Below are 1153433 nucleotides of genomic sequence, written 5' to 3'. Positions count from 1 at the left end.
GACACTACCTGAACATATTTTGGCATGAGGCAAGCCTCTCCCATTCTAGCGATCAAACAATTAACAATACAATGTTAGTTGTTCACCAGGATGGGAAAGGGCTCTCCTCATGCCTTAAATATGTACAGATAGTCCTCAACTGACAGCGGTAGTTGGGACCAGAATTTATGTCACAGTGATATAAAGTGTGACCACATTGCTTAACAATAGGAATTCTTGTAGTCCCAGCTGCCATCATTAACTGATTTGTAAAGTCAACCTACTTCTTGCCAGCTTCCCATGACCAAACTCAGTGGGGAATCCAGCTAGAAGTTACAAGTCCCGGTCTGGCAGAAAGGTAATTAATGGGGTGTTGCAGTATAGGTTTGATGTTACACACATGCATGAGAGAAATGTTCACAAACATATACAGAATGAGGGGATCCAAACATGAACGTTAGGATTTCACGAAATTCCAGTGGTGGGTTGCAGGCAGTACGCCCCGGTACAGGCGTATCGGATCCTGTCCGGAGCACCGGGTACCGTTCCAGTACAATGCTCTGGAGGGCCCGCCTGCCCGTGCTCCTTACCTGTGCTTTAAGCTTTTGGTGCTTCCGAGCAAGCGCATAGCACATACGCTGCCTGCACAACGCTCCGCCGAGTAGCTGGAGTGTTGCAGAGGCTTGCGGAAGCGTTGCAGGCAAGTACGACACACGCATGTGGTGCACGCATCTGTGCACGTGGCGCACGCATCCACATGGGTGATGCCGGTACAGTTGGAACGGAATCCGGAACCCACCACTGCGACATTCCTATGTAGTATAGCAAAGAAAAGAATCTAGACATTCAATCAAAATTTATTAGGCTAGTGGCCTTCCATAAGATAACGGTGGATAACATCCCAAATTGAAGAAGCTAAATTCTCATGCAAGAGACAGCTGAGTATCCTCCATCCTCAAACAAGGCTTTTCATTTCAAATACCTTTAATTCACAAAGAAGGGATCCCTCCCTCCATTTATTTGTATTTTTGAATTACGTATGCAGTTGTTTGGATAGCCACTATTTAGTCCTCTTTTTTCAGGAACAGAATTCAGGAGGATATTCACATACTAATAAGTTCATTCAGCAGTCAGAGTTGAACAATTCAGAATATACTGATATTTCATCTACTGAGGTCTAATTTTCATGTCCGCATATTTGTAAGAATAATGATGCCCCTTCCCAGCATACCAGTTGATGCCATCAGCATAAGAGCTATGTTCCCCTTTGTGATACAGGCCATTCAGGTTGGAAGAGTGGCAGGCACCATACCACCAACCTCCCTTGTGATTCACAGCACAACTTCCAGGTTCATAGTTATCATTGTCTTTGTCTTTTGTAGAGAATGCACGGCCATTATGTCCTGAGAAAGAATTCCCTGAGTGAAGATAATCAGAGGAGAAAGTCAATGATTTACTGTGTCGTTGCTTTCATTCAGAGTGCTACAACAGTGAAAATGCATATTCTCTGCTAGGAAGAATTCAGGAAATCAAACATAATAGAATGCATAACTTATATGCAGAAATTCCCATCTCAGTCTATCACATTACCAAGTAGGAATTTCTTATACCATTGTTTGCTAAATCCTAATTGTTGAATCATGCCACATGCCAAGCTATAAACCATGGTTTACAAACACAGCTAGACTTCATAATATCCTAACTAAAAACCAACCAACACAGAACAATATAATAAGATCACCACTCACTATTATATGAGAGATATGTAAATTGTTATATATACAAATTAGATATGTTTAAAACTCTAGATGCAGTTCTGGAGCTTACTTATTCATACATGATTAAAGATAGAAAAAATGAGAAAGAACCAAATAGCAGAGTCATTAAAAAAATACAGTATGAAGTAAAATAACACAAAATAATAGAAAAGCAACCCTAAGGCCTAATTCACACCTTTTTCTTCCTGGTGGCAAAGTGCAACAAAACAAATTTGGCTCCTTTCATAGATATACATGTATGAATGGATCGATCTTTTAACAGAGAACAAACTATTTCTGCTTCAGACCAGATAGCCAGTTCTGTATGGAGCTTAAGGCACTGGGCTGGAAACCAAGAAACTGAGTCCTAGTCATACCTTAGGCATAAAACCAGCTGGGTGACCTTGGGCCAGTCTCTCCCTCTCCCTCCCCCCTCCACCTATCACTTTCCCTCCCTCCCTCCCACCTCCTCACCCCCGAAAGCAGCCACAGGCAAACCACTTGTGAAATCTTTCCAAGAAAATTTCAGGGACTTGTCTATGTGGTTGCAAGGAGTCAAAATGGGGTCAATAATAATACAATAATAACAATAGTAGAGTTGGAAGGGACCTTGGAGGTCTTCTAGTCCAACCCCCTGCCTAGGCAGGAAACCCTATACCATTTCAGACAAATGGCTATCCAACATCTTCTTAAAGACTTCCAGTGTTGGGGCATTCACAACTTCTGGAGGCAAGCTGTTCCACTGATTAATTGTTCTAACTGTTATGAAATTTCTCCTCAGTTCTAAGTTGCTTCTCTCCTTGATTAGTTTCTACCCATTGCTTCTTGTTCTACCCTCAGGTGCCTTGGAAAATAGTTTGACTCCCTCTTCTTTGTGGCAACCCCTGAGATATTGGAACACTGCTATCATGTCTCCCCTAGTCCTTCTTTCTCTTAAGCTAAACATACCCAGTTCCTGCAACCGTTCTTCATATGTTTTAGTCTCCAGTCCCCTAATCATCTTTGTTGCTCTTCTCTGCACTCTTTCTAGAGTATCCACATCTTTTTTACATTGTGGCGACCAGAACTGAATGCGGTATTCCAAGTGTGGCCTCACCAAGGCATTATAAAGCGGCATCAACACTTCACATGATCTTGATTCTATCCCTCTGTTGATGCAGCCTAGGACTGTGTTGGCTTTTTTGGCAGCTGCTGCACACTGCTGGCTCATATTTAAATGGTTGTCCACTAGGACTCCAAGATCCCTTTCACAGTTACTACTACTGAGCAAGGTACCACCTATACTGTACCTGTGCATTCCATTTTTGTTGCCTAAGTGTAGAACCTTACTCTTTTCACCATTGAATTTCATTTTATTAGATAGTCCCCAATGTTCAAGTTTGTCAAGATCCTTCTGTATCTTAAGCCTATCTTCTGGAGTGTTGGCTATTCCTGCCAGCTTGGTGTCATCTGCAAATTTGATGAGTTCCCCATTTATTCCCTCATCCAAATCATTGATGAAGATGTTGAAGAGTACTGGGCCTAAAACAGAGCTTTGGGGTACTCCACTGCATACTTCCCTCCATGTAGATGCAGTTCCATTGAGAACTACACGTTGAGTGCGGTTGGTCAGCCAGTTAGGAATCCATCTGGTGGGGATGCTGTCTAACCCACATTCTTCTACTTTATCTAGTAGTAGGTTATGGTCTACCTTATCAAAAGCCTTACTGAAGTCCAAGTAAACTATATCGACGGCATTCCTCTGGTCCACTAATTTTGTCACATTATCAAAGAATGCAATAAGATTAGTCTGGCATGATCTGTTTTTGACAAATCCATGTGGGCTTTTGGCTATTACTTTGTTTGCTTCTAGATGTTCGCAAATTCGTTGCTTGATTATTTTTTCCAGAATCTTTCCTGGTATTGAGGTCAGGCTGATAGGTCTGTAGTTTCCTGGATCTAATTTTTTCCCTTTTTTGAAGATGGGAACCACATCAGCTCTTTTCCAGACCTCTGGTAGTTCCCCGGTGCTCCAGGATCTCTGAAAGATATAGTTCAGTGGTTCTGAGATCTCGTCTGCTAGTTCCTTCAGAACCCTGGGGTGTAATCCATCCGGTCCTAGTGATTTGAACTCGTCTAGGGTAGACAGGTGCTCACTTACCATTTTCTTCCCTATTTCAATTTGTGTTCCTAATCTGATTTTTGTGGTGCTGCTTTTGATAGGTTGGACTGTTTTACCCCTTTGTGTAAAGACAGATGCAAAACATGAGTTAAATAGTTCTGCTTTCTCCCTGTTGCTTGTCACCTTCTTGCCACTTTCTCCTAGCAATGGACCAATTGTTTCCTTAACCCTTTTCTTGTTTTTAACATGTTGGAAGAAGCTTTTTTTGTTAATTTTTACTTTTGTGGCAAGCCTTTCTTCATTGTGAGCCTTAGCTTTCCTCACTTTATCTTTACAGGCTCGGGCTATTCCGAGCCTGTAAAGATGAAGTGAGGAAAGCTAAGGCTCACAATGAAGAAAGGCTTGCCACAAAAGTAAAAATTAACAAAAAAAGCTTCTTCCAACATGTTAAAAACAAGAAAATAACAATAGCATAAAGTTGGTTAGTTCTTTAGGCTAACCTAAACAGCAAGGGAGGAATTGTTCGTTAGCAAGGGTATAAAACTGGTGGGATGGATGCGTCACATTCAGGCCACGCTCACCACAACTCTGCGAAGGGCAAACATGTTGTGAAACTTCATGTGATGCAACCTGATGCCGCAGGTTTAGCAATTTAGCAAAATTTAGCAATTGTTTCAGACAGCGACTATTCACAGTTACAATAGAGAAGAAAAAGTAACTTTGTGACCAATGCCCACATTTATGATTTTGCAGGTCTTCTAAAACAAAGGAAAGATCACAAGCACAGTTATAGTTTCACTTAGCGACTGCTTTGCTGAACAACAGAATTGCTGGTCCCAATTATGATTGCTAAATGAGGACTATGTGTACATATTCTGATAGCTTCATGGGAACACGGACATAATTGTTTCAAGAGAAGGACACTTTATTTGTTTAAAGGATGACAGAAATGCATCAAATGTAATATTACTTGCAATGGTACCGAAATAATGCATTTTTTCGCCATTAGCCATACTAGTAATTCTAAAATTCACTATCAAAAATAATACATTTCTTTTATTATTATTATTATTATTATTTTATTTGACATTTTCCAAACATTAAAATCACAATTACACTTTTACAGCTTTCTGTTATCGGTATTTCTTTTTTCTGATTTCTGATTTTCCATTTTCCATTCTATTATTTTATACATATACTTCTTTGTTTCATACTTTCTCATTTTTACAATATATTCATCTATACACAATATTTCCATCTCTATTGCTTTCTAAATATATGCCATCTCTTTTCATTGTGTTTGCTATGTGTTCCTTATGCATTGATTTTACATCTCTTTTCAAGCGAGTTATACCACCTGTTCCATAACTTGTAGTACTCTGTTTCCTCTCTATCTCTTAGTTCCATCATTAGTTTGTTCATTTCTGAGCATTCTAATATCTTTTTTATGGTTTCTTCATTTGATGGAATAGTTTGTAGTTTCCAAGTTTAGGCATATTAAATTATGGCAGCAGTATATGAAGATTAAATATTGGATATCCTTACTATTTTTTTTTATTATTCCTAGAAGAAACAGCTCAGGATTCATGTCAATTTTTTGTTCTATTATTTCTTCTAATCATTTTTTAATTTTGGTCCAGAATTCTTTGGCTTTTGGACACATCCACCACATATGATAGAATGTCCTCTGTTGATGGTTACATTTCCAACAGTTTGGAGATCTATCTGGGAACATTTTGGCCAATCTCGCCGGGGGTAAATGCCACCTATAAAACATTTTGTAAATGTTTTCCTTTATAGGATGCTGACATTGTCAATTTATAATTTTCCCCCCATATTTTTTCCCAGTGCTCCAATTCAATATTATACCTGAAGTTTTTAGTCCAAATTATCATTGTTTCCTTCACAGTTTCCTCCTCCATTTTGAATTTTAAGAGACAATTGTATGTTTTTGTAATCATTTTTTCTTCTGTTCCTGTTACTATTTTGTCCAATTCTTGTTGTTTGTTTTGAAATCGATACTGTTCTAAGTCCTTTTTGTATCTTGTTTGAATTTGTAGGTACGGCCACCAGCCTAATTCAATTACTTTTAACTCCTGATTTGTTTTAAGTTTTCCTTGCCCATCCAATAACTCCTTATATGTCAATATCCTATTAAAATCTATTACATTGGGGAAGATAATTGCTTCCATGGTTGACATCCATCTGGGAATTTTTGTATAGAAGTTTCTTTTGATTTTCATCCATATTTCTAGTAATGGTACCGAAATAATGCATTTTTTTCACAATTAGCCATACTAATAATTTAAAATTCACTATCTAAAATAATACATTTCTTATAAATAGAAGTGGAAGGCAAAATCATAATAAATGATTTTTATATTCATATAGTGCCTTCTGGCTTGTAGGACTTGGCGAAAAACCTCCAGAAAATCAACTGTGGTATGACAGATTTTTAACTCTCTTAAGTTAACTGCGTTTTATGATCTGTACCAAGGTACTCAAATGAAGAAGATGTCTCTGTATTACTCACCCATGTTGCCATCCAAATAGGAGCCCAAACTTAGCTTATATTTTTCACTTTCATTTGCGATTCTGAAACTGGAATATGTTGCAAAGGTTGTGGAACCGTTGAAATCTTCCACATCAATTCGCAATTGCTGTGTTCCTAAACACCAAAGGGTAGATATTATTAGAGAATGCATACTAGAGATGCAGAAATGCTTGAAGGGAAGCATATTGATCATTGTAGTAGACTTTAATTCCACAAGGACATAACCTCAGTGCCACCACGATTAATAAATGGTTAGTTATCATTGCTTTTAAGTGGACATGACTCACAGTGGAAAAGCAATGATAACTAACAACATGGAAGAACACAATTACAGGAGCACCAGAGGTGGCCCAGGAAAATTAAACCACTGTCAGAAAGTCACAAACTTTGTCTGATCATTTTGCACAATTAGCCAGAAAGTCATCCATATGTTATCACTTTTTGCTTTGTTTTCACAAAGTCAATATTTTAAATAACTGTCTACCTATATATGGTGAGTAAGGCATTTAGTTATCAATTATCTTGGGGAATCATGCTACATAAAGCTCTCAAAACTTTGCAAATTACAGAAAAATGTTTCTTTCCCTCAGATTTCATTTGTGACTTTGGAATGTACCATTTTTTTAAATTAAACATTTTAATCTTTAGAAACAGGAAGAAAAACACAATAAGAAAAAAACAAAAAACAAAACATACATAACAATATAAAGTAATTGTACAGCCTTCTGTATTGGCTTTCATGTTTAGCCTTTATAGTTCTCCATTCTGCATTGCTTTCCTATTGCTTTTACCTTTTCCTATAATGTAACAACAATAGTACTAACACTTATAATAATATTAATTATTTATATCACCATATTTTACATTCTCTATTTTCTGTTTTGGCTGCTGTTTTCTAGCCACTTATAAATTCTATACCATATTTTATAGAAATTCACTTCTTCTCTTTCTTTTAGTTCTATGGTCATTTTGTCCATCTCTGTACATTCAAGTAATTTTCTAATTATTGTTTCATCTACGGGTATATTGATTTTTTTCCAGGTTTGTGCGAAAGCAATCCTAGCTGCAGTGAGTATGTGTAGTATTATGTATTGAAATTGTTTATCCATTTGTTTGTCTAATAGTCCAGAATCCTTCTGTTTTCAGTTCTATTTTTTGCTCCATAATTTCTTCCAACCATTTCCGAATTTTGCACCAGTATTTCCTTGTGATGGGGCACGTCCACCACATTTGGTAGAATGTTCCAGACTTGTGGCTACATCTCCGACATTTGGGGGATAAATTTGGGTACATTTTGGCCAATCTCACTGGGGGCAAATGCCTTCTATAAAACATTTTATAGAGGTTTTCTTTGTAAGCTACTGCCGTCATAAATTTACAACTTCTTTCCCATAATTTATCCCATTTTTCTAACTATATTATGGCCAAAATGTCTTCCCCAGCTAATCATTGTCTTCTTTACCATCTCTTCCTCCATTTTATATCTTAAAAGAAAATTATATAATTTATAATTATATAATAATTTTTCCTCTAATTCTTCCTCTATTTTATCTCATTCCATTTGTTTCTCGTGTATTCCGTATTGTTCCCGATCTTCTTTAAATCTTGTTTTAATTTGGAAATAGGGCCACCATTCCATATTTATTCCTTGTGTTTTCAGATCTTGTACTGATTTTAGTTCTCCCTTTTCATCTAAGAGTTCTGCATAGCTTACCATTTTGTTGAGATCTATAGTACTTGGATATGTCATTGCCTCTATTGTTGATAATTAGATTGGGATTTTCATGTAAAGTTTTTTTTTCCACAGACTTTAAACAGGGCATTCCTTACTATGTGTGTCTGGAAGTATGAATGAGATTTATTCTTTCCCTCCCAAAGAGAATCTATGCCAGCCTAGTTGGAGATCATAGCCTTCTAGCATAAGAATCCTTTTATTTTTTAGTTGAATCCAGTCCTTGAGCCATTTCAGGGCTGCTGCCTGGTAGTAAAGTTCCCAGTCTGGGAGGCCAAAGCAACCTTTGTTTCTACTATCTTGTAGAAGTTTGTATTTAATATGCAGTTTTTTCCCCTGACCAGATAAATTTGAATACCATTTTATTTAGTTGTTCAAATTTTTCTCTCTCTAATTTAATTGGTATTGTTTGAAAAAGATAAAGTAGTTTGGGTAGTACATTCATTTTAATTGTTGAAATTTTGCCAATTAGTGATATCTGTAGTTTAGTCCAATTATCCAAATCTTTTTGTATTTGTTATTTTTTTGTTTTTGGATTGCCCTTTTTAATTCTAGCCTCATTATTCTCTCATTTAGTGTTTCCTTTGTTGTTTCCGGTAAGGTTGGAAGATTCCTATCCTCTTCTATTTTCTCTGGGCTATACAGGGTTTGAAAGTATCTTACTGCTATGCTTTTTTCTCCTTCCTTTTGGTGGTGTATCACCTCTTCTTCATCCTCTAATTGCTGCATTAATTTGTTTTATTTTTATTTTTCTAGTTTATAGGCCAGCCATCCCCCTGGTTTGTTGGCATTTTCAAAATAATTTTGTCTATTTGATCTAATGTTTATTATTTGTTTTATAGTCTTTCTTTGGGTCTACCATCACATGTCTTCCGCTATCAACCAGCAGAACATTATTTTATATTTTATGAGTTGTGTGGAGAGAAATTTGAATGTACCATTAATCTTTACGGAAGGAAGAGGAGAAGAGGAGATTTTGGACTTACCAGAACTGGTGAGAAGATGGATCTTATCATTGCCCAACCAGAATTCTGATCCTTGCCTCCCAAATCCTTTCTTGTATGATTCCCAGTTACGGTAGAAATTGACAGAGCCATCCTGGCGCCTCTGGAAGACCTGGTTGAGAGAGAGAATCTGCTTTCTTAATGTTATACCATTTCCACTGGAGTCTCTCATACTGGCTTAGTAAGTTCTTATTAGGCTACTGCTTTAAAAGTAAAGCATTGTGAGAGAGTGACTGCATACTTAAAAAGTTGTTTGGAAGTACTACTACCCATGTTGTATATACCTAAAATGCAGTATGATAGGGCCACCTTTGCCTTTTCTCGCACCTGCACCAAAAGAAAGGAATCAAGAACATCTGAGGCGGCATAGGACTGCCTATTTTTCGCAAGAATAAGGATTGCCTTTTCTTCTTTGCAGAACTTGAGAGGATAGATGTTGAGGAAGGGCAACACAAGGTCTCCTGAATTCTGCTTCAGGCAGGTAGAAGGGAGATTTCTATATTTCCTCAAAAACCCCTGAGAGTAAGACAAGAAGTAACAGATGGAAACTTTTCAAAGGCAGAACTAAGGAGAAATCAGTGAGAACAATTAATCAGTGGAACAGCTTGCTTCCAGAGGTTGTGGGTGCTCCATCACTGGAGAATTCTAAGAAGAGACTGGAGGACATTTTGTCTGGAATGGCCTAGGGCCTCCTGCTTGAGCGGTTGGATTAGAAGCCCTCCAAGGTCCCTTCCAAATCTGTGATTCTGTATTCTGTGTTGTGTACATAGGTTCTCTAACCTGGCCCCCAGGTATGCTGGAAGGCAACTCTTGAAATTCTCAGCCAGCAGGACAAATAGCTGGGAATCCTATATACTGTCACCCCAACAGATCTGGAGGGAGCCAGGTTGGAAAAAGCTGAGTTAGCCTTTGAATGTTATTAATGAATTAAAAGAAGTTTTCCTGCTTTCATCATGTTGGAAGAAAACATCTCTAAGACCTCTTACTTACCAACCAGCCCCCTCCATCTACTTCCATGTCACAGAAAACCACCATCACTTTCCCTGTGATTGGATAGATGGTGTACCAGCCAGTGAGGGTCTCTCCTTGTTCATGGAGCTCCTTGCAGTTTCTGGCTCTTCCCTCTGAGTGAATAATGGGGTGGGGGGAGGGAGAGAATGTGTGGATCAGTTCAGATTCTTTCCATTCTGAAAATACTGTATTTTGGGGGCTATAAGATGCTTTAGACTATAAGACACACATTAGCTTTAGATGAGGAAAACAAAAAAAGAAATCGGCCAGTTTGCCACCGAAACTGCCACCTGTTCGCTGCCGTTCCTTTGCCACCACCATGACCTGTTTGCTGCCACAGTCTGTTCACTGGGGGTCATTAATCACCACCGCTGCCTGTTCACCGTAACTCGTTCACCACCATTCACCGCCCCCACCTGTTCGATCGACGATTGGTAGTGACAGCGGAGATAGGCAGTGATTGGCGATTGTGGCAATCCCCACTGCTTAGAACAGCTGATCAGCACCTCACCAGCCCCCCTTGCCCCACAACAAAGGTCGAACAAAGGGAGATCAAAATGAAGTTAAAGTCAAGCTGATGGCATTTGTGCCAATTATCTGGGGAAGTTTGAAGGGACTGAATAAGCAAGGGGAGAATGCTTAGACATACCTTCCTGCTGACAGCTTTCTGAGCGGCAGGGTTCCCCTGTGGAAAGAGAGGGAAAAAACACTGTTTTTGGGCTGAAAGTAAAAGGAAATATGAAGATTTCATAGTTTCTTCTCTACTTACAATCATTCATTTAATGACCATTCAGAGTTACAAGGGCATTGAAAAAAAGTGATTCATGACTTATGATGACTGTTGCAGCATCTCTGTATTCACATGATCAACATCCGGAAGCTTGGCAACTGGGTCATACTTATAATGGCTGCAGTGTCCCAGAGTCTTGTCATCACCTTGGCAACTTTATTTATTTTATTTATTTATTAGAATTTGTCAAACAAAAACGAGAAAGATTGACAGAGTAAACTTTCTGACAATCAAAGCCACTGGGGAAGGCAGATTTACTTAAGAATCATGTTACTAATCTATAACAACATCAGCAATTCACTTAACAAGTATGACAGGAAAGGTCGTAAAATGGGGGCAACACTCACTTAAGGAAGAGGCAGGCAGAGAATACACCTGCCAAGAACTTGTCCTGCAGAGTGATCACCAAAGTAGAAGCTTGAGTAAGAATATTTGGAGGTCAAGAGCTTGGGATTTCCATATATCTCCCTCATTAAAAAACGGATCTCTGGAGATACATTACCATTGTCTCCTTTGTCTCCTTTGTCTCCCTTTGGTCCAGCTTTTCCAGGTATCCCAGCAGAGCCCTTTTCACCTAAGGAGAACAGAACAATGCTCCTTAAAAGAACACCTGGAATATACCAAGAGCTTTCCAAATCTCGTCTTGGCAACAAGCAAGATCATCCCAGAGGCTTTTATTTCTCGGTTTCCAAAAGGGGGCAGCAACCCTTTGATAAACAAGAGCGCTACCTATATACTTTCCACATAATGGAAGAATGTATAACTATTCTGAATGTGCGTTGTTTTTCAGGTTTCCCTCATCTTTCTCAAGCACTGTGAAGACCATAACACCTTGCTAGGAAAGAACTGAATGATATTTGGAAAGGAAGAAAGCTGGTGGGCAGAAGAATAGTTCTTTTAACAAAATGATACATTCCATCCTCTCTGAAAAAGAACTAGAAGTTCCAACTACAGAGGCATTCCCAACTGCTACTACTGTACAATCATCAGCATTTTTAAAATCCTCTTCCTGACCTGAAGTGCAACCTTGCTGGTACAGCACCCTCCCTTCCTAGATGGAATTTGAGGGGCAGGGTATTTGTCAGGCCAAAGTCTGCCAAGTAACCTTGGTGATGCTTTCCCCAACATCCTTTCTTCTAGACAGTCCAAGCTATGAGATTCCTAGTAACAGAGCAAATAAGCTGCTAGATCTCCTTGATACCAATCATCAACAGAAGTAGGGATCAACTTACCTGGAGGGCCCTGAAGTCCTGGCTCACCCTTGGCTCCAGGAAGTCCATTTGTTCCTGGCACACCTGGAATTCCAGGTATCCCTGCCTGGCCCTGGAGAATAATCTTGTCACCCCCACATTGTGCTAAGCTCTTCAGCTCTGGAATAGTAGAAAGAGCATAAACAGAGTGAGAAACTGGACAGAAGCAGGACAAGTCACACTAAATCAAGGTGTTTCTAGTTTGGATGCTAGCAAATCAGGATGATGCAGCAGATATTATTGAATTTCGACATGGGGAATTCTGGACAAGTTCACTTTTATTTTTTATTGAGCCTTCACAAGCTTTTAAAACTTGTATTTTTCAAACTGCAAGAGGAAGGGTGAGAAGGGCAGAAGAACAATGACATGTACAGGATACTCTTAGGAAACAATCCCTGATATTAACATGTATATATTTTCTTTTCAAATATTCTAGTTGACTACCGTACACACTTAATATAGTGGGAAATCAAGTGTTTCCACAAAAGAATACTTCAGTGGGAGGCCAGAAAATATTTGTCCTCTAATGAATCCATCTGTCCATATAAGAATCAGATTTCAAACAAGCTCAATTGCTTTCTGAGCCAACCGCACTCCTTCCTACCACTCATTGGCAGAATGCTAAAAAAAACAAGGTGGGACTCTATTCTCTTCCATTCTAGTATTTGCTTCTTGTAAAAAGCAGACAGAAAGTGCCCTGTCTTAGTGCTGTGGGGGAGTAGAGGCTATGTACCAGCGTAACTTTGGTGAGGGGAACCCTGAGGAACTGGGTGATCTTTTTTTGCCAATGGAGAACTCCAGTAACTCTGGAAAATCTTCAAAACTGTCTTTACTGTGATTATTCTACAGTCGAATATGAACTACTCCCAAAGCTGATTGATTCAGCACATGAAGCCCATCTAGAGCCTCTCATGACTAAAAGATTAGCTCAGCCTTGATGCGTGAAAGATGATTTTGCCACAAAGCTCCCTGTCATCAGATTTGGAGTGTCTTTCAAGCTGGGGAAACAGCACATGCTACAGAATAGAGCAGGCATCTTTTTATAAGGCATGCCTTTTTGGCTAAAGACAAACTCCACTGGTCTATTTCTTTCCCCAACTTTCCTAGAACAGCTGTAATTTCACTAAAGCTCCTTCCATGGGTCTGTCAACTTTGCTCCTTGAACATCCATTCCTCCCTCTGGCCAATAACCAAGCAGGAAATGGCTACTAGACAATGCCTTCCCCACATTGTTGTATTTGGGTTTCCCAGTGAGGAAAAAATAAAAAAGCAAAACTAAACATTGCCTGGAGCTAAACAGCACCTTCCCTAAAGGGAGGGGAAGTCCCAGGGGCTGGAAGGTGAAATGAGAGGGGAGATGGATTTCCCACCGATGATGAAATGCCCTGCAGTTGTGGGGGAAGCTCTCTAGAGCAATCTATCTTAATTAACTGGCTCACCCCAGAAAGAACCAATTGAGACTCACGTGTACAACAGCTGGTTTCTGTCTCCTCCTGTGTGGACAATCCCCTCTCTGCAGACAGAGCAATCAGGAATAGGAAGCAAAAACCAATCCAAATTGTCATCTTGCCTCAGGGAACATGTCTCCTATCCTTTAAATATGTCGTTGAGCTGGGCCGGGGTTTTAGGTGTTCTTGTATTTATAGCAATGACTATTAGTTCTGTAAACAGACAAATGAGGCAATAATAGAATTTCCTTGCAAAGGTACAGGAGGTTGAAAGTCTTTTCTTGCAACACCTGCTTTCACAAACCTTGGCACCATTGCCGATATTTGTAGATGAGGGACGGAGCTCTAGAAATAACAGAAATCCCTGCATCACATTACTTTCCCCATCCCCTTGTCCTTCCTTGAGTATTTTCTGTGGAACAATGTGGATCATTTAACCTTGGTTATTGGCGGGGGAGAAGAAACACGAGTGAGCTGGCCTTCAGGTAAACAAATACATCAGCTTTTACATTTGTCCTTCTTGGATAAATATTCCCTGACAAAGACTGACAATACCTCAATTAGCCTGGCCAAGTTTATTGTATCTAATGCGTGACAAAAAATTAATAGCTGTTCATTAATCCCTTCTGCAATTTTCATACGTTCTTATGGATTATAAATGTATTTTTCATCCAGATGAGTTTAGTATAGACTAAATTATTTTCTAAAATATACAGAATGAAAGAAAGGTTAGAAAGTAGATATAATATCTAGAAAGTAGATTAATAGGCTTTTCTCAAAAAGCAATGTGTGCTAGCCTAGCCAGTCTTGCCATATGAACAGGTTAAGTTAAACCTGTGCGTGAGAAAGATCTTGGGACAGTAGGTGAAGAGAGGTTACCAAGGGACAGCATAGCCCGCAGCTAGATAGCGAGATGAGCAGTAGGCTCAGAAGAGACGCTCCCTAGTTTTTCAGGTGTAAAGGAGAAGGGCGGGAGAGAAAATTGTTGGTTTTTTTTGTAACATATGATATTATGATTTACAACCACATTCACATTAGCAATGAAAATTCTGAGGACTACCCTTCCATGCTATTATTGTGGCAAGGTGAAGCTTGCATTTTCTCAGTCAATTCAGGCCCCAGCCTTCTTTTAATTTTTTTCATTCCAGTTAATGGCTAGTTTTCTTCTCACTTCAATTGCCATCTCTGTGTAATGGTACTTGAGGATAAGGGGTTTTTTGGGGGTGGTGAATGTGGGGAGAGAAACATGCAATTGAAACCCACACCTTTTTAATTTTAAAACAGTCAGTCAGAGTTGGACAACTATATCATCATGAATGTATAAATTTGCCGTGAGCATCAACTGAATACTTTAAATCATCTTGTTAAGTGGGCCGCTTATCTGTAACCTAAGTGGGCCTAGATGCTTTGGTGTTTTATTCTTCCAGGGAATTTCTTGAAATCAATTACTCAAAATGAAAGTTCTGGTTTTCTCTAGAATGCACTTTCATTCCTCCATTACATGAGAATTCAATTTAAAAACCAAATGAATCAAGTTAAGGACTTGGTTACCTTCACTCATTGGAACAACCAAGTGAGTGAGCTTTCTATTAGAGCTCAAAAAGTTGCTAATACAATCTTAAAGTATTCCTGGCAGTAATAACATCCCTGTAGCAATAAAATTGTATAAAGCAAAGATTCCAAGTCTGTTGTTATATGGTGCACAACTTTGTGTTTCTAAGAATGTCTCTACTCTAGAAGCTGCTCAGTCTAAGTTCCTTATAATTGTTTGGCTAGAGCTTGGCTGAATTTCACTTTGCCTTCTCAGGTTTTGGCTGAAACAAACATCCTAGAATTTTGCATCCAGAAATAATTTTGTGGAAGTTCACATATGGGTTATGGAAAGAGCACTCTGGAGCTGTGTGATCTCAGTATCAATTATGGAGAGAGTGATCTTCATTGTCTATGATAGGGGTCCCCAGCCTATGGGCCACGACTCACTACCGGGCTGTGAGTTAAATCGCCACCAGGCCATGTGAGTGTGCATTTGCTCATGCACACAGCCCCACTCAAGCGAGTGTCATTGCAGGCATTCGCAGCCCCACTCACACTGGCCACATTGTGGGCCCTCATGGCCCCACTCGCACCAGCTTTGTATGAAAGGTGTGGTCACTCGTGCATGTACTTGTTTCTCCCACAAAGTCATCCCCTCTTTCCCCCTCCCCCATGCCAACCTGGAAAGATTGGGGAACTCTGCTCTAGGATGAACCATCATTTCTGAATAACCTTCAAGATCTTATAATCATACTTTGGAGATTAAAATACTTTGTTGCCAGCCAGATTAGGGATGAGAGATAAGATTGTTTCCCTTCTGGAGGCATTTCCTCTCCTCACTAAACTGCATTGTATATGTTGAAAACACTTTCCCAAAGGCTGCGACTTTTGTAAAACACCAGGTCCTTCAGAAAAACATGTAATTATCATACAGGTACAGTAAAATGCCACAGAAACAAGTCAGACCAATTTATTTAGTGAGTTAGACTTCCTATTAAGTGTGAATGATGTTGTTCAATCAGCAGCTGGAAGGAAGCAAAGATAATTTTTCTCCTTACAAGTTAATCCAGAGGTTTCATCTGAGTTACATTCTTTGTCAGATTTCCTTGACCATGAAATACACTGACACAATTATCTCTGATATTGCTTCTGCCAACTTAGTCATGTAAGGCAATCAGTTTATGAAAAACATCCAAGGATGCTTTACCCAAGGCAGAGGTCCAAGTGAATCCTGTTACTGAAGTTGATCCACAAATGAGTAGAAACTATTGTGTTACTTTACCTACTTATGGATTATAGATCAATAAACATCACCTTATAGCACATTGAGGAACACCTCTCTCCTCAGAAAAAAAGGAAAATGAAGAAGGAAAAAGGTTTGAATCTAATCCGCATGTACATAAAAAAGGGGTCACTACAAGAGAGAACATTGACACAAAGGAGCAGTTTTAAAGAGTTGCTGAATTTAATTTTTCCCCCCAGAAAAGAATAGAGAAGAATGATAATTTTGGGTCATATTGAACAATCTGTCAAACTATATTCATTTATTGTGGTCTAATTTTCATATCTGCATACTTGTAAGAATAATGGTGCCCCTTCCCAGCATACCTGTTGATGCCATCAGCATAAGAGCTATGTTCCCCTTTGTGATACAGGCCATTCAGGTTGGAAGAGTGGCAGTTAGTGTACCACCAGGCTCCTTTGTAGCTTACGGCACAATTTCCAGCAGAGATATCATTGTCTCTGTCTTTGGTAGAGAATGCATAGTTATTATGTCCTGAGAGAGAATCACCTAAAAGGAGGAAATCACAGGAAAGCACTAAGTTCATGTCTTCCAGGAATGCAAACCCTATTTCACCAATAAAAAAATGTTCCTACACCACTAAGAATTAGAAATATAAATGACAGAGGATCTGGTTTATTTGCAAAATTTCCTAGATTTGAACGTTGGCAGCACTAGCCAGCCCAATCAAGAAGATATAATCTGTTTTTCAATGGCTTTACTTGTTTCTTGAAGCCCTGGCTTGCTTAACTAGACTTGTTCAATGCATCACCATGAGGTCCATCTAATAGGCCATGCTGTAAATCTTTTTGATAAACCAGAATGTCTGATCCCCATTGACATATTAAGCCAGCTAGTGGATAAGTTCCCTGAGTCTGGGATTGCATTTTGCTCCCTGGACCAGTTGAAGGGCTGCCTCTTCATATTCACACCCCCATATTGTCCCTCAGATAAGCTAAAAAGGAATTAGGCAGCACCCTGGCTTAAACTGTTTCTGCATTCTGCATCAAGTCATGTGATATTATGCAGTCAGATATTTAGATTGGATTTGGCATTTTTATCCACCTGTTGAGTCCTTCCCAAGGACCTATTATAGGCAGAGATTGATGTTTGATTGTGTTACAATATTGTTGCAACATGTAAATTGTTTCAAGTAAATGTGCCTTTACAATTGTCTAGTGGTGATTTTGTCAATGCCAATGGTGTTCAAGTGGTGGTACATGAATAGGTACCAAAGCACTTATTACTATTGGCACTACCTTTGTTTTCTTTTGCCACAGATGTTGTATTGCTGCTTGCGGGTCTTTGTATTTTGTTATCTTCTCCAGTTTTTCCATGATTAAATTTATTTTATGCCCATCTCACTATTCGAAGTAATTATTTATGTTTGTTCTATTCACTGTAAGAAGGTACTTGAATGCAGAGGCATTTTCTGTATTACTCACCCACGTTGCCATCGAAGTAGGAACCCAACATTAATTTGTAATTTTCACTTTCATTTGCAATTCTGAAACTGGAATATGTTGCAAAGGTTCTGGAACCATTGAAATCTTCCAGATCAATCCTCAACTGCTGTATTCCTGCACACCAAAAGATAGATACTATTAGAGGACTACTTGAAAGGAAGCCTGCTAATCATTGTATAGACTTTCATTCCACATGGACCTGATCATGGTGGTATTCTGATCTGTGTCCATCTAAAAGCAACAATGAGTAGCCACCATAGAGGAACAGAATCAGAGGAGCACAAATGGTGTCCAGGGTAAATTAAACTCCTGTTTCACTTCCGGTCTTTTCACTTCCAGTTCAAAGTGATAATCTGAACTGCCATTTGTTTCCTTTCCCCTTACAAAGTCAATCTTTTAATAATTTTCTATGTACATACAATTGGTTAAGGCAATGAGGAGGGGTACAGATTAGTGCTTGATGTCCTGGTTCCACATATTTTTTAAACGAGGAGAATTTATGGATCCCAGAGAAAGAAGACAACTTTCTCCCCTTTCTCTTATTCTAACATTTTATTCTTCTGTGAGTCATCAACTCTCTTGCGTAATCCGGCTGTATAAAACTCCAAACAATTTCCAAATTACAGGAAAGAACATCTATTTTTCTCAGATGTGATTTATGAATTTGGAATATACCTTTAATTTCTATAGAAGGAAATAAAAGTTAAGTCTTACGGACTGATACAAACAGATCAGAGTGTTTTCTTTACGCATACTGTTTTTTGTTTGTTTGTTTGTTTTATTGGATTTATATGCTGCCCTTCTCCCAAATGACTCAGGACGGCGTACAACATTAAACAACACACATCACAAAAGTTAAAAGGAAATTAGATAAATATCCAAAAAAAACAAAAACAAAAAAACACCCCAATCCCAATTAGTATAACAATAACATTTAAAAAAAATAGATAAAATTAATAGGCCAGGCCAGCTTGCTGGAAAAGCCAACTTTTTAGGACACGTCGGATGGACCGGAGATCAGGGATTATGCGAAGCTCTGGGGGCAGCTCATTCCAGAGGGAAGGCGCTCCCACAGAGAAGGCTCTCCCCCTGTGGGTCACCAGCTGACACTGTCTGGCCGACGGCACCCTAAGGAGGCCAACTCTGTGGGATCGTACTGGACGGTGGGAGACTACTGGTGGCAGTAGGTGGTCTCGCAGGTACCCTGGGCCTAAGCCATGGAGCGCTTTAAAGGTCATAATTAATACCATGAATCACACCCAAAAAACAACCGGCAACCAGTGCAGGCCGCCTAAAAGGGGTGTAACATGGGAGTACCTAGGTACCCCCATGATAACCCGCGCGGCCGCATTCTGGACCAGCTGAAGCCTCCGGGTGCTCTTCAAGGGCATCTCCATGTAGAGAGCGTTGCAGTAGTCCAGGCGAGAAAGGACGAGGGCATGAGTGACTGTGCACAGAGCATCCAGATTCAGGAAGGGGCACAACTGAAGTACCAGGCGAACCTGGTAAAAGCCCCCCCTGGCCACTGCCGTCAGGTGTTCTTCTAAACTAAGGCCCATATCCAGGAGGACTCCCAGATTGCGGACCCTCTCTGAGAGGGCTAAAATTTCTCCCCTCATCATCAAAGATGGGACAAGATGCACAAATCGGGATGACGGAAACCACAGCCACTCAGTCTTGGAGGGATTGAGCTTGAGCCTGTTCCTCCCCATCCAGATCTGCACAGCCTCCAGGCATCGGGACATCACGTCGAGGGCTTTGTTTGGGTGTTTTGGGGTAGAGATGAAAAGTTGGGTATCATCAGCATATTGATGATACCATACCCCAAAACCACGGATGATCTCGCCCAGAAGTTTCATATATATGTTGAACAGGAGGGGTGAGAGAACCGACCCCTGGGGCACCCCACAAGTGATGCACCTGGGGGTCGATCCCTGCCCTCCAGTCAACACAAACTGCGACCGATCCAACAAGTAGGAGGAGAACCACCGTAAAACGGTGCCCCTCACTCCCAACCCCCCAAGTCGTTGCAGTAGGATACCATGGTCGATGGTATCAAAAGCCGCCAAAAGGTCTAGTAGGACCAGGACAGAGGAGCAGCCCCTGTCCCGCCAGAGATCATCGACCATCATGACCAATGCCATCTCTGTGCTGTACCCGGGTCTGAAACCCGACTGAAACGGATCCAGGTAGACAGCTTCATTAAGGTACTCGGGAAGCTGACGTGCTACCACACTCTTGACCACTTTTGCTACAAAGCGAAGGTTGGAGACCGGACGATAGTTGGCTAAAGAAGCTGGATCCAGGGAAGGCTTCTTAAGGAGGGGCCTCACCACCGCCTCCTTCAAGGCGGTGGGAAAGAACCCCTCTCTCAATGAAGCATCAGTAATCGCCTGGAGCCAGCCTCGTGTCACCTCCCGGGAAGCCGAAACTAACCAAGAGGGACACGGGTCCAGCACACAAGTGGCAGCACTGAGTCTCCCCATAATCCTGTCCATGCCCTCAGGGGTCACAGGGTCAAAATAATCCCAGATTGTCTCCACAATATTCATCCCCGTCGACTCGCCTGAATCTACCTAGTCAGAGTCCAAGCCTGTCCGGATCTGAGCGATTTTATCCTGCAGTTACTGAACAAATTCTTCAGCCCTACTCTGCAGGGGGTCTTCCCCAGTTCCTTGATTAAGTAAGGAGCGGGTCACCCTAAACAGTTATCTGCAGACGCGATAAGAGCGGAAAAATGTTGCCGTTTTGCCGCTTTTATCGCTACTAAGTAGGATTTAATATGAATTCTTACTAGTGTTCGATCAGATTCAGACCTGCTGGCCCTCCAACCATTCTCTAGGCATCTTTTCTGGCGTTTCATCTCCCGGAGCTCCTCGATAAACCAGGGAGCCATCCGGGATCGACACAGGGTCAGAGGCAGTAAAGGCACAACACGATCCAAGGCCCCAGCGGCAGCCCTATCCCAGGCTTCCACTAGGGCTTCAGTCGAGTTGTGAGGAAGGGATTCAGGAAAAGTCCCAAGCTCCATCAGGAACCTTTCGGGGTCCATCAGGTGCCTGGGGCGGAACCATCTAGTCGGTTCCGCCTCCCTTCGGCGAGGGGTAGTGGTATGGAAGTCAAGACTGATGAGGAAATGATCAGACCATGACAAGGGTTGAATAGAAATATTCCCTAAATCTAGATCATTCATCCACTGCCCAGAGACAAAAATCAGGTCGAGAGTGTGTCCCCCATTATGGGTGGGGTCTTGAATTAACTGAGTTAGGTCCATAGCTGTCATGGAAGCCATGAACTCCCGAGCTGACTCGGATGTCTCGCCAATGGAAGGCAGATTGAAATCCCCCAGGACCATGAGCCTGGGGAAATCAACTGCCAATCCAGCTAACATATTCAGCAGCTCCGGCAGGGCCGATGAAACGTAGCAGGGAGACAGATACGTAACAAAATGGCCCACCTGAGCTCCAAGTCCCCACTTCACAAAGAGAGACTCACACCTGCCTATCTGAGGCACAGTGACCTCCTGAGGTCTGAGACTTTCCCTAATAACTACCGCCACCCCCCCGCCACTGCCCTGGGCTCTTGGCTGGTGAAACGCCGTGAAGCCTGGTGGGCATAGTTCGCTAAGGGGAACACCCCCCTCATGGCCCAACCAGGTCTCCGTAATGCACGCCAGGTCCACTCTACCCTCTTGTATGAGGTCGTTCATGAGGGGAGCCTTATGTACCACAGACCTGGCATTAAGCAGGTCTGCCGGAGACCAGGGTCCTGTAATCCCAAGCACCTGGGGATGTGAGAAGGGCGATGAGGGTCAGAATGTGCGATCGCTCTTAAACGGCAAACCCGCGTCCCCCGAACATAATTTGGCCCTCGGCCTCCACCAAATCTGCCTCTCCCACAAACAGTAGAGATGGTGAACCCCCCAATAGAATGGCTTAATGTCTCCCCCAGAATCCAAACCCTTCCCAGCACTCCCAACCCGCGCCCATTAGTTAACTCTGGCCTGTGCCCTGGCAGACTCCCCCCCAAGCCTGTCTGAGCCATCCGAATCAACCCCCCTCCCCCCCTCAAAATTTGGTTTAAAAACCCCTGTAAAAAAAACCCTAGAAATCTCTTCTTCGCATGCCACCTCTCGGGATCCCAAGATCCATCATTAAGGAAGCATACTGTGTTCCTGTGATGCAAAGAGAATCTCTCTTAGTATTAGAAGGCTGAATCTGGAAATATTGATACTCATCTTTTCTTACACAATTAATTCTGATAAAGATAAGTATTATCTATAGAAAAGGACTTAATGTCTATCAAATTGAGTACCAAGTAGAAGAGGAGATTTTGGGCTTACCAGAAGTGGTGAGAAGATGGATCTTATCATTGCCCAGCCAGAATTCTGATCCTTGATTTCCAAATCCTTTCTTGTATGATTCCCAGTCACGGTAGAAATCCACAGACCCATCCTGCCGCCTCTGGAATTGCTGTGGAGAGAAAGCAAGCGATACCTCAGCATCTGCTTGATGGAGAAGCTGCTTTCCCTAATCTTAGGCCATTTCTGAAGTGGGGAGGGGGGGCTGCCTTTCAGTCTTGTTTTGCAAAAGACCTTGAATAGAACTACGACTCCTCTTGTAAGTCATAACGAGGGAGCAACTCCTTGAGACCATCTTTTGCCTTCAATTCTCTACTGTCCTGGCTCAAATCCCAAGAAAGGACTTGAGAGTCTCATTCAGCTCTGGGGCTGTAACTTGTCCACCACTCATCTCTTCAGATGAGAAAAGACTGATGGGCCCCTGAATAGCCGCTATTATATTATAACAAAGTGGATAGCATGGAGCCTACTTTTTAAAAAGATTAATTATAGTAATGTGGTTTTTTTTTGCTCTTCTGATGCATTCAGGTATCTCTTCCTCCTCCTCCTTGGGCTGCCACTTACCAACCAGCCTCCTCCATCAGTCTCCATGTCACAGAAAACCAGCATGGGGTTTCCCTTGGTTGGGTAGATTGTATACCAGCCAGTCAGGGTCTCCCCATGTTCCAGGAGGTCTTTGCAATTTCTGGCTTCTGTCTGTAGGGGAAGAATAGGGAGAAGAATAGGGAATGTTGATACATGCAAATGACAAGTATCATAATGATCCTCAGCCTGTGGTTAATGAATTTGTACTATCCAAAACCCATTCTTATTTTGGCTACTACAAAGTCCGTCCTTCCTCTTTCTCTTCATCCAGTAAGCATATGTATCTGAGTAAGATTTAAAACTTGAGGACATATATTTTCTTGAAAGAGATTCTTTGTATCTTTCAGGACTGCTACTCTTTAAAAATATTATTTTCACTTCAAAATGTTTACCGAGTTCTTAACTGGTGTTTCATCACTTTGTAAGCAATTTTATCGAAGTGTTATTGTTATAAATTGTTGCCTAGCCAGCCAGATTTTGTTCAGTGAAGGTCATGGTCACAGAGAATTCATACTTCCTAGATCCTGGATGAGCACAATATGTAATAGGAGGGATCCATTCTGCCAATAACTAGGAGGTGAGCTGACCCAATGGGAAAAAAGCTGCCCCTCAATTAACCAGGTTCTATGCCATACAAGGTTTTAAAGCATTTTGAAGCCGCTAGCAGCCAATGCCACTCTCATAGCTGTGATCACATAGGCACAATGAGATGGGCCCATCACTGCTTGTACCATTCTATTTTGAAAGAACTGTAGTTTCAAGGTAGTCTTCAAGGGTAGGTCTATGTAGAGTGGTTTAGAGTACTTTAATCATAAAGTGATCAGGGCATAAGCGATCACCTGCAGGGACTCCTGCTCAAGGAAAGGACACATACCTGTGCAAAGATGCTCGCAGCCACAGCTGCCATCTAATAAAATCTTTGAAGTACTATAGTGTCCTTTTAGTAGAACGTTTAAAAACATTCTTCTGATATTTCCACCTTCCTATTGTTACGTATATTATCTCATGTTGCCATATGCATTCTGAATTGTGTCAATTCAATTGCCGTTTCTCTTTATATATATGGATGCAATCTCTTCTGAAGGATTTTCAACAGTATCTTTTGAATTTCTTCTTATATCTTACTATCTTTTATATGGTGTGTACTCAATAATATGTTTTTATTTTTTCCCAGACCATGAGAATCCTCTCATTCCAAGATTAAGAAATGACATATTTCCACATTGAATGGAAAGTATTGCACTGTCTCAGGATTCAACAGCTTTTAATATTTACTGACATTCTGTAAAGATGCATAATATATATAATATATTATATATAATATAGCTTAACAGGTGGCTTAGTAAGTTCTTCTAATTTTAATTGCAAGTATTTTGCAAGTATTGTAAGGAAATAATCAAATAGGAAGAGTCATCAGCTTTTATCATCTGCTTATACTAATTCCACGTGCTTACGTTAATAACTTGTACTGCTTTTATACCTGAATGACTTCTAACACTTTCTGTAACAACGTTCTGGAAATAACAACTTGGTGAGTGTATTGACAATATGAACCCCGTTTAGGAGGGTGGAGCCAAAAGAAATATGCTTTTCCAACTTGAATTATTCACTCCATTAAATGACTGACAATACTGTACATTGTATCTGTGGGGTTAATTGGTTAATCAGTAGTTGGCAAACCACCTTGATTAAATAAGTCAAAGTCCACATTCCTTCCTCTTAATCCTTTTGCTTACAAGAAGGTACAATGGAATTTACACGTAGACATCACATTCCATGCAGCAAAATATTAACTAAGTAGAGAGTCATGTATCTATGTCATGAAGTGACCATGAAGTGTCCATGAGGTGTCCATGAGGAAAAGCATGCATCTGTAAACCAATCAATAGTTGCCAAGTGTATTTTCTGTCCAATGAGCTTTTACTATTCTGAGAAGTTTGACAATAAAAGGGAGCCCCGAACAATGCTCTGTGTGGGCGCCCTTCCCATCAATACAATACAATACAACAGTAGAGTTGGAAGGGACCTTGGAGGTCTTCTAGTCCAACCCCCTGCCTAGGCAGGAAACCCTATACCGTTTCAGACAAATAGCTATCCAACATCTTCTTAAAGACTTCCAGTGTTGGGGCATTCACAACTTCTGGAGGCAAGCTGTTCCACTGATTAATTGTTCTAACTGTCAGGAAATTTCTCCTCAGTTCTAAGTTGCTTCTCTCCTTGATAAGTTTCTACCCATTGCTTCTTGTTCTATCCTCAGGTGCCTTGGAGAATAGTTTGACTCCCTCTTCTTTGTGGCAACCCCTGAGATATTGGAACAATGCTATCATGTCTCCCCTAGTCCTTCTTTCTCTTAAGCTAAACATACCCAGTTCCTGCAACTGTTCTTCATATGTTTTAGTCTCCAGTCCCCTAATCATCTTTGTTGACCAGTCCCCTAATCTTTGACCAGTCCCCTAATCATCTTTGTTGCTCTTCTCTGCACTCTTTCTAGAGTCTCCACATCTTTTTTACATCGTGGCGACCAGAACTGAATGCAGTATTCCAAGTGTGGCCTTACCAAGGCATTATAAAGTGGTATTAACACTTCACGTGATCTTGATTCTATCCCTCTGTTGATGCAGCCTAGAACTGTGTTGGCTTTTTTGGCAGCTGCTGCACACTGCTGGCTCATATTTAAATGGTTGTCCACTAGGACTCCAAGATCCCTTTCACAGTTACTACTACTGAGCAAGGTATCACCTATACTGTACCTGTGCATTCCATCAGGATGCCTTCCATCGGGTGGCCTTCCCAGCACAACCTTACTCCTGTCTGCGTCTTCTTTTCCTGTGTCACCAACAGTATCCATTAAGATATATAGGCTGCTGTGGATGATGGAGATTGTAGTTGGCACAGATAGAAATGTTCTAGGTCAGAGGAAGTTGATGTGCAAATTTATGGGCATCTTAGTTATGAAAGCGTGGGAAGGCTCAGACTAACAAAGCAAGCTTTATGCATTTGATGATTCCAGGTTTCTTGGCCTTCAGCTCCCAGAATCATCCAGCTACCATCTAAGTGAAAGACTGAAGCAACCCAATTAGGAAGCTATTAAGAAAGTGGAAGAAGAAACACACCTTTCGGTGGACAATTGTCTAATCTGCAGGCATCTCCTATAAGAAAAGAAAAATAATTTCTTGTGCAGTGGGTAAACAGAAAGGTTCATAAGGCCCATAGATAAGAATAACCTCTTGTATGCCAGTGTATTGTCCATTCTTCATAGTGATGGATAGATATCATCATTTGGTTTTATGTTACAAACAGTTCAACCAAAGAGACCATGAAATAAAATGTGATCGGTCACAAACAGGTGGGCCGGTGCTTCCCCTTTGATCCAACTCTTGCACAACCTTTGATTTCAATCAGTAGACGTATTACCTTTGTCTCCTTTGTCTCCTTTCGGTCCAGCTTTTCCAGTTATCCCAGCAGATCCTCTTTCACCTGAAGAAGAGAAAGAAGAAGAGGAGGAGAAAGACCAGCTTAGGAGCATCAAAATCCATCTTCAACAGACTTTTGAAGCCTGACATTGCACGGATGAGAATATTACAGCTTCCAGAGAGCAAACAATCAAAGAGGAAAGAACCCTCTAAGCGATTTACAGAATCAGCATATTGTCTCCAACAATCTGGGTTCTCATGCTCTCAGTAGTTGTGGACAGTCGAAAGAACAGGAGGTATTCCTTTTTTTTTAACAAATTGGCTTTATTGGGAAACTAAGTACCAACGTTCTGCTCCTGCATGTAGGGACCCCACAGAGGCTAAGATCAAGCTGAAAGATCAGACAGCTGGAAATCACGTGCACAGCAAATGGCTTCAGTGTCCTGGGATCCTGCAGTGCCACGATTTGAGACGTCACTTTCCACTGAACTAGCAACCAGGAAAATCAGGTGGAAACCAGCCCAAGGCTTCATTTTGCCTTGCCAGCTTTCTCTCTGAGCGAGAGGTGTGTGGTATCTTGCCTCATATATATCAGGGGTGGGTTCCTGCCAGTTCTAACCTCTTCTATAGAAGAGGTTCCACAAATCTACAGTGGCAATTAGAACCGGTTCCAGCTCCCTCCCCCCTCCCGTCCGCACATCATCAAGATGAAGAGTGAGAGGAGGAATTCTTGGAGTTGAAGTCCACAAGTCTTAAAGCTGTCAAGTTTGAACACCCCTGGGTTTTTTTCCTAAAGGATTAGGGGTGCAAGGGTCTTGTAACTTGACAGCTTTAAATCTTGCGTGCTTCAAAAGGCTGAGTTTCTAAGCCAACATTTTGGTTGCTAAACAAGAGCGTTGTTAAGTGAGTTTCACCACATTTTACAAGTTGGCCATGCCCACCCAGTCACATGACTGCCAAGCCACTCCCATCCGGTCACATGGCGGGCAAGCCACTCCCACAAAGCAGACCACACTTACAGAAGAGGTTCTAAAATGCCTTTTAATGACTGCATTAACAGAGAAATCAGGAAGTATTTACATTTTCTGAGTAAGGATAAATATACTCATATCTGTTTTGCAATGACTGCTTGAGCAACCTCAGCAGAGTTAATTATTGAAAGAGTAGTCTTGAATTATGCAATGTTCATCATATTACCCAACCTTTCCTTATATTGTTCATTGTTCATGTGTGCATTGTAGCAATATTGTATCACTCTAGTAGGAACATCGGAGGAGCGCTGGAGGCTGGCAGCTTTGGCTGGCAGCTCTTGGCGGAAGAGCACTGCAGCGCTGGAGGTCTGGCAAGAGGCCTGGCAAGAGACAGGAGGTAGGAGGCTCCTTGGCGCAGGACTAACCATCACCTGCTGACTATTGGATTTGATCACCTCACCGCCCTACCCAAGACTTGGGCCGTTATCCCTCACTGGAACTAATTAATTTTTACCATCTGTAAACATCCCCAACCAAACTGTAGCCCTGTCGGAAATGCAATCTTACCATGTACTCGAGGGCAGTCCTCATCTTACTGCGGGAGTCCCCCCTCTTGCAAGTTTGGCCTCCCGCCCTCTCGAGGGCCCACCTTGATGAGGGATTTATCAATCCAGAGAGGTGGACGAAGCGCAACCTTAGGGGATTTTTAATTAGATCTTTTATTCGTCTCTTAAGGGGTTCCAGGGCGGGGGGTGGGTTCAGTCAGGCTGAGGGAGGGACTAGTGCCAGGCAGACAGGTGGGTTTAACAAGGGAGTGAGCGGAGCGATTAAGAGAAGGGGGAGTGGTGGTGTTCCAGAAGAAGGTCTTTCCATTCTAACGGTCGTGGGGAGGGGTAGGTGCAAGGGTAGGCCAAGATCTTTTAACCGGTTGGGAGACCGTGGCCGTTGGATACGGCTGGTCATTTGTCCCAACCCCCGCAATCTAGGTGGTCAGGACCTACAGAGCTGGGGCCTGAGACTGATGCTATGCAACGCCAGGTCCGTTGCCAACAAAGCCCCCCTCATTAACGACTTGATCGCAGAGGGGGAGCCGGACCTGGCAGGGATAACGGAGACCTGGCTGGGCCATGAGGGAGGTCTCCCCCTCGTGGAAATGTGTGTGCCAGGCTACCGTGCATTTCATCAGCCGCGAGCACAGGGTAGGGGTGGCGGGGTAGCGGTTATCGTAAGGGAAGGTCTTGAGCCAAGACAGTCCACTGTGCCACAGATAACCGGTTGTGAGTCCCTATGTGTGAAATGGGGCCCAGGGAGACAGTTGGGCTTGCTGATTGTATACCTGGCTCCTCGCTATGCATCAGCGGCCCTGCCCGAGCTCCTCGAGGTGATCGCCGAGATGGCGGTTGAGACCCCCAGGCTTCTAGTCATGGGGGACTTTAACCTGCCATCGGTAGGGGAAACATCCGAGGCGGCTCGGGAGTTCATGGCTTCCATGACAGCCATGGACCTGACCCAGGTAATTCAGGGCCCCACACACGAGGGAGGTCACACACTGGACCTTATTTTTGTCTCTGGCCAGTGGAGGAGTGATCTGGGAGTAGGGGATTTAGCTATCATGCCCCTGTCATGGTCAGATCATTCACTTCTCCGGCTCGACTTTCCAACCACTACTCCCCATCGTGGGGAGGCGGGACCGGAATGTCCTAGATGGTTCCGCCCCAGGCGTTTGATGGAACCTGATAGGTTCCAGACAGAGCTTGGGCCATTCCCTGTAGTCCTGACCTGCACCCGGATGGAGGACCTAGTGGCCGCATGGAATAGTGCAGCCGCCGGGGCCTTGGACCGGGTTGCGCCTTTGCGGCCTCTCTTGCGGCATCGAACCACCCAGGCCCCTTGGTTCACCGAGGAGCTGGGGGTGATGAAGCGCCGCAAGAGACGCCTAGAGAGCAGATGGAGATCGTCACGCTCCGAGTCTGACCGAGCACAGGTGAGAGCCTATTTACGGACGTGGATCGGGCACGCAATTTGGGCGTCCTCCTGGATGCCCGGTTGTCAATGGATGACCATGTGACGGCCGTGGCAAGGGGGGCGTTCCACCAGGTTCGCCTGGTGCGCCAATTGCATCCCCTATTGGACTGGAATGCCCTCTGCACAGTCACCCATGCGCTTGTGACGTCCCGACTGGACTCCTGTAATGCTCTCTACATGGGGCTCCCCTTGAGATGCACCCGAAGGCTGCAGCTGGTTCAGAATGCGGCCGCGCGGACAATTGTGGGAGTCACTTGATACTCCCACGTAACACCTCTGCTGCGCGAGCTGCACTGGCTACCTGTGGCTTTCCGGGTGCGTTTCAAGGTGTTGGTTATCATCTTTAAAGTGCTCCATGGCACAGGACCTAGCTATTTGCGGGATCGTATCCTGCCCCATACATCCCTTCGGCCGATTCGCTCTCACAGAGAGGGACTCTTCTGGGTGCCGTCCACTAGGCAATGCCAGCGGGCAATGCCCAGGAATAGGGCCTTCTCTGTGATGGGCCCGACCCTCTGGAATGACCTCCCACCGGATATCAGAACTACCACCGACCTCCGCTCCTTCCGTAAGAAGCTTAAAACCCACCTGTTCAATTTAGCCGGCCTGGCCTAATACCAATTTTAGCCCTCCAAGTCTGCATTTTTAAATTTTTAGGGGTATGCTTTTAGTTGATTTTAACTTTTATTATGCTGTACAGTTGAAATTTAGGTTTAATTCGCTTTTAAGGGACTATATTTAAGGGTATTTATCTTTTATATCTGTTTTATGAGATGCCTGTACACCGCCCAGAGTCCCTTCGGGGAGAGGGGGCGGTCTATAAATTTTGATAAATAAATAAAATAAAATAAAGTATCAGAAAAAACCAAACCAAAACAAACACATATTGGTTTAATCAATAATCCAATAATCCTATAAAAGTATTTGAAATAATAGTAATTGGTGATATTCTAGAAAGTGACAAAGGAAAATGAATGAACACATGGTTGACAATGTAGAATAAGACCTTGTTTTCTGCTTATCTTTTATCTTTTGTTTTTTAAGATTGTAAAAATTGTGAGTTTTTGGATGGATTTATATCACTAGTGTGGGAGCTGCCAAAGTTTTTTGAATATCCCCTTACCTTTCCCCATATATGTATAAAAACCAATAAATTTTTTGGAAAAAAAATAATCCTATAAATCTTTGCACTTTTCCTAGTTGGACAAGTTCCCACATTCACTAAGCAACTGGTACAGTTGTTTTAAGGGTACAATATTTGCTCTTGACTGGTTCTGAAGCATACTTCAGCAACAGAGTGGTCAATGCCTGGAATTCAGTGCCCGACTCTGTTGTTACATCCTCAAACCCCCATAACTTTAACCTTAAACTGTCTAGTGTGGATCTTGCCCCTTAGCTAAGGGGTCTGTAAGGGGACATGCATAAGCGCACCAGCGTGCCTACTGTCCCTGCCCTATTGTCCCCATTTATCCGTACCCTTTTCCTGTGTTCATGTCCATTTTTATACAGTTTATACCTAACAGAAGGTAAGGTGGCTATGTCTCAGGGCAAAAGCACGTGATTATAAGAAGCTATTTCTAATAATCAAGAGAATCCTGCCAAAACGATATCCCTCAGGTAAAGGTGAGCTGGAAGTGCCTGAACAAGTAGCCTTTTGTCATCACATGGTATTATTTAAGTTCTGTCATTTGCCTGGTAAAAACTTGTTTTGAAAAGCAGCAGAGATATTTTAAAGTAAATAAATACATTTAAAACTGCTAACCAAAGGTAATTTACTTCTGTTTCTGTTGAACATTTCCTGGCTATTTCAGGACATTATTTTGTGTCTCTTAGGCCAACATCAACAATAATCAGGGTTGGTTGGTGGTTAGTGAATGAAAGGATCCCCCTAAACAGCAACTCTTAGACCACAAGATTGAAAGGAAAAAAAAAAAACAATGACAAAAATTATTTTAATTTCAACTTTCTTTCTGAGAAACTCTCACTTGTGAATACGAGACTCAAAATGGGAAACTTTCAAGGAATGTTTTGCTCCAAGAGCTTTAAATCAAGCATCCCTAGAAGCTGCTTCATGAAGCAATGTGGTCCCCTTGATTCCTGTGATTTGAGTTGTTATTGGCATCTTTTATTTACCTTTTTCTGTCTTTGTAGTGTTGCTGTGTTTTTATTTAGTTAATTCTTTTCATGCCTCCAGTCTTGTATTCCAGATAGAGACTAGAGGTAGTCCTAGACTTACAATAGTTTGTTTAGTGATTGTTTAAAGTTACAACAGCACTGAAAAAAAGTAACTTATGACCATTTTTCACACTTATGACGGTTACAGCATTCCCCACAGTCATGGGATCAAAATTCAGACGCTTGGCAGCTGACTCACAATTATGATGTTTGCAGTGTCCTGGAGTCATGTGATCACCTCTGGCGACTTTCTGGCAAGCAAAGTCAATGGGGAAGCCAGATTCAGTTTCCAAGCTAATTTAACAACTGCAGGGATTCACTTAGCAACTGTAGCAAGAAAGGCAAAACTCATTTAACAAATGTCTCATTTAGCAACAGAAATTTTAAGTTGAGAACTACCTTTATTTTCCTTCTCACTTTAATAACAACCTACATGCAAATTGGTACTTGGGACAAGGGACATATGGGGGTCTGCATGGGAAAACACTAGGAATGAAACCCTGCTCCTTTTTAACTTTTAAAGGGTCAGTCAGAGTTGGGTAGATAAAACAAATTTGAATGACTGACTGAATGAATAAATTGTCAGGGGAAAAAACACCCTGTTGGAGATCGATGGACCGTGGCTGATTCCCTTCCGCATATCTTTTGAGATATTTAGAAAAGAAATAGTCTTTAAGAAAATATTCTAATTAATAAACAAACTTTAATAATAAAATAATAAAAGTAAATGAAAACAGAAGTAACTAATTGGTTACATTTTGATAATGAAAGCTACGTTAGCCAAAGTTGGCTGCCGAACAAAGAAGAGAGGAATTTTGGAATGTGTAACGCGTGCGCAATAAATCACTTTCAGATAAGAACCCTTTTTTGTTTTATGACCTGCGCAATAAAGCTTTCTTAGTTTAACTCTTGAGTGTCAATTCAGGCAGTTCAGGCCTAGCAAACTTTTTAACATCGTGATATAAATTTGCCTTGCAAACATCATTGCATGCTTTAAAAAGGGTGGAGCTTTCATTGTGCTATCATGGTTGCCAAGTTGACATTTTGATCTGCCATTGGGACAGACTGAAATGTGCTGAAAGTTTTATTAACAATGGTTTGTTATTCACACCCCCATATTGTCCCCTCTGATAAGCTAGAAAGGAATTAGGCAGCCTCCTGGCTTAACCTGTTTCTGCATTCTGCATCAGGTCATGTGATATTATTATGCAGTCAGATATTTCGATTGGATTTGGCATTTTTATCTGCCTGTTGAGTCCTTCCCAAGGACCTATCATAGGCAGAGATTGATGTTTGATTATGTTACAATATTGTTGCAACATGTAAGCTGTTCCTTTACAATTGGATGGTGGTGATTTTGTCAATGCCAATCAGTGGTGGGTTGCAGGCAGTACGCCCCAGTACGGGTGTACTGGATCCCGCCCGGAGCACCGGATACCATTCTGGTACGGTGCTCCAGAGGGCCCACCCACCTGCCCATGCTCCTTACCGGGGCTTTATGCTTTTGGCGTTTACGCACATGCACATGGCGCGTAGGGTGCCTGCGTGGTGCTCCACGGAGAAGCTGGAGTGTCACGGAGGCTTGCGGAAGCGTCATTTGATGCTAGAATGCATGCATGTGCCATGCGTGTGTGCGCAAGCACCGCACGCATGCATGTGGGTATCTCTGGGGCTGTTTCAACCGTACCAGTTGGAACGGAATCCAGAACCTACCACTGATGCCAATGGTACTCAAGTGGTGGTACATCAATAGGTACCAAACAGGGGAGGGTTCCTGTACCGGTTGGTACCGCTTTGCTTCGTGCGGGCTTCACTCGCTCGCGCACCCGCTGTGCATTGCTCACACATACACAGTTGACTGTAATCTAATCTGCGCATGTGCAGAAACATGCCGGCAACAGCAGAAGAGACTGGGGAATCGGTTTGGAGATGTGGCCAGTCTGGGTCACTGCTGATTCTACGACTCAGGCCGAATCACCACTACTGAACCAGGGAAAACTGGGAGCAACCCACCTCTGGTACCAAATCACTAATTCCTATTGGTACTACCTTTGTTTTCTTTTGCCACAGATGTTCAATTTCTGCTTCCAAAAAATTGGAAAATGAAGAAGGAAAATAATTTTTTATTTTTTTTAAACAAGTTTTATTGATTTTTTTAAAATTTACAAGGGAAAAGGTAGTGGAAAAGGTATACATCTAAGTAAAAATCATTAATACATAGTGGTATATAGTCAGCATATTAATTCCATTGGTATTTTCGATCAGTTTATGTCAAAAAGATTTTCTTATTCATTTTTGTGATCTGAGCTTTCTTGGTATTGCCCCATCTCCCCTCGCCGACAGAGCTCCGGCCCCTCCCGTGTCCTGTATGTCTGTTATAGGATCTTCTGTTTTTTCTAGGTGTATTTTGTTTTTTTCCATAAAGGCCTGCGCCTCTATGGGTGTATTGATTCTAATTCTTGTCTCCTCCCAGAATATTAACATATCTTCAGGCATCAGCCATCTGAACCACACCCCCTTCTGGTATAATTTATTCACTAGATGCGAATAATTTTTTCTTTTTCCCCTCACTTTCTTGGGGATCTGCTTCAGAATGGCTATTTCCCTATTTTGGTATGTCAAGGCTTGCCCACTTTGTGCACTCAGAATTTCATCTCTTGTGCTTTTTCTAAGAAATTTAATGTGTACCTCCCTGGGTACGTTGGGTGTTCTAGCGTAGGCTGAGTTCACTCTATAAACCAGGTCTATCTCCCAACCCATCTGTTGTTTTTCTTTATGAATGTATTCAGCCAAAATACTTGTCATGATGTCCCTTATGTTTTCATCATCTGCTTCCATCACATTTTGGAATCTAAGGTAAAAGGACATTCTCTCAAACTCTATTTTCATCTGTTGGGTATCAAGTTCTTTGTTTCCCTTCTGCACCCCCTCCACCCCCTCCCTCATCTCAGCCACCTCACCCTCCAAAAGGTCCAGTCTCTGTGAGTTCGTATTAATTTGGGCCTGATTCTCTTTAATTTCTTCTTTCATTTCCTTTAGTTGTTTCTTGATTTCCTCTTGTCCCTGTAAAATTTGCTGAAACATTTGTTGAAAGTCCAATTCTGTACTTTTAGGTTGCATCAGGGCTGTTATTGTTGATTGTGTAGCAGGGCTGGAAGTTGCTGATGTCGGGGCAGAGGTAGCAAAGCCAGGCTTTCCAGGAGGTGGTCTTTTAGGAGGCATTGTTTATAGAATAAAGAGTTCAATCAGTGTAGAGAATGGACAGTCAGAGCGGCAGAGCAGCCAGAAGAGTCCAGGAGACAGAAGGTCCAGGCAGAAGAGAGTTTCTCTGATCACCCTGGCAGTAGAGCAAAGTTTTTCACTCCAGGGAGTTCAAAGAGTAACAATCCACAAGAGATTTATCTGAGTAGCACGGAGACAAAGACCGGAAGCCTGAATTTTTAAAGGTGGAGTCAGGTTTCACAGTTCATGAAGACAACGGAAGTGTGCCATCTTGCCCTGTCAGCTTCGGGTTTAGAGGCATAACAAAGTTTTCAAAGTTCAAAGTTCCCAAAGTTCTCAGATCATCAATATGTTATGGGGTTAAGTTCAAAGAAAATCACTTTAAGAAAGGGTGTGGCATCATTGGTTGGCTCTCCCCCCACTCCTTCCCCTGGGGCTGAGAGCAGAATTGTTCCAAGCCGCCTGTCCGAGGGGGGGGAAATCCCCCTCCCTCCAGCCGCGCCTCTCAAATCAGCTGAGAGAAAAAGTTTTAAACTGCTGGCAAATTCTTCAAGTCAGTAAAGGGGATGAAGGGAGTTCTGCGCCTCACTGCACCGCCGCTGCGTCCTTGTGCTTGCTCATTCTCCGCACAGCCTCTCAGCGAAGACGCCCACGCGTCCTCCGATCTGCTCCCCGGTGCCTTGGGCGAGGCGGGGGACCTCCCGCCGGCCGCCGCCGATCCAGGGATCCCCCGCGGTGCCGCCCCTCTGGCAGGACACCTCTGCGGGGCGTCCTGTGCCCCCCAAGGAGTGGGGAAGCCCACCGGGGAGCCGGAGCGAGCAACAAGTTGCCCGGCGCCGTCAGCCGCCGGAACCGGAAGTAAGAAGGAAAATAATTTGAATCCAAACCCCATGGGCATAAAAAAAGGGATCACTACAAGAGATAACAGTGACACAAAGGAGCAGTTTTAAAGAATTGCTGCATTTAATTTTTTTTCCAGAAGAGAATACAGAAGAATAATAATTTTGGGTCATATTGAAAAAATCTATCAAACTGTGGTTTCATTTATTGTGGTCTAATTTTCATATCTGCATACTTGTAAGAATAATGGTACCCCTTCCCAGCATGCCAGTTGATGCCATCAGCAAAAGAGGTATGTTCCCCTTTATGATAAAGGCCATTCAGGTTGGAAGTGTGGCACTTATGGTACCACCAGGCTCCTTTGAAACTTACGGCACAATTTGCATCATAGATATCATTGTCTCTGTCTTTGGTAGAGAACGGAGAGTTATTTTGTCCTGAGAGAGAATCACCTAAAAGGAGGAAATCACAGGCAAGCACTAAGTTCATGTCTTCCAGGATTGCAAACCTGCAGGGTATTTCACCAATGAAAAATGTTCCTACACCACTAAGAATTAGAAAGGGATCAAATATAAATGATAGAGGATCTGGTTTATTTGCATAATTTCCTAGATTCCCTGAGTCTGAGATTGCATTTTGCTCCCTGGACCAGTTGAAGGCCTGCCTCTTCATATTCACACCCCCATATTGTCCCTCTGATAAGCTAGAAAGGAATTAGGCAGCACCCTGGCTTAAACTGTTTCTGCATTCTGCATCGGGTGATGTGATATTATTATGCAGTCAGATATTTAGTTTGGATTTGGCATTTTTATCCACCTGTTGAGTCCTTATTATTTATTTATTTATTTATTTATTAGATTTATAGACCACCCCCTCTCCCCGAAGGGACTCCCAAGGACCTATTATAGGCAAAGATTGATGTTTGTTTGTGTTACAATATTGTTGCAACATGAAAATTGTTTCAAGTAAATGTGCTTTTACAATTGTCTAGTGGTGATTTTGTCAATGCCAATGGTGTTCAAGTGGTGGTACATGAAGAAGTATCAAAGCACTTATTACTATTGGTACTACCTTTGCTTTCTTTTACCACAGATATTGTATTTCTGCTTGTATGTCTTTGTATTTTGTTATCTTCTCCAGTTTTTCTATGAATAAATTTATTTTCTGTCCATCTCACTATTTGAAGTAACTATTTATGTTTGTTCTATTCACCGTAAAAAGGTATTCAAATGTAGAGACATTTTCTGTATTACTCACCCATATTGCCATCCAAATAAGAACCCAAAATTAATTTGTAATTTTCATTTTCATTTGCAATTCTGAAACTGGAATATGTTGCAAAGGTTCTGGTACCATTGAAATCTTCCAGGTCAATCCTCAACTGATGTGTTCCTGCACACCAAAAGAAAGATACTATTAGAGAGCTACTTGAGGTGCAGAAGTCCTTGAAAGGAAGCCTGCTGAGAGGAGGATCCAACGTCACGACGATATGGACGTGCGGTCTCGATGCTCCGAGACCGTAGCTGATACTTTTGCCGCTGGGTGGTCCAATTGGGCCTAAACCGTCCCGCAGAGACATTGAACAGGAAGAATACCGCTTGCTGATCTCAGGGACATCGCAAAGTCCCTGATCGATCCAAGAGAAGTTCTTCAAGCCGGCGACAAAAAGTCCAGCCACCAGGCTTATGAAGTCGGGGCGGCTCCAAAACAGAAGGATATGGAAAGAGAAAGTGTTTCCAGCTGGTGAGGATTTTTTACTGTTTTAAAAGAGACTGCATATAAAAAACTTAAAGTTAATTTAAATTTTAGAACAGAAGAAATAAGCGGCGGAATTAAGCTTTGAATGGTTTTGGACAGTGGGTTATCTTACTTTTTAAATGTTATTTTCATGGATGGAATTTATGCAAGCCTTTAAAATCAAATGGATTAAGTTTTCTTCTTTTTTAAAATTATTTTTTGCAACCTATGGACTAAATTTCTCCTTCATTACTGCGTGTGTTTTCCCTTTTTCTTCTCTATTTCATTTAAGAATTTGACTTTTTTAAAAACTTGGAATAAAAAAGATACAAAAAGCAACAAAGAACATTGTAACAACAGAGCGGAAGATGGCACTGCTACTCGGAGGCTGGAGGTTTGTGTATTGGAAACAAAACACTTTTACTTTCCTCACTGATTATTCTGGCTTGGCACTTTAAGGTCTCACTGTTTTGTCTATAGAGAGTGATAAGAAGAAAAGCATACAGATGTTCCTTTGAAGTATATCTTTAACCAGAGAAAAGTGAAAATAAGACTTTATTGTGAATTTATGCTTAATCTTGTAAAAACCTTCCAAGCCAGAGCAGCAGTGTTTGTCAGCTGGAGATAATGGCACAATATCAATAGTAGAAAGAAACTTTAAGTTTGCAAAAAAATATTGTTAGAAATTCAGAAATTATCAAACACATTTAAGAGGACGGAGAAGAAGTTGGAAAACCTAGAGTATCTAACAGTAAAATATGATGAAGAAGTTGGAGATGTTTATCAAGTGGAAATAGTGGAGGTTAGAGTCCTAAAAACCGAAGAGAAAAATGACTACAGAGAAATTAAATCCGCTGATATCTTTGGCGATTGGTATGTGTCTGGAAAAGGAAAGAGTGGAATACAGAAAGAGGAATTAAATGAAGGGGAACTCTACCCCAGATGGCAAGATACAGAAGAAGGAAAAATAAAAGAATTTATGGATTTAAAGAGATAAATTTTGTTAGCAACATCATTGAAAACACCACTGACAATTAAAGATACACTGATTAAGAAAACAGAAGAAGGGCATAGAAATTACACGAGAGACTTAATAAGCAATGAGTTGCAAAGAGGAGTCCATACAAATTTGATTAAAGAGATGATTAGAGGACTGATACCACAAATGGCAGAAGACATGAGATTATTTTGCTACTGGAAAGATATAGGTTGATAGATGAAAGGGTATAATCTAAAACTAGTTAAACTTAGAGAAATTTAGTGACAATAGATATAGTTAAATAAATAATTGATAATGATAATAATGTATACATATGTATTGCTATGATAAGTAATAATTGGAAAGAATATTGAATGGTACCTATGAAAGGAAGATTAGAATTTTTTGGGGTTATATATAAAAGTTAATAAAAAAGAACTAAGTTAAATTTAGTTAAGTTTTGTTTATTAGGGGGAAAATGTTATGATAAAGGACACAGTTAAATAAAGGAGGGATAATGATAACAGTGTGTGCATATATAACACAAATACATACCTATTTCCCTGGCTCAACTGATAAGGAGGCGAGCCTGTGGCTTAGTGGCTAAGACTCCTGCCTAAGATATAATACAGCCCAGGTTCAAATCCCAGTAAGGGTATGGCTAGCTGATGAGAGCTAATTAGCTCGAAATAGATCTATACTAGTCTCCCTTTATTTATTTATCAGTACAAATACAACACAAATATAAAAAGGCAACATTAAAAATAAAAATATGGTTTTCTGCCTGCATGGTCTTCTGTGATGAGCCGAAGGACAGAAAGAGGGAGTAGTGACCTTCCTCCCATATTTGGGCATACCAGGGGTTGTAACACAAATACATACCTATTTCCCTGGCTCAACTGATAAGGAGGAGAGCCTGTGGCTTAGTGGCTAAGACTCCTGCCTAAGATATAATACAGCCCAGGTTCAAATCCCAGTAAGGGTATGGCTAGCTGATGAGAGCTAATTAGCTCGAAATAGATCTATACTAGTCTTCCTTTATTTATTTATCAGTACAAATACAACACACACACACACACACACACACACACACACATATATATATATATGTGTGTGTGTGTGTGTGTGTGCATGGGTACAACATAAGGAAAGTGGATGTAAATTGTAAACAGTGATTTGGAAAGGAGGATTAGAAATTTCTGTTACTAAATATTATGGATGTTTAGCTAGAATAGGCCATAAGGATTCAGTGTTATTGGAGGTTATTAGAAATAGCAACTGAAATGCCAGTATGTGGTTATGTTTTAAATCTTGATATATTTTATGACGAAGGATGTTTAAACAATTATAGTCAAATGAAAATAGAGGTATGATGATGGTAATATGTATAAATATATCTGAGTTTAAAAACTTGAGTTAATATGAATTATGGTTGATGACTGTGGAAGAGATGCATGAAAGTCTTTTGTAACCAACTGATACACTCTCTACAGTATGTAAAGAAGGAGGATTCTTTGCGTTGTGTCTGTTTTGAAAATTAAAAATACTTTTTTTAAAAAAAGAAAGGAAGCCTGCTAATCATTGTGTAGACTTTCATTCCCCATGGACTTGATCATGGTGGGATTATGATCCATGTGTCAATCCAAAACCTCTGGTGATCCTCTGAAGTTTCCTTTATCTTTACAAAGTCAATCTTTTAAAAATTTCTGTGTACATAAAATTGGTTATGGCAGTGAGAGGGGTACCGATCTGCTAATATTAAAGGGCTGAAACTGGAAAGATTGATACTCATCTTTTCTTAAAAATTAATTCTGATAAAGATAAGAATTATCTGTAGAAAAGGACTTAATGTCTATCAAATTGAGTACCAAGTAGAAGAGGAGATTTTGGGCTTACCAGAACTGGTGAGAAGATGGATCTTATCATTGCCCAGCCAGAATTCTGATCCTTGATTTCCAAATCCTTTCTTGTATGATCCCCAGTCACGGTAGAAATCCACAGACCCATCTTGCCGCCTCTGGAATTGCTGTGGAGAGATAGCAAGCAATACCTCAGCATCTGCTTGATGAAGAAGCTGCCTTCCTTAATCTTAGGCCATTTCTAAAGTGTGTGTGTGTGGGGGCTGCCTTTCAGTCTTGCTTTGCAAAAGACCTTGAAAAGAACTATGACTCCTCTTGTAAGTCATAATGAGGGAGCAACTCCTTGAGACCATCTTTTGCCTTCAATTCTCTACTGTCCTGGCTCAAAACCCAAGAAAGGACTTGAGAGTCTCATTCAGCTCTGGGGCTGTAACTTGTCCACCACTCATCTCTTTAGATGAGAGAAGACTGATGGGCCCCTGAATAGCCGCCATTATATTATAACAAAGTGGATAGCATGGAGCCTACTTGTTTAAGGGAGTAATTATAGTAACATGGAGTTTTTTGCTCTTCTGATGCATTCAGGTATCTCTTCCTCCTCCTCCTTGGGCTGCCACTTACCAACCAGCCTCCACCATCAGTCCCCATGTCACAGAAAACCAGCATCGGGTTTCCCTTGGTTGGGTAGATTGTATACCAGCCATTCAGGGTCTCCCCACGTTCCAGGAGGTCTTTGCAATTTCTGGCTTCTGTCTCTAGGGGAAGAATAGGGAGAAGAATTGAGTGGGTTAGTTCAGGCAAAATACATGTCTGGGACTGACGTTGACTTTTGTGGAGAACTCTCAAGTGTGAAATCATTGAAGTCTCAATTGTAGGAAAAATGCCATAAATTCATGGAGAGCCCTTATAAAAAGCGATTATATAAAGATAACATAATAATTCCAAGGAGGAAGGAGAATCATAGTAGACATCTTTGGAACTGTTGGGCTTGCTGACTGACGATGATGGGAGTTGGAGTCTCACTTGCAAATGTGGATAGATGCAAACAACAAGTATCATAATGATACTCAGCCTGTGGTTAATGAGTTTGTACTAGTCCAAAACCCATTTTTAATTTGGCTACTACAAAGTCCGTCCTTTCTCTTTCTCTTCTTCCAGTAAGCATATGCATCTGAGTAAGATTTAAAACTTGAGGACATATATTTTTTAGAAAGAGATTCTTCGTATCTTTCAGGACTGCTACTCTTTAAAAATATTATTTTCACTTCAAAATGTTTACCAAGTTCTTAACTGGTCTTTCATCACTTTGTAAGCAATTTTATCGAAGTGTTATTGTTATAATTTGTTGCCTAGCCAGCCAGATTTTGTCCACTGAAGGTCATGGTCACAGAGAATTCATACTTCCTAGATCCTGGATGAGCACAATATGTAATAGGAGGGATCCATTCTGCCAGAAACTAGGAGGTGAGCCCACACAATGAGAAAAAAGCTGCCCCTCAATTAACCAGGTTCTATGCCATGCAAGGTTTTAAAGCATTTTGAAGCCACTTAGCAGCCAATGCTACTAAGTGGCTTCAAAATGTATTGACAATATGAACCCTGTTTAGGAGGGTGGAGCCAAAAGAAATATACTTTTCCAACTTGAATTATTCAGTCCCTTAAATGACTGACAATACTGTACAAACAATCCATTAAGATTGGGTTAGGGTTAGGGTTAGTTCTGGAAGTAACACCTTGGTGAGAGTATTGAGACTATCAACCCTGCTTAGAAGTGTAATAGGATGGAGCTAAAAGAAATATCCTATCCAACTTGAATTATTCAGTCAGTTAAGTGACTGATAATACTGTACATTATATCCATTAAGACAGATAGGCTGCTGCAAATGATGGAAATTGTAGTTGGCACAGATAGGAATGTGCTAAGTCAAAGGAAGTTGATTGGCAGGTATATAGGCATCTTAGCTTAGTTATAAAAGCCTGGCAGGGCTCAGACTAGCAAAGCAAGCTTTCTGCATTTGATGATTCCAGGTTTCTTGGCCTTCAGCTCCCAAAATAATCCAGCTACCATGTAAGTGAAAGACTGAAGCAACCCAATTAGGAAGCTATTGAAAAAGAGGAAGAAGAGGCATACCTTTCAGTGGACAATTGTCTAATCTGCAGGCATCTCCTATAAGAAAAGAAAAACAATTTCTTGTGCAGTGGGTAAACAGAAAGGTTCATAAGGCCCATAGATAAGAATAACCTCTTGTATGCCAGTGTATTGCCCATTCTTCATAGTGATGGATAGATATCATCATTTGGTTTTATGTTACAAACAGTTCAACCAAGAAGACCATGAAATGAAATGTGATCGGTCACAAACAGGTGGGCCGGTGCTTCCCCTTTGATCCAACTCTTGCACAACCTTTGATTTCAATCAGTAGACGTATTACCTTTGTCTCCTTTGTCTCCTTTCGGTCCAGCTTTTCCAGTTATCCCAGCAGATCCTCTTTCACCTGAAGAAGAGAAAGAAGAAGAGGAGGAGGAGAAAGACCAGCTTAGGAGAATCAAAATACATCTTCAACAGAGTTTTGAAGCCAGACATTGCACTGATGAGAATATTACAACTTCCAGAGAGCAAACAATCAAAGAGGAAAGATGTTTGGATTTGAGATGATGATTTCAAATTTTAGCTCAGGGCTGTTGGGAGTCTTGATTTGCACGAAATTATGTTGGATTTGTAGGTTAGTGCTATCAACAAATCCTTGATAGCATTGCTGATACTTCAAAAAGGAAGAAGGTTCATGGGCATAAGAACAACTCATACGACAAAACAATCTAATCCACCTGTCTTTAAAAAGTTCCCACAATAACAGAGAACCAAAGAAGCATCTCCTGACTACTTTGCTAAGACATTGATCTTAAGAATCCTTTTACTGAATGAAAGAACATGCAACTTCCATTTCCTATCTAGCATTTGGGAGAGAGAGAATTGCTTCTGTCACTCTGCTAATTACTTCTCCTTTTCTAGGCAAGTTTTATTAATACAAAGTTTGCTTCCCACTGTTGCAAGGAAAGACAGCAAATGAGCTGCTGTGAATCACCTGGAATGACGTCTTTAATGGGCATTCACTCACCTGGGGGCCCCTGAGGACCTGAGTCACCTTTTAGTCCTGGTGACCCATTTGTTCCTGGCACACCTGGAATCCCAGGTATCCCAGCCTGTCCTTGGAGAATAATCTTCTCCCTTCCGCATTGTGTTAAGCCCTCCAGCTCTGGCATAGGAGAATAAAAAGGACACAACATGAAAAATAGAAAAGAAGCAATATGTTCTCCTTATGGATCAATAGGTTCACATTAAACCAAAATAGCATGAGTGAGGTGCTAGAAAATCAGGGTGGAACAGAAGGCAAGGTGATTAGGGTATAAAAGTGACGCAAAATTTCTTCCACTCAGGTTTTCCACACATAAATATTATTTCTGTTCCTGGTCTACTGGAGAATGCGAGAATAAAATTGGGGGCTTTTCCCCAAGGATTTTTCTCTAAGATAACAGTGCATACTTCTTTTTTTAAAAAGGCCTTGATTTGTTTTGAATTTGACTCTACATTTTATATATCTCTCTCTCTCTCCCTCCTTTTAAATGAGACTGGACTCCTGGCAGCTTTCTTGGCAATCTTTCTCAGAAGTGACTTGACCTTACCTTCTTCTTAGAGCTGAGAGAGAGGACTGGTCCAAGATCAGATGACTTTGTGTCTAAAGTGGAACTAGAGCTCATGTTCTCCCAAATTCTACCTTGATTATTTAACTGCTACACCAAACCAGCTCTCATCTTCACCCTTTATACCATGTGAAACCAGGGGCTTCCACATAAAGCACAGTTTCTTAAGGAGGCCCTGTCTATATCTAGAAGATGAACTTTATTGTTCTAATTTTTACCTATACAAATACATACATAAAACTGTTTAGGTAAATACTTAGGCAACGATCTTACTCATGTTTTACAGATATCAAAACCCCAGCTAATATATGTTCCACATATACAAAACATCAACTGAAATTTACCCAGCAGCTCAAGATCAATAGTCTGTTTTTATTTATGAAAAAGTAACTTATTGATCTTTAAAAACTATTCTGAAGATGCTGCTGCTTTGAAAGGATTCTTTCCCTTCAAGAGCATCACAACTCATCAACTTTCTCCAACCTTTAAATGCCACCAGTACCCTCAGGAAATGCTCACTCTTAATACAGAACTGTTATCTTGTACATGTTTGACCAAACAAACAAACAAACTTACTTCCCTGCAGCCAGAATTCATCCCTCATCTATTTCCCGAGCCATCTCTTTAACTGCAAAACTGCTAGTCTGCAGTGCCTAGGTAGAGTAGCACTTAAACTTCTATGCCACTTTGTAGTGCTTTACAGAACCCTCTAAGCGATTTCCAGAGTCAGCATATTGTCTCCAACAATCTGGGTCCTCATGCTCTCAGTAGTTGTGGACAGTCGAAAGAACAGAAGGCAAGTATTCCTTTTTTTTAACCAATTGGCTTTATTGGGAAACTAAGTACCAACATTCTGCTCCTGCATGTAGGGACCCCACAGAGGCTAAGACCACGCTGAAAGATCAGACAGCTGGAACTCACGTGCACAGCAAGTGGCTTCAGTGTCCTGGGATCCTCCAGTGCCACGATTTGAGACGTCACCCACCACCGAACTAGCAACCAGGAAAATCAGGTGGAAACCAGCCCAAGGCTTCATCTTGCCTTGCCAGCTTTCTCTCTGAGCGAGAGGTGTGCGGTATCTTGCCTCATATATATATGGTGGTCTTTTGATGATTAACAGAGAAATCAGGAAGTATTTACATTTTCTGAGTAAGGATAAATAGGACGATATCTGTTTTGCAATGTCTGCTTGTGCAACCGCAGCAGTGTACATTAAGGAACATAATTCAAGAGTATTATGTTTCTTGCATTGTGCAATGTTCACCATATTACCCAAGGTTTCCTTATATTGAATAATATGTGCATTGCAGCCACATTGTATCAGAAAAAAGCAAACCAAAACAAACACATATTGGTTTAATCAATAATCCTATAAGTCTTTGCACTTTTCCTAGTTGGACAAGTGCCCACTTTTAACTTTAACTTTTATTTGATTTCTAGACCGCCCCTCTCCCAGAAGGGACTCGGGGCGGTGTACAGTCATATTAAAAACAATAAATATACATAATATAAATATAAAATAAATATAGATGTGGCTGGAGGAGGTAGCAATGGTTTACTGTACAATAGTTAAAGTTAGATTTAAAATTTTAAAAATTTGAAAATACATTAACAAACACCCCTAAAAACTAGCCCAGGATAAAATATTTGCTAGGAGGTATAAATGGGACTATAAATGGGCCAGGCCAGCTAATTGGAACAGGTGAGTCTTAAGTTTTTGTTGGAAGGAGCGGAGGTCGGTAGTAGTTCTGATATCGGGTGGGGGTGGGGAGGTCATTCCAGAGGGTTGGGCCCATCACAGAGAAGGCTCTACTCCACATTCACTAAGTACCTGATACTGTTGTTTTAAGGGTAAGATATTTGCTCTTGGACTGGTTCTGAAGCATACTTCCAGTCAATGCCTGGAATTCAGTACCCAACTCTGCTGTTACATCCTCAAACCCCCATAACTTTCACCTTAAACTGTCTAGTGTGGATTTTGCCCCTTTCCTAAGAGGTCTGGAAGGGGGTGTGCATAAGCGCACCAGCGTGCCTACTGTCCCTGTCCTATTGTCCCCATTTATCCGTACCCTTTTCCTGTGTTCATGTCCATTTTTATACAGTTTGTACCTGTTATTCGTACATGTTTGACAAAATAAATAAATAAATACTACAGCACATTCATATCTTTCTGAAAAGGAATCCCTCAGACAACCTTATCCTGCAAGAGATCCCTCATTAATGATACGTTGACCATATCCGCAGTTCACCAATAGTAAATAACTGATTTTATACAATTATTTTTTTCCTTAAATAAAAAAGGCATTTTTTGTGTGTGCCACACTTGCAGTAATTATAATTACAGAATTAAAAGTTTGCTAGGTTCCTGGGTTAGTAATAATAGCCCTAAAACAATGCCTTTAACCTCTGGAGATTGGAGTAAATGTTTGATAGCGTCTTGAATTGCAAGAGCAATCAATCATCCAATGACAGATAAAGTAAACTCAGATTACTCACTGAAACTATGAAGCTTATGAAACTATGAAACTATGAAGCTATGAACAGTGAAGCTTATTTTTTTACACATAATGTGCAGGCCAAGGTCACTAGATAAGACTTTGCAGGGCAAAGCATGTGAATATAAGAAGCTATTTCTAATTGTCAGAGAATCCTGCCAAAATGATAACCCTCAGGTAAAGATAAACTGGAAATGCCTGAATAAGAAGCCTTTTGTCACCATATGGTATTATTTAACTTCTGTCATCTGCCCTGTAAAAACTTATACAATAATACAATACAATAGCAGAGTTGGAAGGGACCTTGGAGGTCTTCTAGTCCAACCCCCTGCCTAGGCAGGAAACCCTATACTGTTTCAGACAAATGGCTATCCAATATCTTCTTAAAGACTTCCAGTTTTGGGGCATTTACAATTTCTGGAGGCAAGCTGTTTCACTGATTAATTGTTCTAACTGTCAGGAAATTTATCCTCAGTTCTAAGTTGCTTCTCTCCTTGATTAGTTTCCACCCATTGCTTCTTGTTCTACCCTGAGGTGCCTTGGAAAATAGTTTGTCTCCCTCTTCTTTGTGGCAAACCCTGAGGTATTGGAACACTGCTATCATGTCTCCCCTAGTCCTTCTTTCTATTAAACTAGACATACCCAGTTCCTACAACTGTTATTCATATCTTTTAGTCTCCAGTCTCCTAATCATCTTTGTTGCTCTTCTCTGCACTCTTTCTAGAGTCTCCACATCTTTTCTACATCGTGGTGACCAAAACTGAAAGCAGTATTCCAAGTGTGGCCTTACCAAGGAATTATAAAGTGGTATTAACACTTCACGTGATCTTGATTCTATCCCTCTGTTGATGCAGCCTAGAACTGTGTTGGCTTTTTTGGCAGCTGCTGCACACTGCTGGCTCATATTTAAATGGTTGTCCACTAGGACTCCAAGATCCCTTTCACAGTTACTACTGTTGAGCAAGGTACCACCTATACTGTACCTGTGCATTTCGTTTTTGTTGCCTAAATGTAGAACCTTTGTCTTTTCACCATTGAATTTCATTTTATTAGATAGTGCCCAATGTTCAATTTTGTCAAGATCCTTCTGTATCTTTAGCCTATCTTCTGGAGTGTTGGCTATTCCAGCCAGCTTGGTGTCATCTGCAAATTTGATGAATTTCCCATTTATTCCCTCATCCAAATCATTGATTAAGATGTTGAAGGGTACTGGGCCCAAAACAGAGCCTTGGGGTACTTCACTGCATACTTCCCTCTATGAAGATGCAGTTCCATTGAGGACTACACGTTGAGTGTGGTTGGTCAGTCAGTTACGAATCCATCTGGTGGTGATGCTGTCTAACCCACATTCTTCTACTTTATCTAGTAGTAGTAGGTTATGGTCTACCTTATCAAATGCCTTACTGAAGTTCAAATAAACTATATCAACAGCATTCCTCTGGTCCATTAATTTTGTCACATTATCAAAGAATGCAATAAGATTAGTTTGGCATGATCTGTTTTTGACAAACCCATGTTGGCTTTTGGCTATTACTTTGTTTGCTTCTAGGTGTTCACTAATTCGTTTCTTGATTATCTTTTCCAGAATCTTTCCTGGTATTGAGGTCAGGCTGATAGGTCTGTAGTTTCCTGGATCTGTTTATTCCCTGGATCTGTTTCCCCCCCACCCCTTTTTGAAGATGGGAACCACCTCAGCTCTTTTCCAGTCCTCTGGTAGTTCCCCGGTGCTCCAGGATCTCTGAAAGATCTAGTTCAGTGGTTCTGAGTGGTCCCTTCAGGGAGAGGGGGCGGTCTATAAATCAAATCAAATCAAATAAATAAATAAATAAATAAATAAATAAATAAATCATCTGCCAGTTCCTTCAGAACCCTGGGGTGTAATCCATCCGGTCCTGGTGATATGAACTCGTCTAGGGTAGACAGGTGCTCACTTACCATTTTCTTCCCTATTTCAACTTGTGTTCCTAATCTGATTTTTGTGGTGCTATTTTTGATAGGTTGGACTGTTTTATCCCTTTGTGTAAAGACAGATGAAAAACATGAGTTAAATAGTTCTGCTTTCTCCCTGTTGCTTGTCACCTTCTTGCCACTTTCTCCTAGCAATGGACCAATTGTTTCCTTAACCCTTTTCTTGTTTTTAACATGTTGGAAGAAGCTTTTTTTGTTAATTTTTACTTTTGTGGCAAGCCTTTCTTCATTGTGAGCCTTAGCTTTCCTCACTTTATCTTTACAGGCTCGGGCTATTTGCTGATATTTTCCCCTTGAGGATTCTCATCCATGGAATTTTTTCCAAGCTCTCTCTAAGTTTATTGAAATTAGCTCTCTTAAAGTCCAAGACTCTAGTTTCACTTTGTTCTACTACTTGTGTTTGCATAATGTTGAATTACAATATTGCATGGTCACTTGCCCCCAGGGTTCCTGTGGCTTCAACACCTTCTATCATTTCTTCTGTTAGTGAGAATTAAGTCCAATATGGCTGATCCCCTTGTTCCCTTCTCTACTTTTTGAGAAACAAAGTTGTCTGTTAGGTTTGTTAGGAACCTGTTGGATCTTCTGCTGGTGCAGAGTTTGTTTCCAGTTGGTGTTAGGGTAGTTAAAATCCCCCACTACTATTGTGGTGTGCTTCCTACATACATTAGTTATCTGACTAGCAAAAAGTTCATCTACTTTCTCTGCTTGGTTGGGTGGCCTGTAGTATAGACCTATGGCAATGTCATTCCCCCCCCCCCCCAACCTTTAATATCGACCCAAATGCATTCAAGATAGTTCTCATCATTGTTGTGCTCTATTTCTGTAGAGAGGGAATTATTTCTTATATATAGTGCAACTCCACCTCCTCTTTTATTTGGTCTATTTCTTTTAAATAATTTAAATCCTTCTAGCTGTATGTTCCACTTGTCGGTTTCATCTCACCAAGTTTCTGTAATGGCAACAATATCGTATCTGCCCTCTTTTACTTGAATTTCTAATTCGCCCTGTTTATTCCTCATACTCTGTGCATTGGTGTTTAGACATTTGAGTCCATTTTGATTGAGCCTGTGTTTACTGTCTACATAACCTGTGTTATGCCTGACTGCCCCTATTTTCTTGCCACTTGTATGATTCATGCACATGGTATGGCAATCACTATTAAATGCTTGGTTTTGCTTGACAGCGGGAGTGATAATAATCTTACCCACAAAACATCTGTGTTACATGCACTGATAACCCTATGAATTTTAGATTGCTGGGGACAGAAATGTTCTGTACCAATACATTCTCTGTCCCCGCTGTTCAGTTTAAATGTTTATCCAGAAAATCTGTGAATTTAATGCCAAGTAATTCAGTCCCTTTCTTGGATGGGTGCAAACGATTTCTTTTGTACAATTTTTCATTGGACCAGCTACAGGCATCATGACTAATAAAACCAAAGCCTTCCCTTTTACACCACTCCTTTAGCCACACACTAAACTCTGCTACACACTGGCCCTTCCCTTTTTGTTCCTTATATACTGGTAAAACCTCTGAAAAGATAAGCCTACAACCTATACTACTAAGTTCATACCCCAAGCTCTGGAAACCATTCTTCACAGAAAGTACATCTTTTTGGGACAGATCATTTGTGCCAAGATGTATAATAGCATCAACATCAACATCACTTGTTTTGAAAAGCCGCAGAGGTATTTTAAAGTAAATAAATACGGTACATTTAAAACTACTAACCAAAGGTAATTTACTTCTGTTTCTGTTGAACATTTCCTGGCTATTTCAGGATACTATTTTATGTCTCTTCAGCCAACATCAACAATAATCAGGGTTGGTTGGTGGTTAGTGAATGAAAGGATCTCCCTAAACAGCAACTCTTAGAACACAAGTTTTAAAAAAAAACAATGACAAAAATTATTTTAATTTCAACTTTCTTGCTGAGAAATTCTCAATTGTGAATCCGAGACTCAAAATGGAAAACTTTCAAGGAATATTTTGCTCCAAGAGCTTTAAATCAAGCATCCCTAGAAGCGGCTTCATGAAGCAATGTGGTCTCCTTGATTCCTGTGATTTGAGTTGTTATTGGCATCTTTTATTTACTTTTTTCTGCCTTTGCAGTGTTGCTGTGTTTTTATTTAGCTAGGACAAATTCTTTTTGTACCTCCAGTCTTGCATTCCAGATAGAGACTAGAGGTAGTCCTTGACTTACAAGTTTGTTTAGTGATTGTTTGAAGTTACAACAGCACTGAAAAAGGTGACTTATGACCATTTTTCACACTTATGACAGTTACAGCATTCCCCACAGTCATGGGATCAAAATTCAGACGCTTGAACCCTCTGGAACGGCAGCAGCCATGGGGGGGGGGTCTCCAGCTTTGCCCCAGGACCTGGGGAGCATAGGGAGCGCGTGGAATGCCACCGTGTGCTTCGCCGAACACAGCCTGGAAGGAAACAATTAATTGGAACGAAACAGCTGAAGAGCGGTGAGGCGAGGGGTCTCCCCAGGTCTTTTACTATCCTTACTCTTTTGACTGTTCTGCAGTTTTCTTTTTGGGACTTTTTTTCAACTTCTGGAGGAGTTTAGATTGGAGGGGGGAAAAATTCTTTCCCCCCTTGGAAAAGCGGCACTTGAAAAATCTCTCCCTTTTATGGGGGAGAGAGAAAGTTTGAAATCTACTTTCACTTCCCTTAAATAATGGGGGAATTTTTTTTTCTTGACTACAATTGCGAGAAAAAGGATGGCTGAACTGATTCTTCTCTAAACTATCTATGGGAACTTTGTTGTTTCCTGACCACCTGTACTGGCTGAGCCAATATGGCCAACTTCCTCCTTTTTCTTTGTCTTCATGAATGAGACTCCTCCCTTGGAAAACTTTATGGCTTTCAACTAATTTCCACCCCAGAGATCCCCAGGAGCCTCTTCAAGTACGTTATTCCCCTGGATTTGGAATATTCTGACCCACCTATTTGCTCTAGTTCTGTACTAGAAGACTTATTCTCCTTTGGACTTGTTTGTTTGGTGATCCTACCGGCTGTGCTCTCCCACAGACACCATCTCTTTGTATAGAACAATAACTATCTCTGAGCCTCATGATGGGTCCAAAGAAATTACCGCCTGGTAAGGCCTCATCGCCCCCAACATCTTCTACGTCCAGCCCCGCTCACCAGTCACAACTGGTATCTTTTTTACAACCTAAAGCCTCTGAAGAGAGTGCAAAGGACTTGTCTACTCATCAGATGCTTCAAATCATCTGAAAGGGACAGGACGAAATTAAAAAACAACTGCAGGACTTAAATGAACAGCTCAGAGAGACGAACCAGCAAACCACACGGAATGAACAGAGGATAGGTGTGCTGGAGGAGGGGGCGGTTGGGATGAGAGACGAGATGAACACAATCCAAAGGGGGAATGTAGAATTTGGAAATCAGATGTTAAAAATGGAATTTGAAAGGATGTCTTTTTTTCTTAGGTTCCAAAGCTTGCCAGAAGTTGAGAACGAAGATCTCAAGGAGATTATGACCACAATACTAGCAGAATATATTAATAGAGATAAACAACAGCTTTGGTGGGACATTGATCTGATCTATAGGGTTAATTCAAGAACACACAATGTGGGGTTGCGTGGGGAAACACTAGAAATAAACCCCTCCCTTTTTTTTAACTTTTAAAGTCTCAGTCAGAGTTGGGTAGATAAAACAAATTTGAATGACTGACTGAATGAATAAATTTGCTTTGCAAACATCATTGCATGCTTTAAAAAGGGTGAAGCTTTCATTGTGCTATCATGGTTGCCAAGTTGACATTTTGATTCGCCATTGGGACAGACTGAAATGTGCTGAATGTTTTATTAACAACGGTTTGTTATTCACACCCCCATATTTTCCCTGTGATAAGCTATACCTTATCCTTATCGGATACCGTTCCGGTACGGTGCTCCGGAGGGCCCACCTGCCCACCCGTGCTCCTTGCTTTATGCTTTTGTCGCTTCTGCACATGTGCATGATGCCTGCGTGACGCTCCACGTAGATGCTGGACCATTGCAGAGGCTTGTGGAAGCGTCATTTGATGCTAGAATGCATGTGCGCGCGTGCATGTGGGTAACTCTGGGGCCGTTTCAACCGTACTGCTTGGAATGGAATCCGAAACCCACCACTGATGCCAATAGTGCTCAAGTGGTGGTACATCAATAGGTACCAAACAGGGGAGGGTTCCTGTATCGGTTGGTACCACTTTGTTTTGTGCGGGCTTCACTCGCTCGCACACCCGCTGTGCATTGCTCACACATGCACAGTTGACTGTAATCTAATCTGCGCATGTGCAGAAACATGCCGGCAACAACAGAAGAGACTGGGGAATCGGTTTGGAGATGTGGCCAGTCTGGGTCACTGCTGATTCTACGACTCAGGCCGAATCACCACTTCCGAACCAGGGAAAACTGGGAGCAACCCACCTCTGGTACCAAATCACTAATTCCTATTGGTACTACCTTTGTTTTCTTTTGCCACAGATGTTCAATTTCTGCTTCCAAAAAATTGGAAAATGAAGAAGGAAAATAATTTTTTATTTTTTTTAAACAAGTTTTATTGGTTTTTTAAAAATTTACAAGGGAAAAGGTAGTGGAAAAGGTATACAAATTTTGGCAGTTGCAAAGTGTGGTAGGCGCCCCCTCCATACTCATAGTATACATCTAAGTAAAAATCATTAATACATAGTGGTATATAGTCAGCATATTAATTCCATTGGTATTTTCGATCAGTTTATGTCAAAAAGATTTTCTTATTCATTTTTGTGATCTGAGCTTTCTTGGTATTGCCCCATCTCTCCCCGCCGACAGAGCTCCGGCCCCTCCCGTGTCCTGTATGTCTGTTATAGGATCTTCTGTTTTTTCTAGGTGTATTTTGTTTTTTCCATAAAGGCCTGCGCCTCTATGGGTGTATTGATTCTAATTCTTGTCTCCTCCCAGAATATTAACATACCTTCAGGCATCAGCCATCTGAACCACACACCCTTCTGGTATAAATTATTCACTAGATGCGAATAATTTTTTCTTTTTTCCCTCACTTTCTTGGGGATCTGCTTCAGAATGGCTATTTCCCTATTTTGGTATGTCAAGGCTTGCCCACTTTGTGCACTCAGAATTTCATCTCTTGTCCTTTTTCTAAGAAATTTAATGTGTACCTCCCTGGGTACGTTGTGTGTTCTAGCGTAGGCTGAGTTCACTCTATAAACCAGGTCTATCTCCCAAACCATCTGTTGTTTTTCTTTATGAATGTATTCAGCCAAAATACTTGTTATGATGTCCCTTATGTTTTCATCATCTGCTTCCATCACATTTTGGAATCTAAGGTAAAAGGACATTCTCTCAAACTCTATTTTCATCTGTTGGGTATCAAGTTCTTTGTTTCCCTTCTGCACCCCCTCCACCCCCTCCCTCATCTCAGCCACCTCACCCTCCAAAAGGTCCAGTCTCTGTGAGTTCGTATTAATTTGGGCCTGATTCTCTTTAATTTCTTCTTTCATCTCCTTTAGTTGTTTCTTGATTTCCTCTTGTCCCTGTAAAATTTGCTGAAACATTTGTTGAAAGTCCAACTCTGTACTTTTAGGTTGCATCAGGGCTGTTATCGTTGATTGTGTAGCAGGGCTGGAAGTTGCTGATGTCGGGGCAGAGGTAGCAAAGCCAGGCTTTCCAGGAGGTGGTCTTTTAGGAGGCATTGTTTATAGAATAAAGAGTTCAGTCAGTGTAGAGAATGGACAGTCAGAGCGGCAGAGCAGCCAGAAGAGTCCAGGAGACAGAAGGTCCAGGCAGAAGAGAGTTTCTCTGATCACCCTGGCAGTAGAGCAAAGTTTTTCACTCCAGGGAGTTCAAAGAGTAACAATCCACAAGAGATTTATCTGAGTAGCATGGAGACAAAGACCGGAAGCCTGAATTTTTAAAGGTGGAGTCAGGTTTCACAGTTCATGAAGACAACGGAAGTGTGCCATCTTGCCCTGTCAGCTTCGGGTTTAGAGGCATAACAAAGTTTTCAAAGTTCAAAGTTCCCAAAGTTCTCAGATCATCAATATGCTATGGGGTTAAGTTCAAAGAAAATCACTTTAAGAAAGGGTGTGGCATCATTGGTTGGCTCTCCCCCCACTCCTTCCTCTGGGGCTGAGAGCAGAATTGTTCCAAGCCGCCTGTCCGAGGGGGGGGGAAATCCCCCTCCCTCCAGCCGTGCCTCTCAAATCAGCCAAGAGAAAAAGTTTTAAACTGCTGGCAAATTCTTCAAGTCATTAAAGGGGATGGAGGGGGTTCTGCGCCTCACCGCACCGCCACTGCGTCCTTCTGCTTGCTCATTCTCCGCACAGCCTCTCAGCGAAGACGCCCACGCGTCCTCCGATCTGCTCCCTGGTGCCTTGGGCGAGGCGGGGGACGTCCTGCCGGCCGCCGCCGATCCAGGGATCCCCCGCGGTGCCGCCCCTCCGGCAGGACACCTCTGCGGGGCGTCCTGTGCCCCCCAAGGAGTGGGGAAGCCCACCGGGGAGCCGGAGCGAACAACAAGTCAGCCGCCGGAACCGGAAGTGAGAAGGAATATAATTTGAACCCAAACCCCATGGGCATAAAAAAAGGGATCACTACAAGAGATAACAATGACACAAAGGAGCAGTTTTAAAGAATTGCTGCATTTAATTTTTTTTCCAGAAGAGAATACAGAAGAATAATCATTTTGGGTCATATTGAAAAAATCTATCAAACTGTGGTTTCATTTATTGTGGTCTAATTTTCATATCTGCATATTTGTAAGAATAATGGTACCCCTTCCCAGCATGCCAGTTGATGCCATCAGCAAAAGAGGTATGTTCCCCTTTGTGATAAAGGCCATTCAGGTTGGAAGTGTGGCAGTTAGTGTACCACCAGGCTCCTTTGAAATTTATGGCACAATTTGCATCATAGATATCATTGTCTCTGTCTTTGGTAGAGAACGGATAGTTATTTTGTCCTGAGAGAGAATCACCTAAAAGGAGGAAATCACAGGGAAAGCACTAAGTTCATGTCTTCCAGGAATGCAAACCTGCAGGGTATTTCACCAATGAAAAATGTTCCTACACCACTAAGAATTAGAAAGGGATCAAATATAAATGATAGAGGATCTGGTTTATTTGCATAATTTCCTAGATTCCCTGAGTCTGAGATTGCATTTTGCTCCCTGGACCAGTTGAAGGGCTGCCTCTTCATATTCACACCCCCATATTGTCCCTCTGATAAGCTAGAAAGGAATGAGGCAGCCCCCTGGCTTAAACTGTTTCTGCATTCTGCATCGGGTGATATGATATTATTATGCAGTCAGATATTTAGATTGGATTTGGCATTTTTATCCACCTGTTGAGTCCTTCCCAACGACCTATTATAGGCAAAGATTGATGTTTGTTTGTGTTACAATATTGTTGCAACATGAAAATTGTTTCTAATAAATGTGCTTTTACAATTGTCTAGTGGTGATTTTGTCAATGCCAATGGTGTTCAAGTGGTGGTACATGAAGAAGTACCAAAGCACTTATCATACCTTTGCTTTCTTTTACCACAGATATTGTATTTCTGCTTGCAGGTCTTTGTATTTTGTTATCTTCTCCAGTTTTTCTATGAATAAATTTATTTTCTGTCCATCTCACTATTTGAAGTAACTATTTATGTTTGTTCTATTCACCGTAAAAAGGTATTCGAATGCAGAGATATTTTCTGTATTACTCACCCATATTGCCATCCAAATAAGAACCCAAAATTAATTTGTAATTTTCATTTTCATTTGCAATTCTGAAACTGGAATATGTTGCAAAGGTTCTGGTACCATTGAAATCTTCCAGGTCAATCCTCAACTGATGTGTTCCTGCACACCAAAAGAAAGATACTATTAGAGAGCTACTTGAGGTGCAGAAGTCCTTGAAAGGAAGCCTGCTGAGAGGAGGATCCAACGTCACGACGATATGGACGTGCGGTCTCGATGCTCCGAGACCGTAGCTGATACTTTTGCCGCTGGGTGGTCCAATTGGGCCTAAACCGTCCCGCAGAGACATTGAACAGGAAGAATACCGCTTGCTGATCTCATGGACATCGCAAAGTCCCTGATCGATCCAAGAGAAGTTCTTCAAGCCGGCAACAAATAGTCCATCCACCAGGCTTATGAAGTTGGGGCAGCTCCAAAACAGAAGGATATGGAAAGAGAAAGTGTTTCCAGCTGGTGAGGATTTTTTACTGTTTTAAAAGAGACTGCCTATAAAAAACTTAAAGTTAATTTAAATTTTAGAACAGAAGAAATAAGCGGTGGAATTAAGCTTTGAATGGTTTTGGACAGTAGGTTATCTTACTTTTTAAATGTTATTTTCATGGATGGAATTTATGCAAGCCTTTAAAATCAAATGGATTAAGTTTTCTTCTTTTTTAAAATTATTTTTTGCAACCTATGGACTAAATTTCTCCTTCATTACTGCGTGTGTTTTCCCTTTTTCTTCTCTATTTCATTTAAGAATTTGACTTTTTTAAAAACTTGGAATAAAAAAGATACAAAAAGCAACAAAGAACATTGTAACAACAAAGGGGAAGATGGCACTGCTACTCGGAGGCTGGAGGTTTGTGTATTGGAAACAAAACACTTTTACTTTCCTCACTGATTATTCTGGCTTGGCACTTTAAGGTCTCACTGTTTTGTCAGTAGAGAGTGATAAGGAGAAAAGCATACAGATGTTCCTTTGAAGTATATCTTTAACCAGAGAAAAGTGAAAATAAGACTTTATTATGAATTTATGCCGAAGAGAAAAATGACTACAAAGAAATTAAATCCGCTGATATCTATGGCGATTGGTTTGTGTCTGGAAATGGAAAGAGGGGAATACAGAAAGAGGAATTAAATGAAGGGGAACTCTACCCCAGATGGCAAGATACAGAAGAAGGAAAAATAAAAGTATTTATGGATTTAAAGAGAGAAATTTTGTTAGCAACATAATTGAAAACACCACTGACAATTAAAGATACACTGATTAAGGAAACAGAAGAAGGGCATAGAAATTACATGAGAGACTTAATAAGCAATCAGTAGCAAAGAGGAGTCCATACAAATTTGATTAAAGAGATGATTAGAGGACTGATACCACAAATGGCAGAAGACATGAGATTATTTTGCTACTGGAAAGATATAGGTTGATAGATGAAAGGATATAATCTAAAACTAGTTAAACTTAGTGAAATTTAGTGACAATAGATATAGTTAAATAAATAATTGATAATGATAATAATGTATACATATGTATTGCTATGATAAGTAATAATCGGATATGAATATTGAATGGTACCTATGAAAGGAAGATTAGAATTTTTGGGGGTTATATATAAAAGTTAATAAAAAAGAACTAAGTTAAATTTAGTTAAGTTTTGTTTATTAGGGGGAAAATGTTATGATAAAGGACACAGTTAAATAAAGGAGGGATAATGATAACAGCGTGTGCATATATAACACAAATACATACCTATTTCCCTGGCTCAACTGATAAGGAGGCGAGCCTGTGGCTTAGTGGCTAAGACTCCTGCCTAAGATATAATACAGCCCAGGTTCAAATCCCAGTAAGGGTATGGCTAGCTGATGAGAGGTAATTAGCTCGAAATAGATCTATACTAGTCTCCCTTTATTTATTTATCAGTACAAATACAACACACACACACACACACACACACACACACACACACACACACACACACACACACACACATATATATATATATATATATATATATATATATATATATATATATATATATATATATATATATATATATATATATGCATGGGTACAACATAAGGAAAGTGGATGTAAATTGTAAACAGTGATTTGGAAAGGAGGATTAGAAATTTCTGTTACTAAATATTATGGATGTTTAGCTAGAATAGGCCATAAGGATTCAGTGTTATTGGAGGTTATTAGAAATAGCAAGTGAAATGCCAGTATGTGGTTATGTTTTAAATCTTGATATATTTTATGACGAAGGATGTTTAAACAATTATAGTCAAATGAAAATAGAGGTATGATGATGGTAATATGTATAAATATATCTGAGTTTAAAAACTTGAGTTAATATGAATTATGGTTGATGACTGTGGAAGAGATGCACGAAAGTCTTTTGTAACCAACTGATACTCTCTCTACAGTATGTAAAGAAGGAGGATTCTTTGCGTTGTGTCTGTTTTGAAAATTAAAAATACTTTTTTTAAAAAAAGAAAGGAAGCCTGCTAATCATTGTTTAGACTTTCAATCCCCATGGACTTGATCATGGTGGGATTATGATCCATGTGTCAATCCAAAACCTCTGGTGATACTCTGAAGTTTCCTTTATCTTTACAAAGTCAATCTTTTAAAAATTTCTGTGTACATACAATTGGTTATGGCAGTGAGAGGGGTACCGATCTGCTAATATTAAAGGGCTGAATCTGGAAAGATTGATACTCATCTTTTCTTAAAAATTAATTCTGATAAAGATAAGCATTATCTGTAGAAAAGGACTTAATGTCTATCAAATTGAGTACCAAGTAGAAGAGGAGATTTTGGGCTTACCAGAACTGGTGAGAAGATGGATCTTATCATTGCCCAGCCAGAATTCTGATCCTTGATTTCCAAATCCTTTCTTGTATGATTCCCAATCACGGTAGAAATCCACAGACCCATCTTGCCGCCTCTGGAATTGCTGTGGAGAGAAAGCAAGCAATACCTCAGCGTCTGCTTGATGAAGAAGCTGCTTTCCTTAATCTTAGGCCATTTCTGAAGTGTGTGTGTGTGGGGGCTGCCTTTCAGTCTTGTTTTTCAAAAGACCTTGAATAGAACTACGACTCCTCTTGTAAGTCATAATGAGGGAGCAACTCCTTGAGACCATCTTTTGCCTTCAATTCTCTACTGTCCTGGCTCAAATCCCAAGAAGGGACTTGAGAGTCTCATTCAGCTCTGGGGCTGTAACTTGTCCACCACTCATCTCTTTAGATGAGAGAAGACTGATGGCCCCCTGAATAGCCGCTATTATATTATAACAAAGTGGATAGCATGGAGCCTACTTGTTTAAGAGAGTAATTATAGTAACATTGGGTTTTTTGCTCTTCTGATGCATTCAGATATCTCTTCCTCCTCCTCCTTGGGCTGCCACTTACCAACCAGCCTCCACCATCAGTCCCCATGTCACAGAAAACCAGCATCGGGTTTCCCTTGGTTGGGTAGATCGTATACCAGCCATTCAGAGTCTCCCCACGTTCCAGGAGGTTTTTGCAATTTCTGGCTTCTGTCTCTAGGGGAAGAATAGGGAGAAGAATTGAGTGGGTCAGTTCAGGCAAAATACATGTCTGGGACTGACGTTGACTTTTGTGGAGAACTCTCAAGTGTGAAATCATTGAAGTCTCAATTGTAGGAAAAATGCCATAAACTCATGGAGATCCCTTATAAAAAGCGATTATATAAAGATAAGATAATAATTCCAAGGAGGAAGGAGAATCATAGTAGACATCTTTGGAACTGTTGGGCTTGCTGACTGACGATGATGGGAGTTGGAGTCTCACTTGCAAATGTGGATAGATGCAAACAACAAGTATCATAATGATACTCAGCCTGTGGTTAATGAGTTTGTACTAGTCCAAAACCCATTTTTAATTTGGCTACTACAAAGTCCGTCCTTTCTCTTTCTCTTCATCCAGTAAGCATATGCATCTGAGTAAGATTTAAAACTTGAGGACATATATTTTTTAGAAAGAGATTCTTCGTATCTTTCAGGACTGCTACTCTTTAAAAATATTATTTTCACTTCAAAATGTTTACCAAGTTCTTAACTGGTCTTTCATCACTTTGTAAGCAATTTTATCGAAGTGTTATTGTTATAATTTGTTGCCTAGCCAGCCAGATTTTGTCCACTGAAGGTCATGGTCACAGAGAATTCATACTTCCTAGATCCTGGATGAGCACAATATGTAATAGGAGGGATCCATTCTGCCAGAAACTAGGAGGTGAGCCCACACAATGAGAAAAAAGCTGCCCCTCAATTAACCAGGTTCTATGCCATGCAAGGTTTTAAAGCATTTTGAAGCCACTTAGCAGCCAATGCTACTAAGTGGCTTCAAAATGTATTGACAATATGAACCCTGTTTAGGAGGGTGGAGCCAAAAGAAATATACCGTATTTTTCGCCCTATAAGATGCACTTTTTTACTCCAAAAAAGAGGGTGAAAATCTGGTTGCGTCTTATAGACCGAATGTAGCCACCTGGGCAGTGGTGGGTTTCTGCTGGTTGGTCAATGAACCTGGAACTCACTCGCAAGTCCATGGCATTTTGGGCTCGTCCTTCTTTTTAAGCAGGCAGCTATCAGAGAGAAGAAGGCAGCGGTTGTGCAGCCGAAGATCGCCTGCTTAAAGATCGCCTGCTTAAAAAGAAGCCTCGTCCTTCTTTTTAAGCAGGCAGCTATCAGAGAGAAAAAGGCAGCGAGGCTTCTTTTTAAGCAGGATCTTTAAGCAGGCGATCTTTAAGGGAGAGATTCTCTCTCTTCCTCCCCCCCCCCGTTTCTCTCCCCCCTTTCCTTCCTCCTCCTTTTCCTCTTTCCCAGTTTTTCAAGGCTGAGCCATTGGGGGACGTCAGAGGGAGAGAGAGACGGATTGAAGGGTGCAAAGAGATGGGGGCCTCCCATTTTGAGAAGCCTCCCTTAGCAAAAGATCGCTGAGAGGAGAAACTGGAGGATTCCCCACCCCACTCAGTGCTGTTTTCAATGGGAGGATTCCCCACCTCACTTTTTCCTTCCCAAAAGATCCCTGAGAGGAGGAAAGCAAGGATTCCCCACCCCACTCAGCGCTGTTTTCAATGTGAGGATTCCCCACCTCACTTTTTCCTTCCCAAAAGATCCCTGAGAGGAGGAAAGCAAGGATTCCCCACCCCACTCAGCGCTGTTTTCAATGGGAGGATTCCCCACCTCACTTTTTCCTTCCCAAAAGATCCCTGAGAGGAGGAAAGCAAGGATTCCCCACCCCACTCAGCGCTGTTTTCAATGGGAGGATTCCCCACCTCACTTTTTCCTTCCCAAAAGATCCCTGAGAGGAGGAAAGCAAGGATTCCCCACCCCTCTCAGCGCTGTTTTCAATGGGAGGCTTTCCCCTCTCTCAGCTCTTTCACTTCCCAAAAGATCTCTGAGAGGGGGAAAGGGAGGATTCCCCACCCCACTCTGGCTAGGAGCCCATCCTCGGGGGGGGGAGGGATTCCCCTCGCGTTCCTCATCTTCCCGGATGGGCTGGTAAGGGGACAGAAAAGGTTGTTCTCCAGTTGGGACGGAGAGAGGGACAGACAGACAGACAGACACACACACACACACACACACACACACACAGAGTGAGTGATTGAGTGAGTGACAGACAGACAGACACACACACACACACACGTACACACAGAGTGACAGACAGAGAGGAAGGGAGGAGAGAGAAACACAGAGAGAGAGAGAGAGAGGGAGGGAGGGAGAGTGAGAGACAGACAGACACACACATACAGAGTGACAGATGGAGGAGGGAGGAGAGAGAGAGACAGAGATACAGAGACAGACAGACAGACACACAGAAAGAATGACAGAGAGAGACAGAGAGGGGGGAGGGAGAGAGAGACAAAGAGCTACACACACAGAGAGAGACAGACAGACAGACACACAGAGAAACAGAAAGAGAGAGAAAGAGAAAGAAAGGTAGAAAGAATGAAAAAAGAAAAGAAAAAAGAAAGAAAGTGGGAGAGAGAGATGAAAGAAACAAACAAAGAAAGAAAACTTATGACCACAATTGAGCCCAAAATTGAGTGGCAATTGAGCCCAAAAATCTTTTTTTCCTAGATTTTCCTCCTTTAAAATTGGGTGCGTCTTATATTCCGGAGCGTCTTATAGGGCGAAAAATACGGTACTTTTCCAACTTGAATTATTCAGTCCCTTAAATGACTGACAATACTGTACAAACAATCCATTAAGATTGGGTTAGGGTTAGGGTTAGTTCTGGAAGTAACACCTTGGTGAGAGTATTGAGACTATCAACCCTGCTTAGAAGTGTAATAGGACGGAGCTAAAAGAAATATCCTATCCAACTTGAATTATTCAGTCAGTTAAGTGACTGATAATACTGTATATTGTATCCATTAAGACAGATAGGCTGCTGCAAATGATGGAAATTGTAGTTGGCACAGATAGGAATGTGCTAGGTCAAAGGAAGTTGATTGGCAGGTATATAGGCAACTTAGCTTAGTTATAAAAGCCCGGCAGGGCTCAGACTAGCAAAGCAAGCTTTCTGCATTTGATGTTTCCAGGTTTCTTGGTCTTCAGCTCCCAAAATAATCCAGTTACCATCTAAGTGAAAGACTGAAGCAACCCAATTAGGAAGCTATTGAGTAAGAGGAAGAAGAGGCATACCTTTTGGTGGACAATTGTCTAATCTGCAGGCATCTCCTGTAAGAAAAGAAAAACAATTTCTTGTGCAATGGGTAAACAGAAAGGTTCATAAGGCCCATAGATAAGAATAACCTCTTGTATGCCAGTGTATTGTCCATTCTTCATAGTGATGGATAGATATCATCATTTGGTTTTATGTTACAAACAGTTCAACCAAGAAGACCATGAAATGAAATTTGATTGGTCACAAACAGGTGGGCCGGTGCTTCCCCTTTGATCCAACTCTTGCGCAACCTTTTGATTTCAATCAGTAGACGTATTACCTTTGTCTCCTTTGTCTCCTTTCGGTCCAGCTTTTCCAGTTATCCCAGCAGATCCTCTTTCACCTGAAGAAGAGAAAGAAGAAGAGGAGGAGGACAAAGACCAGCTTAGGAGAATCAAAATACATCTTCAACAGACTTTCGAAGCTAGACATTGCACTGATGAGAATATTACAGCTTTCAGAGAGCAAACAATCAAAGAGGAAAGATGTTTGGATTTGAAATGATGGTTTCAAATTTTAGCTCAGGGCTGTTGGGAGTCTTGATTTGTATGAAATTATGTTGGACTTGTAGGTTAGTGACGAACAAATCCCTGATAGCATTGCTGATACTTCAGAATGGAAGAAGGCTCATGGGCATAAGAACAACTCATAGGACAATACAATCTATCAATACAATCTGTCTTTAAAAAGTTCCCACAATACCAGATAACCAAAGAAGCATCTCCTGACTACTTTGCTAAGACATTGATCTGAAGAATCCTTTTACTGACTGAAAGAACATACAACTTTCATTTCTTATCTAGCATTTGGGAGAAAGAGTATTGCTTCTGTCTCTCTGCTAGTAACTTCTCCTTTTCTAGGCAAGTTTTATTAATACAAAGTTTGCTTCCCACTGTTACAAGGAAAGACAGCAAATAAGCTGCTGTGAATCACCTGGAATGACGTCTTTAATGGGCTTTTACTCACCTGGGGGCCCCTGAGGACCTGGGTCACCCTTTAGCCCTGGTGATCCGTTTGTTCCTGGCACACCTGGAATCCCAGGTATCCCAGCCTGACCTTGGAGAATAATCTTCTCCCTTCCGCATTGTGTTAAGCTCTCCAGCTCTGGCATAGGAGAATAAAAAGGAGGCAACATGAAAAATAGAAAAGAAGCAGTATGTTCTCCTTATGGAGCAATAGGTTCACATTAAACTAAAATAGCATGAGAGAGGTGCTAGAAAATCAGGGTGGAACAGAAGGCAAGGTGATTAAGGTATAAAAGTGACGCAAAATTTCTTCCACTCAGGTTTTCCACACATAAATATTATTTCTGTTCCTAGGCTACTGGAGAATGCGAGAATAAAATTGGGGGCTTTTCCCCAAGGATTTTTCTCTAAGATAACAGTGCATACTTCTTTTTTTAAAAAGCCCTTGATTTGTTTTGAATTTGACTCTACATTTTATCTCTCTCTCTCTCTCTCCCTCCTTTTAAATGAGACTGGACTCCTGGCAACTGCAGCTTTCTTGGCAATCTTTCTCAGAAGTGACTTGACCTTACCTTCTTCTTAGAGCTGAGAGAGAGGACTGGTCCAAGATCAGATGACTTTGTGTCTAAAGTGGAACTAGAACTCATGTTCTCTCAATTTCTACCTTGATTATTTAACTGCTACACCAAACCAGCTCTCATCTTCACCCTTTATACCATGTGAAACCAGGGGCTTCCACATAAAGCACAGTTTCTTAAGGAGGCCCTGTCTATATCTAGAAGATGAACTTTATTGTTCTAATTTTTACCTATACAAATACATACATAAAACTGTTTAGGTAAATACTTAGGCAAAGATCTTACTCATGTTTTACAGATATCAAAACCCCAGCTAATATATGTTCCACATATACAAAACATCAACTGAAATTTACCCAGCAGCTCAAGATCAATAGTCTGTTTTTATTTATTAAAAAGTAACTTATTGATCTTTAAAAACTATTCTGAAGATGCTGCTGCTTTGAAAGGATTCTTTCCCTTCAAGAGCATCACAACTCATCAACTTTCTCCAACCTTTAACTGCCACCAGTACCCTCAGGAAATGCTCACTCTTAATACAGAACTGTTATCTTGTACGTTTGACCAAACACACAAACAAATTACTTCCCTGCAGCCAGAATTCATCCCTCATCTATTTCTCAAGCCATCTCTTTACCTGCAAAACTGCTAGTCTGCAGTGCCTAGGTAGAGTAGCACTTAAACTTATATGCCACTTTGTAGTGCTTTACAGAACTCTCTAAGCGATTTCCAGAGTCAGCATATTGTCTCCAACAATCTGGGTCCTCATGGTCTCAGTAGTTGTGGACAGTCAAAAGAACAGAAGGCAAGTATTCCTTTTTTTTAACCAATTGGCTTTATTGGGAAACTAAGTACCAACGTTCTGCTCCTGCATGTAGGTGACCCCACAGAGGCTAAGACCACGCTGAAAGATCAGACAGCTGGAACTCACGTGCACAGCAAGTGGCTTCAGTGTCCTGGGATCCTGCAGTGCCACGATTTGAGACGTCACCCACCACCGAACTAGCAACCAGGAAAATCAGGTGGAAACCAGCCCAAGGCTTCATCTTGCCTTGCCAGCTTTCTCTCTGAGCGAGAGGTGTGCGGTATCTTGCCTCATATATATATGGTGGTCTTTTGATGATTAACAGAGAAATCAGGAAGTATTTACATTTTCTGTGTAAGGATAAATAGGACAATATCTGTTTTGCAATGTCTGCTTGTGCAACCGCAGCAGTGTACATTAAGGAACATAATTCAAGAGTATTATGTTTCTTGAATTGTGCAATGTTCACCATATTACCCAAGCTTTCCTTATATTGAATAATATGTGCATTGCAGCCACATTGTATCAGAAAAAAGCAAACCAAAACAAACACATATTGGTTTAATCAATAATCCTATAAGTCTTTGCACTTTTCCTAGTTGGACAAGTGTCCACTTTTAACTTTAACTTTTATTTGATTTCTAGACCACCCCTCTCCCAGAAGGGACTCGGGGCGGTGTACAGTCATATTAAAAACAATAAATATACATAATATAAATATAAAATAAATATAGATGTGGCTGGAGGAGGTAGCAATGGTTTACTGTACAATAGTTAAAGTTAGATTTAAAAATTTAAAAATTTAAAAATACATTAACAAACACCCCTAAAAACTATCCCAGGATAAAATATTTGCCAGGAGGTATAAATGGGACTATAAATGGGCCAGGCCAGCTAATTGGAACAGGCGAGTCTTAAGTTTTTGTCGGAAGGAGCGGAGGTCGGTAGTAGTTCTGATATCGGGGGGGGGGGGGGAGGTCATTCCAGAGGGTTGGGCCCATCACAGAGAAGGCTCTACTCCACATTCATTAAGTACCTGATATTGTTGTTTTAAGGGTAAGATATTTGCTCTTGGACTGGTTCTGAAGCATACTTCCAGTCAATGCCTGGAATTCAGTACCCAACTCTGTTGTTAAATCCTCAAACCCCCATAACTTTCACCTTAAACTGTCTAGTGTGGATTTTGCCCCTTTCCTAAGAGGTCTGGAAGGGGGTGTGCATGAGCGCACCAGCGTGCCTACTGTCCCTGTCCTATTGTCCCCATTTATCCGTACCCTTTTCCTGTGTTCATGTCCATTTTTATACAGTTTGTACCTGTTATTCGTACATGTTTGACAAAATAAATAAATAAATACTACAGCACATTCATATCTTTCTGAAAAGGAATCCCTCAGACAACCTTATCCTGCAAGAGATCCCTCATTAATGATACGTTGACCATATCCGCAGTTCACCAATAGTAAATAACTGATTTTATACAATTATTTTTTTCCTTAAATAAAAAAGGCATTTTTTGTGTGTGCCACACTTGCAGTAATTATAATTACAGAATTAAAAGTTTGCTAGGTTCCTGGGTTAGTAATAATAGCCCTAAAACAATGTCTTTAACCTCTGGAGATTGGAGTAAATGTTTGACAGCGTCTTGAATTGCAAGAGCAATCAATCATCCAATGACAGATAAAGTAAACTCAGATTACTCACTGAAACTATGAAGCTTATGAAACTATGAAACTATGAAGCTATGAACAGTGAAGCTTATTTTTTTACACATAATGTGCAGGCCAAAGTCACTAGATTAGGTTTTGCAGGGCAAAGCATGTGATTATAAGAAGCTATTTCTAATTGTCAGAGAATCCTGCCAAAATGATAACCCTCAGGTAAAGATAAACTGGAAATGCCTGAATAAGAAGCCTTTTGTCACCATATGGTATTATTTAACTTCTGTCATCTGCCCTGTAAAAACTTATACAATAATACAATACAATAGCAGAGCTGGAAGGGACCTTGGAGGTCTTCTAGTCCAACCCCCTGCCTAGGCAGGAAACCCTATACTGTTTCAGACAAATGGCTATCCAACATCTTCTTAAAGACTTCCAGTTTTGGGGCATTTACAAATTCTGGAGGCAAGCTGTTTCACTGATTAATTGTTCTAACTGTCAGGAAATTTATCCTCAGTTCTAAGTTGCTTCTCTCCTTGATTAGTTTCCACCCATTGCTTCTTGTTCTACCCTGAGGTGCCTTGGAAAATAGTTTGTCTCCCTCTTCTTTGTGGCAAACCCTGAGGTATTGGAACACTGCTATCATGTCTCCCCTAGTCCTTCTTTCTATTAAACTAGACATACCCAGTTCCTGCAACTGTTATTCATATGTTTTAGTCTCCAGTCTCCTAATCATCTTTGTTGCTCTTCTCTGCACTCTTTCTAGAGTCTCCACATCTTTTCTACATCGTGGTGACCAAAACTGAAAGCAGTATTCCAAGTGTGGTCTTACCAAGGAATTATAAAGTGGTATTAACACTTCACGTGATCTTGATTCTATCCCTCTGTTGATGCAGCCTAGAACTGTGTTGGCTTTTTTGGCAGCTGCTGCACACTGCTGGCTCATATTTAAATGGTTGTCCACTAGGACTCCAAGATCCCTTTCACAGTTACTACTGTTGAGCAAGGTACCACCTATACTGTACCTGTGCATTTCGTTTTTGTTGCCTAAATGTAGAACCTTTGTCTTTTCACCATTGAATTTCATTTTATTAGATAGTGCCCAATGTTCAATTTTGTCAAGATCCTTCTGTATCTTTAGCCTATCTTCTGGAGTGTTGGCTATTCCAGCCAGCTTGGTGTCATCTGCAAATTTGATGAATTTCCCATTTATTCCCTCATCCAAATCATTGATTAAGATGTTGAAGGGTACTGGGCCCAAAACAGAGCCTTGGGATACTTCACTGCATACTTCCCTCCATGAAGATGCAGTTCCATTGAGGACTACACGTTGAGTGTGGTTGGTCAGTCAGTTACGAATTCATCTGGTGGTGATGCTGTCTAACCCACATTCTTCTACTTTATCTAGTAGTAGGTTATGGTCTACCTTATCAAATGCCTTACTGAAGTTCAAATAAACTATATCAACAGCATTCCTCTGGTCCATTAATTTTGTCACATTATCAAAGAATACAATAAGATTAGTTTGGCATGATCTGTTTTTGACAAACCCATGTTGGCTTTTGGCTATTACTTTGTTTGCTTCTAGGTGTTCACTAATTCATTGCTTGATTATCTTTTCCAGAATCTTTCCTGGTATTGAGGTCAGGCTGATAGGTCTGTAGTTTCCTGGATCTGTTTATTCCCTGGATCTGTTTTCCCCCCACCCCTTTTTGAAGATGGGAACCACCTCAGCTCTTTTCCAGTCCTCTGGTAGTTCCCCGGTGCTCCAGGATCTCTGAAAGATCTAGTTCAGTGGTTCTGAGTGGTCCCTTCAGGGAGAGGGGGCGGTCTATAAATCAAATCAAATCAAATAAATAAATAATAAATAAATAAATAAATAAACAAACAAACAAACAAACAAACAAACAAACAAATAAATAAATAAATAAATAAATAAATAAATAAATAAATAAATAAATAAATAAATCATCTCCCAGTTCCTTCAGAACCCTGGGGTGTAATCCATCCGGTCCTGGTGATTTGAACTCGTCTAGGGTAGACAGGTGCTCACTTACCATTTTCTTCCCTATTTCAACTTGTGTTCCTAATCTGATTTTTGTGGTGCTATTTTTGATAGGTTGGACTGTTTTATTCCTTTGTGTAAAGACAGATGAAAAACATGAGTTAAATAGTTCTGCTTTCTCCCTGTTGCTTGTCATCTTCTTGCCACTTTCTCCCAGCAATGGACCAATTGTTTCCTTAACTTTTTTCTTGTTTTTAACATGTTGGAAGAAGCTTTTTTTTGTTATTTTTTACTTTTGTGGCAAGCCTTTCTTCATTGTGAGCCTTAGCTTTCCTCACTTCATCTTTACATGCTCGAGCTATTTGCTGATATTCTGCCTTAGTTATCTCCTCCTCTTTCCACTTTTTTTACTTATCTTTTTTGTCTTTCAATTTGTCAGAGAGTTCTTTATGCAGCCATGCTGGTTTCTTTTGGGAGCTGTTATTTTTCTTCTTCATTGGTATTGTGCTAGACTGGGCTTTTGTAATCTCATTTTTCAAAATTTCCCCAGCTTCTTGAGTTGTTTTCCCCTTGAGGATTCTCATCCATGGAATTTTTTCCAAGCTCTCTCTAAGTTTATTGAAATTAGCTCTCTTAAAGTCCAAGACTCTAGTTTCACTTTGTTCTACTACTTGTGTTTGCATAATGTTGAATTACAATATTGCATGGTCACTTGCCCCCAGGGTTCCTGTGGCTTCAACACCTTCTATCATTTCCTCTGTTAGTGAGAATTAAGTCCAATATGGCTGATCCCCTTGTTCCCTTCTCTACTTTTTGAGAAACAAAGTTGTCTGTTAGGTTTGTTAGGAACCTGTTGGATCTTCTGCTGGTGCAGAGTTTGTTTCCAGTTGGTGTTAGGGTAGTTAAAATCCCCCACTACCATTGTGGTGTGCTTCCTACATACATTAGTTATCTGACTAGCAAAAAGTTCATCTACTTTCTCTGCTTGGTTGGGTGGCCTGTAGTATAGACCTATGGCAATGTCATTCCCCCCCCAACCTTTAATATTGACCCAAATGCATTCAAGATAGTTCTCATCATTGTTGTGCTCTATTTCTGTAGAGAGGGAATTATTTCTTATATATAGTGCAACTCCACCTCCTCTTTTATTTGGTCTATTTCTTTTAAATAATTTAAATCCTTCTAGCTGTATGTTCCACTTGTCGGTTTCATCTCACCAAGTTTCTGTAATGGCAACAATATCGTATCTGCCCTCTTTTACTTGAATTTCTAATTCGCCCTGTTTATTCCTCATACTCTGTGCATTGGTGTTTAGACATTTGAGTCCATTTTGATTGAGCCTGTGTTTACTGTCTACATAACCTGTGTTATGCCTGACTGCCCCTATTTTCTTGCCACTTGTATGATTCATGCACATGGTATGGCAATCTCTATTAAATGCTTGGTTTTGCTTGACAGCGGGAGTGATAATAATCTTACCCACAAAACATCTGTGTTACATGCACTGATAACCCTATGAATTTTAGATTGCTGGGGACAGAAATGTTCTGTACCAATACATTCTCTGTCCCTGCTGTTCAGTTTAAATGTTTATCCAGAAAATCTGTGAATTTAATGCCAAGTAATTCAGTCCCTTTCTTGGATGGGTGCAAACGATTTCTTTTGTACAATTTTTCATTGGACCAGCTACAGGCATCATGACAAATAAAACCAAAGCCTTCCCTTTTACACCACTCCTTTAGCCACACACTAAACTCTGCTACACACTGGCCCTTCCCTTTTTGTTCCTTATATACTGGTAAAACCTCTGAAAAGATAAGCCTACAACCTATACTACTAAGTTCATACCCCAAGCTCTGGAAATCATTCTTCACAGAAAGTACATCTTTTTGGGACAGATCATTTGTGCCAAGATGTATAATAGCATCAACATCAACATCACTTGTTTTGAAAAGCCGCAGAGGTATTTTAAAGTAAATAAATACGGTACATTTAAAACTACTAACCAAAGGTAATTTACTTCTGTTTCTGTTGAACATTTCCTGGCTATTTCAGGATACTATTTTATGTCTCTTCAGCCAACATCAACAATAATCAGGGTTGGTTGGTGGTTAGTGAATGAAAGGATCTCCCTAAACAGCAACTCTTAGAACACAAGTTTAAAAAAAAAAACAATGACAAAAATTATTTTAATTTCAACTTTCTTGCTGAGAAATTCTCAATTGTGAATCCGAGACTCAAAATGGAAAACTTTCAAGGAATATTTTGCTCCAAGAGTTTTAAATCAAGCATCCCTACAAGCGGCTTCATGAAGCAATGTGGTCTCCTTGATTCCTGTGATTTGAGTTGTTATTGGCATCTTTTATTTACTTTTTTCTGCCTTTGCAGTGTTGCTGTGTTTTTATTTAGCTAGGACAAATTCTTTTTGTGCCTCCAGTCTTGCATTCTAGAGGTAGTCCTTGACTTACAAGTTTGTTTAGTGATTGTTTGAAGTTACAACAGCACTGAAAAAGGTGACTTATGACCATTTTTCACACTTATGACAGTTACAGCATTCCCCACAGTCATGGGATCAAAATTCAGATGCTTGAACCCTCTGGAACGGCAGCAGCCGTGGGGGGGTCTCCAGCTTTGCCCCAGGACCTGGGGAGCATAGGGAGCGCGAGGAATGCCACCGCGTGCTTCGCCGAACACAGCCTGGAAGGAAACAATTAATTGGAATGAAACAGCTGAAGAGCGGTGAGGCGAGGGGTCTCCCCAGGTCTTTTACTATCCTTACTCTTTTGACTGTTCTGCAGTTTTCTTTTTGGGACTTTTTTTCAACTTCTGGAGGAGTTTAGATTGGAGGGGGGAAAAAATTCTTTCCCCCCTCGGAAAAGCGGCATTTGAAAAATCTCTCCCTTTTATGGGGGAGAGAGAAAGTTTGAAATCTACTTTCACTTCCCTTAAATAATGGGGGAATTTTTTTTCTTGACTACAATTGCGAGAAAAAGGATGGCTGAACTGATTCTTCTCTAAACTATCTATGGGAACTTTGTTGTTTCCTGACCACCTGTACTGGCTGAGCCAATATGGCCAACTTCCTCCTTTTTCTTTGTCTTCATGAATGAGACTCCTCCCTTGGAAAACTTTATGGCTTTCAACTAATTTCCACCCCAGAGATCCCCAGGAGCCTCTTCAAGTACGTTATTCCCCTGGATTTGGAATATTCTGACCCACCTATTTGCTCTAGTTCTGTACTAGAAGACTTATTCTCCTTTGGACTTGTTTGTTTGGTGATCCCTACCGGCTGTGCTCTCCCACAGACACCATCTCTTTGTATAGAACAATAACTATCTCTGAGCCTCATGATGGGTCCAAAGAAATTACCGCCTGGTAAGGCCTCATCGGCCCCAACATCTTCTACGTCCAACCCCGCTCACCAGTCACAACTGGTATCTTTTTTACAACCTAAAGCCTCTAAAGAGAGTGCAAAGGACTTGTCTACTCATCAGATGCTTCAAATCATCTGAAAGGGACAGGACGAAATTAAAAAACAACTGCAGGACTTAAATGAACAGCTCAGAGAGACGAACCAGCAAACCACACGGAATGAACAGAGGATAGGTGTGCTGGAGGAGGGGGCGGTTGGGATGAGAGACGAGATGAACACAATCCAAAGGGGGAATGTAGAATTTGGAAATCAGATGTTAAAAATGGAATTTGAAAGGATGTCTTTTTTTCTTAGGTTCCAAAACTTGCCAGAAGTTGAGAATGAAGATCTCAAGGAGATTATGACCACAATACTAGCAGAATATATAAATAGAGATAAACAACAGCTTTGGTGGGACATTGATCTGATCTATAGGGTTAATTCAGCCTATGCAAGAACACACAATGTGGGGTTGCGTGGGGAAACACTAGAAATAAACCCCTCCCTTTTTTTTAACTTTTAAAGTCTCAGTCAGAGTTGGGTAGATAAAACAAATTTGAATGACTGACTGAATGAATAAATTTGCTTTGCAAACATCATTGCATGCTTTAAAAAGGGTGAAGCTTTCATTGTGCTATCATGGTTGCCAAGTTGACATTTTGATCCGCCATTGGGACAGACTGAAATGTGCTGAATGTTTTATTAACAACGGTTTGTTATTCACACCCCCATATTTTCCCTGTGATAAGCTATACCTCATCCTTATCGGATACCGTTCCGGTACGGTGCTCCGGAGGGCCCACCTGCCCACCCGTGCTCCTTGCCGGTGCTTTATGCTTTTGTCGCTTCTGCACATGTGCATGATGCCTGCGTGATGCTCCACGTAGAAGCTGGACCGTTGCGGAGGCTTGTGGAAGCGTCATTTGATGCTAGAATGCATGTGCGCGCGTGCATGTGGGTAACTCTGGGGCCGTTTCAACCGTACTGGTTGGAATGGAATCTGAAACCCACCACTGATGCCAATAGTGCTCAAGTGGTGGTACATCAATAGGTACCAAACAGGGGAGGGTTCCTGTATCGGTTGGTACCACTTTGTTTTGTGCGGGCTTCACTCGCTCGCGCACCCGCTGTGCATTGCTCACACATGTACAGTTTACTGTAATCAAATCTGCGCATGTGCAGAAACATGCCGGCAACAGCAGAAGAGACTGGGGAATCGGTTCGGAGATGTGGCCAGTCTGGGTCACTGCTGATTCTACGACTCAGGCCGAATCACCACTACCGAACCAGGGAAAACTGGGAGCAACCCACCTCTGGTACCAAATCACTAAATCCTATTGGTACTACCTTTGTTTTCTTTTGCCACAGATGTTCTATTTCTGCTTCCAAAAAATTGGAAAATGAAGAAGGAAAATGGTTTGAACCCAAACCCCATGGGCATAAAAAAGGGATCACTACAAGAGAGAACAGTGACACAAAGGAGCAGTTTTAAAGAATTGCTGCATTTAATTTTTTTTCCAGAAGATAATACAGAAGAATAATAATTTTGGGTCATATTGAAAAAATCTATCAAATTATGGTTTCATTTATTGTGGTCTAATTTTCATGTCTGCATACTTGTAAGAATAATGGAGCCCCTTCCCAGTATACCAGTTGATGCCATCAGCATAAGACGTATGTTCTCCTTTGTGATAAAGGCCATTCAGGTTGGAAGTGTGGCACTTATGGTACCACCAGGCTCCTTTGAAACTTACGGCACAATTTCCATCATAGATATCATTGTCTCTGTCTTTGGTAGAGAACGGAGAGTTATTTTGTCCTGAGAGAGAATCACCTAAAAGGAGGAAATCACAGGCAAGCACTAAGTTCATGTCTTCCAGGATTGCAAACCTGCAGTGTATTTCACCAATGAAAAATGTTCCTACACCACTAAGAATTAGAAAGGGATCAAATATAAATGATAGAGGATCTGGTTTATTTGCATAATTTCCTAGATTCCCTGAGTCTGAGATTGCATTTTGCTCCCTGGACCAGTTGAAGGCCTGCCTCTTCATATTCACACCCCCATATTGTCCCTCTGATAAGCTAGAAAGGAATTAGGCAGCACCCTGGCTTAAACTGTTTCTGCATTCTGCATCGGGTGATGTGATATTATTATGCAGTCAGATATTTAGATTGGATTTGGCATTTTTATCCACCTGTTGAGTCCTTCCCAAGGACCTATTATAGGCAAAGATTGATGTTTGTTTGTGTTACAATATTGTTGCAACATGAAAATTGTTTCTAATAAATGAGCCTTTACAGTTGTCTAGTGGTGATTTTGTCAATGCCAATGGTGTTCAAGTGGTGGTACATGAAGAAGTACCAAAGCACTTATTACTATTGGTACTACCTTTGCTTTCTTTTGCCACAGATATTGCATTTCTGCTTCTATGTCTTTGTATTTTGTTATCTTCTCCAGTTTTTCTATGAATAAATTTATTTTCTGTCCATCTCACTATTTGAAGTAACTATTTATGTTTGTTCTATTCACTGTAAAAAGGTATTCGAATGTGTTACTCACCCATGTTGCCATCCAAATAAGAACCCAAAATTAATTTGTAATTTTCACTTTCATTTGCAATTCTGAAACTGGAATATGTTGCAAAGGTTCTGGTACCATTGAAATCTTCCAGGTCAATCCTCAACTGATGTGTTCCTGCACACCAAAAGAAAGATACTATTAGAGAGCTACTTGAGGTGCAGAAGTCCTTGAAAGGAAGCCTGCTGAGAGGAGGATCCAACGTCTCGACGATATGGACGTGTGGTCTCGATGCTCCGAGACCGTAGCTGATACTTTTGCCGCTGGGTGGTCCAATTGGGCCTAAACCGTTCCGCAGAGACATTGAACAGGAAGAATACCGCTTGCTGATCTCAGGGACATCGCAAAGTCCCTGATCGATCCAAGAGAAGTTCTTCAAGCCGGCGACAAAAACTCCAGCCACCAGGCTCATGAAGGGGCGGCTCCAAAACAGAAGGATATGGAAAGAGAAAGTGTTTCCAGCTGGTGAGGATTTTTTACTGTTTTAAAAGAGACTGCCTATAAAAAACTTAAAGTTAATTTATATTTGAGAACAGAAGAAATAAGCGGCGGAATTAAACTTTGAATGGTTTTGGACAATGGGTTATCTTACTTTTTAAATGTTATTTTCATGGATGGAATTTATGCAAGCCTTTAAAATCAAATGGATTAAGTTTTCTTCTTCTTTTAATTATTTTTTGCAACCTATGGACTAAATTTCTCCTTCATTACTGCGTGTGTTTTCCCTTTTTCTTCTCTATTTCATTTAAAAATTTGACTTTTTTAAAAAACTTGGAATAAAAAAGATACAAAAAGCAACAAAGAACATTGTAACAACAGAGGGGAAGATGGCACTGCTACTCGAAGGCTGGAGGTTTGTGTATTGGAAACAAAACACTTTTACTTTCCTCACTGATTATTCTGGCTTGGCACTTTAAGGTCTCACTGTTTTGTCAGTAGAGAGTGATAAGGAGAAAAGCATACAGATGTTCCTTTGAAGTATATCTTTAACAAGAGAAAAGTGAAAATAAGACTTTATTGTTAATTTATGCTTAATCTTGTAAAAACCTTCCAAGCCAGAGCAGTAGTGTTTGTCAGCTGGAGATAATGGCACAATATCAATAGCAGAAAGAAACTTTAAGTTTGCAAAAAATATTGTTAGAAATCCGGAAATTATCAAACACATTTAAGAGGACGGAGAAGAAGTTGGAAAACCTAGAGCATCTAACAGTAAAATATGATGAAGAAGTTGGAGATGCTTATCAAGTGGAAAAAGTGGAGGTTAGAGTCCTAAAAACCGAAGAGAAAAATGACTACAAAGAAATTAAATCCGCTGATATCTATGGTGATTGGTTTGTGTCTGGAAATGGCAAGAGTGGAATATGGAAAGAGGAAATAAATGAAGGGGAACTCTACCCCAGATGGCAAGATACAGAAGAAGGAAAAATAAAAGAATTTATGGATTTAAAGAGAGAAATTTTGTTAGCAACATCATTGAAAACACCACTGACAATTAAAGATACGCTAATTAAGGAAACAGAAGAAGGGCATAGAAATTACATGAGAGACTTAATAAGCAATGAGTTGCAAAGAGGAGTCCATACAAATTTGATTAAAGAGATGATTAGAGGACTGATACCACAAATGGCAGAAGACATGAGATTATTTTGCTACTGGAAAGATATAGGTTGATAGATGAAAGGATATAATCTAAAACTAGTTAAACTTAGTGAAATTTAGTGACAATAGATATAGTTAAATAAATAATTGATAATGATAATAATGTATATATATGTATTGCTATGATAAGTAATAATTGGATATGAATATTGAATGGTACCTATGAAAGGAAGATTAGAATTTTTTTTGGTTATATATAAAGGTTAATAAAAAAGAACTAAGTTAAATTTAGTTAAGTTTTGTTTATTAGGGGGAAAATGTTATGATAAAGGACACAGTCAAATAAAGGAGGGATAATGATAACAGTGTGTGTATGTATGTATAAATACATATGTATGTATACACATATGTATGTATGTGTGTGTGTGTGTGTGTATATATATATATATATATATATATATATATATATATATTCTTTGTGTTCTGTCTGTTTTAAAAATTAAAAATAATATTTATTTTTTTAAAAGAAAGGAAGCCTGCTAATCATTGCGTAGACTCTCATTCCCCATGGACTTGAACATGGTGGGATTATGATCCATGTGTCAATCCAAAACCTCTGGTGATCCTCTGAAGTTTCCTTTACCTTTACAAAGTCAATCTTTTAATAATTTTCTATGTACATAGAATTGGTTATGGCACCGAGGAGGGGTACCGATCTGGGAATATTAATTCTGATAAAGATAAGTATTATCTGTAGAAAAGGATTTAATGTCTATCAAATTGAGTACCAAGTAGAAGAGGAGATTTTGGGCTTACCAGAATTGGTGAGAAGATGGATCTTATCATTGCCCAGCCAGAATTCTGATCCTTGATTTCCAAATCCTTTCTTGTATGATTCCCAGTCACGGTAGAAATCTACAGACCCATCTTGCCGCCTCTGGAATTGCTGTGGAGAGAAAGCAAGCAATACCTCAGCATCTGCTTGATGGAGAAGCTGCTTTCCTTAATCTTAGGCCATTTCTGAAGTGTGTGGGGGGGGGACTGCCTTTCAGTCTGTTTTGCAAAAGACCTTGAATAGAACTACATCTCCTCTTGTAAGTCATAACGAGGGAGCAACTCCTTGAGACCATCTTTGGTCTCTACTGTCTTGGCTGAAATCCCAAGAGAGGACTTGGGAGTCTCATTCAGCTTTGGGGCTGTTCAGATGAGAGAAGACTGATGGGCTGAATAGCCATTATTAGCTATTATTTTATAACAAAGTGGATAGCTTGGTGCCTACTTGTTTAAAAGAGTAATTATAGTAATGCGGGTTTTTTTGCTCTTCTGATGCATTCAGGTATCTCTTCCTCCTCCTCCTTGGGCTTCCACTTACCAACCAGCCTCCTCCATCAGTCCCCATGTCACAGAAAACCAGCATCGGGTTTCCCTTGGTTGGGTAGATTGTATACCAGCCAGTCAGAGTCTCCCCACGTTCCAGGAGGTCCTTGCAGTTTCTGGCTTCTATCTCTAGGGGAAGAATAGGGAGGAGAATTGAGTGGGTCAGTTCAGACAAAATACATGTCTGGGACTGATGTTGACTTTTGTGGAGAACTCTCAAGTGTGAAATCACTGTAGTCTCAGTTGTAGGAATATGAATTCTTGTTGTAATGCAATGAACTCATGGAGATTCCTTATAAAAAGCGATTATATAAAGATAACATGATAATTCCAGGGGGGAAGGAGAATCTAGTAGAAATCTTTGGAACTGTTGGGCTTGCTGACTGAGGATGATGGGAGTTGGAGTCTCACTTGCAAATGTTGATACAACAAGTATCACAATGATCCTCAGCCTGTGGTTAATGAGTTTGTACTAGTCTAATACCCATTCTTAATTTGGCTACTTCAAAGTCTGCCCTTTCTCTTTCTCTTCAATCCAGTAAGCATATGCATCTGAGTAAAATTTTAAACTTGAGGACATATATTTTCTAGAAAGAGATTCTTTGTATCTTTCAGGACTGCTACTCTTTAAAAATATTATTTTCACTTCAAAATGTTTACCAAGTTCTTAACTGGTCTTTCATCACTTTGTAAGTAATTTTATATAAGTGTTATTATTATGTCTTGTTGCCCAGCCAGCCAGATTTTGTCCACTGAGGGTCATGGTCACAGATAATTCATACTTCCTAGATCCTGTGTGAGGACAATACAATATGTAATAGGAGGGATCCATTCTGCCAGAAACTAGGAGGTGAGCCGACCCAATGGGAGAACAGCTGCCCCTCAATTAACCAGGTTCTATGCCATACAAGGTTTTAAAGCATTTTGAAGCCACTTAGCAGCCAATGCCACTCTCATAGCTGTGATCACACAGGCACAATGAGATGGGCCCATCACTGCTTGTACCATTCTATTTTGAAACAATTGTAGTTTCGAGGTAGTCTTCAAGGGTAGGTCTATGTAGAGTGATTTAACTACTTGAACAGTAGTTCAAACTACTATTGAACTACTGTTCAATCATAAAGTGATCAGGGCATAAGTGATCACCTGCAGGGACTCCTGGTGAAGGAAAGGACACATACCTGTGTAAAGATGCTCATGGCCACAGCTGCCCTCTAACAAAAGCTTTTAAGTACTGTAGTGTCCTTTTAGTAGAACTTTTAGAAACATTCTTCTGATGTTTCCACCTTCCTATTGTTACGTATATTATCTCATGTTGTCCTAGGCATTTTTTTAAAATAAAAGTTTTATTGGTTTTTATACATATATGGGGAAAAGGTAAGGGGATATATAAAACATTTTGATAGCTCCCAAAATATACGTATATTATCTCATGTTGCCCTATGCATTTTGAATTGTGTCAGTTCAATTGCTGTTTCTCTATATATACGGATGTAATCTCTTCTGAAGGATTTTCAACAGTATCTTTTGAATATCTTCTTATGTCTTACTATCTTTTATATGGTGTATATTAAATAACATGTTTTTATTTTTTCCCAGACAATGAGAATCCTCTCATTCCAAGATTAAGAAATGACATATTTCCACATTGAATGGAAAGTATCTCAGGACTCAACAGCTTGAAATATTTACCGACATTCTGTAAAGATACATAATAAATATAATATATTATATATAATATAGCTTACCAAGTGGCTTAGTAAGTTCTTCTAATTTTAATTGCAGGTATTTTGGTAGGAAATAATCAAACACGAAGAAAGAGTCATCAGCTCTTATCACCTGCTTATACTAATTCCACCTGCTTACATTAATAACTTGTACTGCTTTTATGATTGACTGACTGCCAACACTTTCTGTAATTAAGTTCTGGAAATAACTTGGTGAGTGTATTGACAATATGAACCCTGTTTAGAAGGGTGCAGCTAAAAGAAATATGCTTTTCCAACTTGAATAATTCAGTCCCTTAAATGACTGACAATACTGTCCAAACTATGCATTAAGATTGGGTTAGGGTTAGGGTTAGTTCTGGAAGTAACACCTTGGTGAGAGTATTGAGACTATCAACCCTGCTTAGAAGTGTAATAGGACGGAGCTAAAAGAAATATCCTATCCAACTTGAATTATTCAGTCAGTTAAGTGACTGATAATACTGTACATTGTATCCATTAAGACAGATAGGCTGCTGCAAATGATGGAAATTGTAGTTGGCACAGATAGGAATGTGCTAGGTCAAAGGAAGTTGATTGGCAGAGGTATATAGGCATCTTAGCTTAGTTATAAAAGCCCGGCAGGGCTCAGATTAGCAAAGCAAGCTTTTTGCATTTGATGATTTCAGGTTTCTTGGCCTTCAGCTCCCAAAATCATCCAGCTACCATCTAAGTGAAAGACTGAAGCAACCCAATTAGGAAGCTATTGAGTAAGAGGAAGAAGAGGCATACCTTTTGGTGGACAATTGTCTAATCTGCAGGCATCTCCTGTAAGAAAAGAAAAACAATTTCTTGTGCAGTGGGTAAACAGAAAGGTTCATAAGGCCCATAGATAAGAATAACCTCTTGTATGCCAGTGTATTGTCCATTCTTCATAGTGATGGATAGATGTCATCATTTGGTTTTATGTTACAAACAGTTCAACCAAGAAGACCATGAAATGAAATGTGATTGGTCACAAACAGGTGGGCTGGTGCTTCCCCTTTGATCCAACTCTTGCACAACCTTTGATTTCAATCAGTAGACGTATTACCTTTGTCTCCTTTGTCTCCTTTCGGTCCAGCTTTTCCAGTTATCCCAGCAGATCCTCTTTCACCTGAAGAAGAGAAAGAAGAAGAGGAGGAGGACAAAGACCAGCTTAGGAGCATCAAAATACATCTTGAACAGAGTTTTGAAATCAGACATTACACTGATGAGAATATTACAGCTTCCAGAGAGCAAACAATCAAAGAGGAAAGATGTTTGGATTTGAAATGATGGCTTTAAATTTTAGCTCAGGGCTGTTGGGAGTCTTGATTTGTACGAAATTATGTTGGATTTGTAGGTTAGTGCTATCAACAAATCCTTGATAGCATTGCTGATACTTCAAAAAGGAAGAAGGTTCATGGGCATAAGAAGAACTCATACAGCAAAACAAACTAATCCACCTGTCTTTAAAAAGTTCCCACAATAACAGAGAACCAAAGAAGCATCTCCTGACTACTTTGCTAAGACATTGATCTTAAGAATCCTTTTACTGAATGAAAGAACATGCAACTTCCATTTCCTATCTAGCATTTGGGAGAGAGAGAATTGCTTCTGTCACTCTGCTAATTACTTCTCCTTTTCTAGGCAAGTTTTATTAATACAAAGTTTGCTTCCCACTGTTGCAAGGAAAGACAGCAAATGAGATGCTGTGAATCACCTGGAATGACGTCTTTAATGGGCATTCACTCACCTGGGGGCCCCTGAGGACCTGAGTCACCTTTTAGTCCTGGTGACCCATTTGTTCCTGGCACACCTGGAATCCCAGGTATCCCAGCCTGACCTTGGAGAATAATCTTCTCCCTTCCGCATTGTGTTAAGCTCTCCAGCTCTGGCATAGGAGAATAAAAAGGAGACAACATGAAAAATAGAAAAGAAGCAGTATGTTCTCCTTATGGAGCAATAGGTTCACATTAAACTAAAATAGCACGAGTGAGGTGCTAGAAAATCAGGGTGGAGCAGAAGGCAAGGTGATTAGGGTATAAAAGTGATACAAAATTTCTTCCACTCAGGTTTTCCACACATAAACATTATTTCTGTTCCTGGGCTACTGGAGAATCCGAGAATGAAATTAGGGGGCTGGTCCCCAAGGACTTTTCTCTAAGATAACAGTGCATACTTCTTTTTTTAAAAAGCCCTTGATTTGTTTTGACTCTCCCTTTTTCCTCCTTTTTTTCCCGCTCCCCCCTCCCTCTTCCTTTTAAATGACACTGAACTCCTGGCATCTGCAGCTTTCTTGGCAATCTTTCTCAGAAGTGACTTGACCTTACCTTCTTCTTAGAGCTGAGAGAGAGGACTGGTCCAAGATCAGATGACTTTGTGTCTAAAGTGGAACTAGAGCTCATGTTCTCTCAATTTCTACCTTGATTATTTAACTGCTACACCAAACTAGCTCTCATCTTCACCCTTTATACCATGTGAAACCAGGGGCTTCCACATAAAGCACAGTTTCTTAAGGAGGCCCTGTCTATATCTAGAAGATGAACTTTATTGTTCTAATTTTTACCTATACAAATACATACATAAAACTGTTTAGGTAAATACTTAGGCAACGATCTTACTCATGTTTTACAGATATCAAAACCCCAGCTAATATATGTTCCACATATACAAAACATCAACTGAAATTTACCCAGCAGCTCAAGATCAATAGTCTGTTTTTATTTATTAAAAAGTAACTTATTGATCTTTAAAAACTATTCTGAAGATGCTGCTGCTTTGAAAGGATTCTTTCCCTTCAAGAGCATCACAACTCATCAACTTTCTCCAACCTTTAAATGCCACCAGTACCCTCAGGAAATGCTCACTCTTAATACAGAACTGTTATCTTGTACATGTTTGACCAAACAAACAAACAAACTTACTTCCCTGCAGCCAGAATTCATCCCTCATCTATTTCCCGAGCCATCTCTTTAACTGCAAAACTGCTAGTCTGCAGTGCCTAGGTAGAGTAGCACTTAAACTTATATGCCACTTTGTAGTGCTTTACAGAACCCTCTAAGCGATTTCCAGAGTCAGCATATTGTCTCCAACAATCTGGGTCCTCATGCTCTCAGTAGTTGTGGACAGTCGAAAGAACAGAAGGCAAGCATTCCTTTTTTTTACGAATTGGCTTTATTGGGAAACTAAGTGCCAACGTTCTGCTCCTGCACGTAGGGACCCCACAGAGGCTAAGACCAAGCTGAAAGATCAGACAGCTGGAACTCACGTGCACAGCAAGTGGCTTCAGTGTCCTGGGATCCTGCAGTGCCACGATTTGAGACGTCACCCACCACCGAACTAGCAACCAGGAAAATCAGGTGGAAACCAGCCCAAGGCTTCATCTTGCCTTGCCAGCTTTCTCTCTGAGCGAGAGGTGTGCGGTATCTTGCCTCTTATATATATGGTGGTCTTTTGATGATTGCATTGACAGAGAAATCAGGAAGTATTTACATTTTCTGAGTAAGGATAAATAGGACCATATCTGTTTTGCAATGTCTGCTTGCGCAACCTCAGCAGTGTTCATTAAGGAAAAAGGGTACTCTTGAATTGTGCAATGTTTACCATATTACCCAAGCTTTCCTTATATTGAATAATATGTGCATTGTAACCACATTGTATCAGAAAAAAGCAAACCAAAACAAACACATATTGGTTTAATCAATAATCCTACAAGTCTTTGCACTTTTCCTAGTTGGACAAGTTCCCACAATCACTAACCAACTGATACTGTTGTTTTAAGGGTAAGATATTTGCTCTTGGACTGGTTCTGAAGCATACTTCCAGTCAGTGCCTGGAATTCAGTACTCAACTCTGTTGTTACATCCTCAAACCCCCATAACTTTAACCTTAAATTGTGTAGTGTGGATCTTGCCCCTTAGCTAAGGGATCTGTTAGGGGACATGCATAAGTGCACCAGCTTGCCTACTGTCCCTGTCCTATTGTCCTCATTTATCCGTACCCTTTTCCTGTGTTCATGTCCATTTTTATACAGTTTATACCTGTTAGCTCGTACATGTTTGACAAAATAAATAAATAAATAAATAAATAAATAAATAAATAAATAAATAAATAAATAAATAAATAAATACTATAGCACATTCATATCTTTCTGAAAAGGAATCCCGCAGACAACCTTATCCTGCAAGAGATGAGATCCCTCATTAATGATACGTTGACCATATCCGTAGTTCACCAATAGTAAATTATTGATTTTATACAATTATTTTTTTCTAAAATAAAAAAGCCATTTTTTGTGTGTGCCACACTTGCAGTAATTATAATTACAGAATTAAAAGTTTGCTCGGTTCCTGGGTTAGCAATAACAGTCCTAAAACAATGCCTTTATCCTCTGGAGATTGGAGTAAATGTTTGACAGCATCTTGAATTGCAAGAGAAATCAATCATCCAATGACAGATAAAGTAAACTCAGATTACTCACTGAAACTATTAACAGTGAAGCTTATTTTTTTTTACACATAATGCGCAGGCCAAAGTCACTAGATAAGACTTTGCCGTTTGAAAAAAAAAGGAGGCCAAAGAAGAGGCTAATAGAAGGTAAGGTGGCTATGTCTGAGGGCAAAAGCACATGATTATAAGAAGCTATTTCTAATAATCAAGAGAATCCTGCCAAAACGATATCCCTCAGGTAAAGGTGAGCTGGAAGTGCCTGAACAAGTAGCCTTTTGTCATCACGTGGTATTATTTAAGTTCTGTCATTTGCCCTGTAAAAACTTGTTTTGAAAAGGAGCAGACATACTTTAAAGAAAATAAATACATTTAAAACTGCTAACCAAAGGTAATTTACTTCTGTTTCTGTTGAACATTTCCTGGCTATTTCAGGATATTATTTTATGTCTCTTCAGGCATCATCAACAATAATCAGGGCAGGTTGGTGGTCAGTGAATGAAAGGATCCCCCTAAACAGCAACTCTTAGACCACAAGATTAAAAAAAAACAATGACAAAAATTATTTTAATTTCAACTTTCTTTCTGAGAAACTCTCACTTGTGAATACGAGACTCAAAATGGAAAACTTTCAAGGAATATTTTGCTCCAAGAGCTTTAAATCAAGCATCCCTAGAAGCTGCTTCATGAAGCAATGTGGTCTCCTTGATTCCTGTGATTTGAGTTGTTATTGGCATCTTTTATTTACTTTTTTCTGCCTTTGCAGTGTTGCTGTGCTTTTATTTAGCTAGGACAAATTCTTTTCATGCCTCCAGTCTTGCATTCCAGATAGAGACTAGAGGTAGTCCTTGACTTACAAGTTTGTTTAGTGATTGTTTGAAGTTACAACAGCACTGAAAAAGGTGACTTATGACCATTTTTCACACTTATGACAGTTACAGCATTCCCCACAGTCATGGGATCAAAATTCAGACGCTTGGCAGCTGACTCACAATTATGATGTTTGTAGTGTCCTGGAGTCATGTGATCACCTCTGGCGACTTTCTGGCAAGCAAAGTCAATGGGGAAGCCAGATTCAGTTTCCAAGCTAATTTAACAACTGCAGGGATTCACTTAGCAACTGTAGCAAGAAAGGCAAAACTCACTTAACAAATGTCTCACTTAGCAACAGAAATTTTGGGCTCAATTGTGATTGTCAGTTGAGGACTACCTGTATTTTCCTTCTCACTTTAATAGCAACCTACGTGAAAATCATACTTGGGACCCGAGGACATATGGGGGTGTGCGTGGGGAAACACTAGAAATGAACCCCCCCTTTTAATTTTTAAAGGGTCAGTCAGAGTTGGGTAGATAAAACAAATTTGAATGACTGACTGAATGAATAAATTTGCCCTGCAAACATCATTGCATGCTTTAAAAAGGGTGGAGCTTTCATTGTGCTATTATGGTTGCCAAGTTAACATGTTGATCCGCCATTGGGACAGACTGAAATGTGCTGAATGTTTTATTAACAATGGTTTGTTCCGTTTTCTCTGGGTTAGGGATTGGGAGAAATAAAAGTATTTTTGCACAGCCTGACTTTGAAGCCAAAATGAGCTACACCCAACTCAAAGCAGAAGAACAGCCAAACCGATACAGAGCCCAAAGGAAGACAGTGACTAGGATCCAGTGTGTGAAAACTTGCTGTACCAGGAACTCTGTCAAGGGAAGGTTCAAGGAACCAGGACAGCCATCCGGAAGAAATTGAGGTTCTTTGTAGCTTTGGAGTTTGTTTCTCTGCTTTAACTCACCAGTGTTAGTCAAGTCTGACCAGCTGCCAAGTCCACACAAATCTATTCAGCTTGCTCAAAGAAAGCCCCATTCATGCCATCTTGGGCCTGGACCATTTAATCTCCAATTTACTTTTGTTTCACTCTGCCCCCTCCCCGCCTCACCCCATTTATCCAACAAACTATCTTCCTAGTCAGTCTTTAGGAAGAACAGACAATATATTAGGTTAACAGCCCAAACATAATTAGACATATTGAGAGTAAGTGGCATTTTTTAATCCTAAGAGCCTTATTTTACAGCTGAGTACGGAATCTCATTCTATTTTTTTTATAAAAGTTTTTATTTTATTTTTAATTTTCAAAACAAACAGAACACATCCTTCTTTACATACTGTAAAAAGTGTATCAGTTGGTTACAAAAAAGTTGTACGTGCATCTCTTCCACAGTCAACAAACATTATCCATATTAACTCAAGTATTTTAACTCAGATATTTATACATGTTACCATAGTCATACCTCCATTTTCTTTTTCTTTTTCTTTTTTTAAATTGTTTTAATTAGACAGAGAACACACACACAAAACACTCTTCAATACATCTTCCAGCAAGCATGTCGATTGGTTACAATTAAATTCTGTGCATTACTACAATCATTCTTTATATTTCATTCAAATTGAATTGTACATTTTAAATCAAAAATCTTTATACCGTCAATACACCAACATTCTCCTTTAACTGCATTTGTTTGAAAGTACTTTTATCCAGAATCATTCATATTTATATTATCCAACGAATAAACATTTTAAAACCGGCAACAATCTGTAAGAGCTACCACATTCTGCTTATTTATCGCCTAGGATTCTTATTTCTTTCCTCCATCCACCTGTACCATTTATCCCATATCTGATAGAATTCTGATTCTTCTTTTCCCTGGATTTCTTTAGTTAGTTTGTCCATTTCAGCACAGTCCATCACCTTTCTTATTATTTCATCTTCACTTGGAGTTAGCTTGTTTTTCCATTTCTGGGCATAGGCAATCCTTGCCGCCGTTATTATATGCAGTATTAAATACTGGGTTTCTTTTTTGTATTTTGCAGGCAATAATCCTAATAAGAAGATTTCCGATTTCCATTCTATTTTAACTCCCGTTATTGCCTCCAGCCAGTTTTTGATCTTTTTCCAAAACTTTTTAGCCTCCTCACAGGTCCACCATAAGTGGTAATATGTTCCGTGTATCGATTCGCATTTCCAACATTTTGGGGATGTATTTGATGATATTTTAGCTAACCTTGTTGGTGCCAGTTGCCATCTATAAAACATTTTATACTGGTTTTCCTTATATGCGACGGAGAGTGTCATTTTTAAGTTTGTTCCCCAAAATTTTTCCCATTTGTCTAATTCAATATTGTGTCCAAAGTTCTGTGCCCATTTTATCATTTGTTCTTTCACAATTTCCTCTTCCATTTTATATTTCAGGAGAAATTTATATATTCTCCCTATCATTTTTCTATCTGGGCTTTGAATGATTTTATCCAATTCGTGTGATTCTGTTTCAATGTCATATAATTTGGTATCATTATTGTATTTAGTTTTGATTTGCAGGTAGGTTAACCAATCCACTTTCATGTTCTGTTCTGCCAATTCTTCAATTGTTTTTAAGTTTCCCTGTCTGTCAATTAAGTCTCTATATCTTAGTATTTTGTTCCAATCTATAAAATTTGGGTGAGTCGTCCTTTCTGTCAGTGATAGCCAATTCGGGATTTTCACGTAATGGTTTTTTTAAAATTTTGAGCCATTTTTGCAATAACGCTCTTCTAATTAAATGTTTTTGAAAGTATTTGTGCGTTTTATTTTTATCATCCCATAGGAAAGTGTGCCAGCCTGCTTGCAAATCATGGCCTTCCAGGGTCAAAATTCTTTTATTCTTTAGCTCTATCCAATCCTTCACCCATGTTATTGATACTGCCAATGCGTATAAGTCCCAATTTGGTAATGCTAAACCTCCCCTCTCTTTGCTGTCTTGCAATGACTTTAGTTTGATCCTCGCTTTTCGTCCCTGCCAAATAAACCTAGTGGTTATGTTATTTAATTCTTTAAAGAATTTTTTACCTGGGTTAATAGGTGCGGCTTGCAACAGGAATAAGATTCTTGGTAAAATATTCATTTTGACTGTCGCTATGCGTCCCATGAGTGATAGTTGAATATTTTTCCAATTTTCTAAGTCTTTCTTTATTTGTATCACTAATTTGTTATAGTTATCATCTTTAATTGTGGAACATTTTGCTGACACCCAGATCCCCAGGTATTTCACTTTCTTAACTATTTGCATATTGGTTATTATTTCCAGTTCTTCTTTTTGTTCTTTTGTCATGTTTTTGGTTATCATTTTTGTTTTGTTTTTATTGATCTTTAATCCTGCCACTTCGCCATATTCTTCTAATTTTTGAATTAATTTCCGACTGGAATCTAATGGGTCCTCTAGTACAAATACTAAGTCATCGGCATAGGCTTGGGCCTTATATTCTTCATTTTTGAGTCTTAAACCTTTTATTCCCTGGTCTTTCCGAATTTCATTTAATAAAATTTCCAAAGTCAATATGAACAGCAAAGGAGAGAGGGGGCATCCCTGTCTGACTCCCTTTTTTATTTCAATCTTCTCTGTTAATTCTCCATTCATCAGAACTTTGGCTGTCTGGTTATTATAAAATCCTTCTATCATTTTTATAAATTTTTCACCGAATTTCATCTCATCCAATACTGTTATTATAAATTTCCAAACTACATTGTCAAATGCTTTTTGTGCATCAAGGAAAACCAGTACCATTTGTTTTCTGGGTGCGCCTCATAGTACTCTATTATGTCTAGGATGATTCTCGTATTATTTCTAATGTGTCTGTGGGGTAGAAATCCATTTTGGTCTGGGTGTATTCGTTCATTTAAAACCTGTTTGATTCTTCCTGCCATAATTGCTGCAAATATTTTATAGTCAGAATTTAATAATGAAATTGGCCTATAGTTTTGAATTTCTTGTTGGCTGGTTTTTACTGTAGAATACTGTAGAAAGTGTATCAGTTGGTTACAAAAGGTTTTTGTGCATCTCTTCTACCATCATCAAGTATAATTCATATTAATTCTAGTATCTTAACTCAAATGTTTATACATATTACCATCATCATACCTCCATTTTCATTTGACTATAATTGTTTAAACGTCCTTCATCATAAAATATACCAAGATTTAATATATAACCACATACTGTCATTTCATTTACTATTTCTAAAATCCTCCAATAACACTGGATTCTTATGTCCTATTCTAGCTAAACATCTACAATATTTAATAACAAAGTTTTCTAATCCTCCTTTCCAAATCACTGTTTACAATTTACATCCCATTTCCTTATGTTGTACCCATACATATATATATATATATATATATATATATATATATATATATATATATATATATATATATATATATATATATATATATATATATTGTTAGCATTATCATTCCTTTATTTGACTATATCCTGTATCATATCATTTTCCCCCTAATAATCAAGACTTAACTGAATCTAACTTAATTCTTTTTTATTAACCTTTGTATATAATCCAAAAGGATTTCTAATCTTCCTTTCAATATTCATATCCAATTATTACTTATCATAACACTACACATTGTATACATTATTATCATTATCAATTATTTATTTAACTATATCTATTGTCACTAAATTTCACTAAGTTTAACTAGTTTTAAATTATACTCTTCCATCTATCAACCTGTATCTTTCCAGTAGCAAAACAGTCTCATATCTTCTGCCATTTGTGGTATCAGTCCTCTAATCATCTCCTTAATCAACTTTGTATGGACTCCTCTTAGCAACTCTTTGCTTATAAAATCTCTCATGTGATTTCAATGCCCTTCTACTATTTCCTTAATCAGCTTATCTTTGATTGTTAGTAGCGTTATCAATGATATTGCTAATAAAATTTCTCTCTTTAAATCCATAAATTCTTTTGTTTTCTCTTCTTCTGTATCTTGCCATCTGGGGTAGATTTCCCCTCCATTTAATTCCTCTTTCAGTATTCCACTCTTTCCATTTTAAGAGACAAACCAATCACCATAAATATCAGCAATTTTAATTTCTTTATATTCATTTTCCTCCTCGATTTTTAGGATTTTAACCGCCACTTTTTCCATTTGGTAAGCATCTTCAACTTCTTCATCATATTTTGCTGTTAGATGCACTAAGTCTTCTAACTTCTTCTCTATCCTCCCACGTGTATCTGATAATTTCTGTATTTCTGAGAATATCTTTTGCAGACTTAAAACTTCTTTCTGCTGTTGAAATTGTGCCATTATCTCCAGCTAACAAACACTGCTGCTCTAGCTTAGAAGGTTTTAACAGGATTAAGCATAAATTCACAATAACATTTCATTTTTACCTTTCTCTGATTAGAAATATACTTCAAAGGAACATCTGTGTGTTTTTCTTCTTATCACTCTCTATAAACAAGCAGTGAGACCTTGTAGTGCCAAACCGGGATAATCAGTGGGAAAAAAAGTGTTTCATTTCCAATACACAAACCTCTAGCCTCCGAGTAGCAGCGTTATTGTTGCAATGTTGCAATTTTCATTATTTCTTTTTGTATATTTTTTGTATTTCAAGTTGAAAAAAAGCCCGATTCTTAAATGAGTTAGAAAAAACACCCACAGTAGTGAAAGAGGAGAATTTTAATCCATAGGAAAAAAAGAATAGTAAAAGAAAAAATAGAAGAAGAAAACCTAATCCATTCGTTTTAAAAGGCTTGCATAAATTCCATCCGTGAAGATAGCATTTAAAAAGTAAGATAACACACTGTCCAAATCCATTCCAAATTTAATTTCGCCGCTTATTTCTTCTATTCTCCAATTTAAATTAATTTTAAGTTTTTTATAGGCAGTCACTTTTAAAACAGTAAAAATTCCTCACCAGCTGGAAACACTTTCTCTTTCCATATCCCTCCGTTTTGGAGCCGCCCTGACTTCATCAGCTAAATGGCTGGATTTTTTATCACCGGCTTGAAGAACTTCTCTTGGATCAATCAGGGACTTTGCGATGTCCCTGAGATCAGCAAGACATATTCTTCCTGTTCATCATCTCTGCGGGATGGTTTAGGTCCGTTTGGACCACCCAGTGGCAAAAGTATCGACTGAGATCTCAGAGCATCGAGATCGCACGGCGTCTCGTTGCGACTTCGGCTCCTCCCTAAGAATCTCATTCTTAAGCGCCAACAAATATTTAAGCTTGCTATGTACTGTTAGTACTCTGTCTGATTTGTTGTTATAATTCAGAGACCAAGTTATGAGATTATAATAAAAGATCAGAAATATTTTTTAAACTTGCAATAATGCTTATGGGATTAAAATGTTTTCTGACAGATGATTTTTGTATTCTATATTCTATAAAATAAAGAAAAATATAACAATGTGTTGATGCAGACTCGCCCCACTGTGCCAGTGTTGGCCACAATATATCAATTCTACATATGAATTGCACTCATAAAAGAGTTCTGTACTCAACTTACGGCTACAATTGGGACCAGAATTTCCATTACTAAGCAAGGCAGTTGTTAAGTGAGTCTTCCCTGCTTTTATGATCTTATTGCCATGGTTGTTAAATGAATCATTGCAATGATAAGTGAATCATATGATCAGTTAGCAAATCCTGCTTCTTCCAGTGACTTTGCTTATTGGAAGCTAGTTGACATGGAAATCACATGACCATAGGACATTGTAATACATGTTAATTGCCAAAGGCCTGAATTTTGATAAGGTGACTGTAGGAATGCTGCAACAATTGTAAGTGTTAGGACCAAGTTTATTTTTTTTAGAAGAGAATAGAGAAGAATAATCATTTTGTGTAATATTGAACAATCTGTCAAACTGTGGTTTCATTTATTGTGGTCTAATTTTCATATCTGCATACTTGTAAGAATAATGGTGCCCCTTCCCAGCATACCAGTTGACGCCATCAGCAAATGAGGTATGTTCCCCTTTATGATATAGGCCATTCAGGTTGGAAGAGTGGCAGTTAGTGTACCACCAGGCTCCTTTGAAATTTATGGCACAATTTCCATCATAGATATCATTGTCTCTGTCTTTGGTAGAAAACGGATGGTCATTGTGTCCTGAGAGAGAATCACCTAAAAGAAGGAAATCACAGGAAAGAATTAAGTTCATGTCTTCCAGAAATGCAAACCTGCAGGGCATTTCACCAATGAAAAATGTTCCTACACCACTAAGAATTAGAAAGGGATCAAATATAAATGATAGAGGATCTGGTTTATTTGCATCATTTCCTAGATTTGAACTTTGGCAGCACTAGCTAGCCCAATCAAGAAGATATAATCTGTTTTTCAATGGCTTTACTTGTTTCTTGAAGCCCTGGCTTGCTTAACTAGACTTGTTCAATGCATCACCATGAGGTCCATCTCACAAGCCACATTGTAAATCTTTTTGATAAACCAGAATGTCTGGACCCCATTAACACATTAAGCCAAAGAGTGGATAAGTTCCCTGAGTCTGAGATTGCATTTTGCTCCCTGGACCAGTTGAAGGGCTGCCTCTTCATATCCACACCCCCATATTGTCCCTCTGATAAACTAGAAAGGAATTAGGCAGCCCCCTGGCTTAAACTGTTTCTGCATTCTGCATTAGGTCATGTGACATTATTATGCAGTCAGATATTTAGATTGGATTTGGCATTTTTATCTACCTGTTTAGTCCTTCCCAAGAACCTATTATAGGCAGAGATTTATGTTTGATTGTGTTACAATATTGTTACAAGATGTAAATTGTTTCAAGTAAATGTGCCTTTACAATTGGCTGGTGGTAATTTTGTCAATGCCAATGGTGTTCAAGTGGTGGTACATGAATAGGTACCAAAACACTTATTACTATTGGTACTACCTTTGTTTTTTGTTTTTTTGCCACAGATGTTCTATTGCTGCTTGAGGGTCTTTGTATTTTTTTAAAAAAAAGTTTTTCTTTTTAAACAAACATAGACAAACAAGACATACAACATAAAAACATCTTCCATTACATACAGTGTGTCGATTGATTACAAGATTTTTGTGCATCCTTTCCATAATCATCACTTAAACTTTATATAAAGTCACATATTATCAATCCGATATATTTATATGCATTATTATTATAGTGCTTCATTTATTTGACTCTCACTATAATTTCTTCATTTTAAACGAGGTATTCTAAATATGGGTTCATTTATATTATCATAAATTCATTACATCATCTTCAATATATCCAATAATAAAGTATTTTTGTATCCTATTCTAAATCATTCTATTATTTTGGTATTGGTAACATTCTCTAACAATTTTCAATTCCATGTTTTTTTTGTTTTTTTAAAAAACTCTAACCACTGATAAAATAAATCCCATATCCTATAAAATTGTTTATCTTCTTGTTCTCTAATTTCATATGTCAACTTACTCATTTCAGCATATTCCATTATTCATATCATCAATCTAATATATATGTATACAATTATTATAATTATTAACCATTCGTTGAGTATAACTATTATTATATCCTTTTTATGTGAAGCATGCTAAATTTAGAATAAATTTGTATTATGGCATTTCATTACATCATCCTGAAATCATCCAATGGTATTACAACTTAATATTCTCACTTACAGTTTATATAAAATTTCATATTATCAATCTAGTGTATATGTGCATTATTATCATTGTTGATCATTTATTGGACTATAACTATTATTACTTTGTCTTATACATAATACTCAAAATTTAACTAAGTTTGACTTAATTTTTATTGTAACATTTCATTTCATCATCCTGTTGTGAAGTTTCCAAGAGTTGCCCTAATTAATTTATGAGCCCCAAGACAAGGTTCAAAAAACCCCCATTCATTTATTAGGACTAACATCTTGGCACGGACTTCTGTGTAGCCGAAACTAAATTCCACTTAATGGCATCTGAACTTTACCCCTGTCTCCCCTCCCCTCTGGTTGAGGTCATCAATCACATTCTCCAACAAAATGTTATGGCAGGGTTCTGGACATGCGCATTCACATCCCAGTACAGAAATATCAGACTTTTACTCTGGCCAAACGTATGCATGGCATTCCCCCCCCCACTTCTCAAGTTGATAGTAGTCATGGAAACGCTTTAGGCGTTGACACCTATATCCTTCCAGTAATAGTGCCGTCCAATATCTCTTGCCATTTGTAAAATCTGTATTCTATTTATTTTCTTGATAAATCTCTTGGCAACTTGTTGTTCATTGCATATCCTTTAAGGACTCAAAACCCTCCATCTGTTCCTTCCATCATGGCCCGAGTCCTTTGGGAGAAGGGCGGCATATAAATCCAATAAAAAAAACCAAAAAAACCCATCAGCTTGCCTTTGGTTATCACTGGTGCTTCTGCCAAAATTACTCTCATTGTTTCTGCCAGATTTTCTCCCTTTTCTTCTTCCATGTTTTGAGGTCTGAGATAGAGATCCAGTTCATCAACCTCTCTGTTCAATATTCCACACGTATCATCTCCCTCCACTCTTGGTTTTCTGTCAATGTCAACAATTTTCTTATCACTTTGTTCATATTTTTATGGAATTTTTTGAACTCTATCCTCAATTTTCATCATCGTTTTGTAAATATTCTTAGCTCTTCCCTCCATTCTTTCTGTTCTTTGTTCTATAATCTCAAGACTCTTTTCAATGTTCTCTGTACTTAGTACTTTTTGAATTTCTAGCATAATATTTTGCAATGTTAATTCCTTTTCTTCTTCATGTTGCACCATTTTTCCAGGTTGTAAGCATTGCCACTGAAGCATCCAAGGCTTATTGCTAGGTTTCAAACAAATTCACTATAATTTTTCAAGTCCAGGCTTTCTCTTTACTCCAATCCAGCTACTGATAATACTCCAAAAGAGCACCTGTATAAACAAATCGTGCTCTTCCCACTGTTTTTTTTCAATAAACAAATCACAATCACTTTGAGATACAAAATATAAGTCAAATGTTCATAGGAATTAGCGATTCCAAGCCTCCAGCCTCTAGGTGGCAGTGTTACTTCTTTCTCTTCTGCTTTTACCCTTCTCTTTGTTCCGGACTTGAGAGAAAAAAATGTTTAAAAGGTAAAATCCACCCGAAAGTTGCAAAAAGAAAGAGATTCTTGCTCCACAGATACCAAAAGTGAGGAAAAATAGAAGAAGAAGGAAAAAAGAGACCAGTCCAATTTAAAAAGTAAGAGGCATTTGTAAGAATTCCATCCAAAAAAAGAAAAGGAAGTTAAGAAAAAAAAGATAACACTCTAGTTTTAATACAGGCTTAATCCGCTGCTAGCTCTCTTCTGTCTTCAATTTTAATTTTGCTCTAAGTCTTTTTGGGTATTTTCTTTTCCAATAGTAAAATTTTTCTCACCATTTCAACACTCTCTCCTGCTCTGCTTCCATTGCAGCGGGCTGTCCCAATGTTGTGCAGCTTCAATGGCTGCTTCTCTTGTAGCCAGAAAAAAGAGCTTCTCCTGGATCAATCAGGGGCTTTGCGATGCCCCTGAGATCAGCAGGTCGTGCCCTTCTGTATCACCGTCTCTACGGGATGGTTTAGGTCCAAAAAGAACCATCCAGCAGCAAAGACATCGACAGCAATCCTGGAGCACCAAGATTGTATGTTGTGTTGTAGCGACGTCAGCCCTGCCTCACGGGTTTTTGTATTTTGTTATCTTCTCCAGTTTTTCTATGATTAAATATATTTTATGCCCATCTCACTATTTGAAGTAACTATTTATGTTTTTTCTATTCACCGTAAGAAGGTACTCGAATGCAGAGGCATTTTCTGTTTTACTCACCCATGTTGCCATCCAAATAAGAACCCAACATTAATTTGTAATTTTCACTCTCATTTGCGATTTTGAAACTGGAATATGTTGCAAAGGTTCTGGAACCACTGAAATCTTCCAGATCAATCCTCAACTGCTGTGTTCCTGCACACCAAAAGATAGATACTATTAGAGGACTACTTGAGGTGCAGAAGTCCTTGAAAGGAAGCCTGCTAATCATTATGTAGACTTTCATTCCTCATGGACATGATTATGGTGGGATTCTGTTCCCTTTGTCCATCCAAAAGCAACAATGAGTAGCCAACATAGAGGAACAGAATCACAGGAGCACAAATGGTGTCCAGGGTAAATTAAACTCCTGTTTCACTTCTGATCTTTTCACTTCCAGTTCAAAGTGATCCTCTGAACTGCCATTTGTTTCCTTTCCCCTTACAAAGTCAATCTTTTAATAATTTTCTATGTACATACAATTGGTTAAGGCAGTGAGGAGGGGTACAGATTGGTGCTCGATGTCCTAGTTCCAAATACTTTTTTAAACGAGGAGAATTTATGGATCCCCAGAGAAAGAAGACAACTTTCTTCTTTTTCCCTTATTCTAACATTTTATTCTTCAGTTAGTGATCAACTCTCTTGGGTAATCTGGCTGTACAAAACTCCAAACGATTTCCAAATTACAGGAAAGGACATCTATTTTTCCCAGATGTGATTTATGAATTTATACCATTCATCTCTATTGAAGGAAATGGAAGTTAAGTCTTACGGACTGACACAAACAGATCAGAGTGTTTTCTTTATGCATACTGTGTTCCTGTGATGCAAAGAGAGTCTCTGTTAGTGTTAAAAGGCTGAATCTGGAAAGATTGATACTCATTTTTTCTTACACAATGATAAAGATAAGCATTATCTGTAAAAAAGGACTTAATGTCTATCAAACTGAGTATCAGGTAGAAGAGGAGATTTTGGGCTTACCAGAACTGGTGAGAAGATGGATCTTATCATTGCCCAGCCAGAATTCTGATCCTTGGTTTCCAAATCCTTTCTTATATGATTCCCAGTCACGGTAGAAATCCACGGACCCATCCTGCCGCCTCTGGAATTGCTGTGGAGAGAAAGGGAGCGATACCTCAGCATCTGCCCTGCTTTTCTTAATCTTAGGCCATTTCTGTAGTGGTGGGGGGGCTGCCTTTCAGTCTTGTTTTGCAAAAGAATTTGAATAGAACTAGGACTCCTCTTCTAAGTCAAAGCGAGAGAGCAACTCCTTGAGGCCATCTTTGTGCCTTCAATTCTCTACTGTCCTGGCTCAAATCCCAAGAAAAGACTTGAGAGTCTCATTCAGCTCTGGGGCTGTAACTTGTCCGCCATTCATATCTTCAGATGAGAGAAGACTGATGGGCCCCTGAATAGCCGCTATTATTTTATAACAAAATGGTAGCATGGAGCCTACTTTTTAAAAAGAGTAATTATAGTAATGTGGTTTCTTTTGCTCTTCTGACGCATTCAGGTATCTCTTCCTCCTCCTCCTTGGGCTTCCACTTACCAACCAGCCTCCTCCATCTGTCTCCATGTCACAGAAAACCAGCATCGGGTTTCCCTTGGTTGGGTAGATTGTATACCAGCCAGTCAGAGTCTCCCCACGTTCCAGGAGGTCCTTGCAGTTTCTGGCTTCTGTCTCTAGGGGAAGAATGGGGAGAAGAATTGAGTGGGTCAGTCAGGCAAAACACATGTCTGGGACTGATGTTGACTTTTGTGGAGAACTCCCAAGTGTGAAATCACTGTAGTCTCAGTTGTAGGAATATGAATGCTTCAATGAACTCATGGAGATCTTTTATAAAAAACAATTATATAAGGATAACATGATTATTCCAGGGGGGAAGGAGAACCATAGTAGACATCTTTGGAACTGTTGGGCTTGCTGACTGACGATGATGGGAGTTTGAATCTCACTGGAGATGCAAATGACAAGTATCATAATGATCCTCAGCCTATGGTTAATGAGTTTGTACTAGTCCAAAACCCATTACTACAAAGTCCTTTCTTTCTCTTCATCCAGTAAGCATATGCATCTGAGTAAAATTTAAAACTTGAGGACATATATTTCCTAGAAAGACATTATTTCCATCTTTCAGGGCTGCTACATTTTAAAAATATTATTTTCATTTCAAAATGTTTACCTAGTTCTTATCTGGTCTTTCATCACTTTGTAAGTAATTTTATATAAGTGTTATTATCATGATTTGTTGCCCAGCCAGCCAGATTTTGTCCATGGGTCATGGCCACAGAGAAGCCATGCTTCCTAGATCAGCGATGGCGAACCTTTTTTGGCTCATGTGCCATAAGTGGGGGGAGCGCAGGGATGTCGTGTGCGGGCGTGCCGCACCCATAATGCAATGCGCGATGCCCAATGCGCATGCGCTCACTACAGGCGTGACCCCCCCATTTTTGCACACTTTTTTTGCCCTCCCCAGGCTCCAGAGGCTTTATAGGAGACTGGGGAGGGCAAAAACAGCCTCCCCCCGCCCCTCTGGACGCCCTCCGGAGTCATCAGGGAAGCCTCCGGACAGTCCCTGGAGCCTTCGGAGCGCTCAAGACGATCCTCCGAGCAAACCGGAAGTGACTTTTGGCTCCCCAGGCACCTCTGGAGCCTGGGGAGGGTGAAAAATGGCTTTAAAAAAGGGTGAACTCAGCTGGCCAGCACGCGCATGCATGCTGGCCAGCTGACAGGGCAGCGCCTTGCGTGCCCTGACAAATGGCTCCGCATTCCACCTTTGGCACGCGTGCCATAGGTTCGCCATCACTGTCCTAGATCCTGGATGAGGACAATATATAATCGGAGGGATCCATTCTGCCAGAAACTAGGAAGTAAGCCAACACAATGGGAGAAAAGCTTTCCCATTAAGTAAACAGGTCCTATGCCATACAAGGCTTTAAAGGGAATAACCAGCATTTTGAAGCCAGCTAGTAGCCAATGCCACTCTCATAGCTGTGATCACATAGGCACAATGAGACAGGCCCATCACTGCTTGTACCATTCTATTTTGAAACAATTGTAGTTTCGAGGTAGTCTTCAAGGATAGGTCTATGTAGAGTGATTTAACTACTTGAACAGTAGTTCAAACTACTATTGAACTACTGTTCAATCATAAAGTGATCAGGGCATAAGTGATCACCAGCAGGGACTCCTGGTGAAGGAAAGGACACATACTTGTGTAAAGGTGCTCATGGCCACAGCTGTCACCTAACAAAATCTTTGAAGTACTATAGTGTCCTTTTAGTAGAACTTCTTAAAATATTGTTCTGATGGTTCCACCTTCCTATTGTTACGTATATTATCTCCTGTTGCCCTATATGCATTCTGAATGGTGTCAGTTCAATTGCCGTTTCTCTTTATATATGATGATGTAATCTCTTCTGATGGATTTTCAACAGTATCTTTTGAATTTCTTCTTATATCTTACTATCTTTTATATGGTGTATATTCAATAACATGCTTTACATATTTACTGACTGTCTGTAAATATACATAAAAATATAGCTTATCAGGTGGCTTAGTAAGTTGTTGTAATTTTAATTTCAGGTATTTTGGTAGGAAATATCAGAAAGGAAGAAAGAGTCATCAGCTCTTATCACCTGCTGTTGCAGTAGTATCTGATCCACCATTAAGGGCTAAACAAAAAACATGTGCTCAGAAGAACTATCTCTGGTCATTTTCCACTACGTGTAGGCCTCTGGAAGGAGGCTGAACCACGTTAGGAGGAAAAACAAAGGAGACAAAAGGATCTCATCACCACAATGCCAGGATGAGCAGCCAATGTAAACATGACACCAGGAACCAATAGAATGTTTGTACAGGAAGTATGACCAAATATGGTAGTGTTAAACCTATGTGTAATTGTAGTATGTACCCTTTACTCCGCCCTTCCTTGTTTACCAATAAAAGAGATCCCCAGAGGCAACTCTGGGCGCGGTCTCATCCCGAGGAATCCTGTGTGGTGTCTTCACTCTCCATCTCATGAAATCGGCCCCCGGAGAAGGCCTCTGGCCAAACCAGGGAGATTGAGCCCTCGTTTTCCACAACCTGCTTAGATTAATTCCACCTGATTACATTAAGAACTTGTACTGCCTTTATACTGGATTGACTGCTAACGCTTTCTGTAAAAATTTCTGGAAATAACAGATTGGTGAGAGTATTGAGTATTCAATATTGGGATAGGAATGTGCTAGGTCAGAGGAAGTTGATTGGCAAGTTTATAGGCATTTAGCTTAGTTTGTTTGCCCTCCCCAGGCTCCAGAGGCTTTCTAGGAGCCTGGGGAGGGTGAAAACAGTCTCCCCTACCCTCCCAGAGGCCCTCCGGAGGCTTCCCTGAAGCCCCTGGGGGGAGAAAAACAGCCCTATGGGCAACCATGAAGTTTGACAATGGTGACTTCCAGTTTGCTCGTAGTGCCGTTTTTTGCCCTCTGGAGCCTTCAGGAGGCTTCCCTGAAGTCTCAGGAGCACGAAAAATGACCCAATGCTCAAACTGGAAGTCGGTTTATGAGCTTTCACCTCCGGAGGGTGAAAAACTGCCGAAAAAGAAGGCCAAAGTCAGCTGGCCAGCATGCGCATGTGCACTGGAGCTGACAGGGCAATGCCATAGGTTCACCATCATGGATCTAGGTGAAAGACTGAAGCCACTCAACTAGGAAGCTATTGAGAAAGAGGAAAAAGAGGCATACCTTTTGGTGGACAATTGTCTAAGCTGCAGGCATCTCCTGTAAGAAAAAAAAAAGCAATTTCTTTTTTTTAATATTTTCTTTTATTTTCAAACAAACATAAACACACAAAACATATAACATAAAAACTTCTTCAACTGCATACAGTGGGTCGATTGGTTACAAGATCTTTCTGCGTCCTTTCCATAGTCATCACTTGAGCTTTATCAAAAATCACATATTGTCAATCAAATATATCCAATAATAAATATTTTTTTTGTATCCTATTCTAAATCATTCTATTATTTTAGCATTAATAACATTCTCTAATAATTTTCAATTCCATGTTTTTTTCCGTTATTAGTATCATCAATCTAAGATACATTTATGCAAATTATTATAATTATTAAACATCCATTAAGCATAGCTATTATTATATCCTTTTTATACGAAGCATATTCAATTTGAAGTCAATTTATATTATGGCATTTCATTTCATCATCCTGAAATCATCCAATGATATTACATCTTTATATTCTATGTTATATAGAATTATTTATCTTTTATAAAAAGGCTTTTCAACATAATCTCCATCATCCTCACTTACAGTTTATATAAAATTTCATATTATCAGCCTAGTATATATAAATGCTTTATTATCATTATTAATCCTTTAGTTGACTATAGCTATTATTACTTTATCTTATACATAGTACTCAAAGTTTAACTACATTTAACTAAATTTTATTGTAACATTTCATTTCGTCATCCTATATCCTTCCAGAAATAGTGCAGTCCAATATCTCTTGCCATTTGTACAATCTGTATTCTAAGTGTTTTCTTGATAGGTCTTATGTGGACTTCTCTTGACAACTTGTTCATTGGATATGTTATAAGAATTCGAAACCCTCCGTCTGATCCTTTCATCTGCTTGACTTTTGTTATCACTGCCAAATTTTCTCCCCTGACTTCATCTATGTTTTGACATCTGAGATAGAGTTCCAGTTCATCGATCTCTCCTTTCCGTATTTCACACTTAGCATTTCCCTCCGCACTCAATTTGCTGTCGATGTCAACAATTTTCTAATCACTTTCATATGTCTCTGTAATTTTTTGAACTCTGTCCTCAAATTTCATCGTTGTTTTATAAGTATTCTCAACTCTTCCCTCCGTAATTTCTGTATTTGATATTTTGTGTTTTGATCTATAAATTCAAGTCTCTTTTCAATTCTCTCTGCAGTTATTAAGAGTTTTTGAATTTCTAACATAATTTTTTGCAATGTTAGTTCCTTTTCTTCTTTATATTGTGCCATTTTTCCAAGTTATAAACACTACCACTAAAAACATCCAAGGCTTTTGCTAGGTTTCAAACAAATTCAGTGAAGTTTTTTCCACTGACCCTTTCAGTAGACAAAGCTGATAGCTTTGTAATATCAGATGTCGCCAAGCCTTTAGCCACTAGATGGCAGTGTTACATACAGGTGGGCCTGTGCTTTCCCTTTGATCCAGCTCTTGCATAACCTTTGATCTCAATCAGTAGTATTACCTTTCTCTCCTTGGTCTCCTTTTGGTCCAGCTTTTCCATTTATCCCAGCAGATCCTCTTTCACCTGAAGAAGAAAAAGAGGAAGAGGAGGAGGAGGAAGACCAGCTTAGGAGCATCAAAATACATCTTCAACAGACTTTTGAAGCCAGACGTTATACTGATGAGAATATTACAGTTTCTAGAGAGCAAACAATCAAAGAGGAAAAATGTTTGGATTTGAGATGATGGTGTCAAATTTTATCTCAGGGCTCATGGGAGTCTTGATTTGTATGAAATTTTGTTGGATTTGTAGGTTAGTGACCAACAAAACCTTGATAGCATTGATGATTCTTTTGAAAGGAAGAAGGCTCATGTGCAAAAGAACAATTTATAGGACAAAACGATCTAATCCACCTGTCTTTAAAAAGTTTCCACAATACCAGAGAACAAAAGAAGCATCTCCTGACTATTTTGCTAAGACATTGATCTGAAGAATCCTTTTACTGAATGAAAGAACATGCAACTTTCATTTCCTATCTAGCATTTGAGAGAAAGAGAATTGCTTCTGTCTCTCTGCCAGCAACTTCTCCTTTTCTAGGCAAGCTTTATTAATACAAAGTTTGCTTCCCACTGTTGCAAGGAAAGACAGCAAATAAGCTGTTGTGAATCACCTGGAATGACGTCTTTAATGGGCTTTTACTCACCTGGGGGCCCCTGAGGACCTTGGTCACCCTTTAGCCCTGGTGATCCGTTTGTTCCTGGCACACCTGGAATTCCAGGTATCCCAGCCTGACCTTGGAGAATAATCTTCTCCCTTCCGCATTGTGTTAAGCCCTCCAGCTCTGGCATAGGAGAATAAAAAGGACACAACATGAAAAATAGAAAAGAAGCAGTATGTTCTCCTTATGGAGCAATAAGTTCACATTAAACCAATATAGCACGAGTGAGGTGCTAGAAAATCAGGGTGGAGCAGAAAGCAAGGTTATTAGGGTGTAAGAGAGAGACAAAATTTCATCCACTCATATTTTCCACACATAAACATTATTTCTGCTCCTTTTGAAGAATGCGAGAATGAAATTAGGGGGCTGTTCCCAAAGGACTTTTCTCTAACGCAGGGGTGTCAAACTCGATTTCATTGAGGGCTGCATCAAGGTTGTGTTTGACCTCGGGAGCTGGGGTGGGCATGACCATGGTGGGTGTGGCCAGCTTGACATCACTCGTGTTGGGGACGGCAGTGGCCCGAGCACTCTGCCAGAGAAAATGGGCTCTCGAGCTCCATTTTTGACTGGGATCGCCTCCTGCCAGCCAAAAATGGAGTCTGCCAGCAAAAACAGATCTCAGGAGGGCTGTGTTTTTGCTGGCAGAGGCACTGCGGGCTGGTTGTTTGCTATTTCCAGGGTGGCCCCATGAGACAGATCTAAACACCCTGTGGGCCTGATCTGGCTCCTGGGCCTTGAGTTTGACATCCCTACTCAATTGCAAGAGTGCATACTTCTTAAAAAGAATGCCTCAATTTGTTTTGACTCCTCTTTTTTCCTCCTTCCTTCCTTCCTTCCTCCCCCCCCTTTCTTTTCCTTTTAAATGAGTCTGGACCCCTGGCAACTGCTGGTAAATTTCTGAAGCTTTCTTTGCAATCTTTCCCAGAAGTTGTCCTTACATTCTTCTTAGAGGTGAGAGAGAGAGTGACTGTTCCAAGGACAGGTGACTTTGTTCCTGAAGCGGAACTAGAGCTCATGGTTTGACCTCCCCCCCCAATTTCTAGTCTAAATGCCACCAGTACCTTCAGAAAATGCTCACTCTTAATACAGAACTGTTATCTTGTACATGTTTGACCAAACACACAAACAAATTACTTCCCTGTAGCCAGAATTCATCCCTCATCTATTTCCTGAGCCATCTCTCTACCTGCAAAACTGCTGGTCTGCAGTGCCTAGGTAGAGTAGCACTTAAACTTATATGCCACTTTGTAGTGCTTTACAGAACCCTCTAAGCGATTTCCAGAGTCAGCATATTGTCTCCAACAATCTGGGTCCTCATGCTCTCAGTAGTTGTGGACAGTCGAAAGAACAGGAGGCAAGTATTCCTTTTTTTAACCAATTGGCTTTATTGGGAAACTAAGTACCAACGTTCTGCTCCTGCACGTAGGGACCCCACAGAGGCTAAGACCAAGCTGAAAGATCAGACAGCTGGAACTCACGTGCACAGCAAGTGGCTTCAGTGTCCTGGGATCCTGCAGTGCCACGATTTGAGACGTCACCCACCACCAAACTAGCAACCAGGAAAATCAGGTGGAAACCAGCCCAAGGCTTCATCTTGCCTTGCCAGATTTCTCTCTGAGCGAGAGGTGTGCAGTATCTTGCCTCATATATATATATATATATATATATGGAGGCCTTTTAATGACTGAATTAATAGAGAAATCAGGAAGTGCTCACATTTGCTGAGTAAGGATAGAGGCCCATATCTGTTTTGCAATGTCTGTTTGTGCAACCTCAGCAGAGTTATTTAAAGAAAAATGCACTCTTGAACTATGCAATGTTCATCATATTACCCAACCTTTCCTTATATTGAACAATGTGCGCATTGTAGCCACATTGTATCCAACAGCTTTAAATCAAGCATCCCTAGAATCTGCTTCATGAAGCAATGTGGCCCCCTTCATTCCTGTGATTTGAGTTGTTATTGCCATCTTTTATTTACCTTTTTCTGTCTTTGCAGTGTTGCTGTTTTTATTTAGCTAGGACAAACTGAACAGTTTGTCTTTGTTTAGTTGAGACAAATTCTTTTTGTGCCTCCAGTCTTGCATCCAGATAGGGACTGCAGGTAGTCCTTGACTTATAACAATTCATTTAGTGACTGTTTGAAGTTACAACAGCACTGAAAAAAGTGGCTGATGACCATTTTTCACACTTATGACGGTTACATCATTCCCCACAGTCATGGGATCAAAATTCAGACGCTTGGCAGCTGACTCACAATTATGATGTTTGCAGTGTCCTGGAGTCATGTGATCACCTCTGGCGACTTTCTGACAAGCAAAGTCAATGAGGAAGCCAGATTCACTAAACAACGGTGTAACTAACTTAACAACTGCAGGGATTCACTTAGCAATTTTGGCAAGAAAGGCAAAACTCACTTAACAAATGTCCTACCTAGCAGCAGAAATTTTGGGCTTGATTGTGATTGTAAGTTGAGGACTACCTGTATTTTCTTTCTCACTTTAATAACAACCTACGTGCAAATTTGTACCTGGGACCAGGGACATATGGGGTGTGGAAACACTAGAAATGAACCCTCCCTTTTTTTAACTTTTAAAGGGTCAGTCAGAGTTGGGTAGATAAAACAAATTTGAATGACTGACTGAATGAATAAATTTGCCTTGCAAACATCATTGCATGCTTTAAAAAGGGTGGAGCTTTCATTGTGCTATCATGTTTGCCAAGTTGACATTTTGATCCACCATTGGGGACATGGGACAGACTGAAATGTGCTAATGTTTTATTAAGAATGTTTTGTTCTGTTTTGTCTGGGTTGGGGATCGGGAGAAATAAAAGTATTGTTGGACATCCAGACTTTGAAGCCAAAATGAGCTACACCCAACTCAAAAGAAAAACCAATTCCGCACCCAAAGGAAGACAGCAACCAGAATCCAGTCTGCGAAAGCTTGCCCTACCAGGCACTCTGTCAAGGGAAGGTTCAAGCAACCAGGACAGTCAGTCACAAGAAATCCATGTTCCTTGTAGCTTTGGAGCTTTTTCCCCCCCTCTGCTTTAACTCAGCAGTGTTGAGCTGCCAAGTCCACACAAATCTATTCAGCTTGCTCTAGGAAAAATTCATGCTATCTTGGAACATGGAGCTTCAGCATCTCTGCATCTATGGATTGTTAAGTGAATGATGTGATCAGTAAGCAAATCTTTGTTTATTGGAAGCCAGTTGACATGGCAATCAAATGACCATGGGACATTGCAGACATTGTAATACATGGTAGTTGCCAAAGACCTGAATTTTGATAAGGTGACTGTAGGAATGATGCAACAATTGTAAGTGTGAGGACCAAGTCCCAACACTGGAAGTCTTTAAGAAGATGTTGGATAGCTATTTGTCTGAAACGGTACAGGGTTTCCTGCCTAGGCAGGGGGTTGGACTAGAAGACCTCCAAGGTTCCTTCCAACTCTACTATTGTATTACATGGTAGTTGCCAAAGACCTGCATTTTGATTAGGTGACTGTAGGAATGCTGCAACAATTGTAAGTGTGAGGACCAAGTCGTAAGTCACTTTTATCAGTGCTGTTGTAACTTGTATATTGCAATCCTTTAAAAAGCAATGGTACATTTTTATCGCAATTGATCAAGAACCATATTATCTATATAAAACAATATAAGCATATTAAGAGGAGTTAACTTCCAAATAAGGGGAAATCTAGGCGCTTATTTCATCCCAACTGTATGGCAAAGACAGGGGGAAGCCAAAAGCTGCAATTCTATGCACAATGATTGATGAATAGGCCAAATTTATATCAGCTGACTTTTAAATGAGAAATATGGCTAGGATTACATTCCATAATGATTACCGTATGAGATGTGATCTGGCAAAACCTCAACCATCTTTTCATCCACTCACTCCATTTTGTAGCTGCAATTCCATTCTAACCTCTTTGCCAAATTTATCTCCATGCACAATTCCTAGCTAACCCTGCACTTTCTACATATTTCACATTCATCTTCAGTTTGAATAGGTGCACTACTTATAATGGAGCACAAAGCACATTTGATATGGATAAATGTACTAATCTCCCTTTTAGCAATCATCTGTATTTAGCTCAGAAATATTCACAAAGTCAGTAATCTATGTGTTGCTATATTGTCAATTGTACTCTTAGTATCTGGCACTTACAAACACAATTATCGGAAGTTTTACTCATCTTTCTAATCAAGAACTTACAATCTTCCTTCTACAAGATCTAACTTGAAGGTTAGACCATTATGAAGGTTGCCAAATGTCTAGCAATAGCTATGGTTTGCAGAAGTCAAGTAGTACCCCTCCTCTCATTCATCATTTCATGTTTGCTTCTTTTCTTCAATGTATCTTAAATTTTGTATTTGTGGCTTCTCAGGGGCTATAGCTTCTGGCTGGATCCATTGTGCAACACATACCTTTATCTTCATTCCTGTACATTCTTATCTAATTGCATACTAAATCAGTTGTACACTGAATTTCTATGCCAAAATATAACAATGCAGATTATTTAATTATTTCAGAAACTGTTAATATCTATATTCATGCCATCACCATTAAACACAGAAGCAAACATAGCTATGGTATTTTAGCAAAATAACAAGTTAGCATAAAATCATTGGCTATAAAATTCCATTCTAGCATTTTGCATCCAGAAAGGATTCTGTAGAAGTTCACACAGGGGATACCGAAAGAGTACTCTGGAGTTGTGTAATCTCAGGATCCATTATGGAGAAAGGGGTCTTCATTGTGTAGCTTAAAACATCACATCTGACTAACCTTCAAGGGGTTATAGTCATACTTCCGAGATTCAAAGACTCTGTTGCCAGACAGATTAGGGATGAGAGACAGATTTGTTTCCCTTTTGGAGGCATTTCCTCTCAGTAGTAAGTTGCATTGTACGTGTGTTGAAAACACTTTCCCAAATGTTGCAACTTTTTGTAAAGCACCAGTTCCTTCAGAAAAAACATGATCATACAGAACATAGTGTCCCAAAAAAGTAATTAGACCAATTTATTTTGTGAGTTAGACTTCCTACTCAGCGTGAATTATGTGGCTGAATCAGTAACTGAAAGGAAGCTAATTTTTCCCCTTACAAGTTGATTCTAAAGATTTATCTGAGTTGCATTCTTCAGATTTCTTTGATTATGAAAAACACTGACATGGCATTCTCAGGTATTGCTTCTACCAACTTAGTCATTTAAGGCGAATGGAGGTGGGGTGGGGTGGGTCCGTTTTTGCTCCCAGCAGGCTTCCTGCTAGGCCAAAACCGGGGGGTGGGGTGCTGAGAAAGAAAGAAGGAGAGAGAGAGAGAGAGAGAGAGAGAGAGAGAGAGAGAGAGAGAGAGAGAGAGAGAGAGAGAGAGAGAAGGGGGAAAGAAAGAGAAAGAAAGAGAAAGAAAGGGAGGGAGGGAAAAAGGAGAGGATTGAAGGACTACAAACCTGGCACTAGACACAGCTTCAGAGGATAATCCAGGGCTGAAATGTACCTGGAGGTCATCTAGTCCAACCCTGCTCCAGCAGGACATTGTTAAAGTGAGTTTCTGTCTTTTGATCCCCCAGTTACATGACTACATAGTCACATGACCCACTCCAAGCCACGCCCAGAGAACCAGTAGTAAAAAAATTTAGATTTCACCACTGCTTCCAAGGGTGCTTTGCTAAAAGATCAAAGTGAATCCTGTTGTTGAAGTTGATTCATAAAGCACAGACAGACAAATGAATAGGAACTGTTGTATTACTTTACCTACTTATAGATTATAGATCAATATAGGTAAATGTCAGCTTTGTACAATTTTCAGGAGCACCTTTCTCTTCCAAAAAAAATTGCAAAATGGAGAAGCATTTGAACCCCTTCCCGATGAGCCGTGGTGGCGCAGTGGTTAGAATACAGTAATGCAGGTTACTTCTACTGACTGCTGGCTGGCTGCAATTTGGCAGATCAAATCTCACCAGGTGCAAGGTTGACTTAGCCTTCCATCCTTCCGAGGTAGGTAAAATTGAGAACACAAATTGTTGGGGGCAATATGCTGAACCTGTAAATTGCTTAGAGAGGGATGTAAAAGCACTGGGAAGTGGTATATAAGTCTAAGTGCTTATTGCTATTGTTATCCCCAAGTAATTAAAAAGGGAAGTACTATAAGAGAGTACAGTCCAGTGAACACGCAAAGGAACAGTTTTTAAATTAATTATATTTTAACTTGCTTTTTCAGGTAGACAATAGAGAAGGATATTAATCTGCTGATACTTTTAAGGTGATGCCTGTTGAAGAATCTGTCACACTGTGGTTTCATTTATGGTGGTCTAACTTTCATATCTGCATACTTGTAAGAATAATAGTACCCTTTTCCGGCAGCCCAGTTGATGCCATCAGCATAAGAGGTATGTTCCCCTTTGTGATACAGGCCATTCAGGTTGGAAGAGTGGCAGTTATGGTACCACCAGCCTCCTTTGAAATTTACGGCACAATTTCCACCATCAATATCGCTGTCTCTGTCTTTGGTAGAGAATGCAGAGTGATTATGCGCCGAGAAAGAATCACCTAAAAGGAGGAAATCACAGAGGAAGCACTAAGTTCATATATTCCAGGAATGCAAACCTGCAGGAGGTTTTACCAATGAAAAATGCACCTTTACCACTAAGAATTAGAAAGAGATTGAATATTAATGTGGTTTATTTGCAGAATCTCCTAGATTTGAACTTTGGCATCACTAGCCAGCCCAATAAAGTTTATTCAATGTGGGTTATAGTGATTTATGTTTCTTGAAGTCTTGGTCAGCTTAACCTGAGTGACTGAATATACCACTGTGAGGTCTACCTAACAGGCCATGTCATAGATCCATGATGGCGAACCTATGGCACTCGTGCCAGAAGTGGCGCACAGAGCCTTCTCTGTGGGCATGCGCACCATTGCTGGCTGCTCTTCTGGTTTCCAGCACACACATGTGTGCTGGCCAGCTGGTCTTTGTGGGCACCAGAGCACTGTAAATCCAAACAGCAGCTGGCCGCACATGCGTGCATTGGAAACCAGAAGGCCAGCTAGCCAGCACGCGCATGCACACCGACCAGCTGGTCTTCTACTTTCCAGGCTCAGGGGCACATGTGTTCCAGTTTCAACACTCAGTGCCAAAAAGGTTCATCACTGTTATAGATAATGATTGATAAACCAGAATGTTTAAAACGTGTTAATATATTAAGTCAAAGTATGGACAATTTGGCTGAGTCCAGGACCACATTTTGCTTCCTGGATCAGTTGAAGGGGGATAAGCATTCCCTTGACATGCTATTAGAACTAGAAGGAGCAGAATGGAAGTTTTGTTCACTTTGCTTTTTGGGGAAGTTTAAGAAACAATGTCACTGGGGGGGGGGGGAAGGCATTTAGTGCTTAGTCTCAGTCATGCACTAGCCACTGATTGCCCACTCCTACACTAATCCAAGGAAGTAAAAATATTTTTCTTACCATATAGATCAAAAATATGCATTAATAAATCAATTTCTATTCCACATTTTAAACCAAGTATCCTCCAAATTATTCTGACTTCATCAAAGTAAAGGTGAAATCATAAACTGATATGTCAATTGCCATCTCTTAGAAAGAGAACTTTCTAACGGGTTTCCCTAATGAAATTAGCTTTGGGTTTGTTCCAGAAGAAGCAGAAGAAATGTTCCTTTACCAAAATCACAATGTACTCAGCAGTGACGTGCAGTCAGGGGAGGCACAGCCTCACCACTGTCATCATGAAAAGAAAAAAAAATGTAAAAGGAAAAAGGCGAGAGCTGAGGTCAGGCAGAGCTAGTTGCTGCCTCACCATGGATGACTCTGCTTAACTGTTTAAAAAAACCTCTAAAAAGCGCCCTCTACTATGAGGCAGGAGAACTGCATGCCTCATCTAGTCTGACTTTAGGCGTTTTATGATCACTCGAGCAGAGTTAAGCAAGGGTTAAAAGCCTAAAAATTCCTTGACGTAGGTGAGGCACGCAGTTCTCCTGCCTCATAGTAGAGGGTGCTCGTTTGGGCGGGGCTTCTTCAGAGGACCCGAGGCAAGAGCAGAGTTGAAATCCTCTCTGAAACAGTTGGAAAAGGTATGTGTGGGTCGGAGGGAGGGGGAGGAATTCAAACTTCAAAGTGTAGTTTGATTGCAGGCAGAGCCACGTTGCCTTTTCAAACCTGTAATCAGTGAAGCTGAGCTGGATCCTTCCGGGGGGGAAAGTGTGTGTAGTCCAATCCAACGTGTGTGTGTGTGTTTGAGAGAAGGGGGCGGGAGGGAGAGAGGGAGGAAGGAGAGGAAGGGAGAAGAAAAAAAAAGAAAGAAAGAATCTTCTTTCGCAAATGGGAAAAACAAATGCTGTTGCTTTGAATCAGAACTGAGCATGCCTGGCTGTGGAATTCTGGGAGTTGAAGTCCACAAGTCTAAAAATTTTTGAAACCCACCACTGGGTCAGTGCCTCACCAGCCATAAACCTCACTGCACATCACTGGTACTCAGCATTCATTATACAATGTGGGAAGGAGAATGGCCACAACCTCTTAAATATTTCTGTCCAAACCAATCTATAGAAAATAATATTTTCACTGGCAATTGTGAAATGCAGCCATATTAAATTTATGAGTTTTTCCAAACAACATCAGCAATGACGGCTACAGTAAAACCCTTATTCAAACCCAATGATGCTCAGGTGTTGGCGCAAACCACCAAAAATGGTTCATACCTTCATATCAGTGGTGAAATATACTTTTTTTTTTTGCCACTGGTTCTCTGGGTGTGGCTTGGTGGGTGGGTGAGGTCATGTGACTGGGTGGGCATGGCCAACTTTTTTTCACTTTTTAAAGCATTTTTTTCCTGCCGGTTTGGGCAAATAGGCAGGGAAAAATGCTTTAAAAAGTGTGTGTGTGTGTGGGAAAAGCTTCTGAAGATCACATGGCTCAGCTGTGAGCCACGCGATCCTTGGAAGCTTCCCCCCCCCCCAGCAGGAAAAAATGCTTTAAAAAGGGGGGGGAAGCTTCTGATGATCGCACAGCTCATAGCTCAGCCATGTGATCATCAGAAGCTTTTTTTTACTACCATATCGTAGAACCAACGACAATCGTCCCTACTGGTTCAGACGAACCAGGCCGAACCGGAAGGATTTCATCCCTGCTTCATATGCTGCCTGACAGCTTCTGAAGGCTTCTGCCTTAGCTAGATATCCAATGAAAATTGGATCATATATTTTGAACTTTTTAAAGTAAAAATGGGGCAGGCAACCTGTGGCCTCATCCCTCCTCAACATTCCATTCAGGGAATGAGTTGGAATGATGTTCTTGGTTCGTATTTGCAGTTTGCGGAGGATATCTGGCCAAATTGTCCCTATGATAGGCCACAAAGGAATTAAGCAGACTCTGGCTTAAAATATTTCTGCATTCTGCATCAGGTCATGTGACATTTATATTTGTTGCATTCATTGTTGGAACGTCATCAAATGAACAGGCATTCTCTGTTTTACTCACCCATGTTGCCAGCTAAATAGGAACCTACAGTTAGCTTGTAATTTTCATATTCATTTTCAATTCTAAAACTGGAATATGTTGCAAAGGTTCTGGAACCATTGAAGTCTTCCAGATCAATCCGCAACTGCTGTGTTCCTGAATCCCAAAGGGTAGATGTTATTAGAGAATGAATACTAGAGATGCAGAAGTCCATAAGGGAAGTATATTGATCATTGCAGTAGTCTTCCATTCCATAAAGACATGATCTCAGTGAGATTATGAGCCATATCTATTCAAAAGCAGTGCTAATTGACCAATATGGAAGGACAGAATGACAAGCATTGGACATTTCTAGACTTTGTGCACAATTAATCTAAAAGTGATCTTTTATCTTTTAATAACTTTCCCCCTACATGTGATTGGTAAGGCAGTGAGGAGGGGTACAGATTGGAGCTCGATGTTCTGATTCCAAATACTTTTTCGATAACAGGATTTATGGTCCTCGAGAAAAAGAAGGCAACTTTCTCCTTTTTCCCTGATTCTAACATTTTATTCTTCAGTTAATGATTAACCCTCTTGGGGAATCAAGTTGCATAAAGCTGCAAGACAATGTCCAAATTACAGGAAAGAACATCTATTTTTCCCAGATTTGATTTATGAATTTGGAATATACCATTCATCTCTATGGAAGGAAATGGAAGTTAACACTTGTGGACTGACAGAAACAGATCAGTGTGTTTCCTTTATGCATATTGTGTTGCTTTGATGCAAAGAGAGTCTCTAGTAATATTTATAGGTTGAATCTGGAAGGATATTCATCTTTTCATACACAATTAATTCTGATAAAGATGAGAATTATCTGTAGAAAAGGACTTAATGTCTATCAAATTGAGTACCAAGTAGAAGAGGAGATTTTGGGCTTACCAGAGCTGGTGAGAAGATGGATCTTATCATTTCCCAGCCAGAATTCTGATCCTTGATTTCCAAATCCTTTCTTGTATGATTCCCAGTCACGGTAGAAATCCACAGACCCACCCTGCTGCCTCTGGAATTGCTGTGGAGAGAAAGGAAGCGATACCTCAGCACCTGCTTGCTGGAGAAGCTGCTTTCCTTAATCTTAGGCCATTTCTGAAGTGGAGCACTATCTTTCAATCTCGTTTTGCAAAAGGAATAGGACTGAGTCTGTCACAGTTACAATAGGGAGAGACTGCTACTGGATGTCACTGTATTTTGCTGCTCAAAAAGCTATTTTATCGTCTCAAGTTTTGGAATAGGTATATTTTATATCATTTCATAGCCAAATGGCAAAAAAACCCATAGAAAATGATCCTATTGCCCATTGTGTTAAAAAAGTGTTCTCAATTAAATGTTTTAAATCAACAAATCACTAAATAAATCCAAAGTTTGTCCCCCATGCCAGAATTATCCATGAAGAACATGCCTAGTTTGGTGTGGCGATTAGAGCATATTTGGACGATGAACAAAGAATCCTGCATAGATCCATGAAACTCAGCATATAGGTTTAGAGAGATGACTCAATCAGCCTAATTTATTTATAATAAAGATGCTGTGTTAAATTTATTGCTAGAGATGAGAATCCTGGCAGACCTCCGGAGGAGTACGGGAGATGCAAATATATATATTTCCAAGCGAGGTGAAAAAATCAGAGTCAGAGATGTCTTCAGGGGAAGTTAAAAATAGTTAACATTAACTTTTTGTCCTTTCTTCCCCACCCCTGCCCCAAGATCCCCTACTCCAGGGGTGTCCAAACTTGGGAACTTTAAGACTTGTGGACATGGCTGGCTGGGGAATTCTGGGAGTTGAAGTCCACAAGTCTTAAAGTTCCCAAGTTTGGACACCCCTGCCCTACTCAGATTGGAATAATAGATGAAGAGGAACGTCCCTACAAGGAATGGAGATGGTGGTTGGAATCTGGATGGCTGTGTAATTACCAATGATGGCCTCTTCTCTGAGTTCTCTTGTTATCAAGAGAAGGGAAAGTGCAAACAAAAATTCATATGTATCAGGACCCCACGCATGTAAGCTTTACTTGCATCCCAAACTGTTTCAATGGGAGTACCCTTATTCATATTAAAACTGAAAAATTCCTTCATGTGTTTTTTAAGTTCATCAACATTTTTTTCATATCTGAATAAATTTTCATTTACTCTCCAAGACCTTCTTTGCCTCTTCCCTAGCTGAATTTGTAACCACACCGGGCTATGGTCAGTAAGTGTCCTGGAGAATATCTTGGTTTTCTTAGCTTTAGGAAGTAGATCCGGTGTTAACAAAAAGAAATCAATCCTTGAAAAGGATTTATGTCTATCTGAGTAAAAAGAAAAGTCCATCTCGTTTAGATGCTGTATCCTCCAAACATCTTTTAATTTCAAGTCATCTTGTAGGTCAAAAAAAGCCTTTGGCAGTTTAGTAATGAATTTGGTCGTTGTTCTCTTATCTATCCTTGGCGAAATGACTCCATTCCAATCTCCCATAATTAAAATACTCTTAAAATTCCAATCTAAGATTTTTAAATGAAGCATCTTGTAAAAGCTTTCTTGTTGTTGATTAGGTGCATAAATTCCTATAACCAAAATAGCACCAAAGTCTGTATCAAGTTCAATTGCTATATATCTACCACTGTCGTCTGCCTCTATAACCTTGGTTGGGAATCTTTTGTTTATATATATCACCACTCCATTTTTCTTTACCAAATTAGAGGCAGCGTACAGTGTTCCCAATTTTGAATTCACTAAGTACTTCTGGTCTTGCAACCTAATATGAGTCTCTCTCTTTTTTTTTTCCAAAAAGTTTTATTGGTTTTTTTAACATTTATAGGGAAAAAGGTAAATGGAAGGGTATACAAATTTTGGCAGTTGCAAAGTGTGGCAGGCTCCCCCTCCCTCCAAACTCATAGAATACATCTGAGTATAAAACATTAATACATAATCATATAAAATCAGCATATTAGTTCTAAAAATATTTTCAATCAGTTTATATATTGTAATAAATGATCTACATATAATTTCATTACTACTTTCGGTCTGTTTATAACAATGTGGTTTTCTTATTCATTTTTGTGATCTGAGCTTTCTTGGTACTGCCCCTTCTCCCCCCGCTGGCAGAGCTTCGGCCCCTCCCGTGTCCTGCATAACCGTTGTAGAGTCTTCTGTTTTTTCTAGGTTTGCTTTGTTTTTTTCCATAAAGGCCTGTGCCTCTATGGGTGTATTGATTCTAATTCTTGTCTCCTCCCAGAATATCAGCATGCCTTCAGGCACCAACCATCTAAACCACACCCCCTTCTGGTATAATTTATTCGCCAGTTGCGAATAATTTTTCCTTTTTTCCCTAATTTTCTTGGGGATCTGCTTCAAGATGGTTATTTCCCTGTCATGGTATGTCAATGCTTGCCCCCTTTGTAAACCCAGAATTTCGTCTCTTGTGCTTTTTCTAAGGAATTTGATATGGACTTCCCTGGGTACATTGTGTGTTCTGGCATAAGCTGAATTCACTCTGTAAACCAGATCTATCTCCCATTCCATCTGTTGTTTTTCTTTATGTATGTATTCAGCTAGAATGTTAGTCATAATGTCCCTTATATTTTCCCCATCTGCTTCTATAACATTTTGAAATCTAAGATAAAAGGACATTCTCTCAAATTCTGTTTTCATTTGCTGGATATCAAGTTCTTTGTTTCCCTTCTGCACTGCTTCTACCCCCCCCTCACCTCCGCCACCCCACCCTCCACAAGGTCCAGTCTCTGTGAGTTCTTATAGATTTGGACTTGATTCTCTTTAATTTCTTCCTTCATTTCCTTTAATTGTTTCTTGATTTCTTCCTGGCCCTGTATAAGTTGCTGAAGCATTTGTTGCAAATCCATCTCTGTACTCTTAGGTTGCATCAGTTCTGTGATCTTTGATTGTCCAGCAGGACTGGATGTTGCAGATGTCGGGGCAGATGTAGCAAAGCCAGGTTTTCCAGGGGGTGGTCTTTTTGGAGACATAGTTTATAACATAGAGAGATCAGTCAGTATGGAGAATGGACAACTGGAGAAGTAGAGCAGACAGGCGAGTCCAGGAGGCAGAAGATCCAAGCAGAGGAGAATTTCTTTAGTCAGTCTAGCAATAGAGAGGAATTTTTCCCCCAGAGAGTTCAGGAAAACAGCAATCCACAAGAGATTCTTCTGGGTGACACGGAGACAAAGACCGGAAGCCTGAATTTTAAAGGTGGAGTCAGGTTTCACAGTTCATGAAGACAACGGAAGTGTGCCATCTTGCCCTGCCAGCTTTGGGCTCAGAGGCATAGTAAAGTTTTAAAAGTTCAAAAAGTTCTCAGGTCATCAATAAGTTATGTAGCTAAATCCAAGGAAAGTCACTTTTACAGGGGTGAGGCATCATTGGTTGGCTCTCCCCCCTCCTCCTTCCCCTGGGGGCGAAAGCAGAATTTTTCCAAGCCGCTTGTCCAAGGGGGGGGAATCCCCCTCCCTCCAGCCGCACCTCCAAAGAAATCCGAAAGTTTAACGTTTTAAATTGCTGAAAGGTCCATCAAATCAAGAAAAAGGAAATGAAGAGGGGAAGCGCCTCACCACACCGCCGCTGCTTCCTTCTATTTTTACATCGTCCGATCAGCCTGAAGCGAGACGCACGCGCGCCCTCCGAAACTGCTCCTCGATGCCTGGAGCGAAGCGGAGAAGCCCCCACCAGCCGCCGCCGATGCTAGGGTCCTCCGCCAAGCCGCTCCTTCGGCAGGACGCCTCTCCGGGGCGTCCTGTGCCCCCCAGAAACGGGGAAGCCCTCTTGTTATCAAGAGAAGGGAAAGTGCAGACAAGGCTAGGCCTGGCTGCTCTTCTCCTTTGTTGGCTTCCTGAGGGAGGGCTCCCAATGATAAGGGATGAGGGCCGAAAGTGGGATACCCATCCCATATATCCATGACGGTGAACCTATGGCACAGAGCCCTCTCTGTGGGCACAGGCGCCGTTGCCAGCTGCTCATCCAGGTTCCATCACATGCATTCACACTGGCCAGCTGCTCTCTTCCGAGTTCTGGCATGTGCATGTGCACTGGCCAGCTGCTTTCTTCTGGACATCTTGTCTTCAGAAATAGTGAGTGGTCCATCACTAAAGATTTTAAAGAAGAAACTGGACAGCCATTTGTCTGAAATGGTATAGGAAAAAAATGTGGAAACTGGAGCGCACAGCGGAATGCTGCAACCTGGAAGAGAGCAACTGCACACGGCGGAAACCAGAAGAGCTGCTCTCTTTCAGATTCCGGCACTCTGGCATGCATGCCCTCCAGTTTTGGCACTTGGTTAACCATCACTGCCATATATGGACAGAATTTGGAGCTGTGATAGCTCTATTTTAGGGCTTCCAGTTTCTTCAATCTCACAATAACTGGAAAGTTTTCCTCTGCCTTGGGCTTATATCCCAAAAGGTTATTATTAAGCCCTGGGGCTGCAAACTGTCCACCATCAGTTTCTTGACAGGCGAGAAGGCTGATGGGCCCTTCAACAATTGCTATTATTTTGTAACAAAAATGGCACCATGGAAACCACTTGTTCAAAAATGTTATTGTCATAATATCGCGTTTCTTGCTCTTCTGTTACGTTCAAGTAGATAATTATCTCTTCCACCACCACCTCCTCCTCCTCCTCCTCCTCCAGCTTACCAACCAGCCTCCTCCATCTGTCTCCATGTCACAGAAAACCAGCATTGGGTTTCCCTTGGTTGGGTAGATTGTATACCAGCCAGTCAGGGTCTCCCCACGTTCCAGGAGTTCCTTGCAGTTTCTGGCTTCTGTCTCTACAGGAAGAATAGGGATGGTTGAATGAGTCAGTTCAGGCAAGCTCTGCTCTCAAAATATATGCCTGGACAAATGTTGACCTTGGTGGAGACCCCCCTGGTGTGAAATCACCATAATCTCAGTTGTAGGAATATGAATACTTGTTGTAACACAATGAACTCACAGGGATCCTTTGTAAAAAGTGATTACATAAGAAATCATGATAAATTCCAGGGGGAAAGGACAGATGTCACAACAGATATCGTTGGAACCGTTGGCCTTGCTGGATGATGATGATGGGAGTTTGAGTGTCACAGGGGAATGTTGATACATACAAACAGCATGTATGATAGTGCTCTTCAGTCTGTGGTTAATGAGTTTGTACTAGTCCAAAACCCATTCTTAATTTGGCTACTACAAAGTCTTTTCTTTCTCTTCATTAGGTAAATATATGAATCTTGATTTGTATGAATTTTTGTTGGATTTGTAGGTTAGTGACCAACAAAACCTTGATAGCATTGATGATTCTTTTGAAAGGAAGAAGGCTCATGTGCAAAAGAACAATTTATAGGACAAAACGATCTAATCCGCCTGTCTTTAAAAAGTTCCCACAATACCAGAGAAAAAAAGAAGCATCTCCTGACTACTTTGCTAAGATATTGATCTGAAGAATCCTTTTACTGAATGACACTTTTCCACACATAAACATTATTTCTGCTCCTTTTGAAGAATGCGGGAATGAAATTAGGGGTCCCCAAGGACTTTTCTCTAACGCAGGGGTGTCAAACTTGATTTCATTGAGGGCTGCATCAAGGTTGTGTTTGACCTCGGGAGCTGGGGTGGGAGTGGCCATGGTGGGTGTGGCCAGCTTGACAGCATTTGTGTTGCGGGGCGGCAGTGGCCCGAGCACTCTGCCAGAGAAAATGGGCTCTCGAGCTCCATTTTTGGCTGGGATCGCCTCCCGCCAGCCAAAAATGGAGTCTGCCAGCAAAAACAGATCTCAGGAGGGCTGAGTTTTTGCTGGCAGAGGCGCTGCGGGCTGGTTGTTCGCTATTTCCAGGGTGGCCCCATGAGACAGATCTAAACACCCTGTGGGCCTGATCTAGCTCCCGGGCCTTGAGTTTGACACCCCTACTCTATTTCAACAGTGCATACTTCTTAAAAAGAATGCCTCAATTTGTTTTGACTCCTCTTTTTTCCTCCTTCCTTCCTTCCTTCCTTCCTTCCTTCCTTCCTTCCTTCCTTTCTTTCTTTCTTTCTTTCTTCCTCCCCCCACCTTCTTTTCCTTTTAAATGAGTCTGGACTCCTGGCAACTGCTGGGTAAATTTCTGAAGCTTTCTTGGCAATCTTTCTCAGAAGTTGTCCTTACCTTCTTCTTAGAGGTGAGAGAGAGAGAGAGTGACTGTTCCAAGGACAGGTGGCTTTGTTCCTGAAGTGGAACTAGAGCTCATGGTTCGACCTCCCCCCCCCCAATTTCTAGTCTAACTATTTAACTGCTACATCAAACCAGCTCTCATCTTCACACTATATACAGTGTGAAACCAGAGGCTTCCACCAAAAACAAAAAACAAAAAACCAACCACGGTTTTTAGGAGGTATCTAGAAGATATAGGATTAAATTTTCTTGTTCTCATGTTTACCTATACAAGTACATATATAAAAGTGGTTAAGCAAATACTTAAGCAAAGATCTTAACCATGTGGCATAGATATGAAAACCGCAGCTAATACATGTTCCACATATACAAAACGTCATCTGAAAATGACCCAGTAGCTCAAGATCAATACTCTGTTTTTATTTATTGAAAAGTAACTTATCAATCATTAAAAACTATTCTGAAGATGCTGCTGCTTTGAAAGGAGCTCAGTTCCCTTTAAGAGCATCACAACTCATCAACTTTCTCCAATCTTTAAATGCCACCAGTACCCTCAGAAAATGCTCGATTTTAAGGCAGAACTTCACTGCAGCCAGAATTCATTCCTCACCTGTCCCTAAGCCATCTCTTTACCTGCAAAACTACTACTCAGCAGTGCCTAGGTAGCCGTAGCACTTAAGCTTATATACCACTTTGTAGTGCTTTACAGAACTCTCTAAGCGATTTACAGAGTCAGCATATTGTCTCCAACAATCTGGGTCCTCATGCTCTCAGTAGTTGTGGACAGTCGAAAGAACAGGAGGCAAGTATTCCTTTTTTTTTAACCAATTGGCTTTATTGGGAAACTAAGTGCCAACGTTCTGCTCCTGCATGTAGGGACCCCACAGAGGCTAAGACCAAGCTGAAAGATCAGACAGCTGGAACTCACGTGCACAGCAAGTGGCTTCAGTGTCCTGGGATCCTCCAGTGCCACGATTTGAGACGTCACCCACCACCGAACTAGCAACCAGAAAAATCAGGTGGAAACCAGCCCAAGGCTTCATCTTGCCTTGCCAGCTTTCTCTCTGAGCGAGAGGTGTGCGGTATCTTGCCTCATATATATATATATATGGAGGCCTTTTAATGACTGAATTAATAGAGAAATCAGGAAGTGCTCACATTTGCTGAGTAAGGATAAAGAGGCCCATATCTGTTTTGCAATGTCTGTTTGTGCAACCTCAGCAGAGTTATTTAAAGAAAAATGCACTCTTGAACTATGCAATGTTCATCATATTACCCCACCTTTCCTTATATTGAACAATATGTGCATTGTAGCCACACTGTTTCCAAGAGCTTTAAATCAAGCATCCCTAGAAGCTGCTTCATGAAGCAATGTGGTCCCCTTAATTCCTGTGATTTGAGTTGTTATTGCCATCTTTTATTTACCCTTTTCTGCCTTTGCAGTGTTGCTGTGTTTTTATTTAGCTAGGACAAACTGAACAGTTTGTCTTTGTTTAGTTGAGACAAATTCTTTTTGTGCCTCCAGTCTTGCATCCAGATAGGGACTGCAGGTAGTCCTCGACTTACAACAATTCATTCAGTGACTGTTTGAAGTTACAACAGCACTGTAAAAGGTGGCTTATGACCATTTGCCAAATGGTCATAAGCCAAGGTTGCCAAATGTCTAGCAATAGCTATGGTTTGCCGAAGCCAAGTAGTACCCCTCCTCTCATTCATCATTTCATGTTTGCTTCTTTTCTTCAATGTATCTTAAATTTTGTATATGTGGCTTCTCAGGGTTCCGTGTAATTACCAGTGATGGCCTGCTCTCTGAGTTCTCTTGTTATCAAGAGAAGGGAGAGTGCAAACAAGGCTAGTCCTGGCTGCTCTTCTCCTTTGTTGGCTTCCTGAGGGAGGGCTCCCAATGATAAGGGATGAGGGCCGAAAGTGGGATACCCATCCCATATATCCATGACGGAGAACCTATGGCACAGAGCCCTCTCTGTGGGCACATGCGCCGTTGCCAGCTGCTCATCCAGGGTCCGTCACATGAATGCGCACTGGCCAGCTGCTCTTCCAGGTTCCGTCACATGCATGCGCACTGGCCAGCTGCTCTTCCGTCACATGTATGCACACTGGCCAGCTGCTTTCTTCTGGACATGATCATCAGTTGAGACTAAATGCATCACTTCTATTTCACTCTGTAACTTGTGATCTCAAATTGCAGTTTTTAGCCATAATAACAATCCACTATTTTATCCTCTATATACTTGTCAAATTCCTTTCATAGCTGTTGGGTTGCCAGCCATTTCCACATCGAAGGGAAGCAAACTCTGAAGCATAATCCCATCCTATGCAAAGGAAGTCTCCTCTTTCAGATGCATTGGATAATTTTAAGCCTAAAACTAACAAAACATAAACAATGGGGTAAAGGAAGGGAAGAGAAAAATGAATTCAGGCAACATTTTTTTAGTTACAATACAAGAAAATGAAAGAAGGTTAAAGTGCAATGGAAATAGTTCTACTAAGGAGATTTTCTGAGGAAAGCAAAGTGCTTATTTCATACTGGAGGCTTCATTCTGTTATTCCTTTTATTTTTGTATTACTCTAGGAAGCTGAAGGATGTCGACCATTTTAAATAACCTCCCCCCCCCCATTTAAAATTGTAGTTGCTTTTGCAGAGTTATGCAAACTGGTAAAAAAAATGCAGAACAATATTGAATAATTGTGTGTAAAATTGTAGATTTCATAATGATTAAAACACAGGGTTCTTAACACCATTTGTATTTATAGGCTTCAGTAACTTCACTTTGTGGCTTTTTTAAGGACCCCTTCAGAAACCAGATATGGTCCTCGGGCATATGGAGCGTTAAGATTTGCCTCTACAAATCCCAACAACAAGGCAAGTAATTGTGGATAAAACTCAGTTGAGCAAGGCAAGTTTCTAAGTCCAGCAGTCCAAAGACAAGTGAAAGTTTTACAATACCACATCAAGGAAGAGGCAAGTTTATGATTATTCAACAAGCCAGGATAATAAATAATTAGATTCCAAGTGTCAAAATAGACAAGCCAGATGTTGTAGTTGCTTTTAGCAACTGTTCCTATGGGAACATAAATACTTTCTGAGTGTGCACACTATGGTCAAACCTTGCTGTTCAGTTTGGCCTCTTGTTGCTTACTCATGAGCCACACACGTCAACGAGCTGCAGAGTTCCCAGGAGAAATTGCTGGATGGACCAAGTGAGCGTCTGGAACAGTTTGCATTGCAGCTGGGTCAGACCCTGAGCTCATGACAAGAAAGTCCTAGCAAGTGCTGGAGTCCTCCTCTCTTATAACCCAAATAAAACTTCCATGTTTAATTCCTTTTTTAAAAAAAATTGAAGAGGAATTGATACACTATCTTCCCTTATTCAGATTTTAAAGTCACTGTGTATATTTCGCTGTGTAGAAAATTTCTGTGATTTATTTTACACCCTTTCATGAAGTTGATCAGGGGTTATATTTCATTCTTGGAGCTTGGCAGTTTTCAGATAAATTGAGAGAAAATCCCAATATAAAGTCTATTGTTGGAAGAAATGCCCTTCTGGGTTCGGCTCCAAGTGGGGGAAAAGACGCTGGAGACATGGAGGCTGCTTGGAAAGATGGTTTAATGGTGGACAGGACCACATGGCTTGAGTCCTGAACAGAAAAGGTGATCACATGCTTCAATGTTGGGTGAAGAAGAGAAGAGACAGAAGGGCTGGAAGTTCCTGGCTTTATACTCTCTGTTCCCTTCCAGTGTTAGTAGCCTCCTATTCTTTAAGCTTATCCACTCTCTCACCCATGTGAGTACAGCACCTTGATAATATCTTTCCCAATCAGGCAGGCCGAACCCTCCTCTTTCTTTGGATTCTTGTAGCAATTTTAATTTAATTCTAGGTCTCTTCTCTTGCTAAATACATTTGGATAGTGTTCTGTTCAAATTCTCAAAAAAGTCTTTCTCTAATTTTATGGGTGTGTTTTGAAATTGGAAGAGTATTTTTGGTAAGATATTCATTTTTATTGCTGCAACTCTCCCCATGAGAGAAAGTTGCAGATTTTTCTATCTTCAGATCTGTCTTAATTTGGTCAATTAATTTATTGTAGTGTTGTAAGTAACCATTAAGCTGGATGAGGGGCCATCCCAGCCACTGCACTCCAATGCTAAATGAAGAGCAGGAGTTTACCAGATGGAAGAAACTGAGCTCTGCTATAACTGGTACAAGCCAGAAAGGATTCCTTTAATCTTGGAGCAGGCAGACAGCAACGGAGATGGCATTGGCAGTGGATGAGGGTAGCACATCAGATCCTCCCCTTTGGGAAAATGGTTGGGGTCCTGTACACCTGGCTGTCTACCTGGCCATACAAGTGCTGAAAACCAGACAGCTTTAGTCTGAGTAGTCATTAGGGGGCAAGGTGGACTTGATGGCCCCTAATCAAACAGTCAATCAGCCAAGGTCCCTTCTCCTATACAGATTTCAAAGAACAATAATAATGTCACAATGTAAAAGGAGTATTACAATTTATTTTCCATATTTTCATGAACAAGTTTGTGGGCTAATTTTTATCTTTCTAGCGTGCATTTTTTTTAGCTGCAAAGAGAGGAAAGTCCTTAGTTCAGATTATAGTTGTTGAAAGAAAGTTCTTCTGATCTTCACTTGAAATACTGCATACTAAATTCCAAATCTTCCTAACCATATTCTTAACGGAAATAAAAATAGATCAAACAAGCAAGCATGAAAAAACAGAAGACATTCACAAGGAAGATTCTAGCTGTATGGTTTGCATCCATCCATTTTCCATTCTGTAGAATACATTTTCCATTCAACCTATAATGAAAAACAAAATTTTACTTTAATCTCCCACCAAAAGATAAGTGCCGAGTAATGTCTCTATCAGACTGTGCAGGGACCCCCTTGCCATCTCTGACCTGACTTCTAATCTGATCCACCCCATAGAATTCCAGAATTTATTTGATTTCATTATTTCTAGATAAGTTCTGTATAATTAAAAAAAAATCTTTTGTCTTTGGGAGCCCTATAAAACTTATCCATTTTAGTAGAGGATCATTAATGGCTTGTTGTACAGTCAGCTAGATGTTCAGAGTAGATTTGGTATTTGTTTCTACCTATTGAGACCTTCTTCAGGTCTTGGAATACGCAGATGGGGCTATTTGATGGCGTTATAGATATTGTCGCAGGATGTAAGCTGTTCTGAGTATAAGCAGCCTTTTTCAATTGACTGATGGTGAATGCCAATGTCAAGTGATGCTCCTGTTGTTTTGGAATTGGGTGCCTATTACTATTGGTGCTGCCTTTGCTTGCTTTTACCACAGTTGTTCTATTTCTATTTACAGAGGTGTTTTGCTATATCCCCCCATTATATTATTATTGGTTTCTCCAAATTTATCTACAACATTTCCCCCCACAGAATCAGTAAAAGTCATAGGTTTCTCATATTTTTATTTCCTCTCTCAACCTGAGTGGAGCCCCTCCCCTCCCTTGTTTATCCAGCCCAGTTCTCAATAGTGCCTCCCAATCATTAGCCAAGAAACTGTCTTCTATCATTTCATCCTCTGCCCAAGATGTCACTGGGGGCTAATAATGGATCAATAGAAAGGGGCCTACTGAGTGAAGCAGCCATTGAGGGATTGATCAAAAGGCTCACTTTGATTCAAGACAAAAAGTTTACTTCTAGGAGTACTTTGATTTAAGGCTCTATAAATTCCCTTAAGACAAACCGGGAAGGTGAAAAATTATGAAAGAAAAGAACGGATAAATCATCATTCACAAGAAAACCATAGTTCAAAAAATCAGGGGTGAAATATAAAGCTTAATTGATTTAAATTAAATGGCTTCTATGGAAAAAATAAACTAGGACATGCGGCACCCTTCCCTGGAACATTATCCTCCCATGATCAATTGCCCCATGTCCTTCTGACCTTTCAGAAGGCATTAAAAACCTGGTTTTGTCATGATTTCTGGGGCCCTGAAAGCATGGGTGATCCTTTCTTATGATTATATAGACTCCGGTAGGCTGGGAGACAGCTGTGTTTTATGTTATTTATGTTTATAATTTTAGTTCTCTTTGGACTTTGTTTTTATCTTATTTTGTCAGCTGCCCAGTTATGTAAATGAGATGGCTGACTGTATAACTATATTAAATATTAAAGCTGTAATTCTTTGATCCAATTATTTTAATGCCATGTTAAGCTGCTATGTTCATGATTTTGCCCAAAGTGGTACTCCCAGATGAACTTTTTGATAATCATGACAATAGTATTCAAGAAAAGGCCAAAAGTAACACTAATAATAATAATAATAATAATAATAATAATAATAATAATAATAATAATAATAATAATAATATATTTATTTATTTCTTAGCCGCACCCTCTCCCGAAGGACTCGGGGCGGCGTACAACAAAACATACGAAATAAATATGTAAACAAAACAAACATATAGTAAAGACATACACTGTAACATACACAAGGAGGAGGACGATGATAAAAACAATTAAAATACAGTATATAAAACCCCTAGAATTAAATATAATTAAAATACCCAGTTAAAAACCCGTCAGGAGCGATATGGTTAGATCAAAGTTGAGCCAGGCCAGCTGCTTGAAATAGGTGGGTCTTAAGCTTAATACGGAAGGAGCGGAGGTCAGAGGTATTCCTAATATCCGGAGGGAGGTCATTCCACAGGGCTGGGCCCGCCACAGAGAAGGCTCTACTCCTAGGCGCCGCCCCACGACATTGTCTAGCGGACGGCACCTGGAGGAGCCCTCTCTGTGCGAGCGAATTGGTCGCAGGGATGTATGGGGCAGAATATGATCCCGCAAGTAACTAGGTCCTAAGCCATGGAGCGCTTTAAAGATAGTTATCAAGACCTTGAAACGCACCCGATAGGCCACAGGAAGCCAGTGCAGCTCGCGCAGGAGCGGTGTCACATGGGAGTACCTAGTACTCCCCATAATTACCCGCGCGGCTGCGTTCTGGACCAACTGCAGCCTCCGGGTGCATTTCAAGGGAAGCCCCATGTAGAGAGCGTTACAGTAGTCCAAGCGAGACGTCACCAGCGCATGAGTGACTGTGCGCAAGGCATCCCGGTCCAGTAGGGGGCGCAATTGGCGCACCAGGCGAACCTGGTGGAACGCCCCCCTTGCCACGGCTGTCACATGGTCATCCATGGACAGCCGGGCATCCAGGAGGACGCCCAAATTGCGCGCCCGCTCCACGGGGGCAAGATGAATGCCCCCAATGGCCAATGATGGAATTAATTGGCTGAACCGGGGGGCTGGTACCCACAGCCACTCCGTCTTGGAAGGGTTGAGCTTGAGTCGGTTGTCATCCATCCAGATCCGTACGGCTTCCACACACCGGGACATCACTTCGATGGCCTCGTTGGGGTGGTTCGGGGTGGAAAAGTACAGCTGAGTATCATCAGCATACAGATGGTATCCCACCCCGAAACCATGGATGATCTCACCCAGCGACTTCATATATGTGTTGAACAGGAGTGGCGAGAGGACCGACCCCTGTGGCACCCCACAAGTAAGGGGGCGTAGGGTCGACCTCTCTTCTCCTGTCAACACGCGCTGCATCCGGTCAGAAAGGAAGGAGCCGAACCACCGCAAAACGGTGCCCCGGACCCCCAACCCCTCCAGCCGGCGCAGCAGGATACCATGGTCGATGGTATCAAAAGCCGCCGAGAGGTCTAATAGGACCAGGATAGAGGAACAACCTCTATCTCTGGCCCTCCAGAGATCATCCACCAACGCGACCAAGGCCGTCTCCGTGCTGTGACCGGGGCGGAAGCCGGACTGGCGCGGGTCTAGATAATCATTTTCCTCCAGATGTCGTGGGAACTGGTAGGCCACCACACTCTCTACAACCTTCGCCAAAAAGGGAAGGTTGGAGACAGGACGATAATTGGCTAGCTCCAAAGGGTCCAGGGAAGGCTTCTTGAGCAAGGGTCTCACCACCGCCTCTTTCAAGGCGGCCGGGAGAGACCCCTCGCCCAACGAAGCATTCACTAGGCCCAGGAGCCAGTCTCGTGTAACCTCCCAGGATGCCAGTACAAGCCAGGAGGGACACGGGTCCAATAAACATGTGGTGGGTCGCAGTCGTCCACGCAATCTGTCCAAATCCTCGATGGCAACCAAGTCAAACTCCTCCCAGATCGAAACCTCAAGACTCGCCATGGGCGTCTCCACTGGACCACTGACTGGAACCCAGTCTCTCCGGATTTGAGCGATTTTATCCTGCAGATATTTACCAAATTCCTCTGCCCTGCCCTGTAAAGGGGCCTCCCGCGGCCTCTGAAACAAGAGGGAGCGGGACACCCGAAACAGGGCGGCAGGGCGGTTCTCCGCGGACGCAATGAGAGTGGCACAATATTGACGTTTGGCCGCTCTCAATGCCACAAGGTACGTCCTTAAATGGGCTCGTACCTGTGTTCGATCAAATTCGGAGCGAGAGGATCTCCAACGACTCTCTAGACGTCTCTTGCGGCATTTCATCACCCTCAGCTCCTCGGTGAACCAAGGGGCTAGGGTGGATCGTTGCCGCCAGAGAGGCCGCAAAGGCGCCATCCGGTTCAAGGCCCCGGTAGTTGCATTATTCCACGCAACCACCAGGTCCCCTACCCGGGGGCGGGTCAAGGTTACAGGAGGTGGCCCAAGCTCCGTCTGGAACCTATCAGGTTCCATCAGGCGCCTGGGGCGGAACCATCTGGAACTTTCCGGTTCCGCCTCCCCGCGGCGGGAGGTAGCACCAGGGAAGTCAAGACGAAGGAGTGAGTGATCTGACCATGACAGGGGAGTGATGGTTAAGTCCCCTCCTCCCAGATCACTCAGCCACTGGCCAGAGACAAAAACAAGGTCCAGAGTGTGGACCTATTGTTCTGGTATTCCTGATTTTTAAATGTAATCTCTGAAATTTGTAGATACGTAGCTGGTTTGGGTCTTTTAGTCACACTATTATTTATCTCCTTAAGTTTACTTATCTTTGTTACGTTCAGATGTTATGCAGTTGAATTCTATTGTAAAACCTTGGAAAATCCAAGTTCCTCACTGAAATGACTTTAATTTGAAAACCATCTCCTCAATCTTTCAATATATTCTAAAATGCTGGTTCAGTTTCAGTGTTGTTTGGTATAATGATGGTGACTTCTTTGGTAATTGGGCATTAAATCTTCTCTGATGTTCAAATGGTAATCTCCAGTCAGGATCAATTACAATGGAAGCATCTCAAAATTGTTCTTTTGCAAGTCAAAGGGACAGTATGTAGCCACAAGGCAAATGGCATAGACCCGTGATGGCGAACCTATGGCACACGTGCCACAAGTGGCACGCGGAGCCATTTGTCAGGGCACGCGAGGCGCTGCCCTGTCAGCTGGCCAGCTGAGTTCACCTTTTTAAAAGCTATTTTTCGCCTTCCCCAGGCTCGAGGCTTTATAGGAGCCTGGGGAGGGCAAAAAGAGCCCCCCGCCCCCCCAGAGGCTTCAGGGACCGTCCCTGAAGCCTTCGGAGCGCTTAAAACCACCCTCCGAGCAAACCGGAAGTGACTTCCGGTTTGCTCGGAGGGTCGTTTTAAGCGTTCCGAAGGCTTCAGGGACCGTCCGAGGCTTCCCTGATGACTTCGGAGCGCTTAAAGCGACCCTCCGAGCAACCCGGAAGTCACTTCCGGTTTGCTCGGAGGGTGGTTTTAAGCGCTCCGAAGGCTTCAAGGAAGCCTCCGTACAGTCCCTGAAGCCTCCGGAGGGCCTCCGGGGGGTCGGGGGAGGCTCTTTTCGCCCTCTCCAGGCTCCTATAAAGCCGCTGGAGCCTGGGGAGGGCAAAAAAAATGTAAAAATGGGGGGGGTGTCACGCGTTGTGCGCGCATGCATTATGGGTGTGGCACGCCCGCAATCGACCCCCCTGCGCTCCCCCCACTTGTGGCACGCGAGCCAAAAAAGGTTCGCCATCACTGACACAGACAAATTACATTACATGAAAAAACGTGCACAAATGATGAGGGACCAAATTTTCACCTCAAAATGCATTGAGATCCAATATTGTTGAGTACTAACTTACCCCTGTATAAGAATTTTAAAGGGAATGTAATTATATATGGCAACTGAACAGCCTCTCCATGGATGTATAGGAATATTATTTCAGGAATATAAAAATATGGTTGCACACCTCAATCTTTTTAACATATTTGTTTTCTTTTATCAATGATAAAATAGAAAACAGAAAAATGAACATTCAATACAAGCGGCAAAAAGATAAAAAATGTGCCGTGAAGTTGGTTCAGTTTCAGTGTTGTTTGTTATAATGATGATGATTTTGTTGGCAATTGGTGCTTTAAATCTTTTCTCATGTTCAAATGCTAATCTCCAGTCAGGACCAGTGACCATGGAAGTATCTGGTATGTCTCAAAGTTGTTCTTTTGCAAGTCGAACAAGATACAATGCATGGGCTCATTGTCGTAGGAGTTTCTTTAATACTTCAACAACTTCATATTAAATTCCAACATTGTGGAGAATATCAATTCTCAATTCTATAGTCTTGAGGATCCACGAAATAAACTTGAATCAATGGCTTGCTGGTTTGGATCTGCCATTAAATGTCCAGTGTGATAATCACAGAATTCAGGACTGGGGATCAAAGATTGCTAGCCTGATGGAGCAGCCTCAGATGGGTCAACCGGATGAGTGTGAGGCTGAGGGAAGCTAGCCATAACTGCAGCAGGTTGGCCAGGAGACTCTAGGTGAGGACTGGGAGTGTCTGCTGCCTGTTAGCAATGAGAAGGAGATGGAATCCACACCTTATCCTGATCCAAGGACACATAGAGCAGAGGCAACAAACACAACACTTGTCAGTTAGAGTACTTATGAGGAAGCGAACTCGTCTCTCATGAAGGGCTGTACCAGCATTGCTTACTTAACCCAGCTCTAAGGACTTGAATGTTGCTGGAGCAATGTGCCCAGTTCTGTGCCTTATGTAGTTGTGCCTTTTATCCTGGCTGTTGGACTCCTGGACTGCTTTCCTGGATTTCATGTGAGCACATTAGACTGTTACCCAGGGTCTCTTGCTGTACTGAACTTGGAATCTGGGCCTGTGCAACAGGGGTGCTTTCCAAGGATCAGTTTGGGGGTTTGGATAAACATCTGTAGAACTCGTACCATACATGCATGCATTTGTATGTGGGTAGCAGTGCAGCACAATTCCTTGTTGGAAGTATATCTTTTGTGCCAAAGGATTTCATTGGGAGCAGGCAGTTATATTGTCTAATGTTCTTCCTGAACTTCTTTCCAACAGGTTTACCAATGCTATATAAATTGAGGTGCTCAATAGGTAGAAGTTGCAAATGGCCTATCCTGACTTTTCTCTAAACACAGCAAAATTGGTAGTTTTTCCAGGGAATAGGAATGCATGATGTCAAGGAAAGACTTTGACTATGGCACCAACTTCAGCAGAAATTCTGCACTGTGCAAGTCCTGCATTTTTATTTCCTCTTTCTCAGTTGGTGAAGGCGGGAATCATTGGATTGAGGATCTGTATTATTATTATTTAAGTATTTGTCAAATATTCTGGATTTGAGCTTCCTTTTTCTTGCCTCTTCATTCTGTACCTTGTGATTCTGGAGAAACGCGGAATCTTCATCCTCAGTTTCTTCCTCTCCTCGTTTCCATACTTCATTTTTTGCTGTCATGTCTTGATTATGATGGCTTCCTCATTTCCATCTGGCATCATTATGCTGATATCTTAATTTCATTTCATTTTACCACAATACTTTATATTGCTGTTCTCAGCTCATAAAAAATTAGAATCCCTGCTTCTGGCTTTTTTTTTAATTGAGGCCCAAGAGATAGTTTAATCCACAAAAAACATGGGATATAGTTACATGTGTGTGTTTGCGTGCATATACGTAAAATAATAAAAATATCCAGTCCTTCCTTCATGCATATTAAGCTTATTGCTTTTTCAAGAGCCTCGTGATGAGATAATTCCTTGCTGTTTGGGGGCAGGAGGGAGGGAGGGGTTATTAGATTAGGATAGCTGAAAAGTGTCATAGAATATTCAACATGGAGATCATGGAATTGGAGCACTAGCATAGCAGCAGACAATAACAGTGAAGCAAGCACAATGGCAAAACATTTATTCCCTCAGGAGATGGGGACCCAGATTTTGGAAAATTACATAATAAGTTGCCCATTTGAGTTAGTTTGGTTCAAAGACTATTGCCCTATGTTCAACTGCTTCACCCACTTAAAGGTCAGCATGCGAGTTTTAGTGATGTATAGATCTTGGAACAGAAACATGAATTCATGAAGGCATAGAAAACTATTGCAATTGGAATTACATCTCCCTGCATATATTTCCAGAAGATAAACAGTCCAACAGATGGTTGGAACATCAAACTGAAAAAAAAAAAGGTCACTTACTGTAGGGTCTCCAATTTACACTGTGTATCTTTGAACCCTTCACACAACAGTTTCATTATTTTGTCATCTGGATTCTTGATGGAGAGTTCTAACTTTCTCAATCTTTGGTTTTTCCTGAGTACTTCTGCAAGATACCTGCTGCAGGATTCAGTCAAGAACTCTCCATCAAGCCTGCAAAGAAGGATAAAAAAATGATTTATTGAAAAACAAGCCTGGGCTGTATTTATACAGTTGGTAATTTATACATCTTGGAAATCATCATTAATTGGTTGCAGGAAGCATGATGAGTACCAAAAATGATGTGCACCAAACAAATTTTCCCCATCAGGAATAATGTACTGAGTCAAAAGCTAACAGACACTGACAAGTTCTAGCTTCTGTGTTGAGTACCAAACAAATGATGAATGACCAGGACAAAATTTTCTTGTCAAAATGCATTGAGTACCAAATTCAATGAGTTTCAAAGCAATTGAATACTACGATACCTAAGATGTACAGGAATTGAAGGGAACGTGATTATGTATGGCAACTGAACAGCCTCTCCCTGGATATATTTCAGGAATATTAATGGCCAAAAATATGGTTGCATATATCAATTTTTCATTTGTACATATTTATTTTCTTTTATCAAATAAGATAAAATTAAAAACAGAAAAAGGAAAATTAAACACAAGCAGTGTAAAGAGAACAAAAAAACCTTGTGTATAAAAAAAGGAAAAAGAAAACCCAAATATCAAGTAAATTTAACATTAAATATAAAGAATCTACCTCGGCTGGATGCTGAAAAATAAATAAATAAACTAATAGATTTTCCTCCCCCTAATTGTAAGCTTTCTGTTATCTATCTATCTATCTATCTATCTATCTATCTATCTATCTATCTATCTATCTATCTATCTATCTATCTATCTATCATCTATCTATCTATCATGTATCTATCTATCGTAATCAAATATTGTAGTTGTGGAAATCTGCCTAATAAGCAAATTGACCCAATATCTAATCATATGTATATGTTAAAAAAGTGGTCAATGGAATAACACAAACTTTGTACAGATCAATCTGGGGGGAAAAATCACTTACTCTAGTCTCTTTATTGCACATCCTGGATGCTTGATCCCATCACATAACAATTCCATTGTTCTGTCATCTGGGGTTTGAAGGGACAAGTATAACCTTTTTAATCTCTGGTTTGTTCTGAGTACTTCTGCAAGATGCCAGCTGCAGGATTCAGTCAGGATCTCTCCAGTAAACCTGCAGAAAAGAGTGAGAAAAAAATACAATAATCTATTGAAAAATAAGCATCGCAAATGTTCTTATAGAAACTGAAGGGAAGGTGATTGTGTATGGCAGCTGAACTACTTCTTGACTCTAATTCCAGAAGGTAAAAATTCAAGAGTTAGTTGACTGAAGAGAAACCAATGGTCACTTACAGTAGTGTCTCTATGTTACATTCTGGGTATTTGAGCCCTTCACACAGCAGTTCCATTGTTTTCTCATCTGGATTCTTGAGGGACAGCTTTAACTCTCTCAATCTCACATTTTTCTTGAATACTTGTGCCAGATTCCTGCTGCAGGAGTCAGTCAGGATCTCTCCAACAAGCCTACGGAGAGCAATCCGAAGAGTTACAATAGATTTCTCAAACAAAAAAAGCTTGTATTGCATTTTTATTTGAATGAAAGGGAATGTGATTATGTATGACAACTGAACGGCCTCTCCCAGGATACATTTCAAAAATATTCACCATCAACAGTCAATTGTGCCGATCAAACCGAATGAAAAACACGGTTACTTACTGTAGCCTCTCTATTGTACATTCTGAATGTTTGAGGCCTTCACAGAGCACTTCTACTGTTTCGTCATCTGCGTTCTCAAGGTACAAGTGTAACACATTCAATTTGTGGTTTTTCCTGAGGACTTCCTCAAGGTGCTTCCTGCAGGATTCTGTCAGGATCACTCCAGCAAGCCTGCAGAGAAGAGTAAAAAATAATAATCATCAAATTATTTCTTGAGAAACAAGCGAAGACACTATTTTTATAGGAACTGAAGGGACAGTGGTGGGTTCCTACCAGTTTGGACCGGTCCAACTGATCCAGTAGTAGTTTGGCAGCCTGTGTCGTTGGAACCGGCAGTGACCCAGGCCTGCCATGCCCCTGAACCGGTTCTTCAGGTGGCACCATGGGTGCTGCCATCTTGTTTTTTGCTTCTGTGTATGTCCATAACAATTTTTAAGGCACTGCGGATGCGCGCATGACACACCGCACCTACAAATGGCAGTAGTGACTGCCGGAACCCACCGCTGTGAAGGGAGTGTTGTTATGTATAGCAATTGAACTGGTTCTCCTGGATGTCTAGAATATTGTCTATCAAGAGACAGTTTTGCAGGTGAACCTGAGAGGAAAAAGATAGTTACTTACTGTAGAATCTCTATTGTACATTTGGGATGTTTGAGTCCCTCACATAGTGCTTCCATTGCTTTGTCATCTGGGTTTTTTAGGGACAAGTATAACACACTCAACCTGTGGTTTTCTTTGAGTACTTCGGCAAGATGCCTGCTGCAGGATTCGGTCAGGATCCCACAATCTAGCCTGTAGACAACAGTCCAAATAATTACAATCATTTCTTGAAAAACAGGCATGGTATGTATTTTATGGAAACTGAAGGGAAGGTGATTATGTATGGCAACTGAACTTCTCTCCCTGGATATATATCCAAAACATTAACCATCAAAAGATGATTTTGCAGATCAAACTGAAAAGGGAAAAAAAATAACAACTCACTGTAGCATCTCTATTGTACATTCTGGATGTTTGAGTCCCTCACACAGCACTTCCATTGCTTTGTCATCTTGGTTCTTGAGAGACCAGTATAATACCCTCAATCTCTGGTTTTTCCTGAATACTTCTGCAAGATGACTGCTGCAGGATTCTGCCAGGACCTCTCCAAAAACCCTACAAATAAGAGTCCAAAATAATCACAATTATTTCTTGAAAAAAAAAGTACAGACACTATTTCTACTGAAGGTACGTGATTATAGCAACTTAACTGCCTCTCCCTGAATTTATTTCTAGGATATTAACTGTCAAAATACAGTGGTGGGAATGTAATTTTAAAATAAAATTTTTTAAAAAAACATACAAAAAACCAGTCACTTACTGTAGCATCTCTATTGTACATTCTGAATGTTTGAGCGCATCACACAGCATTTCCATCGTTTTGTCATCTGGGTCTTTGAGTGACAAAAATAAGACACCCAAGCTCTGTTTTTTCCAAAGTATTTTTGCAAGATGTCTGCTGCAGGAGTCAGTCAGTATATCTCCAGCAAGCCTGCAGAGAAGTGTCCGAAAAAAATATCACAATCTATTCTTCAAAAACAAGCACAGACACTATTTTTATAACCAAAGGCAATGTGATTATGTAGAGCAACTGAACCGGCTCTCCTGCATATATTTCCAGTATATTAACCATCAAAAGATGGTTGTGCAAATGAAACTGAAAGGAAAAAACAGTCACTTACTGTAGCGTCTCTATTGTACATTCTGAGTGTTTGAGTCCCTCACACAGCACTTCCATTGTTTTGTCATCTGGATTCTTGAGGGACAAGCACCACACACTCTTTCCTTGTTTTTTCCTGACTACTACAGCAAGTTGCCTACTGTTGGATTCACTCAGAATTTCTCCATCAAGCCTGTAAAGCAGAGTCCAAAAAAAGAATAATCATAATTATTTCTTGAAAAACAAGCATGGACTGTATTTTTTGGAGGGGAACTGAAGGGAATGCAATCATGTATGGCAACTCAACTACCTCCTTGTGGATATATTTCCAAAATATCAGCCTTCAAAAGACAGTTATGCAGATCGAAATAAAAGCAAAAACATTACTTACTCTAATGTCTCTATTTTACATTCTGGATATTTGAGCTCATCACACAGCACCTCCATTGTTTTTTCATCTGGGTTCTTGAGGGACAGTTTTAGCTCTCTCAATCTCTGGTTTTTCCTGTATACTTCTGCAAAATGCCTACTACAGGATTCAGTTAGGATCTCTCCAACCACCCTGTAATGAGGAATCTGAAAATTACAACTATTGCCTGAAAAACTAGCATGTATTGTATTTTTATCAGAACTGAAGAGAATGTGATTATGTATGGTCCTTCATGGATCACTACCTTGTTGTGGTGAAGGGACCTGTGTAGCTCAATGAAGCTATGAGCCATGCTGTCCAGGGCCAGCTGAGAGTTCTGACAAAACATGGTCCACTGGAGAAGGCATGGACAACCCACTCCAGTATCCTTGTCATGAAAACTGGGGACAGTGTCAAAAGGCTAAAAGATAAGCCAGGAGTTTGGAATATGTGGAATAGGTGCCCAATATGCTACTGGATAAGAGTGGAAGGCAATTGCAGGTAGCTCCAGAAAGAGGGAAGTGGCTGGGCCAAAGCCAAAAGGATGGTCAGCTGTGGATGTGTCTGGTGGTGAAGGGAAAGTCTGATAGTATAAAGAACTGCATTGCATAGGGACTTGGAAGGTAAGATCTATGAATCAAGGAAAGATTGATGTGGTCAAATATGAGATGGCAAGTTTGAAGATTGATATCTTCTAGTCAGTGAACTAAAATGGACTTCCCAAATTTTATTCAGATAACTATTATATCCACTATTAGTTATACTGGCATAGTGATTAGAATGCAGTACTGGAGGCTACTTCTGCTAACTGCCGGCTACCTGCAATTTGGCAGTTCGAATCTCACCAGGCTCTAGGTTGACTCATCCTTCCATCCTTCCAAGATTGGTAAAATGAGGACCCAAATTGTTGGGGGCAATATGCTGACTCTGTAAACTACTTAGAGAGGGATGTAAAGCACTGTAAAGCGGTATACAAGCCGAAGTGCTATTGTGGGCAAGAATCCCTTAGAAGAGAGCTGTCAAACTCCTGGCCCGTGGGACGGATACATCTTGCGCTGGCCAAGGGAAAAAAAGCCCCAATACATCATGTGAAACCGCCGTGATGATGTGAGTATGACACCCTTGCCATAGAAGAAATTGAGTAGAACTCATAGCCAACAAAAGACAGGAAAAAGCTGTACTAGAGAGAATGATCTCGGTTCAAAACCAAGGCCAATTATTTAACATCACAGTAACCCAAGTCTATGTCCCAACCACTGATGCCAAGGAAGTTGACCGGTTCTATGAAGATCTACAATATCTTCTAGAACTAACACCAAAAAAGAAGTCCTTTCTACACATAATTGCATCTATGAATTACACATCTTTTTTGCAATTATTTGAGCCGTTTGTTCCTTTTTGCTCTTCCCTCATAACATCTTTAGAACATAATTCATTTATAACGTAAACCATTTTGTTTAAACATTCCTCAAACACCTAAAAAAAAATCACTTACTCAAGGGTCTCTATTGCACATTCGGAATGTTTGAGCCCCTCACACAGCACCTCCATTGTTTTGTCATCTGGATTTTTGAGGGACAAGTGTAACACTCTCAGTCTCTGATTTGTCCTGAGTACTTCTGCAAGATGCTTGCTGCAGGATTCTGTTAGGATCTCTCCATCAAGCCTGCCGAAAAGATGAGGAGAATTACAATGTAGATAGTCCTCAACTTACAACAATAATGGAGCCTACTCATTCGGCAGTCAAGGAGTGCATTAAAAGGAGTGCGTAATTAATGATCTTCCCAACCCTGCTTTCCCCAATGTATTTGTTAACAAATGAACAGGTTGAATGAATGGGTTGTTAGGTAGAGCATGGGGTGACTCAGGGGAGGAGGAAACTCTGGGAGGCCTAGTGCAGTAGTCGCAATTGGGAAGTCTCCCCTACTGTCTGAGATATCCCATGCTCTGCCTTCTCCCCTTGGGTTCCCCCAAAAACCTATTGGCTTGTCCAGGGATGTGCCGTCAGGGGAGGCAGAGCCTCACCTCTCATCATGAAATTATATATAATAATAATATATATTTCCTCCCATCCCTTTTACACGGCTCCCGCTAAACTCCAGTAAGGAGAAGAGCCTTTGGGGAGTGAAGAGGAGGAGGGAGGAGGAGGAGATGCGCACGCAGGGAGGTGCCAGCTGGGCAACCGGCGGAGGCAGGAGGGTTCTCGGAAGTGCCAATAACCTTCCTGCCTCCGCTGTACTTTGTGCGCTCCTCGCGACTGCAATAGATGTCCAGATGTGGCAGGGGCTGTTGGGCTGGAAGCCCAAACCCCATTAGCCACAAAAGCCGCTTCTGGACGTTTATTGCAGTCGCGAGGAGTGCACGAAGTCCAGCAGAGGCAGGAAGGTTCTCGTCATTCCCCAGTCGCTTTCGTGGCTTAGTCATCAAGACGAAGTCCGGGAGCGCCGACAACATTCCTGCCTCCGCTGGACTTCGTCTTGATGATGTTGCCGCAGCTGCCGGGCATGGACAGAGGGAGGTAGCCAGAGTGGCGCCGAGGCAGTCCGGCGGAGGAGCGACCGAAGATCAGGCTGCCTGATCCTCCATCGCTTGCTCACTTGCTCGCTCTTTCATCCACCCGGACTGCCTCTGCACTGCTCTGGCTACCTCCGGCCGGCCGCGCCCAGCAGCTGTGACGACCTCATCAAGACGAAGTGGCTTGGAGGCGAAGTGCTTTTCAGTGCTCTTCTGTGTGTCTGGCATTTAGGTAGATAGCCGGATGTCCTAAACGCCAGACGCACAGAAAAGCACTGAAAAGCAGTTGCTGTTGGGGACCGCCGAGCGTGAGTCGGCAGAGCGCACTCAGGAAGGCGGGGAATGGGATCACGTGTGCTGGAGGCTGAGGCAGCCTCAGACTCCAGCACACGTGGTCCCATTCCCTGCCTTCCTGATGATGTCACCAGCCTCACCAGCCATAAGCCTCACCGCATGTCACTGGGTTTGTCACAATCGCATAATTTCCATTTGAAGATATCCATTGCTCAGGAAAAAGTTGAACTAGAGAAGTCTGCTCCCTTGCTGGGATTCTGCAGGCCCACATGGCACAATTGAGAAGAAATCCTGCTGCTTTTGCTTCTCTTGTAATCCTTTCCTTCCCAGCCATTGCAAATTGGCACATTTTTTTCTTAGGTCCCCGAATGCCAGCAAAACGTACGGAGACTTTTCGCCCGTTGCAGTCCTTAGCTCAATTGTGATATGCTGCTACTCAGGGATCTAAGGATTCCTTAACTCCCCAAAGGCCAGCAAAATGCAATGGCAATTTTTGTCTGTTGCAATATTCAGCTCCTAGAATGCCAGTGTAAAGCTACAACCCTTTGAAAGAAAGAAGCTGCTTTGCTGAGCTACTCCACAAGGCACCAATGTTTCAGAAAAGTCTGCATTTTGTAAGCCGACCTGGCTGGCACCAAGAACAATGAAGCTACTTTGCCCAGTAAAGCAGCTCAGGTTTCACAACAGGCTGAAAAGGAGGCTGCTGAAATCCTCCCAGCGTCCTCTTTCCAGCCTCCTGAGTTTTGCGGATCTTCAGAAGCTAAGCATGGAATTGTGACAGTGGTGGGTTTCCATTATTTTTACTACCAGTTCACTTGTCGACCCACGCACACGATGCTTCTGCGCATGCACAGAAGCATCCGGCCGGAGCCTTCCGCAGCTGTTCGCCCAATCAGGGCCGAACCAGCGGCAACCCACCTCTGGATTGTGAGGGGTGGAAGAGGCCCATTTGGAAGCCTGGAAGAGGGGCAGGCAAAGCAGGCCCAAAGCAGGGAATAGGTATCTGGTGTGATGCAGCATCTCTGCAAAGGGCGAACGGCCAGGTGGCTTCTGTAGAATTCTTAACTTAGAAATAGGGTCATATATAGTTTTTTTTTTGGGGGGGGGGAGGAGGCTTTTGTAACTTTGAACAGTCATTAAATGGCCTGCTGTACCTCAGCAAAGCAGATTCTTTCTTTCAAACGGTTGTAGCATTTTTTAACCTGACTTGGCCGTGCTGGCACCGAGAACTTTGCCCAGTAAAGCAGCTCAGGTTTCACAACAGGCTGAAAAGGAGGCTGCTGAAACCCTCCCAGCATCCTCTTTCCCAGCCTCCTGAGTTTTGCAGATATTCAGAAGTTAAGCATGGGATTGTGAGGGGTGGAAGAGGCCCATTTGGAATCTGGTGAGGGAGAAATCGGGCCCCATGCCTTTGAGGACTTGGCAGGGCAGGAGGGGAGGAATAGATATGTGGGCGTAAAGTAGCATCTCTGGGTGGCTTCTGTAGAATTCTTAACTTTGAAACAGTCTTATATAATTTTTGAAGAATCTGTTGTAACATTGAACAGTCATTAAATGGTCTGTCGTACCTCAAGAATTACCTGTAAACTGCTGAATAATAAGCATGGAATTTATTCTTATAGTAACTAAAGGGAATGTAATTAGGTTAGGGCAACTGAACTGCCTCAACCTGGGTATATTTCCAGAAGATAAACACTCAGTAGAGAGTTGCACATCAAACTGAAAAAACAAACAACCAATGGTGACTTGCAGTAGTGTCTCTATTCTACATTCTGGATGTTTGAGGCTGTCACACAGCAGTTCCAATATTTTGTCATCTGGATTCTGGAGGGACAGCTTTAACTCTCTCAATCTCTGGTTTTTCCAGAATACTTCTGCAAGATGCCTGGTGCAGGATTCGGTCAGGATCTCTCCAGCAAGCCTGTAGAGAAGGGTCCAAAATTACAAGTAAACCTTGAAAAAAGCATGGAATATCTTGGTATAGAAACTGAAGGGAATATGATTAAGCATGGCAACTAAACGGCCTCTCTCTGGATACATGTACAGAACATTAACCATCAAAAGACAATTGTGCAATTCAACCTGAAAAGGAAAAAGAAATCACTTACTGAAGTGACTTTATTGTACATTCTGAATGTTTGAGAGCATCACACAGCACCTCCATTGTTTTGTTATCTGGGTTCTTGAAGGACAAGCACAGCACATTCATTCTCTGGTTTTTCCTGGCTACTACTACAAGTTGCCTGCTGCAAGATTCACTCAGGATCTCTCCATTAAGTCTGTAGAGAAGAGTCCGAAAAATCACCATTATGACTTGAAAAACAAGCATGGACTATACTTTTTCAGGAATTAAAGGAATTATGTAATTATGTATGGCAAGTGAACCACCATTCCATGGATATATTGCCAAAACATTAGTCTTCAACAGGCAGTTGTGCAGATTGAAAGAAAAAAATCACTTACTGTAGCATCTCTATTGTACTTTCTGGATCTTTGAGCCCATCACACAGTACCACCATTGTTTTTTCATCTGGATTCTTGAGGGACAGCTTTAACTCTTTGCATCTTGGGTTTTTCCTGAATACTTCTGCAAGATGCCTCCTGCAGGAATCAGTTAGGATCCCTCCAAAAAGCCTGCAGAGAGGAGTTTGAAAATTACAATCCTCTCCTGAAAAGCTGGCATGTATCATATATTTATTGGAACTAAAGGTATGCATGGCACACTCATGGATCACTATGTTGTTGTGGCAAAGAAGCCTGCATAGGTGAATGAAGCTATGAGCTATGCCATGCTGGACTACCCAAAATGGATAGGTTATAGTGGGGAGGTTTGACAAAACATGGTCCACTGGAGAATGAAATGGCAATCCATGTATTTTCTCTTTGCCAAGAAAACCCCATGAAGAGTATCAAAAGATGAAAAGATATGATACCTGAAGATGAGCCATTCGGGTTGGAAGATATCTAATATGCTACCGGGTAAGAGTGGAGGGAAATTATAGGTAGCTCCAGAAAGAGTGAAGCGCCTGTGCCAAAGCCAAAAGAATGCTCAACTAATGAGAAGAAAGAAGACTTACTGAACAATATCCTATGTTGGGAAAGACTCAAGACAAAAGGAGAAGGGAATGGCAGATGGGGAGATGGTTAGACAGTGTCTGTCAGTGGCACAATGGACATAAATTTGGGCAAACACCAGGAGGAAAGGGGAGCCTAGCCTGCTATCATCTATGGGGTTACGAAGAGTTGGACAGGACTTAGTGATTAAACAACAATTAGGTATGGCAACTGAACCGACTCTCTGGATATATTTTCAGAATATTAATCATCAAAAAAAGGTTGTGTAGATCGAACTGAAAGGGAAAAGAGTGATTTACTCTAGCATCTCTCGACACAGGAAGAGTATGACTTGCGTACAACCTGAAGTTGAGCAAAAGCCCTCCCAGCCATGACTGCCACGTGTTCCTTGAGCAAGACTTGGGAATGCAAGAAGACCCCCATATTACACATCGGATCCATCTGGGGCAGTGCTACCCACTCCAAGACAAAGATGGCAAAGGCCCAAATACAGAGGAGCCACCTACCCAGAGCCACTCCATCTTACCAGAATTCAGTTGAAACCTCTTGTCCCCCATCCACACCCCACAGTCTCCAAGCACCATGAAAGGACATCCACAGTAGCGCTTATTTTTTCTGGGGCAGAAATGTATATCTGGGTTTCATCTGAATATAAAAGATTTCACCTAGGACGGGGATGTCAAATCGGGCTTTATCATGATGTGTTGCACCTTTGCAGAGCCGAGGTGGCCATGGCCCATGGGCCACCGGTTTACAGGTCTGACCTAGGAGCTTCATGTTAAAAAGAATTGGAGAAAGTACTGAGCCCTATGACATCCTACAATGCAGTAGTCATGGGCTGAACCTCTCATTCCCTATCAACATTAATTGGGGCTAGTCTCAGGGAAGAAGGTGAAACAGAACAAAACTGAGCCACCCCCTCCCCCCTCCGAGTTGACTGAAAAAGATATTATGGTCAATGGTATCAGAGGCTGCTGGGAGATCAAGAAGAGCCGGGATGCATACACTACCCCATCCCATTCTTGCCAGAGGTCATTCACAAGTGCAACCAATGTTGTTTCTGTCCCATATCTAGTGTAACCTTGGAAGCCATCTTTTCTTTGGAGCTTCAGAGCTGCCACAATTAGTGCCTGGGAAAATGGGAGGGGGGATTACAAGGGGTCAGATAACAACATTCCTATCCCTGGGAGTCAAGGACAATCGGCCTGCACCTGGATGGGAGTGACTGGAGATTGTCTCCAGTTGGGATGGTGAAATGATTGGGCCATGTGATGGACTTGTGAGTGCAGGGGATGGATCTTTGACTTTCGTTTGGGTAGGGAAAACCCTGAAACTTTCAGCTTGGTGCTTTTTCCCCCAGATGTTCCAATTTGACATTGCTAATAAAATGGATGTGGTGGCTCAGTGACTAAGACCCTGAGCTTGTCAATTAGAAAAGTCGGCAGTTTGGTGGTTCAAATCCCTAGCGCCGCGTAACGGAGTGAGCTCCCGTTACTTGTCCCAGCTTCTGCCAACCTAGCAGTTCGACAGCATGTAAAAATGCAAGTAGAAAAAATAGGGACCTTTGGTGGGAAGGTGTTCCATGCGCCTTCGGTGTTTAGTCATGCCGGCCACATGACCAGAGAGACGTCTTCGGACAGTGCTGGCTCTTCTGCTTTGAAATGGAGATGACCATCGCTCCCTAGAGTCGGGAATGACTAGCACATATGTGCGAGGGGAACCTTTACCTTTAATAAAATGGAACTTTGAGGAATTGCTAGCCTCAGAGTTTTCTTTCGTTGGGGGTGTTACTTGGAACTTTGACATCTAGGCCGGAAGCCTAACTGGAAGGGAATCCATCTTATCTGCCTCAAAGATATGTAGCAAACTAAACATAGATGCTTTTCATTTAACAAAGCACAAATTTGATGATAACATTTCTGGTTGATTTGCCATTTTTTAAGGATACTCTTACTTTTTCACTTCTTTTTCCTCTTCTTAAAGTGATATATAGTTGATCACGTTGAAATATTGGTTTCTCCAGGTAAACCAGCACATGCTCTATGATTTGTCCTTCATCTTTACATACAGTGAAAACAAAGCATGACTGTATTAGGAACTGTGTCCACTGAAGAGGGACATGTTAATCTTCAGATAAATTGAGTGTAAGTCTTGGAATCATAATATCATTTTTAAATATATCAATATTTAGTTTTGTTACAGTGACATCTTGTGGAGTTCTTTCACAATCACCTGCATTCCACTGTAAAACCTTGGAAGATTCAAGTTCTTCATTAAAATAACTTTAATTTGGAAACCATCTTCTCATTCAACATAATGTGCCATGATGTTGGTTCAGTTTCAGTGTTGATTGGTATAATGTTGGTGTCTTCATTGGCAATTGATGCATTAAATCTTTTCTCATGTTCAAATGCTAATCTCCAGTCAGGATCAATTACAATGGAAGCATCTCAAAATTATTCTTTTGTAAGTCAAAGGGACACAATGGGTTTCATTGTCGTAGTAGTTTCTCCGATAATTCAACAATCTCATTTTAAATTCCAACATTGTAGAATATACCCATTCTCAATTCTACAGTCTTGAGGATCCATGAAGTAGATTTGAATAAATTGAACTAGCTGATTGGTGTCTGGTATGTCCAATGTAGTAATTAGAGATGGATTCCATCCATTTCTCATTGGAAGGACTTTTTTTTCATTGGGAAGAGGCAATTGTGTCATCTTGATGTTCTTCCTGAACTTGTTCCCAATAGGTTCACTAACTCTATATAAATTGAGGAGTTCATTAGGTAGAGATTGCAAAAGGCTTATCCTGACCTCTCCCTTCAAATAGTAGAAATTGGTGCCTTTTCCAAAGAATAGGAATGCATGACAGTGTGGGAAGATTTTGACCATGGCACCAGTATCAGCAGAAATTCTACACTGCAAAAATCTTGCATTTTGCTTTGCTCTTACTTTGTTGGAGTCTTCTTGTTGTAGGTGGGTATTGTTACATTGAGGAACTCTCTCAGTACTTAGTGTTTGTCACTTATACCTTAGTTGATCTTCCCTTTGCTCCTCCATCTTTTCTTGTACTCTTATTTGATACTTTTCCTTATGATTGTGGAGCTCTTTGGGTCATTCATATCCTCAGTTTCTTCCTCTCTTCTTCTCCTTGCCACACCCCAATATTTGATGTCATGTTTTGACTGTGATGTTTGACCCCGTCTTTTCCCATATAGCATAATTATGCTGATGATATTTTAATTTAATTTTACCACAGTGTTGTATACTGCTGTTTTCATCACAGGAAAATTTAGAATCCCCACTGCCTTTGTTATTGAGATGTAGGAAGCTGCAAGAGAGAGTTTTAAAATTGGATCTTATATGACATATGTCTAATTGTTGGTGGCTGCACGAGGCACCAATCTGTAAGCTTCAGAATAGGACGCAGTTCATAAATGAAACAGGATGGACAAGGACTAAGGGGTTTACTGTAGCGTCTCTATTTTATTTTCTGGATGTGTGAGCTCCTCAAAAAGGATTTGCAGTATTCTGTCATCTGCATTCTAACACTCTTCCAATCTCTGAGTTTTCTTGAGTACTTCTGCAAGTTGCCTGCTACAGGATTTAGTCAGGATCTTTCTGGCTACCCTGCAGTGATTTGTCCAGAAATTTACAATTATTTTGTTGAAAAACAAACATGGACTATATTCTTATATAGGAACCATAGGGAATATGATTATGTATGGCAATTGAACTGCCTCTCCCTGGATATGCTTTCCAGAACATTAACCATCAAAAGACAGTTGCATAGATCAAAGTGAAAGGAAAAACATCACTCACTGTAGTGACTCTATTGTACATTCTGAATGTTTGAGTCCATCATACAGCAGTTCCATTGCTGTGTCGTCTGAATTCTTGAGGGACAACATTAACACTCTCAATCTCTGGTTTTTCTCCAGTACCTCTGCAAAAAGCCTGCTGCAATATTCACTTGGGATTTTTCCAAGAAGTCTGCAGAGAAGAGTTTGAAATATTACAATTATCTCTTGAAAACAAGCATGGACTGTCTTCTTGCAGAAATTGAAGAGAATATGAATATGTATGGCATTGAAACTGCCTCGCCCTGAATATACATCCAGCATTATTAACAGTCAAAGGACAGTTTTGCAGATGAAACAGAAGGAAAAAAAAAACCACAGTCATTTACCGTAGGGTCTCTATTTTACATTCTGGATCTTTGAGCCCCTCACACAGTAATTCCATTGCTTGGTCATTTATGCTGTTCAGAAATAACTCCATTTCATTCAGTTCCTGATGTTTGCTGAATCCCATAAGTAAAACACCGCAGAATTCATTCAGGAATTGTCCAACATGCCTGCAGGGAAGAGTCAGAAAAATTACAATTAACTCTTGAAAAACAAGCATGTGTTATTGTAGAAACTGAAGAGAATATGATTATGTATGACAATTAAACTGCCACTCCCTGGATATATTTCCAAAATATTCATCATTAAGAAAAGTTTGTGTATCTTGAACTGAAAGGGGAAAATAACTTACTGTACTCTTTCTTTTGTACATTCTGGATCTTTGAACCCCTCAAGCAGCAGTTCTATGGTTTTGGGAATTACATTCTTCAGTAACTTTTCTACTTCTCTAAATCCGTGATTTTCCCTAAGTACTGCAAGCAAATTGCTGCAGCATTCATTCGGGAAGTATCCAACATCCCTGCAGGCATGAATCAGAAAAATTACAATTAACTCTTGAAAAACAAGCATGGACTGTATTGTAGGAATTGAAAAGAATAAGTATGACAACTAAACTGCCCCTCTCTGGATATATTTCCAGAATATTAACTGTTAAGAGAATGCTATATACCTTCATCTGAAAGGAAAAATAAAAAGTTACCATGATGCCTCTTTTGTATATTCTGGGTCGTTGAATTCGTCAAGGAGCAGTTCGAATACTTTGGCAACTGTGTTGTTCAGTAACGAATCTAAGTCTCTAAATCTCTGTTTTTTCTTGAGAAGTTCTGCAAGATGCTTAATACAAGATGCAGTCAGAAACTGTACAGTAAACCTGCAGATAAGAGTCCAAAAATTATAATTATTTCTTGGAAAAACAAGAATGGATTATATTCTTATGGGAACTGAAGAGAATATGATTTATATAGAGCAGTGATGGCGAACCTTTTTTGGCTCGCGTGCCACAAGTGGGGGGAGCGCAGGGGGGTCGAGTGCGGGCGTGCCACACCCATAATGCAACGCGCGACCCCCCAGTGCGCATGCGCACAAAACACGCGACCCCCCATTTTTTCATGTTTTTTTTGCCCTCCCCAGGCTCCAGGGGCTTTATAGGAAAGAAAAGAGCCTCCCCCGACCCCCCGGAGGCCCTCCGGAGGCTTCAGGGACTGTCCAGAGGCTTTCCTGAAGCCTTCGGAGCGCTTAAAACCACCCTCCGAGCAAACCGGAAGTGACTTCCAGGTTGCTCGGAGGGTCGTTTTAAGTGCTCCGAAGGCATCAGGGAAGCCTCGGATGGTCCCTGAAGCCTTCGGAACGCTTAAAACCACCCTCCGAGCAAACCGGAAGTGACTTCCGGGTTGCTCGGAGGGTCGTTTTAAGCGCTCCGAAGGCATCAGGGAAGCCTCGGACGGTCCCTGAAGCCTTCGGAGCGCTTAAAACCACCCTCCGAGCAAACCGGAAGTGACTTCCGGTTTGCTCGGAGGGTGGTTTTAAGTGTTCCGAAGGCTTCAGGGACGGACCCTGAAGCCTCCGGGCGGGGGGGGGAGGCTGTTTTCGCCCTCCCCAGGCTCCGATAAAACCTCTGGAGCCTGGGGAAGGCGAAAAATAACTTTTAAAAAGGTGAACTCAGCTGGCCAGCGCGCGCACTGGCAAATGCGCTCCGCGTGCCACTTGTGGCACGCGTGCCATAGGTTCGCCATCACGGATATAGAGTAACTGAACTGCCTCTTCCTGAATATATTTCCAGAATATTAATCATTTAGAGACAAATGTACACATTAAACTGAAATTAAGAAACCGATTACTTACCCTACCAACTCTATTTTACATTCGAGATCTTTGAACCCCCCAAGAAACAATTCCACTGCTTTGTCATCTGGGTTTTTGGAAAATAACTCTAACTCTCCCAACGTCTGGTTCTTTCTGAGTAATTCTGGCAGCTGAGTGTCGAAGAAATTTAACAGGAAATGTACCAAATACCTGCAGAGAATATACTGAAAAATTACATTTCTTGAAAAACAAGAATGAATTTTACAATAGAACTGAAGAAAAATATGATTATGTTTGACAACTGATTTGCCTTTCTTTCGATATGTAACTGTTAAAAGAGAGTTGTGCATATCAAACTGAAAGTGAAAAAAAATCAATTACCATAGTGACTCTAGTGTTAAATCTGGATATCTGAATATTTCAAGTATCAGTTCTATTATTCTGTCAAGTGCATCCTTCACGGGCAACGCTAACTCTCTCAATATCTCGCTTTTCCACAGTACCTCCGCAGGATCCCTGTTGTCGGATTCTATCAGGACCTGTCCAATAAGCCTGCAGAGAAAAGTCCGAAAAATTACAGTAATCTCTTGATAAACACATATGGATTGTATTCTTTTTAAAGCAGTATTTTATTAGTTAATTGAAATATAACATACAGAAATATAAAGAAAAATGAAAATAATGGGAAAACAGGGCAGGAAAGAAAAAAAAAAATAAAACAAACAGGAAAACTAAAAGAAAAGCATTGATTTCTTTTTCTTTTTGGTGCAGTAGAATAAGGTAATAACACACATCCTTGACTTTTTAGTTTTATTTAATATATGCTAGCCATTTCTATAATAACAGCAAATCAAAGTTTCATTTTTCCACCCTTAAGCACAAAGTTCAAAAGTGGTTTTGAAGTAGAATCAAACTGAATTGTATTCTTTTCTTAAACCAAAACAGTCAATTTAGTTATTTCTGCTAACTCCGTCAACTTTTGCAGCTATTCGTTCATTGTGAGAATCAAAGTATCCTTCCATTTTTTTTACATAAGAGTATTCTTGCTGCTGTCAGAATATATAGCATCAGAGTTCCAAATTTTCCCCAAAATTCTTTATCCATTAAGCCTAAAAGAAAACTCTCTGGATTTATCTTTATATTCATTTAAGTTTTCTGTATTAAAATGTGAATCCTACTCCAACATTTCTTTATATGTCCACCGTAAAAGGTAAAAGTTCCTTCTTTACATTTACTTTTCCAACATTCATTTGAAGTACCTTTATACATTTTTCACAATTTGTCCAGTGTTAGACACCAAAACCACCATCATCTTATAAACATTTTAAAAATTATAATTTAATGTAAATTTTAAACCTTTTGTCCACATATTTTCCCATTGTTCAAGCCTTTTATCAGTATATTATATACTGAGTCATACAGTGCTTTACATACTCATTCTGCATGTTCAATTTCACTAGCAATTGATAAACCTTAGCAATAAAATATTGATCACTAACACACAATAAAATTTTTAGTTCATATTTTACAAAATCCATAGGTTTTCTTACATCTAGTTTAAATCTTTCTTTCAATTTTATATATGTAAACCGATGGCAAATAAGTCCTTCTAATTCCAACTCCTCTTCAGATTTGAGGACAAGGTCACCGTAATTGAAAAATATTATTTGACCATAAGTCCACCAGTTTCGCCTAGCCACCATTTCTTTTATATAAAAATAATATTTGCAGAGAACTTTATATTTATTCTGAACTTTTAGGACGGAGCGTTGAACCAAGTGATTGTTGAAATCAACATTTATTTTAACCTTAACATAATATAAATAAGTATGCCATCCAAATCTTAATTCATGGCTCCAGCTCAAGTAACCTCTTATTTTGGAGAGTCACCCAAACAATAGACATCAAAATACAGTTTCAAATCTGGTAAACCCAAACCTTCTCTTTCCTTAAAAGTAAAGGTTCCCCTCGCACATATGTGCTAGCCGCTCCTGACTCTAGGGGGTGATGCTCATCTCAGTTTCAAAGCTGAAGAGCCAGCGCTGTCTGAAGACGCCTCTGTGGTCATGTGGCCGGCATGACTAAATGCCGAAGGCGCACGGAATGCTGTTACCTTCCCACCAAAAGTGGTTCCTATTTTTCTACTTGCATTTTTACATGCTAGGTTGGCAGAAGCTGGGACAAGTAATGGGAGCTCACTCTTTTACATGGCACTAGGGATTCAAACCATCTTAACCAGTGAGCCACCCTTTTCCTCTTTCCTTAGCATCTTGCAATAATCAATATCTAATTCTTGGTTTTTTTCTCCTTGCCATATAATTTAGAGTATCAATTTGCCATTGTTTAAATTGAATAACAGTTATAAATATTGATAGAATCTGAAACAAAAAGGCATCTTTCATTCTGTAATTCATTCAGAATTACAGAATGAAAGATTCTGTAACATTCATCCTAATTAGAGATTCTACCCAATAAGGATAGTTCCATCTTAATAAGTCTTTTTTAACATCATCCCAAACAAGCACAAGGATATTTTGAAGCAATTTAGAATTGATATTTGTGAGTATAAATATCAGATATTTCACCCTTCTCCAACTTATATTCACATATTGTCAATTTAGATTTGAAATGGCAATTCAAAAAGTAGTTTCTTATTCTTACAAAGTAGACTAAGATATCTCTTGGTGGTTTTCTTATGGTGGCAATTCTAGAGTTTACTCTATATATTTCATCCACTTCAAGTATCATTTTTTAAATTCCCAATTAATTAATTGAGCCAAAGATTTAATTATTCTCGATCCAATATCCTCTCTAGATAATTCATGAACTGCTCAAAATTAGTACTGGCATTGCTTAAGATGTACCATATTTTTCGGAGTATAAGGCACATCTTTTTTTCCTTAAAAAAGAGACTGAAAATTTGGGTGTGTCTTATACATTGAATACAGCATTTTTTTGCCCCCCAAAGCCCCACCCCCGTCACTAAAATGGCCGTACATAGCCTTATGGAGGCTTTCAGAGAGCTCCTGGGGGCTGGGGAGGGCAGAAATGAGCAAAAAATGGGCCGTTTTTTTGCCCCCTCAGCACTCTATAAGCCTCCATAAGGCTATGCATGTGATTTTTTTGAGAAAAAACGGGCCGTTTTTGGGAGGTTTGCAGAGTGCAAAAACTTTTTTTTTCCTTTCGGAAAGCTCTTTAGTTAGAGTGATTGATGAGAATTACATTGATCAAGTGCTCTGCCAGCAGAAACAAGTCTTAGGTGCTGCAGGTTGTCAGATTTCGTTCCCCAGCACATGGATAAATACACTTGGAAACATCTACCTACCTACCGTATTTCTCTCTCTCTCTCTCTATCCCTCTACCTACCTACCTACCTACTTTCTCTCTCCCTCCCTACCTACTGTATTTCTCTCTCTCTAGCCCTCTCCCTATCTACCTACTCTCTTTCCCTACCTACCTACTGCATTTTTCTCTCTATATATATATCCCTCTCCCTACCTACCTGCCTCACTCTTTCTCTCCGCCTACCTACTGTATTTCTCTTTCTCCCTCTATCTACCTACCTTCCTACCTACACTCTCTCCCTACCTACCTGCTGTATTTCTCTCTCTTTATCCCTTTACCTACCTACCTACCTACCTACCTACCTACCTACCTACCTACCGTCCCTCTCTCTCTCTCCCTCCCTCCCTACTGTATTTCTTTCTATCTCCCTCTATCTATCTACCTACTTTTTTTTAAAAAAAAAAGCCTCTTCAAAACCTTGGTGCATCTTAATACTCCGGTGCGTCTTATACTCCAAAAAATAAGGTAGTTCCAGAACAGCTCTTTCATCTGTTGGAAGAAATGTTGTTCTATGTTCAGTTCCAAGTGGGGAAAAAGACACTGGAAACATGGAGGCTGCTTAGAAAAATGGTTTAATGGTGGACAGGATCACATGGCTTGAGCTCCTGAACAGAAAAGGGGGATCACATGCTTCCAGATGTTGGGTGAAGAAGAAAAAAAGGCAGAGATACTGAAAGTCCCTGGTTTTATGCCCTCTCTGAGCTTTGATCTTCATCTTGTATTCTGATTGGTTGTCAGACTCCCATGGGGACATGCAGGGGCAACTCTGTAGGCTGTACTTTGAGTCCAGGTTTCGTTGAGCATTGCTTCTTCCCAGGTGCTCTGTGGTAAGATGGGTAAAGGGGTACTACTAACATGCCTTAATGTGGTCCTGTGGTCAAACAGCACCACTACAACAAAACAATATAAAGTATTTTTCAGAGTATAAGACACACTTTTTTTCCTCCCAGAAAGAGGATGAAAATTGGGGTGCGTCTTATACACCAAATGTAGCCCTGCTCATCCTCACCCTTCAGCCTCCATATATCCTCTCAAAGGGAGCTTTTGGAGACTGCAAAGGCAGTCTCTCAAACGGAGAGCCTCTCAAACAGCCTCCAAAAGCTCCGTTTGCAAAGGAGTTTCTCTGCAAAGGCAGCCTCTCAAATTGAGAGGCATCCCTTCAAATAAAGCTTTTGGAGGCTGCAAACTCAGCCTCTCAAATGGAGCTTTTGGAGGCTGTTTGTGAGGTTCTCCGTTTGAGAGGACATGCGGAGGCCGAAGGGTGGGATGGGTGAGCACTCTCAAAGAGAGAGCCCCCCAAATAGCCTCCAAAAGCTCCGTTTGCAAAGGAGCTTCTCTTTGCAAAGGCAGCCTCTCAAACTGCTTGTGCTGAATCAGGCTAATGTGCTGAAGCTGACCAGGCTGTTTGCTAAGGAGGCTAGCCAGATGAATACCGATGGATGCTGGTAGGCAGAGGCAGATTTTTTTTTCTTATTTTCCTCCCCCCAAATTAAGGTGGGTCTTATACTCTGGGGCATCTTATACTCTGAAAAATACAGTAATTTGCAGGTTTATTCGCTTTCTGTGGTCAAATCTCTCATTATAGACAGCTTTAAACTAGTGACTTCTCCAATCATAAGCAAGTAAAACTGGAACTTTTCCTCCTCCTTACAACAGACTCAAAGCACCATTTAACAGTCTTTATTCTAAAAAGGAAGTAGTTCAGTTTAAAAGAAGTAATATCTTTTAGGAGATTTATGCCCTGAAATTTCAGAAATAGTTTCTAAAGTAGAGTCTGGTTTCTTTACTCTGGTTTTACAACAATTCCTCCCTTCCTCACCATATTAAAGTCATGGAATTTCAGAAGTGATGTTTCAACAAAAAGGGGCAAGGAAGCTGTAGCCAAGAGCCTCTTTTTAAGACAGAAGGTAAATCAACAGAAACTGACAGGATTAGGGCAGGCAGACACATCAATCACCCATCTAGGGATGGGATTAACCTCTTCCCTTCAGGAAGAAAGACAAAATTACAAACGTTTTCATTATTAAGAGTATTAAGTAACATGGCTGTGATCAGCTGATACTCCCTGAAGTTTCCCAAGGCCGTTTATAGCTGCTGCAGTGTTGGCTATTTCTTGTTTGTTCCTGGGGGAAAAGATACAGGAGGGGACAATGATGCAGCTGGATCATTCAGGCTGTGAATTTAGTGCATGTGTGATCCTGCCAGCTGTATTGCTTCTGCTGTGAAGCACCCAATTTAGAACATAGAATAATAGAGTTGGAAGGGTTAATGGCTTTTGGCAGCACGCCCAGGCTTTCAATTAGTCTGAGTAGCTGCTCTTAGTTTCCTCTCAGATGCTGTGTTTGCTTTAGGGTTGACTATTTTTAAAAAAGGGAAATGGCTGTTTTAAGTTTTCTGCATTGTTTTAGTAGTTCCAGGCACTGTCCTTTTGGGGTGTACTTCCCTCACTCTTTTTGAAAGCATCTAGCGAGGGAGCACCCTCAACTCCTGAAGGCAAGCTATGCCGTTGGTTGATTGGTCTCACCCTTAGGAAAGTTCTCCTTAGTCCTAGGTTGCTTCTCTCTTTGGTTAGTTTCCATCCGTTGTTTCTTGTTGTGCCTTTTGGTGCTTTGGAAAATAGATTGACTCCCTCATTTTTGTAGGAGCCCCTCAAATTTCCCGACAGAACAATTAATCAGTGGAACACTTGCCTCCGGAAGTTGTAAATGCTCCAACACTGGAGGTTTTCAAGAAGAGATTTGTTAGGGATGTAACCCTAGTCTTGGCTTGGCAATGTATTTGTATAAGCATAAGCCATGATTGTAACAAATATATCTGTTACTTTAAATGCTAGAGAGATGTAATTGGATGCTGTTGCTTTAAGCAGCTATGAAAGGGGAAGGAACTATTACGTTTTCTCCTGTTTTCTCCTGATTGTTCCTGATTGTTACTGGCTGTTACTGTATGTTCTTCTGAGCTTAGTATTGGGAGAGAAGACTGTGTATTGGATGGTGGCTACTCTGTATATTAGTTACCTGTCTACATGGTGAATCGTGAGTTGAGCAACTGTAAATGGACTGTGTAAATAATTCATGACTACTTATAGTCTGCTTTGGAGACTATTTATCCTATATTTCTGTTACGCAAGTAAAGCTATTCTTTGTTTTACCTTCGGTGGCTGTGAGTGACTATTCAGCGGCACATTTGTTACTACCTTCTGCTACTCAACTCTAGTCTCCGAAAGGAGATAGATTTAACAAGATTGGATAATCATTTGTCTGAAGTGGTGTAGGGTTTCCTGCCTAAGCAGGGATGGACTAGAAGACCTCCAAGGTTCTTTCCAACTCTTGCTATTCTATTTTATTCTACATATTGGAACAGTGCTATTTTATTGTGTTATTTTATTGTGAGTTGGATTAAGGAGAAATGTAAGGGTGAGACCAATCAAGTTGGCCATGCCCACCCAGTCACATGACCCATTTCCCACAAAAAACACCGGGAGCCACAAAATCTGGGTCGGTGTGGCTGGTGGGGTAATATGACTGGGTGGGAGTGACATTGAGTTGGCCATGAGCCATGACCAAGCCACGCCCACAGAACCAGTAAAAAAACTAGTAAAAAATTGAATCCCACCACTGGGCTTCGCTAGCAGTGCGGCTCTTCCTTTCCAAGGATCAACCCATGAATTTCCACTGCTGTTGCCTCTGTCTCTCTCTCTGCCAGCTCCATTCCCTCTTCCCCCTCTGAGCTCTCAGGTTGCCTTGATGCTGACCCTGACTTCCATGCCTCCTCCTCATCTGAATCAGCTGCTGGAGAGGCAGGCAGCCTACAGCCCACAACATTCCCCTTCTATGTTTAATCAAACTTAGAAACACCAGTATAAAACCCCGTAGAATCATGTCAGTCCAAAAACAGAGATATCGTCAAGTGGCTATCTTCCCCTAGAAGCCATATGCACTGTATTCCTGTAGGAACTGAAGAGGGTATGATTAAACCGTTCCCTGGATAAATTTCCACAATATTAACCCTTAAGAGAAGATTGTGCACATTAAACTGAGAGGAAAAAGCAATTACTTACTGTAGCATCTCAATTAAACATTCTGCATCTTTGAGAGCCTTATTCAACACTTCTGCTATTTTGCCATCTATTTTTTTGAGGGAAAACTCTATCTCTCTCAATCTCTGATTTTTCCTTATTACTTCTGCAAGATGCCTGCTGCAGGCTTTGGTCAGAAACTCTGTAGCAAGCCTGTAAATAAATAAATAAATAAAATAAAATAAATAAATATAAAATAATAAAATAAAATAATAATAATAATAATAATAATAATAATAATAATAATAATAATAATAATAATAATAATAATGCCTTCAAAAACAAGCAATGAGAATACTATTGCAGGAATTGTAGCAAATGTGTTTATATATGTCATGGTCTCGTCATTTCCTCATCAGGCTTGACTTCCATACTGCTACCCCTTGCCACAGGGAGGCGGAACCGACTTAGTGGCGATAAAAGTGGCAAAACGGCAACATTTTCCCTCTCTTATCGCGTCCGCAGATAACTGCCCAGCCGTCCTGTTTAGGGTGACCCTTACTTAACCAAGGAACTGGGAAAGACCCCTTGTAGGGTAGGGCTGAAGAATTTGATCTGAGGATAAAATCGCTCAGATCCGGACAGGCTTGGACTCTGACTGGGTAGATTCGGGCGAGTTGACGGGGATGAATCTTGTGGAGACTATCTGGGATGAGTTTGACCCTGTGACCCCCGAGGGCATGGACAGGATTATGGGGAGACTCAGTGCTGCTACTTGTGTGCTGGACCCGTGTCCCTTTTGGTTAGTTTCGGCTTCCCAGGAGGTGACATGAGGCTGGCTCCAGGCGATTCCCAACGCTTCATTGAGAGAAGGGTTCTTTCCCACCGCCTTGTAGGAGGCGGTGGTGAGGCCCCTCCTTAAGAAGCTTTCCCTGGACCCAGCTTCTTTAGCCAACTATCGTCTGGTCTCCAACCTTTGCTTATTAGCGAAGGTTGTCGAGAGTGTGGTAGCACATCAGCTTCCCCAGTACCTGCCCTTGACGTGATGTCCCGATGCCTGGAGGCTGTGCGGATCTGCATGGGGAGGAACAGGCTCAAGCTCAATCCCTCCAAGACTGAGTGGCTGTGGTTTCCGTCATCCTGATTTGTGCATCTTGTTCCATCTTTGATGATAGGGGGAGAAATTTTAGTCCCCTCAGAGAGGGCCCGCAATCTGGGAATCCTCCTGGATAAGCGGCTTAGTTTAGAAGAACACCTGACGGCTGTGACCAGGGGGGCCTTTTACCAGGTTCGTCTGGTACGTCAGTTGCGCCCCTTCCTGGATCGGGATGCTCTGTGCAGAGTCACTCATGCCCTCGTCCTTTCTCGCCTGAACCACTGGAACACTCTCTACATGGGGCTGCCTTTGAAGAGCACCTGGAGGCTTCAGCTGGTCCAGAATGAGGCCACGTGGGTTATCATGGGGGTACCTAGGTGCTCCCATGTTACACCCCTTTTAGGCAGCCTGCACTGGTTGCCAGTTGTTTTCTGGGTGCGATTCAAGGTATTAATTATGACCTTTAAAGCACTCCATGGCTTAGGGCCAGGGTACCTGCGAGACCATCTACTGCCACTGGTAGCCTCCCACCGTCCAGTGCGATCCCACAGAGTTGGCCTCCTCAGGGTGCCGTCGGCCAGACAGTGTCGGCTAGCAACCCCCAGGCCTTCTCTGTGGGAGTGCTTTCCCTCTGGAATGAGCTGCCCGTGGAGCTTCGCATAATCCCCAACCTCCGGTCCTTCCAATGCGCCCTAAAAAGTTGGCTTTTCCAACAAGCCGGCCTGGCCTGAACAAAATAAAATAAATGATTGATTTAATTGTTAATTTTAGTCTAATTTTTAAAATGTTATTGTTAATATTAATTGTGTTTGTTTTTGGATACTCTTATCTAATTTCTTTTAACTTTTGTAATATGTGTTTTTTTAATGTTGTACGCTGCCCTGAATCCTTTGGGAGAAGGGCAGCATATAAATCCAACAAACAAACAATATATGGCAGATGAACTGCTCTTCCTGGATGTATTTTCAGAAGACAAGCAGTCAAGAGAAAGTAACACATATCACATTGAAAAACAAAACAAAATACTGAACACTCACCCTAGTTTTTCTATTCTACAGTCTTGATTTTGGAGCCCCACACATAGCATTTTCGCTACTCCGTCATCTGGATTGTGTAGCCACAATTTTAACTCTCTCAAACTCTGATTTTTACAGAGTACCTCTGCAACATGCCTGCTACAGAATTCAGTCATGGATTCTCCTGTAAACCTGCAGGTATGAGGGCAAAACATTACAATTATTTTGGGAACACAAGCATACACTATAGCAGTGATGGCGAATATTTTTCTGCTTGGGTGGCAAAAGGATGCCCGTGCGGGCGTGCCCACACCCATAATGCAATGCCCACCCACCCCCAGCGCATGCGTGCACACACATCGAGCTCTCCCCACGCATGCACGCAGACCTCACTGAAGCCTCTGGACTTCCAGTAGGTCCGTTGTGCGATATTTCACCATCCACAGGCTCCGGAGGCAATCCTGAAGCCTGAAGAGGGCGAAAACACCCTCCCCCGCCCTCCGGAAGGCTGAAAATCAGCTGGCCAGCGCTGATTTATAGTTTAAGTTTATAAATGTTAATTAAGCAATTTTCAGATATGATAGTAATTATACTGATTAAAATATCCACAGCTGTACTTTACAAATTTGTAGATCTATGTCTGTGATGGCGAACCTATGGCACGGATGCCCGAAGTGGCCCACAGAGCCATGTTGCCTGTACGCGTGGCATCGCCCATTCCTCTTCCGGGTTTCTGGCACACATGTGCGTGCAATGATCAAGTGGCCTTTGTGGATGCGGCAGTGTTGGAAACTGGAAGAGCTGGTCTTCTGTTTTCCGGCGGGAGCATGCTCACTGGCCAGCTGATCGTCGCATGTGCATGCGTTCTATAACCGGAAGACTTGCTGACCAGTATGGTGAAAGTTCATTTTCTGGCAAGCGCATGTCCCCTGGGCAGCTCCTCTTCCAGGTCGCAGCCCCGATGAATGCACACATGTGCGGTCCCTTTTCGGCACTTGGTACCGAAAATGTTCGCCATCAATGACATAGTACTCTGGTAGAAACTAAAGATAACATGGTTAATCATAACTGTATCTATTTTTCCCTGGATATTTTTCCAGAACTCATGAGAAAGCATCACACATCAAACTGAGAAAAAAATACTGAACACTCACACTAGTGTTTCTACTTTACAGTCTGCATGTTGGAGACCCCCACACAGCAATTCCGCTGCTCTGTCATCTGTATCTTCGAGGGACAACTGTAACACTTTCAATCTCTGGTTGTTTTTAAAGACTTCAGCAAGATGCCTGCTGTAAGACTCTGTGAAGGACCACCCTACCAAACTGAAAGAACAGCAACCACTCAGAAAAAATAGAATGATACCGTCTGGTTAGTAGTATCAGTATAATGAAATTCAAATTATATCTTCTAGTAGTAGCATCACATATAAAAATAGATGATACAGGAGTCGACAGGAAGTTCTCCAGCTGGACAGACGTGGGGAATGTGAACTCTGAAGAGCCTCACATGAACCCCGTCTGACAAACTTACTCAGGTGATCCTTTTTTGGGATCAGAACCCTCCTGGAGGGGGGGGGCAAAGAAGGGCAGCGTCTCACCAGACCTAGAGGGAGGAAACAGGTCCCTCACAGGTTGGAGATTTGTCTTATGAATCGGAGTGGGGGCAGGAGCCTGCAATATGGCTGACAAGATGCTGACTTCTCATCTAAGCAAATGAATAGGCGGGTGAGGAAGAGATGAAAGACCGGTAAGAAAATGTATCTAACCCACAGTCATAAATCAAACCTAGTAAAGGCAAAGAAATCTTGAGAGCATAAATAATATTGATGGTCAGACTGGGGTTTTCTCCAAATAAGAAAGAAAGAAAAGGAAAATGGTTGAAACACCAGCCCCCCCAAAAGCTATTTAGCTTGAAACAAATTTGGACAGAAAAGGAGAAAGCAGAGAAGTGACAAATCCCTTCAAATATGAACTCTAAATTTGGTTTCGGATATGAAATAGAAATCAAACATTCCGAAGGATTACTTTGCTTTGAAGCAACCCCAAAAAATTAAGGGGAAAAAACACTTCTTCTCACTGATAACCTAGTTCTGAGCAGCTGTGGCTGACTGGAGGCGGAAGGTGACAGGGGAAAGAATGATTACAGAGTCAAGAACTGGTAAATGCGAAGGTTCCCCCCCCCCCTTTTCCCTATGTTTTTTTTTAAAAAGGAGAATACATGTTAAAATTAAATATGTATATTGAAAAGGAATTATAAATACCATCAACATAAAATGGAGCTTGCTCAGAGGCTGAAATATACCAAGTAAATGAGATGAAGAGTGGGAAATAGAGGAGAGAGAGGGAAGAAGAGAGGATAGGAAAGAGGGCAAGGGGGGAAGAGAGAAATGAGGAGTGGAAAGGGGAGAGAGGAGAAGGAGAGAGGAAGGGGAAGTAGAGAAGGATGACAGAGGGAACAAAGGAGGTAGGGAGGGGAGAAGAAAGAGAGAAGAAAGTGATAGATAAGATACAAATATGGTGTATGGAGAACAGAAGAGCTAATAATTGTTTTTGGGAGTTGATGGTAAGATGAATCGATGTAAACATTTAATAATACAATATGATGTTGGCTATGTAATAGTATACATGTGTTATGAAAATGAAAAAAATAAAAAACTTTATTAAAAAGTAGGTGGTGCAGATGATAATTAGAAACAATTAAAAGCAATAGTTATGGGCAGTTAAAGTATCATTGTCAGGTTAGATATAAACAATAAATTTAAATTATCCTATAAATAATATATAGATTATATGTCAAAGGAAGAAATAAGCTCTGAAACACATATGTTGGATTTGGCATCATTTCATGTGTGCAGTTGTAAAATAAAATGTATTACACATTGAATGGAATTCTAAATATAATTTCCTTTTAAAATATGAAGTTAATCTAGACATATTATATATTCCCACAATTTTGTTAGCCTTTCTTCACACAGTGGATCAAATATCTTTTTCCAATAAAGAATATATCAAATCCTTGTAGCTCTTAACATATTCAATGCTGGTATTCAGTATTTTCAGTATATTAAAGAAATGCATGGTTTAATATTTGATAAAAATCTCAGACTATAATGGAATTAAGATTTTCAAAATTAATTCCAACAGAGGATTTATTAGCTTTGAAACACTGCTACCACATATGGAAAAGGAATTGAATTTTTTCATTACATTTTCAGCATTTCACAGAAAAACCTATTTTCAAAATCATGACTATGGTAAAACATCTTAAACCAAATTGCTTTAAGTATACTGTGAATTTAAGTTCTAGTTCCACTGAAATTCCCACTGTTTTTATCTCTATACTATTCCTTCATTTAATAATAAAATTTTTGATATATTTTGATTATGAATTGGATGTCAATAATAAATTATAAAGTGACCGTTAAAAGCAGCCACCCCACCCATACAACAAAAGGGTGGATAATGATTCCCCAACAGAATAAAGGAGGTTGAACATGAAGGTTTCTTACCTCAACTCTCTTAAGTTTCTCAGTTCTGTCAGTGCTTTAAAGAGGTCTTCCACATATCTTTCATCCAAACTCCCTTCCCTAAAGGAGAAAAGACGTTTTTACTCTCAGACTTCCACTTCAGTGTTTCCAGTTCCTCTACATTGCAAATATAACTGGCTTCCAGTTTATTTGAAAAGTAACCACAATTAAATGAAACTCCCACATATGCTGTCCCCAATGTGGCCATTAAATAAAGCAAAGGGTACACCAGGGGCTTGGTGGGAGGCCCTGGGAGGTCTGGTGCAGGCTCTGCCATGGGCCTCCTAAGGCCTCCCCTCCCCTGAGGCATGGCATGCTCACATGGGAGAAACAGAAGCTGCACTGTACTTAAGCTGTCTAGTCCGGTTCCAGAAGCAAGTGCCAATTTTCAGACCAGCTACAATGAATTGTGGCTGCTGCAAAATGGCGTTCATTTCTGAGTTCTTAGGCCATGCATCCTCACGTTCTTCTCCAATGCGAGATGTATTTGGAGTGCTGCAAAGAGCTGCAGAGCTCTCTGGGGATTGCATTAGAGAAGAGCAAACTGCTCAGTTGCTAAGCTGCATGGCCCACTTTCAGAAGTGAGCACCATTTTGGATTTGACAGAATTTAGTTGGCTGTCCTGAAAATGACAACTGCATCTGAGATCCTGCCACAAGTCCCAGAACAAGGCAAGGTTCCCTCCTTCTCTAACCCAATCTGTGAAACTCCAGAGCTCTTTGAAAGGCAAGTGTGCAATGGATGACATAGAGTGACGAGTAGGTTGTGGGACCCAGTGGATGGAAATATATTCTATATGACTTTGTTTTAAGAGAGGAGTTTAAGAAGTTTCCAATTATTACAGAAGCACCTACTTATAGTATCTGCCATTTAGGCTGGAAAGTTTCATATGCAATGAAATTTTCAAATGCAGCACCATGGAACATTTGAGGGTATTAAATGTAGCTCTTTTTTGTTTAAAGAGAGAAACACTCTGAGCTTTGCTATGGCCAAGTGAGCTTCCCGTCAGCCTTTAAAGACTGCCAATGTTGGGCTATGTATTAAAAAAAAAATCAAGATTTTAAAAAACTATTTATTTAAAATGGTTACAGCTTCTAGATCTCAAAAGCTATTGGCTCTCTGATCTTGAGCTGAGCTGAGTACTTCCTGATGGTATAATTATCAGGCTCTTTAAGTGCAAGGTGAATTGATTGGTGTTGGCCTCAATAATAGACAACTGCTCATTTTTAGTTAAACATCCTCCCAATCCACCCAGCCCAATCCATTTCTTGTCTTTACTGCAAAGGATTGAGAGGCTTCTTTAATTTAGCTGCCCAAAGACACTTATGCATACTTCTAGATGGCATTTTTCTGCTCTATTATTATATGTGTGACAATAGGTTAGAGCAGTGATGCTAACCTTTTTCTCATCGCGTGACAAAAGCGGAGGGAGTGCAGGGGGTCGTACGCGGGGTGTCCGCACCCATAATTCTATGCACGTGCACATGCACCCACGACTCCCAATGCGCATGCGTTCACAACCCCTGCACACATGCATGTCCCCCACCCTCCCCATCGCTTTTGGCCTCCAGAGGCTTTCTAGGAGTCTAGGGAGAACAAAAACTGCCGCCCTGCCACCACCACCACCTCCCGAGGCCCTCTTGAGATTTCAGGGGGCTTTCCTGAAGACTCCGAAGGGTGAAAAACAGCCCAAAGCGCAAACCAGAACTCCGTTCCTGAACTTCCAGTTTTCCTGTAGGGCCAGTTTTCACCCTCCAGAGAATTCAGGGAAGCCTCTGGAAGGCGCAAAATGGCCGAAAATGAAAGCCGAAGGCAGCTGGCCACTGTGTGCATGCACACTGGAGCTGATAGGGCAATGCCTCGTGTGCCCTAACAAATGGCTCTGCATGTCACCGGTGGCATGCGTGCCATAAGTTTGCCATCATGGGGTTAGAGAATAGTGTTGGTATGAGAATAAACTGGATGAAATCTTCAACAGATTTTCTAAAATACTTACTCATTTTCTGGAAGAAAATATTTGGTCTCTGTAGGATACAGAAATTCAAGGACTTTAACATGGAGATGCTCCAAATTCTGGCAGTGTTGTATACAATAGCCCAGGATCATCACGTCCATATCTGAGTTGCACTGATAAATTATTTCAGTGATATCATGTACTGCATATTTTACAAAATGTTCATCTTGTGTCTCATATAAATAGCCAAACATTTCTTTTTGCAATTGGAAATTATGCCTATTTTTTTTTAAATTATTTTTCACACAGTCTAACAAGAATTCTTTATTCTTAGGAGAAATTTGCCATCCAAATTTTTGTTTTAATCTTGTCATTCTTTTATCTTCATTTAAAAACCCGAAGATGAAGTGCAATCCGACTGCAAAATTAGGCTTAAAAGATTTATGTCTTTCTAACAGTGTCTGCAAATTTTTATTCCAATTTTGAGAATGCTGCTCATCTCCTTCTTCTAGGACATAAAACAAAGCAGCAAAAAACTCCTGGAAGCTTAAGTGAATGAAGCTGTAGGTTTGAATACAATCAATGTCCTCTTTGAAGATGCTCTGATTCAGAAAAAGGGGGAGGGAGTTTCCCTGATTTAAAATGTGCTTCTTGACTTCTTCCTCCATAAACAATGTTTTCTGTTCCCAGACACCTTCTGCAGCCAAAGAGCATAAGCCTTTCACAACCGATTTGACATCCTGTTTGGATTCTTTATGGTGAAACTTTAACAAACTGGAGAGATACAGCATATAGATTGCAGTGAGGGTGTATGGTGTCTTCTGAAGATCTTTGCCTCTCTCCATCTCCTGCTTCATCACTGTGCAGATGATCCAGCTCACAAGGGGAATGACACACATGGTGAAAAGCGTATCATTTTGTTCCACAAATCTGAAAGCTTGTATCGCTTGGTCTTTATTTTCAAAAAAATTGTAGAAATATTCTTCTCTCTCTTTTGTGGAAAACCCCAATATCTCACAATGCCGTGGATATTCTAAATATCGATGGAGTTTCTCCAAAGCAGTTGGTCTTGTTGTGATTATAAGAAAGGATTCAGGAAGAAGCTTTTTTTGAAATAAACTGCTCAAAAGAATTCTCACCGGCTCCTTCTTCCAGGCTTTAGTACAAAAGTAGCTTTCAGGCTCATCAAAGGAATACTTTAATTCATCAAACCCATCAATTATGAATAGAATCTTCTTTTCATTCTTGAGTATGTTTTGAATGAAATTTTTTACTGCATAACACTTTGGCCATTGTTTTGAAATTATCTCTCCAATGCTACTTTTCTCTGTCTCTGCATGGAGATTCATCTCTCTACAGCTAATATAGAAAACATAATTAAATTTGTCCTGGTAAAGTTGTTGAGAAGCCCAATCAAACATGATTTTTTTAGCCATCATAGTTTTTCCAATTCCTGCGGCTCCTTGCAACACAACAACTTGTGGAATTAATCCATGTTTATCAGGGTTAAATAATGTTTCAATGCTGGTTGAAGATTTAGCTCTTTTGCTGATGATTTCAAGATGTTTCCTTCCCATCGCCAGAATTTCATCTTCTTTCTCATCTTCAGACCGATGATAATCTAGGATGATTAGCTTTGAGTATCTCTGATTTAGGAGCACATATTCGCCAAGGACAGCATTAGGATCTTTCATTTTTTCAATTCTTTTTTTAATGTCGTTTCTGTAATCTAAAGGAAAAATGTATCAAATTAGAAGTGTGAAAAACAAGGCCTGGACAAGACATTCAATTAAGTGTTTTGTCTCTGTATCTTCTCTTCAAAGCCACCCCCATTCACCCTCTGGATTTAGGGTGTTGAGGGAAGTCATAGGTATTTTGCAATTGGTATGTCAGTATTGATGTCAATGTCAATAGAGGAACTTCTCCAGAAAATGGCATTCTGAATGGCAGAGTCCTTTGTTTTCTCTGTCAGTAGACAGCTGATTTTTGCTGCAAAGCTGGTGTTTTGGCAGTGAAAACATTTGGTTTGGAAGACAGCAGGTTGGAATTACCTCATAAAAGTTTCTGATGGCTTCCTGACTCATTCGGATGAGAGATCCATGTGTTTTTCAGTCTAGGGTGAGCATAAGAGGGAAAGCAGGGATAGAAGATCTTGTCGGACTACATACTTATTTTTTCACTTTTATAATGTGCTTTCTTTTTCTTTTTTATTATTTTTCATAAGTGAGAAAGTTAATTGCCTGGTTGAGCATTGCCAAACTTGATACCTCTAGATAGATCGCAATTAATCATGTTTATTGTTTATTCAAAGACATGAGGAGACTTTTAATTTATTGCAAGGAAAATAGGTGGCAATGTTGGTCCTTTCTTTTACAAGTGACTTTACTTGCTTTGACTATTTACAAAAAGGCTTCTATATAATATACCAACTTTAAAGATTCTCAATTGTATTCATGATGTTTCTGCCTTTGTTCTCTAAATCAAGAAGAAGAAAATCCTCCACTTTTTTTCTGTGGGAACTGTTATCTCAACTTGCTCTGTGTTGTAAATATAACAAGAACCCCCACTGCTTCTAACCTTCAATTTGCTGAAGAGATCAAGTAATCTATGTATTTAATTGGCCACTAATAATGCTTTTAAAGAAAAAAAACAACTTAGAGGAGTTTAAGATTGAATCTGTTGTAGACAATTCTGAGCAAAAATTCTGAATTTTAAAAATAAAAAAGAGCTTTGATGAAGTTGAAGTAGTAGTGGCAAAAAACTTAAATGGAAAAATAGACCATGCAATTGGTTAAATCAACTAAAAGCAGATGTCATGAATATTCATATGAGAGAAGAAATTTAGATATGCAGATGGAACTAATAAACAATTTATTATTAATGGATCTGATAGAGATCTTACTTAAGAATTAGAGGCCTACCAGAAAACTGGACCTGATTGGCAGAACTACTGAAATTAACTGTATGGTTTAGAGACAAAGTTTTGGACCTGTTTATAAGAATATGGGAATTGTCTATGGAGTTTCTTGGCATTTAATATAATAACAGACAATTAACAGAGAACTTAAGAATAGTTTATTTATTTGGACCTCTAGTTAACAGATTTTTCTTTTATAATTAAGAGTCAATCTGATATATATTAGATTTCTATATTTGAGTTATTTTTTTCAGAACTGTGATATTAAATAGCAATACGGTAAATATTGCAAATATAAACAAGAAATTTTATAATTATTGTACATTAAATGTGCAAGGGGGATTACATTAGATTTCTTTGAGATCTATTTATCAACAATCAACCAAGGGGATGATGCATGCTTAATGTTGGCACACTATTATTTTTGTTGTTATGTTTGTAAGTTTTGTCTTATTTGGTTCAGTATTCTTGTAGTTTTTTAATATTCTATCTTTGAAATAAATAAATTTTTAAAAAGAATGACAGTAGGTATACTTGTTAATCAATACAAATAACTGCATTATTCCACATATTTCTCAAATAATTGCATTAAATACTAACAAATTACATATCGTATTTTTCGGAGTATAAGACACACCTTTTTCCCTCAAAAAAGAGGGTGAAAATCTGGGTGTGTCTTATGCAATTAATACAGCATTTTTGGCCTACCAAAACCCCTTTGCAAAAATGGACATCCAGCCCTGCCGCCAGCCCCGCGGGGCTCATCCAAGGCTGATCGGGGCTTTGGATTTGGGCATCCCCTGGGCTTACGGAGGGAGAGAGTGGGAAGGGACGGAGGAAGAGAGTGGGAAGGGACCTTGCAGGCTATCTAGTCCAACCCCCTGCCCAAGCAGGAGGCCCTACATCTGCCTCTGTCTTCTCGGCCTGGGCCACGTGGGGCTACACCCTAAAAGGGCTTTTTCCCAAAAGGCAACTGGACTCCACCCCTTCCTTAGCAAACACTTCCTTTCTTCCCCGCTTCCCCAGTGGAAGAAGCTCCTTGGATGAGAAGGGAAACGTTCTCAAAGGAAGGAAGAGAAAAAAGTATATATATATATATATGGATGCATGTATACACACACACATGCATACATACAAATAATATTGTATATAAATTTTATAGTAAGATGATGTGTGTGTGTGTGCGCGCGCACGCTGCCCACTCAAGTTTGTGTGTAGATTTATGTGTGTGTATGTGTGCAGACACACATGCACACATACAAACAAACTTACGTACAAACACATTGGCAGCACATAGGGAGGCTTGCAAAGTGTTCCTGAGGGCTAGGGAGGGCCATTTTTGCCCCCCCCAACTCGCAGGAGCACTCTACAAGCCTCCCAAAGCTCTGCATGCCCCCCCTCTTTTTTTCTTTTTTTTGCAAAAAATGAGGCGTGCAGAGGGTTTGTGGGGGCTTGTAGAGTGCTCCTGGAGCAACTTCATTTGGTATGAACTTTCCTTCCTATGGTATTTTGGAATATTCATAAGTGGCATTCTTGGTAGCACTGTTTTCAAAACATATTAGCAATAACTCCTGTTACTACTATATCAAGCTGAATATCGTGGTATATTATTTCAGAAAAAAATGCATTTTGATCCCTTTTCTTATCTAAATTGATGCAATGAAATAATCCAGATTTTAAAATTATTTTTTTTAAAACTGTGTTATCAGGAAGAGTTTTTACTTTAAACAAGTTAAGGAACGATAAAGATGGAATTTTACTAACCCTTTCTTCAAGAATATATTCAGCATCTCACAGACAATAATTATAGCTACAGGTAGTCCTCATTTATCAATTGTGGTTGGGACCAGCAACTTGGCTGTTAAGTGTTGTAGTCCTAAAGGGAATCCATTATTTAAACTATTACTAAACTATTGTATAAGATGCTCAGGTTTTTTTAAACTTTAAACAAGTTGATGAATGATAAAGATGGAATTTTACTATTCCTTTCTTCAAAGATAAATAACGTTTTGCTTCAGCATCCCACAGGCAATAATTATAGCTATAGTTAGTCCTCATTTATCAACTGCCATTGGGACCAATAACTCGGTTGCTGTTGTAGTCCTAAAGGGAAAAATCATGTGACTACTCCTGACTTACTACTGCAGTTTTCACTGTGGTCATTAGTAAATCCTCACAGGTGTTGAAGCAAAATGTCATATGGCCATGATTTGCACTTTTCTCCCAGCTTTCTCCTTGTCTTTGTTTGTTGGTAGCCAGCTATGAAGGTCACAAATGGCGAGCATGAAATCATGGAATGCTGTGACTGTCAGAAATGCACATCAACCGCCACATAAATTTGGATAATTAACTTGGATGAAACAGCATTTCAGTTTGAGGGACAAATTAGAAGTGATAATTAGAAGTGATAATCAAATGTTACATACCTTAAAATACATTACTCATTATTAGTAATGGTTTTCGATAAATATCTTTGATATGCACATTTAAAAAGTGAATGGAAAAATACATCAGTAGACAACTAACCTAATCTGACAACAGAAGATTGTCTTAACATCTAATTTATATTAAAATGTCCAATATAGATTATAATTTCTTCAACAAAATAATGCTTTGGATTTGTAGAGCCATGTTATGTTGTTATGTTATCGTATCCCAGTGATGGCGAACCTATGGCACACGTGCCACAGGTGGCATGCAAAGCCATTTGTCAGGGCACGTGAGGCGCTGCCCTGTCAGCTGGCCAGCGCGCATTGCATTATGGGTGCGGCACGCCCGCACACGACCCCCCTGCGCTCCCCCCACTTGTGGCACGCGAGCCAAAAAAGGTTCGCCATTGCTGTCCTATCCTATCTATATACAGAAAAAGAATCAATAACCATTGCCGTTTTGGGAATGGAATGAGAATACATTAGTTGTATTTGGTTTTTAACTTTTTGTGATGGCTACATTCTTTTGAACTATTTATTACATGGAAAATGATGGCTGGGCAACAGAAATGGATTCTCAATGCCATTCTTGGCATTAGATTTTTTTGCTTAAGATTTCAAAGAAACATTTATGGCTTCAATTAACCAATGGACAGAATATTTTTTTTGTTACTTATATGTTCTGAACATGTTGTGTATGACGAGAGATTATAATGGATAATTATAAAATAATACTAGAAAATCCATGCTTTGCTGAGTCATTTTTTAGAACTATTTCCTTATCTAAAGAAATAGAATGACATAGGAGGGCAAAATAGCAGTGAGAGTTTGAACTTCCTGCTGGCTTCCCCATTGAGTTTCCCTGCAGGAGATTGGCAGGGAACACTGGAAATATTTCCTTTCGTCTTTCCTTCCTTCCTTCCTCCCTCCCTTCCTTATGGTCAGCACTGCAAAATCACCCTGCAGCTTTCCCCATGGGATTTTTGGGGTGATTATTATTCACAGTAGCTTTTGCATAGATGGGGAGGCAAAGAAGAGGACCTGATAATGCTGAATTAGGTTTCAACATAATTCAATGACCCTTTGAATGTTTTCTGCCTTACCTGATATAAGTTGGTGAGCATCAACATCAACATCTGCAACTAAAAATGGACTTGAATTAGTAAAATACACATTATAATAATGGCTAACTCATAAAGCATTTTAAAAATAGTTAAATACATGATTGTATGACTTCTATGAATGTGCACATTTAATGTATGTATGTATGTATGTATATGTATGTGTGTATGTATATGTATATGTGTGTGTATGTATATGTATATGTATATGTATGTATGTATGTATGTATGTATGTATGTATGTATGTATATATATATATATATATATATATATATATATATATATATATATATATATATATATATATATATATATATATATATATAATTTTTTAATCTAATAATTCCTATGCATTTCTACATATTTTCTTATTTCCCGTTTTTCTTTTATAGGCATGATAAAAATGACCAAATATAGCTGACTGTCCCCTTGCCCTCTCTCCCAACTCTGGCTCAGGGCTCAGACAAATATACTACTCATGTCCTGAAACCATCCATAAATAATTATTTCCTCCAGTGCTCTTCAAATGATCTTTCACTTCATTTGATCAAGAATCACTTTCCATTTGTTGGATTCTGCTACACGTCTTTTCCTGGGAGGCCTTTACTAACCAAGGACGTGGTTGTAAAAGAGGATAGAATTGAATCCTCCCAAGGAGCCCATGAAATGGGGCAGGGGTGCTAAGAATCTCCCAGTGTGCTAGAAGCATGATTCAAAATCTAAGGGACTGGTTTGGACAAAACTCAGCAGCACTTTTTCATATGGTTGTTGATAAAAATAGGATCACCAACATGATTGCCAATGTTCGATGATGGATATGGCAGAAGAAGGAGGAGGAGGAGATGAGGAGATGAGTCCTCAAGTCTGACTGGATGAAAGGACTAGTTGGCTTCTGCAATGCACAGTGGGTAACTGACAGCATGGGAGAATTTGGTGAGGGATCCGCACGCACCAGAGCTGAAGACTGAGTGAAGCAGAGAAACAGCCTATTGCAGAGTTTGAAATGAGGTTACCAATAAGGAAACATCAGGAACTTTGTTCTTTTTATATAGCAAAGCTTGCTTTGTCAGGAAGGACAAAAATTATTTTGCCTCAACTGCTACCTGTTAAGAGTTGAGACAGTTCTTCACCTTTGACCTCCCCTTCTTCTGGAAAGCACTGAGTGCTCACTAGCTCTGTCATCAGGTTCCCTAATTCCTTTCGCAACAGCAACTATCCCAGTGAGGCCTTTGAGGTGTTGGGTGGGTGTTTCCCAATTTTATACCCCTCCACAATTTATTTTTAAAGTACCATAAGACACACCTAGGTTTAGAGGAGGAAAAGAAGAAGAAAAACTATTCTGCTCCTTTGTGCCCACCACCGGACAGCTGAGCGACGGCTGGATCACGGCCTCCCGTAGCCCTGCCAATCAGTGGGCTGGCCGACCGGAAACGCCACCATTGCTGCCTCCTTGGGTCTGCTGCCTCCACCAGGAAACGCAGGAGCCTTCGCTGCTGACCGACAGTTGGATCGGCCTCCCGGAATACTGCTGATCAGCAGTTCCAGGCGGTGCTAACAAAATATTCGCACCATAAGATACACAGACTTTTTTGGGGAGGAGGGGGAGTGCATCTTATGGAGGAAAAAATACGGTGTCTTTACCAAAGCCCACATTTTGGATGACATTTCCAATCAACTTTTCATTATTTTATTTTCTAGCCTTAAGTAGTTTAATGAAATTGCAGCCTCCTAGATCTTCAAGGGATGAGTGGCAGTGGTGGGATTCAAAATGTTTTACTACCAGTTCTGTGGGCATGGCTTGGTGGGCATGGCTTGGTGGACGTGGCAAGGGAAGGATACTATAAAATCTCCATTCCCTCCCCACTCCAGGGGAAGGTTACTGCAAAATCTCCATTCCCTCCCGATCAGCTGGGACTCGGGAGCAGAGACTAGATGGGGGCGGAGCCAGTCAGAGGTTGCATTTATCGGTTCTCCGAACTACTCAAAATTTCCACTAGCGATTCTCCAGAACTGGTCAGAACCTGCCTCTGATGAGTGGGTTATACCCTCCTTCAAGTAGGCTGCTGTTGTTACAGAGACCAGTCTGATGCCATCTAACAGGACATCAGGCAAACAAAGCAGTCCTATAGATTGCAAAAAGACACAAATGGGATTTCTTCTTTGGATTAGGACTGGTTCTGGGACACTTCTTGGCTCCCTAATTTGACAACCCCCCTGCAGAAATGTGCTCAGGGTGTTTTAGGTATTTGGGGACTGTCCTAAATATCTCAGTTCCTTTCCACTTGGGCCACCTGCAAAAGAATGTTACTTTCTTTGTTCTCTGGCTCCACTCAACATTTCATGCCCTGCTCTCTTCCCTAATAGCAACAACAGCATCACCTGGGAGATATCATAATACTGTATCATGTCAGGAAGCACATTAGAAAAAGCATGGACTAAAACTCAGCTTTTAAGGATCTCCTGAAATTTAGATCAATGGACTAATTTGTTTCTTTTCAACTTGGCATCTCATTTATTTGACAGTGATAGGAAAATGCCAAGTTGAGTGTCAGAGCAGATGCTATACTTAATTTTGATTACAGGTTCAATACATGGGATCCCAGGCTAGAAAGAAAGCCCCACTCTGAAATCTCAGAGAGTCATTGCCAATCCTAGTCAACAACAAATCTGAACAACATTCAGTGGAAAACAAACCACAATCATCATTTATTTCCAGTTGACCTTACATGAAGAGAACTTTTAATCCATGTAAATACATTGGATTTACTTACCTTTCTGTTGAATTTCTTCAAGATTTTTAGCAATATCATTTATATTGCTTTTTTGAAGGACATTGATGCACACATCTACAGCATCTTCTTCATAATATTGAATCAGAAAATCTACAACTTCTAATCGCTTAGCTTTCTCCAATAGAGCTATAGGAATGTTTTCCTTTCCATTGTAGTCAATAGATTTTAGCCTCCATTTAAATTCTTCAAACTGATCCTCAAGAAGATTATTCAATGCTATGTAAAGATGATCCCTCTCAGTGTTGTTCATTTCAATTATTATGGATTATATCTAAAATTAGAATTAAAGAATTAAATTAACATTTTTGGAAATGAAATTTGATGGGAACATTATGTAAAGATGATCCCTCTCAGTGTTGTTCATTTCAATTATTATGGATTATATCTAAAATTAGAATTAAAGAATTAAATTAACATTTTTGGAAATGAAATTTGATGGGAACATTATTTTCTATTTTCAAATTAAACTAGATAGCTAATTCACAAAGGCATACACAGCCCTTTTTAATCAATAATCATGTTCATTTTTATCAATTTTCAGCAAAAAGTCTGTAAGTGATTGTTTTCCCCTCCCTAATCGAACAATCAATTTAGCCATTTTTGTAAATTCTAACATCTTCACAATCGATTCCTCTTTTGTGGATATTTCTATATTTTTCCATATTTTCTTTGAATATAATAGTCTCCCTCAATGACCATATATAAAATCAATCATCCATGAGTATATTTAATTGTCTATCCATAAGTTCTAATAAGAAAAAATCTGGTTTCATCTAAATAGTTTTTAATTCTCTGCATAACCATACATATTGGCATCCAATTTTTTTTTTTTTTTTTTTTGTTATTTCACTAGTCTGCCATGCATGGTAAAATGTTCCTTTCTGGTTTACACATTCCCAAAAGCACTCAGAAGCAGGGATGAAATTCAGCAGGTCCTGGAAAACCACTAGCGGAAATTTTGAGTAGTTTGGAGAAATGACAAATACCACCTCTGGCTGGCCCCAGAGTAGGGTGGGAATGGAGATTTTGCAATATCCTTCCCCCAGGAGTGGGGAGGGAATGGGGACTTTGCAGTATCCCTCCCCTGCCATGCCCACCAAGCCACATCTACAGAACCAATAGTAGAAAAACAACAAGAATTTCACCACTGCTTAGAAGTACTTTTATACATTTTAGGTAATGTGTCAGATGCCATATACTAAAGGTATATCATTTATAAACATTCTTTAAGTTCTAAGATGTGCATTTCAGAGCTTTTGACCACATCTCCAATTTGTATGTTATAACCATCATTCTTAGTCCATTTTATCATGTGTTTTCATCTGTTTCCAACATTCAAATCTCAACAGAAGTGTGTACATTTTTGCAGTTGTGTGTTCCCCATATGTACATAATTCCATTTCAAGCTCAATATTGTTCTATACGGATAGCCTTTGATCTAGAATGAGCCCCAGCTTCATGAAACTTTGGAGATCCTGGAGACTCCTTTGTCACCCTCTCCAGTTTTTCAACTGCAAGCGTTGAGATTTCTCTTGCTGTCTGAAGACTTCTGCTGAGGTGTTGCTTTGGGGTTGGAGTCTTCTCTTTCCCGAGTCTCTTCCTGGCATAGTTCCTTTCCCGACACCCCAGGCCAGACTCCCATTCAGTTCCCTTTTCAGAAAACAAACTCCCTAATTAAAGAGAGCTGGAGCTGCTTTATTCTTCCTTCCCAGGCAGCACCAAAGTCCTTGATCCCAAGAGGGGGGAGAAATGCCTGCTCCCTCCAGGTGGTGAATTCACTCTTCCACTGGGTCTGTACCAGGATGTTTACAATTCTCTTTTCTCTTTTGTGATTGTGATTCAGTCCAACCAAAAACTGTACATAAACCATATTTACCTTTCATATTTTACACATGAAAACAAGAAGAGAAAAGCTATTATTATTTACGACTAAGCAAACTGCATTATTAGTGCTTTAAACCCTTTTTTTCTTTAACCACCCTCAGCCAGCTATTGGGGCTTAGCTTCTGGTTGATGTTTGCCCTATTAAGTAACAGCTTTACTACAGTAAAGTTACAGCTGACAGTGTGTGATGAGAAATCTCTGCTTGCTAACCCTTCATTGCTTAAATAAAATACAAGGAAATACTTTCCTTTAGGCTGGCTTTTGCTGCAGGAACAGTCTGGAGATCTCTGATCACTAGAAGTTTCTGCATGTGCCCATTCATAAGTGCCTCCTATAAACATCTATCCCGAAAAGCTAGTGGCCCATGTTAAACGATGTACTGTTTAGACTTACCACTCTGCAGTGACTAGTCCTATGCTGAATTGCATAGCAGATGAAAAGGACTTTCTATTTCACTTCCAAAAGTACAGTTACTCCAACCCACTTCCTGCTTGTATCTCAAGTCCACTTTAGTGCTGATGGTCGATCCTAAAGGACAGAAGAAAGCCACCACTTCAATCCTTGACATAAGACTGTAATAGACCCCATTCATTAAGTCGCAACTCAAGACGGTCATAAAGTGGGTTACCATGTGACCAGACTCAATTTTACAAATGTTTTTGCAGCAGCTGTTAAGCAAACATTGTGCTCATTATCCCTTGGGGCATTTTTGCTGAAAAGCAGAAGAAAATGCCAGTTTTCAGCAAAAGTATCAGAAATCACAGTCATGCAATTATGTGATACCGCAAATGGCATAAACGGGGACCAGATGGCAAGTATCCAAAATGCAGTCATGTGATTGGTGGGGCATCTGTCAGAACTTTGGAACTGGGTGATAAGTACAGTTTGGCGGGAGAGGGGTCCGTTGGAAGTTGTAACAGTCATTAAGCAAATTGTCATAATTTGAGGACTACTTGTATCTTCATTGTCAATTCTGCAGTCATTTGCTTCACCTGTTGCTATTAGTTTGGTTTCCTATATATTTAATCTTAGTCCCATTTTGGGGGGTTGGGCTCCTTAACATTCATTACTTGAGTTTGCAGATACGTTGCATTTTCAGCAATCAGAGGAATGTCCAATATGGATTCTTGCAAACAGTCCTTGGTTCAGACAATAGTTCCTAAAAGAACTAGACTTTCCTCTAGAACAGAGGTCTTCAAACCTGGCAATTTTAAGACTTCTGGACTTTACTTCCCAGCATAGCTGGCTGGAGAATTCTGGGAGTTGAAGTCCACAAGTCTTAAAGTTTGCCAAGTTTGAACACCCCTGCTCTAGAATATATTAAATTCCATCTTTACATATATTCCCACTATATACAATCATGATAAAGCCAGCAAGCAGAGCTCTAGAGTTACAATAGTTGTTTCCATTGTATAATAAATTCTCCATTCAACTTGTAACAAAGAAAATAATAAAAATTATTGAAATTAAGCTCTCCACAATTAATGTTTCTATTAAGACTATAGCCACCAGCTGATCATATTTAGGCAAGATCCAGAACTAGACAGATCTATTGCTTTCCATCAGAAATAGACTGAGCCACATATTTCCCATTTGTTTAGTCTGATTTCAAAAATCTGATTTCTCTTCTTTTTTAGATGATTACCTTCTGTACCACTACAAAATCTATTCCTTTAGAAGATTCCCCTCTCCCATCCCAATATATTTCAAATTGGTCTGCAAGCCTTTTTTTCCTGAGTAAACTAATCTGCAAAGCTTTCTCATGTTATAAATTTTTCCATGTCTGAATATTAGGAATGCCCCAACATTCCACCTTTTCTTTCTTTATCTGGCTAGCCTCTCAGAACCCACCACTATTATTTTACAGCATTTCTATTTTTACTTATTGTTAAATATGTCAGACTCTGTTGCAAGAATCAAATCCAGAAAGCACACACAGATAACTGATTCAGCAGGATTCATTAACTTTATATACGTACGATTTTGTATAATAACACATGAATAAATGTACAATACCAACAGCAGATTCTTCCAAGGTGGTAGAGAAGAGAGATTTGTTTCAGTTTAGGGTTCAGAGCAGACAAGTCCAGGCTAGTTTGTTCTCTTGCACAGACTCAGAAGTTGCAGGACTAAACCACGCCCTGGCTCCAGTCTGTCTCCAGCAAAAACTGTTTCAGTTTCTAAACAGCCTTCATTGGCTAACTTAGTTGCTATGCCTATTCACTGGCTGACCTTGTTACCATGTCTCTGCCAGTCATGAATTCTCTGACAAAATAAAATGATTTCTACTGAGAACATTTTACTATTGAGATTTTAATCCACGAGAGTCTCTTGATTTTGCTGGGTGACAGATGAAATACTCAGATATATTGCCTTAGCAGCTCAGTAAAATTGTTGAATTCCTAATTTTCCTATAGATGCAGTATGGAGTTGACATTCTGTTATTTGATTATCCTTCAAAAATGATGATTTGATGGGATATTAAAAATTACTAATATCTCTGAACATAGGTGCCCAGGTGCTGGCAATGCCTGGAAGCTCTAAAGCAGTGATAGTGAACCTTTTTGTTATGGCGTGCCAAAATTGTGTGCACCTGTGCTATCGCACTTGCACGCCTGCCCACACCAATTCAATCCTCCCCGTCTACCTGCACATGTGCGCGTGATCTCCCAGGCTCCAGAGGCTTTCCTGAAGACTGGGGAGGGCAAAAACGCCCCCTCCGGAGGGCCCCCGGAAGCTGGAAACGAATTGTTTCTGAACTTCCAGTTGGCTTGTTAGGGCCGTTTTTCACCTTCCCTAGGCTTCAGGAAAGCCTCTGGAGGCCGGGGAGGGCAAAAAATGGTCCCCCATGGGCCGGCTGTAAGTTCATTCTCTCCCCAGCTTCTGGAGGCCTTCCTGAAGCCTGGGGAGGGCGAAAACGGCCTACCCAAGCCCTCTGGAAGGCCAAAAATGAGCTGGCTGGCGCACACATGCGCATTGGAGGTGACGACTGGCATGCCAGCAAATATGGCTCCATGTGCCACCTGTGGCATGTGTGCCACCTAGGTTCGCCATCACAGTTCTAAGGGCCATGATGGAGAATAAACAGCTGCAATGTAACTTTGGCAATTTAACCATGGTAACATTCACCAGAGCAGATATGGTACTTCTGACTGCTGCTGGAAGAGTAGGTAGTAGCCTTGGCCGAAGGGGCTTTGCATCCATTCCTGAACTGGAAGGCCTTTCTTACAGTCACTCATGCCTCCCATTTGAATTACTGGAATGCGCTCTACATGGGGCTTCCCTTGAGGACAATCCGGAGGCTGTAACTGCTTCAGAATGCAGCACCACCTGCGTTCATCTCAGTGCTGGGTGCCCTGCTCTTCATCTCAGTAACTTGAGGTGAGATGAGCAGCAAACAAATTTCATAAATAAAAATAAATAAAACACCACTGCCATATGATCTGCACTGGCTTCTAGTTGCTTTCCAGGTGCAATTCAAGGTGCTGGTTATGGACCAAAAATGAACCCTGTAGGGCAGAGGCCCAGGAGATTTGCATGAGCACCTCTCTTAGTGGGTAGCTGCTCATCCTACTAGGATAGATAGGGTAGGTGTACTCCATATCCTCTCCCTTAAATGTTGCTACTTGATGGTACTTCAGAGGTGTGTCTTCTCAATGGCTCCCCAACCTCTTTAAAATAGCCTTCAAACAGAAAAATAAGAAAGACAGACAAAAACCCTCTGCAGAGCTCCTGCTCCCTCCTTCCCTGGAGACAGATGAATTGATCTCCACCAATAAATACTGTTAGCCCTCTCTTTAACTAAAATGCAATAGCCATATTCTCCTCCCTCTTTCAAGCAAATACAGCTGAAAAGAAAGAGAGTAAAAAAGAGACAGGATGGAGAGGGGGAAAGAGAAAGGATTATTGGACTTGTGAGGGAGAGGAATGGAAAAGACAAACTACATGAAGGTGAAGCATGGAGGGGAGAAAGAGAGAGAGAGGGAGGGAGGGAGGGAGAGAGAGAGAGAGAGAGAGAGAAGAAAGAAGTGTGAGAAGCAATAGTTATACATTGAGAAACAAACAAACAAATCTTAAACAGTGTCTCCCCAACTATAGCTTATCTTCAGATCAATCTTCTAAGACATCCATGGCTTATAACAGCAGCCTCTGAGGCTCTGGGAACCTCCAGCCCAGTCCCCCCTTTTCCACATCTTCTGCTCCTCTCAGAAAAGGTAGTGCAGTGTAGCATCTCCTACACAGGCATATATCAGGAGAGGGGGAGCCTTATCTTCCTGTATATACAGCTAGTGATGGCCAAGAGCCAGTCTGTGGTTTGTTGACCAAATCCAATCAATTACACAGAGTCCAGGAAAATTGAAATTTGTCACTTTATTTCAGATCAGCAGCCAAGAGGCTCCCTGTTGGCAAAGAAAACAGCTGAGAGGAACTATGAGCAATAATGGCATTGTATGTTTATACCTCAAGATGCAGGAAGTTAAAAACAACAATACAATGATCGGTTACAAACATCTTATAATCATTAAAATAGCATATGTATAAGTACAGGTAATGCTCAGCTTATGATTGCTACCAACTTGCCTTCCATCGAAGACCTGTATACTGCATGACTCAAAAAGACGGTTGTGAAAATAACTACAGACCTCTCACATCCTGGATGTAAATTGTTTCAACTTCTACCCTCAAACAATGCTATAGGGCACTGCACACAAGAACAACTAAGACACAAGGACATTTGCCCCCTTCCCCTCTCCAATACTATCACTCTGCTAAACAACTACCATATTTTTCAGAGTATAAGACGCACCTTTTTCCCCCATAAAAGAAGGTAAAAATTTGGGCGTGTCTTATACACTGAATGTAGCCCCACCCACCCTTTGGCCTCTGCCTCCCAGCAATTTACCTCTTTGCAGCAAATGGGAGGGGGGTTTGCGAGGCTTCAATAGGTTAGAGCAATCCCTGCAGCCTGAAACAGCTGATGATCAGCAGAAATTGAAAGTGAAACTTGCTGTTTTCTCCATGAGGCAAATTGCTGAGAGGCAGAATTTTTTTCTTGTGCTAATCAGGCTGTTTGCTGCAAAGAAGGTAAGTCAACAAAAATAAATGCCTATAGAATGTTCAAATTATTAGACTTATTTTTAAATACTGCTTTATTATTATTCTAGACAATTTAACAAAATGAAGAAGCTTTTTAAAATAAATGCTTGATCTGAAGAGGCCCCGTGCTATTGTTTTAAAAAGTGCTATAATAGAGAATAACTATACTTCCAGAAAGCACATCAATTTTAACAGCATGTGTGCAAGTATAGTATGAAATATAACACTACAAACAGTGTATATTGTCTGTACTCTTTGCTGTTTGTTGCAAGGAGACAAATTGCTGGCAGGCAGAGGCAGATATTTTTCCCTTGTTTTGCTCCCCAAAATCTAGGTGCGTCTTATACTTCAAAGCATCTTATACTCTGAAAAATATGTTAATTCCCACAACATGGTCATATTATCTGCTAAGACTGTATCACTATTCTTCTTCTCTTCCTTCATAGTACCTATCTCTTCCCAGTTATGACTATAACCACATTGCTTGTATTTTTAAAATTGATATAGTTGTTTCCTAGTATAATTTGATTGCCTATTAGTAACCTATGACTATCACTAAGTGTTGTATCTTATGATTCTTGAGGAATGTATTCTATTTTATTTTTCTTTATGTACACTGAGAGCATATGCACCAAAGACAAATTCCTTGTGTGTCCAATCACACTTGGCCAATAAAGAATTCTATTCTATTCTAATTGAGCCCAAAAGTTATGTTGCTAAGCGGGACACTTGTTAAGAGAGTCGTGCCCCATTTTACATCCTTTCTTGTAGATTACTGCAGATGTTAAGTTAGTAATACAGCTGTAAAGTGAATCTGGCCTCCTCATTGATTTTGCATGTCAGACGTTCGCAAAAGGTGGTCTCAGAACATCGGGACATTACAACTATCAAAAATATGAGCATCTGAATTTTGATTACATGACCTCAGGGATGCAGCAATAGTCATAAATGTGAAAAGAAGTAAAGTCACTTTTTTCAGTGCTGTTGTGATTTCAAATGGTCACTAAACGAACTGTTGTAAGTCAAGGACCATCTAGAGGGCTGTTCATCTTGGAATACCACTTGTACAACTAGTGCTGTTCAGCTGTTCTTACCACCTAGGCCCCTGCTTGCCCCTCAACCCAGGCTGAAACAAGCTTCATGGTACTCATCTAATCGCATCCTGCAGAACTAAATATAATTTCCTGCTTTGGTTTAGATAAGCAATTGGCGCTTTCCTGTTTATGCTTCTGCGCAAACAGGGTCAAGCCAAGGGAGAGCAACATGGAAAGAAAGAAAAAGAGGCTTCTGTAAAATGAATGCTTTTAAGGATGAAGTTTGGAAAGGTGAGGTTTTGGGTCCCAGGCCTTCAATTTATTTATTTATTTATTTATTATTCGTATTTATAGACCGCCCCTTCTCCCGAAAGGGACTCGGGGCGGTGTACAGTCACTAAAATGCGTTATAAAATACATACATAAAACAGTTAAATAATTAAATACGTAGGTGGAGGAGGTTGCAAGACTGTATATAGAATAATAAATATAGTACATTAAAAGCTTATTAAAACCCCAAACCCAATTAAAATGAATAAATCCCCGGGAGGTAAAACTAAGAAAGTGCCAGGCCAGCTGATTGAAATAGGTGAGTCTTTAACTTTTGCCGGAAGGAAAAAAAATGCAGAAATCTCTTCTGGTGAAGCATAAACATTAAATGTTATGAGAGACTGAGCTCCATATGGCATTTCAGAACACAGGAGATTTTGACAACATAAAATCACAGGAATTAGCTTAACTAAAATCCTTCCCAACAATGCTTTGGAAGTTCTCAAACAGGACAGAGAACGGGCCTCATTCCGGTATCAAATAAACCCCCTGTATGAGGAATCAGGGATCGCCAAGATAAATTTCCGAAAAACCTTCACATGCTTATAGGCTTATCAGAAACCCTCCATTGCCAGATCCATTTCAAGCTCAGCTGAAGGGCCTCTTTCCTTCGCGGAGGCGTTTCCTCTCCGCAGAAGTCGCGCTGCAAAGTCTTTCCCAAAGGCTGCACGCTTTCGCTCCTCCAGAGAGGAGTTTATGACACAAACACCTATCACAAAATCCAATCTTCTCATATTTAAGCACTTGGGGTGTCAGGCTTACCTTTCCATGGTGAAAAACAGGAGTCTCAAAGCTAAATTGGTCCAGAAATTGTAAACAGACCGATAAGAAGGCTCTCTTTCGTGGACGTCCTGTTAAAAGCACTTTCGTTTTCAAAAGTGCCCCTCCTTTCCTCCTTGTAGTGTTTAGTGTGTGTCACGTTTTCTCTGCCGTGTCTGAGGCAAATGTTTCAAGAGAGGAAACGTTTCACAGCAGTTGTACTTAATTGGCCATAACAGGGCTGTGCAAGCCTTGCATATGCCTTTCCTCCACAAAGGTTTAAGTGAAGATACACACCCGCTGCTTCGCTTAATGTTCTTTCCTGTTTGTTTGTTTGTTTGTTTGTTTGTTTGATAACCTCCTGCAGAATTGTAGTGCCAGTTAAGGGTTTTTGAGCATGTGCAGATTCTTTTTCTTCCCTTTGCAAGAGCTGAAGGAGGCCAAAGACATGGAGCAGGGTGCAGGGAAGACAAAACTCTTCTGAGAGGAATTTAAGCCTAGAAAATGGTCCCTCCCTTCTCCCTCTGTGCTGGAGAAGTATTTGTCTAACGTCGTTTCATGTTCCTGTCAATTCCCTTCTGAAGCACTTTCTGTTTTTGAGTGTGTGACACCATTGCTATCAATCTTGCTATTTGAACTTTGGAAAGTAGCACTGGCATTGCTTGTAATTAGACTTTTTTTTAATTAGTTTTAATAAATTTTACAAATATATCCCCTTCCCCTTCCCTCCCTCCACCCCAACCCCTCCCCCAACCTCCCAGAGCAAAATACAGGGTATAAACATTTAACAATCATAGGCTAACATAAGCTAACTAACTTTAACATCTTCCTCCTCTTGTACTTTAACTCTTCTTTTGTTAAGCTAACTTTAGATAAATTATAACAATCCTTGTTCTTTCACTCATAAGCTAATTGAAATTTCTTAGTCCGATATTTATTTTGAATATATTCAATCCATCTTCTCCATTCCAACTTGTATTTCTCATCTGAATGGTCCTTGAGATATGCTGAGATTTTGGCCATCTCTGCTAAGTTTACTACTTTTAACATCCATTCTTGAATAGTAGGTAACTCTTCCTTCTCCAGTACTGCGCCACCAACAATCTTGCTGCCATTGTTAAATTCAGAATCAAATTAGTCTCTATAACTGTACAGTCTGTAATTATCCCTAACAAGAACAGCTGGGGAATGAACTTTATCCTCTTTTTAAGAATATTTTGAATAATCCACCATATTTTTATCCAAAATGCTTTTAACATTTTTGCAAGTCCACCATATATGATAATACGTAGCGTCACCACAGTCACATCTCCAACATTTAGGTTGTAAATTCGGATACATGCAAGCTAACTTTTTAGGATCTAAGTGCCATCTATAAAACATTTTACAGAAATTCTCTCTCAAGTTTTGAGCTTGCGTAAATTTTACATTTCTTACCCAAATCTTTTCCCATGTTTCCATCATTATTGGTTCTTTAAAGTTTTGGGCCCATTTTATCGTACAATCTTTAACTCTGTTTCAGAATCCATTTCTATCAGTATATTATACAACCTTTTTATATGCATTTGACCCTAGTCCCTAATTTGTTTTACCAAATTATCCTCATTTTGCATGATACCAATTTTCTGATCTTTTTTCCATCTAGCCTGTAAACTGTCCATACTGAAACCAGGTTTGAATTACCCTTTCCTCTCTTAGTACATTCAAAGGCTTTAGATGTAGTACACCTCTTTCTGTGTTAAGAAGCTCTCTATATGTAATTATATCCTGTTTTTGTTCTATACTTATATTCTGTATTGCGTGTCTGGGCATTACCCACATAGGTATCTTATCATTTAACTTATATTGATATTTTTTCCAGACACGCAGTAGAGCATTCCTTAAAATATGGCTTTTAAAAATTTTGTCCATCTTATTGTATATGAAGTAAGCATGCCAACCATATACCAAATCATATCCCTCAATATTCAGTATTCTATCCTCTGTTAAATTAATCCCATTGCTAATTGTTGATAAAACTACTGCTTCATAGTATAATTTTAAGTTGGGCATTTTCAAACCTCCCCTTTCACGTATATCTTGCATTATTTTAATTTTTATTCTCGGTTTCTTCCCTGCCCAAACAAAGTTATTAATACCTTTCTGCCATTCTTCCAAATTTGCATCTTTTTTGAGTATTGGTATCATTTGAAAAAGAAATAGAAACTTGGGCAAAACGTTCATTTTTACTGCTGCTATCCTTCCCAACAAAGACAATTGTAGTTTTTTCTATTTAGTCATCTCTGTCTGTATTTTATGCCATAATGGTTCATAATTATACTTATATAATTTCCCATTTGAGGTTGTAATATGAACTCCTAAATATTTAACCTTTTTTACTATCTCACATCCTGTTACTCTTTCTAATTCTTCTTTTTGATTTATGGTCATATTTTTAACTATCATCCTTGTTTTCCCTAAATTTATTTTAAACCCAGATACTTGACCATATTGATTAATTATATTCATTAAGCCTATAGCTGATTTCCCCGGTTGGGTTAAAGTTACAACCAAGTCGTCTGCAAATGCTCGTACTCTATATTCATAATGCCTAATCTTAATTCCTTGTAGATCATGTGACCCAAGTATTCTGTTCAACAATAACTCCAAGGTTAAGTTAAACAATAATGGAGACAGGGGACACCCCTGTCTTGTTCCTTTTTCAATTTTAAAGGATTCTGTTAAGCTACCATTAACTATAATTTGTGCTGTCTGTTTCTGGTATATTGCCTTGATAGATTGTGTGAAATACTCTCCAAGCTTGTAATTAGACTCTTGATGGACATTAACTTGTGAAGTTGGTGAGATCTCCTTCAGTAGGTTTGAGTTGGTCCTTTTGCCAGCTTTCTGCTAATGGGCATCAATTATCCCATTGCAGTCTTGATATAAGCAGCGGTTGATTTTCTGACCATAATTCTTTTTACAGGTCTTACTCTGGAGGTGGCATTTTTCAACTTCTGGGCTTTCTGTTTACTTCATATACTGATTGCTGACAGCACTTAGCAATTTCTTCCTCCCACTGCATCCTGGGAGGAGCAGCCAGGATGAAACAGTAGGAAGCTCTCAGGATGCCCCCAGAGTCAAGTCCTGCAAGCTGGTCGTTGGCAATGAGTGCACTGCCATTCAGTGAGAAGAGATTTTGTATGGCTGTTATGTTTTGCTGTGGATTTAATATATCAATAGAAGCCAGATCACCATAGTGTTGGAATAGAGATTGCTTAGTACAAGTGCATGCAAAATATATTAACTCTTAAATCTTATGTATAGCCTCCAGTCTCGTAATCCTCTTGGCTGTTCTTCTCTGCACTCTTTCTAGAGTCTCAACATATTTTTTATAGTGGTGACCAAAACTGGATGCAGTATTCTAGGTGTGGTCTTACTAAGGCTTTATAGAGTGGAGTTAGTACCTCTCTTGATCTTGATTGAATCCCTCTGTTAATGCAATTTAGGATTGCATTGGCTTTTTTGGCTGCTGCCACAAACTGTTTTCTCATATTTAATTGGTTGTCTACTGAGACTCCAAGATCCCTCTTACAGTTACCTCCATTAAGCGTGGTTACACCCAGTCTATAGGTGTACTTTTGGTTTTTCTTGCCTAAGTGTAAGACTTTATTTTTCTCTACATTGAATTTATTTTGTTAGATAGGCCCCAGTGTTTATTCTCACTCTTTTTATTCTTACTCTGTATAAGCTTTCTGTGCTTTCCAATATGATCTCTAGAGTGCCCTTGTAACTGTAATCATATTCAGGGCTAGTTCAGTATGTAGGAATAGAAGTTTTAATATATGTAAGTTTTTAAACAGTAGTTGACAGAAAAGGCTGCTTTATTTGTAGCATTTGTTTTATATTTTAACAAATAATTCTGCAAAATTCCTGGCTTTATAGTATTACCATCATATATGACACAGTGATCAAATATGATCATTACATTTCCAACAAGTTTTGGAAAATGACCTGTCAGTTTTAATAATTGGGAACTAGAATGATATGTGCTTTGCTGAAACATGCCAGTTTTCTTCAAGTATAACCTTCTGTGCAAATTTTATATTTGTCTTCCATTGAAATTCCTATTGTTGCATATCAATATAGAGCAGTGAGAGCGAACCCATGGCACGTGTGTCACGGATGGCACGCGGAGCCCTCTCTGTGTGCACCCGAGCCATCGCCCCAACTCAGCTCCATTGTGCATGTGTGTGCGCCTCCCACCAGCCAGCTGATTTTCGGGTCTCTGCTGCGGATGCGTGGTGGGCAGGGCGCATATGGGAGACGCTCATGCATGCCGGGGGGGCAGGTTTATACCTGCATGCATGTGCAGGGGAGAGCACAGGGTCATGCGGGGCACCCTCCTGCGTCTTGTTTCTGGTCCCGGGAGGCTGCAGGGAGGCCTGCTAGGCCCAAAACAGGGTGTGCAGGGGAGTGGGGGTGGGGTTGCGCCACAGTCTTCCCGCAGCTCGTTTTTGGTCCCAGGAGGCTGCAGGGAGCCCTACTGGGCTCAAAATGGGGAGCGCGGGATTCACATGTGCAGGGGCACATGTGCATGCACGGAGTTGCACATGCATGCACAGGGGGCAGGGGGATTACGGGCCATGCACATATGCATGGGGCGGGCGCATGGGGTTACACATGCATTGCATTATGGGTATGGGCACATGTGTGTGTGCTGTTATGCGCACATGGGTGCTTTCGGCACATGAAAACAAAAGATTAGCCATTACTGATGTAGAGTATTTGACTTGTTCAAATTCTGCATTGGTTTTTTATGGCAATCTATAAAGGAGTCCCAGCAAATGCTCTAAATTTTGTGTTATATAGTTTCCAAATTCAGTCAAGTCTCTTAAGATTTTGCCTTGGTTTGGAATCAGTTTAGAACTATGCAGCTTATTTGAAGATATTCAAATTGGCTCAGTGGTTCTGGCTATTTTAAAGAAAGAATCTAAAAGCATTTTAATTTTGTTTGAAAAACCAAAATGCCCACTTGGTGACCCTTTTTATTTTATGAAGCACCTTCAAGTAGAAAGACAAATCATACTGAAACAAAAAACAAATTCAAAATTTATTGAGGTAACAGGCAAACCAGAAACAATTTAGAGAAAAAATTGTGAGAAATTGATGTAAAATTTTATGTTCAACTCTGAGCTAAATATGTTCTGCTTTGATGATGTATAGGTTTCATAAGGCTAGAAGCTTCTCTTCCCTGAATAAATGCGCAGCCTGGCCTAAGGAAGAGTAACTAAAGACCCACAGTTTTCAAAAGACTTATAATCAAATTTTCTTTTAGCACCTAAAAAGAAGGCCTTCGCAGATATCCACAAAATCAAAACCATTTTCTAGTCTATGTCCAAAAATAATACATTATTAAAACCTCATCAAACAAGCATGAGAAATGGTAAACATAATGAATGTTTCTGTGAGAGGACAGGCTGCTTACAAAACCTGTTACTATTGCCTAATAAAGCAAACAATAGACTAAATGGTAGGGTCCCTACATATTAAAAGCAGAACTGGGCCAGAGAAATTGAATTGGGAGACAAGAAAAAGAAAATATACTACGTCATCCTCCTGAGGAATGGCACAATAGAACGGAACCTGAGATGGCTTTGCTGGTACTGAAAGAAAGGCATTCGGAATTGTTGGTTGAAGGTTGAGATACAATACTACAACCATCCCAGGGAAAAATACATATCAATTCTGACCTAGTGGATGATCAAAAGGAGGAGATAGAAAAAATATTAGAGCACTAGACATGCACTTACCATACAACTAGGGACAACTGTCTTTGTTGAACACAAAATAGATATGGGTGAAATCCAACCAATAAACAGTGGCCTTTATGGGGGGTGGTCCCCAACCCTTGGTCCATGGCCCAGTGCTGGGCAACATTTGGAACCGGGCGGCGGAAGTGGTGAGCGAGCATGCATGTGTGAAGCTGCACTTGTAAAAACAGAAGTGAAAAAGTGGTTCCAGATGGACATAATAGAAACATCAGTAAGCAACTAGTGCTCTACAATTGTGTTGTAGAACAAAGCCAAAGGGAGATATATGGTTTTGTGTAAACTTCAAGCAAATAAACAGTGGCAAAGTTTGATAGCTACATGATGCCCAGAGTGGATGAGCTCTTGGGTGGCCTAAGTGGAGCCAAAAATGTATCCTCTTTAGATTTAACCAAAGGATATAAGCAAAACCTACCTATTCTAAAGAGAAGACAGCATTTACTATTCCACAATGCCCATAATCCATCATGACTTCCACATGGGGGAAACAAAGCAAGGGAAAGGACTGCAGTACTTTTACTACTCCATCAATGAATTAGTGGAGGGAATTGGGAGGCTAAAGGAGTGAAAAAGAGTAAGTTGGAGGTTAAATGGTCCAGGCCCAAAATGGGCATGCAGGGCAGTAACCGTTAACTTGGATGAGGGGCACATCCCAGCCACTGCACCTCAATGCTAAATGAAGGTCAGGAGTTTCCCAGATGGAAGAAAAGCAGAACAAGCAAACTAAGCCCTACTGTAATTTGTACAAGCCAACAAAGATTCTTTCATCTTGGAGCAGGAAGACAGGAATGGAGATGGCTTTGGCAGTGGCCTGGGGATGAGGGCAGCACATCAGATCCTCCTTTCTGAAAATGGTTGGGGTCCTGTACACCTGGCTGGCTACCTGGCCATAAAAATACTGAGAAGCAGACAGCTTTAGTCTGTCTAGTCACTAAGGGTCAATGAGGACTTGAAGGCACTTACTCAAACAGTGAATCATCCAATGTTTCCTTCTCAATCTGACTTCAAAGGACAATAATCATCTCATAATGTAAAATAATTGTTATACTTTATAATTTTGTGGGCTAACTTTTATCTCCCTAGCTTGGCATTTTTCATTTTCAGAACTCCTCAGTTCAAATTATGGTTGCTGAAAGCTCTTTAGATTTTCACTTGAAAATATATTAAATTCCAAATCTCTCTAATCATATTCTGAATGGAAATAAAAATAGATCAACTAAGCAAGCATGAAGAAACAGCATTTGCACAGGGGACTCTAGCTGTGTCCATCCATTCTCCATACTGTGTAATATATTTTTCATTCCACCTATAATGAAAAACAAAAACTTATTTTAATCTATCAAAAGATAAGTGCTTAGTAATGTCTTTTTGTTCAATTAAAATAAAAAAACTAATGTCTCTTATCAGAGCTGCGCAGGGACCCACCTGATTATCTCTGAGGGTAGACCCAGACCTCCAGTTATCTGATCCACCTCACAGAATTCCAAGGTTTATTTGATTTCACTATTTCCAGATACATCTTTTCTGGTTCAAAAAACTTTATTTTCATTGTCTTTGGGAGGATTTGCTATCCCTATAAAATTCATCTATTTTAGGAGGGAATTATTATGGTTTGTCACACAGTCACCCAGATGTTCAGATTGGATTTGGCATTTTTTGTTTACCTACCATGTTTTTTAAAAAAAACAGGATCTATCCCCAAAATTAGCCCTAGTCTGATTTTTAAGCATGCACCTAATATAAACCATACCCTAACAATAAGCCCTAGTGAAGGGGTGTGTGGTCGGCACATGAGGCGGTGAGCATGCATGAGCTGACGGTGTCTGGCAGCAGCCACAGCTCATGCAACACAGGTGAGTTGATTACCTGTCCAAGCAGCAGGCGGAGGAAGCAGCAGGCGGAGGAAGAAGTGGGGGGAGACATACGATGCGCCATGTGGGCTTGTGGGAAAGGCAAGCGGGTGGGCTGGAGTGACAGTCAGCCACGGGAGACTCATTTTCTCACGGCGGCACCAGCAGCATACAGAGGCAGAGGTGTGTGTTTGTGTGTCAGGCCTGCAGTCATATTCCTTTTAGGATCTTCAGCCTGCCACACACTCACTCTTTCTTTACTATGCTGTTTCATTAGTGGGGAATTGGGACGAGGAATAGTAAGGAGTAGAATGTGTTTGTTTTCAAAATAAAAAATTCCTTTGTAGAAATCAATGTCACTCTTTGTCTCTGCACCTCTCCACTTGACTGGAAGTGGATGGGTGGAAATGCCAGCGTGGCAGTGGAAGATTGGACCTTGTGGGTGTGGAGGCAAGGTCATGAACTTTCAACTTGGTGGGAAACCCCGGAAGCTTTCAGATTTGGGTTTCCACAGATTGTACCAACATGTCTCTCTTATTAAATTGGAACTTTGATGAAAGCCATGCTTTGAACTCTGCTTTAATTCTGGATGATATTTGGAATGCTGACAGTGTGTGTGTGTGTGTGTGCGGGGGGGTAAGGCAGGTGATTCAGATGTGCTGTGTCAGCCACAGAAAAGCTGAAAGCCAGTGGGCTGGAGCAGGTGGGTGTCTATGGGAGCCTTGCCTGTGGCCTTTGCAGCGCATCATGATCACATGCCTTAAGTTGTTTATTAAGGTTCTATCTTAGGCCCAGTACTCTTCAATATATTCATAAACAGCTTAGATGAGTGAATTGAAGAGGAATCTACCATATTTGTGGTGTCAAACTGGTGGCCCGTGGGCTGGATGTGACATGTGTAGTCCCCGCCCACTCCAGCTCGTAAAGGGGAAAACATGAAACTTCATGTGACAGCAACATGACGCCGCGAGTTTGACACCTGTGCACTAGATGATAGGCTCAAGATCCAGATGAATCTTGACAGACTTGAACATTGGGCCCTATCTAATAAAATGTAATTCAATGTAGATAAAAGTAAAATCTTATACTTAGGCAAGAAAAACCAAAAGTACACATATAGACTTAGTGAAACCAGGCTTAATAGAGGTAACTGTGAAAGGGATCTTGGAGTCTCAGTAGACAACTAATTAAATATGAGAAAACAGTTTGTGGTGGCAGCCAAAAAAGCCAATGCAATCCTACATTGCATTAACAGAGGGATTCAATCAAGTTCACATGAAGTACTAATACCACTCTATAAAGCTTTAGTAAGACCACACCTAGAATACTGCATCCAGATTTGATCACCACTCTATAAAAAAGAAGCTGAGACTCTAGAAAGAGTGCAGAGAAAGGCAACCGAGATGAAAAGTGGACTGGAGGCTAAAACATATGAAGGTTACAGGAACATCATGGCTAGTCTAGTGAATAGAAGGACCAGATGAGATGTGATAGCAGTGTTCCAATATTTGAGGGGCTGTCACAGAGAGGAGGGGGTCAAGCTATTTTCCAAAGCATCTGAAGGCCAGACAAGGAATAAGGGATGAAAACTGATCAAATAGAGATTCAATCTAGAAATGAGAATTTTTTTGACAAAACAATAAATCAATAGTACAGCTTGACTTCAGAAGTTGTGGGAGCTTTCTCACTGGAAACTTTCAAGAAGAGACTGGATTTATATCTATCAGAAATGGTTTAGGATCTCCTGCTTGGACAGAGGTTGGACTCTGCCCTACGTTCTTGGATCAGGAACAGAAGGCAATTCCTCTTCCTCAACGCTGACTGGCTTCAGTGGCAGGCTTTCCCCACCTGAAGCCATACGCCCAGATGTGGTATTCAGCTGGTTCGCACTGGTTCACCTGAACCGGTAGGGGGAATTTGGGCTGGGTCGTCGAACCAGTAGAGACCTCTGGCTGGCCACGCCCCTGAACCAGTTATTGCTCGCTCAACCTACCTGCCTGATGCTTGCTCGCACCTCTCGCTTAGCCCGTCCCATCCAGTCACCTCTCACTTCTACTGTGTGGGTCCTCACATACAGTCTCTGCTCTACAGCTTGCCTACCTGAAGCACTGTGCCCCAACTGAGCGGCTCTGATCTGTCTACCAGGTAAGCTTGTGAGTCGCGGCCTAGCTAGCTCTCCCCCCTTACCATCCTAGCCTGCCTCCCCTACTTCCTTCCCCATGGCCTGCAGCCTTGCCATGCTTCCCTGCCTTCCACTTGGCCTTCTGGGCAGCCCCTATGGCCAAACCCGCTTACAAAGACCCCCTTTACTCCCTTCCCCATGGCCCATGGCCAGGTGGCCCTGACATGCTTGCCTGCCTTCCATGTGGGCTTTCCAGCATCCCCGTGGTCAGATTGCAAAGGCAGACAAGTGGGCCTGGCCATGGGGACTGCATGGAAGGCTGCGTGAAAGGCAGGGAAGCATGTCGGGGCCGCCCGGCTGCAGGGAAGGGACCTAGTAGCCTACTCCCTTCCCCATGGCCCTGCCATGCTTTCCTGGATGATGTGGAGGACCCTGGGCAGGGTTCAGACTGACAGCAAGGACCAGAGATGCTGGTTGGCCACCAGGAGGCACCTGAGGCATGGAGTAGTGGGGAGGATCAAATACAGTTTGTCCCTGATGCTAGATTGAGAAGGGCTGAGAAACGGAAGCAGCAACTCTGTAAGCAGACTCACAGAAGATGATTAAGCACAGGTGGTTGTTGATTGGCCCCTCCCAAGAGAGATTATAGGTGAGGTATTGGGAGGGGACATTTGCAGGAAACAACCATTCGAATTAGTAGTTAAGAAAATGTATCTGTGTATTCTTGCCATGTCTGTTCGTTTGGACTATCTGCGTTGCTTCATTTGAACTATCTGGATTGCTGCAGAGCTACTCTATTGAACGTGAGTTGCCTGGGCCCTCAGCCAAAGGATTCATTATCTCAGTAATTGAACAGTGGCAAATAGCAAAGCCTGTGCTCTGGTTTATTCACAGACCGGTGGGTCAAAACACTAATGTACCAGCTCTTGTAGGACATGCTTGCGCATATCCCAAGGTGAACCACAGGAGGGAGACCTGGCTTCTCACCAGAGAAAAAGTCAAGTGGCTCTTCCTCCAGGGTTGTTTAAGGCCCCCTCCCTTCCCAGAGGTGCCTCACAAATGGGTCTTGCAATTTGGAAGTTTCAGAGCTGTCAGGAATCTCTGTATTTTATTGTGTGCACAAAGCACCAACTCGTCTCTCCACTGAAGTGGTACCTATCTATCTACTTGCAGAGAGCATGCTTTGGAACTGCTAGGTGGACAGAATATGAGAAGAGTGACAAGTAGTTATACAGTGCTGGGACTCCGCTGGAGCAGAGACCATTGCCAGTGTCATTAAGCCACTGTGTCTCTTTCTCTGGATATATTTCCAGAAGAGAAACACTCAAGAGATGGTTGCACATCAAACTGAAAAGAAAACAATGGTCACTTACTGTAGTGTCTCAATATTACATTGAGGATGTTTGAGCCCTTCACACAGCAGTTTCATTTTTTTGTTATCTATATTCTTGTGCAACAATTGTAACCTTCTCAATCTCTGATTTTTCTTGAATACTTCTGCAAGATACCTGCTACAGGATTCGGTCAAGAACTCTCCATCAAGCCTGCAGAAAGAATCCAAATAATAATAATAAATAATTGAAAAAAAAAAAGAATGGACTGTATTTATATATGAATTGAAGGGGATGTGATTATGTATTGCAACTGAACAGCCTCTGCCTGGATATATTTCAGGAATATTAACTGCCAAAAATATAGTTGTACCATCTGAAAGGATAAAATTAACTTACTTTAGCAACTTTATTGTACATTCTGAATGTTTGAGACCATCACACAGAAGTTCCATTGTTCTGTCATTTGTACCCTCAAGGGACAAGTACAACACTCTCAAGTTGTGGTTTTTGCTGAGTACTCCTGCAAGATGCCAGCTGCAGGATTCTGTCAGGCTCTGAATAGCAACTCTGCAGAGAGAAGTTGAGAAAAATTACAATTACCTGTTGAAAAACAAGCATGGACTGTATATTTATAGAAAATGAAGGGAATGTGATCATATATACCAATCAAACTGCCTCTCCCTGAATATATTTCTAGAATATTAACAGTCTGTAAACAGTTGTACAAATGAAACTAAAAGGAAAAACAACAACAATCACCTACTTTAGTGTCTGTATTGTACATTCTGGATGTTTGAGCCCCTCGCATAGCAATTCCATTGTTTTGTCATCAGGGTTCTTTAGGGACAAGTGTAACTGACTCAATTTTTGGTTTTTCTTGAGTACTTCTGCAAGATGTCTGCTGCAAGATTCAGTCAGGGTCTTTTCATCTACCCTGCAGATAAATAAACTGAATAATTAAAGTTATTTGTTGAAAAACAAGTATAGAATGTATTTTGTAGGAACGGAAGGAAATGGGATTATGTACAGCAACTGAACATCCTCCCCCTGGATATATTTCCAAAATATTAACCATCAAAAGACGGTTGCCGAGATCAAATTGAAAGGGAAAAAATTACTTACTGTATTGTTTCTATTTTACATTCTGGATGACTGAGCCCATCACATAGTAGTTGCATTATTTTGTCATCTGTGTTATCAAGGAACAAATGTAACTTTCTCAATCTCTGGTTTTTTCTGAGTACTTCTGCAAGATGCCTGCTGCAGGACTCTGTCACGATCTCTCCAGCAAGCCTATGAAAAAGAATGAAAAAATTATCTTTATCTTCTGACAAACAAGCCTGGAATATATTCGTAGATGGAATGAAGGGAATATTCATCCGAATGGCAACTGAACTTCCCAGAATATTAATGGTCAAAAACAGTTATGCAAATCAAACTGAAAGGGGGAAAAAACTACTTACTGTAGCGTCTTTATAGTACATTCTGGATGTTTGAGGTCCTCACACAGCACTTCCATTGCTTTGTCATCTTCATTGTTGAGGTACAAGAATAACACAATCAATCTCTGGTTTTTCCTGAATACCTCTGCAAGATGCCTGCTGCTAGGTATGGTGATGATCCCTCCAGTAAGCCTGGGCAAAAAGGGAGAGAAAATAACAATTATCTGTTGAAAAATAAGCATGCAGTTTATTCTTATAGGAATTAAAGGGAATGTATGGCAAATGAATTGCCTCTCCATTTTTGCTCCTTGGATGGGAAGCGAAATGTACTCAAGGGAAAAAACGAAATCCAAATGCCTTTTTTTTTGGGGGGGGGGAAGCACTTTTGGGACAACCATAACCTGGATGACTGAAAATATCCATTGACAAAACCATGGAATGTGTTTTAAAGGAAATGTGATTATATGCGGCAAATTAATTTCCCCTCCCTGAATACATTTCTAGAATATTAATTGGCAAAGGATGGTTCCGCAGACCAAACTGAAAGGAAAAATAACTCTCACTTACTTTAGGGTCTCTATTGTACATTCTGGTTGTTTGAGCCCATCGCATAGTACTTCCATTATTTTGTCATCTGGGTTCCTGAGGGAGAGGTCTAACACTCTCAATCTCTGATTTTTCCTGAGTACTTCAGCAAGATGTCTGCTGCTGGATTCAGTCAAGACCTCTCCAGCAAGCCTGCAGAGAGGAGTCTGAAAAATTACAATTAAGTCCTGAAAAACAAGCATGTAGTGTTAGATTGGGTAATGAAAGGCACAAAAGGCTACGCTCTTTATTTGGTCAAGTACAGGCATCCATTGAGTGAGAGGTCTGGCAGCTCCCTTTTTAAAGGGGAGCTGGCCAGCGCTTCAGCCAATCAGGTCTCTCTCTGTTCCCGCCTGAAAAGAGAGGACGTGACTGGAAACTACTATTGTCCTTGCAACAACTAGAGGGGGGAGTATCTAGCACCCCTCCCCTCTAGGATGGAACATCCTAACAAGTGACATAGTCACGCAGGTAGGCGGGCCTCTGGATCGACCTGCTGGACCTGCGCAGTTCAGACGGTGGGGTTTCTCCGCGCTGGGTGGTCGGACCTGTTGCTTCTCCGGACTCGTCGGGTGGAAACTCCTGGAAGCTTTCGGAGGCCTCGGCTGGCACCGTCGGCGGAGGACTCGCCTGTGCCCCATCAGAGTCAGATAAGTCCCTGGGTTCCTCTGTAGTGGTCTGTGGGTGGTGCGGCTTGGCCTGTGATGGTGTTGGTGGCGTTTGCCAGAGTGAGGAGTTCTCCACTCGTCCCTGGAGTTCGTCGATGTGCCTCCTCCAATGTCGTCTGTCCTCAAGCCTGACGGAGTAGGATCACGGGCCCGAAACTCAGATGATGGTTGCGGGTAACCACAGGGTCCCCCCTGTGTAATTGTGGGCATAGACCGGGTCGCCTATGGTAAATGTCGGGATCTTTCCCGTGGAGTCGGGAGGCGTGTCAGAAGAGTAGTTGGGGTGCAGCCAGTCTAAGTGGGACCTGAGTCGGCATCCCATGAGTAGCTTCGCTAGGCTCCTGCCGGTGATGGCGCTCGGTGTGATGTGTTGGACCAGGAGGTAGTGGTCTATTTGCGTTTTCAGTCGCCCGGGCCCATTCTGCTTAAGGCCTCCTTGGTAGACCTTACCATCCATTCCGCCTGGCCATTGTACGCCGGGTGGAATGGGGCGACAAGGGCATGCCGGATTCCCTGTGCTGCTAGGAACTCTTCGAATGATTTGGCCGTGAACTGTGGGCCATTGTCAGACATGAGCACATCGGGGAACTCGTGGGTTGTGAACAGCTTCCATAGTGCCCTGATGACAGTGTCTGTGGTGGTGGATGTCATCAGGACTACCTCCAACCACTTCGAGAACGCTTCCACAACTCTGAAGAAGGTTTGCCCATGCACTGGCCCTGCGAAGTCTATGTGGACTCTGGACCACGGTGCTTGGGGTCGCTCCCATTCTTTTGCAGGTTCCTCTGGGGGAGCTGGCCTGGACACTTGGCATGGTGTGCATGTGGCCACCTACTCCTGAATGTTTCTGTCCATATTGGGCCACCACACATAGCTCCGTGCCAACGCCTTCATTCTTACTATCCCAGGGTGACCCTTGTGGAGAGCCTCCAGCACAGCTACTTGCAGCTGTTTCGGGATGACCACCCGGTCCCCCCACAATAGACAATCCCGGATGGCAGACAATTGGTCGAGTTTCGTGACGAAAGGGTTGAGTTCTGTTTCCACCGGTCCCTTGGGCCACTCCCTCCACACCCAGTTCAAAATCTGCTTGATGATGGGGTCTTTTTTGGAATGGTGTGCAACGTCTCTGGAGGAGATGGGTCCCGAGTCTAGGCAGTCGATCAGGAGTACCACGGCCTCGGGTGTTGGGTCAGCAAGCAGCTCCGGTAGGGGACATCAACTCAATGCGCATGCTCCAACATGGTGCCCGGACGGTGGATGAGCTGGTATGAGTATGCTACCAGGAAGATCGTCCAATGGGTCATGCGGGGGGAGTGACACTGGGGTCGGGTGGTCTCCAGCCAGTAGTCCCAGTAGCGGCTTGTGGTCCGTCACCAGGTCGAAGTCCCTGCCGTACAGGTATTCATGGAACCGCTTGACCCCTGCCACTGCGGCCAGCGCTTCCTGGTCCAGCTGGCTGTAGTTCCGTTCGGTGGCGGACAGCGTCCTTGAATAGAACGCGATGGGGGCTTCCATGCTGTTCAGCATCCGGTGGCTTAGGACAGCACCAACTCCGAAAGGGGATGCATCGCAGGTCAGCACCAGTGGCAGGGTTTGACTGTATTGGACTAGGAAGGAGTCTGCTGATAAAAGTCCCTTCACCGCGGCGAAAGCCTTGGCTTTGGCTTTCCCCCACATTCACTCCGTGTTCTTCACTAGCAGGCAGTGTAGTGGCTCAGCAACCGTCGCTTTCTGCTTGAGGAATACGCTATAAAAGTTAAGGAGTCCGAGGAACGCATGGAGCTTGGTCTGATTTTTTGGAGTGGGGGCTTCCCTAATGGCCCTGATTTTCTGGTTGGTCAGGTGAATCCTGGAGCCATCGATCATGTAGCCTAAGAACTCCACCCTGGGTATGTTTATTTTGCACTTTTCCTTTTTTAAACGGAGGCCCTTCGATCGGATTCTGTCCAATACAGCGCGAACTCTTTTTAAAAGTTGCGCTTTGTTTGCGCCGGATACCAATATGTCGTCAAAATAGGGGATGACTCCTGGTATCCCCTGCAACAATAGTTCCATGATACTTTGGAACAGCCCCAGGGCGATACTAACTCTGAATTGTAGGTGGTTGCACTTGAACGCCCCCCTGTGCGTTATAATGGTCTGGGCCTCTGCGGTAGTGCCATCTACTGGCAGCTGCTGGTACACCTGTGCCAAGTCCGGTTTTGCAAATATTTTCCCCGGACTGAGGGAATGCAACAGATGTTGGACTATGGGTACAGGGTACGCACTTTGCTGCAACCCCTTGTTGATTGTGTATTTGTAATCGGCACACAATCTGATAGACCCATCAGGCTTGACCGGAGTCACTATTGGCGTTTCCCAGCGGGCGTGATCAACTGGTTCGAGGATCCCCTGGCTCACCAGTTTGTCTATTTCTTTGTCAATTTTCGGTCGGAGGGCGAAAGGCACTCTCCTGGGTTTGAGTCGAATTGGGACCACGTTGGGGTCTAGGCTAAATGATATGGGGTCCCCCTTGTACTCACCCAGACCGGAGGCAAAAACGTCCTCACCCTAAAAATGGTTTCTGCGGCGTTCCCGGGGGCGGCAGCGGTTGGTGCTTGGCCTGCTTCGTCTAGGGCATTGACTTCGGCCACGACCATGCCTAGAGCCTGAAACCAGTCTAGTCTGAAAAGGCTCTGGAGGTTGTCCCGCACCCCGATCGCCTGCAGCTTCTTGGTGATCCACTTGTAGCGGACGGTGAACATGCCTTGCCCCACGAGGGGAACCAGGTTTCCCTGATAGTCGCGGAGGCGGACATCAGGGCTCTTGAGGTCCTCCTTCCGCATTGTGGGGATCGTCCGTTTCAGCACTGCCCATGAGATGATCATGAGAGATGACCCGGTGTCTATCTCCATCTCGCAGGGGGCACCCTCGAGGAAGACTGTGACTTTCAGCTTCCTGGGGCGGCTGATTCGGATGTGCCTTACTGGGACCGTGATGTTCGGTTTCGGGTGGCAGCTCTGGTGTTCCTGGGCAGATGCGGTAAGTTTGGCCACTTGGTCGTCGGCCTCTGACCGTCGGGGGTGTTTCTGGCTGGGACGTTGTCTTTGGTTTGCCCCCTTCTCCGCTCTCTCGGGGCGACCGATTGTTGCCGGGAACTTGCTGCAGCACACTCTGGCGATGTGTCCCCTCTGCTCGCATCACTGGCACGTCGCGTCCCGGAACCGATAGGTTGCTCTTGCATGGTTACCTTCGCAGCTGGCACAGGGCAGGCTGGGTGACTTGAAGTTTTGCGCCGGCACTGCGTGGATACTGCACATGTGGTGGCTGCTCTCTTTCAGAGCACTTTCAGAGCTCTCCTGCTCGACGGTCTCACGGTGGACGTGGGCGCTCTTGGTTACCTCAGCGTGTGCGTGGAGGTGCTGGAAGGTCTCGACGGACTTCTGCGCTGACTCGGCTGCTCTTGCCTCATCAAGAGCGACCTGGAGAGAGAGGTTGCTTCTTGCCAGCAGTCTTGACTGTAGGCTCCGGTCTCGGACCCCCATGATGATCCGGTCCAAGATGACGTTGTCCAGCTCACGGAATTCGCAATGAGCTGCGGCTTTCTGGAGCGCAGCGATATATTCGTTTATTGTCTCGCCATCCATCTGGTTCCTCATGTTGAAGTGATAGCGCTGAACGTACTTGGACAGCTACGGAGCGTAGTGCGTCTTCAACATTTGCTGGAGGGTGGTCCAGGAGACGGCGTGTAGTGGCATCGGCGCAGAGAGGTTCTTGGTGGTCTCTAGAACTTCGGGGCCGCAGTAGCCCAGGAACAGGTTCTTTTTCCTGGGTTCCAGAATGCCACTAAGATCGTTCGCCTCCAAGAAAATCTCGAACTGCAGCAGATAAGCATCCCAGTCGTCCGATGCTGGGTTGAATGGAGGTGGTTGGGCATAGGTGGCCATCGTGACTCTCTCTGGGTTCGTAATGGCCAGTTGATGCCTTCCTGCACTCCGGGTAGAATCACTGCCTTGTGACCGAGCTCTTTGTTAGTGAGTTTTGCTCTTTTGTCTGCCTAATTGCCTTCCAATCCCACCTTCGTCGCCAGTGTTAGATTGGGTAATGAATGGCACAAAAGGCTAAGATAACAACAGCTCTTTATTTGGTCAAGTACAGGCATCCACTGAGTGAGATGTCTGGCAGCTCCCTTTTTAAAGGGGAGCTGGCCAGCGCTTCAGCCAGTTCAGGTCTCTCTCTGTTCCCGCCTGAAAAGAGAGGACCTGACTGGAAACTACTATTGTCTTTGCAACAACTAGAGGAGGGACTATCTAACATGTAGCTTGTTTTTATAGGAACTGAAGGGGATGTAATTATGCTTCAGCTGTCTTTTCCTGGATATATTTCCTCAATGTTAACCATCAAAAATGGTTGGGCAGCTCAAACTGAAAGGGAAAATAACTGTCACTTACTTTAGCCTCTGTATTGTACATTCTGGTTGTTTGAGTGCGTCACATAGCACTTCCATTGCTTTGTTATCTGAGTCTTTGAGGGTCAAGTACAACTCACTCAATCTCTGGTTTTTTCTGAGTACTTTTGCAAGATGTCTGCTGTAGGGTACAATCAGCATATCTCTATTAAGACTATAGGGAAGAGTAAAACAAAATCACAATTATTTCTTGAAAAGCAAACATGAACAACCTTAAGCAATGTAATTATGTATGGAAATAGATCTGCCTTTTCCTGGATGTATTTTCAGAATATTAAGCAAAAGAAGGCAGTTACACATTACAAACCGAAAGGGGGGAAAATAACTTACTCTAGCATCTCTATTGTACATTTTGGATGTTTGAGTCCTCTACACAGCACCTCCATTGGCTTGTCATCGATGTTCTTGAGGGACAAGCCTAATGTTCTCAATCTCTGGTTTTTACTGAGCATTTTTGCAAGATGCCTGCTGCAAGATACAGTCAGGATATCTCCATCAAGTCTGCAGGGAAGAATCCCAGGAAAAAATACACCCCACAATTATTTCTTGAAAAACAAACATGGACAACTGAAGGGAATATAATTATGTATGGAAACTAAACTGCTTCTCTCTGGATGTATTTCCAGAATATTAAGTATAAGAAGCCGGTTGCACATTACAAACAAAAGGGGAAAAAATCACTTACTCTAGCATCTCTATTGTACAGTCTGGATGTTTGAGTCCTTTACACAGCAGCTCCATTAGTTTGTAATCTGGGTTCTTCAGGGACAAGCCCAATGCTCTCAAACTCTGTTTTTTACTGAGTACTCCTGCAAGATGCCTGCTACTGGATTCATTGATGGTCTTTCCTGCAAGCCTGCAGAACAGAATATAGAAAATTACAGTTATCTTTTAAAAAAAGAAGCCTTGAATGTATTTTTATGATTATTGAATGAAATGTGATTATCTGTGGTATCTGAACTGGCTCTCTACAATTATCTTCTCAATTGTCTAAATTAAGTATCTTCCAAACTGCCCAAGATTGGAAGCTTTGTCTGCATTCTGGGCTTGAAAATCCTTCTTGAATTTCAGCAGGGAGCATTTTTAGCCTCCTCAGAACTGAGTGGCTTCCATGTTGTCTTAATCTCTGTAAATTAGCCTTCCTTTCCCCATTTGCTAGCCAGCCAATGATGCTCTCTCTTTGCCAGCCTTCCCCTCCTAATTTCCCAAGCAGCTAAGGCTGCATTCTCTTCACAAACTTTTCTGAATATGGTGCAGCTTTAGCCATATGTTTACTAAGAAGCTGTGTCTGAAAAAGAAAGAGGAAATCTTTAGCGAAGGTTGTTGAGAATGTGGTGGCGCAGCAATTTCCACGACACCTTGACGAATCCGAATATCTAGACCCACGCCAGTCCGGCTTCCGACCCGGACACAGCACAGAGACAGCCTTGGTCGCGCTGGTTGATGATCTCTGGAGGGCCAGAGATAGAGGTTGCTCCTCTATCCTGGTCCTATTAGATCTCTCAGCGGCTTTTGATACCATCGACCATGGTATCCTATTGCGCCGGCTGGAGGGGATGGGAGTCGGAGGCACCGTTTTACGGTGGTTCGGCTCCTACCTCTCCGACCGGTCGCAATGTGTGTTGACGGGGGGGCAGAGGTCGACCCTGAGGTCACTCACTTGTGGGGTGCCACAGGGATCGGTCCTTTCGCCCCTCCTGTTCAACGCATATGTGAAGCCGCTGGGGGAGATCATCCGTGGTTTTGGGGTTGAATACCATCTGTACGCTGACGATACTCAGCTGTACGTTTCAACCCCAAACCACCCCAGTGAGGCTGTTGAAGTGATGTCCCGGTGTTTGGAAGCCGTCGGTGTCTGGATGGGGGACAACAGACTCAAACTCAACCCCTCCAAGACTGAGTGGCTGTGGCTACCGGCACCTCGGTTCAGTCAGCTAATCCCAACGCTGGCCATAGGGGGCGAGCAGCTGCCCCCTGTGGAATGGGCGCGCAATTTGGGCGTCCTCCTAGATGCCCGGCTGTCAATGGATGACCATGTGGCAGCCGTGGCAAGGGGGGCGTTCCACCAGGTTCGCCTGGTGCGCCAATTGCGCCCCCTCCTGGACCGAGATGCCCTACGCACGGTCACTCATGCACTGGTGACGTCTCGCCTGGACTACTGTAATGCTCTCTACATGGGGCTTCCCTTGGGACGCGCCCGAAGACTGCAGCTAGTCCAGAACGCAGCCGCGCGGGCAGTCATGGGGAGTACCAGGTACTCCCATGTTACACCACTCCTGCGCGAGCTGCACTGGCTGCCTGTGGTCTTTCGGGTGCGTTTCAAGGTTTTGACCACCATCTTTAAAGCGCTCCATGGCATAGGGCCCAGTTATCTGTGGGATCGCGTCCTCCCACATACATCCCAGCGGCCAATTCGCTCTTACAGGGAGGGGCTTCTCCTGGTGCCGTCTGCTAGGCAATGCCAGCGGGCGACGCCAAGGAGTAGGGCCTTCTCTGTGATGGGCCCAACCCTCTGGAATGACCTCCCCCCCGACATTAGAACCACCACCGACTTCCGCTCCTTCCGGCAGAAACTAAAGACTCACCTGTTCCGACTGGCTGGCCTGGCATAATTTCAACGCCTATCTCCTGGCATTTATATTTTTACTGGTTTTTAAGGGGATTATTTTGTAGACTTAATTTTATTGGGTATTGGGATTTTAATGACTGTTTATTTTAAATATTTATTAGCAATACAGTCCTGCACATCTTTTATCCTCCTCTTATCCATCTATTTTATATTTGTATATGTATACTGTCCATTTAGTAATTTTAATTGTTTTAATTTTGTTCTTTGACATGGACTGTACACCGCCCTGAGTCTCTTTCGGGAGAGGGGGCGGTCTATAAGCGCTAATAAATTAAATTAATTAAATTAAGTGCAGGGAGGTCCTGGGTACAAAAAGTGAAAAGTTGGTGCTGGGAACTGAGAATGTACCATAAGTAGCCCAGGGAATAAATGCTTACTGGCACATTCTGGGTCTTTCTGGGTATGCTTGCCACCTTGCCAGCATAATCCACCCAAATAACAAAAAGATTGCTGTAAATTTCAAATAAAAACTTGCCATAGAGTTTTAAAAAATTAAAGTATCTTTAGAATTTACAAAGAATGACCAAATATAGAATATGTAAAGTCTATCTCTAAACTTTTATCACTTTCATTGATATTTGATAATTGATAATTTGATAATTGCTTAATGATCATTTATAGACTTCTGAGCTCCGCTACTAGGAACACCCCACTCCATCTCATATCGCCCAGCAAACTATTTTCATGGTCTTTCGATTATGATGATAGACGGAATTGTATTTTGGAAAACAGTACCTTGGAAGGAACTGAAGAGAATATGGTTAAATTTCACAACTGTAACTGTCTTTTCATGGATACCTTCCAGAACTCAAGAGAAAGCATCACACATCAAACTAAAAAAAGAAATACTGAACACTCACACTAGTGCTTCTAGTTTACAGTCTGCATGTTGGAGCCCCTCACACAGCAATTCTGCTGCTCTGTCATCTATGTCTTCAAGGGACAACTGCAATACTTTCAATCTCTGGTTGTTCTTAAAGACTTCAGCAAGATGCCCGCTGCAAGACTCTGTGAAGGACCACCCTATCAAACTGAAAGAACAGCAATCACTCAGAAGAATTAGAATGATACCTTCTGGTTAGTAGCATCACATATAAAAATAGATGGTAAAGACAATAATTAAAATAATTAAAAACAATTAAAAGCAATAGTTATGGGCAGTTAATCAACAAATTTGCAGGGTTTACATTCTCTTACATTCCATTTATTTTATTTTTGAGGCTCAGAATAATCTCTTTTGTGCCAGCACTAATGGCTGTCAAGCGGCAAGGTAGTAAGGTGGATGCCTTCCCATTCCAGTGACATGCAAGCTCAGGCAGAACTTTGACAAGTTTTTGGATCAATATTGTTCAATGGCAATGTAAATCTAGCCACAAGCTTGACATAGGTTGAGACTGGGAATTTCAGTCACAAGTGAGAAATGCAAAGAAAAAAAAACCCTAAGAAACCCAGTGATGGGAAGCCTGACAGATCTGAGGCTTACAAAGTTGTTCTCAGCATTTGCTGTCAAGGAGTCAGGTCAATCAATCAACCACACTGAGCTCCCACCCAATACGCAGCTGTTGCAGTTTTCTTCTCAGCTTTGGCTATTCTGCAGGTTCCTTTCCTACCAAATCTCTCAGATCTTCTAAATTCTTCTATACTAGGAGTTGTCATGGGGTGAAAGCAAGGCATCCTGGGGGCTTACTGGAACTGAACTTTGGCTCCGCTCCCACTGGAAACATCCAAGCCAAGACCATTATTCTGGCCAAGAAATTTCACTTTCTCTCCAACCTCCTTATCAGAGGACATGACCAGCACATTTATAACGACTTTGAAGTCAAGCATGCCATTTTAAAGAATGAGATTTTATAAATAAGTAAATGAAATGCCAGTATGTGGTTATGTACTAAATTTTGCTATATTTTATGATGAAGGATGTTTAAACAATTATAGTCAAATAAAAGTGGAGGTATGATGATGGTAATATGTATAAACATTTGAGTTAAGATACTAGAGTTAATATGAATTATACTTGATGACGGTAGAAGAGATGCACAAAAACCTTTTGTAACCAACTGATACAAATTCTACAGTATGTAAAGAAGGAGGATTTTTATGTTTGTTTTGAAAATTAAAAATAAGTAAAAAAGTTTTTCAAAAAAAAAGAAAAAAAGAATGAGATAACCATGGCCAAAGCCAATTTAGATCATTTAGTCCAGGGATATCAAACTCCCAGCCCATGGGCTGGATGCATCATGCACTGGCTATGCACACCCCCATTTTAGCAAAGGGGGAAAATATGCAATACATCATGTGATGACAAAGTGATGCCGCAAGTTTGACACCCCCATCTAGTCCATTATTTACACACAGAATCATTATGCATAGGTTTCTGTATCAATAACATCCAGGAAAAAATTCATGCAGTTTCTTACCGCAGGTGTGTTAAGTTTCTCAGCTTTGTCAGTGCTTTAAAGAAATCTTCCCTATATCTTTCATCCAAACTCCATTCCCTAGAAGGAAAACACATTTTTGCTGTCAGACTTTTCCTTCAGTATTTCTAGTTCCTGTAGTTAGCAAATACAATTGGCATTCCAGTCTATTTGTAAAGTAACCACAAATAGATGTATTCCTGTTCCAGTATGGGAAGTGCCCATGAGATTGGCTTATGACTACACCATTCATTCTCCCCTGTTTTAGTCATTAAATGAAGCACAGGATACACCAGAGTTTCAGGGGGAAATTCCAGGACCAAATGGGACAACTTGCTGCGGCCAACTCGCCATAGTAAACTCACCATGGGACAACTCACCGTGAGACAATTTAACAATTCTATTTAATTATTTAAAATAAATTTAAAAATATTTTAATTCTTCCCATTTACATTTCATTCTGTCCCTCCTTTTGTATCCTTTCTTTAATGATTCTATCCCATCATTTCTTTGATATTAGTGTTATTCTTGTCTCACAGTGAGCTTTCCCATGGCACATTAGCCATGATGAGCCATGATTAGTTGTCCCACAGCAAGTTGGCTGTGGTGAGTCAGCCATGGAAAGTTGGCTGTGGCAAGTTGGCTGTTGTGAATTGTCATAGACCCATTGCTGGAGATCTAGTGCAGGCTCTGCCATGGGTCTTCCCTACCACTGAGGCAACCCCATGCTCTGCTTCCTTCCATTCAAGCTCCCTGCAGGCCTTTCGCCTGTTTCCCAACCCTCCAGATCCCATATGCTCCTCTCTCCCGGTGATCACCAATTGTTCAATTGTCTTTATAGATCTCCTTCTGAAAGCTGTAGAGATCACATTGGAGAAGAAGAAGCCACTGTGCCCCAAGGCTGTGCGGCCCATTTCTGGAAACAAGTACCATTTTAAAACCATCTGCAATGAATTTCGGGAGTGGGCCATGTAGCCTAGGGATGGACTAGCTTGCTCTTTTTCTTCAAAGGAGCTATGGAGTGCTTTGAAAAACGGTGGAAACAGAGATGGCACTGGTCCATGGCTAATCTGCATGGCCCATTTTCAGAAGTGAACCCCATTTGGATTGGCCACAACTCAGTTGACCACTCTGCAAATGGTGGCCACAGTTGCATTTTATCTTATGCGAATGTGTCTGCACTAATAGGCTATTCAGTTCTCTGGCAGTAATGCCTACTTCCCTCTAATCTCCTATGGTCATTTTTTAATTTACAAAAGCACTAAAAAGTTTGCACAGTTATAAAAACAAACAAGTTGACTCACTAGACCCTTTTTTTGTAGCAATGCGAAGTTCATAAGAGTGCTATCAATTTCGTCTACTGGAGGTAACAGGAAAAATGGAACATTGGTGTTTTATTTTTCCTTTTATTAGTCCATCAGTGTCAATTATGGAAGGTAATAGATGTATAAGGGCTAGTACCAAAAGTCTAACTAGGTATTATTCAAGGCCAGGGGTGAAATTTAGCAGGTTCTCACAGGTTCTGGAGAACTAATAGTGGAAAATTTGAGTAGTTCAGAGAAACAGCAAATACCACCTCTGGCTGGCCCCAAAATGGGGTGGGAATGGAGATTTTGCAATATCCTTCCCCTGCAATGCCCACCAACCTATGCCCACAGAACCAGTAGTAAAATGTTTTGATTTTACTCCAAGGCTTGACAGTCAGACTGGCTCATGGATTCTCTGATGCTTGGATGCTGGACTTTGATAATTCAACCTCCAATTCAAGTTATGGGTTCTTTGATGTAAGAATTGGGATGAGATCTGAATTATTTGTGTAAAAATAATCAATCTGACAGATTCCATTTTGAATAAGATTTTGCAATCCGTTGGAAAAAATACTGAAAAAAAAGATGGAACAGCATTTTATATTTTGCTGACAACTTGGGTCACTCTGACCTAGTCAGGAACAGCCCAGATGGGAACTTGGAAGTCCCCTCGCTATGGATATGTTTTCAGAAAATTCAGTAATTATCTCGCTAGTGTTAAAATCATGACAACTCAGGAAATGAAGGAGATTTGATAGAGTTTAAAAATATCATGCATTCTTAACACGCATGTGAATGGGATATTCACGCATGTGAATGGGAAATTTTACACTGAAGATCTGTTTTTAGGCTGTAGCTTAATTATTGCCAACTATTGTCAATATTGCCAACTATTGTTATTGATTACGCCAAATACATTTATGTAATTGTATTATGACACACTTTGATGATACCCATGAGACTTCAACTTATGTATTTAAGTCTCACCTGTTGTACTGTTCAGGATTCTCAGCTTTCCGAGAATCCACTTGCGCAAGTGTAAATAAATACTGTATTTTTCGGAGTATAAGATGCACTTCCCCCCCCCCTAAAAGAGAATGAAAATGTGGGTGCATCTTATACACTGAATGTAGCCCCACCCACCCTTTGGCCTCTAACCCTTTATTATTATTCTAGACAATTTAACAAAATGAAGAAGCTTTTTAAAATAAATGCTTGATCTGAAGAGGCCATGTGCTATTGTTTTAAAAAGTGCTATTCTTTTAAATAGCAGAGAATAACTATACTTCCAGAAAGCACATCAATTTTAACAGCATCTGTACAAGTATAGTCTGAAACATAACACTACAAACAGTGTATATTGTCTGTTCTGTTTGTTGCAAGGAGGGAAATTGCTGGGAGGCAGATATTTTTCCCTTGTTTTACTCCCCAAAAGCTAGGTGCATCTTATACTTCGGAGCATCTTATACTCCCAAAAATATGGTAGATGCTTTTTGTTGATCATAGTCTCCTTGACCATTTTTTAATATATAGAAAATATATCAAATATATTTTTCTCACATATGAACATTTTAAAGATTAACTTTCTTCATCATTTGATTCCTGGGTGTTAGCCCAAAATTTGCAACCTGGAAATAGTTCTTCAAATCTGTAATTGCTTGACTTTCTGTTTTGCATCATTGCTCAGGACAGTCACAGATGGGAGAAATAAATAAGGAGGAAATGGTCTCACTGGGACCTGTATCGAGCACAGTCTGAGCAGAACATGAGCTCACACCTATGGCTACAGCAGAAGACACTGAAATCTGGAAAAAGCTCTTCAGCCACTTCAGCCAGCCTCATTTCCAACAGATAAAAAGCAGCTAAAAACTACAATGAGGAAATTAACTTTCAAATGCAGCACCATGGAACATTTGAGGGGGTTGAATGTGGCTCTTTTTAGTCAAAGGGAGAAAGATAGTGGTCTTTGCTATGGCCCAGAGGGCTTCCAATCAGTCTTTAAAGACATCAGTGTCAGGCTATGTATAAAACAATCATCTTTTAAAAAGTGATCTGTTTATTTAAAATGGTCACAGCTTTCAGATCTCAACAGCAATTGTCTCTCTGATCTTGAACTGAGCGCTTCCTAGTGATATAATGATCAGGTTTTTAAGTGCAAGAGAGATTGATTGGTATTGGCCTGACCAATAGACAACTGCTTGTTTTTAGTTAGTAATCATCCTCTCAGCCTTCCTAGCCCAAGCCATCTCTTGTCTTTCACTGCCAAGGATTGAGAGCTCTCTTCAGCTGCTAAAAGATGTTTATGCATATTTCTAAGTGACATTTTTCTGATCTATTGTTATATTTAAGAGTGTAGGTTAGAGACTAGTGGTAGTAGGATTGTAAATTGAATTAAATGCCCACTGGGTTATAAACTTTAAAAAAAATACTTACTTAGTTTTTGAAAGAAATAATTCTTCCTCTTCCTGATATGGAAATGTAGGGCTTTCAATGCAGAGTTTCTTCAAATTTTGGCAGTGCTGTATACAATAGACCAGGATCATCAATTCCATATCAGAATTGCATTGATAAATTATTTCAGTGACACCACATAGTGCATCATTTACAAAATTGTCATCTTGTGTCTCATATAAATAAGCTAAGATTTCTTTTTGCCAATGAAAATCAATTATTTTGTCAATGTTATATTTCACCCAGTCTAATAAGAACTCTTTATTATTAGGAGAAATTTCCCATCCAAATTCTTTTTTCAGTTTTCTCATTCTTTTTTCTTCATTTAAAAAACCAAAAAGAAAGCGAAACCCTACTGCAAAATCACGCCTAAAAGACTTATGACCTTCTAACAGTAACTGCAAACATTTATTCGAGTTTTCAGAATGTTGCTCCTCTCTTTCTTCTAGGACATAAAATAGAGCAGCAAAAAACTCTTGGAAGCTTAAGTGAATGAAGTTATACGTTTGAATACGATCAATGTCCCTTTTGAAGACACTTTGATTCAGAAAGAGAGAAAGGTAGTCTCTCTGATCTAAATTGTGGTTCTTGACTTCTTCTTCCATAAAAAGTATTTGCTGTTTCAAGACTCCTTTTGCAGCTAAAGAGCACAAACCTTTTATATTTCCTTGGACATCCTGTTTGGATTCTTTATGGTGAAACTTTAACAAACTGGAGAAATACAAAATATAGATTGCAGTGAGAGTGTATGGTGTCTTCTGAAGATCCTTGCCTCTCTCCATCTCTTGTTTCATCACTGTGCAGATGATCCAGCTCACAAGGGGAATGACACACATGGTGAAAAGGGTATCATTTTGTTTAACATATCTGAAAGCTTGCATTGCTTGGTCTTTGTTTTCAAAAAAATTGTAGAAATATTCTTCTCTTTCTTTTGTGGAAAACCCCAATATCTCAAAACAGTGTGGGTATCCTAAACATTGATGGAGTTTCTCCAAAGCCATTGATCTTGTTGTGATTATAAGAGAGGATTTAGGAAGAATCTTTTTTTGAAATAAACTTCTCAGCAGAATTCTCACTGGTTCCTTCTTCCAGGGATCAATGCAAAAGTAGTCTTCGGGCTGATCAAAGGAATACCTTAATTCATCAAACCCATCAATTATGAACAGAAGCTTCTCTTCATTCTTCAGTATGTTTTGAACAACATTTTTCACTTCGTGACACTTGAGCCATTCATTTGAAATTATTTCTGCAATACTAATCTTCTGGAAGTCTGCATGGAAATTCATCTCACTGCAGCTAATATAGAAAACATAATTAAATTTGTTTTGGTAAAGTTGTTGAGAAGCCCAATCAAACATGATTTTTTTGACCATCATTGTTTTTCCAATTCCTGCAGCTCCCTGCAACACAACAACTTGTGGAATTAATCCACATTTATTAGGGTTAAATAATTTTTCAATGTTGGTTGAAGATTTAGCTCTTTTGCTGATGATTTCATGATGTTTCCTTCCCATCGCCAGAATTTCATCTTCTTTCTCCCCTTTTGACCGGTGATAATCTAGGATGATTAGCTTTGAGTATCTCTGGTTTAGGGGCACGTATTCACCAGGAATAGCATTAGGATCTTTGATTGTTGCAAAATTTTGTTTAATGTAGTTTCTATAATCTAAAGGAAGAATGAATAAAATTAGAAGCATTAAAAATAAGCCTTAACAAGACACCCAATTAAGTGTTTTGCTTCGTTACCTTTTTCTTGAGGCTACCTCATCTGCTCTCTGGATTAATGTGTTGAGGTAAGTTGTAGGGTACTTTTTAATTGGTTTGTCAGAATTGATTTGAAGAGGCAAATTCTTGTTAATCAATACGTTAAATATTTATCATTTGAAGCTCTTTTATTCCACATAATGTTTCTCAAATGATTGCATTGAATACTAGCAGGTCATACAAAGATATTTTGGGGACTTCAATAAATAGGGCCTTCTCTGTGATGGGCCCAACCCTCTGGAATGACCTCCCCCCCGACATTAGAACCACCACTGACTTCCGCTCCTTCCGACAAAAATTGAAGACTCACCTGTTCCGATTAGCAGGCCTGGCATAATTATAACTGTTACCTCCTGGTAGACATATTATTAACTGGTTATTTTAGGGGAATTATTTTTAATTTAATTTGTGTGATATTTTTAGGGGTTTTAAAATTATATTTATATATACTGTTTAGCTGTACAGTTCTTTTAACTCTCTTTTTAACCTCCTCCATATTTAACTTTACCTATTTATTATATTGTGATGTATTTTTTGTATGGACTGTACACCGCCCCGAGTCCCTTTTGGGAGAGGGGGCGGTATAGAAGCGCAGTAAATAAATAAAATAAATAAATAAATGAAAATCTTTAAACATAACCCCCTTGGGATATGGCAAATACTTCCATAATGAGTATAATCCCCAGCATATTTCATATATGTATATGTGTATATGTATGTGTGTGTGTATATGTATGTATATTATATATACATACATACACACATAACAGTGTTGGGTTGCAGGCGATATGCCCCGGTACGGGCGTACCGGAGCCTGCCCGGAGCACTGGGTACCGTTCCGGTAGTGTGTTCCAGAGGGCCCACCCGAGCTCCTTGCCTGTCCTTTAAAGCCTTCGGCACTTCTGTGCACACGCATGGTGCATACACTGCATGCGCGACACTCCGCCGAGCAGCTGGAGCGTCGCAGAGGCTTGCGGAGGTGTCACCGGAAGGTATGATGCATGTGCACGCTGCGCACATTCATGTGGAGAACCCACCACGGACACACGCACGCACACACACACTCATATATATTCATATATTCATACCCTCAAAACAACACTATAGGGCATTGCACACTAGAACTACTAGACACAAGGACAGTTTTTTTCCAGATTGTCCATAAGTTAAAAATGTTCTTTTGCAAACTTTTATGGGGTTCTTCAATTCAAACCGGAAGCCATCCTAATTTGGACCAGCAGTATTTTAGCTTGAGAGACACACAAATCACTAGATGTGATCATCAAATCTTATTACACTCAAAATCCCACAACTACTTTTTATTAATAATGGTATTCAATAAATCACTTTGATTTGCCCATTTTAAAAAGTGAATGGAATAAATCAGTAGAGTCTGGATCTAATTTAACATCAAAAGATTAATCATCTTTACATCAAATTTACATTAAAATGTTTAATAATATGGATTATTAAAAATATTTTTTTCAAAATAGAATAATACTTTTTTCAGTGTTATTGAAGGATTTTAGAAATAGTAAATGAAATGTCAGTATGTGGTTATGTATTAAATCTTGGTATATTGTATGATGAAGGACGTTTAAAAAATTATAGTCAAATGAAAATGGAGGTATGATGATGTAACATGTATAAATATCTGAGTTAAAATACTTGAGTTAATATGAAGTATGTTTGTTGACTGTGGACGAGATGCACGTAAGACTTTTTGTAACCAACTGATACCCTTTCTACAATATGTAAAGAAGGATGTGTTGTGTTTGTTTTGAAAATTAAAAATATTTTTAAATAAAAAAATAGAATAATACTTTTTATTTGTAGATCCCTATTACATTTGTATAGAAAAAGTATCAATAAGCATTGCTTATTTTGGATATGTACCATCCCATTTAAAACACATTTTTGCAGTGTCTTAATATTATGTTTGGAAGAGAGGTTGTTATATACATCAGTCAAATTTGGATTTTAACTTTTTGTAATGGTACCTTCTTTTGAACTATTTCATGGAAATGATGGCTGGACAACAGAAATGGGTTAGGAGCACTAGGATATGTATTTATTTGTTTGTTACATTTATTTGTTTAAGATTTCAAAAAAAATGATGGCTTAATTAACCAATAGATAGAAAACTTTATGTTACTTATACATTTTAAATAAGTTGTGCATAAACAGAAACTATGAATGGGCAAATATAACGTTTTTAACAGATTGCAGAGTTGGAAGGTACCTTGCAGTTCATCTAGTCCAATGCTGGGTTTGTACCAGTTTTACTACCGGTTCACTCTCGCATGCTCTCGCACATGTGTGATGTTTCTGCGTATGTGCAGAAGCATCCAGGTGGGTGGGCGAAGCCTCCTGCCACTGCCACTATCAGTTTGGCCGAACCGGGAGCAACCCGCCTCTAATCTAGTCCAACCCCCTGCCAAAGCAGGAGACCCGACATCTGCCTCTACCTAGGATCGAACTCAAATGTAATACTAGATAACCTCTCCCCTATTGGAACATTATTTTAGATAACCTTCCTTACAGAAAAAATGAGGGCAAAAGACAGTGAGAGGGGGAATAATTTCCTGCTGGCTTCCCCACTGAGTTTCCTTTTGGGAAGATGGCAGGGAACATTTGAATCCTTCCCTTTCCCTTCTTTTTCTCCTAGTCAGAATTGCAAAGCCATCCCGGAGTTTCCTCCATTAAAGTTTTTGCGGTAATTAATATTTGCAGTAGTTTGCATAGAAGGGGAAGGAGAGGGGAGAAATTGCTCATGCAAAATTAGTTCTACACATAATTCAATAATCCTTTGAATGATTCCTGCCTTACCTGATAAAACTGGAAGTTGGCAAGCATCAGCATCTGCAACTAAAGATAAACTAGAATTAGCGAAATACTTATAAAAATTGGTAAATCGTTGAGGTTTTTTTAAAAAAAATGCATGGGTGTATATTTTCTATCAATGTCTACATATATAATGTATATTAGATTTCTTATAATTCCTATGCCTTTCTATATATTTATTTTCCTCTTTCCCCTTTTTCTTTCATAGGCAGCCTTGAAGGGACCAGGAGATCACATGTATTGGTAAAAATTACATTAGGTAATTGTGCCCTTGCCCTCTCTCCCAGCTCTGGGTTGCTTGGAAGAAGGAGAACTACCATTAAACCATTATCCCTGTTCCTAAAACTCTAAGCCAAAAGAATATTTTGATCAATAGTATCAAAGTCATTCAGAGATCAATTAGGACTAGGACAAATATGCTACCTATGTCCTGGGACCATTCATTAATGTTATCAATACCAGGGCGATAACCCAACCTGAAACACAAATGGAAAGGATCTATATACTTGTTTCCTCCAGTGTGCCTCAGTTGCCAGTCTATCATCTTCTCAAGAACCTTTCCTAAAAAGGGAAATTTGCAGACCAGACTAAAATTATTCAGTGACAATGGATCCAGTGATAGCTCTTAAGGAAAGGGTGGACTGTCACTCCCTTTAAAGTAGATTGACCTGTCTCCTTGCCCTTGAGTTCCCCCTCAACCCCTTCTAGGAAACCAATATGTGGGCCTGAGTACTCACTGGCTCAGTCAGCAGGATCCCCTGTTTCCTTGTGCAGTTTCCTACCCTTCATCTCTTTATTTCTATCCTAGTTTCTTTTTCTTAAGGGGACGGTGGGGGTAGAAATCATTGCCCTCTTGATGGTGAGGTCTTTGCTGTGTTTGGTGAATGTTTCCCACATTACAATCCTCTACAATTTATTCTGCAAGTATGTCTTACATTTGGGAAATTTTGCATACCATCTTCATCACGTCATCAAACTCCCAACTTGGATAAGAGTTCCTTTGGTTTTTCCAATTGTGTATATGTCTCTTTCAGGCGTTATAGTTTCAAACTGTGTGAGCTTTTCACCATATTTCAGACAAATGTAAATTGGATTGTGCCCTCCTTCAAGAATGTTGCTGCTTCACATAGACCAGTCTGATACCATCCAATCAGAGGTTGGTTCCTATCGGTTTGGTCTGGCCGAATAGGTAGTGGAAATTAACTGTACCTTTCCGAACAAGTAGCGTTGGCAGCCTGGCAATGCCCCCGTACCAATTCCCTGATCTCCGCTGGTTCACCCTACCCCAACCAGTCTCTGCTCTGCAGCTTGCCTGCCCACAAGTGCTGTGCCCCTGATCTGGCTGCCAGGTAAGCGTGCAAGTCGCAGCTTAGCTAGCTACCCCTGCCCCCTTCCCTGCAGCACTGCCATGTTTCCCTGCTTTCTATGCAGCCTTCCTGGCATCCCCATGGCCGGCTTGCAAAGGCAGGCAAGTGGAAGGCCATGTGGAAGGCAGGGAAGCCTGGCAGGGCCACGAGGAAGTAAGCAAGGAGCCTACTCCCTTCCCCGCAGCCTTGCCATGCTTCCCTGCCTTCCATGTGTCCTTACCAGCAGTCCCCAATGCCCACTTGCCTTCTGAGGTCAGCGTCCAGCCTCTAATCTAGTCCAACCCCCTGCCAAAGCAGGAGACCCAACATCTGCCTCTACCTATGATTGAACTCAAATGTAATATTAGATAACCTCTCCCCTATTGGAACATTATTTTAGATAACCTTCCTTACAGAAAAAATGAAACGGAGGGCAAAAAACAGTGAGAGTGGGAATAATTTCCTGCTGGCTTCCCCACTGAGTTTCCTTTTGGGAAGATGGCAGGGAACATTTGAATCCTTCCCTTTCCCTTCTTTTTCTCCTAGTCAGCATTGCAAAACTATCCCGGAGTTTCCCTCATCAAAGTTTTTGAGGTAATTAATATTTACAGTAGTTTGCATAGAAGGGGAAGGAGAGGGGAGAAACTGCTCATGCAAAATTAGTTCTACACATAATTCAATAATCCTTTGAATTTCTGCCTTACCGGATGAAACTGGAAGTTGGCAAGCATCAGCATCTGCAACTAAGGATGAACTAGAATTAGCGAAATACATGGAAAAATTGGTAAATCATAGAGAGTTCTTTAAAATAAATAAATAAATAAATAAATGCATTGCTGTATATTTTCTATCAATGTCTACATTTATAATGTATATTAGATTTCTTATAATTCCTATGCCTTTTTATATATTTATTTTCCACTTTCCCCTTTTTCTTTCATAGGCAGGCTTGAAGGGACCAGGAGACCACATATAGGTAGGTATTATGGTAGATAATTGTGTCCTTGCCTTCTCTTCCAGCCCTTGGTTGCTTGGAAGAAGAACTACCGTCAAACAATTCTCCCTGTTCCTAAAACTCTAAGCCCAAAGAATATCATGATCAATAGTATCAAAGTCATTCAGAGATCAATCAATATACTAGCTATGTCCTGGGACCATTCATTTATGCTATCAATACCATCTCAGGGCGATAACTCAACCTGAAACACAAGTGGAAAGGATCTATATACTTGTTTCCTCCAGTGCGCCTCAGTTGCCAGTCTATCATCTCCTCAAGAACCTTTCCTAAAAAGGGAAATTTGCAGACCAGACTAAAATTATTCAGTGACAATGGATCCAGTGATAGCTCTTAAGGAAAGGGTGGACTGTCACTTCCTTTTAAGTAGGTGGAATCATCCCCTCCCATCAAAAAACATTTTCTATCACTTGGATTCAGCTGCATGTGACCTCCTGGGAGGCCTTCATCAACCAGCAGGGACATCAATCTAAAAGAGGGCCCCTCCCCTAAGGACCCCAGGCATTTTCTCAAGACTGACTGTCTGAAAACCAGCTCAATGTTCTGAGTTCTGAGTTCTGAATTTGCTGAGGAATCCACATGCACCAGCAGCTGATGGTGGGGGTAAAAATTACTGCCCTCTTGATGGTGATGGCTTTGTGGTGTTTGGTGAATATTTCCCACATTACAATCCTCTACCATTTATTCTGTAAATATGCTAAATTTGAGAAATTTTGCATACCATCTTCATCACATCATCAAACTCCCAACTTGGACAAGAGTTCCTTTGTTTTTTCCAATTGTGTATATGTCTCTTTCAGGCACTATAGTTTCAAAGTGAGTGAGCTTTTCACCATATTTCAGAAAAATGTAAATTGGGCTGTGCCCTCCTTCAAGAATGCTTCTTCTTCTTCATAGACCAGCCTGATGCCATCCAATAGAATGTCAGACCAAGTGAAGCAGCCATAAAGATGGCAACAAGGCACAAATGAGATTTCTTCATGGGATTTAGACTGTTTCTGGGCCACTTTTTGGCTCTCCAATTTAGGATTCCTGGTACAGATATGTACTCAGAAGATTTTCAGATATTTGGAAGCTGTAATTCCCTAAAGTCAGCTCTCAGTTTCTTTGCACTTGGGGCTCCTGCAAGAGAATGCTGCCCTTCTTTGTTCTCTGTATCCACCCACCATCACATGCCTTGATCTGTTCCCTAATAGCAACAATAGCATCACCAGCTGTAAGATGCCTTAATTCTATATCATGTCAGGAAGCATGCTGGAAAAATGGATGGGTTTAATTTAACTTTCAAGGATCGCCCTTAACTTTAGATCAATGGACTAATTTCTTTGGCTTGAACTTGGCTTAACATTTTTCTTTGACAGTGATAGGAGTGCCAAATTGAGTGACAATGTTGATGCTTAACTTAGGTTTGATTCTAGGCTCAAGACAAGGAGTCTCAGACTAGAAGGAAAGCCCCACTCTGAAATGCTAGGGTGTCATTGCTAATCATAATCAACAACAGCAAGTTGGTTGAGCAAGATTCAGCTAGAAACAAGTAACAGTGGGTCTTTATATATTGTCATTTAATCTTAACTGGAGAGAACATTTCTGTAATATGTTGGGTTTTCTTACCTTTCTTTTCTTCCAGGTTTTTTGCAAGATCATTTCTATTGCATTTTTGAAGGACATCAATGCACACCTTTAGAGCATCATCTCCATAACGTTGAATTAGGAGATTTACAACTCCTTGTTGATCAGCTTTCTCCAGTGAACTGTTAGGAATGTTTGGCCTTTCACCATAATTAATAGAATTGAGCCTCCATTTAAATTCTTTAAATTCCATCTCAAGGAGTTCATTCAATGCATTGTAAATATCTTCTTTCACAGTGTTATTCATGTCAACTGTGGGTTACATCCAATCTAAAATTAAAATGAGAGAAACTAATATGGAAAATGAGATCTGAAGGGATCACATACTTAAGACTGTCTTCAAACAATGCAGATGATGCCTCTGTACATAGACATCACTATATTATTGCTAAAAGGAGGTGGAGGACCTCAATTATAGCATCAAAGGCATGGCCAGTGCTTACTGTAGAACAGATCAAGAACTGATAATATGCAAGATACAACTTAAGCTGAAGAAGAAGAGATAAGGTATGATCAGGGGTGAAATGCTATCGGTTCATAATAAAAAATTCCACAGTTCGCCCAAACCGGTAGTAAAAAAATGCTAAAAAAAGTAAAAAAAAAATGCTGACAATCAGCTGTGCAAGAATCAGCTGGGCCTGATTGTCTTTGAGGTCCGTCGTTAATAAGGCCCCCCTCATTCACGATCTAATTTTGGAGGGGGAGCCGGACCTCGCGGGAATAACGGAGACCTGGCTGGGCCACGAGGGAGGTTTACCCCTCGTGGAAATGTGCCCGCCCGGTTATCGAGCATTTCACCAGCCTCGGGCCCAGGGAAGGGGCGGTGGGGTAGCAGTGATTATTCGGGAGGACTTAGAGCCGAGGGAGTCCACTGTGCCACAGACGTCCGGATGTGAATCCCTTGTGGTGAAATGGGGCCCTGGGAGACAGTTGGGCCTGCTGATAGTATACCTGGCTCCTCGCTATACATCAGCGGCCCTGCCCGAACTCCTCGAGCTGGTCGCATCGGTGGCGGTTGAGACCCCCAAACTTTTAGTGATGGGGGACTTTAACCTGCCATCGGTGGGAGGAGCATCCGAGGGGGTTCGGGAGTTCATGACCTCCATGACAGCCATGGACCTGACTCAATTGATTCAGGACCTGACACACGAGGGAGGTCACACCTTGGACCTTGTTTTTGTCTCTGGCCAGTGGCTGAGTGATCTGGGAGGAGGAGACTTAACCATCACTCCGCTGTCATGGTCAGACCACTCACTCCTCCGACTTGACTTCCCTGGAGCTACCCCCCGCTGCGGGGAGGCGGAACCGGAAAATACTAGATGGTTCCGCCCCAGGCGCCTGATGGAACCAGACAGGTTCCAGATGGAGCTTGGGCCACCTCCTGTAGCCCTGACCCGCCCTTGGGTAGAGGACCTGGTGGTCGCGTGGAACAATGCGACTACCGGGGCCTTGAACCGGGTGGCGCCTTTGCGGCCTCTCCGGCAGCACCGATCCACCCTGGCCCCTTGGTTCACCAAGGAGCTAAGGGTGATGAAGCGCCGCAAGAGATGCCTAGAGAGTCGTTGGAGATCCTCCCGTTCCGAATTTGACCGAACACAGGTACGAGCCCATTTAAGGACGTACCTTGTGGCATTGAGAGCGGCCAAACGTCAATATTGTGCCGCTCTCATTGCATCCGCGGAGAACCGCCCTGCCGCCCTGTTTCGGGTGTCCCGCTCCCTTCTGTTTCAGAGGCCGCGGGAGGCCCCTTTACAGGGTCGGGCAGAGGAATTTGGGAAATACCTGCAGGATAAAATCGCTCAAATCCGGAAGGATTGGGTCCCTTTCAGTGGCCCAGTGGAGACGTCCGTGGCAAGTCTTGAGAAACCAACCTGGGAGGAGTTTGACTTGGTTGCCATCGAGGATTTGGACAGAGTGCGTGAACGACTGCGACCTACCACATGTTTGCTGGACCCGTGTCCCTCCTGGCTTGTACTGGCATCCTGGGAGGTTACACGCGACTGGCTCCAGGGCCTAGTGAATGCTTCGCTGGGTGAGGGGTCTCTTCCAGCCGCCTTGAAAGAGGTGGTGGTGAGACCCTTGCTCAAGAAGCCTTCCCTGGACCCTACGGAGCTGGCCAATTATCGTCCTGTCTCCAACCTTCCCTTTTTGGCGAAGGTTGTAGAGAGTGTGGTGGCTTATCAGTTTCCACGACATCTGGAGGAAAATGATTATCTAGACCCGCGCCAGTCCGGCTTTCACCCCGGGCACAGCACGGAGACGGCTTTGGTCTCGTTGGTGGATGATCTCTGGAGGGCCAGAGATAGGGGCTGTTCCTCTATCCTGGTCCTATTAGATCTCTCGGCGGCTTTTGATACCATCGACCATGGTATCCTGTTGCACCGACTGGAGGGGTTGGGGGTCGGGGGCACCGTTATACGGTGGTTCGGCTCCTACCTTTCCGGCCGGACGCAACGTGTGTTGACAGGGGAGCAGAGGTCGACTCTAAGCCCCCTTATTTGTGGGGTGCCGCAGGGGTCGGTCCTCTCGCCGCTCCTGTTCAACACATATATGAAGCCGCTTGGTGAGATCATCCGTGGTTTTGGGGTGGGATACCATCTGTACGCTGATGATACTCAGCTGTACATTTCCACCCCGAACCACCCCAACGAGGCCGTCGAAGTGATGTCCCGGTGTGTGGAAGCCGTACGGATCTGGATGTATGACAACCGACTCAAGCTCAACCTCTCCAAGACGGAGTGGCTGTGGCTTCCGGCCCCCCGGTTCAACCAGGTAATTCCATCTCTGGCCATCGGGGGCGTACAACTTGCCCCGGTGGAGCGGGCGCGCAATTTGGGCATCCTCCTGGATGCCTGGCTGTCCATGGATGACCATGTGACAGCCGTGGCAAGGGGGGCGTTCCACCAGGTTCGCCTGGTGCGCCAATTGCGCCCCCTATTGGACCGGGATGCCTTGCGCAGTCACTCATGCGCTGGTGACGTCTCGCCTGGACTACTGCAACGCTCTCTACATGGGGCTTCCCTTGAAATGCACTCGGAGACTACAGTTGGTCCAGAACGCGGCCGCGCGGGTAATTATGGGGAGTACAAGGTACTCCCATGTGACACCTTTCCTGTGCGAGCTGCACTGGCTCCCTGTGGTCTACCGGGTGCGTTTCAAGGTCCTGATAACGATCTTTAAAGCGCTCCATGGCTCAGGACCTAGATACCTGCGGGATCGTATCCTGCCCCATACATCCCTGCGACCAATCCGCTCGCACAGAGAGGGACTCCTCCAGGTGCCGTCCACCAGACAATGTCGGGGGGCGGTGTCTAGGAGCAGAGCCTTCTCTGTAGCGGGCCCAGCCCTGTGGAATGACCTTCCCCCAGATATTAGGACTACCTCTGACCTCCGCGCCTTTCGGATAAAGCTCAACACCCATCTATTCCAAATAGCTGGCCTGGCTCAACTATAGTTCGTTCACTCTGCTCCTGACGGGTTTTTTAATTTTAATTCTGGGGTTTTTAGATTTTACTGTGTTTTTAATTGTCTTTATTCATCTACCTCCCTCCTCCATGTACATGTACATGTATTTGTTTATTGTGTGTGTATTGTCTATTTTATATTTTTATGTGTTTTCTTGTACGCCGCCCCGAGTCCTTCGGGAGAGGGTGCGGCTAAGAAATAAATTTTATTATTATTATTATTATTATTCTTGCTTGTTGCAGGGTCCATTTTGTATGAAGTCCAGCTACTTTTACATTATATGTGAGTCAGTTGTGCAGCTTTTGTGTTATTTTTGTGTAAAGTGTGATAGTTGGTTTTTGAGCTCTCTGACTCTGTATGGGTTCTGCTTGTTGCATGAGCCATTTTGTGTGAAATCCAGCTGCTTTTACATTTGTGTGGGTCAGTCATGCAGCCATGCCCACCCAGTTACATGGCCACCAAGCCACGCCCACCCAGTCACATGACAACTAAGCCGCACTCACCCAGTCACATGACAACTAAGCCACACCCACCAAGCCATGGCCACCAAACCACACCCACAGAACTGGTAGGCAAAATTTTTGAATTTCACCACTTGGTAAATGTTGAATATATTCCCAATAGTTTCAAGGGGTACATCAGGAATTACTTTGAAATCCATAACATCATTGATAAAAATACCCCAGAGGAATTATGGAATGAATTTCAAGAAGTCATTAAGGATAAGTGTGAAAAGAGACTGCTAGAGTGAAGAAACAGGAGAAAGCAATCTGGATATCAAAACAAATGGTGGAAATTGCAAAGAAGAAAAGAGTGACCAAAGCTGGGAAGGACAATACATTTCAGGAAACAATTTAGATAGTTGTTAGAAGAGACAAGAAGCAGTATTAAAACATCTGTAAAGAATTTGAAGAAACAATGTTTACAGAGAAGCCATTTTCTGAGAAGCCACCACAATGTAAGTTCAAACCTGAGCTTAGACCTGTATCTGTTCTGTCCACTTCTTTTTTTACAAGCACCATTTCCAGAGGTGGGTTGCTGTCAGTTCAGCCCAGATTGGGCGAACCAGTAGTAGTGGCAGCTGGAGACCCCGCCCACCCACCTGGACACTTCTGCTCATGCCCAGAAGTGTCACACGTGCTTAGGAGTGTGCGCAGGAGCACATCCAAATTGGTAATAAAAAAAAATGAGCAACCCACTTCTGACTATTTCAAGGGTCACTTCTGATGCTTCCTCTGCCAGAGCAATTCAGTGTGCAAGGAGTAGCCTAGGATTGTTGATCAGGAAAAAGCAACTCTTAGAGGAAGCATATCAGGGTTGGGTTTCAAATTTTTTTACTATTGGTTCTGTGGACGTGGCTAGGTGGGCGCATATGACAGAGTGGGTGTGGTCTACTTGACGTCACTCATGCATATGCAGTCAAATGCCCCCCCTACCTAGCCACACCCACAGATCCGTGAAAATTTGTTTTGCCAACTGGGAGGCTGGCAAAGGAGCCTCGGTTTCCCCTGCTGCTGTGGCTCTCGAACAAAGAAGGCAGGGATGCTGACCGGCGCTCGCTTCCCCTATCACTTACCGCCACTTGTCCCCTTGCCGTTTTACTGGCCAGACTCCCAGCTAAGCAGGGCAGGTGGGGCACAGGCTGCAGCTGGCGGGGTGGAGGTGGGCAATGCTCCATTCCGGAGGTGTGGCGGTGGCGAGCGGTGCAGTGGTGAGCAGTAAGGGAAGTGAGCTCTGGCCAGCATCCCTGCCTCCTTCCTCTGCGAGTGCAGAGAATAGAGAGGAGTAGAGAGGGAGGAGAAGGCTGTCCCTAACAGAAGCTCAGCTTTCTCCTCCCTCTTTCCCCCTGATTTCTCCCCACAGCAAGCAAGGTGGCTCTCAAAGAGAATGAAGCATGGGCGATTCTTCCAACACCCAAGGCCTCCGCTCCTCTTCCTTCCTCGACTGTTTCTTTCTTTCACTGGTCAGGGGGCATGGTCAGGTCACTACCAGTCCGATTCGGTATGCCATATTTTCACTACCTCTTCTGAAGTACCGTACCATACTGGGAGGAACCCACCTCTGAAGCATTTTTTTATTCTAGGCTTCAACAAGGCACCAACAGGAAACTTGCCAATCATCCATCAGATGCCAATCAGATTTATAAAATCTCTAGGGTGGACTATTTAATGAGATTATTCCGCTACAGAATTTGATAGCAGAACTGAGCTGATCCTGCCAAATAATTCAAAGAAACCTAGTGTATCATCAAAAATATCAATTTAGAGTTATCACTCGAAGTACAAGTGGCCGGACTCAATTTATCCTATTTCAGAGATATGGAGAGATTGAGCTTGTAAGACCATGACTGGAGGAACAGCTGACCCAAGATGGCTTGTAAACCACGAGTACCGATATAAAACTTTTGTGGCTGAAGCATGGCAATCATCATTAAGATGGCCTCCAACTAAATGCATTTAGTTTGTCCTGAAAATGACAATCTAAAGTAGCTGCTTTAGAAAAGGCTTCAGCACTGCAGAAGAAGTGGGAGTGTTAGTTTAATTCTACTTATCAAACGAATCCATGAACCATTATGAACCAAAGTTCATGTTCTTCATATGGTAAATAATTTATTTTATATAGATGATTGATTAAATATAAAGAAGAACTGGTGGGATAGATCCCACAACTGGGAATGTCACAATTGAAGGATACAATTTGCTCAAAAATAGAATGGAGAGAAGGGCTTCCCTGTATTTAAAAGTATTTACTAATATTCCAAAATCCAAATGAAGGAATTCTAATATTGTAAAGGACCCTGGATTAAGACACAAAAACAGTAATATTGTTGGTGCCTAGATTTCCCCCCCCCCAAAAGAAGCCAATGAGAAAATGTAAAGGATGATTCCCTAAAACAAAATGCAGAACTTTCAAAGATGCATAGAGCATTAGCAATAGGAGTCAAATAATGCATTAAAACCCCGGATCCCAAAAGGGGAAAAGTGTCTGCTCCCTCCAGGTGCTGAGTTCACGCTTTCACTGGGTCTGAATGTTTACAATCTCTTTTTCTCTTTTGTGAGTGTGATTCAATCTCTCCAAGATATGTACATAAATTATCTTTATCTACTATTTTACACAAAATCTGTTATTTCCTCATGAATAAACAATCTTCACAGTATTTTAAACCTGTTATTTTTTCGTTATTTGGAAGTCCTTCATTCCCAGGAAAACCCCACTGCTCATTGGCACCCAAACCCCAAATCTGAAAAGGTCTGACATTTCATATGATTCCCTGCATGGTACAGAGCAGCTGTGCTGAATTACAGGCTGATGACACGAAGGACCCTGGATCATCTTTTATAAAGATGCTCAGTGTTTGCAAGGCCTAGAGGTTGGCATGCCGTGGGTGGGCAAGAACCTGATGGCAAGGATGCAGCTCAGATAACAAAGCAGGAAATAAACGAAGTCCAGTCTATTGAATCCAGACTATCGATTGAAAGGTCGGCAGTTTGGTGGTTCGAATCCCTAGTGCTGCGTAATAGGGTGAGCTCCCCTTACTTGTCCTAGCTTCTGCCAACCTAGCAGTTTGAAAGCACGTAAGATGCAAGTAGAAAAATAGGAACCACCTTTGGTGGGAAGGTAATAGCATTCCATGTGCCTTCGGCATTTAGTCATGCCTGCCACATGACCACGGAGACATCTTCGGACAGTGCTGGCTCTTCGGCTTTGAAACGGAGATGAGCACCACCCCCTAGAGACAGGAACGACTAGCACATATGTGCCAGGGGAACCTTTTCCTTTACCTAGTTTGGAATGCAAAAGTGGCTCCAACTTTTTTTGTCTATTTGTGTGTTTTTAAGGGAGAATGTGCAAGTCCACGTAGACTGAGGGTTGGAGGGTATCCTAGAATCCCAGGAAAGAACTCCTATCTATTAACTGTTCAGTCCCAAGGCAAACCAAGTTGTGTTTTTTAAATTCCTGGACTGAAATTCTTAAAGATCAGCTCAACCCAGCTGCGTAGTTTCCATGGACTATGACCTGGCTATGGACAAATAGGCCAATTGCAAACTCTGCTTATGAAAAAGGCCAGAGCAAACTCTTCAGCAGACAGATAAAGTTCTCCCTGCTGCTTCCACACCCCCACCCCACCATCAAGGAAATGCAAAGCAGCAAGAAAGTCTCCACGTTGTAGGAAGTGGTTTCTGACTCTGAAGCAGAGGGGGATGAATAGTTCTCCCCATATCAGGGGAAGGGGAGATGATAAATCATTGACCTGAGTCAATCCCAAGACAGAATCAAATTCATATTTAATCAATCCCCACCCCAGCTATCAAAACATAACAACCAAAGTGATCTGCAAATTGTCTGCGCAGTAATATCTGAAACATTCCTGCTGCCCACACCTTAGCCAGCTATTGGGGTTTAACTTCTGGTTGATGCTTGCCGTACGAGGTAACAGCTTTTCTCAAATCAAGTTACTCTCCAAAATTGTTGCTTCCTAACCCTTAAATAAAGTACAAGGAAATACCACCATTTTCTACATGAACTATCTGGATGTATTTAATAGTTGGTGCTCATTCACCAAAATATCACACAAGCAGAAGTTGATCCATGTTAAATAATACGGTTTTAGACTTACCACTCTGCGGTGAAAAGTTACAGGCACAATCCGATCCTGAATTGCTAAGCAGACTTTGCCCACTCACTTTTATACCTGTTGTAAAAACCAGTTTCACTTTTAAAAGCATACCTATTGTTCCAACCCTCTTCCTACTTGTATTTCCTGGCTGCTTATTTCTCTACTATGGATGGTTGATCCTCAATGGCAAAAGATATCCACCTCTTCAATCCTTGGTTTACAGTCATAATCGACCCTGCCCATTACGGTTGTAAGTTGTGATGGTTGTAAAACAGGTCATCATGTGACTGGATCCAATTTTTACGACTGTTTTGTTGGCAGCCATTAAGCAGGGTCAATGCCAATGCCAGGGTCATTATCTCCATGGAGCGCTTTTTGCTTAAAAACAGAAGTTGAACGGTTTTCAGCAAAAACGTAAATTGCATGTCATGCGATTTATATGTGTCATTGAAAATGGCTATAAATGTAGGCCAGTTCCTGAGTGCCAAAATACAGTCATGTGACTGCAGTGGGGCCTCTGCTGGAATTTCAGGATTGGATTATAAGTACCTTTTGGGAGGGGTCTCTCATAACTTCTAAATGCTGCTAAGCAACCAATCCTAAATTGAGGACCATATATATTAAGATCACAATAATTAATGTATGTATTAGGGCTGCAGAGTGACCCAGCTGATCATCTTTGAGGTTAGACCCAGAACTTTAGAAATAGATTGATCCACTCGTTTCCATTTTGTTTAGTCTAACTTCAAAAAAAAAATTTTTAAATCTCTTTTGGAGTATTCCTTCCTGTATTGTTACAAAATCTATTCCTTTAGAAGGGTATTTCTGGCCACCGTTATGGTCTGGGGATGGGAGAGGGCCATGCTATGTAGAAGTGTTATTAAGGAAGAGTTGGAAGCCACCTTCTGGCAGAACATAGGGGTGGTGGTGTCACATGGCTGTTTCCTCTGTCACTGTAACTTGGCAGGCTAATCCAGAGGCACAGGAGCCCCTAGCAGAGAAGTGTAAATGTGGATGAGGAAAGCATGTAGATAGGACTGATTCAGACATGGGTGGCTGCCGTTTCGGCCTGGATCAGCCAAACCAGTAGTAGTAGCGGCAGGAGGCTCTGCCCACCTGCCCAGAAGCTTCTATGCATGCATAGAAGTGTCACACATTCACGTGGGAGCATGCTCGAAGCGGTGGTAAAAAAATTTGCAACCCACATCTGGATTGATTGGTAATCCTGTATTTCACTTTAATAACTGTGTGGAGACCTCTATAGCCTACAACAATATTAGGTCAGTGACTTCAGATGTTAGATTACACAGAGCCCCATAAACAGTCAGTCACTAAACTAAACACTAGGCAAAAGAACTGTTCATTGAATACGGATAATATTGCCCCAGATCAGAATAAATAAGTCATTCTAGCCTCCTCCCTTGCAAAAAAAGAGGTCAGGATGCCAAAAGTTCTTCCTCTCAGAAGTGGCAACTATAAATATAGATGGTACTACCCCAGGGAGCTCTTAGTGGAAAGGAACTTTACAAAGTGGGATCTCCCACTCTTTGTCTCCTGTTATCTGAGGTGATCCTTGTTACTTATCTCCAGATCTTCCTTTTCCTATTTATTATATGCAGTGATCTCTGCTAAGCCAAGAGAACCAGAAAACAGGTCAGGACTTCAGGAATAAACTGAGCATTATTGCAGAGCAAATCTCCTATATTTTATCCTACTCCGGACTATAGGTTGCCATCTGGTTGCCATCACCATAGAACAGGCAGTCTATTCGAAAGACAAATAAGCAGATGTTGAAAGGAGTTATAAAGAAGGAGCTACACTGTAGAATGTAAGTAATATATAGAGATTTAGCAATATTTTTGAAAAGAGTAACTCTGGTTGCCACCTGCCTTTCTAATTGGAATGCAGCATTACTGAAGTTAAGGCTCTTCATGTTACAGCAGCACTGACGGCAATGTGCATGGCTCACTGTGTCCATTGGGGGAGCAAAACAATAACCCACTTCTCTTACATGATTCAATGCAGGTTTTATAAAATGCTCCTTCTGAGTCTCATTCAGATGTTCAAAGTGTATTGTTTTGGATAATTCTGTATTCTGCCTTCTTTAATGGTGTCTTATACCCATGTCTACTATTATATCTTTTATTCATTAAACATGAAACTCAGCCAACTGAGCATTTAAAAATGTATCACAAATATCATTGACTGGCGCTGATGGTTGATACGGGTTGCTGCCTATGTATCGACCAAGTAGCTTCTTGAAATATATGATGTTCCGAGTAGAATAATTTTTTGTAGTTCCGCTGGTGTTATTGCAGGGAGCTGTAATTTCTTGATGTATTTTGTAAAATTCTTGGACATGGTGCCAAGTGCCCCAATGACAATGGGTATCACTGTCACATGTTTCATCCATAATTTCTGTCTGTTATCATCCAGTTCCTTCCCAGGTTGCAGGAACCCTCAGCAAAGCCTCCTCTATTGTGACCCTGTGAAACTGATGAGAGTCTTGCAGAAATATTACAGTAATATATAAACATCAAATACCACGTATTGTTTTTATATCAATGACATCTGTGATTAGATGCAAGGAGTTTCTTAACACAGCATTTTTAAGCATCTCAAATCAAGTTACTGCCCAGGGTGAGTGATATGAAATTGCTGCTTCCTAAACCTTCACTGAATAAATCATTAAATAAAGTACAAGGAAGTACTGCCATTTCCTACTTGAACTATCTGGATGTACCTGATAGTTTGTGCTCATTCACTAAAATATCATACAAGCATCAGTTGATCCATGTTAAATAATATGGTGTTTAGACTTACCACTCTGCGGTGAAAAGTTACAGGCACAATCCAATCCTGAATCACTCAATGGCAAAAGGTATCCACCCCTGCAGTCCTTGGTTTTCAGCCATAATTGACCCTGCCCATTATGGTTGTAAGTTGTGATGGTTGTAAAACAGGTCACCATGTGCCTGGACCCACTTTAAAGCACTGCGTCAGAGCTTTAAAGAAGTCCTCCACATATTGTTCATCCAAACTCCATTTCCTAAAGGGGAAAGACAGTTTTGCTCTCAGACTTCAGTGTTTCCAGTCCCTGCAAATATAATTGTAAAATTTATAAAGTAACTAAAGTAGAATAAAATATGGATTAAAATATAAGAATAAAGACGTGGCATAAAAGGGACAGTTAGAAGCTTGCTTAAAGGGACAGGGAAATGTCATCAGCCTTCAACCACAACATGTTCCAGCAAATGTCCCTATGTCAAAAGTCCAAAACCACAAGGTTCAAATAAAGTTCGTTAATGGCATGTAGTCCATACCTGTAACAAAAGAAGAAGTAAGACCCCCATCTCCTTATAAGGCTTTTACCTCAAGGTAACCAATAAGAAATGAGTTAAGTGTTTCCGTGTTATGCTGTCTTTGAGAATGTATAAGAATGTGTGCTTCGATAATGAAGGTCGTTCAGAAATTCACAGCGTTAGTCATGGGCTAACTTTTCTGAACCTGGCTGCCAAATAAACTTTTCCTGTATCCTAAGAAGTCTAAAGCCTGTCAATTTCTGCAACATAACCACAAATGAATGTACTCATATTTTAATATGGGAAAGCAACAGTAAAAAAAGATCATTTTGTAAATGAATGGTTGTAACTACGTTAAAAAGTTTGCTAGACATGAACTGACTGAACTGACACTAAAGAGTTAAACTGAGAAAGAGTTATTGCGCAGGTCATAAAAGTTCTTATCTGACAATGATTTATTGCGCATGTCTTCACACATTCCAGAAGGAGAGAGAAAGAGAAAGCTACTGCTGAACTTTTGTCCGGCTGCCAGGAAAACTGGCAGACGGAACATTTTTTATCAAAATGTAACAATTAGTTAGTTTTGTTTTATTTATTTTTATTATTTTTGTATTAAAGTTTGTTTATTAATTAGAATATGCGTCCCAAGAAAAAAAATTTCCTAAGAAATTTCCCAAGGAAATTAAGATTTACCATGGAATTCTAGCTACAAAAAGGAAGCACAGAAAATATTTCAGGAAATAATTGTCTATAATTGCTAGAATAGAATAGAGTTGGAAGGGACCTTGGATTTCTTGTAGTCCAGCCCCCTGCTCAGGCAGCAAACCCTATACCAGTGATGGCTAATCTTTTTGGTGCGGAGTGCTCAAAGCGTGCATGAATGTGCATGAATGCACATGAATGCGCACATGTGTTTGCATTCCTAAAATGTAATGTGAGCGCCCCATACATGTGTCCCGCCCCCTGCACATTTGCACACATCCCCTGCAAATGCACCCCATTCTTCCTTTGCCCATTTTTGGCATCCAGGCTGGTGCAGGAGGCTTTCCAGGCCCAAAATGGGGCATGAGGGGCCTCTCATGTGGGACCCCCATGTCCCATTTTGACTTCCAGGTTGGTGCAGAAGGCTTTCCAAGTCCAAAAAGGGGTGCAGGGGGTTTGCGGGGGGGGGCCCATGCCCCCTGTTCTGACTTCCAGGTTGGTGCAGGAGGGCACCCCAGCCCAATTCAACTGCACATGCGAGTGCGCCTCCCGCCGACCAGCTGGTCTTTGGGTCTCTGCCATGCCGGTGCAGGGGGCAGGGCACATGCAGGGGATGCACACATGCATGGGGGCAGAGCAAATGCATGGGGCTGCATGCATGGGGGCTGCTCATATTGTATTTTGGGAGTGTACGTGTGCATTTGGGCCTACAAGGTCTCCTGCACCAACCTAGAAACTAAAACAGGGCACAGGGCATGGGCTGCTGTGCGAGCCTCCCCCCATGCCCCATTTTGGCTTCCAGGTTGTTGCAGAAGGCCTTCCAGGCCCAAAATGGGGCGTGTCTCACAATCCCCTCCAAATACAATGCCAGCGGCCCACATGTATGCACCTCCCGTTCACGTGCCCTTCCTCCCACACATGCACACATGCTTTCTCTGCTTGCGCCCCACTCCCCTGCATCTACGGCAGGACCCAAGACCATCTGGCTGGTGGGAGGTGCATGGGTGCACAGTGGAGCTGGGCTGGAGCGATGGCTGGCTTGCCATAGGTTCGCCATCACGGGACTAGAATTAGTGAAATACACATTATAATAATGTAATGTGCATTTTTAAAATAGGAAAATACATGGTTGTATGACTTTGAAGAATGTGTAGATTTATAATGTTTTTTTGATTTCTTATTTAATAATTCCTATGCATGTCTACTTGTTTGTATTGACTAGGCATATCATTTATGCTTAGTGATAGGAAAATGCCAAGTTGAGTGACAGAGCAGATGCTTCCCTTAAAGTTTCAAATCCCTAGAAGTCATTGCCAGTTCTAGTTAACAATAAAACTGAACATGATTCAATGGAAAACAAACCACAATCATTATTTATTTCCAGTTGATCTTGCATGGAGAGAACTTGTAATCCATATAAATACATTGGATTTTTTTTCCTTTTCTGCAGAATATCTTTAAGATTTTTAGCAACATGATTTATATTGCTTTTTTAAAGGACATCTGTGCACACTTATGGAGCATCTTCTTCGTAATGCTGGTTCAGGAAATCTACAACTTCCAATTGCTTAGCTTTCTCCAATGAAGCTATAAGGAATGTTTTCCATTCTGTTGTAGTTAATAAATTTTAACCTCTATTTAAATTCTTCAAATTGATCTTCAAGAAGATTATTAAACATGATCTCTCTCAGTGTTGTCCATTTCAATTTTGATGGATTTATATTTGCTTCATCTGTTATTAGTTTGATTTTCTACACATTTAATCTTAATCCCATTGGGAGGGGGGGCTCTTTAACATTTATTACTGGAGTTTGCAGATATTTTGCATTTTCAGCAATCAGAGGAAAAGTCCAATATGGATTCTTCCAAATAGTCCTGGGTCCAGACAATAGTTCCTAAAAGAATGACCTGTAAACTTTCCTCTTGAATCTATTAAATCCCATCTTTTCACATATGCCCACTATATACAATCATGATAAAACCAGCAAAACAGGTATCTACAGCAGGGGTGTCAAACTCAAGGCCCACGGGCCAAATCCAGCCTGCGATGTGGTCCTATCTGGCCTGGCAGCCCCCTGGAAACGGTAAGAAATGGCCTATGTTGCTTCAGCCCATGTTACTTCAGCCCAGCAAATCCCATCCTGGCAAGTGTGCTTGTGCACAGGAGATGGCGGGTACACATGCGCACAGACCCGCCCATGGCATCCTGGCAGGCGCGTGTGCGCACAGGAGGAGACAGGAGACAAAAGAAGGCAGGTGGAACCAGCAGCACCAGCAGCAGCCAGAGTCAAGTGGGAGGTATGTGATGCAGACACACTGGATGTACATGCTCCATCCCATGTGTCTGGGACAGGGCAGGTGACTGTTTGGTGCATCCAGCAGGCTGGAATGCATGTCTCTCCTCTGTGCCTGTGCCTCTGGCTACTGGTGCGGCCATGGGCCAAGAAAAGGTGAAGAGGATATGGCGTGGCTGCCGCCAGACACCATTCGCCTGCCTACTCTATCCTGTCTATTTAGGCTTGCGGTTGGAGAGCTGGTCACCACTGGTCATCTCATTGGCTCCCTGATGGGTCTTGCTGTTGTTCCACACATGGAGCGCATCCCCCTCGCATACTTGATGCACCTTGGCACTGTCATGGGCCTCTGCTACCAATGAGGTCACCAGCAGCTCACACAGGTCCATTAGGCTGCTGCCTTCGCTGCCTGGAGCACCAGGCCCATCCAGCATGAAGGAGCTTTTCTTCAGAACAATCTTCTAAGACAGGAGACCTCAAACCTTTTAAACAGGTGGCATATTCATGGTCCCTCAGATTGTTGGGGGAGCTGGACCAGCTGGGTGGACATGGTGAGGTGATCATGTGACTGGGTGGGCATAGCCAATTTAGCAGTCCACTAAACAATATAAGCACATTTAGCTGTAATTTGTTTTGCTTTTGTGGGTGTTTTATTTGCTTTTGTTTGCATGTTGCTCTTTTGGTTGACTTTTCTTTTTACTAGGTCATTTTTTAAAGTTGTTTAGGAGTCTAGTGGCCCATTTCAGGAAACTCACTTTTGCAGCAATTCTTCTCAGCTCTAAGGAGCTTACAATCAACAGGCCTCTCTCTCTTTCTCTCTCCTCACACACTCTCTCTTTCCCTCCCTCCCTCTCTCTTTATCTCTCTGTCTGTCTCACTCTCTTTGTACCCTGGGGCGGGAGAGGAACCCCTGAACTGGTGCTGGGTGGTGGGAATCTGACGTCTGGAGGCCGATGAGCAGTGTGCCAGACCAGCTGGCTGGTGGGACAATCCTGTTGTCTCCCCAAAAGTAACACATCTCTTTCACTTGAAACTTTGAAGACTAGTTGGGCTGGCGAGTGGGCAAGCAGGCGGCCCTCCTCCTCCAATCCAGTTCTCCTGTAACACTCTGCCGGCTTCAGGAGGCCTCCATGCACCCCATTTTTGCCACCCCTACTCCAGTAGCACTCTGCTGGCCCAAAAGGGGGCACTCAGAGGCCTCTCGGGGCCTCTGCACACCCTGCTTTTGGCATCCCCCACCCCAGTAGCATTCTGCCAGCCAAAAATGTTGGCCTTACCTTCCAGTTCCAGCCAGTGGGGCTCACAAAGGTAAGTCTTGTGTTCGGCCGAAGAGTGGGGGCCAGCGGGTGGGTGGGATGATGTGGACGGGGTAGCCTCATGTTCCTGCATGGGCTGAATTAATGGCTTCGGCAGGCTGTATTCAGGCCACAGGCCATAGTTTGAGGACCCCTGTTCTGAGACAGCCATATAACAGCAGCCTCTGAGACTTTGGGAACCTCCAGCCCAGTCCCTCCTTTTCCACATCTTCTGATCCTCTCAGAAAAGGTAGTGCAGTGCAGGATCTCCTTCACATGCATTTATTGGGGGAGGGGGAGCCTTATCTTCCTGTATATAAGCTAGTGATGGCCAAGAGCCAGTCTGTGGTTTGTTGATCAAGGCCAATCAATTACACAGAGACCAGGAAATTTGTCACTTTAGTTCTGATCTGTTAGCAAAGAAAGCAGCTGAGAGAAACCCTGAGCATGAACGGCATTGTGTTTTTATACCTCAGGATACAGGAAGTTAAAAACAACAATACAATGATAGGTTACAAACTTCTTATAATCATTAAAATAGCATGTGTATAAGTACAGGTAATGCTCAGCTTATGACTATAATTGAGCCCAAAATTTATGTTGCTAAGCGAGACACTTGTTAAATGAGTTGTGCCCCATTTTACAACTTTTCTTGTGGCCTTTCACTGCATGTTCTTTTTTAAAATTATTATTATTTTAAAAAATATTTTTTGAATAGACACAAACAAGACACAACAAACACCATAAAAACATATTCCATTACAAATCATAAAAAGTGTGTCAATTGGTTACAAAGAACTTTTGTGCTTCCCTTCCACAGCCATCAGCTATAATCCATATCAAATTATATATTTTACATCAAATATATTTATATATATTACTATCATCATACCTCATCCCTCATATTATAGTTGTTTTAACATCCCTTTATAACAAATATTCCAAAATTCAAAGCAAAACCACATAATGGCATTCCATTGTCTATTTTCAATATCATCCAACAGCATTCTATCTTTGTGAAATGTTCTAAATAAAAATTAATTATGTTTGATAACAAAGTTTCTAAACCTCCTTTCTTAATCACTGTTTACAATTTATATCCAATTTCAATATTATAGGCTTTCATACATAACTAAGTTTCAAAATTTCCTTTCATGGTCACCATTTAAAATTTATACCAAATTTCCTCTTGTCGAACCAATATATATGTATACATTATATTAATATTGATTATTTATGTAACTATATCCATGATCAATCCAATTTCAATATTATAAGCTTTCATACATAACAAAAATTCTAAACTTCCTTTCATGGTCACCATTTAAAAAATGATACCAAATTTTCTCTTGTCAAACCAATACATATGTATACATTATATCATTATCAATTATCTATCTAGCTATATCCATTATTACTTCATTTTTAACATAATGCTCTAATTTTAACTATTTAGCTAGTGTTTTGTTAATAGTTTCATGTCTCAACCTGTGTCTTTCCAGTAGTAGTACAGTCTTATTTCTTTTGCTTTATGTGGGATTAATCTTCTGGTTATTTCCTTAATCAACTTTGTGTGGACTTCTCTTCGTACCTTGTTGCTTGTTGCATGTCTTATAAATTCTCGAAACCCTCCATCAGCTTCTTTAATCAGCTTATCTTTGGTTATCAGTAGTGCTTTTGTCAAGGTTCCCCTCCTTAAATCCATCAATTCTTCTCTTTTTTCTCCTTCTATACCTTGAAATCTGGGGTAGAGTTTCTTTCCATCTCTCTTCCCCTTCCCTTTCCATTCTTTCCATTTCCAACCACGCACAGATCACTGTCAATATCCACAGTTATCTTGCCTCTTTGTTCATTTTTCCCTTGGGTTTTTGAGACTCTAACCTCCACTTTTTCCATTAGCTGGCTATCTTCAATTTCATCAAATTTTGCTATATTACCATCTATATTTTCCAATTTCTTATCAATTCTCTCTGATGTTTCTAATAATTTTTGAATTTCAAACATAATCTGTTGTAATGTTATGGTTTCTTCTTGGTATTGTGTCATTGTCCAATTTATAAACACTGCCACTCTAGTTGGAAAACAAAGCTTTGTTTTTCATTTCTCTCTCGCTGCCAAAGAGACATCCAAAGGGCACCTGCATAAGCAACCCATCTTATCTCTTTGGAAGCTAAAACGTTTGAAGTGCAAGGTCAAAATGATCAAAGAAAAGAGAGAGAAAAATATTTCCAGAACTCAGCTCCAACCTCCAAGTGGCAGTGTAACTTCTTTTCCTTCTGATGTTACTGCTCTCTTTATATTCCTTTTATATCCTCTTTATATTCCAAGCTTAAAAGAAACAAGGCTCTTAAATAGAACAAAATAAAAAGAAAAAAAACCCATCCAAGCCAGTATTGTGAAAATAAAATAAAAAATTTAATCCATAGGTAAAAAAAAAAGTAGTAGAAGAAAAGCCAATACTTTCACTTTAAAAAATAGGAAGTGTTTGCAAAACTTCCATCCATAGAAGACAATTTTAAAAAAGGATGACACACTGTCCAAAATTGCTTAAATTCACTGCTTATTTTCTTTTCTTTACAAGTTTGATTTGGTTTTAATCTTTTTTGGGCAGTCTCTTTTGTAAAAAATAAAATTTCCTCACCAGATGGACATACTTTCTCTTTCCGCTTTCCTCCATTTGCAGAGCTGTCCCAACTTCAGCAGCTTGGGGCTGTGCTTCTATCGCCGGCTAGAAGAGATTCTCTTGGATCAATCAGGGACTTTGCGATGTCCCTGAGATCAGCAAGACGTACTCTTCCCTGTCACCGTCTCTTCGGGATGGACCATCCAGCGGTAAAAGTATTGGCTGCGATCTCGGACATTGCGACATCAGCTCCTTTCCCTGAGTGAGTGAGTTGTGCCCCATTTTACAACGTTTCTTGTGAATTTCTGCAGATATTAAGTTAGTAACACAGCTGTAAAGTGAATCTGGCTTCCACATTGATTTTGCTTGTCAGACAACTCAGTGTACAACTCAGTGCCTTGTGTGGGGTATGATACGGCCTGGCAGGGTGCAGACTTTGGGCAAATATCTGTGTTGTTTAAGCAAACAGCCCCTCTATTGCTAGCCAACCCTCCACCCCAATCCCTGTTCCTTGCTGCACTGCCAAAGGAGAGCATGGACACACAGGGCTACAAAGATGGGGCAGAACTGGGTACCAAGCTGATGTCTCTGAAAGTGTAAAAGAATGCCATACTTTCCCCAAGGTGTGGCCTTTCACTGCATGTTCTTCCCCTGTCATGCCTACCAAGCCACACCCACCAAGTCACGTCCACAGAACCTGTAGTAAAATGTTTTGCATCCCACCACTGGAAAGGATTGCAGTAGCTTTACTACTCAATGAACTAGTGAGAGAATTGGGAGGATAAAGGAGTGACAAAAAGTAAGTTGGAGGTTAAATGGTCCAGGCCCAAAATGGCCATGCAGGGCAATAATTGTTAACCTGGATGAAGGGCCCCTGGTTGACTAGCTGGCCATAAAATACTGAAAAGCAGACAACAAGTCTGCCTAGTCACTAAGGGTCAAAGGCGACTTGATGGTACTTAATCAAACAGTTAAGCAGCCAATGTTTCCTTCTCTTATTCAGACATCAAAGGACAATAATAATCTCATAATGTAAAAGAATTGTTATAATTTACAATTTTGGGGGGCTAACTTTTATTCTCCTAGCTTGGTATTTTTCAATTTCCGAAGTCCTCAGTTCAAATTATAGTTGTTGAAAGAAAGTTCTTTAGACGTTCTTGATATTAAATTCCAAGTCTTCCTAACCATATTCTGAATGGAAATAAAAATAGATCAAACAAGCAAGCCTGAAGAAAGAACATTTACATGGAGGTTCTAGCAATGTGGCTCATGTCCATCCATTCTCCATACTGTATGATATATTTTCCATTCAACCTATAATGAAAAACAAAAACTTATTTTAATCTATTAAGAGATAAGTGCTCAGTAATGTCTCTTATCAGAGCTGCGCAGGGACCCACCTGAGTATCTCTGAGGGTAGACCCAGACCTCCAGTTATCTGATGCACCCCACAGAATTCAAAGGTCGATTTGATTTCACTATTTCCAGGTACATCTTGTCTGATTCAAAAAACTTTATTTTCATTGTCTTTGGGAGGATTTGCTATCCTTATAAAATTCACCCATTTTAGGAGGGAATTATTATAGTTTGTCACACAGTCACCCAGATGTTCAGACTGGATTTGGCATTTTTTGTCTACCTACCATATTTCCTCGAAAATAGGACAGACCCCGTACCGAGTTCACAAGGCACAATCCAAAGTCAAGGCAGGAATCACAGCAACCAGGAAACATGAAGCTAGGAAATGAACAGATTCCCAGCATCGCCTCCATCTGTCTGTTATGCTAAATAGCCAGCTTCTGGTGCAGCCCATCAAGAGGGACAAGACTACCGCCTCATGAGTAGTCAGGCTAAGTTTCGCTGCTCCTGCCTTTTCTCTGCCCTACATTCTTGGATCAGGTACAGAAGGCAATTCTTCTTCCTCAATGCTGACTGGCTTCAGTGGCGGATTTCCCCACTTGAAGCCTCAGGGTTATCCTGCTACAGCTGTACCTCAGCCACATCACTCTTAGCTGGCTGCTCATTCAGTTTCTCTCCCTCAACCACTCCCCCTCACATGGACTTGCAACCCCTGCATCTGAGCCATTGACCAACTTCCCTCCTGTTGTGCCTGAGACTGATTCATCCAGAACAGGGGCAGGAAGGAGCAAGAGATTACTGGAGTGGCTTGAAAAGTGTCACAGAATATTCAAAATGTAGATAATGTGATTGAAGCACTAGCACAACAGCAGCCATTAACACTGAAGCAAGCACAATAGCCACAGATTTTATTCCATCAAGAAACAAGGGTTCCAGAGTGAGCTGTTTCACCCAATTAAAGATAACCATTAGAGTTTTAGTAATATATAGGTCTTTGAAAAAAAGGAACTTTATATTCTTGAAGGAACAGAAAGTTATATATTGTTATATATTGCAATTGGAACTGTTTCTCCCTGGGTATTATTAGCATATGGCATTGTTGCAGTAGCCAGGAGACTACAGTGCTGTTGCAGAGTAATAGTTTGCCTTGCTAATGTGTTGTGGCCCAGCAGGATCCGGTTGAGCTGCTGATGGACTCGGATAGCAAGGAACCATATGAGTCTGCCCTGGATGATGTGACGGACCCTGGGCAGGGTTCAGATTCAGAGCAGGGACCAGAGGGGCTGGTTGGCCACCAGGAGGCACCTGAGGCATCTAGCAGTGGGGAGGATCAAAGGCAGTTTGTCCCTGATGCTAGATTGAGAAGAGCTGAGAAACGGAAGCAGCAACTCCGTAGGCAGACTCACAGAAGATGATTAAGCACAGGAGGTTGTTGATTGGCCCCTCCCAAGAGAGATTATAGGTGAGGTATTGGGAGGGGACATTTGCAGGAAACAACCGTTCGAATTAGTAGTTAAGAAAATGTATCTGTGTATTCTAGCCATGTCTGTTCATTTGGACTATCTGCGTTGCTTCGTTTGAACTATCTGGGTTGCTGCAGAGCTACTCTATTGAACGTGAGTTGCCTGGGCCCTCAGCCAAAGGATTCATTATCTCAGTAATTGAACAGTGGCAAACAGCAAAGCCTGTGTTCTGGTTTATTCACAGACCGGGTGTCAGAACACTAATGTACCAGCTCTTGTAGGACATGCTTGCGCATTTCCCAAGGTGAACCACAGGAGGGAGACCTGGCTTTTCACCAGAGAAAAAGTCAAGTGGCTCTTCCTCCAGGGTTGTTCAAGGCTCCCACACTTCCCAGAGCTGCCTCACAAATGGGTCTTGCAATTTGGAAGGTTCAGAGCTGTCAGGAATCTTTGTATTTTATTGTGTGCACAAAGCACCAACTCATCTCTCCACTGAAGTGGTATCTATCTATCTACTTGCAGAGAGCATGCTTTGGAACTGCTAGGTGGACAGAATATGAGAAGAGTGACAAAGAGTTATACAGTGCTGGGACTCCGCTAGAGCAGAGACCATTGCCAGTGTCATTAAGCCACTGTGTCTCTTTCTCTGGATATATTTCCAGAAGAGAAACACTCAAGAGATGGTTGGCACATCAAACTGAAAAGAAAACAATGGTCACTTACAGTAGTGTCTCAATATTACATTGAGGATGTTTGAGCCCTTCACACAGTAGTTTCATTTTTTTGTTATCTATATTCTTGTGCAACAATTGTAACCTTCTCAATCTCGGATTTTTCTTGAATACTTCTGCAAGATACCTGCTACAGGATTCGGTCAAGAACTCTCCATCAAGCCTGCAGAAAGAATCCAAATAATAATAACAAATAATTGAAAAATAAGAATGGACTGTATTTATATATGAATTGAAGGGGATGTGATTATGTATTGCAACTGTACAGCCTCTCCCTGGATAAATTTTAGGAATATTAAATGCCAAAAATATAGTTGTACCAGCTGAAAGGATAAAATTAGCTTACTTTAGCAACTTTATTGTACATTCTGGATGTTTGAGACCATCACACAGAAGTTCCATTGTTCTGTCATTTGCACCCTCAAGGGACAAGTACAACACTCTCAAGTTGTGGTTTTTGCTGAGTACTCCTGCAAGATGCCAGCTGCAGGATTCTGTCAGGCTCTGAATAGCAACTCTGCAGAGAGAAGTTGAGAAAAATTACAATTACCTGTTGAAAAACAAGTATTTTTATAGAAACTGAAGGGAATAGGATCATATATGTCAACCAAACTGTTTCTCCCTAGATATATTTCCAGAATATTAGCAGTCCATAAACAGTTGTACAAATAAAATTGAAAGGAAAAACAAGAATCACTTACTGTAGTGTCTGTATTGTACATTCTGGATGTTTGAGCCCCTTGCACAGCAATTCTATTGTTTTGTCATCTGGGTTATTTAGGGACAAGTATAACACAGTCAATTTTTGGTTTTTCTTGAGTACTTCTGCAAGATGTCTGCTGCAGGATTCAGTCAGGGTCTTTCCATCTACCCTGCAGATAAATAGACTGAATAATTAAAGTTATTTGTTGAAAAGCAAGTATAGAATGTGCTTTGTAGGAACAGAAGAAAATATGATTTTTAATATTCAGTTCCAGAATATTAATTGCCAAAAGATGGTTCCACAGACCAAAGTGAAAGGAAAAATAACTCTCACTTACTTTAGGGTCTCTATTGTACATTCTGGTTGATTGAGCCCATCGCATAGTACTTCCATTATTTTCTCATCTGGGTTGTCGAGGTACAGCTTTAGTGTTCTCAATCTCTGATTTTTCCTGAATACTTCAGCAAGATGTCTGCTGCAAGTTTCAGTCAGGGTCTTTCCACGTACCCTGCAGATAAATAGGTTGAATAATTAAAGTTATTTGTTGAAAAGCAAGCATAGAATGTGCTTTGTAGGAACAGAAGAAAATATGATTTTTATGCACAGCAACTGAACAGCCCCTCCCTGGATATATTTCCAAAATATTAACCATCAAAAGATGGTTCGGGAGATCAAACTGAAAGGGGGAAAAACCACTTACTCTACTGTGTGTATTTTACATTCTGGATGTTTGAGACCATCACACAGTAGTTGCATTATACTGTCATCTGCATCCTTGAGGGACAAGTACAACACACTCAGTCTCTGGTTCTTCCTGAGTACTTCTGCAAGATGCCTGCTGATAGATGTGGTGAGGATCTCTCCAATAAGTCTGGACAAAAAAGTGAGGAAAAATAACAATTATCTGTTGAAAAACAATCATGCAATTTATTCTGATAGGAATTAAAGGGAATGTATGGCAAATGAATTGCCTCTCCATTTTTGCTTCTTGGATGAGAAGCAAAATATATTCAAAAGAAAAAAACAAAATCCAGTTTTCGCGCAAAAGTGCAGGGAAAAAACTTGCGCTCTTGGGACAACGATAACCTGGATGATTGAGAATATCCATGGACAAAACCATGGAATCTGTTTTAGAGGAACTAAAGGAAATGTGATTATGTGGGGCATATCCTCTCCCTAAATACAGTTCCAGAGTATTAATTCCCAAAAGATGGTTCCACAGACCAAACTGAAAGGAAAAATAACTGTCACTTACTTTAGGGTCTCTATTGTACATTCTGGTTGTTTGAGCCCATCGCATAGTACCTCCATTATTTTGTCATCTGGATTGTCGAGGTACAGCTTTAGTGTTCTCAATCTCTGATTTTTCCTGAGTACTTCAGAAAGCTGTCTGCTGCAAGATTCAGTCAGGGTCTCTCCATCTACCCTGCAGATAAATCGGGTGAATAATTAAAGTTATTTGTTGAAAAGCAAGCATAGAATGTGCTTTGTAGGAACAGAAGAAAATAAGATTATTATGCACAGCAACTGAACACCCCCTCCCTGGATATATTTCCAAAATATTAACCATCAAAAGATGGTTCGGGAGATCAAACTGAAGGGGGGAAAACCACTTACTGTATTGTGTCTATTTTACATTCTGGATGACTGAGCCCATCACACAGTAGTTGCATTATTTTGTCATCTGCATCCTTGAGGGAGAAGCACAACACACTCAGTCTCTGGTTCTTCCTGAGTACTTCTGCAAGATGCCTGCTGCAGGATTCTGTCAGGGTATCTATAAGAAGTCTGCAGGGAAGGATCCACCCCACAAAACAACAACAACAACAACCAATTACTTCTTGAAAAACAAGCATGGACAACTGAAGGGAATGCAATAATGTATGGAAACTGATCTGCCTCTCCCTGGATGTAATTCTAGAATATTAAGCATAAGAAGCCGGTTGCACATTACAAAGGGGGAAAAATCACCTACTCTAGAGTGTCTATTGTACAGTCTGGATGTTTGAGCCCTCTACACAGCATCTCCATTGGTTTGTCATCTGGGTTCTTCAGGGACAAGGCCAATGCTCTCAATCTCTGTTTTTTACTGAATACTTCTGCAAGACGCCTGCTACTGGATTCATTGATGGTCTTTCCTGCAAGCCTGCAGAACAGAATATAGAAAATTACAGTTAACTTTTTAAAAAAGAAGCCTTGAATGTATTTTTATGATTATTGAATGAAATGTGATTATCTGTGGTATCTGAACTGGCTCTCTACAATTATCTTCTCAATTGTCTAAATTAAGTATCTTCCGAACTGCCCAGGATTGGAAGCTTTGTCTGCATTCTGGGCTTGAAAATCCTTCTTGAATTTCAGCAGGGAGCATTTTTAGCCTCCTCAGAATTGAGTGGCTTCCATGTTGTTTTAATCCCTGTCAGTTAGCCATTCTTTTCCCATTTGCTAAGCAACTAATGGTGCTCTGTCTTTGCCAGCCTTCCCCTCCTAATTTTCCAAGCAGCTAAGACTGTATTCTCTTCACAAACCATTCTGAAGATGGTGCAACTTTAGCCATATGCTTACTAAGAAGCTGTGTCTGGAAAAGAAAGAGGAAATGCAGGGAGGTCCTGGGTACAAAAAGTGAAAAGTTGGTGCTGGGAAGTGAGAATGTACCATAAGTAGCCCAGGGAATAAATGCTTACTGGCACATGCTGGGTCTTTCTGGGTATGCTTGCCACCTTGCCAGCATAATCCACCCAAATAACAAAAAGATTGCTGTAAATTTCAAATAAAAACTTGCCATAGAGTTTTAAAAAATTAAAGTATCTTGAGAATTTACAAAGAATGACCAAATATAGAATATGTAAAGTCTATCTCTAAACTTTTATCACTTAATTGATATTTGATAATTGCTTAATGATCATTTATAGACTTCTGAGCTCCGCTATTAGGAACACCCCACTCCATCTCATATCCCCCAACAAACTATTTTCATGGTCTTTCGATTATGATGATAGAATGAATTGTATCTTGGAAAACAGTACCTTGGAAGGAACTGGAGAGAATATGGTTAAATTTAACAACTGTAACTGTCTCTTCATGGATACTTTCCAGAACTCAAGACAAAGCATCACACATCAAACTGAGAAAGAAATATGGAACATTCACCCTAGTGTGTCTATTTTACAGTCTGCATGTTGGAGTCCCTCACACAGCAATTCTGCTGCTCTGTCATCTGTGTCTTCAAGGGACAACTGCAATACTTTCAATCTCTGGCTGTTCTTAAAGACTTCAGCAAGATGCCCGCTGCAAGACTCTGTGAAGGACCACCCTATCAAACTGAAAGAACAGCAATCACTCAGAAGAATTATAATGATACCTTCTGGTTAGTAGTATCACATATAAAAATAGATGGTAAAGACAATAATAATTAAAAACAGTTAAAAGCAATAGTTATGGGCAGTTAATCAACAAATTTGCAGGGTTTACATTCTCTTACATTCCATTTATTTTATTTTTGAGGCTCAGAATAATCTCTTTTGTGCCAGCACTAATGGCTGTCAAGCAGCAAGGTAGTAAGGTAGATGCCTTCCCATTCCAGTGACATGTAAGCTCAGGCAGAACTTTGACAAGTTTTTGGATCAATATTGTTCAATGGCAATGTAAATCTAGCCACAAGCTTGACATAGGTTGAGACTGGGAATCCAGTCACAAGTGAGAAATGCAAAGAAAAAACCCCAAGAAACCCAGTGATGGGAAGCCTGACAGATCGTAGGGTTACAAAATTGTTCTCAGCATTTGCTGTCAAGGAGTCAGGACAATCAAGCAACCCCACTGAGCTCCCACCCAATACGCAGCTGTGGCAGTTTCCTTCTCAGCTTTGGCTATTCTGCAGGTTCCTTTCCTACCAAATCTCTCAGATCTTCTAAATTCTTCTATACTAGGAGTTGTCGTGGGGTGAAAGCAAGGCATCCTGGGGGCTTACTGGAACTGAACTTTGGCTCCGCTCCTACTGGAATCATCCAAGCCAAGACCATTATTCTGGCCAAGAAATTTCACTTTCTCTCCAACCTCCTTATATGAGGACATGACCAGCACATTTATAATAACTTTGAAGTCAAGCATGCTATTTTAAAGAATGAGATAGCCATGGCCAAAGCCAGTTTAGATCATTTAGTCCAGGGATATCAAATTCCCGGCCCATGGGCTGGATGCATCATGCACTGGCTATGCATACACCCATTTTAGCAAAGGGGGAAAATATGCAATACATCATGTGATGACAAAGTGATGCCGCAAGTTTGACACCCCCATCTAGTCCATTATTTACACACAGAATCATTTTGCATAGGTTTCTGTATCAATAACATCCAGGATAAAATTCATGCAGTTTCTTACCTCAGGTATGTTAAGTTTCTCAGCTTTGTCAGTGCTTTAAAGAAATCTTCCCTATATCTTTCATCCAAACTCCATTCTCTAGAAGAAAAACACATTTTTACTGTCAGACTTTTCCTTTAGTATTTCTAGTTCCTGTAGTTAGCAAATACAATTAGCATTCCAGTCTATTTGTAAAGTAACCACAAATAGATGTATTCCTGTTCCAGTATGTGAAGTGCCCATGAGATTGGCTTATGACTGCCCCATTCATTCTCCCCTGTTTTAGTCATTAAATGAAGCACAGGATACACCAGAGTTTCAGGGGGAAATTCCAGGACCAAATGGGACAACTTGCTGTGGCCAACTCGCCATAGTAAACTCACCATGGGACAACTCACTGTGGGCCAATTTAACAATTCTATTTAATTATTTAAAATAAATTTAAAAATATTTTAATTCTTGCCATTTACATTTCATTCTGTCCCTCCTTTTGTATCCTTTCTTTAATGATTCTATCCCATCATTTCTTTGATTTTAGTGTAATTCTTGCCCCAAAGTGAGTTTTCCCATGGCAAGTTAGCCATGATGAGCCATGATGAGTTGTCCCACAGCAGCTTGGCTGTGGCAAGTTGGCTGTTGTGAATTGCCATAGACCCGTTGCTGGAGATCTAGTGCAGGCTCTGCCGTGGGCTTCCCCACCACTGAGGCAACCCCATTCAAGCTCCCTGCAGGCTTTTAGCCTGTTTCCCAACCTTCCAGATCCCATATGCTCCTCTCTCCCTGTCATCACCAATTGTTCAATCGTCTTTCTGGAAGCAAGTGCCATTTTTAAATCATCTGCAATGAATTCCGGGAGTGGCCCATGTAGCCTAGGGATGGACTAGCTTGCTCTTCTTCTTCAATATGCTCTATGGAGTGCTGTGAAAAACTGTGGAACCAGAGATGGCACTGCTAACCTGCATGGCCCATTTTCAGAAGTGAACACCATTTGGATTGACCACAACTCAGTTGACCACTCTGCAAACAGCTGGGATCATCCCACATGGCCCATGAGGAGAGTGATCTTCCCTCCTTCCCTAACCAAAACTCTGGTGCTCCCGAGCTCTTTTTTGCAATGGGTGATTCAAAGTGAGGAGAAGAACATGGGACCCAATGGGGTGGGAAGCAGAATGAAGGCCTGTGGGGAATGGACAGGTAGATGGGAGCACATTGCAGCATTCATGCTGTTGATTGGTTGCAGCAGCCATAGGTTCAGACTTGAATTGTAAGTAGCATTTGCTGGTTCATTGTAAGTTCAAACTGTCACTAAGCAACCCATTGCAAGCCAAGACTTCCTGTATAGGGCATCGCTTGAAAGAATTAAGATTTGGCAGGGCATCCTAGATACAAAGAAAATAAATAAAAACAGAGAATATTGCAGATATCTCTAAGTGCAACAATACGGAAGTGAGGAGCAGTTTTCAAATGTTATGAACCCAAGCATGCATATATACTACACTAATACTGTCAAGTTCAAAATGTGATTTTGCTGTCACAGCCACTGCTACTTTTTCACTTGTCCCAAACTCGGGGGGGGGGGGACCTATTCTGGAATGCCAGTTCCAGGTGGCAAAAAGAAAATGGAAGGACAACAGGTAAAAGAGACAATGATAGTTTGGGCAAAAAAAATATGGATATCACATAGAATTACATAATTGGCAAAAACTTGGGAAAGAAATTATGAACTGATGATGACAACTATGTGTAAAGAAAATCTGTATAAAATGTTTTATAGGTGGCACTTACCACTGGCAAGATTAGCAAAAATGTTTCAAAACATGTCAACCAAACATTGGAAATGTAATCAAATACCGGGCACATATTATCACATGTGGAGGTGCCAAGAGCAAAAAAAGTTTGGATGAAAGTACATACATCGTTAGACAAAACATTAAGGCAGCATATAAATTACAAGCCAAAACTATTTTTGTTAGGCAAAATACCTGAAAAATATGATAAAGGAAATGTATATTTGATATTACATGTTTTGACAGTAGCAAGAATTGTATTTGCACAATACTGGGAAAATGAGGAAACACCTACAGAAGAAGATATAATTAAAAACATATTAGATTGTGCAGAAATGGACAGATTAACATTGAAGATAAAAGAACAAGAAGACACAGAGTATTTTCGAACTTGGGACTTGTTTTATCAATGGTTGGATAACGGAGGTAGAAACTAGGATCCTAAAAAGTATTACTGTGTAAGCAAATTGACACAGACAATACGCTGTTCACCAAGCACTCATTGTATGTAAAGAGAAAATATATAAATAAATTGGGGGGGGGGGGAACCATCCCATGGGAACCAAGGTCATCTAGCCAGATGCTCAACAAAGACCTGGATAGTTTCCACAACAATATAGAGGCACCTGATTGGACAATGTGACCTGCACTAATTGGGTAGAGGGAGATTTAATTCTTTAACTATACAAAAACTGTGAGAATCAAGCAGAGTTGGTTTTGCTTTCAGTCTGTACTAATATGATATAAATAAAAATTAGTATAAAGAGATTGAATCATCTCACCCAGGCTTCCTTGGTTGGGTTTGTCAGTCAGAACGTTGACAAATACACTATCATATTCATTCATATTCAAAGAATAATAATTACCTATACTTACAAACAAGTAGGACTGTTTAGCTCACTGCTTGAGCTGCATGTTATCTTATCTGAATGTCTCTGCACTAATTGGCTATTCAGTGCTCTGGCAGTAATGCCCACTTCTCTCTAGTCACTGGTTCTAAGCCCCTATGGTCATTTTTTAATTTACAAAATCACTAAAAAGTTTTCACATTTATAGAAACAGACAAGTTGACTCACTAGATCTTTTTTTTTTTTCGCAATGTGAAGTTTATAAGAGTGCTATCAATTTCTTTTACCGGAGGTAACTGGAAAAATGGAACACTGGTGTTTTATTTTTCCTTTTATTAGTCCATCAGTGTCAATTATGGAGGGTGTGGATGTATAAGGGCTAGTACCAAAGGTCTAACTAGGTATTGTCCAAGGCCAGGGGTGAAATTTAGCAGGTTCTGACAGGTTTTGGAGAACCGATAGCGGAAATTTTGAGTAGTTAAGAGAAACAGCAAATACCACCTTTGGCTGGCCCCAGAATGGGGTGGGAATGGAGATTTTGCAATATCCATCCCCTGGAGTGGGGTGGGAATGGGGATTTTGCAGTATCCTTCCCCTGCCATGCCCACCAAGCCATGCCCACAGAACCGGTAGTAAAAAATTTTGACTTTCACCACAGTCCAAGACCCACCAACAGGCAATAGATTTGTGTTTGCTTCCTTAGTGCTGTTATGATTGCATCACTCTTCTGAGTCTGGGGTTGAAGGGGGAACAGATTATTCATCTGAAAAGTTAGCAGGAAATCAGGCAGCTTCAAGGCCAATGAGTCAGCGCAATTGAGGTCCTATTCAGATAATGGGAGAACACATTATGATAAGGAATAGAATATTTAGAATATTTATTTCTAAGCCGCGCCCTCTCCCGAAGGACTCGGGGCGGCGTACAATAAAACAAATAAAATACAAAGTACAATACAATACAATACAAATCTGGACAGGACATACATATAACAAGGACGTATATAAAACGTATACAAAACGTATACAAAGAGGAGGTAGGCTAATAGCTAAAAAACAATTAAACAATTAACAATTAAAACAATTAAAAAGTCACAATATTTAAAAACCCCGATAAATAAATTCTATTGAATTACATTAATAAAAAACCGGTCAGGAGCGATATAGTTGGATCATGGAACCTAATCTAGAACTCACAAGGAGCCATGGAGGGCTGAACAAAGACCATCAGTGCCTCTACATGAAAGGAAAATGCAGCATTGCACCTAATCAAGTCATGTCAGCATATAGTATTATATGACAGCAGTGACCAGACCCTCCAGCAGAACCGAGGTGTCAAATTCAAGCCCTGCGGGCCAGATTCAGCCCATGGGGTGCTTAGATCTGGCCTGTGGGGCTGCCCTGGAAACAGTGAAGGACTGACCCACAGTGCCTCTGCCAGCAAAGACTGAGCTCGTGAGGGTTGTGTGTGGTCCTCCCATGCTCCATTTTTGGCTGCGACGACCTCTTGCATCCCTCTGCCGGTGAAAATTGAGCTTGGGAGGGTCCTCTTGGGCTCTGTTTTCGCTGGCAGAGGGCTGCAGGATGTTGAGCTGGCCATTCCAACCCTGGCCATGCCTCCCAGCCTCGAGAAGAAACATAACTCTGATGTGGCCCTCAATGAAATCAAGTTTGACACCCCTGCTCTAGAACCAAGGCTTGACATTCAGACTGGCTCATGGATTATCTGATGCTCGGATGCTGGACTTCGATGATTCAACCTCCAATTCAAGTTTTGGGTTCTTTGAACATTCTAAAGATTAACTTTCTTAGTCACTTGATGGGTGTTAGCCCAAAATTTACAACCTGGAAATATTTCTTCAAACCTGTAATTTCCTGGCTTTCTGTTTTGCAATATTTGCTCAGGACACTCACAGATGGGAGGAATAAATAAGGAAGAAATGGTCTCACTGGGAGCTGTAGTGAGAACAGTCTGAGCAGAACATGAGCTCACACCTATGACTACAGCAGAAGAAGACACTGCAATCTGGAAAAAGCTCTTCAGACAGCTTCATTTCCAACAAATAACAAGCAGCTAAAAACTACATCGAGGAAATTATCCATTTTTCCTTCTACCGGAGAAAAAAAATCTACATTGAAGTCAAAGTTCACAAGTATTAAACAAAAGTATTGCGAAACTTTAGGAGACAGGAGCTGACATTGCAACGGTACGACATGTGATTTCGGAGTTCCGAGATCTCAGTCAATACTTTTGCCACTGGATGGTCCTTTTGGACCTAAACTGTCCCGAAGAGATGGTGACAAGGAAGAGTACGGCTTGCTGATCTCAGGGACATCGCAAAGTCCCTGATTGATCCAAAAGAATCTCTTCTTGCTGGCGACAGAAGCGCAGACAAAAGCTACTGAAGTTGGGACAGCTCCGCAATGGGAGGAAAACGGAAAGAGAAAGTGTGTCCATCTGGTGCGGAAATTTTATTGTTATAAAAGAGACTGCCCGAAAAAAATCAGAGTTAAATTAAATTTGCAAAGAAAAGAAAAATAAGCGGCGAAATTAAGCTATATTGGACAGTGAGTTATCCTTCCCCCCCCCTTTTTATGGACGGAAGTTTTGCAAGTATTCCCTACTTTTTAATATTAAAGTATTGTTTTTTCTTCTATTTCTTTTTTCACCTATGGATTAAATCTTTTTCTTTATTTTTATAATATTGGTTTGGAGGATTTTTTTCTTTTTTCTTTTTGCTCCATTTAAGAATTTTGTTTCTTTTAAGCCTGGAATATAAAGAAGATATAAAGGGAATATAAAGAGAGTAGTAACATCAGAGGGAAAAGAAGTTACACTGCCATTTGGAGGTTGGAGGTTGAGTCCTGGGAATATTGCTTTCTCTTTTTTCTCTTTGATCATTTTGACTTTGCACTTCAAAGGCTTCAGCTTGTTTACAGAAGAGATAAGGAGAAGAGCGCGGGTTGTTTACGCAGGTGCACTTTGAATGTTTCTTTGGCAGCTGGAGTGAAGTGAAAACAAAATCTTATTTTGAAACTAGAGTGGCAGTGTTTACTAGTTGGAAGTATGGCACAATAAAAAGAAACCATACCATTACAACAGATTATGTTTGAAATTAAAAAATTATTAGAAACAACAGGGAGAATTGAGAAGAGATTGGAAAATATAGATTGTAATGCAGTAAAATTTGATGGAAAAATTGAAGATATCCAGCAAATGGAAAAAGTGGAGGTTAGAGTCCTAAAAGCCCAGGGGGAAAATGAACAAAGAGGCAAGATAATTGTGGATATTAGCAGTGAACTGAGTGTGGTTGGAGATGGAAAGAGTGGAACATGGAAAGGGAAGATAGATAGAAAGGAGTTCTACCCCAGATTTCAAGGTTTAGAAGAAGAAAAAAAGAGAAGAATTGATGGATCCAAGGAGAGAAACTTTGACAAAAGCACTACTGATAACCAAAGATAAGCTGATTAAAGAAGCAGACGGAGGGTCTCGAGATTTTACAAGATATGCAAAAAGCAACAAGTTGCGAAGTCCACACAAATTTGATTTAGGAAATAACCAGAAGACTAATTCCACAAATGGCAAAAGAAATAAGACTGCACTATTACTGGAAAGACACAGGTTGAGATATGAAAATTAATAACAAAATATTAGTCAAATTTAGTTAGAGCATTATGTTAAAACTGAAGTGATAATGGATATAATTAGATAAATAATTGATAATGATAACAATGTACACATATGTATTGGTTTGATAAGAGGAAATTTGGTATAAATTCAAAATGGTGATCATGAAAGGAAGTTTAGAAATTCTGTTGTGCATAAAAGCTTATAATATTAAAAAAAGAATAAGTCAAATAAAAAATAAAAATGGAATGATGATGGATGTTGTTAAATAAATGATTGATAATGATAATAATGTAATATTTGTATTGACATGATAAAAGGGAAATTGGATATAAATTGTAAACAGTGATTAAGAAAGGAGGTCTAGAAACTTTGTTATTAAACATAATTATTTTTTAATTTAGAAGTGTCATAATGATGTAATGTTGCTGGATGATATTGAGAATAGATAACGGAATGCCATCATGTGGTTTTGCTTTAAATTTTGGAATATTTTATATAAAGGGACATAAAAATAATCATAGTCATATGAAGATTAAGGTATGATGATAGTAATATATATAAATATATTTGATTTAAAACATATAACTTGATATGAATTGTAGGTGATGACCGTGGAAGGGATGCACGAAAGCTCTTTGTAACCAATTGACACACTCTTTATAATTTGTAATGGAATAGATTTTTGTGGTGTTTGTTGTATTTTGTCTGTTTGTGTTTATTCAAAAACATTTTTTTTAAAAAAAGTATTGCAAGACTATAAAGTTTTATAGGAGAACCCTTAAATGTTAATCCTACAGTTTATTCAGTATAGCAATTTTCTCAACAACACTAGAAAATGAGCCCCAATTCAGTGCTGAAGCAGAGAAAATATTCTCCTAAAAAGTCACACCACAGGGAAGAATTCCTTTAATTTCTCAATTCACTCCTCTTATTGAAGATTAAAAATAAGGTAACATTTGAATTAAAATTCTTAGATAAAACCATATAGTCTATTTTTTAAAATGACTAATTTCAAAATGATCGTGTTTTAAAGGGGGATGCTTAAGAAGTTTCCAATTATTACAGATGCACCTTCTTATGTTATCTGCCACATTTGAGGGGGTTGAATGTAGCTCTTTTTAGTCAAAGGGAGAAAGACAGTGGTCTTTGCTATGGCCCAGAGGGCTTCCAATCAGTCTTTAAAGACATCAGTGTCAGGTTATGTAGAAAACAATCACTTTAAAAAAAAAGTGATTGTTTATTTAAAATGGCTACAACCTCCAGATCTCAACAGCAATTGTCTCTTTGATCTTGAACTGAGCGCTTCCTAGGTTCTTTAAGTGCAAGAGAGATTGATTGGTATTGGCCTGACCAATAGACAACTGCTTGTTTTTAGTTAATCATCCTCCCAACCTACCTAGCCCAAGCCATCTCTTATTTTCCATTGCCAAGGATTGAGAGCTCTCTTTAACTACTCAACGACTTTTATGCATAATTCTAAGTGGCATTTTTCTGGTCTATTGTTATATTTAAGGTTAGGGAGTAGTGGTGGTAGGGTTATAAACAGAATTAAATGCCCAATGGGTTATAAACTTTCAAAAAATACTTACTCAGTTTTTGAAAAAAATAATTTTTCCTCCTCCCGATATGGAAACGTAGGGCTTTTAATAAGGAGTTCCTTCAAATTTTGGCAGTGCTGTATACAATAGACCAGGATCATAAGTTCCATATCAGAATTGCATCGATAAATTATTTTAGTGACACCACATAGTGCATCATTTACAAAATTGTCATCTTGTGTCTCATATAAATAAGCTAAGATTTCTTTTTGCCTACGGAAATTAATTCTTTTGTCAATTTTATTTTTCACCCAGTCTAATAAGAACTCTTTATTCTTAGGAGAAATTTCCCATCCAAATTCTTTTTTCAGCTGCCTCATTCTTTTTTCTTCATTTAAAAAACCAAAAAGAAAGCGAAATCCTACTGCAAAGTCACGCCTAAAAGATTTATGACCTTCTAACAGTGTCTGCAAATTTTTATTCCAGTTTTCAGAATGCTGCTCCTCTCCTTCTTCTAGGACATAAAACAAAGCAGCAAAAAACTCTTGGAAGCTTAAGTGAATGAAGTTATAAGTTTGAATACGATCAATGTCCCTTTTGAAGACACTTTGATTCAGAAAGAGGGGGAGATAATCTCTCTGATCTAAACTGTGCTTCTTGACTTCTTCCTCCATAAAAAGTATTTGCTTTGTCCAGATTCCTTCTGCAGCCAAAGAGCATAAGCTTTTTACATTTCCTTTGACATCCTGTTTGGATTCTTTATGGTGAAACTTTAATAAACTGGAGAAATACAACATGTATATTGCAGTGAGGGTGTATGGTGTCCTCTGAAGATCCTTGCCTCTCTCCATCTCCTGTTTCATCACTGTGCAGATGATCCAGCTCACAAGGGGAATGACACACATGGTGAAAAGTGTATCATTTTGTTTAACATATCTGAAAGCTTGCATTGCTTGGTCTTCATTTTCAAAAAAATTGTAGAAATATTCTTCTCTTTCTTTTGTGGAAAACCCCAATATCTGAAAATACCGTGGGTATTGTAAACATTGATGGAGTTTCTCCAAAGCCATTGGTCTTGTTGTGATTATAAGAGAGGATTTAGGAAGAATCTTTTTTTGAAATAAACTGCTCAAAAGAATTCTCACCGGCTCCTTCTTCCAGGGATCAATGCAAAAGGAATCTTCTGGCTGATCAAAGGAATACCTTAATTCATCAAACCCATCAATTATGAACAGAAGCTTCTCTTCATTCTTCAGTATGTTTTGAACGGCATTTTTCACTTCGTGACACTTGAGCCATTCATTTGAAATTATTTCTGCAATACTAATCTTCTGGGATTCTGCATGGAAATTCATCTCACTGCAGCTGATATAGAAAACATAATTAAATTTGTCTTGATAAATTTTTTGAGAAGCCCAATCAAACATGATTTTTTTGGCCATCATTGTTTTTCCAATTCCTGCAGCTCCTTGCAACACAACAAGTTGTGGAATTAATCCATATTTATCAGGGTTAAATAACATTTCAATGCTGGCTGAAATTTTAGCTCTTTTGCTGATTATTTCAAGATGTTTCCTTCCCATCGCCAGAATTTCATCTTCTTTCTCCTCTTCTGATGGATGATAATCTAGGATGATTAGCTTTGAGTATCTTTTGTTTAGGGGCACATATTCACCAAGATTAGCATTAGGATCTTTGATTGTTGCAAATTTTTGTTTAATGTAGTTTCTGTAATCTAAAGGAAGAATAAATAAAATTAGAAGCATTAAAAATAAGGCTGCCCAAGACACCCAATTAAGTGTTGTGCCTCTGTATCTGACTCTTCCTCTGACCAGGAGATGCTGTGACCACCATAAAGACACACCAGTTATCCTAATTTGGACCAGCAGTATTTTAATTTGAGAGAGACACATAAATCATTAGAAGTGATGATCAAATCTTATGACACTCCATATTCCACTACTCTTTATTAATAATGGTGTTCAATAAATCACTTTGATTTGCCCATTTTAAAATGTGAATGGAATAAATCTGCAGAGATTGGATCTAATTTAACAACATAAGATTAATAATCTTGACATCAAAGCTACATTAAAATGTTTAATAATATAGATTATTAAAAATATTTTTCAACAAAATAATACTTTTTATTTGTAGATCTCTGGAATATTTGTATAGAAAAAAGAATCAATAAACATTGCTATTTTGGAGATGTACCAAGAATAACATCCCATTTAAAATACATTTTTGCAATGTCTCAATATTATGTTTGGAAGAGAGGTTGTTATGTACATCAGTCAAATTTGGATTTTAACTTTTTGTAATTGTACCTTCTTTTGAACTATTTCATGGAAATGATGGCTGGACAACAGAAATGGATTCTCAGTGTTATTCTTAGCACTAGGAGACTGGTATCAATTTATTTATTTCTTTGCTCCATTTCTTTGTTTAAGATTGCAAAAAAAGTGATGGCCTTAATTAGTCAAACTTTGTGTTACTTATAAATTTTAAATAAGTTGTGCAAAAACAGAAACTATGAATGGGCAAATATAATGTAATACTAAATAACCTCTGCCCTGTTGGGACTTTATTTTAGATAACCTTCCTTACAGAGAAAATGAAACGGAGGGCAAAAACCAGTGAGAGTGGGAATAATTTCCTGCTGGCTTCCCCACTGAGTTTCCTTTTGGGAAGATGGCAGGGAACATTTGAATCCTTCCCTTTCCCCTTCCCTTTCCCTTCTTTTTCTCCCAGTCAGCATTGCAAAACCATCCCGGAGTTTCCCCCATCAAAGTTTTTGCGGTAATTAATATTTACAGTAGTTTGCATCGAAGGGGAAGGAGAGGGGAGAAACTGCTCATGCAAAATTAGTTCTACACATAATTCAATAATCCTTTGAATGATTCCTGCCTTACCTGATAAAACTGGAAGTTGGCAAGCATCAGCATCTGCAACTAAAGATAAACTAGAATTAGCGGAATACATATAAAAATTGGTAAATCATTGAGTTTTTTTAAAAAATGCATGGGTGTATATTTTCTATCAATGTCTACATATATAATGAATATTAGATTTCTTATAATTCCTATGCCTTTCTATATATATATTTTCCTCTTTCCCCTCTTTCTTTCATAGGCAGCCTTGAAGGGACCAGGAGATCACATGTATTGGTAAAAATTACAGTAGGTAATTGTGCCCTTGTCCTCTCTCCCAGCTCTGGGTTGCTTGGAAGAAGAAGAACTTACATTAAACCATTATCCCTGTTCCTAAAACTCTAAGCCAAAAGAATATTATGATCAATAGTATCAAAGTCATTCAGAGATCAATTAGGACTAGGACAAATATGCTACCTATGTCGGGACCATTCATTAATGTTATCAATACCATCTCAGGGCGATAACCCAACCTGAAACACAAGTGGAAAGGATCTATATACTTGTTTCCTCCAGTGCGCCTCAGTTGCCAGTCTATCATCTTCTCAAGAACCTTTCCTAAAAAGGGAAATTTGCAGACCAGACTAAAACTATTTAGTGACAATGGATCCAGTGATAGCTCTTAAGGAAAGGTGGACTGTCACTTCCTTTAAAGTAGATTGACCTGTCTCCTTGCCCTTGAGTTCCCCCTCAACCCCTTCTAGGAAACCAATATGTGGGCCTGAGTGCTCATTGGCTCAGGCAGCAGGACTCCCTGTTTCCTTGTGCAGTTTCCTACCCTTCATCTCTTTATTTCTATCCTAGTTTCTTTTTGTTAAGGGGACGCTGGGGGTAGAAATCATTGCCCTCTTGATGATGAGGTCTTTGCTGTGTTTGGTGAATGTTTCCCACATTACAATCCTCTACAATTTATTCTGCAAGTATGTCTTACATTTGGGAACTTTTGCATACCATCTTCATCATGTCATCAAACTCCCAACTTGGATAAGAGTTCCTTTGGTTTTTCCAATTGTGTATATGTCTCTTTCAGGCGTTATAGTTTCAAACTGTGTGAGCTTTTCACCATATTTCAGACAAATGTAAATTGGATTGACTCCTTCAAGAATGTTGCTGCTTCACATAGACCAGTCTGATACCATCCGATCAGAGGTTGGTTCCTATCGGTTTGGTCTGGCCGAATGGGTAGTGGAAATTAACCGTACCTTTCCGAACAAGTAGCGATGGCAGCCTGGCAATGCCCCTGTACCAATTCCCTAATCCCCGCTGGTTCACCCTACCCCAACCAGTCTCTGCTCTGCAGCTTGCCTGCCTGAAGTGCTGCGCCCCTGATCTGGCTGCCAGGTAAGCGTGCAAGTCGCAGCTTAGCTAGCTACCCCTGCCCCCTTCCCTGCAGCACTGCCATGTTTCCCTGCCTTCCGTGCAGCCTTCCTGGCATCCCCGTGGCCAGCTTGCAAAGGCAGGCAAGTGGAAGACCATGTGGAAGGCCGGGAAGCATGGCAGGGCCACGAGGAAGTAAGCAAGCAGCCTACTCCCTTCCCCGCAGCCTTGCCATGCTTCCCTGCCTTCCACGTGTCCTTACCAGCAGTCCCACATGCCCACTTGCCTTCTGAGGTCGTCGTCCAGCCTGGCCTGGCCAGTTGGTGGGTAGGTGGCCCTTGGTGGAAACGCAGATGCGGTGCTGGGGCTGAGGGGGGGGGGGGGGGAAGCAATGCTGCTGGAGGGCAAGTGGACATCCTGGGGCTGCTGCACATGCATCTGCTCTGTTTCTGCAAAGGCAGACATCCCCCCCCCACTGTTGGAAGAAGCGCCCACAGCTGCTTCATTCTCTTTGAGAACCGCCTGGCTTGCCATGGGGAGAAATCAGGGGGAGGGGGAGGAAAAAGCCAAGCTTCTGCTAGGGATGGCCTTCTCCTCCCTCTCCTCCTGATTTCTCCCCAGCCATGCTCGCCTCGTGCAAGTGGTGTGTGTGTGTGTGTGTGTGTGTGTGTGTGTAAGGGAGGCTGGATGGAACAGATCAGCTGGGAGGCTGCAAAGGAGCCTTGGTTTCCCCTGCTGTCATGGCTCTTGGTCAAAGGAGGCAGGGATGATGGATTGTGCTCGCTTCCCTTACCACTCACCACTGCTGCCCCTGTGGGATGGAGCATTACTGCCCCCTCCCCACCTGCTGCAGCCCCACCTGCACTGCTTATCTGGGCAGCTAAGGAAAAGCAGCGTAGGGGCGAGCGTCTGCCCCATCCAGCCCCCCTTACACACACACACACACACACTGCACCTGCTTGTAAGGGGGGGGGGGCTGGATGGCAAAGAAACCTCTGTTTCCTTTCTGCTGCAGCTCTCGGAGAAAGGAGGCAGGAATGATGGCCAGTGCTTGATTCCCTTACCGCTTGCCACTGCTGCCCCTGTGGGACAGAGCATCACCCGCCCCCTCCTTGCTGGCTGCAGCCTTGGCCCTGCCTGCCATGCTTAGCTGGGCAGCTGGCCAGGAAAGTGAGAAGGGGGCAAGCGGCGGTGAGCGGTAGGGGAAGTGAGCATTGGCCAGGATCCCTGCCTCTTTCCTCTGAGAGCCATAGCAGCAGGGGAAACCCAGGCTCCTTTGCCAGCTTTCCAGCTTGCAAAACAAATGTTCACGTTTCTGTGGGCATGGTTAGGTGGGGGGCATATGACTGCGTGTGTGTGTGTGAGTGACATCAAGTAAGCCATGCCCACTCAGTCACATGCCACCCACCTAGCCATGCCGACAGAACCAGTACTAAAAAAAATTGAAACCCAACCCTGCATCCAATAGAATGTCAGACCAAGTGAAGCCGGCATATAGGTTGCAACAAGGCACAAAAGGGATTTCTTCATTGGATTTAGACTGTTTTTGGGCCACTTGTTGGCTCTCCATTTTAGGATTCCTGGTATAGATATGTACACAGAGGATTTTCAGATATTTGGAAGTTGTAATCCCCCAAAGTCAGCTGTAAGTTTCTTTCTACTTGGGGCTCCTGCAAGAGAATGCTGCCCTTCTTTGTTCTCTGTATCCACCCAGCATTATATGCCTTGATCTCTTCCCTAATAGCAACAATAGCATCACCAGCTGTAAGATGCCTTAATTCTATATCATGTCAGGAAGCATGCTGGAAAAAAGGATGGGTTTAATTCAACTTTCAAGGATCGCCCTTAAATTTAGATCAATGGACCAATTTCTTGAACTTGGCTTAAGATTTTCTTTGACAGTGATAGGAAAGAGCCAAATTGAGTGACAATGTTGATGCTTAACTTAGGTTTGATTCTAGGCTCAAGACAAGGAATCTCAGACTAGAAGGAAAGCCCCACTCTGAAATGCCAGGGTGCCGTTGCTAATCATAATCAACAACAGCAAGTTGGTTGAACAAGATTCAGCTGGAAACAAGTAACAGTGGTTCTTTATATATTGCCATTTAATCTTAAGTGGAGGGAACATTTCTGTAATATGTTGGGTTTTCTTACCTTTCTTTTCTTCCAGGTTTTTTGCAAGATCATTTCTATTGCATTTTTGAAGGACATCAATGCACACCTTCAGAGCATCATCTCCATAATGTTGAATTAGGAGATTTACAACTCCTTGTTGATCAGCTTTCTCCAGTGAACTGTTAGGAATGTTTGGCCTTTCACCATAATTAATAGAATTGAGCCTCCATTTAAATTCTTTAAATTCCATCTCAAGGAGTTCATTCAATGCATTGTAAATATCTTCTTTCACAGTGTTATTCATGTCAACTGTGGGTTACATCCAATCTGAAATTAAAATGAGAGAAACTAATATGGAAAATGAGGTCTGAAGGGATCACATACTTAAGACTGTCTTCAAACAATGTAGATGATGCCTCTACACATAGACATCACTATATTATTGCTAAAAGGAGGTGGAGGACCTCAATTATAGCATCAAAGGCATGGCCAATGCTTACTGTAGAACAGATCAAGAACTGATAATATGCAAGATACAACTTAAGCTGAAGAAGAAGAGATAAGGTATGATCAGGGGTGAAATGCTACCGGTTCGGGCCGGTTCACCCAAACCAGTAGTAAAAAATATGCTTACTTTTTTTTAAAGTTACAATGATCAGCTGTGCTGTGCAATCATTGGAACCTTTTTTTTTACTTTTTAAAAGCATTTTTTAATTACCTATTCGGTCAAACCTGCAGTAAAAAATGTTAGAAAAAGTTTTTAAAAGTTCCGGTAATCAGCTGTGTGACAATCAGCTCTGCCTGATTGTCTGTGAGGTTCTTGCTTGTTGCAGAAGCCATTTTGTGTGAAGTCTAGCTGCTTTTACATTGTGTGTGAATCAGTTGTTCAGCCACGTGTGCCCAGTCACATGACCAGCCACATCCACCAAGCCACGGCCACAGAACTGGTAGGCAAAATTTTTGAATTTCACCATTAGGTATGATGTTGAATATATTCCCAATATTTTCAAGGGGTACATCAGGAATTGCTTTGAAATCCTTAACATCATTGATTAAAAAACCCCCCAGAGGAATTATGGAATGAATTTCAAGAAGTCATTAAGAATGAGTGTGGAAAGAGACTGTCAGAGTGAAGAAACAGGAGAAAGTAATCAGAACAAATGGTGGAAATTGTGGAGAAGAAAAGAGTGGCCAAAGCTAAGAAAGACAATACATTTCAGGAAAGAACTTAGAAGGGACAAGAAGCAGCATTAAAACACCTATAAAGAATTGGAAGAAACAAAGTCTGCAGAGAAGCCATTTTATCATCACAGTGTAAGTTCAAACCTGAGCTTAGACCAATATCTGTTATGTCCACTTCTTATTTTTTTTACAAGCACCACTTCAAGTATCACTTCTGATGCTTCCTCTGCCAGAGCAATTCAGTTTGCAAGGAGCAGCCTAGGATTGGTGATCAGGAAAAAGCCACTCTTAGAGGAAGCATATGTAATGCCTTTGGCACTTTTTTTATTCCAGGCTTCAACAAGGCACCAACAGGAAACTTGCCAATCACCCACCGGGAATCAGTCAGATCTATAAAATCTCTTGGATGGGCTATTTAATGAGATTATTCTGCTACAGAATTTGATAGCAGAACTGAGCTGATCCTGCCAAATACTTCAAAGAAACCTAATGGATCATCAAAACTATCAATTTAGAGTTATCACTCGAAGTACAAGTTATTGTACTTCAATTTATCCTATTTCAGAGAGATGGAGAGATTGAGCTGTTTGGACCATGACTGGAGGAACAACTGACCCAATATGGCTTGTATCCCATAAGTATTCATATAAAACCTTTGTGACTGAAGCATGGCAAGCATCATTAAGATGGCCTCCATGAAAATCTAAAGTAGCTGCTTTAGAAAAGACCTCAGCACTGCAGAAGGAAGTGGGAGTGTTAGTCTAATTCTGCTTATCAAACTAATCTGTGAACCATTGTCAACTAAAGTTCATGTTCTTCATTATTGTCATAAGAAAATTCCAATAGGAAACAAAGGCAACAACACAAGCAATAATTCTTACTTTAAAATCAGAGGTTTATTGTTTCTAATAATTTGGAACATTAGAAATGAGTAGATATAAAAAAATATAATAGCAGTAATACACTGCATTGACATATTAATGCAGAGGGCCAATGAGAAAATAGCAAGTCCTACAAGGACTCAAAGAGCCCCGAGCCGATCTTGAACCCTATCCTTTATACTGTTCTTCTAACCACATACATGATTCACAACTTCACTACTGTCGCTTTCCGTGAACACCTTTACCTTTACCTTTATTTCGATTTTTATACCGCCCCCTCTCCCCAAAGGGACTCGGGGCGGTGTACAGTCAAATGGAATAGATAAAATGGACTACAAACATGCAAACATAAAAACATAGAAGAGGAGGCAATACAACACTGTACAGGTAAAGCAGATAAAAACAGTATATCAACAATCCTAAAAAATACCCAATTAAAATTACCCAGTTAAAATATTTCTGCCAAGAGGTATAATAAGGTTATGAATGGTCCAGGCTGGCTAAACGGAACAGGTGTGTCTTCAGTTTTCGTCGAAAGGAGAGAAAGTCGGTGGTGGTTCTGATATCGGGGGGGGAGGTCATTCCAGAGGGTTGGGCCCATCACAGAGAAGGCTCTACTCCTAGGTGCCGCCCATTGGCACTGCCTAGTGGACGGCACCCGGAGGAGCCCCTCCCTGTGAGAGCGAATCGGTCGCAGGGAAGTGTGTGGTAGGATGTGATCCCGCAAGTACCTAGGTCCTGAGCCATGGAGCGCTTTAAAGATGGTGATTAATACCTTGAAACGCACCCGAAAGACCACAGGCAGACAGTGCAGCTCGCGCAGGAGCGGTGTTACGTGGCAGTACTTAGTACTCCCCAAAATAGCCCGCGCGGCTGCGTTCTGGACTAGCTGCAGTCTTCGAGCGCGTCCCAAGGGAAACCCCATGTAGAGGGCATTGCAGTAGTCCAGCACAGTCACCAGTGCATGAGTGACCGTGCGTAGGGCATCCCGGTCCAGTAGGGGGCGCAATTGGCGCACCAGGCGAACCTGGTGGAACGCCCCCCCTTGCCACGGCTGCCACATGGTCATCCATTGACAGCCGGGCATCTAGGAGGACGCCCAAATTCCGCGCCCGTTCCACACGGGGCAATTGCTCGCCCCCTATGGTCAGCGATGGAATCAACTGACTGAACCGGGGTGCCGGTAGCCACAGCCACTCAGTCTTGGAGGGGTTGAGCTTGAGTCTGTTGTCCCCCATCCAGACCCCGACGGCTTCCAAACACTGGGTCATCACCTCGACAGCCTCGTTGGGGTGGTGGAAATGTACAGCTGCGTATCGTCAGCGTACAGATGATACTCCACCCCAAAACCACGGATGATCTCCCCCAGCGGCTTCACATATGCGTTGAACAGAAGGGGCGAGAGGACCGACCCCTGAGGCACCCCACAAGTGAGTGGCCTCAGAGTCGACCTCTGCCCCCCTGCCAACACACATTGCGTCCAGTCGGAGAGGTAGGAGCCGAACCACCGCAAAACGGTGCCTCCAACTCCCATCCCCCCCAGCCGGCGCAATAGGATACCATGGTCGATGGTATCGAAAGCCGCCGAGAGATCTAATAGGACCAGGATAGAGGAACAACCCCTATCTCTGGCCCTCCAGAGATCATCGACCAACGCGACCAAGGCCGTCTCTGCGTACATTACTTTCAATTCCTCATTTTCAACAGCTTCACTCTTCCTGTTTTAAACAAATCCATACAAGTGCATATTTTGCAAAAAAACATATTTCATATTTAGCAACAGTTCAGCAGCATTACAAATATTTCTGGTAAATTTTGAAATCATCCTAGCTGAAAACTTTCTTTCTTCTGGGGCCTTCTATTACCCATAGGACCTATTGAATCTAATAGATCAATAGGCTACATTTTTTGATTCTCACAATATATATACACTAATATTTGAAATATGGTAAACAATATATTTTATGTATACAATTGATTAAATATAAAGAAGAACTCTCTTTTGTGAGTGTGATTCAATCTCTCCAAGATATATACATAAATCATCTTCATCTACTATTTTACATATAAATGAAGAAAGAAATTCTGTTATTTCCTCATGAATAAACAATATTTTAAACCTGTTATTTTTTTTAGCTATTTGGAAGTTCTTCATCCCCAAGAAAATTTCACTGTTCATTGCCACCCAAGCCCCAAGTCTGAAAAGGTCTGGCATTTCATATGATTCCCTGCATGGTACAGAATAGCTATGCTGAATTACAGGCTGATGACGTCAAGGAACCCTGGATCATCTTCTGTAAAGAGGCTCAGTGTTGCAAGGCCTAGAGGTTGGCATGCAGGGGGTGGGCAAGAATCTGATGGCAAGGATGCAGCTCAGATAACAAAGCAGGGAATAAACGAAGTCTTGGCTATTGAATCCAGTCTATCGATTGAAAGGTCAGCAGTTCAGCGGTTCGAATCCCCGTGCCACGTAATGGGGTGAGCTCCCATTACTTGTCCCAGCTTTTGCCAACCTAGCAGTTCGAAAGCATGTAAAAAATGCAAGTAGAAAAATAGAAACCACTTTGGTAGAAAGCTAACAGTGTTCTATGCTCCTTCGGCATTTAGTCATGCCTGCCATATGACCACGGAGACATCTTCAGACAGCGCTGGCTCTTTGGCTTTGAAACGAAGATGAGCACTGCCCCCTAGAATTGGGAATGATTAGCACATATGCGAGGGGAACCTTTATCTTTACCTAGTTTGGAATGCAAAAGTGAGTCCAGCTTTTTCTCTCTCTATGTGTGTTTTAGGGGAGAGTGTCTGTGTATGTCCATGTAGACTGAGGGTTGGAGGGTATCCTAGTATCCCAGGAAAAAACTCCTATCTATTAACTGTTCAGTCCCAGAGGAAACCAAATTCTGCTTTTTTAAATTCCTGGACTGAAATTCTTAAAGATCAGCCCAACCCAGCTTCCTAGTTTCCATGGACCACATGACCTGGCTATGGACAAATAGGCCAATTGCAAACTCTGCTTATGAAAAAGGCCAGAGCAAACTCTTCAGCAGACAGGACAAAGTTCTCCCTGCTGCTTCCACACCCCCACCCCACCATCAAGGAAATGCAATGCAGCAAGAGAGTCTCCACGTTGTAGGAAGTGGTTTCTGACTCTGAAGCAGAGGGCGATGAATAGTTCTCCTCATATTAGGGGAGGGAGAGAAGGTAGATCATTGACCTGAGTCAATCCCAAGGACAGAATTAAATTCATATTTAATCAATCCCCACCCCAGCTATCAAAACACAACAACCAAAGTGATCTGCAAATTGTCTGCGCAGTAATATCTAAAACATTCCAGCTGCCTACACCTTAGCCAGCTATTGGGGTTTAACTTCTGGTTGATGCTTGCTGTACGAGGTAACAGCTTTTCTCAAATCAGTTACTGCGCAGGGTGAGTGATATGAAATTGCTGCTTGCTAACCCTTCATTGCTTAAATAAAGTGCAAGGAAATACTGCCATTTCCTACTTGAACTATCTGGATGTTATCTAATAGTTTGTGCTCATTCACCAAAATACCATACTAGGATCAGTTGATCCATGTTAAATAATATGGTTTTTAGACTTACCACTTTGAGGTGAAAAGTTACAGGCATGATCCGATCGTGAATTGCTAAGCAGACTGTGTCCACTCACTTTTATGTTTTCTGTAAAGAGCAGTTTCACTTTTAAAAGTGTACGTGTTATTCCAGCCCTCTTCCTGCTTGTATTTCCTGCATGCTTATTTCTCTGCTATTGATAGTTGATCCTCAAGGGCAAAAGAGATCTACTCCTTCAGTCTTAGTTTATAGCCATAATCGACCCTGCCCATTATGGTTGTAAGTGGTGATGGTTATAAAACAGATCATCATGTGACTGGACCCAATTTTTACGACTGTTTTGGTGGCAGCCTTTAAACAAATACCAGGGTCATTATCTCCATGGAGCACTTTTTGCTGAAAAACAGAAGTTCCCCATTTTTCAGCAAAAACGTAAATTGCATGTCATGTGATTTCTATGTGACATTGAAAATGGCTATAAATGTAGGCGAGTTCCTGAGTGCCAAAATACAGTCATGTGACTGCAGTGGGGCCTCTGTTGGAATTTCATGATTGGATTAAAAATACATTTAGGGGGAGATTTGTCATAACTTCTAACTGCTGCTAAGTGACCAATCCTAAATTGGTGACCATATATATCTTTATTGTTAGTCCTAAGGCTGTTCATTGTACCTATTGTCATTTGTTTCATTTTCTTTATATTTAACCTGTTCCATTATTTTTCACTGTGCTCTTTAACTTTATTTTTATATATATAATTTTATTTATAGTTTTTTCTTTAACATCCAAAAATGCTTGGTCAACAGTGTATTGTCTGTATGAATTTTACAATCATCATCGTCATCATCATCATCATCATCATCATCATCATCATCATCATTATGTTAATCTTCGGTGAGATTCACAGCCTTTGGGGTTGGTTGGTAGCTCAACAGCTCGAGTCCTAACCAAGGGCTGAGGAACTGTTAAGGTAACGTCGGAGGATATAAGTTGTTCCAAGTAGGGTGGTTTTTTGTAGAGTCAAAAGTTAGTTTTTGGTCAGCATTGCCTTCAATACTTTTCAAGTATTGGCCATGCATAGCTTTGCTTTCCCAATTTTCAGCTCACTTCTCAATTTCGCCCCCTCCTCCTCCTCCTCCTCCTTCTTATTTGCTTAATCTTTGGTGAGATTCACAGTCTTGGGGGCTGATTGGTAGCTCAACGGCTCAAGTCCTAACCAAGGACCTAGGAACTGTTAAGATAACGTCGGAGGGCATTATTATTATTATTATTATACAATTGTATCACAGCAGCCAGTTGTTTTGCTGGATTTGGCATTGATTACTAGTCGGGCCCCACCCAGGGGCCTAGGACGTCGTAACATATTTTTATAATATACGTGCAGATCCAAGTAGTGCAGCTTTTTGCATTTGATTGATAGTGATTTTGTCAAGTTTTAACTGTTTTAAATGTAATTCCAGTGCTTTTGGAATAGCTCCCAGTGCGCCGATTACCACTGGAATTACCACTGCTGGTTTGTGCCATAATCGTTGAATTTCAATTTTTAGTGGTATTTCGCATTTTTTCATGTTCCTTCTCGTCGACCCTGCTATCACCTGGTATTGCGATGTCTATGATTGTAACCTTATTTTTCTCAACCAGTGTGATGTCTGGTGTGTTATGCGCCAGTATTTTGTCCGTTTGTATACGAAAATCCCATAGGATCTTGACCATCTGATTTTCGGTGACTTTTTCAGGCTTATGTTCCCACCAGTTTGTTGTTGTTTTAATATTATAATTTTGGCACAAATTCCAGTGGATCATTTGTGCTACTGAATTGTGCCGCAATTTATAATCAGTCTGCGTGATTTTTTTACAGCAGCTGAGTATGTGGTCAACAGTTTCATCCACTTCTTTGCAGAGTCTGCATTTGGCATCATCAGAGGATTTTTCGATTTTGGCCTTAATGGCATTTGTTCGGATAGCTTGTTCTTGTGCAGCCAGGATTAGTGACTCTGTTTCTTTCTTTAATGTACCTGTTGTTAACCATAACCAAGTTTTTTCACTGTCCACTTTATATTTTAAAAAAACTTGGTTGTTGTTGTTGTTGTTGTTGTTATTGTTGTTGTTGTTGTTATTATTATTATTATTATTATTATTATTATTATTATTATTATTATTATTATTATTATTATTATTATTATTATTATTTACTTTATTCATTAAACATGAAACTCAGCCAACTGAACATTCAAAAATGAATTACAAATACCAGTGACTGGTGCTAATGGTTGATACGGTTTGCTGCCAGCATCCTAGGTATCAACCAAGTACCTTCTTAAAATATAAGATGTTCCGAGTAGCGCAGTTTTTTGCCGTTCCTGGTGTTATTGCAGGAAGCTGCAATTTGTTGATGCATCTTGTCAAATTCTTGGACATGGTGCCAAGTGCCCCGATGACAATGGGTATCACTGTTACATGCTTCATCCATAGCCGTATTTCATTATTTTTTCATTATTTTTTCTAGTTCTTTTTCTTCGACTCTGGCATCTCCAGGAACAGCGATGTCAATAAACTGTACACTTCGGCCCTCTACAACTGTGATATCTGGCGTGTTGTGCTCCAAATGACGATCCGTTTGTATTCAAAAGTTCCACAAGATCTTCACCTTCTCATTTTCAATAACTTTTTCCACTTTATGGTCCCATGACTTTCTGAATACAGGAAAATCATATTTTTTACATAATGACCAGTGGATTAATTTAGTAACTTGGTCATGTCTAGCTTTGTAATAGTTTGTGCAATTTTGCTGCATTCACATATTAAATGTGAAAGTTTTGACTTTGTTATTGCAAAGTCGGCAGTTTGGGTTGTCAGTGGATTTGGTACAACCTGTCGATGTCACTTTGTGGATGTAAAGCGTGGTACATATTCAAAAGTATTATTATTGTTGTTGTTGTTATTATTACTATTATTGTTTATATTATTATTTACTTTATTCATTAAACATGAAACTCAGTCAACTGAACATTAAAAATGTATCATACATACTATTGACTGGTGCTAATGTTTGATACTGGTTGCTGCCAGCGTCCTAGGTATCAACCAAGTATCTTCTTAAAATATTCGATGTTCCGATTAGTGCATTTTTTTTGCAATTCCACTGGTGTTATTGCAGGAAGCTGCAATTTGTTGATGTATCTCATAAAATTCTTGGACATGGTACCAAGTGCCCTGATGACAATGGGTATCACTGTTACATGTTTCATCCATAAACTCTGGCATCTCCTGGTACAGCAATGTCAATAAATTATATGTTTTGTCCCTCTACAACCATGATATCTGGCTTGATTGTCATCTGTGTTCCAAATGACAATCTGTCTGTATTCAAAAGTCCCACCAGTACTTCACCTTCTCATTTTCAATACTTTTTCCACTTTGTTCTCCCATGACTTTTTGGATACAGGTAAGTCGTATTTTTTACATAATAACCAGTAAATTAATTTAGCAACTCGGTCATGTCTAGCTTTGTAAACAGTTTGTGCAATTTTGCTGCATTCACATACTATATTAAAAGTGAAACAGTTTCGACTTTGTTGTTGCAAAGTCAACAGTTTGGATTGTTGGTGGATTTTTGTATCTTTGCTTTCATTGCATTAGTTTGTAGTGCTTGTTCTTGAGCAGCAAGTATTAAACCTTCCATTTCTTTGTTGATAGTTCCCATCTTAAGCCATGCCCATGTACAGTTGCCATCACATTTTCTGTCAATGTTTTTCAAGTGTTGCAAAGCTTTGGTTTTCCACCCATTTAACATGTCATTCAGCTTTTTCCTTATATTCTGCCTTTGTTTCTGTTGTTTTTATAATGTTCACCATTTTCACAGCCTGCAGCAATTTTTCTGTACTTGATTCACATAGTCATTCAAACTTCATTTTTCTTCTTTTACAATTATTATTATTATTAATCATTATTATTGTTGTTTTAATCATTAAACATGAAACTCAGTCAACTGAATATTTAAAAATGTTATCACAAATATTACTGACTTATTTTTCTAGCTGTTTCTCTTCAATTCATGCATCAGCTGGTATTCCAATATCAATGAACCAGACTTTTTTTCTTTTCCACAATAGTAATGTCAGGTGTGCTGTGGGCCAGATGCCTTTCTGTTTGGATCTGAATGTCCCACTGGATCTGGATTTGCTCATTTTCAAGAACTTTGTCAATTTGGTATTCCCAGTAATTTTTGTTGCATTCGAATCCAAATAAGTTTCCATTGTATGATTTTGGCAACTCAATCATGACGTTGTAATCAGTCTGTGAGATTTTTGCTGCAGCCGTTGATAAGGTGATCCACTGTTTTGTCTTTTTCATTGTATAAGCAGCATTTGCTGTTGTTGCTGACATGTTGAATTTTTGCTTTCATGAAATTGGTCTGTTTCTTGGGCAGACAAAATAAAGTCTTCAGTTTGTTTCTTCAGTACTGATCTCAGCCATGTTAGCTTTGCATCTACCTTTCCTTCAATGTTCTTCAGGTATTGACTTCAGGTATCCTGTTGGTTCTTCTTCTTCTTTTGTTAGAAATCCAATGCTCAATTGTTTCCTTTCAATATTCTGCTTTCAATTTTGTTGTTCCCTTGGTCACCTCCTTCAGCAGAAGCTCTTTTGCTTTTTTAAAAAATGTAGTCATTTAAGCTGTGTTTTTCTTCTTCCATGCTTTGTTTCAGCTTTAACCTCTGCCACTCTGAGATCTTGGCAAGTACAATAAATCAACATCACTTTTTGGGTGCAGAGCATGGTGCATTGTCATTAGTTTTCTTATCTTTTGACCCAAGTTATCAAGTTCTAGCTGAGTCCAATCAATTATTCCAGCTGAGTATCATATTACAGGTATTGCCCAGGTATTAATTGCCTTTATGATATTTCCTCCACTAAGCTTTGATCATAAGCTTCCTTGACTTGGAACAGGTGAGAAGTTTCCAAAACTCCTAAGTACTTGTACATCTGTTCTGGTATTATTGCTTCTATCAACTCTTCATTATCAAGTTCAAATCCATCATCTTCAACCATTTTTCCTGCCTTAACAGCAATTGTTGCACATTTGTCAATGCCAAACTACATTTCAATGTCTTTACTAAACTCCTCAGTGCTTTTCAGCAGTAAGTTCAATTTAGCTTGTTTTTCCAAAAATTTTAAATCATCCATGTAGAGTAAATGAGAATTTTTCAACCCTTTTAAAGCCAATTCATAGCCATAGCTTGTCTTCTTCAAAATGCTTGTTAATGGCCATAGCTAATGGCCATAGCCATAGCTTGTCTTCCTCAAAATGCTTGCATTTAAAGTACAAATAGCAGAGGTAATGATGAGTCGCCTTGGAATATTCCTTGTTAAATTTCAACTTCACCAAGTTCTTCTCCATAGGCCATCAACTTAGTTTGCCATAGCTTCATGGAAGTCTTCAGGAATTTCTGGATGTTGCTGCTAATTCCAAAAAATGCCTAACCATTTCTCAAGCTAGCTGTGTGGAACAGAATCAAATGCTTTCTTATAATCAATCCAGGTCATGAACAAATTTGTTTGTTTTTTCTTTGAATTTTTCAAAACTCTTCAAAACCATTGGCTGCCAGCCCCTCTGGCAGCTGAATCAGATGAGGTATCAGGGCCAGTATCAAGGCAATCTGAGAGTTCTGAGGGGAAAAAGGGAATGGAACTATCAGAGATAGAAGGCAGAGCCTGGGCTGTCCATCAGCCCCCAGATGAAGAGTCAACAGTCCCTTGGAGGTGGCTGATGAGGAAGAGGAGGAACAGCAGTTCCTGATGCATGGATATGCAGAAGGCAGAGCAGAGCAGAATGAAGCTATGGGCTGGTCCTCGGGACAGAAGAGCCACTGCTGCTAGCTAAGCCACACCCTATCTCTAGGGATAAAAGGCAGGGGGCAGAGACAAATAGGTGTAGCAGACAACTATTTGTCTTCCTGTCAGTCAGCCACTGAAAGTTCAAACTTCTGAATCCTGTCAGGAACTGTATCGAAATCCTTTCTTGGAATCTGCAGTTCTGAGAGTCGGGCGCACCTTCAGAGCATGTGTGTGTGTGTCTCCACTGCTGGAAAAAGGAATGTGTGTATGTGTGTGTGTCTGTCTCTATGGCTGAGAAAAAAGTGAGTGCACTTTCCAGGACCTGTTAAAAAGCCATTGTAGGGGGCCATTGTAGGGGGAAAGAGAGTGAGCTTTGCTTTCCACAGGTACTTGAGATTTTGTTAGCCAGCTGTGAGAGCAAGAGACTCTTTACCAGGGTTCCTGGCATTTCCAATAAAGGGAACATTTAGTTAAAAACAGCGTGCTAGTCATGTTTGGGAGCTGGGTCAGAGCACCTTGTTTTCCAGATATCCATAAATTTGCTTTGCAATAATGACTGTAATTCGTATGTTGTCAGCAGGCAAGTGATTGGCCTGTAATTTTCAGGTTTGTTCCCCTTTTTGGCATCCTTCTGAATCAAAAAAGTTCTTCCAGTCGTTAGCCATTTTTCAGTTTCTGATGTTTCCAGAACCTGATTCATTCATTATATAAACCGCTGCATACATTAGCTGATTTGTTTGAGCTAATGTGTCTGTTGGAATAGTCTGGACATCTTCATTCACATTCTTTAACAGTTTAGTCAAATTTGTCTTATTAACTTGATTCAGTTTTGCCAATCAAATTCTTTCCATGTTTTCCATCTGAGTCTTAATCCTCTCAGCTAATTTGGTTCAAGCTATTGGTTCTTCAAGATCTAATCCAGCTCTTGCTTCTTGTTCCTCATCCACTTCTTTGATTTCCTTCCTTTTCTTCACTTGTTGATCCAATTCTCAATTATCTCTATTATTAGTTACACTTGAGTCTTGATCCTGTGCTGCTCTGCTTGCAATCTCTTGTAATTCTGCATTAGTAAAGAGTTTGTGCTTTAAAATAACATACCTCTGGTCCATAAGTCTTTGTTCATTGATTCTCCTTCCAAATCTTGAACATGCATTTTTGAAATCCACATTTTGTTTGCTCATATTGATAATAAGCTTCCATAATTGTGTAATTTTCTTCCAGATTTTTTGCTATTTTGTTCATTTCCCAGGCACCTGTCAACTCCATGGCCTGGTTGCCTGGCAGAAAGAGCTGGGCCTTGCAGCATATAGGGATTTGTGTTTGTGTGAGAAAGAAATGAAAAAGTGAAACAGAAATAAATTGGATGTTAAATGGTCCAGGTCCAAAATGGCCATGCAGGGCAGCAACCATTAACCTGAAAGAGGGGGCATCCTTGTCATTGCACTCAGTGGGCATCTGAAGGGCGGGAGTTGCCCAGAATGAAGAAAAGCAGAACGGGCAAACTGGGAAACATAGGTGGGGCTGGAAGAACCCAAACTTTTCTCTCATCTTGGAACTGGAAGACAGGAGTGGAAATGGCATTGGCAGTAGAAGGGATGAGTGCAGGATAATGTCATGTCATCCTTCCATGAAAATCAACCCTTTGTGAGATAAGCATGATGTCTCATGTTGATTCTCTCCCCCGTCCCCCATCACAATTTGCATATTCACTGACTGTTGGCTCCCCACCAATATTGAATTCTTAATCCTAAATTTCACTCATTTCTTCCTCATTTGATCTTGGCTTTTGGCTTTTTTGGAATCTCTTATTGGCAACCAAAAGTATTATCAAACAGTTGCATAGAGTTATATGTATTAAGAATATAGTTTCTTGTTTTGCAGATTCCAATAAATTCTGGTAAGGATTAAATGCCTCCATGTCCATATGGTATATTAAAGAAAAAAAAGAATAGTTTTAATCCATGTGGTTGCTAAGAATCAGTATGGATTTGAGGGCACCTAATCAATCAATCACTCACCCATTCAATCAATATTTCCTTTCCTTATGTTATCCCCCTTTGAAGTCTGTATGTAAATTTTTAAAAATAATTTATTGTACACAATTCCATGAATAGATCTGTGTGCTAACTTTCATTCTTTTTTTTCCTGGCGGCTCACCCGTTCTTTTGACCAGGTCAGAGAACGTGCTTCAAAATACAACTTCATGTGTGGTAGGCCCAAACCTCCTCTTTCCTTAGCATCGTGCAGTAGCTTATATCTAATTCTTGATTTTTCCCTTTGCCATATGAACTTAGAAATATCCTTCTGCCATTGTTTAAATGAATTGGCATTGTAAATATTGGTATTGTCTGAAATAAAAAAAAGCATTTTTGGTAAAATGTTCATCTTGATTACAGAGATTCTACCCAATAATAATAAGTGCAGTTTATCCCAACTTTGTAAGTCCTAATTAATATCCCTCTAAAGAGGGAATTGGTTGTTTTGAAACAGTTTTATATTTGTATTTGTCAGCATAACCCCTAAGGTTTTCACCTTTTTCTCAACTCTAAAACCAAACTTTTTGTTCAATATATCACTGTCTTTAGAAGACATATCCTTGATCAGCATTGCTTTCTGTTTATTTATTCTGAAAATGCCAAGGTCCCAAATTCATTCTCTTAACTTTCATTCTTGTAGCTTTGCGCTTTTCATCTGAAAAGAGAGAAAAGTCCTCAGTTCACATTAAACTTGCTGAAAGAAAATTCTTCAGACTTTCACTTGAAAGATGTGAAATTCCAACTCTTTCTTTTTATATTCTGAATGCAAACCAAAACAAAAATCAAGCGAGCAAACATGAAGAGACATCTACAATGGAAGCTCAAAACATGTGGTCCATCCATTTTCCATTCCACAGAACACATTTTCCATTCAACCTATAATGAAAAAAAAAAAACTGTTAACAAAAGATTATTCTCCAGTGATGTCCCAAATAGAGCTTTACAGAGATCCATCTAATTATCCCTGGGGACAGACCACACCTTCAAATATAATTGCAGGGTTTATTTGATGTCATTCTTTCCAGGTATGTTTTGTCTATTCACAAAAGTTAATTTCCATTCCCTTTGGAGGATTTGCTATCCCTATAAAATCTAGGAAGAGAATTCATTTCCTTCTAAAAAAAAAATCTTGGCATACTAGTATTTCTCACATTGGTCAGCAGCATTTCCCCCAGAATTAGGTAAAGATCATAGATCTCTTAAATTTTTAATTCATTTCTGAACTTGAGCATTACCTCTCTCCCTCTCTAATTTTTCTGGCCTGGTTCTCAGTATATCCTTGCCAAGAATTTCTCTTCCATTGTTTCACCTTCTGTTCAAGATGTACAATAACTGGAGGAGAATCCTGGACACATTTGAAAGGACCATACTGAGTGGGGCAGCCATGACAAGGCTCAAGAGAAACTTTAGGACAAAATCAAGGAATACAGGTGGTCCTTGACTTATAACCACAACAGAGCCCAAAATTGATGTTGTTAAGTTGGACATTTGTCAAGTGAATTTTGCCCTAATTTATGACCTTTCTTGCTGCAAATGAATGACTGCAGTTGGTAAATTAGTAACAAGGTAGTTAAGTAAATCTGGCTTTGAATTTGCTTGTCAGAAGGTTTCAAAAGGTGATCACATGATCCTGGGACACCGGAACCATCAAAAATATTTGGTTGCCAAGCATCCAAATTTTGATCAGATGACCATGTGGATCCTGCAACGGTCATAAATGTGAAGGTCATAAGTCACTTTTTTCAGTGCTTTGGACAGTTACTAAATCAACAGTTTTAAGTCAAGGACTATCTGTAGTGCAGGTTAAGGTTCTGTAATAAACTTTTAGGACAAATCAGTGGAAACCTGGTCATTTGAAAGAGCTAGTAGGTGTTATACTGATCATATTAACACAGAATACATTGGAGGGGGAGGGGGGTTGTGGTGAAAGAAGCAAATGACAAAATGTGAATTATAATATCACCCATAAGTACGTAAGAGGCATGAAACACATTTCAACCTTTTGATAAAGTCTCAGCTTGCTATGGATTCTCCTGAAAGTCAACCATGTTTGACATATTGGACTCATCTTCACATGGCCCCCAAATGTTTCTCTAACCATTTCTAAAGGCTGTATTTTCATGGCATATTTCATCCCCAGCCCATGGCACAGTTAAGTCTACATTCATCTTTTGGTGTTGCAGCTTCATAGTAATATTTTTCTTCTGTTCCTGAAACAAGCCTTGTCATAGGGATGATCTGCCAGATCTCCCAAATGAACTTGATGCTGCTGCTGCCCAGGTCTTAACTGGCCTCTTGAAATTACCTGGGTACCATCCTCCCTCTAGAGGCTTACGTTACTGCAAAGGCCTTTCCCTGGGCATTGCCTGACTGGTGCTCTGCAAAGAATTGGTTAGGCAATGTGAGCTTCTGAGGTACAGAGTTGGGCTGCCCTTCTGCACTTAGACTAGTTTTAAAACATTTGCTGAGTTATCCTTTGAATGTTGGATGGTCAGAGCATTGGCTTTAGAATAACCAGGTTCTGTCAAATGAGTGCATTTTTTACTTTCACCCTAACCCCATCCCTGTTTTTCCTCTCACCAGGGAGAGATGCTAGGAAGCATCTCTCACCAGGAAGGGAGCAGAGATGAAGTCATGGCAATCCACCAGTAACTGCTCTTAAAGTCTCCCATAATAATGTTTTATGAAGAACAACACTGGCAGGCTCATTATTCAGTGTATGATTATTTATAAGACTTATATGTAGTACAACGGTGGGATAGTTCACAACAATAGTAAAAACCAAAACTAAGTAAAATCAAAATATGGCAATCAGGTGATTATAGATCAGCTCATTTTCAGTGACTCAAGGAGAGAAAAGATACAGTTAATGTGACAATTTTGCCTGTGGATCTGAAGTTTCAATAATTATCACAGCAGTAGAATTATTGTGTTTTCTATTTCTACTTCTAAAAATGGTTTAAGATCTCAATGCCTATTTCTCAATAAGAACAAGAACAAGCTTCTGTTAAAGAAGCAGATTAAAAAACTACACGAAAAAGTGAATAAATTCTCATTAAGATGGAAATATAAGTTCAAAATATCACAAGTGAAATATTTCACTTCATTTGATTTAAATTAAAATCTTTCTGTAATAGGAAATTAGTTGAATAATATACAACCAAACAGAAAAGAATTAACTGAAGTTTTACCATAGTATCTTTAACTTATATCCTGAGCGTTTTAGTTCTCCACACAGCAGATTCTCCTCATTGTCACTAATGCAGTCACCATGCAAATATAATTCACGCAGGGTCTGGTTTATCCTGAGAACTCCTGCAATGTGTCTCCTACAGGATTCTCTCAAGAACTCTTCACTAAGTCTATGGAAAAATTACAAATACATCTTAAAAAATCAACTATGAACCTGGAGTCTTGAAGTACTTGGAGTCAATATCATTATTTGTAGATAATTATATAGCCTCTCCATGGATATGTTTTTAAAAGATAATTATATACATGAAACTGAAACCACTCTCACCTACATTAATCTCTCTACATGTAGTCTAAATGTTTGAGCCCTTCGTACAGTGCTTCTATTTCTCACCCCTAACATGGAAAAAAAACCTAAATCTCTTGCTGAGTTTTTTTTTCTGAGAATTTCAGCAAGATCTCCGCAGAGGTTCTTTTACAGACTTTCCACAAAACGGGGGAGGGCTTATTATGGCACATGCTCTGAACTAGAATAACACCTTCAAAAAGAAACATGGATTCTGTACTCTTGAAGGACCCATACTATCAGAGTTCCAAGTAACGAGCCCAAAGTAGAGATCACATCAGTCTTGGATCCTTTAATAATCTCTTTTATTGGACAAGTCATATTGGCACCTCTGGGGAAAACATGACACTGAAGACTCCTGATGCCATTGATCCACGCCTCTCCAGCACCTGGTGAGAACGCCCTTGCTTCCCAGTGGAAAGAATTTTGTTTGGGCTACAGGTGGCCAACTATCTCTACTCCCCCCCTCCCGTTCCCACAGCTTCAGACAGCCTCGCTGTGGCAGCTCTTAAGACATCTCCAAAAATGGCTTCAGGGTTGACAGACAGTATATGATTACATCCTGTATTGGAACTGAAACTTCCTCTCTGTGGATATAGTTCCAGAACAGAATCTGTTAAGAGAAATGATACAAATCAAACTGAAAAACAAACATTGGTCACTCACCGTATTACTTCTATTTTACAGTCTGGATGTTTGAGCCCCTCACATAACATTTCCATTGCTCTCTCATCTGTGTTGTTGGGAAACAGCTCAAACTCTCTCAATGTCTGATTTTTCCTGAGTACTTCTGCAAGAGGCCTGCTGAAGGATTCCGTCAGAGATTCTATATGAAGGCTGTAGAGAGGAGTACAAAAAATTTCATTTCATTTGGTTTCTTGGGGGATAGCTTGCACTCTATCAATCTCTGATTTTTCATTCATTTTCCCCTGCATGGTACACAACCATTTCAGGGACTTCCAGATGACAGAATGGAGAGCTAGATTGTTAAGGAATATAATTTAAACCTTTGTAATTAATAATGATGGATTGTGGCTTTTCCTGGCAGTATACTTCTGAATAAGCAAAACTAAACTCGAAGCAAGATCTAATAAAAACATTTTTAATATAAAAGAAAGTAAAAATACAAACTTGCTAACTGAATTAATTACATCTTGGCAAGAGCTATGGGCCTGCCTCTCTTGGCAGGCGAACAGAAGGTCAGAAGAGAAACTTGAGGAGGAATGTGAAAGTGCATGCGCAATAAATCATTGTCAGATAAGAACTGTGACCTGTGCAGTAAATCTTCAGCACAGCTAGCAAACCAAAATAAACGCAGTGACATAGATGACTCTTTAATTTTATCTTCTGTTACAGGTTGATAAAAAACTTATTTTCATCATCTGTAAATTTTTACAAGCAATATTCCATTTAATGATTTAATTTTTGATTATCATTTCTTTCACTGCAGAAACATATTTGGTTCCATCCCAAATCAAAGTAATTACTATTATACAAGTAATAATAATTTCAGCCATATCACAGCAGTTTGATTTTTATCTCTTTAAGATGCCTCTATAATAAACAAACAAAAGCTAAGGATTCAGTTGAATCATATACACATCAAACAACAATCAAGAACAGGAGCTCCAGAATGTCTAGAAGGAAATATGTGGTAAAAGGTGAGTGTTCGGGATGTGGGGCAGGAGGAGCATATGGGAAGTTTTCAATAAGAGATTGGATAACCATTTGTCTGAAGTGGTGTAGGGCTTCCTGCCTAAGCAGGGGTTTGGACTAGAAGACCTCTAAAGTCCCTTACAACTCTGTTATTCTGTATTCTGTTCCTAGTGGAAACAGGTACAAGGATTCAGGGACTTCGAGGGGCAGGAAGTGTTTCCCACAAGATTCTTTCAAGAACTCTTCATTAATACAGGGAGAAGTCAGAAAAATGACAAATTGATTTAAAAATCTATGAACTGTAGTCTGAAATGAATATCATTATTTGTGGATAATAGTACAGCCTCTCCTTTAATATACTTACAAAAGAGAAACTGACAAGAGATAATTACACAAAACATACTGAAAACTCTGCTCAGTTACATTAATCTCTTTACTTATCCTCTGAATGTTTGAACCCCTTGCACAGTGCTTTCATTTCTTTGTCATCTTTAACATGGACAAGAAACTCCTAACTTTCTCATTGACTTGGTTTTTCCCCCTTGACAACTTCAGCAAGATCGCAGTAGTGGTTCTTTGAAAGACTCTCAGCCAAGCCTCCATCAAGGGAATACTCAGAAGAATCAGAATAACATATTTGAAAACTGCATTAATATCTGCTAAAGAATTCTGACTGGGAGAGTTTTGGAGGAGAACCTTCTCTGCCATTGCTCCTACCCTATGGAACTTCTTACCTCACAAATGAAGTTGACCCTACTCTATTGGCCTTCTTGAAGAGCATGAAGATCTGGCTCTGTCAACTAGCAAGGGGATCCTAGAATGACATGCAGCCCAGAGGGTGACTGGTGCCTTGAACATGCTCTCTTTTACTTTTTTACTTTGTATAGTTTTGTAGTATGGTTTTTATAGTACCCTTTTTTATAAACCACCCAGAATCACATATATATTGAGATGGACAGGATATAAATTTGATTGATAAGTAAGTAAATAAGGCAACAATTATTGAACCAAGGAAGCTCAAATCGGGTTATTTATAGAATGCCAGGATCCATGACTCCCATGGAAATGAAATTTGGCAAAGTTGTGACTGCTTCAGCATCACCATGCTTTTTAATTACATTTTCTAGAAAGGACTTAGATTGTGTGGTGCAACAAAAGATGGAAGAAAAAACTGCACCTCCAACCAGTATTGCAGTGTGGGCCCGGCTTCTTTTCCACTTCCTTTTGGCACCTGTGCCCAGTTGGCTGATGGCAAAACCTGAGAGGTGATGGTCATCAGTTGCTTTGGAAGTAGCAAAAGTTTGAATTTTCTTAGCCACTGTTGCCAGCAAGGTAAGGATAAGACAGTGACTGAGATGTCTTCTGGTGAATTAGGCCTGGCTGGTGGGCACCATCAATCAATGAGTGGACACTCTTCTCCCCTGGAGGGAGGTGGACCTTGGGGACACACTGCAATGCTGGTTGGAGGTGCAGTTTTTTCACAGCCCTCACGTCCCTTTGTTTCCCATCACCTCAATAAAAGTGGTACGCAGATCAGCAAGGGAGGAAGAGAAAGAGGTTTCACGAAGACTCTTCTGAGGGTCTTGAGGGGAGGGGAAATGGCTCCAGACTATATTATAGGTGGAAACAAGAAAGACTCAGCAAGTCATGGGTTGTCTAGTTACATATTGAAATGGAAACTGCCTCCCTGTGGATATCTTTGCAGAAAAAAAATTCAAGACAATAGGCATTAAAGAAAAACAAACACAGATCACTCACCATAGTTCTTCTATTTTACATTCTGGACATTGGAGTCCCTCACATAGCATTTCTGCTGCTCTGCCATCTGTATTCTTGACGAACAACTTTAACACTCTCAATCCTTGGTTTTTCTGGAGTACTTCTGCAAGATGCCTGCTAAAGGATTCAGCCAGTGATTCTTCAGAAAGTCTGTACAAAAGAGTGTGAAAATTACAATTATTTTTCAAAAATAAGCAGGGAATATATTCTTTTTTAAAAAATATACTTTATTAAATTTCTACAAAAGATAAAATATAAAAAACAAACAGACAAAATTTGTTAAAAAGGAAAAAAGGGAAGGGAAAGTGCAAAGGAATAAAGAAAAATGAAAAGTGATAACCAAGTTTTTCTATAGAGCTGCAAATACAAAAATACATTAACATTTTGCTCTAAAATTCAAGAATACCAAGCATTTCTATAGCCATAAACATCTCTAATTGTCAAATCCCAAAATTAATGTACCCGTTCTTTTGGTTTCTAGCAAAATGTCCAAAAGTGGTTTCCATAGAGAAGCAAAGTTAGACAAACTCTTTCCTTTAATCAAGGTAGTTAATTGCATCATCTCAAAACCATGGACATGCTGCGTATGGTGCTTAAGCATCCAGAATGTGACAGAGAGACACATGAACTTCAAGGCATGGATTATATTCTTGAATGAAGTGATGAAAATGTGGTTATATATTGCAACTGTACTGTATCTCCCTGGATATATTTCCAGATGATTAACAGTGAAAAGATAATGGGCCGCAATCCAAAAAGAACAAACTTACTGTAATGTTCCATTCTGAATGCTTACTGTAGCAGTTCCATAGTTTTGTCAACTGGTTTCTTGAGGAACAAAACACTCTCACATTTTTTGATTTGCCCCTGAATCGTGCATAATTATTTTCATTGATCAGCAAAATTTAAGTAAGTTTCCATTTAAATATTCTTCAAATTTTGCTGGAGCAAATATCTTTTTATTATACAATTTTGAAAAGTAATTAATGGATTTTACTGATATTCCCTCAAGTTGGCATCTTGATTCAGCAGGAAATTTCCCCTATGCTGACAGATAGCTGATTCTGTTGCCAAAGCTGGTTCTTTGGTAGTGTACTCCCTCAGTTGGTCTTGGTCAGACTTTTGATCAGCAATTCTCTTCTTCATGCCATCCAGGAATTTTCTATATAACTTATTTGAATTGCCAGAAATTCTTCCATACTCAGATCAAACTAGTTTAAGTTAATTTTCCATATTCCTTTCTGAGGCTACTTTACCTAAATCTTCTGCTATACCTCTAAATTTGTTTTACACAAACCAATTTCCTCTAATTCCACTTTGTTTAGTCCTACCTCTTTACATTTTTGAACTAGAGAATTCTGATTATCAACTTCCAATACACACAACTTTGCTGTAAAGGATTCTTGGGATTATGGAGAAGAAGCTGAGGTATTGATGGCCAAGAGCCAATCTCTGGTTTGTTTACCTGGCATGAAGACCAATAAACATGCAGAGTAGAGGAAAGTGGTTTTTTTTAAAAAAATGTACTTTATTTCTGATCAAAAACTAAGGGGCTCCCTCTGCTGAGTCAGCGGAAACAATTCAATGAAGTTAGAGGAACATTGGTGGCACATTTTACATTGGAATGATTTTTTGTAGTTCAAACTAGTCTTTATGTGAGTGGGAATGGAAGAAGAAAATAAGCCAAATAAACTAACACAATGCAAATGCAATTAGAAACAGTGAAATAAATATATATTAGGCATATCCACACCACAATTCATAGAATCATGGTTAACCAAGAAAAATAAATCCAAATTATTCAATGCTAATAATAATCAAAGTAATATTTATAGCAAGCCAAAGTTCTCTTGAAAGAAAGTGGAAATTACAATTTTAATGTCCATTATCAAATAACTTCAAGCCACTGTTTATATTAAAATAAATTCCCAAAATGATAAGGAGAAAAAAGTTTCAAGCATCTTTAGTGTATTAAAGGAAGTTAGTAGACAATTGAAGAGAGTGTACAGGTGTACAGACTAATCCATCTGAATTATTATAATCCACAAGATTGCTGTAAATCCAAATTTAAAAGTAGAGGTTAAAAGAATCAGAATAAAATATCTGCAATGAAAAGGCAAAAGTTATAAACATTGAAATTATCAAATTTAGATCCAGACATTATCAGTGTAAATGCTGCCATAACTGCAAATTTCTTAATAACAATTTCTAATCTTTATGGTTCATCCTAGGAACAGATCCCAGAGGAAAAAAAAATAGCCCTGCCAGGTTCTCAACAATTAGCAGGTAGGAAAGTAAGGAGGGGCCCAGATTTCATACCATTTAGCAAAAATTCTTTATGGCTTTTTGATTATGATCGGGTATAGAATAAAAAATGTATTATTCTCGAAGGTACTGAAGAGAATATAGTCATATATCAAAACTGGAAGTGTCTTTTTATGAATATACCATGTTTCCCCGAAAATAAGACATGCCCTGCTAATAAGCCCAATCGGGCTTTTCAGAGCATGCGCCATAAAAAGCCCTCCCCTGAAAATAAGCCCACCCCCAACTATTTCAGCGCATGCACAACCGGTCCCCGCCATTACCACTGTACCACTTACCGGTACAGCTTGCGGGGCAAAAAGAGGGCTCGCAGCAAAAATAGCGGCAGGCAAAGCAAAATGCTTCCACCTCCGCCCTTCCCTCCTGTGCAAAAGAGCCCACTGCAAAAACAGTGGCAGGCCAGCAATGCAATCACCCCCTCCTGCCTGTTTCTTCTCATGCAAAAAAACACCGCCCACCCCAATGGTAAAGGCAGCCTGCCTGGTTCCCTTCCCCGCCATCCCTTTAACGAGGGGTGGCAGGTGGGGGGGGGGAGAAGCGAGACGCGTGTCCTAGCGCTACCAGAGACTGACAGCTCCGCTGCATTCCTCACCCTTTGGCCCATTGAATCCCCTTGTAAAAAAACCTCGTGAGTTGAACTCATGAGGTTTTTTTTATAAGGGGATTCAATGGGTTAAAGGGCGAGGAACGCAACGGACCTGGAAAGGTAAGAGGCACACCTCGCTTCTCCCCCCCACCTGCCACCACTCGCAAAAGGGACGGCGGGGAAGGGAACCAGGCAGGCTGCCTTTACCATTGGGGTGAGGTGGGCAGTGTTGGGCCGCGAGGCGCACCTCTTACCTTTCCAGCTCCGTTGCGTTCCTTGCCCTTTCGCCCATTGAATCCCCTTGTAAAAAAAACCTCGCAAGTTGAACTCATGAGGTTTTTTTTACAAGGGGATTCAATGGGCGAAAGGGCGAGGAACACAACGGAGCTGGAAAGCTAAAAGGTGCGCTTCGCTTCTCCCCCCCCCACCTGCCACCCCTTGCTACAGGGACGGCTGGGAAGGGAATCAGGCAGGCTGCCTTTATCATTGGGGTGAGGTGGGGGATGTTGGGCCGCGAGGCGCACCTCTTACCTTTCCAGCTCCATCGTGTTCCTCACCATTGTGTTCAGGGAAGCCCCTGGTTAAAAAAAAACCCTTCTTGCGATTTCAAGAAGTTTGCTTGAACTCGCGAGAATGTTTTTTTTACCAGACGCTTCCCTGAGCACAATGGCGAGGAACGCAACAGAGCTGGAAAGGTAAAAGGCGCGCCTTGCTTACCTGCCCCAGAAAATAATAAGTCCTCCCCTATAATAAGCCCAAGGCCATATTTTGTGGGGCAAAAGAAAATAAGACCCTGTCTTATTTTCGGGGAAACACTGTATTTCCAGAACTCAGAGAGTAAAAGGCATAAAAATGAAAAGGAAATAGTGATCACTCACTGCAGTTCTTTTACTTTACAATCTGGATGTCGCAGCCCTGCACATAGCAATTCCACTGCAGTGCCATCTGCATTCACGAGGGACAACTCTAACTTCTCCAACCTCTGATTTCTCCTGAATACTTCTTCAAGATGCCTGCTGCAGGATTTGGTCAGGAACCCTCCAGGAAGCCTGTAGAGAAGAATCTGAGAAATTATATTTTTTTTCCTTGACAAACAAGCATGAACTGTATTTTTGTAGGAACTGATTATATAATTATATGCTATAATTATTACAACTGACGTGCCTCTGCCTGGATATATTTTCAGAAGATTAACAATCAAAATACACATCTGTGTTCTTTATAAAGCACTACGGAGCAGTATATAAGTTTAAGTGCTATTGCTAAGTGTTACCTTTGGACTGCTGGAACTGGAGTAAGAAACTTAAACTAAACTGTAAAGAATGTCAATTTCATAAAATTCCCTGGCCGGTTTCCTCATGGCTTCTTAGTAAAACCTCCCAAACTTCTAAAGAAAACAAGAGTGGCTTTTCCAGCTTCAACTCTTTCAGTTGAGCTGTCACTTTGGATAGTATGGACTTGTTTTCTCCTGGATTCTGGATTCCCCTATTCTGGCTCCTCTAGATTTGTCATCAAAAAGCTTTTTTGCCATTCAGTGGTGGGATTCAAATTTTTTTTTACTAACAGTTCTGTGGGCGTGGCTTGGTGAGCGTAGAGTGGCTTGGTGGGCATGGCTTGGTGGTCATGGCAGGGGAAGGATACTATAAAATTTCCATTCCCTCCCCACTCCAAGGGAAGGTTACTGCAAAATCCCCATTCCCCCTCGATCAGCTGGGACTCAGGAGGCAGAGAATAGATGGGGGCGGAGCTAGTCAGAGGTGGTATTTACTGGTTCTCTGAACTATTCAAAATTTCCACTACCGGTTCTCCAGAACTGGTCAGAACCTGCTGAATACCACCTCTGGTGCCATTTGCAGATACTCCAAGCAGTGAGGGTTTTTTAAAAAAATACTGCCAAGGTACCTTAAGATTTGTGCCTGACTGGGTGGGTACCTCTCAGTTGTCATTAGACCAGGGAGGGAAAGGTACCTTTCTTTTGTCAGGGGTCCTCCTGGAATTTAAGGAAAAGAGCCATAATCTACCATTAAAGTCAACTACCATCATCACAACTGCTGCTGGGAAGTTTCCTCTTAGAATTACTTTATTCTTTATGATTGCAAACATGTATCTTAAAAAAATACATAAGAAGCAAGAATATAATCCATTTTCATGCAAAAGACAGCAGAATCTAAATTTCATAACTTGTGTTGCATACTGTTTGTATGGAGCCAGTTTAACATAGTATACTTAGGCTTTCTTAAAAGAAGGATAATTAATCCTTCTCAGAGGTGGGTTTCAACCAGTACGCACTGGTACGCATGTACCGGGCCGTAAAATTTAGCGTGCCTTTGGGTACCGGGGTTGCCCCGCCCACCCATTTCCTTTGCCAGAGTGGAGGATTTGGCAGTTGGGAGAAGCCAGTGGTGGGTTTCAAAAATTTTTATAACCTCTTCTGTAGGTGTGGCTTGCCAGCCATGTGACCGGGTGGGAATGGCTTGCTGGCCATGTGACCGGGTAGGAGTGGCTTGCTGGTCATGTGACTGGGTGGGCGTGGCCGACTTGTAAAATGTGGTGAAACTCACTTAACAACGCTCTTCCTTAAGAACCAAAATGTTGGCTCAGAAATTCTGGCATTTGAAGCATGCAAAGCTGTCAAGTTACAAGACCCTTGTGCCCCTAACCCTTTATATAAAAAACCCCCAGGGGTGTTCAAACTTAACAGCTTTAAGACTTGTGGACTTCAACTCCCAGAATTCCTCCTCTCGCTCTTCATCTTGATGATGTGCAGATGGGTGGGAGGGAGGGAGCTGGAACCGGTTCTAAACGGCACTGTAGATTTGTGGAACCTCTTCTATAGAAGAGGTTAGAACTGGCAGAAACGCACCCCTGGGAGAAGTCCATGTGCCGTGCGCTGCTCCCTTCTCTTTGACAGCTGCCTGGTTTCCAATGGGGGGGGGGGAGAGAAATCCATGCATTAGAGAGGGAGGGAAAATGCATGGATTTCTTCCCCCCCTCCATTGAAAACCAGGTGGCTGTTAAAGAGAAGGGAACAGCGTGCGCCGTGTGGGCTTCTTCCAACAGCCGAATCCTCCCCTCCTGTTCCTTCTTCCGCTGTTGGGAGAAGCTCAGATGGTGCGAGTTCCCTTCTTTTTGACAGCCACCTGGTTTCCAATGGGGGATGGGGAGAAATCCATTTGTTTTTCCTCCCTCTCTAACGCAGGAATCCTCAGCAAAGCCTCCTCTATTGTGACCATGAGAAACTGATGAGAGTCTGATAGAGAAATATTATAGTAATATATAAACATCAAATACCATGTATTGTTTTTATATCAATGACATCTGTGTTAAATGCAAGCCGTTTCTTACCTCAGGATTTTTAAATGTCTCAGCTCTGTCAATGCTTTAAAGAAGTCCTCCACATATTTTTCATCCAAACTCCATTTCCTAAAGGGGAAAGACATTTTTGCTCTCAGACTTCAGTGTTTCCAGTCCCTGTACTTTGCAAACATTGTAAAATCCATTTGCAAAGTAACCACAAATGAATTTACTCATATTTTAATATGGGAAAGTAATAGGAAAAAAATGGTTACAGAGCATTGCTTGAAGGAATTAAAATTTAGCATAGCATCCTAGATACAAAAAAAAAAGGAAGCAGAGAATATTTCAGGAAACTCAAAAGTTCCAAAATCATGAGAAGCAATTTTCAAATGTTATTATTCTTCAAAGAATAATAATTGCCTATAATTGCTAGAATAGTATAGAGTTGGAAGGGACCTTGGAGATCTTCTAGTCAACCCCCCCCCCACTCAGGCAGGAAACCCTATACCATTTTAGAGAAATTGTTGCTTAATCTCTTCTTTAAAACTTCCAGTGTTGGAGAATTCACAACTTCTGAAGGAAAGTTGTTCCACTGATCAATTATTCTAACTGTCAGGAAATTTCTTAGTTCTAGGTTGCTTCTCTCCTTGATTAGTTTCCACCCATTGCTTCTTGTCCTACCCTCAGGTGCTTTGGGGAATTGTTTGACACCTTCTTCTTTGTGGCAGTCCTTGAGATATTGGAACACTGCTATCATGTCAGTCCTAGTCCTTCTTTTCATTAAACTAGACATACCCAATTCCAGCAACTGTCCTCTGTTTGGCTGGGGGGCCTATTATATACACCTATGGCCATGTCATTCCCCCCTTTTTATATTAATCCAAATGCATTCAAGACTGTTTTTATAATTGTTGTGCTCTGTTTTTGTAGAGATATAGTTATTTCTTATATATAGTGCAACTCCACCTCTTTTTTATTTGGTCTGCTTTTTAAAAATAATTTAAATTCCTCTAGCTATATATTCCATTTGTTGGTTTCATCCCACCAAATTTCTGTAATGGCAACAATATCATATCCGCCTTCATTTACTTGAATTTCTAATTCACCCTGTTTATTTGTCATACTCTGTGCATTGGTGTATAGACATTTAAGTCCTTTTTGACTGATCCTGTGTTTACTTTCTACATAACCTGTTTTGTGCTTGCATTCTCCTACTTCCTTACTACCTGTTTGATTCGTGCACATAGTATGGCACACTATCAAAATCTTGATTTTCCTTGACAGCAAGGTTGATATTCTTATCCACACAAACATCTATGTTACAAGCACTAATAACCCTATTAATTTTAAACTGCAGGGGACAGAAATGTTCTAAATCAATTAAGTCTCTGTGCCCATTGTTTACTTTAAATGTTTCTTCGGAGAATCTGTGAATTTAATGCCAAGTAACTCAGTCCCTTTCTTTAATGGATGCAAACCATCTCTTCTGTAATATTTCATTGGACCTGCTGCAGACATTGTGATTAATATAACCAAAGACTTCTGCTTTATAACATTCCTTTAGCCACACATTGAACTCCGCTTTACACTGGCCTTTTTCCTTCTTTTTTCTTATCTACAGGTAAAACCTCTGAAAAAATAAGTCTACAGACTGTATTACTACGTTCCTGCCCCAAGCACCGGAAATCATTTTGCACAGAGAGTACATCTTTTTGGGACAGCTCATTTGTGCCAAGATGTACAACAGCATCAACATCACAGTCCTTATGGCATTCTTCACTACCTTGTCTCTGATGGCAGTAGCACCTGGCAGACACCTGACCTCTTTCAAAACTTCTGCAGCCTTTCTTAAGTTGATATTACAAACAAGCAAGACTGTCAAGATTGCTGGCTGAGTTTCAATTTATTTTAGGCAAACATCTCTGCTCCAATTGGCTATTGGGAATTGTAGCAGGAATGCCTTCTTCCCTCTAGTCACTGATTACTGTCTCCTAGGCCTTTTATTAGGGGGATTATAAAATCACTGAAAATGCTGGGCATTTAGTTAAAAACAGGTCACTGGAGGTACAGGTAAAAGGGGACCTATCTTTCTTTTTAACAAAGTGAATTTGCAAGAGTGCTATCATACCGATTCCTTCTATTGGCAGTGACAGGAAAAAAAGGGGGAAATGTATTTTCTTTTTACTTTTATTTGTCCATCAGTGTCAATTATGAAAGGTAATGAATGGACGAGAGCCAATACAAAAGGTCCAAGACCAAACCACAAGTAATGGCTGCTTCCCTAGTACTGTTAAAATGTCATCAGTCTCCTGAAGTCAGGCTGAAAGGGGTATCAGACAGATTGTTGGTATGAGAAGCAAGCAAAGAATTAGGAACCTCTGAGAGCTTCAGAACCAAAGAGTCAGAGCAGATGAGGCCCAATTCAGATAATGTGGGAACACATTTTGGCAGGCAATCTAGTCCAAAACACACTTGGAGCTAGAAAAGGCTGAGCAATGGTAACCAGTGTCTTTCCCTGAAAGGAGAGAGCAGCAATGCACCTATAAGAGGAACTTCAGAAGTTTCCAATTATTGCAGAAGAACTTTCTTATGTTATCTACCGTTTAAGCTGGAAAGTTTTATCCACAATGAGACTTTCAAATGCAGTGCTGTTCTGCCTCGGGTGTTGTAGGCTTGCTCAGGGCATGCAGTTAACTCTACGTTGAGGAATCTCATTCAGATCAAGTTTATTATCAGGCATTCTTAATAACAAAACTTACAGTTCAGTGTTAAGATACTTCTGACTTTCCATAATCTGTCCCATCACGTGGTGTAAAAAGATGATGATTTCACTCCCATGCTGAGCGGAGATACAAACACTACTATTCCGGTTCACGAAGGCATTTAAACTGACCGGCTATAAACTTTGTATGTAGGCAGAATGCCCCAGTGGCCAATCAGAATCACAGACGTGATCACATGTCATAGAACTACATTTCCCATAAGGCAGTCTCTGCCTACATTTCCCATGAGGTAGTTTCTTAAAGGAGACAGTTCTTAATTCCTACACTAGCTATATACTGTTGGGGCAGCACAAGCGCCATGGAACATTTCAGGCTGCTGATTGTAGCTCTTCTTAGTTAACAAGGAGAAAGATCCTGATCCGACTTCCGGTTTCTGAGGACGATGGACATATCGTTCACCGTCTTGGTGGGCTCCCCTTGATTTAGAGGGGAGCACAGGGTGCCTTGTAGGGGTGTCCTGCCGAAGGGGCTGCTTGCTAGATCTCCCTGGTGCGGCGGCAGCATCAGGGGGGCTGCCAGCATTGCCCTAGGTGCTGGGAGGCATAGGGGGTGTGCAATGTCCGCACGCGCCTTCGTCCTGAGAAGATCGGAAGAAACGTTACATGTGAAGGCTACAGCTGAAGTGCGGTGAGAGGGGAGTTCCCCCAGGGTCTCCTTTTCTTCTGAACAAATAAGTAAATAAGGATTAGCAGCTTTTTAAAGACTCTTCGATCTTGGAAAAGTGTTATGATTGGAGAGGGGGGTTTCTTCCCCCCCCCCCTTGGAAAAGCGGCTTTACACAATCTCACTCTCGGAGGAGAGAGAGAGAATTGGAAAAAAAACTCTTTTGATATTCACTTCTTTCAAGCAATGGGACAATGACTTTCTAGAACAATTGCGAAAGAAAGAATGTGAGCTGACTTTATAAACTATGCATGGAAACTTTTTGAACTGTTGTTCTCTTTTCCTCCGGGAGGGCTGAGCCAAAATGGCTTTTCTTCCCCCTTCTCTACTGCCTTTACAAATGAACTGTCTCTTTTGAAAATTTTTCTGGGTTGGAATTATTATACCCCAGTGAATCCTAGAGGCATCTCTTAGTATACTTTTCCTTGGACTGGAAAAAATTGATTTCAACTGGCGTGGAGCTGTATTGAAAGATTAATATCCCACATTGGATTTTGCCTGCCTGTGGATCTCGCCTGACGGTGCATTTCTACAGACACCATTTCTTTGTCTAGACTTATAACTCCCTCTGAGTTTCGTGATGCCTGCTAAGAAGCACCCCCCCCCAAACCGGCTTCAGCCCTAAAACATCTTCTGTCTCAAGCCCTGTTCCCCAACAAACACAACTATCTTCTTTTTTACAACCTAAAGCTTCTGAAGGGGAACAGCTGTCTCAAGAAATGTTTCAACAAATGTTCCAGACGATCATAAAGAGACAGGATGAAATTAAAAAGCAGTTGGCGGACTTAAATGAACAACTCAGAGAAAACCAACAACAAACTTCACAAAATAGACAGAAGATAGATGTCCTGGAGGAGAGTGCTGTGGGGATGAGAGAGGAGGTGAAGGCATTACAAAAAGAAAATGTTGGAATTGAAAACTATATGGAAAAAATGGAATTTGAAAGGATGTCTTTCTTTCTTAGATTTCAAAATATACCTGAAATGGATGCTGAAGACTTGAGGGAGACTATGATAACAATGTTAGCAGACTATATTAAAAGAGATAAACAACAGCTAGGGTGGGATATTGACCTGATATATAGAATTAATTCAGCATATGCTAGAACACACAATGTTCCAAGGGAAGTTCATGTTAAATTTTTTAGAAAGACTACAAGAGATGAAATTCTGAGGGTTCAAAGGGGGGAATCTTTAAGATATAAGGATAAAGAAATAACCATCTTAAAACAGATACCAAAGAAAGTAAGAGATAAGAGGAAATTTTTTTCCTCTTTAGCTAAAATATTGTATGGAAAGAATATCTGGTTTAGATGGCTAATACCAGAAGGGTTGTTGATTTTCTGGGAGGGTGGTAGAGTGAGAATCAATACAGTGATGGAGGCAGAAGCCTTCATGGAAAAGCACAAGACTCTCCTAGATGGAACAAGAGACAGTACGTAAGATATGAAAGGGGGAGGGGCCATGGCTCTGCCAGCAGATAGGGGAGAGGAGGCAGCAATGAGGCTCAGGTCACAGAAGTGAATTGAAATTACATTGCAATTGTTGATACAATGAAATGGTTAGAAGTGATACAAAGTAAATGATTGAAGATGTTAAAGAATTTGAGGTAAACTTTAACTGCTAATATGTATGTAATAATGATATTTTGATATATACAAAAGTAAGAGAGAGATATGAGATCCCGGGGGAGCACCACCTTCCGTATGATGTAGCTGTCAAATTTTTTCTCCATACTTACCGTATTTTTCGCCTTATAAGATGCACTTTTTTACTCCAAAAAAGAGGGTAAAAATCTGAGTGCGTCTTGTAAGCCGAATGTAGCCACTGGGTCATCTGAAAATGGGGCAGGCAAAGAGGGGGCTGCAGAGATCGTGATGGCTGGAAAGGAGAGAGGTTTCGCTTTCAGAGCTCCTGCTCGGCTGGGCTCCCGAGAGGGCTTAGGCGGTGGTGGCGGTGGCAGCGGCTCCTCACATTGCTGGGGCGCTGCTTTAAGCTGCCCTCCTCCTGCAAATGAAAGGTGCCTCAAGGCTTTGGCTCCTGAGACCGGTGCGCTGCCATCCAAAATGCTGGTACCACGATCGCTGCAGCGCCCGCTTTACCTGCCGCTTCTCGGGCGGTTCCAGGCGGCAGAGATCGTAGTAATAGCATTTTGGATGTCAGCGCACCATCTCAGGAGCCAAAGCCTTTGAATCAAGTTTGATTGTGTCCCATCTAGCGTTCTCCACCCCCACCCCCAAATCTCTCCGGATCCGGAGAGATTTGGGGGTGGGGGTGGAGAACGCTAGATGGGACACAATCAAACTTGATTCAAAGGATTTCGCTCCTGAGATCGAAGCCTTTGAATCAAGTTTGATTGTGTCCCATCTAGCGTTCTCCACCCCACCCCCAAATCTCTCCGGATCCGGAGAGATTTGGGGGTGGGGGTGGAGAACGCTAGATGGGACACAATCAAATCGAAGCCTTTGAATCAAGTTTGATTGTGTCCCATCTAGCGTTCTCCACCTCCACCCTCAAATCTCTCCGGATCCGGAGAGATTTGGGGGTGGGGGTGGAGAACGCTAGATGGGACACAATCAAATTGAAGCCTTTGAATCAAGTTTGATTGTGTCCCATGTAGCGTTCTCCATCCCACCCCCAAATCTCTCCGGATCCGGAGAGATTTGGGGGTGGGGGTGGAGAACGCTAGATGGGACACAATCAAATCGAAGCCTTTGAATCAAGTTTGATTGTGTCCCATCTAGCGTTCTCCACCCCCACCCCCAAATCTCTCCGGATCCGGAGAGATTTGGGGGTGGGGGTGGAGAACGCTAGATGGGACACAATCAAACTTCATTCAAAGGCTTTCACTCCTGAGATTGAAGGAGGGAGGGAGAAAGGAAGGATAAGAGGATAGGGAAAGAGGAAAGAAGGCAGGCAGGCAGAAGGGAGGGAGGTGTAAGGAAGGAAGGAAGCATAGATAAGCAGGAGGGAAAGAAGGCAGGCAGGCAGGAGGAAAGAGGAAGGAGGGAACTGGAAGGGAGGCAGGAAGGAAGGGAAGGAGGAAGGGAGGGTGGAAGGAAGGATAGACAAGTAAGAGGGAAAGAGGAAAGAAAGCATCTGAATGTACTAAAGACGAGTCTTCAGGGAAAAGATGGATACATTGTGAAAACTCAGCTGTCAGTTGATCTTAATGTTATGAAATGAAAAGTATGCCATTTGCAATTAACTTGGCATAAAATAATTCATTTGCATTTAATTGTTATTGTTCAAAGAATGTTCGGAAAAATGTTCGGCCCTCCAGCATGTTCACTTCATCCAATCTGGCCCTCTTTGAAAAAAGTTTGGACACCCCTGTGTTACATGGTTGACATAAAATTGTTCTTAAACTGCTGTTAACTTTATACAGTTGATATAAAATATTTTACTATAGTATTTGGTTCAGAATCTTTTTTTTCTAGATTTTCCTCCTTTAAAATTGGGTGCGTCTTATATTCCGGAGTGTCTTATAGGGCGAAAAATATGGTATGTACCCTTTTCCCCAAAATATTTGTAAAAATCAATAAAAAAAAATTTCAAAAAAAAAAAAAAAAACCAAGGAGAAACATCCTGAGCTTTCTTATGGCCAAAAGAGCTTCCAATCACTCTTTACAGACTGTCAGTGTTGAGCAATGTATAAAAATAATCAAGTTTCTAAAATATAATTTAAAAGAATATATGAGGATTGAGACCCCTCTCTAATTTAGCAGTTTAAAGACATTTATGCATAACCCTAAGTGTCATTTTTGAGACCTATTATTATATTTGAGATAATAGGTTAGAGAACAGCAGTGGCAGGATCATAAACCAAATTAAATACCCAATGGATAATAAATTTCCAAAAATGCTTACTCATTTTCTGGAAGTAATAATTCTTTCTCTGTCTGATATAGAAATGCATGGTTTTCAATATTGAGATTCTTCAAATTCTGGCAGTGTTGTATACAATAGGCCAGGATCATCAATTCCATATCTAAATTGCACTGAAAATCTATTTCAGTGATACCATCTAGTGCATTTTTTACAAAATTGTCATCCTGGGTCTCATATAAATAACTAAAAATTTCTTTTTGTAAATTGAAATGCATTCTTGTTTCAATGTTATTTTTCACCCAGTCTAATAGGAACACTTTATTACTAGGAAAAAATTCCCATCCAAATTCTTCTTTCAATTCTCTCATTCTTTTCTCTTCATTTAAAAATCCAAAGAGGAAGCGAAATCCTACTGCAAAATCAGTCCCAATATATATATGTCTTTCTAACAGTGTCTGCAAATGTTTATTTCGATTTTCAAAATGTTGCTCCTCTCTTTCTTCTAGAACATAAAACAAAGCAGCAAAAAACTCCTGGAAGCTTAAGTGAATGAAGCTGTAGGTTTGAATACAATCAATGTCTCTTTTGAAGAGGTTCTCGTTCAGAAAGAGGGAAAGGGATTGTTCCTGATCCAAACTGTGCTTCTTGACTTCTTCCTCCATAAATAGTATTTGCTGTTTCCAGATTCCTTCTGCAGCTAAAGAGCACAAACCTTTCACATTGGTTTGGACATCCTGTTTGGATTTTTTATGGTGAAACTTTAACAAGCTGCAAAGATACAGCATATAAATTGCAGTGAGAGTGCATGGTGTCTTCTGCAGATCCTTGCCTCTCTCCATCTCCTGTTTCATTACTGTACAGATGATCCAGCTCACAAGGGGAATGACACACATGGTGAAAAGCATATCATTTTGTTTCACAAATCTGAGAGCTTCAGTTGCTTGGTCTTTATTTCCAAAAAAATTGTAGAAATATTCTTCCCTCTCCTTTGTAGAAAACCCCAATATCTGAAAATACCGTGGGTGCTCTAAACATCGATGGAGTTTCTCCAAAGCAATAGGTCTTGTTGTGATTATAAGATAAGATTCAGGTAGAAGCTTTTTTTGAAATAAATTGCTCAAAAGAATCCTCACTGGCTCCTCCTTCCAGGGATCAGTGCAAAAGTTGATTTCACACTGATCATCAAAGGAATATCGTAATTCATCAAAACCATCAATTATGAACATAAGCTTGTTTTCATTCTTCAGTATGCTTCGAATGACATTTTTCATTGCATTATATTTGGGCCACTGTTTTGAAATTATCTCTGCAATGCTACTCTTTTCTGGTTCTGCATGGAGATTCATCTCTCTACAATAAATATAGAAAACATAATTAAATTTGTCCTGGTAAAGTTGCTGAGAAGCCCAGTCAAACATGATTTTTTTGGCCATCATAGTTTTTCCAACTCCTGCAGCTCCTTGCAACACAACAACTTGTGAAATTAATCCATGTTTATCAGGGTTAAATAATTTTTCAATGCTGGTTGAAGACGTGGCTCTCTTGCTGATGATTTCAACATGTTTCCTTCCTGTTGCCATAATTTCATCTTCTCTCTCCTCTTCAGACTGGTGATAATCTAGGATGATTAATTTTGAGTATCTCTGATTCAGGAGTACATATTCACCAGGAACAGCATTAGGGTCCTTCATTTTATCAAATGTTTTTTTAATGTAGTTTTTGTAATCTAAAAGAAGAATGAATGAGATTAGAAGTGTGAAAAATAAAGACTGCTCAATGTACTCAGTTAAGTGTTTTGTCTCTGCATCTTTCCCTTGAAGCCACCCACATTCACCCTTTGGATTAATGTGTGGAGGGAAGTTGTAGAATACTTGGTTAATTGGTGTGTCAGTATTGATGTCAATAGGGGGAGTTCTCCAGAAAATGGCATTCTGAATGGCAGAGTCCATTTTTTCCCCTCTGCCAGTGGACAGCTAGTTTTTACTACCAAACTAATTGTTTGGCAGCCAAATCTCTTGGTTTGGAAGAGAGCAGCTTGGAATAATCCCATACAACTTCCAGATGGATTTCTAACTCATTTGGGTGAGAGAGCCAGCGGTATTCTAAGGCGAGTGTAAGAGGGAAAGCAGGGATGGGAGATCTTGTCTGACCACTGTCCACATACTAAAGACAATGCGCTTTTATTTTTTCATTTTTATAATGTTTTCCCTTTTTGTTTTTTATTATTTTTGATATGTGTTTTGACCATTTACAGAAAGGTGTCTATATAATATACCAACTTTAAACGTTCTCAATTTTTTAATGCTGTTTCTGCCTCTTGTTCTTTAAATCAAGAAGCAGGAAATCCTCAACTTTTTTCCCCTTCCTGCTATTGGGAATTATTAGCTCAGTGTTTTGCTCCGTGTTTTGAACATCACAAAAAGAGGCCCCACTGCTTCTAACCTCCAGCTTGCTGAAGAGATCAGGTAATCTGTGTATTTAATTGGCTGCTGCTGCTACTACTACTAACACTTTTAAAGGAAGAAGGCAAATTAGAGGAGTTTAAGACTCTAGAAAGAGTGTGGAGAAGAGCAACAAATATGATTAGGAGACTGGAGGCTAAAACATATGAAGAACGGTTGCAGGAACTGGGTATGTCTAGTATAATGAAAAGACTAGGGGAAACATGATAGCATTGTTCCAATATCTCAAGGGCTGCCACAAAGAAGAGAGAGTCAAACTATTCTCCAAAGCACCTGAGGGTAGGACAAGAAGCAATGGGTGGAAACTGATCAAAGAGAGAAGCAACTTAGAACTGAGGAGGAATTTCCTGACAGTTAGAACAATTAATCAATGGAACAACTTGCCTCCAGAAGTTGTGAATGCTGCAACATTGGAAGTTTTTAAGATTTTTGTCTGAAATTTCCTGCCTAAGCAGGGGATTGGACTAGAAGACCTTCAAAGTTCTTTCTAACTCTGTTATTCTAAATTCTAAGGTTCAATCATTTATGGAGGATTTTGAGAAAAACTTCTCTGAATTTTTTTTTAATGATTTGTTAAAGGTGAAGTAGTGGCAAAAATCTTAAATGGAAAAATAAGCTCGAAGAATGTGCAACTGGCTAAATCAGGTGAAAGAAGATATTATGAATATACATATACAGAGAAGAGAAGAAAAGTTAGATATGCATATGGAATTAATAACCAATCTATTATTAATGGAACTGATGGAGAAAAAGACTTACTTAAGATTTAGAGGCTTACGAGAAAATGTGGAAAAAGGTATTAAGGACGAAGATTTAGTAATAACAGAAATTACAAAATGGATGAAAGAGAATCAACTGGAACCGATCAGGTCAGCAGAGATGGTGAAATTAACTGCATAGCTTAGAGCAGGGCTCCCAACCACCAGTCCGTGAACTGGCACCAGTCCAAAGCATGCCAGAAACCGGGCTGCGCAAACAAGCAAAGCTCCATCTGCGGGATGAAGGCAGCACATGAAACCACACCCCCTCTGGTCCATGGAAAATCTTCTCTCCATGGAACCCTGGTACCCACAAAAGTGGAGTTTCTGAGAGTTTAATATAATAATAGACAGTTAACTAAGACTTTAGGAATAGCTTATTTCTCTGGACCTCTAGTTAACAGGTTTTTGTTTTGCAGTTAACATGGGATCAATCTGATTGATAGATATTAGATTTCTATATTTATTTTGAGTTATAATTATATAAATATACTTAGTTATTTTTGAAGTATTATGATGTAAAACAGTAATATAGTAAATATTGCCAAGGATAAATGAGAAACTTTATAATTATTTGTACACCCAATGTGCAAGTGGGAGAATTTATTAGATTTATTTGAGACATATTTTCAACAGTCAACCAGGGGGAATGATGTATGTTTAATGTTGGCATACTTTATTATTATAATTGTTTTTGTTGTGTTTGTAATTTTTGTCTTTTTATTGTAGTTTTTTAAATATTCTATCTTTGAAATAAATACATATTTTAAAAAAAGAATGTTAATAAGCAAATATTTGTTAATAAATACATTAAATAATTACTTTACATTATTTCACATAATATTTCTCAAATAATTGCATTAATAAATTGCATAATGATGTTTCTTTGGACATTAAGAGATGGAAATTTATAAATCCTACCCTTTTGGGATATGGTAAATCTCCCCAGAATATAGTAATTCCTAGCATCCTTGATATTTAGTATGGATTGGTTTTTTTATTCAGAGAGAAAACACACACAAACACACCAAAGATGGATTTTCCGCAATTTAAATATGTTCTTCAGTAAATTTCTGTGGGGTTCTTCAATTCAAACTATTTCAAAGTATCCTTTTTAAAGTACCTTTGAAAAAGGTGCACTTGCTATTAAAAAAATGGGGTTTGGGTTTCCCAAATTCTGAATTATACCATTATGCATATATTTTGATGATACCAAATTTGTAGCAACCTCATATGATATAAATTTTCCTTCCTATGGTGTTTTGGAATATTCACATATGGCATTCTTGGTAGAACTGTTTTCAAAACATAATAATTAGACATAACCTTTGTCACTATTACATTGCTGAATTCTGTGGTATATTATTTATGGAAATTTGCATTTTGATCCCTTTTCTTATGCTAAATTGATACAATGTAATAATTGTATTTTAAAATTAATTTTTAAAAACTCTGTTATAAGGAAGATTTAGATGCTCAGGTACTTTTTTTGTTCAGATAAGTTAAGGGATGATAAAAGATGGAATTGTATTTTTCCTTTCTTCAAGGATAAATAATTTTTTGCTTTAGCATCCCACAGGCAATAATTATAGCTACAGGTAGTCCTCATTTATCAACTGCTGTTGTAGTCCTAAAGGGAAAAATCATGTGACTACTCCTGACTTATTACTGTAGTTCTCACTGTGGTCATTAGCGTATCACCACAGGGGTTTAAGCAAAATATCATATGACCATGATTTGCACTTTTCTCTCCTCTTTCCCCTTGGCTTTGCTTGTTGGTAGCCAGCTACGAAGGCCAAACATGGTGAGCACATAATCATGGGATGTTGTGGCTGTCAGAAATCCACATCAATTGCCACATAAATTAACTTGGATGAAGCAGCATTTCAGCTTGAGGAACACATAAACCATTAGTAGTGATTATCAAATGTTATGTAACTTAAAATACCACCATTATTCTTCATTAGTAATGATTTTCAATAAATCACTTTGATATTCCCGTTTAAAAAGTGAATGGAATAAATCAGTGGAGCTCTAATCTAATCTGACAATAGAAGATCGTCTTAACATCAAATTTATATTAAAATGTTTAATATAAGTTCTTTTTACGGTTCCTAGAAAAAACAGCTCAGGGTTCATGACAATTTTTTTGTTCTATTATTTCTTCTAACCATTTTTTGAATTTTTGTCCAGAATTCTTTGGCTTTCGGACATATCCATCACATATGATAGAAGGTCCCCTGTTGGTGGTTATGTTACGGTGAAAGACCGAAATCTGGTGAATGTCGACATTCAACGGTGAAAGACCGAATATTTCATTACATTGTTTTACATTCGGACCTTCACCGGTGAATGTCGACATTCACATAGTCGCTTGGTGTATGTCCGAAAATACCCTTATCCTCTCGACACCCTTACCCTAAATTCCCTTACCCTAATACCTCGGCTCCTCGCTTCCTTTTAAGCGTCTTCTTAAGGATCGCAGGTTTTAAAAAAAAAACCTCCGCGAATAGAAGACGCTTAAAAGGAAGCGAGGAGCCGAGGTATTAGGGTAAGGGGATTAGGGTAAGGGTGTCGAGAGGATAAGGGTAATCCTCTCGACACCCTTACCCTAATCCCCTTACCCTAATACCTCGGCTCCTCGCTTCCTTTTAAGCGTCTTCTTAAGGATCGCAGGTTTTTTTAAAAAAAAACTCCGTGAATAGAAGACGCTTAAAAGGAAGCGAGGAGCCGAGGTATTAGGGTAAGGGGATTTAGGGTAAGGGTGTCGAGAGGATAAGGGTATTTTCGGACATACACCAAGCGACTATGTGAATGTCGACATTCACCGGTGAAGGTCCGAATGTAAAACAATGTAATGAAATATTCAGTCTTTCACCGGTGAATGTCAACATTCACCAGATTTCGGTCTTTCACCGTAACAGTTACATTTCCAACAGTTTGGAGATCTATTTGGGAACATTTTGGCTAATCTCGCCAGACGTAAATGCCACCTATAAAACATTTTGTAGATGTTTTCCTTATAGGATGCTGACATTGTCAATTTATAATTTTTCCCAGTGCTCCAATTTAACATTGTACCCCATGTTTTTAGCCCAAATTATCATTGTTTCCTTCACGGTTTCCTCCTCCATTTTGAATTTTAAGAGACAAATGTAAGTTTTTGTAATCATTTTTTCCTCTGTTCCTGTTACTATTTTGTCCAATTCTTGTTGTTCGTTTTGAAATCCATACTGTTCTAAATCCTTTTTGTATCTTGTTTGAATTTGTAGATATGGCCACCAGCCTAATTCAATTCCTGTAATTTTAACTCCTGATTTGTTTTAAGTTTTCCTTGCCCATCCAATAACTCCTCATATGTCAATATCCTATTCAAATCTATTACATTGGGGTAGATAATTGCTTCCATGGTTGATATTCATCTAGGAATTTTTGTGTAAAAGTTTCTTTTAATTTTCATCCATATTTCTAGTAAAGCCCCTCTTACCTGATGCCTCTGGAAATATTTATGGGCTTTACTCTTTCCCTCCCAAATAAAAGCACGCCAGCCCAGCTGTAACTCATGGCTCTCTATCGTCAATATTCTTTTATTTTGGAGCCATATTGCTGCTGCTGCCTGGTAGTAAAGCTCCTAATCTGGGAGGCCAAATCCTCCTCTGATTCTAGAGTCCTGTAGTAATTTTAATTTTATCCTAGCTTTTTCCCCCAGCCTAATAAAATTTAAAATTATTTTATTTAGTTCCACGAAATCCCCCCCCCCACAATTTTACTGGTACAGTTTGGAATAGAAATAAAAAATTTGGTAGGATATTCATTTTTATGGTCGCAATTCTTCCAATCAGCGATAATTGTAAGTTAGCCCAATTTTCCAAGTCCTTTCGTATTTGATGTAATAATTTTGAATAATTGTCTTCTTTTATGGTAGAACATTTAGCCATTAGCCAGATTCCAAGATATTTTATCTTTTTAACTATTTGCATTTCTAATACTCTCTCTAATTCCTCATTTTGCCTTTGTGTAAGTTTTAGTAATTATCTTTGTTTTATTTTTATTTATTTTTAAGCTTGCAACTTTACCAAATTCCTCTACTTCTTGAATTAATATTTTCCCTGTTTCAAGGAAGCCTTCTATTATAAAAACCATATCATCCACGAATGCCTGAGTTTTGTATTCTTCTTTTTACATTTTTAACCCTTTTATTTCCTCTTTTTCCCTAATCCGTGTTAGTAAAACTTCCAATGAGAGGATAAATAGAAGAGGAGATAGTGGGCATCCTTGTCTGATCCTTTTATTTATAGTGACTTCGTCTGTTAGATCTCCATTCACCTTTATTTTAGCTCTCTGGTTTGAATATATTACCTTAATCATTCTAATAATTTTTTCTCCAAATTTCATAACAGCTAATTGTGTAATAAGTAACTCCAATTTAAATTATCAAAAGCTTTTTGCGTGTCTACCAATACTAATGCTAACTGTTTCTCTGGATGTGCTTCATAGTATTCTAATACATTCATTATAATTCTTGTATTATTTCTGAATTGTCTCTTGGGTAGGAATCCTAATCTGAATGAATAGTTTTATTTAATATTTTTTAAGTCTTTCTGCAATGATTGTCATAAATATTTTATAGTCAACATTTAGCAGTGAGATTGGCCATTGCAAGCCTCCTGGCATGGAAAATTGGGCAGAAAGAAAGAGCCCTGTACTTATGCTCTGCACTGGTATGATTCCACCTCAGAAATCCCCTTAAGTTTTAATTTTTTGTGATGGCTATATTCTTTTGAACTATTACATGGGAAATGGTGGGTGGGCAACACAAATGGATTCTCTATGCTATCTAAGATTTTCTTTTTGCTTAAGGCTGCAAAGAAACATTTATGGCCTCAGTTAGCCAATGTACAAGAAGAGTTTTTATTACTTACAAGTTCTCAACATGTTGTGTGTGAACAGAAACTATAATGAACAATTATAAAATAATACTAGACAACCCATGCCTTGTTGTGTCATGTTTTGGAAATATTTTCTTCTCTAAGGAGAGAAATAGAATGACACAGGAGGGCAAAATAGCAGTGAGAGTGGGAGTAAATTCGAACTTCCTTCTGGCTTCCCCATAAAAACTGGCAGGAAACATTGGAAATCCTCCCTCCCTCCCTCCCTCCCTTTCTTCATGGTCAGTACTGCTAAAACCACTCTGCAGTTTTCTACTGTGATTAATATACACAGTAGTTTGAATAGATGGGGAGGCAAAGGGAAGGACCAGATCATGCTGAATTAGGTTTCATTTCGATGTTTTCTGCCTTACCTGATATAAGTTGGTGGGCATCAACATCAACATCTGCAACTAAAGATGGACTAGAATTAGTGAACTAGACTTATAATAATGGGTAAATTATAAAGCATTTTTAAAATAGGAAAAACATGGTTGTATGGCTTCTATGAATGTGTAGATTTATAACCTTCATTAGATTTCTTACCTAATAATTCCTATTCATTTCTATATATTTTTTTCTTTCCCCCTTTTCTTTTATGGGCAGGCTTGAGTGGCCCACAATGATAAACATAACCAGACATATCTAACTGTGCTCTTGCCCTGTCTTGCAGTTTGGGTTGCAAAACTGGTCTAAGAAGAAGAACTGCCATTAAACCATTCTTCCCACTCCTAAAACACTAAGCCATTCCAAAAGCATATTATAATCAACAATATCAAAGCTATAACAGAGCTCAAGTAGAGCTTGGACAAATATCTCCTGGGGCCATCCACAAATTCAATCAATACTATCTCAGTGCTATATGTCAACCTGAAACACAAGTGAAAAGAATCAAGATAATTATTTCCTCCAGTGCTCTTCAAATGATCTCTCACTTCATTTGATCAAGTATCACTTTCTGTTTGTTGGATTCAGCTATACGTGGTCTCCTGGGAGGCCTTTACTAACCAGGAAGGACATGGTTGTAAAAGAGGACACAACTGAATCTTCCCAAGGAGCCCAGCTACTTCCGCAAGTCTAACTGGATAAAAGGACCAGTTGGCTTCTGCAATACGCTGTGGGTGACTGAGTGGGGAGAATTTGGTGAGGGATCCACATGCACCTGAGCTGAAGACTGAGTGAGGCAGAGAAACAGCATATTGTAGAGTTTGAAATGAGGTTACCAATAAGGAAACATCAGGAATTTTGTTCTTCTTATATAGCAAAGCTTCCCCTATCAGGAAGGAGAAAAATTATTTTGCCTAAACTGCCTGCTGTTAAATTAAAGTTGAGCCATCTCTTCATCTTTGATTTCCTTCTTCTGGAAATCAAGATGCCAGTTTGAGTGTTCAGTGGCCCCTAATTCCTTTTGCACTCTTCACCTCTATATTTCTATTCCAGTGAGGCCTTTGAGCTGTTGGGTGGGAGTTTCCCTATGTTATAACCCTTCACAGTTTATTTTCCAATTATGGTATGTCTTTGCCAAAGCCGACATTTTGGATAACATTTAAAATTAACTTTTTATTTTCTTATTTTCTGGCCTAAGTAGTTTGATGAAATTGCAAGCCCCCTAGATCTTTGGACAGCTCTTCAGGGGTTGGGTGGATTGTGCCCTCCTTCAAGAAGGCTGCTATTACTAAAGAGACCAGTCTAGTGCCATCCAACAGGACACCAGGCAAACTAAAGCAGCCCCATGGGTTGCAGAAAGATGCAAATAGGATTTCTTCTTGGGATTACGATTGGTTCTGGGACACTTCTTCACTCCCTAATTTGGCATACCAATTATAGAAATGTACTCAGGGCATTTTAGATATTTGGGGATCTAAATATCTCAATTCCTTTTCATTTGGGGCTACTGCAAGAGAATGTTGCTTTCTTTGTTCTCTGGATTCACCCAACATTACATGCCCTGCTTGCTTCCCTAATAGCAACAATAGCATCATCACCCGTGAAATATCATAATATTGTATAATGTCAGGAAGCACATTAGAAAAAGCATGGATTAAAACTCAGCCTTTAAGGATCTCCTGAAATTTAAACCAATGGACTAACTTGTTTCTCTTTAACTTGGTGTCTCATTTATTTGACAGTGATAGATAAATGCCAAATTGAGTGTCAGAGCAGATGCTTCCAAATTTAGCCCCGCTCTGAAATCTCAGGGAGTCACTGCCAATCCTAACAAATCTCACTGCAAAACAAATCTGAACAACATTCAGTGGAAAACAAACTACAATCATCATTTATTTCCAGTTGATCTTACATGAAGAGAACTTTTAATCCATGTAAATGTATTGGATTTACTTACCTTTCTCTCGAATTTCTTTAAGATTTTCAGCAATATCATTTATATTGCTTTTTTGAAGGACATTGATGCACACATCTACAGCATCTTCTTCATAATATTGAATCAGAAAATCTACAACTTCCAATCGCTTAGCTTTCTCCAATAGAGCTATAGGAATGTTTTCCTTTCCATTGTAGTCAATAGATTTTAGCCTCCATTTAAATTCTTCAAACTGATCCTCAAGAAGGTTATTCAATGCTATGTAAAGATGATCCCTCTCAGTGTTGCTCATTTCAATTATGATGGATTATATCTAAAATTAAAATTTAAGTAACATTTTATGGAAATGAAGTTTGATGTGAACAATATTTTCTATTTTCAAATTAAACTAGATAGGTCATTCACAAAAGCATTATATTACACATTTCATAACAAGATATTTATTTGTTTTAAACTAGTTTAATACACTTTCCTCCATGTACAGCCCTTTCTAATCAATAATCATAAGTTCATTTTTATCCTTTTTCAGCAAAAAGTCTGTAAGGGAATTTCCATTTTTTATACAGTGATTGTTGTTCTCTCCCTAATCGAACAAGTCAATTTAGCCATTTCTGTAAATTCTACCATCTTCACAATCAACTCCTCTTTTGTGGGTATTTCTATATTTTTCCATATATATATATATATATATATATATATATAGATAGATAGATAGATAGATAGATAGATAGATAGATAGATAGATAGATAGATAGAGATAGAGATAGAGATAGATAGATAGATAGATAGATAGATAGATAGATAGATAGATAGATAGATAGATAGATGATAGATAGATAGATAGATAGATATAGATAGATAGATAGATTGCATATAATAGCATTGAATCTGAGGAGCCTCGTGTGCACTTGCCAACATCTGGAGATTGTTGTGCTCTGTCTTGTGGGACTTGCACGGTTTGCTTACTTTGCTGAACTTGCTCTGGTTATTGCTTTGCAAACCTTGCTTACTGGACTACTTGCAGCCAGAGGCTGTTGAAGGTGCATGTGAGAGCTTTACTCCAGGACTTGTAATAAATGTGGGGATTTTGGGGGGCAACATTGGAACAATAAAAGAGTTAGACCTGTTCTCTAGCTGTGTTGCTTTCGTGCCATGTCCCAGGTCATTACACAAGGTTTCTGAGGAACAAGGAGGGGGGGGGGGCTACCATAGAAACAAGGAGTTGATGCTCCCAAGAGCTTGCATGCAAAGGTGAATAATTGGGGGGAAGTAGGGGGATTCTCCCCTCCCTGTGGAGCTGTGTGAATGAGGTGTTGATCGGTCTGTGGGCAAAAGTGAGAGGGGCGACAAATTAAGTTGGCAATAGGATCAAAGCTGGGCCGAATGTAAGGGAGACTGCAGGGTTAGTTTGGCCAGGCAAATTATTACACACACACACACACACACACACACACACACCTATCAAAGTGGATCCTGGGCACTGCGCTTTGTGTGTAATTTAACAACTGGTTCACTTGAACCGGTGAGAACCAGCTGAATCCCATCACTGGTAACAGCTTTACTACAGTCAAGTTACAGCCGATAGTACAGCTTCCAGTACAGGTAGTCCTCGACTCACAACAGTTCTCTTAGTGACTGTTCAAAGTTACAACGGCAATGAAAAAAGTGACTTTTTAAGAACAGCAATGCACAATTTTGGAGCAACGTCTTCTCCATAATTCTAATCATGTGATCTAATATTTCTCATCTATTGATATTCTCCAACTGATATCCATAAATGTTTGGTTTTTCATCATAGTTTTTTTCTAGATACCATTTAAGCTCTCCAAATTTCTCGTCACCTACTTTCCTCCATATGTATATGTTGTGAAGAAACAAGGTTGATCATGTCAACTATGGTTTATATCTGATCTGAAATTAGAATAAACATTACAAGTATTAATGGAAAATGCATGTGGTTTGTTCTGCACCTGAAACTAGAGAGCATATTCAAAGCATAACTTATGCCATCTAACACATAGAAGTCTGACAATGGGACAGTTTTACAGAGATACATTTTTCTCCATAAGGCAATCAACTGAAGTTGCCACGGCCTTTGTAATTCAGTGAAATATGGAGGACAATGCTGTCAAAATAAGAAACATCAGCAAATGTATACATCTGGAAGGAAATGATTTTCCTGAGCCAAAAGGTATGATAGAACAATACAAAAGACAGACACAAATCCTCTGCAAAGCCTGGGGACAGATGAATTGATCTGCATCTGTAAATACGATTTGCCCTCTTTCTAATAAAAAGTTTTTTTATTTTAAACACATAAACACATCAACAAAAACAAACACATGACTTAAAACAACACAGGAACTAAAAGTTCCATCATACATCATGCAGCAGTTCTTTATCGGTGTATCTTTACAGTTAGTGTTTTCCCTCCTATATATTTATGTTCTACATTCATGGTCCCCTTGTTCATTATCCGTTTTTATGTACTATTCCATATTTATACTTAGCTGCTTATATCAAAATATCATTTTACCTATATTATACTTTATGTTCTTACTATCATTTAATTACTCTATTTTAACTGTTGTGACCCAGCAGGATCCTTTGCAGCTGCTGAGCAACTCAGATAGCGACGAACCCTACGAGTTGGCTATGGAGGAGGTGGAGGACCCTGGGCAGGGTTCAGATGCAGAGGAGGGACCAGAGAGGCTGGTTGGCCGCCAGGAGGCGCCTGAGGCATGGAGCAGTGGGGAAGATCGGAGGGAGTTTGTCTCTGACGCAAGATTGAGGAGGGCGGAGAAACGAAGGCAACAGCTGCTCCGGAGACAAGCTCCTAAAAGATAATGAAGCTCAGGTGATTGGGGCGAGGCCCCTCCCAAGAGCTTATATAAACAGAGATTTTGGGAGGAGACATCTTGCAGGACACAACCGTTTAAAGTAATCTGCAGTACGTCTGGTCTGAACTGTTTTGGGCTTCCGTTTGTAACACTCTGGAGAAGCTGTTATTTGTATCTGTCAGAGTCTGGGTTGCTGCCAAGGTTCTTATCTGTGAGTTCGTGTTTGGGCTTTCAGCCACCAAGATTGTAGTCCTGTTATTAAAGTGTGGCATCCAGCTAATCCTGTGTCGGCATTCATTACTGGACAGAGGGGGGTCAGAACACTTAACTATCTTTCTTCTATCTTATCATTATGTCCTATCTTTCTACTACATCATATATTTTACATTTCCCTATTTCTTATTTCTATCATCCAACCATTTATACCATTTCCCCCAAATTAAACAGCATTCTGATTCTTCTTTTCCTTGTATTTCCTTCATCAATTTATCCATCTCGGCGCATTCTTTCTTATCACCTCATCTTCCTTTGGTACTGCATTGTTCTTCCAATTTTGGACATATGTTATTCTGGCCACAGTTATGATATGTAGGATTAGATACAGTATTTCTCTGCTATATTTTTTGTGGTTATACCTAATAAAAATACTTCTGGCCTCCAGTCTATATGATACCCTGTTATTTCTTTGAGCCATTTTTTAATTTTGGTCCAGAATTTATTCACCCTCTCGCATGTCCACCATGTATGGCAATAAATCCCATATGATTTTATGCACTTCCAACACGTCAGTGATATATTTGGGAACATCTTTGCAAGCCTCGCAGGAGGGAGGCGCCATCTATAAAACATCTCATACTGGTTTTCCTTGTATGCCGCAGACATGGTTCAGTTTCAAATTTATTTCCCAAAGTTTTTTTCAATTTTTCTAGCTCTATATTATACCCAAAGTTTTTTGCCCACCTTATCATTGTTTCTTTGACGACTTCATCTTCCATTTTATACCTCAGCAAAAATTTATATATTTTTCAAAACAAGCCCTCTCTTTTACTAAAATGCAAAAGCAATATTCTCATCTCTCCTTCTAACAGATACAGCTAAAAGAAAGAGCGTAACAAAGCCAGGATGGAGATGGGGATTACTGCACTCCTAAGGGAGAGGAACCGAAAAGCCAAAACAGAGACAAACTACATGAAGATAAAGCATGGAGGTAGGTAAAAAGAGAGAGGCCTTGTGATCTCCAAGCAAAATTTCTGAAAAATCTTCAGGCTTATGGTGGAGATCAGAAACCCTCCACTGCCAGACCCATTTCAAGCTCAGCTGAAGGGCCTCTTTCCTTTGCAGTGACGTTTCCTCCCCACAGAAATTACTGTGCAAAGTCTTTCTGAAAGGCTGCATGTTTTTTTTGCAAAGCATTGGCTTCTCCAGAAAAGAGTCTTATCACACAAATACATATCACAAAATCCAATCTTCCCATATTTAAGCACTTAGGTTATCAGACTTACTTTTCCAAAGTGAAAAACAGGAGTCTCAAAGCTAAATTGGCCCTGAAATTGTAAACAAACGGATATGGTCGTTATCTTTCGCAGGCCTCATTTTCAAATGTGCCCCTTCCTTCCTCCTTGTAGCATTTTATATGAGTCGTGTTTTTTTTCTGTAGGGTCCTGAGACAGCTGCTTCAAAATAGGGAAGCAGCAGGTCTATTTCATCGGCCATATCAAATAACAGCCTTGAAAATGCAAGCCTTGAAAATGCAAGCCTTGAAAATGCCTTTGCTCCACAAAGGTTTAAGTGAAGATACACACCTGCTGCTTCACTTAATGTTCTTTCCTGTTTATTTGTTTGATAACCTCCTGCAGAATTGTAGTGCAAGGAAAGGGTTTCTGGCCATGGGAAAGGTAGAAGGGACAGAGCCTCCCTCTATAGAAACTGTACTCCTACGTGAAAGAGAGAATCCTATACAGATATGATGTTACTCTCTACACTTTACTGACCAGTTCAAGATTGACTCAGCCTTCCATACTTCCTGGTTCAGTAAAACGAAGAGCCAGATTGTTGGGAGCAATATGCTGATTCTGTAAACCATTTAGAAAGGGCTGTAAACACTATGGAGCTGAATATACGTCTAGGTTCTGTTACTACTGTAGGAAATGATTGAAGCCAGATGAAAGGAGGAAAGAAAAAGTGGCAGAGGAAGTAATTTTAGAGCAGTTTCTATATATATTCCTTACTATATTGAGGTTTTGGCCACAACCCAGAATCAGGTCAAAAGGCAGTTGGATTGTCAGAGGACTACATGGGAATAAAAAATCAGAGGGATATTAGAAGGGAAGATGCAGAAGGGGAAAGAAGAATAAGGAAGTCTGCCCAGAAAATAAGAACCTTAAGGAGCCAGAAGAGAGAAACGTGAAAGGCTTCCTAGATCCTGCCCAAAAGGAAGGCATTGGGACGTCAGAGAAACTTGTAGTTGTTACAACTGTAGGAACTATAAGAATACTGGATATTGTCCAAAAGACTGTAAAAACTGGAGGAAAAAAAGGATGCCAGGAATGCAAGTGTCTCTGGGATGAAAAATTATGACCCCAGCAAAAGACAATAGGGTCACCATTAGAGGCTTAGGAGATACTGGAAGTAGACAAACATGGAAATGTACTCATTCAGTAAAGAAGACAGCATCTGTGGGGAAAGAGCCTGTTACAAGTGTGTGGGCAGATTAAGATGGTCCCATTGGTTAGAGCCAGAGCAAAGCCGCAGGAAAAGACACAAGTAATTGTGGTAGGAGTTATTCTAAAATTGTCATGCAACCTAAAAACTCCATTTCCAGTTACTGTGATGACTATCTTGGACCCTTCTCCAGATGCTAGTTAGGAGGAGAATGAGCTGGAAGCCAAGGGCTATGAGCCACAGGTGGAGGGGCCGAGCACAGGGGAGCAACCAGGATTCAAGGACACTAACTATGAGGGTCCAATCAAGGAAAAGACATCAAGTCTGCAGGGAAGAGGGAAAAAAAATCACAATTATTTCTTGAAAAGCAAGCATGGACAACCAAAAGGAGCGTAATTATGTATGGAAACGGAACTGCCTCTCCTTGAATGTATTTCCAGAATATTAAGCATAAGAAGGCAGTTGCACATTACAAACAGAAAGGGGAAAAATCACTTACTGAAGCATCTCTATTGTACAGTCTGGATGTTTGAGTCCACTACACAGCACCTACATTGGTTTGTCATTTGGGTTCTTGAGGGACAAGCCCAATGCTCTCAAACTCTGGTTTTTCCTGAGTATTTCTGCAAGATGCCTGCTGCAGGATTCATTGGTATCTCTTGCAAGCCCACAGAGCAGAATATGAAAAGTTACAGTTATCTTTTGAAAAAAGAAGTCTTGAATGTATTTTTATAGTTATTGAATGAAAGGTGATTATGTGTGGTATCTGAACTGCCTCTCTACAGTTATTTTCTAAATTGTCTAAATCAAGTATCTTCCAAACTGCCCCAGATTGGAAGCTTTTCCTGCATTCTGGAGCTGAAAATCCTCTGTAGTTGAAAATCCTTCTTGAATTTCAGCAGGGAGCCTTTTTAGCCTCCCCAGAACTGAGTGGCTTCCCTGTTGTCTTAATCCCTGTCAGTTGGTCTTCCTTTCCACATTTGCTAAGCAGTTAATGGTGGTCTCTCTTTGCCAGCCTTCCCTTCCTAATTCCCCAAGCAGCTAAGACTGCATTCTTTTCACAATCCTTTCTGAAGATGGTGCAACTTTAGCCATATGTTTACTAAGAAGTTGTGTCTGAAAAGGAAAGAGGAAATGCAGGGAGGTTCTGGGTGCAAAAGGTGAAAAGTGGGTGCTGGGAACTGAGTGTGTAAGTAGCCCAGAGAATAAATGCTTACTGACACTTGCTGAGTTGTTCTGGGCATGCTGTGCAGTTCTGGGCATGATTGCCATCTTGCAAGGTAGGATGCAGGGCAGCCAAAAGTATAGAGATGGAGGAAAGATATACTGATAGAGAGAATTGGTGGCAGTCTCTTATTTTGGCAAGGATGGCTTGGAAGCTACTCAATGACCCCCAATTTGGGGTTTTAATTAACAAATGCAGTAGGAAAAGTGTGGTAGATGGCTGAAAGAAAGAAGGCCTGGAAAGTGGGAGTTTAATGATATGCTAGCTTGGATTCTATTGGGTAGGGAGGAAACATATGAGATATTTTTAGGGCTATATCAGGTATTCCCAAGAAAAGCCTGGCATTTATTAAGATTTTTGTGAACAGTTAACAAAAAAAACCACCCTCTTTATCTAATTCTAGCGACTGTGTTCTAGTTGTTTGCACCTGACATTAATCTTGCCAGACTCACTGCTCCTGGAAAGGAGGCAGGGGTGGGCTGCTGGGGGTTCACAGGGATTTGGGAAAACCTCTAGCTAAGATTTTGTACAGTTTGGAGAACCCCCAAATCCCACTCCTGGCTGGCCCCGCCCACTCCTCCCCTCCCAGGAGTCCCCATCTGGCCTGTTTTGGATGCAGGTAAGTGCAGTGTTAGATCTGGGCAACGAGAGACAGACTGCGGACACGAAGTGACTTAACAGCTCATTTATTAATAGTAGTAGTGATCCAGCTTGCTCTGTGGTCGGAGGGTTCCCCTTTTATAGGGATCGGGTACGCCCCTCGACCAATCAGAACGATACCTGTTTCCCACTGTAGCAGCGGACCAGAGGGGAGACTTATTACGATATATGCTAATATCTAACACCCCTCCCCTCCTAGATGGAACGTTGCGGTAGGTAACATAGTCTTTTAGGTATGTGGGTGTTTGTCTTGCTCGGGAGGAGCGTCGTAGTTCGGGTTGGTTAGAAGTGGTTGCAGGATCGGGTGCTTTCCCTGTTTCACGCTCGGGAGGTTGTGTGCCTTCGTTGCTAGGGCGTTCTGGAGTCTGCTCGGCTGCGTTGTTCGGGGTTTGCTCTGCTTCGTGCGTGTTTTCTTGTTCCAAGCTTGGTTCGCAGGTGTTGTAGTTTTCTATGATGGGGCTCTCGCGTGGCTGACTTTCTGTAGGCAGGAAACTCTCGTCTTCGTTTCGAAGGTCTGAGTGTGCTAGGCGACCCCGCAGTTGGTCGATGTGCCTTTTCCAGTTCCGCCCATCTTCCAGTTCCAACAGATACGATCGTGGACCCGTGATGCCAATGACCGTTGCCGGCATCCACAATGTTCCCCCTGCATAGTTGTGGGCGTATACCGAATCCCCTATGCTAAAAGACCGAATTTTGCTTGTGGAGTCTGGGGGCGCTGTGGCAGAGTAATTTGGGTGAAGACGGTCCAGGTGAGACCGTAGGCGGCGGCCCATGAGTAGTTCAGCGGGGCTCTTACCCGTCGTTGCGCTTGGGGTAATATGCTGAATTAGGAGGTAATGGTCAATGCGTGTTTGCCAATCACCTGGACCCATCCTAGCGAGGGCCTCTTTTGCGAATCGCACCATTCTCTCCGCCTGTCCATTTGATGCCGGATGGAATGGTGCGACGAGGGCATGCCGAATTCCCTGACCTGCTAAAAACGTTTCGAATTGCATGGCCGTGAATTGGGGCCCGTTATCGGAGACTAGGAGGTCGGGCAGGCCATGAGTGGCGAAAAGTCGCCGTAGAACCTTAATGACTGCCTCTGCCGTGGTTGAAGTCATTAGGACTACTTCTAGCCATTTGGAGTATGCATCCACAACTATAAGGAAAGTCTGACCTTGGAATGGCCCTGCGAAATCGATGTGTATTCGCGACCAGGGTGCTTTAGGTTTCTCCCATTCTGTGGCGGGCGCTTCCGGGGGTGCTGGTCTAGATTCCTGGCAGGGGTCGCAAGTGGCCACCCACTCCTCTATTTCTTTGTCCATGTTTGGCCACCACACGTAGCTTCTTGCTAACGCCTTCATTCTAACAATCCCCGGATGACCCACATGTAAAGCATCTAATACATTCCTACGTAAAACATACGGAATAACAACTCGATCCCCCCACAACAAACAACCTTGTAACACTGAGAGTTCATCCCGTTTTGACCAAAACATTTTGAATTCCGGGCCCACATTTCCCTTCGGCCACCCCCTCCAAACCCAAGTTTGAACTTGTTTTATTAAATTGTCTTTAGAGGAGAACCTTGCAACATCGTAGGAAGAAACCGGTCCCGAATCCAAACAGTCAATGAGCAATACCGGTACTTCTGGAGTGGGGTCTGGCAGAATGTCAGGTAATGGGCAACGGCTGAGTGCGTCTGCGTGTCCAAGAGTGGAGCCCGGTCGATGAATCAATTTGTATGAATACGCAGCCAGGAAAACAGTCCACCTGGTCATGCGTGGAGAAAGGGAAACCGGGGTGGGGCGGTTTCCCGCCAAAAGTCCCAACAACGGTTTGTGATCTGTAATTAGTTCAAAGTCGCGGCCGTAGAGGTATTCGTGGAAACGCTTTACTCCAGCTACAGCAGCCAGCGCTTCCCTGTCCATTTGGCTGTAATTCCTTTCGGCCGATGAAAGAGTTCTGGAGTAGAAGGCGATGGGTGCTTCTTTTCCGTCGGGCATCCTGTGGCTGAGGACTGCTCCAACTCCGAAGGGTGATGCGTCGCAGGTCAATACCAGCGGTAGGGTCTGGCTGTATTGGACAAGCAGTGAGTCAGTGGTGAGCAGGCGCTTTACCCCGGCGAAAGCTGCAGCTTCGGATTGTCCCCATTTCCATGGTGCGTTCCTCTGGAGTAGACGGTGTAGTGGCTCAGCAACGGTCGCCTTCTGCCTCAGAAAAACGCTGTAGAAGTTAAGTAATCCGAGGAAAGCCTGCAACTCGGTCTGGTTCCGTGGTGTGGGGGCGTCCTGGATCGCCTTGATTTTCTTTGAAGTGGGGTGTATTCCCTGACCATCGATTCTATAACCCAGGAATTCTACGCTAGGCACGTTAATTTGGCATTTTTCCTTTTTAAGGCGGAGACCCTTTTCTCTGATTCTGGCCAAAACAGATCTGGCTCTTTTATTTAATTGCTCCTCGTTTGCAGCGGACACCAAGATGTCGTCAAAATAGGGGACGACTCCCGGTATCCCTTGCAAAAGTCGTTCCATGACGCTCTGGAACAATCCTGGGGCAATGCTCACGCCGAATTGTAGCCGGTTGCATTTGAATGCTCCTCTATGCGTCACTATAGTTTGGGCCTCCGCTGTGGTGCTATCAACTGGCAGTTGCTGGTAAGCTTGTGCCATGTCTAATTTAGCAAATACCTTTCCTGGCCCCAACGAGTGCAATAAGTGCTGTACTACAGGCACAGGATATGCGCTCTGTTGTAGCGCGACATTAATTGTGCATTTATAGTCCGCGCAGATGCGGACTGATCCGTCTGGTTTGACTGGGGTCACGATGGGTGTTTCCCAGCACGCGTGATCTACCGGCTCAAGGATTCCTTGCTCCACTAACTTATCTATTTCCTTATCTATTTTTGGGCGGAGTGCAAAAGGCACTCGTCTCGGTTTAAGTCGGATTGGCGCCACTTTGGGGTCTAAATTGAATGATATTGGTTTACCCACATACTTACCAAGACCGGGGCTGAACACATCCTCGAATTCCTTAAAAATCTGTTCAGCGCTGCTGTTTCTCACGGCGTTGATTCCGGTGACTTCTAACCCCAGGGCTTCAAACCAATCAAGCCCCAGAAGGTTCTGTAATGGTGCGCTGGCGATGGTCACGGGCAGCTGGGCTTCGATGTCCTTGAAACGGATGTGGAATGTGCCTTGGCCCACGATGGGGACTTGGTTCCCCTGGTAGTCTCGTAGCAGGACGTCTGGAGCGCGTAGTTGGCTCTTTCTGAGGCTAGGGATAGCCTGTTTCATGGATGCCCATGAAATGATCGTCAGGGTCGATCCTGTGTCAACTTCTAGCTCGCAGGGTGAGCCCTCCAAGAGGACTGTGACTTTCAGCCTTTTTGGCCGCTTAGGGCGGACCTGATGTATTGTGGTGAGATACGTTCGCAACTCCTCTCTCTGGGTCAACTCTATCTCATCGTCAACATCCTGAAAATACTCTCGTTGAGCGTCTTGATAGAACGCTCTTTCAGCTCCTTGTGAGTAATCTCTCTGGGGATACGCTCGTTCAGCTCTTTGGAAATTTTCTCTCTGGGTAAACACTTGTGGATTTCTCTCTGGGCGCCCTTTTTGATTTCGCCAAGCCCCTGGGTTGGGCTTCTGTTGGCGGTACATGGGTGGCTGCCGTGAGGCAGGGACTCCGCTCTGGCACACTCGTGCGATGTGCCCAAGTTTGTTGCAGTGCGAACAAACAACGTTCCTGAACCTACAAGTAGACCTGGGGTGATTCCCTCCGCAGCTTGCGCAGGGCGGCAAACGGAATCCGGGTCTCCCCCCAGGCCTCAAGTGACTGCTCTGCATCAGGTGACTGTCCTCGAACTCGGGATTCTCGTAGTCGGGGCTTGTGTCCTCGTAGTGTACTCTGGTTTGTCTTGATGCTGGCTGGTTTACGTTGGCCCCTCGTTGTATGGTCACCGATGATTTCTCCGCTGACTCTGACGCTCTTGCTTCGTTTAGCGCTGTCTGTAGGGTTAAATTCGGGTTTGCCAACAGCTTCTTTTGTAAAGAAATGTCTCTTAACCCACAGATGAGCTGCTCTAAGATGTGCTCGTCCAGATCCCTGTACTCGCAGTGAGTTGCTGCTTTTCGTAGGGCTGCAACATATTGATTGATGGATTCTCCCGCCTTCTGGTTCCTCATGTTGAATTCCTTGCGGCAGACATGGCGGGAAGGTTTTGGCGCGTAATGAGTTTGCAGGGTCTGTTGCAACGTCGTCCACGATACTGCCTGTATTGGAGTAGGCGCGGTGAGGTCTCTGGCCGTATTGAAGACTTCCTTTCCGCAGTAGCCGAGGAAGATGTTTTTCTTCCTCGCATCGGTGATCCCCGTGTATTCGTTCGCTTCGAGGAAACACTCGAAACGAATCATGAAAGCTTCCCATTCGTCGTTTGCTGGGTCGAAAGGAGCGGGGGGAGCATGCATCGCCATCTTCTCAGTTTGAATTTGCCGCGCTGCGGTGATCTGAGATGGCTGCCGGAATTTCTGCCGAATTCCTGGGCTGGATCAAATCTGGAGATTCTGGAGGTAGCGTTCTTCGTCCTATCTGTCTCTCAATCCCACCTTCGTCGCCAATGTTAGATCTGGGCAACGAGAGACAGACTGCGGACACGAAGTGACTTAACAGCTCATTTATTAATAGTAGTAGTGATCCAGCTTGCTCTGTGGTCGGAGGGTTCCCCTTTTATAGGGATCGGGTACGCCCCTCGACCAATCAGAACGATACCTGTTTCCCGCTGTAGCAGCGGACCAGAGGGGAGACTTATTACGATATATGCTAATATCTAACATGCAGGGTACACACAGAGGCTTGGGGAGAGCAAAAAACAGGCCTACCAGGAGTTCCAGAGGGTTTCCGGAGCCTGGAGAGGCCATTTTCACTCTCCTGGAGGCTCAAGGAAAGGCTCCGGAGGCCAGGGAGGGCATAAATGTCTCCCTGCCATGGTTCAGGAGGCCGACACCATGGCCACACTCACCCAGCAACCAGGCAGAGAACCCCTTGCTAAAAATTTTGAAGTCCATCCCTGGAAGGAGGCATGTTTGAACATGGCTATGGGCATATTGTAGGCAGCTGCTATGTCTCTTCAAGAGATAGTGGAAACCTTATTCCAACACAGCTGGGGATGGAAGCAGAGCTTATAAATAACAGTGCTCTACTTAGTCCAACAATAAGCTTAAATTCCCAGCTGCTGCTGGCTCCACTGCCTCCAATAGTACAATTAGTCTTGTTTTGTTTTCATGGGGATTGCCAGACAAGGTTGGAGGAGAAGCGGAAGAGATGAGAACATTTGTTGCTCAATGTGAGTTTTTTTATGGGAATCCGAACCACAGAATTTCCTTCAGTAATTTATTTGGTGACATCTTGATTTACTCTGATGAAGCAGGGGCTCATGGGCAGCATGTCAAAGAGGTGTTGCAAAGGCTTTGGGAGAATACATTTTTCCCAGGCTTGAACAGTGCATCCTTGACCTCCAGCAAGCAGAGTACTTGGACTACAGGGCTTCAATCAATGGTCTTCAGATGGATCTAGTAAGGTGAAGGCTCGTTCTATCCTGGAACACTCCCCCATAGAACACCCTATGAAAGATGTTCAACGCTTCTTGGACTTTGCATAATTTTACAGGAAGTTCATTCCTAATTTCACGCATAGAGTTAAACAGCTGCTGAAAAAGAAAGCTAAGTTTACATGGACAGAAAGGGAACAATCAGCATTTGAAGAGTTAAAACTTCCCAACCCCTTCTTGACCATCCTAACCTTTCAAAGCAATTGATCATTCAAACAGATGCATCAGGTGTGGCTTTGGGAGCTATTATATTGCAAACAGATGGGTGGGCAACTAATAGAGTGTGCCTTTTACTCCAGAGCATTAATACCCCCAGAAAGAAATTATGACATCTTTAACAAGGAGTTGCTACCAGTAAAGATAGTTTTGGGCAATGGTGTCATCATTTGGTGACAGCTGTGTTTACAAGGAGTATAAAGCCTTCCATTCCCCACTATCCAGTCAGAGTTAAAGAAGCTTCTTGGATGAGAAGTTAAATGTCTTCAAAGAAAAACAAGAAAGTCCAGTTGCCTCTTCAAAAAAGCACTTTTGGGACAACCATGAGTTGGATGACTGAGAATCTCCATAGACAAGTCGGCAATGGTTTCTCTTAATGACTGCCAGGTTCATTTAATTGCTGCCCCATAAAAGAGAGTAAAAATGGGTCCACTACATCAGGGGTCTCCAACCTTGGCAACTTGAAGCCTGGCAGACTTCAAATCCCAGAATTCCCACCAGCGAAAGCTGGCTGAGGAATTCTGGGAGTTGAAGTCCGCCAGGCTTCAAGTTGCCAAGGTTGGAGACCCCTGCACTACATGACTGGACCCATTTCTATTACCTTTTATTGTGGCAGTGGTTAAGTGAATGTGGCAATCATTCAGCAAATCCATTCTTTGCTATGGCGTGTTTTCTAAAATCCAGATATAAATGCTTGCTTTTGGCAAAAAAGCAGATAGAGACAAAGACAAAGTGTCTTTATCCTTTCAGAGGGATTCAGAGAGAGAGAGAGAGAGAGAGAGAGAGAGAGAGAGAGAGAGAGAGAGAGAGAGAGAGAGAGTGAGACAGAGACAGAGACAGAGACAGAGAGACAGACAGAGACAGAGACAGAGAGACAGAGACATACATACATACATACATACATACATACATACATACATACATGCTGGCAAGATTCAGCCTTCATGTTCTGGGTTTCATTTCCCAAGGGAAAGAGGGGAGAAGATTTCTAATGGTCTAGATATTTTGTGGTAAGAACCATTTCAATGGGAGGATTCCTTGGACTTAGAGAAGGATGACTCTTCTGATATGGCATAACTGCCTCCTTTTCCCAGTTCCCATAAGGACTCCAATGCTCCTTTCATTTTGATCGAGTTGTCAGGAAAGTCTTTTTGCTGAAACCTTAGAAATAAAGTGCATTGAATCAGGGAAACAGGAGGTCTACCCCATCAATCTTCTCTGAAATAATTTACTAGGCACTTGCATCTAGGAGGACTACCAGCAATAATCCTCATTTCAGTCATTGGGTTTGTAGACTTTACATCCTCTTACATTCCTTTTATTTTATTTTTGAGGCTGAGAACAATCTTTTTTGTGCCAGCACTGATGACTGTCAGCCAGCAAGGTACTAAGATGCATGCAAGTGTGAAATTCAGCAGGTTCTGACAGGTTCTGGAGAACCAGTAGTGGAAATTTTGAGTAGTTCGAAGAACCGGCAAATACCATCTCTAGCTGGCCCCAGAGTGGGATGGGAATGGAGATTTTGCAATATCCTTCCCCCAGGAGTGGGAGGGAATGGGGATTTTACAGTATCCTTCCCCTGCCACATCCACCAAGCCATGCCTACAGAACCGGTAGAAAATTTTTTGAATTTCACCACTGCATTGCATGCCTTCCCATTCTGGTGACATGCAATCTCAGGCAGAACTTTGACAAGTTTTTGACTAATATTTTTCAATGGCAATGTAAATCTAGCCACAAGCTTAACATAGGTTGAGACTGGGAATCCAGTCACAAGTGACAAATGCAAAGAAAAAAAAACCCCTAAGAAACCCAGTGCTGGGAAGCCTGACAGATCTGAGGCTTACAAAGTTGTTCTCAGCATTTGCTCTCAAGGAGTGAGGTCAATAAATCAACCACACTGAGCTCTCACCCAACATGCAGCTGTGGCAGTTTCCTTCTCAGCTTTGGTTCTTCTGCAGGTTTCTTTCTTACCAAATCTCTCAGATCTTCCAAATACTTCTATACTAGAAATTGTTGTGGGGTGCAAGTAAGGCATGCTGGGGGCTTACTGGAACTGAACTCTTTGGCTCCACTACTACTGGAATCATCCAAGCCAAGATTATTGTCCTGGCCAAGAAACTCCACTTTCTCCCCATCCTCCTTATCAGAGGACAAGACTTCACCTCTGCGTGGTTGTTTTTCACCTTTCATATTCATGGCAGGAAAATTATTTTCCCCTGCACATCCTCAAGGGGAGGATAACTACAAATAAACTCACATTATTATTTTTTAATGTTCCTGTAAATCTGTATGTGCACACAGAGGAACAGGTATGTAGGTATTCTTATAGGCATGTATATGATTATGAGGTCTGGGGAAAAGAGAACCAGAAATCTTATGATGAAACCCCCACAGTTTCAACCTTAAACTGTCTATTGTAGACCTCACTCTATTCCTAAGAGGTCCGTAAAGGGGGCGTGCATAAGCACACCAGCGTGCCTACTGTCCCTGTCCTATTGTCCCCATTTACTTGTATTTATTTTCTTTGTTCATGTCCATGTTCATACTTATACCTGCTATCCTGTACGTGTTTCACAAACAAATAAACAAACAAATACAGGCAGAGCCACTACATTTGAAGAGCAATATTTTACATAGGGAGAAATTGTTTGGGTACCCAGAAAACACAAAAACTTCTTTGGTTTGTAGATCAACAGGATAAGGAGTAAGGTAAGTCTCATTGCTCTTCCTGTTTTTGTATCCCTGCATTGGTTTGTACATAAATAGGAAATCTCATACAGGGGACCATCACTCTGGTCTTGATTTTAAATGTTCTGTTAGAATCAAGTTAGCTTCAGATGCCTTTCCATTTTTAGCCAGAAGTTAAACTTGAGATTATCAGAATGGTGATAGGCAGGGGAGGCATTGAGGCAGAGGCTCCTTCAGCAAATAGGTGGGTCACTGATGATAAAGTATTGTATGCAAATAATTTATTCAGATTCAGAAGTAATTGATTGTTTACAAAGCATCAGAAAATGAAAGTGTTGTTCTCTTGGACTGGTCATTTCAATCCTCTTCAAACTAATCCTTCCTACAGCAGTTTTGTATTCCTCAAGATACTTTGTATTCTCTTTTCAATATCTGAAATTTCTTATATGAACATGGTTTTTGTAAATGGCGATTTTCAATGCATCCTTTCATATAATTTAATGTAACTAGTTCTCTGCCTGGTCTATGGTCATCCGCTAGAGTTATACCAATTTTTTAAAAGGGTGACCCTAGTTCAGGTGAAAATTATAGACCATCTCTTTGTGTTGTGCTACATGCAAAGTTATGGAATCAATTATAAACCAATCCATCATTCACCACTTTGGACAAACAACTTACTATCCAACAAACAGTTTGGCTTTAGGAAAAAGATCATCCTGTAATCTACAACTTTTGCACTGTAAAATCATCTGGACTACATGTCAAGGCAAAGCTGTAGATGCAATTTACATAGATTTTTGTATGGCTTTTGATACAGGAGTCATGATAAACTGCTATTGAAATTAAACTCTTACAACATTTCTGGTCCTTTGCACAAGTGGATTGCTGATTTCCTGTTTAATAGATTGCAGAAAGTCAAAATAGGGAACTCGCTGAATAATCCTGCCTCAGTTAACAGTGGTGTTCCACAAGAAAGTGTCTTAGTTCATGACTAAGTTCTGGAGGGAGTTCTTGCAGTCCATTGGGTCATCTCAAGCACCAATGGGGCAGCAGAGAGACTGAACGCCATGGAAGAGCAGTACCTGAGGTGCTACATGAACTATCAGCAGTCCAATTGGGCAGATCTTTTATCTTTTGCTGAGGTCGCGTAAAATAATGCTGTTCACGGTAGCACAGGACTCACACCGTTCAAAATAGTGAGTGGTATGGACTTTGTCCCAATGCCTGAGTATCTAAGGGATCCCCCCTCCTCAGTCAGCTTGAAAGCTCGATGCTGAAAGCAACCTGGGAGAATGTCAAAAAAGCACTGGCTAAAGCAGCACAAACCTATAAGAAACAGGCAGATAAACACCGGGCTCCAGAACGGCCATTCCGGGTGGGAGAGAAGGTTTACCTCTCCACAAAATACTTGAGATTAAAACTGCCTAGCAAGACACTGGGGCCAAAGTTTATGGGACCATTCCCCATAGTAAAGATCATCAACCCAGTCACAGTGGAATTGAAATTGCCTCGATTGCTGGGGAAGATATATCCGGCGTTTCATAGTAGCCTCCTAAAACCCATGATCGGATCCACTCTGAGACCACTACCCCGGGAGCCCCCGTGCCCTGTGGTCATAGGGGGCCAAACTCATTATGAAGTTCAACAAGTCCTTGATTTGAGGTGGCACAGGAGACAACTCCAATACTTAATTAAGTTAAAGGGCTAGCCCTTATCAGAGGCATCTTGGGTAAAAAGTAAGAAAATCCAAGCTGATCGCCTTATAGAAAATTCCATGCAGAAAATCCAGGCAAGCCTGGAGGAGGAACACATCCCTAAATTATATACCTGTACTCAAATTGTTTCTGTGTCACACAGGTCGCTTTCGGAAAGTGAGGGGAGCCAGATGTCAAATTGTAAAGCGTTGCCATGACTATCATCAGGTTGGCATTGGAGGGAGGATTCCATGCATACCTTCAGCCAGTGACGTGCGGTGAGGTTTATGGCTGGTGAGGCTGGTGACGTCATCAGGAAGGCGGGCAATGGGACCACGTGTGCTGGAGGATGAGGCTGCCTCAGCCTCCAGCACACGTGATCCAATTCCCCGCCTTCCTGAGCATGCTCCGTCGGCTCGCGCTCCGCAGTCCTCAAAAGCGACTGGGGAACAATGAGAACCTTCCTGCCTCTGCTGGACTTAGTTCCCCAGTCGCTTTCGTGGCTTCATCATCTGGGAGCACCGACAACATTTCTGCCTCCGCAGCTCCCAGGCGCGGCCGGGCAGATGTATATAATATTATAATATAGCTGGTTTTGTTGTATTCGGGTCTTTTCCCGTGTAAGATTGAGATTGTCTTTGCAACGTTTCGGCAAGATCTCACCTGCCATCTTCGGGCTTGGACTTAAAATGGGAACGGAGCTGCCATCTTTCTGTAAATCTTGGTGGGAGGGGATGGGGTGCTGGCTTTGTTTCAGTAAGTGGAATGATTGGTTGTGTGGTTGTATGTCCTATATATATTGCCGGGTAGGTTTTGCATGGTATTTTGGCTATTTTTTGGTCAGTGGTGAAGGCTGTCCTGATACTGTGCTTGTGGAGAATTTTGCTGATTTTATCTGTGGTGCCTTTGATGTAAGGGAAGAGGGCGATGCCATTGTCCTGTTCTGTGTCTTGGTTTTTTGGGGGAGTCTCCTTTTGGATTAGGCCGGTGATTGTTTTTCTTTGGAATCCATTGGAGATTAATATATTTGTGAGTTTGTGTAATTCAGTTTTCAGGTGGTCTTTGTCGGCTAGGCGTTTGGTTCTGGAGATGAGGGTCTTGGCTACAGAGTTGATCTGTGCAGGATGGTGATGGGATTGTGCATTTAAGTAGCGGTTGGTGTGTGTTTTTTTCTTTCCCATGTGGCCAAAAACTGGACAACTTCCTCACACATCTCAACAGCCTACACCCCAAAATACAATTCACCATGGAAATAGAAGCAAACAACCAACTTCCCTTTCTGGATGTCCTAATCCACAAAAAACCCAATGGCTCCCTAGGACACACCATCTACCAGAAAAAAAAACACACCAACCACTACTTAAATGCACAATCCCATCACTACCTGCACAGCCTTCACCAATGACCAAAAAATAGCCAACATCTTAAGAAACCCCAAAGACTAAATCCAGCTAGAAAACCAAGGAGTCTACGAAATACCATGCAAAACCTGCCCGGCAATATATATAGGACAAACAAACAGGAGGATAAATGCACACATCACAGAACACAAGAATGCAGTAAAAAAAAAAAAAACTTCCTCCCTTTTCCAGCACCTTAAGGCTACAGGACATGAAATCAACTTTGAAGGAGCCAGGTTAATCTCCAAAACAGAACACCTCAACAAGAGAATAATTATGGAAGCCATCGAAATAGAGAAACACCCCCACAACATGAATAAACGTGATGATACCTCCGGCCTACCAAACATCTGGAAACCATCCCTAGCCAATAAACGAACACCACCCACCACCCAAGCCGTTACAATACAAAACAACAATGCACACACAGCCAGCACCAATCAGCAACAATCTACCAATCATGATACAGCCACACAACCAATCATTCCACTTACTGAAACAAAGCCAGCACCCCATCCCCTCCCACCAAGATTTACAGAAAGACGGCAGCTCCGTTCCCATTTTAAGCCCAAGCCCGAAGATGGCAGGTGAGATCTTGCCGAAACGTTGCAAAGACAATCTCAATCTTACACAGGAAAAGACCCGAATACAACAAAACCAGCATACCTACACCCGTGAAAATCTACAAAAACAAATATTATAATATTATATATATATAGTATATAATATTATATACTATTATTTCATGAAGAGAGGTGAGGCTCTGCCTCCCTTGCCTCCCCTGACCGCACGTCCCTGCCTTCGGCCAGAGTCAGATCTTATATTTCTACAACCTTGTTGGTGAATGTGACTTATGACCTAGACAGAGGGGAGAGGACACTGAGGTAAAGTTCAAATGCAATTAAGCGGATGTCAGTTTTGGCTCCGCAGGAGTAAACGCCAGAATGTTGATCCTAATAAATGAATGGATTTCTTTTGAACTTTGTCTTGAGGCTCATAAATTAATTAGGTCATCTTCTGGCAACTTCACAGCGGCAGCGCCGCACCCTCCTCAGCCCTGCCTGCCACCCAGCAATGCGCCACCATCTCCTCCTCAGTGGGTGGGCCAGGTAGGGGCGAGGGCATGGCCCAGGAGAGGGTGGCCAATAGGAGGGTGATGCCCAGCCCACCCTCCCTCAGCAGTAGCAGCAAGTTCCACAATGTTGCCTTCAAGGTGAGTGGCGGGCGCCACTTGGCTGGGGCAGCAGGGTTTGCCTGGCGCCCACCCAGCTACTGCTTAGTGGGTGGGCAGGCAGGTGGAGGGTTGCCCTGGCCCAACCGGCAGCTGGTGCAACCATGGTGGCACTTCTTGGGGAGGCTTGGCAGGTGCTAAGGGTGCCTGTCTTCCCTGGCCGGGCTGGAGCCCGGCCTCACAACATGCATGTCTGCCACTTGCGGAGCCAAGATGTGGCACTCGGAAGAGGTGGCGGGCTTGTTTTCCAGCTGGTTCCCGGCCCTGCGAAGGTTCCAAAAGTGCTTGGGCTCTGGGGCATCCTGCACTGTGCCCGCTGCCGCCTCTGCTCCCAAACAGAACCATCAGCCGCGAGCAGGTGCCTGAAGCTGCTGCTTGCAGGCATTCATGACTGCAGGTAAACTGCACCTGTAGTGAGAAGCTCTTCGCCCCATGACAGCTCCTCTCCAGCACTCCCTTTCCCAGCCATCTCCACCTCTGGTGCTGCCGGTTTTCCCCCTTGAACATCCTTACATTGGGTGCCCAGCCCAGGACACTTTGAGGAGAAAAAAATGAGTTGAGAATGACTAGCACATGCGTGCGAGAGGCACCTTTATGTCTCAAAGGTGCTTTTTCCCAAAGGCAACTGGATTGTTTTTTCCTTGAGGAAGAACAAAATGTTTCACTTCTCATCCAAGAAGCTTCATCAGTTGTGATGGTGGTGTATGTATGTGTGTGAGGTTGAGGCTGGATGGTAGAGGAAAGATAGGTTCTGACCAGATTTTGGGGTGGATGGGGGGGATGCAAGGATTGTATTTTTTTTGTAGTTATCTGGTTTTTCAGTATCTCTCTCTGAGAGCTTTTGAAGCCACTTGGGGGTTGATCTGTGCCCTCAGGATCTCCTGAATCAAATTGTGGAATCTTCTTGGAACTGCTACAAGGGGTGCATTGTAGATTAGACATAGGTGGTGTCTTATTCCTCCCCCTCTGTTGAGAGACGGCTGGAGAGACCTGGTCTGTCCTGAACTTTTGAAGCTGGTGGGGTGGGCTCTGGATAAAAGTCAAAACCTGAGTTTGATGCTGACCTAGAGGCTTTTGTTGGAATCCTGATTTAAGTTTTGGAGAAAGACTTAATTCACCCTAAACTTGTGACTGCTTTCATCAAAACTTAGAGTGGGAAGGAAAGAAAGAAAGAAAGAAAGAAAGAAAGAAAGAAAGAAAGAAAGAAAGAAAGAAAGAAAGAAAGAAAGAAAGAAAGAGAAAGAGACAGAAAGAGAGAAAGAAAGAGAAAGAGAGAGGGAGAAAGAAGGAGGGAGGGAGGGAAGGGAGAAAGAAAGAAACTGGGAGAGATGCACACAAGAAAGAAAGGAAGGAAGGAATGGAGTGGGAGGGAGAGAAAAACAGAGAGAGAGAGACAAAGAGTGAGAAAGAAAGAGAAAGAGAAAGAAGGAAAGAGAAATAAAGGAAAGAAGGAAGGAAGGAAGGAAGGAAGGAAGGAAGGAAGAAAGAAAGAAAGAAAGAAAGAAAGAAAGAAAGAAAGAAAGAAAGAAAGAAAGAGAACTTATGACCACAATTGAGCCCCAAATTTTGGTTACTAAGCAAGAGCGTCATTAAGTGAGTTTCACCACATTTTCCAAGTTGGCCACTCCCACCCAGTCTCATGACCACTAAGCCACTCCCGTCTGGTCACATGACCACCAAGTCACTCCCACAAAACAGGCCACATCTACAGAATTGGTTCTAAAATTTTTTGAAACCCACCACTGGTTTGGATCATCCAAGGCCAATTCTTTGTATCTGATTGTTCCAATCTTGGTTTCTTGCTGAAGAAAGTGGTCAAATTCTGTTGCCTTTTCATCCTGTTAAAGGTTACTGCTGCAAAAGAAATAAACACAGTCTTTTCAGAAAGTGATTGGGGTCCAACAAACAAGAAAGATATAAATTTTCATCTAAGATCAAGAAGAATGAATTTCATGGGTACATTCATAGAGCAATATTGAATTCTATTTCTGAAATTTATTCCTCACTTCAAAAAACAGGAATATATGAATTAGGTTCAGTATTTAGGTCATCTCATACTCAAGTCAAGTAGCTATTAAAAAGTTAGTGGTATCATGGTTAGAAACAATGCTAAAGCAACATATGGATTTAAAACCAGAAATACTGTATATTGTTGGGTATTTTAAAGGAAATACACATTTAATTTTGCATATGTTAACAACTGCTGGAATTGTGTTTGTGCAACAATGAAAAAATAAAGATATGAAAATGAATAAAAAAAATAGAAAGTGCAGAAATGAATAAATTAACAATTAAAATCAAGGAGAAGGCTTCGAACACTTTTTAACGTGGGATTTGTTTTATCAATGGCTAACTAACAGAAACAGAAGTTAGAAATCTAAAAGTATGAAAGAAAACACCAATTATATAAGGAAAGTTCACTAAAATGGATAAGCAAATATTATTAGTATTGATCATTATTAATGTGTAGATAACTTCGGAAGCAAACATTTCTCCCCAAAACTAGGACAGTGCCAGGAAAGCACCAAAAGAATAACAACCGTTTCCCCTCCCCAAAGACTGCAGATAAAAGACAGCAGATTTACTACCGGCTCAGACAAATAGGTAGTAAAAACATACTTTTAAAGTTTTTTAAAGGTTCTGATGATCAGCTGTGATAATGAGCAGTGCCGCGCGATTGTTGGAATCTTTTTTTAAAACATTTTAAAAGCATTTTTACTATCTATTTGCCCAAAGAGGTAGTTAATAATGCTTTTAAAAAGTTTTTTAAAAGGTTCCCACGATTGCGTGGCACAATTGATTGTCACAGCTGATTGTGTGTGAGTCAGTTGCGTAACTTTTGTATTATTTTTGTGCAAAGTGTAATAGTTTGTTTTTGAGCTCTCTGTGACTCTTTGAGGTTCCCTGCTTGTTGCAGGGGCCATTTTGTGTGAAGTCCAGGTGCTTTTGCATTGTGTGTGAGTCAGTTGTGTAACCTTTGTGTTATTTTTGTATGAAGTGTGATCATTTGTTTTTGAGCTCTCTGTGACTCTATGAGGTTCCTGCTTGTTGCACCAAGCCACACCCGCCCGGCCACATAACCAAGCCATGCCCACCCGGTCACATGATCACCAAGCCATGGCCACCCAGTCACATGACCACCAAGCCACATCCACAAAACTGGTAGGGAAACATTTTGAATTTCACCACTGTGATAGATGCGCTACTCATGTCCTGCTCCCATCAGTGGTCATTCATAAATGCAATCAACATCATCCCAGTGCTAGTTCTTAACCTGAACCATGACTAGAAAGGATTTAGGTAATTGTTTCCTTCAGGTTTCTTCAAAGCTGCAATATCTGCTTGGCAGCATTTTTCATCCTGCTGGCCTCTGCTTAAAGTCCCCACCTTTCATCATCTTTATCTCTACTTTTCAATCTTGGTTTGTTTTTTATATGTTGACGGAAGGGGTAGAAATCACTGCCTGCCCAAGATGAGGCCTTTGTGAAATTGATGGGGTGTATCATATTACAATCCCCCACAATTTGCTTTCCAAGTATATCTTAAACTTGAATAATTTTGCAAGCTATCTTCAGTCCAGCAAAGCTCCCATTTTGGATAATGGTTCTTTTGGTTTTCCCAATTATGAATATGTCTCTTTCAGACATTGGATTTTTAGAAGCCGAGTGAACTCTTCACCATATTTTAGTTAAATGTGAACCGGGTTTCAATGATACCATGTCAGCCATTCAATCTTTTTAGCCTTTTCTTTTCTAGTCTAAGTAGTTTGATAAAATTGCAGCTCCCTAGATCTTTGGATTGTGCCTTCCTTCAAGAATGTGGATGTTTTTACAGAGACCAGTCTGATGAGATATCCAACAGAATATCAAGCAAACTAAAGCAGCCCTACAGATTGCGACTGGTTCTGGGATGCTCTTTGGCTCCCTAATTTGGCATCCCTACTGTAAAAATGTACTCAGGGGTTTTTAGATATTTGGGACTGTCCTTCCCCAAGATCAGTTCTCAATTTCTTTCCATTTGGGGCTGCTGTAAGATAGAAGTTGCCCTTTTTTGTTCTCTGGTTCCATCCAGCACTACAAGCCCTGCTCTCTTACCCAGTAGCAGCAATAGCATCACCACCTGTAAGATATTGTAATGCTGTATCATGTCAGGAAGCATGCTAGATAAAAATATGAACAAAATCATGGTGATATCACACCTTGGTGATTTTGTGGTTCTCTTTCTTTACCCTCCCCGCTTTGCAGAAAGGTTGTACCCATTTGACTAGTCTACCCCCCCAGTGACTAATGGAGCCAATTGGTCTTCAAAGGGAGCTGGGGAAAATAACTGTTTATCTTTACGTGCTCTTCCAGATGTTCTGGTTGCTGCCTGGAATAGGGAGAGGGCCAGGGCCTCAGACAGGATTGCATCTTGGCCGATTGCTCCTGTTCTCCCTGTAATTCACTGAGGAGTTGAGGGAGCTGAAAAGGATCAAGAGGCTCCCTAAAGCACTACTGGAGGAAAATGAAGAATGAATTCAAATGAACCCAAGCTAGTGCTGCTGTTAAGACCTACCTCATGGCAGTAAGTGTGTCAAAGTGCCAGTACTTCTCCTCTCTTACTGCATTCGCAGAATGCTGCCCAAGGGCTCTGTTTAGGCTTCCCAGGACTCTCCTCTGGAAGCCTATTTGCAGGACTGTACAAAGGAATGTTCCTTGTAACTGGAGGATAAAATCTCTCAGATTTGATCCCAGTTGGATACTAAGCAGGATACAAATCCTGTGGAGATGCCCAGGCTGCTTCTGAATCCAGTTCAAGGTTATAACTTTTAAAACTGTACATGGAATGGGGCCAGATTACTACAGAGCTGTCTTGATCCCATTAATTCAGCATGTCCCACCCAGTCAGGCAGGGAAGGTACGTTGTGGACACTATCAACTAAAAATTCTAACTGGCAGAATCCAAAAACAGAGCCTTCTCTGTCTCTACCCTCATTCTTTGAAACATTCTACTCCAGAGGTGAGGCAGGCACTCACTTTCCTATCCTTTCACGTTATAATAACATGGCTCTGTAGCCTTGCTTGGAGTGCAGAGAGCATGCAACCATCTGATTGGTTACCACCCAGAAAGCCCTCTTCCCCCATCTTTTAATTAATTTTTTAATATTAATTTTTAATCCACTTTTGCCTTCTTAGATTGTAAATTTCATACACTGTTTAATGGATTTTTTTTTACTTCTACACCACCCAGAATTCCAGTGGGAGGGAGAAGGGTGGTTTTAATTATTTGATCAATAACAAAATATTTTTTAAGGATCTCCTTTAAATTTAGATCAATGAACTAAGCTGTTTCCTTTAAGTTGGCTCAATATTTTTCTTTGACAGTGATGGGAATGTGCCAAATTGAGTGATAAAGCAGATGCTTCCCTTAGGTTTGATTCTAATCTAGACTGAAGACTGGGAATTTCAGACTAGCAGGAAAGCCCCACTCTGAAAACATGGAGAGCTACTATCAATCTTAGTCAACAACAACAAATCAGTTGAAAAGTATTTCAGTGGGAAGTAGTTTCCAATTTTCATTTCCAGTTGATCTCACATGGAGATAACTCTTCTATAATATGTTGAATTACCTATCTGTAGCGTTTCCTCAAGGTTTTTTTTTTTAGCAATTTCATATATATTGCTCTTTTGAAGGACATAAATGTGCACCTCTACAGCATCTTCTCCATAACATTGAATCAGGAGATCTACAATTTCTTTTTATTAGCTTTCTCCAATGAAGCTGTAGGAATGTTTGGCTTTCCATTATAGTTAATACATATTAGCCACCATTTAAAACTGTTATATTGCTTCTCAAGGAGGTCATTCAATGCTTTGTAAAGATCTTCCTTCATGGTGTTGTTCATGTCAGTTATGATGGATTATATTTGATATAAAATTAAAATTAGAGAATTAAACTAATATTTTATAGAAAGTGAAAATTTAAGGAAACAGTTTCCCTATTTTCAAATTAAAACATGTTGCTTATTCATAAAGGTATTATGTTACTCATAGCATAGCATGTTGTTTATCATTTGTTTTATACAACTTTGTGTATGTCACCTACTCCATACATTCCAGGCAAGTAATAGTTCTAAAATAGATGGCACTCGTCATGATCTGGAATGACAAGCTGTAACCAAAAACTCTTCCCTTCAGGGTTCTCCTGTTCTATCCAATGATGTGAACACTTAGCTTTCTTCTTAGCATGCATATAATGAGCAGGCAGATTCCACCTTGAATAACATATCCCAATTTGGAGCTGCACTATTTGGAAGGTACAAAAACTCTGAAAACTGCCCCTTTTAGATTGTCAAAAAGGAAGTCATAGAAATATAAGAGTGTATTCTCTCATAAGATAAGATAAGATCATTTTATTGTCACTTTTTTTTTTACTGTGAGCACACCGGCCCACATTAAAAATGAAATTATGTTGCCTGCTCTCAAGAGAGTATATATCTACCCAAACACATACATAATACACATATACTGTACACATGCTATATACCCGAGATGGCGAACCTATGGTACACATGCCACAGGTGGCATACGGAGCCATTTGTCATGGCATGCGAGGCGTTGCCTTGTCAGCTGGCCAGCGTGCATGTGTGTGCTGGCCAGCTGAGTTCAGCATTTTAAAAGCCATTTTTCGCCCTCCCCAGGCTCCAGAGGCTTTATAGGAGCCTAGGGAGGGCGAAAACAGCCCCCCCCCGCCCTCCCAAAGGCCCTCCGGAGGCTTCAGGAGCTTCCCTGAAGCCTCCGGAGTACAAAAAACAGGCCCTATGGGCAAACAGAAAGTTTGGGAATGGACTTCTGGTTTGCTCATAGAGCCGGTTTAAGCCTCCAGAGACATTCAGGAGGCTTTCCTGAAGGCTCCGGAGGACAAAAAATGACCCAATGGACAAACTGGAAGTGACCTCCGGTTTACTCATAGGGCTGTTTTTAGTCCTCCGGAGCCTTCAGGGAAGCCTCCTGAAGGTCCCTGAAGGCTACGGAGGACTAAAAATGGCCCTACAAGCAAGCCTCCGGAGGGGCGGGAGAGGCTTTTTTCACCCTCCCCAGGCTCCTATAAAGCCTCTGGAGCCTGGGGAGGGCAAAAAAATAATGCACAAAATGGGGGCAAGTGCATGTCATGCATGCATGTGCGCTGGGGGGTGTTGTGCATTGCATTATGAGTGCGGCACGCCCACGCACAACCCCCTGCACTCGCCCCCTTATGGCACGTGAAACAAAAAAGGTTCACCATCGCTGCTATATACATACTTTTTGCCTGCACTATACGTTTATATACATTAATTACTGTCCATTTTGAATACGTTTCGGAAAGTGGTAATCCAATCCCATTTAGGTCTTCCATAAGAGCAACAACTGAAATTTCCATCCCTGAACACTGATCAGGAGTGCAGATCTATATCTATATCTATATCTATATCTATATCTATATCTATATCTATATCTATATCTATATCTGTCTGTCTGTCTGTCTGTCTGTCTGTCTGTCTGTCTGTCTGTCTGTCTGTCTATCTATCTATCTATCTATCTATCTATCTATCTATCGCTGTAGCTATAGCTATAGATAGCTATAGATTATATAGATATAGAGATAGAGATAGAGATAGAGATATATAGATATATGTATTGTGTCACAACCCTTGGTATGCCCAAATATGGGTTCAAATCCCAGTAAGGGTATGGCTAGCTGATGAGAGCTAAATAGCTTGAAATAGATCTATACTATTCTCCCTTTATTTATTTATCAGCACAAATACAACACAAATGTAACAAAGGCAACATTAAAAATATGGTTTTCTGCCTGGATGGTCTCCTGGAGTGAGCCGAAAGACAGAAAAGGGAAGCAGTGTGTTCCCTCCCATATTTGGGCATACCAGGGGTTGTGATACAATACATACCTATTTCCCTGGCTTAGCTGATAAAGGAGGAGAGCCTGTGGCTTAGTGGCTAATACATCTGCCTAATATGTAATACAGCCCAGATTCAAATCCCAGTAAGGGTATGGCTAGCTGATGAGAGCTAAATAGCTTGAAATAGATCTATACTAGTCTCCCTTTATTTATTTATCAGCACAAATGCAACACACACACACACACACACACGTGTGTGTGTGTGTGTTTGTAGATTTTCATGGGTGTAGGTATGCTGGTCTTGTTGTATTCAGGTCTTTTCCCATGTAAGATTAAGATTGTCTTGGCAACGTTGCCAATACAATCTCAATCTTACATGGGAAAAGACCTGAATACAACAAGACCAGCATATATATATATATACGCCCCTCAAGTCTCACCCTAGAATCAACACATGCATACTTCTACACCCAGGACAAGTTCCTCTATAAAACAATGTCTCTGTATCCAATATCTCTGCAGCTGTCCCCAAAGCAAAACTCTTTGCTTTTGGGAATAAATATTTCTCCTTTCCTCACAGCTGTCTGGATTTCATTTTTATTTAATGTTGTGTAACGCTGGTTTGAAATGGAATCCCAAATTATTCTTCTGACAGAAGCAACATCCAATCTTCTTTACAATAGTGATAAGAATACTTAATACTGTTTCCCTCCTCAAAATTGCATGGCATAATTCCACTGTATTTATATACAGTCTTTTTAAAAAATCAGTAAATCCAGAAATCATCAGTTTATTTTTATCCATTTTCAGCAAAAGGTTCATAACGGCTTTTCAATCAAAAGTAATTGCTGTTCAGCTTCTAGCTGAACTTCCTGTGGTGTCGGAGGTAAGGAAAGCAATCGCCACAATCCCCCTCTGAGCTCTTCCTATTGGATGGCTCAAATCCGAGCCATAGCCCCCTGAAGGGGGGGTGAAGTAAAGGGGGACCACCTTGCAAGTCGAGGAGAACCCCATCTCTCCTCCCTGACTTGGAAAGCCCCCTCATCTGAAGATGAGGAGCAGTAGCAGTCAAAATGGCTGCCATGATGCAGAAACCAGACAGAATACCCAAGACAGTGCAGGAGCGTAGAGAGCTGTGAACAGAGATTGTGTTGCTGGGTGAGATTATTCTTTTTGCTTTAAAGTTACGTCAAGGATAAGAAAAAAACCCTAAAGAAGAGACTCTAAATGGATTTTGCTAGCAGTGGAAAATACAATTTTTATAGAGATTTATGTTGAAAAGTAAGTTGAGAGTGCCATCAACTTGGCAACTGATGGAAGGAACAATGACTCCTAGACTCCTGGAAACATACAGAGATCCGGGCAAGCTGGAATAAAAGACTAAAAAATCAGAGTAGACTCAAAGAACTTGAAAAATATTTTGGATTAACAGAGTACTGAGCAATTGCTGGGATTGATCCCTCTGGAAAATTGATTTTGCTCTGAAAATATGGAGATTGAGTGAAATAAATATCTACTGGAAAAAAGGCAGTGTAGGAATTGGAGAGGAGAATCTTATTTATCAAAGCATACTCTCAGGATCTTGGACTCCCGGGATGTTAGATTTGATTGAGGTGTAATTGTTTACCCTACATTTATTGTCATTATGGCTGGAATTGAAGGAACAGCACTGGGAATGAGAGAACTTTTTAATCAGCTGGTCTTGATGTTTCAAAATATTTTGAATGTAATTGATGGTATGGGTCAGAAAGTGGACCATATTTAGCAAAGAATGAGAAATGAAGACCAAAATGTACATGGTCTGGTGGAAACAACAGAAAGATTGGAAGAAAGCGACTACTTAAGTCAGCAAATAGAATACAAACAGGGGAAAAATATGGATCAGAAAAATCAGCAAATAAAACAACAGCTTGATGAAGAGGAAAACCAGATAAAGGACAAGCAAAATGAGTGGAAAGAACAGAAGGATTGGCTATATCAACAAATAAACCAAGGACTGGAGCAAAAAGGGGGACTGACAAATCAACTGACAAATCAGCTATATTTGTTCATATATAATAGAGAAATGTTTAGATAGAACAAAAAAGATAGAGATGAAGATAGGGATAAAGATGAGGAGTTAGGCATTTTTGAATATATGTTTGAACAACATAATAAGGATTACTTAAATTTGAGAAATGTGATAGAGATTACTAATATTGTTATTGTGAATTGGATTAATATGAATGATACCCAGAACCAACTCTGTTCATGCGCAATATAAATATACAACTTAAAAAATAATAAAAAATATATTAAATAAAAAAAGTAATTGCTGTTCCTTCCCTAATCAAACAACACAATGTAGCCATTTGTGCAAATTTTGCCATCTTCACAATCCACCCCTCCACTGTGAACATTTTTGCATTTTTCTATCTTTGTGCATATAATAGTCTCACTGTAGTCACCATATATAAAATCAATTATCCACGAATCATTTCTAATTGGCTATCCATTAAGTCTTAGAAAGAAAAATGTTGATATCATCTCAATATTATTTTTTTAATTCTGAACATCATCATATATACACAACACACACACACACCCACACACACACACACACACACACACACACACACACACACAATACAGACAAATAAAACTTTAGGCTGCATCCAGAAAGTATAATTCTAACAGTGGCAATCAGAGACCCTTCATTGCCAGTCCCACTTCAAGCTTAGCTCAAAGGCCTCTTTCCTTCCTGTAGATGTTTCCTCCTTACAAAAATTACATTGGAAAGTCTTTCCTAAAGACTGCATGTTTTTGCAAAGCATTGGCTCCTCCCCAGAAGAGTCTACGACACAAAACCATACCATAAAATTGACCCCTCCCATATTTAAGCATTTAGGATGCTAGGCTTACCATTCTATAGTGATCCTAAATTTTTAAACAGATATGGTAGATAAAATGTCCTTCACATGTCTTCTATTTAAAGCAGCTTTGTTTTCAAAAGTGCTCCTCCCTTCCTCCTGGTACTTATTGTGTCAATTACGGTTTCCTTTGCCATGTTTTGAGGAAGCTGCTTCAAGAGAATAAATGTTTCACTTCAGTTTTACTAAATTGGCAATATCATATAAATGGGTTGAAGATGCCTTTCTTCCACAAAAGTTTAAATGAAGATACATACCTGTTGCTTTGCTTTCCTGGTTCTTCATCAGCCTCATGGAGTTGCAATATTGGACAAGAATTTCTTGGCATATGCAGATTGATTTTGTCCTCTTTGCAAGAGATGGAGAAGGCCAACTAGTTAGAAGAGGCTGCAGGGAAGACAAAACTGTTCTCCTGAGATGAAGCTCAGTTGGTCACACAAACCTACAAAATGCTTTCCTTGTGTTTCATCTTCAGTTCCGTGGGAGAAATATTGTGTTTACTAGATCAGACTTTGCCCAACTTATATGTTCTGCATCAATCCCCTCATGAAACATTTGTGAAAGCTGTAATGGCAGCAATTGCATCAATTTTTATTTTTGACATACATAGTTATATTTACATTAGATAAGTACATATGGAATTGTAACTGTCTGCTGCTATAATGATATATTATACTTTTGTCATGTAGGAAGTTAAAACCCATCCCACTCCCAGAAAAATGAAATATCCTAGGAAATATTGAAAAGACAGAATATTTCCCTGGATGTGAAAAGGAAGAAACATGTTTTAAAAAGACAGAGCTTCCTGCCCCCACCTCCTTTGTCAATGAACCATTAAAGCCTGGGCTAGTCCACTTTACACAATAAAGGTAGTATCAGCTTTTCATAGAAACTCACCACATGGCATCTGATAATTCAACCAAACTTGGGATTCAAAATACAGCCTAGAGAGTTGCCCCTGCATGGCCCCATGGGAGTTTGACAACCAATCAGAATACAAGCTCAAGATCAAAGGCCAGAGAGGGCATAAAACCAGGGACTCAACATCTCAGCCTCCCTTCTCTTTTTCTCCACCAACATCGAAGCATGTGATCACCTGTTCTGTTCAGGACTCAAACCATGTGGTCCAGTCTACCATTAAAACCATCTTTCCAAGCAGCCTCTATGTCTCCAGTGTCTTTTTCCCCACCTGGAGCCAAACCCAGAAGGACATTTCTTTCATGAATTGGTACCCCACAAATGGGACTCCAAGCTAGCCTAACCAATGGATATGGCCCAGGTAAGCCTCCCATGCCGGCACAGACCCCATTGAGTCTGTGGGTGGACTTTATCTTGGCCTTAGCCATTTGGACCTAGGTTTTAAAGGGGTTTTGAGTTTCAGCTCAAAGACTGCCTGGAAAGAAGGTGAGTACCTCTAAATTTTAATTCTCTAAAATTTAATTTTAAAGCATGGCAAAGCGTGGAAATGTGTGCATGCCTGCATGTGTGTGAGTGATGAAATCTTTCTTCCAATCACAGCTGGATCTTGGTTCCTCTATGCAGAAGGGCAGAGGTCCTCCCTGGATCACCTTTTTGGATCCGGAAAACCTTAGCAGAATTCCCTACGAGGAAAGGGACCGAATACTTCGTTGAGGGAATCGAAGCCCTTCCTGGAATTTTTTTTTCTTCCGAAAACTTACGGCAGGTCACCCGGCTAGGCCCATGTGAGCCCTACATGTAAAGGGTCATGGGAAGCGTTAGCTCATGGGTGACAGGAAGTTCCCTTGGAGATTTCCTTGAAGCCTGGAATGCCAGGCACATACCTATCTTGGTTGGCATGGAGAGCAAAGAAACTGTGTGGCAAATGGGCTTTGCTGAAAGATGATACAGGAAAACTAATTTGGCTACATAAAGGTACTTAAAAGGGAAAATGTTGGGGTTTCTTTTTTTTCTCTTCTCTCTTTGTCTCTTTTTCTGTCTTCTATGCAACCACATGAGTTTGTTTGTTTAAGATTTGTGCCTCCCCTAATTTAACAAATTTGTGCTGGGAATGACTAGGGTGTGTAAACCCGAGAGTTCTCTCCCCACATCTTGTTTTCTCCTTGTCCTTGTATATATGGGTGTCTAAGTCTTTGTGTGCCCTCAAGGTAATTGTAACTATAAAATGTCTCCAATCCAAAAGACAAGAATGTTAAATTATTCAAAGAAAGAAAAGAGTAAACTGGCATAAATTGTCTTCACTCAGTTTGTCGGGCCGAGAAAATTGTGTGAAGGTGGGGGGAGTCTTTACTTTGTGTTTATTTGGCCAACAAAAACAGAGTAAAGAGAAGTATTTTTTCTTCCTTCCTTCCCTTAAAGTAACAACCCAGAGAATGTTTTAAGTTCATTTACAAGAGAAGTCTCATCCTTGCATGTATTGTGTGTTTAAATGATTTTACCTGTTCACCTCTTTCCTGAAGCATGTGAATCCAGACCCCATTTCTCATCTATGATATCCCAATAATGTTACCAGCAATACTGGTGGGTTTTTTTTCCCAAACTCTGCCTGCAAGCTATCTACCCCCCTTACCTCTAATCCTCCAACAATGCCTTTTCTGTGGGGGAGGGGACCTTGTTCTAATGTCTTTCAGCCCTGGAAGTTTGTACTCTTCGGGGTAGGTATAGATTTTTCTTTTCCCTTTTGGGGGAGGAGGAGAGTGTTGCCTTGTGTGTGCATGTATGAGACAAAGGAAATTCTTATTAGAGGTTTGCCTTCGACCTGAGTAAAAACACTCTGCACATCTATCTGGCCAACCTACTCTATTGGTCCTAAAGGAGAAACCTGGCTTCCAGAAGGCAGTTTTAATTTAGATTTTGTCAACAAATTTGCTGATTTTATGGCCACCATCAGATGAACTGAAGAGGAGCTCTACCTGAGTTTCTTCCCCAAGGTGACTGAGGAGTTTATAGGAATACGTTAAAAAGCTGTTGTAGCAGTAATAGTTGTCTTTAAACAGAAAAGTAGAGCTTAAGAGCCCCACCCAGATGCAAACGACGTGTTAATGAAAGTCTCCATACATCTTGGCCTTTAAAACTATGCCAGCAATTGCTGGGAGATCTAAGAGTTTGGATCTTTAAAAATTCAGTCAGCGCCTGCTGGGAGATCCAACCTAGAACCCTGGCTGAATGCAAACTATGTGTGAACAAACATCTCTATACATTGTCCCTATACATCTTGATCTTTAAAAATATGCCAGCACTTGCTGGGAGATCAAGATAGAGGAGTTTGGATCTTTAAAAATTTGCCAGCATCTGCTGGCAGTTCCAAATTAGAAAGAGGACACGGAACACCCCAGGGCAGAGACAGGTATTAACAATCTAGTGCTTAAGGAGATAGAACAATGGGCGTAACTTCGAGCAAAAGTAAGAAATTTAGCAGGTAATAAAAAGGTAAAGCCTGTCTGAATGGGAAGACCTAGGTAATTGGACTTGATTAATTTGATGTAATGTTAAAATTCTTAGGTGTGCATCTATACTAATAATATGTAGAATTGAATAACATTGAATTGATTATGATATGTTTGACCAGCTGGCAAAATAAGTAAACTTCTCAGCTTGGGCTTGAAGCTGTGGGGAACGGAAGAGTAGTTAGGATTTAAACTGCTCTCTGAGTTTTCTCACTGCTTGGAGAATGGGCCACATGTTCCCCAAGGAAAGAAAATTGAAGATTTAAAGGGACAGGACCTCCCCCAGCCCTGAAAGTGTTGTTCCATGGTATTTGTGCATGTATGTGTGTGTGTGCATAATCATTTCCAGACCCGGAGGGAAGTTGAGATCCTTTAATAATAGAAAATGGAGCTCATTGGCGTATGTACAGGTCCCTGAAATAATTGTAATAATTGCTTTGCATGAAGAAAGAATAAAATGGAATTTGGATGTAAAATTAATTTACACAAGCAGTCTGATTGCAGTGCAAATGTGAGTATGTTGATGGTAAAAGTTGGTGTGAATATACTTTGATTCCCATTCATATAAAGAAACAGTAAGTTGCAAGGTTGTTTAATGGTATGTGTGTGTATGCATGTGTGCTAACATTTCCAAATCTGAAGTGAGGGTGAGATCCTCTAATAAAATAAAATGAAGCTTGGTGGCTTGTGAAAAAAGCTCCCTGAAATACTTATAATGATTGGTTGGCATGAGCAAGCCAAGATCTGATTGCAATATGAATGTGAGTATGTGTTCCCAATGCCCCAGGGTGTTATAAATGAAGGGATCCAGAGACCTGTGATTGTCTGCATGAATCCCCCCCCCCACTTCCTTCTGGGTCATTCTTTGGAGGGAAGCAGGAAAAGCGGGGAGAGTGAGTGTCTCATTTTTACCATGAGTGTGTGTATGAAATGCCCCCAGTGATACCTGTGAATGCCTCTGTGTATCCCCCCTTCTTTCTCTCCTTCCTTCTGGATCATTAAAGTCGGCTGCGGGTTTTTCTGCTCAGTTTAATCACATTTTCTCTCTCTCTCTTCTGAGAAATTTGGAGTAAATGGGTGACCTGCTCCTGTACCTTTACCTTTCACTGTTGTGATCTTTTCATCTGCATATAAAAGTTATGCAGTTACAGTTCCTTGTCTGCTCTGAATACAATTTTGATTTTTTTTCTTCTGGAAATTTTTGAGGTTTAAAATGCTTAATTAAACCTATAAAAAGAAATGATTTTGAGATATTTTGCTTACATTTGTAAATGTTTTAACATACTTAATGAGAATTTGCTTCCATCTGAATGGAATCTGATATTTTGGAGTGTTGACTCAAAGTACCTCTTTTTTTAATTGCATTTTTTTGAAGCTGTTGTTCTTCCCTCCCTCTTTTATGCCTGAGTGCATTTTTAAATGCTTATGAGTCAAGGTGCTCTACCCCATGATACTTTGTTTGTTTGAAACACAAGTCGTTGTCCCTCTTGGAAATTTACTCATCATTGCAAAAGTGTTTCAATCATTTCTGTCGCTGGAAGCTGGCCACTGAAGGTTTTGAATTGCACCCGGAAGGTGTCCTTGCCCACGATGGGGACTCGGTTCCCCTGGTAATCATGAAGGCGGATGTCAGGGGCATGTAGATGCTGCTTCTTCAGGCTAGGGATAACCTGCTTGAGTGTAGACCACAGCATGATGGTCAGTGATGACCCAGTGTTGATCTCCATCTCGCATGGAGAGCCCTTGATGAGGACTATGACCTTCAGCTTTTTTGGCCACCTTGTGCGAACTTGGCCGATTGAGGTGTGGTAGGTGACTCTGGTGTCGCCATCTGAGCACCATGGAGGCAGCTACCATGCCCTTTGGTTGGGCCTCTGCTGGCGGTTAGGTTGGCTTCTGGGCTTCCAGGTCGTCGTGGGCTGTTCGCTTCTACAAACCTTGGCGATGTGCCCTTTTTGCTCACAACGCTGGCAGGTGGTGTCGTGGAAACGGCAAGACAATCTGGCATAGTCTCCTCTGCAGCTTGCGCAAGGTGGGAAACACGGTTCGAATTTGTGCACTGGCTTGGTGCAGCTACTGCACATGTGGCAGTTGTCATCTTCACTTTCTGAGCCCCCAGTCTCTATAGCCTCGCGATGTACACGTGTGCTCTTTCGCACATCTTGTGGAGAGCTTTAGCGCTGCTGGTTTCTGTAGATTTAATGGCAGATTCGGATGCCCTGGCTTCTTCCAAGGCAATTTGCAGAGTGAGATTAGATTTGGCAAGTAATCTCCTCTGTAAGTTAATGTCCTGCACACCGCATATGATGCGGTCAAGTATGAGTTCATCTAGGTCTCTCAACTCGCAGTACGCTGCAGCCTTTCTTAGTGCCGCAAAGTACTCATTGATCGATTCACCTTCCTTCTGATTGCAAATATTAAATTCGTGCCGGCGGATGTGCTTAGATGGCTTGGGAGCATAGTGTATCCTCAGCATCTATTGGAGCACTGACCAAGCGACTGATTGGAGTGGCGTTGGCTCAGATAGATCTTTGGCTGTTTTGAACACTTCCCGTCCACAGTAACCCAGGCACATGTTCTTCTTTCGGCCTTCAGAAAGGCCCATGAGGTCGTTGGCTTTGAGGAATCAGTTCGAACCTCAGCATATACGATTCCCAGTGCTCAGTGACTGGGTCGTACATAGTCGGTGGGGCGTGCATGGTCATTTTGTGTTCTGAGGGCATTTTGAGTTTGCCGCTCAAAAATGACTGCTCAAAGCCGTGCTGAGCTACGGGCTGGATTTACTTGCTGGATTGCTACGTTCTTTTTGGTTTGTCTAGTTGCCTTCAAATCCCACCTTCGTCGCCAGTGTTAGATTGGGTAAAGGAAAGGCACACTCAGGCTAAAGGCAACAACAGCTCTTTATTGTAACAGAACAAGTATGTACAATCCAGCGAAGGTTCAGTCTGACAGCAGCCCTTTTATAGGGAGCTGTCAGACCCTTCGACCAATGAGATTGAACCCATGTTCCCGCCGGAACAGAGGACCTTGGTGGAAACCATTATGACAGTTGCTAGTATCTAACATTCCTTGTATTGTGTGAATAGTGTTTCCTCTGCTGTATCCTGAGACACCTGTTTCAAGAGAGGAAAACTTTCACAGCAGTTCTGCTTAATTGGTTATATCAAATAACCAGACTGTAACAGACTTGAAAAGATGCCTTAAAACAAAGATTTAAATGAAGACACACAGCTGCTGCTTCACTTAATGTCTTCCACATCTTTCTTGATTCTTTCTCAACCTCCTACAGAGTTGTAATATCAGGAAAATGTTTCTGAGCATGTGCAGTTTCTTTTTCTCCTCTTTGCAAGAGATCAAGGAGGCCGAGGACATGGAGGAGGGTAAAAGGCAGATAAAGCTCTTCTCCTGAGGGCATCCTTGCTCCTCTAAAAAAGATTTCCCTAATTTTTGCCCTTCAGCTCTGTGGGAGAAATATTTGTCTGACTTCCGTGAACCTGTCAATTTCTTTCCGCAGCTCTTCCTGTTTGTATGTGGTACCACTGCTATCAATCTTGCTATTGAACTTTGGAAACTAACTTCACCATAGATTGCATTAGAATCTTGGTGAACATTGATTTGGGAACTTGGTGAGATTTCCTTCAGCGCGTTTGGTTTGGTTCTTTGGCCAGTTACTGGGCATCAATTAAGCCATTGGAGTATGTTTGATGTAAGCAACTATTTGCTTTCCAACAAGCAAGTTTTCTGGCCAAAAGTTTTTTACAGCTGTTATTTTGGGGGTAGCATTTTTCAACTACTGGCCCATTTGCCGACTCCTGGATGTTATTTTCTATAGCTCCTTGCTGCCAGAACTTAAAATTTGTCCTTCCATTTGATCCCGGAAAAAGCAACAGAGACGAAGCAGGAGGAAACTCTCTGGATGCCCATGGCTCTAGTCCTGCCAGGTATTGTGTTAGAAATGAGTGTATTGAACATTCAGTGACAAGAGATTTGGTGTAGCTGTATATTTTGCTGTGTTAACAAAGCAACCCCAATGCTTTACAGCCCTTTCTAAGCAATTTACAGAGTCAGCATATTGCCCCAACAATCTAGGTCCTCATTTTACCGACCTCCGAAGGATGGAAGGCTGAGTCAACCTTGAGCCTGGTGAGATTTGATCTGCCAAACTGCTGGCAGCCGGTGATCAGCAGAAGTAGTCTGCACCGCCGCAGCTCATGGAATTCAGATCACCTCTATACAGTAGCAATTCCTTAATACAAATATATGCCAAATAAATACATATAAACACTAAAATACTGAAGCTGTTGCATTGTACTGATCTTATTCTTTTCTGCATTGTAATTACCCCACATTCAGAGCTGATGTAACATTGACCAATCGCTGTACTTTAAGCAAGGACTACCTACAAGAACTGCATGTGCTTTCCAATATGATATCTAGAGCGTCCTTGCAACTACAGTATAACCATATGCAGAGCCAGTTCAGTATGTAGGAATAGAAGGTTTAATAATACTTAATTTTTTAAAAAGAATGTCTGGCTGAAGAGGAAGTTCCAGCTGTAGAACTTGTTTCAATCTATTAGAAAGCATTCCGCAAAATTCCTAGCTTCATAATATAGCCACCATATATGAAAAAAAAAATCAAATCTAAACATGACATTTCCTACAATTTTAATAATTGAGAACCAAAGTAATAAGTGCTCAATGAAATGTCTTAGACTGGTTTTCATCAAATATATTGTAAATTTTAAATATTTTTTCCAATTTTCCGGTCGTTGCACACCGAATATTCTGTTCAAATTCTGCATCAGTTTAATCATAGAATATTTAATTTGTAAGTTTCTAAATTGTGTTTTACCACCCAGCAACGTATAGATGAGTTTGCAGCAAATACTCCATTTTGTGTTACAAGGTTTCCAAATTCAGCCAAGTCTCTAATAGTTGCCTTGGTTTTGCAATTATTTTAGAACTATGCAATTAATTTGAAAATACTAAAACTGGTTTGGTGCTTCTGGCCATTTTAAAGATAGAATCTCAGAGGATTTCTATCTTGTTTGAAGAATCAGAATGCCCACTTCTCCTTGGACGTTCAGTTTGTTTTTGCTTCTAATTTTCTAAACCTCCATCAAGTAGAAAGAGGATGGCCCCTGAGATAAATTACAGTGGAAAAAAATCAGTTCAAAATTTATTGAGGTAACAGGCAAACTAGCAACAATTTACAGAAAAAATGTGAGAACTTCATGTAAAATCAGACTTACATGTTGGGTTCATTCCTGAGCTAAATATGTTCTGCTCTGGTGGTATATGGATTTTATGATTATTGAAGCAGAGTAATCAATTACAGTAAAATGAAGCAATTGCAGAACAGTCAAAATCAATGACATGTCAAAAACTAATCAATGCAAAATCTGTGGCCAAAGGTGTCCCTTTAAATAAAAATATTACAATCCAATCTTTCCTAGCCCTGTTCCTTATGCAAGCATGTTTAAGCATTGGAAGTTATTAAGCATACTGGGCAACATAATCTCTATATATCTAGTGAACGCTCATAATTCTTAGATAGTTTTCAAGTTCAGTTAAAAGTAACATGAAGTACCAAGAATGCAGGTGAATGTAAGGTAAGGGGACAGGGGTAGGTTCCTGTACCAGCTGGTACCAGTTTGTTTCATGTGCGCATTGCGCGTTGCTCGTGCAGTTGACTGTAAATTGTTCTGCGCATGTGCAGAAACATGCCGGCAATGGCAGAAGAGACCAGGGAACAGGTTCGGGGGCATGGCCAGCCTGGGTCACTGCCTGTTTTGGGACCCAGGCCAAATCACCACTACCAGTTCGGCCAAACCGGGCCGAACTGGAAGCAACCCACCTCTGTAAGGGAAGCATTTCAAAACAGCAAAAAAAACCAAAAAACTTTCCTCTGAAGAAACACAGAGAGTAGACTGGCCAGTGTCTGCCCCTAAGACGAGACACTATACACTATAGTCTACAGAAGAATTACAATCTCATTTTCCTTTAGCACCCAGATTTCTCAGATGTCTATGAAATCCAAACTCTTTTCCAGTTTCTGCTGAAAAATAATACAATATTAAAACCCAATCGAATAATTATCAGAAATAATAGTGGCAGTGAATATGTACATTTTAATTTTTCACATGGTATTAATCAATGTAGGCCATACAAACAAAAGTAGGAATAAGTGGGGCGAGGGGATGCAAAAGTGAAACAAAGTCAAATGGAAAGTTAAATGGTCCAGGTCCAAAATGGCCATGCAGGGCAGCAGTTGCACAGATGGATGAAAAGCAGTAGTAGTAAATTGGGAGGTACCTCTGGAGCTGGAAGAAACCAGAATGGACTCCCCTCCCCCATTTTGAAGCAGGAAGATAAGAATGTAGGATAATACATATTATACTAGGAGCCATGATGGCGCAGTGGTTAGAATGCAGTATTGTAGGCTAACTTTGTTCATAGCTAGGAGTTGGATCCTGACTGGCTCCAGGTTTACTCAGCCTTCCAAGGTTGGTAAAATAAAGACCCAGATTGTCCTTAGTTTTGTCCCAAATATGCTGATGTTTGTAAACCATTCAGAGATTGTTGTAAAGCACTTTGGAGTGGTATATAAGACTAAGCACTATTGCTATCACTACCTCATCCTCCCCTCTGGAAATGGTTGGGGTTCTAGCACCTGACTAGGCTATCTGACCATGCAGATCAGCCCTTTTTGCCATAAATATACTGTCTCATTATCTGATTGGTTGCTTAGCTATGGATGTTTCCTCCCAAATTTCACTGGTTCTCCCTTTGGATTTTGAATCTCTCTTGCTTTTGAAGATTCAAAAGATCAGTAAGTTATGTTTTATTGTCCACATTTTCATTAAAAGGTTTGTGTGCTGTCATTCTTTTAGCATTTTTCAGCTGAAAAGAGAGAAAAGGCTTCATTTCAGATTATACTGCTGAAGGAATGTTCTTCAGACTTTCATTTGAAATATATTAAATTCCAATTCTGCCTAACCATATTCTAAATGGAAATAAATGTAGATCAAACAAGCAAGCATGAAAAAAATAGCATTTATACTGGAGGTTCTAGGCGTATAATCCATGTCCATCCATTCAGCCTTCTGTATAATATATTTTCCATTCAACCTATAATGAAAAAGAAAATCTTATTTTAATATGCTAATGAAAGATAAGGATCTATCATACTATGAAGGGACCCACGTGACCATCTTTGAGGCCAGACCCAGGTGTCCAAATATAATCTGATATAATGTAGTGTGATCAAATAAATAATTCCATTTACTGATCACACTCTTTCCGGGTACATTTTATCTTATTCAAAAAAAAACCTTTATTTTAATTGTCTTTAGAAGGATTTGGCATCCCTATAAAATCTATTTTAGGAAAAGAATTCTTTCTTCTTGGCTTTGGTACCCCCATATTACTCACATTGCTCTGCATTATCCCCCCCACCCTCCCTGAATCAGGTAAAAGTCATCGTTTTTTCATATTTTTATTTCATCTCCCAACCTGAGTAGGGCCCCTCCCCTTCCCTAATTTATTCATCCTGGCCCTCAGTCAATCCTCCCAATCAGTAGCCAAGAAGCTCTCTTCCATGATTTCACCCCTTTCCAAGATGTCACTGAGGGCCAATAAGGACCCATTGAAAGGGCCGTATGAGTGGGGCAACCATCAGTTGATTGAGCTAAGGGCTCGCTTTGATTCAATGGAAAAGTTTGATATAGTTCCCAAGAACATTTGAAGTCTGGTGGGAAGAAATGCTATTTCTTCTGTGGGGTGTGATAATTGCTTAGGTGTTGACTGAAGGGTTTGATGTAAAGGAAGGAATCTGTTTGCTGTGTCTAAGGGATTTTAATGTCTGGAGTGGACAACTCTTCTTATGATTAAGAAATTTGCAAATACTTTCAGCTTAGGCCAAAAGGCTTAAGTGTTGTGCCAGCCACATGATCATGGAGACGTCTTCAGACAGTGCTGGCTCTTCAGCTTTGAAACGGAGATGAGCACCACCCCCTAGAGTCGGGAACGCCTAGCACATATGTGCGAGGGGAACCTTTACCTTTATCTTATTAAAGTAAAGCTGACCTGTCTTCTCATCCTTGAGCTCCCCCTCATCCTTTTCTTCTAGGAAGATGAGGGCCCAAGTACTCACTGACTATGTTAGCAGGATCCCCTAATTTCTTCTGCAGTATCCCATCCTTCATCTGTATACTTCTTTCCCAGTTTCTTTTCTATATGTGGATGGTGGTGGTAGAAATCTTTGTTCTCCCAACTGTGAAGGTTTGTGTTGTTTGGTGTGTATATCCCATATTGCAGTCCTCCACTATTAATTCTCCAAGTATGTCTTAAATTTTGGAAATTTTGCATACCATTTTCATCACATTATCAGACTCCCAGCCTGGATAAAGTTCCTTTGGTTTTTCCAATTGTATATATGTCTCTTTTAGGCATTAGAATTTTAAAGCTGAGTGAGCTCTTCACCATATTTCAGATACATGTAAACTAGGTGTCAATGATGCCATGACATCTTTTCAATCTTTTCAGTCTTCTCTAGCCTGTAATCTGATGAAATTACAGCCCCCTAAAATCTTTGAGCAAGGGGTGAGTGGGTTGTATTGCTGTTTCTAAATAGACCAGTCTGATGCCACAGAGAGTGTCAAGCAAACTAAAGCAGCCATATAGGTTGCAATAAGACACAAATGGGATTTATTCTTGGGATTAAGACTGGTTCTGGGGCATTTTTTCACTCTTCAATTTAGGATTCCTGGAATAGAAATGCGCACAGGGATTTTAGATATTTGGAGGCTGTCTTACAAAGTCAGCTCTCAATTTCGTTCTCCTTGGAGCTCCTATGAGAGAACGCTGCTCTTCTTTGTTCTCTGGCTCCACCCAGCATTACATGCTATGTTCACTTCCCTAGTAGCAACAATAGCATTACTACCTGTAAGACACCTTAATATCTTTTCATATCAGTAAGGATGCTGGAAAAAAGGATGGACTAAATTCAACTTTTTTATTGCCATTTGATTTTAAGTGGAGAGAACATTTCTGTAATATGTTGAATTTTTTTTACCATTTTATCGAGCTTCAAGGTTTATGGCAAGATCATTTCTATTGCATCTTCGAAGGACATCAATGCACACATTTAGAGCATCTTCTCCATAATGTTGAATCAGAAGATCTACAATTTCTGGTTGACCAGCTTTCTCCAGTGCAGCTCTACGAATGTTTGGCCTTCCATCATAATTAACAAAATTGAGCCTCCATTTAAATTCGTTAAATTCCTTTTCAATGAGTTCATTCAATGCATTGTAAATATCTTCTTTCACAGTGTTATTCATGTCAACTATGATGGATTATATCCAATCTAAAATTAAAATTAGAGAATTAAACTAATATAGAAAATGAAGCCGGAAGGGAATACTATTAAACTTAAGCTAGTTAGCACATTCACAAATGTATAGTGGTTTATTTATGATTTGATGTGTACAGATTTGTGTATAAAGAACTTTACAATTGTAGCTATCATCCCACTGCCTTTGATACAACCTTCTTTAAAATGGTGAAGTTGGAGATGGAGTAATAATAATAATAATAATAATAATAATAATAATAATAATAATAATAATAATAATAATAATAATAATAATAATAATAATAATTTTATTTGATTAGCCGCAACCCTCTCCCGAAGGACTCGGGGCGGCGTACAATCAAACAGATAAAAAATACACATAAGACAAACATATATACAAGAGAACAGAGACATATACATATGTGCATGGAGGAGTGATAATTATCCAAAGTGACTGGCTCAAAGATGGCTTTATATATACACAAAATATTAAAAAGAAATAGTTAAGAAAGAAGTCATAGGAAAAAAGTGTGGAAAACAATAGAAAACAAAGAAGAAGAAGAAGAAAATCTAAAAGAAACTATTTCCAATCTGTTTTACAATAACTACTGTTCTGACCTAGGCTTCCACAAACCCTGAAACAGACTCCTTGTCCTGACAAAAACCCATTTTTATTAAGTTACTATGAATTCCTCTCATTCACATCCAGCAAAGTCTTTCAAGGATGAATTTACAGTCACAGACCTTATCTGGCATGGAGAGCTGTCAGGCCGATATCTTCAAAACATGGCAAGGAGTCTCGGAGAGTCAGAACCAATTAAGCAAACTAATTGTCTCCTGCAAATTCCACTCCCCTTTCGCTCCTCTTTTATTCCCTATGGGAGGGGCCATTCACTGTCCACCTGTGGCCTTACTCCCAAGCCAACCCTTCTTCCTTAGCTGTTTCCTTCATCAGGCAACTCTGCGCATGTGCACACTGGGAAGAGGCTCCAGCTTTTCATCTGCCTCACTGATGTCTGACTCCAAAGGCAGCCGATAACTATCAAATGGCCCTGGCCCCATCTCTGCCTCCAACGCAGAGTCCTCAACAGAGCCTTCCCCAGACTCCAGGACTGGCCCATGTTCCTCCCCATCCTCCTCACTGGTCTAATCTGCTGTCAGCTCTGCTGGCGGACCACAACAGTTACTTGACACCCTTTCCTTCCACAGAATTATGTAATATAATTCCATAATTCCATTTTTCCAATATTCAGCCTTTTTTAATCCGTATCTCCAGAAATCACAAGTTGACTGTAATAATGCATGAAAACCCTGGATCCCGGGAGGGAGAAAAGTGTCTGCTCCCTCCAGGTGGTGAGCATTTAAGCATTTACCATTCTCTTTTTGTCTTTTATGAATGTGGGTCAATCTCTCCAAGAAATGCACATAAACCATCTTTACCTTTCTACTATTTCTACAACAGTTCATTTCGTGACTATTCAAAATTACAACAGCACTGAAAAAAGTGATTTATGACCAGTTTTCACACTTCTGACCGTTGTAGCATCCCCATGGTCATTCAGATGCTTGACAACTGGTTCATATTTATGACAGTTGCAGTGTCCCGATATCATGCGACCATCTTTTGTGAGCTTCTGGCAAGCTGAATTAATGGGGAAGCCAGATTCACTTAACAACTGTGTTACTAACTTAACAACTGCAGTGATTCATTTAACAAATGTGGCAAGAAAAATCATAAAATGGGGCAAAACTTAAGTAACTTCTCAAGCAGAGTTGAAGAGCTTTTTTTTCTGAAGACGTTTCCTCCCTGCACAAATTATGCCACAGGTCTTTCTCAAATGCCTTATATTTTTGCAAAGCATTGGTGCCAGAACAGTCTATCCCACACAGACGTGTGTAACACAAAATCCAACCCTCCTATATTTCAGCAATAAAGTTGGCAAACTTACCTTTTTAGGGGGAAAAAAGGAGTCTGAAATCTAAATTGGTCCTGAATTTGTAAAGAGGTGGCTAAAGCTTTGCCCTTCGCAGGCCCCTGATAAAAGCACTTTCGTTTTCAAAAGTGCTCCACCCTTCCTCACTGTACTTTATTCTGTGAGTCATGTTTCGTCTGCTGCGTCCTGAACTTCAAAGGAGGAAAAGTTTCACAGCAATTCTGCTTAATCGGTTGTATGACTCATATCAAATAACAGGGCTGTGCAGGCCTTGAAAATATTGCCTTTAATCAAAGGTTTAAATGAAGATACATACCTGCTGCTTTAGTTACTGTATTCCATATTTCTGTCAGTTCCTTTCTGAAGCTCTTCCTGTTTGTGTTGTCAGAAGGAAAATCAATCTGGCTCAGCTCCAAGCTGGGAGAAAGACACTGGAAACAATATGGAGACTGATTGGAAAGAAAGTTTAGTGATGATTAGAAACACACACAAAGACAGTGTGCAGTTCTGAGTCAGCTGAAGAATTAGCTAGAGTAGTGCTAGGATTTTTATACAGGTCCTGAAATTTGTGTGTGCATGCACGCACGCGTGCGCGCACACACATGCCCACGCACAAGAAAGGAGCTTATGTTTTGATTCCTACTGTGGCTTATGGCTTCTATCCTGTGCTGGATCTTGGGTGAGGGGCTGCTGTACTAACTCTACCATTCTGCTTTGGCTAGCTGTCAAACTTGCTGCAAGGAGTTTCAAAATATCCTGTCTTGAATGGATTTCTGCCTGTAGCATTTGCTTTACTTATGAATGGATCCATCTAGATAGTTGGCTTCCTCTTTCAATAAGCTCTTTATCTCAGGTGCTGGCATCTGCTGTGAGCTATTAAGAAAGACATGGGCTGCTTTCTGCCTCTAAAAACATGTTTCTCCATTTCTCCTTTAGGGAAATCTAATAGTCTGTCTTTTTAAATAGTTCATTCTTCTGGGAGGGGGCGCTTCCCACTGTGTATGTGGTACTATTTGGAAACTTGATTTGCCATGCTTGTATTACAATCTTGGAGAACATGAATTTGGGAACTTGGTGAGATTTCCTTCAATAGGTTGGTTTGGTCCTTTTGACATTTTTCTGCTAATAGGCATCAGTTATCCCATTGGAATCTGTTTGATGTAAGGAGTTATTGGTTTTTCAAGAAGCAGATTTTCTGACCAAAAGTTTTTACAGTTCTTATTTTGGGAGTGGCATTTTTCAACTACTGCCCTGTTTGTCTACTCCTTGGTATTGTTGTCCACAGCTCTTTGTTGTCAGCACTTAAAATTTGTCCTTCCATTTCATCCTGGAACAAGCAGGTTGAGGCAGGGGGAAGCTCCCTGGATACCTGGGACTCTAGTCCTGCCAGATATTATCTCAACAATGAGTGCATTGAACATTGAACATTCACTGCAAGAAGTTTTGTGTAGCTGAATATTTTGCTGTGTTATCAGTGGAATTCAGACCAGCACTATGCATTAGCATTGCAATAGTACATGCCAAATAAAAATATTAACATTAAAACAATGAAGATGTTGCATTGTTTTATTCCTATTCCGCATCATAATTATCCTCATTCAGAGCTAATGTAATACTGACCAATAGCTGAATGATTGTACGTTACGCGAGAACTATCTGAAAGAGCTGCCTGTGCTTTCCAATATAATCTTGAGTGTCCTTGCAGCTATAACACATGCAGGGGAAGTTAGGTATGTAGGAATAGAAGATTTACTAATACAATCTTCAAAAGAATTACAATCTCATTTTCGTTTAGCACCCAGGTAGAAGACCTTCTTAGGTGTCTGTGAAATCAAACCTCTTTGCCAGTTTCAGTTGAAAAATAACATAATATTAAAACCCAATCAAACAATTAGGAGAAATGATAGTGGCAATGAATATGCCAATTTTAATTTTTCACATGGTATTAATATAAGCCATACAAACAAAATATATAGGGAGGATCTTTTGGGATCCTCCCTGATGTTTAAAAGTAGATAGGGGTCCCAAGAGAAAAAATGTTGAATTAACAGACTAATTCAACATTGCATTAAGCTCTCGTCTCACATTGATGCAAACTAGACTCTATGCCAGCTTAAGAAGGTTCTGCTTAGACTGTGATGTTCCAGCAGTGACTAGCCAGGTGGTCCCTCTGGTCTGTGAGATTGCTGCGTCCTTAGTGGCCAATTCTTCTTCTGCTGTGTCCTCCCATTTCTGGGGCTCCTCTTCTTGCTCTTGCTGTGGGTGGGCAGATGAGGACTGCTCTTCCTGTGTCTTCTCTTTGCCGGTCTAACAGACCCATTTTCTCCCCCTTTATTTATTTTCTTCTATAGGGAAAACTGATTGACCCAACCACTGAAAGAAGAGAGAACGGAAAAGAAGAGTCTAGGTATCAAATGCCAGAATCATACCTTCCATGTGAGGGGAAAAAAACCCAACAAACCTCAAGTGTTCAGAGAAAGTACTGCAGCAGTTCCACTACTTCATCAGGGGATTTGTGGGGGGGGGGGGAATAAGGTGGGGAGGAATGAAAAAGTGAAAGTAAAGTTTTGATGGTTAAATGGTCCAGGCCCAAAATGGCCATGCAGCAACCATTAACCTGGAAGAGGGACCATCCCTGCCACTACACTCAGTGGGTTCCTAAAGGGCAAGAGTTGTCCAGATGGAAGAAAAACAGAACAACTTATGCCCACCCCCCAGGTCCTGTGGCTTGGCACATTCAAGATAGCCGGACAGTCTTCCAGCAGCCAGCCCACCATAGAGAGCACTCCTAGAGCGGCTGATGCTGGATGACTCAGCAGCCGAGTTTTGGAGTTTGGAAGTTATGCTCGGAGCGTGGGGGCGGCGAGCAGCGGCGGTGCCCTGGGAGAGCTGCGCAAGAGCTTGGTGAGGCTGGGGGCGGAACAGGCGCTCGCGCAACCCCCCTCCCCAGCTGGGCAGAGCTCCATGCACTGACCTAGGGGGTATCCCGAATGTGCCAAGCTGTGGGAGCTGGGGGGGGGGGGTGGGCAGAGCGCCACATGGCTTGACGCCTTAGTGATACCCCCTAGGTCAGTGAATGGCGCTCTGCCCTGCTGGACAGGGGATTTGCAGGGTGGCTGCTTGTGAGCGTGATTACCTCATGGCTGCTTCGCCCCTGAGGCTGTGTCCGGCTCTTCGGGAGCCCACTTGCAAGGGAACAGCCGCCCGGCAACTCCCCCCTCTGGCCAGGCAGAACGCCACTCCCCAACCTATCGGTATCCTGAAGACGCCAAGCAACATGAGCGCCTCCCCCCCGGCTCCCGTGGCTTGGCACCATCATGATACCGCTAGGTCTGTGAGCAGTGCTTTGCCTGGTCAGAGAGGGGGTTGTCCAGGGGGTTTATTTTGGGGGGATGGGCTTATATTTTTGCCCACGCCAAATATGTGGAAGGGCGTTAGTTTCGGGACAGGTCGTATTTTCGGGGAAACATGGTACTAGGAGCACTGGTGGCACAGTAGTTAGAACTTGTAATACAGGCTATTTCGGCCCACAGACAGGAGTTCGATCCTGACTGGCTCAAGGTTGACTCAGCCATCCATCTTCTATGGTTGGTAAAATAAGGACCCAGAATGTTAGGAGGAATATGCTGTCATTTGTAAACTGCTCAGAGTACTATAAAACACTATGGAACATTACATAAATCTAAATGCTATTGATGTAACTATCTCTTCTCTGGTTGGGGTCCTAACACCTGACTAGGATATCTGGCCATTCAGCTCAGCCCTTTCTGACATAAGTATACTGCTATATTATCTGAATGGCTGCTTAGCTATTGATGTTTCCTCCCAAATTTCATGGGTTCTCCCTTTGGATTTCCACTGACAGCAGACTGCTTGCAACATTGAATACTTACTCCTAAACTTCATTCCATTATTTGACCCTTTGCTCATTTGGCTTTCTCTATTTTGAAATCTTGTATCAATATCCATGGCACAAATGTCTTTCTAAATGCTTTATTCATGTCAGACTTGTGTTGACACCAGCTTTTTAATTGGAAATAAAAGGAAATAATGTTGCAGTACCCCACAAAAGCAAGAAATAAAACTGCTACGAATCCTGATGGCTGGGTGAATTTGTAGAGAGTAAAAACAAGAGAGAATGAGATTGAAAGAGATTATTACATATGCACAGCAATAACAACACTAACTTTCAAAGCTGGATCATACTTCTCTTTCTATATTCTCTTAAAATAAAACTTGTTACTCTATTGATCCATTACAACACAGATATGAAAGTAATAATGCTACAGTAATTTGATAGTAATAATGTGAAAAAAGTTACAAAGAATTATAATGCACATAAGAATATATAAGATTATTTATAGCTCATTTTACAAATTAGAATAAATTCTTGGGAGCATTAAATGTCTCCATGGCTATATGGTAAATCATATAAAACAGAAAAGTGGAGTCCTTAAAGCTCCTTGAACTTGTTTTTTTTGGGGGAGCAGACATTGCATTACCTAACTAGGTAACATCTTCAGTGCTAGAAGCCGAAACATCTGCAAGTAAATAACCAACCACAGAGATCACAAGGACTCCACAGTTCAACTCAGCTATAAATAGTCTCTTTGGTTGAAAACAAAAGTTTCAATCTATGTGGTCACTGGGAGTTATTAATGGCATCTAATCAATCAATCAATCTTTTCTTCCCTTATTCAGATTTCAAAGGAGGATATCTCACAATGTAAAAAAAAATGATGTATTGTTGACATTTCCCTGAAAAAGTTTGTGTGCTTACATTCTTGCAGCATTTTTCAGCTGCAAAGAGAGAAAAGTCCTCAGTTCAGATTATAGTTGCTGAAAGAAAGCTCTTCAGAATTTCACTTGAAATATACTATATTGCCAAAAGTATTCGCTCACAACTGAGTCTGATTAGGTGGATGGGTGAGAGAATATTTTTGGTAATATAGTGTATATTAAATTCCAACTCTTCCTGACCATATTCTTAATAGAAATAAAAATAGATCAAAAAGGCAACCATGAAGAAAAAACATTTGCACGGGAGGCTCAAGTCGTATGCTCCATGTCCATCCATTCTCCATTCTGTATAATACATTTTTCATTCAACCTATAATGAAAAAGAAAATCTTATTTTAATCCCCCAATAAAAGATAAATCCCCAGTAATCTCTCTATCAGACTGAGCAGGAACCCATCTGACCCAGGGCAGACCCAGACCTCCAAATATAATCTGATGTAGCCAAGATAGTTCCAAGTTTTATTTTGTCATTCTCATTCTAGGTACATTTTATCAATGGGTCAAAAAAACCCTTGCATTTTAATTGTCAATAGAAGAATTTGCTATTCCTATAAAATACATTTTAGGAAAAGAATTATTTCATCTTTCTTCTTTGGTGTCCCTATATTACTCAAGTGCTCTGCATGATTTCCCTCCCAAATCAGGTGAAAGTCATAGTTTTCTTGTGTTTTTATTTCATCTCTCAATGTAAATATTGTCCCTGCCCCCCTAATTTATCCAACCCGGTTCTCAGTTGATCCTTCCAAGCAATAGCCAAGAAAATATTTTCCATGATTTCATCCTCTGTCCAAGATGGCGCTGGGCCCAACAATGGATAAGCTGAAAGGGCCGTCCCGAGTGGAGCAGCCCGTGATGGATTGATCCAAAGGCTCACTTTGATTCAAGAGAAAAAGTTTACTACTAGAAGACTTCAAGGAATACATTTGTTTAAGGCTCTGTAATAAACTTTTAGGACAAATCCAGAAGGTAAAAAGGTATGAAAGAAAATAGGAGTTTAACAATAATGTCATCAAATTTAAAAAGAAAAATGGAATAGTGATCCAATAAATGTGTTACTGTTTTGATATAGGCATTTTATATACAGGACTTTATGGGGTGCTGGAAGGTTCTTTAAAAAATCTGCAATGTTATCTGTTTACCTGAATTGAATTTTATATTTCAGACTTACAATTATTTGTTACTCTCCAATTCAAAAAATTGAGATTGACTTGTCCTGGATCAGGCTGAGCTACATTAAACATGTTTTGCTTTCAAAGAGAATTAATGAGAGATCCTTACTTTGTCTCGGTTTAATTAAAATGGCTTCCAGGCTTCTCCAATCTGCTCAATATTTGGGGTTTGTAAGAGTCTGAAACAAAGTCCAAGTGTGGCTTATTGGAAGACCCAATTCCACAATCAAAGATGTTTGGACAGGAGCATGAACAGAATATGCCAAGCATTGAAGATATTATCTGTGATATTTGGTAAAGATGATAATGTACCGAATGGATTTAATATTTCAAGTTATCACACTTTTACACATCTCCTAACTAATTTGTATCCACGTAGTCAATCTTATCTAAATATGATTAAGACTAGATCATGGGTTGCAAACTTGCCAAATCATGTTGCTATCACGTGACATTTTTCCATTCACGGAGCTGGGGTGGGCATGGCCTGCACATGATGCAACTGGCCCGCAGGGCGAGAGTTTGACAGCCCTATTCTAGATCCAATCCTGCACATATTTATGGCAAGTTGCTCTGCATGATTTGTTAGGAGGAAGTTCTGGGTTCAAGTCTGAGATAGGTCACAAATAAGCGTGACAACTTTTTGAAATGAAGGATGGTTGATTCAATATTGTAGCGTATCATACTGGTGTCCAAGAATGAAAAGATTCGGGGCAGTAATATAGGCTGGAATTATTTGAAGCCTGTAGGGAAGAAATGTTGTTTCCCCTGAAAGGTGTGATAATTGACTAGATGTTGGCCGAAGGGTTTGATGTTAAGGAAGGAATCTGTTTTCTGTGTCTAAGGAATTTTAATGTCTGGAATGGGCTAGTTTTCGTATGATTAAGAAATCGGTAAATACTTACAATTTAGGCTAAAAAGCTTAAGTCTTGTGGTCTTTTGCAACATTGTATTTCCTTCATAACATTTTCAATTGGATGATGGGGGGGGGGTTATTTGCATGTGGAATGGATGCTGAGGGGTGGCAAGGATGGTATTTCCCCCCGTTTCTGTTCCAAATTCCCCACACTTTGTAAACTATTAGACAGAAATGATTTGGATCTCATGCAATCATCAGCTCATTTCTCTGCTATTTTTAAGGCAGCCATTTTTTAAATAGCAGAATGGTCTTGTGCTCATCCAATATGCTGCTTATAGCATAGACAATGCATTCAGAAAGCATTCAGACCCCCTTCACTTTTGTCAATTTTGTTCTGCTGCAGCCTTACTTCGACACCATTGTTGAAGTAATCTTTTTCTCATGAAAGTACCCCATAATGACAAAGTGAAAGCAGAATTTTAGAAATGCCTATAAATTTATTAAAAAGAAAAAAAACCCTGAAATATCACATTAGTATTTCAGTCAGACTCAGTACTTTGTTGAAGCACCTTTCGCTGAAATTATGTTCTTGAGTCTTTTGGGGTATGATGCAACAAGTCTTGCACACCTGGATTGGGGAATTTTCTACAATTCTTCCTTGCAAACTATCTCAAGCTCAGTCAGGTTGAATGGCGACTGTCAGGTGACAGCCATTTCAGGTTCCTCTAGAGATGTTCAATGGGGTTCAAGTCAAAGTTCTGGCTGGGCCACTCTAGGACATTAACTGAGTTGCCCCTAAGCCACTCCTGTGTTGTCTTGGCTGTGTGATCATTCAGCTTTCCCTCAATCTGATGAGTCTTCCAGTCCCTGCTGCTGAAAAACATATCCACAGCATGATGCTGCCACCATCATGCTTCATTGTTGGGATGGTATTGAGCAGGTGATGAGAGGTGCCTGGTTTCCTCCAGACATAACATTTAGAATTGAAGTTAAACAGTTTGATCTTGGTTTCATTAGACTAGGGAATCTTGTTCCTCACAGTCTGAGAATCCTTCAGGTGAGGTTTTTTTTAATGTGTGTGCAAATTCCAAGCAGGCTTTCATGTGTTTCTGTCTAGCCACTCTACCATAAAGCCCAGATTGGTATAGGGCTGAAGTGATGGTTTTTTTCTGAAACTCTGGCACATCTCTGGAGCTCAGTCAGGGCATCTCTCTTACGAAGGCTCTTCTTTCCTAATTGCTCAGTTTGACTGGGTGACCAGCTCTTGGAAAAGTCTTGGTTGTGCCACACTTCTTCCATTTGAGAATTATGGAGGTCACTCTTAAGAACTTTCATTGCAGTGGAAATTTTATAAAAGCCTTCCCCAGATCTGTGCCTACAATAATCCTATGTCTGAGCCAGTGGAGAAATCCAAAAATGTTCCCTACTGGTTCTGTGGGTGTGGCTTGGTTGTCATGTGACCGGATGGGCGAAGCCAATTTGTAAAATGTGGTGAAACTCATTTAACAATGTTCTTGCTTAGTAACTAAAATTTTGGGCTCAGTTGTGGTCATAAGTTCTTTCTTTCCTTTCTTTCTTCTTTCTTTCTTTCTTTCTTTCTTTCTTTCTTTCTTTCTTTCTTTCTTTTTCTTTCCTTCTCTTTCTCTTTCTTTCTTTGACTCTCTTTTCTTTTCACTCTCTCTCCCTTCCTTCCAGTTTCTTTCTTTTCTTTCTTTCTCTTTTTTCTTTCTTGTCTCTTTCTTCCCTTCCTTCCTTTCTTTCTTTTTCTCTTTCTCTCTTCCTCTTCATCTTTATTTCCTTCTTTCTCTTTTTCTTTCTCTCTCTCTTTCTCTCTCAGGATGTGCTCTGCTGCCGCTGCCACTGCTGCTGCTGCCAGGCACATCTTTGCAGTAGAACTCCTTGACGCGGCGCAGTTCCGTCATCTCTGCTGCCACTGCTGGCCAGATTGTGAAGGCAGGCAAGCGGAAGCCACCTGGCAGGCAGGCAAGCATGTTGGGGCTGGTCAGCCGCAGGCAAGGCAGCTAGCAGCCTACTCCCTTCCACACAGCCCTGCCATGCTTGCCTGCCTTCCACGCTAACATCTGGCAGTCCCCCATGCCCACTTGCCTTCCAAAGTCGGCATCCAGCATGGCCCGGCCAGTGGGTGGGCAGGCGGGCCCTTAGTGGAGACACAGCCGCTGCTCTGGGGCTGAGAGGGGCAGTGGTGGTGGTGGTTTTTTTGGGGGGGAGGCACCAGGCGGATATCCTGGGGATGCTTCACATATGCACTGCCTTCCCTCCTGGAGCACCACTGCCCCTCTCAGCTCCAGAGCAGCGGCTGCATCTCCACCAAGGGCTGCCTACCCACCCACTGGCTGGGCCGGATGGACGTCAATCTTGAAAAGCAAGTGGGCATGGGGGACCACCGGGAAGGCTGCATGGAAGGCAGGCAAGCATGGCAGGGCTGCAGGGAAGGGAGTAGGCTGCTAGCTCCCTTCCCCATCGCCGGCCAGCCCTGACATGCTTGCCTGCCTTCCACACAGCCTTCCGCTTGCCTGCCTTTACAAACTGGCCATGGGGACACTAGGAAGGCAACATGGAAGGCAGGCAAGCATAGCAGAACTGCGGGCCATAGAGAAGGGAGTAGGGGAGGCAGGCTGAGACAGTGGAAAGCAGAGACTGGACGGGACAAGGGAGTGGCGACCAGGGGACCAATTTATGGGCGTGGACAGCCAGCGGTCCTACTGGTTCAGCGACCCAGGCCCAATGTCCACTACCAGTTCTCTTGAACCGGTCCGAACTGGTAGGATTTCTCCCCTGGTCTGCGCTCTGCGGGCACTTCTTTTGACCTCATGGCTTTTGCTCTGCTATTGTATGCATTGTCAGCTGTGAGGCCTTCTATAGAGAGGTATGTGCCTTTCCAAATCCTGTCCAATCATTTTAATTAACCACAGGTGGACTCCAATCAAGACATAGAAACATGTCAGCAACTATCAAGAGAAATGGGTGGCACCTGAGCTAAATTTCACACGTTGTTGCAAATGGTCTAAATACCTATGCTAAAGTGATATTTCAGTTTTTTCTTTTTAATAAATTTTACGCATTTCTAAAAATCAGTTTTCAGTTTCTTGTTATGGGCACTGAGAGTAGATGAGAAAAGAAACTGTGGAATCAGGCTGCAACATAACAAAATTGACAAAAGTGAGGGGGATCTGAATACTTTCTGAATGCACTATATATGTCTATCTTGAAAAGATTTGTGAAAAATAAACTTACCGGTAATGAGATCTTTTCTTTGGACTGTAGAAAACTAATTTCAACAAACCCAACAAAGCTCAATAATTAAAGATTCAAAAGATCAGGTTTAGAGTGTTTGGAGATCCTGAACACCATTAAAGCAGAACTGACCCAATTAGATGCAAGATTGGAGGACTGAAACCTTCTCTTTAGCAGTTTTTTTGCTCTACATACTAGTTTACAACCCTTTCATCCCATATGTTAGCTCCTATTGTGCCACTTTTGAATATGAGTTCAATAGTCTTCTTTAAGAGCACTACATCACTCCTCCCCAAACAGTCCTGCTAACAGGTCAGTGTGTTAGAGAAGGCACTGGATAAAGTTAGAGGGAGCCCCCACCCTGCACCCACCCCGCAATGCATCAATGAGCCCACAGTTTATTTTAATATTTTATGAAGAGTAACACCTGCCAGTCTCATTACTTACTGTAGGTTTGTTGGTTTGTTTGTTTATGACTAGCCATATTATGTAGCACAACTCTAGGCAGCTCATTACAATAGTAACAACCAAAACTAAGCAAAATCAAAACATGGCAATCAGGCCATAACATATCATGCCAACACATTTTTCAGTGATTCTAAGAGAGAAAGAATGCAATTGTGATAATTTTGCTGCTGGATCTGGAGGTTTTAATTATTACCACAGCAGTTCAATTATTATAGCTTATGTTTCTACAAGAACTAGATTAAAGATACCGATACCATTCTCAATAAAAACAAGACAAAAGTTAATAACAGGTTTCTCTTAAACAAGCAGATTAAAAAACTTACATGGAATAAGTGAATAAATTCTCATTAACAAGGAAAATATAAGTTCAAAATATCAGAAGTAAAATATTTCACTTCATTAAATCAAATGAAGTGAAATATTTTACTTCTGATATTATGAATTTATATTAAAATGTCTCCATAATTTTAAAAAACTTAAGAAATAATATGAACAATGTAGAAATCAAACAGAAAAGAATAAACTGATGATTTACCATAGCTCCTTTAAATTATGCCTTGAATGTTTTAGTTCTTCACAGAGCAGCTTCGTCTCATAGTCACTAATGCAGTCACCATGCAAATAAAATTCTTGTAGGTTCTGGTTTATATTGACAAGTTTCGCAATCTGTTTCCCAAAGGAGAGAGAGTGCCCGCAGAGTACTTTTAAGTACTCTCCATTAATCCTACAAAGAAAGGTTAGAATTATTACAAATAGATCTTTAAAATCAAGTAGGAACAGAGGTCTTGAAGAACCTGGAGGGAATTTCATTATTTGTAGTCTCCCTGGATATGTTTACAAGAGATCAATTAGCAAGAGATAATTGTACACTTCTAACTGAAAATTCTGTTCACCTACATAAATCGCTCTCCATGTTTGACCCCTTCACACAGTGCTTATTAACATTTTCAAATTTAATAGCTGGAAAAATAGGGGTTGTACCCTGAGTCAGAACAGTTATAGTTGATTGGTGGAAGACTGTTGGCTCCTGCATGAGGCAATCTAAGTTGTAATTGGTTGCTGTGGGTATAAAGGAGGAGCTTCCCTGTTTTCCCACCTGAGTGCATGTGATTTACCTCATGGTGCTCCTATTTGCCTATCTTGTTTGCTGTAAAAATAGATGTAAATACACACACACACACACACACACACACACACACACACACACACACATAACCACAAGTTTGTGACAGCATCACTGACTTTATTTAGACACCTGCTGCACAATTCCCTGACAGGTTATTGGCTCAGAAGTGCCCTGAAGCACCAATAGTAAGTTTCTCTGAGGTAACAGTTTCTTCATGAACCTGAGGAAGGTTGAGGACAATTGGTCTGTAAAGACAGCACAATGCTATCTGTTATAGAAATGGCTTGTCTTAATGAGACAAATTATCTCTCATGGAGACTAAAGTTGGATTCCAGGGTTCCAAATCACTCCTATCAGTAATGACATTCTATTTTCTTCACTACTGGTTCGGTAGCGGGAGCGCGCAGACATGCCTTCTATGCATGTGCAGATGTGCCTTGATGATGTCCAAGTGGGTGGGCGGAGGCTCACGCCACCACCACTATTGGTTCTCCGGAATTGGTCCAAACTGGCAGCATACCACCTCTGACTCCTATTCAGGTGCAGGCTGAATGTCCTTGACTCTCAGAGAAAAGAATGTTGTTATAGCTATATATCTTCACTTATTCCATGCAAATCCCCCCGGCCATTTCCTCAGGCACTAAATTAGGCAGCCCTGAAGTTCCATAGAAAAATATGACTTCCACAGCTGATATTGGAGATGTTTTTGCAGAGGTGGATTTGTGGACAAGTGGTTAGCAATCTTTTAGCAAATCTTAGTGAGGAGGGGAAAGGCAAAATGAAAAAGCACTAGCTAACATAATTTTGTGCTTGTCAGAAAAGCAACACATATGAATGGACTATCATCTGCTAGAGAATGCTGGCTTAGCTTACACAGAATTTATATAAGAGAGACTGAAAGCAGCAAAATAACACTCACAAGATCACTTTATAGAACAAGGCTAAAGTATGAAGAAAGTTTGTTAGATCACCTCCAGTTTATGAGGAAACCTTCCTTAAATTAGAAAAGCGAGGAATGATGTTTTCAGAAGCGCACAAAGTATACGTTGTGCTCAGTGACGTGCGGTGAGGGTTATGGCTGGGGAGGCTGGTGACGTCATCAGGAAGGCGGGGAATGGGACCACGTGTGCAGACCACATGTGCAGACCACTCCGCCTTCCTGAGTGAACATTAAGGGGACCGCGGCGTAGCATTGCTTCCTCCACCGGCACCAGTCCCTTTCACCCCGCTCAAGCCTTGCCGCCTGCAGCCACCGCCCGCCCTCGCTGCTCCTTTCGTTGCTTGCCCGCCCGCCTCTAAGGCACGCCAAAGCCTCCTTCGTCCCCCCCAGCGCGCGCCCTTTTTATTTCCCGCGACACCCCCCCCATTTCGGGAAAGCTTTCCCCATTGCCTGGGGGGTGAGGGGGGCGGCTCCTCTCCCCCCACTCCCTCCGTCCCTGCCTCTCTCCTCAGCCCCAAAGCTCCGTCCACGCGACTCACTTCCAAGGCGGTGGCTGCTCCATCCCGCTCCGGCTCTGGAAGCAACCGAAGATCAGGCTGCGTCGCTCGCTCGCTCGCCGGACTGCTTCGGCGCCATTCTGGCTACCTTCGTCCATCCGCGCCCGGGAGATGCGGAGGCAGAAATGTTGTCCGCGACTCCAGATGACGAACCAGTCGCTTGCTTTCGTCATCGGGAGGCCGATAACATTTCTGCCTCCGCATCTCCCGGGCGCGGATGGACGAAGGTAGCCAGAATGGCGCCGAGGCAGTCCGGTGGACGAGTGACCGAAGATCTCGCTGCCTCGCTCGCTCGCCGGACTGCTTCGGCGCCATTCTGGCTACCTTCGTCCATCCGCGCCCGGGAGATGCGGAGGCAGAAATGTTGTCGGCCTCCCGATGATGAAAGCAAGCGACTGATTCGTCATCTGGAGGCGCCGACAACATTTCTGCCTCCGCATCTCCCGGGCGCGGATGGACGAAGGTAGCCAGAATGGTGCCGAAGCAGTCCGGCGAGCGAGCGAGCGAGCGAGGCAGCGAGATCTTCGGTCACTCGTCCACCGGACTGCCTCGTCGCCATTCTGGCTACCTTCGTCCATCCGCGCCCGGGAGATGCGGAGGCAGAAATGTTATCGGCCTCCCGATGACGAAAGCAAGCGACTGGTTCGTCATCCGGAGGCGCCGACAACATTTCTGCCTCCACATCTCCCGGGCGCGGATGGACGAAGGTAGCCAGAATGGCGCCGAAGCAGTCCGGCGAGATCTTCGGTCACTCGTCCACCGGAGTGCCTCGGCGCCATTCTGGCTACCTTCGTCCATCCGCGCCCGGGAGATGCGGAGGCAGAAATGTTGTCGGCCTCCCGGCAAGCGACTGGTTCGTCATCCGGAGGCGCCGACAACATTTCTGCCTCCGCAGCTCCCAGGCGCGGCTGGACGGATGTATATAATATTATATATATATAGTATATAATATTATATACTATTATTCCATGAAGAGAGGTGAGGCCCTGCCTTCCTTGCCTCTACTGACCGCACGTCACTGGTTGTACTGAGTTCCCTTGATAATACTTAGGATTTAGGATATTTAGTCATGGACCCTTGGCCACGCCTCCTTCACCTTCAGCCACCCACCTCAGACCATTTGCAGTCAGCTTTCTTCCTCCGCTGGCTCTCCCCACCCATGGCCAGTGGATCACTGGCCCTCCGCCCCTGGCCCTTTGTCCCTGCCCATTCGCCCAGACACTATTTGACCCAGGCCTTTGGCTGCCTGAGATAAATAGCCCCCAGACAACTGGGTGACAGGCAGAAGCAATGGTGCTGCAGGGTCACCATGTGATTGGTGATGGGTGATCACAGAGGCTGTCAGTGTGTGTGTGGGGGGGGGGTAGTGTACAATGCAAGATTTTTTAAAACAGTACTGTGGCTGCTACCCAGGTTTTGGGGCCTTGCAGACTGGAGGGAAGGGAAGTGGTGGCAGGAGTAGCAGCCTCCAGGGCCAATGGGGGGAGAGACAGGTGAGAGTGCATCCCCCCACTGCAGTCCCCACCCCGCAACACCACTAGTGAAGCAAGTAAGCATATTGTAAATAACCCAAACTTTTTTCCAGTGTGGGATCAGCTGCCCAGGAATATGTAAGTCTGGTAAATGGTAATCATTCTATCATATAGGGGCAAGGAACAATATATGTACCATGTATTGGTAAATTGGTTTTACAGTACGTGTACCAGGTTTTCAATTCAACTTAAACCATCATATAAGAAAAACAAACAACATATATCTCACTTATATTCTCCGCATATAAAATTCTAGATATAATTAGTATAGTTACTACTTTATATATGTATATGTTTCCCTTCTTCATCTCTCCTATCAAGTTTTCATTCTTTCTCTATCCTTTCCACTTCTTTCTAGTGAGCCTTTTATCCTAATCTCCAAACTTCTTTTTATTTTTTATGTATCCTTCCTTCTAAGTCTTTTTTATCACCCTCTGCTGTGCCATTCAGTATGCCCTCCTCAGAGTTATCTTTTGTCTCCTTGCCTTATTTCCCTTTTTCCTTTATTATTGTGTGTTTCCTTGTTTAGTTATTATTATTTATTTATTTTATTAAATTTGTTAGCCGCTCCCTCTCCACAAAGGGACTCGGGGCGGCGTACAATAAATAAAACACATATTATAAAAATTACACATTGTACAATACAGAGGAGGTATAAAACACAATACAATATATAAATATTAAAATAAGTTAAATTAAAACCCCAATAGAGATTATAAGTTTAAAAATTGCCAGGGGGAATAAAATGGAACTATGGTTGAGCCAGGCCTGCTAGTTGAAAAAGGTGGGTCTTGAGTTTTGAACGGAAGGAGCGGAGGTCGGTGGTAATCCTAATATCCGGGGGGAGGTCATTCCAGAGGGCTGGGCCCATCACAGAGAAGGCCCTACTCCTGGGCGCCGCCCTTTGGCACTGCTTAGTGGACGGCACCCGGAGAAGTCCCTCTCTGTGAGAGCGAATTGGTCGTAGGGATGTATGGGGCAGGATGCGATCCCACAAGTAGCTAGGTCCTGTGCCATGGAGCGCTTTGAAGATGGTAATCAATACCTTGAAACGCACCCGATAGACCACAGGAAGCCAGTGCAGCTCGTGCAGGAGAGGTGTTATATGGGAGTATCTCGTACTCCCCATAATCACCCGCACGGCCGCGTTCTGGACCAGCTGCAGTCTTCGAGTGCATCTCAAGGGAAGCCCCATGTAGAGAGCAATACTTGTGGCATACTTCCTCCCTTCTTCCTTCTCTATGTCTGACTGGTCATTTCCTTTCCTTTCTTCTTTAATCCGTGTTCCTTTCTTTGTTGGGACACACTCTCTCTTTTCGGCTTTTCCTGCACCACTCTCGAACCCAGTGAAATCATTTGTGTTTTTTATTTTCCTTTCCTTCTATTACTTTTTCTATAATTCCACTTTCCTTTCCTTCTTCTTCCTTGTTTATTTCTTGTTACTCCTTAATATCTAACTTAACATCTCTGTTTAACTTTAGTGACTCATGCATATCTTTTATAATCTCACATATTTCTTTGATTTCCCAACTCTCCATAGTTCCGTTAACAATTTGCAATTTTTTTCTTTTAAAATGTATCTAAATTCATTATGGTTACAATTTGTTCCACAATTTTTTCTTATTTTCCAATTCTAGTTCAATTCAGATATTCCATTTTAGCACACACACAAAAGGTCTGCCTTTCTTCCATAACTGCAGAGCGACAAAACCAAACAGCCTGTATAAAAACAAAGCCTCCCTAAAAGTTCTCACCATTCCACTCCACATCAAGGTCTAATGTTTAAATTTTGCTTTCTTAGTTTCCACCAAGTAGCCCTTCCTTCCTTCTGATTAAATGGCTCAGCTCCTTAGTTCTTTTAATCCAATATCTTTCAAAAGTACGGTTTTTAAGTTTTAAATCCAGACAATAAAAATAATAACAGGAGAGAGATAAAGCTTCTTCTTAATTCTTCTTTTTGTTGTTTTCCACCTCCAATGAATTAGAGTGAACATGTTAAAACAAAGCAAATCGCCTTGATCTTGGTATTTTAGCCACCATTTTTTCCATTCTTTCCATGAAGTTCCCAATTGCCAATTAATCTCTATTAAAAATGCAATCTTTCCAGGTCCAAATTCAAAGGTTTTTTATTCCGGTGGGCTAGTAGTTTCTCATATTTGCCTCCAAATTATTGAAGCCGACAGTACTCTTTGGGCTTTGATAGTTTAAACTACCATTTTTTCTTTTTCTTTCCTTTCCGTGAAGCTCCCAATTTATCTGTTATTGCTGTTTCCAAACCACAAAATTCTCTCCCAATTCCCAATTCAAAATTTTATATCAGTAGGTTATTAAATCTTCTCACCCGATCTCCACACTTTTTCCAAACACCACTCCTTACTTACTCCGGATGCCCCAGCTTCATAGTGGACATTTTACAATGTCCGCCACCCCTGCTGCCGGATCATAGAGCTTGCCTCTGACCTGCAAGGAACCAGTTTTGCTCGAGACTGTACACCGCCCCGAGTCCCTTTCATCTGACTGTACACCGCCCCGAGTCCCTTTGGGGAGAGGGGGCGGTATAAAAATCGAAATAAAGGTAAGGTAAGGTAAGGAGACACAGCTCCTTCTTTGCCATCCCTTCAGGACGATTCCAGTTCGAAGACCCCCACAACAATGACTTGTCAGCCAGGATCTTCCTGGCGCTCATCAGACACTGTAGGTTTGAATTTAAAATATTGTGGCAACTATTTGGATTGTACTATTTGCAAAGAGGGAAATCAGAAGTACTGTATACCAGGGGTGAAATGCTACTGGTTCGGGCCAGTTCGGGCCAAATTTTAATGCCTGTTAGTCAGAGATCTCCAATAGATGAGAATTGACACAGGAATGTTGAGCAAAAATCTGGGAGAGTCTCAGGATCTGAAGGTAGCTCAGAGCAATGCTTGGAGATTGAGATTACAGTGAAGCAGGGTCAATTTATTTCAAGGAAGTCTGAAAGATCAAACAAAGGTGTTTCTTCAGAAAGATTCACAATTGATTAAGTGAAGGTATGTGGCATTTTTTGTGAGCTTCAAAATTACTGGGAAATATTGAATTTGCCTACGGCAGAACAAAAGAAATGTAAAGATAAATAAAGAACTATTTAGGAGTAGAAATAAAGAAACTACAAGAAGGATGTATGTCCTAAGTCAAAAGAAGAAAATATATAATTGTTGAAGGATTTGGATATTGAAGTGAAAAGAGCTATACCAGTGTTTGAAGACAGCATAACATGTATACAGATGGCAAAAGATGAGAGTAAAAACCAGAAACAAACATGTTGACATAAAATATTGTAAAGTCAGAGAAGCAGTGAAAAAAAATGTAATACACCTAATTTATTGTCCATCCGAACATAATTCGGCTGATCTCATAACAAAGCAATTAGGTACACAGAAACACAAGGATCTTATGAAACAACTTGATTTAAATACTGTAAAGCTATAAATTGGAGGGGTGTTATTTAAATTTAGTAGCTGGATCAGTGGCGGTTATATAATGAGTCAAAACACACAGTTAGAGCTGATTGGTGGAAGAGAGATGGATCCTGTGTGAGGCAATTAAGCTGTGATTGGTTGTTATGGGTGTTAAGTTTTCCTGTTTTTCCACCTTTTTCCTCTGTGTGCTCTGTGATTTACCTCGTGGTGTTCCTGTTTGCCTGACTAACTTGTTTGCTGTAAATATAGATGTAACATATATTTATTTATATAAAACTACAAGTTCAGGTCAGTGTCTCTGACTTTATTAGGACACTTGCTATGCAATTTCCTGACAGTGCTTCTATTTTTTTCTCATCCCTAACATGGACAAACAACCCTAACTTTCTTGGTGACTGTTTTTCCCAAGTACTTCAGCAAGATCCCTACTGTGGCTCTTTGACAGACACTTAACAAAGCCTGAATTAGAATGACATCTTTGAAAAGAAAGATGAACTCTAGTCTTGAAACGCCCATAGATAATATGATTATATAGTGTATTAAAATTGCTTCCCTGTGGCTATATTTCCAGAATAGAATCATTTAAGAAAAATAACATAAATCAAATTAAAAAACACTGCTTACTCACCGTAGCACTTCTAATTTACAGTCTGAATGGTTGAGACCTTCACAAAGCACATCCACTACACCAACAATATTGTTGATGGGAAACAACTCTAACTCTTTTAATCTCTGACATTTCCTGAATACATCTGAAAGATGACTGCTGAAAAATTTAGTCAGAAACTCTCCACCAAGTCTGTAAGGAAAAGTGCAAATACTGCAATTATTTCTTGAAACGCAAGCATGGATTGTGTTTTGTAGAAATTGAAGAAAATGTGGTTATATATGGCAAATGTCTTCACTCCCTGGTTATATTTCTGGAAGACAAACACACAAGAGAAAGTAACCTATATCAAACCGAAAAAGAAACACTGATCACTCACCCTAGTTTTATTACATTACAGTCTGCATGTTTGAGTCCCTCACATAACATTTCCACTGCTATGTTATTTGTGTTATTGGTTAATAAATCCAACTCTCTCAATCTCGTTTTTTTCCTCAGTATTTCTGCAAAAGACCTACAGAAGGATTCTGTCAGGAACTGTCCCTCAAGCCTGTAGCAAAAAAGTACAAAATATTACGATTATTCCTTCAAAAACAGGCATGGACTGTATTCTTATATGAATTGCAGAGTATGGCTACATATGGCAAATGATGCCTCTCCCTGAATATATTTCCAGAGCACAAACAGTCAAGAGAAAGTATATCAAATTAACAAAGAAACAGTGATCACTCACCTTAGTTTTTTTATTTGGCAGTCTGGATGTTGGAGCCCCTTACACAGCATTTCCTTTACTTTTTCATCTAGACGGCAGAGAAATAACTGTAACTCTTTTAATCTCTTAAGTACTTCTATAAAATCACTGCTGGATGACTTGGACAGAAATCCTTCATGAATACTACAGAAAAGAGCACACACACGAACACACAATTACATTTATTTAATTTACACAATACAAAGTAACAGAGTTGGAAGGACACCTGGAAGTCTTTGACTCTCTCTCAGCAGAGATCCTATTCCAGTGATGGCGAACTTTTTTTGGCTTGCATGCCAAAAGGGGGAGTGTGGGCATGCCCCACCCATAATGCAATGCGCAACCCCCAGCACGCATGCACACATGGCCAGCGCTCCCCCCCCCATTTTTTGCATGCTTTTTTTGCCTTCCCCAGGCTCCAGAGGCTTTATAAGAGTCTGGGCAGGGCGAAAACAGTCCCCCCCCCGGATGTCTCCAGAGGCTTCAGGAACTTCCCTGAAGCCTCCAGAGCACAAAAATCGGCCCTAGGGGCAAACCGGAAGTTCAGGCACGGACTTACGGTTTTTAGTCCTCCGGAGCCTTCAGGGGGGCCTCCTGAAGTTCCGTGAAGGCTCTGGAGGACTAAAAATGGCCCTATGGACAAACTGGAAGTGACTTCTGGTATGCTCGTAGGGTCGTTTTTTGCCCTCCAGAGCCTTCAGGGAAGCCTCCGGAAGGCCCTTGAAGGCCCCAGGGGGCTAAAACCAGCCCTACAACCAAACCGGAAGTCCATTCCTGAACTTCCAGTTTGCCCATAGAGCCGGTTTTTTGAGCTCCGTAGGCTTCAGGGAAGCTCCTGAAGTTTCGGGAGGGCCTCCGGGGGTTGGGGGGTGGGAAGGCTGTTTTCACCCTCCCCAGGCTCCTATAAAGCCTCTGGAGCTGGCCAGCTGACAGGGCAATGCCTCGTGAGCCCTGACAAATGGCTCCGCGTGCCACCTGTGGCATGCATGCCATAGGTTCGCCAGCCCTATGCCATTCTGTAGAAATGGCTGTTCAATCTCTTTAAAAACCTCCATTGATGGAGCACCCACAATTTCTGGAGGCAAGCATTTTTACTTATTAATTGTTCTCACTGTCAGGGAATTTCTTCTTAGTTCTAGGTTGGATCTCTCTTTAATAATCCTCTACCTGTTACTTCTTGTCCTTCCTTGAAGTGTTTTGGAGAATAGGTTGATGCCCTCTTCTCTGTGACTGCCTCTCAAATATTGGAAGATTACTGTTATGCCACCCGTCCTCTTTATTAGACAAGTCATGGGTTTTATCTCATATTGTGGATATGTGCACATGTTCTTCCAAGGGGAGGGTATGAAATTGTTTGGTTCCAGTGAGGCTGGAGAAGACTGGACTAGGTTTGATTTGTTTCCTTCGTTGAGTGACATGTTGCCACTGGTCTATTTTTAAAGGTTCGTTCTTGTGTTAGTTAATTGTTCCTTATGGTGTTCAATTTGGTTGCAATCTTTTTCTTTTAATTGGAATTCCTTATTTTGTTGTTTAAGTTTCAGTGGCTAGACTTGTCTCTAGTCCTTTTGCTTTTTCCTCCATTGTTTGTTCCTTGCTGTGTGTAGTATTATAAGAACTGAAGAGACCATGGTTATATAGGGCAACTGAACTGCCTATCCCTGGATATATTTTCAAAAGAGAAACAGTCAAGAGAAAATAGCACACATCAAATTTAAAAAGAAACAATGATCACTTACCATAGTTTTTCTAATTTACATTTTGGGTGTTGAAGCCCCCTACACAGAATGTTCACCCTTCCGGCAGGTAAATCCTCAACCCACAACCATAATTTTTTCAATATCTGGCTGTTCATGAGTACTCTTGCAAGATGCCAGCTGCAAGAGTCAGTCAAGCATTTTCCAAAAAACCTGCAGGTATGAATCCCCCCAAATTACTATTATTTCTTGGAAAATAAACATAAACTATAGTCTTTAAGGAACTGAAGAGAATATGGAGAATATAGTTACGTATTTGCTGATAACAGAACTGCCTCTCCCATCTTAATAATTAATTTCATTTTTTTATTTCAGATCCATCTGGACCTTTACTCTGTATATAACTTTCCAAAGTCAACATTCTCATTACCTTTTTGTGGTTATTCCAAAATAAGAAATAAGATTTTTTATTGCCTACATTTACATAAACCCTATTTTGCTTAGGATTGAAAAACAATCAGTATAAAGAAACATACTATTCTGAAGGTTTCTAATACAAAGCAGATAACAAGCAATTTCCAGAAATGATTAAGTTTGTGAACCTTGTGTCCTTGGACAAAGGTAGCAATTGCTTAGCATCCAGCTCTTGAAGCTCGCCAGAGACCTTTATCTTATGGTCTCCTCATGGGGAGACTAGAGTGCTTGGGAGCAATCTTAAGCCCTCTTCTTGTCCAGAGACGAATGCTGATTTTGCCACTGCTTTCCTGGAAATCTGGTAAGTCCAAATTATTCAGTGCCAATAATAATCAAAGTAATATACAGTACATAGCTCTTGAAAGTAAGATGGAAATTAAATTTTTCAATGTAGATTAGCAACTATTTCACAAGCCAATATTATATTAAAGCAGATTCCCAAAATTGTAAGTATAAGAAAGTTTTGAAGATAGTAATAGCAATAGCACTTAGACTTATATACTGCTTCACAGTGCTTTACAGCCCTATCTAAGCAGTTTACAGAGTCAGTATATTGCTCCCAACAATCTGCGCCCTCATTTTACCGACCTCGGAAGGATGGAAGGCTGAATCAACCTTGAGATTGGTGAGACTCAAACTACCAAATTGCAGACAGCCAGCAGTCAGCAGAAGTAGCCTACACTATTGCATTCTAACCACTACACCATTATAGCTCTTCTACAGATCATTACTGTATTAAAGGAAGCTAGTAAACAAATGTTTACAGTGTAAGCAAAGCTGGAACTGACTATTTCTGCATAAATCCTGATTTTTCCCTTTCTCCCAGACCCTCCCCCTTGACTCTTCATAAATCTTCCCTAGTATTCAAAGAGGTTTGGTGCCTCTTTGGTAGACTTCCGCATTCCATATTCACATTTGGATCTGCCAGTCTGTTCCACCAGTTTGTTTCAGAATGGCACCTCTGGTTCCTGTCATCCTGTCAATCCCCTTCCCTGAATTCCCATTCTTCCTCCTCACTGCATACAGTGTAGCAAAGTAGGCTGAAGTGATTATGACGGCAAAACTGGCAGAATATTTATAAATTACTGAGTTTATTTCTCCAGAAACAGATCTCAGAAAAAAGAAGTCCTTCAGACAGATTCTCAGCACTTAACAGCTAAGAAGGTATCTTTGCAGTCAGAAGAGACACAGCTCTTAAATCTCCTAGTAAATCTTGGAGGTCATCTTAATGCCCTTTTGACTATTTTTAGATAGAATTCTATCTAAAAAACACAAGTAAGTGAAGATAATGTGGTTATACATCAAACCTTTAATTCCTTTTCCTTAAATACTTTTCCAGAATTCAAGAGAAAGTTATGTACATCAAACTAAAAATGAAACATGATTGCTCACCAGAGCTCTTCTACTTTACAGTGTCGATCTTGAAGCGCCTCACATATCATTTTGAATCGTTGATCATTTGGACAACCTAGCACCAACCATAACTGTTTTAATGTCTGGCTTTTCCTAACTAGTTCTGCAACACGCCAGCTGCAGGATTCAGTCAACTCTTTACTAAGCCTATAAAAAAAGATTCAAAGGAATTAAAATTATTTCTTAAGAAAAGACAGTTAGCTTACCTGAATGGTCGTTCTATGTGTGCCACGGGAGAATCCAAGCATGGGTTTAACTTTGTTCATTTGCCTTGAGACAGAGTTAAAAAAAAGTCCTGGCCATGCCCCTCTGGGCGGTCTAGTTCAGTTTTTTACAAAGGCGCAGCTGATCTGAGAGATGGAAATAAGGCAAGTTCTGAAAAACACAACTAGAAGGTAAGGCCTCCCCAGAGACCCTGGACCAAACTGCCCAAGGATGGGGTTGGATTCTCCCGCGGTGCACATAGAACGACCGTTCAGGTAAGCCAATGGTCTTTCTCCTGTGCACCGCTTGGAGAATCCAAGCATGGGATATGCCAAAGCATATGGATCTAAAGGCAGGTACTGGATTGGCCCAGGGTCTCAGGAACCTCAATGACCCTCTGCAGTACATGTCACCGAGGAGGCAAACATGTCCAGTTTATAATGTTTGATGATGGGCGATGGAGATGACCAAGTCGCCACCCTGCATATCTCCTCCACGGAAGCTTGTGTTGCCCAGGCAGCGGTGGTAGCCGCACTCTGAGTGGAGTGGGCTGTAATATGCCTGGGTACCGGCTTGGCATGGATCTCATGTGCTTGGGCGATGCAAGCCGTTAACCAACGCCCCACTGTGATAGAGGTTAGCTTCTGACCCATGGTCACTGATTGAAAGGTGACGAATAACGATTCTATCTTCCTGAAAGCTGCTGTTCGCTTGACATACCGGTGTAGAGCCCTCCTTACATCAATGTGGTGCCATCTTCTCTCGCATGGATGTGTCGGTCATGGACAGAAGTTTACAACTGTCAGTATGAAAAATGCAGAGATCTGGGCAAACCAAGAGGGCTGCCAGTTCCGATACCCTCCTGGCCAAGGTGATGGCCATGAGGAAAGTACTCATAGACTAATGGTGCAGAGCAGTTTGAATGGCTCAGATGTGAGGGCCTGTAATATGATAGGCAACTCCCAGTTGGGAAAGCGATGAACTGCTGGAGGTCTGAGGTTCACCACCCCTTTTAGGAAGGTTCTCACCTGAGGATGATGAGCAAGAGTCTGGCCCCCACCGACCTAGAGTACTGTAGATAAGGCAGCCAATTGACGATGCAGAGTGTTAGGAGTCAGAACCCTATCCCTATCTTAAAAGAAGTCCAATACTTGTGGTACAGAAGCTGATCTGGAAACTATGTGATGAGATCTGCACCATCTGCAGAATGCAGCCCAGGTGGCATTATAAATCCGCGTGGTGGAAGGACTGGTCACCTGAATCATGTGGATGACCATCACCTTGGTGCAGGAATGGAAAGCAGCCCCACTCCTGAAAGGCCGGATGGGGAAGCAGGCCCCAATCCAACTTCTTCAGCTAATCCCTGGGGAATGGCCATATCAGGAGGACACTCCTGATTAGCCTGCAGATTGGGGAGGTGAACAGGCTGTGAGTGGGAGAATAGAGTCTCCAATGCCAAGCCGGAGGGGAGTTGCTATCATGTGTCCTTCTGGAGGACTTGGAGGGCGGTTTCCCCAAGGCTTTCTGCCTTTTCCTTGCCTCCCTATCAGCTGTAGCAGAAGTGGCCGAAACCACTGACCAGCTTCCCCGGGATCGGGAAGAAGTGCCCCTGATGATAGGCCTGGCCTCCCTAGCACTGGAAATCCCCGATGTGGGCTGTGATTCTGGGGAAACCTCTGCCCCAGTACTGCTCTCCGATATAGAGTGATCAGCCATCTTAGGGGTAGCCCACCACAGAATGTGGCTCTTATTGTATGAAGAGCGGAATTAGTAGAAAGGCCCTGTGGATCAGGGAGGCCAAAACTCCGCAAAACTGCACGCAATTAAATATGTTGGTGGAGCAAATAACTGCTGCCCGCCAACTCCAAACCTCTAATTAGGCTCTAGCCAGTCTGAACAGTGCAAGTGGACAGGAACGATGAGAAGACTTTCCCTGAGGAAACTCTGAGAACTGTGCCGCACCGAGCAGACACAAGCTGCGCAAAGGCGCGAACCCAGCACTCAACTTCCTGGTGCCAAAAGAAACGGTCACCTCAGTAAGCAGAAGGCTTCAAAATGGTGGCTGCCACTAAAATAAAATGACGCAAAATACAAAAAGCGGACACAGAGCAGAGCGGGAATGGCACACTGGCTCACAAAAATTCTGAACGGAAAACTGGCCGCAGCCCCTGCAAGCCCAGACACAATAAGGTGGCACAGAAGCAGCGTACCGACTCCACGATCCTCGCCAGGACTTGCGCAGCGAAAAGAGGCTAGTCCTAGTGATCAGACAGTAACTCCAGCTGCTGAGGAAGCTCGCAGTACAGGAACCGACAATTCCATTCGCCAACGCCAAAGAAAACAACAACAACCGTTGACCACTCTACTGCCAGTTAATCATCTCAGGGTAGTGGCAGTTCTAGCCGGCGGACTGGGGAAACCAGTGCACTCACCTCCATTAATCCACAATTCAAGTAAGCCTAAAAATATTCAGCTACAGATTCTAGTCAAAAAGAAAAAACCACCAATCACTTAAATAATTTTTGCCTAGAGAAAAATTATTTGTGACTCTCCAAGGCTGGACTGAGTTAAAAAACTGAACTAGACCACCCAGAGGGGCATGGCCAAGTGGCGCACAGGAGAACAAGCATGGGCTACATTGTTGTAGGAATTGAGGAGAATAAGGCTATGTTTAGCAACTGAACTGCCTCTCCCTGGATCACTTACCATAGTTTTTCTACTTTACAGTTTCTGTGTAGAAGCCCCCAAAACAGCATATTCGCTGTTTTGTCATCCATATTGTAGAGATACAACTTTAACTCTTTCAATTTCTGGTTTCCCCAAAATACGTCTGCAAGATCCATGCTGCAGTCTCTGGTCATGCCCTTCCCATTAAGCCTGCAGGTATAAATCCCAAAAGTTACAATTATTTATGGGAAAAGAAAGATAGATATAAACATTCAGTTCTTGGGGAAACTGAAGAGAGTATGTATGTTTGTGATAATACAACTGCCTCTCCGAGGATACATTTCCAAAACATAAGCAGGTACTTTTGCTTTTGGAACAATGACAAACAGTATCAGTACTAATATTTTGAATTTTATGGAGAATTTTCTTAAGACAATATAAATCTAACTGTATACATTTAATGAAGAAATGAATGGAAGAACTCTTTTTAAATATTATTATTACTGTAAATCCTTTACTTACTGGTATTATATTTTTTATCCACTATGTGTTTTCCTTCCTTCTTTTTTGTGTAGCTATTTATTCTGGTTTTGGCTTTGATGTTTCAAATAGAGAAATTATTGATCTTCACAGGTTTTATGCTCCCTCCCCCCCACACATCAAGAGGTTATAGGTTTTTATTCAACACACACACACACACACACGCACACACACACGCACACACACACACACAGGTCCTCATTTCACAGATTCAGATCCAGAGCTCAGCACAGCAAAAATCACTGAGTAACTAAGTCCAGTGGGCACACATGAAGTCCAGGAAAACAGTTCACGAGTCGAATGAGTCAGGATATACGGCACAAGCACACAAGGCACAGAACTGGGTAGGTTGCTCTAGCACTGCTCAAGTCCTCAGATCAGGATTAAAAGGCAATACTGGTACAGTCCTACATAAGCGGTGACTTTGCCTTCTTGTGAGTAGTCTAGTTCACTGGCATTGTGCCTGTCTCCACTCTGCTCTACTTGTCCTTGGATTGGGAGGAGGTATGGATTCCAACTCCTCTTCATTGCTAACTGGTGGTAGTTGCTCCCAGTCCTCACCTGAAGACTGGCCAGGAGACAAGCCTGGCTAACTTGCTGCATGCCTTGAATAACTTAGCTTCAACCTGTTGCTCGCCCAATCGACCCAATTGAGGTTGCTCCACCAAAATAGCACTTTCTGAGCCCCAATCCCCAAACACTCAGCTCCGTGCTTTCCTCTGCCAACTCAAACTCACCCTCCTCCTCCAAACTCATGCCAGCAGGGCATTTGAAGGCAGATCCATGACAAGTTTAAAACTACTATATAACAGCTATGCTTGGCCCCCATTAAATCCAGGGAGAAGAGCCTAGCCAGCATGTGAGCGTGACATCAGTTCTAGAGCTCCTAATCATAACAAATAACTCTGTAAAACGGGGAACTCCGTCAATATCAAAGTTAAACATAAAAGGAGAACTACATTAGAATCATTTAAACAAAACATACAGCCTTTATAGAATCATAAGGCTGGAAGGGATTTTCTAGTTCAACCCCTGCTCAAAGCAGGAGACATTATTGCATCCTGGACAATAGCTGCCCAATCTGTTCTTGAAGACCTCCAGGAAGGAAGTACAACAACTCAATGAAGCAAGCTGTTTCATTGATTAATTGTTTTTCCTGCCAGGAAATTTATCTTTAGTTCCAGATTGATCTCTCTTTAATGAGCTTCCAACCACTGCTTCCTGTCCTGCCCTCAGATGATTTGGACACACTCTTTTCTTTGATAGCCCCTTAAGAAGACAGCTATCACATCACCCCTCATTTATTTCCTCAATAGGCTACACACACTTAGTTCCGTTAACTGTTAATATAGGGGTAGGAGTAGGAATCTTCTTTATTGGCCAAGTGTAATTAGACATACAAGGAATTTGTTTCCAGTATTTTAGCTCTCCGTGTACATACCTGTAAGTTGCAGATCATAAATCATAATATACAATCTTAATATACATAAGATACAAACAAATAATAAAACATAAGATACTAGTAGGATAAGATAGTAGGAAAGTTGAGAAAGATGAGAAGGCTGAAAAACATGAGAAGGGTGAGAAGATGAAAAGGATAATAGCAATACAGCCCTACTACAAAATACATTTAGACAAAGAGAGTGCTGAAGGAATTAGGCATTTAGCAGAGTGATAGCATTTTAGGAAAAGCTCTCCTATTTTACCACTTCTTACAATATTAGACGACACAGTATCAACAGTAGAGACCTTCAGATTTCAGGGTTCTTTCATCTCCCAGGACTTGAAATGGACACCTAATATCAGAACCATCATTAAAAAGACACAATAAAAATGCTCTTCCACCATCAATTCAGAAAGCTCAGATTGCCCAAGGAGCTACTGATACAGATCTATAGAGGATTATTATCTATCATATAATCATATATATTACCCCATATAGGTGTGCAAGGCCAGCGTCTTATCATGTGAGCCACCATCCCACACATAATCACTACTGTTGAGCCAAATACAGCCTATTCTATACAAGTGTGTTTGGTTTTCCTGCCTAAGTGTAGGACCTAAATTTTATCATCACTGAACTGCATCTCTTTCAATAGGGCCCAAAGCTCAACTCTGTCAAGATCCTTCTGAATCTTGAATCTATTTTCCAATTCCCCCCAGCTTTGTGTCAAACTGAAAAAAAATACTGATTACTCACTCCAGTGTTTCTATTTCACATGGCACCTTACACAGCAATTCCACTGCACTGTGATTTGTGTCTTCAAAGATAAAATTTAACTCCTTCAACTTCTGGTTTGTCCTAAAGACTTCAACAAGTTGCATTTTGCAGGATACTGTAACGTGCAAGTTTTCCAACCTGAAAGTGCAGTAAATATTCAGAATAATTAGAATAATACTTTCTGCTTCGGTTTACATTTTATTTATTTTTATGACGTATTTATTATAATTTTCAAAGAAGAATGGAAAGAAAAAGAGTACAGTTACAAAATTAGATATATGAAAATCGATGAATAGATAATAATTACAGACACTCAATAAAAATTATAGATATGGGAATCAACAAATCTAAAATATCTTATGTCTAGGATAATAAATAAAATATTAAAAGTATCCTATAAATAGTGTGTAGATTATACATCAAAGTAAAAAATGAGCTATGAAACACAAATGTTGGATTTGGCACCATTTCATGTATGTAGTTGTCACCATTTGGCACCATTTCATGTATGTAGTTGTCATCTAAACTGTATTCCAAACAGAATAGATTTCTAAATCCAATATCCTTTTAAAATATGAAGTGAACTTAGATAATGAACTACACTCCCACAATTTAGTTAGCCATGGGTCAACAGATGGGATCACCATCTTTTTCAAAAAAGAATATATAAAATTCTTTGTCTTTGCCTTTGGCAACCAACAAGACAGCAAGCAGGATGCCTTCCACAATTCCGTGACATGCAAGTTCAGACAGAATTTTGAAAAAATGTTTTGTCCAATATGATACAAGGGCAATTATCAAGATAGCTACAAGCTTGGCACAAGTCAAGATGGGGAATCGAATCACAAGTAAGAGATGCAAGGAGAAAAGATAAGAGACCTGGTGATGGGAAGCTTGAGACACCTGAGGCTTAAAATGTTTTTTCTCAGAATTTGGTCTCAGGGAGTGAGGCTAATAAGTCAACAATACTGATATTCCACCCAATATGCAACTGTGGCAGTTTTCTTCTTAGTATTGGGTTTTCTGCAGGTTGCCTTTGTCCCTGCCAAATTTCTCAGATCTACCAGGTTCTGCTCTATTTGAGATTGTCACTGGTGAAGTGAAGGCCTCCTAGGGGCTTACTGGAACTGACTCAACCAGGGTGTACTCATTGACTCTGTGACTAAAATGACCAAGGCCAAGACTATAGCCTCTAGAGCCTTTAACTGTACTTCTTCCCCATTGTCCTCATCAGATAACTAATGATAGCTACTTGGAACCCTGGCAGAGGGTGGATTTGAAAACTGTTGCCTCTAATCAACACCAAAAAGCATTACCGTATTTTTCAGAATATAAGACGCACCAAGGTTTTGAAGAGGCAAATTAAAAAAAAAGTAGGTAGGTAGATAAAGGGAGAGAGAGAGAGAAATAGAGATAGAGAAATACAGTAGGCAGGTGGGGGGGGAAGAGAGCGTAGGTAGGTAGGTAGGTAGAGAGGGAGAGGGAGAAATACAGTAGGTAGGGAGGGAGAGAGAGAGGATAGGTAGGTAGGTAGGTAGGTAGGGAGTAGAGGGATAGAGAGGGAGAAATAGAAAGAGAGAGAAATACAGTAGATAGGTATGGGGAGAGAGAGAGTAGGTAGGTAGGTAGATAGATAGAGGGATAGAGAGAGAAATACAGTAGGTAGGTAGGGAGAGAAAGAGGGGATAGGTAGGTAGGAAGAGGGAGAGAGAGAGAGAGAGAGAGAGAGAGAGAGAGAGAGAGAGAGAGAGAGAGAGAGAGAAATACAGTAGATAGGTAGGGAGAGAGAGAGTAGGTAGGTACGTAGGTAGATAGAGGGATAGAGAGTGTCAGCCTCTGTTTCACACTTGCTTTCGGCTGCCATTGAAATGGGGAGGGGGAGGCATGGTATTTGGGAAGGGAAGTTAAAGTACAGGAGAGATTGTGAAAAGGGAGTTTGTTCTCACCATCTACTGCGCATGCTGGAGATAGTGGATGGGCCCGCCAAGGCCAACTGTCCTGCATACCAACCTGATGATGCGTTTTGAAGATGGAACCCACATGACACCTGAGGGATTTGCAGATTGGACTAGGGATGGGGTTACCAGGGGGAGGGGGTTGGGTCACATATTGGTATGTATGATTACACGCGCTTTGCTTAGCTGCTATCTTTTCATAACCAGTTAAAGTACTCATAATTCTGCAAAATGGAGTTAAGTGGTTTCTTTCTTGGTTACTGAGGGAGGCCGGCGCGACAGAGAGAGGGGGAGAAATACAGTAGTTAGGTAGTGTTAGGGATGTAACCCTAGGCTTGGCTTGCCAATGTATATAAGCTATGATTATGTTACTGTTACTTTAAATGCTTAAGAGATTAATTGGTTTGTTACCTCAAGCAGCTATAAGAGGGAGCCAGAATGACTGTTAGATCTCTCTCTCTCTCTCTCTGTTTGTTAGAAGCTGGTTGGTGTATACGGAGATATTGTGGTTTGCTACTGTTTAGCTATATTTTGTGTGTTAGACTGAATATTTGATAACTGAATTACTGAACCGTGTATGACTTGGACTGTTAACCAGACTCTGAATACTTCTATATTTCTACATAGTAAACTACTATATTTTTATACTATTCAGTGTCTCTGTATGCTGGTTTGTGCGTGTTATTACATATCACTCTCATTACGCTTCTCTGCATACTCACTCTCCTAACGGGGAGCTTAATTACTTAACACTGGTTATGGGCCCAGTGTACCCTGTGTACCCAGAGTGTACCAGACGTAGTTAAAGAGAGAGTTGGTGTTGATACGCTATACCGTATACAGATAGCTGTTTAGTTTATAAGTGTTTACTATTATGGAGCAGATGGCACACGCACCATCAGCAAATTTGTCACTGATAACCCGGTTGGATGGAACAAACTATGTTTCCTGGTCAATGAAGTGCAGCTTACTTCTGCATACTGAAGGATTGTGGGATGCTGTACAGAATCCACCGGACGTGACTTCTTGGAATCCAGATGACGAAGATGATGCCAAGAAGATAGCAGAGTTTCAAAGATGCAACGAACAGGCATTGTGCATAATTGGTCTAACACTGACTGACCAACAGTTAATTCATATTTGTGGGGAGAATTCTTCAGCAAGATGTTGGGAGAATTTGAAGAAGATATATGTACGTGACACTGTAGGTGCACATATGCATCTTAACTGCAAACTGTTTAGGGCACGTCTTCTGAAGGGTGGAGATATGTTAGCTCATTTAAACTTTATGAAAGGAGTTTTCCAAGAGCTACATGAAAAAGAACTTATTTTCTCAGAGTTACATCAAATTTACATCATTCTGTCATCACTGGATGAGGGTTATGATGATTTTGTATTGTCCCTCCAGGTCCTAACCCGAAATGAACTAACATTGACTGACATAACTGCACGCCTGTTGGAAGAGTCCAGAAGAAGGTTGGAAAGAGAGCAACAGAGAGAGAAACCACTACAACATGAAGAGTCACGTTCAACTGCCTATACTGTTAGAAAATGTTTTTCTTGTGGGGCTAAGGGACATATAGCTAGATTCTGTAAAAATGCAAAACGACAGAATACTAGAAAAGCTAAGAAAAATGATAATGGCAACTTAGGTATGACTAATTTGACTATCTCTAGAAATGCACCAATAAGCCATGATTAATGGGTTGTTGATAGTGGAGCATCACAGTGCATTACTAGAATAAGAATTGTTTTATAAAAATGTCTACCAGCAAGCAACATGTATCTTTGGCAAATGGATGGAGGGTGAAAGCATCTGGTGAAGGTATGGCAAGGTGTTCATTTGTGAATGAGCATTTATCCATGTTGTATATACCTAAACTGAAATTTAATTTGTTATCAGTAAGAGCTCTAGTTAAGATTGGCTATGTAGTAACCTTTAGGGGAGATAAATGTCTCATAGAGAAAGCAGGTAAAATGGTTACTGCTAATTTAAATAATGGTTTGTATGTAATGTCTGATGAAAGTGTAGTTAATTCTGTGTATACAAATGCTAAACCGCATGATGAGTGCATACATCTGCTACATAGGCGTATGGGGCACATTAATTTCAAAACGCTGCAACAAACTGTAAAGTTGTCAGAGGGAGTGAAATTAAAACCTTGCAGTAAGTATTTAAATTGTAATGTATTAGTTGTCAGCGTTCCAAATATCATGCAGAATTAAATCATTGTCCAAGGCAAAGTGATCCTTAAAACTCCAATTTAATAAGACAGGCATTTTGGCATTATGCTGTTGAATTTCAACTCTAACGCACATCCTGTGAGTTCACCCAGTTAAAAGTTCATCATCTATCCCCACACCCCATAATTCATCACATGGTCCAATCTTCATCTTCCACGCTGCATGTACACCCCTCTTCTTCCGGCCAGGTGTCGAGGTGCGGAGACAAAAGACGACCTTGAGCTTCTAAGAAAATCCATAACAATACATTCCACAATCCTACTCCTTTCTATTCCCCCCTCCCAACTACTATACCAATGAAACAACATAATATATATATGTTTTAAATATGTGGCAGGCCAAAGATCCTAAAAGGAACAGAATTACAGGCCTGACAGGCGGCCTCTCCTCAAAAGAAAAACGTTTCCTGAAAAGAGAATAACATAAAAGTTAGCCTATTAAAATTTAACCACCTCTTCCTCCTCCAGGGGGACCCTTTGGCTTATCAGGGAACTTCTCATGGAATTGCTTCACTAATTTATCTGCTTTCAGATCCCAACTTTTCACCCACGTAGCTTCTGACAAAGGGTATCCCTTCCAATGCACTAAATATTGTAAGCGACCCCTATACAGCCTGGAATCTAATATTTTTTTCACTTCATAATGTGTTTCCCCTTCTACCACTATGGGAGGAGGTGGAGTTTGGGTGGATGGTGTCGTGCTAGACTCCCTTACCGGCTTCAATAAGCTACAATGGAATACCGGGTAAATTTTCCCTAAGAGTCTGGGTAGGCTGAGTCGAACTGTAACTGGGTTAATTATCTTTTCTATTGGGAAAGGACCTAGAAATTTTGGACCTAATTTCTTACTAGGCATCTTTAATCTTATGTATTTAGTAAATAAAAAAACTTTGTCCCCCACTCGAAAGGGGGGTTGTAGGGAACGATGTTTATCAGCTTGCTTCTTGTAGGCTTCTGCCGCATCTGTTAGCGCCTTTTTGGTATTCTCCCATCCCTTCTTTAGTGCCTCCAGCCATTCATTCAGGGACATGGAGGAGGGAGGTTCCTTAGGTAGTTCAGGCATGGGAACGAATTCCATGCCACTGGTAATCTGGAAAGGAGTTAATCCTGTACTGCTGTGAACCGCATTATTATATGCTACTTCAGCGAAAGGTAGCAAGTCCGACCAATTGTCTTGCTGATAGTCCACATAACACCGGATGTACTGTTCCACCATCGCATTGGCCCTCTCTGTTGCCCCATTTGTGCTGGGATGAAATGCTGAGCTGAGTCCCTGCGTGGACCCGATCGATTTTAGGAATTCTCTCCAGAACTTGGCGGTGAATTGAACTCCGCGATCTGAAATGATCCTTTTTGGAACTCCATGTAGGCGATAAATGTGTTTCACAAACATTTTCGCTAATTTCTTTGCGGATGGTAGGCTTGAACAAGCGATAAAGTGTGCTTGCTTGGAAAACAAATCAATAACTGTCCAGATTACTTTATTACCACTGCTATCTGGAAGTTCGACGATGAAGTCCATTGCTATCTCTTCCCATGGTCGGCTAGGGTTGGCCACTTGTTGTAGTAGTCCAGGGGGCTTTCCCGGACGAGTTTTCATTGTTGCACAAGTAGCACAGCTTTTTACATAATCTTCCACCTCCGACCTCATCTTTGGCCACCAAAATTGACGTCTAGCGAGGTGGAGAGTTTTCAGGAATCCGAAATGACCTCCTAGTTTCACATCATGACTCCGCTGTAGCACTTGCAATCTCATCTCTGCAGGGACGTACAGTTTGGATCCCTTCCAGGCTACGCCATCATTAATCATTAGGATGTCCTTGTTGTTGTTGAACCATGGGTCTGTCTGGAGGGCTGCTTTCAGTTCGGTTCTCAGTTTATCTTGGCTTCGACTGGTGACTTGAGCTGCCTTTTGGTGAGAAGGAGATATGATGGGGTGGAAAATTTCTTCCTTCTTACTGTCAAACTGGGGTTTTCTCGACAGTGCATCTGCTAACAAGTTCTTCCCTGCGGGGATGTGTTTAATTTCAAATTTGAACCTTTGGAAATATTGGGCCCAACGGACCTGTTTGGGGGATAACTTTCGATGGGCAAGGAGAGTTTCGAGGTTTTTATGATCAGTCCATACCTCGAACGGTATATCCCCCCCTTCCAGGAGATGTCTCCAGGTGAGCATGCTCCACCTGATCGCGAATGCCTCCTTCTCCCAAATGGGCCACCTTCTTTCCGTAGTGGTGAGTTTCTTGGAGATGTAAGCGCATGGTAAGAGGTGGCCTTCTTTATTCTTTTGTAGTAGCACCGCGGCTATCACGACATCACTGGCATCCGTTTGGATTATGAAAGGTCGCTCTGGATCGGGGTGTTGCAATATGGGTTCTTGGGCAAAGAGCCGTTTTAATTTTTCAAAAGCCTTTTGACAGTCGATTGTCCATTTTAATGGTTGGTTTGCTTTTGGTTTAGTCGGGGAAGGCCCCGTTCTTAATAGGTCAGTCAATGGTAAGGCAATTTCAGCAAAGGTTGGAATAAACTGCCTATAAAAGTTTGCAAATCCAAGGAAGCTTTGTAATTGTTTGCGAGTGCTTGGAGGTTTCCAATCTAACACCGCTTTCACTTTTTCTGGGTCCATTTCTACTCCTTCATTGGAGATACGATATCCCAGATAATCTAGCGAGGTCTTGTGGAATTCACACTTTGACAATTTTGCATAAAGTTTGGCAGCTAGAAGTTTTTTCAGGACTTGCCGTACCAGTTTCACATGTTCTTCCATGGTCTCAGAGAAGATCAAGATGTCATCTAAATAAACGAGTACTCCGCGGTACAGGTGGTCGTGTAGCACTTCATTTATGTACTGCATGAATACCGCGGGTGCTCCTTGTAGTCCGAAAGGCATGACTTTATATTGGAAGCTGCCTAAGGGAGTATTAAAAGCGGTCTTCCACTCATCCCCTTTCCGGATTCGTATACGGTAATACGCCTCTCTCAAGTCCAGCTTGGTGAAGATCTTGCCCTTAGCCAAGTGGTTCAACATATCTTTCATGAGAGGGAGGGGATAGGTATTCTTTTCGCATACCGCATTCAAAGCTCGTAAGTCCACACAGAGGTGAACCCCCCCCCCCATCTTTCTTTTCCCTGAAGAGTACTGGGGCCGCTACTTTTGATTTTGCTGGTTCAATAAACCCTCTTTTCAAATTGGTGTCGATGTACTTCCTCAATTCTATCATCTCTTTAGGCGTCATAGAGTACATTTTGGGCTTTGGTAAGGTTACCCCAGGTTTGAACTCTATGGCACAATCTGTGGCGCGGTGAGGTGGAAGGTAGTTTCCGTCTTCCTCACTGAACACCTCCGCCAGATCCCAATAAATATTTGGGACTCGTTGGATTCCCGGAGGTTTAGTGTCTGCTGCGGTTGCTGCAGGTTCTGGATGGGTTGGGCTGTTAGGTTCCAATGTTCCTCGGTGGCCTTTTGGTTCCACCGGTGGTAACGGCCCAAGTCCAATAGTCACCTTTCTAACGCCATCCTCCCACTTTATAGTAGGTTCCCACTTGTCCAACCATGCAAGCCCTAGGATAATTGACTCCTGCATTCCAGGGGCCACGATGAATCTGAGGAACTCATAGTGGCGGCCTATCACCAGCTTTACTAACTCAGTGATCTTTGTAGCCGGAGCTCCTCCAATTAGGGTTCCATCCACTTGCTCAAACGGAATGGGATGTTTTAGGGGTCGGGTGCGTATACCTAGTTGCTCCACTATTGACATGCTGATTAAGCATCAGGTGCAGCCGGTATCTATAATCACCCCAACTTCCCCTTCTACCCCCGTTTTCGGTATTTGGAGTTTGGCTTTTATTTGGAAGGGGCGGATAGGTGCACTCACCATTGGGTCGTCTTCTGGGTTTCCTTCCTCTTCCTCCTCTGAGGTGGCCAGGGCGTTTTCAGTGGCTCCGCTCTCTGCCCCTGCTGGCTGTTGTGCCAGACGACTTTTTTCTGGTGGTTTTCTGGTGGTTTTCTTGATTGTGCTGGCAGGTGGTTGGCGTGGTTGTGGAACTGGGGCTGGAGCCCAGCATGTAGATGCTCGGTGGCCAAGCTGACCACAACGGTAGCACTTTATTTTGGGGCCCCAAGAACGAGGGGTTGGCGGGGGCTTTTCAGTTTGCTGCCTCTGCGTTTGGTGGGCTAACGGTTTTTTTTCAGGGGTTCTGGTACCTGGCTTTGGATAGGTGTTAATCTCGTGGTCCTGTATGATTGCAGTGGTGTACCATTCTTGGATACGATCTGGGGTCCCCCTTACGGCACAAGCTTGTTTCAGTTTGGGATCTAAGGCCTTTTTGAACATATAGACCAATAGTCTCTCTGGCCAGTAACGTAGTCTTCCAGCTATTCTCCGGAATTCCCAAACTAATTCTTTGACCGGCCGACCCCCCTGTCGTAATTCCTGGATCTGGTCTTCAGCATCTACCTGTTGGGCCACATCGTAAAATCGGGCCCGCATCAGTTGGATGAACCCCGTTATGTCATCTAACTCAGGAGCTGCTTCTTCATGGAGTTCCGCTATCCATTGTGCTGCCTCTCCTTCATTCATCCCCTCTGCTATTTCTTGGATCAGTTCTTGATCCATCAGGTATTGTGGGCCTACTTGGTCAACGTACGCCAATACTCGATTCATAAAGTAAGCTAGTTTGTCTCGGCTGCCATCATAGGTTGCACGGAACCTTGGGGGTGTGGGAGGAGGAGGGGGTGCTGGTGGTTGAACCGGAGCAACCTGTCGGCCTGCTGCTTGGGGTGGTAAGCTTCTTTGTGGGGCCACCCCCATCGGTTGGGCAAAAGTCTGCTGAGGCATTGGTGGGGGGACTGGACCCTGTGGTGGTCCCAGTCCCTGGCTCTGCCTCTGGGCAGCTATTTGGGGTGGCGCCATTAGTTGGGAAGGGGCAGGCGTCCACTGGCATTGAGCCCATCCATGACCCGGGAAGAAAGCCCAACCTGGATTGGCTTGATTGATGGGTTCAGAGCCATCACTTTGCAGAGGGGGGGAGGTGAAAGTGTTCCAGGCCCCTTTCGGCTGGTTAGTCTTTACTTCCCAACTTTTTTTCACTCCAGGAGGGGGGGTGCTGATTCGCTGGTGGCTGTGTGGAAAGAACCAAAGTCTCCACTCCACTGCACAGAAAAGGATAACGTGGGCTTTGCTAGGCTCCACCTGGGTGGTTCTGGGGGCCCCAGGGGTTTTTGTTCACTCACATTTAGGCGTCGGAATTGGTCCTGAAGGCCCATCAAAGACTGGCTGCGTGAGAGCGACTGAGATCTCCATTCATTTGCTCTTCTCCCCATGCTCCAGTCGTCTGTCAGAGTTCCCTTGGGGGCCCCTCTCCTTCTAGCAGGCATTCCTGAGAAGCAATAAATCCCGAAGCTAATTCCGTCTGTGAGGAAAATCTTGGTTTCGGTTCCTTTCGCCGGGCACCCAGCTGAAGTTCCCTTCCCCTCGCCTCTGCCTGTTGAACTATTTCTTTAGAAGGTGCATAGATAGTTTCGACAAAAATAAGCGATCCATCATCCTTAGCTTTCTCTGCTGCATTCTTTCCTTCCTCCATCTTCACTGAAATTTCGTCCTGCCCAGGATTGGGTCAGAACTGGGATTCAGTACCCCGATGAAAGAAAAAAAAATTTATGGGAGAGTTGAAATAATGTCAGCGTTCCAAATATCATGCAGAATTAAATCATTGTCCAAGGCAAAGTGATCCTTAAAACTCCAATTTAATAAGACAGGCATTTTGGCATTATGCTGTTGAATTTCAACTCTAAAGCACATCCTGTGAGTTCACCCAGTTAAAAGTTCATCATCTATCCCCACACCCCATAATTCATCACATGGTCCAATCTTCATCTTCCACGCTGCATGTACACCCCTCTTCTTCTGGCCAGGTGTCGAGGTGCGGAGACAAAAGACGACCTTAAGCTTCTAAGAAAATCCATAACAATACATTCCACAATCCTACTCCTTTCTATTCCCCCCTCCCAACTACTATACCAATGAAACAGCATAATATATATATGTTTTAAATATGTGGCAGGCCAAAGATCCTAAAAGGAACAGAATTACAGGCCTGACATTAATAAGGAAAAGAGCAGGGTTACTCCAGCAAACAGATATAATGAGTTTAAAATGAAGGAACCTCTAGAAGTAGTATTTACTGATCTGATTGGACCTATAAAACCCAGTTTGGGAGGTGCCTGTTATGTTTTGAGTATCATGGATCATTACTCAAGATATGGTTTCTGCTACTTAATGAAAGACAAGACGGAAACATTTCAACAATTTTTTAATTGGTTGAGATTTGCGGAAAGGAAGATAAAAGCCAAGGTTATTACTGTAGTTACTGATAATGGGACGGAGTTTACAAATTATAAATTCCAAACTATGTTAAAAACAGCTGGTATTGAGCATAAATGTTCTGCTCCTTATAAACCTCAACATAATTCATTTGTGGAAAGAAGAGGGCAAACATTACAAACTATGACTAGAACCATGTTAGCCGATTCAGGATTGCCTGAAACATTATGGGGTGAAGCCATGATATGTGCTAATCATCTACTGAACAATGTTGTAAATGCTTCTACTGGAGAGGTACCATTTACTCGTTGGCATGGTAGGAAACCTGATTTGAGCTACTTGCACATGTTTGGAGTTCCTGCTTGGGTGCATATTCCAGCACAGATCAGATTAAAGGGACAAACTCGTGCAAGGCAGTTAATATTTGTTGGTTATGACTCAAATTATAGATCTTATAGGTTCTGGGAATGTGGGACAATTAAGATCTATCACAGTGCAAATGTGAAGTTTTTAGAGCATATTGGTTGGGATAAACTGGAAATAAGCAATGATGAGGTAGTAATTGAAACTCGAGTAGACCAAAAGAATGTATAAGAAATACCAGAAACGAGTTATGAAGGGAAGGAGTCTACTCAGGAGGAGGAAGTGAAAAGTCAGGATGAAGTGATAAAGCAGGAGGACGTTCAGGATAGTCCACCAATAAGCCCTGAGTTAACCAGAAGGTCAACCCGTGTAACATGGCCACCTGATAGGTATTAGGCATCTGTTTCATGTAAGGTGGATAAGGTACCTGCTGCATACCATGAGCTGACTACGTATCCAACTGAGGATAAAAAGATAGTGCAAGCTGACATGAACAGTGAGTTTAAGTCACTGCAGGATTTGGGAGTGCTTGACAAGACTGATTTACCTTCAAGTAAACATGCAAGGGGACGCAAACAGAAATATAAGAATAAAACTGGAGTGGATAGGAAATATGTAGACCTTTATGAAATTTAAACCCCGATGAGTTAGATGATGTTGATATAATAGGTTCTGATGTTTGATAATGGGTGCATTATGAATTGTATCTTGAATCTACATTATATACTGTATTGTGTGTTAAAGAAAAAACATAAATCATTACTGTGATGTTTATGGATTGAGAATGTGAAGTTGTGTGTAAATACATTGACAACCCAAGAGGGAAGAGTGTTAGGGACGCATTGCCGGATGCAATGTGTGTTGACAGGGGAGCAGAGGTCGACCCCGAGGCCCCTCACTTGTGGGGTCCCACAGGGGTCGATCCTCTCGCCTCTCCTGTTCAACACATATATGAAACCGCTGGGCGAGATCATCTGTGGTTTTGGGGTGAGATATCATCTGTACGCTGATGACACTCAGCTGTATTTTTCCACCCCAAACCACCCCAACGAGGCTGTTGAAGTGATGTCCCGTTGTCTGGAAGCCGTGCGGGTCTGGATGGGTGACAACAGGCTCAAGCTCAACCCCTCCAAGACAGAGTGGCTGTGGCTTCCGGCACCCCAGTACAACCAGCACATTCCATCGCTGGCCATCGGGGATGAACAATTAGCCCCGGTGGAACGGGCACGCAATTTGGGCGTCCTCCTTGATGCCCGGCTGGCTATGGAAGATCATGTGACAGCCGTGGCGAGGGGGACATTCCACCAGGTTCGCCTGGTGCGCCAATTGCGACCCCTTTTGGACCAGGAGGCCCTGCACACAGTCACTCACGCGCTGGTGACGTCTCGCCTGGACTACTGTAATGCTCTCTACATGGGGCTCCCCTTGAGGTGCACCCGGAGACTGCAGTTGGTCCAGAATGCAGCCGCGCGGGTAATTATGGGGAGATCGAGGTTCTCCCATATAACACCGCTCCTGCGCGAGCTGCACTGGCTTCCTGTGGCCTACCGGGTGCGCTTCAAGGTGTTAGTTACCATCTTCAAAGCGCTCCATGGCATAGGGCCTAGTTACCTGCGGGATCGTGTCCTGCCCCATACATCCCTGCGACCCATTCGCTTACACAGAGAGGGTCTCCTCCGGGTGCCGTCCTCTAGAGATTGTCAGAGGGCGGTGCCCAGGAGTAGGTCCTTCTCTGTGGCGGGCCCTACCCTTTGGAACGACCTCCCCCCAGACATTAGAACAACAACCGATCTCCGCTCCTTCCGCAGTAAACTGAAGACCCACCTGTTTCGGCTAGCCGGCCTGGCATAATTCGACAACTTTTCCACCCCAGGTCATTTTTAATTGTCAATTTTAGTTTTTAAACTATTAATGTTATTTATTGTAATTATTTATTTATTTTTTACCTCCTCTGACACTGTGCTAACTGTTGCTTGTGTACGTCGCCCTGAGTCCCTGTGGGGAGAGGGGGCGACTAATAAGTTTAAATAAATAAATAAATAAATAAATAAATAAAATAAATGTAACCCTAGGCTTGGCTTGCCAATGTATATAAGCTATGATTATGTTACTGTTACTTTAAATGCTTAAGAGATTAATTGGTTTGTTACCTCAAGTAGCTATAAGAGGGAGCCAGAATGGCTGTTAGATCTCTCTCTCTGTTTGTTAGAAGCTGGTAGGTGTAAAGTGAGTTATTGTGGTTTGCAACTGTTAGCTATATTTTGTGTGTTAAACTAAGAATATTGATAACTGAATTACTGAACCGTGTATGACTTGGATTGTTAATCGGACTCTGAATACTTCTATATTTCTACATAGTAAACTACTATACTTTTATACTATTCAGTGTCTCTGTATGTTGGTTTGTGCGTGTTATTCCATATCACTCTCATCACGCTTCTCTGCATACTCACTCTCCTAACGGGGAGCTTAATTACTTAACACTGGTTATGGGCCCAGTGTACCCTGTGTACCCAGGTAGGGAGAGGGAGAGAGAGAGAGGGAGAAATACAGTAGGTAGGGAGAGAGTAGGTAGGTAGGTAGATGTTTCCAGGTGTACTTATACATGTGCTGGAGAAGGAAATCGCTGACAATCTATAGCACCTAACTTTGTTCCTGCTGGCACAGCATTTGATCCATGTAATTCTCATCAAACAGTTAAAGAGCTTTCCAAAAGGGAAAAAAAAAGTTTTTGCACTTTGCAAACCTCCCCAAAACATCTCATTTTCACGAAAACGGGCCCCGTTTTTTTCAAATAAAAGGCATGAATAGCCTTGGGGGTGGGCTTGCAGAGTGCTCCTGGGAAGGGTGGGGGAGTCCAAAAATGAGCAAAAAAGGGCCCATTTTTTCATGAAAACGGGCCCATTTCTTGTAAATTTTTTTTGCATGTATAGCCTTATGGAGGTTTATAGAGTGCTGCTAGGGGCTGGTGGGGCAAAAAACAACCCATTTTTTGCTCATTTCTGCCCTCCCCAGCCCCCAGGAGATCTCTGAAAGCCTCCATAAGACTATGCACGGCCATTTTGCTGAAGGGGTGGGGCTTCGGGAAGGCAAAAAATGCTGTATTCGATGTATAAAACCCCAGATTTTCAGCCTCTTTTTGAGGAAAAAAAGGTGTGTCTTATACTCCGAAAAATATGGTAATCCTAAATTAGTCTGTGTGAAGGAATAAATGCATAAATCAAGTGCAAGCTAATATCCTGATTTCCATTCCTATTCTAGTAACAAGGTGGGAACACTATGCTGGGGAGAAGACAAATGAAGTATGGTTGAAGTGAGGCCAGCTATAGCTCCAAATACACAATACTCTTTAGGGCCATGTGTTACAATGTTTGAAAAATGAAGCTATTCCATTTCAACAACTCTAACTCCCATGTTTCTTATAGAAGGACAATATCCTAATTCTATGGCGTGAAAAAAATTGCCAACCTGAAAGATTCTGAAAGATATGCTAAAGAGGATAAAAGCATTCTTAAGTGAATCAGTCAAGGGGCAGTGGTGGAAACACGGGTCAATTTGAATGGGGTACAAGACAATTCTAGTCCTGATTACATCATATGGAGGCAACAATGCTGCATTCTTGGGGATCTCCACATGACCTAACCTATGTCTTGGATGGAATTGCCTTGGCTATTAATCATCTTGAATTATAAATCTGGGTGCTAAACAATGTATTGGTTTCTTTATCAATAACATCTGTGGTGAAATGCAAGCAGTTTCTTACCTCAAGACTCTTAGGTTTCTCAGCTTTGTCAGTGATTTAAAGAAATCTTCCATATATCCTTCATCCAATTTAAATGGCTTCCAGTCCATTTCTAAATTATCCTGATGTGAATGTACTCTTGTTGCAGAACTGGAAAAATAGTAGTACAAAAAGACCATATTGTAAATGAAATGATTATGGAGCTCTATATGCAGGAATTAAGAAATTAAAACTAAGATGGCATCCAAGATACAAAAAAATGAATAAGCTGAGAGAAATTTTAAGGAGTCCTAAGTACCAGGATATAGATGTGAGAAGTAGTTTACACATGTTATATACCCATGCATGCAAGCATACCATGCATATTCCTCTTCATACATATTCCATTTCATTTGCATCCAAAGAATAATTACTGCCTATAATTATAAACAAGTGGGACTGTCTAGATTGCTGCCTGAGCTTCATTTAATTTTCAGAAAACGTCTCTGCTGCAATTGGCTATTGGGAATTCTGACAAGAATGCTTTTTCCCCTATGCAATAACTTTGGGCAGTGAAGGGTTATTGTACAAAACCACTTAAAGGACTGGACATTTATTTTAAAAACAGGTCACTAATGTAACAGGTAAAGGGGGAACTGCCTTTTTTAAGATAAAGTTGAAAAGAGTATTATCACATATCCATTTCTTCTACAGGAGGTGACAGGGAAAATGGAAAAACAGGTATTTTCTTTTTCCTTTTATTAGTCCATCCTGCCAATTACAAAGGGTAATGAATGGATGAGGGCTAGTAGAAAAGTGTGTTGTCCATTCATGGGTAATCCATGCTTATTTCTTTCACAGTGTTATAATTTTATCAATCCTCAATTGAGGTTAAATGGGTTGAGGTTATTATAATCTGAATTAAATGCCCAAATGTTATAAACTTTCAAAAATACTTACTTGTTTTTTGGAAGAAATAATCCATTATCTGCCTGATATATAGATGTAGGGCTTCGAACATAGAGATACTCCAAATTTTGGCAGTGCTGTATACAATAGGTCAGGATCATCAATTCCATGTCTGAGTTGCACTGATAATTTATTTCAGTGATAGCACATAGAGCATCTCTTACAAAATTCTCATCTTGTGTCTCATATAAGTAACTAAGTATTTCTTTTTCCAAATAGAAATGAATTTTTATATGAAAGGAATTGTATAAATACAGCATATGATTATCTTGTGTGATCCAATTTAGGTCGATCGCATTAATTTTGCTGTTAATGTTGTTTTTCACCCAGTTTAATAATAACTCTTTATTCTCGCAAGAAATTTCCCATCCGAATTCTTGTTTCAACTCTCTCATTCTATTTTCTTCATTTAGAAAACCAAAGAGGAAGCGAAATCCTACTGCAAATTCAGATCTAAAATATTCTTTATGTCTATTTAAAAGTGCCGGCAAATTTCTATTCAGGTTTTCAGAATGGTGCTGCTCTCCTCCTTCCAGAACATAAAATAAAGAAGCAAAAAACTCCTGGAAGCTTAAGTGAACGAAACTGAAGTTTTTAATACAGTGAATATCCCGTTTGAAATTGTTCTCATTCAGAAAGAGGGGAAAGAAGTCATCCTGAACCAAACTGTGCATCATGACTTCTTCTTCTGTAAACAGTATTTGCTGGTTCCAGATGCCCTCTGCAGCCAAAGAGCAGACGTTTTTCAACTTTCTTTGGACATCCTGTTCGGATTCTTGGTGGTGATACTTTAACAAGCCGGAGAGATACAGTATATAGATTGCAGTGTGAGTGCATGGCATCTTCTGGAGATCTTTACCTCCCTCCATCTCTTGTTTCATCACTGTGCAGATGATCCAGCTCACAAGGGGAATAACACACATGGTGAAAAGTATATCATTTTGTTTCACAAATCTGAAAGCTTGCACTGCTTGGTCTTTATCTTCAAAAAATTTCTGGAAATATTCTTCCCTCTTCTCTCTAGAAAACCCCAATATCTGCAAAAAACGTGGATATTGTAAACATTGATTGAGTTTCTTCAAAGCAATAGGTCTTGTTGTGATTATAAGAGAGGATTTTGGAAGAAGCTTTTTTTGGAATAAACTTCTCAAAATAATTTTTATAGGTTCCTTCTTCCAGGGATCAGAGCAACAGGAATCTTCAGCCTGATCAAAAGAATACCTTAATTCATCAAACCCATCAATTATGAACAGAAGCTTCCTTTCATTCTTCAGTATGTTTTGAATGAAGTTTTCTACTGCATCACACGTGGGCAATTGTTTTGAAATTATTTCTGCAATGCTACTCTTTTCTGACTCTGCATGGCGATTCAACTCTCTACAAGAAATATAAAAAACATAATTAAATCGATCATGGTAAAATTTTTGAGAAGCCCAATCCAACATGATTTTTTTGGCCATTGTGGTTTTTCCAATTCCTGCAGCTCCTTGCAACACAACAGTTTGTGGAATTGTTTCATACTTAGGGTCAAATAATGTTTCAATTCTGGCTGAAGACTCAGCTCTCTGGTTGATGATTTCAGTATGTTCCCTTCCTATTGCTTGAATTTCATATACCCTTTCCTGTTGAGATCGTTGACCATCTAGGATGATTAGCGTTGAGTATCTCTCATCTAGGGACACACGTTCACCAGGAGGAGAATTAGGATCTTCAATAGTTTTAAATTGTGTTTTAACATAGCTTCTGTAATCTAAAGCAAGAAAAAAAATTAAATTAGAAGTTTTAAAAATAAGGCTTGCAAAAGACACTGGGTTTTGTTTTTTGTTTTTGTTGCTGGATCTTTTCCTTGAAGCCACCTTCATCCTCCCCATTCTGGATTATGTTTACAGGATCAATTAATTAATCAAAATAGGAATTGATTTCAATAAGCAAATGTTTGTTATTAAATAAATTAAATAATAATTATTTATTAACTATTAGCTTCTTTTTCCACATGATATTTCTCAAATAATTGCATTCAACACTAATAGGTTATATAAAAATGTTTCTTTGGACTTTGATATACAGAGGTTTTTAAACCTTATTCCCTTGGAATATGCTAAATACTCTCAGAATGAATTTAATACCAGCATAATATATTGTTCTTTCCTCATTACACATGCAGCTAAACCCACCTATCCTCCAATAAAACAGACCGTGTGCATAGATCTGGATGCTTTATTGAAAGAACAGGATATGGTGGAACTGGGGAAAATAGGAATGCGTACAATGAGAACCAAATACAAGACAGGCAGTATTGATTTACTACTGAACATAACAATTAATAAATACAAGTAATCTAAATCTCACCAGCGATGCTCTGTGTGTGGGATGCAATTTGTCCTTGGATGACACAGATTAAGATGGATTCTTCTTTATGCTTCTGCTTCCACAAATTTGCTAAAGGAAAATAGAATCTAACTTCCCAGTGTGCACTTGCTTTGAGAGTGCGGGCTGAGGAGTAAAGAGGTTGGGTCAGCTTCAAAACAATATAATTGGTATTTGTTCCTCCGGCCACTTGATGGGACTACAGAGCAGCAACAGTACATAAAGATTGCATGTTGCAGCATGACCCTCCCTGCCTGATATCAACTGATACCATTATTTGAGTTCTGAGATGGTAGCATTAAGTAAGCTGCCATTACTTTTTTTGCTGATATGGCTATCAGTAGAATGACATGACTGCAGTTTCCGATCAGGCTTCTGGGAGCTTGACAGTGATATATGTTTGGAATATAACATCCCATTGTTAGCTTCTCCCTTAAAATTGCTGAAGTAATCTGATGTGTATCCAGCACCATTCTGTAGCAACGGGACCCGAGTCATGTCAGAACATATCTGGACAGTGACTTGGCTTTGAGGCTGACACATCACTGCTTCTGCTACTGTGAGGCTGCCCTCAGATTCTGTGTTGGATGAAGAATCTCCATTCATTAAGGATCTGTGAGATGTTGAACATTCTTCCTTCAGAAACTGTTCTTGCTTGCAAGCCACCTCCACTCACAGATGCAGATCAGGGGATTTGCCCTTCTGTGAAATGCTCTTTCTTTCTCTGCATTTGATTTAGATGGTTGAAATTGAATCTATGGCATATTTCTAGGGGGGGGGGCACCTCTGAAATAAGGAAACCAGTTTGTTCTGAGGATGCAACAGTCTCTGATATATTTGTCCCACACCTTGTGTCAGGATCTTCCTGTGATGACTGAATGGAAGTTCCTTTTGAACAAATACCATAGAAGACACTGCAGAAGGATGATTCAGTTTCTCTTTGATCTTTGCTGATGTTTGTGGTGTGGCTGTAGGCTGCTGCATCACTAGAGCCATAGAATTCTCCACAGGTTCTGTGGTATGAATAGCACAGATAGACTCTAGAGCAGTGTTTCTCAAACTTGGCGACTTTAAGTCCTGTGGACTTCAACTCCCAGAATTCTGGGAGTTGAAGTCCACAGGACTTAAAGTCGCCAAGTTTGAGAAACACTGCTCTAGAGGCTGTGGCATGGAGCATGCTATAGTTTGTTCTGTATTGTTAGCTAGGCATTGCCTCTGTGGTCTGAAGGGAAGAAGGGTGACCCAGTTGTCAGTATCTTCTTTGACTAATCCCTCCTTTATAATTTCTAAAGGGAGTTTGTTCTCAGTAGATGTTGCCACCTGGTTGTCATCTTCCATCCTTTGGAAGATTGTGCACCTTAAATGACCTTGGTCACTGTCACAGACGAGGGTGTCACTAAAGGGGCCTATAAAGGGGCATGGCAAATGGGTAATGTGTGGTGATTCTTTTAAGAGGAATTGGTTGTGGCTTGGCTGAAAAATAGAAGGATGTCCATTCTCTAATGTATTTATCAGCATGCTGCTAACAGAGGTTGGTTTGTGCATGCTTCCTAAACAGACATCACCTATAGTGACCCTCCCTAGGTCTAATTTCTGAGCGTATGGAGCATTGATCTGAGCTCTTGCCTTGTGGACTTGAAAAATATCTCTCCCTAGGAGCAAGACTCTCTGAACCTGAGGATCGATTTCTGGTATCAAATGTGCTATGCAATTCAAATGTGAGTGATGAATTGTTACATCTGGTGTAGGGATTTCAGATCTATGGTAAGGGATCTGGTTGCATTTGATAAGAGTTGGTAAAGTCAGGCATGTTTTTGACTTGATAACCAGATGCTCTTCTCCCCGCCGTCTCCACAATTCCTGCACAAGTTTTTAAGGAATATGGAGTACTGGGGCTTTTAATGCCAAAGATATCAAAGGATTAGCTGGCTAAAGGTCTATTACTTTGGGCATGTGCACCTTAAATGACCTTGGTCACTGTCACAGGCGAGGGTGGCTTTGTCCCTTTAGCTTGCTGGGTAGACTCTGACTAGAGAGATTTTGGAGCAGGACTTGCCATCTGCAATCTCTTTGCAGACCTCTGTGCATTTTGCATGGGTTTATGTTGTGATTGTAGCAATGTGTTCTTCTTCCTTGCCGTGCTCACTGCCACTGTAAGTGTGTTGTAAAGTCCATGGTCCTGGCCCTTGATGTAAAGCTGTATTGTGGCCTAAAAGTTTTTTTATTTTTTTAACATACATATAAGATAATCCAAAGTATATCATTACATCTTAACAAACATTTTTTGAATATTCAATAATATATCAATTCCTCTTGCCATCAAGCCTCTTCAATTTTTATTTGCTCTTCTGCTTTCCATACATCATATTATAGTGTATTTCATCTTCAACTCTTCTCCTCTCCCTCTCTCCTCCCTACCTCCTTTCTTCCCTATGCCATCTCTCTCTTCTCTACTTCCCCTTGCTCCCTCCCTCTCCTCTCCCCTCTTTCCAAACCTTCCCTCTCTCTCTCTTTCCCTTCTACTTCCCTCTCTCCTGTCTCCACCCACCTCTCTCCCTCTCTTTATCTCCCTTCCATTCTCTATTTTACATGGTGTATTTTCGCCTTTTAGCAAACCTCATTTAATATCAGTGGCATTAATAATTATATTCCAAAAGAAAAAAGAAGGAAAAAAAACTATTTTCCATATTACTAGTTTTTCTTTTAAAGGGTATACCTTTATACAAATTCCATTTGTCCCCCCCCCATAAAAACCTCTTTTTGGGGCGAAGTGCAAGATGGATTCAAGTTTCCAGCTATCCTCATAATACTGTTACATATTTATATATCATTAAGCCCCCATATTTTAGTCTCATGTTGTAACTTTAAATACATACGTATTGTTAGGCTTATTTCCAAGTTCTCCCTCCATTTTTTTTCTCTCCTCTGGTAACTTTCTCAACTAATATTTTTCTTATTTGTAACCCGGTATAATCATTTCACATTCCATTATTAATACATATCAACTAGCCTACTATCTTTATTCACTTTAATTAATCTATCTTTAATTCCTCTTTACTTGCAATCCTTCCTATACCATACACACATATTACATTTCAGTGTTAGTTAATTAAAGTTCAAATAGCATATGCTTTACACACGTTCTCCACCTTTCCCCCCTAATTATTATTATCTATGTGTGTATTTCCCTTCTTCCTTTATTTTCCCTTCCATTTATTTTTAAAGAATCTTAAATCCCGATCTCTGAACTTCTCCTTACTCCCAAACTTTTTTGTGAGTTTTTGCTGTACCATTCGTCATACCCTCTTCAGGATTTCCTTTGGTCTCCTCGGCCTATTTTCCCTTTTTCTTTTCTTATTATATTTTCCCCCTGTAATGAACTCTTTTCTTTTTTTCATCTGCTCAATTCTTTCCTCTTCTTTTCCTTTCGTTTTTTTTTGGGAGGCACCCTCTTCCCTTTTCGTTGTGCCACTATTAAATCCAATGAGATCCTTTATCAGCTTATTATTTCCTTCACTCTCTCTTGCTTTTTCTATATTTTGGCTTTCATTTCCACTTCTTTCCATAATATTCAGCCTATCATCCTTTCTCAATCCAAATGATTCACAGATATTTTTCAACATTTCACATATTTATTTAAGATCCCACCCCTCCATAATGCCCGATTTTTAATTTGCTATTTTCCTACGTCCAATTGTATCCCAATTCTTTACACTTCAAAACTCCCACTTTTTTCTCATCCACCAACTCCAGTCCAGTTCAAATTTCCCCCTTCAAACAAAAAAGGGAAAAGATTTCATTGTAAAAGAATGTCCTCAAACAGCCTGTGCCTGATTCAAAGTTCCAAAGTCCTCACCATCAAAATCAGCTCTTTCATTTTCTTTGTTTCTGCCAGATAAGCGTTCTTTCTGGTAGAGATGTAAATGTAACCTTTAACTCCACAGAGACCCAAAATGCAAATTGTAGCAAGGGAGCAGGAGAGGGAGTTTCTTAAATCGTATTGAAATCATGTTGAAAGCAAGCTTCCTGGTCTTTTTTGTTATACTCTGGCTACAAGCTTTTTCAGCTCTTGATTTCGTTTCCTTTGTTTCTGCCTGATGATGGTTCTTCTTCTGATAGGTGCCTCCACTTCTTAGTATTTTTTCCCAGTCAGATATCTTAAATCTTTTTTTTTTTTTTTTTTGTAATAAAATTTTATTGGTTTTTCAAAATTTATAGGGAAAAGGGTAAATGGACAGGTATACAAATTTTGGCAGTTGCAAAGTGTGTGAGGCCCCCCTCCCTCCATACCCATAGCGTACATTTATATATAATGCATTAGTATATAATTGATTATAATCAGCATATTAGTTCTATTATTAAATTCAATCAAATTAAACATTACAATATAAAATCCAAATATAATTCCATTTTCACTTTCGGTCAATTTATAATAATATGATTTTCATATTTATTTCTGTGATCTGAGTCTTCTTGCTATTGCCCCATCTCCCTCCACTGGCAGAGCTCTGGCCCCTCCCGTGTCCTGCGTGTCCGTTGTAGTGTCTGGTGGTTTCTCTAGGAGTGTTTTATTTTTTTCCATAAAGGCCTGCGCCTCTATGGGTGAATTAATTCTGATTCTTGTCTCCTCCCAGAATATCAGCATACCTTCAGGCATCAACCATCTAAACCACACCCCTTTCTGGTATAATTTATTCGCTAATTGCGAATAATTTTTTCTTTTTTCTCTAATCTTCTTAGGGATCTGCTTCAGAATGGTTATCTCCATATCATGATATGTCAATGCTTGCCCCCTTTGTACACCCAGAATTTCATCTCTTGTGGTTTTTCTAAGGAATTTAATGTGAACCTCCCTGGGTACATTGTGTGTTCTAGCATAAGCTGAGTTCACTCTATAAACCAGATCTATATCCCACCCCATCTGTTGTTTTTCTTTGTGTGTATAGTCAGCCAGAATGTTTGTCATGATGTCCCTTATATTTTCCCCATCTTCTTCTATAACATTTTGAAATCTAAGATAATAGGACATTCTCTCAAATTCTAATTTCATCTGTTGGATGTCAAGATCTTTGTTCCCTTTCTGCACAGCTTCCACCCCCCCCCTCACCTCCTCCACCCCCCCTTCCACAAGATTCAGTCTTTGTGAGTTCTTATATATTTGGGCTTGATTTTCTTTAATTTCATCTTTCATTTCCCTTAACTGTTTCTTGATTTCCTCCTGGCCCTGTAGAATTTGTTGAAGCATTTGTTGAAAGTCCATCTCTGTAATCTTATGTTGCATCAGTTCTGTTATCTTTGACTGTGTGGCTGGACTGGATGTTGCGGATGTTGGAGCAGAGGTGGCAAAGCCAGGTTTTCCAGGAGGGGGTCTTTTAGATGCCATCCTTTATAACGTTAAAAGTTCAGTCCAAATATGAAGTAAGCAGTTAGAAAAGAAGGGTAGCCAGGTGAATCCGGGAGCAGAATAACCAGGCAGAAGAGAATCTCTCCAATAAGTCTGGCAATAGATAGAAAATTTCCCCTAGAAGGTTAAAAAAATACCAATCCACAAGAGGTTCCTCTGGGAGACACGGAGACAAAGACCGGAAGCCTGAATTTTAAAGGTGGAGTCAGGTTTCAGAGTTCATAAAGACAACGGAAGTGTGCCATCTTGCCCTGCCAGTTTTGGGCACAGAGGCGTAACAAAGTTTTAAAAAGTTCCAAAAGTCCTCAAATCATTGTAATATGTAAAATTAAATTGAAAGGAAAATCATCTCAGCCTAAGTGAGGCTTCATTCGTTGGCTCTCCCCCCTCCTCCTTCCCCGGGGGCTGAGAGCAAAATTGTTTCTTGCCGCTTGTCCAAGGGGGGGGGGGGAAACCCCCCTCCCTCCAGCCGCACCTCCAAAATGCTCCGAAAGTTATTTTAAAGTTTTAAAAGCTGAATCAAATCTTTATGCAAAGTAAGGGATGAAGAGAGAGGCAACCTCACCGCACCGCAGCTGCTTCCTTCAATTGTAGCATTCTCCAGTCGGCTTGTAGCGAGGCGCGAGGCGTGGAAACGCGATGCGCCCTCCGAGCTTGCTCCCCGGTGCCTTGGGCGCGCGAGAGAGCTCCCGCCGGCTGCCGCCGCTGCAGGAGACCTCCGCGATGCCGCCCCTCCGGCAGGACCCCTCTGCGGGGTGTCCTGTGCCCCCCAAGGAGTGGGGAAGCCCACCGGGGAGCCGGAGCGGGCAAAGAGCTGCCCGTCGCCGCCGCCGCCGGAACCGGAACTCCAGATATCTTAAATCTTAAATGCAGTCTTTAATCTTTAATTCCACAGAAGCACAGAATACAAATTGTAGTAGAGAAGCGGGGGTGGGAGGTGGGGTGGGTGGGTATTCTTCAATTTTAAGTCATAGTCCCTCCCCCCTTCAGCTCCTTCATAAGGTTTCCGTGGAGTTTGGAGTTTATCAATTAACCGCTATTAAAGCAAAGTCTTTCCAGGTTTCAAATTCAACTAGAGAAAAGATTATTTTCCCTATATTACTGAAATATCCAGTCCTTTTTAAAATTCCACCTCCTAAACTAGATAAACAGTCCGTTCTCTTTGGGCTTTAATGTTTTTAAACCACCATCTTTTTTCCTTTTCTCTTTATTTTACCATGCTGTTCCCAATTTCTCCGTTTATGCTATTTTACATTTGAATTCTCTCCCAATAACTCCACTCTTATTTTATCAGTAGGTTTTAAATCTTCTCACCCAGTCTTGTCACTTTGTCCAGCCATCGCTCCTGCACTCGTGCTTAGCCCAATTTCCTCCAACTTTGTGGCAGACATTTTACAATGCTGTCTCCCCCACCACCAGGTCAGAAAGCTAGTCTCTGGCTTTCGAGGAACCATTTTCTTCCCTCTTGGCCGTTCGAGACGCAGCTCTTTTTTCAACTTTTGTTCAAGAAGGCTCTGGTCTAAAAGAACCCCCCACCCCCGGCAATGGTTTGTCAGCCCTGGATTTCACGGGGCCCCTCGGGAGCCCCTTTTTCAGTCTGTCTCATTGTGGCACTAACCGGAAGTCCCCTGCCTACCTCCTTCTCATTCCCATCTTATTCCAGAGTTTGGCAATGCTGCCAGCTGTGGCTTTTCCATGTGGGGCGGGGCAGGGGCAGTCCCAGTGAAAGGGATGCCACGCAGGCTGCAATGCTGGGCCTTTTTGGCATTCCTGGCCTCCAGAAGCCTTCTGTCAGCCAAAAAGAGCCTTGTTTTTGGCCTTCCCCTTCCCCCACCTCCAATAGTTCTCCACCTTACCTTCTAATTCCTGCTCGAAAAGGTCAGTCCTGAGCATGGCCGAAGGGTGGGGGCCAGTGGATGGGTTGAGTGATGTGGGCGGAGCAGCCTCGTGGTCCTGCATGGGCTGGATTAAAGGCTTCAGCAGGTCACAGCCAGCCCGTGGGCCATAATTTGAGGACCCATGGTCTATAAAGATGAATGTGCAAATAGAAATATGTATTATTTTTCACAGCAAAAAAGGTAAAGATGGTTAAATGAATTGCTTTATTCAAAGAAATTAATATATCTAATCTTGTTTTTATTTGGAAACCGCTTCTGGATTTTGTGTTTACGATAAAAAAAATAAAACTGATCTTGGTTTTGCTGATTAGATAGGTTTGTTGTTATAGAAATAGCTAGTCTATATTTTATTCAGAGGTGGTATTCAGCAGTTTCTGACCAGTTCTGGAGAACTGGTAGCAGAAATTTTGAGTAGTTTGAAGAACCGGTAAATACCACCTTTGACTGGCCCCGCCCCCATCTTCTCTGTCTCCCGAGTCCCAGCTGATCGGGAGGAAATGGGGATTTTGCAGTAACCTTTCCCTGAGTGGGGTGGGAATGGACATTTTACAGTATCCTTCCCCTGCCAGGCTCATCAAGCCACGCCCACCAAGCCACGCCCACAGAACCGGTAGCAAACATTTTGAATCCCACACTGATTTTATTGTATAAAACTATAAAATTGAGGATGTAATAGATGAAAAGAAATAACACTGCCGCTTAGAGACTTGGAAATATTGTTTTTCTTCTCTACATTTGAGCATTTGATAATCTTCTGCAAAGTAAGAGATCAAGGACTCTGGGTTTGTTTATTGAAAATGATAGCAGGAAGAGCATGGATGTTTATACAGGTGCTTCTCTGTGTACTATCAGAGTGAAAAGCTTGGAGCTGGAAAAAAAAGATTCCACTGAACTGGGAAAGAGAACAGTTAACTGTTTGGAAAAGAGCCTTGGATTTTACAATGGCAGTGTGCACTATTGGAAGGAAAAGATCAATACAGATGATGTTGCAACAGAGAAAAGAAAAGAAAGTGACATTGCAGATGATAATGCAAGAAATTCAAAAAATACAAGTAAGAACAGAGAGCATTGAAAAAAGATTGGAGATTATTGGACAAAGAACAGAAAAAAATAGATGAAAAAAATTGAGAATACTCACCAAACGATGATTAAATATGAGGACAGATCTCAAAAAACTGAAGAAAGGAGTGAACAAAGAGATAGGAAAATTGGAGATATTGACAGCAGAATGAGTGCTGTTGAAAAAGATAAAAGTGGAATATTGGAATGGGTGATCGATAGACTAGAATTTTACCTCAGATTCCAGAAGATAGAAGAAGAAAAGGGAGAAAATTTGGCAGAAGTAATGATAGAAATTCTTGCAGAAGCATTGGTTCTCCAAACTACTCAAAACTTCCGCTACCTGTTCACCAGAACTGGTCAGAACCGGCTAAATACCACCTCTGCTCTAGGCCATCTCAGTGCTAGATCCCAACCTGAAACATGATGGGAAAGGATCTAGGTAATTATTTCCTCCAGGGCTTTTCAAAGCTACACCACTGGTTTGGCAGCATTTTTCATCCTGTTGATCTCTGCATAAAGTCCCCAACTTTCATGATCTTCATAACTGCTTTTCAATCCTGGTTTGTTTTTAATATGTGAAAGTTGAAGGTAGAAAACCTTGCATGCCCAACAGTGGGGGCTTTGAGGTGTTGGGTGGCGTATCATAACATTACACAATTTATTTTCCAAGTATCTTAAATGTGAGCAGTTTTGCATACCATTTTTATCAAAGCAAAACCCTTAACTAGGATACCAGTTGTTTTGTGTCTTTCCAATTGTCTGTAAGTTTCTTCTTTTTAGAAACCAAGTGAACTCTTCACTGTATTTCAGCTGAATGTAAATTGGGTTTCAATGATGCCATGTCAGCCATTCAATCTTGGTAGTCTTTTCTTCTCTAGCCTAAGTAATGTAATGAAATTATAGACCCCCTAGATCTTTGGGCAACTCTTTGAGGGAGGGTGGGTTGTTTAATAATGCTGATGTTTCTACAGAGGCTAATCTCATGCCATCCGAGAAAAAGTGAGGCAAACTAAAGCAGATCTTCAGGATGCATCAAGATATAAATGGGATTTCTCCTTGGGATTAAGAATGGTTCTGGGATACTTCTTAGTTCCCAGATTTCGGATCTTCAGTGTAGAAATGTACTCAGGGGTTTCTAGATATTTGGCGACTATCCTTTCCCAAGTCATCTTTCATTTCATTTCGACCTGGAGCTCCTGTCACAGAATGCCGTCTTTGGATTCAATCTGGGTCAGTCACCAGAACCAGAACTTTTGTTTTACAAGCTGCAGCCCATCTTCAGGGAACTTTTCTCTAGAAGACTGCATGTTCTGGCCATTCTGTGTGTATAATTTATATGGTGTCTATTGTACGTACCTGTTTAGATATTGATTGGGGTGCTGATGGCTGGCTATTAAGTGGTTGGCTATTTGCTTGTGCTGCCAAGGCCTCGCCTCCTAAGTATTTGATAAGCTGGTGCTAAATCTGCATTCATATTGACTGATGAGGGGCTCTTTTACCTACCTCCCTGGCTGTTTTTGTCCCTGCTCATGCAACAATCTTAGTAGCTACAAATGCTCTCATTCTTTTCTGGCTCCACCAAGCATTACATACCCTGCTCTCTTCCTTAACAGCAACAAAGCATCGCCACCTGTAATAATTTATAATACTGTATCAGATCAGGAAACATGAATGGTCCAAATCATAGTCAGCTCATGACCTGGTAACTTTCAAGGATCAACTATCCCCTCTGCACAGAGGCTTCACCCATTTGACTAATCTGCCTCCAGCAAATTAATGGGTGCAAGCAATGGTGAATTCATCCCTGATGCACAGAATGTTCCTGGTATCTTTTAAAGATGTTCTGATGCATCACCTACTCATGAAGCCATTCATAGATCCCATTGATCTGGACACTGACTAGTACTGATTATGTTACCTAGTTTGGGTAATAAAATATTTGCAAGGATAGGATAGGATAGGATAGGATAGGATAGGATAGGATAGGATAGGATAGGATAGGATAGGATAGGATAGTACAGAATAGAATGAGTTGGAAGAGACCTTGGAGGTCTTCTAGTCCAACCCCCTGCTTAGGCAGGAAACCCTACACCACTTCAGGCAAATGGTTATCCAATCTCTTCTTAAAAACTTCCAGTCTTGGAGCATCTAAAACTTCTGGAGGCAAGTTGTTCCACTGCTTGATTGTTCTAACTGTCAGGAAATTTCTCCCTAGTTCTAAGTTGCTTCTCTCCTTGATTAGTTTCCACCCATTGCTTCTTGTTTTACCCTCAGGAACTTTGGAGAATAGTTTCACTCCATATTCTTTGTGGCAACCCTTGAGATATTAGAGCACTGCTATCATGTCTCCCTTAGTCCTTCTTTTCATTAAACTAGACATACCCAATTCCTGCAACTGTTCTTCATATGTTTTAGCCTCCAGTCCCCTAATCATCTTTGTTGCTCTTCTCTGCATTCTTTCTAGAGTCTCAATATATTTTTGTATTGTGGTGATAAAAACTGAATGCAGTATTCCAAGTGTGGCCTTACCAAGGCATTATATTGTGGTATTAACACTTCATGGGATCTTGATTCTATCCCTCTGTTTATGCAGCCTAGAACTGTGTTGGCTTTTTTGTCAGCTGCTGCACACTGCTGGCTCATATTTAAATGGTTGTCCACTAGGACTCCAAGATACATCTCACAGATACTACTATTGAGCAAGGTATCCCATATACCAGGGATGGCGAACCTATGGCAAGCGTGCCACAGGTGGCACATGGAGCCATTTGTCAGGGCACGCGAGGTGCTGCCCTGTCAGCTGGCCAGCGCACATGCGTGCGCTTATAGGAGCCTGGGGAGGGCGAAAAGAGCCTCCCCCACCCTCCCGGAGGCCCTCCGGAGGCTTCAGGGACTGTCACTTCTGGTTTACTCAGAGCGTCATTTTGAGCACTCCGAAGGCATCAGGGAAGCCTCCGGACTGTCCCTGAAGCCTCCGGACAGCCTCCGGGGGGCGGGGGAGGCTCTTTTTGCCCTCCCCAGGCTCCTATAAAGCCTCTGGAGCCTGGGGAGGGCAAAAAAAGCAGGTAAAAATGGGGGGAGCGCCTGTAGTGCGCGCATGCGCACTGTGGAGGTCGCGTATTGCTTTATGGGTGTGGCATGCCCACACACGACCCCCCCTGCGCTCCCCCCACTTGTGGCACGTGAGCCAAAAAAGGTTCTCCATCGCTGCCATATACTGTACCTGTGCATTTTGCTTTTCTTGGCTAAATGTGAAATCTTACTTTTTTCACTAATTTCATTCTGTTAGATAGAGGCCAATGTTAAAGTCTGTCAAGATCATTCTGTATCTTGAGCCTATCTTCTGGAGTGTTGGCTATTCCTGCCAGCTTGGTGTCATCTGCAAATTTGATGAGTTTCCCATCTATCCCCTTGTTCAAGTCATTGATGAAGATGTTGAAGAATACTGAGCCTAAAACAGAGCCTTGGGGTATTCCACTGCATACTTCCCTCCATGTAGATGCAATTCCATTGAGGACTACACGTTGAGTGTGTTTGGTCAGCCAGGTATGATCCTTCTGGTGGTGATGCTGTCTAACCCACATTTTTCTACTTTATCTAGTAGTAGGCTATGGTCTACTTTATCAAATGCCTTACGAAGTCCAAGTAAATTATATCAACAGTGTTCCTCTCGTCCACTAATTTTGTCACTTTGTCAAAGAATGCAATAAGATTAGTCTGGCATGATTTGTTTTTGACAAACTCATGTTGGCTTTTGGTTATTACTTTGTTTGCTTTTAGGTGTTCACTGATGCATTGCTTGATTATCTTTTCCAGAATCTCTCCTAGTATTGAGGTCAGGCTGATAGGTCTGTAGTTTCCTGGATCTATTTTTTTTCCGTTTTTTGAAGATGGGAACTACATCAGCTCTTTTCCAGTCCTCTGGTAGTTTCCCGGTGCTCCAGGATCTTTGAAAGATCTAGTTCAGTGGTTCTGAGATCTCGTCTGCCAGTTCCTTCAGAACCTTGAGGTGTAATCCATCCGGTCCTGGTTATTTGAACTCATCAAGGGTAGACATGTACTCACTTACCATTTTATTCTCTATTTTAACTTGTGTTTCTAATCTGTTTTTAGTGGTGCTGTTTTTGATAGGTTGGACTATTTTTTCCCCTTTGTGTAAAGACAGATGCAAAAAACGAGTTAAGTAGTTCTGCTTTCTCCCTGATGCTTGTCACCTTCTTGCCACTTTCTCCCAGCAATGAATCAATTGTTTCATTGACTTTTTTCTTGCTTTTAACATGTTGGAAGAAGCTTTTTTTGTTATTGTATAAGAAAACAATCTGGGAGAACACCAAGGATCCCACATGTCAGAGTTTAGCTACAAATATTCTATTCTTTATTGGATGCTTTCCATCCAGTCTTGCAACTTTCCTTCTTAGGGAGGATGGCTGAGAAGATGGTGGCATTGCAACCTCAGACTATCCTGGAGCAAATGGATTATTCTACCCTTTTCACTCAGGTTGGAAGCCCACCTACATAAACAGCATTGGTCAGTCATGAATGACATCTGGTGGAATAGGAATGGACATAATGAATCCATCCTTGCTTTTCCTGACCTCTTAACTGTTTTTGTTACCATTGTATCACTTTGGGCTAATTTAGGGAGTTGGGGGTGAGTGTTCTGTGCTGGTTTGCCTCCTTCCTCTAAAGCTGGCCCCAATTAGTGTTGATGGGGAGTGAGAAGTCTAGCTCACAGCCCTCTTTTGAGGGGTGTTGCAGGGCTCAGTGCTTTCTCCCATACTTTTTAACATCTACATGATCTATATTGATGTACATGAAACCACTGGATGACATCATCTATTACTTGAGATGGGGTATCATTAGTATGTGCGTGATACCACAGTTGTATATCTCCCTCCCAGGGGAAGTGAGAGATGCTGTGGATATTCTCTCACAGTGCCTAGAGACTGTGGAGGCCTGAATGGGGAACAACTTAAAATGAACCTTGCTAAGACAAAGTGGCTGTGGTTGAGCCCCTCTGCATTCAGGAGTTTAGCATCTTTGGTCTTCGATAGGGTTGTACTTCCTCAGACAAAAACCATGCATAATCTGGGGGTCCTCCTCTATTCACAGCTCCTGCTCAAAGAATAGCAGCTTCAACTAGGTGAACCTTTGCTGAACTGCATGCTGTGCACCAGTTATGCCCTTTTGTGGATAGGGAGGATCACCACTTGGTCACTCATGCCCTGATCATCTACCATTTGAACAATATGGCTCCACATGTGGCGACTCTTGAATGGGTAGCTGCTTCACTGGTACAAAGTATGGCCTCACAGGCAATCTTGGCTGCTCAAAGAACAGCACATGTGACACCTTTGCTGCATGAGTTTCATAGGATGCCAGTCTACTTCTAGGTCCAATTCAAAGTATTGGTTATACTTTTAAAGCCCTACATGGCATGGGCCCAAGCTATTTTCAGAGCCATCTTAATCCCATTAATTCAGGACATCCCATCCTCTCAGGCAGGTAAGGTATGTTGTGGACTCCATCAGTTCTCTGCCATTGCTCCTTCCATGAGGAACATTCTTTTCCCAAGGTGAGGCAGGCTCCCCTCCCCTGGTCCATCGGAAAAGTATAAAAACACGACTGAGGCCTTCCTTGGGGAACACAGAAGAGCATGCCATTATAGAGAGAGTTAGCACCCTGAAAGCCTTTTAATTAATTTTTAATAATTCTTGCCTTTTTAAATTGTAAATATTATCTATCAGATTTTTATGTTTTTATATTTTTTTTACTTGTATACTATACCAAGTCTATCTTTTAGGGAGAGGCACAGTTTTAATAATTTGATAAATAAATAAAACCTTTAAGAATCTCCTTTAAATTTAGATCAATGAACTGTTTCGTTGAACTTGTTTTTTTTTCTTTTCTTTTTTTCAGTGATAGGAAAGTGTCAAATTGAGTGACAGGGCAGATGCTTCCCTTAGGTTTGATTTCAGGTCCAAGATTAGAAGGAAAAGCTAGAAGGAAAGTTCTTCTCTAAAATTCCAGGGAGCCACTGCCAATCCTAGTCAATATCAATGAATTAGTGGAACACAATTCAGTGGAGACAGCTCCCCAGATCACAATTGGTGTTTATTTCTAGTTGATCTTACATGGGAGAACTTTTCTGTAATATGTTCAAGTTTCTTACCTTTCTGTAAAGTTTCCTCAAGTTTTTTAGCAACATCATTTATATTGCTTTTTTGAAGGACACAAATGCACACCTTTGGAGCGTCTTCTCCATAATGTTGAATCAGGAGATCTACAACTTCTTGCTGATTAGCTTTCTCCAAAGAAGCTGTAAGAATGTTTGGCTTTTCATTGTAGTCAATACCCTTTAGCCACCATTTAAAATCCTTAAATTGCTTCTCAAGGAGGTCATTCAATGTTTTGTAAATATCTTCTCTCACAGTGTTGCTCATATCAGTTATAATAGATTATATCTGACCTAAAATTAAAATTAGAGAAATTAATATTTTATAGAAAATGTCAAGAGTGTGAGTACAGCAAAGTTTTGGGGAAGCTTGTCACAGAACTGCTGCCTATGCATTCAGGGGAATGGCTTCCCCAAAGCCTAGCGAGAATGCCAGCTAATTAAGAGAGAGGGCCAGCCCACAAGAGCTTCCTTCTTTTGCAGAACACCATCACGGGATGGACCACTGAGCTTCCTTCCTAGTCGACTCTACTTTCTCTTCCTCTTCTGGAGTAAATAGTAGGTCTTTTCCCATAGATTTAGTAAGCCCGGGTCTATTTTTTATTTCAAGATTAATTTCTTATCCCAGTTTCTCTTTGAAATAAGTCATTTTCTTCTCTTAAAAGACCAAAGAGGAAATACACTCTTAATTATAAATCAGGCCTTCAACTCAGAAATCTATTCAACAATGTTGTCCTCATATTGTGAATCTCTTTTCCAGAAGGCACCTCTCCTTGGTCTGCTAGAACATATAATTAAGCAACAACAACAAAAAAAAATCCCGGAAGCTAAAACAAATAAATCTATAAAACCAAATGCAAACAGTGACATTTTTTTGAACAGGTTCTCATTCAGAAAGAGAGATTGCAGACATACATTTTTAATAAAGAAATTGTTGTACTCTGACTCTATATTTCCAGAAAGTAGTATTCTTGATTAGTTCTTGCAAAATGTAACATAGATATTTAATTGAGAACTGAAATAGACTCTTGAAATTTGTTGCCTACCCAATTCAAGAGCACAGAAAGTGGCTAAGAAGGCTCCCACCCATTCACGAATTGCCTTGAAAACAGATATTCTCTGTGAGAAGATCCCACTGCAGAACAAGAGGCATCCACTCTCATAGTCTCTGGACTATGACTGTTCCAGAAGGCCTTTGAGACTGGACTGTTGTGGGGTTTCTGGTGGCATGAATGGCATTATTGCTATTCTACTATATGATTTTCACTTTTAGAATATATACTAAATTTTATTATATTGTGTTCTTTTATTGCTGAACTGGATCTTGTGGTACCTCCTATATACTGTACCATTTAACGATTTCAGTGGAGGGGGCCACTGCCACACATTCCTAAATATATGAACAAATATAGAAAAAAGCTGTTCTGGAGAAACCCTTTAGAAATATTTTGGGGTTCGGACTTTTTAAAAGGCTTGTTTTTATTCAATGAGAAACCAGTTCACTTTCCTCACTGCAAAACCCGCCCCCCAGATGCTTCCGAGGAGGTCAGGATAGGCAAACAATAGCCTCCCGACAATAGCAGATCCAAACTTCCAGAATTCCCTTATTCCAACCCTTCTTGCAGAGACTCTAAGGAGAGCCCGTGATGGACCACAACAAACTCCAGTCCACACCAGTTTCTCCCTTTCTTGGTAGCTCTACAACAATCAGGAGCAGCGCACAAGACAAACCTCTCTCCTTCCCTACAACTTTCTCTTGAGGCTAAATGATGTGGGGAGTGTATTCAACTCCACCCCCACCCCCAGCCACTTTTCCAACTTGGCAGCTCCAACATGCTGTACTTTGTTAGGCAGACTCAGATTCAACAGACAAGATCTGATACAGTGGTGGGTTTCAATTTTTTTTAGAACCTCTTCTGTAGGTATGGCCTGCTTTGTGGGAGTGGCTTGTTGGCCATGTGACCGGGTGAAAGTGGCTTGGCAGTCATGTGACTGGGTGGGCATGGCCAACTTGTAAAATGTGGTGAAACTCACTCTACAACGCTCTTGCTTAGCAACCAAAATGTTGGCTCAGAAACTCTGGCATTGAAGTGTGCAAGTCTTGAAGCTGTCAAGTTACAAGACCCTTGCACCCCTAACCCTTTAGAAAAAAACCCCAGGGATGATCAAACTTGACAGCGTTAAGACGTGTGGACTTCGATTATGCTGAAAAGTCTTCCTCAAAGGCCTTACATTTTTGCAAAGCATTGACTGCCCAGTCTCTCCCCCCCGCCCCGCCCCGCCCCAAACATACACACGTGTTACACGAAATTCAACCTTCCTAAATTTTGCACTTAGGATGGCAACCTTACCTTACCTTTATTTGGCAAAAAATGGAGTCTGAAAGTACATTCGTCCTGAATTTGTAAACAGATGGGTAAAGTGTTGCCCTTCGCAAGCCCCCAATAAAAGCGCTTTCGTTTTCAAGAGTTCCTCCCTTCCTCCTTGTACTTTATTCTGTGAGTCGTTTTTGTTCTGTCATGTCCTGAAGTAGCTGTTTCAAAAGAGGAAACACTTCACAGCAGTTCTGCTTAACCAATACCGAACAAGAGGGCTGTAAAAGCCTTGAAAAAATGCCTTTAAAGGTTAAAATGAAGATAAGCACTGCTTCGCTTAATGTCTTCCACACTTTTCCTGCTTTTTTTTCCTCAACCTCCTACAGAGTTGTAATAACAGAAAATGGTTTCTGAGCACGTGCAAATTCTTTTTCTCCTCTTTACAAGAGAGGGAGGAGGCCAAGGATTTGGAGGAGTGTAAAAGGCAGATAAAGCTCTTCTCCTGAGGGCATCCTTGCTGCTCTAAAAAGGTTTCCCTCCTTCCCCCACCCCTCAGTTCTGTGGTAGAAATATTTGCCTCACTTCCATGTTTCTGTCAATTCCTTTCTGAAGCTCTTCCTGTTTCTGTGTATGTGGTGCCATTTGGAAACTAGCTTCACCGTAGCTTGCATTAGAATTTGGTGAATATTAATTTATGAACTTGGTGAGATTTCCTTCAGTGGGTTTGGTTTGGTCCTTTTGTCCATTCTGTTAATGAGCATCAATTATCCCATTGGAGTCTGTTTGATATAAGAAACTATTGGTTTTCCAATAAGCAGGTTTTCTGGCCAAAAGTTTTTTGCAGCTCTTATTTTGGGGGGTGGCGTTTTTCAACTACTGGCTCATTTGTCTACTTCTGGATGTTGTGGATGTTGTTGCAGAAAATGACAGGCTTTAGACTTCTCAGGATACAGGAAAAGTTTATTTGGCAGCCAGGTTCAGAAAATTAGCAAAATGGCTAACATTGCAAATTCTGAACAACCTTCATTATCGAAGCACACATTCCTATACATTCCTGTTTACTCCACGAGGCAAACTGCTGGGAGGCAGAAGCAGATTTTTTTCCCCTTGTTTTCCTCCTCAAAAGCTAGGTGCGTCTTATATTTCAGAGCATCTTTTACTCTGGAAAATACGGTACATCCAAGTCACAATGAGCCAAAAATGAGACTTAAATGGAGGCTTGAATAACAATCAGCATTTAATCTTTGATCAAAGTTTAAAGACATGATGGTCAGTTGTTCCCAAAATACCCCAAGGATATGCCCATAGACTGCAGGAGATTCATAAGAGTTCAAATGGCAAGGATCACACATTTTGACATTTGCTAGATATTTTACAGACCCCAGTAACAACACCACAGAAAGTCAGTTCCAGGAAACAAAAGGCATTTACAGCATGCAAGCATATAGGTTACAAATACAAGGTATAATATGCAGTATGTCTGTTACAGAAAACAAATGTTTCTACTAAAACCAACAAGTTTGTATCCTTATTACTATTCCCCTTCAAAAATATTCAAACTGGATTGGTGCTTCGTACTATTTTAAAGACAGAATCTCACAGGATTTCTACCTTGTTTGAAGAATCAGAATGCCCCTTTCTCCTTGGAAGTTCAGTTTGATTACCCCTTTTATTTTACAGATCTCCCATCAAGTAGAAAGAGGATGGCCCTGAGATAAATTACACTGAAAAAAAATCAGTTCACATTATTGAGATAACGGGCAAATCAGCAACAATTTATAGAAAAGTTGTGAGAACATGACGTAAAATCAGACTTACATGTTCAGTTCAACCCTGAGGTAAATACTTTCTGCTCTGATAGTATATAGATTTCATAATGGATAATAAAATGAACCAAACGTAGTACAGTCAAAAGCAAAGATAAATCAGAAACCAACCAAGGCAAAATCAGTAGGTTACTCCCTTTAAATGAGAATATTAAATCTTTCCAGCCCTGTTCCTCATGCAAGTGTATTTAAGCATTAAAAGACAATATAATCTCTATGTGTTCATTGAAGTCTTATAATTCATACACACACACATCAATTATTTTTAAAAATATACAAATGTTGTCCGTGGACACAGTTGGTTCTAGGTATCATTCATAATAATCCAATTCACGCTAGTAATCTCTATCACATTTATCAAATTTAAGTAATCCTCATTATATTATTTAGACAAACATTTAAAAAATGCCTAACATATGTAAACTTCTAATTTTTCTATTATTTTTATTCATTCTATAAAAAATTATATTCTAATATTTCCCCTATCTAATTTTATTTCTGCCTCTTTCAGTTTACAATCAGGCTACGTTAATATCTAAAGGGCAATTCTTTCTAACCATCATCTCTTCTCCTTTTTAGTGCTTCAATTCTTATCCATTGTTTAATTCGCCTCCCACATTCCTCATCTTTGTCTCTATCTTCATCTATATCTTTCTAAACCTTTCTCCCAGTACAATCGTGGATTCTCCCAGATGTCTGCCCATGCCCCAATCTCCTTATCAAAGATACTGAATCTTCCTGCCTCTCCAGTTGTTGATTTGTCTGTTTTATCTTCTTTGGTCTTTCTCCCTTTATCAGCTGATTTGTCAGTCCTACTTTTTGCTCTAGTCCTTGATTTATTTGTTGATGTGTCCAATCCATCCGTTCTCTCCGCTCCTTTTGTTTGCCATTTATCTGGTCTTCCTCTTCGTCAAGCTGTTGCTTCATTTGCTGGCTTTTCTGAAACATATTTTCCCTGTTTTTTGCTTGCTTGAGTAATCCATTTCATCTAGAATTTTTGTTGCTTCCACCAGTTCATGGGCAGATATGACAATTTGACAAAAATAATGTCGAAGAATTGGAAAGAATTATATGTATTTAAGAGTATAAAATATTATTTTAGTACCTCATTGTAAAAAATTCCAATAAATTCTGATAAGTTTTGAATTCCTCTATGACTATATGATAAACCAAAGAAAAGAAAATAGTGAAATCCTTGTCATCTTTGAGTTCCATTGTTGTGTTACAGACATTTCATTACCCAACATGTTCAGTGCTAGAAGCCGAAGCATCTGCAAGAGAACAACCAGGCTCAGAAAGCACATAGCACAGTTTCACTCTGATTTATAAATAATCCCTTCCATTGAAAACAGAATAATTTTCATCTGTGTGGTCATCAATCAATATTTCCTTCCTTTATTTGGATTGCAAATGAGGATAACACACACACACAATGTAAAAGAATTGTTATGACTGATTGTCCATATTTCCATGAACAGATTTATATATTTTCATTCTTGTATCATTTTTCAGCTGAAAAGAGAGAAAAGTCCTCAGTTCAGATTATACTTGCTGAAAGAATGTTCTTCAGACTTTGCTTCAAATATATTAAATTCCAACTCTTCCTAACTACATTCTCCATGTAAATAAAAATAGATCAAACAAGCAAGCATGAAGAAACAGTATTTGCACGGGAGGCTCTAGTCGTATGGTCCATTTCCATCCATTCTCCATTCTGTATAATATATTTTCTATTCAACCTATAATGAAAAAGGAAATCTTATTTTAATCCCCCACCAAAAGATAAGGGCTCAGTAATGTCTCTGTGCAGGGAGCCACCTGAACCTTTGACAAACCCAGACCTCCAAATATAATCTGATCCACCCTACAGAATCCCAGGGTTTATTTTATTTCAATCTTTCCAAGTACATTTTGTTGATTCAGAAAACCTTATTTCCATCATCTTTTGGAGGATTTGCTATCCCTATTAAACTAATTTTAGGAGACTTTCTTTTTTTCTTTTATTTTACTCCTCCTCCTCCTCTTTATTCTTAATGTCCTAGTTTTTCTCAAATTGGTCTGCACCACTTTCCCCCCAGAATCTGGGAAGTCCTGTCTATAATTCTCTCATATTTTTATTTTATTTCTCAACCAGAGTAGTGCCCATCCTCTCCCTAATTTATCCAACCTGGTTCTTAGTCAATCTTCCCAATCAGTGGTTAGGAAACTGTTTTCTATTATTTCAACCCCAGTCCAGGATGCAAGTAGGGGCCAATAATGGACTGATTGAAAGGACCATCATGAGTGGGGCAGCCATTGATTGATCAAAAGGCTCACACTTTGATTCAAGCAAAAAGTTTTATTCAGGTTAACTTGAAGGAATAGTTTAGTTAAAGGCTCTGTAATAAACTTTTAGGACAATCATGATGGTAAAAAGTATGAAAGTGGTAGCTTAAGAGTGATCTCATCAAATTTGAAAAAAAGAAATGACATGGTGACAAAACAAATGTGTTACTATTTAGTTATAGGCAAAGTATATTTTATACAGTGCTGAATTTTTTATTTAAAATCTCATCTGTTTACTTGAATTGAATTTTGTATTTTATAATTATTGATTCGTTAGTGTTACTTTAATTCAAAAAGTACAACTGAATTGCCATTATAAAAAAATAGCCATATTCTATTGTATAATTTGTAAAGATCTCGTGACACGTCTTTTAGCTGAGAATGCAGAAGTAACATTTCAGCATGTATATTTTTTTACATAAAGCTCTGGATCAGGCTGAGCTACATTGGAATTCATGGATTCAGACAAAAGGAATGAGAGATCCTTACTTTCTCTTGGCTCAAACTCTTCAGGACTTCCCCAATCTGCTCAGCATTTGGGGCTTCTAAGAGCTCTAAAGCCCATGAACAGAACATGCCAAGCACAGATGATATTAACTGTTACATTTGATAAAGACAATAATGCACTAATGGATTAAATTTCAAGCTGTCATACGTTTATACATATCATATTTTGTATCCATTGATTTCAGTGGATTTAGTCTAAATGCCCAAGTTAGATCCAATCCTGCATGGACTTAAGAAACGGAAAAATGAAAAGAGACATTAATCCCACAGTGAAGGACTGAAAAGATGAAGGAATTGGCAGAGATAATAACATAGTAATTGCCCTAATTAGGAACAGGAATGTAAATAGTTTTGTGGGTATTTAAAAAACGCTTGTAGATTTTCTGCATGAAAAAGAAAAAATGAATTTTAGGTTTTGACAATTAAGTGGGTTATTGTTATAGAAATGGTTAGTGGTTATTTTTTTTTGACATAAATAAAAAGTTGATACTATAATTTATTATGGATCTTACTGCACTGAAAAAGTCAGAAATGACTGCTCTCACTTCATCTCCTCTATTCCTGTTGATTTTCAGTTTTTCCACTGTATTTATTTCTAGTTGTATTTTATATTAAGAAAAATATATTTATATGCCCATCACAGTCACACTCTGTGTGTGTGTGTGTGTGTGTGTGTTTATATAAAAATATATAAAAATAAAGAAACAAACAGGTTGCTGTGCATGCTTTGTAAACTATTAGGAAGAAATGATTCAGATCTCATATAAGCATCAGAACAACATTTCTCTATTTTTTTTTAAAGCCAGATCCACATTTGAGCTTGCAAACTGCCAATCATGCCTGGACTTGGGGAAAGGCCCTCTCTTTCCTCTGTGGATAAAAGTCCCCAAACTTACAATTACAGTGTGTGTGTGTGTGTGCGCGCGCGCATGCATACACTTGGCTGCCAGCATTTTGGGGAGGCAAGGAGCTTGTGGGGCACCGAATTGTCCCCATGTCAAGTTAGCTGGTGTAACTTGTTCTATCATGAGTCAGCTGTGCCCAGTGAGTGGCATCGAGCTGGCCATGCCCACCCAGCCATACCCATCCAGTCGTGGTGACCCGGCTGTGACCACCCAGCCACCCCCACCTGGCCGCTGTGAGTCATCATAGTCTTACATGCAACTGGCCCTTTGAGGCAACCATAATGCTGATGCAGCCTTCAATGAAATTGAGTTTGACAGCCCTGGTCTAAACCCATTGCAAAAATGGCTATATTCATCACAAACTTTAATTTTGTGACCACAGCTTAGAAAAAAATTCTTCTTTTTAGAGACAAAACAGACGTATTTTTATCTTTTAAATAGTTAGAGAAAGAACAACATATACATGCATAGCAAATACACATAGATAGTCAAAAGCACTCAAAAGGGTTCAGAACGGAATAGATTTTCTAGACTGGCAGCTATGCTTTCTCGAAGAAGCCCCCAAACATAGTCCCCCATCATGTTGTCGTTATACTATCCTTGGTAACGTTCAAAGTCTATTATATCTGGGTGAAAACACTTGCCTTGCTCTTCTGAATAAGCACCCATGTTCTCCTTGAATTTGCCAAGAGGTGTATCAAGGATATGGACTTTGAGGGACATTCTGAATCCCATTTTGGCGTAGTTCTTTATGAAAGTCTGAAGAAGCTACTCATAGTTTTCACCCTTATGATTGCCCAAAAAGCCATGAACCACAGCAGCAAAACTGTTCCAAGCCACTTTCTCCATCCTGTTCAGCTTCTTGGAGAATTTGTCCCACTCCATAATCTTCTTTATCTGTGCTCCGATGAAGTTACCAGCTTTAACCTTTACCACTGACAGCTGTGGAAAGAAGTCTTGAAGGTATTTGAAAGCTGCCGACTCCTTGTATAGCAGGGGTGTCCAAACTTGGGAACTTTAAGACTTGTGGACTTCAACTCCCAGAATTCCCCAGCCAGCCATGCTGGCTGGGGAATTCTGGGAATTGAAGTCCACAAGTCTTAAAGTTCTCAAGTTTGGACACCCCTGTTGTATAGAGATATGTAGTGGTGGGTTCCTACCAGTTCAGACCGGTTCAGCCAAACCGGTAGTGGTTTGGCAGCCCGGGTCACTGGAACTGGCAGCAACCCAGGCCTACCACGCCCCCGAACTGGTTCCCCAGGAGACACCATTGGCACTGCTATCTTGTTTTTCAGTTCTGCGCATGCACAGAACAATTTTAATTACAGTGTGCATGCGTGCACAGTGCACATCAAATGTGTGCATGCAAAGTGCGCACACAAGTGAACTGGTAGTAGTGCCTGCCAGAACCCATCCTGGAGGACTGGAAAATAGTTTGATGAGGCCTAACCTGATTTGCAGTGGTGACATCAGCACCTTCCCAAGGTCTGCCAGCAGCTCCCACTTTATATTGTTCTTCGTTATGGAAAATTTGGTCTGCTGTGGTCAGTTCCTTTTGTGCACCTTAATGTTTCATCTATTCCAGAGGCAACGAAAACAAGGAAACTTCATGTAACCCCCTTGGAAGTCCATTGGGAATGACGCCATTTTGAAGTTTCCAATGACCTCCCAGCCATAATCATCATACTTCAAGGCACTCAGCAACATCCTGACATTGTTGTAGTCATCTTTGAAGTGAACAGAGTGAGCCTTAGGGAGAAATTGGTACTTGTTCCTGTTATAAATCAGCACAGCTTTGAGGCTCCTGTTTGAACTGTCTAGGAATAGACATCATTCACTCGTGTTACAGGTGATTTCTATAGCCTTGAATAAACTGGCCACCCTGTTGCAGAAGCCCATCTTGCCAACTGAATGAGTGGGGGAAATGTTGGTGAAGCTTTCTCTGATCTGTGACTTGCACACTTGCATACAACAAGTTCCATTCCTTGAGCCTAGATGTCAGAAGCTCAGCATGGTACTTAGTAAGACCAAAGGCTCTGATCAGATGTTTGAGATCTTTCTGGTTGGGGAAGTATAGCTTTCTCTCCTCAGCCGCATCTGAGAAATTGAAATCTGTATCTGCAATATCTTCCTCACTGCCTGACTTGCTTCTCTCTCCTGAAGATGACTGATTCCTCTCCAGAGATGTGGGAATGCAGAGCTTAGGATAGTGTGATACTGGGGTGATGGATGAAGGAATGTCTGGAGATGTAATAGGAGATGTGCTCTTGCCAGTTCAATGTTTGAAAAGGTCCACCATGCAGTAGCAGTTGCTTGAGTGATCAGTTGGTTCCTGCCAAATACTTGGCATAACAAGCTCCATAGCCCTTTTTTCTCCTCTGTATCAGCCTGTAAACATGGCCAAATTATATACACTAAAAAATGATATATCACATATTACTTAATATAGTGCAAGATATTACCATAGGTCATAACATATGTATTGCGATCTGTATTTTCCCAGAACATTGAAAATAGTGAACATTTTCTTAATTTCAAATTTTAAACTATAATACATCATTAAAAATCCATCTAGCGAACAGTAATTGTTCACTTACCTTAAAGAGTTTTGTTGCAATGTTTGCATGTGAAATGAGGCATCCAGGGCTTGTCTTGATCTCCAGCAGGCATGCTGAAGTATGCTTTGTAGCCCTTGCACATCTTTACAGATGCTTTCTTGGAGTACCTTTTCGCTCTTGTCTAGATAATCTTTTTTAACATTTCAAATGGAAACTTTTATTGGGAGATAGTGATAGCAAGAAGAGTAAGGCAAGATCTGGAATTCCCACTCACAACCATTAGGTTAAACATTGCAGAAACCCCTATGTGAGTACACACACATAGCAAAATGCATCTCCCTGGTGCAAGCAACCTCTTGATGCCATCTAAATCAAATTGCTATTCACTATTCACTTACTCAGCAATTAGACAAATTAAAATATTGGTTTAAGGCACCTGTACTTTATACTTCTATGGATACTACTGAATAGTCCCAGAAAGTGCTAGAAAGATTTCAGAAAGTTTTTTTTTTAATCTGGCCAATTCTAAAACGTCTGGATAGTTTTCACAATTTCAGAATATTTGGGAAGTTTATTCCCACATTGAATGTGAATGTTCTCTAAAACAGATAAATTTCAAAATATCATTGTCCTTTTCCACAGAAACAAGGTAGCTATTTTTACAGTCAAACCAGAGGGAGCTTTCCCAGATGCATCAAGGGGCTCAGAGATGCCAATCATTTATAAGAGTGATTGGGGAATCCATTTCTCAGCAGGAAGCAGAAATAAATTCATGGCAATCCACCAGACTTAAAAGTCTTGCACAATAACATTTTATGAAGAGCAACACCTCATTACTCACTGTATGTTTGTTCATAAAACTAATATAACTAGCCATCTTACGTACCACAATTCTGGGCCATTTGCAACAACAGTAAAAACCAAAAATAAATAAAACTACGACATGGCAATCAGGATATCACATACTGACCCAAGGAAATAAAGGATGCAATTAATGTGACAATTTCACTGCTGGATCTGAAGGTTTTGATATCACAGCAGTGAATTGTTATATTTTCTATTTTATTTCCAAGAAAGCTTAAAGATCTCAGTGCCTCTTTCTCAGTAAGAAAAGAAAAAAGTTCATAATAAGCTTCAGTTAAATAAGCAGATTAAAAAAAATATATATAGAACAAGTGAATAAATCTTCATTAACAAGGAAAATACAAGTTGAAAATACCATAAGTGAAATATTTCACTTCATTTGATTTAAATTAAAATGTCTCTATAATAAATTAAAAAACCTTAGAAATTGGTTGAATAATATACAAATCAAACAGAAAGACTGTAATGAATATACAAATCAATCAGAAAAGAACAAATGGATGTTTTACCATAGCTCCTTTAAAGTATGCCTTGAATGTTTCAATTCTTCACATAACAGCTTCTCCTCATTGTCACTAATGAAGTCACCATGCAAATATACCTTATGCAAGGCCTTGTTTGTCCTGACAACTCCTGCAATGTGTCTCCCAAAGGATTTTGTCAAGAACTCTCCATGAATCCTACAGAGAAGTCGGAAACATTACTAACAGATCTTAAAAATCAACTATGAACAGAGGGTCTTCAACAACCTGATTATCATTATTTGTGGATAATGGTGCAGCCTCTCCCTCAATATGTTTACAAAAATGAAACCATCAAGAGATAATTACACACCTCAAACTGAAAACTCAGCTCACCTACATACATCACTTTCCATGAATGTTGGAGCCCCTCACACAGTTCTTCTATTTCATCCTTTTTCATCCTTAAATGGACAAAAAAAAACCCTCTAACTCTTTCAATGGTTTTTCCCAAGAAGTCCAGCAAGATCTTTAAGGTTGTTCTTTGACCGACTCTCCATCCAGCCTCAATTAGAACAACACCTTGAAAAGAAAAATGATTCTGTACTCTTGAAGGGCCCATAGAGAATATGATTGCACAGTACATTGAAACTGGAATTGCTTCTTTGCAGATATAGCTCCAGATCAGAAACTGTTAAGAAAAATAACACAAATCAAACTGGAAAACAAACATTGGTCACTCACCGTAGTATTTCTACTTTACAATCTGGATGTTTGAGCCCCTTACATAGCATTTCCACTCCTCTGTTGTCTCTGTTTGTGGGAAACAAATCTAACTCTCTCAATCTCTGATTTTTCCTCAATACATTTGCAAGAGGCCTGCTGCAAGATTCTGTGAGGAACCCCCCTTTAAGCCTGTTGGGAAAAGTGCAAGGTATTACAGCAATGCAGGATCCAATTTGGGTCAGTCACCAGGACCAGAGGTTTAGTCTTCCAAACTTCTAGACTCGTGCTGGAGCCCATTCTCAGGGAACTTCTCTCTCTCTCCAGGATGTATGAAATAACAATAATTTCTTGAAAAAATAAGCCTGAACTGTATTCTTGTAGCAACTGAACAGAATGTGGTTATACATGGCAAATAATATTGCTCCTAGGATGTATTTCCAGAACGATAAACAGTCAAAAGAATGTAACACGCATCAAACTGAAAAAGAAACAATGATCACTCACTCTAAATTTTCTATTGTACAGCTTGGATGTTGGAGCCCATCACACAGCATTTTCACTACTGTATTATCTGGATTGATGAGGAACAGAGCTAACTGTATCAACCTCTGATTTTTCCTAAGTACTTCTACAAGATGCCATCTGCAGGTTTCAGTCACAACATGTTCAGCAGATCTGCAAGAAATTAAACTACAATTATTTCTTGAGCAACAAGTATGGACTGCATTCTTGTAAGAACTGAAGAGAATATGGTTACTGTATATATGGCAAATGATACCTGTACCTGATGTATTTCTAGATGACAAATAGGTAAAAGCAACATACACCAAACTGGAAAAAAAAAACCCTAATGATCACTTACCTTAGTTTTTCTATTCTGTTGCCTGGACGTTGTAGCCCCCCGCGCAGCATTTTTGTTGCTTTGTCATCTGGACTATATAGGCACAACTGTAACTCTCGTAATCTCTGGTTTTTCTTGAGCATATCTGAAAGATGCATGCTGCAGAATTTGGTCACAGACTTTCCAGTAAGCCTGCAGGTATGAGTTCAAAAGTTACAATTATTTCTTGGAAAAGAAAAAAATATGTTTTTAAGGAACTGAAAAGAATATGAAAGTGCCTCTCCAAGGGTACATTTTCAGAAGATAAGCAGGTTTTCGGAACAATGACAAACAATGGTATCATTAACTCTAGTATACTGAGTTTTATAGAAAATTTTAGCAATTTCTTAAGATGATATTTACTTATTTATTTAAATTATATGCCATCCATCCCATAATCAAAACAGTTTACAGTATTAAAAGATTAACATAATAAAAATATAAATATTTATAAAAACAATAAATGCCCCAATGACTGCTGCAATAGACCTTGAAATAAAGGACTTTTATGCCATGATCCAAGAAACTCTGAAACAACTGCTCCAAAAAGATATTGTTTACATTTTGGGCAAATTTAATAAAAAAAGTTGACAAACAAGCATAGACAGGCATCACTGATTGTTTGGACTAGGTTAAAGGAATGATACAGGTAATTGTTTGGTACAATTTTGCCAAGAAAACCAATTTAGTATCATGAGTACATGGTTCAAACAGCACTAGCATCATTTACACTCTTGGACCTCAATGAACAGACTTCACTGTAATCAGATTGACGATGTTCTATGTCAGGGGTGGCGAACAAGTTCGACAGAAAGAGCCAAAATTTTAAACTGTGAGAGTCAGAGAGCCACACCACGCAGTGACCTGCCAAAACAGACAAACACTCACACAAAAGCATATAATTTTAACAATAATATATTAAACACATAATATAACATGCTCAGTCAGGTGTTTTTTGTTATAAATTTTTATAAACCCATTAGAGCTGCTGTATAACTTTTAAATCCATAAATAAGTGGAATCTCTGTCCACCTAACAACCTACAAGATTACTTGATGACCACAACCAGGAATGCCACACTTGCAGTCATTAAACAAAGCAGTCACATATCTCGCTTAATGACTGCTTTGCTCAGTGACGAGATTGTGATTGTAAATCGAGTACAACCTATACATGGGTAAAGCCTGGTCCTAATATTATCTTCCTTTAACCTAATATATGTATTATAATATATATATATGAGTTTGGATTATCTTTGATATCTATTACAATTACAGGCTGTGAAAAAAACACTCGTAGAATTTTGGGAAATATACTAACCATGGAAATTCAATTAAATGTTTTCTCCTATTTAAAACTCTGCTGCTCCTGAACCCAGAGCTTGTATTATAATATATATATGAGTTTGGATTATCTTTGATATCTATTACAATTACAGGCTGTGAGAAAAACACTCGTAGAATTTTGGGAAATATACTAACCATGGAAATTCAATTAAATGTTTTCTCCTATTTAAAACTCTGCTGCTCCTGAACCCAGAGCTTCAATATGCAATCATTATTATTAATTTGAGCAATCATTAGAACCTCACCGGAATCCTGCAGCAACTGTGCTAGACTTTGAAGCATTATTTTTTGGGCGCAGCAGAGGGCGCTGTTGAGCTACACCTGGAAGTACTGGTGGAGAGCTGGTGGAGTGCAGGCAAGCGTCGCGTCGACCGTACTTCCGGGTTTAGCGCGCGATCCGAGCCACAGTAAACTAAATAATGGTAAGAGGCAAAGAGCCTCATTTATTTTGGCCACGAGCCGCATGCGGCTCGCGAGCCGCATGTTCGCCACCCCTGTTCTATGTAGTCATGGATGGATCAGCTCAGTCCTTTCTGTTAAGACATAGCCAAGTGACTCTAAAGATTGCTCCAATTATCACACAATTGTTCTCACACCTTACATTAGCATCATCTGCCTAAAATTATACAACAATGCCTAGCACCAATCATTGAAAAGGAATTACCAAATATTCAAACTGGCTTCTGAAGGGGTCATGGGAGCAATGACCTTATTGCAAATCTGCACTGGATCATGTAAAAATCTTGTGAATTTCAAAACATCATTTACATGTGCTTAATCGATTACAAGAAAGCCTCCAACTTGTGTTGATCATGAGAAGCTCTCTACGAGAGCTGGAAATACCAGCACATTTGGTCAAGTTGATGAAATCACTGTACAAAAATCAAGAAGCCACTGTGAGAACACCAAACAGAGATACCAATTGGTTTAAGATACCAATTGGTTTAAGATAAAAGAGTACAATAAGGTTCTTTCCTTTCTCTTTCTTATTCAACTATAACCCAAAATGATCATGAAGAAGCTAAATCTTGAAGAATCAAAATCAAGGTAAAGATTGGAGCAAGAAACAATTTTCAATATGCTGATGATACAATTCTCCTTTCAGAAACTAAAGGAGGACTGAAACATCTGATCAAGAAAAACAAAGAAGTGAAAATTGTGGTCTCTTTCTCAACATCAAAAAGACCAAACTCATGACTACTGCAAGGAATGGAAACATCTAAATAGAAACTGATGATGAAGAAAGAGATAGAATGCATGAAAAAAATTACTTTCCTAGTGTCACAGATTGTTCAAAGCAGTGAATGCAGCCCAGAAATAAAATGTTGGATTGCATTGGGTCACACAGCAATGGAGAACGTGAGTTGAATAAGGAAAAGCAAGGACATTAGCCTGGCAACTAAATGTAGGTTAGTCTGCTCTATTGTGTTCCCTGTAGCTGCTTATGATTGTGAAATGTGGACCTTAAATAAGCAAGACAGGATGAAGATCAACTCATTGGAGCTGTACTGCTGGAGAAGGCTACTATGTATTCCTTGGACAGCAAAGGTGACCAACAAGCAAGTAGTAGATTGCATAACACCAAACATGTCACTGAAGAAAAAAATGACAAAATTGTGTCTCACTTACTTTGGCCATGCTATATGGAGGAATTAACTGGAGTAAGCAATTATGTTTGGAAGACTTAGCAGTAAAAGAAAACTAGGCCGCCAAAGAACACAATGGTTGAACACCATGAAACCTGACACTAGCCAGGGCATAGAAAAACTCAGTGCAAGATCAGAAATGTGAAGAGACCTGGCCCATAGAATCACCAAGAGTCAGACACAACTGATGGACATCATCATCATCATCATCATCATCATCATCATCATCATCATCATCATGTTATGAGAAATTCACATATTATTGACATTTTACAAACCTAATTGAAAGCAACAGACTTGTCAGATTCTACTTTTAAAAAAAATTAATTCTTGAGTTGGACTATCCTCCTGCAGTTAAGGAGAAAAGAAAGAAAATGTCTTGTATTGGCATACTCCCTTGTTAAAGTAAGCATTATGTGGGAAGAAGAAAAAAGAAAAGTAGCAAAATCTAGCCCAATACAGATGATGGTGCCCAATCAGGCAGAGGAAACAAATAAGCATAATTGATGTCTATGAAGCTTATTCTATTCAGCACTACAAACCACATAGAATTGTTGGCAGTTCTTGATTTTTGACAGTTCAAAATTGTGATGATGGTGAAAGAATGGATTTTTGACCCATGTCCTACCAAATGCCCTGTGATATTGTGATTGCCAGTTGAAATTACATTATGAGAGAGAGAGAGACCATCCCCTAGGAATACAGTACAGAAAAAGATAGCCCTTTTGCCCGTTTCTCAATATTTAATAACCTTGAAAAAGTATCTTTGCAATGAGAATAGGCACAAATCTCATATCTCCTAGCAAACGATCTTCGTGGCCTTTTGAGAATAATCATGGATAGAACTGTAGCTTAGAAATCACGACACTCTGAAAGGAACTGAAGACAATGTGGCTATATATCTCAACTGGAACTGTCTTTCCATGGATACTTTTTCAGAACTTAAGAGAAAGTAACACACACAAAGTTGAGAAAGAAATACTGATCACTCACTCTACTGTTTCTAAATTACAGTTTGGATGTCGGAGCCCCTCAAACAGCAATTCCATTGCTCTGTCATCTGTGTTCTTAAATGACAACTTTAAATGCTTCAGCCTCTGATTTTTCATGAAAATTTCAGCAAGACGCCTGCTGCAGGACTCTTTGAAGAGCCATTTCTCCAACCTGAAAGTGCATCAAATATTCAGAGGAATTAGAATGATATCTTCTGGTTTTGCTTTGCATTTTATTTTATTATTTTTACAAGCTAATTCTTACAATCTTCAAAGAAAAATGGAAAAGAAAAAGAATACAAAAGTATCATATATATGTTAGATAGACACACAGATGATAAATGATAGATAGATAGATAGATAGATAGATAGATAGATAGATAGATAGATAGATGGATGGATGGATGGATGGATGGATGGATGGATGGATGGATGGATGGATGGATGGATGGATGGATGGATGGATGGATGGATGGATGGATGGATAAATGGATGGATAGATAGATACATAGATAGATTAAAAAAAACCCAATAAAAGCAATAGCTATGGGCAGATCAACATATATAAAATATCATATGACTAGATAATAATATATTAAAAATGCCCTATAAATATTATGTAGGTTATAAAATTTAAAAAAAAAAGTTCTGAAACACAAATGTGGGATTTGGCACATTTAAAATGTATTCCAAACAGAATTCTAAATCTAGTTTCCTTTTAAAAAATGAAGTTAATCTAGACCTCTCAATATACTCCCACAATTTGTTTAGCCATTCTTAAACACAGGATCAAACATCTTTTTCAATAAACAATATGTAAAATCCTTGTAGCTTTTAAAATGCAAGCTAAAAACTCCATGTCATGTTTTTGAGATATAAAAAAAATCAGACCAAGATAAATCATCAGATTCCCCCCCTCCCCATCTTTAATATAAGCCATATAATTCAGTTGAACAACAAACTAAAATGGTTTAGTGGGGAAAATCAGGAAGATGACCACAATCCCCTTCAAACTGCATGGTTTTTTGACTGGATTAGTAGTCTAGTCCATCTTTGGCCACTAGTTCTGAATCCCTTTAAATGAGTCCTGGCCAGGAGTCATTTGGTCCACTGAGTCTGTATCCCTGTAAGAGCTCATCAATCAGGGAGATGCAACTGAAGTAATTCTTTTAGCAATGCAAGCAGCACTACCTGGGCTAGCTCACTTAGAATCTCATCTGCCAAGTCCTCTGAATATTGATCCACTAGAGCTGCTTTATTCCCATTCAGAACTGAGCAAGATAATCAGTTAAAGTTTGATACGTTTACTGCATTTGCCTAACAAGTCTGTTGGCTGCTTGAGGTTTCACAGGCTTTTTCAATCCCTGTGTAAAATCTCCCTAGTTAGACAGCATTTTGCTCTCTGCTAATAAAAAGAGACTAGCTCATTTAATAGCAGAACTGGTGAGCAAACTGAAAGCATATATCAATTTGGTCCACTTGCCAAGGAAATATTTTGGCTGGAAACATACAAATAAATTGTACTGAATTAGGAAAACAGGAGATTTCTCATTAGCCCTATCAATCTTCTCTAAAATAACTACTAGGCACTTAAACCTAGGAGGATTACCAGCATTAACCCCATTTGAATCACCTTGATTTCTGGAAACCAAGTAAGTGTTAGCTTAGCCAGCTGCTTCTGTAGCAATTGATTCTGGTGCATTTTTCCATATTTTAAATTGTCTACATTCCATTTGTCTGCTTTTTGAAGCCCAGAAAATTTTTTCTGTGCCAACACAGCTGGCTAAAAGCCAACAAGTTAGCAAGCTGGATGTCTTCCACAATCCAGTGACAGGGAAGCTCAGACAAAAATTTGAGAAACTTTTTTTGACTAATATCTTATAATGATACCTATAAATGTAGCTACAAGTTTAGCATAGGTTGGTCCCAGGAATTCAATTTCAAGTAAAAGATCAAGGGGGAAAGACAGGAGAAAAGACATTGATGGAAGTTTGACAGGCCTGAGGCTTGAAAGTTGTTCTCAGTATCTCATTCCAAGGATTGAGGCCAATGAATCAACCATACTGAACTTCTGCCCAATGTGCAGCTGTAGCAGTTTGCTTCTAAGCATTGGCTCTTCTGAAGGCTCATTTTTTGACATTTTTTTTCAGATCTACCAAGTTCTGCTCTATTAGGGCTGGTTACTAGGTGCAAACAAGGCATCCTGGAGGGCTTATTGGAACTGGATCAACCAAAGTATATTCATTGGCTCCACTACTACTGGAATATCCAAGCCTAGACTACTGTCTCTAGAGGCCCCAAACTCCACTTCCTCCTCATCACAGGACACGACTAGCAGGTTCATTATAGCTTTGGAGTCAAACATGGCATCTTAAAGAATCAGATGGCCATGGCCAGAAGCTTGTTTAGACCAGAGGTGTCAAACTCAAGGCCCGGGGGCCAGATCCGGCCTACGGGGTGCTTAGATCCGGCCCGTGGGCCTGCCCTGGAAACAGTGAAGGACCAGCCCACATGTCTCTGCCAGTGAAAAAGGAGCTCGGGAAGGCCACAGACCGGCCTCCTGGGTTCCGCTTTTGATCACGATGGCCTCCTATAGCCCCCTGCCAGTGAAAATGAGCACACTGTTTCCAATTATCCTTGAATTTTTAACAGAATAACAGAGTTGGGAGGGATCTTGGAGGTCTTCTAGTCCCATCCCCTGCCTAGTCAGGAAACCCTACACTCTGAATTTTTCCAGAGGTGGACTATTACTCCATTCTCCTTTAATTATAATTTTTAATTCTTTGTGGTTTCTTCTACTGCCCAGCCTTTAAAATGCCATCTTAGCATTTCTCCTCCAATTGACAGCGTTTTCTCATCACAAGATGTCTTGTACTTACAGTAATTGCAAAATCTTAACAAAGTTTAAACAACATTTTCCAACAGAAAGGATTCTTATAATTAATAAGAATGTTATTTTGAGTCATCAGCACTCTTATTCTGTTTATAACTTTCCAAAGCCAATATTCTCACCACTCTTTTATTTATTCCAACATTTTTAAAAAATTAAATCTTTCAATTTATAAAAAGCTTCCTTTGCTAAGGATTGAAGGAAAATTGCCTAATGAAACTTGACAAACTGCAGGTTTCTAACACCAGAAGAGAATTAACAAACAATTTCCAGAAGTGATTAAGAACCGAAGTTTGTGAACCCTATGTGAACATAGTTGCTCACTGTGAGTTCGACAAAGATGGCAATCCCTCACCCCATCCTGTAAACTCATGGAGACCACTGTCTTATAGTCTCTTCAAGGGGAGCTGCTGGATGGAGTGCTTGGGGATAGACCCAAGTCCTCTTGTCAGAAGAGGAATTCCAACTGTACATTTACCATTGCTTCCCTGGAAGTTGAAGCAGTTTAAATTATTCAATGCTAATAAAAGTCAAAGTAATGGAATGGAATGGAAAATATAATCAATACAATACATTAACTATTACGGTATATATATAATAACTCAACCCTTCCAAGACGGAGTGGCTGTGGCTTCCGGCCTCCCGGTTCAACCAGTTGCTTCCATCTCTGGCCATCGGGGGCGTGCAACTGGCCCCCATGGAACAGGTGCGCAATTTGGGCATCCTCCTAGATGCCCGGCTGTCCATGGATGACCATGTAACAGCCGTGGCAAGGGGGGCGTTCCATCAGGTTCGCCTGATGCGCCAATTGCGCCCCTTATTGGACCGGGATGCCCTTCGCACAGTCACCCATGCGCTAGTGACGTCTCGCCTGGACTACTGCAATGCTCTCTACATGGGGCTTCCCTTGAGATGCACTCGGAGACTGCAGTTGGTCCAGAATGCGGCCGCGCGGGTGATTATGGGGAGGACTAGATACTCCCCTGTAACACCTCTCCTGCGCGAGCTGCACTGGCTTCCTGTAGTCTACCGAGTGCGTTTCAAGGTTTTGATTATGATCTTTAAAGCGCTTCATGGCACAGGGCCTAGTTACATGCAGGATCGCATCCTGCCCCATACATCCCTACGACCAATCCGCTCACACAGAGAGGGACTTCTTCGGGTGCCGTCCGCCAAACAGTGTCGGGGGGCGACACCCAGGAGCAGAGCCTTCTCTGTGATGGGCCCAGCCCTGTGGAATGACCTCCCCCGTGACATCAGGACTACTTCCGATCTCCGCTCCTTCCGTGTACAGCTGAAGACCCACCTCTTTCAATTATCTGGCCTGGCTCAACCGTAAATTTTTCTTACTCCTCCTGACAGTTCTTTTAAAATTTTAAAATTTTAAATTTTAAATTGTGTTTTACAATTGGGGTATTTTAATGGTGACTTTTAATTGTCCGTGTGATGTAATTTGTTACCTCCTCCGTGCATGTATGTCCGTGCATGTATGTCCTGTATATATGTATGTTTATGTCTTATATGCTCCATTGTACGCTGCCCCGAGTCCTGTCTGGAAAGGGAGCGGCTAATAAATTTAAATTTATTATTATTATTATTATTATTATAAAGAGCATGGTGTCTCGAAAGAGTGGAATGTTAGGCAGGAGATTAGCGAGCCCATGGTCAAGATCTGAGAACTGCCATGGAGCAGGATTGAGCTCTCATCCTTCACTCCAACTCTTGCCAGAGACATGAAAGGAGTCCCCAACTGGGCATCATCAGGGCAATGTGTATGCATGTGTGTGTGTTTGCGCTTGTGTCAGAAGCACTAAAGTGCCTCCAGCTCTAACATTATATATATGGGGAAAGAAAGCACAATTATCTTGAAAATAGTTGGAAATTAAATTCTAAAAAATTATCTTGCCAACCAAGGAATTAAAGCAGATTCCCAAAATCACGAGTAGAAAAAAATTCAAGGATCTTTCTTTTATAGTAAGCTAGTCAAATATTGAGGAGATAGTCCAGGGAATTATAACAAGATAACAATTCCAGATATTTTCTGTCAGTGTAATTGCTGTCATATCTTTAAACTGCCTAATGTTCATTTATAAACCTCTGAGTTTATACACTAGGAACAACCTGTCCCCCTCGGATCGAATTGTATCTTAGAAAGTATGGTACTTTGGAAGGAACTGAAGAAAATATACCGTAGTTAAATATCACAACTGGAACAGTCATTGCATGCATACTTTTCCTGAACTCAAGAGAAAGTAGCACACATTGAACTGAAAAAGAAATACTGCTCACTCACCAGAGAGTTTCTACTTCACAGTCTGAATGTAGGAGACCATCATACAGCAATTCCACTGCTCTCTCCTCTGTGTCCTCAAGGGACAACTTTAACTCTTTGAACCTCTGGTTTTTTCTGAAGATTTCATCAAGAAGTCTGATGGAGGACTCTGAGATGTCCCATCTCCTCAAACTAAAAGTGCAACAAAAATTCAGAAGAATTAAAATGATTTTTTTCTGGGTTTGGTTTGCATTTTATTTATTTTCTTACAAACCAATTACTATAATTTTCAAAGGAGAATGGAAAGAAAAAGATTACTAAGGTATCATTATAAAAATAGATGGTACAGATAATAATAATTTAAAACACCCAGTATAAGCAATAGACATGGGCAGGTATCCAACATCTTTAAAAATATCATATGACAAGGCAATAGACAATACATTAAATATATTATATAAATTTTATGTAGATTATATGTCAGAGTAAGAAATAAGCTCTGAAATGCAAATGTTAGATCTGACACCATTTCACATGTGTGGTTGCAATTTAAAATGTATTTCAAATAGAATTGAATTCTAAATCCAATTTCCTTTTAAAACATGAAGTTAATCTAGATATCAAAGTCTCTTTCCACAATTTAATTAGTCATTCTTCAACAGAAGGGATCAAATATCTTTTTCAATAAACAATATATGAAATCTTTGTAGTTTTATCATTCTAGTCTTAGTATTCAGTATATTTTGAAGACATATAATATATGGCTCAATAACATTTAATAAAAACATTTCATATTAAATTGGATTATAACTTTCAAGATTTGTTCCAGTGTATACTGCTCTACAATGAATTATTTAACAGTATTGTTGAAAATTGCCACCACATATGGCAATACGCCCCCCCCCCCAACCGTGGTGCAGGAGGCCAAGTAAATCATGCCTACCATGGCCACACCCATCCAGCAACATTGAATTGCTGCAATTTGTGAAGGCCATCCCTGGTCACAACAGTCTTGCTGTACGATTATTTAAGTACTGTCCTCATTGCATGAATAACTCCGAAGCCTTGTTCAGTTCACGGCTGGGCTAAGTCTGTGTAAAGTCTGTTTGCAATCCTCTTCAAAAACAGTTTTCTCATCCCAAAGGAATAAAAAAAAGTTCCTTGGAACCATTTTGAATGTAAAAGAGTACTTTCAAATTCATAAAATCATGACAGTAGGGGGGGGGGGGAGAGAATGCAACTATTGTATACACTGTAAAAAAAGCATAGTACTTTAATCCATTTTATACGTATATAGTAACATCAATAATTACAATAGTTTATTATAATGACTCTATTTTAGAGTGCAGTACGGTAATATAAATTGGACATTAACAGAGCATGGATCCAGGCAGTTTTGTTTGACATACCTGTCTAACCTGATAAAGGGAATTCTGTGCATTAAGAGGCCTCACAAATAGATTATTGTCAAAATGTTACTGTAATCAGAATTGCCAATAAAAAGCAATAATACAAACTAGTAGCAGCTATCAGGTAAAGGTGCCTTAGAGCTGCCATTACAAAGTACCCTTTTGCCTCTCACAATGACAGGAGGAAGTAAGTACTACAATTGTGAACAAAACACAACAGCAAGCCAAGTTCTCACATGAATGTTTTTATAATTGGCAACTCTCAGCACATCTTTTAATGGAATTTAACTTACTCTGTTTAAAAACTATGCATCTCCACCTTTAGCTAAGACATTCTATCAAACCAAGGTTTCAAAAACAAGGGGTTAAAATTATCTCATACTGAAGTGGAATTAAGCTTAGATTAATCTTGCATGAGATTCAATAATTGGTGAGAAGCATGTAATCCTTTGGTAGATTAAAAAAAGTGTTTAAGTGAATAAGACTTCAGGTAAGATCTAGAGACTAAATAATTCCTGTGCTTTCTTCATCTTGGTTTTCTTAGCACCCCTTCCAGAGCCAGGCTCAGTTCTTAGGCACATGCAGTATTAAAGGGATGATTTGTTGCTTGAAGTCCCAACTTCAGCAAGGAAGATGGGGATAGCAGAGAAAAAGGCAAAAGCAGGACTACAGGAATTACTTGCTGATAAGCTGGGCAAAAGAGAAGTCCAGGCATTGTGAGGTCTAGTCAAAGATTTACCATGCAAGTCAATTGACAAAGTCTTGGTCAATTAATAAGCCATGGTCACAAATAACTGGATTCCAAGCAAGAATCACCAAATACAAAGCAGATACTAAAGTTGTTTCTAGCTATATCTCCACATACACAATACCCTTTAGGCCATGAATTGCAATGTGTGAAAAATGTGAAGCTGTTCAGTTTTAGCAACTCTCATGTTTCTTATTGAGGGATAATCTTTTACTACTGTAGGGTGACAAAAATGGCCAAACTGATAGATTCTAGGACATCACCTATAGAGGATAAAAGTGACCTTAGGTCACTCAATCAAGGGGAGTGCTGAAAGTAGGGGTTGAGGATAGAATAGGGTCAGTTCCAATAGGATGGAGTGGATATGGATCTTTAGATACGGATCTCCAAGTCTTGGGAGTCTCCAGATTGAGTCTTGGATGGGACTGCCCTGCTCATTAATCATCTTCACCCACTTTCGCACAGACACACATCATTGTATATACCATCACTGACTGTAATGGCTGAACAGGATGAGAGTTGCCCTGTCTGAATATATTGCTTTTATTAGTATTGCTTTAGTTAGCAAAGCTTTGCATTTACAATTATTCTGGCTATTGTTCTTACTTAACGTTCCCCCTGTGGTGGTAGATATTGACTCATACAATCCATTTTTAACATGTGATTGCCAATATGAATGGGGTCAGAGAGAAGCCCATGGTTTACATAGAGGCCATGAAATGTGAAGTACCACTAGATCTAATTTCCAAGACTTGGAGAACTCTCACAAAGTCCAACAAAGTCAAGCAATGAAGTCCAAGTGGTACTACTGGGCAGAAACCATTCCCAGCTTGTCATGGGAATGACAACTTCATGTAATGGCACTTACCATGAGATACCAACATAAAGGTCTATTTCCTGACTGCCAAGGTGTCATGTACAATTGATGCCTTCCCTGATGAAAGATTCTTGGCAGATGGAAGAGCAAAATTAGGTAAGAAAAGCTATATTTATGATACTGTCTGTTAGGCTTCTTTATTGCATACTAGACCGGCAGTAATTACTTGGAAGGAATAAGATTGAAAGCTGATTATTAAGATTTATTAAGATTTGTTAAAAATGAAGATGTAACAACTTAAGAACTTAATGAGTAAGATTTAGTTTCATATGAGGATACCTATTTATATCTGCATGCACACATGCTATATAGATGTAGACATAGACATATATGTACATGTAGATATAGATACATATTTATAAATGTTTGTATGTGTGTGTTGCCCTGGGAAATATATGTTTGCTTACTTTTTCATGTGTGAAAATGAACTGGTGAAGTATCCTTCCCCTTTGGAAGAGACTAGGAGAAATATGGTCCCAATCCTGATTTCCTCGGTCTTTCCACCAACGCCAATTCCATCTTGACCAACTAGTCACATAACCACTCTAATTCACTCCCTTTACTGAGAGCAGGTTGTTGTATGCCAAGCATATCCACTGACCCATCTACCAATTCAACCTATACAATATGCCACAATAGCTTCTTTCTCAACTTTCCACCCCCCCACCCCCACCCACCCCATAACCATCAAAAAGACATCCCTCCTTAGGCTTTCTATTACAAAGGCACAAAAAAGGTGATGAACACTGTCCCTTTCTTTTTTCACTCCAGAGGAAGCCGTACAGCACTCTATCCTGCATCTCTTCAAGAAATTCCAAAGATAACAGTCCACCCTTCCTTACATTTACCAAACTTTTTTTCTGGTGTCTCAAGGTCTTTGTTAACATCCAGTTCCATCTCAGCCTGCAGGAACCACCAGCAAAGCCACCACTATTGTTGACCATGAGAAAAGAGATCACTATAACAATAATATTTAGAGTAATATGAACACTTCTAATATTATGTGTTGGTTTCTGTATCAATAACATCTGTGATAAAATGCAAGCAGTTTCTTACCGCAGGTCTCTCAAGTTTCTCAGATTTGTCAGTGCTTTAAATAAGTCTTCTATGTAACTTTCATCCAAACTCCATTCCCTAAAAGGGAAATACATTTTTGCTGTCAGATTTTTACTTTAATGTTTCCAGTTCCTCTACTTTGTCATTTGGAAAGTAAGCACAAAAAATGTGTGCTCATATTCCAGTATGGGAAATTAGTAATAGAGAAAGGCCATTTTGTGAAATAAATGGTTACAATTAGTCCTCAACCAGCAACCATGATGAGGCCTGCCTATTAAAGTCAGAGATTGTGGTGGCTATTAAATGGAGTACCCATATGATTGCTTCTGACACTCATACACATACCTACTCTGGCTGATGTGATCATTAAATGAAGCACATCAGTAGGAGGCCCTGGAAGAGACACAGGGACTGCCACGGCCTTCTAAGGCCTCCTCACCTGAGGCACCCCATGCTCTGCTTCCCAGAGTATTGATGTCACCAAGGACAACTGCTCATTTTTAAGTTAATCATCCTTCCAGCTCATCCATTCCAAGCAATCTCTTGTATTTACTGCAGGATTTAGGATTCAGACCCCTCTTTAACCCAGCTGCCCAAGGACATTTATGTATAGTGCTAAAAGGTATTTTTCCGGCCTATTATTATATTGGAGAGTGGATTAGAGAATAATGGTGGCAGGATTATAAACTGAACGAAATGGCTAAAGGGTTATATACTTTCAAAAATACTTACTCAATTTTGGGAAGAAATAATTCTCCCTCTTTTTGATATGGGAATGTTGGGCTTTCAATATGGAGATCCTCCAAATTTTGGCAATGTTGTACACAATAGGCCAGGATCATCAATTCCATGTCAGAGTTGCACTGAAGAACTATTTTAGTGGTATCACTAAGTGCATTTTTTATAAAATTGCCATCTTGTGTCTCATACAAATAAGCTAAGATTTCTTTTTGCCAATGGAAACAAATTCTTTTATCAATTTGATATTTCACCCAGTCTAATAAGGCCTCTTTATTCTTAGGAGAAATTTCCCATCCAAACTCTTTTTTCAACTCTGTCATTCTTTTTTCTTCATTTAAAAAGCCAAAAAGAAAGTGGAATCCTACTGCAAAATCAGGCCTAAAGAATTTATGTCTTTCTAATAGTGTCTGCAAATTTTTATTCCAAGTTTGAGAATCCTGCTCATCTTCTTCTAGGACATAAAACAAAGCAGCAAAAAACTCCTGGAAGCTTAAGTGAATGAAGCTGAAGGTTTGAATGCAATCAATGTCCCTTTTGAAGATGTTCTGATTCAGAAAAAGGGGGAGAAAGTCTTCCTGATCCAAACTGTGCTTCTTGACTTCTTTCTCCATAAACAATATTTGCTGTTTCCAGACTCCCTCTGCAGCCAAAGAGCACAAGCCTTTTATATTTGTTTGGACATCCTGTTTGGATTCTTTATGTTGAAACTTTAACAAACTAGAGAAATACCGTATATAGATTGCAGTGAGAGTGCATGGTGTCTTCTGAAGATCCTTGCCTCTCTCCATCTCCTGTTTCATCACTGTGCAGATGATCCAACTCACAAGGGGAATGGCACACATAGTGAAAAGAGTATCTTTTTTTTTCACAAATTTGAAAGCTTGCGTTGCTTGGACTTCATTTTCAAAAAACTTGTAGAAATATTCTTTCCTCTCCTTTGTGGAAAACCCCAATATCTCAAAACAGCGTGGGTGTTCTAAACATTGATGGAGTTTCTCCAAGGCAGTAGGTCTTGTTGTGATTATAAGAGAGGATTCAGGAAGAAGCTTTTTTTGGAATAAACTTCTCAAAATAATTCTTATTGATTCCTTCTTCCAGGGATCAATGCAGAAGGAATCTTCTGGCTGATCAAAGGAATACCTTAATTCATCAAACCCATCAATTATGAACAGAAGCTTCTCTTCATTCTTCAGTATGTTTCGAATGACATTCACTTTGTGACACTTGAGCCATTCATTTAAAATTATTTCTGCAATACTAGTCTTCTGTGACTCTGCATGGAGATTCATCTCTCTACAGCTAATATAGAAAGCATAATCAAATTTGTCCTGGTAAAGTAGTTGAGAAGCCCAATCAAACATTATTTTTTTTGCCATTATTGTTTTTCCAATTCCTGCAGCTCCTTGAAAAAGAACAACTTGTGGAACTAATCCATATTTATCAGGGTTAAATAATGTTTCAATGCTGGTTGAAAACTCAGCTCTTTCGCTGATGGTTTCAACATGTTTACTTCCTATCGCCATAATTCCATCTTCTTTCTCTTCTTCAGACGGGTGATAATCTAGGATGATTAGATTTGAGTATCTTTTGTTTAGGGGCACGTATTCACCAGGAACAGCATTAGGATCTTTGATTGTTGCAAACAATTTTTTAATGTACTTTCTATAATCTAAAGGAAGAATGAACCTAATTAGAAGTGTGAAAAATAAGGCATACACAAGACATTCAATTAAGTGTTTTACTTCTGTATCTTTTCATTGAAGCCACTCACATCTGCCCTCTGGATTAATGTGCTGAGGGAAATTGTAGCATGCTTTATTAATTGGCTTGTCAGAATTGATGTTGTTGGGCAAATACTTGTTAAACATATTAAATAATTGATACTTATTAACTGCTTAGTATTTCTTGTTCCACATAATTTTTTTCTCAAATTACTACATTAAATACCAAAAAGCCATGTAAATATTTTTCTTTGATCCTTGATAGATGGAAATCTTTGAACATTACTCCGAATGGATATGGTAAATACTCTCAGATTGCATGTAATTCCCAGAATACTTTATATTTTGTGTGTTTATTTTTTATTCACAGAGAGAAAGAAATAAGCACACACATGAAGACACACATACAACAAAATTTAAATATATCCTTCTGTAAATTTCAATCATCTTCTTTAATTCAACTGTTTGAAAATGATATATTTCTTATTTTAATATGGGGTTTGTGTTTTCCAAAGTTTGAATTGTCCTGTTACGTGGATCTTCTGATCATATTAAATTTGGGGCAGCATTATTCAGTATAAATTTTCTTTTGAAGCCCTTCTGGAATTTTCTTGTATGCCATTCTTAGTTACTAAGACTAAGCATTGCCTTCAAAAGCGAATAGCCATATCCCTGTCATTATTACACACAAGTTGAATATTGTGGTATACTATTTCTGGAAAAATTGCATTTTGACCTCTTTTCTCATGCTAAATTAATGCAGTGCAATTCAGACCTTAAACCTGAGTTTAAAAAAAAACATATTTAAAAAAATATGGAAGATTTGGGAAGAGCCTGGGTTTTCTTTTACTTTAGAGCAATTATGATAATAATGAGTTTTTATTATTTTCTTTATTAAAGGATAAATATATTTTTCATTTGCAATTCCACTGGTAATATTTGCACCTATAGGTAATCATCACCATTTCCACTGGCTGTATCTGTTTCATTGTTTCTTAAGTTATTTTATTATGCTTGTTTGCCTTATTAACATTTTATTTTCCTTCCTACTTTTTTTTTATAATGCTCATTTAAATGGTCATATTTAATATTATGGGATATTAACATGTAGTCTGTTTAACTCAGTGTCCAAATCTCTGCTGTAACTTGGCAGAATTATTATTTTTTGTACCCGATCAACTGCACTTTCATTCTTGTTTTACTGGACTAAGTTTAAAAGTAAACTTGTTCTTGTTCTTTGTTCCCTTGTTGAAGAGAAAAACCTGAACAGCTTCAACAATTTGTTTAAATGATATTCCAACTTGGTGACTAATTGGAGTGAGTGTGCCAAATCAGATTCTAGGACCAATTTGGCCATCAAATCTCCTGCCAGTGTCCTCACAGTCTTTCCTTATTAAATCCAGCTGTGAACATCACAAATGGCAATCATGTGATTCAGAAGTGGTATTCAGCAGGTTATGACCAGTTCTGGAGAACTGGTAGCGGAAATTTTGAGTAGTTTGGAGAACTGGTAAATACCACCTCTGACTGGCCCCATCTATTCTCTGCCTCCCAAGTACCATCTGATCGGGAGGGAATGGAGATTTTGCAGTAACCTGCCCCTGCCACTCCCATCAAGCCACTCCCAGCAAGCCACACCCACAAAAACAGTAGTAAAATATTTTGAATCCCACCACTGTTGTGATCACAGGACACTGCCACAAATCATAAATGCCAACCATTTAGTAAGCACCCAAATCTCAGTCCAGTGATTGTGGGGATGGTCTACCAGCTGTAACTTTGAGAACTGATCATAAGCATCTATTTTCAGTGCCATTGTAACTTCAAACAGTTGCTGAAGAACTAGTTGGTTAGTGAGGACTACAGCATCTTTTTGATACTTTTTAAAATCAATTATGGAATGATAATGATGGGAGTTTATTATTTCCTTTGTTAAAGGATAAATATATATTTATTTAAACATTCGACTGGCAATATTTGCATCTGCAACGTCTACTGAGATCCAGTTGGACCTGCAGCATTTCAGATTCAGAGACACATGGATGGTTAGAAGTAGTCATTAACCTTATGAAACTTAAAATCCCAGTTAGTCTTGATAAATATTAATATATAATAAATTAGTTTGATACATATTTTTAAAAAACTGAATTGAATTAAGATGTGGATATCTAATTAAACAAAAGAGCTTTGTGAACCAGCGGGTGGTGGGGGGATGGTTCCACATGAGCGGCCAGCGTAGCTCCATTTCTGCAAGCAGTGCATATGCATGCCTGCCGCTAACTTAAATGGAGCTCTCTCTCTCTCTCTCCCTCTCTCTCTTCGTGCAAGTGAGAATGTGCACGCCTGCACATGTGCCTGCACTTGCTAACCATTTCCACTGTTGTAAACCCGTCACAGCCCAGTAGTGGGCCACGACCCCCCAGGTTGGAGATCCCAGTTATACATTACTTGAAAATGAATGAACAATTATAATTATTATGGCTGTTGTTTAAACCTTTCTGTAAAACTAACAGATGACTATATATTAATTTCTTTTGTTCATCATTGACTTCTCTTTTTGTATGTGTTATCTTGGTACAGATTATGATAATTTAAGGTTCTTTTCCCCCAAGTTCAGAATCTAATTTGCAACTGTAATGAAATAATTCACAGAACTAAATTTAGGGCTGATTTCTCTTTCAAATTCACCATGAGATTGCAAAATTATTTGAATGTGTGAAAGTTAGATGCACCCTTTCTTGTGATCCTTCCTCCCTCTCCCTCCTCCTTTTACTGTCAGCACTGCAAAATCTGGACCTTTCCCCATAAAGACTTTTGGATGAGTAACACAAAAAACACTTGCATATTGGGGAAGAAAGATGGGAAGACCTGATCATGAAGAATTAGCTTTAAATATAATACCCTGATCCTTTCAATGATTCCTGTCTTACCTGAGGAATCTGGGAGTTGATGAGCATCAACATCTGCAAATGAAGGGGGATTGGAATTGGTGAAATATACATTATAAATATGGGTAAATTACAAAGCATGAGCTTTAAAATAGATAAGTACATGGATGGATGTCTTTTATGGTTGTGTCTATTTACTATGTATGTTAGATTTCATATCTCATATTTCCTATGTGTTTATATATTTATTTTTTCTCTTTCCCCTTTTTCTTTTGCAGCCAGGTTTGAATGGCCCAAACTAAGAAAATTATCAAGTATAGCTAGTCATGCCCTTGCCCTCTCTCCCAGTTCTTCCAGGAAGGATATACTATCTAGATCCTGATCCTGTCAGAGGCTGTCCATAAATGCAATCAATAAATTATTTATCCATGTCAGATGAGTCAAATCTGACTGAAGAGTGCTTCTGGGTTGAAAGGATTTGCCAGTGCTCAGGAGATGCCCAATTGCCAAACATAATACAATCTTCGGGGGTGCTCTGCAATCAACTCCATATCAGTGCTACATCCCAACTTGAAATACAAGTGTAAAGGATTGAAATAACTGAACTCTTCAAAGCTGCAAGTGTATCATTTTCTTAAGAGCCTTTCCCAATAAAACAGCTTTGCAGAACAGACCAAAATTGACCAGTGTCATTGGATCTGCTGAAGGCTTATGAGAAGGAGATGACTTGTCACTTCCTTTCAAGCATGTGGAATCATTGCTTCCCATAAAGAAGCATTTACCACCTCTTGCATTCACTACGTGTGGTCTCCTGATTAATCAATCAGGAGCAATATGGTTCTGAAAGAGGGCAGGATTCAACCTTCCAAGCACCCCACCACTTCCTCAAGACTAACTGGTTCAAACACTATGACACGGCTTGTGCAATAGGAAGTATGTACTGGGTGGCTGACAGCGTGGGAGAATTAGCTGAAAAACTCAGATGCACCAACGGCTGAATTCTGAGTGAAACAAAAAACACATTAAAATCCTCCACAATTGTTCAAGTATAATTTAAATTTGGGGGGGGGGGGGAATTTACAAACCATCTTCATCATAGCAAAGCCCCCACCTTGGATAACAATTCCTTTGGGTTTTTCCAATTGTCTGTATGTTTCTTTCAGGCATTAGAATTTCAGAAGCCAAGGTTCAAGTAAACATGAATTAGGATTCAACAATGCAATATCAGCTATTCAATCTTTTTAGCCTATTCTTCTCTAGACTAAGTAGTTTGCTGAAATTGCAGCCCCCTGGTTCTTTGGACAGGGATGTTCAAGGGGTGGACAGATTGTGCACTCCTTCAAGAATGCTGCTGTTGCTACATTGGCCAGTCTGATACAATCGAACAGAATACAAGGTAAACTAAAGCAGATATACAGGTTGTAAATAGGCATCTATGATTAGGACTGGTTCTAGGACGCTTCTTGGTTCCTAGATTTGGGATCCCCATTGTAGAAATGTACGCAGTGGATTTTAAATATTATGGGGTTGTCTTTCCCCGAGATCAGCTCTCAGTTGCCTTCCATTTAGGGCTCCTGAAAGAGAACACTGCCCTTCTTTGTTCTCTGGGCTCCACCCAGCATTATATGCTCAGTCCTCTTCCTTAAATAGAAACAAGGACATCAGCATCTGTAAGATATCTTAATACTGTATCATGTCAGGAAGCATGCTACAAAAAGAATAAACTAAATTTAACTTCCAAGAATCTCATTTAAATTTAAATCAATGAACAAAGTTGCTTGACTTGAACCTTTCTAATAATGTTACTTTGACAATGATAGGAAGATGCCAAGATGAGTGACAAAGCACACGCTTCTCTCAAATTTGATTCCATCCTCAAGACATGGAATTTCAGACTAGAAGGAATGCCCATTCTGAAATCTCAGGGAGTCACTGTCAGTTCTAGTCAACAACAAATCAGTTGAACAAGATTCAGTGGGAGATGGCTTCCTAAATCTAATGGATCTATTTCCCGTTTATCTTGAGAGAACATTTCTGTAATATGTTGGGTTTTCTTACCTTTCAATAAAAGTTCCTCAAGTTTTTTAGCAATGTCATTTATGTTGCTTTTTTGAAGGACATGAATAAAAACATCTGGAGCATCTTCTTCATAATATTGAATCATGAGGTCCACAACTGTTTGTCGCTTAGCTTCCTCCAACAAAGCTTGATGAATGTTTGGCTTTCTGTCGTAGTTAATACATTTTAGCCTCCATTTAAATTCTTCAAATTGATTCTCATGGAGTTCAAACAATGCATTGTAAAGATCTTCTCTCACACTGTTATTCATGTCGGTTATGATTAATTATATCCAATCTAAAATTAAAATTAGAGAAATGAATTAATATTTTATGGACAATGAAGTTTGAAAGGAACAATGTTCTCTATTTTCAAATTAAACTAGATAACTCATTCACAATATTGCAGATAACATAGCAGATTGTTTACTTATTATTTGTTTTGTACAAGTTTTGTCTATGTCACCAGCTCTGCACTTTCTAATCAGGTTAGAGTTCTAAAATATAGATGACTTCCATCCTGATCTGATCTGACAAGCGGTAAGCAGCAGACATATCCCTCAGGGTTCCCCCTGGCCTACCAAGTGATATAAACCTAGAGCTCTCATCTTGGCTTGCATAGGCGGATTCCATATTGAGTAATACAACACTGCCCTGTTTTGAGCTTCACTATTCAGAAGGTGCAGAAACACTGAAAACTCCCCCTTCTAGATTGTCAAAAGGAAGACATATATGTGTAGAGAGTGTTCTCCCACTATCCAATTCTGATGAGGTCCATAAGAACAACCACTGAGGGTGGAAACCTAGATCTGAATCCAGACCAGAAGAGACACAGATATTCCGCTTCATCTAAATCCCTCTGTAGGGAGGTTGCTCTTGTTGGACACCTTTAAAAAAAGATGGATAGTTGAAGAATCCAGAAGCACCCCGGTGAGAACGGCTGGGGGAATAGCGAGCTCTGTCAAGCTACACAAAGCTGTTGTCAAAAGATCCTTTGTAGATTGGAACCATCCTGAAGAGATAGGGCACAAGGAGAGGAGTTTTGGACACCTATCAGGAGGGGGGGGGGTGAGGCAAGCTCCCCAATAGGTCCAATTTAAAGCTCTCTGGAGATAGGTGGCACGGGTGGCACCCATCTATGTATGACTGCTCTGGAGATGGAGCATCTGGAACAAGATTTGCACAGGTGCAGAGAAACAGATGGAGTGTTTGATCCAGAGGACGATTGGTCAATGTAAGAGAAACAAATTTTGGAGCTTAAAAATTTTCTGGAGCTAAGCTAGTGGTTAAACATCACTCGGAATATGGAACATGGAGAGAAAGGAGGCAAAAGCTGTCAGTGAGAGAGTACTGAGACCAAGAAGAACTTTGTTAATAAATTTGGAATTGGAAAAACCTAAAGCTCCAAAAATGCAAAGATCAGGAAAATTGGAATATGGACTTTGAACTTTTGGTTCAACTAATGACAAGATTTAGCTAATTAGTGATCTGATTACTTAAAGGAACAATAAACATCACCTATGGGAGTGAGGAGACATAATACCATCTTGAAGCAAAGGAATAGATGAAGGGTGTGGTTCGTTTTTTTACTTGACTTTATTTTGTTTATATTGGAAAAAAATATAGAACTTTTGAATTTTGAAAAAGGATTGGATTATCTTGGGATCTGATATCAAAGAGAAGAACTAAGAAAAAAGGACTAAATTAATTGTGGTAAAATATAAAAAAAATATTAAAAGTGTATTAAATTTGATTATGGAGGGTGGGATGTTAGAGGAGTTGTTGGAAATGTTAAAAAGTGCACGAGCAACATTAAAAGGTAACAAAGAGGTAGAAGAGGAACCAGATATATTGTTGAAAGTGGAGACAGGAGGGGAACAATGTAAATGAACAAGGAATTAACAAGGTAGAAATGGAAAATAAAACTCAGTGGGGTAGAGGCACAAAGAGAGCAGAGAGTAAAAAAGGGAAACGACATCTGAAAAAGAAATTAGCCAAAAATAAAGAGAGAAATAAAGGAAGATGGGAAAGAGAAACTTGGGGGAGAGATACTCAAAAAATCTATTGAAAAGTGAGAGGAAAGATGCAGAAGAAAAGATATAAGGCACATAAAAAGAAGAAAAAGAGAAAAGAAAATTTAGAAATAGGAGAATAGAATGATATGATCTAATAGAAAGAAATATTGTTAACAAGGTAAAATATATTTAAATTAGAATGTGTGGGAATTATATTAAGAACCTTAAAGCTGCTAAATAATTATGTTAATTATATAAAACTTGAAATTTGAAACTTGAAGATTCATATTGTTAATAGAAAATAGATGGAAAAGAAATAATAAATTGTTTATTTTTAAAGAGAGGAAAAAGATGGATGGTTATCTATCAATGGATCCTGCACTGAGAAGGGAATTGGACGAAAACAGCTTTATGATTTAGCTGCATCCCATTGCCTTTGGTAAGACCTTCCCTAAAATGGGGAAGTTTGGAGATGGGGTAATAATAGTCTAAAATGGCTGGCTGAAGTGGTGACTTTAAACATATAAAAGATATTTAAAAGAAAAAAGAGATAGTAAAATTGTGGAAAACAATAGAAAGAGGAGGAGGAGGAGGAGGAGGAGGAGGAGGAGGAGGAGGAGGAGGAGGAGGAGGAGGAGGAGGAGGAGGAGGAGGAGGAGGAGGAGGAGGAGGAGGAGGAGGAGGAGGATAAAGACAGAAAAAGTAGTGGAAATTTTAAACCAACTTCCAGAGGAGATAATGGGTTACACATGTTTGGAATAAACAGATATCCATCATGCAACAAAAATAAAACAACAAAATAATGAATAAAAAGAAAACAAAAAATTCCAAGGGCAGGCTTGATGACCACTTGGTCTTTTTCTGCTATCAGTTTTCTGTTTTTCTGTATTTCTATGACCACTTAAAGAAATGACTTCCAATCTTCTTTACAGGAGTTGCAAGGATACCTTATACTATTTGCATTTCCAAAATTATGACATAATTCCATTTTTCCAATACAACAATCCATTTTAATCAGTAAATCCAAAAATTACAATTTTCATTTTACACATTTCCAGTAAAAAAAATAATCCTCAAAGGGTTTTTAGTTTTTTATAAAAGTGTTGTTAGTTTGCTAATCATACAAGTCAATTTAGCTATTTCTATAAGTTCTACTATCGTCATAATATACTCCTCCATTGTTCATATTTCTGTACATTTTCATCTTTGTGCATATAATAGCTTTACTGCAGTCGCCATGTATAAAATAAATTGTCCATGAATCTTTTTCAATTGGCTACCCATTAAATTCTAGTAAGGAAAATTCTCATTTCACCTGAATATTATTTTTTAAAATTATCTGCATTAACATATTTATTTGTATCCAGTATTTTCTTGCTATTTCACAAGTGTACCATGCATGGTAAATTGTCCCTTCATACTTCTCACATTTCCAAAAGCAATTAGAAGTCATTTGATATATATTGGATGAATTCTAAGGTGTTATATACCAATGATACATCATTTGTATTCTTTTAATTTCTAAGACTCTGAAATTCAAACCTTTTGACTATGTCTCCCATCGATATATTTGGATGTTATAACAAAAATTCTTAGCTCACTTTATCACACCTTTTTAAACTTGTTCTTCTTCCATTTGAAATCTCAACAAAAATGTGGATTTTAGCAAATATATGTTAGTCATTTATACATAATCCATTTCATACTCTTTTATATGTTGTCCGATACTTGATATCAATTTTGTTATCTTCTATGCCTTCAAACTCTATACAGTAATGTCTTGCACATTTCACCAAGAAAATGAGGTGAATAAAAAATATAAAATAATTGATGATACAGTACTGGATAATGGGTCCCTCAGGTTAGATGGCACTCAAAATACTACTGTTGAAAATCTTTTCAAGTACTAATGGTGTTTATAATGTAGTTACATTAAAGTGTTTGGGACATGTAGCTGTTTATGTTGCCATGCAGGAAAAGAAAATCCAAAGCTGGGAAAGATAGAATTACAGTAGGAACATAGAACATAAAAAGCATAAATACAGTGCTTTTTGTGAAATGAAAAAACAAAAAACAAATTGAGAGAACATGATTACCTGTCTATAAACTTTACTACTTCATCTCACTGCTAATATTTGGCCTTCATCCAAACAACAATAAACACATGGAAAAAAGTAAGATTTCTGAATACAGTCCAGGGGCAGTTTCCTTACCGAATGTAACTATCAGGAAGAAGGTAAGTAGCTTTTTCCGATACGACTCTCATACTATGGAATACAAATGAAGAAGGTTTTCCTTTTCTTTCTCCTATTCTTCCATTGTTAATTTCAATAACAATTTAACTGTTTTAATGATTGAGTTGAATATAATAATGCATGTATAAACACATTTCTTTGTTATAGGAAGTCTGATTAATGTACAGTATCTTCTTTTGTAAAAGATTCTGGCCTTATTTTCTTCAATCTGTTTACCTTTGGCAAGGCATTTGGCCAAAGTCTAAGAACGCCTCCCAATCTACATCAGCAACCAGTTCTGCAAGATTCAACTTTTGATAGTATCTTGCATTGTATAAGAGAAAAGTTCTTGTGAAAGAGTCCAGATTAAGGGATACAGAAACCTCCAGTCTATTGCTTGCAGTACTTTGAAATGCAAAGTTGCCTCCAATTTTATTTCTCTATAAATGTGGAGAGGATGCAGATGTGCAAGTCCATGTAGATTGGTATGCAAGCAGAACTTCACACAGTAATGTCTGAAACACCCCAAGCGCCCATACTCTCAGCAGGCTTTTGGGCTTTAGCTTATGGTTGAAGCTTGCTCTTCTAGGTAAGAGTTTTTCTAGAGTCATGTTATTGCCCAGGGTGAATAGTGTGAAAATGCTGCTTGCTCAGCCTTTATTGCTAAAATAAAGTACAAAGCTGGCTTTTGCTACATGAACAATCTGGATGCCTCTGATTACTAGAAGTGTCTGAATGTGCCCATTCACAAACATCTCATGCAAGCATCTGCCCTGAAAAAAAAAGTGGTCCATGTTAAACAATATGCTCCAACACTGGACGTTTTTAAGAAGATGTTGGATAACCATTTGTCTGAAATGGTATAGGGTTTCCTGCCTAGGCAGGGGGTTGGACTAGAAGCCCTCCAAGGTCCCTTCCAACTCTTTTATTCTATTGTAATATGGTGTGCTAGACTTAATCTTTTCATGTTTAAACTTTTCAACTTTAAACTTTTCAAGTTTGACAAATTGGTTGGAATTGAATATAATGCAACTAAAAGTGTCTTAAAAGAGCTGTTTTAACAAAGTCAGAGACAACCTATGAAAGATTCCAAGGATAAAAATCCTAAAGGGAAAAACAATTCAAGAAGCATGAGAAACTCTGAAAAAATAGGATCAAAAAAGCCCAATCCAATAGAATACCACTGAAAAAGAGAAACAAGAAATCCAAGAAGAAACCAGCGTGGCTGCACGAAGATCTCTCTGATAAACTCAAAGACAAAAGGACAAGTACAAGAAATGGAAAGAGGGACACATAACTAAGGCAGAATATCAGCAGGTAGCCGGAATATGCAAAGATCAAGTCAGGAAAGCAAAGTGAAGAAAGGCTTGCAACAAAAGTCAAAGATAGTTTAAAAAAATTCTTTCAACATATAAATAACAAGAAAAAAGTCAAGGTAACAGTCAGTCCATTAAAGAGAGAAGATGGCAAGAAAGTAACAGGTAGTAGAGAGAAAGCAGAGCTGCTTAACTCATTCTTTGCATCAGACTTCACACAACCCCCCCCCACACATCCCAACCTACCAAGTACAAAACTGTAAAAGACAGACTAGAAATAAAAAGTAAAATAAGCACAAAAAAATGGTAAGAAATCACCTTTGTAACTGGGACCTGATGGATTACATCTCAGAGTTCTGAAGAAGCTGACAAACGTTATCTCAGAACCATTGTACTATATCTTTTTTAAAAATCCTGGGGCACTGGGGAACTACCACTGGGGAACTACCAGTGGAAAAAAACTGATGTGGTTCCTAATTTCAAAAAAGGGGAAAAAACAAATCCAGGAAATTACAGACCAATTAGCCTAACGTCAATACTTGGGGAGATACTGGACAAAAATTAATTTAAAAAACAGGTCTTTAAACATCTAGAAACAAATTAAGTAGTAGTCAGCACAAGTTTGTTAAAAATAGATCATGCCAAACCAATCTTATTTCATTCTTTCCCAGAGTGACTGAATTAGTAGATCAGCAAAATTCTATGGACCTAGTAAATTTAGATTTCAGCAAGGCATTCCATAAAGTAGACCACAACCTACATCTTTGTAAACTAGAAAAATATGGGATAGACAGCATCACCAGCAGAAGGATTTGTAACCGGCTGACAAACCATACTCAATGAGTAGACCTTAATAATACTACATCTACATGCAAGCAAGGAAGCAGTGGGATACCACAAGGTTCTGTCTTAGGTCCAGTAATCTTCAATATCTTCATAAATGACTTAGATCATGGGTCTCCAACCTTTCTGGGTGAGTGACCTGGAGCAGGGGGAGGAGGAAAAGAGGGTATGATTTTGAGGGAGGGGCAAGCACATGTGCATGTGCACATGCATGCATGTAAGTTCATAGCATCGTTCACGCAAGTGGGGCCATGAGCACCCAAGATGAGGCACGCACAAATCAGTGCTTGGGATGAAACTCCTGTGAGTGGGGATGTGCACACACATGGAGGCACATGCACCTGCCAGCCTGGTGGCGATTACTCCATGACCTGGTAGTGGGCCTTGGCCCACAGATTGGGGATCCCTGACTTAGATGACAGAATAGAAGGGGAACCCATCAAATTTGCAGATGACACTAAGCTCGCAGGAATAGCCAACACTCCAGAAGACAAGCTCAGGATCTCAAAAAGATCTTGACAGACTTGAACAATTGGCCCTATCCAACAACATGACATTTAATGTGGGGGAAAGCAAGGCTTTACACTTAGGCAAGAAAAGCCAAAGTACAGATTAGGTGAAATCTGGCTCAAAAGAAGTAACTGTGAAAGGGTCTTTGGCATCCTAGTGGATGATCACCTAAATATGAGCCAGCTGTGTGCGGTGGCAACCAAAAATACAATCCATGAAGTATTAGTACCGCTTTATAAAGCCTTAGGTAAGACCACTCCTAGAATACTGCATCCAATTTTGGTCACTACATTACAAAAAAGATGTTGAAACTTTGGGGGGAAAGTGCAAAGAAGAGCAACTAAGATGATTAAAGGCCTGGAGGCAAAAACATATGAAAAACAGTTGCAGGAATTGGATATGGCCAGTCTAGAGGGAAAAAAGGACTAGGGGTGACATGATAGCATATTCCAGTATTTGAGAGGCTGCCACAAAGAACAGAGGTCAAACTTTTTTTCCAAAGCACCAGAAGGCAAGACAAGAAAAAACAGGTGGAAACTAATCAAATGAGAAGCAACCTGGAATCAAGAAGAAACTTTCTGACAGTGAGAACAATTAACCAATGGAAAAGCTTGCCTTCAGAAGTTGTAGGTGCTTCATCACTGGAGGTTTTTAAGAAAAGACTAGACAGACAGTTGTCTGAAATGGCATAGGGTCTCCAAGGTGCCCTCCAGCTCTATTCTGATTGATTGATTGACTTACCACTCTGCAGTGAAAATGCACAAAAAAATCCGATGCAGAATCACAAAACAGGTGAAATGGACTTTATCCATTCACTTTTATATCTACTTTAAAGAGCAGTTTCACTTTCACAAACATAGGTATTACTCCAACCCACTTTCTGCTTTATTTCTTGACTGCTTGTGTCAAGCCTGTGGGATTGATGGTATCCTTGGGCATTCTGACATGAATTCAGTTTGACACAGGTTGGGCTGAAAGGGGATGGAGCCTTCAGCCAAAACATCATTCCTAACTGATGAGTCAACCACATTGGATAAAGTCCAATGTCTGGCTGACCAGAGGAGGATAAATGTCGCTGAGCAACTAGCTCCCATCTTGGTTGGACAATGTGACAGTTGTTCTGGGAACTTGAAAAAATGAAACTTATATTGGGGTGAAAAGCCCAGGAGCTTTAGTACTGACTTTTCACCAGTTAGTGCCAACATGGCGTATCTAAATAAATTTGTACTTTGAGCAAAGGAATGCCTCAGAGTTCAATTGGTGATGGATGCATTACTTGGAACCTGACAGCTTGTTTCTTTACTGTTGATGGTTGATCGTAAAAGGCAGAAAATATTCATCACTTCAGTACAAGTAGTCCTTCACTTACAACTGAATAGAGCCTGCCCATTACTGTCATACGTTGTCATAGTTGTAAAGCAAGTCGTCATGAGACCAGACCTCATTTCACAACCATTTTTGCAGCAACTGATAAATAAATGCTCCAATCCTCCCAATGGGGCATTTTTGCCAAAATTGGAAACAAACAAACAAGGTTAGCATGCAACACTGCTTTTAGTAAAAAAAAAAAAAAAAGTACATTGTGGACCATGTGACATTGCAAACACCCATAAATGTGGACCAGTTGACAAGGTGTTGACGTAATTCCTTGAGTTCCAACTCTTGTTCCAGAGCTCCTAGAAGAAAATGCATAGCAAGAACGCTGCTTAGCTAAGGTCTACTAGGCCACTAGATATTGACACCTAGAGATAATGTTAGGCAGTACCCATTGCTTTGTGTGGGGAAAGGTATAGACGCTCTTCAGGGTGGAATCTGTCTGACCTACCAGATCATGTCAGGTGTCCCAATTGCTAACTGGAAATTTTGAAATTTGCATTTCTAGAAAGGACAACAGTTTGGAGGACCTGAACTACAACAAGCTTTATTCCTGACTTTTGGCCAGCAATGTGGCTGACGGAAGTAGGAATTAATAATGGCTGGAAATGTATAGGTTCTCATAATTCTGTCTCACAGGTGTACATGGAGAAGTAGCATAAATGAAGGATGGAACTGGAATAGATTTCTATCACTATTTTACACATTCTGCCTTTCTTTTCATTTCAGGTCAAAGTGTCTCCTTCTTTACAACTGCTGGTTGGATTCAGAAAGAATCTGTCCTGCCATGAAAGCTGGCTGGGTGACTTTGGGCCAGTCCCCCCCCCCCACATCTCTCTCAGCCCAACCTTCCTTGCAGGGGTGTTGTGGTGGGGAAAATAGGAAGAGGTGTATTGGATATGTTTGCCACTCTGAATTATTTGTAAAAATAATAAGAGGGATACAGTTTAAATAAAGAAACTACACTGAGGCATTTTTCATTCTGGTAATATCTTTGGGGGAAATCCATATTTGGATAGCCTCTATCTTGGGTCCAAAGTAAAGAAACTCAAAATGTGCAAATTGAATTCTCTAGAAATTTCCATCAATAATGTCATTCACGCATTAAAATACAATCGTAAGGGAGAATGCTCCCAAACAATCAAGCCAGATATTTCATCCATAAGGTCTGAACTTCAAAGTCAGTCTCAAGAGAAACATGTATTGTAAACACACAGATGTTCCTTCCTCCTGGAGTTGCTCCTCAATCCATTTTTTTCTGATTTCCTGCCTAATGGAGCAGTACTGAGGGAGTTCAAACTCCTTGTGTTGGGTTTTGTGACACTGGCCCTCTTTTACCTCCTGTGGCCTGCTTCCTGTGTGGACTCGCACATCTGTGGTGGTTGCGAATGTTTGGAATGAGGCAGGGGCTTTTGGGGGCACAGAAGGAGATCTGTGGATTTCAGGGTTGGTTTAGGTCAGGAATCCCATCTAGCCCCTTTGCTGGGAGGAAGAAAACCTCCCTTCTTTCCAAATAACGGGGCAGTGTCTGCAAGAGGAGCTCAGCAGTGTGAGAAGCCTTCTGTGAACAGCAACCAGGGGGCTATTTAGAGACATTTGGGAGGCATCACTTCCATCTACTTTTAGCCTTTGAAAGTCAACAAAGGAACCACATGATGGTAACCAAACCACAGCTGTAACCAAAATTATCCAAGAAAAAAAGCCTTTGCATCTGGTTGCTATGGCTTAACCTGTGAAAACCTTGACATGATGGGTTCTTGGCAATAGCTTGCAGCATTCCTGATTTCTGAGTGTACTATAGTGACCATGTGGGAGGTGAGCTTTGGTTCAGTAATATTTGGGAATTCACTCTTGGGAAATGGGACAAGCATAGGGAGGCTTGCATTTGCAGGGTGGCAGCCAGGCCTGTGTCTTCTCATTTTCCAGTACAGCTAGAAGGAAGACACAACTACAACTTCATTTCTCCAAGCTATTATTTCTGCTTTGTGCCCCTATAAACATGCAAATATGTTTTGTGGTTGCCAAATGAGGCCCATAGGCATAATGGGCTGTGAGAGTAAGCTTGAGGAAGAGTGGCAGGCAAAGCAATAGTCAGGTAAGAAATCATCCATAGCAGAAAAGTAATTTGAGGGTTCTCAGACCGAATCTTTCCTAGTTCTCTCTTAAGATAAAAGCATGGGAAGAGGGGAAGCACATTCAGAATTGCAAGATTACCACATCCCTCCAATAAAAGTAATCTCAGTACTCATTATTTGGTTTCCAATTCTGGACTTCTTTGAAGGAATAACCACAGGCAACTATTGGCTTCAAGAAGGAAGGCCATTCAACAGAAACCCACTGGATTTTCATGGCCTTGGAACATGTGGGAGTGTGGTCACACAAGAGGCTATCCCAGCCTGCTCCCATCATGAGCTGCCAGCAGTCTTCTTCTGTTTTAAAGCCTGGAAAAAACCTCTTGCAGGAGTCTCCAACCTTGGCAACTTTAAAACTTGTGGACTTCAACACCCAGAATTCCTCAGACAGCATAGCTGTTTACCAATCAGGTATAGTAAGTCCATCTTCTTTAAGGGAGTCCAGTTCACTCATTGAATCTGCCAGTTCTAAGCCTGTGAATCCAGGTTGTCTTCAAATTTCTTGAACAGGCCTTCTGTTTTCCAGCCAGGTGCTCCTACAATCTGCCGGCAAGGATTTAGATTACAGTCCATCCAGTGGTGGGATTCCAATAATTTAACAACCGGTTCTCTGCCCTAATGACTGGCTGGGTGGTGATGACGAGTTGGCCATCACCATTTCGACATCACTCTAGTCAAGGGGTGCCTCACTGTGTATGTCTGTGTCTGGGGAGAGAGTATGTGATAAGAGAAGAAAAGATATTTCTTAAGCCAGTGAGAGCCAGTGAGAGCATTATATGGGATCATTCTGAATGTCCTACAAACAGTAATCCATGAATAGCATTGTAGTCTATACCTGGTTTCTTTGTTGAATTCCATTTTCAGCCACATTTATTACTCAAATATGAGATTATTTTGGATATCAAGACATGTCACCATAGTTTAATGTATGTCATCCTCACTTAACAACATGAATTGGGACGGAAAACTCTGTCAGTAAGCAATGCAGTCGTAAGACATGTGACTGCAGTGCAATATGGCCGCTTTGGCAATCACAGTTTCCATTATTAAGTGAACCCTATGTATTTGCAGCATCTCCTGGTCATGTGATCACCACTTGTGACCTCCAGCTGGCTTTCTCAGTGACTTTGCTTTCTGGAAGGCAGCAGTGAGGGCTACCAAGGGTGATCATGTGACCATGGGATGCTGCAATGTCATAATTGTGAATTGAGCATCTGAATCATGATCATGTATCTGCAGGGATGTTACAATGGCTGCAATTACAAGGACCTTTGTAAATACCCCTCATTCATCCCTATTGTTAAGTTTGGACATCTGCTGAACTAGTATACCTTAACGAAGGAATATTGGTGAGAGCTCCACTGTTCCACAAAAGAAGCCTCACGTACTGAATTGCACTTTTAAAAAGTTTAAACTTTATTAAGGTAAAAGGCAAACCAGAAACAAGTTACAGAAAACTTATGAAAACTTTATGCAAAATCATACATACATGTTGAATTCATCTTTGAGCTAAATATGTTCTTTTCTAGTGATAAATACATGTTATAATGATTGAAGACACCAACAGTTACAGCAAAATGAAGCAATTGCAGTACAGTCGAAATCACCTATGGCAGAGATCTGTATGAATACAGTAGTCCTCAACTTATTATCATGATGGATCATAGGAGGCTGCCCATTATGGTTGCAAGTGGTGACGGTCATTAAGCAAGCAGCTCACTCAACCCACATCCCTTCTCTCCCCCGTGCAGTTGTTAAGCAGAGCACAGAGTAGTTCCGGAAGGAGACGCCCTGGAAGGCCTAACACAAGTCCAGGCCCATTCTGCAGCCCCTCCTCGTAGCCTGGCATTTTACAGCTCCAGAGAGAAAAGTCCTCAGTTCAAATGACAGGTTGTCCTTGACTTACAACCGCCCGAAGCCTAAAGCTTGCATTGCTAAGCCAGGCAGATGTTAAATCCATTTTGCCATGTTTTGGGCCCTTTCTTTCCACAGCTGTTAAGGGAATCACTGCTGTTGAATGACGGTTGCTAAGTGAGTCTGGCTTCTGCATTGACTTTGCTTGTCAGAAGGTCGCAAAAGGGGGTCACATGACCCCAGGACACTGCAGCCGTCGTAAATACGTGCCAGTTGCAAAGCACCCACATTTCCATCATGTGACCATGGGGATGCTACGACGTTTGTAAGTGTGCAAAGTGGTCGTAAGTCACTATTTTCATTGTCATTGTAACTTCAAATGGTCACTAAGTGAATGGTTGTAAGTCGAAGACTACCAGCACAGTGCCTGAAAGATCTTCAGACTTTCACGTGAAATACAGGGAGTCCTTGATTTACAACAGTTCATTTACTGACCATTCAAAGTTACAACATTACTGAAAAAAGTGACTTATGACCATTATTCACACTTAATGACCGTTGTAGCATCCCCATGGTCATGTGATCAAAATCCAGATGCTTGGCAACTGACTCATATTTATGACGGCTGAAGCGTCCTAGGGTCGTGTTATCACCTTTTGGGATCTTCTGACAAGAAACGTCAATGGGGAAACCAGAATCTCTTTACAATCATGTTCCTAACTTAACAACTGCAGTGGTTCATTAACAACTGTGGCAAGAAAGGGTGTTAAAAGGGACAAAACTCACTTAACAAACATGTAACTTACTAACAGACATTTTGGGCTCAATTGTGGCCGTAAATTAATATGTAATCCCCAAACCTGCACATGCGCAAGTGACACCCCCACCCCCCATGCATGGGAGAGCGATCCCCGTCTCCGGTGTCTTTCCTGAAGCCTGGGGAGGGCAAAAATGGCCTCCCCCCTAGAGGAATGGGGGAGGCCATTTTTGCCCACCCTAGGCTTCAGGAAAACTTCCAGAGCCTGGGGAGGGTGAAAAAAAAGGCCCAACGGGCCAACCGGAAATTCCCGTTGGGCCTGTTTTTTGCCCTCTCTAGGCTCTGGAGGCTTTGCTGATGGCTGGGGAGGGCAAAAAACGGCCTGTTGTTCCTGAAATTCCAGTTTGCCTGTTGGGCTGTTTCTCACCCTCCCCAGGCCTCAGCAAAGCCTCCAGAGCCTGTGGAGGGCAACAAACAGGCCCAATGGGCCAACCAGAAGTTCATTCCAAAACTTCCGGTTGAGCCGTTGGGCCTGTTTTTAGCTCCCTCTAGGCTCTGGAGGCTTTGCTGATGGCTGGGGAAGGCAAAACCGGCCTCCCCCCGACCCTCCAGAAGGCCGAAAATTAGCTGGCCAGCGTTCACATGTGCACCAGAGCTGAGAGTTGCCAAGGGATGCCTTGCCAGCAAATATGGCTCCGTGTGCCACCTGTGACATGTGTGCCATAGGTTTGCCATCACGGAACTATACCCTCAAATCAGCTCATTAGGGCTTCAGGTATTCTGAAAGGAGTCGGTTCTCTGCTTCTTCGTGTTCTGCGAGGACTTTGAGCTTGCCGGTCTCTTCCCTCTTCCCTGGATTCTAGCTAGAGATTTCCCCATAACTGCTTCATTCCATTTTCCATTCTGTTTAATGCATTCTCTATTCAACCTATAATTTTTAAAAAATATGTTAACCTTCCAGCAAAAATCCCTAACAATGATATTAGAATCTGATCCATCCTAGTTAATTTCAAGGGTGATTTGTTTTCACTCATTCTAGATTGTTTTGTTTAAGGTTTTATTTAAGGTTTATTTGGATTTATATGCCGCCCTTCTCCAAAAGGACTCAGGGCGGTGTACAACATTAAAAACACACATCACAAAAGTTAAAAAAAGATTAAACCCAATTCCAAAAAGACCAAACCGATTTTTTTTTAAAAAAAGAAACAGTACATTTAAAATAAATTAAAATTAACATTAACATTAACAGGCCAGGCCGGCTTGCTGGAAAAGCCAACTTTTTAGGCCGCGTCGGAAGGACCGGAGGTCAGGGATTATGCGGAGCTCCGGGGGCAGCTCATTCCAGAGGGAGGGCGCTCCCACAGAGAAGGCTCTCCCCCTGGGGGTCACCAGCTGACATTGCTTGGCCGACGGCACCCTGAGGAGGCCAACTCTGTGGGATCGTACTGGACGGTGGGAGGCTACTGGTGGCAGTAGGTGGTCTCGCAGGTACCCTGGGCCTAAGCCATGGAGCGCTTTAAAGGTCATAATTAATACCTTGAATCGCACCCGGAAAACAACCGGCAACCAGTGCAGGCCGCCTAAAAGGGGTGTAACATGGGAGCACCTAGGTACCCCCATGACAACCCGCGTGGCCGCATTCTGGACCAGCTGAAGCCTACGGGTGCTCTTCAAGGGCAGCCCCATGTAGAGAGCATTGCAGTAGTCCAGGCGAGAAAGGACGAGGGCATGAGTGACTGTGCACAGAGCATCCCGATCCAGGAAGGGGCGCAACTGGCGTACCAGGCGAACCTGGTAAAAGGCCCCCCTGGTCACGGCCGTCAGGTGTTCTTCTAAACTAAGCCGCGTATCCAGGAGGACTCCCACATTGCGAGCCTTCTCTGAGGGGGCTAAAATTTCTCCCCTTATCATCAAAGATGGAATAAGATGTACAAATCGGGATGCTGGGAACCACAGCCACTCAGTCTTGGAGGGATTGAGCTTGAGTCTGTTCCTCCCCATCCAGATCTGCACAGCCTCCAGGCATCGGGCCATCACGTCGAGGGCATCATTTGGGTGGTTTGGGGTAGAGATGAAAAGTTGGGTATCATCAGCATATTGATGATACCGTACCCCAAAACCACGGATGATCTCGCCCAGCGGTTTCATGTATATGTTGAACAGGAGGGGTGAGAGAACCGACCCCTGGGGCACCCCACAAGTGACGCGCCTGGGGGTCGATCTCTGCCCTCCAGTCAACACAAACTGCGACCGATCCGACAGGTAGGAGGAGAACCACCGTAAAACGGTTGCCCCCACTCCCAACCCCCCGAGTCATCGCAGTAGGATACCATGGTCGATGGTATCGAAAGCCGCTGAGAGGTCTAATAGGACCAGGACAGAGGAGCAGCCCCTGTCCCGGGCCCGCCAGAGATCATCGACCAATGCAACCAGTGCCGTCTCTGTGCTGTACCCGGGCCTGAAACCCGACGGAAACGGATCCAGGTAGACAGCTTCATCCAGGTACTCGGGAAGCTGACGTGCTACCACACTCTCGACAACCTTCGCTATAAAGCGAAGGTTGGAGACCGGATGATAGTTGGCTAAAGAAGCTGGGTCCAGGTTAGGCTTCTTGTGGAGGGGCCTCACCACCGCCTCATTCAAGGCGGTGGGAAAGAACCCCTCTCTCAATGAAGCGTTGGTAATCGCCTGGAGCCATGATCGTGTCACCTCCCGGGAAGCTGAAACTAACCAAGAGGGACACGGGTCCAGCACACAAGTGGCAGCACTGAGTCCCCCCATAATCCTGTCCATGCCTTCGGGGGTCACAGGGTCAAACTCATCCCAGATAGTCTCCTCAAGAATCATCCCCGTCGGCTCACCCGAATCTACCCAGTCAGAGTCCAAGCCTGTCCGGATCTGAGCGATTTTATCCTGCAGATACTGAACAAATTCTTCAGCCCTACCCTGCAAAGGGTCTTCCCCAGTTCCTTGGTTAAGTAAGGAGCGGGTCACCCTAAACAGGGCGGCTGGGCGGTTATCTGTGGATGTGATAAGAGTGGAAAAATATTGCCGTTTTGCCGCTTTTATCGCCACTAAGTAGGATTTAATATAAATTCTTACTAGTGTTCGATCAGATTCGGACCGGCTGGCCCTCCAGCCACTCTCTAGGCATCTTTTCTGGCATTTCATCTCCCGGAGCTCCCCGGTAAACCAGGGAGCCATCCGGGATCGACACCGGGTCAGAGGCTGCAAAGGCACAACACAATCCAAAGCCCCAGCGGCAGCTCTATCCCAGGCTCCCACTAGGGCTTCAGTCGAGTTGTGAGCAAAGGATTCAGGAAAAGTCCCAAGCTCCATCAGGAACCTTTTGGGGTCCACCAGGTGCCTGGGGTGGAACCATCTAGTCGGCTCCCCCTCCCTGCGGGTGAGGGGTAGCGGTATGGAATTCAAGCCTGATGAGGAAATGATCAGACCATGACAAGGGTTGAATAGAAATATCCCCTAAATCTAGATCATTCATCCACTGCCCAGAGACAAAAATCAGGTCGAGCGTGTGTCCCCCATTATGGGGGGGGCGTCTTGAATTAACTGAGTTAGGTCCATAGCTGTCATGGAAGCCATGAACTCCCAAGCTGACTTGGATGTCTCGCCAATGGAGGGCAGATTGAAATCCCCCAGGACCATGAGCCTGGAGAAATCAACCGCCAATCCAGCTAATACATGCAGCAGCTCCGGCAGGGCCGATGAAACATAGCAGGGAGACAGGTATGTAACAAAAAGGCCCACCTGAGCTCCAAGGCCCCACTTCATAATGAGGGACTTACACCCGCCTATCTGAGGCACAGTGACGTCATGAGGTCTGAGACTTTCCCTAATAACCACCACTAACCACCCCCCACCCCTGCCCTGGGCTCTCGGCTGGTGAAACGCCCGGAAGCCTGGTGGGCATAGTTCGCTAAGGGGCACCCCGCCTCATGGCCCAACCATGTCTCCGTAATGCACGCCAGGTCCGCTCTACCCTCCTGTATGAGGTCATAAATGAGGGGAGCCTTATGTACCACAGACCTGGCATTAAGCGACACCAGCCGGAGGCCAGGGTCCTGTAATCCCGAGCACCTGGGGGTGCAAGAAGGGCGATGAGGGTTGGAACGCGCGATTGCTCTCAAACAGCAAACCCGTGTCCTCCGAACATCATTTGGCCCTCGGCCCCCACCATATCTGCCTCTCCCACAAACAGTAGAGATGGTGAACTTCCCAATGGAATGGCTTAATGTCTCCCCTGGAATCCCAGCCCTTCCTAGCCCTCCCAACCCGCGCCCATTAGTTAGCACTGGCCTGTGCCCTGGCAGACTCCCCCCCAAGCCTGTCTGAGCCATCCGAATCAACCCCCCTCCCTCCCCTTAAAATTTGGTTTAAAAGCCCCTGTAAAAAACCCTTAAGAAGTCTCTTCTTCGCATGCCACCTCTCGGGATCCTAAGATCCGTCATTAAGGAAGCGTCTTGATAGGTCAGAAGACCATCCCCAGGAAAGGGGGAGTTCCCGGAGGGAATAAAGTTCTGTCGGAGTATAGCATAGAGGAGAGTGTGGCATCAACCAAACGGGATGACATCATGGGGAGATGGAATGAGGAGATGACAGCTGGCAGTGTTCAGGGGGTAGCAGGAAGCTTATGTCCATCATAAGAATTGTCGATGTTGCGGACAATATGTAAGGGTAACGGCCAGCTGTCCAAAATCGCAGCAGATGCTAGCTTGCAAGGTGGTAAAGCAGCCAGTGATGGCGGCAATGAGGACAGCGGTGGCATCGGCGGCTGCTCCAACTCCGACTCCAACAGCTAAGCTCCGTCCATGCCAGCCACACTCACATCCATCGCCAGGGCTGCACTCCGTTGACCCAGTCCATAATATCACAGGAGGGGGGCCAAATGGCCAAATGGCACAGAACGGTGGCCCAGGCAATAGCAGTAATACCGGGGGGGCACAATGAAGTACCCCCCCTCCAGCCATGCCCACGCCAACTCCCGAAGCCATCTTCCGCTGGCGTTATTATCCATGCCAGCTGCCTCAGCCACTCCCCGCTGATCTAAGTTATCATGTTCACAAGCAAGGAGGAGAGGGGGGGCAACCGGGATAACACCACGGCGTGGGTAGCGGCAGCTATAGAGACCCCAAACCGGGCATCCCACTGCCACCGCTGGCCTTACCTATGCTGGTTGCAAAGACCCCAGGCCGGGCATCCCGCCGGGCATCCCGCCGCAGCTGCTGACCACACCCATGCTGGCAGCCGACCGACGCTCTCCATTCTCCTTTCACCGCCCTATTTCACTCACGATGTTCCAGCTATAAGGCAGGACATCGCAGCTCAAGGGTATTCCCCGAGGTCCCAGGAAGTTCTCATAGCTGGACCTGGAACCAACGATGAAATAGGGTACCCCTGCAACCCCCAAGAAGGACAATCATCTCCCCGAAGCTCTCCTCAAACGCGACAGGACACCATTTGGGCATGCATAGTGGAAGAAGTCTGAACAAAAAGTTTGATTTCCAGTCTCTTTGGGAAGACGTGTGTGTGTGTGTGTGTGTGTGTGTGTGTGTGTGTGTGTTCTATCCTTGGTATCCCAGTGTTTCTCAAATTCATCTTCATCTTCCCCCCCTCAAATAACCAGGCAAACAGCTTTTTCATATTGTCATTTCATCTTAGAATCTAAGATTAGGATCTCTTACTGCAGCTCGGAAAAGGCCTTCATTAGATACTTTTAAGGGAAAAACACCAGTGCTAACCTGGTCATAGTTGAAAAAGCAAGTAGATTTTATACTAATCATACTATAATAGAAGACAACGTGGCCATTGAAGGGAGAGAGATTGTAGTGAAGGAAGAAAATGACAAAATATGCATCATATTGTCACCTGCAAGAACTTAAGAGACATAAGACACATTTCAACATTTTGATAAAATCTCAGCTTGCTGTCGATGCCCCCAAAGTCATCCATGTTTGACGCTTTGAAGTCCTCTTCACATCCCCTCAAAATGGCTCTCAACCATTTCTAAAGGCCATATTTTCATGGCATGTTTCATCCCCAGCCCACTGCCCTCACAAGCCTAGGCAGTATTTGCCTGCTGCCCCCTTTCATCACCAGATCAAGCTGTATACAAGCAGCATTTGCCTGCCTGCCCTCCTTCCCCCCACTCTGTAACCTATCACTAATCACAATCCCCTCCTAGATCCCTTGGCCACCCTTCCCAGCCTCATCATTGCCATCTGGCACCCAATTGGCTGGCACTTTTTATACATGGAGCGAAAAACCTGGGATAAATGGTCTTTCAACAAATGGTCCAAGACAAAGAGCAAGGGTCGGAGGCCCAGATCCCCATTGGCCAGGAAGAATCACCTGGAAAGGGTCAGCAGAGGAGGAAATCTGGCTGTGAATGGGCTGAGGTGGGTGGCTGGAAGCAAAGGACACATGGCCAAGGGTGGGAGCCTAAAGCTCCTAGACCCATTCAGAAATTACTCAGACCTCCTTCACTTTTGCCAATTTTTTTAATGCTGCAGCCTGATTCTATACTTGCTGTAATTCATTTTTTTTTCATTAACTTACACTCAACATCTGAATGACAAGTAGATTTTTTTTTTTAGAAATGTCTGTAAATTTATTAAAAACAAACAACTGAAATATCCCATTGGCATATGTATCCTGACTCTTCATTCAGTACTTTGTTGAAGCATCTTTGGCAACAATTGCAGCCTCGAATCTTTTTGGGTATGTTTCAACAAGCTTTGCACACCTGGATTGGAGGACTTTCTGTCATTCTTCCTTGAAAATCCCATCATGCTCAGTCAGGTTGGGTGACGACTGCCAATAGACAGACATTTTCATGTCCCTCCAGAGATGCTCATTAGGGTTCAAGTCAGGGCTCTGGCTGGGCCACTCTAGGACATTCACAGAGTTTTCCCTAAGCCACTGCCCTGCTGCCTGTCCCCCCACCTCCCAGCCACACCAGAAAAAAATGCAATTTTTTCTTGAATATCAGGTATGCAATGTATTTTATAGGAGCTGTAAGAGAATAGGGCCATGTATGGCAACTGAATTGACTCTCTAGATATATTTCTAAAATATTAACAGCCAAAAGACACTTATGCAGATCAAACTGAAAATAAATAGTCACTTACTTTAATGTCTCTATTGTGCATTGTGGATGTTTGAGCCCATCCCACAATGGTTCCATTGTTTCTTCGTCTTGGAAGGAGATGTACAAGTGTAACTCTCTCAAACTCTGGTTTTGACTGAATACTTCTACAAGATGCCTGCTATCAGATTCTTTCAGGAAATCTGCAGAAAGTCTGAAGTCCAAAATAATCTCAATTATTTCTTGAAAAATAATTATGGATTGTTCTTTAATAGGAAATCAAGGGAATGTATTTATGGCAATTGAACTGCTTTTCCTTGGATATATTTTCAAAATATTACTCAACTTGGAATATTTCTGTTCATCAAAGTGAAAGGAATAAGAGTTGAAGAGAGCAAGGGGGAAGGCAGGCAAACCCTAACTGCTCCTAGCTCATCCTGGTGCTGGTAGGGGAAAGCAGCCAAATGCTGCGTGCACACTACTCCTGATGGGGAAGGGGGTGGGGGGAGTGCACAGTGGGAGGGGGGCAGCCAAACTGCCCATTCGGCATCAGGCTGGAGTCCAGGTGCAGAGGCAATGGTGGTGGTGGTGAAAACGAGAAGCTACCGTGGGCAATTGGTAGGCATCAGTAGGTGGGGGCTTCCTAATTTGACCACTCACTGCCATTGCCCCTGCGTTTGGATTCTGGCTTAAGTCCGAATGGAGTTAATTTTGCACCACACCATTCTAACCTGCCCACACACCACACACCATTTACCATCGATGCAATGATGCCCCCCCAGCCTCCCAGGAGCAGCACACAGTCAGTGTTTGCCTGCTGCCCCCTTCCAGCACCAGAACGAGCTGTTCAGAAGAGGATCCTGGTTAAAAGCCTTTGGCATCTTGCCAAGAAGTGTCTTTAAAGATATATTGATTAAGCCACTTTCAAATGTGTTCTGAACTGATTTTACATTCTGGACTTATTGATTGGTTACTATTTCTCTGAAGTATTCTGGAACGACATATTATATATTGTTAGTAAGAATTTGACAAAATGAAACAAATTCTATAGTGTCACCAGTTGACCCTATAGGACAAGACATGTAATTAGAGTACGAAATCCCCCCCAAATACCACAATGGATCAATCTCATTAGGTATTCATTAATTAATTTTATTGTTTTAGAAAAAGAATGAGAAAATGTAACAATTGCTTTTTAGTATTAATCACATGCAAAGCAATCGGCGGACAGAGAACTATCAAAATCACATTGTCTCAAATGAATATCCAATGGGAAAAATCAAGAGTTAACACATGTTTAAAGATCCCAATGGGTAGATCCCAAAGGATAGACCAAGAACACGCAGGGGGTTGCCATGTGGTAGGCAGAGTTTATCTGGGAGGCTGGAAATTACAGTTAGCTTGAATAGCTACTTCTTGTTGAACGTTAATAAGGGTCTCTGCCAGCAAACTCAGGAGGAAACACGTGGCCAACGAATGCCCCCCCCCCAAGAGAAGTTGAGGCATCCAGTTTTCCAGAGTGGATCTGGATTAGGGTCTCTTACTGCAGCTCAGAAAAGGCCTCCATTAGACACTTTTAAGGGAAAAACACCAGTGCTAACCTGGTCAAAGATGAAAGAGCAAGTAGATTTTCTACTAATTATATTAAAATAGAAGACAATGTGGCCATTGAAGGGAGAGAGATGGTAGTGAAGGAAGAAAATGACAAAATATGCATCATATTGTCACCTGCAAGAACTTAAGAGAAATGAGACACATTTCAACATTTTGATAAAATCTCAGCTTGCTCTCGATGCCCCCAAAGTCATCCATGTTTGACGCTTTGAATTCCTCTTCACATCCCCTCAAAATGACTCTTAACCATTTCTAAAGGCCATATTTTCATGGCATGTTTCATCCCCAGCCCACTGACCTTAGAAGCCTACGTTCATCTTTTGTAGCTTCATAGTAACATTTTTCTTCTGCTCCTGAAACAAACCTTGTCATAGGGAAGATCTGCTGTATCTCATGGATGAACTTGGTGATGCTGCTGCCCAGGTCTTAACTGGCCTCTGGAGATTGCCTGGGTACCATCCGCCCCCTAGTGGCCTTTGGACTGCAGGACAGGGAAGACCCCTAGTTCCTGCAGAGGCCTTTCCCTGAGCATTGCCTGCCTGGTGCTCTGCAAAGCTTTGGTTAGGCATCATGTGAGCTTCTGAGGGGCAGAGTTGGTCTCCCCTTTTGGAAGAACTCTTAGACTAGTTTTTAAACACTTTTCTAGTTATCTTTTGAATGACTTGCAGTCAGAACAATGGCTTCAAAGCAACCAGCTTCTATCAAATATGTGCAGCTTGTTTTCTCAAATGAGCACTTTATAGACTTTTGGACTTAGCCAACAATGAATTTTGTATATCTGTGTTTTCTGCTCTTATTAATTACTTTGAGGGAGAGGAAGCAGGATTTTCTTTTACTCAAAGGCCATTTTGTGTATTTCACGAGAACTTCCAAGCATTGCTGGCTGTAGCCAATTCCTGCTGGCACTGCCATTCCCTTGCACCACTTGAATTATCCTGGAGCAAACCTGAACCTGAAAAGAGTTTTCCTGTTTCTCCTTTTACCCCAAAAGAAAGGTCAAAGGTTAGGCAAACTGGCCCAAAGGGCAGTGAAAAGCAACACCTCAGATGCTCCTTGCAACCCATCCATGATGTCTGTGAGCATTTATTATGCTGCTTTTGAAAATGGGCATAGATGCATGAATGAACTACCTTCTAGTCCAACATTTGCCCTACTGATTTGTCATTTGGGTTATTTGGGATATAGGTTTGTTGCCACTCCAAAAGAATATACCGTCAATGTTCAGAAAATGCCTAACAGGCCAGAAGGACTCAAGGAAAAGGAAGGATGTGAAGGTATTAATTCATAACATAAATTGTCACAATAGTTTAAGAATTATGGCTTTTATTTCTCCTTAAAACAAAGTTTTAAAGACCTCAATGTTTCTCAGAAAGAACCTGAAAACAGTTCCTAACAAGTTTCTGTTAAATAACCAGATAGAAAAATTAGATGGAATGTGCAAATAAACTATCATTAACAAGAAAACTATAGTTCTAAAGACAAGGGGTAAAATATGAAACTTAATTTGATTTAAATTAAAATCCTCTATAGTTAAAAAACCCACCACCCTCTGAGATACGTAGCCCACTTGCTCTGGAGCACCATCACTCTCAAGATCAGGATTACCCCAATTCTGCTTGCCTTCCACAAGCATTGAAAACAGGGAATAGCTATAGAATGGTGGCCGTATATGATACAGATACAGACAAGGTATAAGAAGGATCTAGGAACAGATGGATTTTACAAAGAACCACATGAACTACACAAAATTTTACAGGGGACTGAAGAAAAACTGATCAAAAAATAGACCATTATCTATTACGATTCAAAATTGAAGAAGTACTGAAAGAGACCATGACAACATGGGCAACAAACTTTGGATACAGAAGAATTAGCAAAGCCTCTGGGAAATAAATTACAAGCTAACAATGGCAATGGCATACAGGGAAAATTTGTACAAAATGTTCTACAGATGGCACCTACTACCAGCAAGAATAGCAAAAATGTTTCAGAAATGTTCACCTAAGTGCTGGAAATGTATCCAGGCACACGGAACCTTTTATCATATGTGGTGGAAGTGTACAACAGCAAAAAAATATTGGATAAAAATAAAAAGCTGGTTGGACAAGATAATTACACAACCAATAGAATTAAAACCGGAAATATTTTTATTAGGAACAATTACAGGGAACTATGAGAAAAAAATCAAATACCTAATACTACATGTACAGTAATAAAGGCAGCAAGAATCATATATGCACACAACTAGAAAAACAAAAATACACCAATAGAAGAAAACATGATAAAAAAGGTACATTCTAGTGAGTCGAAATGGACAGACCCACAAAGGAAATAAAAGACAAAGAAGAATCTGAGTACATAGAAGGATGTAAGATGTATTGTATAGAAATAAGTACATGGAAAGAGTAACATGTATAGAAATATAAGTATAAATAATAATAGGAGTAGATGAAAAATATGTAAAAATGGACATATAGATATATAAATGCAAAGATGATATTTATGTTTAAAAATAAAATAAAAACAAACAAGCCTGAATAATGCACTGTTTTTCCCACTGAAAGATAATCATAAAGAGTTTTAATATTTAGATATTTGAAAAGAAACAGGAACTGTAGCATTTAAAGAACAGAAAGTTATATATTACATTTAGAATTGCCTCATCCTGGATATATTTCCAGAAGATAAACATTGAAGAGATGATTGGCACATGAAAATGAAGAGAGAGAGAGGCCACTTACTGTAGTGTCTCTATTTTACATTCTGGATGTTTGAGCCCTTCGTACAACAGTCCCATGGTTTTCTTGTCTGAATTCTGGAGGGTCAGTTCTAACTGTCTCAGGCTCTGGTTTCTCCTGAATACTTCTGCAAGATGCCTGATGCAGGATTCACTCAGGCTCTCTCTAGAAATCCTGCAGACAGGAATCTCAAAATTAACATTATGTTAGGAAAAACAACCGTGTATTACATTTTTAAAGGAAATGAAATAAATATAATAAACAATGGAATGTAAACTGATTCTCTCTGGATATATTTTCAAAATATTAACCTTCACAAGATGATTTTGTGTAGGAAAATGCATTACTTACTTTAGCTTCTTTATTGTACATTCTGGATCATTCAGCCCACCACATAATAGTTCCATTGTTTTGTCATCAGGGCTTTTGAAGGACAGCTCCAACGCTATCAATCTATGGTTTCTCCTGAATACTTCTGCAACCTGTATTGCAGAAGCTGTATTGCAGCTGCCAGATTCACTCAGGATCCCTCCATGAAACCTGCAGAGACAAATCCGAAAACTTACAATTATTTCTGGGGCGGGGAAAAGCACCCCGGATTATTGAGCCCATCGCATAATAGTTCAACTGTTTTGCCATCAGGGTTTTTGAAGAACAGATCTAACTCTGTCAATCTCTGGTTTTTCCTGAGTATTTCTGCAAGATGCCCACTACACAATTCACTCGATATGTATCCATGAAGTCTGCGGAGATGGGTTTTGTTAGGAATGTAAGCTAACAGTTGGGTCAGCAATATATAAACCAATGAACAGGGAACTGAAATCTTTACAAGTTCTGGAGCAGTGGTGGGTTTCAAAAATTTTTTGAACCTACTCTGTGGGTGTGGCCTGCTTTGTGGGAGTGGCTTGCCAGCCATGTGACCGGGTGGGAGTGGCTTGCCGGCCATGTGACCAGGTGGGAGTGGCTTGCCGGCCATGTGACTGGGTGGGAGTGGCTTGCCAGCCATGTGATTGGGTGGGAGTGGCCAAGACGATGTCACTGAATTCTTTGTCCCAATGGATGATCTACAAAAAGAAGATATAAAAAGATATCTGGAGAAAAATGGAACCAGAAAAAAAACAATTTACTTTTTACTCCAATCCACACCAATCGTGGTCACGGATCGACATGTCATGGATGAATGGGGAAATTGGGGCAGAAGTACATAAAATTGAAATACTACCAAATACTTGGGCAGACCACAACCCCATTAAAATAATCTGGAAAGGGGGAAAAAAACTAGACGAAGATGGACGCTAAATCTGCAAATACTAAAAGAAAAAGAATTTATTCAAAAATGTAAGAATGAGCTGGAACTATTTTTTAAGGAAAACACAAAAAACAGACACCAATACAAAATGTATGGGATACTATGAAAGCCTATACACGAGGAATCATTATAGCGTATTCAGCAAAAAGAAATAAAGAAAATGGATACAACAGAAGAGATTAGAGGAGGAAATTAAAAATTTAGAAATACAACTGCAAAACAAGCCACAAAACGATAAAATTAGAAAGGATTGGATGCTAGTGAAACACAAACTAAATATACTAGCCCAGGAAGAAATAGTAAAGGATCTAAAATTAATGAAACAAAACCTTTTTGAGCAAGCGAACAAACCAGGGAGGTGGCTATCATACAGATTGAGAAAAGAAAGAGAGAAAAGATTAATATATCAACTTCAAGAGGAAACCGGCGAATTACAGCATACAATGGAAGGGAAGAAAAAGATTATACATAAATACTTCAAAAAACTATATAAGGGGGAACAAATAGATGATAAACAAATAAAAGAATATTTAAACAGAGAAGAAATCCCATCAATATCGGAAGATATGAAAGAAAAGTTGACAAAACAAATAACAAAAACAGAACTGAAACAAGCAATCCTGAAACAGAAAAATAATAAAACACCAGGCCCAGATGGATTCCCAGCAGAATGGTATAAAACAATGGATGATTTGAGCGAATCAATAGAACCCTTGATGCTGGAGATGTACAATGAGGCATTGATGAAAGCAAAAATACCACACTCATGGAGGGAAGTGCATATCACGTTAATACCTAAAGAAGGTACAGATCAAAACCAAATTTAAAACTACAGGCTAATCTCGTTGTTGAATGCCGATTATAAAATATTTGCAACAATAATAGCGGAGAGACTAAAAAGACTATTAAACGATTACATACATTCAGACCAAAACAGGTTTCTCCCGACAAGACAAATTAGAAATGATACCAGAATAATACTAATATCTTGGAATATTATGAGGTGCAGCCAGAGAAACAAGTGGCACTTGTTTTCCTGGATGCACAAAAGACATCTGATAATCTAAATTGGCAATATATGAAACAACAAATTAAGAATATGAACCTAGGAAACAAATTTGAAAGATTAATAGAAACAATATACTCCACTCAAAAGGCAAACATACTATTAAATGGGGAAAACACAGAGTTTTTTGAGATAATGAAAGGAGTGAGACAGGGCTGCCCCTATCACCTCTGCTTTTCATCCTGACACTAGAAAGTTTTCTGAGACGAATTAGACAAAATCCAGAAATAAGAGGAACCAAAATTAAAAATGAAGAATACAGAATCCAAGCCTTTGCAGACGATTTGGTATTTATTATAGAAGATCCATTAGAAACAGCAAACAGTTTAATGCTAGAACTAGGAAAATATGGAAATGTGGCAGGATTAAAAATTAATAGAGAAAAGACTAAAATAATAACCAAAAATTTGAAGGAAAAACAAAATAAAGAATTAGAAAAAATAATAGGACTCCAAGTGGTAAAGAAAGTCAAATATCTTGGAATATGGCTAACTACAAAGTGCTCAACTATGAAAGAAAATAATTATACAAAAATAGTGCAACAAATAAAAAAAGATCTAGAATTATGGGGGAAATTACAACTATCTTTATTAGGGAAAATAGCAACCATAAAAATGAATATACTACCAAAAGTGCTATATCTATTTCAAACTATCCCCATAAAATTAGAGATTTTTTTTTTTTACTGAATTGAACAAAATTATACTAAAATTTATCTGGCAAGGGAAGAAAGCTAGGATAAAATTGAAAGCATTGCAGGATGATAGAAGCAGACGTGGTATGGGGCTACCTGACTGGGAACTCTACTACAAAGCAGCAGCATTAATTTGGATCAAAGACTGGATAAATTTAAAAAAACAGAAGAATACTAGCATTAGAAGGCCACGACCTGCAAACAGGAAAGTAAAAAGAAACAAAAATATTTCCATACACATTATATTAGAGATGCATTAATACAGGTCTGGAACAAAATTAAAGCAAAACACTACATGAAAATACCAATATGGCTCTCCACTATGGAAGCTATGATACATCCCAATATGCTAGATCTATCAAAAATGATTAGATACAGTGAAATTTTAAATAACCAGGGGAATTTGAAAACAAATCAAGAACTAAAAGAGAATAATATAAATATAGATTGGTGGCCATATCTGCAATTACAATCAAGATACAAAAAAGATGTAAAAGAATATGGAATATATACAGAATTGCAACAAATAGATAAAATCTTAATTGGCCCGGAAAATTTTTTATAACGAAAATGTATAAATATTTGCTAGAAGTAACATTAGAAGAAGAAAAAGTTAACGGCTGTATGATAGCATGGGCCAAAAATTTTGGTTATAATATAGATCTAGCGGATTGGGAAAGAATTTGGAACATAAACTATAAATTAACATGATCAGCAACATTGAAAGAAAATATATACAAAATGTTTTATCGTTGGCACCTATCACCAACAAGATTGGCTAAAATATACCCAAATTTGAAACCAACCTGCTGGAAATGTAAAAAAGAACAAGGGACCTTCTATCATATGTGGTGGACTTGCCCAGAATCACAAAAATATTGGGGAAAAAATTTGGAAATGGGTGCAAGAAATCACAAGAGAACAAATAAAATATAAACCCGAAACCTTCTTGCTGGGAATAATCAAAGGGAAATACACACAAAAAATCAAATATTTACTAACACATTTTCTAACTACAGCTAGAATTGCTTTCGCTCAATACTGGAAACAAACTACTACCCCCCCCCCCCCGGATGAATTAATGATTAAAAAAAACATTGGACTGTGCAGAGATGGACAAATTAACCCTAAAATTACAAGATAAAGAGGAATCAGAATATTATGAAATCTGGAATAATTGGTATGAATGGTTAGAAAACAAGAAAAAAAATTAAGCCCAAAACAATATATATAAATACGTATAGAACTGTATATAAAAGTATGTAAATATAGAAGCGGAATATTATAAACATGTATAGATAAGATAATATAACAAGGTACAAATGTTAACATAATGACTGTAATATATGGTGAAAAGAGAAAAACATGTATAGATAAGACGATATAACAATGTACAAAATGTTGACATAACGATTGTAACATATGATGAAAAGAGAAAAACAATAAAAAAAATTACTAGGCAAAAAAAAGGAAATTTATTATTTTGTGCACTTACTACTTAAATAAGATTAAAATAAGTACACAAAACAATAAAAGAGCTACTTACAGAAGGTAAGTAGCTACTACTTACTACTTGTATTTCAAAGGGAATACAATACATATTTAATTTTACACATGTTAGCAGCTGCTGGAATTGTGTTTGCACAACAGTGGAAAAACAAAGATATGAAAATGAATAAATATTAGAATGCAGGAATGAATAAATTGACAATTAAAATCAAGAAGGCTTTGAATACTTTTTCATGTGGGATTTGTTTTATCAATTGCTAACTAACAGAAACAGCAATTAGAAATCTAAAAGTATGAAAGAAAACACCAATTATGTAAGGAAAGGTCACTAAAATGTATAAGGAAATATTATTAGTACTTGATCATTATTAATGTGTAGGTAACTGCGGGACACTACACCCCCACCCCCACACACAAACTATGACAGTGCCAGGAAAACACCAAAAATCAACAATTTCCCTCCAAAAGACTGCAGATGAAACCACTTTTTTCCCCTAACCCGAAGGACAGGAAAGACAAAGCCACTGGAATAAAAGCCATCAAGGCATTGTGGGAAATTATAAAGGACAGTGCCAGGAAGCTCACAGAACCAGCAACCACCTCACAATTACCTAAACAACCAGGTATCACACAGAAACACACAATATCTGGCAAAGCTGCCTTGCACCAACCTGGCCTGCCCATAGAAAAGAAGCCACTTTGAGACACATAAAACATGCACCAACCTGTACACTTAAAAGCAACATATTGCATCACAAATAAAACATTTGCAAAAAGGAGTAACATTTCTTGTAATAAACATTCTATAAACAATAAATAAAAATTCCCTAAAAATAATTTTTAAAAAAGATATTCTACACATAATAAATTAAAATAAAACCATTAAAAATATTCTACACATAATAAATTAAAATAAAACCATTAAAATATTCTATACACAATAATTTAAAATAAAACCATTAAAATATTCTATACACAATAAATAAAATTTGAGATTGTGGAGATGTAGTTCTAAGGCTGGTCATTGTGGAAGGTCTTGATGAGGAGATCGTGATGACCACGAGGCAGGAGGCATATAAATTTAATAAATGAAGAAATAAATGCCCCGTGGTCTTGATGGCTTGCTTGCAGATATTTTATTGTCATTGGTGTGATATACCTAGCTGGGTCATGAAATGTCTGCAAGAAAACCACCAAGCTCAGGGAACACCAAGGACCCCACTGTCGTCTCCCTCCCCCCCTCTTCCTCCTCTCAATATATCCCACTCTTTCTAGCAGTGATGATGCTATCCAGTTTGGTAATGAAATGTCTGTAAGAAAACCACCAAGCTCAGAAAGCAGCAAGGTTCCCACTTTCCCCCACCTCCTCTTTCTCCCTTTCTTTCTCCTTTTTGTCCTTTCTCCTCCTTCCCCCCCCCCACTCCCTTCTAGCACTGATGTTACCTAGTTTGGTAATGAAACATCTGTAAAAAAACCCACCAAGCTCAGAAAGCAGCAAGGATCCCACTTTCCCCCACCTCCTCTTTCTCGCTCTCTTTCTCCTTTTTGTCCTTTCTCCTCCTTCCCCCCCCCCCCACCACTCCCTTCTAGCACTGATGATGTTACCTAGGTTAGGGTTACTGGGCAACGTGTGTGTGTGAGGCTGCAGTTATGCCCCCCCCGCACCCTCCCTCCCGGGGGTCGAAGCGCCTCAAAGGGACAGGCAGGCTGCCACAGTTCCACTGAGAAGACATTTCTGAGAAGAGAAACTTCTCCGTTCGGGCTGCACCGGAGCTGGTGGAGCGCCGGCAACAGCCTGCCTGTCCCTTTCAGCAGCTCTACTGAGAAGACATTTCTGAGAAGAAAAACTTCTCTGGTCGGGCTGCGGCCGTGCGATCGGATCAGCCACGTGGCTCACCTCACTGACTGTTTCCCTGGCGACGGGCCAGCTCCACCAGGTCGGGTGCGACCGGAGAAGTTTCTCTTCTCAGAAATGTCTTCTCAGTGGAGCTGTGGCAGCCTGCCTGTCCCTTTGAGGTGCTTCGACCCCCGGGAGGGTGCAGGGGGGGCGCAACTCTAGTCTCCCTCCCGGGGGTCAAAGCACCTCAAAGGGACAGGCAGGCTGCCACAGCTCCACTGAGAAGACATTTCTGAGAAGAGAAACTTCTCCGGTCGGGATGCACACGTGCGATCAGAGTAACCATGTGGTTCACCTCACTGATTGTCTCCCTGGCGACGGGCCGGTGGTTGCTGGCGCTCCATCAGGTCAGGCGCGACCAGAGAAGTTTCTCTTCTCAGAAATGTCTTCTCAGTGGAGCTGTGGCAGCCTGCCTGTCCCTTTGAGGTGCTTCGACCCCCGGGAGGGTGCAGGGGGGGGGCGCAACTCTAGCCTCACACACACACACACACACATTGCCCAGTAACCCTAATCTTCACGCTCTTATCCGCCCTCTCCTCGGCTCCTCACGACTGCAATAGATGTCCAGAATCGGCTTTTGGGGCTAGGGCTTCCGGCCCCCGCTGCTTCTGGACGTCTATTACCATTGCGAGGAGCCAAGGAGAGTGCGGAGAAGAGTGTGAAGGTTCTTGACGCTCCGTGAAGCCGCAAAAGTGGCTGAGAGAGGCACACGGCTTGGTTTAGCCTCCCTGGACATCGCAGCAGCAGCCCCAAGTGCGCCGATCTCGCCATTTTTTGCATCGGGGCATGCTGCAAGAGGAGGGGAGTGAAGACCTTTTCCAGTTGGTGCAAAGGACTTCCCCGGACTTGCTTTAGTTAGCACGGGCCCATACCTCCACCACCAACAATCCGGAAAAGGTCTTTACTCCCTCTCTCTTGAAGCACGCCCCAATGCAAAAAACGCCAAGGCCTTGCAAGGTCCCCGAACTTGGACTGGCCATGCCACGTAAGCTCCTGCCGCCGTCCCCACCCCCATGCCTTCTGGCGGCCATGCGGCCCTGCGCTATAAGAAAGCCTGGGATCCTTGCAAGGCCTCAAAAGGTCACTGGAGTCGCTTATAGTGCAGGGCCACGGCAGCCCCCTCCCCCAGGTTAGTTGCAGCTTACTTACCTCCTCGGAGTCAGCAGGCAGCAATAGAGCGCCAAACAGGAAAAAAAAGTAAGTGGGTTTAGATAGGGTTCTTAGAGGCGGGTGAGGCAATTGGTGAGGTAGCCAATCAGTGAGCGGTGGGTGGGGCTAGGATAGTGCAGACGGGCTGGGGGGAGCGAGCAATGGAGCAGCTTCTGGACGGGTGGGGGCGAGTGAGTGAGCGAGCGAGTGACAGGGGCGGGGCAGGAACTTACTTCCGGGTCCATTGACGAACCGGTTCACCTGAACCGGTGCGGACAGGCAGAAACTCACCACTGTTCTGGAGGTATATGAGAATGTACGGTTACTACCAGGTAAGAATATAATAGGATGTAAATGGATTTACAAGATTAAAACAAGTGTAGATGGGACTGTTACCCATAAAGCCAGATTAGTAGCACAAGGTTTCAATCAGTCAGCAAATGACTATGATGAAGTATTTGCACCTAGTTTAAAAGCTACAACTTTATGTACATCATTAGTTTGGGCAGCTAAGCATGGATATGTAGTGAATCATTTAGATATTGGGACAGCATATAGTGTTAATCAATTGGCCAGGTTTAATGCTGAACCTACTGAATGGCACTGGCAAGCTGCTAAATGTGTATTGAGAGATCTTAAACAGACAATACACTATGCCTTATATTTAGAACCTAAGGATGAACTGATATTAACCACATACGCTGATGCAAGTTTTACAACTGACGTGTCTACACGTAAATCTACATCAGGTATCGCGATATTCTTAGGAAAGGCGTTAATTGGATGGCAGTCTATTCATCAAAAACATTTAAGTTTATCAACAATGGAGGCTGAATTTTCATGTTTATCTTTGTTATGTACTGATTTAATTTGTTACAAGCAACTCCTAATGGATATGGGAATTAATGTACGGGAAGCTATTGTTGTACATGAAGATAACCAAGCAGCAATCCAGATGGCATCAAATCTAGCTGTAAAGCCGAGGACAAAGCATACCGACATAAGATATTTGAATGTACGGCAAAGTATTAGTAGTAAATGATTACACTATAAACCAGGATGGTAGTACTGTTTCTTTTTTTTAAAAAAACAAAGTTTTATTGGTTTTTTTAAATATTTTACAAAGGAAAAAGGTATGGGAAAAGTTACAAATTTTGGCAGCCGCGAAATGTGGTAGGTGCACCCCCCCCTCCAAACTCATAGTATACATTTGCATAAAATTCAAATATTATGTAATAACATATAGTCAGTGTGGTAAATTCAATTGGTAATTTCGATCAGTTTATATCACGTGGATTTTCTTACTCATTTGTGTGATCTGAGCTTTCTTGGTGTCGCCCCATCTCCCCCCGCTGGCAGCGCTCCGGCCCCTCCCATGTCTTGTATATCTGCTGAAGTGTCTTCTGGTTTTTCTAGGAGTAATTAATTTTTTTCCATAAAGGCCTGCGCCTCTATGGGTGTATTAATTCTAACTCTTGTCTCCTCCCAGAATATTAACATACCTTCAGGCATCAACCATCGAAACCACACCCCCTTCTGGTATAATTTATTCGCCAATTGCGAATAGTGTTTTCTTTTCTCCCTCACTTTCTTGGGGATCTGTTTCAGAATGGTTATCTCCTTATCTTTGTATGTCAAGGCTTGCCCCCTTTGTGCATTCAGGATTTCATCTCTTGTGCTTTTCCTAAGAAATTTAATGTGTACCTCCCTGGGAACATTGTGTGTTCTAGCATACGCTGAGTTCACTCTATAAGCCAGGTCTATTTCCCACCCCATCTGTTGTTTTTCCTTCTGAATATACTCAGACAAAATGGTTGTCATGATGTCCCTGTTTGTTAGACGCTGATCGGTGTAGATGTATCATGAGGTACTGTGTTTTAGCTACTGTGTGCTAAACTGATTATTTGATACTGGACTGTGTTCGAAGAATCATTCCTTAACGGAGAATATTGATAACTGACTGACTGAACCGTGTATGACTTGGACTTTAAATTGAACTCTGAATACCTCTATATTTCCACATAGTAAACTACTATTATTTATACTATTCAGTGTCCATGTATGCTGGTTTGTGCATGTTCTTCCATACCACTCTCATTACGCTTCTCTGTACACTCGCTATCCTAATGGGGAGCTTACTTACTTAACAGGTTTGAAGTATTTCTTGAGAATCCATCATGCAACGAATTTTATTGCAACAGAAGGGAATGTGATCATACAGTGCACTCAGAATGGATTGGGACCTTTAGGCTTCCACCCTTGGCCACACCCAGTTCACGGATGGTTCCGCCCCAGGCGCCTGATGGACCCTGAAAGGTTCCTGATGGAGCTTGGGACTTTTCCTGAATCCCTTGCTCACAACTTGACCGAAGCCCTACTGGAAGCCTGGGATAGGACAGCCATTGGGGCCTTGGATCGCATTGTGCCTTTGCGGCCTCTGACCCGGTGTCGATCCCAGGTGTCTCCCTGGTTTACCGAGGAGCTCCAAGAGATGAAATGCCAGAAAAGACGCCTAGAGAGTGGCTGGAGGGCCAGCCGGTCCGAATCTGATCGAACACTAGTAAGAATTCATATTAAATCCTACTTAGTGGCGATAAAAGCGGCAAAACAGCAACATTTTTCTGCTCTTATCGCATCCGCAGATAACTGCCCAGCCGCCCTGTTTAGGGTGAGCCGCTCCTTAGAGTTAACCAAGGAACTTGGAAAGACCCCTTGCAGGGTAGGACTGAAGAATTTGTTCAGTATCTGCAGGATAAAATCGCTCAGATCCAGACAGGCTTGGAGTCTGACTGGGTAGATTCGGGCAAGTCGACGGGGATGAATCTTGTGGAGACAATCTGGGATGAGTTTGACCCTGTGACCCCCGAGGGCATGGACAGGATTATGGGGAGACTCAGTGCTGCCACTTGTGTGCTGGACCCGTGTCCCTCTTGGTTAGTTGGATGAAGCTGTCTACCTGGATCCGTTTCAGTCGGGTTTCAGGCCCGGGCACAGCATGGAGACAGCATTGGTCGTGTTGGTCGAATGATCTTTGGCGGGCCCGGGACAGGGGCTACTCCTCTGTCCTGGTCCTATTAGACCTCTCGGCGGCTTTCGATACCATCGACCATGGTATCCTACTGCGACGACTTGGGGGGGTTGGGAGTGGGGGGCGTTTTACGGTGGTTCTCCTCCTACCTGTCGGATCGGTCACAGTTCGTGTTGACTGGAGGGCAGCGATTGACCCCGAGGTGCATCACTTGTGGGGTGCCCCAGGGGTCGGTTCTCTCACCCCTCCTGTTCAACATATATATGAAACTGCTGGGCGAGCTCATCCATGGTTTTGGGGTACGGTATCATCAATATGCTGATGATACCCAACTTTTCATCTCTACCCCAAACCACCCAAACAATGCCCTCGATGTGATGTCCCGATGCCTGGAGGCTGTGCGGATCTGGATGGGGAGGAACAGGCTCAGGCTCAATCCCTCCAAGACTGAGTGGCTGTGGTTTCCATCATCCTAATTTGTGCATCTTGTCCCATCTTTGATGATAAGGGGAGAAATTTTAGCCCCCTCAGAGAGGGCACGCAATCTGGGAGTCCTCCTGTACACGCGGCTTAGTTTAGAAGAACACCTGATGGCCGTGACCAGGGGGACCTTTTACCAGGTTCGCCTGGTACATCAGTTATGCCCATTCCTGGATCGGGATGCTCTATGCACAGTCACTCATGCCCTCGGCCTTTCTCGCCTGGACTACTGCAATGCTCTCTACATGGGGCTGCCCTTGAAGAGCACCCGGAGGCTTCAGCTGGTCCAGAATGCGGCCGCGCGGGTTATCATGGGGGTACCAAGGTGCTACCATGTTACACCCCCTTTAGGCGGCCTGCACTGGTTGCCGGTTGTTTTCCGGGTGCGATTCAAGGTATTAATTATGACCTTTAAAGCACTCCATGGCTTGGCCCAGGGTACCTGAGAGACCAACTACTGCCACCAGTAGCCTCCCAGCGTGCAGTGCGATCCCACAGAGTTGGCCTCCTCAGGGTGCCGTCGGCCAGACAGACTTTTCTGTGGGAGCGACTTCCCTCTGGAATGAGCTGCCCCTGGAGCATCACATAATCCCCGACCCCCGGTCCCCGACGCGCCCTAAAAAGTTGGCTTTTCCAGCAAGCCAGCCTGGCCTGTTCATTTTATCTAATTTTTAAAATATTATTGTTATATTAATTGGGTTTGTTTTTTGGATTGTTTCGAATTTCCTTTTAACTTTTGTGAAATGTGTTTTTTAATGTTGTACGCTGCCCTGAGTCCTTTGGGAGAAGGGCGGAATATAAATCCAATAAACAAACAAACAACAAACAAACCTCAAGCCACCCACCTCAGCCCATTCACAGCCAGCTTTTCTATTCTGCTGGCCCTCCCCCAGCAATTCTCTCTAGCCCTCCACCCCTTGCCCTTCAGCTTGCCCCATTCACCCAGACACATTTGTCCCAGTTGTTTTGTTCCACGGGACAAAAAGCCACCAGCCAATCAGGTGGCAGGTGGCAACAATGTGCCTGGGAAGGGTGACCAAGAGGGCTCAGAGGGGGATGCGATTGTTGACAGGTTACGGAAGAGAGCAATAGGGGAAGGCAGGTAAACCCTACTTGCACGCAGTTGGTGCTGGGAGGGGGCAGCAGGCAAATGCTGCCTGCACACTGATGTTGCAGGGTGTGTGTGCACAGTGGGAGAGTAGCCAAACTGCCCGTTCAGCATCAGGCTGATGTCCAGGTGCAGAGGTAATGGTAGTGGTGGTGGTGAAAATGAGAAGCCACCGTGGGCAATGGGCAGGCAGCAGTAGATGGGGGCTTCCCAATTTGACCTCTCACTGCCATTGCCTCTGCGTCTGGACTCTGGCTTTACTCTGAACGGGCAGTTCAGTTGTCCTCACATTGTGTACCATACCATTCTACACCCCTAACCCCAACACCACCATCAGCTGTGTTTACTATCAATGCACTGATGCCCCCCAACCCCCTGGAGAAGTTTAACTCTGAATGGGGAGTACAGCTGCCCTCCCATTGTGCACCACACCATTCTACACACACACCAACACTACCATCAGCCATGTTTACTGTTGCTGCACTGCTTCCCCCCCCAGTGCCCCCAGAAGCATTTGCCTCCATCCCCCTCCCAGCTCCATTAGGAGCAGTGCAGAGGCGTTTCCCTGCTTCCTCCTACAAGCACCAGATGTGCAGGCAACATTTGCCTGCTGCCCCCTTCCAGCACAAGCACGAGCTGTACGCAGGGAGCATTTGCCTGCCTGCCTTCCTTGCTCTCTTCTGTAACCTGTCACTAATTACATTCGCCTCCTAGCCCCCTTGGCCACACTTCTCCAGCACCATTATTGCCATTTGCCATCTAATGGGCTGGCAGCTTTTTGTACCGTGGAGCAAAACACCTGGGATAAATGGTGATTCAGCAAATGGGCCGAGCTTTGCACACCTGGATTGGGGGATTTTCTGTCATTCTTCCTTGCAAATCCTCTCATGCTCAGTCAGGTTGGATGACGACCGTCAATGGACAGCCATTTTCAGGCCCCTCCAGAGATGTTCATTAGGGTAGAAAGTAAATAGTCACTTACTTTAATGTCACTATTGTGCATTGTGGATGTTTGATCCCATCGCACAATAGTTCCATTGTTTTATCATGTGGGCACTTGATGTCCAAGTATAACTCTCCCAATCGCTGGTTTTTCCTTTCCCCCCCTTTTTTTTTAATTAAATTTTTTAAAATAAATTTTACAATTATCATCCCCCTTACCTCTTCCCCCCTCCCTCCCCCCGACCTCCGAGAGCAAAATACAGGGTATAAACATTTAACAACCATACGCTAACATAAGCTAACTAATTTTAACATGTTACTAATCTTGTGCTTTAACTCCCCCTTTATTAAACTGACTTTGAATAAACTGTAACTTTCTTTACGCCTTCATTCATAAACTAACTGAAATTGTTTAGTCCGGTATTTGTTTTCAATATAGTCAATCCATCTTCTCCAGTCCAGCTTGTACTTCTCATCTGAGTGGTTCTTCAGAATCGCTGGTTTTCCTGAATATTTCTGCAACATGCCTGCTGCGGGATTCAGTCAGGACCACTCCAGAAAGTCTGCAGTCCAAAATAATCACAATTAGTTCTTGAAAAATAATTATGGATTGTTTTTTTAAAGGAATTCAAGGGAATGTATTTATGGCAACTGAACTGCTTTTCCTTGGATATATTTTCAAAATATTGCTCAATTTGGAATATTTGTGTTCATCAAACTGAAAGGAATAAATGTTGAAGAGAGCAAGGGGGAAGGCAGGCAAATCCTACATGCGCACAGCTCATCCTGGTGCTGGTAGGGGAAAGCAAGCAAATACTGCCTGCACACTACTCCTGATGGGGAAGGGGGCAGGGGCAGGGGATTTCACAGTGGCCTAACAGCCACTGCAAATTTGGCATCAGGCCAGAGTCCAGGTGCATAGGCAATGATGGTGGTGGTGAAAATGAGAAGCCAATGTGGGCAACGGGCAGCCAGCAGTGGGCAGGGGTTTGCTAATCTGACCTCTCACTGCCATTGCCTCTGTGTCTCGACTGGCTAAACTCTGAATGAGCAGTTCAGCTGCCCTCCCATTGTGCACCACACCATTCTAAACACCCTCCCCACATACACACAACCCACCATCAGTCATGTTTACCATCAATGCGCTGATGTTCCCCACATCCCCCAGGACCAGTGCACAGCCAGCATTTGCCTCCATTCCCCTCCCAGCTCCACCAGGAGTTATGCACAGTCATTTGCCTGTTTCCTCCTAACACACCAGATGTGCAGGCAGAATTTACCTGTTTTCCCCCAGCCTCCCAGGAGGAATGCACAGGGAGTGTTTGCCTGCTGCCCCCTCCCAGCACCAGCACGAGCTGTGTGCAAGCAGAATTTGCCTGCCTGCCCTCCTTGCTCTCTCCTGTAACCTGTCAATAATCAGTGGCACCATCATTGCCACTCCAGGCCCCCTTGGCTTCCCTTCCCAGCACCATCATTGCCACCTGCCATCCAATTGGCTTGCAGCCTTTTGTACCCTGGAGCGAAACACCAGGGATAATTCGTGTTACAGAAAATGGGCCGAGCAGAAGAGCAAAGGTCGGAGGCCCAGAGACCCATTGGACAGGGAGAATCACCGGGAAAGGGCCAGCAGAGGAGGAAAGCTGGTTGTGAATGGGCTGAGGTGGGTGGCTGGAGGCAATGGAGGCATGGCCAAAGATGGGAGCCTGAAGGTCCTAGACCCATTCAGAAGTTACCCAGACCCCCTTTGAGTTTTGTAAATTTTTTTATGCTGCAGCCTGATTCTATAGTTGTTCAAGTTGTTTTTTTTCTCATTAATCTACACTCAATACTGCATAATAACAAAGAGAATTGTTTTAGAAATGTCTGTAATTTTTTTTTAAAAAAACCTGCAATATCCCATTGGCATAAGTATCAAGACTCTTCACTCAGTACCTCGTTGAAGCATTTCTGGCAGCAATTACTATCTTTTGGGGTATAATGCAACAAGCTTTGCACACTTGGATTGGGGGATTTTCTGTCATTCTTCCTTGCAAATCCTCTCAGGCTCAGTCAGGTTGGATGACGACTGCCAGTGGACAGCCATTTTCAGGCCCCTCTAGAGATGCTCATTAAGGTTCAAATCACGGCTCTGGTTGGGCCACTCTAGGACATTCAGAGTTTTCCCTAAGCCACTGCCCTGCCACCTGTCCCCCCTCCCAGCCCCACCAGAAAAAATATCAAAAAGTACAATTTCTTGAATATCAAGTATGCAACGTATTTTTTAGGAACTGAAGAGAATAGGACAAAGTATGGCAACTAAATTGACTTTCTAGATATATTTCTAAAATATTAACAGCCAAAAGACACTTATGAAGATCAAACTGAAAGTAAATAGTCACTTACTTTAAGGTCTCTATTGTGCATTTTGGATGTTTGAGCCCATCGGACAATAGTTGCATTACTTTGTCATCTAGGTCATAGATGCCCAAGTATATCTCTCTCAATCTCTGGTTTTTCCTGAATACTTCTGCAACATGCCTGCTGCCGGATTCAGTCAGGGTCACTCCAGAAAGTCTGTAGTCCAAAATAATCACTTAGTTCTTGAAAAATAATTATGGATTTTTTAATAGGAATTCAAGGGAATGTATTTATGGCAACTAAACCGCTTTTCCTTGGATATATTTTAATATTGCTCAATTTGGAATATTTGTATTCATCAAACTGAAAGGAATAAATGTTGAAGAGAGCAAGGGGGACGGCAGGCAAACCCTACCTGTGCACAGCTCATCCTGGTGCTGGTAGGGGAAAGCAAGCAAATGCTGCCTGCACACTACTCCTGATAGTGCAGGGGGCGGGGGGGATTTCTCGGTGGCATAACAGCCAAACTGCCCATTTGGCATCAGGCCGGAGTCCAGGTGCATAGGCAATGGTATTGGTGGTGAAAATGAGAAGCCAATGTGGGCAACGGGCAGCCAGCAGTGGGCAGGGGTTTCCAAATTTGACCTCTCACTGCCATTGCCTCTGGGTCTCGACTCTGGCTTAAGTCTGAACAGGCAGTTCAGCTGCCCTCCCATTGTGCACCACGCCATTCTAAACAACCACCCATATACACACAACCCACGATCGGTCGTGTTTACCATCGATGTGCTGATGTTCCTCACATCCCCTAGGAGCAGTGCACAGCCAGCATTTGCCTTCTTTCCCCTCCAGCTCCACCAGGAGCTATGCACAGTCATTTGCCTGTTTCCTCCTACCACACCAGATGTGCAGGCCGAATTTACCTGTTTTCCCCCAGCCTCCCAGGAGGAGCGCACAGGCAGTGTTTGCCTGCTGCCCCCTCCCAGCACCAGCATGAGCTGTATGCAAGTAGAATTTGCCTGCCTGCCCTCCTTGCTCTCTCCTGTAACCTGTCTATAGTATTCTCCCGATGACATCAGGCTTACCCTGCCTGACTTCCGGCAACAGCCAAGTCGCGTCTGATTGGGTAAGATGCGGCTTGGCTAAACGCGGGCCATTTCCTTGCCCTGATTGGTTGCCCTGCTTGACAGCTCCATATAAATAGCTGTCAAGCAGGGAAAGCTTTGCTTCTCTCCTGTATTAACTGTGAAGACCTGTTGCGATTAAACTTGTTGAAGTTACCTCAGCCGTGTCAGCCTCATGCTTGCCCACATCTAACACTGGCGACGAAGGTGGGATCCAGTGGCTGCTGACACCACCACGCTGACCATCGCGACAGGCGAGCCCAACAATTTCACTGTAACTCCCTGAGGCAGCAGATTCAATTGCGGTGCTGGGATGGCTTCGATGCCTCCGTTCGCGCCGTTCAGAACTGCCGGAGAGTCCTGGGATGGTTTCCTCGAAAGATTCGAGTGCTTCCTGATCGCCAACAGCAACATTCCGGCAGATGAGAAGTGTAGCTTCTTTTTAAGTTGCTGTTGACCAGCAATGTTTAACTCCGCCAGGGCTCTGGCGGCCCCCCAGCTGGTCCATTCCCTTGATTGGGACACTCTAATACGCAAGCTACAGCACCATTACGCGCCGACACCATCCTGGATCGCTCGGCGCTATGCATTCCGGTGGTGCGTGCAGAAGCCGGAGGAAACCATAAGCCAATTCCTCCAGGCCCTCTGCACCTCCGCCATGCAGTGCGAGTTCACCAACTTGGACTCAGCATTGGTGGAACGATTCGTCTGCGGGGTCAAGGATATCCACCTCAGGTGGCGCCTACTGGCCCGAGCGGATGTGACCCTGCAGGAGGCGATTGCCGAGGCCAGAGCAGCCAAGCTCTCAGAGCAATCCACGGCAGAAATGTTCCAGCTGCAGCCACCACTGCCTCCCGGCCGCACCTGCCTAGTAGACGTATTAGTTCCCCTGTCGGAGAATCCGGAGGAAGATGACATGGTCACCTGCCTGGTTCCAGCGTCCCGACATCATACTGCACAGCGCCCCCGCTAAAGCTCCAGCACCTGCTTCGGCTGCGGCGGCAGCCACGACCGGGCCGCCTGCCCATTCAAAGCAGCCGTCTGCCGCCACTGTCTAAAGAAAGGGCACCTGGTCCAAGTCTGTCGGGCTTCCCTGCCTCTGCCTCTGCCTCAGCGCTCCAGTGACTTCGGCCCGACCTCCACCAATGTGCCACCGCGTCCTGCCACCCAGCAAACACACCGACAACAACAGCCCTGAGATGACTGCTACGCTATTGAGGCGGACCTTCCTGCCACCCCTGCAGAGTCGACCTGCCACGCGTCTGCAGGTGCAGGAAGGATCAAGGCTTCTCTCTTGATTGAAGGCTCCCCCTGCATCATGGAGGTCGACTCGGGCTCGTCCTGGTCCCTCCTCTCTTGGGCAGAATTCTCCTGCCTCTGCCCAGGCGTCCAAAACGCCAACTGTCCGCCCCGGACATTGCACTGAGGGACTACCAGGGGACTCTCATTCCCACCCTGGGTTGTTGTACTGTGCGGGTGGAGTATGGGGAGTTTTCTGGTTGCCTTCCCATACTGGTTGTGGAAAAGCCCCTGCCCCCTATTGGGTCTTGATTGGTTCCCTGCCCTGGGGTTGTCAGTTCACGGGGTGCGCCATGTCAATGCTATGCCTCCAGACGTGGCTGACGTCTTAGCAGCATACGCTGACGTCTTTGACGGGCCATTGGGTGCTTACAAGAGCACCCCCATGTCCCTCAACCTAGATCCCCAGGTTGCCCCTATTAGGTTAAAGGCCCGCAGGGTTCTTTTCGCCTTGAGGGCCAAGGTCGATGCCGAGCTTGATAAGCTTTTGGCACAGGGCATTTTGGAGCCTGTCGACTATTCCCAATGGGAGACCCCAATTGTGGACCCCGTCAAGGCCGAAGGCTCCATATGCCTCTGTGCGGACTTCAAGTCGACCATTAACCTTGCCCTCCAGGCGAACCCCTATCCAGTCCCTGTTGTGCAGCACCTGCTCCATTCCTTGGGGCACGGCTGCATCTTTGCCAAACTGGACATGGCGCAGGCCTACAAGCAGCTCCCGGTGGATGATGATGCGGCGGCTGCCCAGACCATCGTCACCCACCGCGGGGCTTTCCGCTGCCACCGCCTTCAATTCAGCGTTTCCATTGCCCCGGGGATCTTCCAGAGCCTCATGGAGCACCTGCTCCATGGGCTCCCTGGCATGGTTCCATATTTTGATGATGTCCTGATCGCCACTAGCAGCCAATTGGGACTCATCGAAATATTACAGAAGGTCCTCGACCGTTTCAGGGGCGCGGGTCTAAAACTCAAGCGCAGTAAATGCTCGTTTGCTGTGCCTAGGGTGGATTTCCTGGGTTTCACCATTGATGCCCAGGGCATCCACCCTACCCCCTCTAAAGTTGCAGCCATCAGGAACACCCCCACGCCTGCCTCCAAGGCGGAGTTGCAGGTGTTCCTTGGCTTGCTTAATTTTTACACACCATTTTTACCCTACAAGGTGTCACTAGCTGAGCTGCTGCATTGGTTGCTCGACCGATCCGCGGCCTGGTGCTGGGGCAGCTGCGAAGCGCATGCATTTGCGGCTGTCAAAGACATGCTGACATCAACGGCAGTCCTCGTCCAATATAGTGACAGGCTGCCATTGTGACGCCTCTCCTGTGGGTTTGGGGGCGGTCCTGAGCCATGTCCTTCCCAATGGCTCAGAAGCCCCCATTGCTTTTTACTCCTGGACACTATCTCCTGCCGAAAGGAATTACAGCCAGATCGACAAGGAGGCTCTGGCTGCGGTGTCCGGAGTTAAAAGGTTCCACGATTACCTGTACGGTCGGCATTTTATGCTGTTCACCGACCACAAGCCGCTCCTAGGGCTTCTGGCCGGTGACCGGCCGACCCCCCCATTCTATCCCCACATATGACCCGCTGGACGGAATTCCTGGCGTCATACAGCTACTCCCTCCAGTACCGCCCAGGGAAGCACCTGGGGCACGCTGATGCCCTTAGCCATTGTCCCCTTCCGGTGTCTGACCCTCAGATTGTCCCTTGTCTGTCTGTCCTGGCCATAGCTGATTTGGCACTTCCCCTGTCGGCTAGCGAGGTGCTGCCCTGTCCAGGGCTGACCCTGTCCTGTCCAAGGTCATGACATGGGTCCTGTGGGGCTGGCCTGAGGGGACGGTGTCGGATGACCTCCGCCCCTTCAAGGTCAGGCAGTTGGAGCTGTCACTCCACAGTGGGTGCCTCCTGTGGGGTGACAGGGTGGTCATCCCACCTAGCCTCCACCACCTGGTGCTATCACACCTCCACGAGGGCCACCCAAGCATTGCGCGCATGAAGGCGCTGGCTTGCAGTTATGTCTGGTGGCCTCGTTTGGATGACAAGATAGCGTCCTGGGTGGCTAGGTGCTCCCCCTGCCAACTTTCCCGGCCAGCGCCTTCGGCGGCTGCGCCCAGGGAATGGGACCTGCCCCGGGGACCTTGGCCGCGCCTCCACCTAGATTTTGCAGGTCCCTTCCGAGGCCAGACGTTCCTGGTCATGGTGGACGCTAATCCTCATGGCTTCCACCATGGCGGAGACCACGGTCCGAGCGTTGCAGCGCCTGTTCGCCACCCATGGCCTGCCGGACGTTGTCGTCTCAGACAACGGGCCTCTGTTTTCGTCCACCACGTTCCAGGATTTCTTGGCCTCCTAGGGCATCCGCCATGCCTCGTTCGCCCCGTACCATCCCGCCAGCAATGGCCGGGTGGAACAAGCTGTCCGCTCTGCCAAGGAGGCATTGGGCTGGATGGAGCAGGGCAACTGGCCTGCAAGGGTGGCTGCTTACCTATTGGTACAGCACTCCACCCTTTGCCCCCTCTCCGGAAAGTCCCCGGTGGAGCTGCTGATGGGCCGGCGCCTGTGGACCACCCTAGATAGACTGCACCCACTCTACTCTGGGGAACAGCCTGGCAACCTGGGGGTACCCTCCCGTAGTTTCCATGCGGGGGATCCTGTCTGGGCCCGTTCATACACGGGGGACTCTAGGTGGGTGCCTGCCACCGTCACCTCAGTAACTGGTCCCTGTTCCTACAGGGTCCACCTACCCGATGGGATCGAGTGGCGGCGCCATGTGGATCAATTGAGGCGCCGCCTACCTCCGGAGACTCAAACCGACCCGGCGAGGTCGGCCACCAATGTTTTGCAGCCGACCCCCGGTTTGCCACTGCCCAAACAGCACCTGCCTGGCCCAATGCCCAGGCTTCCAGGCCATCCAGATCTCCTTGCACCTGACGCCGCCTACTGGCAACCTCCCGGGGGGGGCCACCCTGCTAGGGTGGCTTCCCTGGGAATTCCCTGCCCTCCGGCCTTCTCTTATCCAGGCCTGTCCTGCTCTGACGCCACCCTCCGGCAATCTCTCTCAAGCCTGGTCTCGGCCGCACCCCATCGCCCATTCCTACCCATTACGCAGCCTCTTCCTGACGGTCCAGGCCCGGCTGACCACTCCTTCCCAGGAGGAGCTTCCATGGGCACCTCCTCGACCGACGACTCCACCACAAGTGAGGCGTTCTGGGCGGGTCCACCGCCGCCCCACCTATTTGTGCGATTACACCTGCGCAACATTCACGCATGCGCCCACGCTGCGGGGGAAGAGGTGTAGTATTCTCCCGATGACGTCAGGCTTACCCTGCTTGACTTCCGGCAACAGCCAAGCCGCGTCTGATTGGCTAAGACGTGGCTTGGCAAAACGCGGGCCATTTCCTAGCCCTGATGGCCCCCTTGGCTCCCCTTCCCAGCACCATCATTGCCACTTGCCATCTAATTGGCTTGCAGCTTTTTGTACCCTGGAGTAAAACACCTGGAATAATTCGTGTTACAACAAATGGGCCGAGCCAAAGAGCAAGGGTCGGAGGCCCAGAGTTTTGTAGGGTCGGAGGCCCTACAAGGCAGGGGGCAGGACAGTAAAAAGAACAGAGGCGGAAGGGAAATTGGTGGAGGGAGTTGGAGATAGTCCCTTTTACTTACCAAAGACCAAACCCAGAATGTCCTGGGCTGGGTGGGTACACAGTGACCCATGATTTTTGGTTAACATCTACAACTATGATAGATTCTACAGCTGAAAGGAAGAAAGACCTTAAAGGGGGAGTTAAGAAATATTCTTGCTTGGGGGGGGGGTCAAACAGGCTATATTAGGTACTCCCAAGGGAAGCTTAGCAGGTTGGTGAGATTCTTCTGAACTGTTGAATCAACCATAAAGAAACCGTTTTATCTAATTTCCAGAGCTGTTCTGGTTGACTGTGCCTGACATTAATCTCAGGAAGAATCACCAGGAAAGGGCCAGCAGAGGAAGAAAACTGGCTGTGAACACCTGGAACACCTGGGATAATTCGTGTTACAGCAAATGGGCCAAGCCAAAGAGCAAAGGTCGGAGGCCCAGAGACCCATTGGACAGGGAGAATCACCGGGAAAGGGCCAACAGAGGAGGAAAGCTGGCTGTGAATGGGCTGATGTGGGTGGCTGGAGGCAATGGAGGCATGGCCAAAGATGGGATCCTGAAGGTCCTAGACCCATTCAGAAGTTACCCAGACCACCTTCACTTTTGTCAATTATTTATGCTGCAGCCTGATTCTATAGTTGTTCAAATTGTTTTTTTTCTCATTAATCCACACTCAATACTCATAATAACAAATAGAATTGTTTTAGAAATGTCTCTAATTTTTTTTTAAAAAAACCTGAAATATCCTATTGGCCTAAGTATCAAGACTCTTCACTCAGTACCTCGTTGAAGCATTTTTGGCAGAAATAACTGTCTATTTGGGTCTGATGCAACAAGCTTTGCACACCTGGATTGGGGGATTTTCTGTCATTCTTCCTTGCAAATCCTCTCATGCTCAGTCAGGTTGGATGACGACCGCCAGTGCACAGCCATTTTCAGGCCCCTCTAGAGATGCTCATTAGGGTTCAAATCAGGGCTCTGGTTGGGCCACTCTAGGACATTCACAGAGTTTTCCCTAAGCCACTGCCCTGCCACCTGTTCCCCCTCCCAGCCCCACTAGAAAAAAATATATCAAAAAGTACAATTTCTTGAATATCAAGTATGCAATGTATTTTTTAGGAACTGAAGAGAATAGGACAAAGTATGGCAACTAAATTGACTTTCTAGATATATTTCTAAAATATTAACAGCCAAAAGACACTTATGCAGATCAAATTGAAAGTAAATAGTCACTTACTTCAATGTCTCTATTGCACATTGTGGATGTTTGAGCCCATCCAGCAATAGTTCCATTGCTTTGTCATCTGGGTTCTGGATGTGCAAGTCTAACTCTCTCAATCTCTGGTTTTTCCTGAATACTTCTGCAACATGCCTGCTGCTGGATTCAGTCAGGGTCACTCCAGAAAGTCTGTAGTCCAAAATAATCACAATTAGTTCTTGAAAAATAATTATGGATAGTTTTTTTAAAGGAATTCAAGGGAATGTATTTATGACAACTGAACTGAAGAGAATAGGACAAAGTATGGCAACTAAATTGATTTTCTAGATATATTTCTAAAATATTAACAGACAAAAGACACTTAGGCAGATCAAACTGAAAGTAAATAGTCACTTACTGTAATGTCCCTATTGTGCATTGTGGATGTTTGAGTCCATCGCACAATAGTTCTATTGATTTGTTATCTGTGATGTCAATGCCAAAGTAGAACTCTCTCAATCTCTGGTTTTTCCTGAATATTTCTGCAACATGCCTGCTGCTGGATTCAGACATGGTCACTACAGAAAGTCTGTAGTCCAAAATAATCACAATTAGTTCTTGAAAAATAATTATGGATTGTTTTTTTAAAGGAATTCAAGGGAATGTATTTATGACAACTGAACTGAAGAGAGTAGGACAAAGTATGGCAACTAAATTGATTTTCTAGATATATTTCTAAAATATTAACAGACAAAAGACACTTATGCAGATCAAACTGAAAGTAAACAGTCACTTACTTTAATGTCTCTATTGTGCATTGTGGATGTTTGAGTCCATCGCACAATAGTTCCATTGATTTGTTATCTGTGATGTCAATGCCAAAGTAAAACTCTCTCAATCTCTGGTTTTTCCTGAGGACTTCTGCAACATGCCTGCTGCTGGATTCAGACAGGGTCACTCCAGAAAGTCTGCAGTCCAAAATAATCACAATTAGTTCTTGAAAAATAATTATGGATTGTTTTTTTAAAGGAATTCAAGGGAATGTATTTATGACAACTGAACTGCTTTTCCTTGGATATATTTTCAAAATATTGCTCAATTTGGAATATTTGTGGTCATCCAACGGAAAGGAATAAATGTTGAAGAGAGCAAGGGGGAAGGCAGGTAAACCCTACCTGTGCACAGCTGGTCCTGGTGCTGGTAGGGGAAAGCAAGCAAATGCTGCCTGCACACTACTCCTGAAGGTGCAGGGGTCGGGGGTGGTGGTTCACAGTGCCGTAAGAGCCAAACTGCCCATTCGGCATCAGGCTGGAGTCCAGGTGCATAGGCAATGGTGGTGGTTGTGAAAATAAGAAGCCAATGTGGGCAATGGGCAGGGGTTTCCTAATTTGACCTCTCACTGCCATTGCCACTATGTCTCGACTCTGACTTAACTCTGAACGGGCAGTTCAGCTGACCTCCCATTGTGCACCACATCATTCTAATCCCCCCCACAAAACCCACCATCAGTCGTGTTTACCATCAATGCGCTGATGTTCCCCACATCCCCCAGGAGCAGTGCACAGCCAGCATTTGCCTCCTTTCCCCTCCAAGCTCCAGCAGGAGCTATGCACAGTCATTTGCCTGTTTCCTCCTACCACACCAGATGTGCAGGCAGAATTTACCTGTTTTCCCCCAGCCTCCCAGGAGGAGCGCACAGGCAGTGTTTGCCTGCTGCCCCCTCCCAGCACCAGCACGAGCTGTATGCAAACAGAATTTGCCAGCCTTGCACTCCTTGTTCTCTTCTGTAACCTGTCACTAATCACATTCTCCTCCAGGCTCCCTTGGCTCCCCTTCCCATCACCATCATTGCCACTTACCATCCAATTAGCTTGAAGCTTTTTGTACCCTGGAGCAAAACACCTGGGATAATTCATGTTACAGCAAATGGGCCGAGCAAAAGAGCAAAGGTCGGAGGCCCAGAGACCCATTGGACAGGGTGAATCACTGGGAAAGGGCCAGCAGAGGAGGAAAGCTGGCTGTGAATGGGCTGAGGTGGGTTGCTGGAGGCAATGGAGGCATGGCCAAAGATGGGAGCCTGAAGGTCCTAGACCCATTCAGAAGTTACCCAGACCAATTTCACTTTTGTCAATTTATTTATGCTGCAGCCTGATTCTATAGTTGTTCAAATTGTTTTTTTTCTCATTAATCCACACTCAATACTCATAATAACAAATAGAATTGTTTTAGAAATGTCTCTAATTTTTTTTTTAAACTGAAATATCCCATTAGAATAAGTATCAAGACTCTTCACTCAGCACCTCCTTGAAGCATTTTTGGCAGCAATTACTGTCTTTTTGGGTATGCTGCAACAACCTTTGCACACCTGTATTGGGGGATTTTCTGTCATTCTTCCTTGCAAATCCTCTCATGCTCAGTCAGGTTGGATGACGACCGCCAGTGGACAGCCATTTTCAGGCCCCTCCAGAGATGCTCATTAGGGTTCAAATCAGGGCTCTGGTTGGGCTACTCTAGGACATTCACAGAGTTTTCCCTAAGCCACTGCCCTGCCACCTGTCCCCCCTCCCAGCCCCACTAGAAAATAATATCAAAAAGTACAATTTCTTGAATATCAAGTATGCAATGTATTTTTAGGAACTGAAGAGAATAGGACAAAGTATGGCAACTAAATTGATTTTCTAGATATATTTCTAAAATATTAACAGCCAAAAGACACTTATGAAGATCAAACTGAAAGTAAATAGTCACTTACTTTAATGTCTCTATTGTGCATTGTGGATGTTTGAGCCCATCCAGCAATAGTTCCATTGCTTTGTCATCTGGGTTCTGGATGTGCAAGTCTAACTCTCTCAATCTCTGGTTTTTCCTGAATACTTCTGCAACATGCCTGCTGCTGGATTCAGTCAGGGTCACTCCAGAAAGTCTGTAGTCCAAAATAATCACACTTAGTTCTTGAAAAATAATTATGGTTTTTTTAATAGGAATTCAAGGGAATGTATTTATGGCAACTAAACTGCTTTTCCTTGGATATATTTTCAAAATATTGCTCAATTTGGAATATTTGTATTCATCAAACTGAAAGGAATAAATGTTGAAGAGAGCAAGGGGGAAGGCAGGCAAACCCTACCTGCGCACAGCTCATTCTGGTGCTGGTAGGGGAAAGCAAGCAAATGCTGCCTGCACACTACTCCTGATGGTGCAGGGGGCGGGGGGGATTTCTCAGTGGCATAACAGCCAAACTACCCATTCGGCATCAGGCTGGAGTCCAGTTGCATAGGCAATGGTGGTGGTGGTGAAAATGAGAAGCCAATGTGGGCAACGGGCAGCCAGCAGTGGGCAGGGGTTTCCTAATTTGACCTCTCACTGCCATTGCCTCTGGGTCTCGACTGGCTTAACTCTGAATGGGCTGTTCAGCTGACCACCCATTGTTCACCACATCATTCCAAACAGCCACACACACACACACACACACACCCCACACACAACCCAGGAGCTTCCGGCGATGGCGGTCGCCTCTTGAGCTCCAGGAACTGTAGCGGAGCCCCAATGGCGGGGAAGGGGTTGCTGCCGGCCCTCGTTCCATCCGAGGGCCGAGAGTCGGACTGCTGAACCATCCTGGCCTGCTTTGGACCTATTTCGGTCCGTCAGGGTGGTCGGGGAGGCCGGGGAGACCGGAGAGAGGCCGGAGAGAGGTGAGAGGCTGGAAAATGGATGCGGGGGCTGGGGCTGAAGGCAGGAAGAGGAACGGCGATGGCGTGCATGTGTTTGGTGCAGGCGATGGCGGAGGGAGTAAGGAGACGTCCGTGAGAGTGACTGGCAGGGCTGGGACTGGTTGAGCAGAATGGAGCTGAGCAGCTGAGTAAACGGCAGAGATGGCAGCGGCGGCAATGAGAAGAACGGGAGAGGAGACGCCGCTGCCAGGGGGCCTTGCTGAAGATCTGCTATCTCCGAGCGCCCCCTGGTGGCTCCCCCCGCCTGCAGACCAGCCAGCACTAATAAGAAGACACCAAAGGCTTAACATCAGGATATTGGAACGCTGGGTGAGAGCCTGGAATATGAGGTTTTTGGGCTTTTTGGGAGGGAGCCAGGACAGAATCTGGAGTTACAGGACGATGGCCGGGGGTGGTCTAGAACAGCAGAAGCTACCGGAAGATCAGGCCTAGGGCCATGGAGAGGCCGGAGTGGTGCCTGGATCAAGCAGGCCTAGGCTAAGAACGCCCCCCCACCCACTGAGGACCCTAGACTTCTGTCCATGAGCTCATGCTCACCTGGGACCATCTTATGCCCACTCGGGACCATATATGGCTTTCACCCACTTTTGTCATCTTTTATCATCGTTTATCATCTTTGCCACCTCTATTATGCCTGCACCATCTGGACATTTGGATTTCTATCTGCCCCCCCCCCCATCCTCATCCAAATACGAACAGGATTCTGCGTCTTACCCCCCCTACTGACTTTGTTACCATCTGCAGCACCTTAACCCCACTGGATTCTTATATCAATTTACCTGAGGTCAGACCTGCTCTGCCTGCGGGAGGCCCCTCTCTTGCAGGCATGGCCCTTGGCTCTCTCAAGGGCCCGCCTCGATGACGGGTTTGTCAACCCCGAGAGGTGCAGGAAACGGAAGCTAAGGGGTTTTTTAATTAAATGCTTTGTATCTTTTTTAGGGGGTTCCAGGGTGGGGGGAAGGGTCCATCAGACCGGGAGGGAAGCCAGTGCCAGACAAACAGGTGAGTCCAGGAAGGAAGGGAACGAGGTGGGGGGGGGAAAGAAAAGGTCATTTCAACGGAGGGTTGTTTTATTACAACGGTCGTGGGGAGAGGGGGATGCGAGGACAGGAGAAGATCCCAAGTCGGTTGGGAGACTGTGGCTGTTGGCTATGCCCGGTCGTTTGTACCAACCCCCGCAGTCTGGGTGGTCAGGAGCTACAGAGCCAGGGCCTGCGGCTGATGCTTTGCAATGCAAGGTCTGTGATTAACAAGGCCCCCCTCATCAATGAGTTGATCTCAGAGGGGGAGCTAGACCTTGCAGGGATAACGGAGACCTGGTTGGGCCACGAGGGCGGTCTGCCCCTCGTGGAAATGTGCCCACCGGGTTTCCGGGCATTTCATCAGCCCCGGGCCCTGGGTAAGGGTGGTGGGGTGGCGGTAGTTATTCGGGAATGTTTGGAGCCGAGAGAGTTCACTGTTCCTCAGATACCCGGGTGTGAGTCCCTTGGTGTGAAATGGGGCCCAGGGAGGCAGTGGGGCTTGCTGATTGTATACTTGGCTCCTCGCTATGCATCAGCAGCCCTGCCCGAGCTCCTCGAGCTGATCTCGGAAACGGCAGTTGAGACCCCCAAGCTTCTGGTTATGGGGGATTTCAACTTGCCGTCGACGGGAGAGGCTTCTGAGGTGGCTCGGGAGTTCATGGCTTCCATGACGGCCATGGACCTGACCCAATTAGTTCAGGGCCCCACTCACGAAGGTGGTCACACACTGGACCTTGTTTTCGTATCTGAGCAGTGGACGAGTGATCTGGGAATGGGGGATTTAGTCATCACGCCCCTGTCATGGTCTGATCACTCATCTCTCTGGCAGAACTTCCCTGGCGCTACCTCCCACCGCGAGGAGGCGGAACCAGACTGTCTAAGCTGGTACCGCCCCAGGCACCTGATGGAACCGGATAGATTCCAGACGGAGCTTGGGCCAATACCTATAGCCCTGACCCGCTCCCGGTCGGAGGACCTAGTGGCCACGTGGAATAGGGCGGCAGCTGGGGCCTTGGACCGGGTTGCGCCTTTGCGACGTCTCCTGCGGCAGCGTTCCACCCGGGCTCCTTGGTTTACCGAGGAGCTGAGGGTGATGAAATGCCACAGGAGACGTCTAGAGAGCAGGTGGAGGTCCTCACGCTCCGAATCTGATCGAGCACAGGTAAGAGCCTACTTGCGGACTTACCTTGTGGCATTAAGGGCAGCCAAACATAGACATTGTGCCACCCTTATTGCGTCCGCCGATAACCGCCCTGCCGCCCTGTTTTGGGTGACCCGCTCCCTCCTATCACAGAGGACGCGGGGGGCACCCCTGCAGGGAAGAGCAGAGGAGTTTGGGGAATATTTGCAGGACAAAGTCGCTCAGATCTGGAGCGGATGGACCCCCTTCAGTGGACCGGATGAGCCGTCAACAGCGAGTCTTGTGAGACCACTCTGGGAGGAGTTTGACTCTGTTGCCCCCGAGGATTTGGACAGGTTACGTGGACGGCTGCGACCCACCACATGTTCAATGGACCCGTGTCCCTCCTGGCTGGTACTGGCATCCTGGGAGACGACACAAGGCTGGCTTCTGGGCCTGGTGAACGCTTCATTGGGTGAGGGATCCTTGCCAACCGCCTTGAAAGAGGCGGTGGTGAGGCCCCTGCTCAAGAAGCCTTCACTGGACCCAACGGAACTAGCTAATTACCGTCCAGTCTCCAACCTTCCCTTTTTGGCGAAGGTTGTTGAGAATGTGGTGGCGCAGCAATTTCCGTGACACCTCGACGAATCTGAATATCTAGACTCAAGCCAGTCCGGTTTCCGACCCGGGCACAGCACGGAGACAGCCTTGGTCACGTTGGTTGATGATCTCTGGAGGGCCAGAGATAGAGGTTGTTCCTCTATCCTGGTCCTATTAGACCTCTCAGCGGCTTTTGATACCATCGACCATGGTATCCTATTGCGCCGGCTGGGGGGGATGGGAGTTGGAGGCACCGTTCTACGGTGGTTCGGCTCCTACCTCTCTGACCGGACGCAATGTGTGTTGACAGGGGGGGCAGAGGTCGACCCTGAGGCCACTCTCTTGTGGGGTGCCGCAGGGGTCGGTCCTCTCACCCCTCCTGTTCAACGCATATGTGAAGCCACTGGGGGAGATCATCCGTGGTTTTGGGGTTGAATACCATCTGTACGCTGATGATACGCAGCTGTACATCTCAACCCCAAACCACCCCAACGAGGCTGTCGAAGTGATGTCCCGGTGTTTGGAAGCCGTCGGGGTCTGGATGGGGGACAACAGACTCAAGCTCAACCCCTCCAAGACTGAGTGGCTGTGGCTACCGGCACCCCGGTTCAGCCAGCTAACTCCATCGCTGGCCATAGGGGGTGAGCAACTCCCCCCTGTGGAGCGGGCGCGCAATTTGGGCGTCCTCCTAGATGCCCGGCTGTCTATGGATGACCATGTGGCAGCCGTGGCAAGGGGGGCGTTCCACCAGGTTCGCCTGGTGCGTCAATTGCGCCCCCTACTGGACCGGGATGCCCTACGCACGGTCACTCATGCGCTGGTGACGTCTCGCCTGGACTACTGCAATGCCCTCTACATGGGGCTTCCTTTGGGATGCATCCGAAGACTACAGCTAGTCCAGAATGCAGCCGCGCGGGTGATTATGGGGAGCTCAAGATATTCCCACGTGACACCTCTCCTGCGCGAGTTGCACTGGCTACCTGTGGTTTTTCGGGTGCGTTTCAAGGTATTGATTACCATCTTTAAAGCGCTCCATGGCACAGGACCCAGTTACCTGTGGGATCGTATCCTCCCGCACACATCCCTACGACCAATCTGCTCTCACAGGGAGGGACTACTACTGGTGCCGTCCACTAGGCAGTGCCAGCGGGCGACGCCTAGGGGTAGGACCTTCTCTGTGATGGGCCCAACCCTCTGGAATGACCTCCCCCCCGACATTAGAACTACCACTGACTTCCGTTCCTTCCGTCAAAAATTGAAGACTCACCTGTTTCGATCAGCTGGCCTGGTACATTCTTAGTTTTTACCTCCCGATGGATATATTTTAATGGGTAATTTTAGGTAATATTTTAACTCTTGGGTTATTAGAGCTTTTAATGTACTATATTTATTATTCTATATACAGTCTTGCAACCTCCTCCACCTACGTATTTAATTATTTAACTGTTTTATGTATGTATTTTATAACACATTTTAGTGACTGTACACTGCCCCGAGTCCCTTTTGGGAGAGGGGGCAGTCTATAAATATGAATAATAAATAAAATAAATAATAAACCATCAGTCGTGTTTACCATTGATGCGCTGATGTTCCCCACATCCCCCAGGAGCAGTGCACAGCCCGCATTTGCCTCCTTTCCCCTCCCAGCTCCACCAGGAGCTATGCACAGTCATTTGCCTGTTTCCTCCTACGACACCAGATGTGTAGGCAGAATTTACCTGTTTTCCCCCAGCCTCCCAGAAGGAATGCACAGGGAGTGTTTGCCTGCTGCCCCCTCCCAGCACCAGCACGAGCTGTATGCAAGCAGAATTTGCCTGCCTTGCCCTCCTTGCTCTCTTCTATAACCTGTCACTAATCAGATTCCCCTCCAGGCCCCCTAGGCCATCTTTCCCAGCCCCATCATTATCCAATTGGCTTGCAGCTTTTTGTATCCTGGAGCGAAACACCTGGGATAATTCGTGTTACAGCAAATGGGCCCAGCTGAAGAGCAGAGGTTGGAGGCCCTACAAGGCAGGGGACAGGACAGTAAAAAGAATAGAGGTGGAAGGAAAATAGGTGAAGGGAGTTGGAGATAGTCCCTTTTGCTTACCAAATACCAAACCCAGAATGGCTTGGACTGGGTGGGTACGCGGTGACCCATGATTTTTGGTTAACAACTACAACTATGATAGATTCTACAGCTGAAAGGAAGAAAGACCTTAAAGGGGGAGTTAAGAAATATACTTGCTTAGGGGGGGTAGGGAGATCAAACACTCCTTGGGCTATATTAGGTACTCCCAAGGGAAGCTTGGCAGTTTGGTGAGATTCTTGTGAACTGTTGAATCAAACATAAAGAAACCGTTTTATCTAATTTCCAGAGCTGTTCTGGTTGCCTTTGCCTGACATTAATCTCAGGGAGAATCACCGGGAAAGGGCCAGCAGAGGAAGAAAGCTGGCTGTGAATGGGCTGATGTGGGTGGCTGGAGGCATGGCCAAGGGTGGAAGCCTGAAGGTCTCAGACCCATTCAGAAATTACTTAGACCCCCTTCACTTTTGTCAATTTTTTAATGTTGGGGCCTGATTCTATTGAGGCAGCAGGTAAATGGGTACCTTACCTGAAGGGTATAAGAGCCCCCAGGCTCCCTTAGATCAGAAGTATATTCAAGTCAGCATATTAATTGACCTTTGATTTAGGCTACTTAGTAACTGTTACAAACTTTACGGAAACAGAAGTTGCAAAACACTTTAAGAGACAGACGAAGGAAACAGATTTGTGCAAGATATGAATCTGCCAGCTTGTGTATTAATAAATTGTTGCATTAGGAGGGTGCTGATACCCATAGTTTCACTTCTGCTTATGTACTTTTCCAAAGGGTATTTTCCGCATTTTTATGTAGAATGTGCAATATTATCAAATATGGTATGTAACCTCCCTTGATACTCCCCCAGCACCTCCTTTTTCCCAGAAGTAAATGCCCGTGTAAACCCCCTGAATTCAGGTGGGTATAAAACCCCTGTCCTGGGCCTAGCCAGGACAGTTCAGACTTTGCTATGTTAACGCTCTGAACTCGGATGCATCAATAAACATGTTTTCTCTCGAACCTTGTGGTCTCACGTCCCATTTCTGGCGAATTGAGGTCTTAGGCCCCAATCCGCCGCAACATTTCTGGCGACTCCGCTCGGGATCGTGAGGGGTCTTGGGACCCTCTGGTGTGTCCACCCCGGTGTCGGGGCCCGATTGGTCCAAGGGAACTTCCCTGGCACCACCGGACCTTTGCTCCGAGGGATTTCCAGGGGACCGAGGGCTACGGCACCAGCGGCTGACAACTCCAAGAACCACTAAGAAAGGACCAGAGACCAGGAGCTCCAAAACGCTGGCCGGCCGGGACGAGGGGATTCAGACAGGCAAGTATTGTGGGAACCCCCTATCCCCTGAAGTAGAGGCGGACTCCTTAGGGAGCCGGTCCAGAACGCCCAGATTCCATAGCGAACCGGAAGTGCGGGCTGATCCCCCGACGCTAACTGAACAGGTACCTCTGGGTGGATTGTCTAAGCACAAGTGCTTTATGAGGCTATTGCGGTTCCCTATGGTGACCCTGGTTATCGGGCACCCTGGGCCAGTAGCAAGTGCATGAGTCGTTCGCAGTTCCCATCGGTGACCGTGCTGATCGGGCTCCCTGGGTCGGACGGCTGAGTGTGTGTGTGTTTGTGTGCCATTCGCAGTTCCCATTGGTGACCGTGGTTATCCGGCTCCGTGGGTCGAACGTGTGAGTGAGATTTATTTGTTTTGTCTGGGACCCCGGGAGGATCATGGGTGGTAGCGAAAGTACCCCCTTAACCCCCCTCCAATGCATGTTACAACATTTCAAAGCTGAATTTATGTCTCAGGACTATGGCATCAGGTGGAGTAGGCATAAACTCAGGGTATTTTGCGAATCTGAATGGCCCACTTTTGGGTTTGACTGGCCAGCTGTAGGTACTTTCGATCCCCAAATTACTCTTAGGGTCCACCAACTGCTGTTTCACCCCTAACTGGGGCATCCAGATCAGGCCTCCTATATAGATGTGTGGTATTATCTGGTACATAGACCCCCTCCATGGATGAAAAAATGCCAGAATAAACAGTGCACAGTCATGATGTCTCTCACTTTAACATTAAAACGCCCACCGAAGAAAATCCAGCCTGTAATGCCTAGCGCTCCAGAAGAACTCCCCCACCCTCCGCCTTATGAAATCTCCCAAGACGTCGCCCCTCTGGCGGCTACTGCAAGGCCAATACCTTTGCCTACTCGCCCATCGCCGTCCGTCAGTAGCCCCCACCAGCGCAGTGCTAGCGTATCGGGGAGCGCTTCAGGAGCCACCTGGATGGAAGACAGGCTGGATGCTTTATCCTCCGTACTCTCGGCCACAAGCTCCTTCAAGGGCTCACAGGATTTAACTGTCACTGAGCGCCCGGATTCCCCAGAACCCAAGGAGGAGATGGGATCAGGAGAAGGGATGGAAGCAAGTGGAGGAATACCAACTGAGGAGATGCAAGACTCCCCCATAGCCACGCGCACTAGGGCTAGGCATCCCGAACCCACCATAACGGCCCCGCTGAGAAGCATGGACCAACTCCTAGTGGATCGCGATGACCCAACTAAGGTGGTGGCCAGCCCCTTGTTCCAACACGTTCATTTCTCCACCTCGGATCTCCTTAACTGGAAGATCCACTATGGCCCTTTTAGCGAAAAACCCAACGAAGTGGCGGATCTGATTAAAACCATCATGGACACCCATAATCCGTCCTGGAGGGATCTCCAACAACTGCTAACCACTCTGTTTAATCCAGAAGAAAGGGAGAAAATTAGGATAGCAGTCGGTCAGATTCTGAAGACTGAAGTTCCCGCACAATCCACATTGGCCCAATATATGGATGTGCGCTTCCCCTCCCGGGATCCCCACTGGGATCCTTACGATCCCCCACAGATGGAAAACCTTTGCTGGCTCCAACAGCTAATTATTAGCGCTATCCGGATGGCCGGCAAACCAACCACCAATATGTCAAAACCTTCCCTTGTCCACCAGGAGCCCAACAAAAGCCCTGAAGCTTTCTATACCAGACTCATTGAAGCCTATCAAATGTATACACCTATAGACCCCACTAGGCCTGAAAACGCTCGAATGTTGGCTATGGCTTACATCTCTCAAAGCGCTCCGGACATACGCCGGAAACTTCAAAAACTTGAAGGCGCTTTAGGGAAGCCCATGAGCGAATTAGTGGAGGTAGCTCGTAAAACATTTGTGAACAGGGAAGCGGTGGAGGAAAAGAAAAAAGACTTAAAAATGCAGCGAAAAGCCGAATTCCTCGCAGCAGCCTTAATGACGATGCCCCAAGGGGAAGGAAGAGTGAGAGACAGAGAGATGGGAACGCCCCTGGGACGCAATCAATGCGCTTATTGTCACCAGCATGGACACTGGAGGGAGGAATGCCCCCAAAAAGCAAGGGATGGCAGGGGGTCTGCGAGAGGATCTGGACGACCCAAGCCACCTAGAGACCCCCGTCTATGCCCCAGCGGTCATGGATGCGGAGGAAGACGAGGGTTCCGTCCCCCAGCCTCCTTGATGCAGCTGACCAATATAGATGAGGAGGAATGAAGCCGACTGGGTTCCAGAAGCCTCCCTGAACCTATGGTCCGCATTAAAATTGGAGGCACAGAAACTCCCTTCCTGGTAGACACGCTCGGTGCTTACAAAACCCCTGGGCCCCCTCTCTAACCAATCAATCAACATCCAAGGGGCGACGGGAGGTCCTCAGAAGCGTTCGCTCCTAAAGCCTCTACTCTGCTCCATGGGAGGGCATTCTATTATACATCAATTTGTGTATTTGCCTGAATGCCCGCTCCCCCTGCTGGGCCAAGATTTACTTTGCAAACTCCGAGCCCAGATTTTCTTCAATGAAGACGGGGAAATGAATCTTAAATACGGCCAGGTTAACTTAGAAGTATCCCGGGAGGTACTTATGACTGTCATGCAAGTAAGCGGAGATAAGTGGCGCGAATTTAGAGTACCTGAATTATGGGCGGAAGATAACCCCTCCAGCTTTGCAGCCCACCATCCGCCTATAATAGTTGAGGAGCTCCCAATGAAAGCCCCCGTCCAGATACGCCAAAGGGCATATCCCCGACCCATCGTAGCAGCCATCCAAGAAGTCATTGATCTGTATCTGGACCATCGGATCCTGGTTCCTACCGATTCAAAGTGGAACACTCCAATCCTTCCGATCCCCAAGGGAGAGGGGCGCTATAGAATGGCACAGGATTTACGTCCCATCAATGCGGCCACAGTCACAATCCACCCCACCGTTCCAAACCCCTATGTATTATTAGGACTGATTCCTCCAACTGCGCGATGGTTCTCAGTTATAGATCTTAAAGACCCTTTCTTCGCCATCCCCATTCATCGGAAAAGCAGACACCTATTTCCTTTTGAGTGGGAAAGCCCCGTCACGGGTCGCAAGCAGCAATATACTTGGACCCGTCTCCCACAAGGCTTTAAAAACTCCCCCACCCTGTTTGGAACAGCCCTGGCTACGGATTTGGAAGCGTTGCAGATTCCCCAGCCTGATGTATTGTTACAATATGTGGATGACCTATTGGTTACTGGCCACAATCAGGAACGCTGTCATAAAAATACATCGGCCCTGTTGAATCTCCTACAGGAGAGGGGATATAAGGCTTATAGAAAAAAGGCTCAACTAGTCCAAACAGTGGTCAGATATTTGGGATACGATATATAACAAGGACAAAGGGCATTGGGACACGAAAGAAAAGAGGCCATTTGTCAATTACCTACACCAAGGAATCAAAAGGAACTTAGAGGATTCCTAGGAGCAGCAGGGTTTTGTCACATTTGGATTCCAATTTCGCTCTACTGGCCAAACCATTGTACGATGCCACAAGGGGACATGAGAAGGAGCCTATGCACTGAGGAAAGGAGGAACAAGCAAGCTTTTTGCAGCTTAAACAAGCTCTCACCCAGGCTCCAAGCTTGGGCCTCCCTGACTTAGATAAGCCCTTTCACTTGTTTGTTGACACAAAGCAGAACATGGCTGTGGGGGTATTGACTCAGAAATTCGGTACCTGGCACCATCCAATGGCCTATTTGTCCAAACAATTGGACTCGGTGGCGAAAGGATGGCCAGCCTGCCTTAAAGCGGTTGCTGGCACGGCGCTCCTCACCCAGGAGGCCAACAAATTGACGTTTGGCCAGGAACTAGACATCTACACCCCGCGTGCCCTTAAAGCGGTCCTTGATCGAAAAGGCCATCAGTGGCTTACCAATCCCCGGATGCTCAAATATCAAGGTTTAATCACACATAATCTGGCTGTTCGACTGATTCAGTCACACGCCCTCAACCCGGCCACCCTCTTACCCGAGCCCGATGCCCAAACAATGCACGATTGCCTCCAAACTATAGCCGAAACATATGCCAGCCGCCCAGATCTGAAGGACGAACCTCTCCAACACCCCGATGCGTCCCTTTATATGGATGGCACCAGCTTCCTTCATGACGGAACGCGAAAAGCGGCATATGCTATAGTCACTCTCGAGGAGGTTTGGGAGGCAGAGCCCCTTCCCCCAGGCACGAGTGCTCAATTGGCTGAACTACATGCTCTCACGAGGGCTCTGGAATTAGCACAAGGCTTAAGAGTTAATATTTATATGGACTCCAAGTACACCTTTCTTACTGTACAAGTCCATGGGGCCCTCTACAAGGAAAGGGGACTCATCACCGCAGGAGGAAAAGACATTAAGTGTGGTCCCCAGATTTTGAGACTTTTGGACAGTATATGGGCACCTAAGGAAGTGGCCATTATGCATGTGAGGGGGCATCAAAAGGGTGCCACAGACAACGAAAGAGGCAATAACAATGCTGACCGAACGGCCCGAGCTGCAGCTCTCCAGCCCCTGAAGATGCAAGCCACTTGCCTGACCCTTTGGACCCCCAACCCATCATATCCACCCTCCTACACACCCCATGAAACTCAACAGGTCGTAGCCATTGGGGCACGCCTTCAGGAGTGATGGTGGGTTTTGCCGGACGATAGAGTCTTTCTCCCTCAATAGTTGGCATGGGATGCAGTGACATCGCTTCATAAGAATCTCCATATGGGCAAAACCGCCCTTCAAAAGGCACTGGCCAGAGAAGTTTACATTGACAACCTTGCTAGTATGGCTGCCAGAGTGTGTGCCCGTTGTCACGTGTGTGCAGCTAATAATCCCTGCCAGGGTCCCACTCTTCCTCAGGGACATCAGCCAAAGGGATCATACCCCTTTGACTCCCTCATGGTTGATTTCACAGACATGCCACGATCCAGCGCATATACGGCAATGTTAGTTTTGGTCTGCACTTATACGGGCTGGCCCGAATGTGTTCCCACCAGGACAAAGAAGGCCTTCGAGGTTACACGCACCCTTCTGTGCCTCATCATCCCTTGTTATGGCCTGCCGTCCCTCATTTCATCAGATAATGGCCCAGAATTCATTCATAAAGCCATGCAAAAGGTGGCTTCCATCCTGGGGATCACCTGGAAGCTCCATTGTGCATTCCATGCAGCGTTGGGCGGCCGTGTTGAATGAATGAACTGCACCATTAAGGAGAAGATAGCCAAAATCTGCCAGGAAACCCACCTGAAGTGGCCTGATGCGCTTAGTATGGCTCTCTTAGCAGTACGCTGTACACCTAGCAAGGATCTTGGACTCTCGCCCTTTGAATTGTTGTACGGGCGGGTGCCCAACCTCCTCGCTCCTCAAATGCAGCCTACTGCTCAGATTGCGGATTTGGTTAAAATCAAGCAGCTACAGACCCTGAATGCCATAGTCCTCAAATTGCAAAAATATGTATTGTCATGTCAACCTCATCTCATTGTGACTCCGGTCCACAACTTCCACCCTGGCCAAGCGGTCTGGGTCAAGGACTGGAAAAAGGAGCCATTGGGCCCCAAGTGGAGAGGACCATATACTGTTGTTATTTGTTCTCCCCTTGCTGTTAAGGTTGCGGAGATTAAACCCTGGATTCATTGGTCGCGAGTAAAACGAGCAGCCCCTCCTCAGTGGCACGTTGAGGCGGATGCACACGATCCCTTGAAAATCACCCTCCACCGCCGGCAAGGTCCATCCCCTGGGACGGTCACCCCTCCTGACGACACTCCGGAAGCCTTTCTCTCTACGGATGGGTGACGAATGCTCCACACCCCCTGCAGGTGGCACTCCGGATGCTGTCACCCCTCGCATGGGCAACATACAGCATCTCCTGTGGAACCTGCGCTCGTCCCGAGCCCCGAGGAACCACAATGAAAAACTCCCAGCGACTGCGTCAAACCGTCTGGATTAGGAGGGGCCTTATGCCCACTTTCTGGGTCGTGGTCATCCTCCTTATCATCTCAATTGTGATTAACTCTATGTATTTGTACCAGGCCCTATGCACCAAGAGCCTTAAAGAACAGCAAGTTAGTGATCTGGGACCCCCACTGGGTTTTCCTGAATCAGTCACCCCTCCGAAAGGGGGGAATGGGATATGTCTGCCCATATATGAAACAATGGGGCCAGGCCCATTTCCACCCTGTCGCAGCTGTTTCATGTATGGGCCAGGGGGCGCACAGTTTCTCCATAGTGATTCGTGGTTCCCCGAATGCCATAAGGAGGAAGATTTGTCCCCTTGTGAGTATGAGAATACTAACTATTGGCAGTGCAGGATTAACCCAAACGGTACGAGGTGGGCCCCGGATTACCTCTTTAACTCATCTGTCCTATGTCACCTCTTAAGCCCCATTCCCGAGATAATCCCAGGGATACAACTTTCAGGAATAAAACATGCTAGACAAAAACGTGCACAAAACACCAATAAAACAACCAAATCGGGTATTACGATTCTCAACAAATGAGGGGAAGGTGCAACAACAGGTAACAGGAAAATCCCCCCGTGTACCTCATGTATGCAAGGTCAAAACAAAAACATTTTCAAGTTTAAAATAGGAAAACCGCAAGACTGTAGTACCTCGGTATTGAGTCCCCCATTACAGGATTGCACCTTTGGATACGATCACCCTCGGGTAAAAATATGTAAGGGGTCGATCAGGGGTTAAGAACTGTACCCAGGTGCCCATGACGCCTAAGGTGTATAAAAGGTGCCAGAGTCCGGAGGGCATCCTCTGTTACCTTCCGAAACCCCCAGGTTCCGATAATTGTGAACCATGTATGAAAAAGGCGTTAGTGAGTACTCAGATTATTCAGACGTTGGTTTATCATACACAAGCCCCTCCAAATTGTGTGCCCCAATCAACCACCTGTGAAAATAATAGTACTATGTATAGCTACTGCCTGCAAGGTAACACTCTCGTATGTTTTAACCCCGAGATTCCCGTAAGGATTAATGTCACGGTTTGGGCAGGTCTAAGCCTGATCTACCAAAAACGCTCATGGCTTTATTACCTAAATTCCACTGTAGCTCTGAAACAAGGGTACACGCCCCTTACAGTAACCTTTGATGTGTGTACTGCAATGGACAAGGTGGTCCATATTACGTGTGGGGATGATGGGTGGCGCAACACGTATCAATCTGCACACAAATACTTATGCTCAAGGAATCTGGATCCAAACAAGGGTAATCCTGATGACTTCAATATTTTTCTATATTTTTGTATTTACATTGTTTTAATATGACTGTACACCGCCCCGAGTCCTGTTTAGGAAAGGGCGCGGTCTATAAATTAAAGTTATTATTATTGTTATTATTATTATTCAACCCCTGTGACAATCGCATGGTATGTATGGGTTGGGATTGTGTATGTGATTATACCGGAGTAGGCTATTCAGGTTGCCCCTACATCATAGCTTTCCAACGAATCCCCGGTACAAACCAGGCGTCTATTCAGGTGGCACGAGATCACCCCCCTCAGGTTAGTTATGGTATCGGGATTGAGGGGTCTGGAAGGGATCCTACCACTTACATTACCATCCGCCTCCAGATTCTGAACAATGGGGAAATTAAATCCCTCAGGTGGTCAGTGTATGACGATCTCCGCAAATTGGATGACCCTTTCCCCCTGAGCACCAAGGCAGTTAATCTCTTTGTTGAAATGGCAGAGGAAGTAGCGAAGTCCCTCACGGTAAAGAACTGTTTTGTGTGCGGTGGGACTAATATGGGAGAACAGTGGCCGTGGGAAGCTCTGGAAGCCAGTCCCGAGGTTTACAATAACATGACTAGGGATGGCAATATCACTCGGAGAACTGATCCCTCAGGGATAGTTTGGACTTTAACCACTAATCTGGTGGGACGGAATTGTTTCACTAGGAATGGATCCTATCTGGTGGGACACTTGATTTGCCTGTGAATATGGGATGTAAACTACACTAACTGTGTTTCACCTTCAGCCTTGCCAGCCCCACCCCAATTTGACCAGACTCTGCTCTCCTTTGTTAGTTACGATCATGATGACTCTGCCCCGTGGGTTGCCCCTAACAATATGTATTGGATTTGTGGCAACATTGCCTATGAAACCTTGCCCCACGATTGGTCCAGATCTTGCTTTCTAGGTTGGATAAAACCTTCCTTTTTCCTCCTCCTCATCCAAAAACGGCAGGTCTTGGGGGTACTTTTGTACGAACACATAGGTGCCAATAGGAAAAAGAGGGATACCGATAATGCATTCTCCAACTTCCCTTGCAAAGAGGTGGCTGAATATGAAAACTAATGTTCTGGGATTCAGAACGTATAGTTTGCACCTATGGGAAAGCCACATGGGTGGAGGATGGATCATGGGGATACCGCACCCCCATATACATGCTCAATCACATTATTCAGCTCCAGGCAGTCTTAGACTTAGCTGGAGAACGAATTGACAAATCGCTTAACATTCTAGCTACAGCCACGGATAAACTGCGTACCGCAGTCTATCAGAACCGCCTAGCCTTGGATGATCTTTTGGCCAAAGAAGGAGGTGTGTGTGGTAAATTTAACCTTACAAATTGCTGTCTCCAGATTGATGAAACCGGGTCTGTCATCAAACAATTGACCACCGAAATGAAACAACTTACCCATTTTGAAGGGCAGGATTGGAAGGGATTTGATTTGTCCTCAGCCTTTGGATCATGGTTTCCGAAACTTCCAGGGCTGCAGGCAATAGTGGCCCTTATTGGCCTCATTGCTGCCAGATGTGTCATTCTCCCCTGCATTCTCCCCATGTTTGTTAGGACTATAAGTAATAGTTTGTCACTTTTGGTAGATCGAAGGGCAGCAGTAAAAGCCCTAGCACTGTGTGAACAAGAAGGGGAGTATGTAGCTCTGCTGAGCCCGGTTTATGAAACTACACGATAGGGTTTGAGGTATAGTTTCAAGAGGGGGGAATGAGGCAGCAGGTAAATGGGTACCTTACCTGAAGGGTATAAGAGCCCTCAGGCTCCCTTAGATCAGAAGTATATTCAAGTCAGCATATTAATTGACCTTTGATTTAGGCTACTTAGTAACTGTTACAAACTTTACGGAAACAGAATTCAGGTAGGTATAAAACCCCTGTCCTGGGCCTAGCCAGGACAGTTTAGACTTTGCTGTGTTAACGCTCTGAACTCGGATGCATCAATAAACCTGTTTTCTCTCTAACCTTGTGGTCTCACGTCCCATTTCTGGCGAATTGAGGTCTTAGGCCCCAATCCGCCGCAACACTATAGTTGTTCAAATTTATTTTTTTCTCATTAATCTACACTTAATACTGCATAATAACAAAGAGAATTGTTTTAGAAATGCCTGTAATTTTTTTTTAAAAAATCTGAAATATCCCATTGGCATAAGTATCAAGACTCTTCACTCAGTACCTCGTTGAACCATTTTTGGCAACAATTACTGTCTATTTGGGTATGATGCAACAAGCTTTGCACACTTGGATTGGGGGATTTTCTGTCATTCTTCCTTGCAAATCCTCTCATGCTCAGTCAGGTTGGATGATGACCACCACTGGACAGCCATTTTCAGGCCCCTCCAGAGATGCTCATTAGGGTTCAAATCAGGGCTCTGGTTGGGCCACTCTAGGACATTCACAGAGTTTTCCCTAAGCCACTGCCCTGCCACCTGTCCCCCCTCCCAGCCCCACTAGAAAAAAATATATCAAAAAGTACAATTTCTTGAATATCAAGTATGCAATGTATTTTTTAGGAACTGAAGAGAATAGGACAAAGTATGGCAACTAAATTGACTTTCTAGATATATTTCTAAAATATTAACAGCCAAAAGACACTTATGCAGATCAAACTGAAAGTAAATAGTCACTTACTTTAATGTCACTATTGTGCATTGTGGATGTTTGAGCCCATCGCACAATAGTTCCATTGTTTTATCATTTGGGCACTTGATGTCCAAGTATAACTCTCTCAATTGATGGTTTTTCTTGAGTACTTCTGCAACATGCCTGCTGAGGGATTCAGTCAGGACCACTCTAGACAGTCTGCAGTCCAAAATAATCACAATTAGTTCTTGAAAAATAATTATGGATTGTTTTTTTTATAGGAATTCAAGGGAATGTATTTATGGCAACTGAACTGCTTTTCCTTGGATATATTTTCAAAATACTGCTCAATTTGGAATATTTGTGTTCATCAAACTGAAAGGAATAAATGTTTTTTTTAAACAAAATTTTATTAGTTTTTAAAAAAAATAATCAAGGAAAGGGGTAGTGGATTAGGTTACAAATTTTGACAGTTACATTATGCAGGAAATGGCCCTCCCCTCCATTCTCATAACTTTCATTTATTAATACATTAGATTGTTACTACTTAATAGTATTTTGTCAGCATATAGACTTTTATCTTCAAATAATTTCAATCATTTTATATCAAACAGATTTTCTAATTCATTTTTGTGATCTGAATTTTCTCAATGTTGCCTCTTCCCCCCCCCCCCCCCCGGCAGGGCTCCGGCACCTCCCGTGTCCTGTATGTCCGGTGTAGTGTCATTAGGTTTATCTAGGAGGACTTTATTTTTTTCCATGAAGGCCTGAGCCTCTATGGTTGTGTTAATTCTAACTCTCGTGTTCTCCCAGAATATTAGCATACCTTCTGGCATAAGCCATCTAAACCACACTCCTTTCTGGTATAATTTATTCGCTAATAGCGAATATTTTTTTCTTTTATCTCTCACTTTCTTTAGGATCTGTTTCAGAATGGCTATTTCTCTATCCTTGTATTTTAGTGCTTGCCCCCTTTGTGCACTCAGAATCTCATCTCTTGTGGTCTTTCTAAGGAATTTAATGTGTACCTTCCTTGGAACGTTGTGTGTTCTGGCATATGCTGAATTTATAAACCAGGTCCATGTCCTACCCCATCTGTTGTTTGTCTTTTTTAATATATTCTGCCAATAGATTTGTCATAATATCCCTTAGGTCTTCATCATCAGCCTCAATTACATTTTGAAATCTAAGAAAAAAAGGCATCCTTTCAAATTCCATTTTTATCTGGTGGTTCTCAAGTTCTTGGTTCCCTTTCTGCACCTCCCCCTTCATCTCAGCTGTCTCCTCCTCCAAAAGCTCCAGTCTCTGTGAGTTTTGGATTGCCCGGTCTTGGTTCTCTCTAAGCTGCTCGTTCATTTCTTTCAGTTGGTTTTTTAAGTCCTCCTGCCCCTTTAAAAGTTCTTGAAACATCTGTTGAAAGTTCACCTCAGGAGGCTTAGGCTAGAACAAAGAAGTTAAGGTCTGTTGTCCGCTGGGGCTGGACGTTGAAGATGTTGGGGCGGAGCCAGCAAAACCCGGTTTCCCCGGTGGTGGTCTTTTAGGTGGCATTGTAGTAAGCAAAGAGATGACAATGTCAGTACAGAGAAGAAACAATTAGGGAGGTAGACAGCCAAGAGAGGTCACGAGGCAGAGAGTCCAAGCAGATAAGGACCTTTTCTCAATTCAGCTCCAGGAAATAAAGCAATAAAGTCCTTTGTTCCAAACCCAGGGTAAAATGTAGCAAGAGATTTCTCTGAGTGTCACGGAGACAAAGACAAGATGCCAGCAGTTTCTGTGGGTGGAGTCAAATTTCAAAGTCTATGAAGACAATGGAAGTGTGCTATCTTGCCCTGCCAGCTCCGGGATCAGAAGGCAACAAGCCAAAAGTTTTCAAAGTTTTCAGAAAGAAACAGATCATCACCTCATTTTCACAGTTGCGGTAAAAAATCTGCCTTTGCTATGAGCGTGATTTTGTTGCAGGGCTCCCCCCCCCTCCTCTGGGGGCAGAGAGCAAAACAGTTTAAAGCCGCTTGTCCAAGGGGGGGAAATCCCCCTCCCTCCAATCACACTTCCCAAGAACAAGTTGAAAGTTTGTTCTAAAAGTCTGACAATCTTTTTTTCCCTTCAGTCAAGAAAGGGAACAGGGGGAATTTCCACCCCACCGCACAGCAACTGCGTCCTTCAAATCTTGTTTTTCGTCCAGCTGCCTCATCGCGAAGACGCCACGGCGCCTCCCCTCTTGCCTCCCGATGCCTAGGGCGATGCGGGGAGCCCCCCTGGCCGCCGCTGACACAGGGGGTCCCCCGCTATGCCGCCCCCTCGGCAGGAGCCCCTCCAGGGCGTCCTGTGCCCCCCAGATCAAGGGGGAGCCCACCAGGAGTGCGCGGGGCGAGCAAAACTTGCCCGTTGCGAACCGCAACCGGAACCGGATGACTGAAAGGAATAAATGTTGAATAGAGCAACGGGGAAGGCAGGCAAACTTTACCTGCGCACAGCTCATTCTGGTGCTGGTAGGGGAAAGCAAGCAAATGCTGCCTGCACACTACTCCTTATGGTGCAGGGGGCTGGGGATTTCACAGTGGTGTAACAGCCAAACTGCCCATTCAGTATCAGGCCAGAGTCCAGGTGCATAGGCAATGATGGTGGTGGTGAAAATGAGAAGCAAATATGGGCAACGGGCAGGCAGCAGTAGGCAGGGGTTTCCAAATTTGACCTCTCACTGCCATTGCATCTGTGTCTCGACTCTGGCTAAACTCTGAACGGGCAGTTCAGATGCCCTCCCATTCTGCACCACACCATTCTAACCCACCATCCCCACAACCCACCATAAGTCGTGTTTACTATCGATGCACTGATGTTCCCCACATCCTCCAGGAGCAGTGCACAGCCAGCATTTGCCTCCTTTCCCCTCCCAGCTCCACCAGGAGCTATGCACAGTCGTTTGCCTGTTTCCTCCTACCACATCAGATGTGCAGGCGGAATTTACCTGTTTTCCCCCAGCCTCCCAGGAGGAGCGCATAGGCAGTGTTTGCCTGCTGTCCCCTCCCAGCACCAGGACGAGCTGTATGCAAGCAGAATTTGCCTGCTTTGCCCTCCTTGCTCTCTTCTGTAACCTGTCACTAATCACATTCCCCTTCGGGCCCCCTTGGCCGCCCTTCCCAGCCCCGTCATCCAATTGGCTTGCAGCTTTTTGTACCCTGGAGCAAAACACCTGGGATAATTTGGGTTACAGCAAATGGGCCGAGCCAAAGGGCAAGGGTCCGAGGCCCAGAGACCCATTGGCCAGGGAGAATCACCGGGAAAGGGCCAACAGAGGAGGAAAGCTGGCTGTGAATGGGCTGAGGTGGGTGGCTGGAGGCAATGGAGGCATGGCCAAGGATGGAAGCCTGAAGGTTCTAGACCCATTCAGAAGTTACCCAGACCCATTTCACTTTTGTCAATTTATTTAAGCTGCAGCCTGATTCTATAGTTGTTCAAATTTATTTATTTCTCATTAATCTACACTCAATACTGTATAATAACAAAGAGAATTGTTTTAGAAATGTCTCTAATTTTTTTTTAAAAAAACTGAAATATCCCATTGTCATAAGTATCAAGACTCTTCACTCAGTACCTCATTGAAGCATTTCTGGCAGCAATAACTGTCTTTTTGGGTATGATGCAACAAGCTTTGCACACCTGGATGGTGGGATTTTCTGTCATTCTTCCTTGCAAATCCTCTCATGCTCAGTCAGGTTGGATGACGACCGCCAGTGGACAGCCATTTTCAGGCCCCTCCAGAGATGCTCATTAGGGTTCAAATCAGGGCTCTGGTTGGGCCACTCTAGGACATTCAGAGTTTTCCCTAAGCCACTGCCCTGCCACCTGTCCCCCCTCCCAGCCCCACCAGAAAAAAATATCAAAAAGTACAATTATTTCTTAAATATCAACTATGCAATGTGTTCTTTAGGAACTGAACAGACTAGGACAAAGTATGGCAACTAAATTGACTTTCTAGATATATGTCTAAAATATTTACAGCCAAAACACACTTATGCAGATGAAACTGAATGTAAATAGTCACTTACTTTAATGTCTCTATTGTGCATTGTGGATGTTTGAGCCCATCGCACAATAGTTCCATTGTTTTATCATCTGGGTGGCAGGTGTGCAAGTATAACTCTTTCAATCTCTGGTTTTGACTGAATACTTCTGCAACATGCCTGCTGCAAGATTCAGTCAGGACCACTTCAGACAGTCTGCAGTCCAAAATAATTGCAATTAGTTCTTGAAAAATAATTATGGATAGTTTTTTTTAATAGGAATTCAAGGGAATGTATTTATGGCAACTGAACTGCTTTTCCTTGGATATATTTTCAAAATATTGCTCAATTTGGAATATTTGTGTTCATCAAACTGAAAGGAATAAATGTTGAAGAGAGCAAGGGGGAAGGCAGGGAATCCCTACCTGTGCACAGCTCATCCTGGTGCTGGCAGGGGAAAGCAAGCAAAGGCTGCCTGCACACTACTCCTGATGGTGCAGCAGCAGGGGGCGCGAGCGGTTCACAGTGGCGTAACAGCCAAACTGCCCATTCTGCATCAGGCCGGAGTCCAGGTACATAGGCAATGGTGGTGGTGGTGAAAATGAGAAGCCAATGTGGGCAATGGGCAGGCAGCAGTGGGCAGGGGTTTCCTAATTTGACCTCTCACTGCCATTGCCTCTGTGTCTCGACTCTGCCTTAACTCTGAATGGGCAGTTCAGATGCCCTCCCATTGTGCACCACACCATTCTAACCCCCCCTCACACACACCACACACCATCAGTCGTGTTTACCATCGATGTGCTGATGTTCCCCACATCCCCCAGGAGCAGTGCACAGCCACCATTTGCCTCCTTTCCCCTCCCAGCTTCACCAGGAGCTATGCACAGTCGTTTGCCTCTTTCCTCCTACCACACCAGATGTGCAGGCAGAATTTACTTGTTATCCCCCAGCCTCCCAGGAGGAGCGCACAGGCAGTGTTTGCCTGCTGCCCCCTCCCAGCACCAGCACAAGCTGTATGCAACCAGAATTTTCCTTGCTGCCCTCCTTGCTGTCTCCTGTAATCTGTCATTAATCACATTCCCCTCCAGGCCCCCTTGGCCACCCTTCCCAGCCCCATCATCCAATTGGCTTGCAGCTATTGTACCCTGGAGCGAAACACCTGGGATAATGCGTGTTACAGCAAATGGGCCGAGCCGAAGAGCAAGGGTCGGAGGCCCAGAGTTTGGTAGGGTCGGAGGCCCTACAAGGCAGGGGGCAGGACAGTAAAAAGAACAGAGGTGGAAGGGAAATAGGTGAAGGGAGTTGGAGATAATCCCTTTGTCTTACCAAAGACGATCCTAGCATGGCTTGGACTGAATGGGTACTTGGTGACCCATGATTTTTGGTTAACAACTACAACTGTGATAGATTCTACAGCTGAAAGGAAGGAGGCCCTTAAAGGGGGAGTTAAGAAATATTCTTGCTTTGGATTCTATGGGGAGGGGAGAGACAGAGATCAAACACTTCTTAGGCTATATCAGGCACTCCCAAGGGAAGCTTAGCAGTTTGGTGAGATTCTTGTGAACTGTTGAATCAACCATAAAGAAAACCTTTTTATGTAATTTCCAGAGCCTTTCTTGTTGCCTGTGCCTCACATTAATCTCATCAGACCAGGGGTGGGTTTCAAAAGTTTTTACTACCAGTTTTGTGGGCGTGGTTAGGTTGTGTTGGGGACATGTGACTGAGTGGGCATGGACAACTTGACATCACTCAAGCACACTCAGTCACATGACACCCCCACTAGCCATGGCCACCGAAATGGTGGTGAAAAGTGGGGGACTCTGACAGAGGAAAGCAGGGGGAGAGAGGGAAAAACTGCCAAAAATAGACTGCTAGAGATTTTAGGGTGTGGAAAAGCCATAAGTTTCCTAGAAGGAGTTGAAGCATTCAACTTTGCAGCCCTGAGGCCACACCTGTGTTTATAAACCTGACGGGCGAGAAGGGGGTGAGAGAACAATGGAAAGAAAAGGGTGGGAGATAGGAAAAAATTCAGGCGGAGGCACTGGACTGTGCAAGCAGGATGGGAGGGAGTGAGGAAAGTTCACCCAATCCTGGCTCAAGACAAGGGGGGAGGAAGAACCGGCTGCAACCCCCCAAAACACCCCCAGGCAAGGCGGGGGCATTGGGAAATCGCACAACCCAGATTGCATGTGCCCACTAGTGTCCTGCAGTCATGCGTGTCACCCCCACCCCACCCTGGGTTCCTCCTACTGTGACAGGTTCAATATTGGAAGGGAATCAGGGATCCCTAAAATATCTGGACTAAGTAACAGCACTACGAAGCAATGCAAGTGACTCCATGCGTCTCTCTCTATAAAGTTGCTCGTTTATGTCCATTATATTCACACATACAGATGGCACAAGCATGCATACAACCCCCCCATAAAAACCCCTAGGTGTGCAAACCACAGTGAAAAAAAGATCAGCTTCGAGGATGGGGACGGAGAGGTCTTCAGCTGACCCCCCCCCCTGTTCTCTGCACCCCTCCTCCCCCAGCAAGATCTGTTTCTCCGTAGTTTGCAGGTAGAGACCTGGGAGGTTTTTCTGCCACTTTGACCCTGTCCGAGAAAGTGGCTGCTTTTGATTTCTGCCACTGCTTCTTGATAGAACCAAAAAGGGGGAACCTCCCAGCCCCATCTGAAGACCCCAAGTATAGAAAGCTGGTGATCTGGAAGCCACTCTTCTTCTTCAACTGGGCACCCACCGAACCCCCGATGCCTCCTTCTCCCTGCAAGAGCAGTGCTAGGCTCTGCGGTGGAGGCGCCCCGGGAGAGCAGGAGGAGACCAAGACAGAGGCGGTGGTGGAAGCCGGGGGATGTGGCATCAGCTGGGCCAGCAGGCCAGGCGGGAAGTCCTCCAAGCCGGCGCCACTGCTGCTGTCGGCCCACCAAGGCAGCATCACAGGCTGCGCCATCTTCTTCCTCTCCCGTGCCTCCACCACTGAGTTAGGCTGCTGCTGCTGCTATTGTAGCTGCTGCTGCATTGGGGCCCTTGGGAGGAAGGCCTGATGCCACCACAGACGACGACACCTCCCTCAGGTGCTGACCTGGCTGAGCTGAGGAGGAGAGGAGGAGGCGGCCGCTGCCCCCGACCAGGCTTCCCTCAGCGGTGGTGGCCACAGGAGGCGGCCGGCATCCCCTGAGAAGCAGGAGGAGGAGGAGGAGGAAGAAGCCGCCCCTGGTGACGCGGATGCGAGTCAGCCCCCGCTGGCCATGGCCCCATCCAGACACACCGTCGCCGCTGCAGTGGCTGCCTCATGGGGCACCCAGGACCACCCCAGGATCGCTGCGCCTCAGGCTGACACCGCCGCTGCCCCATTGGAGCCACCTTGGCTTGCTGTGAGTGGGGGAGAGTGTGTGCAGCTGGCTGGACTGAGGAGACACTACGCCTCCACCTCCTCTGGAGCTCCACTGGGCTGGGTGGGGGGAGGCCGGCTTAAGAGTTGGGAGGAGGCAGCCGAGGGATGGGGCAGGTGCCGCCCAGCCGCAGACAGCAAAGGCCTGGTGGGAGGGGAGGAGAGAGAGGGGAGGGGGAGGGCGAAAGGCTTCGGCTCCTCTTGGTGGAAATGGCGAAGCTCATCGGAGGAGGGGCGGAAAGGGTGCAGCCGCAGCCCAGCCACTCATATAAAGGGACCGTTGGGATGAAGCTGGATCGAGGCCTAACTGTTCCAGTTAGAAATGAACGCTATGGTAAATGACACAGCTGAATTCCACCACGTCACACAAAATAATTAAATCAAAATGAAAATAAATCAAAATCTATGAACATTCAATATAGCAATGCAATTGGAAACATTGAAATGGAATTGTGAAATATTTAGTATAGTGTGTGTTGCTTTTAGGTCCAGCAGATGGCACTGGTTTTCAAAAAAGCATGTTTTTCCTATTGCGCCGGCTGGAGGGGATGGGAATCGGAGGCACCGTTTTACGGTGGTTTGGCTCCTACCTCTCCGACCGGTCGCAATGTGTGTTGACGGGGGGGCAGAGGTCGACCCTGAGGCCACTCACTTGTGGGGTGCCACAGGGGTCGGTCCTCTCGCCCCTCCTGTTCAACACATATGTGAAGCCGCTGGGTGAGATCATCCGTGGTTTTGGGGTTGAGTACCACCTCTACGCTGATGATACTCAGCTGTACGTTTCAACCCCAAACCACCCCAGTGAGGCTGTCGAAGTGATGTCCCGGTGTTTGGAAGCCGTCGGGGTCTGGATGGGGGACAACAGACTCAAACTCAACCCCTCCAAGACTGAGTGGCTGTGGCTACCGGCACCTCGGTTCAGTCAGCTAATTCCAACGCTGACCATAGGGGGCGAGCAGTTGCCCCCCGTGGAACGGGCGCGCAATTTGGGCGTCCTCCTAGATGCCCGGCTGTCAATGGACGATCATGTGGCAGCCGTGGCAAGGGGGGCGTTCCACCAGGTTCGCCTGGTGCGCCAATTGCGCCCCCTCCTGGACCGGGATGCCCTACGCACGGTCACTCATGCACTGGTGACGTCTCGCCTGGACTACTGTAACGCTCTCTACATGGGGCTTCCCTTGGGACGCGCCCGAAGACTGCAGCTAGTCCAGAACGCAGCCGCGCGGGCGGTCATGGGGAGTACCAGGTACTCCCATGTGACACCGCTCCTGCGTGAGCTGCACTGGCTGCCTGTGGTCTTTCAGGTGCGTTTCAAGGTTTTGACCACCATCTTTAAAGTGCTCCATGGCATAGGGCCCAGTTACCTGCGGGATCGCATCCTCCCACATACATCCCAGCGGCCAATTCGCTCTCACAGAGAGGGGCTTCTCCTGGTGCCGTCCGCTAGGCAATGCCAGCGGGCGACGCCAAGGAGTAGGGCCTTCTCTGTGATGGGCCCAACCCTCTGGAATGACCTCCCCCCCGACATCAGAACCACCACTGACTTCAGCTCCTTCCGGCAGAAACTAAAGACTCACCTGTTTCGACTGGCTGGCCTGGCATAATTTCAACGCCTATCTCCTGGCATTTATATTTTACTGGTTTTTAAGGGTATTATTCTATAGTCTTAATTTTATTGGGTATTGGGATCTTAATGTCTGTTTATTTTAATTATTTATTAGCAATACAGTCCTGCACATCTTTTATCCTCCTCTTATGCATCTATTCATTTTATATTTGTATATATATATTTTCCATGTAGTAGTTTTAATTGTTTTAATTTTGTTCTTTGACATGGACTGTACACCGCCCCGAGTCCCTTTCGGGAGAGGGGGCGGTCTATAAGCGCTAATAAATTGAAATTGAATTGAAATTTTTACAAAAAAGCATGTTTCTACCTGTCACAGGTGTGACATCTATATAATATGCATATAGAAGTGGATTCGAATGCAATGTTGTGTCAAAATTTCAAAGCAATCGGTGAAGAACTTTCGGAGATTTGAGATTTTGAACAAACAAACATTACATTTTTATTTATATAGATTATGATTTATCAATTGTTGTTGTATCTTATGATTTATGATCTATGACCATTTTGTTGTTTGTATGTACACTGAGAGCTTATCCACCAGAGATAAATTCCTTGGGTGTCCAATCACATTTGGCCAATGAAGAATTCTATTCTACCCTGTTCTGTTCTAGTCTATTTCTTGCCTCTCATTAAGAAATCCCAGTGAAAGTACTGCACCCTTCCTTGAGTTTTCCAAACTATCTTTCCTTCTTTCTCAGTGTCAATTATAACTCAGTTCCATGGTAGGCTTCCGGAACTCCTAGTAAAGCATCTTCTATTGTTCATCATGAGAAATTGATGAGAGACTGCCGTAACAATATATTTAGTTTAATACACAAACTTCTAATATTATGTGGTGGTTTCATTATCAATACCATCTAAAATAAAATGCTAGCACTTTCTTACCGCAGGACTTCTAAGTTTCTCAGGTTCGTCAGTGCTTTAAAGAAGTTTTCGACGTATCTTTCATCCAAACACCAATCTCTAAAAAGGAAAGATACAGACTTTTACTTCAGTGTTTCCAGTTACTCTACTTTGCAAATATATTCCAGTCCACTTGAAAAGTAATCACAAATAAATTCATTCATATTGCAGCATGAGAAATTAGTAGTAGAAAAAGACCATTTTGTAAATGAAATGGTTACGGGTACTCTTTGACCAACAACAGTTGGAATCTGCCCATCACAGTAAGAAGTCATGACAGCTGTGCGGTTCCCATGTGATTGTCTTAGTTATAACCCCCTATCCATGCTCTCCCCAAAGTGGTCATTAAATAAAGCACAGGGTGCACCATGTGCTTGCTGGGAGGCCCTGGGAGGCTTAGTGCAGGTTCTGCCATTGGCCTCGTAAAATCACTCCTGAGGAAACCCCATGCTCTGATTCCCTCCCCTCAGGGTCCTCATAGACCTTAGGCCTACTTCTCAACCTACCAGATCCCATACACTCCACCCCATCTGTCATCACTAATTGCTCACTTATATTTGTAGATCACATTGAGGAGATCTCCACAGCTCCACAGTGCTCCGTACTATCAGCATTCCAACTTAACTCCTCATAACAATTCAGAACTCCGAGACAAAGTCCATCAAAGTAAGAATTTATTGAAGAAGTCATATTGGCTTATCTGAAGAAAACCCGAATCTGAAATATTGTGTTTCCCCCCACCCATACTAAAACTCACATCCTGCCCTGTTCAGTGGCATTCACATCACATGGCCAAATCAACCCCCTGTCTCAACTGCTGCCAAACTTTGGTCACTTCCCTCCAGGTGCCAGCAGTCTGATCTTGATCCAGGCCTTGATCTCATGAAAGAATATTGTTCTGATTTACTCCCCTTGCTACTCTCCCATTCCCACTGTGGCAGCCCTGTAAGATGTATCCAGGGCTGACATGTAGAGCACATTGGAGAAGAAGAGCAAACTGTTCTGTCCCAAGGCTGTGTGCTTCACTTCTGGAATCAGATGCCATTTTCAGATTGACTTCAATGAATTTTGGCCACTGCAAAATCGTGCTCACTTCTGAAAGTGGGCCATGGAGTTTAGGGATGGACCAGCTTGCTCTTCTTCTCCAATGTGATCTATGGGGCACTGTAAAGACTGTGGAGCTCTCTGGAGAGATGGCTCTAGAGAAGAGCAAGCTGCTCCATTGCTAACCAACATGGCTTGCTTTCAGAATTGAGCACCATTCTGGACTGGCCACTATTCAATTGGCACTCTGAAAATGGTGGCCACAGCTGGAATCAAGCCATATGGCTAGTGAACAGCATGACTTTCCCTCCTTCCCTAATCCAAGTTCTGGAGCTTTGGAGCTCTTCAAAAGGTTATGGTTTCTATGGGTGATGAATGGTGAGAAGAATGGTGTGGGATCCAGTGGGGTGGGAAGCTATTTAAAAGAAGATACAATAGCACTGGGCCCCTTCAGATCAAGCATTTGTTTTAAAAAGCTTTTTCATTTTGTTAAGTTGCCTAGAACAATAATAAAGCATTCTTTAAAAAATAAGTCTAATCATTTGAACATTCCATAGGCATTTATAGTTATTGATTACCTCCTTGCCGCAAACAGCTTGATTAGCATAAGAAAAAAAATCTGCCCCTGCCTCCCAGCAATTTGCCTTGTGCAGCAAACAGCAAGTTTCACTTTCAGTTTCAGCAGGGGCCTCCCAATCAATGGCTGTTTCAGACTGCAGGGATTGCTATAGCCCAGTGATGGCTAACCTTTTCGCCATCATGTGCCAAAAGCGGAGGGGGTGCAGGAGGGGTCGTGCACTGGCGTGCCCACACCCATAATTCTATGTGCAAGACCCCTTGCATGCATGCATGTGTAATCCCCACCCTCCCCCTGCTTTTGGCGCAGGTTGAACCCATTTTTCACCCTCTTCAGGCTCCAGAGGTTTTCTAGGAGCTTTGGGATGGCAAAAATGTCATCCCGCCCCCGCGGAGGCCCTCCAGAGACTTCAGGAGGTTTCCCTGAATCTCTGGATGGTGAAAAATGGCTGAAAATGAAGGCCAGTACGCGCATGCACACTGGAGCTGACAGAGCAATGCCTCGTGTGCCCTAACAAATGGCTCCGCGTGCCACCTGTGGCATGCATGACATAGGTTCACCATCCTGGCTATAGCCTATTGCCGCCCCCAAAAGCCCCATTTCCTTGTTTGCTGCAAGGAGGTAAATTGCTGGGAGGCAGAGGCCAAAGGGTGAGGGCCAGTGGGTGGGTGAGGCTACATTCAGTGTATAAGACGCACCCAAATTTTCACTCTCTGTTGGGGGGGGAGGTGTGTCTTATATTCTGAAAAATATGGTAGTTGTAAGGGCGAATGACTGCAGGGATGTTGCAGCATTCATAACTTCAGAACTGAATTATTAGTAATTTTTAGGGGTCCATCTTAACTTTAAACAACCTATCATGAGTCAAAAACTTATTGTATCACTAGAACATCTCCTGAAGGAATTAAGATTTGAAGTGGCATCCTGAATACAAAGAAAAACAGTAAGAACAGAGAATATTTCAGGAATCTCTAAGTGCAACAACAACCTGTGTTAAGCACGGTCTGAGGAGAACATGAGCTCAGCCTTGTGACTAAAGCAGAAGAGTCTGAAACCTGGAAAAAGAGCTCTTCAGCCAGCTTCATTTCCAACAGGTAACAAGCAGCTACAAAGTACAATGTGCAAATTATTCTTGTTTCCTTCTATTGGAGGGGGGGGGGGGAACCTACATTGAAGCCAATCTTCACAAGAATGAATTTTAAAAACACTGTGAAACTATAAAGCTGTAAAAGAGGGGCCGTAAATGTTAATCCTGCAGTTTATTCAGTATAACAATTTTCTCAACAAGACTAGAAAATGAGCCCTTTATCAATTCAATGCGGAAGCAGAGATATTCTCCCAGGAATTGTCTCCAAGTCACACCAATGTGAGGAATTCCTTTCCTTTCTCAATCTATACCTCTTATTTGAAATGAAAAATAGGGTTTGAATTAAAATATCAGATAAAACTATATAGTCAATCATTTTTTAAAAAAATGACTAATTTCAAAATGACCTTGTTTTAAGGGAGGAGCTTAAGAAGTTTCCAATTATTACAGAAGTACCTTTTTATGTTATCTGCCATGTAAGAGGGAAAGTTTTACATGCAATGAAACTCTCAAATGGAACATTTGAGAGTGTTGAATTAGCTCTTTTTAATTAAAGGGAGAAATACCCTCCCTGAGTTTTACTATGCCCCAGTGAACTTCCAATCTCTTTAAAGACTGTCAGGAGTGGGCTCTGCATAAAATAATCAAGTTTTTAATTTGTTTATTTAAAATTGCTACCGCCTCTAGCTCTCAATAGCAATTGCCTCTCTGATCTTGATATGAGATGAACACTTCCTGGTTATATCATTATCAGGCTCTTTAAGTTTGAGCATGATTGATTGGTATTGGCCTCACAAAAGAACAACTGCTCACTTTAAATCATCCTCCCATCCCACCTAGCCCAAGCTATCTTTTCATTCAATTAGAATAGAGCTGGAAGGGACCTTGGAGGTCTTCTAGTCCAGCCCCCTGCTCATCCAGGAGAACCTATACCATTTCAGACAAGTGGCTGCCCAGTCTCTTCTTAAAAACCTCCAGTGATGAAATACCCACAATTTCTGAAGGCAAGATATTCCACTAATTGTTCTCACTGTTAGGAAATTTCTCCTTAACTCCAGGTTGCTTCTTTCCTTGATTAGTTTCCATCCATTGTTTCTTGTCCTGCCCTGAATATAAGTTGACCCTCTCTTCTTTGTGGCAGCCTCTCAAATACTGGAATACTGCTTCACTTCTAAGATCATACTTATCTTCACTTCTAAGGACTGAAAGCCATCTTTAACTTAGCTGCCCAAAGACACTTATGCATACTCCCAAGTGACATTTTTTTCTGGTCTATTATTATACTTGAGACAGTAAGTTATAGAAAAGTGGTGACAGGATCATAAACTAAATGAAATGTTCAACAGACTTTCAAAATACTTACTCATTTTTTTGAAAATCAATAATGTAAACACTGAGTTCTTTTAAATTCTGGCAGTGTTGTATACAGTAGCTGAGGATCATTAATTCCATGTCAGAGTTGCATTGACAATCCATTTTAGTCATGCCACATAGTGCATTTTTTAGAAAATTATCATCTTGTGTCTCATATAAATAACTAAACATTTCTGTTAGCAATTTGAAACTATAACTACTACCTTTAAGATTATTTTTCACCCAGTCTAGCACTAATTCTTTCCTCTTAGGAGAAATTTCCCATCCAAATTCTTTTTTCAACTCTCTCATTCTTTTTTCTTCATTTAAAAAACCAAAGAGGAAGCGAAATCCTACTGCAAAATCAGTCCTAAAAGGGTCATGTCTTTCTAATAATGTCTGCAACTTTTTATTGCAAATTTTAGAATGCTGCTCATCTCCTTCTTCTAAGACATAAAACAAAGCAGCAAAAAACTCCTGGAAGCTTAAGTGAATGAAGCTGTAGGTTTGAATACAATCAATGTCCCTTTTGAAGATGCTCTGATTCAGAAAAAGGGCGAGGGAGTTTCCCTGATCTAAAATGTGCTTCTTGACTTCTTCCTCCATAAATAGTATTTGCCGTTTCCAGATTCCTTCTTCAGCCAAAGAGCATAAGCCTTTCACATTGGTTTGGACAATCTGTTTGGATTCTTTATGGTGATACTTTAACAAACTGGAGAGATACAGCATATAGATTGCAGTGAGAGTGTATGGTGTCTTCAGAAGATCCTTGCCTCTCTCCATCTCCTGTTTCATCACTGTGCAGATGATCCAGCTCACAAGGGGAATGACACACATGGTGAAAAGCGTATCATTTTGTTTAACAAATCTGAAGGCTTGAGTTGCTTGGTCTTTATTTTCAAAAAAAATGTAGAAATATTCTTCTCTTTCCTTTGTAGAAAATCCCAATATCTCAAAATAACCTGGGTGCTCTAAACATTGATGGAGTTTCTTCAAAGCAGTTGGTCTTGTTGTGATTATAAGAGAGGATTTAGGAAAAAGCTTTTTTTGAAATAAGCTGTTCAAAAGAATTCTCACTGGTTCCTTCTTCCAGGGATCAGTGCAAAAGTTGATTTCACACTGATCATCAAAGGAATATTGTAATTCATCAAAACCATCAATTATGAACAGAAGCTTTTCTTCATTCTTCAATATGTTTCGAATGATATTTTTCAATGTGTGACCCTTGACCCATCCTTCTGAAATTATCTTTGCAATGCTATTCTTCTCTGCCTCTGCATGGAGATTCATCTTTCTACAGCAAATATAGAAAACATAATTAAATTTGTCCTGGTAAAGTTGTTGAGAAGCCCAATCAAGCATGATTTTTTTAACCATTATGGTTTTTCCAATTCCTGCAGCTCCTTGTAGTACAACAACTTGTGGAATTAATCCACGTTTATCAGGGTTAAATAATGCTTCAATACTGGTGGAAGACTTGGCTCTTTTGCTGATGATTTCACGATGTTTCCTTCCCATAGCCAGAATTTCATGTTCTCTCTCCTCTTTAGATGGGTGATAATCTAGGATCATTAGCTTTGAGTATCTCTGATTGAAGAGCACATATTCACCTGGAACAGCATTAGGATCTTTCATTTTTTCAAATTTTTCTTTAATGTAGTTTCTGTATTCTAAAGAAAGAATGAATAAAATTAGAAGTGTGAAAAATAAGGCTTGAACAAGACACTTAATTAAGTGTTTTGTCTGTGTTTCTTTCTCCTTGAAGCCATCCCCATCCACCCTCTGGGTGTTGAAGGAAGTTGTAGGATACTTTGTTAGTTGGTGTTAATCAGTACATTAAATATTTATCATTTTAAAACTCTTTATTCCCCACAACATTTCTCAAATGAATGTATTAAATACTAAGGTTATATAAGGTTCTTTCTTTGGATTTTGATAGATGGATATTTTTAAATATTACCCTCCTTGGATATAGTAAATATTCTCAGAATTCATGTAATTCCCAGCATACGTCATATTTAGGGTGGATTGTTTTTTATTCACAAAGAGAACACACACACACACACACACACACACAAACACACACACGATGATGGATTTTCCACAATGAAATATGTTCTTCAGTAAATTTCTGTGGGGTTCTTCAGTTCAAACTATCCCTTTCTACATATCCTTTTCAACATATCTTTACAAAGATGCAGTTGTTATTAAAATAGGAGGTTTCAATTTCCCAAATAGTTATACATACATACATACATACATACATACATACATACATACATACATACCGTGTATCTCCAAAAATACGACAGGGGCTTGTTTTCTTTTGCCCCACGAAATATGCCCTTGGGCTTACTATCAGGGAGGGCTTATTGTTTTGGGGCTGCCGGGCAGTTGCTCACTTGTGAACTGGCTCCTGAAGAGCCAGGCACAGCCTCAGGGGCGAAGCAGCCATGAGGTAACCATGCTCATGAGCAGCTGCCCAGCAAATCCCCTCTCCAGCCGGGAAGAGCACCATTCACTGACCTAGGTGGTATCCCTAAGGCGCCAATCCATGTGGTGCTCTGCCCCAGTTCCCACGGCTTGGCACATTTGGGATACCCCCTAGGTCAGTGCATGGAGCTCTGCCCGGCTGGAGAAGGGGGTTGCGCGACCGCCTGTTCTGCCCGCAGCCTCACCAAGCCCTTGCGCAGCTCTCCCAGGCCACCGCCGCTGGCCGCTGCTGCCCGCCACCGCCCACCACCGCCCCGCTCCGAGCATAACTTCCAAACTCCAAAACTCGGGGCCGAGTCTTCCAGCATCAGCCGCTCTAGGAGTGCTCTCTATGGTGGGCCGGCTGCCGGACAGAGAGTCTTCTGGACAGAGTCTTCCAGCAGCTGGCCCACCATAGAGAGCACTCCTAGAGCGGCCGATGCTGGAAGAGTCGGCCCCAAGTTTTGGAGTTTGGAAGTTATGCTCGGAGCGGAGCGGGGCAGTGGCGGGCAGCAGCGGCCAGCGGCGATGGCCTGGGAAAGCTGCGCAAGGGTTTGGTGAAGCTGTGGGTGGAACAGGCGCTCGCGCAACCCCCTTCTCCAGCCGGGCAGAGCTCCATGCACTGACCTAGGGGGTATCTGGAATGTGCCAAGCTGCGGGAGCTGGGGAATGGGCAGAGCACCACATGGCTCTTCGGGAGCCAGTTCACAAGGGAGCAGCCGCCCGGCAACTCTCCCCTCTGGCCAGACAGAATGCCACTCCCCAACCTAGCGGTATCCCAAAGGCGGCAAGCAACGTGAGCGCTCCCCCCCGGTTCCTGCGACTTAGCACTTTCGGGATAACTCTAGGTTAGTGAGCGGTGCTCTGCCTGGCCGGAGGGGGGGGGTTGTCCAGGGGGGTTATTTTCGGGGGTGGGCTTATATTTTTGCCCATGCGAAAAATGTGGCAAGGCTTTAGTTTTGGGACAGGTTGTATTTTCGGGGAAACACGGTACGTACGTACATACATACATACATACATACATGGCATTTTGGTTACTTAGATTTCCTTCAGAATATAATAGATTACTAGATAATCCCTATCATTACATCAAACTCAATATCATGTCTTCTCATATCCAGAAAATTGCATTTTGATCCCTTTTCATATGTTAAATCAATGAAATGCAATAATCAGGATGTCAGGTCCCTGTCAGAATGCTGTCCTTCTGAAGAGTGGGGGAGACTTTGTGGGTTGAACGTTTTGCATGCTCGAGATTTTGATGGTTGGGATTTTGGGGGGAAGGGAGAAAGAGCCATCTGCAGAGGCTCCCTCTCAGCTGGTTCCAGCCAGGAATTCAAGGTCACAGTGATTCAAGGACAACCTCGTTTCACCATCAGCCTTAGAGTTTTCAAAACAGTTTTGTAGCATTTTAATGGCTACTCATAGACATGAGGCTTTGGGGTGGGGGTGGATGGGAAAAGTTAGCCTAGTGCTTCATACATTAATTTCAGACTTCGCCTAACTTCTCTGCAATCACTACTTCTCAATAAAAGTTCCTTTTCAAATGCAAACTGTTTCAACAGTCTTGCTTTCTTCTGAGGCAGATCGTTACATTGGGTGGAGTCTGCAAAGTGGTCAACCTGGAGAGGAACCTACCCTACCATGGGGACTGTGCAAATGATGTCAACACAAAACAGTGATCAAGAAGAAACCGAATTCTAGGGCAAAGCCTCTGCCAAGCCTCAATCAGGCGTGAACTCTACCGGATGGACAGAAGAAGCTGCCAGTCTAGGTCAGACTCAGCCAAGAGTAGATGGCCCGTAATTGTTGGCAAGAAGGACAACTGGAAAAGAAGGATAGAAGGAGTGACCTTTACCCAAAGCAGTCACCAGCAGGGATGGAGAGAGGAGATGGAAGTGCTGGAGGATGAGGAGGAGGAAGGTGATATGAAAGTCCTTCCCTGGGCATAAAATCTGATGGAAACCCTCAACAACTGGGGTTTTTCCTAGCACAGGTCCTCACCTACATGCAAGAATATGGTAACAAAATCCCTGTCAAGGGAGATAAGGTCAAAGTCATCACTCTGGCAGTAGAAGGGGTTGCAGCCAGGTCGATGATAACTCTACACAGTGCCAATGCCCCTGAGCTGCAGAACCTCTGTTGATTCATAACTGCCCTGAGAAAGCAATTTGAAGACCAGAAAGCCAGAGACTGTAATGATGTGTATGTTTTGTGTTATATTTCAAGTTCAATTGTTATGCCTAGCTCTTTAAGAAGGTTAGGAAACAGTTAACGTTTTAATGATGTCATCTAGGGCAGAAGGTAGTTTCTAAGATGGCTGCCGCTGAATAAACACAGGCCTCTGGTTCAAGCTCCTTCCTGTCTGCCTTTATATTGTGCCAAGTCATCACATGGTACCAGGAGTGGGGTGAGAAGAGTCATGGCAGCAAACAGCAACACAAAGAACATTCCTTCCCTGGATTTGGAGTCAGGGAACATATCTGAAAACTGGTCAAAATGGAGGAAGCTGATAGAGCTTGTGTTTGCAGGACTTGATGCAGACAAATGGACTAATTACCAGAAAGCAGCACACTTTTTCATATGTGTGGGACAGGAAGGACACGATGTGTGCAGAGCCTGGCAAGCAAGTGGGGAGATCACTGCAGAGGACAAAAAGAAAACAGAGGTACTGTTTGCAAAGTTTGAAGCATACTGCAACCCGAGAAAAAACTCCACAGCGCAGAGAAAACTGTTTTATGAGAGGAACCAGTGTGGAGGTGAATCTGTGGATGAATGGGTGACCCAGCTGTGCTTGCTTGCCAAAGACTGTGCTTTTCATGATGCTGGAGATATGATTAAAGACCGTGTTCTGATAGGCAGTAAGTTTAAGGAAGTTCAGGAAAAACTGCTGCAGGAAGAAGACTTAAATCTTGAGAAAGCTATAAGGATTGCCAAAGCATATGAAATATCAAGAAAGGACATGCAGATACTGGAAGGAACACAGCACCAGATCAATGCCTTAGAAACTCAAAGCAGTAGATATGGTCAGGAAAGGGCACACAAAGGAACAAAAGGCACCTATGGCACTGGAGCAAGTAACAGAGAAGCAGCTTGTGGATATTGTGGAAATATGTACCACAAAAACAGTGTCTGTCCTGCAAGTGGGCAAATATGTAACAAATGCAAGAAAAGAGGACACTTTGCCAGGGTGTGTAAACCAGGGACATGCGGTCAGGGGAGGCAGAGCCGCACCGCTCTCATCATGAAAATTTAAAAAAAGGGAAAAGGCACTGAGGAGCCTTCTGCACATGTGGTCGGGAATGGGAGCGCTCCGTGGTCCCCTTCATGTTGACTCAGGAGTCAGGAAGGAGGGGAATGGGACCACGTGTGCAGGAGGCTCCTCTAGCCTCAGCCTCCCTCCTGTGCACGTCCCATTCCCCGCCTTCCTAAGTCAACATCAAGGGGACTGCGGAGCATGAGCCGCGCTCCTTGGTCCCCTTCATGTTGACTTAGGAAGGTGGCTTATGGGATGTGCGCAGGAGGGAGGCTGGAGGGATCGCGGAATTCCCCTCCTTCCTGACTCCTGAGTCAACATGAAGGGGATCGCGGAGTGTGAGCCGCTGTCCCACGGAGCACGCAGGAGGGAGGCTGGAGGGATCGCGGAGGAGGGATCGCGCAGCGTGAGCCGCTGTCCCACGGAGCCGCTGTCCCGCGGAGCAGCTATCCCGTGGAGCGCGCTGACGTGGTCCCCTTCATGTTGACTCAGGAGTCAGGAAGGAGGGGAATTCACCTCCTTCCTGACTCCTGAGTCAACATGAAGGGGATCGCGAGTGTGAGCTGCTGTCCCGCGGAGCGCGCAGGAGGGAGGCTGGAGGTATCGCATAGGAGGGATCGCGCAGCGTGAGCCACTGTCCCGCGGAGCCGCTGTCCCGTGGAGCCGCTGTCCCGCGGAGCGCGCTGACGTGGTCCCATTCCCCTCCTTCCTGAGTCAACATGAAGGGGACCGCGGCTCACGCTGATGACGTCACCAGCCTCACCAGCCGTAAAGCTCACCGCACGTGACTGGTGTAAACTCTCTTTGCAAACTGGAAGGCCACAAATACAGGCTGTACACACCATAGAGGACAATGTTGACAATGCAGGGTCAGACTCGGACTGCTCCCTGATATATCTTGCAGCCATACAGAAAGCACATCACTCTGCAGATGAAGCCAAGGTAACATTACAGATAGGAGCCAACAAAACTCCAGTCACATTCAAAATAGACACTGGAGCATAAGTAAATTGTGTGCCAAGCCACATATGTCTGGAACACCTAAGGAATGAATCCCCCTTAGAGACTCTGGACCTACCAAAATTAATGGGATATGGTGGTGAAAAGCTGAAAGTAATGGGTTGCTGTCATGTAAAATGTGCCTACAAGGGATCTGAAAGGATTTTACAATTGTTTGTGATAGAAATGCAAACCCCAGCCATGCTAGGTCTCAAAACAAATAAAGAGATAGGACTTGTGAAGATCATAATGACTGTGGATGTTGGGCATAGAGGTCTGATGGAAGCTGATATTAAACGTGCATACTGTGATCTATTCAAGGGCCTGGGTGTCTCCCAGGCAAAAGCCACATACATATAAAAGACGGTGCACAGCCTGTCATCCATGCCCCAAGGAAAATACCTCTCACTCTTGTGGATAAAGTTATCCACTAGGATGGAGAAGTTGGGAGTAGTAAAGAAGGTCACTGAACCATCGGAATGGGTTAGTTCTATGGTTGTGGTGGAGAAGAAAAACACAGGTGCAATTCGAATATGCATTGACCCACGTGATTTGAACAAAGTAATAATGAGAGAACACTACAAATTCCCCACCATGGAGGACAGAGCACACAAGCTAGTAGGAGCAACAGTGTTCAGTGTATTAGATGCCCAGTCTGGTTACTGACAATTGCGTCTTGATGAAGCCAGCAGTCACCTCACTACTTTCAACTCCCCTGCGGGTTGATGGCGCTTCACAAGGGTGCCCTTCGGCTTAGCATCGGCACAGGAGATATTTCAAAAGAAATCACACAAACTGATTGCTGGTCTACAGGGTGTTGAAGTAATAGTTGATGATTTGTTGGTCTATGGAAAGGATCAAGTAGAGCATGACAGAAACCTTACTGCTTTGCTCAATCGATGTCGTGAGAGAAATCTTAAACTCAATCCAAATAAATGCAAATTGGGGTAGGAGAAGTGACATATTTTGGACACCTACTAACCAAAGAGGGCTTGAAGCCTGATCCAAAGAAGATTACAGCAGTTCTTAACATGAAGGTCCCAGCCTCCAGAAAGGAACTGGAGACACCATTGGGCATTTTCAACTATCTATCTAAATTCTCTAAGGGCCTCGCTCAACAGACAGCACCGTTACATGCATTGCTGCAGAAGGATGCCATTTGGTGTTGGGATGTGAACATGGAAAGGACTTTTGACAAAGTGAAGAAACTGATCACTAAACATCCATTGCCAATACTGAAATACTTCGATGCAAATGCTGACACCGTGCTTCAAGTGGATGCATCCCAGTTTGGGCTAGGTGCTGTACTGACTCAACAAGGACATCCTGTGGCATATGCTTCACGTGCACTGACCACGACACAAGCTAAGTATGCTCAAATTGAGAAAGAGATGCTGGCCATTGTGAATGGTTGTGAGAAATTTCATCAGTACATCTATGGTCACCCAGTAGTTGTAGAAACTGACCACAAGCCGTTGGAGTGCATATTACAAAAACCGCTAGCTTTTACACCTTCACGCTTGATTATGAAATTACAGCAGTATGATCTCACAGTGAAGTATAAGCCTGGGAAGGAAATTCCAATGGCAGATTGCCTGTCAAGGGTGTTTCCAGAAGGACATGAAGCCAGGGATGAACCTGAGTTGGAAGAGCAGGTACATACAGTATTAATGAACATGCCAATATCAGATGTACAGCTGGAGAAAATAAGACAAGACCCCAAACAGTATAAAGTACTAGTGAAACTAATTCGTGTCATGTGCAATGACTGGCCAGAAAAACGCAAGAAGTTGTGTCCTGAGCTGCGGGAATTCTGGCCTGTGAAAGATAAACTATCCATTCATGAGGATATCATATTAATGGGTGACCGTATCCTTATTCCTAAGTCACAGCAGGCAGAAGTAATGGAACAAATTCACCAGGGACATTTGGGCATTACTCTGTGTAAGCACAGAGCACGGGAGGTGGTCTCCTGGCCTCATCTGGACTCTGATATTGAAACACTTGTGAAGAAGTATGATACCTGCCAGACATTTCAAAAAAAACAATGCGAAAGAACCCCTTACACCGTGGAATGCTCCTTCACGGGCGTGGCAGAGACTGGCTACAGATATTTTTCATTTTGGAGACATAAACTATCTGATAATAGTAGACTACTACAGCAAATATTTTGAACTAGTGCAGCTGGGAAGTCTAAAAGCGTCAACAGTCATATGGGCTTTTAAGACAATACTTTCAAGACATGGAGTGTGTGAAGAACTTGTGTTTGACAATGGGCCACAATTCGCATGTGCTGAATTCCAGTGCTTCCTGCGTGAATGGGAAATCAAGCACAAATCCACAAGCCCTTATCACCCACAGGCCAATGGCCTAGCAGAGAAGTATGTTGGCATAGCCAAATCCATTGTACAGAAAGCACAATCGTCGGGGCAGGATATGTATTTAGGCCTATTAAACTATTGTGCAACACCCATTGAGGGTTTATGCTCACCGGCGCAGCTGCTAATGGGGAGAACACTGAGGACTACAGTGCCTACTGCTCTGCATAAATTGCAGCCTCGTTCCATCCCACACGAGCGGGTAACAGCTCATAGAAACATAAATATGAGAAAGCAAAAGCTGTATTTTGATAAATCTACCAAGCCTCTTTGTCCACTGTGTGCTGGGCAAGCTGTGAGACACAGAGTCACTGGGAGAACACGGGAACCTGCTCGAATTGTCAGAGAAGGCAATTCACCAAAATCCTATGTAGTTGAAACCAAGTGTGGACAGCAATTGAGAAGAAATAGGTATCATCTTCGTCCAGACACTGCTGCTGATATTGCGTTGGAAGAAGTAAACAACAAGGAAAATGAAGCGCAAGTGCATGATGGCACAGAATTCCCGAACACGGATATACAGCCTACCAAGGACACCAAGGATAATGGAAGCATATCAGCATGTGACAATGCCGGGACTGACTCACAACCTGACAGCAATTTTACTGACGATCAGACAGTGGTAACGTTCTCTTGCTATGGTCGAGCTATTAAACCCAAAATGTGGAAAAACTTTGTGGCATATTAGATGTTTTATACGTAAGAAGGGAGATGTAATGATGAGTATGTTTTATGTTATATTTCAAATTCAATTGTTATGCCTAGCTCTTTAAGAAGGTTAGGAAACAGTTAACTTTTTAATGATGTCATCTAGGGCAGAAGGTAGTTTCTAAGATGGCTGCCGCTGAATAAAGACTAGCCTCTAGTTCAAGCTCCTTGCTGTCTGCCTTTATATTATGCCAAGTCATCACAGATACCACATCAGAAATATGAGGCAAGAGTGCAGACTAGCAGCAGAGAACACAGAGGCGTTTCAGGACCTGGCCTGTCACCTCAACTGGCTGGAGGACATCCTCATGAGTTGCTTCAAAGATGGGCTGAACGATGACCTGCATATCATGTGTGTTGTGAGGGTGGCCCCTGCTTGCCTCCACAACTGGTGTGTGCTGGTTGAGGAGGTGGAGATCGACCAAAACCAAAAGAATTATTGTAGCAGCAAGGCATGGAAGAAGTAACTCCTGGAAACAAAGAGGGAAGCCACTAAACCCCAAGCCCAGCCAAAGAACCTGACAGAAATTTGGATAATGACCTCTTGGTAAGTGACCTCATTGCACCTGTAACTATGCCCATAGAATTACACCTCCCAGGAACCAGACATAAAGACTCATTGAGAGCCCTTTTAGCCTTGGGGTGCATCAGATGCTTAGTAAGCCCAGTTCTGGTGAAGAAAATGGGGATTCACCTAAGGACTCTAAAAACCCTGATTGCATTTTGTCATCTGGTGGGGGGGGCGGGCATTCCTGCCATGTTTGCCACTGAATCCTTAGAGATACAGATGGTTACCCACTCAGAGACTTAAACTTCATAGTCTCCCTAGGGATGGAGAGGCCTCTGGTCCTGGTACTAGCCTTGGTTGAAATAGTGGAATCCATGCATGGAGTGAAGGGGTTGTTGAAATTCCCACCAGGAAGAAAGCCCCAGTACAATCAAGAATGTGGGACTAAGAGAGTTCTTCACCAAGAGATGGGAGTTGCAATGCAAGGGAAACTTCTCCCAGCCATCCCAACGAAGTATCAGGACCTGAGGGAGATGTTTAGTGAAAAGAGGTTGGACGAACTTCCCCCTCATCAGTTTACAGACTGTCCTATCAAAATTATCCCAGGGGCTAAATTGCTGAAACTAAAGCTCTACACAATGACTCCCAGGGAATTAGATGAGCTCCCTGCATTCATTGACAAAGACCTGGCTCAGGATTTTATCCAACCAGCCAGATGCAGAGTAGATGCTCCAGTCCTATTTAAGGAGAAAAAGGACCAATCTTTGTGTCTTTGTGTTTTATTACAGAGGGCTGAACATGGTCTGTGTTGAAAATATACACCCTCTTTCCCTCATGAAGAATATGCTGACCCTTTTGGCAAAGGATTTTTTTTTACAAAGTTGGATTTGTGGGAGGCTTACTACTGCATTAGAGTCAGGGAAGGAGATGAGTGGAAAATCGTTTTCAACTGCCTGCTGAACTGATTTCAGTTTAGGGTGCTCCTCTTTGGACTACAAGTGGTGCCCAAAGTATCCATTCAGCTGATAAATGAAGTCGTGCATGAGCACCTGTATAATGAGGTGTTGGTTTATCTAGATGACATTTTAATCTACACAGAAATGAAAGCTGAGCATGTTAAACTAATCAGAGCTGTTCTCCAGGAACCTGGTGCTGCTAAGTTGCAAGCCAAACTATCCAAATGTGAGTTTCATCAGGGTAAGATTGACTATTTACACTATCAAATTTCCCATGAAGAAATAAAAATGGATCCAGAGAATGTGTGGGTAGTGCTGGAATGGCTACCACCCCATACCAGGAAGCAAACACAGATATTCCCAGGATTCACCATTTTTATAGACAATTAATTCCTTCTTTTGTGCAAATTGCCCTCCCCATTACAAATTGCCCTCCCCATTACACACTTACTGAAGAAGAAAGGGAGGGGGACAAACCTAAACCCAGCCAACCACTGAAATAGACTATGGAGTGCCAGGCGGCATTTGAAAAACTCAAACAGCTTTTCTCTGCCAAATTAGTGCCGAAGCACTTGTATCCTGACAAGCCATTTATCATCCAGGCAGACACCAGTGATGTAGTGGTAGGAGCCGTTCTGATGCAAGAAAATGAGCAGGGACAGTTACAACCCTATGCCTACACATGCAAAAAGCTGACTGAAACTAACCAGTGCTGGGCCATATGGGAGAAGGAAGTCTATATAGTTCTGTGTGCACTGCTTTCTTGGAGGCATCTTTGGAGGGAAGTAAAATTTATTTCCAGGTATGGACTGAACCTGGAAGTCTTAAAGACCCCTTGGAAGCTCTCCTCTACCCAGGTGCAATAGACCCAGTACTTTCAGAGATTTAATTTTATCCTATGCTTTTTGCCAGAAGGAAAGAACTTCCTTGCTAACGCTTTGTCAAGAATACCGCAGTACAATAGCTCTAAGGTGGAAGTAGTCAAACCTTTGTTCCCATTGCACCAGCTGGCTGACCAAGTAACCATGAGAACACAGGGAAAAGGAAAACTCTGGATGGGCCATAGCAGGGGTAGGTTTCAAATTTTTTAGTACCATTTCTGTGCGCATAACTTGTTTGGTGGGTGTGGCTTGATGGTCATGTGATGGTGGGCGTGGCTTGTTGGCCATGTGACTGGACAGACTTGGCTTGTGACTGGTTGGTCATGACTGGGTGGACGTGGCCAACTTGACATCACTCACATCAAGGGGTGCCTTGCCTGGCCTCTCTTCTCCTCAAAGGCCTTAACGAGATACAATTTTTCTGTCTATTTATTTATTACTAAACATCCAAAATATATTATTTAATCCTATGTATATATGCCATATGTGTACGTACATATTACATAGTACAGAGTGTGTATAGGCACACAAAAAGAAACATTATCTACTATATACTGTATGTTTGTATGTACACACACACACACACACACACACACACACTCATTTGCAATAGGTACACAATATTTGCCATAACTTCTCATATCTGGTAAAGAAGTCCATTGCACACAGAAAATGTTGACATTATTTTTAATTACTATTTAAACTGTGGAAATTTGGATAACACCAATAAGCATCAAAAGAAGAGGAGGAGGAGGCAGTTTGCCAGTTTTAGATAGATTTGAGCCAAATATGACAAAATAATCCAGGGAATAGAATAGAAAAAATTCTTTTTGGCCAAGTGTGATTGGACACACAAGGAATTTGTCTCTGGTGCATATGCTCTCAGTGTACATAAAAAGGTTTCCCAATATAAGGTTTCCTGCTGGGCAGGGGGTTGGACTAGATGACCTCCGAGATCCCTTCCAACCCTAGATTGCTCTGCTGTTTCAAAGCGTCTTCTGAAGCCACATCTAGTGGTAGGGTTAGCGGTCCTTCTTTCCTCTCCTTTCTCCCCTTCCTCTCTCCCTCCCTCCCTCCCTCTCTCCCACCCTTCCTCTTTCTTTCTTTCTTTCTTTCTTTCTTTCTTTCTTTCTTTCTTTCTTTTTCTTTCTCTCACATTTTAGGATTCACATCTAAAGGACCTCTAGAAGTGTTCAAAACTGATTGTACTCTGTGGCAAAAGCTTTAGCTCAGATTCGTTAACTTGACTATAAATGATGCCATTTAGATAATTTAGATAATTTTTAAGAATGTGGAAATGAGCAAAACAATATAGTAGAGAAAAAAAGAAAGAAAGAAAATAGAAAAAGAAAAGGAAAAAGAAAAGAAAGAAAGGTGTTCAGTTCTTAATATTTGAATGTATCTTCTTAATAAACATACCACTAATAATGTATTAGAATATTTCCTTTCTCCCTCCCTCCATCCTCCCTTCCTTCTTAAAAATTAGTTGGGGCCATGTGCAATTTCTTCCTTCCTTCCTTCCTTCCTTCCTTCCTTCCTTCCTTCCTTCCTTCCCTCCCTCCCTCCCTCTTTCTCTTCTGAAATTAAAAACCTCCTTCCGAGCAGCCTTTTCAATTTAAAGCAGAAGTCTCCAAAGTTTGCAACATTAAGACTTGTGGAGTTCAACTCCCAGAATTCCACAACCAGCCATGCTGCTAAGTTTTGAGGCTCCTGATTTAAAGCTACAGCTTTGTTTTCCTTTGCCAAGTGATCTCCTGGTTGAAAAGTGAGTCCTGATTTTTTTCCTTCTAACACCTCACTCTTTCTTTCTTTTTCTTTCTCTTTCTTTCTCCCTTCCCTTCCTCCTTCCATCCTGCCCTCACCCTCTCCCTCTCTCCCTCTCCCTGTCTCTCTCTCTTTCTTTCAGGAAAACTGGCAGGGAAAAAAGGCTTTAAAAAGTTTTTTTTAAAGCTTCTGTGTATTGCGCACTTCAAGCCATTTTTCCCTGCTGGTTCAGGCATTTCAGCCTTGCCTGGAAGGCAATAAAGCCCACCCATTGACCTCCTGTTGGCAGGCTGGCTAATGGGGTGAGCACGGAGAAGCCAGAGGGGAGGTGATCAGAGCCGTCTGAAAGGAGGAGGCTGAAGGAAAGAGTGTGTGCTACAGCATGTTTCCCTCCTCCCATAGTCTCCTCAGTGCTTGTTCGTGCTCCCCCTCCCCAGTCTAGCTTGACTGCAGGCAGAGCCACATTGCCTTTTACAAGGTTGTTATCTATGAAGCTGGGTGCTGGTGAGGGCTGGCTTTTTGCATAGCATTGTCCAGCTGTTGGAGGGGAGAAAGCCCCTGGCCCTGTCCATTTCCCCCTGACTTGGGGCCCAATTTTTTTTTCAATGAAGATTGTTCTGCGCATGTGCAGAACAGAAAATAAAGATGGCGGTGCCCAGGAAAGAACCAGCATGGTCACGTGTCTGGTCGAGTTACTACCTATTCAGCTGAACTGGTTTGAATACGTAGAAACCCATCTCTGGGCCACAGCAGCTGCTTTTAAGGCCACTCTAAAGTATGGCACAAAAAAAGTTTGTCCTATTCAGGACAGACTAGCTTGGGTAGAGGTCAAGCTATATGTGCCTGCCAGTCAGAGATAAGTGTGCCATGATGCCAAACAGGTGGGACATTTTGGGTTTGTTAAAACTTTACACCTCATTAAAAAGGCAATTTTGGTGGATTTCCTTCAAAAAAAGACATTGAAAGTCATGTTTCCAGCTGCTCTATTTGTACTTCAGCGAAGTGAAGGCAAGGGAAGACACCAGGCCTCCTCTCCCAACTGTAGCTGAGCCCTCAGCACCCTGGACAGAGATCTCTATGGACTTTATCATGGAACTCTCTGAAGCTCAGGGAACACAGCAATTTGGGTCATAATGGACCTTTTCTCTAAGTAGTTCCATGTTATCTCCTGCCAAAAGATCCCCACAGCTGAAAGTCTGGCAAAGATGTTTCTACACCATATCTATTGATTACATGGTGCTCCACAGCAAATAATCTCCAACAGGGGGGTCCAATTCACTTCTAAATTTTGGAGAGCTTTTTTGGACCTACTGGGTACTGAACAAGAACTAGGTTCTAGTCACCATCCTCAAACTAATGGTGGAATCAAGGGATCCAACTCAGTTCTGGAACAATACCTGAGATGCTTTATCAATTATGAAGAAGACAATTGGACAGAACTTTTGCTCTTTCCTGAAGTTGCCTACAACAATGCAGTGGACAGTAGCACCAGTTTCACTTAGTTCCAAGTAGCTACAGGACAAGAATTCAAACCTATGCCTAAATTATCAGAGAAGGATCCTCTAATTCCATCATTTAAAAAGTGGATTACTCAACCATAAAACATCTGGCCTATTGTACAAAAGGTCCTTGCTGAAGCTAGGAATGCTTATATGTCCGGGCTGGTTAAAAAAAGAGTTGAACCTAAAGAATTTAAAGTTGAGGATTGTGTATATTTGTCCACACAATTGCTCCAATTTTGCTACTCTCTAAAAAATTAGGCCCTGGAAGATTGTGGGAAGTGCATGCTTACATAAGGAGAAATCCAGGCAACACTATCCCTTTAAACTACCATACCTTCTAGGGTTTGAATGCCACACTTTCAGCTGCTTTCACAGCCGCTCAGTTCCTCACCCCATCTCCACCAGGCTGGTCTGGTCTGGGCGGGGGGATTGCCCTCCGCCTTCTCTGCCATGCAGCTTTCATCTGGAGGAGGAGGAGGAGCAGGGAGGAGAAAGAGGGAATGCAGCTGAATGAGAAGCACCCCGCCGGCCAGGCATTGAAGCACTTCCACTGCCACCGCAGAGAGAGAGAGAGAGAAACAAGAGAGTGATCCAATCCAACCTCTGAGTGTGTGTTTCAGTGTGGGTGAGAGAGAGAGATAGAGCAATCCAATCCAACCCTGGAGAGTTATACCAGAGCTGGCAGAAGTGTACTCTCTCCCTCTCCCTTTCCTTCTCCCTCCCCCCCTCTCTCTCCCTCCCCCCTCTCTCTCTCACACACAGATTTAATTACATTGTTCACTCACTCTCTCACCCCACCTCATGGTGGCAGCACCAGTCATGCTTTCAGGCCAGAAACTGATCCAAGATGCGTAGACTGATCCCTTTGGGTGCCTCCCTCCCTCTACCTCCTACAAATAGAAATAGAATGACTATGGCAAATGAAAACAAGGGTAGTACCAATAGTAATAGGTGTTTCAGGTGCAATCCCAAAACAACTGGAGCACCACTTGAACATCATTGGCATTGATAAAGTGCCATAAGTCAATTGCAAAAGGCAGCTTTACTGGGAGCAACTTCCATTCTGGGACAATATCAATAACACCATCAAACATTCACATCTACCTATTGCAGGTCCTTGGTAAGATTTCAATAGGTAGACAAAAATGTCAAACCCAGTCTGAACATCTGGCTGACTGTGTGATGATCTATAATAATAATGCTCTGCGATGATATCTGTAACAACATCAAGACAATTACCCAGTCTGAAAAGCTGGCTGTCTATAAACCAAACCAATAATTATAATAAATGATGACTACAACAACCACCCATGAACTTTACCTTGTCATCGTGGGGGAGGGGGCTTGTGTGCTCTGTTAAAGAGCCAGGTTAAATTTGCTCCAACCCATTTAACTGTGATGAAAACACATAAGTGAATTCTATGCTGGATCGAGTATTGATCAGATCAACAAGACTCGCATTGAATACTCCTGGGTGTTCAGCAAAAAAAATACACAAGACTTAGCACCCTCTGCTACGCAACCAGGGCATGGAGGTGACTGGAAGACAAATGAAAAAAAGGAAAAAAACTGAACACACAAAGAAAATTACTCAGTTATGGAAGCTTATTATCTATCTGAGCCAACAAAACGTGGATTTCAAAAATGTGTGGTCAAGTTCTGGAAGAAGAATCACTTAGATATGGAAATCAATGAACAAAGACTTATGGACCAGAGGCATGCTATTTTGAAGCACAAACTCTTCACTAATGCAGAATTATAAAAGATCATAAGCAGGACAGCATAAGATCAACACTCAAGTGTAACTGATAATAGAGATAATTTAGAAGTAGAACAACAACTAGTGGAGAAAAGGAAGGAAATCAGAGAAGTGGATGAGGAACAAGAAGCAAGAGTTGGATTAGATCTTGAAGAACCAACAGCTTTAACTGAATTACCTGAGAAAATTAAGATTCAGATGAAAAACAAAGAAACAATTTGATTGCCAAAACTGAATCAAGTTAGTAAGAGAAATTTGGCTAAATTGTTGAAAATGTGAATAAAGCTGCCCAGACTATTCCAACAGAAACATTAACTCAAATAAACCAGCTAATGTATGCAGCAGCTTATGTTACTATTGAAGAGTTGAGCTTGAAAATTGGAAAGAATAAAGCAATTAAAAAGGGAAAACCAAAGTGGAAAATCTGCCTGGAGTTAAAAATATAAAGAAAATTTGATTGGATTTAAATAATTTGAAGAATTTGAGGCAAGAGAACCTGAAAAATTTTAAAAAGTCAGAATCAGCTGACAGCAAGATGTGTCCTGGAAAACAAGGAAATTGTAGTTGTGGTTGAAGAGCTAAAACAAAGAGTTGTGAATATTGCAGAGAAAATAAAGCAATAGGATAGCCGAATAATGCAAAATTCACTTACAAACTTATTTTACACATACAAAACTATCTTAAAAATTTCTATCAATACATATATCAAATTTATAACAATCCATGGCTGGATGGAGTCACCAAAGCAGTAGGTGTGAGCTTAAATGGACTCCCGAGGATGGTAGAGGACAGGAAGGCCTGGAGGAACATTGTCCATGGGGTCACAATGGGTCGGACACAATTTTGCAACTAGCGACAACAACAACATGGTTCTAGCCCTGCCCCCCAGCTTCAGCTTCTAAAACTGCTTGCAGACTGTTGTTGTTATCAGAGGATCTTGAGGGATGATTCTGAGACTCCTTAATTCTGGAGAGTCAAATAAACAAAAGGAAGCCTGTTCCTTCTGTTGTTGAGTTGGAAAATGACAGTCCAGAGAGAGGAGCTTCTCTGGGCGTGCCAGTAGCTAGCCATGTCTTCACCAGAAATCAAGTTTTAGCAAAATTTACATTTTCAAAGGGTTGCTTAGATACATGGAAAGTTTGAACTTATTAGACCTAAATATTCTAACTTTGAAAAAAAAAACCACTGCCTATCAACTCAGACATAACCTTAACAGATCGTAGGTCTTTGGTTAGGACTTGAACTGTTAAGAAGTTACCAATCCCAGACTGTGAATCAAATTGAAGATTAGCCATAATAATAACATCTGAAGGACAGTGAAGAAGATGCACTGAAGACAAATCCCTAAGAACAAATGCATACATAGCCAGAATTGAGAAGACAGAGACAGGAAATGTTGTTTCTGCAAAGAAACTGAAGAAACAGTACACCATCTGGTTAGCTGCTGCCAGAAGATCTCCCAGAAAAACTGCAAGCAACAGCATGACAAAGTAGCAACAATAGTGCATTGGAAGGCCTGCAAGAAATATCATTTACCTACCTGCAAATTGGTCAGACCATAAAATAAGGAAAGTCATAGAAAAGGAAGAACTAAACTGCTCTGGAACTTTAGAATTCAAACAGACAGAGCACCAGTCACAAACACCCCTGACTTAACAATTGTTGATAAGAAAGACAAAAAAGTCTGTATAATAGATATGACATACCCGGAGACAGCAGAAGAGAAGAGAAAGCATTGGAGAAGATGACAAAATACAAATACCTACAAATAGAATGACTCTGGCAAAAGCAAGCAAAAGTAGTACCAATAGTAATAGGCAATTGGGTGCAATCCCAAAACAACTGGAGCACCACTTGAACACCATTGGCATTGAGAAATTCACCAGCAGTCAATTGCAAAAAGTGGCTTCACTGGGAACAGTTTCCACCCTGCAAAAATATCTGTAACACCATCAAACATCCACATCTGCCTATCCCAGGTCCTTAGAAATGACTTGCTACGTAGACTAAAATGCCAAATCCAATCGGAACATCTGGCTGACTATGCAATGAATCAATAATATAACAGAAATATTTAAAAAGGACAACTTATACAAAAATGACATTAAGACATTCTCACACACATGCATACATTCCATCTTGAATACATAGCGGAAAAAAGAATGTTGAGTGTTTACATTGTTGGTGCTATATGAACAAGTTGTTCTTGTTACATCAGTCCACCAAATGCTTTACCTAACCCTTCAAACCGGCAGTGGGGGGGCCATAACTGAATGACTGCTACAAAGCTGGGGCACCTGAACTAAGTCATTGTGCTGGAGTGGTATCTGGAGCAGAGTGTTGAAACCAGGTGAGTGATTGACAAACTCACAGAAAAAAAAGCTGATCATAATCTTAAAAAGGATCCCGAAGCAGAATTAGCTGCTAACTGGTTTTCAGGGAATGTTATTGAAAAAAAATGGCAGAGGAGGCTAAGCACCAAAGCCTCAGAGGGTTTTATCTTCTGCAATTGGAAGTGAAGAAAAAATTAACAACTAAAAGAAAGAGTCCAGTCTCCATTCTCCTTATCCTATTCTATTCTTTGTGGATTAAAAGCATTTTTGATGGCTATTGACAGCTAGCTGTGGGATTGCATTGCGGTCTGGAGAGGGCTATTTACCGGAGAGCAGAAAATACTACACTGGCTAGTGGGGAAAAAAAAGTAAAACAGAGGGAAGTCATCCCCCCCCCCAATTTTAATTTTTTTGTGTGGATTTAAAGCACTTTGAAAAAGGGGGAGTGTGTTAGATATTAACATATATCGAGATAAGTCTTCCCTCAGGTCCGCTCCTACAGCGGGAAACAGGTATTCCTCTGATTGGTCAATGGGCGTGCCTCATCCCTATAAAAGGGGAACCCTCCGACCACAGAGTAAGCTGGATCACTACTACTACTAATAAAATGAGCTGTTGAGTTACTTCGTGTCCGCAGTCTGTCTCTCGTTGCCCAGATCTAACATTGGCGACGAAGGTGGGATTGAGAGACAGATAGGACGAAGAACGCTACTTCAAGAATCTCCGGATTTGATCCAGCCCAGGAATTCGGCAGAAATTCCGGCAGCCATCTCAGATCACCGCAGCGCGGCAAATTCAAACTGAGAAGATGGCGATGCATGCTCCCCCCGCTCCTTTCGACCCAGCAACCGACGAATGGGAAGCCTTCATGATTCGCTTCGAGTGTTTCCTCGAAGCAAATGAGTACACGGGGATCACCGATGCAAGAAAGAAAAATATCTTCCTCGGCTACTGCGGAAAGGAAGTCTTCAATACGGCCAGAGACCTCACCGCGCCTACTCCAATACAAGCAGTACCATGGGCGACGCTGAAACAAGCCTTGGAAACACATTACGCGCCAAAACCGTCCCGCCATGTCAGCCGCAAAGAATTCAACATGAGGACTCAAAAGGCGGGAGAATCCATTAACCAATTTGTTGCAGCTCTACGAAGAATAGCAGCCCACTGTGAATACAGGGATTTGGAAGAGCATATCTTAGAGCAATTCATCTGTGGGGTAAGAGACATTTCGTTGCAAAAGAAACTGTTAGCCAACCCGAATCTAACCCTACAGTCAGCATTGAACAAAGCAAGAGCGTCGGAATCAGCGGAGAAATCAGCAGTGACCATACAACGAAGGGTCAGCGAAACCCAGCCAGCACCGAGACAAACCAGAGTCCACTACGAAGACGCAAGCCCCGACTACGTGGATCCCGAGTTCGAGGACAGTCACCTGATGCAGAGCAGTCACTGGAGGCCTGGGGGAAAACCCGGATCCCGTTTGCCGCCCTGCGCAAGCTGCGGAGGGAATCACCCCAGGTCTACTTGCAGGTTCAGGAACGTTGTTTGTTCGCACTGCAACAAACTTGGGCACATCGCACGAGTGTGCCGGAGCGGAGTCCCTGCCTCACGGCAGCCACCCATGTACCGCCAACAGAAGCCCAACCCAGGGGCTTGGCGAAATCAAAAAGGGCGCCCAGAGAGAAATCCACAAGTGTTTACCCAGAGAGAAACTTCCCAAAGAGCTGAACGAGCGTATTCACAGAGAGATTACTCACAAGAAAGTGAGCGAGCGTATCCCCAGAGAGAATTCAAACAGAGAGCTGAAAGAGCGTTCTACCAAGACGCTCAACGAGAGTATTCTCAGGATGTAGACGATGAGATAGAGTTGACCCAGAGAGAGGAGTTGCGAACGTATCTCACCACGATACATCAGGTCCGCCCTAAGCGGCCCAAAAGGCTGAAAGTCACAGTCCTCTTGGAGGGCTCACCCTGCGAGCTGGAAGTTGACACAGGATCAACCCTGACGATCATTTCATGGGCATCCATGAAACAGGCCATTCCCAGCCTCAGAAAGAGCCAACTGCGCGCTCCAGACGTCCTGCTACGAGACTACCAGGGGAACCAAGTCCCCATCGTGGGCCAAGGCACATTCCACATCCAGTTCAAAGACATCGAAGCCCAGCTGCCCGTGACCATCTCCAGCGCGCCATTGCAGAACCTCCTGGGGCTTGATTGGTTTGAAGCCCTGGGATTAGAAGTCACCGGAATCAACGCCGTGAGAAACAGCAGCGCTGAAAAGATCTTTAAGGAGTTCGAGGATGTGTTCAGCTCCGGTCTTGGTAAGTATGTGGGCAAACCAATATCGTTCAATTTAGACCCAAATGTGGCGCCAATCCGACTTAAACCGAGACGAGTGCCTTTTGCACTCCGCCCAAAAATAGATAAAGAAATAGATAAGTTAGTGGAACAAGGAATCCTTGAGCCGGTAGATCACGCGCGTTGGGAGACACCTATAGTGACCCCAGTTAAGCCAGACGGATCAGTCCGCATCTGCGCAGACTATAAATGCACAATTAATGTCGCGCTACAACAGAGCGCATATCCGGTGCCCGTAGTACAGCACCTATTGCACTCATTGGGGCCAGGAAAGGTTTTCGCTAAGTTAGATATGGCACAAGCTTACCAGCAACTGCCAGTAGATAGCGCCACAGCGGAGGCCCAGACTATAGTGACGCACAGAGGAGCGTTTAAATGCAACCGGCTACAATTCGGCGTAAGTATTGCTCCAGGATTGTTCCAGAGCGTCATGGAACGACTGTTGCAAGGGATACCGGGAGTCGTCCCATATTTTGACGATATCTTGGTGTCCGCTGCAAACGAGGAGCAACTAAACAAAAGAGTCAGATCTGTTTTGGCCAGAATCAGAGAGAAGGGCCTCCGCCTTAAAAAAGAAAAATGCCAAATTAACGTGCCTAGCGTAGAATTCCTGGGTTATAGAATTGATGGTCAGGGAATTCACCCCACTGAAAAGAAAATTAAGGCGATCCAGGACGCCCCCACACCACGAAATCAAACCGAGTTGCAGGCCTTCCTCGGACTACTTAATTTCTACAGCGTTTTTCTGAGACAGAAGGCGACCGTTGCTGAGCCACTACACCGTCTACTCCAGAGGAACGCACCATGGAGATGGGGACGAGCCGAAGCTACAGCATTCGCCGGGGTAAAGCGCCTGCTCACCACTGACTCACTACTTGTGCAATACAGTCAGACCCTCCCGCTGGTATTGACCTGCGACGCATCGCCTTTCGGGGTTGGAGCAGTCCTCAGCCACAGGATGCCCGACGGAAAAGAAGCACCCATTGCTTTCTACTCCAGAACTCTTTCATCGGCCGAAAGGAACTACAGCCAAATGGACAGAGAAGCGTTGGCTGCCGTTGCAGGTGTGAAACGTTTCCATGAATACCTCTACGGCCGCGATTTTGAACTCATTACTGATCACAAACCGCTGTTAGGACTTTTGGCGGGAAATCGCCCCACTCCGGTCTCCCTTTCTCCACGCATGACCAGGTGGACTGTTTTCCTGGCTGCGTACTCTTACAAGTTAATTCATCGACCGGGCTCCACTCTAGGACACGCAGATGCACTCAGCCGTTGCCCATTACCAGACATTTTGCCAGACCCCACTCCAGAAGTACCGGTATTGCTCATTGACTGTTTGGATTCGGGACCGGTTTCTTCCTACGATGTTGCAAGGTTCTCCTCGAAGGACAATTTAATAAAGCAAGTGCAAACTTGGGTATGGAGGGGGTGGCCAAAGGGAAATGTGGGCCCGGAATTCAAAATGTTTTGGTCTAAACGGGACGAACTCTCCGTGTTACAGGGATGTTTGTTGTGGGGGGATCGAGTTGTTATTCCTTTTGCTCTACGAAAAAATGTATTGAATGCTTTACATATGGGTCATCCGGGGATCGTGAGAATGAAAGCGTTAGCGAGAAGTTATGTGTGGTGGCCCAATATGGACAAAGAAATAGAGGAGTGGGTGGCCACTTGCGACCCATGCCAGGAGTCGAGACCAGCACCCCCGGAAGCGCCCGCCACAGAATGGGAGAAACCCAAGGCACCCTGGTCACGCATTCATATTGATTTTGCAGGGCCATTCCAGGGTCAAACCTTCCTCATAGTTGTAGATGCTTATTCCAAATGGTTAGATGTAGTCCTAATGACATCAACCACGGCAGAGGCAGTTATAAAGGTTCTTCGGCGGCTTTTCGCCACCCATGGTCTACCAGATCTCTTAGTATCGGACAACGGGCCCCAATTCACGGCCATGCAGTTTGAGACATTTTTAGCAGGGTTGGGAATCAGACACGCCCTCATCGCGCCATTCCATCCAGCGTCCAATGGTCAGGCAGAAAGAATGGTGCGGTTCGCGAAAGAGGCCCTCGCCAGGATGGGCCCGGGGGATTGGCAATCACGCATTGACCATTACCTCCTCATTCAACACATTACCCCGAGCGCAACGACGGGTAGGAGCCCCGCTGAACTACTAATGGGTCGCCGCCTACGGTCTCACCTGGACAGGCTCCACCCGAATTACTCTACCTCGGCTCCCCCAGACTCTACAAGTAAGGTCAGGTCTTTTAGAGAAGGAGACACTGTTTATGCTCAAAATTACACAGGGGGGACATTGTGGATACCGGCAAGGGTCATTGGCATCATGGGCCCTTGATCGTATTTGTTAGAGCTAGAAGATGGGCGGAATTGGAGAAGGCACATCGATCAGCTTCGAGGTCGCCTAGCACACTCCAACTTAAGGGATGAGGGCGAAAGTTTCCTGTCCACAGAAAGACAACCGCAGGGAAACTTCATCCCAGGAAACGACGACACCGGCGAGCTAAGCGGGGGACAGGACATCACGCACGCAGCTGAGCAACCCCCCGTCATCACAGCCGCTGAGCAAACCCCCGTCATCGCAGCCGAACAAGATACCAGGGAAAAGAGCATCGAAAACGCAAGACCTCCAGAAACAGAAAAAGCACCCGATCCTGCAACTACTTCAAACCAACAGGAAACCAGTCCTGCAAGCACTTCAACACAACCTGAACTCCGACGTTCCTCCCGAACAAGACAAACACCCACCTACCTAAAGGACTATGTCACCTACCGCAACGTCCCATCTAGGAGGGGAGGGGTGTTAGATATTAACATATATCGAGATAAGTCTTCCCTCAGGTCCGCTCCTACAGCGGGAAACAGGTATTCCTCTGATTGGTCAATGGGCGTGCCTCATCCCTATAAAAGGGGAACCCTCCGACCACAGAGTAAGCTGGATCACTACTACTACTAATAAAATGAGCTGTTGAGTTACTTCGTGTCCGCAGTCTGTCTCTCGTTGCCCAGATCTAACAGAGTGAGAGTTGCAGCTGCAGTTGACCTTGGATACAGGAGGAGACTTTGAAAAACAAAAACATTGTTTTGACTGTAATTATCTACAGCAGTGGAAGAGAAAGGAAACCTTAACTTGGATTGGTCTGGACTAAATTTAAAACTGAGCAACAGAATTTGGAAGACCCTAATCTGCAATTTAAATGTGGTGGAACCCAAAAATTTAAAAATCTGGTAAAATAGTTAAAAAGTTAAAATAGTTAAACTTGCATAATGGAGATTTGGATGTATGATGAACTATTCATGATGCTGAAAAGCATGCATGAAACGTTAATTGGTAAAGAAAATCAAGGAAATCAAAGGGAACACACAAAACAAGGAATAGGAGAAGAGGGGAGCACAAATTATAGGAAGATAAGGTGGGAAAAAGAAGAATTGAAAATAAAATGCAGATAGACGATTTCACTGGGATTTACAGTCACAAAGAAAAAGCAGATAAAGGAGATCTCCCCCAAAAGAAACCACAACATTTTAAGGAAAGGAGAACAGGGAAAACCCTGGGGAAATTTACTAGAATAATAAAAGTAAATACTCTGAAGAAAAGATACAATAATCACAAAAATAGGAAAAAGAAAAAGAAGTTAGGAGAAAGGGGGAGAAGAAGGAAAAGAATTAAAACTGGATTTTTTGAGAGCCCAAGAAAAACCGGTTAAAAGAGGAAGAAAGGGAAAAGGAACCACTGTATTTTTTGGAATATAAGACACTTCCAAGTATAAGAAGATGCACCTAGATTTTAGGGAGGAAAACAAGGGAAAATATCTGCCTCCCAGCAATTTCCCTCCTTGCAACAAACAGTACAGACAATACACACTGTTTTAGTATTATATTTCAGACTATACTTGTACAGATGCTGTTAAAATTGATGTGCTTTCTGGAAGTATAGTTATTCTCTGCTATTTAAAAGAATAGCACTTTTTAAAACAATAGCAATGGGCCTCTTCAGATCAAGCATTTATTTTAAAAAGCTTCTTCATTTTGCTCATTGTCTAAAACAATAATAAAGCAGTCTTTAAAAAATAAGTCTAATAATTTGAACATTCTATAGGCATTTATAGTTGTTAACTTACCTCCTTGCAGCAAACAGCCTGATTAGCACAAGAAAAAAAAATCTGCCTCTGCCTTGCAGCAATTTGCCTGGTGGAGCAAACAGCAAGTTTCACTTTCAATTTCTCCCTATCATCAGCTGTTTTTGCCTACAGGGTTGCTATAGCTTATTGAAGCCTCTGCAGGTTTACTGCAAAGAGGTAAACTGCTGGGAGGCAGTGGGTGGGTGGGGCTACATTCAGTGTATAAGACACAACCAAATTTCCACCCTTTTTTAGGGGGAAAAAGGTGTGACTTATACTCTGAAAAATACAGTACATTTGTAGACTAAAGAGAATAGTAGTAAGGTTATTATTGTGATGTAACTAATTAAGAAATGAAGAAATGATAGTACATTGTTAATTGTAAAAAAAATGAAAGAAATGCTCTCTATGCTTAAATTGAATTAGAGAATGTGTTGTGGCCCAGCAGGAGCAGTTGGAGCTGCCACCAGACTCCGACAGCGAAGGTCCTTATGAGTCGACTCTGGAGGATGTGGAGAACCCTGGACAGGGTTCCGACTCTGAGCAGGGCGCAGAGAGGCTGGTCGGCCACCAGGAGGCGCCTGAGGCATGGAGCAGTGGTGAAAGCCAAAGGGATTGTGCTCTTGACGTCATGCCTTTGAGCAGTGGGGAGGAGATAAGGGAGTGGTTTCTGGATGCCTGGCAACAGAGAGCTGATAGACATAGAGAACAGCTACGCATTTACAAGAGATGGTTGGACTCAGGTGATTGTAATCAGGCTCCTCTCAAGGCTATTTAAGGAGGGACTTTCCGAAAGTTGTTTTGCAGGAATCAACTTATCATTAGAGTTGGAGACACTCTCTGTGTCGTACCTCGGCAGGCTGGATTGCTGCCAAGGTGTTATCTGTACCTGGATTGCTGCCAAGGTTTAAACTGTGTGTAAATAAAACATCTTGCAGAGACCTTGTTTCGGAGTGCTTTGGTATATGAGAAGGGGGGTCAGAACAGGCAATTATGGACTATCTTGATTATATACTCCTTAGAAAGAATATGCTACTGTATGGTTGAGAAAAAGATCAAACTTCATTCCATGGAAACCCAACAAAGTTCATAGGGAGGGTTTCTTTGTACAATGGGCTTCTTGGGTCAACAGTGAATATCAGTTATCAAAAATGTAGCTAGAAAATTAAGCAGACAATAGGCAATTACAAAAAGGGAAGCCAACTTTCTGAATTCTGTTTCTTTGCACTTAGTGACTTATAAATAGACTAATGTTCTGAAAACCTGACCTAAATCACTATGTATTTTAAATAGCTGTAAAGCTGTGCTGAAAAAGTTGTTCTCTGGCAGTCTGGAAGACATTGAGGAAATGGTGTGTGTGTGTGTGTGTGTGTGTGTGTGTGTGTGTGTGTGAGAGAGAGAGAGAGAGAGAGAGAGAGAGAGAGAGAGAGAGAATGAAAGAATAAGAAAGAAAGAAAGTTGGAGAGAGAGAGATAAGAAGGAAGGAAGAGAAAGAAAATAAGTTGGGGAGAGAGACACAAGAAGGAAAGAAGGAAAGAAAGAAGGAAAGAAAAAGGAAGGAAGGAAAGACAGAAAGAAAGAAGGAAGGAAAGAAAAGAAAGAGAGAAAGAAAGAAAGAAGCCCAAAATTTTGGTTGCTAAGCAAGAGTGTTGTTAAGTGAGTTTCACCACATTTTCCACCCCACCCAGTCACATGGCCAGCAAGCCACTCCCACAAAGCAGGCCACACCTGCAGAAGAGGCTCTTAAACTTTTTGAAACCCACCACTGTGTCAATGCCTCACCAGCCATAAACCTCACCACATGTCACTGATTGAAAGATTATCAGCAACTAGGCAAAAAAGTTAAGGAGCTGGGAGCACAAGTGGTATTCTCATGAATACTCCCAATGAAAGGTCAACATCCATTGAGGGAAAAAGAATTCTAGAAATGAACTTCAGGCCAAAAGGTTAGTATCACCAAGAGAACTTTGGTTTCCTGGATCATGGACTACATTACCTATAGGAAGGACTCTGAGCAAGGGATAGGCTGCAGCTCCAAAAACAGGGGAAAATATATATGTAGTCCTCAAGTTACAAATGTAATGGAGCCTGCCTAATCTGAGGATTGGTGGGAGGGAATCTCCTATCTTGAACAAGATCACTCTCTGCTTTCACGCATGCATTTAATAAGAGAATGTAGTTTGTTAAGTGCACATGAGGCATCTCACGGTGGGGAAGGCCATGGGGGAGCCTAGTGATGGAACAAGCCACCTGCTTAAGAGCACTCAAATTCTCCCCCGACCCACAGATACTTCATTCTCCCTCCTCTGGGATGTCCCCACAATAGCTTCCTCCACATCCTGCTTCCCAGGGTGACTTACCTTATGAAGATCTGTCTCCTCTACAGCCTTTTTGTTTGCCTGCAGCCTCCTTTCTTGCTTGAGGAGGTCTCCGGTGACAAAAAATGTGGCTACATCCAGCCCTCTGGGCCTCCTGTTTCATTACTGGAGGTCTCATCAAGCAGTTCTCCGGAGAGAAAAGAGGCCCAGAAGGAAGAATGTGGGCCTCTGGGCCTCCTTTTTCATTACTGGAGGCAGGGGTGAAATCCTACCAGTTAGGACCTGTTCAGGAGGAGAGGAGCAGACAATTGGCCTGGGTCGCCAAACCAGTTGTGACCACTGGCTGGCCACCCCCAAACTGGTCCCCCAGTCACCACTTGCTTGCCTCCCCCCCCCAATCTCTGCTCTGCAGCTTGCCTCCCTGAAGTGCTATGCTCCTGATCTGCCTGCCAGGTAAGCCTGTGAGTTGTGGCTTAGCTAGTTGCCCCTGCCCCTCCCCACCATCCCAACCTGCTTCCCCTACTCCCTTCCCCGCAGCTCTGTCATGCTTCCCTGCCTTCAGTGCAGCCTTCCCGGTGGTCCCCCACCCACATTTGCCTTCTGAGGTTGGCATCCAGCCCAGCACGGCCACTGTGTGGGAGGGCAGTCCTTGGTGGAAACGCAGACACTGCACTGGGGCTGAGAGGGGTGGCAGTGGTGGCAACAGTGTTCCAGGAGGGCAAGCGGACATCCCAGGGCTGCTGCACATGTGCACTTCCTATTTCTGCAAAGGCAAACCCACTTGCAGGGTGATCCAAAGAGAGGAGGGGGATGCTGCAGAAAAGGCAGCCTTCCACCTGGGCCAGCATGGAGCAGTGGGAAGGAGTCATGGGACAGTGAGTCAGACATCAGCAGTGAGTTATTAGATGCTCGTTACCGGCGTGCTACCCAGCGTAAGGAGCAATTGAGCAGTTACAGGAGGTAATTGCTCTCAGCTGCTGATAATTAGACTCCTCTCCAGACTATAAAGGGGCTGCTTGTGGACACGTCCTTTGCAGGAATCAACTGATCATTGAAGTTGGAGAACCTCTTAGATCGGTATCGTATCTTGGCAAGCAGGATTGCTGTCAAAGTGTGCTGTGTAGCTGGATTGCTTCCAGAGTTTACCCTGTGCCTGTATTGCTGCCAAATCGTTATCTGGAACTTGGCAGGCTGGATTGCTGCCAAGGTTGAAACTGTATGTAATAAAAAACCCTTTGCAAAGACTTTGTGCCGGAGATTTGGTATACGCATTGTGGGGGGGGGGGCAGAACAAGAATGTATGCTGTTTATAGCAAAATATACCAATGGAAAAAATAAGAAAGGAAAATTTGAATTGAAGATATAGTTTATGTATTAAGAAAAAATAATCATAAAGATGAAAAGTAATGGAAGAGAATAATTTGGCAGAAAGTGAACATGAAACTATGATGTAAAAAGGTCTATGTAAATGAGAGGATGTAAAAGAAAAGATACAAACAACTCTTTGTTCCTATAATATGTATAATTTGTAATAAAATATGAAAAACCTTGGATAAAAAAAAACCCAAATCTGACTTCCGGTTCCGGCGGCTGACGGCGAAGGGCAGGTTCTGCTCGCCCCGCGTATCCCTGGTGGGCTCCCCACTCCTTGGGGGGCACAGGACGCCCCGTAGAGGCTCCTGCCGGAGGGGCGGCACTGCGGGGGATCCCCAGGATCGGCGGCGGCCGGTGGGGGGCCCCCCACCTCGCTCCAGGCACTGGGGAGCACGATGGGGAGAGGCACTGGCGTCTTTGCTGTGAGGCTGTTCGGAGAATAAGCGAGCTGAAGGACGCGGCTGCGGTGCGGTAAGGCGTAAACTCCCTTCCATTCCCTTCTACTGAGTTGGAGAAATTCTCAGCAGTTTAAATTCCTTTCGTTCAGCTTGACTTGGAGAGGCGCGGCTGGAGGGAGGGGGATTTCCCCCCCCTCGGACAGGCGGCTTGAAACAATTTTGCTCTCAGCCCCAGGGGAAGGAGGAGGGGGAGAGCCAACCAATGATGTCACGCCCTTACTAAGTGTGAATTTCTGGACTTAACTTTACAAGATAATAATGATCTGGGAACTTTGGAAACTCTGAACTTTTAAAACTTTGTTATGCCTCTAAACCCGAAGCTGGCAGGGCAAGATGGCACACTTCCGTTGTCTTTATGAACTGTGAAATCTGACTCCACCTATAAAGCCTCAGGCTTCCGGTCTTTGTCTCCGTGCTTCTCAGATAAATCTCTTGTGGATTGCTACCTTTTGATCTCCCTGGAGTGAAATGTCCTCTATTGCCAAAGGGATTAGAAAATCTTTCCTACCTGGACTCCCTGTTTCCTGGACCCTCTTGGCTGTCCTGCCTTCCTGATTGATCATCCTATATATTGACTGAACTCTTTACTTAATAAAAATGCCTCCTAAAAAACCACCTCCTGGAAAGCCTGGCTTTGCTGCCTCTGCCCCGACATCTGCAACCTCCAGTCCCAGTACACAATCAACAATAACAGCTTTGATGCAACCTAAAGCTACAGAGACGGAGTTCCAACAAATGTTTCAACAACTCCTACAGGGACAAGAGGAAATAAAGAAACAATTGAAGGAGATGAAAGAAGAAATTAAAGAGAATCAGGCTCAAATTAATAAGAACTCACAGAGACTGGACCTTTTGGAGGGCGGGACGGCTGAGATGAGGGAAGGGATTGAGGGGGCACAGAAGGGAAACAAAGAACTTGATACCCAACAGATGAAAATGGAGTTTGAGAGAATGTCCTTTTACCTTAGATTTCAAAATGTGATAGAGACAGATGATGAAAACATAAGGGACATCATGACAAATATTTTGGCTGAATACATCCAGAAGGAAAAACAACAGATGGGGTGGGAAATAGATCTGGTTTATAGAGTGAACTCAGCCTATGCCAGAACACATAATGTACCCAGGGAGGTACATATTAAATTTCTTAGAAAAAGTACAAGAGATGAAATTCTGAGTGCACAAAGGGGGCAAGCCCTGACATACCAAGATAGGGAAATAACCATACTGAAACAGATCCCCAAGAAAGTGAGGGAAAAAAGAAAAAGCTATTTGCAGCTTGCGAAGAAACTATACCAGAAGGGGGTCTGGTTTAGATGGGGGATGCCTGAAGGTATGTTAATTTTCTGGGAGGACACAAGAGTCAGAATTAACACACCCATAGAGGCGCAGGCCTTTATGGAAAAAAATAAAGTGTTCCTAGAAAAACCAGACGATCTAACAACAGACATACAGGACACGGGAGGGGCTGGAGCTCTGTCGGCGGGGGGAGATGGGGCAATACCGAGAAAGCTCAGATCACAAAAATGAGCAAGAAAATCCACCTGACATAAATGTACCGAACTTTTAACTTAACTTATATGCTGAATACATGTTATTATGTTGTAATGAATGTTGTGTAAATGTATACCATGAGTATGGAGGGAGGGGGCACCTGCCGCACCTTGCAACTGCCAAAATTTGTAACCTTTCCCCTACCTTTTTTCTTGTAAAATTTAAAAAAAAACCAATAAAACTTTGTTTAAAAAAAAAACCCAAATCTATATTAAAATGTCCAATATAGATTATATTTTTTCAACATAAAATAATAATATTGACTTGTAGATCCTTATTACATTTCTATAGAAAAGGAATCAATAAGCAATGCCATTTATGAAATATAACAAGAATAACATCTCATTTAAAAATACATATTTGCAAAGTCTTACTATTATATTTAGAATGGAGGTTATTATATACCTCAGACAGATTTTGGTTTTAACTTTTGGTGATGGCTATATTCTTTTGAACTATTTCATGGAAATTGTGACTGGACAACAAAAATGGATTCTTTCTGCAATTCTTAGCAGTAGGAGACTTTTTGTTTAAAATTACAAAGGAACTTTATGGCCTCAATTAGCCAATGGACAGAAGATTTCATGTTACTTACATATTCTGAATAAATTGTGTACAAACAGAAATTATGAATGGACAATTATAATGTAATACTAGAAACCTCTGTCTTGTTGGGTAATCATTTTAGATATTTCCTTATCTAAACAGAAAAAGAGAATGACAAGGGAGAGAGGAGAAAAACAATGGGGCCAAACTTCCCCACTGAGTTTCCTTTTGGGAAGCTGGCAGGATGTATTGCAAACCCTTCCTTCCTTCTTTCCTTCCTTCTTTCCTTCCTTCTTTCCTTCCTCCTCCCTCCCTCCCCTTTTTTCCCATGGTCAGCACTACAAAGCTTCCTGGAGTTTTCCCCATTCACAATACTTTGCATAGATGGAGAAGGAGAGGAAAGGAAATGCTCATGCTAAATTAGTTTTAAACATAATTCAATGACCCTTTGAATGATTCCTGCCTTACCTGATAAATCTGGAAGTTGGTGAACATCAACATCTGCAACTAAAGATGGATTAGAATTAGTGAAATACACATTACAAAAATGGGTAATAGATTTTTTTTAAAAAAGTACATGCATGGGTTTGTAACTTTTATGAATGTCTAGCAATATCAATACTTAGACTTATATACCACTTCACAGTGCTTTATAGCCCTCTCTAAGCTGTTTACAGAGTCAACATATTGCCCCTAACAATCTGGGTCCTCATTTTACTGACCTCGTTAGGATGGAAGGGTGAGTCAATCTTGAGTCAGTGAGAATCAAACTGCTGAACTGCAGGTAGGCTGCAGAACTGCATTCTAACCACTGTGCCAACCATGGCTCTTAACATTATATACAGTGTTGGGATCCTCCCAATTTAACAACTGGTTCGGTAACCATGCAATTTGTTTCTTCCTGTGTTCTTCAAGTGATCTGTCACCTCCTGTTGAGCAGATGGAATCATCCCCTCCCATCAAAAAACATTTTCCATCTCTCGGGTTCAACTACACGTGGTCCCCTGGGAGGCCTTAATTAACCATGGATGTAAAAGAGACCAGGATTCAAGCCCCCAAGGAGCCCAGTCACTTCCTCAAGGCTAACTGGCCCAAATGCCAGGACAAATTGCCTTGTGCAATGGGCAGTGACTGACTGACAGTGTGGTAGAATTTGCTGAAGAATCCACATGCACCAGCAGCTGAAATCTGAATGAAGCAGAAAAGTAGCATATTATAGAGTTTGAAGTGAGATTATCAATAAGGAAATATAAATAATTTGGTTATTTTTATTCAGCAAAGTTTTCCTTGTCAGGAAGGAGAAAAATTAGTTTGCTTCTGTTGCCTCCTATTAAAGTAGAGCTGAGCTGTCTTCTGACTCTTGAGCTCCCTATTGCCCCATTCTTCTAGGAAAGCAAGATGTGGGCCTGAGTGCTCACTGCCTATGTCAGCCAGGAGGATCCCACATTTCCTTCTGCAATACTCCCCTTTCTATCCCAATTTATTTTCCACGTGTGGATGGTGGGGGTAGAAATCCCTGAACTCCCAACAGTGAGGGCTTTGTGGTGTATGGTGAGTGTGGCCCACATTACAAGCTTCTACCATTTATTCTCCAAGTAGGTCTTAAATTTGGGGAAACTTGCATACCATCTTCATCACATCATCAAGCTCCCAATTTGGAAAACAATTCCTTTGTTGTTTCCAATTGTGTATATATCTCTTTCAGGCATTAGAGTCTTAAATCTGACCGAGATTTCTTGCCACCACCAAGTCTCCTTTGCCAACTCGGTGCCACCATTTCTTCACAGGACATCTCAACACTGGAAATTCACTTTTGGGATTACTTGCTGCAGGCGCTGGATGGATAGCTGGGTGAGTTAGCAGGTGAGTGAGCAAACAGGCTGTCAGAGGGGAGCAACAATGGGAGGGCACTGGATGGAGAGCAGGCATGAGGGTGAGCAAGCAGGCTGGCAACGGTAGGTTGGCTCTGCCCTGAATGCTGAACTAGAAGTTCAGCTGCAGAAGAGAAAGGGGTGAGGGTGGGGAGGAAGTGGCAGGTGGAGGCTTCCTTATCTGACACTCACCACCAGGGCCTCTTGGGCTGTGCTAGTTGGGAAGTGAGATACAGATATTTAGCAGGCACATAGCAGCAGCACTGAGTGGGGTACTTCCCATTTTGACCCTCTTACCACCAACGTTGCCTCTGCAAATTGGTTCTGGACCGAATGGGCAGCTTGACTGTGGTGGTGTGCGGGCAGTGGGCTTCTGCCATGCTGCAAGTTTTTAAACTGCCAGTTTCTTTCTATGCTGCGGCTTTGCCCAGTTTTTCTTTACAGCAACACACCTATGCACATTTTTTAAAGCACTGTGGCTCTGGCATTTTTTTCTCTTCTATGGCTCTGCAAGACTTTTTTTAAAGTGCTGCTGCCACATTGCGAGGTTTTTTTGTACAAGGTGGCACTGTTGTAAAAAAGAATCTGGCAGGGGCTGTGGCACTATAAAAACTTGCACAGGTGCAGGATGGGGGAAATAGTGGCAGAGCCACAGAGCTTTAAAAGAAACCTTGCAGAATGGAAGACACTCCGCCACTGCCCACATCCCACCATATCTAAATTGCCCCGTTTGGGTTGAAGCCAAGGCACAGAGGCAATGGAGGTGGTGAAGGGGGTCAAAATAGGAAAGCCCTTTCCTACCGCTGCCTTCCCACCCTCTGCCCCATCCCCCACTGCAGCTGAACTGCCGATTCAGCATTTGGGTGGAGCCAACCTAATGCCGCCACCCTCTGACAGTCTGCTCACTCATCCTTCCACCCAGCTCTCCACCCAGCACCCCTCCCAATGCCTCTCCCCTCTGACAGCCCTCCCACTCACTCACTCACTCACTCACCTGCTTGCTTACCTGGCTCTCCATCCGGCACTTGCAGTGAATTAACCCTGCAGCGAATTACCGGTGTTGAGATATCTTATGAAGAAATGGCAGCTCTGAGTTGACAGAGAGGACTTGGAGGTGGAGCCCTCATCTGGCCATGCTGAGCTAGCAACATTGAGTAATCATAGATCCCTTGCTACAGAGTTGGTCTCCCAGTTGATATCAGGATTGTTACAGTCTTCCATTTCTACTGTGGTATACTTCCTACATACATTTGTTAACTGGCTGGCAAAATGTTCATCTATTTCTTATGATTGGTTGGGTGGCAGGTAGTGTACATCTATGGCAATGTCACTATTTTTTCCTTTTATATTGGCCGATATACATTCTTGGGTTTTTTAAATCTTTCATCATGAACATATTAAACAATTTGCATCCACCCATTGCTACATTTCAGTCATAAGTTTCATCTCACCAGGATTCTGTAATAGCAACCATATCATGCCACCTTGTGTAATATTGCTTCTAGGTCATCCTGTGTATTTCCCAAACTTTGTAAAAAAGCATCTGAGACTTTTATGCCTGTCCATGTGTATGTTTCCTGCTTCTTCTACTTGGTGTTTGGGATTTTCCTTTTTCTCATCTCTACCTACCTGATTGTTTGATTTGTTCTCTTTGGGTTTATGATTGGTTTTGTGTTCTAGACTTACTAAAGATTGGTCATTCTGCCCCCTCAATTTTAGTTTAAAATCTTTTTGATGAGCCAGTTGTTTTCAGAGTACAAGTAATCCCTGGGTTATGAGCTTTCCCTTAGTGAATGTTCAAAGTTACATGATAATACCCATAGTGTTTACAAACAAGTCCTGAAGTTATGAATATAGCAGCCTCATGGAAGTGGTTCACTTTTATGAACTACTGCAGAGGCTCTGCAACATTCCCCCTGCATATTTCACCCACCCGACTCCAGCTGGGTCTTCGCAGGGACTTCACCTATGGAGACTCACTTATCTTGCGAAGATCTGCTCTCTGTCGCAGTTTCTTTGCCTGCTTCATTCCTTCAGACTTTCAGTGAATTTGCAAAAAACAGAGGCCTAACGAACTGCAAGATCATGTGAGATCAGTAGTGCGAGATCTTGTGCTACTGATCTTGCATGGTCTTGCACTTTAGGGCTCTATTCTCTATGAATTGAGCCCTGGATATTGGAGGGAAAGCTTTGGTCCTTCAGGCCTTCCCTCCATTTGCGGTTTCCTTGTCTAAGCTTGCAGGGAGATTGTATTCCTGTAGACTTCGACAGCCCTTTGCAAAAAGTCTTTGTTGCCTCCAGTGGAGGTGGGGAGGGGCAGATGCTTCCATCCGAAACTCTATTCCTGCTAGCAAGGGCTTTTTGAAAAGGGCTGATGAAGGGATGCAATATTCAAGTGTTTGCCAATGAGAAAGGCCCATGAGCATCCTTCCAAGACTCCTTTCTCGCCAGAGATCCAGATGATGAGGCCTCCGGTCAGTGGTGAAATCCACAAATTCTCCCTACCAGTTCTGTGGGCATGGCTTGGTGAGTGTGGCTTGGTGGTCATGTGACTGGGTGGGCATGGCCAGCTTGATGTCACTCATGTCGTGAGGTTCGCCTGGTACGTCAGTTGCACCCCTTCCTGGATCGGGATGCTCTGTGCACAGTCACTCATGCCCTCGTCCTTTCTCGCCTGGACTATTGCAATGCTGTCTACATGGGGCTGCCCTTGAAGAGCACCCGGAGGCTTCAGCTGGTCCAGAATGCAGCCGCGCGGGTTGTCATGGAGGTACCTAGGTGCTCCCATGTTACACCCCTTTTAGGCGGCCTGCACTGGTTGCCGGTTGTTTTCCGGGTGCGATTCAAGGTATTAATTATGACCTTTAAAGCGATCCATGGCTTAGGCCCAGGGTACCTGCGAGACCACCTACTGCCACCAATAGCCTCCCACCGTCCAGAACGATCCCACAGAGTTGGCCTCCTCAGGGTGCCGTTGGCCAGACAGTGTCGGCTGGTGACCCCCAGGGGGAGAGCCTTCTCTGTGGGAGCGCCTTCCCTCTGGAATGAGCTGCCCCGGGAGCTCCACATAATCCCTGACCTCCGGTCCTTCCGACGCGCCCTAAAAAGTTGGCTTTTCCAGCAAGCCGGCCTGGCCTGTTAATTTTTTCATTTTAACTTATTTTAAATGTATTGTTTTTTTTTAAATCGGTTTGTGGTTTTTTTGGAAATGGATCTAATCTTTTTTAACTTTTGAGATGTGTGTTTTTTAATGTTGTACGCCACCCTGAGTCCTTTTGGAGAAGGGCGGCGTATAAATCCAAATAAACCAAACCTAACCAAACGTCACTCACTGTTAGATCCAGAAGCTGCATATTCTGAAGCACATTCTGCCCTTCTGAAGCCCCCAATGCTTTGAGTTTCCTTCTGCCATCTGGCTTCACTGCCCAAGCGAACCTCTTCCCCTTCTCTTCCTCCACTCTCCATCCCCACCAATCCTCTGTACAAACCACCTGCCCTGTTTCTGCAAAGGCAGAGCTCCCCCTGCAGGCCAATCCAAAGAGGGGAGGGGGATGCTGCCTTCCACCATGGCCAGCATGTCTCCCATGCTGGCTCCACAGGGCTTGGGGCTCCAAAGCAGCCAACTGTCTTCCCACCCGGTCACCTGCCTGCTCTCTTTGCAGATCAGCCCAGTCAACTGTTGGCGCCACTCCAAGAACTCGGCCCATGGAGTCTGGCATTCTAAGGGAAGGTCACTCATCCACGGCGCCGCTTCCTGCCAGCAAAGAAGCAAAGCAAGAGGCATGGAAGCAGCCGGCAGGTGGATGAGTGGCAGCCCCGGCACAGAAAAAAGGTCAGCCGCACCAGCATGGAACCTGCAACACTTTCCCTTCAGCCTGGCGGCAGTGCTTCATCTTCACGAAGTGTTACATAGTATGGCACCATTCGCTTTCATTTCATGGGAGAGGGAAGAAAGCAAATGGTGGTTCCACAGTGCTACTCCAGGAGGGCAGGCAGACATCTTCATCCAGGCAGGGAGGGAGGGCGGCAAGAGCAGGCAAGATGGGAAAGGCACCTCATATTGGGGAGGAACGGCGATCACTCAGCCAGGGCTACCTCCGTGGCGGCTGCATAGGCCTCTGCGCCAGTGCAATGTCCTGCTTCAGCCAGTCACGCGACTACAAGTGTGCCGACCTGGTCTTCGCCAAGATGAAGCGCTGCAGCCCAGGCCAAAGCGAAAGCACCACAGGCTCTGCAGTGGCCTCTCCCGACATGGGGGGTTCCCACCCACCCGCCGGTGACTTCCATGCTTTCACTTCACTTCTTCGCTGGTGGAAATCAGCGCTGCAGCCGAGTCTCCTTCCCCTGGAGCGTCAGTCTCTGTGGGCTGAGTTCCCAGAGTGGTGCTGGCAGTTGGCAGGCTGATCTGCAAGGAGAACAGGCAGGTGGCCAGGGGAGGCATGTGGCCCAGGTGGAAGGCTGCCTTTTCTGCAGCATCCCCCTCCTCTCTTTGGATCACCCTGCAAGTGGGTTTGCCTTTGCAGAAATAGGAAGTGCACATGTGCAGCAGCCCTGGGATGTCCGCTTGCCCTCCTGGAACACTGTTGCCACCACTGCCACCCCTCTCAGCCCCAGTGCAGTGTCTGCGTTTCCACCAAGGACTGCCCTCCCACACAGTGGCCGTGCTGGGCTGGATGCCAACCTCAGAAGGCAAATGTGGGTGGGGGACCACCGGGAAGGCTGCACTGAAGGCAGGGAAGCATGACAGAGCTGCGGGGAAGGGAGTAGGGGAAGCAGGTTGGGATGGTGGGGAGGGGCAGGGGCAACTAGCTAAGCCACAACTCACAGGCTTACCTGGCAGGCAGATCAGGAGCATAGCACTTCAGGGAGGCAAGCTGCAGAGCAGAGATTGGGGGGGGGGAGGCGAGCAAGTGGTGACTGGGGGACCAGTTTGGGGGTGGCCAGCCAGTGGTCACAACTGGTTTGGCGACCCAGGCCAATTGTCTGCTCCTCTCCTCCTGAACAGGTCCTAACTGGTAGGATTTCACCCCTGCCTCCAGTAATGAAAAAGGAGGCCCAGAGGCCCACATTCTTCCTTCTGGGCCTCTTTTCTCTCCGGAGAACTGCTTGATGAGACCTCCGGTAATGAAACAGGAGGCCCAGAGGGCTGGATGTAGCCACATTTTTTGTCACCGGAGACCTCCTCAAGCAAGAAAGGAGGCTGCAGGCAAACAAAAAGGCTGTAGAGGAGACAGATCTTCATAAGGTAAGTCACCCTGGGAAGCAGGATGTGGAGGAAGCTATTGTGGGGACATCCCAGAGGAGGGAGAATGAAGTATCTGTGGGTCGGGGGAGAATTTGAGTGCTCTTAAGCAGGTGGCTTGTTCCATCACTAGGCTCCCCCATGGCCTTCCCCACCGTGAGATGCCTCATGTGCACTTAACAAACTACATTCTCTTATTAAATGCATGCGTGAAAGCAGAGAGTGATCTTGTTCAAGATAGGAGATTCCCTCCCACCAATCCTCAGATTAGGCAGGCTCCATTACATTTGTAACTTGAGGACTACATATATATTTTCCCCTGTTTTTGGAGCTGCAGCCTATCCCTTGCTCAGAGTCCTTCCTATAGGTAATGTAGTCCATGATCCAGGAAACCAAAGTTCTCTTGGTGATACTAACCTTTTGGCCTGAAGTTCATTTCTAGAATTCTTTTTCCCTCAATGGATGTTGACCTTTCATTGGGAGTATTCATGAGAATACCACTTGTGCTCCCAGCTCCTTAACTTTTTTGCCTAGTTGCTGATAATCTTTCAATCAGTGACATGTGGTGAGGTTTATGGCTGGTGAGGCATTGACACAGTGGTGGGTTTCAAAAAGTTTAAGAGCCTCTTCTGCAGGTGTGGCCTGCTTTGTGGGAGTGGCTTGCTGGCCATGTGACTGGGTGGGGTGGAAAATGTGGTGAAACTCACTTAACAACACTCTTGCTTAGCAACCAAAATTTTGGGCTTCTTTCTTTCTTTCTCTCTTTCTTTTCTTTCCTTCCTTCTTTCTTTCTGTCTTTCCTTCCTTCCTTTTTCTTTCCTTCTTTCTTTCCTTCTTTCCTTCTTGTGTCTCTCTCCCCAACTTATTTTCTTTCTCTTCCTTCCTTCTTATCTCTCTCTCTCCAACTTTCTTTCTTTCTTATTCTTTCATTCTCTCTCTCTCTCTCTCTCTCTCTCTCTCTCTCTCTCACACACACACACACACACACACACACACACACACACACACCATTTCCTCAATGTCTTCCAGACTGCCAGAGAACAACTTTTTCAGCACAGCTTTACAGCTATTTAAAATACATAGTGATTTAGGTCAGGTTTTCAGAACATTAGTCTATTTATAAGTCACTAAGTGCAAAGAAACAGAATTCAGAAAGTTGGCTTCCCTTTTTGTAATTGCCTATTGTCTGCTTAATTTTCTAGCTACATTTTTGATAACTGATATTCACTGTTGACCCAAGAAGCCCATTGTACAAAGAAACCCTCCCTATGAACTTTGTTGGGTTTCCATGGAATGAAGTTTGATCTTTTTCTCAACCATACAGTAGCATATTCTTTCTAAGGAGTATATAATCAAGATAGTCCATAATTGCCTGTTCTGACCCCCCTTCTCATATACCAAAGCACTCCGAAACAAGGTCTCTGCAAGATGTTTTATTTACACACAGTTTAAACCTTGGCAGCAATCCAGGTACAGATAACACCTTGGCAGCAATCCAGCCTGCCGAGGTACGACACAGAGAGTGTCTCCAACTCTAATGATAAGTTGATTCCTGCAAAACAACTTTCGGAAAGTCCCTCCTTAAATAGCCTTGAGAGGAGCCTGATTACAATCACCTGAGTCCAACCATCTCTTGTAAATGCGTAGCTGTTCTCTATGTCTATCAGCTCTCTGTTGCCAGGCATCCAGAAACCACTCCCTTATCTCCTCCCCACTGCTCAAAGGCATGACGTCAAGAGCACAATCCCTTTGGCTTTCACCACTGCTCCATGCCTCAGGTGCCTCCTGGTGGCCAACCAGCCTCTCTGATTCCTGCTCGGAGTCGGAACCCTGTCCAGGGTCCTCCACATCCTCCAGAGCCGACTCATAGGGACCCTTGCTGTCGGAGTCTGGTGGCAGCTCCAACAGCTCCTGCTGGGCCACAACACTTGCCTATCAATCTAACAGTATGGCAATTGACAATCTCTTTATATTTCAACTCTAACTCTTTCAGTCTTAAAGGTTTGGTAAGGAGAAATCCAAAAATTCTTTTAAAGAGGAAAAAATGCTTGCACAATTGCATCCATGGAGACATGTATATATACACAACACAGAGAGAAACAAACTTAACAAAGTGCTAAGTCTGCCCACCAACTAACTAACTATCTAACTCTCTCTCTCTCTTTTAATGTGTGTGTGTGTGTGTGTGTGTGTGTGTGTGAGAGAGAGAGAGAGAGAGAGAGAGAGAGAGAGAGAGAGAGAGAGAGAGAGAGAGAGAGAGAGAGAGAGAGAGAGTGTGAGTATCCCTCCTTCCTTCAGCCCAACACTCTCGCTGGCATCCAGGCCAGATGAGAGAGACTGCAAAGGGTCTCCCCGAGTCTAAGGCAGCGAGTCATCCGATGGGAAACTTGCCTCTTGGAAGGAATGACCCGGCTTGGCTCCTGCTTTCGATCTGCTGCCCAACAACCGAATGGAGAAGCGAAGAGGCAGGAGAGACGAAGCGAGAGCCAAGCAGGGTCATTCCTTCCAAGAGGCAACTTTCCCATAGAATGACTCACTGCCCTAGACTTGAGGAGACCCTCTGCAGTCCTTCTCATCTGGCCGGGATGCCAGTGAGAGTGTTGGGCTGAAGGAAGGAGGGATGCACATGCTCGTGTCCTCCCTCTCCTTCTCCCTCTCTCTCTCTCTTGTGTGCAAATGGCAAATCTGAGCAGCTGCTGCTGGGAGCCCATCCCATGCCTTCTCCCAACCCCCACACCCCTCCTCTCAGCTACTTTCTGCCTTGTGGACCTAGAACTGATTGCTGACTCCAGGCTGGCTCTCCTCTCCTATTATTGTGGAAGGCGTCTCACCACTGTGTGGCAGTTGAAAACTGCTGCACGGTGTTTTGTTGCCACGTGCACGGCCGTGCACCCACGCAGCTTAGAGGGAACATTTACTGCCACTGACAGCTGTCAAAGAGAAGGAAGGACTCCTGCCTTGGGAAGGGGTTTGACTAGATTACCTCCATGTTCCCTTATATGCTCCTAGGTCTACTCTACTCTACACACATAGGAATGAAGGAGGCTGTGGCAGACTCATTTGCCTCGGCTAGGCTATCTCATTTCGTGAGGCAGATGGAGAAAGAAAGGAGCTAGCCGAGGCAAATGAGCCTGCCCTGCAGCCTCCTTCATTCACACATGTTCGGGCAATGGGGGGGGGGCTTTCTTGTACACCTTCAGAAAGCCCCTCCCCGGCCGAATGTATGAATGAAGGAGGCTGCGGCAGACTCATTTGCCTCGGCTGGCTATCGCGTTTCATGAGGCAGACGGAGAACGAAAGGAGATAGCCAAGACAAATGAGCCTGCCCTGCAGCCTCCTTCATTCACACATGTTCGGGCAATGGGGGGGGGGGCTTTCTTGTACACCTTCAGAAAGCCCCTCCCCGGCCGAATGTATGAATGAAGGAGGCTGCGGCAGACTCATTTGCCTCGGCTGGCTATCTCGTTTCATGAGGCAGACGGAGAACGAAAGGAGATAGCCAAGACAAATGAGCCTGCCCTGCAGCCTCCTTCATTCACACACGTTCGGGCAATGGGGGAGGGCTTTCTGAAGGCATGCAAGAAAGCGCCCCCTCTGCCCGACCATGTGAATGAAGGAGGCTGCAGGGAAGGCTCATTTGCCTCAGCTAGGCTATCTCCTTTCGTAAGGCAGATGAAGAAGGCAGCATTGGCAGCGGCGCATTGCTGGGCAGCAGGCAGGGAGAAAGAGGGCACAGCATTTCCGCCCTTGCCCTTGGGGCTCTTCTTGTGGGACATGCTGGCTGGCACTGCTTTAGGGCGTTCCAGCCACTGGCTCCTCTGTGCACAGCCCGGCTCCCAGCGGCATGGTCGGTCTTTTTTTGGGAGGGAGAAATCCCCAGAACCAAGTTGCCAGCACCCTGAAGAGGTCTGCGTGGGGCTGCAGTGGCTGCAAAGCACGGCATGAGAGGCAGAAGTCCCTGAACCCAGTGGGGCAATGCAGCTCCAGCAGCCCTCACTAAGGTTTCCCTCTTCCTCCGCCCAGCCCTCCTTTACTTAGGCTTCTTTGTCAAGAAGCGGCTTTGGGGGCTAATGGGAGAGGAGAGTGAAAAGAAAAAAAACATATGAGAGCTTGCAGTGAGGCTTTAGCAAGCTCAGCCTCTGAGGCGACAGCTGAGGCAAGACTGAGCTAGCTGCTGATGACTCTGCATAACTGTTAAAAAAAGCCTCTAAAAGCGCCCTCTACTATGAGGCAGGAGGCATGTAGTTCTCCTGCCTCATAGTAGAGGGCGCTTTTTAGAGGCTTTTTTTAACAGTTAAGCAGAGTCATCAGCAGCTAGCTGAGTCTTGCATCAGCTGTCGCCTGAGAGGCTGAGCTTGCTAAAGCCTCACTGCAAGCTCTCATATGTTTTTTTTCTTTTCATGATGAGAGGTGAGGCTGAGCCTCACTTGCCCCACCTAATTGCAAGTCACTGCTTTCAATATTGTGTTCAGATTCTTTGTTGTGTCATTCATCCCTATGTGAAGGAGGAGAAAGGGGTCTTTTGGCCTAATTCTTTTGGTGAGGTTCTCAGCCACATCTCTGATTTTTGCTCCAGGGAGATAACATATCTCCCTACATTGAATGTCTGGTCTGCAGATAGCTGGCTGGGTTCACCTGAGAATATAATCTGCTATCATCAAGACTCATCTACCTTTCTTGGGAGAGGTAGTCTGGGATACTTTTCTGTTTATCACAGATGTGTTTGATAATGTGACTTTTCAAGGAATATTTGATTATGTCTTTTTTCTAGGTGTCTGCATGTGTTTGAGGAGAAGGTTGTGAGTCTGCATGTTTTAATCTGGGGGAGAAATTGATTGCTCAGTTGTAATGGGGCTAGATTGAGATTGGTAAAATTGGGTAGTATGGGTTTGTTATATGTATGCTGCTTCTTTCTTTGATTGTCATGTTTCCTTCTGTGTGTGACATGCCTCCATTTACCTTCCGGTTTAGCCACAGGGTCAATTCCTCTGGGAGCTGTTTGTTCATTATTTGGTTCGATTTGGATATAATCTTGTTACATAGGTTGGAGTAGGGCTAGAGTTGCCTCTAGAACCCTTGCTTTTTCTTCTGGGTAGTTCATGTAGTTTACATTTAATACATTTATAATTTGGGTGTTCTTTGAGCATAAGCACATACATTGAACATATATTGCATACCACAATAGTGTCAGTCATCTGTTCAACAAGTTTGTTTCTTTTTTGTTGGTTGCTTTAAGGGTTAAATATATACAGTATATAAAAGTTGGAGATTTTGTCTCAATGTATATTTGAAGAAAAAATATAGTTTAAAAATGTTTCATTTTGGGAGTTCATTGAAGGAATTAAGAGAATGCTGCCCTTCTTTGGTCTCTGACTCCACCCAGCATAACATGCCCTGTTCTCTTCCCTAGTAGCAACAGTAGCATCACCACCTATAAGATACTTTAATACTGTATTATGTCAGGAAGGATGCTGGGAACAAGGATGGATTAAATTAAACCTTTAAAGATCTCCCTTAAATTTAGATCAGTGGAATAACATCTTTGCCTTGAACTTGGCCTACCCATTTACTTTAACAGTGACAAGAAAATGTCAAGCTGAGTGATAGTGCAGATGTTCCCTTAGATTTGATTTCAAGCTCAAGACCTGGAATCTCAGACTGGGATAAAAGTTCCACTCTGAAATCCCAGGGAGCCACTGCCGATCCTAACCACCACCAACAAATCGGGTGAGCAAGATTCAGTGGCAAAGAAATGATAATGGCTCTTTATTGCCATTTGATCTTAAGTGGAGAGAACATTTCTTTAATATGTTGGGTTTGCTTACCTTTCTGTCCAGTTTCTTCAAGTTTTTTTGCAAGATCATTTCTGTTGCATTCGCGAAAGACATCAATGCACACCTCTAGGGCATCTTCTACATAATGTTGAATCAGGAGATCTACAATGTCGTGTATCTTTGCTTTCTCCAGTGAAGCTCTAGAAATATTTGGCCTTTCATGATAATCAATATAATTTAGCCACCATTTAAAGTCTTCTAATTCTTTCTCAAGGAGTTCATTCAATGCATTGTAAAGTTCTTTTTTCACAGTGTTATTCATGTCAGTTATGATGGATTATATCTAAAATTAAAATTAGAGAATTAAACTAATATGGAAAATGAGATTTGAAGGCAACAAGTATTCAAGTTATACTAGTTAGCTCATTCACAAAGGCACAGCAGTTTATTTATCATTTCATTCATACTGGTTTGTCTATGTCACCCATTCCATACATTCTAGGCAGGCTATATTCCTAAAAGGTAGACAGCACTTATCCTGACCTGAGATGGCAAGCTATAAGCAAGAAGCCTCTCCTTCAGGTTTCCACCTGTCTTTTCCAACGATATGAACCCAGAGTGTTCCTTTTGGCTTTAACATCATGGGCAAACAGATTCCCCTTGAAGTAGCTTATCCCTGTTTGGAGCCACACTATTCCGAAGTTGCAAAAAAAACTGTAAACTGTTCCTTCTGGATTGTCAGAAAAGATGCCATGGAAATGTAGAGGGTGTTTTCTCACTATCTAATCCCATTTAGGTCATTCATAAGAACAAACACTGTAACTTCCATCCCTGAACTCAGATCAGAAGAGATGCAGATACGGAAGTTGGAGATGGAATGATAATTATTCAAATGATGACTTTATATATACAAAAAAAATAGTAAAAAGAAATAGTAAAGAAAAAGGTATAGACAAAAGTGTGGAAAATAACAGAAAGCCAAGAAGATGAAAAAAGACTAAAAGAAGCTATTTCTGGCCTTGTTTTACAATAACTACTTGATACAATATATCTCTCAAAATTGCATACTATAGTTTCCCCAATACAGTCCTTTTTAATCAATAAATCCAGGAGTTCATTTTTATCCATTTTGAGCAAAAAGTTCTTAAGGAGTTTTTAGTCTTTATAAAGTGATTTTTCTTCCTTCCCTAATCAAACATCTCAATTTAGCCATTTATGAAAGTTCTACCATCTTTGTGATTCATGTCACCATTGTGGCTATCTCTGTATTTTTTTCCATATTTGCTCCTTGCAATTACCATGTATAAAACCAATCACCCATGAGTCTTTTTTATTGGCTATTCATAAGTCCTAGGAAGAAAATTTCTAGTTTTATTGGAATAGCAATTTTTTTAGTTCTCTGCATATATATTGGCATTCACTATTTCATTAGCCTGCCATGCATGGCAATCTGTCCCTTTATGGTTTCCATGATTTCAACAGCAATTAGAAGTGCCTTTACAAATTTTAGATAATGTATCATATACCAACAGTACAACATCTTATAAAAATTCTTTTTAGGTTCTAAGGTAGAGTGAATTTCAGACTTTTTGACCATCATCTCCAGTTGATCTATTTATATGTTATAACCAACATTCTTAGTGCATTTTATCATGCATTTTAACTTGTTCCATTTCAAATCTCAACAAAAGTTTGTACATTTTGTAGTCATATATTTACTGTACATATATTATTCCTTTTGAAGACTTTGGATTTAATATTTTGCTTGGTGGGCTTTCTGCCAGACTTTGCTTTATTGGTACTTTGGGGAGGTGGGGCTGTTTGCAGGTAAGTTTAATGCAAAGGGGATCAGGGAAATGACATTAAGGGCTGGTGGTGTTTAATTAAAGTCCTTAAACACCCTGCGTATGTGCATGGGATCTGGAACAGCATTTAGAAAAATCCTCTATTATGGAAAAATATGTTTTGTTTATATTTTAAGGAATCATTTTAAAATCCCCAAAGGCATACAAATAACACCCAAAGAGTGATGTGGACTATCCTCTGAAATTGAATAGAGAAGATTTATTGGGGTCCCTTCATGGAAACTACAAATGGGTAAAGATGTTAAAAACTTCAACAGAAAAAACCAAGAGACTAGAAGAAAATAGGAGTTAGAGTTCAATTCTATTTATGGAATTCAAAGATGGCTGGAAGGAATAAGGGGAAATCATTTCTTATTAATGGTTAAATTAATGAGTTGCTGGTTAAATTAATGAGTTGCTGTTTTTGGTGATATGTAATAGTTTATCTGATTTGAATAGTATTTCTTTTGGAAAATTTTAATGGTGCAATAAATTAGTTTGTAATAGTTATGTTACTATTTTGGAATATCTAAGGGGTTATTTCGGGTAACAATTGATAGTTTTCAGTTTTACAGGGTGTTCCATAGAGTAGGAAAAAGTCTCTCTTCTAGCCCCTGCCAACTGACACTCTTTGATTGACAGGATCTGCAGCATGCTCATTCTGCTAGGTCACATGGGTAGGTCTCTAGGGTAGAGACTCTTGGGAATAGGCAATCCCTCAAGTAGCTCAGTTCCAGGCATATGGGGCTTTAAAGGTAACCATCAGGGCCTTGAATTGAACCTGGAAACACACCAATAATCAATGCAGCTTGTGCAGAAGTGGTGTTACATGTGACTAGCACCATTTACTACTTGCCCAGCCACATTTTGTACCAGATGACGTTGCCAAATGACCTTCATCCCCAAGCAGAGCATGTTGCAGTAGTCTAAATGAGAGATTGTAAGGGCATTCAATGAGCAGGGCCTCCAGGTTCAGGTATGGATACAACTGGTACACCATCTGAAGGTGTGCAGAGACTATCCTAGCCATGGCTGCCACTTGTTCTTTTAGCAGGAACCATGAGTCTATGAGACCCAATTTGCATCTTCTCTCACATACACACAAACTTTCCTCATACAGAGGAACCCAACATACTGTACATACCGACATCTGTCCCTTCTAAAACAGAAGCACAAAAAGGAGATCCATTTATCAGTACTTCCTCTATCACAAACGTCCTGTATCACAAACTGATTTGTTTCCTCTTAAAATCACAGAGACAACTTCAGCCTCTTGAAAAATGAACATGTGATTGTGCTCCTTCATATGTGTCCAGATCTGAGAGCACTGTTCTTTGCAATTTTCAAGAGGCTGAAGTTGTTGCCTGTGATGGAACTAAAGGGGGACGCCTATTGAAGGAACCCTGGTTTTCCAACAATAACTCAATCCGTGGGCACATTGACTTGCTACCAACTTAACAAGCATTGAGACACCGGGAAAGATCCTGCAGGATGAGCAGAGACCAATTCTTATTGGGGAGTAGAGATCGATGGCACCCCTCTCACTTTGGGCATGTAGATTTGTCCTGTGGAGGCATAGCCAGCCCGGACCAAATGCCGAGGATCCCGGCAGAGCAGCTTCAAGCCATAATAGACATGGATAATGATGAATGAGCCAAGTCGCTTACAAGATCATGGGCAAAACAACAAAGACATTTGATTGATATATCAAATGTGACTGTGAGGTGGTGGTGTGGCGGTGTGTGGGAAAGGGCTGGAGAGAATGCCGTTAAAGCATTCTCAGCGTCAGATATATATATATATATATATATATATATATATATATATATATATATATATATATATATATATATATATATATATATATATATATATATATATATATATATATATATTCAGAATATAAGAAACAATACTTTTTATGAATATGATCGAATTAATGTACAGAAGAACAAGTGAGATAAGTCCCACAATTGGAAATATAGTACACTTTAAGGATACAATTTGTTCAGAAATCGAACAAAAGAGAGGCTTCCTTGCATATGGAAAGTATTGACTCAGTTGATACTTCAAATGAGGGAACTCTGTAATATTGTAAAGAGTCCCGGATAGAGATATGGAGAGCAATGAATTAAAGCAGCAATATTGGTGCCTAGTATTTCCCAGTGTGGACTCCTGATGTTTGGTTTGGCTTGGTTTGGTTTATTTGGATTTATATGCCGCCCTTCTCCAAAAGGACTCAGGGCGGCTTACAACATTAAAAAACACACATCTCAAAAGTTAAAAAAGATTAAATCCATTTCCAAAAAAAAAAACCAATTTTTTTTAAAAAAACAATACATTTGAAATAAGTTAAAATTAAAATTAACAGGCCAGGCCGGCTTGCTGGAAAAGCCAACTTTTTAGGGCGCGTCGGAAGGACCGGAGATCAGGGATTATGCGGAGCTCCGGGGGCAGCTCATTCCAGAGGGATGGCGCTCCCACAGAGAAGGCTCTCCCCCTGGGGGTCACCAGCCGACACTGCCTGGCCGATGGCACCCTGAGGAGGCTAACTCTGTGGGATCGTACTGGATGGTGGGAGGCTACTGGTGGCAGTAGGTGGTCTCGCAGATACCCTGGGCCTAAGCCATGGAGCGCTATAAAGGTCATAATTAATACCTTGAATCGCACCCGGAAAACAACCGGCAACCAGTGCAGGCCGCCTAAAAGGGGTGTAACATGGTACCCCCATGACAACCCACGCGGCTGCATTCTGGACCAGCTGAAGCCTCCAGGTGCTCTTCAAGGGCAGCCCCATGTAGAGAGCATTGCAGTAGTCCAGGCGAGAAAGGATGAGGGCATGAGTGACTGTGCACAGAGAATCCCAATCCAGGAAGGGGCGCAACTGACGTACCAGGGGAACCTGGTAAAAGGCCCCCCTGGTCATGGCCGTCAGGTGTTCTTCTAAACTAAGCCGTGTATCCAGGAGGACTCCCAGATTGCGAGCCTTCTCTGATGGGGCTAAAATGTAGAGGATGATTCAAAATTCAAAATTTGCAGACACATAGAATATTAGTAATAGGAGAGCAGTAGCACGGCTGGGAAGCAATTTTTGTCAAATGTGTCTCTGCACCTGTCCAAAAGTCCTATAAACTCAATTATTTCTTTGACTGTTAGCACAAGACCACTTCTGTCTGCAATATGATAATAAGAAGATGACACTCCATATTTCCAGCTTCTGATATTTAGAGCTTTAAAGACCAGTCCTTTGGGAAGCGCTCAAAATCTCATGGGAATAAAAGCAGATTCAGCAATGGTGGATCTCTTACTCTGCATTAGGCATTGTTGTCTGCATCCAGCCCATCCTCTCTTACACTAGTTGAGACGTGCAAACACTTTTCTTCTATTGTAGGGACCATATAGTGGCCAAATGGGCAGATAAGCTTTCTGCAGAAATGAACATTCCTCTACACCAATGGACCCATCGAGAGACAGAAGTTCTTGCTTTAACACAGTGGCCATAACAAGCCACAATGACTTCAAAATGGCAACATTTTATGACATCATAACACAAATTATGCCTGATGCAAGCAGATGAATCCCATCCTTTGTACGATGCTATCCTGACTCAGGCATCAGCATTTGCCTTATTTAACTTGGTGGTGTTAATAAATCTTATTAATACAAGAACACATCAACAAGATTTTAGAATGCTGGAAACCCAGGAAAATTTGTCAAAGGGATAAGAATAGACTTTGTAGACTAGATCAAGGTCCAGTCCAGGATTTCACACCCAGCAAGAATTCCTAGAAATGGATATGGACATAGAAAAGGCCCTTTAATGAATTTTCTCCCAGTCATGAATTCAGTCCAATTTAACTCAGTTCTCCCTACAGAGAGATTGGCTTTGGATTGTCTATCTATAGTGAGCCGTAGCTTGTGAAATAAATACAGAGTAGCTGTGCTGAATCACAGGGTGATGGCACCAAGGAAGCCTGGGTCATCTTCTGTAAAGAGGCTCAATGTTCTCAAGGCTTAGACTTTGGCAAGAACTTGAAGGGAAGGATGTGGCTCAGATAGTAGATAGCAAACCAAGAATAAACAAAGTCTTAATAATCAGAACCCCCAAAGATATTTTTAAAAGCTTTGTGCATGTTCAGTATTGGGTCCAGTGGTGGGTTCCTACAGGTTCAGACTGGTTTGGCCGAACCGGTAGTGATTTAGCGGCCTGGGTCACTGGAACTGGCAGTGACCCAGTCCTGCCACGCCCCCGAACCAGTTCTCTGGGAGGAGCCATAGGTGCTGCCATCTTGTTTTTTGCTTCTGCGCATGTGCAGATCAATTTTTATTGCATTGTGCATGTGCGTGCAGCGTGCATCAAGTGTGCCTATTGGCATGCCCACAAGCAAACCGGCAGGAGTGACTGCCAGAACCCACCCCTGATTGGGTCTATTATTGGATGTATTAAGTCTGTTATAAGGGAGTCCAGATCATGGGGTACAGCCACTTCAGACTGAGAGTTGGAGGCCATCCTAGTATTCCATGGAAACGACTCTTCTCTTTTAAATGCTCAGTCCCAGGACAAACTAAGCTGCACTTTTCAAACTCCTGGAGTGACATTCTTTAGGATCAGTCCAACCCAGGAGCCCAGTTTCCCTGGGTATTGACAATTGGCCAATTTAAAAAAACTTTGCTTATGAAAAATCCCTGAGTGGACTGTTCAGCAGAGGTGGAAGGGAGAAAGAACACTGCTGAGCTGGAAGGTACAAAGTCTTCCCTGCTGGCTCCAGGCCTCCCACCATGGAGGGAGACGCCCAGCAGCAGGTGAGGCTCCAGGTGGAGCAGGTGGTTCTGGAAACTGAAGCAGAGAGGGAGGGGTGGCCCTCCTAATATTAGAAGAGTGAGGGAAAGTAGATTTTTTGACCTGAGTCAAATCCCAAGACAGAATGAAGACAGTTCACATTCATAAGGAGTGCAATGGCTCACATAGTTAGGACGCTGGATGCCACATTTGAGACATGAGTTACATGGTGGGGTGAGCTCCCGTCATTCAGTCCAGCTCCATGACAGGGACAAGAAAAAAGCCCCCATGGGCATCCTTCAAGCAATGAAGACGTCACCCCTTAATCCTTTCAAACCAGAAGCCCCTTAAAAGGTGCCTCTGACATGAACAGGACGGGAGTTCCCATTTAATCAAACCCCAGCCCAGCTATCAAGGCACAGCAACCAAACAGATCTGCACTGTAATATCTGAAACACTCCAGGTTCTCACATCCTCAGCCAGCTATAGGGGTTTGCTTATGGCTGCTCTACTAGGCAGGAGGTTTTCTAGAGTTAAGTTACTGCCCAGGATGACTTGTGTGAAATTGATGCTTGTTAAAATAAAGTTCAGAGAAATACTCTCCTCCAGGCTGGCTTTTGCTACATGAACAATCTGGATGCCTCTGACAACTAGAAGGGTCTGAATGTGCCCATTCACAAGCATCTCACGCAAGCATCTACCCAGAAGAACAATTGATCCATATTAAACAATATAATGTTTAGACTTACTTCTCTGTGTTGAACCCGTACAGGCATAATCCGATGTTGCTTTGCTAAGCAGGTGAAAAGGTCAGTTTACTTTTATACCTGCTGTAAAGAGTGGTTTCACCTTTTCCTTTAAAAGCATACGTGTTGCTCCAACCCTCTTTTGCTTATATTTCCTGCTGCTTGTTTCTTTACCGCTGATGGTTGAGCCTAAAAGGCAGAAGATAATCATCGCTTCAGTACAGATAAGTTCTTCACTTAAAACTGAACAGAACCTGCCTGTTACCCTCATAATATATGTATATAGTAATCACTGTCCATTCTGAATACATAGCAGAAAGAGGAAGCTTGAGAGTTGACACTTGAGAGTTCGTGCCATATGGAAGAAAACTGAATCTAGATGTTGTGCTTTAGATACCATGAAGGCTCCTCCCAGGAGGGAACCAGGAAAACAGGATGTGTAGCCTCCCGGACAATCCTACAGACCCTGCTCATATTTATAGCAAAGTTTGATCTTTATTTATTTTAGAAAGTGTGTGAATGTAGTTTCCCTTTGCAAGAAAAGCAATAATAGTTAAATGTTGTTTTTGCAGCTATCATACATTTTTAGGAACCAGTACTAAGAAATGCAACAGGGTTTAGAATTATAAGAGAAAGGTAGAAAATGTTTGCAGGTCCAAAGTCAGGCTAGTTGACAGTTTTAACCACAAGAGCTCCCACGTAGTCTAGAAATGAACTGTTTGCTATGGTTTCCTATGCTTATGCAGCTAAGTTGAAAGAAAACAGGAAATATGGGTTAAGCAAAATGCATACATTACTAATAGAAAATCCACCTTAAATGGCAAAGGTAATTTACTAAGATATCAAAGGGGGAGGGACTAGAGAAGGTGTGTGGAGGGCTGGAATTTAGGGAAATTCTATAAAGGAGGGAACTAGGGTGGGACCGTTGGGTGCAGTGGGACTGGAGAAAGAGTCTCTGGTGAATCAGAATGGGGAACAGGAATTCTAGACCTAGGGAAAATAAAAGGGATGTGGAATCAAACATCCTGGGAAGCAGACCTCCCAATAGTCTGTTGGGGAGGATGCTAAAATACTGAAAAGATAATTCCTGTACAAAAGGGGGTCAAAGTGAAGGCTCAGGGGGCGGATGCAGCCAGTGGGGTGCTTAAATTTGGCCAGTGGGGACACCCTGGAAAAAGCAAAGGACCGGACCGCAGTACCTTGGCCTGGCCCAGGGCGATCAGGGGCTGATCTACAACATGGTGGCGGCTGCTTTTGTTGGCAGAGGGCTGCAGGAGGCCTTCGCAGCTGAAAATGGAGCACCCCTCCCGAGCTCCATTTTCTCTGGTAGACTGCTAGCAAAACAAACTTGCTTGCCCTCTGCTGCCTAGGGCAGTGGGCAGCCTATTCTGCCATCTGGGGGTCCTCCGCGTGGCCTGAGAGGGACAGTGAGGCTCCTCCAGAGGATAAGGGTTTGGTGCTCTCCCTGCTCTTGCCTTCCTCCACTGGAGACAATGGATCCTCCCAGCCCCACCTGGGCCACCACAATCTCCCCCCCCCCCGACATGAGTGATGTCAAGCTGGCCACGCCCACCCTGGCCATGCCCACACCAGCCACACAACCTTAATGCGGCCTGCAATGAAATCGAGTTTGACAACCCTGCTGTACAAGGTATAAGGATAAGAGGGAAATGATTAAATAAATATTGGCAATATACTAGGGGGATATCTGGATACGCTCTGCCAGCAGCTGGCCCACTTTGACAAATTTTCCTGGGTTTCCAGCATTCTAAAATCTTGTTGATGTATTTTTGTATTAATAAGATTATGAGAAAAATAAATCTCTCGTAAAGGAACGAGAGCAAGGAGACCATGAACAGTTAAAAAGCATTTATTTAGATTAAACTTTTGCAAAAGTTATCGGCAGTAGCACCGTGTGTAGCATCCTCTGGAACCACCTTTTGTGGCCCTGTTACTATGATAGAGACTCTGATTCATCGTTTCATAGTAAAACTCTGTTTGCTGGTTAATATCCTTAAAATGTGTTACTGCCATAAAGGTAGTTAAACATCCAATAGCACAAGGGCCTCCTATTGCATTAGAAGGTACATATTCATAAGCACGTAAGCCACAAAACAGAAACCAACCTTAGGTAAATATAATACTGGTCCTGCAGGTGCTACCGCTTCCACCTCAGAACAAGTAAATACATGATCAATAGCCACCTGCACAATATCATATATTTGTCAGGACAGAACATAGATAACAGCCGGATTCAATCCACGTCACCTTGGTTAAACACACACATACATTCTACCCCATGCATTTCAGGTGAGACGAACTAAGTCTAACTTTCTATCTTCACTTTCCAGGTTAGGTCACATATTGGAACTAACAATTGATTGCATAGCACTTACATCAACCTGCAATGGAGAGAAGAAGAACTGGGCAAAATTCACAACACCTTTTAGTCTTTGCATGCGCATCACAGAAAGACAATACCAGCTGCAGGACAGAAGATGACCAGGTCTTTGCCATGGCAGGCAGCATCTTCCCCAATTCATCTCCCCTTCATCCAGTAGTAGCAAACTGGGGCAGTTCCCTTTACTCACCTGGTCCCAGAAGACATGGCCCCAGTAGTCTTCACCAGATGTGCCGTTGGAAAGGCCTCCTGGGCTGATTCCAGAGAAAGGGAAGTTAGCAGAGCCCAGAGGAGGAATGGCACTCAGCAGGTAATACAGGCAGCCATATATGGCCTGGCTGAAGGGAAGAGGCCCGTCCACATCTATGCAGCAGCCTTCCCAGGGCGCTGCCCATGCCTGGGTGTGAGACAGATATAAGGAACCCGATCCAACCAGGGACATCCCTTCACAAAAGGCCCTTTGCACAACGTCTTCAGACTCTGCTACGGCAGTGAGGAACTCCCATCTCTGCTCCTTCTGGTCTCCAGGGAGGGCCAGCTTTACGTCACTCATGTCAAAGTAGATTTGACATGAGAATTTAGGGTATGCATTCAAACCGACCCTTTCCTTCCGTCTGCAGGGACGTATCTCCATACAGCCCAGTGCTCAGGATACACAGCTGCTCACACAGTCTATGCCCACCAGTCTCTTGTCCATCTTCTGGCTTCCAGCATAACCATTGCAAGATCAGCTCTGGAAAGTAAACCCATCACAGTGAATCTCTACACCCAGTTCAAAGCAGAGAGTCCAGACCTGGACTTGCAGAAAGGGCCAGATTTCCTGGGAGCTCAGTGAGTATTATTATGGGAATGTTTTCTATGGCTCCTGGCCAAGCATTGAAAGACTGCAATAACAAAGCTTAGTTGTTTTTCTGGTGGATTCTGTGAATAGGGAATAAATGCAGTTCCCTCCAGAGGACAGAGGGAGGCTGTCAGGAAACGCCCATCATGCTAAGAGGGTGCTTTGGATTATAAGAAAGGGGGGACTTTGACTAATATTGCCTTCCCTAACCTGCTGTCCTCCTGATACGCTGGCTCTACAACTCTTGAACTCCCAAGTAGCTTGGTCTACGAAGCAGAGAGATTGAGGGAGAAGAGAACCATTGGCCACTGCACTTAAAAGGTATAGGCAGAGATAAAAAGGATAAGGAGAATGGGGAGATGGAAAAGGTTTACATTAAAGTTCAAAAGGTATGCAAAGCAAAGTCTTTGTGCTCAATGAGTATAAAATTCCAGTGATGTTTCTGTTGTTTAGTAGATCCTCTGATGCCCGGAGAGAAACATAAGGATTCCCATTTTTTCTTCCTCTTTAGCTATCTATATGGAAAGACATTGGTCCCAGAAGTAGAGGGTGGCCCCCAGCCAACTGTACACATGATCTGGACCCCGGTGCCCCAATCAGTGACCCTCCCTGGAGACCGGAAGGAGCAGAGATGGGAGTTCCTCACTGCCGTAGTAGAGTCTGAAGAGGTTGTGCAAAGGACCTTTTGTGAAGGGATGTCCCTGGTTGGATTGGGTTCCTTATATCTGTCTCACACCCAGGCATGGGCAGCGCTCTGGGAAGGCTGCTGCGTAGATGTGGATGGGCCTCTTCCCTTCAGCCAGGCCATATATGGCTGCCTGTATTACCTGCTGAGTGCCATTCCTCCTCTGGGCTCTGCTAACGTCCCTTTCTCTGGAATCAGCCCAGGGGGCCTTTCCAACGGCACATCTGGTGAAGACTACTGGGGCCATGTCTTCTGGGACCAGGTGAGTAAAGGGATCTGCCCCAGTTTGCTACTACTGGATGAAGGGGAGATGAATTGGGGAAGATGCTGCCTGCCATGGCAAAGACCTGGTCATCTTCTGTCCTGCAGCTGGTGTTGGCTTTGTGTGATGCACATGCAAAGACTAAAAGGTGTTGTGAATTTTGCCCAGTTTTTCTTCTCTCCATTGCAGGTTGATGTAAGTGCTATGCAATCAACTGTTAGTTCCAATATGTGACTCAGCCTGGAAAGTGAAGATAGAAAGTTAGACTTAGTTCGTCTCACCTGACATGCATGGGGTAGAATGTATGTGTGTGTTTAAACTAGAGTTCCTTTTAATTTGAGGGGACATGGATTGAATCCGGCTGTTCTCTATGTTTTGTCCTGAGGCACAGTCTCTGCTTCTCAAATAAAATATCTTTTCAAAATGGACAACAAGTTGGAAGGTCTTATTAGCAAATGACCTGACTCTGCATCTGTCTCTAATTTTCCCCTCCTCCCTCCCTCCCTCTCTATCCATTCCTTTGTAACTTAAGCTTTGCTAACCTTCCGGTTGTTTCATCTGACATGTGAAATACCATGTTTTTATTATTGCTCTGGCACTTCCTGATTTAAACACTGTCCCCTAAATCAGAGTTCCCCAACCTTTCTGGGTTGGCGGCCCAGAGGGAAAGGGAAGGGCAGGCGCCTTTACACATGCATGCACTCGTGGGAGCAGCGCTTTCTTCCACAGTCCCCTGAGGAGGATTTGATATTAACTTTCCACCAACCTCCTGTCCCAGAGAAGAATATTCATCAGGTGCTTCTCTAGCTTTTAAACTGAAGCGACATAATTCCCAGGGCCCAGATTTTGTTTTGAGGGAGGGGTTGAAGAGGTTTGTCTCCCAGAAGACTCATCCTCATCTGAAGCTTGGAGCCCTTATGGAAAAGGAATAACTGCTGGCTTTACTCTAATTTACAGTTCCTTTGTATTTGATGGCAATATTTTTATATGTTGTCCTTCTTTGTTGTTAAACGTAGGATACCTGGATACACCCAAACATCCTGCTTTTCTATCCAGAAGCGGCTTGGGCTATCTTAAAATACAGGATCCGAACACTAGAGGGAGCTCTACACAACACACGGGAACAAGGATACAAGGTAGAAGCCACTTACAAAGACAAGAGGAAAAGTCCTGTCTCCTTCCACAGGAGGCATGGAACCCAGTTTCCTTCACTATTTCCTCTAGTTGTGGCTGGGATCCACACAGAGGTTCCCCTTGGCTTGAACGGTTTTTAATTTTAGCATTTCGGCAACTTTTCAAAAAACAAAAGTAAAATCCTGGTGCAGCAGCAGAAACTCCTTTGAAACAAGAGTGGCTCTAAACAGTTACGAAAGTCTTGATGATATTCAAAAGCAGCTTTTGTAATCTGAAGTGGGGGAGACTGGCCCAGGATCACCCAACTAGATTGTTTCCTAAGAATGTCCAGGTTTCTAGCCTGATGCCTTAACCATTGCTCCAAAGTGGCTATAAAGACTGCCAACTTCTAACCTGCAGCATCACAACAGAAAACCTCTTGAGTTGCCTATTGGATCCAGACAGAGGCCTTCATGTGCCATCTTCCTGGTGTTCTCTTCTTTCCTATGAACATGTGGCTGGATGCTGAAGGTGCTGAATTCAACCCCTCCCCCATGAGTTTCACCCCATTTGACCCAAGTGGAGAGTTTTGTGGGGATCCACCATTGAACAACAGCAAGAACTATTCTTTGGCAACTGAACAAGGCCCAGAATGACATTGTAAAGTTGCTTTCCCTCATTGAGGACAGAAACTGGATTGAGCAAACAAGGCCACTGGCCGTTCTCTAGCAGGCTCTTCTGTCATGCAGGGAAAAGCTGCCCATTCCTGAACAAGCATGCTTTGCATTTGAATGCCTTCAAAGAAAGGAAAAAAATTACTATTTAATATGGCCTTATGACCTTGTCAAGATACTTGATTTTATTTCATTTTGGTTTCCATTGTGGCAGGGTGCAAAGTTTCCCTGGAAAAGTGCGGCAACGGGCCGAGAGGTCTGCCCTGAGAGAATTTATGGAGACAAGGAGATCCACATCAATGGAGATGTGATGTTGGCATTCGAGCAGTATTTCTGCATCACTCAGGTAGCTGTGGCTGGGCTTGGAGTAGCCACTGTTGCCTCCTGTCCTGCTCCTGCTTTTGCCAGTAAACCTGGCTAGCCTGTCTGAGTCAGATGGGGCCCTTCAGGGTCAATGGAATCTCTCCTGATGCGCTTCTAGGACTTGAAGCTCTTTCAGCAGGAAGGTGGCTGGGATGTAGTCCAGGCTGTCTCTCAATATTGGTGCAGCCGAGTTGTGTGGAACTCTGAGGAAGAAAACTACCACATTGTGGGTAAGTGTGAAAGGAGGCTCCTGAGCAGGGATAGGAGTCAGTTCAGTGCATCTCCTCCAGCAGCTACAGCTGATGAGGCAGAACCTGTAACGATAGGAGGGAATGACCTTGGGAGACAGGAGGGGGAGTGATAGAGGTTTTAAATGCCCAAATGCATTGCAACCAATATGCACCCTTGGACCTTCATCCATCTATCCTTATTGCAAGAGTTATTCTGGGAGAGAGAAAAAAGATTGGACAGCTTATAGGTGTCCATTCCTAACCATGAGGACATCACAGTGAGGCCTATGGAAGGGCTGCTGAGTTCTAAAACTGTCTGCCTCCTTTCAGGTGTTTTGCCCCCAGATGAATATCATTGCACTGTAGATAATTCTGTCTATACAAATGCAGTTGCCCAGAGGAGGTAAGAGATCTCCAGAATCCCTGATCCTGCTTCTCTGCCCTTCTCCTCCCAGAATTTCTTCTCTGTCCTTCTCTCCTTCCAGAATTTCTTCTCTGTCCTTCTCTCCTCCCAGAATTTCTATTATTTCTTTGGCTTTTTTTCTACTTTGGGCTTTTTTATGGTAAACACTGAATTCACCTTCTGAATACATTTATTATCTGTTACAAATTTAAATACAACAGTTCATTTAGTGACCTTTCAAAGTTACAACATCACTCAAAAAAATTAAATTTTTGAAATGACTGTTGCTGCATCCCCATGGTCACATGATCAAAATTCGAATGTTTGGCAATTGGTTCATAGTTGTGACTATTGCAGGTTCCCAGATCCCATTTTGCAACCTTCTGGCAAGCCAAGACAATGGGGAAGTCAGGTTCACTTAACAACCGTGTTACTAATTTAACAACTCTGGCAAGTCGCTTAACAGGAGTGGCAAGAAAGGTCATAAAATGGGGCAAAACTCACTTGAAAATGTTTCACTTAGCAACAGAAATTTTGGGCTCAATTGTGGTCATAAGTCCAGGACTACCTGTAATTTAAAACTTCATTGGCATGCTTATCCTTCAAGAATATAAAATATAATTATGATAGGCTGAGCCTCATGTCATACTTTACTCTGGCTGGCTGGGGAGTTTCATCTCTTCATCCCAACTCTTGGGAAGATGCTTTGGATTTTCTGGTCCAAAGTCCAAACCAAGTGCAGTATATTTGTCAACTCCCTCTTCCTTCCCACTTCCAGTTGACACGGAATTTACTTTCTAGTTTCCAGGAGGAGTTGACTTTCAAGTGCAGTGATGGTTTAAGACTAACCTTTCCTCCTTCTCTCCCTCCTCACCCCCTTTGAGAAAGGCATTGCCCATGTAAAGAAAGGAAAGGAGGCCAATCCTATAGAAATAGAGTAAGATTTTTTTGTAAGGATACTCTGTCTTATGAAATATATATTGCTTCTTTGCAAATTGTAAATGCAAAACTTCCCCTAATTGGTCTGAATAATATAAAATCAAGCACAAATTTCCAAGTACTTTACGGATTATTTGGGAATCTTTTTCAAATTCAGTTCATGAGTGTGACTGTTGTCTACAAAAGTGTTTCTCTAGATTTAGATTTTGTTATTACATCCCTCACAGTTAGTGCCAGAGAAGATGTTCCTAGTGTGGGCCAGTTACGGAATCGGAGAATTCCAAATTTGGAAGGGTCCAGTCTAATCCACATTGTACCAAAAAAGACCCCATTAAACAATCCATGAGTTTTGGCTATCCAGGATCTCAGGTTCCATGTTCATTTAGAGACACTCTAAAGAAAAAGGAAGGGAAATACACAGATGATAAACCTGAAAATGTTCCAGCTGATTTTCTTGGTTTCATTAGAAGCCATCTCTTTGAAATTTATGAAAAAGTAACAGAATTGTTCAGAAATCAATATTCTGTTCTCGAGTAACAGTGGTAAAAAGCAGAAAGGTTGAAATACAATTGCAAAACTTGTGTAGATACTTTTTGAGACTGTTAATGTAACATTTTTTGAAAAAAATATGCCTGTGTTTACCTAGAGGAAGTCCACAAAATTTCTTTAAGTGGAATATAACTGATTTGTCTTCTGCAACAAAATGTATGCACCTTTGGAATGCCATTTAATTTCACAGAAGTAAGCATTAAGCAAGTATGACATCACAGTGATTAAAACATGTGTTGGGAGGAATAATTTTATACTTCTTTAATATCCAATCAGGAGCAACATCCCCAAAAAATGTGCCCCGAATATACTGATATTGTCTTTTAAAATGCTAACTCAGCTAGCATTTAAAAGGTTAACTCAGATAGATCTTTTTCCCTCCATACCATTTCAGCTTGAAATTTGCAATTGACTTGGGCTCCCAGTTGCATTTTGCTGTCCCCGAAGAGTGGGAGGAGATTATGAAGAAACTTAAAGTGCCTTTGGATAAGAGCAGACGTTACCACCCAGAATATGATGGATACTGTCCAGGTGAGGGATTCAGAAGAAACCAAGGTGCTCATCCTAATTTTAAAACCAACTGCACTGCATATCAAATATTCACTAATGGTGGGAATGTAATCATCATGCTAATGTGGGGGACATCAAATTAATATTTTGCCCAATAGTCAATATTTTCGCATGTTGTTCAGGGATGTACTTTCTCCACTGGGGGAATGGAAATTAGAAGAATAATGTAAAGCCAAGAGGTTTTCCTTTTCCCCTCGCCAACAAAAAAAAGAGGCAAAATGGTTCTATTCTCACTTTCATAGATATTTGGGAACACAGTGATTTTTTTGCCAGAAGGAAATACGAACCTTCCTCCCCCCCCCCCATTCCTTTCAATTATCCCCTGGAATCCTCTCATTGCCTGAAACTGCTTGACACCATTAGAACTGCTTTGGTTGTGTCAAAGGCAACACAGGCTTTTGACATTACATGTGGCTTTGGATTAGGACTTGCCTATCCCTTCAAGAGGGAATGAGTTGGAAAGAGATAACTCTCTCGCATATTGGCTAAACTGGTGGGCCAGATACTAGAATATCTGCAAGTTGCTTCTTCAAATGGACATTTTACCAGGCTCCTAGAGCTTTATTGCTGTAGAGTTAAAAAAAACAGGTGACCTTTTCTCAGCATGTTAATGTATGGTGACAGCTGCTACACCTTTGCTTCGCATACATCAAGATTCTTTGACGTAAGAGACAGGAGCTGACGTCACGACGACATGACGTGCGATCTTGGAGCTCTGAGATCGCAGTCAATAGTTTTGCTGCTGGACGGTCCTTTTGGACCTAAACTGGTCCGAAGAGACATTGACAGGGAAGAGTAGGTCTTGCTGATCTCAGGGACACCGCAAAGTCCCTGATTGATCCAAGAGAATCTCTTCTTGCTGGTGACAGAAGCGCAGCCAAAAGCTGGTTAAATTGGGACAGCTCCGGAACGGGAGGAAAGCGGAAAGAGAAAGTGTGTCCATCTGGTGAGGAAATCTTATTGTTATAAAAGAGACTGCCCCCCAAAAATCAAAGCTAAATTAAATTTGAAAATAGAAGAAAATAAGCAGCGAAATTAAGCTACATTGGACAGTGTGCTATCTTTTTTTAAAAAAAAATTCTTTTATAGATGGAATTTTTGCAAATATTTCCTACTTTTTAAAGTGAAAGTATTAGTTTTTATTCTACTACTTCTTCTTTTACCTATGGATTAAAATCTTTTTCTTTATTTTTATAATACTGGTTTGGGTGGGTTTTTTCTTTCTATTTTGCTCCACTTAAGAATTTTGTTTCTTTTAAGCCTGGAATATAAAGAAGATATAAAAGGAATACAAAGAGGGTAGTAATATCAGAGGGAAAGGAAGTAACACTGCCACTTGGAGGCTGGAGGCTTGAGTTCTGGAAACATTGCCCTTTCTTTTTTCTCTTTGATCATTTTGACTTTGCACTTCAAGGTTCTTCAGCTTGTATACAGAAGAGATAGTGAGAAGAGCATGTTTATACAGGTGCTCTTTGGGAGCTTCATTGGCAGGTGGAGAGAAGTGAAAACAAAGCCTTGGTTTGTAAGATTATAAATGAACTTGTGTCAAATCTAATAAAAAGTTTTGAATACTAGAGTGGCAGTGTTTACTAGTTGGAAAAATGGCACAACATCAAAAAGAAACCTTAACATTGCAAAAGATTATGTTTGAAATTCAAAAACTATTAGAAACAACAGAGAGAATTGAGAAGAGATTAGAAAACATAGATTGTAAAACAGTAAAATTTGATGAAAAAATTGAAGATGTTTATCAAATGGAAAAAGTGGTAGAGTCCTAAAAACTGAAGGGAAAAATGAACAAAGAGACAAGATAATTGTTGATATTGACAGTCAACTGAGCGTGGTTGGAAATGGAAAGAGTGGAACATGGAAAGCGGAAAAAGATAGATGGAAAGGAGCTCTACCCCAGATTTCAAGGTATAGAAGAAGAAAAAAGAGGAGAATTGATGGATCTAAGGAGAGAAATTTTGTCAGAAACACTATTGATAACCAAAGATAAGCTGATTAAAGAAGCAGATGGAGGATTTCGAGATTTTATAAGATATGCAACAAGGAACAAGTTGTGAAGAGAAGTCCACACAAATCTTGTTAAGGAAATAACCAGAAGACTAATCCCACAAATGGCAAAAGACATAAGACTGCACTATTACTGGAAAGACACAGGTTGATATATGAAAGCCTATAATAAAAAATTTAGTTAAATGTAGAGCACTATGTTAAAAATGAAGTGATAATGATATAGTTAGATAAATAATTGATAATGATAAGTGTTAAGTCTATCCCTGTTAGGAGACTAGAGTTGCCCAGCAAAAGTTAGTAACAAATGTGCCGCTGAATAGTCACTCACAGCCACCGAAGGTAAAACAAAGAATAGCTTTACTTGTGTAACGAAAATAGGATAAATAGTCTTCAAAACAGACTATAAGCAGTCTTGAGTTATATACACAGTCTATTTACAACAAGTGGAAGTTACAGTTGCTCAACTCACGATTCACCATGTAGACAGGTAACTAACATACAGACTAGCCACCATCCAATACGCGGTCTTCTCTCCAATACTAAGCACATACAGGAACAGTCAGGAACAACAGTAGAACCAGGAGCATCAGGAGAATCAGGATAACTCCGTAATACTTCCTACTTCCTTATATGGCTGCTTAAAGCAACAGCATCCAATTACCTCTCTCTTGCACTTAAAGTAACAGATACATTTGTTGCAATCATGTCTTATATACATTGCCAAGCAAAGACTAGGGTTACATCCCTAACAATAACGATGTATACATATGTATTGGTTTGATAAGAGGAAATTTGATATGAAGTGCAAATGGTGACTATGAAAGGAAGTTTAGAAACTCTGTTATGTATGAAAGCTTGTAATAAAAAAAATTAAGTCAAATTTAGTTAAACTTAGACCATTATGTAAAAAATGAAATGATATCGGATATAGTTAAATAAATGATTGATAATGATGATAATAATGTATATATATGTACTGGTTTGATAAAAGGGAATTGGATATAAATTGTAAATAGTGATTAAGAAAGTGGTCTAGAAACTTTGTTATTAAACATAATCAATTTTTATTTAGAACATATTATAAAGATGTACTGTTACTGGATGATATTGGAAACAGATAACGGAATGCCATTATGTGGTTTTGCTTTAAATTTTGGAATATTTTATATAAAAGGAGGTAAAAACAATTATAGTCAAATGAAGGTTGAGGTTTGATGATAGTAATATATATATATATATATATATATATATATATATATATATATATATATATATATATATATATATATATATATATATATATATATATATATATATATATAAATAAAATTTGATTTAAAATATACTGTATAACTTGATATGAATTGTAGGTGATGACTGTGGAAGGGATGCATGAAAGTTTCTTGTAACCAATTGACACACTTTCTACAATTTGTAATGGAAGATGGTTTTGTGGTGTTTGTTGTGTTTTGTCTGTCTGTTTTATTCAAAAATAAAAAAATAAAAAGATTCTTTGACATAAGTAGAGGCTTTCTTTCTGTATCCCCTTCACCATCAAAGGAAATGTGGTATGAAAATGAGAGGTTCCGTTTCATTAGCGATCGCCATCCCACATCTTGGTCACCTCAGAGCTTTGCTTTATGCCTCTTCCCACAGGTGAGCCAGTGAAACAAGCGGATGTTGTCTTGCTTGGGTTTCCTCTCATGTGCCCCATGGACCCAGAAGTCAGAAGGAATGATCTAGAAATCTATGAGCCTGTGACTGATCCCCAGGGGCCTGCCATGACTTGGGTAAAAAGCTGACCTTGAGGGAGGGAGCAAGTGATTTCCATGCCCATCTGCAGTGCATCTGTTTGTGGATGGTAGAGTGCACCCTCAGTGTCTTTCTTCCTTCAGAGCATGTTTGCAATTGGCTGGTTGGAGCTGAAGGAAATCAAAGGAGCACAACAACAAATGAGCAAATGTTTCAACAACATCACCAAGCCATTCAAGGTCAACCAATTGGGCACATTTTATTCCTGTCTTTAAGTTCTTCTACTCTTGACAACATTCATCTATAGTACATATGCATATACAGTATATTCTTTTTCTTAGATCTGGGTGGAAAACTCTGATAGATCAGGAGCTGTAAATTTCTTGACCGGGATGGGTGGATTTCTGCAAGCCATCTTTTTTGGATATGCTGGGTTCAGGTATAAATTAGGAATGGTGAAAAAAAATTGTCACAGTTTTCTTCCTAGTCAAAATCATGTGATGTACAGAACATGTTGTGTTGCAGAATGAATGGGGACATAACTTCCTTAACCCTAGAGTTTCTTACAATCTATTTCTTAGCTGTCTTATTGTATGTTTGACTTAAAATTACCTCCATATGTTCAGAAAAAGTTGCATATAAGGTATATGTAACTGGGAATACCCGTATTTTTAGGAGTATAAGATGCACTGGAGTATAAGATGCACCCAGGTTTTGAAGAGGCTTTTTTTTTTAAAAAAAGTAGGTAGGTAGATAGAGGGATAGAGAGGGAGAGAAAGAGAGAGAAATACAGTAGGTAGGTAGGGGGAGGGAGAGAGAGAGAAATACAGGAGGGAGGGAGGGAGAGAAAGAGAGGGAGTAGGTAGGTAGGGAGATGTTTCCAGGTGTATTTCTCCATGTGTTGGAGAAGGAAATCGCTGACAACCTGTAGCACCTAAAATTTTGTTTCCCCAGGAGCTCTCTAAAAGCCTCCATAAGGCTATGCATGGCCATTTTGATGAAGGGGGCGGGGCTTTGGATGGCCAAAATTCTGTATTCTGTGTATAAGACGCACCCAGATTTTCAGCCTCTTTCTAGAGGAAAAAGGGTGCATCTTATGCTCCAAAAAATACTGTAATTCCTTATAAAAACATAACAATGATATAGGTTAGAAAAGTCACATCTAAAAATAAATATAGTGCGAGTTTTGTAACTAAAAATATTTTGTAAAGCAATACAAAAAATTGATGGAATGATTTCATTTAGCACTTGCTGTGAGTGATTACTATCTATTCAAAAGTCCTTTTTGAACACACACACACACAAATTAAAATTGCAGTGATAGCTATTTTTAGAAGTCAAGTTGGGGCGGGAGAGGGGAGCTGTGCATGTGCAGATGCTTCTGACTGCAGTCACCAAACTCCTTTTCTTTCTGCTAACCGGAAATACCATTAGCTGAGCAGCCAGAATCCCTCAAGTAAGGATACTGAGATTAAGGCCATCTTGTCTTTTGCCACCAAGTGCACTGATGATGTTACCTAGTTTGGTAAGTAAACATCTGCAAGAAAACAACTGAGCTCAGAGAGCACCAAAGACCTCATAATTCAGCCCTGAGCTACAAATATCCTCCTCCATCAGTGCTTTGTTTTCTTTTGCTGATGTTGCTCCACAGAATAGTATGTGCATAGATGATGCAAAAATCAAGTTGCAAAATGCATCGGCCACTCTAGCCAGCAAGGTCAACTTTGGCCTGGTAACTCTCCAGAGTTTCTGGAAATGTATTCTACTCTAAGCTCTGGCTTTTTGGCTTTAACATTCCTTTTAAAAACTACCGCTAGTTAATTTAACTTGGACCTTAATAGTTTTCTTTGCCATCCCACCACTTCCATCAAGCTTTGGAATAACCTACCTCACAGGGTAGTTGTTGTGGGGAATAAAGGAAAAGGAAGGTGTATTATACCCAACACACTCTGAATTATTTCTAAAAACCATAAGTACAATTTAAATAAAAAAGCTATGACACATATACAAACAATCATAAAAGAGATGATAGTTTTTTTATTCTATGTTATTACTGGCATATTACAGTGATTTTTTATTAATTTCTCAGCAATATTATTGGAGAAATGTTTCTTTAATCAGTACCTAATGTTATATTATACAGCCTGGGATAATACAAATTCTATGGATACTTAATTGAAAAATTGTGCCTTTGTCTTCCTGCTTTAATATTTCTGTGTTGTAGGAATCCAACTGGATGTTGAACATTTAAGTCATTTGTACAGTGTAATTCTTGCATCAGAGGCAATCATCGACTTGTAACAGTTCATTTAGTGACCAAAGTTACAAAGGCACTGAAAAAAACTGACATGACCATTTTTCACACTTACAACCATTGCAGCATTTCCATGGTCGCATGATCGAATCCAGATGCTTGGCAACTGACTCATATTTATGACGGTTGCAGTGCCTTGGGGTCATGTGATCAGCTTCTGTAATCTTCTGACAAGCAAAGTCAATGGGAGAACCAGGTTCACTTAACAACCATGTTACTAATTTAACAACTGTTAAATGAAAGGTCATAAAATGGAGCAAAATTCACATAACAAATTTTCCCTTAGCCACAGAAATTGTGGGCTCAATTGTGGTCATAAGTTGAGGACTAGCTGTATTTATGGTATAAGGGAACCAATGCACATGGTTACTTTAGAAGACATTATATAAGAGGGGCTTTCTAATTAAACTGGGAGAAGGTTAAGAAATTACATTATTTAAAAAATCCAGTCTGGATATCAACCATTGAAGCCTTTTCATATTCAATAATATACAAAAAGGAACAAACAGTTAGATATGCTGAACTATTAAATACAGAGGGTGAACTTAAATCCATTCAAGACTTGAAACAGGAAGGAATTGAAATTAATTGGTATTCATATGTGCAAATTGGTATTCATATGTGCAAATGCATTCTAGATACAATGAAGATCAAAAAATGGAGGGTTTGTATGATAAAAGGACTGAATTAGATAAAATTTTAACAGGTACTGATGAAAAAGTAATTTCATCATTATGGCTACCTATTAGAGGTGAAGCTGTTAAGTCTATCTCCTTTTGGAGACTAGAGTTGAGTAGCAGAAGGTAGTAACGAATGTGCCGCTGAATTGCTACAGGAAGAAAGAAACTATGTTAATTTGGGGAAAAAACTTTGGGCATGGGATTGACCTAGAGAAATGGCACAAATTGTGGTCTCAAAACTATAAAATGACAATGTCAACTGCATATAAAGAGAATTTGTATAAGATGTTTTACAGGTGGCACTTATCCCCAACGAGAATAGCAAGAATGTCTAAGAACAAATCTGAAAAATGCTGGAAATGTCATCAGACGCCAGGCTCATATTACCACATGTGGTGGACTTGTACCGAAGCTAAAAGATATTGGACTAAAATCCACATGTGGTTGGAGAAAATGATAAACACATAGACTTAAAACCAGAACTCTTTTTATTGGGAATCATACCAGAAACATACAATAAAGATTTGAAATATTTGATTGTAAATGTCTTAACAGCTGCTAGAATTGTATTTGCAAAAAATTGGAAAAATGATAAAATACCAACACAGGAGGAAACTATTCGGAAAATAATGGAATGTGCTGAAATGAGTAAACTTACATTTGAAATTAGAGAACAAGGGGACAAGCAATTTTATAAGGTATGGGATATGTTTTACCAATGGTTAGACAAAAAAACTTGGAAATGAAATTGTTTATTTATGCATTACCAGAAAGTTATAGTCATTGCTATGAAAGTTTTTTGCTATGAAATGGAGTGCTTGATCATATGATATATAAAGGACAATAATGTATTTAATGTATAAGAGTGGGATGATTTGAACGTTATGTATAATTGTAAGTAGTGATCATGTTATACTGGAAAGATTTTTATATGTTAAATGGACTAATGATGATGTAATGAATAATTGATACATACATGAATTGAAATATTCAAAAACTACTTGGATCAACAATGGAAAACTATTTCTGGAGTTGAATATGTCACACTATAAGTATTGTATACTTTATGGATGATTAATATTAATGGTAACCTGAACACATAATGCTCAATGATTGTGATGTATGTAGTTATGTTTGATGGACAACCAGTGATCTTATTTCTAATTGTAAAAACTGATGCACAAAAGCTTGTAACCAAATGACATGCTTGACGAAATTGAGGAAAGTTTTTTGTATGTATTGTTTTGTTTTTGTTTGTTTTAAAAATAAAAACAATATTTTTACAAAAAGAATTGAAACCAGAATTATGTTTATTAGGCGTACTAGACCAAAAGATGGACAAGAAATATCAATATATAATGTTACACATACTAACCGCTGCTAGGATTGCTTTTGCACAAAATTGGAAATAAAAAACTACCCACCCCCCCAGATGAAATGGTAATTAGGAAGATACTTGAATGTGCTGAAATTGGCAGGATGACTATGGAGTTAAAAGAAAGGGAAGAGTCAGACTATTATAAAATTTGGAGTAGACTGTACAAGTGGCTAGAGAATGGAAGCCAAAACAGGAAATAAAAGTTTTTAAAACTATTGATTATAATATGAAGAAAAATGTATCTATGTAAAATCTGATTATATGTATTATACTACTCTATTACAATATAATAAGTACATTAGTATTAGAATTGTTAAAATCTACGACAAGGCAATAATCGAATAGTAAACTACAAAAGCAGAATATACATATTGATCCGGGAAGCTGTAAAATTATATTATATTGTTATGTTTGTGTTTTTATCTGCTTGTATTTGTTTTTGTATTTTCTCTTGATTTTTTCCTTTTTTTGGCTGGAGATTCCACCATAACGGCTTCATTCCATTTTCCATTCTGTATAACGTATTTTCCATTCAACCTATAATAAAAAAAAAAACATATTAAACTTCCAGCAAAAATCCCTAACAATTATATAATCTGATTATAATCTGATTCTTCCTATATAATTTCAAGGGTGATTTGCTTTCATTCATTCCAGGTTTTTTTGTCTGATCAAAAAATTTGATTTCAAGTCTCTTTGGGAAGATTTGCTATCATTACAATTTAACTGGTGTTTTTGTGTGTGTGTGTGTGTATTTTTATCCTTAGTGTCCCAGTGTTTCTCAAATTCATCTTCATCTCCCCCCCTCAAATAACCAGGCAAACAGGTTTTTCATATTTCCATTTCACCTTAGAATCTAAGCAATGCCCTTCCCCCCTTTTTAATTTAAATAGTCTGATTCTCCCTGTCCAATCAGTAGCGGAGAAGCTCACTTTCATGATTTCATCACCTATCCAAGATGTGACTGGAGTCAATAGATAAATGGACAAACTGTAAGTGCTGCAGTGAGTAGGGGAGTCTTTGGTGGACTGATCTAAAGGCTAATTTTGAGTTAAGACAAGTTTTATCTGGAAGATTTCCAGAAATAGTTGATATAGGAGACTCTTTTTAAAAGGAAATCAGGAAGTTGAAAACAGTATGAAAGAAAATAGTAGCATGAGAGTGATCTCTATGTCAATTATCATATTTGAAATAAATATTAAAAATGGGCACTATTATAACCAACATACTTTACAGTGCTGTAAGTTGTTTAATTTCAATGTATTCTGAATGGATTTTTACATTCTGGACTTATTGATTGGTTACTATTTCTCTGAAGTGTTCTGGAACTACATATGTTGGGTAAGAATCTGACAAAATGAAACTAATTCTATAGTGTCACTTGTTGACATGTAATTAGAATAAAAATCCCCCCCATACCGTAATGGATCAATCTCATTAAGTATACACTAATTAATGTTATTGTTTTAGAAAAAGATTGAGAAAATATAACAATGGCTTTTTAGTATTAATCACTTGCAAAGCAATCGGGAGACAGAGAACTATCAAAATCACATTGTCTCAAATGAATATCCAATGGGAAAAATCAAGAGTTAACACATGTTTAAAGATCCCAATGGGTAGATCCCAAAGGATAGACCAAGAACACGCAGGGGGTTGCCATGTGGTAGGCAGAGTTTATCTGGGAGGCTGGAAACTACAGTTAGTTTGAATAGATACTTCTTGTTGAACGTTAATAAGAGGCTCTGCCAGAAAACTCAGGAGGAAACACGTGGCCAATGAATGCCCCCACCCCAAGAGAAGTTGAGTCGTTCTATTTTCCAGAGTGGATCTGGATTAGGATCTCTTACTGCAGGTCGGAAAAGGCCTCCATTAGACACTTTTAAGGGAAAAACACCAGTGCTAACCTGGTCAAAGATGAAAGAGCAAGTACATTTTCTACTAATCATATTAAAATAAAAGACAACGTGGCCATTTGAAGGGAGAGAGATGGTACTGAAGGAAGAAAATGACAAAATATGCATCATATTGTCACCTGCAAGAACTTGACATGAGACCCATTTCAACATTTTGATAAAATCTCAGCTTCCTGTCGATGCCCCCAAAGTCATCCATGTTTGATGCTTTGAATTCCTCTTCACATCCCCTCAAAATGACTCTTAACCATTTCTAAAGGCCATATTTTCGTAGCATATTTCCTCCCCAGCCCACTGACCTCACATGCCTACGTTCATCTTTTGCAGCTTCATAGTAACATTTTTCTTCTGCTCCTGAAACAAACCTTGTCATAGGGAAGATCTGCTGTATCTCATGGATGAACTTGGTGATGCTGCTGCCCAGGTCTTAACTGGCCTCTGGAGATTGCCTGGGTACCATCCGCCCCACAGATTTTGTATATCTGTGCTTTCTGCTCTTATTAATTACTTTGAGGGAGAGGAAGCAGGATTTTTTTTTTTTACTCGAATGCCATTTTGTGTATTTCACGAGAACTTCCAAACTTTGCTGGCTGTAGCCAATTCCTGCTAACACTGCCATTCCCTTGCACCACTTGAATTATCCTGGAGCAAACCTGAACCTGAAAAGAGTTTTCCTGTTTCTCCTTTTACCCCAAAGGAAAGGTCAAAGGTTAGGCAAAGTGAAAAGAAACACCTCAGATGCTTCTTGCAACCCATCCATGATGTCTGTGAGCATTTATTATGCTGCTTTTGAAAATGGGCATAGATGCATCAATGAACTACCTTCCAGTCCAACATTTGCCCTACTGATTTGTCATTTGGGTTATTTGGGATATAGGTTTGTTGTCACTCCAAAAGAATATACGATCAATGTTCAGAAAATGCCTAACAGGCCAGAAGGACTCAAGGAGAGAAAGCATGTTATTAATATGACAATTTTGACAATGATCTGAAAGTAATAATTCATAACATAAGTTGTCACAATAGTTTTAGAATTGTGGCTTTTATTTCTCCTTGAAACAAAGTTTTAAAGATCTCAATGTTTCTCAGAAAGACCCTGAAAACAGTTCCTAACAAGTTTCTGTTAAATAACCAGGTAGAAAAATTACACAGAATATTTAAATAAACTATCATTAACAAGAAAATATAGTTCTAAAGACGAGGGGTAAAATATTAAACTTAATTTGATTAAAATTAAAATCCTCTATAGTTAAAAAAAACTACCACCCTCTAAGATATGTAGCCCATTTACTCTGGAGCACCATCACCCTCAAGTTCAGGTTTACGGCAATTCTGCTGGCCTTTCACAGGGCATGGAAAACTTGGTTTTGCCATTCTGGTTCCCTAATGGATGGGTGCTCCTTTCTTATGGTTATATAGCCTGCGGGAGGCTGTGAGAATTCTCAGCTGCTATTTTATATGATTTATATCTATAATTTTGGTTCTGTTTTCTTTCAGTCACTCATGCCCTGGTCATCTCTCAGACAGACTACTGCAATGCATCCCACATGGAGCCACCCTTGAAGAGTGTCCGGAAGCTGCAACTAATCCAGAACGCAGCAGCATGAGCAGTTCCTAGAGTAAATGAAAGGAGACCTTCTCAATACAGGAAGGGGTATAACTAGCCTACAACCTGAAGCTGAGCAAAAGCTCTTCTAGCCGCAGCTCAGCTGCCATCAGTTCCTTGAGCCGGAATTGGGAGTCCAAGAAGACCCTCAGATAATGCACTGGGTCTCTCCATGACAATGCTACTCTCTCCAAGACCAAAGAGAGTAAAACTCCAAATAAAGAGGAGCTGCCTACTCAGAACCACTCCACCTTACCAGAACAAAACCTGTTGTCCTCCATCCATGTCCTCATAGCCCCCAAGCATCAAGAAAGGACATCCAAAGCATTCCTTATTTGAGGAGCCATGAATTTGAATAAATTTCAGATTTGCTTGGGATCTGACATTAAATGTCCAATGTAATAATTACAGAAGGACTCCATCCATTCACTTTCTTCTTCCCTTTTCCTCCTTGCCATATCCCAACATTCAGTGTCATGTTTTGACTATGACGTTCCTCTCTTTTTCCATGTGGCATAATTGTGCTGAGGACATTTAAATTAAATTAAATTTAAATTTAGCACAATGTTTTACATTGTTTTTCTCACCTGAAAAAGTTTAGAATCCCTGCTGTCTTCTTTACTGAAGTATAAGAAGCTGTAGGAGATACAGAGAAGAGAAACAGGATCCCATGACAACTGGAGGGCTAGGGAAAGACTGGTTCACCTAATCTCTGGTGGCTGAAGATGTACTGGTTTATACTTAGCTTTAGAGTAGGAAGCAGTTGAAAAAGGAGACAGGATGGGCAAAGACTAAGGTACAGTGGCTAATGTATTTGACTGATACCAGAGAGAACCCTAACCCAATTCCTAAGCTATCTGAAATCACGGCACCTCACTTGGTGACTTTCATCTCAACCTATCTCACACGTGAATGCGAAGAAATGTAAAAGGATGTAGTACCCTTGTTCACTGACTTTCTGAACAAAAATCAGATATAGGTGCATGTTTGTGTGCCAGAACACAAAACATAAAAATATACAGGCCTTTCTTCATGGACCTTAAAAGTGTTGCTTTTTAAAGGTCCACACAATGAGTGAATTCCTTGCTGTGTGGGAACAGGAGGGAGGAAGGGATTACAAGATTGGCTGGAAAACTATCAGGGAATATTCAAAATGAAGATCATGTGACTGCAGCAGCAACAGAGCAGTTGTCAATAGCATTGAAACAAGGACAACTTCAACAAATTTTATTCCATCAGGAAAAAGGGATCCTAGATTTTGGAAAAAATTGTAAGTTATCAATGTGAGGTAAGTTATTAAAAAAACAAACCTATAGGACGTTTGGTGGTGGCATCATAGCGAGTGAAGGAATGGCAGCTCCGTTCACTTTGCTCTAGTTTTCATGTTGGAGATCCTGAAAAGGACGACATTGGACCCGGACAGTGTGACAAGAGAGAGGGAAAGCTAGGGGGAATGTTGTGGAGATAGGCAATCTCTCAAATGGATGAGAGAAATCCTTTGAAACCAACAAAAAAGAAATTGGTGCCTACGATCTATTCGGAGCTGTGAGGACCGTAAATGAGGAAGAGAACAGAAAGCAACACCACAACATCAGAGAAGGAAACAACATCTAAAAACGGTAAAAGATTTATATACAAGAGTGTGAGCTAGAAATTTGAGGCTCTAAGGAGTCGGGCTGAAACGCAGCCCAAACTCAGCAGCAGTAAGGAGAGAGGAGCACACGAGGATTTCCTTTGGCAGCTGAAAAGATTGGGAGTAAAAAGACAAAAGAGGAGGGAACAACAGAGGGTTATTTAACAACAAATCCACGGAATTTGGACACTGGTGAAATAGTGATAGCTACGAAGGTGGGTAGAATAATATAATTAAAAGGTACCTGGTGAGCCACAGGAGCGGACATATGGCATAAAAACTTGGTTTTTTTTGCAAAAAAAAAAAAAAAAAAAGACTGGAAATATCAAATGGAGAAGACGACAATAGCGCCATCTAGTGAACTGAGAAATTAGAAACTGAGTAAAGAGACCTGATAAGTGACTGATGCAATTTTCTGAAAAGTTACAAGGGGAAAAAGAAAGGAATTTTTGGAGGCTTGATTGTGGAAGTAAGAAAAAAAACTTTAAAAGACTTTACCTAAAAGAAAGTAGAAACCTAGACTAAACTGAATTGTGGATAGATGCAAATATTGAAGAACTGTATTGGATTATATATGAATTATATGTGATCATATATGAATTAGGAATTACAATTGATTGCTAGATTGAATATAGGAAATACCTGAAATAGAAAATAAGTTTAAAAAAAGAGTGGGCTGCAAATATTGAATATAGAATTAGATATAAAAGTAGATTGAATTGAATAGTGGATATATGTTAAAATTGTTGATTGCATATGAACCATGAATTATAATTGATTGTTGGATTGAAAATAGGGAATACTAGAAAGTGAAGTTGGAAACAAGTTATTATTTAATACTATTCAATATATACGTGATTAAGCTAGTTAAGTATTTTATATATTTTCATTCCATATACATATTTTAAAAATAAATTGACATAGCTGCATGTATAGTTTGTTATACATAGATTGATTGATTTGTGTTAATCATAAATAAATAAATAAAATACCTAAGAGGGAATAATCAGATACTGTTGGGGCTAGAAAGAGGGACGAATAGAAGAAGTGGAAGGGGAGACTAAAAGGTTAAAATATAAACAACTTACATATATAAATAATTATATCAGTATATCCTATTTTGGAAAAATATTGTGCGCATGATAAAGATGACAAGCACAACAACCATTAGTAAAATAAATAAGAAGGCGACATATAATCTTGCATCTGCAACATCATCACCCACAAACCAGTGCTCAATAGAGAACATGCTAAGCATAGAAAAATCAAGCTCAACAACAAATCTACAGAGTATGCAAGCAATGTTACTTATGATTCAAGAAACAATGATGATAACACAAGAGACAATACAAAAAACTATGAGGAAATTAAAAAAAAACCATGAAGTAATCAAAACTGAAATGGAAGAAGTGAATGGTGAGATTAGAAGAATAAATCACAAAATGGGGAAAATACAAAATGAAAATACTAAGAATGAACAAAAAGTCCCAAAAGTAGAAACAAAGGTAGAACAATGGAGAGAAAAATGGAAACAATAGAACAGAAGCTAATCACAGTGAATAGGGATTTAGAAGAAAAAATAGTTTTCCTTGAGATGGAGAAGGCAACTTTCTTTTTACAATTCCAAAACATAGTAGAAGATAAGGAGGAGGATTTAGGACAAATAATTGCAGAAATTCTGGCAGACATATTACAAAAAAACCAAACAAGATGTATGATGGGACATAGATGAAGTGTACCGAATTCATACAAATTATGCTAGGAGACACAGACTCCCAAAAGAAATACATGTACGATTTACAAAAGAAATCTGTAAGGAATGAAATATATAAGAAAGTGAGAGAATAACAGATAACATACAAAGGAAGAGAAATACAAAATCTGAGACAAATACCAAGAAGAGTTAGAGATCAGAGAAGGCATTACCAGTTCCTCACCTCACAATTAATAACATACAACGTAATGCTCAGATGACCCATTCCAGAGGGAATCATGATCACGTGGCAGGAAAAAAACTTCAAAATAGACACAATAGATAAGGGACACATGTTTTTCAAACACCACATCACAACTGAGGAAGAACAAGAGAGTAGGGAAGAAGCAGAAATCAGAAGTCAAGAAGAGCAGCTAATAGAAGAAAAGGAGGTAGAACAAGAAGAAAGAAGGAAACAAGAAAGAGAACAAATAGAATGAGAGGGCACAAGAACAAGAATAGAGACAAGGACTACGAGAAAATTAAGGACTGTATACAAATAGTGCAATGGAACAAGAAATTAAGATCTTCTCAATAAATATAAATGGATTAAATTCACCTGAAAAAAGAAGACAAACCTTGACAAAATTCCAAAAATTGAATATGGACATTGTGTTCCTTCAAGGGGTAAAAGTCAATACAGTAAACTATTAGAAAACTTAAAATTAGGAAAACTACATACAGCATTAACTCAACAAAAGAAGAAAGGAATCACATTTTACATTAAAGATTGGCTAAAATCCAAACAAATTTATACAGACGAGGAGGAGAGAATCTTGATGATGGAAATAGAAACAGAATAAAAAAGAATACTTCTCACGGCAATATATGCACCAAATAAAAAACAAAAAGAATTTTACAGGAAAGTACACAAAAAGATAACTGAAACAGAATACGAGAATATATGTTTAATAGGCGACTTCAATGCAATAACAGATACCAAAAAATATTACAAAAGCAACAAAAGAAACAGGGAAAAAAAGAACATTACCAACCACATTCTTTGAAATGACACAGGAATTGAGTTTACAAGATGTATGGTGAGAAAGAAACACAGAAAACAAACAATATACCTTCCATTCCAACCCACACAAGTCATGGTCAAGAATAGACATAATCTGGATGACACAGGGATTGAAAAAAGATACAGAGGAGATTGAAATAATATCTGGGCGGACCACAATCCAATAAAAGTAGTATGGAAAGGACAGGGGGGGGAAAGAGATGGAAAAATAACCAAAGAATATTGAAGGATAAAGAATACATAACAATGATAGAAAAATAAATGAAACTCTTCTACAAAGTAAACAAAAAATACTAAATGAAATTTTCCACTCAGATCAAAACGTTTTTTTACCGAAACAACCAAAAAATAACATCAGAATAATTATGAATACATTAGAATATTACGAAGAACAGCCAGGGAAACAAGTTGCACTGATCTTTTTAGATGCCCAAAAGGCTTTGACAATATGAATTGGCAATTTATCATTACACAACTAAAAATTATGAACTTTGGAGAAAAAATTGTAAAGATGATTGAGATAATATACTCGACCCAAAGGGCGAAAGTACTAATAAATGGAGATGTCACAGAGGAATGTAATATTTTGAAGGGAGTAAGGCAAGGATGTCCACTATCACCCCTATTATTTATCTTAATATTACAGGTATTACTAATAGAAATTAAAAGGGAACAAGAAATAGAGGGACTAAAAATTTAAAAAGAAGAATATAAAGTCCAGCATTCGCAGATGATATAGTATTCATTTTAGAAGAGCCATTAGAAACAGGGCCCAAATTAATTTTAAAAATAGAGGAATTTGGCAAAGTAGCAGGACTTAAAATTAATAAGAGCAAAACAAAGATCATATCAAAAAACCTTACTAAAAAACAAGAAAGAGATTTAGAAGACAATATGGGTATGCAGATATCAAAAAAAGGTGAAATATTTAGGAATCTGGCTAACGGGGAAATGCTCAACAATCAAAGAAGATAATTATGAAAAAACAATGCAACAACTTAAAAAAGATTTGGAAAATTGGAAAAAAAACTGCAACTTTCACTTACAGGAAAATAGTTGCAGTTAAAATGACTGTCCTGCCAAAACTCCTGTTCTTATTCCATGTAACACCAATAAACCTAGGGAAAAAATTTGTACGGATCTAAACAAATTAATAACACAATTTATTTGGTTAGGGGAAAAACCTTGGATCAAATTGAAATTATTACAAGACAGTAGAGAGAAAGGAGGTTTTGGACTCCCAGACTGGGAGTTCTATTACTAGGCAGCAGCTCTTACCTGGATAAGGGACTGGATAAATTTAAGGAATAAAATAATGTTAACAATAGAACGGCACGATCAAGAAATAGCTGGCATGCTTTCATTTGGGATGGGAAAAATAAAACACATAGCTATTTCCAAAGGCATCAAATTAAAAATGCCTGACGGCAAACATGCTTAAAAATTAAAAGAAAACATTATAATAAAATTCCAATTTGGCTATTGACTATGGAAACACTAGTCTACCCAAATGTACTAGATATAAATAAAATAATAAGATATGAAGATTTATTGGACAACCAGGAGAAACTAAAAACAAGACAAGAATTAAAAAAATCAGGGAATAGATATAGAATGGTGGCCGTATATGCAGATACAGACTACATATAAGAAGGATCTAGAAACAGATGGATTTTACAAAGAGCCACATGAACTAGACAAAATTTTACAGGGGACTGAAGAAAAACAGATCAAAAAAATATACCATTATTTATTACGATTCAAAATGGAAGAAGTAGTAGTGAAAGAGACCATGATAACATGGGCAATAAACTTTGGATACAGAAGAATTAGCAAAATGGGAAAGCCTCTGGCTTTGCTAACAATGGCAACGGCATACGGGGAAAATTTGTACAAAATGTTCTACAGATGGCACCTACTACCAGCAAGAATAGCAAAAATGTTTCCAGAATGTTCACCTGAGTGCTGGAAATGTAGCCAGGCACACAGAATTTTTATCATATGTGGTGGACATGTACAACAGCAAAAAATATTGGATAAAACTAAAAAACTGGCTGGAAGAGATAATTACACAACCAATAGAATTAAAACCAGAATTATTTTTTTTAAAATCAAATACCTAATAGTACATGTAATAATGGCATCAAGAATCATATACGCACAGAACTGGAAAAACAAAAATACACCAATAAAACATGATAAAAAAAAAAGTATTAGAATGCGCCAAAATGGACAGACTGACAAAGGAAATAAAAGACAAAGAAGAATCCGAGTACTATTCAGTACGGAATTTATGGTACAAATGGCTAGAGGAAAGATGCAAAGAATAAGAAGGCAATAAAGGGAGGATTCAGAAAATCAGAAATCAGAAAATACCCATAAAACCACAGAATTAACAAGAAGGGGAAAATGTAAGATAGATTGTATATAAAATAGTACGGAATAAGAAATATAAGAGAAATATATGTACATAGAAGGATATAAGATGTATTGTATAGAAATAAGTACATGGAAAGAGTAATCTGAATAGAAGAAATATGTATAAATAATAATAGGAGTAGATGAAAAATATGTAAAAATGGGCATATAGATATATAAAGGTATATATGTACGGATAAAAGGAGTATAATGGATATTTAACAATGTGGAAATATTGCAAAGACGATATTTATGTTTTAAAATGAAATTAAAAAAACAAACCTATGGCTGCATAATGCACTGTTTCTCCCACTGAAAGATAATCATAAGGAGGTTTAATATTTAGATATTTGACTAGAAACAGGAACTGTACCATTTAAAGAACAGAAAGTTATATATTACATTTAGAATTGCCTCATCCTGGATATATTTCCAGAAGATAAACATTGGCACATGAAAATGAAGAGAGAGAGAGGCCACTTACTGTAGTGTCTCTATTTTACATTCTGGATGTTTGAGCCCTTCGTACAACAGTCCCATGCTTTTCTCGTCTGAATTCTTCAGGGTCAGTTCTAACTGTCTGAGGCTCTGGTTTCCCCTGAATACTTCTGCAAGATCTCTGCTGCAGGATTCACTCAGGCTCTCTCCAGAAATCCTGCAGACAGGAATCTCAAAATTAACATTATGTTAGGAAAAACAACCATGTATTGTATTTTTAAAGGAACTGAAGTGAATATAATAAACAATGGAAGGTAAACTGCTTCTCTCTGGATATATTTTCAAAATATTAACCTTCACAAGATGATTTTGTATAGGAAAATGCATTACTTACTTTAGATTCTTTATTGTACATTCTGGATCATTCAGCCCACCACATAATAGTTCCATTGTTTTGTAATCAGGGCTTCTGAAGGACAGTTCTAACTCTATCAATCTATGGTTTCTCCTGAATACTTCTGCAAGATGCCTGCTGCAGGATTCACTCGATATCTCTCCATGAAGCCTGCGGAGAACAGTACAAACAATTAAAAAAAAAACCTGGAATCTGTTCTTATAAGGAATTGAAGGGAATGAGATCATGTATGGCAATTGAACCACCTCACCCTGAATATAATTCCAAAATATTAAAAATCAAAAAACAGTTGCGCAGATGAAACTGAAAGAAAAAACAGTCACTTACTCTAGAGTCTCTATTGTACATTCTGGTTGTTTGAGGCCCTCACACAGTTCTTCCATTGGTCGATCATCTGGATTATTGAAGGACAAGTATAATGTTCTTAATCTCTGGTTTTTCCTGAGTACTTCTGCAAGATGCCTGCTGCTAGATTCATTCAGGATCTCTCCATGAAACCTGCAGAGACAAGTCCGAAAACTTACAATTATTTCTGTGAAAAAAAGCACCCTGGATTATTGAGCCCATCGCATAATAGTTCAATTGTTTTGTCATCATGGTTTTTGAAGAGCAGATCAAACTCTCTCAATCTCTGGTTTTTCCTGAGTATTTCTGCAAAACGCCTACACTCAATATGTATCCCTGAAGCCTGTGGAGATGAGTTTGAAGTAGTTCTTGAAAATCCATCATGCAATGCATTTTATCGAAACTGAAGCGAGTATGATCATACAGTGCATTCAGAATGGATTGGGACCTTTAGGCTCCCATCGCACAATAGTTCCATTGCCTGGTCATCTGGGTTGTGGATGTACAAGTTTAACACTCTCAATCTCTGGTTTTTCCTGAATACTTCTGCAAGATACCTGCTGCAGGATTCAGTCAGGATCTCTCCACCAAGCCTCCAAAGAAGAGTATGAAAAATAACAATTATTTCTTGAAAAACAAGCATAGAATGGATTTTATAGGAATTCAAGGGACTGTGATTAAGTAAGGAAATTGAACTGCCTCACCCTGGATATATTTCCAGAAAAATAATAATCAAATAATGGTTGTGCAGATCAATCTGAAAGGTATTTGCATTTCTTACTTTAGCTTCTTTACTGTACACCCTGGATTATTGAGACCATCACACAATACTTCCATTGTTTTATCATCATGCCTTTCGAAGGACAGCTCTAACTCTCTCAATCTCTGGTTTGTCGTGAATACTTCTGCAAGAGGCCTGCTGCAGGATATTGTCAAGATCTCTCCACCAAGCCTGCAGACAGGAGTTTGAAAAATTACAATGTATTTCTTGAGAATCCATCATGCAATGTATTTAATCTGAACTGAAGGGAATATGATCATACAGTTCATTCAGAATGGATTGGGACCTTCAGGCTCCCACCCTGGACTGCACCCAATTTACCTCAAGCCACCCACCTCCTCCATTCACAGCCAGCTTTTCTATTCTGCTAGCCCTCCCCCAGTGATTCTCTCTGGCCCTCCGCCCCTTGCCCTTCAGCTTGGCCCATTCACCGAGACACCATTTGTCCGAGGTATTTCGCTCCATGGGACAAAAAGCCACCAGTGTTAGGAATGTGTTCTAACAGTTGGGTTGGCAATATATAAACCATGATAGTAATAATGCATCTTTAATTACTGCTGTAAATGTGATTGGTTGCTGTTTCCTCAATCGGCCATAAGATGGAGCCAGGCTGATTGTTAGATGCTGATTGTTGGATGATGGTTGTAGATGTGCCGTGTATTGATCAGCGTGAATTACTGTGAGTTTTGCAGCTGTTAACGACCTTTGTGTACTGAACTGTTTATACGATTCTGGACTGTGTTTGTTAGATCGCCCCTTAACTGCGAATGTTGATGACTGTCTTAACTATGTATGAATTAGACTCTGCATACCTCTATTTCCACAGAAGTAAAACACTATCTGTTTCACAATTCAGTGTCTCCGTATGCTGGTTTATGCGTTCTTCTACACCACTCTCACTACGCTTCTCTGCACGCACTCGTTCTCCTAATGGGGAGCTTACCTAACACTGGTTATGGGCCCAGGTTATACCAGACATAGCTAAAGGAGAGTTGATATTGACACGCAATACCGTATACAGACAGCTGTTTATTTTGTCATTGTTACTATCCTGGAGAAGATGGCACACGACCCATCAACAAGTCTATCACTGATAATCCAGTTGGATGGAACAAACTATGTTTCCTGGTCTATGAAGTACAGTCTACTCCTGCGTAGGGAGGGATTATAGGATGCTGTACAGAATCCACTGGATGTAACATCTTGGGATCCAGATGATGAGGACAATGCCGAGAAGATAGCAGATTTTCAACGACGCAACGAGCATTGTGTATAATTGGTCTAACACTGACTGACCAACAATTAGTACATATTCGTGGAGAAAATTCTGCTGCAAGATGTTGGGAGAATTTGAAGAGGATTTATGTACGTGACACTGTAGGGGCACATGTACATATTACATGCAAACTGTTTAGGGCATGTCTTCTGAAAGGTGGAGATGTGTTAGCTCATTTAAACTTTATGAAATGGGTTTTCCAGGAGCTACATGAAAAAGAACTGATTTTTTCAGAGCTACATCAAGTTTACATCATTTTTTCCTCACTGGATGAGAGTTATGATGATTTTGTATCTTCCCTTGAAGTCCTAACCTGAAATGCACTAATATTGACTGACATAACTGCACAACTGTTGGAAGAGTCAAGAAGAAGGATGGAAAGAGAACAACTGAGAGAGAAACCACCACAACATGAGGAGTCATCTTCGACTGCTTATACTGTTAGAAAATGTTTTTTCTTGTGGGGCTAAGGGACATATAGCTAGATTCTGTAAAAATGCAAAACAACAGAATACTAGAAAAGCTAAGAAAAACGCTAATGTCTACTAAGCTATGTCTACTTTGGCTATGTCTAGCAATGCACCAATAGACCATGATTTGTGGGTAGTTGATAGTGGAGCATCACAGTGCATTACTAGAAATAGAAAAAGTTTTGTAAAAATGTTCGCGAGCAAGCAACATGTATCTTTGGCAAATGGATGGAAAGTGAAAGTATCTGGTGAAGGTACTGCATATTGTTCATTTGTAAATGAGCATTTATCTATGTTATATGTACCTAAACTAAAATTTAATTTATTATCAGTAAGGGCTCTAGTTAATATTGGCTATGTAGTAATCTTTAGGGGAGATAACTGTATAATTGAAAAAGAAGGTAATAGGGTTACTGCTATATTAACAAATGGTTTGTACGTTATACCTGATGCCCAGATAGCTAACTCAGTTTATAATAATGTGAGTCCTTTGGGAGAAGGGCGGCATATAAATCCAATAAAAACAAACAAAACAAACAAACACATGACGAATGTATAGATTTACTACATAGATGTATGGGGCACATTAATTTCAAGATGCTGCAACAAACTGGTTAAATTGTCAGACGGAGTAAATTTAAAACCTTGCAGTAAATACTTAAATTGCAATGTGTGCAGTCAGGAGAAAAGCAAGGCTACTCCAGCAAACAGACGGAATGGTTTTAAAACAAAGGAACATCTGGAGGTTGTTTTTGCTGATATAATTGAACCTAAGAAACCCAGTTTGGGAGGTGCCTGTTATGTTTTGAGTATCATGGATCATTATTCGAGATACGGTTTCTGCTATTTAATGAAAACCAAAACAGAAACGTTCCAACATTTTTTTAATTGGCTAAGATTTGCTGAAAGAAAGATGAAAACTAAGGTGATTACTGTTGTAACAGATAACGGGACTGAGTTTACAAACTATAAATTTCAAATGATACTAAAATCAGCTGGTATTGAGCATAAACGTTCTGCTCCTTATAGGCCACAACATAACTCGTTTATAGAACGAAGGGGGCAAACATTACAAGCCATGGCTCGAACTAGTTGAGCCTGTTAGTTGATTCAGGTTTGCCTGAAACACTGTGGGGTGAAGCTATAATGTGTAGTAACCATGTTTTAAACAATGTGGTGAATACAACGACTGGTGAATTGCCATTCACTTGGTGGCATGGCAGAAAACCTGATTTAAGTTATGTACACACATTTGGAGCACGGGCATGGATGTATATTCCCTCACAAGTAAGACTGAAGGGGCAACATAGAGCTCGACAGTTATTTTTCGTAGGTTACACGGCCAACCATTGGTCATTTAGATTTTGGGAAAAAGGCACAGCTAAAATATACTGTAGCACTAGTGCTAGATTTATTGAAACAGTTGGGTGGAATAAATTGTAACTTAACAATGATGTAGTTATCGACACCCAGGTAGTCCCTAGTGATGAAATAGTAAAACCAGCAATAGCAATTAAAGAAGAAGTGCAGATTCAGGAGGAATTAAAAGAATGGGAGCAGGTGAAACAGGAGAGTCCGCTGGTGAGCCCTGAGGTACCTAGACGTTCAACCGATGTATCACGACCACCTGAGAGATACCAAGCTACTATAGCGTGTCAAGTAAATAAAGTTCCTGCTACTTATCATGAATTAACCCTGTATCCTAATGAGGAGCAGATAGCTTGGAAAATAGCAATGGAAAAGGAACTGAAATCCTTACAAAATTTAGAGGTGTATGAAAATGTCAGGTTACCCCCAGGTAAACATGCCATAGGATGTAAATGAATTTACAATATTAAAACAAGTGTAGATGGGATTGTTACCCATAAAGCCAGATTGGTAGCACAAGGGTTTGATCAGTCAGCCAATGGCTATGATGAGGTATTTGCACCAAGTTTAAGGGCTACAACATTATGTGCAGCATTAGTTTGGGCAGCTAGGCATGGATATGTAGTGAATCATTTAGATGTCGAGATGGCATATCTCCATGCACCATTGCAACATACTATATATTTAAAGAACCCTTTAGGGTTAAACACTGATAATAACACTGGTTGCTGGAAGTTAAAAAAGAGTCCTTATGGCTTAAAGCAATCAGGCTATGAATGGAATCAATGCATAGTGAAGGAATTAATAAAGATAGGTTTCAAAGCTGGCATGGCTGATCCATGTTTGTTTAAAAAGGAAAGTGACGGTGTGATTTCATTGTTGCTATTGTTCACTGATGACATTGCATTAATCACTAAAACTGAGCAGAAGGCTATTGAGATTATTACACTGTTAAAAACGCAGTTTAAAATAAAACACCTTGGTGAAATTAAGCAATATCTTGGTTTGAAAATAGATAAAACTAGGGGAGGATATAAATATCACAAACTGAGAAGATTAACCAGTTACTCAGGACTTTTAAAATGGAACTGTGTAAACCGGCTAAAACTCCAATGGGTCAAGAATTTAGCCATAAAGATGTACAAAGCCCTGTGTTTGATAAAGGTATCTATCAATCGCTCATTGGTAGCTTATCTTATCTTAGTAATTGGTCAAGGCCAGATATAGCATATAGTGTTAATCAATTAGCCAGGTTTAATGCTGAACCTACTGAAAGGCACCGGCAAGCTGTTAAGCGTGTATCTTAAACAAATAATACATTATGCATTATATTGATTCCACTTCCGGTTTCTGTGGACGATGGACATGCTGTCCGCCGCTCGCCGTCCTGGTCGCCCCCCCCCCGATTCAGGGGGGGCACAGGGTGCCTTGTAGGGGTATCCTGCCGAGGGGGTGGCTTGCTGGAGCCCCCTGGAGCGGCAGTGGCTGCAAGGGGGCTGCCAGCTTTGCCCTAGGCACCGGGAGGCTTTTGGGGAGTGCGCTTGCTATGCGCGCCTTCTTCCGGAGATCGGAAGAAAACGCTCCACTTGAAGGCAACAGCAGAAATGCGGTGAGGGGGGAATTCCCCGTGTGTCTTTTTCTCACTTTCTTGAACAACCCAGTAAATGAGAATTAGCAGTTTCCTTAAGACTCTTTGATCTTGGCGAAGTGTTAAGATTGGAGAGGGGGTGTTTTCTCCCCCCCCCCTCAGAAAAACGGCTTTATACGATCTCACTCTCGGAGGAGAGAGAGAGAATTGGGAAAAAAAAACCTTTGATATTCACTTCTTTCAAGCAATGGGGTAATGACTCTTTTTAACAATTGCAAAAGAAAGAAAGTGAGCTGACCTAATAAACTATGAATGGAAACTTTCTGAATGGTTGTCCTCCGATCCCCGGAGAGAGCTGAGCCAAAATGGCGCTTCTTCCCCTGTTTTTGCTGCCGTTACAATTGAACTGTCGTCTTTGAAAAATTTTCTGGGTGGAACTACAAAACCCTGGTGAACCCTAGAGGAATTTCCTTGTACAATCTTCCTTGGATTGGGAAAAACTGATTAAAACCAGAGGGGTGCTGTATTGAAGACCGATATCCCACACTGGACTTTGCCTGTCTCTAAACCCCACCTGACGGCGCGCTCCTATAGATGCCATATTTTCTGCTTAGACTTATAACTTTCTTTGAACTTTGCAATGCTTGCGAAAAAGCCCCCCCCCCCAAACCAGCTTCGGCTCCATCTTCTTCTGTCTCAAGTCCTGTTCCCCAACAAACACAACTATCTTCCTTCTTACAACCAAAAACTTCCAAGGGGGAACAGCAGTCTCAGGAAGTGTTTCATCAAATGTTCCAGACACTTTTAAAGGGGCAGAACGAAATAAAAAAGCAGCTGGCGGATTTAAAGGATGAACTCAGACAGAATCAACAACAGACTTTTCAAAATAGCCAGAAAATAAATGCTCTGGAGGAGGGTGCTGTGAGGGGGGGAGAAGAGATGAAGGCTTTACAAAAAAAAAAAAAAAATGCTGGGATTGAGAATTATATGGAAAAAATTGAATTTGAAAGGATGTCTTTCTTTCTTAGATTTCAAAACATACCTGAAATAGAGGGCGAAGACTTAAGGGAGACTATGAGAACAATGCTAGCAGATTATATTAAAAGAGATAAACAGCAGCTAGGGTGGGATATTGACCTGATATATAGAATCAACTCAGCATATGCTAGAATACACAATGTTCCAAGGGAGGTTCATGTTAAATTTTTTAGAAAGACTACAAGAGATGAGATTCTAGGAGTTCAAAGCGGGGAACCTTTAAGATACAAGGGCAAAGAAATAACCATTCTGAAACAGATACCAAAAAGAATAAGAGATAAGAGGAAGAAATTCTTCTTTCTAACTAAAAAATTATATGAAGAAAATATCTGGTTCAGGTGGATAATTCCAGAAGGCTTGTTGATTTTCTGGGAGGGGGGTAGAGTGAGAATTAATACAGTGGTGGGGGCAGAAGCCTTCATGGAAAAACACAAGAACCTCCTAGACGAAACAAGAGACAGCGCACAAGACATGAAGGGGGGAGGAGCCATGGCTCAGCCAACAGACAGGGGAGAAGAGACAGCAATGAGACTTAGGTCGCAGAAATGAATTAAAAACACATTGCAATTATTAACATAATGAAATGGTTAGAAGTGATATAAAGTATGGTTGAAGATGTTAAAGAATTGGAAGCAAACCTAAACTGCTAATATGTATGTAACAATGATATATATAAAATAAGAAAGATATGTAAGATCCCGGGGAAGTACCACCTTCCGTATGATGTAGCTGTCAAAATTTTTCTCCACATTTATGTACCCGTTTCCCCAAAATATTTGAAAAAAACCAATAAAACTTTTTAAAAAATACATTATGCATTATATTTAGAGCCTAAGGATGAACTGAGAGTAACTGCATATACTGATGCAAGTTTTGCTACGGACGTGTCTACACGTAAATCCACATCAGGTATTGTTGTATTCTTAGGAAAAGTGTTAATTGGATGTCGATCTATTCGTCAAAAACATTTAAGTTTATCAACAATGGAGGCTGAATTCTCATGTTTGTCTTTGTTTTGCACGGATTTGATATGGGGATTAATGTACAAGAGCCTATTGTTGCATATGAAGACAACCAATCAGCAATTCAGATGGCATCCAATCTTGCTGTAAAGACAAGGACAAAGCACACTGACTTAAGATATCTAAATGAAGGACAAAGTGTTAATAGTAAACTGATTACACTAGAGTACTTCATGTCTGAAAATAACATTGCAGATCATTTTACAAAAGCCCAAGGTATTATGAAACATAAACCCCTTGCCCTTCAGTTTGGCCCTTTCACCAAGACACCGTTTGTCCCAGTTGTTTCGCTCCATGGGACAAAAAGCCACCAGCCAATCAGGTGGCAGGTAGCAACGATGAGCCCGGAAAGGGTGACCAAGAGAGCTCAGAGGGGGATGCAATTGTTGACAGGTTATGGAAGAGAGTAAAGGGGGAAGGGAGGTAAACCATACCTGCGTGCAGCTCGTGCTGGTGCTGGGAGGGAGAAGCACACAAAGGCTGCCTGCCATTGATCCTGGAGGTTTGAGGCAACAGGCAAATGCTGCCTGTGTGCCTGGTGCTGGTGCTGGTAGGGGAAAACAGGCAAATGCTGCCTGCACACTGCTCCTGGTACTGCAGGGGTGTGCACAGTATGGGAGCAGCCAAACTGCCCATTTGGCATCATTCTAGGCAACAGGCAGGCAGCAGTGGACGGGGCCTTCCCAATTTGACCGCTCGCTGCCATTGCTTCTATGTCTGGACTCTGGCTTAACCCTGAACCAGCAGTTCAACTGCCCTCCCATTATGCACCACACCATTCTACCCCCCCCCCCCCACTGCTAACACCACCATCAGCCATGTTTACTGTTGAGGCACTGATGCTCCCCCATTCCCCAAGAGCAGTACACAGGCAGCATTTCCTTTCTTTCTCCTCCCAGCTCCACCAGGAGCTATGCACAGGCGTTTGCCTGCTTCTGCCTACCAGCACCAAATGTGCAGGCAGCATTTGCCTGCTGCCCCTCCCAGCACCAGCACGAGTTGTATGCAGGCAGCATTTGCATGCCTTCCCCCCGCTTGCTCTCTTCTGTAACCTGTCACTAATCACATCCGCCTCCTCTCCCCCTTGACCACCCTTCCCAGGCTCATCATTGCCTCTCACCATCCAATTGGCTGGCAGCTTTCTGTACCATGGAGTGAAACACCTGGGACAAATGTTGTTTCAGCAAATAACCACCTTCACTTTTGTTAATTTTTTATACTGCAGCCTGATTCTATAGTTGTTGAAAACATTTTTCTCCTCATTGACCTATACTCAATACTGCATAATGACAAGGAGATTTTTTTTTTAGAAATGTCTGTAAATTTATTAAAAAGAAAAAACTGAAATATCCCATTGGCATAAGTATCCAGACTCTTCACTCAGTACTTTGTTGAAGCATCTTTGGCAGCAATTACAGCCTCAAATCTTTTGGGGTCTGATGAAACAAGCTTTGCACACCTGGATTGTGGGATTTTCTGTCATTCTTCCTTGCAAATCCTCTCATGCTCAGTCAGGTTGGATGACAACCGCCAATGGACAGCCATTTTCGGGTCCCTCCAGAGATGCTCATTAGGGTTCAAGTCAGGGCTCTGGTTGGGCCACTCTAGGACATTCACAGAGTTTTCCCTAAGCCACTGCCCTGCCACCTGTCCCCCCTCCCAGCCCTTCTTATGCACAAACTGAAAGTAAATAGTCACTTACTCTAATGTCTCTATTGTGCATTGTGGATGTTTGAGCCCATCACACAATAGTTCCATTACTTTGTCATCTGGGTTGTGAACGCCCAAATATAACTCTCTCAATCTCTGGTTTTTCCTGAATACTTCTGCAAGAAGTCTGCTGTAGGATTCAGTCATGATCTCTCCATCAAGCCTCCAAAGAAAAGTATGAAAGATAACAATTATTTCTTGAAACACAAGCATAGAATGTATTTTTATAGGACTTCAAGGGACTGTGATTAAGTAAGAAAATTGAACTGCCTCACCCTGGATATATTTCCAGAAAAATAATAATCAAATAATGGTTGTGCAGATCAAACTGAAAGGTATTTGCATTTCTTACTTTAGCTTCTTTACTGTACACCCTGGATTACTGAGACCATCACACAATACTTCCATTGTTTTATCATCATGCCTTTCGAAGGACAGCTCTAACTCTCTCAATCTCTGGTTTGTCGTGAGTACTTCTGCAAGAGGCCTGCTGCAGGATATTGTCAAGATCTCTCCACCAAGCCTGCAGACAGGAGTTTGAAAAATTACAATGTATTTCTTGAGAATCCATCATGCAATGTATTTAATCCGAACTGAAGGGAATATGATCATACAGTGCATTCAGAATGGATTGGGACCTTTAGGCTCCCACCCTGGACTGCACCCAATTTACCTCAAGCCACCCACCTCCTCCATTCACAGCCAGCTTTTCTATTCTGCTAGCCCTCCCCCAGTGATTCTCTCTGGCCCTCCGCCCCTTGCCCTTCAGCTTGGCCCATTCACCAAGACACCATTTGTCCGAGGTGTTTCGCTCCATGGGACAAAAAGTCACCAGCCAATCAGGTGGCAGATGTCAATGATGGCCCCGGGAAGGGTGACCAAGAGGGCTCAGAGGGGGATGCGATTGTTGACAGGTTACGGAAGAGAGCAAAGGGGGAAGGCAGGCAAACTCTACCTTTATGCAGGTCGTGCTGGTGCTGGGAGGGGGAAAACAGGCAAATGCTGCCTGCCCACTACTCCTGGTACTGCGGGGGGTGGGGTGTGCACAGTAGGGGAGCAGCCAAACTGCCCGTTCAGCATCAGGCTGGGCAACAGGCAGGCAGCAGTGGGCGGAGGCGTCCCAATTTGACCTTTCACTGCCATTGCTTCTGCATCTGGACTCTGGCTTAACTCTGAATGGGCAGTTGAGCTGCACTTCCATTTTGCACCACACACCATTCTACACCCCCTCAACACCACCATCAGCTATATTTACTGTGGATGTACTGCTTCCCTCCCAGACCCCCAGTAGCAGTGCACAGGCACCATTTGCCTGTTTTCCCCGCCCAGCTCCACTAAGAGCTGTGCACAGGCGTTTACCTGCTTCCTCCTCCCAGAACCAGATGTGCAGGTGACATTTGTCTGCTGCCCCCCCCCAGCCTCCCAGGAGCAGCACATAGGCAGCATTTGCCTGCTGCCCAATCCCAGCACCAGCACCAGCTGTATGCAGGCAGCATTTGCCTGCCTTCCGCCCCTTGCTCTCTTCTGTAACCTGTCACTAATCACATCCGCCTCCTATCCCCCTTGACCACCCTTCCCAGCCTCATCATTGCCATCTGCCACCCAATTGGCTGGCAGCTTTTTTTACCATGGAGTGAAACACCTGGGATAAATGGTGTTTCAGCAAATGAACCGAGCCGAAGAGGGTCGGAGGCCCAGCTGCCCATTGGCAAGGGAGAATCACCGGGAAGGGGTCAGCAGAGGAGGAAAGCTGGCTGTGAATGGGCTGAGGTGGGTGGCTGGAGGCAAAGGAGACATGTCTGAGGGTGGGAGCCTGAAGATCCCAGACCCATTCAGAAATTACTCAGACCTCCTTCACTTTTGCCAATTTTTTTATGCTGCAGCCTCATTCTATAGTTGTTGAAATTCATTTTTTTCTCATTAACCACACTTAATACCACATAATGACAAATAGAATTTTTTTTTAGAAATGTCTGTAAATTTATTAAAAATAAAAAACTGAAATATCCCAATTGGCATATGTATCCTGATTTTTCACTCAGTAGTTTGTTGAAGCATCTTTATCAGAATTATAGATTTTTTGTGTATGTTGCAAGAAGCTTTGCACACCTGGATTGGGGGATTTTCTGTCATTCGTCCTTGGAAATGCTGTCAGGCTCAGTCAGGATGGATGACGACCGCCAATGGACAGCTTTTTCATGTCCCTCTAGAGATGCTCATAAGGGTTCAAGTCAGGGCTCTGGTTGGGCCACTCTAGGATGTTCACAGAGTTTTCCCTAAGTCATTGCCCTGCCGCCTGTCTCCCCTCCCAGCCCCACAAAAATATATATATGAAAAATTACAATTATTTCTTGAATACCGAGTATGCAATGTATTTTATAGGAACTGAAGAGAATAGGATCGTGTATGGCAACTGAATTGACTCTCTAGATATATTTCTAAAATATCAACAGCCAAAAGACACTTATGAAGATCGAACTGAAAGTAAATAGTCACTTACTTCAATGTCTCTATTGTACATTGGGGATGTTTGAGCCCATCACACAATAGTTCCAATGCTTTGGCATCAGGGCAGTAGATGCCCAAGTATAACTCTCTCAATCTCTGGTTTTTAATGAATACTTCTGCAAGATGCCTGCTGCAATATTCAGTCAGGAACTCTACAGCAAATCTGCAGTCCAAAATAATCACAATTATTTCTTGAAAAATAATTACGGATTGTTTTTTTTTTTATACAAATTCAATGGAATGTATGTATGGCAACTGAACTGCTTTTCCTTGGATATATTTTCAAAATATTACTCAATTTGGAATATTTGTGTTCATCAAACTGAAAGGAATAAATGTTGAAGAGAGCAAGGGGGAAGGCAGACAAACCCTACCTGCGCACAGCTCATCCTGGTGTTGGTAGGGGATAGCAAGCAAATGCTGCCTGCACACTACTCCTGATGGGGAAGGGGGCTGGGGGTGCACAATGGGGAGCAGTGATACTGCCCATTCAGCATCAGGCTGGAGTCCAGGTGCAGAGGTAAAGGTGGTGAAAATGAGAAGCCACCGTGGGCAACAGGCAAGTAGCAGTGGGTGAAGGATTACCAATTTGACCTCTCACTGCCATTGCCTCTGCATTTGGACTCTGGCTTAACTCTAAATGGGCAGCTAGCCTCCCATTCTGCATCACACCATTCTAACCCACCCACATATAACTCACCATCAGCTGTGTTTACCATTGATGCACTGATACCCCCCATCCCCCAGGAGCAGAGCACAGGGAGCATTTGCTTCCTTTCCCCTCCCAGCTCCACTAGCAGTTGTGCACAGGCATTTGCCAGCTTCCTCCTACCACACCAACATTTGCCTGCTTTTCCCCAGCCTTCCAGGAGCAGCGCACAGGCAATATTTGCCTGCTGCCCCCTCCCAGCACCAGCACGAGCTGTACACAGGGAGAATTTGCCTCCCTGCCCTCCTTCCTCTCTCCTGTAATCTGTCACTAATCAATTCATAGAATTAATTGATACAGAACATTTCTGTCCCCAGTAATCTAAAAATTCATAGGGTTATCAGTGCATGTAACACAGATGTTTGTGCCCATAAAATTATCACTCCTGCTGTCAAGCAAAACCAAGCATTTAATAGTGAGTGCCATACCATGTGCATGAATCCTGTGGCCTACCGGGTGCGCTTCAAGGTGTTAGTTACCATCTTCAAAGCGCTCCATGGCATAGGGCCTAGTTACCTGCGGGATCGTGTCCTGCCCCATACATCCCTGCGACCCATTCGCTCACACAGAGAGGGTCTCCTCCGGGTGCCGTCCTCTAGAGATTGTCAGAGGGCGGTGCCCAGGAGTAGGTCCTTCTCTGTGGCGGGCCCTACCCTTTGGAACGACCTCCCCCCAGACATTAGAACAACAACCGATCTCCGCTCCTTCCGCAGTAAACTGAAGACCCACCTGTTTCGGCTAGCCGGCCTGGCATAATTCGACAACTTTTCCACCCCTAGGTCATTTTTAATTGTCAATTTTAGTTTTTAAACTATTAATGTTATTTATTGTAATTATTTATTTATTTTTTACCTCCTCTGACACTGTGCTAACTGTTGCTTGTGTACGTCGCCCCGAGTCCCTGTGGGGAGAGGGGGCGACTAATAAGTTTAAATAAATAAATAAATAAATAAATAAATAAATAAATAAATAAATAAATAAATAAATGAATGAATCATACAAGTGGCAAGAAAATAGGGGCAATCAGGCATAACACAGGTTATGTAGACAGTAAACACAGGGTCAATCAAAATGGACTCAAATGTCTATACACCAATGAACAGAGTATGAGGAATAAACAGGGTGAATTAGAAATTCAAGTAAATGAGGGCAGATACGATACTGTTGCCATTACAGAAACTTGGTGGGATGAAACCCACAAATGGAACATACAGCTAGAAGGATTTAAATTATTTAAAAGAAATAGATCAAATAAAAGAGGAGGTGGAGTTGTACTATATATAAGAAATAATTACCTCTCTACAGAAATAGAGCACAACAATGATGAGAACTATCTTGAATGCATTTGGGTCAATATTAAAGGTTGGGGGGGGGGGATGACATTGCCATAGGTCTATACTACAGGCCACCCAACCAAGCAGAGGAAGTAGATGAACTTTTTGCTAGTCAGCTAACTAAGGTATGTAGAAAGCACACCACAATAGTAGTGGGGGATTTTTACTACCCTGACATTAACTGGGAAACAAACTCTGCACCAAGTGGAAGATCCAACAGGTTCCTAACAAACATAGCAGACAACTTTGTTTCCCAAAAAGTGGAGAAGGGAACAAGGGGATCAGCCATATTGGACTTAATTCTCACTAACAGAGAGGAAATGATGGAAAATGACCATGCAATATTGGAATTCAACATTATGCAAACACAAGTAGTAGAACAAAGTCAAACTAAAGTCTTGGACTTTAAGAGAGCTAATTTCAACAAACTTAGAGAGAGCTTGGGGAAAATTCCATGGATGAGAATCCTCAAGGGAAAACAACTCTAAGAAGCTTGGGAAATTTTGAAAAATGAGATTACAAAAGCCCAGTCTAGCACAATACCAATGAAGAAGAAAAATAACAGCTCCCAAAAGAAACCAGCATGGCTGCATAAACAACTCTCTGACTAATTGAAAGACAAAAAAGATAAGTATAAAAAGTGGAAAGAGGGGGTGGACATAACTAAGGCAGAATATCAGCAAATAGCCCGAGCATCTAAAGATAAAATGAGGAAAGCTAAGGCTCACAATGAAGAAAGTCTTGCCACAAAAGTAAAAAATAACAAAAAAGTTTCTTCCAACATTTTAAAAACAAGAAAAAAGTTAAGGAAACAATTGGTCCATTGCTGGAAGAAAGTGGCAAGAAGGTGACAAGCAACAGGGAGAAAGCAGAACTATTTAACTCATGTTTTGCATCTGTCTTTACACAAAGGGATAAAATAGTCCAACGTATCAAAAACAGCACCACACAAATCAGATTAGGAACAGAAGTTGAAATAGGGAAAAATGGTAAGTGAGCACTTGTCTACCCTAGATGAGTTCAAATCACCAGGACCAGATGGATTACACCCCAGGTTCTGAAGGAACTGGCAGACGAGATCTCAGAACCACTGAACTATAACTTTCAGAGATCCTGGAGCACCGGGAAACTGCCAGAGGACTGGAAAAGATCTGATGTGGTTCTCATCTTCAAAAAAGGAAAAAAAATAGATCTAGGAAACTATAGACCTATCAGCCTGACCTCAATACCAGGAAAGATTCTGGAAAAGATAATCAAGCAACAAATTAGTGAACACCTAGAAGTAAACAAAGTAATAGCCAAAAGCCAACATGGCTTTGTCAAAAACAGATCATGCCAGACTAATCTTACTGCATTCTTTGACAAAGTGACAAAATTAGTGGACCAGAGGAATGCAATAAATGTAGTTTACTTGGACTTCAGTAAGGTATTTGGTAAGGTAGACCATAAACTACTACTAGATAAAGTAGAAGAATGTGGGTTGGATAGCAGCACCACCAGATGGATTCGTAACTGGCTGACCAACCGCACTCAACGTGTAGTCCTCAATGGAACTGCACCTACATGGAGGGAAGTATGGAGTGGAGAACCCCAAGGCTCTGTTTTAGGCCCAGTACTCTTCAACATCTTCATCAATAATTTGGATGAGGGAATAAATGGGGAACTCATCAAATTTGCAGATGACACCAAGCTGGCAGGAATAGCCAACACTCCAGAAGATGCAGAAGGTGGGGAGCCTGAAGGTCCTAGACCCATTCAGAAATTACTCAGACGCCCTTCACTTTTATCATTTTTTATGCTGCAGCCTGATTCTATAGTTGTTGAAATTCATTTTTTTCTCATTAATCTACATTCAATACTGCATAATGACAAAGAGATATTTTTTTAGAAATGTCTGTAAATATATTAAAAAGAAAAAACTGAAATATTCCATTGGCATAAGTATCCAGACTCTTCACTCAGTACTTTGTAGAAACATCTTTGGCAGCAATTATTGTCTTTCATGTATGTTGCAAGAAGCTTTGCACGCCTGGATTGGGGGATTTTCTGTCATTCTTCATTTCAATTCCTCAGGTTAGCAACTGCAGCTTTAAGTCTTTTTGGGTATGTTGCAACAGGCTTTGTACACCTGGATTGGGGGATTTTATGTTATTTTTCCTTGCAAATCCTCTCCTGCTCAGTCAGGTTGGATGACGACTGCCAGTGGACAGCCATTTTCAGGCCTCTCCAGAGATGCTCATTAGGATTCAAATCAGGGCTCTGGTTAGGCCACTCTAGGACATTCACAGAGTTTTCCCTAAGCCACTGCCCTGCCCCCTGTCCCCCATCCCAGCCCCACCAGGAAAAAATATGAAAATTTACAATTATTTCTTGAATATCAAGTATGCAATATATTTTATAGGAATTGAAGAGAATAGGACAAGGTATGGCAACTGAATTGACTCTCTAGTTATATTTCTAAAATATTAACAGCCAAAAGACACTTATGCAGATCAAACTGAAAGTAAATTGTCACTTACCTTAATGTCTCTATTGTGCACTGTGGATGTTTGAGCCCATCACACAATAATTCCATTGTTTTGACATCTGGGCAGTAGCTGTTCAAGTGTAACTCTCTCAATCTCTGGTTTTTCCTGAATACTTTACCTACATACCTGCTGCAAGATTCATCCAGGAACAGTATAGCAAGCCTCCAAAGAAGAGTATGAAAAATTACAATCATTTCTTGAAACACAAGCATAGAATGTGTTTTTTTAGGACTTCAAGTGACTGTGATTAAGTAAGGAAATTGAATTGCCTCACCCCGGATATATTTCCAGAAAAATAATAATCAAACAGTGGTTGTGCAGATCAAACTGAAAGGTATATGCATTTCTTACTTTAACTTCTTTACTGTACACTCTGGATTATTGAGACCATCGCACAATACTTTCATTATTTTGTCATCATGGCTTTCGGAGAACAGATGTAGCTCTCTCAATCTCTGGTTTGTCTTGAGTACTTCTGCAAGAGACCTGCTGCCGGATATTGTCGAGATCTCTCCACCAAGCCTGCAGACGTAAGTTTGAAAAATTACAAGTATTTCTTGAGAATCCATCATGCAATGTATTTTATCAGAACTGAAGGGAATATAATCATACAGTGCATTCAGAATGGATCAGGACCTTTAGGCTCCCACACTTGGCCGGACCCAGTTCACCTCAGGCAACCTGCCTCAGCCCATTCACATCCAGCTTTTGTATTCTGCTGCCCCATCCCCAGCGATTCTCTCTGGCGTGCCATCCCTTGCCCTTCAGCTTGGCCCTTTCACCGAGACACCGTTTGTCCCAGTTGTTTCGCTGCATGGGACGAAAAGCCATCAGCCAATCAGGTGGCAGGTGGCAATGATGGCCCCGGGAAGGGTGACCAAGAGGGCTCACAGAGGGATGCAATTGTTGACAGGTTACGGAAGAGAGTAAAGGGGGAAGGCAGGCAAACCCTACCTGCGTGCAGCTCGTGCTGGTGCTGGGAGGGGGAAGCACACAAAGGCTACCTGCCATTGATGCTGGAGGTTTGAGGCAACAGGCAAATGCTGCCTGCGTGCCTGATGCTGGTGCTTGTAGGGGAAAACAGGCAAATGCTGCCTGCAGACTACTCCTGTTGTTGCAGGTGTGTGTGTGTGTGCACAGTGGGGGAGCAGCCAAACTGCCAGTTCAGCATTAGGCTGGTGTCCAGGTGCAGAGGCAATGGTGGTTGTGGTAGTGGTGAAAATGAGAAGCCACTGTGGGCAATGGGCAGGCAGCAGTGGGTGGCGGCTTCCCAATTTCACCTCTCACTGACATTGCCTCTGTGTCTGGACTCTGGCTTAACTCTGAATGGGCAGTTTAGCTGCCCTTCCACTGTGCACCACACCATCCTACACCTCCCCACAACACCACCATCAGCCATGTTTACTGTTGATGCACTGCTTCCCTCCCAGCCCCCAGAAGCAGTGCATAGGCAGCATTTGCCTCCTTTCCCCTCCCAGCTCCACTAAGAGCTGTGCACAGGCGTTTACCTGCTTCCTCCTCCCAGCACCAGATGTGCAGGCAGCATTTGCCTGCTGCCCCCTCCCAGCACCAGCATGAGCTCTATGCAGGCAGCATTTGCCTGCCTTCCGCCCCTTGCTCTCTTCTGTAACCTGTCACTAATCACATCCGCCTCCTATCCCCCTTGACTACCCTTCCCAGCCTCATCATTGCGAACTGTCACCCAATTGGCTTATTCTATAATTGTTGAAATTCATTTTTTCTCATTAATCTACATTCAATACTGCATAATGACAGATATTTTTTTTAGAAATGTTTGTAAATTTATTAAAAAGAAAAAACTGAAATATCCCATTGACATAAGTATACAGACTCAGAACTTTGATGAAGCATCTTTGGCAGTAATTACAGTCTTTTTGGGTATGTTGCAAGCTTTGCACACCTGGATTGGGGGATTTTCTGTCATTCTTCCTTGCAAATTCTCTCATGCTCAATCAGGTTAGGAACTGCGAACAGGACCATGTATGGCAACTGAATTCACTCTCTAGATATATTTTTAAAATATTAACAGCCAAAAGACAATTTTGCAGATCAAACTGAAAGCAAATTGTCACTTACCTTAATGTATCTATCGTGCATTGTGGATGTTTGAGCCCATTGCACAATAGTTTCATTGCTTTGTCATCTGAGTTCTCCATCTGCAAGTATAACTTTCTCAATCTCTGGTTTTTCCTGAATACTTTTGCAACATGCCTGCTGCAAGATTCAGTCAGGATCTCTCCACCAAGTCTGCAGTCCAAAATAATCACAATTATTTCTTGAAAAATAATTATGGATTGTATTTTGATAGGAATTCAAGGGAATGTATTTATGGCAACTGAACTGTTTTTCCTTTGATATATTTTCAAAATATTACTCAATTTGGAATACTTGTGTTCATCAAACTGAAAGGAATAAACGTTGACATATTGTAGTTTGTAAGAAATTTACATATTCACTTATTACAATTTTGATTGAAAGATTCTTCACAGATTATATTTTCTAAAATGACATTCTTTAGGTAGGATATTGTACCCTGGGTAAAGAAATATAATCTTATATTAGCACACCTCTTTGTAGTTCAGTTAAATATTTAGGGAAGGAAGTAGGCCCTTAAAGGCGGAGTTTAGAAATATTCTCGCTTTGGATTCTATGGGGGTGGGGAATCAAACACTTCTTAGGCTTTATCAGGCACTCCCAAGGGTAGCTTGGCAATTTGGTGAGATTCTTGTGAACTGTTGAATCAACCATAAAGAAACCTTTTTATCTAATTTCCAGAGCTGTTCTGGTTGCCTGTGCCTGACATTAATCTCATCAGACCAGCCGTGGGTTTCAAAAATGTTTACTACCAGTTTTGTGGGCATGGCTAGGTAGTGGTGGGAACATGTGACTGAATGGGCGTGGGCAATTTGACATCACTCACTCACACTCAGTCACATGACCCCCCACTAGCCACACCCACTGAAACAGTGGTGAAAATTTTTGGGACAGAGGGGATGAGGGGGGAGAGGGGAAAACTGTCAAAAATAGACTGCTGGAGGATTTAGGGTGTGGAAAAGCCATAAGTTTCCTAAAAGGAATTGAAGCTTTCAACTTTGCAGCCCTGAGGCCACGCCTGTGTTTATAAATCCAGTGGGCAAGTGTGGGTCAAGCAAACAATGGAAAGGAAAGGGTGAGAGATAGGAAATAATGCAGGCTGAGATGCTGGACTGTGCAAGCAGGGCAGGAGGGAGTGTGGAAAATTCACCCGATCCTGGCTTGAGACAAGGGGAAAGGTGGAACCGTCTGCAATCCCCCAAAAGGTAGAAGGGGAAGGTGGAACCGTCTGCCCCCCAGGCAAGGTGGGGCTATGGGAAATCGTAGAGCCCAGATTGCATGTGTGCACTTGTGCCCTGCAGTCAAGTGTGTTACCCCCAACCCACCCTGGGTTGCTCCTTTTGCGGCAGGTGCACTATTGGATGGGAATAAGGGATCCCTAAAATATCTAGACCAAGTAACAGCACTGCAAAGCAAAGCAAGTGACTCCATGCACCTCTCTCTATAAAGTTGCTTGTGTGTGTCCATTATATTCACACATGCAGGTGGCACAAGCATTCATACCAAGTCCCCATAAAAACCCCTAGGTGTGCAAACCACAGTGAAAAAAAGATCAGCTTCAAGGTTGGGGATGGAGAGGTCTTCAGCCGACCCCCCCTGCTCTCTGCACCCCACCCCAGACAGATCTGTTTCTCTGTAGTTTCCACGTGGAGACCCTGGAGGTTTTCTGCCTGGGTCCCGCCTGCCCCTTTGGCCCTACCCGAGAAAGTGGCTGCTTCTGATTTCTGCCGCTGCTTCTTGATAGAACCAACAAGGGGGGCCCTCCCAGCCCTGCCAGAAGACCCCAACTATAGAAAGCTTTGGCGACGGACTGAAGCTTGGAGGGGGAAAGCATGGCCCCCTCGCACTGTTTCCCCTTTCATACCATCTTTACAAAGGGAATCAGTGGGTTGTTCGCCGGCTCTCCTACTGTGCTCACTTTGGCGCTCTTCTCAAGAAGTGGCAGCAGAAATCAAAAGCAGCCACTTTCTTGGGCAGGGTCAAAGGTCAAAGCAGGACCCACCTGGAAAACTCTTCCACGTGCAAAACAGATCTTGGTGGGGAGGGTAGCAGCAGCAGCAGCGGCGGCGGGGGCAGAGCTTGCCTGGGCACCATCCCAGAACTGCACTGCACCAGGGGAGGGGGTTCTCCTGTGCAGATGTGCCTGGCAGCAGCGGTGATGGCAATGATGATGGCAGAGCTTGCTTGGGCTCTCCGCCATCCACAGGAGCAGCAGGAAAATGGGATGTTCTTTCTTTGCACGGTGGGAAAAGGAAGAAAGTGATCCTGGAGGGCAAGCGGACTTCCTGGGGCTGCTGCACATGCGGCTGCCCTGTTTCAGCAAAGGCAGAACCCCCCCCCCCCCACACACACACACACTGGAGGACGATCCAAAGAGGGGAGGGGAATGCTGCAGAAAAGACCGTCTTCCACCCAGGTCTGCGTGCCTCCCGTGCCGGCTTACAGGGTTTCAGTATCCAAAGCAGCCCGCTAGCTTCCCACCTGACCACCTGCCTGCTCTCTTTGCAGATCGGCCTGGCCAACTGCACCCCTCCAGGAACTCGACCTGTGGATTCCCTCACACTGGGGTAATTAGAGTGGGCGGCAGCACCGCTTTCTGCCAGCAAAGAAGCAGAGCAAGAGGTGTGGAAGCCATGGGCAGGCAGGTGGGCAGCAGCATCTCACGTGGGGAGTGGGCCAGACCCAGCCATGCCACCGTGGAGCCCATGGCTCTTTCCCTTCATCCTGGGTGCCACCACTTCATCTTGGTGAAGACCAGATCGTCATACTTGTAGTGGGGCACTATTTACTTTCATTTTGTGGAGGGAGAAGGAAGAAAGCAAATGATGGTTCCGCAGTGATGCTCTGGGAAGGCATGCAGATGTTGGCAACCAGGCAGGGAGGGAGGATAGCCAGACAGGATCTTTGCTGGATTCTAGTCACTAATAAAGACCTGTTGTTACTGAAGCCTGAGTCTGCCTCATCCATTCCCACGATCTAACATGGACGATGAGGTTGGGATTGGAAAGCAACTAGACACCCAGAGAGCAGATACAATCCAGCAAGTAATCCAGTCCGGAGCAAAGCACAGCAGCGAGCAGCCATCTTAAAGTGGCAGATTTGAATCAGCTTCAAGAAAACAACGATGAATACGCACGCCCAACAAGCTCCGTTTGACCCATCCGCCGAACAATGGGAGTCCTACATGATGAGGTTTGACTGCTTCCTCGAAGCCAATGACCTCCTGGGCCTGTCTGAAGGCTAGAAGAAGGTGATGTTTTTAAACTACTGTGGATCCGAGGTATTCAAGACCGCGAAGGACTTATCTGAACCAACGCCACTCCATTCAATCGCTTATTCGGGACTCCAACAGACACTGAGGACGCACTAAGCTCCCAGACCGTCAAAATAAGTAAGGAGGCACATATTCAATGTCCGGAACCAGAAGGAGGGTGAGACAATAAATCAATATGTTGCCATGCACTGAAAAGCTGCAGCATACTGTGAGTTCAGAGACCCAGACAAGCTCCTCCTAGACCGCATTATATGTGGTGTTTGGAACATTAACTTGCAAAGGAGGCTGCTTGCTAAAACTAACCTTACACTCCAGATCACCCTAGATGAAGCCAGGGCTACTGAGTCCTCGACCAAGTCTACGGAAAAATTGCAGAGGCAAGGCAGCCTGAAGAGTGCGTGCAAAACCACCAAGCTGAGAGTCACAGTCCTCCTTGAGGGATCCCCATGCTCCATGGAGATTGACACGGGATCATCACTGACCATTATGTCGTGGGCTACGCTCAAGAAGATCATTCCCAACCTGAAGAGGCACAAGCAGCAGGTTCCAGATATACACCTAAGCGACTACCAGGGGAACCAAGTCCCGGTTCTTGGACAAGGCACTTTCCTGGTTCAATACACGTCATTCAACGGACTGCTTCCTGTGACGGTAGTAAGTGGTGCCTTGCAAAGCCTCCTAGGACTGGACTGGTTCAAACCCCTGGGCCTTGAAAGTAACCGGAATCAACGCCATCCATGATAACAGCACTGAAGAACTCCTTAAGGACATCTTCAGCATCAGTCTTGGTAAGTATGTGGGGACCCCCATATCGTTTAATTTGGACCTCAACATAGCCCCAATTAGACTGAAACCCAGGAGAGTACCTTTTGCTCTCTGACCCAAAATTGACTTGGAATTGGACAAGCTAATTGGCCAGGGAATCCTAGAGCCGATAGATCATGCACGCTGGGAGACCCCTATAGTGACCTCTATAGTGATGGGTCAGTCTGCATTTGCATGGACTATAAATGTACAATAAATAAAGTGTTACAACAAAGCGCTTACCCTGTACCCATTCTACAGCATTTACTACATTCACTTGGACCCAGAAAAGTTTTCACAAAATTAGACATGGCACAGGCATACCAGCAGTTGTCTGTAGATGGCACCACAATGGAGGCCCAAACCATTGTGCCGCATAGAGGTGCCTTAAAATGCACCTGCCTGCAATTGAGCGTTAGTATTTCCTTGGACTGTTCCAAAGAGCCATGGAACGCCTTTTGCAAGGGATACCAGGAGTCATCCCCTATTTTGACCACATGTTGGTATCCGCCGCAAATAAAGAGTAACTTTTTAAAAGACTTAGGGCTGTTTTGACCAGGATTAGTGAAAAGGGTCTCGCCTTAAAAAAGAGAAATGCCAAATTAATGTGCCAAGGGTGGAATTCCTAGGGTACCTCATCGACAGCTCATGGATTCACCCCACAAACAAAAAAAATTAAAGCCATTCAGGATGCCCCCACATCCCACAACTAGACCGAGCTCCAAGCATTCCTCGGACTACTTAACTTCTACAGCGTCTTTCTCAAGCAGAAGGCTACGATTGCTGAACCTCTGCATTGGCTCCTCGGCAAAAAGGCAACATGGACTTGGGGCAGAGCCGAGGGTGCCGCATTTGCCGTGGTGAAAAAACTACTGTCAGCGGACACGTTCCTGGTTCAGTACAATCTGACTTTGCCACTCATACTGACTTGTGATGCCTTGCCTTTTGGCACTGGAGACGTCCTTAGTCACATTGCCTACTACTCAAGGACTCTTTCAGCTGCTGAGAAGAACTACAGCCAACTGGACTGGGAGGCTCTGGCTGCTGTAGCCGGAGTCAAACAGTTCCACAAGTACTTATATGGTCGTGATTTCAAACTCATCACGGACCATAAACCACTTCTGGGACTACTGGCTGGGGACCGACCTACACCTTCTTCACTGTCACCGCGGATGACCCATTGGACTATTTTTTAGCTGCATACAATTACCGCCTCATCCACAGACCGGGCACCATACTGGGGCATGCTGATGCCCTCAACTGGTGCTCCCTACCAGAACTTCTTGCTGATCCAACTCCCGAGACACCAGTTCTGCTCATAGTCTGCCTGGAAGATGGCCCTGTCTCCTCCAGTGAAGTCGCCCACCACTCAGCTAAAGACTGGACTCTGAAACAGGTTTTGAACTGGGTGTGGAGGGGGTGGCCCAAGGGACCAGAATTTAAAATGTTTTATGTTAAAAGGGACAAACTGTCCGTTGTTAATGGTTGTTTACTGTGGGGGGATCAGGTTCTTATTCCAGAAAAACTGTGAGTTGCAGTATTAGAAGCATTGCACGTGGGGCATCAAGGAATTGTCCGGATGAAATCATTAGCCAGTAGATACGTATGGTGGCCTAACATGGATAAGGAGATTGAGGAATGGGTCGCTATCTGTACACCGTGCCAGGAGTCCAGACTAGCCCCCCCCCCAGAGGCGCCCGCTAAGAAGTGGGAGTGACCTCGAACACCACGGTTTAAGGTGCACATTGACTTTGCCGGCCTGGTTCATGGCCAAACATTTATGGTAGTTGTGGATGCATACTCGAAATGGCTAGAGGTAGTCCTGATGATCTCGTCTATGGCAGAAGTGGTCATTAAGGTACTATGGAGACTTTTATCCACGCACGGCCTACCCGATGTCTTGGTCTCTGACAACGGGCCCCAATTTACAGCTATGCAATTTGAGACCTTCCTAGCAGCACAGGGAATCAGGCATGCCCTGGTCACTCCATTCCATCTGGCCAGCAATGAACAGGTGGAGAGAATGGTGCGATCCACTAAAGCCCTATCCAGGATGGGGCCAGGGGTTGGCAAACACGGGTTGACCAATTTCTATTAATTCAACATATCACACTGAGTGCTACCACCAGGAGAATCCCTTCCGAGCTTCTAATGGGTTGCCAGCTAAGGTCAAACTTAGACTGTTGCACCCAAACTACTCTGCCATAACACCCCCCTGATTCGAACAGCAAATGTCAATGTCTAAAGCATTTCCATGACTACTATCAACTTAAGGAGGGAATGGGGGAAATGCCATGCATACTTTTACCCAGAGTAAAAGTCTCATATTTCTGTACTGGAATGTGAATGTGCATGTCCTGAACTTTGCCATAACGTCCTGTTGGAGAATGTGATTAATGACCTCAACAAGAGAGGAGGGGACACAGGGGTAAAGTTTAGATGCCATTAAGTGGGATTTAGTTTCGGCTCCACAGAAGTCCATGCTAAGATGTTAGTCCTAATAAATGAATGTGTTTTCTTTGAACTCTGCTTGGAGGCTCGTAAATTAATTAGGCCAACTCTTGGAAACTTCACAAAGAGCCGAAACTGACTTTAAAAAAAATCTATTAAGATTTCCGGGTTTCCTGAATCCCGGGCTCTCTGAGCACTCCCCCGATATTTGGGGTGCTTGGAGGAAAAATCAGGTAACCAGGGGGCTGGAGAAAAAGACTGATTACAGCTGGAGGTATGTGGCAATGCCAAGCAGTGATGTCTTTCCCAGCAGCAGAAGCAAGACAGGATGAGTACTTTTGGAAATCAACCCCTAAAGCAGCTGAGCTGGAATTCCCTTGCCCTAGTCTCCAGATACAGGGAAGAGTCTCAAGCAAGCTGGCAAGGGTGGAATAGAGGTGGGACTGGAAACAAACCAGGCTCCCAAAGCCCCAGATGGAATCCCTAGGGGGTGCAATAGAGGAACAGAGGGAGGATCTTGATCAGGCCATTCTTGCTGATGAGGGGCCAAAAGAGAAGGGAGGAACATCTGATCCTGTTGAGGGGAGGAGATGCAGACTGGATCGCACCCCCTCCCCCTCCTGATAGAAGGAGAAGGAGCCCAAAATGGCAACCAGTGCCTCTTCCATGCAGCAGGCAAGCTGCCAAGAGCAGACAACTCCCTCACTCTCTCCGAACTAGGGGTGAAGAAGATGGCCAGACATATCAGACGCAAGCATACAGAGGCCGACAGGAGGTTGGAGGAGTACGGCTGAATGACCCGCCCCAATTCAGGGGAAACTTTGACGGAGACTCAGATCAGCTAGCCCTATTCCTTGATTCAGCTGATATCCACCTAGAATGCTATGGGCACTTCTACCCATCCCCCAGAGCCATGGTGAATGCCATTGCAGAGGGTCTAGAGGGAGAAGCAAGGGAATGGCTAGCAGCCCTCCACAAGAGGAGAGCCCTGCAACTCCAAGACATAGATGATTTCCTGCGACTGCTAGAGGCCAGGTTTGACGAGGGGGAGGAGGATGACCCATATGCGGAAGAGGAACTCAGCAAACTAAAGCAGAGGGGCCGCCCCATCAAAGAGCACATCCGTTAATTTAGGAGGGTCATAGGAAGGCTACCCCCTTTACCAGAGCGACTGCTGATGCATTTCTTCAAAACAAGCCTGGACAAGCAAATTGCGACATCCCAAATCAACTCTCTGAGTGGTTCCAGGTTGCAACAAAAGTCGACAGGGCTGCGTGCCAATGACATGAGAAAGCAACTGGACACAAAAGAGAGAGGTCAACCTGACCTGAAACCACCCAGCCGGTGGGGAACCACACCACCACAGCAGGCCTTGAAACCAGCCCTCCCTCGAAGTCCGCTGAAATGTTACAGATGTGGGGGGATGGGTCACATGGCAGCTGCATGCCCAACCCCAGCCCCAAAACCAAGGCCAGACCCACTGCCCAGGGCACAACCAGAACGAGGCCCCAAATGGACCACCAACAGGTCCAGAAAAGCCCTCCAGGCTGCAGATGCTCCTTCCCCCCCCCCAGGTGAAAGTGGTGGAACCCCAGGCAACTACAACCAGCTGCCTGAACCATATGACAGCGAGGACAAGGGAGAAAATGACCCAATGGTGAGAAAACTAATTCACCCTTTCCTTTTTCCAATACGCCTCACAGTCCCAAAAACAGGAAACCAGGGGGATTTCCAAGCCCTAATAGACTCAGGCTGCACAAGGTGCTTGATCAACCTAACCACAGTCCTGAAACTGGGGATCAGAGCAAAAATGCTGTCCCACCCGATCCAGTTCGAGCAGGTCGATGGGTCCCTAATGGGAGGAGCCTATGCCACCCACCTGACTGAACTAGTGAGGCTAGAGCTAGCGGATCACTGGGAAGTAGTTCGATTCATAATATCCCCCAAAATGACAGACGCAATCATACTGGGACTTTCCTGGCTAGACAAGTGGGGACCAACCATCTGGTGGCAAGGGGGTACCTGCAGACTTAGGATATCAAGGGGCCCCCAACCCCTCCCACACCAGCAAGCACAAACACCACCCATGCTGGAAACCCCCCAAAAGAGCACACAAGAACAACTGGCAACCACATCTGACAAAACCCCAGAAGTCCTAATAAATGAATGTGTTTTCTTTGAACTTTGTCTGGAGGCTCGTAAATTAATTAGGCCAACTCTTGGAAATTTCACAGCAAGATTAGACAGTTTAGCGTAGGGGATCGGGTTTATGCCCACAACTACGCTGGGGGACCACTCTGGGTTCCTGCCACAGTCACAGGTATTACCAGACCTCGCTTATGCCAAGTGGAACTCGAGGACGGTCGCACTTGGAAGAGGCACATTGACCAACTCTGTAGCCGCCATTCCGAATCCTGACTTAGGAAACCAGAGGTAACTCCTGCACAAGTTAGCCAAAGTCCTACCCACATGGAGCATGATTTCACTCCATCCATGGACACCTCAAACCCAAAGATACTGGGGGATTTATCTGTTGAGGGTGCAGAGTCACAGCAAATTGCGAGCGAGCTGGCTCTAGGAACTTCAGCCCTGCCCTGTGAAAAGTTCTAGGAGGTTCTACCATGCAAAGAAGCAGAGGTAACTGGTCCGTCCGACCTGACTAAAGATCCGGCGCCAACTGAAGTGTGCAGGTCTGGATGAGCCATCAGAAAACCCACCCGACCTTGCTCTGGGATGGCATGCATATCTTTTTTATGAAGATAGGGTGGATAAAGTATTTAACAATCATGTTCTCCGAAGTGCCTTGATGAGAATATGGAAGAAGCACAAGCCCAATTGGGATTAAAAAATACCGCTTTGGTTGGATCTTGCAGACACCATGTGGATTACGAATACTAAGTCACTCGGGGGGTGTTTACATAAAGACGTGCTTATTGCTGATGGGGTCGATTGGCAGTTGAAAACTTTGGAACAACTGTTGGAAGAAGGAATTACTCTAAATTGGTTACATTATATACAGTTACAGAAGAGATGGAAAGAAGATTGTAGGGTCGGTTTTATGGATAAAGAAGTGGAACTGATCAAGCAGATAAAAGAGACTGGCCCAAAACAGGTTAAAAGAATATATAATGTACTGTTAGAAAGAGATTCAGAAAGTGAATTGGTTAAGGACTGTATGATTAAATGGGCTCAGAATTTTGATGAATCGGTTATGTTGGATACCTGGGAAAAAATATGGGTTCAGAATGTAAAATTTACACAGTCAACAGAATCTAAGGGAGAACTTTTATAAAATGTTTTACAGATGGTATTTAGATCCTAAAAAACTATCATGCATGTATCCAAATGTTCAACCAAAATGTTGGAGGTGCGGGTGCCTAGATGCTACCTTTTTTCATGTATGGTGGACTTGCAACAAGGTTAAAGCTTTTTGGATAAAAATATGGTGGGTTATGCAAAATGTACTCAAGAAAAGAATACAATTTACCCCGCAAATGTTTTTACTGGGTATAACTAAGGATTTTACTAAAGGGGAAACAAAATTGGTTTTGTATATGGTTACAGCAGCTAGGTTGTTGATTGCGCAACATTGGAAAAAAGATTTCTTACCGACAATTGATCAATGGGTTCAGAAAGTGGCGGGTTTTGCCGAAATGGCAAAAATCTCAGCTTTTTTAAAAGGTCAGAAGCAGGAGAATTACACACAGGAATGGGTAAAATGGATAGATTACATACAGAATAAATACCAGACTAGGAAGTACTATGTAGCCTTTAGGTAAGAATGTTTAGATTGACAGATGATTAGAGTAAATAATATATGGGATGCTTGGAATTCTTAGAGTGGTGTATAGCGGAAGCCAGGGGGGTGGGTTTGATTGGGAGGTGGGGGAGGGTTAGGGTGAAGGGTGGGGAAATATATATGCATAATTAATCTGTAAGATGGGATTAATGAGATATTGTTACTTTAAGAGAAATTTATATTATGATCTATATATGTTTAATTAATTTAGAAGATGGGGTTAATGGGCTATTGTTATTTTAAGAGAAACTTATATTATGATTGTTGGGAGGTGAGGGGGTATAATATTTGAATGAGAAACCTATTTCAAGATGGGGGGAGGGGAGGGGGTACAGTATTTGTATGTGATTTATATTATATGGCGGGGGGGGGTAAAAAGGGGGAAAACTTGTTTATATAAAACTTTTTCAATTAAAAAAAAGAAAAGAAAACCCACCTACCTGCGTGACTACATCACAAGTTAGATGAACCCAACTAAAAGGGGTGGGGTGTTAAGTACTTTGAGCACTTTGAATGTGAATAGTGATGTAAGTAGTTTCCACCAAGGTCCGCTGTTACCAGCAGGAACACATTCAAACCTGATTGGTCAACAGCCCTGTCAGAGCCCTATAAAAGGGCTAATGCCAGACAGGATCTTTGCTGGATTCTAGTTACTAATAAAGACCTGTTGTTACTGTCAGGGAGAAAAATGCCTGATATCTGAGATCAATGGACCGTGGCTGATTCCCTTCCGCATATCTTTTGAGATATTGAGAAAAATAAAAGTCTTTAAAAGTATTCTAATTAATAAACAAACTTTAATACGAAAATAATAAAAGTAAATAAAACAGAAAATAACTAATTGTTACATTTTGATAATAAAAGCCCTGTCTGCCAAGTTCTGCTTGGCAGCCGGACAAAGAAGAAAAAAAAATTTGATTCTGGAATGTGTAACGCATGCGCAATAAATCACTTTCAGATAAGAACTTTTATGACCTGCGCAATAAAGCTTTCTTAGTTTAACTCTTGAGTGTCAGTTTAGGCAGTTCAGGCCTAGCAAACCTTTTAACATCGTGACACCCCTTCTTTTGCTAGTCTGGGCTGACGTCATCAAATCATCAATTAAGGCACATCTTCTTTCGCAGATACTCGTGTTGATTTGCGGCAAGTGGTTTGTTAAGCATGTCTGCAATCTGATCATGTGTAGAAACATATTGCAATTTAACAAAACCTTGCTTAACTAATTGCTTTGTGTTTTGATAACGAATGTCAATGTGTCTGGACCTAGAACCTGTAAAATGTGACTCAGAAATATAAACCACAGATACATTATCTTCCATCACGGTGATTGGTCGAATCGGACGTGTCCAGATATCTGTGATCAAAGCATCAAACCACGTTAGAGAATTACAAGCATCTGAAACACAAGCATATTCAGCTTCAGTAGATGAAACAAAACTCTGTTTTCTCACTTGCCAGTAAACAGGACAACCATTTAGGAACATCATGTAACCAGAAGTGCTTTTGCGTGACTTCTTGTCGCTCGCCCAGTCGGAATCAGAAAAACAAATCAACTTTGGTTGATCAGTGTGTGTTGGTTCTAGCAATAACTTCATGAAGCCTGAGTCTGCCTCATCTGTTCCCACGGTCTAACACATGGCAGGGCTGCGGGGAAGGGAGCAAGCAGCCTACTCCCTTCCCCGTGGCACTGCCATGCTTCCCTGCCTTTTATGTGACCCTCGGCTTGCCTGCCTTTGCAAGCTGGCCACGGGGATGCTGGGAAGGCCACGTGGAAGCAGGGAAGCATGACAGGGCTGCAGGCCATGGGGAAGTGAGCAGGGGCAGCTAGCTAAGCCGCGACTCGCAGGCTTATCTGGCAGACAGCTCAGGGGTGCAGCGCTTCAGGCAGGCAAGCTGCAAAGCAGAGACTGGGCAGGGCGCATGCACAGTACTAAAAATGCTTTTGTGCAGAAGCAAAAAAGAAGATGGTGGTGTGTGGCAGGCCAAGTTACTACCTACTCAGCCGAACCGGGATGAACTGGTAGGAACCCATCTCTGTACCAGACTCATTGCTCATGGGAAGGAGGCATCTTTGAACATGATTGTGGGATCGTAGGCAGCTCTACAGTAATCTCTCCAGTAGATGCAGAAACTTTACTCCAACACAGACAGGAGATGGAAGGAAAAATGTGGAACTTAGAAGCAACAATACTCCAATTATTCCAGCAGTAAGTTCAAAATGCCCATCACGGCAGGATGTGCAGGAGCAATTGTGAGGACTCCAAGGGAGGAAGAATGAGGTATCTTAGTGTAAGCCTTGGGTAGTCTGAAGAAAGTAACCTGTTCCATCACTAGACCCCCATGGCCTTCCCCACCCTGAGATACCTCATGTACACTTAAAGACCCATTTGATTAGCGAATGCATGGGCGAAAGGAGGGAATGACTGCAGTCAAGTTACATGATTCAATCCTACAAATCCTCTGGTTACAAATGTAATTAGCAGGCTCCATTCGTAATTCAAGGACTACCTGTACAATTTTAATTAATTAGCAATTACCTTGCAAGTCAATATTTATGTTAAAGCAGATTCCCAAAATACTAAACAGAAGAAATTTTCAGGGAACTTTACTATATTAAAGGAAACTATTAAACAATTAAAGAGAAAGTCGAAGAAGTGATAGCAAAATGACATAATCCACCAAAATAACAAAAAGATTGCTGTAAATTTCAGATAAAAATCTTGTCATAGTGTAAAAAAATTAAGCTATATGAGAATTCCCAAAAAATTACCATTTATACACCTATAAATCTGCAAAGCAAAGGTGCAGATTTTTTAATCAGTAAAATTGCTGTCATATCTGCAAATTGTTTAATGAACATTTATAAACTTCTGAGCTTATCCCTAAGAACTGACCTCCTCAAATTTAGTCCCTCTGTTAACAGCTAAGAAAGTATCTCATATCCCCCAGCTATATCATACCATTTTGATTATAATCACAGACAGAATTGCATCTTAGAAAACAGAAGGAACAGAACATAATATGGTTAAATACAGTATCATAATTGTAATTATCATTCCATGGATACTTTTCCAGAATTTAAGAGAAAGTAACACATACCAAACTTAAAAGTAATAGTGATCACTCACAGTAGACTTTCTATGTTGCAGTCTGGATCTTGGAGCTCCTCACACAGCAATTCTGCTGCTCTGTCATCTATGTCCTTGAGAGACAACAGTAACTCTTTCAATCTCTGGTTGTTCTTTAAGACTTTAGCAAGATGCCTGCTGCAGGACACTTTGAGGGACAATCCTTGCAAACTGAAAGAACAGCAATTACTCAGAAGAATTAGAATAATACTTTCTGGTTAGTAGTATCACATATAAAAATAGACAATAATAATAATAATAAAAAAACAAAAGCAATAAGTATGGATATATGATCAACAAATCTAAGATATCATATGGTTAGATATACTGTAGGTAAAGGTAAAGGTTAGGGGGAGCACTTTGGTGGGCGCTGGGGGAAGGAAGGAATGAAGAAGAGTCAAGCTGAGGAAGAAAAAAAAGCTCTGCCGGGCAGGGGAGCAGGGTGGGGAGCACTCCATGGCAGGCTGGTCCTGCCACCGCAGAGCCTTTTATTATTTTTTTCTCTTCCACTCACGAGTCGCGCTGACAGTGGCGGCGGCATGAGGAGCAGCAGCCTGGCGCGCACTCCCAATCTGGCCTGCCTGAGGAACAGGAGGGGAGTTCGGCTGTTTGAAGAAGCCACGGGGGGTGCACTCCCTTCTCTTTCACAGCCACCTCATTTCCAATTAGGGGAGGGGGAAGAAATCCATGTTTTTCCTCCCTCTGCATGGATCCCCCCAATTGGAAATGAGGTGGCTGTCAAAGAGAAGGGTGGGGCAAGCCTGGAGCAGACAGGCGGGGCAAGCAAGCGAGCAGCGACTGGGCAGGTGGGGGAGCAAACAAGGGGGCAGGCAATGGGAGGGAGTGTTCCGGTATGCAGCCTCTAGAAGAATGGGTATGGGAAAACACACTAAATTGCACAAATGGGTATGGGCGTACCAGTGTACCAGCTAAAATCCACCCCTGGAGTAGGAGAAAAGTAAGGGAAGAAGGAAGGAAAAGGAGAGGAGGAAGGAAGGAAGTAGAGAAGGGAGAGAGGGAGAAAAGAAAGGGATAATAAGGTGGTGTTACAACAGGAGGAAGGGATGGTAAACAAAGCAACCCAAACTGTATATTATAACCTATTAAATGAAATAATAAATGTATAAGAATGATAAATGTAAAGAAGAATAACAGTTATGTGAATGTATACTTAAAATGGCATGTAAGAGACTAAAAAATAAAAAAAATCTGGAAAAAAAAGATTTGAAACACAGAACTCAGTGCCAATGTTGCTTTAAGAAAACAACAACTGCAAACACCCTCCCCATGATGGATAACTGTCTGTGCAACTCAGGGCTAAAATATAACTACGAGTATGAGTGAGCTCAGAGTGAAGTCCATGGCTGTTATAAAGGCTATGAAATCTGGTGTAACACTAGATTTCATCCTGAAGAACTGGAACATTCTTACTTGAGGACTCCACCATAATCAAGCAATGAAATCTGAGCAATACTGCTAAAGAGCAATCATCCCCAGCTTGTCCTTACAGCGTCATGTAATGGCACTTACAACATAAAAAGAGACAATTGTTCCCTGCGAAGGTGCCATGTACAATTGTAGTTATCCCCTTCCCTAACTCAAAGATCTTGGCTGATGGAAGAACAAAACTGGGTAAAGATATCCATGTATCCATGTGACTGTCTGCTAATGCTGCTTTTATAGCAAACTGGGCTGGCAGTGATTACTTGGAAGAAATAGAATAGAATAGAATAGAATAGAATAGAATAGAATAGAATAGAATAGAATTCTTTATTGGCCAAGTGTGATTGGACACACAAGAATTTGTCATTGGTGCATATGCTCTCAGTGTATGTAAGGAGAATAAAATACATTCATCAATAAAAAGATACACTTAGTGATAGTCAAAGTTACTAACAAGCTATCAAATTGTAATAGGAAACAAAAACAAATGCTTCCAAATTTTTATGATCAGTCCATACTTCAAAAGGGTGTTTTGCCCCGTCTAGGAAATGTCGCCAAGTCATCAAAGCCCATCTGACCGCAAAAGCTTCCTTTTCCCATATAGCCCATCATCTCTCCGCCTCTGTCATTTTGTGTGAGGTGTAAGTGCATGGCTGCAATTTTCCATCAGCGTTCGTTTGAAGTAATACTTCCCCAACACGCTTGAATGATAAATGGTGCCTCCATATCTGGGTGTTTCAAAATGGGTTCAGCTGCAAAGAGTCGCTTTAATTTTTCGAAAGCAGCTTGACACTCCATAGTCCAATTCAAAGGCTTACCCGGTCTGGGCTTTTGACTTTATGAGATTTGTAATGGGCAGAGCAATGCTGGTGAATGAAGGAATAAATTGACGATAAAAATTCACAAATCCCAAAAAAAATTGTTATTGTTTGCGGGTGCGAGGAGGTGCCCACTCAGTTACAGCCTGGACTTTCACTGGGTCCATCTCGATGCCATTGTGGGAGATGCAGTAGCCCAGGTAATCGATCTTCTCTTGATGAAATTCACATTTAGACAATTTGGCATAAAGTTCGGCAGCCCAGAGTTTCTTGAGTACTGATCGCACTAAAGTCACGTATTTATCACATTTCCATGTAGATAAGGATGTCGCCAATGTAGACCATCACGCCTTTGTACAGGTGTTCATGTAAAACTTCATTTACTAATTGCATGAAAACCTCTGGCGCCCCCTGTAGGCCAAATGGGAGTACTCTGAATTGAAAACATCTGAGTGGGCAGTTGAAAGCAGTTTTCCATTCATCTCCCTCTTTGATTCTGACTCTGAAGTAGGCCTCTCTTAGGTCCAATTTCGTGAAGATCTTCCCTTTACCCAATTGGGCCAGCATATTCTTCATCAGAGGGAGGGGGTATATTTTCCATGCAGACACTGTTAAGATTTTTGTAGTTAACACAGAGACAAAAGAAGCCATCTTTCTTTTCACTAAACAACACAGGGGCAGCCACACGTGGCCTAGCAGGTTCTATAAACCCCCTCTTCAAATTGTTGTCAATAAACTTCCGTAATTCCTCCATTTTGAGTGGGATCATCAAGTAAATCTGGGGTTTTGGAAGTTTTACTCCTGGGAGGATCTCAATGCTGCAATCTGTCACGTGTGTGTGTGTGTAATTTATCAGATGATTTTTCACTGAAAACGTCCTTTAGGTCCCAATATTCATTTGGGATTTTCTCCTCCCTCCTCAATTTTTTCCTGCACCACGGCCACTAGGTTAGGTTCAGCGTTGGCAATGTCGAAAACCCTCCCTTCTCCCTCTGGGGGTTTAGCGAATCACATGCGCAACCACCCTTTCCTCCAGTTGATGTGTGGGTTCCATTTACGTAACCAGGGTAAGCCCAGTATGAGAGGCCGGTCCATCCCGGGTGCAACAATGAAACTTAATGTTTCCTGGTGATCCCCCATCCACATGTCTATAGGTTCAGTCACAAAATGGGCAGGAACCCCCCCCCCAGCTACAGAACCATCAAGTTGGCAAAAAGCAATGGGGACTTTCAAAGTTCTCAGTTTTAAGCCCATTTTTCCACCACTTCCGGGCTAACAATGCAATGTGTGTATCCTGAGACTAAAAGGGTCAGCATTTTTGCTTGGGCACCAATGGAGGGCACTTTATGTTCTACTGGGATGGTCATGGAGCCTGATCAGGAACTTACCAGATGGTCATCATTGGAATTGGTTTCACTTTCCCCCGATGAGGACGGTTCTTCTTCTTTTGGGATGGGAGAGAATTGCGCAACAGGTTCCACCCCTTTCATGATGGTATCCCTCCTTTTCCCAGGTTGTTTGTCTGGCTTCCTCTCCCCCACAGCAGAGGGCTTTGGGCCAATCTTGGAGCGGCAATTTGCTGCCCGGTGTCCCTCCTTTCCACATCAGAAGCAGGTGGCAGACTGGGCTTGCTTGTAGACCAACTTTTTCCTCCTTTTGGAGTTCCTTTGGGGGGCATTGGGGGGGTAGTTTTCTCTTTCTCACTGTCTTTGTGGTACTTATCTCTGGCTAGATTGATCTCCACTTCTGCTGCCAATTCGTACCAGCGTTGCAAGTTATGGGGGGGGGGGGGTGCTTACACAGTTTTGGTATATATCTTTGTTTAAACCATCCATAAAACTGTCCATGAAAGCTTCAATCCCACATATAAACAGACAATTCACGAAACTCTTGTATGTAATCAGCCCCTGGGTTCTTCCCCTTGGTAAGGGTTTTCATTTTGGTTCTGGCCTTCCACTCCATGAGCGAATCATCAAAGGGTTTTTTCAGGGCGGCCATAAACCTATTATAGTCTCTCAGCAGGGGGAGTCATCGTTATGCAAGGCAACCATCCATGCCACTGCCTTGTTCTCCAGTGCCATGGTAACAACTCTTATCTTGGCTTCTTCTGTGGGGAGATCCTCTCCGAACTGTTGCATGAAATTCCAGACTTGGACCAGGAAAAATCCTAGTTCCTTTGGGTAACTTCCAAATTTCACACCAAGCGGAGGAACTTTTGCCATCCGTGTCTCAGGGGGGGGGGGGGTCCTCCTCTTGGAAGGGCTCTCATGGCTGAAGATCCTGATGAGCTCCACTGTCTGCCCCCAGGGCCCCCTCTTGGGAGGAACAGGACTTCTGCAGTTCTCTCCTCTAGGCCTGGGAGATCAGCTTCTCTTTTGGAACCGCTCTCATGTAAACATCGCCTCTCCCAAGCCTCTTGAAAGAGTTTCATAAGGTTCTCCTCATTGGTGTCCTGCCAGGCAGCTGCCCATCGCTGATGTTGCCTTGTGGTACATCCAGCCAGAATTTCCTCAGGGTCATACTTCTGTCCCACTCCCAATGACCACCTGATGTGGACGGACCGTTCCTCCAAATTCAGATCTGCCATCCGCTCCATCTCCAAGGGACACAAGAACCCAGCCGCTCCCATGTCGTCCTCCTGGTCGCTGCCTGGGTTGGACATTCCTTTGGACATTTTGGTTTTATTTACACTCCCCTCGGAAGGTGTTAGCTCCGGGATGAGTGCAAAAGTGAGATATTGCTTAATGTCAAGCCGGCCTCCCTCAGCAACCAAGAAAGAAACCACTTAACTCCATTTTGCAGAATTAAGAGCATTTTTACTGGTTATGAAGAGATAGCAGCTAAGCAAAGCAAGATCTGAGGCAAAAGCACACTAAATCATACATATCAATATGTGACCAACCCCCTCCCCCCGGTAACCCTCATCCCACTGTCCAATCTGCAAATCCCTCTGGTGTCATGTGAGTTTCATCTTCAAGGAGCATCATCAGGTTGGTATGCAGGATGGTTGGCCTTGACCAACACCAAGCACCAGTCTCCAGCATGCGCAGTAGACAGTAACAACAAAGCTCCCTTTTTACAATCTCTCCTGTACTAAAACTTTCCCTCCCAAATACCAAGCCCCCTCTCCTAGTTTCAATGGCAGCCGAAAGCAAATAGCAAAGCAGAGACTGACAATAACTGGATATGTGTTATGTCCCTTCTTGCTTCAAACACTCTACTATCCTCTTGGTGCCCAAGAAACTCTCCATCAAGGAGCTGAATAACCACAGATCGGTTGCTCTGACATCTGTAGTTATGAAAACCTTTGAAAAGTTAGTGGTGACACATTTGTAAACCATTATGAATTCACTGCAAGACCTCTTGGAATTTGCCTATTGCTCAAATAGATCAGCAGATGATGCTGTCAATACCGCATTGCACTACATGTTACGACATCTTGAATCCACAAAGACCTAAATACAGTGGTGGGTTTCAAAACTTTTTACTACCAATTCTGTGGATGTGGTCCATTTTGTGGGCTTTGCTGGGTGACCATGTGACTGGGTAGGCGTGGCAAACTTGTAACTTGTGGTGAAACTCACTTAAGAATGCTCTTGCTTAGCAACCAAAATTTTGGGCTCAATTGTGGTCATAAGTTATCTTTCTTTTTCTTTCTTTCTTTCTTTCTTTCTTTCTTTCTTTCTTTCTTTCTTTCTTTCTTTCCTTTCCTTTCCTTTCCTTCCTTCCTTTTCTTCTTTCTTGTGTCTCTCTCACCCACTTTCTTTCTTTTTTCTCTTTTCTCTCTCTCTCTCTTTCTATCTTTGTCTCTTTCTTTTCTCTCTCCCTTCCTCTTTCTTTCTCTCTTATCTTTCTTTTTCTTTCTCTCTCTCCCCCTCTCTCTCACACACATACACACACATCCTAGTTGGTGAACATTTCTGTTTTACCAGCTGGGAGGCTGGCAGAAAAGCCTCACTTTCCCCGCTGCCGCAGCTCTTGAAAAAAGGAAGCAGAGATATTGGCCTTGCACTTGCTTCCCATAATGCTCACCGCCGCTCACCCCCTCACCACTTTCCCTCCCAGCTGCCCAGCTAAGCAGGGCAGGAGGGGCCCGGGCTGCAGCCAGCGAGGAAGGGGTGGTAAGGGAAGTACGCCGGCTTCTTCCAATAGCCGAATCCTCTACTCCTGTCCTTCCTCGGCTGTTGGAAGAAGCCCGTACACACTTCCTTCTCTTTGACAGCTGCCTGGTTTCTAATGGGGTGGGGAGAAATCCATGCATTAGAGAGGGAGGGAAGAGAAGGCCAAGCTTTTGCTAGCGACTGCCTTTCCTCCCTCTCTAATGCATGGATTTCTACCCACCCCATTAGAAACCAAGTGGCTGTCAAAAAGAAAGAAGTGCATGCAGGTTTCTTTCAATACCCGAGTCCTCCGCTCCGGCAAAGGAAGTCGGTGGGTGGGACAAGCATGGTGCGGACAGGTGGGGCGAGAAAGCGAGTGAGCAGCAACTGGGCAGGGGGTGAGTGAGCGGGGGGGAAGGCCATAGGAGGGACAGTACCAGTACAGGGCCTCCAGGGGCCCCGATACACAAATGGACACCCAATTTTCGCTACCGGTACACGCCTACCAGGGCGTACCAGTCAGAACCCACCTCTGCCTATATAAGGGTGTTTTTTGTAGACTTCAGCTCAGCATTCAACTTCATCATTCCTGAAATACTTGCCTACAAACTGACTGAATTAGCTGTGCCTGACCATAATTGCAGATGGATCATAAGCTTTCTAACAGATAGCAAGAAGAAGGTGAAGCTAGGTAAAATCACATAAGTTACCTGTACAATTAGCATAGGTGTACCCCAGGGCTGTGTGCTCTCTCCGCTACTCTTTTCTCTCTATATCAAAGACTGCATCTCAAAGGATCCCTCTGTTAAAGTATTGAAGTTTGCAGATAATACAACAGTGATTGGTCTTATTCGAGATGATAATGAATCTGCATACAGATGGGAAGTTGAAGAACTGGCCCTGTGATGCAGCTGGAACAATCTTGAACTGTACACATTCAAAACGGTAGAGATGGTACTAGATTTTAAGAGAAGCCCTCCTATTCTACCACCTGCTACAATCTTAGTCAACGCAGTATCAACATACATACTAGAGTTTCTGGGTTCTATAATCTGCCAGCTAACCTTAGAACCATTATTAAAAAGGCACAACAAAAAATGTTCTTCCTACACCAATTCAGAAAGCTCAGATTGCCCAAGGATTTGCTGATACAGTTCTAAAGAGGAATAATTGAGTCTGTCATTTGTTCCTCGGTAACTGTCTGGTTTGGCACAGCAACCAAACAGGACAGGTACAGACTTCAACGGATAATTAGGACTGCAGGAAAAAAAGTTGCAACCAACCCATCTTCCACTGAGGACCTATATACTGCACGAAACAGAAAGAGGGCTGAGAAAATATTTACAGATACCTTACATACTGGACATAAACTGTTTCAAGTTCGTCTCTCAAGCTGCCACTATAGGGCATTACATGCCCAAATATTTAGACACAAAGATAGTTTCTTCCCCCATGCCATCACTCTGCTAAATACTTAACTCCTACAGCACTGTCTTATGCCTAAAGATATGTATCCACATAGTAGCTTGTTTTGTTATTATCCTTATCATCTTCTCATCTTTCTCATCTTCTCATCTTTCTCACTTTTTATCTTTCCTACTGCCTTCTCCTATTGGTTTGTTATGATTTATCAATTGTCATTGTATCTTATGATTTATCACTTTGTTATTTGTATGTACACTGAGAGTTTATGCACCAGAGATAAATTCCTTGTGTGCCCAATCACACTTGGCCAATAAAGAATACTAGTCTACCCTGTTCTGTTCTAGTCTATTTCCTGCCTCTCAATAAGAAATCCCAGTGAAAGTACTGCACCCTTCCTTGAGTTTTCCAAACTATCTTTCCTTCTCTCTCAGTGTCAATTATAACTCAGTTCCATGGTAGGCTTCAGGAACTCCTAGTAAAGCACCTTCTAATGTTGACCATGAGAAATTGATGAGAAACTGCTGTAACAATATATTTAGTTTAATACACAAACTTCTAATATTATGTAGTGGTTTCATTATCAATAACATCTAAAATAAAATACTAGCACTTTCTTACGACAGTTTTTTTAAGTTTCTCAGTTTCATCAGTGCTTTAAAGAAGTCTTCCACATATCTTTCATCCAAACTCCAATCCCTAAAAAGGAAAGACAGAGACTTTTACTTCAGTGTTTCCAGTTACTCTACTTTGCAAATATATTCCAGTCCATTTGAAAAGTAATCACAAATAAATTCATTCATATTGCAGCATGAGAAATTAGTAATATAAAAGGACAATTTTGTAAATGAAAAGGTTACAAGTACTTTTTAACCAACAAAGATTGGAATCTGCCCATTACAGTCAGAAGTCCTGACAGCTGTGCAGTTCCCATGTGGTTGTCTTACTTATAACCCCCTACCCATGCTCTCCCCAAAGTGGTCATTAAATAAAGCACAGGATGCACCAGGTGCTTGATGGGAGGTCCTGGGTGGATTAGTGCAGGTTCTGCCATGGGCCTTGTAAAATCACTCCTGAGGAAACCCCATGCTTTGATTCCCTCCCTTCAGGCTCTTCATAGACCTTAGGCCTGCTTCCCAACCTACCGGATCCCATTTACTCCACCCCATCTGTCATCACCAATTGCTTACTTATATTTGTAGATCACATTGAGGAGATCTCCACAGCTCCACAGTGCTCCGTACTATCAGCATCCCAACTAACTCCTCATAACAATTCAGAACTGAGACAAACTCCATCAAAGTAAGAATTTATTGAAGAAGTCATATTGGCTTATCTGGAGAAAACCCGAATCTGAAATATTGTGTTTTCCCCCACGCATACTAAAACTCACATCCTGCCCTGTTCAATGACATTCACATCACATGGCCCAATCAACCCCCCCCCCCTCTCAACTGCTGCCAAACTTTGGTCACTCCCCTCCAGGTGCCAGCAGTCTGACCTTGATCCAGGCCTTGATCTCATGAAAGAATATTGTTATGATTTACTCCCCTTGCTACTCTCCCATTCCCACTGTGGCAGCCCTGTAAGATGTATCCAGGGCTGATACATAGAGCACATTGGAGAAGAAGAGCAAACTGTTCTGTCCCAAGGCTGTGTGCTTCACTTCTGGAAGCAGATACCATTTTCAGACTGACTTCAATTAATTTTGGCCACTGCAAAATCGTGCTCACTTCTGAAAGTGGGCCATGGAGTCTAAGGATCGACCAGCTTGCTCTTTTTCTCCAATGTGATCTATGGGGCACTGTAAAGACTGTGGAGCTCTCTGGAGAGATGGCTCCGGAGAAGAGCAAGCTGCTCCATTGCTAACCTACATGGCCTGCTTTCAGAATTGAGCACCATTCTGGACTGGCCAGTATTCAATTGGCCACTCTGAAAATGGTGGCCACAGCTGGGATCATGCCACATGGCTACTGAACAGCATGACTTTCCCTCCTTCCCTAATCTAAGTTCTGGAACTTCAGAGCTCTTCAAAAGGTTATGGGTGCTATGGGTGATGAAAGGTGAGGAGAAAGGTGTGGGATCCAGTGGGGTGGGAAGCAGGCCCCAAATCTGTGGGACCTGGTGTAGAGGATGGGGAGATAGATGGGGATGCCACTGCAGCATTCCTGCAATTAGTTGTAAGGCCAAATGACTGCAGGGATGTTGCAGCATCCATAACTTCAGAACTGAATTGTAAATAACTTTTGGGGGTCCATCTTAACTACAAACAACCTATCATAAATCAAGAACTTCTTGTATGTCTAGAGCAGTGATGGTGAACCTTTTTCGCCTCGGGTGCCAAAAGCACGAGCATGCGTGCTATCGCACGTGGTCGCATGCCCACTATTGTGCATGCTCAGGTGCCCACCCCATACCTAATCCCTCCCATGCCATGCCTCCTCCACATGCACACGTGACCTTGGAAGAATTGAAGCCAGAACAGGCCTTTCAAGGTAAGCCAGATCTCGCCTTAGTTTGTTCTAAGACCGAGGTTCCAGAAGGAGAGCTAGGTGTTTTTTGGGGGGGGAGGGTCCACTACCTCAGAATGCTTGAGCCAATTAGACCTATCAGCCTGGAAATGCCCTGAAAGAGGTCAGATGAACAAGGTGACTATTTCTATCTGAAACTCACAAGTTTTCAATGCTGAAGAGGGCCTGCAGTGTTAGGCTTCTAGAGGAAATGGCTTGCTGGTTCTTCTGGGGGGGGGGGGTGCTTATCTTTTGAAAGCGGAACATTTGGCATCTGGGAAAGCAGAAAGGCTAACGGGAACCAGAGGATGGGGACGCCTCCAGCGCAGCCCATGCCAAGCTGCAGCTCTCCACAGCGACTTACATCTCCAAGAGGGCCATAGCTGTGCTGAGGTGACGCGCAACTTCCGTTTTGTGGGTTGGGGCATTTTTCACCCTCTGGAGATTTCAGGAGGCTTTCTTAAAGCCTCCAGAGGCTGAAAAACTGCCCAAAATGAATGCCAAAATGAGCTGGCACGTGCTGGAGCTCTCATAGGGCAACACCTTGCATGCCCCAAGAAATGGCTCCATGTGCCACCTGTGGCACGCGTGTCATAGATTCACCATCACGGGTCTAGAGCATCTGTTGAAAGAATTAAGATTTGAAGTGGCATCCTGGATACAAAGAAATGAGGAATCTCTAAGTGCAACAACACCCTGTATTAAGCAGAGTCTGAGCAGAACATGAGCTCAGCCCTGTGGCTAAAGCAGAAGAGTCTGAAACCTGGAAAAAGAGCTTTTCAGCCAGTTTCATTTCCAACAAGCAGCTACAAAGTACAGTGTGGACATTATTCTTGCTTCCTTCTATTGGAGAGAGAAAAAAACCTACACTGAAGCCAATCTTCATAAGAATGAAATAATTAAAAGAACCGGGAAACCATAAAGCTGTAAAGGAGAAGCCTTAAATGTTAATGTTGCAGCTTTTTTCAGTATAACAATTTTCTCAACTAGACTAGAAAATGAGCCTTTTATCAATTCAGTGCTGAAGAAAATATTCTCCCAGGAATTGTCTCCAAGTCACACCACTGGGAGGAATTCCTTTCCTTTCTCAATCTACTCTTATTTGAAATGAAACATGAGATAGGGTTTGAATTAAAATCTCAGATAAAACTATATAGTCAATCATTTTTTTAAAAAAATGACTAATTTCAAAATGACCTTGTTTTAAGGGAGGAGGTTAGGAAATTTCCAATTATTACAGAAGCACCTTTTTATGTTTTCTTCCATGTAAGATGGAATGTTTCACATGCAACGAAACTTTCAAATAGAAATTTGAGAGTGTTGAATTAGCTATTTTTAATTAAAGGGAGAAATACCCTGAGCTTTGCTATGCCCCACTGGATTTCCAATCTCTTTAAAGACTGTCAGGAGTGGGCTCTGCATAAAATAATCAAGTTTTTAATTTGTTTATTTAAAATTGCTACCGCCTCTAGCTCTCAATAGCAATTGCCTCTCTGATCTTGATATGAGATGAACACTTCCTGGTGATATCATTATCAGGCTTTATAAGTTTCAGCAGGATTGATTGGTATTGGCCTCACAAAAGGGAAAAAAAGTCATCCTCCCATCCCACCTAGCCTATCTCTTCATTCAATTAGAATAGAGCTGGAAGGAACCGTGAAGGTCTTCTAGTCCAGCCCCCTGCTCAACCAGGAGAACCTATACCATTTCAGACAAGTGGCTGCCCAGTCCCTTCTTAAAAACCTCCAGTGATGAAACACCCACAATTTCTGAAGGCAAGATATTGCACTGGTTAAGTGTTCTCACTGTTAGGAAGTTTCTTCTTAATTACAGGTTGCTTCTCTCCTTGATTAGTTTCCATCCATTGTTTCTGGATGTGGCAGCCCCTCAAATATTGGAATATTGCTTCACTTCACAGATCATACTTATCTTCACTTCTAAGGACTGAAAGCCATCTTTAACTTAGCTGCCCAAACACACATGCATACTCCCAAGTGACATTTTTCTGGTCTATTATTATATTTGAGACAGTAAGTTATAGAAAAGTGGTGTCAGGATCATAAACTAAAGGAAATATTCAACAGACTTTCAAAATACTTACTTATTTTCTGGAAAATCAAAACTGTAAACACAGAGTTCCTTTAAATTCTGGCAGTGTTGTACACAGTAGCTGAAGATCATCAATTCCATTTCAGAATTGCAGTTATCATCTATTTTAGTGATACCACATAGTGCATTTTTTATAAAATTGTCATCTTGTGTCTCATATAAGTAACAAAACATTTCTTTTTGCAATTGGGAATAATAACTCATATTTTCAAAACTATTTTTCACCCAGTCTAACATGAATTCTTTATTCTTAGGAGAAATTTCCCAACCAAATTCTTTTTTCAACTCCCTCATTCTTTCTTCTTCATTTAAAAAACCAAAGAGGAAGCGAAATCCTACTGCAAAATCAGTCCTAAAAGATTTGTGTGTTTCTAATAATGTCTGCAAATTTTTATTCAGATTTTGAAGATGCTGCTCATCTCCTTCTTCTAGGACATAAAACACAGCAGCAAAAAACTCCTGGAAGCTTAAATGAATGAAGCTGTAGGTTTGAATACAATCAATGTCCTTTTTGAAGATGCTCTCATTCAGAAAAAGGGGGAGGGAGTTTCCCTGATCTAAAATGTGCTTCTTGACTTCTTCCTCCATAAATAGTATTTGCCGTTTCCAGATTCCTTCTTCAGCCAAAGAGCATAAGCCTTTCACATTGGTTTGGACAATCTGTTTGGATTCTTTATGGTGATACTTTAACAAACTGGAGAGATACAGCATATAGATTGCAGTGAGAGTGTATGGTGTCTTCTGAAGATCTTTGCCTCTCTCCATCTCCTGTTTCATCACTGTGCAGATTATCCAGCTCACAAGGGGAATGACACACATGGTGAAAAGTGTATCATTTTGTTTAACTAATCTGAGAACTTGAGTTGCTTGGTCTTTATTTCCAAAAAAATTGTAGAAATATTCTTCTCTTTCCTTTGTAGAAAATCCCAGTATCTCAAAATAACCTGGGTGCTCTAAACATTGATGGAGTTTCTTCAAAGCAGTTGGTCTTGTTGTGATTATAAGAGAGGATTTAGGAAGAAGCTTTTTTTGAAATAAACTGCTCAAAAGAATTCTCACTGATTCCTTCTTCCAGGGATCAATGCAAAAGTAGTTTTCAGGCTGATCAAAGGAATACTTTAATTCATCAAACCCATCAATTATGAATAGAAGCTTTTCTTCATTCTTCAGTATATTTTGAATGACATTTTTCAATTTGTGCTCCTTGAGCCACCCTTCTGAAATTATCTTTGCAATGCTATTCTTCTCTGCCTCTGCATGGAGATTCATCTTTCTACAGCAAATATAGAAAACATAATTAAATTTGTCCTGGTAAAGTTGTTGAGAAGCCCAATCAAACATGATTTTTTTGGCCGCTATGGTTTTTCCGATTCCTGCAGCTCCTTGTAGTACAACAACTTGTGGAATTAATCCATGTTTATCAGGGTTAAATAATGTTTCAATGCTGGTTGAAGACTCACAATGTTTCCTTCCCATAGCCAGAATTTCATGTTCTTTCTCCTCTTTAGATGGGTGATAATCTAGGATCATTAGCTTTGAGTATCTCTGATTCAAGAGCACATATTCACCAGGAACAGCATTAGGATCTTTCATTGTTTCGAATTTGTTTTTAATGTAGTTTCTGTATTCTAAAGAAAGAATGAATAAAATTAGAATTGTGAAAAATAAGGCTTGAACAAGACACTTAATTAAGTGTTTTGTTTGTGTATCTTTCTCCTTGAAGCCATCCCCATCCACCCTCTGGATTAATGTGTTGAAGGAAGTTGTAGGATTCTTTGTTAGTTGGTTTGTCAGAATTGGTGTGAATAGGCAAATACTTGTTAGTCAGTACATTAAATATTTATCATTTTTAAACTCTTTTTATTCCACACAACATTTCTCAAATAAATGCATCAAATACTAACAGGTTATATAAGGTTCTTTCTTTGGATTTTGATAGATGGGTATTTTTAAATATTGCCTCCCCCCCCCCCCTATAGTAAATATTCTCAGAATGGATGTAATTCCCAAGATACTTCATATTTAGGGTGGATTGTTTTTTATTCACAAAGAGAAAAACACACATACACATGATGATGGATTTTCCACAATAATATATGTTCTTCAGTAAATTTCTATGGGGTGCTTCAATTCAAACTGTCTATTTCTATATCTCCTTTTCAACATACCTTTAAAAAGATGCAGTTTTTATTAAAATATGAGGTTTCGATTTCCCAAATTCTGAATTATGCAAATATGCATATGTACTGATGATACCAAATTTGGAACAATTTCATTCAGCATAAATTCTCTCTCCTAAGGGGTGTGTGTGTGTGTGTGTGTGTGTGTGTGTGTGTGTGTTACACATACATACATACATACATACATACATACATACATACATACATACATACATTTTTATATATATAATGTGTGTGTGTGTGTGTGTATACCTCGCCGAAATGTTGCCAAGGCAATCTCAATCTTACACGGGAAAAGACCAAATACTACAAGAACAGCATACCTACACCCGTTAAAATCTACAAAAAGAAATATCTTACCTCTACGGGGAGGAAACCTTCCTGCTCACCAGATCCCATGAGAAACTTGAAGTCCGAAGAGCCACCATCTTATGCGACCTCACATTCCTACACAACTACTGAGATAAAAGCCTGATCCCCACATGCTTCCAACTAAAATTCCATTCTAAAACCTCAGCCACTGAAAGGATCCTGAAAAGAACTGAATTAGCCCTAATCAGAAATGAACTCCACAGGAAAAGATTCCTATTAGACGAAACCAACAGGGACCTACTCACTCTTCACCTCAAACTCAGCAACAAAATCCACCAGCACTCTGGGACAAATCCAAACAACTAGCCCTCTGGACAGCCGAAACAGAAACCTCCTACAAGACAGACAAACACACTAACAAACTCCACAGACTAGAAAAACAACAGAAGCCCAACCCCTCTCCACAGCAACTCATGAAACAAACAGTACACAACATATCAGACAGAACCCTCACCACAGCTGAAAACAATGTCCTTTCCAGAGGATTTAACTTTGCAGTCGCCCCTAAATGCATCCCCACTGAAGACATCATATGCGGAATTGAAGCTACACTCACCAAAATTAACCCAGATGAAGCCAATAAAATTAGACTTGTAGTCACCAACATCCTTTGCTCCAGTAATCCACCCAGAAGCAATTTACAGGAAGAAGAAGAAATAGCACTTACCAACCTAAAGAAAGACAACAACATAATCATTCTCCCAGCAGACAAAAGTAACGCCACAGTGGTGATGAACATGCCTGACTACCAAACCAAGCTATCCAACCTACCCCAAGACCCCGCTTACAAACCTCTAAACACAGACCCCACCACCTACCTGGAAAAAAACACCAAATCCAAAATAAAAACCTCTCCCATCAGTGAAGAGATCCAGCAAAGAATCATCCCCAGAGAGAAATCTTCCAGATGCCGCAAACTCTATGGCCTCCCCAAGATACACAAAGAAGGAACACCACTCAGACCCATAGTCAGCTCCATAGGTTCACCTCTAAATAATCTTGCCAAATTCCTCGCCAAAGAACTCCAACCCTACGCAGAATCCATCACCTCACACGTACAAAACTCACTCCACTTCATAGAAACAATAAAGAAACAAAACCTACAACCCAGCGACCTACTCATGAGTTTCAATGTCATATCCCTCTTCACCCAAGTGCCTATAAAAGAAGCCTTGACAGCTATCCAGAACAAACACAACCCCCCTAAACACATCCTGGACCTGACCAGCCACTGCCTAATCAACACATACTTCATCCATAATGGACAAAGATGCAGACAGATAGAAGGAGCATCCATGAGATCACCCCTCTCATCCATCATTGCAAACTTATACATGGAATATTTTGAAACTAATGCCTTAGATAAATCTGAACACAAACTCAAACTCTGGCTTAGATATGTTGATGACACTTTCGTGATTTGGCCATATGGGAAAGAAAAACTGGACAACTTCCAAACACATCTCAACAGCCTACACCCCAAAATACAATTCACTATGGAAAATAGAAGCAAACAACCAACTTCCCTTTCTGGACATCGTAATCTACAAAAAACCCAATGGCTCCCTACGAAACACCATCTACCAGAAAAAAAACACACCAACTGCTACTTAAACGGACAATCCCATCACCACCCTGCGCAGATCAACTCTGTAGCCAAGACCCTCATCTCCAGAACCAAACGCCTAGCTGACAAAGACCACCTGAAAACTGAATTATACACTCTCACAAATATATTAATCTCCAACAGATTCCAAAGAAAAACAATTACTAACCTAATCCAAAGGGAGACTCCCCCCCAAAAACGAGACATAGAACAGGACAACAGCATCACCCTCCTCCCTTACATCAAAGGCACCACAGATAAAATCAGCAAAATTCTCCACAAACACAATATCAAGACAGCCTTCAACACTGACCAAAAAATAGCCAACATCTTAAGAAACCCCAAAGACAAAATCCAGCTAGAAAACCAAGAAGTCTACGAAATACCATGGAAAATCTGCCCTGCAACATACATAGGACAAACGAACAGGAGAATAAATGCACACATCGCAGAACACAAGAACACAGTAAGAAAAAAAAGAAAAAACTTCCTCCCTTTTCCAGCACCTTAAAGCTACAGGACATGAAATTAATTTTGAAGGAACCAGGTTAATCTCTAAAACAGAACACTTCAACAAGAGAATAATTATGGAAGCTATTGAAATAGAGAAACACCCCCACAACATGAATAAACGTGATGATACCTCCTGCCTACCAGACATCTTGAAACCAGCCCTAGTCAACAAACGAGCCCCACCTACCCCCCAGGCTGTTACAACACGAAACAACAACGGACACACAGCCAGCATCAATCAGCACCAATCTACCAATCATGATACAACCACACAACCAACCATATACATACATACATACATACATACATATATAGATACATACATACATACATACATATATAACATTTTAGTTACTTAGATTGACACTGCTCTTCTACTACACATGCCCAAGATGGTGTCCTGTCATGTTCGGGGAGATGGTTGTCCTTCTTGGGGCTTGCAGGGGTACCCTATTCCATCGTTGGTTCCAGGTCCAGCTATGAGAACTTCCTGGGACCTCGGAGATACCCTTGAGCTGCGATGTCCTGCCTTATAGCCGGAACATCGTAAGTGAAATGGGGTGGTTAGCAGTGAAAGGAGAATGGAGAGCATCAGGGGCTGCCAGTGTGCGTGTGGTCAGCAGCTGCGGCAGGACGCCTGGCCTGGGGTCTCTACAGCTGCTGCTCCCCACGCCATGGTGTTATCCCGGTTGCTCCCCCCCTCCTCCTTGCTTATGAACATGATAAATTAGATCAGCGGGGAGGGGCTGAGGCAGCTGGCATGGATGCTAACGCCAGCGGAGGATGGCTTCGGGAGTTGGCGTGGGCGCGGTTGGAGTGGGGGGGCTTCGTTGTGCCCCCCCGGTGTTACCACCGTTGCCTGGGCCACCGTACTGTGCCATTTGGCCATTTGCCCCCCCTCCTGTGATATTATGGATTGGGTCAACGGAGTGCGGCCCTGGCGATGGATGTGAGTGCAGCTGGCGTGGGCGGAGCTTAGCTGTTGGAGTCGGAGTTGGAGCAGCCGCCGATGCTGCCGCTATCCTTGTTGCCGCCATCACTGGCCGCTTCACCACCTTGCAAGCTAGCATCTGCTGCGATTTTGGGAATCTGGCCGTTACCCTTACATATTGTCCCCAACACCGACTATTTTTATGATGGACATAAGCTTCCTGCTACCCCCTTGAACACTGCCGGCTGCCCCCCCCCCATGGACATGTCGTCTCCTCATTCCATCTCCCCATGATGTCATCCCGTTTGGTTGATGCCACACTCTCCTCTATGCTATACTGTGACAGACCTTTATTCCCTCCGGGAACTCCCCCTTTCCTGGAGATGGCCTTCTGACCTATCAAGACGCTTCCTTAATGATGGATCGTGGAATCCCTATAGGTGGCATGCAAAGAAGAGACTTCTTAAGGGTTTTTTACAGGGCTTTTAAACCAAATTTTGAGGGGGGGGTGAGGGTTGATTTGGATGGCTCAGACAGGCTTGGGGGGGAGTCAGCCAGGGCACAGGCCAGAGCTAACTAATGGGCGCGGGTTTGAAGGGCTAGGAAGGGTTGAGATTCCAGGAGAGACATTAAGCCATTCCATTGGGGGGTTCACCATCTCTACTGTTTGTGGGAGAGGCAGATATGGGGGGGACGGCCAAATGATGTTCGGAGGACGTGGGTTTGCTGTTTAAGAGTGATCGCGCGTTCCGACCCTCATTGCCCTTCTCGCACTCCCGGGTGCTCGGCATTACAGACCCTGGTCTCCGGCTGGTGTCACTTAACGCCAGGTCCGTGGTACATAAGGCTGCCCTCATTTACAACCTCATACAAGAGGGTAGAGTGGACCTGGCGTGCATTACGGAGACCTGGTTGGGCCATGAGGGGGGTGTGCCCCTTAGCGAACTATGCCCAACAGGCTTCTGGGCATTTCACCAGCCGAGAGCCCAGGCCAGGGGCGGGGGGTGGCGGTGGTTATTAGGGAAAGTCTCAGACCTCAGGAGGTCACTGTGCCTCAGATATGCAGGTGTGAGTCCCTCTTTGTGAAGTGGGGGCTTGGAGCTCAGGTGGGCCTTTTTGTTATGTACCTGTCTCCCTGCTACGTTTCATCGGCCCTGCCGGAGCTGCTGCATATGTTAGCTGGATTGGCGGTTGATTTCCCCAGGCTCATGGTCCTCCGGGATTTCAATCTGCTCAGCAGTTCATGGCTTCCATGACAGCTATGGACCTAACTCAGTTAATTCAAGACCCCACCCATAATTGGGGACACACGCTCGACCTGATATTTGTCTCTGGGCAGTGGATGAATGATCTAGATTTAGGGGATATTTCTATTCAACCCTTGTCATGGTCTGATCTTTTCCTCATCAGGCTTGACTTCCATACCGCTACCCCTCACCGCAGGGAGGCAGAACCGACTAGATGGTTCTGCCCCAGGCACCTGATGGACCCCGAAAGGTTCCTGATGGAGCTTGGGACTTTTCCTGAATCCCTTGCTCACAACTCGACCAAAGGAAGCCTGGGATAGGGCGGCTGCTAGGGCCTTGGATCATGTTGTGCCTTTGCGGCCTCTGACCCAGTGTCGATCCCGGGTGGCTCCCTGGTTTACCGAGGAGCTCCGGGAGATGAAACGCCAGAAAAGATGCCTAGAGAGTGGCTGGAGGGCCAGCCGGTCCGAATCTGATCGAACACTAGTAAGAATTCATATTAAAATCCTACTTAGTGGTGATGGAAGCGGCAAAACAGCAACATTTTTCCGCTCTTATTGCGTCCGCAGATAACCGCCCAGCCGCCCTGTTTAGGGTGACCCGCTCCTTACTTAATCAAGGAACTGGGGAAGACCCCTTGCAGGGTAGGGCTGAAGAATTTGTTCAGTATCTGCAGGATAAAATCGCTCAGATCCGGACAGGCTTGGACTCTGAATGGGTAGATTCGGGCGAGCCGACGGGGATGAATCTTGAGGAGACAATCTGGGATGAGTTTGACCCTGTGACCCCCGAAGGCATGGGCAGGATTATGGGGAGACTCAGTGCTGCCACTTGTGTGCTGGACCCGTGTCCCTCTTGGTTAGTTTCGGCTTCCCGGGAGGTGACACGAGGCTGGCTCCAGGCGATCATCAATGCTTCATTGAGAGAGGGGTTCTTTCCCACCGCCTTGAGGGAGGCGGTGGTGAGGCCCCTCCTTAAGAAGCCTTCCCTGGACCCAGCTTCTTTAGCCAACTATCGTCCGGTCTCCAACCTTTGCTTTGTAGCAAAGGTTGTCGAGAGTGTGGTAGCACGTCAGCTTCCCCAGTACCTGGATGAAGCTGTCTACCTGGATCCGTTTCAGTTGGGTTTCAGGCCCGGGTACAGCACGAAGATGGCATTGGTCGCGTTTGTCGATGATCTCTGGTGGGCCTGGGACAGGGGCTGCTCCTCTGTCCTGGTCCTATTAGACCTCTCAGCAGCTTTCAATACCATTGACCATGGTATCCTACTGCGACGACTCGGGGGGTTTGGGAGTGGGGGGCACCGTTTTACAAAAGTCTTTATGGTCTGAAACAGTCAGGTTTGATGTGGTACTTATGTCTTACTGACAAACTAAATTCAATGGGCTTTATTAAGTCCGAAACTGATGAATACATGTTCACAAAAAGATCTAACAATGCATACGAGATAATTCTTGTTTATGTTGATGATATTGTTTACATTGGTCCAAATAAGAAAATGAGTGAGATTTTTGCCAAAAGTTTGCAGAGATACTTCACACTGAAATCTTTAGGACACATTAGCACTTATTTAGGTGTTCAGATTTAAAAGACACAGAAGGGGTTTAGTCTTTCACAAGAAGAGAAAATTGACCACATTTTGCATCATTGCAACATGAAAGATGCTAACACAACAAAGACACCCATGCAAACAGATTTTCACAACTTAACACATGAACCAAGTCCTGAGTTCGAGGATCAAACACTTTATCGTTCAGTCATTGGGTCACTGTTATACATTAGTAGTTGGACCAGACCCGACATTGCACTTAGTGTTAATCTTTTATCACGACACATAGGTAAGGCAACACAATTTCATTGGACATGCATTAAGAAGTTATTGAACTACCTGAAACACACTAAACACATGAAGTTATTGCTAGAACCAACACATACTGATCATGCAAGGTTATGTTGTTATGCAGATTCTAATTGGGCAAGTGATAAGAAATCACGCAAAAACACTTCTGGTTACACGATGTTCCTGAATGGATGTCCTGTTTACTGGCAAGTGAGAAAACAGAGTTTTGTTTCATGTTCATCTACTGAAGCTGAATATGCTTGTGTTTCAGATGCATGTAATTCTCTAACGTGGTTTGATGCTTTCATCACAGATATCTGGACACGTCCGATTTGACCAATCACCGTGATGGAAGATAATGTATCGGTGGTTTATATTTCTGAGTCACATTTTACAGGTTCTAGGTCCAGACACATTGACATTCATTATCAAAACACAAAGCAATTAGTTAAGCAAGGTTTTGTTAAATTGCAATATGTTTCTACACATGATCAGATTGCTGACATGCTCAACAAACCACTTGCAGCAGCTCAACACGAGTATCTGCGAAAGAAGATGTGCCTTAATTGATGATTTGAGGACATCAGCCCAACTAGCAAAAGAAGGGGTGTCACTGCGTTAATTGTTTGCTAGCCGAATTGAATAATTACTGCGCAGGTCATAGGTTCTTATCAGCAATGATTTACTGCGCATGCTTAACACGTTTATAATACATCACACATTCCAGAGACTTCTTTCCTTTTGATCTTTGTTCATCTGCCAAAGAAGGTGGGCGAGAATTGCTTTTGCCAAAATGTAACAATTAGATAGATTTGTTTTATTTCTATTTTCATTTTATTTTCATATTAAAGTTTGTTTTCATTAGAACATGTTCTCGGGTTTTTTTATTTTCGCTTCTTGAAGATATGCTGTTTGGAAAAGCTGTCGATTTCTAGACCTCATTAGCTCAGGGTGAAAAATTTCCCCTGACACTGCTGTACATTTCCAAATATTGTTTATCACTGTTCTCTTGGTAAGACTGAGTGGAGAGATTTATAAAGAATAACAGAGTTTGAAGGGACTTGGAGGTTTTCTAGTCCAACCCCTGTGGAAGTATGAGATAAGACCCTATACTATTATGGACAAATTTCTTCTTAAAAACCTCCAGTGATGGTATACCCACAATTTCTGAAGGCATCCCATTTCTCTAATTGTTCTGTCAAGAAATTTCTCATTCCTAGGTTGGATCTGTTTGATAAGTTTCCATCTCACAGATCCATCTCATAGTTACTTCCAGTTGAGCCAGGCACAACCTATTCTATACATTTTTTCTTGCCTGTGTAAAATCTTACTTTACTCTCCATTAAATTGCATTTTTGGTGAGAAATGATGTTCTACAGTGGTATTCAGTTTACTACAATGATTTTTGCAAACTGCATTAAAGGTTGAAGAATACACCTCTACTTATACTGATAAAGATTATTCTTTTTCAACATTAAAACATACAGTAAATCAAATACTTCCAATCCTACAATTTAAAACACATTAGAAAGGCCATTAGTGGATATTTTACCATTCAGATGATCCATGAGTAAAGACCAAGAAAAGTGCCACTGAGGAGTCTGGAAGTCTAAGAACAATCTGGAAACATCTTCAACCACAAAACCAATAACACAAGTAAGTACTTGAGTGTATATCTTTCATTGCATTATTCTTATGTAAGGTGTAAGTGCATGCAATTAAAGTCTTCCTTTCTGTGTCTCTTCTTTCTGCAGGTTATTGAAGCAAGGTGGTGAAGTAGTGGTGTAGAAGACCAGCAAGGCAGTCATCTTTCCTCTGTAAGTAGCTGTTTTATTGTTTTGTGTGCTGGTTTCATCCTTAATGTAGTGCATGCAAATTGAAGAGTTCATTTCTGTGTCTCTTCTTTGTGCAGGCCATTCATTGGAGCAAGTGTGGTCAGTGATGTAGAAGACTGGCAAGGACAGTCATCTTCCTTCTGTACGTAGTTCTTTTATTCTTTTGTGTGCTGATTTCACCCTTAATGTAGCAGTTCATGCAAATTGAAGAGTTCATTTCTATGTCTCTTCTTTGTGCAGGCCATTCATTGGAGCAAGGTGGTTAGTGATATTGAAGACCGGCAAGGACAGTCATCTTCCTTCTGTAAGTAGCTCTTTTATTGTTTGTGTACTTATTTTAATCTTATTTAAGTAGTAAGTGCACAAAATAATAAATTTCCTTTTTTATATCTTTTTTTTGTAGACCATTCATTGGGGCAAAGAATCCAGTGACATCGACTTCGCTACTCCCACCCAGTGACATGATTGCGAAGCCACTCCCACTAGATCACATGACCGCTGAGCTACTCGCACAAAACAGGCCACAGAATAAGTTCTAAAAAAATTTAAAACCCACCACTGGACCAACCTCTTGCTGTTTGCTGAAATTGCCTACAACAATGCAGTGCACAGTAGCACCAATTTCATTTAATTCCAAGTAGATACAGGACAAGAACTTAAACCCATGCCTGAATTATCAATGAAAAATCCTGTAATTCCATCATTAAAAGAGTTGATTACTCAAGTATAAAATACCTGGCCCGTTGTACAAAAGCCCCTCGCTGGAGCTAGGAATGCTTACAAAGTCCAGGCTGAGTTTAAAAAAGGGTTGAACCTAAGGAATTTAAAGTTGGGGATTGTGTATATTTTTCTACACAATTACTCCAATCTTGCAACCCTCTAAAAATTAGGCCCTGGAAAATTGTGGGAAGTGCATGCTTTCGTATGGAGAATTGCAGGTAATGCTATCACTTTAAACTACTGTATCTTCCAGGGCTTGAATGCCACACTTTCCACTGCTTTTGGCATTGCTCGTTTTCCCACCCCACCACAGTGGTCTGGTGAGGGTAATTGCCTTCCGCATTCTCAGCCATGCACACTTTTTGTCTGGAGGAGGAGGAGCAGGAAGAAGAAAGAGGGAATGCGCCTCCCTCCCCCCCTCCCTCTCTCTCTCACACACACAGACAGTTGATCATATTGTTCTCTCACTCTCTCACCCCACCTCATGCTCTCCACGGCAGCCTGCAGCTGATCTGAAACTTGCAGACCGATCCCTTTGGGAACCTGCCTCCCTCTACCTCCTTCTGCAGTTAGCCTCAATGCGGTCACCAACTCCTGCATGTCTGTGGGATAGCGGAGTACCCAGCTGGTCCTTGTGATGAAAAAAATAAGACCTCCCTCAAAATAAGCCCAAGGGGTTATTTTGGGGCCCAAAAGAAAATAAGACTGGGCTTTATTTTCAGGGAAACACAGTAGCTGATGCAGTCCAATATAGGTGAAAATAATCTTTTCCACCTTGCCACAACTTAAAATTACTTCACTGTTACAGCAAGAAGGGACTGGAGAGAGTCCAAAAGAACTATCTGATATTCAAATGTTTGAAGAACTGATGAGGGGTCAAAATGAATTGAGAAAAGAAATGAAAGAGGTTAAAGAAGAACTCAGAGATGTTAAACATCATATCGCAGAAAATAAACAGAGAATAGTGGTGTTAGAGGAGGGAGCAGCTAGGGTGGGAGAAGAAATTAAAACAATCCGGAAGGGAAATGTAGACTTGGAAAACTTTTTAGCAAAAATAGAATTTGAAAGAATGTCCTTTTTTCTTAGATTCCAGAACCTACCAGAGACAGAAAATGAAGACCTTAAGGTCATAATGAGCACAATCTTAGCAGACTATATTAAGAGAGATAAAAAACAGCTGTGGTGGGACATGGATCTAGTCTATAGGATAAATTCAGCATATGCTAGAAGCCATAATGTTCCAAGGGAGGTACATGTAAAATTTCTCAGGAGGACCACAAGGGATGAGGTGCTTGGGACCCAAAGGGAGTGACCACTGAAGTATAAAGATGAAGAAATCACCATTCTTAAGCAGATTCCAAAAAAGATAAGAGAGAGAAGGAGGAAGTATTCCTTCCTATCAAAGAAATTATATAATAAAGGAATCTGGTTTAGATGGTTATTGCCAGAGGGAATGTTGATCTTCTGGGAGGGAAACAGGATTAGAATTACCGTATTTATCGGCGTATAACACGCACAGGCGTATAACACGCACCTTCATTTTAAGAGGGAAATTTCAGGAAAAAAATTTAAATTTCAAATAAAGAACTTTGAAGCAAAATAAGGGTAGCTCAGAACTTTTTTTTATTAATATTATTACCACTTATAAGGTAAATAATGTAAAAGGACAGTAAAAGCAACTGTTTTAACAAAGAAACTTGGATATTCTGTTTTTACAAAAGTTTACTCAGAAATCGCTATCTGGGAAACCAAGAAACTCTTCATCTTCACTGCTATCTTCAAAATCGCAATGAACACTGCTGCTTTCACTGCTACTATCTTCATAAATCATATATGGTGTATACCAGGGGTGTCCAAACTTTTTTCAAAGAGGGCCAGATTGGATGAAGTGAACATGCTGGAGGGCCGAACATTTTTCCGAACATTCTTTGAACAATTACAATTAAATGCAAATGAATTATTTTATGCCAAGTTAATTGCAAATGGCATACTTTTCATTTCATAACATTAAGATCAATTGACAGCTGAGTTTTCACAATGTATGCATCTTTTGGATCGCGGAGCGCTTCGCCCCAACAGCAGCTGCTTTTCTGTGTGCCTGCCATTTAGATAGATAGCCGGATGTTTTAAACGCCAGGCGCAAAGAAAAGCAGCTGCTGTTGGGGCGAAGCGCTCCGCGATCCTTTTCTGTGAGCCTGGCGTTTAAAACATCCGGCTATCTATCTAAATGGCAGGCACACAGAAAAGCAGCTGCTGTTGGGGCGAAGCGCTCCACGATCCTTTTCTGTGTGCCTGGCGTTTAGATAGATAGCCGGATGTTTTAAATGCCAGGCGCACAGAAAAGGATCGCGGAGCGCTTCGCCCCAAAAGCAGCTGCTTTTCTGTGCACCTGGCGTTTAAAACATCTGGCTATCTATCTAAACGCCAGGCGCACAGAAAAGGATCCCGGAGCACTTCGCCCCAACAGCAGCTGCTTTTCTGTGTGCCTGCCATTTAGATAGATAGCCGGATGTTTTAAACGCCAGGCGTACAGAAAAGCAGCTGCTTTTGGGGATCGCAGAATGCGAACTGGCGAAGCGCGCTCAGGAAGGCGGGGTAATGGGGTCACGTGTGATTGAAGCTGAGGCAGCCTCAGGCTACTGTAAAAACAGCATCGGCGTATAACACGCATACATCATTTGCCCCCTATTTTTCGGGGGGAAAAGTGCGTGTTATACGCCGATAAATACGGTAACACAGTGCTGGAGGCGGAGGCCTTCATTAAGAAACATCTCCCAGAGGACGAACACAGCGAGGGCAGTGGAAGGGACAGTAAGGTGCAAGATAAGAAGGAGGGGGGCTGAGGCTTCTTCTGGGGATAGGGAGGAAGGAGCAATATCGAAAAGGCTCAGATCACAAAAATAAAAGCACTTGAAATAATAGCAATTGGTGATATTCTAGAAAGTGACAAAGGAAAATGAATGAACACATGGTTGACAATATAGAATGAAACCTTGATTTCTGCTCATCTTTTATATTTTGTTTTTAAGATTGTAAAAATTGTGAGTTTTGGATGGATCTCTATCATTAGTGTGGGAACTGCCAAAATTTTCTGTATACCCCTTACCTTTTCCCATATACGTATAAAAACCAATAAAACTTTTTGGAAAAAAATAATAATAATCTTTTCCACCTGAGCAGACAGGAAACCACCCCAATAGCAGAAGAACAAAAGATCAACTTCCAATTGACAAAATGATTTTGGAAAACTGCAAGAAAAAGAAGTCCAATCTGAATATAGTATGGATTGACTACAAAAAGGCATTCGACTCTCTGCCACATGACTGGATAATCAAGTGCCTAGAAATAACAGGAGGCAGTAGAAACACCAGAAGCTTGGTGCAAAGATCAATGGCACAATGGAAGACACAGATGCAGGTGAGAGACTGGGAGAGGTTAATATCAAGAGAGGAATATTTCAAAGAGATTCACTGTCACTACTACTATTTGTCATTGCACTGTTTCCTCTGTCAACAATACTGAATAACTCAGGCCATGGCTAACAAACATCTACTATCCCACCTCCTTTACACTGACAATCTGAAGCTGTATGGAAAAACTCAGTTTAAAATAGAATCAATGCTCAAACTGTCCGCATATACAGCCAAGAAATTGTAATGGAATTTGGATTGGATTTGGATTGAAAATAACATTTCCCTGCAAGCAAGAACCGGTGGGACCATAAAATAGATAAAATCATAGAAAATGATTGTGTGATGATCAATAATAATAATGCTCTTCAATGATATCTATAACCACATCAAGACAAGTATCCACTTTGAAAAGCTTGCTGTCTATACAACAAACCAATGATTATAGTTTAATAACTATGTTAAAGATGAGAGCTATGCCAGAGGTTCAACCATACTGGATAGGTCTCATCAGAGGAGAAACAAAGAGTGTCTCTCCCATAAAAAAATATGGTGAGACGTAAATTTCAGAAAGCCATAGAGGCTCAGATGTTGCCCGGGTTAACAAGGTCTGTGCTAGATGTTGCAGTTTCTGGATATCTGATGAAAATGGGCTACAGGACTCATCCCTACTTCATAATATGGTTGGTAACAAACCTTGTAGAACAGTCATAGGTTAATACGGTGAACAACAGGAGAAGCTGGGTTCAAGAAATGGTGTTAGAAATATCAGTCCCAACTTGCACATACTGGGTCCTATCAGTGAGGAAATCAAGAATCCAATCGCACACAAGAGTATTAAAGACTAGAAGACCCAGTTTGTCTACCAAATGCTGAGGAATGATAGTATTAAATGCTGAATTAAAGAGGACAAACAGCATTTTCCTCTAAATGTGCCAATCTCAGATGGAGAATAGAGGAAACAGCATCCTCTGTGGAGTGATTCATCCGATAAGCAAACCAAAGCGAGTTAAATGCTGAAGGGAAGCCAGATACTATATAATCCTTTAACAGCCTTTCAAAACATTTCATCATGATGGATGTGATCTAATCTAAAAGCAAAATATTGCCTTAACAACAAATCTATATAAAAATGCCCAATATAGATTATTTTTTCAACATAAAATAATAATATTGACTTGTAGATCCCTATTACATTTGTATAGAAAATGAATGAATAAGCATTGCCATTTATGAGATATAACAGGAATAACATCTCATTTAAAAATACCATATTTTCAGAGTATGATACACTTTTCCCCCCTTAGAAGAGGATGAAAATTTGGGTGCATCTTGTACACCAAATGTAGTTCTGCCCACTCACCAGCCCCTACCTTTTGCCCTCTGCCTCCCAACAATTTGCCTCCATGCAGCAAACAGTCGGTTTTGGTTTCAGTTTCAGCTTCAGCTTGAAGCTGAAACTGCTTGATCAGCTTGATTAGCACAAGCAGCTGGTTGTTGGTTGGATTGGCCTCCACACCATCAGCTGTTTCAGGCTGCAGAAATTGCCATTGCCTAATGCTGCCTCCTCATGGCCCATTTTCCACCCATTCCGATCCTTGCCGCCCAGAACAGAAGGAAATGGGGTGCGCAGATGCCAAAAACGGGATGTGTGGAGACTGAAAACGGGGCACGCAGAGGCAGCAATAGGCTATGGCAATCCCTGCAGCTTTAAACAGCTGATTGTTGGGAGGCCGATCCAATTGGCAATCAGCTGCTTGTGCTAATCAGCTTCTAGTCAACTTCTAAAGCGTTGCCATGACTATTATCAGGCTGGCATGGAAGGGGAAATTTCATGCATGCCTTCGGCTGGAGTCGGATCTCATGTCTGCAGCCTAGTTGGAGAATATGAATTATGACGCAGGACAGAAGAGAGGGGATACAGGGGTAAAGTTCAAACGCAATTAAGAGAAAGCAGTTTTGGCTCCACAGGAGTCCATGCCAGAATGTCAATCCTAATAAATGATTGGATTCCTTTTGAACTTTGTCTCAAAGCTCGTAAATTAATTAGGTCGTCTTCTGGGAACTTCACAACTGTGCTGAAACTGAAACACGCTGTTTGCTGCAAGGAAGCAAATTGCTGGGAGGCAGAGGCAGATTTTTTTTCTTGCTTTCTTCTCCAAAAACTAGGTGCGTCTTATACTTTGAAGGGTCTTATACTCCCAAAAATATGCAGCATTTTTGCAAAGTCTTAATATTATTATATTTGAAATAGAGGTTATTATCTGCCTCAGACAGATTTGGATTTTAACTTTTGGTTATATTCTTTTGAACTATTTCATGGAAATTGTGGCTGGACAACAAAAATGGATTCTCTCTGCCATTCTTAGCAGTAGGAGACTTTTTGTTTAAGGAACATTTATGGCCTCGATTAGCCAATGGACAGAAGACTTCAAGTTACTTACAAATTCTGAATAAAGTGTGTACAAACAGAAATTATGAATGGACAATTATAATGTAATACTAGAAACCTCTGCCTTATTGGTTAATCATTTTAGATATTTCCTTATCCAAACAGAAAAAGAGACTGACAAGGGAGAGAGAGAAAAAATACCAATGGGGCCAAACTTTCTGCTGGCTTCCTTTGGGAAGCTGTGAGGAAGTATTGGAAACCTACCTTCCTTCCTTCCTTCCTTCCTTCCTTCCTTCCTTCCTTCCTTCCTTCCTCCCTCCCTCCCCCCTTTTTTTCCATGGTCAGCACCACAAAGCTTCCTGGAGTTTTCCCCATTCACAGTAGTTTGCATAGATGGGGAAGGAGAGGGGAGGAACTGCTCATGCTGAATTAGTTTTAAACATAATTCAATGACCCTTTGAATGATTCCTGTCTTACCTGATAAATCTGGAAGCTGGTGAGCATCAACATCTGCAACTAAAGATGGATTAGAATTAGTGAAATACACATAAAAGGGGTACGTCATAGAGTATTTTTTTAAAAAAATAAGTAAATGCATGGGTTTGTAACTTCTATGAATGAATAGCAATAGCAATATCGCTTAGACGTCTATACTGCTTCACAGTGCTTTATAAGTGTCTTTAAGTGGTTTACAGAGTCAACATATTGCCCCCAGTGGTGGGATTCAGCCAGTTTACACCACTTCAGGAGAACTGGTTGTTAACTTTCTGAGCAGTTTAGTGAACTGATTGCTTGAAGAAATCATTAGGGCAGAGAACCGGTTGTTAAATTATTTGAATCCCACCACTGATTGCCCCCAACAATCTGCGTCCTCATTTTACTGACCTCGGAAGAATGAAAAGCTGAGTCAACCTTGAGTTGGTGAGAATCAAACTGCTGAACTGCAGGTAGCCTGCAGAACTGCATTCTAACCACTGTGCCACCAGGGGTCTTAACATTATATACATTATAAATGGTCTACATTTATAATGTATATTAGATTTCTTATAATTTCTATGCCTTTCTATACATGTATTTTCCTCTTTCCCCTTTTTCTTTTTCTGATGGACTTGAATGGCCCACAACGGTGAAAATTATAATAGCTGGCTGTGCCCTTGCCCTCTCTCCCACTTCTGGGTTGCTTGGAAGAAGAACTGCCATTCAACTCTTTCCTAAGACACTACTAAGCCAAAGGGATATTATGTTCAATAGTAACAAAGCCATCCAGAAACCAAGCAAGGCCAGATCAAATATATTACTCATATCCTGGGGCCATCCATAAATGCAGTCAATACCATCTCTGTGCTAGGTATCTACCTGAAACGCAAGTGGAAAGAATCTAGGTAATTGTTTCTTCCTGTGTTCTTCAAATGTTCTTCATCTCCTTTTGAGCAGATGGAATCATCCCCTCCCATCAAAAACCATTTTCCATCTCTTGGCTCCAACTACATGTGGTCCCCTGGAAGGCCTTAATTAACCATAGATGTAAAAGAGGGCAGGATTCAAGCCCCCAAGGAGCCCAGCCACTTCCTCAAGGCTAACTGGCCCAAATGCCAGGACAAATTGCCTTGTGCAATGGGCAGTGACTGACTGACAGTGTGGTAGAATTTGCTGAAAAATCCACATGCACCAGCAGCTGAAATCTGAATGAAGCAGAAAAGTATCACATTGTACAGTTTGAAGTGAGATTATCAATAAGAAAATATCAGGAATTTGGTTATTTTTATACGGCAAAGGTTTCCTTGTCAGGAAGGAGAAAAATTAGTTTGCCTCAGTTTCCTCCTCTTAAAGTCCCTCCTATCAAGAGGGACTCTTGAGCTCCCCCTCACCCCATTCTTCTAGGAAAGCAAGATGTGGGCCTGAGTGCTCACTGCCTATGTCAGCCAGGAGGATCCCATAATTCCTTCTGCAGTACTCACATTTCTATCCCAATTTCTTTTCCATGTGTGGATGGTGGGGGTAGAAATTATTGACTTCCCAACAGTGTGTGCTTTGTGGTGTGTGGCGAGTGTAGTCCATATTACATCCCTGTACCATTTATTCTCCAAGAATACCTTAAATTTGGGGAAACTTGCATACCATCTTCATCATATCATCAAGCTCCCAATTTGGATAACAATTCCTTTGTTGTTTCCAATTGTGTATATATCTCTTTCAGGCATTAGACGCTTAAGGTTGACCAAGATTTGTTGCCTCCTCTGCCAACTCGGTGCCACCATTTATTCACAGGACATCTTAACACTGGAAAATCGCTTTCGGGATTACTTGCTGCAGGCGCTGGATGGACAGCTGGTTGAGTTAACAGATGAGTGAGCAAACAGGCTATCAGAGGGAAGCAACAATGGGTGGGCACTGGATGGAGAGCAGGCATGAAGGTGAGCAAGCGGGCTGTCAGAGGGTGGCAGCAGTAGGTTGGCTCTGCCCTGAACACTGAACTGGAGGTGTGCTAGTTGGGAAGCAAGGTAATGTAGTCCATGATCCAGGAAACCAAAGTTGTCTTGGTGACACCAACCTTTTAGCCTGAAGTTTATTTCTAGAATTCTTTTTCCCTCAATGGGTGTTGGCCTTTCATTGGGAGTATTGGTGAGAACATCACTTGTGCTCCCAGCTCCTTAACTTTTTTCCCTAGTTGCTGATAATCTTTCAATATTGTGTTCAGATTCTTTGTTGTGTCATTCATCCCTATGTGAAGGAGGAGAAAGGGGTAGTTCTCTGTTGGCCTAATTCTTTTGGTGACGTTCTCAGCCACATCTTTGATTTTTGCTCCAGGGAGACAAGATACCTCCCTAGATTGAATGTCTGGTCTGCAGATAGCTGGCTGGGTTCATCTGAGAATATAATCTGCTATCATCAAGAACTCGTCTACCTTTCTTGGGAGTACTTTTCAGTTTATCACAGATGTGTTTGATAATGTGACTTTTCAAGGGATATTTGATTATGTCTTTTTTCTAGGTGGCTTGAACTTGGCCTATCTGTTTACTTTAACAGTGACAGGAAAATGTCAAGCTGAGTGATAGTGCAGATGTTCTTTTAGATTTGATTTCAAGCTCAAGACCTGGAATCTCAGACTGGGATAAAAGTTCCACTCTGAAATCCCAGGGAGCCACTGCCGATCCTAACCACCACCAACAAATCGGGTGAGCAAGATTCAGTGGCAAAGAAATGATAATGGCTCTTTATTGCCTTTTGATCTTAAGTGGAGAGAACATTTCTGTAATATGTTGGGTTTGCTTACCTTTCTGTCCAGTTTCTTCAAGTTTTTCTGCAAGATCATTTCTGTTGCATTTTTGAAGGACATCAATGCACACCTCTAGGGCATCTTCTCCATAATGTTGACTCAGGAGATCTACAACGTCTTGTGCATCTGCTTTCTCCAATGAAGCTCTAGGAATGTTTGGCCTTTCATTATAATCAATAGAATTTAGCCTCCATTTAAATTCTTTTAATTCTTTCACAAGGAGTTCATTCAATGCATTGTAAAGTTCTTCTTTCACGGACTTATTCATGTCAATTATGATGGATTATATCCGATCTAAAATTAAAATTAGAGAATTAAACTAATATGGAAAATGAGATTTGAAGGCAACAGTATTCAAGGTAAACTAGTTAGCTCATTCACAAAGGCACAGCAGTTTATTTATGATTTCATTCATACTGGTTTGTGTATGTCACCTATTCCATACATTCTAGGCAGGTTATATTCCTAAAAGGTAGACAGCACTCATCCTGACCTGAGATGACAAGCTATAAACAAGAAGCTTGTCCTTCAGGTTTTCACCTGTCTTTTCCAATGATGTGAACTCAGAGCTTTCCTCTTGGCTTTAAAATAATGGGCAGACACATGCCCCAGGGGTGGGCTTCAAATTTTTTTACTACGTATTCTGTGGGCGTGACCTATTTTGTGGGTGTGGCTTGGCAGTCATGTGACTGGGTGGGCATGGCCAACTTGATGTCACTCACCAGGAGATGTCAGGGATTGGGTAAAATGTGATGAAGCTCACTTAACAAAGCTCTTGCTTAGCAACCAAAATTTTGGGATCAATTGTAGTCAAAAGTCAAAGACTATCTCTGCCTTCCTCTGCATGGCAAACTCATTCTTCTTTCTGGCAATTTTCCTCTCTGTTAGAGGCACCAAAATAATCCAGACAATGTAAGGTTTCCTCCTGCAGCAGTGGGTTGGACTAGATGACCTCCAAATAGACTTCTAGCCCTAAATTGCTGTGCTGTTTTTCTTTCTTTCTTTCTTTCTTTCTTTCTTTCTTTCTTTCTTTCTTTCTTTCTTTCTTTCTTTCTTTTTTCTTTATTTCTCCCTTACCTCTGTGGGAGACAACCTGTAAGCCTCTACTTTGCTTGCTTGCTATCAGCTGCCATAGAAACGGGGAGGGTGGGGGATGGTGATATTTGGGAGGGGAATTACTGGTACTGGAGGAGTTATCAAGAAGGGACTTTTGTTCTCAACATCTTCTGCGCATGCGGATGTCTCGTGTTTGGGCTCGGTCAAGTTCTACTGCCTCTGCATACTAACTGAATGAGGTCATTTGAAGATGCACCCCACATGCCATCTTAGGGAGTTGCAGATTGGACACTGGGCTGGGATAATTGGGGGGAGGGTGCTGAGTAAACATTTGATATGTACATGTTTGAAGAGCCTTTTTCACTCAGATCTTGCTTTTCTTTCATTGCTTTCATTTCATAGCCAGTAAAAGTACCTTTATTCAAGGTACTACTCAAATGCAGTTACTCCCAGAAAGGCCCATTCCACATTCCTGCCAGATAGAGATAATGAGCCTATAGAAAGTTTGGCTCCATTCACAAGCAGGGAATCATCCAAACCCTTTTAGAAACACAAACCCCAAAACTTCAAAAACATAGAACCATGTAAGAATCCTACCTTTTATCCAGCTGACCCAGAAACAAACTGCTGAAGGTCATTTTGCAAACCTCCTTCTGAGCAGCTTTTCAATTTAAAGCAGGCTTCAATTTAAAGTTTGCAGCATTAAGACTTGTGGGCTTCAACTCCCAGAATTCCACAGCCAGGCATGCTCAGTTCCGATTCAAAGCAACAGCATTTGTTTTTCTCCTTTGCTGAATCTCCCAGCTGAAAAGTGAGTTTCTTTCTTTCTCTTTCTCTCTCTCTCTCTCTCTCTCTCTCTCTCTCTTTCTTTCTTCTTTCTTTCTTTCTTTCTTTCTTTCTTTCTTTCTTTCTTTTTCCCTCCCCCGCCCTCTCACTTACTTTCTAAAACCTCTTTTCTCTTGCCTGAACTGGCAGGGGAAAAGGGCGTTTTATAAAAGCTTCTGACGGGAGAACCGGTTTGGGGGGATGGCCAGGCCACCATTACTACTGGTACAGTACGCCAGATTTTCACTACATCTTCTGGCATATCGGACCGGATCAGGAGGAACCCTCCTCTGATATGCCCCTTGAGGTAACATATTCTGTGTTCAAAAACACAGTAAACTGTTCCTTCTGGATTGTCAGAAGGGATGCCATGGAAATGTAGAGAGTGTTTTCTCACTATCTAATCCCATTTAGGTCATTCATAAGAACAAACACTGTAACTTCCATCCCTGAACTCAGATCAGAAGAGATGCAGATACGGAGGTTGGAGATGGAATGATAACTATTCAAATGATGACTTTATATGTACAAAAAATAGTAAAAAGAAATAGTAAAGGAAAAGGTATAGACAAAAGTGTGGAAAATAATAGAAAGCGAGAAGATGAAAAAAGACTAAAAGAAGCTATTTCTGGCCTTGTTTTTCAATAATCACTTGATACAATTTATTTCTCAAAATTACATAATATAGTTTCCCCAATACAGTCCTTTTTAACCAATAAATCCAGGAGTTCATTTTTATCCATTTTGAACAAGGAGTCTTTAATTAGTTTTTAGTCTTTTATAAAGTGATTGTTTCTTCCTTTCCTAATCAAACATCTCAATTTAGCGAATTGAGCTGCAGTCCTTCTAAATGACTTCTAAAGAGCGCCAAGTGGCAGGGCGGCTTTCTCATTCCCTGAGTAGGGCGCGGAAGCTCTGGTGACAGAGCGAGGAGCGCTAGAGTCCCCCAAATGCTCGATGTCACAGACCATCAGGTTAATCCTGCTGCACTGTCAAATCCCTTGAGTGAAAAGGAGGGCAGGAAAACAAAGCGGAAGGGAGGGGGCAGGTGGCCCTATGCGCGCGAGGGCTTTGCCTGTAAACGTTGCCTCTAAAGTTAAAGAAAACGAGGGGAAAAAGGAGATCTGTCAGAGCAAGCTCCAAGATGTTTTTGCTTCCCCTCCGTTAAAGCCTCAGGAAAGAGGAGAGGGGAAAGTCTCAAGCCCTGCAGGCGCCGTGAGGGGAATGGCAAGCTGGAGGGGGAGGGGGAAGAAGAAGAAGAGAGCGTGGCCACAACGAGAGGAGGGGGAAAGAGGAGGAAGGGGCAGTCGTGATGTTGGGGCTCAGGGTCACAATCTCAAACCCCTTCCTGTGCCAGGGAAGTGGATGGCTCTCTCCTCTATCAGGCTTGCGCCTGCGTGCGCACATGGCTTGGACCGAGGTAGTAGCTCTCAGGTCTTCCTGGTAAGCGGCTGGCCAGGCAAGTGCGCACAGAGTCATACCAAGTTACGTTGAGTTTGCTTTCATTGAAATTGCAATTGCTGCTGGAAGCAACCTGTGAGGGAGGGTCAGTTTACCTATTGCTGAATGATTCAAGTTGTTAGTCAGCTATTAGCAATCAGTCTATGTGTTGCTTCTTTCCCTTTCCACTCAAACGAGGGGAGGGAAGAGGGAGGGGGGAGAGGGACTGCAGTGAATCAGAGCAAAGACGAAGTGGCTGGAGAGACAGCAGAAAAAGGCACATCAAACATGGCAGCGCTGCAAAGCATTCCTCCTTTAAAGAGAGGGAGTGGGTGAGAGACAGAGAAAAGATAGAAGTAGAAGAAGAGACGGGGGAGAGGGGGAATGGGGGAGACGACGGAGAATTGCACCAGTCAATCTCCAGCACTGCCTCTTTAAGTCATGGGCAAAAGTGCCGGTGCCGAGCTCCAGCTAGAAACTCCCAAGCTTCAAGTGGCTGCGGGCAGACTCAATAAGAGATTTCAGCACCTCCCCTTGGAAACACAAAAAGAAAGTCTGATAACAAACCTTTGGCTCCATCGGAGAAAGCATTAAAAAAATTGGCACATGACAGCCCTGTACATAAAGCCTTAACAAGCCCAGTGTCTTTTGGAGAACCCAGGTGCTGGGCACGGGCTTCTTAAGGCTTTATAAAGAGAAAGAGAGAAAGAAAGAAAAAGAGAAAGAAAGAGAAAGAAAGAAAGAAAGAAAAAGAAAGAAAGAGAGAAAGAAGAAGAAAGGAAGGAAGGGAGAGAAAAGAGAGAGACAAAGAGAAAGAGAAAAAGAGAGAAAGAAAGAGGAAGGAAGCAAGAGAGAAAAGAGAGAAAGATAAAAAGAGAAAGAGAGAAAGAAAGAGAAAGAAGGAAAGAGGGAGGCCACACACTGGACCTCTCACGAGGGAGGCCACACACTGGACCTTGTCTTTGTCTCTGGCCAGTGGACGAGTGATCTGGGAATAGGGGACCCAACTATTATTCCCCTGTCATGGTCGGATCACTCACTTCTCCGGCTTGACTTCCCTGGTGCTACCCCCCGCTGCGGGGAGGCGGAACCGGAAGGTATTAGATGGTTCCGCCCCAAGCGCCTGATGGAACCAGATAGGTTCCAGACGGAGCTTGGGCCACCTCCTGTGGACCTGACCCGCCCCCGAGTGGAGGACCTGGTAGACGCATGGAATAGTGCGACTACCAGGGCCCTAGACCGGGTGGCGCCTTTGCGGCCTCTCCTGCGGCGACGAACCACCCTGGCCCCTTGGTTCACTGAGGGGCTAAGGGTGATGAAACGCCACAAGAGACGCCTAGAGAGTCGTTGGAGATCCTCCCGTTCCGAATTTGACCGAGCACAGGCACGAGCCTACTTGAGGACGTACCTTGTGGCATTAAGAGCGGCCAAACGTCAATATTGCGCCGCTCTTATTGCGTCCGCAGATAACCGCCCTGCCGCCCTGTTTCGGGTGACCCGCTCTCTCTTGTCTGAGAGACCGCGGGAAGCCCCTTTACAGGGCAGAGCAGAGGAGTTTGGGAAATATCTACAGGACAAAGTCGCTCAAATCCGGATGGGATGGGCCCCTTTCAGTGGTCCAGTTGAGACGCCCGTGGCGAGTCTTGAGGGACCGCTCTGGGAGGAGTTTGACTCGGTTGCCATCGAGGATTTGGACAGGTTGCGTGGACGTCTGCGACCTACCACATGTTTATTGGACCCGTGTCCCTCCTGGCTTGTACTGGCATCCTGGGAGGTTACACGTGACTGGCTCCTGGGCCTAGTGAACGCTTCGCTGGGTGAGGGGTTTCTACCGGCCGCCTTGAAAGAGGCGGTGGTGAGGCCACTGCTCAAGAAGCCTTCCCTGGACCCAACGGATCTAGTCAATTATCGTCCAGTCTCCAACCTTCCTTTTTTAGCGAAGGTTGTAGAGAGTGTGGTAGCACAACAGTTCCCACGTCACCTGGAGGAGAATGATTATCTAGACCCGCGCCAGTCCGGCTTCCGACCCGGGCACAGCACAGAGACGGCCTTGGTCGCATTGGTCGATGATCTCTGGAGGGCCAGAGATAGGGGCTGTTCCTCTATCCTGGTCCTATTAGATCTCTCGGCGGCGTTCGATACCATCGACCATGGTATCCTGTTGCACCGGCTGGAGGGGTTGGGAGTCAGGGGCACCGTTTTACGGTGGTTTGGCTCCTACCTCTCCGACCGGACGCAACGTGTGTTGGCAGGGGAGCAGAGATCGACCCGGAGGCCACTCACTTGTGGGGTGCCACAGGGGTCGGTTCTCTCGCCTCTCCTGTTCAACACATACATGAAACCGCTGGGCGAGATCATCCGTGGTTTTGGGGTGGGATACCATCTGTATGCTGATGATACTCAGCTATACATTTCCACCCCGGACCACCCCAATGAGGCCGTTGAAATGATGTCCCGGTGTTTAGAGGCCGTACGGGTCTGGATGGATGGCAACCGACTAAAACTCAACCCTTCCAAGACGGAGTGGCTGTGGCTTCCGGCCTCCCGGTTCAACCAGTTGATTCCATCTCTGGCCATTGGGGGCGTTCAACTGGCCCCCATGGAACAGGTGCGCAATTTGGGCGTCCTCCTAGATGCCCGGCTGTCCATGGACGACCATGTAACAGCCGTGGCAAGGGGGACGTTCCATCAGGTTCGCCTGATGCGCCAATTGCGCCCCTTATTGGACCGGGATGCCCTACGCACAGTCACCCATGCGCTAGTGACGTCTCGCCTGGACTACTGCAATGCTCTCTACATGGGGCTTCCCTTGAGATGCACTCGGAGACTGCAGTTGGTCCAGAACGCGGCCGCGCGGGTGATTATGGGGAGGACTAGATACTCCCCTGTAACACCTCTCCTGCGTGAGCTGCACTGGCTTCCTGTAGTCTACCGGGTGCGTTTCAAGGTTTTGATTATGATCTTTAAAGCGCTTCATGGCACAGGGCCTAGTTACATGCAGGATCGCATCCTGCCCCATACATCCCTACGACCAATCCGCTCTCACAGAGAGGGACTTCTCCGGGTGCTGTCCGCCAAACAGTGTCGGGGGGCAACACCCAGGAGCAGAGCCTTCTCTGTGATGGGCCCAGCCCTGTGGAATGACCTCCCCCGGGACATCAGGATTACTTCCGATCTCCGCTCCTTCCGTGTACAACTGAAGACCCACCTCTTTCAACTATCTGGCCTGGCTCAACCGTAAATTTTCTTACTCCTCCTGACAGTTCTTTTACATTTTTAAATTTTAAATGGTTTTTATAATTGGGGTATTTTAATGGTGGTTTTTTAATTGTCTAATGTGATGTAATTTGTTACCTCCTCCGTGCATGTTATGTCTTTGTATATATTTGTGTTTATGTGTTTCTACATGTGTTTTATGTTTTATATGTTATTGTACGCCGCCCCGAGTCCTGTTTGGAAAGGGAGCGGCTAATAAATTTAAATTTATTTATTTATTATTTATTATTTATAAGAGAAAGAAAGAAAGTAGGAGAGACACAAGAAAGAAAGAAGGGAAAGAAAGAAAGAAAGAAAGAAAAAGAAAGAGAACTTATGACCACAATTGAGCCCAAAATTTTGGTTGCTAAGCAAGAGCGTTGTTAAGTGAGTTTCACCACGTTTTACAAGTTAGCCATGCCCACCCGGTCACATGACTGCCAAGCCATGCCCTCAAAATAAGGTGGCCAAATGGACAGACAAGCTTTCTTCAGGAGTGGACCAATGGACCCGTGCAGACACAGAAGTTCTTGCTTTAAAACACGGACTATAACAAGCCACAACAACTTCAAAATGGCATTGTGTGCTCCCAGACATCATAACACAAATTATGCTTGATGCAAGCAGACAAAACACATCATTTGCATGATGCTATCCTGACTCAGGCATCAGCATTTGCCTTATTTGCCTGGGTGGCCATATAAATCTTATTAATACAAAAATACATCAACGGGATTTTAGAATGCTGGAAACTCTGGAAATTTTGTCAAAGGGATAAGAGTCGGCGTCACGGACTAGATCAATATCCAGCTCAGACTTTTGTACCCAGCAAGAGTTCCATAGAATGGATATGGACATAGGAAAGGCCCTCTAATGTATTGTCTCCCAATCATCAATTCGGTTCAATTCAATTCTCCCTACAGAGAGATTGGCTTTGGTTTGTCTATTATACAATGAGCTACAGCAGCAATGTCGAACATTTTTTGGATCGCGGGCCATAGGGGGGGAGTGCAGGGAGGTTGTGCACCGGGGTGCCACACCCATAATGCAACGTGTGACCCCCCCCCCAGTATGCATGCGTGCATGAGAGGCGCTCCCCCCCATTTTTCCATGCTTTTTTCACCCTTCCCAGGCTCCAGAGGCTTTATAGGAACCCTGGGAGGGCGAAAACAGCCTCCCCTGCCCCCCAGGAGGCTTTAGGGATCTTCAGGACGCTCCCCTGAAGCCTCCGAAGGGCACAAAACGACCCTCTGAGGAAACCGGAAGTCACTTCTATATTGCTTATAGGGTGGTTTTTAGTTCTCCAGAGGCTTCAGGGAAACCTCCTGAAGGTCCGTGAAGCCTCCGGAGGGCTTAAACCGACTCTATGAGCAAACCGGAAGTCCGTTCCCAAACTTGCTGTTTGCCCATATGGCCGTTTTTTTGCGCTCCGGAGGCTTCAGGGAAGCTCCTGAAGCCTCCGAAGGGCCTCCAGGGGGGCAGGGGAGGCTCTTTTCGCCCTCCCCAGGATCATTTAAAGCCTCTGGAGCCTGGGGAGGGCAAAAAATGGCTTTAAAAAAGACTGAACTCAGCTGGCCAGCACGCGCATGCGCACTGGCCAGCTGACAGGGCAACACCTCGCATGCCCTGACAAATGGCTCTGCGTGCCACCTGTAGCACGCTTGCCATAGGTTCGCCATCCCGGAGCTATAGCATGTGAGGTAGATACTTAGTAGCTGTGCTGAATTACAGGGTGATGGCACCAAGGAAGCTGGATCAGGCTCAGAGTTCTCAAGGCTTCGAATTTGGAAGAATCTGAAGGGAAGGAAGTGACTCAGATAGCAAACCAAGAATAAATAAAGTAATGAGATTCACAACCCCGGAAACCAAAGATATTTTTAAAAGCTTTGTGCATGTTCATTAGCTTTGTGCATGTCTGGGTGTATTAAGTTTGTTGTAACAGCATCCAGATCATGCGTTACAGCCACTTGAGATTGAGGGTTGGAGGGCATCTTAGTATCCCAGGAAAGCAACTCCTATCTTTTAAATGCTCGATCTCAGGGCAAACCAAGTTGTGCTTTTTTAAACTCCTGGAGTGAAATTCTTTAGGATCAGTACAACCCAGGTGCCCGGTTTCCATGGACTATCATGGATCTGGATAGGGACAAATTGGCCAGTTAAAAAACTCTGCTCATGAAAAAAGGAATAGTGGACTCTTCAGCAGAGGTGGAAGGGAGAAAGTCCCCTCTGCTGATTTTAGGCCTCCTAGCATGGAGAGAGATGCCCAACAGCAGCTGAAGCAGAGGGGGATGGATAGTCCTCCTTACATTAGAAGGTAGATATTTGACCCGAGTCAAATCCCAAGACAGAATCAAGACAGTTCACATGAATTAAGAGTGGGCTGGCTCACTTGGTTAGGATGCTGTGTTGGAGATCAGCACGTCCATGTTTGAGAGCCAAGAGCTGCTGCATGGTGGGATGAGCTCGCATCATTCACTCCCGCTCCTTGAATGGGGACAAGAAAGAAGCCCCCCCCCCATCTCCCAGGCAAGGGTGATGTCACCAGTTAATCCTTTCAATCTAGAAACACCTTAAAAGATGCCTTTGATATGAATGGAATGGGAGTTCACATTTAATCAAACCCCATCCCAGCTATCAAGGGATAGAAACCAAAGAGATCTACGCAGTAATAGCTGAAACACTCCAGGGGCCCATACTGGCAGCCAGTTTATAATTGATCTACTAGGTATAAGAGCTTTTCTAGAGTTAAGTTACTGCCCAGGCTGAGTTGTATGAAATTTGCCAGTTGCGAACCCTTCACTGCTTAAATAAAGTGCAAGGAAACATTTTCCTCTAGGCTGAACATGAACTGTTGAACAATCTACATGAACAATCTGGATGCCTCTGATAACTAGAAGTGTCTGGATATGCCCATTCACAAGCATCTCACGCAAGCATCTACCCAGAAAAACAATTGATCCATGTGGAACAATAAAGTGTTTAGACTTACCACTCTGTTGTGAACACCTACAGGCATAATCCGATGCTGCTAAGGGGATGAAAAGGTCTGTTTACTGGATTTTCATACCGGATATAAAGAGTAGTTTCACTTTTAAAAGCATGTGTGTTGCTCCAACCCTCTTCCTGCTTGTATTTCCTGCTTGCTTGTGTAAGGTTCCAGCAGTTTTCCCCGAGCCACTGAGATGCCAAAGAGGGAGACTCGAGACGAGGCTTGCAAAAAGTATCAGCTTTTATTTATGGCCATCGTAAAAGCTGGGTGACAAAACTATATCCAAAACATACAAACAAATGCATGTAAGGAATAGCCACACCCTGGAAGAGGGGCTCAGAGTATTATATACATTTTAGGCGGAAACAAAGTTTATCCAATCAAAGACAAAGACTCGTTACCAACGTGATGTTTAAAGACTTCTTTTGTTCAAGTTTTAACCACCAGAGCTCACACATAACGCTAGAAATAATCTGCTTGTTTCGGTTTCTTATGCTTATGCAGCTAAATTACGGAAAAGCAGCAACTGTGGGCAAAGCAAAATTCACCTATTGCCATTAGAAAAACCAGCTTAAAGGACAACGGTAATTTAGGGAAACTGTGAACTTCGTGGTCCTCATCAAAAAGGATTTGCGTTTCGGCTGAGGGAATAAAACTTGAAATCTATTTTGGGGGTATGTCTACTTTGCTAGCCACCGTCTCTTGCAAAACCGTAGTTTTTAATAAAGTGCTTGCTGCTTCACTTAATGGCTGTCCAATTTCTGACTGGTGAGTGGGTTTCGCACAGTGCCAATTTTTAATCTAGTAGTTCGGCATTTTCCAGCTAAACGTAGAAAAAAACATAACCCCACTATGGATTCTTCGCGCTTGCGCGGTCAGATGCTGCCCCCTTGCGGCACAAAGTGGGAGAGTCTCAAAAAGAGAAAAGGGAAAGGACAGAAAAGGGCTGATGCCGGAGGGAGGAGGGGAGACGGCGAGGCTCCTCCTGTCCCTTGGCCCGGAAGGCGTGGCCAGTTTTTACAAAAAGCTCCATTTCTCCGCTTGGAGTTGTTCCCAGCCTGCGGAATTAGGAACAAGCAGCAAATTCGCCAGGCGGAAGAGGCAGGCCGGGAATGACTGGCCCCTCTTTTCAGAACTTCCTCCGTTCCTTGGGAATATTTCTGTGCGGATGGGCTGGCTCTTTTCTTCCCTAGAAACCAGCAGCCTGAACTTTTGGACTACATTTCCCATTAGTCCCTACTAGCTGATCAGGGATTGGTGGTGGATTGCCCCTTCCCCAAATTCTGTAAGATTTGCCTGCCTGCCTCCCCTTTGCACCCTCACCATACAGAATGGATCCATCTGAGTCCTTTTTCCCATGTGGATTTTAAGCTGATCTTCGGTACCATGTGAGAGTGGGGGAGGAGGTAGGATGGGCATGGAAATCCATCCCTTGGCACAATGCCATACAAACAGAGCAGCGTTTCTCACTCTTTGGATCTTTAAGATGGGCAGATTCCAGGCACCTGGGGAATTCTGGAGTTGAAATCCATCCACAAGTTCCCATGGGTGAGAAACACTAAGATAGAGTATATATTGTGTGCCTTGTTTTTCTCTCCAGCTGGAACTCCAGCCATTGCTCCCTCCCTCCCTCTTCTTGAGATGGCAATGGTGGGTGAAGACCCTGCCGTATTTACCACCAATGCTCTGCCTTCTGATGCCAGGCTCCTCCCAACGTTGACCAACGCCTATCTGGGCACCCGAGTCTACAGGGACATCCTTCATGTCAACGGGGTGTACAATGGAGAAGTTGGGCAGACACATCGGGCTGATCTCCCCAGTCCCCTTAATGTCAAAATGGATGTGGATGGGGCTGATGACTTGAGGGAGACCTTCTGCTTGGACACCAGGACAGGTAAGAGGCAATGCCACCCTCCTCATCTGCATTGTTTCCGTGGCCAATACATTCCTGCCTCCCTGTCAGGGCACCTTTCTTCAACTCACATGCTGAATATAGAAATGAGCTTTTCTTTTGAAAGACAATGTGAAGCTACGATTTTAAAAAAGGAGAAAAAAGGGTGGAAAATAGAAAATTTAAACTGAACTATGTTCTCTGAAGTTTGAATCCCTTCCTAGCTCATAAAGGAATCTGAGAATCTGTCAAATGAACCTAGCAACAGGGTGACGTGAGTTGGTGTCCAGCATGTCTTGTCCAACCTCCTAAAACCTTCAACTTGGAAGAAGACAAGCATTTTCAAGATAGGAATGTATGTTAATGACAGTACAGAGTGCTCAAAATCTGGAGAACATTTTCACCTTTCACCTTTTCACCTTATATTTTGAGGAACTTAGTGACATATTTTGATTTCTCGTGACATACTTAAGAAAAGTTGGAAAATGTAGAGTTCATTCTCTGCTAACCTGCTTATTTTTCACTCTTGGTTGCTGAACAAAGGTGAAGGGAGGGGAAATGTTCCCCTAGGTGCAAAACTTACCTATAAAAGTCTCAGACTCTTTAACTCCCATCCCAGAGTCAGGTGCCTCCCTGTCCAGGTCAGGTCTTGCAGTCTGGATAAAGTCACGATGTCAGGTTAATAAAAACTCTAGTAATGGCCTTTAAACTGGGAGCTTCTGCACAGAACCCAGTCCAGTGTACTGAGAACATTGCCATCCCCCCTCCAATGGGGTATCACTACTGTCCTTATGAAGGAGCTCCCAACAGCTTGTAAGCAATTGGGAATCAGCTGGCTTGATATAAATGCTTTTCGTATTAAAGTTGTAATTCTGTTAGCTTAAGTTAATAATAAGGCCTAAAATGCCTTTATTCTCTGGTATGTTTATTGTCTCTGGATCCAAAAGACCAATTGGGTGACACTTAGCAAAACAATGGATTATCTTTCACTCCTTGAATTGGATTGGATTTAATTGTTAAGAAGACAATCACAAAGATCCCTTTTGATATTCCAGTTCATCAAATAACAGAAGGATTATATTGTCAGCCATGCTTCAATTTCTTATGCCAGACCTTTTTCCTTATGTGAAATTGCAAAGTAGATTTGACATGGGAATTTAGGGTATGCATTCAGGCTGACCCTTTCCTTCCGTCTGCAGGGACGTATCTCCATACAGCCCAGTGCTCAGGATATACAGCTACTCACACAATCTATGCCCACCAGTCTCTTGTCCATCTTCTGGCTTCCAGCATAACAATCGCAAGATCAGCTCTCGAAACTAAACCCATCACGGTGAATCTCCACACCCAGTTCAAAGCAGAGAGTCCAGACCTGGACTTGCAGAAAGGGCCAGATTTCCTGGGAGCTCAGTGAGTATTATTGTGGGAATGTTTTCTGTAGCTCCTGGCCAAGCATTGAAAGACTGCAATAACTAAGCTTAGTTGTTTTTTCTGGTGGATTCTGTGAATAGGGAATAAATGCAGTTCCCTCCAGAGGACACAGGGAGGCTGTCAGGAAACGCCCATCATGCTAAGAGGGTGCTTTTGTTGTTAAGAAAGGGGGGACTTTGACTAATATTGCCTTCCCTAACCTGCTGTCCTCCAGATACGCTGGCTCTACAACTCTTGAACTCCCAAGTAGCTTGGTCTACGAGGCAGAGAGATTGAGGGAGAAGAGAACCATTGGCCACTGCACTTAAATGGTATAGGCAGAGATAAAAAGGATAAGGAGAATGGGGAGATGGAAAAGGTTCAGATTAGAGTTCAAAAGGTATGCAAAGCAAAGTCTTTGTGCTCAATGAGTATAGAATTCCAGTGATGTTTCTGTTGTTTAGTAGATCCTCTTATATCCAGGGAGAAACATAAGGATTCCCATTTTTTTCTTCCTCTTTAGCTATCTATATGGAAAGACATTGGTCCCAGAAGTAGAGGGTGGCCCCCAGCCAACTGTACACATGATCTGGACCCCGGTGCCCCAATCAGTGACCCTCTTTGGGGACAGGAAGGAGCAGAGATGGGAGTTCCTCACTGCCGTAGCAGAGTCTGAAGAGGTTGTGCAAAGGACCTTTTGTGAAGGGATGTCCCTGGTTGGATCGGGTTCCTTATATCTGTCTCACACCCAGGCATGGACAGCGCTCTGGGAAGGCTGCTGTGTAGATGTGGATGGGCCTCTTCCCTTCAGCCAGGCCATATATGGCTGCCTGTATTACCTGCTGAGTGCCATTCCTCCTCTGGGCTCTGCTAACTTCCCTTTCTCTGGAATCAGCCCAGGGGGCCTTTCCAACGGCACATCCGGTGAAGACTACTGGGGCCATGTCTTCTGGGACCAGGTGAGCAAAGGGAACCGCCCCAGTTTGCTACTACTGGATGAAGGGGAGATGAATTGGGGAAGATGCTGCCTGCCATGGCAAAGACCTGGTTATCTTCTGTCCTGCAGCTGGTGTTGGCTTTCTGTGATGCACATGCAAAGACTAAAAGGTGTTGTGAATTTTGCCCAGTTCTTCTTCTCTCCGTTGCAGGTTGATGTAAGCTCCATTCAATCAACTGTTAGTTCAGATACGTGACTCAACCTGCAAAATAAAGATAGAAAGTTAGACTTAGTTCGTCTCACCTGACATGCATGGGGTAGAATGTATGTGTGTGCTTAAACTAGAGTTATTTTTAATTTGAGGGGTCATGGATTGAATCCGGCTGTTATCTATGTTCTGTCCTGAGGCACAGTCTCTGCTTCTCAAATAAAATATCTTTTCAAAATGGACAACAAGTTGGAAGGTCTTATTAGCAAATGACCTGACTCTGGATCTGTCTCTAATTTTCCCCTCCTCCCTCCCTCCCTCTCTATCCATTCCTTTGTAACTTAAGCTTTGCTAACCTTCCGGTTGTTTCATCTGACATGTGAAATACCATGTTTTTATTATTGCTCTGGCACTTCCTGATTTAAACACTGTCCCCGAAATCAGAGTTCCCAAACCTTTCTGGGTTGGCGGCCCAGAGGGAAAGGGAAGGGTAGGCGCCTTTACACATGCATGCACTCGTGGGAGCAGCGCTTTCTTCCAGAGTCCCCTGAGGAGGATTAGATGTTAACTTTCCACCAGCCTCCTGCCCCAGAGAAGAATATTCATCAGGTGCTTCTCTAGCTTTTAAACTGAAGCGACATAATTCCCAGGGCCCAGATTTTGTTCTGAGGGAGGGGTTGAAGAGGTTTGTCTCCCAGAAGACTCATCCTCATCTGAAGCTGGGAGCCCTTATGGGAAAGGAATAACTGCTGGCTTTACTCTAATTTACAGTTCCTTTGCGTTTGATGGCAATATTTTTATATGTTGTCCTTTTTTGTTGTTAAACGTAGGATACCTGGATATACCCAAACATCCTGCTTTTCTATCCAGAAGCGGCTTGTGCTATCTTAAAATACAGGATGCGAACACTAGAGGGAGCTCTACACAACGCACGGGAACAAGGATACAAGGTAGAAGCCACTTACAAAGACAAGAGCAGTGGTCGGCAAGCCGCGGCTCGCGAGCCAAATGTGGCTCTTTACACATTTTAATGCGGCTCTTCTGTATGCCGGGCGCCCGCACCCCTCACTCCTCTCGGGCTTCGGAGGGAAACTTCTGCGAGCGACAAGTCTCCCAGGCTGTAATTTGCCGAGCTGTACGCGCGCGCCTGTTTTCCACGGCGTGGAGCAGCAGCGAGATTCTGCGCGGCGAGCGATGATTCCGGGGGCCATCAGTGGGGGGGCAGGGTCCCCCTCGCGTTCCTCATCTTCCCGGATGGCCCCTGGAATCATCGCTCGCCGCCCAGAATCTTGCTGCTGCTCCACGCCGTGGAAAACAGGCGCGTGCGCACAGCTCGGCAAATTAAAGCCTGGGAGACTTGTTGTCAATCGCCCAGGCTTTTGAAGAAGCTTCCCTCCGAAGCGTTCCGTGGGAGGGCTGTAAACTTCCCTCCGAAGTCTTGGGAAGTTCTGAGGAGCCCCCCAAGGCAAAACGCCGCTGCCAGGTAGTTAAAAGTACGTCTCTGATTCGTCTCTGTCAGTCTCTCTCTGATTCCCTCCCTCACTCCCTCTCTCTGTTCCTCTGTCTGTCTGTCTGTCTCATTCACACACACACACACACACACAGACAGAGAGGGGGAGGGAGGGAGAGAAAGATAGACAGACAGAGAGAGAGACACACACAGAGTGAGTGATTAAGTGAATGAGTGAGAGACAGACACACCCACATACACAGAGTGACAGAGAGAGGAAGGGAGGGGAGAGACACAGAGGGAGAGACAGACACACACACACACACACACAGAGTGAGAGACAGACAGACACACACACAGAGAGTGACAGAGATGGGGGAAGGAGGAGAGAGAGAGAGAGATACAGAGAGAGAGAGAGACAGACAGATAGACACCCAGAGAAAATGACAGAGGGAGACAGAGAGGGAGGGAGGGAGAGAGAGTCAAAGAGCCAGAGAGAGAGAGAGAGAGAGAAAAAGAAAAAAAGAAAGTGGGAGAGAGAGATGAAATTAAAATCAACAACATACAAACCTGACTTACTCAAACTATCCAAGGAAATGCAAGGCCAATGTTCACATTAGTGGTTGTGACTTTGTCAGTCATTGTCAGGATGTAATTTTCTCTACATTGTAAGGCAAATTTTACGGAATTTAATAATATTTAATCGATAAATAATATCGTTCTAAAGTTTTTGTTTTATTAGTTGTGTTATTTGTATCCTCCCGACCTATGTGGATACTTGCATGCAGAATATTCTCAATAAAAACTTACTGAAACTAAAAACAGTGTACCATCCTATGTATTTTCGGTTTTAAAAATGCGGCTCTCCAAATAAATCTCAATCGTGGTTTTGGCGAGATTTGGCTCAGTTGAAAAAAAAGGTTGCCCACCACTGGACAAGAGGAAATGCCCCTTCTCCTTCCACAGGAGGCATGGAACCCAGTTTCCTTCACTATTTCCTTCAGTCATGGCTGGGATCCTCACAGAGGTTCCCCTTGGCTTGAACGGTTTTTACTTTTAGCATTTTGGCAACTTTTCAAAAAACAAAAGTAAAATCCTGGCGCAGCAGCAGAAACTCCTTTGAAACAAGAGTGGCTCTAAACAGTTACGAAAGCCTTGATGATATTCAAAAGCAGCTTTTGCAATCTGAAGTGGGGGAGATTGGAAGTAGAAGGACAAGAAGTGGTGTCTCCATTGAGGAGATTTTGACTCTTTCTCAGAAGTTAGATGACTTCCAGATTCGGACCTTGCTCTGAAGACAAGTCAGGGATCTCTTCTCTGTTCCTCAGAAAGCATAAATGGTTAGAACAGGCAAGGGGCTCCAAATTTCAACAGGCTAATTTGAAAATAATCTTTGGAAGAATTTCTGAAGTAGCACAATGGAAAATTCAGGGTGAGTTTCTAGCTTTGTCTAGAATGTATTAAATAAAGTAATTTAGACCAACCACCAGTAACACCACATGAATATGTAAATCGTTTGAAATTAAGCTAGATTAATTGTTGGAGCCCTGGAGGCACAGTGGTTACTAAGCAGTATTTCAGGCTAATTCTGCCGACTGCCTGGAGTTCAATTCCCACTGACTCAAGGTTGACTCTGCCTTCCATCCTTCTGAGGTTGGTAAACTGAGGACCCAGATTGTTGGGGGCTGATTCTGTGAACTTTAAGTTAACTTTAACTTTAAATTAAGGCAGTACACTTAAACAACAATGTAGTAACAATTTTTAAGGTCATAATTCTGAAGAGCAGACTTCTTTCAGAAGTTGGCTGCTAAAACTCCAGTGATGCTTGTGTAACAAAACATGAATTCAGAGGCATGTAAGCATGTAAGCATTTCTCAAATGTGCTATTTGTTGCTGAGGGTTTAAAATCAGTTAATTTAAGCCTGTAAATGTTATGGTAAGATATAGGGGTGGGGTGGGGGTTATGCTTTGAAACAGTCTGGACTAATCCCTGCAGTTTTCTTGGCAAGACTTTGGAAGTGGCTTCCTGTTGCCTTCTTCCTAGAACTGAGAATAAATGACCAGCCCAGGATCACCCAACTAGATTGTTTCCTAAGAAGGTCCTGGTTTCTAGCCTGATGCCTTAACCATTGCTCCAAACTGGCTATAAAGACTGCCAACTTCTAACCTACAGCATCACAACAGAAAACCTCTTGAGTTGCCTATTGGATCGAGACAGTGGCCTTCATATGCCATCTTCCTGGTGTTCTCTTCTTTCCTATGAACATGTGGCTGGATGCTGAAGGTGCTGAATTCAACCCCTCCCCCATGAGTTTCACCCCATTTGACCCAAGTGGAGAGTTTTGTGGGGATCCACCATTGAACAACAGCAAGAGCTATTCTTTGTCAACTGAACAAGGCCCAGAATGACATTGAAAAGTTGCCTTCCCTCATTGAGGACAGAAACTGGATTGAGCAAACAAGGTCACTGGCCGTTTTCCAGGGCGCTGCTCTGGAGAGTCCAAAGAAGGGTTAAACACAGCCAATCTGCCCAGAACTGAATTGAAACTTTAAGCCACGCCTCTGGTGCCACTCTCCTCAGATTTTTTCAATTCAGCTAGCCCAGTGGACGCTTTAAGATTTTCTCCAGTTCTAAGATTGATTCCTGGACTCTCCAGAGGAAGAATAATTTTTAAAAACAGCATATTTAAGGATTTTTAGAGCAGGCTGGTGAGTTTAAATTTAAGTTTGTTTTTTTTTTCCCTTTTTAATTGGGTTTTTCTCACCCTTTCGGCTCTCCTGGAGTCCGGGGCTTTGCTCTGGCTCCTAGAAGCCGCAGGCAGCTGTTGGGGGAAGCGCGTGGGTCGGAGTGCCGACGCCAGCGCTGTTGGGGCACCCCTACTGGGGGCCGATTCCCACTGGAAGCCCTCCGTTGCAATTTGTGCTTCTAGCAAGTCAAATTGCTGCGTGGGCTCCCAGGGCAGCCATTTTGGCTTCTTCCCTCTTTAAATTTGGCGCGCAGAGCTCCGGTGAGTTCCGGCCGCCATTTTGGATTGTGCAATCTTCCGGCTTTACTTTTAAAAGTTTTTTGCCGCAGCTGCCTGGTGCCTGGCTCTTTGTAGGAGCCGCGTGGAGTCAGACTTGCCCGGTGTGACCGGCGACCTGGGCCCCAATCCAAGCAAGGGATAGCGGCGTGGGATCTGGCCTGCTGGGTCGCCTCCTTTACTCTCCTGCAGGCGCTGGGAGCGAATTCTGCTCGCGCCTAAGAAATTCCAAGCTACTTCAGGCCTTGCAGTTTCTCTGTCTCCTCAGGAGCATCGTGCTGCGGTGGGCTTTCTGGAGGTGGTGAGTGGTGGTTTTCCCATCCCCCTACTGCCCCAACCAGTGATTGTTACCATGGCAGATCAGGCCCCTGAGACTTCTGAGGGTGTCTCTTCCAGAGCCCCTGTAAGACAGGCCGGGAAAGCAGCCAGGGAGGCCATTAGAGGGAGTAAGCCTTACTCCAGGCATGGCCCCAAGCAGGGCTCAGGCCTAGACAAAGATGCATTAAGGCGACAGAAGGCCTTAGAAAAACAGTCTTCCAAAGCCCAACAGCAGGCCCAATCTTCCCTTTCGGTGTCTCCTGGGGAGCCCTCCAGGGAAATTCCTCCAGCCCAGGGAGGCCCCATTTCTGATAGTGAAGAGGAAGGGGATTCCTTGGCCATGGCAACTTCTCCAGGCCATTCCATGGCTGATCAGGCTGATCTCTTTGCCTGTCCCTCTGATATGGAGGAGGGACCAGCTCCAATGGGGCCCTTAGCCCCTCAACAGCCGATCCCCGGGCCCACTCAAAGGGTTCGCCCCATTGAGGACCAAGGGCCTAACCTATCCACTGAAATGCAGGAAATAATTAACAGGGCCATTTCCCAGGGCATTGAGGCAGGCATGCGAAAAGGTGGCAAGCGCACTCGCAAGACCCACCATTTGCAACCCCAGGAGGATCCCAGAGAGATGACTCCTAGCCTTCCACCTCCGTCCCTGCATTCTTCAGTGGCCTCCGATGAGTCAGACTGGGAGGAAGAAGAGGATTTTCTTCCTAGGCAGGAAGCTGAATTCTCTGGGGATGAGGCAAGCCCCGCCAAAAAGCCGGCCTTTTCAGGCTTATTTAATTTGGATAATTTCAAAACCATTTTAGATAAGGCTAAGATCTCAACTCACATGGGGTCCACCCCCCCAGCTCAGGTGGTTGTAGACCCTGATGATCTATCTGGGGATCTCTTTGAGGAACCCATTTCGGTCCAGGAAATAGTTCCTGTACCCAAGATGTTCCTCAATTTAGTTCAAAGACAGTGGGCGCAGCCAGCTACCATGGCTACCCCCAGCAGCCATGACAAGAAACTATATACGGTGGATGCCAGCCTGGAGGAGCTGCTCAAGCTCCCTCCTATCGATCCCCCTGTAGCGGCTCTTACCTCCTCTTCTGTGCTCCCTCCTGACCTGTTGGAGGGGCTCAAGGCTGAGGACAAGAGAACCGAAACTGCTTGTCACAAGACCCATCAGGCAGCTGCATGGGCCATTAAGTCCTCCGCTTCAGCCTCCTTTTTCTCCAGGGCGGCTCTCCTGTGGTTGAGGCAGTTGTTGAGGAAGATACCTGCCAAGGACGTTAAAGTCAGGCAGGATATCAATAATATCATGGCAGCCACAGAGTACACTGCTGATGCCACTCTGAATGCTGCTAAGTTTGCCTCGCGTGCCCTAGCGTCTAATGTTACTTCCAGACGCCTCCTGTGGCTTAGGCACTGGAATGTGGATATGCGCTCCAAATGGAAGCTTGTTACTGCCCCCTTTAAAGGGGACAAGCTGTTTGGTGAGGTCCTTGATCCAGTCCTTGTGGAAAACAAGGACAAAAAGAAAGTGATGCCATCAGTCACCAAAAAGCCTGATCGTAAAGGTCCTGGCTCTTACAGGAGGCAGGCCTTTCGGAACAATGAGCCCTCCACCAGCTCCGCCCCCTATCATCGGGCGTATCCCCAGCAGGGTGAGCGGTCTCAGGACCGTCAGTCCTTTCGAGACAGAGGTCGCCAGCAGCCCTTCTCCAAGCGGCCATTTCGGGGGGGCTCCGGCTCCCGACCCTTTAGGAGGTATAAATGACCATCACAGGTCAGCTCCCATAGGAGGGCGGTTGCAGTTGTTCCACGCCAAATGGGAGCAGACCACGTCGGACCAGTGGGTTCTTCAAACGGTCCGCATGGGTCTCACTTTAGAATTCTGGTCCCCCCCTCCCCGCCACTTCATCCGGTGTCCAGTTCCCTCAGGGTTAGTCAAAAGATCCCTCATGGAACAGGAGATAAGGCACCTCAAGGAGATCGGGGCCATAGAACCTGTCCCAGCAGGCCAGGAAGGAAGAGGGTTTTACTCCATCCTGTTTCTGGTCCCCAAAAACTCAGGAGGGTGGAGGGGGATATTAGATCTAAAGAGGTTCAATCACCACGTGACATATCGCAGGTTCAAGATGCAGTCCCTCCAGTCCATCTTGGGGTGCATCAGGCCAGGCGATATACTAATGTCCATAGACCTCAAAGAGGCCTACCTCCACATCCCTATCCGCAAAGCCCACCGCAAGTTCCTGAGGTTCTCTTACGCGGGCCTCCATTACCAGTACCGGGCAATGCCATTCGGCCTGTCATCAGCACCCAGGACATTCACAAAGGTTCTCGCAGCCGTGGCGGCTTTTCTACGGTCACGTCCGGTCAGACTCCACTGTTACCTAGACGATGTTCTCATTCTGTCATCATCGCATCAACAAGCTGTCAGCGACCTAGAACACACCATGCAGGCTCTCCGGGACCACGGGTTCACCATCAACCTGGAAAAAAGTAATCTCGTTCCCACGACCAGACTGAAGCATCTAGGGGCCGTCATCGACACCACCTCGTGCACGGTATCCCTGTCTCCGGAAAGGGTGGCCAGCCTTCGGGAGATGGTCGTTCAGGTGCAGCAGTCACGTCTAGTCAAGGTGGTTCAGCTCTCACAGCTCCTCGGCAAGATGATCTCGTGCCTGTCAATCGTGCCTTGGGCGAGACTTCACTCCCGTCCCCTTCAGTGGCTCCTGCTTCCATATCAAAGAACAAACGAAAGCACCTCAACAAGACTGATTCCAGTTCCAGCAGAGGTACGTCGCTCTCTAAAGTGGTGGTTGTCTCTGGCCCTGTTAAAGGGGTCGCCATTCAAGGAGCCAGTCAGGCTCACCATCACAACGGATGCCAGCCTGTTCGGTTGGGGGGCCCACTGCCACAACCAGCTCGCACAGGGCAGGTGGTCCCCTTCCGAAGCCGCTCACAGCATCAACTGGCTGGAGCTGAGGGCAGTCAGGCTTGCGCTGAAGCGCTTCCAGAGCACCGTTCAGGGCCACCACGTGCGCATCATGACAGACAATGTCGCCACCAAGGCGCACATCAATCGACGGGGGAACGCGCTCCAGATCCCTGATGGAAGGAGGCGGAGCTCTTGGGTCGATGGGCGGAGAGGTATCTCCTTTCTCTTCAGGCGGAGCACATCTCGGGCACGAGCAACACCCAGGCGGACTGGCTGAGCAGATCCACAGTCGACCACTCGGAGTGGCGTCTACATCCGCTGCTGTTCCAGCAACTGTCCCAGAGGTTCGGCCTTCCGCTGGTGGACCTGTTCGCCACCGCGGCCAACGCGCATCTTCCGCGGTTCTTCACAAGGTTCCACGACCCGAGGGTGGAAGGAGTCAACGCGCTGCACGGCCCGTGGCCGAAAGGTCTGCTTTACGCTTTTCCCCCGCTACCTCTTCTTCCCAGAGTCATCAGGAAGATCCTAGCAGAGGAGGCGGAGGTGCTGCTGGTAGCACCGTACTGGCCCAGGAGAACCTGGTTTGCAGACTTGGTGAGTCTTTCGATCACACCACCGTGGCGGATTCCTCCACAGGACATCTCTCTCAGCCAGGGGGCCCTTCAACATCCAGAACCCCAGTGGCTGCAGCTGGCCGTCTGGCACTTGAGAGGGATCTCCTAAGCAGAGGCAAGTTGTCAGACAAGGTGATTGGCACCATCCAAGCGTCACGACGGCAGTCCACGACGCGCATCTACGACGCCACTTGGAAATCCTTCGCCAGCTGGTGCACGGCTCATGGTACGTCTGCGCCCCTTGCTTCGGTTCCTGTCATCCTGGACTTCCTGCAGGAAGGTTTGGACAAGGGCCTGGCACCTAACACGGCAGCCCTGTCAACCATCCTCTCAGTTGAGGGCTACGCATCTCTTGGCCGGAATCCGACCATCCGCAGTTTCCTCAGGGGAGCGACCAACCTGAGACCCCCAGTGGTCCACAGATACCCATCTTGGGATCTCAATGTAGTGTTGCGGTCCCTCATCGGGCCCCCGTTTGAGCCCATTAAGACGGCCAGTCTCAGACACCTCACATTCAAGACGGTTTTTCTGGTCGCTATCACGTCTGCTCGTCGCATATCGGAACTGGCTGCCTTGTCAGTCAGAGAGGACTTGTGTCTCATTCGTAACGACAGAGTAATCCTGAGGCTGGACCCTTCCTTCATTCCGAAGGTCAATTCCTGGTTTCATCGGGCGCAGGAGGTGGTCCTTCCGGATTTTTGTCCGCATCCTCGGCACCCGAGGGAAAAGCGCTGGCACATGCTGGATGTGCGCAGGACTATTCGCAGATACATCAAGCGCACGGCCAGTTTTCGGAAATCCGAATCTCTATTCGTCTCCTTTCAACCAGCTTCTCAAGGCAAGAAGGTCTCTTCATCTACCATCGGCGGATGGCTGCGAGCCTGCATTGCGCTTGCCCACGTTTTACAGTCCGTTCCTGTGCCTCGCAATACCGTGTTTCCCCGAAAATAAGCCACGCCCTGCTAATAAACCCAATTGGGTTTTTCAGAGCATGCGCCAAAATAAGCCCCTCCCCCCAAAATAAGCCCCCCCCCCCAACTATTTAAGCGCATGTACAACCGGACCGTGCCATTACCACTGGTTGCTTTACAAGCAAACAACCAAGGTGAGGAGACGAAACCGGAGTGGGAAGAGGGGGGGGACATGCCCCACACGCCCCAGAGCCTTTGCCGTACCTACGGGTACAGTTTGCTGGGCAAAAAGAGGGCCCACCGCAAAAAGAGCGGTAGGCTAGCAATACGCTTAAAAAAAAACCCTGTTCTGTCCCCATGCAAAAAGAGCCCAACGTGCTTCGCACCCTGTTCCCTCCCGCGGCAGCAATGCACTTCAAAAAACCCCTGTTCCCTCCCATGCAAAAAGAGTCCAACGCGCTTCGCACCCCATTCCCTCCCGCGCAAAAAGAGCCTGCTGCAAAAAGAGCGGCAAACGAAGCAAAGTGCTTCGCACCCAGTTCCCTCCCTTGCAAAGAGCCCAGCGCAAAAGGAGCGGCAGGCGAAGCAAAGTGCTTCGTGCCCCATTCCGTCCCATGAAAAAAAGAGCACGCCGCAAAAAGAGTCCAGCAATGCGATCACCCCCTCCCCACCTGATCCCTCTCGCACCCCATTCCCTCCCAAGCAAAAAGATCAACTCCCACCAAGCCCCAATGATAACGGCTGCCTGGCTGCTTCCCTTCCCCAACCTCCCTTTAGTGAGGGGGTAGCAGTGGGGGGGGGGGGAAGCGACGCGTATCTTAGTGCTACCAGAGATTGACAGCTCTGCTGCGTTCCTTGCCGTTTCGTCCAGGGAAGCCCCATGTAAAAAAAAAACCCATGAGTTCAACTAGCGAGGGTTTTTTTAACAAGGGGCTTCAATGGGCGAAAGAAGGCAGCGGAGCTGTCAATCTCCGGTAGCTCTAGGATACGCGCCTGGCGGCTCCCCCCCCCTCCTCTACATTGTTAAACGTTGCTACAAATGAGACTCCAAACAAATGATAGAATGGGGGGGGGGACGAAGGCAGAGGACAGAGAATGAAACAGAAAAGGAAGAGAAGGGGGGAGGGAAAGGAAGGGAAAGGGCAGAGAAAGAAACAGGAAAGGGAGAGAATGGGGGAAGGAAGGGGAAGGAAGGCAGAGAAACAGGAAAGGGAGAGAATGGGGGGAGGGAAAGGAAGGCAAAGGACAGAGAAAGAAACAGGAAAGGGAGAGAATGGGGGGGGAAGAAAGGGGAAGGAAGGGAAAGGACAGAGAAAGAAACAGGAAAGGGAGAGAATGGGGGAAGGAAGGGGAAGGAAGGCTGAGAAAGAGGAAAGGGAGAGAATGGGGGGGGGAGAGAAAGGGGAAGGAAGGGAAAGGGCAGAGAAAGAAACAGGAAAGGGAGAGAATGGGGGAAGGAAGGGGAAGGAAGGCAGAGAAAGGAAAGGGAGAGAATGGGGGGAGGGAAAGGAAGGCAAAGGACAGAGAAGGAAACAGGAAAGGAAGGGAGTGGAGGGAGGGAAAGAAAGGGAAAGGAAGGCAGGGGAAAGAGAGAGCAACAGAAAAGGGAGGGAGGGAAAGACACCGATTTGCCACACACAGGGAAACTACAGTCACAAACCCTGAACCCAACCCACACAAAGGGAAACCACAATCACAAACCCTGATCCCGTGCAAACCCTAAACCCACGCATAGCAAAACCACAATCCCTAATCCCAACCACCAGACCCCCAAGGTTTTGCATTAAGGGTTTTAATGATCTAAAATGACTTTTATTTTGACCCCCAGACAAGATGAGTTCAAAAAGAAAGAGCTACTCTTTGGAATTTAAGAAAGGAATCGTGGAGGATTCTCAGGGCAAGAATCTGGCAGCTTTCTGCAAGGAGAAAATGTTGGATCTTCGTATGGTCCGAAGATGGAGAGTGGAGTATGATAACCTCAGCCAACAGGTGCAGGAGGGAAATGGCAAGAAGCGCAAGCGTGGATCCGGTCGGCAACCATTATTTCCAGAACTTGAAGACATCATCTCTGAATGGATCGCTGACAAGAGAGCAAAGGCTTTGGTTGTACGCAGGGCTGATATTCAAGCATTTGCCCTTGAAATGGCACCACAGTTACAAATTCCACAGGAACAATTTAAAGCCTCTAAACATTGGCTGGATAACTTCCTTGAGCGACACGAACTCTCTCTGAGGAGATCCACCTCACTGTTCAGGCTGGAAGATGGTGAACTGGTGAAACGGGCTGTGGCTTTCAAGTCATTTGTTGATGGAATTGACTTTGCCAAGTACCAGCTATCGAACATTATTGCAATGGACGAAACAGCGGTGTTCATGGGACAAAGGGCTCAAACCACCATTGACCAAAGGGGTGCCACGTCCATCTATATTTCTGCCACAGGGTATGAAAGCACCCGGGTAACATGTATCCTGGCCTTCAGAATGGATGGTACCAAGGTGGTACCCCTATTAATAAGCAAGGGAAAGAAGGACAAAGTAGAGAGGATTGGAGGGATTTATGTTCTGGAAACAGAGAAAGCCTGGTGCACTCAGGCAGCAATAAGAAAATGGGTGGAGATAGTTTTGCCACTTGTTCTAAGAGGTGGACAAAGAGGCATGGTCGTGTGGGATGCAGCCAGCACACACCGGGCCAAGGAAATGAAAAGATTTCTTGCACAACGCAGGATAGATCAAATAATGATCCCTGCAGGGATGACTGGCTACCTACAGACATTAGATATAGGTATTAATAAGCCATTTAAAGACAACCTGCACGTCCAAATAAATGACTATATTGAACACCGAATGGTAAGGAACAACAGAGGAAATTTTGTGAAGCCTGGCCTGTCAGAATTGGTAAATTGGGTGAAGAATGCGTGGGACCAAATTTCTGATGAATGTGTGGCGAACAGCATAAGAGCAGGGTATATGGACAAAAGGTACTCCTTTAAGGACACTGCTATTGCAAAACATGAACGCTTGGGACCAATGGTGATGAAAGAATTGGAGTCACAAGAAGCACAGAATGTAATTCAGGCTCTGGACAGTTATGATGATGTTGTAGAAGAAGATGACATGACTACCATATTGGAATAAATTATTGAGTTGAGTTTGAAAATATTGAGTTTGAAAATACTGTTGAGTTTGAAAATATTGTTGAGTTTGAATAAATTGTTGTACCATACATGAACATTGTGGTTTCCCTTTGTGTGGTTTGGGATCCAGGTTTGCGACTGGTTTCCCTGTGTGGCAAATGGGTCTCTTTCTCTCCCCTCCCTTCCTTTCCTGTTTCTTTCTCTTTCCCCTGCCTTCTTTTCCTCCCCCCCATTCTCTTCCTTTCCTGTTTCTTTCTCTGTCCTTTCCCTTCCTTTCCCTTCCTTTCCTTCCCCCCATTCTCTTCCTTTCCTGTTTCTTTCTCTGTCCTTTGCCTTCCTTCCCCCCCATTCTCTCCCTTTCCTGTTTCTTCCTCTTTCCTCTGTCTTCCTTTCTCTTCCTTTCCCTGTTTCTTCCTCTTCCTTTCCCTCCCCCATTCTCTCCCTTTCCTGTTTCTTTCTCTACCCTTTGCCTTCCTTCCCCCCCATTCACTTCCTTTGCTCTTTCTTTCTCTGTCCTTTCCCTTCCTTCCCCTTTCTCCCCCCCCCATTCTCTCCCTTTCCTGTTTCATTCTCTGTCCTTTCCCTCCCCCCATTCTCTCCCTTTCCTCTTTCTCTGCCTTCCTTCCCCTTCCTTCCCCATTCTCTCCCTTTCCTGTTTCTTTCTCTGTCCTTTCCCTTCCTTCCCCTTTCTCCCCCCCCATTCTCTCCCTTTCCTGTTTCTCTGCCTTCCTTCCCCTTCCTTCCCCCATTCTCTCCCTTTCCTGTTTCTTTCTGTCCTTTCCCTTCCTTCCCCTTTCTCCCCCCCCCATTCTCTCCCTTTCCTGTTTTTCTCTGTCCTTTGCCTTCCTTTCCCTCCCCCATTCTCTCCCTTTCCTGTTTCTCTGCCTTCCTTCCCCTTCCTTCCCCCATTCTCTCCCTTTCCTGTTTCTTTCTCTGTCCTTTCCCTTCCTTCCCCTTTCTCCCCCCCATTCTCTCCCTTTCCTGTTTCTCTGCCTTCCTTCCCCTTCCTTCCCCCATTCTCTCCCTTTCCTGTTTCTTTCTCTGTCCTTTCCCTTCCTTCCCCTTTCTCCCCCCCCCATTCTCTCCCTTTCCTGTTTCATTCTCTGTCCTTTCCCTCCCCCCATTCTCTCCCTTTCCTCTTTCTCTGCCTTCCTTCCCCTTCCTTCCCCATTCTCTCCCTTTCCTGTTTCTTTCTCTGTCCTTTCCCTTCCTTCCCCTTTCTCCCCCCCCATTCTCTCCCTTTCCTGTTTCATTCTCTGTCCTTTCCCTCCCCCCATTCTCTCCCTTTCCTCTTTCTCTGCCTTCCTTCCCCTTCCTTCCCCCATTCTCTCCCTTTCCTGTTTCTTTCTCTGTCCTTTCCCTTCCTTCCCCTTTCTCCCCCCCCCCATTCTCTCCCTTTCCTGTTTCATTCTCTGTCCTTTCCCTCCCCCCATTCTCTCCCTTTCCTCTTTCTCTGCCTTCCTTCCCCTTCCTTCCCCATTCTCTCCCTTTCCTGTTTCTTTCTCTGTCCTTTCCCTTCCTTCCCCTTTCTCCCCCCCCATTCTCTCCCTTTCCTGTTTCTTTCTCTGTCCTTTCCCTTCTTCTCCTTTCTTCCCCCCCCCATTCTCTCCCTTTCCTGTTTCTTCCTCTTTCCTCAGTCTTCCTTTCTCTTCCTTTCCCTGTTTCTTCCTCTTCCTCTTCCTCCCCCCTTCTCTTCCTTTTCTGTTTCATTCTCTGTCCTCTGCCTTCGTCCCCCCCCCCATTCTATCATTTGTTTGGAGTCTCATTTGTAGCAACGTTTAACAATGTAGGGGGGGGGGGGAGCCGCCAGGCGCGTATCCTAGAGCTACCGGAGATTGACAGCTCCGCTGCCTTCTTTCGCCCATTGAAGCCCCTTGTTAAAAAAACCCTCGCTAGTTGAACTCATGGGTTTTTTTTTTACATGGGGCTTCCCTGGACGAAACGGCAAGGAACGCAGCGGAGCTGTCAATCTCTGGTAGCACTAAGATACGCGTCGCTTCCCCCCCCCCCACTGCTACCCCCTCACTAAAGGGAGGTTGGGGAAGGGAAGCAGCCAGGCAGCCGTTATCATTGGGGCTTGGTGGGAGTTCTTTTTGCTCGGGAGGGAATGGGGTGCGAGGCGCGTTGCTGTCCTGCTAGCTCCCACCCCACCAATGGTACCGGCTTCCTGGCTTCTTCCCTTCATCAATGTCTCTTTAGCGAGGGGGGCGGGGGGGGGAGAAGACAGACGCATATCCTAGAGATACCAGAGACTGACACCTCCTTCGGGTTCCTCGCCCTTTCGCCCATTGAAGCCCCTTGTAATAAAAAAAAAAACTTCCGTAGTTGAACTCATGAGGTTTTTTTTTTTTTACAAGGGACTTCACTGGACGAATGGGCGAGGAACGCAGCGAGGTAAGAGGCGCGCCTCGCTTCTCCGCCCCCCCCCACCCTAAAGGGGCGGCAGGGAAGGGAACCAGGCAGGGAAGGGAAGCATTGGGGCAAGGTGGGCGGTGTTGGGCCTCGAGGCGCGCCTCTTACCTTTCCAGGTCTGTCGCAGTCCTCGCCATTGTGTCCAGGGAAGCCCTGGTAAAAAAAAAAAAAAAACCTCTCGCGAGTTCAAGAAGTTTGATTGAACTCGGGAGGAGGTTTTTTTTTTTTTAACCAGCCGCTTCCCTGAGCACAATGGCGAGGAACGCGACGGAGCTGGAAAGGTAAAAGGCGCGCTTCGCTTCTCCTCCCCCCACCTGCCACCCCTCGCTCAAGGGGCGGCAGGGAAGGGAACTAGGCAGGCTGCCTTTACCATTGGGGCAAGGTGGGCGGTGTTGGGCCTCGAGGCGCGCCTCTTACCTTTCCAGGTCCGTCGCAGTCCTTGCCATTGTGTCCAGTGAAGCCCTGGTTTAAAAAAAAAAAAACCTCTCGCGAGTTCAAGAAGTTTGATTGAACTCGGGAGAAGGTTTTTTTTTTTTTTTAACCAGCCGCTTCCCTGAGCACAATGGCGAGGAACGCGGCGGAGCTAGAAAGGTAAAAGGCGCGCTTCGCTTCTCGCCTGCCCCAGAAAATAATAAGCCCTCCCCCTATAATAAACCCAAGGCCATATTTCGTGGGGCAAAAGAAAAGCCCCTGTCTTATTTTCGGGGAAACACGGTATCACAGCACATTCGACTAGAAGCGCCGCCACCACAGCTGCCTGGTCTACACAGGCACCGATTGAAGAGATCTGCAAGGCGGCCACCTGGACTTCTCTGTCTCCATTTGTCCGAAATTACAAACTGGACAGTTTTGCATCGGCGGAAGGGGCCTTTGGGAGGCGTGTTCTTCAGGGCATCCATACCAGCGGAGCGACCCTGATGGCTGAGCCTTCCCGCCCTAGTGACAGTTAGCTTGGGCATGTCCCTTCTTTGGACTCTCCAGAGCAGCGCCCTGGAAAATGACCATTGTCTTACCTGAAGGGTCCTTTTCAGGGCGCTGCAACGGAGAGTCCACCCCGCCCTGGGGTCTATTCTCCGCTGGTGTTTGTGAAGTCACAGTGTTGTTTGTTGTTTCTGTTATTGTTGTTGGACTATTTTTGACTTGTTCTATATTAGACTTCCAGTTGAAGTTTCAGCGCGCAACTGTTCCACGTCTTCATTGAATAAATCTGAGGAGAGTCGGCACCAGAGGCGTGGCTTAAAGTTTCAATTCAGTTCTGGGCAGATTGGCTGTGTTTAACCCTTCTTTGGACTCTCCGTTGCAGCGCCCTGAAAAGGACCCTTCAGGTAAGACAATGGTCATTCTCTAGCAGGCTCTTCTGTCATGCAGGGAAAAGCTGCCCATTCCTGAACAAGCATGCTCTGCATTTGAACGCCTTCAAAGAAAGGGAAAAAATACTATTTAATATGCCTTATGACCTTGTCAAGATACTTGATTTTATTTCATTTTGGTTTCCATTGTGGCAGGGTGCAAAGTTTCCCTGGGAGAGTGCGGCAACGGGCCGGGAGGTCTGCCCTGAGAGAATTTATGGAGACGAGAAGATCCACATCAATGGAGATGTGGTGCTGGCATTTGATCAGTATTTCTGCATCACTCAGGTAGCTGTGGCTGGGCTTGGAGTATCCACTGTTGCCTCCCGTCCTGCTCCTGCTTTTGCCAGTAAACCTGGCTAGCCTGTCTGAGTCAGATGGGGCCCTGCAGGGTCAATGGAATTTCTCCTGATGCGCTTCTAGGACTTGAAGCTCTTTCAGCAGGAAGGTGGCTGGGATGTAGTCCAGGCTGTCGCTCAATACTGGTGCAGCCGAGTTGTGTGGAACTCTGAGGAAGAAAACTACCACATTGTGGGTAAGTGTGTAAGGGGGCTCCTGAACAGGGATAGGAGTCAGTTCAGTGCATCTCCTCCAGCAGCTACAGCTGATGAGGCAGAACCTGTAATGATAGGTGGGAATGACCTTGGGAGACAGGAGGGAGAGCAATAGAGATTTTAAATGCCCAAATGCATTGCAACCAATATGCACCCTTGAACCTTCATCCATCAATACTTATTGCAAGAGTTATTCTGGGAGAGAGAAAAAGATTGGACAGCTTATAGGTGTCCATTCCTAACCATGAGGACATCACAGTGGTGCCTATGGAAGGGCTGCTGAGTTCTAAAACTGTCTGCCTCCTTTCAGGTGTTTTGCCCCCAGATGAATATCATTGCACTGTAGATAATTCTGTCTATACAAATGCAGTTGCCCAGAGGAGGTAAGAGATCTCCAGAATCCCTGATCCTGCTTCTCTGCCCTTCTCCTCCCAGAATTTCTTCTCTGTCCTTCTCTCCTTCCAGAATTTCTATTCTTTCTTTGGCTTTTTTTCTACTTTAGACTTTTTTTATGGTTAACATTGAATTCACCTTCTCAATACATTTATTATCTGGTACAAATTTAAATACAACAGTTCATTTAGTGACCTTTCAAAGTTACAACATCACTGGGAAAAAATGACATTTTTCACACGACTGTTGCTGCATCCCCATGGTCACGTGATCAAAATTCAGATGTTTGGCAATTGGTTCATAGTTGTGACTATTGCAGGGTCCCAGATCCCATTTTGCAACCTTCTTGCAAGCCGTCAATGGGGAAGTCAGGTTCACTTAACAACCGTGTTACTAATTTAACAACTCTGGTGATTTTCACCAGCGGCAAGAAAGATCGTAAAATGAGGCAAAACTCACTTGAAAATGTTTCACTTAGCAACAGAAATGTTGAGCTCAATTGTGGTCGTAAGTCCAGGACTACCTGTAATTTAAAAGTTCATTGGCATGCTTATCCTTCAAGAATATAAAAGATAATTATGATAGGCTGAGCCTCATGTCATACTTTACTCTGTCTGGCTGGGGAGTTTCATCTCTTCAGCCCAACTCTTGGGAAGATGCTTTGGATTTTCTGGTCCAAAGTCCAAACCAAGTGCAGTATATTTGTCAACTCCCTCTTCCTTCCCACTTCCAGTTGACACAGAATTTACTTTCTGGTTTCCAGGAGGAGTTGACTTTCAAATGCAGCGATGGTTTAAGACTAACCTTTCCTCCTTCTCTCCCTCCTCACCCCCTTTGAGAAAGACATTGCCCATGTAAAGAAAGGAAAGGAGGCCAATCAAATAGAAATAGAGTAAGATTTTTTGTAAGAATGTTTTATATATTGCTTCCTTGCAAATTGTAAATGCAATTGCAAAACTTCCCCTAATTGGTCTGAATAATATAAAATCAAGCACAAATTTCCAAGTCCTTTACGGATTATTTGGGAATCTTTTTCAAATTCAGTTCATGAGTGTGACTGTTGTCTACGAATGTGTTTCTCTAGATTTAGATTTTGTTATTACATCCCTCACAGTTAGTGCCAGAGAAGATGTCCCTAGTGTGGGCCAGTTACGGAATCGGAGAATTCCAAATTTGGATTGTACCAAAAAAGACCCCATTAAACAATCCATGAGTATTGGCTATCCAAGATCTCAGGTTCCATGTTCATTTAGAGACACTCTAAAGAAAAAGGAAGGGAAATACACAGATGATAAACTTGAAAATGTTCCTGCTGATTTTCTTGGTTTCATTAGAAGCCATCTCTTTGAAATTTACAAGAAAGTAACAGAATTGTTCAGAAAGCAATATTCTGTTCTCGGGTAACAGTGGTAAAAAGCAGAAAGGTTGAAATACAATTGCAAAACTTGTGTAGATACTTTTTGAGACTGTTAATGTAACATTTTTTGAAAAAATTATGCCTGTGTTTACCCCAGGATTAGAGGAAGTCCACAAAATTTCTTTAAGTGGCATATAACTGATTTGTCTTCTGCAACAAAATGTATGCCGTTGTACCTTTCGAATGCCATTTAATTTCACAGAAGTAAGCATTAAGCAAGTATGATATCATAGTGATTAAAACATGTGTTGGGAGGAATAATTTTATACCTCTTTAATACTCAATCAGGAGCAATATCAAAAAAAATGTGCCCCAAATATACTGATATTGTCTTTTAAAATGCTAAATGTCAACCTTTTTCCAATTTGTAATTCTCTGCTACGTTAACTCAGCTAGACCTTTTTCCCTCCATACCATTTCAGCTTGAAATTTGCAATTGAATTGGGCTCCCAGTTGCATTTTGCTGTCCCCGAAGAGTGGGAGGAGATTATGAAGAAACTTAAAGTGCCTTTGGATAAGAGCAGACGTTACCACCCAGAATATGATGGATACTGTCCAGGTGAGGGATTCAGAAGAAACCAAGGTGTTCATCCTAATTTTAAAACCAACTGCACTGAATATCAAATGTTCACTAATGATGGGAATGTAACCATCACTTAGCTTGCATGCTAATGTGGGGGACATCAAATTAATATTTTGCCCAATAGTCAATATTTTCGCATTGTTGTTCAGGGATGTACTTTCTCCACTGGGGGAATGGAAATTAGAAGAATAATGTAAAGCCAAGAGGTTTTCCTTTTCCCCTCACCAACAACAACAAAAAAAGGCAAAATGGTTCTATTCCCACTTTCATAGTTATTTGGGAACACAGTGATTTTTTTGCCAGAAGGAAATATGAACCTCCCCCCCCCAAATTCCTTTCAATTATCCCCTGGAATCCTCTCATTGCCTGAAACTGCTTGACACCATTAGAACTGCTTTGGTTGTGTCAAAGGCAACACAGGCTTTTGACATTACATGTGGCTTTGGATTATGAGTTGCCTACTCCTTCAAAAGGGAAGGAGTTGGAAAGAGATAACTCTCTAGCATATTAGCTAAACTGGTGGGCCAGATACTAGAATATCTGCAAGTTGTTTCTTCAGATGGACGTTTTACCAGGCTCCTAGAGCTTTATTGCTGTAGAGTTAAAAAAACAGGTGACCTTTTCTCAGCATGTTAATGTATGGTGACAGCTGCTGCACCTTTGCTTTGGATACATCAAGATTCCTTGACGTAAGTAGAGGCTTTCTTTCTGCATCCCCTTCGCCATCAAAGGGAATGTGGTGTGAAAACGAGAGGTTCCATTTCATTAGCTATCACCATCCCACATCTTGGTCACCTCAGAGCTTTGCTTCATGCCTCTTCCCACAGGTGAGCCAGTGAAACAAGCGGATGTTGTCTTGCTTGGGTTTCCTCTCATGTACCCCATGGACCCAGAAGTCAGAAGGAATGATCTTGAGATCTATGAGCCTGTGACTGATCCCCAGGGGCCTGCCATGACTTGGGTAAAAAGCTGACCTTGAGGGAGGGAGCAAGTGATTTCCATGCCCATCTGCAGTGCATCTGTTTGTGGATGGTGGAGTGCACCCTCAGTGTCTTACCAGTGTCTTTCTTCCTTCAGAGCATGTTTGCAATTGGCTGGTTGGAGCTGAAGGAAATCAAAAGAGCACAGGAACAGATGAGCAAATGTTTCAGCAACATCACCGAGCCATTCAAGGTCAACCAATTGGGCACATTTTATTCCTGTCTTTAAGTTCTTCTACACTTGACAACAATCATCTATAGTACATATGCATATTCAGAATATTCTTCTTTTTCTTAGATCTGGGTGGAAAACTCTGATGGATCAGGAGCTGTAAATTTCTTGACCGGGATGGGTGGATTTCTGCAAGCCATCTTTTTTGGATATGCTGGGTTCAGGTATAAATTAGGAATGGTGAAAAAAATTGTCACAGTTTTCTTCCTGGTCGAAATCATGTGATCTCCCAGAACATGTTGTGTTGCAGAATGAATGGGGACATAACTTCCTTAACCCTAGAGTTTCTTACAATCTATTTCTTAGCTGTCTTATTGTGTATTTGACTTAAAATGTACACTATATTGCCAAAAGTATTCGCTCACCTGCCTTTACCCGCATATGAACTTACTGTAAGTGACGTCCCATTCCTAATCCATAGGGTTCAATATGGCGTTGGTCCACCCTTTGCACTGCACTTGGTGATGTATGGCTTGAATGCAGCTGCTCGGCCATGGAAACCCATTCCATGAAGCTCTCTGCGCACTGTTATTGAGCTAATCTGAAGGCCACATGAAGTTTGGAGGACTGTAGCGATTGACTGCAGAAAGTTGGCGACCTCTTCACACTATGCACCTCAGCATCCGCTGACCCCGCTCCGTCAGTTTACGTGGCCTACCACTTCGTGGCTGAGTTGCTGTCGTTCCCAAACACTTCCATGTTCTTATAATACAGCTGACAGTTGACTGGAATATTTAGGAGCGAGGAAATTTCATGAATGGATTTGTTACACAGGTGGCATCCTATCACAGTTCCACACTGGAATTCACTGAGCTCCTGAGAGCGACCCATTCTTTCACAAATGTTTGTAAAAACAGTCTGCATGCCTAGGTACTTGATTTTATACACCTATGGCCATGGAAGTGATTGGAACACTTGATTCTGATTATTTGGATGGGTGAGCGAATACTTTTGGCAATATAGTGTATCTCCATATGTTCAGAAAAAGTTGCATATAAGGTTTGTGTGACTGGGAATAATTCCTTATAAAAATATAACAATGATATAGGTTAGAAAAGCCACATCTAAAAATAAATATAGTGAGAGTTTTGTAACTAAAAGTATTTTGTAAAGCAATACAAAATTTTGATAGACTGATTTCACTTAGCACTTGCTGTCAGTGATTACTATCTGTTCAAAAGTCCCATGTATGTATATATGTATGTATGTATATTAAAATTACAGTGATAACTATTTTTAGAAGTCAAGGGGGGAGGGGGGGAGCTGTGCATGGGCAGATGCTTCTGACTGCAGTCATCAAACTCCTTTGGTTTCTGCTAACCAGAAGTATCATTAACTGAGCAGCCAGAATCCCTCAAGCAGGGATATTGAGATAAAGGCCATCTTGTCTTTTCCTACCAAGTGATCTGATGATGTTACCTAGTTTGGTAATTAAACATCTGCAAGAAAACAACCAAGCTCAGAGAGCACCAAAGACCTCACAATTCAACCCTGAGCTACAAATATCCTCCTCCATCAGTGCTTTGTTTTCTTTTTGCTGATGTTGCTCCACAGAATAGTATGTGCATAGAAGATGCAAAAACCAAGTTGCAAAATGCATCGGCCACTCTAGCCAGCAAGATCGACTTTGGCCTGGTAACTCGCCAGAGTTTAGAGTATTCTACTCTAAGCTCTGGCTTTTTGGCTTTAACATGCCTTTTAAAAACTACCGCTAGTATAATTTAACTTGGACCTTAATAGCTTTCTTTGCCATCCCACCACTTCCATCAAGCTTTGGAAGAACTTATTCTTGGACTCTGCTTTAAAATCACTTGTTGGGGAGAAGAATGGTAATCTTGAATGAAACCCTTGGTGATGTATCTGTTTCCTGTTTCAAGGCTGGTGATAATGTAAGGGATTCCCTATTCTAGCCACTGAGTTCTTTCTGCTCTTCCTAGGATCTCCAGAAGCTGCCTGAAGTTTGACCCTGTTTATCCTGATGACATTAAGCAGCTGAACATTACTGGAATTTGCTACTTAGGAAGCAAGCTGAATTTCACCTTCACCAAAGAGAAAACCACCATCAAAATGACCAAGTCTTCTCCCAATTTACACTTATCTGTTCTGGAGGTGGTACTGGCTGGAACAGGAGAGCATCTGTCCTTAAAAGAAGGTGTTACATTGTTTGCTATAATATAAATAGCCCACATTGTCCCTTAAGAACATTTAAGAACTTTATATCACTAGCACTACTAGACTAGCCCTCAGGATGGCCTTTGGGATTCGTATTTGTTAAAGCTGGAACTGAGCCAATCTAGATCCATAGGCAACCAAAAACAGAGCTCAGTCCCTACAGATGAAAAACAAAATCTATATAAGAGTATGTGACTTTCTCAGGACAGCTGAGGAATCTGATAAGAGAATGCCAGACATATCTATGACACAATTTCTCTGATGATTTCCCCTCTTTTCATAAGACATAGCTCTATCTTCTCTGGATTTTCCATGTGGGAATCCAGTTAAAGCAAACCTAGGTAAACAATTATTGCTGGCAGCCCTTGAGAACTTTAGGTGTTGACGTAATTCCTTGAGTTCCAACTCTTATTCCAGAGCTCCTAGAAGAAAATGCATAGCAAGAACGCTGCTTAGCTAAGGTCTACTAGGCCACTAGATATTGACACCTAGAGATAATGTTAGGTAGTACCCATTGCTTTGTGTGGGGAAAGGTATAGACGCTCTTCAGGGTGGAATCTGTCTGACCTACCAGATCATGTCGGATGCCCCAATTGCTAACTGGAAATTTTGAAATTCGCATTTCTAGAAAGGACAGCAGTTTGGAGGACCTGAACTACAACAAGCTTTATTCCTGACTTATTCCCGTCAGCAATGTGGCTGACGGAAGTAGGAATTAATAATGGCTGGAAATGTATAGGTTCTCTTAATTCTGTCTCACAGGTGTACATGGAGAAGTAGCATAAATTAGGGATGGAACTGGAATAGATTTCAGTCACTATTTTACACATTCTGCCTTTCTTTTCATTTCAGGGCAAAGTGTCTCCTTCTTTACAACTGCTGGTTGGATTCAGAAAGAATCTGTCCTGCCATGAAAGCCGGCTGGGTGACTTTGGGCCAGTCCCCCCCCCATCTCTCTCAGCCCAACCTACCTTGCAGGGGTGTTGTGGTGGGGAAAATAGGAAGAGATGTATTGGATATGTTTGCTACTCTGAATTATTTGTAAAAATAATAAGAGGGGTACGGTTTAAATAAAGAAACTACACTGAGGCATTTTTCATTCTGGTAATATCTTTGGGGGAGGGAGGGAAATCCATATTTGGATAGCCTCTATCTTGGGTCCAAAGGAAACAAACTCAAAATGTGCAAATTGAATTCTCTAGAAATTACCATCCATAATATCATTCACGCATTAAAATACAATCATCAGGGAGAATGCTCCCAAATAATTAAGCCAGATATTTCATCCATAAGTTCTGAACTTCAAAGTCAGTCTCAAGAGAAACATGTATTGTAAACACACAGATGTTCCTTCCTCCTGGAGTTGCTCCTCAATCCAATTTTTTTTCTGATTTCCTGCCTAATGGAGCAGTACTGAGGGAGGTCTAACTCCTTGTGTTGGATTTTGTGACACTGACCCTCTTTTACCTCCTGTGACCTTTTTCCTGTGTGGACTCGCACATCTGTGGTAGTTGCGAATGTTTGGAATGAGGCAGGGGCTTTTTTGGGCACAGAAGGCGATCTATGGATTTCAGGATTGGTTTAGGTCAGGAATCCCATCTAGCCCCTTCACTGGGAGGAAGAAAACCTCCCTTCTTTCCAAATAACGGGGCAGTGTCTGCAAGAGGAGCTCAGCAGTGAGAGAAGCCTTCTGTGAACAGCAACCAGGGGGCTATTTAGAGACATTTGGGAGGCATCACTTCCATCTACTTTTAGCCTTTGAAAGTCAATAAAGGAACCACATGATGGCAACCAAACCACAGCTGTAACCAAAGTTATCCCACAAAAAGCCTTTGCATCTGGTTGCTCTGGCTTAACCTGTAAAAAGCTGGACATGATGGGTTCTTGGCAATAGCTTGCAGCATTCCTGATTTCTGAGTGTACTATAGTGACCATGTGGGAGGTGAGCTTTGGTTCAGTAATATTTGGGGATTCACTCTTGAGAAATGGGACAAGCGTAGGGAGGCTTGCATTTGCAGGGTGGCAGCCAGGCCTGTGTCTTCTCATTTTCCAGTACAGCTAGAAGGAAGACACAACTACAACTTCATTTCTCCAAGCTATTATTTCTGCTTTGTGCACCTATAAACATGCAAATAAGTTTTGTGGTTGCCAAATGAGGCCCGTAGGTGTAATGGGCTGTGAGAATAAGCTTGAGGAAGAGTGGCAGGCAAAGCAATAGTCAGGTAAGAAATCATCCATAGCAGAAAAGTAATTTGAGGTTTCTCAGACCGAATCTTTCCTAGTTCTCTCTTAAGATAAAAGCATGGGAAGAGAGGAAGCACATTCAGAATTGCAAGATTACCACATCCCTCCAATAAAAGTAATCTTGGTACTCATTATTTGGTTTCCAATTCTGGACTTCCTTGAAGGAATAACCACAGGCAACTATTCCTCCCAACTATGTGGCTTCAAGAAGGAAGGCCATTCAACAGAAACCCACTGGATTTTCATGGCCTTGGAACATGTGGGACTGTGGTCACACAAGAGGCTATCCCAGCCTCCTCCCATCATGAGCTGCCAGCAGTCCTCTTCTGTTTTAAAGCCTGGAAAAAAGCTCTTGCAGGAATCTCCAACTTTGGCAACTTTAAAACTTGTGGACTTCAACCCCCAGAATTCCTCAGACAGCATAGCTGTTTACCAATCGGGTATAGTAAGTCCATCTTCTGTAAGGGAGTCCAGTTCACTCATTGAATCTGCCAGTTCTAAGCCTGTGAATCCAGATCATCTTCAAATTTCTTGAACAGGCCTTCTGTTTTCCAGCCAGTTGCTCCTACAATCTGCCAGCAAGGTTTTAGATACAGTCCATCCAGTGGTGGGATTCCAATAATTTAACAAGCGGTTCTCTGCCCTAATGACTGGCTGGGTGGTGATGACGAGTTGGCCATCGCCATTTCGACATCACTCTAGTCAAGGGGTGCCTCACTGTGTATGTCTGTGTCTGGGGAGAGAGTATGTGATAAGAGAAGAAAAGATATTTCTTAAGCCAGTGAGAGCATATATGGGATCATTCTGAATGTCCTACAAACAGTAATCTATGAATAGCATTGTAGTCTATACCTGGTTTCTTTGTTGAATTCCATTTTCAGCCACATTTATTACTCAAATATGAGGTTATTTTGGATATCAAGACATATCACCATAGTTTAATGTATGTAATCCTCACTTAACAACATGAATTGGGACGGAAAACTCTGTCAGTAAGCAATGCAGTCGTAAGACTTGTCACTGCACTGCAATAGGCCGCTTTGGCAATCCCAGTTTCCATTATTAAGTGAACCCTATGTATTTGCAGCATCTTCTGGTCATGTGATCACCACTTGCGACCTCCAGCTGGCTTTCCCGTTGACTTTGATTTCTGGAAGGCAGCAGTGAGGGCGACCAAGGGTGATCATGTGACCATGGGATGCTGCAATGTCATAATTGTGAATTGAGCATCTGAATCATGATCATGTATCTGCAGGGATGTTACAATGGCTGCAATTACAAGGACCTTTGTAAATACCCCTCATTCAGCACTGTTGTAAGTTTGAACAATGAACTGGGATATCTTAACCAAGGAACATTGGTGAGAGCTCCACTGTTCCACAAAAGGAGCCTCATGTACTGAATTGCCCTTTTAAAAAGTTTAAACTTTATTGAGGAAAAAAGGCAAACCGGAAACAAGTTACAGAAAACTTATGAAAACTTTATGCAAAATCATACATACATGTTGAATTCATCTTTGAGCTAAATATGTTCTTTTCTAGTGATAAATACATGTTATAATGATTGAAGACACCAACAGTTACAGCAAAATGAAGCAATTGCAGTACAGTCGAAATCACCTATGAGAGAGATCTGTATGAATACAGTAGTCTTCAACTTATTATCATGATGGATCATAGGAGGCTGCCCATTATAGTTGCAAGTGGTGACGGTCATTAAGCAAGCAGCTCACTCAACCCACATCCCTTCTCTCCCCCGTGCAGTTGTTAAGCAGAGCACAGAGTAGTTCCCGAAGGAGACGCCCTGGAAGGCCTAACACAAGCCCAGGCCCATTCTGCAGCCCCTCCTTGTAGCCTGGCATTTTACAGCTCCAGAGAGAAAAGTCCTCGGTTCAAACGACAGGTTGTCCTTGACTTACAACCGCCTGAAGCCTAAAACTTCCATTGCTAAGCCAGACAGATGTTAAATCCATTTTACCATGTTTTGGGCCCTTTCTTTCCACAGCTGTTAAGGGAATCACTGCTGTTGAATGACGGTTGCTAAGTGAGTCTGGCTTCCGCATTGACTTTGCTTGTCAGAAGGTCGCAAAAGGGGATCACGTGACTCCAGGACACTGCAGCCGTCGTAAATACACGCCAGTTGCAAAGCACTCACATTTCCATCATGTGACCATGGGGATGCTACGACGGTTGTTAAGTGTGAAAAGTGGTCGTAAGTCACTATTTTCATTGTCATTGTAACTTCAAATGGTCACTAAGTGAATTGCTGTAAGTCGAAGACTACCAGCACAGTGCCTGAAAGATCTTCAGACTTTCACGTGAGATACAGGGAGTCCTTGATTTACAACACTTCATTTACTGACCATTCAAAGTTACAACGGTACTGAAAAAAGTGACTTATGACCATTATTCACACTTAATGACCGTTGTAGCATCCCCATGGTCATGTGATCAAAATCCAGATGCTTGGCAACTGACTCATATTTATGACGGCTGAAGCGTCCTAGGGTCGTGTTATCACCTTTTGGGATCTTCCGACAAGAAAAGTCAATGGGGAAACCAGAATCTTTTTGCAATCATGTTACTAACTGCAGTGATTCATTAACAACTGTGGTGTAAAAAGGGACAAAACTCACTTAACAAACATGTAACTTATTAACCGACATTTTGGGCTCAATTGTGGTCGTAAATTAATATGTAATCCCCACATCTGCGCATGTGTGAGCAACCTCTGTGCGGGGGGAATTTTCCTGAAGCCTGGGGAGGGTGGAAAAAAAGGCCCAACGGGCCAACCGGAAGTTCCCGTTGGGCCTGTTTTTCGCCCCCTCTAGTCTCTGGAGGCTTTGCTGAAGCCTGGGGAGGAAGAAAAACGGCCCATTGTTCCCGAACATCCGGTTTGCCTGTTGGGCTGTTTCTCACCCTCCCCAGGCCTCAGCAAAGCCTCCAGAGCCTGTGGAGGGCAACAAACAGGCCCAATGGGCCAAGCAGAAGTTCATTCCAAAACTTCCGGTTGAGCCGTTGGGCCTGTTTTTTGCCCCCTCTAGGCTCTGGAGGCTTTGCTGATGGCTGGGGAGGGCAAAACCGGCCTCCCCCCGACCCTCCAGAAAGCCAAAAATTAGCTGGCCAGCGTGCACATGTGCACCAGACCTGAGAGCTGCCAAGGGATGCCTTGCCAGCAAATGTGGCTCCGTGTGCCACCTGTGACACGTGTGCCATAGGTTTGCCATCACGGAACTATACCCTTGAATCAGCTCATTGGGGCTTCAGGGATTCTGAAAGGAGTCGGTTCTCTGCTTCTTTGTGTTCTGCGAGGACTCTGAGCTTGCCGGTCTCTTCCATCTTTCCTGGATTCTAGCTGGAGATTCCACCATAAATGTTTCATTCCATATTCCATTCTGTTTAATGTATTCTCCATTCAACCTATAATTAAAAAAAATATGTTAACCTTCCAGCAAAAATCCCTAACAATGATATTAGAATCTGATTCATCCTAGTTAATTTCAAGGGTGATTTGTTTTCACTCATTCTAGATTGTTTTGTCTGATCAAAAAGTTTGATTTCCAGTCTCTTTGGGAAGATTTGCTATCACTACAATTCAACTGGTGTGTGCGTGTGTGTGTGTGTGTGTGTGTGTGTGTGTGTGTGTATTTTATCCTTGGTATCCCAGTGTTTCTCAAATTCATCTTCATCTTCCCCCCCCCTCAAATAACTAGGCAAACAGCTTTTTCATATTTTCATTTCATCTTAGAATCTAAGCAATGCCCTTCCCCCTTCTTTAATTTATATAGCCTGATTCTCCCTGCCCAATCAGTAGCTGAGAAGCTCACTTTCATGATTTTGTCACCTGTCCAAGATGTGAGGGGGGGGGGGGTTTAATAAAGGACAAACTGTAAGTGCTGCAGTGAGTAGGGGAGTCTTTGGTGGACTGATCTAAAGGCCAATTTTGAGTTAAGACAAGTTTTATCTGGAAGACTTCCAGAAATAGTTGATATAGGAAACTCTTTTTAAAAGGAAATCAGGAAGGTGAAAACAGTATGAAAGAAAACGGTAGCATGAGAGTGATCTCTATGTCAATTATCTTATTTGAAATAAACGGAATAGTGACATTAAAAATGGACACTATTATAATCAATATATACTTTATAGTGCTGTAAGTTGTTTAATTTCAAATGTGTTCTGAACTGATTTTACATTCTGGACTTATTGATTGGTTACTATTTCTCTGAAGTACTCTGGAACTACATATTACATATATTGTTAGTAAGAATTTGACAAACTGAAACCAATTCTATAGTGTCACCTGTTGACCCTATAGGACAAGACAAGTAATTAGAGTAAGAATTCCCTCCCCCAAATACCACAATGGATCAATCTCATTAGGTATAAACTAACTAATTGTATTGTTTTAGAAAAAGAATGAGAAAATGTAATAATTGTTTTTTTTAAATATTAATCATATGCAAAGCAATCGGGGGACAGAGAACTATCAAAATCACATTGTCTCAAATGAATATCCAATGGGAAAAATCAAGAGTTAACACATGTTTAAAGATCCCAATGGGTAGATCCCAAAGGATAGACCAAGAACACGCAGGGGGTTGCCATGTGGTAGGCAGAGTTTATCTGGGAGGCTGGAAATTACATTTAGTTTGAATAGATATTTCTTGTTAAAAGTTAATAAGGGTCTCTGCCAGCAAACTCAGGAGGAAACACGTGGCCAACAAATGGCCCCCTCCAAGAGAAGTTGAGTCATTCTGTTTTCCAGAGTGGATCTGGATTAGGATCTCTTACTGCAGCTCGGAAAAGGCCTTCATTAGATACCTTTAAGGGATAAACACCAGTGCTAACATTGTCATAGATAAAAGAGCAAGTACATTTTATAATAATCATACTAAAATAGAAGACAACATGGCCATTGAAGGGAAAGAGATGGTAGTGAAGGAAGAAAATGACAAAATATGCATCATATTGTCACCTGCAAGAACTTAAGAGACATGAGACACATTTCAACATTCTGATAAAATCTCAGCTTCCTGTCAATGCCCCAAAAGTCACCCATGTTTGACGCTTCCCTGATGCCTCCGAAGGGCGTCTGGGGGGCGGGGAGGCTCTTTTTGCCCTCCCCAGGCTCTTATAAAGCCTCTGGAGCCTGGGGAGGGGGAAAATGGCTTTAAAAAAGGCTGAACTCAGCTGGCCAGCAGGCGCATGCGTGCTGGCCAGCTGACAGGACAGCGCCTCGCGTGCCCTGACAAATGGCTCCGCGTGCCACCTGTGGCACGCGTGCCATAGGTTCGCCATCACTGTTCTAGTGAGTCGAAATGGACAGACTCAGAAAGGAAATAAAAGACAAAGAAGAATCTGAGTACATAGAAGGACATAAGATGTATTGTATAGAAATAAGTACATGGAAAGAGTAACATGAATAGAAGAAATATAAGTATAAATTATGATAGGAGTAGAAGAAAAATATGTAAAAATGGACATATAGATATATAAATGCAAAGGTGATATTTATGTTTAAAAATAAAATAAAAACAAACAAGCCTGGATAATGCACTGTTTCTCCCACTGAAAGATAATCATAAAGAGTTTTAATATGTAGATCTTTGAAAAGAAACAGGAACTGTACCATTTAAAGAACAGAAAGTTATATATTACATTTAGAATTGACTCATCCTGGATATATTTCCAGAAGATAAACATTGAAGAGATGATTGGCACATGAAAATGAAGAGAGAGAGAGGCCACTTACTGTAGTGTCTCTATTTTACATTCTGGATGGGTGAGCCCTTCGTACAACAGTCCCATGGTTTCCTCATCTGAATTCTTGAGGGTCAGTTCTAACTGTCTCAGGCTCTGGTTTCCCCTGAATACTTCTGCAAGATCTCTGCTGCAGGATTCACTCAGGCTCTCTCCAGAAATCCTGCAGACAGGAATCTCAAAATTAACATTATGTTAGGAAAAACAACCATGTATTGTATTTTTAAAGGAACTGAAGCAAATATAATAAACAATGGAAGGTAAACTGCTTCTCTCTCAATATATTTTCAAAATATTAACCTTCACAAGATGATTTTGTATAGGTCAGTGGTCGGCAAGCCACGGCTCGCGAGCCACATGCGGCTCTTTACACACTTTAATGCGGCTCTTCTGTGTGCCGGGCGCCCGCTCCCCTCCCTCCTCTCGGGCAGCCACCCCAAAAGTCAGGACTCTGCTGCTAGCCTCTGTCAGTGCGCGCCCTGTGTGCAGCCCCGGCGGCCGGCTCCACACAGCTCCAGTCGGCACTGTTCCCTCTAAGGTGCGCGCCTGTGCGGCCGCGCACATGCCTAGAGTACGCCACGCACTAATTTCTAACTGCCGCGCAGCGCCAGCATCGCATATTTGGTGTGGACACGTGGTCTCCAGCCAGCTCCAGCTAAACACAGTTCATTGCCGCCTGACTTGTGACTTCAGGATTCTCCTTAATCAGTAGGTCAAAAATAAAAAAGGGAAAGGGGCACTTCAAAACAATGATTAGGGAGGATCCTGAAGTCGGGCGGTGCTGAGAAGCAAGGAGGCAGAAAAAGAAACGGAGGCCAAGGAGCTTCCCCCCACCCCCTCCCAGCAAAAATCTAACCGGGGAGCTGGGAGGGGGCGGGGGGAACCTCCTTGGCCTCCGTTTCTTTTTCTGCCTCCTTGCTTCTCAGCCCCGCCCGACTTCAGGATCCTCCCTAATCATTGTGGGTTGAAAAGAAAAAAGGGAAAGGGGCGCTTAAAGTTTCAAAATATTGGAGCAAAATATCACTTCAGAGGCAACAGGTCTCATGGGGAATTAGACCTGGAGTTTCACTGCCCCACCCGGTCAAACCTCGCTTTCCATGTATGCCGCATGATCAGCTAATTTGCTACTGCCCGCCGGTTCCCTGATAAGATTTTTGCGGGGGGGGGGGGGAGAGAAGCTCCTTGGCCTTCATCTCTTTTTCTCCCTCCTCGCTTCTTGTGGCTCCACCAATAGGGGAGCAAGGCCTGCCCAGCGCCAGGCTTTGGGCTAACACAGAGGTCTGCAAAGTTGGCTGTTTTAAGACTGGTGGACTTCAATTCTCAGAATTCTGGGAGTTGAAGTCCACCAGTCTTAAGAGCCAATTTTGCAGATCCCTGGACAGCCCGGTCACATGACATGACATCATGCTTTGTGACCACATTTCTGACTAATAAAAATTCCAGTCCCACCCACGTTGTAATGTTAAATCATTTGGAGCAAATTAAAATCACTACTTTATAAACAAAAGGAAGGTGTTTTTTTTCCTCTTATTTGTTATGGTAGAGCCATTTTAACAATCTATTTAATTTGCAAGTAGTATGGAGTTTAGACATTTTTTAGAATTAAAATCTTAACTACAATATAAGTACTTTAAAGTCATCCACACAGTTTACTGGGTTGTAGGAAGAGTAAGATTTGAAAAAAGTGTGGTTAAAATATTTTTCACTTCATTTTTTTAGAGTTTTGGATAATGCAATTTCCTATTCTGTTTAGCTATTCATTACTTTTTCCAATAGCAAGCAACTTCTGTGTGAGCAATCATGAAAAACAATAAGATTTTATGAGTCAAATTATTTTTTCATATTAAAAATAATAAAATTTAATGTATTGCCATTAGTTTTGCAGTAGTAGTAGGTTACTGAAACCACCTGTATAGAGAGGAACAAATTCCCACAAATTTTTAAACAATCAGCAAGCATTGTTGAACATGCAGGCAATAAACCCTTGAGTTTACAAATTAATGATGGAAGAAAACTCTTAGATGTGAATGAGACTTTATGTATGGGGATTTTAATAATTTTACTCATTTAAAATAGCAAATTGCACACAATACATTCACAGAAGCATACAGTGTATAGACAACTTTTGCAATTGAATGTCGTTCTAAAGTTTTTGTTTTATTAGTTGTGTTATTTGTATCCTCCCGACCTATGTGGATACTTGCATGCAGAATATTCTCAATAAAAACTTATTGAAACTAAAAACAGTGTACCATCCTATGTATTTTCGGTTTTAAAAATGTGGCTCTCAAAATAAATTTCAATCGTGGTTTTGGCGAGATTTGGCTCAGTTGAAAAAAAAGGTTGCCCACCACTGGTATAGGAAAATGCATTACTTACCTTAGCTTCTTTATTGTACATTCTGGATCATTCAGGCCACCACATAATAGTTCCATTGTTTTGTCATCAGGGCTTTTGAAGGACAGTTCTAATGCTATCAATCTCTGGTTTTTCCTGAATACTTCTGCAAGATCCCTGCTGTAGGATTCACTCAATATCTCTCCATGAAGCCTGCAGAGAACAATACGAACAGTTAAAAAAAATTGGAATCTGTTCTTATAGGAATCGAAGGGAATGAGATTATGTATGGCAATTGAACAGCCTCACCCTGGATATATTTTCAGAATATTAAATATAAAAAGAACAGTTGCACAGATGAAACTGAAAGGAAAAAACAGTCACTTACTCTAGGGTCTCTATTGTACATTCTGGTTGTTTGAGGCCCCCACACAGTACTTCCATTGTTTGATGGCAAAAATGTTGATAATTGAAGGACAAGCATAATGTTCTTAATCTCTGGTTTTTCCTGAGAACTTCTGCAAGATGCCTGCTGCTAGTTTCACACAGGCTGTATCCATAAAGCCTGCAGATACAAGTCCGAAAATGTACAATTATTTCTGTGAAAACAAGCCCCGGATTATTGAGCCCATCACACAATAGTTCAATTGTTTTGCCATCAGGGTTTCTGAAGAACAGATCAATCTCTCTCAATCTCTGGTTTTTCCTGAGTAATTCTGCAAGATGCCTGCTGCAGGATATTGTCCAGATCTCTCCACCAAGGCTGCAGACGTGAGTTTGAAAAATTACAAGTGTTTCTTGAGAATCCATCATGCAAAGTATTTTATTGGAACTGGAGGGAATGTGATCATAGAGTGAATTCAGAATGGATTGGGACCTTTAGGCTCCCACCCTTGGCCGCACCTAGTTCACCTCAAGCCATCTGCCTCACCCCATTTACAGGTGTCTTTTCTATTCAGCTGGCCCTCCCCCAGCGATTCTCTCTGGCCCTCCACCCCTTGCCCTTCAGTTTGGCTCATTCACCCAGTTTGTCCCGGGTGTTTTGCTCCATGGGACAAAAAGGCACCAGTCAATCAGGTGGAAGGTGGCAATGATGGCCCTGGGAAGGGTGACCAAGAGGGCTCAGAGGGGGGTGCGATTGTTGACAGGTTACGGGAGAGAGCAAGTGGGGAAGGCAGGGAAACTCTACCTTTATGCAGCTCATCCTGGTGCTGGTAGAGGAAAGCGGCAAATGCTGCCTGCACACTACTCCTGATGGGGAAGGGGGTGGGGGGAGTGCACAAAGGGGGAGCAGACAAACTGCCCATTCAGTATCAGCCTGGTGTCCATGTGCAGAGGCAATGGTGGTGGTGGTAGTGGTGAAAATGAGAAGTCACCGTGGGCAATAGACAGGCAGCAGTGGGCGTGGCCTTCCCAATTTGACCTCTCACTGCCATTGCCTCTGCGTCTGACCTCTGGCTTAACTCTGAATGGGCAGTTGAGCTGCGCACCCATTTTGAACCACACCATTCTACACCCCCACCCACCCCCCAACACCACCATCAGCCATGTTTACTGTTGATGCACTGCTTCCCCCTCAGCCCCCCAGGAGATGTGGACAGGCGTTTGCCTTCCTACTAGCACCAGATCTGCAGGAAGCATTTGCCTGCTTCCTCCCAGCCTCCCAGGAACTGCGTATAGGCAGCATTTGCCTGCTGCCCCCTCCAGCACCACCACGAGTTGTATGCAGGCAGCGTTTGCCTGCCTTCCCCACTTACTCTCTTCTGTAACGTGTCACTAATCACATCTCCCTCCTAACCCCCTTGGCCACCTTTCCTAGCCCCATCGTTGCCATATGGCACCCAATTGGCTGGCAGTTTTTTGTACCATGGAGCGAAACACCTGGGATAAATGGTGTTTCAGAAAAAGGGCCAAGCTGAAGAGCAAGGGTCAGAGGCCCAGAAGTCCATTGGCCAGGGAGAATCACCGGGAAAGGGCCAGCAGAGGAGGAAAGCTGGATGTGAATGGGCTGAGGTTTGTGGCTGGAAGCAAAGGCGCCATGGCCAAGGATGGGAACCTGAAGGTCCTAGACCCATTCAGAAATTACTCAGACCCCCTTCACTTTTGCCAATTTTTTTATGCTGCAGCCTGATTCTATAGTTGTTCAAATTCATTTTTTTTCTCATTAACTTACACTCAATATCTCAATGACAGGGAGATTTTTTTTTTTTTAGAAATGTCTGTAAATTTATTAAAAAGAAAAAACTGAAATATCCCATTGGCATAAGTATCCAGACTCTTCATTCAGTACTTTGTTGAAGCATCTTTGGCAGCAATTGCAGCCTCGAATCTTTTTGTGTATGTTGCAACAAGCTTTGCACACCTGGATTGGGGGATTTTCTGTCAATCTTCCTTGCAAATCCCATCATGCTCAGTCAGATTGGATGACAACAGCCACTGGACAGCCACTTTCATGTCCCTCCAGAGATGCTCATTAGGGTTCAAGTCAGGACTCTGGTTGGGCCACTCTAGGACATGCACAGAGTTTTCCCTAAGCCACTGCCCTGCCGCCTGTCCCCCCCTCCCAGCCACACCAGAAAAAAAAATGCAATTGTTTCTTGAATATCAGGTATGCAATGTATTTTATAGGAGCTGTAAGAGAGTAGGGCCATGTATGGTAACTGAATTGACTCTAGATATATTTCTAAAATATTAACAGCCAAAAGACACTTATGCAGATCAAACTGAAAGTAAATAGTCACTTACTTTAATGTCTCTATTGTGCATTGTGGATGTTTGAGCCCATCGCACACTAGTTCCATTATTTCATGGCCTGAGAACTTGATGCCCAAGTAGAACTCTCTCAATCTCTGGTTTATCCTGAGTACCTCTGCAAGATGCCTGCTATCAGATTCTGTCAGTAAATCTGCAGTAAGTCTGAAGTCCAAAATAATCACAATTATTTCTTGAAAAATAACTATGGATTGTTTTTAATAGGAATTCAAGGGAATGTATTTATGGCAACTGAACTGCTTTTCCTTGGATATATTTTCAAAATATTACTCAATTTGGAATATTTCTGTTCATCAAAATGAAAGGAATAAAGGTTGAAGAGAGCAAGGGGGAAGGCAGGCAAATCCTAACTGCTCACAGCTCATCCTGGTGATGGTAGGGGAAAGCAGCCAAATGCACACTATTCCTGATGGGGAAGGGGGTGGGGAGTGCACAGTGGGGGAGCAGCCAAACTGCCCGTTCGGCATCAGGCTGGAGTCCAGGTGCAGAGGCAATGGTGGTGGTGGTGGTGAAAATGAGAAGCTACCGTGGGCAATGGGCAGGCATCAGTGGGTGGGGGCTTCCAAATTTGACCACTCACTGCCATTCCCTTGCATGTGGACCCTGGCTTAAGTCCGAATGCAGTTAATTTTGCACCACACCATTCTAAACTGCCCACACACCACCCACCATCAGCCACATTTACCATCGATGCAATGATGCCCCCCCCAGCCTCCCAGGAGCAGCACACAGGCAGTGTTTGCCTGCTGCCCCCTTCCAGCACCAGAACGAGTTGTATGCAAGCAGCATTTGCCTGCCTGCCCTCCTTCCCGCCACTCTGTAACCTATCACTAATCACAACCCCCTCCTAAAGCCCTTGGCCACCCTTCCCAGCCTCATCATTGCCATCTGGCACCCAATTGGCTGGCACCTTTTATATATGGAGCGAAAAACCTGGTATAAATGGTCTTTCAACAAATGGTCCAAGACAAAGAGCAAGGGTCGGAGGCCCAGATCCCCATTGGCTAGGGAGAATCACCTGGAAAGGGTCAGCAGAGGAGGAAAGCTGGCTGTGAATGGACTGAGGTGGGTGGCTGGAAGCAAAGCATGGCCAAGGGTAGGAGCCTGAAGCTCCTAGACCAGAGATGGCGAACCTTTTTTGGCTCACGTGCCACAAGTGGGGGGAGCGCAGGGGGGTCGAGTGCGGGCGTGCCGCACCCATAATGCAACGCGCGACCCCCCCAGTGCGTATGCGCGCACAACGCGCGACCTCCCCCATTTTTACATGTTTTTTTTGCCCTCCCCAGGCTCCAGGGGCTTTATAGGAGCCTGGGGAGGGCAAAAAGAGCCTTCCCCGGCCCTCCGGAGGCTTCAGGGACTGTCTGGAGGCTTCCCTGAAGCCTTCGAAGCGCTTAAAACCACCCTCCGAGCAATCCGGAAGTGACTTCCGGGTTGCTCGGAGGGTGGTTTTAAGCGCTCTGAAGGCATCAGGGAAGCCTCAGACGGTCCCTGAAGCCTTCGGAACACTTAAAACGACCCTCCGAGCAACCCAGAAGTCACTTCCGGATTGCTCGGAGGGTGGTTTTAAGCGTTCCGAAGGCTTCAGGGACGGTCCCTGAAGCCTCCGGGGGGGGCGGGGTAGGCTCTTTTCGCCCTCCCCAGGCTCCTATAAAGCCTCTGGAGCCTGGGGAAGGTGAAAAATAGCTTTTAAAAAGGTGAAATCAGCTGGCCAGCGCGCGCATGCGTGCTGGCCAGCTGACAGGGCAGCGCTTCACGTGCCCTAACAAATGGCTTCGCGTGCCACTTGTGGCATGCATGCCATAGGTTCACCATCACGGTCCTAGACCCATTCAGAAATTACTCAGACCCCCTTCACCTTAGTCATTTTTTTAATGTTGGGGCCTGATTGTATACTTGCTGTAATTCATTTTTTTCTCATTAACTTACACTCAATATCTGAATGACAAGGAGATTTTTTTTTTTTTTTAGAAATGTCTGTAAATTTATTAAAAAGAAAAAACTGAAATATCCCTTTGGCATAAGTATCTTGACTCTTCATTCAGTACTTTGTTGAAGCATCTTTGGCAGCAATTGCAGCCTCGAATCTTTTTGGGTATGTTGCAACAAGCTTTGCACACCTGGATTGGGGGATTTTCTGTCATTCTTCCTTGCAAATCCCATCATGCTCAGTCAGGTTGGATGACAACCGCCAGTGGACAGCCATTTTCAGGTCCCTCCAGAGATGCTCATTAGGGTTCAGGTCAGGGCTCTGTTTGGGCCACTCTAGGACATTCACAGAGTTTTCCCTAAGCCACTGCCCTGCCACCTGTCCCCCCTCCCAGCCGCACTAGAAAAAAGATGCAATTGTTTCTTGAATATCAGGTATGCAATGTATTTTATAGGAGCTGTAAGAGAATAGGGCCATGTATGGCAACTGAATTGACTCTCTAGATATATTTCTAAAATATTAACAGCCAAAAGACACTAATGCAGATCAAACTGAAAGTAAATAGTCACTTACATTAATGTCTCTATTGTGCATTGTGGATGTTTGAGCCCATCGCACAATACTTCCATTTTTTCATCGTCGTCGAAGATGATGTCCAAGTGTAACTCTCTCAATCTCTGGTTTTGACTGAATACTTCTGCAAGATGCCTGCTAATAGATTCAGACACGAAACCTCCAGAAAGTCTGTAGTCCAAAATAATCACAATTAGTTCTTGAAAAATGATTATGGATTGTTTTTTAATAGGAATTCAAGGGAATGTATTTATGGCAACTGAACTGCTTTTCCTTGGATATATTTTCAAAATATTACTCAATTTGGAATATTTCTGTTCATCAAACTGAAAGGAATAAAGGTTGAAGAGAGCAAGGGGGAAGGCAGGCAAATCCTAACTGCTCCCAGCTCATCTGTTGCTGGTAGGGGAAAGCAGCCAAATGCTGCCTGCACACTACTCCTGATGGGGAAGGGGGTGAGGGGAGTGCACAGTGGGGGAGCAGCCAAACTGCCCGTTCGGCATCAGGCTGGAGTCCAGGTGCAGAGGCAATGGTGGTGGTGGTGGTGGTGGTGAAAATGAGAAGCTACCATGGGCAATGGGCGGGGTCAGAGGCCCAGAAGCCCATTGGCCAGGAAGAATCACCTGGAAAGGGCCAGCAGAGGAGGAAAGCTGGATGTGAATGGGCTGAGGTGGGTGGCTGGAAGCCAAGGACACATGGCCAAGGGTGGGAACCTGAAGCTCCTACACCCATTCAGAAATTACTCAGACCCCCTTCACTTTTGTCAATTTTTTTATGCTACAGCCTGATTGTATACTTGCGGTAATTCATTTTTTTCTCATTAACTTACACTCAATATCTCAATGACAAGGAGATTATTTTAAAGAAATGTCTGTAAATTTATTAAAAAGAAAAAACTGAAATATCCCATTGGCATAAGTATCCAGACTCTTCATTCAGTACTTTGTTGAAGCATCTTTAGCAGCAATTGCAGCCTCGAATCTTTTTGTGTATGTTGCAACAAGCTTTGCACACCTGGATTGGGGGATTTTCTGTCATTCTTCCTTGCAAATCCCATCATGCTCAGTCAGGTTGGATGACAACTGCCAGTGGACAGGCATTTTCATGTCCCTCCAGAGATGCTCATTAGGGTTCAAGTCAGGACTCTGGTTGGGCCACTCTAGGACATGCACAGAGTTTTCCCTAAGCCACTGCCCTGCCGCCTGTCCCCCTTCCCAGCCCCACCAGAAAAAAATGCAATTCTTTCTTGAATATGAGGTATGCAATGTATTTTATAGGAGCTGTAAGAGAGTAGGGCCATGTATGGTAACTGAATTGACTCTAGATATATTTCTAAAGTATTAACAGCCAAAGGACACTTATGCAGATCAAACTGAAAGTAAATTGTCACTTACATTAATGTCTCTATTGTGCATTGTGGATGTTTGAGCCCATCACACAATAGTTTCATTTTTTCATCGTCTTTGCAGTAGATGTTCAAGTGTAACTCTCTCAATCTCTGGTTTATCATGAGTACTTCTGCAACATGCCTGTTATCAGATTCAATCAGGATCTCTCCAGAAAGTCTGAAGTCCAAAATAATCTCAATTAGTTCTTGAAAAATAATTATGGATTGTTTTTAATAGGAATTCAAGGGAATGTATTTATGGCAATTGAACTGCTTTTCCTTGGATATATTTTCAAAATATTACTCAATTTGGAATATTTCTGTTCATCAAAGTGAAAGGAATAAAGGTTGAAGAGAGCAAGGGGGAAGGCAGACAAACCCTACCTGCTCCCAGCTCGTCCTGGTGATGGTAGGGGAAAGCAGCCAAATGCACACTATTCCTGATGGGGAAGGGGGTTGTGGGTGCACAGTGGGGGAGCAGCCAAACTGCCCATTCGGCATCAGGCTGGAGTCCAGGTGCAGAGGCAATGGTGGTGGTGGTGGTGGTGAAAATGAGAAGCTACCGTGGACAATGGGTAGGCATCAGTGGGTGGGGGCTTCCTAATTTGACCTCTCACTGCCATTCCCTTGCATCTGGATTCTGGCTTGAGTCCAAATGGAATTAATTTTGCACCACACCATTCTAACCTGCCCATACACCACACACCATCAGCCGCATTTACCATCGATGCAATGATGCCCCCCAGCCTCCCAGGAAAAGCACACAGGCAGTGTTTGCCTGCTGCCCCCTTCCAGCACCAGATCGAGCTGTTTGCAAGTAGCATTTGCCTGTCTGCCCTCCTTCCCCCCACTCTGTAACCTATCACTAATCACAACCCCCTCCTAGATCTCTTGGCCACCCTTCCCAGCCTCTTCATTGCCATCTGGCACCCAATTGGCTGGCACCTTTTATACATGGAACGAAAAACCTGGTATAAATGGTCTTTCAACAAATGGTCGAAGACGAAGAGCAAGGGTCGGAGGCCCAGATCCCCATTGGCCAGGGAGAATCACCTGGAAAGGGTCAGCAGAGGAGAAAAGCTGGCTGTGAATGGGCTGAGGTGGGTGGCTGCAGGGAAAGGAGGCATGGCCAAGGGTGGGAGCCTGAAGATCTTAGACCCATTCAGAAATTACTCAGAACTCCTTCGCTTTTGTCAATTTTGTCGCTTGTTCTACCTACAGAAGGTCCAGCATAGAAGCGAAGCCGAAAGAGATCCTTGCGAGGCTCTGCAGGCTTCCTCGGAGTAAGGAAGGCAACAGCTCCCCTCACCCCCCAGAAAGCAGCGGGGCTCGTCGCGATGAAAAAGGCAGCCCTGATGCCGAGGAGAGCCTTGCAAGGAGGTGGAAAGGAAAAGCCCGAAAAGGCACCAAAAGAAGTGGGGGGAGCTTCGCCCGCCTAGTGGGCAGCCTGTGCGCGCCTGTTGCCAGCGTTCAGCGGCAGCGGCGGCGGCAATAGTCAGTACCTTCCAGCTAAGCACCCAGTCAATGCCACAAGCACGAATTGGAGTGCGCTTAGAGTCTTACAGCCCCATGAGCAAGGCTCGCCTCCCCTCTCTTTTCCCCTGCTTTTGCCTCCCAAGAGGATGACCCTTCCATCTAATAATGGATGTATTTTTTTGGATCCGAAGGGTGCTTTGGAAAAAATTAACCACACAGAATGATTAGTAAACCCGGTCTCCCCCCCCCCCCCCCCGTGCACACTCAAGTGCCTTTTGTGGAATATTGCAGGCTGGGGGCAAAGGTGTGGAACTACAGAATTTGCTAACTATATCCATTCATTCGATGTGATCCTGCTTCAGGAGACCTGGGCTTGTGATAAGATATCCTTTCCAGGGTTTACGGCCATTCCGTTGGCTGCTATTAGACAATCTATGGCAGGGAGCCTAAGGGAGGCTTGTTTGGTCTCTACTTCTTTGAAAGTGGAGACAGTGGAACTACCCCCCTGTGGCTCTTTATGGCGCTTTTAATTAAGAAAGGATGCAGCAAACTGTTAGTGTTCAATGTTTATCTTCCCCCGACAAGGAGGCAAGCCGATATCAAGGCTCAATGGGGCACGTTGGAGAACTATATTACTTGTATGGAAACTAAATTCCCAGCGTTGTACATCCTAATAGGGGGTGACTTTAACGCCTGTCTGGGAGCCCAAGTCCCCCCAGCGATAGAGGCACTCTACTCCCAAGAAACCCTCCAGGCCATAGGTCATCTGACTTCAGCCAGACATTCTAAGACGAATTAACAAATTTTGCTGGCATCCAGTTAGCCCTTCTAGCAGCCCAACACAACAAGATAATGGGAGTACCATAGGTGATCTGGCTGGCGAATTTACTTTTAGTTCCTTACGTGGGAGTAGTGTTATTGATTTTGTGCTGGTATCTTGACCCTTAAGAGAGGCAGTCCATGCTTTTTATGTGGACTGCCTTACGCAGAGCGACCACTACTCCCTGGTTACAATTATGAGCTTTTTTCAAATATACATCTCCCTAGGGGCCCTCAGATATTAGATCCTATGTGGCCTCGTACACAAGGAGGATCAAATGGTCTCCCAATACTGAAAGAAAGTTTCACTCCTCTTTATCACCTCCGGAGTGTCTCAACTTGTATAACCAGGTACTAGCAAGTAGTGGCTTGGGGATAGTCTTGGCCTTTGAATCACTAACTAACAGTGTCCAAAGGGAGCTTGGAGCTGTCTGTGGGCCGAGTGGTCTATATCAATCATGAAGTAATACTTGGTTTGACAAAGATTGTTTGATGCTTAGGAACCAGATTAAATGGGTTTACCTGCTCTACCGCAACCGAGGGGACAAACGCCCACCAGAGGACTACTACCGCCTGAAGCGGGAGTACAAAGGATTAATTGCTAAGAAAAAGAAAGCTAAAGAGAGAGAGAAGTGGGATCTACTTCTCCTCTCTATCCAGCTGAAGGACATCAGATTATTTTGGCAAATTGCTGCCAGCTCTTTGCCAGGCCATCGGGAACTCCCTCTCTGCTGCATCTCTAACAGAGACTAGGAAAACCATTTCTTGGCAATTTACCAGGCATCAGCAAGTTCAACCATGCCTGACCCACAGCTGTCTCCTGTAGCCCCTGACTGGCAACCTGTGACCCATGCTGAGATCACCGAGTTTATCTCCGAACTCAAGTCAGGTAAAGCTCCTGACCCTGATGCTATTCCCCCTGATCTGCTAAAATCCAACCCTGAATGGTGGATTCCTCTTTTGGCAAGATTCTTTTCGTATATTAATTCCTCTGGTAGGGTACCTTCCTCCTGGAGCTTAGCAATTATAGTACCAGTTTTTAAACGAGGAAACAGAAACAACCCAGCTGACTATCACCCCATAAAGCCTGCTCTCCACTATTGGGAAATTTTATGCTAAATATCTCCATCTCAGACTACTCACTTGGGTTGAGGAATCCAATATTATTGGTGTTGAACAAATTGGGTTTAAAGCGGGCTGTGCCACATTGGATCACTACTTTGTCCTAGCGCACCTGGTCGACAAATATACTACTATACCAGGTGGCAAACTCTTCACTGCTTTCATTGACCTAAAGTCAGCATTTGACTCAGTCCCTAGGGGTCTGTTGTGGTCAAAACTGCTTAAAAGTTCTATTGACAGACGTTTGCTGTTCTTAATTAGGTCCTTGTACAATCAGACCTCCAGCCAGGTCAGGTGTGGTCTGCAGGGAGAACTTTCCGATCCTATCCCAATTAAGAATGGAGTAAGGCAGAGATGTGTTCTGGCTCCTCTTCTGTTTAATATATTTTTATCTGACCTGGCCGGTTACATCAGACATATTGAGTCCCACACTCCGAAGCTGACAACTAGAAAGATCCCGCTTCTTCTTTACGCTGATGATGTGGTTCTCCTTTCATCGTCAAGGCCAGGACTGAAAAGATTACTTTCTGCATTTGTGTCTTACTGTGCTGAAAACCATTTGGCTATTAACTATGATAAATTGAAAGTACTAGTGTTTACTAGAGCCCGGAAATTGTATAACTGGGATATCAGTGGCAATGCTATTAAGCAGGTTTTCCATTTTAAGTATTTAGGTATTCAATTTCAGAACACCAATGCCTGGACTAGACATCGAACCCAGGTGCTGAACTCGGCCTCCTGTAGCCACCAGCAGATTTTAAGATTCTTTTATACCCAGGGTGGCCAATTCATTCCTTCTGCCCTACGTATTTACAAAGGCAAAACGTTGGCCAAACCCTTCACGGTATTCCCATATGGATACGGGGCTTCAAGGACTGCATTGAAAGAACCCAGGCTGCTTTTCTTAGAAAATTTCTGGGTCTTCCCCCTTGTGTTGATTTTGCCCCAATGTACCTGGAACTGGGCATTCGATCGGTAGAATGTATGGCCAGGATTAATACCTTTAAATGGTGGTTTCAGGTGCTTTTCCTGGCAGTTCCTGGCAGCTACCTCTCCCTGGCATTCGCGGACTCCTATATTTCTCGCTCGGAGAAAGAGCTGCTGAAGAAACTTCATCTGTTAAGTTTTATGGAGGATGCCCTGGGAAACTACGACCTCAAGGATGCCCAATTTAGGATAGTCCAACAGCTTGTGGACATTATTTACAATATCTACGAGCCAGAGCCAACAAACCTGCTCCCCCCTGACTCTCAACCAACTTAATAATTATGGATTGAGGATGGCTTCCTATTTTTATACTCTAAACATTCCCAAGTATAAAAGAGCTTTTTCCCTAGCTCGCTTTAATGTCTTGCCTTCAGCACTTTTGGATGAATGTTTTAAGAGGCTCCTGATTAACGAGCAGCTGTGCCCTTGTGACAGAGCCGAGGTTGAGACAGCGGAGCACGTCCTTCAATTTTGCCCCATGTATAGCGTGGAGAGATCTAGGTTACTGTCTCTTCTTGAAATCGTCCCTTCTGGACCTGATGGCTGTGATTTGTTTGTATATTGCCTTGGAGATGTCTCCTCATACATCACCTCTCAGGTTTCCAGGTTTTTCTTGAGAACTGTAACCATAAGAGGAGAGCGCTGTAACCTCCCTTAGTTGGGCTTTTGATGACTGGCTGCTATGATGCAATTACAGACTTTTTGGGTATGTTGCAACAAGCTTTGCAAACCTGGATTGGGGGATTTTCTGTTATTCTTCCTTGCAAATCCTCTTATGCTCAGTCAGGTTGGATGACGACCGCCAGTGGACAGTCATTTTCAGGCCCCTCCAGAGATGCTCATCAGGGTTCAAGTCAGGACTATGGCTGGGCCACTCTAGGACATTCACAGAGTTTTCCCTAAGCCACTGCGCTGCTGCCTGTCCCCCCTCCCAACCCCACCAGAAAAAAATACCAAAAAGTACAATTATTTCTTGAATATCAAGTATGCAATGTATTTTTAGGAACTGAAGAGATTAAGACAAAATATGGCAACTAAATTGACCTTCTAGATATATTTCTAAAATATTAACAGCCAAAAGACACTTATGCAGATCAAACTGAAAGTAAATAGTCACTTACTTTAATGTTTCTATTGTGCATTGTGGATGTTTGAGCCCATCGCACAATGGTTCCATTGTTTTATCATCTATGTCGTGGAAGTCCAAGTATAACTCTCTCAATCTCCAGTTTTTCTTGAGTACTTCTGCAACATGCCTGCTGCAAGATTCAGGCAGGCAGCTTCCAGAAAGTCTGAAGTCCAAAATAATCACAATTATTTCTTGAAAAATAATTATGGATTGTTTTTAATAGGAATTCAAGGGAATGTATTAATGGCAACTGAACTGATTTTCCTTGGATATATTTTCAAAATATTGCTCAACTTGGAATATTGGTGTTCATCAAAGTGAAAGGAATAAAGGTTGAAGAGAGCAAGGGGGAAGGCAGACAAACCCTACCTGCTCCCAGCTCATCCTGGTGCTGGTAGCGGAAAGCAGCCAAATGCTGCCTGCACACTATTCCAGATGGGGAAGGGGGTGGGGGGAGTGCACAGTGGGGGAACAGCCAAACTGCCCATTTGGCATCAGGCTGGAGACCAGGTGCAGAGGTAATGGTGGTGGTGGTGAAAATGAGAAGCTAGTGTGGGAAACTGGCAGGCAGCAGTGGGTGGGGGTTTCCCAATTTGACCTCTCACTGCCATAGCCTCTGCATCTGGACCCTGGCTTAACTCTGAAAGGGCAGCTGCCCTCCCATTGGGCACCACATCATTCTAACCCACACCACCCACCATGAGCCGCGTTTACCATCGATGCACAACGGTCCCCCCAAACCCAGGAGTAGGGCACAGGAAGCATTTGCCCCCTGCCTCCTTCCAGATCCACTAGGAGCTGTCCACAGACGTTTGTCTGCTGCTTCTTCCTCCCAGCACCAGATCTGCAGGCAGCATTTGCCTGTTACCTCCCAGCATCCCAGGAGCAGAGTACAGGCAGTGTTTGCCTGCTGCCCCCTCCCAGCACCAGCACGAGCTGTATGCAAGCAACATTTGCCTGCCTTCCCCCCCTTGCTCTCTTCTGTCTTCTGTCACTAATCACATCCCTCCCCTAGCCCACTTGGCCACCCTTCCCAACCTCATCATTGCCACTTGCCACCTAATTGGCTGGAAGCTTTTTGTACCCTGGAGTGAAACACCTGGGATAAATGGTGTTTCAGCAAATGGTCCAAGACAAAGAGCAAGGGTTGGAGGCCCAGATGCCCATTGGCCAGGGAGAATCACCGGGAAAGGGTCAGCAGAGGAGGAAAGCTGGCCGTGAATGGGCTGAGGTGGGTGGCTGGAGGCAAAGGTGCCATGGCCAAGGATGGGAGCCTGAAGGTCCTAGACCCATTCAGAAATTACTCAGACCCCCTTTGCTTTTGTCAATTTTGTTTTGCTGCAGCCTGATTCTACAGTTGTTGAAATTCATTTTTTTCTCATTAATATACACTCAATACTGCATAATGACAAGATTTTTATTAAAAATGTCTGTAAAAATTTTTAAAAGGGAAAACTGAAAAATCCCATTGGCATAAGTATCCCGACTCTTCACTCAGTACCTCGTTGAAGCATCTTTGGCAGCAGTAACAGACTTTTGGGTATGTTGCAATAAGCTTTGCAAACCTGGATTTGGGGATTTTCTTTCATTCTTCCTTGCAAATCCTCTCATGCTCAGTCAGGTTGGATGATGACCGCCAGTGGACAGCCATTTTCAGGGCCCTCCAGAGATGCTCATTAGGATTCAAGTCAGGACTATGGCTGGGCCACTCAAGGACATTCACAGAGTTTTCCCTAAGCCACTGCCCTGCCACCTGTCCCCCCACCCAGCCACACCAGAAATTTTTTTTTAAAAGTACAATTATTTCTTGAATATCAAGTATTCAATGTATTTTACAGGAACTGAAGAGAATAGGACAAAGTATGGCAACTAAATTGACTTTCTAGATATATTTCTAAAATATTAACAGCCAAAAGACACTTATGCAGATAAACTGGAAGTAAATAGTCACTTACTTTAATCTTTCTATTGTGCATTGTGGATGTTTGAGCCCATCACACAATACTTCCATTGCCTTGTCATCTTGGTCGTATATATTCAAGTCTAACTCTCTCAATCTCTGGTTTATCCTGAATACTTCTGCAACATGCCTGCTACTCAATTCAGTCTGGAACACTCCAGAAAGTCTGCAGTTGAAAATAATCACAATTAGTTCTTGAAAAATAATTATGGATAGTTTTTTTATAGGAATTCAAGGGAATGTATTTATGGCAACTGAACTGCTTTTCCTTGGATATATTTTCAAAATATTGCTCAATTTGGAATATTTGTGTTCATCAAACTGAAAGGAATAAATGTTGAAGAGAGCAAGGGGGAAAGACAGGGAAACCCTACCTGTGCACAACTCGGCCAGGTGCTGGTAGGAGAAAGCAAGCAAATGCTACCTGCACACTACTCCTGATGGTGCGGGGGGCGGGAGGGGGGGTTCCCAGTGGTGTAACAGCCAAACAGCCCATTCAGCATCAGCCCGGAGTCCCGGTGCATAGGCAATGGTGATGGTGGTGGTGAAAATGAGAAGCCAATGTGGGCAATGGGCAGGCAGAAGTGGGCAGGGGTTTCCTAATTTGATCTCTCACTGCCATTGCCTCTGTATCTCGACTCTGGCTTAATTCTAAACGGGCAGTTCAGCTGCCCTCCCATTGTGCAACACACCATTCTAACCCCGCCCCCATACACATACAACCCACCATCAGTCGTGTTTACCATCGATGCGCTGATGTTCCCCACATCCCCCAGAAGCAGTGCACAGCCAGCATTTGCCTCCTTTCCCCTCCCAGTTCCACCAGGAGCTATGCACAGTCGTTTGCCTGTTTCCTCCTACCACACCAGATGTGCAGGCAGAATTTACCTGTTTTCCCCCAGCCTCCAAGGAGGAGGGCACAGGCAGTGCTTGCCTGCTGCCCCCTCTCAGCACCAGCACGAGCTGTATGCAAGCAGAATTTGCCTGCCTGTCCTTCTTGCTCTCTCCTGTAATCTGTCACTAATCACATTCCTCTCCAGGCCCCCTTGGCCACCCTTCCCAGCACCATCATTGCCACTTGCCATCCAATTGGCTTGCAGCTTTTTGTACCCTGGAGCGAAACACCTGGGATAATTTGTGTTACAGCAAATGGGCCGAGCCGAAGAGCAAGGGTCGGAGGCCCAGAGTTTTGTAGGGTCGGAGGCCCTATAAGGCAGGGGGCAGGACAGTAAAAAGAACAGAGGTGGAAGGGAAATAGTTGAGGACTTCCGGTGGTGGAGGCAAGTGCGGGGAAGAAAGCAGGGCACTGCCTTTCGAACCCTGATATACACGTTTGGAGGATCCCCCAGGGGGATACGCTGAGCTTGAAGGGTGAGGCGGAGAAGTAGGGACACCCCAGAATGAACAAGGCGGAAGGCGATCGCCCGTTATGACGGGGGATACACTTTTTAACCCAGCGTGTAAGCATTCGCCGCTTGCTTCACTGAATGGTGGACCTGAAGCCTCGGCAAACCACCAAATAGAAGAAGGAAGGAAGAGAATTGAATCAAATTTTGCTACATTGTTGCAACGCCTGATACAAGTGAAAACAGCAGAGAGCTACAGGCTGGGAAAAGACGTACCTAAACTATAGAGGAGAACGGGCAAACAGGGAGACTCCAGAGATCTGGCGTGAAAACCCTATTTAAAAGGCCAGTGGAAGAGGTGAGAGCGACACTTTAAAATCTAAAATGAGCCCGAAGAAACGAGGGGGGAAAATACGATCTGGCTGGGGCTCCTGTGGACTCGGGTAGCAGGAGAAAGGAGACAGAGGGAGACATTGAAAGATCGCGCTAGACCGGGGAATAGCAGCAGACAGCCATTAATTATAGAGCAACAAAGTATCAAGGAGGAAGAGAAAGCTGACGAAATAGCAACATTGTAACAACTTAGAAGAGCCGGGGTAACTGAGCAAAGTTGAAAGAAAGGATTTGAAAAGAACTTAAAAGAACTTAAAGAAGCTCTAAACTTAAAGAAACACAGAGGAAAAAGCGGTGAATAAACTGTCTATATTAACAATACATAACTATATACAATTGTTATAATCTTTATAACCAAATATTTAAATTAATCAATATTTAAGACAAATAGCTCTATTTATATATATATCTATTGCTACATTGTTATAACCATAAATAAGTAAGTTTGAAACCCGGAGGCAATTACTAGCTATATATGCTACAACCATTTAAATAAGTTTAAATTTAACATTATTAAGGAACAATCTAAGCATTTAAGTACTTAAAATATAGCATTGTAGATGTTAATATGAACAAATATTGAGATCCTCCCCTGTCCTCCCTCCTTGCCTATATAACCCCTTCTGCCAACACCTCTAGATATTATTGTATTATATATATATATATTATTATACTGTATTATTTAAAACTTATATAGTATACTAAGATTACTGTGGATATACTAATACAAAAAAAAAAGAGGGGGGGATTGAATGCCAATTTGGGACAATATATACAAGATACTTTCAGAACAAGATAAAACTATAAGAGAAATGGCAAATATAACATCAACAGCACTTAGAAGTGGAAAAAAGATGAACATTAACCCTGCAATAAATCCAACAACAAGGGGATCGCCCCCCCCCCAACGCCCAAAGGATCAATAGAAGAAATAAATGAAACAGAAAAAACAAATGCGGGGTCGAATACTGAAAATATACAGACAGTGCTGAAAACCATTCAAGAAACTATGTTAAAATTCCAAGAAACAACAACAAAAAACCACGACGAAATGAAAATAGATATGAATGAAATGAAAGCAGAAATGTGTGAAATGAAAAGCGAAGTCAAGAAAGACATACAGAAATTAGATGATAAAATGGAAACCATACAACAAGCTCTGGGAAAGAATGAACAATTAATAAAAGAAGTAGAAAAAAGAATAGAACAGACAGAAATAAAAATAAACCAGGTTGAACAACAAATGAAAGCATCAAATAAAAATCTAGAGGAATCGCTTATTCACATGGAGATGGACCGTGCAGCTTTCTACCTCCGCTTTCAGAATGTGACAGAGGTAAAAGATGAAGACCTAACTATGATAATGTCCGGCTTAATTGCAGAAACTTTAAACAGAGATAAGCAAGAGATTATAAATGAATTGGACGACATTTACAGAGTTACCACCAATTATGCGAGGAAATATCGACTACCCAGAGAAGTGCACATCAGGTTCGCGAGGAAAAAAGTAAGAGACAAACTATATAAAATAACAAGAGAAGAACCGATGATGTACAAGGGGAAGGAGATACTAATATTAAAACAAATCCTACGAAGAGTGAGGGAACAGATAAGAGACTACCAATTCTTGGCGACGCAATTAATTAAGCGGGAGATACTGTTTAGATGGTTAATACCAGAAGGGATGTTAGTAACATGGCAGGAGAAGAGAATCAAAATTGACAACCTTGAAAAAGCACAGGAATTATACGAGCAATTAATGTATCCGGAAGAGAAACAAAATACAGAAGAGGAGATAGAATAAGGAAGAAAGGAAGAAAGACAACAAAAGGCAAGGGAGGGAAGACAGGGAGGACGTAGCAGGGAAGAGGAAGAACAACAGAAAGAAGAGGAAGTAAGACCAAAAACAAGAAGTCAAAAAGAAACTAGAGGCAAATAAAGATAAGGACAAGTAGAGATTTAGGAGAATGGAAGAAGAAATCTAACTACTATCTGTAAATGTCAATGGTTTAAATTCACCAACAAAAAGAAAACACATCTGGGCAAAATTAACAAAACAAAAAGCAGACATAATATGTCTACAGGAAACACATATCAAACAACAAGATATAAAATACCTAGAATGTCCGATATTGGGAAAATTATATACAGCATCGGCAGAAGGAAAAAGAAAAGGATTAGCAATTTATATTAAAGAGAGAATAAAGACAAGCTTAATTTATGCAGATCCAAGGGGAAGAATATTAATATTAGAGATATGGATACACCAAAAACCAATATTGCTGGTAGCAATTTATGCCCCAAACGAAGACCAGAAAAATTTCTATAAAAAATTACATGAAAAAATTAGAGAAATCGGAGGGAAAAACATCTGTATAATAGGAGACCATAATGCCATAGTAGATAGCAAAAAAGACTATGTAAGTGACAAAAAAAAAACAAAAACAAAAAAAGTATTACCAACAACGTGTATGGAGATGATGGAAGAGCTAAATCTAATAGACATCTGGAGAAAAATGGAACCAAATAAAAAACTATTTACCTTTTACTCAAACCCACACCAATCTTGGTCATGGATCGACATGGCATGGATAAATGGGGAAATTGGGGCAGAATACATAAAATTGAAATACTACCAAACACCTGGGCAAACCATAATCCCATTAAAATAATCTGGAAAGGGGGGAAAAAACTAGACGAAGATGAACATTAAATCTGCAAATATTAAAAGAAAAAGAATTTATTCAAAAATGCAACAGTGAGTTGGAACTATTTCTTAAAGAAAATACAAAAGAACAGACATCAATACAAAACCTATGGGATACCATGAAAGCCTACATACGAGGAATCATTATAGCTTATTCAGCAAAAAGAAATAAAGAAAAATGGGCACAACAGAAAGTATTAGAGAAGGAAATTGAGAACCTAGAAAAAGAACTCCAAAACAAACCACAAAGTGACAAAATTAGAAAGGATTGGATGCTAGCGAAACACAGATTAAACATATTAGTCCAGGAAGAAATAGTAAAAAACTTAAAATTAACGAAGCAAATTTTTTTCGAGCAAGCAAATAAACCAGGGAGATGCCTACCTTATAGACTGAGAAAAGAAAGAGAAAAAAGATTAATATATCAACTCCAAAAGGAAACGGGTGAATTACGACATACAATGGAAGGGGGAAAAAGATTGTACATAAATATTTCGAGAAGTTATATAAGGGGGAACAAATAGATGACAAACAAATACAAGAATACTTAAACAGAGAAGAACCCCCAGTAATACCGGAAGAGATGAAAGAAATGCTAACAAAACAAATAACAAAAGTTGGACTGAAACAGGCAATTCAAAAACAGAAAAATAATAAAACACCAGGCCCAGATGGATTCCCAGCAGAATGGTACAAAATGATAAATGATCTGAATGAATCAATAGAACCCCTAATGCTGGAGATGTATAACGAAACATTGACGAAAGCAAAAATACCGAACACATGGAGGGAAGCATACATTACGTTAATATATAATGATCAAGCAGGATTTATTGAAGGCAGACATATGAAGGAGAATGTAAGGCAACTCATAGATTCAATTGATTATCTTGATAAGAATAAGCAGATCTCTGCAGTGCTGGTCTTCTTGGATGCAGAGAAGGCCTTTGATCGAGTGAATTGGAACTTTCTAACCAAGACTTTGGAAAAGATGGATATGGGACCACGACTTCGGCAGGCGATTGGAGCAATTTATCAGCAACAAAATGCACAACTTATTATTAATGGAAATTTGTCAACAACTTTCGAGATACAAAAAGGCACAAGACAAGGTTGCCCATTATCTCCATTGTTATCTTAACTTTGGAAGTCTTGTTGAATGCAATCTGGGACCCAAAATCCTTAGATGGCATAAATGTCAGGCAAAAGGAATACAGAACTAGAGCATTTGCCGACGATCTGGTTGTTACCCTTTCACATCCTTTGAAGTCAATAATCAAGATGAAAAATATCATAGTAGAATTTGGCATGGTGTCTGGGTTTAGACTAAATCAAAACAAAACGAAAATGATGGTTAAAAACATGACAGAGACTCAAAGAAAGAGACTTGTAAGTTTAGCAGGCTTTGAAATAGTCTCCAAGGTAAAATATTTAGGCATACAAATTGCAGAATCAAACACAAAACTTTTCTTAAATAATTATGAAGTGTTGTGGCAAAAGATCCAGAAAGATCTTGAAGTATGGAAAAAGTTACAACTGTCTCTGCTTGGAAGGATCTCAGCAATTAAAATGAACATTCTACCTAGATTTATCTTTTTATTCCAGATGATACCGGTGCTTCAGTCAGATAAAACTTTGTTAAATTGGCAAGCAACATTAAATAAATTTGTTTGGAAGGAGAAAAAGACGAGAGTAAAGATGAAGATTATGCAAGATACTCGCGAAAGAGGCGGCCTTAGACTCCCAAACCTTCGATTGTACTATGAAGCTGCGGTATTAACGCATGTAGCAGATTGGTTGGGGAAAACAAAAAGGGAATTGCTGAATATAGAAGGCCATGATCTTGTTCTGGGATGGCATGCATATCTTTTTTATGAAGAAAGGGTGGACAAAGTGTTTAACAATCATGTTCTCCGAAATGCCCTGATGAGAGTATGGAAGAAGCACCGGCCCAATTGGGATTATAAAATACCGCTTTGGTTGGATCTTGCAGACACCATGGGGATTATGAATATTAAGTCACTCGGGGGTTGTTTATACAAAGATGTGCTTATCGCTGATGGGGAAGAATGGAAGTTAAAAACTTTGGAACAACTGTTGGAAGAAGGAATTATTTTAAACTGGTTACATTACATACAGCTACAGAAGAGATGGGAAGAAGATCGTAGGGTTGGTTTTATGGATAAAGAAGTGGAACTGATCAAGCAGATAAAAGAGTCTGGCCCAAAACAAGTTAAAAGAATATATAATGTACTGTTAGAAAGAGATTCAGAAAGTGAACTGGTTAAGGATTGTATGATTAAATGGGCTCAGAATTTTGGTGAAGTGGTTATGTTGGAAACGTGGGAAAAAATATGGGTTCAGAATGTTAAATTTACGCAGTCACAGAATTTAAGGGAGAACTTTTATAAAATGTTTTACAGATGGTATTTAGATCCTAAAAAATTATCATGCATGTACCCAAATATTCAACCAAAATTTTGGAGATGCAGGTGCCTAGATGCTACCTTTTTTCATGTATGGTGGACCTGCAACAGGGTTAAAGCTTTTTGGATAAAAATATGGTGGGTTATGCAAAATGTATTGAAGAAAAGAATACAATTTACTCCGCAAATGTTTTTATTGGGTATAACTAAGGATTTTACTAAAGGGGAAACAAAATTGGTTTTGTATATGGTCACAGCAGCTAGGTTGTTGATTGCGCAACACTGGAAAAAAGATTTTTTACCAACAATCGATGAATGGACTCAGAAGGTGGCGGGGTTCGCCGAAATGGCAAAAATCTCAGCTTTCTTAAAAGGTCAGAAGCAGGAGAATTATACACAGGAATGGGTAAAATGGATTGATTACATACAGAATAAATACCAGACTAGGAAGTACTATGTAGCCTTAAGGTAAGAATGTTTAGACTGATAGATGATCAGAGTAAATAATATATGGGATGCTTGGAATTGTTAGAGTGGTGTATAGCGGAAGTCTGGGGGGTGGGTTTGAGTGGGAGGTGGGGGAGGGTTAGGGTGGAGGGCGGGGCAATATATATTTATAAATAAACTAGAAGATGGGATTAATGAAATATTGTTATTTTAAGAGAAATTTATATTATGAGTTATATATGTTAAATTAGCTTAGAAGATGGAATTACTTTTACTTTACTTTTACTTTTATTTCGATTTTTATACCGCCCCCTCTCCCCAAAGGGACTTGGGGCGGTGTACAGTCAAATAAAACACATAAAATGCAAAATACAAACATATAAACATAGAAACATAGAAGAGGAGGCAATAAGACACTGTACAAAGTAAAGTAGAAAAAAACAATATTTCAACAATCCTAAAAATACCCAATTAAAATTACCCAGTTAAAATATATCTGCCAGGAGGTATAGTAAGGTTATGAATGGTCCAGGCCAGCTAAACGGAACAGGTGAGTCTTCAGTTTTCGTCGAAAGGAGGGAAAGTCGGTGGTGGTTCTGATATCGGGGGGGAGGTCATTCCAGAGGGTTGGGCCCATCACAGAGAAGGCTCTACTCCTAGGCGCCGCCCGTTGGCACTGCTTAGTGGACGGCACCCGGAGGAGTCCTTCCCTGTGAGAGCGAATCGGTCGCAGGGAAGTGTGTGGTAGGATGCGATCCCGCAAGTACCTAGGTCCTGAGCCATGGAGCGCTTTAAAGATGGTAATTAACACCTTGAAACACACCCGAAAGACCACCGGCAGCCAGTGCAGCTCGCGCAGGAGCGGTGTTACGTGCGAGTACCTAGTACTCCCCCAAATAGCCCGCGCGGCTGCGTTGTGAACTAGCTGCAGTCTTCGAGCGCGTCCCAAGGGAAGCCCCATGTAGAGGGCATTGCAGTAGTCCAGCCGAGACGTCACCAGTGCATGAGTGACCGTGCGTAGGGCATCCCGGTCCAGTAGGGGGCGCAATTGGCGCACCAGGCGAACCTGGTGGAACGCCCCCCTTGCCACGGCTGCCACATGGTCATCCATTGACAGCCGGGCATCTAGGAGGACACCCAAATTGCACGCCCGTTCCACAGGGGGCAATTGCTCGCCCCCTATGGTCAGTGATGGAATCAACTGACTGAACCGGGGTGCCGGTAGCCACAGCCACTCAGTCTTGGAGGGGTTGAGCTTGAGTCTGTTGTCCCCCATCCAGACCCCGACGGCTTCCAAACACCGGGTCATCACCTCGACAGCCTCGTTGGGGTGGTCTGGGGTGGAAATGTACAGCTGCGTATCATCAGCGTACAGATGATACTCCACCCCAAAACCACGGATGATCTCCCCCAGCCCCTTCACATATGCGTTGAACAGAAGGGGCGAGAGGACCGACCCCTGAGGCACCCCACAAGTGAGTGGCCTTAGAGTCGACCTCTGCCCCCCTGCCAACACACATTGCATCCGGTCGGAGAGGTAGGAGCCGAACCACCGTAGAACAGTGCCTCCAACTCCCATCCCCCCCAGCCGGCGCAATAGGATACCATGGTCGATGGTATCAAAAGCCGCCGAGAGATCTAATAGGACCAGGATAGAGGAACAACCCCTATCTCTGGCCCTCCAGAGATCATCGACCAACGCGACCAAGGCCGTCTCCATGCTGTGTCCGGGCCTGAAGCCGGACTGGCGTGGGTCTAGATATTCGGATTCCTCAAGGTGTTGTGGAAACTGCTGTGCCACCACATTCTCTACAACCTTCGCTAAAAAGGGAAGGTTGGAGACTGGACGATAATTAGCTAGCTCCATCGGGTCAAGGGAAGGCCTCTTGAGTAAGGGCCTCACCACCGCCTCTTTCAAGGTAAGGACCCCTCGCTCAAAGAGGCGTTCACCAAGCCCAGTAGCCAGCCTCGTGTCACTTCCCAGGATGCCAGTACCAACTAGGAGGGACACGGGTCCATTGAACATGTGGTCGGTCGTAGCCGTCCATGCAACCTATCCAAATCCTCGGGGGCAACAGAAGCAAACTCCTCCCCGAATGGTCTCACAAGACTCACTGTTGGCGGCTCCTCTGGTCCACTGAAGGGGGCCCATCCGCTCCGGATCTGAGCGATTTGGTCCTGCAGATATTCCCCAAACTCCTCTGCTCTGCCCTGTAAAGGGGCTTCCCGCGTCCTCTGTGATAAGAGAGAGCGGGTCACCCGAAACAGGGCGGCAGGGCGGTTATCGGCGGACGCAATAAGAGTGGCACAATGTCTGCGTTTGGCCACTCTTAATGCCACAAGGTAAGTCCGTGAATAGGCTCTTACTTGTGTTAGGTCAGATTCGGAGCGTGAGGACCTCCACTTGCCCTCTAGGCGTCTCCTATGGCGCTTCATCACCCTCAGGTCCTCGGTAAACCAAGGAGCCCAGGTGGGTCATCGCCGCAGGAGAGGCCGCAAAGGCGCAACTCGGTCCAGGGCCCCAGCGGCCGCCCTATTCCAGGCGGCCACTAGGTTCTCGGAGCGAGAGCGGGTCAGGGCTACAGGGAATGGCCCAAGCTCCGTCTGGAACCTATCCGGTTCCATCAGGCGCCTGGGGGATACCAACTTGGACAGTTTGGTTCCGCCTCCTCACGGTGGGGGGTAGCGCCAGGGAAGTCCAGCCGGAGAGATGAGTGATCTGACCATGACAGGGGAGTAATAGTTACATCCCCTCTTCCCAGATCACTCGTCCACTGTTCAGATACAAAAACAAGGTCCAGAGTGTGGCCACCTTCGTGTGTGGGGCCCTGAATTAATTGGGTCAGGTCCATGGCTGTCATGGAAGCCATGAACTCCCGAGCTACCTCGGATGCTTCCCCCGTCGACGGCAAGTTGAAATCCCCCATAACCACAAGCTTGGGGGTCCCAACTGCAGTCTCTGAGATCAGCTCGAGGAGCTCGGGCAGGGCTGCTGACATATAGCGAGGAGCCAAGTATACAATCAGCAGGCCCCACTGCCTCCCTGGGCCCCATTTCACACCAAGGGACTCACATCCGGGTATCTGAGGTACAGTGAACTCCCTCGGCTCTAGACATTCCCGTATAACTACCGCCACCCCACCACCCTTACCCAGGGCCCGGGGCTGATGGAATGCATGGAAACCCAGTGGGCACATTTCTACGAGGGGTAAACCACCCTCGTGGCCCAACCAGGTCTCCGTTATCCCAGCTCCCCCTCTGAGATCAACTCATTAATGAGGGGGGCCTTGTTGGTCATGGACCTTGCATTGCAGAGCATCAGCCTCAGGCCCTGGCTCTGTAGTTCCTGACCACCTAGATTGCGGGGGTTGGTACAAACGACCGGGTGTAACCAACAGCCACGGTCTCCCAACCGACGTTGTGGTCTTCTCCTGTCCTCGCATCCCCTCCTCCCCGCGACCGATGTAATAAGACAACCCTCTATTGGAACGTTCTTTCCCCTCCCCCCTCCACCACACTCACTTCCCTCCTAGACTCACCTGTTCGCCTGGCACTGGCCCCCCTCCTGGACAGATTCCCCTCCCCCCCTACCCTAAAACCCTCCCTGGAACCCCCTAAAAAAGATAAAAAACATTTAGTTAAAAACCCCCTAAGCCTCCGTTTCTTCCACCTCTCGGGGTCTATAAACCTGTCATCAAGGCGGGCCCTTACAAGTGTCAAGGGCCATGCCTGCAAGAGGGGGGTCTCCCGCAGGCGGAGCAGGTCTAGCCTCATATAAATAATCTTCAGAATCTTAAAAAACACGATGGGGCAAGGTGTTATAGATGATGAGTGGTCAGTCATAAAAAAAAGGGGGGAAGAGTTCTTAGATGTCCAAGTGGTGGTCTGGGTGGAGGAGAGATGGTCCAAAGGGTAGTAGCCGCCTAGATAATCCTAGGTGGTCCTAGGTGGGTGGGAGTTCATGGAGAGAGTTTATAGATGATAATCTGGAGTTCTTAAGGGATGGAGTACCCAATTGGGAGGGGGCCGATGTTCTTGGGGGCAGATCGTCTTGGCCTAGACATCCCTGTGGCCCACCCATAGCCCTAATATAGGGCTTCCGGTGACCTCCGGTGTTCCAGGCCGCCCCCAGCCACCCCCAGCCTCCATTCCAGTCTTCTTTCTATCCTTCCCTCCAGCCTCCCGACCCACCCTGGCGGACCCAAATGGGTCCAAAATGGGCCAGGGTGGTCATGCTGTCTGACTCCCGACCCTCGGATGGAAATGAGGGCCGGATACAACCTTTTTGCCCATCGCCGAGCTCCTTGGTGTCCTGGAGCTTCAGGAGGCGACCGCCATCGCCGGAAGCTCCTCCTCCTCCTAGTCCATTGCAGGGATGGGTTTCAATAGGTGAGAATATTTGGAGCTCAGGGTTGAAATGAGGGGTCCTTGGTGGTCTCTGAGCTTGGTTGTTTTCTTGCAGACGTTTGACTCCCACCCAAAGTCCAGATGTTGGTAGGACTCATCCAATAATTTGCTATTAATGTGCTATTGTTACTTTAAGAGAAACTTATATTGTGATTGTTGGGAGGAGAGGGGGTACAATATGTGAACGAGTAATTTACTTTAAGACGGGGGGAGGGGAGGGGGTAAAGTATTTGGTATAATATTTGAATGAGAATTTCTGCGGGGGGGGGGTTGGGGGGAGGGGAGGGGGCATAGTATTTGTATGTGATTTATACTGTATGGGGGGGGGGTTAAAAGGGGAAAAATTTGTCTGTATAAAACTTTATATATATATAAAGAAGGTACAGACCAAAACCAAATTCAAAATTACAGGCCAATCTCGTTGCTGAACGCGGACTATAAAATATTTGCAACAATAATAGCGGAGAGACTAAAAAGATTACTAAATGACTACATACACCCAGATCCAAATGGATTTCTTCCAACAAGACAAATTAGAAACAATACCAGAATAATAGCTAATATCTTGGAGTATTATGAGGTGCATACAGGGAAACAAATGGCACTTGTATTCCTGGATGCACAGAAGGCATTTGATAATTTAAATTGGCAATACATGAAACAACAAATTAAAAATATGAATTTAGGAAATAAATTTGAAAGATTAATAGAAACAATATACTCCACCCAAAAGGCAAACATACTATTGAATGGGGAAAATACAGAGTCCTTTGAAATAACGAAAGGAGTAAGACAGGGCTGCCTATTATCACCTCTGCTTTTTATTCTGATGCTAGAAAGCCTTCTGATATGAATTAGAAAAAATCAGGAAATAAGAGGAACCAAACTTAAAAATGAAGAATACAAAATACAGGCCTTTGCAGATGACTTAGTATTTATTATAGAAGATCCATTAGAAACAGGGAACAGGTTAATGCAAGAACTAGAAAAATATGGAGATGTGGCAGGACTAAAAATTAATAGAGAAAAGACCAAAATAATAACCAAAAATCTGAAGGAAGAACAGAACAAAGAATTAGAAAAAACAATAGGACTCCAGGTAGTAAAGAAAGTCAAATATTTAGGAATATGGCTAACTGCAAAGTGCTCAACCATAAAAGAAAATAATTACACAAAATTAGTGCAACAAATAAAAAAAGACCTGGAATTATGGGGGAAATTACAACTATCGCTATTAGGGAAAATAGCAACTATAAAAATGAACATACTACCAAGAGTCCTATATCTATTTCAAACGATCCCCATAAAACTAGAGAAAAACTTTTTTACCGAACTGAATAAAATAATACTAAAATTTATCTGGCAAGGGAAAAAAGCTAGGATAAAATTGAAAGCACTACAGGACGATAGAAGCAGAGGTGGTATGGGGCTACCTGACTGGGAACTCTACTATAATGCAGCAGCACTAATTTGGATTAAAGATTGGATAAATTTAAAAAACAAAAGAATATTAGCAATAGAAGGCCATGACACTTTTTGTGGCACTTTTTCTTATGGGAAGAGAGTAAAAAGAAGCAAAAATATTTCCATACACACTACATTAGAAAAGCATTGATTCAGGTCTGGAACAAAATTAAAGCAAAACACTATATGAAAATACCGGCATGGCTTTCCACCATGGAAGCCATGACACACCCCAATACGCTAGATCTATCAAAAATGGTTAGGTATAGTGAAATTTTAGATAACCAGGGAAATCTGAAAACGAACCAAGAACTAAAAGAGAACAATATCAATATAGATTGGTGGCCATACCTCCAATTACAATCAAGATATAAAAAAGATATAAAAGAATATGGAATATATACAGAACTGCAACAAATAGACAAAAACTTAATTGGCCCAGAAAACAAATTTATAACGAAAATGTATAAATATTTGTTAGAAATAAACTTAGAAGAAGAAATAGGTAAAGGCTGTATGATAGCATGGGCCAAAAATTTTGGTTATAATATAGATCTAGCGGATTGGGGGAAAAAGTGAATATAAATTATAAATTAACGAGATCAGCAACACTAAAAGAAAATATATACAAAATGTTTTATCGTTGGCACTTACCACCAACAAGATTGGCAAAAATGTACCCAACACTGAAACCGACCTGTTGGAAATGTAAAAAAGAACAAGGGACCTACTACCACATGTGGTGGAGCTGCCCAGAATCGCAAAAATATTGGAAAAGAATCTGGAAGTGGGCACAAGAAATTATGGGGGAACAAATAAAGTATAAACCCGAAACCTTCTTACTAGGAATAATTAAAGGGAACTACACACACACAAAAAATCTGCTAACACATATATTAACCACAGCTAGAACTGCCTTTGCCCAATGCTGGAAGCAAAATAATACACCGCCAGATGAATTAGTGATAAAAAAAACCTTGGATTGTGCAGAGATGGACAAATTAACCCTAAAATTAAAGGACACAGAAGAATCGGAATACTACGAAATTTGGAATAAATGGTATGAATGGTTGGAAAATAAGAAAAATAATTAAGCCGAAAACAATATACATAAATAAACATAGAACTGTATATAAAAGTAGGTAAAAATGTAAAATATCATAAAAATATATAGATAAGATGACATAATGATTGTAATATATAGTAAAGAGAGGAAAATATATATAGATATGACGATGTAACATTGTACAAACTGTTGATATAAAGATTGTAATATGTGATGAAAAGACAAAAACAATAAAAAAATATTACAAAAAAAAAAAAAAGGAAGGGAAATAGGTGAAGGGAGTTGGAGATAATCCCTTTTTCTTACCAAATACCAAACCCAGAATGGCTTGGACTGGGTGGGTACTTGGTGACCCATGATTTTTGGTTAACAACTACAACTATGATAGGTTCTACAGCTGAAAGGAAGAAAGCCCTTAAAGGGGGAGTTAAGAAATATTCTTGCTTTGGGGGGGGGGTAGGGAGATCAAACACTTCTTAGGCTATATCAGGCACTCCCAAGGGAAGCTTGACAGTTTGGTGAGATTCTTGTGAACTGTTGAATCAACCATAAAAAAACCATTTTATCTCATTTCCAGAGCTGGTCTGGTTGCCTGTGCCTGACATTAATCTCAGGGAGAATCACCGGGAAAGGGCCAGCAGAGGAGGAAGCTGGCTGTGAATGGGCTGAGGTTGATGGCTGGAGGCAAAGGAGGCATGGCCAAGGGTGGAAGACTGAAGGTCTTAGACCCATTCAGAAATTACTCAGACTCCCTTCACTTTTGTCAATTTTTTAATATTGGGACCTGATTCTATAGTTGTTGAAATTCATTTTTTTCTCATTAATCTGCACTCAATACTGCATAATGACAAAGAGATTTTTTTTAGAAATGTCTGTAAATTTATTAAAAAGAAAAAACTGAAATATCCCATTGGCATAAGTATCAAGACTCTTCACTCAGTACCACGTTGAAGCCTCTTTGGCAGCAATTACTGTCTTGAGTCTTTTTGGGTCTGATGCAACAAGCTTTGCACACCTCGATTGGGGGATTTTCTGTCATTCTTCCTTGCAAATCCTCTCCTGCTCAGTCAGGTTGGATGACGACTGCCAGTGGACAGCCATTTTCATGTCCCTCCAGAGATGCTCATTAGGGTTCAAGTCAGGGCTCTGGTTGGGCCACTCTAGGACATTCACAGAGTTTCCCCTAAACCACTGCCCTGCCGCCTGTCCCCCCTCCCAGCCCCACCAGAAAAAAATATCAAAAAGTACAATTATTTCTTCAATATCAAGTATGCAATGTATATTTTAGGAACTGAAGAGAATAGGACAAAGTATGGCAACTAAATTGACTTTCTAGATATATTTCTAAAATATTAACAGCCAAAAGACACTTATGCAGATCAAACTGAAAGTAAATAGTCACTTACTTTAATGTCTCTATTGTGCATTGTGGATGTTTGAGCCCATCGCACAATAGTTCCATTCTTTTGTCTTGTAGTTTGTAGATGTCCAACTCTAACTCTCTCAATCTCTGGTTTTTCCTGAATACTTCGGCAACATGCCTGCTGCCGGATTCAGTCAGGGAGGATCCAGAAAGTCTGCAGTCCAAAATAATCACAATTATTTCTTGAAAAATAATTATGGATTGTTTTTTTATAGGAATTCAAGGGAATGTATTTATGGCAACTGAACTGCTTTTCCTTGGATATATTTTCAAAATATTACTCAATTTGAAATATTTGTGTTCATCAAACTGAAAGGAAGAAATGTTGAAGAGAGCAAGGGGGAAGGCAGGCAAACCCTACCTGCGCAAAGCTCGTCCTGGTGCTGGTAGGGGAAAGCAAGCAAATGCTGCCTGCACACTACTCCTGATGGTGCAGGGGGCAGGGGGGGGTTTCACAGTGGCATAATAGCCAAACTGCCCATTCAGCATCAGGCCGGAGTCCAGGTGCATAGGCAATGGTGGTGGTGGTGGTGGTGAAAATGAGAAGCCAATGTGGGCAATGGGCAGGCAGCAGTGGGCAGGGGTTTCCTAATTTGACCTCTCACTGCCATTGCCTCTGTGTCTCGACTCTGGCTTAACTCTGAACGGGCAGTTCAGCTGCCCTCCCATTGTGCACCACTCCATTCTAACCCGCCCTCCACGACCCACCATCAATCGTGTTTACCATCGATGCGCTGATGTTCCCCACATCCCCCAGAAGCAGTGCACATCCAGCATTTGCCTCCTTTCCCCTCCCAGCTCCACCAGGAGCTATGCACAGTCGTTTGCCTATTTCCTCCTACCACACCAGATGTGCAGGCAGAATTTACCTGTTTTCCCCCAGCCTCCCAGGAGGAGCGCATAGGCAGTGTTTGCCTCCTTTCCCCTCCTAGCACCAGCATGAGCTGTATGTAAGCAGAATTTGCCTGCCTGCCCTCCTTGCTCTCTCCTGTAACCTGTCACTAATCACATTCTCCTCCAGCCCCCCTTGGCCACCCTTCCCAGCACCATCATTGCCACTTGCCATCCAATTGGCGTGCACCTATTTGTACCCTGGAGCGAAACACCTGGGATAATTCGTGTTATAGCAAATGGGCCGAGCCAAAGAGCAAGGGTCGGAGGCCCAGAGTTTTGTAGGGTCGGAGGCCCTACAAGGCAGTGGGCAGGACAGTAAAAAGAACAGAGGTGGAAGGGAAATAGATGAAGGGAGTTGGAGAAGTCCCTTTTGCTTACCAAAGACGATCCTAGCATGGCTTGGACTGGGTGGGTACTCAGTGACCCATGATTTTTGGTTAACAACTACAACTGTGATAGATTCTACAACTGAAAGGAAGAAAGCCCTTAAAGGGGGAGTTAAGAAATATTCTCGCTTTGGATTCTATAGGTGGGGGAGAGAGAGATCAAACACTTCTTAGGCTATATCAGGCACTCCCAAGGGAATCTTAGCAATTTGGTGAGATTCTTGTGAACTGTTGAATCAACCATAAAGAAACCTTTTTATCTAATTTCCAGAGCCATTCTTGTTGCCTGTGCCTCACATTAATCTCCTCAGACCAGGGGTGGGTTTCAAAAGCTTTTACTACCAGTTTTGTGGGCGTGTGTTATAGTTGGTCACTGAGGAGACTGAGGCAGAAGTCGTTTAACGTGTTTATTAATTCAACAAGAACTGACAGGAACCGAAGAACCAAAGCCATCTGACAGCTATTTATACAGGCAGCTGTCAGACGGCGAACCAATAGAAACAAGGTATTTCTCCCGCCGGCTGGCCGGCGCGCCTGAGCCAATCAGAGGGCTTCTCCTCTCGCTCGCCCTCTGCTGGCCAGGCCCGCCGGTACACAACAGCGTGATTAGGTTGTGTTGGGGACATGTGACTGAGTGGGCGTGGACAACTTGATATCACTCAAGCACACTCAGTCACATGACACCCCCACTAGCCATGCCCACCGAAATGGTTGTGAAAATTTTGGGGACTCTGACAAATGAAAGCAGGGGGAGAGAGGGAAAAACTGCCAAAAATAGACTGCTAGAGATTTTAGGGTGTGGAAAAGCCATAGGTTTCCTAGAAGGAATTGAAGCATTGGACTTTGCAGCCCTGAGGCCATGCCTGTGTTTGTAAACCTGACGGGCGAGCAGGGGGTGAGAGAACAATGGAAAGGAAAGGGTGGGAAATAGGAAAAAATTCAGGCGGAGGCACTGGACTGTGCAAGCAGGATGGGAGGGAGGGAGGAAAGTTCACTCAATCCTGTCTCGAGACAAGGGGGGAAGAAAAACTGGCTGCAACCCCCCAAAACACCCCCAGGCAAGGCGGGGGCATTGGGAAATCACACAACCCAGATTGCATGTGCCCACTAGTGCCCTGCAGTCATGCGTGTCGCCCCCACCCCACCCTGGGTTCCTCCTACTGTGACAGGTTCAATATTGGAAGGGAATCAGGGATCCCTAAAATATCTGGACTAAGTAACAGCACTACGAAACAACGCAAGTGACTCCATGCATCTCTCTCTATAAAATTGCTCGTGTATGTCCATTATATTCACACATACAGATGGCACAAGCATGCATACAAACCCCCCATAAAAACCCCTAGGCATGCAAACCACAGTGAAAAAAAGATCAGCTTCGAGGATGGGGACGGAGAGGTCTTCAGCTGACACCCCCCCTGCTCTCTGCACCCCTCCCCCCCAGCAAGATTTGTTTCTCCGTAGTTTGCAGGCAGAGACCTGGGAGGTTTTCCAGCCCCTTTGACCCGGCCCGAGAAAGTGGCTGCTTTTGATTTCTGCCACCGCTTCTTGATAGAACCAAAAAGGGGGAACCTCCCAGCCCCGCCAGAAGACCCCAAGTATAGAAAGCTTTGGTGATGGACTGGAGCTAGGAGGGGGATTAGAGTCAGCTGTCGCACCGCTTTCTGCCAGCAAAGAAGCAGAGCAAGAGGCGTGGAAGCAGGCGGGTGGGGAGTGGGCCAGGCTTGGCCATGCCACCCTGGAGCCCGTAGCACTTTCCCTTCATCCTGGTGCCACTGCTTCATCTTGGCGAAGATCAGGTTGCCACACTTGTAGTGCAACACTGTTCACCTTCGTTTTGCAGTGGGAGAAGGAGGAAAGCAAATGGCGGTTCCGTGGTGATGCTCTGGGAGGGCATGCAGATGTCAACAGCCAGGGAGGGAGGGAGGGCAGCAAGAGCGGCGGCAGCCCCTTCCAAGCAGAACGCACAGAGGTGGCAGGCAAGGTGGGCAAGGCAGCCCCAGCGCACCTGTTGCTGGGGAGGCACAGTGATCGCTCAGCCAGGATCGCCTTGGCCTCTCTGCCACGTGCCATGTCCTGCTCTGGCTAGCCATGCAACTACAAGTGCGGTGACCTGGTCTTCGCCAAGATGAAGCAACAGTGCCCAGGATGAAAGGAAAGCACCATGGGCTTTGTGGTGGCATGGCTGGGCATGTTATACTGTGACAGAACTTTACCCCCTTTGGGAACTCCCCCTTACCCAGGGATGGCCTTTTTGCCTATCAAGACGCTTCCTTAATGACGGATCTTGGGATCCCGAGAGGTGGCATGCGAAGAAGAGATTTCTTAAGGGTTTCTTACAGGGGGGTTTAAATCAAATTTTAAGGAGGGGCAGGGGGGTTTGATTTGGATGGCTCAGACAGGCTTGGGGGGGAGTCTGCCAGGGCACAGGCCAGAGCAGTGGTGGGTTCCTGCTGGATCGCACCGGATCGCGCGCGCTCCCTTTCAGCGCTCCACCTGGCTCGCGCGCTCCCTTTCAGCGCTACACCTGAAAAGTCTTTTCAGGCGCTCCGCTCCGCTGAAGAAACATCTCCGTTCCCAGCCGAGCTGGTGGAGCGCAGGCAGGCGTCGTTGCTTCGCCAGGGCCGGGCAAAACTGTACTTCCGGTTTTAGCGCTGGAAGGGAGTGCGCGAGCCAGGTGTAGCGCTGAAAGGGAGCGCGCGAGCCAGGTGGAGCGCTGAAAGGGAGCGCGCGAGCCAGGTGGAGCGCTGAAAGGGAGCGCGCGCGATCCGGTGCGATCCGGCAGGAACCCACCACTGGGCCAGAGCTAACTAATGGGCGCGGGTTGGGACTGCTGGGAAAGGTTGGTATTCCGGGGGAGAGATTAAGCCATTCCATTGGGGGGTTCACCATCTCTACTGTTTGCGGGAGAGGCAGATATGGTGGGGCCGAGGGCCAAATTATGTTCGGGGAATGCTGGTTCACTGTTTAAGAGCGATTGTGCATTCCGACCCTCATCGCCCTTCTCGCACCCCCAGGTGCTCGGGATTACAGGACCCTGGTCTCCGGCTGGTGTCGCTTAACACCAGGTCAGTGGTACATAAGGCTCCCCTCATTTATGACCTCATACAAGAGGGTAGAGTGGACCTGGTGTTAAGAGACACCAACCAGAGACCAGGGTCCTGTAAGCGACAAAATCCTCCAATAACATTATACCTTTATAGCATCGTTTAAGTAAAAGTCACTTAATAAAGTTTCTAAGCCTTCCCCCCCTTTTTTTCCAACTCATTGATTAAAATTTATATCCAAATTACTTTAGTCAATACCATAGCTTGTATATATTGTTAAACAATGTCCATTAACATTTCCTTGTTGTTATTATAATTCGCTAAAAATCATTTACTATTTATGCCTCATCTCCTCTCATTAGGGCCCCCACCCCCCCAAAAAAAACCACCTTACACCTTTATAACAAGATCTAAATGAAAATTTGTTAATAAAATTTATAGGTCTTTTTCCCAAGTCACAATTTACAATTTATATCCAAATTTATTTTACTAAATTGTCAATACATGTATATATCATTATGCTGTATCCATTATCATTTCATTATTATTATTTATGGTTAATTAATTGTTAGTGAGTAAACATTTAATAACAATCTAAAACAATCTAGGAGTTACAATATTCCTACTTATTAATCACCAATAATTTAAAAAAACTAATTTTTTTATTACCAACTTTCATTGTCAACCTGTATCTTTCCAGTAACAAAACAGTCTTATCTCTCTTGGCAATTGTGGAGTCAGTCTTCTTTTTATCTCCTTTATAAGGTTTTTATAGGCTTCTCTCCGCACTTTGTTGCTTGAAGGGTCTCTCAGATAATCTCCTTGCCCACCAGTTGCTACTAAAATTAACTTGTCTTTATTTGTCAATCTTGCTTCTGAAAAAATTTCTCTTCTTATGTCTATCATCATTCGTATTTTTTTCTCTTCTGTGTCCTGGAATCTGGGGTAGAGCTCCAGTTCGTCGAATTCCCTTTTCCACATTCCCTTCTTTCCATTTTCACCCATATTTGCTCCATTAATAAATTCATCTATTGTCTTATCTTTATCTTCTATATCTTCATTCTCCCCTTTAATTTTGGGGGCTCCAACCCCATCATCTTTTGCTGTGAGGAAGACTAGTCTTTCCAGCTTCTTCTCAATTCTCTCATATCCTTCCAATAGATTTTGAATTCCAGCCAAGATATTTTGGAATTTTAAGGTTTCCTCATCTAAGTATTGACCCATGTTTCCCAAACAGAAGAGAGAAAGAAAAAGAAAAAAAAACTAATAATGACTGGCAGTCTAGTCTTCCAGGCATCTCTTACTTTTATTTTAAATTGACTTGAACACAAGTTCTTTTATGCTCTTCAAAGGAGAAGGGTTCTGTCCCCCCCTCTTTCTTTCTTTTTTCTTCCTTCCTTCCTTCCTTCCTTCCTTCCTTCCTCCCTCCCTCCCTCCCTCCCTCCCTCCCTCCCTCCCTCTTTCTTTCTTTCTTTCTTTCTTTCTTTCTTTCTTTCTTTCTTTCTTTCTTTCTTTCTTTCTTTCTTTTGAGACCAGCAAGGCTTTGTCTTCCTGATCACCTTCTCTACGGGATGGTTTAGGTCTCAATGGACCCCCCAGCGGCAAAGTGTCAATGGCGGTCTCAAGAGTATAGAAACCGCACGTTGTAACATCGTGATGTGGCTCCTCCTTATTGAAGATCTCTACTGTTGATACTGTGTTATCTAATATTGTAAGAGGTGGTAGTCAGAGGTGAGTTCCTACCAATTCAGACTGATTCGGCCAAAGAGGTAGTAAAAGGTTCAGCCAGACACACCCCCAAACCGGTTCTATCGGTGACACTGTAGGCGCCGCCATTTTATTTTTTGTTTCTGCGCATGCACAGAAGCAATTTTTTTACTTCTGAGCATGCACAAGTAGCACGCGCCCAAAGTTCGTCCCTGAGTGAACTGGCAGTAAATGAAGCCGGAACCCACTCCTGGTGGTAGTATACGAGGGCTTCTTCTAAAATCCACCACCATTTCTATGGTTTTGAGTGTACCATATTTTTCGGAGTATAAGACACACTTTTTTTCCTCAAAAAAAAGAGGCTCAAAATCTGGGTGCGTCATACATCGAATACAGCATTTTTTTGCCTCCCAAAGCCCCGCCCCCTCACCAAAATGGCCATGCATACCTTTATGGAGGCTTTCAGAGAAACATCTACCTATCTACCTATCTACTCTCTCTCTCTACCTAACTACTGTATTTCTCCCCCCCTCTCTATCCCTCTATCTACCTACCTACCTACCTACTCTGTCTCTCTCCCTACCTACCTACCTACTGTATTTCTCCCTCTCTCTCTCTATCCCTCAATCTACCTACCTACTCTGTCTCTGTCCCTACCTATCTACTGTATCTCTCTCTCCATTTCTCTCTATCCCTCTACTTACCTACCTAGCTACACTCTCTCCCCATCTACCTACTATATTTCTCTATCTATCTCTATTTCTCTATCCCTCTCCCTCTCCCTCCCTACTGTATTTCTCCCTCTCCCTCTCTCTCTATCCCTCTATCTACCTACCTACTCTCTTTCTCTCCCTACCTATCTACTGTATCTCTCTCTCTCTTTCTATTTCTACTTCTTCATCCCTCTACCTACCTACTTCCCTGCATCGAAGTGAGCCACAGTGGCCCCTGCAAGAGCCGCCACAGAGGATGCTCCCACAGGCCCCGGCCTGGCATCCTCCAAGCTCCCCGTGACGGGCAGCCTCTGGAACGACGGGCTGGATAGGGCCCCTCCAGACATGGGCAGGGGGATCCCAGCATGGGAGGGAGGCTGGGAGTGTCCCCCATGGATGTAGTGGGGTGGCAGGTGGGTGCTGCCATTGGTCAGGCCTTGGGGTTGCTGGGCCGGGCAAGGCTGGTTGGGGGAGACAGCACCAGGGCTGTTGGCCTTGTGGAAGTTGTTGAGCGTCTCCTTGGAGGAGCTGTGCTCGGGCTCCCCCAAGTCAATGGCTCGGGAGAGCGAGACATGCAGGATCTCAGAGGAGGAGAAGTCCTCGGTGTGCGACTCCTCCAGGTCGTTGTAGCTCTCCGTGTCTTCAGCGATGCTGTTGTTGGAGATGAGGCTGGCCGAGATCCATGCCGCGGTCACGCTGGTGATCTGGAAGCCGCTCTTCTTCTTCAACTGGGCACCCACCGAACCCCCGATGTCTCCTTCTCCCTGCGAGAGCAGTGCTAGTCTCTGTGGTGGAGGCGCCCCGGGAGAGCAGGAGGAGACCGAGACAGAGGCAGTGGCAGAAGCCGGGGGATGTGGTGTCAGCTGGGCCAGCAGGCCAGGCAGGAAGTCCTCCAAGCTAGCGCCGCTGCTGCTGCCGGCCCGCCAAGGTAGCATCGCAGGCTGCGCCATCTTCTTCCTCTCCCGTGCCTCCACCACTGAGTTAGGCTGCTGCTGCTGCTGCTGCTGCTGCTATTGTGGCTGCTGCTGCATTGGGGCCCGTGGGAGGAAGGCCTGATGCCACCACAGACGACGACACCTCCCTCAGGTGCCGACCTGGCCGAGCTGAGGAGGAGAGGAGGAGGCTGCCGCTGCCCCCGACCAGGCTTCCCTCAGCGGTGGTGGCCACAGGAGGTGGCCAGCGTCCCCTGAGAAGCAGGAGGAGGAGGAGGAGGAAGAAGCCACCCCTGGTGATGTGGATGCGAGGCAGCCCCCGCTGGCCACAGCCCCATCCAGACACACCGTTGCCACTGCAGTGGCCACCTCATGGGGCACCCAGGGCTGCCCCAGGGCCGCTGTGTCTCAGGCTGACACCGCCGCTGCCCCATCGGAGCCACCTTGGCGAGGCAGTAGCTGGCTTGCTGTGAGGGGGGTGAGAGTGTGTGCAGCTGGCTGGACTGAGGAGACACTACGCCTCCACCTCCTCTGGAGCTCCACTGGGCTGGGTGGGGGGAGACCGGCTAAAGAGTTGGGAGGAGGCAGCCGAGGGATGGGGCAGGTGCCGCCCAGCCACAGACAGCAAAGGCCTGGTGGGAGGGGAGGAGAGAGAGGGGAGGAGGAGGACGAAAGGCTTCGGCTCCCCTTGGTGGAAATGGCAAAGCTCATCAGAGGAGGGGTGGAAAGGTGCAGCCGCAGCCCAGCCACACATATAAAGGGACCGTTGGGATGAAGCTGGATCGAGGCCTAACTGTTCCGAAGATACTATACTCAAGAAATGAACACTATGGTAAATGACACAGCTGAATTCCACCACAATGTCACACAAAATAATTAAATCAAAATGAAAATAAATCAAAATCTATGAACATTCAATATAACAATGCAATTGGAAACATTGAAATGGAATTGTGAAATATTTAGTATAGCGTGTGTTGCTTTTACGTCCAGCAGATGGTGCTGGTTTTCAAAAAAGCATGTTTTTACCTGTCACAGGTGTGACATCTATATAATATGCATATATCAAAGCATGCACGGATTCGAATGCAATGTTGTGTCAAAATTTCAAAGCAATCGGTGAAGAACTTTCGGAGATTTGAGATTTTGAACAAACAAACATTACATTTTTATTTATATAGACTAGCTGTACCCGGCCACGCGTTGCTGTGGTCCAGTCTGGTTAAATGGAAAAGAAAGAAAAGAGGAAGCGCAAGTTTCTAATATGTTCAATTTCAAAATGCTTGTGGGTATACAATATTTTTTGTTGTTCCATTGTATGTGCAGATATAGAGATTGTCTGGTTTGCCGACTCTAGAACATGCACCATATAATTGTCCATGTGAGAAGCAATCCGTGTCTAGATCTAAACCGCACAATTCTAAAGATTGGCAATGAGCTTTATTGATGGTGTTTGCAAACGCCAATTGAATTGGGAATTGCAATCTCTTAAATTGAAATGACATATCCGTTGGGAATCATAGGAATGCGAGGAATGAGGACAATTTCACCTTTGAAAGGTCCTGTGAAGATTGTTGGTTCTACGACGTTGGTCGTTATTATTTTTTTACTGCAAGCCACGTGGCGTTGCAAAGCTTTGGCTGGTTGATATTTCGCAGCATGATAATTGGCACACCGATTTTCAATTGCAGTACGTGCGGTGGCATCCCTGGCAGATCGAGTGAATTCAAAAATTCTGTTGGATAATTAAATGCTTCATCTGCTTCCACAACAGTGTCGACAGACTTGTATGTGACTGCCTCACTTTCAATGTTAGACTGAATAATATTGTTAAGTTCATAGACGTTATTGTTTTTGGCTGCAAGAATAGCTCGTTCACTCAGCCAATCGTGATTCTTATAATTGGTTTGAATATGAGGAAATACTTTTTCAACCAATTCTTCTTTTGATGTCACTAAATTGCAGAAATTATGAGGCAATGAAATCTGTCCTGAGGTCAGATCAACTGGCACTTTTCCGTTCCCAATTTCCAGCAATTGATGTGAGAATATCTCAGCTGATTGATCGTTTTGCAGCTGGACACGCATATTTGTAGTTAATTTTAATGTCTTTACGTGTCGCCACAAAGCTGAGTATTTCAGGCAAGCATTTATTTCATCCGCTGGTGTCTATCGAGGAATTACAGGTAATGTTTGCCTGAAATCTCCTGCAAGCAATATTAATGCGTTCCCAAATGGTCTGATGTTTCCTCGCAAATCTTGCAATGATCGATCAAGAGCCTCAAGCGATTTTTTGTGCGCCATTGTGCATTCATCCCAAACAATAAGTGTGCATTTCTGCAATACTTTTTCCATGCTGGATGCTTTGGAAATGTTGCACGTGGGAGTTTCAATGAATTGCATGTTCCATGGCAATTTCACAGCGGAATGAGCAGTTCTTCCTCCTGGTAGCAATGTTGCAGCTATTCCCGATGATGCAAGAGCTAAGGCTATGTCATTTTGGGATCGAATAGCTGCCAGAATCAATGTAATTAGGAACGTTTTACCAGTTCCTCCTGGAGCATCTAAGAAGATTTCTCCAACCCCGTTATTGACAGTCTGCATTATTTGATCATAAATGTCATTTTGCTCAAGCGTTAGCTTAGGAATATTTGATTGCACATACGACAGAAGATCACCTGTGTTGTAATTTTGTTCACGACGCAATTCTACATCGAACGAAGCAGCAGCAGATCGATTCAGTGATGGCATTCCCAATTGAGAACTTTGTTTAGTATAGCGTGTGTTGCTTTTACGTCCAGCATATGGCGCTGGTTTTCAAAAAAGCATGTTTTTACAAAAAAGCATGTTTTTACCTGTCAAAGGTGTGACATCTATATAATATACATATATGAAAACATGTGCGTATTTGAATGCAACGTTGTGTCAAGATTTCAAAGCAATCGGTGAAGAACTTTCGGAGATTTGAGATTTTCAACAAACAAACATTACATTCTTATTTATATAGATTATGATTTATCAATTGTCGTTGCATCTTATGATTTATGATCTATCACCATTTTGTTGTTTGTATGGACACCGAGAGCTTATCCACCAGAGATAAATTCCTTGTGTGTCCAATCACATTTGGCCAATAAAGAATTCTATTCTATCTTGTTCTGTTCTAGTCTATTTCTTGCCTCTCATTAAGAAATCCCAGTGAAAGTACTGCACCCTTCCTTGAGTTTTCCAAACTGTGTTTCCTTCTTTCTCAGTGTCAATTATAACTCAGTTCCATGGTAGGCTTCGGGAACTCCTAGTAAAGCATCTTCTATTGTTCATCATGAGAAATTGATGAGAGACTGCTGTCACAATATATTTAGTTTAATACACAAACTTCTAATATTATGTGGTGGTTTCATTATCAATACCATCTAAAATAAAATGCTAGCACTTTCTTACCGCAGGACTTCTAAGTTTCTCAGGTTCGTCAGTGCTTTAAAGAAATCTTCCACGTATCTTTCATGAAAACGCCAACCCCTAAAAAGGAAATATAGACTTTTACTTCAGTGTTTCCGGTTACTCTACTTTGCAAATATATTCCAATCCACTTGTAAAGTAATCACAAATAAATTCATTCATATTGCAGCATGAGAAATTAGTAGTAGAAAAAGACCATTTTGTAAATGAAATAGTTACAGGTACTCTTTGACCAACAACAGTGGGAATCTGCCCATTACAGTCAGAAGTCATGACAGCTGTGCAGTTCCCATGTGATTGTCTTACCTATAACCCCCTACCCATGCTCTCCCCAAAGTGCTCATTAAATAAAGCACAGGGTGCACCATGTGCTTGCTGGGAGGCCCTGGGAGGCTTAGTGCAGGTTCTGCCATTGGCGTCGTAAAATCATTCCTGAGGCAACCCCATGCTCTGATTCCCTCTCCTCAGGCTCCTCATAGACTTAGACCTGCTTCTCAACCTACCAGATCCCATAACACTCCACCCCATCTGTCATCAATTGCTCACTTATATTGGTAGATCACATTGAGGAAATCTCCACAGTGCTCTGTACTATCAGCATTCCAACTAACTCCTCATAACAATTCAGAACTCCGAGACAAAGTCCATCAAAGTAAGAATTTATTGAAGAAGTCATATTGGCTTATCTGGAGAAAACCCGAATCTGAAATATTATGTTTCCCCCCACCCATACTAAAACTCACATCCTGAGCTGTTCAGTGACATTCACATCACATGGCCCAATCAACCCCCTGTCTCAACTGCCGTCAAACTTTGGTCTCTCCCCTCCAGGTGCCAGCAGTCTGACCTTGATCCAGGCCTTGATCTCATGAAAGAATATTGTTATGATTTACTCCCTTCGCTACTCTCCCGTTCCCACTGTGGCAGCCCTGTAAGATGTATACAGGGCTGACATGTAGAGCACATTGGAGAAGAAGAGCAAACTGTTCTGTCCCAAGACTGTGTGCTTCACTTCCAGAAGCAGATACCATTTTCAGACTGACTTCAATGAATTTTGGCCACTGCAAAATCGTGCTCACTTCTGAAAGTGGGCCATGGAGTTTAGGGATGGACCAGCTTGCTCTTCTTCTCCAATGTGATCTATGGGGCACTGTAAAGACTGTGGAGATCTCTGGAGAGATGGCTCTAGAGAAGAGCAAGCTGCTCCATTGCTAACCAACATGGCCTGCTTTCAGAATTGAGCACCATTCTGCACTGGCCACTATTCAATTGGCCACTCTGAAAATGGTGGCCACAGCTGGGATCAAGCCACATGGCTAGTGAACAGCATGACTTTCCCTCCTTCCCTAATCCAAGTTCTGGAGCTTTGGAGCTCTTCAAAACGTTATGGTTTCTATGGGTGATGAAAGGTGAGAAGAATGGTGTGGGATCCAGTGGGATGGGAAGCTATTTAAAAGAAGATACAATAGCACTGGACCCCTTCAGATCAAGCATTTATTTTAAAAAGCTTCTTCATTTTGTTAAGTTGCCTAGAACAATAATAAAGCAGTCTTTAAAAAATAAGTCTAATCATTTGGAAATTCTATAGGCATTTATAGTTATTGACTTACCTCCTTGCCGCAAACAGCTTGATTAGCATAAGAAAAAAAAATCTGCCTCTGCCTCCCAGCAATTTGCCTTGTGCAGCAAACAGCAAGTTTCACTTTCAGTTTCAGCAGGGGCCTCTCAATCAATGGCTGTTTCAGACTGCAGGGATTGCTATAGCCCAGTGATGGCTAACCTTTTTGCCATCATGTGCCAAAAGCGGAGGGAGTGCAGGAGGGGTCGGGCGCTGGCGTGCCCACATCCATAATTCTATGTGCAAGACCCCTTGCATGCATGCATGCGTAATCCCCACCCTCCCCTTGCTTTTGGCGTAGGTTGAAGCCATTTTTCACCCTCTCCAGGCTCCAGAGGTTTTCTAGGAGCCTTGGGATGGCAAAAATGGCATCCCACCCCCGCAGAGGCCCTCCAGAGACTTCAGGAGGTTTCCCTGAAGTCTCTGGATGGTGAAAAATGGCTGAAAATGAAGGCCAGTACACGCATGCACACTGGAGCTGACAGAGCAATGCCTCGTGTGCCCTAACAAATGGCTCCACCTGCCACCTGTGGCATGCGTGACATAGGTTCACCATCCTGGCTATAGCCTATTGCCGCCCCCAAAAGCCCCATTTCCTTGTTTGCTGCAAGGAGGTAAATTGCTGGGAGGCAGAGGCCAAAGGGTGGGGGCCAGTGGGTGGGTGAGGCTACATTCAGTGTATAAGATGCACCCAAATTTTCACCCTCTGTTGGGGGGGGGAGGTGTGTTTTATACTCTGAAAAATATGGTAGTTGTAAGGGCGAATGACTGCGGGGATGTTGCAGCATTCATAACGTCAGAACTGAATTGTTAGTAACTTTTGGGGGTCCATCTTAACTTTAAACAACCTATCATAAGTCAAGAACGTATTGTATGTCTAGAGCATCTCTTGAAGGAATTAAGATTTGAAGTGGCATCCTAAACACAAAGAAAAGAAATAAGAACAGAGAATATTTCAGGATCTCTAAGTGCAACAACAACCTGTGTTAAGCACAGTCTGAGGAGAACATGAGCTCAGCCCTGTGGCTAAAGCAGAAGAGTCTGAAACCTGGAAAAAGAGCTCTTCAGCCAGCTTCATTTCCAACAGGTAACAAGCAGCTACAAAGTACAATGTGCAAATTATTCTTGTTTCCTTCTATTGGAGGGGGGGGAACCTACATTGAAGCCAATCTTCACAAGAATGAATTTTAAAAAAAACTGTGACACTATAAAGCTGTAAAAGAGGGGCCTTAAATGTTAATCCTGCAGTTTATTCAGTATAACAATTTTCGCAACAAGTCTAGAAAATGAGCCCTTTATCAATTCAATGCTGAAGCAGAGATATTCTCCCAGGAATTGTCTCCAAGTCACACCACTGGGAGGAATTCCTTTCCTTTCTCAATCTGTACCTCTTATTTGAAATGAAAAATAGGGTTTGAATTAAAATATCAGATAAAACTATATAGTCAATCGTTTTTTAAAAAATGACTAATTTTAAAATGACCTTGTTTTAAGGGAGGAGCTTAAGAAGTTTCCAATTATTACAGAAGCACCTTTTTATGTTATCTGCCATGTAAGAGGGAAAGTTTTATATGCAATGAAACTCTCAAATGGAACATTTGAGAGTGTTGAATTAGCTCTTTTTAATTAAAGGGAGAAAGACCCTGAGTTTTACTATGGCCCAGTGAACTTCCAATCTCTTTAAAGACTGTCAGGAGTGGGCTCTGCATAAAATAATCAAGTTTTTAATTTGTTTATTTAAAATTGCTACCGCCTCTAGCTCTCAATAGCAATTGCCTCTCTGATCTTGATATGAGATGAACACTTCCTGGTGATATCATTATCAGGCTCTTTAAGTTTGAGCAGGATTGATTGGTATTGGTCTCACAAAAGAACAACTGCTCACTTTAAATCATCCTCCCATCCCACCTAGCCCAAGCTATCTTTTCATTCAATTAGAATAGAGCTGGAAGGACCTTGGAGGTCTTCTAGTCCAGCCCCCTGCTCAACCAGGAGAACCTATACCATTTCAGACAAGTGGCTGCCCAGTCTCTTCTTAAAAACCTCCACTGATGAAATACCCACAATTTTTGAAGGCAGGATATTCCACTAATTGTTCTCACTCTTAGGAAGTTTCTTCTTAACTCCAGGTTGCTTCTCTCCTTGATTAGTTTCCATCCATTGTTTCTTGTCCTGCCCTGAATATAAGTTGACCCTCTCTTCTTTGTGGCAGCCTCTCAAATACTGGAATACTGCTTCACTTCTAAGATCATACTTATCTTCACTTCTAAGGACTGAAAGCCATCTTTAACTTAGCTGACCAAAGACACTTATGCATACTCCCAAGTGACATTTTTCTGGTCTATTATTATATTTGAGACAGTAAGTTATAGAACAGTCGTGACAGGATCATAAACTGAATGGAATGTTCAACAGACTTTCAAAATACTTACTCATTTTCTGGAAAATCAAAACTGTAAACACAGAGTTCCTTTAAATTCTGGCAGTGTTGTATACAGTAGCTGAGGATCATCAATTCCATGTCAGAGTTGCACTTATCTCTTATTTCAGTGATACCACATACTGCATTTTTTATAAAATTGTCATCTTGTGTCTCATATAAATAACTAAATGCGTCGTTTACCAAGTAGAACCCATAAGGATCTTTAAATTTATTTTTCACCCAGTCTAGCACTAATTCTTTATTCTTAGGAGAAATTTCCCATCCAAATTTTTTTTTCAACTCTCTCATTCTTTCTTCTTCATTTAAAAAACCAAAGAGGAAGCGAAATCCTACTGCAAAATCAGTCCTAGAAGATTTATGTCTTTCAAATAATGTCTGCAAATTTTTATTCAGATTTTGAGAATGCTGCTCCTCTCCTTCTTCTAAGACATAAAACAAAGCAGCAAAAAACTCCTGGAAGCTTAAGTGAATGAAGCTGTAGGTTTGAATACAATCAATGTCCCTTTTGAAGATGCTCTGATTCAGAAAAAGGGGGAGGGAGTTTCCCTGATCTAAAATGTGCTTCTTGACTTCTTCCTCCGTAAATAATATTTGCCGTTTCCTGATTCCTTCTTCAGCCAAAGAGCATAAGCCTTTCACATTGGTTTGGACATCCTGTGTGGATTCTTTAGGGTGAAACTTTAACAAACTGGAGAGATACAGCATATAGATTAAAGTGAGAGTGTATGATGTCTTCTGAAGATCTATGCCTCTCTCCATCTCCTGTTTCATCACTGTGCAGATGATCCAGCTCACAAGGGGAATGACACACATGGTGAAAAGTGTATCATTTTGTTTAACAAATCTGAGAGGTTCAGTTGCTTGGTCTTTATTTCCAAAAAAATTGTAGAAATATTCTTCTCTTTCCTTTGTAGAAAATCCCAGTATCTCAAAATAACCTGGGCGCTCTAAACATTGATGGAGTTTCTCCAAAGCAGTTGGTCTTGTTGTGATTATAAGAGAGGATTTAGGAAGAAGCTTTTTTTGAAATAAGCTGCTCAAAAGAATTCTCACTGGTTCCTTCTTCCAGGGATCAGTGCAAAAGTAGTTTTCAGGCTGATCAAAGGAATACTTTAATTCATCAAACCCATCAATTATGAATAGAAGCTTTTCTTCATTCTTCAATATATTTTGAATGATATTTTTCGATTTGTGCTCCTTGAGCCATCCTTCTGAAATTATCTCTGCAATGCTACTCTCTTCTGCCTCTGCATGGAGATTCATCTTTCTACAGCAAATATAGAAAACATAATTAAATTTGTCCTGGTAAAGTTGTTGAGAAGCCCAATCAAACCAGATTTTTTTGGCTGTCATGGTTTTTCCAATTCCTGCAGCTCCTTGTAGTACAACAACTTTTGGAATTAATCCATTTTTATCAGGGTTAAATAATGCTTCAATGCTGGTGGAAGACTCAGCTCTTTTACTGATGATTTCACGATGTTTCCTTCCCATAGCAAGAATTTCATGTTCTCTCTCCTCTTTAGATGGGTGATAATCTAGGATCATTAGCTTTGAGTATCTCTGATTCAAGAATACATATTCACCTGGAAGAGCATTAGGATCTTTCATTGTTTCAAACTTTTCTTTAATGTAATCTCTGTAAACTAAAGAAAGAATGAATAACATTAGAAGTGTGAAAAATAAGACTTGCACAAGACACTTAATTAAGTGTTTTGTCTATGTATTTTTCTCCTCTTTCTCCCATCCACCCTCTGGATTAATGTGTTGAAGGAAGTTGTAGGATACTTTGTTAGTTGGCTTGTCAGAATTGGTGTGAATAGGCAAATACTTGTTAATCAGTACATTAAATATTTATCATTTTAAAACTCTTTTTATTCCCCACAACATTTCTCAAATGATTGCATTAAATACTAACAGGTTATATAAGGTTCTTTCTTTGGATTGTGATAGATGGATATTTTTAAATATTACCCTCCCCCTTAGATATAGTAAATATTCTCAGAGTGCATCTAATTCCCAACTTACTTCATATTTAGGGTGGATTTTTTTTTATTCACAAAGAGAAAACACACACACACACACACACACACACACACCTTTGATCATATTCATATTCTCACATTCTCATATTCATATTCTCATATTCATATTTTTACCCTCTTACCCCACCTCATGGTGGCAGCACCAGCCATGCTCTCCATAGGAGCCTGCAGCTGATCCGAAACTTGTAGACCAATCCCTTTCACCACCTGTCTCCCTCTACCTCCTGCTGCAGTTGGCCTCCATGCGGTCACCGACTCCTGCATGTGGAGGGGGGGAGCGAGGTGCCCGGTTGGGCCTTGTGATGAAAAAAAATAAGACGTCTCTGAAAATAAGCCCAAGTGTTTATTTTGGGACCCAAAAGAAAATAAGACTGGGTCTTATTTTCGGGGAAACACAGCTGATGCAGTCCAATCTAGGTGAAAATAACCTTTTCCACCTGAGCAGAAAGGAAATTACCCCGATAGCAGAGGAACAAAAAATCAACTTCTGATTGACAAAATGATTTGGGAAAACTGCAAGAAAAAGAAGTCCAACCTGAATATAGTATGGATTGACTACTTTACTTTACTTTACTTTACTTTACTTTTATTCATATTTATAGACCGCCCCCTCTCCCAAAAGGGACTCGGGGCGGTGTACAGTCAATACATAAAAGATACATAGATAAATCAATACTTAGATATTTAAATACATAAATAGTTAAATACTTAAATACTTAGATGGAGGAGGTTAAAAGAACTGTACATTAAAGTAAAGTATTTAAAATACAATATTTTAAAAGACCCCTAAAAAATACCCCAAAGAGTTAAATTTAAAATGGTTCCCCAAAAATACCAATTAAAATATATCTGCCAGGAGGTAAAAGCTATGAGTGTGCCAGGCCAGCTAATCGAAACAGGTGAGTCTTCAATTTTTGTCGGAAGGAGCGGAAGTCGGTGGTGGTTCTAATGTCGGGGGGGAGGTCATTCCAGAGGGTTGGGCCCATCACAGAGAAGGCCCTACTCCTAGGCGTCGCCCGTTGGCATTACCTGGTGGGCGGCACCAGGAGAAGTCCCTCCCTGTGAGAGTGAATTGGTCGCAGGGATGTGTGCGGCAGGATGCGATCCCGCAGATAGCTAGGTCCTGTGCCATGGAGCGCTTTGAAGATGGTAATCAACACCTTGAAACACACCCGAAAAACCACAGGCAGCCAGTGCAGCTCGCGCAGGAGAGGTGTTACGTGGGAGTACCTAGTACTCCCCATGATGGCCCGCGCGGCTGCGTTCTGGACTAGCTGTAGTCTTCGGGCGCGTCCCAAGGGAAGCCCCATGTAGAGAGCATGTAGAGAGCATTGCAGTAGTCCGGCGAGACGTCACCAGCGCATGAGTGACCGTGCGTAGGGCATCCCGGTCCAGTAGGGGCCGCAATTGGCGCACCAGGCGAACCTGGTGGAACGCCCCCCTTGCCATGGCTGCCACATGGTCGTCCATCGACAGCCGGGCATCTAGGAGGATGCCCAAATTGCGCGCCCATTCCACAGGGGGCAATTGCTCACCCCCTATGGCCAGTGATGGAGTCAACTGTCTGAACCGAGGTGCCGGTAACCACAGCCACTCAGTCTTGGAGGGGTTGAGCTTGACTACAAAAAGGCATTCGACTCTCTGCCACATGACTGGATAATCAAGTGTCTAGAAATAATAGGAGGCAGTAGAAGCATCAGAAGCTTGGTGCAAAGATCGATGGCACAATGGAAGACACAGATGCAGGTAAGAGACTGGGAGAGGTTAATATCAAGAGAGGACTATTTCAAAGAGATTCACTGTTTCCTCTGTCAACAATACTGAATAACTCAGGACATAACTCAGCCAAGAAACTGCAACGGAATTTGGATGAGATTTGGATTGAAAATATAATTTGTCTGCAAGCAAGAACTGGCGGGACCATAAAATAGATAAAATCATAGAAAATGAAGAAGTTAAATAGCTCTGGAACTTTAGAATTCAAATAGACAGGCACCTACCACATAACTCCCTGGATTTAACAATTGTTGATAAGAAAGACAAAAAAGTCTGGTTAGTGGATGTGACAGTGCTTGGAGACAGCAGAATAGAAGAGAAAGAACTGGAGAATATAGCAAAATACAAATACCTACAAATAGAAATAGAATGACTGTGGCAAAGGCAAGCAAGGGTAGTACCAATTGTAATAGGTGTCTTGGGTGCAATCCCAAAACAACTGGAGTACCGCTTGGACACCATTGGGATTGACAAATTGCCATCAGTCAATTGCAAATGCAGCTTTACCAGGAATAACTTCCATCCTGTGGCAATATATACAACACCATCAAAAATCCACGTGTACCTATAGGTAGACAAAAATGCCAAACCCAGTCTGAACATCTGGCTAACTGTGTGATGATCAATAATAATAATGCTCTGCAAGATATCTATAATCACATCAAGACAATTATCGAGTTTGAAAAACTGGCTGTCTATACAACAAACCAATGATTATAGTTTAATAACTATATTAAAGATGAGAGCTATGCCAGAGGTTCAACCATACTGGATAGGTCTCATCAGAGGAGAAACAAAGAGTGTCTCTCCCATAAAAAAAAATATGGTGAGACGTAAGTTTCAGAAAGCAAAAGCGGCTCAGATGTTGTCCGGGTTAACAAGGTCTATGCTAGATGTTGCAGTTTCTGGATATCTGGTCAAAATGGGGTATAGGACTCATCCCATACTTCATAATATGGTTGGTAGCAAATGTTGCAGAACAGTCATATGTTAATTATTGACTTGTAGATCCCTATTACATTTGTATAGAAAATGAACGAATAAGCATTGCCATTTATGAGATATAACAGGAATAACATCTCCTTTTAAAAAACCGTATTTTCAGAGTATAAGATGCACTTTTTTTCCCCTTAAAAGAGAGTGAAAATTTGGGTGCGTCTTATACCCTGAATGTAATCCTGCTCACCCCTACCTTTTGGCTTCTGCCTCCCAACAATTTGCCTCCTTGCAGCAAACAGCAAACAGCCGGTTTCAGTTTCAGCTTCAGCACAGCTTGATTAGCACAAGCAGCTGATTGTCGGTTGGATTGGCCTCCTGACCATCAGCTGTTTCAGGCTGCAGGGATTGCCATTGTCTATTGCTGCCTCCGCGTGGCACATTTTCCACCCATTCCGATCCCCATCGTCTGGTACAGGGAGAAAATGGGGCACACAGATGCCAAAAACGGGATGTACGGAGGCTGAAAACGGGGTGCACAGAAGCGGCAGTAGGCTATGGCAATCCCTGCAGCCTGAAACAGCAGATCATCAGGAGGCCAATCCAATTGATAATCAGCTGCTTGTGCTAATCAGACTGTGCTGAAATTGAAACTGAAACACGCTGTTTGCTGCAAAGAGGAAAATTGCTGGGAGGCAGAGGCAGATTTTTTTTCTTATTCTCCTCCCACTAAGTGTGTCTTACACTTTGGAGCATACTCCCAAAAATATGGTACATTTTTGCAAAGTCTTAATATTATTATATTTGGAATGGATGTTATTATATGCCTCAGACAATTTTGGGTTTTAACTTTTGGTGATGACTATATTCTTTTGAACTATTTCATGGAAATTGTGGCTAGATAACCAAAATGGATTCTCTCTGCCATTCTTAGCAGTAGGAGACTTTTTGTTTAAGATTACAAAGGAACATTTATGGCCTCAATTAGCCAATGGAGAGAAGACTTCATGTTACTTACAAATTCTGAATAAAGTGTGTACAAACATAATGTAATACTGGAAACCCCTGTCTTGTTGGGTGATCATTTTAGATATTTCCTTATCTAAACACAAAAAGAGAATGACAAGGGAGAGAAAAAAAAACACCAATGGGGCCAAACCTTCTGCTGGTTTCACCACTGAGTTCCCTTTTGGAAAGCAGTGAGAAAGTATTGGAAACTTACCTTCCTTCCTTCTTTCCTTCCTCCTTCCCCTTTTTTTTTCATGGTCAGCACCACAAAGCCTCCTGGAGTTTTCCCCATTCACAGTAGTTTGCATAGATGGGGAAGGAGAGGGGAGGAACTGCTCATGCTGAATTAGTTTTAAACATAATTCAATGACCCTTTGAATGATTCCTGCCTTACCTGATAAATCTGGAAGTTGGTGAGCATCAACATCTGCAACTAAAGATGGATTAGAATTAGTGAAATACACATTTTAAAAATGGTAAGTCATCGAGTTTTTTTTAAAAAAATAAGTAAATGTGTGGCTTTATAACTTCTATGAATGAATAGCAATATAACTTAGACTCATATACCACTTCACAGTGCTTTATAAGTGTCTTTAAGTGGTTTACAGAGTCAGCATATTGTCCCCAGTGGTGGGATTCAGCCATTTCGTACCACTTCAGGAGAACCGGTTGTTAACTTTCTGAGCAGTTTAGTGAACTGGTTGTTGGAAGAAATCATTAGGGCAGAGAGCAGGTTGTTAAATTATTTGAATCCCACCACTGATTGACCCCAACAATTTGCATCCTCATTTTACTGACCTCCAAAGAATGAAAAGCTGAGTCAACCTTGAATTGGTGAGAATCAAACTGCTGAACTGCAGGTAGCCTGCAGAACTGCATTCTAACCACTGTGCCACAATGGATCTACATTTATAATGTATATTAGATTTCTTATCTAATAATTTCTATGCCTTTCTATACATTTATTTTCCTCTTTCCCCTTTTTCTTTTTCTGATGGACTTGAATGGCCCACAATGGTGAAAATTATAGTAGCTGACTGTGCCCTTGCCCTCTCTCCCACCTCTGGGTTGCTTGGAAGAAGAACTGCCACTCAACTCTTTCCTAAGACACTACTAAGCCAAAGGGATATTATGTTCAATAGTAACAAAGCCATCCGGAAATCAAGGAGGGTCAGATCAAATATACTACTCATATCCTGGGGCCATCCATAAATGCAGTCAATACCATCTCTGTGCTAGGTATCTACCTGAAACGCAAGTGGAAAGAATCTAGGTAATTTTTTCTTCTTGTTTTCTTCAAATGAACTGTCATCTCCTTTTGAGCAGGTGGCATTATCCCCTCCAGCGGTGGGTTTCAAATTTTTTCTATGGACATGGCTAGGTGGGGGAGCATGTAATTGAGTGGGCGTGGTCACTCAGGCACATGAACACACAGTCACATGCCGCCCACCTAACCACGCCCACAGAACCACGAAAATTTCTGTTTTGCCAACTGGGAAGCTGGCAAAGAACCCTCAGTTTCCCAGCTGCTGCGGCTCTCAGAAAAAAGAGTCAGAGATGCTGGCCTGGCGCTTGCTTCCCTTACTGCTCACCACCGCTCGCACCCTTGATGCTTTCCCGGCCAGCCACCCAGCTAAGCAGGCAGGCGTGGCCCAGGCTGCATTTGGCAAGAAGGAGGCGGTAAAGGAAGCAAGCCCTTTACCAGCATCTCTGCCTCCCTCTTCCAAGAGCTGGCGTGGGGCTCCCTTCCACTCTGCTCACTCATTTGCAGCCACCCACGCTCCGGCTTGCCTGTTTCATCTGTGTTTTCCCCTCCTCCCCTAAATTCTTCCGTGGCTCAAGGAGGAAGGAGGCAGAGATGCTGGCCTGGCACTTGCTTCCTTTACCACTCACCACTGCTCATGCCCTTGCCACTTTCCCCACCAGCCGCCCAGCTAAGTAGGGCAGGCGGGGCCCAGGCTGCAGCTGGCGAGGAGAGGGTGGTAAGGGAAGCAAGCCCCATGCTGGCATCTCTGCTTCCTTCCTCCAAGAGTCGGCATGGGGCTCCCTTCCACTCCGCTCGCGCATCCACGGCCGACTACGCTCTGGCCACCCTGCTCCCCCCTGCATTTTCCCCTTCTCCCCTCAATGCAGCCATCCCTTCTGCTCCACTCGCCCATGCTCTGGCCTTCAGGAGCAAGAAAGTGGCATGGGAGGTTTGGCTTGATGGCCTGTTTTGTCTCGGAAGGGGGAGAAAGAAGGTGGAAGTGCCAAGCAGGAAGACATCTCTCTTGGCTGCCTTCAGCCGCCTCTTGCCGGGTAGTTCTGTGTGGATGTGCTGGTGGCAATGGCGGCAGAGCTTGCCTTAGCTCTCCACCATCCCAGAACTGTACTGCACAGAACCAGCAATATGGCAGGATATTCTTTCTTTCTTTCGGTGGCAGGAGAAGGAAGAAAGTGCTCCAGGAGGGCAGGCGCCAGGTGGATGTCCCAGGGCTGCTGCACATGTGCACCACCTGCCCTCCTGGAGCACTTTCTTCCTTCTCTCGCTGTCCATTAGTGCTGCCGCGGTTGATTTGGCTGGGGGAAAGGCCCCCCAAAGGTGTGGTGTGCTCTGCCACTGCTGTTGCCGCTGCTACTGTCAGGCACATCCATGCAAGAGAATTCCCCAGCACAGCACAGTTCTGGGACGGCGGGGTATTCTTTCTTTCGCTGGTAAAGGGGCATGGCCAGGCCGCCATCACTAACAGTCCAGTATGCCAGATTTTCACTACCTCTTCTGACGTACCATACCATACCAAGAGGAACCCACCTCTGATCCCCTCCCATCAAAAATCATTTCCCATCTCTTGGGTTCAACTACATGTGTTAATTAGTCATGGATATAAAAGAAGGCAGGATTCAAGGCCACAAGTAGCTCAGACACTTCCTCAAGCCAACTGGGGCAAAAGACAAATTGCCTTTTGCGATGGGCAGTGACTGACTTACAATGTGATAGAATTTGCTGAAGAATCCACATGCACCAGCAGCTGAAATCTGAATGAAGCAGAAAAATATCACATCGTAGAGTTTGAAGTGAGATTATCTATAAGGAACTATCAGGAATTTGCTTATTTTTATTCAGCAAAGCTTCCCTTGTCAGGAGAGAGAAAAATTAGTTTGCCTCAGCTTCCTCCTATTAAAGTCCCTTCTATCAAGAGGGACTCTTGAGCTCCCTCTCGCCCCATTCTTCTAGGAAAGCAAGATGTGGGCCTCAGTGCTCACTGCCGATATCAGCCAGGAGGATCCCATAATTCCTTCTGCAATGCTCACATTTCTATCCCAATTTATTTTCCACGTGTGGATGGTGGGGGTAGAAATCCTTGACCTCCCAACAGTGAGGGCTTTGTGGTGTGTGGTGAGTGTAGTCCACATTACAAGCCTCTACCATTTATTCTCCAAGTACGTCTTAAATTTGGGGAAACTTGCATACCATCTTCATCGCATCATCAATCTCCCAATTTGGAAAACAATTCCTTTGTTGTTTCCAATTGTGTATATGTCTCTTTCAGGCATTAGAGTCTTAAAGCTGACCGAGCTTTCTTGCCAGCACTAAGTCTCTCTGCCAACTCGGTGCCCCCATTTCTTCACAGGAAATCTCAACACTGGAAATTCACTTTCGGGATTACTTGTTGCAGGCGCTGGATGGACAGCTGGGTGAGTTAGCAGGTGAGGAGCAAACAGGCTGTCAGAGGGGAACAACAATGGGAGGGCACTGGATGGAGAGCAGGCATGAGGGCGAGCAAGCGGGCTGGCAACGGTAGGTTGGCTCTGCCCTGAATGCTGAACTAGAGGTTCAGCTGCAGAAGAGGAAGGGTTGAGGGTGGGGAGGAAGTGGCAGGTGGGGGCTTCCTTATTTGACACTCACCACCAGTGTCTCTTGGGCTGTGCTAGTTGGGGAGCGAGTGAACAGATATTCAGCAGGCACATAGCAGCAGCACTGAGTGGGGTACTTCCCATTTTGACCCTCTTACCACTGCTGTTGCCTCTGCAAATTGGTTCTGGACCGAATGGGCAGCTTGGCTGTGGTGGTGTGCGGGCAGTGGGCTTCTGCCACGCTGCAAGTTTTTAAACTGCCAGTTTCTTTCTATGCTGCGGCTTTGCCAGATTTTTTTTACAACGACACACCTCTGCACATTTTTTAAAACACTGTAGCTCTTCCATTTTTTTCTATTCTATGGCTCTGCAAGACTTTTTTTAAAGTGCTGCTGCCACATTGCAAGGTTTTTTTGTACAAGGTGGCACTGTTGTAAAAAAAAATCTGGCAGGGGCTGTGGCACTATAAAAATGTGCAGAGGTGCACGATGGGGGAAATAGTGGCAGAGCCACAGAGCTTTAAAAGAAACCTTGCAGAATGGAAGACACTCCGCCACTGCCCACATCCCACCACATCTAAATTGCCCCATTTGGGTTGAAGCCAAGGCACAGAGGCAATGGAGGTGGTGAGGGGGGTCAAAATAGGAAAGCCCCTGCCTACCTCTGCCTTCCCACCCTCTGCCCCATCCCCCACTGCAGCTGAACTGCCGATTCAGCATTTGGGTGGAGCCAACCTAATGCCGCCACCCTCTGACAGTCTGCTCACTCATCCTTCCACCCAGCACCCCTCCCAATGCCTCTCCCCTCTGACAGCCCTCCCACTCGCTCACTCACCCGCTTGCTTACCTGGCTCTCCATCCGGCACTTGCAGTGAATTAACTCTGCAGCGAATTACCGGTGTTGAGATACCTTGTGAAGAAATGGCAGCACTGAGTTGACAGAGGGAACTTGGAGGTGGTGCCCTCATCTGGCCATGCCGAGCTAGCAACATTGAGTAATCATAGATCCCTTGCTACAGAGTTGGTCTCCCAGTTGATATCAGGATTGTTACAGTCTCCTGTTACTACTGTGGTATGTTTCCTACCCAGAGTAGTTCTCTGTTGGCCTAATTATTTTGGTGAGGTTCTCAGTCACATCTTTAATTTTTGCTCCAGGGAGACAACATACCTCCCTAGATTGAATGTCTGGTCTGCAGATAGCTGGTTATGTTCATCTGAGAATATAATCTGCTATCATCAACACTCATCTACCTTTCTTGGGGGAGGTAGTCTGGGGTACTTTTCTATTTATCACAGATGTGTTTGATAATGTGACTTTTCAATGGATATTTGATTATGTCTTTTTTCTAGGTGTCTGCATGTGTTTGAGGAGGAGGTTGTGAGTCTGCATGTTTTAATCTGGGGGAGAAATCGATTGCTCAGTTGTAATGGGGCTAGATTGAGATTGGTAAATTGGGTAGTAGGGATTTGTTGCATGAATGCTACTTCTTTCTTTGACTGTCATGTTTCCTTCTGTGTGTGACATGCCTCCATTTATCTTCCTCCAAAGGTTTAGCCACAGGGTCAATTCTTCTGGGGGTTCTTTATTCATTATTTGCTTCAATTTGGATATAACCTTGTTGCCCAGGTTGGAGTTGGGCTAGAGTTTTAGATCCTTTGCTATTTTTTCTAGTAGTTCATATAATTTACATTTAATACATTCATAATTTGGGTATTCTTTGAGCATAAGGACACACATTCAACATATATTGCATACCACAATAGTGCCAGTCATCTGTTCAATGAGTTTGTTTCTTTTTTGCTGGTTGCTTTAAGGGTTAAATATATACAGTATATAAAAGTAGGAGATTTTGTCTCAATATATATTTGAAGAAAAAATATAGTTTAAAAATGTTTCATTTTGGGAGTTCATTGAAGGAATTAAGAGAATGCTGCCCCTCTTTGGTCTCTGACTCCACCCAGCATAACATGCCCTGCTCTCTTCCCTAGTAGCAACAGTAGCATCACAACCTATAAGATACTTTAATACTGTATTATGTCAGGAAGGATGCTGGAAAAAAGGATGGATTAAATTAAAATGTTAAATATCTCCCTTAAATTTAGATCAATGGACTAACATCTTTGGCTTGAACTTGGCTTATCCATTTACTTTAACAGTGACAGGAAAATGCCAAACTGAGTGATAGTGCAGATGTTCCCTTGAATTTGATTTCAAGCTCAAGACCTGGAATCTCAGACTGGGATAAAAGTTCCATTCTGAAATCCCAGGTAGCCACTGCTGATCCTAACCACCACCAACAAATCGGATGAGCAAAATTCAGTGGCAAAGAAATGATAATGGCTCTTTATTGCCTTTTGATCTTAAGTGGAGAGAACATTTCTGTAATATGTTGGTTTTGCTTACCTTTCTGTCCAGTTTCTTCAAGTTTTTCTGCAAGATCATTTCTGTTGCATTTTTGAAAGACATCAATGCATACCTCTAGAGCATCTTCTCCATAATGTTGAATCAGGAGATCTACAACGTCTTGTGCCTCTGCTTTCTCCAGTGAAGCTTTAGGAATGTTTGGCCTTTCATTATAATCAATAGAATGTAGCCACCATTTAAATTCTTTTAATTCTTTCTCAAGGAGTTCATTCAATGCATCGTAAAGTTCTTTTTTCACAGTGTTATTCATGTCAGTTATGATGGATTATATCTAAAATTAAAATTAGAGAATTAAACTAATATGGAAAATGAGATTTGAAGGCAACAGTATTCAAGTTAAACTAGTTAGCTCATTCACAAAGGCACAGCAGTTAATTTATCATTTCATTCATACTGGTTTGTGTATGTCACCTATTCCATACATTCTAGGCAGGCTATATTCCTAAAAGGTAGACAGCACTTATCCTGACCTGAGATGGCAAGCTATAACCAAGAAGCCTGTCCTTCTGGTTTCCACCTGTCTTTTCTAATGATGTGAACCCAGAGCTTTCCTCTTGGCTTTAACATAATGGGCAGACAGATTCCCCTTGAAGTAGCTTCTCCCTGTTTGGAGCCACACTATTCAGAAGGTGCAAAAACACAGTAAACTGTTCCTTCTGGATTGTCAGAAAGGATGCCATGGAAATGTAGAGGGTGTTTTCTCACTATCTAATCCCATTTAGGTCATTCATAAGAACAAACACTGTAACTTCCATCCCTGAACTCAGATCAGAAGAGATGCAGATACGGAAGTTGGAGATGGAATGATAACTATTCAAATGATAACTTTATATATACAAAAAGAAATAGTAAAAAGAAATAGTAAAGAAAAAGGTATAGACAAAAGTGTGGAAAATAATAGAAAGCCAAGAAGATGCAAAAAGACTAAAAGAAGCTATTTCTGAACTGGTTTTATAATAATTACTTGATACCATTTCCCTCTCAAAATTACATAATATACTTCCATTTCCCCAAATGCAGTCCTTTTTAACCAGTAAATCTAGTTCATTTTTATCCGTTTTGAGCAAAAAGTCCTTAAGGAGTTTTTGGCCTTTTATAAAGTGATTTTTCTTCCTTCCCTAATCAAACCTGTCAATTTAGCCATTTATGAAAGTTCTACCACCATTGTGATTCACTCTGCCATTGTGGCTATCTCTGTATTTTTCCATTTTTGCTCCCTGCAATTACCATATATAAAACCAATCACCCATAAATCTGTTGTAATTGGCTATTAATAATTCCTAGTAAGGAAAATTCTAGTTTCCTTGGAATATTATTTTCTTAATTCTCTGCATAATCATATATATTGGCATTCACTATTTCATTAGCCTGCCATGCATGGTAAACTGTCCCTTTATGGTTTCCACATTTTCAACAGCAATTAGAAGTGCCTTTCCAAATTTTAGATAATGTATCATATACCGACAGTACATCTTATAAAAATTATTTTTAAGTTCTAAGGTAGTATGAATTTCAGACCTTTTGATGATCATCTCCAATTGATCTATTTGTATGTTATAACCAACATTCTTAGTGCATTTTATCATGCATTTTAAGTTGTTCCATTTCAAAACTCAACAAAAGTTTATACATTTTTGCAGTTATATATTTATTGTATGTACATTATTCCATTTCAAACTCTATGCTGTTCTATTCCTGGTAGCTTTTTATCTAGATTAAACCTCTCCCTTATTTATATGTATGAAAACCAGAAACAAGCCAATTCTTCTGCAATTGGTAGTTTCCTTGATTTCTTCTTGGGTTCTCCATTTTCTGCAGTAGCACATCCTGGTGCATTTACCATTTTTCTTTGTCCTCTTATTTCTTTTTTATAAAAAGCTTCTTGTTCTGAGGTCACTAAATATATTTTCAGGAAAAACTTGGCTGTAAAGCACCATGAAGCAGTCTAAGGGCTATTGCTATTAATTTTTTTTTAAGTTTTATTGGTTTTTACAAATATTTTGGGGAAAAGGGTACATAAGTATGGAGAAAAATTTTGACAGCTACATCATATGGAAGGTGGTACTTCCCCGGGATCTTACATCTCTCTCTTATTTTATATATATTAAAATATCATTATTACATACATATTAGCAGCTTAGGTTTACCTCAAATTCTTTAACATCTTCAATCGTACTTTATATCACTTCTAACTATTTCATTGTATTAACAATTGCAATGTATTTTTAATTCATTTCGGTGACCTAAGTCTCATTGCTGCCTCCTCTCCCCTGTCTGTTGGCTGAGCCATGGCTCCTCCCCCTTTCATATCTTGTACACTGTCTCCTGTTCCGTCTAGAAGAGTCTTGTGTTTTTCCATGAAGGCTTCTGCCTCCACCACTGTATTAATTCTCACTCTACTACCCTCCCAGAATATCAACAAGCCTTCTGGAACTAGCCACCTAAACCAGATATGTTTTTCATACAGTTTTTTAGTTAAAAAGAAGAATTTCTTCCTCTTATCTCTTATTCTTTTTTGGTATCTGTTTTAAAATGGTTATTTCTTTATCCTTATATCTTAAAGGTTCCCCCCTTTGAACCCCTAGAATCTCATCTCTTGTAGTCTTTCTGAAAAATTTAACATGAACTTCCCTTGGAACATTGTATGTTCTAGCATATGCTGAATTAATTCTATATATCAAATCAATATCCCACCCTAGCTGTTGTTTATCTCTTTTAATATAATCTGCTAGCATTGTTATCATAGTCTCCCTTAAATCTTCACCCTCAGGTATATTTCAGGTATATTTTGAAATCTAAGAAAGAAAGACATCCTTTCAAATTCCATTTTTTCCATGTAGTTTTCAATACCAGCATTTTTTTTATAATGCCTTCACCTCTTCTCTCACCCCCACAACACCCTCCTCCAGAGCGTCTATTTTCTGTCTATTTTGTGAAGTCTGTTGTTGATTCTCTCTGAGTTGTTCCTTTAAGTCTGCCAACTGCTTTTTAATTTTGTCCTGTCCCTTTAAAAGCATCTGGAACATTTGATGGAACATTTCTTGAGACTGCTGTTCCCCCTCAGAAGCTTTAGGTTGTAAAAAAGAAGATAGTTGTGTTTGTTGGGGAACAGGGCTTGAGACAGAGGAAGATGGAGCCGACGCTGGATTAGGGAGGGGGGCCTTCTTCGCAGGCATTGCGAAACTCAGAGAAAGTTATAAGTCTAGACAAGAAAAATGGCGTCTGTAGAAGTGCACCGTCAGGCGAGATCCGTAGGCAGGCAAAATCCAGTGTGGGATATTAATCTTTCAGTACAGCTCCCTGCCAGTTGAAATCAACTTTTCCCAATCCAAGGAAGGTTATACAAAGAGATGCCTCTAGAGTTCACTGGGGTATAGTAATTCCAATCCAGAAGATTTTTCAAAAGCGACAGTTCATTTGTAACGGCAGTAAAGAAGGGGGAAGAAACACCATTTTGGCTCAGTCCTCCCAGGGGATCGGAAAGCAACCATTCAAAAAGTTTCCATTCATAGTTTATAAGGTCAGCTCACATTCTTTCTTTCGCAATTGTTCTAAAGAGTCATTATCCCATTGCTTGAAAGAAGTGAATATCAAAAGAGTTTTTTTCCAATTCTCTCTCTCTCCTCCGAGAGTGAGATCGTGTAAAGCTGCTTTTCCGAGAGGGGGGGGGTAGAAAACCCCCCTCTCCAATCTTAACACTTTACCAAGATGAAAGAGTCTTAGAGAAACTGCTAATCCTTATTTACTTAGTTGTTCAAAAAAGCAGGAAAAAGACCCCAGGGGAATTCCCCCCTCACCGCATTTCAGCTGTTGCCTTCACATAGAACGTTTCTTCCGATCTCCTCAGGACGAAAGCGTGCGTGGCATGGCGCACCCCCTATGCCTCCCGGCACCTAGAGCAATACTGGCAGCCCCCCTGTGGCTGCCGCTGCTCCAGGGAGCTCCAGCAAGCAGCCCCTCTGGCAGGACGCCCCTACAAGGCACCCTGTGCCCCCCCTGAGTCAGGGGGAGCCCACCAGGATGGCGAATGGCGGACAGCATGTCCGTCGTCCTTAGAAACCGGAAGTGGAAACAGGGCTATTGCTATTAATTTGTCCATTAAAATATATTCTTTCTATTGGATTTTCCAGAATTAAAACCCAATCACCAGCAAAGGCCCTTCATTTATATACTTATTTTTTAACTTTCCCTCTGCCAATGTTCTTATCGCTTCTTCTCTGTTCAGAATTTCAAGAGGCACCATGAATAACAACAGAAAAAGTGAGCATCTCAACTTGCTCCCTTCTGCATTTCACAGAGTTTAGTCAGCTCCCCATTCACAATGTAGGTAGCCCTCCGTGTATGACCACAATTGAGCCCAAAATAATCACTTGATACAATTTCCCTCACAAAATTCCATAATATAGTTTCCCCAATACAGTCCTTTTTAACCAGTAAATCCAGGAGTTCATTTTTATCCATTTTGAACAAAACGTCTTTCAGGAGTTTTTAGTCTTTTATAAAGGGATTGCTCTTTCCTTCCTAATCAAACATCTCAATTTAGCCATTTATGAAAGTTCTACCATCTTTGTGTCACCATTGTGGCTCTCTCTGCATTTTTTCCATATTTGCCCCCTGCAATTACCATGTATAAAACCAATCATCCACGAGTCTTTTGTAATTGGCTATTCATAAGTCCTAGAAAGGAAAATTCTAGTATAATTGGAATAGTATTTTTTTTAGTTCTCTGCATATATATTGGTATTCACTATTAAACTAGCCTGCCATGCATGGCAATCTGTCCCTTTATGGTTTCCATGTTTTCAACAGCAATTAGAAGTGCCTTTCCAAGTTTTAGATAATGTATCATATACCAACAGTACAACACCTTATAAAAATTATTTTTAGGTTCTAAGGTAGAGTGAATTTCAGACTTTTTGACCATCATCTCCAGTTGATCTATTTGTATGTTATAACCAACATTCTTAGTGCATTTTATCATGCATTTTAACTTGTTCCATTTCAAATCTCAACAAAAGTTTGTACATTTTGTAGTCATATATTTACTGTACGTATATTATTCCTTTTGAAGACTTTGGATTTAATATTTTGCTTGGTGGGCTTTTTGCCAGACTTTGCTTTATTGGAACTTTGCGGGGGGGGCTGTTTGCAGGTAAGTTTAATGCAAAGGGGATCAGGGAAATGACATTAAGGGCTGGTGGTGTTTAATTAAAGTCCTTAAACACTCTGCGTATGTGCATGGGATCTGGAACAGCATTTAGAAAAATCCTCTATTATGGAAAAATATGCTTTGTTTATATTTTAAGGAATCATTTTAAAATCCCCAAAGGCATACAAATAACACCCAAAGAGTGATGTGGACTATCCTCTTAAATTGAATAGAGAAGATTTACCGGGGTCCCTACATGGAAACTACAAATGGGTAAAGATGATAAAAACTTCAACAGAAAAAACCAAGAGACTACAAGAAAATAGGAGTTAGAGTTCAATTCTATTTATAGAATTCAAAGATGGCTGGAAGGAATAAGGGGAAATTATTTCTTATTAATGGTTAAATAATGAGTTGCTGTTTTTGGTGATATGTAATAGTTTATCTGATTTGAATAGTATTTCTTTTGGAAAATTTTAATGGTGCAATAAATTAGTTTGTAATAGTTATGTTACTATTTTGGAATATCTAAGGGGTTATTTCTGGTAATGATTGATAGTTTTCAGTTTTACAGGGTGTTCCATAGAGTAGGAAAAAGTCCCTCTTCTAGCCCCTGCCAACTGACACTCTTTGATTGGCAGGATCTGTAGCATGCTCATTCTGCTAGGTCACATGGGTAGATCTCTAGGGTAGAGACTCTTGGGAATATCCCTCAAGTAGCTCAGTTCCAGGCATATGGGGCTTTAAAGGTAACCATCAGGGCCTTGAATTGAACCCGGAAACACACCAATAACCAATGCAGCTTGTGCAGAAGTGGTGTTACATGCGACTGGCACCATTTACTACTTGCCCAGCCACATTCTGTACCAGATGACGTTCCCAAATGACTTTCGGCCCCAAGCACAGCATGTTGCAGTAGTCTAAATGAGAGATTATAAGGGCATTCAATGAGCAGGGCCTCCAGGTTCAGGTATGGATACCACTGGTAAACCCTCTGAAGGAGTGCAGAGACTATCCTAGCCATGGCTGCCACTTGTTCTTTTAACAGGAACCATGAGTCTATGAAACCCAATTTGCATCTTCTCTCACATACACACACACTTTCCTCACACAGAGAAACCCAACATATATAATGACTTCTGTCTCTCCTGAAACAGAAGCACGAAAAGGAGATCTATCACAAACTATTGTGTCCCATGAATATAAGGAATATGCAGACCCAGGCTTGGTTGTCTGCCACGACTAAATTACACAGATAAAGCCACCCCTTGGCTGGGAGCCTAGAAAGTTCTCTTCACAAACACAAGATAACACTTACAGAACAGAAGGCTTTCCCAATGGCTTGAATATGGACTGTTGTCTCCTGCAAAGATCCCTCTCCCTTCGCTCCACTTATAAACTCTTTGGGAGGGGCCACACCCTTAACCAGCTGTCCCTACTTCTTTCTATGATGTCTTCTCCACAGCTGTTCCTGTCTCCGATCAATACGGTGTCTACGCACATCAGGGACAACCTCCCTCTGTTCCTCCTCACTGCTCCCTGACTCAGATGCCACCTGGTGGCCAACAGGCTTCTCTAGTTCCTGCTCTGACTCCAAACACCCTCCAGAGTCTTCCTCATCCTCCAGAGCAGTCCCATAATGGTCTGAGCTGTCAGAGTCCACCAACACCTCAGCCGGCAGCTGCTGGACCACAACACAAACTGATTTATTTCCTCTTAAAATCACAGAGACAACTTCAGCCTCTTGAAAATTGAACATGTGATTGTGCTCCTTCATATGTGTCCAAATCTGAGAGCACTGTTCTCTGCAATTTTCAAGAGGATGAAGTTGTTGACTGTGATGGAACTAAAGGGGGACACCTATTGAAAGAACCCTGGTTTTCCAACAATAACTCCATCCATGGGCACATTGACTTGCTACCTACTTAACAAGCATTGAGGCACCAGGAAAGATCCTGCAGGATGAGCAGAGACCAATTCTTATTGGGGACTAGAGATCGATGGCACCCCACTCCCTTTGGGCATGTAGATTTGTCCTGTGGAGGCATAGACAGCCCGGACCGAATGCTGAGGATCCCGGCAGACCAGCTTCAAGCCATAATAGACATGGATAATGATGAACGAGCCAAGACGGTTACAAGATCACCCACAAAACAACAAACAAATTTGGTTGATATATCAAATGAGACTGTGAGGTAGTTAAAGCATTCTCAGCGTCAGATATATATATTCAGAATATAGGAAACAATACGTTTTATGAATATGATTGAATAAATGTACAGAAGAACAAGTGAGATAAGTCCCACAATTGGAAATATAGTACACTTGAAGGATACAATTTGTTCAGAAATCGAACAAACAGAGAAGCTTCCTTGCATATGGAAAGTATTGACTCAGATGATACTTCAAATGAGGGAACACTGTAATATTGTAAAGAGTCCCGGATAGAGATATGGGGAGCAATGAATTAAAGCAGTAATATTGGTGCCTAGTATTTCCCAGTGGGGACTCCTGATGTAGAGGATGATTCTCCAAAACAAAATTCAAAATTTGCAAAGACACATAGAATATTAGTAATAGGAGAGCAGTAGCATGGCTGGGAAGCAATTTTTGTCAAATGTGTCTCTGCACCTGTCCAAAAGTCCTATAAACTCAATTATTTCTTTGACTGTTAGCACAAGACCACTCCTGTCTGCAATATGATAATAAGAAGATGACACTCCATATTTCCAGCTTCTGATATTTAGAGCTTTAAAGACCAGTCCTTTGGGAAGCGCTCAAAATCTCATGGGAATAAAAGCAGATTCAGCCATGGTGGATCTTTTACTCTGCAATAGGCATTGTTGTCTGCATCCAGCCCATCCTCTCTTACACTAGTTGAGATGCGCAAACATTTTTCTTGTATTGTAGGGACCATATAGTGGCCAAATGGACAGATAAGCTTTCTGCAGAAATGAACATTCCTCTTCACCAATGGACCCATCCAGAGACAGAAGTTCTTGCTTTAGCACAGTGGCCATAACAAGCCACAATGACTTCAAAATGGCAACATTTTATGACATCATAACACAAATTATGCCTGATGCAAGCAGATGAATCCCATCCTTTGTACGATGCTATCCTGACTCAGGCATCAGCATTTGCCCTTTTTAACTTGGTGGTGTTAATAAATCTTATTAATACAAAAACACATCAACAAGATTTTAGAGTGCTGGAAACCCAGGAAAATTTGTCAAAGTGATAAGAATAGGCTTTGTGGACTAGATCAAGGTCCAGCCCAGGATTTCACACCCAGCAAGAATTCCTAGAAATGGATATGGACATAGAAAAGGCCCTTTGATGTATTTTCCCCCAATCATGAATTCAGTCCAATTTAACTCTGTTCTCCCTACAGAGAGATTGGCTTTGGTTTGTCTATAGTGAGCCGTAGCTTGTGAGGTAAATACAGAGTAGCTGTGCTGAATCACAGGGTGATGGCATCAAGGAAGCCTGGGTCATCTTCTGTAAAGAGGCTCAATGTTCTCAAGGCTTAGACTTTGGCAAGAACTTGAAGGGAAGGACGTGGCTCAGATAGTAGATAGCAAACCAAGAATAAACAAAGTCTTAATAATCAGAACCCCCAAAGATATTTTTAAAAGCTTTGTGCATGTTCAGTATTGGGTCCAGTGGTGGGTTCCTACAGGTTCAGACCGGTTTGGCCGAACCGGTAATGATTTAGCGGCCTGGGTCACTGGAACTGGCAGCAACCCAGACCTGCCACCCCCCCCGAACCGGTTCTCTGGGAGGCACCATAAGTGCCGCCATCTTGTTTTTTCCTTCTGCGCATGTGCAGAACACTTTTTATTGCATTGTGCATGTGCATGCAGCGTGCATCAAGTGTGCCCCATGCACAAGCAAACCGGCAGGAGTGACTGCCAGAACCCACCCCTGATTGGGTCTATTATTGGATGTATTAAGTCTCTTATAAGGGAGTCCAGATCATGGGGTACAGCCACTTCAGACTGAGAGTTGGAGGCCATCCTAGTATTCCATGGAAACGACTCTTCTCTTTTAAATGCTCAGTCCCAGGACAAACTAAGCTGTGCTTTTCAAACTCCTGGAGTGAAATTCTTTAGGATCAGTCCAACCCAGGTGCCCAGGTTCCCTGGGTATTGACAATTGGCCAATTTAGAAAACTTGGCTTATGAAAAATCCCTGAGTGGACCGTTCAGCAGAGGTGGAAGGGACAAAGAACACTGCTGAGCTGGAAGGTACAAAGTCTTCCCTGCTGGCTCCAGGCCTCCTACCATGGAGGGAGACGCCCAGCAGCAGGTGAGGCTCCAGGTGGAGCAGGTGGTTCTGGAAACTGAAGCAGAGGGGGAGGGGTGGTCCTCCTTGTATTAGAAGAGTGAGGGAAAGTAGATTTTTTGACCTGAGTCAAATCCCAAGACAGAATGAAGACCGTTCACATTCATAAGGAGTGCAATGGCTCACATAGTTAGGACGCTGGATGCCACATTTGAGACATGAGTTATGTGTTGGGGTGAGCTCCTGTCATTCAGTCCAGCTCCATGACAGGGACAAGAAAAAAGCCCCCATGGGCATCCTTCAAGCAATGAAGACGTCACCGCTTAATCCTTTCAACCCAGAAGCCCCTTAAAAGGTGCCTCTGACATGAACAGGACGGGAGTTCCCTTTTAATCAAACCTTAGCCCAGCTATCAAAACACAGCAACCAAACAGATCTGCACTGTAATATCTGAAACACTCCAGGTTCTCACATCCTCAGCCAGCTATGGGGGTTTGCTTATGGCTGCTCTACTAGGCAAGAGGTTTTCTAGAGTTAAGTTACTGCCCAGGATGACTTGTGTGAAATTGATGCTTGCTAAAATAAAGTACAGGGAAATAAAGTACAGAGAAATACTTTCCTCCAGGCTGACTTTTGCTACATGAATAATCTGGATGCCTCTGACAACTAGAAGTGTCTGAATGTGCCCATTCACAAGCATCTCACGCAAGAATCTACCCAGAAGAACAATTGATCCATGTTAAACAATAAAGTGTTTAGACTTACCTCTCTGTGTTCAACCCGTACAGGCACAATCCGATGTTGCTTTGCTAAGCAGGTGAAAAGGTCAGTTTACTTTTATACCTGCCGTAAAGAGTGGTTTCACTTTTTCCTTTAAAAGCAAACGTGTTGCTCCAACCCACTTTTGCTTGTATTTCCTGCCGCTTGTTTCTTTACCGCTGATGGTTGAGCCTAAAAGGCAGAAGATAATCATCACTTCAGTACAGAGAAGTTCTTCACTTAAAACTGAACAGAACCTGCCTGTTACCCTCATTGAGTTGTCATAGTTGTGAAGTGAATCACCGTGTGACAGACCCAATTTTACAACCATTTTTGCAGCAACTGATAAGTAAACGCTGCAATCATTACAAAAATGTTGTCAATTGTGGTCACATGACCCTGTGACACTGCAAACACCCATAAATGCAGACCAGTTGCCAAGTGCCCGAAATGTGGTCATGTAACCATATAAAGGAGGCATCAGAACATCAGAACTGTGATGTTGTGAATACATTTTGGGGAAAAGCATCCATCATAACTTTGAATAAGATTAACTTCCTAAGCCAAGTTGTAAGTTGGTTGTAAGTCAAAAATACCTACTGGTATATCTTCATTTTTAAGAAAGTTGTGCCTATCCTGTTTGTTGTACCTAGTGGCATTGTTTGGTTTTCTTTATATTAAATCTTAGTCACATTTTTGTCACCATGCTCCCTAACTTTCACAACTACAGTTTGCAACCTTTTTGCATCTTCTGCAATCAGAGTAATGTCCAGACAACAGTTCAGACAACAGTTTCCAACAGAAAGACTTTTATTTGGGACTATTAAATTCCATGTTCCCATAGTCCTACTTGCTTTTAAAACAGCTGAATTCTATAGTTATAATGCAGGTTCCGTCTGTTTTCTATTTTTTATTCTACATAATAAATTTTGAATTTAACTTGTAAGAAAGAAAAGAATAGCCAAGTTAAATTCTCAATAAATAACATCTCTATTAGTGCTATAAAGTGACCTGTCTGCCGATCTTCGTGGGTAGACTCAGAACTTTAGAAATTGATTGACCCACTCATTCACATTTGTTTAGGTTGATTTCAAAAATTACAAAAGTTTCAACTGCAGTGATTCCCTGCAGTGACCAAAGTATGACAGCCTCTGTTTGGCAATCTTGGCTTCAAGTGATATTTTTGGTGAACTCCAATGCAGGACTGGTTTGTTTGTTATTTTTGCAGTCCTTGGGATGCATGATAATCACCTCCAACAACAGAGTTCAAAGGCGTCCATCATTCTCCTAGCTGCCTTTTTTGGAGTCCACGTTTCGCAGAAAACAAGCTCCATTTTTGCTGGCAGGGGCACCGTGGGCCGGTCCTTTGCTGTATCCACGGCTGCCCCTCAGTCCAGAATTAAGCACCCAGTGGGCTGGATCCAGTCCCTGGGCCTTGAGTTTGACACACCTGCAGTGGAGGCTTTTTCTCCATGGTTCAAGACTAGACATTTTTCATTCACCCTGTAATAGAAACAGAGTGTCTTGCTTATAATTTTGCAACAAAAGATATTAATCACTGCAGTCTCATCCACCCCCTTATTTCAGAGATGTTTCAATCCTCTTCATTACAGCACAACAAAGATGATGGAATAGATGGAATGAACCAAGGAGTTTCCTTAGTGCAAGGTAACCAAAGGTGACCCCCATCTTAGAGTCTCCTCATGGAGAGCTGCTGTCTAGAGTGCTTGGGGCAGGGGTGGAACTCACCTACCTTCACTACTAGTTGTAAATGTGAGCACGCTGTAGCAAGTAGTTAGTCTATATCAGTGATCAGATTTTTCCAAACATAAATCTTGCTCTCTTATGAAGGGGCAGGAAACAATTGAAGTTTAGCAATTGAAGGTAGACACAATTGAATGTCAGAGTTAGTAATAGTTACATAAGATAAGATTTATTGTCATTTTTTACTGTGGGCACACTGCAGTAGTGGATTCCGGATCACGTTGCAATCGGTACGGTTGCAAGAGGACCAGGCGTCCACCACATGAAAGTGTGCAGCATGCGCATGCATATTTACCACCCGCAATGCTCTGCATTGCCTCTGTGACGCTTCAGCTGCTCAGCGCAGCATCATGCAGGCGCCGTACGCTCCATGCATGGAAGCCCCAAAAACTTCAAATACCGGTAAGGAGTGAGGGTGGGCGGATGGGGCCCTCCAGAGCACCGTACCGGAACAGTACCTGATGCTCCCAGCAGGCACCAGTGTGCCCTTACCGGGGCGTACCACCTTCAACCCACCACTGGCACCCTGGCACAAATTAAAGATGAAATTCTGTTGCCTGTGTTGGAAGGAATGTCCATCTGGGTTCAGCTCCAAGTGGGGGAAAAGACACTGGAAACACGGAGGCTGCTTGGAAAGATGGTTCAATGGGGGACAGGATCACATGGCTTGAGTTCCTGAACAGAAAAGGGGGATCACATGCTTCCAGATGTTGGGTGAAGAAGAAAAGAGAGCAAGATGCTGAAAGTTCCTGGTTTTATGCCCTGTCTGGCCTTTGATCTAAAGCCTGCATTCTGATTGGTTGTCAGACTCTCATGGGGCCATGGAGGGGCAACTCTCTAGGCTCTCTTGAGTCCAAATTTGGATGAGCATTGCTTCTTCCCAGGTGCCCTGTGGTGAGATGGGAAAAGAGCTAATCCCATCATGCCTTAATCCCATCACCCTGGAGCTGAAAGGGGGAGATCTTTGTTATGTAGAATTGACTGGTTCAGGCATTTTAATGGCCCATTGACAAAGGTGGAGGCTATTATGAGTGAGTCTGTTTCCTACCAAAAAACATGTTTCTCCATTTCTTATCCAGGGAAATATAATATTCTGCCTTTTTCAATATTTCCCAGGATATTTCATTTTTCTAGGAGAAGGGTGGGGTTTAACTTCTACACCTGTTTGAAAAGAAAGTATACCTCTGTCCATACACATATATAACACATATATGCACATGCTATTCATACATAAATACGTATATATACATCTATACTTATAAATACATATATATGCATATATTAATCACTGTCCATTCTGAAGACATAGCAGAAAGAGGAAGCTTGAGAGTTCGTGCTATATGGAAGAAAACTGAATCTAGATGTTCTGCTTTCGATACCATGAAGGCTCCTCCCAGAAGGGAACCAGGAAAACAGGATGTGTAGCCTCCCAGACAATCCTACAGACCCTGCTCAGATTCATAGCAAAGTTCGATCTTTATTTATTTGAGAAAGTGTGTGAATGTAGTTTCCCTTTGCAAGAAAAGCAATAATAGTTAAATGTTGTTTTTGCAGCTATCATACATTTTTAGGAACCAGTACTAAGAAATGCAATAGGGTTTAGAATTATAAGAGAAAGGTAGAAAATGTTTGCAGGTCCAAAGTCAGGCTAGTTGACAGTTTTAACCACAAGAGCTCCCACATAGTCTAGAAATGAATTGTTTGTTTCCGTTTCTCATGCTTATGCAGCTAAGTCGAAAGAAAACAGGAAATATGGGTTAAGCAAAATGCATATGTTACTAATAGGAAATCCACCTTAAATGGCAAAGGTAATTTACTGAGATATCAAAAGGGGGGGACTAGAGAAGGTGTGGGGAGGGCTGTAATTTAGGGAAATTCTAAAAAGGAGGGAACTAGGGTGGGACCGTTGGGTGCAGTGGGACTGGAGAAAGGATCTATGTTGAATCAGAATGGGGAACAGGAAATCTAGACCTAGAGAAAATAAAGGGGATGCAGAGTCAAACATCCTGGGAAGCAGACCTCCCAATAGTCTGTTGGGGAGGATGCTAAAATATAGGGAAGGTAATTCCTGTGCAAGGTATAAGGATAAGAAGGAAATGGTTAAATATTGGTAATATATCAGGGGGGTATCTGGATACCGGGGGGGGTATCAATGGGCAATAAGAGTTTGAAGTGGAAGGATGACTCCCCAGCCAGTGTGCTGGCCAAGAAGAATAACAATATTTACATTCCGGAATGGACTTTCTTAGGGAGAATGTTTGAAGTCAGCGCCTCAAACGAGGCATTTGGACCAAGGAAGGGTGATACATTACAGTGTATGCATCTTGCCTAAGTATAAATTCAGAGGTTTTATATGGCCTCCCTTCAGTACCAAGATTTGGCTATAATATAGGACTTGAACATTTATATAGATGAGACTAAGGCAGGAACAGAGGAATCACATTATGCAGCTATTTGGATGGCACCAGAAAGTAATCTGATGCAGATGTCCATGTGGGAACCCTTGGACAATCTTCCTCCCTACCCTGGCCCCAAACAGAAGGAAGATGGCATTGTACCTATAGGATCCCAGATTAAGCCATCTGCACTGGAGGACCTACCAAAAGAAACCAAGGAATTAGTCAGAAATAATCAGGACTTAGAGAAAAAAAAAACATGGCAGAAAGTTATGGTCTTCTATTGTCTTGTGGAAAGCTATCATCCAGCCCTCTCCCAGAAAAATGAAATATCCTAGGAAATATTGAAAAGGCAGAATATTATATTTCCCTGGATGTGAAAAGGAAGAAACATGTTTTAAATTGAGAATAGCTCCCTGTAGCTTCCTGCCTCCACTCACTTTGTCAATGGGCCATTAAGAAGGCCAAGCCAGTCCCTTTACATAATAAAGAGTTCTCCCCTTCAGCTCCAGGGGGATGGGATTAAGCCATGATAATATTGGCCCTTTACCCAACTCCCCACATGCCATCTGAGAACTCAAACAAACCTGGATTCAAAACACAGTCTAGAGAGTTGCCCCTGCATGGCCCCATGGGAGTCTGGCAACCAATCAGAATACAAGCTCAAGATCAAAGGCCAGAGAGGGCATAAAACCAGGGACTCAGCATCTCCGGCCTGCCTTCTCTTCTCTTCTCCACCAACATTGAAACATGTAATCATCTTTTCTGTTCAGGATTCAAGCCATGTGATCCTGTCCACCATTAAAACCATCTTTCCAAGCAGCCTCCATGTCTCCAGTGTCTTTTTCCCCACTTGGAGCCCAACCCAGAAGGACATTTCTTTCATCAGTCTCAAGACAACAGAAAAGGGGACATGTCTTTATGGCACCCTTTAGACAGGTGACTATGAGAGAAGGCAATGTGGGGCATTGAAATCAAGCAGTTTAAAGGGGGGGGAATACCTAAACTAATAGAATAAACATCAACAAAGTGGTTAGACTGGTTAAAGAGTTAACGTGTGTGTGTGTTTGTGTGTGTGTGTGTGTGTGTGTGTGTGTACGTGTACACGTACAATGGACCCTGACAATCCAGGGCACCAGATGATTTTGAAGTATCAATTTGTGGGGAAAGCATGGGAGGACATTAGGCATAAACTATAAAAAATTGGATGGGTGGGAGATCAAAACTATGGAGGATCTCCTCAGAGAAGTTCAAAAAGGATACTGCAAACGAGAAGAGGAGAGAGACAAGACAAAAGTCAAAATGATGGTTCAATTATGACAGGATCAAAGTGCCATCTGTGAAGAAAGAGGACACTGGAAAAATGAGTGCCCCACGAGGAAAGAGGGGGAAGAAGTAGCTGAATTGATGAGTTTTGAGGACTAGGAGTGTCAGGAGGTGCATTTGTTTTCTGGTCCAGCTTTTCAAGAACCCCTGATAAGCCGTAAAGTTGGACCCCTGGAGGAGGGAGTGGTATTCCTACTGGGTTCCAGAACCATCAGATCTACCCTGAACTATACCCCTTCAGAAAAGCAAATCGGGGAAGGGAAGATCAAGGCACAGGGAATTGGGAGACATGTAGTAGAAGCACTGAGGTTTAAACCTGCAATGGTCCAGCCTGTAGCAAAATTACTTGGAGTATGGTGCAACTGTGTATTGGTAGAAGGGAGCTGCAATTTGGCTGGGAGGAACTTAATTAGTAAATTGCGGGTTGTTATTATGGGGAATGGAAGGGACATAATTGTAAATATTTTGGACTTGAGCAGGGAGGTTTAAGGAAAAAGAACCCCGATGAAGCAATTCACCAGAAACAGTTTAGTATTATGTTGGGAGGAAGAATGGCTTTAAAACCTGTGGTGGAAGGGCTGCTGAAAGACAAGTGTGTGAATGTGCTGGCGTTAACTACTGTGAATGCCTGTGTGTTTGAAGTTGCAATTTTTTTATTGTGAAGTAAATGGAAGTGTTTACAACAAAAAGAAAAGAAAATCAGGAAAGTCACTTGGAACTAAGGAAAATTTCCTGAATGTGAGAATGATTAATCAATGGGATGATTGTCTCCAGAAGCTGTGGGTGCTTCATTAATGGATGTTTTAAAGAGGAAATTGGACAAATTTATCTGAAATAAGAATTTTCTGCTTCAGTGGGGGGTTGGACTACAGGACCTCGGAGGTCCCATCCAACTCTGATATTCTGTTTTTGTTTGTCTGTCATGCTTCAGTGATTTTCCTTTGCACTTTTGTTTGGATTTATCTTTCATAATGCATTTGAAGGCATTCTAGTCAACTAAACAATCCTATGAAGTTTTAAGTATGTGTCTTTGGGACTCCTTGCTACTGCAAAAGTGGTGATTAGTTGTAATATGTGTGCTCAATTTGTTTTGCTTTGCTTTGGCACCAAAGGCGGGGAAGGGAAACCTATGTGGAGAACTAATCGAACCATGAGTTCAAATCCTGCTTTCACCATGAGGATCGGCTGAGTGATTTTGGCTGTTGGTATTAGCAGCTTTCACATGTTGCACCATCCCTTGTGTTAGGGCAGTGATGGCTAAACATTTTGCCATCCCATGCCAAAAGCAGGGGGGGAGCGCAAGGAGGTCATGCGTGGGCATGCCCACACCCATTATTCTATGCGCACAACCCCCGCACATGTGCATGCGACCTCCCCCCCCCCCGTGCATGTGCACGCAATCCCCACTTTTTGTGCGAGATGGACCCTTTTTTCACCTTCCCCAGGCTCCCAAGGCTTTCTAGGAGCCTGGGGAGGGCGAAAATGGCAAACTTACAAGTTGCCTGTAGGGCCATTTTTCTCCCTCTGGAGGCTTCAAGGAAGGCTCCTGAAGCCTCCAGAGGGCAAGAAACGGCCTAACACGCAAACCGGAAATCCATTCCTGAACTTCTGGTTTGCACGTCGGGTTGTTTTTCGCCCTCCGGAGGGCGAAAAATGGCCGAAAATGAAGGCTGAAGTCAGCTGGCCAGCGTGCGCATTTGCGCTGGAGCTGAAAGGGCAATGCCTCATGTGCCCTAAGAAATGGTTACGCATGCCAGCTGTGGCACACATGCCATAGTTTCACCATCACGGTGTTAGGGGGCTTGTACAAATGCTCATTCTCCAAGTAAATGCCCCTGAAACCTCCTCCATCTAATGAGGTTATGCTTCTTCTTGGAGAAGTGGCAGCAGCAGCAGCAGAAGAGAAAGTGGGGGAGGGGAGCCTTGATCCGGACACAAAATGCAACCTAATGTTATCAAGGTTAGAAGGATCATATACAGCCATGTAGGAAAGTGCAAAAAAAGCAATTATAGTATAAAGAAAAAAAAAAGGAAGAATCGTAAGAAAGGCAGTAATAGCTAAATGTTGTTTTTTGCAGGTACCGTACATTTTTAGGGACCAGTTCTAAGAAATGCAATAAGGTTTAGAATTATAAGAAAAGATAGGAAATGTTTGCAGGTCCAAAGTCCGGCTAGCTGAAAGTTTTAACCACAAGAGCTCAACACATAACGCTAGAAATAATCTGCTTGTTTCGGTTTCTTATGCTTATGTAGCTAAATTACGGAAAAGCAGCAACAGTGGCTAAAGCAAAAGTCACCTATTGCCATGAGAAAAACAAGCTTAAAGGACAATGGTAATTTAGGGAAATTGTGAGCTTCGTGGTCCTCATCAAAAGGGATTTGCATTTGGGCTGAGGGAATAAAACGTGGTTGAAATCTATTTTGGGGGTATGTCTAATTTGCTAGCCACCGTCTCTTGCAAAACCGTAGTTTACAATAAAGTGCTTGCTGCTTCACTTAATGACTGTCCAATTTCTGACTGGTGAGTGGGTTCTGCACAGTGCCAATCTTTATTCTTGTAGTTTGGCATTTTCACCTAAGCATAGAAAAAAAACATAACCCCACTGTGGATTCTTCGCGCTTGTGTGGTCAGATGCTGTCCCCTTGCGTCACACGCTGGGAGAGTCTCAAAAAGAGAAAAGGGAGAGGACAGAAAAGGGCCGATGCCGGAGGGAGGAGGGGAGACGGCGAGGCTCCTCCTGTCCCTTGGCCCGGAAGGCGTGGCCAGTTTTTACAAAAAGCTTCATTTCTCCGCTTGGAGTTGTTCCCACCCTGCTGAATAGGACCGAGCAGCAAATTCACCAGGCGGAAGAGGCAGGGGCGGGAATGACCGGCCAGACTCCTCCCAACATTGACCAACGCTTATCTGGGCACCCGAGTCTACAGGGACATCCTTCATGTCAACGGGGGGTACAATGGAGAAGTTGAGCAGACACATCGGGCTAATCTCCCCAGTCCCCTTAATGTCAAAATGGATATGGATGGTTGTTTTTCTTGTGGATTCTGTGAATAGGGAATAAATGCAGTCGTCTCCAGAGGACACAGGGAGGCTGTCAGGAAACGCCTATCATGCTAAGAGGTTGCTTTGGATGATAAGAAAGGGTGGACTTTGACTAATATTGCCTTCCCTAACCTGCTGTCCTCCAGATATGCTGACTCTACAACTCTTGAACTCCCAAGTAGCTTGGTCTATGAGGCAGAGAGATTGAGGGAGAACAGAACCATTGGCCACTGCACTTAAAAGGTATAGGTGGTGTTAGATACTTGTTCTAACTACAGTGGTTTCCACCAAGGTCCTCTGTTCTGGCGGGAACAGAGGTTTAATCCTATTGGTCGAAGGGTCTGACAGCTCCCTATAAAAGGGCTGCTGTCAGACTCAACCTTCGCTGGATTGTTCTCACTTGTTGTACTTAATAAAGAGCTGTTGTTACCGTTAAGCCCGTGTGTGCCTATCCATTACCCGATCTAACACTGGCGACAAGGATGGGATTGGAAGGCAACTAGGTGAACGAAAAAAAGAGCATAGCAATTCAGCAAGTACATCCAACTCGGAGCTTAGAGTGCGGCTTCGAGCAGCCATTTTTGAGCAGCAAACTCAAAATGCCCTCAGAACACAAAATGGCCATGCACGCCCCACCGACTGTGTGACCCAGTCACCAAGTACTGGAACTCATATATGCTATGATTTGACTGCTTCCTCGAGGCCAACGACCTCATGGGCCTTTCTGAAGGCTATAAGAAGAACATGTTCCTCGGAAACTGTGGCTGGGAAGTGTTCAGAATGGCGAAAGACCTCTCTGAGGGGACGTCACTACAATCAGTCGCCTGGTCCATGCTCCAGCAAACGCTGAGGACCCACTATGCCCCCAGGCCATCCAAGCATGTTCGCCGGCATGAGTTTAACATCAGGAACCAAAAGGAGAGCGAATTGATCAATGAGTACATTGTGCCGCTACGATAAACCACAGCGTACTGCGAGTTCCGAGACCTGGACGAGCTGATTTTGGACCGCACAATTTGCGGCATGTGGGACATTAACCTACAGAGGAGGTTACTTGCCATGTCTGACCTCACTCTGCAAATTGCCTTGGACAAAGCCAGGGCATCAGAATTGGCCGCCAAGTCTGCAGAAACCCTGCAACACCAGGGCACTTCACAGGATACGCAGAATAGCACACGCTTACATCACAAGGCTGCAGAGGCTGAGAGCTCAGAGGGTGAAGAAGATGACAGCTGCCACATGTGCAGTAGCCGCACCCAGCCGATGCGCAAATTCAAACCACGTCTCCCGCCTTGCACTAGCTGCGGAGGAGACCATGCCAGATTGTTTTGCCAACTCTGTGACGCTATTTGCCAGTGCTGTGAGCGAAAGGGGCACATCACCAAGGTTTGCTGAAGGAAGCTCCCCCCGCCCCCCCAGACGACCTGGCAGCCACAAAGCCGACCTAACCGCCAGCAGAGGCCCAACCAAGGGGCATGACAGCCGCCACCACGGCGCTCAGAGGGCGACACCAGAATCACCTACCACACCTCAATCGGCCAAGCCCACACAAGGCGGTCCAAGAAGCTGAAGGTCACAGTCCTCATCGAGGACTCGCCATGTGAGATGGAGATTGACACCAAGTCATCACTGACCATCATGCTATGGTCTACACTGAAGCAGGCTATCCCTAGCCTGAAAAAACAACATCTATGCACCCCTGACATCCGTCTTCACGATTACCAGGGGAACCGAGTCCCCATCATGTGCCAAGGCACCTTCCGGGTGAACTTCAACAACTTGGGATAGGGAACTGCCCCAGTTTGCTACTATTGGATGAAGGGGAGATGAATTGGGGAAGATGCTTCCTGACATGGCAAAGATCTGGTCATCTACTGTCCTGCAACTAATGTTGCCTTTCTGTGATGCGCATGCAAAGACTAAAGGATGTTGTGAATTTTGCCCAGTTCTTCTTCTCTCCGTTGCAGGTTGATGTAAGTACCATGCAATCAACTGTTAGTTCAGATACGTGTCTCAACCTGCAAAATGAAGACAAAAAGTCAGACTTAGTTCATGTCACCTGGCATACATGGGGTAGAATGTATGTGTGTGTTTAAACTAGAGTTATTTTTTATTTGAGGGGACATGGATTGAATCCGGCTGTTATCTATGTTCTGTCCTGAGGCACAGTCTCTGCTTCTCAAATAAAATATCTTTTCAAAATGGACAACAAGTTGGAAGGTTTTATTAGCAAATGACCTGACTCTGCATCTGTCTCTAATTTTCCCCTCCTCCCTCCCTCCCTCTCTATCCATTCTTTTGTAACTTAAGCTTTGCTAACCTTCCGGTTGTTTCATCTGACATGTGAAATACAATGTTTTTATTATTGCTCTGGCACTTCCTGATTTAAACACTGTCCCCTAAATCAGAGTTTCCCAAACTTTCTGGGTTGCTGCCCCAGAGGGAAAGGGAAGGGCAGACGCCTTTACACATGCATACACTCGTGGGAGCAGCACTTTCTTCCAGAGTCCCCTGAGGAGGATTTGATATTAACTTTCCACCAGCCTCCTGTCCCAGAGAAGAATATTCATCAGGTGGTTCTCTAGCTTTTAAACTGAAGCGACATAATTCCCAGGGCCCAGATTTTGTTCTGAGGGAGGGGTTGAAGAAGCTTGTCTCCCAGAAGACTCATCCTCATCTGAAGCTGGGAGCCCTTATGGGAAAGGAATAACTGCTGGCTTTACCCTAATTTACAGTTCCTTTGCGTTTGATGGCAATATTTTTATATGTTGTCCTTTTTTGTTGTTAAACGTAGGATACCTGGATATACCCAAACATCCTGCTTTTCTATCCAGAAGCGGCTTGTGCTATCTTAAAATACAGGATCCAAACACTAGAAGGAGCTCTACACAACGCACGGGAACAAGGATACAAGGTAGAAGCCACTTACAAAGACAAGAGGAAAAGTCCCGTCTCCTTCCACAGGAGTAATGGAACCAGTTTCCTTCACTATTTCCTTTAGTCCTGGCTGGGATCCACACAGAGGTTCCCCTTGGCTTGAACGATCTTTAATTTTAGCATTTTGGCAACTTTTCAAAAAACAAAAGTAAAATCCTGGCACAGCAGCAGAAACTCCTTTGAAACAAGAGTGGCTCTAAACAGTTACGAAAGCCTTGATGATATTCAAAAGCAGCTTTTGCAATCTGAAGTGGGGGAGACGGGCCCAGGATCACCCAACTAGATTGTTTCCTAAGAATGTCCTGATTTCTAGCCTGATGCCTTAACCATTGCTCCAAAGTGGCTATAAAGACTGCCAACTTCTAACCTGCCACATCACAACAGAAAACCTCTTGAGTTGCCTATTGGATCCAGACAGAGGCCTTCATGTGCCATTTTCCTGGTATTCTCTTCTTTCCTATGAACATGTGGCTGGATGCTGAAGGTGCTGAATTCAACCCCTCCCCCATGAGTTTCACCCCATTTGACCCAAGTGGAGAGTTTTGTGGGGATCCACCATTGAACAACAGCAAGAACTATTCTTTGGCAACCAGAATAACATTGAAAAGTTGCCTTCCCTCATTGAGGACAGAAACTGGATTGAGCAAATGAGGCCAATGGCCGTTCTCTTAGCAGCATGCAGGGAAAAGCTGCCCATTCCTGAACAAGCATGCTCTGGATTTGAACGCCTTCAAAGAAAGGAAAAAAATTACTACTTAATATGCCGTATGACCTTGTCAAGATACTTGATTTTATTTCATTTTGGTTTCCATTGTGGCAGGGTGCAAAGTTTCCCTGGGAGAGTGCGGCAACGGGCCGAGAGGTCTGTCCTGAGAGAATTTATGGAGACGAGGAGATCCACGTCAATGGAGATGTGATGCTGGCATTTGAGCAGTATTTCTGTATCATTCAGGTAGCTGTGGCTGGGCTTGGAGTAGCCACTGTTGCCACCCATCCTGCTCCTGCTTTTGCCAGTAAACCTGGCTAGCCTGTCTGAGTCAGATGGGGCCCTGCAGGGTCAATGGAATCTCTCCTGATGCGCTTCTAGGACTTGAGGCTCTTTCAGCAGGAAGGTGGCTGGGATGTAGTCCAGGCTGTCTCTGAATATTGGTGCAGCCGAGTTGTGTGGAACTCTGAGGAAGAAAACTACCACATTGTGGGTAAGTGTGTAAGGGGGCTCCTGAGCAGGGATAGGAGTCAGTTCAGTGCATCTCCTCCAGCAGCTACAGCTGATGAGGCAGAACCTGTAATGATAGGTGGGAATGACCTTGGGAGACAGGAGGGAGAGCAATAGAGATTTTAAATGCCCAAATGCATTGCAACCAATATGCACCCTTGAACCTTCATCCATCAATACTTATTGCAAGAGTTATTCTGGGAGAGAGAAAAAGATTGGACAGCTTATAGGTGTCCATTCCTAACCATGAGGACATCACAGTGGTGCCTATGGAAGGGCTGCTGAGTTCTAAAACTGTCTGCCTCCTTTCAGGTGTTTTGCCCCCAGATGAATATCATTGCACTGTAGATAATTCTGTCTATACAAATGCAGTTGCCCAGAGGAGGTAAGAGATCTCCAGAATCCCTGATCCTGCTTCTCTGCCCTTCTCCTCCCAGAATTTCTTCTCTGCCCTTCTCTCCTTCCAGAATTTCTTCTCTGTCCTTCTCTCCTTCCAGAATTTCTATTCTTTCTTTGGCTTTTTTTCTACTTTGGGCTTTTTTATGGTTAACATTGAATTCACCTTCTCAATACATTTATTATCTGGTACAAATTTAAATACAACAGTTCATTTAGTGACCTTTCAAAGTTACATCATCACTGGAAAAAAATGACATTTTTCACACGACTGTTGCTGCCTTCCTATGGTCACGTGATCAAAATTCAGATGTTTGGCAATTGGTTCATATTTGTGACTATTGCAGGGTCCCAGATCCCATTTTGGGACCTTCTGGCAAGCCAAGTCAATGGGGAAGCCAGGTTCACTTAACAACCGTGTTACTAATTTAACAACTATTGTGAGTCACTTAACAGCAGTGGCAAGAAAGGTCGTAAAATGGGGCAAAACTCACTTGACAAATGTTTCACTTAGCAACATAAATTTTGGGCTCAATTGTGGTCGTAAGTCGAGGACTACCTGTAATTTAAAAATTCATTGGCATTCTTATCTTTCAGGAATATAAAAGATAATTATGATAGGCTGAGCCTCATGTCATACTTTAGTCTGTCTGGCTGGGGAGTTTCATCTCTTCATCCCAACTCTTGGGAAGATGCTTTGGATTTTCTGGTCCAAAGTCCAAACCAAATGCAGTATATTTGTCAACTCCCTCTTCCTTCCCACTTCCAGTTGACACAGAATTTACTTTCTGGTTTCCAGGAGGAGTTGACTTTCAAATGCAGCGATGGTTTAAGACTAACCTTTCCCTTTCTCTCCCTCCTCACCCCCTTTGAGAAAGGCATTGCCCATGTAAAGAAAGGAAAGGAGGCCAATCCAATAGAAATAGAGTAAGATTTTTTTGTAAAGATACTCTGTCTTATGAAATATATACCGTATATTGCTTCTTTGCAAATTGTAAGCTACTTTTTGCAAAAGTTCCCCTAATTGAGTTGAGTAGTACAAAATCAAGCATGAATTTCCAAGTCCTTTAAGGATTATTTGGGAATCTTTTTAATCCAGTTCATGAGTGTGACTATTGTCTACAAATGTATTTCTCATCACATCCCTAACAGTTAGTGCCAGAGAAAATGCCCCTAGTGTGGGCCAGTTATGGAATCAGATAATTCCAAATTTGGAATTCCAAATTTTAATATTCCACATTGTACCAAAAAAAACCTCCATTAAGCAACCCATGAGTTTTGGCTATCTAAGATCTCGGGTCCCATGTTCATTTAAAGACACTAAAGAAAAAGGAATAGAAATACACAGATGATAAGCTTGAAAATGTTGCTGCTGATTTTCTTGGTTTCATTAGAAGCCATTTCTTTGAAATTTATGAGAAAGTAACAGCATTGTTCAGAAATATACATATTCTGTTCTCAAGTAACACAGATAAAAAGCAGAAAGGTGGAAATAGAATAGCAAACCTTGAGTAGATACTTTGTGGAGACTGTTAATATAAGAACTTTTTTTTAAAAAAATCTGCCTGTCTGTACCCCAGAACTAGAGGAAGTGCAAAAAACTTCTTTAAGTGGCATATAATTGATTTGTCTTCTGCAACAAAATGTATGCCGTTGTATCTTTGGAATGCCATTTAATTTCACAGAAGTAAACATTAAGCAAGTATGACATCACAGTGATTAAAACATGTGTTGGGAGGAATAATTTAATACCTCTTTAATACCAAATCAGGAGCAAACTCAAAGAAAAATAAGTGCCCCAAATATACTGATGTTGTCTTTTAAAATGCTAAATGTCAACCTTTTTGCAATTTGTAATTCTCTGCTAGGTTAATTTAGCTAGATCTTTTTCTTTCCATACCATTTCAGCTTGAAATTTGCAATTGACTTGGGATCCCACTTGCATTTTGTTGTCCCTGAAGAGTGGAAGGAGATTATGAAGAAACTTAAAGTGCCTTTGGATAAGAGCAGACGTTACCATCCAGAATATGATGGATACTGTCCAGGTGAGGGATTCAGAAGAAACCAAGGTGTTCATCCTATCTTTAAAACCTGCAGATCAAATTGTTCACTTAATCATCAGAATGAAAACCATCACTCAACCTGCATGCTAATGTGGAGAGCATCACATTAACCCTTGGTGATGTATCTGTATCCTGTTTCAAGGCTGGTGATAATGTAAGGGATTCCCTATTCTAGCCACTGAGTTCTTTCTGCTCTTCCTAGGATCTCCAGAAACTGCCTGACGTTTGACCCTGTTTATCCTGATGACATAAAGCAGCTGAACATTACTGGAATTTGCTACTTAGGAAGCAAATTGAATTTCACCTTCACCAAAGAGAAAACCACCATCCAAATCTCACAATTTACACTTATCTGTTCTGGAGGCGGTACTGGCTGGAACAGGAGAGCATCTGTCCTTAAAAGAAGGTGTTACATTGTTTGTTATAATACAAATAGCCCACACTGTCCCTTTATATCAGTAGCACTACTAGACTAGCCCTTAGGATGGCCTTGGGGGATTCATATTTGTTAAAGTTGGAACTGAGCCAATCTAGATCCATAGCCAGCCAAAAATTGAGATCAGTCCCTATAGATGAAAAACAAAATCTATATAAGAGTATGTGACTTTCTCAGGACAGCTGAGAAATCTGATAAGTGAATGCCAAACATATCTATGACACAATTTCTCTGATGATTTCCTCTCTTTTCATAAGACATAGCTCTATCTTCTCTGGATTTTCCATGTGGGAATCCAGTCAAAGCAAACCTAGATAAACAATTATTGCTGGCAGCCCTTGAGAACTTTAGGTGTTGATGTAATTCCTTGAGTTCCAACTCTTGTTCCAAAGCTCCTAGAAGAAAGTGCATAGCAAGAAGGCTGCTTAGCTAAGGTCTACTAGATATTGACACCTAGAGATAATGTTAGGCAGTACCCATTGCTTTGTGTGGGGAAAGGTATAGACGCTCTTCAGGGTGGAATCTGTCTGACCTACCTGATCATGTCGGATGCCTTCTAGAAGGGAGAGCAGTTATGTGGTCCTGAACTACAACAAGCTTTATTCCTGACTTTTGGCCAGCAATATGGCTGACGGAAGTAGGAATTAATAATGGCTGGAAATGAATATGTTCTCATAATTCTGTCTTACAGGTGTACATGGAGAAGTAGCATAAATGAAGGATGGAAACTGGAATAGATTTCAATCACTATTTTACACATTCTGCCTTTCTTTTCATTTCAGGGAAAAGTGTCTCCTTCTTTACAACTGCTGGTTGGATTCAGAAAGAATCATGTTGTGCCATGAAAGCCGGCTGGGTGACTTTGGGTCAGTTGCTCTCTCTCAGCCCAACCTACCTCACAGGGCTGTTGTTGTTGAGGGGAATAAAGGAAAAGGAAGGTGTATTATACCCAACACACTGAATTATTTCTTAAAATAATAAGTACAATTTAAATAAAGAAGCTATGACACATATAAAAATAATAAAAAAAGAGATATTTTTTTATTCTATGTTATTACTGGCATATTACAGAGATTTTTTTATTAATTTCTCAGCAATATTATTGGAGAAATGTTTCTTTAATCAATACCTAATGTTTTATTATACAGCCTGGGATAATACAAATTCTATGGATACTTAATTGAAAAATTGTGCCTTTGTCTTCCTGCTTTAATATTTTTGTGTTGTAGGAATCCAATTGGGTGTTGAACATTTAAGTCATTTGTACAGTGTAATTCTTGCATCAGAGGTAATCATCGACTTACAACAGTTCACTTAGTGACCACTCAAAGTTACAAAGGCACTGAAAAAAACTGACATGACCATTTTTCACGCTTACAACCATTGCAGCATCCCCATGGTCACATGATCAAATCCAGATGCTTGGCAACTGACTCATATTTATGACGGTTGCAGTGCCTTGGGGTCATGTGATCAGCTTCTGTAATCTTCTGACAAGCAAAGTCAATGGGAGAACCAGGTTCATTTAACAACAGCGTTACTAATTTAACAACTGCAGTGATTCATTTAACAACTATGGCAAGAAATGTCATAAAATGGAGCAAAATCCACATAACAAAATTTCCCTTAGCAACAGAAATTGTGGGCTCAATTGTGGTCATAAGTTGAGGACAAGCTGTATTTATTCACTTTTTGCAACTCACCAGAATTATAAAGTACAATATCATTTTGCTAGCCAAATTACCACAGTAGATGACTCTGTAAATAACTGCAGATTGGCCAAGCTATTTCCATTTCCGGTTTGCCCATTGGGCCATTTTTCACCCTCCCCAGGCTTCAGGAAAGCCTCCGGAGCTTATAGAGAGGGCGAAAAACAGGCCCTTTATAAAATGGTGAGCTACGCAGAACTATTAGATAACAAAGGAGAATTAAAATCGGCCCAGGATTTGAAAAAACAAGGAATTGTGATGGAACAGTGGCCTTATTTACAGATTAAAACAAGATTTAAAAAGGACCATAAACAACATGGCATATATGAGAAACAATTAGAATTAGACAAACTATTGCAAGGAGCGGGAGATAAAATGATTACCAAAATAAACAACTTTCTTTTAAGATATAAAATGGAGGAAGAGACAGTAAAAGAGACAATGATAACCTGGGCCAGAAACTTCAGTCATAGCATTGAGTTAGAACATTGGGACAAATTGTGGGAAAGAAACTATAAGCTTACAATGGCGGTATCTTATAAGGAGAATTTATATAAAATGTTCTACCGACAGCACTTATCACCAGAGAGATTGGCCAAGATGTTCCCCAACCTATCTTCTGACTGTTGGAAATGTAGACATAAATCTGGAACATTCTATCATATGTGGTGGACATGTCCTCACACAAGGAAATATTGGCTTAAAATTAAGGTTTGGCTGGAAGGAATCACAGAACATACAATAGAACTGAAACCAGAATTATGTTTATTAGGTAAACGAGACCCAAAGATGGACAAGAAATACCAATATATAATATTACACATATTAACCACTGCTAGGATTGCCTTTGCACAAAATTAGAAACAAAAAACTACCCTCCCCCCCACATGAAATGGTAATTAGGAAGATACTTGAATGTGCTGAAATGGATAGGATGACTATGGCGTTAAAAGAAAGAGAAGAGTCAGACTCTTTTAAAATTTAGAGTAGACTGTACAGATGGTTAGAGAATAGAAGCCAAAATAAGAAATAAAAGTTTTAAAAACTATTGATTATAATATGAAGAAAAATATATGTATGTAAAATCTGATTATATGTATTATACTATTCCATTACAATATAATTATTACATTAGTATTAGAATTGTTATAATTTACGAGAAGGCAATAATTGAATAGTAAACTACAAAAGCAGAATGTATATGCTCATCCAGGAAGCTATAAAATTATATTGTTTTGTTGTTTGTGTTTTTATCTGTTTGTATTTGTTTTTTGTATTTTTATTGTTTTTTCCTTTTTCTTTTTTCTTGTTTTTTTTTACTTGTGGGTTTTTAAACTTGAAAATGTTCAATAAAAACTATTTCAAAAGAAAAAAGAAAAATTGTGCCTTTGTCTTCCTGCTTTAATATTTTTGTGTTGTAGGAATCCAACTGGGTGTTGAACATTTAAGTCATTTGTACAGAGTAATTCTAACGTTATAGGTAATCATTGACTTGCAACAGTTCACTTAGTGACCACTCAAAGTTACAAAAGCATTGAAAAAAACTGACATGACCATTTTTCACACTTACAACCATTGCAGCATCCACATAGTCACATGATCAAATCCAGATGCTTGGCAACTGACTCATATTTATGACGGTTGCAATACCTTGGGGTCATGTGATCAGCTTCCAAAACTTTCTTACAAGCAAAGTCAATGGGAAAACCAGATTCATTTAACAACCGTGTTACTAATTTAACACCTGCAGTGATTCACTTAACAACAGTGGTAAGAAATGTCATAAAATGGAGCAAAATTCACGTAACAAAATTTCCCTTAGCAATAGAAATTTTGGGCTCAGTTGTGGTCATAAGTTGAGGACAAGCTGTATTTATTCACTTTTTGCAACTCATCAGAATTATAAAGTACAATATTATTTTGCTAGCCAAATTACCAGAGTAAACGACTTTGTAAATAACTGCTATTGTATAAGCTATTTCGATTTCCGGTTTGCCCATTGGGCCACTTTTCACCCTCCCCAGGTTTCAGGAAAGCCTCCGGAGCGTAGAGAGAGTGAAAAACAGACCCAATGCTCCCATCCGTTGGGCCTGTTTTTCACCCTCTCTAGCCTCCGGAGGCTTTCCTGAAGCCTGGGGAGGACGAAAATAACCTCCCCCAACCCTCCGGTAGGCTGAAAATCAGCTGGCCAGTGCGCGCACACACGCCTGAAAGTAGTCAGTTCTGTGGCTCTTCGCGTTCTATGAGGATTCTGAGCTTGCCGGTCTCTTCCCTCTTCCCTGGATTCTAGCTGGAGATTCCACCATAACTGCTTCATTCCATTTTCCATTCTGTACAATGTATTGTCCATTCAACCTATAAATTAAAAAAAGAAAGTTAACCTCCCAGCAAAAATCCCTAACAATGATATTATAATCTAATTCATCATAGATAATTTCAAGGGTGATTTGTTTTCAATCATTCCAGGTTGTTTTGTCTGATCAAAAAGTTTGATTTCCAGTCTCTTTGGGAAGATTTGATATCATTCCAATTTAACTCTCTCTCTCTGTGTGTGTATTTTATCCTTGGTATCTCAGTGTTTTTCACATTCATTTTCATTCCCCCCCCCCCTCAAATAACTAGGCAAACAGCTTTTTCATATTTTCATTTCATCTAAAATCGAAGCAATGCCCTTCTTCCTGTTTAATTCATGTAGCCTGATTCTCCCTGCCCAATCAGTAGCCGAGAAGCTCACTTTCATGACTTTGTCACCTATCCAAGATGTGACAGGGGGTCAATAATGGACGAAGTGTAGGTGCTGCAGTGAGTAGGGTAAGTAGGATCTCTTACTACAGCTTGGAAAAGGCCTCCGTTAGATACTTTAGTGGGAAAACACCAGTGCTAACCTGGTCATAGATGAAAGAGCAAGTACATTTTCTACTAATCATATTAAAATAAAAGACAACGTGGCCATTGAAGGGAGAGAGATGATAGTGAAGGAAGAAAATGACAAAATATGCATCACATTGTCACCTGCAAGAACTTAAGAGACATGAGACACATTTCAACATTTTGATAAAATCTCAGCTTGCTGTCGATGCCCCAAAAGTCACCCAAGTTTGATGCTTTGAAATCCACATCCCCTCAAAATGACTCTTAACCATTTCTAAAGGCCATATTTTCATGGCATGTTTCATCCCCAGCCCACTGACCTCACAAGCCTACGTTCATCTTTTGTAGCTTCATAGTAACATTTTTCTTCTGCTCCTGAAACAAACCTTGTCATAGGGAAGATCTGCTGTATCTCATGGATGAACTTGGTGATGCTGCTGCCCAGGTCTTAACTGGCCTCTGGAGATTGCCTGGGTACCATCCGCCCCCTAGTGGCCTTTGGACTGCAGGACAGGGAAGACCCCTAGTTCCTGCAGAGGCCTTTCCCTGAGCATTGCCTGACTGGTGCTCTGCAAAGCTTTGGTTAGGCATCATGTGAGCTTCTTAGGGGCAGAGTTGGCCTCCCCTCTTGGAAGAACTCTTAGACTAGCTTTTAAACACTTTTCTAGTTACCTTTTGAATGACTGGCAGTCAGAACAATGGCTTCAAAACAACCAGCTTCTGTTAAATATGTGCAGCTTGTTCTCTCAAATGAGCACTTTATAGACTTTTGGACTTAGCCAACAATGAATTTTGTAAAACTGTGTTTTCTGCTGTTATTGATTACTTTGAGGGAGAGGGAGCAGGATTTTTTTTTACTCAAATGCCATTTTGTGTATTTCACGAGAATTTCCAAACTTTACTGGCTGTAGCCAATCCCTGCTGGCACTGCCATTCCCTTGCACCACTTGAATTATCCTGGAGCAAACCTGAACCTGAAAAGAGTTTTCCTGTTTCTCCTTTTACCCCAAAGAAAAGGTCAAAGGTTAGGCAAAGTGGCCCAAAGGGCAGTGAAATGAAACACCGCAGATGCTCCTTGCAACCCATCCATGATGTCTGTGAGCATTTATTATGCTGCTTTTGAAAATGGGCATAGATGCGTCAATGAACTACCTTCTAGTCCAACATTTGCCCCACTGATTTGTCATTTGGGTTATTTGGGATATAGGTTTGCTGTCACTCCAAAAGAAAATACGATCAATGTTCAGAAAATGCCTAACAAGCCAGAAGGACTCAAGGAGAGAAAGGATGTTGTTAATATGACAACTTTGACAATTACCTGAAGGTATTAATTCATAACATAAGTTGTCAAATAGTTTAAGAATTATGGCTTTTATTTCTCCTTAAAACAAAATTTTAAAGATCTCAATGTAAGAACCTGAAAGCAGTTCTGTTAAATAGTTTCTGTTAAATAACCAGATAAAAAAATTAGACGGAATGTGTAAATAAACTATCCTTAACAAGAAAACTATAGTTCTAAAGACGAGGGAGTAAAATATGAAACTTAATTTGACTTAAATTAAAATCCTCTATAGTTAAAAAAAACCTACCACCCTTTAAGATACGTAGCCCATTTGCTCTGGAGCACCATCACCCTCAAGATCAGGATTACCCCAATTCTGCTGGCCTTCCACAAGCATTGAAAACGGGGAATAGATATAGAACGGTGGCCGTATATGATACAGATACAGACGAGGTATAAGAAGGATCTAGGAGCAGATGGATTTTACAAAGAACCACATGAACTCCACAAAATTTTACAGGGGACTGAAGAAAAACTGATAAAAAAAATAGACCATTATTTATTACGATTCAAAATTGAAGTACTGAAAGAGACCATGACAACATGGGCAACAAACTTTGGATACAGAAGAATTAGCAAAGCCTCTGGGAAATAAATTACAACCTAACAAAGGCAACGGCATACAGGGAAAATTTGTATAAAATGTTCTACAGATGGCGCCTACCACCAGCAAGAATAGCAAAAACGTTTCAGAAATGTTCACCTAAGTGCTGGAAATGTAGCCAGGCACACGGAACCTTTTATCATATGTGGTGGAAGTGTACAACAGCAAAAAAATATTGGATAAAAAGAAAAAACTGGTTGGACGAGATAATTAAACAACCAATAGAATTAAAACCGGAATTATTTTTATTAGGAACAATAACAGGGAACGATGAGAAAAAAATCAAATACCTAATACTACATGTACAGTAATAACGGCAGCAAGAATCATATACGCACAGAACTAGAAAAACAAAAATACACCAACAGAAGAAAACATGATTAAAAAAGTACATTCTAGTGCAGAGATGGCAAACCTTTTTTGGCTCGCGTGCCATAAGTGGGGGGAGCGCAGGGGGGTCATGTGTGGGTGTGCCACACCCATAATGCAATGTGCGACCCCCAGTGCGCATGCGCACACTAAAGGCACTCCCCCCATGTTCACATGCTTTTTTCACCCTCCCCAGGCTCCAGAGGCTTTATAGGAGCCTGGGGAGGGCGAAAACAGCCTCCCCCGCACCCCCGGACGCCGTCCGGAGGCATCAGGGAAGCCTCCCAACAGTCCCTGAAGCCTTCGGAGCGCTCAAAACGATCCTCTGAGCAAACCGGAAGTGACTTCCGGTATGCTCGGAGAATCGTTTTGAGCACTCCGAAGGCTTCAGGGACCGTCCAGAGGCTTCCGTGACGCATTCGGAGCACTCAAAACAACCCTCCGAGCAAACCGGAAGTCACTTCCGGTTTGCTCAGAGGATCGTTTTGAGTGCTCCGAAGGCTTCAGGGACTGTCCGGAGGCTTCTCTAACTATATAGCTCCTATAAAGCCTCTGGAGCTTGGGGAGGGTGAAAAATGGCTTTAAAAAAGGGTGAACTCAGCTGGCCAGCATGTGCATGCGCGCTGGCCAACTGACAGGACAGCACCTCGCGTGCCCTGACAAATGGCTCCGTGTGCCACCTCTGGCACGCGTGCCATAGGTCCGCCATCACTGTTCTCGTGAGTCGAAATGGACAGACTCATAAAGGAAATAAAAGACAAAGAAGAATCTGAGTACATAGAAGGATATAAGATGAATTGTATAGAAATAAGTACATGGAAAGAGTAACATGAAAAGAAGAAATATAAGTATAAATAATAATAGGAGTAGATGAAAAATATGTAAAAATGGACACATAGATATATAAATGCAAAGATGATATTTATGTTTAAAAATAAAATAAAAACAAACAAGCCTGGATAATACACTGTTTCTCCCACTGAAAGATAATCATAAAGAGTTTTAATATTTAGATCTTTGAAAAGAAACAGGAACTGTACCATTTAAAGAACAGGAAGTTATATATTACATTTAGAATTGCCTCATCCTGGATATATTTCCAGAAGATAAACATTGAAGAGATGATTGGCACACGAAAAAGAGAGAAAGGCCACTTACTGTAGTGTCTCTATTTTACATTCTGGATGTTTGAGCCCTTCGTACAACAGTCCCATGTTTTTCTCGTCTGAATTCGTGAGGGTCAGTTCTAACTGTCTCAGGCTCTGGTTTCCCCTGAATACTTCTGCAAGATCTCTGCTGCAAGATTCACTCATACTCTCTCCAGAAATCCTGCAGACATGAGTTTGAAAAATTACAAGTATTTCTTGCGAATCCATCATGCAATGTATTTTATTGGAACTGAAGGGAATGTGATCATACAGAGCATTCAGAATGGATTGGGACCTTTAGGCTCCCACCCTTGGCCGCACCTAGTTCACCTCAAGCCATCCGCATCAGTCCATTCACAGCCAGCTTTTGTATTCAGCTGGCCCTCCCCCAGTGATTCTCTCTGGCCCTCCACCCCTTGTCCTTCAGCTTGCCCCATTCACACAGAGACCATTTGTCCCAGTTGTTTCGCTCCACGGGACAAAAAGTCACCAGCCAATCATACAGTGGCAGGTGGCAACAATGTGCCTGGGAAGGGTGACCAAGAGGGCTCAGAGGGGAATGCGATTGTTGACAGGTTATAGAAGAGAGCAAGGGGGGAAGGCAGGTGAACCCTACCTTTATGCAGCTCGTGCTGCTGCTGGTAGGGGAAAACAGGCAAATGCTGCCTGCACACTACTCCTGGTGACGTGGGGGGTGCACAGTGGGGGAGCAGCCAAACCGCCCGTTCGGCATCAGGCTGGTGTCCAGGTGCAGAGGCAATGGTGGTGGTGGTAGTGGTGAAAATGAGAAGCCACCGTGGGCAATGGGCAGGCAGCAGTGGGCGGGGCGTTCCCAATTTGTCCGCTCACTGCCATTGCCTCTGCATCTGACCTCTGGCTTAACTCTGAATGGGCAGTTGAGCTGCCCTCCCATTTTGAACCACACCATTCTACACCCCCACCCACCCACCAACACCCCCATCAGCTATGTTTACTGTTGATGCACTGCTTCCCCCTCAGCCCCCCAGGAGATGTGGACAGGTGTTTGCCTTCCTACCAGCACCAGATGTGCAGGAAGCATTTGGCTGCTTCCTCCCAGCCTTCCAGGAACTGCGCATAGGCAGTATTTGCCTGCCTTCCCCACTTACTCTCTTCTGTAACGTGTCACTAATCACATTCCCCTCCAGGCCCCCTTGGCCACCCTTCCCAGCACCATCATTGCCACTTGCCATCTAATTGGCTGGCAGCTTTTTGTACCATGGAGCGAAACACCTGGGATAAATGGTGTTTCAGAAAAAGGGCGAAGCTAAAGAGCAAGGGTCAGAGGCCCAGAAGCCCATTGGCCAGGGAGAATCACTGGGAAAGGGCCAGCAGAGGAGGAAAGCTGGCTGTGAATGGGCTGAGGTGGGTGGCTGGAGGCAAAGGAGGCTTGGCCAAGGGTGGGAACCTGAAGGTCCTAGACCCATTCAGAAATTACTCAGACCCCCTTCACTTTTGCCAAAAAAATTTATGCTGCAGCCTGATTCTATACTTGCTGTAATTCATTTTTTTCTCATTAACTTACACTCAATATCTCAATGACAAGGATGTTTTTTTTAAAGAATGTCTGTAAATTTATTAAAAAGAAAAAACTGAAATATCCCATTGGCATAAGTATCCAGACTCTTCATTCAGTACTTTGTTGAAGCATCTTTGGCAGCAATTGCAGCCGCGAATCTTTTTGGTAAGGTGACCAACCGTCCTCCTTTAGGGAGGACAGTCCTTCTTTTGTAAGTTCTGTCCTCCCTCGAAAAGTGTCCTCCTACATGTCCTCCTTTTTGATATTTGAAGGCTAATCTGTTGCGCGTTATATGACGTATTTTATTAAACAGTTTTTAATGGTGTTTTTTTACTTCATCGCAAGTATATTGAACAGATATTGAATCTTGTGTTGAATTTTTATCTAAAGAAATGCTAGACATTAAAAGAGACAACAATTGTCGCTTTGAAGAAATTAGAAGACTGAATGTATATTTAAATTCTGAAAAATTAATACAATGGGAAAATCAACACGTTGAAATTGATAAAAGATGGGTGGATATTTTCAGCCATTTCAAAAATGAACATATTCCATGTGAACATTTATTTATACTTGTTCAATTTACGTTGTGCTGCCCTGGAACTAATGCAGCAGTTGAAAGAGTTTTTTTCAATTGCCAATGATTTTTGGACAAGTGAGAAATCGAGATTGAATGTTGATACTCTAGCTGCAGCATTTGCCGTAAAATTCAATATGAAGGATATTTCTTGTTCTGATATTTCCAATATATTGTTAGACGATGATACATTGACAAAAAATATTAATTCAATGGAAAAGTACTCATTTAAATAATAATTAACAGGCATGTAAGCATAATTACAATATAAAATGTTGCAAATGTTTTTATTATGCATATATCATATTTTAGTGTATTATTGTTGCAATGAATAAAATATTTCTTTTATTTACGATATATTTTTTCCAATTTATTTGTCCTCCTTTTCATTGTAAAAAAGTTGGTCACCTTATTTTTGGGTATGTTGCAACAAGCTTTGTACACCTGGATTGGGTAATTTTCTGTCAATCTTCCTTGCAAATCCCATCATGCTCAGTCAGGTTGGATGACGACCGTCAGTGGACAGCCATTTTCAGGTCCCTCCAGAGACGCTCATTAGAGTTCAAATCAGGGCTCTGGTTGGGCCACTCTAGGACATTCACAGAGTTTTCCCTAAGCCACTGCCCTGCCGCCTGTCTTCCCTCCCAACCCCACCAGAAAAAAAATGCAATTGTTTCTTGAATATCAGGTATGCAGTGTATTTTATAGGAGCTGTAAGAGAATAGGGCCATGTATGGCAACTGAATTGACTCTCTAGATATATTTCTAAAATATTAACAGCCAAAAGACACTTATGCACATCAAACTCAAAGTAAATAGTCACTTACCTTATTGTCTCTATTTTGCATTGTGGATGTTTGTATTTTATTGGAACTGAAGGGAATGTGATCATACAGTGCATTCAGAATGGATTGGGACCTTTAGGCTCCCACCCTTGGCCGCACTTAGTTCACCTCAAGCCACCCGCCTCACCCCATTTACAGGAATCTTTTCTATTCAGCTGGCCCTCCCGCAGCGATTCTCTCTGGCCCTCCACCCCTTGCTCTTCAGTTTGGCTCATTCACCCAGACACCGTTTGTCCCGGGTGTTTTGCTCCATGGGACAAAAAGGCACCAGTCAATCAGGTGGCAGGTGGCAATGATGGCCCTGGGAAGGGTGACCAAGAGGGCTCAGAGGGGGATGGGACTGTTTTTTTTAATTAAAAATTTTAAATAAATTTTACAATTATCACCCCTTCCCTCTTCCCGCCCTCCCTCCCCCTGACCTCCCAGAGCAAAATACAGGGTATAAACATTTAACAACCATATGCTAACATAAGCTAACTAATTTCAACATGTTACTATTCTTATGCTTTAACTCCCCCTTTATTAAACTAACTTTGAATAAATTGTAGTGTTCTTTATGCCTTCATTCATAAGCTAACTGAAATTTTTTAGCCCGGTATTTATTTAGAATATAGTCAATCCATCTTGTCCAATCCAGCTTGTACTTCTCATCCGAATGATCTTTCAAATACGCTGAAATTTTGGCCATCTCTGCTAAGTTTAGTACTTTTAACGTCCATTCTTGGATAGCAGGCAACTCTTCCTTCTTCCAGTATTGTGCCACCGTTAAGTTCAAGATCAGGTTAGTGTCTATAACAGTACAGTCTGAAACTATACCTAACAAAAACAACTGGGGTGTAAACTTTATCCTCTTTTTCAACTTATTTTGAATAACCCACCATATTTTTATCCAAAATGCTTTAACTTTCTTACAAGTCCACCAAATATGGTAGTACGTGGCATTAACACAATCACATCTCCAACATTTAGATTGTAAATTCGGATACATACAGGCTAACCTTTTGGGATAGAAATGCCATCTGTACAACATCTTATAGAAATTCTCTCTCAAGTTCTGAGCTTGTGTAAATTTTACATTTCTTACCCAAATCTCTTCCCATGTTTCCATCATTATTGGTTCCTCAAAATTTTGTCCCCATTTTATCATACAATCTTTAACTAATTCTGTTTCTGAGTCTATTTCTATCAATACATGGTACAATCTTTTTATATGCATTGGATCCTGATCCCTAATTTGTTTTATCAAGTTATCCTCACTTTGGATAATACCGAGTTTCTGGTGTTTTTTTCCATCTAGCCTGTAACTGACCATACTGGAACCAGGTTTGAATTATCCTTTTGTCTCTTAATACATTCAGAGATTTCAACTGCAGCACACCTCTATCCTTACTAAGGAGTTCTGCATATGTCCCATTGTGTACCACACCATTCTACCCCACCCACCAACACCACCATCAGACATGTTTACTGTTGATCCACAGGCATTCCCCTGCTTCCTCCTACCAGCACCAGATGTGCAGGCAGCATTTGCCGGCTGCCCCCCAGCCTCCCAGGAGCAGCGCAAAGGCAGCATTTGCCTGCTGCCCCCTAGAAGCCCCAGTATGAGCTAGTATGAGCTGTATGCAGGCAGCGTTTGCCTGCATTCCCCCCCCCCCTTGCTCTCTTCTGTAACCTGTCACTAATCACATCCCTCCCCTAGCCCCTTTGGCCACCCTTCCCAGCCTCATCATTGCCACTTACCACCAAATTGGCTTGCAGCTTTTTGTACCCTGGAGCAAAACACCTGGGATAAATGGTTTTTCAGCAAATGGTCCAAGCTGAAGACCAAGGGTCGGAGGCCCAGATGCCCTTTGGCCAGGGAGAATCACTGGGAAAGGGGCAGCAGAGGAGGAAAGCTGGTTGTGAATGGGCTGAGGTGGGTGGCTGGAGGCAAAGGCACCATGGCCAAGGAAGGGAGCCTGAAGGTCCTAGACCTATTCAGAAATTACTCAGACTTCCTTCGCCTTTTTCAATTTTGTTATGCTGCAGCCTGATTCTATAGTTGTTGAAATTCCGTTTTTAACCTACACTCAATACTGCATAATGACAAAGAGATTTTTATTAGAAATGTCTGTAAATTTTCTTAAAAACAAAAAACTGAAAAATTCCAATAGTATAAGTATCCCGACTCTTCACTCAGCACTTTGTTGAAGCATCTTTGGCAGCAATTACAGACTTTTTGGGAATGATGCAACAAGCTTTGCACACCTGGATTGGGGGATTTTCTGTCATTCTTCCTTGCAAATCCTCTCATGCTCAGTCAGGTTGGATGACAACCGCCAGTGGACAGCCATTTTCATGTACTTCCAGAGATGCTCATTAGGGTTCAAGTCAGGGCTCTGGCTGGGCCACTCTAGGACATTCACAGAGTTTTCCCTAAGCCACTGCCCTGCCGCCTGTCCCCCCCACCCAGCCACACCAGAAAAAAAATGCAATTGTTTCTTGAATATCAGGTATGCAATGTATTTTATAGGAGCTGTAAGAGAATAGGGCTGTGTATGGTAACTGAATTGACTCTCTACATATATTTCTAAAATATTAACAGCCAAAAGACACTAATGCAGATCAAACTGAAAGTAAAGTCACTTACTTTAATGTCTCTATTGTGCATTGTGGATGTTTGAGCCCATCGAACAATAGCTCCATTGCTGTGCCATATGGGTCATAGATGCACAAATGTAACTCTCTCAATCTCTGGTTTTTCCTGAGTACTTCTGCAACATGCCTGCTACAAGATTCAGTCAGGAACTGTCCAGAAAGTCTGAAGTCCAAAATAATCACAATTATTTCTTAAAAAATAATTATGGATTGTTTTTTAATAGAAATTCAAGGAAATGTATTTATGGCAACTGAACTGCTTTTCCTTGGATATATTTTCAAAATATTACTCAAATTGGAATATTTGTGTTCATCCAACTGAAAGGAATAAATGTTGACATATTGTAGTTTTGTAAGAAATTCACATTCATTTATTACAATTTTGATTGAACGATTCTTCACAGATTATATTTTCTAAAATGAAATTCTTTAGGTGGAATATCGCACTGTGGGTAAAGAGAAAGGAAAAATACGATATTATATTTGCATACCTGTTTGTTGTTCAGTTAAATATTTAGGTAGGAAAGAAGCAATAATAAATCTAGCACAATATGGATGATGATGTCCACTGAGAAAGAGTAAATAAATGTGTGTATTTGAAAATGTGTATTAAAAATGAGTAAGAAAATCTGCTTGACATAAATTGATTGAAACTACTTGAAGATAAAAGTTTATAAGCTATTATATAGTTTTGGGATCACTTGCTTGAGGACTGATCATGGAATTATGGTCAGTGACAATTTGGTGTCGATCTCCATTTCATATGGAGAGTCTTCGATGAGGACAGTGACTTCCAGCTTTTTGGGGCGCCTGGTGCAGATTTGTCTAACTGGGACAGTGACATTCAGCTTTCTTAGGCGTCCGGAGCGGATTAGCGTGACAGACGTGTGGTTGGCGACCCTATCATTGCTTTCTGACTGTTGTGGGTACTTCTGCCAAGCCCCTGTTTGTGGCTGTTGTGCTGTTGGTGGCTTTACGAACCTCTGGGCTGTCTGGTGGCAGTAGGGAATTCGCTGCGGCACACCTTGGCGATGTGCCCATTCTGCTCGCATCACTGGCAAGTTGCTTCATGAAAATGGCAGGATGCTTGGGCATGGTCTCCTCCACAGCTGGCACAGGGTGGAGCTTGCGAGTTGAATTTTCGTGCCAGCTTGGTGCGGCTACTGCACATGCGGTAGCTGTCGTCCTCCCTGCTTTCGGAGCTCTCAGGTTCGGTAGTCTTGTGATGTACGTGGGTACTCTTCCGCGTGTCTTGAGGTGTGCTCTGGAGCTGTAGAGTTTCCATCGATTTGCCAGCTGATTCAGATGCCCTAGCCTCATCTAGTGAGATCTGCAGAGAGAGGTTATACTTAGCAAGTAGCCTCCTCTACAGAGTAATGTCTGGCATGCTGCAAATTATGCGGTCCAAAATCAGCTCATCCAGGTCTCGGAACTCACAGTAAACTGCAGCTTTTCGGAGCGCTGCTACATACCTATTGATAGATTCGCCCTCCTTCTGGTTCCTGATGTTAAATTCATGCCGGCGAACATATTTGGATGGCTTGGGTGCATAGTGAGTCTTCAGGGTTTGTTGCAGTGCAGACCTGGACAAACTTGGAGTGGAGTTGGTTCTGAGAGGTTTTCCACTGTTTCGAACACTTCCCGGCCACAGTAACCCAGGAATATGTTCTTCTTACGGGCTTCTAGAATGCCCGTGAGATCGTTTGCTTTGAGGAAACACTCTAATCGTAACATGTACAATTCCCAGTGCTCGGTGGCTGGATCATATGGAGTTGGTGGGGCGTGCATAGCCATCCTGATTTAATCTCGTCTTCAGCGATGGTTTGCTCGATGCCACACAGCATTCTCCGGCTGGATGGCTGGAAGTACTTGCAAGATTCTGTTTGCTCTATTTGTTTGCCTAGTTGCCTTCCAATCCCACCTTCGTTGCCAGTGTTTGATCGGGTAAAGGAGCCACACAAAGGCTTTAGTAACAACAGCTCTTTATTGCAAGTCAAGTAAACATCCGGCTGAAGACGGGTCGGTCAGCATCCCCTTTTAAAGGGATCTGTCAGACCTCTTGACCAATGGGAATCGCCCTCTGTTCCCGCCGGAACAGAGGACCTTGGTGGAAATCTCTATCGGGGGGGGGGGGGTATATAATTATGTACAACCCAGCAACTTGCCTATCTGACAGGTCGCCCTTTTATAGGGAGCTGTCAGATGGGTCAATCAATCACATTCGAACTAATTTCTCACCGGAATGGCAGACCTGAGTGTTCCTGGTTACATCTCTCTCCCCTCCCTCTGGCCAGCAAGCTGTTGGGATGTCTCTGACTCACCAAAGAGTTATTCTGTTTTGTCTACAAAACTCTTCTATCACTACCCCCCTTCTCTGTGTCAGGCGGAAGTCCTGAGAAAAGAAAGGGCACTTCCAGTTCGGCTTCAGGCCTGACAAAACCTTTGCAAAAATCCTCCTGAGCGGAACTTGGGAGGGGCAGGCACATCACTTCGAAGCTCTGTTTGTACCAGCAAAGGCTTTTTGCAATGGGCTGCCAAAGCCTACAGGGACACAATCTTCATGCAGGCTTCAGCAACCTGTTGCTTTGCTGGTACAAACAGAGCTTTGGAGGGATGTGAATATCCCTATGGGCCTCCTTTCCCATCTACAAAGTGCTTGAGGAGGCCTTTGCTGATGAGAAAGGAGGCCCGGAGGCACAGGCACACCCCTCCAGGGCTCCTGTCTCATCGGCAAAACCTCCTTAAGCCCTTTGAAGCAGCGCTCCATATGTGCACAAAAACTTTTCACCCACAGATTTGGAAGCTTCAGGAGGCCATGATCTCGTGCAACTTCAGGCACCCTTCTGCTTTTGCAGAGAATGGATGCCTGTGTCCCATGAGATCAGGGCAACCAGAAGCTTCCAGTCTCTGCGAAACGTGTTTGTGTGCCAAGGCTTGAAGAAACATGATTTTGCTGCCAAAATCTCTCTTCAAATGCTTTTCCGTGCCAAGTGGACGAGATTCACCATGGCTGCCTGCTGCTCCAGAAGTGGCAGGCAGCCCGGGTAAGTCAGAGAAGCTGAGCAGCGCACCCTGCAGGAGCAGACAAAGAAACAGAGAGGCCAGAGAGGAGAGAGGTCTTCATAAGGTAAGTGACCATCAGGGCAGGATGTGGGGGAGCAATTGTGAGGAGTCCAGGGGAGGAAGAATGAGGTATCTTCGTGGTTTGGGGGAAGCCTTGGGTAGTCTGAAGAAGGTAACTTGTTCCATCACTAGGCCCCCATGGCCTTCCCCACCCTGAGATACCTCATGTACACTTAATGACCCATTTGATTAGCAAATGCATGGGCAAAAGGAGGGAGTGATCGCAGTCAAGTTATATGATTCACTCCTACAAATCCTCTGGTTACGAACGTAATTAGCAGGCTCCATTATATTCATAATTCAAGGACTACCTGTACAATCTTTAATTAATTAGCAATTACCTTGTGAGTCAATATTTATATTAAAGCAGATTCCCAAAATACTAAGCAGAAGAAATTTTCAGGGAACTTTACTGTATTAAAGGAAGCTATTAAGCAATAGAAGAGAAAGTCCAAGAAGTGATAGCAAAATGACACAATCCACTCAAATAACAAAAAGATTGCTGTAAATTTCAGATAAAAATCTTGTCATAGAGTGTAAAAAAATTAAGCTATATGAGAATTTCCAAAAAATGACCATTTATACACCTATAAATCTGCAAAGCAGAGCTGCAGATTTTTTAATCAGTAAAATTGCTGTCATATCTGCAAATTGCTTAATGAACATTTATAAATTTCTGAGCTCACCCCTAGGAACTGACCTCCTCCCTCAAATTTAGTCCCTCTGCCAGATTCTCAGCAGTTAACAGCTAAGAAAGTATCTCATATCCCCCAGAACCAACTATGATCATACCATTTTGATTATAATCACAGACAGAATTGTATCTTTGAAAACAGAAGGAACAGAAGATAATATGGTTAAATATCACAATTGTAATTATCTTTCCATGGATACTTTTCCAGAATTCAAGAGAAAGAAAAACATGCCAAACTTAAAAGTAATACTGATCACTCACTTTAGTCTTTCAATTTTGCAGTCTGGATCTTGGAGCCCCTCAAACAGCAATTCTGTTGCTCTGTCATCTATGTCCTTGAGATACAAATATAACACTTTCAATCTCTGATTGTTCTTGAAGACTTCAGCAAGATGCCTGCTGCAGGACTCTTTGAAGGACCAATTTTCCAAACTGAAAGAACAAGTAGAATGATACCTTCTGGTTAGTAGTATCACATATAAAAATAGACAATAATAATTAAAAACAAAACAAAAGCAATACGTATGGGCATATAATCAACAAATCTAAGGTATCATATGGTTAGATATACTGTAGATACTACATTAACAGTACCATATAAATAATTTATAATTTTTAACTGAAGTAAAAAAAAAAGAAAAGTCCTAGAATGCAAATATTGGATCTGGCACATTTCATGTGTGCAGTTGTAATCTAAAATGTATTCTAAATAGAGTGGAATTCTAAATCTAGTTTCCTTTTAAAATAAGAAAGTAATCTAGACAGTGAAGTATATTCCCACAATTTGATTAGCTATTTTTAATCAGAAGGGATCAAACATCATTTTCAATAAATAAATGTATAGAAATATCATAGGTTTTGACATAATCCTGGTACTTGGTATATTTCTTTAAAATGTGTCATTTAATAACCCCTAATAAAAAATAGAGTGAAATGGGATTGCAACTTTCAAAAATTGTTCCAACCTACAATGAATTATTTACCAGTACTCTTGGGCATTAAATATTGCCAGCACACATGGAAGAGGGATTATTATGTGAAGTTGTTCTGAAAATAAACCCCAGTTTGCGGGGGGGGGGGAATTAATAAAAGGACAACTTTATTTCACTGAGCATACATAAAGAAGGACAGGAGGGATTACCAAATACTTCTCAAAGAATGCAAAACAGTTACTGATGCTCAAACTCTCCAATTAAAATTAGTTGACTATTTTGATAAGTCTTCACTGACACTGGGAAAGTATAGTTCTGCATCTTTCATACACAACAGCTAGTCACAGGATTGCTTATTTACTGGTGCAGCCCTGAGCTTTCTCCTTATCCTCAAATTCAAAAATGCCTTTCAGATTTGAAACACGGAACTCAGGTGCCAATGTTGCTTTAAGGAAACAACCATCGCAAACCCCTCCCCAAGTGATGATGGGTAACTGCCCTGTGCAACTCAGGTCTAAAATATGGCTGCCAGTATGAGCTCAGAGTGAAGTCCATGGCTGTCATAGAGGCTATGAAATATGGTGTAACACCAGATTTCATCCTGAAGACCTGGAACATTCTTACTTGAGGACTTCACCATAATCAAGTAATGAAATCTGAACAATACTGCTGAAGAGCAATCATCCCCAGCCTGTCCCTACGGCGTCATGTAATGGCACAACAGAAAGAGACAATTGTTCCCTGCGAAGGTGCCATGTACAATAGTTGCTATCCCCTTCCCTAACTCAAGGGTCTTGGCCTATGGAAGAACAAAACTGGGCAAAGATATCCATGTAACCATGTGACTGTCTGCTAAGGCTGCTTTTATAGCAAACTGGGCTGGCAGTGATTACTTGGAAGGAATAGAATAGAATAGAATAGAATAGAATTCTTTATTGGCCAAGTGATCTACCTACCTACCTCCTCTCTCTCCCTACCTACCTACTGTATTTCTCCCTCTGTCTCTCTCTCTCTATCCCTCTATCTACCTACTTACCTACTCTGTCTCTCTCCCTACCTATCTACTGTTTCTCTCTCTCTCTCTCTCTCTCTCTCTCTCTCTCTATTTTTCTCTCTCTCTATCCCCCTCCCTCCCTCCCTCCCCACCTACACTCTCTCCCTACCTACCTACTGTATTTCACTATCTATATTTCTCTCTCTCCCTCTCCCTCTCCCTCTCCCTACCTACTGTATTTCTCCCTCTCTCTATCCCTCTATCTACCGACCTACCTACTCTCTCTCTTTCCCTCCCTACCTACTGTATTTCTTTCTCTCTCCCTCTCCCTCTAACTACCAACCTAGCTACCCACTCTCTCTCCCTACCTACCTACTGCATTTCTCCCTCCCTCTCTCTCTATCCCTCTATCTACCTACCTACCTACTCCCTCTCTCTCCCTCCCTCCCTCCCTACTGTATTTCTATCTATCTCTCTCCCTCTCTCTACCGTGTTTCCCCGAAAATACGACAGGGTCTTATTTTTTTTTGCCCCACGAAATATGGCCTTGGGCTAATTATCAGGGACGGCTTATTGTTTTGGGGTTGCCAGGTGGCTGCTCCCTTGCGAGCGGGCTCCTGAAGAGCCTGGCACAGCCTCGGAGTGAAGCAGCCATGAGGTGACCACATTCACGAGCAGCCACCCGGCAAATCCCCTCTCCAGCCGGGCAGAGCGCCATTCACTGACCTAGGAGGTATCACTAAGGCGCCAAGCCACGTGGTGCTCTGCCTGCCCCCCAGCTCCCACGGCTTGGCACATTGGGGATACCCCCTAGGCCAGTGCATGAAGCTCAGCCCGGCTGGAGAGGGGTATTGCGCAAGCGCTTGTTCTGCCCCCAGCCTCACTAAGCCCTTGCGCAGCTCTCCTAGGGCACCACCAACACCCACCACTGCCCGCCGACACCACGTTCTGAGCATAACTGCCAAACTCCAAAAATTGGCTGCTGAGTCTTCCAGCATCAGCCGCTCTAGGAGTGCTCTCTATGGTGGGCCGGCTGCTGGAAGACTTCTGTCCGGAAGACTCTCTGTCCGGAAGACTCTCTGTCGCCTTAGTGATAGCCCCTAGGTCAGTGAATAGCGCTCTGTCCGGCTGGAGAGGGGATTTGCCGGGCGGCTGCTCATGAGCGTGGTTACCTCATGGTTGCTTCGCCCCTGAGGCTGTGCCTGGCTCTTTGGGAGCCTGCTAGCAAGGGAGCAGCCGCCCAGCAACTCCTCCCTCCGGCCAGGCAGAATGCCACTCCTTAACCTAGCAGTATCCCGAAGACGGCAAGCAACATGAGCGCCTCCCCCCGGCTCCCACGGCTTGGCGCCTTTGGGACACCACTAGGTCAGTGAGCGGTGCTCTGCCTGGCTGGAGAGGGGGGGGTTGTCCAGGGGGTTTAAATTTGGGGGTGGGCTTATATTTTTGCCCACACGAAAAATGTGGCAAGGCATTAGTTTTGGGACAGGTCATATTTTTGGGGAAACACGGTACCTATCTACCCGCCTCTCTCCCTACCTACCTACTGTATTTCTCCCTCTGTCTCTCTCTCTATCCCTCTATCTACCTACCTATCTACCTACTCTCTTTCTCTCCTTACCTATATGTTGTATCTCTCTCTTTCTATTTCTATCTCTCTATCCCTCTATCTACATATACACTCTCTCTCCCTACTTACCTTCTCTCTCTCTCTCTCTCTCTCTCTCTTTCTATCTCTCTATCCCTCTACCTACAGACCTACATATACACTCTCTCTCCCTACCTACCTACCTACTGCATTTCTCTATCTATCTCTATTTCTCTCTCTCTCCCTTTATCTACCTACCTACTTTGTTAAAAATTTGCCTCTTCAAAACCTTGGTGCGTCTTATACTCCAGTGCCTCTTATACTCCAAAAAATACGGTATTTATTTCAAGATTGTTCTGGCTGCACCACCAGGCTAGTTGTTCAACCTCCCATCTGTATGCAGATTCATTGCGGTCTTGAATGAGACCAATCACTGTTGTATCATCTGCAAACTTCAGTATATTAACAGAGGGATCTTTTGAGATGCAGTCATCGGTGTATAGAGAGAAGAGAAGTAGAGAGAGCACACAGCCCTGGGGGGCTCCTTTGCTAATTGTACAGGTATCTGATGTGATTTTGCTCGGCCTTCAACACCATCATTTTAGAAATCCTTGTCTACAAACTGACTTAATTAGCTGTGCCTGACCATAGTTATAGATGGATCATAAGCTTTTTAACAGATAGCAAGAAGCAGGTGAAGCTAGGCAAAATCACATCAGTTACCTGTACAATTAGATAGGTGCCCCCCAGGGCTGCATGCTCTCTCCACTACTCTTTTCTCTCTATACCAATGACTGCATCTCAAAGGATCCCTCTGTTAAAGTACTGAATTTTGCAGATAATACAACAGTGATTGGTCTTATTCGAGATGATGACGAATCTGCATATAGATGGGAAGTTGAAGAACTGGCCCTGTGGTGCAGCTGGAACAATCTTGAACTGTACACATTCAAAACTGTAGAGATGGTAGTAGATTTTAAGAGAAACCCTCCTATTCTACCACCTGCTACAATCTCAGTTGACACAGTATCAACAGTAGATACTAGAGTTTCTGGGTTCCATAATCTGCCAGGATTTGAAATAGACACCTAATATTAGAACCATTATTAAAAGCACAACAAAAAATGTTCTTCAATTCAGAAAGCTCAGATTGCCCAAGGATTTGCTGATACAGTTCTACAGAGGAATAATTAAGTCTGTCATTTGTTCCTCGATAACTGTCTGGTTTGGCACAGCAGCCGAACAGGACAGGTACAGACTTCAACGGATAGTTAGGACTGCAGGAGAAAAAAGCTGCAACCAACTTGCCATCCACTGAGGACCCGTATACTGCACGAAACAGAAAGAGGGCTGAGAAAATATTTACAGACCCTCACATAATGGACATAAGCTGTTTCAAGTTTTCCTCTCAAGATGCCACTATAGGGCATTGCATACCCAAATGTCTAGACACAAAGGTAGTTTCTTCCCCTATGTCATCACTCTGCTAAATACCTAACTCCTACAGCACTTATGCCTAAAGATATGTATCCACATAGTAGCCTGTATTGCTATTATCCTTGTCATCTTCTCACCTTTCTCATCCTTGGCCAATAAAGAATTCTATTCTACCCTGTTCTGTTCTAGTCTATTTCCTTCCTGTCAATAAGAAATCCCAGTGAAAGTACTGCACCCTTCCTTGAGTTTTCCAAACTGTGTTTCCTTCTCTCCCAGTGTCAATTATAACTCTGTTCCATGGTAGGCTTCGGGAACTCCTAGTAAAGCATCTTCTATTGTTGACCATGAGAAATTGATGAGAGACTGCTGTAACAGTATATTTAGTTTAATACACAAACTTCTAATATTGTGTAGTGGTTTCATTATCAATACCATCTAAAATAAAATGCTAGCACTTTCTTACTTCAGGACTTCTAAGTTTCTCAGTTTCGTTAGTGCTTTAAAGAAGTCTTCCACGTGTCTTTCATGCAAACGCCAATCCCTAAAAGAAAAGATACAGACTTTTACTTCAGTGTTTCCAGTTACTCTACTTTGCAAATATATTCCAGACCATTTGAAAAGTAATCACAAATAAATTCATTCATATTGCAGCATGAAAAATTAGTAGTAGAAAAAGACCATTTTGTAAATGAAAAGGTCTTTGACCAACAACAGTTGGAATCTGCCCATTATAGTCAGAAGTCATGACAGCTGTGCAGTTCCCATGTGATTGTCTTACTTATAACTCCCTACCCATACTCTCCCCAAAGTGGTCATTAAATAAAGCACAGGGTGCACCATGTGCTTGCTGGGAGGCCCTGGGAGGCTTAGTGCAGGTTCTGCCATGGGCCTCGTAAAATCACTCCTGAGGAAACCCCATGCTCTGATTCCCTCCCCTCAGGCTCCTCATAGACTTAGGCCTGCTTCTCAACCTACCAGATCCCATACACTCCACCTCATCTGTCATCACAAATTGCTTACTTATATTTGTAAATCTCTTTCTAAAAGCTCTGGAGATCACATTGAGGAGATCTCCACAGCTCCACAGTGCTCCCTACTATCAGCATTCCAAATAGCTCCTCATAACAATTCAGAACTCTGAGACAAAGTCCATCAAAGTAAGAATTTATTGAAGAAGTAATATTGGCCCATCTGGGGAAAACCTGAATCTGAAACATTGTGTTTTCCCCCACCCATACTAAAACTCACATCCTGCCCTGTTCAGTGACATTCACATAACATGGCCCAATCAACCCCCTGTCTCAACTGCTGCCAAACTTTGGTCACTCCCCTCCAGGTGCCAGCAGTCTGATCTTGAGCCAGGCCTTGATCTCATGAAACAATATTGTTATGATTTACTCTTTTCGCTACTCTCCCACTGTGGCAGCCCTGTAAGATGTATCCAGGGCTGACACGTAGAGCACATTGGAGAAGAAGAGCAAACTGTTCTGTCCCAAGGCTGTGTGCTTCACTTCCGGAAGCAGATGACATTTTCAGACTGACTTCAATGAATTTTGGCCACTGCAAAATCGTGCTCACTTCTGAAAGTGGGCCATGGAGTTCAGGGATGGACCAGCTTGCTCTTCTTCTCCAATGTGATCTATGGGGTGCTGTAAAGACTGTGGAGCTCTCTGGAGAGATGGCTCTGGAGAAGAGCAAGCTGCTCCATTGCTAACCGACATGGCCTGCTTTCAGAATTGAGCACCATTCTGGACTGACCACTATTCAATTGGCCACTCTGAAAATGGTGGCCACAGCTGGGATCAAGCCACATGGCTAGTGAACAGCATGACTTTCCCTCCTTCCCTAATCCAAGTTCTGGAGCTTTGGAGCTCTTCAAAAGGTTATGGTTTCTATGGGTGATGAAAGGTGAGGAGAAGGGTGTGGGATCCAGTGGGGTGGAAAGCTATTTAAATGAAGATACAATAGCACTGGGCCTCTTCAGATCAAGCATTTATTTTAAAAAGCTTCTTCATTTTTTTAAGTTGCCTAGAACAATAATAAAGCAGTCTTTAAAAAATAAGTCTAATCATTTGAACATTCTAAAGGCATTTATAGTTATTGACTTACCTCCTTGCAGCAAACAGCTTGATTAGCACAAGAAAAAAAACCTGCCTCTGCCTCCCAGCAATTTGCCTTGTGCAGCAAACAGCAAGTTTCACTTTCAGTTTCAGAAGGGGCCTCCCAATCAACGGCTGTTTCAGACTGCAGGGATTGCTATAGCCCAGTCATGGCTAACCTTTTCGCCCTCATGTGCCAAAAGCGGAGGGAGTGCAGGAGGGGTCGGGCGCTGGCGTGCCCACACCCATAATTCTATATGTGAGACCCCCCGCTGCTTTTGGTGCATGATGAACCCATTTTTTGCCCAAGGCTTTCTAGGAGCCTGGGGATGGCGAAAATGGCATCCCCCCCACCCCGGAGGCCCTCCAGAGACTTCAGGAGGCTTCCCTGAAGTCTCTGGAGGGCGAAAAATGGCTGAATGAAGGCCAGTACGTGCATGCATGCTGGAGCTGAAGAACAACGCCTCGTGTGCCCTAACAAATGGCTCCACGTGCCACCTGTGGCATGCGTGCCATAGGTTCACCATCCTGGCTATAGCCTATTGCTGCCTCCAAAAGCCCAATTTTCTCTGTTTGCTGCAAGGAGGTAAATTGCTGGGAGGCAGAGGCCAAAGGGTGGGGGCCAGTGGGTGGGTGAGGCTACATTCAGTGTATAAGACGCACCCAAATTTTCACCCTCTGTTGGGGGGGGAAGGTGTGTCTTATACTCTGAAAAATATGGTAGTTGTAAGGGCGAATGACTGCAGGGATGTTGCAGTATTCATAACTTCAGAACGGAATTGTTAGTAACTCTTGGGGGTCCATCTTAACTGTAAACAATCTATCATAAGTCAAGAACTTATTGTATGTCTAGAGCATCTCCTGAAGGAATTAAGATTTGAAGTGGCATCCTGAATACAAAGAAAAGAAATAAGAACAGAGAATATTTCAGGCATCTCTAAGTGCAACAATACTCTGTATTAAGCACAGTCTGAGGAGAACATCAGCTCAGCCCTGTGGCTAAAGCAGAAGAGTCTGAAACCTGGAAAAAGAGCTCTTCAGCCAGCTTCATTTCCAACAGGTAACAAGCAGCTACAAAGTACAATGTGCAAATTATTCTTGTTTCTTTCTATGGGGGGGGGGAACCTACTTTGAAGCCAATCTTCACAAGAATGAAATAATTAAAAAAACTGTAAAACCATAAAGCTGTAAAAGATGGGCCTTAAATGTTAATCCTGCAGTTTATTCAGTATAACAATTTTCTCAACAAGACTAGAAAATGAGCCCTTTATCAATTCAATGCTGAAGCAGAGATATTCTCCCAGGAATTGTCTCCAAGTCACACCACTGGGAGGAATTCCTTTCCTTTCTCAATCTATACCTCTTATTTGAAATGAAAAATGGGGATAGGGTTTGAATTAAAATATCAGATAAAACTATATAGTCAATCATATTTTTAAAAAATGACTAATTTCAAAATGACCTTGTTTTAAGAGAGGAGCTTAAGAAGTTTCCAATTATTACAGAAGCACCTTTTTATGTTATCTGCCATGTAAGAGGGAAAGTTTTACATGCAATGAAACTCTCAAATGGAACATTTGAGAGTGTTGAATTAGCTCTTTTTAATTAAAGGGAGAAAGACCCTGAGTTTTACTATGGCCCAGTGAACTTCCAATCTCTTTAAAGATTGTCAGGAGTGGGCTCTGCACAAAATAATCAAGTTTTTAATTTGTTTATATAAAATTGCTACCGCCCCTAGCTCTCAATAGCAATTGCCTCTCTGATCTTGATATGAGATTAACACTTCCTGGTGATATCATTATCAGGCTCTTTAAGTTTGAGCAGGATTGATTGGTATTGGCCTCACAAAAGAACAACTGCTCATTTTAAATCATCCTCCCATCCCACCTAGCCCAAGCTATCTTTTCATTCAATTAGAATAGAGCTGGAAGGGGACCTTGGAGGTCTTCTAGTCCAGCCCCCTGCTCAACCAGGAGAACCTATACCATTTCAGACAAGTGGCTGCCCAGTCTCTTCTTAAAAACCTCCAGTTATGAAATACCCACAATTTCTGAAGGCAAGATATTCCACTAATTGTTCTCACTGTTAGGAAGTCTCTCCTTAACTCCAGGTTGCTTCTCTCCTTGATTAGTTTCCATCCATTGTTTCTTGTCCTGCCCTGAATATAAGTTGACCCTCTCTTCTTTGTGGCAGCCTCTCAAATACTGGAATACTGCTTCACTTCTAAGATCATACTTATCTTCACTTCTAAGGACTGAAAGCCATCTTTAACTTAGCTGCCCAAAGACACTTATGCATACTCCCAAGTGACATTTTTCTGGTCTATTACTATATTTGAGACAGTAAGTTATAGAAAAGTTGTGACAGGATCATAAACTAAATGAAATGTTCAACAGACTTTCAAAATACTTACTTATTTTCTGGAAAATCAAAACCTTCAACAGTGAGTTCCTTTAAATTCTGGCAGTGTTGTATACAGTAGCTGAGGATCATCAATTCCATGTCAGAGTTGCACTCATCTCTTATTTCAGTGATATCACATAGTGCTTTTTTTATAAAATTGTCATCTTGTGTCTCATATAAATAACTAAACATTTCTTTGTGCAATTGGAAATTATATCCCCCTTTTTTTAGATTATTTTTCACCCAGTCTAGCACTAATTCTTTCCTCTTAGGAGAAATTTCCCATCCAAATTCTTTTTTCAACACTCTCATTCTTTTTTCTTCACTTAAAAAACCAAAGAGGAAGTGAAATCCTACTGCAAAATCAGTCCTAAAAGATTTATGTCTTTCTAATAATATCTGCAACTTTTTATTCTGAATTTTAGAATGCTGCTCCTCTCCTTCTTCCAAGACATAAAACAAAGCAGCAAAAAACTTCTGGATGCTTAAGTGAATGAAGCTGTAGGTTTTAATACAATCAAAGTCCCTTTTGAAGATTCTCTGATTCAGAAAAAGGGGGAGGGAGTTTCCCTGATCTAAAATGTGCTTCTTGACTTCTTCCTCCATAAATTGTATTTGCCGTTTGTGGATTCCTTCTTCAGCCAAAGAGCATAAGCCTTTCACATTGGTTTGGACATCCTGTGTGGATTCTTTATGGTGAAACTTTAACAAACTGGAGAGATATAGCATATAGATTAAAGTGAGAGTGTATGATCTCTTCTGAAGATCTTGGTCTCTCTCCTGTTTCATCTCCTCTTTCATCTCCTCTTTCATCTCCTCTTTCATCACTGTGCAGATGATCCAGCTCACAAGGGGAATGACACACATGGTGAAAAGTGTATCATTTTGTTTAACTAATCTGAGAGCTTGAGTTGCTTGGTCTTTATTTTCAAAAAAATTGTAGAAATATTCTTCTCTTTCCTTTGTAGAAAATCCCAGTATCTCAAAATAACCCGGCTGCTCTAAACATTGATGGAGTTTCTCCAAAGCAGTTGGTCTTGTCGTGATTATAAGAGAGGATTTAGGAAAAAGCTTTTTTTGAAATAAACTGCTCAAAAGAATTCTCACTGGTTCCTTCTTCCAGGGATCAGTGCAAAAGTAGTTTTCAGGCTGATCAAAGGAATACTTTAATTCATCAAACCCATCAATTATGAATAGAAGCTTTTCTTCATTCTTCAGTATATTTTGAATGACATTTTTCGATTTGTGCTCCTTGAGCCATCCTTCTGAAATTATCTCTGCAATGCTACTTTTCTCTGCCTCTGCATGGAGATTCATCTTTCTACCGCAAATATAGAAAACATAATTAAATTTGTCCTGGTAAAGTTGTTGAGAAGCCCAATCAAGCATTATTTTTTTGACCATTATGGTTTTTCCAATTCCTGCAGCTCCTTGTAGTACAACAACTTGTGGAATTAATCCATGTTTATCAGGGTTAAATAATGCTTCAATACTGGTGGAAGACTCGGCTCTTTTGCTGACAATTTCATGATGATTCCTTCCCATAGCCAGAATTTCATGTTCTCTCTCCTCTTTAGATGGGTGATAATCTAGGATGATTAGCTTTGAGTATCTCTGATTGAAGAGCACATATTCACCTGGAACAGCATTAGGATCTCTCATTGTTTCAAATTTTTTTTTAATGTAGTTTCTGTATTCTAAAGAAAGAATGAATAAAATTAGAATTGTGAAAAATAAGGCTTGCACAAGACACTTAATTAAGGGTTTTATCTGTGTACCTTTCTCCTTAAGCCATCCCCATCCACCCTCTCGATTAAGGTGTTGAAGGAAGTTGTAGGATACTTCGTTAGTTGGTGTTAATCAGTACATTAAATATTTATCATTTTAAAACTCTTTTTATTCCCCACAACATTTCTCAAATGAATGCATTAAATACTAACAGGGTATATAAGGTTCTTTCTTTGGATTTTGATAGATGGATGTTTTTAAATATTACCCTCCTTGGATATAGTAAATATTCTCAGAATGCATATAATTCCCAGCATATTTCATGTTTAGGGTGGATTGTTTTTTATTCACAAAGAGAACACACACACACAAATACACACACACACACACACACACATATGAGATGATGGATTTTCCACAATGAAATATGTTCTTCAGTAAATTTCTATGGGGTTCTTCAGTTCAAACTGTCCCTTTCTACATATCCTTTTCAACATATCTTTAAAAAGATGCAGTTGTTATTAAAATAGGAGGTTTCAATTTCCCAAATTCTGATAGTTATACATACATACATACATACATACATACATACATACATACATGGCATTTTCGTTATTTAGATTTCCTTCAGAATATGATGGATTACTAGATAATCCCTATCACTATTACATCAAACTCAATATCATGTCTTCTCATATCCAGAAAATTGCATTTTGATCCCCTTTCATATGTTAAATCAATGAAATGCAATAATCAGGATGTCAGGTCCCTGTCAGAATGCTGTCCTTCTGAAGAGTGGGGGAGGCTTTGTGGGTTGAATGTTTTGCATGCTTTCACTTTTGATGGTTGGGATTTTGGGGGGAAAGGAGAAAGGACCATCTGCAGAGGCATCTCAGCTGGTTCCAGCCAGGAATTCAAGGTCACAGTGATCCTAGGACGACCTCATCTCACCATCCAGCCTCAGAGTTTTCAAAACAGTTTTGCAGAATTTTAATGGCTACTAATGGACATGGGGCTTTGGGGTGGGGGTGGATGGGAAAAGTTAGCCTAGCGCTTCATACATTAATTTCAGACTTCGCCTAACTTCTCTGCAATCACTTCTTCTCAGTAAAAGTTCCTTTTCAAATGCAAACTGTTTCAACCGTCTTGCTTTCTTGAGAAGGTAGCTGAGGCAGATCGTTACATTGGGTGAAGTCTGCAAAGTGGTCAACTTGGAGAGGAACCTACCCTACCATGGGGACTGTGCAAATGATGTCAACACAAAACAGTGATCAAGAAGAAACCAAATTCTGGGGCAAAGCCTCTGCCAAGCCTCAATCAGGCGTGAACTCTACAGGATGGACAGAAGAAGCTGCCAGTATAGGTCAGACTCAGCCAAGAGTAGATGGCCTGTAATTGTTGGCAAGAAGGACAACTGGGAAAGAAGAACAGAAGGAGTGACCTTTACCCAAAGCAGTCTCCAGCAGGGATGGAGAGAGGAGATGGAAGTGCTGGAGGATGAGGAGGAGGAAGGTGATATGAAAGTCCTTCCCTGGGCATGAAATCTGATGGAAACTCTCAACAATTGGGGTTTTTCCTTGCACATGTGTGCAGAGCCTGGCAAGCAAGTGTGGAGATCACTGCAGAGGACAAAAAGAAAACAGAGGTACTGTTTGCAAAGTTTGAAGCATACTGCAACCCGAGAAAAAACTCCACAGCGCAGAGAAAATTGTTTTATGAGAGAAACCAGCGTGGAGGTGAATCTGTGGATGAATGGGTGACCCAGCTGTGCTTGCTTGCCAAAGTCTGTGCTTTTTATGATGCTGGAGATGTGATTAAAGACCGTATTCTGATGGGCAGTAAGTTTAAGGAAATTCAGGAAAAACTGCTGCAGGAAGAAGACTTAAATCTTGAGAAAGCCATAAGGATCGCCAGAGCATATGAAATATCAAGAAAGGACATGCAGATACTGGAAGGAACACAGCACCAGATCAATGCTATAGAAACTCAAAGCAGTAGATATGGTCAAGAAAGGGCACACAAAGGAACAAAAGGCACCTATGGCACTGGAGCAAGTAACAGAGAAGCAGCTTGTGGATATTGTGGAAATATGTACTACAAAAACAGTGTCTGTCCTGCAAGGGGGCAAATATGTAACAAATGCAAGAAAAGAGGACACTTTGCCAGGGTGTGTAAACTGTCTTTGCAAACCGGAAGGCCACAAATACGGGCTGTACATGCCACAGAGGACAATGATGACAATGCAGGGTCTGACTCGGACTGCTCCCTGATATATCTTGCAGTGATACAGAAAGCACATCACTCTGCAGATGAAGCCAAGGTAACATTACAGATAGGGGCTAACAAAACTCCAATCACATTCAAAATAGATACTGGAGCACAAGTAAATTGTGTGCCAAGCCACATATGTCTGGAACACCTAAGGAATGAATCCCCCTTAGAGACTCTGGACCTACCGAAATTAATGGGATATGGTGGTGAAAAGCTGAAAGTAATGGGTCGCTGTCATGTAAAATGTGCCTACAAGGGATCTGAAAGGGTTTTACAATTGTTTGTGATAGAAACGCAAACCCCAGCCGTGCTAGGTCTCAAAACAAGTAAAGAAATTGGACTTGTGAAGATCATAATGACTGTGGATGGTGGGCATAGAGGTCTGACGGAAGCTGATATTAAACGTGAATACTGTGATCTATTCAAGGGCCTGGGTGTCTCCCAGGCATAAGCCACATACATATTAAAGAGGGTGCACAGCCTGTCATCCATGCCCCAAGGAAAATACCTCTAACTCTTGTGGATAAAGTTAGACAGGAACTCACTAAGATGTAGAAGTTGGGAGTAGTAAAGAAGGTCACTGAACCATCGGAATGGGTCAGTTCTATGGTTGTGGTGGTGAAGAAGAACACAGGTGCAATTCACATATGCATTGACCCACGTGATTTGAACTAAGTTATAATGAGAGAACACTACAAACTCCCCACCATGGAGGACATAGCACACAAGCTAGTAGGAGCAACAGTGTTCAGTGTATTAGATGCCCAGTCTAATTACTGACAATTGCGTCTTGATGAAGCCAGCAGTTACCTCACTACTTTCAACTCCCCTGTGGGTCGATGGCACTTCACAAGGGTGCCCTTCGGCATAGCGTCGGCACAGGAGATATTTCAAAAGAAATCACACAAACTGATTGCTGGTCTACAGGGTGTTGAAGTAATAGTTGATGATTTGTTGGTCTATGGAAAGGATCAAGTAGAGCATGACAGAAACCTTACTGCTTTGCTCAATCGATGTCGTGAGAGAAATCTTAAACTCAATCCAAATAAAATGCAAATTGGGGTAGGAGAAGTGACATACTTTGGACACCTACTAACCAAAGAGGGCTTGAAGCCTGATCCAAAGAAGATTACAGCAGTTCTTAACATGAAGGCCCCAGCCTCCAGAAAGGAACTGGAGACATCATTGGGCATTTTCAACTATCTATCTAAATTCTCTAAGGGCCTCGCTCAACAGACAGCACCGTTACATGCATTGCTGCAGAAGGATGCCATTTGGTGTGGGGATGTGAACATGGAAAGGACTTTGACAAAGTGAAGAAACTGATCACTAAACATCCAGGGCCAATACTGAAATACTTCGATGGAAATTCTGACACTGTGCTTGAAGTGGATGCATCCCAGTTTGGGTTAGGTGCTGTACTGACTCAACAAGGACATCCTGTGGCATATGCTTCACGTGCACTGACCACAACACAAGCTAATTAGGCTCAAATTGAGAAAGAGATGCTGGCCATTGTGAATGGTGTGAGAAATGTCATCAGTACATATATGGCCGCCCAGTAGTTGTAGAAACTGACCACAAGCCGTTGGAGTACATACTACAAAAACCGCTAGCTTTTACACCTCCACGTTTGCAGCGAATGGTTATGAAATTACAGCAGTATGATCTCACAGTGAAGTATAAGCCTGGGAAGGAAATTCCAATGGCAGATTGCCTGTCAAGGGTGTTTCCAGAAGGACATGAAGCCAGGGATGAACCTGAGTTGGAAGTACTACAGTACTAGTGAACATGCCAATATCAGATGTACGGCTGGAGAAAATAAGACAAGACACCAAACAGGACAAAGTACTAGAGAAACTAACTCGTGTCATGTGCAATGGCTGGCCAAAAAAATGCAAGAAGTTATGTCCTGAGCTGCAGGAATTCCGGCCTGTGAAAGATGAACTATTCATTCATGAGGATATCATATTAATGGGCCTCATCTGGACTCTGATATTGAGACACTTGTAAAGAAGTGTGACACCTACCAGACATTTCAAAAAAATAATGCGAAAGAACCTCTTACATCGTGGAATGCTCCTTCACGGGCATGGCAGAGACTGGCTACAGATATTTTTCATTTTGAAGACATTCACTACCTGATGTTAGTAGACTACTACAGCAAATACTTTGAACTATTGCAGCTGGGAAGTCTAAAAGCGTCAACAGCCATATTGGCTTTTAAGACAATACTTTCAAGACATGGAGTGTGTGAAGAACTTGTGTCTGACAATGGGCCACAATTCGCATGTGCTGAGTTCCAGTGCTTCCTGCGTGAATGGAGAATCAAGCACAAACCCACAAGCCCTTATCACCCACAGGCCAATGACCTAGCAGAGAAGTATGTTGGCATAGCCAAATCCATTGTACAGAAAGCACAATCATCAGGGCAGGATGTGTATTTAGGCCTATTAAACTATCGTGCAACACCCATTGAGAGTTTATGCTCACCGGCGCAGCTGCTAATGGGGAGAACACTGAGGATTCCAGTGCCTACTGCTCCGCATAAATTGCAGCCTCGTTCCATCCCACATGAGCGGGTAACAGCTCAGAGGAACATAAATATGAGAAAGCAAAAACTGATAAATCTACCAAGCCTCTTCGTCCACTGTGTGCTGGGCAAGCTGTGAGACACAGAGTCACTGGGTGAACATGGAAACCTGCTCGAATTGTCAGAGAAGGCAATTCACCAAAATCCTATGTAGTTGAAACCGAATGTGGACAGCAATTGAGAAGAAACAGGTATCATCTTCGTCCAGACACTGCTGCTGATATTGCGTTGGAAGAAGTAAACAACAAGGAAAATGAAGCGCAAGCGCATGATGGCATAGAATTCCCGAACACGGATATACAGCCTACTGAGGACACCAAGGATAATGTAAGCATATCAGCATGTGACAATGCCGGGACTGACTGACAACCTGACAGCAATTTTACTGATGATCAGACAGCGGTAACTTTCTCTTGCTATGGTCGAGCTATTAAACCAAAAATATGGAAAGATTTTGTAACATATTAGATGTTTTACACTTAAGAAGGGAGATGTAATGACGTGTATGTTTTATGTTATATTTCAAGTTCAATTGTTATGCCTAGCTCTTTAAGAAGGTTAGGAAACAGTTAACTTTTTAATGATGTCATCTAGGGCAGAAGGTAGTTTCTAAGATGGCTGCCGCTGAATAAAGACTAGCCTCTAGTTCAAGCTCCTTGCTATCTGCCTTTATATTATGCCAAGTCATCACAGAGACCACATCAGAAATGTGAGGCAAGAGTGCAGACCAACAGCAGAGTACACAGAGGCATTTCAGGACCTGGCCTGTCACCTCAACTGGCCAGAGGACATCCTCATGAGTTGCTTCAAAGATGGGCTGAACGATGACCTGCATATTGTGTGTGTTGTGAGGGTGGCCCCTGCTCGCCTCCACAACTGGTGCGTACTGGTTGAGGAGGTGGAGATCGACCAAACCCAAAAGAATTATTGTAGCAGCAAGGCATGGAAGAGGTTACTCCTGGAAACAAAGAGAGAAGCCATCAAACCCCAAGCCCAGCCACAGAACCTGACAGAGATTTGGATAATGACCTCTTGGTAAGTGACCTCATTGCACCCGTAACTATGCCCATAGAATTACACCTCCCAGGAACCAGACAGAAAGACTCATTCAGAGTACTTCTAGACTTGGGGTGCATCAGGTGCTTAGTAAGCCCAGTTCTGGTGAAGAAAATGGGGATTCATCTAAGGACTCTAAAAACCTGATTGCATTTTGTCATCTGGTGGTGGGGGGCATTCCTGCCACATTTGCCACTGAACACTTAGAGATACAGATGGTACCCACTCAGAGACTTAAACTCCATAGTCTCCCTGGGAATGGAGAGGCCTCTGGTCCTGGTACTGTCCTTGGTTGAAAGAGTGGAACCCATGCATGGACTGGAGGGTTTATCGACATTCCCGCCAGGCAGAAAGCCCTAGTACAATCAAGAATGTGGGACTAAGAGAGTTCTTCACCAAGAGGTGGAAGCCACAATGCAAAGGAAACTTCTCCCGGCTATCCCAAGGGAGTTTCAGGACCTGAGGGAGATGTTTAGTGAAAAGAGTTTGGACGAACTTCCCCCATATCAGCCTACAGACTGTCCTATCAAAATTCTCCCAGGGGCTAAATTGCTGAAACCAAAGCTCTACACAATGACTCCCAGGGAATTAGATGAGCTCCATGCATTCATTGACAAAAACCTAGCTCAGGGTTTTATCCAACCAGCCAGACACAGAGTGGATGGTCCAGTCCTATTTAGGGAGAAAAAAGGACTGATCTTTGTGCCTCTGTGTTTTATTACAGAGGTCTGAACATGGTCTGTGTGGAAAATATGCACTCTCTATCCCTCATGAAGGATATGTTGACCCATTTGGCGAAGAGGAAATTTTTTTACAAAGTTGGACTTGAGGGAACTACTGCATTACAATCAGAGAAGAAGAAGAGAGGAAAATTGATTTCAAATGCCTGCTGAGATATTTCCAGTTTAGGGTGCTAAACTGACTTCTGGTTTGCTCGGAGGGTCGTTTTGAGTGCTCCAGAGGCTCCTGAAGGTCCCTGAAGCCTTTGGAGCGCTTAAAATGACCCTCCAAGCAAAGCGACTTCCAGTTTGCTCGGAGAGTCATTTTGACTGCTCCAGAGGCTTCAGAGAAGCCTCCTGGAGGTCCCTGAAGCCTCTGTAGGGCCTCTGGGGGGGTGGGGGAGGCTATTTTCGCCCTCCCCAGGCTCCTATGAAGTCTCTGGGGGGCATTACATTATGGGTGTGGCACGCCCGCACACGACGCCCCTGCACTCCCCCACTTATAGCACGCCAGCCAAAAAAGGTTCACCATCACTGGGCTATGGCAATCCCTGCAGCCTGAAACAGCAGATCATCAGGAGGCCAATCCAATCGACAATCAGCTGCTTGTGCTAATCAGGCTGTGCTGAAATTGAAACTGAAACATGCTGTTTGCTGCAAGGAGGCAAATTGCTGGGAGGTAGAGGCAGATTTTTTTTTTCTTGTGCTAATCAGCCTAAACTGAAACTGAAACAGACTGTTTGCTACAAGGAGGCAAATTGCTGGGAGGCAGAGACAGATTCTTTTTTCTTGTTTTCCTCCCAAAAAACTAGGTATGTCTTATACTTCGAAGCATCTTATACTCCCAAAAATATGGTACATTTTTGCAAAGTCTTAATATTATTATATTTGAAATAGAGGTTATTATATGCCTCAGACAGATGTTGGTTTTAACTTTTGGTGATGGCTATATTCTTTTGAGCTATTTCATGGAAATTGTGGCTGGACAACAAAAATGGATTCTCTCTGCCATTCTTAGCAGTAGGAGACTTTTTGTTTAAGATTAAAAAGGAACATTTATCGATTAGCCAATGGACAGAAGATTTCATGTTACTTATAAATTCTGAATAAAGTATGTACAAACAGAAATTATGAATGGACAATTATAATGTAATACTAGAAACCTCTGCCTTATTGGGTAATCATTTTAGATATTTCCTCATCCAAACAGAAAAAGAGACTGACAAGGGAGAGAGAGAGAAAATACCAATGGGGCCAAACTTTCTGCTGGCTTCCCCACTGAGTTTCCTTTTGGGAAGCTGGCAGGAAGTATTGGAATCCTTCCTTCCTTTCTTCCTTTCTTCCTCCCTTCCTCCCTCCCTCCCTTTTTCCCATGGTCAGCACCACAAAGCCTCCTGGAGTTTTCCCCATTCACAATACTTTGCATAGATGGGGAAGGAGAGGGGAGGAACTGCTCATGCTGAATTAGTTTTAAACATAATTCAATGACCCTTTGAATGATTCCTGCCTTACCTGATAAATCTGGAAGTTGGTGAGCATCAACACCTGCAACTAAAGATGGATTAGAATTAGTGAAATACATTTATATTATAAATATTATAAATTATAAAATTGGTAAGTCAAAGTTTTTTTAAAAAAATAAGTAAACGTGTGGGTTTATAACTTCTATGAATGAATAGCAATAGCAATAGCAATATCACTTAGACTCATATACCACTTCACAGTGCTTTATGAGTGTCTTTAAGTGGTTTACAGAGTCAGCATATTGTCCCCAGTGGTGGGATTCAGTCAGTTCGCACCACTTCAGGAGAACCAGTTGTTAACTTTCTGAGCAGTTTAGTGAACTGTTCCTGGAAGAAATCATTAGGGCAGAGAACTGGTTGTTAAATTATTTGAATCCCACCACTGATTGACCCCAACAATCTGCGTCCTCATTTTACTGATCTCGGAAGAATGAAAAGCTGAGTCAACCTTGAGTTGGTGAGAATCAAACTGCTGAACTGCAGGTAGCCTGCAGAACTGCATTCTAACCACTGTGCCACCAGGGGTCTTAACATTATATACATTATAAATGGTCTACATTTATAATGTATATTAGGTTTCTTATAATTTCTATGCCTTTCTATACATTTATTTTCCTCTTTCTCCTTTTTCTTTTTCTGATGGACTTGAATGGCCCACAATGGTGAAAATTATAATAGCTGGCTGTGCCCTTGCCCTCTCTCCCACCTCTGGGTTGCTTGGAAGAAGAACTGCCACTCAACTCTTTCCTAAGACACTACTAAGCCAAAGGGATATTATGATCAATAGTATCAAAGCCATCCGGAAATCAAGCAAGGCCAGATCAAATATATTACTCATATCCTGGGCCCATCCATAAATGCAGTCAATACCATCTCTGTGCTAGGTATCTACCTGAAACGCAAGTGGAAAGAATCTAGGTAATTGTTTCTTCCTGTGTTCTTCAAATGATCTTCATCTCCTTTTGAGCAGGTGGAATCATCCCCTCCACAGGGGTGGGTTTCAAATTTTTTTACCACTAGTTCTGTGGGCATGGCTAGGTGGGGGGGATATGATTGAGTGGGCGTGGCCACCTTGACGTCACTCATGCATTCACAGTCACATGCCCCCCACCTAGCCACGCCCACAGAACCATGAAAATTTCTGTTTTGCCAGCTGGGAAACTGGCAAAGAACCCTCAGTTTCCCTGCTGCCACGGCTCTCAGAGGAACAAGCGGAAGAAGGAAGAAAGTGCTTCAGGAGATCAGGCACCAGGCGGATGTCCCGGGGCTGCTGCACATGTCCACTGCCTGCCCTCCTGGAGCACTTTCTTCCTTCTCTCACTGCCCGTTAATGCTGCTATGGTTGATTCGGCTGGGGGAACGGGCCCCTGAAGGCAGTGTATGCTCTGCCACTGCTGTTGCCACAGTTGTCAAGTGCAGGAGATCTCCCCAGCGCAGCGCAGTTCTGGGACAGCGAGATATTCTTTCTTTCACCGCTACGGGGGCATGGCCAGGCTGCCATCGCTACCAGTCCAGTATGCCAGATTTTCACTACCTCTTCTGGTGTACCAGACCGTACCAGAGGAACCCACCTCTGATCCCCTCCCATCAAAAATCATTTCCCATCTCTTGGGTTCAACTACATGTGGTCCCCTGGGAGGCCTTAATTAACCATGGATATAAAAGAGGGCAGGATTCAAGTCCCCAAGTAGATCAGCCACTTTCTCAAGGCCAACTGGCTCAAACGCCTGGACAAATTGCCTTGTGCCATCTGCAGTGTGTGACTGACAATGTGATAGAATTTGTTGAAGAATCCACATGCACCAGCAGCTGAATGAAGTTTTGAATGAAGCAGAAAAGTAGCACATTATAGAGCTTGAAGTGAGATTATCAATAAGGAAATATAAATAATTTGGTTATTTTTATTCAGCAAAGTTTTCCTTGTCAGGAAGGAGAAAAATTAATTTGCTTTTGTTGCCTCCTATTAAAGTAGAGCTGAGCTGTCTCCTGACTCTTGAGCTCCCTCTTGCCCCATTCCTCTAGGAAAGCAAGATGTGAACCTGAGTGCTCACTGCCTATTTCAGCAATGAGGATCCCATAATTCCTTCTGCAATAATCACATTTCCATCCCAAATTATTTTCCATGTGTGGATGGTGGGGGTAGAAATCCCTGAACTCCCAATAGTGAGGGCTTTGTGGTGTGTGGTGAGTGTAACCCACATTACAAGCCTCTACCATTTATTCTCCAAGTAGGTCTTAAATTTGGGGAAACTTGCACACCATCTTCATCACGTCATCAAGCTCCCAATTTGGATAACAATTCCTTTGTTGTTTCCAATTATGTATATATTTCTTTCAGGCATTAGAGTCTTAAAGCTGACTGAGATTTGTTGCCACCACTAAGTTTCCTCTGCCAACTCAGTACCACCATTTCTTCACAGGGAATCTGAAAATTCACTTTCGGGATTACTTGTTGCAGGCGCTGGATGGACAGCTGGGTGAGTTAGCCGATGAGTGAGCAAATGGGCTGTCAGAGGGGAGCAACAATGGGAGGGCACTGGATGGAGAGCAGGCATGAGGGCGAGCAAGCGGGCTTCAGAGGGTGGCAGCGGTAGGTTGGCTCCGCCCTGAACACTGAACTGGCAGTTCAGCTGCAGCAAAGGAAGGGATGAGGGTGGGGAGGAAGTGGCAGTGGGGGCTTTCTTATTTGACACTCCCCGCTAGTGCCTCTGCACCTTGGGCTACGCCAGTTGGGGAGCGAGTGAACAGATATTCAGCGGGCACATAGCAGCAGCACTGAGTGGGGTACTTTCCATTTTGACCCTCTTACTACTCCTGTTCTGGACCAAATGGGCAGCTTGGCTGTGGTGGTGTGGGGGCAGTGGGCTTCTGCCACTCAGAAAGTTTTTAAAGTGCCACGGCCCTGCCAGTTTCTTTCTATGCTGCAGCTTTGCCAGGTTTTTTTTACAGCGATACACCTCTGCACCTCTGCACGTTTTTTTAAAGCACTGTGTTTCTGCCATTTTTTGCTATGCTATGGCTCTGCAAGACTTTTTTTTTAAGTACTGCTGCCACATTGCAAGGTTTTTTGTATATGGATGGAAGTGTTGTAAATAAAATATGGCAGAGCTGTGGCACTAAAAAACTTGCAGAGCCGCAGCATGGGGAAAAAATGGCAGAGCTGCAGAGCTTTAAAAAAAACCTTGCAAAATGGAAGATGCCCCACCACTGCCCACCTCCCACCACATCCAAATTGCCCTTTTGGGTTGAAGCCAAGGCACAGAGGCAATGGAGGTGGTGAGGGAGAGTCAAAATAGGAAAGCCCCTGCCTACCTCTGCCTTCCCACCCTCTGCCCCATCCCCCGCTGCAGCTGAACTGCCGATTCAGCATTTGGGTGGAGCCAACCTTCCACCACCCTCTGACAGTCTGCTCACTCATCCTTCCACCCAGCTCTCCACCCAGCACCCCTCCCAATGCCTCTCCCCTCTGATAGCCCACCCACTCACTCACTCACCCGCTTGCTTACCTGGCTCTCCATCCGGCATCTGCAGTGAATTACCCCTGCAGCGAATTTCCAGTGTTGAGATATCTTTTGGAGAAATGACAGCTCTGAGTTGACAGAGAGGACTTGGAGGTGCTGAGAAGGCTGCCCCCATCTGGTCATGCCAAAGTAGCAACCTTGAGTAATCATAGATCCTTTGCTGCAGAGTTGGTCTCCCAGTTGATATCAGGATAGTTACAGTCTCCCATTACTACTGTGGTATACTTCTTACATACATTTGTTAACTGGCTGGCAAAAAGTTCATCTATTTCTTATGATTCATTGGGTGGCAGGTAGTGTACACCTATGGCAATGTCACTATTTTTTCCTTTTATATTGGCCGATATACATTCTTGGTTTTTTTTAATCTTTCATCATGTACATTTCTGTAGATATATAGTGACTGCTTACATATAGTGCAACTACACCTCCTCGTTACATCTGTTTCTTTTGAACAATTTGCATCCACCCATCAGTACATTTCAGTCGTAAGTTTCATTCCACCAAGTTTCTGTAATAGCAACCATATCATGCCTCCTTGTGTACTATTGCTTCTAGGTCATCCTGTGTGTTTCCCAAACTTTGTATAAAAGCATCTGAGACTTTTATGCCTGTCCATGGGTATGTTTCCTGCTTCTTCTACTTGGTGTTTGAGATTTTCTTTTTTCTCATCTCTACCTACCTGATTGTTTGATTTGTTCTCTTTGGGTTTATGATTGGTTTTGTGTTCCAGACTTTCTCAAGGTTGGTCACCCTCAATTTTAGTTTAAAGCCCTTCTGATGAGTTAGTTATTTTTAGAGTACAAGTAATCCCTGGGTTAAAGAGTGTTTCCTTAGTGAATGTTCAAAGTTACGTGATAATACTCCATGGTGTTTACAAACAAGTCCCAAAGTTATGAATATTGCAACATCATGGCAGTTGTTCACTTTTATGAACCACTGCAGAGGCTCTGCCACATTCCCCCTGCATATCCCCCCGGCTGGGTCTTCACAGGAACTTTGCCTGCGGAGACTCACTTCTATGCAACAGACTAGGAGGAGGAGCTTCCGGAGGGAATGGCGGCCGATCTGTGAGCTCCGCATGATTGCGGAGGGGCCTCCCTGCTGGGAGAGGTGCTGCCGACCCTTGGTTTTATTCTAAGGGTCGGGATTTGTCGGCGACCACCCCGGCTCCATCCTGGCTTGGACTGGTCAGGCAGGGTGAGCGGGTGGTCGGCTGGTTGGGCGAGAGGCGCCGAGCGGAGAAGCGCGTGGAGACATGGAGGCATGGAGGCGCGCTGGCCGAAGAGCTGGTGAACTGCCGCGTTCTGTGAAATGGAGTCGAGTAGAACAAAATGAAGCGGCTGGTGGAGGGTGGAGCTGAGCGAAGCAGACCGGAGAGAAGCAGTCTGGAGTGGCAAGCTTAAAGATCAATGTCGGAGGTGAGGATTACCCTGGCAATTCATACAGCTCAGGCGGCGAGGGTTTGGCGATGGCGGCGGCGGGGGAGGCAGTCGGAGACGCCGAGCGCCACACCCTCTGGTCGCCATGACCCCTGGTTCTCCAGGAGAGTCGCAAGAAGAAGAACGAGGCCCGGGGGGGCTAGAGAGTGCTGCTAACTCCGGGAGGCTTGGGAAAGCCCCAGGGAGCCATGGCGGCCTCGGTTTTGAGAACAACAGCCCCCGGGAAGATGAGCTCCAGGGCTCCCGAGGAGGCAGATGGCCATTCTTCCCTGGGCCTGGACATGGAGGAGAGACACCGGGGGGATTGGTGGACATCTGCTGAAGGCTTGACTTTTTCCCTTCTACCCCTGTTGACAACTGCCTCCCTTGCCAAAACTTCGAATTCCATCAATTTTCTGTATTTTCTTTATCATCATGACTATGGCTTTGCCCTTATCATCCTGCTTTAATCGGCTCCAATACCATCTTGAGAGCCTCCTTAGATAAATCTAGCTAGTTGGCTAGCCCACCAACTTACCCTTTCCATCTAGGGTAAGGACAATTCCACGACAAACTATGATTCCATCTCCAGCACTTGAAATAATCTTGCCCCTGTGATATAATTGTATGATTTTTGTATGATTTTCACGCACACAAGGTCTGACCTACTGCTACTGCGAGAGTCCCCCCTCTTGCAGGTATGGCCTCCTGCCCTTTCGAGGGCCCACCTTGAGGACGGGTTCATTAACCCAGAGAGGTGGAGGAAGCGCACATTGAGGGTTTTTTTAATTAATAGCTTTTTAAAAATTATAAGGGGTTCCAGGGATGGGGGGGGAACAGGTCAGGAGGGATGGGAGAGCCAGGCACCTAGGTGCGGTCGAAGGAGGAGGGAGCGGAGTGGGGGAGGAGAGGGAAGATAGCATTCCTGTGCAGGGCTCTTTGATACCAACGGTCGTGGGGAGGGGCAGGTGCGAGGACAGATCAAGAGCGCATAGTCGGTTGGGAGACCGGGGTTTTTGGTCATACCTGGTCGTTTGTACCAACCCCTGCATACTAGGTGGTCAGGATCTACAGACCCAAGGCCTGAGACTGCTGTTATGCAACGCGAGGTCCGTTGTTAATAAGGCCCCCCTCATCCACGATCTAATTTTGGAGGGGGAGCCGGACCTCGCAGGAATAACCGAGACCTGGTTGGGCCACGAGGGAGGCTTACCCCTCGTGGAAATGTGCCCGCCAGGTTATCGAGCATTTCACCAGCCTCGGGCCCAGGGAAGGGGCGGAGGGGTAGCAGTGATTATCCGGGAAGACTTGGAGCCGAGAGAGTTCACTGTGCCACAGACATCCGGGTGTGAGTCCCTTGTCGTGAGATGGGGCCCAGGGAGGCAGTTGGGCCTGCTGATAGTATACCTGGCTCCTCGCTATACATCAGCGGCCCTGCCTGAACTCCTCGAGCTGATCTCATCGGTGGCGGTTGAAACCCCCAAACTCTTAGTGATGGGGGATTTTAATTGCCGTCGATGGGAGAAGCGTCTGAGGGGGTTCGGGAGTTCATGGCTTCCATGACAGCCATGGACCTGACCCAATTAATTCAGGGCCCTACTCACGAGGGAGGCCACACGCTGGATCTTGTCTTTGTCTCTGGCCAGTGGACGAGTGATCTGGGAATAGGGGATCCAACTATTATTCCCCTGTCATGGTCAGATCACTCACTTCTCCGGCTTGACTTCCCCGGTGCTACCCCCCGCTGTGGGGAGGCGGAACCGGAAGGTATTAGATGGTTCCGCCCCAAGCGCCTGATGGAACCAGATAGGTTCCAGACGGAGCTTGGGCCACCTCCTGTGGACCTGACCCGCCACCGAGTGGAGGACCTGGTAGACGCATGGAATAGTGCGACTACCGGGGCCCTAGACCGGGTGGCGCCTTTGCGGCCTCTCCTGTGGCGATGAACCACCCTGGCCCCTTGGTTTACCGAGGAGCTAAGGGTGATGAAACGCCACAAGAGACGCCTAGAGAGTCGTTGGAGATCCTCACATTCCGAATTTGACCGAGCACAGGCACGAGCCTATTTGAGGACGTACCTTGTGGCATTAAGAGCGGCCAAACGTCAATATTGCGCCGCTCTTATTGCGTCCGCAGATAACCGCCCTGCCGCCCTGTTTCGGGTGACTCGCTCCCTCTTGTTTGAGAGACCGCGGGAAGCCCCTTTACAGGGCAGAGCAGAGGAGTTTGGGAAATATCTACAGGACAAAGTCGCTCAAATCCGGATGGGATGGGCCCCTTTCAGTGGTCCAGTTGAGACGCCCGTGGCGAGTCTTGAGGGACCGCTTTGGGAGGAGTTTGACTCAGTTGCCATCGAGGATTTGGACAGGTTGCGTGGACGTCTGCGACCCACCACATGTTTATTGGACCCGTGTCCCTCCTGGCTTGTACTGGCATCCTGGGAGGTTACGCGCGACTGGCTCCTGGGCCTAGTGAACGCTTCGTTGGGTGAGGGGTTTCTGCCGGCCGCCTTGAAAGAGGCGGTTGTGAGGCCCCTGCTCAAGAAGCCTTCCCTGGACCCAATGGATCTAGTCAATTATCGTCCAGTCTCCAACCTTCCTTTTTTAGTGAAGGTTGTAGAGAGTGTGGTGGCACAACAGTTTCCACGTCACCTGGAGGAGAATGATTATCTAGACCCGCGCCAGTCCGGCTTCCGACCCGGGCACAGCACGGAGACGGCCTTGGTCGCGTTGGTTGATGATCTCTGGAGGGCCAGAGATAGGGGTTGTTCCTCTATCCTGGTCCTATTAGATCTCTCGGCGGCGTTCGATACCATCGACCATGGTATCCTGTTGCACCGGCTAGAGGGGCTGGGAGTCAGGGGCACCGTTTTACGGTGGTTTGGCTCCTACCTCTCTGGCCGGACGCAACGTGTGTTGGCAGGGGAGCAGAGATCGACCTGGAGCCCCCTCACATGTGGGGTGCCACAGGGGTCGGTGCTCTCGCCTCTCCTGTTCAACACATACATGAAACCGCTGGGCGAGATCATCCGTGGTTTTGGGGTGGGATATCATCTGTATGCTGATGATACTCAACTATACATTTCCACCCCAAACCACCCCAATGAGGCCGTTGAAATGATGTCCCGGTGTTTGGAGGCTGTACGGGTCTGGATGGATGGCAACCGACTAAAACTCAACCCTTCCAAGACGGAGTGGCTGTGGCTTCCGGCCTCCCGGTTCAACCAGTGGCTTCCATCTCTGGCCATTGGGGGTGTGCAACTGGCCCCCATGGAACAGGTGCGCAATTTGGGCGTCCTCCTGGATGCCCGGCTGTCCATGGATGACCATGTAACAGCCGTGGCAAGGGGGGTGTTCCATCAGGTTCGCCTGATGCGCCAATTGCGCCCCTTATTGGACCGGGATGCCCTACGCACAGTCACCCATGCGCTAGTGACGTCTCGCCTGGACTACTGCAATGCTCTCTACATGGGGCTTCCCTTGAGATGCACTCGGAGACTGCAGTTGGTCCAGAACGCGGCCGCGTGGATGATTATGGGGAGGACTAGATACTCCCCTGTAACACCTCTCCTGCGCGAGCTGCACTGGCTTTCTGTGGTCTACCGAGTGCGTTTCAAGGTTTTGATTATTATTTAAAGCGCTTCATGGCACAGGACCTAGTTACATGCAGGATCGCATCCTGCCCCATACATCCCTACGACCAATCCGCTCACACAGAGAAGGACTCCTTTGGGTGCCGTCCGCTAAACAGTGTCGGGGGGCGACACCCAGGAGCAGAGCCTTCTCTGTGATGGGCCCAGCCCTGTGGAATGACCTCCCCCGTGACATCAGGATTATTTCCGATCTCCGCTCCTTCCGTGTACAGCTGAAGACCCACCTCTTTCAATTATCTGGCCTGGCTCAACCGTAAATTTTTTCCTTATTCCTCCTGACAGTCGTTTTAAATTTTTAAATTTTTAAATTGTGTTATTGTAAATGGGATATTTTAATGGTGATTTTTAATTGTTTAAATGTGATGTAATTTGTTACCTCCTCCGTGCATGTATGTCTTTGTATATGTGTATGTTTATGTGTCTGTACATATGTTTTATGTTTTTATGCTCTACTGTACGCCGCCCCGAGTCCTGTCTGGAAAGGGAGCGGCTAATAAATTCAATTTATTATTATTATTATTATTATTATCTTGCGAAAATCTGCTCTCTGTTGAAGTTTCTTTGCCTGCTTCATTGCTTTAGGCTTTCGATGAATTTGCAAAGAACAGAGGCCTAACGAACCACAAGATCATGTGAGATCAGTAATGCGAGATCTTGTGCTACTGATCTTGCATGGTCTCGCTCTTTAGGGCTCTATTCTCTGCGAATTGGGGCCTGGGCATTTGCAAATGGAGGGAAAGCTTTGGTCTTTCAGGCCTTCCATCCATTTGCCGTTTCCTTGTCTAAGCCTGCAGAGAGATTGCATTCCTGTAGACTTTGACAGCTGTTTGCAAAAAGTCTTTGTTGGCTCCAGTGGAGGTGGGGAGGGGCAGATGCCTCCATCTGAAGCTCTTTTCCTGCCAGCAAGGGCTTTTTGAAAAGGGCTGATGAAGTCTACAGGGATGCAATATTCACGTGTTTGCCAATGAGAAAGGAAGCCTGGAGGCCCAAGAGCATCCTTTTGGGCCTCTTTTCTCACTAGAAAACTGCTTGATGAGGCCTCCTTTTTCATCACCGGGGTTGCACGCGGCATCCTTTTTCATCACCAGAGGCTTCATCAAGCAAGAAAAGAGAAAGCAGGCAAAAAAAATGGCCGGAGAGAAGACAGATCATCCTAAGGTAAGTCACCCAGGGCAGCAGGATGGTGGGAAAGCAATTGTGGGGACCCCAGGGGAAGGAGAATAAGGTATCTCTGGGTCGTGGGAAACCTTGGATGCTCTTAAGTAGATGGCCTGTTCCATCACTAGACTCCCCCTGGCCTTCCCCACCCTGAGATACCTCATGTGTACTTAAGAAGCTGCACATTCAATTATTGAATGCATGGGCGAAATCAGGGAGTGATCTTGTTCAAGGTATAAGATTCACTCCCACGAATCCTCAGATTGCAAATGGAATAGACAGGCTCCATTACATTTGTAACTCGAAGGCTACCTATACATTTCCCCCTGTTTTTCAAGTTGCAGCCCATCTCTTGCCAAGAGTCCTTCATATAGGTAATATAGTCCATGATCCAGGAAACCAAAGTTCTCTTGGTGACATCAACCCTTTAGCTACAAGTTTATTTCTAGAATTCTTTTTTCCCCTCAATGGGTGTTGACCTTTCATTAGGAGTATTGATGAGAATACCACATGCCCCTAGCTCCTTGACATTTTTGCCTAGTTGCTCATAATCTTTCAATATTGTGTTGAGGTTCTTTGTTGTGTCATTCATCCCTATGTGAAAGAGGAGAAAGGAGTAGTTCTCTGTTGGCCTAATTATTTTGGTGAGGTTCTCAGCCACATCTTTGATTTTTGTTCCAGGGAGACAACATATCTCTCTAGATTGAATGTCTGGTCTGCAGATGGTTGGTTGTGTTCATCTGAGAATATAATCTGCTCTCATCAACACTCATCTTCCTTTTTAGGGGAGGCAGTCTGGGGTACTTTTCTGTTTATCACAGATGTGTTTGATAATGTGAGTTTTCAAGGGATATTTGATTATGTCTTTTTTCTAGGTGTCTGCATGTGTTTGAGGAGGAAGTTGTGAGTCTGCATGTTTTAATCTGGGGGAGAAATTGATTGCTCAGTTGAAATGGGGCTAGATTGAGATTGGTAAAATTGGGTAGTATGGGTTTGTTATATGTATACTGCTTTTTTCTTTGATTGTCATGTTTCCTTCTGTGTGTGACATGCCTCCATTTACCTTCCTCCAAAGGTTTAGCCACAGGGTCAATTCCTCTAGGAGCTGTTTATTCATTATTTGGTTCAATTTGGATATAACCTTGTTGCATAGGTTGGAGTTGGGCTAGAGTTGCCTCTAGATCCCTTACTCTTTCTTCTAGTAGTTCATGTAGTTTACATTTAATACATTTATAATGTGGGGATTCTTTGGGCATAAGGACACACATTCAACATATATTGCATACCACAATAGTGTCAGTCACCTGTTCAATGAGTTTGTTTCTTTTTTGCTGGTTGCTTTAAGGGTTAAATATATACAGTATATAAAAGTAGGAGATTTTGTCTCAATATATATTTGAAGAAAAAATATAGTTTAAAAATGTTTCATTTTGGGAGTTCATTGAAGGAATTAAGAAAATGCTGCCCTTCTTTGGTCTCTGACTCCACCCAGCATAACATGCCCTGCTCTCTTCCCTAGTAGCAACAGTAGCATCACCACCTATAAGATACTTTAATACTGTATTATGTCAGGAAGGATGCTGGAAAAAAGGATGGATTAAATTAAACTTTTAAAGATCTCTCTTAAATTTAGATCAGTGGAATAACATCTTTGGCTTGAACTTGGCCTATCCGTTTACTTTAACAGTGACAGGAAAATGTCAAGCTGAGTGATAGTGCAGATGTTCCCTTACATTTGATTTCAAGCTCAAGACCTGGAATCTCAGACTGGGATAAAAGTTCCACTCTGAAATTCCAGGGAGCCACTGCTGATTTTAACCACCACCAACAAATCGGATGAACAAAATTCAGTGGCAAAGAAATGATAATGGCTCTTTATTGCCATTTGATCTTAAGTGGAGAGAACATTTCTGTAATATGTTGGGTTTTCTTACCTTTCTGTCCAGTTTCTTCAAGTTTTTTTGCAAGATCATTTCTGTTGCATTTTTGAAGGACATCAATGCACACCTCTAGAGCATCTTCTCCATAATATTCAGTCAGGAGATCTACAATGTCTTGTATCTTTGCTTTCTCCAGTGAAATTTTAGGAATGTTTGGCTTTCCATTATAATCAATAATATTTAGCCACCATTTAAAGTCTTCTAATTCTTTCACAAGGAGTTCATTCAATGCATTGTAAAGTTCTTTTTTCACAGTGTTATTCATGCCAGTTATGATGGATTATATCTAAAATTAAAATTAGAGAATTAAACTAATATGGAAAATGAGATTTGAAGGCAACAAGTATTCAAGTTAAACTAGTAAGCTCATTCACAAAGGCACAGCAGTTTATTTATGATTTCATTCATACTGGTTTGTGTATGTCACCTATTCCATACATTCTAGGCAGGCTATATTCCTAAAAGGTAGACAGCACTTATCCTGACCTGAGATGGCAAGCTATAACCAAGAAGCCTCTCCTTCTGGTTTCCACCTGTCTTTTCCAACGATATGAACCCAGAGCTTTCCTCTTGGATTTAACATCATGGGCAGACAGATTCCCCTTGAAGTAGAATATCCCTGTTTGGAGCCGCACTAGTCAGAAGGTGCAAAAACACAGTAAACTGTTCCTTCTGGATTGTCAAAAAGGATGCCATGGAAATGTAGAGGGTGTTTTCTCACTATCTAATCCCATTTAGGTCATTCATAAGAACAAACACTGTAACTTCCATCCCTGAACTCAGATCAGAAGAGATGCAGATACGGAAGTTGGAGATGGAATGATAACTGTTCAAATGATGACTTTATATACAAAAAAAAAATAGTAAATAAAAAGGTATAGACAAAAGTGTGGAAAATAATAGAAAGCCAAGAAGATGAAAAAAGACTAAAAGAAGCTATTTCTGGCCTTGTTTTACAATAATTACTTGATACCATTTCCCTCTCAAAATTACATAATATAGTTCCATTTCCCCAAATGCAGTCCTTTTTAACCAGTAAATCCAGGAGTTCATTTTTATCCATTTTGAGCAAAAAGTCCTTAAGGAGTTTTTAGTCTTTATAAAGTGATTTTTCTTCCTTCCCTAATCAGACATGTCAATTTAGCCATTTGTGAAAGTTCTACCACTTTTGTGATTCACTCCTCCATTGTGGCTATCTCTGTATTTTTTCCATATTTGCTCCCTGCAATTACCATGTATAAAACCAAACACCCACGAGTCTCTTGTAATTGGCTATTCCTAAGTCCTAGAAAGGAAAATTCTAGTTTTATTGGAATATTTTTTTTTAGTTCTCTGCATATATATTGGCATTCAGTATTTCATTAGCCTGCCATGCATGGTAAACTATCCCTTTAGGGTTTCCACATTTTCAACAGCAATTAGAAGTGCCTTTCCAAATTTTAGATAATGTATCATATACCGACTGTACATCTTATAAAAATTATTTTTAAGTTCTAAGGTAGTATGACCTTTTGATGATCATCTCCAATTAATCTATTTGTATGTTATATCCAAAATTCTTAGCGCATTTTATCATGCATTTTAACTTGTTCCATTTCAAAACTCAACAAAAGTTTATACATTTTTGCAGTTATATATTTATTGTATGTACATTATTCCATTTCAAACTCTATGCTGTTCTATTCCTGTTAGCTTTTTATCTAGATTAAACCTCTCCCTTATTTATATGTATGAAAACCAGAAACAAGCCAATTCTTCTGCAATTGGTAGTTTCCTTGATTTCTTCTTGGGTTCTCCATTTTCTGCAGTAGCACATCCTGATGTATTTACCATTTTTCTTTGTCCTCTTATTTCTTTTCTATAAAAAGCTTCTTGTTCTGAGGCCACTAAATATATTTTCAGGAAAAACTTGGCTGGGTTTTTACAGAGCCGTAAAGCACCATGAAGCAGTCTAAGGTCTATTGCTATTAATTTGTCCATTAAAATATATTCTTTCTATTGGATTTTCCAGAATTAAAACCCAATCACCAGGAAATGCCCTTCATTTATATACTTATTTTTTAACTTTCCCTCTGCCAATGTTCTTATCCCTTCTTCTCTGTTCAGAATTTCAAGAGCCACCATGAATAACAATAGGAAAAAGTGGGCATCTCAACTTCCTCCCTTCTGCATTTCACAGAGTTTAGTCAGCTCCCCATTCACAATGTACGTAGCCCTCCATGTATGACCACAATTGAGCCCAAAATAATCACTTGATACAATTTCCCTCTCAAAATTCCATAATATAGTTTCCCCAATACAGTCCTTTTTAACCAGTAAATCCAGGAGTTCATTTTTATCCATTTTGAACAAAAAGTCTTTAAGGAGTTTTAGTCTTTTATAAAGGGATTGCTCTTCCCTTCCTAATCAAACATCTCAATTTAGCCATTTATGAAAGTTCTACCATCTTAGTGTCACCATTGTGGCTCTCTCTGTATTTTTTCCATATTTGCTCCCTGAAATTACCATATATAAAACCAATCATCCACAAGTCTTTTGTAATTGGCTATTCATAAGTCCTAGAAAGAAAATTTCTATTTTTATTGGAATAGTATTTTTTTTAGTTTTCTGCATATATATTGGCATTCACTATTTCACTAGCCTGCCATGCAAGGCAATCTGTCCCTTTATGGTTTCCATGTTTTCAACAGCAATTAGAAGTGCCTTTACAAATTTTAGCTAATGTATCATATACCAACAGTACAACATCTTATAAAAATTCTTTTTAGTTTCTAAGGTAGTGTGAATTTCAGACCTTTTGACCATCATCTCCAATTAATCTATTTGTATGTTATAACCAACATTCTTAGTGCATTTTATCATGCATTTTAACTTGTTCCATTTCAAATCTCAACAAAAGTTTGTACATTTTGTAGTCATATATTTACTGTATGTATATTATTCCTTTTGAAGACTTTGGATTTAATATTCTGGTTGGTGGGCTTTGTGCCGGACTTTGCTTTATTGGAACTTTGGGGTGGGGGGCTGTTTGCAGGTAAGTTTAATGCAAAGGGGATCAGGGAAATGACATTAAGGGCTGGTGGTGTTTAATTAAAGTCCTTAAACACTCTGCGTATGTGCATGAGATCTGGAACAGCATTTAGAAAAATCCTCTATTATGGAAAAATATGTTTTGTTTATATTTTAAGGAATCATTTTAAAATCCCCAAAGGAATACAAATACCCAAAGAGTGATGTGGACTATCCTCTTAAATTGAATAGAGAAGATTTATTGGGGTCCCTTCATGGAAACTACAAATGGGTAAAGATGATAAAAACTTCAACAGAAAAAACAAAGAGACTAGAAGAAAATAGGAGTTAGAGTTCAATTCTATTTATGGAATTCAAAGATGGCTGGAAGGAATAAGGGAAAATTATTTCTTATTAATGGTTAAATAATGAGTTGCTGTTTTTGGTGATATGTAATAGTTTATCTGATTTGAATAGTATTTCTTTTGGAAAATTTTAATGGTGCAATAAATTAGTTTGTAATAGTTATGTTACTATTTTGGAATATCTAAGGGGTTATTTCTGGTAATGATTGATAGTTTTCAGTTTTACAGGGTGTTCCATAGAGTAGGAAAAAGTCCCTCTTCTAGCCCCTGCCAACTGACACTCTTTGATTGGCAGGATCTGTAGCATGCTCATTCTGCTAGGTCACATGGGTAGATCTCTAGGGTAGAGACTCTTGGGAATATCCCTCAAGTAGCTCAGTTCCAGGCATATGGGGCTTTAAAGGTAACCATCAGGGCCTTGAATTGAACCCGGAAACACACCAATAACCAATGCAGCTTGTGCAGAAGTGGTGTTACATGCGACTGGCACCATTTACTACTTGCCCAGCCACATTCTGTACCAGATGACGTTCCCAAATGACTTTCGGCCCCAAGCACAGCATGTTGCAGTAGTCTAAATGAGAGATTATAAGGGCATTCAATGAGCAGGGCCTCCAGGTTCAGGTATGGATACCACTGGTAAACCCTCTGAAGGAGTGCAGAGACTATCCTAGCCATGGCTGCCACTTGTTCTTTTAACAGGAACCATGAGTCTATGAAACCCAATTTGCATCTTCTCTCACATACACACACACTTTCCTCACACAGAGAAACCCAACATATATAATGACTTCTGTCTCTCCTGAAACAGAAGCACGAAAAGGAGATCTATCACAAACTATTGTGTCCCATGAATATAAGGAATATGCAGACCCAGGCTTGGTTGTCTGCCACGACTAAATTACACAGATAAAGCCACCCCTTGGCTGGGAGCCTAGAAAGTTCTCTTCACAAACACAAGATAACACTTACAGAACAGAAGGCTTTCCCAATGGCTTGAATATGGACTGTTGTCTCCTGCAAAGATCCCTCTCCCTTCGCTCCACTTATAAACTCTTTGGGAGGGGCCACACCCTTAACCAGCTGTCCCTACTTCTTTCTATGATGTCTTCTCCACAGCTGTTCCTGTCTCCGATCAATACGGTGTCTACGCACATCAGGGACAACCTCCCTCTGTTCCTCCTCACTGCTCCCTGACTCAGATGCCACCTGGTGGCCAACAGGCTTCTCTAGTTCCTGCTCTGACTCCAAACACCCTCCAGAGTCTTCCTCATCCTCCAGAGCAGTCCCATAATGGTCTGAGCTGTCAGAGTCCACCAACACCTCAGCCGGCAGCTGCTGGACCACAACACAAACTGATTTATTTCCTCTTAAAATCACAGAGACAACTTCAGCCTCTTGAAAATTGAACATGTGATTGTGCTCCTTCATATGTGTCCAAATCTGAGAGCACTGTTCTCTGCAATTTTCAAGAGGATGAAGTTGTTGACTGTGATGGAACTAAAGGGGGACACCTATTGAAAGAACCCTGGTTTTCCAACAATAACTCCATCCATGGGCACATTGACTTGCTACCTACTTAACAAGCATTGAGGCACCAGGAAAGATCCTGCAGGATGAGCAGAGACCAATTCTTATTGGGGACTAGAGATCGATGGCACCCCACTCCCTTTGGGCATGTAGATTTGTCCTGTGGAGGCATAGACAGCCCGGACCGAATGCTGAGGATCCCGGCAGACCAGCTTCAAGCCATAATAGACATGGATAATGATGAACGAGCCAAGACGGTTACAAGATCACCCACAAAACAACAAACAAATTTGGTTGATATATCAAATGAGACTGTGAGGTAGTTAAAGCATTCTCAGCGTCAGATATATATATTCAGAATATAGGAAACAATACGTTTTATGAATATGATTGAATAAATGTACAGAAGAACAAGTGAGATAAGTCCCACAATTGGAAATATAGTACACTTGAAGGATACAATTTGTTCAGAAATCGAACAAACAGAGAAGCTTCCTTGCATATGGAAAGTATTGACTCAGATGATACTTCAAATGAGGGAACACTGTAATATTGTAAAGAGTCCCGGATAGAGATATGGGGAGCAATGAATTAAAGCAGTAATATTGGTGCCTAGTATTTCCCAGTGGGGACTCCTGATGTAGAGGATGATTCTCCAAAACAAAATTCAAAATTTGCAAAGACACATAGAATATTAGTAATAGGAGAGCAGTAGCATGGCTGGGAAGCAATTTTTGTCAAATGTGTCTCTGCACCTGTCCAAAAGTCCTATAAACTCAATTATTTCTTTGACTGTTAGCACAAGACCACTCCTGTCTGCAATATGATAATAAGAAGATGACACTCCATATTTCCAGCTTCTGATATTTAGAGCTTTAAAGACCAGTCCTTTGGGAAGCGCTCAAAATCTCATGGGAATAAAAGCAGATTCAGCCATGGTGGATCTTTTACTCTGCAATAGGCATTGTTGTCTGCATCCAGCCCATCCTCTCTTACACTAGTTGAGATGCGCAAACATTTTTCTTGTATTGTAGGGACCATATAGTGGCCAAATGGACAGATAAGCTTTCTGCAGAAATGAACATTCCTCTTCACCAATGGACCCATCCAGAGACAGAAGTTCTTGCTTTAGCACAGTGGCCATAACAAGCCACAATGACTTCAAAATGGCAACATTTTATGACATCATAACACAAATTATGCCTGATGCAAGCAGATGAATCCCATCCTTTGTACGATGCTATCCTGACTCAGGCATCAGCATTTGCCCTTTTTAACTTGGTGGTGTTAATAAATCTTATTAATACAAAAACACATCAACAAGATTTTAGAGTGCTGGAAACCCAGGAAAATTTGTCAAAGTGATAAGAATAGGCTTTGTGGACTAGATCAAGGTCCAGCCCAGGATTTCACACCCAGCAAGAATTCCTAGAAATGGATATGGACATAGAAAAGGCCCTTTGATGTATTTTCCCCCAATCATGAATTCAGTCCAATTTAACTCTGTTCTCCCTACAGAGAGATTGGCTTTGGTTTGTCTATAGTGAGCCGTAGCTTGTGAGGTAAATACAGAGTAGCTGTGCTGAATCACAGGGTGATGGCATCAAGGAAGCCTCGGTCATCTTCTGTAAAGAGGCTCAATGTTCTCAAGGCTTAGACTTTGGCAAGAACTTGAAGGGAAGGACGTGGCTCAGATAGTAGATAGCAAACCAAGAATAAACAAAGTCTTAATAATCAGAACCCCCAAAGATATTTTTAAAAGCTTTGTGCATGTTCAGTATTGGGTCCAGTGGTGGGTTCCTACAGGTTCAGACTGGTTTGGCCGAACCGATAGTGGTTTGGCGGCCTGGGTCACTGGAACTGGCAGCGACCCAGACCTGCCACGCCCCCGAACCAGTTCTCTGGGAGGAGCCATAGGTGCCGCCATTTTGTTTTTTGCTTCTGCGCATGTGTAGACCAATTTTTATTGCATTGTTCATGTGCTTGCAGCGTGCATCAAGTGTGCCCCATGGCACGCCCACAAGCAAACCAGCAGGAGTGACTGCCAGAATCCACCCCTGATTGGGTCTATTATTGGATGTATTAAGTCTGTTATAAGGGAGTCCAGATCATGGGGTACAGCCACTTCAGACTGAGAGTTGGAGGCCATCCTAGTATTCCATGAAAACAGCTCTTCTCTTTTAAATGCTCAGTCCCAGGACAAACTCAGCTGCACTTTTCAAACTCCTGGAGTGAAATTCTTTAGGATCAGTCCAACCCAGGTGCCCAGGTTCCCTGGGTTTTGACAATTGGCCAATTTAGAAAACGTGGCTTATGAAAAATCCCTGAGTGGACCGTTCAGCAGAGGTGGAAGGGACAAAGAACACTGCTGAGCTGGAAGGTACAAAGTCTTCCCTGCTGGCTCCAGGCCTCCTACCATGGAGGGAGACGCCCAGCAGCAGGTGAGGCTCCAGGTGGAGCAGGTGGTTCTGGAAACTGAAGCAGAGGGGGAGGGGTGGCCCTCCTTGTATTAGAAGAGTGAGGGAAAGTAGATTTTTTGACCTGAGTCAAATCCCAAGACAGAATGAAGACCGTTCACATTAATAAGGAGTGCAATGGCTCACATAGTTAGGACGCTGGATGCCACATTTGAGACATGAGTTATGTGGTGGGGTGAGCTCCCGTCATTCAGTCCAGCTCCATGACAGGGACAAGAAAAAAGCCCCCATGGGCATCCTTCAAGCAATGAAGACGTCACCCCTTAATCCTTTCAACCAGGAAGCCCCTTAAAAGGTGCCTCTGACATGAACAGAACGGGAGTTCCCATTTAATCAAACCCCAGCCCAGCTATCAAGGCACAGCAACCAAACAGATCTGCACTGTAATATCTGAAACACTCCAGGTTCTCACATCCTCAGCCAGCTATTGGGGTTTGCTTATGGCTGCTCTACTAGGCAAGAGGTTTTCTAGAGTTAGGTTACTGCCCAGGATGACTTGTGTGAAATTGATGCTTGCTAAAATAAAGTACAGGGAAATAAAGTACAGAGAAATACTTTCCTCCAGGCTGGCTTTTGCTACATGAACAATCTGGATGCCTCTGATAACTAGAAGTGTCTGAATGTGCCCATTCACAAGCATCTCACGCAAGCATCTACCCAGAAGAACAATTGATCCATGTTAAACAATAAAGTGTTTAGATTTACCTCTCTGTGTTCAACCCGTACAGGCATAATCCGATGTTGCTTTGCTAAGCAGGTGAAAAGGTCAGTTTACTTTTATACCTGCTGTAAAGAGTGGTTTCACTTTTTCCTTTAAAAGCATGTGTGTTGCTCCAACCCTCTTTTGCTTGTATTTCCTGCTGCTTGTTTCTTTACCGTTGGTGGTTGAGCCTAAAAGGCAGAAGATAATCATCGCTTCAGTACAGAGAAGTTCTTCACTTAAAAATGAACAGAACCTGCCTGTTACCGTAATTGAGTTGTTATAGTTGTGAAGCGAATCACCGTGTGACAGACCCAATTTTACAACCATTTTTGCAGCAACTGATAAGTAAATGGTGCAATCATTTCAAAAATGTTGTCAATTGTAGTCACATGACCCTGTGACACGGCAAACACCCATAAATGCAGACCAGTTGCCAAGTGCCCGAAATGTGGTCATGTAACCATATAAAGGAGGCATCAGAACATCAGAACTGTGTTGTTGTGAATACATTTTGGGGGAAAGCATCCATCATAACTTTGAATAAGATTAACTTCCCAAGCCAAGTTGTAAGTTGGTTGTAAGTCAAAAATACCTACTGGTATATCTTCATTTTTAAGAAAGTTGTGCCTATCCTGTTTGTTGTACCTAGTGGCATTGTTTGGTTTTCTATATATTAAATCTTAGTCACATTTTTGTCACCATGCTCCCTAACTTTCACAACTACAGTTTGCAAACTTTTTGCATCTTCTGCAATCAGAGTAATGTCCAGACAACAGATCAGACAATAGTTCCTAAGAGAAAGACTTTTATTTGGGATCTATTCAATTCCATGTTCCCATAGTCCTACTTGCTTTTAAAACAGCTGAATTCTATAGTTATAATGCAGGTTCCATCTGTTTTCTATTTTTTATTCTACATAATAAATTTTGAATTTAACTTGTAAGAAAGAAAAGAATAGCCAAAGTTAAATTCTCAATAAATAACATCTCTTTTAGGCCTATAAAGTGACCCGTCTGCCGATCTTTGTGGGTAGACTCAGAACTCAGAACCTCCTGTTCAACACATATATGAAGCCGCTGGGCGAGATCATTCGTGGTTTCGGGGTCGAGTACCACCTGTACGCTGACGACACTCAGCTGTATATCTCTACCCCGAACCACCCCAACGATGCCGTCGAAGTGATGTCCCGGTGCCTGGAGGCCGTACGGATCTGGATGGGAAGTAACAGACTCAAGCTCAACCCATCCAAGACGGAGTGGCTGTGGTTACCGGCACCCCGGTTCAACCAGCTGGTCCCATCACTGGCCATTGGGGGTGAACAGCTGGCCCCCGTGGATCGGGCACGCAATTTGGGCGTCCTCCTGGATGCCCAGCTGTCAATGGACGACCATGTGACGGCCGTGGCAAGGGGGGGCGTTTCACCAGGTTCGCCTGGTGCGCCAATTGCGTCCCCTATTGGACCAGAACGCCCTCCACACAGTCACCCATGCGCTTGTGACGTCCCGACTAGACTACTGTAATGCTCTCTACATGGGGCTCCCCCTGAGATGCACCCGAAGGCTGCAGTTGGTTCAGAATGCGGCCGCGCGGGCAATTGTGGGAGTTACTAGGTACTCCCACGTAACACCTCTCCTGCGCGGGCTGCACTGGCTACCTGTGGCTTTTCGGGTGCGTTTCAAGGTGCTGACTATCATCTTTAAAGCGCTCCATGGCACAGGACCTAGGTATTTGCGGGATCGCATCCTGCCCCATACATCCCTTCGGCCGATTCGCTCTCACAGAGAGGGACTCCTCCGGGTGCTGTCCACTAGGCAGTGCCAGCGGGCGACGCCCAGGAGTAGGGCCTTCTCTGTGATGGGCCCGACCCTCTGGAATGACCTCCCCCCCGATATCAGAATAACCACCGATCTCTGCTCCTTCCGTAAGAAGCTTAAAACCCACCTGTTCAATTTAGCTGGCCTGGCCTAATCCCAGTTTAGTCCCTCAAGTCTGTATTTTAAATTTTTAGGGGTGAGTTTTTAGGTTGTTTTTTAATTTTTATCACTTTGTACAGCCTATTGTTTAATTCGATTTTACAGGAAGTTAAGGGTATTTATTTTTATATACGGTTTTTTTATTGAGATGTCTGTACACCGCCCCGAGTCCCTTCAGGGAGAGGGGGCGGTCTATAAATCTAATAAAACTTAAACTTAAACTTGAGAAATAGATTGACCTACTCATTCACATTTGTTTAGGTTGATTTCAAAAATTACAAAAGTTTCAACTGCAGTGATTCCCTGCAGTGACCAAAGTATGACAGCCTCTGTTTGTCAATCTTGGCTTCAAGTGATATTTTTGGTGAACTCCAATGCAGGACTGGTTTGTTTGTTATTTTTGCAGTCCTTGGGATGCATAATAAGCACCTCCAGCAACACAGTTCAAAGGTGTCCATCATTCTCCTAGCTGCCTTTTTTGGAGTCCAAGTTTCACAGAAAACAAGCTCCATTTTTGCTGGCAGGGGCACCGTGGGCCGGTCCTTTGCTGTATCCACGGCTGCCCCGCAGTCCAGAATTAAGCACCCAGTGGGCTGGATCCAGTCCCTGGGCCTTGAGTTTGACACTCCTGCAGTGGAGGCTTTTTCTCCATGGTTCAAGACTACACATTTTTCATTCACCCTGTAATAGAAACAGAGAGTCTTGCTTATAATTGTGCAACAAAAGATAAATCTCTAGTAATCACTGCAATCTCATCCACCCCGTATTTCAGAGATGTTTCAATCCTATTCATTACAGCACAACAAAGATGATGGAATGGATGGAATGACCCAAGGAGTTTCCTTAGTGCAAGGTAACAAAGGTGACCCCCATCTTAGAGTTTCCTCATGGAGAGCTGCTGCATAGAGTGCTTGGGGCAGGGGTGGAACTCACTTACCTTCACTACTGGTTGTAAATGTGAGCACGCTGTAGCATGTAGTTAGTCTATACCGGTGATCAGATTTTTCCAAACATAAATCTTGCTCTCTTATGAAGGGGCAGGAAACAATTGAAGTTTAGCAATTGAAGGTGGACACAATTGAATGTCAGGGTTAGTAATGGTTGGATAAGGTAAGATAAGCTTTATTGTCATTTTTTACTGTGGGCACACTGGCACACATTAAAAATGAAATTCTGTTGCCTGTGTTGGAAGGAATGTCCATCTGGGTTCAGCTCCAAGTGGGGAAAAAGACACTGGAAACATGGAGGCTGCTTGGAAAGATGGTTCAATGGGGGACAGGATCACATGGCTTGAGTTCCTGAACAGAAAAGGGGGATCACATGCTTCCTGATGTTGGGGGAAGAAGAAAAGAGAGTGAGATGCTGAAAGTCCCTGGTTTTATGCCCTCTCTGGCCTTTGATCTAGAGCCTGCATTCTGATTGGTTGTCAGACTCCCATGGGGCCATGGAGGGGCAACTCTCTAGGCTCTCTTGAGTCCAAATTTGGTTGAGCATTGCTTCTTCCAAGGTGCCCTGTGGTGAGATGGGTAAAGGGCTAATACTATCATGCCTTAATCCCATCACTCTGGAGCTGAAAGGGGGAGATCTTTGTTATGTAGAATTGACTGGTTCAGGCATTTTAATGGCCCATTGACAAAGGTGGAGGCTATTAAGAGTGAGTCTGTTTCCTACCAAAAAAACATGTTTTTCCATTTCTTATCCAGGGAAATATAATATTCTGCCTTTTTCAATATTTCCCAGGATATTTCATTTTTCTAGGAGGAGGGTGGGTTTTAACTTCCTACACCTGTTTGAAAAGAAAGTATACCTCTGTCCATACACATATATAACACATATATGCACATGCTATTCATACATAAATATGTATATATACATCTATACTTATACATATAGATAGATAGATAGATAGATAGATAGATAGATAGATAGATAGATAGATAGATAGATAGATAGATAGATAGATAGATAGATAGATATAGTAATCACTGTCCATTCTGAAGACATAGCAGAAAGAGGAAGCTTGAGAGAGTTCACACTTGAGAGTTCGTGCTATATGGAAGAAAACTGAATCTAGATGTTCTGCTTTAGATACCATGAAGGCTCCTCCCAGAAGGGAACCAGGAAGACAGGATGTGTAGCCTCCCAGACAATCCTACACACCCTGCTCAGATTTATAGCAAAGTTCTATCTTTATTTGTTTTAGAAAGTGTGTGAATGTAGTTTCCCTTTGCAAGAAAAGCAATAATAGTTAAATGTTGTTTTTGCAGCTATCATACATTTTTAGGAACCAGTACTAAGAAATGCAACAGGGTTTAGAATTATAAGAGAAAGGTAGAAAATGTTTGCAGGTCCAAAGTCAGGCTAGTTGACAGTTTTAACCACAAGAGCTCCCACATAGTTTAGAAATGAATTGTTTGTTTCCGTTTCTCATGCTTATGCAGCTAAGTCGAAAGAAAACAGGAAATATGGGTTAAGCAAAATGCATACATTACTAATAGAAAATCCACCTTAAATGGCAAAGGTAATTTACTGAGATATCAAAAGGGGGGGACTAGATAAGGTGTGGGGAGGGTTGTAATTTAGGGAAATTCTAAAAAGGAGGGAACTAGGGTGGGACCGTTGTGTGCAGTGGGACTGGAGAAAGAGTCTCAAGTGAATCAGAATGGGGAACAGGAATTCTAGACCTAGGGAAAATAAAGGGGATGTGGAGTCAAACATCCTGGGAAGCAGACCTCCCAATAGTCTGTTGGGGAGGATGCTAAAATATAGGGAAGGTAATTCCTGTGCAAGGTATAAGGATAAGAAGGAAATGATTAAATATTGGTAATATATCAGGGGGGTATCTGGATACCGGGGGGGGGGGTATCAATGGGCATGGGCAATAAGAGTTTGAAGGGGAAGGATGCCTCCCCAGCCAGTGTGCTGGCCAAGAAGAATAACAATATTTACATTCTGGAATGGACTTTTTTAGGGAGAATGTTTGAAGTCAGCGCCTCAAACGAGGCATTTGGACCAAGGAAGGGTGATACATTACAGTGTATGCATCTTGCCTAAGTATAAATTCAGAGGTTTTATATGGCCTCCCTTCAGTACCAAGATTTGGCTATAATATAGGACTTGAACATTTATATAAATGAGACTAAGGCAGGAACAGAGGAATCACATTATGCAGCTATTTGGATGGCACCAGAAAGTAATCTGATGCAGATGTCCATGTGGGAACCCTTGGACAATCTTCCTCCCTATCCTGGCCCCAAACAGAAGGAAGATGGCATTGTACCTATAGGATCCCAGATTAAGCCATCTGCACTGGAGGACCTACCAAAAGAAACCAAGGAATTAGTCAGAAATAATCAGGACTTAGAGAAAAAAAAACATGGCAGAAAGTTATGGTCTTCTATTGTCTTGTGGAAAGCTATCATCCAGCCCTCTCCCAGAAAAATGAAATATCCTAGGAAATATTGAAAAGGCAGAATATTATATTTCCCTGGATGTGAAAAGGAAGAAACATGTTTTAAATTGAGAATAGTTCCCTGTAGCTTCCTGCCTCCACCCACTTTGTTAATGGGCCATTAAGAAGGCCAAGCCAGTCCCTTTATATAATAAAGAGTTCTCCCCTTCAGCTCCAGGGGGTTGGGAATGAAGGCATTATAATATAAGCCTTTACTCAACTGACCACATGGCATCTGAGAACTCAGAATTCAACCAAACCTGGACTCAGCCTAGAGAGTTGCCCCTGCATGGGCCCATGTGAGTCTGACAGCCAATCAGAATACAAGCTCAAGATCAAAGGCCAGAGAGGGCATAAAACCAGGGACTCAGCATCTCCGTCCTGCCTTCTCTTCTCTTCTCCACCAACATTGAAACATGTAATCATCTTTTCTGTTCAGGATTCAAGCCATGTGATCCTGTCCACCATTAAAACCATCTTTCCAAGCAGCCTCCATGTCTCCTGTGTCTTTTTCCCCACTTGGAGCCCAACCCAGAAGGACATTTCTTTCATCAGTCTCAAGACAACAGAAAAGGGGACATGTCTTTATGGCACCCTTTAGACAGGTGACTATGAGAGAAGGCAATGTGGGGCATTGAAATCAAGCAGTTTAAAGTGGGGGGGGAATGCCTAAACTAATAGAATAAACATCAACCAAGTGGTTAGACTGGTTAAAGAGTTAACGTGTGTGTGTGTGTGTGTGTGTGTGTGTGTGTGTGTGTGTGTGTGTACGTGTACACGTACAATGGACCCTGACAATCCAGGGCACCAGATGATTTTGAAGTATCAATTTGTGGGAGAAGCATGGGAGGACATTAGGCATAAACTATAAAAAATTGGATGGGTGGGAGATCAAAACTATGGAGGATCTCCTCAGAGAAGTTCAAAAAGGATACTGCAAACGAGAAGAGGAGAGAGACAAGACAAAAGTCAAAATGATGGCTCAATTATGACGGGATCAAAGTGCCATCTGTGAAGAAAGAGGACACTGGAAAAATGAGTGCCCCACGAGGAAAGAGGGGGAAGAAGTAGCTGAATTGATGAGTTTTGAGGACTAGGAGTGTCAGGAGGTGCATTTGTTTTCTGGTCCAGCTTTTCAAGAACCCCTGATAAGCCGTAAAGTTGGACCCCTGGAGGAGGGAGTGGTATTCCTACTGGGTTCCAGAACCATCAGATCTACCCTGAACTATACCCCTTCAGAAAAGCAAATCGGGGAAGGGAAGATCAAGGCACAGGGAATTGGGAGACATGTAGTAGAAGCACTGAGGTTTAAACCTGCAATGGTCCAGCCTGTAGCAAAATGACTTGGAGTATGGTGCAACTGTGTATTGGTAGAAGGGAGCTGCAATTTGGCTGGGAGGAACTTAATTAGTAAATTGCGGGTTGTTATTATGGGGAATGGAAGGGACATAATTGTAAATATTTTGGACTTGAGCAGGGAGGTTTAAGGAAAAAGAACCCCGATGAAGCAATTCACCAGAAACAGTTTAGTATTATGTTGGGAGGAAGAATGGCTTTAAAACCTGTGGTGGAAGGGCTGCTGAAAGACAAGTGTGTGAATGTGCTGGCGTTAACTACTGTGAATGCCTGTGTGTTTGAAGTTGCAATTTTTTTATTGTGAAGTAAATGGAAGTGTTTACAACAAAAAGAAAAGAAAATCAGGAAAGTCACTTGGAACTAAGGAAAATTTCCTGAATGTGAGAATGATTAATCAATGGGATGATTGTCTCCAGAAGCTGTGGGTGCTTCATTAATGGATGTTTTAAAGAGGAAATTGGACAAATTTGTCTGAAATAAGAATTTTCTGCTTCAGTGGGGGGTTGGACTACAGGACCTCGGAGGTCCCATCCAACTCTGATATTCTGTTTTTGTTTGTCTGTCATGCTTCAGTGATTTTCCTTTGCACTTTTGTTTGGATTTATCTTTCATAATGCATTTGAAGGCATTCTAGTCAACTAAACAATCCTATGAAGTTTTAAGTATGTGTCTTTGGGACTCCTTGCTACTGCAAAAGTGGTGATTAGTTGTAATATGTGTTCTCCATTTGTTTTCCTTTGCTTTGGCACCAAGGCGGGGAAGGGAAACCTATATGGAGAACCAATTGAACCATGAGTTCAAATCCTGCTTTCACCATGAGGATCGGCTGAGTGATTTTGGCTGTTGGTATTAACAGCTTTCACATTGTAGGAAGTTATCACCCAGCCCTCTCCCAGAAAAATGAAATATCCTAGGAAATATTGATAAGGCAGAATATTATATTTTCCTGAATGTGAAAAAGGGAGAAACACATTTTAAACACTAAATTCCTACAGCTTCCTGTCCATCTCCACTTTGTCAATGGGCCATTAAGAAGACCAAGGTAGTCCACTTTACATAATAAAGAGTTCAGCTCCAGGGGGGATGGGTGTAGAGTTCTGGCAGTGACAATGAAGGCATGATAATATAAGCCTTTACTCAACTGACCACATGGCATCTGAACTCAATCAAACCTGAATTCAAAACAGCCTAGAGGGTTGCCCCTGCATGGGCCCATGTGAGTCTGGCAACCAATCAGAATACATTTCTTACACAGGAACAGGAAACAGATAGGTGGGGCAGAACAGATTATAAAAATCCCTGCAAGCCCTTCTTCAGCCCTTCTCTTCCCTTCTCTTCTTCTCCACCAACATTGAAGCATGTGATCACCTTTTCTGTTCAGGGCTCAAGCCATGTGGTCCTGTCCACCATTAAACCATCTTTCCAAGCAGCCTCCATGTCTCCAGTGTCTTTTTCCCCACTTGGAGCCGAACCCAGAAGGACATTTCTCCCAACATTTGGCGACCACGAAGGGACTCCAAGCTAGCCTAACAAATGGATATGGCCCAGGTAACCCTCCCATGCCGGCACAGACCCCATTGAGTCTGTGGGTGGATTTTATCTTGGCCTTAGCCATTTGGATCTAGGTTTTAAAGGGGTTTTGAGTTTGAGCTCAAAGGCTGCCTGGAAAGAAGGTGAGTACCTCTAAATTTTAATTCTCTAAAATTTAATGTTAAAGCATGGCAAAGCGTGGAAATGTGTGTATACCTGCATGTGTGTGAGTGATGAAATCTTTCTCCCAATCACAGCTGGATCCTGGTTCCTCTGTGTGGTTTACCAAGAGAGCCTGGAAAGTATTAGGGTCAGGCCAGAGCATGGACCTTCTGTTAGGGAAAGGAGAGTGTGTGTGAAAATGGATGGAAAAGTGAATGAATATTTTTTGTTGTTGTTGCTTTTGTCCTGTGAAAAAAAAAAAAAGGCAAAGGCCCATGGTGTATGTAAAAGAGTAGAGGTGCCTGGTACTAACTGCAGAGAGAGGGGCAGAGGTCCTCAAGGATCACTTTTTTGATCCTCAAAACCCAGGTGATTCCCTGAGAGAAGGGGCCGAATACTTCGTAGGGAATCGAAGTCCTTCCCAGAATCTTTTTTTTTTTCTGAAAACTTACGGTGGGTGGCACCCGGCTAGGCCAAAGTGAGCCCTGCATGTAAAGGGTCATGGGAAGTGTTAGCTCGTGGGTGGCCAGAAGTGCCCTCGGAGATTTCCTTAGATGCCAAGATTTTGGCTGAGAGCAAGGAAATTGTGTGAGAAATGGGCTTTGCTGAAAGATGACACAGGAAAACTAATTTGGCTACATAAAGGTACTTAAAAGAAAAGGGAAATGTTGAAATGTTTCTTTTTTCTCTTGTCTGTCTCTTACTCTGTCTTCTATGCAAACACGTGGTTTTTGTTTCTTAAGATTTGTGCCTTCCCCAATTTAACTGAGATTCAGGGTGGGAATGATTTTGTTTGTGAAATTCATGAGTTTTGTTATGCCCTCTTTGTCTCTCTGTGTGTATGTCTAAGTCTTTGTGTGCCCTCGAGGTAATTGTAACTATAAAATGTCTCCAATCCCCCCCCCAAAAAAAGATAAGAATTTTAAAGTGTTCAAAGAAAGAAAAGAGTAAGCTGGCAGAAATTGCCTTCACTCAGTTTGTTGGGCCCACAAAACTGAGTGAAGGTGGAGGGAATCTTTGCTTTGCATCTGTTTTGGCCAGCAGAGACAGAGTAAAGATATTTTTTTTTCTTCCTTCCTTCCTTGCCTATACCTTAAAGTAACAACCCAGGAAATGTTTGCAAGAAAAGTTTCATCCTTGCATTTATTGTGTGCTTAAATGATTTTACCTGTTCATTTCTTTCCTGAAGCATGTGAATCCAGACCCCATTTCTCATCTGTGATATCCCCATAATGTTTATCTGTTTATCTGCTGAGTAACTGATGGTTTTATTTTTTTCAAACTCTGCCTGCAAGCTATCTCCCCCCCCCCTCCCTTACCTCTAATCCTCCAACAATGCCTTTTCTGTGGGGGAAGGGAACCTTGTTCTCATGTCTTTCAGCCCTAGAAGATTGTACTCTTCAGGTGAGTATAGATTTTTTTTCCCTTTGGGGGGAGGAGGAGAGTGTTGCCTTGTGTGTGCATGTATGAAATGAAGGAAATTCCTACTAAAGGTTTGCCTTCAACCTGAGTAAAAACCCTCTGCACATTTTTCTGACCAACCTACTCTATTGGTCCTAAAGTAAAAATCTGGCCTCCAGAAGGCAGTTTTGATTTAGATTTTGTCAACAAATTTGCTGATTTCTGGCCACCATCCGATGAATTAAGTGCCCCACCCAGATGCAAACGGTGTGTTAATGGAAGTCTCCATACATCTTGGTCTTTAAAACTATGCCAGAAATTGCTGGGAGACCAAGATAGGGTTTGGATCTTTAAAAATATGCCAGCGTGTGCTGGGAGCGCCAACCTAGAACCCTGGCTGAATGCAAACAATGTGTGGACAAACATCTCTGTACATTGTTTCTATACATCTTGATATTTAAAAATGCCAGCGCGTGCTGGGATATCAAGATAGAATTTGGATCTTTAAAAATTAGCCAGCACAGCTGGCAGGTCCAAATTAGAAACGAACACACCAGGGCAGAGACAGGCATTAACTATCTAGTGCTTAAGGAGATAGAACAACGGTGGTAACTTCAAGCAAAAATAAGAAATTTAGCAGGTAATAAGGTAAAACCTGTCTGAATGGAAGACCTAGGTAATTGGACTTGATTAATTTGATGTAATGTCTGTTAAGAAATTCTTAGGTGTGCATCTATACACTGCTCTGAGTTTTCACATGCTTGGAGAACGAGCCACGTGTTCCCCAAGGAAAGATAGCCATCTGTCTGTCTGAAAGAAAATTGAAGATTTAAAGGGACAGGACCTCCCCCAGGCCTGAAAGTGTTTAATGGTATTTGTGCATGTATGTGTGTGTGTGATCATTTCCAGACCTGGAGGGAAGTTGAGATCCTTTAATAATAGAAAATGGAGCTCATTGGCTTATGTACAGCTCCCTGAAGTAATTGTAATAACTGCCTTGCATGAAGAAAGAATGAAATGGGATTTTTGTATGTGAAATTAATGATTGCAGTGCAAATGTGAGTATGTTGATGGTAAAGTTGGTATGAATGTAGTTTGATTCCCTTTCTTGTGAAAAAAAAAAAGCTTCCTGAAATACCTACGATTGTTTGGCATGAGCAAGCATGAAGGTCTGATTGCAGTATGAATGTGAGTATGTGTCCCTCATGCCCCAGGGAGTGATAAGTGAATGGATCCAGAGATCCACGTGATTGCCTGTGTGAAATCCCCCCCCCCACTCTTCCTTCTGGGTCATTCTTTGGAGGGAAGCAGGAAAAGCGGGGAGAATGAGTGTCTGCTCATTTTTACCATGAGTGTGTGTATGAAACGCCCCAGTGATACCTGTGAATGCCTCTGGGCATTCCCCCCTCCTTCTTTCCCTCTTTCCTTTTGGGTCATTAAAGGCTGAAATTTTTTTCTCCTCACTTTAACCACTTCCCCCCCCCTCTCTTCTGAGAAATTTGGAGTAAATGGGTGATCTGCTCCGCTTACCTTTCACTATTGTGATCTTTTATCTGCATATAAAATTATGCAGTTACATTTCTTTGCTCTGAATACAATTTTGATTTTTTTTTCTTCTGGAAATTTTTGAGGTTTAAAATGCTTAATTAAACCTATAAAAAGGAATGATTTTGAGATATTTTGCTTACATTTGTAAATGTTTTAACATACTTAATGAGAATTTGCTTTCATCTGAATGGAATTTGATATTTTGGAGTGTTGACTCAAAGTACCTTTTTTTTAAATTGCAATTTTTTAAAAAAGCTGTTCTTCTTACCTCCCTCTTTTACACCTGAGTGCATTTTTAAACGCTTATGAGTCAAGGTGCTCTACCCTATGACATTTTGTTTGTTTGTTTGTTTGCAACACAAGTTGTTGTCCCTCTTGGAAATTTACTCATCTTACTGCAAAAGTGTTTCAATCATACAGGCAGTGGGAATGTCATGTTCCATGAAATTTACATCGTCTGCCTCCTGAAATAATGTTTGGATTTCCACACTTGGACAGAATGGGTGAGATTCCACAACATAAGACTAAAGATATGTCTGTAAAGAACTGTATTCTTGGCCTCTTTTTTTTTTTACCTCAGAAACAAAGGACTGCTAGCTCAAACCATAACTCTCCAATTTGCTGCTGGTGATTGCGTGCTGATAAAACCTGACATGAGGAAAAAAAAAACTTAGCCAAGCCTGGGACAGACTACCAAGACTGACTGACCACTCTTACCAGCCTTACCACCAAACCAAGCATGCCACCCTAGCAGACATGAAAGAACCCTGAAGGAGATGAAGAAGTAAAGACCAAAAGACTCTCTTCTATCCCCAGAAGACAGCTGTAAAGACTATGGGGGAGGGTGGAAACTGATTGTAAAGTTTTGTTTCTTTGCCTCCTTCACAGAAATTGTAATTGTAATTCTTCTTTCCTGTCTCATTTATATTGTAATCAGTTTAATGTATTCATGTAAGAATTGTATTTGAGAATGGCTAGCACAGCAAGTTCTGAACACCTTAGATTTCTGGCTGGTGGGAGGGAAATTTTGTCCAAAATGTCTGTATTTTCTGTATTCTAGAACTAGCTACACACACACACAAAAGAGAGAGAGAGGCTCCATTCAGAATTAGATTGAAACTATCTCCTTGACCCAACTCCACAAAGCTTTTCCTAGGTTGATTTTTGCCCTTGCACAAAAGCCTAAACAGTGATATATCCCTTTTAATCCCATGGGGGAGGGTCAGTTCCCCTCAGGCAATTCCCCCACTTGAAGAGTAACAGAAAGGATGTTCAAAACTCAAACCCTGACAGTGACCCCCCCCCCCAAAATGATGTTGCCCAGTAAAGCAGGACATGTTGCATTGGTGGTCTCAGGAGGAGGAATCCCAGGGCTCATTGTGTGTAGTTTTAAAAATACTAAATAGTCTGGATTGCACACTAGCTAAACTCAATTTGGCCTCACTAAAATAGGAGCCAGGGCAAGTTAAAGAAATCCCTTGGAAATGGGCAGCCTGTACTTCTTTAAAAGGAAGAATCCTTCAATGGCTGTGAAGTTTTTTTTGGGGACTTCTGCTTGCTTGTAACCTGGAAGCTCACAGAAAGTGATATCAAACACCTGAAAATAATTGGCATGGTAAATTGGATATTGTAAATTTCTTTCCAGAAATTGTGCCCTGGTTGCTAAGACCTTCATGGTTGAAAGCTCTCTGGGAGCCACTGAAGGGATCCTTCTGCTGTCTCTTTCAATGCTTTTCCATCAGAAAAATTAAGTTTCCCTGATCTGACCAATTTTATCTTTTGTCAAAAACATGTGCGTTCCACTCACATTTTTTTGAAAAAAAAAAAGGAGGGATTGTAGGAAGTTATCACCCAGCCCTCTCCCAGAAAAATGAAATATCCTAGGAAATATTGATAAGGCAGAATATTATATTTTCCTGAATGTGAAAAAGGGAGAAACACATTTTAAACACTAAATTCCTACAGCTTCCTGCCCATCTCCACTTTGTCAATGGGCCATTAAGAAGACCAAGGTAGTCCACTTTACATAATAAAGAGTTCAGCTCCAGGGGGGATGGGTGTAGAGTTCTGGCAGTGACAATGAAGGCATGATAATATAAGCCTTTACTCAACTGACCACATGGCATCTGAACTCAATCAAACCTGAATTCAAAACAGCCTAGAGGGTTGCCCCTGCATGGGCCCATGTGAGTCTGGCAACCAATCAGAATACATTTCTTACACAGGAACAGGAAACAGATAGGTGGGGCAGAACAGATTATAAAAATCCCTGCAAGCCCTTCTTCAGCCCTTCTCTTCCCTTCTCTTCTTCTCCACCAACATTGAAGCATGTGATCACCTTTTCTGTTCAGGGCTCAAGCCATGTGGTCCTGTCCACCATTAAACCATCTTTCCAAGCAGCCTCCATGTCTCCAGTGTCTTTTTCCCCACTTGGAGCCGAACCCAGAAGGACATTTCTCCCAACAACATGTTGCACCATCCCTTGTGTTAGGGCAGTGATGGCTAAACATTTTGCCATCCCATGCCAAAAGCGGGGGAGGAGCGCAAGGTGGTCATGCGTGGGCATGCCCACACCCATTATTCTATGCACACAACCTCCGCACATGTGCATGTGACCTCCCCCCCGTGCATGTGCATGCAATCCCCGCTTTTTGTGCGTGATGGACCCGTTTTTCACCTTCCCCAGGCTCTCAAGGCTTTCTAGGAGCCTGGGGAGGGTGAAAATGGCAAACTTCCAAGTTGCCTGTAGGGCCATTTTTCTCCCTCCGGAGGCTTCAAGGAAGGCTCCTGAAGCCTCCAGAGGGCGAAAAACGGCCTAACATGCAAACCAAAAATCCATTCCTGAACTGGTTTGCACATTGGATTGTTTTTCGCCCTCCGGAGGGCGGAAAATGGCGGAAATGAAGGCTGAAGTCAGCTGGGCAGCGCGCGCATTTGCGCTGGAGCTGGCAGGGCAATGCCTCATGTGCCCTAAGAAATGGTTACGCATGCCACCTGTGGCACGCATGCCATAGGTTCGCCATCACGGTGTTAGGGGGCTTGTACAAACGCTCATTCTCCAAGTAAATGCCCCTGAAACCTCCTCCATCTAATGAGGTTATGCTTCTTCTTGGAGAAGTAGCAGCAGCAGCAGCAAAAGAGGAAGGGGAGGGGGGAAGCCTTGATCCGGACACAAAGTGCAACCTAATGTTATCAAGGTTAGAAGGATCATATACAGCCATGTAGGAAAGTGCAAAAAAAGCAATTATAGTATAAAGGGGAAAAAAAGGAAGAATCGTAAGAAAGGCAGTAATAGCTAAATGTTGTTTTTTGCAGGTACCATACATTTTTAGGGACCAGTTCTAAGAAATGCAATAAGGTTTAGAATTATAAGAAAAAGATAGGAAATGTTTGCAGGTCCAAAGTCAGGCTAGCCGAAAGTTTTAACCACAAGAGCTCGCACATAGTCTAGAAATAATCTGCTTGTTTCGGTTTCTTATGCTTAGGCAGCTAAATTACGGAAAAGCAGCAACAGTGGCTAAAGCAAAAGTCACCTATTGCCATGAGAAAAACAAGCTTAAAGGACAATGGTAATTTAGGGAAACTGTGAACTTCGTGGTCCTCGTCAAAAGGGATTTGCGTTTGGGCTGAGGGAATAAAATGCTATTGAAATCTATTTGGGGGCTATGTCTACTTTGCTAGCCAATGTCTCTTGCAAAACCGTAGTTTACAATAAAGTGCTTGCTGCTACACTTAATGAATGTCCAATTTCTTACTGGTGAGTGGGTTTCGCACAGTGCCAATTTTTATTCTAGTAGTTCAGCATTTTTCAGCTAAATGTAGAAAAAAATATAACCCCACTATGGATTTTTCACGGTTGCGCAGTCAGATGCGGTCCCCTTGCGGCACAAACTGGGAAAGTCTCAAAGAGAGAAAAGGGAAAGGATAGAAAAGGGCCGATGCCGGAGGGAGGAGGGGAGACGGCGAGGCTCCTCCTGTCCCTTGGCCCGGAAGTTTTTACAAAAAGCTCCATTTCTCCGCTTGGAGTTGTTCCCACTCTGCGGAATTAGGACCGAGCAGCAAATTCGCCAGGCGGAAGAGGCAGGGGCGGGAATGACGGGCGCCTCTTTTCAGAACTTCCTCTGTTCCTTGGGAATATTTCTGTGTGAATGGGCTGGCTATTTTCTTCCCTAGAAACCAGCAGCCTGAAGTTTTGGACTACATTTCCCATTAGTCCCTACTAGCTGATCAGGAATTGCTGTTGGATTGGCCCTTCCTCAAATTCTGTAAGACTTGCCTGCCTGCCTCTCCTTTGCACCCTCACCACATAGAATGGATCCATCTGAGTCCTTTTTCCCATGTGGATTTTAAGCTGATCTTCGGTACCATGCATGATGGGGGGAGGGGAGGATAGGCATGGAAATCCATCCCTTGGCACAATGCCATACAAAAGAGCAGCGTTTCTCACTCTTGGGATCTTTAAGATGGGCAGATTCCAGGCACCTGGGAAATTCTGGGAGTTGAAATCCACCCACAAGTTCCCAAGGGTGAGAAACACTAAGATAGAGTATATATTGTGTACCTTTTTTTTTCTCCAGCTGGAACTCCAGCCATTCCTCCCTCCCTCCCTCTTCTTGAGATGGCAGTGGTGGGTGAAGACCCTGCCATATTTACGACGGATGTTCTGCCTTCTGATGCCAGACTCCTCCCAACATTGACCAACGCCGGCAGGCGCGGAAACTGCAGCCCTCGGATTGGCTGCCCGCCTGACAGTTGTCATATAAATAGCTGTCAGGTGGCCCCTGTTGTTGCTTGTTGTTTCTAGGGTTGATTCGTTAATAAAGAGTTAACCGTAGCATGGTGTTTGTCTTACCTCAGCTTTAGCGAACGAAGCAATGGGGAGATAGAAAAGGTTTAGATTAGAATTCAAAAGGTATGCAAAGCAAAGTCTTTGTGCTCAATGAGTATAGAATTCCAGTGATGTTTCTGTGGTTTAGTAGATCCTCTTATATCCAGAGAGAAACATAAGGATTCCCATTTTTCTTCCTCTTTAGCTATCTATATGGAAAGACATTGGTCCCAGAAGTAGAGGGTGGCCCCCAGCCTACTGTACACATGATCTGGACCCCGGTGCCCCAATCAGTGACCCTCCTTAGGGACCGGAAGGAGCAGAGATGGGAGTTCCACACTGCCGTAGCAGAGTCTGAAGAGGTTGTGCAAAGGACCTTTTGTGAAGGGATGTCCCTGGTTGGATTGGGTTCCTTATATCTGTCTCACACCCAGGCATGGGCAGCGCTCTGGGAAGGCTGCTGCGTAGATGTGGACGGGCCTCTTCCCTTCAGCCAGGCTATATATGGCTGCCTGTATTACCTGCTGAGTGCCATTCCTCCTCTGGGCTCTGCTAACATCCCTTTCTCTGGAATCAGCCCAGGAGGACTTTCCAACGGCACATCCGGTGAAGACTACTGGGGCCATGTCTTCTGGGACCAGGTGAACAAAGGGAACCACCCCAGTTTGCTACTACTGGATGAAGGGGAGATGAATTGGGGAAGATGCTGCCTGAGGGAGAGAGAGATAGAGACCTTAGCCAGCGACTCATGAGAGGGAGAGAGAGAGGGAATCAGAGAGAGTGACAGAGACAAATCAGAGACGTACTTTTAACTACCTGGCAGCGGCATTTTGCCTTGGGGGGGGGCTCCTCAGAACATCCCAAGACTTCGGAGAGAAGTTTACAGCCCTCCCTTGAAACGCTTCGGAGGGAAGCTTCTGCAAAGGTGAGTGACAACAAGTCTCCCAGGTTTTAATTTGCCGAGCTGTGCGCACGCGCCTGTTTTCCACAGCGTGGAGCAGCGGCGAGATTCTGCGCGATGAGCGATGATTCCAGGGGCCATCCGGGAAGATGAGGAACGCGAGGGGGACCCTGCCCCCCCACTGATGGCCCCCAGAATCATCGCTCGCTGCGCAGAATCTCGCCGCTGCTCCACGCCGTGGAAAACAGGCGCGCGTGTACAGCTCGGCAAATTACAGCCTGGGAGACTTGTCATTCGCCGGGGTTATGTAGAAGCTTCCCTCCGGGCGCCCGCTTCCCTCCCTCCTCTCGGGCTTCGGAGGGAAGCTTCTGCATAACCCCGGCAAGTAACAAGTCTCCCAGGCTGTAATTTGCCGAGCTGTACGCGCGCGCCTGTTTTCCACGGCGTGGAGCAGCGGCAAGATTCTGCGCGGCAAGCGATGATTCCAGGGGCCATCCGGGAAGATGAGGAACGCGAGGGGGGCCCTGCCCCCCCCCACTGATGGCCCCCGGAATAATCGCTCGCCGCGCAGAATCTCGCCGCTGCTCCACGCCGTGGAAAACAGGCGCGCGAGTACAGCTCGGCAAATTACAGCCTGGGAGACTTGTTACTCGCCGGGGTTATGCAGAAGCTTCCCTCCGAAGCCCGAGAGGAGGGAGGGAAGCGGGCGCCCGGCACACAGAAGAGCCGCGTTAAAATGTTTAAAGAGCCACATATTTTTTTTTTGTTCACTGGAGTATAAGCCGAAGTGGATTTTTCAGCCCAAAAAGTGGGCTGAAAAATTCGGCTTATACTCAAGTATATACGGTAACTTTCCACCAGCCTCCTGTCCCAGAGAAGAATATTCATCAGGTGCTTCTCTAGTTTTTAAACTGAAGCGACATAATTCCCAGGGCCCAGATTTTGTTCTGAGGGCGGGATTGAAGAAGTTTCTCTCCCAGAAGACTCATCCTCATCTGAAGCTGGGAGCCCTTATGGGAAAGGAATAACTGCTGGCTTTACTCTAATTTACAGTTCCTTTGCGTTTGATGGCAATATTTTTATATGTTGTCCTTTTTTGTTGTTAAACGTAGGATACCTGGATATACCCAAACATCCTGCTTTTCTATCCAGAAGCGGCTTGTGCTATCTTAAAATACAGGATCCAAACACTAGAGGGAGCTCTACACAACACACTGGAACAAGGATACAAGGTAGAAGCCACTTACAAAGACAAGAGGAAATGCCCCTTCTCCTTCCACAGGAGGCATGGAACCCAGTTTCCTTCACTATTTCCTTCAGTCGTGGCTGGGATCCACACAGAGGTTCCCCTTGGCTTCAATGATCTTTAATTTTAGCATTTCGGCAACTTTTCAAAAAACAAAAGTAAAATCCTGGCGCAGCAGCAGAAACTCCTTTGAAACAAGAGTGGCTCTAAACAGGTACAAAAGTCTTGATGATATTCAAAAGCAGCTTTTGCAATCTGAAGTGGGGGAGACTGGCCCAGGATCACCCAACTAGATTGTTTCCTAAGAATGTCCTGGTTTCTAGCCTGATGCCTTAACCATTGCTCCAAACTGGCTATAAAGACTGCCAACTTCTAACCTGCAGCATCACAACAGAAAACCTCTTGAGTTGCCTATTGGATCAAGACAGAGGCCTTCATGTGCCATCTTCCTGGTGTTCTCTTCTTTCCTATGAACATGTGGCTGGATGATGAAAGTGCTGAATTCAACCCCTCCCCCATGAGTTTCACCCCATTTGACCCAAGTGGAGAGTTTTGTGGGGATCCACCATTGAACAACAGCAAGAACTATTCTTTGGCAACTGAACAAGGCCGAGAATGACATTGAAAAGTTGCCTTCCCTCATTGAGGACAGAAACTGGATTGAGCAAATGAGGCCACTGGCCGTTCTCTAGCAGGCTCTTCTGTCATGCAGGGAAAAGCTGCCCATTCCTGAACAAGCATGCTCTGGATCTGAACGCCTTCAAAGAAAGGAAACATATTACTATTTAATATGCCGTATGACCTTGTCAAGATACTTGATTTTATTTCATTTTGGTTTCCATTGTGGCAGGGTGCAAAGTTTCTCTGGGAGAGTGCGGCAACGGGCCGAGAGGTCTGCCCTGAGAGAATTTATGGAGACGAGGAGATCCACGTCAATGGAGATGTGATGCTGGCATTCGAGCAGTATTTCTGCATCACTCAGGTAGCTGTGGCTGGGCTTGGAGTAGCCACTGTTGCCTCCTGTCCTGCTCCTGCTTTTGCCAGTAAACCTGGCTAGCCTGTCTGAGTCAGATGGGGCCCTGCAGGGTCAATGGAATCTCTCCTGATGCGCTTCTAGGACTTGAAGCTCTTTCAGCAGGAAGGTGGCTGGGATGTAGTCCAGGCTGTCGCTCAATACTGGTGCAGCCGAGTTGTGTGGAACTCTGAGGAAGAAAACTACCACATTGTGGGTAAGTGTGTAAGGGGGCTCCTGAGCAGGGATAGGAGTCAGTTCAGTGCATCTCCTCCAGCAGCTACAGCTGATGAGGCAGAGCCTGTAATGATAGGTGGGAAGACAGGAGGGAGAGCGATAGAGGTTTTAAATGCCCAAATGCATTGCAACCAATATGCACCCTTGGACCTTCATCTATCCTTATTGCAAGAGTTATTCTGGGAGAGAGAGAAAAGATTGGACAGGTTATAGGTGTCCATTCCTAACCATGAGGACATCACAGTGAGGCCTATGGAAGGGCTGCTGAGTTCTAAAACTGTCTGACTCCTTTCAGGTATTTTGCCCCCAGATGAATATCATTGCACTGTAGATAATTCTGTCTATACAAATGCAGTTGCCCAGAGGAGGTAAGAGATCTCCAGAATCCCTGATCCTGCTTCTCTGCCCTTCTCCTCCCAGAATTTCTTCTCTGTCCTTCTCTCCTTCCAGAATTTCTATTCTTTCTATGGCTTTTTTCTACTTTAGACTTTTTTTATGGTTAACATTGAATTCACTTTCTCAATACATTTATTATCTGGTACAAATGTAAATACAACAGTTCATTTAGTAACCTTTCAAGGTTACAACATCACTGAAAAAAAATTAAATTTTTGAAATGACTTTTCCTGCATTCCCTGGTCACATGATCAAAATTCAAATGTTTGGCAATTGGTTCATATTTGTTACTATTGCAGGGTCCCAGATCCCATTTTGCAACCTTCTGACAAGCCAAGTCAATGGGGAAGTCATGTTCACTTAACAATTTTGTTACTAATTTAACAACTCTGGTGAGTCGCTTAACAGCAGTGGCAAGAAAGGTCATAAAATGAGGTAAAACTCACTTGAAAATATTTCACTTAGCAACAGAAATTTTGGGCTCAATTGTGGTCGTAAGTCCAGGACTACCTGTAATTTAAAAGTTCATTGGCATGCTTACCCTTCAAGAATATAAAAGATAATTATGATAGGCTGAGCCTCATGTCATACTTTACTCTGGCTGGCTGGGGAGTTTCATCTCTTCAGCCCAACTCTTGGGAAGATGCTTTGGATTTTCTGGTCCAAAGTCCAAACCAAATGCAGTATATTTGTTAACTCCCTCTTCCTTCCCACTTCCAGTTGACACAGAATTTACTTTCTGGTTTCCAGGAGGAGTTGACTTTCAAGTGCAGGGATGGTTTAAGACTAACCTTTCCTCCTTCTCTCCCTCCACAACTTTGAGAAAGGCATTGCCCATGTAAAGAAAGGAAAGGAGGCCAATCCAATAGAAATAGAGTAAGATTTTTTGTAAGGATACTCTGTCTTATGAAATATATATTGCTTCTTTGCAAATTGTAAATACAATTGCAAAATTTTCCCTAATTTGTTTGAATAATATAAAATCAAGCACAAATTTCCAAGTACTTCACGGATTATTTGGGAATCTTTTTCAAATTCAGTTCATGAGTGTGATTGTTGTCTACGAATGTGTTTCTCTAGATTTAGATTTTGTTATTACATCCCTCACAGTTAGTGCCAGAGAAGATGTTCCTAGTGTGGGCCTGTTACGGAATCGGAGAATTCCAAACTTGGAAGGGTCCAGTCTAATCCACATTGTACCAAAAAAGACCCCACTAAACAATCCATGAGTATTGGCTATCCAAGATCTCAGGTTCCATGTTCATTTAGAGACACTCTAAAGAAAAAGGAAGGGAAATACACAGATGATAAACCTGAAAATGTTGCTGCTGATTTTCTTGGTTTCATTAGAAGCCATCACTTTGAAATTTATGAAAAAGTAACAACATTGTTCAGAAATCAACATTCTGTTCTCGGGTAACACTGGTAAAAAGCAGAAAGGTTGAAATACAATTGCAAAACTTGGGTAGATACTTTTTGAGACTGTTAATGTAACATTTTTTGAAAAAATTATGCCTGTGTTTACCCCAGGACTAGAGGAAGTCCACAAACTTTCTTTAAGTGGCATATAACTGATTTGTCTTCTGCAACAAAATGTATGCACCTTTGGAATGCCATTTAATTTCACAGAAGTAAGCATTAAGCAAGTATGACATCACAGTGATTAAAACATGTGTTGGGAGGAATAATTTCATACCTCTTTAATACCCAATCAGGACCAACATCCCAAAAAAATGTGCCCCGAATATACTGATGTTGTCTTTTAAAATGCTAAATGTCAACCTTTTTCCAATTTGTAATTCTCTGCTAGGTTAACTCAGCTAGATCTTTTTCCCTCCATACCATTTCAGCTTGAAATTTGCAATTGACTTGGGCTCCCAGTTGCATTTTGTTGTCCCCGAAGAGTGGAAGGAGATTATGAAGAAACATAAAGTGCCTTTGGATAAGAGCAGGCGTTACCATCCAGAATATGATGGATACTGTCCAGGTGAGGGATTCAGAAGAAACCAAGGTGTTCATCCTAATTTTAAAACCAACTGCACTGCATATCAAATGTTCACTAATGATGGAAATGTAACCATCACTTAGCTTGCATGCTAATGTGGGGGACATCAAATTAATATTTTGCCCAATAGTCAATATTTTTGCATTGTTGTTCAGGGATGTACTTTCTCCACTGGGGGAATGGAAATGAGAAGAATAATGTAAAGCCAAGAGATTTTCCTTTTCCTCTCACAAACAAAAAAAAAAAAAGGCAAAATGGTTCTATTCTCACTTTCATAGATATTTGGGAACACAGTTATTTCTTTGCCAGAAGGAAATATGAACCTTCCCCCCCCCCCATTCCTTTCAATTATCCCCTGGAATCCTCTCATTGCCTGAAACTGCTTGACACCATTAGAACTGCTTTGGTTGTGTCAAAGGCAACACAGGCTTTTGACATTACATGTGGCTTTTGATTAGGACTTGCCTACCTCTTCAAGAGGGAAGGAGTTGGAAAGAGATAGCACTCTAGCACAGTGATGGCGAACCTTTTTTGGCTCGCGTGCCACAAGTGGGGGGAGCGCAGGGGGGTCGAGTGCGGGCGTGCCGCACCCATAATGCAACGCGCGACCCCCCCATTTTTACATGGTTTTTTTGCCCTCCCCATGCTCCAGGGGCTTTATAGGACCCTGGGGAGGGCGAAAAGAGCCTCCCCCGACCCCCCGGAGGCCCTCCGGAGGCTTCAGGGACTGTCCAGAGGCTTCCCTGAAGCCTTTGGAGTGCTTAAAACCACCCTCCGAGCAAACCGGAAGTGACTTCCGGGTTACTCGGAGGGTCGTTTTAAGCGCTCCGAAGGCATCAGGGAAGTGTCGGACGGTCCCTGAAGCCTTCGGAACGCTTAAAACCACCCTCTGAGCAAACCGGAAGTGTTGCTTGGAGGGTCATTTTAAGCGCTCCGAAGGCATCAGGGAAGCCTCGGACTGTCCCTGAAGCCTTCGGAGCGCTTAAAACCACCCTCCGAACAAACCGGAAGTGACCTCCGGGTTGCTCGGAGGGTCGTTTTAGGCGCTCCGAAGGCATCAGGGAAGCCTCGGACGGTCCCTGAAGCCTTCGGTACGCTTAAAACGACCCTCCAAGCAACCCAGAAGTCACTTCCGGTTTGCTCGGAGGGTGGTTTTAAGCATTCTGAAGGCTTCAGGTCCCTGAAGCCTCCGGGAGGGCGGGGGAGGCTCTTTTCGCCCTCCCCAGGCTCCTATAAAGCCTCTGGAGCCTGGGGAAGGCGAAAAATAGCTTTTAAAAAGGTGAACTCAGCTGGCCAGCGCGTGCATGCGCGTTGGCCAGCTGACAGGGCAGCGAGGTGCGTGCCCTGACAAATGGCTCATGCGTGCCATAGGTTCGCCATCACGGCTCTAGCATATTGGCTAAACTGGTGGGCCAGATACTAGAATATCTGCAAGTTGCTTCTTCAAATGGACTTTTTACCAGGCTCCTAGAGCTTTATTGCTGTAGAGTTTTAAAAAAAACAGGTGACCTTTTCTCAGCATGTTAATGTATGGTGGCAGCTGCTGCACCTTTGCTTCGGATACATCAAGATTCTTTGACGTAAGAGACAGGAGTTGATGTCACGATGACATGACGTGCAATCTCCGAACTCCGAGATCGTAGTCAATAGTTTTGCCGCTGGACGGTCCTTTTGGACCTAAACTGGTCTGAAGAGTCAGTGACAGGGAAGAGTACGTCTTGCTGATCTCAGGGACACCGCAAAGTCCCTGATTGATCCAAGAGAATCTCTTCTTGCTGGTGACAGAAGCGCAACCAAAAGCTGCTGAAGTTGGGACAGCTCTGGAATGGGAGGAAAGTGGAAAGAGAAAGTGTATCCCTCTGGTGAGGAAATCTTATTGTTATAAAAGAGACTGCCCCCCAAAAATCAAAGCTAAATTAAATTTGAAAATAGAAGGAAATAAGCAGCAAAATTAAGCTACATTGGACAGTGTGTTATCTTTTTTTTTTAAAAAAAAATTCTTTTATGGATGGAATTTTTGCAAATATTTCCTACTTTTTAAAGTGAAAGTATTAGTTTTTATTCTACTACTTCTTTTTTTACCTATGGATTAAAATCTTTTTCTTTATTTTTATAATACTGGTTTGGATGGGTTTTTTCTTTCTATTTTGCTCCACTTAAGAATTTTGTTTCTTTTAAGCCTGGAATATAAAGAAGATATAAAAGGAATACAAAGAGGGTAGTAATATCAGAGGGAAAGGAAGTAACACTGCCACTTGGAGACTGGAGGTTTGAGTCCTGGAAACATTGCCCTTTCTTTTTTCTCTTTGATCATTTTGACTTTGCACTTCAAGGTTCTTCAGCTTGTGTACAGAAGAGATAGTGAGAAGAGCATGTTTATACAGGTGCTCTTTGGGAGCTTCATTGGCAGGTGGAGAGAAGTGAAAACAAAGCCTTGTTTCAAAAGATTATAAATGAACTTGTGTCAAATCTAATAAAAAGTTTTGAATACTAGAGTGGCCGTGTTTAGTAGTTGGAAAAATGGCACAACATCAAAAAGAAACCTTAACATTGCAAAAGATTATGTTTGAAATTCAAAAACTATTAGAAACAACAGAGAGAATTGAGAAGAGATTAGAAAACATAGATTGTAAAACAGTAAAATTTGATGGAAAAATTGAAGATGTTTATCAAATGGAAAAAGTGGTAGAGTCCTAAAAACTGAAGGGAAAAATGAACAAAGAGACAAGATAATTGTTGATACTGACAGTCAACTGAGCGTGGTTGGAAATGGAAAGAGTGGAACATGGAAAAGGGAAAAAGATAGATGGAAAGGAGCTCTACCCCAGATTTCAAGGTATAGAAGAAGAAAAAAGAAGAATTGGTGGATCTAAGGAGAGAAATTTTGTCAGAAACACTATTGATAACCAAAGATAAGCTGATTAAAGAAGCAGATGGAGGGTTTCGAGATTTTATAAGATATGCAACAAGTAACAAGTTGCGAAGAGAAGTCCACACAAAGCTTATTAAGGAAATAACCAGAAGACTAATCCCACAAATAGCAAAAGACATAAGACTGCACTATTACTGGAAAGACACAGGTTGATATATGAAAGCCTATAATAAAAAATTAGTCAAATTTAGTTAAATGTAGAGCACTATGTTAAAAATGAAGTGATAATGATATAGTTAGATAAATAATTGATAATGATAAGTGTTAAGTCTATCCCTGTTAGGAGACTAGAGTTGCACAGCAGAAGTTAGTAACAAATGTGCCGCTGAATAGTCACTCACAGCCACCGAAGGTAAAATAAAGAACAGCTTTACTTGTGTAACGAAAATAGGATAAATAGTCTTCAAAACAGACTATAAGCAGTCTTGAGTTATATACGCAGTCTATTTACAACACGTTGAAGTTACAGTTGCTCAACTCACGATTCACCATGTAGACAGGTAACTAACATACAGACTAACCACCATCCAATACACGGTCTTCTCTCCAATACTAAGCACATACAGGAACAGTCAGGAACAACAGTAGAACCAGGAGAATCAGGAGCATCAGGATAACTCCGTAATACTTCCTACTTCCTTATATGGCTGTTTAAAGCAACAGCATCCAATTACCTCTCTCTTGCACTTAAAGTAACAGATACATTTGTTACAATCATGACTTATATACATTGCCAAGCAAAGACTAGGGTTACATCCCTAACAATAACGATACATATTGGTTTGATAAGAGGAAATTTGATATGAAGTGCAAATGGTGACTATGAAAGGAAGTTTAGAAACTCTGTTATGTATGAAAGCTTATAATAAAAAAAAATTAAATCAAATTTAGTTAAACTAAGACCATTATGTAAAAAATGAAATGATATGGGATATAGTTAAATAAATGATTGATAATGATGATAATAATGTATATATATGTACTGGTTTGATAAAAGGGAATTGGATATAAATTGTAAATAGTGATTAAGAAAGATGTCTAGAAACTTTGTTATTAAACATAATCAATTTTATTTAGAACATGTTATAAAGCTGTAATGTTACCGGATGATATTGGAAACAGATAACGGAATGCCATTATGTGGTTTTGCTTTAAATTTTGGAATATTTTATATAAAAGGACGTAAAAACAATTATAGTCAAATGAAGATTGAGGTTTGATGAGAGTAATGTATATAAATATATTTGATTTAAAATATACTATATAACTTGATATGAATTGTAGGTGATGACTGTGGAAGGGATGCATGACAGTTTCTTGTAACCAATTGACACACTTTCTACATTTTGTAATGGAAGATGGTTTTGTGGTGTTTGTTGTGTTTTGTCTGTCTGTTTTATTCAAAAATAAAAAAAATAAAAAGATTATTTGACGTAAGTAGAGGCTTTCTTTCTATTTCCCCATTGCCATCAAAGGAAATATGTGGTATGAAAATGAGAGGTTCCATTTCATTAGCTATCACCATCCCACATCTTGGTCACCTCAGAGATTTGCTTCAAGCCTCTTCCCACAGGTGAACCAGTGAAACAAGCGGATGTTGTCTTGCTTGGGTTTCCTCTCATGTGCCCCAGAAGTCAGAAGGAATGATCTAGAGATCTATGAGCCTGTGACTGATCCCCAGGGGCCTGCCATGACTTGGGTAAAAAGCTGACCTTGAGAGAGGGAGCAAGTGATTTCCATGCCCATCTGCAGTGCATCTGTTTGTGGATGGTAGAGTGCACCCTCAGTGTCTTTCTTCCTTCAGAGCATGTTTGCAATTGGCTGGTTGGAGCTGAAGGAAATCAAAGGAGCACAACAACAGATGAGCAAATGTTTCAGCAACATCACCGAGCCATTCAAGGTCAACCAATTGGGCACATTTTATTCCTGTCTTTAAGTTCTTCTACTCTTGACAACATTCATCTATAGTACATATGCATATACAGTATATTCTTTTTCTTAGATCTGGGTGGAAAACTCTGATGGATCAGGAGCTGTAAATTTCTTGACCAGGATGGGTGGATTTCTGCAAGCCATCTTTTTTGGATATGCTGGGTTCAGCTATAAAATAGGAATGGTGAAAAAAATTGTCAGAGTTTTCTTCCTGGTCAAAATCATGTGATGTACCTGAACATGTTGTGTTGCAGAATGAATGGGGACATAACTTCCTTAACCCTAGTTTCTTACAATCTATTTCTTAGCTGTCTTATTGTATGTTTGACTTAAAATTTATCTCCATATGTTCAGAAAAAGTTGCATATAAGGTATATGTAACTGGGAATACCCGTATTTTTAGGAGTATAAGACGCACCCAGGTTTTGAAGAGGCATTTTTTTAAAAGTAGGTAGGTAGCTAGAGGGATAGAGAGGGAGAGAAAGAGAGAGAAATACAGTAGGTAGGGTGGGAGAGAGCAAGTAGGTCGGTAGGTAGATAAAGGAATAGAAATAGAGAGAAACAGAGAGAGAAATACAGTAGGTAGGTGGGGGAGAGAGAGAAATGCTGTAGGGAGGGAGGGAGAGAAAGAGAGGGAGTAGGTAGGTAGGTAGATGTTTCCAGGTGTATTTCTCCATGTGCTGGAGAAGGAAATCGCTGACAACCTGTAGCACCTAAAATTTTGGCTATGCATGGCCATTTTGTTGAAGGGGGTGGGGCTTTGGGATGCCAAAATTCTGTATTCGGTGTATAAGACGCACCCAGATTTTCAGCCTCTTTCTAGAGGAAAAAAGGTGCATCTTATACTCCAAAAAATACTGTAATTCCTTATAAAAACATAGCAATGATATAGGTTAGAAAAGTCACATCTAAAAATAAATATAGTGCGAGTTTTGTAACTAAAAATATTTTGTAAAGCAATGCAAAAAATTGATGGAATGATTTCATTTAGCACCTGCTGTGAGTGATTACTATCTATTCAAAAGTCCTTTTTGAACACACACATACACACACACAAATTAAAATTGCAGTGATGGCTATTTTTAGAAGTCAAGTTGGGGCGGGGGAGCTGTGCATGTGCAGATGCTTCTGACTGCAGTCACCAAACTCCTTTCTGCTAACTGGAAATACCATTAGCTGAGCAGCCAGAATCCCTCAAGCAGGGATATTGAGATAAAGGCCATCTTGTCTTTTGCCACCAAGTGCACTGATGATGTTACCTAGTTTGGTAATTAAACATCTGCAAGAAAACAACTGAGCTCAGAGAGCACCAAAGACCTCATAATTCAGCCCTGAACTACAAATATCCTCCTCCATCAGTGCTTTGTTTTCTTTTGCTGATGTTGCTCCACAGAATAGTATGTGCATAGATGATGCAAAAATCAAGTTGCAAAATGCATCGGCCACTCTAGCCAGCAGGATCAACTTTGGCCTGGTAACTCTCCTGAGTTTCTGGAAATGTATTCTAATCTAAGCTCTGGCTTTTTGGCTTTAACATCCCTTTTAAAAACTACCAGTAGTTAATTTAACTTGGACCTTAATAGTTTTCTTTGCCATCCCACCACTCCCATCAAGCTTTGGAATAACCTACCTCACAGGGCTGTGGTTGTTGAGGGGAATAAAGGAAAAGGAAGGTGTATTATACCCAATACACTCTGAATTATTTCTAAAAACAATAAGTACAATTTAAATAAAGAAGCTGTGACACATATACAAACAATCAAAAAAGAGATGATAATTTTTTAAATTCTATGTTATTACTGGCATATTACAGAGATTTTTTATTAATTTCTCAGCAATATTATTGGAGAAATGTTTCTTTAATCAGTACCTAATGTTATATTATACAGCCTGGGATAATATAAATTCTATGAATACTTAATTGAAAAATTGTGCCTTTGTCTTCCTGCTTTAATATTTTTGTGTTGTAGGAATCCAACTGGGTGTTGAACATTTAAGTCATTTGTACAGTGTAATTCTTGCATCAGAGGTAATCATCGACTTGAACAGTTCATTTAGTGACCACTCAAAGTTACAAAGGCACTGAAAAAAACTGACATGACCATTTTTCACGCTTACAACCATTGCAGCATCCCCGTGGTCACATGATCAAATCCAGATGCTTGGCAACTGACTCATATTTATGACGGTTGCAGTGCCTTGGGGTCATGTGATCAGCTTCTGTAATCTTCTGACAAGCAAAGTCAATGGGAGAACCAGGTTCATTTAACAACCTTGTTACTAATTTAACAACGGCAGTGATTCATTTAACAACTGTGGCAAGAAAGGTCATAAAATGGAGCAAAATTCACATAACAAATTTTCCCTTAGCAACAGAAATTGTGGGCTCAATTGTGGTCATAAGTTGAGGACTAGCTGTATTTATTCACTTTTTGCAACTCACCAGAATTATAAAGTACAATATCATTTTGCTAGCCAAATTACCACAGTAGATGACTTTGTAAATAACTGCAGATTGGCCAAGCTATTTCCATTTCTGGTTTGCCCATTGGGCCATTTTTCACCCTTCCCAGGCTTCAGGAAGGCCTCCGGAGCTTAGAGAGAGGGCGAAAAACAGGCCCTCTATAAAATGGTGAGCTACGCAGAACTATTAGATAACAAAGGAGAATTAAAATCGGCCCAGGATTTGAAAAAAACAAGGAATTGCGATGGAACAGTGGCCTTATTTACAGATTAAAACAAGATTTAAAAAGGACTGTGAACAATATGGCATATATGAGAAACAATTGGAATTAGACAAACTATTGCAAGAAACGGGAAGAAAAATGATTACCAAAACAACGTTCTTTTAAGATATAAAATGGAGGAAGAGACAATGATATCCTGGGCCAGAAACTTTGGTCATAGCATTGAGTTAGAACATTGGGACAAATTGTGGGAAAGAAACTATAAGCTTACAATGGCGGTATCTTAAAAGGAGAATTCATATAAAATGTTCTACCGACAGCACTCATCACCTGAGAGATTGCCCAAGATGTTTCCCAACCTATCTTCTGAATGTTCGAGATGTAGACATAAATCTGGAACGTTCTATCATATGTGGTGGACATGTCCTCACACCAGGAAATATTGGCTTAAAATTAAGGATTGGCTGGAAGGAATCACGGAACATACGATAGAATTGAAACCAAAACTTAAAGTGTTGCAAGATGCTAAAACAAGGGGATGGCTGGGCTTACCTGACTGGGAGCTATATTACCAGGCAACAAGTCTGATGTGGATTAAGGAATGGATAATGTTAAGAAATGTTAGGCTTTTGAACTTAGAGGGTCACGACTTGCTGCTGGGATGGCATGCATTCTTATGGTATAAGGGAACCAATGCACATGGTTACTTTAGAAGACATTATATAAGAAGGGCTTTGTTATTAAACTGGGAGAAGGTTAAGAAATTACATTATTTAAAAATTCCAGTCTGGATATCAACCATTGAAGCCTTTTCATATTCAATAATATACAAAAAGGAACAAACAGTTAGATATGCTGAACTATTAAATACAGAGGGTGAACTTAAATCCATTCAAGACTTGAAACAGAAAGGAATTGAAATTAATTGGTATTCATATGTGCAAATACATTCTAGGTACAACGAAGATCAAAAAATGGAGGGTTTTTTATGATAAAATGACTGAATTAGATAAACTTTTAACAGGTACTGATGAAAAAGTAATTTAAAAACGTTATGGCTACCTAGTAGAGGTGAAGCTGTTAAGTCTATCTCCTTTCGGAGACTAGAGTTGAGTAGCAGAAGGTAGTAACGAATGTGCCACTGAATTGCTACAGGAAGAACAAGTTAAAGAAACTATGTTAGCTTGGGGGAAAAACTTTGGGCATGGGATTGACCTAGAGCAGTGATGGCGAACCTTTTTTGGCTCATGTGCCCCAAGTGGGGGGAGCGCAGGGGGGGTCGAGTGTGGGCGTGCCGCACCCATAATGTAACGCACAACCCCCCAGTGCGCATGCGCGCACAACGCGCAACCCCCCATTTTACATGCTTTTTTTCGCCCTCCCCAGGCTCCAGGGGCTTTATAGGAGCCTGGGGAGGGCGAAAACAGCCTCCCCCGACCCCCCGGAGGCCCTCCGGAGGCTTCAGGGACCATCCAGAGGCTTCCCTGAAGCCTTCGGAGCGCTTAAAACCACCCTCCGAGCAAACCGGAAGTGACTTCCGGGTTGCTCGGAGGGTGGTTTTAAGAGCTCCGAAGCCATCAAGGAAGCCTCGGACGGTCCCTGAAGCCTTCGGAGCGCTTAAAACCACCCTCCGAGCAATCCGGAAGTCACTTCCGGTTTGCTCGTAGGGTGGTTTTAAGTGCTCCGAAGGTGTCAGGGAAGCCTCGGACGGTCCCTGAAGCCTTTGGAGCGCTTAAAACCACCCTCCGAGCAACCCGGAAGTCACTTCCGGTTTGCTCGAAGGGTGGTTTTAAGTGCTCCGAAGGCGTCAGGGAAGCCTCCGGACGGTCCCTGAAGCCTTCGGAACGCTTAAAACGACCCTCCAAGCAACCCGGAAGTCACTTCCGGTTTGCTCGGAGGGTGGTTTTAAGCGTTCCAAAGGCTTCAGGGACTGTCCCTGAAGCCTCCGGGGGGGCGGGGAGGCTCTTTTCGCCCTCCCCAGGCTCCTACAAAGCCTCTGGAGCCTGGGGAAGGCGAAAAATAGCTTTTAAAAAGGTGAACCTTGCGTGCCCTGACAAATGGCTCCGCGTGCCACTTGTGGCACGCGTGCCATAGGTTCGCCATCACTGACCTAGAGAAATGGCAAAAACTGTGGTCTCAAAACTATAAAATGACAATGTCAACTGCATATAAAGAGAATGTGTATAAGATGTTTTATAGGTGGCACTTATCCCCAACGAGAATAGCAAGAATTCTAAGAACAAATCCGAAAAATGCTGGAAATGTCATCAGACGCTAGGCTCATATTACCACATGTGGTGGACTTGTACCGAAGCTAAAAGATATTGGACTAAAATCCACATGTGGTTGGAGAAAATGATACATAAACACATAGACTTAAAACCAGAACTCTTTTTTATTTTTATTGTTTTAAAAATAAAAATAAAATTTTTTAAAAAGCATTGAAACCAGAATTATGCTTATTAGGCATACTAGACCAAAAGATGGACAAGAAATATCAATATATAATATTACACATACTAACCCCTGCTAGGATTGCTTTTGCACTAAATTGGAAACAAAAAACTACACCCACCCCCAGATGAAATGATAATTAGAAAGATACTTGAATGTGCTGAAATTGGTAGGATGACTATGGAGTTAAAAGAAAGGGCAGAGTCAGACTATTATAAAATTTGGAGTAGACTGTACAAGTGGCTAGAGAATGGAAGCCAAAACAAGAAATAAAAGTTTTTAAAACTATTGATTATAATATGAAGAAAAATGTATCTATGTAAAATCTGATTATATGTATTATACTATTCTATTACAATATAATAAGTACATTAGTATTAGAATTGTTAAAATCTACGACAAGACAATAATCGAATAGTAAACCAGAAAAGCAGAATATATATGTTGATCCGTATATTATATTGTTATGTTTGTGTTTTTATCTGCTTGTATTTGTTTTTGTATTTTCTCTTGATTTTTTTCCTTTTTTTAGCTGGAGATTCCACCATAACGGCTTCATTCCATTTTCCATTCTGTATAATGTATTTTCCATTCAACCTATAATAATAAAAAACAAACATATTAAACTTCCAGCAAAAATCCCTAACAATTATATAATCTGATTATAATCTGATTCTTCCTATATAATTTCAAGGGTGATTTGCTTTCACTCATTCCAGGTTTTTTTGTCTGATCAAAAAATTTGATTTCAAGTCTCTCTGGGAAGATTTGCTATCATTACAATTTAACTGGTGTGTTTCTGTGTGTATTTTTATCCTTAGTGTCCCAGTGTTTCTCAAATTCATCTTCATCTCCCCACCTCAAATAACTAGGCAAACAGGTTTTTCATATTTCCATTTCACCTTAGAATCTAAGCAATGCCCTTCCCCCTTATTTAATTTAAATAGCCTGATTCTCCCTGCCCAATCAGTAGCGGAGAAGCTCAATTTCATGATTTCATCACCTGTCCAAGATGTGACTGGAGTCAATAGAGAAATGGACCAACTGTAAGTGCTGCAGTGAGTAGGGGAGTCTTTGGTGGACTGATCTAAAGGCTAATTTTGAGTTAAGATAAGTTTTATCTGGAAGACTTCCAGAAATAGTTGATATAGGAGACTCTTTTTAAAAGGAAATCAGGAAGGTGAAAACAGTATGAAAGAAAATAGTAGCATGAGAGTGATCTCTATGTCAATTATCATATTTGAAATAAACATTAAAAATGGGCACTATTATAATCAACTTATAATATACAGTGCTGTAAGTTGTTTAATTTCAATGTATTCTGAATAGATTTTTACATTCTGGACTTATTGATTGGTTACTATTTCTCTGAAGTATTCTGGAACTACATATGTTGGGTAAGAATCTGAGAAAATGAAACTAATTCTATAGTGTCACTTGTTGACATGTAATTAGAATAAAAATACCCCCCCATACCCCAAATGGGACTTCCGGTTGTGCTACGAACGTCGCGGGCAGGCTTTTTTTGAGCTTGTCGACTCAATAGCCTGTAGAGACTTTTTTTTAAGATCGTAAATGCCTTGGACACTCCGAAATCCTTAGGATTTAAGGAGAGAGATACAGCTGTCGGGTAGAGCCACTTGTGTAGCCCCCCAGAAGGATTTATAGCCTCTGGGGTGTGGGCAAGGAGAGCCCCCCTTTGCAGCTGTTTTAAGCTCCGGTCTACTGAGATCCTCCGCTAATGATTTAGTGGAGCAAGACGTCGTGAACAACCTTTAACTCTGAGCAACCCAAGAAGGAAACATTTGCAAGTATCTTAAGTTTTAAGTTTGAAAAATTTTGTTAAAGAACGGTATTGCTGAAGTTGAAAGGCGTGGGCTTAGAACAAAGGATTCAGAACAAAGGCTTCAAAATGGCGTTAATTTATAGCTGAAAATCTAAACAAAATGAAAGTTAACTGATTGCTGACAGCTGGGGGCGGAAAAGGAGTAAAGGTGGAACGGCTGAAATAATTACTAACAACTCTAAAGTTAGTTCATATAACCTGATCTACTTGGAAGAACATTTTGTGAGAAAGTTGGGAAGAAGTGTCTTCTTTTTTTCTGTTAAGAATGGCAACGGAACAAGGGGTGGCTCCCTCAGCCGCTACAATAAACCTCCAGGATTTGAAGGACTTTATAGGTAAAGAAATTAAAGAGGTTAAACAAATGGTCCAGGACACCATAAAAAGGTCTGACCAGCTTGATAAAAACATGCAAGCTATAGCTACGGGACTGTCAGAAGTTGTTCTTAAGGTGGATAGTAAGGTGGAGCAACTAGTTTTGGATTTGGAAACCAAAACAAAAGAAACGGATCTGAAATTTGTGGAAATGGAGGGGAATATTCAAAGGATGGATAATGAGATTACTATGATACAATTTAGATCTATGGAGTACGCTATCAGATTGAGGGGTTTAAGAGAAAATCCTAGAGAGGACTTAAGAAAAGTTTGTGCTGATGCCTTGGCTACGTTATTAAAAGTGGATGACCCCCGTGAGATTTCGGCTAAGTGATAAAATTTACAGAGTAAATTCACGTATAGCATTACAAAGGCAATTACCAAGAGATGTTGTGATATACCTTACTGAGAGAAATTTTAGAAATGACATCTTGCAGAAGTCTTATTATTCTTCTCTTCAAATAGATGGGAACATGATTGGTGTTTTCAAGGAGCTACCACCAGCGATGTTAAAGTTTAGAAGGGATTTTGGATTTTTGGTAGCAGAGCTGAAGAAAAGAGAGATACAGTATAGGTGGGATGCCCCAATGGATGTTATATTCAGATATGAAGGGGTGAGGTACCGTTTGAATACTATAGACAAAGCAAGAGACTTTTATTATGGAATACTGAAGGCAAGTGCAACGCCCCCACGTACATCTACACCAACACCAGCAGATTTGGATGTCTTAGAGCAGAGGCTGTTTGAGAAAGAGACAGAACAACAAACAAAGCAGACACAAAAAGAGAAGGAAGCTCAGGGTGCTGTAGGTGGATCACAAGTGGACCCTTCTGGATTTCTTTTAAGTTCTTTCTTGGAGGAACCGTCCAAGACCCTCATTGAAATGCCATTACTTAAGCCAGTGGAACAACGTGTTACTAGATCTATGACTAGACAGATGCTAGAATCTCACAAGCAGGTGGACCCCCAAACACAATGTGCTAAGAAAGAAGTTAAGAAGCAAACTGGAGCCATGGGAAGAGCTGGGCCGAAGATTAGTCTTGTGGAGAGAGATCTTCAGCAAATGCTTTCAACGCTCCAGACTAGACCTAAAGATGTTTAAATTATTATCTTGGAATGTGAATGGATTGAATTCTCCACAAAAAAGGAAAAAAATATTTTATTATTTGAAGCAATTTAATAATGATGTTGTTTGCCTTCAAGAGACTCATATTAGGTTGCAAGACCAGAAGTACTTAGTGAATTCAAAATTGGGAACATCTTATGCTGCCTCTAATTTGGTAAAGAAAAATGGAGTGGTGATATATATAAATAAAAGATTTTCAACTAAAGTTATAGAGGCGGATGACAGTGGTAGATATATAGCAATTGAACTTGATACAGACTTTGGTCCTATTTTGGTGGTAGGAATATATGCACCTAATCAACAACAAGAAAGTTTTTACAAGATGCTTCATTTAAAAATTTTAGATTGGAATTTTAAGAGTATTTTAATTATGGGAGATTGGAATGGAGTGATTTCTCCAAGGATAGGTAAGAGAACAATGACTAAATTTACTACCAAATTACCAAAGGTTTTTTTTTTTTTGACTTACAAGATGACTTGAAACTAAAAGATGTTTGGAGGATACAACATCTAAATGAGATGGACTTTTCTTTCTACTCAGATAGACATAAATCCTTTTCAAGGATTGATTTTTTTTTTTTTTTTGCTAACACCGGATTTACTTCCTAAAGCTAAGAAAACCAAAATACTCTCCAGGACACTAACTGACCATAGCCCGATGTGGTTAGAAATTGAGTTAGGGAAGAGGCCAAGAAGGTCTTGGAGAGTAAATGAAAATTTATTTAGATATGAAAAAAATGTTGATGAACTTAAAAAACACATGAAGGAATTTTTTAGTTTTAATATGAATAAGGGTACTCCCATTGAAACAGTTTGGGATGCAAGTAAAGCTTACATGTGCGGGGTCCTGATACATATGAATTCTAAACATAAACAAAACAGACAGAAAAGGAGAATAGAACTGGAAGATGAAATAAAAAAGAAGGACCAGTTACTTATAGCAACCCCAAAAGATGAGGCACTTCAGATGGCGATAAAGCTGTTGAAAGATCAATTTCAAATGCTTATAGCAGAACAAACAGCAACCAACTTACAATTTGCCAAACATAATACCTTTGCTAATGCTAACAAACCTGGTAGGTGGTTGGCTTATACCTTGAGAAAGAACACAAATGACATAATTATTGATAGAATCGAGTATGGAGGGAAAACGGTATATCAACAAGATTTGATTAAAAAATCATTTGTGGACTATTATGCTAAGTTATATGTACAGGACAATATACAGAACAAGTCAGTAGATGACTTTTTGGAAGGAAAAAGGGTTACTAAAATATCCGTGCTCCAAAAGGCAAATTTGGAACGTCTGATAACTGCTGATGAGATTATTTTAGCTATAAACCAACTTAAATTAGCCAAGGCTCCGGGGACTGATGGTTTGACTGCAATGTACTATAAAACTTTACAATTGGAAATGATTGAATATCTTACAGAACTATTTCGCAACATACAGCAAGGAGGTAAAATACCCTCTTCATGAAAAGCGGCTTTTATATCATTGATACCCAAAGACAAAGATGGCCCTAAGAAACCAGAGGATTACAGACTGATATCTCTTCTGAACACAGATTATAAAATATTTGCTAAAGTACTAGCCAACAGATTGATGCCGGTTATCCAAGAGGTTATTCATCATGATCAAGCAGGATTTATTGAAGGCAGACACACGAAGGAGAATGTAAGGCAACTCATAGATTTAATTGACTATCTTGATAAGAATAAGCAGATCTCTGCAGTGCTGGTCTTCTTGGATGCGGAGAAGGCCTTTAATCGAGTGAATTGGAATTTTCTAACCAAGACTTTGGAAAAGATGGATATGGGACCACGATTTCAGCAGGCGAATGGAGCAATTTATCAGCAACAAAATGCACAACTTATTATTAATGGAAATTTGTCAACAACTTTCGAGATACAAAAAGGCACAAGACAAGGTTGCCCATTATCTCCATTGTTATTTATTTTAACTTTGGAAGTCTTGTTGAATACAATTCGGGACTCAAACTCCTTAGATGGCATAGCTATCAGGCAAAAGGAATACAGAACTAGAGCATTTGCCGACAATCTGGTTGTTACCCTTTCACATCCTTTGAACTCAATAATTCAGATGAAAAATATCATAGCAGAATTTGGCATGGTGTCCGGGTTTAGACTAAATCAAAACAAAATGAAAATGATGGTTGAAAACATGACAGAGACTCAAAGAAAGAGACTTATAAGTTTGGCAGGTTTCAAAATAGTCTCCAAGGTCAAATATTTAGGAATACAAATCGCAGAATCAAATACAAAACTTTTCCTAAATAATTATGAAGTGTTGTGGCAAAAGATACAGAAAGATCATCAAGTGTGGAAAAAGTTACAACTATCTTTGCTTGGAAAGATTTCAGCAATTAAAATGAACATTCTACCTAGATTCATCTTTTTATTTCAGATGATACCGGTGCTTAAATCAGATAAAATTTTGTTAGAATGGCAAGCAACATTAAATAAATTTGTTTGGAAGGAGAAAAAACCGAGAGTAAAGATGAAGATTATGCAAGATATTCGTGAAAGAGGTGGCCTTAGACTCCCAAACCTCCGATTGTATTATGAAGCTGCGGTACTGACGCACGTAGCAGATTGGTTTGGGAAAACAAAAACGGAACTGTTGAACATAGAAGGTCATGACCTTGTTCTGGGATGGCATGCATATCTTTTTTATGAAGATAGGGTGGATAAAGTGTTTAACAATCATGTTCTCCAAAGTGCCTTGATGAGAATATGGAAGAAGCACCGGCCCAATTGGGATTATAAAATACCGCTTTGGTTGGATCTTGCAGACACCATGTGGATTACGAATACTAAGTCACTCGGGGGGTGTTTATACAAAGATGTGCTTATTGCTGATGGGGACGAATGGAAGTTAAAAACTTTGGAACAACTGTTGGAAGAAGGAATTACTTTAAATTGGTTACATTATATACAGTTACAGAAGAGATGAGAAGAAGTTCGTAGGGTCGGTTTTATGGATAAAGAAGTGGAACTGATCAAGCAGATCAAAGAGACTGGCCCAAAACAGGTTAAAAGAATATATAATGTATTGTTAGAAAGAGACTCAGAAAGTGAATTGGTTAAGGATTGTATGATTAAATGGGCTCAGAATTTTGATGAATCGGTTATGTTGGATACGTGGGAAAAATATGGGTTCAGAATGTTAAATTTACACAGTCACAGAATTTAAGGGAGAACTTTTATAAAATGTTTTACAGATGGTATTTAGATCCTAAAAAACTATCATGCATGTACCCAAATGTTCAACCAAAATGTTGGAGATGCGGGTGCCTAGATGCTACCTTTTTTCATGTATGGTGGACCTGCAACAGGGTTAAAGCTTTTTGGATAAAAATATGGTGGGTTATGCAAAATGTATTGAAGAAAAGAATACAATTTACTCCACAAATGTTTTTACTGGGTATAACTAAGGATTTTACTAAAGGGGAAACAAAACTGGTTTTGTATATGGTTACAGCAGCTAGGTTGTTGATTGCGCAACACTGGAAAAAAGATTTTTTACCAACAATCGATGAATGGATTCAGAAAGTGGCGGGGTTCGCCGAAATGGCAAAAATTTCAGCTTTCTTAAAAGGTCAGAAGCAGGAGAATTATACACAGGAATGGGTAAAATGGATTGATTACATACAGAATAAATATCAGACTAGGAAGTACTATGTAGCCTTTAGGTAAGAATGTTTAGATTGACAGATGATCAGAGTAAATAATAAATGGGATGCTTGGAATTGTTAGAGTGGTGTATAGCGGAAGTCAGGGGGGTGGGTTTGAGTGGGAGGTGGGGGAGGGTTAGGGTGGAGGGTGGGGAAATATATATGCATAATTAATTTAGAAGATGGGATTAATGAGATATTGCTACTTTAAGAGAAACCTATATTATGATTTATATATGTTTAATTAATTTAGAAGATGGGGTTAATGGGTTATTGTTACTTTAAGAGAAACTTATATTATGATTGTTGGGTGGGGAGGGGGTACAATATTTGAATGAGAAATCTATTTTAAGACGGGGGGAGGGGAGGGGGTACGGTATTTGTATGTGATTTATATTATATGGCGGGGGGGGTAAAAAGGGAGAAAATTTGTTTGTATAAAACTTTTTCAATAAAAAAAAAGAATCTGAGAAAATGAAACTAATTCTATAGTGTCACTTGTTGATATGTAATTAGAATAAAAATCCCCCCCCCATACCGTAATGGATCAATCTCATTAAGTATACACTAATTAATGTTATTGTTTTAGAAAAAGAATGAGAAAATATAACAATGGCTTTTTAGTATTAATCACTTGCAAAGCAATCGGGGGACAGAGAACTATCAAAATCACATTGTCTCAAATGAATATCCAATGGGAAAAATCAAGAGTTAACACATGTTTAAAGATCCCAATGGGTAGATCCCAAAGGACAGACCAAGAACATGCAGGGGGTTGCCATGTGGTAGGCAGAGTTTATCTGGGAGGCTGGAAACTACAGTTAGTTTGAATAGATACTTCTTGTTGAACATTAATAAGAGGCTCTGCCAGCAAACTCAGGAGGAAACACCTGGCCAACGAATGCCCCCACCCCAAGAGAAGTTGAGGCATCCTGTTTTCCAGAGTGGATCTGAATTAGGGTCTCTTACTGCAGTTCGGAAAAGGCCTCCATTAGACACTTTTAAGGGGAAACCACCAGTGCTAACCTGGTCAAAGATGAAAGAGCAAGTAGATTTTATACTAATCATATTAAAATAGAAGACAATGTGGCCATTGAAGGGAGAGAGATTGTAGTGAAGGAAGAAAATGACAAAATATGCATCATATTGTCACCTGCAAGAACTTAAGAGACATGAGACACATTTCAACATTTTGATAAAATCTCAGCTTGCTCTCGATGCTCCCAAAGTCATCCAAGTTTGACGCTTTGAAATCCTCTTCACATCCCCTCAAAATGACCATTTCTAGAGGCCATATTTTCATGGCATGTTTCATCCCCAGCCCACTGACCTCACAAGCCTACGTTCATCTTTTGTAGCTTCATAGTAACATTTTTCTTCTGCTCCTGAAACAAACCTTGTCATAGGGAAGATCTGCTGTATCTCATGGATGAACTTGGTGATGCTGCTGCCCAGGTCTTAACTGGCCTCTTGAGATTGCCTGGGTACCATCCGCCCCCTAGTGGACGTTGGACTGCAGGACAGGGAAGACCCCTAGTTCCTGCAGAGGCCTTTCCCTGAGCATTGCCTGACTGGTGCTCTGCAAAGCTTTGGTTAGGCATCATGTGAGCTTCTGAGGGGCAGAGTTGGTCTCCCCTTTTGGAAGAACTCTTAGACTAGTTTTTAAATACTTTTCTAGTTATCTTTTGAATGACTGGCAGTCAGAACAATGGCTTCAAAACAACCAGCTTCTATCAAATATGTGCAGCTTGTTCTCTCAAATGAGCACTTTATAGACTTTTGGACTTAGCCAACAATGAATTTTGTAAAACTGTGTTTTCTGCTCTTATTAATTACTTTGAGGGAGAGGGAGCAGGACTTTTTTTTTACTTGAATGCCATTTTGTGTAATTCACAAGAACTTCCAAACTTTGCTGGCTGTAGCCAATTCCTGCTGGCACTGCCATTCCCTTCCACCACTTGAATTATCCTGGAGCAAACCTGAACCTGAAAAGAGTTTTCCTGTTTCTCCTTTTACCCCAAAGGAAAGGTCAAAGGTTAGGCAAAGTGACCCAAAGGGCAGTGAAAAGCAACACCTCAGATGCTCCTTGCAACCCATCCATGATGTCTGTGAGCATTTATTCTGCTGCTTTTGAAAATGGGCATAGATACGTATTTAAGATACGTAGCCCACTTACTCTGAAACACCATCACCCTCAAGATCAGGATTACGGCAATTCTGCTGGCCTTCCACAAGGCATTGAAAACTTGGTTTTGCCATTCTGGTGCCCTAATGGATGGGTGATCCTTCCTTATGGTTATGTAGCCTGCGGGAGGCTGTGAGGATGCTCAGCTACTCTTTTATATTATTTATATCTACAATGTTGGTTCTGTTTCCTTTCAGTCACTCATGCCCTGGTCATCTCTCAGACAGACTACTGCAATGCACTCCACATGGAGCTACCCTTGAAGAGTGTCCGGAAGCTGCAACTAGTCCAGAATGCAGCAGCATGAGCAGTTTGGCAGTTCCTAGAGTGAATGAAAGGAGACCTTCTCAATACAGGAAGGGGTATAACTAGCATACAACCTGAAGCTGAGCAAAAGCTCTCCTAGCCACGGCTCGGCTGCCACCTGTTCCTTGAGCAGGAATTGGGAGTCCAAGAAGACCCTCAGGTCATGCACTGGATCCCTCCATGACAATGCTACCCTCTCCAAGACCAAAGAGGGTAAAGCCCCAAATAAAGAGGAGCCGCCTACTCAGAGCCACTCCACCTTATCAGAATTCATCAGAACCTGTTGTCCTCCACCCATGTCCTCATACCCTCCAAGCATCAAGAAAGGACATCCACAGCATTCCTTATGTGAGGATCCATGAAGTCAGTTTGAATAAATTTCAGATTTGCTTGGGATCTGGCATTAAATGTCCAATATAATAATTACAGAAGTACTCCATCCATCCAGTTTCTTCTTCCCTTTTCCTCCTTGCCATATCCCAACATTCAGTGTCATGTTTTGACTATGGTGTTCCTCTCTTTTTCCATGTGGCATAATTATGCTGATGATATTTAAATTTAAATTAAATTTAACTTTAGCACAATGTTTTACATTGTTGTTCTCATCTGGAAAAGTTTAGAATCCCTGCTGGCTTCTTTATTGAAGTATAGGAAGCTGTAGGAGATACCGTACAGAGAAGAGAAACAGGATCCCATGACATCTGGAGGGCTAGGGAAAGACTGGTTCACCTAATCTCTGGTGGCTGAACATGTGCTGGCTTATACTTAGCTTTAGAGTAGGAAGCAGTTGAAAAAGGAGACAGGATGGGCAGAGACTAAGGTACAGTGGCTAATGTATTTGACTGATACCAGAGATCCAATTCCCAAGCCATCTGCAATCACGGCACCTAACTTGGTCACTTTCAGCCCAATTTTCCTCACATGTAAATATGAAGAAATACAGAAAGATGTAGTATTCCTTTTCCCTGACTTTCTGAACAAAAATCAGATATAGGTGCATATTTGTGTGCCAGAGAAAGGGAACACAAAATAAAAATATCCAGACCTTTTTTCATGGACCTTAAAAGTGTTGCTTTTTAAAGGGCCACACAATGAGTGAATTCCTTGCTGTTAGGGGGCAAGAGAAGAGGAGAGGAGAGGAGAGGAGAGGAGAGGAGAGGAGAAGAGAAGAGAAGAGAAGAGAAGAGAAGAGAAGAGAAGAGAAGAGAAGAGAAGAGAAGAGAAGAGAAGAGAAGAGAAGAGAAGAGTTGGAAGGGATCTTGAAAGTCTTCTAGTCAGGAAACCCTACACCACTTCAGACAAATGGTTATCTAACATCTTCTTAAAGGCGTTGGAGCATTCACAACTTCTGGAGGCAAGTTGTTCCACAATAAGGAGGAAGGGTTTTACAAGATTGGATGGATAACTATCAGGGACTGTTCAAAATGAAGATCATGTGACTGCAGCAGCGACAGAGCAGAAGTCAATAGCATTGAAACAAGAACAACTTCAACGAATTGTATTGCATCAGGAGAAAGGGATCCCAGCTTTTGGAAAAAAATGTAAGTTATCAATTTGAGGTAAGTACTAAAAAAAAAACTATTGTTGTATAATGGACTGTTTCATCCATTGAAAAATAATCATAAGAGTTTTAGCATTTAGATCTTCAAAAAGAAACAGGAACTGTACTGTTGAAGGAACAGGAAATCTTATAATGTAATTAGCATTGCCTCATCCTGGATGTATTTCCAGAAGATAAACATTGAAGAGATGGTTGGCTCATGAGAATGAAGAGGGAAAAAATGGCCACTTACACTGCTGTCTCTATTTTACATTCTGGATGCTTGAGCCCTTCGTATAACGGTTCCACTGTTTTCTCATCTAAGTCCACGATGGTCAGTTCTAACTGTCTCAGTCTCTGGTTTCCCCTGAATGCTTCTGCAAGATGTCTGCTGCAAGATTCATTTGAGATCACTCCATACAACCTGCAGACAGGAATCTCAAAATTAACATTATCTTAGGAAAAACAACCATGTATTGTATTTTTAAAGAAACTGAAGCAGTGATGGGATTCAACTAATTTAGCAACTGGTTCACCGAAAATGTGAGAGACTGTGCGTGCACACACCTTTTTTTAAAAAAAATTATTTTGTTTGTACAAACTTCACATCTTTGCAACACATTACATTTTTTTACATATCTGTTGTGATTCTTTTATCTATACAAATAAATCTTTTATAACTATAACTATATATTTGTGCATTTACATTATTTCATACATTTTTTTCATTCTATATTTAATATTCTATGTATTCTTATATAACAGTTTTTACTACATTTAAGTCTTTTTGTATAGTATTTATTTGGTATAGTCTATCTCATATTTCTATCTTTTAATCATTTTCCGATTTTATAGTTGTCTATTGATTTGTTGATCTTTCTTCCTTTCTTTTTTGCTTTCCTGCTTCCCCCCCTCCCCTTTTCCTCTAGCCAATTGTACAATAAATCCCATACGGAGTAGTATTCAGATTCTTCTTTCTCTTTTAGTTCTTTCGTGAGCCTATCCATCTCTGCACATTCCAATATTTCTTTTATTGCATTTTCTTCTGTTGGTGTATAATTATTTTTCCAGTTTTGAGCGAATGTAATTCTCGCTGCCGTAATTATGTGTAGAATTAAGTATCTATTTTTTTTAATAATTTCCTTTTATAATTTCTAACAAAAATAATTCAGGTTTTAGTGCAATTTGGTGCGTAGAAATCTCCTCTAGCCAATTTTTATTTTTTTCCAATACTTTTTCGCAGATGTGCACGTCCACCACGTATGGTAGTATGTTCCATGTTGTTGGTTGCATTTCCAACAGATAGGTGAACACTCCGGGAATATTTTCACAATTCTCGCTGGTGGAAGGTGCCATCTGTAGAACATCTTGTACATGTTCTTTCTATATGCCATTGCCATCGTTAATTTGTAATTTATTTCCCAAATTTTTCCCATTCCACCAATTCTATACTATACCCAAAATTTATCGCCCATGTTATTGTTTCTTTCACAGTTTCTTCTTCCTTTTTGAATTTTAATAAATAGTGATATATTTTTAAAATCAATTTTTCTTCGGTTCCCTGTAGAATTTTATCCAGCACCTGCAGCTCCTTATCAAATCCATCCCTTTCCCTGTCTTTTTTATACCTTGCCTGTATTTGTAAATAGGGCCATCAGCCTATATCCATTCCCTCATCTTTCGATTCTTGCCTTGTTTTTAGTCTTTCTTGGTTGTCTAGTATATCTTTATATGTTATTATCTTGTTTATGTCCAATACGTTCGGGTATGTCAGAGCTTCCATGGTGGATAGTCAGGTTGGGATTTTGTTGTAGTGTTTTGTTTTGATTTTTAACCATATTTGTAGTAGAGCTTTTCTAATTAAATGTTTTGGGAAATAGCTATGAATTTTGTCTTTCCCATCACAGATAAAGGGGTGCCAACCCAGTTCCAAATTATAACCTTCTGTTGTTAGCAATTTTCTGTTTTTTAGATTGATCCAGTCCCTTATCCGGTTGAGAGCCGCTGCTTGATAATAAAGCTCCCAAGCGGGAAGTCCAAATCCTCCTCTTTCTCTACTGTCCTGTAACAATTTTAATTTAATTTGTGGTTTTTTCCCCTGACCAAATAAAATGTGCAATTAATGTGTTTAAATCTATGAAAAAGTTTTTCCCTAGGCTAATCGGTATCACTTGAAATAAAAATAAAATTTTTGGTAGTATATTCATTTTAACGATGGCAATTCTTCCCATTAATGATATTTGTAGTTTCCTCCAATTTTCCAGATCTTTCTTAATTTTCTGAATCATCTTATCTTCCTTAATTGTTGAGCATTTTCCCGTCAGCCAAATTCCTAAATATTTTACTTTTTTTACCATTTGCATTCCCATGTTTTCCTCTAATTCTTGCTCTTGTTTTTTGGTGAAATTCTTTGTAATGATCTTTGTTTTGTTCTTATTAATTTTAAGTCCCGCTATCTTACCAAATTCCTCTATTTTTTGAATTAATTTAATTCCTGATTTTAATGGATCCTCTAATATGAATACCATTTCGTCCGCAAATGCCTGTGTTTTATATTCCTCTTTTTAAAGTTTTAATCCCTTGATTTCTTGATTGTTCCTAATTTCTGTTAATAGAACTTCCAGTGTTAGTATAAATAATAAAGGTGATAATGGACAACCCTGTCTCACTCCTTTCCATATTTTAAATTCTTCTGTAGTGTCACTATTTATTACTTTTGCTGCCTGAGCCAAAAAAAATTGATTCTAACATTTTTATAAATTTTGGGGCCTGCTCCCCTCCATCTCTGTTCTCTGGGGCAGCGGCTGCTACTCTCTGCACTGCTGGGAGAGTGTCTTGTACAATTTATCAGCTGTGAGCTGCTGCTTTCCTTCAAGTCCCATCTGGAAAGTGTTGTGGCACAGAGAAGCAGCATCCATGTTGAATGCTATTTCTCTCAGCTGCAGCACTTTCGCGATGGGACTTAGAGGAAAACAGCGGCTCACAACTGCTAAATTGCACAAGATGCTCTCTCCCCCAGCAACAGCAGCAGCGGAGAGAAGGAGCTGCCAACTCGGAGAGCACATGGAGCATCTCTGCAAGCGACCAAGGCTCAGCAAGGGACGGAAGAAGTGGCTGCAAGATCTCTGCTGCAGGGGCGGCATGCAGGCAGAGGCCTGGGGCAAGCCTGGAGCGGGGGAATGGCGCGTTCCCTGACCTGGCAAATGGCAAGTGGGCGGAGACTCCAGGGCAAGGCCAGAGCAGGGGAATGGTGCATCCTTGGGACCCCACCTGAGGCGAAGGATGGAATGCTTACATTTGGTTACCTGACCCAAGGTGAAGGGTGAGGCACAGAGATTAGCTGGGCTGCATGGAGAAGAAAATATATATAGGGTGGGGTCAGTGGTGGGTTTCACATTTTTTAGAACCTATTCCGTAGGTGTGGCCTATTTTGTGGGTGTGGCTTAGCGGTCATGTGACCTGGTGGGAGTGACCAACTTGTAAATGTGGTGAAACTCATTTAACAACGCTCTTTCTTAGCAACCAAAATTTTGGGCTCAATTGTGATTATAAGTTCTCTTCCTTTTTCTTTCTTTCTTTCTTTTTCGGGCTCCGCGTGCTGCTCTGGCGGGCTGCCGCAGCCGATCCTCCGCTGACCCCTAAAGAAGAAGCGGTGGTGGATCCTCTTCTTCTTCAGTGCGCGGAGCCCGTCTCCCCGGGGCTTTTCCTTCGGCTGGCAGGATGAGGAGGAGAGAGAAGCCGCTTCGGCTAACTTGTGTAAGATAAGACAGGCAGGCGGGTGGGCGTGTGACTCTGCCGGAGAAAACGTAGAAGGCGCGGAATCAGCTCTGCCTGAAGGCAAAAAGCTTGGACCTCCTCCCGCGCACCCGTCAGCCAAAACCTCCCGGGAGGCTTCGGCTGGTGGGCAAGCAGGGGTGGTGGTGGCTCCGAGCCTTATCGCCTTCAGACAGCTGATTCTGCACCTTCTACTTTGTCCTGGGCAGAGTCATGCGCCCACCAGCTTGCCTGTCTTGTCTTACACAAGTTGGCCAGCTGAAGCCTCCCGCCTGCAAGAGGCGCGGAGGGGAGGCAGGTGGGCTTTGCAACCCGAAGGCTGACATTTCGTCTCTGCAGCGTAAACCAGCTTAGGCGCGACTGGAGAAGCTTCCTCAGTGGAGCTCCTGAAAGGGACACAGGCTGCCACCGCTCCACTGAAGACATTTCTGAGAAGAGAAACTTCTCCGGTCACACCCGAGCTGGTGGAGCGCAGGCAAGCGCCGTCCCGTGACAGGGGCGGGGCAGGAAACTTCCTTCCGGGTTCACTGACCAACCAGATCGCACGATCCGGCAGAAACCCACCACTGGGTGGGGTGGGTGGGGCAAGCTAGTGATGCAATTTGCCAGTTCTCCAAACTGTGCAGAATCGTAAAAAACGTTTCGCCCAAACAGGTCCGAACCAGCCAAATATCACCCCTGAACTGAAATGAATGTGATAAACAATGGAAGCTGAACTGCTTCTATCTGGGTAGATTTTCAAAATATTAACTGTTAGAACATGATTTTGTATAGGAAAATGCATTACTTACTTTAGCTTTTTTATTTTGCATTCTGGATCTTTCAGCCCACAACATAATAGTTCCATTGTTTTGTCATCAGTCTGTGATGACCAGGTCTAACTCTCTCAATCTCTGGTTTTTCCTGAGTACTTCTGCAACATACCTGCTGCAGGATTCAGTCAGGGACCCTCCTTTAAAACTCCAAAGACGAGTATGAAAAATTACAATTATTTCTTGAAAAACAAGCATAGAACATATTTTCTTAGGCTTCAAAGAACTGTGATTAAGTAAGGAAATTGAACTGCCTCATCCTGGACATATTTCCAGAAAAACAATAATCAAACAGTGGTTGTGCAGATCAAACTGAAAGGTATATGCCCATGAATGCGAACATATGGCAGGTGTGCCACAGGTGGCACGTGGAGCCATTTCTGAGGGCATGCAAGGTCAAGCCAGCTGATTTTGGGGCATTTTTCGCCCTCCGGAGGCTTTCCTCATGCTGCCTGCTCTGTCTCTCCCCCCACCCCCCTGCACGCGCTACCAAAATGGATCCTGCCTGGGCGTTGCACTCCATACGGAAACGAGGAAGGGAGCTGCTGGCACGAGGGAAAGACAAGCAGCAAGGAAAGAATGAAAGCGGCTTTCCCCCCTCATGATGGCTGCTCTGTTGCCCTTTTCTGCATTTCACTGCCCTCGCTTTCCCCAAGCATTTCTTTGCCTACAGAGGGAAGCCCCCTGTTTCTGGCAGGTGACTGAAAAAACTCTCTGCTAAAATCCAAACCTCAAAGAACTTTTAGCGCAGGCAGGATTTCCCTGCATTCCCCCCCTTGCTCTCTCCTGTAATCTGTCACTAATCACATCCCCCTCCTAACCCCCTTGGCCACCCTTCCCAGCCCCATCATTGCCTCCTGCCACCCAATTGTTTTTTTTTTAAATTAAACAAAAAAGCACACAAAAACATTCTTCATTACATCTTCCAGAAAGCATGTCGATTGGTTACAAATAAATTTCGTGCGTTACTACAATCATTCTTTATATTTCATTCATATTGAATTGTACATTTTAAATAAAAAATCTTTATACCATCAATATACCATCATTCTCATTTAACTATATTTGTTTAAACGTGCTTTTGTCTAGAATCATTTATATTTATATTATAATAAATCTAGACAAAAATTTATTACTAGAATTTATAAGTACCCAGGAGAGATTACATCTTTATAACAAAATCTAAACAAAAAAATATTAATAAAATTAGTAAATCTTTTCCCCAGGTCCCATATTACAGTTTATATCCAAATTGTTTTTACCAGTTAGAGTTATTATTTCATTATTATTGTCATGATGGGTTATCTGTTAACGAATAAACATTTTAAAAACAAAAACATTCTATAAGCATCTACAACGTTCTACTTATTAATCACCAAAAATTAACTAAGTTTTTATTTTTATTTTTATTATTTTTTCCCCATTCAATTGTGTTTTATTTGGGTTTCACCATTCTTAAGTTTCTTATTTTACCCATAACTATTATTTTTGAGTTTTGTTACATTCCTTCATTGATTCTTGTTTCTTTCCTCCATCCACCTATACCATTTATCCCATATCTGGTAGAATTCTGATTCTTCTTTTCCCTGAATTTCTTTAGTTAGTTTGTCCATTTCAGCACAATCCATAACCTTTCTTATTATTTCATCTTCACTTGGAGTTAGTTTGTTTTTCCATTTCTGGGCATAGGCAATCCTTGCCGCCGTTGTTATATGTAGTATTAAATACTGGATTTCTTTTTTGTATTTCGCAGACATTATTCCTAATAAAAAGATTTCCGGTTTCCATTCTATTTTAACTCCCGTTATTGCCTCCAGCCAATTTTTGATATTTTTCCAAAACTTTTTAGCCTCCTCACAGGTCCACCATAAATGGTTGGCAGCTTTTTGTACCATGGAGCGAAACACCTGGGATAAATGGTTTTTCAGCAAATGGGCCAAGCCGAAGAGGAAGGGTCGGAGGCCCAGATGTCCATTGACCAGGGAGAATCACCGGAAAAGGGCCAACAGAGGAAGAAAGCTGGCTGTGAACGGGCTGAGGTGGATGGCTGGAGGCAAAGGAGGTATGGCCAAGGGCAGGAGCCTGAAGGTCCTAGACCAGCAATGATGAACCTTTTTTGGCTCGTGTGCTACCAGGGGGGGAGGGCAGGGGGTCGTGTGCGGGCATGCCACCCCCATAATGCAATGCGCAACCCCCCCAGTGCGCATGCGCGCACAACGCGCTACCCCATTTTTACATTCTTTTTTCGCCCTCCCCAAGTGCAGAGGCTTTATAGGAGCCTGGGGAGGGCGAAAAGAGCCTACCCCGCCCCCCTGGAGGTCCTCCGGAGGCTTCAGGGACCGTCTGGAGGCTTCCCTGAAGCCTTCAGAATGCTTAAAACGACCCTCCGAGCTGGGAGGGTCATTTTAAGAGCTCCGAAGGCGTCAGGAAGCCTCCGGACGGTCCCTGAAGCCTTTGGAACGCTTAAAATGACCCTCTGAGCAAACCGGAAGTCACTTCTGGTTTCCTCGGAGGGTGGTTTTAAGCGTTCCAAAGGCTTCAGGGAACATCCGGACGGTCCCTGAAGCCTCCAGAGGGCCTCCGGGGGACGCGGGGGAGGCTCTTTTCACTCTCCCCAGCCTCCTATAAAGCCTCTGGAGCCTGGGGAGGGTGAAAAATGGCTTTTAAAAAGGTGAACTCAGCTGGCCAGCGCGCCCATGCGCGCTGGCCAGCTGACAGGGCAGCGCCTCGCGTGCCCTGACAAATGGCTCCGCGTGCCAACTGTGGCACGCGTGCCATAGGTTCGCCATCACTGTCCTAGACCCATTCAGAAATTACTCAGACCCCCTTCACTTTTGTCAATTTTGTTATGCTGCAGCCTGATTCTATAATAGTTGAAATTCATTTTTCCTCATTAATCTACACTCAATACCACATAATGACAAAGAAAAACAAAATTTTAGAAATGTCTGTAACTTTATTAAAAAGAAAAAACTGAAATATCCCATTGGCATAAGTATCCAGACTCTCCACTCAGAACTTTGTTGAAGCATCTTTGGAAGCAATTACAGTCTCATATCTTTTGGGGTCTGATGCAACAAGCTTTGCACACCTGGATTGGGGGATTTTCTGTCATTCTCCCTTGCAAATCCTCTCCTGCTCAGTCAGGTTGGGTGACAACCGCCAATGGACAGCCACTTTCAGGCCCCTTCCCGAGATGCTCATTAGGGTTCAAATCAGGGCTCTGGCTGGGCCACTCTAGGACATTCACAGAGTTTTCCCTAAGCCACTGCCCTGCCTCCTGTCCCCCTTCCCAGCCCCACCAGAAAAAAATATGAAAAATTACAATTATTTCTTGAATATCAAGTATTCAATGTATTTTATAGGAATTGAAGAGAATCTGACCATGTATGGCAACTGAATTGACACTCTAGATATATTTCTAAAACATTAACAGTTAAAAAACACTTATGCAGATCAAACAAAATAAATAGTCACTTACTCTAATGTCTCTATTGTGCATTGTAGATGTTTCAGCCCATCACACAATAGTTCCATTGCTTTGTTATCAATGTTATCTATGTTGTCGATGTCCAAGTGCAACTCTCTCAATCGCTGGTTTTTCCTGAACACTTCTGCAATATGCCTGCTGCAAGATTCAGTCAGGATCTCTCCATCAAGTCTGCAGTCCAAAATACTCACAATTATTTATTGAAAAATAATTATGGATTGTATTTTTATAGGAATTCAAGGGAATGTATTTATGGCAACTGAACTGCTTTTCCTTGGATATATTTTCAAAATATTACTCAATTTGGAATATTTGTGTTCATCCAACTGAAAGGAATAAATGTTGACATATTGTAGTTTTGTAAGAAATTCACATATTCACTTATTACAATTTTGATTGAAAAAATATTCACGGGTTACATTTCCTAAAATGAAATTCTTTAGGTGGAATATCGTACTGTGGGTAAAGAGAAAGGAAAAATGCTATCTTATATTGCCACATCTGTTTGTTGTTCAGTTAAATATTTAGATAGGAGAAACAATAATAAAAATCTAGCACAATATGGGTGATGATGTCCACTGAGAAACAGTAAATAAATGTATTTGAAAATGTCTCTTAGATTTATTCAGCACCACCAACCACACAGAATTATAGGTATAGTCATTCTTGTCTTCTGATTGTTGAATGTTATGACGATGCTAAATGAACAGACTTATGACTCATGCCTTCAGTTATGGCCATTGAAGCACCTCCTTAGGCATGTGATTGTGATCCGCACACTTGCAACACTTATAAAAACTTGTCCAATGTCTTATAATCTTGTTATTGCCAATTCCATTTTTTCCCACCAGCTTCCTCAGAAAGTCCTCGCAGAATCCAGCAGGAAAGATCACACATCATTTCTGTCTACCATGAGGACTTGGCATGGAGGTTTTTCATCCAGTCTACAGAGACAAGCGGCTTCCCTGTCATCTTTAGGGGCTCACTGGAAATGATTCCTGGTCCCAATCCTCTTTAGACAAGAGGGAATCTCCCTGATTCTGGCAGGTGACTGAAAAAACCTCCTGCTAAAATCCGAGACTCAAAGAACTTTTAGCTCAGAGCAGAGGTTTTGTCTGTATTCTGGGACCGAAAATCCTCCATGGTTTAAAATCCCTCCTGTATTTCAGCAGGGAGGTTTTTTTTAGCCAGTCCCCAGAGCAAAGTGGCTTCTCTGTTGGTCTTGCCCTTGTTGTTTAGCCTTCACCACCCCATTTGCTAAGCAGCTAAAACTGCACTCTCTTCACAAACCTTTCTGAAGATGGTGCAAACTTAGCCATATGTAGGACATGTCTGCTAAGAAGTTGGGTTTGAAAAATAATTAGAAACACAGTGAGGTGTTGGGTTTAAAAGGTGAACAATTTGATTGGGAGAGGAATTGGGCAGGAAATTGGGAGAGAAAGTATCTGTGGGAATGAATGCTTGCTGGCATTTGCTGAATCTTCTTGGGCACACTGTGCAGTTCTGGGGCTGCTTGCCAACCTACAAGGCAGGGGGCAGGACAGGAAAAAGAACAGAGGTGGAAGGGAAATAGGTGAAGGGAGTTGGAGGTAGTCCCTTTTTCTTACCAAAGACCGATCCCAGAATGGCTTAGATTGGGAGGATACTCAGTGACCCATGATTTTAGGTTAACAACTACAACTCAGTGGTGGATTACTGCCAGTACCCCGGTATGGGTGTACCAGTGCGTTCTGGCAGCACCAGGTACCATTCCGGTATGGTGCTCCGGAAGGCCCAAATGCCCACTCTCCTTACATGTATTTAACTCAACCAGGCCATTTTTGCACGCGCACAGAGCGTACGGCTCCTGCGTGACGCTCCGCCAAGCAGCTAGAGTGTTGCGGGTGGTGAGTGTGCATGCACGCGCTGTGCGTGTGGTGGACGCCCGACCCTGTTGCAGCATACCAGTTGCAGCGGGATCCAGAACCCACCACTGCTACAACTGTGATAGATTCTACAGCTGAAAGGAAGAAAGCCCTTAAAGGGGGAGTTAAGAAATATTCTCGCTTTGGATTCTATCAGGGGTGGGGGGTGGGGGGTATCAAACACTTCTTAGGCTATATCAGGGACTCCCATGGAAGTTTGGTGAGATTCTTGTGAACTGTTGAATCAACCACAAAGAAACCTTTTTATGTAATTCCCAGAGCTGTTCTGGTTTCCTGTGCCTGACATTAATCTCACCAGACTCACTGCTCATGGGAAGGAGGCATCTTTGAACATGGTTGTGGGATCGTAGCCAGCTCTACAGTACATCTCTCCAGCAGATGCAGAAACTTTACTCCAACACCGACAGGAGACGGAAGGAAAAATGTGGAACTCAGAGCAACAATACTCCAATTAGTCCAGCAATAAGTTCAAAACTCCCATCTTCCACCTATACCAGTGGTGGGCAACCTTTTTTTTCAACTGAGCCAAATCTCGCCAAAACCACGATTGAAATTTACTTTGAGAGCCACATTTTTAAAACCGAAAATACATAGGATGGTACACTGTTTTTAGTTTCAATAAGTTTTTATTGAGAATATTCCGCATGCAAGTATCCACATAGGTCGGGAGGATACAAATAACACAACTAATAAAACAAAAACTTTAGAACGATATTATTTATGGATAACGTTAAATTCCGTAAAATTTGCCTTACAATGTAGAGAAAATTACATCCTGACATTGACTGACAAAGTCACAACCACTAATGTGAACATTGGCCTTGCATTTCCTTGGATAGTTTGAGTAAGTCAGGTTTGTATGTTGTTGTTTTTAATTTCATCTCTCTCTCCCACTTTCTTTCTTTTTTTCTTTTTCTTTCTCTCTCTCTCTCTGGCTCTTTGTCTCTCTCTCCCTCCCTCCCCCATCTCTGTCACTCTGTGTGTGTGTGTGTCTGTCTCTGTCTCTCCCTCTGTCTCTCTCCCCTCCCTTCCTCTCTCTCTGTCACTCTGTGTATGTGGGTGTGTCTGTCTCTCACTCATTCACTTAATCACTCACTCTGTGTGTGTCTCTCTGTCTGTCTATCTTTCTCTCCCTCCCTCCCCCTCTCTGTCTCTCTCTGTCTGTGTGTGTGTGTGTGTCTGTCTGTCAGTCTCTCTCTGATTCCCTCCCTCACTCCCTCTCTCTGTTCCTCTCTCTGTCTGTCTTTCTCACTCACACACACACACACACACACACACTGTGGTCACCTTGTTGAGTGTTCCAATCACATTTGAAACACTCAACAACTGGCCTGCATTTATGGTATTTTGCAGCATTCTGCAGTCATAGGACCAAAATTGGTTGTCACTCGCCCGGGCTTTTGCAGAAGCTTCCCTCCGAAGCCCGAGAGGAGGGAGGGGAGCGGGCACCCGGCACACAGAAGAGCCGCATTAAAGGGTGTAAAGAGCCGCATGTGGCTCCCGAGCCGCGGGTTGCCCACCACTGACCTATACCAATGATGCAACCATTTTTAATGCTTCCAGAGTGGTTGTCTGAGACGTTTGGAGGAGAAGCAGACAAGATGAGAACATCTATTGCTCAATGTGAGTTTATTATGGGATCCTGAGCCACAGAATTTCCTACAATACTTTATTTCAATGACATCTTGATATACCCTGAGGATGCAGAGGCTCATAGGCAGCATGTTAGAGAGGTGTTGCAAAGACTTTGAGAAAACAAACTGTTTGCCAAGCTTGAGAAGTGCACCTTTGACCTCCAGCAAGTAGGCTACTGGATTACAGAATTTCAACCAATGGTCTTTAGATGGATCCAACTAAGGTACAGCCCATTTCATCTTGGAATTCTTCCCATTAAAGATGTTTAATACTGGACTTTGCAAATTTTTACAGGACGTTCATTCCTAACTTCTCCCACAGGGTTAAGCCTCTCACATAGTTGTTGAAAAAGAAAGCTAGATTTATGTTAGATAGGGAGAATGGAAGAGACAGGACTCGATGATCAGCAACAAACAGCTCTTTATTTGGACAACTGTGTACAACCCAGCAACTTGCTTATTCTGACAGGTCGCCCTTTTATAGGGAGCTGTCAGATGGCTCGACCAATCACATTTGAATCAGTTTCCCACTGGAATGGCAGACCTGAGGGTACCTGGTTACCCTTCTCCTCTCCTCTCCTCCTCCTCTGGCCAACAAGCTGCTGGAACATCTCTGACTCACCAAAGAGTTATTCTGTTTTGTCTACAAAACTCTCATTATCACTACCCCACTCCTCTTTGTCAGCTGGAAGTCCTGAGAAAAGAAAGGGGACAAAACCTTTCCAAAAATCCTCCCGAGCGGAACTTGGGAGGAGAGGGCACATCACTCTGAAGCTCTTGTTTGTACCAGCAAAGGCTTTTTGCAATGAGCTGCCAAAGCCTACAGGGCTTCATGCAGGCTTCAGTAACCTGTTGCAAAAAGCCTTTGCTGGTACAAACAGAGCTTTGGAGGGACGTGAATATCCCTATGGGCCTCCTTTCCCATCTACAAAGTGCTTGAGGAGGCCTTTGCTGATGAGAAAGGAGGCCTGGAGGCACAGGCACACCCCTCCAGGGCTCCTTTCCCATCGGCAAAACCTCCTTAAGCCCTTTGAAGCAGCGCTCCATAGGTGCACAAAAACGTTTCACCCACGGACTTGGAAGCTTCAGGGGGCCATGATCTCGTGCAACTTCAGGCACCCATTTGCTTTTGCCGAGAATGGATGCCTGAAGTCCCATGAGATCAGGGCACGCAGAAGCTTCCAGTCTCTGCGAAACATTTTTGCGTGCCAAGGCTTGAAGCAACATGATTTTGCTGCCAAAACCTCCCTTCGACATGCAAATGCTTTTCTGCGCCAAGTGGAGGAGACTCACTGAGGCTGCCTGATGCTCCACAAATGGTAGGCAGCCCCGGTAAGTCAGAGAAGCTGACCACCCTGAGATACCTCATGTACATGTAATGACCCATTTGATTAGCGAATGCATGGGCGAAAGGAGGGAGTGATCGCAGTCAAGTTATATGATTCACTCCTACAAATCCTCTGGTTATGAATGTAATTAGCAGGCTCCATTATATTAGTAATTCATGGACTACCTGTACAATCTTTAATTAATTAGCAATTACATTGCAGGTCAATATTTATATTAAAGCAGATTCCCAAAATCCTAAGAAGAAGAAATTTTCAGGTAATTTTACTTTAATAAAGGAAGCTATTAAACAATTGAAAAGAAAGTCCAAGAAGCGACAGCAAAATGACATAATCCATCCAAATAACAAAAAGATTGCTGTACATGTCAGATAAAATCTTGTCATAGAGTGTGAAAACATTAAGCTATATGAGAATTCCCCAAAAATGACCATTTATAGACCTATAAAACTGCAAAGCAAAGCTGCAGATGTTTTAATCAGTAAAATTGCTGACATATCTGCAAATTGCTTAATGAACATTTATAAACTTCTGAGCTCACCCCTAGGAACTGATCTCCTCCCTCAAATTTTGTCCCTCTGCCAAATTCTCAACAGTTAAAAACTAAGAAAGTATCTCATATCCCCCAGAACCAACTATATCATACCATTTTGATTATAATCACAGACAGAATTGTATCTTAGAAAACAGAAGGAACAGAAGATAATATGGTTAAATATCACAATTGTAATTATCTTTCCATGGATACTTTTCCAGAATTCAAGAGAAAGTTACACATACCAAACTTAAAAGTAATACTGATCACTCACTCTAGTCTTTCTATTTTGCAGTCTGGATCTTGGAGCCCCTCACACAGCAATTCTACTGTCCTGTCATCTATGTGCTCAGGATACAAATATAACTCTTTCAATCTCTGATTCTTCTTGAAGACTTCAGCAAGATGCCTGCCGCAGGACGCTTTGAAGGAACATCCTAACAAACTGAAAGAATAGGAATTACACAGAAGAATTAGACTGATTCTCTGGTTAGTAATATCACATATAAAAATAGACAATAATAATTAAAAACAAAACAAAAGCAAATCTAAGGTATCATATGGTTAGATATACTGTAGATACTGCATTAACAGTACCATATAAATAATTTATAATTTTAAGTTGAAGTAAAAAAAATAAGTCCTAGAATGCAAATATTGGATCTAGCACATTTCATGTGTGCAGTTGTAATCTAAAATGTATTCTAAATAGAGTGGAGTTCTAAATCTAATTTCCTTTTAAAATAAGAAAGTAATCTAGACAGTGAAGTATATTCCCACAATTTGGTTAGCAATTTTTCATCAGAAAGCATCAAACATCATTTTCAAAAAATAAATATATAAAAATATTATAGGTTTTAACATAATCCTAGTATTCAGTATATTTTTTAATGGGTGGTTTATCAACTCTTAATAAAAAATATCTCAGAGTGAAATGGGATTGCAACTTTCAAAATTTGTTCCAGACTACAATGAATTATTTATCAGTATTCTTGAGCATGAAATATTGCCAGCACATATGGAAGAGGGATTGAATCTTTTTATTGCATTTTCAGCATTTCAGAGCAAAATTTTACTGATGTTAACAATAATGATTGGAATAATATACTGCTAGTGGCAAAATAACCTTACACCAAATCTTTCTTAATATATTGTTGAAGGTAAATTCAATATTCTATTTCCATCAAAAGTTCCACTATTTATCTCTCAAGTATGTTTGTGTGTGTATGTATAGCTTATGTGAAGTTGTTCTGAAAATAAACTCCAGTTTGCAGGGGGGAAATTAATAGGAGGAAGACAACTTTATTTCACTGAGCATACATAAAGGAGGACAGGAGGGATTACCAAATGCTTCTCAAAGAATGCAAAACAATTACTGATGCTCAAACTCTCCAATTAAAATTAGTTGACTATTTTGATAAGTCTTCACTGACACTGGGAAAGTATAGTTCTGCATCTTTCATACACAACAGCTAGTCACAGGATTATTTATTTACTGGTGCAGCCCTGAGCTTTCTCCTTATCCTCAAATTCAAAAATGCCATTCAGATTTGAAACACAGAACTCAGCTGCCAATGTTGCTTTAAGGAAACAACAATTGCAAACCCCTCTCCAAGTGATGATGGGTAACTGCCTGTGCAACCCAGATCTACAATATGGCTGCCAGTATGAGTGAACTCAGAGAGAAGTCCATGGCTGTCATAGAGGCTATTAAATCTGGTGTAAGACTAGATTTCATCCTGAAGACCTGGAACATTCTTACTTACTTACTTACTCCTCCATAATTAAGCAATGAAATCTGAGCAATACTGCTGAAGAGGAATTATCCCTAGCCTCTCCCTACAGCCTCATGTAATGGCACTTACAACAGAAAGAGACAATTGTTCCCTGCGAAGCAGTGATGTGCAGTCAGGGGAGGCAGGGGAGGCACAGCCTCACCACTGTCATCATGAAAAGAAAAAAAAATGTAAAAGGAAAAAGGCGAGAGCTGAGGTCAGGCTGAGCTAGTTGCTGTCTCACCGTGGATGACTCTGCTTAACTGTTTAAAAAAGCCTCTAAAAAGCGCCCTCTACTATTTAGCAGGAGAACTGCATGCCTCATCTAGTCTGACTTTAGGTGTTTTATGATCACTCCAGCAGAGTTAAGCAAGGGTTAAAAGCCTAAAAATTTCTGACGTAGATGAGGCACGCAGTTCTCCTGCCTCATAGTAGAGGGCGCTCGTTTGGGCGGGGCTTCTTCAGAGGACCCGAGGCAAGGGCAGAGCTGAAATCCTCTCTGAAACAGCTGGAAAAGGTACATGTGGGTCGGAGGAAACGGGACGAATTCAAACTTCATCCTCCTGGTGCGGGGCTTTGGGCAAAGGCTGGAGGGAAGGACTCTGGCTCGCTTGTGCTCTCTCTCCCCAACTGTAGTTTGATTGCAGGCAGAGCCAGGTTGCCTTTTCAAACCTGGAATCAGTGAAGCTGGGCTGGATCCTTCCGGGGCTGGGGAAAAGTGTGTGTGCTCCAGTATGGCTCTTTGACTGGCTTCCTGCCTCCTCCTGTGGTCTCCCTCCAATCCAACTTTGTGTGTGTATGTGTGTGTGTTTGTTTGAGAGAGAGTTTGTTTGAGTGAGAGAGGGAAGGGGATAGGAGAGATAGTCTGATCCAACTTGTGTGTGTGTGTGTGTGTGTGTGTGTATGTTTGAGACAGGGGGAGGGAGGGAGGGAGGGAGGAAGGAAGGGAAGGGAGAAGAAAAAGAAAAAGAAAGAAGGAAACTTCTTTCGCAAAGGAGAAAAACAAATGCTGTCGCTTTAAATTGGAACTGAGCATGCCTGGCTGTGGAATTCTGGGAGTTGAAGTCCACAAGTCTAAAAAAAATTGAAAACCACCACTGTGTCAGTGCCTCACCAGCCATAAACCTCCCTGCACGTCACTGTTGCGAAGGTACCATGTACAATTGTTGCTATCCCCTTCTCTAACTCAAGGGTCTTGGCTGATGGAAGAACAAACTTCGTAAAGATCTCCATGTACCCATGTGACTGTCTGCTAAAGCTGCTTTTATAGCAAACTTGGCTGGCAATAATTACTTGGAAAAAATAGAATAGAATAGAATAGAATAGAATAGAATAGAATAGAATAGAATAGAATAGAATAGAATAGAATAGAATTCTTTATTGGCCAAGTGTGATTGGACACACAAGAATTTGTCTTTGGTGCATATGCTTTCAGTGTACATAAGGAGAATAAAATACATTCATCAAGAATAAGAAGATTCAACACTTAGTGGTAGTCAAGGTTACTAACAAGCTATCAAATCGTACTAGGAAACAAAAACAATATAAATTGAAAGATACAAGCATGGTTATAGTCATAAGTGGGAAGAGATAGATACCAGGAAGGAAGAGAAGAATAATAGTAATACAGTCTTAGTAAATTATTGAAAGTGTTGTGGGAATTAGTTAAGCAGAGTGATGGTATTCGGGGGAAAACTGTCCTTGTGTCTACTTGTTCTGGTGTCCAGTGCCCTAGTTGTTTTGAGGGTAGGAGTTGACACAATTTATGTCCAGGATGTGAGGGGTCGGTAGATATTTTCTCAGCCCCCTTTTTGACTCGTGCAGTATACAGGTCCTCAATGGAAGGCAGATTGGTAGCAATTGTTTTTTCTGCCGTTCGAATTATCCGTTGGAGTCTATGTTTGTCTTGTTTGGTTGCAGAGCCAAACCAGACAGTTGTGGAGGTGCAGATGACAGACTCATTAATTCCTGTGTAGAACTGAATCAGCAGCTCTTTGGGCAGATTCAGCTTTCTCAGTTGGTGCAGAAAGAACATTCTTTGTTTTGCTTTTTTGATGACATTTGTGATGTTAGGAGTCCATTTTAAGTCTTAAGATATGATAGAACCTAGAAACTTGAAGGTCTCTACTGTTGATGCTGTGTTGTCTAGTATTGTAAGAGGTGGTAGTATAGGTTTTCTTCTAAAATCCACAACCATTTCTATGATTTTGAGTGTATTCATTTTAAGATTGTTCTGGCTGTACCACAAGGCTAATTGTTCAACCTCCCGTCTGTGTGTTGTTTCATCACTGTCTTGAATGAGACCAATCATTGTTGTATCGCCTGCAAACTTCAGTATTTTAATAGAGGGATCTTTTGAGATGCAGTCATTGGTGTATAGAGAGAAGTAGAGAGAGCACACAGCCCTGGGGGGCTCCTGTGCTAATTGTACAGGTATCTGAGGTGATTTTGCCTAGCTTCACCTGCTGCTGTCTGTTAAGATTTATTATTAAGATTTATCAAAAATGAGAAAATAATATAAAAACTCAATAAGTAGCATTTACAAGTAGTCCTCAAGTTACAAATGAAATGGAGCCAACACATTCCATTTGTAACCCGATGATTTGTAGGAGTGAATCTCGTACCTTGAATGCAATCACTTCCATCTTTCGCCCACACATTCACTAATCGAATGTGCAACTCGTTAAATGCACACGAGACATCTCAGGGTGGGGAAGGCTATTGGGGGGGGGGGCTAGTAATATAACATGACACCTGTTTCCCCCCCCCCCCAAGATGGTGGCGTGCTTAGACGCTTTGAGCTCCTGGTGTCACAGTGGAGTTCAATTTTGCTGCATGCATGCATGAGAATGGAGCTGGAAAACAAGTTAGTGAGGAAATGGTGGTTGCTTTGAACTGGTGTGGAAGTGGGGATGTTGCATTATGATTGTTCATAAATAAGTAGGAACAGGGCCGGATTTAGATGAAAAGAGGCCCTAGGCTATTCCACTTATGGGGCCCTTTCACCTCCCATTTTTAAGTTTGTAAATTACATGAGAGATAATAAAATACATCATTACTGTGATATATATCAATATATTAAATGAAACATGCTGTAATTGGTACTAACCTTTATAAAAAATGTGGCACGGATAATAAATAAAAATAAAAGGCCCCTCTTGATCTTGAGGCCCTAGGCTGAAGCCTAGTTAGCCTATAGGAAAATCCGGCCCTGAGTAGGAACCAGAAAAAAGGAATGGAAAAATCCTTATCTGTGGATCAGTGTTTCTTAGTCTTGGCAAGTTTAAGATGGGTGAACTTCATGCTGCCTGGGGAATTCTGGGAAGTCCATGCACCTTAAAGTTGCCAAAATTAAGCAGCATGCATCTACACTAGGATTTTCCATTCCTGTTTTATTTTGGTGCAATTAAATATATCAGTTATGATTTCCTTAACAAATAGTAATTAAAGTGAACCATTACTGGACTTTTTGTGAGAAACTAAAATTAAAAGTTGATCTGTGCTTTGATGATTAGATATGAGATTATGGAAGTAATGTAGACAAATGTTAATCTTAGAGTAAGAGTGTGATATATTTTGTACTTATATCTATACCAAATAATCTTGGAAGTCATTCTTTTTTTGTTTTCCTTCTTTTCCTCTTGCTTTGCATGTTTTGATGTATGAAGGATTAAATATTCAGCCATTATAATTCTACATTCCTTATTTACAGAAATCATATCAAAATTTAGAATGAAATCCACTGGGAGCCATCTCATATAAGGAAGGCTCTGAGTCCCTATAACCAAAATGTGTTTTTCAATAGAAGAGAATATTTGTAGCTCAGGGTTGACCTGTGGAGTTCTTGTTGCTCTCTGAGCTTGATAGTTTTCTTGTAGATGTTCCATTACCAAGGTAACATCATCAGTACTAGAAGGGAGTGGAGTTTGCTCCTATTTTCTATGACTTCCCCCTGTCAGTGTTGATCAATTGCTTCACAAACAGTGCCAGGTCAGTGCCAGTGCCAGATTGGTGCCAGGTCTCTACAGCCTGAGGCAGAGAAAGGCTATTCTGCATCCCTTCCTCAAATGTTCTTTAAAATACAGAGTTTCCCAGCATTCCTTTAGGAACCCTCAATATGCAAATTGTGGTTACTCATCCTAAAATGAATCCTCTTTATCTGGAGCTTCAAAATTTGCTGTTTGCTAGGAAGATGTGTAGCTAAAAGTCAGTCTATATTTAGTGTACATCTGACCTTGGGGATATTTCTTCATAACCAAGCAAAAGTGTATTTTCTGTGCAGTTCACACCCCTTGATCACTGGGTCTGGATGTCACAAAGCAAAGCCCACATTTTGCAATTAACTTAGATTTTCATTGTTTTGTCCTGTTTTGGCTGGCAGAGTGTTGCAGGAGGCTGAGTGCTGTCACGCCCCTGCCCACGCCCACCCAGCCAGTCATTAGGGTACAGAACTGCTTGTTAAAAAATTTGCAGCCCACCACTGCTCCAAGGTACCTTCGGATCAGAGGTGGGTTCCTCCCGGTACAGTCTGGCACGCCAGAAGAGGTAGTGAAAATCTGGCGTACCGGATAGGACCGGTAGTAATGGTGGCCTGGCCATGCCCCCAAACCTGTTCTCGCATCAGAAGCTTTGTCAGAAGCTTTTTTTAAAGAAACCCTTTTTCCCTACTGGTTCAGGCAACGGAAAAGAGCTTTTAAAAAGTAAAAAAAAAAATAGAGAGAGAGGGAAGGAGGGAAGAGAAGGAAGAAAGAAAGTGAAAGAAAAAGGAAATTCACTTTTCAGCCGGGAGATTCAGCAAATGCTGTCGCTTTAAATCAGAACTGAGGATGCCTGGCTGTGGAATTGTGGGAGTTGAAGTCCACAAGTCTTAATGCTGCAAACTTTTAATTGAAACCTGTTATAAATTGAAAAGCTGCTCAGAAGGAGGTTTGCAATGGACATTCAGCAGTTTGTTTCTGGGTCAGCGGAACAAAAAACTGAATAAAAGTTTTGGGGTTTGTGCAATATGAGCTTTGTGTTTCTAAAAGGGTTTGGATAATTCCCTGCTTGTGAATGGAGCCAAACTTTCTATAGGCTCATTATCTCATTATCTCTATTTGGCAGGAATCTGGAATCAGCCTCAGGCAGATTTCTTTGTTAGCTGCTTAATGTTTCCTTTTCTGGGAGTAGTATTTTATTGGGGGTGGGTGGGGGGTTGCTTCCCACAGAGAGAGGGAAGGAGAGAGAGAGAGAGAGAGAGAACACACAGCAATTTAGGGTTAGAAGGCTACTCAGAGGTCATCTAATCTAACCCCCTGCTGCAGCAGGAAACCTTACATTGTCTGGATTATTTTGTGCCTCTAACAGAGAAGAAAATTGCCAGAAAGGAGAAGGAGTTTACTAGGACAAGGTTGCCATGCAGAGGAAGGCAGAGATAGTCCTTGACTTATGACTACAATTGAGCCCAAAATTTGGTTGCTAAGCAAGAGCATTGTTAAGTGAGCTTCACCACATTTTACCCAATCTATGACATCTCCTGGTGAGTGACATCAAGTTGGCCATGCCCACCCAGTCACATGACTGCCAAGCCATGCCCACAAAATAGGCCACACCCACAGAATAGGTAGTAAAAAAATTGAAAACGACCCCCGCTTCTGATTCTAAAATCTCCAAACAAGGGAATTTGCTTAAAGTGTGTGTGTGTGTACGCGTGCCAGGCCTGCAAGCCATCTTTTCTTTTTTGCACTTCAGGCAAATTATTCTTCTTCTATGCATTTTCTATTGTAGAAAAATGGGCGGAGGGGTTATACGGAGTTGGGTGATATGTAGCTATAATAACATTCTTTCTAGAAAGTCAAGGTTATCCTTTGTCTCTGCACCTGGCCAGAACTTGGTGGGTGGAAGCTGCCAGCATGGCAGTGGAAGATTGGACCATGTGGTGGACTTGTGGGTTTGGGGGAAGGATCTTGAACTTTCAACTGGGTAGGAAAACTTGGAAGCTTTTGGATTCGGGTTTTCCCAGATGTGCCAACATGGCTTTCTTAATAAATTGGAACTTTGAGGAATCCTTTGCCTTGGACTCTGATTTACTTTGGATGCTATTTGGAACCCTGAGAGTGTATGTGTTTTTCAGGAGTAATGGAATAACAGAGTTGAAAGGGACTTCTGAGGTCTTCTAGTCCAATCCTCTGCTCAGGCAGGAAAACTGAGGATGGCAAAATCTGAGTGCCCGGGAAAGGTGTCAGAATAACAGAATAACACTTAGAAGGGACTTCGGTGGAAACCCTATATCATTTCAGAGAGAGAGGTGTCCAGTCTTTTCTGAAAAACTTCCATCGAGCACCTAGAACTTCTGGAGACAAGCAGTTCCACTGGTTAATTGTTCTCACTGTCAGGAAGTTTCTCCTTAGTTTTAGGTTGCTTCTCTCTTTCTCCAGTTTCCATCCATTGCTTCTTGTTTTGCGTTCTGCTGTTTTGTAAAATAATTTTCCTCCCTTCTTTGTGGCAACCCCTCAAAAGCCTATTTTGTGGAAGGTATGCCTGAATCTCAGCAACAGGACGTGTTCTCTAGGGGGCTCTCTGAAGAACCGTCAGATTCCTGCTGTATCGGGGGTGGGGTTAACTTTAACCCTAACCATAACTGTCCTGAGGGGACAAAGGGAGGGCGCAAGTGGGTGTGGTTGAGGAACCCGCAATTCCCCTAAAATGCCTGCATTTGACCCAAAGCAGGAAACGCAGCCAATGTGAGCTACCACAGCTGAGAGGCCATACAGAGCATGGGAATCAGTGTGGTGATGATCTGGGTGAGATAATCAGAGTACTTGAAAGTGCAACATTCCTGTAAATTAACTTTTTAACCTTCAGTTAAAGCTTTTTAAAAAGAGAGTGGCAGAAGAAAGGGAGGAGCAGGCATTACAAAACTCTCCCACTCTCGGGCCAGCAGCCATGGACGGAGTGATTAGCTAAAATAAAGAAAGTGATAGATCTTGAGAACTGCTTAAGGATGTTAGAAAGCAAACTGGAATCTCTTGGTGTTTGACTTCCACTTTATGCCTTTGATTTTCTTGGTATTTGGGAAAGAGTGAAAGGGAAACATTATTTAGAAATACCAATGCCATTTGCTTTCAACAATGGAAGCATTGACACATCCAAATATTAGTAGTATGAAAAATATTATTACATACAAAGATATCTTAACAGAAAGGGGGGAACTAAAACAAAAACAAGAATTAGAAAAACAAGGGATTGATATAGGATGGTTTTCACAATTGCAAATATAATCCAGATATGATAAAAAAATAAAAGGGAGTATGGTTTTAACTTAGGACGTTTGGAGTTGGATAAGATACTTATGGGAACAGAAGAAAGAAAAATCAAGAAACTATATAGCTACCTATTAAGAAGTATGCTAGAAGTGGTTAAAGATACAATGTTAACTTGGGCAAACTATTTTGGTGACATGATTGAACTAGAAAAGTGGCAACAACTATGGGAAAGGAATTATAAATTAGCCATGTCAACAGCTTACAAAGAAACCTTATGCAAAATGTTTTACAGATGGCACATGTTACCGGGAAAATGAGCAAAGATGTTTAAAGAAAAGTCAGCAAAATGTTGGAAATGTCAACTAGCAATAGGTTCATACTATCACATGTGGTGAACATGGGCAGAAGCAAGGAAATATTGGACTAAGGTAAGAGTATGGTTAAAGAAAATGTTACAAGAATTAGAATTTAGACCAGAGATATTTCTACTAGGTATTATCCCAGAGAAATTCAAGAAAGAGGATACTTATTTGATTATATATGTAACTACAGCAGCGAGAATTGTATTTGCCCAAAATTGGAAATCAGAATAAGGTACCAATAGACGAAGAGATAATAAAAAAAAAAGATATTAGATTGTGCAGAGATTAATAGGTTGACAATGAAAATAAAGGATAAAGAGGAATCAGAGTACTTCAAGACATGGGGAAGATATTATAATTGGCTAGAGAAAGCAAGCTAGAAAAGAAAGTAGGGAGAAGATAAAGTACCCAGATGACGCACTATTAAATGGAAAAGGAGGGGAAGAAGGGGAAAACAGAAATGAAAATATTAAATATATAAGTATATATTCAAGAGTGAGATATAAAGGGGAGAAACATAACTTGGGTAGACTAGCAAAGCTAAGGGAATAATAAATGATACTAAATTATATGTGGGTTTACAGAAATAGCATCCCAAGGAAACATAAACTGAGTTTTGAAATCTACACCAACAATAGAAAAAGAAAGGGAGAGAGGAAGAGAGAATGAAAGGAAGATAGGGGAAAGAAGAAAGAGGTAAGGAGAGGAGGATGGAAGGGAGAGAAAGAGAAGGAAATAGGGTAGGAAGGGGAAGGGGAAGAGTAGGAGTAGAAGAAAGGTAAGGGAAGAAGAAGGAGTGGAGGAAGGAGGAAAGTAGAGAAGGGAGGGAGAAAAGAAAGGGAAAACAAGGTGTGTAACAACAGGAGGAAGGAATGGTAAATAAAACAACTCAACTGTATATTATAAACTATTAAATGAAATAATAAATGTATAAGAATGATAAATGTAAAGAATAATAACTATCATGTGAATGAATACTTAAAATGGTATGTAAGAGAATATAAAAATTAAAAATTCTTTAAAAAAAAAAAAGCCTGTTTTGTGACCTGCCTATCACACTCTTGGGGAAAGCATGTGAGCCATTTCCTCCTTTCAGTGGTCCCTGAAAGTTCATCTATAGTATTTAGAGGCAGATAATAAAGTCGAAAAAGGTGAACAACATTTTCATAGAACTATACATATGTTGAGGCCAGGCGTGACAAGGAGTGGCTGGGAGGGGAGGGACTGGTTGAGGCGCCCCTCAATGCGAGTGATGTCGAGTTGGCCATGCCTACTCAGTCACATGACTTAATTAGCTGTGCCTGACCAAAGTTGCAGATGGATCATAAGCTTTCTAACAGATAGCATGAAGCAGGTGAAGCTAGGCAAAATCATATCAGTTACCTGTAGAATTAGCATAGGTGCCCCCCCCCAGGCCTGTGTGCTCTCTCCACTAGTCTTTTCTCTCTATACCAATGACTGCATCTCAAAGGATCCCTCTATTAAAAGTACTGAAGTTTGCAGATAATACAACAGTGATTGGTCTTATTCGAGATGATGATGAAGCTGCACACAGATGGGAAGTTGAAGAACTGGCCCTGTGGTGCAGCTGCAACAATCTTGAACTGTACACATTCAAAACTGTAGAGATGGTAGAAGATTTTAAGAGAAGCCCTCCTATTCCACCACCTGCTACAATCTTAGTCGACACAGTATCAACAGTAGATACTAGAGTTTCTGGGTTCTATAATCTGCCAGGACTTGAAATAGGCACCTAACATTAGAACCATTATTAAAAAGGCACAACAAAAAATGTTCTTCTTACATCAATTCAGAAATCTCAGATTGCCCAAGGATTCGCTGATACGGTTCTACAGAAAAATCATTGAATCTGTCATTTGTTCCTCGATAACTGTCTGGTTTGGCACAGCAACCAAACAGGACACGTACAGACTTCAACGAAGAGTTAGGAAAAAAAGTTGGAACCAACCTGCCTTCCACTGAGAACCTGTATACTGCACGAACCAGAAAGAGGGCTGAGAAAATATTTACAGACCCCTCACATACTGGACATAAATTGTTTCAAGTTCTCCTCTCAAGATGCCACTATAGGGCATTGCATGCCCACATATCTAGACCCAAAGGTAGTTTCTTCCCCTATGTCATCACTCTGCTAAATACTTAATTCCTACAGTACTTATGCCTAAAGATATGTATCCACATAGTAGCCTGTTTTGCTATTATCCTTGTCATCTTTTCACCTTTCTCATCCTCTCATCTTTCTCACTTTTCATCTTTCCTATTGCCTTCTCCTATTGGTATATTATGATTTATCAATTGTCGTTGTATCTTATGATTTATGATCTATGACTTATCACTTTGTCATTTGTGTGTACACTGAGAGCTTATCTACCAGAAATAAATTCCTTGTGTGTCCAATCACACTTGGCCAATAAAGAATTCTATTCTACCCTGTTCTGTTCTAGTCTATTTCTTGCCTCTCATTAAGAAATCCCAGTGAAAGTACTGCACCCTTCCTTGAGTTTTCCAAACTGTGTTTCCCTCTCTCTCAGTGTCAGTTATAACTCAGTTCTATGGTAGGCTTCGGGAACTCCTAGTAAAGCATTTTCTATTGTTGACCATGAGAAATTGATGAGAGACTGCTGTAACAATATATTTAGTTTAATACACAAACTTCTAACATTATGTAGTGGTTTCATTATCAATAACATCTAAAATAAAATGCTAGCACTTTCTTACTGGAGCACTTCTAAGTTTCTCAGTTTCGTCAGTGCTTTAAAGAAGTCTTCCACGTGTCTTTCATGCAAACGCCAATCACTAAAAAGGAAAGACATTTTTGTTCTTCAGACTTAAAATCACAAATAAATTCACTCATATTGCAGCATGAGAAATTAGTAGTAGAAAAAGACCACTTTGTAAATGAAATGGTTACAGGTACTCTTTGACCAACAATGGTTGGAATCTGCCCATTACAGTCAGAAGTCATGACAGCTATGCAATTCCCAGGTGGTTGTCTTACTTATAACCCCCTATCCATGTTCTCCCCAAAGTGGTCATTAAATAAAACACAGGGTACACTAGGTGCTCGATGGGAGGCCCTGGGAGGCTTAATGCAGGTTCTGCCATGGGCCTTATAAGGCCACTCCTGAGGCAACCCCATGCTGTCATTCCATCCCCTCAGGATCCTAATAGACCTTAGGCCTGCTTCCCAACCTACCAGATCCCCTATACTCCACCCCATCTGTCATCACCAATTGCTCACTTATATTTGTAGATCTCTTTCTAAAAGATCTGGAGATCACATTGAGGAGATCTCCACAGCTCCACAGTGCTCCATAGTGTCAGCATTCCAACTAACTCTCATAACAGTTCAGAACTCTGAAACAAAGTACATCAAAGCAAGAATTTATAGAAGAAGTCATATTGGCACATCTGGGGAAAACTTGAATCTGAAATATTGTGTTTTCCCCCAACCATACTAAAACTCACATCCTGCCCTGTTCAGTGACATTCATGTCACATGGCCCAATCAACCCCCTGTCTCAACTGCCACCAAACTTTGGTCACTCCCCTCCAGGTGCCAGCAGTCCAACCTTGATCTAGGCCTTGATCTCATGAAAGAATGCTGTTATGATTTCGCTACTCTACCGTTCCCACTGTGGCAGTCCTGTATGATGTATCCAGGGCTGACACGTAGAGCACATTGGAGAAGAAGAGCAAACTGTTCTGTCCCAAGGCTGTGTGCTTCACTTCCGGAAGCAGGTGCCATTTTCAGACTGACTTCAATTAATTTTGGCCATTGCAAAATGGTGCTCACTTCTGAAAGTGGGCCATGGAGTTTAGGGATGGACCAGCTTGCTCTTCTTCTCCAATGTGATCTATGAGGTGCTGTAAAGACTGTGGAGGTCTCCGGAGAGATGGCTCTGGAGAAGAGCAAGCTGCACCATTGCTAACCTACATGGCCTGCTTTCAGAAGTGAGCACCATTCTGGACTGGCCACTATTCAATTGGCACTCTGAAAATGGTGGCCACAGCTGGGATCAAGCCACAGGGCTATTGAACAGCATGACTTTCCCTCCTTCCCTAATCCAAGCTCTGGAGCTCCAGAACTCTTCAAAAGGTTATGGGTGCTATGGGTGATGAAAGGTGAGGAGAAGGGTGTAGGATCCAGTGGGGTGGGAAGCAGGCTCCAAATCTGTGATACCTGGTGTGGACGATGGGGAGATAAGTGGGGATGCCACTGCAGCATTCCTGCATTTACTGTATTTTTCAGAGACGCTTCGAAGTATAAGACACACCTAGCTTTTGGGGAGGAAAACCTCTGCCTCCCAGCAATTTACCACCCTGCAACCAACAGCAAACAGTACAGACAATATACACTGTTTGTGGTGTTACATTTCAGACTGTACTTGTACAGACGCTGTTAAAATTGATGTGGCTTTCTGGAAGTATATGTTGTTTTCTGCTATTTGAAGGAAGATACAATAGCAATGGGCCTCTTCAGATCAAGCATTTATTTTAAAAAGCTTCTTCATTTTGTTAAGTTGCCTAGAACAATAATAAAGCAGTCTTTAAAAAATAAGTTGAATAATTTGAACATATAGGCATTTATAGTTATTGACTTACCTCCTTGCAGTAAAAAGCTTGAAAAAAAAGGAAAAAAATCTGCCTCTGCTTCCCAGCAACTTGCCTTCTGCAGCAAACAGCAAGTTTCACTTTCAGTTTCAGAGGCGTCTCCCGATCAACAGCTGTTTCAGACTGCAGGGATTGCTATACCCTATTGCCACCTCCACAAGCCCCATTTTCCCCGTTTGCTGCAAGGAGATAAATTGCTCGGAGGCAGAGGCCAAAGGGTGGAGGGCGGTGGATGGGGCTACATTCAGTGTATAAGACACACCCAGATTTTCACCCTCTTTTTTGGGGGGGTGAAAGGTGTGTCTTATACTCCGAAACATACGGTCGTTTTAAGGGCGAATCACTGCAGGGATGTTGTAGCATCCATAACTTCAGAATTAAATTGTAAGTAACTTTTGGGGATCCATCTTAACTTCAAACAACCTATCGTAAGTCAAGGACCATAAATTGAGAACTTCCTGTATGTACAGAGCATCTCTTGAAGGAATTAAGATTTGAAGTGGGATCCTGAATACAAAGAAAAGAAATAAGAACAGAGAATATTTCAGGAATCTCTAAGTGCAACAACACATTGTATTAAGCACAGTCTGAGCAGAACTTGAGCTCAGCCCTGTGGCTAAAGCAGAAGAGTCTGAAACCTGGGAAAAGAGCTCTTCAGCCAGCTCCATTTCCAACAGGTAACAAGCAGCTACAAAGTACAATGTGCAAATTATTCTTGTTTCCTTCTATTGGAGAAAAAAAATCCTACATTGAAACCAATCTTCACAAGAATGAAATAATTAAAAGAACTGTGAAACCATAAAGCTGTAAAGGAGAGGCCTTAAATGTTAATGTTGCAGCTTTTTTCAGTATAACATTTTTCTCAACAAGACTAAAAAATGAGCCCTTTATCGATTCAGAGCTGAAGAAAATATTCTCCTAGGAATTGTCTCCAAGTCACATCACTGGGAGGAATTACTTTCCTTTCTCAATCTACTCCTCTTACTTGAAATGAAAAATAGGGTTTGAATTAAAATCTCAGATAAAGCTATATAGTCAATCATTTTTTAAAAAAATGACTAACTTCAAAATGACCGTGTTTAAGGGAGGAGCTTAAGAAGTTTCCAATTATTAAAGAAGCACCTTTTGCCATGTAAGAGGAAACGTTTTACATGCAATGAAACTTTCAAATGGAACACTTGTGAGTGTTGAATAGGGAGAAAGACCCTGAGTTTTACTATGGCCCAGTGAACTTCAAATTTCTTTAAAAACTGTCAGAAGTGGGCTCTGCATAAAATAATCAAGTTTTAAATTTGTTTATTTAAAACTGCTACAGCCTCTAGATCTCAATAGCAATTGCCTCTCTGATCTTGAGCTGAAATAAACACTTCCTGGTGATATCCTGATAAAGCTCTTTAAGTTTGAGCAGGATTGATTGATATTGGCCTCACAAAAGGACAACTGCTCATTTTAAACCATTCTCCAATCCCACCTAGCCCAAGCTATCTGTTCATTTGATTAGAATAGAGCTGGAAGGTACCTTTGAGGTCTTCTAGTCCAGCCCCCTGCTCAACCAGGAGAACCTATACCATTTCAGAGAAGTGGCTGCCCAGTCTGTTCTTAAAAACCTCCAGTGATGAAGCACCCACAATTTCTGAAGGCAAGATGTTCCACTAATTCTCACTGTTAGGAAGTTTCTCCTTAACTCCAGGTTGCTTCTCTCCTTCATTAGTTTCCATCCATTGTTTTCTTGCACTGCCCAGAATATAATTTGACCCCCTCTTCTTTGTGGCAGCCTCTCGAATACTGGAATACTGCTTCATTTCTCAGAAAATACTTATCTTCACTTCTAAGAACTGAAAGCCATCTTTAACTTAGCTTACCAAAGACACTTATGCATTCCCCCATGTGACATTTTTCTGGTCTATTACTATATTTGAGACAGTAAGTTATAGAATAGTGGTGACGGGATCATAAACTCAATGAAATGTTCAACAGACTTTTAAAATACTTACTCATTTGCTGAAATATTAAAATCGTAAACACAGAGTTCCTCTAAATTCTGGAAGTGTTGTATACAATAGCTGAGGTTCATCAATTCCATATCAGAGTTGCACCGACAATCCATTTCAGTCATGCCACATAATGCATTTTTTATAAAATTGTTATCTTGTGTCTCATATAGATAACTAAATATTTCTTTTTGCAAATCGAATTCATAACAATTATCTGCAAAAGTATTTTTCACCCTGTCTAATACAATTTTTTTAGTCTTAGGAGAAATTTCCCATCCAAATTTTTTTTTCAACTCTCTCATTTTCCCCCCGTTATTTAAAAAACCAAAGAGGAAGCGAAATCCTACTTCAAAATCAACCCAAAAAAGTCTTTTTAATAATGCCTTCAACTTTTTATTCCGAATTTTAGAATGCTGCTCATCTCCTTCTTCTAGGACATAAAACAGAGCAGCAAAAAACTCCTGGAAACTTAAATGAATGAAGCTGTAGGTTTGAATACAATCAATGTCCTCTTTGAAGATGCTCTGATTCAGAAAAAGGGGGAGGGAGTTTCCCTGATCTAAAATGTGCTTCTTGACTTCTTCCTCCGTAAATAGTATTTGCCGTTTGCGGATTCCTTCTTCAGCCAAAGAGCATAAGCCTTTCACATTGGTTTGGACATCCTGTGTGGATTCTTTATGATGAAACTTTAACAAACTGGAGAGATACAGCATATAGATTGCAGTGAGAGTGTATGGTGTCTTTGGAAGATCTTTGCCTAACTCTATCTCCTGTTTCATCACTGTGCAGATGATCCAGCTCACAAGGGGAATGACACACATGGTGAAAAGTGTATCATTTTGTTTCACAAATCTGAGGGCTTGAGTTGCTTGGTCTTTATTTTCAAAAAAATTGTAGAAATATTCTTCTCTTTCCTTTATAGAAAATCCCAGTATCTCAAAATAACCTGGGTGCTCTAAACATTGATTGAGTTTCTCCAAAGCAGTTGGTCTTGTTGTGATTATAAGAGAGGATTTAGGAAGAAGCTTTTTTTGAAATAAGCTGCTCAAAAGAATTCTCACTGATTCCTTCTTCCACGGATCAATGCAAAAGTAGTTTTCAGGCTGAGCAAAGGAATACTTTAATTCATCAAACCCATCAATTATGAATAGAAGCTTTTCTTCATTTTTCAGTATGCTTCGAATGACATTTTTTGATTTGTGACCCTTGAGCCATCCTTCTGAAATTATCTCTGCAATGCTACTCTTCTCTGCCTCTGCATGGAGATTCATCTTTCTACAGCAAATATAGAAAACATAATTAAATTTGTCCTGGTAAAGTTGTTGAGAAGCCCAATCAAACATGATTTTTTTGGCCGTTATGGTTTTTCCAATTCCTGCAGCTCCTTGTAGTACAACAACTTGTGGAATTAATCCATGTTTATCAGGGTTAAATAATGTTTCAATGCTGGTTGAAGACTCACAATGTTTCCTTCCCATAGCCAGAATTTCATGTTCTCTCTCCTCTTTAGATGGGTGATAATCTAGGATCATTAGCTTTGAGTATCTCTGATTCAAGAGCACATATTCACCTGGAACAGCATTAGGATCTTTCATTGTTTCAAATTTGTTTTTAATGTAGTTTCTGTATTCTAAAGAAAGAATGAATAAAATTAGAAGTGTGAAAAATAAGGCTTGCACAAGACACTTAATTAAGTGTTTTGTCTGTGTATCTTCTCCTTGAAGCCATCCCCATCCACCCTCTGGATTAATGTGTTGAAGGAGGTTGTAGGATTCTTCGTTAGTTGGTTTGTCAGAATTGGTGTGAATAGGCAAATACTTGTTAATCAGTACATTAAATATTTATCATTTTATAACTCTTTTTATTCAACACATTTCTCAAATGAATGCATCAAAAACTAACAGGTTATATAAGGTTCTTTCTTTGGATTTTGATAGATGGATATTTTTAAATCCTACCCACCCCCCTTGGATAGTAAATATTCTCAGAATGCGTCTAATTCCCAACATATTTCATATTTATGATGGATTGTTTTTTTAAAAAAAGTTTTATTGGTTTTTTTAACAATTTACAGGGAAAAAGGTAAAGGAAAGGTTACAAATTTTGGCAGTTGCAGTGTGCGGTAGGTGCCCCCTCCCTCCATACTCATTGTATACAGATCCCCAAGAAAGTGAGGGAAAAAAGAAAAAGCTATTCGCAATTAGCGAATAAATTATACCAGAAGGGGGTGTGGTTCAGATGGCTGATGCCTGAAGGTATGCTAATATTCTGGGAGGAGACAAGAGTTAGAATTAATTCACCCATAGACGCGCAGGCCTTTATGGAAAAAAATAAAACACTCCTAGAAAAACCAGATGATCCTACAACAGACATGCAGGACACGGGAGGGGCCGGAGCTCTGTCGGCGGGGGGAGATGGGGCAATACCGAGAAAGCTCAGATCACAAAAATGAATAAGAAAATTTACCTGACATAAACTGATCGAAATTATTAACTGAATCCATATGCTGACTATATGTTACTACTTAGTAATGAATTCTGTGTAAATGTATACAGGATGGATTGTTTTTTATTCACAAAGAGACAACACACACACACACACACACACACACTCGAGATTATAGATTCTTCACAATGAAATATGTTCTTCAGTAAATTTCTATACGGTTTTTCAATTCAAACTGTCTCTTTCTACACATCCTTTTCAACATACCTTTAAAAAGATGCAGTTGTTATTAAAATATGAGGTTTCAATTTCCCAAATTCTGAATTATGCAAATATTCATATGTACTGATGATACCAAATAATTTCATTCAGCATAATTCTCTCTCCTGAACCGTGTGTGTGTGTGTGAGAGAGAGAGAGACATACATACATACATACATACATACATACATACATACATACATACATACATACTGTTGGAAGAAATGTCCTTCTGGGTTCGGCTCCAAGAGGGGAAAAAGACACTGGAGACATGGAGGCTGCTTGGAAAGATGGTTTTAATGGTGGACAGGACCACATGGCTTGAGTCCTTAACAGAAAAGGTGATCACATGCTTCAATGTTGGTGGAGAAAAGAGAAGGAAAGGGAAGAGAAGCGTGAAGAAGGGCTTGCAGGGCTTTTTATAATCCTGTTTCTGTGTAAGAAATGTATTTGATTGGTTGCCAGACTCCCATGGGCCCATGCAAGGGCAACCCTCTAGGCTGAGTTTTGAATCCAGGTTTGGTTGAATTCTCAGAGTTCTCAGATGCCATGTGGTCAGTTGAATAAAGGCTTATATTATCCTGCCTTAATCCCATCCCCCTGGACCTGATGGGGAGAACTCTTTATTATGTAAAGTGGACTAACTTGGCCTTCTTAATGGCCCATTGACAAAGTGGGGATGGGCAGGAAGCTGCCGGAATTTACTTTGTGTTTAAAATGTGTTTCTTCCTTTTTCACATCCAGGAAAATATAATAATCTGCCTTTTCAATATTTCCTAGGATATTTCATTTTTCTGGGAGAGGGCTGAGTGATAACTTCCTACAATACATACATACATACATACATACATACATACATACATACATACATACATACATACATGGCATTTTAGTTACTTAGATTGACACTGCCTTCAGAATATAATAGATTACTAGATAATCCCTATCACTATTACATCAAACTCAATATCATGTCTTCTCATATCCAGAAATGTGCATTTTGATCCCTTTTCATATGTTAAAGCGATGAAATGCAATAATCAGGATGTGAGGTCCCTGTTGGAATGCTGCCTTCTGAAGAGTGGGGGAGGCTTTGGGGGTTGAATGTTTTGCATGCTTTCGCTTGCAAAACATTTGTAACTGCTTGGGGTTTGGGGGGGAATTCAACAGTGTTCCTAGGACAGTGATGGCGAACCTTTTTTGGCTCCCGTGCCAAAAGTGGGGGGAGTGCAGGGGGGGTCGTGCGCGGGCATGCCATACTCATAATGCTATGCACTCCCCCACTGTGCGTGCATGCATGTGACCAGCACCCCTCCCCCACTTTTGGCGTGATTTTTTTGCCCTCCCCAGGTTCCAGAGGCTTTCTAGGAGCCTGGGGAGGGCAAATACAATTTCCCCCACCCCCAGACACCGTCCGGAGGCCTCAGGAGCTTCCCAGAAGGCTCCGGAGGGTGAAAAACAGACCTACGGGGAACCCGGAAGTTTGGGAATGGTGACTTCTGGTTTGTCTGTCGGGACGATTTTCGACCTCTGCAGCCTTCAGGAGGCTCCCCTGAAGGCTCCGGAGGGCAAAAATCAGCCCTATGAGCAAACCAGAAGTCTGTTCTTGAACTTCCGGTTTGCCTGTAGAGCCATTTTTTTGCACTCCGGAGGCTTCAAGGAAGCATCCGGAGGGCAAAAAACGACCTCAAAAGAAGGCCGAAGCCAGCTGGCTAGCACGTGCATGTGTGCTGGCCAGCTGACAGGGCAGCGCCTCACGTGCCCTAACAAATGGCTCCATGTGCCACCTGTGGCACACGTGCTATAGGTTCACCATCACGATCCTAGGACAACTTCTACTCACCATCAGCCTCGGAGTTTTCAAAACAGTTTTGCAGCATTTTAATGGCTACTGATGGACATGGAGCATTGGGGTGGGGGTTGATGGGGAAAGTTAGCCTAACAGTTCATATGTGAATTTCAGACTTCACCTAACTTCTCTATAATCACTACTTCTCAGTAAAAGTTCCTTTTCAAATGCAAACTGTTTCAAGAGTCTTGCTTTTTTGAGAAGGAAGCTGAGGCAGGTCATTACATTAGGTGGAGTCTGCAAAGTGGTCAACCCAGAGGGCACCTACCCTACATGGGAACTGTGCAAATGATGTCAACACAAAGCAGTGATCAAGAAGAAACCAAGGCTGGGAAAAAGCCTTTGCCAAGCCTCAATCAGGCACAAACTCTGCTGGATGGACAGAGGAAGCTGCCAGCCTAGGAGACTCAGCCAAGACTACATGGCCCATAAGCGTTGGGAAGAAGGACAACTGGGAAGGGAGGACAAAGGAAGTGACCTTTACCCAAAGCAGTCACCAGCAGGGATGGAGAGAGGTGCTGGATGATGATGAGGAGGAAGGGATGAACCCGACCATGCTGATCTCCTCACGAAGCAAGCCATGAGATACATGATGGATGCATTTCAAAACTTGAAGGCTTGGGAGACCCTAACTCGCATGTCAGGGGCAATGGACGTCAGAACCAGCCAGACGAGGGAGAGGGGAAAAACTCAGCCCTGGACACCATAGCATCAGTGACAGCCACCATGGTAGGAGCAGCAGCAACAGTGGGGACCTCACAGCTTGATGCAGGAGCAGGAAATGCCCCGAGGATGACAGATGGTGCAGTTCCCCAGATATGAAAGTCCCCCCCTGAGCGTGAAATTCGATGGGCCCTAGACAATTGAGTTTTTTCCTAGTTCAGGTCCTCACCTACATTCAAGAATATGGTAATAAAATCCCTATCAAGGGAGCTAAAGTCAGAGTGCTCATTCTGGCACTAGAAGGGACTGCAGCCAGGCCAATGATAGCTCTACACAATGCCAATGCCCCTGAGCTGCGGAACTTCAATCAATTCATGACTGCACTGAGATGGCGATTTGAAGACTCCCTAGTTGACTGGAAAGCCAGAGACCACATCAGAAATGTAAGGCAAGGGTGCAGACCAGCAGCGGAGTACACAGTGGAGTTTCATGACCTGGCCTGTCACCTCAACTGGCTGGAGGACATCCTCATGAGTTGCTTCAGAGATGGGCTGAACGATGACCTGCATATCATATATGTCACTTCCACAACTGGTGTGGGTGGGGGAGATTGACCAAAACAACTATCGTAGCAACAAGGCATGGAAGAAGTTACACCTGTAGAGAAAGAGGGAGGCCACCAAACCCCAAGCCCAGCCACAGTACTCCTTTGCCTACTTCAAATGCAGAAAAGAAGGTCATCGAGCAGCAAAGTGCTGAGCAAGCCACCCTAACAAGAAAAGGGAATCAGCACTGGGAGGTAAAGTGGTGAGACCACAGTCCTGCGCAAAGGAGATGGCCCTCAAAGTTTTGGAGGTCATGGAGTTCACTTCCTCCCCAAAAAGAGAGGAGAGAACTCTGACTCCACCAGAGGAAGACCAGGAACTACCTGACAGTGGATGACGAACCCTTGAAGAGTGGCCTCATGGCACCTGTAGCTATGCCCATAGAATTAACACCTCTCAGGAACTAGTCAGAAAACCTCATTGAAAGCCCTTCTAGACTCAGGGTGCATCAGGTGCTTAGTAAGCCCAGTTCTGGTGGAGAACATGGGGATTCACCTAAGAGGCTAAAATCCCCAATTGCATTTTGCCATCTGGACAGTTTAGTAGCTGGGGGCATTCTTGACAATTGCATGTTTGCCACTGAACACTTAGGGATGCAAATGGGTGCCCATTCAGAGGCTTAAAATTCTTAGCCTCCCTGGAGATGGAGAGGCCCCTGGTCCTGGTATGAGCCTTGGTTGAAACAGTGGAACCCACACGTGGACTGGAGGGGTTACTGAAATTCCCACCAGGCAGAAAGCCCCAGTACAATTGAGAATGTAAGACTGGGAGAGTTCTTCACCAAGAGGTGGGAGCTGCAGTGCAAGGGAAACTTCTCCTGGCCATCCCAAGGGAGTATCAGAACCTGAGGGGTGTAGGGGAAACACTAAGAAAGCTCAGATCACAAAAATGAATAAGAAAATCACATTGCTATAAACAGACCGAAAGTAATAATGAAATTATATCTAGACTATATATCATAATATATAAGCTGATTGAAAATTTTTTATAGAATTAATATGCTGATTTTATACGATTTTGTATTAATGTTTTATACATAGATGTATCTTATGAGTTTGGAGGGAGGGGGCGTCTGCCATACTTGCAACTGCCAAAATTTGTATACCATTCCACCTACCCTTTTCCTTATAAATGTTTTAAAAAACCAATAAAATTTTCTGAAAAAAAAAAAAGAACCTGAGGGAGATGTTTAGTCAAAAGGGGTTGGACAACTTCCACCTCATCAGCCTACAGATTGTGCCAGAAAGGAAGTGTGTGCAGGCACATGCTCGTCGTGGCCACACCCGGAAGAGAAGCTGCCCAGGACACATGTGCGTGCCCGAAAATGAAGTTCTGGTTTCCGGCGCATGCATGAGCTTCAGCCAGCTAGTCTTCCATGTTTCTGGGGTGCATGCATGCGTGATGATCAGCTAGCCAGCGAGCAAACTCACACAGGAAAATGGAAGACCAGCTCTTCCAGTTTCCAGCACTGCTGCACACACGAAGTCCTGCTGATCGTCACGCACGCATGTGCGCCAGAAACCCAGAAGAGGAACAGGCCCCCATGCATGCCAGGCAACATGGCTCTGCATGCTACTTCAGGCACGCATGCCATAGGTTCACCATCACGGTACTAGGTACTAAACAAGGACTGAGTTCTTAGTCACTAAGTTCCATCCTCCAACTAACGGTGGAATCAAAGGATCCAACTAAGTTCTGGAACAATACCTGAGATGCTTTCTCAATTATCAACAAGACAATTGGACCAACCTCTTGCTGTTTGCTGAAGTTGCTTACCAGTTTCACTTAGTTCCAAGTAGATACAGGACAAGAATTCAAACCCATGCCTGAATTATCAATGAAAGATCCTGTAATTCCATCATTACAAGAGTTCATTACTCAAATATAAAAACACCTGGCCTGTTATACAAAAGGCCCTCACTGGAGCTAGGAATACTTACAAAGTTCAGGCTGATTTTAAAAAAGGGCTGAACCTAAGGAATTTAAAGTTGGGGATTGTGTATATTTTTCCACATGGTTACTCCAATCTTGCAACCCTCTGAAAAATTAGGCCCTGGAAGATTGTGGGAAGTGCATGCATATGTATGGAGAATTGCAGGCAATGCTGTTCCTTTAAACTACTACATCTTCCAGGGCTTAAATGCCACACTTTCTGCTTCTTTTGGCACCGCTCATTTTCCCACCCCACCAGGCTGGTCTGGTCTGGTGGGGGTAATTGCCTTCCGCCTTCTCAGCCACACACAACTTTTGTCTGTGCCCCCCTCTCTCTCACACACATATGTTTGATCATATTGTTCTCTCATTCTCTCACCCCACCTCATGGTGGCAGCACCAGCCATGCTCTCCATAGGAGCCTGCAGCTGATCCGAAACTTGCAGACCAATCCCTTTGGCCACCTGTCTTCCTCTACCTCCTGCTGCAGTTGGCCTCCATGCAGTCACCGACTCCTGCATGTGGAGTGGGGAGAGCGGGATGCCCAGCTGGGCCTTGTGATGAAAAAAAAAGACCTCCCTGAAAATAAGCCCAAGTGCTTATTTTGGGGCCCAAAAGAAAATAAGACTGGGTCTTATTTTCAGGGAAACACAGTAGCTGATGCAGTCCAATCTAAGTGAAAATAATCTTTTCCACCTGAGCAGAAAGGAAATCACCCCAATAGCAGAGGAACAAAAAATCAACTTCTGATTGACAAAATGATTTGGGAAAACTGCAAGAAAAAGAAGTCCAACCTGAATATAGTATAGATTGACTACAAAAAGGCATTCGACTCTCTGCCATATGACTGGATAATCAAGTGCCTAGAAATAACAGGAGGCAGTAGAAGCATCAGAAGCTTTGTGCAAAGGTCGATGGCACAATGGCAGAGACAGTTGCAGGTCAATACTGAGAGACTGTGAGAGGCTAATATCAAGAGAGGACTATTTCACTGCTGCATGCGTGCGCTGGCCAGATGAGTTCACCCTTTTTTAAAGCCATTTTTTGCCCTCCCCAGGCTCCAGAGGCTTTATAGGAGCCTGGGGAGGGCGAAAAGAGCCTCCCCCTCCCCCCCTCCCAGGAGGCCATCTGGAGGCTTCATGAGCTTCCCTGAAGCCTCCAGAGCACAAAAAAACAGCCCTATGGGCAAACCGGAAGTTCGGGAACAGACTTCCGGTTTGCTCGGAGGGTAGTTTTGAGCACTCCAGAGGCTTCAGGGAAGCTTCCTGAAGGTCCCTGAAACTTTCGGAGCGCTTAAAACGACCCTCCAAGCAAACCGGAAGTGACTTCCGTTTTGCTCCAAGGGTGCTTTTGACTGCTCCGGAAGCTTCAGGGAAGCCTCCTAAAGGTCCCTGAAGCCTCCGGAGGGCCTCTGGGAGGGGGAGGGGGAGGCTGTTTTCATCCTTCCCAGACTCCTATAAAGCCTCTGGAGCCTGGGGACGGCAAAAAAAGCATGCAAAAAATGGGGGGAGCGCCTGTAGTGCGCGCATGTGCATTGCATTATGGGTGCGGCACGCCTGCACATGACCCCCTGCGTTCCCTCCACTTATGGCACGCGAGCCAAATAAGGTTCGCCATCTCTGGGCTATGACAATCCCTGCAGCCTGAAACAGCAGATCATAAGGAGGCCAATCCAATTGATAATCAGCTGCTTGTGCTAATCAGGCTGTGCTGGAATTGAAACTGAAACAGACTGTTTTGCTGCAAGGAGGCAAATTGCTGGGAGGCAGAGGCAGATTTTTTTTCTTGTTTTCCTCTCAAAAAACTAGGTGCATCTTATACTTCGAAGTGTCTTATACTCCAAAAATATATGGTACATTTTAGCAAAGTCTTAATATTATTATGTTTGGAATGGAGGTTATTATATGCCTCAGACAGATTTTGGTTTTAACTTTTGGTGATGGCTACATTCTTTTGAACTATTTCATGGAAATTGTGGCTGGATAACAAAAAATAGATTCTCTCTGCCATTCTTAGCAGTAGGAGACTTTTTGTTTAAGATTACAAAGGAACATTTATGGCCTCGATTAGCCAATGGACAGAAGACTTCATGTTACTTACAAATTCTGAATAAAGTATGCACAAACAGAAATTATGAGTGGAAAATTAAAATGTAGTGCTAGAAACTGCTGCCTTGTTGAGTAATCATTTTAGAACAGAAAAAGAGAATGACAAGGGAGAGAGGAAAAAAACAAGGAGGCCAAACTTCCCCACTGAGTTTCCTTTTGGGAAGCTGGCAGGATGTATTGGAAACCCTTCCTTCCTTCGCTCCTCCTCCCTTCCTTTCTCCCTCCCCTTTTTTTCCCATGGTCAGCAGTACAAAGCCTCCTGGAGTTTTCCCCATTCACAGTAGTTTGCACAGATGGGGAAGGAGAGGTGAGGAACTGCTCATGCTGAATTAGTTTTAAACATAATTCAATGACCCTTTGAATGATTCCTGCCTTACCTGATAAATCTGGAAGTTGGTGAGCATCAACACCTGCAACTAAAGATGGATTTGAATTAGTGAAATACACATTATAAAAATGGGTAAGTGATAGTTTTTTTTAAAAAAATAAGTAAATGCATGGGTTTGTAATTTCCATGAATGAATAGCAATAGCAATATCACTTAGACTTCACAGTGCTTTATGAGTGTCTTTAAGTGGTTTACAGAGTCAGCATATTGTCCCCACTGGTGGGATTCAGCCAGTTCACACCACTTTGAGAGAACCAGTTTTTAACTTTCTGAGCAGTTTAGTGAACTGTTCTTGGAAGAAATCATTAGGGCAGAGAACCGGTTGTTAAATTATTTGAATCCCACCACTGATTGACCCCAACAATCTGCGTCCTCATTTTACTGATTTCGGAAGAATGAAAAGCTGAGTCAACCTTGGGTTGGTGAGAATCAAACTGCTGAACTGCAGGTAGCCTGCAGAACTGCATTCTAACCACTGTGCCACCAGGGGTCTTAACATTATATACATTATAAATGGTCTACATTTATAATGTATATTTGATTTCTTACCTAATAATTTCCATGCCTTTCTATAAATGTATTTTCCTCTTTTCCCTTTTTCTTTTTCTGATGGACTTGAATGGCCCACAATGGTGAAAATTATGGTAGCTGACTGTGCCCTTGCCCTCTCTCCCACCTCTGGGTTGCTTGGAAGAAGAACTGCCACTCAACTCTTTCCTAAGACACTACTAAGCCAAAGGGATATTATGTTCAATAGTATCAAAACCATCCGGAAATCAAGCAAGGCCAGATCAAATATATTATTCATATCCTGGGGCCATCCATAAATGCAGTCAATACTATCTCTGTGCTAGGTATCTACCTGAAACACAAGTGGAAAGAATCTAGGTAATTGTTTCTTCCTGTGTTCTTCAAGTGATCTGTCACATCCTTTTGAGCAGGTGGAATCATCCCCTCCCATCGAAAACCATTTTCCATCTCTCGGGTTCGACTACATGTGGTCCCCTGAGAAGCCTTAATTAACCATAGATGTAAAAGAGGGCAGGATTCAAGCCCCCAAGGAGCCCAGTCACTTTCTCAAGGCTAACTGGCCCAAATGCGAGGACAAATTGCCTTGTGCAATGGGCAGTGACTGACTGACAGTGTGGTAGAATTTGCTGAAGAATCCACATGCACCAGCAGCTGAAATCTGAATGAAGCAGAAAAGTATCACATTGTAGAGATTGAAGTGAGATTATCTATAAGAATATATCAGGAATTTGGTTATTTTTATTCAGCAAAGTTTTCCTTATCAGGAAGGAGAAAAATTAGTTTGCCTCAGTTGCCTCCTATTAAAGTAGAGCTCCCTCTCGCCCCATTCTTCTAGGAAAGCAAGATGTGGGCCTGAGTGCTCACTGCCTATGTCAGCCACGAGGATCCAATATTTCCTCCTGCAATAATCACATTTCCATCCCAAATTATTTTCCATGTGTGGATGGTGGGGGTAGAAATCCTTGACCTCCCAACAGTGAGGGCTTTGTGATGTGTGGTGAGTGTAACCCACATTACAAACCTTTACCATTTATTCTCCAAGTATATCTTAAATTTGGGGAAACTTGCATACCATCTTCATCACATCATTAAGCTCCCAATTTGGATAACAATTCCTTTGTTGTTTCCAATTGTGTATATATCTCTTTCAGGCATTAGAGTCTTAAAGCTGACTGAGATTTCTTGCCAGCACCAAGTCTCCTCTGCCAACTCAGTACCACCATTTCTTCACAGGGCATCTGAAAATTCACTTTCGGGATTACTTGTTGCAGGCGCTGGATGGACAGCTGGGTGAGTTAGCAGGTGAGTGAGCAAACGGGCTGTCAGAGGGGAGCAACAATGGGAGGGCACTGAATGGAGAGCAGGCATGAGGGCGAGCAAGCGGGCTGGCAACGGTAGGTTGGCTCTGTCCTGAACACTGAGCTGGAGGTTCAGCTGCAGCAGAGGAAGGGGTGAAGGCGGGGAGGAAGTGGCAGTGGGGGCTTCCTTATTTGACACTCCCCGCCAGGGGAGGCACACTGGCCCCTGTGGAAGGCTGCCTTTTCTGCAGCATCCCCCTCCCCTCTTTGGATCACCCTGCAGGGGGGCTCTGCCTTTGTAGAAATGGGGAGTGTGCATGTGCAGCAGTTCTGGGATATCCGCTTGCCCTCCTGGAACACTGCCGCCACCACCACCGCCACCCCAGCACAGCCTCTGCGTTTCCAACAAGGGCTGCCCTCCAACCCACTGGCTGGGCCAGGCTGAATGCCAACCTCGGAAGACAAATGTGGGTGGGGGACCGCTGGGAAGGCCGCATGGAAGACATGAAGGCATGGCAGGGTTGCAGGAAAGGGAGTACGGGAGGCAGGTTGGGATGGTGGGGAGTGGCAGGGGCAAGTAGCTAAGTGGCAACTCGCAGGCTTACCTGGCAGACAGATCAGGGGCACAGCACTTCAGGCAGGCAAGCTGCAGAGCAGAGACTGGGCGCGGCAGGGCAAGCAAGTGACCGGGGACTGGTTTGGGGGTGGTCCAGCCAGCGGTCAATACTGGTTCGCCAACCCAGGCCAATGTCTGTTACCGCTTCTCCTGAACTTGTCTGAACTGGTAAGATTCCACCCCTGCCTCCAGTGATGGAAAAGGAGGCTCAGAGGCCCAAGTTCTTCCTTCTGGGCCTCTTTTCTCTCCAGATAACTGCTTGATGAGACCTCCAGTAATGAAACAGGAGACCCGGAGGGCTGCAAGCAGCCTCATTTTTCATCACAGACCTCATCAAGCAAGAAAGGAGGATGCAGGCAAAAAAAAGGCTTTAGAGGAAACAGATCTTCATAAGGTAAGTCACCCTGGGCAGCAAGAGGAAACTATTGTGGGGAAACTCCAGAGGAGGGAGAATGAAGTATCTGTGGGTTGGGGGAGACGTTGGATGCTCTTGAGTAGGTGGCCTGTTCTATCACTAGGCTCCCACATGGCCCTCCCCACCATGAGATGCCTCATGTGCACTTAACAAACTGTACATTCGATTATTGAATGCGTGCATGAAAGCAGAGAGTGATCTTATTCAAGATAGGAGATTCACTCCCACCAATCCTCAGATTACAAATGGAATAGGCAGGCTCCATTACATTTGTAACTTGAGGAATACCTGTACATTTTCCCCTGTTTTGGGAGTTGCAGCCCATCCCTTGCCAAGAGTCCTTCAGATAGGTAATGTAGTCCATGATCCGGGAAACCAAAGTTCTCTTGGTCCCTTTTAGCCTGAAGTATATTTCTGGAATTCTTTTTCCCTCAATGGGTGTTGACCTTTCATTGGGAGTATTGATGAGAACACCACATGTGCTCCCAGCTCCTTAACTTTTTTGCCTAGTTGCTCATAATCTTTCAATATTGTGTTCAGGTTCTTTATTGTGTCATTCATCTCTATGTGAAGGAGGAGAAAGGGGTAGTTATCTGTTGGCCTCATTATTTTGGTGAGGTTCTCAGCTACATCTTTGATTTTTGCTCCAGGGAGACAACATACCTCCCTAGATTGAATGTCTGGTCTGCAGATAGCTGGCTAGGTTCATCTGAGAATATAATCTGCTATTATCAAGACTCATCTACCTTTCTTGGGAGAGGCAGTCTGGGATACTTTATCACAGATGTGTTTGATAATGTGTCTGTCCAAGGGATATTTGATTATGTCTTTTTTCTAGGTGTCTGCATGTGTTTGAGGAGAAGGTTGTGAGTCTGCATGTTTTAATCTGGGGGAGAAATTGATGGCTCAGTTGTAATGGGGCTACATTGAGATTGGTAAGATTGGGCAGTAGGGGTTTGTTACATGTATGCTGCTTCTTTCTTTGATTGTCATGTTTCCTTCTGTGTGTGACATGCCTCCATTTATCTTCCTCCAAGGGTTTAGCCACAGGGTCAATTCCTCTAGGGGTTGTTTGTTCATTATTTGGCTCGATTTGGATATAGCCTTGTTGCCCAGGTTGGAGTTTGGCTAGAGTTGCCTCTAGATCCTTTGCTATTTTTTCTAGTAGTTCATGTAGTTTACATTTAATACATCTATAATTTGGGTATTCTTTGGACATAAGCACACACATTCAACATATATTGCATACCACAATAGTGTCAGTCACCTGTTCAATGAGTTTCTTTTTTTCTGGTTGCTTTGAGGGTTAAATACCGTATATACCTGAGTATAAGCCGAATTTTTCAGCCCACTTTTTGGGCCGAAAAATCCACTTCGGCTTATACTCCAGTGAACAAAAAAAAGGAGGGAAGCTTCTGCAAAGGCGAGTGACAACAAGTCTCCCAGGCTTTAATTTGCCGAGCTGTGCGCACGCGCCTGTTTTCCACGGCGTGGAGCAGCGGCGAGATTCTGGGCGGCGAGCGATGATTCCGGGGGCCATCAGTGGGGGGGGCAGGGTCCCCCCTCGCGTTCCTCATCTTCTCGGATGGCCCCTGGAATCATCGCTCGCCGCGCAGAATCTCACTGCTGCTCCACGCCGTGGAAAACAGGCGCGTGCGCACAGCTCGGCAAATTAAAGCCTGGGAGACTTGTTGTCACTCGCCTTTGCAGAAGCTTCCCTCCGAAGCGTTCCGAGGGAGGGCTGTAAACTTCCCTCCGAAGTCTTGGGATGTTCTGAGGAGCCCCCCAAGGCAAAACGCCGCTGCCAGGTAGTTAAAAATACGTCTCTGATTCACTCACTCAACAAGGTGACCACAGTGTGTGTGTGTGTGTGTGTGTGTGTGTGTGTGTGTGTGTGTGAATGAGACAGACAGACAGAGAGAGGAACAGAGAGAGGGAGTGAGGGAGGGAATCAGAGAGAGACTGACACACACACACACACAATTAAAGCAATTTTATTGTTATCTACCTGTATTTTTATTTTTGAAATTTACCGTGAGCTGCTGCATTTCCCAGCCTCGGCTTATACTCGAGTCAATAACTTTTTCCAGTTTTTTGGGGTAAAATTAGGGGTCTCGGCTTATACTCGAGTCGGCTTATACTCAAGTATATACGGTATATACAGTATATAAAAGTAGGAGATTTTGTCTCAATATATATTCGAAGAAAAAATATAGTTTAAAACTGTTTCATTTTGGGAGTTCATTGAAGGAATTAAGAGAATGCTGCCCTTCTTTGGTCTCTGACTCCACCCAGCATAACATGCCCTGCTCTCTTCCCTAGTAGCAACAGTAGCATCACAACCTATAGGATATTTCAATACTGTATTATGTCAGGAAGGATGCTGGAAAAAAGGATGGATTAAATTAAAATTTTAAAGATCTCCTTTAAATTTAGATCAATGGACTAATATCTTTGCCTTGAACTTGGCCTATCCGTTTACTTTAACAGTGACAAGAAAATGTCAAGCTGAGTCACAGTGCAGATGTTCCCTTAGATTTGATTTCAAGCTCAAGACCTGGAATCTCAGACTGGGATAAAAGTTCCTCTCTGAAATCCCAGGGAGTTCCTCTCTGAAATCCCTTCTAACCACCACCAACAAATCTGGTGAGCAAAATTAAGTGGCAAAGAAATGATAATGGCTCTTTATTGCCATTTGATCTTGTGGAGAGAACATTTCTATAATATGTTGGGTTTTCTTACCTTTCTGTCCAGTTTCTTCAAGTTTTTCTGCAAGATCATTTCTGTTGCATTTTCGAAGGACATCAATGCACACCTCTAGAGCATCTTCTCCATAATGTTGAATCAGGAGATCTACAACGTCTTGTGCATCTGCTTTCTCCAATGAAGCTCTAGGAATGTTTGGCCTTCCATTATAATCAATAGAATTTAGCCTCCATTTAAATTCTTTTAATTCTTTCACAAGGAGTTCATTCAATGCATTGTAAAGTTCTTCTTTCACAGACTTATTCATGTCAATTATGATGGATTATATCCGATCTAAAATTAAAATCAGAGAATTAAACTAATATGGAAAATGAGATTTGAAGGCAACAGTATTCAAGTTAAACTAGTTAGCTCATTCACAAAAACACAGTAGTTTATTTATCATTTCATTCATACTGGTTTCTGTATGTCACCTATTCCATACATTCTAGGCAGGCTATATTCCTAAAACATAGACAGCACATATCCTGACCTGAGATGGCAAGCTATAACCAAGAAGCCTGTCCTTCAGGTTTCTACATGTATTTTCCAATGATGTGATCCCAGAGCTTTCCTCTTGGCTTTAAAATAATGGGCAGACATATGCCCCAGGGGTGGATTTCAAAAATGTTTACTACCTATTCTGTGGGTGCGGCTTGGAGGTCATGTGACTGGGTGTGCATGGCCAACTTGATGTCACTCACCAGGAGATGTAATGGATTGGGTAAAATGTGATGAAGCTGACTTAACAACGGTCTTGCTTAGCAACCAAAATTTTGGGCTCAATTGTAGTCAAAAGTCAAGGACTATCTCTGCCTTTCTCTGCATGGCAACCTTGTCGTAGTAAACTCCTTCTTCTTTCTGGCAATTTTCCTCTCTGTTACAGGGACAAAAATAATCCATATAATGTGAGGTTTCCTGCTGCAGCAGGGGGTTGGGTTAGATGCCCTCCAAGTAGCCTTCTAGCTTTAAATTGCTGTGCTGTTTTCCTCCCTCCCTCCCTTCTTTCTTTTTTTTCTCCCTTCCCTCTGTGGGAAGCAACCTGTCAGCCTCTACTTCGCTTGCTTGCTATCAGCTGCCATAGAAACGGGAAGGGTGGAGGCTTGTGATATTTGGGAAAGGAATTACTGGTACTGGAGGAGTTATCAAGAAGGGAGTTTTGTTCTGACCATCTTCTGCGCATGCTGATGGCTTGTGTTTGGCCTTGGTCAAGGTCAACTGTCTCTGCATGCCAACTGAATGAGGCCATTTGAAGATGCACCCCTCATGACACCTTAGGGAATTGCAGATTGGACATTGGGTTGGGGAAATTGGAGGGGGGTGCCGGGTAAACATTTGATATGTACATGTTGACGCCTTTTTGACTTAGATATTGCTTGTCTTTCATTGCTTTCATTTCATATCCAGTAAAAGTACCTTTATCTCTACTCAAATGGAGTTGGGGGTTCCCAAATTCCTGTTTGCCCATAGGGCCAGTTTTTTGCACTCCAGAGGCTTCAGGGAAGCTCCTGAAGCCTCCGAAGGGCCTCTGGGGGGGCTCTTTTCGCCTTCCCCAGGCTCCTATAAAGTCTCTGGACCCTGGGGAGGACGAAAATGGCTTTTAAAAAGGCTGAACTTAGCTGGCCAGCACGCAAATGTGTGCTGGCCAGCTAACAGGGCAACACCTCACATGCCCTGACAAATGGCTCCGTGTGCCACCTGTAGCACGCGTGCCATAGGTTCGCCATCCCGGAGCTATAGCATGTGAGGTAGATACTTAGTAGCTGTGCTGAATTACAGGGTGATGGCACCAAGGAAGCTGGATCAGGCTCAGAGTTCTCAAGGCTTTGAATTTGCAAGAATCTGAAGGGAAGGAAGTGGCTCAGATCGCAAACCAAGAATAAATAAAGTCATGAGATTCAGAACCCTGGAAACCAAAGGTATTTTTAAAAGCTTTGTGCATGTTCACTAGCTTTGTGCATGTCTGGGTGTATTAAGTTTGTTGTAACAGTGTCCAGATCATGCGTTACAGCCACTTGAGATTGAGGGTTGGAGGGCATCTTAGTATCCCAGGAAAGCAACTCCTATCTTTCAAATGCTCGATCCCAGGGCAAACCAAGTTGTGCTTTTTTAAACTCCTGGAGTGAAATTCTTTAGGATCAGTACAACCCAGGTGCCCGGTTTCCATGGACTATCATGGATCTGGATAGGGACAAATTGGCCAGTTAAAAAACTCTGCTCATGAAAAAAGGAATAGTGGACTCTTCAGCAGAGGTGGAAGGGACAAAGTCCCCTCTGCTGATTTTAGGCCTCCTAGCATGGAGAGAGACGCCCAACAGCAGCTGAAGCAGAGGGGGATGGATAGTCCTCCTTACATTAGAAGGTAGATATTTGATCTGAGTCAAATCCCAAGACAGAATCAAGACAGTTCACATGAATTAAGAGTGGGCTGGCTCACTTGGTTAGGATGCTGTGTTGGAGATCAGCAAGTCCATGTTTGAGAGCCAAGTGCTGCTGCATGGTGGGATGAGCTGGCATCACTCACTCCCACTCCTTGAATGGGGTCAAGAAAGAACCTCCCCCCCAGGCATCCCCCAGGCAAGGGTGATGTCATCAGTTAATCCTTTCAAACTTGAAGCACCTTAAAAGATGCCTTTGATATGAATGGAATGGGAGTTCACATTTAATCAAACCCTGTTGGATCTGGGCAACGAGAGAACAGACTGCGGACACGAAGTGACTTAACAGCTCTTTATTAGTAGTAGTAGTGATCCAGCTTGCTCTGTGGCTGGAGGGTTCCCCTTTTATAGGAATCGGATACGCCTCTCGACCAATCAGAATGATACCTGTTTCCCGCTGTAGCAGCGGACCAGAGAGGAGACTTGTTACGATATATGTTAATATCTAACACCCCTCCCCTCTTAGACGGAACATTACGGTTAGTTATATAGTCCTTAAGGTATGTTGGTGTTTGCCTTACTCGGGTGGAATGTCGTAGTTCGGGTTGGTTAGAAGTAGTTGCAGGATCGGTTGCTTTCTCTGTTTCGTGTTCGGGAGTTTGCAGGCTTTCGTTGCTTTGGCGTTTGGGGGTCTGCTCGCTTTCGTTGCTTGGGGGTTGTTCCATTTCGCGCTCGACCTCTTGTTCTGTCCTGGGCTCGCAGGTGTCGTAGTTCTCTGTGTTGGGGCTCTCGAGTGGCTGACTTTGCATTGGCTGGTAGCTCTCGTTCTCGGTTCGTAGGTCTGAGTGCGCCAGGCGACCCCGTAGTTGATCGATGTGCCTTTTCCAGTTTCGCCCATCTTCCAGTTCTAACAGATACGATCGTGGACCCGTGATGCCAATGACCCTTGCCGGCATCCACAATGTTCCCCCTGCATAGTTGTGGGCGTATACTGAATCCCCTATGCTAAAGCTCCGAATTTTGCTTGTGGAGTCTGGGGGTGCCGTGGCAGAGTAATTTGGGTGAAGACGGTCCAGGTGAGACCGTAGACGGCGGCCCATGAGTAGTTCAGTGGGGCTCCTACCCGTCGTTGCGCTGGGGGTAATATGCTGAATTAAGAGGTAATGATCAATGCGTGTTTGCCAATCACCTGGACCCATCCTAGCGAGGGCCTCTTTTGCGGATCGCACCATTCTTTCCGCCTGTCCGTTTGATGCTGGATGAAATGGCGCGACGAGGGCATGCCGAATTCCCTGACCTGCTAAGTACGTTTTGAATTGCATGGCCGTGAACTGGGGCCCGTTATCGGAGACCAGGAGGTCGGGCAGGCCATGAGTGGCGAAAAGTCGCCGTAGAACCTTAATGACTGCCTCTGCCATGGTTGAAGTCATTAGGACTACTTCTAGCCATTTGGAGTATGCATCCACAACTATAAGGAAGGTCTGACCTTGGACTGGCCCTGCGAAATCGATGTGTATTCGCGACCAGGGTGCTTTGGGCTTCTCCCATTCTGTGGCGGGCGCTTCCGGGGGTGCTGGTCTCGATTCTTGGCATGGATCGCAAGTGGCCACCCATTCCTCTATCTCTTTGTCCATGTTTGGCCACCACACGTAACTTCTTGCTAATGCCTTCATTCTAACGATCCCCGGATGCCCGACATGTAACGCATCTAACACATTTTTATGTAATGCATAAGGAATAACAACTCGATCCCCCCACAATAAACAACCTTGCAACACTGAGAGTTCGTCCCGTTTTGACCAAAACATTTTGAATTCTGGGCCCACGTTTCCCTTCGGCCACCCCCTCCAAACCCATGTTTGAACTTGCTTTATTAAATTATCCTTAGAGGAGAACCTGGCAACGTCGCAGGAAGAAACCGGTCCTGAGTCCAAACAGTCAATGAGCAGCACCGGTACTTCGGGAGTGGGGTCTGGCAAAAGGTCCGGGAGTGGGCAACGGCTGAGCACGTCTGCGTGTCCTAGAGTGGAACCCGGTCGATGAATTAACTTGTACGAGTATGCAGCCAGGAAAACAGTCCACCTGGTCATGCGTGGAGAAAGGGAGACTGGTGTGGGGCGGTTTCCCGCCAAAAGTCCCAACAGCGGTTTGTGATCTGTAATCAGTTCAAAGTCGCGGCCGTAGAGGTATTCGTGGAAACGTTTTATTCCAGCTACAGCAGCTAACGCTTCCCTGTCCATCTGGCTGTAATTCCTCTCGGCCGATGAAAGAGTCCTGGAGTAGAAGGCGATGGGTGCTTCGTTTCCGTTTGGCATTCTGTGGCTAAGGACTGCGCCAACTCCAAAAGGTGATGCGTCGCAGGTCAATACCAGCGGTAGTGTTTGGCTGTATTGGACTAACAGCGAGTCGGTGGTGAGCAGGCGCTTTACTGCGGCAAAAGCTGCTGCTTCGGATCGTCCCCATCTCCATGTTTCGTTCCTCTGGAGTAGTCGATGTAATGGCTCAGCAACGGTCGCCTTCTGTCTCAGAAAAACACTGTAGAAGTTAAGTAGTCCGAGGAAGGCCTACAACTCGGTCTGATTCCGTGGTGTGGGGGCGTCCTGGATCGCCTTAATTTTCTTTGAAGTGGGGTGTATTCCCTGACCATCGATTCTATATCCCAGGAATTCTACGCTAGGCACGTTAATTTGGCATTTTTCCTTTTTTAGGCGGAGACCCTTTTCTCTGATTCTGGCCAAAGCAGTTCTGACTCTTTTTAATAACTGCTCCTCGTTTGCAGCGGACACCAAGATGTCGTCAAAGTAGGGGACGACTCCCGGTATCCCTTGCAAAAGCCGTTCCATGACGCTCTGGAACAGACCTGGAGCAATGCTCACACCAAATTGTAGCTGGTTACATTTGAATGCCCCTCTATGCGTCACTATAGTCTGGGCCTCCGCTGTGGCGCTAAACACGGGCAACTGCTGGTAAGCTTGTGCCATGTCTAATTTGGCAAATATCTTTCCTGGCCCCAACGAGTGCAATAAGTGTTGTACTACTGGCACAGGATATGCGCTTTGTTGTAGCGTGACATTAATTGTGCATTTATAGTCCGCGCAGATGCGGACTGACCCGTCTGGCTTGACTGGGGTCACAATGGGAGTTTCCCAGTGCGCGTGATCCACCGGCTCAAGGATTCCTTGCTCCACTAACTTATCTATCTCCTTATCTATTTTTGGGTGCAAAAGGCACTCGTCTCGGTTTAAGTTGGATTGGCGCCACTTTGGGGTCTAAATTGAATGAGATTGGCTTACCCACATACTTACCAAGACCGGGGCTGAACACATCCTCGAACTCCTTAAAAATCTGCTCAGCGCTGCTGTTCTCCACGGTGTTGATTCCGGTGACTTCTAGCCCCAAGGCTTCAAACCAATCTAGTCCTAGAAGGTTCTGTAATGGTGCGCTGGCGATGGTCACGGGCAGCTGGGCTCTGATGTCCTTGAAACGGATCTGGAATGTGCCTTGGCCCACGATGGGGACTCGGTTCCCCTGGTAGTCTCATAGCAGGATGTCTGGAGCGCGTAGTTGGCTCTTTTTGAGGCTAGGGATAGCCTGTTTCATGGATGCCCATGAAATGATAGTCAGGGACGATCCTGTGTCAACTTCCAGCTCGCAAGGTGAGCCCTCCAAGAGGACTGTGACTTTCAGCTTTTTAGGCCGCTTGGTGCGGACCTGACTTATTGTGGTGAGATACGTTCGCAATTCCTCTCTCTGGGTCAACTCTATCTCAGCATCTGTATCCTGAAAATACTCTCGTTGAGCGTCTTGATAGAACGCTCTCTCAGCTCTTTGTGTATAATCTCTCTGGGAATACGCTCGCTCAGCTCTTTGGGAATTTTCTCTCTTGGTAAACACTTGTGGATTTCTCTCTGGGCGCCCTTTTTGATTTCGCCAAGCCCCTGGGTTGGGCTTCTGTTGGCGGTACGTAGGTGGCTGCCGTGAGGCAGGGACTTCGCTCCGGCACACTCGTGCGATGTGCCCAAGTTTGTTGCAGTGTGAACAAACAACGTTCCTGAACCTGCAGGTAGACCGGGGGTGATTCCCTCCGCAGCTTGCGCAGGGCGGCAAATGGAATCTGGGTCTCCCCCCAGGCCTCATGTGACTGCTCCGCATCAGGTGACTGTCCTCGAACTCGGGATCCTCGTAGTCGGGGTTGGTGTCCTCGTAGTGGACTCTGGTTTGTCTGGGTGCTGGCTGGCTTATGTGGAGTCCGCGTTGTATGCTTTCCGATGATCTTTCCGCTGACTCGGATGCCCTTGCTTCGTTTAGCGCTATTTGTAGGGTTAAATTCGGGTTTGCCAACAGCTTTTTTTGTAACGAAATGTCTCTTAACCCACAAACAAATTGTGCCAGGATATGTTCGTCCAGATCCCTGAACTCGCAGTGAGTTGCTGCTTTACGTAGGGCTGCAACATATTGGTTGATTGATTCTCCCGCCTTCTGGTTCCGCGTGTTGAATTCCTGGCGGCAAACGTGGCGGGAAGGTTTTGGCGCGTAATGAGTCTGTAGAGTCTGTTGCAACGCCGTCCATGATACCGCTTGTATCGGAGTAGGCGCGGTGAGGTCTCTGGCCGTGTTGAAGACTTCTTTCCCACAGTAGCCGAGGAAGATGTTTTTCTTTCGGGCGTCGGTTATCCCCGTGTATTTGTTCGCTTCGAGAAAACACTCGAAACGAATCATGAATGCCTCCCATTCGTCGTTCGCTGGGTCGAATGGAGCGGGAGGAGTGTGCATCGCCATCTTCTCTCGTTTGAATTTGCCGCGTTGCGGTGTCCTGAGATGGCTGCCGGAATTTCTGCCGAATTCCTGGGCTGGATCAGATCCGGAGATTCTGAAGTAGCGTTCTTCGTCCTATCTGTCTCTCGATCCCACCCTCGTCGCCAATGTTGGATCTGGGCAACGAGAGAACAGACTGCGGACACGAAGTGACTTAACAGCTCTTTATTAGTAGTAGTAGTAGTGATCCAGCTTGCTCTGTGGCCGGAGGGTTCCCCTTTTATAGGAATCGGGTACGCCTCTCGACCAATCAGAACGATACCTGTTTCCCGCTGTAGCAGCGGACCAGAGAGGAGACTTGTTACGATATATGTTAATATTTAACAAACCCCATCCCAGCTATCAAGGGATATCAACCAAAGAGATCTACGCAGTAATAGCTGAAACACTCCAGGGGCCCATACTGGCAGCCAGTTTATAATTGATCTACTAGGTATAAGAGCTTTTCTAGAGTTAAGTTACTGCCCAGGCTGAGTTGTGTGAAATTGCCACTTGTGAACCCTTCATTGCTTAAATAAAGTACAAGGAAACATTTTCCTCTAGGCTGGCTTTTGCTACATGAACAATCTGGATGCCTCTGATAACTAGAAGTGTCTGGATGTGCCCATTCACAAGCATCTCACGCAAGCATCTATCCAGAAGAACAATTGATCCATGTTGAACAATAAAGTGTTTAGACTTACCACTCTGTGGTGAACACCTACAGGCATAATCCGATGCTGCTAAGGGGATGAAAAGGTCTGTGGATTTTTATACTGGATGTAAAGAGTACTTTCACTTTTAAAAGCATGTGTGTTGCTCCAACCCTCTTCCTGCTTGTATTTCCTGCTTGCTTGTGTAAGGTTCCAGCAGTTTTCCCCGAGCCACTGAGATGCCAAAGAGGGAGACTCGAGACGAGGCTTGCAAAAAGTATCAGCTTTTATTTATGGCCATCGTAAAAGCTGGGTGACAAAACTATATCCAAAACAAAGAAACAAATGCATGTAAAGAATAGCCTCGCCCTGGAAGAGGGGCTCAGAGCATTATATACGTTTTAGGAAGAAACAAAGTTTATCCAATCAAAGACAAAGATTTGTTACCAACGTGATCTTTAAAGCGTTCTTTTGTTCAAGTTTTAACCACAAGAGCTCACAAATTACGCTAGAAATAATCTACTTGTTTCGGTTTCTTATGCTTATGCAGCTAAATTACGGGAAAGCAGCAACTGTGGGCAAAGCAAAATTCACCTATTGCCATTAGAAAAGCCAGTTTAAAGGACAATGGTAATTTAGGGAAACTGTGAACTTCGTGGTCCTCATCAAAAGGGATTTGCGTTTGGGCTGAGGGAATAAAACGCTGTTGAAATCTATTTTGGGGGTATGTCTACTTTGCTAGCCACCGTCTCTTGCAAAACCGTAGTTTTTAATAAAGTGCTTGCTGCTTCACTTAATGGCTGTCCAATTTCTGACTAGTGAGTGGGTTTCGCACAGTGCCAATTTTTAATCTAGTACGGTAGTTCGGCATTTTCCAGCTAAACGTAGAAAAAAACATAAACCTACTATGGATTCTTCGCCGTTGCGCGGTCAGATGCTGCCCCCTTGGGGCACAAACTGGGAGAGTCTCAAAAAGAGAAAAGGGAGAGGACAGAAAAGGGCCGATGCCGGAGGGAGGAGGGGAGATGGCGAGGCTCCTCCTGTCCCTTGGCCCGGAAGGCGTGGCCAGTTTTTACAAAAAGCTCCATTTCTCCGCTTGGAGTTGTTCCCAACCTGCGGAATTAGGACCGAGCAGCAAATTCGCCAGGCGGAAGAGGCAGGGGTGGGAATGACCGGCGCCTCTTTTCAGAACTTCCTCTGTTCCTTGGGAATATTTCTGTGCGGATGGGCTGGCTCTTTTCTCCCTAGAAACCAGCAGCCTGAAGTTTTGGACTACATTTCCCATTAGTCCCTACTAGCTGATCAGGAATTGCTGGTGGATTGCCCCTTCCCCAAATTCTGTAAGACTTGCCTGCCTGCCTGCCTCCCCTTTGCACCCTCACCACACAGAATGGATCCATCTGAGTCCTTTTTCCCATGTGGATTTTAAGCTGATCTTCGGTACCATGTGAGATTGGGGGGGGCGGGGGGAGGATGGGCATGGAAATCCATCCCTTGGCACAATGCCATACAAACAGAGCAGCGTTTCTCACTCTTGGGATCTTTAAGATGGGGGGATTCCAGGCACCTGGGGAATTCTGGAGTTGAAATCCATCCACAAGTTCCCACGGGTGAGAAACACTAAGATAGAGTATATATTGTGTGCCTTGTTTTTCTCTCCAGCTGGAACTCCAGCCATTGCTCCCTCCCTCCCTCTTCTTGAGATGGCAATGGTGATGCTTTCATTTGTTGTTCAACCTGGTTTATTTTTGTTTCTGTCTGTTCTGTTCTTTTTTCTACTTCTTTTATTAGTTGTTCATTCTTTCCCAGAGCTTGTTGTATAGTTTCCATTTTATCATCCAATTTCTGTATATCTTTCTTGACTTCATTTTTCATTTCACACATCTTTGCTTTCATTTCATTCATATCTATTTTCATTTCATTCATATCTGTTTTCATTTCATCATGGTTTTTTGTTGCTGTTTCTTGGAATTTTAGCATAGTTTCTTGAATGGTTTGCAGCACTGTCTGTATATTTTCAGTATTCGACCCCACATTAGTTTTTTCTGTTTCATTCATTTCTTCTGTTGGCCCTTTGGGTGTTGGGGGGGCCGGCGAACCCCTTGTTGTTGGGTTTATTGCAGGGTTGATGTTCATCTTTTTTCCACTTCTAAGTGCTGCTGATGTTATATTTGCCATTTCTCTTATAGTTTTATCTTGTTCTAAAATTATCTTGTATATATTGTCCCAAACTGGCATTCAGTCTTTCCCCCCACCTTCTTTTTTTTTTGTCTTAGTATATCCGCATTAATCTTAGTATACTATATAAATTTTAAGTAATACAGTATAATAATAATAATAATAATAATAATAATAATAATAATTAATAATAATAATAATAATAATAATAATAATAATAATAATAATAATAATAATAATAATAATAATAATAATAATAATAATAATAATAATAATAATACAATAATATCTAGAGGTGTTGGGAGAAGGGGTTATATAGGCAGGGAGGGAGGACTGGGGAGAGTCTCAATATTTGTTCATTTTAACATTTACAGTGCTATATTTAAGTACTTAAATGCTTAGATTGTTTCTTAATAATGTTAAATTTAAACTTATTTAAATGGTTGTGGCATATATAGCTAATAATTGCCACCAGGATTCACACTTACTTATTTATGGTTATAGCAATATAGCAATAAAATATATATATAAATAACGCTATTTGTCTTAAATATTGATTAATTTAAATATTTGATTATAAAGATTATAACAATTGTATAAAGTTAATATAGACAGTTCATTCACCACTTTTTCCTCTGTGTTTCTTTAAGTTTAGAGCTTCTTTAAATTCTTTTAAGTTCTTTTCAAGTCCTTTATTTCAACTTTGCTCAGATACTTTCTTCTAAGTTGTTACAATGTTGCGATTTCGTCAGCTTTCTCTTCCGCCTTGATACTTTGTTGCTCTATAATTAATGGCTGTCTGCTGCTGTTCCCCGGTCTAGCACGATCTTTCAAAGTCTCCTTCTGTCTCCTTTCTCCTGCTACCCGAGTCCACAGTAGCCTCAGCCAGATCGTATTTCTTTCCCCTCGTTTCTGTTCGGGCTCCTTTTAAACTTTAAAGTGTCGCTCTCACCTCTTTCAGTGGCCTTTTTGATGGGGTTTTCACGCCAGATCTCTGGAGTCTCCCTGTTTGCCCGTTCTCCTCTATAGTTTAGGTGCGTCTTTTCCCAGCCTGTAGCTCTCCGCTGTTTTCACTTGTATCAGGCGTTGCAACAATGTAGCAAAAGTTGGTTCAATTTTCTTCCTTCCTTCTTCTATTTGGTGGTTTGCCGAGGCTTCAGGTCCACCATTCAGTGCAGCAAGCGGTGAACGCTTACACGCTGGGTTAAAAAGAGTATCCCCAGTCCTAAACGGGCGATCGCCTTACGCCTCGTTCATTCTGGGGTATCCCTACTTCTCCGCTTCACCCTACAAGCTCAGCGTATCCCCCTGGGGGATCCTCCAAACGTGTATATCGGGGTTCGAAGAGCAGAGCCCTGCTTTCTTCCCCCCACTTGCCTCCACGTCACCCTAGAGGAATCGCTTATTCACATGGAGATGGACCGTGCAGCTTTCTACCTCCGCTTTCAGAATGTGACAGAGGTAAAAGGTGAAGACCTAACTACGATAATGTCTGGCTTAATTGCAGAAACTTTAAACACAGATAAGCAAGAGATCATAAATGAACTCGACGACATTTATAGAGTTACCACCAATTATGCGAGGAAACATCGACTACCCAGAGAAGTGCACATCAGGTTCGCGAGGAAAAAAGTAAGAGACATACTATATAAAATAACAAGAGAAGAACCGATGATGTACGAGGGGAAGGAGATACTAATATTAAAACAAATCCCACGAAGAGTGAGGGAACAGAGAAGAGACTACCAATTCTTGGCCACGCAATTAATTAAGAGGGAGATACTATTTAGATGGTTAATACCAGAAGGGATGTTAGTAACATGGCAGGAGAAGAGAATTAAAATTGACAACCTTGAAAAAGCACAGGAATTATACGAGCAATTAATGTATCCTGAAGAGAAACAAAACACAGAAGAGGAAATAGAATATAGAAGAAGGGAAGAAAGACAACAAAAGGCAAGGGAGGGAAGACAGGGAGGACGTAGCAGGGAAGAGGAAGAACAACAGAAAGAAGAAGTAAGACCAAAAACAAGAAGTCAAAAAGAAACTAGAGACAAATAAAAATAAGGACAAGTAGAGATCTAGGAAAATGGAAGAAGAAATCCAACTACTATCTGTAAATGTCAATGGTTCACTAACAAAAAGAAAACACATCTGGGCAAAATTAATAAAACAAAAAGCAGACATAATATGTCTACAGGAAACACATATCAAACAACAAGACATAAAATACTTAGAATGTCCGAAATTGGGGAAATTATATACAGCATCGGCAGAAGAAAAAAGAAAAGGATTAGCAATTTATGTTAAAGAGAGAATAAAGACAAGCTTAATCTATGCAGATCCAAGGGGAAGAATATTAATTTTAGAGATATGGATAAACCAAAAACCAATATTGCTGGTAGCAATCTATGCCCCAAACGAAGACCAGAAAAATTTCTATAAAAAATTACATGAAAAAATCAGAGAAATTGGAGGGGAAAACATCTGTATAATAGGAGACTATAATGCCATAGTAGATAGCAAAATAGACTATGTAAGTGACAAAAAAACCAAAAAAAAAAAAAAAAGTACTACCAACAACGTGTATGGAGATGATGGAAGAGCTAAATCTAATAGACATCTGGAGAAAAATGGAACCAAATAAAAAACAATTTACCTTTTACTCAAATCCACACCAGTCTTGGTCACGGATCGACATGGCATGGATGAATAAGGAAATTGGGGCAGAAGTATATAAAATTGAAATACTACCAAACACCTGGGCAGACCATAACCCCATTAAAATAATCTGGAAAGGGGGGAAAAAAACTAGACGAAGATGGACATTAAACCTGCAAATATTAAAAGAAAAAGAATTTATCCAAAAGTGTAAGAGTGAGTTGGGACTATTTCTCAAAGAAAATACAAAAGAACAGACATCAATACAAAACCTATGGGATACCATGAAAGCCTACATACGAGGAATCATTATAGCTTATTCAGCAAAAAGAAATAAAGAAAAATGGGCACAACAGAAAGCATTAGAGAAGGAAATTGAGAACCTAGAAAAAGAACTCCAAAACAAACCACAAAGTGATAAAATTAGAAAAGATTGGATGCTAGCGAAACACAAATTAAACATACTAGTCCAGGAAGAAATAGTAAAACACTTAAAACTAATGAAACAAAATTTTTTTGAACAAGCAAATAAACCAGGAAGGTGGTTATCTTATAGATTGAGAAAAGAAAGAGAAAAAAGACTAATATATCAACTCCAAGAGGAAACGGGTGAATTACAACACACAATGGAAAGGAAAAAAAAGATTGTACATAAATATTTCGAGAAGTTATACAAGGGGGAACAAGTAGATGACAAACAAATACAAGAATATTTGAACAAAGAAGAACCCCCAGTAATACCGGAAGAGATGAAAGAAATGCTAACGAAACAAATAACAAATATTGAACTGAAACAGGCAATTCAAAAACAGAAAAATAATAAAACACCAGGTCCAGATGGATTCCCAGCAGAATGGTACAAAACGATAAACGATCTGAATGAATCAATAGAACCCCTAATGTTGGAGATGTACAACGAAACATTGACGAAAGCAAAAATACCAAACACATGGAGGGAAGCATACATTACGTTAGTATATAAAGAAGGTACAGACCACAACCAAATTCAAAATTACAGGCCAATCTCGTTGCTGAATGTGGACTACAAAATATTTGCAACAATAATAGCGGAGAGACTAAAAAGATTACTAAATGATTACATACACCCAGATCAAAATGGATTTCTCCCAACAAGACAAATAAGAAATAATACCAGAATAATTGCTAATATCTTGGAGTACTATGAGGTGCATACAGAGAAACAAGTGGCACTTGTATTCCTGGATGCACAGAAGGCATTCGATAATTTAAATTGGCAATACATGAAACAACAAATTAAAAATATGAATCTAGGAAATAAATTTGAAAAATTAATAGAAACAATATACTCCACCCAAAAGGCAAGCATACTATTGAATGGGGAGAATACAGAGTCTTTTGAAATAACGAAAGGAGTGAGACAAGGCTGCCCACTATCACCTCTGCTTTTTATTCTGACACTAGAAAGCCTTCTGATACGAATTAGAAAAAACCAGGAAATAAGAGGAACCAAAACTAAAAAGGAAGAATACAAAATACAGGCCTTTGCAGATGACTTAGTATTTATCATAGAAGACCCATTAGAAACAGGGAACAGGTTAATGCAAGAACTAGAAAAATATGGATATGTGGCAGGACTAAAAATTAATAGAGAAAAGACTAAAATAATAACCAAAAATCTGAAGGAAAAACAGAACAAAGAATTAGAAAAAACAATAGGACTCCAGGTAGTAAAGAAAGTCAAATATTTAGGAATATGGCTAACTGCAAAGTGCTCAACAATAAAAGAAAATAATTACACAAAATTAGTGCAACAAATAAAAAAAGACCTAGAATTATGGGGGAAACTACAACTATCGCTATTAGGGAAAATAGCAACTATAAAAATGAACATACTACCAAGAGTCCTATATCTATTTCAAACGATCCCCATAAAACTAGAGAAAACTTTTTTTACTGAATTGAATAAAATAATACTAAAATTTATCTGGCAAGGGAAAAAAGCTAGGATAAAACTGAAAGCATTACAGGACGATAGAAGCAGAGGTGGTATGGGACTACCTGACTGGGAACTCTACTACAATGCAGCAGCACTAATTTGGATTAAAGATTGGATAAATCTAAAAAACAAAAGAATATTAGCAATAGAAGGCCACGACCTACAAACAGGATGGCACTTTTTCTTATGGGAAGAGAATAAAAAGAAGCAAAAATATTTCCATAGACATTACATTAGAGAAGCATTAATTCAAGTCTGGAATAAAATTAAAGCAAAACACTATATGAAAATACCGGCATGGCTTTCCACCATGGAAGCCATGATACATCCCAAGATGCTAGATTTATCAAAAATGGTTAGATATAGTGAAATATTAGATAACCAGGGGAATTTGAAAACGAACCAAGAATTAAAAGAGAATAATATCAATATAGATTGGTGGCCATACCTCCAATTACAATCAAGATACAAAAAAGATATAAAAGAATATGGAATATATACGGAATTGCAACAAATAGACAAAATCTTAACTGGCCCAGAAAACAAATTTATAACGAAAAAGTATAAATATTTATTAGAAATAAACTTAGAAGAAGAAATAGTTAAAGGATGTATGATAGCATGGGCCAAAAATTTTGGTTATAACATAGATCTAGCGGATTGGGAAAAAATTTGGAATATAAATTATAAATTAACGAGATCAGCGACACTGAAAGATAATATATATAAAATGTTTTATCGTTGGCACCTACCACCAACAAGATTAGCAAAAATGTACCCAACACTGAAATCGATATGCTGGAAATGTAAAAAAGAAGAAGGGACCTACTACCACATGTGGTGGACATGCCCGGAATCGCAAAAATACTGGAAAAGAATCTGGAAGTGGGCACAAGAAATTACGGGGGAACAAGTAAAGTATAAACCCGAAACCCTTTTATTAGGAATAATTAAAGGGAACTATACAAAAAAAATTAAATATTTACTAACACATATATTAACTATAGCTAGAATTGCCTTCGCCCAATGCTGGAAGCAAAACAATACACCGCCAGACGAATTAGTGATAAAAAAAACTTTGGAGTGCGCAGAGATGGACAAACTAACTCAAAAATTACAGGACAAAGAAGAATCGGAATACTACGAAATTTGGAATAAGTGGTATGAATGGTTGGATAATAAGAAAAACATTTAAGCCGAAAACAATATACATAAATAAACATAGAACTGTATATAAAAATAGGTAAATATGTTAAATATCATAAAAATGTATAGATAAAATGACATAAGGATTGTAATATATGGTAAAGAGAGGAAAACATACATAGATACGACGATGTAACATTGTACAAACTGTTGATATAAAGAGTATAATATGTGATAAAAAGACAAAAACAATAAAAAATAATTTTTTTAAAAAAAAAAGAGAGAGACAGACAGAGTGAGAGTGAGAGAGACAGAGAGACAGAGAGACAGAGAGAAAATGAGAGAGAGAGAGAGAGAGAGAGAGAGATCTTCCCTTCTTCTATTCTGTCCCAGCAGACAAAATTAAAAGATTTTTCTGCAACAAAAAAAAAAAAAAGAGATGGCAATGGTGGGTGAAGACCCTGCCGTATTTACCACGGATGCTCTGCCTTCTGATGCCAGGCTCCTCCCAACGTTGACCAACGCCTATCTGGGCACCCGAGTCTACAGGGACATCCTTCATGTCAACGGGGTGTACAATGGAGAAGTTGGGCAGACACATCGGGCTGATCTCCCCAGTCCCCTTAATGTCAAAATGGACGTGGATGGGGCTGATGACTTGAGGGAGACCTTCTGTTTAGACACCAGGACAGGTAAGAGGCAATGCCACCCTCCTCATCTGCATTGTTTCCGTGGCCAATACATTCCTGCCACCCTGTCAGGGCAGCTTTCTTCAACTCACATGCTGAATATAGAAATGAGCTTTTCTTTTGAAAGACAATGTGAAGGTACGATTTAAAAAAGGAGAAAAAAGGGTGAAAAATAGAAAATTCAAACTGAACTTTGTTCTCTGAAGTTTGAATCCCTTCCTAGCTCATAAAGGAATCTGAGAATCTGTCATATGAACCTATTTTGAAAAGCATCTTTTAAAACAGCCTCTCCAACTAGATCTCCAGATGCAGCAAAATAGTCCCCATTAGCAACAGGATGACGTGAGTTGGTGTCTAGCATGTCTTGTCCAACCTCCTAAAACCTCCTAAAACCTTCAACCTGGAAGAAGACAAGAATTTTCACGATAGGAATGTATGTTAATGATAGCTCAAAATCTGGAGAACATTTTCACCTTTCACCTTTTCACCTTGTATTTTGAGGAACTTAGTGACATATTTTGATTTCTCGTGACATACTTAAGAAAAGTTGGAAAATGTAGAGTTCATTCTCTGCTAACCTGCCTATTTTTCACTCTTGGTTGCTGAACAAAGGTGAAGGGAGGGGAAATGTTCCCCTAGGTGCAAAACTTACCTATCAAAGTCTCGGACTCTTTAACTCCCATCCCAGAGTCAGGTGCCTCCCTTAAGTTAATAATAAGGCCTAAAATGTCTCTATTTGCTGATATGTTTATTGTCTCTGGATCCAAAAGACCAATTGGGTGACACTTGGCAAAACAATGGATTATCTTTCACTCCTTGAATTGGATTGGATTTAATTGTTAAGAAGACAATCACAAAGATCCCTTTTGATATTCCAGTTCATCAAATAACAGAAGGATTATATTGTCAGCCATGCTTCAATTTCTTATGCCAGACTCTTTTCCTTATGTGAAATTGCAAAGTAGATTTGACATGGGAATTTAGGGTATGCATTCAGACTGACCCTTTCCTTCCGTCTGCAGGGACGTATCTCCATACAGCCCAGTGCTCAGGATACACAGCTGCTCACACAGTCTATGCCCACCAGTCTCTTGTCCATCTTCTGGCTTCCAGCATAACCATCTCAAGATCAGCTCTCGAAACTGAACCCATCACGGTGAATCTCCACACCCAGTTCAAAGCAGAGAGTCCAGACCTGGACTTGCAGAAAGGGCCAGATTTCCTGGGAGCTCAGTGAGTATTATTGTGGGAATGTTTTCTGTAGCTCCTGGCCAAGCATTGAAAGACTCCAATAACAAAGTTTAGTTGTTTTCCTGGTGGATTCTGTGAATAGGGAATAAATGCAGTTCCCTCCAGAGGACACAGGGAGGCTGTCAGGAAACGCCTATCATGCTAAGAGGTGCTTTTGTTGTTAAGAAAGGGGGGGCTTTAACTAATATTGCCTTCCCTAAACTGCTGTCCTCCAGATATGCTGGCTCTACAACTCTTGAACTCCCAGGTAGCTTGGTCTACCAGGCAGAGAGATTGAGGGAGAAGAGAACCATTGGCCACTGCACTTAAAAGGTATAGGCAGAGATAAAAAGGATAAGGAGAATGGGGAGATGGAAAAGGTTTACATTAGAGTTCAAAAGGTATGCAAAGCAAAGTCTTTGTGCTCAATGAGTATAGAATTCCAGTGATGTTTCTGTGGTTTAGTAGATCCTCTTATATCCAGAGAGAAACATAAGGATTCCCATTTTTCTTCCTCTTTAGCTATCTATATGGAAAGACATTGGTCCCAGAAGTAGAGGGTGGCCCCCAGCCTACTGTACACATGATCTGGACCCCGGTGCCCCAATCAGTGACCCTCCCTGGAGACCGGAAGGAGCAGAGATGGGAGTTCCTCACTGCCGTAGCAGAGTCTGAAGAGGTTGTGCAAAGGACCTTTTGTGAAGGGATGTCCCTGGTTGGATCGGGTTCCTTATATCTGTCTCACACCCAGGCATGGGCAGCGCTCTGGGAAGGCTGCTGCGTAGATGTGGATGGGCCTCTTCCCTTCAGCCAGGCCCTATATGGCTGCCTATATTACCTGCTGAGTGCCATTCCTCCTCTGGGCTCTGCTAACTTCCCTTTCTCTGGAATCAGCCCAGGAGGCCTTTCCAACGGCACATCCGGTGAAGACTACTGGGGCCATGTCTTCTGGGACCAGGTGAGCAAAGGGAACCGCCCCAGTTTTCTATTACTGGATGAAGGGGAGGTGAATTGGGGAAGATGCTTCCTGCCATGGCAAAGACCTGGTCATCTTCTGTCCTGCAACTAATGTTGTCTTTCTGTGATGCGCATGCAAAGACTAAAAGATGTTGTGAATTTTGCCCAGTTCTTCTCTCTGTTGCCGGTTGATGTAAGTTCCATGCAATCAACTGTTAGTTCAGATACGTGTCTCAACCTGCAAAATGAAGATAGAAAGTTAAACTTAGTTCATGTCACCTGGCGTACATGGGGTAGAATGTATGTGTGTGCTTAAACTAGAGTTATTTTTAATTTGAGGGGACATGGATTAAATCCGGCTGTTATCTATGTTCTGTCCTGAGGCACATTCTCAAATAAAATATCTTTTCAAAATGGACAACAAGTTGGAAGGTCTTATTAGCAAATGACCTGACTCTGGATCTGTCTCTAATTTTCCCCTCCTCCCTCCCTCCCTCTCTATCCATTCCTTTGTAACTTAAGCTTTGCTAACCTTCCAGTTGTTTCATCTGACATGTGAAATACATTGTTTTTATTATTGCTCTGGCACTTCCTGGTTTAAACACTATCCGCTAAATCAGAGTTCCCAAACCTTTCTGGGTTGGCGGCCCACATGGAAAGGGAAGGGCAGGGGCCTTTACACATGCATGCACTCGTGGGAGCAGAGCTTTCTTCCAGAGTCCCCTGAGGAGGATTTGATATTAACTTTCCACCAGCCTCCTGTCCCAGAGAAGAATATTCATCAGGTGGTTCTCTAGCTTTTAAACTGAAGCGACATAATTCCCAGGGCCCAGATTTTGTTTTGAGGGAGGGGTTGAAGAAGTTTCTCTCCCAGAAGACTCATCTTCATCTGAAGCTGGGAGCCCTTATGGGAAAGGAATAACTGCTGGCTTTCCTCTAATTTACAGTTCCTTTGCATTTGATGGCAATATTTTTTATATGTTGTCCTTTTTTGTTGTTAAACGTAGGATACCTGGATATACCCAAACATCCTGCTTTTCTATCCAGAAGCGGCTCGTGCTATCTTAAAATACAGGATCCAAAGACTAGAGGGAGCTCTACACAACGCACGGGAACAAGGATACAAGGTAGAAGCCACTTACAAAGACAAGAGGAAATGCTCCATCTATTTCCACAGGAGGCATGGAACCAGTTTCCTTCACTATTTCCTTCAGTCGTGGCTGGGATCCTCACAGAGGTTCCCTTTGGCTTGAACGGTTTTTACTTTTAGCATTTTGGCAACTTTTAAAAAAACAAAAGTAAAATCCTGGCGCAGCAGCAGAAACTCCTTTGAAACAAGAGTGGCTCTAAACAGTTACGAAAGTCTTGATGATATTCAAAAGCAGCTTTTGCAATCTGAAGTGGGGGAGACTGGAAGTAGAAGGACAAGAAGTGGTGTCTCCATTGAGGAGATTTTGACTCTTTCTCAGAAGTTAGATGACTTCCAGATTCGGACCTTGCTCTGAAGACAAGTCAGGGATCTCTTCCCTGTTCCTCAGAAAGCATAAATGGTTAGAACAGGCAAGGGGCTCCAAATTTCAACAGGCTAATTTGAAAATAAATTCTGAAGTAGTACAATGGAAAATTCAGGGTGAGTTTCTAGCTTTGTCTAGAATGTATTAAATAAAGTAATTTAGACCAACCACCAGTAACATCGCATGAATATATAAATCATTTGAAATTAAGCTAGATAAATCTTTGGAACCCTGGAGGCACAGTGGTTACTAAGCAGTATTTTAGGCTAATTCTGCTGACTGCTAGCAATTCGATTCCCACTGGCTCAAGGTTGACTCTGCCTTACATCCTTCTGAGATTGATAAAATGAGGACCCAGATTGTTTGGGGCAACATGCTGATGCTGTAAACTGCTTACAGAGTGCAATAAAGCACTATGGAGAAACATGTGACTGTCATTGCTATTGGAGTAAGTTTCTAGTGCTCAGTGTTATGGCAATACGCTTAAACAACAATGTAGTAACAATTTCTAAGGTCATAATTCTGAAGAGCAGACTTCCTTCAGAAGTTGGCTGCTAAAACTCCAGTGATGCTTGTGTAACAAAACATGGATTCAGAGGCATGTAAGCATTTCTCAAATGTGCTACTTGTTGCTGAGGTTTAAAATCAGTTAATTTAAGTCTCAGTAAATTTTATGGTAAGTTATAAGGATGGGGGGGGGGGTTATGCCTTTGAAACAGTCTTGATTCCTGATGATTGGACTAATCCCTGCAGTTTTCTTGGCAAGACTTTGGAAGTGGCTTCGTATTGCCTTCTTCCTAGAACTGAGAATAAATGATTGGCCCAAAATCACCCAACTAGATTGCTTCCTAAGGGAGTACTAGAACTCAGAATGTCCTGGTTTCTAGCCTGATGCCTTAACCATTGCTCCAAACTGGCTATAAAGACTGCCAACTTCTAACCTGCAGCATCAGAACAGAAAACCTCTTGAGTTGCCTATTGGAACCAGACAGAGGCCTTCGTGTGCCATCTTCCTGGTGTTCTCTTCTTTCCTATGAACATGTGGCTGGATGCTGAAGGTGCTGAATTCAACCCCTCCCCCATGAGTTTCACCCCATTTGACCCAAGTGGAGAGTTTTGTGGGGATCCACCATTGAACAACGCAAGAACTATTCTTTGTCAACTGAACAAGGCCCAGAATGACATTGAAAAGTTGCCTTCCCTCATTGAGGACAGAAACTGGATTGAGCAAATGAGGCCACTGGCCATTCTCTAGCAGGCTCTTCTGTCATGCAGGGAAAAGCTGCCCATTCCTGAACAAGCATGCTCTGCATTTGAACGCCTTCAAAGAAAGGGAAAAAAATTACTACTTAATATGCCTTATGACCTTGTCAAGATACTTGATTTTATTTCATTTTGGTTTCCATTGTGGCAGGGTGCAAAGTTTCCCTGGGAGAGTGCGGCAACCGGCCGAGAGGTCTGCCCTGAGAGAATTTATGGAGACGAGGAGATCCACATCAATGGAGATGTGATGCTGGCATTCGAGCAGTATTTCTGCATCACTCAGGTAGCTGTGGCTGGGCTTGGAGTAGCCACTGTTGCCTCCCGTCCTGCTCCTGCTTTTGCCAGTAAACCTGGCTAGCCTGTCTGAGTCAGATGGGGCCCTGCAGGGTCAATGGAATCTCTCCTGATGCGCTTCTAGGACTTGAAGCTCTTTCAGCAGGAAGGTGGCTGGGATGTAGTCCAGGCTGTCGCTCAATACTGGTGCAGCCGAGTTGTGTGGAACTCTGAGGAAGAAAACTATCACATTGTGGGTAAGTGTGTAAGGGGGCTCCTGAGCAGGGATAGGAGTCAGTTCAGTGCATCTCCTCCAGCAGCTACAGCTGATGAGGCTGAACCTGTAATGATAGGTGGGAATGACCTTGGGAGACAGGAGGGAGAGCAATAAAGGTTTTAAATGCCCAAATGCATTGCAACCAATATGCACCCTTGGACCTTCATCCATCTATCCTTATTGCAAGAGTTATTCTGGGAGAGAGAAAAAGATTTGACAGCTTATAGGTGTCCATTCCTAACCATGAGGACATCACAGTGAGGCCTATGGAAGGGCTGCTGAGTTCTAAAACTGTCTGCCTCCTTTCAGGTGTTTTGCCCCCAGATGAATATCATTGCACTGTAGATAATTCTGTCTATACAAATGCAGTTGCCCAGAGGAGGTAAGAGATCTCCAGAATCCCTGATCCTGCTTCTCTGCCCTTCTGTCCTCCCAGAATTTCTTCTCTGCCCTTCTCTCCTTCCAGAATTTCTTCTCTGTCCTTCTCTCCTCCCAGAATTTCTTCTCTGTCCTTCTCTCCTCCCAGAATTTCTTCTCTGTCCTTCTCTCCTTCCAGAATTTCTATTCTTTCTTTGGCTTTTTTTCTACTTTGGGCTTTTTTTATGGTTAACATTGAATTCACCTTCTCAATACATTTATGATCTGTTACAAATTTAAATACAACAGTTCATTTAGTGACCTTTCAAAGTTACATCATCACTGGGAAAAAATGACATTTTTCACACGACTGTTGCTGCATCCCCATGGTCACGTGACCAAGATTCAAATATTTGGCAATTGGTTCATAGTTGTGACTATTGCAGGGTCCCAGATCCCATTTTGCAACCTTCTGGCAAGCCAAGTCAATGGGGAAGTCAGGTTCACTTAACAACCGTGTTACTAATTTAACAACTCTGGTGATTTTCACCAGCGGCAAGAAAGGTCGTAAAATGAGGCAAAACTCACTTGAAAATGTTTCACTTAGCAACAGAAATGTTGAGCTCAATTGTGGCCATAAGTCCAGGACTACCTGTAATTTAAAAGTTCATTGGCATGCTTACCCTTTAGGAATATAAAAGATAATTATGATAGGCTGAGCCTCATGTCATACTTTAGTCTGGCTGGCTGGGGAGTTTCATCTCTTCAGCCCAACTCTTGGGAAGATGCTTTGGATTTTCTGGTCCAAAGTCCAAACCAAGTGCAGTATATTTGTCAACTCCCTCTTCCTTCCCACTTCCAGTTGACACAGGATTTACTTTCTGGTTTCCAGGAGGAGTTGACTTTCAAATGCAGCGATGGTTTAAGACTAACCTTTCCTCCTTCTCTCCCTCCTCACCCCCTTTGAGAAAGGCATTGCCCATATAAAGAAAGGAAAGGAGGCCATTCCAATAGAAATAGAGTAAGATTTTTTTGTAAGGATACTCTGTCTTATGAAATATATATTGCTTCCTTGCAAATTGTAAATGCAATTGCAAAACTTCCCCTAATTGGTCTGAATAATATAAAATCAAGCACAAATTTCCAAGTACTTTACGGATTATTTGGGAATCTTTTTCAAACTCAGTTCAGGAGTGTGACTGTTGTCTACGAATGTGTTTCTCTAGATTTAGATTTTGTTATTACATCCCTCACAGTTAGTGCCAGAGAAGATGTTCCTAGTGTGGGCCAGTTACGGAATCGGGGAATTCCAAATTTGGAAGGGTCCAGTCTAATCCACATTGTACCAAAAAAGACCCCATTAAACAATCCAAGATCTCAGGTTCCATGTTCATTTAGAGACACTCTAAAGAAAAAGGAAGGGAAGTACACAGATGATAAACTTGAAAATGTTCCTGCTGATTTTCTTGGTTTCATTAGAAGCCATCTCTTTGAAATTTATGAGAAAGTAACAGAATTGTTCAGAAATCAATATTCTGTTCTCGGGCAACACTGGTAAAAAGCAGAAAGGTTGAAATACAATTGCAAAACTTGTGTAGATACTTTTTGAGACTGTTAATGTAACATTTTTTGAAAAAAATATGCCTGTGTTTACCCCAGGACTAGAGGAAGTCCACAAAATTTCTTTAAGTGGCATATAACTGATTTGTCTTCTGCAACAAAATGTATGCACCTTTGGAATGCCATTTAATTTCACAGAAGTAAGCATTAAGCAAGTATGACATCACAGTGATTAAAACATGTGTTGGGAGGAATAATTTTATACTTCTTTAATATCCAATCAGGAGCAACATCCCAAAAAAATGTGCCCCGAATATACTGATATTGTCTTTTAAAATGCTAACTCAGCTAGCATTTAAAAGGTTAACTCAGCTAGATCTTTTTCCCTCCATTCCATTTCAGCTTGAAATTTGCAATTGACTTGGGCTCCCAGTTGCATTTTGCTGTCCCCGAAGAGTGGGAGGAGATTATGAAGAAACTTAAAGTGCCTTTGGATAAGAGCAGACGTTACCACCCAGAATATGATGGATACTGTCCAGGTGAGGGATTCAGAAGAAACCAAGGTGTTCATCCTAATTTTAAAACCAACTGCACTGAATATCAAATGTTCACTAATGATGGGAATGTAACCATCACTTAGCTTGCATGCTAATGTGGGGGACATCAAATTAATATTTTGCCCAATAGTCAATATTTTCGCATTGTTGTTCAGGGATGTACTTTCTCCACTGGGGGAATGGAAATGAGAAGAATAATGTAAAGCCAAGAGGTTTTCCTTTTCCCCTCGCCAACAACAAAAAAAAAGAGGCAAAATGGTTCTATTCTCACTTTCATAGATATTTGGGAACACAGTGATTTTTTTGCCAGAAGGAAATATGAACCTTCCCCCCCCCCCCCATTCCTTTCAATTATCCCCTGGAATCCTCTCATTGCCTGAAACTGCTTGACACCATTAGAACTGCTTTGGTTGTGTCAAAGGCAACACAGGCTTTTGACATTACATGTGGCTTTGGATTAGGACTTGCCTATCCCTTCAAGAGGGAATGAGTTGGAAAGAGATAACTCTCTCGCATATTGGCTAAACTGGTGGGCCAGATACTAGAATATCTGCAAGTTGCTTCTTCAGATGGACGTTTTACCAGGCTCCTAGAGCTTTATTGCTGTAGAGTTAAAAAAAAAACAGGTGACCTTTTCTCAGCATGTTAATGTATGGTGACAGCTGCTACACCTTTGCTTTGGATACATCAAGATTCCTTGACGTAAGTAGAGGCTTTCTTTCTGTATCCCCTTCACCATCAAAGGGAATGTGGTGTGAAAACGAGAGGTTCCATTTCATTAGCTATCACCATCCCACATCTTGGTCACCTCAGAGCTTTGCTTCATGCCTCTTCCCACAGGTGAGCCAGTGAAACAAGCGGATGTTGTCTTGCTTGGGTTTCCTCTCATGTGCCCCATGGACCCAGAAGTCAGAAGGAATGATCTAGAGATCTATGAGCCTGTGACTGATCCCCAGGGGCCTGCCATGACTTGGGTAAAAAGCTGACCTTGAGGGAGGGAGCAAGTGATTTCCATGCCCATCTGCGGTGCATCTGTTTGTGGATGGTAGAGTGCACCCTCAGTGTTACCAGTGTCTTTCTTCCTTCAGAGCATGTTTGCAATTGGCTGGTTGGAGCTGAAGGAAATCAAAAGAGCACAACAACAGATGAGCAAATGTTTCAGCAACATCACCGAGCCATTCAAGGTCAACCAATTGGGCACATTTTATTCCTGTCTTTAAGTTCTTCTACTCTTGTCAGCATTCATCTATAGTACATATGCATATTCAGAATATTCTTCTTTTTCTTAGATCTGGGTGGAAAACTCTGATGGATCAGGAGCTGTAAATTTCTTGACCGGGATGGGTGGATATCTGCAAGCCATCTTTTTTGGATATGCTGGGATCAGGTATAAATTAGGAATGGTGAAAAAAATTGTCACAGTTTTCTTCCTAGCGGAAATCATCTGATCTCCCAGAACATGTTGTGTTGCAGAATGAATGGAGACATAACTTCCTTAACCCTAGAGTTTCTTACAATCTATTTCTTAGCTGTCTTATTGTGTATTTGACTTAAAATGTACACTATATTGCCAAAAGTATTCGCTCACCTGCCTTTACTCGCACATGAACTTACTGTAAGTGACGTCCCATTCCTAATCCATAGGGTTCAATATGGCGTTGGTCCACCCTTTGCAGTTATAACAGCTTCAACTCTTCTGGGAAGGCTGTCCACAAGGTTTAGGAGTGTGTTTATGGGACTTTTTGACCATTCTTCCAGAAGCGCATTTGTGAGGTCACACACTGATGTTGGACGAGAAGGCCTGGCTCTCAGTCTCTGCTCTCATTCATCCCAAAGGTGTTCTATCGGGATGAGGTCAGGATTCTGTGCAGGCCAGTCAAGTTCATCCACACCAGACTCTGTCATCCATGTCTTTATGGACCTTGCTTTGTGCACTGGTGCACAGTCATGTTGGAAGAGGAAGGGGCCAGCTCCAAACTGTTCCCACAGAGTTGGGAGCATGGAATTGTCCAAAATGTCTTGGTATGCTGAAGCATTCAGAGTTCCTTTCACTGGAACTAAGGGGCCAAGCCCAGCTCCTGAAAAACAACGCCACACCATAATCCTCCCTCCACCAAACTTTACACTTGGCACGATGCAGTCAGACAAGTACCATTCTCCTGGCAACCTCCAAACCCAGACTCGTCCATCAGATTGCCAGATGGAGAAGCGCGATTCGTCACTCCAGAGAACGCATCTCCACTGCTCTAGAGTCCAGTGGCGGTGTGCTTTACACCACTGCATCCCATGCTTTGCATTGCACTTGGTGATGTATGGCTTGGATGCAGCTGCTCGGCCATGGAAACCCATTCCATGAAGCTCTCTGCGCACTGTTATTGAGCTAATCTGAAGGCTACATGAAGTTTGGAGGTCTGTAGCGATTGACTGCAGAAAGTTGGCGACCTCTTTACACTATGCGCCTCAGCATCCCCGCTCTGTCAGTTTACATGGCCTACCACTTCATGGCTGAGTTGCTGTCGTTCCCAAACACTTCCATGTTCTTATAATACAGCTGACAGTTGACTCTGGAATATTTAGGAGCGAGGAAATTTCACGACTGGATTTGTTACCCAGGTGGCATCCTGTAACAGTTCCACACTGGAATTCACTGAGCTCCTGAGAGTGACCCATTCTTTCACAAATGTTTCTAAAAACAGTCTGCATGCCTAGGTACTTGATTTTATACACCTGTGGCCATGGAAGTGATTGGAACACCTGATTCTGATTATTTGGATGGATGAACGAATACTTTTGGCAATATAGTGTATCTCCATATGTTCAGAAAAAGTTGCATATAGGGTTTGTGTGACTGGGAATAATTCCTTATAAAAATATAACAATAATATAGGTTAGAAAAGCCACATCTAAAAATAAACATAGTGAGAGTTTTGTAACTAAAAGTATTTTGTAAAACAATACTAAATTTTGATAGACTGATTTCATTTAGCACTTGCTGTCAGTGATTACTATCTGTTCAAAAGTCCCATGTATGTATATACGTATGTATGTATATTAAAATTACAGTGATAACTATTTTTAGAAGTCAAGGGGGGAGGGGGGGAGCTGTGCATGGACAGATGCTTCTGACTGCAGTCATCAAACTCCTTTTCTTTCTGCTAACCGGAAGTATCATTAACTGAGCAGCCAGAATCCCTCAAGCAGGGATACTGAGATTAAGGCCATCTTGTCTTTTCCTACCAAGTGCTCTGATGATGTTACCTAGTTTGGTAATGAAACTTCTGCAAGAAAACAACCAAGCTCAGAGAGCACCAAGGACCTCACAATTCAACCCTGAGCTACAAATATCCTCCTCCATCAGTGCTTTCTTTTCTTTTTGCTGATGTTGCTCCACAGAATAGTATGTGCATAGATGATGAAAAAATCAAGTTGCAAAATGCATCGGCCACTCTAGCCAGCAGGATCAACTTTGGCCTGATAACGCTCCAGAGTTTCTGGAAATGTATTCTACTCTAAGCTCTGGCTTTTTGGCTTTAACATGCCTTTTAAAAACTACCGCTAGTATAATTTAACTTGGACCTTAATAGCTTTCTTTGCCATTCCACCACTTCCATCAAGCTTTGGAAGAACTTATTCTTGGACTTTGCTTTAAAATCACTTGTTGGGGAGAAGAATGGTAATCTTGAATGAAACCCTTGGTGATGTATCTGTTTCCTGTTTCAAGGCTGGTGATAATGTAAGGGATTCCCTATTCTAGCCACTGAGTACTTTCTGCTCTTCCTAGGATCTCCAGAAGCTGCCTGAAGTTTGACCCTGTTTATCCTGATGACATTAAGCAGCTGAACATTACTGGAATTTGCTACTTAGGAAGCAAGCTGAATTTCACCTTCACCAAAGAGAAAACCACCATCAAAATGACCAAGTCTTCTCCCAATTTACACTTATCTGTTCTGGAGGTGGTACTGGCTGGAACAGGAGAGCATCTGTCCTTAAAAGAAGGTGTTACATTGTTTGCTATAATACAAATACCCCACATTGTCCCTTAAGAACATTTAAGAACTTTATATCACTAGCACTACTAGACTAGCCCTCAGGATGGCCTTTGGGGATTCGTATTTGTTAAAGCTGGAACTGAGCCAATCTAGATCCATAGGCAGCCAAAAACAGAGCTCAGTCCCTATAGATGAAAAACATACTCTTATATAGGAGTATGTGACTTTCTCAGGACAGCTGAGGAATCTGATAAGTGAATGCCAAACATATCTATGACACAATTTCTCTGATGATTTCCCCTCTTTTCTTAAGACATAGCTCTATCTTCTCTGGATTTTCCATGTGGGAATCCAGTCAAAGCAAACCTAGATAAACAATTATTGCTGGCAGCCCTTGAGAACTTTAGGTGTTGACGGAATTCTTTGAGTTCCAACTCTTGTTCCAGAGCTCCTAGAAGAAAATGCGTAGCAAGAACGCTGCTTAGCTAAGGTCTACTAGATATTAACACCAAGAAACAATGTTAGGCAGTACCCATTGCTTTGTGTGGGGAAAAGTAGATGCTCTTCAGGTTGGAATCTGTCTGACCTACCAGATCATGTCGGGTGTCCCAATTGCTAAATTTTGAAATTCGCATTTCTAGAAAGGACAGCAGTTTGGAGGACCTGAACTACAACAAGCTTTATTCCTGACTTTTGGCCAGCAATGTGGCTGACGGAAGTAGGAATTAATAACGGCTGGAAATGAATAGGTTCTCTTAATTCTGTCTCACAGGTGTACATGGAGAAGTAGCATAAATGAAGGATGGAAACTGTAATAGATTTCAATCACTATTTTACACATTCTGCCGTTCTTTTCATTTCAGGGCAAAGTGTTTCCTTCTTTACAACTGCTGGTTGGATTCAGAAAGAATCTGTTCTGCCTTCAAAGCCAGTTGGGTGACATTGGGCCAGTTCCTCTCTCTCAGCCCAACCTACCTCACAGGGCTGTTGTTGTTGAGGGGAAAAGAGGAAGAGGTGTATTGGATATGTTTGTCACTCTGAATTATTTGTAAAAATAATAAGGGGTATAGTTTAAATAAAGAAACTATGACACGTATAAAAACTATCAAGCAAGAGTTGATGATTTTCTTATTCTACATTATTACTGGCATATTACAGAGTCATTAATTTGTAAGTCTCAGCAATATTACTGGAGAAATGTTTCTTTAATCAGTACATAATGTTATATACAGCCTGGGATAATACAAATTCCATGGATATGTTATTGAGAAATTATACCTTTGCCTTTCTGCTTTAATATTATTGTGTTGTAGCAACCCAACTGGATGTTGAGCATTTATATCATTTGTACAGTAATTCTTGCATACAGGTAGTCCTCAATTTACAATAGTTCATTTAGTGACTGTTCGAACGTAGAATAGCACTGAAAAAAACTGATTTATGACCATTTTTCACACTTACAACCATTGCAGCATCTCTGTGGTCACGTGATCAGAATTCAGATGCTTGGCAACTGACTCATAGTTATGACGGTTGCAGTGCCTTGGGGTCATGTGATCAGCTTCTGCAACCTTCTGACAAGCAAAGTCAATGGGAAAACCAGGTTCACTTAACAGCTGTGGCAAGAAAGGTTATAAAATGGGGCAAAATTCACTTAACAAATTTTCCCTTACCTACAGAAATTTTGGGCTCAGTTGTACCGTGTTTCCCCAAAAATACGACAGAAAGAAAATATTTTCTTTTTACCTACAAAATATGGCTTGGGCTTTATTATGGGGGGAGGGTTTATTGTTTTGGGGTTGCTGGGTAGCTGCTCTCTTGCGAGCAGGCTCCCAAAGAGAGAGTGTCTGTCGCAGCAACGCAACACAACAGCCATGAAGCGACCACGCTCATGAGCAGCCACCCAGCAAACCCCCTTTGCAGCCGGGCACAGCACCATTCACTGACCTAGGGGTATCGCCAAGCCACGTGAGCGCCTGTTCGCCAGCTCCCACGGCTTGGCACCTTCCAAATGCCAGTGAATGGATCTCAAAAGAATGTGCAAATTGAATTCTCTAGAAATTTCCATCAATAATGTCATTCACCCATTAAAATACAATCATAAGGGAGAATGCTCCCAAATAATTAAGCTAGATATTTCATCTGAACTTAAGTCAGTCTCAAGGGAAACATGGATTGTAAACACACAGATGTTCCTTCCTCCTGGAGTTGCTCCTCAATCCTATTTTTTTTCTAACTTCCTGCCTAATGGAGCAGTACTGAGGGAGTTCTAACTCCTTGTGTTGGATGTTGTGACACTGACCCTCTTTTACCTCCTGTGGCCTCCTTCCTGTGTGGACTCGCACATCTGTGGTGGTTGCGAATGCTTGGAATGAGGCAGGGGCTTTCTGGGGCACAGAAGGCGATCTGTGGATTTCAGGATCGGTTTAGGTCAGGAATCCCATCTAGCCCCTTCACTGGGAGGAAGAAAACCTCCCTTCTTTCCAAATAACGGGGCAGTGTCTGCAAGAGGAGCTCAGCAGTGAGAGAAGCCTTCTGTGAACAGCAACCAGGGGGCTATTTAAAGGCATTTGGGAGGCATCACTTCCATCTACTTTTAGCCTTTGAAAGTCAACAAAGGAACCACATGATGGCAACCAAACCACAGCTGTAACCAAAATTAATCCCCCCCCAAAAGCCTTTGCATCTGGTTGCTCTGGCTTAACTTGTAAAAACCTTGACATGATGGGTTCTTGGCAATAGCTTGCAGCATTCCTGATTTCTGAGTGTACTATAGTGACCATGTGGGAGGTGAGCTTTGGTGCAGTAATATGTGGGAATTCACTCTTGGGAAATGTGACAAGCAGAGGGAGGCTGGGTGCCAGTTTCCAGGGTGGCATTCAGGCCTGTGTCTTTCCATTCTCCAGTACAGCTAGGAGGAAGACAGCTGCAACTTCATTTGTCCAACCTTGCCCATTTGCTGTGCAGCAAACCGAGGCTTCCACTTGCTTCCTCGGGTGAAGAAAAAGTAAGCTAAAGTGCTTTCCTCCCTACTTCTTTAGATTTTTGCAATTCATCTTCCATGCAGCTGCCTTTAAAAGTGGTTCAGAAACTGATGGTGATCAAGAGGTGGTTTTCAAAACTTATTTAGCATCACAGTCCTATGCTTTTGGGCAACTCCACAGGTTACCAGTCCATTTCAGGTTCTAAGTATTCACTTTTAAGCAGTGGACAGGACTTCTTGCTTGGATTACTACAGTGGATATTTAAAAATGTATTTAGATACATTGTGGGCCTTTCTGCATAGCTAGTATTTCTGCTGTGTGTACAAAAATGCAGATAAGTTTTGTGGTTGCTAAATGAGGCCCATAGATGTAATGTGCTTGAGAATAAGTTTGAAGAAGAGTGGTAGGCAAGGCAGGTAAATCCTCCATAGCAGAAAATTATATTTGAGTAAGGGTTCTCAGACAGAATCCTTCCTAGTTCTCTAAGATAAAAGCATGGGAGAAAGGAAGCCCATTCAGAACTGCAAGATTACCATATCCTTCCAATAAAAGTAATTTCAGTACTTATGATTTTGGTGACCAATTCTGGACTTCCTTGAAGGAATAACCACAGGCAACTGTTGTGGCCCAGCCAGTGCCGCTGTCACCAGACTCCGAGAGTGATACTCCATACGAGTCAGCTACAGAAGGGATGTGCGATCCTGGACAGGATTCGGAGGCTGAGCAGGAATCCGAGAGTCTGGTCGGCCACCAGGTGGCGCCAGAGGCATGGAGCAGCGGTGAGAGCGAGAGGAGGAGGACTCCCGTTGCCCTGCCTTGGAGCAGCGGAGAGGATAGTGACTCTGGACTTAGTAGGGCGTTTCGGGATGCTCGTTTCCGGCGCGCCCACAAACGCCAGGAGCGTGGGCGTAATTATAGGCAGTAAAGAGCTCTCAGGTGCTGTTGGGAGACGCCCTTTTTAGGTTATAAAAGGGTTGACTCTGGACAGGCTCTGCGTAGCAATCAACAAAGGACTTTGGACAGCAACTCTAGTCTGAGATCCTGGCAAGCTGGATTGCTGCTTTTGTGTGTTCTGTCTTTGTGAGTTCTGTCTTGGTGGCTTGCTGCCACAAAGCCTCTTGTCTGTTGGTGTAATAAACCTTGTTCCCTTGTACTGTTCCGGAGTGTGTGTACTGTGTGGGCAACGGAGGAAGGGGGGGGTCAGAACAGATTGATTGCTACCCCAAACGTATCTCCATTCAGCTATGATGGAGCAACTTCAGGCGGAGAATGCTCTCTTCGCACAGCAACTTGCCTTGCTAACAGCGCAGGTTGCACAGCTGTCTGCTCCTGCCAACCCCCCACCCCCCCAGCAGCAACGAAGGAAATGCCCAGTGGCCATGCCGGATAAGTTTGATGGCAGTCCGAAACTTTTCCCGGCGTTCCTGGGCCAATGCCGGTTGTTCATTGCCTTGAGAGCGGAGGACTTTCCCACCGACCAGACGAAGGTGGGCTTTGTGATAAGCTTGCTCTCAGGCACAGCAGCACGGTGGGCTACGCCTTTGCTGACTCAGCCGAGCCCCCTGCTGGATGACTTCCAGGGTTTTTGCACTCATCTTCGGCTGACGTTCGAAGACCCCATCAAAGGAGAAACAGCCACCAGACTCCTGAAAGAGTTGCACCAAGGGCGTGGTTCTTTACTGGACTACATTACCGAGTTTCGGCTGCTCAGTCAGGACTCTGAGTGGAATGAGCCAGCCCTTATGGATGCTTTTCAGGATGGCCTGTCAGAGGACCTGCAGGATGAGCTGGTGAGAGTGGACAGGCCTCCAACGTTTGACGCGTTGGTTCATCTATGCCTCCGGATTGACGGCCGGCTGCAGAGGCGGAGGCCTCGCTGAGCGTCCCGGGAGGTGCTGAGAGTGCCAGTTCCACGAGAGACTCCTGTCCCACGAGAGGAGCCCATGGAGTTGGGTGCAGCCAGACCCCGCTTGTCACGCACGGAGATGGAGAGACGGCGTGCAGGGGGGTTGTGTTTTTACTGTGGGGATCCGGGACATCTGGCTACGGGTTGCCCCAAGAAGGGAGGTAGAGGGGCTGCACGGTCTACGGCCCCCCCTCAACGACGAACCTCCGTCTCGGGAAACGGGGAAAGCCCGATCTGAGGGAGACTTCGGGTCGGGCACAGGCTGGAACAGAGGCGGAGGGGCCTCCACGACATCTGATTCTTGCAGCGCACGTTCTCTTGTCGGGTAGTCCGCAGGGAATTCCAGCCCATGCCTTGGTCGATTCTGGGGCTACCACGAATTTTATGGATGCAGCGTTTGTCACGAAATATCACGTCCCTCTGTGCCCGGTAGACCCTCCGATGCGAGTGGAGACCATTGACGGCCGGGTGCTTCTGTCTGGGCCCATCAAGAACGCCACGCAGCCTTTGTGCCTGATCCTCGGGGAGCATGAGGAGGCCATTCAATTTTACGTGGCTTCGGGTCTGCATTTCCCCGTGGTGTTGGGCTTAGCTTGGCTGCGGGCGCACGATCCCCAGATCCACTGGTCGCAGAACCGCATCTCGTTCCCGTCCTTGCAATGCGTGGACCATACCCGTCATGTTTGCGCGGCTCAGGTGCCCAGTTCGGCCGAGGTGACAGTGCCGCCGGATTTAGCGGAGTTCGCGGACGTGTTTAGCGAGCAGGAGGCGGATCAACTGCCACCGCACCGGCCTTACGACTGTCCCATTGACCTGGTACCTGATGCGAAACTCCCGACGGGCCGCCTATACTCCATGTCTGAACCGGAGTTGGCCGCATTGCGGGACTTCCTTGACAAGAACCTTGCCCGGGGTTTTATCCGGCCTTCGTCTTCGCCCTTGTCTGCCCCGGTTTTGTTCGTCAAAAAGAAGACCGGGGATCTAAGACTTTGTTGCGATTACCGACGCTTGAACGCCATCACGATCCGTAATCGCTACCCGTTGCCTCTGATTCCCGAGTTGTTGGAGCGGCTCCGGGAGGCCGTGGTGTTTACAAAACTGGACTTACGTGGAGCTTACAATCTGGTCCGAGTCAGGGCGGGGGACGAATGGAAGACAGCCTTTGGCACCCGATACGGACATTTTGAGTATACGGTCATGCCGTTCGGGTTGACCAATGCCCCAGCTGTCTTCCAACATTTTATGAACGATATCTTTCGGGACCTTTTGGATCAGTTTGTCGTCATCTACCTGGACGACATCTTGATCTACTCTACGTCCCGGAAGGATCATCAACAGCACTTGCATCAGGTCTTGCAGCGCCTTCGAAAGCATCGCTTGTTTGCCAAGCTGGAGAAGTGTCAGTTCTGGCAGACCACCATCGAGTTCCTGGGGCACCATATATCCCCTGAAGGAATTGCGATGGAGCCAGGCAAGGTGGAGGCATTACGAAGTTGGCAATCTCCTCGACGGATGAAAGATGTTCAGAGACTCCTCGGGTTTGCCAACTACTACCGGTCCTTCATCCCCGGCTTTGCTTTCTTGACCGCGCCCCTCACTCGACTCCTGCAAAAGAAAGTGCCGTTTCACTGGGGGTCCACGGAACAACAAGCGTTCGTGGCCTTGAAGCGCGCTTTTACAAAGGAGCCGATCTTGAAACACCCTGATCCCCATCGCCCCTTTGTAGTCGAGGCGGATGCGTCCGACATCGCGGTGGGGGCGGTGTTATTGCAGGCTCACGCCCCTGATGGCACCCTTTTCCCTTGCGCCTATTACTCTCGGAAACTCAATCCTTCCGAGCGCAATTATACCATCTGGGAGAAAGAGTTGCTGGCTATCAAGGCGGCGTTCGAAGCCTGGCGACATCACCTGGAGGGGGCCAGGCATCAGGTCGAAGTCCGGACAGACCATCGGAATCTGGAGTTTTTGACAACAGCCCGGAAGCTCAATCAGCGCCAGATCCGGTGGTCTCTGTTTTTTGCCCGGTTCCACTTCAAGGTCACGTATATCCCCAGTGCCTTGAACCAGAGGGCGGATGCCCTATCTAGAAAGCCGGAGTACTCAGACCCTGCTGACTCACTGCCCCCCCGGACGGTCCTACCCGTCGAGTCCTTAGCTGCAATCCAGGAACCCGTGGATTTACGGTCGTTGATACGGAATGCGCAGCGAAACGACGAGTGGGTGGAACAACAGCGGGCAGAGGTAGGGCCGACATCCCCGTGGACCTTTGACGAGGACCTTTTGAGGTATCGGGATCGGCTCTACGTGCCTGCAGGACCGCTCCGTGGATTGGTTCTCTCCCAATGTCATGACACTCCGGCAGCGGGACACTTTGGCCTGTTCAAAACTTTGCACCTGGTTTCCCGTACGTTTTGGTGGCCTCGCATGCGACACGACGTGCAGACGTACGTCACGTCATGTGTGCAGTGTCGACAGGCCAAATCAGCGACGGGAGCTCCTCCAGGCTTGCTACAGCCATTGCCGACCCCGGACAGACCCTGGGGAGCCGTGTCCATGGACTTCTTGACGGAACTGCCTCCGTCGTCCGGTTTCACTACGGTCCTAGTGGTGGTGGACATGCTATCCAAGATGGCGCATTTCATCCCCTGCCGGAGATTGCCGACAGCCCACGCCACCGCCCGCATGTTCATCCAGCACGTGTTCCGGCTGCACGGCCTACCTGACCGGGTCGTCTCCGATCGTGGTACACAATTCACGGCCCAGTTCTGGAAAGGGCTGATGGCCGCTCTTGACGTTCAAGTTTGTCTGTCCTCGGCGCACCATCCCGAAACCGATGGAGGGACGGAGAAGGTGATTGGGATTCTGGAACAATATCTGCGCTGCTTCGTGAACCAGCAGCAGAACAATTGGGCGGAGTACCTCGCCGTGGCGGAGTTTGCGTTCAACAACTCGCAGCACTCCTCCACACGGACGACGCCTTTCATGGCGAACGTCGGGTACCACCCACGTTTTTTCCCTCTCACCCCCGTGGACTCTCCGGTCCCCGCAGCGCAGGATTTCCTCTCTGAGCTTCAGGCGGTTCACCAGATGGTGCGCCGCTACGTGAATCAGGCGAAGGAGGATTACAAGCGGGTGGCGGACAGGTCTCGCCGTGCTGTGCCGGAATTGGCCGTGGGTGATCGCGTGTGGTTGTCCACGCGGCATCTTCCGTCCCACCGGCCTACGAGGAAGTTGGACCACCGGTATCTGGGGCCGTTCCCTGTGGAGGCCGTTATCAATCCGGTGGCCTATCGCCTGACCCTCCCGCGCTCGATGCGAGTACACCCGGTGTTCCATCGCTCGCTCCTGATCCCTGAGCGGTCGGATTGTCCTCTCCGACGTCCCTCTTCGCCCCTGCCGTCGTCGCCTGACGTGCACGCACGGCCATCGCACAGAGTGACCCGGATCCGTGACTCGAGATGGCTCAAGGGTCGGTTCCAGTATTTGGTCGACTGGGCGGACGAGGACTCGGACGGGGGGTCCTGGACCGATGCGACGGCTGTGCATGCTCCAGCTTTGGTGCGGGCCTATCATGGACAATTTCCCTCTCGACCGCATCCCGAGCGTCAGGCCCGGGGGAAGGGCCCTGCGGTGAGGGATAGTGTTGTGGCCCAGCCAGTGCCGCTGTCACCAGACTCCGAGAGTGATACTCCATACGAGTCAGCTACAGAAGGGATGTGCGATCCTGGACAGGATTCAGAGGCTGAGCAGGAATCCGAGAGTCTGGTCGGCCACCAGGTGGCGCCAGAGGCATGGAGCAGCGGTGAGAGCGAGAGGAGGAGGACTCCCGTTGCCCTGCCTTGGAGCAGCGGAGAGGATAGTGACTCTGGACTTAGTAGGGCGTTTCGGGATGCTCGTTTCCGGCGCGCCCACAAACGCCAGGAGCGTGGGCGTAATTATAGGCAGTAAAGAGCTCTCAGGTGCTGTTGGGAGACGCCCTTTTTAGGTTATAAAAGGGTTGACTCTGGACAGGCTCTGCGTAGCAATCAACAAAGGACTTTGGACAGCAACTCTAGTCTGAGATCCTGGCAAGCTGGATTGCTGCTTTTGTGTGTTCTGTCTTTGTGAGTTCTGTCTTGGTGGCTTGCTGCCACAAAGCCTCTTGTCTGTTGGTGTAATAAACCTTGTTCCCTTGTACTGTTCCGGAGTGTGTGTACTGTGTGGGCAACGGAGGAAGGGGGGGGGTCAGAACAGGCAACTATCACACACACACACCCAACTATCCTGCTTCAAGAAGGAAGACCTTTCAAGAGAAGCTCACCAAGCAGCTGGATTTTTATAGCCTTGGAGCATGTGGTACTGTGGTTCTTATCATGGGTCACATGAGAGGCTATCCCAGTCTGCTCCCATCAAGAGCTGCCAGCAATCCTGCTCTTGGGTTTTAAAGCCTGGGGGAAGGCTGTTGCAGGAGTCTCCAACCTTGGCAATTTTAAGACTAGTGGACTTCAACTCCCAGAGTTTCTCAGACAGCATAATTTCTTTGGAGCCTAATTCCAGATTCCCTATAAATTGAAGATAAAAATCAGAGGAACATCTGCTTTGAAGTAGCAATTTGGCTCTTGAAAAGTCAGCTGCTGTCTTTCTGGTTATTGCAATGTTAGCTGATCGAAGCGGTTTCAAGTCACCAGGACTTGATGTATTATTTTATCCCGCTTTTTAAAATATACATTTATGGTTTTACACTGTGGTTTTTTTTATTGGTGTAGTACAATTTGGTTCAAGCTAGAAAGATTATATACTACTGTATATATAGTAACAAGGTGTAAAAATATTATGGTAACAAAATATTCCTAAAATGTATGATTGGTAATTATGGTGAATAATATATAAATAAACCAGTACAAAAACTTAGTGTATTGAGCCAGGGAAAAGACACTCTGGAAGATTGCCTTCCAGGTGATTTTTTTATCCTAAATGAACATTGGCTGATTTTTTATTTGAAAATCTCTTCCAACAAATTCTCTTAGGCTGCATTTGGTCTATTGGGATCGTATTCTAAAATTCTGAACACTCAAAACATCTATGTAAAGAAGTGGAGCATATTGTCTCTATTGTTACTGCACTAGTAAAGCATTTTGCTGTAGTTTCTGTCAGCTGTCTTTTGCTAAGGGCAAAGCACTTCCCGTAGATGCAGATAATTTAAATTGATTCATAGAGAGAGGTCCACTTTTCCAAAATTCAGTCCATTTTCTCCTTGTCTGCCTCCCCCCATTCATGTAGGACAAATCATAATGGATTTTTGTCTATTTCTCTCATGTGGTACTGCATCCACATGGAAATAAATAAATAGTGGTATACCACAAGGCTCACTCTTGGGCCCAGTACCCTTCAATATCTTTATAAATGACTTAGATGAGGGAATAGAAGGAGAATTCATCAAATTTGCAGATGATGCTAAACTGGCAAGAATAGCCAAGACCCCAGAAGACAAACGCAGAATCCAAAAGTATCTCGACAAACTTGAACAATGGGCCCTATCCAACAAAATGAATTTTAATGTGGAGAAAAGCAAAGCTTTACATTTAGGCAGGAAAAAATCAAATGTATAAGTACAGATTAGGTGAGACCTGGCTCAAAAACAGTAACTGTGAGAGGGACCTTGGAGTCCTAGTGGATGATGATTTGAATATGAGCCAGCAATGTGCAGCAGCAGCCAAAAAAACTAACACAATCTTGGACTGTATGAACAGAGGCATAGAATCAAGATCATGTGAATTATTAGTGCCATTTTACAAAAATCTAGTAAGGCCACATCTGGAATACTGCAACTAGTTTTGGTCACCATACTACAAAAAAGATGTTGAGAGTTTCAAGAAGGTTCAGAGAAGAGCAACTAAGATTATCAAAGACCTGGAGAATAAACCATATGATGAATGGCAGCAGGTTTTGGGTCTGGCTAATCTAAAGAAAAAAAATTAGGGGTGACAGGATAGAAGTATTCCAGTATTTGAGTGCCCCCAGAAGGAAGAGGGAGTCAAATTATTATCCAAAGCACCAGAGGGCAGACAAGATATAATGGTTGGAAACTAATCAGAGAGAGAAGCAACTTGGAATTAAGTAGGAGCTTCCTAACAGTGAGAACAATTCACCAGTGGAACAGCTTGCCTCCAGAAATCGTGGGCACTCCATCATTGGAGTTTTTTAAGAAGAGACTGGACAGTCACTTGTCTGAGATGATATAGGTTTTCCTGCTTGAGCATCCGGCTGGACTAGAAGACCTCCAAGGTTCCTTCCAGCTCTATTCTATTTTATTCTACTCCAAAGGCAGCTCTCAATCATATTTACAAGAATTAAGGCCATCCTTTTTTGTTTTACAAATGGCATTCAGGTCCTGAGCAGGTTGTCGGTTCTGTACTGTAGGGTAAGCTGTTTATTCTCCATGGTGCTCCCAGTCATTTCTTAAACCAGCTCCAGAAATTTCAGCCTAGTTAGTTGATGACAAAGATAAACTGGTGCTCATTCCAGATTATGGGCACTTGTTCTTTTGGCTGCTTACTTATTTCTACCCAAGCAGTATCACGTTTCCCTAACTGGCATTCACACACCGGTTCTTCTTTTGCTAAGATCTGGTTTTATTTAAACAAATCCCACACATTCAAAACTAGACCTCATACATAAAAAGTCCAGAACTCCTGTGACCATCAAGCCAGCATGTGGGAACGTTTAATGAGGGCGTGAAGTGAACCTTGGGAGCCCTGTAATTAGGCTGGCGGCAACTCAGGACCTGTCTTTAGTGAAGGAAATGCTGGTCCCTTAATCACCAAATGCCCACAACTGTTTTGAAGCCCTTTAGGGCAAGTTCAAGGAGGTTGTCTATCTTTTTCTTCACCGAGCTCCAGAGGGAGGATGATTTACTTTGAAGTAGCATGTAGGACTGAAGCATTATAAATGGCCTTTTAAATTTGTTTTAATTTGAGAAATCTTTCTCCGATCTAAGGTAGTTTCTGATAGCAGGAACCTCCACGTAACTTAGAGCAGTTCTCCCACTTATCTAAGTTTGATATATGTGAAGCAAAATTCAATGTGAGTTCTTTTTCAACTGCACTGTCTTTGTGTGGAGCTTGTTGAAATTGTTACTATTTCTTGAACAGCTGTATTCTAAATATGCATGGAAACAAATCAAATTTCTCACCCAAAGCAAGTTCTTTCTCTCTGTGTGATTTCAGGATTGCTATCTTCTAATAATAGTTGACATTATGAAAGGCAATCTGTTGACCCTGTATCAAGGAGCTAGAAATGGCAGTGAGTTGCTTTTCTAGGAGATCTCTAGTTACGTATATACAGGCGTTTACCCTGCAGGCTTGCTCAGAAGGAAGCCCCACTGCATTCACAAAGAAGGGTATCTAAGATTTCAGCCTTAATAAGATGCTGAGCAGGAGCTCACATTCAGTGGCAACCTGAATAAACAGGAGTTCTAAATCCTGTATGCACCAGAATCATTTTGACCATACAGATATCTGGGAATCAACCTATAGGTTAAGGAAAGTGAAAATTCTGCCCACCCAGTTCTTCCATGTTGCTCAGTCAAGACACCAGAAAATGAAAAGGAGCTGTTAGTAAATGGCACGTCCCACTGGTTTCCCATGACCACAGACTGCAACATTTAGCTGATAATAATGAGATGATTGGCTTTTAACCCAGCTCACACGTTTCATGCCACCATCCAGCAAAACAGCTGGAAACATGGTGCTTGGTAAGATGTTCCAGCAATAGTAAACAAGGTAGCCATTAGCCACAAAGGCTTCAAAGAACAGCAACAGCAGCTTCTCTGCTATTATCCTGAAATAGCCATGCTATGCAACAAATCTTCAACCCAGGCAGTCAAAGGGCTAACACATAGCCAGGGCAAACAAACTAGTGGAGGCCATATGCATCCCAAATTAAAGAGGACTTTTTATGCTAGGGAGTGCTTTTAAAACAAACGGTCCAGGCAAAAGAGAGAAGAGAAACCAGTAAATTACAGAGTCTTTGCACTACATTACAATCCTTGTTCCTCTGCAAAACCAAGCATCTAAAGATGGATGAGCCTCAGAGGAATGTTAAGTAGAGGTTGTGAATCAATAGACATTTTGTAAAACATCCCTCAAGAAGCCCAAAATGGCAAGGGAAAGCAGAAGAGCTTGGGAGATGAATTTTGAGTTATTTTATTATACTTCTATATTGGTAGTAAATGCAAGTACTGTATCTCTGTAATAATATAAGTGGACTATATTTGCCTCCTTTGCTAAGTGAAAGAAAGTTAACATATTCAGTTATTATAATAAAAGCTTGGTTAAGAAATGACTGAGGATACAGCAGCAATCTCCTATTCCAGATCTGAAGCAATATTCAGATTGCTTCAGATCTGGAATAGGTGCATCGTTTATGCATTTTATTAAGCAGAGATTAGTATCCTGATCCAGCTTCCACATTGCAGCGCATCACATTTATTTAGTAAAGAAAAGTATAATGCAAATGATTCTGAATCAGAATGAAGCTGGAAGGTACCTTAGAGGTTTTCAAATCCAGCCCCATGCTTAAGCAGGAGATCCTATACCATTTCAGACAAATGACTGTCCAGTCTCTTCCTAAAAGCCTCTAGTGATGAAGCAGCCACAACTTCTGGAGGGAAGCTTTTGCACTGTTTAATTGTCCTCATTGTCAGGAAGTTTCTCCTTAATTCCAGGTTGCTTCTCTCCTTAATTAGTTTCCATCTGTTTGACTTACCCAAAATTGCCTTTACTGTATGTTAAGGAAGTTATTCCGTTAAACCTGCAGGCCCATTTAAGTCATGGCTATTTAGAGATTTTGGGTCCAAATTACATTTGCAGTAGATTGTATTCTCTCTCCTATCTCTAGTTTTGAAAGACTGAGATTGCAGTCACAAGCACACATAGTTGGAAAGTTACCACTTTTCACTCTAAACCAGTGGTTCCCAACCTTTGCGGCTTGGTAGCCCAGCTGGGGAGGTAGAGGGGAACCACTCCATGTGAGAGGCATGCTGGCACGCATGCACATAGCTTAACTCCTGAGAGCAGCGAGGCAGCATGCACATTCATGTTTGCATGTGTGCCAGCTCACATGGCCCGGTTGCAAATAGGCCACGGCCAGAGGTTGAAGACCCCTATTCTAAACAGTCAAGGATTTTCTTTTCTACTTGGTAACAACAGCTCTTCTCAAGGGCATCTCCAGGGAGGGAATAAAGAGTGTCAAAGAGGCAAGATGGCTGCCACTACCACATAATCAAAGCCACATCCTTTTTTACATACATCGTGTGTCAGCTTCACTTTTTTGAACAGTACTGCCAGCAGATACCCGTAACTCTTCTGCCTTACACACTATTCTGTACAATTGCATACCTTCAAGTGTATATTACAGATGGAGCCTTCAAGGCTAGGGGTTTGAAGCAGGGCTGTCATGTCCATTGGACTTTTAGACAGAGGTGATCCAAGTTCTCTCTCTCTCTCTCTCTCTCTCTCTCTCTCTCTCTCTCTCTCTCTCTCTCTCTCTCTCTCTCTCTCTCTCTCTCTCTCTCTCTCTCTCTTTCTCCCTGCCTCCCTCCTTTCCCCCTCTCCCGCTCCCTCCCTCCCTCCTTCTCCCTCTCTCTCCCCCTCTCCCTCTCCCTCCTCTTTCTCCCTCCCTCCTTCCTTCTCCCTCCCTCTCTTATTTGAGTTAGAACAAATCATAGGTTGAGATTAACATAATGACTTACATTAACATTGAAGACTAGTGTGCTGTATCAGTTCTGTACTTAAATAACAATTACAGGTAGTCCTCAACTCATGACCACAATTGAGCCCAACGTTTATGTTGATAAGCAAAACAGTTGTAAGCAAGATTTTATGGCCTTTCTTGCCACGGTTGTTAAGTGAATAACTGCAGTGGTTAATTAACACAGTTGCAAAGTAAAACTGGCTTCCCCATTGAATTTGCTTGTCAGAAGGTCACAAAAGGTGATCACATGACCCAGGGACACCGCAGCCATTATAAATATGAACTGGTTGCCAAGCGTCCAAATTTTGATCACATGACAATGGTCATAAATGTGAAAAATGGTCATAAGTCTCTTTTTTCAATGCCATTGTAAACGAATGGTTGTAAATCTAGGACTATTTATATAAAGAGATATAGACATCAACAACAGGTAAGGAACTAAGGTAAGGGCTCTAAGGAAGATTTGAGGGCTTGCTCCTAAGTAATCTAACATCTAAGATTACTTAGATTACCACCAATACCAAACCATTAGAACTATTCAATGGTGATTGACCTTGTAGTCTATATTAACTAAAAAAGCTCAGCTGGCAAATGTTCTTATTCTGGCAACCAACTAGGCTAATAATGCCTTTTAGATATTTCTGACTTGTCTCAGCCTCATTTAGCAAATATTATTGTAAATTGGGGAAGTTTTCTGGTGTATAGGTTAACTGTGTGACCTTTTAAAACACTATTAAGAAGAAAATACCACCAAGTTCAATGGGGATCTATTCCTGGTTGATAAATTTTATTATTGAGCTTAAGTTACACCTTTGTTTAAAAAAAAACAAGAACAAAATAAACCCTCCCATTGGTTTTCTGCATATCCCAGGTTGATCAAATTCCATTAACTATTCATTTCAAGATCGCTTGTCCTGGGATCTTACTATAGATAATACATAAATGGTACCAAATAATAATAATAATAGATGAGCTTAAAAAAACCTGTTTTAGCTAATATACTGTATCTTGATAGTAATCCCAAAACTAGAAACATATTAGCAAATAATTTGAAAGAAACAAGACTATCTTTATAAATAAAAATCAGTTTCCAGAAGCATTATAATATATATTTTTTAATTATGCTACCTTTTCTACCTGCTTTCTTTGAGTTCTGCATGTCTGCTTATGTGTGCAGACCCAGCAGAATATACAGAAAGCTAGGGAGGATAGAGCCTCAAAAAAGAGACGTGTGAGACAGGGCAGAGCGAGAACAATTCAGAGTTTATGAAGGACACCAAGGATGAATATCTGCAGGACTTTCTGAGAAAGGAGTCCCAGGTTTCTTTAATGCTTTACTGTAGTGAACCAGGAGATCCAGATCAGAAGCAGGTAGAGGTATTGCATTGTGCAGTGCTTGAGTTGTATCCAACTCTTGTTCCCTCTTCACTTTTTGTCCTCAACATCCTCTGGGAAGAGTCTGTAAGCCAAATAGTCCATGGACTCCTGAGCCAGCTTGGAAAGGTGAAGGACCCCCGTAATCATCAAAGCAATGAGCACCAATGGCAGCACCACACTCCACATTGTGGCGAGGATGTTGTAGCATTTGGCTTTGGAACTATAGCGATGAGCAGCTTCCAGATCCCCAGTCACCTTCTGATCCCGAGTCTTCAAGGGGAAAAAAAAAGAGTAATATTTGAGAATTAAGTAATTTATTAATTTATTAAATTTATAGACCGCCCCCTCTCCCCAAAGGGACTCGGGGCGGTGTACAGACCACAATAAAACAATATGCAAACTTAGATAATTATAAATACCCATTAAAACAAATTATATGATAGGCTGTACAGTTATAGTTAAAAATTAAAACAACCTAAAAAATCTATCCCTAAACATTTAAAATTTAAAATATAGGCTAGAGGGACACAAAAGCTACAGTTAGGCCAGGCCAGCTAAGTTAAACAGGTGGGTCTTAAGTTTTTTACGGAAGGAGCGGAGATCGGTCGTTATTCTAATGTCGGGGGGGGGGGAGGTCATTGTTTGTTCAACACCTCGTTGTTCAACACCTCGTTGTTGAACACCTGTTTGTTCAACACCTCGTTGTTGAATACATATAGTTTATATAAACCACTTTGCTGTTGTGCTTAATGTTTGTGCTCTTCCCCTGCTTTCCAAAGTACAAATGGCACAGTTTAGGGGAAGAACAGTGGTGGCGGTGGGGGAAGAATCCATATGTTAACAATTCTGATTAGTGACATGCTGCTACATTTCATATATCTCAGTTCAATGCCACCTAACTTGTGGAAGGCTAATCTAATGCAGAGATCCCAAAGAGGCAGCAGGAGAAATCAATTCATGTCCTTAATCTTGGTAGACCAGTGGTTAAACATTCTTTAATTTTAACCATAATAGGAACACAGCATGTCTTCCTTCCAGGGAAAACCACATGAAATAGTAATTGTTCCTAGAATTTGCCTACACACTCTAAACAGTTCCTAGAGGTTTTTTTTCCCGTCTGTGCCTTCACTGATTCCAATTGCTTGTATATCACTAGCTCTGCTATCATTCTATGTTGTTTTTCATCTCACATTTTCACAAAGCACAAAATGTAACCTCTTAAACATAATAAACAAATGCACCATTTATTCATCATCAGATGGCAAAGATACTGATGCAAAAGTTGTCTCACAAATTCTCTGCTGATTCTTGCTCATGCCATCATGTAATCCTCTCTAGCAAATGAGCCTAAACCAGTTTCATTGCAAAGAACACCTCCCAAAATAACTAACATAAATAAGGATTGATCTCATTGTAGCTTAGTCTTTTCTACATCAACATGTTTCTCTCCTTGTTCTACCTCCTCTCCTTATTTTCCTCTAATGCCTTTAGTAGTCCGTCACATAAATACTGTAGGTAGTTTCTCCCATCTTTGAGATCAACCTGTCCTGTGTAGCAAACACTAATCCTTTTTTGGAATGTTTACCTACCACTCACACCCCAGTCACTTAATGGCTTGACTTTTGCAACACATTCTACATGGTGCTGCCCTTAAACTTTAGAAGCTTCAACTGGTCTTAAATGCAATGGTGCTGGCAGTGATGGGCATGCCTCAATATACCCACATGACTGTGAGCTGAACTGGGTGTCAGTTTGTTTCCAAGTGTGATTCAAAATGCTGGTTATCACATATAAAGCCTTACATCTCATTAGGCCAGGTTACTTGAGGGACCACCTATCTTCTCTGTTCCCACCTGCCTGGTATAAACTAAAAGAGTTGGTAGAGTCTATACCCCTACAATTAAACAGTGCAATTTAACAATTTAATGAGCACCTAAATACATGATGGAGCTCTATGAAACTCAAACGTTTCACAGAAGCTACAAAGATTCCATAGCACAACATCATGGCTAACATTTGGGAAATGTTCTCTTCCAAAAGCTCCCCAGGGACCATCCCATGTAAACAGTCAAACCACAATGTAACTCTCAATATATAATAATATCAAAAAGATCTCCTACCTTGACAGAATAGGCAAGAGCTACAAAGCCCAGGCAGCAGATATTCATATAGAGGGTGTTGAAGACTGACCAAATCATATAGTCCTGGGGGACCACAGGAGGCCTGACGGTGATGATGGTGGGAGAAGGCTCCTTCTCGTGGGATGTCATGGGCAAGCAGGTTTTGCAAAACTGGAGAGAAAGAAAGAGGAAATGCAGTTTCCCAGCAAAGATTAGTCTGTGAGGGAGCCAGATCAGGGAAGCCCTTTATATAGTTCCTGGCTAAGGCACATTTTCATCTCCGTCTATTTATATAGCAAAGAAATTACAGCTCTAGTTTGACTGTGGTTATCAGAAATGCCTTGCTAGGGCTAAAAGAAATATTTGGTTTTCATGCCTTTTCTCTCTCACTTGGGCAAGGAATGCTTTTTTATATAGCACTGTGGTTGTTACTGCACAACTCTCCACCATGAAGACTAATTCAGGCACGTGGCACAAAGGCAAAAGATGGAAAGGTTAAACAGTGCCCCCCTTCTCACTTCAGGGTCTTTCTGTGAATGACAGAGCAACATACAGAAAGGGATTTTGAAGTCGTTTGCATTGACTCTTCTTGTTCTTCTAACCATCGTGTCTTTTCTTGCCCCATTGCTTATTTCCTAGGGTTTAGAGCAGTGTTTCTCAAACTTGGCGACTTTAAGTCCTGTGGACTTCAACTCCCAGAATTCCCCAGCCAGCATAGCTGGCTGGGGAATTCTGGGAGTTGAAGTCCACAGGACTTAAAGTCGCCAAGTTTGAGAAACACTGGTTTAGAGTTTTGCCCACAAACACTTTGCAAAAGTGGCCCCAAATCTCTGTGAACCTGTAATGTTTACCTAAGATTGGCAACTTGAGCTGACAGTTGTGTTGCAGTAAAACCAAATTTGCACACACCTGAAAGAGATCCTCAGTTATCCAGGCCATGGTTGTCCCAAATTTGCTTTTTCAGGAGGCAATTGGACTTTTTTGTTTTTTTCTTTTGAAGATGTTTCGCTTCTCATCCAGGAAGCTTCTTCAACTCTGACAGGATAGTGGGGAATGGAAGGATTTATATTCCTTGCAGACAGCTGGTCATTTGCATCCTTTTAGAGGGGCACTGAAACATTTTGGAGCTTTACCTGTGTCACTCAGGGTCACCCGGAGCAGTGGTCCTGGTTCCAGTAGTCTGCAATTTTTCGTTGGAAATCCATTCCTACTCCCACACCATTCAAAGGGCATTCATCCCAAATTGTATAGTAGGATGCAAACATCCAGCTGTCTGCAAGGAATGTAAATCCTTCCATTCCCCACTATCCTGTCAAAGCTGAAGAAGTTCCTTGGATGAGAAGCGAAATGTCTTCAAAAGAAAAAACAATAAAGTCCAGTTGCCTCCTGAAAGAAAAAAAAAAATCCTGTGGGACAAAATTGCACACCTTCTCACATACAAAAGTGATTTCATTTGATTTATTCCTAAGATTGTTCACATAAGGTTAAAAGCAGCCCCATGTCCTATCCCAGAACCTGCAGAAAGAGACAGGCCTATATGTCTCCCTAAATGCTAGCAAGTTGGAGCCATATCTCAGGACACAGGGAAGACAACTATTCCATAAGGTAGGTGCAGTGACAGGAAAGGCACAACTCCTGGCTCATACAGGATGATGGTGCTTATCTTGATGATATCCAGAGCATGGTAACGGTTAACTCGGTCCAGCTGATAGGATGAGCTGAAATAAGTTCCAGAGAGCTTGCAAGCAACCTGTTTTCCCATTGGACGGAAGGAAGTCTTGCCTCATTCCTCTCCCTGGTTTTTGAATTTCAGTACCTAAGTAGGTCCTTTTAAGAGGAAAGCTGACTTGCCAGCCTTGCAATTCCCACTGAGTAACCCAGGAGAGAAGCAGGCTGAAAGAAATCTGATTATTTCTCCTCAACACTCTTACACTGGTTTCCAGTTTCTGCAGTCTAAATGTATGTGTTTTGGTAAAAGTTTCTTGCTCTATTTATGGCTAGAAGCACAGGGCAAGTTTTCATGTCACCTTCACAGTTCCCAAAGGGATTTTTAATATAGGAAGCGTGATCTCTTGGTAGCTGGACAATTTTACTCTTGCAAATGACACTTTATTTAGTTTGAACATGATCAGACAAATGCATACAATAAGTATTGGGAATATGAATGGAATTAGTAGTTTATTTTTTCTTTCTTTCAGAGTGGGTAAGTCTTGTTGCTTAAGATTAGCATTGAATCAGGTAGTAAAGAAACTATGTTTTGGCAAACTGTTTCTGGCCAATGAGAGGGAGAACCTCCATTTGCTCATTCCAGCCTTTGTATTTTGAAGATTGCAGGTCCACTATAAATTGCCTTGGAGGGATTGGAGAATGGATATCAAGTCCTGTGGACATATAACTGTTGAATATAGATTGTATAATGTAGACAAGATGGAGGGCCAACCCAAACATTACTCATTTTCTGGTTCCAAGGCTATGCCACTCCCAGAGACCAACTTCTTTTCCAGAACCTATGCACTGGCTGAAGTCTAAGGTTCATCTCTGGACTTCCCATAGAAAAGGGACCAAGGTGAGAAGCCAGTTAGCTTTTAACTTTCCTACAAAGAAGAATGGTCAAGTACAAAAATGGTGGTCTTCCTCCCTGATGAGGAAACATCGGCCTGTCCTTCCCTCTGACTACGGTAATCCCCAGCTCTCTTAGCTATAGTTTGTTCAAGGGAGAATATATACCTCAAGCTACCCCAAAATTGGAATCATGGGGGGGATCTTAAAAGCAAGCCTTTTTAAATTCAGAAAAAGAAGGCAGTAGTGTCCAGGAGAGATGCCACAAAAGATAAGATGGGTGACATGTCTTCATGATGCAAGCTCATCCCCTCCCCTTTCTTTAGTATGTATTGTATTGAGCAGCATAGCAATGGTTCATCATTTTATAATAATACTTTAGAAGATATTTTAATAGAATCTTTGCTTTGTAGATCTTGCATGTTAGGTGTTGGTTATTAATCACCCTTGAAAAATGAACAAGTTGCCTGAAAAAAATTTAAAGCAGGAAAAAAGTCAGTTGAGAGATCACATAAAATTGGAAAGGAGACACATAATTAGTATTGAAAACTATTGCATTTATTTGATTTTGGAATAAGATTAAATTGTGGGAAAGACCCTCCAAAACCATGTTGATGTAAAGCACAAGGAAGAAGATTGTGAGTGTTGTGGTCCAGCAGGATCCGTTTGAGCTGCTGACAGACTTGGATAGAGAGGAACCATATGAGTCTACCCTGGACAATGTGGAGGACCCTGTGCAGGGTTCAGATTCAGAGCAGGGACCAGAGAGGCTGGTTGGCCACCAGGAGGCGCCTGAGGCATGGAGCAGTGGGGAGGTTCAAAGGCAGTTTGTCCCTGATGCTAGATTGAGAAGGGCTAAGAAACGGAAGCAGCAGCTAGGTAGGCAGACTCACAGAAGATGATTAAGCACAGGTGGTTGTGGATTGGCCCCTCCCAAGAGAGCTTATAGGTGAGGCATTGGGAGAGGACATTTGCAGGAAACAACCATTCGAATTAGTAGCTAAGAAAATCTTTGTATTCTAGCTGTGTCTGCTCGTTAGGGACTATCTGCGGTGCTTCCTTCGACTTATCTGGGTTGTTTTCTTGAACGTGAGTTGTCTGGGCCCTCAGCCAAAGGATTTGTTATCTCAGTGATTAAACAGTGGCAAACAGCCAAGCCTGTGTTCTGGTTTATTCACAGGCGTGGAGAGGGGGGTCAGAACACAGAGATACGGCAGCTCTCTTATCAAGGTGATCTAGGGATAAAGTCCACAACCAATAGAAAATATTTGGGAGAGGCTCAGACAGGCCGCTTTCCTAATGGACAGGAGTATAAGAGAGGAAAGATACAGCACATTCAGACTTGCAAGTTTCTCTTCTTATAGACAAAAATGGTTTTAGCCTTCCTGTGGAATTGATTTTCTGTCCTAGTCTACCTAATGGGGATAACATTCATTATATGGATTATCTAAAGCTAAAACAAGCAAACATTCCAGATTTTGTTCCATCCACTTCCTAATCATCCTGGAAAAAGCTCAGCTTAACTTTGAGAATACATTTTCTGTTTTATGCACATCCTAATTAAAATCCTTTGGTTATTCAAAGCAATGGTACAAATGATCCCCTCCCTTTGGAACATCATCCCCACAGAGATTACATTGACCCAAATGTTGACACTCTTTCACAAGGATCTGAAGACCAGGCTATGGCAATGGGCTTGGGGAATCCAGAGTGAGGAGGAGCCCATTAAGGGACTCATCTGATTGCTTGTTGTCACAAGGGGTAGGGATGGGATGTATTGTTTTTTATTCTTTTTATTGGGGTTTTTTAAATTGTTTGTAAGCCTCTCAGATTCAGGGCGTGAGTAGGCAGTAAATCTTCTAAATAAATAAATGCTCCCCTCCCCACACAAGACAATGACCTCAAAAACAAATAGGTTTGGTTTCCACAGTGCATGGGTAATAGCTTCCTATGTATTCCAAGAAATTAGTTCAAGAAGGAAGCAATAATCATGAACTGAGAATAATACATGAATGTATTAAACTGTATGGACACTTACTGTATAGTACTTCCTTTGGCTCATCTTTGTTGCTGAACATGCCCACTTGAGGGCAGATGTATACCAGCAGATGAAAGGAACAGAAGCTATGGCTTCCGGAAGTATTAATACACTGAAAACATTATTCCCATCTAATGCCTGATTTCTCTTACATGCTTATAAAAAGAGAGGCTATAAAGCCCTTTCCAAGCTATAGAACCTATGTAATAGCAAAACTCAGCCTTGAGGAATAAGCTAGGATTGCAATCCAAACCATCCCCCTCATTAAGCTGACGTATGGGACAATTTTCATCTAACATCCAACTTTTCCTTCTTGGGGTGGGCTTGCAGCTCCCAAGGGTTCTGGAAGCAGCTCATTGGAGTCCGGATAGGATATGGTATTACATTGATTGCATTTGTGGATGATCTCTGTTATGCCAGCTGCACTAGCTCCCAGTAGATGTCTGCATGCAAGTCAAGATGCTTGTTGCCATTTTTAAAGCCTGACATGCATGGAATCAATATTTGCAGGACTGGCTGTGTCTCTTCCTAATAGTTTCTGCTCGTTCCACCAAATCAGGCAGAGTGGGCATGCCCTGGGTCTCATAGGTGATGCAGGGTCACCTTGTTGGCCCTAGGAAAAGAGCTTTCTCTAGCATGGTACCTGTCTTGTGGAATAGCCTCCCCACTGAAATATGGACAGCCTTATCCTGTTGCCCTTCCAGATATCCACAGACACTGGTGACAAAATTTAAAAGGGGATGGGGGAGAAAGGCAGGAGTTATGTGAGAGATTAATGCTGAGTTTTTGTTAGGGGCATTCATGATTTGTAAACATGGGATTTTTTTAAAAAAAAGAATTCTTGCTCATTTCCCAGGGTTCTTTTGGTAGATCGGCAACTACAGGAACTTGTTAAATAAACACAACAGGTGTCATTCTAATTCCCATTTGTTTTAATCCATTGTATTTATTTATTTGTAAAATTTATTTACCCATCTTACCACAGGGTAACTCTGGATGGCTTATAATCTTAAAGGTAAAAACTATACAAAACCTAAAAGACATAAATACTGTCGAGATCCAAATACTGAGCTCCAATTAAAAGATGGGGAGGGTGTAGAATAAGGGGGGGAGGGAGGGATCTGTTGATAATGTATCAGCCCTCCCCAAGCCAACTGGCAGAACCATATCTTTAGGCTCTTATGGAAGCTCACTAGGGTTGGAGTCAACCTCACTCAGGGAGGGGCAAGATGTCCAGAGGGCAGGTCCAACATCAGAGAAGGCCCTTTTCCTTGAACTCACCAGCTGGAATACCTTGGCTGATGGGATCCATAGCATGCTTCCTCTGCCAGTGGGATGAGACAGTGCCTCAAGTAGCCTGCACCCAACCATGCCAGTTCTAAGTTTGGTTCTCACCTCACTTCAAACTGAGGAAAAGAGTTATGAACACTTGAAATCAAAGCTATTCACAATTCAGGGAAGGTATATGCAGTAAATGTATAAAAGGAGATTACAACAATTAAGCCCATTGTGGCTTAATTCAGAGGCTTATATCAGAGAAGGAAGACAAAAATAAATTCAGAGGCTCAACTAACTATATAGAATTTAAGATGGAGTGCATTATAAACTCACAAAAGTCTCTATTTTGCCACCACTCCTGTTAAAGAATTTTCTAAAACCTGATTAAGAGGCGCAGCACTGTGGTAATAACAGAAATCTGTCAGAATATTTGTGGTTTTTGTCATTTATTGATAGTTATTTGAATTTCAAAATAACTGATATCTTAACTAGTCTCCCATGATTCCTCCAATTATCTTAAGTATAAAAAGTAAAGTATTATAAATGCAAAATTAACATTTCTAGTGCACAAAAACTTACACAATACTTGGAAATTTAATGTTTTAACCATAGAAATCAATGTTCAGTTATTGGGATGTGATTGCTTTTCCTTAGAAAAATTGTTTGAAAACCACTGGCTGTACTGAATTGAATTTTGTTTTCTTGGTTTTAAATCTCTCGTGAATGCTGTCAAGTTGTCATGGAAGTCTGGAGCTTTGCAGAATTCAGTTGAAAAACTCTATTCTAGAGACAATCTAAATCTCTCCTGTTGTCAGTATGGCAAATTGTATTAAACTGCACAAAATCCACCTTTTGACAAGGGAAAACATACATAAAATAGAAAAGTGATGCAGCCAATATGCAGTAAAAAATGGTGATGATATCTTGGGTGAATTACTTGTTCTTCATTGACCTGGCTGTACAAATCGGTGTTTCTCCCTCATTTCACTGAACAATTTAAGAATATTTTCTGCACTTAAAATTATTGCAAGCAAACAAGTGACAGTGATTCCAATGCCTATAAGGCAGGCAGCGATGTTCAGGTATTTGGCTTTCTTCCCATAGATAGCTGCGCTTTCAGGATCTCCAATAACTTTACGATCCCTTGCCTGAAAAGGATAAAATGAAAAGAAAATTAAACCTTAAGGCATATTTATACCAGTTATAAACCTCAAATTATCTACATACAACTGCTGTGAAAATTAATGCTACATTCAATCAAATAGCAAAGTTCCTGTCTTTCATATCTTTGTTCATATTTTAACCTTGGGGGATGTTATACTTGGAAACAGATCTAAAAGGAGTATTTGTCCATTTTATTTTTGCTTCTTTTTTATTCCATTTCCATGCAAAGACTATATTTTGATTGGTGTTAATATGCTTATAACTCTGAATTGTATGGATGCAAAGTGTTGAGAGTGTAGTGTATTAATATCACCAGTAAGTAAATAACCCACTCTTTTGAAGACAGGTGGTAGCAACAGATTGAGATCAAGTTTTTCTCAGAGATCTTGAGAAGACCAGAAACATTTTGGAAGACTGTTCTTCCAAAAGCACAATGCCTTTCCTTTAAACAGGATCTCATTCTAAGACCAAAATCTAGTGGGACAATTTCCTCCCCCCAATATGAACTTCATTAGCCACCAAAGTCAAAGGTGGTTTTTCATATATTCTTGTCACACACAAAGCTAGAGCTAGGAAGAGAGATTACTAAAGCAAACATCTCACAAACAAATGATGTCAAATTTGAAAAAGAAAACTCATCCCTTTCCAGGGGATTGTAGAGGTCCGGAAGGCCTGGAGGAATGTTGTCCATGGGGTCGTGACGGGTGGGACACGATTTCGTAACTAAAAACAACAATCCCTTTCTCTTTATACCCCCACAAACATGTCCTATGCTATAAAAAAAATACCAACCCCGAGATCCCTATATTGTGCCAGCGTTGGGGAGAATTAAGTTTTCTTAGATGAGCCGGGAGGATGGCTATATCTCCAGTGTTAAGCAAGGCTTGGCAGCTTTTCCACGGAAAGTCCCGCTTAGGCAATTCTGTAGAGAAAAATCCAGCAGGCGGCGCACGGAAGAAGGAAACAAAAGTCTGGAATTTCCACTTAATGGATGTGTTGCTGGGGAGCGTAAAAGACCCGCGGAGTGCAGCGTGGGACGGAGCCAAAACCCAGAAAAGTAAGCGAAGCCTGAAATACTGAACGAAGCAAAGCCAGGCAAACGTTCCCGAAAGAAATGTCACGCCAGGGGGGAAAACTCCGATGAAATCAAAACGGCAGAATTTTTACGGGCGGGAGGGGGGGGAGAAGCTCCGGCGCCTAACTTAAGCTTCTCGGTCCCTTCTGGGCTCGCTCACCTTGATGGAGAAGACGAGGGCGCTGAAGCTGAGGCAGCAGAAGCAGTAGCCGCTTAAGAATAAAAGGTTGAACAAGGACCAGAGGACATAGTCACTGGGCTGCTCCCCCTCGAGTCTCCGCGAGGCAGGTTTGAGGCCAGCGGAGCCCTCCTCCTCGTTGTCGGCGCCGTCGTAGGAGCGGGGCTGCAGGTCGAGGCAAATGGCCTCGGACGACATAGCTGCCCGGGAGACCCAAACTCTGCGGAGCGTCCCGCAACCAGAGAGAGCAGGGCTGCGTCGTCAAACTCAAGGAAAGCAGAGGGCGAGGCTACTTGAGGGACGAGGAGCCTGGGGGAGCTCAAGAAAACGAAACCGAGCGACTCCAGCCCGGAGAGCCTTCCCAGGCGGAGAATGACGCTGGCTTTCAGTCAATAGCTTGGGAGCTGCGTGAGTTTCGAAACATGTGCTTAAGAGCTGACATTTCTTACCCCGCAGCAGCCCAAAATGGCATTTTGTGATACTTGCGTAACATTATAGAGCTCCAGGCTGCCTCAAGCCATGCACGTCAGTGGGAGGACAAATATTGGGAAACCTCTTTCCGTCAGGACCAAATCGAGTGAAGATGCGAGTACTCACAACACTCATAGCAGTCGTGGGGAAGGAACGTTTTGGATTCGTATCAAACGTTGGGGAAACGCTTAATTTCACTGCTGGCTTGTCAGCCCCGCCCCTCCCTCAGCCCCCAACAAGAGCAAAAAGAATTCTTTACGCAATATATTTCTCAAAAAACATAGTCCAATCGTGTGTGGTGCTGTGTGTTATATAAAGAAATTTGAAATAATTAAAAAATGGAATATGAGTAAAACAAGCTCAGAGATATGTAAAGAATAAAAAAACTCATTAAAACAATTTCACTGTTAAAACAGTTTCGTGAAGGATATTAATCAACACAGCAGAAAAACTGCAAAAGTAAACAATGAGAAAAAGTAAAAAATAAAAAAAAGCCAGTGATTTAAAAATAGAGAAACGAATATGCATATTGAGCTTAAAATACTGCCCCAAAATTTACCCTACTTTTAACAGTTAATTTTGAATTGAATTAACAAAAAATAAGGAAGACAATGATTTTGCCTTGTTTAAAGAGTTTCTTTTTTTATTATTCTTAAAAAAATTTTTGGTTTTAAAAATTTTTACAAAGGAAAAAGGGTAAAAGGTTATGGAACATTTTGACAGCTACATTGTGTGTGTGTGTGGGGGAGAAGCCTCCCCCCCCCCGGGTCTCACAACTTTTACAAAAAAGAAAAATAGAAAACTATAAACATTTACTTAGATATTAGCAGTTTTAAGTTTAATCAAATCATCAGTATGTTTCAATCATTTTACTTTTGTCACTTCCTTAAAAATACATTGTAACAACATTTGGAATAGTGTTTCAATTCACTTTTGTGATCTGAGTCTTCTTGTTGTCTCCTCTTCCCCCCCCCCCCCATCCACTGGCAGAGCCTCAGCCCCTCCCTGCTTTGTGTCTTGTGTAGGATCCCCCACATCACCTAATAGAGCAGTATGTTTTTTCATGAAAGCCTCTGCTTCCACAACTGTTCTACTGCCCTCCCAAAAAATCAACATGCCTTCTGGTAACAGCCATTTGAACCAGATCCCGTTATTATATATATATTTTTGCTAAGAAGGTATATTTCCTTCTCTTATCTCTTACTTTCTTTGGGATCTGCTTAAGAATGGCTATTTCTTTATCGTATTTTAGTGGTCCTCCCCTTTGAGCTCCTAGAACCTCATCTCTTGTAGTTTTTCTAAGAAATTTAACATGAACTTCCCTTGGGACATTATGTGTTCTTGCATAGGCTGAATTAAACCTATAGATCAAGTCAATATCCCACCCAAGCTGTTGTTTATATATTCTGTTAATATATTCTGCTAACATTGTGGTCATAATCTCTTTAAGATCTTCATTTTCAACTTCTGGTAAATTTTGAAACCTAAAAAAAAATGAACATCCTTTCAAATTCCGTTTTTATCAGGTGATTCTCAAATTCTATATTCCCCCTTTGGATTGCCTCCAGGCCACTCCTCATCCCAACCGCACCCTCCTCCAGTGCACCTATCCGCTGTTCATTCTGCGTTGTTTTTTGTTGTGTCTCTCTGAGCTGATCATTTAAGTCCTGCAACTGTTTTTTCACTTCATCCTGTCCCTTTAAGAGGGCCTGAAGCATCTGCTGAGTAGAGAAATCCTTTGAACTCTCTTCAGGGGCTTTAGGTTGTAGAAAAGACCCCAACTGTGACTGGTGGGCAATGTGGCTGGACGTGGAAGATGTTGGGGCCGACAAGGCCTTTCCAGGTAGTAATTTTTTTGGACCCATCATGAAGCTCGGAGATAGTTGTTGTTCTATACGAGAATGGTGTCCGTGGGAAAGCACAGCCGGTAGAGGCCACCAAATAGGCAAGTCCAAAGGAGAATAAGTTGTTTAATTCAAGACCAAAGCAGATGGGTAGATCAAAACATTCCAAATCCAGGGGAAAAGTTTGTTTGAAGAGGCTCCTGGAGATCTCTGGGGTAGAAATTAGATCAAGGCAAACAAAGTCTTTCAAGGGAGGAGTCTCATGCTCACAGACAAAGAAGAAGGAGGAAGTGAGCCATCTTGGCTCAGCCAGCACCGGTGGTTAGGAAACAGCAAAATCAGAATTCCCATAGATAGCTTTAGAGAAGAATCAATTCACCATCCTTTCTTTCACAGTTGTAGTCAAAAGAGAGAAAAAAGAGAAAAAAAGAGTTTTCTTTTCCTTTTTTCCCCATTAATCAAGGGAAGTGAAAGTATTTTAAACTTTTTTGAACTTTCTCTCTCTCCCTTGCAAGGGAGAGATTTTCCAAGTGCCGCTTTTCCGAGGGGGGTGGAAATTCCCTCCCCCCTCCACTTTTAACTCCTTCACTGGTTGAAACAGTCAGGAAAAAAAACTGCAAGACAGTCAGTAAGGTTTTAAACTATATAAAACCTGGAGAAAGCCCCCACCTCACTGCGCTTCAGCTGCTGCATTCAAATTGGTCATTTCCTTCTTGGCTGCGCTTGGCGAAGCGGGCGTTGGGATTCCGCTTGCTCCCTGCGCTCCACGGCTCCTGGGGCAAAGCTGGAGACCCCCCTGTGGCTGCTGCCATTCCAGGGGGTCCCAGCAAGCCGCCCCTACAGCAGGGCACCACTCCAAGGCACCCTGTGCTCCCCTAGGATCCAGGGGAGCCCACCGAGGCAGCGAGAAGGCAGACGCTTGCGTCCGTCGCCTTCGGCTGCCGGAAGTGATCTCTGTTTAAAGAGTTTCATGGCTGAGTTTTTATAAATATGAAATTGAAGGTAGGTACTTGGAGTAGGCCCGTCTTTATATGAGGGATCTACAGTGGTTCCTGCTGCCCTTTCAAAAGAAGAGGAACAATACTTTGCTCGTCAAGCAAACTGGTCACTTCCCTCCGTTGGTGGGAATCCGGGGCCATAGAGAGGGGATGCCATTTCAGGGGATGCCATTTCAGGGTATTCCACAGGGTCACTATCACCATGGATGCCAGCCTTTATGGTTGGGGTGCACACATGGGGCATCACATGACACAGAGTCAGTGGAGTCAAGAGGAGGCGGAGATGAACATAAACTGGTTAGAACTACGGGCTATCAGATTGGCATTATTGAAGTTCCAACACTTCATTGGGTCAGCACGTACTAATCCTCACGGATAACATAACTGCCAAGGCCCATGTTAACAGGCAGGAGGGTACTAGGTTTCGGGACCTAATGATAGAGGCTAACACACTGGGCTCCTAGGTGGAGGACCACCTACGCTCCATCAGGGCGGAGCACATCTCGGGGGAGGCTAATGTGCGAGCAGATTGGCTCAGTAGGTCCAGAATCAACCAGGCTGAATGGCAATTACACCCTTCTCTTTTTCAGGAGATTGTACAGCAGTTCGGGGACCCGTTGGCAGACCTGTTTGCCTCCCAACACAACACCCAACTCCCCAGGTTCTTTTCGAGATTCCATGCACATGGAGCAGAGGGTGTGGATGCGCTTCACTGCCCCTGGCCCAGGGGTCTCCTGTATGCCTTCCCCCCAGTGCCTCTACTACCCAGGGTGATCTGCAAGATTATCAGTGCAAGAGTGGAGCTCATACTTCTGGCACCATATTGGCGACCGTGGTTGGCCGACCTTCAGACACTATCGGTGGAGAGACCTTGGAGGACTCCAACGGACAAGATCACAGTTAGTCAGGGGTCACTGGAACACCCGGAGCCGCAGTGGCTTCAGTTGACTGCCTGGCGATTGAGTGGCATGCTCTCCAGAGGGGTGACTTCTCAGATAGGGTCATAGGTGCGCATTTACAACGCCACCTGGAAGGCCTATTGTGCTTGGTGTCGCTCCAGACACATCATTCCAGTTGAGTCTTCCATCTCCCAATCCCTGGAGTTTTTACAGGACAGTCTCGAGAATGGGTTGTCCCCCAACACTATCAGGAGACAAGTTGTGGCTCTTAGCACGATACTTACCTGGGGAGAGGGACAGCCGATTTCACACCACCCTGTGGTAAGGAGGTTCCTGAAAGGGGCCGCCAATCTGCGGCTTCCAGTAGTACATCGTTACCCTTCCTGAGATCTCCCCAAGGTATTGGAGGCACTTACCAGCTTCCCTTTGAGCCTCTGCAGGAGGTTCCCATATGAATACTTACCTGGAAGGTCGCATTCCTGGTAGCAATAACAACTGCTAGGAGAATATCGGAATTACACCCCCTTTCGATGCGTGAGGACTTATGCAGGTTTTAGCCTGACTGGGTGGTGCTAAGGCTAGACCCCTCTTTTTTGCCAAAGGTGGGGTCCTGGTTCCATAGGGCTCAGGAGGTTATTCTTCCCAATTTCTTCCCTTCACCAGTTCACCAGCTGGAACAATGGTGGAACACATTAGATGGGCGCTGAGCACTTGAGGTGTACATTCAACGCACAGTGACCTTCCACCGCTCAGAGGCGCTGTTTATTTCCTTCCTGGACACCTCTTTGGGCCAAAAGGTATTGGTGGCTACCATAGGACAGTGGGTGCGTAAATGCATCACAGCAGCATACAAGGCACATCATGAGGGAAGGTGTTATTGCCCAATCTACTAGGAGTGCGGCCACCACCATGGCGTGGGCCACTTAGGCGTCCCTGGATGAAATATGTAGGGCTGCGTCTTGGGCCTCTCCTTCGCCATTTATTAGGAATTATAAATTGGACAAATTCGCATCGGCCGACGGCGCATTCAGGCTCAGGGTTTTACAGGCTGTTAGTTCTCAAGGTTTCAGATCGGAACAGTGCACAGCCCACCCTTGAATTAGCCAGGCTTGGGTATGTCCCATTCATAATTAATTAATAATTAGACTCAGTCCAATCAGAGTAAGGACCGTGTTAACCCATTCATGGATGCTATCTCCACCTTATTAGAAGAGGCGTATCAGGTAGGTATCAACGCCCTTTTTCACTACCAGTTTGCTGGGTGTGGCTAGGTGGTGCATGTGACTGAGTGGGTGTGGCCAACTTGACATCACTCATGCCACGCCCACTCAGTCACATGACACCCCCCCCACCAAGCTACACCCACAGGAAGAGGTAAGAAAAATTTTGAAATTTCTACCTATCTGCCCCCTCATTTTCCCTTCTTTAGCGACCCTGCCCCGCCCCACCTGCCATCCCCAAATTGCGCCCCACTGCGAGACGTGCATCTTACCAGAGTTTGGCAGCTCCCTTGCATCTCTCAGCTGGTGTGCGCAGGGAAAAACCTTGCACAGTAAAGAAAAACTTGTCGTGACTGTGAGGCAATTAACAACTTCTCACACTCTTGGGAAGTTTTTCTTTACTGTGCAATGTTTTTCCCTGTACACAATGTCTGAGAGACGCTCACAGTGGGGTGCAATTTGGGGTGGCAGGGGGTGGGGTGAGCTACAAGATGTGCTTCTTACTGGAGACTGGCAGCTCAGGATCTTGTGGCTTTTTCAGGGTTTTCTAAAAAAAAAAGGCCTCTGCAGACGAGCTTGAAAACTTCTGAGGTTGCTTTGGGAGGGGGAAGTCAGGCAGCATTTACCCCCCTCCCCAGGTGCCTGCAGCCTCAGAGAGTCTGCAGCCTTGGAGCACCTCCTGGTCCTTGCACAGTAAAGAAAAATTTCTCGTGAGTGCAAGAAGTTGTTAATTGCCTAGCACTCAGCGCCAGGATCTGCCGGCTGCCTCGTATCTACAGTTTACTCAGGGTATATTTACTTGTGAGCATGGTGCTCACAAGTAAACTGCAGATTAGAGGCAGCCGGTGTGGGCGCTACACCTGAAGGGCTGGCAGCCTTTGGCAGAGGTGGTACCAACTCTGCTCTGAGGTGCTGAGGACCCTGCTGGCTTTTGGGGCTGCTGCTCACCGTATCCTGGCCAAAGCCACGTGGGAAAACTCCCTAGCAGTTCTGGGACTTCCTGCCACCACTGCTGCCACCAGCCGCCAGCTGCAGCAAAAGCCACGCGGGAAAACTCCCCAGGAGTTCCAGGACGCCCCACCACCTCTGCTGCCACCGTGGCTGGGACTAGGACAGGGCACTGTCCTCTCCTGCCGCCACCACTGCCCTCTCCTGCCACCGTCCTCTTCTGCTACTGCCCTCTCCAGCATGCCAAGCTTGCCAGGCTGCCCCGTCCCTCCCTCAATGCTTACCTGTTTGTAGGCAGGAGAAGGCAGTGGATGCACGTGGCGAAGGCAAAGCAGGGCGAGTGGCTGAGCGGGCAGACCGGTTTGGGGGCGTGGCCAGCCAGTGGTCACTACTGTTCTGCGACCCAGGCCGGCATACCACTACCAGTTCAGCCAAACCGGTCCAAAACGGTAGGAACTAAATAGCGTCCATAAACAGTTTAGCAAATCTGACTTTCTTTTCCACCCCATCTGTTGCCATCGACACAACTTTAAACATATCAATTCTTAGGTCAGGGAGCATTTTTAAAATGATGTTGGAAAAGATTTGAAGGTCCTTGGATGATCTGAGGATTCCTGCCTGTATGGGGGTTCAACTAGAAGACCACCTTTCTAGCCCAGATTCTACATTTTAGCTTGTTCCTGTATGTTATTGAGCCGCGGGAAGGAGAGCGAGGCCCGAGGGAGGCCCGAGAGACCCGAGGCGCCGGAGGGAAGAAGGGAAGGAGAGTGAGGCCTGAGGCGCCGGAGGAAGTGGAGAGTGGTAAGATCGGCAGAAGGGCTGCAGGGAGGCCGCAGGGAGGCCGATGCAGCCCCCCGGGCCCAATAACAACGACTATGGGTGGCCAAATGGACGGAGGACTATTTATAACTATGGCAGGCCATGGAACGGAGGCTTTGGAACATCAGAGGCCCATGCATAAGGTCTGACCCTGTACTTTGCTGTGCTCATTACTACCCCCCCCCACTCATTTACCACCTACTAATTATGGGCTACCCGCCCTACCGCCTATTACGAACTACCCCTTAGCTGCAGCCTTTTATTCACCAGCTGGCTATTTTATTTCCATCAGCCCATCATTTCCATCTAGATGTGGACTATCTCCATCAGCCTATCCCCTTGCCAGGACTATCCCCTTGCCAGGACTATCCCCTTAGTGGGAATTGCGGCTGCTAACGCATATTAACATCGACAGCTCCCACTTGATGAACTTGGCCCTGTCCAATATGTTATATACGAGGCTAGACCTGCTACAGATACGAGAGTCCCCCCTCTCGCAGTTATGGCCTCCTGCCCTTTCAAGGGCCCACCTTGAGGACGGGTTCATTAACCCAGAGAGGTGGAGGAAGCGCACATTGAGGGGTTTTTTAATTAATTGTTTTTTAAAAATTGCAAGGGGTTCCAGGTATGGGGGGGGGAACAGGTCAGGAGTGATGGTAGAGCCAGGCATCTAGGTGTGGTCGAAGGAGGAGGGAGCGGAGTGGGGGAGGAGAGGGAAGATAGCATTCCTGTGCAGGGCTCTCTGATACCAACAGTCGTGGGGAGGGGCAGGTGCGAGGACAGATCAAGAGCGCGTAGTCGGTTGGGAGACCGGGGTTTTTGGTCATACCCGGTCGTTTGTACCAACCCCTGCATACTAGGTGGTCAGGATCTACAGACCCAAGGCCTGAGACTGCTGTTATGCAACGCGAGGTCCGTTGTCAATAAGGCCCCCCTCATCCACGATCTAATTTTGGAGGGGGAGCCAGACCTCGCAGGAATAACTGAGACCTGGTTGGGCCACGAGGGAGGCTTACCCCTCGTGGAAATGTGCCCACCAGGTTATCGAGCATTTCACCAGCCTCGGGCCCAGGGAAGGGGCGGTGGGGTAGCAGTGTTTATCCGGGAAGACTTGGAGCCGAGAGAGTTCACTGTGCCGCAGACATCCGGGTGTGAGTCCCTTGTCGTGAGATGGGGCCCAGGGAGGCAGTTGGGCCTGCTGATAGTATACCTGGCTCCTCGCTATACATCAGCGGCCCTGCCTGAACTCCTCGAGCTGATCTCATCGGTGGCGGTTGAGACCCCCAAACTTTTAGTGATGGGGGATTTTAACCTGCCGTCGATGGGAGACGCGTCTGAGGGGGTTTGGGAGTTCATGGCTTCCATGACAGCCATGGACCTGACCCAATTAATTCAGGGCCCTACTCACGAGGGAGGCCACACGCTGGACCTTGTCTTTGTCTCTGGCCAGTGGACGAGTGATCTGGGAATAGGGGATTCAACTATTATTCCCCTGTCATGGTCAGATCACTCACTTCTCCGACTTGACTTCCCTGGTGCTACCCCCCGCTGCGGGGAGGCAGAACCGGAAGGTATTAGATGGTTCCGCCCCAAGCGCCTGATGGAACCAGATAAGTTCCAGACGGAGCTTGGGCCACCTCCTGTAGACCTGACCCGCCCCCGGGTGGAGGACCTGGTAGACGCATGGAATAGTGCGACTGCCGGGGCCCTAGACCGAGTGGCGCCTTTGCGGCCTCTCCTGCGGCGACGAACCACCCTGGCCCCTTGGTTTACCGAGGAGCTAAGGGTGATGAAACGCCACAAGAGACGCCTAGAGAGTCGTTGGAGATCCTCCCGTTCCGAATTTGACCGAGCACAGGCACGAGCCTATTTGAGGACGTACCTTGTGGCAATAAGAGCGGCCAAACGTCAACATTGTGCCACCCTTATTGCGTCCGCAGATAACCGCCCTGCCGCCCTGTTTCGGGTGACTCGCTCCCTCTTGTTTGAGAGGCCGCGGGAAGCCCCCTTACAGGGCAGAGCAGAGGAGTTTGGGAAATATCTACAGGACAAAGTCGCTCAAATCCGGATGGGATGGGCCCCTTTCAGTGGTCCAGTGGAGGCGCCCGAGGCGAGTCTTGAGGGACCACTCTGGGAGGAGTTTGACTCGGTTGCCATCGAGGATTTGGACAGGCTGCGTGGATGTTTGCGACCTACCACATGTTTATTGGACCCGTGTCCCTCCTGGCTTGTACTGGCATCCTGGGAGGTTACACGCGATTGGCTCCTGGGCCTAGTGAACGCCTCGTTGGGCGAGGGGTTTCTGCCGGCCGCCTTGAAAGAGGTGGTTGTGAGGGCCCTGCTCAAGAAGCCTTCCCTGGACCCAACGGATCTAGTCAATTATTGTCCAGTCTCCAACCTTCCCTTTTTAGCGAAGGTTGTAGAGAGTGTGGTGGCACAACAGTTTCCACGTCACCTAGAGGAGAATGATTATATAGACCCGCGCCAGTCCGGTTTCCGACCCGGGCACAGCACGGAGACGGCCTTGGTCACGTTGGTTGATGATCTCTGGAGGGCCAGAGATAGGGGTTGTTCCTCTATCCTGGTCCTATTAGATCTCTCGGCGGCGTTCGATACCATCGACCATGGTATCCTGTTGCACCGGCTAGAGGGGCTGGGAGTCAGGGGCACCGTTTTACGGTGGTTTGGCTCCTACCTCTCTGGCCGGACGCAACGTGTGTTGGCAGGGGAGCAGAGATCGACCCTGAGCCCCCTCACATGTGGGGTGCCACAGGGGTCGGTGCTCTCGCCTCTCCTGTTCAACACATATATGAAACCGCTGGGCGAGATCATCCGTGGTTTTGGGGTGGGATATCATCTGTATGCTGATGATACTCAGCTATACATTTCCACCCCGAACCACCCCAACGAGGCCGTTGAAATGATGTCCCGGTGTCTGGAGGCCGTACGGGTCTGGATGGATGGCAACCGACTAAAACTCAACCCTTCCAAGACGGAGTGGCTGTGGCTTCCGGCCTCCCGGTTCAACCAGTTGCTTCCATCTCTGGCCATTGGGGGCGAGCAACTGGCCCCCGTGGAACGGGTGAGCAATTTGGGCGTCCTCCTGGATGCCCGGCTGTCCATGGATGACCATGTAACAGCCGTGGCAAGGGGGGCGTTCCATCAGGTTCGGCTGATGCGCCAATTGCGCCCCTTATTGGACCGGGATGCCCTACGCACAGTCACCCACGCGCTGGTGACGTCTTGCCTGGACTACTGCAATGCTCTCTACATGGGGCTTCCCTTGAGATGCACTTGGAGACTGCAGTTGGTCCAGAATGCGGCCGCGCGGGTGATTATGGGGAGGACTAGATACTCCCCTGTAACACCTCTCCTGCGCGAGCTGCACTGGCTTCCTGTAGTCTACCGAGTGCGTTTCAAGGTTTTGATTACGATCTTTAAAGCGCTTCATGGCACAGGACCTAGTTACATGCAGGATCGCATCCTGCCCCATACATCCCTACGACCAATCCGCTGACACAGAGAGGGACTTCTTCGGGTGCCGTCCACTAAACAGTGTCGGGGGGCGACACCCAGGAGCAGAGCCTTCTCTGTGATGGGCCCAGCCCTGTGGAATGACCTCCCCCGTGACATCAGGATTACTTCCGATCTCCTCTACTTCCGTGTACAACTGAAGACCCACCTCTTTCAACTATCTGGCCTGGCTCAACCGTAAATTTTTTCTTATTCCTCCTGACATTCCTTTTAAATTTTTAAATTGTGTTATTATTAATGGGGTTTTTAATGGTGATTTTTAACTGTCCAAATGTGATGTAATTTGTTACCTCCTCCGTGCATGTATGTCTTTGTATATGTGTGTATTTGGATGTTAATGTGATTGTACATATGTTTTATGTTTTATATGTCCTATTGTACGCCGCCCCGAGTCCTGTGTGGAAAGGGAGCGGCTAATAAATTCAAATTTTTTATTATTATTATTATTATTATTATTATTATTATTATTATTATTATTATTATATTGCTGGTGGGAATCATGACATACTTTGCTGAAAAGAACTGCTTGAACTTGCTGTTTGCTGAAGTTTTTCTTTAGCACTTCAATGTTTAAAAAGTTGTTAAGAGCATTAAGTAGGTAGTTGATTTATCAAGAACCTTTCTTTGTGTGTTAGAGCTCTAAATGCTATTCAATGTACAATAATATAAGTGTAATTTACAAGACACTCGTTTCAGGCAGGTCCCTGAGCAGAGTGATAAGAAGCCCCCACACAAACCTCAAAAAGCCTCTGGTTGCAATTAGTCCAGCCCAGCACTGTCTGCACCAAGGCTGCATGGCAATAACTCCCAAACGTATATGGCAAAACAAGAGCAAAGCAAGGAGTTCAGGGAGCAAAAGATCAGGTAATCAGTCCAGAACGCCACACAGGAATGCAAGGAATTTTGGCAAGAATCACTTGGCAAGTGACCACAGCATGATTGACTTTTGTCTAAATTTACATCCTTACAAAGAATCTCATAATAGGACTCCTAAATGCAACTTCAAAAAGCAACCTATGATCTCATAGCTGCCGACCTCTCATCTCTATAGTGGCAAATCCTATTCAATGACTGCAACACTGCTGAAGACTATTCTAACACTTTTCTACTTGAAGTTCAAAAAGTCATTAATCTATATGTACCTTTTGTAACACCCAAAGCCCAAAAGAACAAATTACCCATATCAATAGGAAACTGAAATCCAAAAAGAAAATCCCTTTGGCAGAAAAATAAAACTGGCTATGTAGCTAACTTCAAAAACCGATACAAAACCTTATGCCACCAAATAAAAACAGAATGTGCCAATTACCACTGCAAATAGGAGGAAGAGCTGTTACACATGAAATCCAATCAAGCCTTCTATAATTTCGTAAATGCCAAACTTGAAGATTCAAAAACCATCCCACCTCTAAAAGGGCAAAATGGTGTAGATTGTAACAATGATGCCGGTAAGGCCAATCTCTTCAACAATTTTTTCAGTTCAGTTTTTGTCAAGAGCAATGGCATTTCTCCCTCATTTCCTACTCCTATTACAACCAATTGCAATGATCTAATCCACATTGATTTTACTGATGATGCCGTCAAAAGGGCATTACACAATGTAAAGCCATCTCTTTCTATTGGCCCCGATAGAATATGTGCCTACTTTCTACCGCCTTAGCTGAACCTCTAAGCATCATCTATGAAGTATCTTTTAGAATGAGCTCCTTGCCTGACCTACGGTCATTAGCAACAGTCATATCTACCTTCAAAAAAGGAAACCCTGGCCTTGTTGAGAATTACAGACCAATCTCCCTTTGCTGCATCACATGTAAAGTCATGGAATCCATCATAAATCAATCCATCACCCTCCACTTAGAGACAAACAACCTATTCTCTAATAAACAATTTGGTTTCAGGGGGGAAATTGTCCTGTAATCTACAACTCATACAGTGCAAAAACATTTGGACCTCTCAACTTGATCAGGGTAAAGCAATAGTTGCAATCTACATAGACTTCTGCAAAGCCTTTGATTCAGTGGTACATGACCAACTTCTGTTAAAACTAAATTCTTACAGCATTTCTGGATCTTTGCACAAGTGGATAGCTGCATTCTTATCAAACAGGCAACAAGTAGTCAAAATTGAAAATGCTATATCAAACCCTGCACCAGTTAGCAGTGGTGTTCCCCAAGGCAGCGTTCTAGGACCAACTTTCTTCCTACTTTACATAAACAACCTTTGTGATCATATTATAAGCAGCTGCGTCCTCTTTGCCGACGATGTAAAACTATTTAACACCACAGGCAATTCTACTATTCTACAAATGACCTACATTATGTATCTGAATGGTCAAACAATTGGCAACTCCAAATCTCTGCTAACAAATGCTCAGTCCTACACATTGGCAATAAAGATCAGAACATCAAATACAAGCTGGGCAGAAATGATCTAAAAGATGAGCCACATTCTGTCAAAGATGTGTCCTCATTTCGAAAGACCTAAGCCCCAGAGCTCACTAACATTGCCAAAAAGGCATTCAGAGTTGTCAACCTTATTTTACCTAGTTTTCTCTCTGGTAACACTATGCTGCTAACCAGGGCATATAAAATCTTTGCCAAACCTATACTAATACTGCTCACCTGCCTGGAACCCACACTGCATTTCGGACATTAAAACATTAGAGAGGGTCCAAAGGTATTTTACAAGAGTACTTAACTCCTTTCCTTGTAATAAAATTCCATATATCACCAGGCTTGAAATTTTAGGCCTGGATAACCTTGAACTATGCCGTCTATGTTCCGACCTGAGCTTAGTGCACAAGATAATCTGCCATACCGTCCTACCTGTTAATGACTATTTTTATTTCAACTGCAATAACCCAAGGGCTATCAATAGATACAAACTAAATATAATCCGTTCTAATCTTGATTGCAAGAAAAACGATTTCAGCAATAGAATAGTAAACGTGTGGAACACCCTACCCGATCCTGTTGTTTGTTCCTCTAACCCCCATACCTTTTACCTTAAGCTGTCTACCGTGGACATTATACATTTCTTAAAAGGTACCTAAGGGGGCGTGCATAAGCACACCAGCGTGCCTACCATCCCTGTCCTACTGTCCCATTTATATGTACTTTTATGTGTTTATGGCTATGTTTTGCTTATTTTTATCCATTTATTTGTGCCATTTTTTCATGTGTTTTCCCTACTTGTTTCCATGTACTTGTTGATGAATTAAAATAAATAAATAAAAGATCAAACGTCAGCACACAACACTTCAGGAACTCAGCGTTTGTTCCCGACAAATGCCTCTCCCCACAGTGTCTCCTTAAGTCTCATCCCTGCCTGCAGATCTTACTAATTCCGAAAAGCCTTGCCCGGACTGCCCTTCCCATGTTTCTTCCAAGGACAATGGAGCTCCCCTCTCGCTCTGTCAGTTCTTGTTCCATCTCATCTTCCCCTGCAGATTCAGACTCCGAAAGGGGCATGACAGGGATAATTTTCATCCAACGTCCAACTTTTCCTCCTTGGGGTGGGCTTGCAGCTCCCAAGGGTTCTGGAAGCAGTTCATTGGAGTCAGGAAAGGATATGGTACTGACTGAGACTATATTGATTGCAGTGGGTATGATCTCTGTTATGCCAGCTGCACTAGCTCCCAGTAAGAGTCTGCATGCAAGTCAAGACGCTTGTTGCCATCTTTTAAAGCCTGACATGCATGGAATCAATACTTGCAGGACTACTGTGTCTCTTCCTAATAGTTTCTGCTCATTCCACCAAATCAGGCAGAGTGGGCATGCCCTGGGTCTCATAGGTGATGCAGGGTCACCTTGTTGGCCCTAGGAAAAGAGCTTTCTCTAGCATGGTACCTGTCTTGTGGAATAGCCTCCCCACTGAAATATGTTGCCCTTCCAGATTTCCAAAGGCTCTGGTGACAACATTTTAATTGGGGGGGGAGGGGAGGGTTATCTGAGAGATTGATGCCAAGTTTTTGTCAGGGGCATTGAGTTAGATTCTTTTTAATGATTTGTAAACATGTTTTTTTTAAAAAAAGAATCTTGTTCTTTTCCCAGGGTTCTTTTGGCAGATAGGCAGCTACAGGAACTTGTTAAATAAACACAACAGGTGTCATTCTAATTCCCATTTGTTTTAATCCATTGTATTTATTTATTTGTAAAATTTATTTACCCATCTTACCACAGGGTAACTCTGGATGTGCTTATAATCTTAAAAAGAGAAAAACTATACAAAACCTAAAAGACATAAATACCGTCGAGATCCAAATACTGAGCTCCAATTAAAAGATGGGGAGGGAGTAGAATGAGGGGGAGGGATCTGTTGATAATGTATCAGCCCTCCCCATGTGAAACCCCTCTTTGGAGCCCCAAGCCAAAAGGCAGAACCATGTCTTTAAGCTCTTATGGAAGCTCAATAGGGTTGGAGCCAACCTCATTCAGGGAGGGGCAAGATGTCCCAGACGGCAGGTGCAACATCAGAGAAGGCCCTCAAGTAGCCTGCACCCAACAATGCCAGTTCTAAATTAGGTTCTCACCTCACTTCAAACTGAGGAAAGCAGTTATGAACACGTAAAGTTGCTAAATCAAAGCTATTCACAATTTAGGGAAGATACACGCAGTAAAGAATGTATAAAAGGAGATTACAACAATTAAATCCATTGTAACTGATCTCATAGCAGAGAAAAAAGACAGAAATAAATTCAGAAATAAATTCAAATAACTATATAGAATATAAGATGGACTGCATTATAAACTCACAAGACTCTATTTGCCACCATTCCTGTTAAAGAAATGCCTAAAACCTGCTCAAGAGGCAAAGCACTACTGTAATGACAAAAAACTGTCAGAATAATTTCTGTACTTTTTGTCATTTACTGATATATTTAAATTTCAAAATAACTGATCCCTCAAAATAGTGTAAATGCAAAATTAACATTTTTAGTACATGAAAACTTACACAATTACTTGTGAATTTAACGTTTTAACCATAGAAATCAATGTTCAGTTATTGGAATGTGGTTGCTTTTCCTTAGAAAAGTTGCTTTGAATACCACTGGCTGTACTGAATTGAATTTTGTTTCCTTGGTTTTAAGTCTCTTGTGAATGCTGTCAAGTTGTCATGGAAGTCTGGAGCTTTGCAGAATTCAGTTGAAAAACTCTATTCTAGAGACAATCTAAATCTCTCCTGTTGTCAGTATGGCAAATTGTATTAAACTGCACAGAATCCACCTTTTGACAAGGGAAAACATACATAAAATAGAAAAGTGATGCAGCCAATGTGGAGTAAAAAATGTTTGGTGATGATATCCTGGGTGAATTACTTGTTCTTCATTGATCTGGCTGCAATAATTAGGGTTTCTTTCTCATTTCATTCTATAATTGAAGAGTATTTGCTTGAATTAGAATTATGGCAAAGATGCACGCAATAATGATTCCCATGCTTATAATGGAGGCAGCAATGTTTAGGTATCTGGCTTTCTTCCCATAGGTAGCTGCCGTTCAGGATCTCTAATAACTTTATGATCCCTTGCCTGAAAAGGATAAAAGGAAAACCTAAAGGTATATTTATACCAGTTATAAACCTCAAATTATCTACATCAATGGTAGTCAACCTGGTCCCTACCACCCACTACTGGGCGTTCCAGCTTTCATGGTGGGCGGTAGGGGTTTGCTGTAACTCTGCTTTATAAATTTTATAAAGTAAAGTTACTTCCCTACTTTATAAATCACCATTACTGTGGAACTGGTGGACGGTTAGAAAATTTTACTACTAACAGAGATACAAAAGTGGGTGGTAGGTATAAAAAAGTTGACTACCCCTGATCTACATACAACGGCTGTGAAAATTAATGCTACATTCAATCAAATAGCAAAGTTCCTGTCTTTCATATCTTTGTTCATATTTTAGCCTTGGGGGATGTTACACTTGGAAACAGATGTAAAAGGAGTATTTGTCCATTTTATTTTTGCTTCTTTTTTATTCCATTTCCATGCAAAGACTATATTTTGATTGGTGTTAATATGCTTATAACTCTGAATTGTATGGATGCAAAGTGTTGAGAGTGTAGTGTATTAATATCACCAGTAACGTAAGTAAATAACCCACTCTTTTGAAAACAGGTGGTAGCAACAGATTGAGATCAAGTTTTTCTCAGAGATCTTGAGAAGACCAGAAACATTTTGGAAGACTGTTCTTCCAAAAGCACAATGCCTTTCCTTTAAACAGGATCTCATTCTAAGACCAAAATCTAGTGGGACAACTTCCTCCCCCCAATATGAACTTCATTAGCCACCAAAGTCAAAGCTGATTTCTTCATATATTCTTGTCACACACAAAGCTAGAGCTAGGAAGAGAGATTACTAAAGCAAACATCTCACAAACAAATGATGTCAAATTTGAAAAAGAAAACCCATTCCTTTCCAGGGAATTGTAGAGGGCAGGAAGGCCTGGAGGAATGTTGTCCATGGGGTCATGATGGGTCGGACAGACTTCCAACTAACAACAACAATCCTTTTCTCCTTATACTGATGTATAACATATGACAATTATCTCCTATGCTATAAAAAAATACCAACTCCTAGATCCCTAAATTGTACCAGCGTTCGGAAGAATTAAGTTTTCTTAGATGAGCCAGGAGGATGGCTATATCTCCAGCGTTAATTGATGGGTGGGGGGCATAAAAGACCTGCGGATTGCAGCGTGGGACGGAGCCAAAACCCAGAAAAATAAGCGAAGTCTGAAATACTGAACGAAGCAAAGACAGGCAAACGTTCCCGAAAGAAATGTCATGCCAGGGGGAAAACTCTGATGTAATCGAAACGGCAGGGTTTGCTCACCTTGATGGAGAATGTTAGATTGGGTAATGGATAGGCACACACAGGCTTAACAGTAACAACAGCTCTTTATTAAGTACAAGAAGTGAGAATAATCCAGTGAAAATTGAGTCTGACAGCAGCCCTTTTATAGGAAGCTGTCAGACCCTTCGACCAATAGGATTAAACCTCTGTTCCCGCCGGAACAGAGGACCTTGGTGGAAACCACTGTAGTTAGCCCAAGTATCTAACACCCCTCCCCTCTTGGATGGAACAATCCTACTTGTTACGTAGTCACGCAGGTAGGCGGGCTTTGGGTAGCTCTGCCTGACCTGCGCAGTTCAGTAGGAGGGGTTTCCTTGGACAGGTCGGACGGACCTGTTTGCTCCGCAGCTCCACGGTGGAAGCTCCAGGAACCTTTCACAGGGCATGGCTGGAGCTAGAGCTGGTTCGCTCGGAGCTCACTGAGGGCCTGCAACATAACCAGATATGTTTCCCGATACCCTCAGGCTTGAGCTGGCTGTGGAAGGAGTGAGTGTCTGCTCCGTTTGGGTAGGGCTTTGGCTAACTTGTGCAGGAGTTACCTCTGGTTGTCTAAGAGTGGAGTTGGACAGGCGGCCACGGAGTTGGTCAATATGCTTCCTCCAATTCCTACCGTCCACGAGCTCTAGGAGGTAAGAGCGAGGGCCAGTGATGCCTATCACTGTGGCAGGAATCCAAAGAGTTCCCCCAGCGTAGTTGTGGGCGTATACCAAATCCCCTATGCTAAATGTCCGAATCTTGCTTGTGGAGTCTGGGGGCGATGAGGCACAATAATTGGGGTGCAGCCAGTCTAAGTGGGACCTTAGCCAGCGACACATGAGAAGCTCGGAGGGGCTTTTCCCTGTAGTGGCACTGGGTGTGATGTGCTGAATTAGCAAATAGTGGTCAACCCGTGTTTGCCAATCTCCTGGGCACATCCTAGAGAGGGCCTCTTTTGCAGATCTCACCATTCTCTCCGCCTGACCATTGGAGGCCGGATGGAATGGCGCGACCAGGACATGCCTGATTCCCTGAGCTGCTAGGAAGGTCTCAAATTGCATGGCTGTAAATTGGGGCCCGTTGTCAGAGACCAAGACGTCGGCCAGGCCGTGCGTGGAGAAAAGTCTCTGTAACACCTTGATGACCACTTCTGCCGTAGTGGAAGTCATCAGGACTACCTCTAACCATTTGAAATGAGCATTGTATTAAAAGTAGGGGAAACAAGTTAGCATGGGCGAAAGTGGTACACAGTCACATAAGAGTCAATTGTGAAAAGTTTGTAATCAGTTGAAAGAACACAGTTGGATAATCTTTTGTTATTCAGCCTGAGAAAGCCCTTTACTTTGCAGTTAAAAATTTACACAGAGATCTGGTTGCCAGGGCAAAAAGCTCCTGCATTCCATTCTACATTAACAAGGTTATGAGAAAAATATAAAAAGTAAAAGACAGTCCATGTGGCTTGGCCCTCAAAACCCAAGCAAGCAGGACTAATTTCATCTGTCAATCAGTTTCCGTTGTCCATTTTAATGCTGCTTAATGCAGAAAATAAGGTCTCACAAAAGTATGTAGAAGAAAAAATTGTGAGTGAAGCCATTGCTAGACCTTCAAGAATATTAAAAGTTTCCAGTATTCAGTTCCAACTTTCACAATTTCTTTTTGTAATGGCACTTTTTATTCTGCATGCAATTTGTTTCTAGATCCTCAGGTTGAGACTTCAGATTGACAACACTTGTCAAATGGTAAATTGGAACTCTGCTGACGCTCTAATCCAGAAGTGGTATTCAGCAGGTTCTGAGAAATTCTGAGGAACAGGTAGCAGAAATTTTGAGTAGTTTGGAGAACTGGTAAATACCACCACTAAGTGGCCCTGCCCCCATCTATTCTCTGCCTCCAAGTCTCAGCTGATCATGAGGGAATGGGGATTTTGCAGTAACCTTCCCCTGGAGTGGGGTGGGAATAGAGATTTTACAGTATCCTTCCTCTGCCACATCCACCAAGCCATGTCCACAGAACTGGTAGTAATTTTTTTTGAATTCCACCACTGCTCTAATCCTTCAATTTCTAGCCATTAAAAAACATTTAATTCTATTGTAATGTAGGTTACTGCAACTGGATACTTGTTTTAATTGTCTATTCTAAACTTCAGAATTGATTCAATCAGCCACCCAACTGATCCCCAGCCTCTGGAGGCTTTCCTGAAGCCTCGGGAGGGTGAAAAATGGCCCCAACAGCCCAACCAGAAGTTCGGGAATGAACTTCCGATTTGCTCGTTGGGGGCCCTTTTTTGCCATCCCTAGCCTCCAGAGGCTTTCCTGAACCTTGGGGAGGGTGAAAAATGGCTTCCCTTGCCCTTCCGGAAGGGCGAAAAATCAGCTGGCCGGTGCATACATGCATGCCGGAGCTGACAGCTGGCGTGCCACCAACAAATGGCTCCATGTGCCACCTGTGGCACACATGCCATAGGTGCGCCATCACGGTCCCAATGGATGATAGATGGAATGATCCAACACAACCGGATGTCCAATAGCTTCCATAAACCGTTTCACAAATCTTGACTTTCTTTTCCATCTCATCTGTTGTCATCGACACAACTTTAAACATATCAATTCTTAGGCCAGGGAGCATTTTTAAAATGATGTTGCATATTTGAATCCCTGATGGACTTATTGGCGCTGTTCCTAGTTTTTCCAATTCTTTCCTTGTCAGAACATTGGAAAATCAAGCAATGACAGCTAATTGAACAGATGAGGTAACATCACTAGTTTCATCAACACAAAGGAAAAACTATTTACAATTATTTAAGTCTCCTTTTCATTGATGTTGTACATTGGAAATCATTGTCATTACTCTGTCTTTAATGGAATTTCTGCTGACTGGTAAATCAGAAATATGCTTAATAAACAAAAAGGATGCACATTTTAGAAGATTTTTTAATAAATTATCTTCACTAAGGGTCTTTCCATGCTGAGTTTTGAAGTGAGCAATGCTGAAACTTGCTGATGTTAAATTCATAGGGCCTGTTAAGAATTTAAGGAAGTAAATTCATTGACATTCTTTGTGGTGCAGTTGTTCATATTCAAGACACTTCTTGTTCACCTGAACACAAAAACTGACTATGAAGTTGATAGTGCACTCATTTTGGAAACTGCTTGCACCTTGAAAATGAGCTTCACTGGGCAAACAACCACCCCATGCAGTGGTTGGAACACATGCCATATTCTTATTGTATTTTGCAAATTTCTCTCTTTCATGATACCACCAATCACAATTCTGAAGATGACAGATCATATGCTGATACAAATGGTAAGAATCCACTTTAAGCTTTGGGTGGTGCAGTGTCACATATTCCTTGTCTTTTTGCTTATTCAATTTCTTTGGTAACTCAGCAAGACAAAAGTTTATTGTCAGGTGTTGGTGAATGCTGGTGTTTCACCCAAAACATTGTGGTGTTTCATTTTTGAAAAGTATGTTGCCATTACTACAGCAATCCCAAAGCAGTTTACAACAGTACAGGGAACTATGTTGTGAAAGAATACTGATGGGGTTTCAGTGAATTAAGGGCTTGGAAAGGCCAACAGGAAAAAATGCAGTTTAGAAAGCACCCAAAATGCGGCTGAGCATCCCACCTTAATTTTTTAAGTCTTGTTGGACAAAAATTGGTGAAAGGAACTTTAATCCCATTTGTGGCTTATTAGTTTTATCTCCCTTCGCAAGATGAAGTTGCTTTGTCTACTCAAGCAGGGCTCTACGGTATTTCAATTTCCAAATACTTCATAATGAGTTTACAAAGCCCAGTAAAGCTTACATGCATGTTCAATAACAATGCTTTAAAATCTTCCATAGTCAGATTTCTCTGCAGATATGATGATGGATGGTAAAAATGGAGGAGGTACAGTTGTTACTTAAAATGAAACTTAGTCCACCTAATTGCATATAAGTGTCTCCTGGGAACAATAATATGTCATACATCATCATGCAAATTTGTCATGATTTGGGCAATGGTAGCATAACATACCAGGGTAAGTAAAAGAGTCAGCCAATCCAAGAATTATTAAAATACTTATTACAGAATGAGTAAATGCTGGAGGTACACTTCAAGCTCAGTTTTGGATAAGATTATAATATTGCAAATTGGGGAAATTGGGGGAAAGTTAATCAGCCTTTGGTTAAACTTTTGTTTTCTTCGGGCTATGCTTGCATAATGCATTAAGCTAAAAATCATAATAAACATAATAAACTATAAAGGCAGTATTCACACCCAGTGGGATGGAAAAGGAGGCACAAGGCCTGCAAGGACCCTAAAGTGTGGGAAGCAGAAAAAGGGATTTCTTGAGGTGAACGTGGCCTTAGGAAGGCCAAAATAGGTCATGTGTGGGCTGGTAAGGTGCTGCAATGTGAGCCTGGACTTGCACTAGGCTTCCCATGGCTTTCCCCACCCAAAGCACCCTGTGCTCCCTTTCATGACCCAAACAGCTACTTAATAATTGCATTGATGAGAATGAAGATGGTGTCTGGCACATGGAACCTGAAGATTTCTTTAGAAGATAGGCTTAAGATTGAGAAGGATCTTGAAAGACTTGAACACTGTTCAACACAACAAAATGCAATTCAATGGTGAGAGACATAAAATTTACACGAAAAACCAAATGCACAGGTATAGAATAGGTAGTGCCTGGCTCAACAACAATAACTGTGAGAGAGATCTAGAAGCTTAGTGGACAATCACTCAAGGATGAGCCAGTACTGTGCCACAGCTGTCAAAAAAAGCCAATGCAATTGGGTGGGTTGCTGCCGGCTCGCTGTGTGCGCATGCACAGTTAACTGTAAATTGTTCTGCGCGTGCGCAGAACATGAAAAAAATACTAAAAAACATGCAAGAAACGGCAGCAGCGACCGGGGAACCATTTTAGGGGCATGGCCAGCTGGGTTGCTTCTGGTTCTGCAACCAAGGCCAAAACACCACTACCGGTTTGCCCGAAATGGTGCAAAACGGTAGCAACCCACCTCTGAATGCAGTCCTACATTGTATCAATAGACAGGTTATCAAGGTCATGTGAAGTGTCAGTACTGCTTTATACTGCCATGGTAAGACCACATTTGAAATATTGTAGGAACTAGATATGCCTTGTCTAAAAAAGAGAAGGACTAGAGATGTCTTGATAGCAATATTTGAGGAAATGCCACAGAGAGGAGGGAGGGGTGTCAACCTATTCTCCAAAGCACCTGAGAGCCGGACAAGAATAATTGACTATTTATCAAAGAGAACCAACCTAGAACTAAGGAGAAAATCCTGACAGTGAGAACAATTAATCAGTGGAATTAATCTGTTGCTATTAGAACAATTCAGTGAACAGGCTAAAGCATTTTCTTTATTGCTGATCACCTATTTTACAAGGATTTCACCTGGAAAAGGAGGGTCCCATAGATACCCAGATTCTGAATGGTGAAAGACTTTAAAAGTGCCAACTAGCACCTTTAATTGCACCTGGCAGTCAACTATTAATTAGCACAGATCTGTACAGATATGGAATACATAACCTTGTAATATTTAGTTTCCTTCTGACAGAGGAAAAACAATGAACATTTAGGGAAGGAAGGTTTTTATCAGCTGCCTTTTGACAACAAAAACTCTACCTACATAGAATATAAAGATGTGTTTATTTGTTTTGAACTCATCTCAACTTCATACTGAAATACAGAAAGCTCTGATATTGAGAACATACTGAAATACAGAAAAAACTGACTGTTCCATGGGAAGTGAAGCACCTAGGGATACAATTAATAGCAAAATGTGCAATAATTAAAGAAGACAACTATATGAAACTGATGCGGCAAATTAAACTAGTTTTGGAGAAATGGAAAGATCTGCAACTGTCATTAACAGGAAGAATAGATACTATAAAATGAACATTTTACCAAGATTATTATATTCCAATTCCAAATAATTCCAATAATGAAGAATTAAATAAAATAATATCAAAATATATTTGGTTAGGGGAAAAAAGCAAGGAAAGGTTTCAAAATGTTGCAAGGCTCTAAAAAAAGAGAGGGCTTTAGGTTGCCAGATTGGGAATTGTACTACCAGGCCTTGGTACTTACATGCCCGAAAGAATGGATCAACTTGAGGCATAAAAGACTATTAACTTTAGAAAGACACAATCTTCAACTAGGTTGGCATGCTTTTTTATAGCACTGGAAGAATAAGATACATCGTTACTTTCAAAGACATTATGTTAGAAATGCACTTTTTATCAGTTTGGCTTAAAATAAAAGAACAACACTATTTGAAAATACCTGTATGACTTTCCACAATGGAAGCATTGATGTATCCTAATGTTATTAATATGGAAAAAATTGTAAGATATATAGATATTTTGAATGGAAAAGGGGAATTAAAAACCGAGCAGGAACTTTGTAGTCAAGGGATGGATATTGGATGGTGGCCACAAATGCAGATACAATCTCAATATGAAAAAGATGCTAAAATGTATGTTTCAGAAAGAATTAACAAATTTGGGGCAGATATTAACTAGAACAGATGAAAAACTGATAAAGAAAATATATTGTTATCTATTTGGCATTAAACTTGAAAGTGAGCAGATAAAGGAAACAATTGTTTGAGCTAAAATTTTTGGATATGCAATAGAATTAGACAAATGGCATAAATTGTGGGCTAGAAATATTAAATTGGCTATATCAACTGCATACAGAAAAAAATTGTATAAAATGTTCTATAGAGGGCATTTTAGCATCAATAAGACCAGCAAAAATGTATAAAGATAGATCCACTAAATGTTGGAAGTGCAATCAATAACTGGTTCATATTACCATATGTGGTGGACATGCCCAAAAGCTAAAAAATATTGGACGAAAATAAATACTTGTTTGGAAAAAATGATAAAGCAGCACTGAAACCAGAGATATTTTAATTGGGCACTGGAAAAATATGATAAAAGGACTATATACTTGATCTTACATGTACTAACTGCAGCCAGAATTGCATTTGTACAACAATGGAAGAATGATGAGATCCTGACAGATGAGAGTGTAATTAAGAAAATATTAGAATGTGTAGAAATGGATAGACTAACGCAAGGACAAAGAAGAAACTGAATATTTTTTTATATGGCACCTATTTTATCAATGGTTAGACAATAGAAACAGAAGTTAGAAATGGGGGGATATAAAAAGAGTTAATACCAAAACGGAGATTTGTTAAAGTAGATAAGTTAAATATTACTGTTATTATACTATTAATGTTACTGTGATGAGTATTATTGTAAACATTTGGATTATGACTGCCTAAAAACAATTGTACCCAGAAAACACACTGTTTGATGGAAATTGAATTTTTATATGCTATATAAATAAAATAAATAAAACATAAAAAAGAAACAAGAATAATGAACATTTAGGGAAGGAATGTTTTTATCAGCTGCCTTTTGCCAACAAAAACTCTACTTATATAGAATATAAAGATGTGTTTTTTATTTGTTTTGACCTCAACTTCATATTGAAATACAGAAAGCTCTGACATTGAAAACATTCTGAAATACATAAAAAACTGAATGTTCCATGAGAAATCAAAATATAGTAACTCTTTTTATTTGTTGATTGCCCAGAGTCACTTAGGTTAAAAAGGGGAGTATATAAATTTGATGACTAAATATAATAAATTGATAAATAAAATGTAACAGCAACAAAAATGGATGATTCCTAGGAGCAACAAGGATTAGGAAGACAGAAATCTAGATCCTGGGTTAAAGACAACATCAACTCAGTTAAATAATCTACTTTTCAATAAATAAGTTCAATAAGTTGTGGTAGGGAAATAGGATACAGATGAAGAGAAAAGAATAATCTTTATACCCAAACGTATAACCAAGCTGTCAACTGATATTCTTAAGACATGCAAAAGAAAGCTAAACCAATGCTAAAGTAGAATACATAGTTGAAAATAGTATTTTGGATGTATGGTTTAGTTCCCTTTGTAATCTTCTAATTCATCTGGAAGCTTCATTATTTCGAAGATTATGTTAACAATGAACAATGCACTACTGATTAATATAATGATGAAAATAATGTAGACTATGATGGTTATCGTCACTGCAGCAATATTCAGGTACATGGCTGTCTTGCCATGATTAGCTGCACCTTCAGGGTCTCCAAGAATTTTACGATCTCTTGACTGAAGCAAAAAGGAAGAGAAACCAATTTTTAAAAATAAGAATTAGCAACATCTTTGCAAATGTTTTAATCACTTAAATCTTAGGTAATCACATCAAATATCAATAGTTTTCTTTTCAATGCAATCAAGAATGATCTAGGATTATTGTATCCCTCTTTACCTAGAAATTAGAACAGTGTTTTTCAACTTGGTCACTTCCAAGTATATGGACTTCAACTGCTAGAATTCTTATGAATTGTCTGCTGGCGGGGGATTTGAAGTCTACACATTTAGAAAATGCCTCAATTAAGAAATGTTGATTTACAGAATAGCATTCCTTTCCTGAAAAATGGAATAAGGTATGCTTTTAACGAAGTACTGATCTTTTACGTTTTTCATATATTGGGAAGAAAGTAAGAGCACCCAAAAGCACCACTGTAGGAAATACAATATTTCTTTTTGTGAAACACTTTAGAGGAGGAATGAGCAATCTCTTTTTGTAGCAACTAGAAGTCCCTGCTCAAAGCTTAATAAAACAAACAAAGATCTGTTTTTAGTCCTATCAACTTTACATCAACAATAACATTAGTCCTTATACACCAGATATAGATTTGTACAGCTCCAGTAAGCATAGTGAATTTCAAGAAATTGTGAGTGTGACATTTGGATGTCCACAAATTTCTATTCTATATATTAAGACAAAATAGAAACTAGACACAAAATATTATAATCTAAATAATTAGCTTGATTCATCACTAACACATCTACAAATTTAGTAAATAGACAAATCAATTATTGTACTATACAAAATTGGAAGGCAAAAAGCCATTCTTCCAAATGGGTGGGTTTGCTGGAAAGTGGCAAAAATGCCAGAAATTTGCAAAAAAAAAAATCCAGAAATTTGGGGGAGGTGGGGAGACCCACCACAAACTGAAAAAAAACAGCAATTTACAGTCATGTTATGCTGCAATTGGTCATAAAGGTGAGCAGGTTATCAAGTGCCTGAAATGTACCCAGTCAGTTGAATATCTTTTGAAATCTGATTTCCTAGATCCCTGATCAATAATTATTATGTCACATACCTTATTAACTATATCAAACTTTATTTATGGCTCTAATCCTACTCATATTCCCCTTCTGATCTATAGGAACTTAAATGCAGTTTTCAACTTCCCACAAAAGTTGCTCACTCTTGCTCTAGGGCAGGGGTGTCCAAACTTGGGAACTTTAAGACTTGTGGACTTCAACTCCCAGAATTCCCCAGCCAGCATGTCCACAAGTCTTAAAGTTCCCAAGTTTGGACACCCCTGCTCTAGGGGAAGGGTAGGAAACCAGACTTGGTGCCGATTCTAAATTCAACTGTGTGATGTCAGAGGCAGGGCTTATGAGGAATGAGACCAGTTAATACTGTGTTTTCATCATCCATGCACTTTCATCAGAGATCAGGCAAGCAAACACCATCCTCCAAAGTTGCCACATCCACTGAGAAAAATTATTTTCTTTATACATCAAGCAAGCACAGAAAGCAGTATTCTACTCTATTTGATACAGACATGAAAAAGAAAGCTTGTCAGATATCTCTTCTTTTCCTAAAGGTTAGAATTATAGAATTGTTGAACCAGAACCACATTGTTGACAGTTGTGAGTTTCATGCTGCTAGAGGCTCCTTAGTCATATATTTTATTATTTGTTTTATTTATATCCCACCTATTACTATTTTTACAAATAACCCAAGGCAGCAAACATATCTAGCGCTTTCCTCCTCCTATTTTCTCACAACCACCAACCTGTGAGGTGAGCTGGGCTGAGAGAGAGTGACTGACTCAAGGTCACCCAGCTGGCTTTCAGGGCTAAGGCAGGACTTGAACTCATGGTCTCCTGCTTTCCAGCCTGGTGCCTTAAACAGTAGACCAAACTGGCCCTGGATTTCTTATCTAAACACAAATGGTGCCTCACTTCAAATTAACAAAGATCTTTTCCCCAAACTTTGCTCTGCCACCAAAGATGTGGTTAGATGGGGATTTTTATTTTCATCAACAAAAGGCAGCTTTAAGTCACCAATGATTTTCCCAATATTTCCTCTCAATATGAACGGTTGTGTTGATTTAACTCATAACAAGGCAATTCTATGGGACCAAGGTTGGTGCCATAATTAAAGTACCAGATTACAAAACTGAGAAGCCATGAGTTCTAGTTCCACAAAACCAGCTGGATGACCATGGCATAGACAGACCACTCTCTCTCAGCCTAGGGAACAGGCAGTGCAGAGGTCCTTCTGAAGATTGCAGGAGCTTCTTCAGGCAGTCCCCAGGAGTCAAAAACTGACTCCCAGGCACATGTGCACACGCACACACACACACACAAACATATTCTGTATGACAAAATCAAATTACAGGTAGTCCTCAACCACAACCAAAGTGTTGTTAAGTGAAACATTTAACTGAGTTTTGCCCCATTTTACAACCTTTCTTGCCTCCGTTGTTAAGTGAATCACTGCAGTTGTCAAATTAATAACCTGGTTGTTAAGTGAATCTGGCTTCCCCGTTGACTTTGCCTGTCAGATGTTTGCAAAGGGGGACCACATGACTCCGGGACACTGCAACCATCATAACTATGTGTCAGTTGCCAAATGTCAGAATGCCGATCACGTGATCATGGGGGTGGTGCAACTGTTGTGTGAGAAATGGTGGTAAGTCACTTTTTTTCAGTGCTGTTGCAACTTTGAACAGCCACTGTATGAACTATTGTAAATCGAGAATTACGGGCATGTCCCCGTGTAAATAGGTAAGTATTGTACTTGTATATTGTGGTAATTTACTACTGCTTATAAATAGAGCACTATTTTGCAGCCAAGGCCATCCTCGATTTAGAGAGAAGGCGAAGTAGAGATCTTGAAGCCTAGGAAGAAATTAGGAGGGCGAGACAGAGGAGCAGCCCAGTGTTTAAAAAGAGGAGGCGGGGAAATGAGAGGGGGCTTCCCATCTTTTCCAGCTGCGTTCACCTTAAAGGAGTAGAGGAGGGCGAACAAGCCAAGGCAACAGCAATTGCAGGTGGTAAAACTGAACAGCGACCAGATCACATAATCCCTGACCGCAGGACTAGAGGTGGCCTTGGGGTATTGATAGGTACTGGTGGGGCGCACGGCTGCGTCGGCCGGATGAGGCTCCATGGCTAAACAGACCCTCCGCTCACCAACGGTGGCCAACTCCGAAAAGAGCGGGCATGAGCGCGGGCGACCTCGCGGAGACGGCGCCGAACGGTACAGCTCTCTGCCTCCGCTGATTGGACGGGAAGCGGGAAGCGCATCCCTGCGGCTCGCGCTTCCGTGCGGTGCGAAAATGGGCTGGAGAGTTGAGGTGTTGCAAGGGCTTTCCTCGCGAGGGGCGGGGAGTTAATTCTGTCCTTTGCGCAGCGAATTTTAGGGGTGGTTTCGCTCTTGGTACCGCGATGTCGGCTTTGCCTCTCTCTTAAAAGCCGTTTTAAAAATTCTCTAGAGATCTACTTTTAGTAAAAAAGCGAAAGGTCGGCCTTGATGGGCGTTAACTCCGTCCACTCTTGGATTAACCTTTTTTCTTTTTTAAAAGAAATGTAGAAGAAAGGATTGCAAAGATAGAAATAAACTTATTGTTTCATTTCCCCTCTTCGGTTTTTTGGTTTTAAGCCAGAATTCCACCTCCAAAGAAGAGGGGGGGGGTAATCAGGAATGTGATAAGGTTTATTACATTATGGTAACTTCGTTGGATGTTTTTCATACAGGAGATTACAGCTCAGCTTTAAAGCTGTTCTGGCACATTTATAATGAAACAATCTGATTTCATTGTGAGTCAATGAAACTTTCCCCATTTTTACAACCCTAACTTGTCCCCAAATGGATTTTTTTAATTGCCCAATAGACTAAATATTTCCTTCTTGCATTAGAGGGTTCAGCTTGAAAGTCTCTAGCTGACTAGGGAATCTATTATTTCACAGAAAGTTGTTTTGGAAGTCCTGTTTTTTCCTACAGTGACTAAATTTAGCTTCTGAGTCCCCAATTGATAAGTGTGGCAGTATTTACATCGATATTGGGATATGGGCAGCAGTTTTGCAATGCTTTGGACTGAAGAAGTCAATATTCAGTACATTTTCTTTTTCTCATGCCCTTGAAGGATAAGTAAGTAAGTAAGTAAGTAAGTAAGTAAGTAAGTAAAGTAAGTAAGTAAGTAAGTAAGTAAGTAAGTAAATCTTTAATATGATCAAAGACCAGCAATACACATTAGTTTTTACAATATGTTAAAAAGTACTGATGTTAAGATATAATTAAAAAGTATTGACATTAAAAGTGGAAAATAACATACATGTTCTCAGATTGTTCGGGTCACTCCCTGGTTTACATGGGTGCAACGCTGTTAAGTATAGGAGTAAATACAATAGTCAAAAGATTGTTAGAGATATGTCTCTAATTGGTACAATTGGTAATTGTACCAATTGTAATTGGTACAAGATGACAACTATACTTCTGTAACCATTTTTTTTCTTATGGACATTGCAGCAGCACAGAACTTTGCTACTGCATACGTGGTAACCGGGTTAGTGTCCTGGAGGAGAAAGCCTAGATAAAAATTGTCTGCCCTCCCTGGCAATCTCTCTAATAAGGGGAGAATATGTGCAGACCTACAAGCTCTGTATAGCTCGCAGTGTATATCCTGGAAGGATATGAGTTTTGGAAGAGAATTTACCAGTAGCTTTATTCCATTCCCAGCATAAAGTTTGTTAGAACTGCACCATGAGTTTAAAACATTAAACAAAAATGAATGGGATGTAGACTCTTGAAAGCTCAACCCAGAAGCAGAAGTTCATAAATGGAACTTTGGCTGCAGAAATAAATATAGGCATTCCATAAAATCTTAAGAGTTCTCATTGTTCAAAGCTACACTTGTTCTTTGTATCTGAGAAAGCAAATAGACTGCTATTTTGCATGTGAACTTAGGACAATGTCCTGTAGTATGCTTTTGATTGAGACTGTCAGTCTCAAGAGGCTAGAAAATACGCTCCTTTGTTTTTTGAGGTTTTTTTTTTATTAAACAGAAATTGCACTGGCAGCAGCTGTACAAGCTGATCTCCAACTTCCTGTCATTGCATTCCTTCAAGAGAGTTTCCATAACACCAGCCTAGAAAATAAAAGAGGGCAAAATTTGTCATTTGGTATGCCTTGAAAACTGAAAATATTTTTAATATATTTTCTCTGCAACTAGATACTCAATGAATTATGGATATCTTCAGATACTTGCAAGGCTACTGAGCCAGCTCTATATGGAGTTTTTACCTTGTTAAAAAGAAATGGAATGATTTAGAGGATTTAATTACCTGCCACCTTATTTTGAAGTGACAATTCATTGCATCTGAGAACAGATATCAGTTTTGTTGTGCTGAATAAACCTGCCTTGGATTTGATAAATATGTATTTTTAAATACGCAAGAATTGATTGATGATTACACCAAATCTGAGAATTACCATTTTTTTCATAGATGATGGGGTTTGGATTATGTCCATTTGAAAACATGAAATGGTCTTAAATATAGCAATTATGAATCTGGTACTGTATTTGGCTTCGCCCTCGGGTATCAGAACTTTTACTATGCTTAATAGCAGACCATAGCAATAGATATCTCTTTAGATTGTTCTTTCAGTTGCCTTTTAATACCAAAATAATCATATTCCTTGAAATCAAAGCTTCCTTTGAAGGAAGTTGATTAGGGTTCTATACTTGACCCATGCAATTTGTTTTGCTATAATTGATTCATATTTATACAATCACAAAGCATGTGATACTTTTTCTCTTTTATTTTGAATTTATTCCATATATTTTCTCATGCTGATGTCAATCCATCTTGTTTTAGGTCTCTTTCATGGACACTTTTTATCAAGTGAGATATGTACATGTACACACACACACGCACACACGCACACACAGAGTAAAGGTTCCTCTCGCACATATGTGCTAGTTGTTCCCAACTCTAGGGAGTGCTCATCTCCGTTTCAAAGCCGAAGAGCCAGCACTGCCCGAAGACGTCTCCGTGGTCATGTGGCCGGCATGACTAAACACCAAAGGCACCCGGAACACTGTTACCTTCCCACCAAAGGTGGTTCGTATTTTTCTACTTGCACTTTTACATGCTTTCGAACTGCTAGGTTGGCAGAAGCTGGGACAAGTAACGGGAGCTCACTCTGTTACACGGCGCTAGGGATTCAAACCACCAAACTGCCAACCTTTTTGATCGACAAGTTCAGCGTCTTAGCCACTGAGCTACCGTGACCCTCCATAATATAATATATATATATTGTTATAGTTGAAGTTAAGAGAATGCAGATTTGTTTTTCATAGCCACAATGGCCACAATTGTTAGAGAAAATTCTGCTGTTGTTGTATGTCTTTTTAGCCGAATGAGACAGAAATCATAATATTGTAAATTATTTTTTTCCTTACAATAATAACACATTGAAAGGGTGGGCCAAGAGGGAGTAATTGGCCTACAAGCAGCCTGGAGGGTGGGGAGTTTCCATAGTTCAGGAGAGATTTGAAACTGGTTCTTTAAGAAATCCAGGGTCTCCTTTTAGCTAGGGGAGTTGTTGAATTACCAAAATCCAAAATCCAAAAAGCATATCCAGAAGATATGTGGCTATGTTCCTATACCACATTAGCCCATGATTAATTAAATTAGCCATGGTTTATTGAATCAACCAATTGTCTGAATCAACCAATTGCCACGGTTTATTGAATCAACCAATTGCCTGGGTCTACATCAGATTTGATGCATAAATTAATCTTACTGGTTGGATCTGCATAAGATACTGATCCATAAATAGTCACAGTTTGGTTTAGGATTCTGTTTGAACCCAGATAATGGCACCAAATGCTCTTGAGAGATTCAGAAGAATTAACTCTTTCCTTCTCCAATGAAAATAAAAGTGAATTATTTTGATTTCTTGTTCTCTCCTGATTTGGAAAGGATAAACTGGAATGGATCTGATTCTAGCCTCTTTTTTTCTTCTCCCAGATTTGGTGGGCAAGTAAGAGATCATTTGATACAAGGAAGGTTGCAGCAAACTTTGGATGTTCAGAAACTTCGTATGTATAGCTTCCAAGTAGATGTGGAAAACAACACTTTTATAGTAAGTACAGGATACTTATTTGTCCTTACCATCAGGGCTCACAATAACCCTTTATCTGCCAATATCATAGATAAGTTGATTTCATGTGATGTGTTTCCCTGAAACAATCTCTGGATCACATTTACAATATTACAAAGTGATAGTACTGCATCGGCTGGGTTTTCATCAGGCTAAGACAACACTACATTATGTCTTGCGTTTTAGTGAGATAGTATATTCTGACAGTGAAATTATCCCAACTCATAAACATTACATCTTATAAATAATGCAAAACAAAAGAACAATAAGAGAAGAGATTGAAAGTTCATAATTCAAAGGGAACTTTGAAGCCGTTGTGAAAGAATCTTGTCCCCAACTGTGAAGAAATAGCCTATACTAGCAATCATATATCCTGTCTTGCATCATATAATTCACATTTTTTTTTCCTGCAGAAGAGAGGTCCTGGAAAAAGAAGCCTGGCAAACTATTTTAGATCCAACCCAGTCATTTTGGCACTTTTCTCTCTATCTCAACTCCTAGATGAGTAACACTTTCATCTGAAGGCAAAAATCTCTTATGGAAGACCATGCCTCTCTATTCTGTTTTGCTGAGCAACATTCTCTTCTTTTGCCATCTCCACCTTGGTTGAAGCCAATCAGGAAAACTTCAGAGACACTGAGCACTGAGCCTTCCCACTCATTTGTCAGTCTTTTCCTTATCTAAGAGAGAACATCTTAGAATCTTCTGAAGCCAACACCCAATCCAAGACTGGACCTGAACCCAGGCAGCGCAACCCTCATTCATGTTCTCTGTGGTGCTACATTCGTAGCTCATCTCTAAGGACATTGCAAGAACCTACAGGAGTTGAATCAATCCAATATGTTGCGTTCTTGGCCCCTGAACAGTCTTCTTGAGGCTCTGAAGTACAGCCTGGAAGAGTTAGCTGGCTTTACTTTGTCAAAGGAGTGGTATCTGCTCTTTTTATTGGCCTGAGTTTCCAGCTCCACAAGAACTGTGGTTTCAGGGAGTCCAACAGCTGAGCTGCTCCAGTGTCTGTCTGTCTGTCTGTCCCACTCTCCTTCTCCCCCCTCTCTCTCACAGCTAGGAAACAAACATGTTCCCAGCCCATCATAAAGGGCAAGACTTTCTCCTCTCAAGTAGTCTAGCTGACCTCTGCTCCTGTATTTTCTTTGCCCTACATGTCCTTGGATTAGTTGAAGGAGGCAGTTCCTCCTCCTCTTCACTGCATGCTTACTGCAGCTGCAGCTAAATCCCTTCCAGACAGCTGTTTGGAGCCATCAATTAACTCAGCTCCTGACTTGCAAGGAATTGGTTCATCCTCTCTCAAGCTGACATCTAGAGAGGTATCTGAAGAACTGTCTGGGGGGAGTCATCACAGCAGCACATAGAGTGAGGCCAACTAAGGTAGTTATTGATAGGACTCCCTATCTTCCTATATTTCCTGCCAACTCTTGTAGAATTAATTTAACATTGACCTTTGAGGACCAAAACTCTGAACAATCTATGAATGAAGAGTAAATCTTTTCACATGCTTGCTCAGCTTCTCTTCAATCCAGAAATATTAGTTCTATTTTATTCTCACAAGTTGAGTTCCTATGCAAAAGGTGCTTCTCCATTGTGTGTATGCATATATGAGCGAAAGCTATCACTTGTAAAATTTTCTCCCACTTTACCATTGGAGAAATCCCCCTCAAATTCAAGCTTTTTTATTGCAGCAATCTCTAGGTTTCTATGGAGATTCATAGTCATCCAGGTCATTGTTGTCCCAAAAGTGCTTTTTCAAGAGGCAACTGGATTTTCTGGATTTTCTTTGAAGATGTTTCACTTCTCATCCAAGAAGCTTCTTCAGCTCAGAGTTGCCTCTTGAAAAAAGTACCCTTGGTATCTCTATGTTTTCTGCAAGAACAATAACTGTTTTCTCCCACAGCTTTACCTCTGAGCAAAGCGAATATACTATATCCATTAGTCATTCCCACGAAAGAGAGGCTGAAAGCCAACAGGATATGCAAAAGCCTTATTAAAGGCAAATATTTACAGGAATAAACAGGGTTTCCTGTGACACTGACAAGTATGTGCATTATGTTCTGGAAGTCTATGCCAAGGGACTGATTCTATAGCCATCATGCTGAACCAATTGTGTAATACATTTGTGGTTTTATTAAAGACTTGCCCGCATTTGTCGTTCATATTGTCTTTCCACACAAAGTGAAACAGACACCCTGCTTTCCCACATACCCATCTCACTTTACGTAAGAAGTTGCATAACACCTAATTTAGTAATTATATCCTCTTTAGTGTTTTCTGGGGAAATATATTGTACTGTTATTGTACACATGGAATTGCACCCTACATAATATAGGACTATCAATAAAATAGAACTGGACCTTTTCCCTTTTATAAAATTGCAAAGTACTCCTGGGGGCTAAGGGGAGCCAAAAATGAGAATGGGCCCATTTTTTGCCAAAATCAGAGCATGCATAGACTTTGGGAGGCTTGTAGAGTGCTCCTGGGGGCTGGGGGGGGGACAAAGAAAAATTGCCCAGTTTTTTGTGTGAAAACTGGCCTATTTTTTTGCAAAAAAACAGGGCATGCATGGTGTTTGGGAGGCTTGTAGAGTGCTCTTGGGGGCTGGGGAGGGGCAAAAGCCAGCCTCTTTCCCCTTGTTTTTGCTCTCCCCAGCCCCAGGAGCACTCTACAAGCCCCCCAAAGCCTATGTACATCCATTTTTGTGAAGGGGGTGGGGTTTCTGGAGGCCAAAAATGCTGTATTCAGTGTTTTAAGACGCAGCCAGATTTTCACCTTCTTGGGGGGAAAAGGTGCGTCTTATACTCCAAAAAATATGGTAGGTAAAACGGGGGATTCTTTATCCTATGTATATTTTAATACAAATAGTACTTATTTACCAAAAGCCTCATTTAGCAATCTTTCATTGTTATGACAGTGATAAAAAAATAACTTTTCAACCAATCTTTGCATTTACCACCTTCACGGGTTTGTAAAGCAAGGAAAGCTGAAGTAAAAATAGTAAGCAGTTTCACTTAGTGATCACTTTGCTTAACAACCAAGTTGGAGGTCCCAATTGTGATGACCAAATGAAGACCACCTATACATCTACCATTTTACTTCTGTTATTTCCATTAGCAGTCAATAATAGCTATCTGAGACAAGTGTCCTCCTTGGAGAGCACACGGATGGAAAACCTGTCCTCATTAGTGTCAGTACTTACACACAATACACTTTAAAATAAATCATGCTGTATCTCCCTCACCTCTCTATAATTTGCTTCCCTGTGTATTTTCTTTCTCTCTACTATGTAATGTTCAACTTTCAATGCATTTTGCTGCTGTGCTTCCCTGTGTATTTTCTTTTTCCAGGAACAGCCTGATGAAAACCCTTTTGTTTCAGGCTTCCAGACTTAACTAGAATGAAGTCCTGCAGCAATAGACTTTCTCCTACTGGGTATAGCATATATTAGGCTGCATTGTTTGAAAAAGAAGCAATTCTTCCCTGTTAAGCTTTGAAGTAACTTTGGAAACTACAGGGAACTGAGTTTAATTTAATGGCTGAAAATGTATGACTGTGGACATCTCATTACATAGCTATGAAGAATATTCTGCAAGATCTACAGATAACTATGTTTTTTCACTTGGTCTTCCAGATGAACAGGAGTGTATGTCACTATAAAAGCATTTGAGAAGCAGTGTGAAATTCCTCATCTGTTATGATTTGGTCTTCAGTGGTTTTGTTTGCTATGATGATGCAATCCATAAGATTCTGACTAGCTTGTGTGAAGCAACTCTGAACAATGTGTCTCTCCCAGTCCATGTCTGCAACACCACCAATCACTTTTCCCCTGAAATGAATAAATCTCGCTAATTAGTGTGTGAATGAGAATGAATGGAAAACATCTACAAAGGACAACTTGTATTTGGATTTCTGCACATTACGTTTTTGAGACGTGTTTTAAGGGAGCACCAAGAGGAAGCTGCCTTCTTTTTACACAGCAGAGATATGCTGAAGCAAACAATGAATTCCTGGACATATAATGCACTACTCAATTCTATTATCAAGACAAGATCATCCAATTTGAAATAAAAAGGCTGTATAAGCATATTGCAATAATGGTGAGTTTGGTTAAGATTCTATAAAGCACCAATCCAGAAACATACAGAAAGCTGTTTACCTTTCTGAAAAAGGACTGCCTGTTACAAAGTCATCTTATAAGCAAGTCTTCTCCATCTTGCCCTCTTTTTCTTTGTGACTGGGGAAGGTAGACTGGTTTACTCATCCCAGTGTTCTGACTGAATGCATTGGAATGTCCAGTCCTAAAATTAGCCTCCAAGACTGTTCCAAACAATTCTGTGATTTGTTAAGTCCAGAGCTAGATAATTGTCAATGGATCGTTGCCCAGATTTTCCAGAAAATCTGCAAGAAGTCAGTTCCAGAGAGTAAAGATTTAGACCCTTGTACAGTAGCCATAAGCCTGCAGCTCCCAAAATTTCTCCAGATTTAATTCTTTCAAGTGAACACTTCTTCAGTAATGCATAGGAATTTAGGTATGACCTCCGGGACTAATGTGTATGCACAGATGTCACAATGACATTTAAATTGATTTCCATGGCATAAGTACTGTATACATTTGCCATGGCAAGGTATCTCTGAGAAAGATACTTGGTGTGGATCAATGTCTGAAGCAGTGGTTCCCAACATGGGGCAATTTGATTTTTAATGGGAGCAACTTGAACCTTGTTGAAACCAAATTAATAGAATAGAATAGAATTCTTTATTGGCCAAGTGATTGTACACACAAGGAATTTGTCTTTGGTGCACATGCTCTCAGTGTACATAAAAAGAAAAGATACATTCATCAAGAATCATAAGGTTCAACACTTAATGATAGTCATAGGGTACAAATAAGCAATCAAATCATACTAGGAAATGATCAATATAAATCGTAAGAATACAAGCAACAGAGTTACAGTCATAAGTGGGAGATGGGCGATAGGAACAATGAGAATAGTAATGCAGACTTAGTGAATAGTTTGACAGTGTTGAGGGGATTATTTGTTTAGCAGAGTGATGGCGTTCAGGGAAAAACTCTTCTTGTGTTTAGTTGTTCTGATGTGCAGTGCTCCATAGCGTTGTTTTGAGGGTAGGAGTTGAAACAATTTATGTCCAGGATGCGAGGGGTCTGTAAATATTTTCACAGCCCTCTTTTTGACTCCTGCAGTATCCAGGTCCTCAATGGAAGGCAGGTTGGTCGTAATCGTTTTTTTCTGCAGTTCTAATGGCCTTTTAGGCTTCCTCTGCACGAGTAGGAGTTCATTTTTTGAGTAAAGTAAAAATTACCTATCATTAGGGCATCAGGATTTTAGATATGCTTAGATGGGGCATGGCCCAGAAAAGCTTGGGAACCACTGGTCTAAAGTGATAAATTGTAACCATTACCGTAGCAATCCCTTATAATCCGCTCCTGAGTAGTGTTTGCTTGGGAGAAGCCAAGATGGAGAAAAAACGATTTTTTAAAATGGCTACTTATGAGTCATCTCCAAGATACTACGGAAATGCCATCAGATGGTAGCTGGAACACACAATGTGCAGGTTCTTCAGATTAACACCAGTCTTACACAATTTATAAGCTCACTTTCACTGCGATGGACTGTAGCTCCTTAAAAACCCTACAAACATGACAAAGTCCATACAGCTTATTTGAAAAAAATTAATAATTGTTTTAGAATATAACAACACAACCCCTAGAAGCATTTTCTATTACAAAAGTCATAGAAAAATACAAAAAAAAAAAAAACAACCCTCCACAGAGTGATAATTTCCCCTCAGGTTACACCATGGTCCTTCCAGATCAGTAACATTCAATTGAAGAAAAGGCTGCCTGAGAATAACCAGTAGAAAAATAAGCTAGGAGTGCCAAAGAGACAGCAAAGCCATGTGTAATATTTAAGAAACAGACTGAAATCACACAAGTCATTCAATTATACATTCCAGCTCTTGAGATGGACCCTTGGCCACTTCCAACTTGGCAATGACAAGAGAGCCCTTGTTGCAATTGCTGTACACCACTCGTTTCTCAAAGCAAGGGCTGTTTTCAAAACAACACATTAGGATTAGGGGTGAAGGGAGAAGATCAACCACAAAGATATAGGAGCCGAAGCTCTTGTATCAAGGACAGGAGGTGGGTAATTTTCAAAAGGAAATTACGCTGGCGCGCGTGGTTCATTGAGGGTGAGGGTAACTATTTGATACAATTATTACGACGACGACAATGACAATTACAACCACCAGGATATTCAGCAGGAGGGCAAGAAGGTTCAGGCACCTGGCAGTAGAGCCATAGCTGGCAGCACTATTGTAGTCCCCAATCACTTTGCGATCTCTGGCCTGTTAGGAGAGAAGAAAGAAAAGATCCATTACTAGAAGCAACCCATAAAAGAACTATTGCCAACTTCCTGAGCTTCAGTTATGGCACCAAACTAAACAGAAAATATTATCTGCAAAACAGATGCCATGTTGATATAATGAGGGGAACTGAGAACAGGTCAAAACATCTCACTTGCAAAGATGAGCTAGGCGGAACAAATGTGGCTGAAACTTGCAATATTGTTCGTTATGTGAACTATGGTTTCTAGGAAACATACACATTTTTGTCTTTGCCTTAACCGTACACTCCAGAAATATAATTGGAATTACGTTGCATGGCTCCCATTACTATTCAGGAAACAGCCTGTTTAGGTTAGGTACAAGTATTCTTGATTTATAACCACAATTGAAGTCAAATTTTTCATTGGTAAACAAGATGGTTGTTAGGTGAGTTTTGCCCCATTTTATAACCTTTGTAGCCCCAGTTGTAAAATGAATCACTGTAATTAAATTAGTAATATGGTTAAGTGAATCTGGCTTCTCCATTGACTTTGCTTATCAGAAGGTTGCAAAGAATGATCACATGATCTTGGGACACAGCAACCGTCATAAGTACATGCCAGTTGCCAAGCATTCGAATTTTGATCAGGTGACCACAGGGAAGCTGCAATGGTCATAAGTGTAAATGGTCATAAGTCACCTTTTTCAGGTGTAACTTTTTTGGTAACTTTTTAAATGGTCACTAAGCAAATGGTTGTAAGTCGAGGTCTACCTTAGTTTAACACTAACTCTTTTAATGCATGTAAAAAGTGGCTGTACAGTTGTGTCTGCAGTTGTCTGGATTGTTGTCTACACTGAGTAGCAGCAAATTTTGAAATCAAGGAATTCGAAGAAGCATCATACACCTCTCTGTATGTTTTGTTAAATTATGTTTAATTTTGATCTCAACTGAGCACTGCACTCAGCTGCAGCTTTAAGAGTAGGATTACTTCTTTTGAAGTGAAGTTCCTCTTTCCACCCATTGCATTTTAAAACTGGTGCTTCAGAAAGCTTATGAGTTTTAGATGGAAATGCAGTAACTGAAAATTAAGGAACTCAAGAGTTTTGGTTGCCCAACTGCCAGAACAATTATCATGCAGCATACTTCTATATGTGAATGAATCTGGCCTTTTGTTAGAATTCTCTGCACTGGATTAGACATCTTTTCCTACAAGTGAACTGCTTACAGAGATTTCTGTGAAATTATCTAAACTGATTTGTGGATGTTGTGTTTTATGGGTTATATCTTAAATTACATTCCAAACAAAATACAGAGAATTATAATGATTGGACAGATTAATTCACATCAGGAAATACGCAGCATGATAACTGTACTGGCAGTGAGGACAATTTGATTTTTTCAACAACATCCATGGAAAAGCTCATGAGACAAAGCTTAGCAGAATGCATGAATTCAGCTGCACACATGGGCAAAATATTAACTTGGATGCCTGGTGATGATTTCCAGAGCAGATCCATCAGATGCCAAGCATAGTAGTAGATGGCGATATACCATGCAAATACTGTATTTACACTTCAGTATTTGCAGAAAGGTTCTGCAATCTTAGAAAGCAAAAGCAATTTTTCTCAACATTAAGTCAGGATTTGTTTCATCATAGATTCCTGAATAAACCATAACTAGCCAGGTTCACATTACATTCCGCTCCCTAAGTATGATGTAAACTTAGCCAGTTCTCTCTTGCCTGCAAAAACTGTACAAGATGGCAGGATGTGTACCTAATATGCTACTCAGATACTTTCATTCCTTAATTCTTTCAAGATTTAAGGCTGCTTCATACCTGCCAATGCACTGCTTAATAAATGCAGCCTCGGGTGCCACAGGGTGTTATCAAAACACTGTATCTTCATATCACTACACAGATCATTATTTTTAAGGACATTTGCCATCCCATGAAATATTGAGTCATGAAGTAATAAATATGAATGTTCAGGCTAGAAACCAGGACAGTAGCAATCGTGTCTTAAGCATGAAAGCCAGCTGGGTGGGCAGTCACTCCCTCTCCCTCTCAGCCCAATCTTCCACAAGTAGGTTGGTTGTGGAGAAAATGGGAGAAAGAAGGAGTATTAGGTATGTTCACTGCTTCAACCTCTTTATAAAATTAATAAAGATGGGATAAACATAAATAAAAATATATTATAGCAGTGGGAAAACTCCCCCCCCCTTCAAAATGAGAAATGGTACACCATGCACAATGTATATACCCACAGTTGACTTAACAATTCCTTACTCAATCAAACATTACGTTTTCAGGTGACAACCAATAATTAGGTTTTTAGGCTGGGTTCACACAACTTATTAGGATAAAATATGACTGATGATTTGCAAATCCAGCCAATGAGAAGAAGAAATTACAAAGTAGTAAAGCAGGGGTGTCCAAACTTGGGAACTTTAAGACTTGTGGACTTCAACTCCCAGAATTCCCCAGCCAGCTGAAGTCCACAAGTCTTAAAGTTCCCAAGTTTGGACACCCCTGTAGTAAAGTATCCTCTAACGCCTGATTTATACAACAAACGCAAAAAAAAAGCAGGTGCTGTAGGGGGAGAAAGCAGACCCCCTTTTTCGTGCGGAATTTCCACATTACATTGCACAGGGCAGCCCCACCGATTCCCTTCTCTGGGCTACCTGGCTTTAGCTCTCTAATTCCAAGGTCGCTTTCTGTTTGTATAGAGATATTGGACTATCTTAAAGAGGATCAAATCACTCCCAAATCACGCCTTAAGGCTCCAAAGGAGAAAAATCAATTCGCCGACAGGGCCACAGAGGAACGGCCTTAATGAAAAGATAAAGGTGTAAATGGCCTTAATGAACCCACTGCTAATTAGAAATCCCACAAAGCTCGGAGTACCGATAGTTAGGATCGACTTCTTAAGCCAGTTAACTTTAAAACGCAGGCGTCCGATCAGAACCTCGTTTTCCCCCAAATATGTCCTGGGAAGGGCGGAGAAGCGGGAAATGCACACACACACACACACACAAACCCAGCGCGTCTTCTCACCTTAACGGAAAAAAACAACGCCAAAAACCCAAGGCAGAAAATGTTGAAGTACAAGGTGGTGCAGAAGGACCAAATGATATGGTCGCGGGGCGGCGTTGTATAGACCTGCGGCGAGTGCATGCGGATCACCGTGGCCCCAGCCGGCGCCCCGGCATCGTCGAGGATTCCCAGATCATGCTCTTCCTTCAGCTGCTCATAACTCGGCAAGCCTACCTGGCCATGCATCGAGTGGGAGAACGGGATAGCGTTCGCCATCTTTTTCCCGGGGAGGAAGCGGACGACCACAAGGCTCTGAAAGTCTGGAGGTGGGGCTGAGCGATTTTCTCTGCACAGAACTGAGAAGCGGGAGATCGCTGCAGCCAGGAAAGGCGGTCCTCGTTGGGGAATCGAAAGTTGACTCTTCAGGGTGTTTCTCGGGAAAAAAATGATTTTAAGTTTCGCAATGTGTTCTTTATGCCGGATCGTCATATGTTTGAACATGAATTTCCACTTAGAGGAACGGCATAACTTTCGTAACCCTGTAGGCTCAACAAAGAATTCCATGTAACTAAAGTTAACACGACCTGGCCCTGAAAATTAAGTTACTTTTGGAAACAGATTTACCTGTGGTCATGGGTCAGGCAATGTGGTAGAACACATAAACCACTATTTGCCAAAGTAGGACCTTAACATTTTGAAGGGGAATAGTAATAAGGATATACCAAATAATACTATATAGATGATGCCTTTGTATACTTGCATGCTGTGAATATTTGTTTCCTGTAACACATATATGTTATGCCTTTTACTATGCCTGTTATGCCCTTTGTAGTTGTAACACAAATATGCCACATTAGACCCTTATGTTTGTATTTCCTGCAACTAAGAAAAAATGCTGTTATTGGGGTCTGTGAAGTATCTGGCAGTTGTCAAAATATAGGTCTCACCTTTGATCTGTTCCCTTCACAGCAGAGGGCTAAATGGCCAATGGTGAGAACAGAGGAAAGAGATAAGGCAGATAAGGCTAATGGAGGAATATTGTAACCTTTTGCAGGAATATACAAAACCATTAAGGAAACCAGGATATTATTTTATGACGTTTCTAACTGTATAAAAAGGAAGTACACTTCTCTGAAGTGTAACTCTTCCCTGCATGTATGTTGTATGTGTTTGGCACAGCTGAACATTTAACCTTGATCAAGATTAAATGCTACATTATTCAAGCCTCAGTTTAAGTTTCTTGTTTGGCATTTACGAGCTTAAGCGTATTATTATTATTGGGCCTTACAATTTCTTTACGTTGAATGTATGATTTCTTGGTCTGATTTTATCTGTCTAAAGCCAATCTTTACAAAACGTGGCTTAGCAATGTGGAATAGGGATTTGTGACGTATTTATTGTGGTTAACCAATAGCCTCCTGTGATTACCCTTATGTTTAGATCAATTTACCCGATTGCTATCAATATTAAACATACCAGACACTTGGCATAAGGCAATCGGGCTTATTTCCTTTCCAAAAATGTGAAACTATTGTGGGAAGCCACCCCTCTCCTAAAAGAATAAAATATTTTGAGGAATATTTTTTTAAAAAAATTCCCAAAGGGAGAAATAATTATTTCATCCATATACCAGAAGCCTCAGTAAAGTGCTGGTACAAAAATAGCTGAATTAACAGAAGAAGCCTTTTGACATTTTTCTGTGTATACAACTTTACCAAAAAATCCATCCCAAAGGAAGAATATGTCACACCAATTTGGTATGTCCACAAAAAAGCTACATTTGTTTCCAGAAAGTCACTAAAAGTTGACTTCAACCTGAAGACTTGACTTTTTTCATATCCTTTATTATTAACTACATTGCATTCGCCTCTGAAACAGAAATGTTACGCAGGTTTCTATAGCAACAGAACAGCAACCAAAGCATCAACAAACTAATTGGCAGAAGCTGAGGCAAACAAACGTGAGTGAGGGATTAAGGCCATGGGACAGAGAAGGAAAACCATTTTTGCATGCTCCAAACATGCTTTTTCAAAAGGCAATTGACTTTCTGGGTTTTTTTTGAAGACATTTTGCATCTCATTTAAGAAGCTACTTCAGCTGAAGAAAGTCCTGTTCAGGGGTGCCCTGCTGGAGGTTCGCAGGGGTTCAGAAGAACCTCAAGCTAAGATTCTGTGCAGTTTGGAGAACCCCAAATCTCATTCATGACTGGCCCCACCCACCCCTCCCCTCCCAGGAGTCCCAACACGGTCCGTTTTGGATGTAGGTAAGTGCAGGGCGTGTGCAGAGTATCGGGGAGGGCAAAAAACAGGCCTACCAGGAGTTCGGGAAAGCCTCCAGAGCCCGGGGAGGGCAAAAATGCCCCCCCACTGTGGTGCAGGAGGTTGACTAGGCCACGCCCACCATGGCCACTCCCACCCAGCAACAAGGCAGAGAACCCCTTGCTAAAATTTTTGAAGCCTATCCCTGGTCCAGTTGCCTCTTGAAAAAGCACTTTTGGGACAACCATGACCTGGATGACAGAATCTCCATAGACATCATTGTCTACTTGAATTAGTCCTTGGTTAGTGTTTCTGGTTACCCACTTTTCATTACTAGTACTGATTTTAATTTCTATGACAATGAATCTCATACAATTAGCTTTTCTGTCTCCCTTCAACATTTCAAGTAGATGACAATGCTCTTTAAACCACTTCTGATCAAGCATTTTGCCTGATGGTATGAAAACTTTAAGAGAAGGGTTTTAGCAGTGACGGCTAACCTTTCCCAGACTGAGTGCCCAAAGTGCGCTTGAATCCCTAAAATGCAATGCGTGCAACTCCCGTGCATGTGCCCCACTCTCCCACGCATGCGCATGTAACCCCCTGCACAGCCCCCCTGTAGGAATGAGAGGTAAAGCTATGTAAAGACATGCATAGAAATTACCATGATCTTGGAAACCTACAAGCTCACCTAATTAGCAGAACCAAATGCAGGAATAAAGGAAAGGTGATGCACAGCCGTTATCTTTAGCTCATTAATTCACCAGAGCAAAGGCATGAGGTATCCTTGGCCTGAATAGTATTCTTGATTCTCTAGGGAAGATTTGGGGGAGTGAACCTGTTATAGCAATGTGTTGTTGCTCTGTGCTTTGCTTGTAAAAACTTTATAAAAAGCCAAATAAACTCTGCGAAAGGCAGACAGATATTTTGGACACAAACTGCGTGATGGATTTCGGAAACCTACCCCCCCCCCATGCATGGACAGCAGAGACCTGAGTACCAAGTGGCCGGCAGGAGGCGCATATACGGCAGAGCTGAACCGGGGCGACGGCTCGCGTGCCAACAGGGCACTGCATGCCACCTCTGACTCGCGTGCCAACTGGTTCACCATCAGGGGGTTATAGGATTGATCACACGAACTGGTCCACTTTCTATGACTTCCTTGTATACTTATCCTACTTTGTTTTGCAATAATAAAGAGACACAATAGGAAGAAATATTTAAATCACAATCATGTAAAAAGTACCAGAATTCCACATTTTGTTAAATGTATTAAGTGTGAGCTACACCTTCCATGTATATAAAGACATAATAGCAATAGCACTTAGACTTAAATACTGCTTCACAGCACTTTACAGCCCTCTCTAAGCAATTTACAGAGATTGAAGAGGACTCCTTGAAAACAGAGCCAAGAAACAGCAAAGAACAAAAACCTGGTGAGTAGACCAGCTCTTTGGAAATTTCTGGGGTGAGGAGAGGATGGGAGATCACCCATATGTCCCAGAGGGCTGATCTTTGCTGGGATCAGCTTTATAAAAGCCACTTCACTAACCTTACTTTGTAGCCACTTTTGGAAATTGCTTATTAAGTACTGTAGGAAGTTATCACCCAGCCCTCTCCCAGAAAAATGAAATATCCTAGGAAATATTGATAAGGCAGAATATTATATTTTCCTGGATATGAAAAAGGGAGAAACACATTTTAAACACAAAGTAAATTCCTGCAGCTTCCTGCCCATCTCCACTTTGTCAATGGGCCATTAAGAAGGCCAAGCTACTCCACTTTACATAATAAAGAGTTCTCCTCTTCAACTCCAGAGTGATGGGATTAAGGCAGGATAATAAGCCTTTACTCAACTGACCACATGGCATCTAAACTCAATCAAACCTGGATTCAAACTCAGCCTAGAGGGTTGCCCTTGCACGGGCCCATGGGAGTCTGGCAACCAATCAGAATACATTTCTTACACAGGAACAGGAAACAGATAGGTGGGGCAGAACAGATTATAAAAAGCCCTGCAAGGCTCTTCTCTTCCCTTCTCTTCCCTTCTCTTTTTCTTCACCAACATTGAAGCATGTGATCACCTTCTCTGTTCAGGACTCAAGCCATGCGGTCCTGTCCACCATTAAAACCATCTTTCCAAGCTGCCCCCATGTTTCCAGTGTCTTTTTCCCCACGGAGCTGAACCCAGAAGGACATTTCTTCCAATGGTACTTTTAAGTTATTCAAATTCTTCAGAATAACAAGTTTAAAAATGCCGGATGGCTTTTCTTTTAATCCTGAATGGGAATTTTTTTAAATCATAAGCTTAAAAAATCTATATTTGAAATAAACAGTAAAAAGTTAAATAAAATTTTAATCTTATAAAGTTATAAACAGGGTCCAGATAAATTTGGAATATTGAAACTCTTACAATTAGATTTTGGAATTAATTATAAAGAACAAAAAAGCTGCTGATGGAAAATAGATTCGGTAAGTTTTGCAAGACATAATAAAGATAAGTAATTTTATTATTTTAAAAGGTAGACATTAGTGGGGACTAAAGATTCTATGCAGATGGTAAAAACACAAATGTACCTTTTGTTATATTAACTAGGACCTATACAATTATAGGGACGCGATGGCTCAGTGGCTAAGACAGATATTACAGGTAAGTACATGCTTGCAAATGGCTGCCCTATGCAGCAATTTTTTGAAGTTGCATTAGTGCTAAAAAAAAAATTCACAGACTTTGCAACAAATCCTTGCATTCATGATCATTGCAGGGAGGGTCCCTCAATCACATGATTGCCACTTTGCAACTGACTTGTAGCAAGCAAAGTTAATAGAGAAGGTGGAAGTAAAATTGTAAGTTGCAATTGTGATTCCTTTTTGTTGTGCTTAGTAATTGAGTCCCAAAGACAAAAAAAGACATTTAGTTTACCCAACATCATATATTACACCTTTCCATATCCTCCTATCTTAACAGGCTTTCTTGCTTCTACCACATCTATGCACTGCCTTTTCTTTCTTTTTACTCACCTCCTTTTCAGGATCTCATCAGTTCCATTCAAGTTTCTCACAATTTTCTCATTTTTCCCTCCCTCTTGACTCATTCAGTTTTCGTTCTTATCTTTGTTTTGCAATTCATCCATCCTGCCTCCTTGTTTATATGATCAAACAGCACAACATTCAGGCTGATCCTTCACTTAGGTCTTCAGTCCACATTCTTCCAGCATCCGTTCATTCTTGCCCCTATCTCCTAATATACTGTGTCCAAATAACCCATTTCCACTTTATTCAACTTACTTTTATGGCTTCTCTGATATACTCAATTTTTCACATGACAAAGTGTGCAGAATATTCATTTCTGCCACACTTTCATTTCCTGCACTAGATCATACACTGCATTAATATTTTTCAATATTTGAATATCTTAAAATTTCTTCATTCACTTTAGGAAACATTCAGGTAAAACACATTCATCTATTTACTCTTATATGTAACTTGCAATCAATAATACAATCACCTGGGTTTCAAAACATATCAATTCCATTCTATAGTCTTCTTATCAAATCCAGCAATTTGCTGTTCCATATTTATTCAAAACATTCAAACCTATTCATATTATGCATTTTATTTAAGTCATCAAATAAGTCATAAATTTTCTCATATTGCATAATGACTTGTCAAAGAGCAAAAATCTTGTGTACACTCCCTGCTGGCCTAAAAACTGCAGTCACTTCCCAAATTTTGCTCATAGTTATGTCTCCAATAAAATCCTGTGGAATATCTTTCCTGCCATGCTGAACAAGCTAAAACCTGTAGTTTTATACACAGTCTTGCTCCCTTTGTCTAGAGCAGTGATGGCGAACCTATGGCACGCGTGCCACAGGTGGCACGCTGAGCCATTTGTCAGGTTACGCGAGGCGCTGCCATGTTAGCTGGCCAGTGTGCAGGCGCGCGCTGGCCAGCTAGGTTTCACCCCTTTTAAAAGCCATTTTCGCCCTCCCCAGGCTCCAGAGGCTTTATAGCCTGGGGAGGGCGAAAAAAGCCTCCCCCCCCCCGGAAGCCCTCCAGAGGCTTCATGAGCTTCCCTGAAGCCTCCGGAGCGCAAAAAACCAGCCCTATGGGCAAACCGGAAGTTCGGGAACGGACTTCCGGTTTGCTCGGAGGTTCATTTTGACTACTCCGGAGGCTTCAGGGAAGCGTCCTGAAGGTCTCTGAAGCCTTCGGAGCGCTCAAAACGACCCTCCGAGCGAACCGGAAGTGACTTCCGGTTTCCTCGGAGGTTCATTTTGACTGCTCCGGAGACTTCAGGGAAGCGTCCTGAAGGTCCCTGAAGCTTCCGGAGGGCTTCCGGGGGGGGGGGGAGGCGAGGGAGACTGGAGAACAACCTTTTCTGTCCCCTTACCAGCCCATCCGGGAAGATGAGGAACGCGAGGGGGATCCCTCCCCCCCGCGGATGGGCTCCGAACCAGCGGAGCCTCGTCCTTCTTTTTAAGCAGGCAGCTATCAGAGAGAAGAAGGCAGCGCTGCTTGTGCAGCAGCCGAAGATCGCCTGCTTAAAGATCGCCTGCTTAAAGATCGCCTGCTTAAAGATCGCCTGCTTAAAGATCGCCTGCTTAAAAAGAAGGACGAGGCTCCGCTAGTTCGGAGCCCAAACGTGGGGGGGGGATCCCCCTCGCGTTCCTCATCTTCCCGGATGGGCTGGTAAGGGGACAGAAAAGGCTGTTCTCCAGTTGGGACCGAGAGAGGGACAGATAGACAGAGACACAGAGAGAGAGAGAGAGAGACACACACACAGAGTGAGTGATTGAGTGAGGGACAGACAGACAGACACACACACACACACATATACACACAGAGAGGAAGGGAGGAGAGAGAAACACAGAGAGATAGAGAGAGAAGGAGGGAGGGAGGGAGAGTGAGAGACAGACAGACAGAATGTGAGGGGGATCTCTCCCCCCGCAGATGGAGCCTCCTCCTTCCAATTGGGGGGATCCATGCAGAGGATTTCTCCCCCACCCACCAATTGGAAACGAGGTGGCTGTCAAAGCAAGGCAGCCCCCCCCCAGAAGAAGGAACAGGAGAGGAGTTCGCGCCAAACGCCTCTGCAGACGATCTTGAAAACCTGCGAGGTTGCTTTCGGAGGGGAAAGACGGGCAGCTGTGCAAAGGCTTGTTTTAAAGCTGCAGGCTCCAAGTCTGCAGGTGCCCAGGGAGGGCGGCAGGGGCAAATGCTGCCGCCTGCCCCCTCCCAAAGCAATATCACAGATTTTCAAGATAGTTCGGACAGGTGTTTTTTTAAAAAGAAAACCCTTAAAAAGCCGCAATATCTGGAGAGAGATCTGGCCAGCCCAAGAAGACATTTCTGAGAAGAGATCTCGCCATTTTTTGCATCGGGGCATGCTGCAGGGGGGGGGGGAGTGAAGATTTTTTCCAGCTGGCGCAAAGGACTTCCCCTGACTTGCTTTAGTGAGTACGGGCCCGCACCTCCACCACCACCAATCCGGAAAAGGTCTTTGCTCCCTCTCTCTTGCAGCAAGCCCCGATGCAAAAAAACGCCAAGGACTTGCGAGTGAGTGACAGGGGCGGGGTTTCCGGGTTCATTGACCAACCAGCAGAAACCCACCATTGCCCAGGTGGCTACATTCGGCCTATAAGACGCACCCAGATTTTCATCCTCTTTTTTGGAGTAAAAAAGTGCGTCTTATAAGGCGAAAAATATGGTAGATTTTTTAAATTTTGAGCCATTTTTGCAATAATGCTCTTCTAATTAAATGATTTTGAAAGTATTTGTGCGTTTTATTTTTATCATCCCATAGGAATGTATGCCAGCCTGCTTGCAAATCATGGCCTTCTAAGGTCAAAATTCTTTTATTCTTTAGCTCTATCCAATCCTTCACCCATGTTATTGTTACTGCTGATGCGTATAGATCCCAATTTGGTAATGCTAAACCTCCCCTCTCCTTGCTGTCTTGCATTGACTTTAATTTAATCCTCGCTTTTCGTCCTTGCCAAATGAACCTAGCGGTTATTTTGTTTAATTCTTGAAAGAATTTTTTACCCGGATTAATAGGTGCGGCTTGCAACAGGAATAAGATTTTTGGTAAAATATTCATTTTAATTGTTGCTATAGGTCCCATGAGTGATAGCTGAATATTTTTCCAATTTTCTAAATCTTTCTTATTTGTATCACTAATTTATTATAATTATCGTCTTTAATTCTGGAACATTTTGCCGACACCCAGACCCGTAAGTATTTCACTTTCTTAGTTATTTGCATTCTGGTTGCTACTTCCAGTTCCTCTTCTTGCTTTTTTGTCATGTTCTTGGTTATCATTTTTGTTTTATCTTTATTGCTCTTTAGTCCTGCCACTTCGCCATATTCTTTTAATTTTTGAATTAATTTCAGGCTGGATTCTAATGGGTCCTCTAGAACAAATACTAAGTCATCAGCATAGGCTTGGGCCTTATATTCTTCATTTTTGAGTCTTAAACCTTTTATTCCCTGGTCCTTCTGAATTTCATTTAATAAAATTTCCAGAGTTAATATAAACAGCAAAGGAGAGAGGGGGCATCCCTGTCTGACTCCTTTTTTATTTCAATCTTCTCTTAATTCTCCATTCATCAAAACTTTGGCTGTCTGATTGTTATAAAATCCTTCTATCATCTTTATAAATTTTTCTCCATATTTCATCTCATCCAATAGTGTTGTTATAAATTTCCAGATTACATTGTCAAATGCTTTTTGTGCATCAAGGAAAATCAGTACCATTTGTTTTTCTGGATGCACCTTGTAATACTCTATTATATCTAGGATGATTCTTGTATTATTTTTAATGTGTCTGTGAGGTAAAAATCCGTTTTGGTCCGGGTGTATTCGTTCATTTAAAACCTGTTTAATTGTTCCTGCCATAATTGCTGCAAATATTTTATAAACGGAGTTTAGTAATGAAATTGGCCTGTAGTTTTGAATTTCTTGTAGGGTGGTTTCTTCTTTTGGGATTAGCAATATTATTGCTTCTGTCCATGATTCAGGTATCTTGGCTTTTCCTAAAACTTCATTAAACATTTCCACTCCTAGCTCTTCCAATATTATTTTATTATATTTGCATAGCTCCACCGGTATTCCATCTGGTCCTGGGGTTTTATTATTTTTCTGGTTTTTCAAGACTAATTCCACTTTGGCTAACGTTATTGGCCTGTTTATCGCCTCCCTTTACTCTTTTGAGATTGGTGTTATCTTTTCTGTGTTTAAATAATGTTTTATTTTGTTTTCCTCCATACTATCTTGTGCGTATAGTTTTGTGAAGTATTTATGAATAATATGCTTCTTCTGCTTTGTATTGAATTCTTCCCTCATCATCTTTTAATTGATATATCATCCTTTTTTCTCTTTCATTCTTCAGTCTGTATGCCAGCCATCGTCCAGGTTTGTTGGCTTGTTCAAAGTAATTTTGTCTGGCCGCTTTAATTTTCTGTGCTAATTCCTTTTGAGTTAAGTTGAGCTTATGTTTGATTATCTCTCTTTTTTCTTTTTTAATTTTATTCTTTGGGTCTTTCTGTAGTTCGTCTTCGGTTTCCATAAGTTTCTTTTGCATACATTCTTGTTTCTCTTTTTGTTTTCTAGTTTTTCTCGCCATGTAGGCAATCGTAAGGCCTTGTGTATGCTTTCATAGTGACCCAGAGATTTTGAATTGAGGTGTCTTCTTTTTTATTTAGTCTAAAAAATAGTTGTAATTCTTTCTCCAGCATTTGAGTGTATTCTATTTCATTTACAATATTTGAATTCATCATCCATCTTTTTCTTCTTCTTTGACCTTTCCATCTTAATTTTATTGGATTAAAACTCCCACTCATTTGCTTCTATTTCAATTTCGTCTACTTGATTGCATAGACCAGATGAAATCCAAGCCATGTCAATTCTTGATAGGGACTGGTGGGGGGTTGAATAAAAGGTATATTGCTTTCTTGTTTTGTGCCTTTCTCTCCAAATATCATGTAATTTATATTCCATTGCCATCTCAAAAAAGGATTTGGATAGCGTATTTTTTTTGTTTTATTTTTCTTTTTGCTTTCATAGTCCATTTTTTATCCACTATTGCATTATAATCCCCAATTAAGCAAATATTTTCATATTCTAATTCATTTATTTTGTTGTGTAATTTCCAATAGAATTCCTCTTGTTTCTGATTTGGTGCATATATGACTATTAATAATATCGGTTTTTTTGTTGTCTCTAATTCAATCATTAGCATCCTGCCTTCTTCATCAGAGTAGACTTCTTTGGGGTTTATTTTTTCCTTTATATAGGTTGCTATCCCTCTTTTTTTATCTGCTAGTGCTGCATATAATTTCCCTAGTTTTTTGTTTTCCAGTAAGTTCTTATGTTCCCTTTAAATATGCACTTCCTGTATACAGATTATATCTACCTTCAGTTTCTTAAGTTTATTAAACATCTGCGCTCTTTTTTTTGGTGCGTTCAGTCCATTCAAGTTTATTGAAATAATTGTTATTTCCTGGTCCATCTTTAGATGGGGTGTTTTTTGTTGCTTCTGGTTTGTATCTGACTTTTCCCTCTCACGCCCTCCTTTTCTGCTCTCTCTCTTTCTTGCCTCTGTTCTTCTTTCCTGTTTCTTTCCTTATCTTCTGATGTTTAGTGGGTTAAAGTTTTTCATTGCATAAAAATCTTCTACAGTTAAATGCTCCTAGCAGTGATTTTTTTTCCCCCAAGTGATTTTGAGTTTTGTTTAACACAAAAGAGCAGGATGCAATACAGTAAGTCTTGGCAAGCTCTAAGAGTTTCCAAGAAGAGGTGTGGCAACTTATAATATCTCTTCCTCTGGAAAAAGACAAGAAAAGACAAGTTATAAACAAACCCCGTAAAGTTCAACAGTCCTTGTTCCAGATTTTAACAACAGAAAAATTAGGGACATATTAACAAACTTTTCGTTTGTTTCATTTAATATACCTTCTTAATTCTGTTTTCAAAAATTGCTTTGAACCTGGAAGGACATTTGCAAGATAAAAGGAATATATGCAGGGGTGGGCTTCTGGGAGTTCGGAGGGATTTGGCAGAACCTCTAGCTAAGATTCTGTGCAGTTCGGAGAATCACCAAATCCCACTCCTGGCTGGCCCCACCCACCCTGTCCCTCCCAGGTGTCCCATGTGGGCCGTTTTGGATGCAGGTAAGTGCAGGGTGTACACAGAGGCTCTGGGAGGGCAAAAAACAGGCCTACTGGAAATTTGGGAAGGCCGGAAACAGGACCTCTGGAGCCTGAGGAAGCAGTTTTCGTCCTCCCAGAGGATTGAGGAAAGCCTCCAGAGCCCAGGGAAGGCAAAAATGCCCCCCCCCCCGTGGTGCAGGAGGCTGACTAGGCCCCACCCACCACAGCCACGCCACCCAGCAAACGAGGGCAGAAAGGTAAAAGATTTAGGTGTGTGAGAAATGATAGTTCCTTGATCTCTTAAATATCCTTTTAAAAAACCAAGGGTCATACAGTACTGTGCAAAAGTTGTAGGCAGGCGTGAAAAAATGCTGTAAACAAAAAATGTTTTCAGACATATAAATAATGATTGTTTATTTTTGTCAATTTTCAAAATGCAAAGTGAGCGAACAAAAGAAAAATCTAAATCAAATCAATATTTGGTATTTTTTAGGTGGTTTTCTTGTGAAATCTCACCGGGGATTGTAACAAGGCTCCCTTTAGGAGCTTCCTGGAGGATGGCGGTCAGCCTCTGAGCTCCGTATGGCTACGGGGCTCCTTTTGACGGGCTGGGTTGCTGCTGGTCCTTTTTACGATCTGGAGGACCGGGAACCTACTCAATGACCACCCTGGCTCATTCTAGGACCCTAGCGGTCCCCCAGGGTGGTCCGACAGCAAAGGAGAACGAGAAGAATGGGCCGTCCGTTCAGCCGAAGGGGAAGGCCCCCATTTGAAATCTGCAGAGAGCGGAGAGCCGGGAAATGGCGGCTGGCGCGCTGACGTCCTGGCGCGCTGGCATGCTCCGGGAGGTTGCAGGCATCGGCGGCGTTGGAGTTGGCGTTTTGCAAGCCGTTTTGCTGGCGTTTGTTGGCGTTTTGTGAGCCGCGACAACCCGAGGTGAGAGCAGCGACGCCCTGAGCGGCTAGCGGCGAGGGAAGCGATGGCGACCCGAGCAAGGGACGGCGGAGGGAGGCGGCGGCGGTGGCGACCGGGGACGCCAAACATCGGATCCCCGACCCGTCGCGAGCCCCAAACCTACCAGAGGCCTAGCGGAGGCCATGTAAAGACCGAGCCCGGCGTGAGACATCAGAGGCGCCGAAGGACGCTGAAGGATGCCGGAGGCCGGCGGAAGGCCGGAGGAAAGAACAGAAGCTGGCTGGAGCGGTGCTGGGGTTTGGAAGGACTGCAGGGAGCCGCTGACCCTCCCCTCGCCCACCACGGACCATCTGCTAGCCCCTTACATTGAGTTTATGATCAGTTTAACCTCCCCCCACCGAGGACTGCGGACTATTGGCTCTTATTCATCTCTCTCGTCTTAGAACCCTGGCTGTCAATCTGTTTTGGTTCCTAATGGCATATATGTCTAACATCACCAGCACCCAGAATTGACCTCAGGCCCTGTTGAAAACTATAAGCCATCATGTATCTGAGGTCTGACCTGATTCTACTGCGGGAGTCCCCCTTCTCACAGGCATGGCCCTCCGCCCTTTCGAGGGCCCACCTTGATGACGGATTTATTAATCCAGAGAGGTGGAGGAAGCGGAGACTCAGGAGGTTTTTATGTAAATGTTTTTTAACTGTTTTACGGGGATCCAGGGTAGGGGGAAGGGTTAACCAAGCCAGGAATGGGAGCAGGACCAGGCGAACAGGTGGGGTCGGGAGGGAAGTGAGCGGAGTGGGGGAGGGGAAGGAGAATGACGTTCCTTTAGAGGGTTCCTTTATTCCAACGGTCGTAGGAAGGGGTGGATGCGAGGAAAGACGGAGATACTGCAGTCAGTTGGGAGACCGTGGTCGCTGGACACGCCCGGTCCTTTGTACCAACCCCCGCATTCTAGGTGGCCAGGGTCTACAGAGCCAGGGCCTGAGGCTGACGTTGTGCAACGCAAGGTCCGTTGTCAATAAGGCCCCCCTCATCTACGATTTGATTTCTGAGGGGGAACCGGACCTTGCAGGGATTACAGAAACCTGGTTGGGCCATGAGGGGGGCTTACCCCTCGTGGAAATGTGCCCACCAGGATACCGTGCATTCTATCAGTCTCGTGCCCGGGGTAGGGGTGGCGGGGTAGCGGTAATTGTACGGGAAGGTCTGGAACCGAGAGAATTCACCGTACCACAGATATCCGGGTGTGAGTCTCTTGGTGTGAGATGGGGCCCAGGGAGTCAGTTGGGCCTGCTGATTGTATACTTGGCTCCTCGCTATGCATCAGCGGCCCTGCCAGAGCTCCTTGAGATGATTGCAGGGATGGCGGTTGAAACCCCCAAACTATTAGTTATGGGGGACTTCAACCTGCCGTCGACAGGCGAGTCATCCGAGGCGGCTCGGGAGTTCATGGCTTCCATGACAGCCATGGACCTGACCCAAGTAATTCAGGGACCACACACGAGGGAGGCCACACGCTGGACCTTATTTTTATCTCTGGTCAGTGGAAGAGTGATCTGGGAATAGGGGACTTGGTTATTGCACCCCTGTCATGGTCAGATCACTCGCTTCTCCGGCTCGACTTCCCTGGCGCTACCCCCCATCACGGGGAGGCGGAACCAGAAGGTCCTAGATGGTTCCACCCCAGGCGACTGATGGAACCTGATAGGTTCCAGACGGAGCTTGGGCCACTTCCTGTAGCCCTGACCCGCTCCTGGATGGAGGACCTGGTGGCCGCATGGAACAATGCGGCGGCCGGGGCCTTGGACCGGGTTGCGCCTTTGCGGCCTCTCCAGTGGCAGCGAACCACCCTGGCCCCTTGGTTCTCCGAGGAGCTAAGGGTGATGAAGCGCCACAAGAGATGCCTAGAGAGCAGATGGAGATCCTCTCCCTCCGAATCTGACCGAACACAGGTAAGAGCCTACTTACGGACCTACCTTGTGGCACTAAGGGTGGCTAAGTGTCGATACTACGCCACTCTTATTGCGTCCGCAGAAAACCGCCCTGCCGCCCTGTTTCGGGTGACCCGCTCCCTCCTTTCACAGAGGCCGCGGGAAGCCCCCCTGCAGGGTAGAGCAGAGGAATTTGGGGAATATCTGCAGGACAAAATCGCTCAGATCCGGAGTGAGTGGGTCTCCCTTAGTGATCCAGGGGAGACGTCAGAGGCGAGTCTTGAGGGACCATTCTGGGAGGAGTTTGACTCTGTTGCCGCTGAGGATATGGACAGGTTACGTGGGCGACTGCGGGCCACCACATGTTTATTGGACCCGTGTCCCTCCTGGCTGATACTGGCAGCCTGGGAGGTCACATGAGGCTGGCTCCAGGGACTAGTGAACGCTTCGTTGAGCGAGGGGTCCTTGCCGGCCGTCTTGAAAGAGGCGGTGGTGAGGCCCCTGCTTAAGAAGCCTTCTCTGGACCCAGTAGAGTTAGCCAATTATCGTCCCGTCTCCAACCTTCCCTTCTTAGCGAAGGTTGTTGAGAGTGTGGTGGCGCAACAGTTCCCTCAACACCTGGAGGAAATTGACTATCTAGACCCGCGCCAGTCCGGTTTCCGGCCCGGTCACAGCACGGAGACGGCTTTGGTCGCGTTGGTGGATGATCTCTGGAGGGCGAAGGATGGGGGTTGCTCCTACATACTAGTCCTATTAGATCTCTCAGCGGCTTTCGATACCATCGACCATGGTATCCTATTGCGTCGACTGGAGGGGATGGGGGTGAGGGGCACCGTATTGGGGTGGTTCTCCTCCTACCTCTCCGGTCGGACGCAATGTGTGTTGTCAGGGGAGCAGAGGTCGACCTTGAGGCCACTCATGTGTGAGGTGCCGCAGGGGTTGGTCCTCTCACCTCTCCTGTTCAACACATACATGAAACCGCTGGGTGAGATCATTCGAGGATTCGGGGTCGAGTATCATCTGTATGCCGATGATACTCAGTTATACATCTCTACCCCGAATCACCCCAACAAAGCCGTCAAGGTGATGTCCCGGTGTCTGGAAGCCGTCCGGGTCTGGATGGGAGACAACAGACTCAAGCTCAACCCTTCCAAGACGGAGTGGCTGTGGTTACCGGCGCCCCGCTTCAGCCAGTGGGTTCCATCTCTGGCCATTGGGGGTGAACAACTGCCCCCCATGGATAGGGCGCGCAATTTGGGCGTCCTCCTAGATACCCGGCTGTCGCTGGATGACCATGTGACGGCCGTGGCTAGGGGGGCGTTCCACCAGGTTCGCCTGGTGCGCCAATTGCGCCCCCTACTGGAGTGGGACGCCCTTCGCACAGTCACTCATGCCCTCGTGATGTCCCGCCTTGATTACTGCAATGCTCTCTACATGGGGCTCCCCTTGAGATGCACCCGAAGGCTGCAGCTGGTCCAGAATGCAGCCGTGCGTACAATTATGGGGAGTACTAGGTACTCACATATAACACCGCTCCTGCGCGAGCTGCACTGGCTACCTGTGGCTTTTCGGGTGCGTTTCAAGGTGTTGATTATCACCTTTAAAGCGCTCCATGGCTCAGGACCTAGCTATTTGCGGGATCGCATCCTACCCCACACATCCCTGCGACCAATTCGCTCTCACAGAGAGGGACTCCTCCGGGTACCATCCGCTAAGGAATGCCGGCGGGTGGTGCCCAGGAGTAGGGCCTTCTCTGTGATGGGCCCAACCCTCTGGAACGACCTCCCCCCCGATATTAGAATTACTGCTGATCTCCGCTCCTTCCGTAAGAAACTCAAGACCCACCTGTTCCAATTAGCTGGCCTGGCCCAATCGCAATTACAATCATGATCTAATCCCGACCTTCCTGGCCGGTATTTTAAATTTTTAAATTCTGGGGTATTTTAATTGGTTTTAATTGGTTTTAATCATTAGTTAATTTATGACTATTGTACAGACTTTGTGCTTAATTTGTTTGTCTGGGGTTTTGTATTTTTGTTGTTTATTGTATATTTTATTTCTGTCTGTACACCGCCCCGAGTCCCCTCGGGGAGAGGGGGCGGTTTATAAATTTAATAAACTGAAACTGAAACTGGTGTGACCACCCTTTGCCTTCAAACCAGCATCAATTCTCGTAGGTAACACTTGCACAAAGTCAGAGATTTTGCAGGATTATAGTCAGGTATATGATCAACCAATTATACCAAACAGGTGCTAATGATCATCAATGTCACACATAGGTTGAAACCCAGTCATGAACTGACACAGAAACAGCTGTGTAGGAGGCTTAAAGCTGGGTGAGGAACAGCCAAACTCTGCTACCAAGGTGAGGTTGTGAAAGACAGTTTCATGTCATGGCAAGATTGAGCACAGCAACAAGACACAAGGTAGTTATACTGCATCAACAAGGTCTTTCCCAAACAAAGATTTCAAAGCAGACTGGGGTTTCAAGATGTGCTGTTCAAGCTCTTTTGAAGAAGCACAAAGAAACGGGCAATGTTGAGGATCGTCGACGCAGTGGTCGGCCAAGGAAACTTAGTGCAGCAGATGAAAGACACATCATGCTTATTACCCGTCGAAATTGGAAGATGTCCAGCAGTGCCATCAGCTCAGAACTGGCAGAAACCAGTGGGACCCTGGTACACCCATCTACTGTCCGGAGAAGTCTGGCCAGAAGTGGTCTTCATGGAAGAGTTGCAGCCAAAAAGCCATACCTATGATGTGGGAACAAGGCCAAGCGACTGAAGTATGCACAAAAATATAGGAACTGAGGTGCAGAAAAATGGCAGCAGGTGCTCTGGACTGACGAGTCAAAATTTGAAATATTTGGCTGTAGCAGAAGGCAGTTTGTTTGTCGAAGGGCTGGAGAGTGGTACAATAATGAGTGTCTGCAGGCAACAGTGAAGCATGGTGGAGGTTCCTTGAACGTTTGGGACTGCATTTCTGCAAATGGAGTTGGAGATTTGGTCAGGATTAATGGTGTTCTCAATGCTGAGAAATACAGACAGATACTTATCCATCATGCAATACCATCAGGGAGGCTTATGATTGGCCCCAAATTTATTCTGCAGCAGGACAACGACCCCAAGCATACAGCCAAAGTCATTAAGAACTATCTTCAGCGTAAAGAAGAACAAGAAGTACTGGAAGTGATGGCATGGCCCCCGCAGAGCCCTGATCTCAACATCATCGAGTGTGTCTGGGATTACATGAAGAGAGAGAAGGATGTGAGAAAGCCTACATCCACAGAAGATCTGTGGTTAGTTATTGAGTTCTGAGGTAATAACGGCACGGCAACAGTAACGATCAACTATTTATTAACTTCAGTATAACAGAACAGAGAACTAGCCGGCTGACAGCTATTTATACCCACAGCTGTCAGACCGGCAACCAATGAGAGCTCTAGGATTGTCCCGCCCAGGAGATTGTATAGTTGGGCCAATCAGGGGTGAGCTGTAGGATGAGTTACTGAGCGCCACCTGCTGGTGGACGTTCTCAGGACATAACACCCCTTTCCCCTTGTTCGCGCAAGCGTATTCGTTCAAATACGCCGGTCGTCTGCGCGTGCGCATGGATCTCCTCAATTGAGGTGTGGCTGATGTTGCAGGAGGAGCGTTCCCGGGGAGTGTCCTGGCAGGCCGAAGTCCTAGAGTTCCTTCAAAACTTGCAGGTACGGAGTCCGGCGTGAGCGGGGCGGTTGAAACGGCGCCGGAGTTAGTTGGGCTATTCTGGTCGGGCCGGTAGGTGTCGTCGTCAGGGCCTGGATTATTCTGAGCTGGAACATGCGATTCGCCCGGTGCTTTACTCTGGACGCGCCACCGTAACTGGTCTAAATGCCTCCTCCATTCTCTTCCGTCGTCAAGGAGGACCCTGTAGGAACAGGGTCCTGTTAACTCAGAAATAACCCCCGGCACCCACTTCGGGTCCCCTGCAAAGTTTCTTGCGTACACTCCCTCCCCCACTAGAAAGGTCCTAGGGGGTGGGGAAGAAGGGAAAGAGGGGATAGAATAAGAAGGGTGCAGTCGGTCTAAAGTTGTACGGAGTTTGCGCCCCATAAGTAGTTCGGAAGGGGCCTTCCCTGTCAGCGGACACGGGGTGGTGTGTTGACAGCGTAGAAAGGTTGCCACGCGGAGATGCATAGGCAATGCCGACATGCGGGACAGGGATTCTTTGGCAGAGCGCACAGCGCGTTCTGCCATACCATTCCCAGCTGGGTGGAACGGAGCTGTCGGGGCGTGGCGGATGCCTAGGCAGGCCAAGTAATGTTGGAACTCTTGGGAGGTAAGTTGGGGTCCATTGTCTGACACTAAAACGTCGGGCAATCCGTGTGTGGTAAATAGATTGTCCAGAACGCGTATTGTTGCGGATGAGGTGGTTGAGTGCATGGGGAAAAGTTCAACCCATTTTGACCATGCGTCTATAACTAAGAAGAAAGTGGTGCCATCTATTGGACCCAAGAAATCCACATGGAGGCAACTCCATGGGGCCCTGGGTTGTTCCCACTCCCTGGATGGAGCGGCGGAAGGCGCCGCGCGGATTTGTTGGCATGGGGGGCAACGCTGTACCCACGCAGTGATGTCCGCATCCATGGAGGGCCACCAGACGTAACTTCGGCCCAGGCACTTCATACGGACAATGCCTGGGTGGCCCTCATGGAGGCGGGTCAGCACTGCATGGTGCAAGGCTGCAGGAATGATTACTCTATGGCCCCATAGCAAACAACCCTGGATAGTAGATAATTCGGTGCGGCGCCGATAGAAGGGTAGAAGTGGTTGATCTACAGGAGTGGAGGGCCATCCGCTTCTAACATAAGGTATGACCCTAGATAAAATAGGATCGGATCGGGATGACAAAGCTATGTCTGAAGCGGACACCGGGAGGTGGAGCTCGTCCAGAAGGCAGATCACTTCAGTTGGTGCCGGGTCAGAGACAGGCAAGGGCAAGGGGCAGCGGCTTAAGGCGTCTGCATGCCCCATGTGGATGCCCGGCTTGTGAACAAGGGTATAATTATAGGCTGAGAGAAACTCAGCCCAACGTGACATACGAGGTGAAATGATTGGAGGTGTGGGGCGATCCCCTGAGAGAATGCCTAATAAAGGCTTGTGGTCTGTGAAGATGGTGAATGGGCGGCCGTACAGGTAATGGTGATAGCGTTTTACTCCCGCAACGGCGGCCAGCGCCTCCTTGTCCAACTGGCTGTAATTCCGCTCAGGCTTGGACAAGGTGCGGGAGTAGAAGGCTATAGGGGCTTCAGAGCCATCGGGGTAAAGATGACTTAACACTGCGCCAATTCCAAAAGGGGAGGCGTCGCAGGCTAGGAGCAAGGGCAGACGCTCGTCATACTGGGTTAGGACGGGGGGAGCTGTCAAAGCCCTTTTGACAGCCGCGAGTGCATTTGCTTCGCGGCTAGTCCAGACCCATGGAGCTGAAGAGTCTAATAGGCGGTGAAGGGGTTCTGCTAGGGATGCCTTGTGAGGGATAAAGGAGGAATAGAAGTTGAGGAGACCTAAAAAGGCCTGCAACTCAACCTTGTTCTTGGGGGTAGGTGCGGAAAGGATCGCGTCAACTTTTGAAGGAGAGGGATGAATTCCCCTCTTGTCAATAAGGAACCCAAGAAATTCCACGGCAGGAACCCCTAGCTTGCATTTAGAAGCTTTCAGATGCAGGCCTGTGGAGCGGAATTTTAGGAGGACAGCCCGGAGGGTCTTTAGTAAAGTGGGGGCGTCCTTAGCTGCAATTAGTACGTCGTCAAAATAAGGGGTAACCCCAGGAATTCCATGGAGCAGCCGCTCCATGAGCCCTTGGAAAATTCCTGGAGCTACGCTAACGCCAAACTGGAGGCGGCGGCATTTAAATGCCCCGCGGTGCGTGACTATGGTCTGGGCAAGCGCAGTGGCTTCATCAACAGGAAGCTGTTGATAAGCTTGAGCCAGATCCAATTTGGCGAATATTTTTCCGCGTCCCAAAGTGTGCAGGACGTGCTGGACAACTGGCACTGGGTGGGGATGGGCTTGTAAGGCCTTGTTTAATGTGGTTTTAAAATCTGCGCAGATCTTTATTGATCCATCTGATTTTAGGGGAACGACTATTGGTGTTTCCCAAGGGGAGTAATCTACAGGTTCTAACACCCCTTGAGCTATCAATTTGTCCAGCTCCGCGTCCACTTTCGCCTTTAAGGCGAAGGGCAGCCGCCTGGCCTTTAGGCGAATAGGCGCAATTTTAGGGTCTAAATTTAGGGAAATAGGTGAACCCTTATAACAACCCAGAGAGGAAGAAAAAACGTCCTGAAATTCGGATAAGAGGGATGAGAAGGTATCAGGAGGAAGAGTAGCATATTGGGTGGAGTGAATGCCCGCTATGGACAATCCCAGAGCCCTGAACCAATCAAGCCCCAGTAAAGAGGCTAGGGGGTCACGTACTACTAAAAGGGGCAAGCGGCCAGAAAACGAGCCATAAGTAACATTCAGGGTAGCGCAGCCTAAGAGCTTAATTGGATTTCCCTGATAATCTCGTAAGCGGCAATTTGCAGGGGTAAGTTGCTTAAGGCGGTATTGAGGCAAAAGCGCAGATAGTGTTTGCCAGGAGATTATTGAACGGGCTGAGCCGGTGTCCAGTTCCATCGAGCACTGACGTCCCTCGATGAGGATGGAGAGGTGCAGCTTACCACGGCCTCCCGTGGTAGCGGAAGCTGAATCAACGACCCATTCCGGAGAGTACTCTTCTATGTCTCCGAAAGACAGGTAGTTGAGGCGACGGTTTGGTGGTGCCTGGGCTTGAGAGCGGTAGGCAGAGCTTTGCGGCGCAGGCCGGTTGTCATGAACAGTGGAGCGGCATATGGATGCCAAGTGGCCCTTTTTTCCACACTTGCGGCAGACTGCTGCACGGAAACGGCAGTTTGAACGTGAATGCCGGCCGCCGCAGCTGAGGCAGGCACGGCTATCCTTGTGGGTCAGCGACTGCATACGGTCGATAGCATAGTCAATATCTGATTGAATTGATGGAGTAGCTTGTTGATAATTCACCTGAGGTGTTGGTGCCGGCAGGCCTGTGGGTAGGGGCTGAGGCAAGCGGCGACAGTCCGGGGTGGACTGATCGGCCATCTCTGAGGCGCGAGCTTCATCAACGGCTATTTTTAAGGTTAAGTCTGACCGAGAAAGAATTTGGCGGTGCAGGTTTACATCTTTGAGCCCATAAATAAATTGTTCTAAAAGGGCTTCATCTAAGTCGGCAAATTCGCAAGGAATAGCTGCTGCACGAAGTGCAGCCACGTAGTGGCTGATGGACTGTCCTTCAAGTTGTATGCAGTGGCGAAAATTTTGTCGCCGAGCAAAGCGAGATGGAGCAGGCTCGTAATGTGTCTTGAGCTTTGCCATCAGGGTGTCCCACGGCACTGTGTGGACAGGAGTTGGAGCCGAGAGAGCGCGAGCGGTCGCGAACATCTCTGGCCCGCAGTAGTTCAGAAAAATGCCTCTTTTTCTTTCTAGTGAGAGGCTCGTCAAATGCCTCCCAGGTTTCTGCCTCCACACGGAAAGGTGAGAACATTGAAGAAGTCGTCATTTTGGCTAGATGGATGATTGTGAGTTAGTTTCGCCAACCCTCGTCGTCAGTATTGAGTTCTGAGGTAATAACGGCACGGCAACAGTAACGATCAACTATTTATTAACTTCAGTATAACAGAACAGAGAACTAGCCGGCTGACAGCTATTTATACCCACAGCTGTCAGACCGGCAACCAATGAGAGCTCTAGGATTGTCCCGCCCAGGAGATTGTATAGTTGGGCCAATCAGGGGTGAGCTGTAGGATGAGTTACTGAGCACCACCTGCTGGTGGACGCTCTCAGGACATAACATTAGTTCTCCAAGATGTTTGGAACAACCTACCAGCCGAGTTCCTTCAAAAACTGTGTGCAATGCAAGTGTACCTAGAAGAATTGCTGCTGTTTTGAAGGCAAAGCAAATATTGATTTGAAGGCAAAGCAAATGTTGATTTGATTTAGATTTTTTTTTTGTTCACTCACTTTGCATTTTGAAAATTGACAAAAATAAACAATTATCATTTATATTTCTGAAAGCATTCTTTGTTTACAGCATTTTTTCACACCTGCCTACAACTTTTGCAAAGTACTGTATTTTAAAGAACATTTATCTAGATTTATGCTAAACTAAACATTCCCACAGTCTTCAATTTAACTTTCCTTGCAAACTTTTCTTTTATGAAAACCAGATGAACAATTGACTGTCTGGAATGTGAGGAAAATAAGTGAAGTAGGGAGACTTTTTTAGAGCTGCAAAAATGCTTCCCTCCCCAGTCAATTTTTACAGTAGTAGCTTCACAGCAGTTTTCTTTTTTTTGGGGGGGGGGGTTAACATTTTTTTTATTGGGTTATGAGATAAAATAAGATACAAAGTACAAAAGTAAATATGGGGAGGAAGAGGGGGAGGAGAAGTGAGGGAGAATAAGAAAAAAAGAAAAAGAAACCTTGACTTCCGACTCTCTGTTGCAGTAAAATAAGGCATTAAAATCAAATCGCTATTTTTTGTTTTTTTCATTATATAAACAAGCCATAAAACCAAAAATCAAAGTTTCATTCTTTTCCACCTCAAGCACGAAGTTCAGAAGCAGTCTTCATGTAGAAATAAAAGTACTTATATTCTTTTATTTAATCAAAATAGTCAATTTTGCCCTTTCAGCCAACTTGATCAACTTCTGCAGCCATTTGTCCATGTTAGGAATCAAAGTGTCCTTCCATTTTTGTGCATACAATAGTCCTACTGCTCAACATATATAGTAACAAAGTTCCAAATTTTTTTTCTCCAGGTCTTTTTTATTATTAGCTCCAAAAGGAAAAGTTATGGTTTCATCTTTATCTCTATCTTCAAAATTTTCTGTATTAAAATATGAATCATATTCCTTTTTTTTTTGCTTTATCACATGTCCACCATAGATGGTACAAAGTCCCTTCTTGCTTTACATCAGGTTTCTGTTGAATGAATGCATTATACTTTTCATACATGATATTCTGATTATTGCTGCAGTATGAATGGCTCTAAAGATTCAGCCAAAAGGAGATCACTTACTTATTTAGAAGTGTATGTATGCTTGTATACAGATTTAAAATACAAGTAATCCCCGGGTTACGAGCGTTCCCTTAGCGAACATTCAAAGTTACGTGATAAGCTCCCCCTAGCATTTTCGGACAAGTCCCGAAACTATGAACTTTGCAGCACCATGGCAGTTGTCTGCCCTTACAATCAACCTCAGAGGCTTTGCAACATTCATCCTGTACTTTGCCAGCCAAAATGGAGGTTCAGAGGGGTAGATCTGTCCTTCTGACACTCCATTTAGGCCTCTGCAGTCCCTGCTTGGCACGTTGCCAGCCAAAATGGAGCTCTAGAGGGCGGATCTGCCCCTCCAAAGCTCCATTTTGGCTTGCAACATGCCAAGGGCAGCCTGCAGAGGCCCAAACGAAGCTGCAGAGAAGCGCATGCGGCTGAGAGCCTGGAGAGGAGACTGCTTGCTAGATCTTCATATAGTAAGTGAGCTGGTGCAGCAGGTTGGGTCGGGGAGGAAGCAATTGTGGGGAACATGAGCTATTTCAGTGGCTGGGGAGGCCTTGGGTGGTCTTAGGCAGGTAGCCTGTTCCATCACTAGGGTCCCCATGGCCTTCCCCACTCTGAAGTACCTCCTGTGCACTTAACAAGCCTCACATTTGATTAGCGAATGTGTGGGCGAAAGGAGGGTGTGTGATCCCATTCAAGGTAGGAGATTCACTCTCATGAATCCTCAGGGCAGCTCCATTACATTCATAACTCGAGGACTATCGATAACATTAAAGACTTCTGCTGATAATTAAAAATGAGTGTATCTTTTAAAAGTAAACTGGACAAACATGGCAATTAAAAAAATAATTTTAAAAAAGCTAGGGGCAAGACAACTAAGCCACACGAGATGTTTTATTTATAGCTTGGCAATAGTATGTCCACATAGGGAAAAAAGCTCAACGCCAACTGTACTTGGCGCAGTCATTGTACTAGGGGTCATCCAACTCTTACTTCTGGACATCCTTCCACTCCCCTTAATGGCTGCTTTCTTTCCCTTAACAGAAAAGCTACAGACTGGCCCAGCTGTGTTCATTTCTCTGACCAAGAAGCTGCTTGTGAGTGGAAAACAATGAGAGATGCACCCCTTCCTGCTCTTTTTGAAGCTATGAACACATCTACTGCTCCTTGTCTCAGAGCCCTACTTAATCTGGATTCAGTTGATAATCTGCAGGAGCCTTTACTCTTTACACAGTGGGGAGCAGGGGAAACCAAGGCTGGAAGAAATAGCTAGGAAAACGAAAAAGAAGTAGTTAGCTTATGTAAACCTGAAACAAAGAAAAAAAGAGTCAGAGACTTAAATACAGATTCTGACCAGACAAACATTAATTGAGAGAAGGGAGGGAGAGAGAGAGAGACTGCAGCTGGAGACACACAATTATCTCATCATTACTTTAGTCCCCAGCTGTATTCCCTTTGAAAATTATTCAGAAGGACTGGTGTGAACATAGTGCTTTTCTCTAGTTTTTAAAACACACAAACCTGAAAAGCGTTTACTTTCAAAGCTGCATTTCTTCAATGATCTTTTTCAATAAACTAGACATATTTTTTTCTGTTTTAAGCAGAAGTCTGAGAAACGCTGTGCCTCCTTTCATGAATAGCTGAGATGCAGGGCATAAAGCAGTTCTTCCAAATAGGATTCAAAGTAGGCTTATCATTAGTAAATTACACCTTGTCAGTGGTTAGGTTCTTCTTTCTTTAATGTTTGTTCAATATTTTAATACCTTGATTTATTTGTATGTGGCACACAATCCTTCCGATTTCTCAAAACTGGATAATATATCCTTCCAGGTCGGATGGGACCTGCAATTCCATCATATCCGGAAGAGGCTGCATTTGGGAATCTTCCTATCTTAAACTCCTTATCCTTTGTTATGGCACCCTCTTGTGTTTCCTATTTTCTATTACATATACACATAAACATACAGGGTGCCACGATTAACATTCTTGGTCAATTTTCCCAGGACATTATTCACTAGGTATAGGACAATTTGTTTATGGTGGAGGTAGTGGTGGTTGTAATCCTACAACTGCACTCACAAACCACAGCTAATGTGATCAAAACACGAAAAAGCAAATTAAAGGAAAAGGAAAAATACAGAAATATGAGTGCATAGCCATGTGACTAATCCCAGAAGCAACATTTAAGATGCAAAACTTTCAGAAAATAATGTCTATTAGCTGACTATGCCAACAATCAATACAAGGCTGTTTATTAGGACTGGAATTGTGTTCACATTAGTAATTCACACCACTATTTACACTAGACTTAATGAAGTTGCTGTGATAGCATAGCCTTTATTGTCATTGCACAAAATAAATACAACGAAATTGGTTATCTTTTGTACTTTTGCTTTGAACAAAATGGTGGAAATTGGATGGTGCAGCTGATCTAAATTGTGGAGTTCTTAATTCTTCCTGAGCTTGCAGGGATTGTTGCACCTAGTTGGGTAATAAAACATCAGCAAGCAAACACCCAATTTAGAAAGCACAAAGAATTCCCCAGTTAAACCCTCGTATTTTCTTATATTGTTCCAAATTAGTATGCTATGATGCCAGTGAGAAAAACTGAATAAAATTACACTTCTGTAAATATAAAACAACATGAATGCATATGTTATGAAGTTGTAAATAGGAAGGCAACATTCTGGTGGTGAAAACATCTGTTATGAGCCATATGAGTGCTGCTAAGTAAGTTGTAGACTGGGATTACCACTTCCTTGGGACTTGCAGAGACACATTTAATTAACTTGGGAACTATATGTGACACTAAGATGGTAGATTATTTGATGCCTACAATTTTGCCAGGAGGCTTCTGAATGTCTTCCCTCGTAGGAATGGTGAATATAACATCTGCATCAAAGGAAACGTTTAAGATATATGGATTGTGAAAAGAATTCAGAAAACAGAAAGATACAGCATTATTTGGCAGTATAATTGGTAGTGGATTGAACTAGAATGTGATGGGAAGTATAGGAATCTGAGGTGCTTCTAGATAGCTACAAAGGGATGGTGAAACACATTCTGTTTATGTTTGTTGTTAGTATTTCAGTTGTGAGGAATAGCAAATAGTAACTCACCAACATTGTCTTCCCCTTCCCATTGCATTTGTGCTCTTTGATTAGCCTGCAGAGCAGTGTGACGGGGTGACTGTTCTGACCTAGGCTTCCCCAAAAAGCACAAAGCAGAGTCCTGGTCCCCCCCAAAAAAACCCTTTTATTAAACAAACGTGAATTCCTCTCATTTACATTCAGCAAGGCCTGGCAAACAGTATGTCAAAGGAGTAATTATGACTATAGAGCTTATCTATCTACGAAAGCTGCCATGTAAATATTTTCCAAATGAGGTGCCGTGCAAGGAAAGACTGGGCAAAGAGTCTCTGAGATTCACGGACAGATTTTCACATTCCTGAAACAAATCTAACAAGCGAATGAATTGTTTCCTGTAAAAGCCCATTCCCCTTTCGCTCTTCTTTTATTTCCTATGGGAGGAAACAATCACCTTCCACCTGTGACTTTGCTTCCAAGTCAACCCTGATTTCTAGTTGTTCTTTTCTTCTGGCAGCTCTGCGCAAGTGCACATTGGGAACAGGCTCTAGCTGTTCCTGTGCCTCACTGCTGTCTAGCTCCATAGGCACCTGATCACTGCCAGATGGCCTTGGCCCCATCTCTGCGGAGCCCTCATCCGAGCCTTCCCCAGCCTCCAGGACTGGCCCATGCTCCTCCCCACTGTCCAATCTGCTGCCAGCTTCACTGGCTGCTGGCAGGCCACAACAGTGACTGTTGAATTCATTTTCCACCTAAAGCTTAGAACTGTACTTTTATAATAAGGTGTCCTGCTTTAAGTGAAGAGGCCCAGGAATGAGGTGGGACTGGGACTTTTGATTCCCCAAGGAGTTCTCTAGAACCTGCACTCGCAATATCTCAAAATTTTCCTGAACTTCTGGGGAATGCTTGTTTGAGACCCTGTCACCAATTATGCCAAAGGCTGCTCTTGTCAAAAGGGCAGGTATGGGGGTTAGAGAAGAAAGTGGAAACATAAGATATCAGAAGAGGGCCACGACAAAGAAAAGCTTGTGGAGGAAGTTTCTGCTGCAATTACCCTTATCAAGACCTTTATAAACAGACTCCCCCATTCTTCTGCTGCCTGGCTGGGAGTTGGCTTTTTTCCAGGCACGTAACAGAACTGGTTTCTTATATTGGAAAGCCTTACTTTAAAAAAACCAAGGCCAGATACTTTCCAAGTAGGGAAGTTTGTTTCGTTTGTTGGTTAAAGCGATCATATTTTCTTTGAGTACGTGTGTAAAAGGACAAACTTGAAAAGGTGGAGGGGAGCAATCTGAAGGAGGTCCATAAAGATTTTAAAAAATGTTTATGTTTATCATTTTGTTTTAAAAAGAAAATTTCAGGTTCAATGCCCAGAAAATAAATTAATCTAAAGGACAGCTTTGGGGTGGGGGGGACACCTATCCTTTATAATGAAGAATGTACTGTTGGTGCAAACTGCTGCACCACGAGTCTTTTTCTTCCTTGATTTGATATTTTATTTTGAGAAGTTACTTTTTAGTTCTTGGTTTGGACTGCTGACACTCCAAAGAGTCTGCTTCTGTTTCCATCTCTAGCCCTAAATGCTAGAGAAAAATGAACTGCTGTAAGTTTTTTAAAAAAACATGTTTGGGAGAATGAAGTGTTTGTTCTCTGTTATAAGTCACCTCTCTGTTACATGAGCCCTTGACCCACAGAGAAAAGATTTAACATTTCCATAATGCTGCTAGGAGGGATTGGCATTATCAATACGCTGAAGATCTCAGTACATCTCAGAAGTGCTGATCCAATACCTGGAATTTGTCAGATCTGAATAGAGAAGAGCAAACTCCAAGTCCCAACAATTATAGAGTGATTTGGAGTTTGTGGCCCTGAGATCAGCCCCCCCAGGTAAACCACACAAGAAATGCAAAGCTACATTGATAGAAAGCCTTACTACAAGCTTCCTGCCACCACTTTTAAACATGTGATCAATTAGGGCTGTTCCTAAGTTTCTTCCTCTGACCGTTAAGTCATTGGGAGCTCCTCTCTTTCTTGTCGTTGGAGATCCTCCCGCTCCGAATTTGACCGAGCACAGGTACGAACCCACTTAAGGACGTACCTTGTGGCATTGAGAGCGGCCAAACGTCGACATTGTGCCGCTCTTATTGCATCCGCAGATAACCACCCTGCCGCCCTGTTCCGGGTGACCCGCTCCCTTCTGTTTCAGAGGCCGCGGGAAGCCCCTTTACAGGGCAGGGCAGAGGAATTTGGGAAATATCTGCAGGATAAAATCGCTCAAATCTGGAGGGAATGGGTCCCTTTCAGTGGTCTAGTGGAGACGTCCGAGGTGAGTCTTGAGAGACCACTCTGGGAGGAGTTTGACTCGGTGGCCATCGAGGATTTGGACAGGTTACGTGGACGTCTGCGACCTACCACATGTTTATTGGACCCGTGCCCCTCCTGGCTTGTACTGGCATCATGGGAGGTTACACGGGACTGGCTCCTGGGCCTAGTGAATGCTTCGTTGGGCGAGGGGTCTCTGCTGGCCGCCTTGAAAGAGGCGGTGGTGAGACCCTTACTCAAGAAGCCTTCCCTGGACCCAACGGAGCTAGCCAATTATCGTCCTGTCTCCAACTTTCCCTTTTTAGCGAAGGTTGTAGAGAGTGTGGTGGCCTATCAGTTTCCACGACACCTGGAGGAAAATGATTATCTAGACCCGCGCCAGTCCGGCTTCCGACCCGGGCACAGTACGGAGACGGCCTTGGTCGCGTTGGTTGATGATCTCTGGAGGGCCAGAGATAGGGGTTGTTCCTCTGTCCTGGTCCTATTAGACCTCTCGGCGGCTTTTGATACCATCGACCATGGTATCCTGTTGCACCGGCTGGAGGGGTTGGGGGTTCGGGGCACCGTTTTACGGTGGTTCGGCTCCTTCCTCTCCGGCCGGACGCAACGTGTGTTGGCAAAGGAGCAGAGATAGACCCTGAGCCCCCTCACTTGTGGGGTGCCACAGGGGTCGGTCCTCTCGCCACTCCTGTTCAACACATATATGAAGCCAATGGGCGAGATCATTCGTGGTTTCGGGGTGGGATATCATCTGTACGCTGATGATACTCAGCTGTACATCTCCACCCCGAACCACCCCAACGAGGCCATTGAAATGATGTCCCAGTGCTTGGAAGCCATACGGGTCTGGATGGATGGCAACCGACTCAAACTCAACCCCTCCAAGACGGAGTGGCTGTGGCTTCCGGCCCCCCGGTTCAACCAGTTGCTTCCATCTCTGGCCATCGGGGGCGTGCAACTGGCCCCCATGGAGCGGGCACGCAATTTGGGCGTCCTCCTGGATGCCCGGCTGTCCATGGACGACCATGTAACAGCCGTGGCAAGGGGGGCGTTTCACCAGGTCCGCCTGGTGCACCAATTGCGCCCCCTATTGGACCGGGATGCCTTACGCATAGTCACTCATGCCCTGGTGACGTCTCGCCTAGACTACTGCAATGCTCTCTACATGGGGCTTCCCTTGAGATGCACTCGGAGACTGCAGTTGGTCCAGAATGCGGCCGCGCGGGTGATTATGGGGAGTACCAGATACTCCCATGTAACACCTCTCCTGCGCGAGCTGCACTGGCTTCCTGTGGTCTATCGGGTACGTTTCAAGGTTTTGATTACGATCTTTAAAGCGCTCCATGGCACAGGACCTAGTTACCTGCGGGATCACATCCTGCCCCATACATCCCTGCGACCAATCCGCTCGCACAGAGAGGGACTTCTCCAGGTGCCGTCCACTAAACAGTGTCGGGGGGCGACACCTAGGAGCAGAGCCTTCTCTGTGATGGGCCCAGCCCTGTGGAATGACCTCCCCCTTGACATCAGGATTACCTCCGATCTCCGCTCCTTCCGTGTAAAGCTCAAGACCCACCTTTTTCAATTAGCTGGCCTGGCTCAACCATAGTTTTATCCCATTACTCCTGACAATCTTTTTAAATTTGTAATTTTAACTGAGGGTATTTTAATTGTTAATTTTAATTCTATTATTACTATTGTATGCTTTTAACGAGTGTTACCTCCTCCGGGTACGTGTATGTGTTTGTATGTATGTGTATATGTATTGTATGTATATGTATACATGTATGGGTTTTTACTGTACGCCACCCCGAGTCCTTTTGGAGAGGGAGCGGCTAACAAATTAAATTTATTCTATTTTATTCTATTTATTGTCTGATAGTTTCCTAGGCAGCATCTCTTCCCCTCATCCTCTTAGATCCATGATGGCAAACCTATGGCACGCATGCCAAAGGTGGCACACAGAGCCCTCTCTGTGGGCACGCAAGCTGTCACCAGCTGCTTTTTTGGTTTCCGGAACGCACATGCTGGTCGTCACTAGTCTTCACAGGTGCTGGAGCACCAGAAAATGGCCTGAAAACGACCCAAAAATGGTAAAAAACCAGACCGTTTTTCAGGCCTTTTCCGTGCCTTTTTCAGGCTGTTTTGGGGCCATTTTTGGGCCATTTCTCGGACCATTCCCCCCCCCAAACAACTCAGAAATTCCCCCAAACAGCCTGAGAACAGCCTGAAAAGGGCCAAAAAAGGAGGTATGCACCTGCTCTTTGGGTTTCTGGTGCTCCAGCATGTATGCATGCATGCATGTTCTGGTTTGGGCACTTGGTGCCGAAAAAGTTCGCCATCATTGTCCCAGATCATCCTCCTATACCATTGTTGAAAGAAATGGCCTTCGGGGTTCGGCTCCAAGTGGGGAAAAAGACACTGGAGACATGGAGGCTGCTTGGAAAGATGGTTTTAATGGTGGACAGGATCACATGGCTTGAGTCCTGAACAGAAAAGCGGGATTAAATGCTTCAAGATGTTGGTGGAGAAGAAGAGAAGGGAAGAGAGTGAAGAAGGGCTTGCAGGGCTTTTTATAATCTGTTCGGCCCCACCTATCTGTTTCCTGTTCCTGTGTAAGAAATGTATTCTGATTGGCTGTCAGACTCACATGGGCCCATGCAAGGGCAACCCTCTAGGCTGAGTTTTGAATCCAGGTTTGGTTGAGTTCAGATGCCATGTGGTCAGTTGAGTAAAGGCTTATATTATCATGAGTTCATTCCCATCCCCCTGGAGCTGAAGGGGAGAACTCTTTTATTATGTAAAGGGACTGGCTCAGGCTTTAATGGCTCATGGACAAAAGGTGGGGGCAGGAAGCTGCAGGGAAAGTTACCTTGTCTTTTTGAAACATGTTTCTTTTCACATCCAGAGAAATATTCAGCCTTTTCAATATTTCCTAGGATATTTCATTTTTCTGGGGGAGGGCTGGGTGATAACTTCCTACACCATTACACTTAATGATGCAAAATAAAAACCATTTTTGATTCTGAATGAAGTTTTGTCTCCTGTTCAGAGATGGTTTGCAATCTGAGAGTCCTCCTAGACTCACAACTGCTGTTCAAAGAGAGCAGGTGGCAGCTGTGGCTAAGAGGGTATATCTCGTGTGCCACTCAAATCTGTTCCTGATTTACAAAGGTCTGCTCATAGTCACTCGTACTTTAGTTACCTTCCGGCTGGATTACTGCAAGATGAAAGAGAAAAATTTGGACTGCACCTTAACATTAAAAAAAATATGATGATAATCACAGAGAACACAGATCAGAGTCCAGACTGATAATGAAACCATTGAAACAATAAAGGAATTAATCTTCCTGGGCTCTAAAATTGAACTGTAATGTCTGGCATAAATAACATCTGGAAGAGTAAAGACATCAGCTTCACAACCAAGTGCAGATTAGTTAAAACAATAATTTTTCCAATTGTAATTTACAGCTGAGAAACTTAGACTCTGAAAGAGGCAGATAGGAGAAGGGTGAACGCCTTTGAACTGTGGTGCTGGAGGTGACTATTATGCATCCCACAGACAGACAGCAAAAATAACAAGTCCTGGATTGAATCTCACCAAAAATATCACTTGAAGCCAAGATCGCCAAAACAGAGACTGTCATGCTTTGGTCATGTTATGAGAGCCGACTCACTGGAAAAGTCAATCATTCTGGGAGTGATCAGCGAAAAAAGGAGAGGGGCTGCCCTAATACCCACTGGCTGGACACTATAAAGGATGACACGGGGGATGACCATGGTGGATCTGAAGGAGGCAGTGTGAGACAGAGGGGCATGGAGAGTGCTGATCCCTAGAACAGCCAAGAATTGGACATCACAGAATGGCTGAGGGCTGTACATAGGGCTATCCAAAGAACATCATCTACAGACCTTTTTCTCCTATTGTATGGAGGGCAAATTTTGTGGGATCAGTGTGTCAAATGCATAACCTGTGTCACCCCTACAACGTCCTGGCATGTCATCTTTGACACATGTCATAGATTCACCATCACTGTCCTATATTTATTTTTCTGTCTGACCAGCTCAAACAGAGTTAATTCCCCTCAGATCCCATCCCTACAGGATGTTGCCATGTGGCAGGACCTCAGAAGCAAGCTTTTTGGATATTCTTTGTACTTCCCTCCCTGCTGATATTCAGCCAGCTCCATCTCTCCTGGGATTTAGGAAACCTGTCAAGACTTATTTGTTCAGGATAACAAATAAGTACAGGATATGCCCTGACCAAACATTTGCCATGTTTCAGTTTTTACATTTTTAATTTGGATTTTTATGTGTACTTGGGTTTTCCCCTCTTTCCTTGCTCGGTGTTATTTTATATAAAGATTCTTAGCGGCTCATAACCTTCAAGATAGGGCAGCATATAAAGCTGCAGCAGCTGCCAAAAAAGCCAACACAGTCCTAGGCTGCATCAACAGAGGGATAGAATCAAGATCACATGAAGTGTTGATGCCGCTTTATAATACCTTGGTGAGGCCAGACTTGGAATATTGCATTCAGTTCTGGTCGCCACGATGTAAAAAAGATGTGGAGACTCTAGAAAGAGTGCAGAGAAGAGCAACAAAGATGATTAGGGGACTGGAGGCTAAAACATATGAAGAACGGATGCAGGAACTGGGTATGTCTAGTTCAATAGAAAGAAGGACTAGGGGAGACATGATAGCAGTGTTCCAATATCTCAGGGGTTGCCACAAAGAAGAGGGAATCAAACTATTCTCCAAGGCACCTGAGGGTAGAACAAGAAGCAATGGGTGGAAACTAATCAAGGAGAGAAGCAACTTAGAACTGAGGAGAAATTTCCTGACAGTTAGAACAATTAATCAGTGGAACAGCTTGCCTCCAGAAGTTGTGAATGCCCCAATACTGGAAGTCTTTAAGAAGATGTTGGATAGCCATTTGCCTGAAACGGTATAGGGTTTCCTGCCTAGGCAGGGGGTTGGACTAGAAGACCTCCAAGGTCCCTTCCAACTCTACTATTGTATTGTATTGTATTGTATTGTATTGTATTGTATTGTATTGTATTGTATAAATGGGGAACTCATCAAATTTGCAGATGACACCAAGATGGCAGGAATAACCAACACTCCAGAAGATAGGCTTAAGATACAGAAGGATCTTGACAAACTTGAACATTGGCCACTATCTAATAAAATGAAATTCAATGGTGAAAAGAGTAAGGTTCTACATTTAGGCAAGAAAAACAAAATGCACAGGTACAGTATAGGTGGTACCCTGCTCAGTAGTAGTAACTGTGAAAGGGATCTTGGAGTCCTAGTGGACAACCATTTAAATATGAGCCAGCAGTGTGCAGCAGCTGCCAAAAAAGCCAACGCAGTCCTAGGCTGCATCAACAGAGGGATAGAATCAAGATCACGTGAAGTGTTGATGCCGCTTTATAATGCCTTGGTGAGGCCACACTTGGAATACTGCATTCAGTTCTGGTCGCCACGATGTAAAAAAGTTGTGGAGACTCTAGAAAGAGTGCAGAGAAGAGCAACAAAGATGATTAGGGGACTGGAGACTAAAACATGAAGAACGGTTGCAGGAACTGGGTATGTTTAGCTTAAGAGAAAGAAGGACTAGGGGAGACATGATAGCAGTGTTCCAATATCTCAGAGGTTGCCACAAAGAAGTGGGAATCAAACTGTTCTTCAAGGCACCCGAGGGTAGAACAAGAAGCAATGGGTGGAAACTAATCAAGGAGAGAAGCAGCTTAGAACTGAGGAGAAATTTCCTGACAGTTAGAACAATTAATCAGTGGAACAGCTTGCCTCCAGGAGTTGTGAATGCCCCAACACTGGAAGTCTTTAAGAAGATGTTGGATAGCTATTTGTCTGAAATGGTATAGGGTTTCCTGCCTAGGCAGGGTGTTGGACTAGAAGACCTCCAAGGTCCCTTCCAACTCTACTATTGTATTGTATAAATGAAGTTAATACGTAGAGAAATAAAATTTAAAAAATTGTCTCTAAGCTGTTTATCAAGAGGATGAGAATGAAAAATTAAATTGTACTTCTGTATTGTCCCATAGCTTAGCAGACTAACAGAGAACACAGAAGGCTGAATTCCCCATCAGAATGAGAGTACTAACTCATTTAGTTAATTAAAAGTAATCTAATTCAAGTATTTTATAATGTACATTAAGGTTAAAGAACTAAATGAAAAGAGAAGACAATTGGGGAAAAGAAAAGAAATTTTCTTTAGGCATTAACTCAATAATTACTTTCCCAGGGACTAATGCACATCTACATCCACATCTGTACACAAGGATACAATATAGGTAGAACAAAATTAGCATCAAGATACCAAAAGCACAACTCAGATCTTTAAAATAAATGAACAAAAAGATCCTAATCCACACTGGCTCCATTGTGGCCAATGGTTTGTTTGTTTTTTTCTGATTCTCCAAATCTCCAAAGCCCAGCTCATCTTCTCACAGGGTGATTGTTGTGGGAAAAATAGACAGTTGAAAGGAGTATTAGGTATGTTCATTGTCTTGATTTTTTAAAAATAAAAATAATAAAGGCAGAATAAAAAAAGATTTTAAAAAGGCAGCAAACAGTGAATAAGATGAAAGGCGAATCCTTTGATGTGATGGATCAGCACATATAGTAAAATAAAGATTTAAAAAGCAGTCAAAGAGCAAAGAGAAAAGAGAGCCGTTGTTAACAAAAGGTGTGTTTGTGTGAGAGAGAAAGATGGAGAGGGGAAAACGTTCCCAGAGATTGTGCAGAGTCTGAATTCCTTAGGCTTTTGTGATCTCTGCCCATTCTAGGTTGGCAGGCTGAGTTTAAATTTCCTTTAATTCTGTTGGGGCTATATTATTTGGGATAGGGTTTCCCCTCGCCTTACAGCCTCTTCCTTTGTCTTCTGAAACAATTGTCAGATGGGTTCCAGTCCCATCCTGTCCCCCCACCTCCCCGGCCCACCAATAATATTCAGATAGCCTTCCAATCTCTTTTATATAGCCCTTGGGGCCACTGTGATCAGGCTGCCAAAAATGACTTCCTGACATTCTGAAGTAGGAACTACCCACCTAAAAGGTGAAATCTCAAAACAGCCTTTAAAACTTTATAAAATAAAGAGGAGGGGGCAATCACAATTATCAACAAGCACAACAGGATTATGACTTCATACTGCCCACAACAGCCTCTGGCCACCCACATAATGTTAGGCCATTAAAAGGGTGTCTACTCATGGTTTAAATGATTGCAAGTGTCATGAAGTTGAGATAATTGAATGCTCTCCTTTTTTAAAAAATGTACTATGTGCTTTATCTTTTTCCCCCATAACAGCTTTGAGCTTTGGAAAACTACCTTGAAGCTGCAGATAACCTTTCTTCCCCTTCTCTTTTTCCCTCAGTTTTCTCTCCTTCTTTTCTTTCTACTACAAATCAGATCCTTCCCTCTAATTGCTTGGAACTCCTAATGATAATCAGGATTTACAGGTTCAGATCAGTCATAAATTTTGGAGCAGAGTTTTAAAACCAAAAATAAATTGTGATGCTATCCAAAATCCATTTAGAGATTAAGATTTTGGAGACATACCATTGATCTATTCTGTTGCCTTGGTTTTGCTTAATGCACTTTGAATAATTCAGGCATTAGTGATGTATTTTATTTCTGTGTTAGGACTTGGCAGTCTCAGAAAGTTATAAAGTAATACTTGTCAGTTATACTTGACACACTCAGTCACAAAAACTGTCAAAGCAAAAGGAAGATGCATGCTAGTCACATATTTCTAAGGTGAAATACAGCTAATATAAGATCAAAACAATTATTTCCCTCATATACCAATCCCAGGCACTCAGTAATGAGTTCTCTCCTTCTAAAATGTTTTCTATTCACTGTACATAGAGCAACTCTTACTTATGAAATAGACAAATGCCAGCATAAAGTAGAAAAATAATTATGTAACCAAGTAGCCTGAGCAGAACAAAGTAAAATAAAGACAACAATTGTGTTATATGAAACATTTTTTTCCTTTTTTTAGCTAAACAAACTTTTGGTTAACACGTTTTCTTTAGGTTTTGCCTTAGGTACAAATATGATTTTGTTCAAGACATCTCAAAAGATTTAAGTCAACTCTCCACTCTCTCTAATTTCATAGTTGGGCTTAATAGACATGCCAAATAACACCTCATGTTTACCTTGTTACGTTTCATAAGTAAAGATGCAGTACAGTGTTTGTGTAGTTACTGCTAATAACCAAGAGATGGCACTAATATTCTATTATTGAGCATGAATGCACATCAGATTGGGAAAAGCTAAGAGTTCATTCTCTATTTTTCTGAAGGAAGAGAAAAAGTAAAGAATACACTTCTATTAAAGGTGTATAAATGGTATAGTTTCTGTTCAACCAGATCTTAACACATTTGCTTTAATAATTCTTTGAGAGAGGTTAACCCACATAAACCTAGAATCCCAATATCCCACATTCCCCTTAGAGGAGTTTTGCCAAATCTAACTATCCTTGTCTGGGCTTGGAATCTAAGCAGAATTGGACAATACTCAGAAAGGAGACTTTCTAAAAATGTCATAACTAGACTGGGAATCAGCAAAAACTTTCAGTAGGTAGCAATGACAAAACCAGCGTCAGAGAGAGAGGAAGAGGGAGAGGGGGAGAGGGGGAGAGAGTGAGAGAGAGAGAGAGAGAGAGAGAGAGAGAGAGAGAGAGAGAGAGAGAGAGAGAGAGAGAGAGAGAGAGAGAGAGAGAGAGAGAGAGAGAGAGAAACAAAGAAAGAAAAAGTAAATTTGATCTACTGGCACAAAATCAGGAAACCATGAGTTCTAGTCCCACTTAAGACACGAAAGCCAGCTAGGTGACTTTGAGCCATATTCTCTCAGCCCAACTCACCTCACAGGATTGTGGTTGTGGGAAAAATAGAAGGAAGGAAGAGTATTAGATATGTTCAGCAGCTTGAGTTATTTATAAAAAGAAATAATAAAGGCGGGAGAGAAAAATAAAAAGTTACAGAGAGGTCTATGAAGTCACCAAGAGTTGAGCTTGACCTGAAGGATCACTTTTATTTCAGCAGAAGATTTAAGTTTTCATTCCTCTGTTTACCATTCCAACTTCATATTTTGCCTGCTATACGTTCAAAGACTGAGAAGTGGGTAATACCCAGCCAGGGCCAGGGCTGGCTCAAGATTTCTGCCATCTACTATCGGTGGTAAAAGCAACGATTGCTATTCCCATCAACTCAAAATACCAATATTGGTATTGGTATACCAATATCAATATCAATTAAGGTGAAGCATATCACCTTAATTTTATGACTGTAACTCAAAATCAAATTTTAAAAGAGCTGACAACCACTCTTTCCTTTTTCCCACAGTAAAAATACAATAATAAATCAACAAATTGCTGTCCTTTCATAATAGCTAAACAACTGGGTAAACAGCACATTCATCTCAGAGAGTCTGATCTAAGAATAGTGACATCACAGTGATGGGCATATGCACATTTTTGAATGAATATCTAACTTGCCTTTTCAGTAAGAAAACTGGAGTCAGAAGTGGGGGGGGGGGAGAAATTAGATCTAGTCTTCACATGTTACCTTATCAATTAATATTTAGATTAGAAGTCTCACTCTGGGCAATATTCCAAACCTTATTTTTCACAGGAATTGAAAGTGTGTGATGGAATATGTGAACGAAGGCTGAGACCAGGGTCAAAGCCTGGGACCAGGTTCTTCTTCTGGGCAAAGGTTTCTTCAAGTCCAATTTGATATTTAATTTCTGTATGGATAATTCCGTGTCATTTCTTAGAAACAATGCAGAATTGGTTTCTCCTTGCCTTCTAGGATTCCCCCCCCCCCCATTTGTTTGCTTACCTCCTAGTCTCTCTGACAGCTTGCTAGTCCCTGGAGATCCCCCATTCAAGTTCTAATCAGGCCTGACCCTGTTTAGCTTCTGAGCTCACAAAGGATTGGCCAGATGCTGCTGCCTGATGAAACTTCCACTTCTTCTGAGACTGTATTTTAATTTGTGGCAACACAAGAAAGTAGAGGCAGAATTTATTTTGAAAATGTTAAATGCTGCCTCAATCCAGTCAGTCGCTATTGGCATAGATCCAGATGCAGGACTGGAGGCACTATAATAAAAGGAAAATGATGCTGTGTTGGCAATATAACATAAAGAGAGAATCTCAGCATGGGTGGTGGAGACCAGGGACCATGAGGAGCATAGCAGAGAGCATGTCAATGGGCATCTCGGTGTAGTTGTACTGGGCATCTTTTGGAATACGCTGAAAGTTAGTTCAGAAGATAACTTTTGCTTTTGACAAAAGGAAACGTGACCAAGAAAACAGGCTGTGTGCAGCATTGTAATCAACAGTGTCCTGTGTTACTGTAGAAGGGAGAGACTGGCAAAGGCAGAGGGAGGAGTTAAATGAGGCATCAGTTTAGAATCCATATGTAGCTACAAGAGGAGGAAGTCCAGCCCGCTTTGAAGGCCATTGATCCTTACTTCGTTTTCCCCAGGTGCAATTCATCAGTATAGGCTTGTGCAATAAATCAGTAGATTTGAACCTTCATGTGTAGACCTGGTTGCTTATGACTAACAGTTAAAATTCTAACAATTTCATAAACCTGTCAATAGGAACAAGGCACATTTACATCTTTCTTTTTGCTTTTCCTATTTTTTCCTCTTCTGTCTGATTCTCAGAAACTGCATGGAGAAATCCCTTGTAGTTTTCTTGGCAAGGTTTTTGAGACTTGTTTGCCATTGCCTCCTTTCTATAGCTGAGAGAAAGTGACTGGTCCAAGGTCATCCTCATGGATTTGTACCAGAGGGGGGTTCCACCCGGTTTGGACTGGTTTGGCAGAATAGGTAGTAACTTGGCCAGAGACGTGACTGTACTGGTTCTATCCTCAGTGGCGCCATCTTGATTTTCTGTTCTGCACATGTGCAGAACAATCTTCATTGAAAAAATGAAATTTCGCCTCCTTTTAAAATGTTGCGCACATGTGCAGACCTTTTTAAGTGCAAACACGCACCCACACAAAATTATTTGGGCACCGCACAAGTAGTAATGCCGGCAGGAACCCACCCCTGATTTGTACTTAAGGCAGAAGTAGAATTCAAGGCCTCTCAGTTTCTAGTCTGATGACTTAACTCCAAACTGGCTCTATCAAAAGTTTTTCTTATAATATGGCACTATTCATAGTATGTTCACTTTCCAATTGCATCTTTTATGTCCAATGATGTCTGATGCCTTATTCACTAATTTTCTTAAATATTTTTTTTATTTGACATTTTCCAAATATTAAAATCACAATTAAACTTTTACAGCTTTCTGTTATCGGTATTTTTTTTTCTGATTTCGGGTTTTCCATATTCCTAGATTTTCACAAGTGTAGGTATGCTGGTCTTTTCCCGTGTAAGATTGAGATTGTCTTGGCAACGTTTCGGCGAGGTATCACTCACCATCCTCAGGCTGGTGGTTTCGACTTAAAGTGGATCGGAGCTGCCGTCTTTCTATAAATCTTGGTGGGGGTGTGTGGAGTGCTGGCATTGTTTCAATAAGTGGATTGATTGGATGTGTGGCTGTATCATGATTGGTAGATTGGTGCTGATTGGTGCTGGCTGTGTGTCCATTGTTGTTTTGTGTTGTAATGGCCTGGGTGGTGAGTGGGGCTCGTTTGTTGACTAGGGCTGGTTTCCAGATGTCTAATAGGTGGGAGGTATCGTCACGTTTATTCTTGTTGTGGGGGTGTTTTTCTATTTCGATAGCTTCCATAATTATTCTCTTGTTGAAGTGTTCAGTTTTGGAGATTAACCTGGTTCCTTCAAAATTGATTTCATGTCCTGTAACTTTAAGGTGCTGGAAAAGGGAGGAAGTTTTTTCTTTTTTTCTTACTGCATTCTTGTGTTCTGCAATGTGTGCATTTATTCTCCTGTTCGTTTGTCCTATGTATGTTGCAGGGCAGATTTTGCATGGTATTTCGTAGACTCCTTGGTTTTCTAACTGGATTTTGTCTTTGGGGTTTCTTAAGATGTTGGCTATTTTTTGGTCAGTGTTGAAGGCTTTCTTGATATTGTGTTTGTGGAGAATTTTACTGATTTTATCTGTGGTGCCTTTGATGTAAGAAAGGAGGGCGATGCCGTTGTCCTGTTCTGTGTCTCGGTTTTTTGGGGGAGTCTCCCTTTGGATTAGGTTGGTAATTGTTTTTCTTTGGAATCCGTTGGAGATTAATATGTTTGTGAGAGTGTATAATTCAGTTTTCAAGTGGTCTTTGTCAGCTAGGCGTTTGGTTCTGGAGATGAGGGTCTTGGCTACAGAGTTGATCTGTGCAGGGTGGTGATGGGATTGTGCGTTTAAGTAGCAGTTGGTGTGTGTGTGTTTTCCGGTAGATGGTGTGTCCTAGGGAGCCATTGGGTTTTTTGTAGATTAGGATGTCCAGAAAGGGAAGTTGGTTGTTTGCTTCTATTTCCATAGCGAATTGTATTTTGGAGTGTAGGCTGTTGAGATGTGTGAGAAAGTTGTCCAGTTTTTCTTTCCCTTTGACTAGGGCTGGTTTCCAGATGTCTGATAGGTGGGAGGTATCGTCACGTTTATTCTTGTTGTGGGGGTGTTTCTCTATTTTGATAGCTTCCATAATTATTCTCTTGTTGAAGTGTTCAGTTTTGGAGATTAACCTGGTTCCTTCAAAATTAATTTCATGTCCTGTAGCTTTAAGGTGCCGGAAAAGGAAGTTTTTTCTTTTTTTCTTACTGGTGTGTGTGTGTGTGTGTGTGTGTGTGTGTATTACACACACACACACACACACACACCTACATACAATATTTCCAAGTATTGCTTTCTAAATATAGGCCATTTCTTTTCATTGTTTGCTATGTGTTCCTTATGCATTGATTTTACATCTCTTTTCAAGCCAGTTAGACCACCTTTTCCATATTTTATAGTACTCTTGTTTCCTCTCTATCTCTTAGTTCCATCATTAGTTTGTCCATTTCTGAGCATTCTATCACCTTTTTTATGATTTCTGCATTTGATGGAGTGGTTTTTAGTTTCCAACTTTGGGCGTATGAAGTTCTGGCAGCAGTGATTATATGAAGCATTAAATATTGGATATCCTTATTAATATTTTTTTGTATTATTCCTAGAAGAAACAGCTCAGGTTTCATGTCAATTTTTTGTTCTATTATTTCTTCTAAACTTTTTTGAATTTTGGTCCAGAATTCTTTGGCTTTTAGACACGTTCACCACATATGATAGAAGATCCCCTGTTGGTATTCACTCTTTTTCACTGATACATGTATTTGTTTCAACAAAACATGTTCCAAGAAAACATGTATTCCTGGGTAAAACCAATATTTAGAAAGGAATCTCTAGGAGAATCCTGAAAATTATATGGAGACTAATCTTGTTTTTTGTTTCAAATCACTATTAAAGATAAAAGTAGCAAGCATTTATGTTTTGGGGGTTGAAGGATCACTGTGGCTTTCACTGAGATCAGTCTTGTCCTAACTTTTAGTTATTTGAGAGTACCAACAGAACTGCATTTCAGTTTTCAAAAGGATTTTCACAAAGTTCTTTCTGTAGCAGCAATAAGTTTGAAACTGGGTCATAAATAGCTTTTGGGGCAATGGTGAAATTCAATTTTTTTTACTACCGGTTCTGTGGTTCTCCAGAACCTGTCAGAACCTGCTGAATTTCATCCCCGTTTTGGGGAGTGGGTCCACTATAACCTTGAATGGTTGCCAAAGTGACCAGTCATAGGTCAAGGACTAACTATATATAGTATAGGCCTGTTTCATGTTAATGCCCAGTTTTTGCCATCTTTTGTGCTTTGTTTTCTACTGTAGTATTGCTTTTCTTCCTGCGTTTTCACATATGAACTACCCAAAGTCCTTATGAATCGGATGGTATACTCTTCTTCTTCTTCTTCTTCTTCTTCTTCTTCTTCTTCTTCTTCTTCTTCTTCTTCTTCTTCTTCTTCTTCTTCTTCTTCTTCTTCTTCTTCTTCTTCTTCTTCTTCTTCTTCTTCTTCTTCTTCTTCTCCTCCTCCTCCTCCTCCTCCTCCTCCTCCTCCTCCTCCTCCTCCTCCTCCTCCTCCCCCTCCCCTCCCCCTCAGAATAAGCTCCACCTACTAGGTAGCATACCAAAACACCAGATTTGTTAAAAAGAGTCATGTCCAATTGATCTGATTTGATTTAAATTTTCGATTTGATAAAATACCATATAGATACATACAAAAGTCCATCAAATTTTCAGATCTGTTCAAAGTCACCTGATATAATTCACTTCAACTAAGTGATCTGGCAATTCAATTATTTTACTGAAAGGGATAAATTTGGTAAGAAAAACTGAATCAGACTCTTGCACATCACATCTACTACAGCTTTCTCCCAAGTGGGGAGAACATTATGGGTGAAACTATCTCCAGAAAGTTGTGGCTATGTCAGCAATTGGATCTTACAGTAAGGGCATTAATTCTTTAATATTAAGGGTGCAAATGAATGCTGAGTATATGCCAATACAATTCAGGCAGAAGAAATCCAAAGTGTAACGATAGAAGGAAAAGCCTCTTAGACTGCTTCTTATCAGTTTCTGAACTCTCTCCTAGAAATCAATATTTGAAGTGTCAATGTATTTCTAGAATAACAGAATATAAAGACTGTTTAGGTTCTTTTCTATATTTACTGTGGAACAACTTTAGATATTTTTCTCTGCAATTGCTTCTGCCGTTGCCCCAATGGTGCTTTTTCAAGAGGCAACTGACTTTCTGTTTTTCTTGAAGACATTTTGCTTCTCATCATTTCAGCTCATCGTTCTCTTGAGAGCTGAAGAAGCTTCTTGATTGAGAAGGGAAATGTCTTCAAAGAAAAATCAGAAAGTTGCCTCTTAAAAAAGCACCTTTGGGATAACCATGACTTGGGGGACTGAGAATCTCCATAGACGCTTTTGCCATTGGTTTTTAGTTGCTCAAGCTTGGTGCAGACTAACTTCTACTGCTCAGCCATCCTCACCATATGACAGGTAGTACTAAAAGGGGTAATTTGCTGTCTAGCCAAAGTTTTCCCATTGCTTGTATGACTGCACAAATGATGTCTAAGACTCCATAGCATTAATTTTAGTCCAGTTGAAACAAAACATGTTTTCAATGTTTTTATATTTATTACTTCATTATTTTGTACGCTGCCCAGAGTTGCTTTGTTCAGTGAGATGGGTTGCATACAAATCTAATAAATAAATAAATAAATAATGATAATGGAACAACCAACTGAGAAACCATTCTCTCCTCTAAAGGCTCATCCTTATACCCCATTAATCAAGGCACAAAAATGCCCCACTGCTTTAGACGGTGTATATCTTCATGACTTCATGAAATGCTTTGTTAAATTTATTCCCGAGATCTTTGCTTTTCTTGGCTTTGGCTTCTGTACATTTCTTGGCAATTATCCACTGTCTGTTCAGATCCAGTTTGCTTTCTTCTGTTTTTTTAGTCTTTGGAAATTTATTTTCACATTAATTCTTAACAACTTTTTTTGACTTCATTCCACAGTTCCTCTGGGTTTCCATCAACGAGATTCAGAACTTCAAAGTGATTCTTGATGTTCTCCTTGACAATGTGGGTATATGTTCAAGATTATATTGTAGAAACTGATTGGCTTTCTTATCCACTTTAGCTTCACTTGAAATTGCACCTGAGCAGTTTGTAATATGTTATAAAGTCAGCCTCCAGTCAAATCTTTGATGTTATAACTAAGCTCTTTCACCTTCTTGTGCCAGTATTATTAGTCAATTTCATTTCTGTGCACTTTATCTGGTGATGTGCATTGTTTCTGTTGTTTGAAGACTGTTAGTAATGAAGAAGTAATTGGAATGGCAGAAACTGATAAATCATTCTCTCACTTCACTTGTTTCCAAAGTGTACAGTCCAACTATATTTTCCTTGCTATTTCCAATTTTATCATTCCATTCCTAATCACAAGCAGAATGCCTTGCTTGAATAAGTTGTCAATTTCAGATTGAATTTGACCACAGTACTCTTCAATTCCCCCTTTTTAAATGAGTGACTGGAGCATAAATTTAGATAGTCATCATATTAAAAGATACAATTTGCCACAAATCTAATTAATATTATTTGGTTATTGAGTACCTGGTACGCAAATATAATATTTGCTATTTATTTTCTGATTGTAAAAGCCGCACCATTCCTTGTTTTTGTGTCCTGTGTAGTACACCATATGATCTTCTGACAGACTGTGTCTAATTCAGACATTAGAGTGGAAAAGACTTGTATATAAAATTTCAGTCCAAGAGTAATAAAGTGGCATGGAGGGGAAAGGTTCATTCATCATCTAATGGGGCAGGCAAAGCTAAGAGGATTGTCCTACCTATGATCACCAACATATTGCACCTACCAATATCATCCCATACGGTTACCTGTGAGAACTGTATGTTCTCAGCAAACAACAGTTACACAATTGAGGATCTGGAAGAGAGCAGGGTCTTGCATAACTAAAGGGTGACCATTATTATTATTATTATTAGACAGATTCCTTCTGCAGGATGGCTATAATACAGCATAGAGTCAGCAGTTAAATTCCAGTAGTATGAGGGTGCATCTTATTTGTTTGGTAATCAAACTGCTTTTAAAAAAGATCACTTAGATTCCATTGTGTGCAGAATAGATTGATGTAGAACTGCATCTATATCTGCTCAAATATTTTTGTATGCTTCAGTCCCTGGTGTTGCGAATTAATGTGTTCTGTATAAGTTCTGTACAAGTAGTCCTCGACTTACAACAGTTTAATGAGCATTCAAAGTTACAATGGCACTGGGAAAAGTGCCTTATGACCATTTTTCACATTTATGACTGTTGCGGCGTCCCCATGGATCAAAATTCAGACGCCTGGCAACTGACTCATATTTATGATCACTGTAGTGCCCCGAGAGTCATGTGATTTCTTTTTGTGACCTTTTGACAAGCAGTCACTTAATCACTGTTGAACCTGTTGATAACTTAACAACTGCAGTGAGTCACTTAACAAATGTGGCAAGAAAGGTTATAAAATGGTGCACAACTCACTTAACAAATGTTTCACTTAACAACAGAATTTGCCAATAAAGGGGTTTCATATGGCAGAGTTTTTTCTGATGACTCAACCTTACCCTGACTCATCAGTGCTCACAGAGCCAGCATCATGGAGCTGCAACTCTCATTGTTGTTTGCGAAATGAATCACAGCTATTTATGGTGAGGGGTAGCTCCATTTTGCCTACTTCATTTCTATTTGCCAACCCAGAAATGACTGCTGGTATTGTGCATTGCTAATCAGCTGCATATTCTTCATGGCTGTTAATTGGCTAATTTCCACAGGCTGCTGACCACAAAGCCAAAACGGGAATGCAATCACCTGCTGACAGCCCGTCTCTGCATCTGTAATCTGTCAGCTGGGTTTGATTGGCTCGGTAGTCGAGATGACAGCGGGATCATCTGCGAGGCAGGGAGGCGTGGCAGCATGGGGAACAACTGTTCTGGCCCGACAATCAGCTGGGCTGAAGCTTTGGCGCATGACAGCCACCAGGGCAAGGCCAGCGCTAGGAGGAGGCGTGGCTAAGAGACTGGCTTACCGACTGTTTTGCTGCTGTTTAACTCATTGTGTGCCGACTGAATAAACACAGTTTGTTTTCTCACTGTGTGGCCTTTTCCTTCTGGGTCAGTCTGGAGCTTGGACCCTTGAGACATGGCTCTGGTTTTGTAAATTTGTCATCATCAACAACCTCATAATCCCGTTGTTAACCCCATAATCTCTTGTCGGGTGGAACTGGGCAACTGAATGGAGCTAGCAGAGTGTTTACTGACCGGATGCCCTTCCTGTCACCAATGCAGAGTTTTGTTCAGCAGATATATTCTCATTGCGCCCAGAGAGAGAAATATCTGCCTCTACCTAGGATCAAACTCACAGTCTCCTGATTGTGAGGCGAGAGCTCCACCTCTAGGCCAACGCACCACTCCTGGTACTGCAAACTTGTGGCCAGTAACAATCCAACTGACATGGGACAGGCACAGACAAAGTGTTGCCAGGATTATAGGAAAAGGTCCTCTCACCTGCCCAAACACCCTTTGGCCGATGCAGCATTCTAAGCATCTGCCTAAACTCATCCACTCGTGCCCCATATTAAGGAAAGTGAGTGGTGCTTGTTTTTCCCAGTAATAAGGCCACCTGGTGGGAAGGGAAACCAGCCAGGGATCTCTACCAAGTTCTTTCCTTCATGTATTTGCTGCAATAAATAAATGAGCATTGCCCTCTGTGCCAGCTGTTACGGCGAGAGAGTGGGGATCTGCAATAGGGACCAGTAAATTTATGTGGGAAGACTTTTCTGCTGGGGCTGGAGAACAACATTTTAACTCAGGCTGTGTGGAAAAGCCCTAGGGGCTGAGAAAAGGCAGGCAACTTCAGGCTCTGTAAAAGTGCATGAAAGGAGTCATAGGTGGGTTATCAAGTCCCTTGCAAACTGTGAGAGGCAGAGTGGATTTACATAGCCATTGTTTCTACTGCAAGGTGCTAATCACAGTATAGCATGCACTATCTCAACTCCTTTAGTGATTCACCAAGTATTCAGATAAGAGGCTTGAATGGGTGGAAAACCTTTAAAAACAGATTAGAGATGTTAAAATACAGGAGAATCCACCTAGGGCTAAGAAAAGGGTTAGATTTGACGCCATCCAAAATTAAGACCATCCATGGTATTCTTCATCTTCATCATCATCGGCATGTTGCATAATAATGCCGTTTCCAAGCAGTTCAATATCAAATCATAAGGAGGCCACAGGAACTCCTGTCCCTTTTCCTCCTCTCTGCTGCCAGGCAAAAAAGGGAGAAAGAATTGGCATCAGGACCAAGCAGTTTTTATATAACAGAATAGGCTCTGGAGAAATGGCTGTTCGATCAATTAAGCCGCTGAAAATGTCAACAGCGGAGAAAAGCAACAAGAAAGAAAGCAAAAACAGTTCTCAGCATCTAGCCAACCTATTGATTGCTGGTTGGAGGGGGGCAATTTTCACTTGGTTAAATGAAATTTTAGTAGGCAGCAATGGGGAGCTGAAAGAAAAAGAAGGTCTATATTTACCAACAGGAACTTGGAGGAACTGAGTATATCCCCACAAGATAGCCTTGATTAATTTAACCGACTTTACTGAATTGATGCTATTTTCTGGATTCACACATTAATTACTAAATCTAACAACTGCACCATTCATAAAATATGCTAAGCCCAAACAACAAACCATATTATGGCTTAACGTACTGGTTTAGTTTATTTTTATCTTGCCTTCCTTATCAAACATACCTAATACTCATTCCTGCTCCTATTTTCCCTTCAACGACCCTGTGAAGTGAATTGGGCTGAGAGAGAGCGACTGGCTCCAAGTCACCCAGCTGGCTTTCATGCCTCAGAAAGGACTAGAAACTCCTGGCTTCTAACCTGATGCCTTAACCACTATACCAAACTGGCATGCAGCATCCTAAGCCAAGAGTTCCTACATTATGTTGAGCCTCAATATAAACAGCCAATAACAGCCCATTTAGTTTTGCTTAGCATACTGCATGAAACCTGCTACTGAATCGTAAGCTAACTTCTGATTGGTTGGATTCACATGACATGCCAGGCTAAATCGTGATTGACTGGTTTGTGATTCAGCATCTTAAGTGAATAATGCTGCAGTGGAAACACATAATTTGAAGCCTAAGAAATGAAGACTAAGGCAGGTAGAGACCTACTTTTGCCAGGGGTAAAATGCTACCGGTTTGGACTGGTTTGCTCGAACCGGTAATAAAAAATGCTACTGGTCCGCCCATTAAGTGAATAATGCTGCAGTGGAAACACATAATTTGAAGCCTAAGAAATGAAGACTAAGGCAGGTAGAGACCTACTTTTGCCAGGAGTAAAATGCTACCGGTTTGGACTGGTTCGCTCGAAACTGGTAGTAAACAAATGCTACTGGTTCAGACAAAAAGGTATTTCTGACGATCAGCTGTGATGTGCAATTTATATTAGCTAGAAGGTAGGATTTCCTGCTTTCTAGCTAATCTAAATCGTGTGGCACAGCAGATCCCACCCCCTCCGCTGTTCTACTTACCTTTACAGGCACACTCAGTAGCAAGCTCCACCCACCTGCCCAGACGTCATCACGTCTGTTTTTGACGCTCTGCACATGCACAGAGGTTTCTGGGCATGTGCGGAGGTGCTCACATTTGCAAACCGATAGTGAAGGTAAGTAGATTTCATCCTGTTATTTACTGATTCTGTGTTTACCAAGATGTTGGTTTAAATTCTGCTCTAGGCTTCAGTTTTACAAAGGTATCAGAGTTCAGTGTTCCTTGTGTACCCATAAAAAACAAAAGCTGGGCTATACCTGAACTTACTAGTGAAAAATTGTATAGTAAAATGTTCATCTGTACCTTCCCCATACAGAATACTTACCGGTACTTCTTAATTTTTTTTTTGGAATGCATCTGTAGTTTTGTCCATAAAGTGTATGATAAAAACATATTGGTACAATAATGAAATGGCAATAATTCATAAGAATTTTTCTATGAGAAAATACTGTTTCCACAGACTTTATTTTAAAAAATATTTATACTATTATGATTGGGATTAAAAAGGGGGGGGGCTTTCTTTGATTGAACTAAATTCCTTTTGAATTTATGGATACATCCATCTGGTCTGGGTCATTACAATGTGGAAGACGTTTGCAATGGCTTCAGCCTTCCATCTTTCCGAGGTTGGTAAAATGAAGACCCAGATTGTTGGGGAAAATATGCTGACTCTGTAAACCGCTTAGAGAGGGCTGTAAAGCACTGTGAAGCGGTATATAAGTCTAAGTGCTATTGCTTTAGCTACAAATGCAGCCAGATATAGATCCAAGGGCTCCATCTCAAATACTTCCTGCTTCCTCCACCCCACCCCATAGACTCTAAGATGGAATGCCTTTTAACACTCCCCCCCAAAAAATCAGGGCCCCCTCACTTTCACCTGGTGGTTCTATTGCAGGTGCTCTCCTATCCAAGTACTAACCCGGTTTAACCTTCCTTAGTTTTTTTTTTAGTCACAAAAAAAATGCCAAAATGAATGTACTGCCACTTTAAATGGACCGCTAGTATGACTTAGCATCCCAATGACACAAAGCCTTTGAGAATCAGGGTTTCTTCATACATACTTTTTTTTTTTTGGATCAGCATTAAGTATGATGATGATTTAGCATTTTGTTGGCACTGAATTATAATGAATTGTTTAATAACCTGTGTTAAAATACTGACTTGGCTGTTAACTTTGGAGTCACTCAACAGTGAGATGAGGAGAATATAAATTTAATAAATAACAAACTTCTTCTGACTGAATATACAAGCTGAAATCTGACATAATATATATATATATCATTCAAAGTAAAGAAATTATAGATTTACTGTTACTTAGACAATTCTGAAAATAATATTCATGTTCCCCTGGAAGGCTAATCTAGAATTCCTGATATGATTTTGTCCCACATCTCTGGGATATATTTGTAACATGTGAACAAGGTTGATTTGGAGTATTTGATAGCAAAAAGAAAAAAAAATAACACACTCTCTGTGAAAATTAGTAGACTTTTTCATTGATACATTTTATACATATCATTATCTTTTAACCCAGTTAATATTAAAAAGGCATGGTGCTTTTCCTAAACCATTGTCTGACTTGCTGGTTCCATAAATATCAAAACACACCCCGCTGTCATTTCACAAAAATATCACTAAGGAGAGGAACCGGAGTGTTAGTGTCAACTTCACCTTTGTTGAAGCTGTTATTTAGACTGTCATTGGTAAGCCTGCAGGAATTATAGGCTGGCACTTCTGACTTGTACTTGGTTAATTTTAAGAATAACATTAACATCAGAGAAACAGAGAGAGAAAGAGGAACAGAACAGAAACTTGCTATTATTGAGGTTGCAACAATGGGAGTACAGTGTTCGTTACAGTTCTGAGGAAATGATTTAATAATATTTAATAATATACCTTTTTTCATTGGTTCCCCAATTTAAAAATGTATGGTAGAGTTTACGTAAAAAGCTTTACGTCTATGCATTTATATATGTTTACATTTATAATTGCATACATTCGTATTTGCTTTAAGCCAATTGCTTTTGTCTTTACTTTTGCATTGGGATTATTATAGGGTTATGAATGTAGTAATGCTTCTTTTCTAAGCCTCATTATTGGCTGACAACATTTATTTTAGACAAAATGAGAAGTTGCATTACTTCTCACTAGAAAATTTACAGATTTGTTTAAACTAAATTAGGAAGGACTTGGCAGATCACTACTATTTCTCCAAATCAATGAAATTGTATGTGTGTATGTATTATACATAGATACAAATAATATGTGTATATTATTTCAAGAAATGATATGTACAGTATATATTATTTCGAGATCACATAGAATTTATAGTAGTCCTTGCCACTACTAAATTGCTTATCTAATTTGATTTACGTGCAGTATTCGGTTGAAACAAGAACAAATTCTCACTCGAATGATACTAACCAATAATCATTTGATAGAAAGTGTGTATGCCCTGTAAATACACTTCACTGATTTAAATAGGATAACCATCAACGTATAGGATTGCAAGCTTTAATAAGAAAGTGGGTAAAGGTGTTTTACTCAGGGAAAACTAAGGGGGGAAAGCTGCAGAAGAAAATATTAAAATAATAAGAATGAAACCATTCATTCAGAAAAGTTTTAAAAATAAATGACAAATGACAAAAAGACAAAAAGAAAGGGATGAATGCGTAAGATTGAAACATCTAATGTATTTTTAAGTTTGACCCCTCAGATCTCAGGTATGTAGCTGAGTTTTATGCTTCCTTAAACGAAACTAAGATTATTCCTGTTTGTTTCTGTTCATTAGTTCTTTTAACGTTTCGTGGATTCAATAGGAGCATAGGTGGTATGGAGATAGGAATTAAATCTGGGCTTTCATTCTGCACAACTTCTAATTTGTGAGTGCTGCTAGCAGAAGTGAATAAAACAGGATCTAAGAAATACTGGATCTATTTGCAAACATATGATAAATCAAAACCCTGCCAAGAAATAAAATTGTGTATGGGCATATTTGGACTTGAATTTATTTATTTCCTCTTTAAGGAACAACAAATCCACCTCCTCACTTCAAGAGAAATTCAAAACAACCATTTTACCTGCTGGGATGTCTTGACCAATCAGGTGGGACAGGAATCTAAAATACAGATGATTGAGTCCCAAGAACCCATCCCATTTGTTAAGGACTAATAGCATCAAAGTCCTCCAAGATAACCAAAGCTGAATGAGCCAGAATGAGCCTCAGTCACCTTCACAGAACTTACTTCAAGGCTGGAGTCCAACATGGAGTGAATCCCTGAGACTTTATCTGGCATAGGCTTAGCATCTTCCTCACAGTGACCATGTAGATAACCCTCTGAGTCTTTTCTGTCCAGGTGTTTCACCACACTCACTGCCATGAGGTAGACCTGATAGCACAGGCTGTCAAACTAGTGGCCTGTAGGCTGGATGTGTCACACACTGGCCATGCCCACCATTTTAGTGAAGGGGAAAAAATTTTCAATTTTTTTTACTACCCGTTCTGTGGGTGTGGCTTGGTGGGCATGGCTTGGTGGGTGGGACAGGGAAAGGATACTGTAAAATCTCCATTCCCTCCCCACTCCAGGAGAAGGTTACTGCAAAATCCCTATTTCCTCCCAATCAGCTGGGACTTGGGAGGCAGAGAATAGATGGGGGCAGGGCCAGTCAGAGATGGCATCTCTGAACAACTCAAAGATTCCGCTACCGGTTCTCCAGAACTGGTCAGAACCTGCTGAATACCATCTCTGCTGTCCATGCATGTGAGTGCCCACCTGCCACTTAAGCAAGTTGAGCTGCGCCTACCCCTGTGCTCCAACCAGCCACTCACACGGTCCAATTCTGAATAGGTCATGGCCCATGGGTTGGAGACCCCTGATCTGGAAGTCTTTTCATCTGTTTCATCTCCTTCAGCTGCTCTGTAAACTAGGAGTTTCAGGTTCCATGGGAGGACACTGCATGATACAAAACTCTCTCATTCCAAGCAGCAAGCAGGGCTTCAGGTGGGGCTAGCACAGAGAACTCTAGAACTACCAGAGAGTGATCAGGGGTGTAACAGAAGTCTCAACCAATTTCATGTTGCCACTACTGTGAACCAAATAAGGTGTGTGACTATTGTCATATGTCAGACCCTCAATGACATGTGAAAGGCTCATGGTTGCCATATTGACTATGAACTCTCAAGCTGTCTCAGACTCTGTCCCCAAAGTAGTCAAACTGAAGTCCCCCAGCACCATCCTGGGGAACACTACCAGCAGCCTAGACAAAGAATTGTAATGGTAAGATAGGTAAGTAGGTTGATTTGCAGCAGAGAAACAAGCATAATAGCAACGGTGTCAGCTAAATCCTAGAGTCCAACCTAGCAGCAGAGTCTCACATCCATTGATCTTCAGACCAGGCCCTAGAATGGCCCCAGAGAATCTTGGATAACCATAGCCACTCCCCCCTCCCCACTTCTGTCCTGACGTCTTGGTTGACACCACACCAGAAACCCAGGTAAGCCCACCTCCAAGAAAACACCTCCTTCCATGTCCAGACAGATTTTGATAATACACATCAAATCAACCCTCCCATCTGTGGTCATAACATAAATGACTCATACCGTTCTTCTCCTCAGTCTGAGCATCCCACCATATCCAAGCAAAAAACCTATCTCCCTTGGGGTCATCTTGGTTCTGGCGGTGTTTTTGCTCATGTACTTTCTGCTTCCAACTGCTCCTTACAGCAACTTCCACAAGCAGTATCTACCTCCCATCAGATACTTCAAACCAGCCCCTTTTCATCAGTCTGCCAGGGGTGCCCACTCCTCCCCCCACATCAACAAGGTGCTCTCTCCCCCCTACCAATATCCTTCTCTGGCTCTCACCCAGGGAGAGGTTTTATGGCCAATAACTCTTGCCAAGAAAATACATTTCACCAAAACAAAACCAACAACCCCAGTCCATATTACCTCACTCTTATTCTCCCAGGTCTGAGGATAAAGTCCAAAAGGTCAGTTCTCAAAAATGTCAAGGACTAGAGAACCCCCAGTCTCCATAAGCAAACTATCTCCCTGATATTCAGATCTTGTCATCAAGATGATCCTTATTTTTAAATGAAATGTAGGTAGGTGCGATTTATTCCCATTATTTCTGGTCCTTGTTTCTATGGCAATGGAAAATAATCCTTGACCCTCTTCGCTATGGTACCTTTTAATGTACTTGAACACCAATATCACGATTCCCCTTGTTTTATGTTTTCCAAATTGAAGATCCTAAGTCACTTCAGCCTGTCCTTGTGTTCTCAAGTCCCTGCATTAAGCCTGTCAGCCTCCTCTGAACCTGATCTAAACTCTCCCTTCTCAAAAAGTGATGCCAGGATTGCCCACAAAACTCCAGATATGGTCTTAGTAATGCAGAAGAGAAAACAAGGACTATGTAATTTTTGTATACAGCATTTCTTCTGTTTCTATTAAGGACTGCTACAGGCATTCTAAAAGCTGTCTCACACTGCTGATTCATGGTCAGTTTGTCACCCTTCTTTAATGTACTGTTTCCAAGCCATGAAGCTCTATATGTTTGTGCTCTATATCACCCCCTCCCCGCCTGAATATAATATCTTAAAATTATCCCTGAAATTTTGTTCTCTCAATCTAATCTTCCAACCTGTTCAAATTATATTATATATTATAGTATTCCCACTTTTCCTAATATTACTATTAGCCAAAAACCCCAGTCATCCAAAATCTGATAGGCATCCACCAATTTTGTAATCCGGTGACTGTCCATCTTGATGTAAAGCTAACCAGTGCTTTTTCTGAACATGGTTAGCCAGCTATCTTATTGTAGTGCCAATGCAAACCACATTATCACAATTCGTATTCATTGTCAAAAACTTTGCTGAGATCAAGGCAGATTACATCTACAGTATATTCCCCTGCCAATAATGAGTTACCTTGACAGGGAAGAATTTGTCTTACATGATACATAGCAAGTCTTCAAATTCCATACAAATAGTGTTAGATTCGGGCAACGAGAGAACAGACTCCGGACACGTAGTGACTTATCAGCTCTTTATTAGTAGTAGTAGTGATCCAGCTTGCTCTGTGGCCGGAGGGTTCCCCTTTTATAGGAATCGGGTACGCCTCTCGACCAATCAGAACGATACCTGTTTCCCGCCGTAGCGGCGGACCAGAGAGGAGACTTGCTGCGATATATGCTAATATCTAACACCCCTCCCCTCTTAGACGGAGCATTCCGGTTAGTTACATAGTCCTTAAGATACGTGGGTGTTTGCCTTACACGGGTGGAACGCCGCAGTTCCGGTTGCTCAGGAGTGGTTTCAGGATCGGTTGCTTTTCCTGTTTCGCGTTCGGGGGTCTGCTGGCTTTCGTTGCTTTGGCGTTGTTCGGTTCCGCCTTCGACCTCTTGTTCTACCCTGGGCTCGCAGGTGTCCTGATTCTCTGTGCCGGGGTTCTCGGATGGCTGACTTTGTGTTGGCAGATAATTTTCGTCTGCAGCCCGTAGGTCTGAGTGTGTCAGGCGACCTCGTAGTTGATTGATGTGCCTTTTCCAATTTCGTCCATCTTCAAGCTCTAGCAAATATGATCGTGGACCCGTGATGCCAATTACCTTTGCCGGCATCCACAATGTTCCCCCTGCATAGTTGTGGGCGTATACTGAATCCCCTATGCTAAAATTCTGAATTTTGCTTGTTGAGTCTGGGGGCGATGTGGCAGAGTAATTTGGGTGAAGACGGTCCAGGTGAGACCGTAGACGATGGCCCATGAGTAGTTCAGCGGGGCTCCTACCCGTCGTTGCGCTGGGGGTAATATGCTGAATTAGGAGGTAATGGTCAATGCGTGTTTGCCAATCACCTGGACCCATCCAAGCGAGGGCCTCTTTTGCGGATCGCACCATTCTTTCCGCCTGTCCGTTCGATGCCGGATGGAATGGCGCGACGAGGGCATGCCGAATTCCCTGACCTGCTAAGTACGTTTCAAATTGCATGGCCGTGAATTGGGGCCCATTATCGGAGACCAGGAGGTCGGGCAGGCCATGAGTGGCGAAAAGTCGCCGTAGAACCTTAATGACTGCCTCTGCCGTGGTTGAAGTCATTAGGACTACTTCTAGCCATTTGGAGTATGCGTCCACAACTATAAGGAAAGTCTGACCTTGGACTGGCCCTGCGAAATCGATGTGTATTCGCGACCAGGGTGCTTTAGGCTTCTCCCATTCTGTGGCGGGCGCTTCCCGGGGTGCGGGTCTCGATTCCTGGCATGGATCACAAGTGGCCACCCATTCCTCTATTTCTTTGTCCATGTTGGGCCACCAAACGTAACTTCTTGCTAACGCCTTCATTCTAACGATCCCCGGATGCCCCACATGTAACGCTTCTAATACATTTCTACGTAACGTATGAGGAATAACAACTCGATCCCCCCACAATAAACAACCTTGCAACACTGAAAGCTCGTCTCGTTTCCCCCAAAATAGCTTGAATTCCGGGCCCACGTTCCCTTTCGGCCACCCCCTCCAAACCCAGGTTTGAACTTGCTTTATTATATTGTCCTTAGCAGAGAATCTGGCAACATCGCAGGAAGAAACCGGTCCTGAGTCCAAACAGTCAATTAACAACACCGGTACCTCGGGAGTGGGGTCTGGCAAGAGATCCGGAAGTGGGCAACGGCTAAGTGCGTCTGCATGTCCTAGAGTGGAGCCCGGTCGATGAATTAGCTTATATGAATACGCGGCCAGGAAAACAGTCCACCTGGTCATGCGTGGAGAAAGGGAGACTGGTGTGGGGCGGTTTCCCGCTAAGAGTCCCAACAGCGGTTTATGATCTGTAATCAGTTCAAAATCGCGGCCGTAGAGGTATTCGTGGAAACGTTTTACTCCAGCTACAGCAGCTAACGCTTCTCTGTCCATTTGGCTGTAATTCCTCTCGGCCAATGAAAGAGTCCTGGAGTAGAAAGCGATGGGTGCTTCGTTCCCGTTTGGCATCCTGTGGCTAAGGACTGCGCCGACTCCGAATGGGGATGCGTCGCAGGTCAATACCAGCGGTAGCGTCTGGCTGTATTGCACTAGCAGCGAGTCGGTGGTGAGCAGGCGCTTTACTGCGGCAAAAGCTGCTGCTTCGGATCGTCCCCATCTCCATGTTGAGTTCCTCTGGAGTAGTCGATGTAATGGCTCAGCAACGGTCGCCTTCTGTCTCAGAAAAATGCTGTAGAAGTTAAGTAGTCCGAGGAAGGCCTGCAACTCGGTCTGATTCCGTGGTGTGGGGGCGTCCTGGATCGCCTTAATTTTCTTTGAAGTGGGGTGTATTCCCTGACCATCGATTCTATATCCCAGGAATTCTACGCTAGGCACGTTAATTTGGCATTTCTCCTTTTTGAGGGGGAGGCCCTTTTCTCTGATTCTGACCAAAACAGTTCTGACTCTTTTTAATAGTTGTTCCTCGTTTGCAGCGGACACCAAGATGTCGTCGAAATAGGGGATGACTCCCGGTATCCCTTGCAAAAGCCGTTCCATGACGCTCTGGAACAGACCTGGAGCAATACTCACACCGAATTGTAGCCGGTTGCATTTGAATGCTCCTCTATGCGTCACTATAGTTTGGGCCTCCGCTGTGGCGCTATCCATGGGCAACTGCTGGTAAGCTTGTGCCATGTCTAATTTAGCAAATATCTTTCCTGGCCCCAACGAGTGCAATAAGTGTTGTACTACTGGCACAGGATATGCGCTTTGTTGTAGCGTGACATTAATTGTGCATTTATAGTCCGCGCAGATGCGGACTGACCCGTCTGGTTTAACTGGGGTCACAATGGGAGTTTCCCAGCGCGCGTGATCCACCGGCTCAAGGATTCCTTGCTCTACTAACTTATCGATCTCTTTATCTATTTTTGGGCAGAGTGCAAAAGGCACTCGTCTCGGTTTAAGTCGGATTGGCGCCACTTTAGGGTCTAAATTGAATGAGATTGGTTTACCCACATACTTACCGAGACCGGGGCTGAACACATCCTCGAACTCCTTAAAAATCTGTTCAGCGCTGCTGTTCTCCATGGCGTTGATCCCGGTGACTTCTAAACCCAAGGCTTCAAACCAATCTAGTCCTAGAAGGTTCTGTAACGGAGCGCTGGCGATGGTCACGGGCAGCTGGGCTACGATGTCCTTGAAGCGAATTTGGAACGTGCCTTGGCCCATGATGGGGACTCGGTTCCCCTGGTAGTCTCGTAGCAGGATGTCTGGTGCGCGTAGTTGGCTCTTTTTGAGGCTAGGGATAGCCTTTTTCATGGAGGCCCATGAAATGATCGTCAAGGACGATCCTGTGTCAACTTCCAGCTCGCAAGGAGAGCCCTCCAAGAGGACTGTGACTTTCAGCTTTTTAGGCCGCTTGGTGCGGACCTGACTTATTGTGGTGAGATAGGTTCGCAATTCCTCTCTCTGGGTCAACTCTATCTCAGCATCAGTATCCTGACAAAACTCTCGTTGAGCGTCTTGGTAGAACGCTCTCTCAGCTCTTTGTGTGTAATCTCTCTGGGAGTACGCCCTTTCAGCTCTTTGGGAATTTTCTCTCTGGGTAAACACTTGTGGATTTCTCTCTGGGCGCCCTTTTTGATTTCGCCAAGCCCCTGGGTTGGGCTTCTGTTGGCGGTACATTGGAGGCTGCCGTGGGGAGGCAGGGACTTCGCTCCGGCACACTCGTGCGATGTGCCCAATTTTGTTGCAGTGTGAACAAACAACGTTCCTGAACCGACAGGTAGACCGGGGGTGATTCCCTCCGCAGCTTGCGCAGGGCGGCAAACGGAATCCGGGTCTCCCCCCAGGCCTCATGTGACTGCTCCGCATCAGGTGACTGTCCTCGAACTCGGGATCCTCGTAGTCTGGATCGGTGTCCTCGTAGTGGATTCTGGTGTGTCTGGGTGCTGGCTGGCTTATGTTGAACCTGCGTTGTATTGTTTCCGACGATCTTTCCGCTGACTCGGATGCTCTTGCTTCGTTGAGTGCTATTTGGAGGGTTAAATTCGGATTTGCCAATAGTCTTTTTTGTAGCAAAATGTCCTTTAACCCACACACAAATCTTGCCAGGATTTGCTCGTCCAGATCCCTGAACTCGCAATGAGTCGCTGCTTTACGTAGAGCTGCAACATATTGGTTGATTGATTCTCCCGCCTTCTGGTTCCGCATGTTGAATTCCTGGCGGCAAACATGGCGGGAAGGTTTTGGCGCGTAATGAGTCTGTAGAGCCTGTTGCAATGCTGTCCATGATACCGCTTGTATCGGAGTAGGCTCGGAGAGGTCTCTGGCCGTGTTGAAGACTTCTCGCCTACAGTAGCTGAGGAAGATATTCTTCTTTCGGGCGTCGGTTATCCCCGTGTATTCGTTCGCTTCGAGAAAACACTCGAAACAAATCATGTAAGCCTCCCATTCGTTGTTCATCGGGTCGAATGGAGCGGGGGGAGTGTGCATCGCCATCTTCTCTTCGTTTGAATTTGCCACGCTGCGGTGTCCTGAGATGGCTGCCGGAATTTCTGCCGAATTCCTGGGCTGGATCGAATCCTGGGATTCTGAAGTAGCTTTCTTCGTCCTATCTGTCTCTCGATCCCATCCTCGTCGCCAATGTTAGACTCGGGCAACGAGAGAACAGACTCCGGACACGTAGTGACTTATCAGCTCTTTATTAGTAGTAGTAGTGATCCAGCTTGCTCTGTGGCCGGAGGGTTCCCCTTTTATAGGAATCGGGTACGCCTCTCGACCAATCAGAACGATACCTGTTTCCCGCCGTAGCGGCGGACCAGAGAGGAGACTTGCTGCGATATATGCTAATATCTAACAAATAGTCTGCCCTATTATCTGCTTTAACTCCTTCTCAGGTATTGTTAGCTCACTGATAGGTAATTACTGGGATCCTCTTTCTTCATTTCCAGAAGAAGGGGGCCAAATTTGTTCTGTGGAGCTCTGGTATCTCCCTTATTCTCCAGATTGCCTCAAGGATAATGAACAGAGCTCATTAGAGCGCTTCCACCAGTCCCTTCCATATTCTATTGTTCCATCAGGACATAGGGGCATGGCCATTCAAATTCGCTAGAAGAGTGTTTACCACATAATTTCTGACTTTCTTTCTTACCTGTTGTGTTCATTCTTAGTCTAAGATACTCAAACCATCATTTTTGTGGGGATGAAAATAGGAATTGAGTTCTGCTGGCCCTCTGCGAAGATTCCTCCATCTGGAATGAAAAGCAACCCCAATGCCTCTTTTGAATTTCTTTTGCAACTGACATGTTAAAATAAACCCTTCTTGCTTTAGCATAGGTAGTCACAGCTCCTGTGCTTTCATCTTTTTGTTATTCTCTTCTAATGTATTCGTTGCTAAACTCCATTGTCAAATCAACAGATGTTGATTTGGCCTCCAGAGAAAGCAATGGCTGCCTACTAAACAGGCAGGACAATGTCAAGGACAGAGGAGAAACCATAAAATATTTACTGGGGTCCTCTTGACTGCAACCGTTTTCAGCTGACCCAGACTGGCACTTGGCATTTATGAAATCAGAATGGGGAGGGCGATCTAAATTAGACATTTTCAGAACAACTCTTGCCTATTCCACTTTTTACATCATGCAATAACCAACAATAATTGAAGTCAATTATCGCAAATTAATTTCTGAAGAGCACTAGCAAAGCAATTTCCTTGATGATTCAGAAGGATTTTCAGAAGCAAGTCTAGCATTGATTGACACTCCAATGAGCATACTTGAAACCTCCCAGGTTTCAGAGAGTTTGACTTGCCCATATCCAGGCGAATCAATGGCTGAGCCCCACAGCAGAACTCTTTACTGTTGGGCTATATCCCTTTCTGGCATTCTGCCACAAGGGAAAGCAACCACACAGTTTCACCTGCAGCCATCTCCAAGAAGGCCGTCTGCATCCTCAGCCTTTTACCATCTTGGAAAAATCTTGCTCCCTTCTCCTAAAGTGCCAGCTTGCATCTGCTGGGAAGATACCATCCCTCACGAAGGGGACGCTCTAGTAGGGTTGTAAGTGGCATCTCAAACGAACAATACATAGAAAACGGGGAGATTTTTCTCCCTGAAGCTAGAGCAGCCAGATTTCTCTTTCAGGATGGAGACGGAAGGCCTGGGAGGTTTGCAAGAATATGATGGCAGCCCCCTCCCTCCCCCCTCAAATATATCATTCCCCTCCTTTGCCTAGGCAGGCACGGAATCCGCTCCCCAGGTGGATGTTTGCACGTTGGCGTGGAGATGAACACCGCTCACAGCCGAACCTCGCCTTTGACCCGCCTCCTGAGCGAGAGGATTGGGCGGATCGAAAAAAACGGGGTTGCCATTGGGTCCCGTAGGGCTGCCCATCTGGCTGCCCCGTTTCAGGCTCGGTTGCATCACAGCGTGCGGATGCTGCTCTCTTCGAGCCAAAAGCCAGAGCAGCGACGGCGAAGAGGCGATGATGCCGCCAGGGCATCGCCACGAGCCACGCGAGCAAGACGGCAGTAGGAAACGCGGAAGCTCCTGCTTTGCATCCGTAAGGAAAATCCTCTAAAGTGCAAGGCCGAGGACCCGCAATAATTCGAGAAAGAACCCAAAGCCGGGACTGGGGAGAAACTCTTTGGGCAGCTTCTCTCCTTCCATTCATTGCCTGCCGAGGACGAATTCTATTAGCCTTTTGGCTGTGAGGCGGGGATTCCGGGCTGCTTTTCCATGCACGGAGCCTCAGGTAAACGGAGGTGTCGGCGAGGGAGCGACCTCTACATTCCCGCGCCGCTCGATCGCTCGCGGTCGGAGGGAGTCTCCTGCTGCCTGGATGCCTTTGTCCCTTCCCGCCAGGAGTTGGTTGGAGGCGGCCCGAGCTTTTCGGGGGGGAGAGCATTAAGATCCCCCACCCATTCCCCGCATCCTCTGGGGGCAGCTCTCGGTAGCATCCTCCTCCTCCTTTTCCCTCCTCCTCCGATCGGCAGCCCTTTCGGCTGGACAGCGCCGAGACGAAGTTTGCGCGCCAGTCCGGAGACGCCAAAGTTGCTGTTCCCGTCGCCGCTGCAGGTAACCGACAACCCAGCCGGCGGCCGGCGGGGAGGAAGCGTCGTCCTTGCCTTCGGGGCAAGATGAGCTGCGAGGGGCGACGCGGAGGCCGGGTTAGGGGCTGACCCCTCGCGTCTGTCGCCGCCCTTCCTCTCCCATTCATCCTCCCGCGGGAACGACGGCTCGAGCGCCCCAGCTCACCCCCCGGGGGTAGATAGACCCCCCGGGCATGCTGCCTGGAGGATGCTGTGGTTCCCGGTGAAGAAGATCCGGAAGCAATTCAAGTTGCTGCTGCTGCTGGTGCTGCTCACCTTCGCCGTCTGGTTCACCTACCTGCACATCAACCTGGTGCGCCAAGGCAAAGCGCTGCGCTTGCACTTCGCCTACGGCCGGGGTAAGCAAATGGGCGGTCCCCTTCTCCCTCCCCCACCCCCCAATTTCGATGCCTTTGCTTTCTTTTCCAAGGCTGTCGGGGAGCCGGCACCCCACCTTGTTTGCTTGCTTGCATTTCTTCCCCAACTCTCCAATCCTCGCGCTCTCTTTTGCTTCCTTTCTCGGCGTCTCTTTTGAATTTAAACATTGAGCCATCTGTAGAAGAGTTGCACAAAATCGTGCTCATCCTGTCTAGAGTGATTAATCTGGAATAACACCAACTCTCATCTAAAAGCAATAGGGCAGGGATATTTGCACGATATTTGCCAGCAAGGAGGGGAGTGCTGTCATGTTGGGGTGGCAAATGGATTCAAGGGTAGCAAAGAAGCATTTCTGAATTATCAGCCACCTTCTCGAGGTGGCTCATCTTTGTGTTTTGCATATTTTTCCAATCTTTCCTTTTCCCTTTGATCCATTAATAAATTGGTATCTTCAATACCTTAGAAAGGGATATTTAGAGCATCCTAAAAAGGCTTTGCACCTGCTTGTTATCCAGGAACGCTGAGCATGTAATTTCTGAGGCTGCATTATTATTTCTACAGTCTCATTTGCAGGATAAGGCAGTGAATCACCTGTTTAGAATCATCTGGCATATTTGAGAAGACAGTTTGGTGTAATAGTTAAAGGCACCGGACTGGGAGCTGTGAGATTGAATTATTGTCGTCTCTGAAGCAATAATACCAGCTGGGTCACTTTGGGCCAGTCATTCCCTCTTAATACTAGGAAGAAGGTACTAGCAAAACCACTTTTATATTGCCAGGAAAACCACATAGACAACCATGTGGGTTGATTTGAGAGCCAAAACTGATAGGTGGGAATCATAATTTGAGAAATGATGAAGTCAGTTGGTTTTGTTGAGGAAGCCTGGGATCTATTAAACCACTAGTATTTTATTTTTTAAGACTTGCATGATTGTAAGATGCCCTTTTTGAAAAACTCTGAAGATATGTATGTATATATGTCAATAAGTGGTAGTATTTCATAGCAGTGACCTGCAATTACCTGGATTGATCTCAGTTCAAGGGCATCGATCAGATTTTTATTTCTATCAACCTTGGTCTGCTAAGGGGACATTCTCCCAGTTGCTGGAATCTCTCTTTTTTAATAACAAGAAAACTCTTGTAAACTCTGCAGCCCAACCTATGCAGGTTTATTCTGAATCCCCCAAAGTGTTCAATTGGATTTTCTCCTACATGAGAGTAGCTCGGTTTGCAGGTTTCATTTCCCCAACTGAGTTCGGAGGAGCCCACAGAAGAGCTTCTGTGCACTTAACTGGTTCCAGAACTGAGGTCAGGCACTTGGCTACAATTTCCAACAGGCTGTCTAAAATCCTCCAGGTTCTTAGTCTTCGTGGCAAAATGTTAGTAACAGCAGCTCAATATTTCTTTAGAGCTGGACTGAATAATGATTTCTGAATCCAGCACACAGAGCTCTACTGTATATCTTGGGGAGGAAAGGAATTCCTAAGCGCATGGAAAAAAATCTAGCTTTTTCTATTTGAGTCAGTTGCTGAACTCACACACGGGGCTGAAAAAAGAGAAGCCATAGACATAATGTCTTCTTTATGCCATTTGAATTTCAGGGGTAACAAAGGAGGGCTTTGATCTCATACAGATTAAGGAGGTAAAGTGAGGGCATGTCCTCCTGGGCTGGTTATTTGCTGAACCATATCATTCCTTAATGGTCAAGGAGAAATTGGAGAAATGTCAAGAGGACAAAAAATAATGAAGTGGGTTAGGGAAAACCCTTCTGATTACTTCAGATGTTTAATTTTTAAAAATGTTTCAAAACTTCTGCCTGCTGATTGGCTAGAGGAAGAATAATTTTTTGGAATGGCCTTATAATCAATTTAATTTTTTAAAATGAAAAGGAAAGTTTGTGAATATCCGTGGAAGATGCCTTAAACTACAATGACTGACTTTGATCATTTGCTAAGCCATAATGTGGGGTTGTCAGATAATGCAATTGCAGCCAATTGTGATTTATTCAGCACATAATGATTAAGCCATGGTTTACTGTGATGTGTGAAATTACTGTATCTGTAATTTACAAGCTCTGCATTCTCTCTTTTAATCGCAGGGCATTTGATATACCTTAGCTAGAATTTAGTTTGGAGTCCTTTTTGCAACAGAAAAAAAGAATGTGTTAGTGGACCTTCTTCTGACATCTAAATTTTAGATGTTACAAAATTGACTGTATACTGTACTACTATTTGAGAAGATTTGGGACTTCAACATAAGTTCCTGTTCTTCTATTCAGCTGCATTTTTTAAAACAATGAGTTGCTTTTTTATTTTAGTTTTGCTTCAGGAAATAGAAGTATAGTTTGAAGTAACTTGGTTTACATCACAATGATCCAAAAAACATATTTAGTTTATTATGGCCACAGACCAGAACAATTTTAAAAAGTAAGATAATTGTAAAGTAGACACATCAAAAAATAATGCATGATGTGCCTTAAACAGTATACTAAATATTTTAACATGACTTTAATCAGACTCATCTCACTTGAAGCAGTCTTCTGCTTTCCATCACAGCCATGTGCTATATCTGGTCTGCTACCTGACATCCTTGCATCCTGATCCATCCCATAGAAAGTTGAAGTGTCATCTTTGGTCCTGCCTAGGTATTGTGTTATACTGTAAATGTGAAAATACACACAGCTCAATTGTCTCTATATAAGAGGCAGTGGAGCAAGACATATTGGATGGTTTTATTCTTCCTTTCAGCACATGGGCGGAGAAGGTGCTCTTTAGGAGCATTGTAAAATCTGCCCTCCCGAAAAGCAGATAGAAGGGCAATGTAAATGCTCTTGTGGTATTTTGCGGTGCAATCTTAAACAAGTAATGGATAGAAGCAACACTTCAAGTATGTCGCTGGGATGAAGTAAGATGGAGCTTGACTGCAATAATTTTGCAGGTCAGAGTCTGGATTATTGCTCAAAGAATGATTTAGCTAGTTCAAAACCCAAAGAGATCACTGCATTAGGAAAGAATTCCTACTACCTTAAGGGGAAACAAAGTGATTTCCACCAAGAAGATTGAAATTTAACTTGCAGGGTCAAACTAATTTGAAAATTAATTTAAGTCAGAGCTAACATGTGCAAGTGCTATGTGCACTCAAGTTTTATTAATGCCAACCCAGTGTTTCCCTAAAGAATTGTACTATCCATTGTAGCACCTGAAATATGTCCAGTTAAGAAAGTTGATTGAATGGCTTCTAATGGGTCTATGTTCTGTAGGCACATAGTTGGAAGCCATAATATAGCTTTTGTTATTTTTGGCTTAAACACTTTTAGTCTGCCTGGTGTATAATGTGTCAAATTCTGATACTTCTGTTTTTTAAAAATACTTTTGCAGAATCTATGGTTATCATAAAGCTGTTTGGTCTTAATAATCAATAATTCAAATACATCTGAAGTTAAACATTGGGAACTGAACTTTAATCTCTATCTTCAGATGAACTGATGATACAAGTTTATTTCACAGGATTGTTTTTCTTTACACTGTAAACAAACCCTGTGTTTTATGGTAAAAGGTTTAAACATCGAGCCTATATTTGATATAAAAATGGGGAGGAGGATTGCTGGAATTCTCAGTAATCTTGTATTGTTTATTGGTCAAACCTTACTGAAGTATATGTGTATTCTGGATTGTTTTTTAAAAAATGATTAACCATTAGGAATTATTTGAAAATCTTAATCATTTACATGTGCATATCAAAATGCACATTTCTTTTCTTCCATTTAATCAGGTTTGATTCTCAGAGATTGCCTGGACAAGTCCTTGCTTCCCTTTTCTTGGCAAGATTTTTCAGAAGTGGTTTGCCATTGCCTTCTTCCTAGGGCTGAGAGGAAGTGATTGACCAAAGGTCATTCTATTGGCTTTCTGCCTAAGGTGGGACTAGAACTCTTATCTCCTGGTTTCTAGCTTACTACCTTAACCAGTAAACCTCTCAAACTGAGTCTCAATTTTAGTGCACGAAGAACTACTTCAGTACATTCAGGAAATAAGAGGACAAATGTATATGACTCAGGAGTTCACCAGTATTAATACTATTATAATTGCTTCATTTATGCAATTTTCTTTAATGGTACTGTGCCTTGGATAGCTTTGTGGAGGCTTGGATTGCACTTGGACATGGTATGCAAATAGCTTTGGCCAGTCTGGAGAATGACTTTTATTGGAGTGGACACAACCTTTTTGGATGTGTAAAATCAGCATTAGCTTTTGCTCCCAGCTTAGGTTTAGAAGCCCCAATAGTTATTGGTTTCAGTCTTTCCTAACTGATCAGTTTAAGAAAGTAATAATGATTGACATTTGTTCTATTCATTCTTCTTTGTCTTTTGGGGTCTGCTTGGGTCTCTCTTATTCCTAGTACTTTTAAAATTAATGAGTGGGAACCTGTGATCATCTAGATATATTTTTGAACTAGAATTCTCAACCAACTTGACCATTGATGAGGAATGCTGGGAGCTGCATTCTCAATCACAGGCCCACTATTTCTCCTTTATATGAAACTATTGGTCAGCTAAAGAATTGGATTTTGATATTGAGGTGCTGTTGACTCACAGGTATCTGAATTCAGTTCCAGAATGGGAATGAACAGCTGAAACGTAAAAATAGAGTTTTTGTGGGTTGGGAATATGGCAGATCTGGATAATATGATACAAGCAGTTCTGGATGGGATGTTCTTTCCATGAAGAACCAGGTGCAAAGTTGTGGTAAACCTCAAACTGCTGGACTGAAATTAGTAAGCATTTAAAAGTTAGCGGAAGGGCTTCCTTCAGATCAATATGCTAGATAACTTTTAAAAAACTAGAACGTCTTAGCAAAGGCCGTAAATCTGTTCCAATCAGCTGATGCTTTAGTTTTGGCATTTAAATGGTACCTGAAGACCTTCTTCTTCAAATCAGTTTTGTATGATGACATTGTTACTCGGATCAATAATTTATCAATGTTTTTTCTAATATGTAAATAATTTGAGAAGGCATTCTTCTAAAAAGGACTTTAAAATGAAAAACCTTAAGCAGCGGTATCATTACATTGACTTCTGTTGCATCGTCAGTATAGTAACTTGAATAGAGTACAACATTCATGCCAATACTATGAAATGTAATAGTTGCATTTATATTCTGTTTCTAAGTAATCTTGGGCTGCTATAGCCACACAGAAAATTTAGTCGTATTGTTGCAGACTAAAATGCTTCAGATATATAGGAGTATCTGCCATACATGCATACAAAAAGGGACATACAAAAAAGAAAGAAAAATACCTGTTAAAATGACTTTTGATAAAACTACCATGAATGTAGACTCTTCAATGAAACTTTTATCAAAATCACATAATTTTTAAAACTGTATATTCTGGTGGTATTTATGCTCCTGTTCAGAGGTTCAGTAAGATGATGGTTTACAAGCAAGGTAAAATTGGATATTTTATTTTCCTAATATCCAAGTGTTTCAACTACTGATTTAAAAAATATATATTTTCTGCTTTAATAAACTTGGTAACTGGATATAGCAACATTATAAAAACTACTTCTACTGCTCAGTATGTGGAAACAGATAGGAGGGTGTAAGGTGATTGAGAGTAGAAAATAAAAGAAAGAAAACCTTTTTATAAAACATCAAGGGCACATTTTTCCACTTTCCTGGATGAAGTATCTTCTTACTAGTGGCTTTTGGAACAAGTGTAAATGACTGCTCAGAATAGCATGCAACTTGAGTAAATATATCAGCTTGATCTATTTTGAAGTTTTTGTTACAGCTTGTTGCCTTATATATCTGTTTTCTTCTCTTAGGACGAGTAATTTAAGAACAGGGTCTAAAGCAGCCTTCCCCATCTGGTGCTTTTTCCATTTCCCACAGATATCTGGGAACTCCATGAGTTGTGTGAAAACAGTTGTGTTGAGCTTCAAGGTGAAATTGAAAACACGAGGAAGATGTGCACTTAAGATAAACATTGGTTTGGAACAATAAAAGATGACTTTTTTTTTGTACTACATCTTCCCATCTTTTCCCAATATTTTGGGGAAATAATCCTTCATATTGTTCCTAGCGCTATTAAAACATCATCCTCACCAAAATGAAAGACCTGCCTGGGCTGTATCACTTTGGCTGCCGGGAGGCTAATGACTAAAGTTCCTTCACATCCATCCATATTCCCCTTTGAAACATTGCAATTCAGATACTGCTTTTATATCTCCACGCATTGGCTGGGTTTGTACCTCAGACCAAGCCACGATGTGCCTTATTCAGTTGTGGTTTAGTATGAGGTTTCTAAACTATGACTTATGACTTAGCACAATGTGAAACCCAGCCATTAACTATTATTTTGAAATTCCTCAATCACTTTTCATGATTCAGTCACATGAATCATACCTGTGCATTTGGTTGTTGACGAAAGTAGAACACATCCCACTGAGAGACATACGAACCCAGACTTTGGCTCACTTTGCACTTAGTGTAATGTGCACAAGCAGCCATTGTCATGGCCTAACTAAACTCAAATATTTTATTCAGAAACTTAGAGTTAAAACGTCCCATCAGGAAGTAAAATTTTGATTTTGCCACCTCAAACTTACTTTGAGCTGTGTCAGCTTTTACGAATGAGTAGGTGGAGGAAATACAAATGTATTACAGGAATTTTACAGAACCCTATGCCACAAAAACCACATTTCTATCAGAGGATAAATCAGAATGTTCTCTGAAGGCTTAAGCTATTGAAACCACTACTGTCATTGGTTATTAACTACATAGGCTGATTTTTAAGAAGATGTTGTGGATAATTAAATTCTCCTGGTTGCACATACACCCCATTATACCCCTCTTCTTCTGCCTGCAAGTATTCAGAGAAAACCACTGATGGTGTTTTTGTAACAGAGTGTTAGCAAGTACAGCAACTGTCATCTATTTTTACTCTTGGTGATACCTGCCTCCAAATGACAATGGAAATAACGAATAATGATTTCAGAACTGTACATAGTTGCAATATCATGCTTCCCCTTCTGAGGCTTGGTGAGTTCACATCATTGCAATTCCAAGTTAATGTTGTAATGCAGTTTTGCAGAAGTTCATCCTTGGAGGTCCGTGTTATATCTCGAGTGCTCCCTGATCGAATTTACAAAACACAAGAGAGTATGTAAACATTTTATGAGGGATGGAGAAGCAGTTTAGAGCTGAAACAAAATATTAAAAGACAAATACAGAATGTTACTGAAAAGTAAAAAAAAAGTCCAGTATCTCAACTTAGAAGAACTGAATCACCATAAATGCCACATTTTCTCCAACTGTCTTACACTAAACAGAAATGAGGCTGTAAGTGCTGGGAGTGATTAAACTGTCGGAAGAAAAGACAGGTTAAATGAAGTTTGTTACTTAGAAAAGAACAAAATAGTAATGGGCTGCTGGTTTAAGTAATTACTCTGTACTCTTCAGAACAATTGTCATTCATAGTGTGAAAGCTAAGCTCTTAAGAATTTTAAGATTTTTGGTTGTCAAAGGATGAAAAAAATTCTCTAGTAAATTCAACAGGGTAAATTTGTATACAGTGATATAATACAGATAATATTTTGGGGCTGAATTCATAATATTATCTAATCAAGAACTGAAGGGGTGGCTGTTAATGTCACCTTTGACCAATGCCACATTTGTTCCCCAATACGAAAATCATTAGTCTGATCAGTCTGTTATCTGCTGATTGCCCTTATGTTGAAATATGAGTTACTGCTTTGTTCAAAAATAATCACAGATCCTGGTTAGGAGTTAACAGAAAGCTATAATTAAATGTGGCTTTCTAGCTTGTTCTATCATCTATGTGGAGGGAGAAAGTGCCAGGAAAGGATTTACATGTAGGTAAATACAACACAGGTGTGTCCTGATTTATTAGTCCCAGATTTGATCGTCTGAAAGTGTCACATATGCTTACCTGAGCTTGTAAGAAACAGCATTGTGAAGAAAGAGTAATAAAGAAGATATAAAAGGATCTTTGTTTCTTAAAATAAAACTCTTGACTGCAGAATGCTATTTTTGTGTTTGAAGATTTGAATTAGGAGATTTATATGGTTTCAGTGACTAAAAGGAAAATGGGAACATAACTGAGAATAATGTAATGGAAAAGCATGACTTTCTCTTCAGGTGTCTCAGATCTCTAGGAAGGTTGACACAAGGTTGTTTAGAAACAGAAGTATGACACTTAAGGACTTGAAAAAGAAAGAAAGAAAATACATAGAAAAAGCAAAGACAGAACAGCGGAACAAACATTATTTTTTTAAAAAAGTGGCTTCCATATTGTAGGTCAATATGTTTTAGAGTCGAAGAAAATTGAAGTCTATTGGCAGCATTGTATAGGACAATTGATAAAAGTGAGGAAATTAAATGGAGTGATATTGAACATTTCCAGATTTGAATAATAGATTTTGCTTGCCATAACTTTTTATTATCTGTTAGGTCCAATCGTTGGTTTGTCAGCAGCCATTCTCTATAGCAATTTTCAAAAATCTATCCTCCCTACATTTTGTTTCACTCTTCTAATTCTCCCCCATTTAACTATGTGTGTGTCTGTGTGTGCGTGTACACAGCATACTTCTTGTATCTGTTGATATGAACTGTATTTGCACAAAACCTTAAACAATATTAACTTTAAAGCATTTAGGAAGTTACAATATTTATGTTTGCTGCAACGTTTACAGAAATGGCTATTCTGGAATTTGTTTTGTGAGGCAATACTGATTTTTTTTGTTGCTCCTATTAATATAAATGTATAACTACCACCTCTAGGCTACAGAAATGCCTACATTGACCTACAACCATTAGATGGCAGTCAAGGGATAGAGAAGAAATAACTCCTGCATGCCATCTATGTGTTATTTGAATTTTTGCAGATTTGACAGTCCTATGCCAGACCAACTAACCTATGCTAATTATTGCTAACAGTAATTAAACAGCACTCTAAAAGCTGGTTTAGAGTCATTATTTTTTATCATCTCCTCATTCAGCTTAGGCAAAGGCTGAACTGAAACTGAAGTAAACTGAAATATTTCTGCCTGATGGGAAAAGATAGACAAAGTTTCTTTCTCTTGATAACACTACACTATCTCTGAAAATGTTCAGACCTAGCAGAGGTCTACTTGTCCATAAAACAGATGTTTACTACTGTTACAATAGAGATATCAATCTGTGCTTTTTATTCAGTGTAAGTTTTGGTTTCAATAGAAAGCACACTTTTGTATGCTACCTATAAGCATGCAAAGAAGAAACAAATTTGTTTCCTCATGTTAAATTGATGGAGCAGATCTGAAAGTATGAAAATGAGTTCTGTTGAAATGGGCAATGATATTTGGGGATATTTTACTTCCTTCCATTTTTCAGTTTGTGTCTTACAGAAATGATTACTGCATTTTCAATAAAAAAAATATGGACACTTCAAGATTTGAAATTCAAATTGCAGAAGAATTCTGTTTTTCACTAAGATCAGAGTTCTTTTAAAAAAAAGAAGAGTGCAGGTAGAATTAGGATTATTCCTGTATAAGATTCCTTTCAAGCGAAATGGTTTCATCTGTGTTGGAATGAAACCAAGCATTCATAGACAGAAGGAAAGATGAGGCTGAAAACAAAATGTATATAAATGTGTTAAAATAAAGAAATAAGATAAGGAGAAAATCAATAACAAAGTCAGAGATGTAAATAAAAGGACCCTCTTCAAATTGTGATTTATAGAAATAAAAATACCTGTAGCAGTGATGATTGTCAAATTATTCTGTAGGCAGAGCCAGCACAGCATCTGTTGCAGCTCGCTTGGATGGAGAGGTATTGTCACTCAAAGAGCTTATGCTCTTCTTCTATCTAAACAATTGTTCTGTACAAGATGAAGATTAAATTAATGAAAGGAGGAGAATAACATTTAAAAATGCTTGAATCCTGAAGCTTGTTCCTTAACAGATTGAATTTTATGATTGAGTCAGGTTTGAAATCTGCTCCCAAAATTGACACAATTACAGTTTGAAGAGGGCAATCTGAGGATCTCACAAAGTTCCATTGTTGTCTGTGGTTAAGGCACCAGGGAAGAAACAAGGAGTGGTGAGTTTTAGTTCCACCTTAGGCACGAAAGCCGGGGTGGGTGACCTTGGACCAGCCACTCTCTCAATCCAACCCACCTTGCAGGGTTGTTGTTGTAGGAAGAATAATAAGAGGAAGGAGTATTAGGTAAGTTTGCCTCCTTGAGTTATTTATAAAAATAACAAAGGCGTCATATAAATAAAGGAATAGTTTTTTTTGTTGATTAACTGTGATTTGTTGAACAAGCCACAATGATCTAGGTTTACATGTCATAGCAAGTTAGAAACCGTGGTTAACAAACCAGCTGGATTTGATTGTAGAACAAGATGAAAAAACACTGCTGTACAGTTATATATTCCTGCCTGGTGGGAGGAGAAAGAGATAGGTTAAGTCATTGCTTTTTCTTTTGATAACAGTCATGCTGTTGTCATGCTAAGATAAAATTAAACTAAAATAGTTAATTATGGATTATATTTCAATTGCCTGGGTTAAGTAATAGGTAGTGAAGAGTAGGTTATGAAAACATAAAGATATAGTGGACAACTATGACCCCTTTACAACCTGTAGACTTCAATTCCCAGATTCCTGAACCAAACAGAAATCTGGGAGTTGAAGTCCACAGGTCATAAAGAGGCCACAATTGTCCACTCCTGATGTATCCTTTCTTTGTGCAATCAGTACTCTAGTGGGCAGTATAGTCTGAGCCCATCAAGTATATTAAAGTCAGATCCATCTCCTGTTGCACAAAATGTGCTTATTTCTTGTTCATTAGATTTATCTTTTTTTTCTGACTGAAAAATATCATTGAGGTTTGCAGACACTCTAGTCCTACCTGGCAGGAATTCTGCAATGCAGCATTTGGACATTGTTTATATACACAGTTTGTTTCATGGCAAAAAATGAGACATAAACTTAAACGGTAGTTAGCACAGCATTGTGTTGCCTTACCTGCTAGAGGAGGTGCAGTATCACATTCCAGTCGCCAGATGGGGAGATTAAAGTGCAACTTTATGATTCCCCCCCCCCCCAAGGAGTGGTGCTGAACAAGAGCTGCTATTGCCAGGTAATGCCAGATGGAATGGGAGGAGGGGTGCAGGATGTGATAAATGAACTGAGAGAGAGCAACTTCTCCTGAGTCATTGCTAGACAATATGATGCCTCCCAGATGTTTTGGGTTGCAATTTTTTGCTACTAGCGTTCTCCTTGGGATGGATGCAAGTTTATCAATTTGTTTATTTGATTTCTATAGCCACCCATCTCAACAAGTTGGGAGTTGATGTCCAAAGCATCTGAACTATGCTAGATTATCTAAATCTACTTTTGGTGTGAGTGAAGCAGTTTTGGAGGATTGATTGATTGACTGATTGTGTGTCATCAAGTCAGTATCAACTCTTACCGACCCCACATATCTTTTCCAGGACAATCTGTCCTCAGCCTGGAGTCCCAGTAGTGCACCCATTGTAATTTAGTCAATTTACTATGTTACTCATCCTCTTCTTTACTTTTCTTCCACCTTTCTCAGCATGAGGGCCTTCCCCAGAGAGTTAACTCTTGATGCTGGAGTCTTTCAAATGCTAAGAAATCATAAGCGTATCCCTAAATTGTTGTTGCTGTTTGTTTCAAGCTGACCTTGTGCTGATGCCAAATGATGGAAGGCTAATCTTCCTCTGACCTCCAGTTGTGGAAGAAGATGCTGATGACATCTGCTGCAGCAACTGGGTAGCTTAGTTGCACAGTTGTGGTTGGCAGGGAAATCAGTTATCAGCTAACTGGAGTAACAGAGGGGGAGATATTTAAATCCGACATCTGTTTAATTGACTGGAAGGAGGTGATGAAGAACAGAGAAAAAAAATATGAAGATAGTATGTTAAAACTTTTCTTGCTTTTCCAGGCTACAGAATAACTACTCTGACTGATAAACTGTTATATTCAGTTTTTTCTAAATATCCCCTCTCCATCCATTATGCACACTTGTGTCATTACTGAATCATATTTCTGTTTTTGAAAATTAGTATACTGTGCTCCCAAGAGTCCGGGTCCTAAAAAGCTTACTTTGTAAACCATTTTCCCAGAAAAATATCTGCATGGCAATACAAATCTAATCTTCCATATTGCTCATTGAAAAAGCATGAGCACAGATGTTGGGAACATTTTCTTCTTCTTTGGGGAGTTGAGAAATGATGAAATGGGGGATATTTGATGGTTGGGTAGAATGCGGCAGGAGGGAAAATGGGAGATAAATTGAAAGTGCTATCTCTGAAGAGTAGAAGCTAAAGCTTCAGAAGAGAAATATATTGCGTGTCTGGTGTGATTTAAAAATATTGAAATTATCCTTGTGAAAACATGTACAGGTTACAGGGTAAACTTTTTTTGTTCATTGAACATGCTGGAAAAAATTCATGACAAACCAGTTTTGTACTGCTCCCAATAGAATTACATGAAGTATCCACAAAATCACCCTAAGACAGTGGTTCACCTGTATTCTTCATTTCCGTACATCAGCCATTTGTAGACTATGCCTAGAAAAAGAACATTATATAAATTAGGCTATATTGTTTGAAGAGCATTCTTAAATAAAGGGTGCTTCCAAGTCACTGTTTTGATTTGGGTACTCTATACAAGTAGTATAATCAACCAGACAAGAGTTTCGCCATATTCATAAGGTCTAGAAACATATTGATCCTGATTAGTTCATGGTTTTCTGATTTTTCTAACTATAGCATTAAAGTTGGATAACATACCATCTAAAAATTATTTCTCTGAGGTAAAAAAAAGTTGTTTTTTGATATTATGAACTCATACTGAAAAATCCTCATGAAACAGGAGAAACGGAAGTTGCTTTGGCCTGAGAATTACCATTTCAAATGCCAATTCTTTGCCTGTCCAATATAAGTCCTTGAGTCTTGAAAAGAGTCTAGGAAAGATCTCTTGCCTTCAAATCATGTATTTGAGTCCTTCCACATTATCCCACCCACTCTCATCTCCTCCTCACCAAACCTATCTCTAGCCGGGCAGAATTTCTTCTATCTGGCCAATGGGGTTGGCCTTAGTGCCTTACCACCTTCCTTGTTTCCCCCACACCATTGTTTCTTTTTCAGTGAGAGAAGACTCACTTAAAAACTCTGGCTGGCTACTGTCTGGGAAACAGTAAAACTGCTGGATGATGTGATTATGGAGCAGTATTTTTCAGCCTTGACAGATTTAAGATGTGTAGCCTCCAACTCCCAGAGTTCCCATGCCAGTCTAGCAGTTGAAGTGCACACATCTTAAAGTTGCCAAGGTTGAAAAACACTGCTGTGGTGGATAAGGGATGGTAGCAAAGGGCAATGACATCTCCCAACTGGCAGAAGGGAGGAAGCCTCAGGAGGTGGAGCACAAATTCTAGTTAAATCAGAGTAGTTAAAGCACAAATTCAACCTGTGGAAAATTACAGGCACACTACTGGCCCAATAATGCTGTGGCATTCCTAGAAGCCTGGCACTCAGACAAATCAACCATCAACAGGCACATAGAGATGAATAACATTTAAACACCATTCAAAAGTAAAATAGCTAAAATGCTAAGAAGGGAATAAAACATCCAGAACAACATCTCATCAGCAATCAGCATTTAGATAAACAGAGATTAACACCAGGATTAATACCAAACAGCCAAACAGTAAACAATACCCTGATCAAGGAAATAGCAACTCAGACAAAAATCAAACAGTAAACAACAGCCTAATAAAAGAACTACCAAGGAGAAAACAACATCCCCACCAATACTGACTGGGCCAGTTATTGTATATAAATAGAGAGCAAGTCCCACTCCCTTCTAGCACTGAAGATGTTACCTAATCTGGCAACAAAATGTTTGTGTACCAAGGACTCCACAGTGTGGGATGCATATTCTCACATTCCTTTTATGACTGATGAGCTTCTGTTGCAAAAGAAGCACAGACCAATTTCTTCCCTGGTACAGTAATGGCTCACTTTGCTGATCTCAAATCAACCAAGTGGAGAATGTACAGAAAGGTTAATTACTTGTTAAATTGGCCAATTCTAAGTAGACGCACTTTATATGTGCAGAGTGTTTGGCACATGTTGTTTTTCCTGCTGTCAATAGAATTATTTTGGAAATTCTGACATGCGAAATGATTGTGATAGCTGGTAAATAAGATCCTGCCTGAAAAGCTAGACTGGGAGATTTAATAGAGTTCTAGCACTTTTTAATTTTAAAGTCACCAGATTAAGCTTTGGGCAGGCAAGTTGTGCATCAAGATGACTAGATGTGCACATTTCCACTACACAATGCATAAAGAGGATATGCCAGGCTCTTGCATTGTAACATTTATAAATCTGAATCCTGATCACAAGGGAATTATGTTCCTGATAAAATAAACCTTTTTCTTATCTCTTACAAGTAGATAATTACTTTTCTCTGCCTAATTTAACACAGAGATTCCTCAGTTGAAATAATGAGACTGTTACTATACTCTCCAGGTTGCAAAGCATATCGGGGACTCTAGTAAGGGTCAGGTAAAAAAATTCCCCCACCCATGAAATGATCCTTAATGGAGGTTGCCAATACTTCACTGGCTGGAGGTTTCCCTGGCATGTGCCTCACTGAAGGGAATGATTTAACACTTTAGGTCATTGGAGGAGTCAAACAGAAGATAGGTTTTATTTGCACTGAGCTGTAAACAGCAGCTTTAACAGATTCACTTGCAGAATATTAATGGCCTGACAATCAACAGTGGGAAAAGGGAATATGGATTTTGGAAGAGAGATCTGGCTGTACAAGGAAAGGTATTTTGAGAAGCATTTATTGGAAAGCAGGTAAATAGAGTGAGGTTAGGTCTGTAAGTTATAGATGACATAATATGCTCTAAGATTGATTCAGTGTAGGAAACAGGCTGAGGACTTGCATTCCTTCCTATAGTTTCTTTTATCCTACGTTATTATTTTATCTATTTATTTATTCAATTTCTATAGCTGCTCATCCTAGACAAGTGCTCTGGGTGGTGTTAATTAATTATGAATGTAAGAATACACCACAAGCAATCATTGTGTACCACTTGGGTGGGATTTTTATTGGCTATAATCAAATGACAATTATTATTATATGCCATCATCTTGACACTTAGCATAAACATTGAGCAATTTCCCCCATTTAGTCCTTCTGGTCTTCCAACGGTTCACTTCCAATGATGTACTGTAATTGAGTCCATTCATCTTGTTGCTGGTAGTCTTCTTCTTCTCTTTCCTTCCATCTTCCCCCTGTAGACCTCTCCAGAAGCTAGGTCTTTGCGTAATATTTCCAAAACGTATGATACTTTGAAACTGGTCATCTGTACCTCAATTGAGGATAGCTCAAATAACAATACAAAAGTATAATTGCCCTCCAATATTAGAGAGAATTTCCACAATGGTAAAGATAAAGCAATGAAAGATATGGGATAAGATCCTCCCCAGGATTTTCTGTATCTGTATTTATTTATGATTGTTAAGGGAGCTAAAGTATTATGCTAAATGCCTTTTAGAAGTGGAAATTGGCATCATTGTCTTTATAGTTCCTCTGCTGCCCACTCTACTGTCCTTAACTAGAGCTAAGGGGAGATTGTCAGTTTTATTAATTAGTATCTACTTTCACTGGACAAGTGACTGACTGTGTATCTGTGACTGATTGTGCCTGTGTTGTTCAACTGATGAAGGTGCTGCTACAGTGGGATTCTCCAGAACGTTTTTCCCCCCAGTTTGGGGTGAAGAGGGATATGTTTTCAGAATGTACTGTAATTTACCAAAAGCTAAAAACCATTCATTCCTGGCTTACGATAGATCTTTGGTGCTCTGGATGGAATCTGGTTGTCTTAAAGAACAAGTATCAACAAGTAAACTATGGTTATGATGTATAGGAAATGCAAGCTGCATGTTTTGCTGACTGAGTGTATATGAAGTGGCTAAGACTACTTTGCTTGAATAAAACCTGGCTCTTTTGTAAATCTCCAGAAATTACTGTATCTTTGTTTAGACCAGCTTCTTGCCTGTTGATGGTGTGCTTATGAAATCCATTGCGTCTTACTAATCTATGTGTGTCTGTCTGTCTCTGTAGCTACCTCAGTTAACAATACAAAATATTTGAGCAATCAGAAAGAAGATTGTGTATGATAAATTTTCTTTTTCCTCCCAATATTCAAAAGCAGAGATAGTAGCAGTGCTTTAATTAAAAAAAAAGTTTTTCACATTGCCTACTGACAACTGCGAACATAGAATTAAAGTATGACTTTATGGAGTCACTCTAAAGAAAAAAGCATAAATTAAGCACCCAGCTTAGTTTGATATTGTAGAGTCTTCTGGGCACGATGTATGTGTCTTAACTTGTTTTTGGAGCAGCTCTACACATGAAGAATGGATTTATTGCGTTCTATTTTCTCCCAGTATCTTGCAATTTGTTGTTCTCAAACATACAGGTGATATGTGGTCGGTAGTACACACTGTAATTTTTTTCATTAACATTTTCATTTTTTTATATGTTAACATGATTTATTGCTTTATCACATTGCAGGATCAAGCAGCTCCTATTGCTTTTGGGGTCCGTGCCTCTTTTTGTAATCTAATAGAAAATGTGTGTGTGGTTCTTAGCCATACCTTTATGGGTTCAGTATTCTAATGTAAGAGTGTGGTCCATATAGGTTGCCAAGAAAGACTATATGAGAAAAAATATATAACATATCTCAGATTATTATTTCAGAAATGGAATCCTTCTCAGAAATGGAATTATCACAGAAATGAGTTTATCCTATTTAGGGAAACAACAGTTCTTTTTATATTATCTGTGATTGTAGTTATACTTGATTTTTTTAATTATGAACTCAAGATAGTAAACATGGGCTTCTCTGCTTATTCACACAATAAATAGGTAACGCTGATACGCCAAAGTCACCCAATGAATTTAGTGTTAAGGTTACACCTTCATCCTTTTAATCACAGTCCAATGCATTAACCAGGATATTCTCCTGATTCTCACTTGGTCAAATGACAGTGATAACAGTTTCAGGAGCAAGTTGTCCTAGCAATATGCATTTTGGCATATTAAAGAGTTATTATTGCTGCTTTTATTTTTTGCGCTTTCATTTCTTGGACTCATTTTGCCACTATTACACACACTCCTAGGTTCAGTGTATGACCATTAATTCACTCACACACTGACAGCTTTTTGAGGTACATGTATCGTGTAAGATCACTTCCCCCCAAATCTACCTGGGTTTTCCATATATGTTCAATTAGAGCAGGCAAGGCATCCCACCCTGGTCAACAGCTGAGAAATAATTAGGGACATGGACAGATCACTTTCCTCTGAAGACTCAGACACAAATTCTTTGGAGTACATGGAGACCCAGCGAATTTAAAGTAACAGCAAAAGTTCACTTAGATAACACTCAACCCAGAGTTGGGTTCCTGCCAGTTCTAACCTCTTCGATAGAAGAGGTTCCACAAATCTACCGTGCCATTTAGAACCGGTTCCAGCTTCCTCCCCCAGCCCATCCGTACCACGCTTGTCCCGCCCATCGCTCACTGATTGGCTGGCTCACCAATCACCCCGCCTGCCTCTAAGAGTCCTATCTAAACCTTAAAGTCTTAAAGCTGTCAAGTTTGAACATCCCTGGGGTTTTTTTCTAAAGGGTTAGGGTGCAAGGGTCTTGCAACTTGACAGCTGTAAGACTTGCACACTTCAATGACAGAGTTCCTGAGCCAACATGACTGGAGGAGGAATTTTAGGAGTTGAAATCCACAAGTCTTGAAACTGTCAAGTTTGAACATTCCATGGGTTTTTTTTCTAAAGGGTTAGGGGTCTTGTAACTTGACAGCTTTAAGACTTGCGTGCTTCAAATGCCAGTGTTTCTGAGCCAACATTTTGGTTGCTAAGCAAGAGCGTTGTTAAGTGAATTTCACCACATTTTACAAGTTGGCCATGCCCACCTTGTCACATGACTGCCAAGCCACTCCCACCCAGTCACATGGCTGGCAAGCCACTCCCACCCGGTCACATGGCCGGTAAGCCACTCCCACAAAGCAGGCCACACACAGAAGAGGTTCTAAAAAATTTTGAAATCCACCACTGACTCAACCACACTTGCCCACCTCTTCCTCAACTAGGCTGCCAGGCACTAGCTACAGAGATGGAAGCCACCAAGTCTGGATCTGAAGACAATTCAAGGAGTGGGTGGGCTTCAGAACCCTTTTTAAATCCCTAAAAGTACCTGCTTTCTTGATCAGTTGGCATTGGGGTCCCCATTCCCCCCCCCCTGGTGCTCAGGCCCAAGTTCCTTTGTTTGATTCAGCTGACATTTTTCCCTTTTCGTGCTTGATGACTTATTTTCTTTTATCTACCTCAATGAGAGGATCTTTTAGACAAGGCTCCTGGCTTTTTGTTCTCTTTAGTTATGGCAGTTTCAGTCTAGTCACACACCAAAACCAAGAATAATACATTTCATTTTATTTCAGTCTTTTCTCCTGCTGTGACCCACTTAGGTGCTGTCTCTTTGTTTGTTTGCCTTTCTCTTTGATAATTATGCATGTATTTAATTCAGATGGTGTTCTTCTATGAACTAGTACCCTGTAACAACCCTGGGCCAGGAAAAGGCAGATTTTAGACTTAAGGAATGTATTCATTTTTTCATTAGAATCCAAGAACCATGAACCAAGGCCACAGATAAAACCAGAATTTGAATTAAATAATTCAGAAACTGAATTCCAAATCCCTTTGTCTTTCTTATACCAGTCTTTTGAAGGAGAGGAGTGTAGGATTATGGGGTTTGTTTTTCCCTACTGCTGCTGTTGTTAAAAAAATGATAACCAGTGACCTCTGGGGAAGAAATGGTGAACTGAAGAAGACTCCATCAAGAGCAGAGACAACAATTGCAGTGGAATGAAGGGTTGGTCAGTGGTCTGGTCTTTGGGATTTTTGTTCAGAAAAGAAGAGGGCTTGAGATCACCCACTAGTGCTCCAGACAGTTGCTCCTGTGTGAGGAGACCAAAGATAAAAGTTTTCTAGTGGTTTAGAATTCTTAGAGACAAGTAGATAGTGTCCATATGGATCAGGGGTGAAATGCTACCAGTTCACCCAAACTGATGCTAAAAAAATGCTTTAAAAAGTTTTTTTTTAAAGTTCCGACGATCATGCGGAACAGCTGATTGTTGCACAGCTGATTGTTGGAACTTTTTAAACAACTTTTAAAGCATTTTTTAACTACTGGTTTGCCTGAACCGGTAGTAAAAATGCTTTAAAAAAGTTTAAAAAAAATGATCAGCTGGGTGACAATCAGCTTATATTCTAGCTTATCTAAATTGCGCAGCACAGCTGTTCCCCCCCCCCCTTGCTGTTCTACTTTGCAGACTCAGAAAAGGCTTCTTAGTGCTTGCGGTGCACATGTGCGCAAAGCGAATCGGTAGCAGACTTCAGAGCATTTCACCCCTGATATGGATACAGAATTCACATTCTCCCTTTTCTAATAACTTTTGGAAATCACTTAATAACTCTGTTTCCCTTATTAAGAAATTTGGAATGACAAGTTTTTATAGCACCAGCTGAGTCCCCTCCAATCATTCGGGGGAGGGGGGAAATAAGTAAATATAGGTTTAAGGACTAAAAAAAACCCTTGTTTGTGTTTTTAAAGAAATTTTACCAATAATTATGTTAAGCAAATAAAACTAATACAAGAACCTAACACAAAAATATTATTTCAAAAAGAAAAATAAACATTAAAAAATTACAGAAAAAAAATCCCCTCCAAAAAAGATAGGAAAAGGGGAGAACAATAAGAAATAGAAACTTTCTCTTTTATCCCCAGCAAGCATGATCAACAGTAACAAATGATCACTGTCTCTTAAAATACAACCAAATACATTTTTCCCATATCTCATTTCCTTTTCTCCAAAATCATCTCTAAATCTTCAGTTCTCATTAATCAGCAAAGATGTTGTAAAAATTAAAAATACCTATATAATTCCGCTTTCCATGTAATCTAAATCCTCTTCATCACTCTCTTTAATTATCAAAATCTAATTCCAATGGACAATTAAAGATGACAAAAAATTAAAAACCATTAAACATTATTAGGAATGGTAAATTCTCATTTATGTATCAAAAATAATAATGTAGAAAATGCAAACAAATCCTTTACACTTAGTTGATCATCATAGTTGACCAGTTAAAACATCATTAGAGATACAGTCAGAGATGGGTTTCTACCAGTTTGGACCACTTTGGCTGAGTAGGTAGTAACTCGGATGGACAGGCACCCGAACTGGTTCTATTCTTAGTGATGCTATCTTGATTTTCTATTCTGCACATGTGCAGAACAATCTTCATTGAACAATGTATATTTTTTCCTTTTTTAATGTGCACATGCACAGACCTTTTTAGGTGCAAACTCGCAGATAATTTTTCGGGCGCTGAACCGGTAGTAATGCGGGCAGGAACCCACACCTGGATACAGTACGTAGCAACTCATTATTTAACCATAATCAAATAACTCAATTTTGTATTTTTTTCTTCTTCCTCCCAGAATTTACAAAAGTTCCTTTTGTAAATTCTTATATTTCATTTTAAAAGGCTCATCCACATTGCTCTGTTACATGATTTATATAGTTTCAATTTTTAAAAAATGATCGTCCAGCTCTATTTGCAAATCCAATATTTCTATCTCTTATAGATTATACTTTTTAAGTTTACCTTAAGTTCATTTCAGTTCTCTTCAAAAGGACTTGTTCCTCTTCCATAGCAACTTTTGGTTCCAGTGGAATTAAAAAGCGTGAGCACTTCTTGAACCCACAGATCAAACATTGCTTTTCAAATAGCCATCTGGTGCCCTCAGTGATCAACCTTCAAAGTCTTGTTATCAGTTTGAAATGTAAATAAGACAGATTTCCATGCAAAAGGATCTTTCTAATTAACTTCAAAGTCCTTTAAATCAATTTTATCCAAACCCTTAGTGTTTAAAAATTTTCCAAAAATAACACTATCATTGTCCTTTTATTGTATATTGCAAAAAATAAAGATCTTACAAAACTGGGAACACATTTTTTTTTCTTTTTAAATGAATTGAAAAGTAATCCACCCAGACACTATTAAACTTTTGGTTCTGAAAGTTTTTTTTATCTTAAACAATTAAAAATAAAGCTCCAGTGATACAATGATGAGATTTCATCGAGCTTTGACTCCAAGAAAAGCTGCATTAATGGCTCAGAGCATGATGAAACTCCAACTCCAAACTGATCACAAACAGCTGCAAAACTGTCAGTTTCTGCGATCTACTAAAAAAAAAGCTGCCTCAAGTACATATAGGTAATCTCAAGATTTCTTTTTGTTCTAGAAAGAATTTTGGCAGTCTGGATCTAGCATCCAACTTCCTTTTGTCCCTAATTCCTCTCCAACCCCATGAGTGGAAAAAATGTGGGAAAAACCATTCCTCACTGCAATATTTTTTAATACTGGTAAGTAGCAAAAGGTTGATTGGAATGTTGATTTTGGAAAGTTACAAATGGATTATGAAATTAATTAAAATATTCCTTCCTATGGGAAAAATATTTTATTTTAAATTCTTTTTAAAAAAACACAAGGTGGGACTTTGAAGGTTGGATACTAGATACTCAAACAATTGCACCCAGCCTACCTTCCATAAAAGACCTGTATATTGTGCAAGTTAGAAGGAGGGCTGAGAAAATATGTACAGACCTCTCACATCCTGGACATAAAGTGTTTCAACTCCTCCCCTCAGGTAAAGGTAAAGATTCCACTCGCATTTATGTGCTAGTCGCTCCTGACTCTAAGGGGTGGTGCTCATCTCCGTTTCGAAGCCGAAGAGCCAGCGCTGTCCAAAGACATCTCTCTGGTCATGTGTCCAGCATGAAGGCGCATGGAACACTGTTACCTTCCCACCAAAGGTGGTTCCTATTTTTCTACTTGCATTTTTATGTGCTTTTGAACTGCTAGGTTGGCAAAAGCTGGGACAAGTTACGGGCGCTCACTCCATTACACGGCACTAGGGATTCAAACCGCCAAACTGCCAAACTTTCTGATCGACAAGCTCAGCATCTTAGACACTGAGCCACCACGTCTCACCAACTCCTCCCCTCAGGATGCATGCCAAAACAAATAGAAACAAGGAGAGGTTTTCCCCCCTCATGCCATCACTCTATTGAACATTTAATTCTCACAGTATTATGTCTAAAGTTATTTATACATGTAATATGGCTGTAGCATTATTATCATCATTCTTATCTTCTCTATTGTTGCTCTTATTGATATTACTATTATAATTATTATTACTTTGCATGTACACTGAGAGCTTCTGCACTGTAGACAAATTCCTTGAATATCTAATTGCACTTGGCCAAATAAAGTCTTCTCTTCTCTTCCCTTCCTTTCCCTTTCCTTCCCTTCCCCTTTATTCCATATTCTGTATTCCATATTCCAGAGAGAATCAGAAGAAACTAAAGATTGCAATTAAAGGAGACAAACACTTAAATTTGACTTATTACAGAATGGAACAAAATAATTTAACATTGGACACACTGAAGTATATTTGTGAACAATGGACCCAAAAGTTAATTTTAAGAGCGTCTGTCATTATAGGTAAATTCTGTTTAAAAGATATTATGAAAGAGGACAAGATTTAACAGACAAGATTGAGAGTAATCTGAAAGTGGATTTAAAAATGACAGACTAAAAGAATGATATGGAAAAATATGTTCTACTGGATATGCAAATGAAGAGCTGATGGTTTAATAATTAAAAATGATGTATAAAAATAGCAGCCTGGATAACTTTTTCTATATTGGATTCACAAAGTGGGCTTGTTCAAGTTTTGAAGAACCTTGTGAAAAAAAGACAAAGAACAGAAAAGAAATCAAGTTCTAGGACTTCATTTAAAGGGGTTATAGATCAAGATAGTTAAAAATGAAAGGAAAGCATATAAAGTGGCTGCACTCTTAACACCTGAGAATAGGTATTTCTCAACTTTCAATTGAGTCCAGAATTTCCATTGCTAAGCAAGGTGGTGTTTAAATAGATCACACCTGATTTTATGACTTTTTTTAAAAACCACGGTTGTTAAGCAACCCACTGCAGTTGTTAAGGCAATCATGTCATTGTTAAGCAAATCCAGGTTTGTCCCAGTCCACACACACACTAAGACACACAGAGCACAAATGGAGTAAGTGTGTTTATTTCACACAACAAACCCTTCCCCAAATTCCAGCTCCATGTGTGCAGTCTTTTAAAATCTGATCCAAGCAACCTGGACAGAATGAAGGCAATGGGAACAAAATATGCCCCAGTTGTTTCTGTGCCAGCAGTCCAGGAACAATACCAGCAGGACAGCAGCTGCTATGATGCTCTGGGCTTCAAGGCACAATGAAGACTGCACAACGAAGCCACACAATTCCAGCAGCTACATCATGAAGGCAACTTGACTTCAATGGGTGCAAGGCATGGCAACAGCAACTTGTCTTAATGAGTTCAAGGCAATAGCATCCACAAATCAATGGATTACAAACTGTTGTCTCCAACCACCACTAGGTTCCAAACCAAGAGGTAAATAGGTTCAGACCAATGCACCTCATAAGGAAGGCTAAGGCAGCTCCTTGTGAGTAGCCTCATCGACCTACGTTGTGCCTTCCTCCATTCAGCTCGGTGCAACCTGGGATTGGGTGGGGAAAGAAAGTCTTTCTCTTCTGAGCTGACTGGCTGCAGCTAAGCCTCTTCTCCAACCTGCACATCTATCTGTTAGTCTCACTGCTCTCTCTCGGATTCCCCTGATGTTCCCAGCACAGTTTTGCCTCAACCATTTGATTCTGCCACAGAGCCTTCTATGTCTCCCTGGTGCTCCCCCTAATCTCTCTCAGATGCATCTGGAGCCAGCTGTTCCTTGTCATCCGAGCTGGCGCCCAAGGGAGCCCTCACAGCCAACATGACCCCACAATGCTGCAGCCATTGTAAATATGTGTTTGTTGCCAGACACCTGAATTTTTTTCAAGTGACCATGGGGATAATAATAATAATAATAATAATAATAATAATAATAATAATAATAATAATAATAATAATAATAATAATAATAATAATAATAATAATATTGAATTTATTAGCCGCTCCCTTTCCAGGCAGGACTCGGGGCGGCGTACACTAGAACATATAAAACATAACACGTGTGTACAAACACATAAACATACATATATACAAAGACATACATGCACAGAGGAGGTAATAAATTACAACATTTAGACAATTAAAATCATTAACATATCCCAATAAATAAAAACCCAATATACAATAAAAATTTAAAATTTAAAAAAAAAAAGACAGTCAGGAGGAATACGAAAAAATTACGGTTGAGCCAGGCCAGAGAATTGAAAGAGGTGGGTCTTCAACTGTACACGGAAGGAGCGGAGATCGGAAATAATCCTGATGTCACGGGGGAGGTCATTCCACAGGGCTGGGCCCATCACAGAGAAGGCTCTGCTCCTGGGTGTCGCCCCCCGACACTGTTTGGTGGACGGCACCCGGAGAAGTCCCTCTCTGTGTGAGCGAATTGGTCGTAGGGATGTGTGGGGCAGGATGCTCCAATAGTTGTAAGTACCAGTCAGAGGTCATTTTTTTCGGTGTGGTCCTATGTTTGAATAGTCACTAAAGGGATGGCTGTAAGTTGAAGTCTCTCTAGTCTATACAGTCCACATTACAGCAGGGTGGTGGTAGATGATGGAGGTATTTCTTCAACTCCTACAGTTTTTCTTTTTTTGTGGTTACTACCCTACCAGTGACATACAGCTCTTCTAGAAAGAGCCTAGTTTTATTGGATCAAAATAAGAGTAATGAGGGAAGACTTCATATCACATCCCCAATGGATGGATGATGCTATGAAGATGCTGTAAGACAGTTCATCTGAAATAGAAACTGTAGTCCAAAGGAAGCCCTAATAAATCTGTAATAAATAATTCAGGGCCTTAAAACACTCAAATGACAGCCACAACTTCCTAGAAACTATCTAAGTTCCAGGGTATCTGGGCAGATAAACCACGTGGCATCATCTGTTCTTGAATGGGGAAAAAGCCCTCACTACCTGAACCCGAATGGGACACAACAATAAATTATCCTTCTCCAAAATGACTATTTTAAAGAAATTATTCCAGACTTATTAGGCTCAGATGGTGTGCGTGTGTGTGTGTGTGTGTGTGTGTGTGTGTTTTGCTAGCTTACAACCCTACACTAGATTAATCGAGAAAAAAAGAAATTTTATTTTAAGAAAACCAACATTTGAAGGAATAGCTTATCTGCAACAGGTCACATGAGACTGAGATTTGCGTTTGAACTCAGTTATCTGTAAATTTCCCATTATTGCACTACAGCACATTCTGATTTTCAAGCAGAAATAAGGATTTACATGTCATTTGCATATACACTTATTTTAGGGGAAAATATATCGTTGGCTACATAATTATAAGGAAAGCTAGTGCCATTGTCAATACAAATATCTTGTGTAGTATTTCAGGGAAGGCAACAGTTAGAATCCTAAATGATGTGGCTAACGTTGAAGTACAATCTGTAAGGGCGCTTTTGTAGATTTATGAATTCTGCAACCAGCTTGAGCAGCTAGCTAAATGAAACTGTCTGTCTGGTGGCTTGTTATTAATGCTTTGCATAAGGAAAGGCAAAATGCAAACTATTACCTGAAATGCCCTGAGCAGCTGCTCTGCTAACATTTGCTCAGGGGCATCCCAGCACAGTCTCCTGCTTGCTTCTACTCACACATATTAGCAGAGCACTGTGGAGACAGCACATAAACGCAGCCCTTCACCACTTGCAAATGTGACGATCCGTAGCTACTTTGTATTCCTATGTTTTGCTCAACTCGGCTGCCTCTTCCCCTGTGTTACATGGGGATAACAACATGCTATTCACCAACAGCTGGAGGATGGAATAGGCATGAGCTGCATTTTATCAAACTCTGCCCTGAGTTCTGAATTTGTATTCCCTGACAATGGTGCTTGAGCCTAGCATTTTAGTTTTTCTGCCGTGGATCAAAGCATTTCCCGCCATATCTGAAATACCAGTCCTATTATGCCACAGGATCTCAGTGATTTTGTATCACTTACCCATTCTTCCTATGACATCTCATCATTCTATCTAAGTGGGAGGTTTTTCAACTGCAGAAAAGAAGACATTTTTATATAATCCAGAGAAACTGTTGGGTGGTATGATGAGATGATGCTGTGCCATAATGATAGCAATTTCAGAAACAGCAGATACAATAGGGAAGAAAAATATTTTTGATAAGTTGTTTTCTCGTCCTAGCCATCCCAGGTCCACTGGAATTAAATATCACACACGCTCTTCTCTTGGATTCTTTTCTGTCCGGAAATATCAGACTTTTCTCTTTATGTTTTGTGTGTGTCTCTGTTGTATGTAAAGCCATTAGGAAGGAGAGAGAAAGACAGAGAGGGGAAGGGAAGGGAAGGAGAGAGAAAGAAACAGAAAGGAAAGAAAGAAAGAAAGAAAGAAAGAAAGAAAGAAAGAAAGAAAGAAAGAGATAGAGAGAAGAAGGCTTGGTTTAAGAAAGAAGCTACTTCTGAGAATCTTTGAATTGCTCTGAATTCTTATTATGATTATTTGTGGAGAGTTAATGAGAATTCAACATGATTTAAGATTTGATTTCTTTTTTTTTAATAATTTTTTTATATTTTTTATTTTCAAAACAAACACAACACATCCTACTTTACATACATTAGAAAGTGTATCAGTTGGTTACAAAAAGGCTTTCGTGCATCTCTTCCACAGTCAACATACATAATTCATATTAACTCAAGTATTTTAACTCAGATATTTATACATGTTACCATCATCATACCTCCATTTTCATTTGACTATAATTGTTTAAATGTCCTTCATCATAAAATATACCAAGATTTAATACATAACCACATACTGTCATTTCATTTACTATTTCTAAAATCCTCCAATAACACTAAATCCTGTTCTAGCTAAACACCCATAATATTTAAAAACAAAGTTTTCTAATCCTCCTTTCCAAATCACTGTTTACAATTTACATCGAGTTTCCTTATGTTGTACCCATACCTGTATATAGGTTGTTATCATTATCTCTCCTTTATTTAACTATATCCTGCAACATAACATTTTCCCCCTAATAATCAAAACTTAACTGTATCTAACTTAGTTCTTTTTTATTAACCTTTATATATAATCCAAAAGGATTTCTAATCTTCCTTTCATGGGTACCATTCAATATTCATATCTAATTATTACTTATCATAACACTACTTATTGTATACATTATTATCATTATCAATTATTTATTTAACTATATCTATTGTCACAAACTTTCACTAAGTTTAACTAGTTTTAAATTATACTCTTCCATCTATCAACCTGTATCTTTCCAGTAGCAAAACAGTCTCATATCTTCTGCCATTTGTGGTGTCAGTCCTCTAATCATCTCCTTAATCAACTTTGTATGGACTCCTCTTAGCAACTCCTTGCTTATATAATCTCTCATGTAATGTCGATGCCCTTCTTCTGTTTTCTTAATCAGCTTATCTTTGATTGTCAGTAGTGTTAACAATGATATTGCTAATAAAATTTCTCTCTTTAAATCCATAAATTCTTTTGTTTTTTCTTCTTCTGTATCTTGCCATCTGGGGTAGATTTCCTCTCCATTTAATTCCTCTTTCAGTATTCCACTCTTTCCATTTTCAGAGACAAACCAATCACCATATATATCAGCAATTTTAATTTCTTTATATTCATTTTCCTCTTCGATTTTTAGGATTTTAACCACTACTTTCTCCATTTGATAAACTTCTCCAACTTCTTCATCATATTTTATTGTTAAATACTCTAAGTCTTCCAACTTCTTCTCTATCCTCTCATGTGTGTTTGATAATTTCTATATTTCTGAGAATATCTTTTGCAGACTTAAAATTTCTTTCTGCTGTTGAAATTGTGCCATTATCTCCAGCTAACAACACTGCTGCTCTAGCTTGGAAGGTTTTAACAAGATTAAGCATAGATTCACAATAATGTTTTATTTTCATCTTTCTCTGGTTAAAGATATACTTCAAAGGGACATCTGTATGCTTTTCTTCTTATCACTCTCTATATACAAGCAGTGAGACCTTGGAGTGCCAAGCCAGGATAATCAGTGAGAAAAGTAAGAGTGTTTCGTTTCCAATACACAAACCTCCAGCCTCCGAGTAGCAGTGTTATTGTTGAAATCTTCTTTGTTACTTTTTGTATCTTTTTTGTATTTCAAGTTTTAAAAAAAGTCTGATTCTTGAATGAGTTAGAAGAACACCCACAGTAATGAAAGAGGAGAATTTTAGTCCATAGGTTACAACGAATAATAAAAGAAAAAAATAGAAGAAGAAAACTTAATCCATTCATTTTAAAAGGCTTGCATAAATTCCATCCATGAAGATAGCATTTAAAAAGTAAGATAACCCACTGTCCAAAACCATTCCAAATTTAATTCCGCTGTTTATTTCTTCTGATCTCCAATTTAAATTAGTTTTAAGTTTTTTATGGGCAGTCTCTTTTAAAATGGTAAAAATTCCTCACCAGCTGGAAATACTTTCTCTTTCCATATCCTTCCATTTTGGAGCCACCCCGACTTCATCAGCCTAATGGCTGGATTTTTTGTCGCTGGCTTGAAGAACTTCTCTTGGATCAATTGTGTGGAGGAGGAGCCAATGTCGTGATGAGACGATGTGCGATCTCAATGCTCTAAGATCACAGTCGATACTTTTGCCGCTGGGTGGTCCAAATGGACCTAAACCATCCCGCAGAGATGGTGAACAGGAAGAATACGTCTTGCTGATCTCAGGGACATCGCAAAGTCCCTGATCGATCCAAGATTAGATTTTTTAAATATGTAAATTCCAGGGGTATATAGGTATAAAAACAAAATAATAATTTGCATCACATGCAATGCTTTAAATACAACACATAGGAAGTGCATTTGCTATGATCTCTGAGATATCTTTTTCAAAATTCTGTATGCAACATGCCAAGTTTTCTTTCTTAAAAGTGATCTGGCTATTTCCTGAATTTGGAGAAGATCAAACCTGCTTTCAGTCCTTTAGATTACATGGAAGTAGTTGTTGAATAGCAATTCCTAAACATAAATGATACAGAAGGAAGAAGCATTTTTTCTTAATGTGAAAATCACATCTTCCCTACTGCAATATCAAACATTACAGTAAAACAAATATCAATCCTAGGGTTTAGAAAGGCAGTAGTAAGGAGAACTCTTGGAACTTGATTTCTGGATTTTCTACCATATCTGGATAACTTTGCTGGATAAATTATCTGTGGTGTGCTGTGGTTTGCAAGCACTCCCCTGTCAGTCTTTTTCTATCAGCACTCTTGAAAAATATGTCAGCTTTGCAATAGGTCCATGGCTTAGCTAGCCCTTTTGCTCTTGGATATCTGACTTCCATTAGCTCCTCAGCTGACATAAGAGTTGGTAAAAGCCGAAAGACAAGATTTGAAGGGAATAAAAGAGTTGAAAGGTTTGGATGATGTAGGGGCTTGGCTAAAATAGGAACCATATATGAAAAACGAGTAGCAAATATGCTTTCTGCTTTCATCATGCTCAAAAGCTGCTGTCAAAACAATTAGAGTCTGGATCTGTATGAGAGAAGAGTAGTCCTGTATATTTTTTGTGCCTGAGTCATTGTGAGATTATGGAATAATGCTCAATAGGTTAATTAATGCTACTAAGAGTTTGTTAAGCAATGTCCTCTTTCATTATTACATGCCTGAGAAACACTCTCTTGGCGGGCATCAGACATTCACATAGGAAAATTAGGACAGAAAATGTTAATACTAATGATAGATTAATAATATCGCTTTAAAACTATGTAAATACACACTGGAAGTTCTTCGGGGTTAATACCATTTCCCCCCAAACACCTATGTTTGACTGAATTAATTGATCAATTAATTCAGGAATTGCATCTGAGAGAATTTAAGAAGTAGCAGTTGTCTGTGTTTGTTTATGTTAGTCAAGTAATAAAATTAAATGCCTTCAGAATAGCATTTATATCAAGCTAGTCTAATATTGATACTAGATGTGCAAGTGAACTGACAAAATACACGAACAAATAAAAGCACTTAACAGCCACTTCTTTTTAACATAGAATAGGTAAGCACATCACATAGGCATTTATTCCCATTCTCCTATTAGGGTTGGACAAATGTATAAATAACAGGTTTATTGGTTTCATTGTAGCTGAACAGACAAAATAATGTGCAGGGACATTAAGAGAATACATACAAGTACACTGTCAAAGACTTGGAAAGCCCAACAAGATCAGTGTGCTCTTCCTAAGAATATTTCCTTGGGCAGTCAAATCCCCCACTCCCTTTTTTTCAAAGCAGCAAAATATTTACACTCTATAACTGTCCCTTTAGCATGCAGCAATGCATTTCCCACATCAGTCTTGGAGGGCTGATATTTTAAAAAATCCCTGAGACTGTGCCCCTGTGGACAAGGGACTATCAAAACTACAGCTCACATCCTACTATACTACACCTCCTATAACGGGTGTCAAACTCGCAGCCTGTGGATGGGAGGCGTCACGCACTAGCCATGGCCACTCCAGTTTAGCAAAGTGGGGAAAAGTCATGATAGGTCACGTGATGATGTGACGATGTGAGTTTGACACCCCTGTTCTATAAAGACTCAAGGATCCATCACATAAGATCACACCTGATAAAATACCTGGAAAACTCCAATATCTTCTATGTACAATTGCTATTGAATCAGTCCAATGTAGTCTCTTCGAAGGCAGCTAAGTTTTGTTATAATGTCTGCAAAATAAAGCAGACCTTGACTGCCTACTGACAATCCCCCATCGATTGTTAAATATTATCTTATTTTATTTTTTTCCTTTTTTTTAATGCTATTTATTTGTAATGCTGGTCTGTGACTGTAATAAAAAAAATGACTTGCTTAAAAGTGCACATATTCAACACAAGCAAGGACATTTACTTAAGGCTGAGGCCACACATCTATAAGCTTGTGTCACTAGACTGCCTGCCTGTCCTTTCCTTCTTTGGAGGGAGGAAGGCCGGAATTTGTGGCTTTCCAGCAATTCTTGAGCTGCAGTTTCTGGCAGCAACAGCTAACATGGTGAATGTTGAAGAATTTGTCAACCTCTGGAGGTCTTGTCTGCAATTTCTATATTGCTATCTGAATGCAAAGAGCCCACAGACATTCTGCAGGTGGCAAATAAGGGCACTTCTTTATCTGATGTAGACAGAGATCACAAACAGCAGCAGTTCTTCTTAGATGATGTACTTTTTCTCCATTTGTATGTTTTGGCTGAGGGATTAGTAGCATGGAGTGAGATAGCAACCTGTGCAGCAAATAAATAAAAGTAGCAATCAAATGTATGGATGATGCCTTTTCCTCGCAATGAAGTACTGAAGATACCCTTACAGAGGGACTGTTAAATCAGGAGTTTCCCTGAAAGGCCATGCCTGAAGAGCAACTGAGAAGGTTTCTCAGAAGTTAGAGGGCTGATAATTTAGAAATGAAAATAAGCACAGAACTATTTGTAAAGTAATCTGTGTGCCTTTTCTTTTGTTCTTGAAAATATACAGAGTTGGGGGCAATGATCATCGTAGAGTTGATGGAAGTTTGCTTCTTAGGTTGAGTCTGGAATGGATTTCAAAGCAGTGACCTGAAAAATGTAGGGCAGTATTTTAACTTGTGAAGTAGAATGGTAGTCCAGGTGGAATTGCAGCAACTAAAACTCTTTGCACCAACAGGTCAGAGGTGGATTAAATAATATTCCTCTAAACCTCCCACAAATATAACTTCTGAGACATGACAACTTTTAGATGCAAGCAACAAGAATTGTACTGTCTGTAGCTCTTTGCCTTTGGTGTACCCCAAATCCAATCTGACATGTAGGCAAACTGCTTTCTACATTTTATATTCTATAGTAGTCTCTTGGTTTTTAATTATTCTTGTCCTGCTTCCTGGTCAATCTTTCTCGTTAGAGAACAGCCAATTACCAATATCTTTACTATTTACATTTTAATGGAGTGGAACATTTGGGCAAAGCTCCTTGACCTGACATCATACTAAACTATAATGTAGATCTTTGGGGTTTGCTTAGCATGGTATGTAAGCCAATCATTGTGACTTAAAACTGATTTGCAGCTTAGCATGTTCTACAGGCCAATCAGTTTCAGTTCATCCAATACATTATGATTGAATCTCTTGCATGAATACAGTGCTTTGTTTCTTATTTCCCCTTTAATTCTCCCTTTAGAATAGATTTGCCCAGTAAACTAAGTGGATCATAAAAGAAACACATTTAAAATCTGAATCAGAATTCTGTGCTTTCCATACCAGGCATTGAGTATACTTTTATTCTCTGTTGTTCTTATTTCTTCAAGCTTTTCTTCATTCCATTTCTATGTATGTTGACTAGCAGTATATATAGAGACTACTCCCTTGCAGTTTTGTAAAAGTTCCAACCCCTATTTTGTAGGGCTAAAGTTGCAGTAATATATAAGCCCTTGTCATCCTTTTAACGTGTCTTTTAGTTTATGGCTTATTTGTTCTGACTTGCCACAGTAGGAGCCAAAATATCCCTCATTTCTTGTCTCTGCTATTTCCTGAAATGCTTTCAGGCAGGCAACTGAAAATTAGATTTCTGAAGCACAGATCACTGTGCTGTAGAGGCTTCCAGTTTGATCTCTAAGCTAGCTCAGAATGAGCAGTGAGATAGAAAGATGCGCAGGAAGTGGAGAAATCTAGCCAGAAGCAGTGACTTCTCATAGCCATATTTCTTTTGGGTTTCGGCCGTCAAGCCAATATTATTATACAACCACAACTTACGACAGAAATTCTGGTCTCAATTGTGGCCATTAATTCAAGGATCACCTATATTACACCGCTATTATGCTTCACAAACCTCTAGGACTTGCCAGTAAAATTGATACATAGAAGCTAAGTGAGGGGATAACTGTATTACTGATTTCTATCATTATGAGGCACTGACCATTCCTCATTCAGATTTACAGCATCGGAAGGTTTTTATTAAAAAAAAAAACTGTAGGAGGAAAATGCTCAAGACACCTGGAGACTGTCAGATAAGTGGAGGCCAATTTAAATTTATATATATATATTTGTTTTCATAGATTTTCACGGGTGTAGGTATGCTGGTTTTGTTGTATTCGGGTCACACGGGAAAAGACCCGAATACAACAAAACCAGCAGTCACCTACATCCCCCTGAGAATCCCATCAATTAGATGTGATGGTGAACAACCTTTTCAAAAGCAAAATCTTCCATGAAGTGTGTCATTTATTGCTAAATCCATTGCTACATCTGGTGGCCAGAAGCTGACTATAACTTTAATGAACCTTATAATTTAATTTTAACTTTGCAAGCCAATCAAGAGGGAGTGACCTCTTGTCCAGGCATCAGCATGAGTCAAAATCTGTTTCTTTCTTCAGCTTGTATATACATTCAGATAAGTTAGAGGAGGACTTTTTCAGCTTGGTAAGGGATAACTATACTATATTTTGTATTCTTAGTAAGAGCTTCTCTAGCATCTTCAGAAGTAATAAAATGAAGTGTCCCCCCCCCCTTTTTTTTGTTTTCTCAAAAATCTCTTGAGTATTCAGCACATCTTTGAATATTTAGGCTCAGCCTTTTCCTGTCCTAGATGTTTTCATTTTTCTCTTGTTACAAAATTTGTGGGCTCCAAATTGTTTGCATTAAGAGAAAGATCCATTTACATGACATAAACCCCACTGTTAGGTAGAAGAAAAAGTATAGACTGCTTCATTAATACTGTAATATAATAAAAAAAAAAGAATGGTAGATAGGTTTTGTGAAACAGCAAATTATCATTTCATAATGATAATGGATGATAAGGGATGATTAAGGATGACCTTCTGTTGCTATGCTTCTAAACAAAAATAATTTATAACCTATACCAATGTTACTCCTGAACAATGTACTACATACAGTGTTAAGTCTTGAATGTTTATAAATAACTGGAATCTCTTGAATTTTTGAGAGACAGTGTAAATCTGGTCTACTACAATCCCTGCTCAAGAATACTATGCTTTATAAAAAGAACTGATAGAATATAATATCACAAGAGAACTCTTAAATTTATCATTTTGACTTTCTGATTAAATAAGTCTGGTTTTCCAGTAGAGTGGAGGGAGGGGTCACTGAAGGGTTATTACAGCCTGATTGGTCCATTTGACTGAGAGAAAACTTCTTAGCCTTCGGCTTCTCCCGTTGGCTCCCAGTTTCCTCTCAGTCAAGAAGGTCCAAAAACTTAATTTTGGTTCCCAGAGTGATTGTGAGTACAAAATTCGAGAATTATTCGGTCAATTGGATATTCTAAATCTAAACTAAAGTACTAAATTAAAAAAAGAGCTGTGCCCATTAGGACAGACTATCGCGTCCTAAATAGGCAGGGAGAGCAGCGCGGAGCGAAGCTCTTTCCAGCATACTCCCTGCGGGCCTTTTTTTCCCCCCGACTGATTCCTGGTGACTCGGGCGTGCCGGGGGGCTTACAGCTCGCTGATCCTGCCCCAAGACGAATTGCTTGCCTTAAAGCCGCAGCGCCGGCAGCCTTTTGCCGCGCGTGAAGACCGGCAGCCACTAAACGCGACCGCGCCGCCTCTACCGGGTCGGCGGTGCCCTCGGCGGCGGCGCACAAACGAGACCGGAGCGCCAGCGGCTCTTGCCGGGCGTGAAGACCGGCGGAGAGCGTCCACGAGCCGCGATCTCTTGTTTTAAAAGCGGCAAGCCTAACGAACTGCTGGGGAGGCAAGTGGCAGGCTCGCGCGCCATTTTAACGGCCGCTTGAGGAAAAGAAGCCGGCGGCCATTTTGGACACGTGTCGGGCCTAGCGCTCCAGACCTACCGAGCTCCCACCAACATTCAAGGCCCAAGCTGAGCGTTTCCCACCAGCGAGAGGCTTCTGGCTGCGGCTACTCTACACTCCTATTACATCAAAGCACGTGAGTGGGGCTATGGCAGCGAGATCCGAGGCTGCTCAAACTGCGGCTCCCCAGGCCCAAGAAGATAAATCAGGCCCCACTGCCCCGGCCAGGCCTCGTGTTTCTAGGCCTTCTGCGGAGGATCGGCCCTCTAGAGCCCTACAAAGGGACGAGCTTAGGCGTTCCAAGGCGATTGAAAAAGCCATTGAGAGGGCAGAGAAGAAGAAGGCCAGGGATCCCAGACCTAGATCTAGATCCCCCAGACCTGAGGCTCCTTGTCATTCCCCTTCTGTCAACAGGGGGTTCAGCCCTTCCTCTCCCTCTTCCTCTTCATCCAGATCAGTTAGGTGTGAAGGACGGGGGGCTTCTCCCCCTCCCCCAACTTCCCCTGGGACAGGGGGTTTGGATGGAAATGACCCATTAGAGGGCCCCTCTGCAGGCTCCTCCCGGGGTAGGAGGTCTTACAGGGATTCGATCCCCCATGACTATGATTCTGAATGGGACGAGGAGGATCTAGAACACCTCCCTGAGAATCTTAAAAGATTAATCTCGGCAGCCATTTCCAAGGGAATAGCTCAAAGGGACAGACCTCCCCGCCATAGTAGGATTACTCCTTTCAGCAGGGCCAGGTCTAGAACCTCTTCTCCTTCCCTCATGAGCGAGGTCTCCTCTAGGGAGGAGGCCCGTCGTCAGGACAACTGGGGTTTCTCTGAGGAAGAGGATGCGGCCACTGATCAGCCCACCTCTTCCAACTTATTCATCCAGGCCATGTTTAAGCCCCTATTGAAGAAGGCTAGGAGAACCACCAAGGTGGGCACAGGGGACCCTACAGTGCCCCCGCCCAGAGATCCGGACATGGTGATGTTCTCAAACACGGCCACTAATAAAGAGGAGATCCCTGCTCCTCCACTGTTCTTGGAGGTAGCCACCAGTCAGTGGGCTAGGCCTTCAAATTTTTCCCCCCCTGGCAGCAATGACAGGCGGGCTTATAACATGGAAAAGACCTTCCTACAGGCCATCCAACTTCCGGCCATAGATCAACCGATAGCTGCCCTGGTCTCGTCTTCCCCAGTGGTCTCGGGGGATGCCGCAGATAAGCTTAAGCCGGAGGATAAAAGGGCGGAGCTCACCTTGCGGAAAAATTACAAGGCTTCTGCATGGGCAATGCGGGCGGCGGACGCCGCCTCTTATTTTAATCGCACGACCGTTATGTGGCTCCGCCAACTCCAGGATCGTATCCCGATCCAGGATGATCGCATCCATCAGGATTTAACTAAGATTATGGCGGCCTGCCAGTATTCGGCCGACGCAACCCTGGATGCGATGCGATTCGGCTCCAGCGCCTTAGCCACCTCTGTAGCGGCACGCCGGCTCCTTTGGCTTAGAAATTGGCAGATCGATAATAAAGCCAAATGGGATTTAATAGCTGCCCCCTTTGCGGGTCCCAATCTGTTTGGGTCTGCTCTAGACCCGATCTTGGTGGAGAATAAAGACAAGAAAAAGGTGATGCCCACCTCCACCAAGAAGGCCGAAACACGTAGTCACCCATATCGCAGGCCTTCCTTCAGGACTTATGACAGGGACCAGGAGCCCCGTTTTCAGCAGTACAGACAGGATAGGCAGTACAACAGGCAGGGGTTTCAGGACCGCCACAGGTACCAGTCCCAATCCAAACGGCCCTTTCGCGGGGGGGGGGGGCGGCCGCCCCTTCCGCAGAGGGAAATGACTCAAACCCGAGCCATCCCATAGGCGGCCGTCTGACTCTGTATGCGGACAAGTGGGACCAGATCACATCAGACGGGTGGGTCCGAGCGACCATCCGACACGGCCTAAGACTGGAATTCCTCTCCTACCCTCCGAGATGCTTCAGAACCTTCTCCCCATCCCGGGATCCAGAACGTCTTCGTCTCATGGACCTCGCCGTCTCACACCTGCTGGAAATCAGAGCGGTGGAGGTCGTTCCGGAATCGGAGAGGGGGCGGGGCTACTATTCAAATCTCTTTGTAGTCCCGAAGACCTCGGGGGGTTGGAGAGCAATCCTAGACCTGAAGCGCCTGAATCAGTATCTAGTTTACAGGCGCTTCAAGATGGCCTCCCTAAAGTTAATCCTGCAGGGCATCCAGAAAGGGGATTTCATGGCCTCGGTAGATCTGACGGAGGCCTATCTTCATATCCCCATTTTCCAGGCTCACCGTCAATTCCTGAGATTTTCACACAAAGGACAGCATTACCAGTACCGGGCCCTTCCATTCGGCCTAGCCTCGGCCCCTCGGACGTTCACCAAGGTCCTGGCGGCCCTGGCTGCATACCTGAGATCCATCCCGATCAGGCTCCAGTGTTACCTGGACGACGTCCTAGTGCAGGCAGGGTCCCTCCCCAGGGCCAAAGCAGACCTCCAGCTAACCATCCTATGGCTCCAGACACTAGGTTTCTCCGTAAACTTTCCCAAGAGCCATCTATCCCCATCCAGACAGATTCTGCATCTAGGGACAATAATAGATTCCGAGTCAGGGAGGGTTCGCCTGTCCCCAGACCGCCGGACCAGTCTGACGCAATTGATCACGTCCATCAGGACAAAGAGGTCCGTTTCCACCCTGACCCTATCCCGCCTCCTGGGAAAGATGTTATCCTGCATAGGGATAGTCCCCTGGGCCCGTCTACATCTGCGTCCCCTCCAGTGGGCCTTGATACCAGCCCAAAGGAGAATGTTGAGCAACTCTCTACGACCGCTTCGCTTAACGCCGGAAGTGAGATGCTCGCTCAAGTGGTGGATGTCCCCAGCATTGCGACAGGGGGCCTCTATTTGGGAGCCCGAGAGAGTACAAGTCACGACGGACGCGAGCCTTTACGGCTGGGGGGCCGTGATGGGGTCCGACATGGCCCAGGGACGTTGGACTGCCTCGGACCTCAGACACAATATAAATTGGCTCGAACTCAAGGCCGCGAGACTGGCCCTCCGGACTTTCCACCACCAGCTGCAGGGGCGACACGTCCTCCTGCTTACGGACAATGTGGCGACGAAAGCTCATGTCAACCGGCAAGGGGGGACTCACTCCCGAGCCCTGTGGCGGGAGGCACAGACATTAGGCCTATGGGCGGAGAGACACCTGGCCTCAATTACGGCGGAACATATATCGGAGGAGTCCAACCACCAGGCAGACTGGTTGAGCCGGGCGACTCTGGACAACGGCGAGTGGCAGCGGGACCCAGAGTTGTTTCGGAAGATTTGCCTCAAATTCGACAACCCCCTTGTAGACCTGTTTGCCTCCCCCGGCAACGCACAGCTGCCGAGGTTTTTCACCAGATTCAAGACTCCAGCAGCAGAAGGAGTGGATGCTCTCAGAACCCGGTGGCCTCCGGGTCTCCTCTACGCTTTCCCCCCCCTTCCCCTCATTCCCAGAACCATTCGGAAGGTAGTTACAGAGAGGGCTTACGTCATCCTGCTAGCCCCGTATTGGCCGAGAAGACCTTGGTTCGCGGACCTGGTCCAGCTCTCGGTCACAGATCCCTGGAGGATTCCACCAGAGGAGGTAGTCCTGTGTCAAGGGGTCTTAGTTCACCCAGAGCCGCAGTGGTTGCATCTGACCGCGTGGCTCTTGAAAGGGGATTACTGAGGGGGAGGCAGTTGTCATCGGGGGTCATAGCTACCTTGGAGGCAGCTAGGAGACCGTCCACAATTAGAATCTATAACGCCACCTGGTCGGCTTTCGCGAAGTGGTGTAGCCCCAGGGGGGTGGATCCGGCTAGGGCCACGGTTCCGGACGTTTTAGAGTTTCTCCAAAAAGGATTACAGGACGGGTTGTCCCATAATACACTTAGGCGACAGGTAGCGGCCCTTTCCACTATATTGGGAGGAGAGGGTTCCGCTACCCTCTCTCGTTCCCCTCTGGTGAAGAGGTTTCTTAAAGGGGCGGCCAATATCCGCCCGCCTCCCGTTCATAGGTTCCCTACCTGGGATCTTACCCTTGTCCTGAAGGCACTGATGGGTTCTCCCTTTGAGCCGCTCAGGTCGGTCCACATGCGCCTCCTCTCGCTGAAGGTAGTATTTTTAGTGGCCATTACATCGGCCAGGCGTATTTCTGAATTGGGGGCTCTTTTGGTACGAAGTGACCTTTGTACGATTCACCAGGACAGGGTGGTTCTGCGCCTGGATCCTTCGTTCATCCCGAAGGTTAACACCCTGTTTCATAGGGCCCAGGAAATTGTCCTCCCGAATTTTTGTCCCAATCCAACAAGGGAGAGAGAGCAGGCGTGGCATCGGTTGGATGTACGCAGGGCCCTCCGTATTTATCTAAAACGGACGGAGGGCATTCGTAGGACCGAGGCTCTGTTTGTCTCGTTTCACCCGAGCTCCTTAGGTAAAAAGGTCTCGTCTTCAACTATTGGGAGGTGGATCAGGTTGGCCATTGTTGAGGCTTACGAAGCCTCAGGAAAATCCCCCCCCTCGGGGATCACGGCTCACTCCATTCGCAGTGCGGCCTCCTCAGCGGCCTGGGCCACAAGGGCACCTTTTGAGGACATCTGTCGCGCGGCCACCTGGGCTTCCCCTACTCCCTTCATAAAACACTACCGCCTGGACTCTTATGCCTCGGCTGAGGCGTCCTTTGGGCGGAGGGTTCTCCAGCGGGTGGTGGCCGATCCTCCCCCTGGGACCCAGTCTCCCCTCCCTGGGACGTAGCGTGGGTATGTCCCTTCAGTGACCCCTCCCTCCACTCTACTGGAAAAAGAACGTTGGTCTTACCTGAACGTTTTTTTCTGGAGAGTGGAGGGAGGGGTCACTTTCCCGCCCTAGATAGATAGACAGGGTCCGGGAGGGGTAGGATCGGGTGGCCCTGGGCGGCTTTCCCTTGTCTTCTTACATCATGCAGACGCTGACCTTGACATCGCGGAAACTGGGAGCCAACGGGAGAAGCCGAAGGCTAAGAAGTTTTCTCTCAGTCAAATGGACCAATCAGGCTGTAATAACCCTTCAGTGACCCCTCCCTCCACTCTCCCGAAAAAAACGTTCAGGTAAGACCAACGTTCTTTTTATCACGGCCTTCCAATATAGTCACAGAATACGTAGGCAAGAAAATAATGCTAATTTTTTTTTAAAGTTAAGGAAGCATTTTATGTAAATTAGACAGAATATTTTTTCCCCTGTAATAAGGACTGCCTTTAACCTTGGTTGATCACTTCCAATATTGAATTTATTGGTGGTACTTTAAATTGACATGCTTGCTTTTACTATGGCTTCTCTGAGTGTTTTAGCATTAGCTCATGCATTAGTGGGGCTTATGTTCTATCCTCCTTTTTGACTTCCCACTTTCTAAAAAATACTTGTCTAAAATTTATTTTGTAATTTAAAGAATTTGGAGTGAGGAAGGAAAAGTTGCAGTTTTTATTTATATTGTTATTTGCCAGCCTAGTTTACCACCAGGAATCTCAGCTGATTTCAGTTTTGAAGTTGCCATATAATTTAGTTTAGTTTACTTTATTGTCATTGCACATCATACAATGAAATTAAATGCCATCTTCAGTGTACATTATAGCTATAAAAATAAAAACACAAACACACATCCTTCATATGCTATATAATTGAAATTGAAAACCCAGTATTGCATTAATATTGCACTATACCATAGAATTCAAAAATAAAATTCTTTTTTGCATCAAAAAAGAGGCTGAAAATCTGGGTGCGTCTTATACACTGAATACAGCATTTTTTTGCCTCCAGAAATCCCGCCCTCTTCACCAAAATGGCCATGTATAGCCTTTACGAGGCTTTCAGAATGCTCCTGGGGGCTGGAGAGGGCAGAAATGAGTGAAAAGCAGGCCATTTTTTGCTCAATTTTGCCCACCCCCCCAGCCCCCAGGAGCACTCTATAAGACTCCTAAAGGCTATGCATGCCATTTTTTTGAAAAAAACTGGGCCCATTTTCATGAAAAACTGGCCTTTTTTGCTCATTTTTGCCCCCTCCCGGAGCACTCTACAAGCCTCCTAAAGGCTATTCATGCCTTTTTTTAAAAAAAATGGGCCTGTTTTCACAAAAAAAACGGCTGTTTTTGGGAGGTCTGCAGAGTGCAATAACTTTTTTTAAAAAATTTGCCTCTTCAAAATCTTGGTGCGTCTTATACTCCAAAAATACAGTATTTGTCCTTGTTTTTATTATCCTGTACTGTCTGCCAGATGGTAATAGTTCAAAAGAAAGGCGTGTCCAGGATGAGATGGATCTTTAAGAATGTTTTGAACTTTCTTCAGGCAGCGGGAGCTGTAAAGCTCTTCCAGAGAGGGGAGAGGGCAACCAATGATCCTCTGGGATGATGTTGACCCTCTGGAGGGCTGTCCTATCTGCCACTGTGCAATTAGCCAATCATATACAGGTACAGTAAGTTAAAATACTCTCTTTGGTGCAGCGGAAGAAGGTTACCAGCAGTTTTTTATTCAGTTGTTGTTTCTCAAGAAGTCTTAACTAGTATAATCTCTGCTGGGCCCTTTTGACTAGTGCTGCAATATAAGTGCCCCAGGTCAGGTCCTCTAAGTTGAATAACTGAAGTTACACACTAAAGAGAAGTAATCACAAGAACGCAAACTCCTCACCAACCAGCTGCAATTGGACACTTTTTGTAACTAAAACAAAACAACATCAAAATACATACAGCAGGCTATGATAATTGAGAATGTCAAATAAGTATTACAGGTAGTCTTCAACTTAGACTACCTTCAACTTAGACAACAATTGAGCTCAAAATTTCTGTTGTTAAGTGAGACATTTGTTAAGTGAATTTTGCCCCATTTTATGATCTTTCTTGCCACACTTGTTAAGTGAATCTCTGTAGTTAAGTTAGTAACACAGTTGTTAAGTGAATCTGGCTTCCCCATGGATTTTGCTGGTCAAAAGGTTGCAAAAAAGGTGTTCACATCACCTTGGGACATAGCAACGGTCATAAGTATGAACTAGTTGCCAAGCATCTTAACTTTGATCACATGATCATGGAGATGCTACAAAGGTTATAAGTGTGAAAAATGGTCATAAGTAACTTTTTTCGGTGTCATTATAACTTGGAACAGTCACTAAATGAACTGTTGTAAGTCAACTACCTATATATAGCTGCAATCAGTGGTGGGATTCAAATAATTTAACAACCAGTTCTCTGCCCTAATGACCACACCTGGGTAGGTGTGGCTCAGTGGTCATGTGACTGGGTGGGTGTAGCCAGCTCAACGTCACTCAGGTTGATGAGCACTTCGCCTTAGCTGTTACAATGTAATAAAGATTAACTGGAGAGGCAGTTTCTGTAAGCAGGGCAATAAAGATTAAACTAGAAACAACACCAGAATGCTTCTGTCCTGCCTTCCTTACAAAATTAGCCCTGTAAAGTGGAAAAAACAAAATGAGATTTCTTCCAACAACTGGTTCTCCAAACTGCTTAGAAAGTTAACTACTGGTTCTCTCAAATAGATGTGAAGTGGCTGAATCCCACCACTGACTGCAATATATTTGCAAGTCAGTTTATTGACTGAGACTGAGAAATGCTGCCTTCTTTGTGGGTGGGCACACACTAAAATTTTAACCAGCCTGATCATCATTAGCACCAGTCCTGTCTTATTAGTAAGGTTGTGCTAGCACTGCTGTAGGTACGCCTCTTGGGAACTCTTTCCAGGTTCATTAAGCAGTATGAATTCAAGCTGGATCCCAATGGATTGATTTGATTAGAGAAAAGAACAGGAGATTAAGAGAAGAGAAAGAAGTTGATTAGTACTTTGCCTTAGCTGTGGATGGGTAAAGGTCTGCCTATACATTCTAGTATTATTGTTTTCTCCTCCCTGTCATATGATGTGATGAAAGAATGGAATAAGCTTTAGGGATAAGCTAGAAAAAAAAGGAATGCTGTTTTCATTAGCTAAATGTTGTACATCTGGAAGTATTTGGGGAAGGGGGTGGGGGATACAAAATACAGTGCTCTGCACAACCCCCCCCCCCCCCATTCTTTACATTAAAGCTCAGATTTAGGTGACAGCCAAAGAGGAAGACTTCCTTGTGAAGATACAACATTTGGCAATTCCACATTTGAATGTCATTTATTCAGCACAGGCTATTTTGAACAATCCATATTGTGGAAACTTAGTACTGTGGTAATCAACTGTGACGTTAGCCACCTTTGCATAATCTTCATAAAGGTGGAAGAGGTTTCATAGGCAATATTCCTTTGTGGTCTGTATGCTGCACCATCCTTTAGAGATTTGACAATGAAAATTCTGCATTAGGCTGCAATTACTCCTAATGCCCTACACTGTGTCATGAAAATGATTATTACTGTATCCTCTTCCTGAGAATTGTATAGTGGATGGGAAGTGTGGTACAAAACCTTGTGTATATTTCAGAGACCCAGATAAATGCTCAGTAATGATGGTGTACGTCAGAATTTTTGTGCCCGTAATGAAATCGTGATCAGCTGGGAAGCCTGAAAATCCTGCCTCTCTCTACACTAAGCTTGCTTTGTGGGCAGAACTGATTTTGACAGGCTGTGTTGGGTAGACTGACAGAGGGTGCCGAATGTTGGCAGATGGATATGGTTTCATGTTTGAACCACTAAAGAAGTCAGCACGGAAGAATTTAACAACTCTATGTACCATAGTATATTAGAAGAAATGTTCTTGGCTTAGAAATAAGGAAACATTGTTTTTGGCAAAAAAATTACTTGGGATTTGTGGGCTTTTTTTGTTTTTTTCCCCCCTTTGGTAACAGAGCCAAAATAAGCTATTTGCTTATCCATAAAATCTAATAGAAATAGTTTTTTAAAAGTACCCCAAAATGCCAGGAGACTATATACTCCAAGCCAGTTAGTCTTAGGTAAGACAAGCTTGTTTGCTTACCTCTAAATAAGTCTATTCAAACATATGTTTGCAGAACTGAGCTGCAAAGCAATGGGACTGAAAATTGTGTTCAGTGGGTTTTAATCATGACTCATTTAAAAGGTGTTATTTAAAGCCCAACTCAGTAGATTCAAGTTCAGTGGGATGGAAGAGTTAGGGGAGCAGGCAGGAAGGACAGTTCAATGACACAAAATTGGAAGGAAAATAACTGCCAGAAAGAGTCTTTGCACAGCAGGCTAGAGACAGAATCCATATAAGCTTAGCCAGATTATTTTAAAACCTAGCAGCTGCATCTATGTAATATGCTCTGCTTGATTAGTTTAATCCTTGTAGTTCTTTTTGTGTCATAACATGCATGAACAAAGAGTGATTATTTAATTTATTCAGTTGTTCAGTTTCTATCTCATCTCAAGCCCATCCCAAGCAAGTATTCTGGGTGGTTTACAACAATTTTTTTAAAAAGCAGCAAGAAACAAAAAAAAGTGCAAAACAAAAAAATAGCAAATTTCTTTATTAGGCTTGTAAGGTCACCCAAATCAAAAATTACTCTGAATGGCATACCATATTAAAAACAGACATAAGTGATCCTATAGAAACATATTGGTTTTAAAAGGATATTAAAAAATTGTTAGGAGGATGCAAAATCTCTTTTTTTAAAACTTGATGGAATTATGAAATACATGGAGATACCGGCTAATGCCAGGAATCTCTCCTTTAACACCGGTGGTGGAAATGGAGAAATTCCCTAAGATTGAATTGAAAGAATGGATTAATGAACTAAAAGAAAATCATTGTTTCAGTGATAGGTCTGGAGCAGGCTGACTCTGTCAGATTAAATAGGATGTCCAGGCACTATGGGAACTACTTTCCTCGAGCAGCCTTATGCTGTGAAGGGCTTTAAGGATGCTAACCGGATTACATCTTAAATTGCACCTGGAAACCTACCAGTAACCAGTGCAGCTCTCATAGTAAAGATACCATGTCCATAATTACCCATGCTATTCTGCACCATCTGCAGCTTTCAAGTGGTTTTCAGGGGCAGCCACATGTAGAGTGTTTTCTTCTGACCCAGCAAAGGGGGCAACTGATGCACAAGATGAAGCAGTGTGAAGTTCGTCTTGGTCATAGCTGTTGCTTGCTATCCAAGCAGGAGCTGCAAGTCTATGAAGATCCCCAAACAAACCTGCATTGAGCTTGGCCTCATGACTGCTGAGCCTCAACACCTGGTTATGCCAACCAACCTGAGGACCGAAGGGGAGAGATGAACTAATGATGTTGATCTGCTATCTTTAACATCCCTTCATCAATTACTTTTTGTTTTAGTTTGGTTTATATAATTTTTAATGTCTTTAGTCTTCATGAATTGTCTTTAGCTCTGTTGTATACCATCCAGAGTCACTTGTTTGTGAGATGGGTGGCTATATAAATTGTTTTTATTAAACAAATATGTGTGTGTGTGTGTTCATCCCTGAGTAGAGTAGGACTAAAGATGAATAACTTCTGGATCCAGAGGGGGCAAATAATCACAGCCATTTAGTTTTACCAGGGTTGAATTGATCCTGTTCCATTTCATCTAAATCCTCACAACCATAAGACACTGGGAAAGGTCATTGGCAGTTTTACTTAGACAAACAAGGCTGAGATGTATTGCTAGGTATTATAAGAACACTGATGATACTTAACCCTAAACCAATGGATGATCTCACTCAGTAGCTTTATGTAGTTGTTAAAGAGTAGGCTTTGTGGCACTTGGCATGTCAGGGTGCTAGACTCAATCTCTCTCCCCCAACACTAACTAGTGTTGATTATTTTAAGCTATTGGAAGAGATGCCTAAACTGGCTGTAGCTTCTATGGCCTGCAATAAAAACCAACTAAAGACCTTCTCTTGTCCTTCAGAGCCTTCATTCCGAACACTCTCATTACTGTTTAAATGGAAAAGTAATACATTCCTGTAATCAAATAGCAAATAGAGAAATCAAAGAAAAAACCCAAAGTATAGACAACTTTAGTACAATGTGTTTCTTTCATAGGTTGGCTAGATGTAAAATAGGGTTCCTTCAAAATCTTTATTTTTAATAGAACTTGGCATCTAGATTAATATTTGTATAGTAATTGAGCTTTCAAAAATAAATGTAAAGTACAATTTTTAAAAAAACATGTACCCTGGAGATAGTTAAAATATCGAAAACACTGGTTTGGGGCATTGGAAATTGTCCATAATTTTTTCTAAATGTCCCTAGCCAAGTCTAGACTCTTATTTAACCTAATTCTAAAGAGAAAGGAAGGCTTTCATCTCAGGAATTGAAAAATGTTTTAGATTTGATAACTAAAATCCAAAACCCTAGCTTTCTTCACACTTAAAAGTGGTGGGTCCAACAAACCATAAGTCCAAGTACTACCATACTTTTACCTGTGATATTTTGCCTAAAATCAACCTTCCTATTAGATCATAGTTCAAAACCAAACCAGGAAATTGATTTAAACGATAATTCCCAACCAGATCTACAGGTGAGGGATCAAACTCTGACTTGGAATTTTGGCTTGAGGTAATATTTCATACATTGTTTCCTGGCTAAATTATTAAACCATATAGTCTTCTTTCAGACCATTTCTTTCAGGCCTGCAGGAGAAATAAGTTTATGGACCTTTTGCTAATTTGATGATCAATTTTATTATATACATAATTACATTTGCTCATTTTTTAAAAATTCTAGTTTGCTTTTTCTTACTTATTTCTAAAAGTTATCAATATAACCAGGGAAGACAGAAAAAGAAATGTCCAATGACCGACATTATTCCCACTCCCTTTTCCATGCAGTGGTTGAAGAGAAACAACAAATGGTACACACAGTTAGCCCTTGATTTAAGATCACAATTAGACTGCAATCCCACTTGTTGAGCAAAACAGTTGTTAAGCAAAAGACCCACCTGATATTCCTGGTTAAGGTCATTAAGCAATTTCCCATGCCATTAAATGGGTGGAGGAAATTCCTGTTTTGGAGGATTTTAGCTCTGCTTGGAGCTGAAATTTTTCCAGAAGGCAGACCTTCGAGAGCAAAAGGCTGCTTGCCAGAGGGTTTAAGCTTAGCACAGAGCTGAAATCCTCCCATCAGGTCTAGTTTTTACCATCAAACATTCCTACAGCCAGCTTTCAGCTCCCTTCCACGCATGAAAGTAAAATCTTTTTGCGGGAACAGAGCTCAAATCTTCAGGTTCCTGCAACCTACTGAAGGATTTCCCCTCTCCTTTGTGCACAGAGTCTCTCTGTATACTATATATATCTTAGCAACTAAGCACTTTCTTGTATATTTGTTCTTAAGCTTATTTCATTGGAAGGCTTCCTATGGTGCCTATCAAAAAGTTATCTGTTGCACTTGGTTATCACCCAGAGAAAGCTGGAGTAAAAGTGACAAAAAGCACCTTGTTGGCACACTTGAATGAAAGCATCTTGCGAGAGAAGGAATTGCTTTAGAAAGAGGCTTCTTGCAAGTTCCTGATTTTGAATTTTAATCAGGCATTGGATTGCTTGATATTTCAAGGCTGTTTAGCTTTCAGCCTGCCTATCCCTGCTGGCTCATTAAAAAGAATTCTAAATACATGGCTGGTGGACCAAGAGTAGGAAAGAAAATTAGAGAATTGAAGAATGATGTAGTGAAGGCATTATTATCCTACTTAGCTTTTCTGCATATCTTTATAACGTGTGTCTTCACAGTTTATTATGAAAGTACTAGATTACTATATATCTGTGGATATCCAGGCTTCTGTTCTAATTTGCAATGCATCAGTGTTTTTCTGTCCTTCCCCCCCCCCTTGATGTCCCTTTTTTATAATATGGTAGCTACCCATTCAAACTTTTCTTTTTTCCGTACTCGCCTTGCTCTACTGCTTTAACTTGTTTGATGCTATCTCTGAAATCTTATCCAGTTTTTTTCTTCACAACTGATTTGTTATCCCAGTCAGTGGCCCTTCTCCAGACCACTTAATTTGATGAATGCACTACCTGTGATTGTAAGTCAAGGACTACCAGTGTCTACTACCTGCTTGATGGATTATTTATTAATTAATTTATTTTCTCGGGTTTCTATGCCACTCCAGTCTGGACACTGAGTGGCTTAAATTCCTGCAAACTCCACAAGGTTAAAAATGATTTTTTAAAAAAAATCAAAATAAGCAGAACCAATCATAACTTCACTCCATCTACACCTTTTGCAGAAAAACCGTCCTTCCGCTTCTTCCCTCGAAATCCTCCAAAAAGCCAGATCTTAAATGCTCTAAGGGGACAGGCTGACTTTATGTCCCGGGAAAGGCTGTTCCAGAGGAGGGAGGACCATCACCAAGAACGTTCAATCATGAGAAACCTGATAACCACATTCCCTTGGCGATAAAACTCTTAATCCACCTATTTTTCCCAGTCTTACTGGGAAGACAGATTCCTTCTAGAGTAACTAGCTTTGGAGACCCCTGAGCACTGAGGCATAAAGGGTTTCAGAGATAACCTCAGCTTCTTGAATTATAGTACACTGGTAACAGGCATTGCTGTTTTTACAGTAAAGCAGTGGTGGGATTAATTTTTTTTACTACTGGTTCTGTGGGTGTAGCTTGGTGGGCGTGGTAGGGGAAGGATACTGTAAAATCTCTATTTTCTCCCGATCATCTGGGACTTGGGAGGCAGAGAATAGATGGGGGCAGGGCCAATCAGAGATGGTATTTACTGGTAATAATTAATAATTAATAATTAATTACTTAATTATTAATTAATTTCCGCTACCAGTTCTCCAGAACTGGTCAGAACCTGCGGAATACCACCCCTGCAGTAAAGGTGTCATCCAGAGAAACTTAGGCATGCCCATATGATTTGGACGTTGCATTTTAAACAGCTGCAAAAGGTCTTTCAGGAGCAAGCTAATTAGAATAATAGTCCAGATGTGAGGTGAGAGGGACATATGCAAAGTCCCCCAGTAACACTGTTCCCACAGGAACAGTAATAATTGGTGCACAAAATATAATTGTGCACAGACTTAGTACAAGTTCTTGCATAGCCTCCCCTTAGTTTTCTGGGATCCCCAGATTGTGAATCAGTTTCCTCAAAGGAGAATCTCCCATAGCCTCATCCATAGCTAGAGATGGCCAGAAACCTCTGCAAAGAATCAGCTGACGTTGGATTCAACACCACTCAATCTTGCTAAGGTTCAGCCTAAGACAGTTTCTCCCCATCCTGACCCTGTTTGCCTTTGGGTACTACAGAGACACAACATCTGCTGCTTTTCCTGCTCAGCCAGCCAATGTAACTGGATGTCTTTGGTATATTGATAATAGGCCAATTTACGCTGAGGGATAATATTACCTAGTGGCTTCATGCAGATATTGTAGGGAAACTGCTAAGCTGTGCAACATTCCCCAGTGAGCACTTGAGGGTTTAATCCCTCCTCCCTGGACTGAGTAGAATCATCCCGTCACATGGTACTTGGATCTCAAACCAACCAGTCTTTCAGTCAGCAGCCACCACCTTAACTCCCAGGCCACTACGGCCCCTTGTTCAGAAGGATATTTAATTGCAATGCTGCAATTAATGACACTGCAGGCTGAGAATTCGGATGGGACCAGGAGTCATATTTCCCCTAGCTGAAATCATGTACTGAACAAGATGCCAATCTGTTATTGTGCTTTTTAATGTGCCACGTTGCACATTGCCCTGTGAAATTTAAATAAATATTACTGTCATTTTTGTTTCAGTC

General features: G+C 42.4%; 24 protein-coding genes, 5 long non-coding RNA genes and 1 pseudogene across 41 annotated transcripts in view; 8 read left to right on the top strand and 22 right to left on the bottom strand.

The window, feature by feature from the left end:
- Positions 1 to 818: 818 nt before the first annotated feature.
- On the bottom strand, positions 819 to 13802 carry LOC309385307 (ryncolin-4-like). Its single transcript, XM_081939621.1, has 8 exons — positions 13644 to 13802; positions 12161 to 12298; positions 11431 to 11502; positions 10788 to 10823; positions 10118 to 10251; positions 9110 to 9239; positions 6371 to 6505; positions 819 to 1397 (listed from the first exon to the last, which is right to left on the bottom strand). The coding sequence occupies exons 1-8, from the start codon at positions 13741 to 13743 to the stop codon at positions 1147 to 1149; spliced, it is 996 nt and encodes a 331-aa protein (XP_081795747.1). The 5' UTR covers positions 13744 to 13802; the 3' UTR covers positions 819 to 1146.
- Positions 13803 to 16703: 2901 nt separating this feature from the next.
- On the bottom strand, positions 16704 to 44879 carry LOC309389036 (ryncolin-4-like; the record flags this gene model as incomplete). Its single annotated transcript, XM_081946930.1, has 15 exons — positions 44694 to 44879; positions 43190 to 43327; positions 42506 to 42568; positions 42205 to 42240; positions 40695 to 40828; positions 40111 to 40240; positions 36756 to 36890; positions 35706 to 35950; positions 27468 to 27616; positions 26267 to 26367; positions 25964 to 26001; positions 22832 to 22963; positions 22250 to 22379; positions 17887 to 18021; positions 16704 to 16951 (listed from the first exon to the last, which is right to left on the bottom strand). Exons 1-15 carry the CDS (start codon positions 44806 to 44808, stop codon positions 16704 to 16706), a joined length of 1929 nt encoding a protein of 642 aa, XP_081803056.1. The 5' UTR covers positions 44809 to 44879.
- A 10015-nt stretch (positions 44880 to 54894) lies between these two features.
- LOC309385306 (ryncolin-3-like) lies at positions 54895 to 65316 on the bottom strand. Its single transcript, XM_081939620.1, has 8 exons — positions 65149 to 65316; positions 63641 to 63778; positions 62955 to 63017; positions 62653 to 62688; positions 59393 to 59526; positions 58809 to 58938; positions 55961 to 56095; positions 54895 to 55225 (listed from the first exon to the last, which is right to left on the bottom strand). The coding sequence occupies exons 1-8, from the start codon at positions 65261 to 65263 to the stop codon at positions 54978 to 54980; spliced, it is 999 nt and encodes a 332-aa protein (XP_081795746.1). The 5' UTR covers positions 65264 to 65316; the 3' UTR covers positions 54895 to 54977.
- An 8280-nt stretch (positions 65317 to 73596) lies between these two features.
- On the bottom strand, positions 73597 to 82889 carry LOC309385305 (ryncolin-4-like). Its single transcript, XM_081939619.1, has 8 exons — positions 82653 to 82889; positions 81138 to 81275; positions 80454 to 80516; positions 80153 to 80188; positions 77650 to 77783; positions 77094 to 77223; positions 74661 to 74795; positions 73597 to 73931 (listed from the first exon to the last, which is right to left on the bottom strand). The coding sequence occupies exons 1-8, from the start codon at positions 82765 to 82767 to the stop codon at positions 73684 to 73686; spliced, it is 999 nt and encodes a 332-aa protein (XP_081795745.1). The 5' UTR covers positions 82768 to 82889; the 3' UTR covers positions 73597 to 73683.
- Positions 82890 to 91444: 8555 nt separating this feature from the next.
- On the bottom strand, positions 91445 to 120129 carry LOC309385304 (ryncolin-3-like). 2 transcript variants are annotated; one of them, XM_081939617.1, is made up of 8 exons: positions 119970 to 120129; positions 102393 to 102530; positions 101711 to 101773; positions 100189 to 100224; positions 97013 to 97146; positions 96445 to 96574; positions 95485 to 95619; positions 91445 to 91790 (listed from the first exon to the last, which is right to left on the bottom strand). In XM_081939617.1, exons 1-8 carry the CDS (start codon positions 120082 to 120084, stop codon positions 91543 to 91545), a joined length of 999 nt encoding a protein of 332 aa, XP_081795743.1. In that variant the 5' UTR covers positions 120085 to 120129; the 3' UTR covers positions 91445 to 91542. The 2 variants fall into 2 exon arrangements, with proteins under 2 accessions (XP_081795743.1, XP_081795744.1); XM_081939618.1 differs by lacking the exon at positions 119970 to 120129 and adding an exon at positions 103886 to 104018.
- LOC309384099 (ryncolin-1-like) lies at positions 107807 to 119913 on the bottom strand (the record flags this gene model as incomplete). Its single annotated transcript, XM_081937287.1, has 5 exons — positions 107807 to 108964; positions 111911 to 112045; positions 112814 to 112943; positions 117553 to 117686; positions 119895 to 119913. The coding sequence occupies 5 exons, from the start codon at positions 119911 to 119913 to the stop codon at positions 108717 to 108719; spliced, it is 666 nt and encodes a 221-aa protein (XP_081793413.1). The 3' UTR covers positions 107807 to 108716.
- A 3406-nt stretch (positions 120130 to 123535) lies between the features above and the next one.
- Positions 123536 to 180900, bottom strand: LOC309400502 (NACHT, LRR and PYD domains-containing protein 12-like). Of its 5 annotated transcripts, none has more exons than XM_081969031.1 (29): positions 180576 to 180899; positions 173746 to 173880; positions 171448 to 171739; positions 168658 to 168696; positions 162251 to 163937; positions 160237 to 160314; positions 157880 to 158050; positions 156747 to 156917; positions 154656 to 154826; positions 147635 to 147805; positions 147293 to 147463; positions 146151 to 146321; positions 145803 to 145970; positions 145453 to 145620; positions 145086 to 145256; positions 140650 to 140820; positions 140295 to 140465; positions 139937 to 140107; positions 136874 to 137044; positions 135361 to 135531; positions 134992 to 135162; positions 134631 to 134801; positions 134255 to 134425; positions 133892 to 134062; positions 133271 to 133441; positions 132907 to 133077; positions 132557 to 132727; positions 131474 to 131644; positions 123536 to 123867 (listed from the first exon to the last, which is right to left on the bottom strand). In XM_081969031.1, the coding sequence occupies exons 3-29, from the start codon at positions 171716 to 171718 to the stop codon at positions 123741 to 123743; spliced, it is 5958 nt and encodes a 1985-aa protein (XP_081825157.1). In that variant the 5' UTR covers positions 171719 to 171739; positions 173746 to 173880; positions 180576 to 180899; the 3' UTR covers positions 123536 to 123740. The 5 variants fall into 5 exon arrangements, with proteins under 5 accessions (XP_081825157.1, XP_081825158.1, XP_081825159.1 ...); XM_081969032.1 differs by having other exon boundaries at positions 168658 to 168690; XM_081969033.1 differs by lacking the exon at positions 139937 to 140107 and having other exon boundaries at positions 180576 to 180900.
- Positions 153498 to 158037, top strand: LOC309400580. The gene is made up of 3 exons (XR_014176682.1): positions 153498 to 153539; positions 156864 to 156923; positions 157901 to 158037. It is a non-coding gene; the product is annotated as an uncharacterized lncRNA (long non-coding RNA).
- Positions 180901 to 184664: 3764 nt separating the features above from the next.
- LOC309400525 (NACHT, LRR and PYD domains-containing protein 12-like) lies at positions 184665 to 323802 on the bottom strand. 3 transcript variants are annotated; one of them, XM_081969089.1, is made up of 15 exons: positions 323696 to 323802; positions 301769 to 302060; positions 299799 to 299837; positions 250998 to 252681; positions 243168 to 243245; positions 241938 to 242126; positions 240763 to 240933; positions 240405 to 240575; positions 240043 to 240213; positions 239488 to 239658; positions 239125 to 239295; positions 238786 to 238956; positions 193698 to 193868; positions 191728 to 191898; positions 184665 to 187688 (listed from the first exon to the last, which is right to left on the bottom strand). In XM_081969089.1, exons 2-15 carry the CDS (start codon positions 302037 to 302039, stop codon positions 187595 to 187597), a joined length of 3723 nt encoding a protein of 1240 aa, XP_081825215.1. In that variant the 5' UTR covers positions 302040 to 302060; positions 323696 to 323802; the 3' UTR covers positions 184665 to 187594. The 3 variants fall into 3 exon arrangements, with proteins under 3 accessions (XP_081825215.1, XP_081825216.1, XP_081825217.1); XM_081969090.1 differs by lacking the exons at positions 184665 to 187688; positions 191728 to 191898; positions 193698 to 193868 and adding exons at positions 232289 to 235845; positions 238077 to 238247; positions 238431 to 238601; XM_081969091.1 differs by lacking the exons at positions 184665 to 187688; positions 191728 to 191898; positions 193698 to 193868; ... (7 more) ...; positions 243168 to 243245; positions 250998 to 252681 and adding exons at positions 271390 to 271695; positions 274011 to 274181; positions 275024 to 275194; ... (2 more) ...; positions 284049 to 284126; positions 291316 to 293002.
- Positions 203876 to 224406, bottom strand: LOC309384097 (NACHT, LRR and PYD domains-containing protein 12-like; the record flags this gene model as incomplete). Its single annotated transcript, XM_081937286.1, has 5 exons — positions 224316 to 224406; positions 216215 to 216502; positions 212228 to 212266; positions 207617 to 209300; positions 203876 to 203957 (listed from the first exon to the last, which is right to left on the bottom strand). The coding sequence occupies exons 2-5, from the start codon at positions 216477 to 216479 to the stop codon at positions 203876 to 203878; spliced, it is 2070 nt and encodes a 689-aa protein (XP_081793412.1). The 5' UTR covers positions 216480 to 216502; positions 224316 to 224406.
- Positions 323803 to 342281: 18479 nt separating the features above from the next.
- LOC309400572 lies at positions 342282 to 347657 on the bottom strand. Its single transcript, XR_014176681.1, has 3 exons — positions 347478 to 347657; positions 345247 to 345540; positions 342282 to 343301 (listed from the first exon to the last, which is right to left on the bottom strand). It is a non-coding gene; the product is annotated as an uncharacterized lncRNA (long non-coding RNA).
- A 3200-nt stretch (positions 347658 to 350857) lies between these two features.
- Positions 350858 to 411227, bottom strand: LOC309400523 (NACHT, LRR and PYD domains-containing protein 12-like). The gene is made up of 14 exons (XM_081969076.1): positions 411031 to 411227; positions 408672 to 408968; positions 401396 to 401563; positions 391760 to 393518; positions 390842 to 390970; positions 376174 to 376332; positions 373473 to 373643; positions 370542 to 370709; positions 368718 to 368888; positions 366964 to 367125; positions 366610 to 366780; positions 366252 to 366422; positions 358549 to 358737; positions 350858 to 352572 (listed from the first exon to the last, which is right to left on the bottom strand). The coding sequence occupies exons 2-14, from the start codon at positions 408940 to 408942 to the stop codon at positions 352512 to 352514; spliced, it is 3750 nt and encodes a 1249-aa protein (XP_081825202.1). The 5' UTR covers positions 408943 to 408968; positions 411031 to 411227; the 3' UTR covers positions 350858 to 352511.
- A 1003-nt stretch (positions 411228 to 412230) lies between these two features.
- LOC309400547 (NACHT, LRR and PYD domains-containing protein 12-like) lies at positions 412231 to 448684 on the bottom strand. 2 transcript variants are annotated; one of them, XM_081969117.1, is made up of 12 exons: positions 448568 to 448684; positions 442686 to 442982; positions 440670 to 440702; positions 436010 to 437687; positions 435278 to 435355; positions 431209 to 431379; positions 426027 to 426197; positions 422024 to 422194; positions 421666 to 421836; positions 421180 to 421350; positions 420484 to 420654; positions 412231 to 414554 (listed from the first exon to the last, which is right to left on the bottom strand). In XM_081969117.1, exons 2-12 carry the CDS (start codon positions 442954 to 442956, stop codon positions 414452 to 414454), a joined length of 3189 nt encoding a protein of 1062 aa, XP_081825243.1. In that variant the 5' UTR covers positions 442957 to 442982; positions 448568 to 448684; the 3' UTR covers positions 412231 to 414451. The 2 variants fall into 2 exon arrangements, with proteins under 2 accessions (XP_081825243.1, XP_081825244.1); XM_081969118.1 differs by lacking the exon at positions 440670 to 440702.
- Positions 448685 to 462863: 14179 nt separating this feature from the next.
- LOC309388973 (NACHT, LRR and PYD domains-containing protein 12-like) lies at positions 462864 to 576510 on the bottom strand (the record flags this gene model as incomplete). The annotated part of the gene is made up of 11 exons (XM_081946803.1): positions 576165 to 576510; positions 568843 to 569134; positions 556373 to 556411; positions 523655 to 525314; positions 519566 to 519643; positions 513702 to 513872; positions 509704 to 509874; positions 492697 to 492867; positions 490742 to 490912; positions 489984 to 490154; positions 462864 to 463038 (listed from the first exon to the last, which is right to left on the bottom strand). The coding sequence occupies exons 2-11, from the start codon at positions 569111 to 569113 to the stop codon at positions 462864 to 462866; spliced, it is 3078 nt and encodes a 1025-aa protein (XP_081802929.1). The 5' UTR covers positions 569114 to 569134; positions 576165 to 576510.
- Positions 575415 to 589237, top strand: LOC309388911 (protein-glucosylgalactosylhydroxylysine glucosidase-like; the record flags this gene model as incomplete). Its single annotated transcript, XM_081946670.1, has 11 exons — positions 575415 to 575438; positions 578999 to 579053; positions 579183 to 579393; positions 579915 to 580350; positions 581367 to 581486; positions 582352 to 582483; positions 582619 to 582730; positions 583061 to 583133; positions 585016 to 585152; positions 588867 to 589000; positions 589106 to 589237. 11 exons carry the CDS (start codon positions 575415 to 575417, stop codon positions 589235 to 589237), a joined length of 1566 nt encoding a protein of 521 aa, XP_081802796.1.
- Positions 589238 to 592426: 3189 nt separating this feature from the next.
- LOC309383865 (NACHT, LRR and PYD domains-containing protein 12-like) lies at positions 592427 to 852027 on the bottom strand. 2 transcript variants are annotated; one of them, XM_081936836.1, is made up of 22 exons: positions 851987 to 852027; positions 847635 to 847926; positions 835938 to 835976; positions 826069 to 827755; positions 822020 to 822097; positions 816870 to 817040; positions 812784 to 812954; positions 807206 to 807376; positions 728519 to 728689; positions 721607 to 721777; positions 719080 to 719250; positions 623312 to 623482; positions 621566 to 621736; positions 621206 to 621376; positions 616636 to 616806; positions 614488 to 614658; positions 614128 to 614298; positions 605664 to 605834; positions 604865 to 605035; positions 604517 to 604687; positions 604169 to 604339; positions 592427 to 593871 (listed from the first exon to the last, which is right to left on the bottom strand). In XM_081936836.1, exons 2-22 carry the CDS (start codon positions 847903 to 847905, stop codon positions 593754 to 593756), a joined length of 4929 nt encoding a protein of 1642 aa, XP_081792962.1. In that variant the 5' UTR covers positions 847906 to 847926; positions 851987 to 852027; the 3' UTR covers positions 592427 to 593753. The 2 variants fall into 2 exon arrangements, with proteins under 2 accessions (XP_081792962.1, XP_081792963.1); XM_081936837.1 differs by lacking the exons at positions 605664 to 605834; positions 614128 to 614298; positions 614488 to 614658; ... (5 more) ...; positions 721607 to 721777; positions 728519 to 728689 and adding exons at positions 713990 to 714160; positions 716377 to 716547; positions 716723 to 716899; positions 723001 to 723171.
- LOC309383869 (caspase a-like) lies at positions 636860 to 679295 on the bottom strand. 2 transcript variants are annotated; one of them, XM_081936842.1, is made up of 4 exons: positions 679075 to 679295; positions 669507 to 669803; positions 666710 to 666748; positions 636860 to 636956 (listed from the first exon to the last, which is right to left on the bottom strand). In XM_081936842.1, exons 2-4 carry the CDS (start codon positions 669775 to 669777, stop codon positions 636901 to 636903), a joined length of 366 nt encoding a protein of 121 aa, XP_081792968.1. In that variant the 5' UTR covers positions 669778 to 669803; positions 679075 to 679295; the 3' UTR covers positions 636860 to 636900. The 2 variants fall into 2 exon arrangements, with proteins under 2 accessions (XP_081792968.1, XP_081792969.1); XM_081936843.1 differs by lacking the exon at positions 636860 to 636956 and adding an exon at positions 652388 to 652410 and having other exon boundaries at positions 679075 to 679279.
- Positions 680062 to 707045, top strand: LOC309383867 (protein-glucosylgalactosylhydroxylysine glucosidase-like). Of its 2 annotated transcripts, none has more exons than XM_081936839.1 (14): positions 680062 to 680462; positions 680675 to 680968; positions 682165 to 682375; positions 682899 to 683334; positions 684351 to 684470; positions 699820 to 699951; positions 700087 to 700198; positions 700528 to 700600; positions 702450 to 702586; positions 703438 to 703571; positions 703688 to 703783; positions 703889 to 703986; positions 705760 to 705974; positions 706847 to 707045. In XM_081936839.1, the coding sequence occupies exons 2-14, from the start codon at positions 680716 to 680718 to the stop codon at positions 706906 to 706908; spliced, it is 2079 nt and encodes a 692-aa protein (XP_081792965.1). In that variant the 5' UTR covers positions 680062 to 680462; positions 680675 to 680715; the 3' UTR covers positions 706909 to 707045. The 2 variants fall into 2 exon arrangements, with proteins under 2 accessions (XP_081792965.1, XP_081792966.1); XM_081936840.1 differs by having other exon boundaries at positions 680063 to 680359.
- On the bottom strand, positions 730478 to 779891 carry LOC309384094 (NACHT, LRR and PYD domains-containing protein 12-like; the record flags this gene model as incomplete). Its single annotated transcript, XM_081937285.1, has 6 exons — positions 779851 to 779891; positions 773363 to 773654; positions 767520 to 767558; positions 761353 to 763006; positions 757285 to 757362; positions 730478 to 730652 (listed from the first exon to the last, which is right to left on the bottom strand). The coding sequence occupies exons 2-6, from the start codon at positions 773631 to 773633 to the stop codon at positions 730478 to 730480; spliced, it is 2217 nt and encodes a 738-aa protein (XP_081793411.1). The 5' UTR covers positions 773634 to 773654; positions 779851 to 779891.
- LOC309384050 (protein-glucosylgalactosylhydroxylysine glucosidase-like) lies at positions 782820 to 799652 on the top strand (the record flags this gene model as incomplete). Its single annotated transcript, XM_081937209.1, has 7 exons — positions 782820 to 782843; positions 794072 to 794077; positions 795862 to 795993; positions 796129 to 796240; positions 796570 to 796642; positions 798562 to 798698; positions 798919 to 799652. 7 exons carry the CDS (start codon positions 782820 to 782822, stop codon positions 798936 to 798938), a joined length of 504 nt encoding a protein of 167 aa, XP_081793335.1. The 3' UTR covers positions 798939 to 799652.
- LOC309388850 (protein-glucosylgalactosylhydroxylysine glucosidase-like) lies at positions 792211 to 882863 on the top strand (annotated as a pseudogene). The gene is made up of 10 exons (XR_014176868.1): positions 792211 to 792347; positions 872179 to 872614; positions 873987 to 874106; positions 874971 to 875102; positions 875238 to 875349; positions 875665 to 875737; positions 877616 to 877752; positions 882276 to 882401; positions 882507 to 882602; positions 882705 to 882863. The product of XR_014176868.1 is annotated as a protein-glucosylgalactosylhydroxylysine glucosidase-like (transcript).
- A 20617-nt stretch (positions 882864 to 903480) lies between these two features.
- Positions 903481 to 952389, bottom strand: LOC309388789 (NACHT, LRR and PYD domains-containing protein 12-like; the record flags this gene model as incomplete). Its single annotated transcript, XM_081946414.1, has 9 exons — positions 952108 to 952389; positions 944229 to 944525; positions 938616 to 938654; positions 928723 to 930005; positions 926437 to 926504; positions 924486 to 924563; positions 912640 to 912810; positions 906917 to 907096; positions 903481 to 903583 (listed from the first exon to the last, which is right to left on the bottom strand). Exons 2-9 carry the CDS (start codon positions 944497 to 944499, stop codon positions 903481 to 903483), a joined length of 2193 nt encoding a protein of 730 aa, XP_081802540.1. The 5' UTR covers positions 944500 to 944525; positions 952108 to 952389.
- An 8069-nt stretch (positions 952390 to 960458) lies between these two features.
- Positions 960459 to 973920, top strand: LOC309383866 (protein-glucosylgalactosylhydroxylysine glucosidase-like; the record flags this gene model as incomplete). Its single annotated transcript, XM_081936838.1, has 13 exons — positions 960459 to 960711; positions 961731 to 961941; positions 962461 to 962896; positions 963903 to 964022; positions 965824 to 965955; positions 966091 to 966202; positions 966532 to 966604; positions 968542 to 968678; positions 969537 to 969670; positions 969785 to 969880; positions 969986 to 970083; positions 972478 to 972692; positions 973549 to 973920. The coding sequence occupies 13 exons, from the start codon at positions 960459 to 960461 to the stop codon at positions 973623 to 973625; spliced, it is 2094 nt and encodes a 697-aa protein (XP_081792964.1). The 3' UTR covers positions 973626 to 973920.
- Positions 973921 to 988075: 14155 nt separating this feature from the next.
- On the bottom strand, positions 988076 to 996971 carry IFITM5 (interferon induced transmembrane protein 5). Its single transcript, XM_081937364.1, has 3 exons — positions 996683 to 996971; positions 990805 to 990975; positions 988076 to 988954 (listed from the first exon to the last, which is right to left on the bottom strand). Exons 1-3 carry the CDS (start codon positions 996770 to 996772, stop codon positions 988733 to 988735), a joined length of 483 nt encoding a protein of 160 aa, XP_081793490.1. The 5' UTR covers positions 996773 to 996971; the 3' UTR covers positions 988076 to 988732.
- A 137-nt stretch (positions 996972 to 997108) lies between these two features.
- Positions 997109 to 1000030, bottom strand: LOC309384159 (interferon-induced transmembrane protein 1-like). Its single transcript, XM_081937365.1, has 2 exons — positions 999079 to 1000030; positions 997109 to 997827 (listed from the first exon to the last, which is right to left on the bottom strand). Exons 1-2 carry the CDS (start codon positions 999292 to 999294, stop codon positions 997624 to 997626), a joined length of 420 nt encoding a protein of 139 aa, XP_081793491.1. The 5' UTR covers positions 999295 to 1000030; the 3' UTR covers positions 997109 to 997623.
- A 36706-nt stretch (positions 1000031 to 1036736) lies between these two features.
- Positions 1036737 to 1042475, bottom strand: LOC309385137 (interferon-induced transmembrane protein 10-like). Its single transcript, XM_081939254.1, has 2 exons — positions 1041408 to 1042475; positions 1036737 to 1038372 (listed from the first exon to the last, which is right to left on the bottom strand). Exons 1-2 carry the CDS (start codon positions 1041948 to 1041950, stop codon positions 1038208 to 1038210), a joined length of 708 nt encoding a protein of 235 aa, XP_081795380.1. The 5' UTR covers positions 1041951 to 1042475; the 3' UTR covers positions 1036737 to 1038207.
- Positions 1042476 to 1057784: 15309 nt separating this feature from the next.
- Positions 1057785 to 1067351, bottom strand: LOC309383871. The gene is made up of 3 exons (XR_014173938.1): positions 1065739 to 1067351; positions 1063530 to 1064666; positions 1057785 to 1058939 (listed from the first exon to the last, which is right to left on the bottom strand). It is a non-coding gene; the product is annotated as an uncharacterized lncRNA (long non-coding RNA).
- Positions 1064824 to 1065438, top strand: LOC309383872. The gene is made up of 2 exons (XR_014173939.1): positions 1064824 to 1064991; positions 1065075 to 1065438. It is a non-coding gene; the product is annotated as an uncharacterized lncRNA (long non-coding RNA).
- Positions 1067352 to 1088870: 21519 nt separating the features above from the next.
- Positions 1088871 to 1102345, bottom strand: LOC309386255. Its single transcript, XR_014174380.1, has 3 exons — positions 1102173 to 1102345; positions 1101406 to 1101505; positions 1088871 to 1089005 (listed from the first exon to the last, which is right to left on the bottom strand). It is a non-coding gene; the product is annotated as an uncharacterized lncRNA (long non-coding RNA).
- Positions 1102346 to 1102731: 386 nt separating this feature from the next.
- Positions 1102732 to 1153433, top strand: part of B4GALNT4 (beta-1,4-N-acetyl-galactosaminyltransferase 4) — a 232801-nt gene continuing 182099 nt past the window's right edge. Inside the window, exon 1 of the mRNA XM_081936844.1 lies at positions 1102732 to 1103702. Coding sequence (XP_081792970.1) covers positions 1103552 to 1103702 — 151 coding nt within the window. The 5' untranslated portion in view covers positions 1102732 to 1103551. The remainder of the gene's footprint in view (positions 1103703 to 1153433) is intronic.

Source organism: Natrix helvetica (genome assembly GCF_964273705.1).
Source record: "Natrix helvetica genome assembly, chromosome: 1".
NCBI classification, from domain to species: Eukaryota; Metazoa; Chordata; class Lepidosauria; order Squamata; family Natricidae; genus Natrix; species Natrix helvetica.
This window is presented reverse-complemented; position numbering and strand designations above follow the sequence as displayed.

Bases quoted from the DNA above. Each gene is read 5' to 3' on its own strand.
- LOC309385307 (XM_081939621.1), bottom strand. From the start codon at position 13,743: ATGACAATTTGGATTGGTTTTTGCTTCCTATTCCTGATTGCTCTGTCT. The intron at 12,299-13,643 runs GTGAGTCTCAAT...CTACTATTCCAG, and splicing joins AGAAACCAGCTGTTGTACAC to AGCTGAAGAGCTTAGCACAA. The intron at 6,506-9,109 runs GTAAGTCCAAAA...TTTGGTGTTTAG, and splicing joins CCATCTTCTCACCAGTTCTG to GAACACAGCAATTGCGAATT.
- LOC309385306 (XM_081939620.1), bottom strand. From the start codon at position 65,263: ATGAAGCCTTGGGCTGGTTTCCACCTGATTTTCCTGGTTGCTAGTTCG. The intron at 56,096-58,808 runs GTAAGCCCAAAA...TTTGGTGTGCAG, and splicing joins CCATCTTCTCACCAGTTCTG to GAACACATCAGTTGAGGATT. The intron at 55,226-55,960 runs GTGAGTAATACA...TCCTCCTTTTAG, and splicing joins TTATTTGGATGGCAATATGG to GTGATTCTCTCTCAGGACAA.
- LOC309385305 (XM_081939619.1), bottom strand. From the start codon at position 82,767: ATGAAGCCTTGGGCTGGTTTCCACCTGATTTTCCTGGTTGCTAGTTCG. The intron at 80,517-81,137 runs GTGAGTGAATGC...TCTCTTCTTCAG, and splicing joins AGGTCCTCAGGGGCCCCCAG to GTGAAAGAGGATCTGCTGGG. The intron at 77,224-77,649 runs GTAAGTGGAAGC...TTCTCTCCACAG, and splicing joins CTGATGGAGGAGGCTGGTTG to CAATTCCAGAGGCGGCAAGA.
- LOC309385304 (XM_081939617.1), bottom strand. From the start codon at position 120,084: ATGAAGCCTTGGGCTGGTTTCCACCTGATTTTTCTGGTTGCTAGTTCG. The intron at 100,225-101,710 runs GTAATACTACTG...TTTTTCTTACAG, and splicing joins AGGAGACCAAGGAGAGAAAG to GAGATGCCTGCAGCTTAGAC. The intron at 96,575-97,012 runs GTAAGTGGAAGC...TTCTCTCCACAG, and splicing joins CAGATGGAGGAGGCTGGTTG to CAATTCCAGAGGCGGCAGGA.
- LOC309400502 (XM_081969031.1), bottom strand. From the start codon at position 171,718: ATGAACAACACTGAGAGGGATCATCTTTACATAGCATTGAATAATCTT. The intron at 140,466-140,649 runs GTAAGTGATTTT...TCTTCTCTACAG, and splicing joins AGTACAATAGAGATGCTACA to ACTTAATGGAGAGATCCTGA. The intron at 134,802-134,991 runs GTAAGTGACTGT...ACTTCTCTGCAG, and splicing joins TGTACAATAGAGACGCTACA to GCTTGCTGGAGATATACTGA.
- LOC309400525 (XM_081969089.1), bottom strand. From the start codon at position 302,039: ATGAGCAACACTGAGAGGGATCATCTTTACATAGCATTGAATAACCTT. The intron at 243,246-250,997 runs GTAAGTATTTTT...TTTTTCTTCTAG, and splicing joins TTATTTTTTTCAAAAACTGA to AGAATGGAGTTTGGATGAAA. The intron at 239,659-240,042 runs GTAAGTGACAGT...TTTTTTGTCCAG, and splicing joins TGTACAATAGAGACCCTAAA to ACTTATTGGAGAGATCCTCA.
- LOC309400523 (XM_081969076.1), bottom strand. From the start codon at position 408,942: ATGAGCAACACTGTGAGAGAAGATATTTACAAAACATTGAATGACCTC. The intron at 370,710-373,472 runs GTAAGTGATCCA...CTTTTTTTATAG, and splicing joins TGTAAAGTAGAAAAACTATG to GCTTAGTAAAGAGTTGACTG. The intron at 367,126-368,717 runs GTAAGTGATCAT...TCTTTTCTGTAG, and splicing joins TGTAAATTAGAAAAACTATG to TATTCATGAAGGATTTCTGT.
- LOC309400547 (XM_081969117.1), bottom strand. From the start codon at position 442,956: ATGAATAACAGTGTGAGAGAAGATCTTTACAATGCATTGTTTGAACTC. The intron at 426,198-431,208 runs GTGAGTGAGCAG...ATGCACTTTCAG, and splicing joins TGTGAAGTAGAAACTCTCTG to GTTGGAGAAATGGCTCTTCA. The intron at 421,351-421,665 runs GTGAGTGATCAT...TTTTCCCAACAG, and splicing joins TGTACAATAGAAAATTTAGA to GCTTAAAGGGGGGTTCCTCA.
- LOC309383869 (XM_081936842.1), bottom strand. From the start codon at position 669,777: ATGAATAAGTCCGTGAAAGAAGAACTTTACAATGCATTGAATGAACTC. The intron at 666,749-669,506 runs GTAAGCAAACCC...ATCCATCTTTAG, and splicing joins TGAAGAAACTGGACAGAAAG to TTGCAGATGTTGATGCTCAC. The intron at 636,957-666,709 runs GTAAGACAGGAA...CTGTTCTTTCAG, and splicing joins CCAGCTTCCAGATTTATCAG to TTTGCAAGGATTGTCCCTCA.
- LOC309383867 (XM_081936839.1), top strand. From the start codon at position 680,716: ATGGCAATGGTGGGTGAAGACCCTGCCGTATTTACCACCAATGCTCTG. The intron at 682,376-682,898 runs GTGAGTATTATT...CTTCCTCTTTAG, and splicing joins CCAGATTTCCTGGGAGCTCA to CTATCTATATGGAAAGACAT. The intron at 703,987-705,759 runs GTATAAATTAGG...TGCTCTTCCTAG, and splicing joins TTTGGATATGCTGGGTTCAG to GATCTCCAGAAGCTGCCTGA.
- LOC309383865 (XM_081936836.1), bottom strand. From the start codon at position 847,905: ATGAATAACACTGTGAAAAAAGAACTTTACAATGCATTGAATGAACTC. The intron at 614,299-614,487 runs GTAAGAAATGCA...TTTTCTTTGGAG, and splicing joins TGTACAGTAAAGAAGCTAAA to GCTTGATGGAGAGATCATGA. The intron at 604,688-604,864 runs GTAAGTGACTGT...TGTTCTCCGCAG, and splicing joins TGTACAATAGAGACTCTAGA to GCTTCATGGAGAGATATCGA.
- IFITM5 (XM_081937364.1), bottom strand. From the start codon at position 996,772: ATGGTTGGGTGCAGGCTACTTGAGGCACTGTCTCATCCCACTGGCAGA. The intron at 990,976-996,682 runs GTGAGTTCAAGG...CTTTCTCTCCAG, and splicing joins CAGCCAAGGTATTCCAGCTG to TTTTGCAAAACCTGCTTGCC. The intron at 988,955-990,804 runs GTAGGAGATCTT...TTCCCCTTGAAG, and splicing joins CTCTTGCCTATTCTGTCAAG to ACTCGGGATCAGAAGGTGAC.
- LOC309384159 (XM_081937365.1), bottom strand. From the start codon at position 999,294: ATGTCGTCCGAGGCCATTTGCCTCGACCTGCAGCCCCGCTCCTACGAC. The intron at 997,828-999,078 runs GTGAGCGAGCCC...TATCCTTTTCAG, and splicing joins CCCTCGTCTTCTCCATCAAG to GCAAGGGATCGTAAAGTTAT.
- LOC309385137 (XM_081939254.1), bottom strand. From the start codon at position 1,041,950: ATGGAATTCTTTGTTGAGCCTACAGGGTTACGAAAGTTATGCCGTTCC. The intron at 1,038,373-1,041,407 runs GTGAGAAGACGC...CTCTCCTAACAG, and splicing joins CGTTGTTTTTTTCCGTTAAG to GCCAGAGATCGCAAAGTGAT.